Here is a 1,103,400-nt window from a genome sequence, read left to right on the forward strand (position 1 = left end):
AAATTGGTTTAGTACCATGATTGGTTAGCTCTCCTCAAGAATAATAACATCTCCCTTTGAATTTCAACGACTGTTCCAGACCAGCTGTCATTGGAACAGGGCTTTGAAGTTTGCTGAAGTCAGGGCTTTTATGTGGCCCCCATTCTGACCAACAGAACCCGTCTACAGATGACTAGGTGAAGTCTGGTAGAAAAGAACAGAAGAAATGCAGCTGCCATGCTGCAGACCAAACCCATGACCAAAGTCACATGGAGCACTGATCTTTAGCACAGCCAGTCACTCTGAGATTGTCAGGGCTGCTGAAACTGTATTGCAGGTTTGCTCACCCTGGTATTTTAAGAAAGTCAGTTGGTCACATTCCTTAACTAGGAAAATGCATGTCCTATTCAGGTAAGTACATATGACTAGAGGCAGGTGTAGGGTTGAATTAAGTGGGGTGAATGGTAAAAGGCTAATCTAGAATAACAGGAAAAAGGGTCGCATGATGGAAAATGCTGGACACAGAGGACTTGGGTCTCATCGAAACACGTTTGAGACTGAAGCCTTACACACATTCTGACTTAGTCCCAGTAGTTTATTACACACTTGCCAAAGGAGTTGTAACTTAAAATTTTATTTCCAACCATAACCCACAACAAGCATCGTATAGCCCCTAAAATATTCATGTTATTGCTGCTGCATGTTCATGCTAGAATTTGAGGCTTGCCTTCAGCTACACCTTAGCACAAAAGAAATCATACTAAAAATAATTGGCATAAAGCCATCAACTTGCTCATTTGCTCTCTTTCACTGTAAGACAATAAACAAATTAAATGATGTCTCATTTGGCTTTATATATTTGCATATTTAAATGTTTGGAAACTTCCCTGCTAAGGAAATTGGGCCTCATCAGACAGCCTAGTAGTGGGTGCATACCTAAATATTTCAAATGTATTAATTCTTTCTGATTGTTGTTAGACATTTTCATCAACTGTTATACTACGTCAAAGGCATATTGTTGAATAAATGAAGCAGATTAACACAGTGGTATGCTATTGTGAAAAAAAGGTGATATACACATTACATATATATACATATTTTCCAAATTCATATAATGTGGTAATGCACATCCACATAAAAACCAGTATGTCAGCTTTGGGAGACTGGGGTGGGAGGGATACTTGAGGCCAGGAGTTCAAGATCAGTCTAGATAACACAGTGAGATCCTGTCTCTACGAAACAAAAAGTATAAAAATTGGCTGGGCATGGTGGTGCATGCCTGTAGTCCCAGCTTGCTCAGGAGGCTGAGATGGTAGGATCAGTTTAGCCCAGGAGTTCAAGACTGCCATGAGCTATTATTGCCACTATACGCCAGCCTGGGCAACAGAGCAAAAGCCTATTGCAAACAAAGCAAAAACCAGTATGTCACCATCCCATGAGTACAACTCAAGTCATATTACGAATTTAAAAGCCAAACTAGAATGGCTCTGAGTCCCTCTTCTGTTTGATTTTCTAGTTTTTTACAAAATTTGCTTCCCAAAATATTTCTGAGGGACTCAGGAATGTTCACATACATTAAAAAAAAAAAAAATGTCCCAAACCAAGGCAGTTTGAAGTGTTCCAGTTCACAAAAGCTACACAAATACACACACGCACTTGCATATTCATATCTACATATACACATTGCCTTTCTCCAGGCTATATACCACCCACAGAACCTAAATTGAAACAACTTTCTTTAATTCATTATCCACTGTGAAGAAGCATTCAGCCAAGCCTCATTTACTTCCTTCTCCACTTCCACTCTTCTCACAACAACTATAAATAAAACACATGCCTCTAGAAAGGGTAAGTTCTCAGCATACTTCAAACTGGATACAGAGGGTTAGAAACAACAACAAAAACAACTCCTTCCACCTTCATCCAGCCCTATGGCCAATCTCAATCCATTGACACTCACTCAACTCTGGATTAAGATATTTTAAGTCCAAATGGCCAACTTCTGTTCAGGAAAACAAAACAAAACACTCAAGAGGACTTCTGGTTTCAAACATAATATCAAAACAAGCTGGTTTCACCCTATCCCCTTGACTCCCCCCAGAAAACCAAAATCAAATATACAGTGCCGAGATTATTACCAGCAAATTTCCAGAACTCAAATATGAGGATGAGACAGTTCCCATGACCACAAAGATGTTAAAAAACTATGAGAAGATGGTAAGAGAATCAGACTTCCACATCTACAGCCCCTCTATGCGGCTCCCTGCCCCGCAACACCAAGTGCACAAAAAAAATTCCTCCCTGATTCATGGTTTCTTCACTGAAAAAAGTTAGACTGAAGTGAACAAATAGCTTCTCCCTTATCTTGGGTTCTTAGGCAGGAGAACTATCCTTGCCTCAACTCGCAGGAAGCACTGAGAGTACCTGAAGGGAGAACTATCCCACAGGACAGCCAGAGACAAAGGGGGAATACGGACTACTATTCCCAACCCTGGAAACTTCTTTGTACCGCAACCAACCAAGTCAGAGAGGTTGTTCAATGCATCGTGCTGTAGGAGCTTCATTCTGCAGGTCCTATGGGCACCAGTCAGCTTTCCCACACTACTGGGATATCTCCTTTGGGACATCCTTTATTTGAGTTTGGTGGCACTCTGAATGTTTCCTAGATCTGAAGCAAACCTAGGCTTAAGGCACAATCTAGTCCTGAAAAAGAAGCAGCGACCTAGCAGGAATAAAATTTTAAAACAAAATCAAATTTTGTTTAAAAACAAAATTACTAAGAATCACTAAGCAAACGTATCCAGTAAAAAAGAAAAAAACAAGCCAGACAGAGAGGATGGCAATAAATAAACAATTCTTCAATGCAAAGCCATAGATATACATCTACAAGAAACAATAGCAAAATGAGAATCCTGACCTCTTCAGATAGGCAAAGCAAGGAATGGGTGCCTCATCCTAACAAGATGGTAATATTTGAACTCTCTGACCAAAAATTGAGAATAGCCATCTTAAGAAAATGGACATATAATATACCAACATCTAAATAAGATTAAGACTAAAAATACAGAATATCAGTGAAACAAAAAGTAGTTTTTTTTAAAGTCCAACAAAATCAATAAAACTTTACCTAAATTACCAAAGAAAAAAAGACAGAAGACCCAAAAAATAAAATCAGAAGTGAAGGAGATATAACAACTGAGATCACAGAAATACAAATAATTAGAGGTTATTATCAACAACTATACACCAACAAATGTGAAACCCTAGAGGAAACAGATAAATATCTAGACCATATATAAACACCAATATTAAACCATGAAGAAGTAGAAACCCTCAACAAATTAATAACAAGTAATAAGACAAAAGCCATAATAAAAAGTTCTCTATTAAAGAGAAGCCCAGAATCTAATGGCCTTTCTGCTGAGTTCTGTCAAACATGTAAAGAAGAACTAATACCAGTCTACTAAAACTCTTTAAAAATCATTGAAGAGGAAAGAACACTTCCAAACTCTTTCTACAAGGCCATCATCACCTTGATACCAAAACCAGACAAACTGAGTGCAGTATCACACACCTGTGGTCTCAACTACTTAGGAATCTAAGGTGAGTGGATCTCTTGAGCCCAGGAGTTTGAGTGCATCCTAGACAACATAGTGAAACCTATCTCTAAAAAAAGAAACAACTGAACTGGACAAAGACACAACAGAAAAAGAAAACTGCAGGCCAAAATCACTGATGAATGTAGATGCAAAAATTCTCAATGGAATACTAGCAAACTGAATTCAAGAACACATTAAAAGATCACTAGCCATGATCAAATGAGATTCATCCCAGAGATAAAGGATGATTCAACACATGCAAATCAATAAACATGATATATCATATTAATAGAACCAGGAAGAAAAACCGTATTATCATTTCAATAGATGCCAAAAAAATTCAATAAAATCCAATTATGATGAAAACCCACACCAAATTGAGTATAGAAAGAACATACCTCAACATAGTAAAAGCCATACATGACAAACAAACAGCGAACACTGTAATGAATGGGGAAAAACCGAAAGCTTTTCCTCTAAGATATGGAACAAAACAAGGATGCCCATTGTTAACACTTTTATTCAACATAATACTGGAAGTCTTGGACAGACCATTTAGCCTAAAGAAATAAAGGACATTCAAAGTTGAAAGGAATAACTCATATTAGCCTTGTTAGCAAATGACATAATCTTATACTTAGAAAATCCTAAAGACTCTACCAAAAAAACTGTTAGAACTGACACGCAAATTCTGTCAGTTTGCAGGTTACAAAATCAACATACAAGAATTAATAGTACAATTTGAAAGGGAAATTTAAAAAGCAATCCCATTTACAATAGCTACAAAGAACATAAAATACCTAGAAATCAATTTAACCAAAGAAGTGAAAGAATTATGCAAGGGAAACTATAAAAAACTTTGATGCAAGAAATTGAAGATAAGACACATAATATGAAAGGATGTTTCATTCTTATATGACAGTAAAATTAATATTGTTAAAATGGCAATTCTACCCAAAGCAATCTATAGATTGAATACAATTGCTATTAAATACCAATGTCATTCTTCACAGTAAAAAAAAATTCCTAAAATTTGTATGGAACCACAAAAGATACCAAACTAGCTAAAGCAATCCTAACCAAAAGAATACAGCTGAAGCATCACATTATCTGAACTTAAACTACACTACAAAGCTATAGTAAACAAATCAGTTTGGTACTGGCACAAAGACAGATACACAGACCAATGGAATAAAAAAGAGAACCCAGATATAAATGCATGCATTTACAGTCAACCCATTTTTGACAAAGGCACCAAGAGCATACAGTGGGATAAAGACAGACTTTCAGTAAACAATGCTGAGAAAACTAGATGACCATATGTAGAAGAATGAAACTAGACCCGTACTTCTCACCATATATAAAAATCAAATCAAGAGGGGATGGCCAAGATGGCCAACTAGAAGCAGCTAGTGTGTGGTTCTCAGGGAGAGGAATGGAAGGGGTGAGTAAATACAGCACCTGCAACCAAAACATCCAGGTATTAAAAGTAATGACAAAAACTGCAATTACTTTTGCACCAACCTAACACATGCATTGAGATTAATTCAGGAAACAGGTTGACTCATGGAGAACAAAGAAAAGCAAGGCAGAATGACAGCTCACCTGAGAAAGACATGGAGCTGAGGGAACCTCCCCCACCCAAGGAAGCAGTTAGTGCATATGCATCCCCAGGAGCCCATGCTTTTCCAACAGGTCTTTGCAACCCTCAGGTCAGGAAATACACTTGTGAACTCACTCCACCAAGGCCCATAGTCTGACACACAGAGCCATGTGGAATCTTGACAGAGCAGCCACTCAGGCACATGTAGAGACCTGGGAGCCTTAGCTACTCCAGCTTTCCAGGCTATCTGGCAAAAGTAGCTGCAACTCCAGCAAAGTGGGAGGTTAGACTACCACACATACCCCTAGGAAAGATACTGAATCCAAAAAGCTGAGCAGCGATGGTGTCTGGGCCCCACTTCCATGGCCCCTCATGTGATAAGAACCACTGGCTTGGAATTCCAGCCAGCCACCAAGTGTAGCATTGCGCCTCCCTGGGATGGAACTCCCAGGGGTTGGGGGAGAGGTGGGCCACCATCTTTGCTGCTTGAGTAACTTAGCTGTTCCAGCCTCCAGACTTTGGAGTGTCTAAGATGACTAGAGGCTGAAGCAGACCCCCATCACAGCACAGCTGCTCTACAAAAACATGGCCAGACTACTTTTTAAAGCGGGTCCTGTTCCTCCTCACTAAGCGCCTCCAGCCACGTCCTACAGGTGTGTTTGGGCTGGCCAGAGATCCATCCCTCCCTAGATAGAGCTCCCAGGGAGAGGGGCAGGCTTCCATTTTTGCTATTTGCAGCCTTTACTAGTGATACCTCCAGGTACCGGAAAATCTGAGTCAACTAGTGACCGGAGTAGACCCCTAGCATACCACAGCAGCCCTACGGAAAAGTGGTCAGTCTGTTACGTGGATGCCCATTCCCATATCGCCTCACTGGGAAGGTTCTCCAGGCCTGGGCCTCCACTCACCCCCTGCCAGAGCTCTCAAGCCAGTAGCAACTTGGCAACTCCCTGGAAAAAGCCTCCAGGGGCAACTGAATGCTACCCTACCACTGCCTCTGCAGAACTGTCCTTGCCACCTTTGGACTAATGAAGGAGCAAAGACCCCCAAGTACCTTATCCACACCTCTAACGAGCTGCAGTCAACTAAAGGAGAGAAGGCCAGTCTGTATCTCATGGGTCCCACATACCCTCCACTGCTCATCATCATGCAGGGAACCTTTGGCTTAGGTCCACAGCACAGATCTTCCATCCTGGGCTGATAGCACTGAGTGATTGCTGACTCACATTTCACTGGAGTGGAACCCCCAGGAGACAAGCAAAGTGGTGGGGCAGCAAGCCAGCTGATGTAGAGCTCAAAAGGTTTAGTGTAGGAAAATCTGTAGCAGAGCATGGCCAGGGAAGGCCATCCTCCGAGGCTCGAGTTGCTCCCAGAAGACACGTAAGCCCTACAGGAACTGTCAGACCTGATCCCTGCAGAGCAGTTGTATTAGTCCATTTTCATGCTGCTGATAAAGACACACCCAAGACTGGGTAATTTATAAAGAAAAAGAGGTTTAATGGACTCACGGTTCCACGTGGCGGGGGAGGACTCACAATCATGGCAGAAGGCAAAAGGCACATGTTACATGGCAGCAGGCAAGAGAGAATGAGAGCCAAGTAAAAGGGGAAACCCTTTGTAAAAGCATCAGATCTCATGGGATTTATTCACTACCATGCGAACAGTATAGGGGAAACCAACCCCATGATTCAATTGTCTCCTACAGGGTCCCTCCCACAACACATGGGAATTATGGGAGCTACAATTCAAGATGAGATCTGGGTGGGGACACAGCCAAGCCTTATCAGCAGTCTTGCACATCAGATAGGGCTAGTCCAACCTGAGCACTCTTTGGGCTGCTGGCCTCTTCTGTGGCCCCAACCTGGCCACACCCACTTACAGGGCAGTCTTTGGTGCCCTGAGGCCCACACCATAGCTTCTGTTCAGGTGGACCATGCCTGACTGTTTGAAAGCTCCAGTGAGGCAGCCACTATGGCTGCACACCAGCTCGCACATTCCCTCCTCATTCTGCAGCTTCCCCTGAGCCCACGGCAACTCCTTACATCACATTGCTGGCACATGTCTACAAGGGCAGCTTTTGCTTTACTTGCCCCACCGGCACATAGGAGTGCAGTATGCACCCCCTAACCCTGCTGACTGCCATTGTAGATGGATCTTTGGTGGGCACAGAGCCAGCAAGCCCCACCCCTGCCAGTGCCTTGCCCTTGCCCTAATGCTATGCAGAGAACAGGGGATCCTCCCACACCTTGAGCAATCGCTTCTGCTTGTGCAGCACAGAGGAGGCACCCAGACCTGCACTGGCTAGCACCCCACCTCAATCCAACACCACCTCCAGTACAACAGTGCACACAATCTCCAGCAGGGCCCCCCTGCTGTCCACCAGCTACTTTGCCTCCACCACTGTGGTGAACATCTGCAGGGAGGCAGGCACCCCTACATCTGCTAGCACTCTGCTGCAGCTGAGTGTTTACTGTGCCCCAGGCACAGTAAACTCCAAACTTTGAGGAGCCAGAGAACAAAGTTGGGGCCCAACACAAGACCCCAGAGTTAGAGCAGATGGTCCAAGAGTTGGGACATGAGCATTGGCTGCCTAAAAAATTCCAGAAACAAAGCCAGTTGGCTCCATTCATCTTATACTACAACCAAACCCTGAGAATTATCAAATAGGACAAAATAAAAGAAAAACCCATCCAAAGGTCAGCAACCTTAAGGACTGAAGTTAGATAAACCCACAAAGATGAGAAAGCATCAGCACAATAATGCTGCAAACTCGGGAATACTATGCAGTCGTAAAAAATGATGAATTCATGTTCTCTGCAGGAAAATGGATGAATCTGGAAACCATCATTCTCAGCAAACTAACAAAAGAACAGAAAACCAAACACTGCATGTTCTCACTCATAAATGGGAGTTGAACATTGAGAACACATGGACACAAAGGGGAACATCACACACTGGGGCCTGTCATGGTGGTGAGGTAGAAAGGGAGGGATCGCATTAGGAGAAATACCTAATGTAGATCACTGGTCGATGGATGCAGCAAAACATCATGGCACATGTATACCTATGTAACAAATCTGCATGTTATGCACATGTACCCCAGAACTTAAATTTTACAAAAATGCTGAAAACTCAAAAAGCTAGAGTGCCTTCTTTCCTCCAAATGACCATATCGCCTCCCCAGCAAGGGTTCGGAACCAAGCTGCGGCTAAGATGGCTGAAATGCCAGAATTAGAATTTAGATTTTGGATAGGAATGAAGTTCATTGAGCTACAGGAGTACACTGTAACCCAGTGCAAGGAAGCTAAACATGATAAAACGCTGCAGGAGCTAATAGACAAATAGTATAAAGAATGTAACTGACTTGACAGAGCTGAAAAACACCCTACAAGAATTTCATAATGCAAACACAAATATTAATAGCAGCATTGACCAAGCAGAGGAAAGAATCTCAGAGCTTGAAGACTGCCTTTCTGAAATAAGCCAGGCAGACAAGAATAGACAACAAAGAATAAAAAAGTAATGAAGAAAACCTTGGAGAAATATGGGATTACATAAAAAGACTGAATCTATGACTGACTGGTGTACCTGAAAGAGATGGGGAGAATGGAATTATCTTGGAAAATATATTTCAAAATGTCATCCATGAGAACTTCTCCAACCTAGCTAGAGAGGCCAATATTCAAATTCAGGAAATGCAGATAACTCCAATAAGATACTCCACAAGACGACTTTTTTCAAGACACACAATCATCAGATTCTCTAAGGCCAAAATGAAAAAAAAAAAAAACTAAAAGACATCTAGAGGGAAAGGCCAGGTTACCAACAACGGGAAGCCCAGCAGACTAACAGCAGACCGCTCAACTGAAACCCTGCAAGCCAGAAGAGATTAGGGGCCAATATTCACCATTCTTAAAGAAAAGAAATTCCAACCCAGAGTTTCACATCTGGCAAAACTAAGCATCCTAAGTAAAGGAGAAATAAGATTATTTTAAGATAAAGAAATGTTGAGGGAATTTGTTAATACCAGACATGCTTTACAAGAACTTCTCAAGGTAGCACTAAATATGGAAAGGAATGACAGTTACCAGCCACTACAAAAATGCACTGAAGTACACAGACCAGTGACATTATAAAGCAACCACATAAACAAGCCTACAAAATAATCAGCTAACATCACAATGAAAAGATCAAATTCACACATCAATACTAACCATAAATGTAAATGGGCTAGATGTCCCAATTAAAAGACACAGAGTGGCAAGTTGGATAAATAACTAAGACTTTGTCTTCAGGAGACCCATCTCACATGCAAAGACACAGATAGGCTAAAAAACAAAGGGATGAAGAAAAATCTACCAAGCAAATGGAAAACAGAAAAAAGCAGTGATTACAATCCTAGCATCTGAGAAAACAGACTTTAAACCAACAAAGATTAAAAGCAGAGAGACAAAGGAGAGTGTTACATAATGGTAAAGAGTTCAATTCAACAAGAATATCTAACTATTCTAAATATAAATGCAACCAATGCAGGAGCACTCAGATTAATAAAGCAAGTTCTTAGAGACTTTTGAAGAGATTTAAAGTCCCAAAAAATAATAGTGAGAGACTTTAACACCCCACTGACAATATTAGACAAATCACTGAGACAGAAAATTAGCAAAGATATTCAGGACCTGAACTGAGCACTGGATCAAATGGCCCTGATATCTACAAAACTCTCCAAACAAAACAAAATAATATATATTCTTACTGAAGAATGAGAAGAATTACCCTTTGTAGGTCAGATCACCTACAAAGGAAGCCTCATCAGGCTAACAACTGAATCTGCCCAGTCTGGTCCCACTTATCTTGGTCTCCCTCTATGAGGCTGAGCAGGGAGCTCAGAACACTGTGTACTCCACAGTTTAGCCCACTGCTTATAGAAACCAAGACTTTCTCCTAGTAAACACGGATAAAATGCCATTTGTGTTGGCCACAGCCAGCTCTTACTAGCCTCTAGGTTGAACCACACAGTCCAATACAAAACCAGCTCACAGAAGTAGGCGGGGCTATAGAAGCAAAGCCAAAAGACTACCAGCATTCTCTATAGTCACATACTCTCTGAGTGGGGGAAGAAAACAATAAAGGAGAAAAACAATAATGAGGAGAGGAGAGGAGAGGAGAGGATAGGATTCTATCCACACAAAAATAATTACAAAACTTAGAAGTGCCAGCATCTCCAGATAGGAAGGAACCAGCATAAGAATTCTGGTACCAAGAAAAATCTGAATACTGTAACACTATTTGTTAATTTGATATCTTTATAGCTCTTCAGCAATGGTCACTAACCAAAATGGAAACAGAAATGACAGATAAATTATTCAAAGAATCAACTGCAAGGAAGCCCAGTAAATTTCAACACGAGGTTGAAACTCAACACAAAGAAACTTCTAAGCAATCCGGGAAATGAAGGAAGAGACAAACATCTTTTTAAAAAATCAATCAAAGCTTCTGGACTTGAAAAATATATGTGAGGAATTTCTCAATACAACTGAAAAACTTATCAAAAGACTAGGCCAAGCAGAGGAAAGAATTTCAGAGCTTGAAGGTCAATCCTTCAAACTAACCCAGTCAGAAATAATAATAATAATAATAATTTTAAAAAATAAACAAGACTTTAAGAAATGTAGGATTATATAAAGTGAAAAAACCTACGAATTATTGGCATTCCTGAGAAGGAGAAAAGGTAAACAACCTGGAAAACATATTTGAAGGAATAATTCAAGAAAATTTCCCTAATCTTGCTAGAAGGGTAGATATCCAGGTACAAGAAATCCATATAATATCAGCAAGATACTAAACAAAACAAATATAACTAAGGCGCAAAGGGACAAGACTGCCCAAAGTCAATACTTAAGAAAAAATACTAAAGGCAGCTAGAGAAAAAGGTCAGATCACCTACAAAGGGATCCTCATCGGGCTAACAACAGACTTCTTAGCAGAAGAAACCTTACAACCCAGAAGCGATTGGGGGCCTATTCAGCATCCTTAAAGAAAAGAAATTCCAACCAAGAATTTTATATCCCACCAAACTAAGATTCTTAAGTGAAACAAAAATAAAATCTTTCCCAGACTCGCAGTCACAAAGGTAAGTTTTTACCACTAGACCACCCTAACAAGAGATCCTCAAGGAGGTTTTAAACATGGAAACTAAAGAACTATATCTGCTACCACAAAAACACACTTAAGTATATAGTCCACAGACCCTATAAAGCAACTACATAGCAGATACTGCAAAGCAACCAGCTAACAACTTCACAATGGGATGAAAACTTCACATAACAATATTTATCTTGAATGTAAATGGTCTAACTGCCCCACCTGAAAGGCGCAGAGTGGCAAATTGGATGTAAAAAAAAAAAAAAAAAAAAAAAAAAAAAAGGGTAGCTGTCAAGATGGCCAAATAGGAACAGCTCCAGTCTGCAGCTCCCAGCGAGACTGATACCAATGGTGGGTGATTCCTGCATTTCCAACTGAGGTATCCAGCACATCTCACTGAGACTGGCTGGACAGTGGGAGCAGCCCATGGAGGGTGAGCCGAAGTAGGGTGGGGTGTTGCCTCACCCAGGAATCACAAGGGGTTGGGGGATTTCCCTTTCCTAGCCAAGGAAAGCCGTGAGAGACTGTACTGGGAGAAACAGTGCATTCTGGCCCAGATACTTAACTTTTCCCATGGTCTTTGCAACTGGCAGATCAGAAGATTCCCTCCAGTGCCTGGCTCAGAGGGTTCCAACCCCTTGGAACCCAGCAAGCTTAAATCCACTGGCTTTAAATTCTTGCTGCTGCTACAGCAGTCTGAGGTCCACCAGGGATGTGAGCTTGGTAGGGGCAGGGGCATCCGCCATTGCTGAGGATTGAGTAGGTGTTTCTACCCTCACAGTGTAAACAAAGCCACCAGGAAGTTCAAACTGGGTGGAGCCCACCATAGTTCCCTGGGTCAGGGCACCTGGGCAAAGGGATGACTGAGGGTGCAGCTTCAGCAGACGTCAACATTCCTGCCTCACAGCTCTGAAGAGAGCAGTGGTTCTCCCAGCACAGTGTTTGAACTCTGATAAGGGACAGACTGCTCCTCAAGAGGGTTCCTGACGCCCCGTGTATCCAAACTGGGAGACACCTCCCAGTAGGGGCCAATAGACTCCTCACACAGGACAGCTCTGGCTGGTATCTGGCAGGTGTCCCTCTGGGACAAAACTTCCAGAAGTAGGAACAGGAAGCAATCTTTGTTGTTCTGTAGCCTCTGCTACAGAAGAGGATCTGGAGTGGACCTCCAGCAAACTCCAGCAGATCTGCAGCAGAGGGGCCTGACTATTTGAAGGAAAACTAACAAACAGAAAGAATAGTATCAACATCACCAACATCAAAGACCAAAGGTAGATAAATCTATGAAGATGGGGAGAAACCAGCACAAAAAGGCTGCGAACCCCAAAAACCAGAACACCTCTTCTGAATACAGAGAACACCACAAAGAAATTCCTCAAGAAGAGCAACCCCAAGACACATAACCATCAGATTCATCAAGGCTGAAATGAAGGAAAAAATGTTAAGGGCACTCAGAGAGAAAGGTTGGGTTACCCACAAAGGGAAGCCCGTCAGACTAGCAGCAGATCTCTTGGCAGAAACTCTACAAGGCAGAAGTGAGTGGGGGCCAATATTCAACATCCTTAAAGTAAAGAATTTTCAATTCAGAATTTTATATCTGGCCAAACTAAGCTTCATACATGAAGAAGAAATAAAATCCTTTACAGACAAGCACATGCTGAGAGATTTTGTCACCACCAGGCTGGCCTTACAAGAGCTCCTAAAGGAAACACTAAACATGAAAAGGAACAACCAGTACCAGTCACTACAAAAACATACCAAATGGTAAAGACCATTGACACTATGAAGAAATTGCATCAACTAACAGGCAAAATAACCAGCTAGCATCATAACGACAGGATTAAATTCACATATAACAATATTAACCTTAAATGTAAACAGGCAAAGTGCCCCAATTAAAAGACACAGACTGGCAAACTGGATAGCCAAGACTCATCACTGTGCTATATTCAGGAAACCCATATCATGTGCAAAGACACACATAGGCTCAAAATAAAGGGATGGAGGACGATTTACCAAGCAAATGGAAAGAAAAAAAGAAATGCAGGGGTTGCAATCCCAGTCTCTGACAAAAGACTTTAAACCAACAAGATCAAAAAAGACAAAGAAGGGCATTATATAATGGTAAAGGGATCAATGCAACAAGAAGAACTAACTATCCTAAATATTTATGCACCCAACATAGGAGCACCCATTCATAAAACAAGCTCATAAAGACCTACAAAGAGACTCAGACTCTGAGATAACAACAATGGGAGACTTTAACACCCCATTGTGAACATTAGAAACTAAGAAAATTAACAAGGATATCAGATTTGAATTCAGCTCTGAACCAAGCAGACCTAATAGACATCTACAGAACTCTCCACCCCAATTCAACAGAATATACATTCTTCTCAGCACCTCATCATACTTATTCTAAAATTGACCACATAATTGGAAGTAAAACACTCCTGGGCAAATGCAAAAGAACAGAAATCATAACAAAGAGTCTGTCAAACCACAGTGCAATCAAATTAGAACTCAGGATCAAGAAACTCACTCAAAACTGCACAACTACATGGAAACTGAACAACCTGTTCCTCAATAACTACTGGGTAAATACTGAAATGAAGGCAGAAATAAAGATGTTCTTTGAAACCAATGAGAACAAAGGCACAATGTACCAGAATTTCTGGGACACATTTAAAGCAATGTGTAGAGGGACATTCACAGCACTAAATGCCCACAAGAGAAAGCAGAAAAAAGTTAAACTGACACTCTAACATCACAATTAACAGAACTAGAGAAGCAAGAGCAATCAAATTTAAAAGCTATCAGAAGACAAGAAACAACTAAGATCCAGGCGGAACTGAAGGAGATAGAGATATTAAAAAACCCTTCAAAAAAATCAATAAATCCAGGAGCTGATTTTTTGAAAAGATCAACAAAATAGATATACTGCTAGCCAGATTAATAAAGAAGAAAGAAAGACGAATCAAACAGATGCAATAAAAAATGATAAGAAGGATATCACCACCGATCTCACAGAAATATAAACAGCAGATAATACTATAAATAACTCTATGCAAATAAATTAGAAAATCCAGAAAAAATGGATAAATTCCTAAACACACACACCGTCCTAAGACTAAACAAGGAAGAAGTCAAATCCCTGAACAGACCAGTAACAAGTTCTGAAATTGAGGCAGCAATTAATAGCCTACCAACTAGAAAAAGTCGAGGACCAAATGGATTCACAGCCAAATTCTACCAGAGGTACAAAGAGGCGGTGGTACCATTCCTTCTGAAACTATTCCAAACAATAGAAAAATTCATTTTATGAGGCCAGCATAATGTTGATACCAAAACCTGGCAAAGATACAACAAATAAAGAAAATTTTAGGTCAATATCTCTGATGAATATTGATGCAAAAATGCTCAATAAAATACTGGCAAACTGAATCCAGCAGCTCTTCAAAAAGCTTGTCCACCAAGATCAAGTTGGCTTCATCCCAGGAATACAAGGCTGGTTCAACATACACAAATCAATAAACTCAATCCATCACATAAACAAGACAAATGACAAAAATCACATGATTATCTCAATAGATGCAGAAAAGGTCTTCCACAAAATTCCCCATCATGCTAAAAACTCTCAATAAACTAGGTATTGATGGAATGCATCTCAAAATAATAAGAGGCATTTATGACAAACCCACAGCTGATATCATACTGAATAAGCAAAAACTGGAAGCATTCCCTTTGAAAAGTGGCAGAAGACAAGGATGCCCTCTCTCACCACTGCTATTCAACACAGTATTGGAAGTTCTGGCCATGGCAATCAGGCAAGAGAAAGAAATAAATGGTATTCAAATAGAAAAAGAGGAAGTCAAATTGTTTTTCTTCGCAAATGACATGATTGTATATTTCGAAGACCCCACTGTCTCAGCCCAAATCTCCTTAAGCTGATAAGCAACTTTAGCAGTCTCAGGACACAAAATCAATTTGCAAAAATCACAAGCATTCCTATACACCAATAACAGACAAACAGAGAGCCAAATCATGAATGAACTCCCATTCACAATTGTTACAAAGATAATAAAATACCTAGGAATACAACTTACAAGGGATGTGAAGGACCTCTTCAAGGAGAACTACAAACCGCTGCTCCAGGAAATAAGAGAGGACACAAACAAATCATTTTCATGAAATGGCCGTATCATGAAAATGGCCAAACTACCCAAAGCAATTTATAGATTCAATGCTTTCCCCATCAAACTACCATTGACTTTCATCACAGAATTTGAAAAAAAAAAAACAACTTTAAATTTCATTTGGAATCAGAAAAGAGCCTATATAGCCAAGAAAATCCTAAGCAAAAAGAACAAAGCTAGAGGCATCATGCTACCTGACTTTAAGCTATATTACAAGGCTACAGTAACAAAAACAGCATGGTACTGGTACCAAATCAGAGATAAAGACCAATGGAGAGGCCTCAGAAATATCACCACACATCTACAACCATCTGATCTTTGACAAACCTGACAAAAAGAAGCAATGGGGAAAGGATTCCCTATTTAATAAACAGTGTTGGGAAAACTGGCTAGGCATACGCAGGAAGCTGAAACTGGATCCCTTCCTTACACCTTATACAAAAATGAACTCAAGACGGATTTAAGACTTAAACATAAGACTAAATCCATAAAAACCCTAGAAGAAAACCTAGATAATACCATACAGGACACAGGCAGGGACAAAGACTTCATGACAAAAACAACAAAAGCAATGGCAACAAAAGCCACAATAGACAATGCGATCTAATTAAACTAAAGAGCTTCTGCACAGCAAAAGAAAATACCATTAGAGTGAACAGGCAACCTACAGAATGAGAGAAAATTATTTCAATCTATCCATCTGACAAAGGGCCAATATTCAGAATCTACAAAGAACTTAAACAAATTTACAAGAAAAAAACAACCCCATCAAAAAGTGGGCAAAGGATATGAACAGATACTTCTCTCTCTCTCTTTTTTTTTTTTTTTTTAATGACAGTCTTACTCCGTTGCCAGGTGCCAGGCTGGAGTGCAGTGGTGCCATCTCGGCTCACTGCAACCTCAATCTCCAGGGTTTGAGCAATTCTCCTGCCTCAGCCTCCCAAGTAGCTGAGACTACAGGCGCACACCACCACACCCAGCTAATTTTTGTATTTTTAGTAGAGACGGGGTTTCACCATGTTGGCCAGGATGGTCTTGATCTCTTGACCTCATGATCCGCCCGCCTTGGCCTCCCAAAGTGCTGGGATTACAGGCATGAGCCACCACACCTGGCCTGAACAGACACTTCTTAAAAGAAGACATTTATGAAGCCAACAGACATATGACAAAATGCTCATCATTACTGTCATTAGAGAAATGCAAATCAAAACCACAATGAGATACCATCTCATGCCAGTTAGAATGGTGTTCACTAAAAAGTCAGGAAACAACAGATCCTGGAGAGGATGTGAAGAAGTAGGAACGCTTTTACACTGTTGGTGGGAGTGTAAATTAGTTCTACTATTGTAGAAGACAATGTGGCGATTCCTCAAGGATCTAGAACTAGAAATACCATTTGACCCAGCAATCCCATTACTGGGCATATATACCCAAAGGATTATAAATTACTCTACTATAAAGACACATGCATATGTATGTTTATTGCGGCACTGTTCACAATAGCAAAGACTTGGAACCAACCCAAATGCCCATCAATGATAAACTGGAGAAAGAAAATGTGGCACATATACACCATGGAGTACTATGCAGCCATAAAAAAGGATGAATCTATGTCATTTGCAGGGGCATGGGTGAAACTGGAAACCATCATTCTCAGCAAATAACCCAAGAACATAAAACCAAACATCACATGTTCTCACTCATAGGTGGGAGTTGAACAATGTAACCTCATGGAAACAGGGAGGGGAATATCACACACCAGGGCCTGTCAGGGTTGCAGGAGTGGGGAGGGATAGCATTAGGAGAAATAACTAATGTAGATGATGGGTTGATGGGTGCAGCAAACCACATGTATACCTGTGCAACAAACCTGTATGATCTGCACATGTACCCCAGAACTTAAAATATATAAATATATACAAGACCCATCCAACTGCTATCTTCAAAAGATCCACCTTACGCTTAATAATATCCATGGCTTAGAGCAAAGGGTTGGAGAAAGATCTATTGCACAAACAGAAAAGAAAAAAAGAACATGGTTTGCTATTCTTCCAACAGATAGACTTGAAATCAACAACAGTAAAAAAAAAAAAAAATAACGACAGAGAAAGGCATTATGTAACTTAAAAAGGTTCAATTTAACAAAAAGGTTTAATTATCCTAAATACATATGCACTCAGTCCTGAAGTACTTAGATTCATAAAACAAGTACTTCTAGACCTTTGAAAGAAAACTTAGATATTCACACAATAGTGAGGGACTTCAACATCCCACTCAAACTGTTGGGTCATAAAGGAATAAAATTAACAAATAAATTCTGGACTTAAATTCAACACCTGACCAGCTGGACTTAAAAGACATCTACAGACAATTTCACCCATCAGCCATAGAATATACATTCTTATCTGTACATGGAACATAGTCTAAGATCAACCACATGCTTGGTCATAAAGCAAGTCTCAACAAATTTTAAAAACTGAAATCATACCAACTTACCTTGGACCACAGTAGGATAAAAATAGAAATCAATACCAAGAAGATCTCTGAAAAACCATACAATTAGATGGAAATTAAACAAATTGCTATTGAATGACTTTTGGGTAAACAACAAAATTAAGGCAAAAGTAAAAAAATTCTTTAAATAAGTAAAAACAAAGACAACTTATCAAAATGTCTGTGATGTAGCAAAAGCAGTATTAAGAGGAAAGCTTTTCACACTAATCAGTTACATCAAGAAGTTAGAATGATACCAAATTAACAATCTAACATAATATCTAGAGGAAACAGAAAAACCGGAGCAAACTAATCTCAAAGCTAGCAGAAAATTTTTTAAAAGTGCTAAAATCCGAACAGAGCTGAAGGAAATTGATACCCAAAAATTCATCCAAAGAGTTAACAAAACTAAGAATTTGTTTTTTGACAGGATAAACAAGATCAATAGAATGGTAGCTAGATTAACAAACAAAAGGAGAAAGAAGATCCAAATAGGCACAATCAGATACAAACAAGGTGACATTACAACCAATCCCACAGAAATACAAAAGATCCTAGAGACTATTATTAACACTTCCGTGCACATAAACTATAAAATCTAGAGGAAATGGAAACACACAACCTGCCAAGATTGAATCAGGAAGAAACTGAAACCCCAAACAGATCAGTACAGAGTTCCAAAATTGAATCTATGATTTAAAAAACTACCAACCAAAAAAAAAAAAAAAAAAAAAAAACCCGGGTCAGAGGGATTCATATCTAATTCTACCACATGTACAGAGAAGAGCTAGTATGAATTATACTGAAACTATTCCAAAAAATCAAGTAGAAGGAACTCCTCCTAACTCGTTCTACAAAACCAGCATCACCCTGAGAGCAAAATCTAGCAAAGAAGCAATAAAAAAAAGAAAACTACAGGCTAGTATCCCAGATGGACATAGATGCAACCTATGTTGAGGAACCTAGTAGTTCTCAACAAAATACTAGCAAATCAAATTGGACAGCACATCACAAAGGTAATTCACCATAATCAAGTAGGCTTTATTCCCCAGATGCAAGGTTGGTTCAACATACTCAAATCAATAAATTTGATTCGCCACATAAACAGAATTAAAAACAAAATCCATATGATCTTCTCAATAGATGCAGAGAAAGATTTTGATAAAATTCCACATCCCTTCATGGCTAAAAACTTTCAACAAACTAAGCACTGAATAACATGCCTCAAAATAATAAGATTCATCTATGACAAACTCGCATCTAACATCATATTGAACCGGCAAAAGCTGGAACCACTCTCCTTGAGAACAAGAACAATACAAGGATGCCCACTCCCACTCCACTGCTCTTATTTAGCACAGTACTGGAAGTCCTATTCAGAGTAATCAAGGAAGAGAAAGAAATAAAAGGCATGAAAATAGGAAAAGAGGAAGTCAAATTATCTCTCTTCTCTGATGATATGATTCTATACCTAGAAAACCCTAAAGACTACCAAAAGGCTCCTACATCTGACAAACAACTTCAGTAAAGTTGCAGGATACAAAAGCAACAGACACAAATCAGTAGCATTTCTATACACCAGTAACATTCAAATTGAGAGCCAAGTCAAGGACACAATCCCATCTACAATAGCCATGCACACAAAAATTACCTAGGAATACATCCAACAAAGCAAGTGAAAGATATCTACAAGGCGGAATACAAAACACTGCTAAAAGAAATCAGAGATGACACAGACAAATAGAAAAACATTCTATGCTCATGAACTAGAATAATTAATATCATTAGCTTGGTCATATTGTTCAAAGCAATCTATAGATTCAAAACAATTCCTATCAAACCACCAACATAATTTTTCAGAAAATTTTTTAAAAAGCTAAAATCAGACCAGAACTGAAGGAAATTGATACCCAAAAATTCACCCAAAGAATTAACAAAACTAAAAGTTTGGTTTTTGAAAGGATAAACAAGATCAATAGAATGCTAGCTAGATTAGCAAACAAACAAAAAGATCCAAATAAGCACAAATAAGAATTATGGGAAACTATTCTAAAATTCATATAGCACCAAAAAAGGGCCCAAATAGCCAAAGCAATCCTAAGCAAAACACAAAGCCAAAGGCATCACGTTAGTTGACTTCAAACTATACTACAAGTCTACAGTAACCAAAACAGCATGGTACTAGTTCAAAAGGAGACACCAGACCAATGGAACACAATATAGAACCCAAAAATAAAGCGGCACACCCATAACCATCTAAGCCATCTAAAGTTGGCAAAAATAATCAATCTAAATAACCATCTAAACTCAGCAAAAATAAGCAATGGGGAAAGGATTCCCTATTTGATAAATGGTACTGGGAAAACTGGCTAGCCATACGCAGAAGAATGAAACTGGATCCCTACCTTTTACCATATATGGCAATTAACTCAAGATGGATTAAAGATTTAAATCTATATCAAACCATAAAAATTTAGAAGAAAACCTAGGAAATAATATTCCATCCAGAATCTATAAGGAATTTAAATTACTCAACAAGCCAAAACCAAATAATCCCATTAAAAAGTGGAAGGCATCTGCCAAGTTCATCAGAGTAGCCGCCTCTAAGGGAAGCAAGGAATGGATATGGAGATCATGATTGAAGGAGGAACATGAAATAAAAATCAAATACAAATGAAATAAATGAGAGCCTATGTATAGACCCCATGGCAACAGGGAGCCATGAGGGAGAAGTGTGTGTGTATGAATTCAGCTCCTGGCACCTGAGGGGTAGCAGACCCATAGAAAGGGAGAAAGGGGAGTGCAGAACCCCATGTTGGCCCAAGACAAACCTCCATGCTTCATAGCACAAGAGTGTCAGGAATTCCACAGCCACCTCACCCATAAAATGAAACCCAAGATCTATGGCTTACATTCAGAGTTTTCACCATCTGGGCTCTGTTCTTAACAATATAGGAAAGATCTAACTTGTGTCAACCATCCTGTGACCTCCCCCGCCTTCTGATGAATTCTGTCTCTACCACTCTATAAACACAGTAGCAGCAGGCACAGTGTTGGAAGCGGCATCTCTGACCTCCTGATTTTCCCTTAGTGGGCTCCTGCTATGGTTGTCATCACCTTTAGGCCCTCCTGCTCTACCATCTTCCCTCAGTCTTGCACTTTTATCCTCATCAAAATAAAACTGAATGTTCTGATACGCATGTTCAGAGCTGGCTCATGCCTTAGATTAAGCAAATATGACAAGGAAATCTGGTCTGTCGGAGCAGCTTCCTGCATACAACGATCTCCCAACTATTCTGCTTCCACAATTTATCTTCTCTCCGTTAGATTCAGACAAGTCCCAGGTTACCCAAACCCTCACTGTAGAATTTAAAGAAAGTGCCTTGCAGACACCAACACATTTATACCTGGTATCAGATTTTAACATTAGCAATTTCATTAGCAGGGCCAGGGATCCAATACATTCTAATTAAGATTAAGGAAATGACAGAAAGGAAGGGGAGGTTTAGAGGAGGTGCCTCTGGGCCAGGCATAGGCAGCAGGAGACGGCACAGAGCATGAGAAAAAGTGCTGAACAGGCAGAGCAAAGAGAAGAGGCACAGATTGGACCACGGACACATTAACTGTTTCTCACATTCATTTCCTGTTTTCCACAGTTGTTCAGTTCTTATTACGGGGTCTTACCTGGGCAGCCTCTGAGGGTGTAATTGGTTTTTTTTCCTCTTTGGTTTACTTCCTCAAGACATCTTTTTACCTCTACACACGAGTTTTCATCATGAAGCTCACTCTTCTCCCCACCTCCACTATCTCCAATAAACTCTCAATGAAGTTAAACTGATTGGGCTATCGGTCAGTTGCATTACATTTAAATAAACACAGAGAAACATCAAAAACATCAGGAAACAACGTGCAGAGGTCTGCAGCTACACTTTGATAAACCTAGCAGCTGTGGCCATTCGAACTCTCTCATAGGAATTAGGAAACTAAAATCTATTTTTTAAAAATCTACAAAACAATCTTCAGGCAATAACGTTGGGTCTGCATCTCCACAGAGAATATCAATCAGTGGAGTAAGACAGCATCAGTGAGTTTGATACCTAATCTAATTATTTTCTGTTATGCATTTGTTATAGGCAAGGAACAATTGGTACTAATTTTTAAACAGTTTGGAAATTCTTTGTTTTTTCACCTAATTTGACAATGCATGTCCCATTAAGTATTGAGAATGAAGCCAAAAAGAAGGGGTGGTGGGTTTCCTGTCTGTTTGTTGAAAATGAGACAAATGGAATGCACTAGTAAAAGGATTGAATCGCTTATACAAATATAAAACCCACTTCTTCCTTGACATGGACTACAGGGTCTACATATCAGATTGGTCAATTAAAGCAGTACATTCCATTAGTATGTTTCTGCTTTGCCAATGAAAAATTCTAATTTTAAAAATAAAAAGGCAATATATGTAATTCATATCACTAATTGTCTTTATAGCCAGCACCAGCCAACCTATTATTGCTTTATTCCGCTGGAGGTCACCTATAAGAAATGAAGAAACACAAAGATAGTGAGGACTTATCTAGGCATTGTCCAATTCAGTCCAAGTTCAATTTGACTCACTGAAGACCCTTTACACGTGCACAGAATTTACAAAACAGAGTTGTGACTATCCAGTAATATCACCAAATTAAAGACATTGTAAACTTCTGATAATAATGGCCATAGCTATCAAATCCTTTTTTTTTTTTTTTTTTTTTTTTTTAAGTATCCACTATATATCAGGTTTTATTCCAGGCAGTTGTATTTATATTACATACTTTTTTTTTTTTTTTTTTTTTTTTTTGAGACGGAGTTTCGCTCTTGTTACCCAGGCTGGAGTGCAATGGCGCAATCTCGGCTCACCGCAACCTCCGCCTCCTGGGTTCAAGCAATTCTCCTGCCTCAGCCTCCCGAGCTGGGATTACAGGCAGGTGCCACCACGCCCAGCTAATTTTTGTATTTTTAGGAGAGACAGGGTTTCACCATGTTGACCAGGATGGTCTCGATCTCTTGACCTCGTGATCCACCCGCCTCGGCCTCCCAAAGTGCTGGGATTACAGGCGTGAGCCACCGCGCCCGGCTTATATTACATACTTTAAAGCTAACTTTTAAAATAAGATACATGAGACTCAAAGAGTAAAGAACTAGCCCCTCAATTTCATAACAATTGAGGAACAAAATAGAGACGGGAATGTGGTTCTGTAAAACCTTGAGATTAAGTTCTTTCCTCTGCTCCACACCTTCTCTTTCAGAAGTGTCTTAGAGAGCCACCAGTATATGTTTCTGACATCTTTGTGTAGGGAAACTTTGGCTTTTGAAAGTAGTACTGGTTAGGAACCAGCCCAGAGTCATTTGGAACCATCTCTGCTGAGTAAGGTGTATGATCAATCCTGATTTGCATAAAAGATAAAGTATAACTGTTTAGAATGAGGATGCTTTTCTGGTGTATCTTATATAGCTGTTTCATTTTGCTTTTCTTTTCACCTGTAATAGGGGTACTACCTAGAAAAAATATCAATGAGCTTTCCTCATTTGCTTTTCCGAATACAAGACATTCCCCCTAGTCGACTAGAAGCATTTGTGTGAGTTTAGTGGTGGCAGATGCCAAAAAGCTTGTAGAGAAAGTGAAAAAGTTAATATGCAGCTTTTGATATTCAAAATAGATTTCTGCAGAAAGGTGCTAGTCCTAAAACCAGACTATTTTCTCAAAACAGGATTTTTCCAATTCCTTCATTTCCCCTTGAACATGTTAAAAACTCAGAGTAGACATAGGAAGAGCACAAATAGTTCTCTCATATCACAGAGATGGCACTCAATATACATACTCCTTCCACATCTAGACCAAGAAGTTTATCATTCTATGATAAGAGTAAGAATACGGTAGAAAAAGAATAAAGGTCAGGAGAGGAAATCTGACCTGTCTGATACTAGGAGATAGAGAGAAAAAGGGAACAAGAAACAGTGGCCTCCAGAGTTTCTGTTTTTTCTCTCTTTTTGGGGCAAAGCATTAGGACAGAACGCTTATGAAAACACCCAGCTAAACGGAGGGGCATACACACAGAGCAGGGAGAAGGGTTATCAGAAAGGCTGGAGCTTGCTTTTCTTCCCACGTGGGCTGGTTTTGAGTTGGGTGTCTTGAAGGCTTAACCTGGCGTGGAGTGGACTGCTCTGGCCAGGAAGCCAGATCAACCTAGTTTGGAGCCCTGACTGGTAAGGATGCAGGGGCCAGGGTCTTCAGGTCTGAGAGCCAAGGGAAGTGGAGAAAGCCAAGGGGCATGTAGACCACGAGTCGGCAAACTATGGCCCACGGGTCATACCCAACCAAGTGGCCTATTTTTTATATAGAAACAGCCATTTGTTTACATATTGTCTTTAGCTACATTTCAGCTGCAGAGTTGTGCAGTTGCTACAGAGACCATAAAAAGTTTAAAACGTTGACTCTCTGTGGCCCTTTATGGAAAAAGTTTGCCAATCTCTGCCCTAGACCTTATGATAGTCTGCAGAACAAGCTGCAATGAGGCAGACAGGAAATAATGCCTTGGATATCAGAGGAGCCTGAGGATGCAGGTAAGTCTAAAGAGACAAACTCCTTTCCTTAGTCAGGTCACCTAACATAAGCCAGTGCCCACCCTCTAAAGCAGAGATGCCATCCTGAAGAGAAGCTGGAGAAAGGACTAAAGGCTGAACAAAGAAATTAAAGAGACTGGACATTTTTACCTGGTATTAGCTAAAGGGATAGTTACATTTTGATTGCATTAGCTTGAATATAGTCTCCAATGGGAGGTTTGATATTTACAAGGAAGTCCAGATCAGTCACATGTAAAGAAATTATATTTGCTCTGAACATCACACAATGTAAGTTTTATAACCCACCTACCAATTCATAGACTATGAGACCTGATAGAAACCTTAGAGGTACTTTAAAATTCTTCTGCCATTGTACAGATAAGGAAATAGTGTGCCCCATGTTCCTGCAGATAGGTAGAAAATGAACTCAAACTGGAATCCAATCCCCCAATCCAATAGCTCCAAATACCCAGTATTCAGGGGGGATATTTAGTGTTGCATTCTCAAGATACAGGTAGGGGAGAGCATGCTTGAACATCAAAGAAATGGAGAGAGTTTGATAAAGAAACTGCCTATGAAGGTATGGTGAGGGTTTTGGTATACCAGGAGGGAGAAGGCAGTACATCAGGACTAGTGACGATGGGGAGACTTTACCATCCAGGGGCTGGGACAAGGGGAGGGAGCCACTCAGAGAGACACCAACAAAACAGAGAAAAGCAGTGAATTCAAGGTTCTCCCACTAGGGAAAAACCCATGGAAATACATGTCCTGACTTATCCACTCTTTCTACACTTTAATCTTCCTGCTGGTTTATTTCATTTTTTCATCCATAATATGTGGAGCGCCTACAGAGTAGTCTCCAAAATTCAGCATCCCAAAACACAGAAGAGTGGGAATAGTATGCAGAGGGGAAAAGCAAAACAAAAACAAAAACAAAAACAAAAACCCTGATCATTGTCATATAAAATGACACCTGGAAGCATGCCTAGCATAGAGTAGGCACTCAAATCTTTTAAAAATGAATAAATGAATGGATGAATTTTATTGTTTATCAAGTCATCCTTATGAACTTCTATGGGATCCTTGCCAAGTACAACACTCATCCAACAGACCATCAATCACAGAAGAAAAGTTCTAGAGACAGCGATCTCTTCCCTGCAATAGAATATGGGGCTCCCTGGCTGTAAGTCAAAGATAGGCTTTGGCTGTGTGATTATGTTAGTTTTCTACTGATACGTAACAAATCACCACGACCTTAGCAGCTTACAACAACACAAATGCATTATCTCACAATTTCTACGCATTAAGAATACAGGCACAGGCTAGCTGGGTCCTCGGCTCAATCTCACTGGACTGAAATCTGGGTGTTGGCAGGGTGTGGGGTCTCATATGGAGCTTGAGGTCTTCTTCTACGCTCATTGGGGTTGCTGGCAGAGTTCACTTCCTTGCAGTTATAGGACTTAGGTCCCTTATTCCTGCTGGCCAAGGAACAGCTGGGGTTGTCCCCAGCACCTGGAGGCTGCCCTCAAGTCTCAGCTATGTGTCTCCCTCACAAGTCCTCTCACACTTCCACTCTCTAGGGCCCACTCACAAAATCTCCCTTTTGATTAATGTAAAGCCCATTGCTTAGTCTCCTGGATGTGATATTCACAGGTTCTGCCTACACACAAGGGGAAGGATTATACAGGGCATGTGCACCAAAGGGTGGAATCTTCAGGGCCATTTTGGAATTCTGCCTACATAAGTGATGAGAGTTCTCATGTTCTTCTAAGTTCCCAGATTTTATTTAAAATAAATGGCTTATTTACTTCCTGACTTGGAACTCTTAAACCCTAGGGTTTTTAGTTTTTCTTTAAAAATCAGGAATATTTCCAGACCATTTTGTCATTTCACAGATGCATGGAGAGGAGGCTGAGCCATTACTGGCTATGCTTACATTCTAGAGTCATTTTTCTGCTGAAGGGAGTGTGGTGGATTTGCTATCATTTGTAAGATAGAAAAGAGAGAAAATGATTGCTTTGAATTGTGTAAATATGATTATTTAAAGCACCAGTTACCTTATATATTCTAATCATTTTAAAAAACAATTTAACCACATTTGCTTCGCTTCAAAACTTCACAAGCATGGTAGCCAAAAGTCTACAATAATGTGTAGACAAAACCATGAAGAGTGAAACCAACTACTGGCCTTTTTCGATATAAAGCAATCAAATCAAGATAGCATTAATAAGCAAGTAGTGTTTAAACTTCGGACCTCTCAACAAAGATATTTTATGCTTTCTTAAATGATATCTGTGAGATAGAAGCTATCTCACAGTATAAAAAAACTATTTTTTAAAGATTTGTCATTTAAAAATGAAGTAAAATTCCTACTAAAAGTAGTAAGTACTCTTAGAAATTCAACTCCAGAATTTTACTATGTTTGTATCTTAAAACCCAACATAGAGCTCATGCAAGGTGAAGTCATACTGATTGCAGATCTTTTTAGACTCTATGGAGGAATTATTTTCCATGGATACTTGGCATATTTTCTTTGTATTTCAGGAGAAAAGATTAAGTATTTCAATATGCATTTAAAGTTTTCTTTCAGAATCTTTTCTGTTCTACTGAGGCCCAAGGAAGAAAGCGGAGGGGTGAGCAAGGTGGTTTCGGCTGTATCCCCATTAAAGCTGTTGTTTTGGCCTGAACCAGTTTGGTTACTGCAATGATTCTATTTTGTCAAAAATTTATTAATGAATACAGTTTCATCAGTGTATGACAAAGTGAGGGGAAGAAACTGCACTGATTATTTTATACACTCCTCACTCTCCAGCCTTCTCTAATCTCTCACCACCCTGATGCTGTGAAGCATCAAGCAAAGGAACTCGGAGGAGAGAAGGAAGCAGAGGGCAGGGAAAGGACAGTTATTGTGGGAAGAACTGTGGAAACCATGCGGAAATGGTTTTTAACTCTTCAGAAATGGAATGAACATAAAGTTTTCAAGTCCAGAGCTAGAGAGTATTCACCTGCTTCTACCTCTTCTCCCATCCTAAATACAACTGTTTTTACCTAAGTCAAAAGGAGTTATCACTATTACATAATGCTACTATGGACCACTGGAAATAGCTAATATATTTAAGGAGGTATGTGTCACAAAAGTAGACAACTTTTAGAAAAGAAATTCAGGGAACTTTCTTCTTTCAATATAAGCAATTTGCATTGTAAGTTTGAATTGTTCATTAAAAAATGATTCAAGTGTTCATCTAACAGTGAAGGTAGATAGAAATTCCATTTTAAGACTTTGGGATTTTAATCTTAGCCCTAGAATGTTTCCACAGAAGTAGGACAGGGAGGGCAGTTTTTTACAGTCTCTAACATCCCTTTGCTCTGACCCATACGATCAAGACCAGCCTAGTTTTCAGGTGAGATTCCATTTGCTTACAAGGTATAGAAATCCTCATAGGTGGGTCAGCCAAAGAGCTAGTCTTTCTAGGGCAAACCAATCCAGGATGACAGCAACTGCTCAAGGAAGTCATTAAGAACCCACATTCCCACTTATGTCCTTGGACCGTTACTTCCATCCCCACAGTCACAAGAGAGCAACCATGTCCACCAGGCACCAGCAGTGGGAACCATGCTCCCAAAAAGTGTTAGCATGGACACTCCACAAGGAAGACAAAGAAAGAGAAAGGGGGAGGGCAGCAGTTAGTGCCAGCTTTATATGGCAAGCAACAGTTTTCCTGGAGGCCTCTGCTAAGTTCGCTTTCTCTTGCATTCCCTTAGGCAGAACTGAATCATGTGGTTACCCCCAACTACAAGAAAGTGACTTTAAAAAAACTGGCATGTGGCTGCCACCATCAACATGGGGTCCTGTTAATATAAGATGGGTCAGCAAACTTGTTCTATGAAAGATGAGATAGTTAATATGTTAGGCTTGGCAGAACATACAGCATCTGTTACAACTACTCAATTCTGCCCCTGTAGCCTGAAAGCAGCCATAGGCAATACATGTGGGGCTGTGTTCCAATTCAACTTTATTTATAAAAGCAGTCAGAAGCTTAGATTTGGCTTGTGGATTGGAGTTTGCCCACTCTTAATATGAGAGAGAAGGAGGATATTAGCTAGACAGCTAGCAGGATCTCCCATATCCCCCCCCCCCCCCCGTTTTAAATCATCACTCTCTACCCTCCTTCCCCATTCTGCAGTGTAGTTTTTAAACACACAAAGAAAATACAAATCAGCAAACATGGCATTCCATATTTGGAAGGAGTCCAGCTTCTGGGCTGTCACAAAGCTTGGTTTCTAATCCTTTCCCGGCATTGCTATCTGTGAGTCTGTGGAGAGTGAAGTACAGCTACTCTGGTATCTTAGCCATGTCATTTACTCAAGTGCAGGAGGACCCCACAGTGCCAGAGTCTGGAAGTTACAAGGAAAAGTGAAGAAGTGGCTGTCACGAGATGATGAATGGTTGCCCTCTGAAGTTTTGAATTGGATCTTAAGAGACAAAACCGGACCAACCAAGGAAACTTGGTAATTTTCTCTGCTGCAGAGCAGCCACCTGGCAAATATCACAGCACAACCACCAGCCCTTGGCAGAGGTTGGAACAGCAGCTATAATTATAAAGAGCAGGGAGGGGACTCTAAAAATCTCTTCTGAGTGGCAAAAAATTCTGAAAATCAAGATAATTACAACACTAGCTCATCCTGATTTGCTTGGCTATTTATAGACGAGAAGAAGTGGATGCAGTGAGAGCGTTTTCTTTTTTTTTCCCTTCTTTTCTATTTGCATTAAATCCTGTGTGGCTCCTCTCTGAAATGTGTGCATACGCTGAGTCCATGTGAGATGCCACCACTGGCACTTATCATAAGAATTAAATCCCTCTCAAGCTTGTTTACAGCTCAGCACTTGTCATACTGCTCCCTTGAGCTTCATGGCTGGTTGGGTTCTTTTTTTCCCCAGCTCTATGGAAGATTTAATTTCTTTTTTGTTTATGTGTGTACTTAGCCTTGCAGGTGCAAGATAGAAAAAAATTGCTGTGCCCAGATGTTTTGAAGCTGTAGTAGCATATATACAGCTCAGAATAAATAGAAAAATTGCAGAAGATAAAGCAGGCATTTTGAGTACAGTATTCTGCAGGGTATTTGATAAACCTATCATGTTTTCTTGACAATAAGACTCTTGAATATAACTTTAGAAATAGAGGAATGTTTTAAGGCATCACCAGCTTAACCCATTTGTAGATGATTTTACAATGAGATTTACCATTTTTTGAGCAGGGCCCATTACATTTACCCCATTTTCAACTTAGGCAATATCTTCCCAGAACAGAATCGTCTGGGAATTGGGTGGAAACAACACCTATCAAGCCGTCTCAGCTCATTACTGGATTAGTTAGACCTCAGGGATCTGAGGCTAGATTTTGTCTTAGTTTTGGAACACAGCAAACATAACCCAAGCACAAACAACTCTCTTGCTACTCGTTGAGCTCTGTACTAATATGCAAAAGCCCTGCCTGAGTCACAGATGGAAAATGCTTCTACAGATCCTCAGTTTGGATTTCTATTTACCCAAGGCAATGGGCTAACCTGTTTTGCACACAGCAACTGTCAAATGAGACAAGGAGTTCAGCTCAGGAGAAGAGAATAATGCTCAGAATTCTCAAGAAGCCCCTTCAACAGCCTGCAACAATTGTTTCTCAGTACTCCACGGAAGCAGGCCAGCACCTTTGGCAAAGCCTAGATTGTGATGCTCATCATAAACACCTACGCAATACACCCAGCTCTGCTTTGTGACATAGTCTCTGTGAGGGCCTGGGGAGAATGTTACCATATTTAGCTTTCCTGAAGGTGTAGAAGAGTTCCCAGTTGACCTGCTTAAGATGTCGGTTTAAACCAAATCTTTCATCTCCCTTTGGTCATGAAGCTAAATACCCACAGTAGAATTGGGAAAACGGTACCTTAGGTCTCAGTTTCTTTGTAGAGAGAAAAAGGTTCAAGGAAAAAAAGAAAAAGAGAGGCTCTCAATTTTTAATTTGAGTGCCAGTCCTGAATCCCCAGTTGGCTAAGCCTTTCATAGTCAGTTCTTGTCCCAGAATTCTGCATCTGCAAGATCAGAGCTTATTAGGATCATCTCTTACTCTTCCTCCCAACACTGCCACCAGAGACTGTAAAAGGTTCAGACTACACACACTGAAAGGCAATGAATGGCTCTTGCTCAACTATCACAGTGCAGGGTTTCACTTGCACTCACAGACATATATTCCTCTAGCTATATCAATGACATTAAACACTCACTTCATCACAAAATCCTCTAGAACCTCAGTAAAACACAGAGAATATATTAGAAATCTCTATCTCTTGTAATGAACCATAGGTAAGTTACTATTTAGAGTAAGTCAAGAATACAGTCATATGCTACATAACAATGTTTTGGTCAATGCCAGACTGCATAAGTGATGGGGGTCCCATAAGATTATAATGGAGCTGAAAAACTCCTATTGCCTAGTGATGTTGTAGCCATGGCAACTTCTTAGGGCAACACATTAATCACGTGCTTGTGGTGATGCCAGTGTAAACAAACCTACTGCACGGGCAGGTGAAAAAGAAAAACACATACAATTATGTGTGGACATAATACTTGATGATAATAAACAACTATGTTACTGGTTTATGTATTTACTATACTATACTTTTTAATTGTCTTGGCGTGTACCCCTTCTACTTATAAAAAAAGGAAGTGCAAAACAGCCTTAGGCAGGTCCGTCAGGCGGTATTCCAGAAAAAGACATTATGATCACAGGAGATGACAGCCACATGCATGTTACTGCCCCTGAAGACCACAGAAGTGGAGGTAGGAGACAGTAGAATTGATCATCCTGACCCTTTTTGTCACTGTGCAAACATGATAGAATGTACAGTACTTAAACAGACCTAGACCGTATAGCCTACTACACACCTAGGCTAGGCCTAGGATAATGTGTGTGTACATGTCTTCATTTTTAAGAAAAAAGTAAATAAAAGCTAATAGGGTATAAAGGAAATATTGTTGTACACCCATACAATGTGTTTGTATTTTAAGTATTACAAAATAATCAAAGAGCTAAAAAAGTTTATGAAGTAAAAAAGTTACAGTAAGTTAATTTACTATTGAGGAAAGAAAAAAATGAGTGTAGCCTAAGTGTACAATGTTTATAACATCTACGGTAGCGTTCAATACTGTCCGAGGCCTTCACATCCACTCACCACTCACTAACAGAGCATCTTCCAGTCCTGCAACCTCCATTCATGGTAAATGCCTTATACAGGCATGCCATATTTAATCTATTATACTCTATTTTTACTGTACCTTTCCTATGTTTATATATTTAGATACACAAGCATTTATCATTGTGTTACAATTGCCTACGGTATTCAGTACAGTAACAAACTGTACAGATTTGTAGCCTAGGAGCAATGGGCCTTATCACATAGCCTAGGTGTGTAGTAGGCTATACCATCTAGGTTTGTTTAAGTACTATGATATTTGCACAAGGACATCATAGTTTACACACTGATGTTTGTGAGCTCTATTTGTGTTTTCTCACTTTAGTTTGTTCAAAGCAGCCCCTTAAACACTGATAATTCTCAAAGTAGGAAGCCTCTGGATTCTTCAAGATATAGTGGGGCTTTGTGAATGAAACTTGTTATTGTTTTTTGTTAGGGTAATTTACTACATCTTTAGTAGGGACTATTATACATAGTTGAAACATATTAATCTTGTACATGGAAGCCCCATTCAACCATCAGACCATGGATGTTAGGACCATGGCCACCCCAACCTGTAGGAAGGTAGAGCTTAGAGGTGGTCAGCTCCTCACTCCCAGTGACGTGTGAATCCAGGTGATGATGTCAGCAGACCCAATAGGATCTGCTCTCCTCTCTCCCCAAAATCTTCACAACCACATACGCCAACACACAGGCACGTACTTGCTAGATATAAAAATTAGTTTGTGTGAAATATCGAACACTTCTGCTGAGAGTTGGACGTATTGTCTTGAAAAGTAGCACAGTGAAGCTGCTGTTTTTTGTTGTTGTTGTTTGTTTGTTTTTTTAATGTGTTTATCAGATTCAGTTGAGCCTGGAGTAAAGGCATGAGGAAGGTAGTCTCCAGCTGACAGACTCTGTTAGATCACAGAATAAAAAAAGCTAAAAAGAAGTCTGGAGACAGAGTGCTCTTTAAAGGGATGAAGCAGAAAGGAGACAATGGGACATCCTACACGTACTTTGCCTGCTTCAAAACTATGTCTTAGAAATTGGGCTGGTAAACAACAGGTCAAAGGCAAGCTAAGGTCAACTACAGGCATCCCCACTGTCGGGATGGGCTAAAGCTTTTAAGACAATTATTGGTTTCTTTTCTATAAGAGTAGTCTGAATCTGCCTTTCCAGTACACCTCCTGCCACTCCAATCCTGACCTAATGCTGGCCACTTTTCTTGAATACTGCAGGCAATTCTGGGACTTTGTGACAGCTCAGGCTGTTTTATCTCTTTAAAAACTCTTTGGGCCAGGTATTGTGGTTCATGCCTGTAATGCCAGCACTTTGAGGGGCCGAGGTGCGCAGATCACTTGAATTCAGAAGTTCAAGACCATCCTGGGCAACATGGCAAAACTCCATCTCTACGAAAAAAAAAAAAAAATTAGCCTGGCATGGTGGCATGTACCTGTAATCCCAGCTACTTGAGAGGCTGAGGTGGGAGAATCATCTTAGCCTGGGAAGTCAAGCCTGCAGTGAGCCATGACTGCGCCATTGCGCTCCAACGTAGACATCAGAGTGAGACCTTTTCTGCAAAATAAAAATTAAATTTAAAAAATTCTCTTTGCCACCCTATTTGAAAACCCTGACATGTCTTTTACAGTCAAGCTCAAAGATAGTCTCTCCTATTACAGCTGTCTTGGGCAGATCAACCAGTTCCTCCAACGTGTTTCCAGGATATGTTTTACATGTTTATTGCCTTGTATTGGAATTGAGTGTTGCCTTCCCATAAGATGAACTCCCAGAGAGGAGTGATGGTATTTAGCCAGTATGAATCATCGATGTTTGTCCACAGTAAGTGCTCCATTTATGCTTAATTAACAAATTAATGAATGAATAGAGCATGGCAATTATTAAGGGAAGCAGCGATGGACTTAGCAGGTGAGAAAATTCCAGACAAAGCGCTAATGAATACTCCAGCCACTTTCTTACAGTGGTTCATCTTTCACTTCCAGGCATTTAATTGTCAACATTTCTGCCGTTTTCCAAATCAGTGCTGCAACACAGGTAAATGTCAAGGCTTAGAAAAACCTTGGGATCCTGATTCATTTGAAGACGAACATGAACTTCAGTGAAGCGACAACATTGCCTGCTTAAGTTATTTTTTATGCACCTAACAGAGGTTTACCTCTCCACACCCAGCTGTGGTTTGATCTTACACTTCCTTCACACTTGCTTTAACACCTGTTAACCACAACCCTGAGGTTGCCGGGCCTGGTTCATCTTGCTTTCTGGCTGTTGCTATGATGGTGTAACCGTGGCTTCGCAGCTGCTATGTTGGCAGCCATTCCAGGGGCTGGGGCCCGGGGCCTGGCCTCTGTCTTTGGGGAGATTTAACAGTCACACAAGTCTTATGCAATAGATGCCTCCCTTCTTCTTCTGGCTCCTACGGCCTTTTGCTTATCTGTCCTTGCAAAGCCCCTCACACTTCATTGTAGTTAGCTTATGTGTATTTATTGCCCTCACTGTAAGGAAAGGACCATGTCCTATTTACTCATTTTTGTTTCTCTCACACTTACCAGTGCTAGCACTGGAAGGAAAGAATGAATACTGAATGTCTGAAGAAACGTTCTCCTTAAAATTATTTGTTGGAACTTTAAATAAAACACTCCCCCCCGAAATGATACTTCTGATTTAGTGTAATTGGTGGCTGTTTTTTTTTTCCCCATCACCCTGGAAACAAGTAATCGTTCTTGATTATCAACAGCCCTGCTCTAATACAAAAATAGAAAAGAAAAACATGGATGTGGTATAAACCGCTAATGGCTTCCTCTCTGAGAGCTACCTTTGTACTTCTCTAAATCACGTTTAACGATATCTGATTTCCTCAACCTCTCAGGTTACTGTATCTGAGACATCATGTGGACCACGTGCACACTGCTTTTGTACCTGAATATATCTAATTCCATTAATGCCATGAATATAATGATGCTCCACTTAAAAAATATTACATGGAATTTTTTCATTTGGAGAATGGAATGCTTCTGCTTTTTTGGGGTCTTGAGAATTAAGTATCTCTTTGGAGTCTTTAGAAATCTAATTAGGCAAAATACTGAAACTTTATCACATATTTTAGTAATAAGGATGCCAAACAGATTAATCGCCACTTGAATGATCTGTATTGACTCACCTAAATTTAACTCTCCATTTCTGAGCCAGATCAGAAAGTGCTCACGGGCATGGGAAGGCGGAAAGTGAGGGCCTGGGCTCAAACCAGACTTCAGTTTGCTGTCCAGCTTGAGCACATTAGTAAACTCTCTTCTCTTCATGTCTGCAAAGCAGGGGTAATATTACTGACTGCGCAGGGTTATTGTGAAAATTAAAAAGCATCATTACATGCATAACATTTTTAGCCATATTTTGTCAAGCAGCTTTCCCTCTATTGAAGTTAGTATCCTTCCTTTTCTCACTCTCCGGCCACCAACAATGCTTCTTTTCCCAACAGGGTGCACTGTGGTGTTGATACGCAGATATCACTTCCAATAGCACAGGGAAGTCAAGGTGTGTGCTTTATACAGTTACACAGTTGAAGCAGACGGTAAGAACAATTTCCTGGTATTTTGCTATAATGCACTCTGGGACCTTCTGGTTCTTCTTTAGTGGCAGTGCCTTTTCTTATTCCAGAAACTTCTCTTCTTAGCCTCAGTCTTTGAGACTATTATTGCTTCACCCACACTCCTTTTCTCTTCAACCTGAAGACCCCAGGAGGAGGGTCTTGTCTTTGCTTTGCTTTTCCAGTTGCACCAGCTCAGCCAGCAGCCTCTCTGGGTTCTCCTCATAGGAACATCTCCAGTTTCCCTAGTCCAGACCTCGCTTCTCTGATCTGAGGCTGTCCCCAGGATCACACCTGAGGGTCATTCTCAGCTCTGCCCAAGCAAATACTCCAGTCCTCAGATTGTCATCTTCTCCTTGATGGGGTATTTCTCTACATTCTCCAGCTGGGTCAGTTTACTTAATTCTTTTTTTACCTTTAGTTATCCTGAAGGCACATCTTAGCTTGTCACACTCACTCTCATTTACCATTTTAATCCTCTTAAGCTCATATGGAAAATCCCTGTCCTTGGCAAGAATAGTAGAGATGACCACAGACAAAGGCCCGTTTTACAACTGAAGAACACCCTTGCCTTTGGAAGTGTTTCTCCTCTTCCTTTATAAAAGCAAAAGCACTTCAAGTGGACACTTTGTTATTTCCACTATTTCTACCTGTTTCCCTCCAACTAACAGGTAGATAAAGGACTTTTAAATTTAAAATATTTATTTTTCTTCTTTTAAAAAAATTATCAAACCTATAAAAAATAAAAAAAGAAAATATATTACCCAAACCTACAAACCAGACCTAAATGTTGCCAACAAGTTTGTTTCACATATCTTTCATATATCTATCTATATCTATATCCATATCTATGTTGCAAAATCACTATACAAATTTATTTTAAAAAATGTTTAAGTAACCCAAAATGTCCTCTCTTATGTTCATTAAATTCGGCACATGATCTCCTCTTGCCATAATTATTTGTTTTCTTTAAATAATATGATAATGTTCTTATAGTAGCTGATTAATACATCTCTTATTCATAATCAAACTAGGATTTGATTTAATGGCTTTAATTTTGCTAAAACTACACCATCAATGCAGTAGGTTTATAATAAATGCAAATTCTACTACTAGAAAGCACTTAACAAGAGTCCATTCTTGCCATTCATAGCGTTTATTGTTGAAACATTTATCCCTTCACTGACTCAGATTCATCATCAATTCAGAAAGCAGCAAACTGTGTCCTTTACTGTCTCTTCAAGTTCTTGTGTCTCTCTCATGGTCTTTTTATTGACAACCTACTGATGAGAATGGTATGCCTGAGCTACCTTCACTCTCTGATCCCCCTTTACCCTGCACACTCAGGATTCCTCCTTCACTTCTCTACTGGTACTAGGCTCCTGTATTTGCTAGGTAGAGGCTCGGCTAATTCTAATGGGGACCTTCAAATAATATCTAGAGCTCATATGGAATCTGTAATGTTAGAGACCCAGATTCCTTCTACTCATCATTTCATCCCTGTTTACATGATCTAAATGGCTCCTCACCATGTCGCCGTCCAGCAGCAAGAAGAGAAGGAAAGAGGAGGGGCTCCCATCCCTATAATATAGCTGTCATTACTTCGTCCATAAGTTGTAATCTTCAGATACATTGCTGCATTGTTATTTTGAACAATGTGTCATCATATTCATTAATACAAAAAATAAAATACTTTATGTTACTTAAACTTCTTTCTTTCCTGATGCTCTCTTTTGCTTATGCAAATCTAAGTTTCTGACCTATGGCACTTTCCTTTTCTCTGAAGAACTTCTCGTAATGCTTTTTGCAAGGTAGGTCTACATCAGTTTTTGGTGTGTATGTGAGAAAGTCTTTATTTTCCCTTCACTCTTGGAGGATAATTTCACTGGGCACAAAATCCTAGGTAGTTGTTTTTGTTCTTTCAATTCTTTATGCTCTTCTTGCTTGCATGGTTTCTGAAGAAAAATCCAACGTCATTCTAATTTTTGTTCTTCTACAAGTAGGTTTTTACCAGCTTGTGGTTTGTCTTACCATTTTAAAAAAAGGAAAAATTTTAATAGTGGTGAAGTCCAAGTTATGCTTTTAAAAATGAATTGTGCTTATGGTGTCATATCCAATGAATATCTGACTAACCTAAGGTTACAAAATTTTTTACCTATGTTTTCCTCTAGAAGTTTATAGTTTAGTTTTACACCTAGGTCTATGTTTCATTTGGAGCTAATTTTTGTCTATTGTGTGAGGTAAGGGCCTATGTTCTTTTAGATAAATCGATAGATAGATACATACATACATAGATATAATTATTCCGGCTCCATTTAAAAAAAATTGTTCTTCCCCTACATTGAATTGTTTTGGAATCTTTGTCAAAAATCAACTGATCATATATATGTGTATTTATTTCTGGATTCTGTTGTTTTTACATTAATTTATTCCTCTGTCTTTATGCCAATGCCATACTGTATTAATTTCCGGAATTTTGTAGTAAGTTTCGAAACCAGGTAGTGTACTTCTCCAGTCTTTTTCTTTGGAATTCTTTTAAACTATTTTAGGTGTTTTTAACTCTAGATTTTAATCTAAATCTTAGGATATTTCTGTCCATATCTATAGAAAACCTGCCTAGATTTTGATAAGAATTTTATAGATTTGATTGTTTAATTTGGGGACTATTAATCATCTTAACATTAACTCTTTCAATCCACGAACACATATATCTTGATTTATTTCAATCTTTAATTTCTTTCAATAATGTTTTAAGTTTTTAGTATAAAGGTCTTATTCTTCTTTCATTAACTTTATTCCTAAATATTTTATTCTTTTGATTACTACTACTGTGAAAGAAAATGTTTCATTAATTTTATTATTGGATTGCTATATTAATCTTGTATCCTGTGACCTTGCTAACCTTCTTAGTTCTTATAAGAATTTTTGTTTTGCTTAGTTTTTACTAGATTCCTTAGAGTTCTTGCAGGGTAGAGGGGAACAAGAATCAGCATTCTCCCTGGGAAAAAGTTACGACCTACCCCATGTCAACCATACCATCTCTAGCTTACCTTTTGCATATGTTGAAAACAAAATCTTAAAAACAGTTTGAAGACAAATAATTTATCTTACTCTCTTTTTATTTTGCAAGTGAGGAAACTGATCTTTAAATTCCTGAGTAAATTTGATGTGTAGTTTAAAATAAAGTGAAACAATTACAGGCCAGGCAAGATGGCTCATGCCTGTAATCCCAGCACTTTGAGAGGCCTACATGGGCAGATCATGAGATCAGGAGTTCGAGACCAGCCTGACCAACATGGTGAAACCCTGTCTCTGCTAGGAATACAAAAATTAGCCTGGTGTGGTAGCACGCTTCTGTAGTCCCAGCTACTCAGGAGGCTGAGGCAGAAGAATCACTTCAACCTGGGAGGTGGAAGTTGCAGTCAGCCAAAATCACACCACTGCACTCCAGCCTGGGCAACAGAGTGAAACTCCATCTCAAAAAAAAAAAAAAAAAATACAAAGACGAAAAAAGGTATGACATGGATATACAAAAGAAGTAAGTAAATCAGTGAAATGGCACTCAGTCTTGCTCCTAATGAAACATTATATTCTGTCATTATAAATATTTATTCACAGATACAGATATTCAGCTTTATGCAAATTTTATAGCAGAAAAAATATGTAGATGTGTCATTTTTCTTATCTCAAATTGGAGCTGCATTTGAAAAGGTTAAAAGGCTATGTATAATTACACTGTTATTAAATGTCACATACATCAGTATCATTCAGGTTAGGCCAAGTGGCTGTGTAACACAAGTGTTAGTTATTTGCAAACCTGCTCATAGGTAGCCCCTAAGGTTATTATTAGTGAGGTACCAGCTCTTCTCCTGACTTCATTGCTCTTAGTGTCAGCAAACCAGCGAACCCCTGCCATGTGTTACCTGTTTATTCATAGAGTGTAGCATTAGAATGTTCTTGCTTTTCATGTATGATTGTTTCTACCTTTGAGTTTATATCTCATGTAACATTTTAATAATCCTGTTAATATGCATAGCTCATTTAAAATGTATAATAGCCAGCTTGCTATTAACTCTCTTTGGTAGAGGTAAGTTAGCTGAATATTAACAAGCAGAGAAAGAAAGCCATCAGGACTCTCAATTATTAATAGGAGTTATACCCAGAGACTTTTTGACACTGGATACAGGTAGTGAAAGATCTTATTTTAAAATGGCACAAGACTGACAGCAAAAGTGCTCTGAAAAACACAAGTGAAATGATGGAAACAAGAACAGAGAATAATTATATATGTTTACAAGATTTAGAGAAGTCTGAGACTTAATCTGGAAGAAAAACTAACCAAAGTTATTTCACAGTAATTAGAAACCTCTGAATTTTTGTCACTTACCTAACATATATAAATACTGTAGTGATTGTCTTTAATAGGGTAAGAACAGGACAAAATTGTGACTTATTGTAAAGCATAAGGCGATAGTTACTTTTTAAAATCTACATTTTTAATTGTCTGATATCAGGAGAGTGTCAAGAAGCAGCTGAAGGAATAAATGGGGTATTGCTATATGAGATACTCGAAATTTTAATATCACATTAGAATTTTGACTTATAAAAAAGTTTATAATTACACAAATATAAAGTATATTGTAATTACACAAATATAAAATATACACAAATATAAAATTACACAAATATAAAATATAAAGTATATTTGTGTACCTGACCAAACATACAACTATAGCACTCCACTGTATTCTGAAAAGAGAAAACTTACATGCCAAGTTCTAAACGAATTTTTATACATATATTGCTCAAAGGATCACAACATTTCATAAATTACAATGCAGAACATGTGGAATCGAAATATAACTAACTGATTTTAAATTGCACAAAATAATTTCACGAGTCACTTTAGAACTTCAAAGCATTTTGGTGTAGAATTAGGTGGCTCAACAGTCATTTAAAACCTATTAATATCACATGCAGTAATAGCTTCTTTTCTTTTGATTTTCCTACAGCAAAAAAAAGCATTCAAGATGGTTACCTTGATCCCAAAGCTGTGCGTACGATTTATTTATTTTTGGTGACAGTAGTATATTTCTTATTAAGAAGCATGTTTGTAAAGTGTCTACCACCTTTCTGTACCTGTCACAGGGAGAGAGCCACTGGCACGCATCATATCTTAGAATGGTGCTGTCTCTGTAAAGCAACATGTGCCGTGTCAGGAAGGTCAGGTCTCTGGGGTCAAATCCTGACTCTGTTCTTTACTAACATGTGAAGTTTAACCTCCCCTAAACTTAGTTTCATTATCTGTTCACTAGGATAACAACACCAACCTGGAATTGTCATGAGGGTTATGTATTTAAACATGTATTTAAACATAAGACCCGGCCAGTCGCGGTGGCTCATGCCTATAATCCCAGCACTTTGGGAGGCCAAGACAGGCGGATCATGGGGTCAGGAGCTCCAGACCAGCCTGACCAACATGGTGAAACACCGTCTCTACTAAAAATACAAAAATTAGCTGTGCATGGTGGTGCATGCCTGTAGTCCCAGCTCCTCAGAAGGCTGAGGCAGAGAATCACTTGAACCCAGGAGGCGGAGTTTGCAGTGAGCTGATCGTGCCATTGCACTCCAGCCTGGGTGACAGAGCAACCCTCCATCTCAAAATAATAATAATAATAATAATAATAATAATAATAATAATGCAAAAGACCCAACTCCGAATAAGCACTAAATAATACATGGTAGCTATGCAGTAACAATGCTTCACTTGCTACTGTTTCAGGACCAGGAGATAATACCTTTGGTGGAAAGAGTGAGGAAAAGATGAAAATCTTCTTCGGCTCTGTTTCTTCCTTGTGTGTTGTCCTCCTTGTGTTCCTCCACTGTGGCCAGCAGTAGCAAGGGGTGGATGAGGCTCAGGAACGTTGGGCAGAGCCACAGCCAGCCTCCAGGACTACCTCAGTGTTGGTTTCAGGATTTTGGTGAAAAGGGTGATGTGGATCATTGAGTTAATGTTAAGGCAAGCTCATCAGGATTGTAAAGCAGACAAAGGTTAAATGAAAAAGTTCAGTTTGGAGGGCCGGTTATGCACTGGGCTACAGAGTCCTCTTTGCTGCATTTCTTAAGGGGTCTGAGAAAAACAATATAAGACAAGATGGGCTGTAGTTTCAGAATTCTAAACTTAGATGACTCTCATACTATTAAACTAGTAAAGGCAATTTTTAAAAATTCTGAAACCATGTACGTGGGGCCATGGGGATGTAGGTCAACTCATACCCTGCTAGTGACATTGCAAATAAGTAATCTTTGTGGACAGCAAGTTGAGTAAGATTTAGAGAAAAAAAAAGTATAAAACCATCATATTGGTCAAGACTTTCTGAAATAAGTAAAAATTACATTCCTCTGTAATTCTGAAGGACCCTAGAGTTGCTCATGCCACTGAAATCTGAGCTGTTGACCATCTAAGGCCTGCATCCTATAGCTCAAGATGCAAGAGAAAAAGAGGACTGGATCTTTCCCTCTCCAACATGGACACTGATTGGACAGACTCAGGTCACATGCTCTTCCCCTAACTGTCACAAACCAGTCATTTCCCGGAGGTATACAGGACAATGAAGAACCCAGCCAGTGAAGGTGAGTACTATAAATGACCACTCTCTGGACCACACTCTTCCTTGTGCATTTCCCGAAGAAAAGGATGATGAACAAGAAGATAGAAGATGGAAAAACATCCTAGACAAAATAATAGAACCACCACAATCCAATATTCTAATCATGCTCTTTGTTGTGACAATAATATTCCTGAGAATATATCCCAAGACGTAAGTTGAAATTGGGGTAGGGAAAGGTTTGTATGATTACCGTGCCAACATATGTACATTTAAACATTTTAAAAATACCTGGAAATGGTCCAAATGCTCAAATGCTAAGGAGTGGTTAAATATGCTTTGGCAGTTTGCAATAATAAGCCATTTAACCCATTCAATTTTTTATTTTTCTAAATGACAAGTAATCATTGTACATATTCATAGGTACATTGTAATGTTTCAATGATACATAGAGACCAGATTAGGATAATTACCATATTCATATCTCAAATATTTATCACTTTGTGTTGAGAACATTCAATATCCTCCTTCTAGGTATTTTAAAGTATGTATTATTGTGTACTACAGTCATCTTACAGTGGTACAGAACACCAGGACTTATTCCTCCTATGTAGCTGAAATTGAGAGTATACTTTTGTTCAATGGTTAGATAGTGGGAATATAAGCATGTCTGTCCTTAAGTGGTCACCATTTGGCATTGGTGATACTAGCAATGGATATCTTTGAGCACTCACCAGTTGATAGGCAATGTGCCAAGTTGTTATTTAATTCTCTGAACAATATTCTGAGAGAAGCACTTTAGTTATATCCATTTTACAGATGATGAAACTGATTTTAACTTCCCTAAAGTCACATGCCTTATAATTAATGGAAATGGGACTCCATCCCAGGCCTTCTAACTCAAAAGTTTTTAAATTCAAAGTTAACACTGTAATAGAGATTTAAAACAAAATTCTGCAGAAATACCAAAGAGATAACTCTTCTAAACATATTGAGTTATAATTTGGCAAATAATAAGCTGCATATGTTTAAGGCATACCATCTGATAAGCATTGAAATGCACCTGTGAAGCCATCTGACCATCTATGACTATAGATCAATGTGCATTTCTAGAATTTTATATTTGTCTGACTCACCTAATTATACTAAGAGCCAACCATAATGCTGCATGTATCAAAAGTTTCATTTATCTCATTGCTGGGTAATATTCCATTGTTTGGATATACCTCAATATATTTATCCATTCATCTGTTGAAAGACATTTAGATTGTTTCCAGTTTTAGTCTATTACAAGTAAAACTGCTGTAACACCAAAAGCACAGCCAAAAAAAGTGAAAATAGATAAATTGTACTACATGAAAATTTAAAACTTCTATGCATCAAAGGATACAATCAACAATGAAAAGACAACCTACAGAATGGGAGAAAATATTTGCAAAGTATACATCTAATAAGGGATTAGTATCTAGAATATATAAAGAACTTCTACAACTTAACAACAACACAAAAAAATCCCAATTAAAAAATGGGCAAAGGACTTGAGTAGACATTTCTCAAAGAAATATACAAATGACCAACAAATACATAAAAAGACATTCAACATTATGAGTTATTAGAGAAATGCAAGCCAAAACCAACTGGTACCACATCTCACCCAAAGGATGACTATTGTAAAAAACAAAACAAAACAAAAAACTAGAAAATAGCAAATGCTGGTAAGGATGTGGAGAAATTGGAACCGTTGTGCCTTGCTGATAAGAATGTAAAATGGTGTGGCTACAGTGGGAAACAATACGATGGTTCCTCAGAAATGGAAAAAATAGAATATAATCTAGTAATCTTACTTCTGGTTCTATACTCTCCAATACTGAAAGGAGAGTCTCAAAAAAGATATTTGTATACCTGTGTTCATAGCACCATTATTTGCAATAGCCAAAAGGTGGAAGCAACCCAAGTATTCATCAACAGACGAACAAATATATATAACAAAATATGTTATATATATACATTGGAATATTATTCAGCCTTAAAAAGGAGTAAAATTCTGACACTTGCTACAACATAGATAAACCTTGAGCATTTTATGCAAAGTGAAATAAGCCAGTAAAAAAAAAAAAAGGATAAGTAGTCTATGATTCCACTTATGTGAAGTATTTAGAATGGTGAAAATCATACAGACATAAAGTAGAATGGTGGTTACCAGGGGCTGGGGGGAGGGATGAATGGGTAGTTGCTGTTAGTGAGTATAATTTTTCAGTTTTGCAAGTGAAAATTATTCTGGAGATTGGTTGTACAATAATGTGAATGAATTTACTACTGAACTGTTTACTTTAAACTGGTTAAGATAGTAAAGTTTATGTTATGTGTGTTTTAACACAATTAAAAAAAATCAGTATAGCGGTTACCTTTGGAGAGGTGGAAGGGATTTTGATTAGGAAAAGGTATATCCATCTATTGCCATTTTATCCCTTTACTATAATCTTAATAGAGTTTTGGGAGAAAGAGGGACAAAGACATGAATAAACTGTTGCACAAGTTTTTGGGTTTTGATTTTGTTTTAGATAACACTACCCAGGTACCAATGTGGGAAACATAGACTTAAATCAGAAAAACCTCATGGCTGTAGATACCTATAAGGGAATGGTTAATCACAGTCAAATTTGAACATGCTTATGTAATTGGACCCTAGATAAGGACAATAGGCAAAAAGGATAAATAGGCATCAGGTGATTGGGTCATATGGCCTTTAAGAATATGTGCATATTAGTTTCTCTCCCAGTACCTCCAGAACTAATGCAATACACTGACAATCCAATGTGAAGAAGTCGTTTTGGTATGCTCACATTATTATGATCCTAAAAATTTTTCCATTTATCTGAACTCACTGTACCCCTCAGGTTCACTTCCGTCAAATATTGAAGCTTCACTTGGATTATTTTCTTCCTTTCATTTGAGATCTGCCTCAGCCCCAGATTATTACATTGCATTATCCAAACTAGAGGTTTAGATAGATAAGTGAAGTCCAGGTACATTTTACCAGGGGAAGAGAAGTGGTAGAGAAAAGTAGTAGACAGAAGAAATCAGCATCTATTGAAGACATCTGTAAAGCTGTGCTATTGATTTCAAATAGGTTATGCCATTTAATATTTATGACAAGCCTATGATGTATATATTATCATTTCCTACTGAACAAATTAACATACAGAGGCTTAGAGAGCTTTGATAACATTCCCAAAGTTAGAAAAGTCACAGAGAATAAGGAAATAGAATTCACATCTCATGGATTTGTCTGTTCTGAGGTTGTTTTCTGTCCTGCCTGGAGTGAACTGAGTTTTTGAAACTTGATTGTAACCAAAATGAATCCCGAAAGGCCCTTGACTGAGTGAGGTACGATTATATGCCATTCTCATTTCTTCATGTACCTTTTCCCAGTTGCTGTGGCAAAGATGCTCCCCTAATGAGAGAATGCAACTACACATCGCCAAAAGGAAACAGAATTCATACACCACAGTCTGGCTTTGGTTCCTATATTAATACTGCCAGAGGATAAATGAATTCAAATTCTGTATTGTGAAATTTGGGGTTGTAGAATAAAGTATCACAAATTCAATAATTATGTTTAGATGTTAAGATTATCCTTGCTGCCAAATGACAAAACAAAATAGTGATGATCATTGAATCTGCATCAATCCAGACTTTGTGCTTACTTATTCATGAATCTTACACTGATTTTTACCCAACTCATAAAAGGTTTATAAGAATACAAGAGGAAACATACTGAAAGTTTTTAAATATTTAGTAAACGAATGGCAAGTTTTCAAATTACGGTGGAAAATTAAAGTCATCTTTTTAGTTCAATGCAACAAACCTGCATTAGAATTTTCAAGTAGTTTGTTGCTTAAAAGAGATAAAAACTCCTGCTTTTGCATTTAGAATCTGCCTTCTTGTATGGAGTGTTATGGAAAAAGTGAATATGCTTCTAAATCTATGTAAAACAAACTTTTGCTGAAATACCAATTCCTCCAATTTATCTGTCCCAGTCTGACCCATTTAGCCATTTTTTAACTTGGATGCCCACTTATTGTGAAAAGCACCTGAACATTTAGATTACTGCTAATTCTTTGAAGAAAGTTCCAGGCTTTAAATGCCATTCCTTCCAGTATCCAGAGCAGTGGTTCTTAGCCTTGGCTGCAGGTAAGAACAAGTTATGATGGTTAATTTTATATGTGAACTTGACTGGGCCACAAGATGCCAAGATATTCAGTTAAACCTTATTTCTGGGTGTGTCTATAAGGGTGTTTCTGGATGAGAATAACATTTGATCAGTAGACTGAGTCAACTAGATTGTCCTCCCTAATGTGGGTGAGCCTTATCCAATCTGTTGAAATCATAAATAGAATAAAAGGCTGAGTAAGAAAGAAATCTTTCTGCCTATTTTCAAGCTGGGACATTAATCTTTGCCTCAGACTTTGAACTTGGACTATTACTGAAACACCAGGGGTTTGGTCTAGGTCCTACAGTTCACTGCACAGAAAGCCAGTCACTGAGACAGCAAGTATTGCCAAGGAATAAGGCTTTAATCCGGTGCTGCAGCCAAGGAGATGGGAGCTCAGTCTTAAATCCATCTTCCTGACCAAATAAAACCAGGGATTTATATAGCAGGGAAGAGATGTAACAATACATAAGAAAACAGGATCTAGGAAGGGGCAAGGAAGCAATCATGATGAATGAGGGGTCCAAAGTCTCATCATCTGAATGTGGTGATCCGGTTATATTTAGTTCTTTGAGACTTTTTTTGTTTGTTTGTTTGTTTTGTTTTGAGAGGCTCGAAGATCCTTTCCTGAGGAAGGAACTCAGATAAAACAAAAAGTTTCAAACTTTAAGAGCAGAAAAGCCCATTTCTATGTTTATCTATAACAACAGTCTATGGGACTATTAAATCAGTTTCAGGACCTAGACTAGAAGTTATGCCATCAGCTTTCCTTGTTCTTGTTCCTTTGTACTTGGACTGGACTGAACTATATAATCAACTCTTGGGTTTCCAGCTCATAGGCTCCAGCTTGTAGACTGTAGATTGTTGCCTTCGTAATCACATGAGCCAATCCCTTATTTAAGATATATAATGTACATATAAATTATACATTTTAAAATTTTATATGGATATATATATGTGATATATTGGTTTTGTTTTATATATGTGTGTGTACATATATATTTTTTGGTTTTGTTTTGGTTTTGTTTTACTAGATCTCTAGGACTTATTAATCTTGCGTAAGTGACACCTTGTGCCCTTTTACCATACTTCCCCGTATTTCTCTTTCCCCAGCCCCCAGAAACCACCATTCTTCTCTGTTTCTATGACTATTTTAGATTCCTCATATAAGTGGGATCATGTAGTATTTGTCCTCTGTGAGTGGCCTATATTATTTGTTGTAACGTCTTCCAGGTTCATCCATTTTGTTTCAAATGGCAGGGTTTTACTCTTTTTAAAGGTCAAGTAATATTTCATTGTATGTATATTACCACATTTTTTTGTCCTTTATCCATCCATGAACATTTAGGTTGCTTTCATATTTTGGCTATTATGATAATGCTGCAATGAACATGGGATTCTGGGTATCTATTCAAGAATCTGACTTCAGTTGTTTCAGATATGCACCCAGAAATGAGATTGCTGAATCAAAGAGTAATTCTTTTTTTAATTGTTGAGGAAACTCTATATTGTTTTTCATAATGGCTATACAAATTTATATTCCCACCAACAGTGTACAATGGTTCCTTTTTCTCTACATTCTTGCCAACACTTGTGATCTTTTGTTTCTTTGCTAACAGCCATCATAACAAGTGTAAGGTGATATCTAATTGTGGTTTTGATTTGGAGTTCCCTGATAATTAGTGACGTTGAGCACATTTTCATATACCTGGTAGCCATTTCTTTATCTTCCTGGAGAAATTTCTATTCAGTTCCTTTGCCCATTTTTAAATTGGGTTATTTGTGGGAGTTTTTTGTTTGCTTGTTTTTCGCTATTGAGTTATAGGATTTCTAACTGTATTTTGGATATTGACCCTTTATCAAATACATGATTTGCAAATATTTCCCCCATTTCATAGACTGCCTTTTCCTTTTGATTTTTTTTTGTTTTTATTTTTGTTGTTTTTTTGCTGTGCAGAAACTTTTTTGTTTGATTTAATCCCACTTATCTTTTATTTTATTGCCTATGCTTTTGGTTGTTATATCCATGAAATCATTACCAAAGCCAATGTCAAGAAGTTTTTTCCCTGTGTTTTCTTCTAGGAGATTTACAGTTTCAGGTCTTAAATTTAAGTCTTTAATCCACTTTTAGAAAATTGTTCTGTATTATGTAATATAAAGTTCCAATTTCATTCTTTTATATGTAGACATCTAGTTTTCTCAGCATCATTTATTGAAGGGATTGTCCTTTACCCATTGTATATTCTTGGCATCTTTGTGGGAGATCAGTTGACTGTACATGTAAGTGTTTATTTCTGTTCTATTTGTTCCAATAGACTAAGACATGTGTATTTTATGTCAGTACTATCATGTTTTGAATACTATAGCTTTGTAATATATTGTGAAATCAGGAAGTGTGATGCCTCCAATTTTGTTTTCTTTGCTCAAAATTGCTTTGGCTACTGAGGGATTTCTGTAGTTCCACAGAATTTTGAAATTTTTCGTATTTTTGTAAAAAATGTTCTTGTAATTTTGATAGGGATTGCATTATATTGCTTTTAGTATGAATATTTAAACAATATTAATTCCTCCAATCTATGAACAGGGGATATCTTTTCATTTATTTGTTTGCTTTAATTCTTTTCCTCAAGGTTTTATGGTTTGCAGTGTACATGTCTTTCACCTCTTTGAAAGTTTACTCCTAAGTATTCTAGCTGATGAAATGGGACTGTTTGCTTAATCATTTTCAGACCATTTGTTGTTCATATATAGAAATGCAACTAATTTTTTCATGTTGATTTTGGATCTGCAACTTTTACTAAATTCATTTATTATTTCTTACAGGTTTGGGTTGGGTATGTGGTGTAATCTTAAGTTATTCTACATATAAAATCACATCTTCCACAAACAGATCATTTAACTTCTTCCTTTCCAATTTGAATGCATTTTATTACTTTCTACTGCCGGATTACTTTGGCTAGGACTTCTAGAACTATATGTTGAATATAAGTGGCAAGAGTGGGCATCTTAGCCTTGTTGAGAATCTTAGATGAAAATGTTTTTAGATTTTTGCCACTGAGAATATTAGCTGTGGGATTTTTGTATATGGCCTTCTTTGTTCAGGTAAGTTCTTTCTATACCTAATTATTGAAATTTCTTAACATGAAGGAGTGTTGAATTTTGTCAAAAAAATTTTTTCTGCACCTACTGAGATGATCATGTGATTTTTATCTTCTATTTTGTTAATAGTATATCACAATGTGCTATATCACATTGATTGATTTGTATATATTAACCATCCTTGCATTCTAGGAATAAACACCATGTAGTCATGCTGTATGATCCTTTCAATGTACTGTTAAATTCAGTTTTCTAATATTTTGGGGGCCTTTTACATCTATGTTCATCAAGGATACTGGCCTGTCATTTTTTTTCTTGTAATGTCTTTGACTGTTTTTTTTTTTTGTTGTTATTGTTGAGACTGAGTTTCGCTCTTGTTACCCAGGCTGGGGTGCAATGGCGCGATCTCGGCTCACCGCAACCTCCGCCTCCTGGTTTCAGGCAATTCTCCTGCCTCAGCCTCCCAAGTAGCTGGGATTACAGGCACGCCCCACCATGCCCAGCTAATTTTTTGTATTTTTAATGGAGATAGGGTTTCACCATGTTGACCAGGATGGTCTCGATCTCTTGACCTTGTGATCCGCCCACCTCAGCCTCCCAAAGTGCTGGGATTACAGGCTTGAGCCACCGCGCCCGGCCTTGACTGGTTTTAGTATCATGTTAATACTGGCCTCTTAAAATGAGTTTGGAAGTGCTTATTCTTTTTTTGGAAGAGTTCGCAAAGGATTGGTATTCATTCTTTAAGTATTTGGTAGAATTCGGCTGTGAAACCATCTGGTGCTGGGCTTGTTTTTGTTGGGCTATTTTTGATTACTGATTAAATCTCTTTATTTCTTATTGGTCTGTTCTGGTTACCTATTGCTTCCTGATTGCATTTTGCCAGGTATTTTGTTTCTAAGTATTTATTCATTTATTCTAAGCTGTCCAATTTAGTTCTCATATAATTGTTCATAATAGTCCCTTAAATCTTTTATATTACTTCTGTCACATCCAGAAATACCTTCTCTTATTTCTGATTTTACTTTCATCTTTTCTCTTTTTGCATTTGTTAGTCTAGCTAAGGGCTTGTTGATATTTATCTATTCAAAAATCAATTCTTTTGACAATTTTTCTGTTGTCTCTTCCCTATTATTATATTCATCTCTGCTCTAACTTTATTATTTCCTACCTTCTTTCCTTTGAACTTGATTTATTTTTCTTTTTTGAGTTCCTTGAAGTATAATATTAGGTTGTTTATAAGGGCTCAACTTTCCTCTTAGTACTGCTTTTGTGTATCTCATAAGTTTGGGTGTGCTGTGCTCTTGTTTTCCTTTGCCTTGAGATAGTACCAAATTTTCCTTTTGATTTTTTCTTTGACTCAATGATTGTTCAAGAGTGTGTTGTTTAACTTGTACAAAGTGTGAATTTTCCATTTCCTTTTGTTATTGATTCCTAGTTTCAACCCATGTTGCTTAGAAAAGATACTTGGAATTATTTCTATTGTCTTACATTAAGACTTATTTTGTGACATAACATGATTTATCCTGAAGAACAATCCATGTGCACTTGAGTAGAATCTGTACTTTATTGTTGTAAGATGGAATGTTGTGTATGTCTATTAAGAATAGTTGGTCTTTAATATTGTTTAAGCCTGCATTTTCCTTATGATATTCTATCTGGATGCAATATCCATTATTGCAAGTGGAGTATTAATATCTATGCTATTATTGTGTTGCTATATATTTCCCTTTTCAGAACTGTCAGTATTTGCTTTAAATATTTAGGCATTCTGACGTTGGACACCTATATTTGTTATATCTTCCTGTTAAATTGATCCTTTTATGATTATTTAATCTCCTTTTTCCCTTGTTACAGCTTTTGTCTGAAAGTCTATTTTGTCTTAAATAACTGTATCCATGCTTGCTCTCTTTTGGTTATCATTTGCATGTGTAAAAGTTGCAAGATTAAAAATGGAGTCACTCATGTTTAAAATCCTGACAAATCGAGCCAGAGAAGGCCACAAAAGGAGGGTTCTCATGCACAAAATCCCTGATAAGAACTTTTACAAAAGACTGCAAAAATCACAAACTTGCACAAAAGCCACTGCAAACTTACACACACAAAAATTCTTATACAAGGACATCTGCCCAGCAGCTGCCTGTCCAATCTTAAGCTAGTGTCACTCTTGTTATTGGTCCTTGTAGCCAAGGATAATTGATTCTAAAAACTTACGTAATTCTCTCATTTTTCTTTCAAAAACCTTTCTCTGTCTTAACCTCCCTGAAATATATACATAGTCATTTTTGCATTGTTGAAATTCTCCATTTGATATTGGAATACATTATTAAGTAAATGTGGCTATGTTATACATCATTTTAATGTGCATTTCTTACTTTGTTTTTGCTATTGACTTATTACTTGATGTTAATTTTATGTTTATTTTAGACAATGGAAATGATGTTAGACAAAAGCAAATTTGAGTGATTTTCTTATTCAAGTTCAAAATGGGTCATAAGGCAGCAGAGACAACCCACAACATCAATGCATTGAGCCCAACTACTAATAAACTGTACAGTGCAGTGGGGTTTCAAGAAGTTTTACAAAGGAGCAAGAGCCTTAAAGATGAGGGGCATAGTGGCCAGCCATCGGAAGTTGACAAGGACCAATTGAGAGCAATCACCAAAGCTGATCCTCTTACAACTACACAAGAAGTTGCCAGAGAAATCATCATTGACCATTCTATGATCATTTGGCATTAGAAGCAAATTGGAAAGGTGAAAAAGCTTGGTAAGTGGGTACCTCATGAGCTGAGTGAACATTTTTTAAAATTGTCGCTTTGAAGCGTTATCCTCTCTTATTCTACACAACAACAACGAACTATTTCTCAATCAGATTGTGACGTGTGACAAAAAGTGGGTTTTATGTGACAACCAGTTCAGTAGTTAAACTGAGAAGAAGTTCCAAAGAACTTCCCCAAGCCAAACTTGTACCAAAAAGGGATCCTGGTCACTGTTTGGTGGTCTGCTGCCAGTCTGATCCACTACAGCTTTCTTTTCTTTTCATTTCTTTTTGAGATGGAGTATCACTCTTGATTCCCAGGCTGGAGTGCAATGGTGCGATCTCAGCTCATTGCAACCTCCACCTCCCAGGTTCAAGTGGTTCTCCAGCTTTAGCCTCCTGAGTAGCTAGGATTACAGGTGTGCATATGTCACTACACCTGGCTAATTTTGTATTTTTAGTAGAGATGGGGTTTCACCATGTTGATCAACCAGGTCTTGAACTTCTGATCTCAGTGATCCACCCACCATAGCCTCCCAAAGTGCTGGGATTGCAGGCATGGGCCACTGCCCCTGGCCCACTACAACTTTCTGAATCCCAGCGAAACCATTGTATCTCATAAGTCTACTCAGCAAATTAATGAGCAGTGCCAAAAACTGCAACACCTGCAGCCAGCGTTGTTCAACAAAAAGGGCCCAATTATTCTCCATGAAAATGCCCAACTGCACATTGCACAACCAATGCTCCAAAAGTTGAACAAATTGCACTAAGAAGTTTTGCCTCATCCGCTATATTCACCTGACTCTCACTAACTGACTCCTACTTCTTCAAGCATCTTAACAACTTTTTGCAGACAAAACCCTTCCACAAACAGCAGGATGCAGAAAATGCTTTCCAAGAGTTGGTCAAATCCTGAAGCATGGATTTTCATGCTACCAGAATAAACAAACTTATTTCTCATTGGCAAAAATGTATTGATTATATTGGTTTCTATTTTGATTAATAAAGATGTGTTTGAGCCTAGTTATAATGATTTAAAATTCATGGTCCAAAACTGCAGTTACTTTTGCACTAACCTATATTTCCATTGCAATGCCCATTCCCAAATAAATATCATTTGCTTTCTGAAAGTTTCTCCCTATCTGTTGTTTAGGTTGATCTAATTTGGTGTCCACTAAGCAGGAAGAAAGTGACCTCACCACAGACAGATCAGTGGCCCCTGGAATCAAGTGCAATACTAACTGAGCCCTTGGCATTCTCCACTTCCATAAGTTGCCTTTTTTGCCCAGGTGAACCTCTTGAATTTTTAAATTCTTTCCCTTTGGTGGGTTCCTTTTTACTTTATTCAGGATCTGATTGGCTTATAAGGTTGCTGTAAATAAAGAAATTTGCCAATATGATGAGTACCCAAATTGTGGAAGTGGGAAAGGGAGATCATCTGCCCCGAACGCACACTCCAGTGAAAAAGCTGAAGGTCTAGATTATGGAAGAAAATTATGATCTTATCTGGAGCTGAGTCAATTGAGACAGCCAATCAAAATACAGGGGTAGAAGAAGCAGTGGGAAAAGTTCTGTGAGCTCTCTGGGTCCCCTAGGAAACCATTTCTGCCTGGCCTCACAGTTGTCCTTTGGTAGGGAGGCCAGAGGCACTGGGAAAGGACACAGGGAGAAGGAAATTTCCAGCTGAACTTGTAACAATTTGAATTTATCAAGAAGTCTCTTGGCCAGAACTCAGGAGAGGGCATGAATCTTGTGTGCAGACTCCATAGGCAGAGAAAGAAGGAAAGCCATGCATGCTTTCACAGTTAGGAGGCAGGTAGCCTGAGGCAAGTTCTCAGCCCTGCTTGCTCACTGCCTAGAAACAGACTCAGTGCTATTGGGGGCGGGGGCAGTGGGAGTGATACCAGCTTTCTGGATGGTGTGGGTGCTGTGTAAGGCCTGTAACAGCTGGCCTTCCCCCACTCCCCGGACAACCTGCATGACACAGTAGAGGCAACCATAATCGTCCTAGAAACATAGGTCCATTGACCTGGGAACTTCAGCCCATCCCCCAGAGAAGCTGCAGCAAGACCTGGCCAAGGAGAGTCTGACCTCAGACATATCTAGCCCTGCCCCCACCCAATTGTCCTTCGCTACCTATCCCCATAGCTGAAGACAAAAGGCATATACTCTTGGGAGTTCCACTGCCTGTTCCTCTCCATACTACCACAGCTGATACTCTGGAAAGCACCACCTCCCGGCAGGAGGTCAACCAGAATAAAAATAGTGAATTAAACCACCAAAGCTAAGAAGCCTCACAGAGTCCATTTCAACCCCCTACCACCTCCACCAGAACAGGTGCTGATATCCATGGCTAAGAGACCCGAAGACAGTTCATATCACAGGACTCTGTGGCAGCAACCCCCAGTACCAGCCCAGAGCCTGGCAGACTTGCTGAGTGGCTAGATTCAAAAGAGAGATAACAATTACTGCAGCTTGGCTCTCAGGATGCCACATCCACAGGAAAATGGGGAGAGTGCTACATCAAGGGAACAAACCTAAGAATAACTGGCATTCCTGAGGAAGAACAGAAATCTAAAAGTTTGAAAAACATATTTGGGGGAATAATCAAGGAAAACCTCCCTGGCCTTGTTAGAGGCCTAGACACTCAAAAACAAGAAGCACAAAGAACACCTGGGAAATTTATCACAAAAAGATCATTGCCTACGCACAGTAACATCAGTTTTACTAAAGTTAAGATGAAGGAAAGAATCTCAAGAACTGAGACAAAAGCACCAGGTAACCTAAAAAGGAAGACCTATTCAATTAACAGCAGATTTCTCAACAGTAACCCTACAGCCTAGAAGGGATTGGGACCCTATCTTCAGCCTCCTCAAAACAATTATCAGCCAATAATTTTTTATCCAACAAAACCAAGCTTTGTATATGAAAGAAAGATAAGATATTTTTCAAACAAATGCTGAAAGAATTCACCACTACCAAGCCACCACTATCACTGCTAAAAGGAGTTCTAAAACTTGAAATAAATCCTGGAAACACATCAGAACAGAACCTCTTGAACCTCTTTAAAGCATAAATCTCACAGGACCTATGAAACAAAAATACAATTTAGAAAACAAAAACAAAAAACAAAAATCCAAGGTATACAGGCAATAAACAGCATGATAAATGGAATGGTACCTCACATCTCAATAACAACATTGAATGGAAATGGCCTAAATGCTCCACTTAAAATATACAGAACTGCAGAATGGGTGTGAATTCACTAACCAACTATCTGCTGCCTTCAAGAGACTCACCTAACACATAAGGACTCATATAAACTTAAGGTAAAGGGGTAGAAAAAGACATTTCATGCACATGGACACCAAAAGTGAGCAGGAGTGGCTATGCTTATACCAGACAAAACAAACTTTAAAGCAACAGCAGTTACAAAAGACAAAGAGAGACATTATATAATGATAAAAGGTCTTATCCAACAGGAAAATATCACAATCCAAAATACATATGCACCTAACATTGGAGCACCCACACTTATAAAACAATTACTAATAGACCTAAGAAATGAGATATACAGCAACACAATAATAGTAGGGGATGTCAATACTGCACTGACAGCACTAGACAGGTCACCAATACAGAAAGTCAACAAAGCAACAATGAATTCAACCTATACCCTGGGGTACTTTCACCAAGATGGCCGAATAAGAAAAGCTCTGGTCTGCAGTTCCCCGCAAGAGTGCACTAGAAGACAAGTAGTCTCTGCATTTCCAGCTGAGGCACCAGGCTCATTTCACTGGGACTTGTTAGATAGTAGGAACAGCCCAAGGTGGGCAAGTTGAAGCATGGTGGGGCATCACATCACCCAGGTGGTGCAAGGGGCCAGAGAACTCTCTCTCCCAGCCAAGGGAAGCCATTAGGGACTTTTCTGGACACTCTGGCACTCCAGCTCAGATACTGTGCTTTTCCCAGTCTACACAACCCGCAGACCAGGAGATTCCCTCCAGCACCTACAATGCCAGTGCCCTGGGTTTCCAGTACAAAACTGGGTGGCCGTTTTAGTTGAGTGACACCTGGAACACCAGCGAGACAGAACCACTCATTCCCCCTGAAAAAGGGGGCTGAAACCAGGGAGTCAAGTAAGTTGGCTTGGCAGGTCCACCCCGATGAAGACCAGCAAGCTAAGATCCACAGGCTTGAAATTCTCACAGCCAGCACAGCAGTCTGAGCTCGACCTGGGATGTTCAAGCTTAATCAGGGGATGGCCACATAAATGACATGATGGAGTTGAAAAACACAGCATGAAAACTTCATGAAGCATACACAAGTTTCAATAGCTGAATTTATCAAGCAGAAGAAGAGATATCAGAGATTGAAGATCAACTCAATGAAATAAAACGAGAAGACAAGATTAGAGAAAAAAGAGTGAAAAGAAATAAATCCATTGATGAGGCTCTTGTAGGCGGTTTCAACACTGCCTGTGTAAACAAAGCCACTGGGAAGTTTACACAGCAGCTGGGCAGACCCCAGCATGGCAACTCAGCAAGGCCTCTGCAGGCAGACTGTCAAGTAGATTCTCTTCTTGTTGAGCAGGACATCTCAGAAAAAAAAAGACAGCACCCGATCAGGGAGTTACAAAGCCCCTACCTTCCTGGGACAGACTACCTGGGAAAAGGGGCAGTTGTGGGTTCCACTTCAGCAGACTTAAACGTCCCTACCTGGTAGCCCTGAAGGGAGCAACAGATTCCCCACCACAGTGCTTGAGCTCCACTAAGGGACAGGCTGCCTCCTCAAGTGGCTCCCTGACCTCCCATGTAGCCTAACTGGGAGACAGGTCATACAGGAGAGCTCTGGCTGACATCTGGCAGGGACCCTTTTGGGATGAAGCTACCAGAGGAAGGAACAAGCAGCAATATTTGCTGTTCTGCAGCCCCCATGGGTAATTCCCAGGCAAGCAAGGACTGGAGTGGACCTCCAGCAAACTCCAGTAGACCTGAAGCAGAGGGACCTGACTGTTAGAAGAAAAACTAACAAATAGAAAGAAATAGCTTCAACATCAGCAGAAAGGACATCCACTCAGAAGCCCCATCCAAAAGTCACCAACTTTAAAGACCAAAGGTAGATAAATCCATGAAGATGGGAAGAAACCAGTGCAAAAAGGCTGAAATTGCCAAAAGCCAGAGCACCTCTTCTCCTCCAATGGATCACAACTCCTTACCAACAAGGAAACAAAACAGGATTGAACATGAGTGACAAATTGACAGAAGCAGGCTTCAGAAGGTGTGTAATAACAAACTTCTTTGAGCTAAAGGAGCATATTCTAACCCAATGCAAGGAAGCTAAGAATATTGAAACAAGGTTAGACAAAATGCTAACTAGAATAATCAGCATGGAGAAGAACATAAATGACATGATGGAGTTGAAAAACACAGCATGAAAACTTCATGAAACATACACAAGTTTCAGTAGCTGAATTGATCAAGCAGAAGAAGAGATATCAGAGATTGAAGATCAACTCAATGAAATAAAACGAGAAGACAAGATTAGAGAAAAAAGAGTGAAAAGAAATGAACAAAGCCGCCAAGAAAGATGGGATTATGTGAAAAGACCAAATCTATGTTTGATTGGTGTAACTGAAAGTGATGGGGAGAATGAAACCAAGTTGGAAAACACTCTTCAGGATATTATCCAGGAGAACTTCCCCAAACTAACAAGTCAGGCCAACATTCAAATACAGGAAATACAGAGAACACCACAAAGGTATTCCTCAAGAGGAAAAACCCCAAGGCATATAATTATCAGATTCACCAGTGTTGGAAGGAAGGAAACAATGCTAAGAGCAGTGAGAAGGAAAGGTCGGGTTACCCACAAAGGGAATCCCATCAGACTCAAAGCAGATCTCTCAGTAGAAACCCTACAAGCCAGAAAAGAGTGGGGGTCAATATTCAACACCCTAAAAGAAAAGAATTTTCAGCCCAGAATTTCATATACAGCTGAACTAAGCTTCTTACGTGAAGGAGAAATAAAATCCTTTACAGACAAGCAACTGCAGAGAGATTTCATCACCATCAGGTGTGCCTTACAAGAGCTCATGAAAGAGGCACTAAACACGGAAAGAAACAACCACTACCAGCCCCACAAAAACATACAAAACTGTAAAGATCATCGACACTATGAAGAAACTGCATCAACTAATGGACAAAACAACCAGCTAGCATCAAAATGGCAGAATCAAATTGACACATTACAATATTAACTTTAGGCCGGGTGCGGTGGCTCAAGCCTGTAATCCCAGCACTTTCGGAGGCCGAGGTGGGTGGATCATGAGGTCAAGAGATCGAGACCATCCTGGTCAACATGGTGAAACCCCATCTCTACTAAAAATACAAAAAATTAGCTGGGCATGGTGGGGCGTGCCTGTAATCCCAGCTACTCAGGAGGCTGAGGCAGGAGAATTGCTTGAACCCAGGAGGCGGAGGTTGCGGTGAGCCGAGATTGTGCCATTGCACTCCAGCCTGGGTAACAAGAGCGAAACTCCATCTCAAAAAAAAAAAAAAAAAATTAACTTTAAATGTAAATAGGCTAAATGCCCCAATCAAAAGACATAGACTGGCTAATTGGATAAAAAGTCAAGACCCATCAGTGTACTGTATTCAGGAAACTTATCTCACATGCAAAGACACACATAGGCTCAAAATAAAAAGATGGAGGAAGATTTACCAAGCAAATAGAGAGAGAGAAAAAAAGCAGGGGTTACAATCCTCATCTCTGATAAAACAGACTTTAAACCAACAAAGATTAAAAGGGACAAAGAAGGGTATTATATAAGGGTTAAGGGATTAATGCAACAAGAAAAGCTAACTATCCTAAATATATATGCACCCAATACAGGAGCAACTAGATACATAAAGCAAGTTCTTAATGACCTACAAAGAGACTTAGACTCCCACACAATAATAGTGGGAGACTTTAACACCCCACTACCAATACTAGAAAGATCAAAGAGACAAAAAATTAGCAGGACTTGAACTCAGATCTGGACCAAGCAGATCTAATAGATATTTATAGAACTCTCCACCCCAAAACCACAGAATATACATTCTTCTCAGCACCACATTGCACTTATTCTAAAAATGACCACATAATTGGAAGTGAAACACTCCTCAGCAAATGCAAAAGAATAGAAATCATAACAGTGTCTCAGATCACTGTGCAATCAAATTAGAACTCAGGATTAAGAAACTCACTCAAAACCACACAATGGAAACTAAACTCATGCGAAACCGTACATGGAAACTAAACAATCTGCTCTTGAATGACCACTGGATAAATAATGAAATGAAGGCATAAATAAAGATGTTCTTTGAAATCAAAGAGAATGAAGACACAACATGCCAGAATCTCTGGGACACATTTAAAGTAGTGTCTAGAGGGAAATTTATAGTATGAAATGCCAACATGAGAAGCAAGGAAAGATCTAAAATCAACACCCTAAAATCACAATTAAAAGAACTAGAGGAGCAAAATCAAACAAATTCAAAAGCTAGCAGAAGGCAAGACACAACTAAGATAAAAGAAGAACTGAAGGAGCTAGAGACACAAAAAACCCTTCAAAAAATCAATAAATTCAGGAGCTAGTTTTTTGAAATGATCAACAAAATAGATAGACTGCTAACCAGACTAATAAAAAAGAAAAGAGAAAAGATTCAAATAGATGCAATAAAAAAATGATAAAGGGGATATTACCACTGATCCCATAGAAATACAAACTACCATCAGAGATTACTACAAACACCTCTATGCAAATAAACCTGTAAATCTAAAGGAAATAGATAAATTCCTGGACACTTACACACTCCCAAGACTAAACCAGGAAGAAGTTGAATTACTGAATAGACCAATAACGAAGTCGGAAGTTGAAGCAGAAAGTAGTAGCCTACCAACCAAAAAAAAGTCCAGGACCAGACGGGTTCACAGCCAAATTCTACAAGAGGTACAAAGAGGAGCTGATACCCCTTCTGAAACTATTCCAAACAATACAAAAAGGGGGAATCCTCCTTAAGTCATTTTATGAGACCAACATAATCCTGATACCAAAACCTGGCAGAGACACAACTAAAAAAGAAAATTTCAGGCCAATATCCATGATGAACACTGATACAAAAATCTTCAATAAAATACTGGCAAACCAAATCCGACAGCACATAAAAAGCTTATCCATCATGATCAAGTTGGCTTCATCCCAGGGATGCAAGGCTGGTTCAACATATACAAATCTATAAATGTAATTCATCACATAAATAAAACCAAAGACAAAAACCACATGATTATCTCAAAACATGCAGAAAATGCCTTTGACAAAATTCAACAGCCCTTTATACTAAAAACCCTCAATAAACTAGGTATCGATGGATGATATCTCAAAATAATAAGAGCTATTTATGACAAACCCACAGCCAATATTATACTGAATGGGCAAAAAGAGGAAGCATTCCCTTTCAAAACTGGCACAATACAAGGATGCCCTCTCTGACCACTCCAGTTCAACATAGTATTCAAAGTTCTGTCTAGGGTCATCAGGCAAGAGAAAGAAATAAAGTGTATTTAAATGGGAAGAGAGGAGGTCAAATTGTCCCTGTTTGCAGATGACATGATTGTATATTTAGAAAACCCCATCGTCTCAGCTCCAAATCTTCTTAAGCTGATAAGCAACTTCGGCAAAGTCTTAGGATAGAAAATCAATGTGCAAAAATAGCAAGCATTCCTATACACAAATAATAGACAAACAGAGAGCCAAATAGTGAGTGAACTAACATTCATAATTGCTACAAAGAGAATAAAATGCCTAGGAGTACAACTAACAAGAGATATGAAAGACCTCTTCAAGAAGAACTACAAACCACTGCTCAAGGAAATAAGAGAGAACACAAGCAGATGGAAAAACATTCCATTCTCATGGTTAGGTAGAATCAATATTGTGAAAATGGCCATACTACCCAAAGTAATTTATAGATTCAGTGCTATCCTCTTCAACCTACCAATGGCCTTCTGCCTAGAATTGGGAAAAAAACCACACACACACCCCTTAAACTTCACATGCAACCAAAAAAGAGCCTACATAGCCAAGACAATCCTAAGCAAAAAAAAAAAAAAAAAAAAAGTCTGAAGGCATCATGCTACCTGACTTCAAGCTATATTACAAGGCTACTATAATCAAAACAGCATGGCACTGGTACCAAAACAGAGCTATAGACCAATGGAACAGAACAGAGGCCTCAGAAATATCACCACACACCTACAACCATCTAATCTTTGACAAACCTGACCAAAAAAAGCAATGGTGAAAGGATTCCTTATTTAATAAACAGTGTTGGGAAAACTGGCTAGGCATATGCAGGAAGCTGAAACTGGGTCCCTTCCTTATACCTTACACCTTACACAAAAACCTCTAGATGGATTAAAGATTTAAACATGAGGTCTAACACCATAAAAACTCTAGAAGAAAACCTAGACAATACCATTCAGCACATAGGCATAGGCAAGTACTTCATGACTAAAACACCAAAATGAATGGAAACAAAAGCTAAAGACAAATGGGATCTAATTAAACTTCAGAGCTTCTGTATACAGCAAAAGAAACAATCATTAGAGCACACTGGCAACAAAGAGAATGGGAAAAAAATTTGCACCTACCCCTCTGACAAAGGGCTAATATCCAGAATCACAGAGAACTTAAACAAATTTACAAACAAACAAACAAACAACTCCATCAAAAAGTAGGCAAAGGATATGAACAGACACTTTTCAATACAAGACATTTATGCAGCCAACAAACCTATGAAAAAAAACAAAAAAGCTCATCTTCACTGGTCATCAGAGATACGCAAGTCAAAACCACACTTAGATACTACCTCATGCCAGTTAGCATGGCAATCATTTAAAAATCAGGAGACAACAGATGCTGGAGAGGATGTGGAGAAATAGGAACACTTTTACACTGTTGGTGGGAGTGTAAATTAATTCAACAATTGTGGAAGACAATGTGGCGATTCCTCAAGGATCTAGAAACAGAAATACTATTTGACCCAGCAATCCCATTATGGGTATATACCCAAAGGATTATAAATCATTGTGTTATAAAGACACATGCACACATATGTTTACTGCAGCACTGCTCACAATAGCAAAGGCTTCAAATCAACCCAAATGCTCATCAATAATAGACTGGATAAAGAAAATGAGTCACATGTGTACCGTGGAATACTATGCAGCCACAAAAAAGGATGATTTCATGTCCTTTGCAGGGACATGGGTGAAACTGGAAACCATCATTCTCAGCAAACTGACACAAGAAAACAAAACCAAACACACTTCATGTTCTCACACATAAGTGGGTGTTGAACAATGAGAACACATGGATACAGGGAGAGGAATAGCACACACCAGGGCCTAAGGGTGGGGGACTACAGGAGGAAAGTAGGAGGTGTGGGGATTGGGGAGGGATAGCATTAGGAGAAATACCTAATGTAGATACCGGAGCAATGGATGCAGCAAACCACCACCATGGCACATGTATACTTAGTAACAAACCTGCATGATCTGCACATGTACTCCAGACCTTAAAGTATAATAAAAAAATTTTTTTAAAATAAAAATTTTAAAAATTCAACAAAAAAAGGGAAAAATAATAAAATCCAGAACCCCACACGGCAAAAACAACCACAAAAAAGCAAAAAACAAAAACCAAAAACAAAAACAAAAAATCTATACCCTGGAACAAATGGACTTAACAGATAGAAACAGAACATCCCATCCAACAATCACAGAATGTACATTCTATTCAACAGCGCATGGAACTTTATCCAAGGCAGACCATATGATAGGCCACAAAACGAGCATCAATAAATTTAAGAAAACTGAAATTACATCAAGCACTCTCTCAGATCACGGTGGAATAAAACTGGAAATGAACTCCAAAAGGAACCTTCAAAATCTTGGAAATGCGTGGAAATTTTAAAAACCTGCTCTTAAATAACCATTGAGTCAAAAATGAAATCAAGATGGAATTTAAAAAATTCTTTCAACTGAACAGTAGTCACACAACCTATCAAAACCTCTGGGATACAGCAAAGGCAGTGCTAAGAGGAAAGTTCATAGCCCTACATGCCTACATCAAAGAGACTGAAAGAGCACGCACAAGCAATCTAAGGTCACACCTCAAGGAATCAGACAAACAAGAACACAACAAAACAAACCCAAACCCAGCAGAAGAAAGGAAAAAACCAAGATGAGAACAGAACTAAATAAAACTGAAACAACAAAAATACAAATGATAAATGAAACAAAAACTGGTTCTCTGAAAAGATAAATAAAAGTGATAGACGATTAGCAAGATTAATCAAGAAAAGAAGAGAGAAAAATCCAAATAAGCTAAATAAGAAGCAAAACAGAAGATCTTACACCTGACACTACAGAAATACAAAAGATCACTCAAGGCTATTCTTAACAACTTTCTGTAAAACAAATCAGAAAATCCAGAAGAGATGAATAAATTATGGGAAAGATAACCATCCTCGTAGCTTAAATCAGGAAGAATTTAGATACCCTCAACACACCAAAAACAAGCAGTTAGCCTGAAATGATAATTTTAGAATTACCAACAGTAACAAAAAAGTCCAGAAGCAGATGAATTAACAGCAGAATTCTACCAGATCCCGAAAGAATTGATACCAATTCTATTGATACTATTCCACAAGAGAGAGAGGGAACCCTCCCTAAACCATTCTATGAAGCCAGTATCACCCTAACACCAAAACCAGGAAAAGACATAACCAAAAAAGGAAACCACAGACCAATATCCCTAATGAACATAGATGCTAAAATCCTTAACAAAAATACTAGCTAACCAAATTCAATAGTATATCAAAAAGATGATCCACCATGATCAAGTGGGTTTCATACCACAGATACAGGGATAGTTTAACATACACATGTCAATGAACGTAACACACCACATAAATAGAACTGAAAACAAAAATCACGTGATCATCTCAATAGATGCAGACAAAGCATTTGACAAAATCCATCATTGCTTTATGATTAAAACTCTCAGCAAAATTAGAATACAAGGGACACACCTAAATGTAATAAAAGCCATCTATGACAAACCCACAGCCAGCATAATACAGAATCAGGAAAAGTTGAAAGCATTCCCTCTAAGAACTGGGACAATACAAAGATGCCCCCTCTCACCACTAGGCTTCAACATAGTACTGGAAATTCTAGCCAGATCAATGACACAAGAGAAAGAAATAAAGGCATCCAAATCAGTAAAGAGGAAGTAAAGCTGTTATTTGCTGATGATTTGACTGTTACCTAGAAAACCCTTAAGACTCCTCCAGAAAGCTCTTAGAACTGATAAAAGAATTCAGCAGTTTTCAGATACAAAAATTGTGTAAGCAAATCATTAGCTCTCCTATACACCAATAGCAACCAAGTTGAGAATTAAATCAAGAACTCAACCCCTTTTACAATAGCTGCAAAAAAAATTTAAATACTTAGGAAAATACCTAACCAATGAGATAAAAGACCTCCACCAGGAAAACTACCAAACACTACTGAAAGAAACCTAGACAACACAAACAAATGGAAACATATCCCATGCTCATGCATAGGTAGAATCAGTATTGTGAAAATGACCACATTGCCAAAAGCAATCTATAAATGCAATGCAATCCTATCAAACCACCATCATTCTTCACAGAATTAGAAAAAAAATTCTAAAATTCATACAGAATCAAAAAAGAGGCCGCATAGCCAAAGCCAGATCAAGCAAAAAGAACAAATCTAGAAGCATCACATTGCCTGATTTTAAACCATATTATAAGGCCATAGTAAAAAAAAAAAACATGGTACAGATATAAAAAATAGTCACATAGGCCCATGGAACAGAACACAGAACCCAGAAATAAACCCAAACACTTACAGCCAATTGATCTTCAAAAAAGCAAACAAAAACATCAGAAAGGACATCCTTTTCAACAAATGGTGCTGGGATAATTAACTAGGTGAATAAAACTGGATTCTTATCTCTGACCTTACACAAAAATCAACTCGAAGTGAATTAAAGATTTAAATCTAAGACCTGAAACTATAAAAATTCTAGAAGATAACATTGGAAAAACCCTTTTAGACATTTGCTTAGGCAAGCATTTCTAGACATTGGCTTAGGCAAGACCAAAAACCCAAAAGCAAATGCAATAAAACAAAGGTAAACAGCTGGGACTTAATTAAAATAAAGAGCTTTTGCATGGCAAAAGGAACAGTCAGCAGAGTAAACAGACAACCCATGGAGTGGGAGAAAATCTTCACAATCCACACATCTGACAAAGTACTAATATCCAGAATCTACAACAAACTCAAACAAATCTGCAAGAAAACAAAATCTCATCCAAAAGTGGGTAAAGGACATGAATAGACAATTCTCAAAAGAAGATATACAAATGGCTACCAAACATGAAAAACATGCTCAACATCACTAATGATTAGGGAAATGGAAATCAAAATCACAATGTGATACCACCTTACACCTGCAAGAATGACCATAATCAAAAAATGAAAAAACAGTAGATGTTGGCATGGCTGCAGTGAACAGGAAACACTTCTACACTTCTGGCGGGAATGTAAACTAGTATAACCACTATGGAAAATAGTGTGTAGATTCCTTAAAGAATTAAAAGTAGAACTGCCATTTGATCCAGCAATCCCACTACTGGGTTTTGACCCAGAGGAAAGGAAATCATTATACACAAAAGATACATGCACATGCATGTTTATAATGTTTATAGCAGCACAATTCACAATTGCAAAACTGTGGAACCAACCCAAACTCCCATCACTCAACAAGAGGATAAAAAAACTACATATATATATATGTATGTATGTGTATATATATATATATATATATATATATATATATGTATGTATGTGTGTATATATATATATATATATGTATGTATGTGTGTATATATATATATATATATATATATATATGAGGGACTACTACTGAAAATATATATATATATATGTATATATGTCTCCTAGTTTTTCCATGCCATTAATTCATTCCTTTTATGGTTCATATCATATGTGATGGACTACTACTGAACCATAAAAGGAATGAATTAATGGCATTCGCAGCGACCTGGATAAGACTGGAGACTATAATTCTAAGTGAAGTAACTCAAGAATGGAAAACAAACATTGTATGTTCTCACTCATTAGTGGGAGCTAAGCTATGAGGATGCCAAGGCATAAGAATGACACAATGGACTTTGAGGACTCAGAGGGAAAGGGTGGGAAGTGGGCGAAGAATAAAAGACTACACAAGGGGTGCAGTGTGAACTGGTGGGGTGACGGGTACACCAAAATCTCACAAATCACCACTAAGGAATTTACTCAGGTAATCAAACACCACCTGTTCCCTCAATAACCTATGGAAATAAAAATAATAATAATAAAATAAAATAAAGCAAACAAAATAAAAGGAATGGAATGGAATCCTTGAAATTCTAAATCATGCCAAACCTCTAGGACTTCGAACAGCTATAAATTCAAGACTTATGGTGCATTCTGGTGTATATTTTTAATCAATGAACAAAAATCACACCAAGGATAATTTATGGCCATTAAAGGAGATCATTCAAACTCTCCAACCTTGTTTTTCTTATATCTAAATTAGAAACTGCAACCATCTGTAGCATTAACATGTAGAGTCTTCTAAGATCTGCATCTATCTCTGTTTTTAACTGCCTACTTTCAATCTGCTGACTTTTCTTTTGGTATTAAGGTAAGCTCACTGCTTATAAGATTCCAGTTTTATAATCTTTGTTTTTTGTTATTTTTTTTCCTTCTTCTTCTTTTTTTTTGAGACGGAGTTTCGCTCTTGTTACCCAGGCTGGAGTGCAATGACGCAATCTCGGCTCACCGCAACCTCCCCCTCTTGGGTTTAGGCAATTCTCCTGCCTCAGCCTCCTGAGTAGCTGGGATCACAGGCACATGCCACCATGTCCAGCTAATTTTTTGTATTTTTAGTAGAGACGGGGTTTCACCATGTTGACCAGGATGGTCTCGATCTCTTGACCTCATGATCCACCCGCCTTGCCTCCCAAAGTGCTGGGATTACAGGCGTGAGCCACCGCGCCCGGCTTTTTTTTTTTTTTTTTTTTTTTTTTTTTTTTGTTGTTGTTGTTGTTTGTTTGTTTGTTTTAGTTTTAAAGGGCTTTCAAATTAATGGCTTTACAAATCGAAACAGCTCCACTGTAACCAACAACCTAGACACCCTTTGGAAATATATATTTAGGTTTGCCTGGAAGACAATCATTTAGGTTGACAGAAGAATTGAAGGATTGACTTTCTAAAAAAAAAAAAAGAAAGAAAGAAATAGATAAACGTTAATCAAAGTTATGTTCTCAGATCAAATGTATCAAACTCTTAAGCTCAGAACAATAATCTGTCTGTGTGGCATGACAATTTCATTGTCTGCTATGCATGAACCAGAAAAGTCTGGGGCGGGGGAAACTGCAAATAACTTTTCCTCCAACATTTTTCTGCCCAAATTGACTAGTCAAGCAAACAAAACCAATAAACAAAAGACAAATTTGTTACTAAAATTCAAGACTACTTGGAGATTTTGTTTTTCTCACACAATTCAGATCATACCAGCTAATATGTAAACATTTAAAAATTATAACCACTAAACTCATTTGAAACTGAAAAAACGGGAGGGTAAAAAAAAAGGTTTTTTAACTGCTTTATCCAAAGTTTTGGTCCACAGCCTTCATTAGACTACCCATCAGGGAAAATAAAATTTAGTCAGGTGAACAGGTCATATTGTCAGAAATATAATTTAGATCTAACTGCCTTTTATAAACTGGTGAGATTATACCACATATTATGATTTATTGCCTCATGACTAAAATTCTAAAATGAAAGCTAAAAGATCTTTGTATGTGTATATATATGTTTAGAGATGTCTCTTTATGTGCACAGGTATTATGTGGCGTGGCGTGTCTGCATAGGTAGAATCTGGCACAGTTTGCCAAAAATCCCTTAAGGAATGCCATCCACACTGGCTTAGTTAAGCATGTACTCATAGAAACTGTTAAAATATCTAAAACCCAAATGGCTTTAGTTCATGTGATATAAGTAGATCTTTAATAACTATGTTGGTTTTGAAATTCTTGGTAAAAATATAAATATGTAATTCAAAATTGCTGGCATATATTTTTGCTTGGACTTGCTAGTCAGTTTTATATTTGCCTTTGCTAGATGTTTTAAGGTGTCAGGGTTTGATACAAAGGTAAAATACTGCAAAACCAACCTGAAAACAGAATGTATCTTTATTTGTGTATAATTACACTAGTAATTATTCTATGATAATTTATAGTTTGGGTGCAGTGCTGCATGCCTGTAATCCCAGCACTTTGGGAGTCCAAGTCAGGTGGATCACGAGGTCAAGAAATGGAGACCATCCTGGTCAACATGTTGAAACCCCGTCTCTATGAAAAAATACAAAATTGGCTGGGCATGGTGGCACACACCTGTAGTCCCAGCTACCTGGGAGGCTGAGGCAGGAGAATCGCTCAAAACTGGGATGCAGAGGTTGCAGTGGGCCAAGATTGTGCCACTGCATTCCAGCCTGGTTACAGAGCAAGACTCCATCTCAAAAAAAAAAAAAAAATTGTAATTAATAAATAAGAGCAATTTATTACTGTTTGTATCATGAAAACAGCTGTATCTTCCGATTTATTGGCAAAATGCTCACCTAAGTTTCTTACTCAGGTGAACACCTGATATTCACAGGCTATAAAAATCATTAACAGAAAAATAAACTGAAAGGACAGCTAGCTTTGTCTAATATTTTGGTTTTCATAAGTAATCTAGGTATAATCGATAAAAATGAATTAGGTAAATGTAAATGAGATAATGTTTATAAACAAACTTTATTATAATTTGACATGTTAAAGTTACGTTATATTAAATTTACTGATAGATACTCATTAAATGTCTGGATAATTTTCAAAGAAGATAAAATAATGAAACATAAATTGCTAAACATAAATATAGGATTTTACTTCGCTTCATAAATTTTATAGAAAGACTAAGTATATGGGCCTATCAAAGTATATAAAAATTATGTTATGGAAAAACATCCTTCTAAAAATTATAAAATGTTTCTTCTCTGCAAACACTGACATGTGACAGACAGTTTAAAATTTCTTGTTTCCTAGGTTATCACTAACAATTAAGGTTAATAAGAATTAGACATTCTAATTCTGTATACAAAGTATACAGAAATTCACATATTTCTGATGAGAAAAATTATAAGGCATTAAAAATTGTCATTTAAAAATTTTTTTCCTAAAATCAGAGGTTAGTTATTTCAAAAAGTAAAATTACTGAAGGAAATAGAAAGATACATCTCAGTGAGATGTAAAGAAAGTTATCAAAACATCTTATGTACAACATCAATAAAAATACCTACTGTGTATCCACAAAAAATTTTAAATAATTTTTTAAAATTTAAGAGAATTTTTCTATGAACAAGATACTTGTGAGCTAAATTTTCTGTCCTAAAGTTAAATGGCTGGTTATTTAACAAAGAAGACATATAGAACAAAATTAATAGTCTAAGCATGTCATGGAAGGTTGGCATAAGTCATGGAAAGTTTGTGATGAATGAATTTATGAAAAAAAATTTGTATGCTGCTATAATCAGAAGGGAATTATAAGTCTTTCTAAAGATTAGTTTTGATTTATGTGTACATGCTACATATACACAGGGATACAAAATTAAAAATTTGGTCTTCTATGGTAGAACAAGATTTTCTTGAATTATTAATCTGCTCTCAGTAAACAATTACGAGAGGTTTTGACATTTAATTCTGAAATATTTCTTTAAAATTTCAACCATCTTCTGAACTGCAGCTTTACATTTTTAGGACAACGTTTTGCTCCAGTATAACTTGATTGTGTAATTTTGGCCTTTCCAGATATGTCTGAATTATTTCACCTAACCAGAAAATTTCCATCCTTTTACTAGAAGACATGTATTTCCATGCTCAAGGTATTCATTTTCTCATTTACCTTCTTCTGTGGTATGATATACATTCATAACCTTGGGCACACACTCTTCCCGTATTGATTAAATTTAAGTGTCTTTCATTAGACTTGACTTCTAGGTTATCTAAATAGTCTCCCATAAGGAGAAACAATCACACTGAAAAATATTTTTCCTTACATTTTTGAAAACTGGCTTAAGAAAAGATTTTATGTTTTATCAATAATTCCCTGAGTTACGGTGTCATCTTTAACTAGTCTGTTTTTATTACTTAGGACAACTGAGTTTTGTAAGAGTTAGGGCATTTTTTACATCCAAGTGACTTTGCTGTATTGTTTTTGAAGTCTTTTGATTATCACTCTGTTCAAATGAATGATTATAGTATCATAGTGATTACATGATTATGGGTCACAGTGACCGTGATTCCGTTTTGATCAAGTGTTTTAAACCTTTCACATCTTTGATGAGCTTCCTCTGTGACAAAATTAAGTCTTTTTGACCTAGAATTAATCTAGGCCCCTCTGCAGAGCCTCAGTAGACAGATGTGTCATCTTGTAATAATTAGGCTTATTTGATAAATTGTATGGGAAACATTGTCAAATGATAAGTGATGCTAAATCTTCTTTCAGTTATATTTATAGGTGTGTTATTTATATGAAAGTTGCAAAATTATATAAACTCATAGAAGTCTAATATGTCATCAGTCATAATTCTGGTCATGTTGTATGTTACAAAAATAACCAAATTTTATTGTCAATTGCTGAATAATAAATTTCCATCAGATTTTTAATCATGGCTCTTCTTAATCTCTTTCATCCATAATTTTGAATCTTCTCTAAAAGCGTTTGCAATAAGATTCATTGAAAAGACTCTAACAAGTACTCCTAAATACATTTTTCTAATAATTTTCAGATCAATAGACTAAATATAAATTTTCCAAAACCCTAATGAAAAACTGGCAAATTTGTGAAACTGCTAATCAAGGCCAAGCCAAATGAAAATTAATTACATGAAATAAAATAAATAAGACAATGTTTTAGACTTTTATTTGAAAACTGTTGATTCTTTAACTATTTTGTTTTCCAGATTTAAGGGAATGTTTTCTCTTAAATTTTCTACAGTTTATAGTAATTTGGTAAAGTGTACTTTTATAAACAAAAGTGAAAACATTTACTTTTGCTCTCTACTTGATTCTTTCAAAATTCAGAAAGTATTCTTGAGTACTCTTATCTTTATGAAAGGATAATTGTTTGCATAAGTTCAATAAGAATCTATTCTTTATAACAGGACAGAATTGGAACAAATGTTTATATTTCCAAGGCTTTGACTAGAATATTTATTTGAGAATGTGCATAGAATGCCTAGCTCCTAGGGTTTCCAACTTTATAGTGAGTCAGTAACGATTGTCACTTCCTGGCAGGGCCAGAAACCTTAAGACTATAGAAGAAATTTAAGATCTGCCTTGGTTTGGCTTCCAAATCTTAACAGATTTAAATCTGAGATTTTTATGTGGCGATCAGACCAAAACGTGATAAAATTAAATTTACTTTATAAACAATTTTTTAACTGACTAGTTTTAATAAAAATTAGGATGACTATAAAGAGAAAAGTTATGAATCTAAAGAAAAGCTGTTAATACTCCTGTTTTTAGATTGTAGCCCTATGCATTGTTTTCAAGTTTTTATTATCTACCTGTAGACTAGGCTAGCTCCTGAATTACTCTGGTTTCTCTAATTCAACTCTTTTCTAAAGGATTACTAAAAAATGGGAACTGCTCTGTTCATAAAGCCCTGTGAGCTGAACTTAGGTGAATTTTAAGCGACAAATTTATGCCTGATGTATGAGCCACACAGATAAACTCACCAAAGCCATCCATTGCCATAACCAAAGACATTCGATAAGAAGTTGATAGCTTCATACTGTAGACAGCTTTTCCCAAGAGTCTCATATTAGGGAGTCTTGCTCTGACTCCATAATATGAGACTCTTCGGTCAGAACAAGACTCCTTATTTTAAGACTCTTACCCTCTTAATGCTTACCTTCTACACTCAGCAGGAAAATGGTGTAATTGAAATTTCACAGACAGTACATTGCACTGGTTAATTTGAAAGAACCTGACCTGAGATGCCTTAGTCTACTTAATGGGTAACTTTGGAAACATTCCTAATACAACTATTGCTCATTTTCTGCTTTAATTCAACCCAATCATGGAATGCTAGATGGTAAAATTGTTCTATATTATCTATTGGTTAAATAAGAAAATGTATGTGCTATGGATACTACACGCTTTACCTAGATAAATTCCTCTGAGGAAAATGAGAACCATATACACAAAATAAGAAAAAAGGCCACATGGTTATATCAGGTCCCACCTAATTCCCTATGGTCATTTCCTTTATTCAACTGGTTGCCTTTAAGCCTAGGTTCATGGATTAAAAACTACCAATACTTACTAAATTTTTGTAGATGTGCAAGTTCTAACACAATAATGCTGGCCCTGCACTTTGAGATGGTAGCGATGCCTATGGAACAGATGAAAATTGAACTTAACACTGAACTCCTTGTAAACTTAGCCTGAGAGTCACTTTCTGCAAACCTCTCTTGTTTAAATGTGGTTTAAAGAGCACTGACACTGATTCATAGTTGCCAATTACTCTCTAAAACGTGGGACCAGTGCAACAAACTGAGACAAGACACAACCCAACTGGGCATCAAGAGACAACCTAAACTTAATCACAGGATGGATTACTCAACAATGCTTTTAGCAAAAGATATTGATAAAAAGGAGGGCTGGGCATGGTGGCTCACATCTATAATCCTAGCTCTTTAGGAGGCTGAGGCAGGAGGATCACTTGAGCCCAGGAGTTTGAGACCCAACCTGAGCAACACAGCAAAACCCCATCTCTACAAAAAAGTAAACAAATTAGCCAACTGTGGTGATGCCTATCTGCAGTCCTAGTTACTGAGGGAGCTGAAACGGAGGATGACTTGAGCTCCAGAGTTCAAGTTTACACTAAGGTATGATAACACCACTGCACTCCAGCCTAGGGAACAGAGTGAAATCTTATCTCTAAAAAAAGTTGGGGGATTATGGGGTGACTTTGAAAGTTGTCAGAATAAAAGTAGAGGTACTCATGTTAAAAACCCTGACAGGGCTGGGTGCAGTGGCTCACAGCTGTAATCCCAGCATTTTGGAAGGCTGAGGCAGGTGGATCGCCTGATGACAGGAGTTTGAGACCAACCTGGCCAACATGGCATAACCCTATCTCTACTAAAAATGCAAAAAATTAGCCAGGTGTGGTGATGGGTGCCTGTAATCCCAACTAATTGAGAGGCTGAGGCGGGAGAATACCTTGAACCTGGAAGACAGAGGTTGCAGTGAGCTGAGATCGTGCCACTGCACTCCAGCCTAGACAAGAGTGAAACTCTGTCTCAAAAAAAAAAAAAAAAACCTGACAAATGAAACCAAAGAAGGACATAAAAGGAGGTTTCTCATGCATAAATCCCTGATAATAGAAATTGTCATAAAAGACTGCAAAAATTATAGCCTACACAAAAGCCATCACAATCTTACACAAAAAAAAACTTCTATAAGAACATCTGCGCAGTAACTGCCTGTCCAGCATCAGACTAATACCACCCTTATTATTGATCATTGTAGCCAAAAATAATTGATTCAAAAACTTATTTAATACACATCATTTGGCCTTTAAAAATTTTGTCTTCCTTAACCTCCTGAATAGGCATTCTAGATTACTATGGCACATATATTTCCACTGCAATGCCCATTCCCAAATAAATACTAGTTTTTAAGAAAGTCTCTCTGTATTAGGTTGAACTTTGTCCACTCCTTCACTTTCAGCCTATGCATGTCCTTAAAGCTAAAGAGAGTCTCTTGCAACAGTATATGGTTGGATCTTGTTTTATTAATCCATTCAGCCACTCTGTCTTTTGATTCAGGAGTTTAGTCCATTTGCATTTAAGGTAATTATTAATAGGTAAGTATTTACTGCTGCCATTTTGTTCATTGTTTTCTGTCTGTTTTGTACTTCGTTTATTCCTCTCTTCCTCTCTTGTTTTCTTCCTTATAGATTTGATGGTTTTTCTGGTAGTGGTATTCTTTGATTCTTTTATATTTACCATTTTGTATGTACTCTAGGTTTGTGATTACTATACAACTTGCATAAAACAACTTACAGTTTAAGCTGATAAAAACTTGACTTCAATTGCATACGAAAATCTGACACCCTTCTTCCCCTCCCCCACAACTTCACATTATTGATGTCAGAATTTATTGTATTTTGTATCATATACCTATTAATAAATTTGTGGTTGTATTTATTCTTATTAATTTAGTCTTTTAATTTTTATAGTTGGATCAGAAATGATTAACGTGCTTTTTTTTTTTTTTTTTTTTTTTGAGACGGAGTTTTGCTCTTGTTACCCAGGCTGGAGTGCAATGGTGTGATCTCAGCTCACCACAACCTCCGCCTCCTGGGTTCAGGCAATTCTCCTGCCTCACCCTCCTAAGTAGCTGGGATTACAGGCACGTGCCACCATGCTCAGCTAGTTTTTTGTATTTTTAGTAGAGACGGGGTTTCACCATGTTGACCAGGATGGTCTCGATCTCTCGACCTCGTGATCCACCCACCTCGGCCTCCCAAAGTGCTGGGATTACAGGCTTGAGCCACCGCGCCCGGCGCTATTGCATTTTTATTTATTTGTCTATATATTTGTTTTCAGCAGTTAGATTTATATTTTCATATCTGTGTTGCTGCTGAGGCCCTTTTCATTTCACCCTGAACTATCTTTTTTCTGCAACCTCCAACTCCCTGGTTCAAACAATTTCCCTGCTTCAGCCTCCTGTGTAGCTGGATTACAGGCACACACCACCACACCTGGCTAATCTTCCCGTATTTTCAGTAAAGATGGGGTTTCACCATGTTGACCAGACTGATCTTGAACTCCTGACCTCAGGCAATCTGCCCACCTTGGCCTCCCAAAATGCTGGGATTAGGGCTTACAGGCATGAGTGACTGCACCTGGATACTCCTTCATTTTTAAATGACAGTTTTACCGGGTATCAAATTCTTGATTGAAAGAATTTTTTGTTGTTTTTTTTCCCCCTCCAGCATTTTGATATATCATTCCACTGTTTTCTGTCCTGCAAGGTTTCTGCTAAGAAATCTGCTCACAGCATTTTGGGGGGGTTCCTTGAATCCAATGAGTCAATATTTTTTTTCTCTTTCTACTTTAAAAATTATTTCTTTGTATTTTATGTTTAACAACTTAATTACATTGTTTTTCTGTGTAAATTTCTTCAGGTTCAAAATATTTTGGGTCTTTTGGGCTTCATGAAGTTGGATGTTCATTTCCTTCCACAGATTTGGGAAATGTTCAATGATTTTTCTTTCTTTTCTTTTATTTTCTTTCTTTCTTTTTCTAAACATATCATATATTTGACAAAAGACTACAATCCAGGATATATAAAAGTGCTTACAACTTAACAACAAAAAGGATAAACAATAAAACTTTTTAAATGGCAAAAGATTTAAATAGATATATTCAAAGAAGATATAGAAATGACTATCACATAAAAAGATATCCAACATCCTTAATCATTAGGAAAATTTAAATCAAAACCACAGTGAGGTTCCAAATCGTATCCTCTATGATGGCAATAAGAATAATAATAAGGAATATGGCCAATGCTGATAAGGAGGTTAAGGAATTAGAATCCTGCCCATGCTGATGGTAAAGTAAAATGGTCTAGTCACTGTGGAAAATAATTTGGTGGTGGTTTCTCAAAAAGCCAAATATAGATTTATCATACTAATCAACAATTTTAATAGTAAGTGTATTTAACCCAGCATATTTGACAGAGCAATAAAAAATGTAATCTAATAAATACTCATGTTCATATCAGGACTATTCACAACAGCCAAAAGGTGGAAACAACTGAAGTGTCCATCAACAAATAAGCAGGTAAATAAAATATGGTATATAAACACAACACAATATTATTCAGCCATAAAAACATGCTATAACATAGGTGAATTTTGAGAACATTATGCTTTGTAAAAGAAGCTAGACACAAAACATCTCACAAAGCAGGATTTCACCTACACACACACACACACACACACACACACACACACACAAACACACAATCTTCAGGAAAGGCAGAGAAAGATGCCAAACAGAGCCCTCCAGCAATCATTCCATCACAGGAACTCTAAATTGAACAACTATCAATACAAAAAAGTGCTCCCATAGAAACCAAAAAAAAAAAAAAAAAAAAAGAGAGAGAGAGAAGCAGAGAAAGATGGTGGAATAGAAGGCTTTTATTCCACCATCCCCTGACTGTCCCCCCTGCAAGGACACCAATTTAACAGCTATCTATACACACACAACACACACACACACACACACACACACACACACGCATACACACACACGTTTATAAGAACCAAAAATCAAGTGAGCACTCACAGTACCTGATTTTAATTTATTATCACCAAGAGGCACTGAAGAGGTAGAAAAAACAGTCTTCAATCACTGACACCACCTATCCCCTCACCCCATTGCAGTGGCAGTGTGTGTTGTGTAGAGCATCTCTGGATGCTGGGGAAGGGAAAACTCACAGATTGTGAGCCAATAAACTCAGTACTATACTGTTAGAGCAGAAAGAAAAATTTCACCAAACTCAGCTAATGCCTGCCCACATAGGAAACATTTAAATCAGTCCTAACCAAACATGAATTGCTGATCCCAGTGGTAAGAACTTGAGTTTCTGCAAATCTTGCGGGTCTCTAAGTAAACTTGAAAGGCGGTCTAGGCATAATAACTGCAACTTTCAGGCAAGTCCTAGTGCTGAACTGGGCCCAGAGACTGTGGACTCGGGGGACATACAACCTACTGAAACACCAGCTGCAGTGGCTGAGTGCTGGCATCACCTCTTCCCTAACCCTTGGCTGAATCCCTAACCAGTTCATACCTCCAAAAGATATCCCTTCCTTCTGCTTGAGGAGAGAAGGAAGAGTGGGGAGGACATTGTCTTGCATCTAGGATACCAGCTGAGCCACGGAAGGATAGGGCACTGGTCAGAGTGGTGAAGCCATCATTCCAGGCCCTAGCTCCCAGATGGTATTTCTAGACACACCCTTCAACAGCAGGGAACCCAATACTTTGAAAAGAAGGACCCAGTCCTAGCAGTATTCATCACCTGCTAACTGAAGAGCCCTTCAGCCCTGAAAAATCAGCAGACATACCCAGGTACTATGTAAAAGCCCTTGGGTAAGCCTCTGAGACTTGCTGGCTTCAGGTGCCAGCTTGGCCACAGCAGGGTAGAGCACCAAGCAAGCCCTTGGGGTCCCCAGTTCTAGAACTTAACTCTGATAGAGCATCTCTAGACCTTCCCTGGGCCAGAGGGTAGCCCATTTCCCTAAAGGGTGAGTCCCAGGCCAGACAGCATTCACCACAATCTGACTTACGAGCCCTTGGGCCTTAAGAAAACATCAGCAGTAGCCTGGCAGTACTCCCTGCAACCTGTGGTGGTGGTGGCCATGAAGTGAGGCTCCTCTAATGTATTAATCTATTCTTGCATTGTTATAAAGAAATGCCTGGGATTGCAGAATTTTTAAAGAGAAGAGGTTTAATCGGCTTACAGTTTCACAGGCTCTACAGGAAACACGGCTGTGGAAGCCTCAGGAAACTTTCAATTATGACGGAAGACAAAGGGAAAGCAGGCACATCTTACATGGCTGCAACAGGAGGAAGAGTAAAGTGGGAGGTGCCACACACTTTTAAACATCCAGATTTTGCAATAACTCACTCACTATCACAAGAATAGCACCAAAGGAGAAATTCGCTCCCATGATTCAATCACCTCCCACCAGGCCCCACCTCCAACACTGGGGATTACAATTTTACATGAGATTTGGGCAGGGACACAGACCCAAACCAAATCATTTGCCTTGGAAAAGGGAAGGAAGAGTGAGAAGCACTGCTTCTTGTGGTTTGAGTGTCAGCTCAGCTGCAGTACAGTAGAAGACTAAGTAGACTTATAAGGTTTTTTACTGTAGTTCCTGACTCCTGGACTACACTGTTTGACCTACCTGGGGCCTGGGGGAACTTGCCAGTCTTAAGGGAAGGACACAGGCCAGGCGTTCTTTGCTACCTGCTGATTGTAGAGCCTCAGAGCCTTGAGCAAACAGAGGCAGTAGTCAGGGAGTTGTTATAGCAGAGCTTGGCCAAGACCGAGTCCTGTGCTGGCTTCAGGTCTGACCTAGTGCAGTCATAGTGGTACTGGTCACAGAGGTGTTTATGTCACTCCACCCCAGCTTTAGGTGGCTCAGAACAGAGAGAGACTCCATTTGTTTCAGAGAAAATAAGGGAAGGAACAAGAGTCTCTATCTGGTAATCCAGAGACTCTTGTCAAAACAATCAAGATGGTACCCCTTTGAGTCTGCAAGAACTACAGGGTCGCTGGACTTGGGGTGCTCCCTAAAGCAGATATAGCTTAGATCACAACATTCAAATCCTTTCAAATATCTGGAAAGCCTTCCCAAGAAGGACAGGTACAAACCAGCCCAGACAGTGGAGACTACAATAAATACCTAACTCTTCAATGCCAAGACACCGAAGAATATCGAGTAGCATCAACAGCATCCAGGAAAACATGATGTCACCAAATGAACTAAATAAGGTACCAGGGACCAATCCTGGAGAAACAGAGTAAGCTTTCAGACTGAGAATTCAAAATAGCTGTGTTGAGGAAACTCAAAGAAATTCAAGATAACACAAAGAAGGAATTCAGAATTCTATCGGATAAATTTAACAAACATTGAAATAATCAAAGAGAATCAAGCAGAAATTCTGGAGCTGAAAAATATAATTGGCACAGTGAAGAATGTATCAGTGCCTATAATTCATCTAGCAGTACACTTCTCAGCAAAACCTTACAGGCAAAGAGGAAGTGGCATGACATATTGAAGTACTAAAGGGGGAAAAAAACTTCCAACCTAGAATATGTTCAGTAAAACTATCATTCAGACGTGAAGAATAAAGGCTTTTTCAAACAAAAAAAGAACTGAGGGATTTTTGTCAACACCAGACCTGTTTTATAAGACATGATAAAAAGGAGTACTACCGGGTGTGGTGGCTCACACCTATAATCCCAGCACTTTGGGAGGCCAGGATGGGTGGATTGCCTGAGGTAAGGGGTTCAAGAGCAGCCTGGCCAACATGGTGAAACTCTATCACTACTAAAAATACAAAAATTAGCCAGGCATAGTGGTGGGTGCCTGTAATCCCAGCTACTTGGGAAGCTGAGGCTGGAGAATTGCTTTAACCCAGGAGGTGGGGGTTGCAATGAGCAGAGATTGTCCCATTGCACTCTAGCCTGGGCGACAAGAGCAAAACTCTATCTCTAAAAAAAAAATTAAAAAAAAAAAAAGAGTTCTTCAATCTGAAAAAGAAAGGATATTAATGTGCAATAAGAAATCACCTGAGGGTTGGGCGCAGTGGCTCATGCCTGTAATCCCAGCTATTTGGGAGGCCTTGGCGGGCGGATCACGAGGTCAAGAGATCGAGACCATCCTGGTCAACATGGTGAAACCCCATCTCTACTAAAAATACAAAAAATTAGCTGGACATGGTGGTGCGTGCCTGTAATCCCAGCTACTCAGGAGGCTGAGGGAGGAGAATTGCCTGAACCTGGGAGGCAGAGGTTGTGGTGAGCCGAGATCACGCCATTGCACTCCAGCCTGGGTAACAAGAGCGAAACTCCGTCTCAAAAAAAAAAAAAAAAAAAAAAAAAAAAAAAAAAAAAAAAAAAAGAAAGAAATCACCTGAAGGTTAAAACTGACTGGTAAAGTGTGAATTTTTCAGTTTTCTTTTTATTTGTTTGCATTTTTGTGTTCCCTTTGTAATCAGAGTTAAGTTGTCTTCAGTTTAAAATAATAGGTTATAAGATGTTACTTGCAAGCGTCATAATAACAAAACAGAAACTTATGATACTTACACAAAAAATTAAAAGCAAGAAATGAAAACATATTACCAGAGAAAATCACTTTTACACAAAGGAAGACAGGAAGGAAGGAAGAAAGGCAGGACCAACAAACAACCGCAAATCATATAACAAAATGGCAAGAGTAAGTCCTTAACTACCAACAGTAACATTGAGTAAGTGTAAATGAACTAAATTCTCGGATCAAAGGACACAGAGTAGCTGAATGGATTAAAAAAACAAGATGCGGCTGGGTGCGGTAGCTCATGCCTATAATCCCAGCACTTTGGGAGACTGGGGTTGGCAGATCACGAGGTCAGGAGATTGAGACCATCCCGGCCAACATGGTGAAACCCTGTCTCTACTAAAAAATACAAAAAAATTAACTGGGTGTGGTAGCACACACCTATAGTACCAGCTACTCAGGAGGCTGATGCAGGAGAATTGCTTGAACCCAGGAGGCGAAGATTGCAGTGAGCCGAGATCGCACCACTGCATTACACCCTGGGTGACAGTGCAAGACTCCATCTCAAAAAAAAAAAAAAAAATGCACAAAAAATCAAGACCCAACCATATGCTGCCTATAAGAAACTTGCTCACCTACAAAGATAAATACAGGCTAAAAATAAATTGGTGTAAAAATGTATTCTATGCAAATGGAAGCAAAAAAGACCAGGAGTAGCTATACCTATATCAGATAAAATAAACTAAGAGTGCAAAAAAAAAAAGACAAAGAAAATCACTATATAAAGGGATCAATTCAACAAGAAGATACAATTGTAAATATGCACCCAACACTGGAGCATCCAGATATATAAAGTAAATATTACAGCTAAAAAATAGACCCCCAACATAACAATAGTTGGGGACTTCAACATCCCACTTTAAGTATTGCACAGATCATCTAGACAAAAAAAAAAAAAAAAAAAAAATCAGATATATCCTGTGCTTTAGACCAAATAGACCTCATAGAAATTTATAGAACCTTTCACCCTGTTGCTTCAGAACACAAATTATTTTCAAACATAAAATATTTTCAAGGATAGACCAAAAGTTAGGCCACAAAAATGTCTCCAAAAACTCAAAATAAGTGAAATCATATCAAATATTTTTTTCTAATCACAGTAGAATAAAACTAGAAACCAATTACAAAAGGAACTTTACACATTATACAAACACATGGAAATTAAACAATATGCTCATTCATGACCATTGGGTCAATGGAGAAATTAAGAAGGAAAACGTAAAAAATTTGTGAAACAAATGAGAATCGAAATACAACATACCAAAACCTATGGGATACAGCAAAGGCAGTACAGAGGGAAGTTTTATGGCAATAATGCCTATACCAAATAAGCAGAAAAACTTTAAATAAACTAACGATACATCTTAAAGATCTAGAAAACAAGAGGAAACCAGACCCAACATTAATAGAAGGAAATAAATAATAAAGATTAGAGCAAAAATAAATAAAGTTGAGACAAAGTCAACAAAACAAAAAGTTGTTTTTTTTGGAAAGATAAACAAAATTAACATCCTTTAGCCAAACTGAGAAAAAAAAAGATGAGAAGATCCAAATAAACAAAATTAGCTTTGAAAAAGGAGATATGACAACTGATATCACAGAAGTTCAAAGGATGATTAGAGACCATTTTGAGCAACTATATGACAATAAATTGGAAAACCTAGAATAAACTGATACATTTCTAAACACATACAACCTACAAAGATTGAACCATGAAGAAATCCAAAACCTGAATAGGTCAATAATAAATAAACAGCTAAAAAAATAGATAGAAGACATGATTTTTTAAAATCTCCCTTGAAAGAAAAGCCCAGAATCTTATAGCTTCACTGCTTAATTACATAAAACATTTAAAGTGGAATTAATAACAATTCCACCCAAATTCTTAAAAAAATAAAAAACAGAAAAGGAAGGAAGACTTCCAAGCTCATTCTATGAGGCTAGCATCACCCCGATACTAAAACCAGACAAAGAAAACTATAGGCCAGTATCACTGATCAATGTACATGCAAAAAGTCCTCAACAAAATACAAGCAAACTAAATTCAACAACACATTAAAATGATCATTCAGTATCATCAATGACATTCATTCCAGAAATGCAAGAATAGTTTAAAACAGACACACCAATTTATAATACATAACATCAAAAGAATGAAGACCAAAACCCAGATGATAATTTCAACACCTGCCAAAAAAAGCCTTTGATAAAATTTAATATTCTTTCATGATAAAAACAGAGTAGAGAAGTAATATACCTCAGTACAACAAAGCCATATACAAAAAATCCACAGTTGGGTATACTAAAAAGGAAAAACTGAAAGCCTTTCCTCTAATATCTAGAACAAGACAAGGATGCCTCCTTTCGCCACTTTTATTCCACACAGTACTAGAAGCCCTAGCCAGAGCAATCAGACAAGAGAAAGAAATAAAGGGGATGTATTTCGGAAAGGAAGATGACAAATTAGCCCTGTTTGCAGATGGCATCTTAGAAAAGTTTAAAATCTGCGCACACGCACACACACAAAATCTGTCAGAACTGATAAATTCAGTAAAATTGCAGCATGCAAAATCAACACAGAAGTATCAGTTGCATTTCTATTTGCCGACAGCAAACAATATGAAAAAGAAAACAAGAGAATGATCCCATTTACAATAACTACAAAAAAGGAAACTACCTAGGAATAAATTAAAGAATGAAAGAGCTCTATAATTAAAACTATAAAACATCGATGAAAGGAATTGAAAAGGACACTGAAAAATGGAAAGATAATCCACATTCATGGGTTGAAACAGTATTGTTTAAATGTCCAAACTGCCCAAAGCAATTTACAGATTCAATGCAATCCCTATCAAAATACCAAGATCATTCTCCACAGAAATAGCAAAAGATAATCCTACAATTTATATGGAACCACCAAAGACCCCAAGTAGCCAAAGCAACCCTGATCAAAAAGAACAAACCTAGAAGCATTGCACTACCTCACCTCAAATATGCTAGAGACAACCAAAGCAAAGTTGGACAAATGGGATCACATCAAACTAACAAGCTTCTGCAAAGCTTACTTCTGCATCAGCAAAGTAAGGAGACAACCTATGGAGTCAACGAAAATATTTTCAAACTACCCATCTGACAAGGGAATATATAAGGAGCTCAAACAACTCAATAGCAAAAACCCCCAAATGATATAATTTAAAACTGGGTAAAAGATCTGACATTTCTCAAAAGAAGACATGTAACTGGCCAGTAAGTTTATGAAAAAATGCTCAGCATCACTAATCAGAGAATGCAGATCAAAACCACAGTTAAAATGGCTTCTACTAAAAGCACAGGGAATAATCAATGCTAACTAGGACATGGAAAAAGGGGAACACCTGTACATTATTGGTGGGAATGTAAATTAGTACAGCCACTATGGAAAACTGGATGACACCGCCTCGAAAAACTAAAAATAGAACTATCAGATGATCTGTCAATTCCTCTACTGAATGTATATCCAAAAGAAAGGAAATCAACAGATCAAATAGATATCTGCACTTTTATGTTTATTGCAGTAGTATTCACAATAGCCAAAATATGGAATCAACCTAAGGGTCTATCAGTGATGAAAGCATAAAGAAAATGTAGCATATATACACAATGGAATATTATCCAGCTATAAAACAAAATGAAATCCTTTCATTTGCAGCAACGTAGATGGAACTGAAGGTCATTATGTTAAGTGTAATGAGCCAAGCACAGAAAGACAAATTGCACATGTTCTCCTTCATATGTGAGAGCTCAAAAAGTGGATGCCATGAAGATAGAGAGTAGATTGGTTACCAGAGGCCAGGAAGGTGTGGGGGAATAAAAAGAGGTTGAAGAATCGGTACAGACATACAGTTTGATAGAGGAAATAAGACCTAGTGCTTGACAGACCAGTAGGGTGACTATACTAGGGATGGTTAATGAGTCCAAAACTACAGTTAGATAGAAGGAATAAGATCTGTAGGGCAACTATAATTAACAGTAATTTATTGTATATTTCAAAATAACTAAAAGTGGAATTGGAATGTTACTAACCAAAAGAAATGATAAATGCTTGAAGTGTTGGATAATCCAATGACCCTGATTTGACAATTACACATTGTGTGTCTGTATCAAAAAATCACATGTACCCCATAAATATACACAACTATTACATATGTATAATGATTTAAATGTTTATAATAAAATATCCAGAACAGATAAATTTGTAGAGACAGAATGCATATAGGCCGTTTGCCGAAACTGAGGCGAGGGACAACACAGAAAAACCGCTTACTTGGTAAGAGGGTTTCACTTTGGAGTAGCGGAGATGCCAGAGAGGTGGCAGTTGAACGTTGTGAAAAGAATAAATTCCACTGAATTTTTCACTTGAAAATCATGAATTTTATGTAATTTTACCTCAATGATTTTTTTTTTTTTTTTTTTTTTTAAAGAGAATATTCCATCTGGCTCGTGGAATTCCCAGGAAGGCTGGGAAAACCAGGCAGGAAAAACTGACAGGCAGAAAGGGGAGTCCAGGCAGCCTGACTTACACAGAGTTCATGCTACAGAATCAGTGTGGAGAGACGCTGCTGCTCGGAGGCTGAGGACACAGGCCACAGACTGCAGAGATGCCCTCCCTATTCAGCTGCAGACAGTAGCGCAGGCAGTGTTACCTAGAAGAAGAATGCTGTGCCATTGTCAAAAACTTCCTTCTTCATTGTACCTGCACCTTGGGTTCATTATCTCAGACTCCTTAGCAGGCCTATCTGACTAGCTGATTCCAGTTTAAGCGCTGATATCCTAGCTCAACGCAGATTGGGAAGGTAAAGCATTTGACTGTTTCTGCTTATATAGGGAGAGGCAGGCCTTTAAGTGATTCACAGGGTAAAAAAATTCTCAACTAAGAAATGGTTCAGATGTTGAATAGGCTTTTCCCAAGATAAGAAATGTCTACTGCATATTTAATCTTTTTCTTTTTGGAGGTTCCAGCTTATGCAATTTAAAAAAATACTCAATATAAATATTGACAAAGGGAAAATTATCTTCATTTGCAGATGACATGCTTGGAAAACTGAGTTAAGAACTCTAAGAATGGCCGGGCGCGGTGGCTCAAGCCTGTAATTCCAGCACTTTGGGAGGCCAAGGCCAGTGGATCACGAGGTCAAGAGATCGAGACCATCCTGGTCAACATGGTGAAACCCAGTCTCTACTAAAAATACAAAAAATTAGCTGGGCATGGTGGCACGTGCCTGTAATCCCAGCTACTCAGGAGGCTGAGGGAGAACTGCCTGAACCCGGGAGGCAGAGGTTGCGGTGAGCCGACATCGCGCCATTGCACTCCAGCCTGGGTAACAAGAGCCAAACTCCGTCTCAAAAAAAAAAAAAAAAAAAAAAAAAAGAACTCTAAGAACTACTGACAAAATGTACCAAAATGGCTGAACACTGAATATACAAATACCAATGGGTTTTATAACCCATTAAAAATGGATATTGAAAAAACTTCCATTACCAGAGGATTAAAAAGTAGTAAATAACTAAGAAAGCATATAACAAGATTTTACGACTACATAATAAACAATTCTAAAATCTTATCTAAGGACATAAAACAGATCTTGAATAGACATACCATATCTATATTAATGAGAAGAGTTAACATAGTATTTTCATTGGATTAGTACATGATTTAGGCTCACTCTTACTTTTTCTTTCTTTCTTTTTTTTTTGAGACAGAGTTTCGCTCTTGTTACCCAGGCTGCAGTGCAATAGTGCAATCTCGGCTCACCGCAACCTCCGCCTCCTGGGTTCAAGCAATTCTCCTGCCTCAGCCTCCCGAGTAGCTGGGACTACAGGCGTGCGCCACCATGCCCGGCTAATTTTTATATTTTTAGTAGAGACCTGGTTTCACCATGTTGACCAGGATGGTCTCGATCTCTTGACCTCGTGATCCACCCACCTTGGCCTCCCAAAGTGCTGGGATTATAGGCATGAGCCACCACACCTAGCACCTCACTCTTACACTTTAATGATCAACTATTTTAACTAATTTCAGACATTCAATTGATTGTAGATTCCTTGTCATAATCAAATTATCGTATTTTTAGTCACTGTTTATTTTATCTATCACTGTAGTCTTAATATGCTGACATGTCTTCCCTAATAGGTAAGCAAAATTTTTCTCAATTTAGACTTTGGTTTCAACTGCCTGTGAAAGAATATTTACCTACCTAAGGCTTACTTTCTTCATCCCTAAATGATTACAATAGTTGTTCTTCCAAACAAATTGACAGATAATGCATACAAAATTCACAGAATAGTTCTTGGTACACAACAAATAGATTATGAATATTATATGGGTCTTCTGTTTTCCAAAATCTGACAAAATATTTTTCTTTGGAATCCTCCAAAACAAACAATAATTTGTTTATTGAATTACTAAATGAATCAAATATTAGGCACAAAGTAGTAACATAGCATGAAGTACAAGTAAAGGGATGCGTTCCAAAATTGTCTTAGGTAAAGAACATTTTTATTTTTATTTTTATTTTTGGAGATGAGTTTTGCTCCTCACCCAGGCTGAAGTGCAATGGCATGATCTCAGCTCACTGCAACCTCTGTCTTCCAGGTTCAAGCTATTCTCCTGCCTCAGCCTCCTGAGCAGCTGGGATGACAGGTGTGCACCACTACGCCCAGCTAATTTTCGTGTTTTCAGTAGACCTGGGGCTTCATCATGTTGGCCTAAGTTCAAGTGATCCACCCGCCTCGTCCATCCAAACTGCTATGATTACAAGCATAAGCCACAGTGCTGCCAATTTTTAGAAGCTCTTTTAAAAATGGAGGATTAGGTTACATAAGAAAAATTGTTATGACTGATACTGTAGTCCTGAGATAATTTTAGCAATTATATATAAAAGCCAGAAAGGCATTTAATGAAGGCACATTTAACATCTGTCTGTTGGATTCTATTACTGAATTTGAAATACTAACTTTAAAAATTTAAATTCATAGATTTTATTGACCTAAACTGGCCACATTTAAACTGCTAATGGTTCCTGTATTTATCAGATAAAGTAAAAAATGGAAAAATATCTCACTGTGAAATGTGTCATCCTGCAGGAGTTTTATCCAATTGTTTTTTGCCCACCAGCTACAATAAAGCTAATGCATTTACTAATGTAAAATGGAATGCTGGTTTTGTTGAGGTTTACTTACTATTCTAATGATTATTTCAGTGAAACCAGGGCTCTAAATGACGTCCACATGGATAATTACATTGTACTGTGTTTTCTTTGCAATTTAATCAGGTTTAATTTTGTGTCTAATAGAACTAGTGCCTTTAAAATGCTGTGGTTGGTATCATATGAATGAAAAATAATTTATTTGTAATGTTTGAACATTTTAGTTCCAGTACCATCTACTGTGTTCTTTTTAAAATACTGCTTAATAGCAATGATAAATATCAAGTTGTTATTGTTCATTTGATAAATTAAGTTTCATATTTGAGAATTTATATTCTAGATTTATTTATTTTTTTATTTATTTATTTTTTGAGGCAGAGTTTCACTCCTTACCCAGGCTGGAGTGCAATGGCGTGATCTCGGCTCACCGCAACCTCCGCCTCCTGGGTTCAGGCAATTCTCCTGCCTCAGTTTCCTGATTAGCTGGGATTACAGGCACACGCCACCATGCCCAGCTAATTTTTTGTATTTTTAGTAGAGACGGGGTTTCACCATGTTGACCAGGATGGTCTTGATCTCTTGACCTTGTGATCCACCCGCCTCGGCCTCCCAAAGTGCTGGGATTACAGGCTTGAGCCACCGCGCCTGGCCTATTGTAGATTTATTATAAATTCTACTAACTAATAAAGGTAAGGTTGTCAGCTCTCTTTCCTGTAAACCTTGAGCTTTGTGATTGCTATCCTTTTAAAATGGAACTTGCTATCTACTAGGGCCACTTACTGAAACTTTTGCTGTCACAGAATTGTCAATTTAAATCTAAAGCACCGTGTATTCGGCTGTTTTCACTGCTATAAAGCAATACCTGAGAGGGGGTAATTTATAAAGAAAAGAAGTTTATTTTGACTCAAAATTCTGGTGTCTGCTTCTGGTGAAGGCCTCAGAAAGCTTACAATCATGCTAGAGGGTGAAGAAGGAGTGGGTGTGTCACACGACAAGAGAAGAGAAGAGGGAGGTCTTGGATTCTTTTAAACAGCCAGATTCCATGTGAACTAACAGAGCAAGAATGCCCTCATTACCATGTGTGGGGGAGCACCAAGCCTTTCATAAGGGATCATCCCCTATGACACAAACACCTTCCACTAGGCCCAACCTTCCACATTGGGGATCAGAATTCAACATGATTATCTGGAGGGGACAAACATCCAAACTAAATCATACTGTCACTGGCCTCTTTATTCTCTTTAGCATGTTTTGATAACTAGGTATTAAATGTAATGTAGTAAAATTTATTACTTTTCTGTGATGGTTAACACTTTTCGTATTCTGTTCAAGACAGTTTTCTATATTTCAAAGTCATAAAGACATTCTTTTTTACATTATCTGTCAAAGTTTTGTTATTCACTTTTTCACACTTAGATTTGTAATCCACCTTGAATTGCTTCCATGTATGATGTGAGGTAGGGTAAAGTTGATGTTTTTTCATCTGAATAGAATTTTCTTTCCCTTCTAAACTGCAGTACCACCTTTTCCTAAATCAAGATTCATCTATCTATGCATGTTTTTGTTCTAGGCTTCCCATTCTAATTCAATGGTCTATTTAAGAATTCACCACTCCTATTCAATATAGTACTGGAAGTTCTAGCCAGAGCAATCAAGCAAGAAAAAGAAATAAAGGGTATCCAAATTGGAAAGGAGGAAATCAAATTGTCTCTATTTGCAGATGACATGATTTTATATCTAGAAGACCCCATCATCTCAGCCCAAAATCTCCTGAAACTGATAAACAACTTCAGCAAAGTCTCAGGATACAAAATCAACGTGCAAAAATCACAAGCATTCCTATACACCAGTAATAGACTTCAAGAGAGCCAAATCAAGAACGAACTGCCATTCACAATTGCTACAAAGAGAATAAAATACCTAGGAATACAACTAACAAGGAATGTAAAGGACCTCTTCAAGGAGAACTACAAGCCATTGCTCAACGAAATAAAAGAGGATACAAACAGACGGAGAAACATTCCATGTTCATGGTTAGGAAGAATCAACATAGTGAAAATGGCCATACTGCCCAAAGTAATTTACAGATTCAATGCTATTCCCATCAAGCTACCAATGACCTTCTTCACAGAACTGGAAAAAAACACCTTAAACTTCATATGGAACCAAAAGAGAGCCTGCATAGCTAAGTCAATTCTAAGCAAAAAGAACAAAGCGGGAGGCATCACACTACCGGACTTCAAACTATACTACAAGGCTACAGTAATCAAAACAGCATGGTACTGGTACCAAAACAGAGATATAGACCAATGGAACAGAACAGAGGCCTCAGAGGAAATACAACATACCCACAACCATCTGATCTTCGACAAACCTGACAAAAACAAGCAATGGGGAAAGGACTCCCTGTTTAATAAATGGTGTTGGGAAAACTGGCTAGCCATGTGCAGAAAGCAGAAACAGGACCCCTTCCTGACACCTTACACCAAAATTAACTCCAGATGGATTAAACACTTAAACATCAGACCTAACACCATAAAAACCCTAGAAGAAAATCTAGGCAAAACCATTCAGGACATAGGCGTAGGCAAGGACTTCATGACCAAAACGCCAAAAGCAATGGCAACAAAAGCCAAAATAGACAAATGGGACCTAATCAAACTCCACAGCTTCTGCACAGCAAAAGAAACAGTCAGTAGAGTGAATCGGCAACCAACAGAATGGGAAAAAATTTTTGCAGCCTACCCATCTGACAAGGGGCTGATATCCAGAATTTACAAAGAACTAAAGCAGATCTACAAGAAAAAAACAAACAAGCCCATTCAAAAATGGGCGAAGGATATGAACAGATACTTTACAAAAGAAGACATACAGGAGGCCAACAAACATATGAAAAAATGCTCATCATCACTGGTCATCAGAGAAATGCAAATCAAAACCACATTGAGATACCATCTCACACCAGTTAGAATGGCGATCATTAAAAAATCGGGAAACAACAGATGCTGGAGAGGCTGTGGAGAAATAGGAACACTTTTACACTGTTGGTGGGAATGTAAATTAATTCAACCATTGTGAAAGACAGTGTGGCGATTCCTCAAGGACCTAAAAATAGAAATCCCATTTGACCCAGCAATCCCATTACTGGGTATATATCCAAAGGATTATAAATCATTCTACTACAAGGACACGTGCACACGAATGTTCATTGCAGCACTGTTTACAATAGCAAAGACCTGGAACCAACCCAAATGCCCAACGATGACAGCCTGGATAGGGAAAATGTGGTACATATACACCATGGAATATTATGCAGCCATCAAAAATGATGAGTTCACGTCCTTTGTAGGGGCATGGATGAACCTGGAAACCATCATTTTCAGCAAACTGACACAAGAGCAGAAAATCAAACACCGTATATTCTCACTCATAGGCGGGTGTTGAACAATGAGAACACATGGACACAGGGAGGGGAGCACTACACACTGGGGTCCGTTGGGGGGAAATGGGGGAGGGACGGGGGGTGGGGAGGTGGGAAGAGATAGCATGGGGAGAAATGACAGATACAGGTGAGGGGACGGAAGGCAGCAAAGCACACTGCCATGTGTGTACCTATGCAACAATCTTGCATGTTCTTCACATGTACGCCAAAACCTAAAATGCAATAAAAAAAAAAAAAAGAAAGAAAAAAAAAGAATTCAGCAAGCCTTTTCTGTAAAGGCTTTTTTAGGGTCAAGAGGTGTGATAGTGGCCAGGTGTGGTGGCTCACACCTGTAATCCCACACTTTGGGAGGTTGAGGTGGGAGGATCACTTGAGGCCAGGAATTGAAGGCTGCAGTGAGCTATGGCCGCACCACAGGACTGAAGTCTGGGTGACAGACTGAGACCCTGTCTCTTAGGAAAAAATAAAAGGTGCGATAGTAAATATTTTGGACTCTGTGGGCCAAGAGGCAAAATTGAAGATATTGTATAGATTTTTATGTAATGAGAGGAAACAAATGTCCACAAATTTTTAATTCATGAAAATCAAAATATAATAAAACTTGAGTACAATTTTTGTTATAGTGGTCCACTAGTGAGAAGAATTAAACTGTTTTTGTTAATGGCAGAATAGTATTTTTGCTAAATTGGGATTAATAAAGTTCCTTACCATAAAAATCATTTGCAAATGTTTACTTGTTAATGCTGATTTGTAATGAGATTTTATTTATCATTAAAATATCTTTTTATGTTACACAGTAACTATTGTAAAATACTAATAATGAGACATCCATATGATTTTTATTGAACATACTCCTCACTTGGAAGGCATTCATAGAATCTCATTAGATTATTCTCTTAAGGTATTTATTTGCCTTTTAGCATGTCATTACATTGCACGTTAATCACTTCCTAGTTAAAGCGTTAGGTAGAAGAGCCTCAATTTCACTGTTAAATTCATTTTAAAATATGGAAATTCCCTTTGCACTTGCATCAGAGTCCCAAAAACTCTACTGGAAATGTAGTTTGAGCTTGGAAAATATATCCACTGCAAATTTGTGTAGTATTGAAGATCTTGTTTCTTGTTTAAATTTTTTCTAGCATAGGAAGTATGAAGCCACTTGTCATGTCTCATGATTCAAAAATTATCAAAATGACTTTAATTCCGTTTAAGTTTCACATATAAGCATTGCTTTGCTTTGTAATTTTGGGTTGAATTTATTAAACAACTATCACGTTTGCTGCAAAAGGTAATTTCTAAAGCCATTCAGAGTTCAATATATTGGTTAAAGGGGTTCTTATTCTTCAGAAAAATTGCAATCTCATCCCTGAGCTCAAAAAAAAAAAAAATCACAGAAAAACGTTACCACTACTAAGCCATAAAATTACTTTTGGTAGGGAAAGTCTAGGTATTCAACTTATACTTCAGACAAAAATTCTTGGAATTAATGAAGTCCATAAGAGCAAATGAAAGTTCATTGTTATTCTACCAGTTCAATATTACATGATAGATTCAAATATTTTCCTCAAAATATCTACAGATGAGTAATACAATGAAAACCAAGGCTTTAATCAACTTACATTTTCACAGCATTTGTAAATTTGTAAACCAAAGCCTTTGCCTGCCCCAGGTATTTTTACCACCATTGATTATAACACATCTCAGTAGATTCCACTTTGGATTTTACTGAATTACTGTTTTCCCAATTTCTCTGAAAATATATTTCACATGTAGTTTCTCTATATAAAGAGTCTAATATTTATTTCACTTCAAATTTGGTATTGTCTCTAAGAATAAATAATTGATCAGTATCAATATGATCTGTGGACTTACAAAGTCAAGGAAAAGAACTTGAATTCATTTGCCTTATTCTTTAGTTGGTTACTGATGCTTCTTCTCAACTCTTCAAGCAACTGTTCTCACCATAAGCCTTAAATAATTTTCTCTAGACACATTTTTTTCTCTCTTGCAGTCTAATTAACTACCAATGGCAAACAGCTTTCTTCATGTGGCTAACAAAAGAGCCACTTGGAGACTCACTTTGGTTGCAGTCTCCTCCACTGTTTATCTTCATAAATAATTTATAATAAAATATTGTTTTAATTTTTTAATTTTTCTGATTATTGTATTCCTGAGAGTTGGGAATATCATGATGAGTGTTCAGTCTGGTAAGCAGATGTACACTATATTCTTGTAGTACAGCTCTAATGTAATTCCATGATAAATGTAAAACTTTGCCATCTCATTTGACAACAAAATAATCCACGCTTCATTTCATCTTCAAAAAAAATATGGTGGTATGATGGTACACACTTGGAATTCTATACAGTTGTAACTACATCAGTGTGACTTATAGTGCACTCAGCAGGAGTGTGAATTAATAAGAGTGACACCATATGATTTCTGTTGCCACTATTCAACTCTACCATTTCAGTGTAAAAGCAGCCATAGGCAGTATGTGACCAAATGAGCATAGCTGTATTCTAATAAAATTTTATTCATCAATGAAATTTAAATTTTATATAATTTTCAGGTGTTATAAGATATGTTTTTCCAAACCATTAAAAAATATAAAATTTCTCTTAGCTTGCAGGCTTTACAAAAACAGGCAGCAGATAGATTAGGCCCATGGGCCATGGTTTCCCAGCTCCTAACAAAGATAATCAGCCAGAATAATATTTATCAAAATCTGTTTTGAGGATTCCTACCCTTGAGAAATATTTCTCAAAAATAAAAAGTCAAATAACCTTATAGAAAGTCACATACTATACAGCTCAGTTGTGGATTCACGCTGTGCATATTAAACCCTCTGAGAAATTCTGAAATACACAAACTCGCCTGTTGTTGCCTAATCCAGATATAATGATATTTATTTATTTTCCATGGAATTCTTATTTACACAGAATTTCTGTTTACATTCCTTAGAACTGAGGTGTGGTATACACTTCAAGAAATATTGACATGGTTCTTCTGCCAGTGGATGCCGCTGAAGAAGCATCGTTAAAGTCTCTCTTCTCCCTGCCGTGATGTCTAAGCCAGTCTCCTCAAGAGCCCAAAAAGCTGAGGAAGCTCTTCATTGGAGGACTGAGCTTTCAAACAACTGATGAGAGCCTGAGGAGCCATTCTGAGCAAAGGGAGCGGCCATGGACTGTGCGGTAATGAGAGATCCAAACATCAAGAGCTCCAGGGGCTTTGGGTTTGTCACATATGCCACTGTGCAGGAGGTGGATGCAGCCATGAATGCAAGGCCACACAAAGTGGATGGAAGAGATGTGGAACCCAAGAGAGCTGACTCAAGAGAAGATTCTCGAAGAACAAGTGCCCACTTAACAGTGAAAAAGATTTTTGTTGATGGCATTAAAGAACACACTGAAGAACATCACCTAAGAGGTTAGTTTGAACAGTATAGAAAAATTGAAGTGATTGAAATCACAACTGACCAAGGCAGTGGCAAGAAAAGGGGCTTTGCCTTTGTAACCTTTGACAACCATGACTCCATGGGTAAGACTGTTACTCAGAAATGCCATACCGTGAATGGCCACAACTGTGAAGTTAGGAAAGCCCTATCAAAGCAAGAGATGGCGAGTGCTTCATCCAGCCAAAGAGGTCAAACTGGTTATAAAAACTTTTCTGGTGGTTGTGGAGGTGGTTTTGTTGAGAATGACAACTTTGGTCATGGAGGAAACTTTAGTGGTCATGGTGGCTTTGGCGGCAGCCATGGTGTTGGATATCATGGCAGTGGGGATGGCTATAATGGATTTGGTAATGATGGTGGTTATAGAGGAGGCAGCCCTGGTTACTCTGGAGGAAGTAGAGGCTATGGAAGTGGTGGACAGGGTTATGTAAACCAGGGCAGTGTCTATGATGGGAGTGGCAGACAAGACAGCTGTAACAATGGTGGTGGAGGCGGCTTTGGTGGTAGTGGAAGCAATTTTGGAGGTAGTGGAAGGTACAATAATTTCAGCAATTACCACAATCAGTCTTCAAATTTTGGACCCATGAAGGGAAGAAACCTTGGAGGCAGAAGCTCTGGCCCCTACAGTGGTGGAGCCCAATACTTTACCAAACCATGAAACCAAGGGGGTTATGGCAGTTCCAGTAGTAGCAGTAGCTAGGGCAGTGGCAGAAGATTTTAATTAGGAAACAAAGCTTAGCAGGAGAGGAGAGACAGAGAAGTGACAGGGAAGTTACAGGTTACAACAGATTTGTCAACTCAGCCAAGCACAGTAGTTACGGGTCCTAGTTGCTACAAAGAAGACATGTTTTACACAAATACTCGCGTGTATGTGCAAAAAACTCCAGGACTGCATTGTGACTAATTGTGTAACAGGCTATTTCAGTTTCTGTTCTGTGGAAAGTGTAAAGCATTCCAAAAAAAGGGTTTTAATGTAGATTTCTTTTTTGCATCCATGCTGTTGATTACTAAATGTAATAGCCTGATTGTGTCGCTGAATAAATGTCTTTTTTTTCCTTTTTAATGTGCTAGGTAAAGTTAGTTTATTCTGAAGCCATCTTGGTAAATTTCCCCAACAGTGTGAGGTTAGAATTCCTTCAGGGTGATGCAAGGTTGTATTTGGAATTTATATACAACCTGCTTGTCTATCAAGACATAATAAAGCTGTCTTCAGAAACCTTGGTATAGTTGAACTCATACTTACTGCTATGACCTGAGCTTATCATTAAAAGGGATGACTCAAGGAAAATCATGAAATTATTGGTTATAAAAAATGACTGTTGGCACATCCTATGTAATATATCTAAATTAAATTATGGTACCAGATAAAATTATAGACGGGAATGAAGACTGTGTATCATCCATTATCATGTGTATTCAACAAATAATTTAATTCTCTTAAAAAAGAAATGTTGATATGATCTAGTATACTTAACACATAGTCAAGTAAAGTAACAAAGTTCTGAGAATTTAAAAGTTTACATTTTTCTAGAAAAGCACTGTCTATAAACTGGTCTTAACAATAACAACCAAAAGCAAGTTTTAAACCCATGCTGATATGTCAATAACTTCATATAAGTGATCAATCAATGACAGCACCCTTTGAAAATCAGCCAATCAACAGCCTCTCTCTAATAAACTTGCTTTTCAAAGTCAGCCAAGAAGCAATACTCTTATTTAAGTAACTATACTTCAACAGCTATAGATTAATCAGTCCCTAAATATGGTTTTCAAATCTTCAGGCACATACATAATGAAACAAATATTAAGACAAAGTTCAGAGGACAAGGTGACTGTATACATAAACTGGTTAGTTTTAAACTACTAAATCTCCATTAGAATCTAATGTGTTCTACCTCACTTCCAGGTAAAAAGCTTGTGGGAAATCAAAGAAAGAGTAACTGAGAGTAACCTGTCTCCACCCAAAGTTTAGTGAAGGTGCAGTGATACAGGCATTCTAAAGAGAGAAGACACTGCTTCATCTTCCTCATTCTGAAGACATTTTTTGGCATTCAGAGTAAGATCAAGTACCATAAACAGTGTGTTTAACTAATATAGAAGTTTAACTGCTGGTTGAATTTATTTATTGATGCTGTAATCTGGAAGCAGCTTTAGAAGCCTTGTGTTTAGTCTGACAATAATGTTTTAGAGAGTTAAGGATCCCACCATCTGTCCAAGGAAAAGACTGATTATTTTCTGTCAGTGGCATCAGGTAGCCTTCAGAAATAGGTTTTAAATTCATCCTAGTCAGCAACAACTTAGCATCAGTAACCATGCTTCTGAAAGCCAGGACATTCACCATCAAGCTGCTGCTTTCAGCCTATTCTATTGCCTTTCTCAAGTTAGTCATTAAGTCAGCTCTTCATTGAATGCCTATTATGTGTTATGATGTTCTAGGTCAGTAGTTGTCCTAAAGCAAACAGTTATTGTGGTAGTTAGGATCCAGGCTTCCCAGTTTTAAGCCTTTAAGAGTTAAAAGTATTAGACGTATTAGAGTAATCAAAAGTAGTCTAGAGGTATTTGAATAGTCAAAATTAAAGAGGCAGAAAGCAGAAGTGTGATAGGGAAAGCGGGCAATGTGCAGTTATTAGTTAATGTGTAAAGAGTCTCAGTTTTACTAGATGCAAGAACTCTAGAGATGAATGGTGGCAATTGTTGCACAACAATAAGAGTTAAAGGCTTAAAATTGGGAAGCCTGGATCCTAACCACAGCAACTCCCCTTTCTAGACTATAGCCTGAGAATTGGGTGTATTTTTATAAAGCTTGACTGTTCTTACATGCAAAAATTAAAACGAGGGTCTTGAAGAGATATTTGTACACTCATGTTCATAGCAGCATTATTCACAAAAGCTAAAGTATGGAAACAGCCCAAGTGTCATTGACAGACGAATAGATAAGCAAAATGTAGTATGTACATACCACAGAGGATTACTCAGCTTTGAAAAGGAAGTATTCTGACATGTCCTACAACAGGAATAAACCTTGAGGACAGTATGCTAAGTGAAATAAACCAGTCGCAAAAAAGACAAATACTACATTATTCCATTTTAATCAGATATTACAATAGTCAAAATTAAAGAGGTAGAAAGTAGAATTGTGATTGCCAGGGGATAGGGAAAGTGGGCAATGTGCAGTTATTACTTACTGGGTATAGAGTCTGTTTTACCAAATTCAAGAATTGTGGAGATGAATGGTAGCAACTGTTGCACAACAATATGAATGTACTTAATACCACTGAATCGTACACTGAAAATGGTTAAGAGTAAGTTTTATGTTATGTATATTTAGCCACAAAAAATGAAAAAAAAATCTGCCATACATACATAGTTTATTTCTGGATTCTCAACTTTATTCCATTTATCTATATGTCTATCCTTATGTCAGCACCACACTGTATTGATTACTGTAGCTTTGTAGTAAGTTTGGAAGTCAAGAAGTGTGTGGTCTCTGACTTTGTTCATCTGTTTTGGCTATTTAGGGCCCCTTACAATTCTATAAAATTTTGAAGATTGGCTTTTCCATTCCTGAAAAAAAAAGTAAGGCTATCGGAGTTTTAATAGGGATAGCATGGAATCTGTATATTGCTTTGGGTATTGTCATTTTAACAATATTAAGTCTTCTAATCCATGGACTCAGTATGTCTTACCATTTAATTAGTCCCTCTCAAATTTCTGTCAGCAATTGTTTATAGTTTTCAGTGTACAGGTCTTTTACCCCTTGGTTAAATTTATTTCCAGGTATTTTATTCTCAGATGCTATTGTAAGTAGATTGTTTGTTGTATTAGACTGTTTTCACATTGCTATAAAGAACTACCTGAGACTGGGTAATTTATAAAGAAAAGAGGTTTAATTGACTCATAGTTTCACAGGCTGTACAGAAACTCAGTTTGAGAGGCCTCAGGAAACTTACAATCATGGTGGAAGGTGAAGGGAAAGAAGGAACATCCTACCTGTCTGTCTGTCTGTCTGTCTGTCTGTCTGTCTAGCTGTTTTGGCTAGAACTTCCAATACAATGTCACAAAGCTGTAATGAAAGCAGTCATGTTTGTCTTGCTCCTCATCTTGGGGAAAAGGCTTTTAGTTTTTCACTATTGCGTATGATTTTTGCTATGAGTTTTTCATAATTACCCTTTCTCATGTTGAGGAAGTTCCCTTTCATTCTTAGTTTCTTGAGTTTTTCTATCATGTAAATGTGTTGGATTTTGTCTCAAGTATTTTTTCTGCATCAATTGAGATGGTCATGTGGTATTCTAATATTCCATTAATGTGCTATATTACATTGATTTTTTTCACTTCAAAACACCCTTGCATTCCTGGGATTCCATTAAATCCCATTTGGTCGTGGTATATTATCTTTTAATATGTTGTTGGCTTTGGCTTGCTAGTATTTTGTTGAGAATTTTTACATCTATATTCGTTAGGGATAGTGCCTTGTAATTTTCTTTTCTTGTGAAATCTTTATCTGATTTTGGCATCAGGTTAATGCTGGCATCAAAAATAAGTTAGGAAGTGTTCTGTTCTATTTTTTCAAAAATTGAGGATTGGTGTTAATTCTTTAAATGTTTGGTAGAATTCACTGATGAAGCCATCAGATCCTGGACTTATCGTCATTGGCAAGTTTTTAATTAATGTTTCATTCTCTTTACTTGTTATAGCTCTAGTCAGATTTTTTATTTCTTCTTGAGTCAGTTTTGGTAATTTATTTGTTGCTAGAAATTTATCCATGTCATCAAGTTTATCTTTATTTTTTGGCACACAATTGTTTAGAGTATTCTCTTTTAATTCTTTTTACTTCTGAAAGGTAGTTGTGTCCCCACTTTAATTTCTGATTTAGGTATTTGTCTCTTCCTGCAATACCTGATTAATAAGTTATTCTTCTTAAGCTAGCCAGAGCAGCTTTTTCTGGATCCTGAAAATAAGAAGCCAGAGTAGCACACAAGGCATTCTTGACTCGCTCTTGGTTTGGTGAAATTATAAAGTTTGCTTCTACCTGAAATTTGACTTAGATTAAATTTCTATGGACAGTTGTAAAGAACACTTTGGCCTGGCATTCAGAGTGCTTACATGTCAAATTTGTTAAGTTTTATTTATTTGTTTTACCTAGAGTCTCCCTTGCTATTGATGTTAATTATAAAATTATTTTAAGGGTTGCAGTTCTGGGTAAGATGGAGTAAGCACACTCCATTCTGACTATCCCACTGAATGTGGCTCTAAAACCTGGAAAGAATGCATATAACAACCTTTAAGTACTGTAAGAAGAATGTAACAGTATGAAGTTTGAAGAATAACAAAATTTGAAGTACAGTAGACCTAACTGTTAGTGAATAGACCCTTTTCATCCCCTTTAGTATCTCCCACCATGGATTTAAGGCACTCTGTAATCTGGAGATGGGTATTGGTATGGCTAGAGAAAGCTTCCAGAGAAGCCCTCTACTCAGGATCAAGGAAGAAGACAGCGATTGCCTAGCAGCTACAAAAGCACCAAAATTCTGAGGGGGAAGGGGTTACTTTCCATTCATGGGAACAATAGTCTCAAGAGAGTGAGGTGAACACCATTGCTTTTTAAATTCTCACTAACCTCCCTCCCTCTCACTAACTTGTCCCTAGATATGGATACAGTCATTGGAAGTGTAGGGCAGGGTGGGGGTAAAGAAAGCTCCAGTATTACAGATGTAAGATCAAAAAAGAGGCTTAAGAGACTGGAAGTTACTGGGTAAAGTACTTAAAGGGAGGATCTTTGGAAAATTACCAGATAAAGTTGTCTATGAATTTCTGGTATCACTTCTGAGGAATGCATGTGTGGTTCTGATGATAAACAACATACCAAAGACAGAACTAAACTAAGAGATAAACCACATGCCAGGTATCAGAAGGGCCACTTAGCAGCATACATGTGTGACAAATCTGAATAAAACTGAAGGCTTTGAAAATGGAACTGACATTGAAACCACAACCCACAGAAGCTGGTTGGAACTTGCAGTCAGAACCCAATAAGGTCAAATGCTGACTAAAACAAACATATCAACATTCTCCATAGAATTTAAATAAACCCAGAGTCCCTTAACATAATGTTTGAAATTTCCAGGATACAATCCGAAACTACTTAGTATGCGAAGAACTAGAATGATCTGAGCTCACATGAGAAAAGATGATTGACACACACCAATGCTGATTTGACACAGATGTTGGAATTACCTGACCAAAATGCTAAAGCAGCTATTGTTAGTATAAAGGTGTTCCTGGAAGTAAGTGCCTACACTCTTAAAATGAATAAAAAGATATAAAGTATCAGCAAAGAAACTGAAGCTATGAAGAACCAAATGAATATTTTAGGACTGAAAAAAATCCAATCACTAATTTTTTTTTTAATCTCACTAGATGGTCTTAATAGTAGAATGGAGATTGAAAAAAGGAGTTGGCAGGGCGCGGTGGCTCAAGCCTGTAATCCCAGCACTTTGGGAGGCCGAGGCGGGTGGATCACGAGGTCAAGAGATTGAGACCATCCTGGTCAACATGGTGAAATCCCGTCTCTACTAAAAATACAAAAAATTAGCTGGGCATGGTGGCGCGTGCCTGTAATCCCAGCTACTCAGGAGGCTGAGGCAGAAGAATTGCCTGAACCCAGGAGGCAGAGGTTGCGGTGAGCCGAGATCGCACCATTGCACTCCAGCCTGGGTAACAAGAGCGAAACTCCGTCTCAAAAAAAAGAAAAAAAGAGTCAGTGAATTTGAAGACAGGTTAATAGAAATTATCTGATCTGAAAACAGAGAAAACAATATTTCTTAAAAAAGCACAGAACCTATAGAGTCTGTGGGACAGTACCAAAGGTCTAATGTCTGTGTTATCAGACTTTGACAGAGAGGAGAAAGGAATAATGGCTAATATTATTCCACATCCACTAGTATGGCTACTCCCAAAATTACTGAAATTAACATGTGTTGGCAAGGATGTAGAAGAATTGAAACCTGTGAATTCCCAGTTAGGGAAAAGGAATCAGGCTGGCTGGACCAAGGGAAAGCAAAAAGAGACACATAGCCCTCCTTTGTACAACTATCACCAGACACCTGCAAGTTAGCTCTCTGCAACCTTAGCGTTATCAGTACTGCACGGAGCACTCTTCAGCATAAGCACCATTCTATAACATCCCCAGCAAGCCTTGTTTCCTTGCAGTCAGCTACTCTTCTGCTGATTCTGCCCATTGCTCCCTGACAATGTACTTTTATATTTTCTATAACACATCTGCCTTTCTTTACAACTGTCTTGGTAAATTTTTTTATCTCTGTGCCACCAGCCCAGTTAGTCATCATTCACCCAAGAAAGAACCCTTTTACATTGTCGGTGGGAATGTAAAATGGTGCAGCCACTATGGGAAGTTTGGCAGCTCCTCAAAATGTTAAATATAAAATTACCATATGACTCAACAATTCCACTGCTAAGTACATACCTCAAAGAATGGAAAACCGGGACTCAAACAGATACTTGTACACAAATATTCATGGCAGCATTATTCCCATAGCCAACAGGTGAAAAGAACTAAAGTGTCCATCAAAAGATGAATTAAACAGAATGCACAAACAAAATTTGATACTACATACAAAGGAGTATCAGTCAACGACAAAAAGGAATGAAGTTCTGATACATGCTACAACATGAATGATGTCCAAAAATTTATGCTAAGTGAAATAATTCAGACACGAGCAAGAACACATACATGATTCCACTTAAATAAGGTGTCTGGAATACATAAATTCATAAAGGCAGAAAGTATTAATAGAATTGAAATTACCAGGTACTAGGAGCAGGGAGAATGTGGAGTTATTGCTCGAGGGTAGAGAGTTTCTGTTTGGGATGATGAAAAATTTCTCAAAATAGTGGTGATGGTTGCATAACTAAATGCCACTGAATTATACACTAAAAATGTCAAAGTGTTAAATTTTATTTTCTGTATGTTTTACCATAATAAAAAAGGGGGAGGAGAAACAATGGAAAAAAAAAACACCCTTCTGTATTTTACAAAAGATAAAAATGTATAGATTCAAGAAGCTCAGCAAATCTCAAATAGGAAAATTCCAAAGAAATCTATAATCAAACACTGTGAGAACCGATTATATGAATTGGAGTTCTCATGCCCAATTAAATTAGACTCAAGAGACCAGGGAAGAAAAGAAAAGCACACAGGGCACAAGTGCCTGCCCAGGGATTGTCTCCTAAGCCAACTGCCAAGATGACCTGCTACAACCTTAAGACTATTTTTACCTAGTAGCTGCTAAGATAAACTGACATGACTGTAAGACTAGTTTTACCTACCCATCATTACTCCCCCATCAGAGCTTATGAGCTCCCCAAAACTTTCCTAATGCCAAGGAGTTTTCTTTCAAAACAATACATAACATTTGTCTAATAAAACCGCCAACCTTTTCTTTGTTCTTTGAAGATATCAAAGACCACCCTGGTCTATGCGTATGCCCTGAATTCTGTTTTTCGAAATAAAACATTTTGTTTGGAGATTCATCTCCACAGTTTTATTTGACTTTGACAACACCATAATCAAATTGCTGAAAACTAACGACAAAAAATGTGAAGGTAGCCAAAGAAAAACAATACCTTAGTATAAAAAAGAACATGGATTCAAATGACTACTGACTTCTCATCAGAAACCAGAGACACTGAAATGAAATGGCACATTTTTAAAGAGCAGAAACAAAGAAAAAAAATCTGTCCACCCACAATTCTACAGACTGTTAAAATTATTTAAGAATTAAAATGAAATAAAGACATCATTAGACAAAGGAAAACTATTTGTTATCATCAGATCTGCTCTAAAAGAATTACTAAAGGAAGGTCTTCAGCCTAAGGAAAATAATACCTGAAGGAAACTTAGCATATTATGCATAAAGAATGAATGATGAAAATAGCAGCGACCTAGGTAACTATCACAGATTATTCTGCTTTTGAGTTCCTTAAAATATATTTGATGGTTAAAAGCGAAAATCATAACACTATCTAATGCATTTTTAATGAATATATATGTAATATGTATGACAATTATAACACAAAGCACGGAGGATAAAAGAACATAAGTGGGTGAGGCTTCCACATTCCAGTTGAAGTAAACTATTGATTCTAAGTAAAATGTATAAAGTATGCAAATTGCGCAGCTACTCTGGAAAATAGCTTTCTGGTTTCTTTTAAGTTAAACATATACTTATGTGACCCAGCAATCCTACTCCTAGGTATTTACCACAGAAATTAAAACGTATGGTCACACAAAAATATGTACATGAATGTTTATACCAACTCTATTCATAATCAAACAGGAAGCAACTCATGTAACTGTTAATGGTAAATGGATAAACAAACATATAATCTACAGAATGGATTACTGCTCAGTAATAAAAAGGAATAAACTATTGATACATCCAACAACTTGTATGAATCTCATAGACATTATGCTGACTAAAAGTCTCAAAGTGTTACATGATGTGTTACTCTGTCAGAAGCATTCAAACCAGAGAGACTTCATCTTGAGTGAGGCCTAGGAAACTGAGGCTGGGACTTGCTGGGCTGCATCCTCAGGAAGTTAGGTATTCCTAGATGCTAGATGTTTATAGTTAAGGGAACAGATTAATAATGTTTCCTAAACAGATCCAGGTTTGGGAGTGTCCTGGTATCCCATTATCTTGAGAAGAGAAGCATTTGCTTTAAATATGATAATATCGATTATTGTAAAATATAGTAATTAAGAAAATTAATCCTTTGTCACAGACCCTTGTAGCAGAGCACATCTCCCCATGATCTTTTTACCCTTAAGCAAGTATTGTACCTGGTGTTACAAATTAAGAGGCGGACACGTTTCTCCTCTTACTTTCGGGAATGCCCTACTCTGTCTATGAAGTAGCTGTACTTCAACCACTTTACTTTCTTAATGCGTAAACTTGCTTTTGCCTTCCACTGTGGATTCACCCTGATTTTTTTCTTGCGCAAGATCCAAGGACACTCCCTTGGGGTCTAGATCAGGATTCCTTTCCTGTAACAATTTCATTTACGTGGTATTCCAAAAAAGAAAAACTGTCAGTGGTTGAAACATAGCAAAAATTGAAGACCTGAAAAGAGAAATGAATTCAGAGCGGAAGATTTCAACTCACGTTTTCCAGTAATTAATAGAACAAGTAGTCAAACAAAATCCGTTAGGTTATAAAAGTTCTGAATAACAAAATTAAGAAAATTGACCAACCAGACATATGTAGGATATTGTACCAAACAACTATACGACAGGTATTTGTTTCAAGTGCACATAACACATTTACCAAAACTGGCCACATACTCAGCCGTAAAGACAATCTTAATATATGTCAAAGCCTAAAATTATGGAAAGCATATTCTTTGATATACCACTACACATTCATGAGAATGGACAAAATTAAAGAGACTGACCATACCAAGTGTTAGTGAAAATTTGGAAACAACTGGAACTCTCAAACAATGCTGATGAGACTGTAACAAACAGCCCCTCTGGAAAACAGTTTAGCAGTTTCCTGAAGAATTAAATGCATACTTAGCATGCCACACAGTCGTCTTATTCCTGTTTACCAAAGGTAAATGAAAGCACAGGTCCATATACAGACTTGCATGCGATGTTCAAAGCAGCTTATAATAGCTAAAAGTCAGAAACAATTTGTATTGGTTCCTACAGATTTAGTGACTTCAAATAGGTATTTCATTTAAATTTATTTTTTAGTAGATAACAGGGTAACAGTTTAAAAAACAGTGCACTGACTGGGTGCTGTGGCTCATACCTGTAATTCCAAAACTTTGGGAGGCTGAGGCAGGTAGATCACCTGAGGTCAGGAGTTCAAGAGCAGCCTGGGCAACAGTGAACTCCTGTCTCTACTAAAAATACAAAAATTAGCTGGGTGTGGCAGTCGGCTCCTGTAGTCCCAGCTACTTGGGAGGCTGAGGTAGCAGAATCGTTTGAAACTGGGAGGTTGCAATGAGCCAAGTCATACCACTGTACTCCAGCCTGGGCAACAGAGCAAGACTCTGTGTCAAAAAACAAAAACAAAAACAAAAACAAAATACATGTACTTTAGATATACTGGGTAGGAGGAAGGAAACTGAGAAGTAAAAAACGTCTATTAAGTCTTTCTTTACATATATTCAAGCATGCATCGCTTAACTGGTTGTGATAGGTACGTATCTAAACCTAGTCAAGAACTCAGGCTTTTGAGAGTCAGGCTATCTATTTGGTTACCCTTAACTAATTTCTTATTCGCTGTGTATCTCAACTGTCTTATTTATAAACAGAGATACTAACATTTCTACTTCATAAGGCTTTTGGGAAAATTACAACAAATAAAGTACTTTTAGCCTGGTGCCTGCCACATAGCCAATGGTTAGTAAATGTTAGCTATACAAAATATTCACCTGAAACTCATTTTTAGAAAATAAGAATAATTCAAAAGCAGCTAAGCACCCACATGAAGAAGCCAGAAAAAGGACAACAAAATAAACTGAGAGAAATGTGTGAGGGGGACAATTTAGGTCAAGAGTGCTGTAAATTCAACTCTGAACCCTCCTCCTGCTCTATAAATGTGAGTTATAGATTCAACTAACAAGAAATAGATTCACGCATACTCAAATACAAAATGTGCATTTATTTGGGTCAGAAACTGAAGGCAGTAAAGTAGTAATGCGGGGCTAAAGCTGCAGCCCTGCAGATGTCTGGATCCAGGAAGCAGCTAGGGGCCATTGGAGTTTTTACTCCTTTGATGTAGCAAAAGCACTATGCATGTGGCATGGAACCACGGTACAGCTGGGCTCTCTGTGTGAAAATAGTTGTGATCGCTGCCTGAGATTACTGCTTATGTAAACCTGTATAACATCATAGTTGGGGTGGCATAAATAGATAAAACTACATAGAAATATGAGCGAAGCTACATACTGCTTCAGATGCTGAGCCAGCTGCCACTTTGAGGCAAGAGTTTCTCGCCACTGAGGCATAATTTTGGACTAGAGTCCTAGACAACCAGAGGGGAGAAACCACAGAGCTGCTAGAGAGGGAAGGGTTAGCACAGAAAGTGGCAAAGGGAAAAACAGAACTGCTTAAAACGAATCTGCAGATGAAAACGCCAAACCACCCAGTAACAATTATTAAGGAGAGCCAAAAAAAGAAATTCATTGAAAATAACCAAAAATATTTTTAAGTTTCCTTACATAGGTTTTTAATTTGGAAAAAAGAAAAGAAATTCAGTCTGGAGAAAGACTAATTGAAGGCGGAACCCAGGGAGATGACTTCTTCCTTGAGAACGTTTGCTGAGCTGGATGAACTTGAGCATGAGTTTTCACAGCCTTGTCAACAGAAGATGGAAAATACAGTTTATATCTATGAGGAGAACTTCATACAATGCTGAAGCCACAAAGATCCACTCTTTAGTATAAGGGTGAATTAGAAATACTTACACATTTTGGGAACTGAGGCAGGAGGCAAGGAACTGTTGGCCATTTCACGCTGAATCAAGACAAACACCAAGGTTTGGGGGCAGGGAATCTGAGGCTAATTTATACTAACTTTCTAAAAGAGAAAACACCTGGGTCTGGGGCAGGGCCTCTAAGGCCAATTAAAGCCAACTTCCTAAAACTAACAAAAGGAAAAACCCCATCTCCCCACAATCACCTGAGTAGCAAAGGATGAAAGGCTACTGTCCCTACTACCCTCTCCTTCCACGATGTCTCAGATGGAAAAGGAGAGTGCCTTGGATTGGCAGAGGCCACCTTTTAGAAAGGAGTGTATGGTCTAAAATGGAATTTAATTATTTTTAGATTCCTGTTTGGGAAAAGGGTAAATATGATTAACTATAGACTTTAATAAATTAAGGATACATGGTGTAAATTCCTAGAGAATACCCACTAAAAAATTAAAATAAAATTTGAAAAAACAGCATAAAGTACAGATGCTCCTGGACTTATGATGAGGTTGTGTCATAATAGATCCATTGAAAGTTAAAAATATCCATTGAAAGTTTAAAAAGTTAAAAATATCATAAGTTGAAAATGCATTTATACCTAACCTACCAACATCATAGCTTAATCTAGGCTACCTTAAACATGCTCAAAATGCTTATATTAGCCTAAAGTTGGAAAAAAATCATCTAACATTTGTTTTATAATAAAGTGTTGAATAGCTTATGTAATTTATTGAATACTGTATTGAAAATGAGAAACAGAATGGTTGCATGGGTACTCACAAGTATGGTTTCTGCTGAATGTATTGTTTTTGCACCATTGTAAAGTTGCAAAATCATTAAGTCAAACCATCGTAAGTCTAGGACAATCTGTGTATAACTTCCAAAACTAGCAGAATATTAAAATAAGATGAGAAAAGTGATACTTCAAATAAAAGCAAGAAGGAAAATAAAAATAGAATGTATAATAAACAGAATGTTCACAATTTATCATTACCATAAACATAGTGAACTAAATGCTGTAATTAAAAGACAAAGGTTATCTGATTGGATTTTTAAAATGTATGTATATACTACAGAAAGGTTGAAAGTATAGTAGTGAAAAAATATATATCATACAAATACCAAAGAAAATTTGTGTGGCGGTCTCAAACAAAATAAACTTTTAAGTGTGGTCACTACTAATAAGGCTCAATTCACCAGAAAAATAAACTTGTCTGCATATAGTATAATCTCAAATTAAAACAAAGGTTCATGAAATCACAGCTATAAATGGACAAATCTACCACCACAGTAATGGATTTTAAAACATTTCTCTCAGTAACTGACAGATGAAGGAGAAAAAGAAAAAGAAATCTGTAAGGCCACTGAAAATTTGAATACATGTAAATAATTTGTTCTCAGATATATACCTTCTGTCTACAGGGCTTCCTTTGGCATTTCTTATAGTGCGGGTCTGTGGTGATAAATTCTGAAAAAGTGTTTGCCTTTTTCTAAATTTAAAAAAAAAATTTTTTTTAAAGTGCAAGATACTGCTATGTTGCCCAGCCTGGGGTACAGTGGCCCTCCACAGGCACAATAATAGCTCATTACAGCTTCAAACTGATTGCTTTAAGCAATCATCCACCTCAGGCTCTTGAGTAACTGCACCTTTGTTTTTGAAAGACATTTTTGCTGGGGATACAATTCTAGGTTAACAGTTTTTTTTCTCTCAGTACTTTTAAGGAAATCTGATGACATCCTTTCCTTTTTTCCTCAGAATGTACAGGTCTTTTTTATCTGATTGCTTTTAAGATTTTATTACTTGTTTTGAGCAATTTAGGTTGCCTTTGAGTAGTTTTCTTCAGTGTTTTGTGCCTTGGGGTTCATTGAGCTTCTTGGATATGTGGGTTGATCATTTTCAGGTTTGGAAAATGTTAAACTCTACTCTTGAAGGTGTCCAACAGCTCACTGATGCTCTTTTCCTTTCCTTTTTAAAATACATTTTTAAATTTCTTTTTACCTCTCTGTTTCATCTTAAATAATTTCTACGTCTATGTCTTCAAATTCACTGATCATTTCTTCTGCTATGTCTAACCTGCCATTAATCTCATCAGCATAATTTTTATCCCAGACATTGTAGTTCTCATCCCTAAAAGTTCAATTTGGGCCTTTTAAAATATAATTCCCTTTTTTTTTTTTTTTTTTTTTGAGGCAGGGTCTTGCTCTATCAGCTAGATTGGAGTGCAGTGGTAAGATCATGGCTCACTGCAACCTTGACCTCTCAGGCTTAAGCAATCCTTCCACCTCAGCCTGCCAAATACCTGAGACCACAGGTGCACACCACCAAGCCAGGCTTTTTGTTGTTGTTGTTGTTGCTGTTGTTGTTGTTGAGACGGGGTCTCACCATGTTGCCCAGGCTGATCTTGAACTTCCTAGGCTCAAGCGATCCTCCCACATTGGCTTCCCAAAGTGCTGGGATTACAAGTGTGACCCACCATGCCCAGCCAACTTCTTAACTTTTGGAAGATACAGCAGTTATATTAATTATTCTAATGTCCCCCTGCCCCACTAATTCTGATATTTGTTCATTTTGACTGGTGATTTTCCTTACTATGGTCGTTTTCCTGCCTCTGTGTCTGCCTACTAATCTTTGATTGGATGCCAGATATGGTTAATTTTACCTATGTGAATGTTCAATATTTTTGTATTTCTGTATACCCTGAGTTTTATTCTGGGACACGGTATATTTACTTAGAAATTACTTGACCTTTGCAGGTTTGTTTTTATCATATGTTCATTAGTTACAGAGCAATACTTTGTCTAGGGCTAATTATTCCCATGCTACTGAGGCAAACCTTGAGTTCTCTACCCATGCCCCACAAATTATAAGGTTTTTCATTCTGGCTAGTGGGAATATGCACTGTCTCTGGTCCTGTTTAAAGTGCCAAGCACTGTTCCTCCTACACTTCTGATTGTTCTTCTCCCACCCTTAGGTAGTTTCCTGACACACAACATAGTACTCTGCTGAATACTGCAAATCTCTCTCTGCAGCTGTCTCCTCTCTGTAACTCAGTCCTAGGAACTCTCACTTCCTGAGTCTCTCTGGGCTCTCAGTTCTTTCTCCTCAACTCAAGGACTCTCTTGGCTTTTGCCTCAGTTCCTATTCGCTGTGTAAAGACTTGGAAATTCTCATGGCAGTAAACTGAGGTAATCATAGAGCTCATCTCATTTGTTTTCAGTCTTTCATAGATCACTGTTCTTCATTCCTGATGTTAATAACTTTGAAACTATTGTTTCATGTTGTTTTTTGTTTCAGGTGGGAGGGTAAATCTAGTCCTATTGCTCCAAATGGCAAAAAGTGAAAGTTCTAAAACTATTTTTTAAATTATGAAACAAGATGATTTAAAAAAAATCTTTACAGAAACTAATATGGTAAAATTACTATGCCAGAGGATAGCCTGCATAGCAAAAGATAGGAACTGCTGAGATAAATCTAAAAAGGTTAGAAAATCTGAGATAGGTCATTAGGCACTGTCATGAAAAATTTTAGATTTAATGAAGTATAAATTTTTGTTGCTTTTATTCATTGAGATTTGGGGGATTACTACAATGTCATTCTAACCTATCTTGACAGACTGAATCTGCTGTCAATCTGAGGCTCAATTCACTAGAAAAATAAGCTAAACTTGTCTGCATATAATATAATCTCTAAACAAAGTTCATGAAATCACAACTATAAACATTTGGATCCAATGACAAAGTTCTCATTCATTCTAAAAATCCAGTAATTCTTGTTCAGTATAGTAACTCAGATGAAAGAGCAGCCATCTCAAACATCACCAGCCAACAAATCAGAGGAAAGACAAAAATGTAGAGGGTCTCAAATCAGTAATTTAATGGTCCAGTTTAGAAATGACATGTCGTATTTGCCCACAGATCACAATACAAAACCAGACAGATGGTCCCACTCAACCACAAGGAAAGTGTAATCCTGCTGTATCTGGTCTCTAGGGAGAACCACTGTTACATGGCAGATAGCCTTATGATTCACAGCCAAACATTCTCTCTTTTGAAGAGAGATAACCCCAAAGTCCCACTGGCATCAAATGGCTTCACGATTGGCACTGAAAGTCCTATCAGCATCCATGGCATCAAACTCAAAATCCACTATCTCCTTCTAGTCGCTAAATCAGTAGATGGTGTGCCGTAGTCTCCTCTTGATTGGTTAATCAATGAACTAAAAGTTGTTCATACCCTACACATATGAGACTGAAAAGGAGATAGAAAAACTGTAATAAACACTTCCAGTTAGTATAAGATGGGAGACATACAAGCAGTCACTGGGCTAAAGCAATTCTCTGCTACAATTTCCTGTACAGTGGGAGTGCACAAATTCCTGATTCAAGCCTGACTCTATTCCTTGGGAGGGGATCCTCAATTTATTGGTGTCCAAGGCTCTTAATCCTATCATCCAGGAGGTCTTATCTCTTATCTTTATCCTTCTTGGACACATTGAGGCAGACATTAAGAAATATGTTCTATTTGGAGACCAAGGAGCTCACTCTGCTACTTCCTACAGAAAGTTGGGAGCCCACTGGTCTCAAACAGTCATAAACTTTTAATCCAGGCTCATGGTTCCCTTAACAGTAAAACTCTTACAAAATTTTGGTTCTTGTTTAAATGATTTGAGTCAACTCATCATGGATGAACCTGGAAACCATCATTCTCAGCAAACTGACACAAGAGCAGAAAATCAAACACCGTATATTCTCACTCATAGGCGGGTGTTGAACAATGAGAACACATGGACACAGGGAGGGGAGCACTACACACTGGGGTCCGTTGGGGGGAAATGGGGGAGGGGCTGGGAGGTGGGGAGGTGGGAAGAGATAGCATGGGGAGAAGTGACAGATACAGGTGAGGGGACGGAAGGCAGCAGACCACACTGCCATGTGTGTACCTATGCAACAATCTTGCATGTTCATCACATGTACCCCAAAACCTAAAATGCGATTAAAAAAAAATGATTTGAGTCAGCAGTGAGCCAAGAGGCATACCACAATTTTAAAAGATAGGTCTCCTCCAACAGATGCTGGAGAGCATGTGGAGAAATAGGAACACTTTTACACTGTTGGTGGGAGTTTAAATTAGTTCAACCATTATGGAAGACAGTGTGGTGATTCCTCAAGGATCTAGAACTAGAAATACCATTTGATCCCAGCAATTCCATTACTGGGTATATACCCAAAGGATTATAAATCATTCTATTATAAAGACACATGCACACGTATGTTTACTGCAGCACTGTTCACAATAGCAAAGACTTGGAACCAACCCAAATGCCCATCAATGATAGACTGGATAAAGAAAATGTGGCACATATACACCATAGAATACTATGCAGCCATGAAAAAGGATGAGTTCATGTCCTTTGCAGGGACATGGATGAAGCTGGAAACCAACATTCTCAGCAAACTAATAAAAGAACAGAAAACTAAACGCTGCATGTTCTCACTCATAAGTGGGAGTTGAACAATGAGAACACATGGACATAGGGAGGGGAACATCATACACCAAGGCCTATCAGGGGGTGGGGGGCTAGCGGAGGGACAGCATTAGGAGACATACCTAATGTAGATGACAGAGTGATGGATGCAGCAAACCACCATGGCACCTGTATAACTATGTGACATATCTGCATGTTCTGCACATGTACCCCAGAATTTAAAGCATAAAAAAGATAGGTCTCCTCCAGCTCCTCCCCACACTTGACTGGGTACCTTGAGACCATCAGGCATTGGTGAAGTCTGACACTTTAGCACATGATTCCTAAGCCATTTTGTCTAACTGAAAAGATATATGGGTCATTCCTGACATACTAATATTTGGGGTGTGAGAATAAGGAATCAAAATTTCTGAAAATTCTGAGGAATTCCTAAATTATATAGAATTGGCATTCTGTAGCTTTCATAACCCTATACTTAATGTATTTTTGAATAATTGTGAGTGACCGTAATAAACACGGAATAATTTTTCTGTAGTAGGTATACTGTTTCAGAAATTTTTTGCTAAAAAAATTAAAATGTAGTTTATTACTGTTTGGTAGAAAAACCCACAGTCCTCCATTTTGTCCCTCACTTCCTGGAGTCCGCCTGCAGACCCTATTCTGCCTGGTAGCGCAGGGCGGCCAATCACTGCTCAGCCTTAACCCGCCAAACCTAAAGCCAACCCCCATCCCCCACCCCTTGGCAGTTGCAGTAGTCTGCCTAGAAACAAGACAGCCAATAAAATTCAAACCTAAGCCCGCCAAGAGGTGACCAATCCCCTTCTGGCACGCAGAAAACCCTCCTCTGCTCTCCCTTCCACCAACCAGCAGCTGACACCTCCGCCTAAACTCCGTCACCTTCCCGATATAAACCCATGTCTTCAGCCATTCGGTGCAGCTCTTCCCTCTCCCGCTCAAGTTGCCCGCAAACCCCAATAAACCTGGACTCGGCTTAACAACTCCTCGCTCTCATTTGCTTTGGGAAGGGTCTCTGCGGGTCGCACAATTACTATGAGCCAATATATTGTGACAAGATGATATATTTCAGTATCATTACTTCTACCTGATATATTGACAACAGAAATGAAGGAAACAGTAACATAAATGTGAAATAAAAAATTATTTTAAAAACTGGAAGTACAACAAATATTTGTTTAAAAGACAGTCCCAAAATAAAAATTTAAAGCATGTGAAGCCTTAATTGCCCTACCCAATTGTCTTTATTTGGTTACAAATATTTCAGATATAAAAACTGATTTTGTTTGGTATTGATTTTAGTCAAGTCCAAAAACCATGACTGGCCTCTTATTTTTTTAATTATGAAAGCATTTCGTCTGCCCTGATTTTGGTCTTACTGTTGAAACTGACTTGCTTTTGGTAATTTAGAGTTTAGATCTATTTCTGATTTCTTTTTGAAATGTTCTATAACATTCACATCTTTTCCTTGCATTTTTTGTTAAAGTATTTGCAAAGAATAGTAGACTTTGGCAAATACTCAAACACTGGGAAGTGCCAACAAATTCATTTGGTAGTATCTGAAATACGTAACATTTGGATCTCTTGGCAAGGTTAAAGCATTACACAGAAGCATAGTCAAAATTGCCAACTTAAGGGCTTATTTTGTTCCTACGTTGTGCAATTTCTTGGAACACCATTGACAAGATTCATATAAAGGATACCATCTACATAAACCTATGGATATTTATTATATTTACAAGAATGACTAACCCTTAGCAGCAGATAAGCATGAACACACACTTACAACGTGGCAATTGCTACAAGTAAGACCGAGTGATTCCATTGTGATCACTTTCCTTCCAAGTGCTCCTGTTCTGGTTCCTGGAAATGTCGACCTTACCCTTGAACTCCACATGTCAGTATTCCCTGCTCTTGCTTTTGAGCTTGACTTCAACAAATTCCTTCAAAGAATAATGGCTCTAAGTTGATTACTAAGCTTTAATTCTAACAGGGGAGTTACAATACTTTTCTCTGTTTCAAGAATTTCTTGACTGATTTGTCCTGAAATTCAGAAAATATATAAATGTCCCAAAATATGCTGTTAGGAATTCCCATATAGAAACACTTTGGGACCTCTTTTTAATTTAGTTACAAGTTTTAACAATTACTGTAATGGCCATATTCTTCATTTAATTAAATTTTGTTGCTTAAAGCCCTTCTCCTTTTAATGGTTGGAGATAAGAAGTTGTTGTCTCCTCCAGCCTTGCATGATCTAAATTTCTAGTTCTTTCATTCTCTGTTGTTCTCATTTGCAATCCTACCATTTCTCAGCTGAGTTAATTTCTTAAAATATCTTGTCAGACCCGGCGCGGTGGCTCACGCCTGCAATCCCAGAACTTTGGGAGGCCAAGGCAGGTAGATCACTTGAGGTCAAGAGTTTGAGACCAGCCTGGCCAACATGGTGAAATCCTGTCTCTACTAAAAATACAAAAGAAAGAAAAGTAGCTGGGCATGATGATGGATGTCTGTAATCCCAGCTACTCCAGAGGCTGAGGACAGAGAATCACTTGAACCCAGGAGGCCGAGGTTTCAATGAGCTGAGATTGCTCCATTGTACTGCAGCCTGGGCGACAGAGCAAGCCTCCGTCTCAAAAAAAAAAAAAAAAAAAAAAAAAAAAAAAAAAAAAAAAAAAGTCAAATGCAGCTAATACAGTAACCAAAACATGCTGTTAACATTCTGTTATCCGAAGTCTTCTGATAGAGATAAAGTTTATTAAGAATACCATTTGTCTTCCAAGTATTAGAGGTAATAGCTTACCAAATCTTTCATCACAGCAGAATGTGGATCACCCCATGTAGCTACATCATCTGCCACCTAAGCCACTGTAATTGTTTAGTTTTGTTTTCTTTCTTTCTTTTTTTTTTTTTTAATGACAGCATTCCACTTCCAGGATTCATTACTGTTTTGATCAAGATAGGCTGGGTTGTGCTTCAGAAACAAAAATTCTCTGACTATAGTGGCTTAAAACAAAAATGCTCATTCTCTCTCACATGACCATCTGAATAAACAGGGAGGCTCTATTCATAATAATCCCTCAGTAACCCAGCCTGATGAAGTAATCACTGTGTCAATATGACAAGACAGCACAACAAAGGAAAAAAAATTCTTAAAGAGTTTCCTATCAGCAATTACATGCTCCAAACCAGAAGCCACTTTCACTCACAATGCACTGGCCAGGAACTAGTTACATGGCCACACACACTAGTAATATTTGGTGAATCATAGGAATGAAAATCACATTAGGTTTTTAAAAAATAATATATAAAATTGACTTTGAAGAGTTGAAGAAAAAAATCTAGATGAAAACATCAAGTCATAGAAGTTTATGCCAGGAAAAAAGCTTTTCCACTAGTATTGTGGCAGAATTTTCCATTTTTACCTTACAAACTTAAGTATTGCTTTGCTATTTTTTAAATAAAGATTATGTTAATATAATAATGGATATTTTGGCTGGGCGAGGTGGCTCACACCTGTAATGTCAGCACTTTGGGAGGCTGAGACAAGTGGATCACCTGAGGTCAGGAGGTCAGGACCAGCCTTGGCCAACATAGTGAAACCCCACCTCTATTAAAAAATACAACAATTAGCCAAGTGTGGTGGCAGGCACCTGTAATCCCAGCTACTCGGGAGGCTGAGACAGGAGAACTGCTTGAAACCAGGAGGTGGAGGTTGCAATGAGCTGAGATTATGGATGCCATTGCACTCTAGCCTGGGTGACAAGAGCAAAACTTCATCTCAAAAAATAGTAATAATAATGGATGTTTTTACATTAAAAAACTGAATATTCTTCAACAATCTGCACACTTTGTAATTCTAGTAGAGGTAATAAGAAATGTGGACCAAATTTATAAACTAAGTTCTACTGTAATGTTTACAACAATAAAATTAAAGAACGGTTACAGAAGTACTATATGAAAATATTAAGTAAGGGCTGGTAAACTTTTTCTTAAAGGGCCAGTTTATACATAACTTAGGCTTATGGGCCATACGGTATCTGTCTCATTCAACTGTGCTGTTGATGGTATGGCTGTTCTAATATTTTGTTTATAAAAATAGTTGGTCGGCTGTGAGTCACAGTCTGCCAACCCCAATATAGAGAATTAAAATGTTTTTAAGGCAGTGGAGGTCAGGTGCGGTGGCTCATGCCTGTAATTCCAGCACTTTGGAAGGCCGAGGCAGACAGATCACTTGAGGTCAGGTAATGGGCAACATGGCAAAACCTGTCTCTACCAAAAATACAAAAATTAGCTGGGCATGGTAGTGGGCACCTGTAATCCCAGCTCCTTGGGAGGATGAGACACGAGAATCACTTGAACCTGAGGAGCAGAGGTTGCACTGAACCGAGATCTCACCACTGCACCCTAGCCTGGGCAACAGAGTGAGACGCCATCTCAAAAAAATAAATAAATAATGTTTTTAAGGAAGCGGATAAAGATGAAATATTTTAAAAGTTTAAAACCATAGTTTATACTCTCCAAATCTCCACAAACAGAATGCTTTACATGCTTTACTTTAATATTTAGGGGAGAAAAGTCATTTTAAAAAAGATGTTGGAGTGGATCAGCAATACAGTCAATTTTTCTCTTCTGTTTTTGGCAGTCTAATGATCCTAGATGCACCTGGGGCATTTTCCAGAAGCCAAACCCAAGGTAATGTCTGTGATCAACTATCTTTCAAGCCATTAACATCCGCAGCTACAGCTTCCCTTATAATGCAGTCCAATAATCTTCATAATAATGGCACACTGTGCCATCCATGAAGACTAAATTATGTATAATATACTTCTTCTTAAAAATGAAGTCAATTTTACAGTACTTTTAACAATCAATTAAAAGTTAGCTAGAACTAACCATAAAAGTAATTTCACCTAACATATCTCATTTCTTGAAGATGTTATAGTTGTTGCCAAAGATGTGTTTAATTCCTGACAAAGGATCTGTGTGTATCTTTTAATTTGAAGCTTTTAAGTTGAAAATTAAATATCATCATGGCTTTCAAGAATCTGTTTAACTATTCATTTTGTCTACGTTGATCTGCAGATGTGCCTCAGTCAAAAAAATAGTTATGCATTGCTTAATGATAGTGATCTATTCTGAGAACTGCATTGTCAGGTGATTTCAGCATTGTGTGAACATCATAAAGTGTGCTTACACAAACCTACAGTGGTATTGCCTACTACACACCTAGGCTATATGGCATACTCTTGTTCCTGGGCTACAAACCTGGGCAGCATGTTACTGTATTAAATACTGAAGGCACTGTAACACAATGTTATTTATGTATCTAAACTGTACTGTACCACAATGGTGTTTGTGTATCTAAACATAGAAAATGTACAGTAAAAATATAGTACAAAGATAAAAAATTATATACCTGTAATGAGCACTTACTGTGAATGGAGTTTGCAGGTCTGGAAGTTGCTCTGGGTAAGTCAGTGAATGGTGACTGCGAAGGCCTAGGACATTACTGTACACTACTGCAAACTTTATAAATACTGTATACTTGGGCGAAATTTAAAGTTTTTTCTTGGATAATAAATCTTAGCAGACAATAACTTTTTGAATTTATATACTAAAAATTTTTTTAACCTGACTTTTTTTTTGACACAGGCTCTTTCTCTATCCTTCAGGCTGGAGGACAGTGGCTGGATCACAGCTCAGTGCAGCCATGAACTCCTAGGCTCAGGTGATCCTCCCATCTCTCAGCCTCCTGGGTAGCTGGGACTATAGTCAAGTGCTACCATGCACCATAGCTAACTAATTTTTCTTTCTTTCTTTTTTTTTCTTTTCTTTTTTTTTTCTTTTTTTTTTTGTAGAGATGCAGTTTTGCCACGTTATCCAGCCTGGTCTCAAACTTCTGGACTCAAGCAATCTGCCCATCTCGGCCTCCCAGAGGGCTGCGACCACAGTTGTGAGCCACTATGCCCAGCCTTTTACTTGACTCTTTTGTAGTAACATTTTGCTAACAACATAAACATTTTACTAACAACATAAACATTTTACAGCTATACAAAACTCGTTTATTTATATTCTATACAATAACCTTTTTTACTATTAAACAATTTTTTTTTTAACTTTTTAAACATTTTGTTAAAAACTAAGAAACACAAATATTAGCCTACACTTACATGGGGTCAGCATCATCAAGATGTCATTAGGCAAGAGTAATTTTTCAGCCTCGCTATAATCTTATTGGACCACCATCGTACATGGAATACGTCATGATGTGGTGCATAACTGTACTTAAAAGATAATGGATTTTCCTCTTAAGTTTAGAAATAGGTAAATCAAGGGTTTCATTCCTTAGCTGAGTAAACAAATCTTAGTGTTTTAATAGTCTAGTAAAAATAAAACACTTGCAATCCTCTTTGAGTGCATACAAACTTCCTAGTTCATTAAAGTTAGTACAGAGTAGTCTTGTAGTAACAATGTTAATGGAACAAAATGATCATGCCAACCATAAAGACAATGTCATAACAGAAGCCTACAAAAATATTAAAACTTCAATAATTATTTTATAAAGTATATCCTTAAATTATATGCTATCTTTCCTATTAATAAAATGATTCACAACTCCTCTTGAGGAAAAGTCCCCTCTTTCTTTAGGTTAAGAAGTCTTTGATTCCATATGCATACAGTCACTGTAGGGATAATAAAACTACAATTAGTACCATCCATAGAATGATTATTTGCCAAAAAAAAGAAATATTTTTAAAGGAAATGTTTAAATGCTAGCAACTATAGTTGTAATGAAAAAATAACTTTAGAATCAGATCAAACGAGGTTCAAATCTAGGCTTTGTAGCCTTAGGCAAAAAATTGCCCAGATAGTTGGTTTCCTCATCTTTTTACTTGTAGCCAAAATAAAGCGACTCACATCTTGTTAGTTTATTTTAACAATGTTTAGAATAGTTCTTTAAAAATTCATGAGTTGAAAAAAAATTATAATTTCTTCCTTAAAACACTGGAGAGATGGAAAGGGGAAGAAATAACAAATAATTTTTTTTTCATTGCCAGACTTTCTCAAACAAGCACTTACAGTTCAGTATCTCATAGTATATGGGTACAAACAGTTCACTGACCTGCTACTTTGAATACCACTACTTGAAAGGTATATGGGGGTTGGAGTACCAAAACTCCAAAGGGATTATGTGTCACTTAGAGTCTTATTTTGGCATAGTGCTCTACAGTTTTGTAGCATAACATGATAATGTGGCAACAGATTGAATGATAACTCACAAAGTGGTCCTTATACAGACAGGCTTTTTTCTGACACCCTGCTCTTCTAAGGTTTATATTATTCCAAAAATCTTCCATGATACAGAATTACATTTCAAGGTGAAGGATGACAGCTAATGGCTCCCTCTCTCCCTATCTTTTCTTGGGAGCAGGAAAGATAAAAATATTAGCTCCCCTCCCCAAACTATTCAAAATAACTCATAATATATTTTGCCTATTTAGCCTCTTCAAATTATTCAGCAGATATAAAAATATAATATTAAATTCTATTTCTCTTGAAGAGAATTTATAAAGCAAATCTATTCTCATAAATATTAGCAATATTGTCCCCTCTACTTTAAGTCCTAATTTAAAATAATGTATCAGCAATTACAGAATGTGGAATGAAATCCTCACCACTAACACTTATATTAAATTTCTTTGAACAAGTATATAATTTCTAAAGGCAACAAAGGTAATCTGAATCAAGCAGTGATCAGAAAAATAGAATTATTCGGGGACAGATTTTTATTGCAAATATTTACTCAAAAACTACTATATACAGCAGAGTTTTAATGGCCATTTAAAACATTGAACATTCAGTGAAACAAAATTTTATGAATTCAAAGCACATTTTAAGAAGTAAAAATGAAGCATTTTAAATAAAAGTTTATTAGTACTTCAAAGCAAACTACTGTTCTTCATATTATTCATTTCTATATCTATTATATTCTAGATGATAAAAAAAAAAAAAACGAAAAATCAATTTAGCAGCCATCTTATAGATAAATTAGGCTAAATTTCCAAAACCAGTTTTTTTACATCACTGTTTTAGGTCCCATTTGAAGTTTTTATTTTACAGTTTCAGAAAAGTCACTTAAACATGGCTGAATACATGCCAGGACATGTTTTCAGTTTACTGCTTTACAATATCTACATGATACCATACTTTGGTTTGGCTTCCAGACCATTTTTATGGGCCTATTTCTAAAGAAGATCATTAAAACAATATTAAAAGCATAGTAACTACAAGAGTTTCAACAATGGGTTTCTACTTTACATTAATACAACTAATACATCAAAGAATTTCTGCACAGCTTACACACTGACAAAAAGCACAAATATAAATTTATATCTTAATAATTCCACTTTCACTGAAAGTTTAATTAAGGTAAACTTACAGCCTGGCAGGCTAATACTTGTATGGAGGTACAAAGATTCAAATATTCTGCTTACATGCGTCTGACAGACTGGAATGTTATATTAAATCCAAAATTAAGTTTATGTTCATCCAAATTCTAATTAGATCAATTTAGCACTCTAGGCATGCTCCATTTACCAGCATCATCCTCAAAATAAAGCCTTCATTAACAATGCCAATCAGCCATTATTTTAAATCAATTACTCTCAAAAAGTATATGGTTTCCAAATCCCTTCCTCTCAGTTAATGGAAAAGGATATCCAGGTAATAAGGATTTTTATCTTAGATCTGATGGAAGTTTAAACGGCTTTATCAATATAACTAGTATCAATTCATGTCAGCAACCAAATCCCACTTCCTCAAAAACCATTAAACAAGACCACTCCACTGCAAATGTAACCACCATTAAAATCCTGTATTAAAATCCATGTTTTTGGGAATCCCTACTAATCATGCTATTATTGGTGAATTGATCTCTTTGATAACATAGGTTGAGCATACAGGTAAAGTGTATGTGTGACCTCCCTTACATATTTCCATTTCTGAACCTACGACAGCACCACTGAGCTCACCTGATCGCACTGTTCCAAATGCTCTTATTGTTGGTACACTGAAACTTAAATTACTAATTTCAACTTCTTTCTTTTTCATCTGCCAGGTCTACTGTTGCCTCTGTTGTGCTAGGGTTATTTCCTCCAGGAATGTTATCTGTTTGTTCAGACACCACTTCTTCAGTCTGGGGTGAAGGATCATCACTACCCTTCTGAAGAATCTCTGTGGCTTCATACTCAAGTACCTCTGATGGAGTCAGAGGTTCCAAATGAATACTGCCTTGCTCACTAACATCAGAACTAACAGATTCAGGTTCATCTCTTTTTCTCAAAAACTGATCAGTGCTAACATTATCTGATGTTAACTGCAAATCCTTAATATTCTTTGAAGAAAATCTGGCTTCACTGGAGTTGTGATCTTTAATCCGATCACATAAAATCATATTTTCTGAACTTTGGCACATCTTCAACTCCATTTCCTGACAAACGTGCTGTATTTGTTTTTCCTTTTCCACTTTATCTGCAACAATATTTGAATCACCACCGAAGATTTTCTTTGAGCCAGTTTCCTGGTCTGCAAGACGGGTATCATTTTCCTTATCTGAAACTGTTAATTTTGTCGTTGATGAGCCTTCAAATGAATTTGCATTACATTCATTGTTTTCTTCTGCAGAAGCAGCTTTATCTTGTTTACTGAAAAAATAAAGTTATTTATTATCTATTTCTTCATAAAGCAATGTTTTTGAATACTATCAAAATAAAGACATGGTCTAAAACAAAAAAAGTCAAGGTACATTTGCCCACCAAAATGGAAAACAAATCCAAGTTTCCACTCCTTGCTACAACATTGTAATTTAGAAGGAGGCCATTTTACTAGGCAAGATTCAGAGAAACTCTGGAGTCACATATTAAAAGAAATCTATCAACTAGTTTTAGTCCTGGTTGTTATTTTTCATCTGTTCATATCCCTTGCCTGTTTCTAATTTAAATTTAAGTATTCTTACTAACTTGTAAAAGTACCCAAAAAATATATCTGGAGAAATCTATACTTTTTTATTATTATTATTTTTTCTTGAGACAGGGTGTTGCTCTGTCACCCAGACCAGAACACAGTGGTGCAAATGTCTCACTGTAGCTTTGACCTCCTGGGCTCAAGCAATCCTCCCACCTCAGCCTCCCAAGTAGCTAGGAATATAGGCGCACACCACCAAGCCTGGCTAATTTTTTAATTTTTTGTAGATACACACAGGGTCTTGCCATGTTGCCCAGGCTGGTCTCCTGGGCTCAAGCAATCCTCTTGCCTTGCTTCCAAAGTGATGGGATTACAGATGAGTGCCACCATTTCTAGCCTCCTTTATGATGTAAATAGCCTCTTATGTTTAGAATGTCTTTCCATACACAAAATCAGGTAAGCATTCAAACATATTTCTCTAATTTTTAATAGCCTAATTTAAAAAACATAAACACATGCCTGAAAAACTATGTAAATATATAATATACACACACATCAATGTGTGTATACATGTTTGTGCACATATATATTTATATGTGTGTGTTTCTGTGTGTTTATTCTCGCCCTGATGTGTTAACAGAAACTATTTAGTGAATCATAAAATATTAGAAACAGAAGATTTCTAAGATTACCTGTCAATTACATAGATCTAAAGATGCTTATTTTACTAAAATAAATTTAATGATTATACAGACCTTATTTCTTACATTTAATCTATCTGACATTTAGACGTTTTCCCAATGAATTGCACAAATATCCTAGCAACATTTCCAAAGGGCAACTTATTATTTACTGAATTATTAGTTGTATAAGGCTATTTCTCTGCTATTTATTTTGTTCTACTGATGTCTTTATCCTAAACCAACAGCACCCAATTTTAACAATTATTGATTAACAGTGTACTTTAGAATAAAACAAATCACCTACATTCAACAACTCTTTCCCATAAATTTCATATTTTAAAAATGTAAAAATATTTGTCAAGGATGCTCATTAAAACAATATTTAAAATAGTGAATATTAAAAACCTAATATTTATTTATTTATTTATTTATTTTTGAGACGAAGTCTTACTCTGTCGCCCAGGCTGGAGTACAGTGGTGCGACCTCGGCTCACTGCAACATTCCCGTTATGGGTTTTAGTGATTCTCCTGCCTTGACCTCCTGAGTAGCTGGGATTACAGGCGCACACCAACATGCCCGGCTAATTTTTGTGTATTTGTTAGAGACGGGGTTTCACCATGTTGGCCAGGCTGGTCTTGAACTCTTAACCTTGTAATCCACCTGCCTCGGCCTCCCGAAGTGCTGGGATTACAGGTGGGAGCCACCTCACCCGGCCATAAACCTAATCTCTTATCCAACAACAAAGGAATGATTAAATACATTATGGTATTAATAAGCAGCAAAATGTGAATCTTTTTAAAGTTTGTCAGGTTCCAAAACCAATCCCATAAATGTTTATTAAATTCACAATTTAATTTGTAAAATGGTTCATCTATCAGTTAATATGTTATTTTTTATCACAGTAAAATTTTGCTTCTCTTCATTTAGATCCTGCACATTTCTCTCTATATATATAGGTATAGATATTTTTAAGGCAGTCAAGTGAAGCAATGGGAATGAAGGGAACAAAGAACTCTGCAACTGGCTATGATCAATTAGTTATATCATTTTTGTCACTATTATGATTGAATGAGTTTGTCCATTATATTTTGTAATCATATGTTATTGGTAGAGTAGAAAGATTCTGATTTTTTACATCAGGCTATTTTAATCAATACTCTCATTAATTTTAATCATCATTCTTAACTAATTTTTTGGACCTTAACTGGTCAATTCCACATGAAACGACTGTAATTTTTTTCCTCATTTCAAATTTGTGTAATTCTTATTTTTGTTCAAATCATAATGGAACTAACTACAATTTACAGAAAATGTTAAATAATATGGAGATGACTAGTCTGCATTTTCTAACTCCTCAGTTGATATTTTGTTAACATTTCCCCCCAGAACTTATAAAAAATGCCAATGAAGGAAGAGCTAGATAACTTTACTATTGAAGTATAAGAAACACCTTCATAAGAACTTAATCCATAATTTGCTTTTAAGGGCAATAGATTAATCTCAACAGACTAAAAGGCAACCTACTGTTAAAATATATAGCATACAGATATAAATGGATGAAATTACCTAAGAGACAAAATAAAATTACTCATCTTTGGATTAAAGGATGTTCACATTCCTTTTGCTAAAAGATTGTGACATACCTTATGTTCTTTAAAATCCTACCGAAGTATGAAAATTTTAAAAGCCAATCTCTGATTTTTGAAACTTTGAGATCCTACCATAGAAGTACTCTTGGCTGGGCGTGGTGACTCATGCCTGTAATCCCAGCATGTTGGGGGACCGAGGTGGGCAGATCACCTGAGGTCAGGAGTTTGAGACCAGCCTGGCCAACATAGGGAAACACTGTCTCTACTAAAAATACAAAAAATTACTGGGCACGGTGGTTGACAACTGTAATCCCAGATACTCGGGAGGCTGAAACAGGAGAACCACTTGAACCCAGGAGGTGGAGGCTGCAGTGAGCCAAGATCATGCCATTGCACTCCAGCCTGGGCGACAGTGGAAGACTCCATATCAAAAAGAAAAAAAAAAAAAAAAAAGGAGTCTTATAGCTTTTTGAAGATACTTTTTAAAAACCTTAAGATTACCTAGTCGCAATAACTGCTCCCATCCTGTAACATGTAGCATCTTGTAAATGTCTTCATTTAATAGGGACAAAGAAAATCTGCCAACATGTTACTTACTAGTAAGTAGTTTTTTAACGACCTAAAATATACTCTCTGTGTTTAAAAGATTTAAAAACCAAGGACCTAGAGAATATTTTTGTTGGATTAAAATTTTTAAATTTTACTTTAATTAAGAGCCAATACTGAAAACAGCACTATATACAAAAAATTAAAGTCCTTTGCCATTTAACTATGCAATAATGCAACTCAACTGTTATTTCGTCTACTTGAATTTTAAGAAATTCAGTTTTTCCTTATATTTACCTTTCAGAATTTGATGTTTCTGTTTCTCTTTCAGCCATGTTAGGTCTTGTAATTTCCTGAAATAATTAATGATACTTTTCTTTTACATTCATAATTAATCTTCAAGAAAACTATTTTTATTATACCAAACTTTATTATTATTATTTTATTATTACCAAACTTTCCAGATAAAAGAAACTTAAGTGTGCAACTTAATATAACAAAGAAATATAAAAATAATTTATTAAATATAAAGTAGAAGTAGAATAATTCTCACAATTATGCACAGGTTTTAAAAATGTTTTCAAACCTATAAAAATGTCAGTGTACCAAAAGTTTCTGAATCAAGGTAAAAAAGCCGTTACCCACTCATATCAATGTCTGCATTTCTTAACCTCTATTTCAAATGGAGGTCATAATTACAATTACTTAAATAGAAAACTAGTAAAACACAATTTGAATTTGAATAACAAGATGCATCTATATTATTTTATATAAATATATTAAGTACAGATATTTAGATAAAACATTTCTGAATTTATGATTTCATATTGAGTCATGGTAACCCTTCCACTGTCAAATCAAAAATATAAAACAGTACTCAAAGTAAGAAATATTCTACTTATTTTAAATGTTTTGCAGAAAAGAAAGAAAAGAGTAAAAACTCAGTAAGCCATAGGCCAACCTAACAACTTGTAACAATTTCCAGCTATTGCGCACTTATAATGCATGAAGCAGTCAGTATATTGGAACATTACATTCACTATCTCATTTAATTCACATATTAGATATTATAAACACTATTTTCATACATGAGAAATAAGTACCACTTATCATGGTAAAGAACAAAGGCAATACCACAATAAGTAGTAAAGATTCAAATCTACGTCTACCTCTTAACCACTATGGTAGACCAACTCAAGCCTATACAATTGATAATGGTGTATTTATCACACACCATTATCTACTCACCCTTTCTAAACCCTGCTAAAATGAGGGCAAAGACATAAAATACTTTTAGTCATAAAGATGAAGAAAATAACAAAATATACTAATTGCTAAACAGATGTCAATGAATTTTTAGAAGAAAGAAAGTCAATGGAGTGGTTATTGATTTAGCAGTATGGAGGAAGTTACAATGAATGTCTTTGGTGGAGGAATGCAAGGAGAAGAGAATCAATTTGCCCAGAGAAGCAAAAATACCTGGTATTTGCAGGTGGTCAGTATACTATTTAGTACATAAAAAGTAATAGCTAAGCATTGCTAGTAAATCTAAATGCTCCTTCCCTGCAACTTATACAACAGGTGCCTATCCCTCCCCTTACCAAAGAGGCTAGAAGTTAACTTACTTTTTTTTTTTTTAAAGACTCTCACTCTGTGGCCCAGGCTGTAGTGCAGTGGTACGATCTCACTGCAACCTCCACCTCCTGAGTTCAAGCGCCTCTCCTGTCTCAGCCTCCTGAGTAGCTGGGATTAGAGGCACCCTCCACCATGCCCGGCTAATTTTTGTATTTTTAGTAGAGACTGGGTTTCACCATGTTGGCCAGGCTGGTCTCCCCTCAGGTGATCCAGCTGTCTCAGCCCCCAACAGTGCTGGGATTATAGGTATGTGCCGCCACACCCAGCTAATTCTTTTTACTTTGAGTAGAGATGGGGTTTCACCATGTTGGTCAGGCTGGTCATGAACTCCTGACCTCAAATGATATGCCCACCTCAGCCTCCTAAAGTGCTGGGATTATAGGCCTGAGCCACCATGCCCAGCCTAAAAGTTAACTTTCTGAACTGGAGATAGTCTAGACTTATGAACACCAGGAACAGCAGAAGGCAGGCATGAAGTACTGAGAAAACACAAAGATTTAGTAAAAGTCCACATACTTAACAATCCCTCTCTCTGGCTTCCAGAATGCCAACACCCAGAGAACTCACTCCCCAACCTAACACATCGGCTAGAATCTAGATTTCTCTCTGGGGACAATGATCGACCATAAAGAAAAAATTTTCCATGATTTTTTTTTCTGTCGGCCAAGCTGGAGTGTAGTGGCATAATCATAGTTCAACTGCAACCTTGAACTCCTGAGCTCAAGCAATCCTCCCACCTCAGTCTCCTGAGTAGCTAGCACTACAGTATGTGTCACGAGACTAGCTAGTTTAAATTTTTTTTTTTTTGTAGAGACGAAGTCTCCAGTGTTGCCTAGGCTAGTCTCAAACTCCTAGCCTCAAGGGATCCTCCTGCATCAGCTTCCCAAAGTGTTGGGATTACCGGCATGTGCCACCACACCGGCTTTGTTGAGGAGGATGGTCTCAAAATCATTATGGAGAGGCCCGGTGTGGTGCTGTTTTTTAAATGTTGTTTCTACTGTCTTCTTGTATGCAGTATTTTTATTAAGTTTAATGCATTTCTTGCTCCAGTTTCTTGGTATTTAGGTTACGTTTTTTCTTTTTGGAAACCTTGGTGATTGTTTCTGTCACTGGTGTTTTGAAATTGCATGATATGTTCACCCATCGTCGTTTTTTCATTCATTACATGGGCATTTAGAAAGAATGGCTTCATTTTACACTTTTACATATTTCTTTAATGTCAAGCTTAATAGAAAAAAACTGGATTCTTGTGTTTCTGAATCCAGTATGTTGTGATACATAATTTTGGTTGAAATGTATGAATAATACCCAGCTTCACTCAGTACTTTAATAATCTTTTCAAATAATTGAGATTATTTCCTTTGATACTACACCAAAAGTAGAAAAGTAGAAGTTTTGGCCGGGCGCGGTGGCTCACGCCTGTAATTCCAGCAGTTTGGGAGGCCAAGGCGGGTGGATCACGAGGTCGAGAGATCGAGACCATCCTGGTCAACATGGTGAAACCCCGTCTCTACTAAAAGTACAAAAATCAGCTGAGCATGGTGGCGCGTGCCTGTAATCCCAGCTACTCAGGAGGCTGAGGCAGGAGAACTGCCTGAACCCAGGAGGCGGAGGTTGCGGTGAGCCGAGATCGCGCCATTGCACTCCAGCCTGGGTAACAAGAGCGAAACTCCGTCTCAAAAAAAAAAAGTAGAAGTTTTTTTTGCTTGTTGCACTGTGGAATCTAACTTCACATCACTGAACTTTTTTGCTTTGTTGTATCAAAATCTGTTTGTTTTACATTTTGAAGGGATCTTTTATCCAAGCCTAATTTCGTAACATCATACATTGGTCATTTGAAACATACTGGTTCACTGAGTTCCCTAGATCTTCCAAATGTTGAAATATTTCATTATATGATATCAAGCACTCACATTAATTAATATTAGCATTAATCTAATCAGTGGTGGGTAGGAGTTTTTGCTTGATTTTATTGCTGGAAACAAATACAGTCAGTTATTTTCCTTAATATGACAGGCTCACGTTGTTAATTTTTCAAAAAAAAAAAAACAACACACAAAGTCTACTGAAACTCTAAGTCTAAATAGTCATAGTTTGACAATCATTCTTTAAAATAAAAATGGTGCTCTATAAAAAACACATGGGTAAGTAGAACTCACAACTCAATCACAGACCCAGATATTTTCAATAGGCAACGGTTGTATCTTATGCATATTTGCATTTTGTCACACAAAATATTAAAAAGATATGAGCCACCATGCCCAGCTAATTTTTTTGTATTTTTAGTAGAGACGGGGTTTCACCATGTTGACCAGGATGGTCTCGATCTCTCGACCTCGTGATCCACCCGCCTTGGCCTCCCAAACTGCTGGAATTACAGGCGTGAGCCACCGCGCCCGGCCAAAACTTCTACTTTTCTACTTTTGGTGTAGTATCAAAGGAAATAATCTCAATTATTTGAAAAGATTATTAAAGTACTGAGTGAAGCTGGGTATTATTCATACATTTCAACCAAAATTATGTATCACAACATACTGGATTCAGAAACACAAGAATCCAGTTTTTTTCTATTAAGCTTGACATTAAAGAAATATGTAAAAGTGTAAAATGAAGCCATTCTTTCTAAATGCCCATGTAATGAATGAAAAAACGACGATGGGTGAACATATCATGCAATTTCAAAACACCAGTGACAGAAACAATCACCAAGGTTTCCAAAAAGAAAAAACGTAACCTAAATACCAAGAAACTGGAGCAAGAAATGCATTAAACTTAATAAAAATACTGCATACAAGAAGACAGTAAAAACAACATTTAAAAAACAGCATGGGAATTGTTTCTGTGTACTTCAGCCAAAATGTCATTCATATAAATATATTTTTAGATGTGCAAGGACTGAAAAAAGAGGCACACCTTCTGAAGAAGCTAGTAGAGGACACAATTATCAAAATGATGAGTAAGCCAAGAAATGAGGAATAATTCATGGCTTAGCAAACAGAACATCCAACACAACAGAGTAGCAAAGGATAATCTTGACGTAACAACACTAAGCATATGCTTACAGTGCAACTAGTTTAACCTGAGATGGGAGTCTAGGATATTTCTGAAACCCTCTCAACCCCCAACAATTTTTTTTATATGTGTGAACACTGGAAAAACTATTTTCAAGTGTTAGAGAGATAAACTGAAACATAAAAAACAAACAAACAAACAAAAAACACCCAAAAAGCCAGCATCAGGTGCACAAAAAACTAAACAAAGGTGTAAAAAAAGATACATATTTTTAACTCCAGAAAAATAAAATAAGGTATAGAAAAGAAAAAGAACTCATGGGGTACTTTCTGGCTCAGCATAACAGCCTCAAAAATTTTGATATAACTTTTCTGCAATAAATACTATACCAAGCCATAGTGGTGCCTGAGGAGAAAGAAAAAATTAATACCCCTATAAGTTTTGTTTGTGTGTGGTGTGTTTTTGTTTTGTTTTTTTTTTTTTTTTGTTTTTAGCAACAGGATCTCACTTAGTTTCCCAGGCTGGTCTCGAACTCCTGAATTTAAGCAATCTTCCCACCTCGGTCTCCAAAGTGCTGGGATTACAGGTGTGTGCCATTGTGCCCAGCCTATTTTTGTGTATTTAATTTTTTTTTTTTGTAGAATATTAGTCAGAAAAATACTGAAAAATTTAAAAATAGGTGAATTAAACTCACATTACCTTAAATTCAAGCATTTTATTTCTGTGAAAAACAGTATTATTTTATTCTTCTGGTTAATGGAAGCAAACACATCAATAGTATATTTTCAAATCTAATTCTTTTCTTATTTTGTTTTGAAATGAGCAAACTGCCATGTATAACAATTTCTTTTCAACAAGTAACAATCATAAAAAAATGTTCTATTAACTTCAGTTTACAGTAATCTTCATTTGCAGGATGCCACTGTGGCTGGAATTGTTTAAAATTTTTGAATAACATTCCCAAATCTGTGTAAAATTGTACTAAGTAAAATATGTTACTAAAGTGTAGAAGACCCAAACACAAACTTGATTGTATATTATTGATATCAAATGCTGCTTTCAACTATTTCACATGGAATTTCTATAAACTTAAATCATCAGAATATTTAAGTGCAAACTTAGTGGCTCGTTTTTGTAAATCTGATGTATTTATACAAAACAACTTTTCTCCAGTTTAGAAATTTAAAATCTGAAAGAATTTCACTGAATTTTTCATATCTCTATATAAAATATGAAATTAGGGCATTTATAATCTTAAGTTCTATTTAATAAGCACAGTCCTCATAATTATCAATGCTCTTCATCCAATGACTCATGTATTTCTCATTTATTTACTCTTTTTTTATTTTCAAATTTGAGAATATGCAAATCTCTTGCTGAAATTTCATGTTCATCAAGTACACTTTCAAAATTACCTGCAGTTGTTGTAAGCAAAGGGATACGTCTTTTATTAAGTGTATAGCTTTATATACAGTCATGTTTACTGATTGTAAAGCTTTAGCTTCTTCCACTTGGCTCAAAATATCCACACAGATAATCTGCGTAATAAAAATTTGTAATCTATTTGTACCAATATCTTTTCAATTTCAGCATAATGTATTTTGTCATTTGATATTATATCATTTAATATTTGGTAATCATCTTGAATTCGCATGCAAAGTGTCTCAAATGCATTTTATCTTGATACTATCAGGTAATGGTATGTGATTTTAATATAGTTTTTAGACTAGACAAGAATATCCTGTTTGCTCACTGAATTCCCATGCGCCTAAAATATATATCCTTTGTACAATACTAAAAAAGTTGATCTTATTTAAATTCACGTATGCAGCATTTTTTCCTGTCAAATTATAATGAGTTAAACAATGCACAAGTTTGGCATAATTATTTTGGGGACAAAATATTGGCTTGTATACCCCTGCATCACATGACACATTTGCTCCATTACATCTCCGGCCAGGAGAATTTTTAAAAAGCAGAAACTACCAAACTACCAAAACTCCTTCAAGAAGAAAGAGATTACAACAACAACAACAACAAATCCTGCATCTGTTAAGAAATTTATTTGTAGTTAAAATTTTTTTAAACAAAAGAAAACTTTCTATGTTACAAAACAAAGCTGTTTGGAAGAAAGCTGATACTTCTGCCTGGATTTCACTTATATTATTCACCACTCAAGACAGAAAGTATTCAAAAGGTAAGTATCAAGTCTACCTCACTTAATTTTACTCAAAAAAAGGCAGTTATTAAGTAATATCAACATAAATTGACAAGAGAGCAAGTAGTTGAGCAAAACTATTTCTGCACTCATCTACTAGACTGTCCAGTAAATAACATTTATATGATAGTTCTGAGTCTTGCATTCAGAGTACTTGTTTAAGATAGCTAAAACATATTTAATATATTCAAAATATTTCTATTTTAAAAATTAGCTTAACCTTTTGACAGTTAAAATATCCTAGAAAATTATCCTGGAAAGATTAATTTTTCCAGTGTACCCAATAATTGAGATATTACTGATTTGGGGATTTTTCATTCATAAATTTATCTCCGTTACTCACTAGTTGAACTAAATAACAAACGAGTGAAACATAAAACATCTTTGTCAAAACAAGAATACTCTTAAATTTCACTTAGGACTAGACATTTTTATATCTAGTGAAAAAACTTTAAATCTCAATTTTTTTCTTCCTCACAACATCCCAAATATTGTTGATGTATGCATACTGAAATTGAAAAAAATTTTTTAATCACACTAATAATACTTTCAAGTGTATACACCTTTAAGGTATAAAGTAAAAAAAACTTTACCTTAGACACAGGTTTTTGTTCCTTTGTGGGAGCTTCTTTTTTTAATCTTGAAAACAAGATAAGTATTGAATATTTTATTTTATACATATGATAAAATATGAAACAACTCTTTTTCTGCATGCCTAAAATTATTAAAATGTAGATCGAAACTAATGTACATTTTATGCTTTAATTGTAAATTGATCTTTGTAAATGTTTTAAGGTAAAAGTTAAATATATGAGACTAAACAGTAGATTCAATAAACGTGCTAAATCAATAAATAAAGACGTATATTTCCTTGTTCTCTAACAAAAGGGCATTTAAGAAATGTTCTCTTTACTAAGTACAATTTAAAATAAAAGACATACAGATTAGTAAAACAGTTTCAAAACAGGAATTACTTTTTAAAAATTAAAGGCAAGTTGTTATATGCTTATATAAGTAATATGCATCAGGATTTACGATTACAGGACTTTAAAAGTGAAAAAAGATAAATGTTTTACCTACAGTGAAATTCAACATAATTCCACTTAAATATATATTATTGTTAATTTACTCTGGAGGCAGTAAAATCACAGAAATAATTAGAATTTTGAGGAATATATTCTCTTTAACACTTCCATAAGCAATGCTCAAATATAAAACTTCTTGATTTCTAAAAATATTAATTATAAATTATAACATTAACAAAGGTATATGCCATCCAGAAAATCTTGTAAAATAATCAGTTTAATCTAAAAGCTAGCTTATCCAAAGGATCTTTGTTTTAGAACCTACAGAAATGACTAAATATTATTTGTGATATTATATATTAAACTCAATTTTAATCTGTGTAGGTAGGGTAGCTACCTGATCTGACATGCCATTAACTCAGGAATTAAGTGATACATAATTTTATGAAGGCTTAATAGCTAAGTCTAAGAAATAATATATTTAACATAAGCAACGACTATATTATCTTAAATTTCATTGACAAAAAAAGGATATCTAATATGATAGAAATGTCAACCATCCTAAAAGCTACTCTCATGGCTAATCAATGAAATACAGAGTTGGCAAAATCTCCCTTCTTTTTCCATCTTTTGAGGGCATATTTTAAAAATTAGGACTACAGATGCTAATACTTTGCTAAATATTAATAATAATTAAATGTATGAACTTAGTTACCTATTTTTTAGCTATTAGGCAAAACTGCTAACTTAAAATAGATTATGTCTTTGTAAAACCACTAGATTGGCAGTGCACTACAATAATTTATAACCAACTTGTTAAGCAAATAGAAATGAATAAAACTTGAACAAAAAATTGACAAAATACACAAATGTCAATCATTTTGTGGGTTAAAGCTTTTGTAATTTTCTCAAATATTTAATTGTGCACAATACTTATAAAGATGACATCACATCAAGTATACAGTATAACTTCACTGCTTTAACAAATTACAAAGGAAAATAAGTTTTAAGAATAAAATCAGTAATAAAGTAGTAGAAGACATGAAAAATTAGTCTAAAAAGTAAGAAGCATGGAAAAGTAAGTTAATGAAGTTTTGAAATAAATGTGTATATTAAAACTGATTTTTTGTTTCTAAGCATTTAGTAATTTTAAATTCAGTTTAAAAAACAAATTGGTCACAGGACAGTTTAAATATTTCATAAAAGATTTTTCTCTCTCAGCTTACTGTTGTAAATGTTATCAAAATAAGACCTTCTATATTCTTATAAAAGAAATATTATCATGCTAATCATTTTATTATTTGCCTATTATAATAAACTAATTGTATGCAGCTATTAAAATGAGCTCCATTACTCAGGTTTATTATTGCTGGCATTTCAACAGAGGAAAGACAGTCTTCTTGCTATCTCTAGGATGGAGGTTGGTGACAGAGGTTTTTATTACTCTCTATTACACTGGCAAGAAACTGGTAGGTGAGAACACAGTAAGTTATTGAAATAACTTGCATTAAGAAGCCTATAATTTCAGTCTTGTTTCGTGCCTTTTACCATATTAGTATTCTGAATTGTAATAACTAGTGAACACATTTAGAAAAACAAATCTTAAAAATATTTAGAAAAGCACACAGTAAATTTTAAATTATAAAATCATCACTAAAATGTACACTAAAATTTTGAATTATAAAAGTATGCTTAACAATTAATAAATTTTAATGACCATTAATACATCATTAACACTTTTAGAAAAAAAGAAAAATTTTCTTACCTATAATTCTTATTCACTAAAGATACCTGCTGAAATAGTCATTATTTTAGACATTCAATTACTTTGGTAGAAGACAGTGAAATTTGCTAAGCTCAAAGTTCTGAGCTGATGACCCACTTTTAAGTAATTATATTTCTCACCTGTGAATGTTACAATAAGTTTTAAAAAATATGGTGTAGCATTTATAGCAAACACTATTTAAAATTTCAATGCAAAGAGAACAGAAGGACTGACTGGTGATCAATTTCAACATCATTAGTGATCAAGATTGCAAGGAAATAATTTTTTCCCCTCTATGAAAACCTGCTGAAATAGACCTTTCTGATATATTTCTACAGGACAAGCTTTTCCCTCTAAAGTCTAAAATGGCCCTACTTGCATTTTTCTGCAGGTCTTAGGCGTAATCACAAGGTTTCACTCTTATTGCCCAAGCTGCAGTGCAAAGGCACAATCTCGGCTCACTGCAACCTCTGCCTCCCAGGTTCAAGTGATTTTCCTGTCTCAGCCTCCCAAACAGCTGGGATTACAAGCACATGTCACCACAACCAGCTAATTTCTGTATTTTTAGTAGAGACAGGGTTTCATCATATTGGTCAAGCTGGTCTTGAACTCCTGACTTCAGGTGATCTGCCCACCTCAGCCTCCCAAAGTGCTGGGGTTATAGGCATGAGTCACCGCACCCAGCCAATCCAAAATTTAACATTCTGGTTCACTTATAGTAGTATGTTCCTTTGAGGTTTAATTCACACTATAAACACACGACGGGGTGAGAAGAGCTGTAAGGGGAAAAATATTCAGATTCATTTCATCTAGGCCACATTCTTTCTTTCCAGTAACATTTAAAAGCCAAAAATTTCAATGCTGATGTTAGAAATGTAATCCTTAAGAATATTTGCAAGCATACTAAAAAAGTTGAAAAGAGGCTGTAAAACAACCAGTAGTAAAGTCAGCCAGTAATCAAGACCTTCCACTTAGGCCAGGCATGCTGGCACATGCCTGTAATCCCTGCTTTGGGAGGCCAAGATGGGAGGATCATTTGAGCCCAGGAGTGTGAGACCAGCCTGGAAAACAGTGAGACCTCATCTCTACAAAAAAAAAATTTTTTTTTATTAGCCAGGTGTGGCCGTATATACCTGTAGTCCCAGCTACTCAGGAGGTTGAGGCAGGAGAATTGCTTGAGCCCAGGTCTTAGAAGTTGCAGTGAGCCATGATTGCACACTGTACTCCAGCCCTCTGGCCTAAGCAAAACAGCAAGGCTCTGTCTCAAAAAAAAACAAAAACAAACAAACAAAAAAAAAAAAAACCACACACACAAGCAAAATAAAATAAAATTAAAATACCTTCACTAAGATATTCAGGGACTAAATTTAATATCATAATCACCAGTCTTAGAAATAACAGTAAACATCTAGTCTACCATTTCTGATAATTTCTTCTCAGAATTATCAGTATATTTGTACATGGAAAAGGTGCCTGAGCAAAACATTTACAAGGTTGTACACATATTTCAGATATTGTACTAAGTGTTCCAGTCCAAAGTTAAAAAAAAAAAAAAAAAAGACTCTCTCTCCTCTCAAGGAGTTCACTGCCAAGAAAACATAATGAAGCAAATGATTACATTATGGAAATTCTGGAGGAGACGTCTTTGTTCACAGAACTAAGCCACTAGAAAGGGAAAGAGGCAAGAAAGCAGTGAAATACTACAGTGAACTTGGTCCTGCAAGAACAGGAGTTAGCAAAGCAGGGTAAAGTGATCCAAGGCAGAGCAAAGGCAAAGTAGTATGAAACAAGACGACTAAATGAGAACCTTGGTGGTCTCCTATCACTGAAACGTCAGGCACAAAGCAAAGTAGTCAAAGATGAAGCTGAAAACATACAAGTGGCTCTTCAGGGAAGGTCTTGATTTCCATGCTAAAGTGTTCATGCTAAGAACTTTAAGGCTAATAGGAAAGTATGACCAAATTTGTGCATCAGAAAGAAAAAAGGCTGTATTGTTGGAAGACTAAACAGTTAATGACTGTCTCAACTAAAATAGTAAGAGTCAATGGAGAAAAGGTTGGTTTAGGGAAATGAGAACAAATTAAAAGCAAAATAATATAAGTGTACACTGGATAAAGGTAAATGAGAAGAACAAATACGACCCCCTCAAATGCCTACCCCGGGTGGTAAGAGATTATTCATGATACGGAATTCAGAGGAGGGAAAAAGGATTCTCTGAGGGAAAAATAAATTCAGTTTTGGACATACTGGATTTGTGGTGCTTACAGAACATTCATATGGAAATATTAGCACTCAGACCTGCCTCTTGTGTATCTCATCCTTACATACAATTCCAACCACTTCTACTTATTTATTTATTTTTTGCCCAAGCTGGAGTACCTGTGGTGTGATCACAGCTCACTGTAACCTCCACCCCCTGGGCTCCAGCGATCCTCCCATCTCCACCTTCTGAGTAGCTGGGACCACAGTCACACCACAACAATTGGCTGATTTTCGTACTTTTTTTATAGAGATGGGGTTTCATCATGTTGCCCAGGCTGATTGTGAACTCCTGAGCTCAAGTGATCCTCCTATCTCAACCTCCCAAAGTTCTGGGATTATAGGTGTGAGTCACTACACCCTGCCACCAACCATCACTTCTCTTCACATAACTTCAATACCAAAATCCAGAGAATGACTCCTCCATTTTTATTCCAATTTATTATTTTTTAAACAGCTGACAATTCAGTTCAGAGATCACAGTGTAATAGACTTGAGTCCTAAGAGATTATACTATTCAACTACTCCCATCTTGCAGATGAGATCTGAGGCCTAAAAATGCTAAGTTAGAAAGCCATTAAACAACAGAACGAGGATTAAATGTGTAGGTTCTACTTCAAATTTCCACTGCACTGCCTCAAGCCAATTCCTCTCCTGTGAATCAGGCTCCCTTATGATCATGCCAGGAAAACTGATCTCTCTGCCTCTAAATGTTTTCCACTCTAAAACATGCTGAGTATCACTGCCAAATTAATCCTACTAAAAGACCAATTTACACCATTCTTTGTTCAAACGTTATATTGCGCAAACATCATTAGGGCAGTATTTCTATGAAGTTTGAGCAACAGAACATATGAGAGACAGTGAACTGGCATGCTAGATTACTGTCCCAATTCTATGATTGTGTAAGTTGCTGCCTACCCTTCTGTGGAAAGAGGGCCTTAACACTGAAGCTTAGTCCTATCAAGTTTCTTGGCCAATCACAAACAAGGCAGGATGTACATCCAGCACAAGCAGAAGAGAAGCAATAGAGGATAGTACTGAGTAGTTTAGTCTCTGAAGACAATTTAAATTGAGGCTCTCCACTTAACAGCTATGCGTGACCTTGGGCAAATTATTTAAGATATCTGTATCTCAGATGTCTCATCCATAAAATCAGGATAGTAACAGCTCATATATCACAAATATTTGAGAATTAAATCAGTAAATAAATGCAAAACACTTAGAAGAGTACCTGCCACACTGCATGTGCTCAATGTTAGCTATTATTGTCATGGGTATGGTTATAGACTCAATCTTCTTGCTCAGAATCTGCTTGAGAGTATACAATAGAGGTTCCTTTTACCACCTAAGTATCTCTACTGCCATGCTTCCACCTCACCCTCAGAACAATAGACATTAATTTTGATTGCTGGTCTACTCTCCTTAGGACCAGTTCTATTTTTTCTAGTATGAAATGATCTATTCATCTTAGAACACCAGGGTATGATTTGGCTATCTAAAGCTACTATAACAAAGATAGAGCAGAAAAATCATTTTAGATAGACTGAAGACAGAACTAGGTAAAGATGGAGAGACAAGAAATCAAAAGGACCAAAATATTCACGTGTAAAAACGTAAAGAAAAATATCAGACCATCATCAATGTAGGCAGATTTTAATGACAGTCTAGGGCTCTATTTTATTATTTTGGTTTGTTGGTAATATTGAATTATACCCTGGATATTTAATTTATAATCTAGAATCAATGACCCTTAGGAACCAGAGACTGAAAAAAATGGTAGTAAGCTCAGAATCACTGGTAGAGATTGGTACAGTTTGTCCTAAATGAAAGAATACACTAAAGTTGCATTCATTTTTGCATCTCACTGAGTCTCAAATTCTCCCTGCTTACCAGATATCAAAGACAGAAGTCCAAATTGCCAGAAACCACCATATCTTGATGCTCAGATCCTACCTAATGATTTGCAATTACATACCAGGGGCAAATATATTGTCTATTTTGAAAAGGAAGAAGTATTTTACAGTTCCTAAAGATCTGGTTTGAGATATTAATGCCCATGGTAGGACAAGAGAATCTAGGGGCTATAATCCTGGTCACATTTCAAAAGTTTAAAGAAGGAAACAAGCCCAAAATAAACTCAACAGATTGTATCAGTTTTTTTTTTTTTCAAAAATCTTATGAAATAAATGAAGACTCCTGACAATTCTGAACACGTAAGAACTAGAGAGTTATAATTTAGAATTATGACCAGAGCCAATAATTCCTGCGAGTAAGTTCAAAATTTCACAGGAAAATAATGGAATGAACTCATATATTCTTTAATGATCACAGATTCAATGACAATATATTTTAACATAAATAATATTTTAGAATATAAGGTTTATAGAAAAAGGCTACCATTCTATTCCTAAAAGAGTTTACTTACTGATTACATTTATGAAAGATAATTAATGACTAACTGGTTTGAGAGTGACAGAATAAAGTGATATTTCATCTTGGGAATAGGTCCAGATTCTCTTCCGATGCAACATTCACAAAAAAAATCCCATAATGAAATATATATATGGTATTAGTTGTTTAACTGATTATGAAATCAGTTGACTGTAGGACCTATAAAAAATGTGGATTCAGGGTCTACATTTCTAATTCCATTATTCTGTAATTGCTTTGGTGGTATAAACCACATTTTATTTATCTTTTCATTTCCAACACCTGACACAGAATCTTATACACATAAAAAGCAGGGTATCAATGTTCAGTGACAAAGAATATATGGGAGGGTTATCTATATCATACTGTTAATAAGCCATGTAGCTACTACTGGTGCTAAGTATAAACCTCATTAAATTAGGGGGATTTAATAAAGTATAATACACACATTAACATCTGTGAAACACATTTTACATATTTTTAAAATCTTCAAAACACAAATATTTTCAATCCCATTTCACAGAAAAAGAAACTGAGTAATTTTCCCTTAAAGTTAGTGAGACAGCTGGGTTCTTAAACTCTAATACTTTGACTGTGAATGTTTTTCCCATTCTGCTTTGCTTAGAACAAACATGGATGTCACTTGGAGCACTAAATCAACTTTTAAAATCTCTTCATAGCCGGGCGTGGTGGCTCAAGCCTGTAATCCCAGCACTTTGGGAGGCTGAGGCGGGTGGATCACGCGGTCAAGAGATCGAGACTGTCCTGGTAAACATAGTGAAACCCAGTCTCTACTAAAAATACAAAAATTAGCTGGGCATGGTGGCACGTGCCTGTAATCCCAGCTACTCAGGAGGCTGAGGCAGGAGAATTGCCTGAACCCAGGAGGCGGAGGTTGCGGTGAGCCGAGATGTCGCCATTGCACTCCAGCCCGGGAAACAAGAGCGAAACTCCGTCTCAAAAAAAAAAAAAAAAAAAAAAAAAAATCTCTTCACATTGTGGCTTTTAGGACATTTGATTCAACAATAAAATAGGCAACCAGTTAAGTAGTCTAGTTTAGCAAGCTGGAGTCATTATGTATTTACCACAGATTCTTATACTGTGAAGATCTGCTATAAGAAATTATCATTCTATTCTTGACTTTTTGGCAAGAAAAAGAAACATACAAAACTCAAGCCTTTACTTCTATTTTGTTATAATTCATCCATCCAGGTAGATAAACAGGAAAACAGAGAAGGGAAGAAATGTACTGAGAAATGAACTCACGACTGAGTTACAGTATCTGTAATATTTGAAAAAGGCAGATTTTAAAAAATCACTTCAAAAGAAAAAGCTACATGACTATTGCTAACTAGCACAATTAAATGTTTTTATAAAATTAGTAGTACTGAATAAGTAGCCAAGATTTCTGAAAATTAAATGCCTGGTAATAATTAATAAAAAGTTTTAGTTGAAGAAAGGATTCCATAAGCAATAAAGAAATTCTTTCTTTCTAAACAGAGAGGACTCTGTGCTAGTTTTCAACAAGGCAGTGTTGTTTCATAGTTTTTGGACTGGAAAAACCAGAATACTCTCAATTCTAACATTAGAGAATCTTACAAGATTCATTAAAGCACTGCAATAAGATGTCATCCACCCAGCAGTTTGGAAACATATGCTGCCAGACCTGTGAACTTTAAGTTAAAATTACTAATAACCACAGTGTATTGCCATTAAAACTCTCAATAATGAGAACATTCCACTGATAAGTAGTTTCCAGGGTTTCCTGTTATCAGGAAATAGAAGAAATAATAGTAGTAACAGCAGTAATAGCAATAGCAGCAAGGGCAGCAGTAACAGTAGTGGTGGTAGTAGTAGCAGCAGTAGCTAAAACAGCAGTGGCAACAACTATGTGCATTTATTGAGTGTCTCCTATCTGTCAGGCCAGGGCCAAATAATTTAAATAAAATATTTAGCTAAATTATTTAAATTAATAATTTAACTAATTAATTTTTTTTGTTTTTTGAAATGGAGTCTCACTTTGTCACCAGGCTGGAGTGCAATGGTGCCATCTTGGTTAACCACAACCTGTGCCTCCTGGGTTCAAGTGATTCTCGTGCGTCAGCCTCCCAAGTAGCTGGGATTATGGACACATATCACCAAAAGCAGCTAATTTTTTAGTTGAGAAGGGGTTTCACTATGTTGGACAGAATGGTCTCAATCTCCTGACCTCGTGATCCACCCGCCTTGGCTTCCCAAACTTCAGGGATTACAGACGTGAGCCACCGTTCCCAGTCTAATTAATTTTTATATATTATCTCTATCTCTATTTTTCACAGCTACCCAGCAAGGAATTTATTACAAATCTTTTACTGATGAGGAAGCTGAGGTCTTCAAGGTTAAGTAATTTACTCAAGAATACAGAGTCAGATACAAAACTAGGATTTAAACACAAAATCATCTTATTTCAAAGCTGCACTCTTTTCGCAACACCGTATTTCACAGTAGTATGGATGAACAGATATTTTTCAGTGTGGATGATTAAAAACAATGTTACTCTATGTTTTAATAAAAGATACAGAAAAGGAAATGTACAGTATCCTGTCCACATTTGCAGATGATAGTAAACTTTTCCAGGTAGTCAAAAGTGACAAGAGTGAGAGTACAGAAGGATCTCAAAATCAGAGAGGTGAGATCAAAGTATCAGATGAACTATAATCTGGTCAAGTATATGGAAGCATAATTTAAAGGGAAATAGTTATACTATTTATAAAAGACAGTTACGACTAAAATGAACCTAGGAGTATTCATAGACATTCCCTAAAAATACGTTTAGTGAACTCTATAAACCAAAAATCTAAAGGTATGACTAGTATGTGCTGTAACGACAATTCTAAAGAAAGATATACTGGATTAAGAAAAAAAAAGTGAAAGAAAATGATTTGTGAAAATGGTATGGAAGGTGACAATGAAAAACAGGCTGAAGATTAGAGTAATTCCATCTGAATAAAATGTAGGCAGAAATAAAATCATAAAGAATAGAAAACAGTAACTTTATGCTGGTATAGCGCTTCCTATGCGCCAAAGACTTTCTAAGTACTACATGCATATGCTAACTCCTTTAATTCCATCAACACCTCATGAGTAAGTATTATACTTTTGTTATCTGTGTTTTACAAATGAGAAACTGGGCACAGAGGTCAGGTAACCTATCCAAAGCACACACACCTAGTAAGCAGCAGAGCAGGAACTCCAAACTAGGCAATCAACTGTGGAGCCTGTGCTCTCTAACCACTATACCATACTTTCCCTTTAAGGGTCTGAGAGAGTTAATGTAGAGCTGGGTATCAAATCTCCTAATCTTAGTATCAAGGAAGATCTCCTGAAGCCATCTAAGAAGGAAGTAAAGCTTGACAAAATAAACTTCCTAGTAGATAAAATAGATAATAAAATACTGGAAATAGCAATGGTCTCAAGAAAAGAAGGTGAGTAGGTTGATAAGCTAAGCATAGTTACAGATAGAAGCTAGAAACAAGTATAGGAGATTCTTATGCTTCTTAGTGAGAAATCATGGTAGGCAACCATATTTTCTAACAAAAGTAGCCCTTGCTTCTACATCCGGGCAGACTAGGCTAATAACTGGTCTCTCAGTTAAGTATATTTTAGATTCTACAAACATAATAATGAGGACGCCATTTTTCTTGATATAATTTCTAAAAGTATGAAAATGTATTTTGCAGCATCTAGTTATGAACTATACCTTACAGATGACTCATGAAATGAATAAAATGTCTAGGAGTCCTTCTTTAGACAACTCTACAAAACCACTTTTTCTTTACCAACTAAGAAAATCTGAAGAATGATAAATCTGTATCAGCAGTCTACACACAGTTCTATGGAGATTAATGTCAAGAAGCTAATAAGTATTGAAGAAAAAAATTTCCCAGGTCAAGTAAATATGCTTTTAGACATTCACAGTTCACATATAGCATTAAAAAAATTCCAATATTACAGGATCTATTTAATTTTTAACTTTCATTTCCTAAACTTATTTGGCCACAGAAACTTTTCCCCCCAGACCATTTATAAGTTATGTACATTAGTTCTACAGTACAGAATTTGGGAAGCACTGACCTAGTTACCTTCTTTTTTTTTTTTTGAGACAGAGTTTCACTTGTTACCCAGACTGGAGTGCAATGGCGCAATCTCGGCTCACTGCAACCTCCGCCTCCTGGGTTCAGGCAATTCTCCTGCCTCAGCCTCCTGAGTAGCTGGGATTACAGGCACGCGCCACCATGCCCAGCTAATTTTTTGTATTTTGAGTAGAGACGGGGTTTCACCATGTTGACCAGGATGGTCTCGATCTCTTGACCTCGTGTTCCACCGGCCTCAGCCTCCCAAAGTGCTGGGATTACAGGCATGAGCCACCGCGCCCAGCCCGTTACCTTCTTTTATAGAAATGCAAGAGGATTGCTTATACAAGACTACGTGTAGAGAATTAAACATGCCTAGGAGTAATGTGGACATTTAATTTTCTCAAGGTCAAGAGTTCCTGTTCTGCTAGTTGGGAAAGGGATATGTGGCATTCTAAATTCACCTCATATGAATAAATCATTACATTTAGATAGAATCAATACTGAATAACAGAACCACAGAACTCTAGAACAAGTCAGCACCCGGCTGGGCACAGTGGCTCACGCCTGTAATCCCAGCACTCTGGGAGGCCGAGGAGGGTGGATCATGAGGTCAAGAGATCGAGAACGTGGTGAAAGCCTGTCTCTACTAAAAAATACAAAAATTTGGCCGGGCGCGGTGGCTCAAGCCTGTAATCCCAGCACTTTGGGAGGCCGAGGCGGGTGGATCACGAGGTCAAAAGATCGAGACCATCCTGGTCAACATGGCGAAACCCCGTCTCTACTCAAAATACAAAAAATTAGCTGGGCATGGTGGCACGTGCCTGTAATCCCAGCTACTCAGGAGGCTGAGGCAGGAGAATTGCCTGAACCCAGGAGGCGGAGGTTGCGGTGAGCCGAGATCGCACCATTGCACTCCAGCCTGGGCAACAAGAGCGAAACTCCGTCTCAAAAAAAAAAAAAAAATACAAAAATTAGTTGGGTGTGGTGGTGCGCACCTGTGGTCCCAGCTACTCACAAGGCTGAAGCAGGAGAATTGCTTGAACCCGGGAGGCAGAGGTTGCAGTGAACTGAGATCATGCTACTGCACTCCAGTCTGGTGCCTGGCAACAGAGCAAGACTCTGTCTCAAAAAAAAAAAAAAAGAAAAGAAAAGAAAAACAAACAAACAAGTCAGCACCCCACACTTTACAAATAGGGTACTAGGGGCTCCAAAACACTGCTACTCCCTTGGTCATGACATCACTAGCCACACCTTAGTTTGTTGTTTACTCTTCATTTCCTAATCTCTTACTATATGATTCCCCAGAGCTCAGTCTGTGGATCTTGCCCTTTATACAAATTGTTTGGTGACTTTTTTTTTTTTTTTTTGAGACAAGATCTCACTCTGTCATCCCACATCACTGGCCACACCTTAGTTTGTTGATTACTTTTCATCTCCCTAATCTCTTACTGTATGATTCCCCAGAGCACAGTCTGTGGATCTTGCCCTTTACACATACTGTTTGGTGACCTTTTTTTTTCTTTTTTGAGACAAGGTCTCACTCTGTCACCCAAGCTGGAGTGCAGTGGTATGATCATGGCTCACTGCAGCCTCCACCTCCCAGGCTCAAGTGATCCTCCTACCTCAGCTTCCCAAGCAGCTGACACTACAGACATGCACCACCTTTTTGTGATACAGTCCCATGACTTTTTAAAATTGAATTATTTTGGGGAGTGGGTCATTTGTAGAGTCACATGCAACTGTAAGAAATAATATACAGAGATCTCATGTTTACCCAGTTTCTCCCAATAATAACATTTTACAAAACTATAGTATATTATCGCAACCAGGATACTGACTGCTCATACACCAGTTTCATTCAGTTTTCCCCAGTTTTACCTGTATTCATCCTCATGGTGTTTTAAAATACTAAATGATACTTATAGCTTAGAACATTCCCTGAAACTCATAAAGACAAATGACTACATCTCCACTTAGATACCTAATAGGTATCTCAAACTAAAACATGTCCCAAATCACAGTCCTCATCTTCCCTACCAATTCTACTCCTCCCATAGTCTTCTCACCACCATCTTCCCAGTTGCTCAGACTATTAACTATGTAGTTATCCTCAACATTCTTTCTCACATTTCACATCCAAACCTTCCACAAATTCAATATATATCTAAAATTAAACCACTTATCACCTACACTGCATCCTAGTCTAAACCTCCACCATGTCCTACCTGAATTACCACAATAGCTACCTAATTGGTCTCCCTAATTCTGCACATGGTTTTCTAAAGTTAGTCTCAAGACAGCAGCTAGAGTAATACAGGCAACCCTCTATATTTTGTTTATTCCGGCTTTTATTGAGCTCTCCTCTATTTAAAATCTTCTGGTGACTGCTCATCTCAGAGTAAAAGCCAAATTCCACAGGACTATAAAGTCCTATACCATGTGGCCCAAATTACCTCACAGGTCCCACCTCCTACTATTCCCTCCCTTGCTTACTCCACTGCACCCAAACCAGTCTCCTTCAAGCTTCTTAAATCAGAAATGATCCCACTTCAGGGCTTTTGCACTAGCTATTCCTTCTCCCTGGAATGCTCTTTAGATATATATTCAAATGGCTCACTTCCTTTGCCAGCTTCATGTCTTCACTCAAACGTCATCTCTCAGTGAGGCCTCACTAAATTAAAAATGGTAGCCTTCCAACTCCTACCCCATACTCCTTTATCCCCCTTCTCTGATTCATATTTCTCCCTAGTATTGATCATCATCTAACATATTATATGTTTTATTTAATTTTTATTGTCTTTCACAACTGTAATGAAAATTCCCTAAGACCAGGGATTTCAGTCTATATTTCTAATACCTAGGACACTGCCAGGCACAAAGTAGATGTCAATAAATATTCCCTGAACAAAAAAGTGTTTTGCCAAAATGTGACAAAAACAGGGCAAGAATCTGAGCCTCTGTAGTTTAATAATTATTTTCCTAAGAATGATGATGGACTCAAACTGAACCAATCACACCTTTTATTCAATAGTAGCCAAAAAACACATATGCATGAAATGGCTATCTGACCAGATGAATAAACTAGAATAACATGATGGTAAGGTGGGATTAGACTCAAGCTAAAACTCATTAGCACCAAAATAAAATTCAACTAATTGTCGACAATAAGCAAATTTTGTACTGACTGCCAAGTGTTTTCTTTGAACCAATCTTTTTTTAAAAAATGAATTTACTGGTGACAGAACTTTAAGAGTTCATATTTTAAGAAAATGAATTTGATACATACTATAAAAAATAAAATTCTATGTAAGACCACAAAGAAGTACAGTTGTTCCCTGGTATTGGTAGGGGATTGGTTACAGGACCTGCCCTCATCCCACAAGTCTCCCTACTTCCCCAAGCCCCCACCAAGACTAAAAAAGTCCTCAGATGCTCAGGTCACTTATACAATGTAAATGCTATGTAAATGGTTGTTATATTGTATTGTTTTCATTTGTATTTTTTACCGCTGTATTGTTATTTCTCATTGTTCTCCTCCCCGCCCCCCACCGCCAAAATATTTTCAATCCATGGTTGGCTGAATCTGCAGACATGAAACCCAAGGATATGGGGGGTTGACTGTACTCCTACATTACTATATTAAGAATGTGGTTTATCCTACTTTCAACCTATGATCAAGGTAAGGTGAATATCTGTAAATGAATAGAGAACTAATGTTTAAAATAGAAAAAGTTATAGTTTCTGGATAAACTTTTAAAAACTGGGTAGAAAGAGGGTAGACAGCAAAAATTCCTAGAGACAAATAAGGAAAAAAAAAAAACAAAAAAAACTAGTATATCACTAAGTCCACTACTAAGAAACAAACCACTTGTGGAGATTTTGGAAAACCTTTCATTTCAGATATAAATTAGTTTGGAAATTTAGAACTAATAATTCTTTTGATAATTAATTGCAAGAAACACATCATATAATATGTGGTCACCTAAACTGGCTTTAAAATTGTTCTAAAATGCAAATATAGAAGTTCTGATTTTACAGTAAAAATCTACCATTGAGTCATAATTTCAGAGCCTTCCTATCCTTATGCTATTAATATCACAAAAGGCATTTTGCTAGTCTTTTAAATTTAAGAAATTAGTAGAGTATAAATAGTAACCTTTTCATTGTACTGCAAGAAAAAAATGCAAGGTGTACTAAGTAGATACAACATTCTGTCTGCAGTCAAGTAACAAGGCTTCCATATAACAATTAGAGCAATGTTCCTCTTCATAGGATAAAATGTATACCTTTTATTCATTACCAAATAATTCCTGAGGCACTTAAACAATATAATTTATTAAAAGAAAATAATAGTATCAAAAGTGTTTAGATCTATATTCAATGTAACTAAAATAAACACATGCCAAACTTAAAATATATAAAGGAAAGAAATACATGCATTACTGATTACCATACATATTTTTTATATGTTACCTTTACCCAAAGGAGCTACATTAATGGCTTAGTAGATATTACATCATACATGACAAATATGTAACCTTAAAACTGGCTCTAAAGGTCTGCAAGTAGTACTGCCAATTCTTTACACCTAAGAACTCACAACTGAGGTAATATTAATAATAATCCCAATGGGACAGAGTATCTAATAATAATGTCTAATGGGCTGAGTAACAGCCAAATTTAAAAACTACAAATAGGCAGCTATACAAAATCTGTAGAGAATTCTATGAAATCTCTTGGAGTTCTTAAAACAAACACTAACAAATTTTAAATAAAATAATATAAAAATAGACATCATAAAATAGACATTAATAAATTTTGAGAACATAAAACCAAGCTATTTAAATTAATTTAAAAAAATCAAAATGCAAGAATTGTTATCATTAAAAAAATTACAGAATTATTACTGGTTAATAGATTTTATATGTCAGCAAAAATAACTGCAATTTTGGAACATAATTGTGGAGACCTGTTGTTCCAAGGATATGAAAATAGCCATGGTTTCCTAACAACTAGAGTTTTAATATTCCTTGGCCTGCATTCATACTAGAGAAAGATTTAAGGGCAGCAGCCAAAATGACTAAACTTCAACTTGGATGTTGAAGCAGCGATTTGATGGGCTTTTCTTGGTCATAATTGCCTCATAAACTTAAGATCATGAGCCAAAGCCCCCAGTGGGAAGTATGCTCAATTTGGTGGGCCTTAAAGCCATCTCTGGCCAAACAGCATCAGCCTTATGGGAGGCCAGCCATGTAGAAAGGGAGTCTCCCCAAGATCTGATTTCCTGAGGCCACAACCTAAGAGCAGGTCCCACAGTCAAATTATTCACACTCCTTGGAAAGAGAGAACAGGCATCAGTTGTGTCCATCGAAGGGGGACACTGTCCAGGTATACCCTGGACATATTTTGAAATCTCTGGGCTGCTTCTGCATCTGAAAAATAAGAAAAATAGCACAATGACAGACAACGAATGAGGAAAAAGACAATTATCTGGCCTAAAACTTAAAACATATAAGAAATTAAGAAAGCAAACAAACAGACAAAAAGACAAACAGCCATATCATTTGGAATCTAACATTCTGAAGGCAAGTACAGCGGAGAAAAACAAAAATTATTTTAAGCAAAGAAAGGACATAGCAACAGAAGTTATTTTTAGACAGCGCAAACTGGAGAAAAAAATATGTTAAGGTATGTCAACCTGACACAAAGATAAGGTGGAATAGGAATCTAATCCCATTTGAAAGCTGAAAAGAGCTGAATAAAGAGAGCTAGTGTCATGAACTTGGCTGCTTAACTGCCTTTGTGTAAGAAAACATCTCAGAACTTTGAACTTAGGAAATTCCAACTTGTCTTGCACCAGGTCACGAGCTCCATAGAGCAGGAACCTATTTCAACAAGCAGCTTTAAGAAAACAAAAACAAAATACTTTAATACTTTTCATTCATATTAATGATACATTTAAAAATGCAATAGTGCTAACATCCATCAAAGTAAAATGCACTGAATAAAAATTAAACTTACTCAGAAAGGTGCTCAGAAGTTGGGATACAAACAGAAACTGAAATTAGAAGAAAAGTTTTACATTTACAACAGCATATGAAATATGATGAGTGAGAATAATGATTTAGTAAAGAGACCATATTGTGTATGACCAAAAATACTGGAATAAATATCAAAAATCTAAAGTTGCACAGTTACATATACGTACCTTTCTGCATTACAACTTGGCAAGTATGAGTTTCATGATGACTTAAGTGTGTAGCCATATTATCTAAGCCAGAAACATCTCTTAGGAAATCACAATTAAGGCACATTAGAGTAATGCCCCTAAGAAAAAAAAAAACATTAAAAAAAGATTTTTATCTTTTATGAATATCCATATACAAGTTTGATGATTATTTTTCCATAATTTGCTTTTTGTGTCATATATAACTATAACTTCCCATTTTTGTTATATAAATTTGATATAAACTGAAACTATTCTCTGGAAAATGACACAGCCATGCCCAAATTATGCTACTATTTATTTACAGAAAGTATTTATTTCATACTTTTACCTTCATACCAATTTTTAAAAGTTAGGAGTCAGAAGACCTAGAGTCAGTCTTGTCTCCAAAATCCACTTGCGTAACTTAGGCAAGTCACATTCTATTTGCCCTTCCACTCATCTGCAAAGTGTAGATAGCATATTCATTCACTTGATACTTACTGAAGCTGTTTTCATATATACTGTACTACTAGGTATGGTGAATATAATAGTGAACAAAAAAATAGTACTGTCTATGCAATAATGGAGCTTACTTACAATCTGATTGTTTATTTAATTGGAGCTAAATTCAGAAGAAAAATGTGATGGCTTTAAAAATAGATCACGTTATAGCCACCATCGATTGTACATTACATATTAAGTGTTTTCCCATGTATTATTTCATCTGATTCTCACTACAGCCATCAAGGTTGGTATTAACCTCATTTAACACTGAACTAGCTAATGTAGTTAATAAAATACTGAAGTCTGCAAACTTGAGTTCCTCATCATTCCAGCACTGTGAACTAGTATATCTGCTGGGGCTTAAAGTACTCATCAGCAAAACTTCACTGAGTGCTCTAGTTCTTTTTTTTGAGAAAGAGTCTTGCTCTGTCACCCAGGCTGGAGTGCAATGGCGTAATCTCAGCTCACTGCAACCTATGTCTCCTGGGTTCAAGCAATTCTCCTGCCTCAGCCTCCTGAGTAGCTGGGATTACAGGTGCGTGCCACCACACCCGACTAATTTTTGTACTTTTAGTAGAGACAGGGTTTCACCATGTTGGTAAGGCTGGTCTCGAACTCCTGACCTTGTGATCCACCCACCTTGGCCTCCTAAACTGCTAGGATTACAGGCATGAGCCACTGCGCCTGGCCTGAATGCTGTAGTTCTTAAATGAAATGTGTAATTAGTACCAATTTTTAAAGAAGTTAGGAAACAATTGCCTAGTTATCAATACTTTATTTTTGAATACAGGAATAGTTTTTGTACTCACTGGATTTAACTGTTCATCATTTGTTATTTGAAGTATTTGAACATACTTGACATAAAGTACATTAAGATTCTAATTTAAAAAGCATTTAGACTTGGGATTTTTAGCTGAAAAGTGTTTTGAAATATTAAGCCTGTAAAATATTAAAACAGTTCAGAGAACTTAGCCACTATATGTTTAATTTCTTATAGTTATGAGTTAACCACTTGGGAGTTTGTTACACCAAGCATTTGAAGTGCTATTTAAAAGAAAATCAATTATGTTCAATGTATAAGTGATGTTGCTGCCTTAAGTAATCTGAATTGTAAACAGAAGTCTTGAAAAATATTTAGTCTATTGAACTAGAATATCCCCGTGCCTCTTCTACCAGTAGAAACAATACCCATTCTTTAAAGTCAAGTAGGCCTAACACCTATCCAGACCACTATAAGAACAGTAATCTTTTTCCTCTCTCAAGTAACTCTCATTGCACTTATTAAAATTCATAGTTATTTATGTTCACACCTTAACTCCCCCACAATAAAATGCTGTACATTCCCCTGAAGGTTGGTTCCAACAATGCTTCATCACTGTCATCTTTACAGGACCTGCTACTTTATGTGCAAGACAGATACATAATAAATAGTTACAGAATGAACAGTCCATTTCAATAAGAGTAATTACATAAATTATTGTCATATAGTTATAAAGATGCTAAGCTCCATTCACAGAAATTAAACAATTTTCAATTTGAGACTACCCAAGCTGAGTGAGAAAACATCCGAGATCTTTAAAATCACATAGTTCACTTAGAAACTAAACATACAACTGAACTTGACAAGGTAAAAACTGAATTAAAATCTCGCTCTTAAAATGCAATAAAGCCATATTCGCTCTTGTTTTTAGTAAAGGTAACATCTGATGTAGCTTAACTATTTCCCCAGATTCAGTAAATATTTTAAAAGTAGTACTAACATATTTTTAAAATTGAATGAAATTTTCTCTCCCTGTGAGCTACTAGTCTAACATCACATACAGGGCCTATTTTCCACATCATTTTCAATATACACATTAATTTATTCAACAAATATTTACTGAATGCCTACTATGTGCCAGGCATAGACCAAAAAACCAAACCACACACAATGTAGTGAGAGAACACAAACAATAAGCAACTAAAATAAAAATATGTCAGATGATCTAGAGAAAAGTAAAACATAAAAAGGAGATAGGGAATGCTGGGATAAAGGATACAGTTTTTTTGAATTTTGTAGTCAATAAAAGACTCACTCAATCAAAGGAGAGGCCTGAAAGAGACAAAAGAGCTAGCCATACAATATCTGGGGAAAAGCAAACTAGGCATAGGAAATAATAAATGCAAAGGTCCTGAGACATATCATCCCCTCTTCTACATTTTCCACTAATCCAAAGAATCAAAGTAAATATTGGCAAAACTTATCTCTACAGATCAGCTTGGTGTAGCAAAGACATTGACATTTCAAGCAGCAATGGCAACATAAAATAAACAAAGTTCAAGGAATCAGAAGAATATGAAATAATAATGCTCGGTGGATTCTAAGTTAATATGTGGTATAACCAAAGCTAACTATCAATGCCTTTAGAAAAATTTATCAACAGTCCTTTCTGTACAGTAATGAAATTGTATAATTCTCTTTATTTTCAAAAGAAAACATAAGAATTATAAAAATCACATACTGATTTCAAGAATTCCAGTGGTTAAAGGAAATTTAGTTCAAAACTAAAAGTGATAATTCCTATACTAGATAGCTTAGCTATCTTTTTAATATTCAAATATTGTTGGAGTGCCTTATTTTTGTTCTCATTTTACAATGTAAATGCATCAAGGTTTCCTCTGGACATCACCTTTCCACTGAAATAAATTCAGCAAGAGAACAATGCCTCATCACACCTCTGGTCTAAGAACACAATGAACAACTCTCTAATGTCCAGTAGCAATCATTTATATTTTTTAATTAGGTACCCTAACATCAGGTTTAAAAAAAGTTATAGCAAACCACAATGAGATGCCACTTAATGCCCATTAGGATGACTATAATAAAAAAGAGATAATAAAAAGTGTTGGCAAAGATGTGGAGAAATTGGAACCCTCAAACACTGCTGGTGGGAATGTAAAATAATGGAGCTACTTTGGAAAACAGTCTGGTGGTTCCTCAAAGGCTCAACATGGAGTTATCATATAACCCAGAAATTCTAATCCTAAGTATGTATTAAAGAGAAATAAAAAGACGTGACCATACAAAAACATGCACACAAACGTTCACAGTAGTTTTATTCATAAGGGCCTCAAAATGAAAACAATCTAAATAAATAAACTATGATACATCTTTACAATGGAATACTATGCTGCAATTTTTAACAATGAAATATTGATACATACTATAATACAGATGAATCTTGAAAACATTATGCTAAATGAAAGAAACCAGTCACAGAGGACTGCATCATGTAACACTTTTTATATGAAATGCCCAGAATGGGCAAATATTACACAGACAGAAAACAAGACTAGTTGTTTAGAGATGGGGAAAGCCAGAAAAAAATGGGAATGACCATTAATGGGTACAGGGTTTCTTTCTGGAGTGATAAAAATGCAGTAAAACTAACTGGTGATTGCTGCAGAACTCTGTGAATATACTAAAATCTATAAACACATAAATTGTATGGCATGTTAATTCTAACTCAATAAAGCTGTTGTGTAAAACAAATTTAAGTCATTATAATTTTTCAATAGAAAGAATAAAAGAAGATCAACTAGTTACCTGAGATTTTCTGAATGCTTCTTAAAAATACAAAACCTTTTGCTTGGACGGTTACTATGAAAGCTGGAGAAACAAAAGAGATTATAATGATTTTATTATACAATGTCATATTAATTTATATTTCAAGTTCATACTTAAATTTCTAGTTAAGAAAAGATTATAATATAAATAATAAAATGCCTGTCATTTCCATTTAATTCAACATTTTATCTTACATTCCATTTTACCTATTATATTCTAATGACACTATTTTCCCAGGCATATTTTTAGATAATTAGCACTGTACCTTAGTATTATGTTAAAAAAGGAAATACTGAGAATTAAGAAAATGTAAAGAGTGGCTGGGCATGGTGGCTCATGCCTATAATCCCAGCACTTTTAGGAGTCTAAGGCGGGTGGATCACAAAGTCAGGAGTTAAAGACTAGCCTGACCAATATGGTGAAACCCTGTCTCTACTAAAAATATAAAAATTAGCTGAGAGTGGTGGTGTGCCCTTATAGTCCCAGCTACTCAGGAGGCTGAGGAAGGAGAATCACTTGAACGCAAGAGGCAGAGGTTGCAGTGAGCCAAGGTCACGCCACTGCACTCCAGCCTGGGTGACAGAGCGAGGCATGGTCTCAAAAACAGAAACAAAGAAAGAAAGAAAATGCAAAGAGCATCAAATTCAGTATTTTAATTTACGAAGAGTTAAGCAATTCTAAATTTCTGTTAATAACACATTTATGCTATAATACGAACAGTTATCAACAATAATTCTTTTTTATGACTCTCCAATCTTAACATGTTTGTGTAGGGGATGGGGGGAAGGATCTAAATGATCTGGGAAGTAAACAGTACTTGAGCTAAATGCCACTGTTTATCATCTATAAAGTCAAACATTTAGAGTGTTTCTTGTAATTACTAGTAGACTTTTTTCTTCTTCTTTTAAGAGATAGATCTCAGTATGTTGCCCAGGCTGGAATCAAACTCCTGGGCTCAAGTGATCCTCAGCCTCCTGAGTAGCTGAAACTACAGAGGCACACAGTCGAACCTGGCTTTCTAGTAGAGGGTTTTTTGTTAAAAATAAATAAATAAATAATTAAAGCAGGAATCATGAGTCAGAACAATGCCTCCTCTAAGCACAGAAAAGAAAACCACTAACCAAACTTTGCAGCCCAAGATAATAGCTTCTGTATACCCTTTTAATTCCAGTAAGAAAAGCTTTCCTGTACTAGAAAGCCAGGATTCGACCAATAACATAAACATCACCTGACAGCTTACAATAGGTCCCTCCTCACCACCGTTATCCATGTTTCACTTTCTGTGGCTTCAGTACCCACATACACTACAATAAGATATTTTAAGAGAGACAGACTATATTCATGTAACTTTTATTACAGTATATTGTTATAATTGTTCTATTACTATTGTTAATTATCTTACAGTATCTAGTTTATAAATAAATCTTTATTGTATGTAGATATGTATGCATAAGAAAAAACATAGTGTAGTATACATAGAGTTTAATACTATCCACAGTTTCAGGCATCCACCAGGGGGCTTGGAACATATACCCCAGTGGATAAGGGGGACTACTGTATTTCAAAATGCAGTCTTCCCGACCAACAACCCCTGCCCCATGACAACTCCTCAAACATACAGAGAGCAGTGGAGCTCAGGAATTTGCTTTAACAAGCATTTTCAGTGATTCATGTACAAGCTAAAGTTAAAGAAGCAGCAGCCAACACACCAGTATCTGGGTCAACAGTTACTCTCAGATACAAGGTAACTGTCCCCAGCACAACATTAATGTATAGGAAAATATATATACATATATATTCTGGCTAGCTATAATCTCCAGAAAATATCCTCAGATTTCTAACAGTCATTTCTTCAACATGGGAGTAGTTACTACTATAGTTTAGAAATTTAAGATGGTATCACAAAAATAAAGTTTTGTTAGAAGAGTATATTGGGAAGTTGGGAAGCCCTGAAATTATATGCAAAAACTTGTATACGTAACTATATTTCCTCAGAGAAATGAATCCCAGATTTCCACAAAATGTGCACCAAAATAAGTTATTTTTAAATAAGACTTAAAAGCTTGTTAATCTTTCTCTTCAAACAAGCAGACTATTTTTGGTTTATTTAGCTATTAAATATAAGAGAAGAGAAAATATTACATTACAGGGTCTTTTTGATAGCCTCTACATCTGTCTACAACTTATACCATATCATAATGTTGGTAATTTTAAGTTTTTAGTTGCCTGAATTCTTTTAGAGTTTTAGAGTTTCTCATCTATAAAAAGGGATTTCTACCACCTCTTTGACTTATCTGTACTTAATTCCATACTTATATAGATTTGTGTATCAAAGGAAGGGAAAAGTGAATTCACAGCTCACAAATAAAAAGGAAAAAAAAATACTATCCTTCTTCCTATTAGCTCTCCATAAAGGTAATGGCAATATAGAAATAAATCTAAGAAAAGTTTTATATTACAATACAGTAAAAATATAACGTTAAAACCTAATTTTTAAAAATCCCCTACTTGGTTAGCTGACAGTATATAATTATCAAAACTCATTAAGCTATTCTCTAATAGGTGAATTTTATTGTGTATTAATTATACCTCAAGAAAACTAAGGACAAAAACCTCCTTCAACCATTATTTTCTTCATAATCTTGATTCCATATAAGCAACAACTTCATAAGAAACACAAAAGGAACAATTTTCTTAGCAATTTTAAGACACTAGAATAGAGGCTGATGATACAATAACAAAGGCAAGTTGCCCGCCCTAGAGTTTTTGGTTGCTTGGGAGAAGTGTTTGCGGGAGAGGGAGCGGCACAGAATGAATGCCCAAAGTAGTTAGGAATTTGATATGGAAAGGTGTTATATTTTCCAGAAATTCTGAACTTCATCCTATCAATGTTAGGAAGTCAAAGGATTTTAGGCCAAAGAATGACCTGCCCAGATTTGCCTACAGCCAAAGAAAGGATGAACTAGATAAAAGGGGGAAAACTGTAGGCAGAAGACAAGTTATGATGTTATCATAATAGTCCAACTAGTCCTATGATTATTACTTAGTTTCAATACATTTATGTAAAATTTATAATGAAGTCAAGCAGATCTTTTAAAAATTCAGTACTCTTGTCTTACCTAATGTACAAGAAACAAACTTTTATACTAGCTTTCCTTTTCCTGGGCAATTTTTAAAATCATCCCTCAAAGCCTAAGTGAAATTTACAGAAAATCTTCCTTTATTTCTCGTTTAAAGATTTCATACTTACCTCCTCTGTACTCTCATATTCGTTTGTTTATCACATTAAGCTAGGTAAATTTATCTCCCCTAAATTGTGAAAATTACAATCAAGGACTACCCCCAATCCTAATAATGACAACTTAGAAATTATAGCTATCCTTACTTAAATATCTCTTAAATGCGAATTGTTATTAAGCACTTTAATACATTTTTTCTAATAATCACAATAACTTTATTTTCAAGAAAAGCAATCTTGAGAGTCAGATTAAGTAACCTGTTCAAAGTTCCACACATATACAGTGAAGCTTGGATTCAAATCCAGACTTGTTTGATTGTTCACCACCAGCTTGCCATACTTCTTAGCAAATTGTATTAAATATCTTCCTAGTAGATACATAATGAAATAAATGAACCTGGCTGAAATAAAACTCTGCTACAAAAAAAGAGATTCTGGTTACTTATGTTAACTTTATCCTCTTTTATGTAAGGAAAAATGCTCCTTATAAATCATTTTGAGAAATAATAGCAATATTATAGAGCAATTTCTATGCATTTTTTCAGATAATTTATATTACCACCTAAAAGCTATAAGTAAATATGGTGCAATAATTTAAACAACTGAACCTAAATAATGCTGCTTTAAAAAAAACTTTAAAATTACACATTTAATGATGTTTTTCTTTGAAAGGATCTTTCTTCAACAATACTCCAACTGCTTCAACCTTCTTTTGAGATTTTATTTAGGACCTTTTATAATTACAACAAATAATAATTATCACCTGCAGTTTGTAATGCACTAGGTAATATGATGAATACAAAGACCCCTTCTTCTCAAGGAGATAAGGCAGACACAAATAAATATAATAAAAGGCAAAATAGGACTGGGCATGGTGGCTGACACCTATAATCCCAGCACTTTTAGAGGCTGAGGCAGGTGGATCACCCAAGGTCAGGAGTTCGAGACCAACCTGGACAACACGGTGAAATCCTGTCTCTACTAAAAATATAAAAATTAGCTGGGTGTGTTGGCGGCCACCTGTAATCCCAGCCACTCAGCAGGCTGAGGGAGGAGAATTGTTTGAACTTCGGATTATCTTGCCACTGCACTTCAGCCTGGGTGACAGGGCAAGACTCTGTCTCAAAAAAAAAAAATGCAAAATAGATGACCAGTACACAATTCAAAGAAAGTAATGGTTGTGGTGATCAGACATTTGAAAAAAGAAAGTAAACTGAGAGGAAAGAACAAGGCATTCTGGGAACTCACAAGGAATACAGAAAGGTCACTGCAGAAAACAAACATGGGGCTGAGCACAGTGGAGGGTTCAGCTATCATCATTGCACTTTAGGAAGCTAGAGTGAGCAGATCGCTTGAGTCCAGAAGCCCGAGACCAGCCTAGGCAACACAGAAAAACTCTATCTCTACAAAAAATACAAAAAATTATCTGAGTATGGTAGCGCATGCCTGTAAGTGCCAGCTACTCAAGATGCTAAAGTGGGAGGATCACCTGAGCCCAGAAGGTTGAGGCTGCAGTGAACTGTGATGGAGCCACTGCACTCCAGCCTGGGTTGGAGTGAGACCTTTTCTCAAAAAAGAAAAAAAAGAAAGAACATGAATATGGAAGAATCTATACTCTGTGGAAGATTAACCAACTTACAGGGGTGGATTGGGGCAGGTATGAGATCGGAAGGAAAAAGCCCAATTGAGAGGCTGCAGTGTTAGTATGGGATAGGAATGAAAGGTTGAATGCTTTGGAGAAAATGAGGCTTCTGTATATATAGAACTCAGGCTTATATTAAAGGAATTCAAGGTTCTAGTGCTTTGGAGAAAATGAGGCTTCTATATACATAGACCTCAAGAATCAACACTACAAAGAAGAGTTCACCATTCAGTGGGATGCACCTAACGCAATGAGGGAAGCAAGGGTACTGCTGAAGTTGAGAAAAAGACAAAAAGACCTATCAAACCCTAAAAAGAGTGGCAATGAAAGCTTTTAGTTCCATATGATACTAACGCTATATGTGATGATAATTAACAAGAATTTCTTGTATATTGCAAAATAATTAGAAGAGTATATTTTGAATGTTCTCAACACAAAGAAATGCTAAATGTAGCTGGGCATAGTGACACACACCTATATAGCTACTCAGGAGGCTAAGGCAGGAGGATCACTTGAGCCCAGGAGTCTGAGGTTGCAGTAAGCTTTGATTGCACCACCTAGCACTCTAGAGTGACAATGAGACCCCCATTGAAAAGAAAAGAGAAGAGAAAAGAAGGAAATAAAGAAGGAAAAAGAAAGAGAGAAAGAAAAAGAAAGAAAGAAAGAAAAAGAAAAAAGAAAGCAAGGAAGGAAGGATATATATTGGAAGTGGTGGCTATCCCAATTACCTAGGTTTATTACATATTATATGGCTGTAACAAAACATAGGTACTCTACAAATATGAATTATTCTCTATAAAAATTTTTAAATTAATAATTTCACATGGCAATTAAACAAATTAAGTTTTTAAAAGTGAGTGACAACAATATCAAAGACTAAAGAAGTCACAGAGGAGTAAGAATAAAAACAGTGAGTAAATATGGTGATAAGTTCTTAACAGTCTTTACAAGAGGAATGTTTAGTTGGTAGGTGTGGGCAATACTCAAACGGTAAAGAAATGAATCACAAGAAAGCTGGTAGCAAACACTTTCTACAAATGTTAATACTAAAAAGGAAGACAAGAAATAAGAAAAAATAGGCAGTTGTGAAAAACTGTCCTTTTCAAAAAAATGTTTTTAATACCTGAAAATGTTTGTAAGAAGGAACCATACACAGAAAAAGAGATGAAGATCCAAGTCAACTGAATATGGTCATGGTGAATTTGGGGAGAAAGAAGAGTTAATGGAGAAGTGGAACATGTTACATTTTTGAGATTAATATCTGAAGAAGGTAACAGGAAAAATATATGGTGTTCAAAGAGTTAACTTTAGGAAAAACAAAAAGGATGACCTACAATTGACTAATTAATAGGCCAGGTTAACAACTGAGAAACTAAAATATAATCTTTAGGGTACTGAAGAAGGATTAAACAAAAGCTGTTAAGTCAAAGGAGGTCTTCAGAAAGAAAAAAATAGGACCTAAGCATTGTTAAAGTTTTTGAAGTCAGAGTTGATTGAATCAAGCACCGTCTGATAGTCTAAAAGTGAGCACAGAGGAAGTTCAAAAAACGAAGAGGTTTAAATCTTACGCTGGGCTTTATGCCAAGTGAGCATGACTAAAAATGTAAAGGATTCTAGGACAAAAAGCTGCAATCAAAACAGATGATCCCGAGAGTAAGGCTGACTACAAAATTAGACGGGTGCTACTAGGCTGGAAAAGGAAGTCAAAGCCCTGAAGATCATGGGGTAATAGAAATCCAAAAGGAATGAGCAGTTCATAGAAAGAGATTTAATGGTACTGTAGTTTCAAGAAAAAAAAAGACAGTATATAAACATAGAAGTTGATGTGAAATGCTGGCACTAAAGAAGCAAGATCCCATGAGGTCAGGCCGATCATCAAGAGCAGGAAAAACTGAGAGAAGTGCTGAAGCCACCAAATAAGGTAAAAGAACCCTTGAAAGCAGCAGTTGATAATGACCAGAAAGTAACAGAGAAGTCATGTTGTAATCTGCAAGAAACTCACTTATAATACATTGATTCTAATTTTTTTTAAAAAATCGAACAAAGTCACTTTGAATAAGCAAACTATCAGGTTTACATCTAAACAACTTTGGCCTTTTTTAAAAAAATACAATATTCCGAAGGAATAAACTATTCCCCTAATGAGACCTAAATGGAAGTAATGCAGACTCTGAAGGCTTTTCCTAACATAGTGTAAATGGTAAGTACTCAAATAATCTAAGTTGAATGAATTAATGAAAAAGAACTGCAAAAGTGGCATCATGACTAGAATAGTCTCTCATTTTCACTGAATGAATCCAAATATAGACGGCCTGACGCATGGATAAAAAGACAGTTGGAATACAGAAAGAGAAACAGACTCCCTTGAAAAACCTTAAAGTCTCTCAAAGTGACTGCTTTAAAGAGGATGAGATTTTTTAGTAAACATATTTAAAAATTTTACATTTTGTTGGAAAATAACCATTACTGAAACATCAATGGGACAATAAAAAGTTCCATGGAAAAACTATTTCCCAGCCGGGTGCAACGGCTCATGCCTGTAATCGCAGCACTTTGGGAGGCTGAGGCAGGCAGATCATTTGAGGTCAAGAGTTTGAGACCAGTGGGGCCAATATGGTGAAAACCTGTCTCTATTAAAAATCTAAAAAATATGCTGGGCATGGTGGCTACTCAGGAGGCAGAGTGCTCCAGCTACTAGAGACGCAGAGAGGCAGGAAAATTCCTTGAACCCAGGCAGTGGAGGTTTCAGTGAGCTGAGATGGCACCACTGCACTCCAGCCTGGAAGACAGAATGAGATGCCATCTCAAAAAAATAAAAAAGAAAAGCTATTTCCCTAACAAACCTATTCTAATTTCATTAGCTTAATTTTTCTTACAATTTTAGTTCCACAATTTCTAGAGTTACTATGCTGAGAAACAGGATCAGGCAATATCCTAAAAGTTCCTTATTGTTAGATCCTTTTAGCTCCTTGAAGAGTAAAACTGGCTTCTAATAAAATAACTTTGTTTTCAAAACAGAAACTTGCTGAACTATAATTTTGATTGGCAATTTACACATTTAATTCATCTTACCTCATCATATGATTTACATAGGCTTTGCTACAGCTAGTGTTGTATCTGCAAAAACTACAGTGGACATATGTAGGAAAGTGGTTTGCAAAATCTTTTATTTCGGAACAACACTCAATGCACTTGTGAACGCCCAGACGATACCTTAGGGAGACATAAAAAAATGATAAAAATATATTTTAAAACAAAAATACTAACGAAGAGCTTTATTAATGTTCTATTAACTAAAGTATAAAGTTTTTTACTTAAGTTTAAATTATATTGTATATCAGGAATAAAAGATTACCTTAAATTCCTCAATGCTGTATTGACTTTACTTTTTTTATTGCTACTAGCCAATGTGCTTTGTTTCTTTTGCATATTAGAGATTTTTGATTTGTATTTAGATTTACTTCCATTAGGCTTACTTGTATTAGGTTTACTTGTGTTGGATTTGATTGTATTAGGTTTACTTGTATTAGATTTTGCAGGATTTTTAGCAGTTATATTTTTAGTCCTTGGAGGTGAGAGCTGAAGGGTAGAAGCACTTGCACTAATGGAAGGTGTAGGTGAAGCTCCTGATTGCAGAGGTCCAACTGAAGCTCGAATAGTAACCTACAAAAACAAAGAGAATATTTGCTTTAAGAAATTAATCATTATATTAATATTAAAATATCATGGTACAAAAAACAGTTAAAAATCAAAAATTTTGAAGAACACACATATAATCAGGTCTCCCATTTATTCTAAATGTTCAAACCATTAAATAATATTAAATGTGAAATTCAGTTGTAATATTAAATTTTTGCATTCATATCAGTTATATGTTAACACAGTTATCTTAGGAGTTAATACAAATTACATGAGTATAAAAAGAGCACATTCCATAGCTGTTTTTTATGCCCTGATATAACTTTAAGAAATTCAAACATAGAACTCAAAATTTAAATCTCAAAGCCTGAAAAATAACTCTAGAAAGGCCTAAATTACCCTTTAACAACTTTAAAGAAACAGATCTGCAGTAAATGTGATCTCCTCTTTCCAGGGCTCAGTGGCCAAGATTTATGCTTACAAATGTTATGGGAGGAGTCACATCAATTTATTATACTACATGGAGAGTTAAATAATATTCCGAATTTTCTTAAAGAAAATTAATACAAAGTTCATCATTTAGTATTCAGAATGAGAAAATGTTTAATTATATCTGTTGGTTGACAATGAAAAACATAAGTGTCTACCAACATTCTAGTTAATCATTTGACTATACCCTCCTCCTGTAATTGAGAAACAGTTGATAAGTAAGTCCTATGACATACATGTGCTGGGGTAACATACAATAGCACTGGACCAGGAATCAAAAGCCCTGCCTAGTCATGTGACCTTGAATAAGGAACTTATCTTATCTAAGCTTCTTCACATCTATAATATGGGGTAATATCTGCCTTATTAACCTCAGTGGATTGTGGTATGAATTAGGCAACAGAATGTATGAAAAAATACACTGAAAGTTTAATTCTAAGGAGCTATAAAAACATTTAGTATCATTATCATTAATATTATTATTATTATTAAGGGAAAAAATGAGAGAGTACTGCACTGCTTACATTAATGTTCTGCATGTCTAGTCCCAGCATGAAATGAATGGATTGCAGGGAAGGATGCTGGATAGCTTCTCTTGCTATCATGTCTTCAGAGCATGGCTGTACACTGTTTTAGTTAATTCAAATAACAGACATACCCACATTCAAAGGTAAGTACCCAAAGCCAAAAATAAATGTTTTGGGGATTATTTCACTTTGGATTATCCATGCCTCTGTTTCCCTCCACTGGAGCAAATATTCAAGAGCTGACTGTATACAAAGAAGTCAGAGAAAACAGATGTATATAAGGCAAAAAGGGAAAAGTAAATTACAATCATCAGTATGCAGTCAGACATGTGTTTGCTCACTTAAAACACAATGCGATCCAGCAGTAGAACTTGCTTCTCAGAATAAACTTAGTAATAACAACTGCAACAAACATCTGAGAACCTATGGCACTCAAGGCACCATACCAAATGCTGAGAACACATGATTCCTGATCTCAAACATCTTACGGTTTAGTAACTAAAATCAACATATACACTTTCAACTGAAAGCTCAAAAACAGCCTATAAAATACTGAAACAACCCAGTGACCCAGGAAAAGTTAAGTGAGTTGTACTTTTTAAAAGGGACTTCTACTCTAACCTAACACCTATTACTAAACTCAAAACACTGGTTAGAAGTTTTTCCTTCTATGAATAAAATTAAAACCTAAAATTAAAGTCTGAGTAAAAATCTGAAGTCATTTAAAAATATATTCAATAGATAAAGCCGGACAGGAGTTAATTTCTCTTATCATGCAAAATGTTAAAATACAATATATTTTAACTCACCTTTGTTCCAGGAGGCAATCCTTCTAGTTGTTTAGGTTTTACAAATGTTCGATGGTGTTGAGTCTTATGATCCATTTTCTCCTTGCATGTCAAAAACTGCAGCCTGCATTTTGTACAACGATGTATTCCTTTTTTCTGTTTAGGAAAAAAAAAGAGAAAAGGGGGGGAAAATAATTTCAACAACCACAAATCCTGTGTCCTGAAACTACTCTGACTTAATTTTAATGATATCTAAACAATGTAAAAACTAGGAGTTTAGCATATCCTATCATAAATAATATCGAAATACCTCATTTTAAGTAAGTCAGTACATTAGTATTTGGGTTTCAAAAGTGTTTGGCTACTATACAGGAACCGTGCATAAAAGTTCTATCAAAAGGTTCTAATAAAACTTAATTATGGTAAGAAAGCTCTTTCAATTATAAACTTGATATAAACATGATACTGTGAAAATTAGATGTCTTGTGTTTTTATCCTAGAAAAAGTACATTATTTCTAATTTTTGCTATTACTAGTTGGTTAAAAAGCTGGTAAAATAAACTCTCTAAAACCAAATAAATTTAACCAGACATTTCAACGCAGGTTATTTTATAGAAATGGTTATATAAACCAATGCTGTCCAATAATACCTTTTACAATAATGAAATATTCTGGAGATGTACTGTCCAACACAGTAACCACTAGTCAGGTATGGTTACTGAGCACCTGAAATGTGGCTACTGTGACTAAAGAACTATATTTTAAATATTGTTTAATTAATTTAAATCTAAAAAGCCATATGTGGCTAGTAGCTACTATATTAGACAATGTGGATAAGGAGGCATAAAACAGAACAACTGAACTTACTGATTGAGAACCCCTGGACTGAGTCCTCCTCAAACCCATTATTCTACAGATGGGGAATCTAAGGCACTTCCCCATAGCTAGTTAGTGATATTACCAGACTCCAGCGTTCTTTCTACTATAGATTATCAACTGCAGTTTTTATCCTCATTAATATATTTTTTATATATAATGGTTTTAGAGAAACCACTCCTTTGTAATTATATGTTGTTTTACATATATATATACACACACACATATACACACATACACATAATTATACAACATATAATTACAAAAGAATGCCTTTTCTAAAGCTGTATCTCTGCCAGATACATTACTATGTCCATTTAAAAACAACTAATTATTTATTTATTTTTAACTTTTAAGTTCAGGGTACACGAGCCGGATGTGCAGGTTTGTTACACAGGTAAACATGTGTCCTGGAGTTTTTTTGTGCAGATTATTTTATCACCCAAGTATTCATTAGTTATTTTTCTTGATCCTCTCTCTCCTCCTACTCTCTACCTTCTGGTAGGCCCAAGTATGTGTTGTTACCCTCTATGTGTCTATGTGTTCTCATCATTCAGCTTCCACGTATAAGTGAGAACATGTGGTATTTGGTTTTCTGTTCCTGCATTAGTTTGCTAAGGATAAGGGCCTCCAGTCCCATCCATGTCCCTGCAAAGGACATGATCTCATTCTTTTTTATGGCTGCATGGTATTCCATGGTATATATGTACCACATTTTTTTTAGCCATTCCACCACTGATGGGCATCTAGATTGATTGCATGTCTTTGCTATTGTGCATAGTGCTGCAAAGAACATATGTGAGCATGTGTTTTAACAGAATGGTTTATATTCCTTTGGGTATATACCCAGCAATTTTATTGCTGGGTAGAATGGTATTTCTGTCTCTAGGTCTTCAAGGAATTGCCATACTGTATTCCACAATGGTTAATTTATACTCCCATCAACAGTATAAAATCACTCCTTTTTCTCCACAACCTTGCCAGTATCTACTATTTTTTGAACTTTTAATAATAGCCATTCTAACAGGTGTGAGATCGTATCTCACTGTGGTTTTGGCATTCCTCTAATGATCAGTGATGTTGAGCTTTTTTTCATATCATTGTTGGCCGCATGTATGTCTTCTTTTAAGAATTGTCTGTTCATATCCTTTGCCCACTTTCTAATGGGATTGGTTTTCTTCTTGTAAATCCGTTTAAGTTCTTTATAGATGCCAGATATTAGACCTTTGTCAGATGCATAGTTTGCAAAAATTTTCTCCCATTCTGTAGGTTGTCTGTTTACTTTGTTGATAGTTTATTTTGCTGTGCAGAAGCTCCTTAGATTAATTAGATCCCATTTGCCATTTTTTTGCTTTTGTTGCAATTGCTTTTGGTGTCTTTGTCAAGAAATCTTTGCCTATGCCTATGTCCTGATTGGTATTGCCTAGGTTTTCTTTTAGGGTTTTTACAGTTTTGGGATTAACAGTTAAGTCTTTAATCTATCTTGGGTTAATTTTGGTTTATGATATAAGGAAGGGGTCTAATTTCAATTTTCTGCCTATGGGTAGCCAGTTCTCCAAACATCATCTATTGAAGAGGGAATCTTTTCCCCATTGCTTGCCTTTGTCAGGTTTGTCGAAGATCAGATGGTTGTAGATGTATGGTTTTACTTCTGGGTGCTCTATTCTATTCCATTGTTCTCTGTGTCTGTTCTTGTACCAGTACCAAGTTGTTTTGATTACTATAGCCCTGTAGTATAGTTTGAAATCAGGTAGTGTGATGCCTCCAGCTTTGTTTTTCTTAGTATTGTCATGGCTATTTAGGCTATTTTTGGTTCCATACAAATTTTTAAATCGTTTTTCCCAGTTCTGTGAAGAATGTCCATGGTAGTTTAATGGGAATAGCATTGAATTTGTTAATTACTTTGGGCAGTATGGCCATTTTCACAATATTGATTCTTCCTAGCCATGAGCATGGAAAGTTTTTTCATTTGTTTGTGTCATCTCTGATTTCTTTGAGCAGTGGTTTGCATAATAGTTCTCCTCATAGAAAGCATTCGTTTCCCTTGTTAGCTGTATTCCTAGTTATTTCATTCTTTTCCTGGCAATTGTGAATGGGAGTTCACTCACGATTTGGTTCTTGGCTTGTCTGTTGCTGGTATATAGAAAAGCTAGTGATTTTTGTGCACTGATTTTGTATCTTGAGAATTTGCTGAAGTTGCTTATCAGCTTAAAAAGCTTTTGGGCTGAGATGATGGGGTTTTCTAGATATAGAATCATGTCATCTGCAAAGACAGATAGTTTAATTTCCTCTCTTCCTATTTGAATTCACTTTCTTTCTCTTGCCTGATTGTCCTGTCCAGAACTTCCAATACTATGTTGAACAGGAGGGGTGAGAAAGGGCATCTTTGTCTTGTGCTGGTTTTAAAAGGGAATGCTTCCAGTTTTTGCCCATTCAGTATGACAATGGCTGTGGGCTTATCATATATGGCTCTTATTATTTTTAGGTATGTTCCTTCAATACCTAGTTTATTGAGTTTTTAAATGAAGAGATACTGAATTTTATTGAAAGCCTTTTCTGCATCTATTGAGATAAGCATGAGGTTTTTGTCTTTAGTTCTTTTTGTGATGAATCACATTTATTGATTTACATATGTTGAACCAACCTTTGCATCTTAGGGATAAAGCCTACTCAATCATGGTGGATAAGCTTTTTGATGTGCTGTTGGATTCAGTTTGCCAGTATTTAAATGAGGATTTTTGCATCAATGTTCATCAAGGATATTGGACTGAAGTTTTACGGGTTTTTTTAAACAACCACTTATTTATAAAAATCAAACTAAGTAATATATAGGGAAGTACCTAGCACAGTTCCTGACATACAAGCAAGTACTTCATAAATAAAAATTCTTTATAAAATTCAAAGCAATATATAAATATGTGTTACAGTTATATTAATAACTGCATCTTAGGATTTTTTTTTTTTTAACACAAGGTCTCATTGTGTCACCCAGGCTAGAATGCAGTGGTGTAGTCTTAACTTACTACAGCCTTGACCTCCTAGGCTCTTAAAAGTATTTTAGAAGTGTGACACACTGGATTACATCACAGGTATGGACAATTCAAACAAATTCACTTATATGTGTGCAAGTAAGAGAAGAAAAAGAAGAGAAAATTTGACCAAGAAACAGATACGAAAACAAAAGAGAAGGAAAAAAGTTCACCAGAGTTGAGTTCCCAGAAATCTTTTCTCTATATATAGCCACTCAGTTGATTATATCATCCAGTTTCATGGTTTTAAATACCATCTAACCAACTGCCTACTTAACATTACCGCCTGATGTCTAATATGCTTCTCAAATCTACCCAAACAAAATTGAACTCAAGATTTCCTTCCTATATACCTGTTTCTCTCCTCCTAAAAAAATCTGTTCCTTCTTCAGTCTTCCCCGCCTCAGTACATGAAACTCCAATCTTGTAACTGCTCAAGACAAAACATTTAATCTCTCTCTCTTACATCCCATGTCAAACGCATTAATAAAATCTATCAGCTCTACCTTCAAAACCATTCATAATCTTTCCACTTCTCATTACCTCCAACCATTGCTACCATACCGGCCCAAGCCACTTACCACTTAAAAACTTTCTACGTTTTCCCCCTAACGTCCTTTCTTTCCTACAGGCTTTTCTCTTCTTAGCTGCCAGTAATAAAAACACGGCACATCTTTCACATACTTAAAAACGTCTAGTGCCTTTCCAAAGTCTTGGCTGTGGCTTACAAAGTGCCACATGAATTGGTCCACATTCTATTGCTAAAACTTCATCTCCTGTTATTCTTCCTTCTATTAATTTACTTGGCTTCAGCCAAACTGGCCTCCTTGCTACTTTGTGACCATCCCAGGTATACACTCAATTCACTGACTATATAATGTTACCTCTCCCAGGTAATTCACATGGCTTACTCCCTTATCCTTCAGAGAGGCCCATGTTTGGGCATCCTTTATACAACACCCTTTTTTGACCATGCCTCCACTCCTACCACCTCCCCAATCTTTAACACTCCTCATCTTCCACATTTTCCTCCCACAGTACTTATTGCCAGTATATACATTCTAACACACACACACACACACACACACACACACACACAAATGTATTATCTTTCTCTACTATAATGCAAATTTCAGAGGGCACAAACTTGGCTTTGTTCACTGCTATATGATATCTAAAGCAGCCCCTGGCACATAATAAGGCATTCAGTAAATATTTCTTAACTGAATGGTGAGTCAGAAAAGAGACTAACAGAGAAAATACATATGAGTAGCTTGTGCAATTTAGTTCAAAATATCTACCTTTCATTCAGTGAACATTTGTCTAGAGTCCTAAGGTAGAATATATTAATCTACTAGTCCCTTAGTTGGACTCAAGTCTTACACATCTCACTTATGTACGCATGCATTTCAATGCACCAAGGGTGATGAAGATAGAACACTGTTTTTTCTAACCCTATGTTCAATGAAAGGAACAGTGATCTATTCCAAGTATAAAGAAATAAATATCTGTATTAAATTTTTTATAAGTATATTATATTGTTTGGGAGATTTGAGAGATGTATATTTAATCCTTACTCTATGTAATTTCTATCTTTAGACCTAATGCCAATGTGAAATCCAACTCTGGTAGAACAGTAAAAGCTTGGACACTGAAGTCAAACTTTTAACTCAGCCTTTTATTAGACAATGTGACAGTAGGCAAATTACTTTCTCTAAAGCTCTGTTTCCTCATCTATAAAACAGAAATAACAATATACATATAGTGGTTGAGAGGATTAAACAAGAAAATACATGTGAAGTGCCAGCTGCTGCCATAAGGCAAGTAATTAGTGTATGTTAACTGCTTGTTTTATTAAAGCTCTAATGAGCATATTTAACACATCTGGAATTGCTATCAATATTTTTTGAAAGTCACACAAACTGGGTTATTAACTCTAAAATCACTAAAGACATAATATAATCTTTAAAAAAAAAGTTACAACTGAGTTCTTCAAAAATAATGGAATGAGGCATGGAGTCAACTATTCTGATTGTCCAATACTTCGGTAATGATGACATCTCAACTACAAGTTTATAATCCCACTCAGCTATGGTTTTCCAGTCTTGTAAATAATTACATAAATTGTAAATACCTTCAAGGATGCCCAATGATCCTTCTTATTAATAGATTGCCTCCTCTTCAATGCTGGCTATCTACCTCCCAGGCACTCCAAACAAAAAAGAAAATTGGCAGCCATGGCAAGTTGAAACATAAAACACAGGGCATGATGAGATGCTTATACATCACACAGCCCACATAGTGGGTCCCCAAATCTCTGTCATAGTTATCATTTTTCCCATATCTCTATCTCACTCTATGGTCCGGCAAAGCACCTGGGAAAGATTATGTTAAAAAGCCCCATCACGAACTAGAGCTACTGCCTTATACTTCATTCTCCCTTTCGAAATTAAACTCCAAAGATGAAATACGGAGTATCAGGAACATTGTTTCACAAACTCTGTTCATCAAGAAATGTTAATAGGTACTGTGCAAATAAAGTGGTCAACAGTCAAATAAGTTTGGGGAATGATACATACTATATCCTTTCTCAGAGATTTACAATGTCCATTGGCATATTAAAAGTTCTAAGAAGTCCTGTTTTAAAAAAACAAACAAAACTGCTTGATTTTATAAATCCAGGCATTTAACAAACTTATTTAGCAGTGATGATTTTGGGGAAAATATCTATTAACAACTGATGGAACACTGTTGGGGAAACCCTAGAATAGAAGATCTTGCCAGAAACTCTCAAGGATGGGTGGCAGCCCAGTCACAACACAGGTGATTCCAAATTCATCTAGAAATTCTACTTTTATGATCTTCTCCAATTAAAAACTTCAAGTCGGCCGGGCGCGGTGGCTCAAGCCTGTAATCCCAGCACTTTGGGAGGCCGAGGCGGGTGGATCACGAGGTCAAGAGATCAAGACCATTTGTATTTTGTAAAAATACAAAAAAAATTAGCTGGGCATGGTGGTACGTGCCTGTAATCCCAGCTACTTAGGAGGCTGAGGCAGGAGAATTGCCTGAACCCAGGAGGCGGAGGTTGCGGTGAGCCGAGATCGCGCCATTGCACTCCAGCCTGGGTAACAAAAGCGAAACTCCGTCTCAAAAAAAAAAAAAACAAAAAACTTCAAGTCAATTTCATGATTAACAACTGAAAATGACAGCAAAGTGAGCACCAATGGTGAATAAATTGGCATGTCAATTTAATCAATAATAAGAGAATGTACTGTTTGTAGTGAGTTGGCAAAACTTGACTGCATGCTCAGATTCAGTAAATCCATCGGATTCTGATTTTGGCAAAGGCACTGTTGTTCTTTCAAGCACTCAAGTATAGGATTAGTGTTGCATCAAAATTTTTAGTCCAAACAAAAGATGGTTTAATTGCTTCAGGAAAAGGGCCAATAAGCATAATATCAGAATTCAAGGGAAGGGTAAAAGCACTAAGTACAAGCACTGAGTTCCAAAATTATATAGCAAAATACAATTGTTCCCTGGGAAACCACCCAGGGAACAAGTGATGATCTAAATATATTTCTCTGACAGAATTAATACATTCATCAATAAGCGTCACTACTATTCCCATGGTCACATGACTATAAAAGACAATTCCAGGTCAATGATGACAATACGTCTTCTCATAATGATAAGGGGTTAGAAAGTTTGAAGAGCAAAAGGAAAATAAGATTATAAATCCTCTATCTTTTCTTTTTCAGTTCAAACTCATTTTTCACCTTGTCCTGAGAACTCTCTTCAAAATCATTCTCATATCTACCTATAGACCCTAAAATATTAAATCTTTTGGATATTCCACTCACATTTTTTCCCTCTCATCATAGACTTCCTATTTCTAGCTATCTTTCAGAATTTACTTTATTTATGACCCACACCATCACCAGAAAGGAAGTAAGAAAAAGAAGTGGAAATTTCACAAGCAAACATAAAGCATAAATTAATAGTGTCATTTGGAACCACTTTGCTTCCCTTGCAAAACAAATCTACAGATGCTCCAAGTCATACTCAGTGTTTTCACTAAGACAAAATAAACAAATAAGAACTGATAAATCTCACCTGATGTTTCATATAATGATGCATATATGGCGTTGCAATTTTAATAACTTTGAGGCAAAATGGACATAGCAAGTTCTTAGTGTTTTCATGGGATGTTCTAAAATGAGTTTCTACATCAGAAAATGATGATGATCTATAATTGCAAACCTAAAAATAGAAAGAAGGCTTAGTTTAACTTGAAAATTTGTAACTGGTATGCAATTACTAAGTAACAATAATTTACAATTTGTCAGGAGAACATTATGTACTGCTAATCTAGTTCTGATGCGTTTGCAGCCAAGAATCTCACTAAGGCAATACCGCAAGATCATCTTTGAGACATTAAATGTAGCTTTCAAAGTTAAGGGATACATCCCAAAACACAACTAGATCCCCTTCCCTTTATCAGATCTTTTTATCTATCACCTTCTGTCTTGACTTGAATTTTCAAGCTTTGGCAACTCTTGCCCTATAACATGTTTTTCTGCTACATGAAACAGCATTCTCTTTTAGATTATCAATGGCGTTCCAGGTTTATGGCAGTGGCAATTTATCTTTTCCTTGCTTTCCTCTTCCTTCAAATTCTGCAAAAATGCTCTTGCCAAATGCTTTGGCAAAGCATTTGGTAGGGTTCTTTGTAACTAACAGCACTTTGTATTTCCCTTGTATGCCTACATTCTTTTCTATATAGTATAGTAAGTCCATATGTTTGTTTTTCTACAACAGGATTCATCTTTGTCCAGTACGGGGATGAGCAAAACAAACAAAAGCCTGTAGACCAAACCCAGCTTGCTGCCCACCCTCGTATAAGGCATAAGTTATGCCAAGTTCTGCATAAGTTTGCTGACTGCTGGTCTAATAGGCTTAAATTTTATAATCAAAACAACAAAAAAACTAAACACTTAAGAAAACAATAAAATGTATGTGTACCTGGCAGACATATGGCATTTCACCAGGTTTATGATTGTCCTTCATATGTTGTAAAAGAACATGCTCTGTTTCAAATGACAATTCACAGATTTTACAAATAGCTAAATGTGGGAGAGAAATAGTATTATAATATTTAAGATATTAATATAAAAATTCATTGTATGCATCTATATCAACAATAACAGCAGTAGTGGCAGTCATCAACAGCTAAACAGCTTGTTAACTAATTAACTAAGTCCAAAGAACAGTTCTAAGCACTCACATTACCTCACCTACATTAACTCACTTAACTCCTATTAACAATCCTACAAGGAAGGTATTTATATTATCCCCATTATTCAAATATAAAGTAACATGGCTAAAATCTTGTACCTGTATTAAGAGGCAGATCTCGGATTTAAATCCAAGCCATCTTGCTCCAAAATCTGTTTTTTGTTTTGTTTTGTTTTGTTTTTGTTTTTGTTTTGAGATAGTGTCTTGCTCTGTCACCCAGGCTGGAGTACAACTGCATGATCTTGGCTCATTGCAACCTCCGTTTCCTGGATTGAAGAGACTCTCCTGCCTTAGGTTCCCACGTAGGGGGGATTACAAGCATGCATCACCATGCCCAGCTAATTTTTGTATTTTCAGTAGAGATGGTTTTGCCATGTTAGCCAGGCTGGTCTCGAACTCCTGGCCTCAAGTGATCTCCTGACATTGGCCTGTCACAGTGCTGGGATTACAGGCATGAGCCATCGAGTCTGGCCTGTGATCTTAAACTACAACTGTAGCTCTGTTTCCTATTAAAGTTTACACGAAGAGCACTGAATTCATATTTAAAATAAATGATACTAGGTTCCTAATTTAATCCCCCATATATAATGCACAGGTTATGTCAATGCAGTTACCATAATGAATTATTCACAAGAGGTACTTTATTAGTAGTAACTAATTTTATTTAAAAGTCTGTAACTGTTAAAACTTGGCCTTTTCAATTTTGCCCAAATTCCAAAGTCTATTTCTTATTTTCATTTTTCTAACAGACTTCTTAAGGTTTTCGTGGTTTATATTATCGCAATCAACAATATGGAATATTTACATGTATTGGTAACTTACTAGAAAATTCATGGGGGGTATGTGTACTTTCGATGTGACACTGCAACTGAAATGGTGTGGGAAACTGACGGTAACAGTGCTGGCAGGTGGTATGGTTTTCCCAGCTCTCACTGCTCTGCTTCTCAAGTTCCAAGTGGTGTTTCATGTGGTTCATAAACCTATAAATGGTTGTCAACAGGTGCAAAACTTGAGATTTAAAAACAAAAAGGAAATCTCACAAACAAGAATCTGAACCTAAATCTTAAAAATATAAATGTATTACTCTTAATTATCAAAAGTCTTAAAGTTGTGTAGGAAAGTATGCATAATCACTTTAAGTGGCTAAATAAACATCTTTTTATCTTTGCTTTAAAATCATTCATTAATGTAATTAATCTGGAAGATCACCAATTTGATATAACTCAATCATTCAGATTTTTTTTTAAATTTAGATAAAATAGCAGGCTTCTGAGCCATATTTGAAATCCTATTTACATTTTAAAATAAAATACTAAAAGAAAGGAAACCCTATCACCAAAAGCAGCTACAGAGTCCAGAGGAAATCTTTTAAGGCCTTGAAAATATACAATAGATTCCAGCTGCTTAAATGACAAATTAGTGGTATTTTTACTTTTATCTTGGTTTTTAAATGCATGTAATAGCAGTTTTAATGCCTACAATTACAAGAACCTTTTGTTTTATTTAATGATACTGGTTTACTGTTAGCAGAGACTGTTCATCTTAACTTGCAGATAGTGCCCTTTGTAGGCAACATACATTTTTCAGTTTTACATTCTGCTACTTCAGCTTCCCTAAAAGGCTTCTTCTGAGCAGGAACTACAACCTTCAGTGGCAGAGGATGCAATATAAATGGTAACACTTATTTAAAAGAGCTTACTGAAGTTATTTGCTGAATTTGAGACTAAAGTTATTCAATAAAAACCATAATTTTTAGACTAGGTCAACTGTTAACAATTATTCACTTTGAGTCCCTAAAAGAAATTATCTTGAAACTAAGTGATAATGCCATCAATCTGGATAGCAATCATCATGAAGATTATAATATATGTATCTTTTCACAAATTTACAGCACTGCTTCTCTTTGGAGTGGGCTATGATACACCTTGAAATATTCTTTCCTCCTTTGGTTTTAACACCAGCTCTACAAATGCCTACAGAAAATCCCGGTCTTGGTTAAATATTTATGGATAGAGTGATGGTCATAAGCCATTAATCTTTCAGCTCACAACTTTCACCACTTAAAGTCTATTAACATAAAATGATCCCTTAACCAATTCATTTTCCCCCAGTTATTAAATGAGTTCCATCAGGAGCTCATACTTCTCAACCCAAGAGAAATTAGGGAGACAGCAAAACCTCTTGCAAGGATGTTCACAGAACTTAGATAAATCTAACTATTTTTAGTGACACTCAGTGTAGGAAAAAAACCTTATAAAACAGTATGTTGATAAGGCAGAGAACAGAAATGCTGAGCTATCCATTTCTTATTCTCTATTAATATCAAGTTGCCTTCCTAGTTTTTACTGGTAAAATAAAATATTATATAAAACATTTAACTTCTTTGTTCATGAGGTGTTTATCATTAAGGTTACATTTACTAAATGATCAGTAGTTTAAAAAATGCTCAATTCCTGGATATTATCAGATACAGTTTTCTTAAAATCTGTAAATATTCTGAAAATCTAGACATATGTAGCTAGTCTTCATAAACAATAACAAAAAATGAATTTTTCATTTTACTTTGTGACACCTTCGCTTTGTTGCCCAGGCTGGAGTACAGAGGCATGATCACAGCTTTCTGCAGCCTTAACCTCCCACCTCAGCCCCACAAATAGCTGGGACCACAGGGGCATGTTACCAAGCTCAGCTAACTTTTGTATTTTTTCTGGAGATGAGGTTTCGCTGTGTTCCCTAGGCTGGTCTCAAACTCCTTTGCTAAAGCAATCATCTGCCTCAGCCTCCCAAAGTGCTGGGATTACAGGCATGAGCCACCTGGCCCAGCCTCATTTTCGTGTTTGATATTAAATGGGCTAATCTTAAATGAAAGGCCAAAAAACTACTGAGAAATAATTTATAATCCCCTATTCCAATACAAGAAATTAAGTCAATGAATCACATTGCTCTGCATTTTACCATATTTGCTAACATGATTTTCTGATGTCATGTTATCATGGTGGTAGAGTTCTATTGCAACACTGTTTCAGTGTTTTATCTCAAAATACCGTTCCTCTTCTATTAAACTACTGCAACCATTAGCTATTGATGGCCCTTAAAGCTTAATAAAAGGAGGTAAGGAAATAAGAAAACTCATATAAAACAAGATAAATGTGAAAGAACTTTGAAAATTATAAAGCACTATCATAAAGAAATAATAATTGTTATAGGTATATATTACCATGTATTTCAGGATTTTTTATATGCTTCTTTTTGGACCCACAAACTCACAGGAAAATAAATAAATGCTGAACTTAGAAGTAACTATAGGTGTTTTGAAATGCCAATTACAAATTATAGTTACTAAGAATAAACACAAAGGCATAAGAATATGAATATGCTTGTACACACATGCACACACATTACAGATTTCTTTGAAATGCATCCAAAACATCTAATAGTTCTAAGAAGGATGAAGAGATACATAATAAAGCAAGTACAGTAAAATGTTAATTGTAAAATCAAACTGGTAAATGTACAAGGGTCCAATGTGAAATTTGAAGAACTGCTTAATATTTGAAATTTTTTATAGTAAAGTGATACACAAAACCTTATCGAATATAAACATCAGGCTATATAATCAACAAATAATATCATTTAATGTCTTATTACTTTTCTCTTGTTACTAATTTATATAGAATGATAGTTTCAAAGATTACAACTCAATGATTATGAAGTGTAAATTTCTAATATTTAATTCATGTAAAAATCTTCAAAATGCTACTGAAGGAATTAAATCTCTAATTTTTAAAGGTGTTAAATTTTAAAATCAAAACAGACATGTTTCCTAGAACTGATACATCTCTAAAACAGGTAACTTTTCCTGCAAGATGAATGTTCTAAAAATTAGAAATATAAATTGAAAGATGTGAGCATTACAAAGATTAGTATCGAGGAGCTCAAACTGGAAAAACATAAAGTGGTTCTTCTTAAAATGTGAAGAAATACAAAATTTTAAAGGCAACTAGAAAATAAAAAATGTCTAATAAAAATTCAAAGATCACTACTAAAACAGAAAAAAGAAGTTTATTTTGTCTTAAGTTAAAATGAACTTTGTCCTTTCTTAAGCTATGTGAAAGAAATACAACTAACTGGATCCAAGAGTCAAACTCCACAACACAAGAAAGGACAACAGCTTTTCAAAAAGAGAATCTGCCTTTATTCTTAGTAGAAAGTATTAAAACTGCTTACCTAGAATAGTACAGAAAACACAAGATAAAGGCATAACGTTTTTCTTTGCAGCATTTCAATTTTCAATAGAAATAAAAATAAGTATTTACATACCTAATGTTATTTTTTAGAATTTTCAAGCAACTGAAGCATTTAAAGGTTGTGTGAGTCTTCTGTTCTTCCTGGACATCTCCTTCATGTTTTCCGTAATAAAAGTCATTAACTAACATGATCAATTTTCCTTTCTCTGAATCAATAGTTGTGTTTTTATTTACTGTACTTGAAAATTCTGTTTTAGCCAGTCCCAAAAAGTTACTTATCATGTCTGGACAACAATACTGAAAGAGAAAAAAAAAATACAAGCCTTACTTATTCTTTGAAAAAACACATACCAAAAAGTGATTGTGTGTTTACACCTAAGGCCAGACAATTAAAACTATGCTTGTAATGTATCTGGAAAAATAGTCACCAAAAATTTGTGGTGCGTATACATATTCTAAAAATTCAAATAATAAATACCTATTATCTTAATTTAAAAATTCAAAAAGAAATGAGAAACCCTAAAACCAAGACATGGCTGTAGTTCTAACAGCTTTATGCTTGCAATTTGCCTTTTTAGATGTACAAATTTAATAATAATTTGTTCCTTAACCAAAAATCATTCATCTCATCTCCGTGTCAAGATGTACAGAAAGAAAATATTTATATGCCTTGATGTATGATACAAAATTTCATAAAGCCTGGTTGGGGAATAATTATAATATACAAAAATTATATAATATAGAATAGTCTCCCTAATTAGAAATGCAGATAATCTTATGTCCCAAATGTAAAATTGTCAAATCACACTGCACAGTGTATAAACATTAAAGATTACCCAAAAATAGCTATAAATTATGAAGCCCACAATAAATGATAAATTACTGCTGTTCTTGTATTTTTTAACAGAAAAGTAGGATAGGATCAGATTTTTTAAATAAACAAACTTTGCTCACAATGTACCTTTTAAACAGTGTTTCATATCTCTATAAAAGAGCTGAATAATAAACCACTGATAACCAAGAACAGAAAACAAGGTATAGTGAATTTAGGTGGAGGATTTATTGAGAAAAGCAAAGTATCCTTGTTATCCAAAAAACAAATAAGCAACTTAAGAAATGAGAACCAAGCTTAGACTTAAGGTTTTACAGGATAAAGTAAGCTACGCAGGGGCATGTCTGAGCTATGATACAATATCAACTGGTCATCTTTCAGCCCTAGTACCTTTCCATGCTATTAATAGACCTTCACTACAATTCCTCATTTATCCCTTATTTTTACATTCTGCAATATGTACTTTAATACCATATACTATAGTTTGACAAATATCAGACACCATCTGTCTATCATTCTTACCTTTACTCCTCCCAGTATACAGACCATGTTCTGCTGCTTTGCTAGGGCCCTAAAAACTTAGGTAGGTTTTTCAGAGCAAAGGAGAGGAGATCCTATTTTTATAGTAAAATAGGACTTCTCATGTGAATATCCTACATCAGTCAACATTTTCCCCTTTTCCTTCTAGGATTCATCCAAAAGTCACACAACAAAATTCCACAAATTGGTTTATCATTGAAACTAAGAGTCAGACAAAATCCACAAACTCCACAATATATGAAAGCACTACCCAAAGCAGCCAACATCAGGCAGATGGCATTTAGCTAGAAGTAAACCAGAGAAGTAAAGGGGACTCAGTGGTAACGGATATTAAAGGGACAGTAAAAATACACATGTTAAAGCTGAAACACATGTTGTGAATCACAAAGGTAGATCCTTCGTTTGCAAAAACAGGTGCAGAAACTGGGGCAACAAGGATGGCAGCAGAAGTACCCCAGACCCGATTCAGTACAGAAAAGCAGAAAGGCAGTGCTACATAAAGAATCAGACACACAAGTCACAATTGCAGGAAGCTTCCTGTCCAGCAAAAAGCTGTTTAAACCAGCTAGCAAGCTGTGAGACTATCCTGGCAACCTATGCTTCCTCCTAAAAAAAGCTTGTATAAAACAACTGGCCCAAGAAAATCCAATTTGTTAAACACAATAGGAATTCACATCTAAACAAAAATACTGTATAATAAAAGACGCCAAATAATCAAAAAAATGTAAAATTCCAACAAAAACATCAGAAATATGTTGCCATGGAGCAGATGTAGATGAAAAAAGTAGCCCCACAAATTTTAAAAACATAATGAAGCAATTGTCTCTATTTGGAAGACCACAAAGCAAGAAGAGCTGCCATGACAATAAGACATTTAGAAGAAAAAAAAAGGAGTGGCAAAATCAAGGGTGAAAGTATAGGGAAAAAAATAAAATCAGAGACATGAAGAGAAATTAGGAAGGAATACAGTGGTGAGAAGACATTGCAAATAAAATAAAGAAAACAGACATTAGTAGGAGAAAAGTCAATTTTAAAAAATTAAGGATTAGGAAAAAAATTATGTATGCCAGGCAAAGAAGATAAAACAAATTCATACTGAAGATGACATTGTATGGAATAAATATTTTAAAATGCAATTCAAATCAAGTGTGCTAAATCCAAATATGCAGGCTGAAAGAACAAGATGTATGCCAGAGAGGATTCACCCAAAATTCCCAACACCAAGTTATATCATTAAAAATTTATCAGTCTTCAAAACATAAAGAATGTAGACAACCAAAAAGCTGTAGACAGTCAAACAAAAAGATCAAACCACTTATAAAACGCAAAGTAATTCAGCTTGTCCCAGATTCCTCAACAGCAACACTGAATACTAGGAAAAAGGGAGCTACATCAACAAAATCCTGATAGTGAGATTCAATTTACTTTATATAAAGTCAAACTGTCTTTCCAGAATGGACTATAGTCAAATTGCTTTGAACACGAACGACCTCACAGAAAAATGTTTTCAGACTCTTCCTAAATGAAATTTACTGCAGAATGAACTTCAGCCAAACAGAAAACCAAATAAACCATTACAAAAACATTGATGATGAACACTGGATGTATTTACTGTAGAAAAACATCCAAAAAAATATGACATAAGGTTTTAAAAAAAATGTAATGTCATATGCCCTGAAAATAGAAAAATAGTACAACCAACAAATAAAAACTGGGAGAGGATAAAAGAACAAAGAGTATGAGGTCAAGAGTTCACAGACTGCCTCACATATAGTAACAGTTCATCAAGGAGTACCAGAGACACCAAATAAAGTAATATAGGTACAGGCATTTTAATAGCAAAGGTAAACAAATGCTCAGGCAATATTGACTAAAATCAGTTAGCAAAAGGCAAAGATGGGTAGGTTAAAAACAGGAAGCTTCATGCTACTTTAATCTTCCTCACAGAAAAGAACAGTAGAGAATGGATAATGGAATAGAAGACGAGTGGAGTTATACATTAAAATCAGAAAGATAACCAGGAGAACAAAACTACAGCTACACACATAAAGCAACCACATTGTGAAAGGTTTTTAAAAGAGAAAGGATTAATGAAAAATTTTAACAGAGCTAAAACCAAATAAATCTATCATACCGGTAAATCTAAACCCATCACTAAAAGAAGAGATTTTCACGTAGAATCACAAAAGAAAAATCAACTCTGTTCAAAGCAAAAGGCACACCTAAAACAAAGTAATTCAGAAGAGTTGAACATAAAACAATAAACAAACAATACACCATGCAAATGAAAACCATAACAGGGGTTGTGAGCCTAACATCACAGTAGAATTTGGGCTGAAAGGCAGTAAACATTAAGACCAAGAAAGCGATATTTTATTAAAATGCTAAAGGATACATTCACAATACAGTTATTTCATTTTAGTTTTGAGATGGAGTTTCACTCTGTTGCCCAGGTGGGAATGCAGTGATGCCATCTCAGCTCACTGCAACCTCTGCCTCCCAGGTTCAAGTGATTCTCCTGCCTCAGTCTCCCAAATAGCAGGGACTACAGGCATGTGTTACCATGTCAGGCTAGTATTTTATATTTTTAGTAGAGATGAGGTTTCACCATGTTGGCCAGGCTGGTCTCAAATTCCTGGACTCAGTTGATTCCCTGGCCTCGGCCTCCCAAAGTGCTGGGATTACAGGCATGAGCCATGACACTTGGCTTCACAATACAGTTTTAAAAGCCAGATTCTTCTATATCATAAACAACAGCAACAACTTTGAAACAAAATTGCAATATATGAAAGAAAATACTGATAATGAAAGATGTGGCTAGAAATGTGGTGTTTCTCAATCCAGGACAGATTAAGTGGACTAAATCGAAGTGAAGACAGAAATATAAATATAATTAATAAGGTATATTTGGTTGATAAATACCAAATTCCATACCCCAAAACAGAAATAATACACCTATTTTCAAGTTTCCACATAATATTAAATACCACCTACACTTCACAAAAAAAAAAAAAAGGTATCTGTGAAAGCTTGGGGTTTACCATTAAAGAAACTGAGTTTTAAAAGCTAGTTATGCCAGTTAATTGGTTATACAATGAGAAAAATACCTCAAAGAATTTTCTAAGGATTAATGAAATAATGTATTCAAAGCTTAGTATTGTATCTGATACATGGTCTTAGATAAATATATTTTTCTTATTGTTATAGAATATTTGATATTTTAAATATTTTTCCATTGAAAGAAAACATTATTTACATGCTAGTCTTCTTCCATCTATAATAACAGCAAAAAATCATTCACAAATAATCTAACAATCATATTATTTTCAAAATAAAAGTTATTATAATATTAAAACTTTAACTGATGCACAAACATATATAAACTAGAAAAAGTCCCCACAGATTTTCCCTTCCTAGATTTGGAGACTTCTTTCAAGATTTCCTTATGATATAAACACAAATATTGTTCAATTTTATCTTCAACTTAGATCAGTTGTAACAAATTGTACTTCTTACAATGATAGAGATTCTTTCCTTATTTAAAATGTCACAGTGTTTTATTAAATTAGTATGAAAATTCTACAAAGTTTTGGTTGTTTCTACTAGAAGTAATTACAAACCATGAAGTAACACACAAAAGCCATATTTTGGAGAATGCTGCCATTCTCTCCAGGTGCAAAAGTATATATAACATGCTACAATTTCTGAATGAAATAGAAAATAAGAACATTCATGTTTACTTGTACAAGTAGACACACTAATAAAAAATTACTTTCTTTGAGTCATACTAGGAACCAGGTAAAAAAAGACACCAAGGTAAGATTCTTCACTTTCATTTCTTTGTAGGTTTTTTAGTTTTGAATTATGTGACTGTAATATTCTCTACTAAAAAAAAATTAAATAGATAACTAAAAAATACAGTCTTTTTTTCATCTGTAATGCAAAACATAAAAAAAATCAGAAATCTCATCAAAACATTACATGGAACAGGAAAACTGAAAGTACCTCTATAGGATAATTCTCCTGAAAGACCAAAGCACAAAGTGCAGTCCAGGGCTATACTTCTGATGGTAAGGATAGACCAAACCCAGTTGTGTATATGAATAAGAAGACTGTATTTAGAATTTTTTAAGCTCCCTTATTTTTTTCTACTTTTTCGTAAAATGCTGAATTTCAATAAAAATGTATAAACCTCTGAAATAGTAAAAACTTTTTCTAAGTTACTTCTTTGCCATGGTACCAAGCTCCTTCCATCTTCCCTTATATATATCTACATCCTTTTTTCTGATTTTTTCTCCCTTCCTGCCATTTATACTGGGCATGTAAGGAGAGTACAACACAGCAGGATACTATAATATCTACTAAAATACTTTAAGCATTACCTAAACCTCATACTTCAATAGTACTTTGAACATTTTTTAAAACCTAAATTAAAGGGCTTCCTGCACCAATAAAAAGCTCAAATTAATTTATACAATAACAGTATATGAACTATATTCTAGACTGAATTAAAAGAATTATTTCATATGAAATGCTCCCACATTTCGAGTTCATACTTGAGTGTTAAAAATTAAAATGTAAGGAGGCTGAGGCAGGAGAATTGCCTGAACCCGCGAGGCAGAGGTTGCAGTGAGCCGAGATCACGCCATTGCACTCCAGCCTGGGTAACAAGAGCGAAACTCCATCTCAAAAAAAAAAAAAAAAAAAAAAAATTTAAAATGTAAAACTCAGATTTTCATTGTGTAATGTGACATGCATATGTTAACATTACACAAAAATAAGGTAACAGAATTTTTAAGTTATATGCAAAAGTAAATACGTAATAAAATGCCTGTTTTATAAGAAGTTTAAAGAGTATGACCTAATAAATTAATCTGATTAATACATTTTTATTTAGAATATACAATAAACATTCATTATATTACATACAACTTTAAGTTTTAAAATTTGATGATTTGTAAGGAATTTTAGAATCTATATAATCATTATGAATGTAAATTTTTACTGAAGTGGAAATACCAATGATATTATTTCTGGACAAAGCATTAATTACTGTTATCATCAATATTTTTAGAAATGTGCAAACTTTTTACAAATTAAATAATGAAAGAGTTTTACCTTCATGTGATTTTTCAAAGGATCCAAAAGATTGAAATGAATGTTGCACTTTGGACAAGCTCTTGGAAAAGGCGTTCCATTTTTAGATTGATTTGATGTGGTATTTGCACCTAAAATAAATTCAGAACATTTATGATTCAAATTCATCACTTTTTAACCTTAAAACTAATAATACATTTAAAAATTATAATCATTTCTAAAATGTATGTATAAATACTATTTCTTTTTACATACCAGATTTCATATTTACCTTTTGCTGACATAGCCTGGGAAGATGTCACTGAAGGAGATTTAACTGAAGGTAATGCAGCTGAGGAATTTGCTCCAGAAACACTTTCACTAGGCTTAGGTTTCTTTGGATTAACATTATTAACTTCAGAAGTAGAAGGACGTTTTGATAAAAATGAACTTTCATTCATACCTACATGATTTAAATAGTGAGAAAATATTTTTTTAATTAGGACATTATTTACATCTGAGTAAAAATAGTTCGGAGCTAAATTAAAGGTAATATAATTAAATTATCATATCATGATAATGATGCTAAAACTTGAGGTGATCAAAACTTAAGGGTATAAAGAAATTGTGTATATATTTATCATGGACTACATATATTTAAATAATTTAGAAAATAATCCCTCGATGAAAGAAAATTCTAAATATGGCTTCAAATAAAGCAACATGTAAATAGCTATTTTAAAGGGAGCCAGATCAAAAAATAAAGTATACTATGAATAAGTTCTGACAAATGAATTACCTTTAGATGCTTAAACGTGCATTTAGTACATTAGAGTTTGTAAAAAACAATTACCTGTTTCAAAAATTTAGAGATACTCTTAAGATGCTTTTTTTACTTAACTTAAAATGTCTAATGGAAATTTAGTTCTTTTCCTACCTAACAAACTGAAGAGTGGTCTACTCTCACGGCTTTGGGTGGTATTATCCATTTATCGCTATGGTGGAAATAACTAATCTTGAATGATAATACTTCATTCATTTATATGAAAGGACACATAATGGAAGTAGTAAGCATAATGATTTTCACACTATGTTCCCCAGAGACTAATGAGTCCACTTCAGAGAATATATTGAACATGTCTAACAGAGAAACTCTTTTTTGTTCTATTAAAATTTTGCATTAAAAATTTGTTTATATAAGGATTTCGTTCCTAAAAATACTTTCCCATTTGAAAACCATAATGTTAAGGCTAAAATTTTAGTTTTATTTAACGCATTCACAAGAGATATGAGGATATCCAGGCTATAACAAGGCTCAAAACAGTCTTTTTTTGAAAATAACATAAAACTGTACTTTGTAAAAGAGATTCTAAAACTGAACATCATATTTTAGTTCTCTCAATTGTACATTAAAAGTAGAAATGGTAAGGTAAATATATTAGAAATTTTTCAGGTTTTTAAGTCAGACAAGTTTGAATCCACACCTTGTCACGCTCTATCTAGTATGTATACTTAGCTTTATTAATTTCTCTAAGCCTCAGTTTCCTCTTTTATAAAATAATTTATAATACCCTATGTTACAGAGCTGCTTTAAGGGCCAAACAAGATAATGTACTTACAGTACCCAAGAAAACATGTTACACAGAAAGAACTGAATAATAAATTACAGCTGTTATCATTATTAACAAATATTTTATATTTTACTTACTTTAAAGGGGAAAAATATTATAATAGATTCACCTGTCAATCTTTTAGTAAGAGCAACCATTCCAGCAAAATAAAAAGTATTATACTACTTGGTTTCTCTGTTTAATCCTTTTGAGATAACATAAAAATGATTTTTTTCCATCTTCAAAATACTCGATTACTGATAGATATACTATAGGTACACAGGAAAGATTCTGGGTAATCACATTCACATTCTTGTGAGATGTTTAAGCTACTTGAAAAACCAAGGAATGCTGGAATTCTGAATTAAGCATCTGATTATATAGCAGGCTGGACAGCAAAAATAGATTGCTTTAAGAATTTTTAAAATAAGAAATCTCAAGATTAAACAAAATCACTCTATTTGTTTTAAATTTTGATGCTTTAACTTATCTCTGTTGTGTCTGGCTTGTGCTGCACCCTACCCTCAACAGTTCTCTCTCCACTGGTAAAATCTTATTCTCATTCAAAATTCAGCTCAAATCCAGTCTTCTCCAAATCCCCATAATCTCCCTAGATGGTAGTCTGTTAATCATGTTACTGAACATGTAGCACATATCATTCATAATAACTGTGTTGTCAAGCCTTTTAAAGCTTATACTGTATTCTTATATTTCACTTGGATTTGGGCATTAAAAATTCCTGAGCAAAGCAGAGCAGGAATTAAAATTACATGTCCAAATGAATGGTTCCAGATGTGAAGAATGAATGCATTATACAAAAAAATAAATAAATAAAATCTCCCTTTTAACAATATGAGAAAATCAAAGTGGTTATGTAACTTAATAGAGACTACAAAAATCTTAAGAATAGAGGATCAAATCATCCTACTTACTGCTCAGGCTAAACTCCCACTCTGAAGTAGAACACTTACAGGAATAACAGGAATCATTATTTCTCCTTATTCCCAAGAAGTTTCAAGAATTCAGACTTTTTCTATGAATGAAGACTATATGCTTTATGAAACTAGAATTAAGACAACTATATTTTCTCCCTGTTTCTTTTGATTCCTAACTATTTCACAAACCAGATTGTTACTAAATAATTAACTGACACCCAGAGAGGTGAATAACAAATCAAGTATTATCAAAATGGAAAAACAGTCTAAGTTTATAATAAAAGTTAGTGTTACTATTACAAAAACTGGGAGAGGGTTTGGTACATTCTCCAAACTAATTTGTTAGTAAATCTATAAATTTCAAAAAATCATGTATACATCTATTTAGTCAAATATTTGGATACAAATTGCTAATATACAAAGAGTAACTGCCTTGATTTTTCAATTAGATAAAATTCTTTTATAGTACACTAATTTATTTTAGATTAATGAAAAACTTTGTTATAGTATATAATCAAAGAACCTTAAATGTTGTTCAACAGGGAAAGTTCATTAATCCTTCAATGTACATTCAATGAGTACTTACTATGTGCAAATCACTATTTATTGTGGGCAGTTTATAATACCACCTTATAATCATCTTCAACTATCATGCTGAAACAATATATTAGAATAGAAAGACATTAAATAAGAAATCAATTATAACCATGTATTTTTCACACTTAGTGTCCATAGAAACTAATCCTTTTTTCTTTTTTTTAACAGAGTATTTAGGCTACCTGAGAAGTTCTCTAACTCATAGAAATTATTTTAATATTTCTCAACTATGGTTAGCTCCAAGTGAGAATGAGCTTAAAGCTGGTTACTTAATAGGAAGAAATAAAATATTCTGTCATTAAATAGGATTTTACAGAAAATTATCCAAGAAAGGTATTCAAGAACTACTAGTGACATTCCACCTTACAATACATGATACACTTTCCACAAGGGAGGGGCTTCAAAACAGAAAGTCAATCTCAATGCATATTCATAAAGTTTCTTTTTATAATCTTTATAAAAAAAATACTAAAACCAACCTGCTATAGAAAGTGTTGGTCTCCCTTGGTAACGTGACAACCCTGTATCCTGGGTCAAGTCAAACAGTAACTCTGACGACTTATTAGACACAACTCGTGATGAGTTTGTTATATAACCCTGTTAAATAGTTCAAAGGAAAAATAATACATTTAATCAACAGTTAAAATTATTTCAATATAATTATATATTATATATTATGTAATTTTATATAATTATATAAGAATTTTATTCTGTAGACTTTTATAAAACTTAATTGCTTGCCCAATATTCTAAGGAAACCCTTTGATGACTCAATTATTACTAAGTTAATAACACAAAGATAATTGCTACTTTGCCAAAATTATCATTTACTGAAACTGAAAGCAAGCTATTATTTAGAGCTGGTTTACTGCTGACTAGAAAACTAAAATGGGGGGAAAATTCTTAGTCCAACTTTTTCAAGGTAAAAGAAACATAAACCAACTTTATATCAATAAGATTGATACCCTATAAGTAACTTCTAAAATGCAGTATTCCCATTAAAGGGCAAATAACAGAACTTAGCAAAATCTTTGGGCAAAAGCAAGGAGAAAAATAAAAACCATATTGATTTGATCAAAAAAATTAAAAGCTTCCACGCCTTTAAAAACCCCTCATCTGAGATATCAGGGCAAACAAATGCAATCAATCTACAGTATTGTGCATCAGTGTTAAGGATGAATATATCACATAATATGAATTTTGAAATCATCTTTATTGGAGAAATGTATAAGCTATACGTCAGAAGGAGAAAAAACGGGCCCCACACACGTTCCATCATCCCATAGAAAGCCACGGCAGGCCAGGAATCTTCTGTCTCATCAGTCAAATACAAAAGCATCAGGTCAGTAGAGTGAACAAATAAGAATGCCAGGCAGACAGGGTTTAGAATAGAAGTTGTTTATAGAAGTAATTTGGGCCAGCTGTCCTGTTCCTGGAGGCCTCCGGATGCAAAGGAAGTTTTAGCCCTTCCATCAGGAGAAAGGGTGGTCCAAACTAAAAGGAAGATCTTAAGAAGAGAGGAGTGAAAAGTATGAGATGAATGATAATGCGGTCAAGTATAAAGCAGTATAAATGTATAACATATATGAGCATACATATATATTTAGTGTACATAATTATGAAAAGTATGGTCAATATAATTTAGGGACATATCATAATACATTAAATGTAGTGATACACCCACAAATGTATGCCAATACTATTAATACTTCTAAAAGATACTCATTGTGAACAATAAGCTCTGAGAGTGACTTTTGGGCCATTCTACATGTCTTAATACATAACAAGAAAAGTTTCAAGATTAATAATGATTAAAAATTAAAGGATAAAAGACCATCAGTTTAGGAAAAATATGGGCAAAAGACATAAACTAAGAGAATTCAGAAATACAAATGAACAACACATACAAAATACCTTTTTTCCAAATTACTAGCCAAAGAAATGCAAATAAAAACAACAGCAGTTTAACGAATAAATTGGCATGTTACCATAATATCTACTATAAAATTAATTAATTAGCCACTACTCTTAAAATTGTCAAGATAATGGAAGACAAAGAATGAATAACTTAAAAATAGAGTAGACTAAAAAGAAATAACTGCAAGGTGGGATTCTGAATAAGATACTGGGCATGAAAAAGAATACTAATGGGAAAACTGATGAAATTCCAGTAAGGTCTATAGTTGAATTAATGTTAATTACCCAGCAGTGATAAAATGTTAACATAGGGAAAACTGGGTAAGGGGTATATGAAAACTGTACTATTTTTTCTGTGTCTAAGATTAGTTTGAATCGAAAAGTAATGATAACATTCACTATTGGCAAAGTGGAGCTCATATTTTAGTATAATTTATCTGCATAAAAACTTTGGCAGTAGCTATGAAAGCCTTTAAAAGGCTCACCTCCGCTCTCAGTGCCGGTAGCGGTCACGTTCCTAAAACCCGCCGGACTTTCCGTAGGAAGTGTGGCAAGCACCAACCCCACAAAGCAACACCGTACAAGAAGGGCAAGGATTCTCTGTATGCCCAGGGAAAGCGGTGTTATGACAGGAAGCAGAGTGGCTAGGGTGGACAAACTAAGCCGATTTTCTGGAAAAAGGCTAAAACTACAAAGAAGATTGTGCTAAGGCTTGAGTGTGTTGAGCCCAACTGCAGATCTAAGAGAATGCTGACTATTAAAAGATGCAAGCGTTTTGAACCGGGAGGAGATAAGACAAAAGGCCAAGTGATCCAGTTCTAAGTCACCTTTTCTTTCATGAAGACAATAAAATCTTGAGTTTATGTTAAAAAAAATTAAAAGGTTCACCTTTTATCTATTCCATTTTTAATAATTCATGGTAATGAAATAAAAATGTTTAAGGAAAATTTAATTATAACAGCAAAACAATTACAACCTGTATGTCTAACAATGGAGAAATGATTAAACTGATAAACTACTGTGCAAAAATATCACTTTATTTTTCTTTTTTGAGACATAGTCTCACTCTGTCTCCAGGATGGAGCGCAGCAGTGCAGTCTTGGCTCACTGCAACCTCTGACTCCTGGGTTCATGTGATTCTCCTGCCTCAGCCTCCTGAGCAGCTGGGAGAGCCGTGTGCCACCAATTTTTGTATTTTTAGTACAATCCTGTTGTGCTAAAAACAGTATTTAAAAATTGTATTTTAGTATAACCCTGTTGTACTAAAAGTAGTATCTAAATATTTTCAGCATATCCTGTTGGCCAGATGGTCTCAATCTCTTGACCTCATGATCTGCCCACCTCGGCCTCCCAAAGTGCTGGGATTACAGGCATGAGCCACTGTGCCCAGCCAAATTCACTTTTTTTTTTTAAGGAATACCCAGTGACATGTTCCAAGTAGAATGTTGAGTAAAAAAAGAGAAATATGTATTTGCATATACTATAAGGTCCTCTTCTCACTTTTCCAAAATCTGTCCCAAAATACATATTATTTCATAAGAGAAATATAAAAGTTTTATTATTATAAATTAAGGAATATTTAAGTTTTAAGAATTTTGCTTTGTTACCAACTTTTCTATTGACATGGGTTTGTTAAGAAGTTATGGAAATAAGCTATTAACGCAACTCAAACTAATCCTAGAATTTGAGGCCTAACAGGTAGATGTAGTCATTTGGGCTTTAACATGTAACATTTAAAAAAAAAAAAATCATAATGCCCTATGATTTAACAGTAATAAAAGATAATCTTACTTCAAAGCAAATATTTTCTCCAAATATTTGTGAAATAATGGAACAGTTACTTCTGAGTTTCAAGTAATTTACCTTTCAAACTGAAATAACAGCCACAGTTCTTTGTTTTAAATGTACGTGCTCTTCATGGTACATATATCATATCAAGCAGCTATCACAATAATACTAATAAAGACCTAATATTATTCTCCATTTAATAAATAGGTAAACTAAGTTTAGGTGTGGTCGAGTAAGTCTCCCAATACAGCCCCATTTGCTGCTAATGGAGCTGAAATTAGAAACCAGGTTTGACTTATTACAAAGCCCATGCCCTTAAGTTATATCACATTGACTTTCTAGGTGATAATAATAAATCCCATTCCGGCCAACCTGAAAGCAATGTTGAGATACATTTCATGAAAAGTAAAATCACAAACACAAAATGACATAAAATGAAAAACTACTAATTATAATTTATTAAAATAGCTTCCAAAAGTCAGAGAGAAGTCCCTTAACCAGGATTCTGTTTATTCCAGAATACGCCTCTTTCATTCTTAACTTGGACTGTGCAGTAGAATTATACTTGAAGAGTTTTTAAGAAGCTGTCACTTCTGGGTCCTTGCCAGACCAACTGGCAAAACCTCTCATATTTTTAAAGGAACCCAAGGACTGGGAACCATCAACTAAGGCGCTCTGATTTAAAAACTATGCCCAATTCTGAGTCAGAAAATAATCTGATTTCTAACTCTTATTACACCAAACATAACAACTCTTGCTTTTTCTTCCCTCCCTGGATCCTATGTTGGAAAGATTTTTACCTAACAAACTATCAAATAATGTTCTTTTTCCAATTTTTTTCTCTCAAATGCGAAACAGCTTATAATAAGCATGAGAAAACCACTGAGTTAATTTGATTCCAGCTAATAGCAAAGAATTGTTACACTCTGGATAGCTTTCCAGCTATCTTCAGGAACACCTATTACCTTTTTTTTTTTTTTTTTTTTGAGACAGAGTCTCACTCTGTCACCCAGGCTAAAGTGCAGTGGCGTGATCCTGGCTCACTGCAACCTCCGCCTTCCAGGTTCAAGTGATTCTCCTGCCTCAGCCTCACGAGTAGCTGGGATTACAGGTACACACCACCACGCCCAAGTAATTTTTGTATTATTAGTAGAGACGGGGTTTTGCCCTGTTAGCCAGGCTGGTCTTGAACTCTTGATTACTCAGGTGATCCACTTGCCTCAGCCTCCCAAAGTGCTGGGACTACAGGTATAAGCCACCACGCCTGGCCACCTATTACATTTTTTAAAACATCAGAAATAGCCTGTGGAACCTTAAATCATAGATGATTCAAGATAGAGACTAAGCAGTCTCCCTTATTGTTCTTATTATATAAAGAAAATACATTTTTAGGAAAATTTACTACTATTTTTCTGAGACAGTGGTGTCCTAACTCTTTGGCTTCAGAACTATTTTACCCACTTTAAAATTGTTGAGCCCAAAAGGACTTTTTTTTTTACACTGGTTATATCTATCAGTAATTTCCATACTAGAAATTAAAACAGAGAACATTTTAGAACATTTATTTATTAATTCATTTTTAAATAACAAACTCATTACAGATTAACATAAATAACATTTTAATGAAAAATGACTTGCAAACACACAAAAAATAGTGAAGAGTGGCATTGTTTCGTATCTTTGCAAAGTTCTTAAATATCTAGTTTAATCAAAAATTGTTTTAGTCTTTTATCTGCTTCTGCCTTCAATCGGCTAGGACATCTTGTTTTGGTTGAAGAATATTATTAAAACCTGCCTCCTTAGGAATATACCTGGAAGAGGGAGTGTTTTAATAGGGTTTTAACTAACTGTGGAAATACTACTTTGATACTATACCAAAACTGAACAGCTGGTACTGTCAAAAAGGTCTGTTGCAGTGTGAAATCTGAAACCATGTCCCAGAACACCTTGTTCCATTAAAAACAATGGTCTATCTTAGATGGATCATTTACCCATGAATACTTTTGTAGCATATATACTAGCTATTTGGAAAATATTGGTTTCATTGACTTATACAGGTCTTCCAAATGGTGACATAGTTCATTACACAATATTTATAAAATCATTATTTTTCAACACCACCACTCATCAGAAAAGTCTTGAAGTATTCGAAAGCTGTCAAGATCACAGTGGTAAATGAGTTTTTGCTTCAAAGTTCAAATTTTACCATTGGCAAGAAATACTACTATCAATTGTTTTCGCTGAAGTGACAGGTTTGACGAAACGTTTGCCAATCAAGATTGAATAAATGTGTGTGGTAGACAGACTCTAAAGTGGCCTCCATGGAAATGTCACTACCCACAATCCCCAGGTCCTGGTATTCACGTCCTGTGTAATTCCCTCTTCGAATGTGGGCAGGACTTCTGACTTGCTTTTAACCAACAGAATACAACAAAGGTGACAAGATATATATGATTTTTGTGTACATAATTATGTTACCGAAGACTATAAGGGCATTTTGCTAAGGACTCACCCTCACCTGCTAGCTTTGAGGAAGCAAGCAACCTTACTGGGAAGACCTACCTGGCAAGGAACCAGTCAAAAGCCAACAAGATACTGAGACTCCCAGTCCAACAACCAACCTTAAGGAACTGAATGCTACCAACAACCACGTGAATTTGTCAGCAAACACTTCCCCAGCAGAATTTCAGATGAAACTGCAACTTCAGGGACCACATGTTGAATGTAGCCTTGTGAGATCCTCAAGCAAAAAACCCACCTAAGCCATGACCTGATTCAGAAATTGTGAGACCATGAGATAAGGAGTGTATGTTGTTTTAAGCTGTGTAACTCTGTGGTAATACTGATACAAAGAAACAGATAACTAATACACCATGGTTTGTAAGTCATTCTTTCAAGTAAAAATGGTGCTCTATTAAGAACAACCAAAAAAAAAAAAAAGTAGTTTACCTCACAAGTCAATCACACAAGTGCTTTTCCTCAAGACAACCATCACACTTCAAACACAAAGGTATTTTATATATACTACTCATGTCATCACACAGAATATTTTAAAAGACACATATTGAAGTGTGGACAATTAACAAAACTATTAACATTTTAATACTTCATCAAAGAAACTGAGTATAACCAAGTAACACTCAGTTGACTGACATAGTTTACTGTGCGTGCATGGCAGGTAACTAATACAGAAACTACATGTACAGTTTGGTGGCACTACCTTGATGCACACTAAGGCACCAGCAGCTTACCCACATTACTTTAGCATCACCAGTGCAAATGTCAACACAGTGGAAAACAGTCTTTGATTATAATGACAACACTGTTGACTCCCAAACCTCTAAAAGGGTCTTGGGGAATCCCAGAGGATTGCAAACTGTAGTCTGAGAACTGTTCAACTAAGCCAATTCTTTCATTTCTAAGCATACATTTATATACAACATATATGTATGTATGTGTGCATATACATATAAACTATGGGTTATGCTGGATTGAAATCCAGATCCATCAACTGCCAGCTTTGGGATCTTGAGTAAATCTTTCAATCTCTATGACCCTCAGTTTCCTCAACTAAAAAATGAGGATAATAATAGTGTCTACTTCATGGGGATGTTTAAGAACTAAATGACGTAAAACTACCTATAGCATTTAGCACAAAGCCTTATACATATTAACAGCTCAATGAATGTTAACTATTACCATTTTCTATTACTTTTTGTAACAGAAAAAAAGTGGGAGTTTTTTGTAATAGGAAAAAAAAATGTTTTTGTTAACTGAACTATGAAGGAATGTTATAAAAAGCTATGATGGTCTCTTAATTATTTTCACAATTAAGAATATCTGGCCCAGTTTGCAATCTTAAATATTTGCCATTATGTAATATTTATTACTGATTACAATTTTATTCATATTTTGGTGGCACAGTTTTCATTATTGTATCTATTTAGGCATACTGCCTGATTTATTAACAGGGTGGGTAGTTAGCTTATTCAGTTAATACTTTGGGTAGTGCTTGAGCTACAAAAATATGGTGACATTTTCTTATACTAATTATGCTTCTACTGGATGACTATTTATGACAGTCCAGAAGTTTAACTGGGTACTGTTGATATTGATAAATAATATCCAATGGATCCCTGAACTGGCTGTATAGTTTTAGAAACACTTACAGGTTTAGAAAAAGGCTGAACAATAACAGAACTATCTGAAGATCTAGACTCAGGATGAAAATTTATTGGTGAGGCAGGCACTGGATTTGATGTTGGATTCGTGTAGTGTTGACTTGTAGGCTTGAATGCAGCAGTAATACCTGTATTTTAAAGTAACAGAATATATTGAAATTATTTGTACATAATCAATTTTGTCAAAATACTTCACTTTAAAATTAAAATAGTACAATAATACCGTACCTCGACTGAGTGCACCATTCTTTAGTCCCCTTGAATATGAGCTGGGGTTAACTCTGTTCAAAATATCTATAAAAAATTATATTTATTTTAAAATTCATTGTTTGAATGAAATACATGTTAAGATAATAGAAATCATGAATTGAAAACATGTAAACAGATTTCTGGAAGGAGTATATAACTAATCACCAATTTAAGAATAGAGTTCATTTTAAACACATACATAGATAACTAGCTTTAATTGCTTTATAGACTTAGAACAATCTTTCTCATTACAACTCAAAATTCAAAGCCAGAAGTAGGGGAATGACACGTCTGACTACATGTGAGTCAAAACATTGTGCTTGCAAAGAAATAGTCCACATAGTTAATAAAAGCTTTCCAAAAATATATTTATATTCAACCTATAATTTAAGTATATATCTTTCTGTCAATGATGACAGGGTTGTACATACAGTCAGGTTCCTATGATTCGAAATCAAATTCTTGCCCAAACTCTACATGCATTCACACCTCTAAATGCCCTGAAGTTCCATTATGGAAAATCTCATTGGATTATCTACTATTAGTTTTGAGTTAAAAAAGAAAAACTAACAGAGATTGCAGTCTAAAGTAAACCAACAGTTTATCACAGCATATTATTAGTTAAGAGGTAGCAAATCTACCACTACACCAGAAGTCAAACTGAGCCTGCCATGACTTTGAGGATCAGTTTAAAGTTCCTCATTCTTGAACACAAGTAAACTCTGTAACTTCCAGCTTATCAAACTATAATTTGGAAGCATGAGGATTTGCCTAAAATCCCTGGTTAGAAAAAGGAAAAAAGCACCAAAAAACAAAAAAAAAATCCACCATATCTCATAAAAATTTATTTTATCTTCCTCACAGTACAAAGAAACCAGATCCCATTAAGTCATTATATAAAACAATGGTTCACACAAAAATATGGTTGTTTTCTGACAATGTCAATGCAGTGCTCTGTAATTAAACACTACAGAAGTCTTACCAGAGAAAAATCTGCTCAAAGAACTTGACACTGTTTTTGACTCAGAAATTCAGGATTAAATATTTATTCAAACCATGAAAGAACTATTGCTGTAGTACTTTTTAGTAGCTGTAGTCTATGGACCACAAGTTTTGGTCCTCTTTTCTCAAAGTTTTACATAAACATGTAACTCATGTTCCATATGTTAACAATTGTATGGCTTACACATAAGACAACAATAAAACCATTTAAATTATTCACTTTAATATTGTCGACAAGAAATTTTATTGGGGTCAATCCCCTTCTTGATGGAATTATTTTAAAACTAATGTACACTATTCTACTTGAATACCATAAACAGTCATCTACAATCAGTATAAATTCAGCTTGAAACTCAACTGTCATGTTTTCAATACGAGTTTGAATAATTTTATGATATATTTCAGTATAAAGAAATAATCATGAGAATATTATGTTTCACTATCACCAAAGATTCCATGATGCCGAATTCATTTTATAATCCAAGCAGCACTCCCCTTAGCACTCCATGAGAGATGACCAATCTGCTACAGAAAATGGTATTAAGAATTCAACTAGTAAAATTATTCTCTCTCTGATAAAACTGAATAAAGGTGCCAATCCAAGTTAGAGGTAAGCAAAGTGAGAACTAGGCTTTCAGAAAATTTTACAGTAGTCTCTTAATTACACTTTGAAGCACTACCACGGTAAGTAAACACACACACACACACACACAGACACACACACACACACAGAGATTAGTAAAATGAGATTAGTAATACATCACATTCTTTGGTAAATTCTCCTGGCTTCAAACAAACAAGTAAATAAAATGGAAAAAGATCTATTTTCTCTTTTTCTCTGAAATTTTTACATTATTTCTCTGCACTCTATCATACACTTTTGAGTGGGCATTTTAACAAATGTCATCGGTATCTGTACTTTATCACAATGTCAAGTCCAATTCTGTAACTTAAAGCTAATAAGCCACAAAGGTACGAAGTTGCTCTGCCCAAAAGCCTTAAGGATTTAAATGTACTAAATGCTAACCCATTCAAGTACAGTGGCTATAGACAATGTCATTCTTTTTCACGAATATAAACAGGAGTTGCTGGAAGATGGATATGGTCAGAAGCTACAGCCTCTGTTGGTACACAGGCCAGAGACTGTGCAATCATTTATCATCTATACATTTTGTAGCCATGTATAGATGACACTGCAATGAGGCCTGGATGTGAGAAGTCTCACTTAAGACTAACAAAAACTCACTTAGTATATTCTGACATTTTAAGCAAAGCATTCCAAATGTTTTATTTTCTCTTCTTCTGGATTTAAGTGAGAAAAATGAAAAAGGATAAACAGATAAAGAAATACATTACTTAAGGCCAGGTGCAGTGACTCACACCTGTAATCTTAGCACAGTTTGGAAGGCCAAGGCTGGATCACTTGAGCTCAGGAGTTAGAGAGCAGCCTGGGCAGCATTGTGAGACTCTGTCTCTACAAAAATAAAAAAAATTGCCAGGTATGGTAATACACACCAATAGTCCCAGCTACTCGGGAAGCTAAGGTGGGAGGATCACTTGAGTCAAGGAGGTTGAGGCTGCAGGGAGCCATGATTGTGCCACTGTGCTCCAGCCTAGCAACAGAATGAGACTCTGTCTCCAAATAAATAAATAAGTTATTTAACTCCATTAAAAATTATGATTTCTAATCTCAGAAGACCTCCAAGGTCACCAGCTAATCTCAGTCCATTTCTCTTTTCTGACATCTGATATTTAACCTCTTACCTCCTTCCTCAAGTCCCCAGTCATATCCCCATCCTGACTCTCAAGTTCTTACTAGCCTCATACCCAATCTCTCAGACCTAACTCTTCACAGTGGAACATGAACATCAAGTACCTGTTAAACACTTCACAAGTTTTCCCATTAGAAATAATATCTTATAAAGCTTGGCTTTCCTAAAAGTAAATGCTTACTCGAAATTGCTGGTTTTGAACTTGATATCTCTCCAACAAAGATTGGCTCATCATCATCATCGTCCTCAACTTCTTTTACTTTCTTCTGCCATGGTTCCAGCTCCTCTTCTTCACATTCCATAAACAGTTCTGCCATTTTTGAATTACCTAATTTTCAAAAGGAGAAGTAAACCTCATTTTTGAAAATAAAAATTTTTGTAATCTATAACATAATATTTAAGATGTACTATAATAATCCTAATAGCAATTTCTGAATTGACATTTGTAGTCAGTATGTGGTAACAACAGTGAGAAACACAGAGCTTACTCTCTAAGATATTAATAGAAAAATTCAGATAAACAGATTATGGATGACAGTAGTTATTTACAGTGGACAGAAAATCCAGTGAAAGTGAGTTAAATCCAGTGAAAGTGAGTTTCAGTCATATACATGGAATATGATTATCACTACAAAAAAATTATATTTAACCATTGGCTTTTCAACAATGTATTAACAAAAGGGAGATAAACTGGATAAACTAAACCAGATTCAAGAATGCCAGGCAGGATGGGAGCGGTGGCTCACACCTGCAATCCCAGTAGTTTGGGAAGCTGAGGTAGGCAGATTACTTGAGGTCAGGAATTCAAAACCAGCCTGGCCAACATGGTGAAATCCCATCTCTACTAAAAATACAAAAATTAGCCGGGCTACTTGGAAGGCTGAGTCAGGAGAATCACTTGAACCTGGGAGACGGATGTCGCAGTGGGCTAAAAACACGCCATTGCATTCCAGCCTGGGTGACTCTATCTCAAGAGAAAGGGAAAAAAAAAAAAAAAAGAATGCCAGGCAAAGTAGATACTTCTCACAAGAAAAATATCACAAATCATGTACTGGTCTAATGTTACTTAAATGTTTAGTATAATCCACCTACCAAAAAAAAAGACCTTCCCATTTTCCTAAATGCCATCAATATCAAGAACTGACCCCTTTGTCCTCTAAGCTGTACTATTTTACTAATTATACATAGTTCTTAAAATCTGATAATTAAAAATATTAATCTTCATTGGCAAGTCATAACTTAGCATTTGCGTTTTTAAATACTTGAAACACCAGCCTTATTGTGTGTCTCAGAGATATTATTTATACCACTGCTTCTACTCTGAATGTCTTTCCTTCTCAGCTATACAATCTATAACACGCCAGTCTAGAGCAAAGAGAGCAGAGACTTTATACCAAATTGAATAATTCAAATCTTTACTGTATTGTTTCTAATCATATGACTCTAGAAAAATTACTTGAACCTGTTTTCCTCATCTATAATACAGATATGATATCTAACTAATAGATTACATAGATTCAAGAAAATGCCATATAAAGCATCTAAATTCAAGTGGATACTTCACAAAATATTAATTCCCTACCCCTCCTAACTCTTGGTTCAATTATAACTCCCCTTGTAAACCATTAGATTTTACTTGCCTTCAAAATATGAATTACATTAGCAACCAATATCGTGCAATTCATGATTTAACATATATGAGCCCAAACTGCTCACTATTTTTTCACATGTCTTAGTTTTGTATGTCCAAGGTCAGATGGGAATATATTTCCCCCTATACATTAGAGGGGCGGTAGGCACATAGCATATAATAATCTATGAATTAGGTAAAGTCATTATGAAAATTCATATTTCAAACAATTAGGGAGATTTGTATACTGATAACAAAAGTATCATTTATACAGGCTGAACCATGTTTTCTCAAAATTCATATGTTGAAGTCCTAACCCTCACTACCTCAGAATGTGACTAAATTTGGAGATTCAGTCCTCAGAAGTAATTAAATTAAAATAAGGTTAGTAGGGTGGGCCCTAATCCAATGTGTCTGGTGTCCTTAATAGAAAAGGAGATTAGGACACAGACACAAGCAAGAAAGGAGACTATGTGAAGATATAAGGAGAAAATAGAGGCTGGGCATGGTGGCTCATGCCTGTAATCACAACACTTGGGGAAGCCAAGGCAGGTGGATCACCTTGAGGTCCAAGACCAGCATGGCCAATACGGTGAAACCCAGTCCCTACTAAAAATATTTTTAAAAATTAGCTGGGCATGGTGTTGAAAACCTATAGTCCAAGCTACTCAGGAAGCTGAGGCGGGAAAAACACTTGAGCCCAGGAAGAGGCTGCAATGAGCTGAGTTCACACCACTGCATTCTAGCCTGGGTGACAGTAAGACTCTGTCTCAAAAAAAAAAAAAAAAAAAAAAAGAAGAAGATGGCCATCTACATACAAGTCAAGAAGAGAGGCCTCGAACCCTCAAAAGAAACCAATCCTATCAACCTACGGCCCTCAGAAGAAACCAATCCTATCAACACTTCTAATCCTGGACTTCTAGCCTCAAGAATTATGAGAAAAATTTCCATTGTGTAAGCCACGCAGTTTGTGGTACTTTGTTATGGCAGCCCTAAGCCAACTAATATAGTATCCAAAGGTCTTCCTTAATCTTTTTTGTGGGGGAAAAAAAAAACCTGCCATTGTTAATATATCCAGGATATATTTTTGAGAAAAAGAATTTTTAAGACACAATAGCTTTATAATTTTTTTAGAAATAATTTGTTTTTTGTCTATGAACAGAAGAAACATATATGATTACATGTACCAAATTGGTAAAAGTAGTTCCTTCTGGTAATGGGAAAAACACTTCTATTTTACTCACTTTTTTATTTACATTACTTGTTTTTCTGTGAACATCTGTTACTTTAATAATTTTAAATATTTTTGTTTTTAAAAAAATGTCTCCTGACTTTCATCCTTTCTCCTGAAGCAAAGTTATACGAAAGCCACACATACTAGTATTAGTTGTGGCAGCAACACTTACTTTTTGGTTGAAAAGGGTTGTCGCCCATCAAGCTGCAGAGATGACTTTCTGTAAATTGTCACCTAAGTACTGACATATGACATCAGTCAATTTTATGAGTCACTATAAGTAACACCAAATATTGAAACATGAAACTTGGGATTCACAAATTACTGGATCTAACTTTAATCTCTAAACTCACCATGTAACTCCAGACAATGCAGCAAGTTATTTCTGTTTTCCTTCCTAAAAAATAAAGATACCAACTATGAGGGTAAACTTCAGTAAATTAAATGTATACATACTTAATTTAATCTTTTCTCCTAAATAGAGTTCAATTTTTGTTTGATATATCTGATATAGACATATAGTTCATTTTACACAATTGGTTCATTCCTGAATAAACCCAAATTTAATATATAAATGGTGATTATACTCGGCACTTAATACCTGAAGAAGACGATTCAGTACTTAAAAATAATTTTTTAAAGTAATATTTAGTAAAAATGAGTAATCACCTTACAATGCATTGTTTTTGGAAATTTAACTTTTCAAATGCTGAGTGACATTAATCTTTAACTGTTATCTTTTCTTCATATTTAAAAAAATACAAGTAATTATTTATGTAAGAAAACATAATTTTAAATAAATTTAGTTTATATATTTCCAGCTTTTATCAACTGAAAGGGAACAGAAAATTCATTGAAAATATTTCATCACAGATTAATTCATTCAAAAAATAACTGCTTATGGACTTCTGTATGCAAGGTGTCATGCTAAACTCAGAGGAAAACAAAAATGAGTAAGTCACAGTCCTAGACTTCACAAGTTTATAATCCAGTAAATTCATTTGGTTTTAAAAATGCTGTTAGAATACACTTTTGTTGCTTTTTTCTTTGGTTTTTATTTTCCTGAGATGTAAAGTCTCACTCTGTCACCCAGGCTGGAGTGCAGTGGTGCAATCTCAGCTCACCACAACCTCTGCCTCCCGGGTTCAAGCAATTCTCCTGCCTCAGCCTCCTAAGTAGTTGGGATTACAGGTATGTTGCCACCATGCCCAGCTAACTTTTGTATTTTTAGTAGACATGGAGTTTCACCATGTTAGTCAGGCTGGTCTCAAACTCCCGAAGTCGTGATCCGACCACCTTGGCCTCCCAAAGGGCTGGGATTACAGGTATGAGCCACTGCCTGGCCAATAAACACTTTTTAATAAAAACTGTTTGAATTGCTTTATTCAAAATGGGAATTATTTTTTTGAATTTCCATGCACATGCAATAGCACAAATTTTACAAAGTAAACAAGGTTTTTAAAAACTGAGTTATAAAGCCAAAAGTGTCAAAAATTAAACAATGGAAATCTAAAACAGTAGAATACACGACTAATTCAACCTTCACATTCCACTTTATCTTTGGTCTGACAAAAGCAAGCTTTCCTACTTTTCTGTTTACAAATTATGTAAACTGAATACAAAGGAAAAAAATTATTACCTTAATTTCAGAAGTTATTGCTATAAATTCACATATTCTGAGTTAATATCACAAGAGACGCTAGTGAATCTTGTGTTTAACTATCCCCTAGTTCTAAAATCGGACTATTAAAAATCTCTTTAACTCAATTTTTGAATAGCTGTAGTTTGTCCCCTAAGCTAGCAACAGTATAATGCTTATTTCAGATAAAATACATGATAATTCTTGCTTCACATTAAGAACTTACCAATACCAAGAACAGAGAATATTTTTAAGATTCACAATTACATATCCTATGGACACATATATAATGTTTTTAAGTGATCATATAAGTATCTACTGGCTTCAGAATTTTGTTGGTAAAGCATGGAATTCTATGAAAGATAAAATCAGCAGCCAGAGAAGTGGTATATCCAGCAAAGACATGTAATGGAAACGTCAAAAGCCTAGCTCAGAGCTGACTCTTTAAGAAAGCCAGAAAGCCAGGCACAGTGGCTCATGCCTGTAATCTCAACACTTTGGAAGGACGAGGCAGGTAGATTACCTGAGGTCAGGAATTTGAAAACAGCCTGGCCAACACAGAGACAAACCCTGCCTCAGCTGGGTGTGGTGACCCACACCTATAATTCCAGCACTTTGGGAAGCCGAGGCAGGCGGATCATCTGAGGTCAGGAGTTCAAAACCAGGCCAACCAACATGGAGAAACTCTGTCTCCTACAGAATCAGCCAGGCATGGTGGCGCATACCTGTAATCCCAGCTACTTGGGAGGCTGAGGCAGGAGAATCACTTAAACCCAGGAGGCGGAGGTTGCAGTGAGCTGAGATCGCACTATTGCACTCCAGCCTGGGCAACAAGAGCAAAACTCCATCTCAGAAAACAAAAAACAAAAATACAAAAAACCTGTCTCTACTAAAAAATACAAAAATTAGCTGGGCATGGTGGCACATGCCTATAGACCCAGCTACTTGGGAAGCTGAGGCAGGAGAATTGCTTAAACCCAGGAGGTGCAGATTGCAGTGAGCTGAGATTGCATGCTGCACTTCATCCTGGGCAAGACAGTGAGAATCTGTCTCTCAAAAAATACAATAAAATAAAATAGCCAGAAAAAAAAATAGAGGACTCTCAACTTCAACTACTAACTCAGCTACAGATTACATGCATGCTTATATTTAATATGCTATTTGTATGGGGGAAAAATGAATTCCAAGTAACTGACTTAAAATAAAATCCATTCATTTATGGACACTGTCCACATAAATAATTATAATTCCTATTTTTTAAATTTTTGGTTACAGATTTTATCTAAAAAACTATCGTAAAACATTTTTTATTTAAAAAAATTAGAAACCAATGGAAATGTGGGTCTAAGTGTTTTAACTATCTGAAATTTTCACTTTCATCCATTGATAGATATCCCTTGATGTAATGTTGCTGTGTTAAATAATACTAATACTGCATATGATCTAGTACAGAGCATATACTATGTACATAGGTGTGCTATATACTAGATATAGTCCTCTTCACTTTCTGATAAAAGAAAAATTAAGCAATTTCACAAACTACAACTGTAGTATCTGCACATTTAAAGAGTACCACACTAGAAACCAGGAGAACCAAGTTAGAGTACCAGCAAGGCCACAACTTCCTGCCAAGTCATTTTCAATTCTAGATCTCAGGCTCATAGTTCAACTGAAAGATTCTGGCTTAACTCAGCTCTAAAACTCTATTGTATATTTTAAACATTTAGTAACCACGAAGACTGAAACATGGTGAAGAAGTTCAAATTCTGACTAAATCATTTATTGCCCATATGACGTTGGACAAGTTAGTTAACCTAGTACCTTGCTTTACTGCTTTTTACATACACATTCACCATTTACATGTAAAATAAAAAGACTTAATGCCATAGGATTACAGAGAAGATTAAATGAGATATATGTAAAACACATCTCAGTGTCTGGCACATAGAAACCACTCAACAATGTTTAACTATTTTTATCTCTGGAATAAATCCCATTTTAAAAAATGCTAGGCCAGGCACGGTGGCTCACACCTATAATTCCAGCACTTTCAGAGGCTGAGGCAGGTGGATCACTTGAGGTCAGGAGTTGTAGAACAGCCTGGCCAACATGGTGAAATCTGGTCTCTATCAAAAATACAAAAATTAGCCAGGCGTGGTGGAACATGCCTGTAATCCAAGCTGCTCAGGAGGTTAAAGCAGAATAATCACTTGAACCCTGGAGGTGGAGGCTGCAGTGAGCTGAGAGTGCACCACAGCACTCCAGCATAGGCAACAGAGGGAGACTCCACTTAAAAAAAAAAAAAAAAAAAAAAAGAACTGATCCCAATTCTATTACACTGGAATTTACGTGCTATCAGCTAAGCATTTAGAAATCATTTTGTTATATGGTCACACATTACTTAACAACAGGGATAAGTTCTGACAAGTGTATCATTAGATGATTTTGTAGTTGTGAAAACATCATAGAGTTTATAGTACTTACACAAACCTAAATGGTATTGCCTACTACATATCCGAACTATATGGTATAGCCTATTGATCATAGGCTATAAACCTGTATAGCATGTTACTGTACTGAATATTGTAGGCGATTATAACACAAATCACTAGGTAATAGGAATTTTCAGTCCATTATAATCTTACAGGACCACCATTATATAATGCAGTCTATCACTGACCTAAACATCATTATGTGGTACGTGACCACGTAAGATCTTCATTACTGTAAAAGTTCTCTTGATGAAATTTTAGCTTTATAAACATACCTTTCAGACTGTGGCTGTCAAATCTATCCTATCACATTTTCATCTTTTTAAAAAAGCATTTCTAAATATAATTAGAAAATACACCAAAAAAACCTATTAACCCTCAAATAAACATAGCAAACTGTTAAATTATATATTACTAATATAATAGAATAAAATAAGTATCCAAAGTACCAACATAGAAAAGGTATCTTTATACATAAGGTATCTTTATACTATTTCTACTTGAAAAAAAAAAAAACATTCAGGCTGGGGACGGTGGCTCATGCCTATAATCCCAGCACTCTGGGAGGACAAGGTAGGAGGATGGCTTGAGCTCAGGAGTTTAAGACCAGCCTGGGCAATATGGCAAAACCCTGTCTCCACAAAAAATTACAAAAAAATTAACCAGGAGTTAAGTTAAGTCTCAGCTACAAGAGGTCGAGGTTGCAGTGAGCTCAGAGTGTGCCACTGCACTCCAGCCTCGGTGACAGAGTAAGACTGACTCCCCCCCCCAAAAAAAAAAAAAAAAAAAAAAAAGAAAACAAAAGAAAAAACACTCATTCTACATGTATCTTAGTATTTCAATTTCAAAAAAAAAAAAAGCCCCTTGAAAAAATAAATAGCTGGTAATCAAAACACAAAAGTGATTATGAGGAACACAGTGAATGGTTAACTTTTTTTTTTCTTTGAGTCAAGAGTCTTGCTTTGTTGCCCAGGCTGGAATGCAGTGGCACAATCTTGGCTCACTGCAATCTCTGCCTCTCAGGTTCAAGCTATTTTCATGCCTCAGCCTCCTGAGTAGCTGGGATTATGGGTATGCACAAGCACGCCCAGCTAATTCTGTATTTTTAGGAGAGATGGGGTTTCACCATGTTGGCCAGGCTGGTCTCGAACTCCTTACCTCAAGTGATCTAAGCACTTTGGGTGTGCTGGCGTTACAGGTGTTAGCCACTGCACTAGGCCAAATGGTTAACTTCTACAACTTCCCTGATCCCATAAATTCAAGATATATATTCAATGAAATAATCTTTTTTTCTCCTCATCATAAAAATGTTGTGATTGGGGATTACATTCCCAACCAAGAAGTTGGCAACACCAAAACAAGATATGATCAGCTTAAAATAACAAGATGCAAAAAAGAAAATCATTTCAAATAGTGAAAATTTACACTCAAAATAAGTATTGCACATAAAAATGAAGCTCAACTAACTCATAAAGTTAGCTTAAGATAACGTTTTATCTATAAAAAACATTAACAATTTACTTACTTAAAATGAGTTTTTCAGTGGAATCATTTAGACGACTCAGGCTCATTGGTATAGCCAAAGTTTGATCTTTCACTTTTCTACTCTCAGAAATTTCCCAAAAAATCAGGCATTTAAGTCATTCTACTTAAATCAGCTTTCATTTATATTCTATTTCATTTTATAAGCAATTATTTAGTCTTTCTGTCATTAATGGTATACTGAAATTGAGGACTATCATTTTAGAATTCTAATCTCAAATGAAAAGAGCTTAAAGGATTCAAAGTGAATTCTTAACTATGAGTAATAATCTAATATTCCAAACCCTGATTTTGTGATTCCTCAAGCACTTCCAAGTATCTCAAGAAAGTATTCAAAAATCAATTTTAATTTAATGTTCATCACCTTAAAATCGTATGAAATCTTTTGAGGAAAAAGAACAATTTTTAAAAGTCCTGTTGTACATCCCCTTACTATCCATCACCCGTTGATTCCATTATGGAAAAATGAAAGTTACTGTAACAGGATTAGAAAAGCAGTGAATAAAGATATCTACTTTGGCAACATAAGACCAATCAGTCTGACAGAAAATGCAAAGCATAAGCAATAAACAATAATATAATTAAAGGAGAGACCCATGATTAATGTTTTATTTAATAAAATTTACGTATTTAGCCATAAAATTTTAAAGAGAAATTATTACAATTTTTATTTACAGTCTTTAAGCGGATGAAATTTCAAATCAATACTTCCTTTTGTGCCTCAAGTATTTCTTTTTTTTTTTTTTTGAGACAGAGTTTCGCTCTTGTTACCCAGGCTGGAGTGCAATGGCGCGATCTCGGCTCACCGCAACCTCCGCCTCCTGGGTTCAGGCAATTCTCCTGCCTCAGCCTCCTGAGTAGTTGGGATTACAGGCACGCGCCACCATGCCCAGCTAATTTTTTCGATTTTTAGTAGAGACGGGGTTTCACCGTGTTGACCAGGATGGTCTCGATCTCTCGACCTCGTGATCCACCCGCCTCGGCCTCCCAAAGTGCTGGGATTACAGGCTTGAGCCACCGCGCCCAGCTGCATGCCTCAAGTATTTCTTACAAATGTTTTAGTGTTAGAAAACCAAGTATCTTTTTCAGAATCAGTCCAGTTGCTATTGTTAAAAACTAGTCTTATTCTTGAAAAAGGCACATTCCAACCGCACAAACTTCATTATTAAAAACATCTGATCAGCAGCAGCTAAAACACTGCAGATAAAATACTGGATGATTATGGAATCTTAAGAGACTTTAGAAGATGAATCTCACCCAATTTCTGAAAGATTTTAATTTTTAAGAATATTGCCTCCTGAAAATAAGCACTCTAAAGAAGAAAAGATCTTTAAAAAGAAACTATATAGATACATCATAGTTTTTATTTTTAAAATAAACCAAAAATATCAAATGTCATTTTTAAAAGATTATATATTTGAGAATCTTAACAGTGAACACACAAAGAGAAAGGAAAAGGTTGAAATTCAGCCTTGAAAGAAGCAGCCTTCAAAGGCGACCAGACTAGAATAGGGAAAATCCAGGTCTTGGAAGAGGCTGCTTAACTCTTTCCAAGAATAAGGATAAAGCAATGAGGCCAGCTTTCCCTCCCCATCTCCTAACCTACACATAAAAATTTCGTTCTCTGAAGGTAACTTACCAAAGAATTAGCACTTTAATTCTCTGAAATTAAGGTAAAACCAGAAGGATTCCTTAAAGCCAAAACAATTCTCCAAGTCAGTGCGCTCGATCAAGACTTTGTAAGGACAATAAAAATACTTAATACTCAGGATTAAGAATTTGAAAAATAATATGCTTAATTGTTTTCTAGATGAAAGGTACAAATCTCAACACTTTTTCATAGGATATGAAAAGAACCCTATCTCAAAAAGTTACCTATTAGGGGGATTATAATAAGTACATAAATATCTCATAAAAGAGGATATGGTTGCTATAATAAAAAAATAAAAATGGTGCAGCAGAGGTTCTTGATAAGGTGTTGGGGGTACCATAGAAATAAAAAAAATTAGCAAAATTTTGTGAATACTCAGTTTCTGAAAAGATAAGACTGTGCATCAAATCCTCATGATAGTCTATGAACCAAAAAGCTAAGAGTTTCTAGGTTAGGATTATTTAAAAAAAGCAATCAGACTAGCCAGGGATTAAGAAATACCCTACCATGGAAGAAACATATGCATTAATCCTTCAAATAAAAGTAAGAATCCTATTCCCTCTCCTGACTACTCTCAATCCTACTCACTAGAATTTGGTGTGTGTGATGCAACAGATAACAGTAATTGAAGATACAGATAGAGTTATGGTTAAGGGATAAGAAGGGTATTTCAATGCCTTGAATGACTTAACTAAGGGCAATATTTATAGCAATGATGTGAATAAAGGCTATACTATGTGCAGATTAAATTTATACATGAGTAGAGTATATAACACATGTAAACTATGAGAATGAGGCTTTACACAGTCTGTCCCTGGATCTAAAAATAAATGAAGGAATAAATTAATTAAATAAATAAATGGAATGAGGCTTTAAAAGACCTTAAGAGAATGAATGGTAATAAGAGTTTTGTATTTGCCCAAAAAACATTAACGAAAATATAAACTGAAGATGTACTGCTGAAGATGTACCAGAAGATTTATATGTCAGAAAGTCATTTATTCCAAAGTATACAGTTGACCCTCCCTATCCGTGGTTCCACGTCTGCAGATTCAACCAACCATGCACTGAATTATTCAGAAACAAAACCAATAAACAGAATAAAAAATGCAAATTAAAAAATATGTAACAACTATTTACATAGCATTTACTTTGTATTAGGTATCATAAGTAATCTAGAGATGATTTACAGTATACGAGAGCATAGGTATAGCTTGTATCTAAGTGCCACATCATTTTATATAAGGGACTTGAGCATCCTCAGATTCTGGTATCCACTGGGGTCCTGGAACCAATTCCTTACGGATATTAAGGGACAGCTGTACTGATTGAACATGTATGTGTCAGACAGGAATACAATAATGAACAAAAATAATACACAGTTACTGTACTCATGAAACTTATAGTCTAGAGACAGAGACACTCATACAAAGAGATGTAAAATGACAATGGTAAGTGCTATGAAGGTTATGAACCTGAAATTATAGTCAGCATAATCAAAACTTGCTTTGCTAAAAAAAAGTGATGATTAAGATGTTATTTGAAGAAAGGGTCGGAGTTAACTAGGCAAACAGGAGAAGGAAGGGAAGATTCCATGAAGAAGGAACTGAATGTGCAAAAGACCTATGGTAGGAGAGAGGACAGTAAATACGAAAAACTGCAAAGAAACCATTGTGACTGGGAAAAAAAAAAAAAAGCAAGGAGTTACATGGGAGGAGAGAAGGCAACAGAGAAAGAAGTAAACAATGAAGCACCTATGGACTGTGTTAAGAAATTTCGGCCTTATCCTAAGACAAATGAAAAGCCACTGAGGAATTTTAAGTAGGAACTGACATCAGATTTGTGACACACTATCAAAATAAAAGAATTTGAGTCTTAAATCAGAGAGAAAGCCATTTTACTCTATTCCATATCAACACCCCCACTTGAAATACTACATACTGGTCATGATTCTTTCAACTCTAAGTATCAAAAACCCAACTAAAACTGGCTTATGCAAAAGGGTATTTATTGGCTCATTTGTAGAAATAACTACAGGCAAAATTCAAACAGTATCATATGAATCCAGTTTTTCTCTCTCTATTCCTGGGCTTTACTTCCTCTGTACTGATTCTATCCTCATAAAGGGTATTCATTGAGAATGACTATAACAGCTCCAGTCTAACAGTCTTCAATATTGAAGTTCAGGACAATGACAAGAGGCCCACCTCTGATTGGAGTTGGTCTGCTTGGCTAAAATCACATGCCCTTCCCTAAGCCAATCACTAAGGGAATAAGGTATTGTCATAGGTTTGGGCTTACATCACATGCTTTCCCTGGTACCAGAGGGAGAATCTTAATCAAAAAGCACAAGATAAAGATTGGAGAAAAGGATGGTTTTCCAAAGGAAAATCAAGTAAGGGTAAATAGATGCTGGGAGAAAAAAATAACTAATGTCCACTACAAGGAATTCAGAACTAGAGCTTTGTCTAAGTCAAGTTGAAAGGACTGAAGTTATTTAACGTAAGAAACATGAGACTATATAGGGTGGTAGAAGGAAAAGCTGTTTACAGAAATTTTAAAATTTGTCATGAGAAAGAAGGAAAGAAGATGACTTAATCTTTGTGTGGCTCAAGTAATAATAACAACAGTAGCAACAGTTACTTGATTTGAGCAAACTGGAGTATTCATTGCTAGTATTGAGCTTTAATATTACTTCATTCCTTAAATTCTACTATGTTATCATTATTAATTATACATTATAATGATAAATATCTAATTATAAAATAATTATATATCACTATTATTAACATTAAATAACATTAATTAAATGCATATATTATTTCATCTAATGCTCAAAAAATCCTATGAGGTAGACATTATCATTAACCCGTTTACACCTGTGAAAATTCTGTTACACAGGGTTCGTGACTTGCCCAAAGTAACAAAACTTATTAGTGGAGCAAGGATTCAAACCCAGGCACTTCTAAGGCTGAATATTTCAGACACAACACTATCTGCCTCTACCAGGAATATTGGAATATTTGGAATCCCAAATTACAGGGAGGCAGATTTCATCTCAATACAAGAACAAAACAATCAGCAGTTAAAACATCAAAAAATAAGATGAAGTCTAGGTGAGAAAGATCACCAAAGAAAAATATGAAAAATTTAAGCATTATGTGATTGAAAATGTTCACTTTCAAAATCCCTTCAAGAATCCTTCCAACCCTAACACTGTAAATATTTCCATCTAGTGGAGCTGTGTAAGTTTCTGCCTAGACTGAAAGATAAGGAAGATTTTTAATTATTTAAGTTTAAAAAATTATTCTAATTAGAAATGTTGAATTATGAAACTTCATCTTTGAATTGTAATAAAAATATTTGGTAATCAACTTGCTATATCCAAATATTTTCTAGGACCTTTCAAGTACAATACAATGAATGAAGCAGTTGGGTTGAAGCTCAACACTAAGGATAAAAGTCTTGAGTTTATTCAAAACAAGTAAATTCTTAAAAAAAAAAAGGCAACAATCTTAAATATAAATTTCATTTTAATAAATATGTCTGAAGGTTTAAATCAAAATTCCCAATGAAATCAACTGCTTCACAGACACCGATTTGGATCAACCATCTCAAATATTATAGTATCATGAGAATTTTAACATTTTTGTAAATGAAAAATTCTTTTAATGTAATATTAATACATAGAAAGGCTATGCCTCAACAGACTACTTAAATCTACAAATGAATTTAAATCAGTAAAGCTATTAAAAGCTTTAATATGAAAGAAATCTTTCTTTTTCATATAGGGTATAGGGAATCTTCCTCTTCATCACTTCTTCATACAAATAAAACCTCCGTCAAACCTGATCTGGGTTGCAAACCATTTGCTCTAGTTACTTTACTGCTACCTACTTTGTCAGTCAAAATTGAGCCTAGCAAAGCAGGGCAGGGCAGCTACAGCATTATCTACTCCATGGTACTTTGCTAAAATCAAGTATCCACCTGAAGATCCCAAAAACCCTCCCAATGGCCAAATCAAATTACCTTTTCCTCATTCGTGTTCTGTGTTTTCCTTGTTTATCTTGCAGCTATTTTAACCCCAATTCTTGAAATATCTTGCTCAGGAATTTTCTATACACCAATAGTCCTGTGTACTCACCTACCCCTTTTTAACTCTTTACAGATTTTCTGGATCACTTCCTCCTTAAATAATATAAAAACAGGTTTTCCGCAAAGTTCACACCTCAGTCCTACATAAACTAAATTCCATAATCTCATCTATCAATTCTCAATAGCAGCCTATAAGATCACAAAATATTCACCTCTGCTATAGTTTGAATGTTTGCCTCCCAAACCTTATGTTGAAATTTGATCCCCAAAGTTGGAGGTAAGACATAATGAGAGGTGTTTGTGTGGAAGAGACAAAGCCCTCATGAACAGCAAGGTGATGTCCTCATGGTAATGAGTGAGTTCGAACATTAGCTCCCACAAGAGCTGACTGTTGGAAAAAAAAAAAAAAAAAAAAAAAAAACTGGCACCTTCTTCCTCTCTTTCTCTCATTTCCTCTCTCTCAGCTTGTAACTACTACCCACACAGACTCTCCTCTGTCTTTTGCCACAAGTGGATGCAGCCTGAGGCCCTCACCAGAAACCAAGCAGATGCTGGTACCATGTTACTTGTACAGCTTGCAGAACCATGAGCCAAATAAACCTCTTCTTTAGAAAATGCCCAACATCAGTTATTTATTTATTTATTTATAAGAAAACAAATGGAGAAAGACCGCTTGACATCTCACATAAGTCCTAGCCCTTCCTCTTTTACTACTGAAAACTGGTATCTAGATACTTAAATGCACCTCAAATTCAGTACATGCATACCTTGAAGATACTGAGGACTTTGTTCCAGACCACCACAATAAAGTGAATATTGCAGTAAAGCAAGTCACACACATTTCTTGGTTTCTCAATGAATATAAAAGTTAGGTTTACAATATAATGTAGTCTAAATATATAATAGCATTGTCTCTAAAAAACAACATATATACCTTAATAAAAGGTATATATTGCTAAAAAATGATAAAGATCATTTGAGCCTTCAGTGACTCAAAATCTTTTTGCTGTCGGAGTGTCCTGCCTCCATGCTGATGGCTGCTGACTAATCAGGGTGGCAGTTGCTGAAGGATGGGGTGGCTGTGGCAATTTCTTAAGACAATGAAGCTTGCCATATCCACTGACTTTTCCTTTTACAAAAGGTTTCTCAGTAGCGTGCAATGTTGTTTGATAGCATTTAACCCACAGTAGAAATTCTTCCCAAATTGTAGTCAATCCTCTCATAGCCTGCTGCTGCTTTATCAACTAAATTGATGTAATACTCTAAATCCTTTGTTGTCATTTCAACAGTGTTCACAGCATCTTCACCAGGAGTAGTTTCCATCTCAAAAAAGCTACTTTACTCATCCATAAGAAGCAACTCCTCATTCATTCAAGTTTTATAATGAGATTGCAGTACTTAGTCACATCTTCAGGTTCTACTTCTAAATCCGTCTCTCTTGCTACTTCTACCACATTTGTAGTTACTTCCTCTGCTGAAGCCCTGAAACTCTCAAAGTCATCCATGAGAGCTGAAATCAACTTCTTCCAAACTGTTAATGTTGATATTTTGACTTCCTCCATGATCACAAATGATCTTAATGTGATCTAGAATGGTGACTCCTTTCCAGAAGGTTTTTTATTTACTTTACCCAGTTCCATCAGAGGAAACACAATCTACAGCAGTTATACCCTTACAAAATGTATATCTTAAATAATAAGACTTGACTTGAAAGTTGAACTGACTCCTTGACCCATGGGCAGCAGAATGGATGTTGTGTTAGCAAACATGAAAACAACATTAATCTTCTAGTATACTTCTATCAGAGCTCTTGGGTAACTAGATGCACTGTCAATGAGCAGTAATAATTTGAAAGGAAAATTTTTTTTCTGAGCAGTATGTTTCAATAATAGGCTTAAAATATTCTATAATCCATGCTGTAAACCAGTTTTATATCGGGTTCAGTAATCCAGATGTGCCGTTACCCAGGATTTGTGGTTCCATTCATAAAGCATAGGCAGAGTAGATTTAGCATAATTTTTTTTTTTTTGAGAGTCTCGCTCCATTGCCCAATCTGGAGTACAATGGCACGATCTCAGCTCACTGTAACCTCTGCCTCCAAGGTTCAAGCGATTCTTGTGCCTCAGCCTCCCGAACAGCTGGGATTATAGGCATGTACCACCATGCCTGGCTAATTTTTGTAATTTTAGTAGAGACAGGGTTTCACTATGTTAGCTAGGCTGGTCTCGAACTCCTGGCTCCTGGCATCAAATGATCTGTCTACCTCCACCTCCCAAAGTGTTGATTACAGATGTCAGCCAACAAGCATGGCAGATTTAGCATAATTCTTAAGAGCCTGAGAATTTCCACAATGGTAAATGAGCATTTGTTTCAACTTAAACTGTCATCAGCTTCATTAGCCCTTAACTAGAGAGTAAGCTTGTCCTTCAAAATTTGGAAGCCAGGCATCGACTTCTCCTTTTTAGCTAGGAAAGTCCTAGATGGCATCTTCTTCCGATAAACAGGCTATTTCATCTATGCTGAAAATCTGTTGTTTAGTGTAACCTTGATAACTTGCTGCAGCTTCTATATCAGCATCTGCTGCTTCATCTTATACTTTCATGTTACGGAGACAGTGGTCTTTCCTTAAACTTCATGAACCAACCTCTGCTATCTTCAAGCTTTACTTCTGCAGCATCTTACTCTCACAGCCTTCATAGAACTGAAGACAGCAGGGTCTTGACCTGGAGTCTTTGGCTTATGGGAATGCTGTTAGGGGTTTAATCTTCTATCCAGATCATTACAACTTCCTCCATCTTGGCAATAATGCTGTTCCACTTTCCTATTATTCACGTGCTCAGTGAAGTAGCATTTTTAACTTTCTTCAAGAATGTTTCCTTTGCAATCGCAACCTGACTGTTTGGGACAAGAAGCTGAGCATTTGGCCTCTCTCTGCTTTTAACGTTCCTTCCTCACTAAGCTTAATCATTTCTAGGTTGTTTTTTTGTTTTTGTTTTTGTTTTTGAGACAGTCTTGCTCTGTCACCAGGTGCCAGGCTGGAGTGCAGTGGCACAATCTTGACTCACTGTGACCTCCACCCCCCAGCTTCAAGCAATTCTCCTGCCTCAGCCTCCTGAGTAGCTGGAACTACAAGAGCACGCCACCACTCCCAGCTAATTTTTGTGTATTTTTTAGTAGAGATGCGGTTTCACCATGTTGGCCAGGACAGTCTCGATCTCTTGACCTCATGATCAGCCTCAGCCTCCCAAAGTGCTGGGATTACAGGAGTGAGCATTTCTAGTTTTTTTAATTTAAAGTGAGAGATCTGCAAATCTTCATTATACTTGAACACTTACAGGCCATTATAAAGTTGTTAATTGGCCTAATTTCAATAATGCCATGTGTCAGGGAGCAAGGAAGCCCATGGAGAGGGAAACTAGGGAGGAGCTGGCTAGCGGAGCAGTAAAAACACATACACTATTATATAAGTTTATCATCTTATATGAGTGCAGACTGTGGTGCCACAAAACAATTACAATAGTAAGATTAAAGATCACTGATCAGAAATCATCACAACAAATAAAATAAGTTAAAGTCTGAAATACTGCAAAAGTTACAAAAATGTGAAAATGCATGAAGTGCTCACACTGCTGGAAAAATGGCTCTGATAGACTTACTTGACACAAAGTTGCCACAAACCTTCAACTTGTAAAAAATGCAGCATCAGCAAACCACAATAAAAACCATAAAACAAGGTATGCCTGTATTTCCAAAACTGAACATATCTTTCCCTGAAAAATTATTTCTACAGCATTATTCATAATAGCCAAAAAAAGTAAAAACAACCCAAATGTTCACAACTAATAAATGAATAAAGTGTGGCACATAAATACAATGTTGCATTATGTAGCAATTTTTAGAAATGAAATACTGATACATGCTAAAACATGAAACCTTGAAAACATTATGTAAGCAAAAGAAGTCAGTCACACATTGTTTGATTCCACTTATATCAAATATCTAGAATGCGAGAATCTATAGACGGAAAGCAGATTCGTGCTACCAGTTGTGGGAAGGGGACATTGAGAAGAGACTGTTTAATAAGTAACAGGTTTTCTTTAGAGGATCTGAAAATATTATGGAATTAGACAGTGTTGACAGTTGTGCAACACTATGAATGTACTAAATGCCACTGAATTGTACATTTTTAAATGGTGAAATTATACAAATCATACTTTAAACTATAAAAGTTAGATTTATCTTTGTATTTCCTTTTTTCTACTAATGAAACTGCCATCCTTCTGATCTTGAATCCCTGGAGGTATTTTTCAATGTCTCCCTCTTTAATTATATATATATCTAATCAATTCCCCCTCCTATAGACTTCTTTCAAAATACTGCCTACAACCATCCTTGCCTCTTCATACACTCAATACTTGGCCAGGCCCATAGAACCTCATACCTAAAGTAAAACAGATTTACTTTGTAAGATTCACTTTATATAGTTCCTCCCCGGCTTATGTTGGGTAATGTCCTGATAAATCCAACATAAGTTGAAAATGTCGTAAGTTGAAAATGCATTCAATACACCTAACCTACTGAACATGACAGCTTAGTCTAACTTACCTTAAACATGCTCAGAACTCTTACATTAGCCTGCGGTTGGGCAAAAATCATCTGACAACACAGAACACTTTATGGTATCAGTTGTTTACCCTCCTGGTCATGTGGCTGACTGGTAGCTGCAGCTTGCTGTTGCTACCTAGCATTATGATACAGTATCATTCTGCATATCACTATCCCAAAAAAAGATCAAAATTCAAAACTTGAAGTACAGTTTCTACTAAATGTATATTGCTGTCACACCATCGTAAAGTCAAAAATACTTTATTTTGAACCATCTTAAATTGGGGACTGTCTGTACTTGGTCTCTCAGTATCCAGATCTCTTTGCTTTCATCCATTCAATAAAGTGGCCCCAAATTAACAATTTCCTAAAATAATGCCTTCATTCTGTCATTTACCAATTCCAAATTCTTTAATAACCTTCCATCAACCTATGCAGAGCTGGGTTAGGTTATCCTACTGCTAAAAGCTTCCAGGGTGCAGTGAGTTGGTGAATAGGTTAAATGCTCTAGGAGCCAGCACTTATATCAGTGGTTGTCACGACCAGCCTGTAAGGCTAGGCTGCACTGTCTAGTCCAAATAGAAAATAACATGTAATTCTGAGATAAAAAGGCTGAGGGTGAAGTGAGGAAAGACCAAGGCATCATATCTTATAAAACGAATACACAGTATCTGGTACCCAGTAAGTATTCCAATCAATAAAATGAACTTGATTTCCTCATCTGTAAAGGATGAATAATGATTAATACCACCTTTTGCAAAGAATTATTTGGTTTGATGATGGAATATGGTAACTGTGAATACTTTATATTAATCTCTAAAACAATCTCTAAAAGAAATGAAAGAATAGAAAGACATCTCTTGTGTATAACTTCTCAAATGAACAGACACTACAACGTAGTGACGTCAAAGTAATGCCGATTTTCTTATTTACCTTTTTCTATTCAATAAAGTTGTCAGATCTATTTATTTTTTTCTCATGGAATGTAAGAAAGCTATTTCCACATTGTATTTTGGTTATGAGGGCCTTTCTAGCAGCCGTCAGCAACTCTATATAGTTGAGAGTCAGATAATCCTAAACCTTGAATAGGAAAAGCAGGGCCAGTAAGAAAGCAAAGGAAGAGATACAATAGAGATTAGGATTACACCTTTAACACCCAGACCTCTCCCAAGCCCCTCTAGGCTTAGCTTCTTAGACTTGCCAAAGGTAACCTACAAAGTAAGGAATGCACAGCGGGGAAGTCTAGAAGCAAGGGGCAAATTAGTTCATAGACTAATCATCTTTGCTTTGGTTACTAGCCCTAGTCAAAATGCCAATCAACTGAAAGGCATTCAGTTATAATGTTTAAAAAAATCCCAAACCTGATGAAAACAAGATGTGTGGTTGACTAACCTTTAAGGATGGAATCTTTGCCTGGGAGTCCACAAACCCAAACCTGAGAATTTTTTTAAATATGTATTCATTTACTTAAAAGTGATAATAATGAAACCATCACATATGAATATATTTTTACAAAAAAATGGGTAGTTTTCAAAACACAAAATTTAGAGAAGAGTGGTATTGTTTTACATTTTTGCATATCTCATTAATATGTCTTTAATAAAGACAGTTGGATTCTCTTCTGACCTTCTGCATTCAACCTATTGCACTACACTACTCTGTTGAAGAAAATCCAGCTTCACAAGAAAAATGTGGTAATGGAAGAATCCTTGAAAGTGTCTCAAGCCCAAGACCACATTTAGAGAACTACTGTACTAAATAAACACAAGTCAAAGCCTTTCTTTTTTTAAAGAAAGTTAAATTACCATACTGGCTGGTCAAAATTTATACCAATCCAAAAAGTAAAGCAATAATTTTAACTGTTGGGGAATATTCAGGTGATTAAAAAAAAAAGAAATACTAAGAAAAATATTTACTGAATATTAATTATCTGTAAGGAATTGTGTTTACAAACACAAAGAAGCAAAATATACATCATCCCAAATATTACTTTGTGTTCATCCTGTTACACAAAACCAGAAAAACAGGAATGTTTGCAATGAATAAAATAACTGAAATAAAATACGCTTTGAGTATAATCCATTTAACCAAAAATCCTAAATACAACACCTGATGTGCCAGGGTTCCAGTTAATAATTTTTTACTATGAAAGGTCTCTGAAGGTAAAGCTCGGAAGAAAGGTTAAAAACAAAAAACAAAAAACTGATAACAACGAAAAACTTTAGAACAGACCACTTCAAGGAACAACTTTCTAGATATTGCCTGTATTCATTAGAAATTTATTAAAGTATGATAGGCTAAAAAACCTATTATGGAAGTAGAAGGGGCAGGTAGGTTTAACGTGTGTATTGGAGAGAGGTGGAACTCTTAACTGTCCAAAGTAATCATTAAACTTCAGTATACTATCAGAGTCCAAAGGAAACTATTTTAGTTTTTTACTTTCTTTCTTGAACAGTTCTGTTTAGAAAAACTGACATCTTATTATTCACATTGTTTCCTAGAAATCTTTAAACAAAAAAGGAAAAGTTTATCAACACTTTTAAATATATTAAAACTCGTTATATCTTATAATTATTACGTGGGTCTATAACAGAATCCTTTTATCATTCTAAAATACATTATAGGATGTTAGTGACTTTATTTTTCCTACATCTTGAAATACTATGCTAACCCATCATCATAGGTATTATTTAAACATTGTTCATCAATTAATACCAACTATGCTAAGAAAAATAAGAAAATGGGAGAATTTAACTGCCTAAAAGAATGATACAACCGTGAAATAAATCATAGCTAATATATTAGCCTTAATTTTTCTCACTTATTTTCCAGTTTTATTACATATATAATACATATATAATTATATATAATTTTTTTCAGTATATATTATATGCAAAAATATTGCATCAACTTTCAAAGATGTATGGTAAACTGAAGACATTTTTGTAGTCTATGTCAGGGAGGGAAAACAATTCATCTACCATCTTTGGTTCAGTACCTCATGGCCTGCGAATTAAACTATGAAAAGACAGATTCACAAGAGAAGTAGCATACAGTTTTTATTAATATTTACATGCAATTTTATTAATATTTATAGGAGTTCACAGAAGAAAAGTGAAACTCAAAGAATTGGTTAGACTTAGGGGCTTTTACACTGTTTTAACCCCCACCAAAAAGGGAATTTGGGATTTGAGAGAAAATAAACCATGGTTATGTGAGTAGGAAATAGATGCAGGAACTAATTTAAGATAAGGGTTATTTTGGCAAAATTTGTTTATACAAACTCATCTCTGCCTTGACTCTCCATCTCAAGGGAAAACAGTTGCTCTTTCCTCCCTGTTATAAAAAGGAAATTAATGCTCTGCTACTAGGCCAACAAGAGGAGAGCACTGAACTCTTTCCCAGATCTACTGATTCTCAATTGCCTTCAACTCAAAATAATCCTTTTGCTAAAGTGGCATATTCTGATTCCCTTCATCCGCTTAATTAGTTTTCACCGAATACAGTTAAGAACTCAGACTTTATTTTCTGCCCAAAATGGAAGAGAAGAAAATTAACAGAGGAAGGTATTTCACAACTATTAGATGAACCAGAAGACTAACATAAAGATAGCAGCACTTTAGACTCTAATGATGGTAGTAATAATGACATTGTAAGAGAAATCTCAGACTGAGTTCTCAGATGAATTCTCTTAAACTTAACAATCAAAGAGAGAACAACATATTTTTCTTTTCTTTTCTTTTCTTTTTTTTTAGAGATGCAGTCTCTCCATGTTGGTCAGACTGATCTCTAACTCCCGACCTCAGGTGATCTGCTCACCCCGGCCTCCCAATGTGCCGGGATTACAGGCATGAACCACCGCGCTCAGCCAGAGAACATATTTCTAAAGACAAATAGGAAATATGGCATCCTCATTCAACAGGAAGAACTTCATCACACAATATTTTTGCATTAAGAGTATGAACCATGCTATTCTGCTAAAAGAACACATGACAATCTTCTTTCATCCCTTACAAGTGTTTGCTAAAATTTTACTTGATATAATTCATTTTTTTTTAAGAGACAGGGTCTCACTCTGTCACCCAGGCTGGAGGTGCAGTGGCACAACTGCAGCTCACTGCAACCCCTACCTTTCAGGTTCAAGTGATCCTTCCAACTCAGCTTCCCAAGTATCTGGAACCACAGGCACACGCCACTACACCCAGCTAATTTTTCATTTTTTGTAGAGACAAGGTCTCCATATGTTGCCAATGTTGGTTCCAAACTCTTAGGCTCAAGCAATCCAGCCTTGGCCTCCCAAAGTGCTGGGGTTATAGGCATAAGCCACCACTCCCAGCCTTGATATAATTCTTAAGTATAAAAGTATTAAACACAGGTGTATGCCAAGATGACTGGAAGGAAACAGAAAATGTAGACTTTAAAAAAATTCACTGGATGTATCACTGTAATTAATTGTTTATAAATCTGAAATTGAAAATATCTTGCAATTGTGGAGCAAAGAAGATAGTCACCCTGTCTTCAACAAAATTTTCAAACATTCTTCCAGTATTGCACTTTGATGTACATACAAAATGATAACCCAGATAAAAGATTACCAGAAGGAATGACAAGCTAGAATCTATTAGGGAAGCATTTGAAATTTAGAATATGTATTTATAAGACAAATATTTTCAGGGTCATGTATGAAAGTTGCTAAGCACAGACAGTCCCCATCTTAAGATGGTTCAACTTACAACAACGTTTCAACTTTATAATGATGTGAAAAGTGTATTCAGTACTTCATGTACCCATACAAGCATTGTTTTTCACTTTTACTACAGTACTCAATAAATTACATGAGATATTTAACACTTTATCATTTAAAAATCAGCTTTGAGTTAGATGATGTTGCCTAACTGTAGACTAATGTAAATGTTCTGTGCATATTTGAGGTAGGCTAAGCCAAGGTATGATATTCAGTAGGTTAGGTGTATTAAATGCATTTTCAACTCATGATACTTTCAACTAATGATGGGTTTATCAAGGATGCAACTCTAACGTAATTCAAGGAGCATCTGTAGTTAATTCCATTCAGGTAATGTTGCCCATTTCAAGTAGAAATGCCTTCAAAAGACGAAATATAGGAAATAAAAATCTGAGCAACAGGTGACAATGAAATATGGTAAGTTTGGACAATGCAGATCTACACAGAGATTTGGAAAGCGGATGAGAGTAGAATCAAGATTGATATATAAGAAATGGCAGAAAAATTTCAAAATTCTGTCATATAACTTGTGACAATTTTTTTACAAATTTAGAATTGGCTGACTACTATACAGCATCAAACGCTCCTTAGTTGGCACTCTTAGGAAGAACATCGAACTTCAGTGAATTTTCACAAATGGCAAAGCAAAAGAAGTCAAGAGCACAAAATCTGGATTTTGAATATACCTCATGATTCTTATTGTCCTAAGGAAAACTATACTTACTTAACTTCTCAGCTCAATGTATTCTCAATCATCAATGAATTTAAAAATCCTTGCATAAATTAACCTGAAGTGATCTGTATTACAAGTAGACTATAGGAGGGATAGTTACATTCAAAAAGTGGGTCAGAAATGATACTTGGAAGAGAATGACTTGAAAATGGCTTATCACTGATATTAGTTCAAGAGTATCCTTTTCATTTTTTGGGAAAAGCTTCAATTATAAAACTTCGGTTACCAAGAAGACATTCCTCATGCAACTAGGAAAATAACTTGCAGAAACTAGGAGTGAATTTTGTCTTACCCTCTAACCATGATGATTTTGCACAGATATGAAAATAGGAAGATGTTCTTTGTATAGATACAAAAACTCAAAAAGAAAAAAATGTGTATTATACTAAGAATGTTTACCTAAGGCGTTCAAAAGTGAAGCATATTTGTTATAGGGGTGCTATGTAATTAAACCCATCAAATAGATTTTTTGTTTTTTATTTTTCTACATATATACGTAAGTCTGCTATACCTAAATTCTTATTAGAAGCTCCAATAAAGTTGTCTTATGTTCTGCTTTATTTTTACTCCTATAAATTATACATAACTTAAAATGCAAAAAATAAAGTAACGGTCCCTTTTGACCCAGTTCATAGTGATAACTGTATACTTTTCCTAGTATGCAGAGGGTTAAGAGAATCCTTAAAATTGCTTTGCAGAAATAAATCAAAATTCTAAACATACAATTTTTGATACAAGTCACCAAGTAAATCAAGTTGTTATCTAAATTACTGTCTAAAGCAATCTGACTGAAAATTCAAACATTTTTTAGTTCCTCTCTAAAGCAAGAAAAAAAACTATTCAGGATTTATAGATTTAATCAATGAATATGTCCTAAGTATTCCTTACCTTCCAAAACTTGCTTTTGGAATAACAAAATATGTTGTCAATAGACATTTTCAATTTCCTGTCACCTAAAACTACAGTTGACTTTCATTTATGAAAATTGCTATTCCAGTGAGCCAATGCTGATTAGTGAAACACTGGAATGAAAAAGGACTGGATTAGTAGCCTAACTGGACAGATGTTCCAGTTGAAGCACTTGTAATCCTCCAACATCAAACTACCTCAGAACTTTTCTATTTACCATAGCTTACTACTGCTACAGTGGTCCGAAGCAAGCATTCAAATAAAGCGAAGTCTTTCTAACATCTACTTTCTGCTTCCTCTCTCCTAGTCTCCCTAGGCTCTGAGGCCAACACATAGTAGCATTCCAAGTTCCCTAAAGTAGATAGGTTAGTATTTCCTCCAAAATTGCACCCGCTCCTCTTTCTTCCTGACTTCCAAACCCATTCCTAAAGGAATGCTCCCAACTGTGTTTATCAGATTATTGCAGGTAAATTCATAACAACTACTAATGCCAAAATATCACACAACAAATTACTTGCTAATTGCAAAAGGAAATGCTTACAATGGAAAGATAACCTGTCACCACCTTATCTAAGTGATCAAATTTAGGATTACTAATAAGACAAGCCTACTTTATATGCCTTTGGATGATGCATGAAATGAAGTATACCGCATGACTTATGAAGCATTCCTGTCAAAAAAAATATTAAACCTGAATCTATTCAAGCCTTTAGACCCAACTCCAAGTTTACAGAAATCACAGGGGATAGAGGGAACAAATTTAAACACTATGAGGAACTACCAGTAAAACGTAAAACATGGGATATGGGTTATTCTATAAGACTACAGAACTGGCCTCTCCAAAAGGCCAATGTAACCCAGTGCTGTGGCTCACAGCTGTAATCCCAGCACTTTAAGAGGCCAAGGCAGTTGGATCGCTTGAACCCAGGAGCTTGTGACCAGCCTGGGCAACACTGGAAAACTCCATCTCTACATAAAAAATACAAAAATGAGCTAAGTGTGGTGGCATGCTCCTGGGGTCCCAGCTACTCAGGAGGCTGAAGCAGGAGGATGGCTTGCGTCCAGGAAGTCAAGGATACATCGAGCCAAAACTCTCCAGTGTACTCCACCCTGGGCCACAAAGCAAGTGCCTATTTCAAAAAAAATAAAAATAAAAATAAAAATAAAAGATTGAAAAGGAATTCTGGAGAAATGGGGGTAAATGTGTGTGTGTGTGTGTGTGTGTGTGTGTGTGTGTATATATATATACACACACATATACACACTACATCATATGTTAGATTTTAAGGAATATTCTTCACTTTCTAAGTGTGACTGTGGTATTGTTTCACAGAAAAATGGCCTTAATCTCTTATGAAATACATATACACATACAGCCTTTAGGGCTGAAATGTCATATGCACAATGTACTTTGAAATGTTCAGAAAACAGAGTTTGAGATAGGTAGAAAATGCAAATATGGCAAAAAGGTAGTGTTAAAACTAGGTAGTGGGTATGGTGTTCAAATGGGCTATTTAACTTTTCAATATTTCTGAAAAAAAAAAAAAAACATGATAACTAACAAGTTGCAAAGTTAAGAAATTAACTCGAAAATGAAAACATAAAAGCCAGGCGAGGTGGTGCACACCTATAATCCCAGCTATGGAGGCTGAGGCGATAGATCGGCTTGAGCCCAGGAGTTTGAGACCAGCCTGGGCAACATGACACCCGCATTTTAAAAATAAAAAAATTAACATGCCAAAGAAAGGGCAATTGAATCATATTTCTTAAGATCTTTTGGTGAACCTCCTTGCCTATTCTCATCTACCTCATTCCCACAAAAACGGTATATACTAGAGTTGAGCACTGGAGAAGGAGTCAGAAGACCTAAGGTTCTATTAACATAATTGGCCCAGGCTCTTCCTAGTTAGTGACCTCATTAAAGTTATCTCCCTAAGGCTCCGTTTTCTCGCCTTCAAAATGATTCCAGCAACCCAGACCACTTCAAAAGGGACTAAGCAAGAGATACAAATCAGGGGTTACCAATGAAAGGCACAAAAGCAAGACACAATTACAACGGTATTTGCAGTGATGTTAAAAACATCAGAAGCACACAGCCCTAACAATGGTATAAGCAAACCAGTGCCTTCCCTGGTAAGTTTCTGCGTGGAAACAGCTGGAGTTGGCACAGTAGTCCCCCAAAGCAGGACACCTTACAGATGCTAAAGGAAGCTTTTGTGCTTTAAAACTCTCCTTCTAACGTTCCATTTTATGTTTCATAGCACTGAGAAAGACCAATTCTGTCCAAACCTGAAAACAATAAAGCCAAATATTCAAGATGACAGATTTTTTTTTTTTTTAAACTAACAAATCTTCGCAAACAAAGACCTCTGGCCAAAGGTCTCCCGTGCTTGCAGAAGCAGGTTCACTTTGACGTTTCTCCTCTCCAGCAGATTTCTCCTTAAAAGCGTTAAAACTTGAGGTAAGTTGGGGGAACTCCTTCCATCGCTGGAACAGGCTAAAACCTCAGAGTGAGATCATTCTTTCCGTCTCAAGTGAACCTTGCAAAGCTCAGAAAACTGTATCTCCAACTCCACGTTTCTCCTCAGGGCCCTTCTGTAGACAATAACGGGACTTCCATGGCAGGGCGGGGGAGGTCCCTTTGACAAAAATGAGGGTGCAAACGTGGAACGACCAGTCATCTGGACCAAATGAGAGGCCCTGTGCCTGCAAGTCCCGAACCCCCTTCGGTCTCCATTCCTACGACTGAAGAGACACGGGGGCGGGCTGTCGTGTGAGGAGCACGGGTCTCGGCCAAACATCGGCCCAAATGGACTAAAGGGAGTTACCTCAAGAGAGAAAAACCAAAGCCAGGCTGGGGACAAACAGGCGCACAGGCCTAGTAGGGGAGGTGGCGGAAGATCAGAAGGCGGCGGCCTGCGCGGCCCAGGCCTGCCGCAGCCGAAGCGGCTGCCGCGTCGCGCCAGAATCCCTCCCCCGCCAGGGCCGACGCAAGATGGCGGTCCGGCCGCCGCCGCGCAGCGGGTCTCCTCCCCCGCGCCCTGGGCGCCTCCGACGACCCGCGCCGGCCTCAAGACCCCCAGTCCAGCGCCCCCGGAGTGAGGCGGCGCAGGCCGCGCGGGAGGGCCTCTGCCTGCTGCAGCGCGGGGCGGGCGGGGGCGGGGGGCGCTTACCGTGAGCGGAGCGGATCGGCCTGACTGGAGCCCTGAGGAGGAGGAGAAAGAGGAGGAGGAAAAGGAGGAGCACGAAAAACTACACTGCGGCGACGGCGGCGGCTCCCATTGCGGAGCTGGCAGCCGAGCCGTGGAAAGGGGGGGCTCTCGTGCAGCCGGCGCGCTGCCTCATGGGTAGGCTCCGGGTCAGCCTCCCCGTGTCCGAGCTCCCTGTCTTCTCGCCGACGCGGGAGGCGGGCATCAGCATGTGCGCCGCGTCGCGGACCCTCGAAGACCCGCGCGCCCCGCCACGCGCCCGCCGGCGGCGAGGGCCGGAGCCCGGGCCCCATGTGAGTGCGAGCCGCCCGCCGGCGGGGCCGCGCTGTAGCCCCCAAATCCCGGCAGCTCCGAATTTGCAGGCGAGGAGGGTTCCGCGCCCTCCGCGTGTGTATCGGCCCCCAGTCCTTTGGCTTGGAAAGTGAGAAGACCACGGGAGAGAGCCGCCGTTCGAAAGAAGCGCGGGGCCTTCAGGGCGAAGACTAAACCAGAAGACAAAAAGGAATCAGCCGTCTGTTCCTTTTCATAATTGGCTAATTTTAGCAAATTTTACCAAGTCTGTTTTAAATGTGGTTTTCCTTGCGTCCCTGCGGAAGTAAAATTTCCTTGCGTCCCTGCGGAAGTAAAATATGAAGAGACAGATCTCTATATTTAACGTTTTATTTGGGACACAAGAATTGAAGTTCAGGTTATTTACACATACAGGGCGGTCTTCGGTATGCCAGGCAAACAAAGAGGAGTTCAGGGGTTTTACCAAAAAAAAAAAAAAAGGAAAGGAAGAAAAGAAATGTTACCCATTGTTTTTCCAGAAAGTTCATTGACATTTGGTAAAGTTTTGGGCAGCTGGTTAGTTCTGATTAGTAAGTCACAGGGGTTGGTAAAACTTGTCTTACTGTCGCAGCAGGTTCTTTCAACAGCTAACACATGAAGATAAAACCTGTTTCGGGTTACAGCAGGCAGTTTCAGCAGCCAGGTATGCAGAGAATTCCATTTCTAGAGCACTGTTATGTGCCCTAAGGGCTTCCCCCATCACTGGCTTCTCCACTCCTTTAGTTGGCTGTGTCAAGAGAGACCCAATTCAAATGATTAACTTTCCCACTTTAATTCCTAACTCTGCCATCTGGATATTAACTTGTAATAACATTTTTTGAAGTTATGACAAATAAGAAGTATGACAAATATGCAAGAAAAACACTTGCCAAGATACTGCTTGTGTAAACACTTGCTAAAGGTTGTATTCTGATCTGTCAGGAAAGGTTCCTAAACAAATTGTCCTCTCAAGAGCGGTGGCATTATTGGTCCAGCTTCTGAGTGACCAAGACTTGAAATCTTGCATAGTGGGATCCTTAACAGACATACTATTCAATCACTGAATCTTTTTTTTTTTTTTTTTGAGACAGGGTTTCCCTCTTGTGACCCAGGCTGGAGTGCAAAGGCGTGATCTCGGCTCACCGCAACCTCTGTCTCCTGGGTTCAAGCAATTCTCCTGCCTCAGCCTCCCTAGTAGCTGGGACTACAGGTGTGCGCCACCATGCCCAGCTAATTTTTGTATTTTTAGTAGAGACGGGGTTTCACCATGTTGACCAGGATGGTCTCTATCTCTTGACCTCGTGATCCACCCGCCTCGGCCTCCCAAAGTGCTGGGATTACAGGCGTGAGCCACCACTCCCGGCCAATCACTGAATCTTGCTCATTTGCCTTCCTATTTGAATTAAGTTTCTTCTCTCTCATCCAGATTGCCCCAGCTTTTCTCAAGTGTTTATTATTACTGTAGTCTCTATATTGATTACTACCCTAAATTAATCTTCCCCAAAGGCCACTTGGATCAGTCCTACAGCTCTGGTGTATTTGGAGGTAACTATCACCTATCCTTCTCCCAACTGGGCCTGGGATCATCTACCCAGCTTTCCCCTTCCTGCTGGCCCTGGAAATAAACTTTACAGGAAAAGACAGAAAACAGTCAAAACAGCAAACATGGAAAGTTTAAAAATTCCAAAATCTTTGAACATGATTGACATTGTTTTTCAAATATAGTTCCTAAAGATTACCAAAGCATGCTACAGTGTCTGGTGAAATTACAGCACATTAAAAGATCTCAGTTGGTTTTATTGCAATTCTAGATTCAGGCACCATTTCATTCCATAAAATAGAATAGGTGTTCCCATGATGGAGCAGATGTGGTTGACTTTATAGACAAAAAGGGCTGATGAAAGAAGGAACAACAAAAAACAAGTTGGTCATTTCAGAGTTACTTTCCTTGTAAGGTGGGGCAATGAGACAGAAGAAGAGAAAGAAAACTCATTGGTTAATATCAGGTTGCTATTGTAAAAACAACAGCAGCCAGGTGTGGTGGTGCATACCTGTAGTCCCAGCTACTGAGGAGGGTGAGGCAGGAAGATTTCTTCAGGAGTTCAAGGCTGCAGTGAGCCATGATCCTGCCACTGCATTCCAGCCTGAGCAACAGATCAAGACCTTGTCCCAAAAACAAACAAAAAAGAGTTAAAACCGGGAACTTAATTATCATGGAAATTAAAGATTTTAACTGGCCTGTTTGGGAAATTAAGCTATTATCTCTCTCCTGATTTCTCAGAAGGCCACATAACAACTCAGTTTCAGTTTTTTGGCATGAGTCACTCCATGTTGATTTTTAGTCTAGTCTGTTGGGACTTAGTGCAGGAGTTTGGTCCAAAATAATGGCAGCCTCATAAAAAGGAATGAAATATTGGCAGTCGGCAGCGACCTGGATGGAAATGGAGACCCTTGTCCTAAGTGAAGTAACTTATAAATGGAAAACCAAACATTGTGTATTCTCATAAGTGGGAGCTAAGCTGTAAGGATGCAAAGGCATGATAATGATACAGTGGGCTTTGGGGACTCAGGGGAGAGCATGGGAGGTGGGTGAGGAACAAAAGACTATACACTGGGTACAGCGTATGCTGCTTGGGTGATGGGTGCACCAAAATCTCAGAAATCGCCACTAAAGAATTTATTCATGTAACCAAACACCACCTGTTCCCCAAAAACCTAAGGAAATAAAAAGTTAAAATTTAAAATTAAAAAAAAAAAACACAAAATAATGGCATCCTATAATTTTTATTTATAACAGGTTGAAAGAGAAGATTGCACCCTGTATTCTAAAGTTTAGTTCTCACTTTGTAGAGACAAAAGCTCAATGTTGCCAGTCTCCAGAACTAATTTAAATCCTGAGGAATGATTCGTACCAACCAAACTTACTGAGACTGATGTGTAAACCAAAATTGGAATTCTGTTTTGTCATTTTTGTTGATGAAAAACATTAACTGCCATGGAGACCAGAAAGCTGGTCCACATATTTTCATTCAAAGGAACATTCACATGAGAAGCCAAATTACGAAAGATGACTCCTGAGAATAGAATCAGCACACAGGAAGTTACGTGGATGATTCTGACATCGAACTTCAAACTTCTGACATCATACTCCCTTGGCCTCTAGAAGGCCTTTCTTTTGGTTCTCCTGACTTAGTCTCCAAACCTTCCTATCATTTTTTACGAGCCTCTCTTCCTCTGACATACATTCTCAGCCTGTTTTACATGTTACACACTTGCTATACATATCCTCACAGTACTCATTCTCCTTAAGTGAGAGTATGCTCTACGTCCTTACCTGAATTATGGCAATGGATATGGTTGATCTCCCAGATTCCATTCCACAACTACTTTGTGTTCATCTATGCAATTTAGACAGACTTAATACACCCCACAACAGGTCCAAGAATGGTCTAACTGGCCAAAAATTGTCAGAGTTACCCTCACCCTTTGAACTAGTTTTTGTTTCAGAGGCCAATGAGAGGGAATCCTAGCATTTTTGTTTTATTGAAGAGAATAGAGTTCTTTTTTTTTTTTTTTTTTTCCTCTGAATGGTATAGCATTCTAATGTAAATACTGGAAGAGCTACAAGCTATATTCTCTTTTTTATTTTTTTTCTTTGCTACTAAGTAGAGCCAACTGAAAATAAAGCCAACACGTGGAGGAGGAATGGCTGGGAGAATCAATCATAGGGAAAGGAAGCCAATCCCTGAGAGAATCATAAACCTTCAAATAAAACATCACTGGAACCCATACTACCTCTAGACTTCTCTGTTTTATGAGCCAATAAATTCCCTTTGTTGTTTAAGCCGAAGGGATCCAGAATAAGCCATTGTGGCATAAAAATTATTTTGAGCTGAATATATTTAAGTTCCTGAAATCCCTTATCTGCCTAAAAGCAGAGTGTTTCAAAAGAACCCAAAAGAACTCAATTGTTACAAATTCCCTCCAGGGAGCAACCAAGGAAGATTGACTCACCATCAGAGACTGCAAGAATTGTCACCACATCTAAATAGACACTGTCACAAAACTATGATATCTCCCATCTATTCTCCAAAGGGCCGGTTTATCTTTCCCAAAAGTCACTTCCATAAATGCCCTTTCTGCTCCTTCCCATTCTAAGAAGTCATTCTTTTCCCCATAAGTGCTATTCTCCCCGCCCCCTTCAGGGAAGTATATCAGTTGGTAAGCCCCCAAATTCTTTTTTTTTTTAATTGCATTTTAGGTTTTGGGGTACATGTGAAGAACATGCAAGATTGTTGCATAGGTACACACATGGCAGTGTGGTTTGCTGCCTTCCTTCCCCTCACCTGTATCTGTCATTTCTCCCCATGCTATCTCTTCCCACCTCCCCACCCCCGTCCCTCCCCTATTTCCCCCCAACAGACCCCAGTGTGTAATGCTCCCCTCCCTGTGTCCATGTGTTCTCATTGTTCAACACCCGCCTATGAGTGAGAACATGTGGTGTTTGATTTTCTGCTCTTGTGTCAGTTTGCTGAGAATGATCGTTTCCAGGTTCATCCATGTCCCTATAAAAGATGAACTCGCCGGGCGCGGTGGCTCAAGCCTGTAATCCCAGCACTTTGAGAGGCCAAGGTGGGTGGATCACGAGGTCAAGGGATCAAGACCATACTGGTCAACAGGGTGAAACCCCGTCTCTACTAAAAATACAAAAAAATTAGCTGGGCATGGTGGCACGTGCCTGTAATCCCAGTTACTCCGGAGGCTGAGGCAGGAGAATTGCCTGAACCCAGGAGGCGGAGGTTGCGGTGAGCCGAGATCGCGCCATTGCACTCCAGCCTGGGTAACAAGAGCGAAACTCCGTTTCAAAAAAAAAAAAAAAAAGACGAACTCATTTTTGATAAGCCCCCAAATTCTAACCACCCTCTGTGTCACATTTCTTTGTGATCTCCCTTACATACATATGTGATTAAAATCTGTCTTCCCTTGGTAATCTGTCCTTTGTCAGTTTAATTCACAGGCCCCCAGTTATAGAACCTCAAAAAGTAGAGGAAAAGTTTTTCCTCCCCCACAAAGCCAATTTGAGCTGAGTTTTCTGTTACCTGCAACTGAAATCGTAAGTGTGACAGAGATAATGATACATATTCACCACCTTATTTTCCTCTTTGCACTCAGGAAACCTATGTTTCCCAGCTTCCTTACCTTTATGTTGGGCTGTGTGACTAATTCTGGACAGTGGAATGTAAACAGGAGCAGCGACCCTCCAATGTAAGCCTGGCCTTAAAACCTCCCGTAATTTATAGTTCTTATTTTTTTTTTCACACACCAATCAGCCAGATACAGAAAACTCTGAGAAGCTGGGGATGGCAGCAACATTAAACAGAAGGATTCAGGGTTTCTTAATAATTGCATCACCACACTGATCCTCACTGGACTGATTGGAACAAAAAATACACTTTTATTTGGTTATAACACTAAGATTTGGGGGTAGTTTGTTGCAATAGCTAACATCACTAACCCTAATTAATAATAGAAGTGATGGCCTACAATAACAAAAAAACTAAAATATGTGTCATTAGCTTAGCACAGCAATCAGGTGGGAATTGAGAAAATAGATGTAGCAGGGTGGACAGCTCAAGGTTCACATTAGGCCGTGGCTAAACGCTTGCTGACAGTACCTCAGAAGGCAGATTAGTGTCTACACAACTTGTAGAGCTAAGGGAACAGTTCAGAAAGCAGTATAATAGTGGATGTTGGTGATTTTTGATATTTTTAGCAAGACATTTTCAGAAGAACATTAGCACAGAACAGAATTAACCAGTTTACTGTTGGGGGGTGAAGGAAATTGTTCGTATCTGAAGATCTAAGTCTGCTGAAATTACCAACAGATTAACAGGAGAAAACACATACAAATGTGTTAACATGGTACTGTGCACAGGATTCATACAAAACCTAAGACTCAAAGAAAGGCCAGTTGAGGCTTAAGTACCCTCTTCATAGGAGAGAAGGAAATAGAGGACTTAAGCAATTTTGAGGGGTAGCAAATGATTTTCAGAAGACAAGAATGAGCTCAAAGAACAGACAATGAGCCGGGCGCGGTGGCTCAAGCCTGTAATCCCAGCACTTTGGGAGGCTGAGGCGGGTGGATCACGAGGTCGAGAGATCGAGACCATCCTGGTCAATGTGGTGAAACCCCGTCTCTACTAAAAATACAAAAAATTAGCTGGGCATGGTGGCGCGTGCCTGTAGTCCCAGCTACTCAGGAGGCTGAGGCAGGAGAATTGCTTGAACCCAGGAGGCGGAGGTTGCGGTGAGCCGAGATCGTGCCATTGCACTCCAGCCTGGGTAACAAGAGGGAAACTCTGTCTCAAAAAAAAAAAAAAAAAAAAGAACAGACAATGGTCTGGAACAAAGTTCCTCTGAGCTCTAGGGGAGGTGGCAACAAGTTGAAGGAAGGTGAAGGGCAGAACTTCACTGAACAAAGGTGGTCTTATTATGCAGATAAAGTCTTCCAGGTAATCTCAATTGCCCTGAGAAGAATAGAGGAAAGTCTGTCTGGGCATGACAGTAACTTTTAGTCTTTTCTCTTCTCTTTATGGTTAATATTCCCTGGTTATTTGATGAGTTTCCTAGAGAGATTTTAGAACAACTGTATGTCTTTTGAAAAATGTTTTCTTCCTTAAGATAAGGGAACTTCCAGGGAGAACCCCTCCCTGTGTTTGGGGGTTGGAGGGACAGGAGAATGTTAGAAAGTCCCTTGTTCTGAAGCAGCTTATAAGCCTTTCCAGTTTTCTTTAATTCAGAAGTGTTCAGGATGTGACAAAGCACCATACTTTAAGGTATTGTCCTTTGAACCCCAACATTACAAACAGAAATTAAAGGGAACAGAGAGAGTCCACCACTGGGGGACTTTGCAGGGTTGGAAAACACTACTTCTACATTCCAAACAGAGATGTGATTTTAAAAGACTGAGCGAGGAAGCTCCAATAGTATTTGAACAAAGTGACTTGCCGTAGGCAAAGATCAGATTACACATGTTTCAGATAGCACCTCTTATTTCAGATAGCCTCAAAGTAACAGCCATTAAATTGAAAAAGAGACAAATGTAGCCAAACAAGCAGAGAAATAAGGTGGCTTTTAGAAGTGTGTCTCCAGAATAAATACTGTTGATGCTTCAAACATAAACCCTTTGATATTTAACCACCTTTTTTGAGTTTTCCCATTGCCTCAAGTTTAACTGTGCTTCCATTTTCAATAGCTGGAATCTGCAACTCTTTTTCACAGGACTGTTCTTGGCATTTTGGAACTACTTTGCTTGCTTTCACAACGACTGGAAGTCCCTGGGATATTATATTCCTTCAAGAGCAGTTCTTAACTAATGACTGATAAATGCAAGAGTATGAATGTTCTAGTTCCCCCTGTATTAGGTAGGAACAACTAGACACATAACTTACACTCCAGAATTCCCCTGTAGGATCAAGCTGAAACTACCCTCTGTAGGGTTTTACCTAGAGCTGTATCCTTGGCTTTGTGGGCAAGTTAAATCACTATTTATTTATTCCAGCTCCACAACCACCCTTCTTGCTTTATGATACTGAGAACTAGGACTCTACAAAACAACTTTGTACTTTGCCAGTTGCTGTTAGGCTCTGCCAATAGGGGGGACTAAAGAGAGACTGCCAGACTGGAGGAGGGAGAAGGCTTTGCTCCTGCCTGTTTGTATGTTTTTCCTTTATCTGCCTGTCATCATGAATCCAGCAACTTTTCATCACTCCAGCAGTGACAATTCAGTCCTGTAATAGGCTCACAGCACCATATACTGAATAGGGTGTCCCTTCCTTAGTGTGTGTATTTTTGTTGACTTTGTCAAAGATCAATTGGTTGTAGGTATGTGGCTTTGATTCTGGGTTCTATACACTGTTCCACTGATCTGTGTGTCCGTTTTTATAGCAAAACCATGCTGTTTTAGTTACTATAACCTCACAGTATAATTTGACATCAGATAATGTGATGCCTCCAGCCATGCTCTTTTGGCTTGGGATTGCCTTGGCTATTCAGGCTTTTTTTCTAAATTCTGTAAGTTTTTCTTGAGACAGAGTCTAACTCTGTCACCCAGGGTGGAGTGCAGTGTCACAATCACAGCTCACTGCAGCCTCAACCTCCAGGAGTCAACTGATCCTCCCAGCTCAGCCTCCCAAGCAGCTGAACTACAGACACACTGCATCACACCCAGCTAAGTTTTCCTAAATTCTTTGCAGAGGTGGGGTCTTGCTATGTTGCTCAGGCTGTTCTCAAACTCCTGAGATCAAGCAATCTGTACCTCAACCTCCCAAACTGTTGGGGTTATAGGCATGAGCCACCATGCCTGGCGTTGATTTCATAAGAATCTGAAGATTGTTTTTTCTAATTCTGTGAAAAATGACATTGGTAATTGTGCGACCCGCAGAGACCCTTCCCGAAGCAAATGAGAGCGAGGAGTTGTTAAGCCGAGTCCAGGTTTATTGGGATCTGCGGGCAACCCAGGCGGGAGGGGAGCTGAGCTGCACCCAGCAGTTGCCGGAGAGGGTTATTATAGGGAGGCGGCCTGTTTAGGCGAGGTGTTGCGGAGTGATTGGTGGAAGGGAGAGCAGAGGAGGGTTTTCTGCGTGCCAGAAGGGGATTGGTCACCTCTTGGCGGGCTTAGGTTTGAATTTTATTGGCTGTCTTGTTTCTAGGCAGACTACTGCAACTGCCAAGGGGTGGGGGATGGGGGTTGGCTTTAGGTTTGGCGGGTTAAGGCTGAGCAGTGATTGGTCGTCCTGCACTACCAGGCAGAATAGGGTCTGCAGGCGGACTCCAGGAAGTGAGGGACAAAATGGAGGACTGTGGGTTTTTCTACCAAACAGTGATTTAATAGGAATAGCATTGAATTCATAGATTGCTTTAGGCAGTATGGTCATTTTAGTGATACTGTTTCTTCCAATCCATGGGTTGTTTTTCTATGTGTCATATGCAATTTCCTTCATCAGTGTTTTGTAATTCTTCTTGTAGAGATATGTCACCTCCTTGGTTTAATGTATTTCTTGATATTTTATTTTATTATTGCAGCTATTGTAAATGGGATTGAGTTCTTGATTCGGTTCTCAGCTTGATTGTTATTGGTGTATAGAAATGCTACTGATTTTTGTATGCTGATTTTGTGTCTTGAAACTTTACTGAACTCTTTTACCAAATCCAGCAGTCTTTTGGAGGAGTCTTTAGGAGTTTCTAGATATAAAATCGTATTATCAGCAAGCAGAGGTAGTTTGACTTTCTCTTTTCCAGTTCAGATGCCCTTTATTTCTTTCTCTTGCCTGACTGCACTAGCTAGGACTTGCAGTACTATGTCGAAGGGGTGGTGAAAGTGGGCGTCCTTGTGTGTTTTAGTTCTTAAGAGGAATACTTTTAACTTTTTCCTTGTTCAGTATAATGTTGGCTGTGGGTTCTCATATGTGGCTTTTATTATTTTAAGATATGTTCCCTCTATGCTCACATTTTTATTCTCTTTAACAAAAGTAATGGTCTGCAATGGATTGCAATTTTTTTAATTGGTCCTTTCCTACAGGTAGTTTGAGAAGCTCCATTCTTTTTCTTTTCTCTCTTTTTTTTTTTTTTTTTTTTGAGACAGAGTTTCACTCTTGTCACCCAGGCTGGAGTGCAATGGCACAATCTTGGCTCACTGCAACCTCCAACTCCCAGGTTCAAGCAATTCTCTTGCCTCAGCCTCCCGGGTAGTTAGGATTAAAGGTATGTGCCCACACCTAGCTAATTTTTGTATTTTTAGTGGAGACAGAGTTTCACCATTTTGGCTGGGCTGGTCTCAGCCTTCTGACTTCAGGTAATCCACCCACTTCGGCCTTCCAAAGTGTTAGGATTACAGACGTGATCCACCACGCCCGGCTGGAGAAGCTCCATTCTAACTTCTAGCCTCACCCCTAAAAACTCTTAACATTCTCCCAAGGTTTTTTGTTCCTGGATCAGTCAGATGCAGAGGATCCACCAGAGTAGTCTGAGCTCTAGAAGACATGGGAGCTACTGCAGAGAAGTAACCTGGGGTTTCTGAATGGTTCATAGAATAGAAATAGCTCCCCTACCCAAATCAGAGAATTACACTAACTATGAGGTGCATAGAAAATAAAGCTTAATATCTTAAGCCACTAAGAATATTTGGCAATTTGTTTTAGTAGCTAGTGTTAGTTATCAAAATACATTGTCAGTGAATTTTCCCATGATACTGACTTTTATCTATATGCTCATGATTGCTGAATTTATATCTTCAAACTATATCCCTCTCCAAAGCATCAGAGCTGTATTCCTTATCACAAACTTGAAAACTCCTTTTAACTATCTCACAGAACCTAAAAGCTGAACATTTCTAGAACTAATTATGTTTCTTTCTCTTTTTCTTTCTCTATTCTATTTTGATGAGTCATATCACCACTCCTTCAATTATCCAACTCTGAAAACTGAGAGTAAACTTCATCTTCTTTCTTTAGTACCCACTATAACCAACTGAACCTGTACCACGTTCTGAAGTTTCTACCTTTTTCATATTTCCCTACCCCTACCCTACTCTCAATTACCGGTTGTTCTACCCTATCTCACTTGAGTTACTACAAAAATCTTTTATTGCACTCTTGCAATTAATTCCTTCCAGTGTCACAGAAACAACTTTTCAGAAAGCAAATCTAAGTGTCTAACACAACATACATGTTGTGTTAGACACTATGGATTGGCTACTTTAATCCCCTTCCGCTCTCCTTCTAATCAGAGATGATGGAAAACTAAAAAAATATATAATAACAAAAAAACCACCTATATTCCCCATACACTAGTGCCACCAGATCTCCAGATGTAGTAGATTCTGCCAATTTGATGTGCTACCACCAGATCTGGATGATAAAAATGAGGTAGAAGCAATATTCTGTTGTTGTTGCTACTGGCAAGCAAAGTTTTGAAGATGCTGGTGCAAAGAGGTAATTATAGTAGTTAAACTTGGAATCCTGATATCTACTCACCACCTTCATGAATGTGAGAGGTAACTGATGCAGCCTCAGTGGCAACAGCAGCAGCAGCTTCCTGAACCTTAGATCTCAGCTATGAAATCATAGCAGCTGCCTTGATTCTGTACAGCCCTTCTACCAATGTTACATTTCCTTGAATTAAATACCTTTCTACATGAAATACCTATTTTGTCTTTCTCCTATGTTATATCCTGACCAATTAACAGTACATAACATACAAGGCTTGGCCAGGCATGGTGGCCAGGCATCTGTAATCCTAACACTTCAGGAGGCTGAGGCAGGTGGATCACCTGAGGTCAAGAGTTCAAGACCAGCCTGGCCAACGTGGCGAAATCTCATCTCTACTAAAAATACAAAAATTGGCTGGGCATTGTGGCAGGTGCCTGTAATCCCAGCTACTCAGGAGGCTGAGGCAGGAGAATCACTTGAATCCAGGAGGCGAAGGTTTTGGTGAGCCAAGATTGCACCATTGCACTCCAGCCCAGGCAACAGAGGAAAAACTCGATCTCAGAAACAAAAAACAAAAAAAGTATGAGGCTTTCACGATGTATCTCCTATTTCTTTCACCAGCTAATCTCATGACACTTTTCCATGACCACGCCATACACATCCATCCCCATATGTTGTACTTAAGCTATGATAAACTAAGGCACATCCGCAAATGTGCTATTTTCTCAGGACTCTTTCTACTTCAAAGGCCATGTTTACCCTTTTTCAACTCTCTAACTCCTGTTTATTCTTTAAGATTCAACTTGAACCTTATCTACTCTGGAAAGCCTCTCCTGATACCTCTGCCTTCATCTGTGTGCTTGTAATGGAAATTTCTCATTCCTATTTTTTGCCACACAGCATCGGAGTCCCCTACCTATGTTTGAGATGTTGCCATTATGAGATGGAAGCTTCCACCTCTTTAAAAACTGAAAATGCCAGATACTTGCTTTCCCACATCCCTTGAATTAGGGCATGTGCATGTGATCCAGGATCTGCCAATCAAATATGTATGTCCCAGATTTTGAATTAGAAGATGATGGCATGAAAAAGAGCATTTTGTCAGAACTGTGACAATGTGTAGAGCAGAGAAGGCAGCTAAAATCAATTTTTAGAGGCAATAGTGCTAGTAGTTCCAGCAACAGTGTTGTACTGGTGGTGTGGGCAGTTAAAGTGGGAGTGTCTGTGCTACTGGCAATAACAGTGGTGTCCTTTCCAGCCTAGTTCTGTGTGATTTTGGAAGTTGCACCTGGTTGCATAGTCTCTGGGACTGGTTTTTAAGCCTTTCACGAGACTTTATGTACTAACCAATGGCTCCTTAATAAATTATTTTTCTGCTTAAATATGCCAAAGTCTGTCTCTACTGGTTATAACCAAGAACTTTGACTTACATAATCCCTCTCTACGCTTTCCAATTGCACTGTGTATGTGAGAGTTTGGATTATTGTTCTGCAAATATTTGCTCCTGTAGACTCCAAGTATAGTTTCTTTCCTGCCCTATTTACATTAGTCTTGGTCACATGTTTTGGTTTTTGGCCAATAGGATGTCAGCATTTGTAATTCAGAGGCTTGACATATGCTGTGTGCTTGAGCTTGCCCTCCTATTTCAGTGATGAGAAGAGCGTGTCCCAGATTGCTGCTGATTATTTAACCTAGTCCCTGAGTGAGACACATGGAACAGGCCACATACCCCAGACAGCTGCTGGTCCAAAGACGAGGAATATATGGAGCTGACCTAAACCCAACCTGTATCCTAGAGCCCAAAACCCAGGGGCTGGAGTCTTACCTGTTTAGCCCACAGACTATGACCTAGAGAATAAAACTGCAATTTCAAATCACTGCATTCTTATGCAGTATTATGTCTATAGCTTACTGGATACAGTAAGTAATTATTATTAATAGTTATAGCCATAGTCAGTCTATATTATAATTATTGGTCTACTGGTCTGTTGCTCTCTACTAGACTGTAAGTTTGATGAGAGTGGAGACTGTATCTTATTGGTCTTTACATTTTCAGTAAACCTACATTTCACAAAACCTATACCAGGCCTCCATGAGTGTTTTACAAATGCATAAACAAATGAAGGAATAAATGGCAAGCATTCTTTGGATTTTTTTTTTTTTTTTGGTCTATTGTACCACTGTAGAAGCTGAGCAGAGCAGTATGTCTTTATTAAAATATTTCTTCTTCTGCCAAAGTATGTTAAAATTGATTAGATTGATCTGGATTTAATTATAGCATAGCAATACAATCACCTTTTCTTGAGATTGTTCTCTTTTTATCTTGTTTGAAGTTTTGGGCACTCTTCAATGAGGTTAAAAACACAGGACCAGCTCATAGTAAATATGCTCAATGAATTTCATTTTAACTTTCCTTCCAGAATTCCTTAGTTGCTGATTTACACACAGAACCTTCAGCTTCTTTACGGTTAGTTGCTTACTTCTACTATGTACAGCTTCTACTAGTTTCACCCTCAAATATTAATTTCTTTGCTATCAATTTGGTCTTATCTTGTAGTATTTCATTATCACTTTCATGTACCAAATACCTAACCCATAGCTGAGACATAATAAAAGTTTGTTAAATGAATCCGGCATTTGTTATATTAATAGTCTCCCAAGTATTTAAATTTTTAATGCAATCATTTTGACTGGGGCACACTTTGGTACAGACTAAAATAGAAATTCTTACACATTTTTTGTTCTTATTTTGACATAATGTGCCAATGTGATCATATTTTGACATAATGTGCCAATGTGATCTTATTTTGACATAATGTGATCTTCACTTGGGGTGAAGATCGGAAATGTGATGAGGCTCAGGAATGAAGTGAGTATAAGGAATGAGTTATAAAAAGTAAAAATGAATTTATATTTGGTCATAACCATGGCCATTTTGATGAGTCTGTAACTACATCAAAGTGACCACATCAAAAAATGGAATTGAAAGCTACGCATATATCCTATCTCCCTAAGTTTAAGCCCTAAAGCAGTAGTAGGGCACTGGACCATAAATAGACAGATATGTTGTCTATAATGCAGAAAGCAAATCAATTTCTTGAGAAAGCAAAACTGCTTGAATCAAAACCAGAAAACAATTTCTCTATTGGATCATCATAGACAAGATTCTATGTATGGTATGTCTTAATCCAGAGGTAGATTTTCATGTATCCAGAGAAATGAATGAATTGCAAATCCTGCCAAGAGTCCTCCTTAGTATTTCTTTCAACCGAGCTTTTAACATATAGTGAACAGGTCTGACTTTAAGACTAACTCTCCTGAGAAATACCTAGAAAACATCTATTCATTGTCGCTAAGTACGGAGCTTTACGTTTTAATAATCAACAGAGCTGGGGGGTAGCATTGACATTTTCTGACGAATATTTAAACATGCAAAAAGCTACACAGTAGAAAGTCACTCCACCTGGTACTTGGAGTTGTGCCAAAGAAATAAAGTACAAGGAAGAAGGATGAAATCGTCTTCAGAAAGTAATTTGTGTCCCCTCTGAATTACACACAAATGAGTTACTGATGTTCCAGAGTTCCGCACCATAAAACATGGCAGCAGTAAATTTAGTATGGAAAATGTGAAATGCCACCCTTTTACAAAAAAATTTGTATACTAAAATATCCATAGAGCATCAAGATGTTAATTTCTTATTATAGAACGGCCCACCTGAAACTTGCCTGCTTTTTGAAGTTAATATTGGCCCAAGATGGCTAGAGTTGCAGTTGATCAGATATGAAAGTGGAAATTTAAATGACATATTAAATAGCAACACATAAATGAAGCTTCTCATTTGTAGGTCATGAGTGGAGTAGTGTTTTTAAAATGGAATAGCCTGTTTTGCAAACATTTGAGAGCTACAGTGAGATGGCAAGTCATCTGAAATGAGTTTCTTCATTAGTTCTGGAACATTCCTAGTCATTACCTCTAAAAGTGTTTCCTCTGCTCCTTTCTCTCCTTCCTCTCCTTTGATAACTCTGATTTTAAAATGTTAGATTCCCCCAGTCTCCTCCATGTCTCCTTACTTTTCTATTTCCTTTTTTGTCCATTTATGCTGCATTCTTCATAATTTCTTAATATATATGTCTTCTAATTTGCTGTTATATTTATACACTGATTTTTTTTTTAAGAGACAGAGTCTCACTATGCTACCAAGACTGGACTCAAGCTCCAGGGAGTCCTCCCTCCTGAGCCTCCCAAGTAGCTAAGATTATAGGCACATACTACCAGGTCCAGCCTGTCCACTGATTTTTAATTTTCTCATTTTTTATATTTATTTCTATACAATAACATGAGTTCTTTTCAAATATAACTTTTTAGAGTATTTTGATGTTTTAAATGTTAGACTCTGATAATTCATATATCTGCTAAATTTCATGTCTATATTTTTTCTAATGAGATCTTTTCTGTTTGTGTGTGTGTATGCACATGTGCACATGTGTGTTTTACAGTGCACTGATTATTGTCCCTAAAATATGTAAAGGAATTGGAGTTCTCTGAGGCCTAGGATGAAGGTTACCTTCTTTGAGTGAGGATTTTCTTCTACCAGTCAGAACCACATTATCCAACTTCATGGTTTCATGTTCCCTTACTATCCAAACCCAGCTCTGTAATTCTTGGTGGGGGCTGCAGCTTTTCAGGGAGGAGTTCTCTCCTTTTTTTTTTTTTTTTTTTTTTTACATCTGTTCTTTTTAGTGTTAAGGCAACATTTCCTTCTACCTCTGGAGCATGGGAGGGTAGTATAACTAAATATCTGAGTACTTTATGAAGGAAAGCAATGTATTTCTTACCGTTTTGGAGGCTGAGAAGTCCAAGATTGAGGGTCTGCATCTGGTGAGGGCCTTTTTGCTGGTTGTGAGACTCTGTAGAGTCCTCAGGCAGTATAGGGCATCACATGGTAAAGGGGCTTATAATATGTGGCCATACTGGCTTTTTATAACAGATCTATTCTAGTGATAACTAACTCATTCCCAAGATAACTCATTAATCTATTAACCTATCAACTCATTAATCCATGAATGGACTAATCCAGTCATGAGGCCTCTGCCTCTTAAAGACTCAATTTTTAGAAGTGTTTCCTTGGAGATTAAGTTTCAACATGAGTTGAAACCATAGCAGTATATTTCAGGTTTTCTTTTACTCTGAGGGTGACACCCCTTTGGGTGATAACTCAGTTAGGAAGTGGTCATCTGGTAGGATCCCCTCCTTGGATAGGCCCTGGGTGTCAACTTCAAGATTTCTCCATGTATACATCTGCTAAAACCAAGATTCAAATCTGTCCAGATCAACAAATTCCCTCAGAGCAAAGCCACCTTCAGTGTATTTGTGCTCAGCTTATCTCCCCAGACTCCAGTGTTTTCTCAGATTTTAGCCTATAATTCCTTACTACCTTGATAGCTCTACAATGCTTCTGAGAAAAAAAAAAAATGAATACTTTTTCAACATTTTTAGTTTTTTCAGCAGGAGGATTAAGAATAGAAATAAAATATGTAACTTTAAAATGAAGAGAGGAAATAAAAAGGAATGAAGACAAATTGACCACAGAAGGGAAAAAAGAAATACAAACTAAAAGCATAGTAAATAAAAAACATAAACTAAAATAAAAATGAATCCAAGTTGCAAAATGATACATTCAGTATGATACCCTTTACCTAAAATGTTTTTAACATAAAATCACATATAATATACTAAAATATTCATAATGAACATACCAACTTCAGCAGAACGCTAGTTTAGGAAGTGAAAGGATGGAAGGGAGGACATGGAGAACTTTACTATATTCATTTTGTTTATCTAAAGAGAGACTGAGGCTGGGTGCAGTGGCTCAGGCCTGTAATCCCAGCATTTTGGGAGGCCAAGGCAGGTGGATCACTTGAGCTCAGGAGTTCAAAATCAGCCTGGGCAAAATGGCAAAACCCCATCTTTACCAAAAACACAAAAACTAGCTGGGCATAGTGGCATGTGCCTGCAGTCCCAGCTACTCATGAGGCTGAGGTAGGAGGATTGCTTAAGCCTGGGAGGCAGAGGCCGAAGTGAGCAGTGATCATCCCACTGAACTCCAGCCTGGGTGACAGACTGAGACTCCATTTGAAAAAAAAAAAAAAAAGAGAGAGAGAGAGAGCTGAAACAAATATGGCAAAATGCTAATGTCTATAAATACGAGTAGGGGTTACATACGTGTCTATTCCATTATTGTTTGTATTTTTTAGTATGTTTGAAATGTTTCCTAATTTAAAATGTTTTAAATAAAGCTTAAGTTAATTCAGTGTCTTAAAAATTTAAAGGAGAAAGTCATATGATCATCTTAGTAGATGCCAAAATTTGATAAAATTCAACATCCATCCCTAAGGGGATTGGGAAGCAACCTTAGTAAAATAGCAATTGAATGAATGTTCTGTAATTTTTATTGGCTCTGGAGAAATGCTAAGAGAGCATTGGGAAATTCAGACCTCGACTTCCATTTTATTTGTATGTATGTATGTATGTATTTAGACATGGAGTCTCACTCTATCACCCAGGCTGGAGTGTAATGTCACAGTCTTAGCTCACTGCAACTCTGCTGCCCGGATTCAAGCAATTCTCCTTTCTCAGCCTCCTGAGTAGTTGGGATTACAGGAGCCTGCCACCGTACCCAACTAATTTTTGTATTTTTAGTAGAGATGGGGTTTCACCATCCTGGCAAGGCTGGTCTTGAACTTCTGATGTTGTGATCCACTCACCTTGGCCTCCCAAAGTGCTGGGATTACAGGTGTGAGCCACCTTGCCCAGCCTAACTTTTCTGTTTTAAACTAACAATTGATCATGTATGCGTAGGTCTCAACATTTGTGGGTTCTCTGTGTGATCTATTTGTCTATATTTTTACCAATATCATACTCTCTTGATTAAGATAGCTTTATTAAAAGTTTTGAAATCAGGTAGTGTTGGCCTTCCAATTTTTTTCCTTTTTGCAAAGTTGTTTTAGCTCTTCTAGGTCCTGAGCATTTTCATATGAATGATAAAATCAGACTGTTAATTTATTCAATAAAAGCTTGCTGGGATTTTGAATGGGATTACATGCAGTCTATAGATCAGTTTGGGGAGAATTGGGAAATGTGGAGAATTATTTCTTTTATTTGGGTCATTAATTTCTAGTAGCAATGTTTTAGTCTTTTTAGTGGACAGATCTTACTCATGCATTGTCAGATTTTTTTCTATGTATTTTGTTTTTGATGTCACTGTAATTTCTTAAATTTTGATTTCAATTGTTTGTTGTAGTATGCAGAAATAAAGTTGCATTTTAAAAAAATTTTACCTTGTAATCTGTAACCTTGCTAAAGTCACTTACTAGCTCTACCAGCTTTTTTGCAGAGTCCATTGGACAGTCTATATACATGATCATATGGTTGGTAAATTCAGTTTTAGTTTTCCCTTCCCAATGTGGATGTCTTTCTTTTATTTTCTTACATTATTGTACTAATGTTGAATAGAAATAGTTACAGTGTACATTTTTCTATGGCTTCTGATCTCAGAAGGTAGAAACAAAACATTTAGTTTTTAAGGGTAGAAACAAAACATTCAGTTTTTTATCTATAGGGTTTTTTTGTTCATGTTCTTTTATCAGCGTGAGTAGATTTCCTTCTCTTTCTCATTTGCTGAGAGTTTTTATCATGAGTGGATGCTAGATTTTGTCAAATGCTTTTATTGCAACTATTGAGATTATCATTTCTTTTTCTTTTTTAGTCTGTCAAAAGAATGAATTACATTGACTGACTTTCAAATGTTAAGTCAGCCTGGTATTCCTGGGATAGACCTTTTTTGGTTCTTTTTATATATTGTTGGATTCAATTTGTTATATTTTTTAAAATATGTTTATATCAAACTTTATGAGGGGGATTGGTCTGTTGTTTTTACCACTGATCAGGGTAATTCTGGCCTCACAGAATGAGTTGGAAGTATTCCCTCCTCTTTAATTTTTTAGAAGTGTTTATGGGGAATTAGTATTATTTTCTTCCCCAAATATTTGGTAGAATTCAGCAGTGAAGGCATCTGGGCCTGGATTTTTTTTTTTTTTTTCCCTGTGGGTAAATTTTTAAATACAAATTCAATCTTTTAATAGATATGTAGATATTTATGTTATCTATTTCTTCTTGGATAAGCTTTGGTAGTTTGTATCTTTCAAGGAATCTGTCCATTTCATCTAAGTTGTCAGATTTATTGGCATAAAGTGGTTCATAATATTCTCTTTTTATCCTTTTAGCATCTGAAACATAACCTGTATTTTCGTTACTACTCTCATTTCAGATATTGTTACTAGTGTATTCTCATTATTTTTCCAGATAAGATTTATTTATTTATTTATTTATTTGGCCTTCTCAAAGACCTAGGTTTTCACTGATTTTCTCCAATTTTTCTGTTTTCTTTTACATTGATTTCTGCTCTGGTCTGTAATATTTTCTTTGCTCTGTTTATTTGGGGTTTTTCTTTTCTCTTCTTTCCCTAGTTTCTTAAGGTAGAAAACCTGAGGACTTTCCTATTTTCTAACACAAACATTGAGTGCTATAAATTTGTAAGTACAGCTTTAGCTGCATCTCATAAATTTTAATTTGTTGCGTTTTTATTTTTGTTCGGTTAAAAATACTTTCATTCAGTTTAAAATCCTTTAGTTTTTTTCTTTGACCATAGATTACTTAGAAGTATGATATATATTTTCCAATATTTGAAGATTTTCCAGGTATCTTTTTGTTATTGATTGTTAATTCTTCCGTTTGCTTTTTAAATTAATATATTTTAATTTTTAGAGCAGTTTTGGCTTACAGAAAAATTGAGCAGAAATTACAGCGAGTTCCCATACACCCCCTCACCTCCCCACCTCAGTTTTCCCTCCTGTTAACAAATTGCATTAGTGTAGTACATTTGTTGCAACTGTCCATAGTTTACATTAGGGTACAATTAACAGGGGTTTTGACAAAAGCACAATGTTATGTAACTATCATTATAGTATCATAAAGAATAGTTTCACTGTTCTAAAATTACCCTAGCTCCACCTATTCAACCCTCTTTCCCTTACTTAACCCCACCAATCACTCCAAACCCCTGGAAACCACTGATCTTTTTATTGTCTTGATGGTTTTGCCTTCTTACGGATGTCTTATAGTTGGAATTATACAATATATAGCCTTTTCAGACTGGCTTGTCCAGTCTTAGCCACATGTGTTCGAGGTTTCTCCATGTCTTTTCATGACTTGATAGCTCATTTCTTCTTATTACTGAATATTTCATTGCATGGATATACTACAGTTTACTTACTCATCTACGAAGGACATCTTGGTTGCTTCCAGGTTTTTGCAATTATGAAGAAAGCAGATATAAACATTCATGTGCAGGTTTTTGTGTGGACACAAGTTTTTAAATCATTTGGGTAAATACCTAGGACACTGAGAGGTTGGCTTCCTTGCCCAAGGTCATATAGTTTTGGAGTAACAGACAGAACTTGAACTTGAACAATCTAACCCAGAGTTTATAAACTTAACCATTATGTGAAACTCCCTTTCAACATTTGATACAAGCCAGACAAACACACTAAAGGAAGATTCTGTGGATGAGGGGGTTTGAGTCAGATCTTAGATGAAGACTAAGGGTTGATAAATAGAAATAGAAAGAGAGTTTCAATATGGGATATGGTGAAATGCTACTTGGAAGAGCATAGTGTGAAATAATGGTGATGGTTGCACAGCAATGGGAATGTACTATTAAGTTATTCCACCGAACTGTAAACTTAAAATTAGTTAAAATGGTAAATTTCATTATGTGTAATTTACCACAATTTTCTAAATAGTGTAGTGTGTATGTTGGGTTTGGGGTATGGGAGTAAATTATTCTGAGTAAAGTTAAAGTTTTATTATGGAAATAAGTTGAAGTTGAATATGTAAATTTAGAATAAAATCAGTGTGAACTTTTAATTATATTCTATGGCCTAGGAGAATCTGAAAATTTCATAAGGTGGAATAGACATGAAATCTATAATTTATAAGTGTTAACCTGTGCTGTATAAAAATGTATAGAAGTTTCATAAAACACAGGTTATGTCAAGGGACAAGGCTGCAGAGAACAGGTTCTCTGTTGGTCAGAGAACCAACTCATTTCAATCTAGGTGTATTTATACATGCATTATTTTATTTCCTCTAACAGCAGCTTTATAAAGTGGATATTACTGTCCCAATCTATAGTCAAGGAAGCTAAGGCTTATTCGCATTTGTATTAGGTAAAAGTGCTGTAATTTAAAAACAGATCTCTTCATTTCAAATCCAGTGGGATGTAAAATGGGTAGCTGAAATAACATGGACTGAAGAATCATACAGACCTTTGAATTCTGGCTCTGTCTCATTAGCTATGTAGCTTTGAGAAGATTATTCAGCTTGTCTGAGCCTCGATTTTCTCATCTGTGTAAGTGTGATGAAAATACCCATCTCCTATTAGTTAAATTCTACATGCATATGGTGCTAAGTACATAGCACCCAAGAAGTGTTCAATAATTGTTAATACACTTTCTTCCTCCTAAATCTATGATGTTTATCTGACATTTATTTTGTAGCATATATGTGAATCAAATTATTTGTTGATTGGTGATATTTAAAACTTCTTATTTGTAAATTTAGGCTTCCCTGCATTGACAAATGACAAATTTTCACACATTAATCTCTTTCTGGCTAGGAGAAAAGCACATTTTACTAATTAAAGGCAAAAAATTCCAAAGAAAAATTATGAACATGGTTTGGAAACTCATGTACATATTTATTTAACACCATTTCATATCTTTAAGAAGGCTTTTGGAAACTTATTTAGAAAACTGAAAAGTCCTTGAATACCAAGTGGTTTAACAGGAATTTTTTAATGAGTTAAGTGTAAATGAATCAAAAACACATGAATTCTATTTTCTGTAAATAACACATGGTTTTGAAAACTGAAAATGTACTTGGGAAAAAATGTGTCCGATGTACTATTTAATTGAAACTCCTTAAAAATGGTGCTCCCCAAAATGAGGCAAGCTTCTTTTAAATTCTAGAGGGCTATGGGTTGAAGTTCTCTTGGAGAGATCACAGCATATCTTATATGTTTGATTTTGTTGAGATATGATTACTTTAGGATAGTGTCCAAGGCTTTATCTGATGAGACTTTTTAGGTATTTCCATTTTTACTGGGGGTAGAATTAATCTTTTGTTTTTCTGGACAAAAGATAAAGCAATTGTGTTTATCAACATAAAATGTTCACATGGAAGCAACTCTAGGACCTCAGACATATGAGTATTGGGGTGGGAATGAGTGGATAAGTATTGGTGAAATATGGCACCACAATTTCCCAGGAAGTATAATTTATTCTGTCAGAAAGGCAGGAGAACTAATCAGCTAAATTTTCATCAACATATAAAAGCTCTTCACTAACATTTCCAAGTAATATGTGTCTCCAGATATTTTAGATACACTGTGCTTATGACTTCCTCTTTTTCTCCCTCTCTCTCTCTCTCTTTCTCTCTCTCTCTATTAGGAGATAGTTACCACATCTGGGATCCAGATGAGGCAATCACAATTTTAATATTACTGTTCTTCTGGTTGGAATCACCCAATTCCTTCTGGTATTCAGAAGAGTTTCCACCGATTTGAAGTAGAAGACATTGCCTTTTATAATTTTCAGTCCTTTCCACTCAGGTGGTAAAACTGACTACATTTTGTTAAATGTACAAACTGCATTTGTAAAAACTGACTGCATTTGTGGAATGAAAACATGCAGATAAAATTGCTTTGGAATAAAACATAAGTTTGTGCAGTGAAATGGACCTTAAGATATGAAGAAATTGACATTGATTAAGACCAGAGCCCTGGCAGAAGAATAGACATACAGATCAATTAAATAGAATTGACAATCTGAAAATAAACCCTCACATTTACAGTCAATTGATTTTTAACAAGTGTGGCAAGACAATTCAATGGAGAAAGAATAGTGTTTTTTAAAAAAATGGTGTTGGGACAATTGGATATCTACATGTAAAAGAATAAAATTGGACTCCTACCTTAAGCCATATACAAAATTTAACTAAAAATTGATCAAAGATCTAAATGAATCAAAGACCAACTCAACGAATCAAAGCTCACTATAAACTCTTAGAAGCAGAAGAAAACATAGGTATCTGCATGACCTGAAATTTAGAAATAGTTTGTTAGATATGATGCCAAAAACAAAAGCAAAAAAAGATAGAAATAATGTGGACTTCATGGACATTTAAAACTTTGTGCTTCAAAGTATACCACATAGAAAGTGAGAAGACAACCCATAGAATGGGAAAAATTTGGAAATTATGTTTCTGATAAGGGACTTCTATCTAAAATATATGAAGAACTATTACAACTCAATACTAAAAAGACAAATAACCCAACTTTACAATGGGCTCAGGATTTGAACAGACACTTCTACAAAGAAGATATACAAATGACCAATAGAACATAAAAAGGAACCTGATGTTATTAGTCATCAGGGGATTGCAAATCAAAACCACAAATACTTTGTACCTATAAAAATGAAAAATAAAACATTTTTTATAAATTAAAATAAACATTTTAAAAACCACAATGAGATACCTCTTCATTGCTACTCAGATGGTGATAATAAAAAATGCAGATAATAGCAAGTGTTGACAAGGGTGTAGATACATTGAAACTGTCATGTACCCCTTGTGGCAATGTGGCGATGCAAAATGGTGCAGCTTCTTTGAAAAACAATTGGCTATTCCTCAAAGTTTAAACATAGAGTTACTATATAACCCATCAATTCTACCACTGGGTACTGTGTATAACCAAGAGAAATGAAAACACATGTCTACACAAACACTTGTACTTGAATGTACATAGCAGCATTATTCATTATAGCAAAATGTGGAAAGACCCAAATACTCATCAACTGATGAATGGATAAATAAAATATGATAGAGCCATACAATCAAATATTATTTGGGAATAAAAAGAAACGAAGTACCATTGTCCCTCGATATCTGCACAGTACCCCCTGAGGATACCAAAATTCATGGATGCTTAAGTTCTTTATATAAAATGATGTAGTATTTGCATGTAAGCTACACATGTTCTCCTTTATACTTTAAATCTTCTCTAGATTACTTATAATACAATATAAATGCTATGTAAATATACTGCATTTTTTATTTTTGGTGTCTTTATTTTTTTTCAAGTATTTTCAATCTGCTGTTGCTTGAATTCATACATGTGGAACTACGGATATGGTGGGTCCACTATACTGACAAAAGCTATAACATGAATGAACCTTGAAAACATTATACTAAGTAAATGAAGCCAGTCACAGAAGAATACATATTTTGTGATTCCATTTACATGAAATGTCTAGAAGAGGCAAGCCCATAAAGCCAGAAAGTGGCAGTTGCCAGCAGCTGGGATAGTGGAGAAAAATGGGGCAAGGGCAGTTGACTGTTGAAAGATACGGGCTTTCTTTTTGGAATCATGAAAATATTCTAAAACTGATTGGGTTATAGATGCATAACTTTGTGAATATACTAAAAACTACTGAATTGAACATTATAAATAGATGAATTGTGTAGTGTATGAATTCCGTATCAGTAAGGATTTTACCAGAAAGGGACGATGTGGGGCTGGTGCAGTGGCTCATGCCTGCAATCCCAGCACTTTGGGAGGCCGAGGGGGGCACATCACTTGAGGCCCAGATTTCAAAAGCAGCCTGGCCACCATGGTGAAACCCCATCTCTACCAGAAACACAAAAATTAGCCAGGTGTGATGGAGGGTGCCTGTAATCCCAGCTACTCAAGAGGCTGAGGGACAAGAATCACTTAAATCTGGGAGGCGGAGATTGCGATGAGCCAAGACTGCACCACTGCACGCCAGCCTGGGCGAGACAGAGAGACTCTGAAAAAAAGAAAGAAAGAAAAGAGAGAGAGAGAGAAAGAGAGAAGAAGGAAGGAAGGAGGGAAGGGGAGACAACCTATACCTGAACTACTACGTTGAATTTCAGGTTAAGGAGTGAGAGGAGGAGGACAAATGGTCTCTAATAGTATGAACATAATTCCTTTCTCATTTTTATATTTATTTTTTAGTCATTTCCCAAGGTACTTATTAGAATATAAAGCTAATTTTAATGCTGGTTATATAATAATTCATCTGACCTATTATTTCCTTCTACCTAGCATGTTTCGCGCCCTGTTTGTGGTACTGCACATGCAGAAGACAGAACAAACTCCCTGTTGTCAGCTTATATTCTAGTAAGGGGACTAGAGTGGAACTGGAAGAAGGGAAGTCCACTCAGAGGAAGTGATATTTGCACAGATACCTGGATATCAGAAAGCTCTAGACGAAGAGAATATCAGATAGACGAGAATGCAGAAGAATAAAGGCCCCAAGTTGGGAGGAAGCTCAGTAAATACTAGAGCAGTGGTTCTCCAACTTGAGCTCACACCAGCATCAACTGGAGGGTTTGTTAAAACAGATTGCTGGCTCTACACACAAAGCATCTGAATCAGTAGGTCTGGGATGGTGCCCAAGAATTTGCATTTCTAGCATGATAATGCTGATCCTGCTGGTCTGGGGAACCACGCTTTGAGGAGTACTATCTTAAAGGAACAAGAAAGAAACTAATGTGGCTAGAGAAATTTGAGTAACTGGGAGAATGGTAGGTAGCAGTGTGCTGAAGGCAGCTTTTACTAGCTCACAAAAGCTGAAACTGTACGTCTCTTTCCAACCTTGCCATCGGTGATGTTACCTTGGTAGCTGCTACCAGGCTTGGTGGGAGTATTCATACTTTGGAAACTGACAAATGCTACAAATCAAGGATCCTGCTGGTGGTAGGGAGGAGGTCAAAGAAGCAGGGAGATGCCAGAATTGGAAGTCTTGTATTCCATAAGGAGAAATGTGGATTTAAGTATAAAGATATTGGAAAGCCTTTGAAGAGTTGTGAGCAAAGGAGAAACATTATCTCCCTCCTGTTTTAAAAGGAATATCCTGGATGCTAACTGGAGTATAGATTATAGGGGATATGATTGTACCCTCCAAATTCAATCTCTCCTTCTTCTTAGGTGCAATTAGCTGCTCAGCTAAAGGCTACATTTCTCAGCCTTCCTTGCTGCTGTGTGTGGGTATTTGCCTAAGTATAAGCCCAAATGGAATGGAATGTGAATAAAATGATTTGTGAAATTTCTGAGTCACTGGATGAAAAATAAATTCCTTGCCCTGAATGTCTTTTCCCTTCCTGAAAGCCACAACTCAGACACGGTAGTTACCTAGTGTTGACATGCAAATAATGACAATACTCAAGGAGATGAGAAGCAAGGACTCAGAAGTAGCCCTGGTCTTGGGGTTTTGAATCACTGAAGAGCAAGCTCCGATCATCCTAACAACCTGTGAGAGAGAAAGCAATATATTCAAGCAGCAAGCCATTATATCATTGGGTCTCTGTTACCATAGCCTAATCTTACCCTAACAGCAGGAGAGGTTAGAGTAAAAGCAGGGAGATGACTTAGGAGACCATTGCAATAAACCCATCAAGAGATGATGGTGGCTTGAATTAGATTCTGCGCCAGCTGGGCCTATTTGCTCTCAGACCCATTCTTCTCCCTTCCTTTGCTCTGCTTAGCTGGCTGGTCCCTGCATTCTGCATTTTCCAGGGTCCATTTCACCTGGCTTCTGGCTGGCTTTAGACACTGTTAGTTGATGCAAGAGCAAAAATAAGGAAAATCAAGTTCATTTCTTTCTCTCTCTCTCTCTAGGGTGGGTGGGTGTGTGTGTGTGTGTGTGTGTGTGTGTGTGTATGTGTGTGTGTTTCCCAATCAAGCAGCATCTCTGGTGGAGACTCAGTGGCTTTTGCTCCTGTTATTCCCACTGTGGTTAATCTCTAGGTAACCCTGCCACCCCATCTGGCTTCTCACTTGTTGCATCATTGTGTAACTAATTCCCTGCATTAAATCTCCTCCGTTTTAAATAGTTTCTGTATTCCTGAATTAACCTGGACTGGTACAGAGGAGGTAATGGATTAGTGAGAAATATTGGAATAAGGGCATATTTTGAAGGTGAAAAAGACAGAATTGATGAGGGGTTGGGTATGCAGTATGAGGAAAATGCTTAAAGTTTGAAACAGCCCGTTTCCTTGCAACTTCCCCAATAAAGTGCTTCTCTGTCTTACCAGTCCCAGATTGCACCATCATTTACCTAGGACCGCAAAACAAAAATCTGAGGCTCGTATTTATTCATTGTATTCTTCATCTAACCCATTACTTTTGGGTTATGTTGGAACTTGTCTGGAATTATAAAAATCCAGGTACACTTCATCATAGCTGATCAAAAAGCTCAGACTGGAAACAGAGCCAAACTCAGATATTACTGCTGGTTTCAAAAACTCCAGTGAACTTCACAAAGACTGCGCTTTGGGAAAGAAACCAGATCCTGTATGTAGGCTAGACAGGCTGGCCACTGGACTATTGCTAAGACAACATCCCGGGGGTGTTGGGAAGTACAACAATCCAGGCTTTACTATATCAATTGGGAAACCAGAGCATTTTTACGTAAGCTGAAACATGGGAACTCAAACATGCTTGGAAAATCCTAAGGAAATGGAAAGTGATTACCAGTTACAAGGCCTGAGGCTCAGGAAACTTCTGTTTTCTTTTGACACTACTGAAGACAAAGATAATCTCTGGGAAGAAGAAAGCCTTCCCAGTTTATTAGCTGTGTGACCCAGAACAAAGGTGTTAACCTCTCCAGGCTTTAGTTTGCTACTCTTTTAGAAAAAGGAAAAGCATTACCTATCTTCAAGTATTGTTGTATTACCATGAGAGAGGCCTTAGAACATGGTGCATAGCATGCATTCATATTCATTTTTCTGCTCTTCCCTTCCGCTTCTCCCACGTGGATAACATTGTAGAATAGATTAACTTGCTGTGACTTAGCATACTCTCAGTTAATAACTATTGATCTTCTATACATGGTGTCCCCAGAGTAAATGTAGGCTGTGGTTTGATTCACAATTAAGATAAAATGTTTTCACTGCAGAAATTCATTGCCAGCTGATTTAAGTTTGTGGAGAAAGTTTGTGAGTAATAGAGTAGGGTGCAAAAGTTTCGGTAAGAAAGGCAAAACATGTCATTATTTGTGTTAAATGCAAGATTAGCAGTTGCAAACGGAAGGCTCATGACCTCATAAAAAGCTCCTCTTACACGAACACTATCGTTTGATTCTCTTCACTTCTTTGTTTGTATTAAAAAGTAGCAATGACAGATTACATATTGTAGGCAGTTTGTATTTACTTGCTTCATAATAAGTTTTCTTAATAGACTTTGTAAACTTGATTTTAAAATATTTATTATTTTAAAAATTGTAATTCCCCAATTTATGAAGCCATTCTAAACAAAGTCTAATTGAAAAGTATAACAGAATTATGAGGACGGAGTAATTTTTGTTTTATGTATTCTATTTTTTTGACATTTAAAAATTTATAATAATAAACATGCATTAATTATTCTTCTGAAAAGAAACTAAGTTCCAAAATACCATAGTGCTTATATTGATTACTTTAAATTCTCTCTGCTCAAGAGTTAGCCTGCTCTTTCTATTAATAACCAAATTGGAATAAAAAATTAAAATTACTGTAGTTACTTCCCCACATAAGTGGGAATAATGATTAATTTGATATGTCAACTTGGCTAGACCATGCTACCCACATATTTGGATATTCACATATTTGGACATCTAGGCTGGTCAAACACCAGTCTAGTGCCACTTTGAAAGGATATTTAAGATAACATTTAAATCAATAGACTTTGAATAAAGCACATTACTTTTCATAATGTGGGTTGGCCTTACCCAGTCATTTGAAGGCCTTAAGAGTAAAAGGGATCCCAAGGAAGAGGGAATTCTGCCTTCAGTCTCCCTTTGGACTCAAGCTGCAACATCAACCCTTCCCTGGGTGTCCAGACTGCCAGCCTACCCTGCCAATTTCACACTTTCCAGCTCCAACAACCACATCAGCTAATTTCTTAAAATCAATCTCTCTCTCTCTCTTTGTATATCTATATCAGTGTTGGTCTTAATAGGTGTGTGTGGGTGTGTGTACATCTGTATCGATATTAGGACCAATAGTGATACACGCACACACACACACACACACACACACACACCCTACTATTGATTTTGTTTCCCCAGAGAACCTTCACTAGTCATACAGTGGCGAAACACTTAACTGGGCATTAAAGTAGCCAAAATAGTTTGCTAGATAAAACATTTTTAGAGCTTGTAAGAATTCCTGTTGTATTGTTAAGTTTTCACTGATACGCCGTATCAAAATGCCACCAGATTTTTTTTTCTTATGACTGTGATCTGAGAAATGTGACTGATGTAAGAATGTCACTTTCTTTTTTTTAATTTTTTTTTTTTTTTTTTTTTTGAGACGGAGTTTCGCTCTTGTTACCCAGGCTGGAGTGCAATGGCGCGATCTCAGCTCACCGCAACCTCTGCCTCCTGGGTTCAGGCAATTCTCCTGCCTCAGCCTCCTGAGTAGCTGGGATTACAGGCACGTGCCACCATGCCCAGCTAATTTTTTGTATTTTTAGTAGAGACAGGGTTTCACCATGTTGACCAGGATGGTCTCGATCTCTCGACCTCGTGATCCACCCGCCTCGGCCTCCCAAAGTGCTGGGATTACAGGCTTGAGCCACCGCGCCCGGCCTCTTTTTTTTAATTTTTTAATGGATTAAGCTAGACATAATTCACATAACCATATGTCCCCCATTTAAAGTGTATAATCCAATGATTTTTATTGTATTCACAGAGTTGTTCAGCCATCATCGTAATCAATTTTACATCATTTTTATCACTCCAACAAGAGATCTCTAATCCTTTACTAGGCATTCCCATCCTGCTCCCCTCTGCCCAGCCCTAGGCAACCACTAAGCTACTTTCTGTCTCTCTAGATTTGTCTATTCTTTCATTTTATATAAATGGAAACATACAGTTCAGTAAGCAGTTTTTCATGACTGACTTCTTTCACTTCACATAATGTTTTCAAGGTTCATCCATGTCATAGCATATACTGGTATTAAATTTCTCTTTCTTGCTAAATAATATTCTGTTTATGAATATACATTATTTGTGTACTCCAATTGATGGACATTTGGATTGTTTCTATATTTTTGGCTGTTATCATTTTCCTTTTTCTTGATCTTAGTACTAAAATGTGAAATGACTAAAGGGAAAGAAAAAAAAAAGTACTAGAGCCTGGAAAAATTCTCAATTAAATGAATGATTACTGAATAAATAAGTTATCAGAACACATTATTTATTATAGGAACAATTTTTATTAACTAATCATTTTCAAAGCCATAAGTATTAATAAAATTGCTTGCAAACTATGTTCTTATTGCAGGTATTTGTGCCTAAGTGCTTCTGTTTATGGAACAAGAAATTCAAATAGCTGTCTTGGCAGTATCTCTCCAGTTGTATAAGCCAAAGGATTAAGAGTACTTTCAAGAAGGAGTAACAATGTGTTCTGCTTGGCTTTGGAAATGATGGTAAATTTATACATAATGTATGGATGATTATATTATACCCATATAAGGCTGTCAGTCAAAACAGTATTTCTGTCAGATGATAGTTTCCAATTCACAAAACTTATTTTTTACATTAGAATCCTTCCTGGGTTCACGTCATATTGAACGTCCACATTTCTCTGTCACTTTATTTTTAAAAACCCATTTCTAAAAATGAAATGACTGGATAATTACGACTTTCAGCAACAATTATCCATGCCAGCTTGGTACAGGAAAGCTTAATTCTAATCCTAACATCACTCTTCATATAAAATAAGAGCTGTTGATATTGCAAAATTCAGGGCGGAGCTTCTTTTAATTTCCCTTAAACTAGCTAGTCCGGCCAGTATTGCTTCACAGGATATAAACAGAATAGTAGCTAAGCTTCCATAGAGCAGAGGTATGCTCTAGGAAGAAAAACAAAGTCAACTGGCCTTAGTGTGGAATGAAAGGCTTAGAAATTTAATAAAATAAGGAAAGAATGTAGGCATTACTTATAGGCATTTTAAAAGTTTTTGCCTTCTCACCAGCAGTACTCACCTACCAAATTTTACATTTGGTTTTCCTGCAGGTATGGGTATATAATATTAACTATTAGTAAAATAATGTGAGTAGCAACTTGACTCGCAAGCTAGATCAAATTCTTAAAAGGGTAATGTTTATTTTGGATGTTTCTTAATTTCCATTTCCTGTGTTTCCTTTCTCAATGTTTCCTCCTCTAGAAACAGTTTTTTAAAGTAATTTCTGTAAAGATGTTAATGACAGCTTGCTTATTTTCAAAGAAATACAGGCAATTTAAAGGAGACCCTAATAACACAAAAGAGTAAATTATTACTGATGAGATTTCACAAATTGTACATAGATCAGAGGTATATTTCAGGGCCTTCTTTAATCACACTGTCTTCTTCACAGTAGAGCAATCTCTGCTATACTATAGACTCATAGGCATATGATAATAAAGTCAAGTTTTAATTGTTCTGGTTTTTCATTTTTTGGTTTTTGTGTTTTCTTTTTTGATACTGAGTCTCACTCTGTCACCCAGGCTGGAATGCAGTGGCATGATCTCAGCTCACTGTAACCTCTGCCTCCTAAATTTAAGCCATTCTCCTGCCTCAGCCTTCCATGTAGCTGGGATTACAGGCATGCGCCAACACACCCGGCTAATTTTTGTAGTTTTAGCAGATACAGGGTTTCTCTATGTCAGCCAGGCTGGTCTTGAACTCCTGACCTCAAGTGATCTGCCCACCTTGGCTTCCCAAAGTGCTGGGATTATAGGCGTGAGCCACCATACCCAGTTAAAGTCAAGTCTTTACATACATAAATATGTTTAGTGGGAGGAAAGTAGAGGATCACTATTTTTTTGTTTGAGAGATGGGGTTCTTGCTATGTTGCTCAGGCTAGTCTCAAACTCTTGGCCTCAAGCAATCCTCCTGCCTCAGCCTCTGGATTCCATGAGACTACAGGTATGTGCCACCATGCCCAGCTACAAGTGCTGTTCTTAGATCACAATCACAGTATTGGCTAGGAACAACTGTTTGCCTTCAAATCTGAAACTTGTTGGAAAGATAGAGTGATAGAAAATATATTGATGGTTATGATCATAGAGTCAGAGGACATAAAGGTGCTACATGCAACATGCACAACTAGGAATACGCCAGTGCCGGCCTCCTTTTGTGAGGCTGCTGCTTTTTGCTCTGCCCTCTCATCATCATGCTTGTGACTGCAATTGTCAGCTCAGTCTTCCTGGTTCAAATGTAAATAATCTTACCTGAAAGGTTGTTTAACTAGAAGGTTTATAAAAACAATAACATTTTTATTTGAGAATCGCTTACCCTAAGCTATGGAAGAATAATTAAACGCAGATTTCCAGTTTGAATATAATGAAGTAAAATTGGCATTTCCCCCTTTTGCTCTAGGAAATCACCCAAAAGAAGAACGAGAAACAGAAACACAAGCTAGGATGCATATGAAACTTCAAGCCACAAATAGGTAGAAGGGCTGCCAAAAGCAATGAAGAACAAACAGGATGTGGGAGGAAGCAGAAGGAGATGCCTGTGAATGCAAATCCCTGAGACAACTGGCACAACCCCAAGATGCGGAGTACTCCCGAGATGCAGAGCTCTAATCCTCACATGTCCTAACAGGGATGGAGGGGTGGTGATAGAAGCATCCATGACCATTGGATTCTGAGTAGAGGTGGTACAACTGAACACAGACTCACACAATACAGACATATTTTAAGAAACAGTCTGTTGATGAGGCAGAGGATTGAAAAAAGGAGTCTGGTGTGAGTCGTATTGCTGTCTATCTTTGTCAGTTGGGGACAGGTAATAGTTAAATGGACTCTCACACTTAGCTGAGGACCCTAAGGAGAGCTGCTAGCCTTGGACACAGCTCTAACGTCTCCATCATATGAACCATTTACAAGTAGCTAGTCAAGAAAAGCTGTTTTATCGAAAATGAGAAATCAAGAATAAACTATTCAGAATGAATGAATGAATATATGTATTCATTATATATGTGTGTGTATATATATATTCATTATACGTGTATATATACAGGTTATATCTATACAGGTTTTATATATATATATACACACACACACATATGATGAGAATACACCACACACACACACACACACACACACACACACACACACACAGAAGAGGAACAGGAAAATAAATGTAGGTGAATTCTGATCACAAAAGTATTTCCATGGAGCAGATGAAAGCTTCAACGAAATATTTTGCCATGGATTTAACAATTAATGAAGAAACCTATGTATAAAATAAGAGCACATATGTACATACAATGGAGTATTATTCAGCTTTTAAAAGGAAGGAAAGTCTGACACGTGCTACAACTTGGATGAATCTTAAAGACATTGTGCTCTGTGAAATAAAGCAGCCACAAGAAATACAAATACTGTATGATTCCACTTATATGAGATACCTAGAGTTGTTAAATTCATAGAGACAGAAAGTAAATTTGTAGTTGCTAGGGGCTTTGGTGAGGGAAGAATGAGAATTAGCATTTAATGGGCACAGATTTTTAACAGGAGGAAACCAAAAAGTTTTGAAGATAGATAACAATGACAGTGCATAGCAATGTGAATGTGCATAATGCCACACAGCTGTACACTTCAAAATGGTTGAAATGGTAAATTTTATGTGATATATATTTTACCACTTTTTTTTTTTAAAGACAGACAAAATTGTAAAGCAGACATACAAGACTCAGGAAGTATCCAGGTGTGGTGGCACATGCCTGTGGTCCTAGCTCCTCTGGAGACTGAGGCAGGAGGATTGCGTCAGCCCAGAAGTTTGAGGCTGCGGCAAGGTATGATTGTGCCACTGCACTGCAGCCTGGGTGACAGAACAAGACTGTCTCTCAAAAAAAAAAAAAAAAAAAAAAAAGACTCAGGAAAATGGAGCGACCAGGAAAGCAGCCTAAATATAGAAATGGAGTCGTAAGTAGAAGTAGCAAAGAGAAGATTAGATACTGATGGGAATATAGAAAGAAACACAGAAGTTACCAATGAGAAAAGAAAGCAAATAAATGAAAATAAACCAAATTTAAAACAATTAGAGATACATAAGATGTAAATAAGTAGGCAAGACAGGCAAAGGAAATCCAATATACACTTATTCAAAATCACTATGTAATGAATCAGAAAAAGTATCTGAAATATTGTGGAAGAAAATGTTCATTCTGAAAGGGCATGTCAGGTCTCAGGAAAAACTGACACATAATGGCCAACACTGAGACATATCCTAATACAACTGCTGAACTTTGAAGATATAAAAAGAATCCTTTGAACAATCAGGCAAAAACAATGAGTCATCTATAAAGGATAAAACAAAATAAGCTGACATAAGATGTCTCTACAATAATATTCAATTCTAGAAGACAGTAGGAAATGCCCCAAAAATCTTCATGGAAAAAAAGTGTGAACCAAAAATTATATACCATCCAAATTATTATTTAAATGATAAAGGCAAAGACATTTTTAATATCCATGAACTCTGCAGAAATAGATGGAAAACATTTGTAATACATATCACAAAGTCCCAACTTTTTTATCTACAAGAATTAAAAAATAATAATAAAACTATAGACAGACAAATAAGCAAAGAATGTGAATGGTTTACATGAAAGGAAATAAAAAGTTCTCTAAAATATATATGAAAAGATGCTCAATCAAATCCATAGTGAGAAATGCAAATTAAAATTAAACTGGCCAGGTGTACACCTATAATCCCAGCACCTTGGGAGGCCAGAGAGGGTGGTTCACCTGAGGTCAGGAGTTCAAGACCAGCGTGGATAACATGGTGAAAACCCCTCTCTCCTAAAAATATAAAAATTAGCCAGGTAAGTTGGCGGGTGCCTGTAATCCCAGTTACCAGGGAGGCTGAGGCAGGAGAATTGCTTGGACCCAGGAGGCAAAAGTTCCAGTGAGCCAAGATCACGCCACTGTGCTCCAGCCTGGTGATCTGAATAAAAATAAACTGAAATATTATAGTTGACCCATCAAATTGGAAAATATAACAAAGTTTGGTAACATTACATTAATAAGAGTGCGTGAAAGAGGTATTTTCATATATTGCTGTTAGAAACATAAATTGGTACAACCACCATGTAGGATAATTTGGCAACATTTGTCAAAATTATAAACACATATACTCTTAGAATCAATAATTCTACCTCTAGGAATTTATCCTGTACATTAGTTACATATGTGAAAAATGACATATGTTCTACAAAATTCTTTGAAGTATTCTTTGTAATAGTGAAAGACTAGAAATAAAAATCCATCAATATGAAGTTGATCAAATAATTTATAATGCATCCATTCAATGGAATATGATGCTGCTGAAGAAAGAAGGGTAACTTTTTTACTGATATGTAATAAGTTCCAGGTATAGTTTACTGGGAAAAAAAAAAAAAAAACAAGCTTCAGAGTATACAGAATGTTACCATTTGTGTAAAAAGGAAAACTGTATGTTTAATTTGCTCGTATTGCATTGAAGAATGTATAAGAGTTTGGTAATATTAGTTGCCTATGAGGAGGGTAACTAGGTGGCTGTACTGGAATTGAAGAGAATTTATTACTGTATACTCTTGAGCAATCAGAATTTTGAAATGTTAATTTATTACCTATTCATAAGTAAATAAATAAGCAAGCAATGTGTGATTTTGTTGTTTACATGTAATATCTTTTCTGCAGTATCTGTGAATTCCCTTAGCCAGGACCACTCCAGGCTAAGGGAATTGCCCTTATCCTAGGCTGCCTCTTCTTTTATCAACCCAGTTCTGGACTATCCCCCTCCTCTTTGGAGTCCTACACTATTCATATTTCCTTCCCTATTCATATTTTCCTGATGGCCTGAGTCAGAATGGTGCTTCCCAGCAGCAAGGCTTTTAAAACTAATTTCAAATAATTCTCATGGTTATTCACACGCAAATACCCATAAGTTTATGAACAGAAGTCTTCATAATGCTGACTATATCTGTTTTTCAATCACATTAAGCTTAAGAAAGTTTCCTTCTAGTTGTTTTAGAGTCTGCCAAATTAGGAAAGCTTCCCTTCTCTGGGATAACCCATAGTTTACTTTTTTTGTAACATTAGACAGAAATTCAGGATTCTAAAAAACAGAAAACAGCTCCAATAGAGCCACCTAATTGCCCTCCTTACCAGCATCTAATATTACCTACCAGACAGAGGTGATTAATATGCTATTTTATTTTCTATCAAATCCAGTGTCCAAACAATAATTATATTTAGCTGTGATCTTTTCAGCTGTTTGCTTGAAAGTGGAAAATTTCAATTGTCCAAGCAATCCTTGGCCCTGAGTTTATGAAGCTTGTTGATAACTGGAAGTGAAAAGTAGATGGGATATCAGAAACCTACAGGTAATCCCTGCAGAATATTTCTAGAATATTGTTCTAGTAAAGCTGGGGGATATCCTGACCCCCTACAAAGTATATATATGTATACATATATACATACATACACACACACACACACACACACACACACACACATATATATATACACACACATGTATATATATATATGTAATCTTTCTTGAGGTAGAGATTGTAGCTTCTTAATGAAATTTACTTACAGTCTCCTGATGCCCTATTAAGCCTCCACCAATAGCAAAGTCCCATTAGACTGGTCTATGCTAAAGCCTATTTGATATTAAAACACAAGGAAAGGTCTCTGCCTAAGTAGATTAAGGAGACATAAAGCAAGTAAGTCAGATTTCTAAACAAGGGAACTTTAAACATGGAATTTGCAAATGTTATTCATTCGTGCCCCATGCAAACATGCAGATATTGCTTAGTGAACTTCAGCTTACCAGGCTTTAAAACTATAACAATAGTTATAACATTAGTATTTCTCTTTCCATGATTGCTGCCAGAGGAATTTCAGGCTCCGTTTGGGGATTTTCACAGTTATTCCCTCTTAACACCCTCCAATATCCTTTCTCTCAAATGCCACTTGGAACTTTATAAGTGGAATGGTTTCTTCGCCTCTGTGTGGCAAGTTTCTGCTCTGTGCATTTCATATCTCTTCTCTGGCACTTTTGCCCTTCATCTTACTTTCTGGCTAAAAGAGTAACTTCTAGCTCAAATTTAATTGATAATTTAAAATTTTAATTTGAGGAAGACTATGCTTAATATAAATGCCCTCTGTTTCACTTGGCTGTTGCCACCTTAGGTTTTCTGATTAAATTGCTTAAGGTCTGCTTATGTTCTACAATGTGGTCAGTTCTTTGAGTCCTATTGTTGCCAACCTTGATTTTATTGCCATTGTCCCTTCATGTCCATGTCTGTATCTTGTTTACCAAAAAAAAAAAGTTAAGGCCGGGCATGGTGGCTCATTCCTATAATCCCAGTTCTTTAGGAGGCCGAAGTGGGTGAATCACCTGAGGTCAGGAGTTCGAGACCAGCCTGACCAACATGGCAAAACCCCATCTGTACTAAAAATACAAACAGGCCGGGTGCGGTGGCTCACGCCTGTAATCCCAGCACTTTGGGAGGCCAAGGCGGGCGGATCACAAGGTCAAGAGATCGAGACCATTCTGGTCAACATAGTGAAATCCCATCTCTACTAAAAATACAAAAATTAGCTGGGTGTGGTGGCACCTGCCTGTAATCCCAACTCGGGAGGCTGAGGCAGGAGAATTGCTTGAACCCAGGAGGCAGAAGTTGCGGTGAACCGAGATTGCACCATTGCACTCCAGCCTGGGTAACAAGAGCGAAACTCCGTCTCAAAAAATAAATAAAATAAAATAAATAAAAATACAAACATTATCTAGGTGTGGTGGTACAAGCCTCCCAGCTACATGGGAGGCTGAGGCAGGAGAATCACTTGACCCGGGAGGTGGAGGTTGCAATGAGCCAAGATCGCACCATTGCACTCCAGCCTGGGCAACAAAAGCAAAACTCCATCTTCAAAAAAAAGTTACTTATTATTGTCCTTAAAGTTTAAGTCAATTGGGATGAGACAAAGTCGGTGATGTTCCTTCCATCCCGGCATGCACTTTTCTGACCACTCCAAGGTGCTAGAAAGACCTGTGTCATTTTAACCACAAATGTGAACTTCAGAAATTTGAATACCCATATTCCTAAATAATCACAATTCTGAACTTCATTTAATGTCTATACCCACTTTTGATACAGGGAATGGGACACGCATGCTGTGTTTGTTTCTGGTTACTGCTACGGCAAATTACCACAACTTAGTGGTTTAAACAAAACAAATTTATTATCTTACAATTCTTTAGATCAGAAGTATGACTGTTTCGTCACCTTTCTTATCTTCTAGAAGATGCCTTTATTCCTTGGCTCATGGCCCCTTCCTCTATCTTCAAAGCCAAAAACATCACATCTCTGTGACGCTTCTATCACCACATGTCTCTCTCAGCACAGACAGGAAATCTTCTTCTCTTTTAAGGATTTAGGTGATTTGATTGGACCCACCTTGATAATCCAAGATAAATCCTCTTCTCAAGGTCTATAACCTAAGCACATCTGCAAAGTCCCTACACCAATCATCCAAGCTGGCATCATCTCTCACCTGTATCTCACCTGGATTATGGCAATAGCCTTCTATCTGGTCTCCATTGTTCTACTTTAGCCCACTGTAGGTAATTACCCTCACAGCAAAATCAGAAGGTTTGTTCCAAATATTTTCAGTCTGAGACCTATTAGACAAGAGGATTTCAAGTAGTTGTCTTATATACAGATGGATCTGCAATTCTGAAGCTCAAGGAAAGCTTTCAACTGGAGATGTAAATTTTGGAGACATTGCCATACAGATCTCACTTAAAACTATGGGGCTGGAAGACATAACCAAAGGAGTTAGTCTACATAGAGAAGAAGCTGAGACCTAGTCCTGGGGCATTTCAACATTTAGAGATCTCAACAAGGAGGAGTTAGCAAAGAATCCCAGTCTCTCTATAAAATGGAGGAAAACTAGGACTGTGCTGCAGTCTGAGACTCTTGCTCCCCAGTTATCCTTCCTTTCCCCTCTCCTTTCCTAGGTATCAGGCCTGCATAATAGTCTAAAGGCACTCCCCAGGTACTTCTCCACCCTCCCTTTATCCTCCATAGATATTTCCCCAATAAATCTCTTACCCATCTAATTCCATCTTGGTGTCTGCTTTTCAGAGTATCCAGACTAACACAGTGTAGGTTAAATAAAGAGCAGGAGGAAGGCCAGTCATGGTCACTCATACCTGTAATCCCAGCACGTTGGGAGGCCAAAACAGGAAGATTCCTTATGCTAGGAGATCAAGACCAGCCTGGGCAACACAGTGAGAACATATCTCTACCAAAAAAAAAAAAAAAAAAAAAGTAATAGCCAAGTGTGGTGCTGTGCTCCTATAGTCCCAGCTATTCCAGAAGCTGAGATGGGAGGATCCCTTGAGCCCAGGAGTTCAAGGCTGTAGTGAGCCAAGACTGCACCACTGCACTCCAGCTTGGTTTGCAGAGTGAGACACTGTCTTTGGAAAAGAAAACATTTTTGAATAATAATTTAAAAAATAAAGAGCATGGGGAGATAAGCATTATAAAGAGGAGCAGACAAATTACACCTGCTGGGGAACAGAAGGTCTAGGTTTGTTGTAAGGTCTTGCAGATGTGAACTATTACAGCATGGTTGTATGTTGACCAGAATCACCCAATAGAGAAAGACAAACTAATGACGTAGGAGACACAGAGGACAGTTCCAGGAACAAATTGCTTAAGTAAACAAAAAGGAAAGGGATTCAGTGTACACAGAGATGGGTCAGCCAGCTGCCAGCATCTTCTCCTCTATATCTGCTCCATATTCCATCTAGCACTTCAAAGCCAGAAAGAGGCCTTCCAGGGCAAATATTCTCTAACACACATTATCTCCTTTGATCCTCACAACTATCCCATGAATTGGCGAGCATTAGCATTCGACAAGTAATAGATGAAAAAACTAATGTTCATAGCACTTCAGTAAATTTCCAGAGTTTCCATGATTAGGAAAGGGTAGAGCTAGGAGTTAAAAATATTTTCTTTTATTCTAATCCAAGTATCACTTTTATTACTACACCTTGTTGCTTCTAAGAAAAGGCAAGAGGTTGGATAAATGGTATAAAGAAGTGGGTAGGCTGGGAATGATCGCACTAGGGTTGGGTGTCAGTGTGGGGGAGAATCGGAGCTCATGTTCAGGAGCGCTGGGCTATTCAATCAATACTGCCACAGGCAAAAATAGAAAGGCATTCCATCTGACTGATGTATCATTCTGAAGACGGTAGATGGCCAATACATAGTCCAAGCATGTGGCTACAAGGCAGATGATGGGATACTTCAGATCAGAACAAGAAGGTTCAAAGCTGAAAGGAGAATTCCTGATTCCCTAGAGCAGGGCTGTAGGCATTTGTATCAGGTGCGCAGCATTGGCTGTAGTTCAGAAAGGCACCATTAAGGATGCCGAGTTTTCAGGGATACAGGCAAATTAGAACTCAGTAATAGCTTTAAGGTTCCTGCGATGGGAGACCACATGAATGCACTCAAAAAAGGATAATGAGAGCGTATTGGGGCAGAGGATGGGGTGGGAAGGTTGTGATAGAGGCAGATGACTAATTTCTGTTGGTATATAATGATGCTTGGGATGGGAGAAGATTCTCCTCTCTACCTAATGAAGCATATTTGGTCTAATGATGAGGTAGAATGAGTGTCATTTCTTTTTTTTTTTTTTGAGATGGAGTTTCGCTCTTGTTACCCAGGCTGGAGTGCAGTGGCGTGATCTCTGCTCACCGCAACCTCCGGCTCCCGAGTTCAAGCAATTCTCCTGCCTCAGCCTCCTGAGTAGCTGGGACTACAGGTGTGCGCCACCATGCCCGGCTAATTTTTGTATTTTTAGTAGAGACGGGGTTTCACCATGTTGACCAGGATGGTCTCAATCTCTTGACCTCGTGATCCACCTGCCTCGGCCTCCCAAAGTGCTGGGATTACAAGCGTGAGCCACCGCGCCCGGCCAAACGAGTGTCATTTCTGTTAAGTTCTTTAGTCAGGGGAAGGGTGGACAAAAGGAAGCTCAAGAATTAATAGGTCCTAAGGATCAGGAAGGAACAGATCTTTTCTTTTTTCCTGAATTCCTTGGTCACAGTAGCGAATAATACACCCTTCCTGACTTGTTTAAGCTTTCAACTGCTTAATTTTTATGTTCTTATCTCAAATGTCCTCTTTTTACAGATACTTTGTTGTTTTCTTTGTAGCAATATAATTAACAATTGTTCTCACTTCACATCACACAGCCTTCTTGTACATAATAGCTAGCCAACCAATTCTATCAGTTCATCTCTCCCTTTCTACCCTTCTCCCGATTTCCTCTCCTCTTCTAATAGGAAAATAATATTCCTGATAAGAAGCTCTAGAATGTGAGTGTTGGCCCTAGATTTTTCTTCATAAACTTCAGCTTCCTCATGAAAGGAGGATCAGTCACCAATGATACATAATGGAGAGAGAAAGAGAAGAACTCTCAAGATCCACCACAGAAGAGCAAAACCACATTGACAGTTATAGACAGGAAACAACTGAGAGGAAGCTGATCTGTGCAACCCAGAAGTCTATAGCTCTGGCTGGATTTCCACGGGTGCCTCATGTTTCAGAATGTGCACAGTATGTATGAAGGATGATCAAGAGCGGGGAGCCAAAGTGAATGGAATACATACGCAAATAAATATCCTTTAGTCAGACGATCACTGATCGTTCAAACATTTTCTCTCTTAGACCTGGTCCCTGCTCCCTAAATGTAACCAAAGCCCCTACACTCTCTGAACAGGAAGGAATTTTCTAGTCATACAGGCAATCTCTACCTTTTGGCAGTCTATATTTTGCTACTGCATTCATCATAGGAGTCTTCCACTTTATATTTTCTGCAATTTATACCCATTGTCTTCATTTGTTCAGTACTAAATGAATCATTTTCTATTCAACCCCCTTGTGCTTTGAACTAGGATTTTTACCTAAATTATGAGCTACACAAGACTACACAAGAGGAGATTATTATTTACCTCCATGGTCTTCCAAAAATGTTGGATGGATGGATATATGGATGGGTAGATGGATGAATAAACTACTCTTCCCTTATCTTTCTTCTCTACCTATTGATTCCTTACCATCAATATTCTCTCTTTCATAAAGCCATTCTTGATTTTATGTGAACCCTTAAATACTTTACCTCCTAAGACACTTAATCCATCTTATGTTTTTGTTTTGCCGTCTTGTGTTTTCTTTTCTTTTTTGAGACAGAGTTGCACTCTGCTGCCCAGGCTGAAGTGCACTGGTGCAATCTCGGCTCACTGCAACCTCCACCTCCCAAGTTCAAGTGATTCTCCTGCCTCAGCCTCCTGAATAGCTGGGATTACAGGTGTGTGCCACCAAGTCTGGTTAATTTTTTTGTATTTTTAGTAATTTTTTTTGTATTTTTATGTTCACCCATGTTGGCCAGGGTGGTCTCAAACTCCTGACCTTACTTGATCTGCCTGCGTGAGCCTCTCAAAGTTCTGGGATTACAGACCTGAGCCACCGTGCCCGGCTTATCTTGTGATTTATACTTGTTTTAGTCTTCCACAGAGAAAGACTTTCTCATTTGTCTTTATATCTCCTGTCGTTGTTGTTAGCACAGTGCTTACACACTGTAGATGATCAATAAATATTTTTGAAGTAATTTAGTCTAGAGTAGTTTGATACTCAAAATATTTCTGCAAGGCAGGGAGCACTGATATTCTTGTTCTCATTAATAACTTGCCCACCGTCACCTAGCTGAGAACACAAAAGCAGGAAAGGAGAACCAATCTTACCAGCACCATTTCCTGTTTCAGTACGCTTTAAACAGATCTACACAGATTCAGGATGCTTTTAAACAGCCCTTAAAAAGAACATGCTGGGTCATAAAAATGAAAAACTTCTGCATTTAGAAGGAGGGTAAAGTCTTTAAAGATATTTCCCTGCTTTGATTTTTTCCTGAAGGAAGCCATATGTTATGTTTTCCTTTTAACCAGTATGCATACATCACCACACACCATCTTACCCAGGTGTCTTGTGTGTCTAAAATCTGTTCTCATGGTTTTGTGTCACCGTTGCCCACCTCGTCAAGGTCCCAACTGCCTTATGATTACACAACTACTATAGTCCCTTAGCTGCTCCTACCACCGTGTGGGTCCCTCCACCTTTCAGTCAATTCTCTACAATGCTGATAGATCTTAATGAAAGGTCATTGTTTACCCCCATCTCATCTTTTTTTAATGACCGTCTTCTGATTTCAGAACAAAATCAAACTCTCCTTGGGACTCAAAACATGATTCCCAAAAGGATGGCACCTTGGCATGTTACGTACTTTGAACCAAAGGAAATTGTAAAGGCCTAAGTGTTACAGGAAAGGGGTCCTGATCCAGACCTCAAGAGACAGTTCTTGGATCTTGCACAAGAAAGAATTCAGAGCAGGTCTGCATTGCAAAGCAAAAGCAAGTTTATTAAGAAAGTAAAGTGGTAAAAGAACAGTTACTCCATAGACAGAGTAGGGCATTCCCAAAACGAACAGGAGGAACGTGTCCACCCTAGGTACAATGCTTGTATATATAGGATAAAAAAAAAAAGATCAGATTGCTCTGGTTTTAACACCTCTGAGATTAGTACCAAGGTCCATCTGACCTTCTCCTGTCTTTCTGCGTCCCACTCCCCTTCCTCTCGCTAAGACAGTCATAGAAACCAGAATTCCTCTTCCCAAGGTGAGTCACAGAAACTAGAACCCATCTTTCCGAAAGCAAATCAGAAAATCTAGAAAGGGTGGTTCACACCTGTAATCTCAGCACCTGTGGAGGCCAAGGCGACCAGATTGCTCAAGGCCAGGAGTTCAAGACCAGGCTTGGCAACATGTAAGACCCGATGTCTACAAAAAATGAAAAATTAGCTAGGCATGGTGGTACTTGCCTGTAGTTCTACCTATCTGGAGGCTGAGGTGAGAGGATTGCTTGAGCCTAGGAGTTCAAGGCTACAGTGAGCTATGATCACACCACTGCACTCTAGCCCAGGCAACACAGTGAGACCCCACCTCAAAAACAAACAAACAAAAATCTGGAAAACTCACTCTCTGCCTTCTCTCTGGAAAATCCTCATTCCAGAGGGGTCCTGCCCCATACCGAATAAGGAAGATTTCTATACAGAGAAGCCAAGAAGAATCTGAACAGACAGGCCTTGCTGGGTTTCCTTTCCTTAGTCTGTTAGCATTAGATCAAATCCTTTAATCTAATCACATTTCTACATGGCCGTCCATTCTTTAACAAACCTAAGCATAAAAACAGGGCCAGGTGTGGTGGCTCATGCCTGTAATCCTTTGGGAAGCCAAGGGAGGCGGATCACTTGAGGTCAGGAGTTTGAGACCAGTTTGACCAACATGGTGAAACCCCATCTCTACTAAAAATACAAAAATTATCTGGGTGTGGTGGCGTGCACCTGTAATCCCAGCTACTCAGGAGGCTGAGGCACAAGAAATGCTTGAATCCGGGAGGCAGAGGTTGCAGCAAACCGAGATTGTATCACTGCACTTCAGCCTGGACAACAGATCCAGACTCTTGTCTCAAAAAAAAAATAAAATAAAATCGGTCATTTTTTCTGGGTCTTGGAGTCTTTCTTGTGTCACATAAAACTTTCATTAAATAAATTTGTGTTTTCTCTTGTTAACTTGTATTTGTTATAGGGATGTTGGCTGTGATCCTTACGATGGATGAGGAAATGTTTCATACCTTCCCACCCCTATGCTCTTCAGCCTGAAATTCAGTCTCCTTACAGCTTAGTCACCACCCTTATTTCCAGCCTTTTCTTGTACTACTCCTCAGAGGAGCCTTCCATTCTCCAAGTTCACATTCCCATACATAACACCTGGGTTCCTTCCCCTCCTAGTCATGTCGTTTCTCCTAGTTAAAATGTCTTCTCTTCACCTTAAAACACTTTCTTCAAAGAACAGCTCAAAAGCTACCTCCACGCTAAAGTTTTATTATATATCTCAACCTTCGATAATCTTTCTTTCCTTCAAATTCCTTTAACACTTACTGTAATCTACTTGACTGTCTTTCAAGATACATGCACTCACTGACCCCACATCTTTACCTCTCCTAAGACCTACAAAGGTTTAGATCCTAATTCCCTTTGGTAATTATGATTTCATCTTTTTCTTTATACATGGTTGAATCCAGAAACATTTTTTGTGCCTCTGCATGTACCAGGAAGTCTCTGCAGGGAAAAATTATGGTTCTTAAGCAAAAATCTGTAGGGGCCAAGGGTAAGTTTCCTTCCACCCTCTGAAGGTTTGCGGAAAATGAACTGACAATCAACAGATTAACAGGAGAAAAGACATACAGATGTATTTAATGTGCTTAGCACAGGGAAATTGTAGAAGACTGATTAGCCAATAACCCAATGAGATCCAGATGTTTATACACCTTTATAAGGGAAAGAGAAATGGAAGGTGTAGCAATTTTGAGGGGTAGTAAATATTTTTTTAAGGGGAATGAATGGACCCAATGTTTAGTCAATGGTTAGCAAATAATTATCTTTGGGAATTGAACGAGACCTGAGAACAGACAGTAGTTTGGGACAAAGTTCATCTGGACTCTAGGGGTGGTGTGTAATTTTCAGTCTCTTCCTCTACGATAAGAGGTTTAATCTTCTCTGGTTAATTAAGTTTCAGGGAAGGGTAACAAAGGCGATTGTGTTCCTTTAGGGGCACTGGTTTCTGGGTCGATAGGGAACTTTGGAGGGCAGCCTCATCCTGTGCTCTGGTCTTGTCTTTTATTTCTCAGGGTTTGGTTCTTGCTCCACTTCAAAGTTTGCCTCACTATTTTCAAATTAGTCTCTAGAATGACCTGGAGTTGCATTTGCAGGGTCATCCTCTTTGGTACATTCCTGCCTGAAGACAGGGATAGTTTTTGTTTTTGTGTGGTTGTTCTACATTATTCCTTGCCTATAGAGCATTCTTTTTTTTTTTTTTTTTTTTTTTTTTTTGAGACGGAGTTTCGCTCTTGTTACCCAGGCTGGAGTGCAATGGCACAATCTCGGCTCACCGCAACCTCCGCCTCCTGGGTTCAAGCAATTCTCCTGCCTCAGCCTCCTGAGTAGCTGGGATTACAGGCACATGCCACCATGCCCAGCTAATTTTTTGTATTTTTAGTAGAGATAGGGTTTCACCATGTTGACCAGGATGCTCTCGATCTCCTGACCTCGTGATCCACCTGCCTCGGCTGGGATTACAGGCATATAAGAGCTGGGATTACAGGCATGAGCCACCGTGCCCGGCCCCCTACAGAGCATTCTTATGAATTGAAAGAAATGTTTGAGGGGCCGAGAATTTCAGAAGGCACCACTTTTCTGTTTGTGGAAAAAGCTGTGAACAAATGGGCTTTCTGTTTCACAGCAATGAACTTGACTCTTAATTGTTTCAGCTGCTGAAATATTTAGAATGCATGGTTTTATTTACTGCTCTTCTACTATAATATGTAACTTAATGAGGATAAGGAGAAATATAAATAGGCAAAATAGACTTACTTAAACTTTTGAAAATAGAATGCTGAATTGTGAGCCTACTGTCACTCATATTTGAAATTAGGGCAAAGGCAAAGTAGAAACAATAAGCAGTGACAAGCAAGGTGCAATTATTTGGACATTTTACCGCTCATTTATTTATTGAGTACCTGAAACCATGTCCATACTAGAGAGATTACAAAATGAAAAGTCACGGTCCTACCTTTAGAAGCTTACATAGTTAAATGCAAAAAGGAGTAAAATGAATAAGACATAGTAGGAGTAGAAGGGAAAAAAAAGATTATTTCACTCCAATTGTGTGAAAATTTTTTAAAACTTGGTGGTAGAAACGAAATTTGAGCAATGTCTCTGAAGGTAGTGAGATGTAAATACCATGTTGATATTGCAGGAAGGTCTATGCAGGATTTTGGAACACTGTTAACAAAAGGAGAGTCTGGCTGGGATATAGTTACCTCAGTGAAACAGCTAGAGAGACGCACAGAGCAGAGGTTTTTCTCACTAGACTGTGGAAAACTATTGATGCTCTATTCAGATGAGTATCATAATTAGAATTGTGTTTGGCCAGGTGCAGTGTGGCTCACACCTGTGATCCCAGCACTACGAGAGGTCAAGGAAGGTGGATCACTTGAAGTCAGGTGTTCAAGACCAGCCTGGCCAACATGGTGAAACCCTGTCTTTACTAAAAATACAAAAATTAGCCAGACGTGGTGGGCATCTGTAATCCCAGCTACTAGGGAGGCTGAGGCCAGAGAATCAGTTAAACCCAGGAGGCAGAGGTTGCACTGAGCGAAGATCATGTCATTGCACTCCAGCCTGGGCAACAGAGTGAGACTGTCTCAAAAAAAAAAAAAAAAAAAGAATTGCGTTTAAGGTAGATGAATTTGACCACAATGTATTGGTCTAATTAGAATTGAGTTAAGAATTCATCTGGACTTCTTTTACAGGACCCTGATGATAAAACAGCGAGAGATAAAGAAGCCAGCCAAAACCCACCAAAACCAAGATGGCAACAAAAGCAACCTGTACTCATCCTCACTGTTTATTATATGCTAATTATAATGCATTAGCATACTAAAAGACTCTCCCACCAATGTCATGACTGTTTACAAATGCCATACCAATGTCCCAAAGTTACCTTACGCAGTCTAAAAGGAAGAAGAAACCTGAGTTCTGGGAAATCCTCACCCCTCTCCTGGAAAACTCACGAATAATGCACCCTATGTTTAGCAAATCTTCAAAAAACAACCATAAAAAGAGCCAGCCAGGAGCCCACAATGGCTGTACTACCTGCAGAGGAGCTTCTCTTTTACTCCTTTACTTTCTTTTTCATTTATTTATTTATTTATTTATTTTTGAGACAAAGTCTCACTCTGTCACCCAAGCTGGAGTGCAATGGCACAATCTCGGCTCACTGCAACCTCCACCTCCAGGGTTCAAGCAATTCTGGCTCAGCCTCCCAAGTAGCTGGGATTACAGGCACCCACCACAACACCCAACTGATTTTTGCATTTTTAGTAGAGATGGGTTTTCACCATGTTGGCCACGCTGGTCTTGAACTCCCAGCCTCAAATGATCCACCTACCTTGGCCTCCCAAAGTGCAGGAATTATAGGCCTGCGCCACTGCACCCGGCCCTTTTATTCCTTTACTTTCTTAATTAGCTTGCTTTCACTTTACTTTGTTGTCTGGCTCTTAAATTGCTTCATGAGCTGAGCCAGCGACCCATGTAGCTTCCTGGGTTGAGCCCCACTTTTGGGCCTTGCCTTGTGCCAGAACAGGCAAGTTTATAGGCAGAGATAATGAAACACTACACAGCATTTAAAAGTTTACATTTACATTCTCACTTTTTAACTTTTTTTTTTTTTTTTTTTTGGAGACAAAGTCTCACTCTGTCGCCAGGCTGGAGTGCAGTGGCGCAATTCCGGCTCACTGCAACTTCCATTTTCCAGTTTCAAGCAATTCTCTTGCCTCAGCCTCCCGAGTAGCTGGGACTGCAGGCAGGCACCACCATACCCGGCTAATTTTTTGTGTTTTTAGTAGAGATGGGGTTTCACCATGTTGGCCAGGATGGCCTCCATCTCTTGACCTCATGATCCACCTGCCTCGGCCTCCCAAAGTGCTGGGATTACAGGACATTCTCACTTTTTAAAATGAGTGGTAGCTTGATATAGTGGGAAAAGGGAAAGTCACTTGAAGTCTGAAGGCATTCTCTGGCTGCCTTTTACTAGCTCTGTGACCTCTGGCATATTAATCAATATCTGTATCCTCGGCCGGGCACGGTGGCTCAAGCCTGTAATCCCAGCACTTTGGGAAGCTGAGGCGGGTGTATCATGAGGTCAAGAGATCGAGACCATCCTGGTCAACATGGTGAAACCCCGTCTCTACTAAAGATACAAAAAATTAGCTGGGCATGGTGGCACGTGCCTGTAATCCCAGCTACTCAGGAGGCTGAGGCAGGAGAATTGCTTGAACCCAGGAGGCGGAGGTTGCGGTGAGCCGAGATTGTGCCATTGCACTCCAGCCTGGGTAACAAGAGCGAAACTCCGTCTCAAAAAAAAAAAAAAAAAAAAAAATCTGTATCCTCAGTTTCTTTTTCTGTTATGCAGAATTAATAACTATCTTGTAGAGTTGCTTTGGTAAATGAGATAAGCCTCAGAACACAATGCCTCACACATAATAAGTGCTCGATGAATATTTGTTTCACTCCTTTTTGCCTAATTCAGAGCTTCAAAAGCGTTTATTTCTGACTGTTAATATAGCTTGAGTCAGTGAACACCCATGTATCTCATTTCAGTATTTTGGATGGTTCTAAAGTCTGTGCCACAGAAGGCAAAATTGCATCACATTTGCATTTGGGAGAATAAATTTACAATCAAGAAATTAACAGGTACTTTGGGTTCTCAAGATAGTCTGAGTTTATTCAACATTCATTTGATCGATGTTTGTTGTGCCTCTGTGTCTGTGGCTGTGCAAGGAGGTATAAAAGTGGTACAACTCAGTCTTGCTCTCAGGGAGTTCAACGTCAAGTGTGAGATACATCAACACATAGATCATTAAAGGGTTTATGGTAAGTACTGACAGTTTATGCAACTGTTAAAGGAGCACAGAAGAATGTCTAATTAGGTGAGTTTACAGAAAAAAAGTAAGGGAAAGCTTCGCAAGGAGGCAATGCCTTTAGATAAGTCTTGAAGTGTTCATTGTAGTTCACCCACTACACATTATTTCTTCTGCTACACCTATACCAGGTAATGAAATAATGTGTAAAAGTGTCAGAGGCGTTTGAACCAGAGCACCACCATCTTGAAGAGGGGCTGGGTAACATGAGGCTGAGATCTGCCAGGCTGCATTCCCAGTAAGTTAGGCAATCTTAGTCACAGGATTGGATAGGGGGTTGGCAAAAGTTACAAGTCAGAAAGACCCTGCTGATAAAACAGGATGCAGTAAAGAAGCCAGCCAAGGCCTATCAAAACCAAGATGGCAATAAAAGTGATCTCTGGTTGTCCTCCTTGCTCACTATATGCTAATTACAATGCATTATCATACTAAAAGACACTCTCCCCAGTGCCAGGACAGTTTACAAATGCCATGGCAACCTCCAGAAGTTTACCCTATATGGTCTAAAAGGAAGAGGAACCCTCAGTTCCAGGAGCTCCCTGCCCCTTTCCTTGAGTAATCCACCCCTTGGTTAGCATACCACCTACAAATAACCATAACAATGGCCAATTAGCAGCCCCGGGGCTGCTTTGTCTTTGGAGCAGCCTTTTTTATTCCTTTACTTTCCTAAAGAACTTGCTTTCACTTCTCTCTGCTCACCTGGAATTCTTTCTCGTGCACGATCTAAGAACCCCCTTTTGGGGTCTAGATCGTACCCATTTCTAGTAACAAAAATGTAAAGAAGAGAGGAATTGCATCAGGCTGCGTTTACTTGAAAATGCCAATGACAGGGATTTAAACAAAATTGTTTCTTTTTCTCATATACTTGAAAATCTAGAGGTAGGCACTTGCTGGTATTGACCTAGTGGCTGAAGGATGTCAGGTCCTAGGTCTTTCGGATTTTTTTGGCCTACTCCGTGGGGTCTCAAGCTGGTTACTTCAGCTCCAGCTTTCAAGTTCCACACTTCAGGTAGGAAGAAATGTCAGAGGCATTTGAATAGGGGCAACTTCATCTTGAATAAGGGCTGGGTAAAATGAGGCCGAGAGGCTGAGATCTACTGGACTGCATCCCAGCAGGTTAAGACATTCTAAGACATGGATTGAGATTGGAGGTCTGCACAAGACCTTGCTGATAAAATAGGCTGTAGTAAAGAAGCAGGCCAAAACCCACCAAAACCAAGATGGTGACAAGAATGACCTCTGAATGTCATCACTGCTACACTCCCACCAGCGCCATGACAGTTTACCAATGCCATGGCAATGTCAGGAAGTTACATTTTATGGTCTAAAAGGTGAGGAACCCTCAGTTCTGGGAATTGTCCACTTCTTTTCTGGAAAACTTATGAATAATCCCCTCATTCTTTAGCATATAACCAAGAAATAACTGTAAAAATGGCCCGCCGGCAGCTTATGCTGCTGCTCTGACTGTGGAATAGCCATTCTTTTATTCCTTCATTTTCTTAATAAACTCACTTTCTCTTAGCACTGTGAGCTCTCCTCAAATTCTTTCCTGTGTGAAAACGAAGAACCCTCTCTTGGTGTCTGCATCAGGAGCCCTTTCCAGTAACGGAAGAAGTTCCAGTGCCCATACAAGGGAAGTAAAACTTTCTTAGAAATCCCCAACAGAATTCCATTTAAATCTCTTTTGGTCAGAGTGGTGTCCTATAGCTGCACCTACTCCCAAAGGAAGCTAAGGAATAGAGGGTTTTTTTTTTATTTTTACTTTTTATTTTATCCTTTTAAAGCTGCACACAAAATTACCCCCAACAAAATCAAAATTCTGTTAAAATGGAAGAAGGGGAAAATAAATTTATGATGTAAGCAACTTAAGATTCTCTGCGCATGCTTGTTTATGTGATTACAAATAGTTGCTATAGCTAGATGATGGAATGTTGTAAGAAGATTGATAAGAGATAAAGGCTACGGACACAAGCCAAACTGAGCCAAGGACAAATCTAAAAGATTATTTGTCGGGGTGGGGGGGGTGGGGAAAACTTTTGAGACAGTTTCGCTCTTGTTGCCCAAGCTGGAGTGCTATGATGCCATCTTAGCTCACTACAACCTCCGCCTCCCAGGTTCAAGCAATTCTCCTGCCTCAGCCTTTCAAGTAGCTGGGATTACAGGCATGTGTCACCACACCAGGCGAATTTTGTATTTTTAGGAGAGACAGGGTTTCTCCATGTTGCTCAGGCTGGTCTCAAATTCCTGACCTCAGGTGATCCACCTGCCTCAGCCTCCCAAAGTGCTGGGATTACAGGCATAAGCCACCATGCCCAGCCAAAAAAAAAAAAGTCTTTTTTAAGAAAAGGTTTCACTTTGTTGCCCAGGCTGGTCTTGACTACCTGAGCTCAAATAATCCTCCTACTTCAGCCTCCAGCATAGCTGGACTACAGGTACACATGGTTCATTTGTGCAAATTTTTTTTGCAGGAAAATATATTCAAAGTTCCATGATGGGATATTGGGAACATTTGCCTGGTTACTACCATATGGCAATAGGAAACGAAGGCTCCATGTTCTCATCACATTTTGGCCAATCAATTAATCAGAAACCTTCCAAGTCCTGGAAATGCAGCCAAGGGCAGGGATCCAGCAGGAAATACTGACTGTTTTGCATAGGCAGCATAAGACCTGTTTTTATCCCATGTCTTGTTAATGATAAAAGTCACCACCAATATTTCCTTTTCTTTTACTCCTTTCTTTCTTTTTTCCTTTTCTTCTACTCCTTTTTGCTTTGAATTTACAACAGTGTGTGTCCCAGTGAGTTCATTTCTTCTCCCTTCTGAAACACGTTCTCAGCAAGATTCCAAGCCCCTGATTGAAAGCCAGGCAAGGTCATTTCTAGACTCCAAGGTTTCTGAGACATGATTTTGCTTTTTATTTTTATTTTTCCTAATGATTTATTTATTTATTTTGAGACAGTGTCTCACTCTGTTGCCCAGGATGGAGTGCAGAGGTATGATCATCGTGCACCACAGCCTCAACCTTCCAGGCTCAAGCGATCCACCTACCTCAGCCTGCCAAGTCACTGGGACTACAGGCTCATGCCATCATGCCCCAACTAATTTTTTTCTTTTTTGTAAAAGAAAAAAAAATATGATGTTTCCCTGTGTTGCTCAGGCTGGTCTCGAATTCCTGGGCTCAAGTGATCCTCCTGCCTCGGCCCCCCAAACCACATCTGGCCTATTTTTCAAGTTTTTTTCATTCTATCATATTTTTGTGACTCCTCTCTCTCTATCCTGGGTGCTTTTCAACAGTTACTTGTAAGAAACTCTTGAGCTTTCTCCCCGTATCTCTCTTGACTCTGTCCTTTCCCAGGTGCTCAAGTAAGTGTTTAGTTACCTTTAGAGTTAAGAGTGTTCTAATATCTAAATAAACCCCTCCTACCACTCATTCAATTATACCTATATCCTATATTGTTGAGGTAAATAATAACATTTGATTATTCCTTTTCTCATCTCAAAAGTAATGCCTATTGTAAAATAATTTTTTTAAAAATACAGATCAATAAAAAATAAATTGGAATTACCCATAATCTCACCATCCAAAAGTACCCATGATTAACAATTTGGTGTGCTTTCCTTTTAGCCTTGCTGTTATACATCTAGATTGTGTACGTTTTTAATGGTATTGTTCTGTGCATATTGCTTTATAACCTGTTTTTCATTAATAATGTGCTATAACAGTCTTCTTTTCCAGTCCTTTTTTAAAATTTAATTTTTAATCTTACTGAAAGTATATATATACATATATATATACATATACATACATATATATATATATATATATATATATATATATATATATATGGTTTGAAAATCAAACAGTATTGTAAGAAATAATAAAAGATATCAGCAATCCCCTGCCCCAGCCATCCTCATCCTTGGTTTTTATCCCCTTGGGTCAGACTTGCAACTATCTTGTTTTTCCTGGAAATATTTCAATATATTTCTGAATAATATGCCTTCATAATTATTTCTGGGTTTTAACTATAAACACTGAAAAATATCTTCTAAGGTGAAAGATAAGGATTTAGAACTCATGAACTCTTCCTCAATGCACGCACATATTTTTTCTCCTTTTGGAGTTATCTAACAATTTTTACAAAACCATCATTTAGTGTTCGCCTTAAAACAACAATGTGAATGTACTTAATGCCTCTAACTCTACACTTACAGATGGTTAAAATGGTAAATTTTACATCATGTGTATTTTACCACAAATGTTTTTGAGGTTTTTAAACCACATCTTTTAAAAAGAAACACAAGCTGCAAAAATAGAAAACTGTATATATACAAGATATCTATAGAGCTATATAAAATATATATATATCTATAGATAATATATAATATACTGATAGATGTAATATCTATTATGATATATATTATATAATTCACAGTCATTTAATGCACTGCACTACATTTTATTTCTAGTACAAAGTTTATGTTTCCTGGAGTCAGTAATTACCTCGGTTTTGGTTTTTGTTTTCCTATTGGCTTAGTTTTTTTTTATGAAAGCGATCCCAAACCTTCCGATAGAACCATAAAATTTAAGTCAGTATAGCTGAAACACAACAGTTCCTTTTGATTTTTTTCTTTGACAACATCCCTTTTGGCCTCCTCCATAGTCCCACTCCGTCTGAACTGGAAGTTTTTACCCTGAACTTATCTTACCTATCTCCTATGTTGGATGTGTTATTTCCTGAACTCCAATATTGTACTTTTTTCTGCTTTACTTCTTCATTGATGAAGCACACATTTGAGTAACTTTCTGAAAAACTCTTTATGAAAAGTAAATTGTTTGTGCTCTTAAATGACTAAAAATGTATTTATTTACTCTTACTTAATTTGTAGTTTGGCTTGTTATAGATTTCTAGGTTGCAAACAATTTTACTTTGGAATTTTGAAAGTCCTTACTTTATTGTTTTTTAGCTGTCATCATTGCTGTTGACTCATCTACCATCTGACTTTTAAAAATTTGTATGTCATCTGGCTTGTGTGGTTTTTTTCCTTTTAAGATTCTCTCATTATGACTGGGGATCTGAAATTTCACAATGAATCTGCCTTGGCATGGGTGTTTTTTCATTCTGCATGCTGATCACTTATTATGCTCTTTATGCACTTTCGATTTGGAAACTTGTATCCTTTTGTTCTGGGGAACTTTTGTTGTTTGTGTGATTATTTCCTTCCTTCATTTTGGTTTTGTTTTTTAATGTGGGAACTTCTGTTATTCAGATTGGCTCTCTTGGATTGATAATCTTTTCTTTCCTCTTTTCTATCTTTTGCCTTTGTATATTGTATTGTGTTTGGGAGATAAAGTTGGAGCTTTACCTTCCAACCCTTCTACTGAATTTCCTTCTTTTTTTTTTTTTTTTTGAGACAGTCTCACTCTGTCACCCAGGGTAGAGTGCAGGGGCATAATCTCAGCTCATTGCATCCTCTGCCTCCCAGGTTCAAGTGATTCTCCTGACTCAGCCTCCCAAGTAGCTGGGATTACAGACACACACCACCATGCCCAGCTAATTTTTGTATTTTTAGTAGAGACAAGGTTTCACCATACTGGCCAGGCTGGTCTCAAACTCCTGATCTGCCCACCTCAGACTCCCAAAGTGCTGAGATTACAGGCAACAGCCATCATGTCCGGACTGATTTTTTTCATAGCTGCTTATTATTCAGAAAGCTTTCTTTTCTTTTAGAAGGTGAGTCTTTTATAGAAAAGAGAATTCTTTTCTCTGTCATGGAAGCTGAAGGTATTAATGGTTAAAAAAAAACTTTTTTTTTTCTTCTCCAAGTATTATTTCTGGGTTATCTGTTTCCTGAGTTGCTTTATTTTTCTGTTTTAGCCTCTACCTTATGTTGGAGGCATTCCTCAAATGTCTTATCATCTTGTCTTTTCATATTTAACAAGTCACTAAAAACTGATTTGACTGGAAGCTCTGCATGCCTGAGTAAGGCTTCCTAACTTATGAGTCCACTGCTATAAAAGGAATAGAACCTCAAAATCTAATTGCTAGTGCTTCTTTTAGACTGATCCCTTTAACTAGGGAAGAAACTTTCATTCCCATTTTTAGGGAATGTAGGCCTGACCACCAGCCTATCATGTTGCCTTATATATTTTCCTGCAAGTGAGATTACACAATATATAATGCTTTCTAAAATCTGTTTTTCATCTAATAATACATCAAAGCCATTTATGTTTGTAGGCACAGGAATATAAAATGGCTACCTAGAATTTCATATTACAGATCCTGACTTATGCTGATTTGACTTACAGTATTTCAGGCTTACAGTGATGTAAAAGGGATATGCATCAGTAGAAACTGTACTTCAAACTTTGGAGTTTGATCTTTCCCCAGCCTTTACAATACTTGTGGTGCTAGGCCGCAGCAGTGCGCCTCAGCTTCCAGTCAGCCATCAATCAAACAGGAGGGCAGACCACAGATACTCTCCAGTGGACTGTATGGCCAATGATGTTGCCCAACTGGAGACCAATGTCAGTGATCTGAAGACATTTAAGACAGACTAGGCTCACGCTACCTGACTTCAAATTATACTACAAGTCTACGGTAACCAAAACAGCATGGTAGTGGTACCAAAACAGATATCTAGACCAATGGAACAGAACAGAGACCTCAAAAATTAACACCACACATCTGCAACCATCTTACCTTCGACAAACCTGACAAAAACGTGCAATGGGGAAAGGATTTCCTATGTAAGAAATGCTGCTGGGAAAACTGGCTAGCCACATACAAAAAACTGAAACTGGACTCCTTCTTACACCTTATACAAAAATTAACTCAAAATGGATTAAAGACTTAAATGTAAAACCTAAACCCATAAAAACCTTAGAAGAAAACTGAGGCGATACCACTCAGGACATAGGCACGGGCAAAGACTTCATGACTAAAACACCAAAAGCAACTGCAACAGAAGTTGAAACTGACAAATGAGATCTAATTTAACTAAAGAGCTTCTGCGTATCAAAAGAAACTATCATCAGAGTGAACACGCAGCCTACAGAATGGGAGAAAATCTGTCCATCTGACAAAGTCTAATATCCAGAATCTACTTAAACAAATTTATAAGAAAAAAACAAACAACCCCATCCAAAAGTGCACAGAGGATATAAACACTTTTCCAAAGAAGACATTTATGCAGCCAACAAACATTATGAAGAAAAGCTCATCATCACTGGTCATTAGAGAAATGCAAATCAAAACTACAGTCAGACGCCATCTCACACCAGTTAGAATGGCAGTCACTACAAAGTCAGAAAACAACAGATGCTGTTGAGACTATGGAGAAATAGGAACACTTACACTGTTGGTGGGAGTGTAAATTAGTTCAACCATTGCGGAAGACTGTGTGGTGATTCCTCAAGGATCTAGAACCAGAAATACCATTTTGCCTAGCAATCTCATTACTGAATATATATCCAAAGGGTTATAAATCATTCCACTATAAAGACACAGGCGCACATATGTTTATTGCAGTACTACTTATAATAGCAAACACTTGGAACCAGCCCAAATGCCCACCAATGATAGACTAGATAAAGAAAATGTGCCACATATACACAATGCAATACTATGCAGTCATAAAAAAGAATGAGTTCATGTCCTTTGCAGGGACATGAATGAAGCTGGAAACCACCATTCTCACCAAACTAAGACAGGAACAGAAAACCAAACAATGTTATGTTCTCACTCATAAGTGAGAGCTGAGCAATGAGAACACATGGACACAGGGAGAGGAACATCCCACAGTGGGGCCTGTTGGGGTGTAGGGGGCATGGGAAGGGAGAGCATTAGGACAAATAACTGATGCACGTGGGGCTTAAAACCTAGACGATGGGTTGATAGGTGCAGAAAACCACCATGACACATATGTACCTACGTAACAGACCTGCACATTCTGCACATGTATTCCAGAACATAAAGTACAATAAAAAAATTAAAAATTAGAAAAAAGAAAGTATACCTATATAATTGATACAAGAGTACCATGATTAAGACCACATTTTTACTTAAAAAAAAAAAGTCATTATGGAGTTGCAAGAATTATACTACCATAAGGATAAAGTAAAAATAAGACAAGCAAAAAAAACAAAAACAAAAACAAACCAAAAAATTTAGGTCAGAATAGTATAATCTTGCCAAAGTTGATATAGCAATGTGTAAGTAACTGATCTTGATTAGTTGATAAATTGCTCAATGTTTTTGTTCATGTCTTCTTAGTATGAATAACCAATAATCATTATTGTTTTCCTGTCAATAAAAAAAAATAAAAGAGGCTAAGCTGTGATGCTCAGTAGGTTAGGGGTTATTAAATGCATTTTTATTTTATTTATTCTTCTGAGACAAGGTGCCACTCTGTCATCCAGGCTGGAGTGCAGTTGTGCGACCATGGCTCACTGCAACCCTGACCTGCTGGGCTCAAGCGACGCTCCCACCTCAGCCTCCTGAGCAGCTAGAACTACAGGTGTGCACCTTCATACTCAGCTAATTTTTTTGTGTTTATAGAGACGGGTTCTCTCTATGTTGCCAAGGCTGGTCTTGAACTTCTAACCTCAAGTGATTTTCCTGTCTCAGCCTTCCAAACCCCTAGGATTACAGATGACAGCCATTGTGTTTGGACATGAAATGTATATTTTACTTAGGATATTTTCAACTTACAATGGGTTATAGGGGCAAAACTCTACCATAAGTCACAGAGCATCTGTATATATTAGCTATAATTTATAAACAGTTTCTAACTGATGGGGCACTTGGGTATCTTTTTTCCCTATAACAACACTGCAATTGTGTCTGTATCTTTCTGTACTTATGCAAGAATATCTGCAGGATAAATTTCTAGAAGTGAAATGATTGGATCAAAGTGTGCATATTTTACATTTTATTAATATTGCCAAATTATTCTCCAAGAAATTTATACCAACTCATACTACCACCACTGGCATCTAAGAGTGCTTGCTTACCTATATTCTCCACAATTCTGGGTTTAACATTTTCCCCCTTTGACAGGATTTATTTTTTAGACTGCACCTCAACCGGATTTTTTAAAGTATATGTAATTCTACTTATTAAATAGACTTCTTTAATTATCAGTGAAGTTAAACAACATTTATTACCCATTTGCATTTATTTAATATAAATTTTTAAAAATTTATTTGTCCACTGTTCCATTGAGTGGTTTTCTTATTAGTTAATTCAGTTTTTCTGTACATTAAAGAAATTAGCTCTCTGACCATTATCTACTCTGACATTTTCTTTCCCCCCCCCCTTTATTTTAGGTTCATGGGGTATACATGCAGGTTTATTAACTGAATAAATTGTGTGTTGCTGAGGTTTGCTGTATGAATGATCCCATAACCAAGACAGTAAGCACAGTGCTAGATAGGTACTTTTTCAACCCTCCCTCCTACCCTTTTTTCACTCCAGGAGTCCCTAATGCCCAGTGTTTATTGTTTCCATCTTTGTGGCCATGTATACTCAATGTTTAGCTCTCACTTTAAGTGAAAATGTATGGTATTTGGTTTTCTGTTCCTGCATTAATCCACTTAGGATAATGGCCTCCAGCTGCATTGCTGTTGCTACAAAGGACATGATTTTGTTCTTTTTCATGGCTGGATAGTATTCCATGGTGTGTATATATACCATATTTTCTTTATCCAATCCACCATGGATGGGCATCCAGGTAGATCCCATGTCTTTGCTATTGTGAATACTGCTGCGATGAACATACGAGTGCATGTGTCTTTTTGGTAGAACGATTTATTTTCCTCTGGGCATACACCTAGTAATGAGATTTCTGGGTCAAATAGTAGTTCTGTTTTATTTGACAAATTTCCAAACAGCTTTCCACAGTGGCTAAACGAATTTACATTCCCACCAAGAGGGTTTATAAGTGTTCCCTTTTCTCTACAACCTAACCAACATCTATTACTTTTTGACTTTTTAATAGTAGCCATTCTGACTGGTATGAGGTGGTGTCTCATTATGGTTTTGATTTGCATTTCTTTAATGATTAACGATGTTGAGAATTTTTTCATTTATTTATTGGCCGTATGCATGTCTTCTTTTGAGAAGTGTCTGTACGTGTCCTCTGACCATTTTTTAATGGGGTTATTCATTTTTTACTTGTTGATTGTTGAAGTTCCTTATAGATTCCGGATATTAGACCTTTGTTGGATCCATAGTTTGCAAATATTTTCTCCCATTCTGCAGGTTGTCTGTTTACTCTGTTCATCGTTTCTTTTGATGTGTGGAAGCTCTTCAGTTTAATTAGGTCTCACTTGTCAATTTTTGGTTTTATTGCAACTGCTTGTGGGAACTTAGTCATAAATTCTTTGCCAAGGCTGATGTCCAGAATGATATTTCTTAGGTTTTCTTCTACGATTTTTGTAGTTTTAGATCTTACGCTTAAGTCTTTAATCCATCTTAAGTTAATTTTTGTATATGGTGAAAGGCAGAAGTCCAGTTTTATTCTTCTGCATATGGCTAGCCAGTCAAGTACGCTCTTTATCTGGTTGCAGGGATGATTCAACATATGCAAATCAATAAATGTGATTCACCACATAAGTAGCAGTTAAAACAAAAACCATATGATCATCTCAATAGATGTAGAAAAAGTTTGCGATAAAATCAAACATCCATTTATGATTTAAAAAAACCCTCAGCAAACTAGGCATTGAAGGAATATATCTCAAAATAATAGGAGCCATCTATGATAAACCCACAGCCAACTTTATATTGAATGGGCAAATGCTGGAAGCATTCACTTAAAGAGCTAAAACAAGGCAAGGATGCTCATTCTCACCACTACTATTCAATATAGTACTTGAAGTCCTAGCCTGAGCAATCAGGTAAGAGAAAGAAATAAAAGACATCCAAATAGGAAAAGAAGCAGCCAAATTATCTCTCTTGGCTGAGAATATGATTCTATATCTAGAAAACCTTACAGATGTTGCCAAAAGGCTCCTAGAGCTGATGAACGACTTCACCAAAGTTTCAGGATACAAAATTGATGTACAAAAATCAGTAGCATTTCTATACACCAATAATATTCAAGCTGAGTCCCAAGTTAAGAACACAATCTCATTTATAATAGCCACATACACCCACAAAAGAAAATACCTTGGAATTCATCTAACCATGGAAGTAAAAAGAACTCTACAAGGAGAACCACAAAACACTGCTGAAATAAGACACAGATTATACAAACAAATGGAAGAACATCCCATGCTCATGGACTGGAAGAATCACCATAGTTAAAATGACCAAAGCAATCTACAGATTCAGTGCTATTCCTATCAAACTGCTAACATCATTTTTCACAGAATTAGAAAAAAATATTCTAAAATTCATATGGAACTCAGAAAGAGCCAGAATAGCCAAAGCAATTCTAAGCAAAAAGGACAAAGCTGTAGGCATCACACAACCTGACTTCAAACTACACTACAAGTCTACAGTAACCAAAGCAGCATGGTAGTAATACAAAGACACACATAGACCAATGGAACAGCAGAGAACCCAGAAGTGAAGCTACACACCTATAGCCATCTGATCTTTGACAAAGTCAACAATAACAAACAATGGGAAAAGGACTCCCTATTCTATAAATGGTGCTGAGATAATTGACTCGTCATATGAAGAAGAATAAGATATTCTCTTTTAAATGTTCTTTCTAGATTTTTTTTCTAAGGAAATTTCAAAATTAATATATTTTTACTGTATGGCTTGGATTTTATGTGATGATTAGAAAGGCTTTCCTTACTCCAAGATGACACAAAAAAAACTGAGTATGTTTTTATCAGTTGTTTCATGGTATTATTCTATTATATGGAGGCCCCATAATTTATTTAGACAGTCCTATAATGATCTTTATGTTGTTTCCAGTATTCCAAAGGCCATGTCCTCTTGTTCTGTCCTGAGAAACTGAAGAGCAACAGATAAATGTCTTCCTTATTGAGTGTCTTTGTAAAAATGTAAGTTTTTCTTATCTCATTTTAATAATCACCACTATTTTAACCATATTTTATTTCATTTTTTGGTTCATTTTTGTTATCCTACTCTCAAATCCTCCCTGCCATTTCACATGTGCATTAAAACGCCAGTGCCCAAAATTGGCATGATACTTTAAGGGAGTGACCAATTTCTAAGTTTAGCAGAAGAATATTTTCCTAGCTCCTGGATGTCATAGACCTATTAATATATTTCACCATCACAGTTAGCTTTATAAAAACAGCCATACTATACTGCTGACTCATACTCAGCTGGTGGTCTCAAGCCTATCAAATTAATTAAACTAGAAATGATGTCCAATATGTTAGATGACAGGAAAAAAATATTTTTAAAGATCCTAGGATTTTAAACCCTGGGCCAAAAAATGAAACTTATCAGGAAGACCACAGAGAGTTTTCATTTATGTTTTTAAAAAATTCAAAACAACAACAAGAGTGCAAGATAGGGATGATTTTCCTTAACATTTAAACATTGAAACTTTTTGGATTACCATGATTTAATATTGGCAACAATATTGCACAATGTAATGTGCAAAATGCATTACATTTTCTGTCAGCCATTTCACATTGTTGCCAATATGAAAAATAAAATTAATGGCTAACTGTTCAGTCTCTCCCTTTTCTCCTTCAGCCAAGGAAAGTTCTTTCTTGGCAAGTTCATTTCCTTGGCGTTGTTAAAAGATTGATGGATTGGGTAAGAGGAAAATGGTTTGATTTAATCTCTTAGAAAAGTTGGAGAGTTGCACAAGAAAAAAGAAGATCCCGAGGATGAGAAGTTGCTGAGAAAGGCAAAAGCCAATAAGCAATGGCTTAGAGAGCAAGTTTGGGAAGCTTATAAAGGAAAGACAAGAAAAAGAAATTAGATTAGCTGCTATGTTGCAGCAAGGGGGGCTTTTCAGATGAGGAAAGAGATTTTTAACAAAGGGTTATCACGTGTTAGGAATATTGCATCGCATTGTATGTGTTTGAGAGACTTAAGGAAAATTTAAATATTTTCCAATTATTTTTGGATGTTTGAAATGTGTGTCTTTGGTTGGAACTTTGTGCTGAAAAGCAGTCATAGGATATCTCAACTACGTATAGGTCACAAAATCCTACGTTACATCAACAGAGCTATGGTGTTCAGTGCAATATGGATGACAATCATGCCATTTGGTCAGACAATATCTGCCTTATTATCTTCTGCCCTGGGTGACACATTTTTACAAGGTGCATTAGTTTGCTACGGCTGCCAGAACTAAGTACCACATAGTAAGTGGTTTAAATAAACCAAGTTTATTTTCTCACAATTCTGAAGGCTAGAAGTCCAAGATCAAGGTATTGATAGGGTTAGTTTCTCTGGTGTCATTTCTCCTTAGCTTGTAGATGTTCATCTTCTCCTTGTGTCTTCACATGGTCCTTCCTCTGTGTGTGTCTGTGTCTTTAATCTCCTCTTTTTATAAAGACACCAGCCATATTGGATTACTGTAAACTTAATATTGGCAACAACATTGTACAATGTAATGTGCAAAATGCATTACATTTTTTTGACAGCCATTTCATATTGTTGCCAACGTGAAAAAAAAAAAAGGCTAATTGTTCAGTCTCTCCCTTTTCTCCTTCAGCCTAGGAAAGTTCTTTCTTAGCAAGTTCAATTCCTTGGCCTTGTTAAGAGATTGATGGAAGGCAGGCGCAGGGGCTCATGCCTGTATACCCAGCATTTCGGGAGGTAGAGGTGGGTGGATCACAAGGTCAGGAGTTCAAGACCAGCCTGGCCAAGATGGTGAAACCCTGACTCCACTAAAAATACAAGAATTAGCCAGGAATGGTGGCAGGCACCTGTTATCCCAGCTACTCGGGAGGCTGAGGCAGAGAATTGCTTGAACTGGGGAGGCGGAGGTTGCAGTGAACAGAGATCACCATCACTGAACTCCAGCCTGGGCGACAGAGAGAAACTCTGTCTCAAAAAAAAAAAGAGAGAGAGAGAGAGAGAGATAGGGCAAGAGGAAAAAAGGTTTGGATTTTACAATGAATTTACATTAGCTAATGTAAATAATAATCCATTATACTGACCTCACTCTCGCTTTAATTACTTTTTTATTTTTTTTTTTGAGACAAAGTGTTGCTCTTTCCCTCAGGCTAGAGTCCAGTTTTGCAATCTCAGCTCACTGCAACCTCCACCTCCCAGGTTCAAGCAATTCTCCTGCCTCAGCCTCCCGAGTAGCTGGAATTACAGGTGCCTGCCACCATGCCTGGCTAACTTTTATATTTTTAGCAGAGACAGGGTTTTGCCATGTTGGCCAGTCTGGTCTCGAACTCCTGACCTCAAGTGATCCACCTGCCTCGGCCTCCCAGAGTGCTAGAATTACAGGCATGAGCCACCGTACCCAGGCTACTTACCTCTTTAAAGCTCCTATATCCAGCTACAGGCACATTCTGAGAATACTGGTGGTTAGGACTTCAACATATAAATTTTGGGGAAACAAAATTCAGCTCATAACACAAGTCTACTGACAAATTCACAATTTATTATCATCTTTAGATCCCTTTAAATTTTATTGCTGATCTTTTAAGAATCTTACCAAGTTCTTACAATCTTTAAACAACCAGAATATTCTCAACTTCTTACATTAAGTTGTTAAAAAGTAGTGAATTAATCTGGTTGATGCACATTATCACTATTTGACTCAAAATGATTTAGAATATGGTAGTTTGTTAGGTATGTGAAAGTGGTATTATATAAATTGGTCTTCTGGAGATTAAGGAATACATACACATGAAAAGAAACAATTTTCTCTTCTGTAAAATGAGGCAACTGGACCAGATAATCTTTAAGGTCTCCTCCAGTTCTAAAATGCTACAATTCTGGATCAAGGACAATAAAAATTAACATGTCATTCAAAATAATATTAAAATATTGGATCTGTGTTATAAATTATGTGCCGGCAAGAAAGACATAGATCAAGGTAGGAGCTATAGAAGGTTTTCCTAAAATTTGAATGGGCGAAATAAAATATCTTGGAGGAAAGACCTTCAGGTTTGACTGCTAACCTAAATTTAGGCCCCAGAATCATAATAACTCATATTGATGGTAATTTAGATCCTGAGTCTTACATTGTTTTGATAACCACCATTTTCTTTCATAGCTGCTTCAAAAGTGACCGAGGAGAATCAACTGCATACCCTACTGTCCTGTTGTACATTTCATATTTCCACATAACTGCATGAAAAAATAAATTATATCGCTCATCTCCTTGCCTTCTATTTCACAGTTTGTTGTAGAAATAGTAGCACTTAATCAGCTTTAACTGATTGTCCATGTATTTGGGCATAAAAGAAAGATTATAAACTTCTGCAGCACACAGATGATTATCTGAGTTTGACAGTGTTTTAGACATTATATTTATTCATATTTCTCAAGCTCATGTGGAATATCTATTCATACACTTTTCAGTAAGGCAGGATTACACAGATCTGCCAATCCCTAAAATTAGTTTTTAAAAATACCTTGTACAAGTCAAAAACATGGTTCATCTCTCTGAATGTTGAAGACAGGCTAATATTTTACTTTTCTTAAAAAAAATAAGATAAGGACCAACCATCAGGCAAAAGTTGTGAAAATGTAGCAGGAATACTTAGAGGTTGCTTTCTGTAGTGAATTATTACACTTTGAAAGACTCTCATATACTGCCGAGGCTCATTTCTGACTTCAAGTTAAAATCACTTTAGCATGAATAATTTTTAAAATGAAATGCTTTTTGAGGATGGAAAAGAGCCATATTGGATTTTATCTGGTTATTAAATTCAAAAAGGGTCTTGTATCAAGAAAGTGGATTTTGTGCCAAGCATTCTTAACATATTCTGTTTAGAAAAATGACATCGTTACTCATATGAAAACAGATGTTGGTCTAGATAAAGTTAAATGGCTTCATAGGACTCAAGCATGTGTACATGAAATTATAGAAATTAATTCTAGTTCAAGCAAGGACTTGACTCCTCTTCTGCTGTTAAGAGTTGGGGTATCTATGGCTGCATGACAAACCACCCCAAAACTTAATGGCTTAAAATAAAAGTTGGCAAACTTTTTCTGTAAAGGGCCAAAGAGTAGGTATGTTTAAATTTGGTGCACTGTGCAATCTCTGTTACAACTACTCAACTCTACTGTAACCCAAAAGCAGCCATAGAAAATATGTAAATAAATGGATTTGTCTATGTTCCAATACAATTTTATTTATAAAAAGAGGCAATATGGCCAGGTACAGTGGCTCACACCTATAATCCCAGTGCTTTGGGAGGCCAGGAGTTCAAGATGAACTTGGGCAATATTGCAAGACCCCATCTCTGCAAAAAGTAAAATAAAAATTAGCCAAGCATGGTGAAGAGCACCTGTAGTCCTAGCTACTTGGGAGGCTAAGATAGGATCACTCAAGTCCAAGAGTTTGAGGCTGCAGTGAGCTCTGATCATGCCACTGCTCTCCAGCCTGGGCAACAGGGCGAGGCATTCTCTAAAAATAATTAAAATTAAAATTAAAAACATTTTTACAATGACAGTGGGCCAGTTTTGGCCCACAAGCTCTAGTTTGTTAACTTCTGGTTTATTAAGGTTCCTAATTCTATAGGTTGGTATTTTGGGCAGGACTCTCAATGGGGATGACTCGACTCTGCTCTCCAAGATGGGATGGATTGGCACATGTGTCTGTAGTCACTTGGCAAGGTGGCTGGGGACTGGCTGGTCCTGGTGTCTGGCAGTTGACTGAGGCTTTTGGCTGCATGCCTCAGTTTGCCTTTACACAAGCCTCTCGTGGTAGGGTTTCTCAGATAGTAGCTAGATTCCAGGGAGACAAAGCAGAAGCTTCATGACTTCTGAGGCCTCAGCTAGGAAGCCACACAATGTCACTTCATATTCTATTGGCCAAAGTCACAAAGTCACAAAAGATGAGGATATAGAGTATACCTTTTAATGGAAAACTCAAAGAATTTGTGGCTATTTAAAATTCACTACAGTGAGTAAACTGTCAAAACAGCGTATCCATTCCTGCAAGACTTTTACCAGCAACTTTCCTCCACTGAAACTCACCAGTACTTGGTGCATTATGGTCACAGTTCTCACTGTAAATCACACAGCCATAATTTAAGCAAGAAACAAGAATTAATCAAAATTTCCATTCAAAATATTTTGAAATGTTTGTGAAAAGGAAACAGTTATGAAAATAAAAAAAGGTCTTTTAAGACTCAGAGTGGAATTATCTCATTTTAATTTGTAATGAGGAACTTGGTTAAAAGGGTCATTTGAGGAGGAGATGGTGAGGGAGGATATGAGTAGTAGTAAACAGTGGGTGGCTGGATAATCCTTGGAGGTAAAGAGGTTACTGCTTTGGAGTGACTCCTTTTGTGTTACAAAATTCCCCTCAATAGTTAGCATAGTGGCTCACTCCTGTAATCACAGCACTTTGGGAGGCTGAGGTGCGCCGATCACTTGAGGCCACGAGTTTCAGACCAGCGTGGCCAATATGGTGAGCCTCTGTCTCTACCAAAACACACACAAAAAATTATCCAGGTGTGGTGGTAGAAGGCTGAGGCTGCAGTGAGCTGTGAGTCATGATCACGCTACTACACCCCAGCCTGGGCAACAGAGCAAGACTCTGTCTAAAAAAAAAAAAAAGGAAAATTCCCCTCAATGAGTCTTTAGTTACATTTGATTTGGGTGATGTCTGCCAAGCTTTTCCATTGCAAATTTACACTTTTTAAACTTTCTCATCAATAAGAGTTTGTTAAGAGGTAATTTATTACATTCTCCAAATTTTATCCATTAGTTTTAGTATTGAGTGATTTTTTTTCTGAATTATCTCTGTGGTGGTTGTCAAATAATAATTTTCTAATTCCATCATTCCTTCTACATTTGCTAGTTGTAAGGGAATCTTTGCCCTTTCTACATATAGTTATTTATTTATATCAGTATAGATTTATAAAACCATATTTAATTCAATTTTATAATCCATGTTATTGTTATTTATTTTGATGACCAAATTGTCCCAAATTTTGGCCAGCGAGAGCCTCTAAAACCTGGCTTTTCTGTTCTTTTAACATTCCCATCTTTCTTTGAGCATGTCCTTACTTTCTGACACAAGAAGATGCTCCAGGCTCATCTTGTACTTCCCCTGCCTCAACTCTGCCTTGTTGCTTTTAATTAAATGAAAAGATAATAAAAGATCTGGATGCTAAATGTGCTCATTGCTATTGGGATATTTCTGTTTTCAGGCCCTCAGGACGAACAGAACTAGGTGATATGTGTATATACGTATATGTGTATATTTGGACACATTTACAACTATATCTACCTACCTACCTACCTACCTACCTACCTACCTACCTATTAAAACTCATAATTTCACCAATATTGTCAATTCAACAACACTGGGTCCATTCTCATTTACTCATTTGTACTTACCTTCTCCAACAGTGAAAATCCTGGCAACCGTTATTCTCAATATAGTTAAGTATTTGTTCTATCTCCCTGTACATAAGTAGTTACCATTGCTGCCACTGTCCTTCCATGTGAACACTCTTCTCGCCCCAGTCATGCTTTGACACATTGTTTCTGGCTGCCACTGCCACTGCCTCCCGTGGATGCCTTCCTCATCTGCTCAGGCTGCAACTCTGAATGCCAGGTCACCATCACCACTGCTCATCCCTCTGCCCCAAGCTGCCCATACAGACTTTGGATTTAATTTTGAAGGAAGGAAATAATGAATGCATTTTCTTGGTTTGTCCTTTCCATTATATGGATTGGGGTCTACACAATACATATTCGTATAACTACAATATAAGGCTTCAAAAACAGTTTTTTGTGTGCCTAATCTAAAGATAACTAAGAATTCTCACAACACACGTGTTACCAGTGACATAGTTGTTCCATTATTGCTAGTATTGGCTAATCTACAACATTCTTTTATGATAGTTGTGCTACTTGGAAACTATGGTCTTTAGACTTCCAGATAAATAATCATCCATTGTAAGTATCTTCTTATTTCTTTTCTTTTTTTTGAGACGGAGTCTCACTCTGTTGACCAGGCTGGAGTGCAGTGGTGTGATCCTGGCACCCTGCAACCTCTACCTCTTGGATTCAACCAATTTTCAATTCTCCCGCCTCAGCTGCCTGAGTAGCTGAGATTACAGGTGTGTGTCACCACACCTGAATAATTTTTCTATTTTTAGTGGAGACAGGGTTTTGCCATGTCGGTCAAGCTGATCTTGAACTCCTGACCTCAGGTGATCTGCCCACCTCAGCCTTACAAAGTGCTGGGATTAGAACAGTGAGCCACGGTGCCCACCCAGTATCTTCATATTTCTATCACTTTGTACTACACATGTTACTGAACAGTTCCTGCCATGGTTCACGGTCCTCCTGAAAAAGGAGTCTATTAGATTCTGTTTAATACCATGTAAGTACAACTCCTACAAGAGCCAAAGCTGATTAGACACTGACCCAAAGGCCATCAACCTATGATTTGACAGGAATAGGGTTTTTCCTACAACAGATGCTGTTGGTTCCCTGCCTAAGTCCCCTCCCACACTCCTCGATCCAAGATGCTGTCCTTTACGCTGATGGCATCTTGCTGTAAGCACCTGCCACTTCCCACTTGAGGGAAATGGACAGGCTAGACGACACGGAAATTAAGGCCCCTGGAATTAGCTTTCAGCCACTGACAGACGGGAGTTGGAGGGGAAATACCCAACTTATTTGCCTCTCAACTGGAATAACTCTGATAAATATTCCACACTGTCTCCCAGAGTCCCCCAGTGGGACAAAAAAACAGTTGTCTACAGCAGTAACCTGTTCAGTGAGGAATCCTTTATTGGCTTCCTTCCCTTTCTTGTCTCAATTTCCCACTCCCTAAAAGTGCTTCCAGGAACTTTCTTCCAAGTTAACTACCAGTTCTTATATCCTTGCCTCCAACTTGGGTTCTGTGGAAAACCAACTTAAGACACTGATCAGCTGTCACAACGGTTATTAGTAAAGCCAAACAGGCATTCTTTCTGGAATATTTAAAAAAACTTTTTTTAGCTGACAGAGGGAAACAGATGTATCCACACTATTTGAACCACACATTTGGTAGAATGCTAAAGAGAAGATAAAAAAGATTCCTGCCCAGAGGTATCACTCTTTGAATGCAGAACAACCATCTATCCTAACCTTGATAAGACAGCTCCTTTTATTTCCATTACATTCTTTCACTCTATAGCTTTATATGTTCCCTAATAATAGTGAACACTAGCACTCCCAATCCCACTTACTTGAGTTTAATTGAGAATTTCTCTTCCTCGACAATGAACTATAACTTGGGAGGCATTATATTTTGCTTTCTGTATTGCAGCTAAAATAAACTTTGAACAAAGTAAACACTCAGTTAATATTTGCCTAATGAACAAATGAGAGAATTTTAATGGTAGATGTGGATTTACCAGGATTTAGGACTACTTTGCAAGTCTTAGCTATGAAAAGCTATGAAAAAGTCTTTTTTCCCTGCCTCCATGGAGCAAACACTTGAAGAAACTTTCATACCTTGTAACTAGAAGGACCAATTATTATTTTCATGTGCTCAGCATCCCTTTCCACCTTCTTATGGTTACTGTGTCCCTTCTTCTCACTTCTTTCCCCACAAACATGCACACATCCGTTGGAAAACTACTTGTCCTTTAATTCCTGGGGTTCTGTTCCTTCCCTCAAGAAGGTATATGTTCCCTACAACTGATCAGTCATAATTCCTTATCTTCCTGGGGTTTGGCATGTGACTTGCCCAGATAAAACTTCTGCCCTTGAGTTTTATAAAGGGGCTATAGAGAGGAAAGCTCTTTTAATCTCCTGAGTTTGTCATGCTGTGTTAATGTAAGTGTGAATTTGCTAAAGCTTACCCCTCACATCTCATTCCTACCAAACCACAAAAAGACAAGTCTGTCTTCAGTAGATGTGGTTAGAAGAAACACATAGGGAAATACAGCCTGGAGAGAGAGAGGAAGATCTAGCAATGTTTTATGTCTCCAGAGTTATCCAAGTCCCCATTACCTTGTATTTCTTTCTTTATAGGAGCCAGTAAATTCTCTTTTAATTTTCAGTTATTTTGAGTTTAGTTTTTATCATTTGCAACCAAAAAAGATACTATATACAACGGAAAGATTCTTAACTAATATCCATCCAAGCTAATGTATTATTGCACATAGAATAAAGACAAAGTTCTTAGTACAGCTTGAAGCACATTTGCATTTGTTGCCTAGGCTCTAGCCACAGAGGCCTACAGTTAGCTTTTTTTCATGCCCTTTCATCTTCCTGAAACCTTTCTGGCCTCCACACACCCAATATTATGCATTTTATCTTACTTATGCTTTAAGTCTCAGCTCAAATTTCTTTCATGATGCCTTAAACAGACAAGATCCTCTTAATACTCACTCTGAAAGTCCAGGAAGGATTCAGTTTTGGTACTTATAAAAATATTTATTTGTAAGATTATTTCATACATGTCTGTCTCTCTCACTTAACTCTAAGCTACATGTGAGAAACTCTCCGTTAAGTTTCAGTTAACAACACACTATCAAATAATAACTTGCATTACACTTGAAAGGAAGAAGAAAGTTGCAGTAAATATCACTGGTTCACTCGCAAATAAAAATGGGTTAATAAAATTTACTTTAAAGCCCTCACCAGAGGAATTTTCCTGATCACATCCAGGCAACTTATAAAAATGGGAAATTTTAAAAACAGATGTATCAAAAACACGTATATTTCATCTAGAAAACAAATAGTTGAATTAACATGTTTTTAGTGTATACATTAAAAAATAAATTTGTCTTTAATGTAATTCAACCAAAGGGGGCAGAATACAACCAATGCATTAATTTAGAAGTGAATGGAATGATTTGGAAAAACAAAAAACAAAAAAAAAGAAACAATCAGGATTTCTGGCAAGGTTCCCCTTCTGGTTGAGGGCTGCAACAAAGAAGCTGTTAAAATGTTTGCAATTTTATTTTAATGTTAGATCCAATAATATACAGTCGTGCAGCTATTGGAAAAGAGATTTTGAAATGATTTTTTTTTTTTGGAGATGGAGTCTTGCTCTGTCACCAGGCTGGAGTGCAGTGGCACAATCTCGGCTAGTGGTGCAATCTCGGTTCACTGCAATCTCCACCTCCTGGGTTCAAGCGATTCTTCCACTTCAGCCTCCCAAGTAGCTGGGACTACAAGCGCGTGCCACCACACCTGGCTAATTTTTGTATTTTTAGTAGAGACGGGGTTTCATCATGGCCAGGATGGTCTCGATCTCTTGACCTCGTGATCCGCCCACCTCGGCCTCCCAAAGTGCTGGGATTACATGTGTGAGCCACCACGCCTGGCACATAATTTGTTATATTACAACTTACACAGTCCATCATGGTCAAAAGACCATTTTAGATAAATTTCCATTTTAAGAGGTCATATTACCACATCAGTTTTTATCCCATGCTATTCTGTCATGCTCACTCCAGAGAAAAAAACAGATGTGCATGGGAAGACTAAACAGACAATGTTGTTGCTCTAATGAAAGTTTTATAAATATAACAAATTTATTACATTCTTAGTGGAACAATACTTAGTAGTTTTCAATAATGGTTGAACAAAATATATATATTTCATGAGTCTAGACTTGGAAAGAGCTGTGTTAGCACAATCAGAGACACCTAGAAAAGTGCAGTATTCACTGTATCCATGGGGGATACGTTCTAAGACTCCAACTGGATGCCTGAAGCCACAGATAGTACTCAACATGCACGTGTACTATGCCTGAATTTCTTTTTCCTTCTTCACAATTTCACAGATAGAGGATTCATTCTTACTGTAGATCTTAGCCACCTCAGTATGTAAAAAGAAAGCAATGTATGGATCCTCTTTAGCATATCCAAATTGCTGGCATCACCACTCTTGCACTTTAGGGCCATTAGTAAGTGAAATAAGGGTTACACAAGCACCATGGTACCATGACGATTGATCTCATTACCAAAAGGCTACTAAATAACTAATGGACAGGCAGCATATTCGGCGTGAATACACTGAACAAATGGATGAGTTATGTCCCAGGCAGGATGGAGCAGAGCAACATGAGATTTCATCACACAACTCCAGATGGAATCCCATAGAAAACTTAGGAATTATTTATTTCTAGTATTTTCTATTTAACATTTTCAGACCGCAATTGATTGTGGGTAACTGAAACCACAGAAGGCGAAACCACTGATAAGTGGGAACCACTTTAAGAATGCTTATATCTCTAAATTAATTTTTTCTCCAACCTGAAATGGCCTCCCTTCTCATTTGTGCCAAATCAAGTTCCCCTTAGTTTTCAACAACACAAGGAACTCTCACCTCATAACCTTATTGTTCTGTTTTTTCTATGTCTATATTCTAATACACATAGTACTCACTGTATGATATCAGTGACTTCCAATAGCCAATTCAAGGACTACATTATCTGTACTCTAAATCATCTGGAAAACAGTTAAACATACCTTCCAGGCTGAGCACAATAGCTCACACCTGTCATCCCACCACTTTGGAAGGCCAAGGAGGGCAGATCACAGGTCAGGAGTTCAAGACCAGCCTGGCCAACATAGTGAAACCTCATCTTTACTAAAACTACAAAAATTAGTCGGGTGTGATGGCACACACTACTACTCCCGAGTAGTAGTCCCAGCTATTCAGGAGGCTGAGGCAGGAGAATCACTTGAACTAGGGAGATGGAGGTTACAGTGAGCCAAGACCGCACCACTGCACTCCAGCCTGAAACTGTCTCAAAAAAAGAAGAAAAAAAAACTTCCAAATTGCTCCCCACCCCACCTCTCCCACTTCCAAGATTTGAGTCAGTAAATTAGAACATCTAAGGAATCTGAAATCTATAAAAATATTTTCTGGCCTGGTGCACTGGCACACACCTGTAATCCCAGCACTTTGGGAGGTGGAAGCAGTTGGATTGCTTGAACTCAGGAGTTTGAGACCAGCCTGGGCAACATAGCAAAACCCCATCTCTACAAAAAATACAAAAAGTAACCTGGCCTGGCAGTGCATACCTGTAGTCCCAGCTACTCAGGTGGTTGTGGTGGATCACTTGAGCCCTGGAATCAGAGGTTGTAGTGAGCCAAGATCATGCCACTGCACTCCAGCCTGGGTAACAGAACAAGACCTTGTCTCTAAATAAATAATAAAAACATTTTCTGTACACCCCTGTTGATAGCAGCATTATTCACAATCACCAAACGGTGGAAGCAACCCATTGACAGATAGATGGACAAACAAAATGTGGTATGTACATCCCAGCACTTTGGGAGGCCGAGGCGGGTGGATCACGAGGTCGAGAGATCGAGACCATCCTGGTCAACATGGTGAAACCCTTTCTCTACTAAAAATACAAAAATTAGTTGGGCATGGTGGCACGTGCCTGTAATCCCAGCTACTCAGGAGGCTGAGGCAGGAGAATTGCCTGAACCCGGGAGGCGGAGGTTGCGGTGAGCCGAGATCGCGCCATTGCACTCCAGCCTGGGTAACAAGAGTGAAACTCCGTCTCAAAAAAAAAAAAAAATGTGGTATGTACATACAATAGGATACTATTCAGCTTTTATAAAGAAGGAAATTTTGACACATGCTACAACACAAATGAATCTTAAAGAATTATGTTAAGTAGAATAAGCCAGTGACAAAAAGATAAATATCATGTAATTCCACTTACATAAGGCACATAGATTTGTCGAATCCATACAGACAGAAAGTAGAATGGTGGTAGTCAGGGGCTAAGGGAGAGGCAACATGAGTTGTTATTTAAGGACATGGAGTATCAGTTTTGGAAGATCAAAACAGTTTTAAGGATGAAAAATGTTTTGGAAGATGAAAAAAGTTAGAGATGGATGGTAGTGATGGTTGCTCAACAATGTGAATGTACTTAATACCAATGAACTATATACTTAAAACAGTTAAGATGGTGCATTTTATGTTTTGTGTATTTTACCACAACTGAAAACAACAGTTAACATGGTAAACTTTATGTTACATACATTTAACTACAACTAAAAAAATATTCTCTGTATGTGGGAAATGCTGGTCTGTTTTTTGTGTTGATTCTTCATTGTTAATTATCATAATATTTTGTTCATTCATTTCTTTATAAATGGTTGCCATGCACCATGCATAATTCTAGACTCTGGAGACATAGCCATGACTAAGGCAAACAAGCTCCCTGTTCTCAGAGAGCCATTAATTCTATCATCTATGACATCTTATCTGTGAGGATGAGATGGTATAGCATGGGACGGAAACCCAATTTTACAGTGGCTTTAACACTCAAGATTTTATTCTCTCATATAAATATCAGTTTGGCAGGGACCCAGGATCCTTCCAGCTTTGTTCTATATGAACCCTAGGGTATGACTATATAGGCACAATCCAGTGTGACTGCTGAATAGTCATTGCATCTGTATTCCTACCAGCAGAAAGGAGAAAATGCAACCAAGGAAATAATCCTTATTTTAGATACACTCTCTGAAAGTGACATCCCACTGACAGTAACAAACAAATGGCCAAGCCTAGCTGCAAAGGAAGCTGGAAAATGCAATCTTTATTCCTGGCAGACATGTGTTTAGCTAGAATTCAATTCTCTTACTGAAAAAGAGGAGAATGCACACTGGAAGAGAACTAGCAAACGCTACTACACAATTATTTTCTCAGGACATCCTCATTATTTGAAAGATGAGAGGTCTCTCAGCATGCAGAATTATTACGAGCCCCTAAGAGGAGGCAAAAAGAGCATTCAAAATGATATCCCTCTAAGGACTTCACCCCTTGAACAGCCCACTTCCTATTGGCACATTTCCTTTTGATCTGCAGACCTATGGACTAAAGAGACAAAATTTCTCTCTTGCACATTCCCAACATGCAGTAATGGAACAGGTATAAAATAACTGCTATGAAAATTGCTTTTTAAAAAGGAACAAAATTGATATAAACAGGATTCACTGGTTCACAGCAATTTTGAAACCTAGCTGGACACATGTTGCCACTTTCTTGATCAGAGGATCAGTTCTATTGCCTGGGAACAATTCGCTTTCACTCTTGGCTCTACCCTTTTGGCCTTCTTCATTTTCCATGGAAAATAGCCCATGTTTATGGCTGCATAATTTTTGCAGCCTATTTCTGCCCACAGAAATTTGGATTTCATTTTGTATTTTCTGTATTTTTCAGTTCAAGTTTATATAAATATTTTAAAATATTTGAGTTTATGGATCTTATAGTAATTCACTCCATTAAACAGAATTCATACCCAAAGTTCTCCTTCAAGATAAGCCCTTCTCTACCTTGGTATTCCTATTAGGCTCCTGAGGGACAACATCTTTAAGATTCTTGGAAGCCCTTTTGTGATAAAGATGCTCTGTGGGATATGCCCTTAAGATTCTTAGAGGATCTTTTATTTGACTGAATTGTTCTCTGAGGAATCATTTTAGATTTTTCGGAGATCATATCAATGTATCTTATTGTTCTTACCTGTATTTCATCTTTGCTGTGAAGCATTTTCCTTAATTGACAAACTTACAGAGCCTAGAAATGACAGTTTCATTTTCAAATTCAGTTCTGTGTTCATCTTATTTCTTTCTTCTCATCTTTTACTATAAACAAGAAGAAATAGCCAGAGGGCCATTTCGACATTCTTTCAGTGAATCTCCTTAGCAAGATAATTCAGTTCATTGGGTACAATTTCTGCTTTCTACTTTATTACAGGTCCCTGTGTTGCTAAACATTCTGCCACTAAATAACAAATATCTTCTTCCTCCAGTTTCCAAGAACTTTTTCTTTACCTCAAGTTTTCTCTACAAGCCTTCTTGAGGACCATCAGACTATTCTACCAGCATCTTCATAGCCCTTCCCACTTCCACCTTCTTCCCCAAAGCCACTATCACATTTTTAGATTTTAATTACAATATCCTGCTTCCAGGTAAAAACCTGTTCCAGTTGCTATGGCTGCAAAATAAATTACCCCAAAACTTAGTGGCTTAAAACAGCCATTTATTAGGCTCATGAATTCTGGGGATCAGGAACTTTGAGGTAGTGGCTAGTCTCTGTATTAAAAGATTCGTGAGATGAAAGACAAGGGTTGGGGATGGGAATCATCTGAAGTCTCATCACTCACATATATGGCACTTTATACAAACCATTCGCTGGGGACCTCAGTCCTTCTCCCTGTGGCCTCTTTGCATAGGCTACTTTTAGGTTCCTCATAGCATGGTGGCTGGGTTCTAAGAGAGAGTATCCTGCAAAAGAGCCTGATGATAGCTAAATTGCTTCCTGTGACTTAAACTTGGAAGTCACACAGTGTTATTTCTACTGAATTCTACCAGTAAAGACAGTCGCAAGGCCCATGCAAGTTTAAAGACTCCTTTTCTTGCGAAGTCTATATTCTAGTGGAGTGTATGAGACCAGAAATAATGCTGTAGTCATATTGGAAAATACAAGAGAAGCCTAGGAAGGTACTCCTTTGATTGATCTCTTGCATAATAAGCTCATCTCAGGCTCTGCTTCTAAGGAACCCAGCTGCATTTGTTTCAAGGGTTGCTATAACAAAGTATCACAAGCTGGGTGGTAGAAACAAGAGAAATATGTTGTCTCACAGTTTTGCGGCTACAAATCCAAGATCAAGTTGTTAACAGGGTTGGCTAATTCTGAGGGATGTCTTCCATGCCTTTCCTTTCCTTTCCTTTCCTTTCTGTTGGTTTGCTGACAATCTTGGCATTTCTTGTCTTATAGGAACATCATTTCACTCTCTGCCTTTATCTTCACGTGGTGTCCTCACTGTGTGCATCTTGCTGTATCCAAATTTCTCCTTTTTATAAGGATGCCCGTCATATGGGATTGGGGCCTTCTCTAATAACCTCATCTTAACTAATTACATCTGCAATGACTGTTTCCAAGTAAGATTACATTCTGATATATTGGGGTTAGCACTTTGACATATGAATTAAAGGATGGACAGAATTAGCTGACCTAACGATAGAGGCAGGAGGCAGAGAACTCTCCTAGACAGATAGGAGAGGGTCCCAAGAGGACCTCTGACCCCCACTCCCCAAGGTCATTGTGTACAGGGGGCTTGCCTAAACATGCCCACGGTGAAAATTTCTGTCCCTTAGTACATGTGCAGTAAGAAAAATAAATCAATGTGGAAGGGCTCAGGCTAAGTGCTCTGCAGGTGCACTGGAAGAATGGGGTGATGGAGATCATTTACCAAGAATTTGTGCCTTAACCAAATAGGGAACTGATATGGTTTGGCTGTGTCCCCACCCAAGTCTCATCTTGAATTCTTATGTATTGTGGGAGGGACCTGGTAGCAGGCAATTGAATCATGGGGGCAGGTCTTTCCTGTACGGTTCTTGTGAGAGTGAGTAAGTCTCACAAAATCTGATGCTTTTAAAAATGGGAGTTTCCCTGCACAAGCTCTCTTCTTTTGTCTGCTGCCATATGAGACACGCCTTTCACCTTCTGCCATGATTGTGAGGCCTCGCCAGCCACATGGAACCATAAGTCCAATAAACCTCTTCATTTTGTAATTTGCCAAGTCTTGGGTATGTCTTTATCAGCAGCAGGAAAAGAGACTAATATAGGAACCCAGTTCCATCAGCAGCTATATAGAAGCCCTTGTATTCAACTGTGAGGGGAGCAACCAGCAACCTGCTTTCAGGACCCCTCTTTTTGCTGAGAGCTTCCCTTCCCACTTAATAAATTATTTTCCACTTACTCTTTGATGTCTGTGTGACTAATTTTTCTGGTCATGAGACAAAAACCCAGAACTAGCCAAGCTAAGGAGTAAAAAATCCTGCATCACTAAGACATAAGAGTATCTACTCTATGGCCAGGTGCAGTGGCTCATGCCTGTAATCCCAGCACTTTTGGAGGCTGAGGCAGGTGGATCATCTGAGGTCAGGAGTTAAAGACCAGCCTAGCAAACATGGTGAAACCCAATCTCTACTAAAAATACAAAAATTTGCCAGGCACACGCTTTGTGGTGGCACACACTTGTAATCTCAGCTACCAGGGAGGCTGAGGCAGGAGAATCACTTGAACCCAGGAGGCAGAGGTCTCAGTAAGCCGAGATTGTACCACTGTACACCAGCCTGAGCGACAGAGTAAGACTGTCACACACGAAAAAAGAGTATCTACTTTATGCTATTTATTAAAAAGATTATCTGAAATAATATATGAAAAGTTCCTGGCACCTAGCAAATGATTAATAAATGTTAGCCATCATTATTTATCTTTGGATCCAGACAGACTGGCACAGTGCTTAGCACATAGCAAATATTGACCATCTTTGGGTTTTGCCTGCATAGCACTCACTCCATCTTTTTCTAGTAAAAACACCTTGAAAAAATCTTTTTGCTAGTCTTGGTAAGGCAATCATTCAAAATGTCCTGCCGTGCTCTGCCCTGCCCTGACCAAGAGGTGAGTATATGTGTGACCCAAGAATACCATTTAGACTCTGTCTCACAGAATTAAATCTGAAGTAGAGTAACGTAGAGATAGAAAATGATGGAGATCATTTATCCTACTAACAGTGCCAAAAAAAGAGACTGACCTTTAGTTCCTGCTATCTGGATACTTAGAGCTGTTTTGATTCCTGGCCTTTTCACAGTCTGGTGCTTACTTAGCATTTCCCTTAATTCTTTGTGCTAGTCCACATCCTTGAACACATTTCTTGTTTTGCTTAAGATAGCCCGAGTGAGTTTCTTTTGTTTGTGCAGAAACAGAAATAGACTGAAATGTAAATTGATTTCTGGACATAGTAGTTACAACTGACACTTAGAATGACAATGTGAAGTTGGAAGGGTCATGGTGAGGCAGGAAAAAGTGTGAACCTCCCCTTCTCTGGCTTAGAAAATGCCTATCTTCATAAGCATGTCTTATCTGGAGACTCAGGCAATGTGTCAGTCCAGTGGGAGCTTTGGGAGAGTCAGTAGAAAAATGTTAGCTGGTTGGATCAGGTTGGATACTTTTTTTTTAGCCCAAGATAAGTTACTACAAGTAAGAGACAACTGGCTCATCAGAAAGCAGAGAGAGAGAACAGAAACTGCTAAGGAAGCCCTTTCTAATTGTGGCCTGTGATCAAAGAGGGATAGTAGTCAGATAATCTTGAGCTGAATTCTCTCCCCTGAGATAAAGTTAGTGGAAGTAATGTCTAAGATTCTGAAAACTTAAGAGGAGATAAAAAAGGCTCCCAGAAAAGCCCTACTAAGTACCTCCTTCTGGGCTTTCCTTGACTGATAAGGCTTCACTTAGTCACCACTTTATAGCCCAACCACTGAAATACATGGGATGTTGGAGCTGAGATTAGTTTTGTCTCTTCCAATCAAGCTATTGCTTGTCATTGCCCCCAGGAAATGTAAAAAATTGAGGTTTTGTGGCTGAGAGCTGGAGGGAAGAGCAGAACTCTAAGGCCTATTGCTATGAGAGAGGACATCCTAGTGCTGGATGTGCATGGAGAGCCTCCTAGATTTCTAGAAAAATAGTTATTTTTTAAATAAACACTTACTAACTTAACATAATCTCCAGGCCCCTGAACTCTTCTCAATGGAAAATTGGGTCCTAAATTAGTTTAACCGTCACAAGTGATCCTCTCCACTGTCCTTTTCAGAGGTGACCACAGTGGACACTAGGCATTTTTGGCTCTTCTCCCAGAAGACAGAACCAGAATGAACTACTTTTGCTGATCAAGATATCCACTCTATCACTGGAGCAGAGAGCACTTTTTATTCCTGGGAAGCAGGACATGATAAATTCCGTTGGCCAATGACCACTCTAACCTCACCCATTTCTACCACTGTAGATCAGGTTAAATTTATCATTTAACCTCAGGTTGCCAATACACAAGGAGCCATTCTGGACCAAGCTGAAAATAATGCATGTTGCTGAGAGAACAAAAAGCCGGATGCAGTAACTGGCCTAGAACTTGGAGAAGGAGGGAATTTTGAGACGTACATAGAAGAGTTGCACAATTATAGGTGATAACCATGATGCTGCTGCATGCATGAGAAGAAGAGTGTGTGGATGGATATCAAACAGCTTAGGAGATTATAGTGGTCAGTGATTGTTTTCACCTGTAAGTATCCCAAGTTTCCTTATAAAAACTTTCTTCCCTATGCTTGAGCCACACAGTTCTAGAAGGGCTGAACCTATACCTCCACAGCTCGGTTGGCAGGTAACCCGAAATTGGTGTGTAAATGTATTCCATCTTCCCGGCTCCATGAATGATTTAGGAAAGCTTATGTGATCCAAGTCAGATCAATAGAGTCAGCCACAGAATTTTGAAGGAATGACTGGGAAAGACATATTCTTTCCAAGCAATTGCTTGGCTGGTAGAATGTTAAGTTTGCAGTTCTCAGGGATGAGCCTGCCACCATTTCAGGGACAGAATGCCTGAGAATGAAGCTTGGGGAACGGAAAGCAAAGTGACAACAAGAGTAAGAAGGAGAATGAGGGCCAACAAATATCCTTTTTGCTTAGCCATTTGGAGTAGGGGTAGTCTGTTTTGTATGGAGCTCAGCCCCTGTGAACACTCTCCTTTTGGTTAGCAAATTTCTTTCCTCACCAAATTAGACAGCAGAAATTATGCTTTCTTCACCCGCTTTGCAGCTAGCTGGGTACAAGAATGTGACTCAGGCCCCATCAGATATCTTTGTGAAATTTCTTTGAGATGAGAGCAATGGGAGAAAGAAATGCCACATGGAATCCATTTTTGCCAGTGAGAGTGACACCACTGCCACTTGGCCTTCAGAGGTGGCATTGTTGAGTTCCTGTAACAGAGCTGGCAGTAGCACTTACGTCAGTAAAGTTAAGTTCCTGCTGGCAGTGCAAAATGTAGCATTGAATGTGAGGAGGTGGAGGCAGTGGCAGTGTCTTCAGGCTGGTCCTGACATCTGCTTGAGGTGGTGTCCTGGAAGTTCATTCTTGAGCCTGGCTCTCTAGCCCTCCTGGCAATTCTGTGACCTACCAAATATCCTTTAATAGTTTTCTTTTTGCCTTACTCAACCAATTAGTTTTTGTCATTTTCAAGCAAAACTTCTAGTACTAATGTAACAATTTGATAGATGTATAAATGAATGAATAAATGGTAATTCTGTGAGGTAAACGTTATACTTTCCATTGTACAGAGGAAAAATTGGCTCAGTAATATTAAGTGCATCCTGCCCAAGGTCATGTAGCTAATAAATTCTAGAGTAAATATTTGAATGTTGGTCCTTTTTAAATCTCCAAAGTTCTTTTGAAATAATTTTCATGCTTTTGAAATAATTTTGTGGCAGACTGAGTAGATGGGCTTGCACAGGATTCACTCTACTCTTCTTGTAGAGTGCCTTCCCATATTGCAGAAGCTAGAAAGCTAAAAGTGACATTTCCCAGACTTATGTACAGCTAGGAATATGATTTAGGATCCAAAAATAAGATGTACTTATGTGAAAATTGAAGTTAGCACTGAGTCAGGTAGGAAGGAAGGCAGTGCCAAGGCCTTCATTTTGATGGTACAAATCAGGTACAGCATGGTTTGGGGCAAACAGTTGAGGCTACAACTTTCTGAATACTGAATTGTGGCAAGGTAGTGTGATCTTGGAGCTGGTGAGTGGTACAGTGGTTTCCTGATCCCCAGCTTCCTGATTATTGCAGAGATAGTTCTCTAGACAGATCAGCTCTGTGGTGTTGTTCTGGAAGCCCAGCCCACAGCCCACTCTTCCAGGCCCTGTAACTGTGAGCATGGAATTCTCCTTAGCAAACCCTTTCTTGCTAAAATTACCAGAATGCTTTCTGTTACCTGCTTCTGAATCTTGTTTAGTACGAGCATGTATAAGGGTCAAGTACTATATAACCAAGCAGCAGTACACAGAGATTCTTATCTTTTCTGAGCTTCAATTAAAGAAACAAAAAACAGGTATTCAAGGTAAATTTATGTATTTCAGTAATAAGCACCCGTAATCTCAAGAAACTGGGTATATCAGTCAGTTACCAGCAGGAAACAGAAGATTCATTCATACTCGACAATCTGGGGAAACTTTACTAAAGACTAGTTTTGGCCAGGCATGGTGACTCACACCTGTAATCCCAGCACTTTGGGAGACCGAGGCGGGCAGATCACTTGAGGTCAGGAGTTTGAGACCAGCCTGGACAACATGGTGAAATCCTGTTGTCACCACTAAAAAGTAAAAAAAATAAAATAAGCCTGTCATGGTGGTGAGCACCTGTAATCCCAGCTACACAAGAGGCTGAGGCAGGAGAATCATTTGAACCCTGGAGGCGGAGGTTGCAGTGAGCCGGGATTGTACCTCTGCACTACAGTCTGGGTGACAGAGTGAGACTGTCTTTAAAATATAAATTAAAAAATAAAGACTAGTTTTTATTTATTTTTATTTATTTACTTTTTTAGAGATGGGGTCTCACTATGTGCCTAGGCTGGTCTCAGATTCCTCCCTCTTTAGCCTCCCAAAGTCGTGGGATTATAGGCCTGAGTCACCATGCCCAGCCTAAATGAGTTTCTAAAAATACAGACTGGGCATAGAAAACCACAGGGGTTGTACAGTGCCCCCAGACCTGAAGCAACAAGTGGAGGAATGTATTATGGAAATTTGGAGACTGCTAGGTAGAGAGGGTGCTTTAAGAGAGCTGTGACCTTTGGTTAAGGAATGCAGTCATGGTAACCTCACAGGCAAGGCGCAGGGAGGGAGCAATCTCACACTCAACTGTTTTTCAATCTCCTGCACATTTGCTGAGCTCACCTGGAAGCCACAGGACACCAGCCTGTAGTCCTTATAGGACAGTCTGCCAGGATGGAGAATGATGGAGCATGGATCTGAAGGGCAAATAAGAGATATCCAGCACACCATGTGAAAAAATCAACAACCTCAGTGCAGTAAGAGATCATGAAGAATGTAGGCTGAAGTATTTTGTACTGCTGAATTTTATAATGCTCACAGATTGAGTTTATTCATTCTTTTTTTATTTTTATTTTTTGAGATGGAATCTTGCTCTTCGCCCAAGCTGGAGTACAGTGGTGTGATCTCAGCTCACTGCAGCCTCCGCTTCCTGGGTTCAAGCGATTCTCCTGCCTTAGCCTCCTGAGTAGCTGAGATTACAGGCATCCACCACCACAGCTAGCTAATTTTTGTATTTTTTAGTAGAGGTGAGGTTTTACCATGTTGGCCAGGCTGGTCTCCAACTCCTGACCTCATGTGATCCACTGGCCTCAGCCTCCCAAAGTGCTGGGATTACAGGCATGAGCCATTGCGCCTGGCCTGAGTTTATTCATTCTTTTTAAAGATAGTCAACATGATCTGCTCATGTGATTTGAGGTCATCTTCCTTAGTTTAGCAGAGTGCCATGGATGGAGTATGAGAAGTGGAAGACACTCTAGAGACCTCGCTGAACTCCCTAATTCCATAGATGAGGAAGTCAAGACTTAGGAACATGAAACAAATTCCTCCAAAGTCACATATCCAAAAAGTTGCATAACCAGCATGCACACCCACATCTACTGATGCTCAGTCCAGGGCTGCTTCTGCTATTGGCAGCCAAACTCCATGCTGGACACACAAGTTGTGCTCATTACCAAGTGCCAGACTGTGATGCAGCTGCAGTCTGAGCCTGGAGCATCCCTCTGCCTTAGTCTTATTATTCTCTTCATTTTAAACATTTACCTGAGAAGCTGAATTACAAAGACACTTTTCCTAAAAATAACTCAAAGACATGCAGGAGGAAATTAGCATAATGTATTTTTTTCAACTATAATTTACAATGTGTAATCTGAAAATGTGCGACAAAGCAATGCTAGTAGTGCAGAGAAAATTCCCCTGGTATATTTGCTTCCATTTAAAAACACCTCAGTATGGGGGGATGTGGGAGCAGCAGCCTGTGACACACTTCCATCAGGGCAAAATGTTATTCTAGTGACTCACAGTGAGAGGCCTGACAAATACTTCGAGTCGATATAAAGGTTCTTGCCATCAGAATAAAATGAGAATTGCAGTGGGTGGTCCCATTCTAGCCTCCTGTCTCCTTCTACTTCTGTCCTGGCTTAGGTGGTTGCCCTGGAAACAGTAGGGTAGCAAACAAAACCATTTGGAACAACTTTTAGGAAGCCTTATGCACACAGGCCTCATGTTTATTTGTTGCTGCCTTTTCCAAAGGCTTTCTTCCCATGAGAGGATGTGCTCCTTGGACTACCTTGAAAGCTGGTTCATATTAAAGTCTTTGGCAAGATCCAGTTGGAGGGCTGGCCAGAGTTTGGCAGAGAGCAGGAGAAAGGGGCTTTGCTTATCATTATTCAGCTTTGGATCCCCACACAGATGGCCCTGATCTCCTCCTCCCCCACCTAAGAATTTTTCTAAAATGACACCCAAGTTTTTCTTGGCAGAAGTTATAATTCCTGGCAAACAGTTCACTGCAGCTCTAATTATGATGACAGCTTTAATGGAGAAGATAATCATATTAAATGGTTCTTATTCAGTTCCATGTGATGAATTAGTGATTACCATAAAATGTGTTAAGCAGCTAAAAGTAAGGGGAAAGGGATAATGTGCTGAGCTACAAGTTGAGGTTTGAGGAATTCCAAAACCGGGTAGGAGACAGGATTAAATGAATTTGATCGGATACCAAGGATGATCAGATATAAGGGAGGGTATTCTCAATAAACAGACTTGGCAGAATTCTTCCTAAAACTGCACGAGGCAGGCCGAAGACAGGATGGGGACCAAGGGAAAGACCCAGTCGAGAAGAGGGTTCAGGGGAACCTGTTTTGGTGAAGAAGAGTCTTTATCACACCCACCACTTGTACAACATACTTTTCCATACTGTGACTCAGATATGGAAAGGTAAGAATAAAAAGAAGGGAAAGAGGAAAGGAAGAAAGGGAGGGAGGGAGGGAGGGAGGAAGAAAGGAAAGTTTGTAAAATTGCCTTCCGAGTTCAGGCTCTTCTGTACATTGCTATATTTGTTTGGGGAGGAACACATTTGATCTTTGAAACGGCCAAAGGACATCAAGGGCCAGTCTTAAAAATAAGGAGGAGATCATACGGAGTAACACTGTATGACTATAAAGCAATGAGCTGGAAGGTCTTGTAAGATTTTTGAATAGGGTGACCAAACTCAATCCATTTTGGCTGCAACATGCCCAGCTGTAGGACTGGAAATCTCCCTCAATTCTAGGTAAATCAAGATCTGCCTGAGACTGTCACAGTTCTACAGTCCCACATTCTGGAAAACTGAAATAATCAGTCAACCTATTCATCAAAACAGCTCTGAAGGTAGTTCCTAACAAGAAGTTCCAAAATCATTTAGAGTCATAGCATCTCACAAACTAGGCTTCCAATTATGAGTTGTTTAGAAAACAAAAGCAAAACAGCCTCATTCAATTAGTCACATATTATGTGAGAAAATAAATATTCACCCTGACTCCTATGTAGTTAGAAGTACCTTTACTGAGATACTTTGATTCAAACAGAGGACCCAAACACCTCTCCACAAATAATTGGTTGAAGAAAGTTTATTTACTGAATTAGAATATTTACATGGCATCATGCATGTTTTATTTTTATATTAATATTTCTCTTTGTGTTTTACTACAAAAATCTTGCTTTAAAAAAGGCATTCAGATTTGTTTTTCATTCACCTGTAAGCTACAATACATGTAGTTACTATGTGTAGTAACCAAAGTGTGTGTGTGTGTGTGTGTGTGTGTGTGTGTGTGTGTGGTCTTCTAGAGAAGCAACCTTCTTTATGCTCATCTTCTGTAAACCCTAATTCATTTGTACTTTCACTCATTTTTCCAAGGGATGTGTTATTACTTTGGAAGGCATTTTTAACGGCTAGAGAAAAATACACATCTACAACCATCCGATCTTTGACAAACCTGACAAAAACAAGCAATGGGGAAAGGATTCCCTGTTTAATAAATGGTTGGGAAAACTGGCTAGCCATGTGCAGAAAGCAGAAACTGGACTCCTTCCTGACACCTTATGCTAAAATTAACTCCAGATGGATTAAAGACTTAAACATAAGACCTAACATCATAAAAAACCCTAGAAGAAAACCTAGGCAAAACCATTCAGGACATGGGCGTAGGCAAGGACTTCATGACCAAAACACCAAAAGCATTGGCAACAAAAGCCAAAATAGACAAATTGGACCTAATCAAACTCCACAGCTCCTGCACAGCAAAAGAAAGCATCATTAGAGTGAATCAGCAACCAACAGAATGGTCAAAAAATTTTTCAATCTACCCATCTGACAAAGGGCTGATATCCAGAATCTACAAATAACTAAAATAGATTACAAGAAAAAAACAAGCCCATTCAAAAGTGGGCAAAGGAAATGAACAGATACTTTACAAAAGAAGACATACATAAGGCCAATAAACATATGAAAAAATGCTCATCATCACTGATCATTAGAGAAATGCAAATCAAAACTACATTGAGATACCACCTCACACCAGTTAGAATGGCAAACATTAAAAAATCTGGAGACAACAGATGCTGGAGAGGATGTGGAGAAACAGGAACACTTTTACACTGTTGGGAGTGTAAATTAGTTCAACCATTGTGGAAGACAGTGTGGCGATTCCTCAAGGACCGACCTAGACATAGAAATCCCATTTGACCCAGCAATCCCATTACTGGGTATATATCCAAAGGATTATAAATCGTTCTACTATAAGGACACATGCACACGAATGTTCATTGCAGCACTGTTTACAATAGCAAAGACCTGGAACCAACCCAAATGCCCATCTATGATAGACTGGACAGGGAAAATGTGGCACATATACACCATGAAATACTATGCAGCTATCAAAAACGATGAGTTCGTGTCCTTTGTAGGGACATGGATGAACCTGGAAACCATCATTCTCAGCAAACTGACACAAAAACAGAAAATCTAACACCGCATGTCCTCACTCATAGGTGGGTGCTGAGCAATGAGAACACATGGACACAGGGAGGACAGCATCACACACTGGGGTCTGTTGGGGGGAAATAGGGGAAGGACAGTGGGGTGTGGAGAGTTGGGGAGACATAGCATGGGGAAAAATGATAGATATAGGTAATGGGGAGGAAGGCAGCAAATCACACTGCCATGTGTGTACCTATGCAACAATCTTACATGTTCTTCACATGAACCCCAAAACCTAAAATGCAATTTAAAAAAATAACAATTATAAAAAGAAAGAAAGAAAGAAAGCTGAATAGCAAAGCCTTGCTCAGAAAGCCCTGTTTCTCCTGCTGCTGCTTTGAATAACACTTTATGGTTACACTATTTTATCCTTCTAAAATCTACTTCACTTGGTTTCTTATATGTGTGAGGACCTTCATCCCTGACAAGTGAGGGCCTGGGCAGGCTGGGAAGAGATGAGGTAGCTGGGAGCCTCGGACATGTCTGAGGCCCATTGGAGCTAAAGACAGAGAGATTTGGGGGAAACATTCTAGGAAGAAGCTGAGTTTAAGATCGCTTGGGCAGTACCGAAGAATCATCTTTTCTAAAAAGTTGTACAGAGAGAGTATACATCCAACTATGAGGCCAAAGTGGGAAAATCCATTGTGAACAAGCAAGTTTAGAACACAGAATAGAGGGTGAAGGTAAAAAACATTTAAGGAAGTTTTCTTGATATTTTTGTAGGATGCCAGAAGCCATAGCCTGATGTGGGAGGAGGCTCTAATTAGGTCTGGCTCTTCTCACACATCCCACTCCATTGGGTGATGTTTTTCACTGGGTGACTACAAAGTCTTAACATGTTTAGGTGGGTTTTCAGTTGAGGTGGGGGTATTCCATGTGTTTGCTTCTCTAGCAGACATCCTTTCTCAAGGACAGGTACCAAATCTGGCAGTGGCACTTCTGGCAATCTAGAATCTTTTGCAAGATGCATAGGCTGTTCTAACTCAGTTGTCATGGTAAATTATTGGGCTCTGGGCCTAGGGCAGAGTCTCAGTGAACTGAGCTAGCATAAGCTGGCTGAAACGGATCTCATCTCTACTTTTACTAAGAAAATGGAAGCAACGAGAAGACAACTGTAACATTTCCCATCATCATTCTCATTAAGTTTTGCTTTTCCTTCCTCTGTGATGGAAAAACTGTCCTGCACTCTTAGTCCTCCCAGACCTTGCCACTTAAGCCCTGGATTCCCCATCCCCTGTTCAAAGACTTTGTACTTTTCATGACTTACCCTCTCCACCATCTCCACATCTCCCCTCTCTATTCGATCATTCCCATAGCACATACATATGCTATAATATCTCCTGTCTTTTAAAAACCGGTCTTCCCTAGAATCTACATCTTCCTCCAACTACTCCCTCCTGCTTCTCAGGCCTCCCTACATTGTCATTTCTAAAGCAAGTTGTCAATACTCTGTGTCTCCACTTCCTCATTTCATGATCTCTTTTCAGTCTTCTCCAATCATGTTTTCTTCCCTCTAACTGCAGTGAAGCTATTCTTCTCGGGATCACCAGTGAGCTCCACATGAGCCCCTCTGTTACTCGACATCTCAGCGGATGTGATGTGACTTGGTGAACCACTGGGATTCTGAGTCGACGCACTGCCTTGGTTTTCTTCCTTCATTCCTGATTGGCTTCTCCCAAGTCTGCTGGCTCTTTCCTCTTATTCCTCATTTTAAAATTTCTTTAAACATCTTCTGTTCTTTAAATACACTCATTGACTCTGTAGGAGACCTTATCCAGTCCCATGGCTTTAATTTCTATCTCTCTGTCAATAACTCCCAGATCTATATTCTCTAGCCCTGACATTTCCCCTGAGCTCCAGACTTAACATATTCTGCCACCTACTTGACATTTCCATTAGATGTCTAATAAGCATTTCAAACTGAACATTTTCAAAATAGAACTTGGTCTTGTCTCCCAAACCTGTTTTTCTTACAGTTTTATATACTGCAGCTTCTGGCTTTACCACTCATCCAGCAGCTCAGGATGTAGACTAGAGGCTCACACTTGACTACTCGAGTCCCTTTACACCCTCATATCATAAAAATCCAACTATGTGTGCCCCTGCCAGGCCTCACTACCTCTATTAGTGATGGCCAGAACTGGCTGTCTTAAAATTCCCTGCAGATGATTTCCAGGATTGGTGCTATAGTATTCCTTCATGTGTCTATGGCTCCAGGATTGGGTATGAAATGGTAAACCCAAAGTGCTTGAGGAAGTTGACTTTGCTGCAGACTGAGTTTCTGCATCTAATTCAGCCACTCCAGCTCTGTGACAAGGGATTCTTATCCCCAAGGAACAGGAGCAATTACACTCTTTGGAAAGCCAGTTTCCTAGAGAAGGAAAGGCAGGGGTGGAGACTTCAGGGCTAAGTCTTACAAGCACTAGATGTTGCTCATCTCAGTGGATGCAGTCATGTGGACTGGCTGGGTCAGGTATGTCAGGGGAGGGTCGGAGTAAATTAAGTAAGCCTTGTTAGAAGACTACATCTGCATCTGAGAACCAAGAAAAGCCTCCATACCTTTTGAGCATGTCAATTATTATAACAGCCAATGAAAAGAAATGTGTAAGGAATTGTCTAATGAATTCCAGGAACTGACAAAAACATTTGATAAAATCATGTGGGCTCTTCCTCCGGGACTACAAACACCTGAAGCATAATGCAGATATCTTGACTGGACAGAATACAGCCTATTAATTCTTCCATTCGCTTGGACATGTACTTTTCAGGGTTGGCCTGTAGGTGGTGGTGTAGCCCACAGAGGACTACAGAGGACTGTATGGACAAGGGATTCACAGGGATGTTAGATTCAGATGCGTTTATTAGGATTTTGTCCAAGTAGATCATGCCTCCTTGATCCCATATGAGAAGATGAATAGGGCCTACACAGCCAAAATGACACTATAATCTGCCAGGTCTCCCCTTTCCCATTGATGTCAAAGCTCTTCGACCAGTAAGCTGGGCTATCTACAACCTCCTCCATGTCCAGGCAGAAGATAAGAGAAAATCTCCCTCCCAGATACACTCAAAGTGTACTTCCCTTGTGAAGTTGCTAGTGCTTTAAAGAGAGGGCATCTGTGGGTTAAGTGGCCAATTCATCATGGTGCTGGTGTTGTTGCTCTCAGACTCAGTACATCAAGTCAGCATACTCCCTCACCCTGCACGTTCTCTACCTCCACCAAAGCCTTGTAAATAGAATTGCTGTCCATCACCAGCTTGGCAGGAAGCCAAACATATTTGTAGTGGGGTCACAAATTCATTCAGTCTGTACTCAGATGCGCAAGGAAAATGCAGCTTCTATATTTTTCCACAACTCATCTACTCATCCACAGATATTGGAAGAAAGGACTCTAAATTTATCCCCTTCAGTTAAACTTAGTTCAGCTCAATAATTCAGATGCCTCCTTTATGTAAATTATCTTTAGTTTCTTAAGGTAAAATATCATCTTTACATTTTCTCTCCATCTTTTTGTTCTCCTCCAAGTTAGTGTCTCTGTCTCTATATAGTGGGGTCCGTAAGACTTTAGATGACCCATGCAGCAGAGACATCATCTGAATCCTCACTGACCAATGGTGAAGTGGCTAGATTTTCTGTTTACTGGACTGGTGACCACTGAAGATTGATTTTTCTTGTTTGACTTTTTGAGGTAAAGTAATTCCCTCTGGAATTTGTGGTTCTGGTGATCTCAACGTTCCTATTCAAGTACCTCTTTGTTTTGACCAGAGACTTGTTGTGTACCTCTGTGCTCTCAAAACTGTGTCTCATCAGAACACATGACACTTGCTGGATTATCCATACAATATCCAGGCCACGTAGGCCCAGGTTTGATGGCTCAAGCTCATCCATCAACCCGCCTACTATACCACCTCCTCATCATCACTCCTTGCCAAGACTCTGGCCTCTGGCCTTCTCACTTCTTGTTTGTCTTCCTCATTTCTTCCATAATCCCTTGGAACTGGAAGGGGCAGTTTTTGGGCAATTCATCCATCCATGTATTATCTCCCTTCTAGGGTAGAGCAATGCATATTATGACCTAGTTTCATAGGTGGTACAGTTATTTTCTCAAGAAAAAACACTACGAGTTGAGGGCCCCATCTTAGTTCATGGTATGCCGTAAATCTGAATTTAAAAATCTTTCTGGACAAAGCCTAACTAAGTCTTGCCATAGATCAGTACAAACAATAATCAAAGCATGAAGGTCAGAAATTACTTTGTTGTTCTAGAGTTATGCTGTGCAATATGGTAGCAGCTCCATGTGTCCATGTAACTTTAATTTTAAAATAATTAAGATTTTAAAATTCAGGTCCTCAGTCATACTAGCTACAATTCAAGTTTTCAGAAGCCACATGGGGACAGTGGCCACTGTATTAGACATCAAAGATATCAAACATTAACAGTATCATGGAAAGTTACATTGGATAGCTATTCTAGAGGCTGTCTACCCTTCTCCCTTTTCTGAGGCACTAAAAATGCTTTTTCTTTTTTTGGAGACCAAGTTTCACTCTGTTGTACCGGATGGAGTACAGCAGCACATTCTCAGCTCACTGCAACATCCACCTCCCGTGTTCAAGCAATTATCCTGCCTCAGCATCCCGAGTAACTGGGATTACAGGTGCCCACCACCATGCCCGGTTAATTTTTGTATCTTTAGTAGAGATGTGGTTTCATCGTATTTGCCAGGCTAGTGTTGAACTACTCACCCCAAGGTCTACCTTGGCCTCCCAAAGTGTTGGGATTACAGCCATGAGTCACTGCTCCTAAAATGCTAAAAGCCTAAAATGCTTTATTTAGATGGGTGGGAGCTTCCCAGAAGAAAAAACAATTATTTATAATGGCTGTTGCTCTGCACTTCCAAGATGCTGGGTTAGTCCACAAATCCCACCCACTTCCCCAGATACCAGTGGTATTCTTCACCGTTTCTCCTAAGGAGAGGCCACATAATTTATGGAACCTAATAAAAAGCAAAACTCTATTCGCTAGTTATTTTAAATTTCAAGCTATCAACACCAGAGCATGAATCCAAGTACAAGGTCTTCTGAGTGTGGGTCCCGGTATGACTGCACAGTGTTTGAACCCAGAAAGCTGGCCTTCTTTGAAGAGAATCGCACCCAAAAGAGATGTCAAGGCAGCACTGTGGGCTCACTGGGGAATTTACTCATGAGTAGCAATGCCAGAGCCCACAGCTGCACTAGTGCTGGCCAGGCTCAGACATTAAATCTGACAGCTGCCCAGGGAATGCCTGTGGCTAGAGGGAGCCACCCAGCCAAAAAGAAGTGACAGGAAATAAGGGCCCTAACATGTTGTATTGGAAAGCCCATTGCTGGTAGCTCTGAGCATGTCAGCTGCTTCCAGCTGGGTATGTTTCTATCATAGCCAGGGGTGTGTCCAGCCAGGAAGCCTGAGACCTGTCAAGTCCATCATTTTAGAAACTACTGAAGGACGGGGGAAAAGGCAACACACCCAGGAACTTCAGCACAGAGAACTATGGCCAGCTTTCTTACCTGGACTCTGGCTGTGAGCAGAGCATGGTGTCCAGGAGCCTGTGTGGAGAGGAGGTCTTAACTTCCCAAAGACAAAGAGATTTGAGGGGAGGCCAGAACAACAGCCACTCAGAACTTCAAAATGAATCATCAGTATAGAGGAGCAGGACAGAGGAGAAGAATCTAAGCCAGGCACGGTGGCTCACACCTGCAATCCCAGCACTTTGGAAGGCTGAGGCTGGTGAATCACTTGAGGTCAGGAGTTCAAGACCAGCCTTGCCAACATGGTGAAACCCTGTATCCATTAAAACTATAAAAATTTGCCAGCTGTGGTGGCAGGCACTTGTAATCCCAGCTACTCAGGAGGCTGAAGCAGGAGAATCACTTGAACCCAAGAGGCAGAGGTTGCAGTGAGCCATGATTGCGCACTGCACTCCAGCCTGGGTAACAGAGGAAGACAGAAGACTCCATCTCAAAAAAAAAAAAAAAAGAAAGAAAGAAAGAACATACTTGTAAGTCAACTAGACGAACTAGATGGAAACAGAGGAAACCAGACAAAAACAAAAAGATGTAAGGTAGAAGGTGAGACTTGGAACTTATAAACAATCTGTAAGATAAGTAAATTAGCCAGGTGCGGTGGCTCAAGCCTGTAATCCCAGCACTTTGGGAGGCCGAGGCGGGTGGATCACGAGGTCGAGAGATCGAGACCAACCTGGTCAACATGGTGAAACCTCGTCTCTACTAAAAATACCAAAAATTAGCTGGGCATGGTGGCACGTGCCTGTAATCCCAGCTACTCAGGAGGCTGAGGCAGGAGAATTGCCTGAAACCCAGGAGGCGGAGGTTGCGGTGAGCCGAGATCGCGCCATTGCAGTGCAGCCTGGGTAACAAGAGCGAAACTCCGTCTCAAAAAAAAAAAAAAAAAAAAAAAGATAAGTAAATTAACTCCCACAGTTTTTTAGAGTATAGCAGATTGGTACCTACACATAGAAATACTGGCAAAATCCAGTAAAAAATAGCTTTTAAATAAACCACTGAATGCAAAAGGAAGGAAAAAGGTTTCAGAATAAAGAGAGAAGACAAAGCTACAGTGGGTTCAGTCTGACTTGACTCCTGCTCAGCTGATGGGCTCGGTGGTTCTTGTGCAGAGTTCTCCTCGGATGCCCTTGTTGCTCATATTGACCCCTGGCTTTGGGGGCTGGGAGACCCAGGTCCTGGGCCACCTTCTCTGTTTAGGTTCAGAAGCTGTAAAAGAGAACTTCCTGAACTCCCTGAGAAATAGGCTCTGGAGACCCAAGAGATGTCCTTGGAGGAAAACCTTTGAAGAGCTACCCCTGCCTTGAAGAGGGAAGTAAAAAAGTCCACCTCCTCAGTCTGAGGAAGTAGTATGGAATCTTGGGCTTTTCATTTCTCCCAGGTGTCTTTTACATTTTAATACTACCTTCTAACTTCCAGTATAGAGGAAAAGGGAGAATAAAGAAAAAAACAGCTGGGTGAGGTGGCTCACACCTGTAATCCTAGCACTTTGGGAGGCCAGGGAAGTCAGATCACTTGAAGTCAGGAGTTTGAGACCAGCCTGGCCAACATGGTGAAACCCCATATCTACCAAAAACACAAAAATTAGCTGGGTGAGGTGGCACACACTTGTAATCCTTGGGAGTCTGAGGCAGGAGATCACTTGAACTTGAGAGGCAGAGGTTGCAGTGAGCCAAGTGCACCACTTCAGCCTGGGCGACAGAGTGAGAATTTGTCTAAAAAAAAAAAAAAAAAAAAAAAAAGAAGTCAAAGAAAAAGACTAGATCAACCTAGTAGAAAAGAAGTATAAAGAATCAAAGTTAAAGAATGATAACTAGCTGAAGGAGGATTGCTTGAAACCAGGGGCGGAGGTTGCAGTGAGCCAAGATTGTACCACTGCATTCCAGTATGGGTGACAAAGTAAGACCCTGTCTCAAGAAAAGAAAAGAAAATATAAATAGAAAACACACCATAAGCCATACATCAATAATCAAAATACATATAATATTAACATATTGAATTTCCCTACTAAAAGATGGAAATCCTCAGGATTTTAAAAAATTCAGCCAAAAGACTCCTTAAACATGATGACACAGATAGATTATTATGTAAATAGATGGATAAACTGTACTAGAAAATTTTATTAATTAAACATAACAATATTGTCATCATTTTTTAAAACTTTAAGGCAAAATAAAAGCAAGGGATAAAAAGGGCCATTATAAAATGACAAAAGGATAAAAGGAAAGCTCACATTAAAGAAACAGTAAGCTGGAACTTCAGCGTGTGTGTGTGTGTGTGTGTGTGTGTGTGTGTGTGTGTGTACATACAATACACTGTCAAAATTACAAAGAGAAAATGATAAATCTATAATCACATTTGTAGAAGATGTAAAGAACATAATTAATTCCAGCACCCAAAATGATAGGAAATACCTTCTTTTGATTATTGTTGTTGTTGTTGTCGTTATGGGCAGCCTCCTGAGCCAGAGGAGGGTCAGAGACTCCCAGGAAACACATTCTTGGTAGCATACATGAAACATTTACAAAAAGCTGACAGTAATATGTCAAGAAGTAAATTTCAAACAAATACCAATGACCAAAACCACATAAAACATTCTCTGACAACAATGCAATAAAATAAAAAATCAATATAATAGTTACACTGCTCCATTATTTTAGAAACTTCTAAATAATTATTAAGGTAGAAAAATGAATAGAAAATAACAAATGTGTAATACTGCTCAGGCAATGAAAACATGAGTACCAAAACACATGGCATGCAGCTTAAGCAGTATTTAGAAGGAAATCGAGAGCTTTAAATGTCTATAATAGAAGAGAAGGAAACATACATCCTAAAGGTAAAAATGTTTAAAAGTTAGAACAGAGAAAGTAGAAGGGAAAAAAAAAGTAAAAAAAAAAAAAAAAAAAAGGAGAAATAGCCAAAAGGGGAAAAAATCAACAAGGATTCAATGGATTTAAACTTAATTCTTTTAGAAGATTAATAAAATAAAACCTCGCAAGACTGAGAGTATAAGAGAAAAAAGTGGGAAAAAAGCCTTTGACTATAATTTTTTAAAAGCATAAGAGAATATCATTATATCAATACATTTGACAATATAAATGAAATGGACAGTTTTCTAGAAATACATAAATCACTAAAAAGTGATGTGAAAAAGAAATGACAATCTATTTATTTATACCCATTAAAAGAACTGAATCTGTAGTTTCAAAAATCTATTCATTAAGTACTATACCAATCAAGTATTTACCCAAAGAAGGTGTTTTACCAAACCTTCAAAGTTTATTTCCTGTACTGAAAAAATTTTTTCATTCAGTGAAGACAAAAATAGGAGAGCTCTCTGTTTACTTCTTTTACGAGATAAGTATATTTTTGATACCCAAACTGGAAAAAGACAATATAATAAAAGAAAATAGTTGTTTTTCCTCACTTTTGAGCACATGTGCTCAAATATTTTAAAATATCACCTAACTGAATTCAGCAATGCATTAAAGCCTCATATTAGATGAGGCACAAAGCAAATATAATAAAACAACTATAGAATATGGTTGGTGGGCATATGGGTGTTCACTGCACAGGCCACATCTTCTGTATGTTTAAAGTTTTTCATATTAAAACCTTGCGAAAAGCAAGAAATAAAATCATTATGTATTTACCACCTGTAAAAACATATCATGACAGAATACCAAGAATGGCTGAATATTAAAAACCTATCAGTGTAATTCACCTCATTAATATAGATGAGAAATTTTATCTGGAAAACGAGATTGTAGTCCACTTCCAGTTTGCCAACAGCTTTTTGTTTTTCATAAATTGTTTTTTCATAATTATATAATTATATAATTGGGCGTGGCTGTAAATTGCAGAAACTCCAAACTATATAAAATTTTATTTCTCTCCCAAGTAAAAGACTGATTAGCTAGTTCAGAGCCAAGTTCCTTCCAATATTTAGATATTTGATAAGATCTTTACTCCTAAGATCACATCAAGTACAATATGATTGTTCCCACTCCATTCCTTATATGTGCATTCCAGGTGGCAGGAAGGAGAAAACTGGGAAGTGATTATGCTTCCACTTTAGGGGTACTACTGGAATTTTCATATATGACTTCTATTTACATCACAATGGCAGGAACTATGTTATATGCCCTCACCCAGTTGAAGGTGGCTGTGAAGTGCAGGCATATTTCTTGACAGTAATGTCTTCAAATAAAATAGAGATTCTACAGAGGAAAAAAGGGAGAACTAGTGAGAGGGATGGATCAGCAATCTCTCCCACATATATAGCTGCCAAACCTCCCCAGAAAATGTGATACTTAGTGGTCAAACATTAAAAGCATTCTCTTTAGAGTCAGGAGCAAGTCAGGAGTCCCTGTTATCACAGCTTCTCTTAACCCTTGTATTAACATTAAAAGTCCTAGTCGGTGCCAATACTCTTTAAAAGAATAAGAATTAGAAAAAAGTGGAAAAACTGTCCTTATTTGTAAATTATCTGATAATTTACATTAAAAATGCACGAGAATGTGTAGACAATTCAAACAAGAAAACTCAGCATTCTGGATACATGTTCAGGGTAAGGTATGAGAAGAAAAAAAATTGCGCGCGCGTGCGCGCGCGCGCGCGCGTGTGTGTGTGTGTGTGTGTGTGTGTGTGTGTGTGTGTGTTCTCCCATTTAGAATACATATCTAGGCAGAAATATCTGCAAGATCTATTTAGGCAAAATTATAAAACACGACATGAAAATGCACTGGATAAATGATGAGACACTGAGGGATGAAAAGATAATTGTGTCAATCTGGTAGATCACCCTGTGAATTTATAATGAATCTGTGAATCAGTGTAATTCCAACCAGAATCCCAATAAGGCTTCATGGAATTTAACAATCTAACCCAAAATTTAGTGTGGAAGACTACAGACTCAATTAGCAGAGAAATGTTTGAAAAAGAAAAGTAAGGAGTGGTGATCTGTCCTACCAGACTAATTATGTAAGATTATAATTCTTTAAGCACTGTGGCTTTGGGGACAGGAATATAAAATAAGCCAAAGGGCCTGGCGCAGTGGCTCATGCCTGTAATCCTCAGCACTTTGGGAGGCTGAGGCAGGAGGATCAATTGAGTTCAGAAGTTCAAGACCAGCCTGGTCAACATGATGAAACCCTGTCTCTACTAAAAATATCAAAATTAGCTGAGCGTGGTGGCACATGCCTGTGATTCCAGCTGCTCGGGAGGCTGAGGTATGAGAATCACTTGAACTCGGGAGACAGAGGTTGCAGTGAGCCAAGATTGTGCCACTGCACCCCAGCTTTGGTGACAAAGCAAGACTGTCTCAAAGAAAAAAAATAGACCAAAGGAATGGAGTAAAGGGTATAGATACTGATAAATACATATATGGAAAGTTGATATAGAACATAAGTCCCTTACCTATCAGCAGGGAGTGGTAAATATTAGACAAGTGGTTCTAAGACAACTGGCTATGTACAGGGAAAAAGAATTTAGATACCCACGCATGCCATAATAAAAATACATCCCACATGGACTAAAAACCTTACCTGTATGGTAGGGTGGCAGGGGGAATCTTAAAATTACAAAGTAAATACAGGAGAATGTCTTTATTACATTTTCAGGTTTCTTAAATAAAATACTAAAAGCATAAATGATAATAGAGATGATCTGAATACATTTAAATATTAAAATTATATTTTAAAAAAGACCAGACAGTGAAAATGCAAGCCATTGGAGAAGTTAATTATAATATATATTACTGGGTATTAGTATCAAGAATATTTTTAAATCTCTATAAATCAGTAAGAAAAAAAAGCAAGTGATAGTCAAAATTTTGTCAATCCTATCAATAGTTAATTGTTAAAGGGAAACTAAATAGCCAAAAAACATAAAAGATAGTCAACTTCAGTAATAAAGGCAAATTAAAACCACAATAAAGTACCATTTCACATCCATCAGATTGGCAACATTTTAAAGTCTGAGAAGCCCAAGTGTTAGTAAGGATGTGGAAGAAAAAGAAAAAAAGAACTTGTAAATATGGCTAGTGTGAATGTGTATTGTTGAAAATCACACTGGAGGACAATGTTGCAATATCAAATAGTTGGAGTACATAGCCTGTGACCTAGAAATTCTGGCTGTGGGTATATATCTTAAAACATTCTCAGGTATATGCCCAAGGAAAAATGAAATACAATGTTTTCTATAGCACTGTTTTTAAAAGCAAAACATTGGAACCAACCTAAATGTTCAAATATATAATTGTGGATGGGGCTCAGTGGCTCATACCTGTTATCCCAGCACCTTGGGAGACCAACACAGGCAGGTGGATCTCTTGAGCCCAGGAGCTCAAGACTGGCCTGGGCAACATGGTAAAACCTTGCCTCCACCAAAAATACAAAAATTAGCCTGGCATGGTGGCACATGCCTATAGTCCCAACTACTCAGAAGGCTGAGGTGAGAGGATCACCTGAGCCTGGGGAGGCTGAAGCTGCAGGGAGCTAAAATCACAAGATTGCACTGCAACCTGAGTGACAGAGCAGGCCTTGTCTCAAAAAAAGAATGGTGGATAAATAAATAGCACCAAAGTCACACAACGAAATACCAACTATGTATGTGCAAAATATATAATAACCAGGCAGGAAAGTAGCGCCAAAGTCACACAACGAAATACCAACTATGTATGTGCAAAATATATAATAACCAGGCAGGAAAGATACATGCTAATTTCAGGATAGTAATTACCTTTGGGCAGAGAGCAATGGAATTGGGCAGTGGGCATTATGGTTAAAATGTACCTGTAATGTTAAAACAAACAAGCAAAAACTCTAAAGCCAGGCAAGATGTCGACATTGGTTAAATCTGTGAAAAATGATAACCCTGGATCATAAGTGCAGACTAAGAAGAAACGATTTCCAGAACCACTTTGGAAGAGTGTGGGGAGTGGACTACCATGTGTGTAACACTAAAGAGGAGGATGAGCTTGTTTGTGCAGATTTCTAAATGACACAAAATAAACTGACAACAAAGATGGTCTCTGAGGGAGAGGGAGATGGGAGACTAGGATGAGCAGGGGAAAAAAGGGCTTTACATCCTTTTTCTATTATACGGCTATTTTTATCACTGGCATATATTTTCTTAATAGTAAAAAATTAAAGCAAAAATATATTTTTAATAAAAATGATTTGATTCCTACCACAACAATGCACTTAAATCCCAAATTACTATTTTAAGAAATATTTTGCATCAAATATAAGTGTACCCTTATGCTTGCCATGTTCCCAAATGACTGATTTTTCTACAGCATTCCTTATAATAAGTTCCTCATGCTCAGTCACACAGAAATATACACTCTGCCTGCTACATCTGTTTTAACTGTGCATCTATTTATATGGGATGACGGATACTTTCCCTAATAAATCTTACGATTTCCCCTGCTAAGGAACTGAGAGCTGACTAAATGGTTGATGACACATGGGAGTTATTCCTACAATTTCCCTACCCAGTGAGACAAATCAATGTAAGGCAGAGTTCTTTTATAAACACTAACAGCTTTGGAGCATGTCAGAAGGTGGGGAGGGATACAATGAATCCATGTTTCAAGACTTTCCTAGCAGAGACAGCTTGAGGCAATCTGACAGCAAAGGCAGGATCTGAAGTCCTAAATGCAGACATTTTATCTCTGTGAGCTAATTTACAACGAAGAGAGCCATGATACGACCAGTTCTAGAACTCGTCTACTTTAAACAGTGAAATTTGTCTTATATTTTGCATTGATTTTTTTTAAATGTCATATTGTTTAAAAGCTAATTGCCTTCCTAGAGCACTAATTTCAAATCTTTTCAAACCTAGGACCACTTTAGGGAACAAAACAACTAAAACAACTGATTCTCACTGCTGTCTCGTTATCCCAAGCTGTACTCCAAGGGCCGCAGGCCCCACTTGGTAAAAGGTATAGAATGCCGCTTTATACCAGTTTATAGGTATCAAGGAGGCAGGAGAGAGACTCAGGGTAGTGGCGGGGAAGAAGATCAGAGTCATCTCTTTTTCATGTCTTTCATTTCACAACTTCTTCCTTCCCATGCCTGCTGGTGCGCTCCCTTGCCTTGTTCCAGAGCCAAAAGACAGGTCAACCTCATTGCTTTTTATCCAAGTTGGCAGAGGTTGTGGCAGCGGGGTGGTAACTCTGCCCGATGTTCCCAAGCTGCAGTTGGGACATGTCCAACAGCAAAGTCACTCAGTAAACAGTTCTGCTTCTCTTTTCCTCGAATTGGCTGGAACCTCTCTAAGCCCTAGTACCACCCACTCTTTAATTCAAGACAAGCCCACAGATCAGAAACTTCACAGATCACTCTGTCTTAAAACAGTCTTTTGCTGGGTACAAAATACCATGTATAAAATTATCAATATGCTACAATTATTTCCATTCCAATGCCTATAGATTATCCTTTTTGATGGTTTGGCTTTCTATTTTTATTAACATCCCTTATACATCATTCAGTTCAATATTCAAAAACCTCCTTAGATGTTTATTTTGGGCCTAGCTTTGTGCCAGGTGTGGTGACATGGGGGAGATAAGCAAATATTGCTCTTAACAGTTACTTGTTTTAAGATGTTTACAAACTAACTGGAGAGAGAAAAGCCAATATGAAGTAATAACTCAAGACAAACTCTAAAAGTGGGGGGAAATATCAGAGAGACATGGAGAGGTCAAGAACACTTTAAGAAGATGTTGCCGGGCGCGGTGGCTCAAGCCTGTAATCCCAGCACTTTGGGAGGCCGAGGCGGGTGGATCACGAGGTCGAGAGATCGAGACCATCCTGGTCAACATGGTGAAACCCCGTCTCTACTAAAAATACAAAAAATTAGCTGGGCATGGTGGCACGTGCCTGTAATGCCAGCTACTCAGGAGGCTGAGGCAGGAGAATTGCCTGAACCCAGGAGGCGGAGGTTGTGGTGAGCCGAGATGGCGCCATTGCACTCCAGCCTGGGTAACGAGCAAAAACTCCGTCTCAAAAAAAAAAAAAAAAAAAGAAAGAAAGATGTTGGCTGGAGCTGGGATTTGAGCAAGGAGTGGAGGTTGAGGAGGGCTTTCCAGGTATGACAAGATGGTCAAGCCTTGGAGGCTGATTTCAGCAGAGCATATTGTGGGACTATCAGAGATCAGTTTAATAAAGGAACTCTGACACTAGAAAACTGGTAAACAAGGAGGCAAATAAAACCAAGAACAAGGGTTGATTAATAAGTTGGCTAAGAATTCATTATCCTGCCATATGTTGAGTACTAGAGATCAAAGGGGACTCATGAATCATGTCATGTACCTTCATGAATTCATTTCACAGATGAGAACACTGAGGATTAGCCACTCAAAATAAATTCATCATAGCAGGTAACGAACTCCTGCCAGAGTGGAAATTCAACTCCAGGGCTTCCGACTCCCATGCATCACACTCCACTTCAAAACCCCACACTGTTATGCTTCAATGATACAAGGCCCATTGGAACAGTGACATACTAAGTAATAAAATGATAAATTCTGAAGTAGAGGTATTACAGAAGGGATAAGACTTATTTTGTGTACAGATATTTCTAATTTTTTCTTTTCTTGAATTGCAGTAGGTATTACATCAGTTTTCACCTCCTCTGCTTGAAAGAGTCTTTATGGCCCTGCCTGGCCTTTCTGACCTTATTTCCCAACACTCCCTACTCTACAGGCTCCACTCCAGCCAGATGTGTCCATTCACGGTCCCCAGCTTTTGCTAGGCTCTTGCCCATCTCTGGGGTGTTGCTCCAGTTTTACCTTTTTCAACATTGACATAAAACCCAAGGGTCAGTATGGACCTCCTATACCTCAAGTCTTCTCTAGACTCCTATTTAATTTAACTCATTTTAATAAAATTTTATGGAGGACCTGCTGTGTGTCAGACACTCTACAAGGCACTCAGGACTCCAAAATAAGTAAGGCATGGGTGCCACCCTCAAGGCACAGAGTCTAGAAGGGGAATGCAAACATGAAAACAAATTATTACCACCCAGAATCACAAATATAGGTACAGGAAATACAGAGACACTCTAGTCTAGTAGTTGGAAAGGGAGAAGACCTCCTGGAGAGAGTGAGGTTAGCGGATGAGTGGAACTACATCAGGGGCTGAGTTGAGAGAAAGGAAAGGAAAGGGTTATTCCAGGAAGAAAAGACTGGATGTGAAAATGCACAGCATTTACCAACTTTGGTTTGGGTACCAGATTCTGGACCAAACTAGGTTTGAGTTTGGTACTACGATTTAGTTTGCCTTCAAAATAGTAGGTAGATAGAAGAGCTGGCGGGGAAAAGACAAGAGAGGTAGTCAGGGGCTCCTTACCAGGCTACAGAGGCTGGACTGCGGCGTGTAGATGACAAAGAGCAGAAGACATTTGAAGAGGGACAATTTAAATCAAATGTTTGGGTGCTTGGTTCACAGGAATATGGGCCCCATCTTACATTCAAGAAATCAATAAAGCTGTAGAAAGGACAGTTCTGGAGACAGATTCTGAAAAATGAGTAAAATTTCAACAGACCGAAATGGAGGGGAAGTTATTACATTATTAGTGGAGATAGCAAAGCAACTGTTTATTTGTTACCTGATTTTTCTGGGTACATTAATTTTTTTCTCCTGAGACATATTACCTAAATTCTGCAAGGACAGAAATCATTTTTCCAACTTCTTTTAGTAGCTCCAAGTAGCTAACACAGTTCTGGATACACAGTGGGTGTTTAGTCAGTTCTTAATAACTGCTTGGGGTGTATCCAAAAAAGGGAAGAAAGAAAGAAGAAAAACCCTCATATTTGTTCATGACAGAAGCTTGTTTTTATTCCTAAATCTGCTGCTAAGAATAAAAATGTATAAGTTTTTATAAATGCAAAATTTCATATTTGAAGCAAAGACAGTGTATATAATTGGAAGCTTATGGTTGCCTAATAAAGGACATAAGATTCCAATTAAAGCCAAAATTTCATCTCTAAGCAGGCTTTCTCACTGTGTGGGCATCCCAACTGCTACGTTTGTTTAATAGATCAAATTAAATGGATGACTGCTTTTGAAGGGCATCTTAGGGACTTGAGACTTAGCTTTGCTTTGGTGCTAGTTTCCCTAAGTTTACTACTGAGGGGAGTATTTGGTCTTATTATCACAAAGCCAAATCACTTTTAGATATTGGGGTGAGTGATCATATGACATAAATACTTCATATATATGTGTATGTGTGCATGTGTGTGCACATGTGTGTTATTTTTTCTTAATAAGAAACAAAGGGCACTGGGTTTCACCAATTCTCTTTCCCTCCTCCACATCTGATCAGACTGAAAAATACCCCATCTCTTCAAAAACAAATGTTTTCAGTGCAAAGGGAAAATTTTGTTTCATAAAGACAAATGTCCTTTTCATGTGTTCTGCAGTGCTCATATTGCATTACATATGTTATTTGTAACTCATAAGTAGTGAGATACTGTCATGAAGGAATAATATTCTCAATAGTTAACAATGGTACAGCGTAGACACAAGCCATTCAGAACAGACTCCTGAACAACCTGGAAGGATGCCAGCTGTTTCACTGGACCTGCACATCCAAGCTACATCTCAACCCTGGTGTGTAGACTGTTAAACCTACTTTTTTCTGTCTCTACTTCCCTTCCAGTAACAGCCATACATTTTCCCTTGAAGAATCACACTCCCTGAAAGGAAATGGCCAGCATGGGACTCTACCTTCCCTAGGCCACAAGGCCAGGGCATGTAATCCAGATTTAGCAAATAAAGACATAGTTCAGGCCAAGCAGAGTCCTCTCCAGGACTTTTCCTCTGGAGTTAATTGGGAAGATTTTCCCTACTTTGGAGATTACTTTGAAGGATGTGAGCCTGAGGCATTTGGAGGCCAGCCATCTTGTCTTTGTGGAGGATAAATCTTAACCAAAAACTGAAGTCAAGAAGAAATAAGTGAACCTAAGAAAGAAAAAGAGAAAAAAAGTCCTGCCAACATGGTTTGAGTCTTTGTAACAGCTGTGCCTACAGCCAGATGCAATCTCCCGGACTTTCCAGTTACTCAAATACATTTTTTTCTTCTTTTTCTTTTTTGTTTTTGCTTAGCATTCAGATAAGAACTGAGTAATAATTATGCCCACATAATATAATTCTATGTAATTTCCATTACACAACGCTGATGAAATCTTGGACTTAATTGAAAACTCTGCTTTTTATTAGATTGTCCTAAGGCTCCAAACCAATGCATCATGCACCTAGAAACCATCATGGATCCTTAATCAGGGGAATAACAAAATAAGGAAAAGTTTGCCTGGCAAGAGATGTGTGGAAATAATCAAAACAACATATGCTCATAGATGTATTCAGAAATATATATATATCCCCTTAATTTTGAAAGATGCCAGATGCCATTTCTTTCCATGTTAGTATAACTGAAAAGAACTATTATTTCCAATACCTTAAAAATGCTTTGAAATTCTTCTATACTCTTCATTTAATTATTTGTAACACTGGATCACAGGTTTATCTCATTCATTTATCCTGTAAGCATATTTTAGGAAGTTGTTATGTACAGGTTGCTGTTATAGGGGCTAGGGGAAAAAGATGAATTAGGCAATTCCCCTGCCCTCCAGAAGTTCAGACTCTGGTGAGAAAAGCAGAAGAGCAAAGAGACAAATGGTGTGAAAGTTGCCAAGGTAAGCACCTTCCCTGCTACTGAGGCCTCTTCCTCCTCCATAGAGGCACAGCCAAGAGCTGGACACAATGGAGTCTAGTGGGTACACATGGCTCCATAAAAGTAGCTTTCCCAGTGTTCCTGGTTAAGCTGTTCAGCAAATCATATGGTCACGGATTTTCTGGCATTTCAAACATTGAGATGCTTTCTATTGCTTTGATCTTTTTAAAGTACAAAATTTTATCAATGGAAAAATAAAGAGTTTTCCCATCATTGATCAACGTAGTCCTAACTTTCTTTACAAGGCCAGCTATGATCTTCAGGAAGTTACTTTGGTTGATTAATACTTCAAATTATAAATTAAATTTAAATTCTAAAAAGTTTAATTATGAACAAAATGCTTCAGAACACAGAGAAAGGACCATTAAATTTACATTTTCAGTCACTGTCAAGCCTCTATTTATTCAGAACCATTCTTTCCTTTAAAAGGCACTGTAGCTAGGTCTTTGGAATAGATTCTGTTACAAGAAATTCCTTGAGGCTGTCTCATTTTCCTCAACTCCTCACTGGAATTTCATAATGATTTAACCCATAGCTAGAATTCACTTAGAAATTCTCGGGAGCTAGAAGCCAAAAAGACACTGACAACAATTTCTTTCACTATTTTTCTTTAGTTCCTAGATCTGTGAGTGTTGTTTTGTTTTGGTGGATGATCGCTACATTTCACAAATGAGGAGAAAAAATAAGTCTTCCATTCCTTTTCCCGTCCTATTCTAATTGGCTTTTAAATTATCCACGTAGGTTTTCAGATTAGATGGTCTCCAAAATGGCTCATGGTTTTTGCTCTAGAAGTAACTCTTATAAGAGGAAAATAAAGCATTCATTTTGTTAGATTATTTATTTAAAGGATTTCATGCCTGAGTCATAAATTAAAAGATTTGCAGACTAGAGAACACCTCAGAAATTACCTATTCCAAATTCTTTGTTCTACAAATACTCAGACAACATAAAAGACTTGCCCAATTTGCAGAGCTAGTTAGTGGCACTGCCAAGACTAGAACTCAGATCTCAGCAAGGAACTCAGCACTGCTAAGTTCTCTGACCATTTCCCATAATAATTATTACAAATATTCACCACTGCTCTCACGAACCTCATAATACTTCCTCCCTATCACTCTGCCCCTACTTCACAGAAGACTGGAAGCCACCAAGCATGAACCCTTTTTTTTTTTTTTTTCCACTTTCTTTTTTTTTTTTTGAGATGCAGTCTTACTCCATCACCCAGGCTAGAGTATAGTGGTAGGGTCCCAGTTCACTGCAACCTCTGCCTCCCAGGTTCAAGCAATCCTCCTGTCTCAGCGTCCTGATTAGCTAGGACTACAGGCCCCTGCCACTATGACCGGCTAATTTTTTTTTTTTTTTTTTTTTTTTTTTTTTTTTTTAGTAGAGACAGCGTTTCACTTTGTTGATCAGGCTGGTCTCAAACTCCTCACCTGAGGTGATCCACCCACCTCGGCTACCAAAGTGCTGGGATTATAGGCATGAGCCACTGTGCCCAGCCCAGTTTCCACTTTTAAACGTCCTCATACCGCATCTCAAAAAATATATATATCAAATATTATTACCCTTCAGGGTAATCCTCACATTTGTCATCTGTGTCACACTAAGTCTCTTTCTTTTTTTTTTCTTTTTGAGACATGGCCTTGTTCTCTTACCCAGGCAGTGATGTGAACATGGCTCACTTTAGCCTCAACTTCCTGGGCTTAAACAATCCTCTTGCCTCAGTCTCTTGTGCAGCTGGTACCACAGGTGCATGCCACTACATCTGGCTAATTTTTTTTATTTTTTGTAGAGACAGGTTCTCATTTTGTTGCCTAGGCTGGTCTCAACCTCCCAAAGTGCTGGGATTATAGGCATCAGCCACCATACCTGGCCAGAGTCCCATCTCTTCTTTTTTTTTTTTTTTTTTTTTTTTTTGAGACGGAGTTTCGCTCTTGTTACCCAGGCTGCACTGCAATGGCGCGATCTCGGCTCACTGCAACCTCCGCCTCCTGGGTTCAGGCAATTCTCCTGCCTCAGCCTCCTGAGTAGCTGGGATTACAGGCACGCGCCACCATGCCCAGCTAATTTTTTGTATTTTTAGTAGAGACGGGGTTTCACCATGTTGACCAGGATGGTCTCGACCTCTCGACCTTGTGATCCACCCGCCTTGGCCTCCCAAAGTGCTGGGATTACAGGCTTGAGCCACCGCGCCCAGCCAAGTCCCATCTCTTCTAAAACCTCACTCTGCTAATGTTAAACCTCATTCTCTCAGCTACATGGGGATTTTCTCTCCATCAGCCTGTTCTGTTCAGCATATAAACATGCTGAAACATTTACATTCATAGAGACATTGTGCCCATTCTGAAAATATTCTTTGTTTTCTTTTTCATCATAGCCAAACTTAAGAAAGTTTCCACAGTCACGCCTCCCATTCATTCCTTCAACTTCAAAAATCTGACTTTTGACACTGCTATTCAACCAAAAATGTTTGGGCAAAGGCCATCTCTGTGCCTTTCAAGGATGTTTTTCAATTCTCTCCGTTCGAGAATTCTCTTCTCTTCTAGCTTTCTTATTCTCCTCTTACCATTGAGTTTACTTTCAAGTTTTTCTCTCTCTCTTCATTCATTCCTTAATTTCTGATACTTTCCAGGGTTCCATTCCTAGTACCTTTTTATTCTTATTCTATATTGCAAAGGACAAGTCCCATTGAAATCCATGCCTCAGCCCTCACACAAAAATTTGTGTAATGTACAAATGTCATTTAAAGAAAAATATCTCTCCAAAGTTTTCAACATTGACTAAAATTTTTAAATTATAATATTATCTATTTACTTGAATATAAAACTAAATGTAAATTCCTTGTATTCACAGGGTTTTGTTTTTGTTTTTGTTTTGAGACAAAGTCTCGCTCTGTCGCCCAGGCTGAAGTTCAGTGGCATGATGTCATCTCACTTCAAGCAACCTCCACCTCCCAGGTCCAAGCAATTCTTCTGCCTCAGCCTCCCGAGTAACTGGGATTACAGTCACTCACCGCCACAGCCAGCTAATTTTTGTATTTTTCGGAGAGATGGGGTTTTGCCATGTTGCCCAGGCTCGTCTCGAACTCCTGACCACAAGTGATTCACCTGCACAGCCTCCCAAAGTGCTAGGATTACAGGCATGAGCCATTGTGCCCAGCTATGTTCATAGTTCTTATAAAGTGATACAACTAAAAACTTTTTTAAGTGAATGCAAATAAAACTAACATTCCAAAATACTCATAAAATGAAATGAACATTAATTTATCTGAATTGTTATATTGTTTACTTGAAATTAAATTGTCAACTTACAATGTGAATATAGGACTGGATGCTAAGAACATAGTTCCCCTTTAATTAAATTGAGCTGTGTGCCATGTGATGATTCAGTTCTCCCACCACTTTTCTTTGTTCAAACTACTGCGAAACCTTCATTCACGTGGGCAAGCACACAGTGACACCATTGTGTCTGCACTTGACCTGTTTGCATCATTCACATATTAAGCCTAGCTCCGTGATATTTGGCATCAGCAAGATTAGAAACATAAATATCAATTCAGATACCAAAGTAAGTTGGCAATATTCATTCAAGAGGTGGTCATCCAGATAATTCAGATTATCGTTGAAATGAAAGCATGAATGTAAGCATGAATGTAAAAATCAACCTAGTGAACACAGACCACTGAAAACATATCCAAGGAATCTCAAGGATCTGAGGACCCCAACTTTGTGAATCCCAGATCTATATCTATAGTCCAAAACCCTCTCCTGAGCTTCTGTCCTGGATTTCCAACTGCCTACAAAAAATTCTCTCTACCTACATGACACCTCAGAAGCAACATGTCCAAACTGAACTTGTTATCATTCCCCACGCATACACCCACCTTAACCTGTATCCCCAATCTTAATGACATCATCATCTACCCAGTTACCAAAGCCAAAACCCTGAATCTCATACTAGATTCCTTCCTTTGCCTCACCTCCTACACCCAAATCTTGTTGAGCCTATTTCCTATACTTGTTTTGTATCAAGAGCCATTTTTCCTTTGATCCAGCAATCCTACTTGGAAATTATCTCAAAGAAATAATTTAAATATTAATGAAGCAACAAACAAAAAAGCAAAGATGTTCACTCCACTATTGTACTTCATAAGGAAAAACTCAAACAAGACCACCTAAGAGTAGGATAAAGATTAAACTAAATAAGGTACAAGTTGTCCTTATTCAGGAGCAATATAAAATTATAGTTCTTGGCAGACTAGCTAGCCAAACAAACAAACAAAAAAAGAACAAAAAAAACCCTTTTTAATAAATTTTATTGTATATATTTAGAGTATACAACATGAGCTTATGGGATACATATAGATAATGATATGGTTACCATAGTGAAGCAAATAAACATATTCATCATTTCACATGGTAACTCATTAATTCTGTTGTTACTGTTTTTGAGCAGCTGAAAACTACTCATTTAGCAGGAATCCCAAATACAGTGTACTTTTATTAACTACAATCCTCATGTTGTGCATTAGATCTTTGGGCTTGTTCATCCTACGCATATGCTACTTAGCAACCCCCGACCTACATCTCCCCATCTCTTCTCCACCTTCCTTTTCCCCCACTCTGGTTATCACTAAGCATTCAGAATGACAGACAAGAGACAGAACCTGGGCCCAAGGGAGGCAGGCTACCATACTGGATTTTGCATAAAGTAAAGAATCCCAAAAAAAGCAATATTCTCAGTGAGCAAACTAGAAAACAATCTACTCACAGAGGAAGATGGTACGGAAAATTACCCGTCTCAGTCTTGGCCATAAATAAAGGTCAGAAATAAGTTATTCTTGAGAATCCAAAACTACAAGCCCACTCTCAAGTGGATTTCGTTAGAGAATATACAGAATCTGAATGTCCCGCCAAAATACAAGAAACAATTTGTATTTAAATAAATCTTAGGTTGGTAGTGCCCCTAGAAACTGAAGGAAATTTCTCTCAAGAAATTCAATTTCAACTTGGGCTTTCAAAAAATCCCACTAATAAAATTTCAATGAACATAAACCATAATAAAAGATAGTGAGACATGAATAAGTAAGTCATCAGGAACAAGCCTCTGCTTTTAAAAAACTGCTCTACCTATATAACATTATCTGACATTATCAGACTCACAAAGGCTTCAGATGTAAAAGTTGATATAGAATATAAATAAACATATCTAATACATTTTTAAATAAAAGGAAGTATAGCCGAATAAAGAGTCTATAAAAAATGAGTAGAGTAGTAAAAGAACCAACAAGAACTTTAAGAAATGTAAAATATATTTATTAAAAAATTTAAACTAAGATTTTTTTTTTTTTTTTTGGAGATGGAGTCTCACTGTGTCACCAGGCTGGAGTGCAGTGGCGCAATCTCAACTCACTGCAACCTCCGACTCCTTGGTTCAAGTGATTCTCTTGCCTCAGCCTCCTGAGTAGATGGGATTACAAGCATACACCACCATGCCCAGCTAATTTTTGTATTTTTAGTAGATACAGGGTTTCACCACGTTGGACAGGTTGGTCTCGATCTCCTGACCTCGTGATCTGCCCACCTCAGCCTCCCAAAGTGCTGGGATTACATATGTGAGCCACTGTCCCTGGCCAAAAGCAGGACATTTTAAAAGCTGCAAAGATTATATCAATCATAGTCCCAAAAGAAACACATGACACACTTGAAGTGTTTAACTGAAAAGAGTTTAGCGAAGGAAACATTTAATGAGGCGAGGGCAGGGTTAAGGGAACCAGTAAAGGGGAGTGAAAAATACTGAGATGAGCACGACTGGAAAACTAATACTAACCCAAAGCCTAGAAGAGAAAGAGATAAGGACTCTGAGTGGAGCTCAGTAAGAGTTGGAACCAGGAAAGAGGCACCTCCCAACAGGAGCTAAAGTCATAACACACTGCAGCCTCTGACAGATGGTAGCCAGGTAGGGAGGAACACCTTCCCAATTCTATGGATTTGTCCTATATATGAACTTAACCCAAAACCAGATGGCAAAGGAACCCAAATGATGCCGTAGAGGTGATCCTCATAGGACACAGAGCAGGACAGAGGAGGGTATCAGTGAATCAATCACAGGGAGTAATAGGGGACAAAAGGAGGTCCAATAGGACTTCCTCAGCACAAGGATAACGGGGATAAATTCAAATATATCAATAATAACAAAGTGTCCAAATGGACTAAACTCTAACTTACAAGTGGAAGACTGTCAAACTGAATTTTTGTTTGTTTGTTTTTGTTTTTGTTTTGAGACAGTCTCACTCTGTCACCCAGGCTGGAGGCCAGCGGTGTGATCTCGGCTCATTGCAACCTCCGCCTCCCCGGTTCAAGCGATTCTCCTGCCTCATCCTCCAGAGCAGCTGGGATTACAGGCATTTGCCACCATGCCCAGCTAATTCTGTAATTTTTTTTTTTTTTTTTTTTAGTAGAGATGGGGTTTCACCATGTTGGCCAGGCTGGTCTTGAAAAGACCTTAAAAAGATTTATTTCAACTATAAAGACAAAGAAAGATTAAAAGTGGGAAAAGAAAAACAATGTTATCAGGGAAATACAATCCCGAAGAAAGTGGGTATAATGTATATGATTTTATTAAGACAAATATTTACCAAAAAAATTATTAAAAATAAAATGAATCACTAGACATTGATAAAAAGCTATACAGTGTACTGGTAAATATTTAACAGGCTCCCACGAGAAGGGGAAGACTTATTTCTAGTGTTTTCCATTTTCTATGATGAAAATATCCTTACCTTGTCCAGTTTCAAGCGACCAATATGAAGTTAACTAACTCATAAAATTATAAAAAGTTAACATCAGCTCTTATGAGTTGCAGTTCTTATGAGTAAAAGTTAGTTTCAGTACCTTCACTCAACAAAAGGTTCAATTTATTGGGAAAATAAAGCTATTAAAAACACACTTGCCACATACTTTGCAATACTTGATTGGAATAGGAATGGAGGGAAAAGCTATATTGGGATAATTGAAGTAAAACTAATAGTAGAATGTATATTAGATAATAATATTGTATCAATGTTAAATATCTTTGATGAGAGAATACACCTATACACTTCTGTTTTCCTAAGATATACTGTTTGTGTTTGAGAGAAAGAAGCGCTATGATATTTGCAATTTACTTTCAAATGGTTCATGAAAAAGGATATATGGTGACACTGGTTAAAATTGTGCAATAAGGAACCTCAAGGGTCCCTCCTTCCACAGAAACACTGATAAATTGAGCAAAATTATAGGAATCAACTTTATCAAAACTCTGCAAAATAGTCAAAAGTTTACAGCAAAAAACTGAACACCAAATCAAGAAAAAGATCTTAAAAATGCCAAAAAGCTTTGCTGAATTTTTACTTGCCTTTGCTCCCAGTCTCAGTGACAGTCTTGAAGACAGCAGCCAGTGTTGGACCCTGCACCCTGGTTCCAGAGAAAAAAGAGCAGATTGTACTCACAAAGAATAGTGTTTGTCTTTTCTAACCTGTGTGAAGGCTACCTAAAGGACTGACACAAGGAGCTTGCCTTTGTTTCACCTAACACAGACTTACTCATGGCAGAAAAGTGACTGTGCAGAGAACATTCCTTGCAAACGTTATAAAGCCAGTAAATAACATGCTATACCTGGGACACAAAAATTATAATTGAGGCAAACAATTGATATGCTAAAAGCCTGAAAGGAAAAGACAGGGAGAGTTATTTTGGAAAATTAGGCATTCAAAAGTGCCCAGATACACTGGGGAACTTAGCCATGTGCATACCCCAGGTAGAATACATGCTGGAAAAGACCTGAGAAGATCTATGCGGAAGATCAGCTTCCACTTCTGGCTGATGTCTGGGCTCAATGAAAGCAAGAAATGAAGGCTAAGGCAGAGCTATAAACAGTCTGGCTAAACATTGAAGGAGTGCTCCAATACAGAGCCAATTAAGAGATATCTTTTCTTCCTTTTTTCTTTTTTCTTTGTCTCTCTGTCTCCTCCCAATCCTTTCTCCCTCTCCTCCCCTCTCATTTTCTTTTATGTCAGCCAAGAATCCAGAAATATAAACTGTCCTTCAAAAATGAGAGAGAGAGAGAAATTAAGAAATCCCCAGATAAAAGCTAAGGAAGTTTGTTCCTAGTGAAACTGCTCTACGAAAATATACTAAAGGAGAGTCATTTGGGCTCAAATGAAGACAGAAATTGGAAGCCATATGAAGAAGCCATATGAAGAACTCCAGTAAAGGTAACTATATAAATAAATATAAAACTCAGTATTTTTAGCTTTTAACTCCTTTCTTATTTCCCACACGATTTAAAAGATAAATACATAAAAATTCTTATATCGTTGCTTCTCCCATGCTTGGTGCTTAAATAACAAAAAAATAAGAAAAAAAATCTTATATCTTTTTGTTAATGAGCACATAACATATAAAGATATAATTTGTAACAATCACAACATAAAGTATAGTCGGACCTGTATAGGAGCAAAGATTTTTGTATGCTATTAACGTTAAATTGTTATCAATTCAAACTAGGTTGTTATAAATTTATGATGTTGATTGTAACCTCTGTGGTAACCACTTAAACAATTTTTTTTAACATACCGATAAGAAAACTAGAGGAGTTTGAGGCTGCAGTAAGCCATGATCATGTGACTGTACTGCAACCTGGGCAAGAGAGCAAGACCCTGTCTCTGAAAAAAAGTCAAGAAAATTAGAAGGGTATTAAATGGTATGCTACAGAAAAAATCAGTGAAATACAAAAGAAGGCAGTAATGGAGGAAATGAGGAATAAAAAAGGTATAAGACATAACAGAAGGAGTGCCTGGAGAGCAGCAACAGCCCAGCCAGCACCGCTATGTCCCTACAGGCTGATTTTGATAAGGTCACAGAAGATGGGAGGAATCTGAAAACAAGACCAGATGATGAAGAACTGAAAGAACTGTTCTTCATGGGCTTTACAAACAAGCTATAATTGGAAATGTTAATATCGAGTGTCCAGAAATGCTAGAATTAAAAGACAAGGCCAAACGGGAAGCATAGAACCTCCAAAAAGGATTGTCAAAGGAAGATACAAGGAGTGCCTATATTTCTAAAGCAGAAGAGCTGATAGAAAAATGTAAAATACAGAATAAAATGTATGAGAAATTTTCCTTTTTTAAGCCTTCATAATGGTATCATGATCAAAAATGTAGAGTTAACACTGTTAACTCTATGTATTGTGTATATTTTTGCTATTATTATGAATTATAATACTTAATTAGAAGTATGCTAAAACTGTGTAGTTAACTAAATTGTATTTGCTTAAACCAGGTGTCTTTAAAAGTTCTTTTCAAAAAAAATTTTTTTTTCTTTTCATAGATTTGGGGTACAAGTGCAGTTTTGTTGCATGAACATATCATGTACTGGTGAAGTCTGGGCTTTCAGTGTCCCTATTACCCAGATAGGGTACAATTGTGCCCAAAAGGTAGTTTCTCGTTCCTCACCCCCCTTGAACCCTCCCACCTTTCTAAGTCTCCGGTGTCTATTGTTCCACACTCCATGTCCATGTGTCCACACCGTTGGGCTCCCACTTACAGGTGAGAACATGTGATATTTGACTTTCCATTTCGGAGTTATTTCACTTAAGATAACAGCCTCCAGTTCCAACCATGTTGTTACCAAAGACACGATCTCATTCTTTGTTTTAATGGCTCAGTAGTATGCCATGGTACACATATACCACATTTTCTTTGTCCAATCATCTGTGGATAGACACTTAGGTTGATTCCATATCTTTGCTATTGGGAAAAATGCTATGATAAACATATGGGTGCAGGTGTCTTTTTGATAAGATTTATTTTCCTTTAGGTAGATAACCAGTAGTGGGATTGCTGGATAGAATGATGGTTCTGCTTTTAGTTCTTTAAGAGTTTCCATATTATTTTCCACAGAATTTGTACTGGTTTGCATTCCCATCAGCAGTGCATGAGTTTCCCTTTTCTCTGCATCCTCACCAACAACCGTTGTTTTTTGATATTTTAGAAAAAGTCTTGCTTGGTAGTATTTATACAAAGGTTAGGAACTTTTTTTAAAGACATGGAGAAAACAAAGAGCAAAGTGGCATTAGTAGTACCTTTTTTTTTTTTTTTAAGACAGAGTCTTGATCTGTTGCCAGGCTACAGTGCAGTGGCGCTATCTCAGCTCAATGCAACCTCTCTCCTGGGTTTAAGCGATTCTCTTACCTCAGCCTCCCGAGTAGCTGCGACTACAGGCGCACGCCATCACACTCAGCCAATTTTTGTATTTTTAGTAGACAGGGTTTCATCATGCTAGCCAGGATGGTCTCAATCTCTTGACCTCGTGATCCACCATCCTCGGCATCCCAAAGTGCTGGGACTACAGGAGTGAGCCACCGCGCCTGGCCAAGTAGTACTTTCTTATCAGTTATTAGTTTATGTAAATAAACTTTCAAATCAAAAGGCAAAAAAATGAGCACAATGTGTTTTTTTAAATGATGCAACTATATGTTATCCACAAGAGACTAACTTTAGAGCCAATGACACCAAGGGTTTGAGTAAAAGGATGGTAAATGGGTTAAATTATGTCGCCTTAAAAGATATGTTAAACTCCTAACACCCAGCATCTGTGAATGTGACCTTATTTAGAAATAGGGTCTCTGCACACATAATGAAATTAAGATAAGATTATTAGATGCGCCCTAAATCAATATGACTGGTGTGCTTATAAGAGCAGGAGAAGGCTAGGCATAGCAGCTCACACTTGTGATCACAGCACTTTGGGAAGCCACAGCAGGAGGATCTCTTGAGAGCAGGAGTTCAAGACCAGCCTGGGCAGCATAGTAAGACCCTGTCTCTACACACACACACACACACACACACACACACACACATACACACACACAAATTAGCCAGGTGTGGTGGCATGCATCTGTACTCCCAACTGCTAGGGAGGGTCGGGTGGGAGGATTATTTGTGCCTGGGAGGTTGAGGCTTCAGTGACCTATGATTGCATCACTGCACTCCAGCCTGGGCAACAGAGTGAGACCCTGTCTCTAAAAAAACAAATAAAAACAAGATTAAAAAAAAAAAGAGAGAGAGAGAGGAGGAGGAGGAGAGACACAGGGAAGAAAGACATGCAAAGAAGGAGGCAGAGATTGAAGTGATGCAGCTATCAGCCAAGGAATTCCTGGGACTACCAGAAGCTGGAAGAGACAAGAGAGGATCCTGCCATAGATGCTTCAGAAAGAGCATAATCTTGTCAACATCTCACTTTAGAACTGCTGGCATACAGAACTGTAAGAGATAGATTTGTGTTGTATTAAGGTACCCCATTTTCAATACTTTGTTACAGTGGTCCTAGGAAACTAATACAGAGGGAAAAAAGATATTCCATGCAAATAGTAATCAAAAGAGAGTGGGAATGGCTATACTAACATCAGACAAACTGGACTTTAAGTCAAAAACTGCTACAAGAGAAAAAGAAGGTGATTATGTATTGATAAAAGGGTCACTTCATGAAGAAGACATAAAAATTATGCACATATTTGTACCAAACAAAATAACTCAAAAATATATGAGGCAAATACTGAGAGAATTGAAGACAGAAAAAGAAAATGCTACAATATTAGTTGGAAACTTCAATACCCTACGACCAGCAATGGTTAGAACATCTACACAGAATATCAGTAAGGAAATAAAAGATCTAAACAACTGAGACCAAGCTAGTCCAACTTGCAGCCTAAAGTCTGCATCCGGCCCAAGATGGGTTTGAATGTGACCCAATACAAAATTGTAAACTTTCTTAAGACATTATGAGATTTTGTTTGTGATTTTTTTTTCAGCTCATCAGCTATGGTTAGTGTTAGTGTATTTTATGTATGGCTTAAGGCAATTCTTTTTCCTACTGTGGCCCAGGGAGGCCAAAAGATTGGACTCTCCTGACCTAGACCAACTAGACCTATGTAAACCAGATCTGACAGATATAGATAAAACTCTCCACCCAACAACAGAACAAAAAATCTTCTCAAGTGCACATGGAACATTCTACATGAGAGATCATATTAGGCCACATAACAGTCTCAATAAATTTTTAAAAACTGAAATCAAAGGAAGTATATGCTCTGACCACGATGGGATGCAGCTAAAAATCAATAACAAAAGGAAAACTTTTTATTCACAAATAACAAATTTGTGAAAATTCACAAATATGGGAAATTTGAAAATACTCTTAAACAATGAATAGATCAAAGAAGAAATCACAGGGAAGTTAGAGAAAACTTAGAGATGAATAAAAATGAAAACACAACATACCAGAACCAATGGGATGCAGCAAAAAAGCAGGGGTCAGAGGGAATGTCAAGGAATAAACATTTATATTTAAAAGGGCCATGGGGGCTCACACTTGTAATCCTAGTTCTTTGGGAGGCTGAAACTAGTCTGGCTGGGGCAACATGGTGAAGCCCCGCCTCTACAAAAATTAGCTGGGCATGGTGGCATACACCTATAGTCCCAGCAACTTAGGAGGCTGAGGCAGGAGAATAGCTTGAACCCAGGACATAGAGATTGCAGTCAGCCAAGACTGGGCCAAAAAAGAGAGAGAAAAAGAAACAGAAAGAGAGATTATGTCAGCAATAAAAAAATGAAAACAAAAAAAAAACCTCTCAACAAAGAATACTCCAGGACAAGATGGCTTCTGCACTGCTGAATTATACCCAACATTTAAAGAATTAACATCAATCCTCCTCAAAGTCCTCCTAAAGAAAAGTAGAAAATACTTTCTACTTATTCTCTGAAACCAGCATTACCCTGTCACCTAAGTCAAATAAAGAAACCACAGGAGAATATGCAATATACTTAGCATATATGAATACAGTTGCAAAACTCCTCAACAAAATACTAGTAAATGAAATTCAACAACATATTTAAAGATTATACAATGTGACCAAATGGGTTTTATACCAGGTATAGAAGGCAAGGATGATTAAACACATGAAAATCAATCAATGTAACACATCATATTAATAAAATGAAGGAAAAAACATGATATTATCATCTCAATAGATGCAGAAAAGCATTTGACAAAATTCAACACTCTTCATGAGCATAAACACCCAGAAAACTAAAAATAGAAAAGAACTTCCTTAACAAAATAAAGGGCATTAATGAATAACCCAAAGCTAATAGTGTACTCAATGGCGAAAGACTGAAAGCTTTTCTCCTAAGATCAGGAGCAAGACAAGGATGTCCACTTTCACAGGTACTATTTAACACTTTACTGGAAGTTTTGGCCAAAGAAATTAGGCAAGAAAAAAGTAAAAGGAATATAAATTTAAAAGAAAAAGTAAAACTACTCCTTTTTGCAGATGACCTGATCCTTTACATGGAAAATGAAAAAAAAAATCACAGAAGAAATAATAGAGATAATAAATGAATTCATCTAAATTTCAGGTATAATATCAATACTTAAAAACAGTTGTGTTGCTATAAACAAGCAGTAAACAATCTGAAAAAGATTTTAAGAATACAATGCTACTGTAAGAATATCCAAAAGACTAAAAGATGTCATAATAAATTTAATCAAGGAAGTAAAAGACATCTACACTGAAACATTGATGAAAAATTAATGAGGAGCTAAATAAATAGAAGCACACCTTGTGTTGGGGGATTGGAAAACTAAAGACATTTCTACAGACATAATATAATTCCTGTCAAAATTCCAAAGGGCTTTTCATAAAAATGTTAAAAGCCAATCCTCAAAATTATATGGAGCTACAAGGGGCTCCATATGAAAAAGAGTAACAGGCCTGGCATGGTGGCTCAGGCCTGTAATCCCAGCACTTTGGGAGGCCAAGGTGGGTGGGTCGCTTGAGGTCAGATGTTTGAGACTAGCCTGGCCAACATGGTGAAACCCTGTCTCTACTAAAACACAAAAATCAGTCAGCCTGTGGCAGGTGCCTGTAATCCCAACTACTGGGAAGGCTGAAACAGGAGAATCACTTGAACCCAGGAGGCAGAGGTTGCAGTGAGCCAAGATCATGCCACCACACTTGAGCCTGGGCAATGAAGCGAGACTCCATCTCAGAAAGAAAAAGAATAACAAAACTGGAAGTCTCACACTTCCTGGTTAAAAATTTACTATAAATCTAAAGTAATCAAAACCATGTGATACTGACATAAGGATAAACCTGTAGACCCATGGAGTGAAATTGAGTGTCCATAAGTAAATCCATACACCTGTGGCCAACTGATTTTCAACAAGGATGCCAAGACCATTCAATGGGGAACGAATAGTCTCTTTAACAAATAGTACTGAGACAGCTCAATATCACATGCAAAAGAATAAACAGGAACCCTCCACATCACAGCACATAGAAAAGTTAACTTAAAATGGATCAAAGACCTGTAAGAAACTATAAAACTATAAAACTCTTAGAGGAAAACACAAGGGTAAATTTTCATGTCCTTGGACAATGGATTCTTAGACACACTATCAAAAGTATGAGCAACAGACAACAAAATAAATTTGATTTTATCAAAATGAAAAACTTTTGCACATCAAAGGTCATTATTAAATGAAAAGACAACCAATACAGTCGGAGAAAATATTTGCAAATCATATATCTGATAAAAGCAGGCGTTCCCAAACTTTTTATACAGGGGGCCAGTTCACTGTTCCTCAGACCGTTGGAGGGCCGCCACATACTGTGCTCCTCTCACTGACCACCAATGAACGAGGTGTCCCATCCTGAAGTGCGGCGGGGGGCCAGATAAATGGCCTCAGGGGGCCGTACGCGGCCCGCGGGCCGTAGTTTGGGGACGCCTGGATAAGAGTCTAGTATCCAGAGGCCGGTGCAGTGGTTCAGTTCTATAATCCCAGCGCTTTGGGAGGCTGCGGCAGGTGGATCACAAGGTCAGGAATTTGAGATTAGCCTGGCCAGTAAGGTGAGAAGCTATCTCTACTAAAAATTAGCCGGGCATGGTGACACACTCCTGTAATCCCAGCTACTTGAGAGGCTGAGGCAGGAGAATTGCTTGAACCCGGCGGCGATGGTTGCAGTAAGCCAAGACCGCACCACTGCACTCCAGCCTAGGTGACAGAGCAAGACTCTGTATCAAAAAAAAGAAGAGGCTAGTGTCCAGAACATATTTAAAGAACTTTAACAACTCAGTAACAAGAAGACAATCCAGTTTTAAAATAAGCAAAGTTATTGATAGACATTTCTCCAAAAAAGATTATACAAATTGTCAACAAAAACATAAAAAATGCTCCACATCATTAATCATTAGAGAAATGCAAATCAAACCCACAATGAGATACCACTTAGCACCCACTAGGTCAGCCATAATAGTAATAATCATCATTGCCATCATTAGAAAATAACAAGTGTTGGTAAGATGTGGAGAAATTAGAACTCTCACAAATTGCTATTGGGAATGTAAAATGGTGCAGTCACTGTAGAAACAGATAGTGGGTTTTTTTTTGTTTTTTGGTTTTTTTCAAAAAGTTAAACATATAATTACCATATGACCAGCAATTCCACTCCTAAGTATGTACCCAAAAGATTTAAAAACAGAAGGTTAAACAGATACTTTTACAGAAATGTTCATAGCAACATTATTCACAATAGCCAAAAGATATTAATAGAAATGGTTCAAATGTTAATTAATGGATGAATGAATAAACAAAATGTAGTACATACATATAATGGAATATTACTCAGCCATAAAAAAGATGAAGCACTGATACATGCTACAATGTGCTTGAACTTAAAAACATTATGCTAAATGAAGAAGCCAGATAAAAAGATCCTGTATTACACAAACAGTCTAGAATAGGTAAATCCATAGATACATGTTGACTGGTGGTTTTCAGGAGCTGGTAGGAGGAGTGGGAAGTGACTGCTTAATAGATACAAGGTTTTTCCTGAGGTGATGAAAACGTTTTAGAACTAGACAGAGATAGTAGTTCCACATTGTGAATATTCTAAATGCCACTGAATTGTACACTTTAAACTGTTAATTTTATGTCAATTTCGTATCTATTTTTAAAAATATATACATATATTCATTCATACACATATAGAAATAGAGAAAGCAATGTGGCAAATGTTAGTGGCTCATAAATCTAGGCAAAAGATGTATAAATGTTCATTGAACTATTATTTCAAGTTTCATGTAGAAGTCAATAAAATGTTGAGAAAAACTTACTCATATAGTAACTTACCTTTAGTATAAATCAAAAATTGACAAATCTACCATAAAGATGAGAGATTTTAAGAAACTCTCTTAATAATTAACAGGTAAAGTCGATTTTTAAAACTTAGTAAGGATAAGGAATATTTGAACCATTTTGTTTAACAGACATATATAGAATATTGTACCCAGCAACTGCAAAAACTGCAACCTTTCAAATACACACGTAGTATTTATGAAAATGGACCATGTGTTAAGAGATAAAGAAAATCTTGATAAATTTTGATGCATCAGTATTATATAGAACATATCATGACTATAATACTAGTCAAAATCAACGAATTTTTAAAATATTCCAAAAGTTCTATAGTTAACAATTATTCGTGGAATAAAGAAAAATATGATGCAAGTTTAAAAAATTGACTTAAATTGCAGCAAAAATAGTACAGACCAAAACTTGTAGTACTAGGAGAAAATATACAGCCAAATTTTAGAAAAAAAAAAAAAAAGACAAGGTAAAAACTAGTAAGATTTAATTTTATTTATTTTATAGACACAGGGGTCTTACTGTGTTGGCCAGGCTAATCTCAAACTCTGGGCCTCAAGCTATTCTCTTAACTCAGCCTCCAAAAATGCTGTTTTTCTTTTCTTTTTTTTTTTTTTTTTTGAGATGGAGTTTCGCTCTTGTTAACCAGGCTGGAGTGCAATGGCGTGATCTCGGCTCACCGCAACCTCCGCCTCCTGGGTTCAGGCAATTCTCCTGCCTCAGCCTCCTGAGTAGCTCGGATTACAGGCACGCGCCACCACGCCCAGCTAGTTTTTTGTATTTTTAGTAGAGACGGGGTTTCACCATGTTGACCAGGATGGTCTCGATCTCTCGACCTCGTGATCCACCCGCCTCAGCCTCCCAAAGTGCTGGGATTACAGGCTTAAGCCACCGCACCTGGCCAAATGCTGTTTTTCTAATGTGCTGTTTTTTTTTTTTTTTATTGCATTTTAGGTTTTAGGGTACATGTGAAGAACATGCAAGATTGTTGCACAGGTACACACATGGCAGTGTGGTTTGCTGCCTTCCTTCCCCTCACCTGTATCTGTCATTTCTCCCCATGTTATCTCTTCCCACCTCCCCACCCCCTGTCCCTCCCCCTTTTTCCCCCAATGGACCCCAGTGTGTAATGCTCCCCTTCCTGTGTCCATGTGTTCTCATTGTTCAACACCCACCTATGAGTGAGAACATGCGGTGTTTGATTTTCTGCTCTTGTGTCAGTTTGCTGAGAATGATGGTTTCCAGGTTCATCCATGTCCCTACAAAGGACATGAACTCATCGTTTTTGATGGCTGCGTAATATTCCATGGTGTATATGTACCACATTTTCCCTATCCAGTCTATCGTCGATGGGCATTTGGGTTGGTTCCAGGTCTTTGCTATTGTAAACAGTGCTGCAATGAACATTTGTGTGCATGTGTCCTTATAGTAGAATGATTTATAATCCTTTGGATATATACCCAGTAATGGGATTGCTGGGTCAAATGGAATTTCTATGTCTAGGTTGGTCCTTGAGGAATCACCACACTGTCTTCCACAATGGTTGAACTAATTTACACTCCCAACAGTGTAAAAGTGTTCCTGTTTCTCCACATCCTCTCCAGCATCTGTTGTCTCCAGATTTTTTAATGATTGCCATTCTAACTGGTGTGAGATGGTATCTCAATGTGGTTGATTTGCATTTCTCTAATGACCAGTGATGATGAGCATTTTTTCATATGTTTGTTGGTCTCCTGTATGTCTTCTTTTGTAAAGTGTCTGTTCATATCCTTTGCCCATTTTTGAATGGGCTTGTTTGTTTTTTTCTTGTAGATCTGTTTTAGTTCTTTGTAAATTCTGGATATCAGCCCCTTGTCAGATGCGTAGACTGCAAAAATTTTTTCCCATTCTGTTGGTTGCTGATTCACTCTACTGACTGTTTCTTTTGCCGTGCAGAAGCTGTGGAGTTTGATTAGGTCCCATTTGTCTATTTTGGCTTTTGTTGCCATTGCCTTTATTTTTCTAATGTTAAAATTAGGTCTGACAATGAGCCACTGATCCGGCCTGACTTTTAACATTAGAAAAAGGGCAACAGCTGCATAGCCAAGACAATCCAAAGCAAAAAGAACAAAGCTGGAGGCATTACACTACCTGACTTCAAACTATACTACAAGGCTACAGTAACAAAAACATCATGGTACTGGTACCAAAACAGATATACACATCAACGGAACAGAACAGAGGCCTAAGAAGTAACACCACACATGTATGACCAATTGATCTTTGACAAACCTGATGAGAAGAAGCAATGGGGAAAGGATTCCCTATTTAATAAGTGGTGATGGGAAAACTGGATCCCTTCCTTACACCTTATGCAAAAATTAACTCAAAACGGAGTAAAGACTTAAATGTATGACCTAAAACCATAAGAACCCTAGAAGAAAACCTAGGTAACACCACTCAGGACATAGATATGGGCAAGACTTCATGACTAAAACACCAGAAACAATGGCAACAAAAGCCAAGATAGACAAATGGAATCTAATGAAACTAAACAGCTGCTGCACAACAAAAGAAACTATCATCAGAGTGAATAGGCAACCTACAGAATTAGAGAAAAATTCTGCAATCTATCCATCTGACAAAGGGCTAATATCCAGAATCTGCAAAGAACTTAAATTTACAAGAAAAAAACTAACAACCCCATCAAAAAGTGGTCAAAGGATCTGAACAGCCACTTCTCAAAAGAAGACATTTATGCAGCCAACAAATATGAAAAAAAGCTCATCATCACTGGTCATTAGAGAGATGCAAATCAGAACCACACTGAGATACCATCTCACACCAGTTAGCATGGTGATCATCAAAAAGTCAGGAAACTTCTTCCGCTGCCATTTTAAATCCAGCTCCATAGAACACGCCATCACCACCACGTGCCTGCATCCCTCTGCCAACAGCTCTGCCACTATGGAAGACATGAAGGAGTACAGCAACATAGAGGAATTCACAGAGGGAGCCAAGATCAATGTGAGCAAGAATCAGCGGGATGATGGTTGCAGACTGCACAATTAAAACAGATCCAGTCACTGGGAGATCAAGAGGATTTGGATTTGTGCTTTTTAAAGATGCTGCTAGTGTTGATAAGATTTTGGAACTGAGAGAACATAAACTGCATGGCAAATTGATAGATCCCAAAAGGGCCAAAGTTTTAAAAGGAAAAGAACCCCCCTAAAAAGGTTTTTGTGGGTGGATTGAGCCTGGATACTTCTGAAGAAAAAATTAAAGAATATTTTGGAGCCTTTGAAGAGATTGAAAACATTGAACTTCCCATGGATACAAAACAAATGAAAAAAGAGAATTTTGTTTTATCACATATACCAATGAAGAGCCAGCAAAAAAATAAATATTAGAAAGCAGATACCATCAAATTGGTTCTGAGAAGTGTGAAATGAAAGTTGCACAACCCAAAGAGGTATATAGGCAGAAGCAACAACAACAAAAAGGTGGAAGAGGTGCTACAGCTGGTGGATGAGGTGGTACAAGGGGTCGTGGCTGAGGTCAAGGCCAAAACTCGAACCAAAGATTTAATAACTATTATGATCAAGGATATGGAAATTACAATAGTGCCTACACTGGTGATCAAAACTATAGTGGCTATGGTGGATATGATCAGACTGGGTATAACTATGGGAACTATGGATATGGACAGGGATATGCAGACTACCGTGGCCAACAGAGCACTTATGGCAAGGCATCTCGAGGGGGTGGCAATCACCAAAACAATTACCAGCCATACTAAAGGAGAACATTGGAGAAAACAGGGGGAAGATGGTAAAGTAACCCATCTTGCAAGACAACATTGAAGATTGGTCTTCTGTTGATCTAAGATGATTATTTTATAAAAGACTTTCTAGTGTACAAGACACAATTGTGTCCAACTGTATATCGCTGCCAATTAGTTCTGTTTTTATTTTGTCCTTTGCTATAGGTGTTATGACTCAATGTGGATTTGTTTATACACATTTTATTTGTATGATTTCATGTTAAACTTCAAATAAATGCTTCCTTATGTGAAAAAAAAGGTCAGGAAACAACAGCTGCTAGAGAGGATGTGGAGAAATAGGAACATTTTTACACTGTCGGTGGGAGTATAAATTCGTTCAATCATTGTAAAAGACAGTGTGCTGATTCCTCAAGGATCTAGAACTAGAAATACCATTTGACCCAGCAATCCCATTACTGGGTATATACCCAAAGGATTATAAATCATTTTACTATAAGGGCACATGCACATGTATGTTTACTGCAGCACTGTCATGCCCATCAATGATAGACTGGATAAAGAAAATGTGACACATATACACCATGAATACTATGCAGCCGTAAAAAAAGGATGAGTTCATGTCTTTTGCAGGGACATGGATGAAGCTGGAAACCATGATTCTCAGCAAACTAACAAGAATAGAAAACCAAACACCATATGTTCTCACTCATTAGTGGGAGTTGAACAATGAGAACACATGCACATAGGGAGGGGAACACCACACACCAGGGCCTGTCAGGAGGTGGTGGGGAGTGTCCTAGGGGTGGGATAGCAGTAGCAGAAATACCTAATGTAGATGACAAGTTGATGTGTGCAGCAAACTACCATGGCATATGCATACCTATGTACCAAGCCCGCATAATCTGCACATATACCCCAGAACTGAAAGTAAAATAAATTTAAAAAAAAAAAGAAAAAGGGCAACCAAACAAGACTTTAGAAGAAAATAATAAAAACATAAAGATGTGGAAAACAAATACACACCAAAGAGCATCAACGATGAAAAAGGTTGTTTTGAAACACCAATAAAATCGGCAAACCTCTGGCAAGACTGATCAATGAAAAAGGAGACATGCATTAAAATACATAAAATATTTAAAACTGCATATGCAGCATAATTGAAAAGTTAACACAAGAATATTAAGAAAATCTTTATGCCAGTAGATTTGATAACTTGAGTGAAAAGGACAACTTCTTAGAAAACGGACTCCAGAAAAAAAGATAGAAAAAAAGAAATAAAAATAGGAAAACATGAAAGGTCTTACAACCAATATTGAAACTGCCGGCCAGGCACAGTGACTCACGCCTGTAATCGTATCACTCTGGGGGGCCGAAGTGGGCAGATCACTTGAGGTCAGTAGTTCGAGACCAGCCTGGCCAGCAAGGTGAAACCCCATCTCAACTAAACATACAAAAATTAGCCAGGTGTGGTGGCAGAGACCTATACTCCCAGATACTCAGGAGGTTGAGGCAGGAGAATCACTTGAACCTGGAAGGCGGAAGTTGCAGCGAGCCTATATGGAGCCTCTACACGCCAGGCAGGGTGACAGAATGAGAATCTGTCTCAAAAAAAAAGAAAAAGAAAAAGAAATTGTATCAATACCTTAAATCTTTTCACAGGCATGTACATGTGTGCACACATGCACGCACGCACACACACACACACACACACACACACACACACACACACCATAGCAGGCCCAAATGGTTTTACCAGTAAGTTCTACTGGAAAGACTTAATTTCAATTTTAATCAAACTTTGTTCCAGAGAACAGAAAGAGAGCAATTCCCAGTTAATTTACAACGATAGCAAAATTTCCATTCAAAAGCCAAGGAAAATTATTACAAGAAAAAAATTTTCACGTTAATCTCACTCAAGCATAGATGCAACAATCTACCAAAATATTAGCAATCCAAAGACAGCTTCTAGATTCTAGAATCTTTTTGCAAAAGCTATTCATCATAAACAAGCCAGCTCCCCAACTAAAGCAGCCTTGTTTGTAGTTGCTTGCTGATTTGAACGTGTAAATGCTATAAACTTGCCTGCTTTCAAGGTACCAATGTGACTTCACTGAATGCAGAGCTGGGGAGAGATGCTAACACTTAGCTCTCACAAATCACTATTGTGCACCACAGAGGTACCACCAAATACCAACGGAAAAAGGTAATGAGGCCGGGATAATTAGCTGTCACTTTGTAAGAAAATAAGGTGACTACCTCATGCTACAAACAAAAATCAATTGAAGATGAACTACGAACTTAACTGCAAATTTTAAACATTTTTAGGAAATAATATAGGTGAACATCTTTAGGACCTTGAGACAAGAAATTATTTTTACAATAAGACATAAAATCACTAACAATAAGGAAAAATATTTTATTACACTAAAATTATGAAATTCTGTCCATTAGAGAGAGACACGTTAAGAGAGTGAAAAACACCACTAAATGAAGTGATGAAAATTTTCACTGAAATAATTCTTTCCCACACAGATACAACTGAATACCATTTTGTTTTGCCTCTTTGGGACCCCTGCCCTAACTCACTCTCCCATTCTGTAGCTTAAATCTCTTCTCTGCTGGAATTTTCTTGAAACACTCCCTCTCTTTCTTGTTCATAGCCCAGCCTATTGAAAGATTAATATACAGTTATTTTTGCCACTTAGTCACTGTACAACTCATTTCTTTTTTTTTTTTTTTTTTTTTTGAGATGGAGTTTCGCTCTTGTTACCCAGGCTGGAGTGCAATGGCGCGATCTCGGCTCACCACAACCTCCGCCTCCTGGGTTCAGGCAATTCTCCTGCCTCAGCCTCCTGAGTAGCTGGGATTACAGGCATGTGGCACCATGCCCAGCTACTATTTTTTTGTATTCTTAGTAGAGACGGGGTTTCACCATGTTGACTAGGATGGTCTCGATCTCTTGACCTCGTGATCCACCCACCTCGGCCTCCCAGAGTGGTACAACTCAATTCTTTTTTTTTTTTTTTTTGAGACGGAGTTTCCCTCTTGTTACCCAAGCTGGAGTGCAATGGCACGATCTCGGCTCACTGCAACCTCCACCTCCTGAGTTCAGGCAATTCTCCTGCCTCAGCCTCCTGAGTAGCTGGGATTACAGGCACGCGCCACCATGCCCAGCTAATTTTTTGTATTTTTAGTAGAGACGGGGTTTCACCATGTTGACCGGGATGGTCTCGATCTCTTGACCTCGTGATCCACCCGCCTCAGCCTCCCAAAGTGCTGGGATTACAGGCTTGAGCCACCGCACCCGGCCCAACTCATTTCTTAGTTGAACATTTACTTCTCATTTTCACTGCACTCTGATTTCTCAGTTGACATAGTTCTCTCTAAGGTGACCACTGGTTTCCATAAGATGAAATTCAGTGAATGCTTTTCAGTCTTTATCTGACTTGTCACTCTCCAGAAGCATTCCATAATGCTGACTATCTCTTTCGTAAAATCAGTTCCCCCTTTGCTTCTGCAACTGTACTCACACCCTATTCATCGCTCCTTCTGAATATTCTCTGTAGGTTTCTCCATTCTTTTTGCCTCTTACTACCACCAGATTAACGACTTTGAAATATAGACATGTATCTGTGTACATATATACATGTATGTATATGCATAATATATGCTTACTTTTTAAAATTCTAGAACATTTATAAAAATATAAAGAAAGAATTAAAAGTATTAGTATCCTAATAGCCAAAGACAAACATTATTATTAACAATATTTTAATTGATATACATTTCTAGAATTTTTCTAGGTATATTTGTTTTCATAAAATGGTAACTACTATACATAATGGTGCTTTTATCACTTAATATCATGTATATTCTCTCATATCAATATAAATTAATACTGTTACTTTATTAACAATAGCTAATACTGAGCTTTACTAAAGTCACTCTGCCAAACTCTCTCTCTATATATATATGTTTGTCACTGATATTAAAAACTAATAAGATAAAAACTGTATTTTTCCATTTTACAGATGGAAAAACTAAGGCTTTGGTACTTTAATAGTTCATGGTGTAATGGTGAGTAGCACTAGGAAGAGCTACCCAAGATTTCAAACTAAGCTAATTCCAGAGTTGTACCTCTTTTCACTGTCTATAGAGCTTTATCAATCAGGTTAATTTTACCTGTAAGTAATGGTGATGCTCAACTAAAACAACCATTAATAATTAAAAAGTCTGGCATTAGACAATTTCAAAATTGGTCATCACCATTCAAGAGTGAAGGTTTTGGGTGGCTTCTCTGTGACTCTTATGGCTTTCTCTCAGAGCCTCAGATAGCTACACAGTGCTCCAAGCATTACATTCTTACATCTTCACACAAAATATCCAAAGAAGGTAAAAATAAACAATTTTCTCTACATACATCTCTTAATACATTGTGTACTTCCAAAAAATTCCACAAATAACTACTCTAATGTCTCACTGACTGGAAATAGACCATCTGTCAACTCCTAAACCAAATATGTAGGTGTAAGGTTACCATCATCAATCACAATTCACTACGTGAACTGCACCCACCTTCCTTGATTATCTTGCCATTCAATATCATTAAAAAATGGCAATTCTGTTAGAAGGGAGAAAAGGAAAATGACTGTTAGGGTGGCAGCCAACAGTCATTTTAAATTCTGTTTGTACCATGATTTAATTAAGCAATCTCATGTTAAAAGATATTTAAGTTGTTGCTAATTTTACACTGTTAAAAAGAAAGCTGCAATGAACATATTTTAGATTTTTTAAAACTTTAAAATTTTCCCCAAGATAAATTCCTAGAAAATTTGTATCAAGGCTAATTTTTAAGGTTTTAAAAAACATATACTACCAAGTTGCAATCCAAAATGCATATGCAAATGAAAGCTCTCAAAAACAATATAAGAGCATCCATTTCTTCACACTTTCAAGAATGTTAATTGGTTTTACCACTGCTTTAACTATTTGAAAATATAAGTAAAAATTATATAACTGACTTCTTTTAAGGCTTAATTTTTCAATTAGAAAAGCAAAAGGTGCTTATTGACAAAAATGTATTAGTCCAAATATGTGAATAAAGGAAAACGCAAACATCCTTTCCCTCTCCCACTGCCCTCACTCTCACTCCCTAGAGCCTAACACCTTTTAACCAGTTAACAATTTATTAACTCCACAATTGCCAGAACTTTTTCTATCTTGTTCTTTTCTGGATCACTAGTTAACTTAACTCCACAATTGCCAGAACTTTTTCTATCTTGTTCTTTTCTGGATCACTAGTTAACGGCCCAGTTTTTGACATATACTACATTTAACAAATGTTTGTAAAAATAATATCATACCTTCCATTATTTTCTAGAACTTGACCTTTTTCACCCAATAGCATACTGGTAATACCTTTCTGTTCTTTAAATACGTATGTATTTATATATATATATATATATATATATATATATATGCTTAATTTTTTTTAAATATAGGAAGAGTGTTCCACTGTACAGATGTAACACAGCTTATCAAACCCCCTACTTAGAACATCCCATATTTTTACTATTATAAGTACCATTCAAATGAGTATCATTGGAAGCATATCTTTGTTTTGCAGTGAAAATATTTCTGGGAAACTTTCCATGCAAATATTTAAAATATTTCCCATAACATATTCAAGGTCAAAAGATATGTGCCAAATTGCTTTCCAACTGATTGCACCAATTTACATTTTTAACATGTGTTTCCCTATTCTCAAGCCAGCTTTTGATATCATAAATATTTTTACCTTTTGCTAATCTGAGACATAAATTTTTTCTCATTATTTTAGTTTTAAACATAGTCATTAGGCAGTAGTTTAACATTTTCTCATATTATTGACCATTTGAATTTCACCTGTAAATTTCTCCTTTACATTCCTTACCTATTTCCTATTAGATTTGTTTGCCCTTTTATTAATTATCTTAGGGAATTATTAATATAGTTACCAATTGTCTACTATATATTTTGAAATATTTTCTCCCCAATTTATTATTTGCTCAGTAATTGTGGTAATTTTACCATACACAAATTTTACATTTAAATCTATCTTTTTTTTTGGTAGAGTACCATAGTGACTTAACTGTAACTTTATAATATAATGTTTTGTGGGGATGCCCCTCACTAAAACTCTTTTCAAAAATATCTCACTTTTGACATTTCCAATTTAATTCACCAACGTTCCCTGAAATTTGCTTCTCTTCTTATTCAAACTTTTGTGACTGGACTCGCCACTCAAATGCTCCAATTCAAACATGTTTGAATCACCTTTAATTCTTTCCTCTAGCTAGCTAGGAGTCTATCTCTTTAAGATTCCTCACATCCTTCCCCTTTTCACTGTCCCCACAGTCACCACTTTGCAGGCCTCATCACTTCTAACTGAGTTACTGCAGTAACTTCCTAACAGGTCTCCTAGTCTCCAGTTCTACCCTTCTCCAATCCATTTTTCACACTGTGATCAGAGATACTCTTCTTGAAAGAAAATCTTACCATGCTTGAAATTCCTTGGGGTGAAGTTTGAACCCTTTAATTTATCATAACGATGTCCACCTACCACTCTGGTCTCGTTCTCTGCCTCCTCTCCTATAATTTCTTGCAGATTGTCTTCCTTTTTGCTTATGACTCTTCCTCCTGTCTAGAAACCTCTCCTTTACCTTCCCATCAGTTATCTCTTATGCCCCTAAAAACTCAGCTCAAGCTTCACTTTCTGCAGAAACATCCATTTGTACTCTCACAGCATCTAGTGCATGGTGCTGTCATATACCTATCAAACCACTTGAACATAAATGTCCCTGGCAAGTTTATTCATAGTAACCCCTAACAAATCTAAATGTCCATCCATAATAAAATTGGTAAATAAATGTATTTGTTTATATATTGGAATGTTAAACATCAATCAATAAGTAACAAACTACTGATACATAAAATAACACAAATAAATCTTAAAGATATAATGCCGAGTGAAGAGAAGAATATGGAAAACTTAATAGCATTACATCAAACCAAAAAGCTACTGCACAGCAAAAGAACTAAACAACAGAGTAAAAAGATAACCCTAAAGAGTGGGAGAAAATGTTTGCAAACAACACATCTGATAAGGGGTTAACATTCAAAATATATAAGGAACTCAAATAAGTCAATAGTGAGAAAACAATCTGATTTTAAAATGAGCTGAATAGATATTTCTCAAATATCCTGAATAGATATTTCTCAAAAGAAGACATACAAATGGCCAGCAGGTATATGGAAAAATAATTAACCCACTCATCATCAGAAAAATGCAAATTAAAACTACAATGAGGTCAGGGTACACTGGCTTACACCTGTAATCCCAAAACTTTGGGAGGCCGAGGCAGGCAGATCACATGAGGTCAAGAGTTCCAGACCAGCCTGGCCAACATGATGAAACTCCATTTCTACTAAAAGTATACAACTTAGCCAGGTGTTGTGGTGCATGCCTGTAATCCCAGCTATACAGGAGGCCAAGGCAGTAGAATCGCTTAAACCTAGGAGGTTGCAGTGAACAGAGATTGCACCACTGCGCTCCACCCTGAACAACAAATCCAGACCCAGTCTCACAAAAAAGAAAATTACATTGAAATATTAATATTACCTCACCCTTGTCAGAATAGCTACTAAGAAAAAAGAGAAAACATAGGAAGTCTTGATAGGGATATGGAGAAAAGGAAACACCTATGCCCTGTTTGTGGGAAAACAGATTAGTATAGTTATTATGGAAAACAGTATAGCGGTTCCTCAAAAAATTAAAATGTAAGTCTCATATGATCCAGCCCACTCATGTGTATATATACAAAGGAAATGCAATCAATATGTCAAAGAGATACTGACACTCCGATGTTCATTTCAGCATTATTCACAATAGCCAAGATATAAGATCAACCTAAGGAGCTAAGCATGGTGGTTCATGCCTGTAATCCCAGCATTTTGAGAGGCTGACTCAGGCAGATCACTTGAAGTCAGAAGTTCAAGACAAGCATGGCCAACATGGCAAAACCTCATCTCTACTAAAGACACAAAAATTAGCTGGGTATGGTGGCCTGTACCTATAATCCCAGCTAGTCAGGAGGCTGAGGTGGGAGAATTGCTTAAACCTGGGAGGTAGAGGGTGCAGTGAGCCAAGATCACGCCTTTGCACTCCAGCCTGGGCAACAAAGTGAGACTCCGAGTCAATTGAAAAAAAAAAACAAAAAAAACCTCAATCAATCAAAGTGTCCCTCAAAGGATAAATGGTTAAAGAAATTCAGCCCACAACAAAGAAGCAAATCTTGTCATTTGCAGCAACATGGATGAAACTAGAAAGTTTTATCATTATGTTAAGTGAAATAAACAAGTTGCAGAAAGACAATTATGGCATGGTCTCACTTATATATTGAATCTAACAGTCTGAACTCATAGAAGCAGAGATTAGAAGGGTAGTTACAAAGGAGTGAGGGTTGAAGGTTTGGATTGGGAAAGTGTTGATGAAAGGATACAAAATTTCAGTTAGGAGGAACAGGTTCAAGAGATCTATTGTGGAACATGGTGACCGTATTTAATAACATATTGTATACTTGAGGATTGCTGAGAGAGTAGGTTTTAAGTTCTTATCACACAAAAAAGATAACTAAAATCTAATAATTCTATTAAAAATGGGCAAAAGATTTGAACAGACATTTATCAAGAGATACACAAATGGCAAACAGGCATTTGTAAAAGTGCTGAACTTCATTGATCATCAGAGGAATGCGAATCAAAACTATAATGATCAGCACCATAGGAAATGTTTAAAAAAATACAATGAGATATCATCTCACCCTATTTGAAATTGATTTTATCCAAGTCAGGCAATAACAAATGCTGGAGAGGATGTGGAGAAAAAGGAACCTTCATACACTGTTGGTAAGAATGTAAATTAGAACAGTTAAACAGTTCCTCAAAAACTGAAAAGAGAGCTACCACATAATCCAGCAATCCCACTGCTGGGTATATACCCCAAAGAAAGGAAGTCAGTACATTTCTTCACTCCCATGTTTGTTACAGCTCTGTTCACAATAGACAAGATTTGGAAGTAACCCACATGTCCATTAACAGATGACTGGATAAAGAAAATGTGGTAACTATACACAATGGAGTACTATTTGGCCATAAAAAAGAATGAGATCCTGTGATGTGCAACTACATGGATGGAACTGGAGGTCATTATGTTAAGTGAAATAAGCCAGGCACAGAAAGACAAACATCACATATTCTTACTTGCGTGTGGGACCTAAAAATAAAAACAACTGAACTCATGGAGCTGGAGAATAAAAGGTTGGTTACCAGAGAGTGGGAAGGGTAGTGAGGTGTGGTGGGGAGGTGGGTATGGTTAATGAGTACAAAAAAAATAGTTAGAAAGAATGAACAACTGCCGGGCGCGGTGGCTCACGCCTGTAATCCCAGCACTTTGGGAGGCCGAGGCGGGTGGATCATGAGGTCATGAGATCAAGACCATCTGGTCAACATGATGAAACCCCGTCTCTACTAAAAATAAAAAAAACTAGCTGGGCGTGGTGGCACGTGCCTGTAATCCCAGCTACACAGGAGGCTGAGGCAGGAGAATTGCCTGAGCCCAGGAGGTGGAGGTTGCGGTGAGCCGAGATCGCGCCATTGCACTCCAGCCTGGGTAACAAGAGCGAAACTCCGTCTCAAAAAAAAAAAAAAAAAAAAATTAGCTGGGCATGGTGGCACGTACCTGTAATCCCAGCTACTCAGGAGGCTGAGGCAGGAGAATTGCCTGAACCCAGGAGGCGGAGGTTGCAGTGAGCCGAGATCGCGCCATTGCACTCCAGCCTGGGTAACAAGAGCAAAACTCCGTCTCAAAAAAAAAAAAAAAAAAAAAAAAGAATGAACAAGACCTAATATTTGATAAAACAACATAAGGACTATAATCAAAATTATTTAATTGTACACTTAAAAATAACTAAAAGACTATTACTGGATTGTTTGAAACACGAAAGATAAATGCTTTAGGGATAGATATCCTATTTTCCATGATGTGATTATTACACATTGCCTATATCAAACATCTCATATACCACATGTATATACACCTACTATGCACCCCCCAAAATGTTTTTAATTAAATATTTTTAAAAGATAACTGTGAGGCCGGGCACGGTGGCTCACGCCTATAATCCCAGCACTTTGGGAGGCCGAGACGGGTGGATCACAAGGTCAAGAGATCGAGACCATCCTGGTCAACATGGTGAAACCCTGTCTCTACTAAAAATACAAAATTTGGCCAGGCAAAGTGGCTCACGCCTGTAATCCCAGCACTTTGGGAGACCGAGGTGGGTGGATCACAAGGTCAACAGATCGAGACCATCCTGGTCAATGTGGTGAAACCCCGTCTCTACTAAATATACAAAAAATTAGCTGGGCATGGTGGTGCGTGCCTGTAGTCCCAGCTACTCAGGAGGCTGAGGCAGGAGAATTGCCTAAACCCAGGAGGCAGAGGTTGTGGTGAGCCGAGATCATGCCATTGCACTCCAGCCTGGGTAACAAGAACAAAACTCCATCTCAAAAAAAAAAAAAATACAAAATTTAGCTGGGCATGGTGGCACACGCCTGTAATCCCAGCTACTCAGGAGGCTGAGGCAGGCAAATTGCTTGAACCCAGGAGACAGAGGTTACGGTGAGCCGAGATGGCACCATTGCACTCCAGCCTGGGTAACAAGAGTGAAACTCCGTCTCAAAAAAAAAAAAAAAAAAAGATAACTGTGAAATAATGCATGTTAATAAGCTTGATTTAGCCACTCCACAATGTATACATGTTTCAAAACATAATACCACAAATACATATAATTTATGATAAATATATATAATTTTTGTTTTATATCATAAATATATATAACTTTTGTCAATTAAAAGTAAATAAGAATAAAAAATGTAAATGGTCCAAACACACCAAATTAAAAGATAGAAGTTAGACTGAATAAAAAAGCAAGGCAATGATATACTATCTCTAAGAAATGTACTTTAAATATGAAAAACACCAATAGGTTAAGTTTAAAAATGAAAAAAAAAAACGTTAACCATAACAAAAGAAAAATAAATGGCTATATTAATGACGAACAAACTAGATATCAGAACAAAGACTGTTACTAGAGAGTTTACAAGGTCATTTTATAATGATAAAGGGGTCAATTAATCAAAAGGACATGACATTCTAAAAACATTATTCACCTAATATAAGAGCTTCAAAATATATGAGACCAACATTAACAGAACTAGAAGGATAAATAGAAAATTCAGAACTCTAACAAAACATTTCAATACCCGCTCTCAATAATTCATAGACCAAGTCAGCAGCAAATCAGTATTAACACAGGTTTTCCAAACATTATCAATCAAGATGACCAAAGTGACATGTATAGACAGGTCCACTAAACAACAGCAGAATACACATTATTTTCAAGTACACAAAGGATATTTAATCAAGATAAACTATATTTTGTGCCACAAAACAAGTCACAATAAACATAATGGTATTTAAGTCATAGAGAAAGCAAATTAAACCCAAAATAAGCAGAAGAAAGGAATAAATATCAGAGCAGAAATCAAAGAAATAAAACAAAACCAAAAACAGAAAAAACAGAGACACAATCAATGAAACTAAAAGCTAATCAGGAAAGGTGGCTCATGCCTATAATCCAAGCATTTGGGGCAGCCAAGGCAGAAGGATCCCTTGAGCCCAGAAGTTCAACACCAGTATGGGCAACATAGCAAAAGCCTGTCTCTACTAAAAATTTTTAAAATTAGCTGGATAGAATGGTCCACATCTGTGTTCTTAGCTACTTGGGAGGCTGAGGTGGGAGAATCACTTGAGCCCCAGAGGCTGAGGCTGCATTGAGTTGTAATGACACCACTGTACTCCAGGCAGGGTGACAAAGTAAGACTCTGTCTCAAAAAAAAAAAAAAAAAAAAAATTAAAGAAAAAGGAAGCTAAAAACTGGTACCATGAAAAGATTAATAAAATTCATATATTTCTAAATTGATCAAGAAAAAAGAGTGAGGACACAAATTACCAATGTCAGGAATCAGAGAGATGGCATCAATGTAGATATCTACAGATATTCAAAGGATAAGGGAATATTATGAATAATCGCAAACTAATATTTTTAATAATTTAGATGAAATGGACAGACACATGAAAGACACAAACTACCAAAACCCATTCAAGAAAAAAGAGATACTATAAAGAGATAGGCCAGGCACGGTGGCTCATGCCTGTAATCCCAATGCTTTGGGAGGCTGAGGCGGGTGGATCACTTGAGGCCAGGAATTCGAGACCAGCCTGGCCAACATGATGAAATCCCGACTCTAATAAAAATAAACAAATATTAGGAGGGCATGATGGTGAGCACCTGTAGTCCCAGAGACTCAAGTGTTTAAGGCAGGAAGATCGCTTTGACCCTGGGAAGCAGAGATTTCAGTGAGCCAAGATCATGTCTCAAAAGTAAAACAGCAAAACAAAACAAAAATATGTATATTCATTAAAGAAATAAAATTTTTAGTTAAAAACCTTCCCACAAAGAAAACTCTCATCTAGATGGCTTTATTGGTGAATTCCACCAAATATTTAACGAATGTTACACTCATGAACATTTAATGAATAATTTTAATTCTTCACCAATTTCCAAAAATTGAAGAGGAAACACTTTCCAACTAATTATATGAGTTCTTCACTACCCTAATATCAGAACCAGACAGACACATAACGAAAAAAGAAATTTACAAGCCAGTATCCTTCATGAACATAGATGCAAAATGCTAAACACAATTTAGCAAATCAAATTCAACAATATTTTAAAAGGCTAAAACATCATTACTGAGTTAGGTTTAGCCCAGGAATTCAAAATTGTTTTACTTTCAAAAAAATTGATATAAGACATCATATAAACACAAACTTAAAAAGAAAAGTATATGATCAGCTCAATAGACATGAGTAAAGCCTTTGAAAAATCCAACATCAGTTTCTTATAAAAACGCTCACCAAACAAGTTATAAAAGGGAATACTCAATCTAATAAGCAGACAAGTATGTCTGCTCTCACCACCTCTATTAAACATTTCTGGAGGTTGTAAGCAAGAAAAAGAAATTAAAAGGCATCTAGATTGAAGAGAAAAAAGTCAAACTGTCATCATTTGGAGATGACATGACCATCTATGTAGGAAAGCGTGACGAATCTACAAAACAGGTACTAGAACTAATAATGAGTTTAGCAAGCATGCAGGCTACAAAATTAATATACTAAAAAAATCAATTGTATTTCTATTTACCACTAATGAACAAGCGAAAATTGAAAATAATATCATTTATAATTATACTAAAAAATAAAAAATATTTAGAGATAAATGTGACCAAAGATGTAAGAATCCTGCCTACTGGAAACTACAAAACATTACTGACACCAATTAAAGAAAAATCTGAATAAATGAAAAGATATACCTTTTTCATGCTTCAGGAGGCTCAGTATGGTTAAAATGTCAATTCTTCCTAATTTGAGCTGTATGTTCATTTCCATCTCAAGCAGGTCTTTTTGCAGAATTTAACAGGCTGATTGTAGAATTCATCTGGAAATGCAATGGATCTACAATTGCCAAAACAATTTTGAAAAAGAACAAAAAATTTGGAGAGCTAATGCTACCTGATTTCAACACATATAGTAAAGCTACAATAATCAATATAATGTGCTATTGATATAAAGATTGACAAAGAAATCATTGGCACAGGATGGAGTCCAGAAATAAAACCATGCATACGTGTATAAACAACAGATTTTTGACAAAGGTGAAAAGGCAAGTCAGAGGAAAAACTATACTGTTTTGAACAAATGGTGCTAGGACATGGGAGAAATATATATAGTCTTGAAATGTAGAGAGTTTCACAGGGCATGTCAGATTTGGCAGATTGGGCTACATAAAAATTTAGAATTCATGTATGAGAAAGAGAACCTAAACTAACTAAAAGATATGCAACGTATCTTTTGAAGATAAGGTATATTTAAAGACATACCATCAGGTCAGATGCTGTGGCTCATGCCTGTAATCCCAACACTCTGGGAGGCTAAAGCAGGTAGATCACATGAAGTGAGGAGTTTGCGACCAGCCTGGCCAACATAGTGAAATCCTATCTCTACTAAGAAATACAAAAAATTAACCAGGCATGGTGGTCCATGCCTGTAGTCCCAGCTACTTGGGAGGCTGAGGCTGGAGAATGACTTGAACCTAGGAGGCAGAGATTGCAGTGAGCTGAGCTCATGCCACTGCACCCCAGCCTGGGCAACAGAGTGACACTCTGCCTAAAAAAAAAAAAAATTAACAAAGGATTAAATTCCATAATCTATCAAGAGTTCCTGCAAATGACTAAGTAAAAGATAAAGAACATTAACAGACAAATCACAGGGAAAAAAACATAAATTGCCAATAAACCTACAAAGAGTTGTTCAACATCATTAATGATTAAAGAAGTCCAAATTATTTTCCCACAATCTTATTACTGAAATTATTAAATGTTGACAATAGTCCCCCAAACCCAGAGCAGTTCCTTAATATGTTTTAGAATTAGATTGCCACTTCTCATTGCTTCTCAGCCTTTCAGCTAAGATCAAGTATAGGGTGTCACCTCTCTAGAAACAGAAACAGAAACATGATCCAACTTATTCTGCTTACATTTGTCAATATGGCCTTGAGAAAAGAATATGAAAACACTGGATTTCCACGATCCACTCTGGCAACAGAGGCAAACAAGATAGGCCTCCAATCTTTGTCAGCTGTACTATATTGTCTCATATTGACTTAAAGGCATATTTTCTCTTAATTCTATGGAAGATGATTTACCTTTCCAAAGTGGTCCATCAGTGACATGCTACGCTAGAGACCTTGCATTAATTATTTTATTTAATCTCTACCATAACCCTGCAAGGTTTTTAAAGATGAGAAAACCGAAGACTCTATGTTAGCATTCCCTAACCTTTTCGGCACTGGGGGCCAGTTTCGTGGAAGACAATTTTTACATGGGTGGGGAAAAAGTTTGTCCATGACCGAGGGATTTAGGGCTGCTGCTCTACATAACCAGCCATATACTTCAGTGTCCATGTTTCTTTCCACTGCATCCTAAAGAAAGGAGTTTTCTTCTAGGTGGGGGACACACCAAAGTATGAAAAAGGCCCTAAAAGACACTCAATAGATCAAAAGTATAATAATCAGTAAATATTCCACATGAAATGCTGAAAACAATTTTAACGTTGCATATGTCTGTGATAAGCACTGATGTTGATGTTGTTATTTTGTGCTGCAATTTTAAAGTGACAAGAAGGCTGGTGTTGGCAATAGACAGACCTGGTCTCAAACCCCACCTCTGGTGCTTACCACCAGTGTATTCTTAGTCAAGAACCTGATTTGCCATATTAAACTCAGGCTTCACATTGTCCCTTTAGAATGCTATTTATAATCCTATGATTAAGTTAATCATCATTTGACTTGTGTGGGAGTCAGTTCCTAGGACTATCTTTTCAACCAACATTCAAAATTATGAGCAGCTATAAGACAATCACTTTGTGTCACTGACAGCACCCAGAAAGTTACTTGTACTTTAAGAGTTTAACACACATATTTATTAGATGAATATTTTATTAAACCCAAGACAAGTTGACAATACTAAGAGTTGGCAAAGATACGGGAAAGCAATCTGGTTAGGAGAACAATTTGCCAGTGTTTACTAAACGAAGTGCTATAAAGAATAATACCCAAATGTCTGCCCTACATCCTTCCACACCTTATTTCATGCCTCCCCTACTCAGCACCTTGATCCCTTTACTTTATTTCAGTCCTTTAGATTCAGAGAAAATGACTTAAGAACAGGGATTACGCTTTATTCTTCCTTGAATCCTCAGAAATAGCAAAATAAGGTGCTCAGTAGATGACTGTTGAAGTGAACTGAATGGTAACTTTGAGACGCAAGAGATCATTATATGCAGAATATTCATCTCAAGAGGGAAAGCTAAGTTTTGTGTATTTTCGATTGTGACTCTTTTGTAAGTGTGGAAATTCTATGCCAAAGACTGAAAAAAGCACATCATAAATCATGGTTCAGTCCATCTGAGTACTGTTTTAATTTTAGCACAGCATGTGTTGAACTTCAGTGCTCTTGATTCACACATTTCTAATGCAAATATATCAAACTTTCAATTATTCATGGGTGAATTATCAAATTTGTAGATTAGCCAAGCTTTTTGCTTCTTCTACTCCCTTTAGCTACATAGACCTTTGGGCGCCTTCTCCTTCTTCCCTTTGTTTGAATGGCAGCAGGATTAACTCATTAAGAATAAAGGAAACATCTGTGTTGCTTAAATGGCAGTAAGGATCTTGTAGAAATTCAGTACCACCTGTATGTAGTTCTATTACTGGTCACAAATTGAAATAAAATTGTCACAGTACTCAAAATTCAAAGGATATTTCTTGAAGTAGTTCATCAGAAAACAATTTTTCCTCATGTCAAAGAAAGAGCTAACTAAATGAAGCATTTTATTTACAACAATAAAAAAATATTATATTGATTCAAATCACCGGCAGTGTCTACAGACACATGACAGAAAGTGGACATAGACATCAAGGAGATATTTGGCCAATCACATTTACCCCAGCTTTACTATGCCTTTCATTTACTGACAGGAAATCCACTATCAGCCCCTATCACTTCAATGGTCAATTAATTAAATATTTTGGTTCTATTCACATCCTTTGCTTTCAGCAGCTTGTAATCATCTCACAAAGATAAGAAAAAGCAATCATGTTTATAAATTATGAGCATTTTCAATTCAGGTAAAAGTAATTTATCCTTTTTATATTTTTCTATCACTACCAATACTTCATGTAGGTGTGAATATAATCTTTGATGCACATGAACACATACAACTCCCAGTTGAATGTCAACAACTTTAAAAAAGAAAAAAAAAAAGACTTGTATAAGGGAAACAATGAGTAAGTTTTATGTGTGTGTGTCATATAGTGATTGTATATAACTATACATACAGTCATGTATTAACACTGGGGATGCATTCTGTAAAACGCCTGGTTAGGTGATTTTTGTCATTGTGTGAACATCATGGAATGTACTTACATAAACCTAGATGATATAACCCACTACCCACCTAGGCTAAATGCTATTGCTCCAAGGCTACAAACCTAGACAGCAGGTTACTGTACTGGATACTATAGGCAATTATAACATAACGTAAGTATTTGTTTCTAAACATAGCTAATCATAGAAAAAGCACAGTCAAAATGTTGTACTATAATCTTATGGGACCACCACCCTAAACTCAGTCCACAGTCCATCACTGACCAAAATGTCATTATGCATGCATAACTTTACATGAAACAGAAAACAACGAATAGTTAGGAAAATAAACTAATTGAATTGTGGGCTGCAGAGCTACCACGTATAGCTGTATGGATTGTCCAATGCACATTTCAGGAGCAGCAGTCACCCCAACTACCAGGTGGATGGTGCCTCCTGGAGTTGTGCAATATGGCAGTCTTGGTGAACATTTTTTCTTTGGGATTTAAACATTTGGGTTTATCAAAACAATTAGACTGTGACCACAGGTTCAGATCACACTTCCTAATCTCCTAGCATGCTTAAAAGTGATTTATTCTCTCTCAAGCTGATGTGGGAAGGAGAAAGAAAAGTAGAAAGGATAGAAAAAGGTATCTTTGTAGAGGTAATTTTACAATAACAATAGCTAATATTTTTTGGAACTTTATTATGTGCCAAGTGTGGTTCATTATACTTTGTACACTAACACTTAATTCTTATAACCACCCTAGTGGTAGGTACTATTCTTATCCACATTTTACAGATACGGAATTGAGGCTCAGAGATGTTAAATAACCGGCTCAAGACCACACTGCAGTAAATGGGAAAGATAGAGGTAGGAGCGAGGGAGCTGATAGACTCCTCTACTTTGCAAAATTGTGACTACAGTTGAAGGTCAATTAGAGGCTCCTTTCATTTAAATTTTTATTTGCTTTTCCTAAAATAACTATTTTTATTGAAAAAACAGTCCCTTAGGAAGATCTGTCTTCAATCATAAAGTCAGATTTGGGCCAGGTGCAGTGGTTCATGCCTGTAATCCCAGCACTTTGCAAGGCCCAAGCAGGTGGATCACTTAAACCCAAGAATTCAACACCAGCCTGGGCAACATGGCACAACGCTGTCTCTACCCCCAGAAAATACAAAAATTAGCAGGGCGTGGTGGCACACACCAGTAGTTCTAGTAACTCAGGAGGCTAAGGCAGGAGGATTGCTTAAACCAGGAGGCAGAAGTGAAGGTTGCAGGGAGCCAAGATCAATCCACTGCACTCCAGCCTGGGCACCGAGTGACACCTTGTCTCAGAAAATACATTTTAAAAAAAGTAAAATCAGATTTAAAAATGAAAAAATAAATAATTTCCAAACATAATGACTGACAAAATAATAATAAATCTCCAAAATAAGCCTCCAAATTAAAACATAAAATGCCTAGGATTACATTTACACTTAGCACAAACGCCAAAGGGATAAAGAGTAATTCTTAACTGATTAGCACTTTCTGCAGACCTCTAGCTTTGAGAATGAGTAAACAGAAACGTTAGGAAATGAGAAAACATCACAGAGGCACTGATTTTAAAAAAGGGAAAAAAAAGGAACAGTAAATAAACATAGGGAGAAGCAGTCACAAGAGCTTCCACAGCTAAAGGAAATGGGAATTGGGACAGGCCATGGTTACTAATACACAGCACGGGTGGCCAAGAATATTTCTAGAGTGAGTCATCAGCCTTTGTATACCTAATTGACTCCTTGTTTCATAACTTCTAGATATTCGAATTTCTACCCATTCAACTTTTTATATAGAATCTTATTCATATTAAAATAGTATCAACTTTGGATGAAATTTCAGTTTGAAAAAGCAAATTAATGAAATTATGACTTCAAATGCAGCAAGAAATTGCAACAACAGTCTTTGTGTTTTTGCTTCCACTGCCCACCCCAATGCTGCTGTGTTCACATCAATTATTTGAGCAAATAAAATATTTAGAGTTATAAAGGAATATGGTAAAGGCAAAGATAAAATAGCATTTGTAATATGACTACTGTTAAAGCTCTGGCTTGCAGACTGCTGGCAAATAGTCTATTTTCCAACTTGTCAAAACAACCCATTCTCTGAGCATGTTCAGAGCTTGCAGAGGTCTTCATTTATACCACAAGGTCAGGAATTGGAGAAACAAAAACATTTTGAAAATGATCTGGGTGTCTATTGTTTTATAAAATATCTAATCAAATGGGCGCAGCCTGTCGAAGTCAAGAAATGTTACTTGGCTACAATAGGTGTGATGCAGACCTGGCCACCCACTCACCAGCTGCAGGAAATGAATTTAAAGTAAGTTGGTCATTTGTCCTCGGACAAAGTACAACTGCCGAGTATTTTATCCCAATTTGTCAGCCCTGTTCTATTCCAGTGAATTCCATTAGTCCAAGGCCAGTCACAGTGTTTAGTCTCTCCAGAACAATAAGCTTAACCCAACAGGTTTATTTGTTTAAGTCATCTGGTAAATTCTTTTAAATTATGCCTTGTTTCTAATATCGCTTGTATTTTGCATTCATGTAAGCTTCTGCTGCAGCTGCTTCAGAAGAAAAGGAAAGGAGGCTCTTGCTGAGCACTGAGAAGAGAATACATTTTAAAACTTTCCTTTCTTTCTCCTAAAATTAGCACCTGGCATATGGAATATTCAGCAGGTGGCTCAGCAGGGACAGAGTTACTGTTTTTCATACCTGCCACTGAGATGTTTGATGTTTTTGACTTGATAAGGAACAAGATTATTAAGGCCACCACTGTGTGTGTGTGTGTGTGTGTGTGTGTTTGCACGCATGCACACTCACACACACATGCACTCATAGGTATGCTGAGGGATGTCCCATTGAGATCTTCTGGAGGAGACAGGGTAAGAGACAGGAGCTACTAACAGACTAAGTTATACAATTAAGAAAAATTAAATATCAGAGGAGGGAATATGTTTCATATTTTTAAAGCTGAATAACTAATTCAATTCCCACTAGTATTGGAGAATAGGAAATTCCTTTGTAATTTAAAGAACTCCAAGAATTACACTTCATAATATAATAGGAATGTTCTTTGAAGATTATTTGAAGACTCTGATGTAAAGTTCACTGAGATAACTTCCCCCAGTTGTATGAAAAGTAGCTTTTGAATCAGAATTTTACAAACATTTATAATCATCAACAATCTGTGTCATGTACTATTCTAGGCAATAGAGCATCAAAGAAAAAAGTGGAGTTCCAAATGCAAAAGACATTTAGAAAGTATAATAAACTAACCTTGTATATGGACACTGAGGGAGACAGAAGCATCTCAGATAATCCCCAAGTCTCTGGCTTGATGACTAGGTGATTAGTAGGATCATTAAGGATGTCTGACTAAGAGACCACTAACTGCTTGGCTCATATTCATTCTACCCATTTTTTATGTAACTGATGTATAGTATTAATATAAAACACGGCAATATACCCAGCTAAAAACCACATTTTTCTGTCTCCATTACAGATAGGATTGTCCAATAAGAAATAAGCAGACATTTTTGGATGGGGCATCCATGAGAGCCCTCGAAAGCATATTGAAGAGCAGGGTAGCAACACTTTTTCTTTACCTTTCTTATTTCTGCCTGTAATGTCCAGGTTAGAGCACCCACAGCTGGTTTGTGATCACAAGGTAACTTGAAGACAGAAGCTTCACGGTAAGTATTATAGAACAAAAAATAGGAAAAGCCTAGATTCCTGATAATTGGTGATTCATCATACTGGAATTAGCACTGGGTTGCCTAACCCTAGAGTTTTATTTTTATAGAAAAATTAATTTTTGCCTTATTTAAGCTACTGTTGTTTCAGGTCTCTGTTTAGCAATCAAAACTAATCCTAACTGATACTGTATGATGGAGAATCAAGTTTCTTGGGGATTTTTGGTAGGTCAGGGAGTTAGGATAAGTTCAGTTTAGTATGCATTACATACTAAGTGTTGGTAGAATGCCTGCGGGTCACTTGGAAACTCAAGCTGGAGATATAAATTTGGGATTGATCCAAATGGGAGGTTAATGTCTACAGCTTATCGTCTCCAGTCAGTGGTTCTTTATTTTTTTCAGATCATGTCTATGGTAAGAACATTCTGTTTTTCATTTTTAAGCATTTAACTTGCGCCTTCCCTTGAATGCAGGGAGTGTAGACAGTGCAGAACTGTAAAAATGAGAGTGTAAGCTGAAACTGTGCAAAGTGATCTTAATAATCAATGGAACACTTATGACCATCCTGTGACCTTTAAAATGTTTGTCAAAACATCAGAGCTCTCTTACAGCCGATTTTGAATGTACAGAGAAATGGAAAAAATAGTAAAGCTATTATTTTATAGCATACAGTAGTCCCTCCTCATCTGAAGGTGATAACTTCCAAGACCCCCAGTGGATGCCTGAAACTGTGGATAGTACCAAACCCTATATGCACTACGTTTTGTCCGAATATATACATCTATGATAAATTGTAACTTGTAAATTAGGCACAGCTGGGGAAGGTGGCTTATGCCTGTGATCCCAGCACTTTGGGTGGCCGAGGTGGGAAGACTGCTTGAGCTCAGGAGTTCAAGACCAGCCTGGAAAATACAGTGAGATCCCCTGTCTCTAAAAAGAATTAAAATAATGTTCCATCATCAAGGACATAAATTCTCTGTTATCCAATATTTCACTAATCTGAATCATCATATGTTCATTCACGCATTCAGTAAATATGTAGTAGGTACTGTACACACATTTGGAATATATTGTATCCATGAAAAAAAACAGGCAAACATTCTTGCCTCTGTGGTGCTTACCTTTTAGTTGGTAGTCATGGGGGGCTGAAACAGGAGGCAATAAAAATGAAAGCCACTATATTATTTGAGGCAGATAATAATGATGAGCTGACAAACAAGAAAAGTACACACATTTAAATGCACATGTTAAAAAAGGATTAGCAATCTTGATCAGATGATGAATTGATATTATAGACATAATGTATGCACTTCTAAATGTGATTCCCAAGAAAGACACTGTATCACTTATGAAGCATTCTGGCTAGATATGCAGAATTTGAATGCATTCATAAGGAAACAGGCAAATCCCAAATAATAAACATTCTATTAAAAAAAAAAGACATATTCTACAGAAACGTCAATGTCATACGTGCTGAAGTTTTTGTGTTATTTTTTAAATCTCAATTTTAGGGCTCTTATTGTCATGAATTCTCAATTTTACTAAAGGAAAACTATATTTCTATATTTACAGCCCATTTTTTTCTTAGTTTATAAAATATCTTTTTAGGCACTTGTTATACTGTTTTGGGCATTGTCTTTGCCTGAGTTAACTAGAAAACAGAGCCTAAGTAAATTTAAGAACGAGGACTTTATTGAGAGGTGTAATTTGAGGACATTAAGAGTGAGAAATAGGCAAATAAGGCAGGAAAGAAGGGGAAATTAATGTAAGGTCTTCTGAGCTGGCTACAGCTTTATTAAACAGTATGGTGGGGAATCTTTTCAAGATCTCTTGAGGCCAAAAGTTAAAAACCAGCCTGGCCAACATGGTGAAACCCAATGTCTATTAAAAATACAAAAAATTAGCCAGGCACGGTGGCCCATGCCTATAATCCTAGCTACTCATGACGCTGGGGCATGAGAATCACTTGAACCCCAGAGGCAGAGGTTGCAGTGAGTTGAGATTGTACCACTGCACTCCAGCCTGGGCCACAAAGCAAGACTCCGTCTCCAAAAAAAAAAAAAAATAGGGTAGATGTGGTGGCGTATACCTGTAATCCCCAACACTTTGGAGGCTGAGGCAGGAGAATCACTTGAGTCCAGGAGTTCAAGATCAGCCTGTGCACTATCTCTACAATCTTTTTTTTTTTTTTTTAAATTAACCAGACATGGTGGTGAGTGCCTGCAGCCCTAGTTACTTGGGAGGCTCAGGTGAGAGAAACACTTGAGACTAGGAGTTCAAAGTTGCAGTGAGCCATGATCATGTTACTGCACCAACCTGGGCAGCAGAACAACATCCTGTCTCTTAAAAAAAAAAAAAAATTAAGACTGAGATATTTGTATTTATAAATTTAATTTTAAAATGACAATAACAACATGAATAAATCTTGGAGACATTAAGTGAAACAAGCCAGACACAAAAAGACAAACATTGTATGATTCCACCTGTGAGAGGCACCTAGAGTAGTCAAACGGATAGTGGTAGAAAATAGAATTGTAGTTGCTAGGGGATCCAGAAAGAGAGGAATGGAGAGTTATTGTGTAATTGGTAGAGAGTTTCAATACGGAAAGATGAAAATTTCTGAAGATAGATGGTGATGATGGTGGCACAACAATGTGAATGCACTTAAGGCTACTCAGTTGTACACCAAAAAAAAAAAAATGGTTAAAATGGAAAATTGTATGTTATATGTATTTTACCAAAACAAGAAATAACAGTAATAAATTAGTACATTTTAACACACATATTTTTACATACAACTATATTTTCCAAATAAAAAATTAATATGAAGTGGCATTATTTTAAATCTCCCTTTTTTGGGGGGGGCGGTTTGAGACAGAGTCTCACTTTATCACACAAGCTGGATGCAGTGGTGCCATCTCAGCTCACTGCAACCTCCGCCTTCTGGGTTCAAGCAATTCTCCTACCTCAGCCTCCCAAGTAGCTGGGACTACAGGCATGCACCACCACACCCAGCTAATTTTTGTATTTTAGTAGAGATGGGGTTTCACCATATAGCCTAGGCTAGTCTCGAACTCCTGACCTCATGATCCACCTACCTCAGCCTCCCTAAGGGCTGGGATTACAGGCATGAGCCACCTCACCTGGTCACTTTTGCAAATCTCTTAAAGTTTGACTTAATAGAAGACAACTGAGGCTGGGTGCAGTGGCTCATGCCTGTAATCCCAGCACTTTGGGAGGCTGAGGTGGGCAGATCACTTGAGGTCAGGAGTTCAAGACTAGGTTGGTAAATATGGTGAAACCCTATCTCTACTAAAAGTACAAAAATTAGCAAGGCATGGTGGCAGCCACCTGTAATCCCAGCTACTGGGGAGGCTGAAGCAGGAGCAACATTTGAACCCAGGAGGTGGAGGTTGCACTGCACTCCAGCCTGGGTGATAGAGCAAGACTGTGTCTGGAAAAAAAAAAAAAAAGACAACTGGATTTTCATATCTATTTCTGTTTTCAGTTTATCACAATATGTTGTTTTGGTTGAGTATATGAAAAAAATCTTACCTCACAAAGATATATAGTAGGAAAAGAAAGAATTATTTAAGTAGCCTTTTCAGAAAATTGTGAATAGTAGTCCTTAATACAGTATAAAACTTGAAAAGTGGCAGTTTCTTAAAATATTAGTTCACTCAATTATGTAGATCCAAATGTTGACATGTTTCACTGTACATCAGAAAAATCACATTTGCTAATATCACCATCACAAAAAAAGTCTTAAAGTACTGGGAAGATGTTAAGCCCCAGGACAGTGAATATATGTTTTTTGAAATTCTAGTTTTTTGTTTAAAGTGCAAATGTCATAAATGTTAACAAATATAGTCAGTTGTTTTCCTTGACTTACACAACCTTCTAAAAAAATTATATATATATATATATATATATATATATATATATATGCCAGATACTTATGTCTAAGTAGTCATAGTTTGTTTTTCTTTTAGAAAAAAAATAACGTTCCATGAAAAGAAGCAACCAGTTCACTTCACAACTCAAACAATCACACAAGTGCTTTTCTTGAGACAATCATCATACTTCTGCGCACAGCAATAGTACATCACATGTACTTCCCATTTCATCACATAGAATACTAAAAGGACACGTACTAATTTCAGCAACCTAGAAGAGAAGGGAAACTCCCCAACCTGATAAAAGACTAAGCAAAATCTATTTTTAATATGATGATTAATGATGAAAAACTAAACGATTTCCTTGCTATTCCCGAAAACAAGGCAAGGATGTCTTCATTCATTGCTTTTACCCAAGAAGCTAGTCAATGTAATAAGAAAAGAGAAATTTTAAAAAGGACAAGAAATAAAAGTCATGCAGATAGGACAAGAAGAAAAAGGGTGAGTGCAGTGGCTCACGCCTATAATCCCAGCACTTTGGTAGGCTAAGGTGGGTGAATCACCAGGTCAGGAGTTCGAGACCAACCTGGTCAACATGGTGAAACCCTATTTCTACTAAAAATACAAAAATTAGCCACACCTGGTGGCAGGCCCCTATAATCCTAGCTACTCAGGAGGCTGAGACAAGAGATTCACCTGAACCTAGGAGGCAGAGGTTGCAGTGAGCCAAGATTGCACCATGACACTCCAGCCTGGGTGACAGAGCAAGACTCCGTCTCAAAAAAAAAAAAAAAAAAAAAAAAAAAAAAAAAAAGAAGAAGAAATAAAACTTTCACAGGTAATATATTATATACATTAAAATCCCAGAAATATCTACATAAAAACTTCTAGAATTAATAAATGAGTTTAGAAAGTTCACAGGATATATCAATATATAAAAATATTTCAAACTAACAGCTAGAAACTGAAATGTAAACCACAGTATCATTTTTATTACCACCAAAAACGTAAAATACTTAGGGATAAACCCAACAAATTTGTGCAAGATATGTATGCTAAAAACTGCAATGCATTGACATGAGAATCTGAAGAAGATATAAATAAATGGAGTTATGCCGGGCGCGGTGGCTCAAGCCTGTAATCCCAGCACTTTGGGAGGCTGAGGCGGGTGGATCACGAGGTCGAGAGATCGAGACCATCCTGGTCAACATGGTGAAACCCCGTCTCTACTAAAAATACAAAAAAAAAAATTAGCTGGGCATGGTGGCGCATGCCTGTAATCCCAGCTACTCAGGAGGCTGAGGCAGGAGAATTGCTTGAACCCAGGAGGCGGAGGTTGCGGTGAGCCGAGATCGTGCCATTGCACTCCAGCCTGGGTAACAAGAGCGAAACTCCGTCTCAAAAAATAAATAAATAAATAAATGGAGTTATATACATTGTTCATGGATCTAAAGATTTAATATTATTAAGGTGGCAATTTCCCCAAAACTAATCTGCAGGCTAATTGCACTCTCCATTAAAATTGCAGACTTTTTGTAGAAATTGACAAACTAATTGTTAAATTTACGTGGAAAAGTTAAGCATCCACAATAATCAGATGAATCTTGTTTTATTTTCCCCTTCCTATTTTTAAAACATATAACTATTTAAAACAAGAGGAGTTTGAGGAAGCTTTGTTTGTTCAGAGACAAGGTCTTACTCTGTCTTCCTGGATGGAGTGCAGCGGCACAATCATAGCTCACTGCAGCTTCCACCTCCTGGGCACAAGCAATTCTCCCACCAGCCTCCCAAGTACCTGGAACTACAGGAGCATGTCACCATGCCCAGCTAATTTTAAAAATATTTTATAGAGACAGGGTCTTGCTATGTTGCCCAGTCTAGACTCAAATTCCTGGTCTCAATTGATCCTCCCACCCTGGCCTCCCACAGTGCTGGGATTACAGGTGTGGGCCACCATGCCCAGCAAGACATCAAATGGAAAATAAGAGCAAAACATTAAGCCAACAAATTCAACCACACAGATGATAAAGACAAATCTCTAGAAATGTACCATGCACCAAAATACACAAGTAAAAAACAGAAAATCTGAATAAGCCTATATCTAATAAGCAAATTGAGTATGTTATGAAAAACTTTCCCAGAAAGAAAACTCCAGGGCCAGATGGTTTCACCGGTAAAAACACCAAAGTTACACAAATGTTCTCCAGAAAAGAGAAGGGGAGAGAATATGTTTTTCAGAAAAGAGAGAAGAGAAAACACCATCCCGTTCATTTTATGAGGTTAATTTTTATGGACTGAATTGTGCCTCCTCAAACTTTATATGCTGAAGTTCCAACCTTTAGTACCTCAGAATGTAACCACATTTGGAGATAAGGTTTTTACAGAGCTGACTGAGTTAAAATGAGACTGTTAGGGTGGGGCCCTAATTCAATATGACTAGTGTGCTTTTAAGGGGAAGGACATCAGGGGCACATATGTACACAGAGGAAAGGCCGAGTGAGGACACAGCAAAAAGGCAGCCATCTGCACACCAAGCAGAGAGGCCTCTGGAGAAACCAAACCTACTAAGACATTGATCTTGGACTGCTAGCCTCCCAAACTGTGAAAAAAATAATTTATATTGTTTAGACTCCCCATTCTGTGGCAGTTTGTTACAGTAGCCCTACAAACTAATACACTAACATAAGCTTAATACCAAAACCTGACAAAAATTGTATTTACAAACTACAATATCCTTTACTGATATAGAGGCAAAATCCTTAAGAAAACACTAACGAATCAAATCAATAGATTATTAAAAGACTAACACTTCAAGATTAAGTAGGGCTTATCTCAGGAATGAAACGTTAGTTTAACATTTTAAAATTGATAAATGTAATTCATTATATAAACAAAAAAAAAAGAAAGAAAGAGAAACCACATGATCACTTCAATAGATACAGAAAATGCATTTCACCAAAATCAAACATTGATTCCTGATAAAAACTTTCAGCAGATCAGAAATAGTAGGGAACTTCCTCAAATGAATAAAGGGCACCTATAAAATACCTACAATATAATTAATGATAAAAGGCTGAATTATTTTCCCCTAGAATAGGAACAAGGCAAAGATGCCATGACTACTATTCTAAAATTCTATTCAACATTGTAGTAAAGGTCTTAGTCATCAGAAGAAAAGAAAAATAAATAAAATTAAGATCAAAAGGGAAGAAGTAAAACTGTCACTACTTGCAAATGATATGATTTTTAATCTAAAAAAATCCCAGGGAGGCTGGATGCAGTGGCTCACACCTGTAATTCCAGCACTTTGGGAAGCCAAGGCGGGCGGATCACAAGGTCAAGAGATCCAGACCATCCTGGCCAACATGGTGAAACCCGATCTTCACTAAAAATACAAAAAAATTAGCTGGGTGTGGTGGTGCATGCCTGTAGTCCCAGCTACTTGGGAGGCTGAGGCAGAATTGCTTGAACGCGGGAGGTGGAGATGGCAGTGAGCCGAGGTCACGCCACTGCACTCCAGCCTGGTACCTCGTGATGGAGTGAGACTCTGTCTCAAAAAAAAAAAAAAAAAAAAAAAAAAAAAAAATCCCAGGGAATCTAGAAAAAAATTACTAGAATCCGTAAGTGAATTTCCTAAGGTCACAAGACACTGAGTTAATATATATAAATCTGTTTAAGGCAAGTATTAAAATGTGTATGCTTATATACTAACAGCAAATTATTGAAAAATTGAATTTAAGGAGCAATTCCCTTTACAATAATACCAAAATATAAAATAATTTTGAATAAATATAACAAAAGATATCTACACTGAAAACCACAAAACCTCACTGAAAAAAATTAAATAATTTACAAATACATTGAGATATATACCATGTTTATGGACCAAAAGATTCAATATGGTTAACATAACAATTCTCCCCAAATCGTGCCCATTGGCAAAAGGACAGATATACAGATTAATCATGCAGACTGCAAAGTCTAGAAATAGACCCATACATATAAGGTGAATTGAGCTTTGGCATGCATCCTAAGGTAATTCAATGGTGACAGGAAGAAACAGTAGCCTTTTTAATAAGTAGTATTGGAACAATTTTAATGGACACCCTCCCCAAATAAATTTTTTAATGGACCATTTAAAACCACAACGAATGTAAAAATAAACTTGAAATTGATCACAGTCCTACAAGTAAAACCTAAAGCTATAAAAATTATAGAAAAAGAACATGGGAATACATATTTATACCTTTGGGTTAGACAAAGATATTCCAGAGAGAACACAAAAAGTATAAACCTAAGGAAAGAAAATATTAGTGCTAATATGCCAGCAGTTTTAACCATCATTGCTTTTACGCCATCAATGAAAATATCAATGCAATGAAAAAGGTGAATAAATAAAATCTGACTGGGCGTGGTGGCTCACACCTGTACTCCCAGCACTTTGGGAGGCTGAGGCTGGCAGATCACCTGAGGTTGGGAGTTCAAGACCAGCCTGACCAACATGGTAAAACACCATCTCTACTAAAAATACAAAAATTAGCCCAGCGAGGTAGTGGATGCCTGTAGTCCCAGGTAGTCGAGAGGCTGAGGCAGGAGAAGAGCTTGAAACTGGGAGGTGGAAGTTGCAGTGAGCCGAGATGGCACCACTGTACTCCAACCTGGGCGACAGAGCAAAACTCTGACTCAAAAAATACAGTAAAATAAAATAAAATATAAACACATAAATAAAATCCTAAATAATTATCCTATCCAAGTAAGTTTTACTCATAGACTCTCCCCTGAAAATTCTCACGGATCCCAAGGATCTATAGACCACTTTGAAAATAACATTTTTGCAACAATTGAAAATAATGAACTGCTAATGGGTGCCTCATACAGGTACAATGTTAGATAAAAGAAGCCAGGCACAAAGGAGAACATCATGTGTGATTCCATTCACGTAACTTTCAAGAACAGGCTATGCTGCTCTACGGAGGAAGTCACAATAGCAGTTACCTACAGGGGTCGGGGGAAGAAGGGAATTAACTCAGAAAGGTCGTGGGGGAAAGGACTTCTGGTTCTTTATTGTGATTTGGGTAATGGTTTGTGCATTTTACTATATGAATATCAATAACATACTTTAATGAAAATATAAAAATATAAACCCTACATAATATTCTAATGAAAATTTTCTATATTTAGAAGTAATTGATTAAACATCTTCTAACACTTTTATGCAACAAAACCTTAGGCAATGGATCAATTTTAGAAAAGAATTCATAGCACTGAGAATCTGAAAATTCTACTTTGAAGATGATGGAGTATAACATTTATTTCACATTTAATACTTTAATCGTTAAGTACGTTTGTATCTATGTGTATCTTATTTTAATAGATGGTTAGTTCCTTAAAGGTAGGAATGTATTTTATGTCTTTAATACTATAGAAACGGGTACACAGTAGGTGACTTATTGATTAATTTTCTCATTCATTCATGCAATAAAGATTTCTTTAGCATTTAGCATAGGTACTGGGCATATAATGATGGGTGGGTGTTGGGCTCAATAAATTCCTGTTGATAACTGATTAATAATTATCAATTACATTTCAGAAAGAACATAACTCTCTTTTCTCCTGAATTCCAAGTTCAGGTGCACTAGAGATTTCAACCTTGTTGTAAAAATAGAGACACAAAAACACAGAGATTAATTGACTTCTTAAGGTGATATACTTGGTCATGACTGGGACAAACATTAAAATGGTTACAGCTTCTTTCGTGGACCAAGGTGCTAGGGGAATTCATTCAGATTGACTTGGGTTCATATTTCATTTAAATGCTCTCATTTCACTTCTGCAACATGCACCTTCTTTGACTTATATTTCAGGACCTGCAGTCCGAATTGATTTACTTCCACTTCAGCCTCTGTCAAGATAAATTAGACATCAAGGGTCCATAACACTATATGAATCAGAACTGCTATTAGTAGGAAATATACAAGCAGTTTCATATTTCAATACAGTGTAGCACTTTTTTGGAGAATGTACTTTCTACTAAAAATGAAAGTGGATGCAACAAAACTTGGTGAATTTGGAAGTGTTAAAAGAAATCAAATTTAATTTTATTCTACATCCTCAGGGAAATTAGCCAAAGGAAGGTAGGTAACAGTAAATATTTTTATCTCCTTTCAGTGCATCTACAAACCATTCTGCTGAGTAAGATCTGACAGGTTCCTGACTGTGAGCAGCGATAGGGTTACAACTTGGATGGTACATGAACTTGCATCAGATACAGACTCCATTTTTGCTGTAATCATCCATCCATAGCCTTGCCTGCTCAGCTGACATACAACATACAAAGCATATTGTAACACAAGTGCATTGCCCTACATGGTGTTTACCTTGTTGGAAACTAATTGTTTGAAACAATGGACTCAGTGAAAAGATGTGAAATGTTATAAGCTGTGTAAAAATCGAAATAATATGTACTAATAATGATAGTTTGTGAAGGATTAAAACGTAGATTATGCTGTATAGTTAATGACTTGGTCTTGCTTTTAAGTTTTCTTTTATTCTACTCCTGTGATATAACCTTGAATTTCAAGCCAAGCCTGGTGGAGAGACAAAGTTCCCTCATCAGAAAGTAAACTCCACTTTGGCTTACTCACCAATGTCTCCCTAGTACATAGCGCAGTACTTGGAAGACAGTCGACATGTAATATTTGTTAAATGAAAGAAATGAATAAACATGCGTATAGGGAAAATGGAACACATTTCAGTTTCAAGCCAAGCCATGACCAGAGTTCCTCCAGGATATGACTCAAAGAAAGAGAGTGGGACTCAATCTCCAGGGGACAAGAACTCCCATACTGCTTCCATTTCACCCTCTCCCAGTGCAGCCAATGGGACTCCCACATTGCTGAGCCAGATAGAGAAGCCCCAGGTATAGAACTGAGGTAGGAAAGGATAAAGTATACCCTTTCCCATCTCCCCACACCTTCCCCGATCCCACCCAATAAGATCTGGATGTGTTCTTGCAGTTTTCAATCTGAATTCTCTTAGAACAATAAAAGGGGCTTGAGCTCTCCTACAATTCTCATTAACAGAGTGCCAGGTAAAACAGCCTGCATGTATTTTAGCAGTAATGAGGGGCTAAGAGAAGAGTAAGGTCTTAGGAAGACAGACAAATGGAAGGCCAGGTCTTGAAATGGAACTGGTTCACCTCTCCATTAAGTTGGTAAAGAAAGAATGTGGCTGGGAGCAGTGGCTCCCACCTGTAATCTCAGTAATATGGGAGGCCAAGGTGGGAGGATAGCTTGAGCCCAGGAAATCAAGACTAGCCTGAGCAACACAAGGAGATCCTGTGTCTACAAAAATATTTTTAAAATTAGCTGAGCGTAAGTGGCTTTTGCCTATAGTCCCAGCTACTCAAGAGACTGAGATGAGAGGATTGCTTGAGCCCAGGAGGTTGAAGCTGCAGCGAGCAGTGCGCCGTGATCACACCACTGCACTCCAGCCTGAGCAACAGAGCCAGACCCTTCTGCCGAAAAAGAAAAAGAGAGGAGAGAGAAGGGAGGTAGGAAAAGAAGACAAGGCAAGAGGGAAGGGAAGGGTGGGAGGGAGAAGGCAAAGAGGGAAAGAGGGAAAGAGGGAAGGAGGGAAGGAAGGAAGGAAGGAGAGAAGGAGGGAAGGAAGGAAAGAAGGAAGGAAGGAGGGAAGGAAGGAAGGAAAGAAGGAAGGAAGGTAGGGTGGAAGCAAGGGAGGGAGAGGAGGGCAGGGAAAGGAAGGAGAGAGAAAAAGAAAGAAGATGGATGAAGATAGAACAATTTAGAGGTGATGAAGAAGAGTAAGTAAAGAAACATTCTGAGGTAAAGGAAAGGAAAAATGAAACTTATTGGGGCCTAAGCCACAGCCACTTTTAATATGCCAAAATTTGATGTTGTTCTGATTATATCCTTCCATGTGTTCACAAAGGGTGATTTCTCTCCCCAGCATGAGGAGTAGATTATGATTATTGTCACTCCTCTTAGAAATAATCAGTTTAGGATTCGTGTGTGACACAATTCTGCCCAGTGGGACTCAGTTCTTCCAGAAGCCTCGAAAAAAAGGTTTTCCTTCCTTTATTATGAGTGAGAGACAGATTAAAAAAAAAAAAAAGAGGTAGAAATAGCATCCCTCTACTTTGCTGGATGCCCCTGACTGTATTTGATTGACACCCAGATAAGCAGAAGCCATGGTGTAGCCATGAAGGGACATGACAGAAGAAATTACCATCATGTAACATTGGTAGAGCAGAAAGAAGAATTCCACCTCATTCCTGGACAACTTCCCTGAGTTATTTGACCAACCAATACTGGAACCATCTTCTTCCAAACTTCTTATTTTATGAGGTAATAAATTCCTTATTTTTCAAATTTCCACCTTTATTCAGGTTTCCTGTTGTTTACACTTTCCTTGATATCTTCACTTTTTTTCTACTAAAGGAGGAAATGAGGGCATATGTTATGAATGTGAAATCTGTAAGTCAAAAAGTTCAAAACATATTTCGGGTTGCACTAAGAGTCTCCTTCCATCTTCTTCCCCCTCCCCAGCTCCTACTGGATTCAGACAAGGGCCAGGACACAAGACTGAATGCAAAAGGACCTCTCCCTTCCCAAGACTTTGTCTTTGTTCCTAGCTCAAGCTCAATGTGTCTTGCTCCTTCTTTCCTAAAGATTTGTTCTGTCCCAGGGGGCTCCTCAGTCGCTCCAGTCGATTGGCTTCTAGAGCCTTGCACCATCAATTCCAGAGATACATCCACACGTCTGAACTCCAGCCATAATTTAGACTCAAGTGGGGAGCCCCCACCACAGCACCATTCTGTACCGGTATTTAGCAATGTTTTGTAGCCTCTGAACAGAAATAGAGAAGTAAAATGGCCAGAATTTAGGGATGGAAACTGGCACAGGCATGGGAAACCTTCTGAGAATGCAGGAGTTAGCTGAGTTTACTAGTTAATAACTCTTAGGAAGATCATATAGCACACAATTCAGCATATAAATTAGTCTTAACACATGTATATTGAATTTCTTTGAAATGACCAGATTGTAGGCAGATAAAATGGCTTCCATTTACAGAATCTTCCCTTCAGAGTCTTTCAATAGCACCACCTCCCCTCCACCCAAAATAAAACCTTCAACATTTTCACCTTGTTTATTTTTATAACACACTATGAAATAGGGAGTGTGGTAAGGATAGTTCTATTTAATTTACCACGAAGGAACAAGACACAAAGAGATGATCTGACTTGGTCACAATCCCTGAGGGCATTGGTGGCAGAGAGGGATCGTCCCTCAGTCCCCAGGGCTCTCAAGTCTTTGTTCTGATGTCCCTGTATGTAATTGTTTTGATAGCAATTTCCCTGGTTCTCTCTCACTAGCTTACTAACCACGCATGTCAATCACATTCAGGAACACCATGGGCCTAAGGGTTAGCCACATCTCAGGAGAATGTGACTCAAGAGAGAACACAAGGCATAATGTAGCACTTTCTCCTTCTAGCAAGTATGTCAGTTGCGGCCTCGGAAGTCTGACATTGTGTAAAGAGAGTGTTGCTTTTTTTTTTTTTTCCTTCCCCCAGATACAGAAAGGAATGGATATATCAAGAACTCTGACCACAGCTTTAAAGCAAGCGAGAAACCCATCAGTGTAAGATCATCTTACTAGAGAACACTCAGTGATACTGAAAGAGCTCTCCACCTAAACTCTAGAGAACCCGGAGAGACGTCCTGTTTTTTCCTCCCAAAGATCCACCTCCAGAGCCTCACTCTCCAGTCCGTGAGGAAAGCCGGGAGGATGGGAGAGCCACAGATCCTAAGTCCCTTTCTCCTACGGAACCCCTGGACCTCCTTCTCGCTTCCCTACCACTTCAGGGAGCAGCACGCTAGGGCCGAGGCCAGGGTCCAGGCCCGCACCCGGAGCAGGCCAGACGAAGAACGCGGAACGAAAAGGCAGCGTGCGCGGCGCTGCACGATGTTGCCGGGAGGCGTGGATTCTGGAAAGTGCATGTGCGCCCTCCCTCGAGCACCGCCCGCGGAGCCGATTGGCCCGGGCGCGCGGCGGGGGAAGCCCTTGGCTAATCTCCTGCCACTCATCCCGGCCGACGTCGGCGCCCCGGCCGCTACGCCGCGGACCTCTCGCCGCGCCGGGCCGGGCTGCGCGCGGAAGGATAAATAGTCCCGGCGGCAGTGCAGCGCGCCCATCCACGGCTCTGCTCGCCCCGCCCGGGCTCCCAGTTGGGGCGGCGGGAAGTGGGGGCGGGCGGAGGAGGTCCAGTCTCTGCGGCCTGTCGACCCCGGCTTTCTCTGCTGCCTGTCGACCCCGGCTTCTCTCTTTTCTGCCATTCGGGTGGATTGCGCTCCCTAGGGAAGAGTAATTAGATTCCCGGCTCCCTCCAGCCGGAATCAGCAGAAGTCAGCCGCTGAGCCTGTAGCCTGGGAGGGGCCTATAGGGAGGAGGGAGAAGTGGGGAGCCGCCGCCGGGAGGGACACGGTAAAACCACTGTCCCCTTAAGTGCGTGCGTGCGTGCTTGTTTCTTTACAGGCCGCAGCGGGAAGCTGAGTATAGAGAAGGGATTAACAGAGATTGCACCCTAGTGCCCTTCCCCCGCTCCCGCACCCCCCGGCACGTGACTCTTGCCCCTTCCAAGTTGTCATTCTTATTGTGAAATTCACCTGGTTGCTGACACGCAGAAGAGAATACTTTGGAAGCTTTAAGCCTTACAGCCAGCACCCTTCTGTTTTTCTCTCAAAGCACCACTTTGAGCTCAGCTGGAGAAAGAACCCTGTGAAATCTGGTATTGGACATGTCTCTTATTAACAAAGTAATTCTGGAGAAAACAACATTCTTTCCACAATGATCCAGGAACGTATCCCAAGTCCCTGCCTTGGCAGTAGCAAACTTCCCTTAATTCCCTTCCCCCTGTGGAGATGGATCCAGAAGAGGGAGACTTCAGCAGAGTTGTTGGCTGAAATGATAGGCATGTTCTAGGAATTGTGACTTGACTTGGCCCTCTTGTGTATTCTTTTTCATCTTAGTTACTGCATTTCACTCATTCATCATTAAATAAACTCCTATTGAAGGCTTTCTTTGTGCCAGGCTCTGTTCTACTTATCAGAGATTAAATCCGTGAGTAAAACGAAGCCCCTGAACTCTTGGATCCTCATTACAGTTGCTCCAGTGGGGGAAGATAGTATATTTACAATCATATACAGCTGTATAATGTTATGTAGGGAAAAGCGCTAGGAAGTAAAAGAGCAGAAGGACAAGGATGCAGATGAGAGTGGGACACTATTTTATATTTTAGATAAGTTGATTGAAGAGGGCCTCTTTGAGGAAGTTATGTTTAAACAGAGGTCTGGATGAAATGAGGTAGAAAGCCAAGCAAATACTGAGGGGACAGGGGTGGGGGTGGGGGTGGGGATGGGGGCGTCGGGCGAGAACTTTCCTAGCAGAAGGAAGAGCAAGTGCAAGGGCTCTGCATCCAGACACAGTTTGGTGAGTTTGAATTAGCAAAAAGGAGGCCAATGTGAATGCTGTGCAGTAAGCCAGAAAAACAGTTGGAAATAAGACTGGAGATGGGGTGATGAGTATGTGCGTGCTTGGCATTTGCTTTTAACATAATTTGAAACTTCTCTAAAGTCTGTATGCACTAAAGTGTCCTGCACTTCCTGTGTCTCCACCAGGCACTACATTTCATTCAGAGATGCCACTTTTTTCCTCCTGGTCTAGCAGTTAAGTGTTCATTTCTGTTTTTCTCTCTCACCCTCTTGTACTCATCTACAACTACCACTTCAAGTGTTTCTTTTGTGCAGATCTTTATCTTTAATGTCACCTTCCCCCGCCCCAACTTGTATACTTGCCTGTTTATCTAATCAGCGTATCTAATTGGACATCCTGACATCTTCTGATTTCGACAGGTCCAAAACCAATCTCAGTATCTTTCCAAAATCGTTTCCCTTCTTTCTCATTGATACCGCTGCTATCTCTGTCACCCAAGCTAAATACATGGATGTCATTTTTTACCTATTTGTCTCCTTTATGTCTTTTATCCAGTCAGTTCTCAGGGCCTCTCATGAGTAATTTGTCTTTTAAATGCCTCATGTCAAATCTCTTCCTCTGTCTCTACTTCAGGGTCTCTGGCTAAGCCCTTAAATGTTGCCAGCTAGGATTAGTTCAGCAGTTTCTAAGTGGTCTTTCTGACTTTTTTCTCACTCTGCTCCAATCTAACCTGCCAGAATAATTGTTCTGAATTTTCACTCTTAGCACAGCTCTATGTGCTTCAGTACCTTTATGGCTAAATTTTCTATTTCATTAAATTTAAACTCTTCTGATTGAATTTCTTTTTTCTTTTTTGAGACAGGGTCTTACTCTGTCGCCCAGGTACCCAGGCTGGAGTGCAATGGTGCGATCACGGCTCACTGCAGCCCCTATCTCTTGGTGTTCAAGTGAACCTCCCACTTCAGCCTCTAGAGTAACTAGGACTACAGGCATGTGCCACCAGTCCCAGCAAATTTTTTTATTTTTTGTAGAGACAGGTTTTTGCTGTGTTGCCTAGGCGGGTCTTGAACTCCTGGGCTCAAGTGATCCACCTGCCCTGGCTTCCCAGAGTGCTGGGATTACAGGCATAAGCCACTGTGCTGAGCCACAGCCCTAACTGAATTTCAAGCTCTTGCCCTAATCGAGTTCCCTTTTACCCTGTGAACCACTCCTCACTCTACCACTTCAATTTTAGTTAGGTTTGCCCCAGAAGTACATTTCTATTCACTCATTCCTATGTGTATTTGTTCATGGATCTAGCCTCACATATATTTGATTCAGTAAGGATCCATTGGTTACAACTGACGTATACCCAAATTGGTGTAAAGTGAGAAGGGAATGTATTCTCACATACCTGAAAAGTTGAAGATAGTTCTGTTAGATATGGCTTGGCTGAAGAGTTCCAATTCTATCAGCAAGATTCAGATTCTCTGCTTGAACCTCCATAGAGGTTGCAGTTAGCTTGAGACCGCACCATTGCATTCCAGCCTGGGCGACAGAGCAAGACTCTATCTCAAAAAAAAAAAAAAAAAAAAAAGAGAGGGAGAGAGAGATTCAGATTCTCCCCAACATGTTAGCACTCTCCTCTGCTGTTTGCTTCATTCTCAAGCTCCACAAATGAGCAACCAGAAGCCCCAGACCATCCTCACTACCAGGAAAAGTCAAGCAGTCATTCATTAGCCACTCACTGTTGCCAAAAGAATGAGATGCTCAGATTGGCCTGGACTGATTCACAAGCCCATCCCAGGCATTGAGTCTATCAATAATACATGAATGGCACAAGAAGGTGATTTGACTTAAAAAGAGGAATGGCTATCAGAAGGTGAGCAGATGTATCTTGAGTAATGGAAACAGCAGACACATACACATTCCTGGTCTTTCATTAATGTTTCCAAACATTCTTCCCCTACGTATGCCTTCACTGATATCTACAGCTACTCAGTAAAACAATATCTATTTTTACCACCCAAAATGTACTCACATCTAGGTCCTACAAATAACTCCAAGTCCCGGATAATAAGGTGATATGCATGCCCCTCTATCATAAAGCAATTTGATGAAGTTCTTCATGGCCTAATAACCTAAGGCTATAACTAGAAAATACTTAACACATAATTACAGAAAAGAGAACAACTGCAGTGAAAACTCATATTTGGAAATATGAATATGACAAACACAAAGTGGTCTCCAATTCATAGCGTATGTCATATCTTGCTAGACAAGAATAGCAAGGGCTTCCTAACATGACAGGGGAGAAAGCTCTTTGATCAACAAATCTGGCTGCCATATGTTCTGTTTTTGGAGGATCTCTCATTCATTGTTCCTCCATGGTCATGTCTGTAACGGACACTGAGGAGGATAATTCTTTAGGGGCTACATCTCTTCGGTATTCTTCTTCCTGATCTAGTGGGAATTGAAAAATCACTTCCTATGGCAAAGATAATTAGCTTTTACCACCCAAGAATTGTGAACTTCTTCTGTTGTATACAATTGTTGCTGGCAAGTAGCTACCAAGCCAGGGGCTACATTTCCTAGCCTCCTTGTTAACCTTGGTAAAGTCACATGACTATCTCCATTGGAATATGAGTGGAAGTGATGTGTACCACTTCTCATCAATTTGGTTAAGAACTAGGTATGCCTTTGCTAGTCTCTTTTTCCTTCTTCCAGATGCACTGAAAGGTCTCTAATGCTGGGCGCGGTGGCTCACGACTGTAATCCCAGCACTCTGGGAGGCCAAGGTGGGTGGATCACGAGATCAATAGATCAAGACCATCCTGGCCAACATGGTGAAACCCCATCTCTACTAAAAATACAAAAATTAGCTAGCCATGGTGGCATGTGCCTGTAGTCCCAGCTACTCGGGAGGCTGAGGCAGGAGCATTGTTTGAACCCGGGAGGCAGAGGTTGCAGTGAGCCGAGATCACACCACAACCCTTCAGCCTGGTGATAGAGTGAGACTGCGTCTCAAAAAAAAAAAAAAGGTCTCTAAGAACCTGGAGGACAGTAGAGCCACAAGATAGAAGGAGTCTGGGTAGTTGAATGATTTTATAGAAGACCACCTACTACTTAGGGGCACTGATGTTGGATTTTACAAAAGTGAAAAATAAATATCTATTGTGTTAAGCATAAGTAACCCAGCTTTTCTTCTCCAGACTTAGGGTTTCTCTCATAGTACAATTTTCTTTAATTATTTTTTCTTTTTTTTTGAGACAAAGTTTTCCTCTTTTCACCCAGGCCGGTGTACAATGGCGCAATTTCGGCTTACTACAATATCCACCTCTAGGGTTCAAGCTATTCTCCCACCTCAGCCTCCTGAGTAGCTGAGATTACAGGTGTGAGCCACCATACCTAGCTAATTTTTGTATTTTTAGTAAAGATGGGGTTTCATCATGTTGGCCAGGCTGATCTTGAACTTCCGACCTCAGGTGATCTGCCTGCCTAGGCCTACCAAAGTGCTGGGATTACAGGTGTGAGCCACTATGCCTAGCCCAGTTTTCCTTAATTCTCAGCAAACTTCTGGTCTATTTGTATCTGGCCAATTCCATGGGGGGAGAATTCCAAAGCCCCAGGATTTTTTTAAGCTGCAGTCTTTGAATCTAGATTTTGATATGAGAATTTTTGTCTTTTAGTAATAGGCCTTGATATTCTAACTTAAAGGCCTCCATTTTGGTTCATGCCTAATAACAATTTGAAATAATAGCCACTGTGTTTGCAAGGGGAGGGAGTGATGGTGGTGTGTTAGCTGGTGGTGAAGGGAGTAGAATGGGATAACTATTACCTTTCTCAGCAGGCAGGAACTGCTTGAAAGAGGCCTGAGTGTATTAAGACTTCTCCTTAGTGCCAATCTTATCCATTCTTGCCTTCATTAACATTAACATTCTCTTGGGGCTTTTTCAACCCTTCATGGCTCCAGATTATTGATGTTTCTGTCATCTTTTTTGTAGCCTTATAAGCAAAAATATTCACTCGTAACAAAGTGCTATATTTTCCTCTCTGCCTTAGATAAATGAAGTTCAGTCCTAAGTTTGAGTCTTTTTTGTAGGACATTACTAAAAGCTAACAAGTAATAGTTGATATATTTTGGTATCTGACCTTTTAACAATAGCCCTTTTACATTTTATCCTTGATAGGCATATGTTCTGAATCCCACTATACAACAGGTGCCAGTTTAACCTACTGCTTTGTTATTGAAGTCCCAGCCTGATGTTAATGAGGCCTCATCTGAATCAACTAATTCATTATTTTTGGATCTTTCTGTTACTAATCCCCACTCCTGGTACCAATTTATGAATTGTTAGAGCTATTTTAGTTGCAGGTGACCAGAAAAATCCCACACAATTCAAAATGACATGCAAAAAAGATAATATATTGGTATCAGCTCATGTAATTAAAAAACTAGAGATAGCTTAAGGCATAGTTTGATCCAAGGGTTTAAGCAATGTCATTAGAATTCTTTTTCTTTTCATCTCTTGGCTCTGTCTTGTGTGTTGGCTTCAGTTTTAGGCTACATGTGGTGGCTGCTGGCAGCTCCAGTTTACATAATCCCTACTGTTAGCAATCTCAGTGGAAGAGTACATGTCTCCTTCCCACAGGTGCCAGCAATAGTCTTCTTACATTTAATTGGCTCTGATTGGGACATGTGGCTAGAGGTATCCAGTATCTCAGGTCTGATTCATGTCATTACTGTTGTTGAAAATGAAGTTCAGTCAACCTAAAAGACATTGACTGAAGTAACAAAAGAGGAAAATCAGGGTATGGTTATCAGAAAAAGGGTGAATGGTTAGTGGGAGACAAACAAACGGAGTCTCTCATTAGATACCGATGTGTAGTGTTTCCTAATTGCTTCACATGTGTTGGTTTCGTCTCCACTGGGCTGACTGTAAGAGTCTCAAGAGCAAGATCATGTATTATATGTCTTAACGGTGCCAACTCATCAGGCAGTCAGTAGATACTGGCTAATTTATGACCCCTTCTTTTATTACCAAAGATGGCACACTCTAAGAAAGTAACAAGGTCTTAATAAAGGAATAGTTTGTAGAGGGATAGGAATGGTTAAGGGAACCAACAAGGAATGGTAAAGCACTTAAGGACTGGCAACAATGGAAGACCTTAAGCTTGAAGGAACAGGGGAAGGGAGCTATTAGTGGAACCTTCCAAGAGCTGTAGCTTGGAAAGGGATGCTGACAAAGTCTGTTACTATAAATGAAGAAATACAGCCACCGCCAAAATGGGGCCCTGCAAAAGACTGGGAAATAAACACTTGTCCTCTTTTCCTCTCATCCTCCAAACTTCTGTTGGTACCTCACATTGGCCAAACCAGTAACCAGAGGGCTTGTGTGGCACAGTTTTTAGAGTTCAACTTCCAGTAAAAAGCAAGACAACTAGGGTAAAAAAGTGGATCTGGAAGAGCAAGTGGAAAATTGCTAGTACATGCCTTTTATGTTCCTTGAGCAACCCTAAGTAAAAACAATTCCTATTCTGTAAGTGTTAACCATATAGACTGGATTTATCTGGAAAATATAACTTTAGCCTTTTCAATAAACTTGTTAAATATACAACCAATATAGTTTAATTTTAATAGCATTTTAAGATTTTAACATTCATGAATTCATAAATCATAAAAATTCTTTTGTCAGCCCATATAGCTGAAAAGGTGTCATCATTGTATTGATATAGAACTCCTCAAGAATATTGTATCTAGCAATCCATCAGAAAGCCCTGGCATAGCACTCATCACAGAGTGACAAATTTGATAAATGTTTGATGATTTGAAAAATGATTAAATGAATAAATTAAAGCATTTCAAGCCAGAAGACTGTAAGTGGAAAACTAGATGGGTTTTTCTTGTTAGAGGTTGATGATAACTGCACAACGTCTACCAATCCTGTCTCTTAAAGTCTGACATCCACTTCTTAGCTGTTGATCAAGGTCTTATCTCTTACAGAAAATGGAACCAAGTAAATTTTCTTTGTCAATTTTAAGAAGTTTCATAATTAACTATCATGCTAATAAATTCACTATAAAGTCATTATCAGTTAAGGGACAATTATATTTTCTATCTAAAACTGGGTTTCCTCATAAAATTGTCACTCAGATATAAGAAAAATAAATATTCTTGCTTCAATTTGTAAGCTAGGATTATAAAAACCAGTCCACATTTTCTCTAAAAGATTTTATAGTTAAGCCCAAAATTCATACTTCTGTTCTTTCACAATCCTGTGTATATAGGACTTTAGTTTACAAAATGCTTTCTTATGTGATACCATTCATTTATTCAAACAAATACTACTGAGCACATGCTATGTGCCGCACATAATCCCTGCCCTCATAGAACTTACAATAGAATAGTGTTTCTCAAACTTTTATGAGACTATGAATCACCTGAGGATCTTGGGAAACTACAGATTCTAATTCACTAAGTCTGGGATGGGCCCCAAGACTGTATTTCTAGCCAGCTCCCTGGTGATGCTGCTGGTGATGCTGATACTGTTTGGAGTAGCAGAAGTCTAATGGATTTATTTAATCCTCACCATAACCACCTCATAGGAACAGTATCAGTGTTTTGTTTCTTATCTGGAGCACTTACTATATACAAAACACTGCGCTTTGCCTTTTGTAGATAAACAATTCAGTCAGATATAGAGTTATAGGCCTTTAGGAAACTCACTATACAGATGCTTCTCCACTTATGAAGGGATTATATCCCAATAAGCCCATTTTAAATTGAAAATATTGTAAATCAAAAATACATTTAACATCACATAGTGAATGGCATAGCTTAGCCTAGCTTACCTTAAACGTGCTCAGAACACTTATACTAGCCTACAGTTGGGCAAAGTCATCTAACACAAAGTCTATTTTATAATAAATTGCTAAGTATCTTGTGTAATATATTGACTACCGTACTAAAAGTGAAAAATAGAAGTGTTGTATGGGTACTCACACTAAGATTTCTAGTGAATGTATATCACTTTTGCACCATCATAAAGTCAAAAAAATCCTAAGTGGAGCCATCGTCAGTCAGGGACTGTCTGTATAGCAGAAACAGCTAATGTAAAAAATCGTTGGCTGGGCGCGGTGGCTCACACCTGTAATCCTAGCACTTTGGGAGGCCAAAGTGGGTGGATTGCTTGAGGTCAGGAGTTCAAGACCAGCCTGGCCATCATGGTGAAACCCCATTTAAAAAAAAAAAAAAAGAATCGTTATATTATTTCTGTTTTATGTAAAATATCCAGAAAGGGAAATACGTAGGGACAGAAGGCAGATTGGTGTTTGCTGGGCCAAGGGTGGGAATGGTGATTAACTATAAATGATCATGAAGAATCTTTTGGAGGTGATGAAAATGTTTTTAAAATGAGATTATATTAATAGTTGCACACCTCAATAAATTTACTAAAAGTAATTGAACTGTATACTTGAAATGAGTAAATTTAATGGTATATAAATTATAATTCAAAAAAGTTGTAAAAAATCATGTATAATGTGAATAAATGCAATAATAAAAACATGTCTTAACTCTTTCACAGCCAAGAAAACGGAGCTCATAGAGGCTAAGTAATTTGCCCAAACTCACAGAACTAGTTGGTGAGAGGGTTAGTATATAAATCCAGTCCTATTAAGCCAAAAGCAGTCATTGTCAGAAACAGTCTCTCTAGAGGAGGCATAGAAATGTATGCCAGGAAATCGATACCCTTCATCAAGAGGGCATTTTCCTCTCTCTCTCTGAATCCTCTTCACTCTGTGAGGCAAAGAACATGCTGAGTGGTGACCTAGGTGGCATTCCATAAACATATTGCCATCTGACAAGGCTGTGCAAGCCAGCTAGCTTCTGGCAGACCCTTTGGCTTCATTGGGGTTTTTAGTTTCAAGCAACACAAATCATTTCTGTATGATTTAGTAGCAAAGGAATTGGGCACCCCACAGAATCATTGTGACTTGAGAACCAAGCTCAAAGTGGTGCAGCCAAGACCAAGGGCCAAAATAATGCTACAGAAGTAGTCAGGGCCGGGCGCGGTGGCTCAAGCCTGTAATCCCAGCACTTTGGGAGGCCGAGGCGGGTGGATCACGAGGTCGAGAGATCGAGACCATCCTGGTCAACATGGTGAAACCCCATCTCTACTAAAAATACAAAAAATTAGCTGGGCATGGTGGCATGTGCCTGTAATCCCAGCTACTCAGGAGGCTGAGGCAGGAGAATTGCTTGAACCCAGGAGGCGGAGGTTGCAGTGAGCCAAGATCGTGCCATTGCATTCCAGCCTGGGTAAGAAGAGTGAAAACTCCGTCTCAAAAAAAAAAAAAAAAAAAAAAAAAAAGAAGTAGTCAGGTGAGAAGATCGCTATTGCTAATGCTACTGAGCATGCTGGACTCTGCTCCTTTCTCCACCAGCACCACTGCTTTCAGAACTCATTTTGGCCACAGCTGTACTGTGGCAAGAGAAAGAAAACTGACTGCTATTCTTGCTTCTTTGTTTATTAGTTCCTGACTCAAAGCCACGCAGGTGCTTCTGAATCGAGAAAGGTAGCTCATGCACCTGAATCCAAGTTGCAAGGAGGGATGGTGAAGTGACTATGTGACAACTTCTATCTGTTTCTAGATAGTGAGAATCAGGCTTTACTTCCTTTTAAGACTAAAATATCAGTGAATTCTCTAAACTTAGACAGTTCAGATGCTGAGCAGCCAGGAAAACAAGAACAAAAACAAAAATGCCCCCCCCAGAAGAGATATCCACTACTGCATTTGCACAGTGATTCATGGAGCAGCAGCATCAACATCAAATGGAAGCTTGTTAGAAATCCGGAATTTCAGATCCTGTTCCAGATCTGCAGAATTTGGATTTGCTTTTGATATGGTTTGGTTGTGTTCCCAGTCAGATATCATCTTGAATTGTGGCTCCCAGAATCCCCACATATGAGGGGAGGGAACCAGGGGGAGGTAACCGAATCATGGGGCAGTTTTTCCCATGCTGTTCTTGTGATAGTAAATAAATCTCACAAGAGCTGAAGAGCAGTTCCCCTTCACACACTGTCTTGCCTGCTGCCACATAAGACATGCCTTTGCTCTTCCTTCACCTTCCGCCACGATTGTGAGGCCTCCCCAGCCATGTGAAACTGTGAGTCTATTAAACCTCTTTTGCTTTATAAATTACCCAATCTCAGGTATGTCTTTATTATGGTGCGAGAACGGACTAATACAGCTTTCTAACAAGCAGTCGGGTGATTTGTATGAATATTACAGTTTTAGAAGTGGTCTATATTATAAGACATACTGTTTTTAAAAATTTTCAAAGATCACTCATCATTATGCTCTACTCATCCATAGCATTACTAGATTTAATGCAGGACACAACACTCAGTTAAATTAGAATTTTGGATTAACAAGGAATAATTTTTAGAATTAGTATGATCCATACAATATTTGTTATGCTAAAAAATTATCCCTTGTCTCTATCTGTAGTTCAAATTTAACTGGGCATCCTGTATTTTATCTGGTAACCATCCTTAAAGGTATCTACACAACCGTCTCCTTATAATTTAGAAACGAAATAAAAGAAAGAGAAATCAACATAACTGCCTACTGAAATGCGTTTATATCAGTTTTCTGTTTTGGCATGCTAGACTATAAGTGTCATGAGAGCAAAACATCAAAAGTGTACAAATCCAAGCACACTCTGCATTCTGCTTAAGCATTTGACGCTTGAGATCCTCTATAATTTGAAGGGTAAATGTTAACTGTTCTGTGAGGCAACTATTTTTAAAATATCCCTATGAATTTTACAAAACTCACTTAATGAGTTTTGACCAGTAACACCTTTATCTCACAGAATGTGACCATATAAACTTAGTAAATAAAGGAAGTTTGTGATAACTGGGCTATATCATTGCTGGGTTACTTCTGGAGACTGCTATTTTAACTTCATTTTCTTCCTAAAGAAAAGAGTTGATCAAAAGCAAAAATTGATAAATGGGATCTAATTAAAGAGCGTCTGCACACTAAAAGAAACTATCATCAGAGTGAACAGCAACCTACAGAATAGGAGAACATTTTTGCAATCTATTCATCTGGCAAAGGGCTAATATCCAAAATTTACAAGGAACTTAAACAAATTTACAAGAAAAAAGACAATCCCATTAAAAAGTGGGCAAAGGACATGAACAGACACTTCTCAAAAGCAGACATTTTTGTGGCCAACAAATATATAAAGAAAAGCTCAACATCACTGATCGTTAGAGAAATGCGAATCAAAACCACAATGAAATACTGTCTCACACCAGTTAGAATGGTGATTATTATAAAGTCAAGAAATATCAGGGTGCTAGCAAGACTGTGGAGAAATAGGAATGCTTTTAAACTGTTGGTGGGAATGTAAATTAGTTCAACCACTGTGGAAGACAGTATGGTGATTCCTCAAAGACCTAGAACCAGAAATACCATTTGACCCAGCAATCCCATTACTGAGTATACACCAAAGAAATACAAATCATTGTATTATAAAGATATATGCACACATACGTTCACTGTAGCACTATTCACAATAGCAAAGACATGGGATCAACCCAAATGCCCATCAGCGACAAACTAGATCAAGAAAATGTGGTACCTATATACCATGGAATACTATGCAGCCATAAAAAGGAATGGGATCGTGTTCTTTGCAGGAGGATGGATGGAGCTGGAAGCCATTATCTTCAGCAAACTAATGCAGGAACAGAAAATCAAACATCACATGTTCTCACTTATAAGTGGGAGATGAACAAAGAGAACACAGGGACAGAGGGAGGGGAATAACAGGAACTGGGGCCAGTTGGGGTTAGGAGAGCAGGGGGAGGGAGAGCCTCAGGATAAATAACTAATGCATGTGGGGCTTAATACCTAGGTGATGCATTGATAGATGCAGCAAACCACCATGGCACAAGCTTGCCTATGTCTCAAACCTGCATTTCCTGCACATGTATCCCAGAACCTAAAATAAAATTAAAAAAAGAAAGAAAGAAAAGAGAAGAGTTGCTCCCGGAGGAGAGAGATCCAAGATGGCTGATCACTAGCAGCTCGGGATTGTAGCTCCCAGTGAAAGCGCAAAGAATGAGAGGACGCCACACCTTCACATGAATTCTTGTTGCTCACGCACCAGGAGATTCCCAGCAGAGGAGCCCCACGGGTCGCCAGCGCGACTCTTGTGACCGGCGAGGCGGTTTTGCCGGCGCCTTGGAGCGACGGTTCTTGGTGCAGGGTCAGAAAAGCACCAACAATCTTAATGCCGCTGATTTGGTCGGTGCAGTGGGTTGCTCAGATTTCGGCGCTGAGAATCAGTAAGCTGGACGTCCACTCAGAAACCTAATTACAAAGACGGTAAATACAAAGACCACAGATGGATAAATTTATAACGAAGGGAGGAAAACGCCCAAAAAAGGCTGAGAATGCCCAGGATCAGAACGCCTCTCCCTCAGCGGGGGAATCACAGTTCCTCATCAGCAACGGAACAAGGCTTGATGGAGAACGAGTGTGTTCCAATTACAGAAGCAGGAACAAGGCTTGATGGAGAACGAGTGTGTTCCAATTACAGAAGCAGGCTTCAAAATGTGGATAATGAGAAACTTCTGTGAATTAAAAGAACTTGTTTTAACCCAATCTAAAGTAACTAAGAACTTTGAAAAAAGATTTGACGAAATGTTAAGAAGAATAGACAATTTAGAGAGGAATATAAGTGAATTGATGGAGCTGAAAAACACAATAGGAGAACTTCGTGAAGTATGCACAAGTTTTAACAGCCGAATTGATCAAGCAGAAGAAAGGATATCGGAGGTCGAAGACCAATTCAATGAAATAAAACAAGAAGACAAGATTAGAGAAAAAAGGATAAAAAGGAACGAGCAAAGTCTCCAAGAAATATGGGACTATGTGAAAAGACCTAATCTACGCTTGATAGGTGTACCTGAATGTGACGAAGAGAATGAATCCAAGCTGGAAAATACGCTTCAGGACATTATTCAGGAAAATTTTCCCAGCCTAGTAAGGCAGGATAATATTCAACTCCAGGTAATACAGAGAACACCACAGAGATATTCCTCAAGAAGAGCAACTCCAAGGCACATAATCGTCAGATTTACCAGGGTTGAAATGAAGGAGAAAATACTAAGGGCAGCCAGAGAGAAAGGTCAGGTTACCCACAAAGGGAAGCCTATCAGACTTACAGCAGATCTCTCAGCAGAAACCCTACAAGCCAGAAGAGAGTGGGGGCTAATATTCAACATCCTTAAAGAACTTTCAACCCAGAATTTCACATCCAGCCAAACTAAGCTTCACAAGTGAAGGAAAAATAAAGTTTTTTTGTGAATAAGCAAGCACTCAGAGATTTCATCACCACCAGGCCTGCTTTACAAGAGCTTCTGAAAGAACCACTACACATAGCAAGGAACAAACAGTATCAGCCTTTCTAAAAAAATTATCAAAAAGAGCATCAATATAATGAAGAATTTACATCAACTAATGGACAAAATAGCCAGCTAATGGCAGTATTAAACTCACATATATTATTATTAATTCTAAATTTAAATTGACTAAATCCCTCAATCCAAAGACAGGCAATTTGAATAAAAAACTAAAACCCATCAGTATGCTGCATCCAGACCCATCTCACATTCAAGGATACACAAAGACTCCAAACAAGGGATGGAGAAAGATTTACCAACCAGAGAGCTAAAATAAATAAATAAAAAGCAGAAGTTACAATTAAGCAACAAAGATCAAAAGAAGCAAAGAAGAACATTATATAATGATAAAAGGATCAATGCAACAACAGGAAGAGCTAAAGATCCTAAATATATACGCACCCAATACAGGAATACGCAGACATACAAGACTTATAAAGAGACTTAGACTCCCACATAATAATAGTGGGAGACTTCAACATTAATATTAGACAGATCAATGAGACAGAAAATTAACAACGATATTCAGGACTTGAACTCAGATCTGGAACAAGTAAATGTAATTAACATTTATAGAACTCTCCACTTTAAATATACAAAATATACACTCTTATCAGTACCACATCATATCAACTTAGAAGTTTAAAAGAAATCTTGGTTGGCTCCTTGTCTGTTATTCTCTTCCCTCATTTTCTTTTATGTCTCCATTATTAAGGACAATTATAGGCATACCCATATTTAGATTGCATTCTAGCCCGGGCAATAAAGCAATACCCCCATCCTCTCTCCCTCTTCCTCTTTCTCTTTCTTCCTCTTCTTTATTCTAAAAAAAAAAAAAAAAAGAGTTGCTCCCTATGCCCAGGAATTTTAGAAAAATGGCTTTCAAGCATTCTGGGAAAGAGGCAAATTGTATGATATATCAATTAGAATTAGAAGTATCACATTCAGACATTGACAACAACTTTTAGTACTATAAAATGTGGCCAGGTGCAGTGGCTCATGCCTGTAATCTTAACACTTTGGGAGGCTGAGGAAGGCCAACTGCTCAAGCTCAGGAGTCCAGCCTGAGCAATATGGCGAAACCCTGTCTCTACAAATAATACAAACAAATTAGCCAGGCATGGTAACATATGCCTAAAGTTCCAGCTACTTGAGGGGCTGAAGCAGGACCATCACTTGAATCCAGGAGGTAGAGCCTGCAGTGAGCTGAGATCATGCCATGGCACTCCAGCCTAGGCAACAGAGTGAGACCCTGTCTCAAAAGTAAAGTAAAATAAAAGCACGCCAATTAGCTGTATTTGTAAGATTACTTAATTCATTTTAACATTTAGCTAGTCCAGTTATTTCCAACCAGCCAAATAGGCAATTTTGGGTGGTGGTGAAGACACTGACTTTCCTTTTATAACCTTTTGTGTAGTTATTAGTGAGCCACCTCCAATACAGTTTACCAATAAAAATTTTCCATTTGGGTGGGGAGTTGGGGAGAGATAGCATGTTGAGAAATGCCAGATACAGGTGAAGGGGAGGAAGGCAGCAAATCACACTGCCATGTGTATACCTATGCAACAATCTTGCATGTTCTTCACATGTACCCCAAAACCTAAAATCCAATAAAAAAATTTCCATTTATCATACTCCCACCAAGGCTTATCTTATCCTTTTGGTGAACAATGAAGTGTCCAGGACTGTGAGAGGGATTACAGTTCCAAGAAGCAGAATATCCTCAGGGGCTGAGGAGTGTTGGAAACTAAATATGTATTTGCCTCCCTCTCCCAGAGTTTTTATATCACCTTTGCTGTCACCTTTTAGTTCATTGTTTGCAAACCCCACCCTAGAGGCAGTTATCTGTGATGTCTGAATGATGGACCCTGGTTTTATAGAGCAGACCACAAACACGCTAGTTGACTAGGCTTACTTTTTTTTTTTTTTGAGATGGAGTTTCGCTCTTGTTAACCAGGCTGGAGTGCAATGGCGCAATCTCGGCTCACCGCAACCTCCGCCTCCTGGGTTCAGGCAATTCTCCTGGCTCAGCCTCCTGAGTAGCTGGGACTACAGGCACGCGCCACCATGCCCAGCTAATTTTTGTATTTTTGGTAGAGACGGGGTTTCACCATGTTGACCAGGATGGTCTCGATCTCTCGACCTCGTGATCCACCCGCCTCGGCCTCCCAAAGTGCTGGGATTACAGGCTTGAGCCACTGCACCCGGCGGCTTACTTTCTTTTTTAAGATGAAGACTCGCTCTGTCACCCAGGCTGGAGTGCAGTGGTCTGATCTTGGCTCACTGCAACCTCCGCCTCTCAGGTTCTAGTGATTCTTGTGCTTCAGCCTCCCGAATAGCTGGATTACAGCATGTGCCATCACGCCCAGCTAATTTTTGTATTTTTAGTAGAGACAGGGTTTCACCATGTTGGCCAGGCTGGTCTTGAACTCCTGACCTCAAGTGATAAGTGATCCACCCGCCTTGGCCTTCCCAAGTGCTAGGATTACAGGCAAGAGCCACCACGCCTGGCTAGCTTTCCTTTAAACATTAAATAATAATAGAGAAAACATTTATAAGTACATTATCAATTGCTGTACCTATGAACACTATTTCTATAAAATAGCCAAGTACATTTATGTGTCACTTAATGATGGTATAAGTTCTGAGAAATGCATCATTAGACAATTTCATCACTGTGCAATCATCATAGAGGGCATTTACACAAAGCTAGATGGTATAGCCTACTACGCACCTAGGATATATGTTACAGCCTATTACTCCTAGGCTATAAACTTGTACAGTATATTACTTTACTGAATACTATTTGTAACTGGAACATAATGGTAATTAGTGTATCTAAACAGAGAAAAAACAATGCGTTGTGCAAAGACATTACAACAATCCCCACATCACTAGGTAATAGAAAATTTTCAGCTCCATTATAATCTTATGGGACTACCATCATATATGCAACCCACCATTGACCAAAGTGTCATTAAGTGGTGCACCACTGTATTTATAATAGAGAACCATTAGAAATTACATACAGCGGCTGAGCGCGGTGGCTCATGCCTATAATCCCAGCACTTTGGGAGGCCGAGGCAGGTGGATCACAAAGTCAAGAGATCGAGACCATTCTGATCAAACATGGTGAAACCCTGCCTCTACTAAAAACACAAAAATTAGCTGGGCATGGTGGCGCATGCCTGTAGTCCCAGCTACTCAGCAGGCTGAGGCAGGAGAATTGCTTGAACCCAGGAGGCAGAAGTTGCGGTGAGCAGAGATCGTGCCATTGCACTTCTGGGTAACAAGAGCGAAACTCCGTCTCAAAAAATAAATAAATAAAAATAAATTTAAAAAAAATTTAAAAAGGCCGGGTGCAGTGGCTCAAGCCTGTAATCCCAGCACTTTGGGAGGCCGAGGCGGGTGGATCACGAGGTCAAGAGATCAAGATCATCCCGGTCAACATGGTGAAACCCCATCTCTACTAAAAATACAAAAAATTAGCTGGGCATGGTGGCACGTGCCTGTAATCTCAGCTACTCAGGAGGCTGAGGCAGGAGAATTGCCTGAACCCAGGAGGCGGAGGTTGCGGTGAGCCGAGATCGTGCCATTGCACTCCAGCCTGGGTAACAGGAGCAAAACTCCATCTCAAAATAAATAAATAAATAAATAAAATAAATAATAATAATAATAAAAAAGAAATTATATAAAGCCCCTTCCCCCAAACAGTATACCTATTAAATAAATAATAGTATATGCACATGATGCCGCCATTAAAAATAACATTTTTGGCTGGGCACAGCGGCTCACACCTGTAATCCTAGCACTTTGGGAGGCCGACGTGGGAGGATCACTTGAGCCAGGGAAGTTGAGGGTGCAATGAGCCACAGTCACACTACTGCACTCCAGCCTGGGAGACAAGAGTGAGACCCTGTCTCAAAAACCAACAAACGAACAAACAAACAAAAATGTGGGTTCCCTGTTACATCAAAAGGTAAGTATAAAAGACTTCTAAGTCATGTCAAAAGAGACTCAGGAAAAAACTTGAAGATGCTTCCATTGATCAAAGAGGTGAGGAACAGTTAGAGCATGAATTCTGTACGATATCTGTAATGGACAGATGCACAGTAAATATGTTTTAGTCTATCAGCTAAGATTGATGCTCTAAGACAAAAAAACCTCTGTTGATACCTTTGGAAGATGCAAGGAAAACAATTTATTATTTTAAAAACTGGTAAATAAAGAGAATGAATCAAGCATCTAGTTCATGTCTCATATATAAATTGGACCTCAGGGTAACCCAATAGTTGATGATAGTAGTTTTCTCTTTACATATTTTAGCTAATAATTGATGCAGAAATGATATATTATCATCATATTGTAACCCCTAGTGAAATAATGCAGCTAGGGAATGATCATTAACAATGACTAACTTTATAAAAAGATTAACAAGCAGACATTTGTCTCCTACATGATCACATATCAAATATTCTTGCCAAAAATTCAACTAGAATTTGATCAAACCTATATATCTAAATAATAACAAAATACAGAAGATAAAGAAACATATTAAATAACACTAAGGGAGTTACAATTAGAAAATTCACTCTATGGGCCAGGTGGGATAGCTCACACCTATAATCTCAGCACTTTGGGAGGCTGAGTTGGGAGGATTGCTTGAGCCGAGAAGTTCAAGATCAACCTGGGAAATATAATCAGACCTGAATCTGTACAAATAAAAAAATTAGCCAGGCGTGATGGCTTGTGCCAATAGTCCCAGCTATTCAGGATGCTGAAGTGGGAGGATCGATTTAGCCCAAGCAGTCAAGGCTGCATTGAGCCCTGATTACACCACTGTACTCCAGCCTGGGTGACAGAACAAGAAAGGAAAGATGAAAGAAAGGCGAGAGAGAGAGAGAGAGAGAGAGAGAGAGAGAGAGAGAGAGAGAGAGAGACACGGAAGGATGGAACTAAGGAAGGAAGGTAGAGTGAGGGAGGGAGGGAAGAAGGGAGGGAGGGAAGGGAAAGAGGGTAGGAAGAAAGGAAAAATTTCACACTACGAAAAGTCCTATAGGACAAACAACCCAATTTTGCCTCAACAAATCAAATAAAAGAGAAGGAGAGAGAAGCAAAAGATTAAGAGGCTTAAGACACATATCAAATAATGCAACAAGTGGACTTTATTTGGATCTCAGTTTTGAACAAATTAACTATAATAAACATGAGACCATTGGGAGAAATTGCATGAGACCATTGGGAGAAATTGCAACACTGAATAGACGATATTAAAACATTTAAATGAAAACTGTGAGACGTGGGCCCGGCACAGTGGCTCATGCCTGTAATCCCAGCACTTTGGGAGGCCGGGGCGGATGGATCACGAGGTCAGGAAATCGAGACCATCCTGGCCAACATGGTGAAACCCCATCTCTACTAAAATACAAAAAATTAGCCGGACCTGGTGGTGTATGCCCGTAGTCCCAGCTACTCAGGAGTCTGAGGCAGAGGAATCGCTTGGACCCGGGAAGCAGAGATTGCAGTGATCAGAGATTGTGCCACTGTACTGCAGTCTAGTGAAAGGGCAAGCTCCATCTCAAAAAAAGAAAGAAAGAAAGAAAGAAAACTGTGAGCTGTTACAATGGTATTACTTGTCATTGTATTTTTTACAAGTGTTCTTATCTTTTATATATAAAAGAGGAAATATTTGTGAATGAAATGATTTGATGTTTGCTCAAATTAACCTGGATGTCTAACCTAGAAATGTTTCAATAATTGTTGAAGCAGGGTGGAATTTCAAGGGGGTTCATTATACTATGATTTCTACTTTTTTGTGTGTTTGGAAATTTTTGTTAAAATAATTGGTTTATAAACTTGTACTGAGATGATAATCTCAATTTTAGGTTTGTAATATATATTATATAAGTATACACATGCATATATATAAAACATACCAAAACATCTTTAGGTAACCTCATTTCAATGAGATTATAATATACATTTTTTTCTTATTCTTATTTCTTTCTTCTTTCTTATTTTCTATTTAAGGAAAATAGACTTTAAGAGGCACAAAATTCAGTTATTTTCAATGCTTTAAGCTTCACAAATAATGAAGACCAGAAAAAAATTCTCTCAACTGCTAAAAGTTGTCTTTATATAGTGGAACTACATGAGATTTTACTTCAGTTTTTTCATTTCTTTATTTTCCCATTTTAGCATAAACGCATATCATTTTAGGATTCAAAAATCCAACAAACCTTAAATCTAAAGGGACAATTAATTTATGAAGGATAAACAAAATTACTTATTCTTTAGGGCAAGATTTTTAAAAAATACAGGTGTAGGCCAGGCATGGTGGCTGATGCCTGTAATTCACAGCACTTTGGGAGGCCCAGGTGGGTGGATCACCTGAGGTCAGGAGTTCGAGACCAGCCTGGCCAGCATGGTGAAACCCTGTCTCTACTAAAAAAAAAAAAAAATACAAAAAAATTAGTTGGGCATGGTGGCACGTGCCTGTAAGCCTAGCTACTTGGGCTGCTGAGGCAGGAGACTTGCTTGAACCCGGAAAGCGGAGGTTGCAGTGAGCCAAGATCACACCATTGCACTTCAGCCTGGGCAACAGAATGAGACCCTGTCTCAAAACAAACTAACAAAAATACAGGTGTAAGAAACATTATTTACATTTTACATGCCTGTTTGACAGATTACCACTAAGGCAAGGATGGAAAAAGTAATCAGAGCTCTTTTGATTCAACAAATGAATGCAATGAGGCTACATTTCTAAGAAAACTGTATTATTTAGCTAAAAGGGAAATTAAGCACTGAACTGAGAGTGTAGAGAAGGGCTGGCAAAGGAAACCAGGAAGGAGAAAAACCAAAAGGTAAATTTCAGGGTGTTTCAGAGAATGTAACGGGTTGGTTGAATCAGAGAGACCGGATTTTACTATCAAATGTAAGAAAGTGTAAGTTCAGAAAGAGGAGATCATGATTTTATGGTTTCATAGCCTATTTTTTCCCCATAACATTGATACCAGCTTTTTTCAACTTTAAGAAAAACTTTGTAAATATCATTTAAAAATACCACAGATTAAAAAAGCTATAGATTTAAAAAGTCTCTTGATCTACCATACTTGGTTATTAATTGCTCTTTGCTGGATATCTGTTTTTTAATCTTATAAACACAATGTTTTCCTTTACAAATAAAACTTTTCCCCTATTTTCCTGGAAGTAGAAATTTTAAGTAGAATTACTAGATTAGGAGTAAGAGCATTTAGAAGGCTCTTTGACATATACTGAATAGTTGCTTCCATAGTGGTTTTTACTAATTATTAATTTGTTAATTCCCAATCTACATTTATCCAGCAATGTTTATGGGTGCCTATCACTGCATAATCACCAGCATTGATCATTATGCTTTTTAAAATATCCATGCAAATTTGACAGTTGTAACATGGGATCTCATTTTACTTGCATATCCTTGATAGGTACTCACATTAACTATTTTAAAGCCCTCTTTCATGAATATTCTGTTATATATTTTGTTTTAAAATGTAAATCTTTTGAACTGTCTACTGTGTCTAGATCTTTGTTTCTGTTTAATTGACAGAATAAACAATGAACCCACTTAGACATATTGACTAAAAGAGTCAGGTTTTAAGAACATTGCTCTGACATCTTTGAAATGCAGAGAACAAGTTCCCACTTGAGCATATGTGTTCCTCTCCACCCCCACCTTTTTACCTATTACTTGATGCTAATCATCCTAATGTTTCAGATAGTTCTTTTAAGTTCCCTATGTTTGTATCTAGCTGTAAATCAGCTCAATTTACAGATGGAGCAAAAAACAACATGGCTGATATTATTGATGGGCCAGCCACATTCTCGTGCTCTGTCCTTCTGGGACCAATACTTTCTGAGATGGTCAGGAACAGAATACTGATCTGTGTAAAGAGACCCCTGCTTCTCTGAGAGAAGTTAACAGATCCTTTGGGGATAAGCCTATGATTTTGATTTCTCATTAGCATTGTGAGCTTCATTCAAGTGTGACTGACAGTCACACAAGTCAATATGGGAGCACTTTGGGAGAGCCAAGTTAGAGTTTTTTCTTATAGATTAATGCTTCTGTTTCTACATGGTTCATTGGAAAAACAAATCAGAGCACTTTTAATTCAACAATTGAATGTAATAAAGCTAGTTTTTAAGAAAACTGTATTATTTGGCTAAAAGGGAAATAAAACACTAAATTCCTTGTTCAAATAAAAATGTTACTGAAGGAAATGAAAGTATATTCTAGATGATTATTAATGCTTTCATTTTCACTTTCTTTAACTCTAGTTTAAGTCTCATGTAAAGACTAAATGCAACTCAGATTTAGCAAGCAAAGAATATTTATTTATTTGCCAGTTTTAATCCCATCAAGCATACTTTATCAAAACTTGAATAATGTCAAGGTGGAACACATTAGATCGTTAGAAATAAATAGAGTGGAAGAGGTAGCCAAAGACCCAGGAAATAATGAGCAAATCTCATCCATGATATTCCTCTGCTTTCATTCCCAATTCCGCAGGAAGCTGATATCCCTCAACGTAAAAGATGTTTAAAATATTGAATGGCATTATTTTATCGTGCTACTGAATACAGTTTGAAAGCTTAAGGTGAACATTTAAGGTTAATGTTTAAAGATTAGAAACAATTTAAAAAAAAAAACCTCTGGTAGGCTTATAATGCAAATGAAATAGGAAAAATTACACGAAGACATCTTAAATTTAAAGAAGAATGTCCTAATCACCAAAACTTAATGTGTAATTGCATAAAAATGCTGGTACAGTGAAATTGGAAATTCAACAGATGGTCCCAAAATAAAATATTTCTGTAGTAAGAACAATTGTTCCCTAACTCTTCTCAAATTAAAGTGTGAATAATTAAGTGCAATTTAAATCGTCTAATCCAAATCAATCAATCATTTTTATGAAATCACCCAGGGGAATCAAGAGAAGGTAACTTTCACTGAAAACACAATTTCTGATTTAATTAATAAACAATTAGTGACGAATTATTGGTATTAGAAGGAAGACACAGTTATTAATAGGAGAAAAATAAATACAACATAAGCCTTACCCTTGAAGAACTCCTAGTTAAAGGAAATTGGTCATATGCAACTAAAAACTTGTGAACACTAACCATGATTTTTTGATAAATATTCAAATAAACAACAGATTTACTATTATAATAGACTGAATTTGCCTAAGATGCTAGTGACTTGCAAGAAAAGATTTACAAGATCGGACACTTGGGGAGAGCTGAACTTGGTGGGCATAGTGTCCTTTTTCTGGACTTTTCACCAGCATTAACGTTTGCCTTTAGCAACCATTTCAAAATGGTTAATTTAACCAGCCTGGGCAACATAGTGAGACCTCGCTACACAAAATACAAAAATTAGCTGGGTTTGCTGGAGCGTGCCTGTGGTTCCATCTGCTTGGGAGGCTGAGGCAGGAGGATTGCTTGAGCCTGTGAGGCGGAAGCTGCAGTGAGCCATAACGGCCCACTGTACTCCAGCCTGGGCAACAGAGCGAAATCCTGTCTCAAAGGAAAAAAAAAGGTTAATTTAAATGCATTTTTATTCTTTTTAGCATTGCTGTATCTTGTTAAGTACATTGCTCTAATGTCTTTATCTATTCAAGGTAAATCTACTCTGGCAGCCCAATTTATATTCATCTTAATTTTCCTGAGCTGTTAAGGACATCACAGGGCCACTGCTCTAAAGACACTATTTGTCAAACTTTAGCGGACAACAGAAGCACAGGAAGGGGTTGTTAAAAAATAGAATGCAGCTGGGCCAGGGGCTCACGCTTGTAATCCCAGCACTTTGGGAAGCCGAGGCGAGTGGACCACGAGGTCAAGAAATCGAGACCATCTTGGCCAACTTGGTGAAACCCCATTTCTACTAAAAATACAAAAATTAGCTGGTCGTGGTGACACATGCCTGTAATCCCAGCTACTCTGGAGGCTGAGACAGGAGAATCGCTTGACCAGGAGGCGGAGATTGCAGTGATCCGAAATCATGCCACTGTACTCCAGCGTGAGCAACGGAGCCAGAACTCTGTCTCAAACGAACAAACAAACCAACAAACATAGATTGCTAGCCCCACCCTCAGAATTTCTGGAATGGAGCTCTACTCACCGAGTAGGTCTTGAATGGGGCCCCAAAATTTGCATTTCTAATTAGTTGCCAGATGATAGTAATACTACTCATCTAGGAATCACAGTATGAGTGAGAACCACTGTTCTAAGTGATACCTATCTGCATGTTCTCAGAAGATAGTTGAGATCCGAAGAAGAGTTGAGGAAATCAATAAAGAATTTTCTTATTCCCACGAAAATCTCAGGCCTGGTTCTGTCTATTCATGTATTCAAGGTCAATCTCTTCTCTTCTGCAGGGTTCTAGTATTGGGTGTCTTTTTAAATATTTATTTATTTAGAGATGGAGTTTCGCCCTTGTCACCCAACCTGGAGTGCAATGGTGCTATCTCGGCTCACTGCAACCTCTGCCTCCCCAGTTCAAGTGATTCTCTTGCCTCAGCCTCCCGAGTAGCCGGGATTACAGACGCCCACCATCAGCATTTTGTTGCCCAATTCTTATATGCCACACAACCGAGTATCACACATTTGAGGGAAGTCTCTCTCATGGGAGACAGGAATTGAAATAACAAAAAGTGAATTGGTGAAAACAGAGACTAAAGAAGGAAAATAAAACTATATAGAGAGTTAGAAATATATACTATTTGTAGAGTTATGTTTATAAAATATACATATTCAAGAGAAAGTTGCAACCATGAAACAAAAGCAGACAGAATAATCTTTTTTTTTAAAAAAAAGAAGAAATAAGTGTTCAGGAAAAAAACAATCTTAGGATTGAACATAGGAGACTGGGTGAGGTGGCTCATGCATGTAATCCTAGCACTTTGAGAGGCCAAAGTGGATGGATTGCTTGAGCTCAGGAGTTTCTACTAAAAAAAAAAAAAAAAGAAAATAGGAAAGTAGAAATGAAAAAAAGATTAAAAAGGAAAATTAAGGGCAGGGCATGATGGCTCACGCCTGTGATCCCAGCACTTTAGGAGGCTGAGGCAGATGGATCACCTGAGGTCAGGAGTTCCAGACCAGGCTGGCCAACATGATGAAACCCTGTCTCTAATAAAAATACAAAAATTTGCTGGGCATAGTAGCGTGGCAAATGCCTGCAATCCCAGCTACTCGAGAGGCTTAGGCAGGAGAATTGCTTGCGACTAGGAAGAGGCAGAGGTTGCAATGTACTGATGTACTCGGCAACAGAGCAAGACTACTTTACAAAAAACAAAACAAAACAAAAGATTTGAAAAGAAAATTAGAGAGATCAAAGATGGCTGATTACTAGCAACTCAGGATCGTAGCTCCCAATGAAAGCGCAGAGAACAAGAGGACACCACACTTTCAGATGAATTTTTGTTGCTCACGGACCAGGAGATTCCCACCGGAGGAGCCCCACGGGTTTCCAGCGCGACTCTTGTGGCCAGCATGGAGGTTTTGCTGGTGCCCCAGCGAGGCAGTTCTTGCTGCAGAGTAAACGGGACTGGGTGCTCTTTTGGTCGACATTTGGAGCTCCGGGAAGGCAGAGTCGCCTATTCAGCTGATTGAAAAAGGGACTCAAGAAGGAAGCCAGACTGGACATTTCCGGGCAGAAAGGCACCACGAATCTTAACGCCGCTGTTTTGGCCAGCCTAGTGGGTTGCCCAGATTCCGGTGCTGGGAATCAACAAATTGGATGTCTACTCTGAGACCTAATTTGAAAGTCGGTAATTACAAAGACGACAGGTGGATAAATTTACAATGATGGGAAGAAACCAGCGTAAAAAGGCTGAGAATACCCAAAATCAGAATGCCTGTCCCTCTACAGGGGATCACAGTTCCTCATCAACAAGGGAACAAGGCCTGATAGAGAACGAGTGTGTTCCATGAACAGATTCAGGCTTCAGAAGGTAGATAATAAGAAACTTCTGTGAGTTAAAAGAACATGTTCTAGCCCAATGTAAAGAAACTAAGAACCTTGAAAAAAGGTTTGACGAAATCCTAACAAGAATAGACAATCTAGAGAGGAATAAAAGTGAATTAATGGAACTGAAGAATACAATATGAGAACTCCATGAAGTATTCACAGGTTTTAACAGTCGAATTGATCAAGCAAAAGAAAGGATATCAGAGGTCGAAGACCAACTTAATGAAATGAAACGAGAAGGCAAGATTAGAGAACGAAGAGTAAAAAGGAATGAGCAAAGTCTCCAAGAAATATGGGACTATGTGAAAAGACCTAATTTACGTTTGATAGGTGTACCTAAATGTCATGAAGAGAATGAATCCAAGCTGGAAAATATTCTTCAGGATATTATTCAGGAAAATTTTCCTAACCTAGTAAGGGAGGAAAATACTCAACTTCAGGTAATACAGAGAACGCCACAGAGATATTCCTCAAGTAGAGCAACCCCAAGACACATAATCGTTAGATTCACCAGGGCTGAAATAAAGGAGAAAATTCTAAGGGCAGCTAGAGAGAAAGGTCAGGTTACCCATAAAGGGAAGCCTATCAGACTCACAGTAGATCTCTCAGCTGAAACTCTACAAACTAGAAGAGAGTGGGGGTCAATATATCCTCAAAGAAACGAATTTTCAACCCAGAATCTCATATCCAGCCAAATTTAGCTTCATAAATGAAGGAAAAATAAAATTTTTCACAAATAAGCAAGCACTCAAGAGATTTCATCACCACCAGGCCTGCTTTACAAGAGCTTCTAAAAGAAGCACTATACACAAAAAGGAACAACCAGTATCAGTCATCCCAAAAACTTACCAAAAGGTAAAGAATATCTCCATAATGAAGAACCTATATCAACTAAAGGGCAAATAGCCAGCTAGCATTAAACGACAATATTAAACTCACAAATATCAATATTAATCCTAAATTTAAATGGATTAAATGCCCCAATAAAAGACACAGGCAAATTGAAGAAAAAGTCAAATCCCATCAGTTTGCTGTATCCAGATCCATCTCATAAGCAAGGACACACAAAGACTCAAAACAAAGGGTTGGTGGAAGACTTACCAATCAAGTGGAGAGCCAAAAAAAAAAAAAAAGAAAACAGGAATTGTAGCTTTCGTCTCTGACAAAATAGACTTTTTTTTTTTTTTTTTTTTTTTTTTTTGAGGCGGAGTTTCGCTCTTGTTACCCAGGCTGGAGTGCAATGGCGCGATCTCGGCTCACCGCAACCTCCGCCTCCTGGGTTCAAGCAATTCTCCTGCCTCAGCCTCCTGAGTAGCTGGGATTACAGGCACGAGCCACCATGCCCAGCTAATTTTTTGTATTTTTAGTAGAGACGGGGTTTCACCATGTTGACCAGGATGGTCTCGATCTCTCGACCTCGTGATCCACCCGCCTCGGCCTCCCAAAGTGCTGGGATTACAGGCTTGAGCCACCGCGCCCGGCCAAAATAGACTTTAATAATAACAAAGACTAAAAGAAACAAAAAAGGACATTACATAATGGTAAAAGGATCGATGCAACAATAGGAGTCAATGATCATAAATATATATGCACCCAATATAGGAACACCCAGATACATAAGACAAGTTCTTAATAACTTATAAAGAGACTTAGACTCCAGCACAATAATAGCGGGAGACTTTGACACCACATTGTTAATATTCGACGGATCAACGAGATAGAAAATTAACAGGGACATCTATGATTTGAACTCAGACCTGGAACAAGTAAACTCAGTGAATAACACAAAGACTCAAAACAAAGGGATGGAGGATTTACCAACCAAATGGAGAGCAAAAAATAAAATAAAATAAAAAGCAGGAGTTGCAATTCTCACCTCAGATAAAATAGACTTTAAAGCAACAAAGATCAAAAGAGGCAAAGAAGGACATTACATAATAGTAAAAGGATCAATGCAACAAGAAGAGCTAACGATCCTAAATATATATGCACCCAATACGGGAGCTCCCAGATACGTAAGGCAAGTTCTTAATGACTTATAAAGAGACTCCCACACAATAATAGTGGGAGACTTTAACATCACATTGTCGATATTAGACAGATCAACGAGACAGAAAATTAACAAGGACATCCAGGACTGAAACTCAGACCTGGAACAAGTAAACTTAATAAACATGTATAGAACCCTCCACCCCAAATCCACAAAACATACATTATTATCAGTACCACATCACACCTACTAAAAAAAATAATAATAAAAAAATAAATTGGAAAAGGAAATGGTAGACTTTTGGGGAAAAGAAGTCTTGCAATATGAGAACATTTTAGTCACAAGAACTTAGAGAGGGAAGAGGACTGGGAAGTTTCTTTCTAGAAAAAAGAAAACAAAACTGTTAGACTCATAGAAGATGCCACTGGATACTTACAGTGTTTAAGATCATTCTAGAACAGGATTTTTCAGCCTGGTCACTGTTGACAAAAAAAAAAAAAAAAAAAAAGAAAAGAAAAGAAATTTAAGGAAATTTCCTAGACCGCAAAGCAGAAAGAGAAGACTAGTTCAATAAGTTCAGAATGCAAATAATAAGAGCTTAAAAAAATCAGAAGTAAATGAAATAATCTGGGAAAAATTCTCTGAATTTAAGTACAAGTTACCAAATTGAATGAATTCATCAAGTGGACACTATAATGGATAAAAATAGAGCTACACCAAAGTATGTGATCGGGAAATTTGAGTATATGGCAGATAAAGAGAAGATCTTTAAGCTTCCAGACAGGACACAAAAAAGGACAAATAGAAAAGACTAAAAGTAAAAAATGGCATCCATTGTTTAACAACATTGGAAGCAAGTGGGCAATAGAACAAGACTTTCACACATTCTTTTTTTTTCCTTTTTTGAGATGAAGTCTGGCTCTGTTGCCCATGTTTGAGTGCAGTGGCTATCACAGGTGCAGTCACACCGCACTACAGCCTCTAATTCCTGAGCTCAAGCTCCTCTCACCTCAGCATTCAGGGTAGCTGGGACAACAAATGGCGCACCACCACACCCAGCTTCCAATACACATATTTCAAATAGCTAGATCTCAGTTACTTGCTACAGTAAGAGAAGCATTCCAAACACCAAATACCTTTTTGGAATACATTTCTGCCACGTATTTGAAAAGGCAGGTGCCTAGGAACCAAGATAACAAATAGAACTATGTTCAAAATCTAAAAAAAACCCTAGTTTACTTATTCTGCTCTACCCATTTAACCTGTCTTTGTTTGGAATTTGAAAGTTTAAAAACTGATGGTGAGTACCAACAGGGACTGATGACAACCTATTAGAATGTAAGCTCCATGGAGGCAGGAATTTTTTTACTTTTTTTCCTCATTTTTCATTAGTATAATCCAAGTATAGAAGACAGTTTTGGGCACAAAGTATGTACTTAATAGATATTTATTCAATTGATAAAAAACTGAAAGAATAAACAAACGCCAGAGGCAGTTAGGAGTCTACAGAACAGCAGCTGAATTTATAAGTACTCAAGCTTTTGAAAAATAAAATTAAATCTTCACTCATAACTTTCTACTGACTACCTTTACAATCAAACCTGCAGAAGAATGGTAATGTTTATTTGTCATAGTCTAATATGATGAATGACCATCATTTAAAAAAACATTTTTTTTTTTTTGAGACAAAGTTTCACTCTGTCACCCAGGGTAGAGTGCAGTAGTGCAAACATGGCTCACTGCAGACTTAACCTCCTGGGCCCCAGCAATCCTCTGGCTCAGCCTCCCAGGCAGCTGGAACCACAGGTGCATACTTCCACACCCAGCTAATTTTTTTATTTTTTGTAGATATAAGGTCTTGCCATGTTCCCCAGGCTGGTTTCTAACTTGTGGGTTCAAGCAATCCTCCCCTTGGCCTCCCAAAGTGCTGGGATTACAGATGTGGGCCACCATGTTTAAAAATCATACTACATTAAAGGGCATTTTTGGGCTATTAAAGGACATTCTCATCTCAGCCTCAACCTGCTGGGCTCAATCAATTCTCTTGCCTTAGTTTCCTGAGCAGCTGGAACTATAGGCATATAAATGCTCAGCTAATTTTTAAATTTTTTGCAGAGACAGGGTTTCCCAGTTTCTTAGGCTGGTCTTGAACTCCTGGGCCCAAACCATCCACCCACTTCGGCCTCCCAAAGTGCTGGAATTACAGGTATGAGCCACCACATCCAACAACAATTCTTTTAACAACAGCTCTCCCTTCCCTATTCTGATTGTATGACTGGCAAGTCACCAAATATTTAAGTTTTTAGTCTGTACAAATTTTACTTTGTTGGCAAAAGGGAGGATTTATTCACATGCTTTGATGTGGTAAGTATTCTTGCCTTTTTTATTTTTCTTAGTATCTATTTTGGCAATCTTTAATCTACGGGAGTAGCCTATACAAATCTGTGTAGCTGACTTCCATCATGCTATTATAAACTCATGTGAGTTAGGTGCTCCTTCCTTTTTTTTTTTTTTGAAACGGAGTTTCTCTCTTGTTACCCAGGCCGGAGTGCAATGGCAGGATCTCGGCTCACCACAACCTCCGCCTCCTGGGTTCAGGCAATTCTCCTGTCTCAGCCTCCTGAGTAGCTGGGATTACAGGCATGCACCACCATGCCCAGCTAATTTTTTGTATTTTTAGTAGAGATGGGGTTTCACCTTGTTGACCAGGATGGTCTTGATCTCCTGACCTTGTGATCCACCCGCCTCGGCCTCCCAAAGTGCTAGGATTACAGGCGTGAGCCACTGCGCCCGGCCGGTGCTCCTTCCTTAAAAAGATACCCAATACTGCTGGGCGTGGTGGCTCACACCTGTAATTCTAGTACTTTGGGAGGCTGAGGTAGGTGCATCACCTGAGGTCAGGAGTTCGTCACTACCCTGGCCAACATGGTGAAACCCTGTCTCTACTAAAAATACAAAAATTAGATGGGTGTGGTGGCAGTAGCAGAGAGCTACCAGACAGTCTAGTAGCCATCAACCTTGGATCCTAGTGGATAATGTTAGGAGGCCAGTCACTCCATCCAGATAGCAATTTACTACATCAAGTAAACACCTGACTTGACTCTCTTCCCTCTCCTTTTTTCAGCTTTTTAGAATATTTGTCTTCTTAAAAGGGGCCAGTCAAGTCCATCTCCCAAGGAAGTAAAAAGTCCATTGCTTTGGTTGCTTTTCCTTTTGACTATAAAGGTTTCTCTGGGCAACTCAGGTGTCCTTGATAAAATATGCCTAGGTGTGTTCAAAGATAAAGTATGTGTGTGTGAGGGGGTGCTCTTAAAAAGCAAGGACTGAAATCATGCTGACAGAATTCCTGTGTCTGTCCAGTAGTAGGTTACAGTGAATGGACAGTGAACCAAGCTCTATTAGATTGCTGGGCATGGTGGCTCGTGCCTATAATCAAACCCAGCAATTTGGGAGGCTGTGGTGGGAGAAGCACTTGAGCCCAGGAGTTTGAGATCAGCCTGGACAATATAGTGATACTTTGTCTCTACAAAAAAAATTTAAAAATTAGCCAGGTGTGGTGGCACGTGCCTGTAGTCCCAGGTATTTCAGAGGCTGAGGTGGGAGGATCACCTGATCCCAGGAAGCAAATGTGCAATGAACTGAGATTGTGCCACAGCACTATAATCTGGGCAACAGAGTGAGACCCTGTTTCAAAAAAAAAAAAAATCTGGCCAGGCGCGGTGGCTGAAGCCTGTAATCCCAGCACTTTTGGAGGCCGAGGCAGGTGGATCACGAGGTCGAGAGATCGAGACCATCCTGGTCAACATGGTGAAACCCCGTCTCTACTAAAAATACAAAAAATTAGCTGGGCATGGTGGCATGTGCCTGCAATCCGAGCTACTCAGGAGGCTGAGACGGGAGTGCTTGAACCCAGGAGGCGGAGGTTGCAGTGAGCTGAGATCGCGCCGTTGCACTCTAGCCTGGGTAACAAGAGCGAAACTCCGTGTCAAAAAAAAAAAAAAAAAATCTATTATAACCTTCTTGAGGGCAATACAGGTTTTAGGCTTTCTGTCCTGAAACATTTAACACCATGCCTTGCATATAAGAAATGCACATTAAATACTTCTCAATATTAATTTGTTGATAGTGATTAACTTATACTACAGAAACAGTACTATTAATCAACACTGAATTTATATCACTTAGTTGTTTCTCTCTGACCTTTTTGATAAAGGCTTTATCTAGCTGGGCCAGCAAAGGCCCAGAAATGAGTTATCAGTGATACAAAACTCCACTTTTTATATTTTTTGTTTTTCATATAAATCAGAGGTATTACAAGAGATTCACTGGTGGGAATCATTTTCTTATTAAAAATGACACGTATCTCTACCAGGTTTGGTAACAGGAAAAAAAAAATGACACCTGTAGACTATATTGTGAAAAATAATTTCATGCCATAATGTTAAATGAATGATAGATTTAATTCCAGCTCTTCCTTTTTGGGTTTACTATGCTGTTGGCACTACGTTAGGAGCATGGTACTGACAGATGCATGTTGGTTGTAACCTTCAAGGGGTTCACAATCTAATAAGGAAAATAAATTACAAAGTAAAACTATATGGGCCATAACAGATAAGAAAAACTTCACCAGTCAGTCCCTAAGGAATGAGGGAGCCCCTATGACTGAAGGTTTGGGCAGATATGATATTCTTTCTCTGCACTAGTTGAGTGAGAAGAATGAGAAAAAAATATTGAAAACAGCATAAATTCTACATATGGGATCACATACCTTCTCCTATCCCAAGATTTCTCTCCATTTTTACCATGGAGTCATAGAATCTTATCACAGTGGTATGGTTAGAATGTGTCCCCTAAAAATTCACGTGTTGAAAACTTAATCCCCAATGCAACAGTATTGAGAAGTGTGGCCTTTAAAAGGGACTTCTAAGAGAGTACAGCCCTCATGAATGGATTATGCTGTCATGTGTGCTCATTTGCCCTTCTGCATGGGATAACACAGCATGAAGGCCTTTGAGATGCTATTGCCATACTCTTGGACTTAGCAGGCTCCAGAACCATGAGCCAAATAAACTTCTGTTATTTATAAGTCACTCAGTCTATGGTATTTCTGTTAGCAGCAGCAGAGAACGAACTAAAACACATGGGAATGGGACCTTAAAAGTTAACTAATCAGACTTCCTACCTGACATTTATGTCTTTGCTACTAAAAAAATGGTCATTGGGCTGGTACTGTGTAGACCACACTAGATTACGAACAACAGAAAATTCGAATCCCATTAGTCTAATCAACGAAGATACACCTGAGATCATGAGTTGCTTGATTAAGAGCCTTAAAAATGTCACCAAAAGCCAGGCATGGTGGCTCATGCCTGTAATCCCAGCACTTTGGAAGGCTGAGGTGGGTGGATCACCTGAGATCAGGAGTTCAAGACCAGCCTGGCCAACATGGTAAAACCCCATCTCTACTAAAAATTAAAAAAAATTAGTCGGGCATGGTGGCGAGTGCCTGTAATCCAGCTATTCCAGCGGCTGAGGCACAAGAATCACTTGAACCTGGGAGGTGGAAGTTGCAGTGAGCCGAGATTCCACCACTGCACTCCAGCCTGGGTAACAGAGCCAGACTTAAAAAAAAGTAACCAAAGATTAGATCTCTGTTTGCTTTCTTAATGTCTGCTTTATTTTAACCCAGACCTTGTGTGTGGAAGATGGCTACCCACCATCCAGAAGACCCGTTTTTTTTTTTTTTTTTTTTGAGGACACGCAGAGAGAAGGGGTTGCCTTTGAAAGACCAGGAAATTGGTCCTCTTATTGGCCGAAATGTGTCACGCCCATTGCCAACCAATAACTGTGGCAGGGAATGGGATTATGCTGAGTTAGGTTGGAATTATGGTGAGTTGCTTAGATTGGAACCATATGCTCCTGTAGGTAGGCAAAGGAGGGACGTGACTAAGAACTGGGCTTATTTACCAAGATAAGGAAGAGTGGCTATTTTGGGGAGTCTAGGCTACCACAGGATCAGTCATAAGGTTCAGGTAGAGTCAATGGAAAGACATGGAAACCCACCTGACAGCTGGTTGTACCATCCGCCCTCCATATCTGGGGTTTCCAAAATTGAGGATTCAACCAATTGAAATAAAAAATGTAGTTAGGCTTACCAGGATTGCATCTGTACTGAAAATGTGGAGATTTCTTTGGGTGATTATTCTGTAAATACACCTTAACAATTAATACACAGCATTTAAATTGTATCAGGTTTTATAACTAATCTAGAAATGATTTAAAAGTATATGAACATCTTAAAAAATCCAGAGTCCGGGAATCAATCCTACGGATACAAAGAGACGACTGTAGTAAGTACAGTAACGGCATATGGTGGGTGAATCTACCTCCCTTTCCATCCCAGCCCGGAATCCAAAGGCTCCTTCTTGCCATGTTGTCCTCAGGCCTTGGCTGCTTCCTTCCATTTGTTATTCTGGAAGTGTCTTCTTTCTTCAGTGTTTCTTCTGAGTGGGCCTTACCGGTGTTGACTACACTCACTGACCTAAGAGTCAAAACACTGGCTGCCATTCAAGAAAATCTCACTTCCAGCCCAGAATCGCAGAACCGAGGTTTATTTTGTCTTCCTTCTACTCTGGGGCTTCTTGGAGGCCAAGTTCAGAACTGGCGCACAAGACAGTGGCTGAGTGACAGAGCCGCCCCGGGCTGTCTCTGGGAGGTGAAGAGACTGGGTTGATCGATTCCCAAGAACTCGTCCGACGTGCAGTTCGGCGGCTCCGAACGGGATTCGGGTGGGAGGAGGTGCCTGGAGATGCGGGGTCTGTGTGAGTGGGGTATCTGAGAACCTGAAGCTCACCCTGCTTTGTCTGCTTTGAGGGAGGTTTTTTGCCCTTTCTCCAGCGTTCGGCTCAGCAGCGCATCTGACCGACCGCGCCTACTCCCGGAGCGGCCGAGGAGGCTGGGTCTCCGGTCCCCACGCGCGCAGTGTCTGCGCCGAGTGCAGCCCTCCTGAGGGCCGGAGCCTCGGGGCCCGGCTGAGGGTGGCGTCCAGCGTGACCTGCTCTGGAACCGCAGCCTTCCGTGCTCTGCGGCCTCGGGTTCCGGGAGGCTCGGGAGCCTTGGGCGGCGGATCCAGATGCTCCCACAGCTGTGTCTTCGTCGCTCCGCTTCGGGGTCCAAGACCCAACAAGACCAACGCGAGGAGGCGCCCACGGTGCCCGCCGCCCCGCTCCCAGGGGAGCCGGACGAGGGCTCCTCGGCGAGCGGTCCGGGCCTGCTTCCCAAGTTGCCTGCGAGCGCCTCCAGCCCCTCCCCGCCTGCCCCAACTCCGTGCCGCCTCTCTCGACTGCGGGCTTTGTCCACCCGCCGCGGTGCGGCTCCTCCCCCGTCTCCGCCGGCTCCTCCCCACCCCCTCTGCTGGCCCCACTTCCTAGGCGGCGGAGCGGGCCGGCGAGGGAAGGGTTAACCCGGGGCTCTTCCCGGCGCGGAGGGATCCGGAGGCGAGCCGAGCGCGGTGCTGAGGCCGCCTCAGCGAAAAAAATGTCCGCCTGAGGAGACCCACAAGTTCTATTCGGGGGGACTGACTGCCCGCCCCGGGAGGAAGGGGCGTCCAGGCCCGAAAGCCGCCTCCCCCGCCCAGACCCAAGAGCTCGTGCGGGGCAAAGTGAACCGAGCCGCGGGGCGGTACAAGGGGAAGCCCGAGCCCGCTCTCCTGGCCAAAGTGAACTTTAATCGGGGTGGTTGGATGCGGAGACGGGGCGGCAGGTAATTGCGGGCTAGTGAGCGGGAGGGGGGAGGCGCGGCAGGGCTGGGGGCCGCGGGGCGCCGCGGCGTCCCTGCCGGAGCGGGGGCGCCCCTGGCCCGCGCCTCAACTCTGCGCCCCTTTGTACAGTGCCAGACCCGGGGTCCCCTCCAAGTTGGGGAGCGGAGTGGGGGCGGAGGCGCGAGTCGCGGGCGCTCAGGCCCGCTGGCGGCGCGCTCGGCCTGTGCGCCCCGTTCGGCGCTCGACTCGGGCCGGCGCCCAGGCTCTGGGGCGCGCGGGAGATCGGGCGGCTTCGGCCGCGGAGCCAGACTCATTGTTCGTAGGTCCCGGGCAAGGCAGCAAAAGTGGGAGGAGGCCGAGCCTGGGTAGGAGGACGCCCGACGAGAGCGAGACTAGTTGTCGGCGTTTCTGTTTTCTTTTTAAAAACACCCCTTGGATGCGCTGGGGGTGCTTTCCGACCCCCTGGGCCCGCCGGGGACATCCGGGCGGCGGCGGCCGCAGACGCGGGCCTGCGAGCGGCTCGTTCCCTGCAACTTGTCAGTTCTATTGTTGCCGAGCGAGTGAGTCACTTCGCATCTCCGCTCGCCGCCGCTCCGCTCGCTGGACGCCGAATTGCCCCTCACCCCGCTCCTCGAGACCCCAGCCGCGGCCGGGCCCTGCGCGCCGAGCACTCGGCGGCGGCGCGGAGCAGGGGTCGCCGGGGAGGGGGGCAGAGACGGGTTCGGAAACTTGAGGCAGAGGCGGCGAGTTGCGGGAGCCGCTGCGTCGCTCTCGGGCCGCGCCAAGGAACGCGTGGATTCGGGGACCCGGCGCGGGTACTGAGCTCTCCCGCCCCCTGCTTGCGCGGCGGTGGGAGCGAGTCCGGGTCTTGGAAGTCATACCGGCGCCCCCAGCGCTCTTCCTCTTCACCAGTACCTCTTTCTGTCCCTTCACACACTTGGGGCCTCGGTGGTCTCTCGTTGAGCCCGTTTCCTCTGCCCTAGGACTTGCTAGAAGTGGCCGAAGATGAATCCCCAGCAACAACGCATGGCCGCTATAGGGACTGACAAGGAGCTGAGCGACCTGCTGGACTTCAGTGCGGTATGAGAGCTTTTCACGGCATCTTGGGGTTCTGCAGAGGGTTGTTTTTTTTTTTTTTTTTTTTTTTTTTTTTAAAAAAAAGGGTGGGGAGAAGCAACGTGGAGACTAGGCAGCGTGAACTCCATCTGTTTTGTGCTTGAGCAGTAGTTCTCAGGGCTGGAGTCCAGCTCCCCCAAGTTGGACACCTGAACTTTGATGTAATGTCTAGACTTGCAGATTTAAAACTTTAATGCCAGAGGGGTCATTTGATTTAACTAGTTAAAAGGAGAACAATGTAATTATGAGTTTTGGTTGAGTCAACCTCCTTCCCGGATGATTATTAGGGATCTTGTACTTCATATGAAAAAGTATTGTTGTTTTCTTCAACACTCCTCACCATTTTCCTCTCTAATATCAGATGTAGTTTATGGTACCTGAAAGATGTCAGCTACAGGAAAGGCAGTCCAGATCTAGAATTTCCAGTATTCTGAGCAGAGTACTTTTATTTATCTGTGTGTATGTATGCATATTATGTTCTTAACATAGGAAATAACTTTAAAAAATCAACTGAAACAGAAGGGCCCACTGGTTTTTTTAATGGGTTTAATTCCTTCATTAACTGCTGTTAGGAGGCAGCGCCTATACCTGCTTTAAACAACTCAGTTATAATCCTTACTGTATGTAGTAATTTAATTGGCCATGATTTTGACTGTATGTGTATATTAAGATGTAATGTAAATGTAATGAGATTCACTTAGTTCCACAGTGTAGATCAAGGGGAATAATATATTGTTTAAATTTAATAATCTTGGAGTCTTCCATGTAAATGATAGAGTCTTCAGAACATATGTAACCATTATTTCCAATTAATCAGGAATTAGTATCACTCAGTGTATTTGCCTCTCTGGATCTGAAAGTATCTCCAATTTTATTTTAACTTCCCTCTGAAATACAGTAACTGATTGATGGTTTTGGTGGACTTTTGTTTGCAAGGTAGAATTTCAGGACTAACAGATAACATTTGGATTATTTTGCAGATGTTTTCCCCACCTGTTAATAGTGGGAAAACTAGACCAACCACACTGGGAAGCAGTCAGTTCAGTGGATCAGGTAAGATGATGTCTTAAACCAGAGACTCATATTTTCGTGGTATGACACATTTTAGTAGAAAAATAGAAAGCATGACATTTAAATCTTATTGAATATATGTATATAAAAGGTACACTTGAGTCAAGTGATAATTAGTAAGATTTACAGTATTAATCTTAAAAGATGACAGTTCCTTCAGAAATCTGTAGGAAATCAATGGCTTCGTTGACAATTATTTAAAATGTTAATGGGGTAAATTTTCAGAATGATCAGAAACTTAGATTTATTTTTAAATGATACCTATTCGATTACTGAATTCTGTCCTATATCCAGATTACATTATGATAATGTTTAGAGTAAGTTAAAGTAGATTCTACACACTAGTGCTGTTGTCTTTAAATTTACTTTTAGTACGTTTATGACTGCCGTGCTCCATTATTAAACATTTATCCCATTTTTCTTAAGTATTCAGTTTCTGTTTTTTTAACTTTTAAAAACTCATAATTTTTAAATATTTGAGAAGCACGGTTTATTCCAGTGTACAAAAGCTGTGATTTTTTATTTAATTTAAATTTCTTTGTGCTCAGAGATGAAAAAAATAACTAAAGCCATGGCACCATCATCTTAAGAAAACCAACTGTCAAATCTCTGGGCTGAAACTCAGTAATTCCTCTTTGATGGGTGCATTTTATTTCTCCTGGTAAAATGATAGTTGATTTCTTAAAATACTGCGAGAGTAAAACATCAGAAAATAAGGTTAATTTCATAACCGCCGAAACACTTTATACTGCATTCTAAAAAGTTTGTATTTAAAAATTGTCTACTAATTTAATTTACTAAAATTCATTTTTAATTATGAAATTACAGCTTTTGGGGAAAGTATAGCATGTCCTTAATCATCTCAAGTAAGTGAAATGAAGGCATCTTTTGGATTTTAAGTAGGTTAAAGACTAACATTATTCTTGATCAAAAGGACATTATGAAACAAAAACCAAGTCCCAACTCTTCTCTCATCTCCTTCCTTTTACTGGTAATCATTTGAAAATTTTTACTTTTTAGGGAGGGTGGAGAAAGTTTAACAATTTTAAAGATGTAGAAGATGGCTGTATTTCTTCATAGTGTTTTGAATACATCTCATTTTTGCAATTAATAGTTCATTCTTGGGAACCTTCAAATGTACTTTGACTAATACATGGTAGGTGATGCTTAGTATTTTTTAAAAATGAGTCATGATATTGCTGTTGCCTTCTGTTCCACCTAAAATTGTGGTAAACATATATAACTGGACAGTCATTGATACAATAACATGAACTGTAGGAACTTGCTATTAGAAGTGCATTCTGTTTTTAGAATAAAGGCAATTTATTATACTTTTTCAAATTAAGAATTTATGTAGCCTATGAAATTAAAAAATATGTGTGTGAACTGAGATGTGGATTACAAGCATGGCGTTGGAGCAGTTGTTGGACTTCTTTCAGTACCTTGCGTTACACAAAGAAAAATTATTTTTCTGCATTGCCAGTGGTCACCATATTTGATTATTTAGAGTAGGAACTTTTAGTTTTAAAAGTTAAATTTGTTATCCATTGAAAAGCTTGAACTTAAAGTCCTGTATTCAGTGGACTTAGCAGTATTCATGTGTGGTTTGTTTTCAATGCTATAAAAAGTTGTAATAAAAAAGCTATGACTTTTAATAAGTTAGTGAATGGATATCAATTTGGGAAATAAAATGGCATGTGATTTTTTTCAAATCAAGATGTACTGGTAGATAACGATTTTTCTGTGGCCATTTCTTAAAAGGAATGTCTAAAAGAAATTGGTATAGCAACATTATTTTACTTATAGTTTATATTTATTACCTTATTGACATTTGAATAATCTTCTGCCCTGATTTCAAAGGATACTATGTAATACACTCTAATGCCTATGTATTTGCAGCTGTTAAGGAGCTGAAGATCTGACTTTCCTTTTGAAGAGCTGCTGTAGTAAAGATTAGGGTTTTTTTGTTTTTCGTTTTGTCTTTGGAGTAACATTTGTAAAAACCTAATGCCATTTAACTTAGGAAAACTAGAGTTTATAGTTGGGTATTGTAATTTCCTTTATTTTTCTTTTTTGAGGAATACTCAGTTTCACAGTGGGCTGTTTTTGAGAAACAATATATAATACTTTTAGAAACCTTTTTAGCTGAAAGAATGCAATATGTATTATGTGATGTTATCTTTAATCTTACTCCTGAAGCAAAACAAATAACTCATGATAGCCGAGTTATTTGTCAAAAGTCACTAAGGAAGAGATAAAGATATGTTGACTACAACTGATTTGTCTTAAGGAATCTGTTACGTTATTTCTTCATTAAGGTGTTAAAATTTTCTTTGCCTTATGGTAGGACTGAATTTGTTCACTTGGTATGATAGGCTCTGTGAAGTGTTCCGAAAGTGACCTTGAGAGTAGCTTTTCTTTCTGTAGGAGTGAAAGGTGAGGCACTCTTAATTAGGGCGGTGTATAGAAAGAAAGGGCAGTCTATAGAAGGAAAGTTTGTTAAAAGGATTGACAAAATGGAAATGGTTCGGATGTTTAAATCCCTGTTCTCAACTTCAGGGTTTGAGTGTGTACATCTAAATTGTAATTTTTGGGTTTAGTTTTTAGTAGATTTAAGTGTTTGTATGAAATCTGAAAATTTCCTTTGTTAGATTTTGAATCTGAGTAATAAGTGATGTTGTCATTTTGTAAGCCATCTGTGGATACTAAGTATTTTTCTCTGTTATATTTCTCTCTAGAAAGTAGTTTTAGCTATTAAGTTAAGCTGTTACTTTTTCTTATTGAATTCAGACTTTTGTAACAGTGTAGGCTTCTTTTTGCTCAAAATTTTTGAAGGTAAATGGAAGTATTTTCTGGCTTTTAATTTTTTGAAAACAGTTTTTCATTCTAATGTTACTGATCTTTTTTTTTTTTGCGGGGGGATTTTTAGATGTACATAGAGGCTTTATGAAAATATTGATACATAGCTAGAAAGATGAATTCTTATTAATTGCTCCATTTTTTTATTAAATGAAACTTTATTTTTAGATAATTAAAGATTCATATGCAGTTGTAATACAGGGATTCTATATACCCTTTACCCAGTTTCCTACAATAATAGCACCTTGCAAAACTAGTACAGTATCAACAACTAGGTTATTGATAGTGATACAGTCAAGATACAGAAACTGTTCTGTCACCACAAGGATTGTTGGTGTTGGCCTTTTATAACTGTGTCCACTCTTCAGGTAATTAAAAAAATGCTAAGATTACTAAATGCCTTTTTACCCTGTTAAACTTGGAGTAAGCTTTTCAAATTGTCATAGCATTACTTGAACATAACAAGAAAAAAATCAAGAGAGGGAAAACCAAAATTGTATCAATGTGGGTTTTTACTGAACTGTAATATAAATAGGAATGGTGATTTTAGAGAAGAAACCAGGTTTGACTTTTCACTTAAGGTATTTTAAGGTTATGAGCAGGGTGTGGTTCGTATTATATACCTATTAGTGTTGAAATTTATAGCAACTATGATTTGTAGTAATACACACTTGTTAATATTGAGCCATGTTAGACGTTTGCTTCAGGTAAGCTGTAGTGATTAATGAGAGTTATCACAGAGTCAGCAGGTGTGTGGGGAAAAATATATTTTATGACAGATAATGGTCTGTTGGTAAGTGGCTCATCTAAGGTAAAAGGTAGCAAAAAATTCTTTTAGAGAGAACCTGTATGTGAAAACTCAAACTTGGAAAATAGAAAAATTAGAGACAAGATTCTGAGTATTGTATACTTTTCAGGACAATTCCTGAACAATTGAAAAACAAGGTCAGGCGCGGTGGCTCATGCCTGTAATCCCAGCACTTTGGGAGGCCGAGGTGGGTGGATCACATGAGATCAGGAGTTTGAGACCAGCCTGGCCAACCTGGTGAAACCCTATCTCAATTAATATTACAAAAATGAGCCACGTGTGATGGTGGGCACAGTAATCTCACCGACTTGGGAGGCTGAGATGGGTGAATTGCTTGAACCTAGGAGGCGGAGGTTGCAGTGAGGTGAGGTGGCACCACTGCACTCCAGTCTTAGCAACAGAGAGAGACTCTGTCTCCAAAAAAAAAAAAAAGAAAAACAAATTGGTATTTTTTTAAGTAGTTATTGCTTATAGTGGATTTGAAAAACAACTTGAGTAGATCACAACATTGTAGAGGCTTGTTTAATATCTACAGTGAGGCATACCTACAGTTACTATTTTTGTCTGTTCAGCCATTTAAACACAAATTCAAGTTTCTGTCTTCAGGATATCCTTTGAGTTTTTAAACAACCCTTTTGAAATGGGAAGGTAAAGATGAAGGTATCCAGGCTTGACTGTAAACAGCTTTCAAATTTTAGTCTTAATTGGGTCATAAATAACACCCTCTTATTAAAGCCATATAGTTTTTCCTGCTCTTAAACAATTGGTTTCCTGGAATGTCATTGCCTACCTAGTATTGTCAAAGACTTGGGTAATCTCACTGAAAGAAAGTCAAAGTAACACTATTAGAAAGGCTCTCCTGAAAAAGAAAAAAAAAATACTATTTCTGGACAATGTGTGGAATGCCTTTGTAAAAGATCATTTAATATGACTGCTTTTGGGTATCACTTGAAAGTATATTTTTGGATGGGATTGTTCAAATTGCAAATCTAAGTGTTCGTGTTTAGGAAACAATGAGAAGACAAACATTTAGATATATTGGTTCAAAAGACTAATGAATGACAGTCTGCTTTGTTAAATAGTTGTGCCATAAGTATCTAATTTTTATCAGTTAACTATTTTTTTTTGAGACGGAGTTTTGCTCTTGTTACCCAGGCTGGAGTGCAATGGCGCGATCTCGGCTCACTGCAACCTCCGCCTCCTGGGTTCAGGCAATTCTCCTGCCTCAGCCTCCTGAGTAGCTGGGATTACAGGCAAGCGCCACCATGCCCAGCTAATTTTTTGTATTTTTAGTAGAGACGGGGTTTCACCATGTTGACCAGGATGGTCTCGATCTCTCGACCTCGTGATCCACCCGCCTCGGCCTCCCAAAGTGCTGGGATTACAAGCTTGAGCCACCGCGCCCGGCCATCAGTTAACTATTTAGTATCTACTTATGCAGTGTTTACTAATAGTTTTTGGGAAGATGGGAAATGGAGAAGGTTGTTGTTCAGAAAAAGGGGGGACATTTTGCTGGGCATGGTGGCTCACGCACAGCATTTTGGGAGGCTGATATGGGCATGTCAGTTGAGGCCAGGAGTTGGAGACCAGCCTGGCCAGGGTAACGAAACCCTGTCTCCAGTAAAAATACAAAAAATTAGCCAGGTGTGGTGGTACATGCCTGTAGTCTCAGTTACTGGGGAGGCCGAGGTAGGAGAATCGCTTAAACCCAGAAGTCAGAGGTTGCAGTGAGTCAAGATTGCGCCATGGCACTCCTGCCTGGATGATAGAAGGAGTCTCTGTCTCCAAAAAAAAAAAAAAAAAAAAAAGTGGAGACATTTATTGGGAAGTAAAATAGTGAGGCAAACTTTAGAAGAGGTCAACAAACGCACATCATTGCAGTTTAAATTGAGTCCGTAAGAAAAAGTCTGTGCTGAGGAGTCAGGGAACTGGCTTAAGGAAAACTGAAAAATGTTAAGAGTTGCCTTGTGAAGGAGATACGGAAAATAGGGAATAAAAGAACTTGTCTTTCAGGTGAGGAATAGCATGAGGAGAGACGTGGAAATGTATCCAAGGGCCTGTACAGTTCATAGTGAGAGAAGCTGGTTTTTATTCATCATCACTGCTTAATTCCTGGGGGAGCTCATATTTACATATTACTATGTGTAGCTAGATTGCAGGCATTCAGATCCAGAAATTACCAGTGAATAGCTGGGTGATCTTGGGTATGTTACTTAACCTCTCTGCTTCTGTTTCTTAATCTGTAAAATAGAACTAATAATAGTAGTTACCCTTATGAGGTCGTTAGGAGTGTTCAATGAGTTAATACATATCAAGTTCCAAGAATAGTACCTGGCACATAGTTAGCTGTGGTGGAGTAAATTGTTAGCGGTAAGAAACTAACATAAGGAAGGCATTTATTTACTTTGGAAGCCTTTATGCTAATCTAGGGATGAGCTGGTGAAGGATTGGATATGGTGTTAGTGTAGGGAATAGGAAGGAAAAATACCAGAAGTAAAGGATTGAGACAATTTGAAGTATTGGCTTTCTGTAGGTAAGAGAAATAACTCAAGATTGCAGTTTTGACATAATTGGAGGATAGTATTGCGGGAAGTAATAAAGATGCTGAATTGTTTTGTGCGTTTTATATTTCACATGACCTGGGACTCTTCTGGCTAATTTGTAGATTTATGAGTGAAGAGTGCTGGGTAACGATGTTGGTTTAAAAGAAAACTATCTCTGCATGTAAAGTTAATACATAGTCATTATTGAAAAGAAAATTGGAGACCAGAAAAAGCAAAAGGGGCAAAATTACCTTTATTTCACTATCCAGAGACAATTGTGTGATTTATTTCCCTTTTGTCTTTTTTTTCTTAAAGTTCTGTTTGCAAGGTTGAGAGCTTGTTAGTTCATTTATGTCCTATTTTTTTTGTTTCACTTAATCTTCTACCATTAACATTTTCTCATTTTATTAACTTGGTTTAAAATAGTTGCATGCTCTTAAGTGGAATGAATATAGCATAACTTAACAAATCCATTCTCTTATTACTTGACATTTAGGGATTTTTGTTAATTTGCTTTTTGATACAATAAATAATGTAGTACTGACCACGTTTTTGTGTATGCATATGTTTTTGCTCACATTTTGATTTCTTTTGGTCAGGAGATGCAGATTTGTTTTTTGTGCCTCCAAGTTATAATTAAAGCTAATGAATTCTCTTTGGGAAATGAACACAGAGGGAGATAAATTGTCAGGCCAGGGATGGATGTTAATTTTGGAGTTTCATGTATAAAGTTAGTGACTTTGGTTGATTATTTAATGTAACAATACAAAACTTTATTAGTTTGTGAACAGAATGCATTTTGACATTTGGAGCATGTTTGTGCTTGTATACAAATGTGTTGTGTGGTGACTGGTGGGAACTCCTGTCATTCTTTGACCTGTGCTTATTGAAATGGAGTGGAATCTAATTGGAGTCTTGTCAGGGAGAGAGCCCTTGAATTCCTGCCTTTTGTGAGAGAGGCGGTATAGTGTAGTGGAAAGAATTGGGCTCAGGAGCCAAACAACTGGATTGGAATCGATGACTTGCAATTTATTAGCTAGACGGCCCTAGGCAAGACATTTAAATAATCAGAGCTATACTTTTTTCATTTGTGAAAAGTGGGTAATAATCCCTGCTTGCAGAATCCTTGTGAAGATTAAGTAAGGTTTTGTGTATATTTCCTCCTACAAAGCTGCTTCAAAAATGGTAGCTGCTGTTAGTGTGGTACTTTCTAATTAGTATTCTAGGTAATACTAATGATTATATTAGTAATCATTGTATAGCCAGTATTATAGCTAGTGTTTATTGAATTCCTGTTATATGCTAGGCATTGTGATAAGCAATTTATGATCATTATTATTTGGAAACTCCACTGTATATATTCTTTTTACTTGGGATAAAATGAAATGTTTTGTCTGTGGTGATGGAAGTGAGGAAATAGTCCTATAAGAGCAATGAATCAAAGTTGCTTATAGTGGCATAAAATTGTGTATATTAAGTCTGAGAAGTAATCAAGCATAAAAATAATTTTGAAAGGTCATGAAGTACCTAAGAACCTTAACTTTATATTTTTAGTTGATTTCTTCATAATGTTGTTATTTTGTGGACAATACTTTGTAGAGTGTAGAATAGTGAACAGAATGTGTACACCTTCTGAAAATCCTTTTCCATGCTAAGGCATCACCGCCACTTAAATGTAGTATTTTGTGCATATTTTTTCTCCAGCTACTTGAAATTATTGCTGGAGTGAGGAATAGTCTAAATAAGTAAGTAAAATAAAAATTACCTAACTTGAAAGGATAGAATGCCTGGGAACAGGTTGGAGAGAATATTAAGAGTCTCTAGGGTAGAGCAGCTTCACTTTTTTTGTTAATGGCAAAGAAGTAACATAAACTCCCTTGGTAGCCTGAAGCAACACGTTGCAAGTGAGCGGAAGAAATCTTATTTTAAAAATTCATGTACATTTTATTTTCTGCTTGCTACCACAAACATATTTGTTGTAATTTAAATATGTTTTCATTAATCATTGAGTAAAACTGAAATTCTAAAGTTGTATCATTTTTGGCTTATGGCACTGCCTTCCTTCTGTTTTGCTTTACATCTTTGCAGGGTAAGGGTCAGGGTGGAATGGAATGCTAGCCTATCCTTAATGAGAAGCCCAACTCTAGAGGATATTCTTTAGCTGTATTTTTTCATGCAACTTTTCCTGCTCTTATAGAAGCCTGTGAAAAGGGATCATTACATCAGGGGGAAAAATGGTTTTGGTAGAAAGTAAACTTATTTTCATAAACTGAAGCACAGATAGTTTTGTTAATAATGTGACTTTTATTTGAACTTTTCTCTATTTCCAGCCAGATCATCCTGTAATTTTTAAAGATACCGTTGACCTGGAAAGAAAATGTAGTTTTTATAGAGAGAGCTTTGGTTTCTTTTTGTTCAATGTGCTCTTGTGTGTTCCATGTTAAAAATGTGCTCTCATAAAGACCATGGTGAGTCATCCAAGCTACTATAAGCTGCTTGGGGACTTAAAGATCACATTTAAAGATCACACAGAAATGTAAACGGATTAGAGATTGGTTACTAATTTTTATTGCATTGGGTGGTGACTCAGGGATGAACTTCAAAATAATATAATAAAACTATTTGAGATGAGGTACAGGACATAAAATACTACCTTTTTTCCTTAAAAAAACACACAAAAAACCACTACCATAATTTACTATATTTTGGTTATTTGGCCCAAGATGTCATTTTGTCAGCTCTGTTTTAGGTGTTAGCAAGGTGCCTGAATTTGAACTGAGGGGGTTTCTCTAAATTTGTAGTAATCTATGGAAGATTATTCTAGTTGCTAAATGGAGGTCTTTCTGGAGGCAGCCTCCCTGAAAAGTTGTCAGTTTATTTGCTTCTGGTAGTTTTGCCCATGAGCTATTATCAGGCTTTAAGAATAAGCAAGATTGGCTTATAAGTATTCTTTCATCACTTCATTGGTGGCTGATATAGTGAATACAAGTTGGATTTAATATAATCATGGCTACTCCAATCATGGAACGAATGTGCTGCCGCTGTCAGCAAGAGTTGTGAGTCTTGGTTGGGCGTGGCAGGTATCCTGGCTAGGAGGGAATTACAGTCATTCAACTTCTTGGTCCTAGAGGCATATGTTGTTTTGAGGTGGTTGGGGATAAATAAGAGGTTTGTGCCTTTGGAGAAGAAAAAAATGCAAAATGCTAGGCCCACTGTGAGCAGAAGCATGGTTTGGCCACAGGTCAGTTCAGAGAATCTGAGCTTATATGGCCACTGGTACCAAGGATAGGAATCTTTGAGTTCTCCTGCAGCATCCTTTTAGGTTTTTCCTATTTGGAAAGCCCACTATATCTAGCAAACTTTGTCATGTGGTCCAGAGGCCCATTTACTTATCTGCTTGGTACTGACATAACTCAGATTTTAGAAAATGTTGTTTAGTGTTGGTCCCAGTTTGGAATAAAGTTAAAGGGAAAAGTATTTCATATTGAATCTTTTGATAAGAACATATAACTTGAAATGATTGTAACTTTCCAATTGGGTAGGTAATTAGAGCCATTTTAAGACTGTCCTAAATATCCTTAATGTCTTTTATCTAAGCATCAGCTAGTTTTTTTTCATTCTAGGTGATAACATATTTTATTATTTGTCAAGATTCCCTTTTCCCTTTAGAGATCCACAGTCCCTTTTCTGCAATTTTGAAGTCCGAAAAGATCTGAGCCAAAATTAATTTCAGCATAAAGTATTTTGGTCGCAAAATCTTACCTGAAGGAAGGCCATTGACATTCTCTATTTTCCCAGTTCTCCTGTTGTTGCCAGGAGCTGATTTGTAGCATATGATATATATATACCTGTATACTATGTTTCCTTTCTAAAATCTGAAAAACTGAGTTCTGAAACCCACTTGGCCCCATGGATTTTAGAAAAGGTACTATGGAGATCTGTCTCTCTCGCCTCCTTCTCTCCCTTCTTCCTTCACCTCTGACCCCAGGGATCGTTTTCAACTCACAGTAAGAACTTTTTGTTCTCAGAGTCTAAACTAGAGACTTTATTATTTTAAATACAGAAAAAAAATTGCAGTCAATTTGTTTATATAAAGCAAATGCTTCTGGGAGTATAGATTTTCAGGCCCAGTTTTATCTTCGAGTTAGTTTTATCTTTGATTTAGGGAATTAAGATCTGTTTTGAGGAGAGAGAACCTTTCTCATCTTTTGGGACAAGGAGTGTGCTCATCAGTTAAAGCATGCAGGGAAATTTTCAGGGTACTATCAGGAGAGTAGAATTCTTTTCATTTGGGTCCCATTTTATATACATAAGAAGCATTATATAATCTCTGCCACAAGGAAGCCTCAACCCTGATCATACTCTTTTTGACTTTTGACTGAGAGCAAACAGTTAGGAAAATTCTGATAGTTATCTTCAAGAAGAAAAAGTAGAGCTAAGATACTTTGCTCTAGGGAACAGACAAATTAGTCTTTAGTAAACTTTATTCTTTTATATTGTGAAAAGTTTTCACAGATTAGTAACATGATGTTTATTTCTGAAATATACTCATTAATGGCATCTGAATTAAAAGTTAAGATTCTGCTGAGTGTGAAATTTTCTTTAGGAGCTTGTTACTGGCTTAGACCTACTACTGTCTATGAAAGTAGTAATGAAGTATGTAATAAACTAGTCTGCTGTAGTCTGTTTTGAGAGGTAGACCACTAGGCCATTGACTTTTCTGGTGGTTTTGCAAGCCTGTTCCTTGTACCATTGCTAGTGTTATTTTCCTAAGAACCATGATACAATGTTCAATAATTAAATCAACTTAAAGGTTGTAAGGGTTTGAGATACTATACTGCAGGAATACAAAACTTGCCATAGTGCCAGGGTCTCTCTTACCTTCATATTTATATGATCCCTCTTCACAAGCTTAAGAACAGGGCCTGTAGTGATCAGACTGTTTGCATTGAGTCTGACTCCGGAGACTTGCCAAGTAAGTTATACTAGCAGTAAGACTTTGTCCATTGAATGACTGGGGGAAGGAGAGAAGTCTTACTGTTTTAAAACAAAATCAGTGGTGTTAAGAGTGCTTCATAAATATTTACTCGTATGCTGTTTACTACATAATTCTTGTAGGAAGTTGGTAACTGTTCTTTTTAAAGAGGAAATAGAGAAATCAACAGTAAAATACATTTGCCTGTGGTTTCTAATTGCCCCTCAGAAGTAGCAAACTCTTAATCAGTTGCAGTTGCACCTGCACTGATACCAATCTACAAGAGCATGGTTTGTCTTGAGAAGGAATTTAGTATCTCTGGAAATCTTTGAAATTTGTTGTAATAAAAAGTCATATCTGAAGCCAAGGTGACAAAAAGAAAAAAAGAAGTCTTAAATGGGGTATTGTTGATATTCTCCAAAAGTGCTTCAAGATTTATTTATGTAATTTTTTTTTTGAGACAGAGTCTTGCTCTGTTGCCCAGGCTGGAGTACAGTGGTGTAATCTTGGCTCAGTGCAACCTTTGCCTCCTGGGTTCAAGCAGTTATTGTGCCTCAGCCTCCCAAGTACAGTAGCTGGGATTACAGGCACCTGCCACCACACCTATTTTTGTATTTTTTGGTAGAGGCTGGGTTTCACTCTGTTGGCTAGGCTTGTCTTGAATTCCTGGCCTCAGATGATTTGCCCACTTTGGCTTCCAAAGTCCTGGGATTACAGGTGTGAACCACTGTGTCAGGCGGATTTATTTTTATTAAGGAGAAAACAGTATAACTAAAAGTCTCTGTAAAATAGTTAATTAAGGACTTTATTTTTAGTATTTGAAGACATTAAATATAAACAGCTACCACCTAAGATATATTTATAAGTGTAATTCTTTTTTTGTGTGGTCTTACTGTTAAGCTGTCTTCAGACTTTGTGAGTTGAAAAGAAGATGAAATTTGATAGTTGTAAGATATTGGATTATTCACAGCTGTTGTTTAGTTGAGGTCATAGAAAAGAATGGTTGCTTCACAGTATGGAAAATTTTTATTTTTTTATTTCCCTTTTTCAAAGATTAAGTGTTTACTTAGTTACAGAACAGTTAAAGTGGATAGAAAGTATTTATTCCAAAAGTAGTTTAAAAATGTAACATCTGAAGATATTTTAATAGGACAGAACTTTCAGTTCATTAAATGAAAGGTATTAATGCTAATATCAGAGGGGTGTGATCAGTTCATTTTCTATTTTTATTTATTTAGATGTAGATTGGCCTGTTGTTTTGTTGAAAACATCTGTGGGTATTTGAGTGAGTACCTGCTAATGCACTGTTTTTTATTCAGTGTAGAATGGTTTGTTTAAGGTGGTGGAGAATAAAGATACATTGTGGTATATTTGAAAGAGGAGCAGTTTGGAGATAGAAAGTTTGGTTTAGTGTTGGCTTTGTTATTTACTAGATAAGTGATCCTAGGGCAGTATGTTTTAACCTCTCTGAGTCTGTTTATCTTATGTCTAAGATGAGGACAATAAAAATACTGCCTCAGGGTTGGGATAATGATCAGATTAAAACATTTTTATGGAAATTCTAAAATGTGGAGGTTTGTGGGCTATACAGATACTAGTTATTTTATTAGGTGGCATAGGAGCTCTTGAAAAGGATTCCAGGCTCTTCAGATACGTATGGAGAGAGGGAATCTTCATGTAAAACTTAAAACATTTCTGATGGTGGGTTATTAAAGATTAAATCAGGTGACTGAGAGGAACACTAGCCTAGGGAACTCTTTATAATATGATTTTTAGTATATAATTTTATATGTAAATATATTTTCATCAGAATGAAATATATATAATTCATCAGAATCTCAGAATTCTGATGAATCATCAGAATTTGTTCATATGTAATTCATCAGAATCTCAGAATTATTCAGATGAGTCTTTTTGGTTAAATGGGGGAAATTAAAGTACTAAAGTAAAATAAATCCTCAGACATATTCTTTGTGAGAATTCTGTTAAGTATATTCCAAACCATTGAGCCCCGATATTAGTGCCCTTGAGGCCTTTTTTCTCAGCTTAGTTTTTAAAATGCTTGTTGAGAATCTGCTGTAATGACAAGGTTAACCCCAGACTTAAGTATGAATGTGACTGCTGAATAGTTCTTAGGAATATTCTGCTTTTACTTTGTACTGATAAGCAGTAATCTCAGCAAAATTTTAGTGACACTAAAGAGTTGAACTTTTAAAGAGTTCAAAGTTCAGATATACTTTTATACTCATGAGTGAGGAGGAGAGGGTACAAAGATGAGGTTATCAAATGCAAGAGGAACTCCTGTCTGCTGTATGCTTGTGTTTGAAGCAAGAAAGTCTGACTTAGTCACATCCATGAATGACAGGGTATCAGGGCTTGGAGCTGTCTTTCGGTGCTACCGTTTCCTGGTTCTTTGTCATTAGGGCTTTGTAATGAGGATGCTCCCCAGCATCCAGTGTTGTCTCTCTCTTTTTTTTTTTTTTTTTTTTTTTGGAGATAGAGTCTCACTCTGTCACCCAGGTTGGAGTGCAGTGGCCAGATCTCGGCTCACTGCAACTTCTGCCTCCTGGGTTCAAGTGATTCTTCTGCCTCAGCCTCCTGAGTAGCTGGGATTATAGGCGCGCACCACCATGCCCAGCTAATTTTTTTATTTTTAGTTGAGACAGGCTTTCACCATGTTGGTTAGGCTGGTCTCAAACTCCTGACCTCATGGTCCATCCGCCTTGGCTTCCCAAAGTGCTGGGATTACAGGCATGAGCCACCATGCCCAGCCTTGTCTCTTTCCATTTAGTGTGTTTGTCTGGGTATATAAAATACCTTTTTAACTTTATATTGAGAAATATTGGGATTTTCCATCACAAAGTATCTCTTTATGGGATTGTATTGTTTAGAAATTTTCACTTTATTTTGAAGAACTGAATTGATAAATCTGAAGTCAGGAGACTACTGTGTTCCTTGGAACCTAGTACCAGTAGGGCCACTGAGGTAGCTTTGATGGAGGCCAGTGTACTGTGGCCTTCATAGAGTTATCTGCTGACTGTTCTTCCGAATAAGACACTGACTGGGTTTGGGAGAAAATGGTCATAGGATGATGTGACAGTTGCTTGACTGGACTCAAGAAAATTCTGGGGGCGACCCGGCACGGTGGCTCAAGCCTGTAATCCCAGCCCTTTGGGAGGCTGAGGCAGGCAGATCACTAGGTCAAGAGATGGAGACTATTCTGGCCAACATGGTGAAACCCTGTCTCTACTAAAAATACAAAAAAATTTAGCTGGGCGTGGTGGGGTGCACCTGTAGTTTCAGCTACACCGGAGGCTGAGGCAGGAGAATTGCTTGAACCCGGGAGGGAGAGGTTGCAGTGAGCCGAGATTGTGCCACTGTACTCCAGCCTGGCGACAGAGCGAGACTCTGTCTCCAAAAAAGAAAAAAAGAAAATTCTGGGGGCTCTGTCTCTGCTCCTCTGTTTTTAATAATTTCTAATGCTTTCTTGAAGGTCTGTCTTAAATTGCAACGATGAGAATAGCTAGTAAGTGAAACAGCAAAACTAAAGACCGTGGAAATGGATGGGTTCTTTTTTTTTTTTTTTTTTTTTTGAGATGGAGTTTCACTCTTGTTACCTGGGCTGGAGTGCAATGGCGCGATCTCGGCTCACCGCAACCTCCGCCTCCTGGGTTCAAGCAGTTCTCCTGCCTCAACCTCCTAAGTAGCTGGGATTACAGGCACGTGCCACCATGCCCAGCTAATGTTTTGTATTTTTAGTAGAGACAGGGTTTCACCATGTTGACCAGGATGATCTCTGTCTCTTGACCTCGTGATCCACCCGCCTTGGCCTCCCAAGGTGCTGGGATTACAGGCGTGAGCCACTGCATCCGGCCCGGTGAGGGTTCTTGAATATAACATCTAAGAATCTGGGAGCAAGGTGAGGTAGCTTATTTTTCTCAGTAGCTAATTGATGGCTATGTAATCTGTTGCTTTGCGATTGGACATTGCAGTAGTCTCCCTGCTTGGTCTTGCTGCCACTTGCTCTGTTATTCCAATCTGTCTTAATCTGCTTGAGCTGCCATAACAAAATACTGTAGATTTGGTGGATTAAATAAGAGGAATTTATTTTCTTACAGTTTTGGAGGGTAAAAGCCTGAGATCAGGGTGCCAGCATGGTTGCTTTCTGGCGAGGGCTCTCTTTCTGGCTTGCAGAGGTATACCATCTCACTGTGTCCTCAGTGTATGTGTGTGTATGGTGGGAGGGTCTCCGGTGTGCTCTTTGGTATCGCTCTCTTTTTTTGAAAAATTTTTTATTTCTGTAGATTTTGAGGGAACAGGTGGTATGTGGTTACATGAGTAAATTCTTGAGTGGTGATTTGTGAGATTTTGGTGCACTCATCTACCCAAGCAGTATACACTGAACCCAGTTTATAGTCTTTTGTTCCTCACCTCCTCTCATCCTTTTCCCTGAGTCCCCAAAGTCCAGTGTATCGTTCTTATGCCTTTATGTCTCAAAGCTTAGCTCCCGCTTTTGAGTGAGAGCATATGATGTTTGGTTTTCCATTCCTGAGTTAACTTCACTTAGAATAATCATCTCCACTCCATCCAGGTTGCTGTGCATGCCATTCATTCATTCCTTTTTATGGCTGAGTTGTATTCTAGTGTGTGTGTGTGTGTGTGTGTGTGTGTGTGTATCACAATTTCTTTATCCACTACTTGATTGATGAACATTTGAGCTGGTACCATATTTTTGCAATTGCAAATTGTGCTGCTATAAATGTATGTGCAAGTATTTTTTTCATATAATGACTTCTTTTACTCTGGGTAAATACCCAGCACTGGGATTGCTGGATCAAATGGTAGTTCGACTTTTAGTTTTTTTTTTTTTTTTTTTTTTTTTTTGGAGACGGAGTTTCGCTCTTGTTACCCAGGCTGGAGTGCAATGGCGTGGTCTCAGCTCACTGCAACCTCCGTCTCCTGGGTTCAAGCAATTGTCCTGCCTCAGCCTCCCGAGTAGCTGGGACTACAGGCGTGCACCACCATGCCCAGTTAATTTTTGTATTTTTAGTAGAGACGGGGTTTCACCATGTTGACCAGGATGGTCTTGATCTCTTGACCTCGTGATCCACCCGCCTCAGCCTCCCAAAGTGCTGTGATTATAGGCGTGAGCCACCGCGCCCAGCCTGCCAGTGCCATTTTTTTACATGTGGTTTACCAATTATCCTAGCACCATTTGTTGAATGGGGTGTCCTTTCCCCACTTTTTATTTTTGTTTGTTTAGTCAAAGGTCAGTTGGCTCTTAAGCATTTGGGTTTATTTCTGGGTTCTCTATTCTGTTTCATTGGTCTTTGTGCTTATTTTTATACTAGTACCATGCTGTTTTGGTGACTATGGCCTGTCTAGTTTCAAGTCAGGTAATATGATGTTTGGTTGTTTGCTGTATGTGTATTAGACTTGTGTTTCTTTTTTTTAACCACTGAAGGCAGAGCTAAGGCCAGTATGGCAGCTATGCCCAGTAGATTTTGAGTGCAACTAATTATTGTTTAATAGCTGGTCAGCCTCTGGAGTTTTAACCCCATAATTAAAAAAAAAGTCTGATGCCTACTTTTGGTAAATATTGAACAAAGTATTTCTGTTGGGAAACTCTGAGGTTTTACTTATCCTAACATTCTTTAGAATACTGTCACTTGGGGTTTTTTGGTTGTTTACTGTATGCACATTAGACAGATTATAGACTCTGTGGCAGCAAAGATAGTGCTTTATACTTGTGTTTCTGCGCAGTTTTGTCAGATTTGATCTTTTTGCTTAGTCTTGCTTTAGCTGTACTCAGTCTTTTCTGGTTACATATGAATTTTAGGATATTTTTTTCTAGTTCTGTGAAGAACGATGGTATTTTCATGGTAATTGCACTGAATTTGAATATTGCTTTTGGCAGTATGGTCATTTTCACAATGTTGGTTCTACCCATGCATGAGCAAGGGATATGTTCCTGTTTGTTTGTGTCATCGATTTCTTTCAGCAGTGTTTGGTAGCTTTCCTTATAGAGGTCTTTCACCTCCTTGGTTAGATATACCCTAAGTATTAGACTTTTGGCTGCTATTTTAAAAGGGGTTGAGTTCTTGATTTGATTCTCAGTTTGATCACTGTTGGTGTGTAGTAGAGCTATTGATTTGTGTACATTACTTTTGTATCCTGAAAATTTGCTGAATTCATTTATGAATTCTAGGAGCTTTTTCTTTTGTTACTGTTTTTGAGACGGAGTCTCACTCTGTCTCCCAGGCAGGAGTGTGGCGGCATGATCTTGGCTCACTGTAACCTTCTAGGAGGTTTTTTGGAGGAGTCTTTAGGGTTTTGCAAGTGTACCATCAGATCATCAGCAAACAGTGATAGTTTGACTTTTTTACCGGTTTGGATGCCCTTTCTTTCTTTCTCTTGTCTGGTTGCTCTGGCTAGGACTACGTTGAATAGAAATGGTGAGAGTGGGTATCCTTGTCTTGTTCCAGTTCTTGGAGGGAATGCTTTCAACTTTTCCTCGTTAGGTATTATGTTAGCTGTGGGTTTGTCATGGATGGCTTTTATTACACTGAGGTATGTCCCTTACATGCCGATTTTGCTGAGGGTTTTAATCATAAAAGGATGCTGTATTTTGTCAGATGCTTTTCCTGCATCTGCATCTAGTGAGACGATCATGTAAATGTTGTTTTTAATTTTGTTTGTGTGGTGTATCACATTTATTGACTTGCATATGTTAAACCCATCCCTGTATCCCTGGTATGAAACCCACTTGATCATGGTGAATTATCTTCTTGATAATGCTGTTGGATTTGGTTAGCTAGTATTTTGTTAAGGATTTTTACATCTATGTTCATCAGGGATATTGGTCTGTAGTTTTTGTTGTTGTTGTTATGGCTTCTCCTGGTTTTGATATTATGGTGTTACTGGCATCATAGAATGATTTACGGAGGATTCCCTCTTTCTCTGTCTGATGGAATAGTGTGAATAGGACTGGTATGTATTCTTCTTTGAATGTCTGATAGAATTCTGCTGTTAGTCTGTCTGGTCCTAGACTTGGTTTTTTGGTGGTCTTTTTTTAGTTACCATTTCAGTGTCACTCTTTGTTTCTTTGATGTTTCCTGGCACTAATCCTATCATGAGGGCCCCACTTCATGACAGCACCTAGTCTAAACTAACTTTCAAAGGCCCTATCTCCATTGGGGATCCGTCACATTCAGGGTTAAGTCTTCCACATATGAATTTTGAGGGGACGTAAACATTCAGTCCATAATAGAGTCCATTTCATACACTTAAAACCTCTACTTTCTGTGATTTGTCTCAGGATCTGCTTTGTTCCCTGTTGGCTATCAAAACAATTAAAAATGCAACCTTAGCATTTATGTTCTTTAATAATCTGATGGAGACTTACCTTAGCCAGTCTTATATTCACTGCCTTTCAGTCTGAATTGTATGGTTCAGTCACACTGGTCTCCTCACCTCCTACTTCCAATTATTCTTTACTCCCAACCTGGAATACCCTGCCATTCTTAAGCCCTTTGAACTCGCTTTCATTTATGAAATCTTTCCCGGTCATTTCAGGTTATAATTTTGTAAAAAATGTAGCATTCACATATTTTAAAGGCTTTTTGGTGGAGGAAAGTGCTAATTCTTTTTTTTTTACCACTGAAGGCAGAGCTAAGGCCAGTCTGGCAGCTATGCCCAATAGATTTTGAGTGCAACTAATTATTGTATAATAGCTGGTCAGCCTCTTGAGTTTTAACCCTATAATTAAAAAAAAGGTCTGATGCCTACTTTTGATGAATATTGAACAAAGTATTTCTGTTGGGAAATGCTGAGGTTTTACTTACCCTAACATTTTTTAGAATACTGTCATTTGGAGTTTTTGGTTAAGTATATTAGACAGATTATAAACTCTGTAGTATAAAGATAGTGCTTTAACACTTGTGTTTCTGCACAGCACCATGCTTTGAGGTAAATAAACACTTGGTAGCTGATTATTTGATTTAGGGTTGGAGATGTGTGATAAGTTAGTGGAAAGATAGATTAAATTCCCCTAACTGCATTTTCTTTCCTAGCACAAGCTGCATGGTGAGGCTTTAAGGAAGCATGGACACTTATGTTGACTGGAGACGTGAGGTGTTGATTTTTGAGAATGTTCCACTTGTGTTCTTATTTCTTCTGCAAAGGTGACTTCAGGACTCCATGTTTAACCATAAAGGATAAGCAAGAAGTGGCCAAGTAGTAAAGCTATGGAGGTTGTATGTGAAAACAGCTGGTTTTGTAGAACCACAGCCAGCTCTAGCTCTGAAAAGCAAGAAGAAATGATACTTTCATAGTGTGTTTTTATTTATTTATTTATTTTTTCTGATAGGGTATATAGTACTTTTGGTCTTTAGTAATGTCAGGCTTAGGGGAGAATGGCGATTGTGATTCTGGGATTCATTGGGCAGAGGAGCTGTGTTTTATGAGGACTCTAGGAAGCCAGTAGCTGGCCAAAACTTTGGAAACAATATTTTTTCTAAAACAACCTTGATTTTTTTTTTTTTTTTTCCCAATTTAGTTGAGCCAGGCAGGAGGGATTATATAATCTAGTATTATAGTAGATGTGAGGAAGCAGTTGTAAAAGCAGAAAAAGATAGTCTTATTCAATGGAATTGTAAGTTCATTTTTCTGTTCAATTTGTGATAGAGGTGAACCTTTTATTTAGTACTCTAAATTGTCTTTGGTTTTAGATTTTGGGGCCAAAGCTGCTTTTGTTGATTGTAGGAAATATATTGTCGTCATATTTTGAAGTTAGATTGCACGTCTAGACATGATGTCTTTTTAACAATTGCTTCTTTTTCTTTTTTCTTTTTTTTTTTTCTTTTTGAGATGGGGTCTCACTCTGTTGGCCAGATTGAGGTGCAGTGGTGTGATCATAGCCTACTGCATCTTTGAACTCCTGAACTCAAGGGATTCTTCTGCCTCGGCCTCCTGAGGATTACAGGTGCACGTGACCATGCCTATCTACTTTTTTTCTTTTTGAGTAGAGACAGTGTCTCACTGTGTTGACCAGGTTGGTCTCAAACTCCTGACCTCAAGCAGTCTTCTCATGTTGGCGTCCCAAAATCCTGGGATTACAGATGTGATCCATCATGCTAAACCTTTAAATTATTTTTTCTTTTTTTAGGCTGGGTGTGGTGGCTTACACCTGTAATCCCAGCACTTTGGGAGGCTGAGGTGGGCAGATTACTTGAGCCCAGGAGTTCCAGACCAGGCTGGGAAACATGGTAAAACCCTGTCTCTACAAAACATACAAAAATTAGCCAGGTGTGGTGGCATGTGCCTGTAGTCCTAGCTTTTCAGGAGGCTGAAGCGGGAGGATCACCTGAGCCCAGGAAAATTGAGACTGCAGTGAGCCGTGATCCTGCCACTGCATGCCAACCTGGACAATAGAGTGAGTCCTCGTCTCAATTTTTTTCTTTTTAATTGAGACGGAGTTTTGCTCTTTTGCCCAGGCTGGCATGAAGTGGTACGATCTCGGCTCACTGCAACCTCTGCCCCCCAGGTTCATGTGATTCTTGCCTCAGCCTGAGTATCAGGGATTGTAAGCGCCTACCACCACGCCCGGCTAATTTTTGTATTTTCAGTAGAGACGGGTTTCACCGTGTTGGCCTGGCTGGTCTCAAACTCTTGAACTCTAGTGATCCACCCACCTCGGCCTCCCAAAGTGCTAGGATTACAGTTGTGAGCCACCATTCCTGGCCAAATTTTTTTGTGTGTAAATTAGGAGTTGAATGGACTGTTCTGATGTAATTTGGAGAGACACCGTTACTCTTATATGGAATTTGGAAAAATTCTGTTTTAGGGAAAGCATCTTTTTTTTTTGTCTTTTTGAGCTACCATGCTGGGCCAGAAAAGCATCTATTGAAGGTTAAGGCATTTTATGAGGCGATGTTGGGCTATATCAATCTGGAGGTATGATTTCTGATAAAGATAATAATTCTCATCTCAGTAGTCTTTCTTAGAACAAAACATTGTTCATTGTAAGCTTCTCATTAACTGAAGTCCACTTGATAGGAGATTTTGGCTCCTAAAATACTCTTTTTCATGTCTCAATCGTCATATGATTTACCTCTGAAATATGTAGAGTATATTTTCTTGTGAAGTCTGATGGAGTTGGTTTTGTTTTGTTTTTCAAACGGTAGCTTTCATTGATTATAAAACCTCCAGATTTCTGAGATGCCGCCTTACCAGTCTTAAGGTTGATTTTTGGCTCTCTGAAAGTGCCCATTGCTATATGTGAAAAGAGCAGGTTTGCATGTATTCAGTGATTCTAAGATGAGATAATTGGTATTTTTATTATTTGAATGGAGGCTTTGTATTTTTGAATTTTGTGAAACAAAGCTATGTTTGTAAACACATTTCAAAAAATATAAATGCCACTTTTTGGTGAAGATACTCACTGAATAGCAAGAAAGTTCAGAAAAAGGAGCTTTTGTTAACATTTAATAATAATCTGACTGTTTTCATTGACTATCTCATTGATGTTTAAAGAGTACCTGATGTTTCGAACTTTTTGTATTAAAAATAATCCTGAGGCTGAGTTGTGGTAGGAAATTATTTTCTAGTATAAAATGCTGCTTTGCCAGTTTGGAGTTTTTCAACTATTTTCTTGGTTTAGAAGAGTATATTGTAAGTAATATATTCCAGTGTAAAGATAAGTTTTCGGAAACTCAAGGAAAGCATTTGTTTAGTGCTTAATGTATGATGAACAAGTTGCTATGGTATCATGGATAATATAGAACTATTTTGATATGGCTTAACTGGTTTAGGTGTAAATACACAGTATAAAAGCATTGAGGCAAAATTTAAAGTCTTCAGTTTTTCTGCTTTATTTCTTTTTGAGAGAGAGTCTCTGTCACCAGCCTGGAGTCGTGTCGGGATCTCTGCTCACTGCAACCTCTGCTTCCTGGGTTCAAGCAATTCTCCTTCCTAAGCTCCGCTAGTAGCTGGGATTACAGTTGCCATCATGCCCAGCTAATTTTTTGTATTATCAGTAGAGGTGGGGTTTCACCATGTTGGCTAGGATGGTCTCGATCTCTTGACCTTGTGATCCGCCTGCCTGGCATCCCAAGATGCTGGGATTACAGGCATGAGCCACTGCGCCCAGCCAAGTCTTCAGTTTTTAAAAATTAAAGTGGTTTTAATTTTATATTCCTTTCAGTTTTTTCTGTAAAGACTTTTGGTGACTTTTTAATGAAGTTATCAGTTCACGTATGAATGTATTAGTTGCAGAGGAAGTGCGTTATATCTGTTTGCAGTGGTTTGTGGCAACCTTCTAGGTGACATAGAAAGAAAGTGTCAAATTCAAGAAAGCCTGTATCATGTGACCGAAAACATTTTGACTACTTCTGAACAATTGCAAGAACATAAGCCTAAGCTAAAAAAATTTAAACAGTATGGAAACATATTTGGTGAGAAACAAAATCCTTCCTATTCCTTATTCCCACTCCCTTTGCAGAGATTTTCCTCTGTTCAGTTTCTTCTCAAAGCTTTGCATGTGTATGTAAATGATGCATAGCCGCTTATTTTTTACGCAATGGGGAACATGTAATTCTGCAACTTCACCTTTTCATTTAACAAGGAGAATAATAGGGCATCACTATGTAAAGGGCATTATTGAACCTATATTGATTTTAGTAGGATCTTTGATTTTCTAAAATATATGTAATGATTTGACCTAATTATAGATAATCCTACGTACGTATGACTTAGGATAAAAAAAATGGAAAGCATTAGCATTTTTTGACAATCATAAGATTTCAGTTTTATCAACTTAATTATTATTCTTGTTTAGAAAACAAGCCTTACTGTAATAAAAAGCATTCAGTAAAATATTAGTTCCTTATGTATAGGCCCTTATACAGGGCACACTTTTATATGAATTATTTAACATACTCTTCATAATAACTCTTTTAGGCTGATTCAGGTTTACTTCCATTTTTGCAAAAAGGAAACAGGCTTCAGTAGGTTCAGTAACAAAGCTAGTAAGTAGCAGAATCAGGTTTCAAAGCTGATCCATAAAATCATGCAGCAATTAGTTCAAATTGTTAAAAAGCAAATCTCATGGACAGTGGTTTAATGTTCTGTTATCAAATATCTCAATTATTTAATATAAAATTTTGGTGAAGTCATCATTTTTATAATGAATTTGATGGTCGGATTGGTTGTAGAAAGAGAACTGGCTCTTGCCAAATCCAAACCCAACATTGCATTAGAGTCACTTGGGGAGATTTTAAACAATTATTCCTGTATTCCCAGCCCCAGGCATTCCAGTGGCATGAAGCTGGTGTTCAACCTAGGAATCCTAATTTTTAACAAGCTACCTACTTAATTTTTAGGCAATCAGTCTGACTCTAGTTTAGAACCAATGAAGTGTTTACCTTTGATTTCAAATTTATGAATATGAGGCTTTTGTTTTCCTCTTGTTATCTCTCTAAAGGTAATGAACCATTACTTTGTAGAAACAAACATGAAAAACTTGAAATTTCATTTCATGTGGTCAGAACAAAAGTTTTCATTTGTTGAGCTATATATTATACTGTGTTAAATGGATTTGATTATTTCCATAGGGCCATATCATAACAGAAGGTGAATTAAACTGAAGACTTTATTTTAGCTCTTGCAGAAGCAAACACTGTGAAACACTTTGTAAAACCACTTTGTAAAATGCACAGATTGGAACAAAATTAAGTGATTGAGACTCTGAAGGCTCTAGAAATGGGTTATCAGTTTCATTTTCAGCCAAGAGCAGAATAATACTTACCCAAATAAATAATTGTGGATTAGATGTGTTGCCTTGTAATTGCTTTAAATGCTGAGCCTAGGTTACCAAGCTCCTAAGACAAGGGAATTAAAAAATAAATCACTTAGTGGCCTTTATTTTCTCTATATATGTTTTTTGCATTTTGGTAAACCTGTAAATAATAAGTGAAAAATTGTTTCCCCTTCTTGACGAGTGCTGCTTGCCAGTAGCCAGAGGAGAAAGATTGGCTGGCTGTATTCCTGGCATTGTAATTTTTAGTGCACATGATACTTTCTTAAAATATTGATTGTTCTGTGAACTCTTGCCATGGGGACAGTGAAGTTAGCAAGTCACAGTACATTAAACAAACACTACTTACTAACATTAACTGCAAAATAATATGAGAAATAGAGGAATATGTTATAGACTGTAAAAAATGGTAAATAGAAGTGTTTGGAGGAAGGGGTCATTTCTTCAATTTGATATATTAAGAGTCTATTTCCATATAAATTGTATTCACCTTGCCAATTTCTATTAAGCCTGCTGCGATTTGGGGAATATTGATATCTTAACAATACTGAGTCTTCCAATGCCCGAACATATCTCTTACCTATTTAGGTCTTATATAAATTTTCCTTGGTAATCTTTTGCCGTTTCAATTTGGAGGTCTGCACTTATTTTGTTAAGTTTATCCCTGGCCGGGCATGGTGGCTTACGTGTATAATCCGGGCACTTTGGGAGGCTGAGTCGTGTGGATCATTAGAGGTCAGGAATTCGAGACCAACCTGGCCAACATGGCATAAACTGGTCTCTACTAAAAATCCAAAAATTTGCCGGGCATAGTGGCAGTTGCCTGTGATCCCAGCTACTCCGGAGGCTGAGGTGGGAGAATTGCTTGAACCTGGGAGGCGGAGGTTGTTGTGAGCAGAGATCATGCCACTGTACTCCACTGTACTCCGTTGTGGATAGAGTGAGACTTTGCCTAACAAACAAAAAAACAAAAAATCTAATCCCTAAGATATTTATGTTCTTTGGTTCTGTTATATGTGGCTTAAAACATTTCCAGTTGTTTGTTGCTGGTATATGAAAATGATGATTGATTTTGTACATTGACTTATTGGTATGAAATTGTTCACAATGTTCCATTATTGTTTTATTGTGTTTAAGGCATGTAGTCATGTTTTGTCTTTTCTGCCTGATAATGGAAATTGTGTTTTTTTGCTTTTTCTTAATCCATCTTAAGAGAGAGTTTATATTAACCCATGTATTTTCCATTACCAACATACTTCATTTTTTTGTGTATATTCAAGTATTCATCTTGTCTCATTTTCCTTTTGCCTGAAGAATTTTCTTTACATTTTTTTTTATAGTGGAGGACTGTAGGTAATAAATTCTCTTTATTCTTGCTTATCTGAAAGGTTTTAACTTTGCCTTTGTTTTTGAAGGATATTTTTGCTAGATGTAGAATTCTAGATTGACCTCTTTTTTTTTTTACTTTTGGCAATGAAACAATGTCTCTCCATTATATTTTGGCTTCCATTGTTTTTCAAGTCTGCAATAATGATCTTAATTCCTTTCTATGTAATGTTTTTCATATAGTTGCTTTTAGATTTTCTATTTTTCACTAATTTGATTATAGGCTTGCTGTGGTGTTAATGTCCCTTCCAAAGCTCACATTGAAATTTAATTGACATTGTAATGGTGTTAATAGATACATTGTTAGAAATGATTAGACTGTGAGGGCTTCACCCTCTGAATTGATTAAAGTCATTATCTCAGGGGTGCATTTGTTAACTCAAGAATGAGTTGTTAGAAAAGTGGGTTTCGCCCTCTCTGTCTTTCTTGCATGGTGGTTCTCTTTTCCCTCTGTCTTTTCCATAATATGATACAGCTACAGCACGAAGGCCCTTAGCAGATACTACTAGCACCCTGATGTTGGACTTTCAGCCTTTGGGACTTTGAGAATACTTTTTAAAAAATAAATCACGCAGTCTCGCATACTCTTTTGTAGCAGCATAAAACAGACTAAGGCAAGGTTTCTCTGTGTATAGGTGTTTGAGATGTATGTTTATAGTGGTTTATCAGATCTCAAAACATTTTGGCTGTTATATCTATCTTCAAATATTTTTTGTTCCACTCTCTTACCTTTCAATTTAGGGCTTCAGTTACACATTTATTAGTACTCTTGATACTGTTCCACAAGTTCTCTTAATTTTTTTTTTAGTTTTCTTTCTTTTTACAATTAATTTTTAATAGTTACTCTAATTTTGTCTTTGGCTACGGATCTTTTCTTCTGCCGTGTCTAATCTGTTTATTCCATCCAGTAACCTTTTCATTTCAGAAACTATTTTTTTTTATTTCTAGAAACTCTTTTGTTTTTAAATTGTCTTGCATGTCTTTCCTCAAGATATTCCTGTTTTTCTTTAAGTCATTGAGCAATTTATAATAGTTGTTATCAAGTTTTTGCTAGTATCACCTTTTTATTCTGGGCCTGTTTCTATTGACAAATTTTTCTTCTGGTTATAGGTCACATTTTTCTGCCGTTGCACATTCCTGGTAGATTTGAATTAAATTCTAGACACAGTGAATGTTACATTATTGAGGGTTTGGATTTTATCTTTTTTTTTTTTTAAAAAAAAGATGTAAGGCTTTTTTCTTCTGGCAGAAAAATTCAGCTCCTCCAAGACTTGTTTTTAAGCTTTTGTGAGAGTGAGTCTAGAGTACTTTTTTTTTTTTTTTGAGACAGTCTCTCCCAAGCTGGAGTGCAGTGACACGATCTTGGCTCACTGCAGCCTTTCTCTCCTGGGTTCAAGCAATTCTCCTGCCTCACCCTCTGGAGATGCTGGGATTACAGACACCTGCCACCACGCCCAGCTAATTTTTGTATTTTTAGTAGAGACAGGGTTTCACCTTGTTGGCTGGGCTGGTCTGGAACTCCTGACCTCAAGTGATCTGCTCTCCTTTGCCTTGTAAAGTGCTAGGATTATAGATAGATGCCACTGTGACCGGCCTTAGAGTAACTTTTTGCTAAGAATAGTTTAGCTCTATTACTAAGCCCTCTGAGATCTTTACTGAATGCTTTGGACATTTAGCATTTAGGCTGTATTCAGACTGCTTCAAACTGAAAACATCTCCCAGTACTGTTTGAGCTCTGGGAATTGTTGAGTTTACAACTCTGGTTGTTTTTAGGCTACCATTGTGGAGTTCTGCCATGTTATGTATGTGTGGTTTTCTATTAGTAATGTAGTGGGACTCCAAGGGGACTCCATGCAGGTTTCTGAAATCTTTTTCTACGTAGCTTCCTCCTCTAGACCTCTGCTCTGCAGTTTCCAGCTGCCCTTCTTCCCAGAACTCTAATCTCTGTCCCCTCCATTCATTGTGACTGCTCTGCTCAGAAATCCCTTTTCTTCTGCACAGTAATCTACAGAGTCTCTCCAGATAGGAGATCAGGATGATGGTAGAATTCATGTAGTTTCTTTTTTCTCAGGGATCACAGTCTTATATTATTTGTTTTCCAGTGTCTGGAAGCAGTCATTTGATGTGTGTTTTCTAATTTTTTAATTGCAGTAGAAGGTTTATCTAGTCCCAATTACTGCATCATGGCCGAAATCATAAATCCTCTTTCTTGTTATAAGGATAAATATGGTTAACAGAAAATGTGTAGTGGAAGAGTGGAGGGAAGGTACTTGAATGAAGACATTATTAATGAAGCCAAGACAACCACATATCTCTGGTCAGGTATTACATTGCAGTGTAAGTGATGCCCCTGGGTGTGTTGGCTGCACAGCCTAAATGGTGGCCTCGAGTGGAGCAGAGCTGGGTGAGAAAACAAGTGAGAGTCTGCAGATGTAATTGAGAGGAACTCATCTTAATTTAGTTGGTTCTAAGGCAGAATATATCATCTGAGATGATGTCAGGCTTTTAATTTTGTGTGATTTATCACTTTTGTGAGGGTTAAGAAGCCCCATTTATAAGGCTTTTGTGAAGTTTAAATGAGATTATATATATGAATTTTTTTTTTTTTTTTTTTTTTTTTTTTTTTTTTTTTTTTTTTTTTTTTGGCAGGATCTCACTTTGTTGCCCAGGCTGGAATGCAGTGGCATGATCATGGCTCACTGCAGCCTCGACCTTCTGGGCTCAGTTGATCCTCCTGCCTCAGCCTCCTGAGTAGCTAGCACTTCAAAATGCTTTTTAAATGACAGTGCACCATGCAATGTGAAGTATTACTTCCTAAAGTCCATTCTTTGGATCTTTACAAAAAACCTGCATAATGTTTCCCTGATGTCATAATGATCAGAAAAAATGATCTAAAATTACTGTAACTTCAGAACATCAGAGTTTATATTTAGAGAAATTTTTTTTTTTCTTTCTTTGAAGAATTTAGTATGTAAAGGTTACTTAGCCTTAGGAAAATCTTTGAATAAAACAGTCCTTAAACAATACCTTGCCTCTACTGGAGCATATTGCTTATAAAGAAAAAGAAAAAAACAAAAGAAAAAAACAACCAATACTTTGACTCTAGAAGAGACTGTTCAGACTGGAGTGAATGCCAGTAATGTAGCAAATACCGGTAAAGTTTTGTGTGAATTGAGGAAAACAAACCAGTCATCTCAGTGGTGTAATCAACTCAGAATGAAGCTGGGGCCTGAAGTTTGTAATGGAATAAGCTTAGAGATTACAGCCATAAGTACAGAGGTAACAACAGTTTTTAGACTTCTGTAGAAACATCAAAATGTATCGCAAGCATTACTTGCCTTCTCACCTTCCTACATTTTCCACTTGCACTCATCTGGCTGTATCACTAGAGGGAAGAAAATGCTCATGCTTTTCCCTGGTAAGGAAAAAGCCACACTATTTCCTCAGAGAAATTATAGCCTAGAAGAAGTAGATTACCTTTAAGTTAACTGATTTTCTTGCTTGATTTCTCTTGATTCCAGGCAGATTTTTTTTGGTGACTGTGCATGAGAGAAATATCCAATTTCATGACTTCCAAGAAAGGTTACTTTCACAGACCTCTTAAAAGGCAAAACAGTTGTTAACTATAATAAAAAATTGAAGTTTCGGATTTTGTCTTTATTATATTAACTCATTTTAAATGTTTTTTTATGTTTTTAGGTGTTGTGAGCTGCTTATCTCATTGGCCTGTTGCATTACTCTGTACCCTAATTAAGCACATTTTATGTATTTCTGCATTTGCTGGTATTAGGAACATTTCTTTCTTTCTTTTTTTTTTTTGAGACGGAGTTTCGTTCTTGTTACCCAGGCTGGAGTACAATGGCGCGATCTCGGCTCACCGCAACCTCCACCTCCTGGGCTCAGGCAATTCTCTTGCCTCAGCCTCCTAAGTAGCTGGGATTACAGGCACGCCCCACCATGCCCAGCTAGTTTTTTGTATTTTTAGTAGAGACGGGGTTTCACCATGTTGACCAGGATGGTCTCGATCTCTCGACCTCGTTATCCACCCGCCTCGGCCTCCCAGAGTGCTAGGATTACAGGCTTGAGCCACCGCACCTGGCCAGGAACATTTCTTAATGTACAGTTTTATCTCAATAATTTAAAAAAAAAATACCAGAAAGCATGAGAGTTGAATGTATACTCCTTTTTAAGGAAATTTTGTTTTATTTAATATTTATCCTAAGCACATAGAACATTGTTATACACAGGCATTCAGTAATTTTATTATATGAAAATTATAGATAGTCTGCAAAAAGGAAAAAGGCTTGAAACTCAGTTATGTAGGAATTAAAAGCATTTCCTTTAGGCAAGGATGATTTAGTGCTTTTCTTATCATATACACATAGCTAATTGTCATGGTGCTGTTTGGAAAAGAAAAACAATGTAAGAAGACTGGCTTATGAAAAACGTCTTTAACAGAGTTGAGCTGTAAGCTTTATTTAACCAACATTTATTTAACATGTACTTAACACATAATTTGTGCCAGGCTCTGTGCTTGGTTTCAGGGATAGAAGGGTGACATGGATATAGCCCTCTGGGAGAGCTAGTTTGTTGGGATAGGCAGTCATGTGAACAGATACATCATAATACAACCTGGAAAGTGCTTTAACAGAAATGGTTAAAGTGTCATGGGGTTACTTTAAAGGAGCTACTTGTGTCTAGAGAATTGGTACCTGTTTTGCTGGTGTGCTAGACAAAGGCATGTTTAGTGGGGAAGACAGGAAAACGGCAAGGCTCTAGATTTATTTTATAGTAGGCCTGGGGGCTACTAAGTACCATAGCCATTAGCAATATGTGGTTATTTACATTTTTAGCAGCTATTCAGCCTAAGTAGCACATATGTAGTATAAACTTGAAATGGGAAACCATCACTACAGTCAAGATGTTTGAATCTATATATCATTCTCAAGAGCTTCTCCTGTGCATTTGTTAATTCCTCCTGTCTGTCCTTCTTCACAATCCAATCCTTACTTCCACATGACTGCTAATCTAGTTTGTGTCATAGTTGGTTAGTTTGCCTTTTCTATAGTAATTTTTTTTTGTCTTTGGGATGGAGCAGTGTTACCCAGGCTGTAGTTCAGTGGTGTGATACAAGCTCACTGCAAACTCTGCCTACCTGATTCAGGCGATTATCCTGCCTCAGCTTCCCGAGTAGCTGGGATTACAGACATGCGTCACCATGCTCAACTAATTTTTGTATTTTTCCTAGAGATGGGGTTTTATCACGTTGGCAACGCTGGTCTCAAACTCTTGACCTCATGGTCTACCTGCTGCCATCTCCCAAAGTGCTGGGATTATAGGCGTGCACCGCCAGGCCTGGCTGCATTTTCTGTAGTTTAAAATAAATAAATCACACAGAATGCTCTGCTTTGTCTGGCTTCTTTAACTCAGCATGGTTATTTTGAGTTTCATTTATGTACCAGTAGTTTATTCTTTTTTATTTCTTAATTGTAATTCATATATCACAATTTGTTATTCCCTCTTCTGTTAATGAACACTTGAGTTGTCTCCAATTTGTGATATTACAAATAAAGCTATTATGACTGTTTTTATACAGGCCTTTGTGTGACATTCATATGGTAGATATATCTTTAACATTACTAAGAAACTGCCAAATTGGTTGTATCATTTTACATTCCTACTTCTAGTGTATGAGAATTTCAGTTCCTCTGTATACTTTCTAATGCTTGGTATGGTTTTTATTTATTTATTTATTTAAGACGGAGTTTCGCTCTTGTTACCCAGGCTGGAGTGCAATGGCGCGATCTCGGCTCACTGCAACCTCCGCCTCCTGGGTTCAGGCAATTCTCCTGCCTCAACCTCCTGAGTAGCTGGGATTACAGGCACGCGCCACCATGCCCAGATAATTTTTTGTAATTTTAGTAGAGATGGGGTTTCACCATGTTGACCAGGATGGTCTTGATCTGTTGACCTCGTGATCCACCCACCTCGGCCTCCCAAAGTGCTGGGATTACAGGCTTGAGCCACCGTGCCCAGCGGTTATTCTTTTTAATTTTAAACATTAGAATAGGTTTGCAGTACTGTCTCACTGTGGTTTTCATTTGCATTTTTCTAATTAACTAATGATGTTGAATATCTTTCATGTATTTATTTGCCATCTTTTTATCTTGTTTGCTGAAATATCTTCGTATCTGTTGTTCATTTTAAAAGTTAGGTTGTTTTCCTATTACTGTGTTTTGATATTTCTTCAGATATTTTCTACTACTTGGTGGATTGTCTTTTCATTCTCCTGAAGAGTGTCTTGAGAAGCAGAAGTTTCTAATTTTGGTGCTGTTCAGTTTATCAAGTTATTCTTTTATGGATAGTGCTTTTGGGTGCTGTATGTAAGAAATATTTCCTTAACTGGTTACAGAAGTTTTTTCTTATGTCTACTTTTAGAAGTTTTTTTTGCGACTGGGTTTTGCTCTGTAGCTCAGGCTGGAGTGCAGTGGCATGATCATGTCTCACAGCGGCCTCAACCTTCCAGGCTCAAGTGATCCTCCAGCTTCAGCCTCCTGAGTAGCTGGGACTGCAGGAATGAGCTTGGCTAATTTTTATTTTCTTATTTTTTATTGTAGAGGCAGGGTCTTCCCATGTTGCCTAGGCTAGTCTTGAACTCCTGAGCTCAGAGAATTCTCCCTCCTTGCCCTCTCAGAAGTGCTGGGATTACAAGTGCCAGCCATTGCATATAACCTTACTTTTAGAACTTCTAAAATTTGGTTTTACATGTAAGTCTGTGATCCATTTTGAGTTAATTTTGTAATATGGCATAATGTATGGATTGAAGTTTGTGTGTGTGTGTGTGTGTGTGTGTGTGTGTGTGTGTGTGTATGTCTATACGCCACAGTTCCAACACCATTTGTTGAACTGATTCAATAAATTACTCTCACAAGTGAATTTCTTTGCGTGTTTGTAAACAAAAAGTTTTTCATTTATAAAAAAGTTTTTTTGTGTATATGTACATACACAAATACATGTGTATACTTTTCTTTATTCTGTAATTAGTCCATTCATCTCTTTTTTTTTTTTTTTTTTGAGACAGAGTTTTGCTCTTGTTACCCAGGCTGGAGTGCAATGGCGCGATCTCGGCTCACCGCAACCTCTGCCTCCTGGGTTCAGGCAATTCTCCTGCCTCAGCCTCCTGAGTACCTGGGATTACAGGCACGCGCCACCATGCCCAGCTAATTTTTTGTATTTTTAGTAGACACGGAGTTTCACCATGTTGACTAGGATGGTCTCGATCTCTTGACCTCGTGATCCACCTGCCTCAGCCTCTCAAAGTGCTGGGATTACAGGCTTGAGCCACCGCGCCCGGCTCCATCTCTTGTTTTTATGTATTGTTACACTTTCTTGATTCTTGAAGCTTTGTAATCTTGCAATCAGTTTGTATAGTCTTCCAGGTTTTTTTTGTTTTTTGTTTTTTTTTCAAAGTTATTTTGGCTATTGTAGGTCCTCTGCGTTTCCATATAAATTTTGGTATTCTTGTGTCAGTTTCTACCAAAAGTCTCTGGAATTTTGATTGTAATTCCATTAAATTTCTAGATCAATTTGGGGAGAATTGACATCTTAATAATTGAGTTTTCTGACCCATGTGGTTGGTATAGCATTCCATTTATTTAGGTTGTTTTTAGCCTTTCTCAGGAGTGTTTTGTAGTTTTCACAGTATAGGTCTCTCACATATATTGTCAAGATATATCTTTGTTTCATACTTTATACTGTTATATATGGCGTTGTTTTAAAAATGCAATTTCTGAGTAATTTTTAGAATATAGAAATGTAGTTTTATATAGTGGCATTGTATGCTGCGCAAACTAAACCCACTTAATAATTCTGGTGCTTTCTGTAGATTCGATTCCATGGGACAATCTTCATAAATGCTCATGTAGTCTCTGAATAAAGATAATTTTACTTCTTGCTTTCCAGTTTGGATGCCTTTTTAAAATTGCCTGATTGTACTTTCCAGAAACTCTAGTACAATTTTAAATAGCGGTGAGGACAGATATCCTTGTTTTGTTATAGATCTTGGAAAGCATTAGTCTTTTATCTATGAGTATGATGTTGTAGGCTTTTTTATAGTACCCTTTATTAAATTGAGGGAGTTTCCTTGTATTCCTAGCTTCTAAGAGATTTTATTAGAATAGATGTTGGATTTTGCCAGATGCCTTTACTGTGTCTATTGAGACGTGGGTTTTCATTAATTTGTTAATATGGGGGATTACAGTGATTAATTTTTGATTGTTAAACTAAGTTTGCTTTCCTCAGATAAACCCCATGTGGTTATGAGGCATTATTCTTTAAATATGTTGTTATATTAGATTTGTTAAATTTTATTTAGAATTTTTCATGTATGTTTATGAACTATGTTGCTTTGTAGTTAATTCTTGTAATGTTTTTGTATGTTTTTGACATCAGTGTAATGCCGGATATGTAAAATGCAGACATTTATTTTCTAGAAGGTTTGCTTGAAAATTTTTTTCTAGAGGAGTTTTTAATTTTCTAGGTGAGATTTCTTCTAGCTGATATGTTTCTTTTTTCTAGAAGAGTTTGATTATGATTGGTATTATTTTCCCCCTAAATCTACAACTGTTTGGTAGAATTCACCAGTGAAACCAACTAGGTGTAAAATTTTTAATTGGAGGTTTTTGTTTGTTTGATTTTTGAGATGGAGTCTTAACTCTGTCGCCAGGTTGAAGTACATTGGTGCGATCTCAGCTCACTGGAGCCTCCACCTCCCAGGTTCAAGCTCTCTTGCATCAGCCTCCCGAGTAGCTGGGACTACAGGCACCACGCCCAGCCAATTTTTGTATTTTTAGTAGAGACAGGGTTTCACCACCACCAGGATGGTCTTGATCTCTCAACTTCGTGATCTGCCTGTCTTAGCCTCCCAAAGTGCTGGGATTACAGGCCTGAGCCACCACGCCCAACCTTGTTGGAGGTTTTTAATTACAAATTTAGTTTCTGGAATAGTTCCGGATCCATGTTCATTAGATAATCTCTTTCTTCTTAATTAAGCTTTGATAATTTGTTTCCCAAAGATTGTTTATATTATCCAAGTTGTCAAATATATTATTTATGTATGACATTAACTTATTATTCTTTTTAGTATCTGTGAAATCTGTAGTGATGTTAACTGCTCGTATTCCTGAAATTGATTGTGTTTTCTTTTCTTTATCACTCTAACTAAAAGTTTATCAGTTTTTTTTTTTTTGATATTCCCTAAGAACCAGCTTTTCAGTTCTTTGGCTTTTGTTTTCTCTATTTCTCCCCATTTCTTTGACTTCTGCTGTGATTTTATTATTTGCTTTCTCTTGCTTAGTTTGGATGTAATTTAGTTGTTTTCTGGTTTGAGGTAGATTATGAGGTCATCAATTTGAGACCTTTCTTTTTTTCTAATACAGGTCTTTAGTGCTATGAATTTTCTCCTAAGTTCAGCTTTAGTGACATTCCACCAAATTTGATATATTTCATTTAGTTTAGAACATTTTTCGTTTCATTTTTCTTTAGCTTATGGGTTATTTAGAAGTGTGTTATTCAGATTCCAAATATTTTGGGGGAATATTCTTTCCAGAGATATTTATCTTACTGATTTCTAGTTTGATTGTGGTTAGAGAACGTGCTTTGTATGAATTGAGTCATTTCAAATGTATTGAGCCTTGTTTCATGGTTTGAAAAATGATTTGTTGTCTTCTACAGCAGGTGAGAAATCTCTGGCTTATTGGGTCATATCTTATTTTGAATTTTATTGTTTATTTCTGGTGGCATATATTTGAGCATTTTCTGTGAGCCTGGCATTCTTTTTGGTATATCTGGATGAATGATTGATTTCTGCTACTAATATAATAGCCTGTGAGTATCCATTGTTTTCATACGAGGCTACAACTTTCTAATGGTAGGGCATATCCGGGTCTCAAAATCTTAAACTGAATTTTCAGTCACTCTGTCACCTGTGATGTGGAATGGCACAGCTGAGCGCCCTTAAAATCTTGAAAAAATAGTGCTCTCCCTTCCCTAGTAGCTGTTAGCCGTTTCATGTAGAGAGAACAAAGATTCTGTTTGAGACAACTGTTGAAGTGCTAACAGTGTTTTTTAACCACCCAGGTTCATGAAAAGTTGAAGCAGTAATTCAGTTTTTATAGGAGAAGCACCTTACATACATATTAAACCTTTTTTCCCCCCCAAGAGTCTAGTCCAATATAAATTGAGAAATTGGGGACAGAGTTTAATCAATATTCAAGTTTCTTGTTTTGACTTGGCTGTTTAATCTACTTATGTAAGAACAGTTTTTCCATTCAGGTATCAAATGTTTATTTTGTTAAAATGGTTGCATTTGTTATTTACTATTTAATAAAATTGCTTAGACATTAATCAGGTATTGGTAATGGTACAAGGAAAACATTCCTCAAATATTGAATTAGAAATTCACAGGCATCTGTGTCAGTTGCTTTGGTTTACAGAAAATTAGCAAGATTATTGTTCAATTTTTTGACAACTTGAAAAAATCAAAATAGCCGTTGTAAAATTCTTACGTTGGTGCAAAGTAATTGTGGTTTTTTTTTTCTGTCATTAAAAAAGACAAAAATTGCAGTTACTTTTGCATCAACCTAAGATTACATTTTACAAATAAAATCTCTTTGTCTGCGTTGTAACATTTGAAAATGCATTTGTCAAATAAGTAATTTATTTGTGTTCTTTGTTTTTTTTTTGGAGATGGAGTTTCGCTCTTGTTACCCAGGCTGGAGTGCAATGGCGTGATCTCGGCTCACCGCAACCTCCGCCTCCTGGGTTCAGGCAATTCTCCTGCTTCAGCCTCCTGAGTAGCTCGGATTACAGGCATGTGCCACCACGCCCAGTTACTTTTTTGTATTTTTAGTAGAGATGGGGTTTCATCATGTTGACCAGGATGGTCTCAATCTCTTGACGTCGTGATCCACCCGCCTCGGCCTCCCAAAGTGCTGGGATTACAGGCTTGAGCCACCGTGCCCGGCCCGTTTATTTGTATTCTGACTTAGTCCCCAAATAGTTTGAATTGGACAGTTTACTTGGTACAGAAATGATTAAATTATATTTTCCTAATGGTGATATAAAGTTTCTTTTTTAGAATAGTGATTTAATTAATAATAAAAGGAATTTGGTTTGAGTCATTTTTATAATAATGTTGTTTTTGTACATAATTTTTAAAGCAATGTTTGTAGCAAAAGTTAGTCTTAACAGAGATTTTTGTTGATAATTTCAGATATTTTGCTAGTTATATCCCAAAGTGCTTTTCTTGACCCAAAACCTACTCTATTGTATTTTTTTTTTTGAGATGGAGTCTTGCTCTGGCACCCAAGCTGGAGTGCAGTGGCACGATCTTGACTCACTGCAACCTCTGCCTCCTGGGTTCAAGTCATTCTGCCACCTCAGCCTCCCATGTAGCTAGGATTACAGGCATCTGTCACCTTATGCGGCTCATTTTTGTATTTTTAGTAGAGATGGGGTTTCACCATGTTGGCCAGGCGGGTCTCAACCTCCTGACCTCAGGTGATCTGCCTGCCTCGGCATCCCAAAGTTCTGGGATTACAGGCATGAGCCACTGTGCCCGGCCTACTCTAGTGTACTTTATCCCAGTTCTTTAATAAATAAACACTTTCCTCCTCTTTAATTGTGATTCTTTTAAAATTAATATTTGGATTCTCAACCTGTAAGAATTAGTTTAGAAAAATTAATTCATTAAATAAGTGCGTACATTATGCTAGCTAGGTACTGTGCTGATTGTTTTGAGGATGATGAAAATGTATTGGATATGGTCAGTGTAGCTCCATTCAACAATAGATGAGAGAAAACTTGTATGCTGTGCTAATAATTGTAATACAAATATATGCTGTTTTGGATTCTTACAAATATCTTAGAAAAAATACCTAGAAAAAAACTCTTAATGAGCAAATGGATTAACATGTCTGCTTTCTGAGGTGTCATGTATCCAACCATAGTATTAAAGTAAAAACCACCAGAATACAAGGTCCATAGTTACATTGGTGTAAGCAGCCTTAAAACCGCATAGTCCAGTATCTAGCACAGCATAGTCAAACACATAGTATTATGCATATAGTAAATGTTAATAGATAAATGTTTGGGAAATGACTGCCTATGAAAACTTATTTTTGAGGCTTATATCATTAATGTAATTTGCAGTAGGTAACTTTCCTCATGTTTCAAACTGCTGGTTATTACCAGTTAGTGGGTTGAGAAAAAACTTTAGTGGATCTCACACAGTATGGTAAAGAGGTAGAATAGAATGGAAGCTACGAGAACGCATCACGTGTAGTTAGAGGATTGTTTTATGACATTTTGGTTTGTTATATAAATATGTTATATATATATATATGTATGTTATATGAATACATGCTTCTGTACACTAGATGGTGATATAAAATATATTTAATGGTGAATTGTGGTCAAAAAACTTGGAAAGCCACAGCTTCAGTAGTTAATTTTAGCTACTTTTAAAGTGCAGTTTCTCTTTACTACTTTGTAAGGTGTGAAAATGATTGAATTTGCGTAACTGTTGCCTGATAGGTTTAGTTGCTGTCAGTGCTCTATGTTTTGGTTTAAATACCACTCGAGATTTTCCTTTGTTAGATAAAAGTCTACTATCACTTTTTTTGTTCTTAGTTGACTTTAGAGTCAACTTCAATTGGTGTTGGACAGCTTCCTTTGAAGAAAGAAAACAGCTTTATTGGCAGTGGGGGCAATCAACATTACTATCCATATTAAAGAAAAGATTCCAGAAACATGAAGAAAAAGACTAGAATGTAATTATGTAAAAAACAAATAAACAAAAAGCAAACCCAAACCACCACAGTTCAAGTAAGAGAAAATGCTTCCGATTAGTGATATAACTTACCTGGGCCTCAGCTTTCTCACTGAAAAGAAAGAAGAGGTTGTTACTAGATGATCTCTTAGGTTACTTTCTGATACAAAAGTGGAACTCCTGAAACGTCTTTATGTCTCTTTGAGCTGTGGAATCCTACCAAATATTTAGAATGATAATGTGAACAGCTTGACTTTAAAGAATTCAGTTCAGTGAGAACTCCTAATGAAGTGGAAAATAGCTGTGTTATGTGTGCATTTATGACTTTACAGTAGCTTGTGTCCAGACTGTTGATTTGATGAAGCTTATACAGAAGAATTAAATACTCATCCTTTGTATATTTAAAAAATCTTTGAGTTTTCCTGGAAGTGAATGTTTCTATGAAGCAGATTTAATATATGTTAAGGCCAATTTTTTTTATCCTTTGTACAATCATTTTCTGAAATTGTAATGAAAATCAAGTACAAAAGATAATCCAGGATTTAAATACTCTTTATTCTAGCCTTTTCTATTACAGTACTTGTTTTTGTTTTTTATTGTCATGTTATTTTATGTTAACTTGATGACTAATTGAGCATACAGAAAACTTCTTCAGCTTGGGAATGTGGCGCAATATAACTTGAAAAGAGATGAAAAAACAATTTCTTTGGGTCAGAAGTATTTTATATCTGGAAACACACCCTTGAACTCTGGCTGTGGTTTTTCCACATGTGCCATTTATTAGCAGATATGTTCTTTATGAAATTTTGACACCACATGCTGCTTTTTTTTTTTTTGAGGAAAGCTATAGTTCTAGGTAAAATTTAGCTTTGTTGGTTTCGATTAAGGTGTTAAATCTTCAGTCAAGTGAAAATATGAGGATGGGGGCATTCTTAACTAAAATACCAGGCTTCTCTGGTTTTTATCTTTGCTTTATTTTTTAGGAAGAGTGTTTTGAGATATGTGAAAAGGGGGAACTCTGATTAAATTTGAGTTGGACTCAGTATTTTTTTTTGTTGGCTTTCATACTTTAGAACATCTGCTTTGTAGTATGAAAGGAGGTTCTTACCCACAATCTTCTCTCACCCTTTTGGGTGCACCTACTTATTTTTAAGTAATCTTGGCTGTGAACTATCAAATGCTGTTTGATACCCTGTATTATAGCAAGTAGAAATTGGTACAGTTGTGCTAGGCTGTGTCCTGTGGCTCAAGGAGGAATTGGGAAGCTTGGACAGTGTTCATATATGTATCATAACTTGGTTCTTGGGAGAACATGAGATTGCTATGACAACAAAGGTTCTTTGAAGGCAAAAATCTTGGCAGAGTGGTTGGATCTTTTGAAGTGCTGGGTGTGTTGATAGGAAAGGATCCAGTCAGTGGTAAGCATACTGCTTACAGCTGTAGGCTGGCAGTCAAGGAAAACAAGCATTTAGTTTTAGCTTTAACTTCAGGGCAAATATATTTTGAGTTTTCTCCTCAATGCTAATTTTCCTTCAGAACATTTATTTTTATGAGGTTTTCTCTTCTCAAGTATGCTGTTTCAAGAGCAAGTTTCCAAGCATGTACAATATAATGTTTTAGCTGGCCTAAAATTGTCTGAAGTTTTGGTAAAGTCATTGTGCTGTAATGCATTCTGATATGAATGGCTTCCAATTTTAAAAGAGTAGGTAAAAATCATTACAAATTACTCAGCTTAGAATTTGGTATTGGTTAAATATTAGTATCAAACAAAAATAAATTCCCAAACTCTGCGATCTGCCGGCTGTTTTCAAGATTCTTATCCTCCCTCACCAGCTTTCTTTCTCCCTCTCTCTCTCTTTTCTATTCTGAATCTCAGCTTTCATTCATGCTTTTGCCGTATGGCTGTTCATGCTTGCTTCCGGCCATTACTCAAGATGTAGTTCCTACCTTGTATATCTTCCCATTTTCCCGCCTCTTTAAACACTACTCAGGTTTTACGTTTGTTACTAAGTTTTCCCTGACTTTTGTAACCAACAAGAGATTTCTTTTTTTCACTAACTCTTGATTAACATTTATGTATTGAATAGTTTGGAGCTTAATAAGATTTTACACATTTAACATTTTTGTTTATGTGTTGTGTGTTGGACGTATTTCCTTAGTAATAAGTTTTTGGTCAGAAGTTGTGTACTCCACTCTTGTGCCTTATAATAAAGGACCAGGCACGTAGTTAATACTTAGTAACAACTAATTGATTGATGGTTTGAATTTTAAAAAATCATATTCAAATAATAGAGCATTTATTTAACATTTTAATAAGTTGTATAAGTAGTCACCGTAGATAATATCCTCTATCAGGGATACTCTTATTTTTAATATTGGTCCCAGAGCCAGTGATAATTTGTATAGATCTTTCCCAACCGCTATTCTTCATTTAAACTGAAGAACCTAGAAAATTATTTAGGTAATGGATTTTTCCAGTTCTCTAAAGAATGACACTTAAATAGTATTATTCTAGATGCTCAGGAGATGCCTACAGGGGATGACTAAAGACATTCACTAGCACTTAATTCTTATGTGAAACCATTCTTGAGAATGGGACATAGAGTATCATTTCTATGTTATATTCAGTTTCCACATACTTTAATGACTTGACTGAATCTTTACATTAATTACATTATTCTCTTATTTTTTCCCAGAAGTAAATATTGGTAAAAATGCCAAGGAAAGTAATTCTAGGGACCCGGTGGAAGTTTTGCTATTTTGATTTATTAGAAAATACTGAAACAGTAAACCAGTTTTAAGCAACACTACTGTATGCAAATGTAAAATATAGTTCTTACTTTTTAGACCTATTTATTATAAACGGGAAGTTTTTGGTACTACAAAATCTTTTTGAGATTTTTCTCTCTACAATCTGAAAATGAAGAGGAAGGTGAAACTAGCTGCGGAATCAAATATTTTGAGAAATTTTTTTCATCCTGTTTGGAAAAGAATCACTAGTTTATTTGCATGTATTTTATATCTAGAAATGGTAAATTTCATGATTTTTTAAAAGTATTCATTAAAGAAATACTTAAAATAGGGAATTAACTTCAGACTCACCATTTGCTCTTTGCTTTTGTTTACTGAACAGGTTTAGGGAAATGTCTAGGGCTTAAGGGAGTGCCAGGGTCTTTTGGGTCTGATAAAACCTTAGGGATATTCCCCACTTGCAGGACAGTTACTATTATCTTAATGCAAATCTAGGAAAAGAAAAAAACAAACTCTTGCAGTTGTTCATGATGGGAAATGGTTTGATGGTTAATAATTCACATATAATTATTCACTGGCTCTGATAGCATAAGTTACATATAGGTGAATTTTCTTGAAGTAATATTTTGTATTAGTGATTTATGATTGAAATCTTTACAAAATATTGCAATTGCATTTTATTGTTTTCTAAAAGCTTACGAAATATCTGGTTTATCAGGAATACAGTCATGAATATTTGTTGTACTTTGCATCATGAGACCATGTAGTGATAATTTATAGTCCTATGATGAAGGTTGAAAGGAATATTTGATTATATGCTGATCTTTTCCACGTTACCATACATTTAAATGTAGCATTTTGATTGTTTCCTTGTTATCTATAGTTATTTCTGAATTTGTCACTTTCTGGTTACCCCGCCTCCTTTTTTTTTTTTTAGCTTTTATTTAGGTTGGCGCAAAAGTAATTGCAGCTTCTGTAGTTACTTTTTTTAATTTTTGAAATGGAGTCTTGGTCTTTCCCCAGGCTGGAGTGCAGTGGTGCAGTCTAGGCTCACTGCAGCTTCTGCCTCCCGGGTTCAAGCGATTTTCCTGCTTCAGCCTCCCAGGTTGTTGGGACTGCAGGCATGCACCACTATGCCCAGCTAATTTTTGTATTTTTAGAAGACAGGGTTTCACCATATTGACCAGGATGGTCTTGATCCCCTAACCTTGTGATCCACCTGCTTTGGCCTCCCAGAGTGCTGGGATTACAGGCCTGAGCCCCTGCGCCTGGCCACCATTACTTGCAACGGCAAAAGCCACAGTTACTTTTGCACCAACCTAATATTATGCTGTATAACCTAACCTGGTAAAAACTGACCCCCTAAGGGTAATAAGTTAGTTAAGCCTCGTTAAAATCAGAAATGGTATTGATATATGACAAGAGACCACGGGAATGGTTTTGCTTTTCTTGTGGAGAAGAATGCATGAGCTTTGTTAAAGCTCTTTTCTAACCTTATTTCTCTGTTAGTCTCTGGGTGTAGCTGATTGATTGCAGTTGTTTGATGTCTGACTACCAGATAAGTGGGCTGCTGTTAAGTTTCCTTCAGATGATTTTGATATTTAAAAACTTTTAACTTATTTTTTCTCATGTAGCAAAATTTGAAAAATATAAAAGTAAATGGTTTACATGTATTCATTGTGTTTCAAGCTGAACTGTAGTGTCAACAATTATAAATTAAGACATCAATAACTTAATAATAGAAGTATTTTGGCATAAAATGGATTAAGTTGACTGGGCATGGTGGCTCACGCCTGTAATCCTAGCAGTTTGGGAGACCTAGGCAGGTGGATCACTTGAGGTCAGGAGTTGGAGACCAGCCTGGCCAACATGGTGAAGACCCATCTCTACCAAAATATAAAAATTAGCCAGGCATGGTGGCGGGCGCCTGTAATCCCTACTCAGGAGGCTGAGACATGAGAATCCTTTAAACCTGGAAGGTGGAGGTTTCAGTCAGCTGAGATCGTGTCACTGTGCTCCATCCTGGGCAACAGAGCAAGACTGGGTCACCCTTTCCCCCTGGGAAAAAAAAAAAGATTAAGTTGATTTGGTTTCATAATTATTGATGGTGATTACAAATATTTAAATAAACCGGATTAAATTATAATATACCTTGATGATGAACATTGTTTTGACTACCTTACAGCTTGTCCTGGTGTGAAGAAGTTATTCTGTAAATGCAAAGAAAAAAAAGAAGCACTTAAGTCAAGATTTTGATTATTGAGAATAAAGACTGGGTTGGCCAATTGAGAAATACTTGTGGAGGACATTTTTTGGTACTGGATAGAACATAATTAGCTTACTGATTTGATGGTTCTGTGTAGTTCCTGAAACTCTTGGCTTGTGTCTGTCTTTTTTTAAACTCTGGCTGCTTCTCCTTCTTCTGTTTGTATATCTGTTTTAATTCATTGAGTGAGAAGGATAGGCAGATCTGTGTCTGCCAAGGACCAGATGTACTTCTTACCTTACTCTTGGTTTTTTATTCACTTTTATATATAAGGGATTAGTACAAACCCGAAGGAGAGAAAGTAGAGAATCGAATCACTGGGACTTGTTCCAGGTTCAAGAAAAATTAACAAATTGTTAAGGATGGAGGGGCCAGGGTTGTACAGCTCAGCTATACTAGGATACCAATTGGAGATCAAGTATCAAGGCAGATACTTTTTATCCGTTGGAGCTTTTCTTATCTGAGAACTTGAACATAGTAACCATAGTAGAATTTCCAGAAAGCTGTGAATGTTGTTTTATATTAAGCTAGTTAAGTAGAGGAAGTTGTCTTTTAGTTAGATAAAAAATACTATTTTAGCTTCTCATTGATTGCTAATTGAAAATTAATTAATTTATTTAGATACAGAGGCTTGCTCTGTTGCCCAGGCTGGAGTATAGTGGCTCGATCTCAGCTTCACTGCTACCTCTGCCTCCCAGGTTCAAGTGATTCTTGTGCCTTAGCCTCTTGAGTAGCTGAGATTACAGGCACGTGCCACCACACCCGGCTAATTTTGTATTTTTAGTAGAGACGGGGTTACACTATGTTGGCCAGGCTGGTCACAGACTCCTGACCTCAGGTGGTCTGCCCAACTCGGCCTCCCAAAGTTCTGGAATTATAGGCGTGAACCACCACACCTGGTCAAGAATGTAATTTTGATTCTTGTTTTGTGGCTTGGGTTTCATAAGAAAAAGCTGAAAAAGCTGGTTCTCATTATTTTCCTTTGCATTCATTCATGTTACCTTTTTTTCTTTTTTGAAATTGAGGTCCCACTATGTTGCCCAGACTAAAGTACAGTCGCTGTTCACAGATCATTGTAGCTGCTGCAGTCTTGAACTCCTGGATTCAAGCAGTCCTACTGTAGCTGGAAATGCAAGTGCATGCTTCTGTGCCTGGCCTCATATCACTTTTATAGCGCTAACCTAAGGTTGCCTTTCAGTCATTTTGAGAAACTTAGCTATTTGGTTGTACAAAATGGCTTTAGCTTTTACTCTGAGTGAAATGAGAAGACTAATATTAGTGACAATGACATCTCACTTGCGTTTGTGAACCCCAAATATCTGAGACAGGTTTCAAGTCCATTTAGAAAGTGTATTTTGCCTAGATTAAGGATGTGCCAGTGACGCAGCTTCAGGATGTCCTGACGACATGTGTCCAAGGTGGTTGAGCTACAGCTTGCTTTTATACATTTTAGGGAGACATGAGACATCAGTCAGTGTGTGTAAGATGTACATTGGTTCGGTTCAGTAAGGCGGGACAACTTGAGGTATGGGCTTTAAGGTAATAAGCAGATAAGAGACAAAAGGTTGTATTCTTTTGAGTCCTTGAGTAGTCTTTCACTGAATAGATAATTTAGTCTGGCTCAATTAATCCTCATTTTTCCATAATCAATGGCAGAGGAAGCAATCATATGCATTGTCTCAGGTGAGCCTCATAGGGATATCTGAGTTCTGTTTGTCCTTTGTCTACAAGGAATTTCCTTGTGGGCAAATTGTGAGGAACGTTTATGTAGCTTTTTATCTTTGTAGCTGTCTTATTTAGGAATCAAATGGGAGGCAGGTTTGCCTGACACAGTTCTAAGCCTGAGTTTTCCCTTGGCTTAGTGGTTTTGGGGTCCCGAGATCTATTTTCCTTTCATACATTTCAGTAGGATCACCCTGGCTCCTGTGTAGAGAATAGGGTAGAAAGAAGAGACCAGTTAGGAGACTATATGAGATGTGATTAATTGAGAATATTGGGCCTGTGCTACATAAAGAATAAAGTTATTAATTGAGAATGAAGAAAACTGGAGGAAAAGGTTTTGGTTTCTTTTTTTGACACATGATTGGGAACCCATATTTAGATACACTATACTATTAGACATCAAGTTAGAGATTTTTTTTTTTTTTGAGATGAGATTCACTCTGTCACCCAGAGTGGAGGACAGTGGTTGATCTTGCCATACTGCAGCGTCCATCTCCTGGCTTCAAGCAAACATCTTGCCTTGGCCTCCAAAAGTGTTGGTACTACAGGTGTGAACCACTGCCCAGTTGGAGATACTAGTGGGGACTTGGTCTGTTCTTGAGCTCTGGGTAGAGATGTGAGTGGGAGGTATCAGTGTGGGAGTCATCTGAATATGTATGGAATTTAAATTTGTGAAATTGGAGTGAGTGTTAGGAGTATAGGATGAAGATGAGATCAGAAGACTGTGTATGTAGTTCAGCATTTAGAAGTTGGGGTAATGAGCAAAAGACACTTGAGAACAGGCATATCCAGAAATATAGATGCCCTAATGGTGGCTGACTATGGGTGTGGTTTAAGTTTCCTTCTATGAAGAGTTAGATGGAAGGAATCCTAAACTACATTTAGTCTATCTCATTTTATGAATTAGATTTTTAAAAAAATGTCATGGGGACAGACGAGTGGAATGGAATAGAAAAACTGAGGTATAGACCTAAGAGCATATTGAAATTTAGTATCTAGTAAACTTACCATCTCAGAGTACTGGGCTAAAGGTAGACTTTTTAATAACTGGTTAACTATTTGGAAAAAAGATTACTATCTTTGGCTCATTAAACGGAACAGAGATCCCAATGTAAAAGAATGAAACTACAAATATAGGAAGAATATATGGATGAATTCGAATATCTCTATCCTGGAGAGTAAGATCTCTCCTTATCCTTGGGGGTAAGGAGAGCTTTTTTTTTTTTTTCTCCTGTATGACTCAAATCTCATTGTAAGAAGAGGAAAGTCTGATAAATTTGACTATGTAAAAATTAAAGATAAGACTTTTTGCATGGGGAAAAACAGTAATTACAAAGTCAAAAGACAGACATTGGAAGAAAACAGCTGGGCATGGTGACTCATGCCTGTAATCTCAGCACCTTGGGACTGGAGGCAGAAGGATTGCTTGAGCCCAGGAGTCTGAGACCAGCCTGGGTAACATAGGGAGACCCTGCCTCTACAAAAAATTTTAAAAAATTAGCTGGGCATGGTGGTGCATGCATTATCTATTGTCCAGCTATTCAGGAGGCTGAGGTGGGAGGGCTGCTTGGGCCTGAGAGGTTGAGGTTGTAGTGTTTGTGCTACTGCACTCCAGGCTGGGAGACAGAGTCAGACCCTGTCTCAAAACACAAACAAACAAAAAACTGTAAGAAAAACATTTATCACAGAAATAAGGGCTATCCTTCATGTGTAAAGAACCTTTAAAAATAGAGAGTGGGCCGGGCATGGTGGCTCATGCCTGTAATTCAGTACTTTGGGAGACTGAGGCAGATAAAGCACTTAAAGTCAGGAGTTCAAGACCAATCTGGCCAACATGGCAAACCCCTGTCTCTACCAAATACAAAACAAAAAATTAGCCTGTTGTGGTATTTGGCACCTGCAATCCCAGCTACTAGGGAGTCTGAGACATGAGAATCTCTTGAACCTAGGAGGCGGAGGTTGCAGTGAGCCGAGATCACACCACTGCACTACAGCCTGGACGACATAGCAAGACTCCATCTCGAAATAAAAATAAAAATAAAAAATAATAAAAGTGGAGGCTGGAAAAAGACAAAAGAGCAAGACACACAACAGAAAAATAGATTAGAGTTATGGACAGTTCCCATCATGGCCTCAAATACTGTTTCAGGTTTACTTTAGAATGCCCTTGGCCGAGAAGAGGGGTCCATTCAGTTAGTTAAGGAGCTTAGAATTTTATTTTTGGTTTATGCTGGACAAAGGGGTGATTCATATTCTGTTGGAGTGGGAAAGTGTAAGATTTCATCACGCTGCTCAGACACTACATAGAATGGCACACAATTTTAAACAAATGAATTCTTTATTTCTGGAATTTTCCATTTACTATTTCTGGACTCTGAGAAGTCCTCGTTTATCAGTGGTTTCACTTTCTGGGGATTCAGTTACCTGTGGACAACCAAGATCCAAACATTTTAATGAAATGATCAAAATAGGCAAATACATAAAGACAGAAAGTAGATTAGTGGTTACCTAGACCTGCGTAGCAGAAGTAGATGGAAGAAGCGGATATGACCACTAAGGATATGGGTTTTTAAAGGAGAGGGTAGTGAAAATACTGTAAAATTGCTTGTGGTAATTAGATGGTTGCACACCTCTTATGAATATACTAAAAACCATTGAATTGTGTATTTTAAATAGGTGAATTATATGGTACATGAATTTTGTCTCAATAAAGCTGTTATTAAAAGAAGGGAGTAACCTGTGCTTAGTGATTTACAGCTCACAAGGTTTTTCTCCGTCACTAAAATGTCTGTGATTCATTCCTGTACATTGCTAATGTATCCCTTTTGGAAGGAACTTTGGCATTATCTAACAAACCTACATACGTATTTACTTTTGATCCAGTAATTCCGCTTCTGGGCATTCACCCTGAAGATTTGCTCCCAGTGATAAAATAATACATATTATTTGTAATTGTAAAATACATTTATATCTAGGAGACAACCTAGATGTCAGTACATAGGAAAGTGATTATATAAACAATGGTATAAGCACAAAATGCAGATGTGAAAAAGAACAAGGAAACTTTGATGAATTGATATGGAGTGATTTTAGGATTATATGATCAAGTACAACAAGCAAAGTATAAAAGAGCATCTATACTGTACTTCCTTAGGTAGGAAAGAAGCCAAGATAAGGTAATGTACATCTGTCTGCAAATAAGACATAGAAATGAAAAACGAGGAACCACAGACACAATGAGTAGGTTTACAGGAGAAAGAATGAGGGATGGGAATCTGATGAAAGGAAATGGAGGAGGTTGGGACAGTACCGAGTGTACCTTTGTGTATAGTTCTAACTTGGAACCATGTTAATGCTTCTCAATATTAAAATCACAGAGAAAAATCAAAATAGACTAAAACAGAGAGAAATGAACTTATCTATATTTCAATTGAATAACATAATTATGGGGGAGGTGAACAAACTAGCATGACTTTTGAGCATAGTGTTTGGACTATATAGCTTCAAGACTGAAGATAGAAGTATCTTTAAAAAATACTGAACTCTAGTTTGTAGGCTTTCCTTTTTCCTGCAGAGCTACAGGCTAGCAAATGAAAACTGTTCTATGGTATACCGGTATCGAGCAAATAGTTAACTATTTTATTGCTAATAGTTGCCGGGGTTTTTATTGTTGGAAGAGGGAGCTTTAAAAGTAGAAAGTGGGAAGACTCAAAGGAAGAGATCCTGTAATGTTCCACTAGAATTCAAAATCAATATAAACTCATTTCCCTTCCTCTTCCCTCCTTCCCATCTGTCAGCCGATCATCAATCGAAATTGTTACAGATGAGACAGGTCTGTACATAAATGAATGTGTACGTATGACTATATATGTATGTGCATGCATTAATTTATTTCTAAGCTACATCTGATAAGGCTTACATAAAGCATTGACATCTAAGACAGTCAGGAGTGCTCAAAGAATAATTGGGATGGGCAGAAGGACCCAGGACATTTGTGAGGCTCTCACTGCCCTATCTGTGATACTGTTAGCATCTAAATAAATAATAATAGTGGTGGCTTATAACTCATTCATAAAATAAGAATCTATGAGTACGTACAGATGTAAGTAGATGAAGTGGGCAATGTTCCTCTTTTGTAGTGAAATACCAACTAATATATATAAAAGGAACAATAGTTTGGCAACCATTATGGTAATAATTGATTTAGGCGTTGATTAGTGATTGATTAATGGTTGTTAAAAACTAGCAAAGTGAAAGTTTGATGTGTAATAAGATTTTTACATAGATACAAGGTACTGCCTCACAAGATCCTATTTCCAGAGAGAAAGTTGTAACTTTACAGTAGAGAAATTTTGCTGACAGGGTTGTAACCATGTGATTAAAATTTTACCAGTAAAGGAACAAGTTGACACATAACTCCTGATACAAAGACACCATCTGAGAAGACACCATCGCTTTTGTGTTATTCCTGCCAAAAACGTAAAAGCTGAATCTAATCATGAGAATGAGACAGAGTCCCATTAAAGGACTTTCGACAAAACAACTGAGAAGTACTCTTCAAATACGTCAGTATCATGAAAGACAAAAATTTAGGAATTACTCAGATTAAAGATGCCACAAATAAGTGCATTGAATGTACTGGGCTTTTATTTTGCTGTGCAGGACATTATTGGAACAATTGGTAAAATCTGCATAAGGCCTATATATTAAATGGTAGTATTGCTTCAGTGTTAAGTTTCCTGATTTTGAAAATTGTATTTTGATTTTAAGAAAATACAATTTTTAGGAACCACACTTAAATATTTAAAGTAATGAAGTATCATGTCTGAAACTTCCTCTCAGATGGCTCAAAAAACATATGCAGGTAGACAGAAAAACAGAGGAAAAAATGGTTATAGCAAATGTGATTTTTTGAAAAAGAACAGGATATAGTAATCGTGGTAAAATGTTACCACATGTGGGATTTAGCCAAAGACCCTATGGGGATTCTTTGTACTACTCTTGAAGCTTTTCTGTACTCTGCAAATTATGTCAAAAGAATATGTTCAAAATGATAGTTTATAAAAAGTTTAATGAAACCGCATATGTTTTTGAGAGAAGGAAGAATAACAAAATTATTAAATACCCACTTTGTTAGATTCTTTGAGAGATACTATGCAAAGCACTTCTGTGTGCTTTAGTATTTACAGCAATCCTGCTTTAATATTTACAGCAATCCTAGAGGTTAGACATTACTTTTTAAGTTTTTATATAGGCGGAAAATAAGAAAAAAATGGGTTAAAAAACTGATGTGAAGTTGGAAAAGTAATAAGAGGCAGAGTTAGAATTCCAGCCCTAAGTACATATGAAATTAGTTTTAAAAGACGGGTGGATCACGAGGTCAAGAGATCGAGACCGTCTGGTGAAACCCCGTCTCTACTAAAAATACAAAAAATTAGCTGGGCATGGTGGCGTGTGCCTGTAATCCCAGCTACTCAGGAGGCTGAGGCAGGAGAATTGCCTGAACCCAGGAGACGGAGGTTGCGGTGAGCCGAGATCGCACCATTGCACTCCAGCCTGGGTAACAAGAGCGAAACTCCGTCTCAAAAAAAAAAAAAAAACCAAAAAACAAAAAACTAATTATAGTGGTCTCTCCCTACCCAAACAGTTGAACCTTAATCAGATCAAACGTCTAAATTCACCTACTAACTTATGGGAAATACTGAAGAGGAAAATAGTAAATAATAGCAAGGAGATACAACCTTGCTGTTAGTAGCAAGAAAAATAGAGATTGTGGGACACTGAGTAGCACAAACAACTAGTTTCTTCCTCTGTCCACAAAATCTCAAGGAAACAATATGAGGGGACATATTTCAATGAATTTAAATAAAAATTTAGATCCTTATTTGGACTAGCCACATTTCAAGTGCTCAATAGCTATATGTATGTAGTGGCTACCATATTGGACAGTGCTGATTTAGAACATTTCCATCTTTGTAGCAAGTTATATTCAGCAGTTATATTAGTTTCTTAGGGCTGCCATAACAAACTACTACAAAATGGGTGACTTAAAATAACAAATTTGTTCCTTGAAACTTTTGGAGGACGGAACTTCAAAATAAAGATGTTGCAAGATATTGGCAGGGCATACAGAGGAAGATAGTTAAAAAAAAAAAAGAAAAGAAAAGAAAGAAAAAACAGAGCAGGCATGGGTGGCTCATGCCTGTAATCTTAGCACTTTGGGAGACTGAGGCGGGTGGATTGCTTGAGTCCAGTAGTTTAAGACCAGCCGTGGCAATGTGGCAAAATCCTGTCTCTACTAAAAATATAAAAATTAGCCAGGCTTGGTGGCATGTGCCTGTAATCCGAGTTACTTGGGAGTCTGAGGGAGAGGTTTCAGTGAGCTAGACGTTGCTGTGTGCCGAGATCATGCCACTGAACTCCAGCCTGGGTGAAAAGAATTAGAAAATGGTTAATTAAAAAATTTGATACTGCACTTGTAAAATTCAACAAAAGGAAAAAGAGTAATCTGTTTTTGGCAATTGAGTATTTTCTAAATGTTAGAAATTTGTCTGTTCATGTTTTTAATATCTTATGTATACTGATGTTAGGAGACTTCTGTAGAGCTTCTCAAATTTTAGCACACATCAGAAGCACCCGGAGGACTTTTAAAAACAGACTGCTTGGCTTTATCCCCAGAGTTTTTGACTTACTGGCTTGGAGATAGGGCAGACAATTAGAATTTGTATTTCTGACAGGTTCATCTGATCTGATGCTACTGGTTAAGGGATCACTCTTTGACAACCGCTGCTCAATAATTTAAAAAATTTTTAAAAATAAAATATTTATGTATGGCAACTAAGATCTGTCTTTGATGCATGAAGAAGCTATTCTCATTTTAGATTATAATCAGTTGAATATATATTAAAAAGCATTCATTTGTTTGATAGAGAATCATTTGGAATCTTCTGTCTTGTGTTTGTAGCTTGGACAGCTTCAATACTCCGATGATGATTTCTATTTTTTTTTCTCAACAAAACTGGATTCTTTCTACTCTATCAAGTAATAGTAGTATTCATACGGAGGAGAATGAACTTCAGAATTAGTGAAAAGAATACATAGTATAAAGAAAGTGATTCCACAAATAGAAAGTAACCCAGACAAAATAGTACATTTTTAGGGAAACATATTTGCCATAATTGTTTGGTTTTTTTTTTTGTTACTTATTTACTTTTTTTTTTTTTTTGAGACGGAGTCTCACTCTGTCACCAGGTGCCAGGCTAGGGTGCAGTGGCATGATCTCGGCTCACTGTAACCTCTGCCTCCTGTGTTCAAGCAATTCTTCTGCCTCAGCCTCCTGAGTAGCTGGGACTACAAGTGCACACCACCAAGCCCAGCTAATTTTTGTATTTTTTTAGTAGAGACGGGGTTTCGCCATGTTGGCCAGGGTGGTGTTGATCTCTTGACCTAGTAATCCGCCTCCCTCAGCCTCCTAAGCCATAGTTGTTTTAAAAAGCAAGGGAATGATAAAAAATAAATAGAGCATTATGGTTACTTCTCCAGGAGAGAATATTTTTATTCCAATTCGTCTATACCTCACATAGATGACATAAATATAAATAATTATTTTGTTTTTAGTAGTCAGTAAGAATAGTTAAATACTAAAGGAAAATACTCTTATTTCCTTGACAGAAAACTCTCTTAGGAAGAATAAAAGCTCCCTTAAGCTCTTTAGTTGGGCCTATTGTCTCTTAGGCCAGATAGTGCTGTCCTAAGTATTCAGCAGGCCCAACTAAAGAGCCCAGGGGAGCTTTATACTTCATAAGAAATTCTCTGCAGTGGTGGGAAGTTTTCTTTTTAATTTGTGCTGTCAAATAAATGTGGTTGTGACTGAGCAACTGAATTTTTTATTTTAAATATGTGAATTTTTAATTATGTAGTTTTAATTATGTAAAATGTGGCTGGTGGCCACCTCATTGGACAGCACAACTCCAGACAGTTTAGAGCATAGCTTATCACTTGAGTTATTACTCTGTTAATAATTCTTTTATAGAATATGCAGTGTTTGGATGGCTGACATTTTGCTTAGGTCACTCATTTTTGTTTTCTTGTTTGTCTCCTACTTTTGTTTCTTAGGTTTAATAGGAAGTTTGATTTACTTTCTTATACTTTATGTTCTGAAAATGGATTCATTAGGATAAGAAGCTACTGGACGAACTTTGTTGTCAGCAATATATTCCCATAATGTTATTTGAAATTTTCATAAAATCATGGTTTTTTGGGTCAGGTTTTAAAATTACTTTTCATTGACTTCATTTAAAATACCACTCCCATTGACTTTTCTGAGCCCCCAAACAAAATTGTTTTTATTTAATTTAGTCTATACCTTGAGTCGTTCAGTAAATATTACTTGCTTGTTGTGAACCATGCATTCCTGAGAGAGGAGCAATGATAGAGGAAACAGGTCCTGACTTACGATATGCTTATAAACTATGGAAGGCAAACATTCAGTTGTAAGCATATTTGAAAGTGTTTTTAGGAAGCAGAATGTGTTTGAGAGAAACACATCAAATGGTCATATAATAGCTAAAGAAATGAGAGTAAGACAGTGTGTAAATCAGAAGCAGCCAATGAAAAATGTTTATAGATTTTTAGTATTGCTTTCCTTAGAAGAAAAAAAATTACAGATTTCTGCTTAGTATGTTCTTTATTTGGTCACTTGATGGTCCTGGAGATTATGCATCAAAGTTCTTAGCAGTAATGTTCCTGCTATCAAAATGTTGTTAATTCATGCATGACTTCTATGGCCTGCACCCTGAAAATCTTCATAACTTGTATTAAGTTACAGAAGTTTTATTGGATACTCTGTGCAATGTAGCTGAAAATTTCCTGTTATTCATAATAGTAGATTTGTATCTATATTGTGTATCCTTAGTATATCCAGGTTTGAAGGCCAGGTCCAAAATGTAGAATAGATGAAGCTATTACAGATTTATATACTCATTGTTTGTATATGTATCAGCCATTGTTCATTTATAAGTCAAAATTTTAGTTTTGGCTGAGCATGATGGCTCAGTAATCCCAACACTGGGAGGCCGAGATGAGAGGATTTCTTGAGGATAGGAGTTGGAGACCAGCCTGGGTAACATATAGAGAGTCTTTCTCTGCCAAAAAAAAAAGTAAAAATATTAGCTGGGGGTAGTGGCATGCCCTTTGCCTCAGGCTCCTAGGTAATTTCATGTTGAAATTTAATTGCCATTGTAACAGTATTAAGAAGTGGGACCTTGAAGAGGTTATTAGGTCATGGGTAGGATTAATGCCATTATTAAAGGGTGAATTTGGTCCCTTTTTGCTCTTTGCCTTTCTGTCCTCTGCCCTGTGAGAATGTGAGAATGCAGGCAGTGTGCAGGGTGCCATCTTGGAAGAACGAGATGGCCTCACAATACATTGAAGTTACTGGCACCCTTACTTTAGACTTTTCAGCCTCCAGAACTGTGAGCTAATGAATTTCTGTTTATAAACTACCCAGTCTCTAGTATTTTGTTGTTGTAGGACAACAGACTAAGACACTTTGTTCATGCTGCGCCTGCTGTTCATAAAGTCTTTATCTGACACCTTGGACTTAGCATTCCCTCAACTCCCATGTTTAACTCCCACTACTGATAGCCAGATCAGTTGTTCTGCCGTTTATGCACGCAGCTTCCAATTTTAGTTGTCTTCTCTTTTCCTGTAGGATTTTGTTTACTCTGCTAGTCATGTTTGGCTGTTTACTCATGTGTCTTTCTTCTCTCAGATTTGTGCTTTCTTTGAAGATATCTGTTTATTTGGGATGCCTAGCATAGTGCTGGACACACAGTAGATAGTTGTTGGATAAATTATTGAATCACCTAAATTCTCAATACTCAAGACCAAAGGTTGGTATTTGACCTTTATGGAAGATTAGGGCCTCACTTTTCAAAGATTTATTTAGGTTTATAGAAGGAAGCGTCATATTTCTGCATTTTCAATAATAAAGCAATTCAGGGCTAATTATGATATATCTAACAATTTGAACTTGTAATAGTCATGTGGTGGACACTGAAATAAGAAGCTTGCTTCAGAGATGCTTTATGGAAAGATTACTTTATATGTTGGTTTGTTTTGTGCTGCTGTAACAGAATACTCAAGACTGGGTAATTAATAAAGAATATAAATGTATTCTCTCTCATTTCTGGAGGCTGCAATCAAGGTGTCAGTAGGTTCGATCTCTGGTTCTAAGAGATGTCTTGATGTAGCCATTCATTGATGCCTCTTTGCTCTGTCCTCTGGAGAGAAGGAATGTTGTATCTTCACATGATAGAAAAGCAGAAGCAAGAGAACAAAACCACCCCTGCAAGCCCTTTTTATGTGTTATTAATCTGTTCATGAGGGTGGAACTCTTACGACCTAAACATCTCTTGTTAGGCGTCACTTCTCACTGTTGCATTGGGGATTAAGTTTCAACATGAATTTTGGAGGGGCCAAAACCAGTCAAACAATAACACTTACTATGTACAGTTGGTCTTTGAACGACATGGGGGTTAGGGGCACACAGCAAAAACTCTGCATATAACTTTTGACTCCCCTCATGCTTAACTGTGAATAGCGTGCTGTTGACCAGAAGCCTTAATGATAACATAAACAGTCGATTACTATGTATTTTATATGTAATATGTTTTGCATGCTATATTTTTACAATAAAATAAGCAAGAGAAATGTAAATGTTACTAACAAAATCATTAGGAAGAGAATATGTATTTATGAAGTGTAAGGATTATACTAAAGGTCTTCATCAGTTCATGCTGAGGAAGAGGAGAAGTTGGTCTGGCTGTCTGATAGAGGTGGGAGAGGCAGGAGAGGTGGAGAGGTGGAAGGGGAGGCAGGAGAGGTAAGTATACTTGGTGTAACTCTTATTGAAAACAACAACAAAACCCCATGTGAGTGGACCCACACAAACGTGTGTTGTTCAAGTCATCTGCAGGTTTTACTGATTTTAAATTTAGGTATAATTGACAAATTCATTCATTTAACAAATAATTGTTGACTGTCTAGGAAGCTCCAGAGACTCAGGTAGGCTTTGGAGATAATTTTGGGGAGCAAGACACACATAAGCTCATGGTGCTTATTTTAAAAATAAAAAGAACAAAGTAGGTAAAGAGTGAGTATGATGAATAAAACTCTAAAGTTTCTCTAGTTTAAGTGAATTTAATTTTAGACAATCACATTTTATGTATTTAATTAAAATGCTCAAAACAAGGTTTAGCATTCTTATGCTTGTTAAAAGTATAGGTAAATTCAAACTTCTTTTGATTTTGATAGTGATTGCGTGTAATACAGATTTCCAGAAAAATCCAATTAGCTTGTTGAATTGGAGCTGACTCACTTTGCAATTGACTTAATAACTCTGCTTCATTTACCCTTGTGAATGAATTACCCAAGCCAGTTTTCACACAAATTTGCAGTATTAACCTTAGTAACTATTGAACACATTGCTGCTTTAAACAACATATTATTAGATTTTTTAAAGACAAAACTTATATTTTTACCTTGATTCTGTAAACCATACTTTGATCTTTTAAGGAGGAAGAATCCGTTCTCTGTGGAAAATAGATGAAAAGGAATCTTTTCCTGGTGATTTAAATTGGTTTAATTCAGAACATTCTATATCTGCAAGAGAAACAGTTGCTAATCTCATTCAAAAAGTAACTGCTAATTGAGAAGTCATTTGTATTCTGTCTTACAATACATTATCTGATTTCCTTGGGGTAGATACACATTCTAAATTGTTTTTGAAGTAGCACTGGGGTGGGTAGTAAATGTGTGGTAGGTGTTAGTTTGGGATTAAAATATGTAACAATTCAGCAAATGAATTACATGAAATGACAGCATATGGAGGTCAAATGACATGTTTGGAAGCACGAGACAAACAAAATACTCTTATGAAACGTTGTTAGAAATAGTAATAGCAGTGAGAATATGGGACATTCTTAATGATTCACCATTGCTGGCATGCCTATTTTTTGTGATCCTTGATATGTTAACAAGATCATTAGGAAGAGAATATGTATTTACTAAGAGTAAGTGGATTATCCTAAAGGTCTTCATCACTGTCTTCATGCTGAGGAAGAGGAGAGGTTGGTCTGGCTGTCTTACAGAGGTGGGAGAGGCAGAAGAGGTGGAGAGGTGGACGGGGAGGCAGCTCTGTCCTGTAACCTTTGTCTCCCATAGTCATTCTTTGGCTGCTGCTGCTGTTGCCTGTAGTCCAGGGTAAGCCTTTCTTGGCAAAAGAGAGATTGATAACTATTAAAGAAGTTAAAGACATGAGGCTTATGGTGGCTTGTTTGCTTCCTCCCTTCTTTCCTTCCTTCCTTCCTTTCTCTTTTTGTGAATATAACTGATGGAAGGTTGCATTTCTCTTCACAAGAAAGCTCTAAAGGAGCCTGGGCAACGGAGTGAGACCCTGTACACACACACACACACACACCCCACACACACACACACACCCAAAAGGAAGAAATTAATTTTGGATAAAGAATTAAGGACCTCTTTTTGTTTTGTGTTTTTTAGGTTATATAGAACCTTTTCCTCTTAAGAGAGGAAGATACGTTGTTCTGTTTTCATCTTTATGAACGATATATGTTTCTGGTTGAAATTATGCATATAAACACATGAACACATTTATACATTATACGTATGTACTTAACAGCTATAAACAAATTCAGGAAAAGCATGTGCATGGTGTGTGTGAGTATATGTGTGTTTGAGGGGTGGGGAGGGAGAAAGAGGTAGATGGTTGGGACAAGGGTAGTGGTTAACTGGGCCTGTTAGCATTGTTTCATCATTGTGCTAGCTCAGGTTTGGTACCTAACGTGGTGTGAAGTAAGACCTTAATTGCAGTTTCACAGCTGTGTTTAGCACGTAAGCTGATCTTGAGCAAATTCTCTTGTCAGAGTTAAAACCTTGAAATTCCAAGACTATGTAAAATCACAATTACAGTGTTCTGTGTACCATACAAAATAATGGTAAAAAAATTTAAACAGTCAAACCAGAAAATGGCTTGAACTACTGTTTTACTAATTCTGAAGAAGTGAGAAATATTTTCTGTAGTATGTAAGCACCCAAAGAAGCCATTTTACCTTGCCTCTTTAAAAATTTGTGCAAGGACTGTGGTTCACAATTGGCAATGAGGAATACGTGAGCCAATTGCATTGGTAATAGGAGTGCAGGTAAGCAGTTTAGGTAATGGTTTAAATTGGAAAAAAGCCAGACCATAGGGATTAACACCCTACCATTATGAATAGTCCCATGAGATCTCAGATGACCTCAAGAGGCTTGTACTTTTGTTTGTTAAGAACCTTTGTAAGACTGTGCTAAGATGCCGTGAAAAATACTGAGGCTCCAATATTGCTTAACCATATAAGTACCAGTAAAGGTGGTAGAAATTTTCTTTCCACTCAGTTACAGCAACTAAAAGACCCTGAATCAATGAGAGGAAATGAATTCTTGGGTTGGAATACATGTAATTTCTTTTTATATATCAAAATGTTCAATATTTCTTTAAGGTCCCAGATCTGTACAAACATTATTTCATAAGAAGATATACTTTTATTTCTTTCAAGTGCTTCTTTACTGCTTTTTCTCCAATCACGTGTTCTTTGCTGACAACAGCAAGTGTGTGTTTTGAGAGGTCAGTAAATGCTGATTTCTGCAAGAAAACCGTTAGGAAGTGAGCTTAGACATTGTGAAGAGGAAGCACGAAGAATGAGGCAATTAAATGAAGAATATTGCAAGGGATTATTTTAAATTGTGAGTCAGAAGCCAAACTAATTTTGGCTACTAAACTAATTTAGTTACTTCCCTCAGGCCTACCAATCTTCATATGTGCATCATGGCTTATTTTGACTTAGCTGGTTAATTTATCCAGATATGTAGATAATAACAAATTGCAGTTATCAGACTCTCCTTTTTCATACCAAAGAGCTAAATAAGTCTGCTCATAACTATAGTTCTTGTCTTTATAAACATGTACAAATAAATTTGGGCCATGGAAGTTAAGGTTACAGAGTAGATGGCATTTAGTGAAGAAAAGCTAGTCCTTATAGTATATCTTTCTTTACCCATAGTACCTATCTAATGAAATCTAATTTTATTGATTCCTTTTAGGACACCAAAGCTCATGAAGTCTGTTTACAATAACACGTTTAATTCTGAGTAATTGTTTTTCCTGTTTAAATGAAGAACTCAGTGACTAAAAAATTATTTCCTGCAAATTTTCTTAGATGATAGAATTTTGAAGTTATATGTGATAAAACAAATAGGACCAACTGTGAGGCCGAAGGAATTTCAGTTATGAGGTTTTAATTTCTATCATTTTAAACTGTGTGTGTGAGGAGTGGACAGAAAGGGAAGAAGGACGTGTTGAGATCACCCAGCAGTTTTTGATCTTTTGTCAGTTCTTTTGTGATGCTATAGATGACTACAGTTTGAAACTTGAAATGTCAGATTGTGTGTATCGAATGATTCACAAACTGTTGTGTTTTCTGAATGGCTTAAGTCCTTTACGGAAACAGTTTTAAAAACACATAGCAGGAGAACAGCATCATAATTATTCTGTAACCAGCAATTTGTGTTGGTTACAGAAAGTATGCTTTTGTTTAACATTATAAATAAATTACCTTATATTGCTGCTGACATTTCTGGTTTTTGATGTGTATGTTATCAGAGTTGGCCAAAATTAATGTAATTTGGTGACAAAACTAGAGAAAAAAGTTGAGCTTCTGTTGCTAAATGAAATAAAACTTTACACTTAGGGGCTTTTATGTATGATCTGTATTTTCATGAGGAAATGTTGATTAAGTAGTTTCCATTTTGGTATTACAGTATGTCCTGTTACAAGTAGCTGACTGTGTAAAAATCTTTTAAGTCAAAAAAGCAGCTCAGCTTAAACCCCTACTATTTATTATGGCAGGAACCAGAAATAGAAATCTACCAGAAGTTTTATAATCTATTAAATTCCTGCATATCTTTTGTAGTAAATTAGTTCAAAAAGTTTTAAAAAGAGGCTGTTAGCAGAACTATGTTAGTTTATATATCCTTGTGTATATCCTTAAATACACAGTATCTTTTAAGCTCACTTTACTAAATACATGTCTGCATTTTTTTTTTTTTTTTTTTTTTTTTTTTGAGACGGAGTTTCGCTCTTGTTACGCAGGCTGGAGTGCAATGGCGCGATCTCGGCTCACCGCAACCTCTGCCTCCTGGGTTCAGGCAATTCTGCCTCAGCCTCCTGAGTAGCTGGGATTATAGGCACGTGCCACCATGCCCAGCTAATTTTTTGTATTTTTAGTAGAGACGGGGTTTCACCATGTTGACCAGGTTGGTCTCGATCTCTCGACCTTGTGATCCACCCGCCTCGGCCTCCCAAAGTGCTGGGATTACAGGCTTCAGCCACCGCGCCCGGCCACATGTCTGCATTTTTTAAAAAAGAAAACCCTAACCCAAAATGAGTGGCGCAATTGTCTCGTGTTAGTAGATCTGTAAGATGTGTTGTTAACCTATAAAATGTGTGAATTAAGTATAATTCTGACAAAAGTAGATTACATATAGTACATAGTAGGATGGACTTATTTGGGATGAAACGAAAAATCTTCAAAGTATTCAGTAGTGTTTTCTGTTGAATAAGGAACTCATTTATTGATTTATTGAAGATCTTTGGCTAATTTTGATAACAGAAAAGATTCTGGGTCTATAATCTTACAAATTAATAAATAAGGAATTAATACAAGTTTTTGAGGATAATGCCAATACTTGAATTTTGATATCTACTTGCATCATGCAGTAATTCAATATTAAGTGAGCTTAATTGGTTGGGGGGGTGTGTGTGTGTTTCAAGACAGAGTTTTGTTCTTGTTGCCCAGGATGGAGTGCAGTGATGTATCTCAGCTCACTTCAACCTCTGCCTCCCTAGTTAAGTGATTCTCCTGACTCAGCTCCTCCCGAGTAGCTGGGATTACAGGTGTCTGCTACCACGCCTGGCTAATTTTTTGTATTTTTGGTAGAGATGGGGTTTCATCATGTTGGCCAGGCTGGTTTCGAACTTCTGACCTCAGGTGATCCAACCGCCTTGGCCTCCCAAAGTGCGAGGATTACAGGCATGAGCCACTGTGTCTGACCTAATTAGTTACTTTTAAATGTTACAAACAGAGTCTGAGGAGTGTGGTTTGTGTCTTCAGAACAAATGTTTAAGCTTTGAGTGTTTGTTTCTGTCATGAGGAAAAGAGGGAGGGGGAAAATTTCTTGTTGGTGCTATTTTATATGCATTTAAGACTAGTCATTATTAAGTAATTAATGGAATGTTTACTGCTTCACAGTTTTGCTTCATGGACAAGTTCAATAATTTTTACTTTACAAAGTTATTTTTATATTTTAATGAGATTAAATTGTTTACCAATTCACGTTGTACTATAAAAGGAACAGAAATATGACTGGCACTTGGAAAGAAAAGCTGTCATTTGTAGATTGATGTTCAGTATTCTAATTTAAATTTCTGGTTTGGCAGAATTAAATTTGGATTTTAACACCATCCAGAAGTAAAACTTATGTCATTTTCAAGATAAACTCAGGAAATAAACCATATAGCAAAGACTTGTTTTTGCTTGAGAACACGGTGAAGATGAAACTTTGAAAATGCCTTCTAATCGTTTATTGTAAACCTTCCATTTACCATGTTAAAATTAAATTGGTCATGTGATATATCACTTAGATTAGTATGTTGTTTTATGCTTATAAAGTTAATGTGCTTAAAAATAACAGCTAAAACATATAGGCAGTGATTATTAAACAAGGACATTAAAGTAGTATTCAGAATTGTTTAATTGTAACTTTCAGTAGAAAGACCTAAAAATAGTAACATTTTATTTTCTGTCAGTAGAAATACAGTCATGTGTCATTTGACAGGGATAAGTTCTAAGCAGTGAGTTATTAGGTGATTTTTGTCATATGAACTTACATAAACCTAGGTGGTATGGCTTACTATACACTAGGCTATGTGGTATAACCTGTTGCTTGTAGGCAACAAACCTGTACAGCATGTTATTCATATTACTCTACAGAATACTGTAGACATTTGTAACACAATGTGTATCTAAACATATAAAAAATACAATAAAAATGTTGTTACAATCTTAGGGGACCACTGTCATATATGCAGTCTGTTTTTGACCCAAATGTCATTATATGGTGCATGGCTGTATTTTTGTTTGAACTGTTTAGACTGTCAACAAGAAATTGTACTGTCCAATATGACTTTAGATGTTAGTTGCTATAGTTGTGAAGAGCATGAAGAATGTGCATAGAATATATTTAGCATTTTGGTCACAGTATTTGCACTGTGTTTTGAAAGAAGCATTGAAGTTAATGTGAATATGGTAGACAATTAATATTTGAATTGAACTTTAAAATGTATTATCTGTCTGAAACTAATTCCAGAGTAGTGACCTTGAAAGTCCAGATCAGCAACTCTGATTTCACATATTCAAAATAAAGGGCCTTCTCTTATTTATGGATGGTGAAAGATATAAAATTACCTTTTAAATTCAACAGTGTGATGTGGGGAATACCAAAGTGTTACTGGAGCTGTATCATTTATAACTAAATAACTAAACTTAAGCAATTGATATTTTTGGTGTATATTTTCTTATAAAAGTATACTATAATCTGTTTAAACTTCTTTCTGGTTTTATCAATGATAATTCACTTTAGAAAGTATATAAAAAATAAAGGTTTTAAAAATAGCATTTACCAAGAGATGACTATTTATTGACATTCTGATGTTGATTTCGTTCCTGTCTTTTTTTCTATGCATATATTACATATTATGCATATTTATACCAACATTTAAATTAGGATCATACTGCTCTGTAATGTATTATATTTTAACATTAGAAAAAATATTTTAAATCCTGCAAGCAGAAAATGGCTTTTGTATTTTAAATGGTTGTAGTTTAAATGGTTATCAGACCCTATATTATATCCTGACTTTGCCTCTCGGCCTGCAAAGCCTAAGGTGGTTTTTTTTTTCTGGCATTTTAAGAAAAAGTTTGTTGAACTCCTCTCTAAAGGAAAAACTATGTTCTCCTACCAGTTCTAACTGTAGTCTCTGTTTGTAGGACTTCAAAACAAAACAAAAACAACAACAACAAAAAAAAAACAGGCAGCTGGGTGGATTTGCATATCCTAGTTGTAGTTTGCAAACCTTCACTTTAGAAGATTATTTGTTTATATTTCATTTATATTTTACTGTGTGTGTGTGTGTGTGTGTGTGTGTGTGTGTGTGTGTGTGTCTGTGTGTCTGTCTGTCTGTCTAAATCTTTCTTGACATTACTGCCTCAAAGGCACTGAGACAACCTGTGTTAAAACCCAAGGACCCAGATTGTAATTCCAGTCTTACTGCTTTAGGAATCGGTTTACTGCTTTCTAGAGGGTGGGCTGACCTTGACTTAGTAAAGTATAGTACTTCTTTTCTCCCCAATAGAAGTACTAACTGAGCTTTAAAGTGAACTTAATGCACGCTTTTCAGGAAACAGGAAACTGTTACATTCGGGTGTGATAATAGGAGATGAGGATACTGTGTAGAAGGTGTTTGGCCTTGAACTGTCAAGGCTGCTCTCCCAAACCTAGTTTTCCTTGACCTGGCTGTTTTTCTGACATCAGAGATGGACGTTAACAATAGAGTTTATTAAATTATATGTCGATGTAAAGATTGGAAAGACAAAACATAAAGTAGCTAAAAATAAAATGTCTCACTTTTTGTTGTTTTAGGATAAAAATTATGTTAATATCTTAAAATGTATTCAGCAGGCAAAAACTTCAATAGTTTGACATTGCAGTGATACTGTTTATTTTTAAGCATAGTCTTGTCTTTTTTTTGGATAAATATTATACCATTTTCAACTTAATGTGCAAAGCTTTTCTAGTTAACTTTTATCGTGTGTGTGTGTGCGTGTGCGTGTGCGTGTGCGTGTGCGTGTATTTGCTCTTTACGATGTTTTCTTTTTTTTTTTTTTTTGAGATGGAGTTTCGCTCTTGTTACCCAGGCTGGAGTGCAATGGCGCGATCTCGGCTCACCGCAACCTCCGCCTCCTGGATTCAGGCAATTCTCCTGCCTCAGCCTCCTGAGTAGCTGGGATTACAGGCACACGCCACCATGCCCAGCTAATTTTTTTTGTATTTTAGTAGAGACAGGGTTTCAGTTGACCAGGATGGTCTCGATCTCTCGACCTCGTGATCCACCCGCCTCAGCCTCCCAAAGTGCTGGGATTACAGGCTTGAGCCACCGCACCTGGCCTTTATGATGTTTTCTATTAAAGAAAATGTATTTTAGGCATCACCAGTAGAGCAAAATAAGATTTAATGCTGTTATTTCAAACCATATCCCTAATGATATGATACAAAACTCAAAGTGACCCCTTTTCTAGGACAGATTTACAGACTTACAGACTTGTAGTTATAGGCTAAATACATGCCAAAGCTTTATTCATAGAAAGTTCCATCACAGGTTAGTTTTTCTTTATGGCGCTTCTATTTTACAGGAACATTTAGAGGGACGTGGTGTTTACATTTTTCTTTGCCCTTCTAGTCAGCAGTTAAAAAATATTGGACCTATAGGTTTGAGTTGTAAATTCTATTGCATTTCGTATTTTGTGTTAGCTATAATACTGAAAGTACTGATTTTAATAAGGAAAGTAATAATTAGTTTCTAACATGGGCAGATTTGTTATTATTAACACTTCTCTACATAGCTGTTGGCCTGTAGCATCATTACTGCAGAACTTGGAGCAGAGGTAGTATGTGTCTTGTTAGGCCAGTGTGTTCTTGGGATATGGTTCTGAAATGTTGCCAAACTTTGAAAACTTTAACAACTTTGTCAGAACACCTACATTAAAATTCCTTTATAACTCTTCAGAATTTTTTTTTTCATTTTCTTTTGTTTGTTTGTTTTTTGTTTTTTATTTTGTTTTTGAGACAGGATTTTGCTCTACCACCCAGGCTGGAGAATGAAATGGCATGATCATGGCCTCACTGCAGCCTTGACCTTTTGGGCTCAAGCAATCCTCCAACCTCAGCCTCCAGAGTAGCTGGGGCCAAAGATGTGCACCACCACACTTGGCTGATTTTTAAATTTTTTTGTAGAGATGGAGTCTCACCGTGTTGCCCAGGCTGCTGTTAAACTCCTGGGCTTAATCAGTCTTCTCACCTCAACCTCCCAAAGTGCTGAGATTACAGATGTGAGCCACTGTAGCTGGCCACTCTTCATATTTGTTAACAAATCTCAGGGGTTTGCTTTTAATCTCACAAGCTCCTCTTATGTAAGACTATGTCATGTAATGAAAGATTATATTCCTGACCCACCATCTCACACATTCAGTTGATTTTCACTAACAGTGAAGGATTTGCATTGATGTATGCATGCAGTTCTTTCCTGATTCCTTTCCCTTTCCCTCCTGTTTACTCTTTCCCCATCAGTCTTCACTTTCCAGCTAATGACTGATGTCCCACATTGGACGAGATAAAATGGTTGACCAGATACAGAGGCATAGGAAAAAGCCAAATGTTGAACTTGCATTGGAAGGGCTGAACTTCTGACCTTACATTATCTGTCATGTAACTTTAATTGCTACAATACAGTGTTTTAATGTACTCAATTTAGATGTCTAATTGGTTGACAGTGAAGTTTGGACCTGTTTATATAAAATTTGGAGGAAATAGGATCTCATCAGTATGTACTATGGAAAATGCCCTGTGTAGTCTGTGAATGTAGAGATATACTACTGCTTGAATGAAGATGGTCTAAAGATTTAAAAGACATTTTAGGGTTTATAACTTTTCATGGCAAAACGCTTATTTTTAAACTAAATTAAGATGAGCTACTCATTATTTGTATACTTTAATTCCTTTCAAATACTCTCTTGTCAGAGCTACAAAGTTAAATCTCGATTATAGTGTCCTTTCTTATTTAGGGAAATAATTATTGATTAATACGTTGTACAAGAGTTAACATTTATCAGTCAGCGTATAGAAAAAATAAGTTGGTTAAAACAACTTTTTAGTTTATTATGTAGATAAACACAATTGTCATATGATTCTTTAGATTTCCTTAAAAATTGATCTCCCATGCCAGGCATGGTGGCTCATGCCTGTTACTCTAGTACTTTAGGTGACTGAGGTGGGAGGATCAGTTGAGCTCGGAAGTTCAAGATCAGCCTCGGCATTACAGTGAGATATTGTTTCTACTAAAAAAAGAAAGGAAAAAAAATGACTTGGGCATGGTAGTGCGTGCTTCTGGATCCCAGCTACTCAGAAGGCTGAGGTGGGTGGATGACTTGAGCCCAGGAGGTCAAGGCTGCAGTTAGCTGTGATCATGCTACTGTACTCTAGCCTGGGTGACAGAGTGAGACCCTTTCTCAAGTTAAATAAATAAAAATTTCAGCCTTGCCACTAAATCTGATCTCCCTTAATTTGCATTGTCACACTCTTTCTGCTTTTGATTTTTTTTTGTTTTGTTGCTGTTGTTAAAACTAAACTTTAAAAGTTTTGTTTCTGATGCAGCAGCCAGAGTTTGAAAGAGATTAAGGGCCATTCTTCTGAAATAAAATATGTTATTGATAATTTTAATTTGGTTCTACTATTGAAAGTCACATAACATTTTGTTGAATGTTGATTCTTACCTAATTACCTGTAAATGGATCACAGACATAAATACCCAGTGATGTGCCATATGTTATGCCATTGTGAATTTTATAAAGGCTAAAGAGTGAGGAAGCAAAGCTCTTTTTTGATAGTATACTATAAAATTTTGAGGACCTTGCAGTGATAGTCTGTAGTCATAAAAGCTGTTTAGCTAGCACATGATTAGATTTTGTTAATAGTGTTATGACTATCTTTTCATGAGTTGGTTATTATGTAAATTAGGGTAATTTTGGTAAATGGAAGGAGAATGCTTAGGACTATTGTCTTATTTTAAACTACTGATTTTTTTTTATGAGGATACTTGAGGAGTTCATGTGTCAGTGAGAATTGAGTAACTGAGACTAAGTTAAAGGTTAGTTTCATTTTCCAAGTACGATGGATTAACTACATACACCCTGTCTTTCCCACCGGATGCATCTATAAAACCTGGGCAAAATGGTTAGAACTCTTCTGGACCCTGCAGAATAAATAATACCAGGTGGGATTTGAAAGAAGATTAGAATTCAGAGTACCATCTCACTGGCTGTGAATTTACCATTTTTTTTCTTCCAGTGTCCCCAGACCTGAACTTAACACAGTCTAAAACCTAGAAGTAGGGCAATCTGAAACAAAAAGCTCTAAAAGATGCCTGCTAGTGGTTCTGGCTCAAGAAGCAGGAAAGATAACTGCTTAGTTCAGTATGAAAATTTTGTTGTTATTTTTCTCTTCTTCATCTCTCATTGGCTTTTCCGAAGCAATCAGTGGTAATGGCAGCAGAAGCTACATCAGGAGCCCATGGTCAGACCGAGGGATGAGAACTTTCCTCTACAGTTGACAAATCCCTTTGTTTTTTTTTTTATTTTTCCCCGTTCATCTCTCTGTCCTTTAATTTCTTGTTTCCAAGTCAGATGCAGTATCAGAAGTGTGACCCAAGCAGAGTACCAAAGATCCAGTATTCTGGATGAAGAAATGGAAAGGGATGCCTCGGGAATTGGAAGGTTTTGAGACCACATGTAGAAAGAACCTTGGAAAAGCAATACCACAAAGTTATTTATGAATTTTCTGAGGTAGGCATACTTGGAAATAAAGACTGCCATCCACACTAATCATTTGGTGCTACAAAAGTGGGCCAGATTCAGATGGCACAGTATAAGCCTTTGAAAGTTGAACTAATGCTGGAACCATGCCTATAGAAGCCATGTTAGAGCTCATGGCCTAAGCCTAACCAAATGAATCACTTGTTGAAACAAAAATAATACCAGTGTCCACAGGATTTAAACAGTAACCAGAGTTTCATAGGAGTATGTTAAAATGTCCAGATTATAATCCAAAATAATCTAAAATATGAAGAAACAGAAAGATTTCAAGTCACATGGGAAGAAAGAGGTGATCAACGTATACCATCACATGATAATAACATTGGCATTATCTGACAGATTTTATAGTAGCTATTATAAAAATGTTTTAAAAAATAATTGTGAATACTCTTGAAATGTTTGAAAAAGTCTCAGCAGAGAAATAGAAGTTATAAAGAATGGAAATGTTAGAGCTGAAAAATATAATAAGTGAGTGGAAAAAAGACCACTGAATGGCTCAATAGCAGAATGTGTAATGACAGGAAAAAAAAAAAATCAGTGAACTTGAAGATAAATAAATAGAAAATTTTAAATCTGAACGTCAGAGAAGAAAGAATTTAAAGAAATTGAACAGAGCCTCAAGTTATTATGGGAAAAAAACAACGTGTTAGACATTTAAACAAGAACCAGAGTTTCACAGCAATATTTTTAGACATCCAAGTTGTAATCCAAAATTATCTAACATATTAATAACCAGGAAGATTTCAACTCACAGTGGATGAGGTGATCAACATAAAGAAAGAACATAGTTCTGAGGAAATACTTGAAGAATTAAATGGCTAAAGATCTCACTAATTTATTGAAAGACACAAACATACAGATTCAGAGAAACTGAAATGGAATAAATCTAAATAAATTTATGCTCAGACATGGCATAATTAATCTGAAAACTAAAAAGGAAAATAACATGTTGGCAGTGCTATGGAAAAAGTGGAACACATACACTATTGGTGGGAGTGTGTACATTTTTTCAGCCATTGTGGGAACCAGTTTGGAGATTTCTCAAAGAACTGGGAGTTGAACTACCATTTGACCCAGCAATCTCACTACTGGATATATACCCAAAGGAAAATAAATTGTTCTACCAAAAAGATGCATGCACTCATATGTCCATTTGAATACTCTTCACCAGAGCAAAGACATGGAATCAACACATGTGCCTATTGGTGGTGGATTGGGTAGAGAAAATGTGGTATGTATATACAATTGAATACTATACAGTCATAAAAAGAACAAAATCATGTCCTTTGCAGCAACATGGATACAGTTGAAAATCATCCTGTGGGAACTGATGCAGAAAAAGAAAATTTTACCCCACTTGTTCTTTCTTAAAAGTAGGAGCTAAATATTGGGTACACGTGGTCGAAAAAATGAGAACAGTAGACACTGGGGAATATAAGAGGGTGAGGGAGGGAAAGGGGTAAGGTTTGAAAAACAAACTACTTATTAGATACTATGCTTACCACCTGGGGGATAGATTCATTTGTACTCCAGACCTCAGCACCACCCAGTATCTCATATTGGGTGTAATATGGTATATTGGGGTATAACAAACCTGCACATATACCCCCAGATTCTAAAATAAAAGTTAAAAAAATTCAAATACCCCAAAATAAGGCAGGAAAGGGGTAACAGGGACCAGTCAGAAAACAAATAATAAAATGGTAGATGTAAGTTCTCACACATCAGTAATTACATTGAATTTTTAAATGTTGTAAACAAATTAATTAAAAGAGTTTGCCAAGAGTATATAAAAAAGACCCTACTTTATGCTATTAGAAACTTACTTTAAATAAGGTGGGTTAAACGTGAAAAGATGGAAAAAGATATAGCATGCAAATACTGTTGTAAAGAAAACACTAGTAGCTATATTAATAACAAATAAAAAAGACTTCAGAGTTAAGAATAATACCCAAAACTAAACAGGAACATTACATATGATAAAAGAATTGATTTGCCAATCCTAAATGTGTAAGTAGCTAACAACAGAATTTAAAAATAATGAAGCAAAATTTTATAGAACTTAAAGGAGAAATAAGGAACTCAACAATTATGAGAGAAAATTTCAACATTCCTCTCTTAGAAGTAGAACTAGTAGACGGAAATTACCAATGGTATAGACTGCTTGAAGGTGGTCTGGGTGTGGTGGCTCACACCTGTAATCCTAGCACTTTTGGAGACCTAGGCAGGTGTATCACTTGAAGTCATGAGCCTGGACAACATGGTGAAACCCTGTCTCTACTAAAAATACAAAAATTAGCCGGGTGTGGTGGCATGTGCTTATAGTCCCAACTGCTAAGGAGGCCAGGGCACAAGAATTGCTTTAACCCAGGAGGTGAAAGCTACAGTGAGCTGAGATCACACCACTGCACTACAGTCTTGGTGACAGAGGCGAAACTCTGTCTCAAAAAAAAAAGCTTGGAGACTATCAACCAGCTAAATCTAATTGATATTTGTAGTATACCCAATAATAGCAGAATATACATTCTTTTCAAATACACAAGGAACTCAGTGTTTATAATTGAAGACTTCAACATTCTTCAATTATAGAATAGATATAACTAGTAGATAGCATCACCAGGGGCACAGAATGTCTAAACAGCACTATCAGCTAGCTAGATCTAATTGACACTTACAGACTGCTTTACTCAGCAACAGCAGAATATACATTCTTTCTAAGTATACATGAAACATGCTCTAAGACACACCGTATCTTGGTCTAATACAAACCTTAACAAATTTAAAAGGATTGAACTTGAACAAAACATACTCTCAGATCGTAATGGAAATGTATTAGAAATCAGTAACAGAAAGATAACAAATCTCTAAGTACTTAGAAATTAGATGGTAGACTTTTAAATAATCCATTGAGTAAAAGAGAATGCCTCATGGGAAATAAAAGAATATTTTAACCTGAATGTAAGTGAAGATACAATGTGTCAAAATTTATGTAGCCAAGCAGGTTTAAAAGGAGAGTTAGTGCATTCAGCACTAATGTTAGAAAAGATGAAAGACCTCAAGTCAATAATCTGTGTTTCCCTCTCAGAAAACTAGGCTGCAGTCTCATGCCTGTAATTCCAATGTTTTATGAGGTTGGGGTGAGAGGATTGCTTGAAACCGGGAGTTGAAGACCATCCTGGGCAACATAGAAAGTCCCCCATCTATCTTTATGAAAAAAATTTAAAATAATTAGCTGGGCATGGGTGGTGTGTACCTGTCATCCTAGCTCTTTGGAAGGCTTAGGTGGGAGGATCCCTTGAGCCCAGGAGATCACGATTGCAGTGAGCCATGAGCACATCACTACATTCCAGCCTAGGTGACAGAATGAGTCCTTGTCTCTGAAAAACATGGGGAAAAAGAAACTAGTCAAAGAACAAAAGAAACCCCAGATAACAGGAGAAATCAATGAATTAAAAGCAGAAAAACAGTAGCCAAAATTAGTGACATCAAAAGCTGGATTTCCTTTTTATAGATCAGTAAAATTGATCATCTTTAGCAATACAGCAGAAAAAGGGAGGACGTAAAGAACCAGTATCAGCAACCAAACAGGGGTTGTCCTTACAAACTCCACAGGAATTCTAAGGATAATAAGTAATACTAAAAAGCTCTATGCACATAAGTTTTATAACCTATATGAAATAGACTGATTACTTCAAACAGTAAACTACCAAACTCACCTAAGATGAAAGTTGATCATGTATAGTCTTTTAACTATTAAAGAAGTTGAACTTGGCTGGGTGCAGTGGCTCACACCTGTAATCTCAGCACTTTCGGAGGCCAGCACTAGGGGATCACTTGAGGCCAGGAATTCTAGATCAGCCTGGCCAGTGTGGCGAGATCCCATCTTTACTAAAAAAAAAAAAAAAAAAAAAATTGGCTGGGCATGGTGGTGCAGGAGGCTGAGGCTGGAGAATTCCTTGAACCTGGGAGGCAGAGCTTGTAGTGAGCCAAGACGGAGCCACTGCCCTCTTGACTGGACAACAGAGCCAGACTCTCAATTTAAAAAAAAAAAAGTTGAATTCATAATTAATAAATATTAAACTCCTGAGCTCAAGTGATCTACCCACCTCAGCCTTTCAAGGTGTTGAGACTGCAGGCATGAGCCACTACGCCTGGCCTAAATTTCATTGCTTAATCAAATGCTAAACTTTTTCATTTTTCTCTTGTTCATAACTAGGAGTATTCATTCACTTGCGCAGTAATATTTGAAAGACAAAACATACTTCCTATTCCTAAAATTTGTGACTAGCTTTCTTTTTGACTATTTGTAATCTACTTCATTTCTTAAAATCTGTTTTGTTTAAAATTTAAAGACAGGATCTCTGTCTATCAGCAGGGGTAGAGTGCAGTTGGCACCATCATAGATGACTGCAGCCTCCATCTCCTGGGCTGAAGCAGTCCTCCCACCTTGGCTTCCCAAAGTGGTGGGATTACAGGCATGAGCCACTGCACCTGGCCAGAGGTCTGTTGTTTTGTTTTTTTTTAAAAAAAAAACATATAAAATAAGGGATGATAATACATTTCTCAATAACACATGAGTCAACAAAGAAATCTCAAGAGAAGATATTTTAAACAATGAAAATGAAAACAGTTTATCAGAATTCGTGGGATGCAACAAAAGTAGTGCTTGGAAGGAAGTTTGTAGCATTGAATTTGTAGAAACTAGACAAAATATTGAAAATTAATCATCTGAGCTTCCACCTTAGGAAATCAAACAGGTACAGATTGAATCAAATATAAGCAAAAGACAAGATGATAAAATTTAAGGCAGAAATCAATGAAATTAAAAATAAGAAATCAGTCAACATAAAAGCTGGTTCTTCAGAAACATGAAATAATGGATGATGTTTCTCTTGCCACTTTTCAGAATGTTAATTTTGTGTTTATTATCTGTGTCTCCTTGTTAATGATTTGTAGTTCTGCACATGAAGCTTGATTATATTCTCCACTGAGGTATGATCTGTGTCAAATTTACCGTTACCGGGGCTTGGCTAGGTTTTCACTGCTGAAATTCTTCCTTAGTGCTTTATTTTGCAGGTATCCTGTTTATTATGACTCTACAGCCATATATTTTTTTTCTAGAAATAAATTTTACCTTTCTTGTGTAATTATTCTAGTGCTTTTCTCTTTTTCTTTTTTTTTTTTTTTTGAAACGGAGTCTCGTTCTGTTGCCCAGGCTGGAGTGCAGTGATGCAGTCTCAGCTCACCACAACCTCCACCTCCCAGGTTCAAATGATTCTCTTGCCTCAGCTTCCTGAGTTGCTAGGATTACAGGTGTGTGCCGCCATGCCAGGCTAATTTTTGTATTTTCAGTAGATAGGGTTTCGCCATGTTGGCCAGGCTGGTCTCGAATTCCTGACCTCACGTGATCTGTCCACCTCAGCCTCCCAAAGTGCTGGGATTGCTTTTATTTTATTGTATTGTCCAGCAATCCCACAAATTATATTGGATTTTGTAGGTTTCACAGATCTGAATACCAGCCTGCATTATTTCAGTAAGGATTTCCACCAAAAAGGACATTCTCCTACTTATCCTGCATTACCAAAGAAAAGTAACAGCAATTCCCCTGACATCATTTCTATTTACTTGCGTTGTCCCCAAAATCTCTTCAGTAGATTAAAAAAAAAATTAATTACATTTGATTATTTCATATTTTAGTTTCTTCTTTTCATTTAAAATACTTTTCCTTATACCCGAGATGTTTCAGAGAAAGCAGAGCACCTGTCTAGGAATGTTTCACATTCTGGATTTGTCTGATTTCCTTGAGGTCATTCATGTGTTCTACTAGCTCCCATTTTTCCTGAAACATAATTTTTTTTTTGGTTAGTAAAATCTAACAATTGATGCTATATATCATTACATCAATAGGACATATTTTTGAGTGACTGGTTCTTAATTCAACCTGCTTCCATTGTATATTCTAGAAATTGTCTTTTTGTAAGAGTTCAAGGTGAAAGCCACAAGAGAAGGATTGCCACTTCCTTTGGAAAGCCATAGGAGTAAAAGAGTGAATCCAGATATAGAAGGTGTTGTAACAACTCTAACATAACTGTCTGAATGAAGGGGAATGTGAAACTTTCTAGAAAGAGAGAAACCAATAAGCCTTGAATTTGGATTTGAGATTATAGGTATTTCGAAGTTGAGGAGTGTATCTCTTTACCCAGTTACTTGGTGTGGTTTTCATTGTCTGTGTTCAGAAGTCAATACTAGAGCTCCTGTGCTTAGTTGCTCCAAAAGACTAAAATTGGGAGTTGGCTCAATAGGCAAAGACATGTCGGTGATTGTGTTGTATATGGGAGATGAAGAGATGGGGAGGGAGTTAGGAGGAGTATAGTCACCTATTCCACATGCCCTGTGAGAAAACAAACACTTCTTCCACCTTTTACTCTCCAAGAAATTGAGAACACAAAAGGATAATCAAATATGCTTTCCAAAAATAGCCCTCTATGTTTCCTCCCAAGGTGAGAGCCCTTAAAATCATACTCAATTACAATGTTTAGATTGCTTACCATAAAAAGTCTGTTAAAACAAACATAATCCACCTAACACATACATCTTCATATTAATGAACCTGAGATTTCTTTCTGTGTAGAGACATCTACCCATGTTGGTTGACTATAATTAATTGTTTCCTTCATGTATTTTTTGACACAATACAGAGTACTGAACTAGCAAAAGACAGTTATCAGTCAAACATGTCATTTCTAGAGTCCCATATAGATATATTCCAATTCAAAAAGAAAACGAAGTGACTTGAGAGAAGTTTCTAAAAGCTTTCCTTTTGACTGACAACCTATACTGCAAGCTGTCAGTCAAAAGGGAGTCTCAGTTTTCATTCTGTATCTCTCTATAAAGCTTTACATTTAAACAAATAAAGCAGACGTAGTCTATGGAGTTTCTCATGCTGTACTTCTTTAGCAGTTTACAGGTCGTGATTGATTTAGGTGAATCCTTTACATAGACCCACCTGGAAAACCAACAGATGATATGAATTCTGCATCTTAGAAAAGAGGATCAGTTCTAAAATCAGTGAAATGAATTTACTGGTAAGCTGAGAGTTTACCATTTAAAAGTACTGTACATCTTTCATAGTATGCCACTACTAGGTTGACAGCAAACTTAGAAAAAATTCATTCTTCTACAAGAGGAACATGATCATTTTTTAAGGGCTTTTATATGAAAACCCTAACCAACATTTACTCATTTCTGAAAACTTTTTCTGCAAATGCCCACTTTCCATGGATTAAGGACATCTGGAGGTGATGTAACATAGGGTAATAGGTAACTATGGTGACTTCTCAGTCAAGGTAATATGGTCTATAAAGTTGTCATGGACACTGAATTAGTGAATACTGAACCACTGCTCCTAAGGGAAATATAGGGTTAGGTACCTGTGAGCATCTGGTCATGGCATTTTTGTTAACTAATCAATATGTAACCTTGTTTTATGTGTGTTTCTGTTTAAAGACATTTAATATTGTTGTTTCATTAACATTGAGCTAATTATCAACAAAACAATAACTCATTCCTGAACTAAGCTTATCTTACACAGCTGTTTTCTCCATAATGCATATTGTAGCCTTCTTGTGCTTGAGAACACTAGACAACACTCAAAATGACTTGAGGGCCATGAAATAGTGAAATCAACAAAAACAAAAAATGTGAAAAACATGGCACTAAATAGGCTGCAGAAAGAACACTTGTTTACATTATAAGAGCTGAAACAAGAAGGCCTATTCGCTGTCAGCTGGGAATGTGTATGTTTGGTGACTCCGGTTTTTTTGTTATTCTTGTGTGTCTGCAAATGACTGGAAGGCCCAGCTACTGTACAAACAAATTTTATTAAACAGGCAAAGTTCATGTATTGAAACCATGAATAATGAAGATTAACTGAATCTAAAGGTCCTTGATCACCTGTGCAGACTGAAGAAGGAAGCTAGTGTTCTTATTTGTTTCCTCTACTTTCAACTTATTCCTCTCAGCACTTGGTTGGCCTCATAAGCAAACATAAAATCAAATAGAACCTTTTCTTGAGATTTCATTTTGTAAGGGTTTGTTGGCTCAGGCTTCTTATATGGTAGTGCTTCGGTCTGCCTTCATTTTGAGGAGTAGATGGGCTCTTGACCTTAACTGAAGAAAATTGCTTTTGTTCTCAGTGATGTAATTTCTATAAAGATTCATTCTCACTTCAAGTTATGATAAACTTTGACTTTTTGCATGTAATCAATTCTGGCTGTATAATTATTCTCTCATGAGAATATTGATAATTAAAAATTGAACTCATGAACCTAAACATGGGACTTAATAGTTGTTCATGTCTTAAATTCTGAGTTTACATTCTGTTCTCTTAAGTTTTCAGGAAAATTTAGAAATTCATTCTAATCTTTAAAGTGTTAGCTATACTATATGCTGTTTTAGAGAATGTTTTTTCTTCCATTTGTTGAAAGCATTTTATGTTCAAAACTTTGTGTCTAGTGTAGAAATACCAGCCAAATACTGTAATATAAATATGTTTCTACTACTCTTTTAAGGGCAGTCTTTCCTTTTAAGACTTTTGATTATGTGTCATTATCAGAAAAATATTATTAATACTTCCTAGTATTTCTGGGTGTTCTTATGTATTCTTTAAATAAACAAAAATAGATACAGCAACAAAACCTGTGGTGAACTATTTGGAGAAAACTTGATTAAACAAAGTTGGATTACCTTAGTATAGGTCTTTAATACTCATGTTCATTTTTTTGTCTCCCAGAACTACTCTAGTATTGCATATACCATATAAATACTGAGTGTGTTTCCTAGATTTATATGAACTTGGAATTTTTTTTTTTGAGAGGTTGCTTAAGGGATCAGTGGTCTATGGAATAAGCTTGAGGAAATGCTGACTTAGCCTCCCTACCACTGTCTCCCATAGGTGTCATTTCTGCTGTTGTAGTAGGACAAAATGAACCTGTATCCTTCTTTATAAAAAACCCTTTTGAGTATTTTATTTTTTAAAAAATTATTTTGATATTTTGTTTTTGTTTGTAGACAGGGCCTTGCTCTGTCACCCAGGCTGGAGTGCAGTGGTGCAATCATGGCTCACTTTAAGCCTTGGCTTCCTGGACTCAGGAAGTCCTCTCATTTCATCCTCCTGGGTAATTAGGATTACAGGTGTGTGCCACCATGCCTGGCTAATTAAAAAATTTTTCTTTGTACAGACAAGGTCTCACTGTCCTGTCCAGGCTGTTCTCAAACTCCTGATCTCAAACCATTCTCCCATCTTAGCTTCCCCAAGTGCTGGGATTACAGGTTATGAGCCACCATTCTCAGCCTGAGTATTTTACAAAAGCAAAATAGTCACCCTAAGCTCTTTCTTTTCCTGGTGAAACGTCCTCTGTCCTTCAGCGGATTCTTATTGTACTCTTATTTGTTAGACCTTTTTGCCATACTTACTATGTTTTATTGGATATATTTCTATCACTTTTATTATGCTGTAAGGTCATTTATGACAAGGGATGTCTAATTTTTCAGTGGTTTGCAATGTCTGTCATAGTACCTTTCATATACTATGTGCTTAGTTAATAATAAATTAAACTGAACACTATTTTATGATTTTAATTTAACTATATTATCACCACAAAAAGTACAAGGAACCAGTGCTGTATTAGATGTTTAGAATTTCACAATGAGATTAGATAAGGTTTTTGTTCTCATGGACTGTTCTCATTTTTGCCAGAAATTATGACTTTGCCAGTACTGGCTTTGTTTTAGGATTGCTATTAATTTTTTTTTTTTGAGATGGCGTTTCGCTCTTGTCACCCAGGCTGAAGTGCAATGGCGCAGTCTTGGCTCACTGCAGGCTCCATCTCTTGGGCTCAATCGATTCTTCTGCCTCAGCCTCCCAAGTAGTTGGGATTACAGGTGTCCATCATCACATCCAGCTAGTGTGTTTTTTCTTTTCTTTTTTTGAAATGGAGTTTGGCGCTCGTTGTCCAGGCTGGAGTGCAGTGATGTGATCTTGGCTCACCGCAACCTCTGTCTCCCAGGTTCAAGCGATTCTCCTGTCTCAGCCTCTTGAGTAGCTGGGATTACAGGCCTGTGCCACCATGCCTGGCTAATGTTGTATTTTTGGTAGACATGGGGTTTCTCCATGTTGGTCAGGCTGGCCTCAAACTCCCAACCTCAGGTGATCTGCCTGCCTCAGCCTCCCAAAGTGCTGGGATTACAGGTGTGAGCCACTGCACCTTGGCCATCATGGTGAAACCCCATCTCTGCTAAAAATACAAAAATAAACCAGGCCAAGGGGGGTGGATCACTTGAGATTTCAGGAGTTTGAGATTGCTATTAATTTAAAATAGTTTCCCTTTGAAAAATGATTGGCTGGGTGCGGTGGCTCACACTTGTAATCCCACCACTTTGGGAGGCCACGGAGGGTGGACTGCTTGAACTAAGGAATTTGAGACCAGCCTGGCCAATACAGCGAAAACCCATCACTACCAAAAATACAAAAAATTAGCAGGTGTGGTGGCATGCACTTGTGGCCCCAACTACTTGGGAGGCTGAGGTGCAAAGATTGCTTGAGCCCAGGAGACAGAGGTTGCAGATGAACCGGGATCCCACCACTGCACTTCAGCCTGGGTGACAGAGTGAGACCTCATCTCAGACAACAATAAAATGAGACATGGCAATTAACAAGCTAGATAAAGTGCACTTGGCACCATATTACCTAGATTTTTTTAGGTAAACATTTTTAGGAATTACTGCGGAGTAATTGTGTCATATATAAGGTTCATGAATGTTTTAAAGTTCTTAGCTTCTCTTTCAGAGTCTATACATTGTATTCTACAGAGTATAGGTATTCACATCATATAATTATATGAAACATTTCCTCCTGAATTTCTTTTTAAAGAAAATTAAATATCCTAATATATAGCTAAATATTCTTCTGCAAGAAACAGTAAACCATGTAGATGAAAATAAGTTATTTCCTTATCTTCCAACATTAAATTATTTTTTTCAGAAAGGTAAGCATGAGTCAGTATTTTCTGTCTTTCCCCACAGCTATCTGTAGGAAGACATCCCTAGCAAACCTACTTTGAGAAGATTAAAAAAAAAGATATGTTCTATTTGACCTGTATTCTGTTTGTTTGAAGAGGACAATCAGTAAAAAAGATAAAATGGGGAATTTGTTTAAGAGAGTTTTTTGGAGTATGTTGAATGTTCTTCACTTTGTAATAAAAGAAAGAATTATGTACTGAGATCCCTCACCCTGCCATAAACTGTTAATATTGGACAAGTCACTTTACCTTTTTTTTTTTTTTTTTTTGAGATGGAGTTTCGCTCTTGTTACCCAGGCTGGAGTGCAATGGCGCGATCTCGGCTCACCGCAACCTCCGCCTCCTGGGCTCAGACAATTCTCCTGCCTCAGCCTCCTGAGTAGCTGGGATTACAGGCATGTGCCACCATGCCCAGCTACTTTTTTGTATTTTTGGTAGAGACGGGGTTTCACCATGTTGACCAGGATGGTCTCGATCTTTTGACCTTGTGATCCACCCACCTCGGCCTCCCAAAGTGCTGGGATTACAGGCTTGAGCCACCGCGCCCGGCCCCACTTTACCTTTTTGAGCCTTTGTTTCTTCCTTTGTAAAATGAGAAGGTAGTATTAGATTATCCCTAAGGTCCTTTCCAGCTTCCCAGTGATTTTATGTACGATGAAAGCTGACTAATATAGTAAGTCTGAGATACTGACAGATTGTGAAATAACTTCTGAAAAATCAAGGAAAATTATGTATATATATGTAATTTTGTCATGTATATAATTTTGTCATATATATATTTAAGAGACTGGAGTGCAGTGGCATGATAATAGCTCACTGCAGCCTTGAATTCCTGGACTCAAGCCATCCTCATGCTTTTGCCTCTTGAGTACCTGGGACCACAGGCACATGCCACCAGGCCTGGCTGATTTTATTTTATTTTATTTTTTTTGAGACAGAGTTTCACTCTGTGGCCCAGGCTGGAGTGCAGTGGTGCGACCTCAGCTCACTGCAACCTCTACTTCCTAGGTTCAAGTGATTCTCCTGCCTTGGCTTCCCGAATAGTTGGGACTATAGGTGCCCACCACCACACCCAGCTAAGTTTTCTATTTTTAGTACAGATGGGGTTTCATTATATTGGCCAGGCTGGTCTCAAACTCCTGACCTTGTGATCCACCCACCTTGGCCTACCAAAGTGCTGGGATTACAGGCATGAGCCACCTCGCCTGGCCTTTTTTAAAAAATTCTTCTTAGAGATGAGATCTCACTTTGTTGCCCATACTGGTCATGAGCTCCTGACCTCAAGCACTCCTCCCTCCATATCCTCCCAAAGTGCTGAGATTACAGGTATGAACCACTGTGCCTGGCTGTGTGTTCTTTTGGATATATTTTATTGTTTTAATTTTTATTAAAAAAATTGTTGCCGGGTGCAGTGGCTCAAGCCTGTAATCCCAGCACTTTGGGAGGCTGAGGCGGGTGGATCACGAGGTCGAGAGATCGAGACCATCCTGGTCAACATGGTGAAACCCCGTCTCTACTAAAAATACAAAAAATTAGCTGGGCATGGTGGTGCGTGCCTGTAATCCCAGCTACTCAGGAGGCTGAGGCAGGAGAATTGCTTGAACCCAGGAGGCGGAGGTTGCGGTGAGCCGAGATCTCACCATTGCACTCCAGCCTGGGTAACAAGTGCGAAAACTCCGACTCAAAAAATAAATAAATAAATAAATAAATAAATAAAATTGTTATTTGTGGTATATATGGTAACTTCACTCATTAACCATGTAAAAATGTTTGAAAAAGTCCTTTTTTTTTTTTTTTTTTTTTTTTTTGAGGCGGAGTTTTGCTCTTGTTACCCAGGCTGGAGTGCAATGGCGCGACCTCGACTCATTGCAGCCTCCGACTCATTGCACACCACCACACCTGGCTGCATTAACTATTTTTACTCAATTGCTTTTTCTTGAACCCATCCTGATGAATTGGTGTTTATTTTAAAATTTTCTTAAATCCCTGAGATACTAGTTTATTGAAGCCCTTATCGTACAAGCATTCATAATCCCAGGCTTTTACAGATAGAGATTACAGAGGGGCACAGAAGTTTTCATATCTACAGTCATTTCCATTCAGACATCCCACAGCTATAGTGTCTAGCCCTGTCCACTGGGTCAAAATCTTTATTGGTGATTTTCTAGTGACAGTATAGTATGAATTGAATATAAAGCAAAATTATAGATAATGGAAAAGTGTAATATTTGATGATGTTCATGAAGGAACCCTTGGAGAACAGTTGGAGTCACATGCAAAGTGCCTTGTGGAGGAGAGGCTGTGACTGAGTTAGATTTGTTAGCAGTTATAGAAGAGCAATTTGCCAATAGAATGACTCAGTGGAGTCAATAGATGCTTCAGCAAAAAGTGTTTTAGATAACAAAGAATTAAGAGGTAACTTTGTGGAGAAATTACCTTTGTTTGGATAAGCAAAGTCAACTTTCGTTGATTCTCCTCAGAATTAGCACAGGGTTATAATGACCTAAATTTGTGAAATAAAATTATATAAGCCCTTCTAAAAATAATTTTCATTTTGAAATTAAAATTCCAATCAAGCGTTCTTTTCAATACTTAACTATGGAAATTTGTCCTGCTTTTTTGTTGTTATTTTGAGACAGGGTCTTTCTCTGTCATCTAGTCTGTAGTGCAAGGGTACTATCCCAGCTCATTGCACCCTTTGCTTCCAGGGCTCAAGTGATCTTCCCACCTCAGCCTCCCAAGTAGCTGGGACTGCAGGCATACTTCACCAGGCCTAGCTAATTTTGTACTTTCAGTAGATATGGGGCTCCACCATGTTGCCCAGGCTGGGCTCAGACTCTTAGGCTCAAGCATCTGCCCTCCTCAGCCTCTCAGAGTGCTGGGATTACAGCTGTGAGCCACTGTGCATGGCCACATGGTCCTGTTTTTATATGGATGAACTAGATGGCTTTTAAAAAATCCAGTGCTAGTTATCTGTGAATATTGAGTGCCCTGTAGATTTATAGCCAAAGATGAGCATGGCAAAATTTCCTAATACACAGTACTATTTTTACTATCACCGTTAGAAAGCATGTATTGTATATTTCTCTTTACTTTTTGTACACTGTGTGTTAAATTGATACTCTTACCTTTGCAGAAAGGGAGATGGAGAAAACAGAAGAAACACTGAATGAATAACAGGATTATAGACAAGCAAAGTATTCATGTAGGATGTTTCTTAATTTCTCAACTTAAATTTATTCTCTGCCACATAAAATTCTAGGTTCCACAGAAGATGCCCTTTTTGTCCGTGGGTGGCTCCTATAACCCAAGTTGAAGTTAAACATTTTTTCATGGAATTTTCCACATACAATTTGAAAATAACTTAAAGCTCTGTGTGACTCTGTGTAGAACTGTTTTGTGGATGAAATAAGGTATTCGGATTTATATATTTGAGAGTAAATATAAAAAATCTGTTGGGGAAAGCACAGGGACTCTTTAAGTATGGGAGTCAGGTTTCTTTATCCATTGTGGGTTTGTATATTTAACATAGGTTTGTTGGCAAGTTCTGACACTTACCTCTGCATAACTGTTTTATTTCCTTTGCATGCATTATATGTTTTACTTAGTTATCTCCAATCCCAAAGTCTCCTCCACTTTTTAAAAACTCCTTAGTTGTAAGAGAAGGACAGGGAATGTTGAAAGTCTAAAATTTGGACTCACGCCAAGAACATTGATAACACTCATTTTATTTGCTGGTGACGAAGCAGAAGTCAGCCTGTAATTCCAACACTTTGGGAGATTACGGAAAGAGGATCGTTTGAGCCACGAGTTCAAGAGCAGCCCCCATCTCTACCAGAAAAAACCTCCAAAAAACAAAAACAATCAAGATATGCAGCCTAACTTTCAGTAAAAAACAATCTTCATAAAAGTAAGATTTTTAAAATAAGTCTGCCATAGTACTGATAAGACAAAGAGTAGAAGGAAAAACACATTAGAAGCAGTTCACATTCTTTCACTGGAAGATAATTTTTTGACTCTTAGGTGGTCAGAGCTGATCTCATTTGTAAGAGAGATTTCTTTCTGAAGGGAAGCTTTTTTCCTGCCCTTTAAAGTAAAAATAAGGAAAATTGTTACTGTCTAATTTGCTGAGCATTTAAAAACAGCTCCAGGGTGAGTGAGAAACATGTTTACTGAAGTTCCTGGATAGTTTCTTATATGACTGATGTGACCAGTCTAGTTCTAGAAAAAGTCTGGAGACTCTTGATTTTGGAGGATAATAAATAACCAGTCTTTTGGTAGGGTAAGTCCTTAGATGTTCTTGGTGTTATGTAACTATGTAACTTAAAATATAATTTCTGGCAGTTCATGTGACCCCATTTTTATTTAGTCATGTTGCTGTGAGTCAGGATTGGACAGGTAGAACTGAACTTTTTAAAATTTTTGTGAGTTGGAAAATTCCCAGGTCCTTTTTAAGGTAAGTAAGGAGGGACTTTGACTTTGTGCTGGCTTTATACTAGACTCACCTTGACTCCATCAGTCTAGGACTGTGTATAAAATGATTAATAAGAATTTTGTTTACCATAGCAATCGTGTTTTTTTAAAAAAATTAAATGTTAAACAGAAGAAAGTAATGCAGTTTGGATGTTTGTCCTCTCTAAACTGGTATTTGAAAAGTGATTCCCAATGTTGGAGATGGGGGGTCTGGTAGAAGTAATTGGATCAGGGTCAGATCCTTCAAGAATGGTTTAGAACCATCTCCTTCATGATAAGTAAGATCTCATTCAGTTGGTTCATTTGAGGTCTGGTTGTTTATAAGTCAGGAATCCTCCCTCTCTTGTTTCTGCTCTCCCCATGTGAGACACCTGTCCCCCTTTTTCCTTCTACCATGACTGTAAGCCTCCTGAGGCCTTCATCAGAAGCACATTGTAGGTCTTTGGTTATACAGCCTGCAGAACTGTGAGCCAGTTAAACCTCTGTTCTTTGTAAATTCCTCAGCCTCAGGTATTTCTTTATAGCAATGTGCGAATGGCCTAATACAGAAACTGTATTTTTACAAAAACAGCTCCACTCTCCACAGTCAGTCACATTTTCTCATTTTTAGTGTTGGCAAAAACTGATTTTCAGTTCAGGTATTTATAGTCTATGGGCAGAGTTTCCATCAATTTTTAAAGTATTTTATGATTTCAAGAGCTTGTAAGATAAGTGATTTTGAGAAACAGCTATGAAAGTGGACCTGGAAGTGTTTTTCTACATTTCCCCATGTAATTAATTCATATTCTAACGTTGCTTCTTATAATGGGGTACATAGGAAATGATACTTTTATTAATAGGATCTCTAAATCATTTCTAAGTGTTTTCATTCCGCTATTACATTTCAGGACAGCATTTTCTTCTTAAGCAGGGAATCTTAATAGGAGAATATTTTTCTGAATTTTAATTTGCTTAGAGAAAATGAAATACTTAGAGAATTTTTATTCTGATTAGAAATTACAATAGAAAAATCACATAAAACAAACCATGAATAATCTGACATTTAATATACTAAGTTAATATGTTCAGTTACTGTTATTTGGGTTTAGAAGGAAAGAAGTGTTGTCCTAGCCTGGAAAATAATGGTAACAGATAAATACACCGAGATATTTAATACGTTCATAACTTGGTATGCATTGATATTTTTTAATGGAAAATATTAGAGAATGTTAGTAGCTTTTTCTTTAGCACTGTTTCTTCGCCTTTTAAGATATGTAGGTAGAAACTATTATTTTAACTCTTGTATGCTGTGTAGATCTACAGGTGTGCTCTCAGGAATTATTGCAGGTTAGATTCCATGGTAAACCTGAGGTAGAGTGTAGTATGCAGGATGTTCAGTAAATACCCTTTAGATCAACATCTGTGAAACAGGGAAAGGAAGTAGAATTGGACAGAGGGAAAAGTTGAGTTGTGATTCGGTTCCAATGACATCCTCAACTAACTCATCAGCTGGACTTAGGTTTCCACGCTTTATAGCTTAGCACTGGATGTGGGCTGCCCTGAGAAAGGAGCATAATTTTGGGCAAAGCCGCTCAGGCAGCCTGAATCCTCCATTAAGGGGAACTCGGTGGTTTGTCAGAATGTTCTCTAAGGAATATTCTCTTGAATCTGTTTTGGTTTCTTTGCTTATTTTTCTTCCTAGTTTCCCTTGTGCCTCAGGGATCAGTTATATTACTTTTCTTTGTTTTTCTCTAATCAAGAATAGGATGCTTTGATTTAACTGTTTTAAAGATATACTGGCTGGACTCGGTGGCTCACGCCTGTAATCATAGCACTTTGGGAGGCTGCGGTGAGCAGATCACCTGAGGTCAGGAGTTCAAGACCAGCCTCGCCAACATGAGGATACCCTGTCTCTACTGAAAATACAAAAATTAGCCAGGCCTGGTGGCACATGCCTCTAATCCCAGCTACTTGGGAGGTTGAGGCAGGAGAATTGTTTAAACCTGAGAGGCTGAGGTTGCAGTTAGCCAAGATCGTGCCATTGTACTCCAGCCTGGGTGACAGAAAAAGACTCTTGTCTCATTTAAAAAAAAAAAAAAGAGATTTACTAAGAGTCTCTAAGAGTCAGTACTTTTAGAAATTGTTTTGGGATCATTATGTGTAAGATACCATAGTTTTTTTTTTTTTTTAATGTGTGTGAAACTATATGACACTATGGTATTTTTGTATACATAGTGTCTTCCCAAGGTTTCTTGAGATAATCTTCCTCAGATGGCATTGCAGTGTGTTAGGAAGGGAAGGACAATAGAAATTAATATTTGACATTAGACTTTGACTTATCCAGTACATATTTATTGAGTGGCTACTGTATTCCAGACAGTGTTATATAGACTTTGGGAAAAACAGAATTTTACAGTAAGACAATAAGCTTTACAAGCAAGTATTGCCACAACTGAAGGATTTCTTTTTTTTAGATGGAGTTTTGCTCTATTGCCGAGGCTGGAGTCCAGTGCTGTGATCTTGTCTAACTGCAACCTCCACTTAACTGGGTTTAAGCAATCCTTCCGTCTCAATCTCCCAAGTAGCTGAGATTACAAGTGTGTGCCAACACATGAAAATTAACCCGGCCGATTTTTGTATTATCAGTAGAGATGGGGTTTCATCATGTTGGCCTGGCTGATCTTGAACTCCTGACCTCAAGTGATCTGCCTGCCTCGGCCTCCCAAAGTGTTGGGATTATAGGTATGAGCCATTGAGCCTGGCCCAATTGAAGCATTTCAAAAGTCCTATGGCTCATCAAGATCCAAATCTGAAATACTGAAATTACAGGATTTTTTTCCATAGTGTAAAGATACTGTAGTGTAGAGAAGTACATCAGATTTTTTTCATTTGAAGAAACTACTGGTGCGTTTTTAAGTTAACAACTAAATTTCTAAATTATAAGTTGAATAATTGCGAAAGATATGATTTGGATATTTGGTATTGACATTTAAAAATAAAATGGTTGCATTGCTCTTTTAAATGTATCCAGTGGTGTTTAAATACTCTAGCAATTTGATACTTGCCTTCATCTCTTTAAAAAAAATGCTAAGGTGCAAGATGTTGATGATATAAAGTTTCTGATGGAGAAGACACTGCTGTATTTCAGATTCGTGGCTCTTGCCAAAAATTGACATTGTTATCTTTCAGTCATCTAGGTCACATTGCATGGGTTCCTGTCTTCTGCTGGCATCTTGACTACATTGGACCTTTGACTCCTTGGGTCTGTTGATACTACCTTACTGCTTTTGATGCCTTTTCACATTATAGTGTTGATGCACCTGTCTGCTGAGCCAACTTCTCCACACTTACGAACCTTGAAACTAATTTGTGTCATGTGTTACTCAGCTTGTGAGACCATTTGCATTTTAATGATGGTATGCTTTCTGTCTCAAAAGCCCCTCTATAGTGGACTGTTAGGCAGGATATTCAGTGGGACTTCCTCATTCCCTACCATCAGTGGAAATTCAGTATTGTTGAGTGTTGGAGTGGTCACAGAATTGACTCAAAAAATATTTCTGATCTTCTCTCTTTTCACCCTGGTCATTAGCAAGCAGTTTGGTCACTTGAATGTGGCCTTTCCCCAGAGAGAAATCATGTCCTCTTTGCTGTTTCCTTGTTAACGATCAGGATGAAAGATCTTGGGAATTACATAGACCTATTTTGAAAATTCCTGGGCATGATAAGTCTTTTTTTTAATTCTTTCTCGCAGAGGTTGCCACAGGCCAGCCTGCTAGGTTCATCCACAGGTGGCAGCCTACCAAAAAGGAGGTTAAAAAATATTTTTGGTTCAGTCGCCCAGATTCTTTTGTAAAGTTGACAGTCTTAAGTCAGAAGTATGATAACCATTTGGTGAATATACAGATAGCTAAATCTCTCTACAGTGGTCCCTATGGATCGAGGTATAGGAGTAGTGAGATATAATGGTTCTCCGGACCTTTTTTTTTTTTTTTTTTTTTTTTTTTTTTTAATGCTTGTTACTTTTGCACTGACTCTTCTAGATGAAGAGTATGAGCCTGAGGAGAAAATTAATTATTATCAACAGCCACAAGTGCCTTAAATAGGCCACGTGTGGTGGCTCACACCTGTAATCACAGCACTTTGAGATGCCAAGGTGGGCAGATTGCTTGGGTTCAGGACTTCGAGACTAGCCTGGGCAACATGGCAAATTCCTGTCTCTACAACAAATACAAAAATTAGTCAGGTGTGGTGGTGCACACTTGTAAACCCAGCTATTAAGGAGGCTTAGGTGGGAGGATCACTTGAGCCCTGGAGGCAGAGGTTGCAGTGAGCTGAGATTTCACCACTGTACTCTAGCCTGGACAGTAGAGCCAGGCCTTGTCTTAATTGAAAAACCAAAAACAAAATTCAGTTGCTTTAAATTTAACATAGTGCTGGGTCATGTCTCACTGTCATGGTTGACAGTGAGAGTATGGATGCTCTCTCTGGAGTGTCCATTTGAGAGCTACATAGCCCCATGTCATGTTTTTCAGACAGTTTCTCCAAAAACAACAACAACAACAACAAAAAAAAACAAGGACTTAGAGACTCAGTTATTTGAACTACAGTAAGAATCCTAAGCCACACTATTCTGGCTGATGGAAGACCTTGTTGAAGTGCTGTGGGCTTGTGCCCTGATTGATTTAGATCTTACTTGCGGAGTTCCAACAATTGTAAACAACATTTTTCTTTCCAGGGCCATCTTACATCCTTTTGGTTCCTTAGTTCTTATATAGATACCAGACTTTAATTTGCCCACTTAGCAGAAACATAATGACTTGTAAGAGTGATTTTAAGAGACCTTCAGGTATTTGAGGAAACATCATGTAGTTCTCATATGATTGCTGAGATTTCTCCACAATGAGTCTAACCTAGATTACTTGGAGGAATTTCCTGGAGGGGCTGTGACTCATTCATTATTTACGTATATACCCTTCAGGTAATTTATCTCTAGGATGGAGTCATCTGGTTAGGATAGGTATTATGAAATCGGTCCCTGACTTTAGCTGAAATCATCAGTATTACGATTTTATCTCTAAAAGGTATTCAGGTCAGCATCAAGTCACTAGCCAGAATTGTTACATATGATGAAATTGCCTTGGACTTTTTCATCCAGACAGATTACAAGGTAGATTCTGTGTAATTGCTTATACAACTTGCTATACCTGGATTAATGCTTTAGTTTAAGTGGAAAGGTCAACATAGAAAAATAAGGAGGAAACCACTTGAATTTCTAAGGTAAACTTTGATGGTTTATGGAATTTGTCGAGCTTATTTTTTCCAAGACCCTAGAGGACCTAGTGGAAGTCAGTACTATATAGATTGACCTCATTTTGCTGCTTAGAGATCCTGTCTGTAGTAGCCTTTTGTATAATTCAAAAGGAAAATTAAATATATTTGGTCCTCCGTTTGTTGGTCAGATTAATCATCTTAGTTGTTAGAATTGCATGCTTATAGAAAAATTCACTGGGAGCCTAAGACAATGTAGAAACAAGGGGTACATATTGTTAGAAGTTGATTGTCTTTGGGCATCTTGCATTTCCACATGTTTTGCAAGCAGAAGCATTGACTGCCTTTGTTTTGGACTATCCTTTCGGGGATGCTTGTATAGTAAACAGCCATGGAAAATAGACATAGTTTCTCCCTTTGGAACAAAGGGCAGGTATGTTTATTGTGTATATAATAGAAATAATTTCTCTCTCCAGAGCAAAAGTCAGCTATAATTACTGTGCATTATGTTTTTGGGCTTCCTAAACTCAGGCTTACTTTCCTGTAAATGAGCTAGGTATGCAGACATCCATTTGGGCTCATCCATGTTGCTTCCATGATATGTGGGGATAAGGGGAACTGATGGAAACGTGCTGATATTTAAGCTCCTTGCTGGGATGTGACTAATAAGTAATTTGTCTCTGATCTGAGTGTCATGTCTTCTACTTTCATCCTTGAAAGGGTGGCAGGCTACCTTGTTAGTTTACAATTAGGGCAAAATCTCAGGCCCTTGACAAGTTGACACTGAGATTATGCGTGCTCTCTCTAGAGTGTCCATTTGAGGGCCTCATAGCCCCATGCAAAAAAAAAAAAAAGGATCCATTTGAGAAGTATATAAAAATTTCAAAGGCATAAATCCTTCAGCCTAGCAATGCCATTTAATGTATATGTATATGTCCTCTAGGTAACTTAAGGAGAATCACAAGTTAGCGCCCTTGAGACAAATCTGCCTCACTGCTTATTTCTTTTAAATGAAGTTTTGTTGTAACACAACCACCCCAATATTTACTCACATTGCCTATAGTGCTTTTGCACTACAAGGCACAATTGGGTTGTTGCAACAGAACCATATGGGCAAAGCCAAAAATAATTATTATCTGTTCCTTTACGAAAAAGGTTGCAGAGCTCTGCTCTAGCCCAACATTGTTTACTTTAAATATATTTGCAAAAGTATATCAAAATAGATATACAAAGTTGTTTAGTGCAGAATTATTGGTAATATTATTAAAAAAAAAAACCCACCAAATGAAAAACTAAACAACCCCAGGAAATGTGAGAAGGTTTTTTGTTTTGTTTTGTTTTGTTTTTTGCCTGAACATTGCGGCATTCTTTAGATTTTAAAAAGTCATACCTTGCGCTGAATTCCTGGTGAGTCTGGCATGTGGCCTTACATACTTGTTCTTTAAATATACGTGTATATTTCTTCTTCTTGACCCAGTTTGAGAAAAGAAGGGATTGTCAGATAATACAATCTGGGAAAGAAGGCAAGGAACACCATATTAATTTGGCAAATCTCTGTATATCACAGACTCTATGAGTGTAAGAATCACCCAATGAGGGTTGAGGTGTTGCTGTTGAATTTTAGATTTTAGTTCTAGGATCTTGGAAAGCCAGTCAAAAAGCAACTTAGGAAAACAAAGTGTTGACCTAAAAGGAAGAAACTGAGGCAAAATTAATATAGAACTAGCGAGTATATTGGGGCCAAGCTTGAGGATTGCAACCTGGGAGCATAGATTCAAGTTGCTCTGAATATGCATATTGATTAGCATCCTTTACAGGTGGATTTTTAGAGGCAAAACAGGTGGACTGATACAAAGTTGTTAGAAATTTTTGTTAGTTTACAGAAATAACATTGATTAGTGATGGGCTATACAGTGTTAAGCTGTCTGTGTGCCATTAGGTTAATTTATCGCTAGTTGTTGCAGTAGGAAGCAGTCTACAGATGAATACATAACTAAAAAGTGAGGAAGTAGGGTGTAATTACTGTCTCATTTTAATGCCTCTTTGGTCCTGATTTATTACTTTTTTTGAGACAGGTCTAGCTCTGTCGCCCCAGCTGGAGTTCAGTGGCAAGATCTCGGTGCACTGCAACCTCTGCTTCCTGGGCTCAGGCCAACCTCCCATCTCAGTCTCCTGAGTAGCTGGGACTACAGTCACGTGCCAGCATGCCCAGCTTGTATTATTTTGTAGAGGTAGGGTTTCACCATATTGCCCAGGCTGATCTTGAACTCCTGAGCTCAAGCTCTCCACCTGACTTGGCCTCCTAAAGTGCTAGTATTACAGGTATGAGCCACCGTGCCTTACCCGGGGCCTGATAATTTCAAAGGGCTCATATTCTTCAGATAAAAGTTCTTTTCTCAAAGTAAACAAAACAAAATCAAAAGAGAGATTGAAACAGTAACAACAAAAGGTGTTGCTTTGGATGCTGATGAGCCACACTAACTACCGGTTATTTTTACAGAGTAAGGGAAACCGTCTGATTTCTGTGCTGAGATGTGTAGATAACGATTTAGAATGAGGTGAAAAGCCTGGGCTGACTAAAGCTTACGAGAGGATTAAGTTGACTTTAATTTGAATAAATCTTTGGTAAGAAAGTCAAGACCAAACTGTTTTTGGAATTTGGTAGCTGTTAAGAAATAGAGGAGTTGATACCTTGGTAGAAAAGAGTTTTAGGAATCAACCTAAGGAGAAAGTAGGCAAGGTTCTAATACTTTGGTAGGCAGCATTGGCTAAAGTGCAGCTTGCTAGCAGACAATATTGAAGGTATTTGAGAAGTATTTTACTCACTGTCTTTTGCTATAAATGTGGTGACCATGTGTTTTGAACAGATTAGTATTATTTAATTCCTTTGGTTAGACATAGGAATTAAACTTCTTTTACTCACGAAGTCTCATATATTTGTAATCTCCTGATGGGCTCTTCTTACCCACTGCACAGATAAACCCAGTTTGCTGAAACAGTGTTATTGAATGAAGTAAAGAAACAGTTTAATTAATGCAAGCCTGGCCAAACAGAAGGACATGAGTTTATTATTACTCAAATCAACCTCCCTGAGAACTTGGAGGGAGGCTAAGGTTTTTAATGGGTAATGTGCTGGCCAAGAGGATATAGAATGATCCTGTTGCTGATTGGTTGAGAATGAAATTATAGGGGTACAGAAAACGGTCCTCATGTGCTGGGTGTACCCGCCTCTGGGTAGGGACCACAGGACCGGCTGAGTCATGAGTCATTGGTTCCAGTGGAGTCAGTTTGTTGTCAGAATGAAAAACTCTGAAAAACATCTCGAAAGATCACCCTTAGGTTGTACAATAGTGATGTTATCTATAGGATCAATTGGGGAAGTCACAAATCTTGTGACCTCTGACCACATGACTCCTGAGAAGCAAAAGATTATAGAAACTATGCCTACATTTTCTTAGAATTCATGCCTCTCCCATAATCCTAACCTTGTGACCTTTCATTAATTTTCTTTCTCTGACCAAGGAGGAGGGTTAATTTTAGGGAGGGACTGTTATGATCCTTGCTTCCAAGTTTAAGTATAAACTAAATTTCTTTCTTGGTTAACTTGGCCTATATCCAGGAATAAGTGAGGACAGCCAGCCTTTAAGGCTTAAAGCAAGATGGGATCAACCATACTAGATTTCTCTCACTGTCATGATCTTTGCAAAGGTGATTTCACATTTATAAAAATCCAGTCATAGTTAAGTGTACACTTGACAACCTCATGAAAAGGAAGAGTATGTGAGATAAGAATTGCATCAGAAAAACTGGGACATGTGTGCCTTATTTACATAGCATGGTTTTAACTGATGTGGTTAGGGGATGAGTGGTGAACCTGCTAATAATTGGGATAGGAGCCGAAGCAGATATATGGAGCTCATCTTGAGGTCCTCTTGCAGAGAGTTCAATTCGTTGTAATCCCTGTGTTTATATTTCTTAAAGTATAGAGCTGGAGAAACAGTATTTTGCATAGCAATGTTTCACATGTGTTAGTAGGTTAACCCTTTTGAAAGGGTACTTTTCCCTTTGGAAAAAATGTGGAAGTAGTGAGAGGGACATCTATTGTTATTTAACCTGTTGCCTAAGTTCCGTGTATCATATTTTGCCTCAAACATTAAATCTTCCAAATGTTCAAGCCATCTAAGGTAGACAAGCACTGTAGAGAACCATTGCATCCTATTCAAAGCTAATATAACCATCTATTAAGTAGATGGATGAATAAGGTCACTTGGGAAATGTGTTCAACTACATAAACATATATTAAATGGTTTATTTTTCTATATGGGCAGTTAGGTAAGCATGTTATTTCAGGTGGCATATGTGGAAGCATTTTGGGACTATGTGTAGGTGTCACAATGCTAAGCCTTCTTTTAGTTAATCAGGGAAGACTTCATGGAAGAGCATGAGTAGGTGTGCATAAGAAACTGAGGGCGGTATGGATTGTTTTTGTGAAGAGCTTCAAAACCAAGGGAAACGATATCATACTTGAAATTAAGAGTAACAAGGTTTTAATTTTTTATTATATGATATAGATGGAGAGGGTAAGACATCACTTTTTTTTTAAGATTTTATGTATGTTATACTAATTTCATGTTTACTTCTTTCCGCTTATATTTTTCAGTTACATTAAGAATATCTTGAGAGTAGGAATTATCTCTTCTGCTTCTTTGCTATCCCTTATAGAACAAAATTATAGACATGCTTACAAATTCTCAATTTAAGAAAAAAGTTTAACTTTCAAATATGGAAGGTGTGAGCATTTCTAGTTAGCCATTGGATGGAATGTGGGTCAAGATAGGGCATGGGGCAAAGAACTGGGGCAAAATATTGATAATATTTCTCGTGTCGAGGGCCAAGCTGAGGCTATTGTGTCATGCTGAAATGGGAAGGCATGGGTAAGCTCCTGAGCTAGCAGGTTAAACTAGCGATGAAACAGGAAACAATGACATCGACATTGGCTTAGCCTACAGGTGTGGATCAGGCAGGAAACAATGGCATCAGCAGTGGCTTAGCATACAGGTGTGGATCAGGATTATTGCCAATCATAAGGAAACAGTTTGGGAATGCTATTCTGAATGAGCTATGTGGCTCAGAATCTGTCTTCGGAAAACAGGCTTATATAGGACAGCACCAAGGATAAAATGCTTGTTCTTTACAGAGAAGAACTTGTTTGGACTTCCTATGATTTTACCACACTGACTGACACCTAACATATATGAGTTCTTATATTTAGCGCAGTTGTCCATTGAACAACATGGGTGTGAACTGTGTCAGTCCATTTATACTTAGATTATATTTTCAATTCATGTTTGGTTTAAAAATAATGTTAATGGGATGTGCAACCTGCATATATGGAGGGCTGACTTTTCCTATAGGCGGGTTCCATAGGGTTATGAGTATGTGCTGATTTTGGTATATGCAGGGGTCTTCAGTTAGTGCCCTGCTTATACTGAGGGACAACTGTATACTGTATTTATTTTGTGGGTTTGACCTATAATGGTAGGGAGTATGATTCCAGATAGTTTAACAGATTTTTTAAAAAATTGTGAACTCTAGTGATCAATATTTGTCAGACAGATCTTTTCTTGTTAGGCCATGTGACTAGTAGAAGGAAATGGTAATACCCTAATTTAATGAGATATCTGAATTGAAAGGAGAACGGGTTACTATTTCTAGCCTACACAGGTAGGAGTAGAATAATGTGCACAGTTCCAAGTGGTTTTCCTTCTCTTCTAAGCACATTGAGGCTCATCCTCTAACTGTTGTATGAGAGAGATTAAATGTGGTAATTATGCTATTGAGGAGTGAAAAATTTTTGTTTTGGTTGACATACTAAAACTTTAGCTGGGATTATAAGAAATAGTCCTAGACAGCATCTCCAGTTTTTATCTCAAGCAGATTATTTGAACAAAACTTGTTTCATAGAGATTTTTTTTTTTTTTTTTAATTATGGAGTTTGGTTTCATTCAGTGCTTGCTTAGAGTATTTTTTGAGCATCTGATATGTGCCAGATACTTCTAGGTACTTTATGCCTTTTATTTAATCTTCATGGGAACTTTAAAAGAAACGTAGTGGTATTTTCATTCTTAAAAGGTGAGGACATTGAGGCGTTCTTTACCAAACACCCCTCCCATCTTCCTTAAAAAATATACCAGTTGATGATCACAACTTACTGATCATTGTGTCTAGTCCGTTATACTCTAGTATGCTTTCATACTTCTGCTTCAATCATATGAGTTGTACCTTTATCAAGAGTCAATTTTATTGGTTCCCAAACTTCTTAATAATTGCTTATTTAAAATTAAGCAGATGGATTCATAAAGAAGATTATCTTTTGAAGACTGAGTTGAATGTTTGGAAAGACTCAAAGACAAGGAGATATAAAACTTGCTATTGAATTAGGTGTAAATAAGACAACATTAATAAATTGGAGAAAAATCTGACTCTGAATTTATTTCTTTGCAAATACATTGGTTTTTGTTATACTTTAAAGTTGAGGTCCCCAACCTTTTTGGCACCAGGGATTGATTTTGTGGAAGAAATTTTTCTGTGGATGATGAGGGTTGCAGGGGATAGTTTTGGGATGAAACTATTCCACCTCAGATCATCAGGCTTTAGATTCTCATAAGGAGCACACAATCTGGATCCCTAGCATAGTTCACAACAGGGTTCATGCGCCTGTGAAAATCTAATGCGACCTGATCTGGCAGGAGGCGGAGCTCAGGTTGTAATGATTCCTACCCACTGCTCACCTCCTGCTGAGCAGCCTGGTTCCTAATAGGCCACAGACTAGTAGCAATCCGTGGCCCAGGGGTTGTGGACCCATGCTTTAAAGAAACAAGGTAAGTACTGTGGAAAATGTGTTTTAAGTATGGCTCAGGCAAGAAAGGCAAAGTGGAAAACTAATCCGAGGACCCATACTTGGAAAAGCGTTTTCTTTGTTTTTTTGTTTTTTTGAGACAGAATCTTGCTGTGTCACCCAGGCTGGTAGGCTGGAGTGCAGTGGTGTGATAGTGGCTCACTACAACCTCCGCCTCCCGGGTTTAAGCAATTATCCTGACTCCTTAGTAGTTGGGATTACAGGCGCTCACCACCACACCTGACTAATTTCTGTATTTTCAGTAGAGATGTGGTTTCACCGTGTTGGCCAGGCTGATCTTGAACTCCTGACCTCAAAGTGCTGGGATTTCAGGCATGAGCTACCCAAAAAAGGTTCTTGATACTGACTTTGGAACCAAATGAAAATAAGAGACAAGACAGTGACATAGGAAGACTAGAATGTCAGCTTTATTAATGATAAGATGGTAAGAATTCATGGCTTTAGAGTTACTGCTGCCAAAGGAGCTTGCCAGTGCTGCAAAGAAAATACCCAGAATTTCTGTCTAAGACCATTCCATAATTGGAAGAATAGTGCCAATCAGTAATATTGACAGATTTTTATTCCATTAGCTCCACATTTACAAGAACCATGCATACCAGGCAACAAGCTTGCTTCCTTTGGTGATAAGGTAGGTAAGGGAGAGGAAGGAGTTCTTCAAGCTAGAAGGCTGAGGTTAGAAAAAGGTAATTCCTAAATTAAAAAGTTTGGTTATGTCTTATGTTTAAAGATATTTAAGGTAATATTTAAATACCTTTAAAGATATTTTAGGCTTATTCATTATATTTTTAATATACTTTGGAAATCATGAAAATGTATTGCATAGCTGAGAAGGAACGGAAATCATGAAAATGTATTGCATAGCTGAGAAGGAACATTCAAATCTAGTCCTATATGATTTATGAGTTTGTGCCCCTTATCCTTTTGTTTTTGAGATGGAAGCTTGCTCTGTCACCCAGTCTGGAATACAGTGGCACTCATTGCAGCCTCTGCCTCCTGGATTCAAGCTGTTCTCCTGCCTTAGCCTCCTCAGTAGCTGGGACTACAGGCATCTGCCACCATGCCCTGCTAATTTTTATATTTTCAGTAGAGACAAGATTTTACCTTATTGGCCAGGGTGATCTTGAACTTCTGACCTTAAGTGATCCGCCTGCCTTAGCCTCACAAAGTGCTGGGATTACAGGCATAAGTCGCCGCACCCAGCCTGTGTGCATTTCACTAAAATCACATTTATTGAGGTTTCTTTGGGGCACTCTCCTGCCTGTTTTTTCACATTTCTTATCTATGCACCTAAATTTTCCTCTTGGGACTTTGATCACAGAACCTGTTTTGTTTCAGTTAGAATAATCCTCAGTCCGGAAATCATGTATTAAACGACATAATGGGATGGAATTGTAGCCTATAAAAAGTGAAGAGAAAGAAATGATTACCACCTAAGAGCTTTAAATACTTCAAATGCATCTGGTGTCCAGATCCATAGGAGTTACATTGTAAGAATTTGTGGATAGCTCCTCATACACTGTTTTTGTTTTTTGTTTTTTAAATGAAAGTAATTCATGTACATTAATTTACCAAAAAAAGTTCTTACATAAAAAGTGTTAATCACCAGTGTGGTGAAACATGGAAGTTAATAGATGCGGTGGTTCCTTTGTAGTCTTAGCTGAGATGACGAATTCATTTTCGTACTTTAAGAGGATCACTCATCAACTGTAGTGTCTTAGAAAGGCATGTTTAGGATTTGAGCTACTGAAAATGTTCTCTTAGGAATAGTTAAAAAACTGGGAATGGGAAGACTAGAGTATATGGGAATAATACTCTCCAGATTTTTGAATGCTGTCATGTAGAAGATGATACAGATTTTTCTGGTGTTCCTCTAGAACAGAGGTAGGGATTTTTTTTTTTTTTTTTTTTTGCAAAAGACCAGGTAAACATTGTGGGCTTTGTGTCACCACTTAACTCTGCCATTGTAATATGAAAGCAAGCAGCCACAGACAATATATGGTGAACAAATGGGTATGGCTGTAGTTCATCAAAACCTTATTTGTAAGTACAGGTAGTGGGCTGGATTTCGCCAGCCAGTATTGTGCAAAACTCTTCTCTGAAAGAGCATCATTTCCATGTCAGTCTAAAAGTTTAACTTAAGAGTTTAAGAGAACTTTCCAAGAGAATATGGGTTTTAGCAGTGCAAAAGACTGTCATGAGAGGCCTTGAGTCTTGTTATCACAGCAGCAGTCTAGCATGCTGTTGACTCCCAAGCTAACTAGAAGAGAGGACCAGAGGAATCGTAAGGCTTCTGCCAACTTTTCTCCACAAATTTTCTGTGCTTCTCTGACAAAAGTTTTATGATTTAGTCATTAATATTTACAGTTTAATGGCAAAATATCCAACTCAGTAATTAAGTCTGTATTAAACTTGGCTTTCTGTGATTCTGCTTAATTTATTTTATAGTTTCACTGTATTTTATCCAGTACAATATTCCATTTTACATATTTTATTGTATGTATGCATTTTATATAATAAAGTATGTATTTTACTGTGTATATGTAAATACTGTATCTATAACATACAAACATGGGGCATTGGTTCCAGGACCCCTGCAGGTAACAAAATCTGTGTATGCTCAAGGCCCCTATATAAAATGTTGTAGTACTTGCATGTAACCTGTGCACATCCTCCTATACAATTTAAATCATTTCTAGATTACATATAATACCTAATACCATGAAGGTGCTACATAAATAGTTATTATACTATGGTGTTTTTTATTTGTATTATTTTTTATTGTTGTAATTTTTCCCCAAATGTTTTTGATCTGAGGTTGAATGAATATGCAGATACAGAAACTAAACATACCTGGGGCTGACTGCATACACAATAAAACAATACACATTTTAATGTATGATAAAATTAGTTTTGAGTTCTGTTTTGGTAGACGTATACAGTCTAATCAAGATATATACCATGTTCATCACTACAGAAATTACCCACTTTCAGTCAGTTTTCTTCAACACCTTTGTCTGGAACCAATCATCTGATTTCCATCACTGTGAATTACCTTTAGCCTATTCTAGAAATAACTTCATAATAATGAAATTGTGCAGGTTAAACTCTTGTGTCTGACTTCTTTGACTCAAAATGTTTTCAACATTCATCTAAGTTGTTGCGTGCATCAGAAATTAGTTATCTTAGTTGAATAATAGTTTTCCACATACTAACCCTTATTTGGCCATTCATTCATTGATGTATATTTGGACATTTTAGAGTTTTTAAGCTATTATAAGTCTGTTGTGAAATTTTATGTAAGGATTTTTTATGGTCATTTATTACTTTTCTTGGATACATTCTAAGTAGAGGAAATGCCAAGTCACATTGTTAACTGTGTGGTTAATATTCTGCGGAAGTGGAAAAGTGCTTTTTTAAAGTGGTTGTACCATTTTATAGTCCCATATTCATAGGATTTGACTGTGTTCCCACCCAAATCCCATCTTGAACTGCAGCTCCCATAATCCCTATGTGTCATAGGATTTCCCATGTGAATCATGGGGGTGGGTTTTCCCCGCGCTGTTCTTGTGATAGTGAATGTTGCATGAGATCTGATGGTTTTACAAAGAACAATTCCCCTGCACACGCTGTGCCACTATGCAAGACGTTGGCCTTTGTTTCTCGTTTACCTTCTACCATGATTGTGAGACCTCCCAGGCATGTGAAACTGTGAGTCCATTAAACCTCTTTTTCTTCTTATTTTTTTGAGATAAATTCTCACTCTCTTGCTCAGGCTGGAGTGCAGTGGTACCATCTTGGCTCCCTGCAACTTCTGCCTCATTGGTTCAAGCTATTATTCTACCCCAGCCTCCCAAGTAGCTGGGAACACAGGTGCATGGCACCACACCCAGCTAATTTTTGTATTTTTAGTAGAGATGGGGTTTCGCCATGTTGGCCAGGCTGGTCTCGAACTTCTGACCTCAGGTGATCCACCCACCTTGGCCTCCCAAAGTGCTAGGATTACAGGCATAAGCTACCACATCCAGCTGAAACCTCTTATTTATTTATTTATTAATTATTTGTGAGACAGATTCTCACTCTGTTGCCCAGGCTGGAGTACAGTGGCCTGATCTCAGCTCACTGCAACCTCCACCTCCCTGGTTAAAGTGATTCTTCTGCCTCAGCCTCCTGTGTAGCTGGGATTACAGGTGTGTGCCACCATGCCCGGCTTTTTTTTTTTGTATTTTTAGTAGAGACGGGATTTTCACCATGTTGGTCAGGCTGGTCTTTAACTCCTGACTTTGTGATCTGCCCAACTTGGCCTCCCAAAGTGCTGGGATTACAGGTGTGAGCTACTGCACCTGGCCTGAAACCTCTTTTTCTACATAAATTACCCAGTTTTGGGTATTTCTTCATTGTAGTAGGAAAATGTACTAATACGCATATGTAACACATTACTGTTGCAGTTGCTCAACATCCTCTATTGAACTTGGTATTGTCAGTCATTTTAAGTTTTGTTATTTGTGTAGTAGTATCTCATTATGGTTTTAATTCGCATTTCCTTGATGGTTGATGATGTTGAACGTTTTTCATGTGTTTATTTATGTATCTTCTTTTGCCCATTTTTAAATCAAGTTGTTAGCTTTTTATTAAATTTCAAGGACTCCTCATAATTTTGGATATAACATCTTTTGTCGGTTATATGTATTATGAATATTTTCTCCCAGCCTTTTCGTTTTCTGAACAGTCTTTAGAGGGGTATTAGGTTTTTATTTTGATGGACTCATTTACCAAAGCTTTCACTGTCTTTTCTAAAAAACATCTTTGATTACTGCAAAATTGTGAAGAATTTTTCTTGTTTTTTTCCAGAAGTTTTATAATTTTAGATTTTACTTATAGTTTTCTTTTTTTTTTTTTTTTTTTGCTGTGTCAGCCAGGCTGAGGTGCAGTGGTATGATCTAAGCTTGTTGCAGCCTCTGCCTCCTGGGTTCAAGTGATTCTCCTGCATCAGCTTCATGAGTAGTTTGAATTACAAGTGTGTGCCACCATGCTAGGCTAATTTTTGTATTTTTAGTAGAGATGGGGTTTTGCCATGTTGGCCAAGCTGGTCTTGAACTCTTGGTCTGAAGTGATCTCAAATGACTTGGCCTCCAAAAGTGCTAGGATACAGGCGTGAGCCGGTGCACCTGGCTTTACATGTATCTTAACCATTTGAAATTAATTTTCATTTACAGTGTGAGAGAGTGGTTCTTCCACTACATAGTTGGTTGTTCCAGCACCACTTGGTTGAGACTATCCTGTCTTCATTTATTTATTTGGTGCTTTAGTTGAATATCCTTTGACCACATGTATTTGAATCTATTTCTGTACTCTCTTATTTTTCTGTTAGTCATTACGTCTGTTGTAATTTATGCCCACCTGACTTTGTTTTTCCTTTTAAAAATTATTTTGCCTATTCTGAGCCTTTGTACTTCCATATGCACTTTAGAATCAGCTTGCAGTTTCATTTTAGAAAGGATTGCTAAAATTTTGATTGGAATTGTATCGATTATTTGTTTTATTTTTTGCTACTCCTCCACTTTATTACTTGGAGAAAAGTTTAGTTTGTAATATGCTTTATGGGTCGTTCAGTTGTGTTGTTTTTAAGGTTTATTTTTAAAATTAACTTGGAGTAAAATTGACTTTTTTTGGTGTATAATTCAGTAAACTTTAACACATGTGTAGTTCTGTGCAACTCATACCACGGTCAAGATATATACAGTGCTATTACCCTATAAACCATTTTCAGGCTGTTACTTTCCTCTTTTCTCACATGTTTATCCCTGGCAGCCATTCTGTTCTGTATTACTGTAGTTTTATCTTTTGGATGCTGCATGTAAATGTAATCATACAATGCAGTATGTAATGTTTTGAGACTGGCTTCTTTTACTACACATAATTACCTTTGAGATTCATCTATGTGGTATATATCAGTAGTTAATTCCCTTTTATTGCTGAGTAGTATTCCATTATATGGATGTACCATAATTTGTTTATTTATGTTAAAGGACAGTTGTGTTGTTTATAGTTCTTGGAGATGTGTAGAGTGGCTGTGAACATTTTTGTGCAGGTTTTTATATGAACGTAAGTTTTCAGATCTCACCTAGGAATAAGATTACTGGATCATATGATAATTTGTAGAGTTTGCTTGACTAATTGATTGATCATTTGATTAATTGATTGAGTCATGGTCTTGCTCTGTCACTGAAGCAAGAGTGCAGTGGCGTGATCATAGCAAACTGCAGCCGCAAACTCTTGAGCTCAACTGATCCTTTCACTGTAGCTTCCTGAATAACTGGGACCACAGGTACAAACCAACACACCTGGTTAACCTGGCTAATTTTCTTTTTATTTTTTGTAGAGGTGGGAGCTCACTATGTGGCCCAGGTTGGTCTCAAACTCCTGGCTTCAAGTGGTCCTCCTGCCTCAGCCTCTCAAAATGCTTGGATTATAGGAATGAGCCACTGTGCCTGGTCTTTTTCTTTTTAATAAGTGTTTGTTTCTTATGTTGAAAGTAATCACATTCATTAGAAAGATTTGGGATATGTGGACTTAAATAAAAAATTAGAAAACTATCGCCATTGTTTTTCTGCTGAAACTCAAACACTATAGAAATTTCAGTTTGTTTCCTTTTCTTCCTCTTCCTCCTCCTCTTTTTCTGTTTGTACCTAGTGGTAATTGTATTGAAAAATATAATTTTCATCTTTATCTTAATTGCTTATTTATTACTCACTTCTTAATAATTTTCTGATTAGTATGTTACACATTAGCTGCCATGTGTATAACCATAATTCACATTTATACATGTGAGTTACTGTGGTGGGATTTTAGACAATGTGACTGGCTCATGTGAGATAGTTTTGACAGAACAACCTTTATTTATACATCATATCCAACCAGTTGCCTATTTCAAGGATTATATAGTTGATGCCATCCATTTGATTTGCCATTCAGACTGAATAAAGCCTTAAGGCAGCTGCCTACTTGTCATTTTTTTTTATTGTGCGAAAGATGATTTCTGTAGTAAACTTGCCTTCTAAATTAATAATGTTTTTTGTATTCTTGAAAGGAACAGCATGCAAATATTTCCATGTAGTTTTAGAAATCAGTTGCTGCTATCTCTATATTTTTCTATCTCTTACCTTTATTTTTAAGTGTTGTGGGCTACTCCTCTTTTCAGAACGTTGGCTCCTGTCTAGTGATTGCTAAGTACTTGACGTGGCCTTGTGGAACTTGGATAAACATTTTCTTCTCTGCATTTGGTTGAAGTGTTTATCAGTGATCTTCCTGTCATCTTTGCAGCCAGGAGCTTGGCTAAAAGGATTGTTTGGCTTGAGTTTTAAGTGGATCAGATCAGTCTTCCAAGGCTTTCTGACCTGGCTTCTCACCGTGGTTGAATATTAGAGAGGACCATTAAGCTAATAAGCAGACCCTGTAACTCAGAATTTAGACATGAAAAAAAGCAGCTTCTTTTACTCATTTAACAGGGGACAAAATTCTTCAGTTCTGGGTAATGTGCAGTGAATGCACAGCACACTTTCTTTAGAAATGAATGTAATTATAAAACCTGAATACATGGTCAGTAGCTGCAGGCAGATTGTGAAAGAACATCAGGTTTAAAAATATAAACAAACCTCTAGGATCCCCTTCAGTACAGCCAAAAATCTAGAAGTGAACAATGCAGAAAAACATAGCCAGGTTCAGAAGCCCTCTAGCCCTGGCTTGAACGGTGAGAAAGGATGAAAAGCTTAGAGCAAGTTGAAGTCATCCCTTGTTACCTTTTCCTTTCCTTTTCCCCTGTTTTCTTCCAACTTAGTTCCAGGCAGTCGCATGGTAATGACATCAGCTGGCAGCTGTTGGGTGCAGGAACCAAAACTGAGGGAGGGTAACTTCAGCTCTCTTTGATAGAACCATAGTTCCAAGAGGCAGAGCCAAAGCCTATTGCTGTTTTTACTGTATCCTTTCAGTGTTTTTCGCCAAACCGGGGTGGTTGTAAAAGTGGCCTCTTTCAGGCAACAGTACACAAAAAGATACCCTCAGGAAATTGGAAGAGAGAGGAAAGAGCTTGGGAAGAGACCTCATGAAGTCATATACAAACACCTTGGCTCATGAATCTGATCTTAATTAGCATAGTTTACAAAGAATTTAAAAACAGGTATGGGATAGAACTCCATCCAGGTTGCAGACTTCCCATTGGGTGGCACAACCACAGGAATAATCCAAGTAGCACTGCAAAGGCGTTGAAAACTGAACTGACATTGGAACTACAACCTACAGAGGGCATATTGGAACTTGCAATCTGAACTAACCAGGTTGATTGCCTGCTAAAAGAAAAATATAAATACACTTTATAGGATTTAAGAATATCCTAATTTTTTTGTTTTGTTTTGGTTTTTTGAGACAGGGTCTTAACTCTTTCTTATAGGCTGGAGTGCACTGGTAAAGTCAGGGCTCGCAGCAGCTTGGACCTCCCAGGATCAAACGATCCTCCTACCTCAGCCTCCTGAATAGCTGGGACTACAGGCCACCACACCCGGCTAATTTTTAAATTTTTTGTAGAGAGGAGTTCTCACTCTCTTGCCCAGGCTGGTCTTGAACTCCTGGGCTCAAGTGATCTTCCCACCTAGGCCTCCAAGAGTGCCGTGATTACAACAAGCATGAGCCACTGCCTCTGGTTGATTTTTAGTTTTACAGCACATTATTCAGAATGTCAAGGATGTAATCCCAAATTACGTGATATGCCAAAGGCCACAAATAATTCACACTGGTAAAGGCAGTAACAGACACCAGTGACAAGATAATATAAATGTTGGAATTATTTGACGAAGACTTTAAACTCTCCATTATGAAAATGCTTGAATAAGCAACTGTAAACAAATGTTACACTAAAAATATCAGCAAAGTAGAAGGTAAAGAGGAAACAAGTTTAGAACTAAAAAAGCAATAACTATAATTGGAAGAACTGTGGATGGACTCAGTAACAGAATGGAGATGAAAGTGATCTTCCTGCAAATCTGCACAATAAAGAGAAAAATTTAAAAAGGCAAACTGTAGAGCTTCAGAAAACTGTGAGCTGGTTACATAAGGGCTAAAATTTATGTCATTAAATTTCCAGAAGGAGAGAAAAATAGTGTGATGCAGAAAAACATATTTGAAGAAATAATTGCTGAAAACTGTGATTGTGTTGAAAGTCATAGAAGTATACATTTAAGTGAAAAAACAATTTACTACATGAGACTTTAAAAAATAATTTAAAGAGGAACTGATATTATATTAAGGCAGTAACATTGAGTTTTTATTTTATAGTAGTTAAATTCTGACTCCTGTGATTTTGGGTATTATTGATTTCACAGTTAATGATGGCAAATGTTTTTCCCACATTATTATCTGAACTGAATCAGAACTTGGTGTGAATAGTGGTGGCAAGATAGTGGCTTTTTTTTTTTTTTTTTTTTTTTTTTTTTTTTTAGAGCAGTTCCAGTGTGTACAATAGTTTGGCTTATTATGGCTCTTATTTTCTAAGCTATAGAAGTTTTCTACTTGTGAGGGACATGAACAGCTCTGAGAAAGAAAGTAGGTTCTTTTCTGCTTACAGAATTTTATGATATATTAGTAAAAATTATTAGCTTTCTTGCTTATTTAATTCTAAAGATGTACCATTAACTAAAAACCTCGAATTTCACAGCTCTGTAGACATTTGGTAGGGATTACACAAGCTCAAAAGGAGAGTAAACACCAGAGTATCTACTGCAGGGGAACACAAATAAGAATGGTTTAGAAATGGATATGATGAATTGGCATGTAAGAGTCCGTGTAAATGCTGTTTGCTCTCTAAAAGAATGTTTACCTAAAGCTGTTCATCCTGCAGACTTATTTAATGATATCCTGGTGATGAAATCATTAGGTTTCTGCTTTTCTTGTTGATGACTTTCTTTTTCTTCTTTTGCCATATGTTTTGTCACTACACTTGACCACTTCTGGGTAGTCAAGAAGAGCTTGCTCTTTATTGAGTTTAGTTTGTAACTGAATTAAATAAGATTTGCCACCTGTGAAACGGATTTCAGTGTTGGAGAAACAAGGGAAATTAATAATTTTAAGGTCATTTATGGTTTCATATGTTCAGCCTTGTTTCTTACGGTTGCGAACAGGTTCATAAATTATGACAATGAATTTAACATTTAAGAGAATACATTTTTAAGGATACACACATAAATGTAGATTTATAAGGATATGTAGTTATAAAAGCACTCTCATACATGTATATTTTTCATTTCATACTCATGATACAGTGAATTTAACAGTGCTGTTGTCTCTTGTTTTACATACGAAGGAGCAGTACCTAATTCAAATGACTTCCCAAAGCCATGTATTTAATAAGGTGTATAATAGTGACTTAAACCTAGAACTAGGACACTGTCTTCTTGGTTGGTGTTATATCCATTTCACAATACTGCCTTTAACAAAACAGTAAGAAATAAGAATCTGTAAATTTTACTATTTGAACAGGGGATGTTGTCATTTAAAATTCTGTTTGCTTTGATTTCTCCTATTTTTTTTTTTTTTTAGGAACATACAGTTTCCCATTTTGTGGGTGTCATAGAAGAAAGAATGTCAACATAAAATATTTTTCTCAACATATAAGTTTCCGGACCACTACACATGTTAGAAACTAATGTTAATAGTATTAAGATTTTCTTTGTGCTTTTATGTGTATTTAACATGAATTCTTTTATTCTTAAAAAAAACCCCAATGAGATAGGTATACTTATTTTAATTACCAGATGAAGAAACAGTCTTGGGAATCTGAGTAATTTGTACGGGTTACACATAGTGAATGAATTGGGAGTTTAAACTTCCAAAGTGATTAAAAGGTAGTGTTTACTAAAAGAGTAATTTTATGTTATTTTATTTTAGAGATAGTTTTCTTGCTCTGTCACCCTTCTGGAGTGTAGTGGCATGACTATTGCTTACTGCAGCGTTGAACTCATGGGCTCAAGTTTTCTGTCGCATCAGTTTCTCAAGAAGCTAGGACTACAGGCATGCACCACCATGCCTGGCTGATTTAAAAAAATTTTTTTGGTAGAGGTGGGGTCTCATAGCTTCAGCTGGTTGCTAATTTCAGGCCTCAAGTGATCTTCCCACCTGGGCCTCCCATAGTACTGCAATTATAGGTGTGAGCCACTGGTGCCCAGCCTCTGAAACAGTAATTTATAAATAAGAGCATGAAAAGTGTTTGTAGTCTTGTCACAAGGTGCTTTTAATGGACTTTGACTGGTGGTTTAGATAAGTTAAAAAAATTTTAAATTTTTTCTTCATATTTTTTGGGGAAAAAAACACCAAAAGCCTGGTTGGCAGGATTAGAAGACTCCTAACTGAGGTCTTGTGGACTTAGAAAAGTGAATCAGGATCAGATTGTGAGAAGCCTTGACTCAGGGGTTGCCACCCCCTCCCAGAGCCCACACTGGGGAACCGGGTTGCACAGCAGGAGGTGAGTGGTGGGCAAGCAAATATTACTCCCCTAAGCTCCACCTCCCAGATCAGTGATGGCATTAGATTCTCATAGGAACCCAAACCCTGTTGTGAACTGTGTCGAGGGATCTAGGCTGCACACTTCTTATGAAAGTCTAACTAATGCCTGATGATCTGAGGTGGAACAGTTTTATCTCGAAACCATCCCTCCCCCCACCCCTGGTCCCTGGTGCCAGTAAGATTGGAGACTGCTGCCTTGACTCACATTGAATAGTTTTGGGCTTTGAGAGGTTCTTGAAAGATTTTGAACTGTGGCTATTCAAAGCATTTTGGTTTTCCCTCAGTGTGTTGTGGAATTCTTTGAACTGCACATCAGTGATAATGGTAATGAAGGTATCTTGATATAGATAAAGGTTTGATAGAGATAAAGTTTTGTTTTTGTTTTTTTTTTTAACCGAAGAAGTCATAGGAATGGAATAAAAGGGTTGGAGAAGATACATTTTAAAGGGGAGGTTGACTGCATTTGTAATCTGGCATTTCTCTTTAGTTTATACCTAGAAGTAAAATTGCCGGGTCATGTAATAACTCTGCTTAGTATTTTGAGAAACTGCCAGACTGTTTTCCAGAGTTGCTGCACCATTTTACATTCCTACCAGTAGCATATGAGGGTTCTAATTTTCCAAATCCTTGGCAGCACTTGTCTTTATTTGTCTTTTTAATTATAGTCCGCCTAGTAGTTGTGAAATATGGTATCTCATTGTGGTTTTGATTTGCATTTCCTTAGTGGCTGCTAATGGTGTTAAACATCTATTTTATGTGCTTATTGGCTATTTGTTTATTTTCTTTGAGAACAATTTTGATTATTTGCCCATTTTTTAATTGAAAATTAAAAAAAATTACTGAGTTGTTACATTTGTTTATAAAATATTCTAAATACAAATACCTTATGTGATTCTGTAGATTCTTTTTGGTTTCTTATAGTTTTCATGATGTCCTCTTTACCCTTTTTTTTTTTTTTTTTAAATTATTGCTTGTGTTTTTAGTATCACATCTCAGGGACTTCTAAGTAGAGCAGAGAAAAGAGAGAAGCAAATTCTGTAATATTTTCCTCTGTGTAGAATAATTTTTTGAACATTTCCTTATTGTAAATCAAAGGATTGGGAGAGCTGCACATAACTAGCATGTTGGGATGATGTGGTTATTTCAATTAAGAGAAGTCAGTTGTTTTTAACTAGAAGTGAAAAGATTTAAAGTAGGATCATTTTCTTATTTTGATTGTTGTGAGGTGATAAAATCTGGTAATAAAGTAGTTTAAAAAATGACATCCTCTGCAGATTTAAAAAGGTAGCATAAGTGGTCAGGCACAGTGGCTCACGCCTGTAATCCCAACACTTTGGGAGGCTGAGGCAGGCTGATCACATGAGGTCAGGAGTTTGAGATTAGGCTGGCCAACATGGTGGAACCCCGTCTTGACTAAAAATGTAAAAATTAGCTAGGTGTGATGGCCCATGCCTGTAATCCCAGCTACTCAGAGGCTGAGGCGGAAGAATGGCTTGCACCTAGAAGGGAAAGGTTGCAGTGAGCTGAGATTGTGCCATTGCACTTCAGCCTGGTTGACAAGAGTGAAACTGCATCTTAAAAAAAAGGGTAGTATAAGCCACCTAACTGTAGGATGAGGTAAGTGGACGGTAGAAGATCAGAGATATAGTGAGAATAGAGGATAAGGAGATAAGGAAGCCAGTCTGGGTTTCCTCTTCTATTACGTTGGGTCTTGGTAGCAATTTTGACTGCTTTGGAAAATTGTCCAGTTTCTTATGAGCATATGTTTTATTCCTTTGGTTCTCTGATGTTGTAACAAGTACCCTTGCTTTTTAATGGACAAATTAACTGAAAGGTAGTATCAGTTTTAGTATTGATTTCCGTTTCCTTTTTTCATTCTTACGAATACATAGTTGATCTGTCTCAAACATATGTACTTACACATGTCATTTAATTAGATGTGGCAGAAAATCAGTATTCCTTTTTCAGGAAGGACTTTATTTCTCGAACTGGTGCTAAAACACATTTGCTTATTGAACCAAATCATAGTACATTACTACCTTGAGCACTGTAAAGTGAAATAAGCTATCTTAAAAACAGTTTGATGGATTTCTAGGGGTAAGAAGTTTTAATTACAAAACTAAATAGGCTTTAATATTTATAGGAGTTTGAGGAAAAACAAAATCAAGTGAGAAAATTTCTGTTCTAATTTTAGTAGAAAGGGATTAATAGCTATTTATTCAAAATATCTGATTAGGAATCTCTGGGGTAGGGCAAGCTGTAAGTAAGAGTGTGGGGCAGGTGCGGTGGCTCATGCCTAGCACATTGGGAGGCTGACATAGGAGGACTGCTTGAGGCTGGGAGTTTGAGACCAACTTGGGGAACAGAGTGAGATACCATCTGTATAAAAATAAAAGAGTAGATGGTGCATGCCTGTGGTTCAAGCTACTCAGGGGGCTGAGACAGGGGAATTGCTTGAGCCCAGGAGTTGGAGGTTGCAGTGAGCCATGACCGTACCACTGCACTCCAGCTGGGTGACAGAGAGTCCATCTTATAAAGAAAGAAAGTATGGGAAGGAAGAGAGGGAGAGAGAAAAAGAAAAGAAAAAAGGATCTGGGTGCTGTTTTCTAATATCGCAGATGGAGTCTTTGGCTTCAAAGTTCTACAGGTGATTCACCTGCCTGAAAATATGCTATTCTTATTTTTGCTTCTTGCCAAAGCATGTTCTTCCTTTAATTAGGATAATGAAATACAACTTGGAAGGTGAAATAAAAAAGGAAAAGTGACAAAGAAACCATAGAGTTTATGTAAAATTTTTTTATAGTAAACACTTTTGTTATTAGTAGGAAACTGTTACTTTGGGAGCAGGCCAAAGGAAGATAAGGGAGATCTGCATATTTCTTTAGCTAGTCCTTGTTCAAATATATAGTGGACATAGAGGTAGAAGTTGGAATTGTATTCAAGTGCAGTGGTTTCTTGGGCATATGCAAATACATGTACATTAGCTGAGAGTTAGAACACTGGATAGGTGATTAGGCTTTTCTCTGATGTTTTTTTTTTTTTTTTTTTCTTGTGTGAATGAGGAAAAAGAAAAAGGTAAATGCTGTAGTTTCTGTGGTATGGTATACTGTGCCTAGCTCTTAATTGTGAAATGACACTTTCCCCTTAACATCTATACATCTGACCCATATACTAAACCTCATTGTGTAGGCCAGACTGCTTGGTGTATCTTCATTTCATACCATTAATTCACAAAACTTACAAAGTGTTCTTCCACTTGTTACCTTTTTGATTTAATTTTTTTTAAAGGTACATTGAAGACTATCTTCTAGTGTGTTAAGGTTGAGTGAACACACCCGTGTTCATTTTTCTGTGTAATTGATGCTGTAATTGAGAGTTCATTAATTAGTGCCTGGTGTCTTATAATAGAGCTTGGGTTGTTTTTTGTTACATATTTGTTCATATTGAAACTTGTCTCCTGCGTTACCCTCTTTCTGAGGCTCTGTGAAGTATTTCAACCTCAGTCTTCTCTTTTTTTTTTTTTTGAGACGGAGTTTCGCTCTTGTTACCCAAGCTGGAGTGCAATGGCACGATCTTGGCTCACCGCAACCTCCGCCTCCTGGGTTGAGGCAATTCTCCTGCCTCAGCCTCCTGAGTAGCTGGAATTACAGGCACGTGCCACCATGCCCAGCTAATTTTTGTATTTTTAGTAGAGACGGGGTTTCACCATGTTGACCAGGATGGTCTTGATCTCTCAACCTCGTGATCCACCCGCCTCGGCCTCCCAAAGTGTTGGGATTACAGGCTTGAGCCACCGCGCCCGGCCAGTCTTCTCATATTGTTAGCAGTTACTTGTCATTTATATACCCAGTTATTTAACTTGGTTTCCCATTCAGGTTATTTATGTTTTCTCATCATTTGCGGAATTCATTCATACCTCTCCATCCACTTCAGCAAATGTTTTCTGGTCCTGGGTTTTGTTTCTCTGTCAGACCCTTCCTTACCCATGACTAAAAAAAATCCTTAATTCCATCATAACTTCCGCTTTTGTTTTTACCTGGCCTCCCTGCCACATAAACTTTGTTCCCTGTCTGTCTGTGGGTTATGCTTACTTACTGAGTTAGTGTATCTTCTTGTTCCAGACTGGCTTTTCAGAATTCATGAGACTCATTTATTTGTACAGTTTTAGGTTTCTTCTGGACGTCCTAAAGGACAAGAAGAGTTAGTAGTAATACTTTTGCCGTCTATCACTTAGGTGCCACAGTTCTTTGAGATTGTCAGAAGTCATTATTGCCTGTAATAGGAACTTTTATTATTGGCTTTTTGAGTAACTTATAAATAATATTCAGACTCTTCTTTAGGATTTTTATTTCTTTCTTTTGAAAAAGTATCTTCTGTCTGTGAAAACATGACCATATGGATTCTTTTTTATCTTCCCATTATCGAGTACATTTTTAATACAACAAAACAGCAAAGAATTCTGAACTGTTAATTTCTTGTTCAATCTACATTCCTTATTTTGTTTATAATGTGGACTGTATATTTGACTATGGAACCTATCTTGACATCATGATGGCTGTTTATACTTTAATTATATTTGGTAAAAAGTAAATTGATCTTATTCCATTTGTCTTCACCAGTCATTCAGTATCAGAAGAAAGCTCTTTGACAAGTGCATAACCTGACTGAAATGTCAGGGAACAGATGGAAAGGAGTTCCATAGGAATTGGCTGAATAGTAGGAGTTTGACGTTCTGGAAAGTTACTGCCTTTTCTTTCCTCCAGAAGTGATATGAAGAAGAACCCAACATTTAATAGAAGAGAAAACTGTTTTTAGGCTGGTATTAAGTAGGAGAAGAAAAAAGCCTTTTCAAATGAGGTCTTTACCCTATGCTTTATTTTTGAAGAGACATGAGCTCTCAGAATATCAAGAATATCTCATGATCGGATGTAAACACAAAAAACAGTTTAGAGCCAATATAAATAGTTTTTGAATTTTCCTGATGATACTACTGCCTTGATTAGGGTGAAAAATTGCATTTAAGGTAATTAACTTACTCATAATATGAATATGAAGGCAACTGACTTTATTTGTGATTATATAGTTGGGTGTTGTGAATGTTATTACAGTCAGAATTTCTGCTTAAGTGCATATAAGCTATTTTTGTACATTTTAACATTTCATCAGAGAGTTCTGAAGACCACACTGAAAAAAAAATCTTTTTAAAATTACTAATTTTTATTGCCTGATTAACTTATGTGAATCTATAATGAGGCTGTCAGGTATTAACTTAAACAAATTAAGCTGTCATCTTTACAATTACATGAAGAATTTGAGGCAGGACATCCTCCTATCTGACATTGGGTACTTCTGCATTTGATAAAACTAAAAGTGCATTGGAAAACAGATGGAATACTTTGGAAGACAGATAGAAAAGTACAATAGAGATTAAAAGAAAGGTGGGCAATATGGCAGTTAAACATATTTATCTCTGATTGCTGGGGGGTCTCTGTTTTCTGATTACTCAGCTTTTAATATGTTAAAATTGGATGTTAATCTTAATGATGAATCATTTCTTAGTTCTGTTGAATCAAATAGTTTTTTCTCTTTACTTTTTATGTCATCTTCAGGTAGATAAATTAGGTGTTATGTCTGTGTTTTTTCCTTTTGTATTCATATAAGCACATTTGCAAAAAAGCCTTTGCCACAGTGGGAATTAATTGTGGTGATGAAAGCTAAATTGTTCTTTCATGCTAATTTTATAGTGTGTATATACTGTAAAGTTAGACAAAGAAACTTAAGTTAAACAAAGATCTAGAGCTACTGCCAAACCTAAAAACAACAATGACACAAAGAAGAGAACAGCATGCAGGGTCCGAAGCCAGCAAAATCCAAATGTAAATTTGCTAGTTTGTGGGCATCACATGTAAATGGACTTATTTTGGCAACTCTTGGAGTTAAAAATACAAAAGACATCACTTATACAAAGGCAAAAATGATTTTTTTTAAAATAGGAAAATGGTCTTTTGAAATTTATAGTAGCCGTTTAGTTTGTAGGAAGAAAGCTGCCTTTCACTTTTGTTAAAATCCATTTGTTTACTTAATCCCATTACCAGTATACTGTGTTTCTTCATGTTTTTGAAAGTTATTCTGGATGACATAAGAAGATGACATGAACATTACATCGAAAATTTACTGAACAGATTTTTTTTTAAAGCCTTGGATTGGGACCCATAGTTAGAATCCTTTCTTGGTATGTTGGCAACATATTTTACATTGGTAATATAATTGCCATTTTATAATTGCTGTTGCCTGCATGCCCATTTACTTGATTTAATTACAAAATAACTTTTACCTTATTCTATTTTATAGTTGTTACTATTTTTTGAGACAGCCTTGCTCTCTTGCCCAGTCTGGAGTGCAGTGACGTGATTTTGGCTCACTACAACCTCCACCTCATATGGGAGGGAATAAAGTGAATCCTTGGCAAGTGTGGGTCTGGCTCATTTGTGGTTCATCAGATGGACATGGATGAAGGGAAACAAAGGTAGTAGTGTTTCTTCGAAGATAAAGGATTGAAAACAGAGTTCTTCCGGAAATTAAAAGATAATGCCTGAAGAATTGGGCATTACTGTTTGGTATATGCAAAAAACCCACGATTTTCATGATCTAATATATATAGACAGAGTCTTACTCTGTTGCCCAGGCTTAACTGTGGTGTTACAGTCATAGTTCACTGTAAACCTCAAACTCCCAGGCTGAATTGATCATTTTGCCTCGGGCCTCCTTAGGAGCCAGTACTACAGGCAAGTACCACCATGCCCTGCTAATTTTTAATTTTTTTGTGGAGACAGGGTCTCACTATATTGCCCAAGCCGCTCTTGAAGTCTTGGCTTCAAGTTATCCTCCTGCCTCTGCCTCCCAAAGTGCTGGGATTGCACATGTGAGCCACTGCACCTAGCCTTACACATAAATATTTTTTTCTTACGATTTTTTTTAGGTCTACTTTTTTTTTTTTTTTTAATTGTGGTTAAAAAAAACATGAGATCTGCCCTCTTAACAAATTCTTAGGTGTGCAGTATGGCATTGTTAACTACTTATATGCACGTGGTTTTACAACAGATCTTTAGTAATTTTTCATCTTGCATGACTGAAACTCTGTCCCTAATGAATAACGGTTTTCCACTCTACAGTAATCACCATTCTACCTTCTGCTTCTGAGTTTTGGTACTTTAGATACCTCAGATAAGTAGAATTATGCAACTTGTCCTTTGTGTCTGGGTTACTTTATTAACATATCATCCTGCAGGTTTATCCATGTTATCACAAATGATAGAATATTTCTTTTGTTTAAGAGTAAATAATATTTATTATTTGTTATAATAAATATTATAAATAAATACCCTTAAATAATATTATTTATTATAAATAAATTTTATTGCATGTATGTACCACATTTTCTTTATTTTTTTAATCTAATGACCCACTAAAACCACATTTAAAAAAATTATTTACCCATTAATAGACATTTAGTTTATTTCCACATTTTGGCTATTCGTATTGTAGTAAACATGGGAATACATCCTGATTTTAACTCTTTTCGATAAATATTCAGAAGTGGGATTGCTGAATCATTATGGTGGTTCTATTTAAAATTTTTAAGGACCTGCCATACTGTTTTCCATAGTAACTATATTATTTTATATTCCCTCCAACAGTGTACAAAGGTTCCAGTTTCTCCACATCCTCACTGTCAGTTATGTTCTTACGTGTGTGTGTGTGTGTGTGTGTGTGTGTGTGTGTGTGTGTTTAAATAATAGTCATCACAATGGGTGTGAGGATATCTATCTGTCTCATTGTGGTTTTGATTTCCATTTCCCTGATGATTAGATTTGTTGAGCACATTTTTATATACCTATAAGAATATGCAAAAAAAATACCTGTATGTCTTCTTTGGAGAATTAGGGTATTCTTAATTCATTTAAAGCAATATTTAAACTAATAGAATGTTAGCAAAGTAAGAGATACTGAATTTCTAAAAGTCTTTGTGACTGTGTTTGAATTGTATGAAGTGTGAGGCTAGTAGTTTTGTATTTGTCCATTGATTGTTTTTGGTTTATTTCTTTAAAAAAAATTTATAATAAAAACTTATTTGAGAAATTTTGGAAAATAGTGAAAGGAAGAAAATAATTCAGCTTTGCAAATAAAATTAAGTTCCCCTCTTATGCATTGTTTTTAAAGTTACCATGTTAAACTTTTTTTGTATCTTGCTTTTTTACTGAAAACTAGAATGGAAAGAAAGCTTTTATTTAAAAAAAGCTTAACAGATAAAGAAAAACAAAGTAGTACAATTTTTACATTCAGATTGGACACTTCCAAATTGGAAATAAGAAGAACTAGTTTTTGAATTAAATGGGAAAGTGAAAAAAACAAGGATAATAGGAGCTAATACTATATTACTGAATTTATATACTCTTAAAAACATGGACAAAGTCAGAACACATAGTAAATTTTTATGATAATGAGTCACATGACTCTAATATAAGCTCTAGTATTTGAGTTTTAAATTTTTCACTGTTTAAGAATTTACCAGCCTGGTGTGGTGGCTTACACCAGTAATACCAGCACTTTGGGAGGCTGAGACAAGGCGGATCACTGGAGGTCAGGAGTTTAAGATGAGACTGGCCAACATGGTGAAACCCCGTCTCAAAAAAAAAAATTTACCTGTGGATTCTTTAAGTGAAGTCACTTATATCATCATTTAATTACTAGATTTTAAAATGAACTTTTTGTTCATTAGAGAAACTTGGCATATATTATACTTGTTGAATGAATCATCATGTACAGAGAGAGTTCCAGATTTGTGACTGATTCACCTTACCAGTTTTTTTCTTTTCTAGCTTTTCTAATTATTTTTTCAACCTTGCTTTTATACATTTTTCTGGTCAAAATTTTATGGATCTTTTAAGTAGAGCTTTTATGCTGACTTTAGTTGTGTGATTTTTCAGAGTAGTTTCTTTGTAAGACTATGTTTAGGATGAAATATTCTTCTTAGTAACAAATCATTATTTTTTTTTATTTTTTTGAGACGGAGTTTCGCTCTTGTTACCCAGGCTGGAGTGCAATGGCGCGATCTCGGCTCACCGCAACCTCCGCCTCCTGGGTTCAGGCAATTCTCCTGCCTCAGCCTCCTGAGTAGCTGGGATTACAGGCACGAGCCACCATGCCCAGCTAATTTTTTGTATTTTTAGTAGAGACGGGGTTTCACCATGTTGACCAGGATGGTCTCGATCTCTTGACCTCGTGATCCACCCGCCTCGGCCTCCCAAAGTGCTGGGATTACAGGCTTGAGCCACCGCGCCTGGCTGCAAATCATTATTTTTAAGTGTCATGGGTTTGTTATGTTTTCCACAAAAATACATGTCTTGAGGTTAGTGAGCATACAATGGAATGGGGCATTTTGGGAGAAAACATCTATTTAATTGAGTTTAACTTTCTTGATCATTTGTGGAACTGATGAACCTACTATACAAAAAGCAATGAAGATAAACTTAGTGGGGGAGTGAATGACAAAGTATCCTAATTCATACTAGATTTTCACTAACTGCTTATTGAGTAGAAATTGTTGGGTAGTAGAAAGCAGGTATAATTAGATCCTTGTAGAAAAGAGTAACATATTTTCTGTCATGTGTTAATCTTTTAAAACAACTCCGTGAAACAGTGCAGGGAGACTGTTATGTGATGGTAAGTGATTACAGACACTTAGAAATGACCACATGTAAGATGTGTTCCAGGCACATTATGTGTCGTCCCATTTAAGAAGGCAGAATCTATGTTACCTTCTTTTCACAAAAGAGGAAACTGAGGAAAAAAGGGTGTGGCATTCAAGACAAACAACTTGAACTACGTGTGGATTAATACCTCAAATTCTTTTTTTCCCATAAGATGAATACTGTTTCTTTTTCATTTTCTAGGTTTTTATTCTCATGAAAGTAAGAAAACAGTTGATTTGGGGTAAACATGAATGAATATCTTTGCAGCCTGACTGCCTTTAAAGAACAGTGGGATCAGGATTGTGTCAGTGTTACACTCTATAGTAATATCTTCTGTATTGTATGCTATAATAAGTCATTCATGTTGTTTTTTGTTTGTTTGTTTTAATTTGTTTGTGTTACTGTTTTTGTTTCTGTGTTTTGAGGTAGGATCTCCCTCTGTAACCCAGGCTGCAGTGCAATGGCATAATCATGGCTCACTGCAGCCTCTACATCTTGGGCTCAAGGATTCGTCACATACCAACCTCCCAAGTATCTAGGAATATAGGCACATGCCATCGTGCCTGGATAATGTTTTGCATTTTTTGCAGAGACAGGGTTTTGCTCTGTTGCCCAGGCTGGTCTCAAACTCTTGGACTCAAAAGATCCACCCTCCTTACCCTCCCAAAGTGCTGGGACTACAGATGTGAGCCACTGTGCCCAGCCACATTTAGAAGTCTTATGTACAGAGGATATTTGCTCCAGCAGGCTGTCAGTATCCCAGTCAGAGAGGAACTGATCCTTGAAGAGGCAATACCACAAATGGGAAATGCCACTTAGACCCAGCAGCTTCACAAGCAGCAGATTCCTGCCTCCCACGATTTTCCTTATTGAAAAATTGCCAAATGAATTCTCTAACAATAGGAATGAAAAGCCTTTCCGTACAGTTTCAGATCATTTATATTTATTGGGCAGTTAACTGGATGACAGACACTGTATTTAAATGCCTCACCAACATCATCTCATTTGATTCTCAGCCTCACTCTGAGTTATGTACTATTATCAACCCACATTTAATAGAGGAAGAAGCAGACTTAGATAGGGTATTCACATAGCTAACGAATGTCAAAACTTGGCGTTGTACCTGGATCTAGCTAATTCTAAATCATGTTTCCTTGAGTTTGTCAACTTACATGATTAGTACATAATTCACTATATTCTGCTTGCTTTGTTGACTTGAAGAAGCAGACTCAGAAACTAGTTTAAGAAATTGGATATGGAAGGATATCAATTCAGATTCATTTTTTCTAACATTCTTTTTTTTGGAGATGGAGTCTTGCTGAGACTCCATCGCCCAGGCTAGAGTGCGGTGGCATAATCTCTGCTTACTGCAGTCTCTGCCTCCTGGAACCAAGCCATTATTCTGCGTCAGCTTCTCGAATAGCTCGGACTACAGGCGAGTGGCACTATGCCTGGCTAATTTTTGTATTTTTTTTTTTTTTTTTTTTTTTTAAGCACAGAAAGGTTTCATCACGTTGGCCAAGTTGTTCTCCACCTACTGACCTCAAGTGATCTGTCCGCCTCAGCCTCCCGAAGTGCTGGGATTACAGGCGTCAGCCACCATGCCCGGTCGATGTTCTTAAACTATTGGAATACATATATTAAATGTTTTCTCTCAAGTTTCCTTCACACTATCGTTAGATATCTTCTTTTAAATAAAGGCATACCAAGGGAGGAACAGTATTTTTCGTTCTTCCCTCCGAAGGCAGCTCTGAACAATTTATAAACTCCTCATATTTTACCCATCTTTTCCCCAATCCTGTTAATGATATAATTGAGGAAATTAAGCCAAGTCTAGTTCCTTGCTCATAGGCACAGATGTATCTAAACTATTCCTTTCGTCTTTACAAGTTCTTTGGTTTGAAAGTTTTAAAGGGAGGATCAAGGCTAATTTTGCTAAAGGACATAGCAAACTCAGAATAAATTCTTACTTAAGGAAATATTATCAACTATATCAACTATAAGTATGTTGCCAACCTTGTGCCACCGACAATTGCTTTCTCTAAAGGATTTTACATACTTGATAGGTATTCTGTGTAATACTTTGAGCATTTTAAGTGATGCTTAGTAGTACAAACAAGTTACTTTATTGTAGATGTTTATAGAATTAATGGTGAGATTTTAGCCCTTCATTTGTATTTTAAGGTTAGCAAAGGGAAGTGTGTTCTATAGTTACATTAAGTTACTCTCTTCTATTGGTATCTTGATTACCATCTTTCAGAAAGACTCAACCAGATAAATGATTTTGTATACTTAAAACTAGTAAACAGTAATAATTTGCATAGTTTAATAAGGATTCTTAATCTAAGAAATTGTAATGGAGGTAGACATGCAAAAATTGGTTGACTTATGGCGATCTCTGCTTTGAGCAGCCATTGAGTATCTTGGAATACCACAAAAATGTGAGAAATGAATTCTTGATTTTTTTTACCCTTTATATGGATTGTGAGATAAAACAAAGATTTCTGAAAATCTTATAAAGAAAGTATTAGCCTCAACTGTAAAAATCCTTCTTTCCTCTTTAATATTGAGTGTAAATATACAATATCTCAAACTGTTTCCATTGTTGTCTGTCAGTTAACAATGAGGCTATGTTTTGAGAAATCCCTTATTAGGCGATTTCATTCTATTGCTAACATCATAAAGTGTTACAGTGCCTACGCAAACTTAGATGGTATGGCTTACTACACACCTAGGTTCTATGGTATAGCCTTTTGTTCTTAGACTACATACGCATACTGTGTTACTGTACTGAATACAGTAGGCAGTTATAACACAATGTTGTATCTAAACATAGAAATGGTATATTAAAAATACAGTATTATAATCTTCGGGGAGCACTGTCATATATGCATTCCATAGTAGTTATATGATACATGACTTTGTTTACATATGAATTTTCTACCTTTTGTCTGCATTAAATTTCTGAAAATAACATTGCATTTACCCTCTCACTGTATAAATTTAGTTGATTTCCTGGGTGTAATTGGATGGGTGGGTTTACCAATCATAAGCTACCACTCATATTCCTCCACTGAAGTTTTAATTGTGGTAGAGGACTAAGTTTTATTTTCTATCTTGTAAAATACATGGCACTCTATATCATTTAGGTAGGGTTTTTTTTTTCAACCTATCATTTTGGTTTGTATCAAGTTACAGTGTTAATGAACATAATTTGCTGCTATTTGATGTCTGTGTGTTCCCTTTATCCTCTGGAAACTCTTAAGAATGTGAGTAAAACATGAATATTGGGAAAAATTTATATACAGTGAAATAAGTGTATCTTAAATATGTAATTCAGTAAGCTTGATAAATGCATACACCCAAAATTAATATTTATATTATCAAGATATAAAATCTTTCCCTTATGACACGTAGTAGATACAGTGGAGGGCTTCCAGCATTGAACACTTACTCCTCTAGCTACAGGAAGTGTTGGTGGATGACTCATCACAGTTGTTCTTCATGAGTTACCCTTTGCTAAAGGGAGCCAGCTTGACTATGGTCACGTCCACTTTCTGGGGCTCACCTGTCTCCAATGACTTGCCGTGGGATGGAGGGAGAGGTATAAAGGTCTTGGCCCACTTGCAGCAATTTGAGACAGTTCTCAAATGACTTTATTTATGTATTTACATACAGCTTCAGAACTTCCTATGTGATCAACTGAGGCATTTGTTGCTATGTAATTCAATTCAGCATCTCTTTCTACCCCTTTGTGCTTCCTTCAACTCATAGGTTGAGCATGAGAGCATTTTTCAGTGGATTTCTTTTATAGAAACTTACATCTGCTTCCCAGGTACCTACCCAGCAGCACTCCAGAATGATCTCTCATGTCTCCTTCCAGTCAACCCTTACCCACCCCAAACAATCATTGTTTTGATTTCTGTCACCAGAGATAAGTTTTGTTACTTCTAGAATTTCACATTAATGGAATGAGATAGTATGCCCTGTTTTGTGTCGGGCTGCTTTTGCTTTTGCTCACAAGATTTATCTAAGTTGTGTGTATCAGCAGTTTGTTCCTTCTGTTGCTGAATAGTGGTATTAAATTTTATCAATAAACCACCATACATTTATCCCCTTGGGTATCTTTATAGACATTAGGGCTGTTTCAAGTTTTTGGCTATTATGAATAAAGCTGCTTAAACAGTCTTGTGTAATGTGTGGATATATGTTTTCATTTACCATGAACTGGGATTTCTAGGTCAGAGTGTAGAAGTATTTTAATATTCTGAAAAATTGCCAGTTTTCCAGACTGATTTTATCATGACAGTTCTAGTTGCTCTGCATTCTCTCCAACACTGTGCTAATTGATGTATTTAGTTTTGTAACATAACTATTTGTTTCCTTTTGTGCCATTAATTATTTTGTGCCTTTGTTTTGCCCTTTCTGACTTCTTTTTGATTAATCAAATTATTTTTGTATTCAGTTTTAATTCCTCAACATGGCTTTTTAGCTGGACCTCCTTTAGTTATTTTTAGGGATTCCTCTGTGGATTATAGTAGACAGTCTTATCCAATTTACTCGGAGCTTATAGTTTACTGTGTCAATGTAAAATTAAAGATCTTGAGAAGTATTATTCTGTATACCTCTTCTTATTCTTTGTCATAAAAATGTTATAAGGTTTTCAGAACAACTTTAATATTTATAGTTTCTGCTTTAAACAATCATGTATTTTAAAGAAAATAGAGGAGAAATCATCTTTATTTGTACTCACATATTTGCCATCTATTTGTTTTCTTTATTCTCGTAATTCTGAATTTTGTCTGGTATTATTTTCCTTCATCCTAAAAACTCTGCTTAGTATTTCTTGTAGTTGGGCTTTCTACTCAGTGATTTTGAGGTGACATTCTTTTTCCTTCTTCATGCTTAAAGGATGTCATTTCTATATAGTTACTGATAAGTTAAGTCTTCTTATCATTTCCCATTGTGTAATTTGTCTTTTTTTCCTCCGGTGATTTGAAGATTTCTTTCTTTGCAGTTGCAGTTTAGCATTTCGACTATTGATGCATTGGTGAGGTTTGGTTTGTAGTTGTCTCCTACTTAGAGACTGCTGAATTTGCTGGATCTGCAAGGTTTTTTCACTGATTTTTAATGATTTGGGGAGATTTTTGCCAGGTTTTTTCCTCTTACATATTTTTGGTACTCTGATTACATGCATTTAGGCCATTTAATTTTATCTAACAAGTAGCTGAAACCATTAATTTTTTTGCAGTGTTTTTTTGTGCTTTAATATTGAATAATGTTATATTGATGTGTGTTCAGTTTAACTTACCATTTCTTCTGCTGCTCTAGTCCATTTTTAAGCGAATCCAGTGAAATTTTAATTTCACATATTGTACTTTAAAGTGCTAGAATTTTCTTTTTGTAAATGATTTTTCTCTGTTTAGATTCTCCATTTGTTCATTCATTTTTACTATCTTTTTCTTAAAATGTTTGAATATTTATAATATCTGCTTTAAAGTCCTTTCCTAATTCCAGCATCTTTGTCATCTTGTGGTATGTTGACTAATGGTCACGTTTTTATTTCTCCACACATCTAGTAATTTTTACTTTCATATTAGAAAATATAAATGATATGTTATAGAAGTTTTAGCTTTTGTTACTTTTCGCAGAGTTTTGTTTTTTTCTCTGGTAAGTAGTTAAATTATTGGTTGATTACCTTGAGGCATGGTTTTATGCTTTGTTAAGACAGGTCTGTAGAAAGCCTAAATTATTTACCATGCCCTTCTAATTAGTCTCTGCTGTGGTACGCAGCACCTGAAATCTCTGCTCAGTTATTTTAGCCTTCCAGCTGTTGCTTTTAGTTGGGATTCTTGTATTCTTCCTCATGTTTATGTGGAGAGGTTATACAGATTGGAGGGGAAATTAAATGTAAATTTTTGGTACTCCTCAGTCGTGGCTTTTCTACTCCCTTATGTTTCTCCTCCATAGTTTCCAGTCACATTGGCATTCTCAAATTCTATTTTCTGGATGCTGCCTTTTCTTCTTCCTCTTCTTCTTCTTTTTTAAAGTAGATACGAGGTCTTGCTATGTTACCCAGGCTGGTCTCGAACTCCTAGACTTCAAGTGATCCTCCTGCCTCCTCTTCCCAAAGTGTTGGGATTACAATCATGAACCACCACACCCAGCCTATTTTCTGACTTCTTAAGCAGAGAAGACACTGGCTTTCTGCTTATCCAGCCAACACATGTCATGCTGACGGGGGAGTGGCTTCATTTAACAAACGATACAGATTTGAATCTTACCCAGAGTCTGATTTTGTTCTTTGCTTTATAGTTTCAGGTCTTATGTTTAAGTCTTTAATCCATTTTCAGTTGAATTTTTCATAGGGTGTGAGATCAGCATCCAGTTTTATTCTATTGCATGTGGATGTCCAGTTTTCTCATTGCCATTTGTTAGAGACTGTCTTCATTACGTATTCCTGGCATCCTTGTCAAAGAATAGTTGACCATATGTACATGGATTTCTAGGTTCTCTATTCTGTTCCATTGGTCTATAAGTTTGTCTTTATGACATGACTTTTAAGTCTAGACCATACTCTTTTAATTACTAGAGCTTTATAATAATATTTTGAAATCAGGAAGGTTTAGACATAATTATGAGAGTTCAAAATTTAGAAATATATTTGGCAATTTTTGCTTACGTATGTACACTAATACATATAACAAATATGTATGCATTTTTTAGTCCATTTCATGAGAACAGTTTGCTGATATCAGAGGTGTCAGCTGAATGCCTTCTTGGTGTGGTTGCTTTTGTTCTGTGCCTTGGTCATCAGTTGTGTCTTTTATGAAGGCTGCCTGGCAGCGTCATGCCCTTTACCAGGAAGACTGGGAGAGTGAACGTTCAGTGGATAAGTAAAAAGCTATAGCTAGGCCGGGCGTGTTGGCAGTCCCAACACTTTGTGAGGCTGAGGCAGGTGGATCACCTGAGGTTAGGAGTTCGAGACAGCCTTGGAAACATGGTTAAACCCCTTCTCTACTACAGATATAAAAATTAGCTGGGCTTAGTGGCAGGTGCCTGCAGTCCCGCTACTTGGGGGACCGAGGCAAGAGAATCGCTTGAACCCAGGAGGCACAGGTTGCAGTGCCATTCTCACAGTTGTGAGGTTTTAGCTTATTGTGATTTTGATTTACATTTTCCTGATATTTATGATGCCTTTTCATTTACCTGTTAGCCATTTGTATGCCTTCTTTGGAGAACTGTCCTTTCAAATTTGTTGCCCGTTTTTAAATTGGCTTATTTGGGGTTTTATGCTGTTGAATTACAGGAGTGCCTTATATATGTTGGATGTTAACCCCTTATCAGAGTAACGGTTTGCAAATATTTTCTCCCATTCTGTAGATTGCCTTTTTACTCTGTTGTTTCCTTTGTTATGTGGAAGCTTTATAGTTTAATGTAGTCCCTTGTCTGTTTTTGCTATTTTTATTTTGTCACATCCAAGACATCGTTGATAGACCAGTGTCGTGAAGGTGAGGTGGTTAACAGGATCAGGCACAGGCATCACATAACAGAGGTAAATATAAACTGTAGCCCATTGCCTTTTTTTTGGGGGGGGGGGCGGTAAATAAAGTTTATTTGAACACAGCAACTCCCATTTGTTTGCATTTAGCCTGTGGCTGCTTTTTTGCTCTAGAGTAGTAGAGTTTAGTAGTTGGTACAGAAGTGATTGGCCCCGAGTCTCCTAAAGTATTTATCATCTGGCCCTTTACTGCAAAAGTTTGCTGACCTCTGCTATAGAGATCTAAGAAATGATGAATAAGAGTAAAAGTTATATTTTATGACTAGATGCCTTCGATGACCTGAAAGAATTCAGTTTTATCCTGTAAACAAATGTTTGCTGAGAGCCTGCTGTGTGCCTGGCATTTGGTTTTGCCGATATGATCCAGAAAATGCTAGATAGCAAGAGATTAATTAATGAGTAAATGGAAAGTAGTGAAGGTGATGAATATAAATTTTTCTTTTGTGAGTATGGAAAGAATTGAGTGGTTTGGTACTATGAGGGAGATTTTTAAATGTAGGGAAAATATGAAAGGAAAATTTTTAGAGTTCCTCTGAGAGAGGCAGAGTATCTTGTCATTATAGGAATTAATGATCTAAGACTTGAACCAGGGAGTACATGGGCCTCATTACAGGAAATGAATAGAATTGTTTGTGGAATTAAGTTAATAATAGTAATTGCTCACACAGCTGTTTTTCAATAGCAAATTGTGTTAGGTAATCAGCAAAAATCTATTAAAATGTACTTGATAGTTATGCAGAAACTGCTTTATTGGTACTGACTTATGATCCTAATGGGTACCATAAAAACAAATAAACAAAAAACCTTTGTTTGCACTTTCACATTGGTATAGTTTTGTCTATTTTTGTTTAATGTGTAAATGCATTTTGTAATGTTTTCATCTTCCTTTTCTAACCACAAAACCCAAATATAATTGTCTTGTTAAAGAAGAGCAGCAACATGAACTTTATGAGCTCACAGAGCAGTGAGTTGTGTTCTCACTGAAAACAGGAGTATCTATTTGATTGCTTCTCTTGTATTCTTTCCCAGACAGAAAGGGGATGTTTTATTGTATGGTTGGATTTATGTCTGCTAATTTGTTTGTTTTCTGTTTGTTCCAACTGTATTTTGTTTTACTGTACCTCCATTCTTTCTTTTGGGGTGAGATTTTCTTAGGACCCCTTTTATTAGCTGGCTTTTTTTGCAGTGCCTCTGCTGTTTTGTTTTGTTTTGTTTTTGTAGCTTCTCTAGGGATGTTAACATACATCATTAACTTCTCAGAGGCTATTTAGAGTTAATATTGTGCCACTTCACATAAAAGGCAGAAATCTTTTGACCTTTTAGGTCTATTTACTGCATTCCTTATGCCGTTGTTATCATGTGTGTTACATCTAAATGCATTCTAATTCTTATGAGAGAAAATTATTTTTTCTTTAAGTTGCTGTATGTGTTTTAAAGACATTAAAGAAAAAATTAGTCTTTTTACTTAGTATATATGATACTCTTCCTTAGGATGCAGATTTTCCTCTGATAACATTATCCTTCATGCTGGGCCAGGTGCAGTCCAAGCACTTTGGGAGGCTGAGACAGGTGGATCGCTTTAAGTCGGGAGTTCGAGACCAGCCTGGCCAACATAGTGAAACCTCGTCTCTACTAAAAACACAAAAATTAGCCTGGTGTCTTGGTGTGCGCCTGTAATCCCAGCTACTCGGAAGTCTGAGGCAGGAGAATTGCTTGAATCCAGGAGGTGGAGGTTGCAGTAAGCCCAGATAGCGCCACTGCACACCAGTCTGGGCAACAAGAGCAAACATCCGTCTTAAAAACAAAAACAAAAACACGACATAATCCTTCAGCCTGAAGAACTTATTTTAATATTGCTTATTCCAGAGTTATGCTGGTAATGAGTTCTTAATTTTCTTCTATTTGAGAAGGTCTGTATTTCAGCTCCATTCTTGAAGGATATTTTTGCTGAGCATAGAATTCTGGTTGATAATTATTCTCCCACATCCCCCAAACCCAAGCACTTTAAAGGTACTTTTTTCACATTTGCTGGCATTCATGGTTTCTGAAACCAAGTCCTTAGTTACTTAAAATGTTGTTACTTTCAATGTAATATGTCACTTTCTGGCCATGTTCAAGCTTTTCTCTTTATTTTTGGGTTGTCAGCAGCTTGACTCTGTTACGCCTATGTATGGTTTTTTTCTTCTTTATACTCTGTGGGGTTCACTGAGTACAGTTTTAATCAGTAAATTTGTCTCCCACTGCATTTGTGAATTTTTTGGCGTTATTTCTTCAAACACTTTTCCCACCCTATTCTCTTAGTTCTCTCATTATTACCTATATTAGTCTTAACCATCTCCTCTCTTTTAATTCTTTTTTTCTTTTTTATCAATTGGATAATTTCTGATGATCTGTCATCGGGTTCACTCACTGTTACTCCTGTTACCTCCATTTTCTTTTAAGAGCATTCATGAAATTTCTTTTTAAACTTCAAATATTGTTTGTGTGTGTGTGTGTGTGTGTGTGTGTGTGTGTGTGTACAGAGCCTTTCTAATATTTGTGTGTGTGTGTGTGTGTGTGTGTGTGTGTGTGTTGAGACAGAGTCTTTTTCTTACTGCCCAGGCTGGAGTGCAATGGTGTGACTTTAGCTCACTATAACCTCTGCCTCCTGGGTTCAGGTGATTCTCCTGCCTCAGCCTCCCGAGTAGCTGGAGTTAACAGGTGCCCACCACCATGCCTGACTAATTTTTTGTATTTTTAGTAGAGATGCCATGTCAACATATTGGTCAGTCTGGTGTTGAACTCCTGACCTCAGATGATTCACCCACCTTGGCCTACCAAAGTGCTGGGATTACAGAGGTGAGCCACTGTGCCTGGCCCATTTTAGCTATTTTTAATTGATTGATTTATTTATGAGACAGGATCACGTTCTGCCACCAAGGCTGGAGTGCGGTGGTGCAGTCTCAGCTCACTGCACCCTCTGCCTCCTGGGCTCCAATCAGTCCTCCAATGTCAGGCTCCCACATAGCTGGGACTACAGGAGTACACTACCATGCCTGGCTAATTTTTATTTTTTTTGTGGAGATGGAGTTTCCCTGTGTTGCTCAGGCTGGTCTCAAACTCCTGGGCTCAAGCAGTCCAGCTGCCTTGGCCTTCCTAAGTGCTGGGATTATGGGAATGAGCCACCACACCTGGCTTAATTTTAGTTTTTAGTTTTTTTTTTTTTTTTTTTCTTTTTTTCTTTTTAAATGTTTTCTTTTTCTTCATGAGATTTTCCCTTTTTTTTTTTTTTTTTTTAATTAAAAGGATATATCTTTTACTTCATTGAGCATAGTTACAGTATCTGCTTTAATGTCCTTGTCTGAAAATTGCGTTTTGGGTCATCTTGAGGTTGGTCTCTGTTTATCTTTTCCCTTGAAATTGGGTTACATATTACTGTCAAAGAATTTTGGATATTATGAATGTTATTTGTGGAAATTTTGGCTTATTTCATGTTTTTCTAAAGAGTTTGATTTATTTGTTTTAGTGAACCATTTGCTTTTGCTTAGACTCATGGTAAAAATTATCTCTTGCCTGAGTTTGGTAGCTGCTCAAATCTTAATTCGATTTTTTTATTCTCTGATGCAAACTGCCTTGTGCCTGGCCTGTCAATGGTGTTCTAGGGCCCAGCCAAAGATGTGAGCAGAAATAAACTAAAAATTTGGGACCTCTCTTTCTCCCTTTTGGGATTCTACCCTCAACTTTCTGGTGACTGTGGTTTTGCTGTCTCTGTCCTCTTTTCCTTCAGGCCAAAAAGACAATGGAGTTTGTATTGGAATTTTAGTTGCTATAGGTTAAGGCTGCTTGCTTGTAGGACAAAGCTTTCAGAATGGGAAACTTACCTGTGCTGGGCCCTGAGAGCTGATAAAAAGAGAAACTCGCCAATTTTGTTCTCTTCTTCCCAGTTTATGTTTTCATTCAGAATCAGCCTGGATTTGTTTGCTCCCCAGAGGCTTTATGTAGTTGATAGCAAGCTAGCTAGGTATTTTCTTTCCTCCCACCCTAGGATTTATAGTAACTATTGTAAGAAAGAATAATAAGGGATTAATTCAGAGAGGCGGGAGGCAGAACCTCTAGAATATTGCAGACCATTGGGTTTATTAATAATTCTGAATGAGTTAGGAAGCCATTAGTAGATTTTGAGCACAGGATGGACATTATTTGGTTTGTTTTTAGAAGGTTGAAGAAGAGGGATAATATTTAGGAGGCTATTATATTATAGTAATGCAGATCAGAGATGATTTGATTGTGTTAGAAATAACATCAAGCTGCCTTTTTAAAAAAAAATTTTATTTTTAAACTATGTTTGTAGTTTAAAATAAACTACAAACAGCTCCAATAAAAGAAAATACTGGCATTGGTCTTCAGGTACAGATAGGGCTTCAGTATTTAGAATGGGAGAATACTTGCTTCTCAGGTACATTGGGAGGGCCCTTCCTTCTTTCCAGAAATTTGACAGCTTTTAGGGGAGTAGTTTTAAAGGTAGCTTAAGAGCTTTTGTCAAGGTTGGAATGTCTGTTCAGATAGAACAGATCCTCCAGATACCACCAGATCACTATATAGTTCACATTAGACAATTCCCAACTTGCCCTCTAGGAATGTATTAGTTTAAATTCCTGGCCATCAGGCAGTTTCTGTTTTTCTTAAAGAGACTGTTTTGGCTTTTCCTTTTGGCGTTTTTCTCTTCTTTCATCAAATCAGTCACTGGATTCTTCCTTTTGTATCTATACAGTACATTTTTATGAGAGTGATACGGCTAGTAACAATAATATAGCAAAACCTATGTTTGAAAGTCATTTTCAAAATCAGTCATTTTCTTGAATGAAATTAGCCATGTGTTCATTACCTTATTGTACTGTACTTTGACACTAAAGACTTTAATGAAACATCTATACTTGTAAATTTTTGGTCTCAACAATGGCAAACAAAAATTCTGATTCAATTATTAAAGATGACCTGAAAGGGTGATTTCTTCTAATATTTCTGCTGGACTTACTTTCTTACATATGTGTTTTTTGGTTTTTAAACAGTTTTATTTGACAATTCACTGCACAGAACCTAAATTTTTTTGTAAGTTAAAAAAAACTCTATAATGTTATATAGTTTAGATGAGGTAGCATATTTTGACTTCTGTTCAATTCCCTTGCAGCTTTCATATTTTCCTCCCTTTTCCCTTTTCTATTAATGTGTAACATGATAACAAAGCACTTGTTATTATATTCTAATTGATCTTATTTCACAGTTAATTTCTAGAAAATACATTTGTAGATTACATGGGCATCTAAAATGCAAGAAATAAAATTAAAAATCTTGATGTTCAGATTTTAGATGTATATTACTTTACAGTTAATTGCAACTTTTGATTTTTTTTTTTTTTTTTGCATTTTAGGTTTTGGGGTACATTTGAAGAACATGCAAGATAGTTGCATAGGTACACACATGGCAGTGTGATTTGCTGCCTTCCTTCCCTTCACCTATATCTGGCATTTCTCCACATGCTAACCTTTGATTCTTATCTAAAGGAATATCCTTCTTCTACAAATAGAATTTAATAAAGAAACTGTTGAAGATAGACACATGTATAGCTTTGGTTATCTGATGTAGCTATCTGTAATCAGAATTCTTTGATGAAATCATGTATTGGATCCCCCTACAGCAGATGGCAATCCTGCAAAGTGTATTATGTTTTCCTTATTTATGACAGTGCTGAGATTTGATATTTTTGGAGTACATTTTACTTTCTAGGATAAAAATCTGATTTCAGTGCTGCTAAAGGGAGAGTGCACATGTGCACCAGAGGGTGAGGGGAGAAAAAGAGAGAAATATGTATGTAATTTCCCTGTGCCCTTGCTCCCAACTATATGTGTGTCTCTTTCCCACAGGGATAGGTTGTCATTTATGATACCCTGGCAGTATGGCTAGATTGAATTGCTTTTCTTACTGCTTTTGCTGCAGGAATATCCTAACCGTTTCTATCATTCTTCTGTGCTTTCTGTGTCCCTCTTTCTAACTTTCCTTCTTTCTTGGGTCATCAGACTCACCGCTACTAACTGAAATATTTTCCCATTTCCTTTCCTGTTTCTCAGTTTACCCTCCTCTTAGTTCAAGGTGGCAGAGTCTTTAGTGATAGATCTGGTAGTGGCAAGTGGGAAGAGAAGGAACTGGTGTTCATGTTAGTAGCTTTGCTTTTGAATCTTCCCCTTTACTTTCAGGCAGGTCTTGCGTAAGTCTCACCAAACACTCAGACTCTGCAGTGTTAACCATCTTTGCTTACAGGGCCCATATGGGGAGTGAGTGGAGGGAAACACAGCAGGTGCTTAGGGCATAGAAAAGCATCTCCGCCCACCAGAAAAAAGTCTGTTTCCATTTTTTTGCTAGTGGATCAAAACCTAGAGATGCCTATAGGACTCTGATAGCTTGATGAAAGGGAAGAGGTACCAGAGAGGCTGTGAGACAGGTTTTTGATTGACACTAGAAAGAAAATACTGTTAGTCAAATCTGAAGTTGGAAGTAGAGCATAAGAAGGTGGTCTAAATCTGTGTTCTTCCTAGAAAAGGGAGTAATGCCATATGTTGGACTTCGCTAAGTTTACCTGGTCCTCTAAGAGTCTTATTCTCTGAAACTGTGGAAATTTTAATTTTACTTTTTTTTCTTTCTTTAAGGTCCCAGGCTTTTAGGAAACTTCCTTTTTATGTAGCAATTTATGATTGCTCTTAGTTACTTTTCTTGTTAAATGTTTTTACAAAAGAAGGAGGCAGATTGCTTTTGTTAAATTCACAAACTGTTGTTTTTAGATATGAGGTCTAGAATTTAATGTTCCTTACTGGAACATACTAAGTCAAAATAACATGCTTTTAAAAATGGAGCACATGGAATTAGAATATATTACATTTTATTTAATTGGTTCCATTCAGAAAAGCAGATGCTAAGAGATTCTCTATATGAAAGATTAACAAGGAAAAGGATAATGTAAGTCTTTCTGTTATTGATTACCGCTTTTAATCCTGTTGAATAGAAATAGAAAAATATTAATTTATTAGAAAGTCAAATAAGATTCAAAGTGTTTCCATCATTAATTATTGCTGAACTTTCTCTTATATCTATCATTTTAGTCTACGAATCAAGGAACTAGCTTCTCTGAAACTGTTGAATTGGCATGCATATACTAGAAATGGGAATGATAAAAATAATATGGGAATAATAATTCAGGTATATCTTCACAGAAAAACGTTACCTCTCATCACTGTAGTGCAACCGTGGTGTGTTTTCTTCTCAATAAGTATTTTTTTCAGGTTTTGTTCAATTTGTATAATATTTGCATTATGTTTATCTTCTGTGTGTAATTTCCTTTTTCTGCTTACCTTGGTCTTATGGCTGAAGCTTTAGAAAGTTTATTATTCCTGTCATATTTCTGTGTTTGTACAACCATTGTCTTTAGCAGAAAGGAGTCATTGATGCTAAAAGATGACTCTTGCCTTTGTCAGTGCCAGCCACGACCTTTTACTCAGAGTTTGGATATGTTAACAATAAAACTACAGAGCTTTGAGTTTAAAACCTAGCCAGATTCTTGTTATTTTGTAGCTTTCTTTGATCCCCTTATCATGTCCAGTATCAGTGGTGTATATACCACTCTTTAGCTGGTGACTCCATCATGTAATTAATTATCATTTTATTTAATTATTCTATGCCTTTTCTTTATAGAAGGAAGTAGAGTCCCTTGATGAAAATTGAATATGTAGTTTCACATAATTTTGTTTATCTCTTAAATTTTGCTTCAGATGTTCTCTGTAACTGACACCATCTTTTCTCTTTCTATATATTTTTACAAATATATTTAAAATTTGCACGAAGCTGGGTATAGTGGTTCACACCTGTGATCCCAGCATTTTCGGAGGCCAAGGTGGTAGGATTGCTGGAGGCCAGGGGTTCCAGACCAGCCTAGGCAACATAGTGGAAGACTTGATCTCTACAAAGTTAAATAATAATAATTAGCTGAGCATTGTGGCATGTTCCTTTAGTCCCAGCTACTGAGGAAGCTGAGGCAGGAGGATCACCTGAGCCCAAGAGTTTGTGGTTTCATTGAGCTGTGATCATCCCATTGTACTGCAGACTGGGTGACAGAACAAGAACCCTGCCTCCAAATGAAATAAAAATTAAAATACACATAAGCCTTATATTTATTAATCATTTGATATAAGAAAATACAAAATCATAAAAAGACTAAGTTATGGTTTGATTATTTTTGTTAGGACAATATTCATCAAAATAACTTTCCATTATATGGTCAATAAAAGTAAAAAATACAAAACTTTTTATTCAGTTATTAGCAGTTCCATGTTTTAGTGGATTTTGTAGATTTATAATTGCCTTTTTCTTGGATTGAGTCTGAGAAGAATACTAGCTGCTCTTCTACAGTGTTGGTTGGAAAGAAGATGCTTGGAAAATAACTCACTGGTATCTAATGTTACTGGAGAGATGATAACAGTGTTTTTTTACATGACATTCCCCAAACTCATCTTTATCTCTTAAATTTGGAACTTTAATACAGGCACCACAGGAATGAACAAAACACTGTTCACATAATCCCTGTGTTTTCAAAGCTTCTTGTTCACTTGAAATACTTATCTTTCCTATTAACTCTTTTTTAAAAGTAATTAAAATATTCGTTAATCACTTGATACAGGAAGTACAGATTCATGAAAAGAATAAGGTCCTAATAACTAAGTTAGCAATTAGTACATTCTACTTTGGAAACTGACCCCTCCCCTTTCCCTGCTTTTTGTTACCCATCTTTTCAATTTGGCAATTCTGTCACTATAAAAGAGCCTTGGTAATCTTTGCAAATTAGTGGAGAATTTGTGGCAATTAATTTATTACATATCACATTCTCACCTAAATTACAGATAAATTACAGTGGGACTTCCAAGAATATTTTGAAAGAAAGGTAATATCTGAACTTAGCAGAATGTTACCATTGTGATATCTAGGCTGTTCTCATGAAAGAAGTCACCTATTTCTGTGTTGATGGATTTCATTATAGAATGAAACTCAGAAGGGGTTAGAGAAGTGTACCTTCCTAGCAGTCAAGGATGAAAAAGACTGGCGTCTTGAAAACAGAAGAGGTAGAAATGGCTTGAGTGAGAGATCTCCAAGTCTTCCAGCTTTTTCTGAAGACTGATTGGGAGGTGAAAATGATGGAGCCCAAGGGTCAGAAGATATATTAAGGATCCACAGTGAATTGTTCTTGTTTTTTTGGTTATGGTAACTAATTCTTTCTCACTGTGAATTTTCTTTTGTCACCCTCGTAACAGTAGAACTGCTTATTTGAAATAAATTGTGTGTAATTTTAGAAGAGAAGTGCTTTTTTTGAAGTGCTGCCCACAAAATTACTAGGGCAAGTTGTCATGTCATTTTGATTTTATATGACTAATGTTGATTTGATATGGTTGACAGGTATATTTAGTTTTATGTCTTCAGTTATGAATATCTGATCACTGCTCAGAAAGAAACCAACTTTATTAAATTGAATGGTGGTTTGTCTTGCATTATTTTCTAAGGCTTAACTATGAAAACTGAATTATTCATGTTTTCATATAGGCAGTACTAAACCAGAGAAAGTTTGGGGGTTTCTCTGCTTCTAGAAGTAGCAGCGCAGGGCGTGAGGCAGGATGGAGAGACTATTCCCCATTCTAAAGTCTGCAAAGAAATATTTTCCTTCTGAAATTCTGTAATTTATATAGGGTATTGCATGAAGACTGATGGAGCAATGATGAAGATACTTTGAAGTAACATATTTTACAGGTTTCTGAGGCAAAGACTGATACTTAGCTGTTCCTCAAAAATGCAAATACCACTTGCTGAATTGTACTTTGCTGTCCTATACCAAAAAGAATCCACAAAAGCATATTTTTAGATATATCTGATTCTCTTCTCTTTTTAGGTATGGATGAACGAGGAGGTACAACATCCTGGGGAACAAGTGGTCAACCAAGTCCTTCCTATGATTCATCTAGAGTAAGTTTGCTGCTCAACCCTTGATTAAAACTGTAATTTGGCAGACTAAGTAATTTCTTTCATATATGCTCTGTTTCTTGTGAGAAATGAAGAGTAATTTATTTTCATGGAACTATAGTAGAATACCCATTAATTTTATGATAGACTTAATTCTTTTTATAAACTCTCAAACTTTGGAGATTTATTTTATTTCCTACAGTTAAATTTTCTTGGTGTTATTTGTGCACCTGGACTGTCTACAGTACTCTTTACTAAAGAGCTTGGAATGCCTAAGTGCTCTCCAAATGTATTTAGCCATTTTTCTTTATGTGTTGTTTATTTGCTTTGTGCGATGGCAGTGGCTTTCAACGTACCAACTTCTAGCCTTTTTACCTTGTCCTTGTTCAAACAGTCTTCAGCCTTTTGCATCAGGAATAACAACAGCCCTGCCTCTTTGAAGCATGTCAAAACAGACATAACTGATGACACTCCTTGGTTGTCAATTAAGAGAAAATAGGACAAACTAACTTTGTACACACTGAGATCTCAAGGTTAAAGCCTTTTCCAGCAAAAAAAAAAAAAAAATTAACAAAACTTTATAAAATTACATTAGGAGATGGAAAATTAGATCAAAGAATTGGAATAAAATTAAACACTCTGTTCCCAGACTCCCGGTAAACTGATGAGGTTAAGAGAGACTTTTCCAGGCCGGATGCAGTGGCTCATGCCTGTAATCCCAGCATTTGGGGAGGTCAAGGCGGCCGGATCGCTTGAAATCAGAAGTTTGAGAACAGCCTAGCCAACATGGTGAAACCCAGTATCTACTAAAAATAGAAAAATTAGCCAAGGTGGGTAGGCACCTGTAGTCCCAGCTACTTGGGAGGCTGAGGCAAGAAAATTGATTGAACCCGGGAGGTGGAGGTTGCAGTGAGCAGAAATTATGCCTCTGGACTCAAGCCCAGGCCACAGATTAAGGCTCCGTCTCAAAAAAAAAAAAAAAGAGAGAGAGAGAGAGACTTTTCCAAAAGGCCATACTTTGAATGAATAAATTTCTCATTTCTCTGAAAGACAAGCATAAAATTTAGAGGTGTTTAATCTTAGAAGTAAATTGCCTTAATGTGAAGACAACTGAATTTGAGATGGAAACACATAGTCTCAGTATGAATTACACAAGTTTGCATTGAAAAATGCTGGCAAGGCATGGTGGCTCGTGCTTTCATGCCTGTAATCCCAGCATTTTGGGAGGCCTAGGCGGGTGGATCATGAAGTCGAGAGTTGGAGACCATCCTGTCCAATGTGGTGAAATCTTGTCTGTATTAAAAGCAGAAAAATTAGCTGGGCATGGTGGTACATGCTTGTAGTCCCAGCTACTTGGGAGACTGAGGCAGGAGAATTGCTTGAACCGGGGTGGCAGAGGTTGAAGTGAGCTGAGATTCCTCCACTGCATTCTAGCCTGCCGACAGAGCGAAACTGTATCTCAAAGGAAAAATGCTGAGTTAAAATACCTTTTTGTTGTGTTGTTGAGACCGAGTCTCACTTTTTTGCTTGTGTTGGAGTGTAATGGTGTGATTTTGGCTCACTGTGACCTCTTCCTCCCGGCTTCAAACAATTCTTCTGCCTCAGCCTCCCTAGTAGCTGGGGTTACAGGCCTGTGCCACATGCCCGGCTAATTTTTGTATTTTCTTTTTGGTAGAGACAGGGTTTCACCCTGTTGGCCAGGCTGGTCTTGAACTCTGGACCTCAAGTGATCCACCCGTTTCAGCCTCCCAAAGTGCTGGGATTACAGGTGTAAGCCACCGTGCCTGGCCAAAATACCTTTTGAAATATGGGGTTTTACCGTTGTATTTGGCTGTAGCCTATGTTTTATTTATTTATTTATTTATTTATTTATTTATTTATTTATTTATTTATTTTTTTTTTTTGAGGCGGAGTTTCGCTCTTGTTACCCAGGCTGGAGTGCAATGGCACGATCTCGGCTCACCGCAACCTCCGCCTCCTGGGTTCAAGCAATTCTCCTGCCTCAGCCTCCCGAGCTGGGATTACAGGCACGCGCCACCATGCCCAACTAATTTTTTTTCTATTTTTAGTAGAGACGGGGTTTCACCGTGTTGACCAGGATGGTCTCGATCTCTTGACCTCGTGATCCACCCGTCTCGGCCTCCCAAAGTGCTGGGATTACAGGCGTGAGCCACCGTTCCCGGCCTGTTTAATTTATTTTAAATCCTTTGGAAAGAACTGGGATAGTCATATGAAAGAACTGGGATAGACATATGGAATCCAAAAAGATACATAAAAAGGCTGGTAAAGGTGGGTTTTTGTGTTTCCTCTTTGGGAATCAGAGGTTGAGAAAGGTACATTGTAGTATAAAGAGCTCGATACTGAGTGTGTCAGGACTTGGGTTTTACTATCAACTCTGTTGTGAACCAGCCATTTAATCTTGGACACATTATTTTTGTCTCCAGGCTACTTAACCTGGGAGACTACTTAATTAAACTGGTTCGTGTCCAAATTTCCCTCCACTCTTAAAAGCTTCTGATTCTTTGAGTAATATTATGAATATGTGAGGTAGGATCCAGTTTAGATTTTGAAGGTAGGAGTTTTATGTACTGGGAAACTCACAATACTATTTATTAATATTGGATTATTTTTTCCAGAGGCTTGAGTTACTTTGTAATAACCTATTATTTCTTAGAATGCATTAAATGGTGCCTGAGTGCCTTATATTTATCTTTTTTTCAAGCCCCCCCACCCCACGACCTTTGCTGCATAGGATTTTAGAAGAAAAAAACATATTAATGTATCCAAATACTTATGTAATGTATGATCTTGAAATTAAGTTTACCTTCAGAGATGGAATCCAAAGCAAATCTTGCTTGTCTTTTTGCTATTTATAGGTCAAATGTGAAATGCTGCATTTTACTCTTTATTTTTGGTGTATATCATGTACAGTAAGCAGTTAAATAGATTATATAATAAACTAATTTTCATAGAACTGTAGAACCACATATATATTTCTACCTGTCTATTGAGAGATCAGATAGAGAGGATTTAATAGTACCCTTCTTTATTTTTGTTCCCATTGAAATCCACTCTTCCACTGATTTTCCTTCTTCTATCCTAGTTATTGTCTAACTCTAAAAGGTTTGGTGAGATAGTTAAGAGGTTTTTGGTTTTGTCTTCAAACAAAAATTTGGATCCAATTTAAAGTTATTATTCCCCTTAATTTTTCTTGCCAAGGAGAACTTTATGGTTGTCTTTGAAGCCTCCCTCAGTACTACTTTGTAGGAAAATTATCAGCTTTTGGGTTTTCATCTTTTAACATCATTCACCATCTTGATCATTTTTTTTCCATAATCGTAAGCGTAAATGGGTATAATTGTGTTAATAAGAATATCAACTAAAGTACTTCATTCTGCTATTTCAGTATTACTGAATTTCTTAAATTCCTATTTAAACACATTGAGGTTCTTAAAATCACAAATAAATATGCATGCTGGCTAAAGACTAGTTTTGACTTTAGTTAAAAATGTGTCAGCTTAAACTTTAAAGAAATTACAGATACATCTGTACAAATTATGTAAATGAAATTTATTTAGACTTTATTATATTGAATAAATATTACATTTCCATCAGCAAATTGCATTATTTAAAAATAATTTGATTTTCAGTAACATCATTAAATAGATATTTTTTATTTTGCTTTTTATAGAATTTCAAAATGCTTAGTAGGTAAAAAAAAAAAGGGGATGGGTATTAGAAACTGCAGAATGATTAATTTATTGGAGATACAAAATACATGCTTTAAACTTACATGCATTGAACTATCTGAGCTGCCATTCCATCTGCCCCTCCTATTCTCGTGCAAAACTGTAAGGGAGAGACAGTAAGTTCTTAATAATATGAAACCATATTTGGCAGATGAACCCTATTAATATTATATAACTATATGTTACTGTATGAAAGTAGTGACACAAAATCATGTTGATTGAACTTACTTTTTATTTAATAGTTTTTCAAGGAAATTTTTTCCTATTTATACTATTTGCCTTATAGAGTCCTGACTTAAATTGTAAGATACCATTCTACTGTAGTCTTGATGCATAAATGAGCTCCACCTGAGTCATGAAGTTAAGTGGTCACAAACTTTTCATCTTTGTTAGGCTTATACCCATTCTTTCAGAATTAGGGAAAGTCACTCTAGCACAGCCCCAGTCTGTGTGTCTGCCCCTGCTTTTACCAAATCCATCAGAAAGGTAGCCTCACAGTGTAGAGGTGATTTAAGTTTCTGGTTATCAGAAACCCCTACAGCAGACCATTCAGTGAAAAGGTTTTGCTAGGTAGACATAAAAATAGACATTGTACCTAAGAGTGGTTATAGAAGAAATGGTAGGCATGGTCAGCTTTCTTAGGAAATGTGGATTTTGCATTTCCTATATGTGTCTCAGCATCTTTGAGACACCCAGAGGAAACAAACATTTGTGTGTTGTAAGCTGCAGACACCGCTACTTTTGTTAGAGTCCTGGTTTCTGCACTCTTCATCTGCTGCCCACCTGTGCAGAGAGAACACACACACACACACATGAACATATAGATAGAATCATGTTGCAGATAGCTCTTCCAGTTTTAGAAATTTGTGAATGTGGTGATCAAGATGACGCACCAGAGACTGAAAGGAGCAATTAAAATCTCAGGTAGTTTAGACATGGGCAAGAGATCTAATTAATGAGTTTGTACCCTCCCTCCCTTGTTTTTTATTCTTTATTACATAGAAATGTTGGTTCTACCAGACGTAAAGGCCAGAGAATATTGTGGTGGTTCTTGTTCACTAAAGTGTTAATGACTTATTCTAGTTGCAGATTTTTTTTTTCTCTTCAGAAGGCTGTGCTTAAGAGCACAGACTGTGAAATCATACTGCTTGGGTATGAATCATACCTCTGCCACTTAATACCTGTGTGATTCTGGACAAGTTATTAAAATTTAGTGTATTTCAGTTTACTCATTTGTGAAATGGGGATAATGATAACTTTCATGAGGTTGCTGAGGATTAAATGAGGAAATATGTAAAAATTTCATAGATCAATGTCTGATATGTGGTGAGTGCTATATAAGTGTTGGCTTTAAACCTATGTATCTCAGAATTCATCTACTAGATCTATATTTGACAGTTACACAAATTTAAATGCACGGATGCGTTTCTAAATATACTGTATTCTAAATGTAATAAATAAGAATTATTTACTGACTCAGTCATGCTTAATCTACTTTTATTTCTTTTAAATATATGAAGGACTTAAATAAAAGCAATTTCTACTTTTAACTGTTCATTTCTTTCTTGAGAGGGAGAAAGCAATAGTATCTTCCTGCCAAACTTGGATATAAAAGTTTTCAATCTCTCTAGTACAACACCTTATACATAATGGGTGCTCTATATGTGTTTGCTGGATATAATCAAATTGGGGAACAGTCAATAGATTTACTAGATTAATTAGGCTGGGAGGTTGAGGAAGGAAAGAAAGTTGATTTAAGATGAAACTTGAGCCGGGCGCGGTGGCTCAAGCCTGTAATCCCAGCACTTTGGGAGGCCGAGGCGGGTGGATCACAAGGTCGAGAGATCGAGACCATCCTGGTCAACATGGTGAAACCCCATCTCTACTAAAAGTGCAAAAAATTAGCTGGGCATGGTGGCACGTGCCTGTAATCCCAGCTACTCAGGAGGCTGAGGCAGGAGAATTGCCTGAGCCCAGGAGGCGGAGGTTGCGGTGAGCCGAGATCACGCCATTGCACTCCAGCCTGGGTAACAAGGGCGAAACTCAGTCTCAAAAAAAAAAAAAAAAAAGATGAAACTTGAAGTAGGTGGTGGTGGTATTAATGCTATTAAAGTGATTTGGAAACTGGTACTGTGGAAAAGTTATTTCACTTCTATGTATCTTAGTTTTCTGATCGCTAAAATTATGATTTTATATACATGTTACAGGGGTTTGGTGAAGATGAAATGTAATAGGTATAAAGTATTTCGTTTATATAAATGAAAGCTGCTATTATCATTATTTATAATAATTTCAAGTACATTTTCATGGTTATATTTCTTGATGTACAAATTCTGTTTCTAGAAGATTGTGTAGTTATTTGAGTTTGTGGAAATTTCAAGAGGCCATGTCATCTTGATTTCTCTGCCTTTTTAACTGTGTTAGCTAACCTAAGCCAATCTCTAGAGTGAAATATTTAAGTACCACTGAGGTTTAAGAACTGTGGCAGGGCTCTCAGGAGAGAGAAGTGTATATTGATAACTCTTTTCTAAGATACAGAGTTGGTCATTCATTAATTTAAAATACAGACTAGACTTTATTAGTAGGAAACTGCTGATAGGAATTACATTCATAGGCACCATCGGTGATCAAGAATTAGCATTTTAATTTTGAGCATTTTTCAGCCTATATATAATCTATTATAGTAGTTATTTTGTAAAAATAAGCAACATTATATTGAGTAGAGTTTGGGGGCTTTTTAAAAAAATAAATTGTTAAATTTCCACCATGGTTTTCTCTTCTCTCTGTACTATGGCTTGCAGAATGAAATAGTCACTTATCTTTTTGCTCTTTCTTTCCTCTGTTTTACAGTATCATAAAATTTTCAAAACTGAAAGATGCATTGGTTATTTATGTTCTTTCTCTTTATTTCATACATGAGGAAACTGAAACACAGTGTTGGGGATTTGGCCAGGTGTAGATTTGTGCTGTATGTAGAAATTTGAGTAGGCTATATGACTAGCAAATGACAGCCTCTGGTATGACAGAGCTAAGATATTCTGAATCTTATGTTAGTGCTTTTTAAACCCTTTACTTTAGTATTTCCCCACTCAAAGAAGAACTTTACATTTTCTGACCTATACTGAAGGAATGGGAGAAGAGAGAGGAGAAAGGTGAAAAGAGAAGAGGATCTGCAGCTGATAAAAGAGGGCATGGACATGATATGATACAACAGTTTACCTAACAAGTATAGTATATTGTGAGGTAGAATAACATAGAATTTAAGAGTTTGAACATTAAAATAAAGCTGTCTTGGGTTCTATTTCTGCCACTTCTACCTTCTCACTTTGTGGCTCTGGGCAAGATCCATCCTTCCCTCCCTCCATCGTTCCCTCCCTTCCTTTTTTGACAGAGTTTTGCTCTTGTTGCCCAGGCTCGCAGGCAATGGTGCCATCTCTGCTCACCACAACCTCTGCCTCCTAGGTTCACGTGATTCTCCTGCCTCAGCCTCCTGAGTAGCTGGGGCTACAGGATGCTCCACCATGCCTGCTAATTTTTTCTATTTTTAGTAGAGACAGGGTTTCTCCATGTTGGTCATGATGGTCTCAAACTCCCAACCTCAGGTGATCCGACCACCTTAGCCTCCCAAAGTGCTGGGATTACAGGTGCCAGCCACCACGCCCTGCCAAGTTACTTCTTCTTTACCTTAATCTACCTTCTTTTTTTCTTTTTGATTAGAAGGGGGTGTATACTAATAATTACCTCACTAAAGTTTTGGGGTTATACTTGTTAATGCAAAGGGGAAAACCAGTTGTGTGGTGATGATTTAGCTTTAAAATACTTGATTTAGCTCCTGCATATGACTCAGCACAAGATGATTTCAGAGTTTTTTTAAATTAAGGGATAATAATAGGTATGTTCTGAGGCTTTTTGTTTTAGTACGTCCTATGACTTTTGATACCTATAGCAATAAAGGGAAATGAGGATTCAGTTTATTTAAAAAGCACCAGCAGTGGTCATTTCACAGACCAGTTGTGAAAAATACACACGGACAGCAGCCTTATAGACCAAGCTAGGTTGAAAATGAAAATATGTGGGCATAAGGATTTAAGTATTTCTCCGGTCTTCAAAAGTTCATAGACAAAGCCCTAGATCGGGGACTTGGGATAAGGGAAACAAAAATAAATAAAAATTCTATGAAAGTAAACATACAGCTTTCAGATTCTATGGAAACTAAAGTCAGCCTATAATATTATCTGGAGGAGATTAATGGCATTTCTCTGGCAAATCCTGGACCATTCTTGCCAGATATAGCTAAAGGGAACTTTAATTTTATTTAGTGCTCTCTCCATTCCTAACAGCTATTCATTATTTGTTTGTTAATGTGGAAGAACTTGTCTAAGAACCTCTCTGTAGTTTGGAGGTCGTGAGTTAGAAATAGGCTAATAGAACCTTGGTTTCTCTTACGTGCTGTCTATACAAAAAACACAGAGATCATTCTGACCTCAGCAGGGTCTTACTGGCTGGAGGTTTAGAAAGAACTGATGGGTAGTTCATTTACATTTGACAGCAGATGCCTTAAGAGTCTGTCTGTGGGCAGAGGCAACCTGTAGTTTTCTTCTTCCAGCAGAGCCCAGTGGCATAAGAACAGTATAGTTTACCTGCTTTTAAGTAGATGGGACTTACCATGGTCCTCCAGTTTTAAGATGCTGAGATTTGTAAATGCATTCAGTTTCTTAAATGTTAAAAATGAATAAACGTATATCTTAGAGTTCAGGAAATATGCTTAGACCTATCAGTCATATTTGCCTAAAGAGTTACTTTTTACGCTGGGTATGGTGGGTCACACTTGTAATCCCAACACGTTGGGAGGCCAAAATGGGAGGATTGCATGAGCCCAGGAGTTGGAGACCAGCGTGGGCAACAAAGTGAGGCCGCCTCTCTAGAAAAACAGGAAAAAAATTAGCCAGGCTTGGTGGTGTGCCCCTGTGGTCCCAGCTAGTCAGGAGGCTGAAGTGGGAGGATTGCTTGAACCCACAGGTTGAGACTAGTGAGAAAAAAAAAAAGTTACTGATTCACACCTGTAATCCCAGCACTTTGGAAAGCTGAGGCAGACGGATCACTTCAGTCCAGGAGTTTAGCACCAGCCTGTGCAACATGGCAAAACCGCTACAAAAAAAAAATTTTTTTTTTAGCCAGGTATGGTAGTCCCAGTTACTTGGGAGGCTGAGGCAGGAGAATCTCGAGCCTGGGAGACAGAGTTTGCAGTGATCTGAGATTGCACACTACAATCTAGCCTGGGTGGCAGAGTGAAATCCCATTAAAACAAAATAAACAAACAAAAAAACCTTTTCTAATTCTTTTTAAGACAGCAGTGGAGAAGCTATAATTAGGCAGCAAATAACTAATTACCAAAATAATTTTATTGGTTATCATGGGATTCAAGAGGAGAGAGTGATTACTTTGGATGGTCAAGAAAGACTTAATAGACTGTTACAGGACAGATAGCGTTTGAATAGGGCTGGAAGAAAGTCTTGAATTGTGGATTGATGGAAACAGTACAATGGTCTCATCACAGAATTCAGTAGATAGTAAATCAGCTTACTTTGTAGCTCAATAGTATGAGATAAAGCCTAAACAGTATGCGATAAGGCAGGTAACATTTCTGTAGGAAAAACGTTACCTATTCTTTAGGAGCCAATTAAAAATAGATTTTATACACAAAAAGTTTTATAAATATTAACTTACTGTGATAGGAAGAATGAATCCAAGGTGAAAGAGTGACAGAAAATAGGATGATCTGGAAAGGTGGTACGTAGACCCATTCATAATGAAATAAAACTTGGATTAGGATAAGGAGCCAGGTTGCAAAGTTATGTAAGAAATTTCACAAAGGGCGAAACAGAAAACTGATATAACTAGGTGACTGGGAAAAATACAAAATCATATAGACTCACTTCACCCACAAAATGATAACTCCTGAATTAAACTTCATGTGTTTTATTTAGGCCTTGTCAAGTTAGCTATGGTAATTAAACCAGATTGTTTGATTTTGATAAATAGTTTTCCTTATATTAATACATGGGAAAATCGAGTTGTGTGAATAAAGAAATGTAAAATAGCTTTTATTGAGTTGTCGCATTTGTCATTGATGGGTAGGTAATAAAGGTTAGTGTTACTTTTTCTTCTGCAGTGTAGATATTTTGTCAAAACTGTATTTGCTATTGTTTTTATTTTTGAAGGGGAAAAAGGTATAAATTTTATAGCTACTAGGAGTTCAAATACAGTAATTAGAAAGGACACACAAATTTTGAAATAGTATTTTATGCCTCTTGATCTCAGGTACAATACACGCGATGAAGCAGTTAAATAGCAAAGCAAGACAGAGGGACAGAGAATTAAAGTAAGTGTTTTCTATATATTGCATCTATGTTCCCATTAATCTCTGTTTTGTTATGTAACTGCTCCTTCTGAATGTTCTGAATGTGAAGAAAGCGATGAGTAAGAAAAGGGATGTGTTTTAAAATTAGGTTTAAATAAAGCCATAAGAGTAAAATGTTTTTACTCATAGTTCTGTTTGAAAAAGCACCTGCCTGTAAATTATAACCTAAATGTTTTTGGATAAGAAAAAATTGGGTTGTGATGATGTAAGTGCCTTTAAATCTCTTGCCAGCAGATAAGTGAAAGCAAGCACATACTGATCACATTGCCCATGTTTCCATTTTAAACCAATTAAAGCTTCTATTTTTTCCAGACTAGCCTTTCTTCCTGGGAACAACACTTACTGAGATGCTTTGCTGTACATCTTTTTAGAAAGAACCTTCATGTCAATTTCTCACTTTGCTGTAATTAGTAGGCCCATGAAATAACATCTTGATCAGGACTGATGTAATCTTTATAGTTCTTTTTTTTAATCATCTAATTGTTGAGATTTTAAAGTTCACAAGTAAAAATCAAAGCATATTAATCTTTGACTCTTTATGTCCCTTTTTGTAGTTGTTGAGATCTTACTTTCTTGACAACCTGTTTAATATTTTTTTCCCGTAAGTTTGGAGATTGCGTATTTGTGGAAATAAAAAGTAGGGTAAATTCTGACTGAACACTTTTTTGGACCCACTTGGGTTTTTAAATTAATAGGAATGAAATCATAACCAGTGTTAGTCACAATTTAGCTTACAGACTTTTACATGCTACCTGCGTTGATCTTCACACCAGCTCACCAAGAAGCCATTTTAAAAATCGTCTCCATTTTAGAGGTGAGGGAATTGAAGCTCACAAAGGTAGATAACTTACCAGATATTAAATACTTAGGACTTTACCCAGACTGACTCTAAATTACTGTTCCTTTCTACTATGTTGCGTATGCCAGATTATAAAAGAGATCCCCAAAACAGTTGTTTCTACTTGTACAGGACTTTAAGGACAGAGTCTCTAGAACAGGCATCCCCAAACTACGGCCCGCGGGCCACATGTGGCACCCTGAGGCCATTTATCCGGCCCCCCGCCGAACTTCAGGAAGGGGCACCTCTTTCATTGGTGATCAGTGAGAGGAGCCCAGTATGTGGCGGCCCTCCAGCGGTCTGAGGGACAGTGAACTGGCCCCCTGTGTAAAAAGTTTGGGGACGCCTGCTCTAGAAGGTTTAAGATAGTAATACTACCATCTTACTTCTTATAAAAACGTTATTTACATTTTACACATTTAAAAAAATGAGCCATAGAATGAATCAGACAGGTTTGCTGCTAGTTTTCACCACTCTATTTTACGTTGGACAGGAGAGTTAGTTTCTGAGCCTCGGATTTCTCATCTGCAAAGAGATTTTTCTCATAGGAAGTAGGCAAGAATTAATAGAGGAAGTTTTATACAGTATTTAGCTCATATAGAAATCTGCACATTGTTCTTCTTTTTACATTCTCATGAGGAGTTTCATGCCCATTTTGATTTAAAAAAAAAAAAAAAAACTATGTTAGAAATTTTTCAAATCTTGGATGGTCCTTGAAGAGGCAGCTGTTTTGAATTCCCAGAGTATATCCTGAAAGACTGATGGACTGTTAGGATTTTTAAATGCCCAGCAAGACGTTTTTCTGTTCGTTATTTGACAGGATCTTGCTCTGTTGCCCAGGCTGGAAATGCAGTGGCACAATAATGGCTTACTGCAGCCTTGACTGCCCAGGCTCAAGTGCCTCTCCCACCTTAGTCTCCTGAGTAGTTGGGATTACAGAGGTGTACCACTACACTTGAAAGTTCACTGTATTACAGATCTTGGGATTTAAACATTAACGTACTAGGAAAAAGAAATGGGGCAACTCACATTCTTATGAATGTAAATTTATACAAATCTACATTCCTATAACAGATTGTAGATTAATACATTCTAGGAAAGGAAGAGGATTCAATTCCTCAAATCTGTTTAAAAGAATATGTATCTCACAGTGCATTTAAGAGACTTAAATTAGCTTATGTAGGTCAAAGGATTGGTGTTATCAATAATTGTTAGTTTTTTGTGTCATGTATTTTTGTTGTCATATACTCAAAGACTTATTCTGAGAAGAAGCTTGAAATATTTCCCTTCAACATACTGAACTGATACTTAAACCTTCTTATAAAATGAAGTAATTATTTAAATGTCATTTTATATCATAATCAGTTTGTTGCTTTGTGCATGGAGCAGAGCATATTCTGGTGTTTAGGACTGGAAGTTATTTTGTGATTAAGCAATTAAGTGCCAGCTGTCCTGAACTAAATAATCGTTTCCATTTTGGTAATACTGTTGCATCTCATTGAGCTGACTTTCCTGAGTTTTTGCTGTGTACGTATTACTCTTGGTTTTCCACTGATTTTTGCCTTACTTCCTTAGATCACGTCTCCTTAATATCTTTCTTCCCTACTTTGAGTTTTGTAGTCTCTTGGGCTTCTGTATATACATCTGTGTATTGTTAACATGGAAATGTTTTCTTTTTCCAACTCCTTTCCTCCATGTAGCTTTTACTGAGATACTACTGTTTTCTTGTGACTGAAATTAGTTGGACAAAACAAAACAGTTAATATTTTATAAACAAAAGGAGTCCTCATTCTTATGGGAAAAACAGATTATTATACTGTAAAATGATAAAAGCTATGATAAGGATGGCCTAGGGGAGTGTAAAAGTCCAGAAATAGAAGGAATATTTGCTTATGAAACCTCCAGGGCATCTTGTATACCACGTGAAAATCATAATCTGTTTTGTAATAACAGGAACAGAGAATTTAAGCCTGAGACTTCTTTCATTAGACTAAGAACTTGGTCAAATGGGTCATTTTTCTGGACATGACATGAGGTATCTTTTTTTTTTTTCCTTTGAGACAGTGTCTTGCTCTGTTGCCCATGGTGGAGTACAGTGATACAATCATGGCCTCCTGCAGCCTTGGCCACCTGGGCTCCAGTGATCCTCCACCTCAGTCTCCCAAGTAGCCGCAACTGTAGGCCTGTGTCAGCATGTCTGGCTATTTTTTGTAGAGACAAGGTCTCACTTTCGTTGCCCAGGCTCTTAACAAACTCGGGAGCTCAAGTGATCCTCCTGCCTTGGCCTCCCAAAGTGCTGAGATTATAGGCATGAACCACTGCATTCGTCTGGGCATCAGATTTTTAATGTGTAAAACAAAAATTTTGAGTAAGATCGTAGTTTCCCAAACTCTGCTTAATAGGATATTAACAAACAGTGTACAAATACAGAGCTTTGTGGTCCAAAACATTTATGTGTTATTGAATTTAAATAAACTTTTTTGTTATTAAATTTCTCGGTTTTTAATAGGTTATAGTAAATTATAAATCTTTAAGAAAGGAATAGAATACACATCTTGCCACATTTTTTTTTCCATTATAGAATTCCCTCCATAGCACTTAAGGAATTTAGTTTGCTAGTAGCAGTCTCAAGAAATAGTAAGTTAGGCATTGTAAACCTTTAAGTCTTAACTTAGATCTGTGATCCATTGTGAGTTTGTTTCTGTTCAAGATGAGAAATCAGAGTCAATTGTTAATTTTTTTCAATAAGGCTATCCAGTTTGCCACCACCAATTGTTGAAAAGATTTTTCTTTCCTCCCATTGAGTTAATTTGTTATCTCTGTTAAAACTCTCTTGACCCATATATATGAGGATCAGTATCTGGACTCTATATTCTGTTCTATTGATTTTATCTGGACACCAATACCGTAATTGTCTTGATTTCTGTACCTTTAAAATAAATCGTAGTATCAGGTAATATAAGTCTCCACCTTGTTACTCTGTTTCAAAATTGTTTGAACTATTCTGTGTTCTTTGCATATACATTGAAAATTTTAAAACCAGTATGTCAGTTTCTACGAAGCTGTGTGGGTTTGCATTGAGTCTGTAGATCAGTTAGAGGGGGAACTTAACATTTTGAAGACTTTTGATTCATGTATACGATAAATCTCTATATTTAAGTCTTTACATACACATACACACACACACACACACACACACACACACACACTTTTTAGATAGTTTTTAGTGAACAACTTCTGTTTAATAACTAAATATTTTATAATTTTTGATGCTCTTAAGTATTTTTAATTGCAATTTTTGCCTCATTTCTAATATATAACACAGTTGACTTTTGTTTGTTTTTGTATATTGACCATGTGTCCTGAAACCTTGCTAAACTAACTAGTTGTGGTAGCTTTTTTGTACATTCTGGAGGATTCTGTTTGAACAATGTGTTGTCCGCCAATTATGAGAATTTAACTTTTCCTTTCTAAATACAGATTTTTTTCCTTATGGAATTGGCTATAACTTTTTTTTTTTAGACGGAGTTTTGCTCTTGTTACCCAGGCTGGAGTGCAATGGCGCGATCTCAGCTCACCGCAACCTCTGCCTTCCGGGTTCAGGCAGTTCTCCTGCCTCAGCCTCCTGAGTAGCTGGGATTACAGGCACGCGCCACCATGCCCAGCTAATTTTTTGTATTTTTAGTAGAGACGGGGTTTCACCATGTTGACCAGGATGGTCTCGATCTCTTGACCTCGTGATCCACCCGCCTCGGCCTCCCAAAGTGCTGGTATTACAGGCTTGAGCCACCGCGCCCGGCCTGGAATTGGCTATAATTTCAAGTATGATGTTGAACAGATGTGGTTAAGAGTGGACTTGGTTCTTGATGTTAGGAATGAGCAGTCTTTTGCCATTAAGCATGATGATTGCTATAGGTTTTATTGATGTTATTTAATTAGATTGAGAAAACTCCTTTGTAAATCTGATTCATTGAGAGTATTTAATAAAAATTGATGTTGAGTTCTAGAAAAGGTTTTTTTCTGCATCCATTGAAAGGATCAGATGATTTTTCCTTTTTAGTGTGTTACTATAGGAATTGTATTGATTAATTTTTAAAAAAATACTAAAGCATTGTTGCATTCCTGGGATAACTAGTACTGGGTTATTACGTATTGGCATTTTTTAATTGTCTGATTTAATTTGCTAAAATATTAAGAATTTTTACATCCAGGTAATACTGATCTGTAGTTATTTATTTATTTTGAGTTGGGGTCAGGCTGGAGTGTAGTGGCGCAATCTCTGCTCACTGTAACATCTGCCTCTCAGGTTCAAGTGAATCTCCTCTCAGCCTCCTGAGTAGTTGTATTTTTGCAGGCACCCGCCATTACGACCACCTAATTTGTATGTTTTTAGTAGAGACGAGGTTTCACCACTTTGGCCAGGCTGGTCTCGAACTCCTGACCTCAAGTGACCTGCCTTCCTCAGCCTCCCAAAGTGCTGGAATTGCGGATATGAGCTACCATGCTCAGCAGATACGTATTTTTTTTTTTTAACTTTAGTCTGTACTTTCTTTGTATGAATTTGTTACCAAGCTAATGCTGGCCTAAAAGAATGAGTTTAGAAATATTATTGCTTCAAATTTATTGACAAGCTTGTTAATAATATTTTCTTCTTTTTAAAATTTTTGTATTAGCTGTTGTTAACTAGATTATCACAGACTTAAATAACACATTTATTGTCTCGTCTATGAGATGGGGGAAATATAGCATTCAATATATAGGTTAATAGAGATTAAATCAGCTGACACAATGCATGGAAGTCCTTAACCCAGTGCTGGCACATCGTATGTACTCAATAAAACTTAGTGGTGATGATCAATATCTCACCAGAGGTGTGCTTATTGACACTTTATTTTCCAGTTGTCAATATGTTTTACTTTAGGGCATTCTTTAGCAAATCTTAATCCTACTTCTTCTGCCTGCCTAACAGTATTTGTTCTGATTTTGATGTTCCCATTTGAAGATGTGCTGGTGTATTAGCATCTTTTAAAATATTCATACAAAACCCAGCAAGTTTAACTTGTAATTTGGCAGACTGACTTATACTTCATTTAAATTTTTGCTGGTTATTATCATCCTGCCTGTTAGACTACTGGAGAGTCCAGTAGTACTAATCAAACTTTGGAAGCTGTAATGTGGTACATATGCCTCAGGCCCAGACCTCGTGAAAAGATTATTCACTTTATTAAAATATTTTCAGATAATGTCTCTCTTTCCTTTTGCCTTCAAGTGAGCTAGCTCCTTGAAGGCAAAGATTTTTGTTTATCCTTGCATCCTGGTATCTGGCACAATGCTAACTATGGTATAGGCAACACTACACATGTATACATATGCATTGTCACACTTCCATATGCATATTTTTATCTCTTTAATTTCATAAGTAACTATATTAACATATGAAAAGATAGATTAAAAAATAAGATGAGTAATGAAGAAGAAAATGGGGGGTAAAAATTGAGAGAAGGTAAGATGAGAAAAGGAAGTATCAAAAAGCACACCTGGCATTTATGGTAGAGATTGATAGTATGAATTGAAAATATTAGAACTCAAAGCAGACAGAAAATCCTTTTTGGTTATTGCTGCTGTTGAAAACCATCACATTTGATCACATAGATAATTCAGTTTGTGTCACAATTAGCTTTAATATTAAAATGGCTCATCTCCCAATCTCTCTTAGGAAGGGTATAAAAAAAGAAAGGTAATACTGTGACCTATTGTTATCAAAGTATGCTGGTTTTCTATGTTTGTAAGTATCTGAAAATTTTATATTATGTGCAAATTTAATTAACTCAGTTGTGTAAGTATCTGCAGAGTTTCTATTGGGTGCTAATATAGTAAAGTAATATCAGTTTGGACTACATGTCTGAATTGAAGTGTAGTTTTACTTTTTAGGAAATAACTTTTAAAAAAACTTTTATTTACATGTGTTTGCTGAAACTATTCCAATAAAGTAATGCCACTTAAACTTGTTTCACAGTTTACATACACACATCAGAATAGAGTTTTTCTCTGGTAATGAATCAGATAGCTATTTCTTTGATTGTGTACTAGGTGAAAATGCTGACTTGTGTTTTCGTACCATGTTATATGAAGAATACTATTTTTAACTCTAGAATCATGGCTAAAGAAGGAGATGCTTCTACTGAGAAGCATTCAAAAATCCGTGTGAATTGCTGGCAGAGTAGATTCAGTTCCACATCTCATGTTCACTCCAGAATACAAATCCATGTTTTTTGGTAGAGTAGGGATGGAGTGGAATAGTAGTTCTTTTTCTGCTTTCATATTTTGTAAATTCACATAGTTTGATTAGATCAATTGACCTGATACGAGTCAGTGTATCTGGACACATGAATAGCCTCAAAAGCCCTCCTCTCTGTGATTTTATTCACTTCCAGTGTATGTTTCTTACCCTGGTAAGTGAGTAACCCCTGTTGGTTGTTCCTCAGCCTTGTACTCTAACGTGGATACAGAAAGAAGTGCTTTTTCCTACTGATTTTTAAATGAAAGGAGACTGACAACTATGCAGAAGCAAGTAAAATGGGCTTTAGTTACAAAAGTGCTATGTAAGTGGGAGGGTAGTGTAGTTAGAATTTAATTACTTTGATCCTTGCAGCAGTAAGGGCTAACCTGAACAGACTTTCTCTTTAAATACACCTGTAAAGTATTAACATATTAATAGGAAGACTCAGATTCTAAAGCTGTGATTTTAGGATATTTAAAGAGACTTAGGCTGGGCACAGGCACGGTGGCTCACACCTGTAATCCTAGCACTTTGGGAGGCTGAGGTGGGTAGATCACCTGAGGTCAGGAGTTCAAGACCAGCCTGGCCATCGTAGTGAAACCCCATCTTAAAAAAAAAAAAAAAAGAAAGAGACTTAAAGATCATTTGAAAAAATGCTTTCTGAGGTTGAAACAGCAGCTTTCCAGAAAAATAATGCAGATGCTTTTCCAAATTAAAAAATTGCAAAAGTTAAAAATGAGGAATTGTTTCAAATCTAGGAGAAACCTGATGAGTTACTTCACTAAGCTGTTCATTTAAAATAGAAGTCTCTATTGATAGGATTATATTTTAGTTTTAAGAAGCTCATTTATCATTAAAAGATTATCTCTAAAAGTTAGATTTTATATATCTAATATACTCTACAGCTCATAACCTGATAGTGAAACCTTTCTGTGTTTGAAAGGGAGGTCTAGCATTTTAGGTGCTGAGCACTCTACAAGAGAAACTGTATACTGTATATCAGAAAACAAGGATACTGTCTGCCTGTGGTGTTAAGTAGTAGAAATTAAGACTTCCTTCATTGTCCATTCTTTTTTGGGATATTCACGTGGCAGTTGTGTCCTTTAGCCAGATAATCATTGTCAGTTTCAGAGGTCTAGAAATTAAGGAAGAGGTTAATAGGTCTGTCTCTTAACAAGTCTTTTTGCATTCAATTGCTATTTTTGGAAGTTTCAGTGCTGCAGAACAAATCACAGAGTCCTTAAAGAAGACTAGTGCCTCCTATGATGCTATTTCTCTGATTGAGTATTCAACTGATGTTGAATTTTGGTGTTTGACCCAAAAAATTTTGAGATATATGTGAATAATTACCTTTTCTGCAATTGTCAATGCATTACAGCTAGGCCATTCAGATGCCTTTTATTAGAATAGAGTTACATAGCCTTTCCCATTTAATTATAATGAATATTGATTCCTAACTATAATTGCCAAATCATTATTCTAAACTTTATCTAACATAAGGGCACTCAACTGCTGGCTCTACTGCTGTAGAAATTTTCCTTTAGGTTTTTTGAGGCCTCTGCATTCTCCATGGGAATTCTCCTAGCGTCCCAGAAGACTGCTGTACCTTATTCCTACCTTGGGCAAGAGAAAAGTTCTATAGGAGTTAAGATTGTCTGCAGTAGATGTCCACTTAGCAGCAGAGATTTTTCTATTTCCCATTTTGTTTGTGGCTTCATCAGAGTCCCCCATTCCAAACAGTTCACTAAAGCTCTTATGACTGCCTTCACTATTTTGGGCACTATTTGCCAAACTGGGTAGTTAAAAATTTTGCGGGGAGGGGGTTGTTTGTTTTGTCGTTGTTGCATTTTCTTACTTTCAGTCCTCTATCACTTATGAATTGGTGTTTGAACAGATTTATTCTTCATTTTCTATGACTTCAGCCCATCATTGAGCGGTTCAATTCACGATAATTCTAGGGAGGAGCAGTTATTACTAGAAAGGCAACATTGCATGGTGGGCTCTGGATAGAAAGCCTGGATTGAAACCCCCATCCTACTATTTACTGTTAGACTTTGGGTGAACTCTGTAAATTTTCTGTGCCTCTTTCCTTATTTGTGGAATGAGAATAATAGTAATTAATTCATAGTGTTGTAAAGATTAAATGAATAAAGCCTTTAGCCCAAGTTCTGGCAAATGGTATCACCAAATGTATGCTCATGCTATTATTATTGTTATTACAATTATTATTATTTTTGAGACGGAGTCTTGCTCTGTCACCCATACTGGAGTGACGTGCTAGATCACTGGCACAATCTCAGCACATCGCAGCCTCCGCCTCCTGGATTCAGTTGATTCCCCTGCCTTGGCCTCCCAAGTAGCTGGGACTAACTACAGTCACATGCCACTAGGTGTGTCTATTTTTTTTTTTTAATTTAATTTTTAGTAGAGACAGGGTTTTACCATGTTGGCCAGGCTGATCTTGAACTCCTGACCTCAAGTGATCCACCAGCCTCACCTCCCAAAGTGCTGGGATTATAGGCAAAAGCCATGGCATGTGGTTCATCCGATTACTGTTAATGCTGTTACACGAAACCTCAAAATGGGAAGGATGAATGAAGATTTGGTAACATATTCCTGGAAGGAACCATTTATCTATCAGCTGTGGCTTGTCTGCTTTCACCTTCAAGGAAATGAATCTAGGCCAGAGATTTAGCACATATATGAGCCAGTTATTAAAGAAACGTTGTTTCACTATTATACTTTTAATTGAAACTTACCCTTAAAGATAATTGGCTTCAGTCACAGGGACTATGTAAATAAATGGCTCATGATCAACTGCTGTGGCTGGTAACATAATTCAAAAGTACTGTCTTATGGTTCCTACCAAGATACACAGTACTATTTTAGTCATGAACTATGTATTATTACATAGGCCATGGGTCTAAATCTATAAAGTCAGCAGCAGCCAACCTTTTTGCCAGGACTGTAACAGTCAACACAACACTGGCTATCAAGATAGGATACCACTGACAAACTAAAAATATATGGTATTTCGTGCAGATTTTAATCTATTGGTGCCTGGAGTAATGTGTGCAGCTTTATAGAAATTTAAGAGGAACTGAAGAGGCTAGCAAAGATTAACTCATTTAACAAATGTGTCTTGAGCATTTTTTATGGCAAAAGACTGCCTTTGGACCCAGGCCAAACCGTTTCAGACAAAAATGTAGCTACACTAAGAGTTAAGTGAACAGATAAGGAAATGTAATCATGATTGCTTTGCTTTTTACCATTTGAGAAGTGTGTCACAAATTGCATACAACTTATAAGGGGATTTTGGAAGCCACCTTTCATAAGTTTGGTGCTTTTTGTATACAACTTTATGATGCAGTAAGAGATACAAGACTTTCCCCATAAACAATAATTTATTTCTATTCTAGAGGACAGTTTGGCAATATCTAGTAAATTTGAACGTGGGTATACCCTGTAAACCAGTAATTTCACATTTAGATAACTGACCCCTAGAGAAAATTCTATATAAATCATATCTACAAGGAGACACATTCCTAAAATGTTTATAATGACCTTATTTATAATAGGGAGAAATTAGAGACAAGCTGAATGTCAATATGGAATTGGATAAATTGTGGTATGTTTATAAATAGAATATTATATAGGAGTGGCATGTATATACCAGTGCTATGCATTGTCAGTGTACATCATTCTTATATATTGAATGTTAACTGAGTAAAGGAAAAATGATAGTATTTAGAAACATGCAAAATGATGCTATATATCAGTTAGATAATATGCATAATGAAAGTATTCAATAATGTGTGAAAATGATAATAAACAAATTTAGGATAGTGTTTGCTTCTAATGGAAATTAGAATTACATAGGGGTTTAAACTATACTGGTAATGTTGTATTTATTGAGTTGTGGGCACATGGCTTTTTATTATGTACATTTCAATATGTCTAGTTTAGAAACATTTAAAAGTTGAAAGAAAAGGTGTCAAGTGTTGACGTTTGTATTTCAATGGAGATACATTGAGAAATTTTTCTTTTTCTTGCTTCCTTGATACTATTTCTGTACATGCTCAATTTTATACATTGGATACGTGTAACTTTAATCATGTTAAATGAAAAACTGAGAGATAATATATCTTTTAGAAAAACAAATGATTGTTTTACGAATTTTTGGAAATATAGACAAATGAAAAAATTCTTAGCACTTTTTATAATTGATTTTCTCATCTTTTTTGCTCTGGCTCTGCTGTCTAGTCTGGAATGCAGTGGCGTGACATATTGGCTCAGTGAAGCCTCTGTCTGCTGGGCTTAAGAGATTCTTCTACCACAGCCTTCCAAGTAGCTGGGACTATAGGCATATTCCACCACATCTGACTAATTTTCCTATATTTTGTAGCAGCAGAGTCTTGCTATGTTGCCCTGGGCTGATGTGATCCTCCCATCTCTGCTTCCCGAACTATCGGGATTACAGGTGTGAACCACTACACCCAGCTCTATAAATTGTACAGAAGTTAAGCATTATTACGTATTCTTTGCTGCTCTTATCTTTTCCACCTGTTGTTATAAAATAAACATTTAACATATAGGACTAGTATTTTAAAGTTTTAAAATATGTTATCCTCTGAATTTAAGAACATGGTTTTGTTTATTAGCTGGTGTTCTCTCTTCTTGCAGTTAGTTGTTGCTTCTTAAGCATGGATTTTAATAAAATTATATTGTTCCTTATGTTTGATTATTTTAACTGATTTTCCAAATATCAGGAAATAATAAAAATTTGACTGAGCAGTTATATGCTCAGTCATAATACTGTTGATTTATAGAAGTAGAAGATAGAAGCTTTAAATTATGTAAAATGTGAGATTTTCTTGGGAGGGGAACAGTAACATTTTAACTCTTTTTTTTTTTTTTTGAGACAGAGTTTCACTCTTGTTACCCAGGCTGGAGTGCAATGGCACGATCTCGGCTCACCGCAACCTCTGCCTCCTGGGTTCAGGCAATTCTCCTGCCTCAGCCTCCTGAGTAGCTGGGATTACAGGCACGCACCACCATGCCCAGCTAATTTTTTGTATTTTTACTAGAGACGGGGTTTCACCATGTTGACCAGGATGGTCTCGATCTCTTGACCTCGTGATCCAGCCCCCTCGGCCTCCCAAAGTGCTGGGATTACAGGCTTAAGCCACCGCACCTGGCCACATTTTAACTCTTAATTTTACTGGTTGCATATAGTATGTGATAGGCAGATTTATGAATGAGACAGTGGAATTATGGTTTTAAAATGTAAGCTCTTGAGGCTTTGATGTAGTGATAGTGGTACTAGAAAAATAAATAATAGGGCTAATAGTATTTTACAATATACCAGGCCCAGTGACTTACAGGATAATATAAACCAGTTCTTGTCAAACTTTATTTTGTTTATAACTCTCCTGTAAATCTTGTTAAGTAAGATGCAGATTCTGGATTCACTAAGTCTAGGACTCTGCCAGAGCTTCTGCATTTCTAGAATTTGCCAATAAGTCAGTTTTAAGGACCACATTTTTAGTACTGAGGATGTAGGTTTGTGCTTCTCAAACTATCTGCAAAAGACTAGCTTTTAAAAAATATTATCTAGTATTTTATGGAATGATACTGCTTGGAAATAAAATAGAGAATAAACGTATAAAGGCAAAGGTAGAAAATTGTATATTAATGTGAATGTAATTCCTCAGTAAACCTTTTACAGGTGTAAAGTCAGTATGTTAGTTTAGGATAAACTAGTATTTCCTAAAAAGTGTTTAGATATGTCATACTGTATAGTACAGTTTTTAAGGACAATTTATTTTATAAAAATACTTGCCCTGTGTGAAGCAGCATCTCATGTATCCATCATATTTTCTGAATATTCTTTCTATTTCTAAAAGTTTTTTATTTTCCTTTTCCTTCTACCTAGGCCAATTTAAGACTCACTGTTCATTCTTGGATTAGAGTAATTCTATAACACTACTTAGCATTCATGAATAAAATGTTACCTGAAGAGATTATTCATCCTCTCAACAAAAATTTAAGCACTTCATTACACACAAAATTCTGTGCTAGTCTCTTTTGGGATTATGAAAAGGAATAAAAAGTTCTTGCCCTGTAGAAATATGTAGACCTGGATGACAGAATTCATCTCCCTGTTATAAAATTTTACTATATGCTAGTATTGACCTATTAAAGGATATCAGAACCTTAAAATGCTATTAAGTAACTTTTTCAGATGTAGACCTGATTGATTAACTGGGGCAGTCTTTATTTTTCATTCATTGATTACATTAACAGATATTATTAGTCACCTACTGCATGCCCATTAGTGTGCTTGGCCCTTGCAAGAGAATAGTGAGTGATAGAGACATAATTCCTGCTCTCTGCTAAGAGCACATTCACGATCAAGTCAACCCACTTGGCTTTTTGATTGTTGTGTATGAGTGAGAGAGACGGTCACATTCAAGTATTTGTTTTAGAAAGTATAACGTTATTCATCTAGACATTAATTTTGGTAATTTATCATAGGGATAAGTAAAGAAATACGATGAGAACACTTTTCTGTCTTTGAGACTTCATTTATTCTTACTGTAAAAAATGTTCATTTTATTAATATTTGACTTTGAAGCATAACCACTCATTTATATCCAGGCCTCCTCCAGAGCTTTCTGGTAGCTTATGGGTTTTGGGTGATTCTGCTGAGTTTTTGCTCACTTAGAGGATTTCCGTAATTCATGGGATATCTTGTAGCTTTTTGAATACCAGAAACTTGTGGATACTTATTCAATGCAGTTAGGTAAGCTAGTTTCTTATTACCCTTCTTTCTGATAGTTGCTGTGAGGTCTGTGGAGAAACTGATTGAACATTTATAGTATCTAAAACTCAGCAGCATTTTAAAGATTTAGCAAGTAAAACCTCCTCCCATTCCTTTTGTCATTTGTTCAGCACCTGCTATGTATGTGGCAGGCATCATTCTGAAGATGTCATTGTTGGGGGAAAAAGAAAAAAAACACAGGGTCCCTGTACTCTCAGAATTTGTAAGACATAATCTCTATCTGGGACAATAATGATGACTAGAGTGTATTATGTGCTTACTATGTGCTGGAAACTTTTCCAGGTGCTACATATATTAACTCATTTAATCCTTTTGTAACAACCTGTGAAGTGAAGGTATTATTATTAGCATCATCTACATTTTCACAGATAAGGAAACTGAGACAAGAAAGTTTAATATGCCCCATACCACACTGCTTATATGTAGCAAAGGTGGAATTCTCGCCTGCAAAGTCTGGCTCCGAAAATGCCACATTTATCCACTACACTATGCTGTGCAACTATAACAGATAATTATGATTTAATTTAAATGGATAATTAAATAGGCAGTTTTAAAAAGTAGGAGCTGTGCAATGATGGAATGCTCACTGCTGTGGGAGCACAGAATAAGCTCACCTAATTTGGTGGTGTTAGGGTCAGGGAAAGCTTTCCTGGGAAAGTAATCTTTATTCAGAGAGACTCTGAACCTCTTTTCCTCCCTTTAAAAAAAAAAAAGCCGTTTGAAAGAATTGAAGATTTTTTTTTTTAAATAGCATTTTAAAAACTGGTTTATTATTTTTTTTAACTGATTTTCACACAAATAACATAGGTTTGTAAAACTGTAAGTGTATTCTGAACTGAGATCCTTTGGTGATGATACTCTTTAAATTGGATTAGATAAATTTTTTAAATGGCCATTTAAAAAATTAACCAAAAGAAAAAATTCTAGTATTTTTGAGGTGAGAAATCAGGGGAGTACCATTATGTAAATAATACTAGGTATCTTCTCTCTCTATCTCTGTATCTCTCTGACACACATGCTCTCTCCCTCTTGTGCACTATCTCTCTCCCCCTTCCCCATCTGTCTCTCTCTTTTTTCTCTCTCTTCTCCCCCACCCCTCTTTGATAGAACAAAAGATATGATTGCCTACATTTTGGGAAGCCAGAATGGGTTTGCTTGAGCCCGGGAATTTGAGACTAACCTGGGCAATATAGTGAGACCCCATCTCTACAAAAAATAAAAATACTGGCTGAACATGGTAGTGTTTACCTGTAGTTCCAGTCACTGAGGAGGCTGATGTGGAGGCATTGCTGGAGCCCAGGAGGTTGATGCTTCACTGAGTTATGGTCATGCCGCTGTACTCCAGCAATAGAGCAAGAACCTGTCTCAAAAAAAAAAAAAAAAAATTGGTTATGTGCTGTTTAGTTTAAATATGGAAGCTGCTTTGATCACTTCAGGTCTCTTGTCATACTGTAGCAGGGATTAACATTTCTAAGTTCCGTTGGTGGTGGGGGTGGGGGAGAGACAGCGGGGAGTGGGGAGGGTGGGGAGGGATAACATAGGGAGAAATGCGAGATAGTATGCACCTAAAGTTAAAAACAACAACAACAAACCTTTCTAAGTTCCTGCATCAGGAAATGAACATAGAGAAAAATATGAAATATACTCTATACACTACATTTTATAATATCAAAGCTTTTTTGAAGTATTATGCATTCATAGATGGAATTATTTAAAATTTGCCAACTGGATTTTAATTTAGGCAGATTTTAAGTATAGAAATTATTGGTTTTTGTAATCTTGTCATGCATCAACTTATTTTATCAATTATTAATATCTTGAGTGCTTTTCATTTTTTTTTTTTTTTTTGAGACGGAGTTTCACTCTTGTTACCCAGGCTGGAGTGCAATGGCGCGATCTTGGCTCACCGCAACCTCCGCCTCCCGGGTTCAGGCAATTCTCCTGCCTCAGCCTCCTGAGTAGCTGGGATTACAGGCACGCACCACCATGCCCAGCTATTTTTTTTGTATTTTTAGTAGAGACGGGGTTTCACCATGTTGACCAAGATGGTCTCGATCTCTTGACCTTGTGATCCACCCGCCTCGGCCTCCCAAAGTGCTTGGATTACAGGCTTGAGCCACCGCGCCCGGCCGCTTTTCATTTTTATAATATGGGAATAGTGATAGTTTAGGGTGTGTTTGGAGATATTTTTGTGTTCAATGCCATATTGTGGCTAAAAGGCCATTTTTCTTAATGGCTATTAACAGAATTCAAGATCATAATCAGGAGTCCCAGGGGCCAGATTTGACTCCTTTTATTAGCATAGTAACTTTTTACCAATTTAAAATATGCAACGTGATAGTTTTATATTTAATGATCTCCCTGATTTACTTCCTTTTATTTCAAAATTGAAATAGCATTCACTTACCAGTTCCATTGTCTGATCCACTTGGGTTCCACTCTTACCATTGCTTGCTTGGTTTTTGTTCTCTTCTTGTCACTGCAACCACTCACTTAACGCCATTCACCTTCAACCAGTGTTCTGCAGCCTGCTGAAAGTTACTACATTATTTTACTTGGTTCTCTGCTATTCTGTCTTATCTGTGAGTACTCTGGGTTATAATATTTTTCCCTTTTGCCCCATGAGCACCCATGCTTCAAGAAGTCTGATTCTGTGCAGTATTTAAGAAGAATGTTGTTTAAACTCCTGGTCAGTTCACCCATTTCTTTCATTGGGGGGCTCCATTTGACAGCTAAGCTATCTTCTACTTTAAAAACTACATGGATGAATACACACATACATAAAAATGTTTTGCTATTCTGATTGCTTTAGTTTTTTATTTCTTTTAACTGTGGGGTTTCTCCCTAATTTATACTTATCTAGAAGCTTCTGGTGTTTTAATATGGTTCCAGTGGTGGGGAGCTGTGCCTGGCTGTCGCCTTTCTGGACTTTTTTACTCTGTATTTATGAAAGAGACCTTTATTCCAGGTTGTCTCAGTTCTTGCTGCTAGAAGTGTAGTCCATGGGCCAGTAGCACCAGCATCACCTATTTGTTAGAAATTCAGAATCTCAAGTCCCACCCTCCAGACCTTATGCATCTTAATCTGCATTTTAGCAAGATGTCTGCTTGTTTGATAAGAACATTGAAGTTTGCAAAGCACTGCTCTGGGTATCAACCAACTACATGATACCTTGACATGCCCATAGTTGTACATTTCTAGAACTGATTTTAAATATATGACTTGTAATCTTATTTAAATATTTGTGAATTACTTCATAACTATTCATCTTGTTTCACCAAAAGTTATACTGTGGGTGGGTATTGCTACTGTTTGAAAGGAATGACAAGAATAATACCAAACAGTAGCTACCCCTAGTCCTTGAAGTGAAGTTTTGGTGTATAGTCATAGTGTCATAGTTGATGTAAAATGATGACAACCATTTTGCAAGTCTCTTTGTGCCTTCTCCCAGCATCAGTTTGTACCTGTAGATAAAGAACTATTCCTTTCTTGTCTCTTGGACAGTGTCTTTTAAGCAAAGTTGCATTTGCTAAATGGAACTTGTAAGGTGTTGGGGAAAATATCTGATTTTTATCCTTAAATGAGAGAAATTATGCCTTACTGATATTTGATATGTGGATTAATAGTATGGGCATAAAATCAGTCTTGAGGATTCCTATACAAGTCTTGCTTGTTTCTGAGGAAAACGTTTATTGACTCATTTTCTGGAGCACTATGACAATCCCAGTCATTAGCAGTGGGAACAGAGAAAAGTTAGGTTAGCAAGATAAAAGACACTACATGCAATTTATAAAGTTAATAAATTGCGTGTAGTCATTTAGCGACATGACAAATACATTTCAGATTTAGATATATTTGTATAGTGGTGCTTTAGGAAATAGTTTTTTTAAAAAAACTGTAGTGTTTTTACTTTTAGTTCAAGAATAAAGAGAACTGAGAGAATACAAAATTACTCTTTCATTCTTCTTTAGCATTCACATGTAGTGTGAACAATGTAGCTCATCTGAAAGCACATTTTAATTGACATTTTTCTAGAGGAATACTCTTTTAGGATGACAAACAATATTTAAGTGAGCATTTTTAAGGTTTTGGTGCCTTCTTTTGACTGTGTGCCTAAGAATGGCAGTGAGAAGGATGGCAGAGAGAATACCCAGATGTATGTGTTAGTGGTATGTCACTTAGTATTATTTTAAATAGTAAAAGCAAATTCAGTGGGTGAGGCATGGTGGCTCAGGCCTGTAATTCCAGCACTTTATGAGGCCAAGGCCAGTGGATCTCTCGAGCCTAAAAGTTTGAGACCAACCTGGGTAAAATAGTGAGACCCTGTCTCTTCAAAAAAATTTTAAAAATTAGCTGGGTGTGGTGGTGCATGGCTATACTCCCAGCTACTCCTGCGAGGCTGAGGTGGGAGGATCACTTGAGCCTGGGAGGCTGAGTCTAGTGAGTAGTAATCACGCCACTGCACTTCAACCTGGGCAACAGAGCAGGGCCCTTTCTCAAAAAAAAAAAAAAAAAAAAAAAGATAAACTCTGTGGAGTGACCTTAGCTAAGAGCCATTCTATTTTATATATAGGTTGTACTAAATGTGGCCATATCAGATAAGACTTATGGTTGTGGTTACTGGTGGTCATAAGTTGTGAATATACAATTACTGATACACATGTGATCGACATTCAGATTCTTCCTGAATGTCAATCACGTGTGTATCAGTAATTCTAAATTACGTAAATATGAAACAAAGCTTCATTTGGGAGGTAGCAATCTCAGAAGATTAGTTTTAAAACAGAATAGCAGAAGGAGTTGTGACATGCATCTATAAGCAATTGTAATAATTTGACAGTTATTTAGCCCTTGATTCCTAGCCCTTTCATTGACAGCCTGCCTGCAAAGATAGTGAGGCCTGTTTCACCCCAATTAATGTCCTCTTAAATGGTAGCCTGCAGTCTGGGTAATGATAAACTTTCAGTGATTGATGATTTTTTTTAGTCCTTTGGGATTCTGTGTGGTTTCTGGTTTCTGTGAGCCAGGTTAGTTTTTTCTCTTACTTGGGCTTTGTATACATTTTTCTGGTCTTTACTATGTTGGTTTTAAATTGGCAGACATAGGTGTGACCTGCAGTTTTAATTAATTAAGTTCAAAGCCTTGTTTAGAAAAATACCATTTTGAAGGTGATGATGTACTTAAAACTGTGTAAAAGTCTGAGAACCAGGACACATTTTAATACATAGTAATTTTGTAACACTTCTTTTTATTTGTAAACTTTATCTTTTTCCCCCTTGGCTTAAAAAAAAAACCAAAACACATGTTTTAAACTATAAGGAGAAATATAATAACAGCTGCTGTAAAAAATAACATTAACTTTATTATTTTTATGGTGTTGGTAATTTCATTCTTAATAATTTTAATTGGCTATTTTTAGTAATCGTTTTCTTTTTTACATGGCTCAGTTTCTGTAGGAGTATATATTGTTATACTACAGTAGTATTAAAGTTAGTATAAACAGACCTTTTGGTTGAATATTTGCTGTTTGGGAAAGGATTCATTTCTAGCATATTGATTGTGGATTAGTTTTAGTATTTTAAGTCTAACTTGTAGTTGTCTAACTATTTTTAGGATACGGGGGCTGGAATGAATAGAAGAATAAAATTAAGCATTTCCCTAGTTTAGTACAACTAAGAAATATATTTTCTTAGTTCATTTTTTAAAAAAATGATCCATTGTACTTTCCTTTTGGATGTAATCTTAGAGGTAATTTTAGTAGTAGTTTTCAGAATTTTTGTAGCTCCTCATCTGATCAGAAGAGCCAATACTTTGAGATATTGGTGCTCATGGTTAGTGTGTATTTATGAAAATCCACTTTTCTTTATGATCAATTAAAAAAGTGTTTTTTGACATTAAAATCTTAAAAGGAGTAAAAGAAGCACTTCTGCTGTTTGCTTTCCAAATAATGAACAGGAAACTTAGTTAGAAGTGACCATGTGTAAGTCTGTATATTAATTAGGTGAGTGTCATTATGCTCAATTAGCAGGACTGCCAAATAATGTCTTTAATACTCTGATCTTTTTTCCCCCTAGGGTTTTACAGACAGCCCTCATTACAGTGATCACTTGAATGACAGTCGATTAGGAGCCCATGAAGGCTTGTCCCCAACACCTTTCATGAACTCAAATCTGATGGGTAAGTTGGTAATTCTCTGCAATTGGTCTTTTCAAAGCTTCTTTGGTCAGAGACATTTTTTATCCCTTTGTCCAGGAGGGACAGGTAAGTATGTAGAAGAAAGTTCTGGAGTTTCTAGGGGCAGTAGGACTCTTCTTGTTCAGAACAGCTTGAGGATCAAATGTCTAAAAAATTGGGGTTCTTCTCTTAAGGCATTATTGGTGTCAAAAAAGGAAGCAGCAGTGTTTTTTTGATTGTCAGTTTTGGCAATGTCTTTGGACCTCAAGCTTTGTATGTTTTCTGGGGCAGTGAAGTATGTTTTAAGGGCATTTGTAATACTACTATTTGTCTTAACAGTTGTATTTATGTCATAATTAAAAATGTGACAAAGCAGTGATTGTAGGCTTTACTTGCATTGGACAAGGTTTCTCCAGGCACAATTTGATTAAAACATAGTACATTTAGATATTGCAGCACTTGTTTTAAACACTTGACTTCATACTGGGACTTTTTTAAAGTTTTGGTTTGAAGAAGTGAAGTTGTACTTTCAAGAGGGATATGAACTACCATCTAAACCTGATTTAGCAAAACCTTTATGTTTAATCATTCTGTCTACGCTATGCTTTGCAAAACACCCCTCCTTTCCTTTCTCCTTCCTTTCCCCTCTCTGTCTCAAATGAAAGTTTAAAGTTGTTCTTCATTCTAAAATTATAAACCCAATCTTGTTTTTTCAGTTTGCATTGTGTGTGTGTGTGTGTGTGTGTGTGTGTGTAAATATTTTACTTTTAAACTGACTGAAAAGAATCTATGATTTATGACTTTTTTTTCTTGCTTATACTGGGACTGAGCATATTACGAAAACTTTAATCTGTTATACCAGTTGTTATTGGCATCATATAAACATAAAAAGTTTGTGAAACTGACATTGATTTCATTACTTACTTTATTTCTTAAGAACATGACCTATATTGTGGTCTTAGAATTGTCCTTTTAAGACACAGCCATGCTAATCTAAGTAGATTACCCAAATCCGAAATCCTGGTGGTCTGCAGTTTCTTTAAAATGATTTGCTTTGCACAGTCTTTGTTTCCCTCATTCTCTGTAGTGTTGAGGAGACAGAGTCTGATATTCTAGTGTGGATTTTGCCTAAGGTGGTTGACAGTTTGAAGCCAGAAGAACGATTAGAGTATGACAGAAGAGTGAAAAAAATCTAATCAGCGATAAAACTTGTGTTTAAAATCACAATTTGTTTCAGCATAAATAAATGCACACAGAAAATCATGGTATTAAATGGATTATCATTCCAGATAAAAATCAGAGTTAGGTTTAGAGTAAATTATTTGGCTAGGGAAAACTTTCTAATTTATTTTTTAAATTTTCAGTTTAGCTAGCCATCAAAGTAAAATTGATGTAACACTCCAAATAATTTCCTTTTGCAGTATAACTTTTCCCCACCTAGGATTTAATTTATGTTAAGTGTAGTAGGGTAAGTTAAAGTCAGTGTTTTTGTAATTTTGGATTCAACTAAGCTTTCTTAATTGAGACAATAACTCTGAACTGTAAAAAATCACAAATAGCTCTTTTTGTATTTATGTTCTTACTTTTTATTCTTCACTCATAGAGACGACTTTTAGACCCATTGGAATTTCGTCATTAGCACAGCTTTGTGCCAAGGTGACTATTAAAATTTGGTGGGGGACAAGTGTGGAAATTAAATGAATCCTACGAGGTATGCATGTCAGTCACTTGCTCTGAGCAGATGTTGACTAACAATATTTCTGTAATTCACTTTGAGGTAACATTTTCTCAGTTGGAACAATTAAGAGCATGCGCTTACTGGTGTCTTCAGTTTTCAGATAATTACTAGAGTACTTTTAATACTCATCTATACCCTATGTATAAAATCAACATCTAAAAAAAGTCATGAAGTAAATAATTATTTGTAAATAGATTGATCTCTTCATGATTCAAATGAAAAAAATCTTCATTCATCTGAACTACATTGTTGAAGTATGACTTTATATCAGATGCAGATATACAAACCATACATTTTCTTTTCTTATTTTCGAGACGGGGTCTCACTTTGTCACTCAAGCTAGAGTGCAGTGGCATGATCACGGCTCACTACAGCCATGAACTCCTGGGCTCAAGCTGTCTTCTTTCCTTAGCACAACACCAGCTAATTGTTTACATTTTTTTCTTTTGTAGAGATGAGATCTCATTATGTTGACCAGGCTGGTTTTGAACTCCTGGCCTCAAGTGATCCTTCTGTCCCAGCCTCCCAGAATGTTGCAGTTATAGGCATGAGCCACCACGTCTGGCCCAGACCATAAGTTTTATTTATGCACTACCTAATGTAAAAATATTTACTTACATATAAAGGAAGGAGAGAGAACCCTGAAATAATGAAGCAGATGGGTTCAAAAGAAATTCACTGGTAATTGGCAATATCTGATATATTTTACTTCCTTACCTTTATTTTCGGTAAAAATGATCAAATGATGTACCTTAGTCCAACAACAGTGTAAGCAATCTGCACAACAATAGCTTGCTTTTAGAAATTAGTGTCTTAAATCACAGTGCAGTTCCATAGAGCAGCAGGCAGTCCAATTTGTTATGAGCTGAAGTGATTGAGAACTGACACCCAAACATGGTTTTATAGCAGTATGTAGAGTTACAATAGATAGACTAACTTTTCTGGCTGTTTGATAATTGAAGGGAGTTTCTGCCTAAAAAACCTAAATTGTTAAAGTTCTGCTGATATGTGTATGGTAGTAGTCAAAGCATTTGGAACTGTTGATACCCTATCATCACAACAGGTTAACAGTTGAGGTGGTGGTGCTGTGAATGATGAATGCTCAGAAACAGTTAAAACTAATAGGAAAGTGGTAACATTTCATGTTGCTGTCAACATATAAAAGCACCATTAAGTGGGGGAGGGATTGTATGTCTAGGGAGTGTTGTTATTTTGAGTATTATATTCAGCCATAAGCACATTTGCCTGAAGTAATAGTGGATTATAAAGCACCATTGTCTTCTGTGATAGAGCTTTCAAACACTTTAGTGATTTTGTACATGGCAAAAATTAGAAATTTTGTCTAACAAGGGTCGATAATGATTCAGTAATGAACAATTTGCAACAGAAAGTGCATTTATATATTCATTTAGATATTTTGAAGTGTTTTACACAGGAAGTAAAGCTATTATGCTGAATCAGTTAATGCTTCTTTTTATGAATTGCAGAATTATCCTGTTGATTTGTCGCTATGGGAAAGAGAGCTTTTCTTACGTTGCAGGTGAAATAAGTACATCATTTTGGCACATTGCTAGGTAATTAGCACCAAACAGTTCTGTACTCTGTAATATTAAAACTATATGAAAAGCCTTGACCATAGCAGTCAAGAACTGACCATGGTCAGTTCAAGGCTACTATCACCAAGTAGCCTTGTCTATCTCAAGCTTCTTCCAGCTCTGGTCCCTTTCTCTACCCTCGATCTTCTCATTAATTTCAGTAAACTTGTTTTCCTTTACCTGTGGATAATTAGTCATATTTTTGATGATGTCAGGATCAGTTTACTGATTGAACTTAGAAACAAATTATTCTCACAGAATTGCTTACCTTTCATTCTCAAGTGACTGTGTAATAAACTGCTGTTAACTTTCTATCCCTCAAAGTTTATAAGCTTTACTTATATTTGGATGTATTTATGTGTATAGGTGATAAATGGAAGAATTATGATATAAGATTATCTTTAGTTTTGCTTGTTTTCTGAGACCCTTAAGTATGTTCCTTTCTGAGATTCTATTTTACCTCTACAAATGGTTTGTTAATAATTTTTATTTTAAAGAATGAGTGTAATATGTGGTGATACAGGGGGAAATTGCAGGGCTGAGAATTAGGAGATACGGATTTTAATCTAGATTCTAAAAGTAACCTTTCTGATAGGGTAATGCTGGGAATTCTCAGAGGTCCTGTATCAGCTCTAGAATTTTACTGTTCCATAATCTCATAAATTAGTAACTTTATTCAACTCTGAAAAAGGCTGCAACTGTAATTATAATTGCTATTTTGCAAATGATTAAAACTAAGGCACAGGACGGTTGTTTCTTTCTGAGGTCACAAAGCCAGTAAATGTCAAAACTAAATGTAGAACTCATATCTCCTGACTCTTTGTAGTTGAATGCTCTTTCCATTAGACTACACTGTTTAGGTTAAGATACTTGTTCTTTCTTCATATCTCAGGTTTTTTACTAGCTCACTGTTTTCTTAATCCATAATTATGGAGACATTGGTGTTGAGGGATGATCGTGGGAAAAAAGGTTCCACAGTGAAATAACTTTGAACACCATTTTGTATCAGTTGCTCCCTCTTAGAAATTCAGATTGTACTTTGGAATGTTAAAGACTCTGAAAAAGAAAAAGCTTATTTAACTTCGTTTAGCCTTCTGCACCCCCAAATCATATTAGGCACAGAAGATTTTTTGTAAAAAGCATCATTAGCTTCTGAGAAACTAGTTTTCCATGGGACACTGGGAAATGTTTCTGGTTGTTTAATGGGAGAGAAAAAAAGATGCCTAAGAGTTCTCTAAAAAGTAAAATAGAATTGCTCTATGGTCATCCCTTAGTATCTGTGAGGGATTGGGTCCCCTGATGCTCAAGTCCCTTATATATGTAAAATGGTGTAGTTTCTGCATATAACCCACGCACATCCCCCTATATACTTTAAATCATCTATAACTTACATATAATACCTAACACAATGTAAATGCTGTGTGAATAGTTCTTATGTTGAATTGTTTAGGGAATAATGGCAAGGAAAAAAATGTCTGTATACATTCAGGACAGATGCAACAACCCTTTTTGTCCCTGTAAGTTTTTTTCAAATTGTGGTTGATTGATTTCCCATATGTGGAACCCACAGGCAGAGGGCAGACTATATATATTGTTGTAACTTATTTTAGGCATGTTAACTGATTTAACAGGTTGGGTCTAATTGTTCAAATATATTACTGTCAAACCTCTCTTACAAGCATTTGACTTATAAGCAAAGCAGGTGTCTTGCCATTGCTGCTAGAATCTCTGCTTAACTCTACCTTCTGTATCTCAGAACTTAAAGGGCCCCTCTGGCAAAGCTTCAGTGTTTTATTTCCATTTCATTTGGGATTAAATAGGTTTCTGTGGATTTGTCTGGGAATTTAAGCCCAAGTACACTTTTTTCCCTGCATATTTGGTACCTCAAACAACCAAATTTCAAAGAAAATTCTTTTGTAAAGTTGATACTACTTGCACTGTAACTTACGAAAAATCCAGAAATGTGCTAGTGTTACAAAATATGTAGAATCACCATTTTCAGACAATCAAAGCATAATACAACCCTGCTCTCAAAAGTTATCTTTCTTTGTCTGAGGGGAGTGGCTCATCTTCCCAGCACTTTGGGAGGCCAAGGCAGAAAGATTGCTTTAGCCTGGGATTTTGAGACCAGCTTGGGCAATGTAGTGCAACCCTGTCTATACAAAAAAAAAAAAAAAAAACCCAAAACCAAAAGATTAGCCAGGCGTGGTGGTGCATGCTTGTGGTCCCAGCTACCTGGAGGCTGAGGAGGGAGGATCGCTTGATCCAAGGAGGTGGAGGTTGCAGTAAGCCAGATCACTCCACTGTACTCCAGTCTGGGCAACAGAGCCGGCCCTGTCTCAGAACAAAACAAAATTTGTGTGTGTCTGTGTGTGTGTATACATATATAAATCTAAGTTTGATACACTTGAAATCTCTTCACTAGATGAGATATTGAAAATGATTATAAATGTGTTTAAGGGAAATAGTATCTGATTTGACAGTATTTCATAAGGATGAGGCCTTTATACTTTTTCCAATATTTTATTAACCATAAGTTTCATAAAAGAATATGGCTGTATATTCATTGATCTACATTCTCTGGCCTTTGGCTGTACTGACAAAATGGTGGCACCAAGAGAAACTTGAATGAAAGGAACCTGGATACAATTGAAGGCACTAAAGCCAAGAAAAATAAAATGACTCATTAGTTTGAAACATGGCTCTGGCCAGGCATGGTGGCTCATTCTGGGAGGCAGAGGCAGGTAAATTACCTGAGGTCAGGAGTTCAAGATTAGCCTGATCAGCATGGTGAAACCACATCTCTACTAAAAATACCAAAAAAAAAAAAGAAAAAAAAGGCAGGTATGGGGGCACATTCTTAGAATCTCCTCAGCTATTTTGGAGGCTGAGGCAGGAGAATTGCTTGAATGCAGGTAGGAGAGGTTGCAGTGAGCCAAGATCATGCCATTGTACTCCAGCCTGGGTAACAGAGCAAGACTCCATCTCAGAAAAAAAAAAAAAAAGAAGAAGAAACATGGCCCTTAATCTCTTGATTCTAATTAGTGCACAGTCCCCTTCTACTACATCACTTCCCCCCCCACCTCTTTTTTTAACTTCCTGTGTTCAACCACTTGTTTCATTTGCTACCTTTTTCTGCATTATAGCTCTGCTATCTTTTCCTTCCTTTACTACTGCTTAAACTCTCATTAACTAGTCTGAGTTGTGGAATACCTTCCTCCATCTTTTTCATGTATTCATTTATCCATTTTTTTCTGCCCTTTACCATGTGAAAGTACTATATGGTGAAATATTAAAGTGAATAATATTCCATCTGTCTTTACAGACTTTTATTATTTTAGTGTGATAGAGGGATAAGAGTTTCAATAATTATAATTGATGGCAGAATGTCAGTGATATGGATAAATTCTTACAGACATTCAGAAGAGATTATGTTCAGGCACAACCAGAGGTGATCAGGAAAAGTTTTGTTGTGGGTAGCATTTAATCCAGTCAGCACTCTCTTTCTGTTATAAGTGGCAGAATGTAACTTAAATCAGGTTAAACACAAAGTGGTGTTTATTAACTCGTTTATGTAAGAAGGCTTGAAGTAGACTGATTTGGAGCATGGGGGACCTAGGGGTTTAAATAGTGTCATCAGGCCTCCCTCTTTCACCTTACAAATATTTTGTTGAAGGAATAAGATAAAATTAACTCGCTTTGGCAGCACATATACTAAAATTGGAACGGTACAGAGAAGATTAGCATGGCCCCTGCGCAAGGATGACACACAAATTCGTGAAGTGTTCCATAATTTTTATTTTAAATAAATAAATAAATAAATAAATAAATAAATAAGGCCGGGCGCGGTGGCTCAAGCCTGTAATCCCAGCACTTTGGGAGGCCGAGGCGGGTGGATCACGAGGTCGAGAGATCGAGACCATCCTGGTCAACATGGTGAAACCCCGTCTCTACTAAAAATACAAAAAAATTAGCTGGGCATGGTGGCGCGTGCCTGTAATTCCAGCTACTCAGGAGGCTGAGGCAGGAGAATTGCCTGAACCCAGGAGGCGGAGGTTGCGGTGAGCCGAGATCGCGCCATTGCACTCCAGCCTGGGTAACAAGAGTGAAACTCCGTCTCAAAAAAAAATAATAATAATAAAATAAATAAATAAATAAATAAATAAAGACAGAACTAGAGAGGCAAATTGGGCCAAGGAGAGGAAATTTGAGAAGTGGGAAAAGGTAGGAGTACAATGTTCTGGTCTCTCCTTCTCTTGTATCTCTCACTCCAGTATATCCAAATTGCTCTAAGTTGTTCTTCTGGGTTGCTATATTGTAAGGCACCTTATTTCTTAGTGGTATGGAATGTTTTCTTTTCAGTGGACTTGCCCACTTAATTTACAACATTCTGTTCCTGGCAGTATGATGTTTTTCCATGACCCTGCCCTGCCTCTACAGCCTAAAAAGCAGTTCTTTCCATAATTGGAATGAATTTTGATAGCCATTCTCTGTAGCTGTTTCTGTGAACCAGAGATGACCTGAAGGCTTCTTTTCTACCCAGTCTGAGAGAGACCAAAGTAATACTAACAGCTTAGTTTCAAAGACGTTCCACTCTTTCCAGAGTACTCCTATATGGACTCAAATCCCGCTTATCTTTGGAGAATTTATCTTAGAATGAATTACTTGAAAGAGTAGGATTTCAGAAAGTACAGGGAAAAATATTTTATTTGAATTAAAAAAAAAAACTTTCAAAAATTAAAACTGAAGTTAATATAATTTTTAAAAGTGAGCTATGTATTATTCACTAGGTCTTAGAGTAAATAAAGAATTAGATTTTTTGGTGTATTTTTCTCAGAAAATTTATATGGTAGTACATATGTCCTGTATTTCACATTTGAATCTTACTGATTTTTCTCCTTAGTTATTAACCTACTGAGTCTAACTCAGATCTTAATCCATTAGTGATTTTATATATGATTAAATGGTTCTTTAAAATCATTTTCATGGACTTCATGAAATCTTCAGTCTTTTTTATAGTATTCAACTTACAGTGGATTTGTTTTGTTTTTATTATGGGATATTCAGCAAAAGATTGATCAAAGTGATCGACTTCACCTTGAGACAGCTATTATACTGTCAAGGATAGTTCACAGAAGTGGTTTGTTATTTTGTTTAAATTGTCTGATGTAATGGATTTTTTCAGGAGCTCACAACATTGAATTAACCGTGCCTCCTTGCAGACTCTAGGAACTTAAATAAAGTAGACCAACTTTATTTTTATTTGTTTATGCAATCCATTTCCTCACTGTCACTTGAGTGTGCATTGTCTATAATCAGTAGTCATCTATAGGGATCCTTATTATTTTATAGTGGGCCAGTTACATAGATCTGATAAACGGTTCTTCTTTGAATCCTCCCATTTTTGTGTCTAGTTCTAGCCAAGTGAACATGAACTCTTGACCAGAGATGTTCTGAGTTCTGCCTGTAGTGAGGTGGATGACAGGGGCTGTGGCTACGTGGTTACTAGAGAACAAGAGAAAGATTGGTTTTAAGGAGCTTTTGTAACTTTACAGTTCTGCTATATGCATAGAATTTCAGAAGCACACCATAGCACACTGTGGAGAATTTTGGACACTGTTTTGATTAGGAAAAGTCCTAGAGCAGCATTAGCAGAGCATACCTCCTCTGTGGTAACATTTCAGATTAGCTGCCTCCCCCCCCTTCCCCCACATTTCGGATGCCTTCCTTCTCCTCCTCTTTCTTCTTCTTTCTTCTTTTTCTCCTTCTTCTTGTTCTCCTCCTCCTTCCTTTTTCTTCTTCCTTCCTTCCTTCCATCTTCTCCTTGTTCCTTTTTTCTTTTTTTCTCCTTTTTTTTTTTTTAAATAGAGATGAGGTCTTGCTGTGTTAACCAGCTTACTCTTGAACTCCTAGATTTAAGTCATCTTGTCTCGGCCTTCCAAAGTGCTGAGATTATAGGCACAAGTCAACCGTACCTGGCCCAGACTCACTTCTTAGAGTAAAGATGATACCTTCATCATTTAATAAAGGCTTTCAGAATGTTTTATTTAAAATAAATACCTTAACCTTAAAATTCTCATAGATGTTTGAACTGAAATGGACCTTAGCTATCATCTACCTGAGTGGTTCTCAATTGGGAGTATTGAGAAGTAATATGTTGTAAAGAACAGAAGTAGGGGGCGGGATTACTGGTACTCCTCATATCGTGAAAACTCTAGAACCTCTTTCTAATTGAAGAATTAGAAGTAGCTTGATTAGTGGTCATGGTATTTACATAAGTTTCAATTCGCGACCAAAATAATTTTTTAGAAAAAGTTGAAAGCATATACTGAATTGCTTTGGTTTAAATTGTACAAATTATCACTATTGTTTGAAGATTTCCATTGCATCTTGATCCTTCAATTGTATAGGTTTTTTACTACATTGCTATAGTTGAATAAGCCTCACATTTTAAGTGAAGCCCCACAAAACAGTTGGTTATTTTGAGTATCAATTTATCATTTTTGTAATCTCCTTATTTCCATATCTCAGCTTCTTTTTTTTCTTAGAAAATTCAGCCTTTACCTTTCATAACTCATGGTTTTTATGACTTCGAGTTTGGGATTTGTTGTTTTTATTTGTGATTTTAGATTTTAGAGAGGTTTTTTTCTTTTTTTGGTGATAGTGATTTTTGTTTTTTGTTTTTATTTTTTGAGACAGTATCTTGCTCTGTTGCCCAGACTGGACTATAGTGGCACATCTGTGACTTACTGCAGCCCCAGCCTCCCAGGCTGAAGTGATCCTCCCATTCAGCCTCCCAAGTAGCTGGTACTACATGTGTGTGCCACTACACACCCAGCTAATTGTTTAAAAATTATTCTTTGTAGAGACAGGGTCTTGCTGTGTTGTCCATGCTGGTCTTGAACTCTCAGGTTCAAGAGATCCTCCAGGTTTGGCCTCTTAAAAGTGCAACATTTACAAGCATGAGCCACCATTACTGGCCCCTGATTTTAGGTTTCTGTGAACACTTGAACTTCCCATTCTACCTGTATTTCAGGACGTTCTGATACACACACACATACACACACACACACACACAAACACACACACACACACTATATATATAGGGGGCTGAGTTTTTAAATAATTCTTTGTCTTGAAAAATGTTTATTTGGGTATTTTCCATATACATGGTATGGGTTGGTAGTTCCACAGTCATCCTTGTATTACATATTTGTTTTTCAGTTTGAATATACTTTTGGAGGATTATCACAATTCCCAAGTTCCATGAAATTTCTAGAGAGTCACAATTAAAAGGGAGTACATTACAAGGCCACTTCCCAGCAAATTAAATCAGTGAGATTATTTATAGTTAATTGTAAATTTTGTTAACTTCTCTTACATACGTTTCGACACTTGTCCCTAAAATTAGGGATTAGCAAACTGTACACAAAGAGTCAGATAGTAAATAGTCTAAGATTTGTGGCCCAGCATACAAAATCAATGATAATCACATAGGTACTTTTATAGCTACTTAAACATGTAAGTAGTTGTATGTTTATGAACTAAGCCATAAACATACAACTACTTATATGTTTATATAGCTATATAAGTACTTCTATATCATTGATATGGGGCTATAAAAATGACAGTTGGTGGCCTGGATTTGCTCCACATGCTGTATTTGCCAGTCTTGCTCGAGGTAATTTAACGAAAATACTTCAGATAGTAGTAACTCTGTAAATTTGTTGAAGAATTAATATATATGGTGGCTGGGTGTAGTGGCTCACATCTGTAACCCCAGCATTTTGGGAGTCTGAGGCAGGTGGATCACCTGAAGTCAGGAGTTTGAGACGAGCTTGGCCAACATGACAAAACTCCCATCTCTGCTAAAAATACCATAATTAGTCAGTCATGGTGACATGTGCCTGTAATCCCACTAGGGAGGCTGAGGCAGGAGAATCACTAGAACCCTTGAGCCGGAGGTCACAGTAAGCCAAGATCATGTGACTGCATTCCAGCCTAGGTGACAGAGGAAGACTCTTGTCTTTAAAACAAAAAAGTTATATATGTGAAATTTTATGGAAAGTGCCAGGTTTTTTCTTTTTTATTTCAAAAACAAAGTCAGACATGATGATGGGTGGTTGTGGTGGTAGATTATTTCTAAAGTTTCTAGAGCTATTCTGGTTCTATACAGAATGGTAACTTACTAGGTGAGTTTTTCTGTTTTCAGACATGATATTGGCAAATTTTTAGGCAAATACCAAATTTTCTGCATCTGAAATCCTGTTTCCCTTACTTTTCTATAATCAAAAGTGTTTTAGAAAAAACCAACTACTTAAGATAGCAATATAAGATTGTAGCTTTAGTGTACATTGGGAGAGGAAAATGAAAATTCAGCTTCTCAGTAGAGGTGTGGCACTTGGGCAGTCACGTCACTATTGAGCAGCCTAATGTAGAGAGAAGCCTTCAGAGAACAGCTGTAAAGTATGTCGAGGGAATCTGTGATGAGAGGATAGTGTGAGAATAGCCCATTAATGAAAAAAAAATACACTGTTGCTCTAGTGAGAGTCTGTACTATCCAACATATGAGAAATCTCTCCAAAGAGTATGTGCGATAAAAATACAGCATTTTCTAGGCTTATGTATAAATATTTTTTGTAAGATAAATGTAAATTACGGATTTTGATGCAGTTTATAAAATACTTATTTTTAAAATTTCATGTACAGTGATTAATGGTTAGCGTTTGAGGAATTTTCTGATTATTATATGCTATTCATTTTCAGTTTAAAGCTGTCTTCTGTCTAAAGGGTTTAACTGGGACCCTGTCTCTACAAAACATTTTTTGAAACATTAACCAGGTGCAATGGCACCTTCTGTGGTGCCAGCTACTTTCTGAATGTATGTTTGGAAAAGTTAAATGCAAATTGTATAAAGAAAACAGTCCCAAACACACTTATGCAGAGGGATTTTTATACCTAATAAAAGAAGAAATTGTATCTTAGCTGTACCACAATGGAACTTAACCCAAGAAGGTAATTGAAAATACACACAAAGATATGTATACAGGAATGCTTGTCATACACAGTATTTTATAAAGAAACATTAACATCACCCAAATGTCCAGCAGTATGGAACTAATTAAGTTATAATATGGTCATATGATGGATAACATTGGCACTCATTAAAACTTACCTTTCAGGCTGGGAGAGGTGAATCACTTGAGGTAAGGAGTTCAAGACCAGCCTGGCTAACATGGTAAAACCCAGTCTCTACTAAAAATTAAAAAAAAAAAAATTAGTTGGGTGTGGTTGTGGGTGCCTGTAATCCTAGCTACTCAGGAGGCAGAGGTGGATAATCTCTTGAACCTGGGAGGCAAAGGTTACAATGAGCCAAAATCGCACCACTGCACTCCAGCCTGGGTGACAGAGCAAAACTCTGTCTCAAAAACACAACCAAAAAAACACTTACTTTTCAAAATAATACTTGGTGATATGATTTTTCCACAGCATTTCATAGTGGAAAGGCAGAGTAACGTATTACTATAATATGTGTAGATTATAAAATCGAAAGAATAATATCAAAAAGTCAGCATTGGTCTGATTGGAAGTATCAGGAGATACACTGTATATGTGAAAATATGCTAGATTTTCACAATGAGCATGTATTACATTTATACAGAAATTTAAATAAGACTATTTTATAAAAATAATTGGAAGATGAGAGGAAGGAAAAAATGTTTAGCTACAAAATTCAAAAATATTTACAGACTTTTTCGGGGAGGCTTAATAAGATAGTTGTCTCAATATTAAGTACACAATCTTAGTACTTAGATCAGTGTGCTAAGCACATTGATTCTTCAGCTGGATTCCCTGTGTGGAGCTATGAGAATAAATCTTTTTTTTTTTTAGATGAAGTCTTGTTCTTTTGCCCAGGTTGGTGTGCAGTGGTGTGATCTTGGCTTGCTGCAACCTCCACCTCCTGGTTCAAGCAGTTCTCCTGCCTCAGCCTCCCAAGTAGCTGGGATTATAGGCGTACACCACCACACCTGGCTAATTTTTGTATTTTTAGTAGAGACGGGATTTCACCATGTTGGCCAGGCTAGTCTCGAACTCCTGACCTCAAGTGATCTGCCTGCCTTGGCCTCCCAAAGTGCTGGGATTACAGGTGTGAGCTCAGCCATGAAAAGTTTTTAATGAGAAACCCTGGTTTGGTCTTTATTTATGCTCTTGAACAAGTCAATTACAGTCTTAACTTTTCTCACTTGCATGATCAGGACATCAGTGCAAGTTTACAGGACTGTTGTATTGAACATTGTGGCTGCTTCATAAACTATAATGTTTGATAAATTTGAGTTGTTATGTTCGTTATAAGGGGTGTTTAAAAAGTGGTTGATTACTGTCAGCATAGGTATAAAAAGCAAATCATATAGGAAACAGCAACAATTCCTGTTTACCACCAAAGCAGCCAGAAATTAGAGAAAAGCTTAAGTAAATAATTACTCCACATCCATGCATGGCATATTATACAGCCATCACAGTCATATCCTTAGGTGTTCGTGACCTATCCTTAGGTGTTGAGTTACATTAAATAAAAAAGGCTAAGCACAGAGAAACTTGTTCTAATTTGTTTAAGAAATGATACATATCTAAATGCAATGTGGTGTCTTAGAGTGCAATGTGGTATCTTGGATTAGACCTTGGAACAGAAAAATTGCATAGGTGGAAAAATGTGAAATCCTAATAAAATGTTGGGTTTAGTTAATAGTAATGCTCTTATGTTAATTTCTTAGTTTTGACAAATGTAGCATGGTTAAGTAAGATGTAGGGGAAACTAGATGAGATACGGGAATTTTCTTTACTGACACTTTTCTATAAATGTAAAAGTATTCCAAAATAAAAAGTTTATTTAAAAATTAGCAGGCACTTTTGTGTTTGAATTGAGTATCTCTGAAAGAATATGTAAGAAATCAATAATTATTGCCTTCTGGGAAGAGAATTTCTGGCAGGCAGAAGTGGGAAAGAAACTTCACTGTATACCCTTTTGTATTTTGTACCTTGTGTCTGTTATTACCATGTGCATCTAAATTGCTCAAGATAATGAAAAAGACAAGCCACAGAATGGGATATACAAATATTTGGAAAAGACATGTCTCATATATAAAGGTATAAAGAACTGTATGTGTATATAAAATATATAAAGAACTTTTAAAATGTAACAATTAGAAAACTTGCACTTGATTAAGAAACTGGCGAAAGACCTGAACAGACACCTCACCCAGAAAGATAATAAGCCTATGCAGAAATGCTCAGAATTGTACGTTATTAAGGAATTATGAATTTAAAAGACAATGAGATATCCCTACGCATGTATTAAAACAGTCAAAATCCAAAACATTCACAATATCAAATGCTGCTAACAATGTGAAGCAATAAGAATTCTCATTCATTGCTGGTGGGGCTGCAAAATGGTGTAGTCACTTTGGAAGATAGTTTGACAGATTCTTACAAAACAAAAGATGCCCTTACCATACATTCCAACGGTTGTGTTCCATGAAGTCTACCCAACAGTGTTGAAAAGTAATCCACACAGTAATATTCACATAGAAGTTTTTAGCAGCTTTGTTCATAATTGCCAAACTTGGAAAGGACCAACATGTCCTTCGTAGGTGAATGGATAAATCATGGTACATTCAGAGAATGAAATATTATTCACTGCTAAAAAGAAATGAACTATCAGGCCACGAAGAGAGATGCAGGAACCTTAAGTGCAGATTACTCTGTAAAAGAAGCCAATCTGAAAGAGTATATATTGTATACTTTCAACTACATGACCTTCTGGAAAAGGCAAAACAACAGAGACAGTAAAAAGTGATCAGTGGTTACTATGAGTTAAGGGGGATGGAGAGATGAATAGAATTTTTAGGGCAGTGAAGCTACATCTGTACAATACTTTAGTGGTAGATCTATGTCATTATATGTTTTTCCAAACCAATAAAATATACAACACCAAGAGTGAACCCTAATGTAAACTATGAACTTTGGATGATGATGATGTGTCAATGTAGGTTCATTGGCCAGGCATGGTGGCTCACACCTGTAATCCCAGCATTTTCAGATGCCACAGCAGGAGGATCACTTGAGCTCAGAGTTCAAGACCAGCCTGGGTAACCTAAGGAGACCTTGTCTCTATAAAAATAAAATAAAATAAAATTTTAAGAACTTAGCCGTGTTGATGGTGCACACCTGTTGTCCTAGCTACTCCAGAGGCTGAGGTTGGGGAATCACTTAAGCCAGGAGGTCAAGACACGGTGAGCCATGATTATGCTATTGCATTCCTGCCTAATGACAGAGTGAGACCCTACCTCAAGAATAAATAAATAAATACTGAAGATTTGTGGATTTCTAAGTCAAGAATATTTTTAAACTTTTATTTTTAACAAACTGCAATTCTAATGAATGATATTAGCAAGTGAGAAGAGCTTTTTGGTCAACATTTAGTCCTTTCCCTTGAGTGTAGAGCACTCTTGTGCCTTTGGGCATTAGGATATGGGAAGCATCAAAGACCATCAACAACCTGAGAATATTCAAAAATCAAGATAATCTGTATTTCAGAATTTAGTATTTGCATAAAACATCCTAGTAAGAAGACATACTGATGTCTGGGGTAAGGGAAAGGTAGTAGAGGAGAAAAATACTGGAACATCTCAGTTAATTCTTTAGTGATAAAATTTTTACCTAGGGCTGATTCCTGTCACCTTTCTTCTTTCCCTATCTCAACCCTACAGGCAGAATGATAGAAAGACACAAAAACAAATTATATCTGGGTCTGTCCTCAAGTTGACTTGGGTGAGAAATGCAGTTTGAGAATTAAGTTTTGACTGTCTTTTATAATTTCAGTCAGATCCTTTTTCTCCCTAAAATGATAATTCTCTTAGGAAACTCACACAATTTTAGTTTTTTACTAGCCAGAGGAAACTGGCTCCAAAGGAAGAGTTTGAGAATCTGGGCGAGGTTGTTCTGATGGTCCCCAGGGTTGGGTGTTTCAGGCAAACAACTCCTTTGAGGGAGATCTGGCTTGGAGGCTCTTGATGGGGTGGGGGGGGGTGAGGGACATTGTTGTGGGGTGGGAGTGAGTTCTTCAAAACAGAGTTGAGAAAAATGTTAGTGAGCTAATTCGTAACTTCCACTTGGTTTTTTAAAGATTCTGCTCTTTTTATCTACTATTTTAAAGATTGTACTATTTTTTTAAAAAATGTATACAAAGAGCCAATAATATGGAAATATATTTTCTCCTGTGTTGTCAAAAATTTTGTAGTCTGCGAAACAAAACCTATAATTATGGCTCTTTTAAAATCATAATAAGCTATGATGCATTATAAATTTAAAGTTTTCAGAAATATTTTTCAAATGGTTAGTATTATTAGTGAGGATGAGTCATTAGGACAGGTTTGTGATGTTGTTTATGTTAAATCTGAAGTAAAAATAAACCTCCCCTTGCTTAAAAAGAGGTTCAGGATGAAGTGGTTCAATCTCAAATTTCCCTTTTTGCTTCAGTGTGTCGGTTAATCTGGCTGTAGGGTATATTTATCCACTGTGAAGCCCACTGATGCATGCAAAGCTAAGCAGGGTATAGTTTTCCCTAGTGGGTCTATTTTCTCTGGGCATTTTGTCGCTGTGCCTCAGTGTGTGTAGTCAGCTGGGGAAAGCTAGAAGGATCAAGATATCAGCTATTGCAAAGGTACAGAGATCCTGTTTTAGGAAGGGAGTAAGACTTCTGGTCTTTAAAAATATATATATTTCTTATTTCTCATAAGGCAGAAGTCTGCACAATAATAATAATTATTAATATCGTGTTAATAGGATATCTGTTAATTTCTGTGGCATTTAAGTAATTTCCAATTCTTTGTATTTTGTTTATCCTTTTTCTGTATTAGAATTTGTTTCTCTTGTCTTAGTATCAGAGATTTTAATTTGTTCTTATAGTTAGTTAACTTGAACCTGTGGCCTAGGCTAGCCATTAACTGAACTAGTTCAGATTATTTATCTAACCTGTTGTCGCATATAATATTTCAGGTTTTTATTGAGATGGATACTACTGTATATGTAAAAAAAATGCATAGAACTTGTCAGAAGTAGCTTAATTGGACTTTCTAGCTTCATAAAAATGTTAAAGTTATGGGATTTAAAAAATATCATTAAATATTCTTATCTAAATCATTTATATATTACCATAAATCAGAGTTGTATTTAAGTCAGCCATAAAGATTTCCTACTTATTGCAAATTAATACATAAGTTATCTAGAAAGCAGTTATTTGTGAGGGAACAAATTAAAGAGGTTAGAATGGCTATGGAGCTGTATATGATGGATGAAATATTTTAATTGAAGACACAAATAGTTCTAATACTTTAATGAGAAAGTGTGTGGATCATTTAATGTCATAGGAGATCAACTAGAAGTTTCAAAAAAGTAAAAATGACTCCTAAATTACCCAGCAGTTTGTAAAGGTACACCTTTCTCAGCATGCATTCTTGTGATAGCATAACAATGTATAATATATCTGATTAGCGTCATAATTGACTACCTTGAAAGATAATGGTTCTAAGGGTCAATAAAGCACACAGTAAGAAAGATTTAATTAATGTGATCAAGGTAGGCTCAAAAAAATCCTGAGTATTAAGATTTTTTTATTTTAAGGAATTTTATTTTAAATATTTCATAGGGAAAAGAACCATGCTTTTGCCTTGAAAGCGCTGGCAGAATAGATTAGTGTCACAGATAGTGTGAAACTGTGACACTGAATCTTTTTGTCTTGTGTTAATAGGTTCTGACCTAATGTGTATCACATTTTCATTTTTAATACAGAATCTAAACAAATGCTGTGCCACTTGAGAAACTGGAGTCCTCTTTCCATGGTGCTCATGACTGACTTTCTCTGACTGGCTCTTAGAATTTGGTCAAAAGTTTGCCTTTAATTGAAGAAGCTGAGATTTTTTGTGTACAGGAAAGAAAATAATGCAAGAGTAATAATGAAGGCTGCTGTTTTCTGTCTAGTTTCACAAAACCCTTTCTTTTGGAAGGTCAGTCTATCTCTACAGGTTGCTTGGGCTGGGCCTAGATAGAATGGATACATTGGGTGTTGAAAACTAAGAAGGGACTTAGTTCATCTCAGTATACAAATGAGAAAACTGAAAGTGAGCCTCTGTGTTTAGTTAGAGTACTAACTAATATTTAAAAGGTTGAAACACTCTAAAAGCTTTACCTTCAGATTATTGCCAACTTCAATTAACTTGTTAAGTGAAAAGGGGGAAAGTTTGATCTGGTAGTAAGAGATTCAAATGGCAGAGCTTCCTGGGCTAAAATGGGTCAGAGCACAGAATTGTAGAATTCCAGTTAGTGAGGGACACATTTCTATCCTGTCTCAGATGCGTTGTGCCTGGTATTAGTCCCATACATTGGATTTGAAATGGAAGCATCTTTTTACTGTCCTTTCTTTTTTGGCTCCCTGTGATCTTACTCTACCCTAGCTTTTTTTCTTGTTTTAAAGATGGAGTTTGTGACAAGTGGCTAAAGCTGAATTGACTTCTGGTTGGCTTCTTGGTAGAAGGAATGTGTTATTTCACCCTGGACAGAGGCATGGAGTATCCAGATCCCAGGGAGTTTCCATCCATACTGTATGAAAACATAGTGCCTACAGCTTTTTCTAGGTATTCATTGTGTTCATAAAAGAGAAATGTTGGGATCACTGTGGGCAGGGACGATTCCTTTTCTCTCTAAGACCTAAGCAAGAGAGATCATTTAGACTGAGGTCCTTGGCCTATTCTTGTTGAGGAAAGATGACACAAAGGGGAATAGAACTAATCAGTAGGCCTTGCAGCCCAATTTAGGCATCACCACTGACAACCGTCAGCCACAGAAGGCCCAACTCTTGTCTCCTTTCTTAGTTTGCCTTTGTGGTGCAGAGAAATCGGTAGGTTTGATTTGTTTGTTTGTTTGTTTATTTACTTTTGGAGACAGGGTCTCACTTTGTCTCCCAGACTGCAGTGCAGCAGCACAATCTCGGCTCACTGCAACCTCTGCCTCACAGGCTGAGCCCCACCAAGTAGCTGGGACTACAGGCATGAGCCAGCATGCCCAGCTAATTTTTGTATTTTTTGTAGAGATGGGTTTCACCATGTTGCCCAAGCTGGTCTTGAATGCCTGAGCTCAAGCAATCCACTCACCTCAGCCTTTCAAAGTGCTGAATTACAGACATGAGCCACCACACTCGGGTGGTTTATCGTGAATAGAGTAAATAGTTTTTAAGTGGAAGAGGAGAAAGTGAAGAGTTACCCAAGAGTGCCATATGAACAAGATGCTAACCCCTGTCTCCTCCACTTCTTTTAGATTACCAAAGAAAACTAACATCATAGTGATCACAGGAATATTTCTGGAGTATAGTTTTTATTTTTCATGTGATTTACAAGGAAAGAAAATCCTCTGCCCCTCATCCAGTCTTAAGAAGGTGGGAATGAGAATCGTTCTCAAATTTTTTAGTCCAGAAACATGATCCTACTGACAGCTGAGGGCTCTAGCTCTCTAGATTTGGGTAGACAGGCCTGGGGCTGGGAATATCCTCTAGGCCAGACTAACCGTGTGGCCTGATCTCCCTTGAATTTTCCAGTGATCTGACTTTCCAGTGATCTAAGATTGTAATACAAAGAAGCCAACTCTCAGTTTTTTTCAGGACAGGCATTCGGTTAGCTCTGCCTGAAGATGGATGACTACTTTGGCAGATAATGCGGAGGAAGGAATACCACTATTTGGAATGCCCTCAGCTGTCTAACTGTGACTGATTGTGCCTGGCCCAGCTGCAACTTGATCTCAACAAATGTTCAGGGAAAGAAGCTGTGATAGGGCCACTTAGATTGCTGTATTTCTGCAGTATAACAGTTGAGGTTCCATCCTTCCAGCAAGGTGTAGGTGGCCCAGATTTATTTGTGGAAAACCAGTGGACAGGCAGTTCATTTTTGTCAAATTGATTTGGTATAGCACAAATTATAATAATTTTTCTCATAAGAGTTTTCCTATATTCATATTTTATTGAATACTTCTATTTGCTAAACCCTGTGCTTAAGAGTGTGGGAAATATCAAGATGAAGAAGACATTACCTTCAAAAGAATTACTAAAGACTCAGACTCTGTACTTAATAAGCTTATGATGAGTATAAAAATAGATTACTGTCTAGACATTATATTCCATATTAAGCTGTAGTAATATAGAGCATTTTATTTGAGTAGGAGAATAAAAAGAAAATCCAAACTCATTTAACTAAAACATGATTTTTCAGTTTGAATACTTTAAGTTTCAGTTAAGAATTCTACTTTTTCATGACAAGAAAGCTGTGTTGGATCTCCTGCACGTCATTGTTCTGTGTGTCTTACTTCTAAGATACAGCCTCTAGGCTTCTTAGTGTAGCACTTAAAGACCTTCATTTTCTGGCTAAAGCACTCTTTTTTTTTCTCATCCTCATTTCTACCAAGTACCCCGCACTGTGGCCATATCCCAGTGACTACCTGTTTCTAGAACTAATAATTCAGTTTCACAGGTTTTTGCCTTTGCTAGGTGACATTGAGTTTCTTCTTATCCATCAAAGATTAACTTAGGTTTGACATCTGTAGCTTCAGAAATAGGCAGTCACTGCTGCTTTTGTATTTCCTTAATAATTTTTGCAGCTTCCTGAGTAGCATATCTTACTACCTTTTATCATAGACATTTGTATACACCTCTGCCTTTTTCTGATGAGTTATAAATTCCTTGAGGGCAGGTCTCTTTGTTATTTATATTTATAACTGTATCATCTACAATATGCCTGAACTGTAGCAATATTCAGTAAATTAGCATTTCTTGAATGGCTCTCCCTTACCTTTCTTTTGCTTTTTTTTTCTTTTTATTTCTTTTTATTTTAATGCTCATTTTCTAACACCCCCCTTACCTTTGAATACTGTCATTAATCTGTTGGAAGATACAGAACTCCTTTTGAAAAGGAGGCCGGGTTATACCTGTAATTCCAGCACTTTGGGAGGACAGGGGAGGAGTATTGCTTGAGACCAGGAGTTCAAGACCAGCTTGGACAAAATAACAAGAGCTTGTCTGTACCTTAAAAAAAAAAAAAAAAAAAAAAAAAAATCAGCTGGGCTGGGCTTGGTGGCATACACCTGTAGTCCCAGCTACTTAGGAGTGTGAGACAAGGAGGAGGATGGCTTGAGCCCAGGAGGTAGAAGCTGCAGTAAGCCATGATCATGCAACTGCATTTCAGCCTGGGAGACAGAGTGAGACCCTGTCTCAAAAAGAAGAAAAAAATTAGTAAATTTAGAGATGAAACCTGGCTATGGCCTCAGTCTTGAAATAGAATCTTGGATCTTCTCAGTAGTGATGGAGAACTTTAGTGAGTGGCTTAAATTTTCAGAACCATATTTAAGTCTAACAGCTAATTTTTTTGTGATCCCTTTTTGAAATCTTGTTTGTTTCAGTAATATGTGATTATTTATTACTTTTTGGCATAGGAGCATATTACATTTTCTATTTATTATCAGGAGCTTGTTACTTGGGGAAATGGTTGTAGTTGGCAGTCATCTCAAGGTATCTTCAGCTAGCAGAAGAAAATATAGGTGGTTAACCTATTGTAATTGTTTGTTGAGACAGGGTCTTGTTCTGTTGTCCAGGCTGGAGTATTGGCTTAGTGTAGCCTAGACCTCCTGGGCTCAAGTGATCTTCCCACCTCAGCCTTCCTAGTAGTTGGGAATACAGATGCACATCACCACATCCAGCTGATTTGTTTCCAAATAGACAACATTCTTGGTTTCAGAGTTTGTTGAGTTTAAAATAGTTTTATATTTTTGACATCTAGCATAATGCCTTGCCTAAAGGAGGCACTAATAAATATATACTGAATAAGTGAATGAATGAAAGCTGTTTTTTTGTTTGTTTGTTTGTTTGTTTGTTTACCAAACTCAGGACTAAAATGAGGTGGTTTTTTTTGTTCTGTTTTGTTTTTTTTTTTTTTGTAACATAACAAAGAAGGAAAATTGAAAATTAACAGGAACCATCTTTATTTTGATCACTGTGTTGCATAACGGCAGTATTAATTCTCAAACAATTAAATATCTTATTGAGCTTTGGTTTAGGCTGACAGTACTTTGAACTTTTAGATTTGTTCTCTTATTGTAGTTTTGGAAAATAAATATTCTTTTGGGTTCTGTTTGCCTCATAGGATAATGGTTATATTACCCTTTAACTGGAAAAATGAAAGATTAGGGATCCAAAGTTCTATTTAAAAATTATGTTTTAGTTCCTCTTGTTGCAATAACTTTAATGTACTTCATTTATTTATGGAGTGAGCTACATAAACTAATACATGAAACATAAATGTATTTTAGTCTAGATGTTAGCTTCTGATTATAAAGAAAAACATATAATTTCTAGGGTTTCAACATCAGAATTACATTCTAGTAATTTTTGGTGAAAGTGGCAGTGATATTAGTATTAGCAGCTTACAAACAACTATTATTACTTGCATACTGTCATAGAAGATATTTTGAAAATACTTAGGACCTGGCAAAGATGTGAATTATATTAGAAGAATCCGTAGTAAGTAGAAATAAAAGCACAACCCTATAGTCAGATTTTTAGGAAAGGCCATACTGTCTGTTTTTGCCTAAGTTTTAATTGTGTTTCACTAATGTCTTGTATTCCACTAGTGATTGATTTGGATTGATAAACATGATCTGTCAGAATGTTAATATATTGTTATAAATTAGTCAAATTCCATTGCTTAATTCCTAGCAGAGAAATTTTGAGTGAGGAAGGTTGCTCACTTTGGAGTGTGGTGTACTATGGATGACAATTTACTGAAAAGACGGGATCTGTAGTAAAGAGTTTAGCACCCAGGGCGCCAGGTAAGCAGAGAGATGCTAGGTAGGAGGAGAAGGTTGTAAGATGAGAAAGAAGAGGAAAACAGAGATATATTCCTTCCAGTCCTGAACTCAGAAAAATAGGAAGAAAATCTCATTTTCCTTCTGTTTTCTGTCCAGCCCCCAGACTACCATTTACATAGTTCCTTGCTGTTTTGGAGTCTGTCCTGATTGTTTCCATAACATCATCTCATTTTATCCTTAGGAAAAAGTGTGGGGTAGGTATTATTATCCCATTTTACAGATGAGGAAACTGAAGCATGACAAGATTAAGTATCTTTTTACTTGACACTATCAGGGGTGATAAGGAAATGTTGGTATTCTTGACTCCAGAGCCTATTTTAACTATCATTTGTACTGACCCAGGGTTCCATATACACACATTTTCATAGGTAATCAATAAACTTTAGATTCTTTATGTAGCTGAGTTTCAAATAAGGTGATGGATCTCAGCGGTTAATAAATAATCTCTTACTTTTTACTGTGATTTTTTATTTTATTTTATTTTGTTTTTAAGACAGGTTCTGGCTCTACTGAAGAGCAGTGACATGATCTCAACTCATTGTAATCTCTGCTTACCAGGCTTAAGAGATCCTTCCACCTCAGCCTCCTGAGTAGCTGGGACTACAGGCACACGCCACTATGCCTGGCTAATTTTTGTAGTTTTTTGTAGAGACAGGATTTTGCTATGTTGCCCAGGCTGGTCTTAAAGTCCTGGGATCAAGTGATCCACCTGCCTCGGCCTCCCAAAGTGCTGGGATTATAGGAGTGAGCCATTGAACCCAGCAGTAGATATTATTATGGAATATTTTCTAAGTAGAAAATTTCTTTTAATAATTATTTAAGTGATATATGAGAGCTATATGATCTTACCATCTGGGAGGTTATAGTTTATGTAATAATTGGGATTCTCATGGCGTTTACAGTGCTTCATTATTTTATTTTTCCTCTATATAATTTAATAGCTTAGAAGGAAGTATTTTGGTTAATTGTGATAGGATAGTTGAAAAGAAGCCTGGGAACAGTATAATGAAGTAATTTATTAAAAACTTTTATTTACTCCCCTTTTTGGATGTGAGTTGATTTGAATACTAAAAGTTTCCAAATGTCATCATTATTTGGCATCAATTTCAAATTGCTAATGATGTCATGTAGGTTTGTTCCTTTAATGACAGTTTTGTTTATGGAGAAAAACAGCTGCAGTAGAAAAGCATGCCTTATGTTAAAATTCAACTGTTAAACACCTGGGGTTTTTTTCTTTTTTGTGACAGGTTTTGCTCTGTCACCCAGGCTGGTGTGCAGTGGTGCGATCATGGCTCACTGCAGCCTTGACCTCCTGGGCTCAAGTCATTTGCCCACCTCAGCCTCCTGAGTAGCTGTCACTGTAGGTATGCACCACCATGCCTGGCTGTTTTCTTTTTTTTTGTTTTGTTTTTTTTGGTAAACACAGAGTCTCACTAGGTTGCCAAGTTTGGGCTCAAGCAATCCTCCTGCCTCTGATTCCCAAAGTGTTTCTGATTACAGGCATGAGCCACTGCGTCTGGCCTTCTTAGCATGTTTAAAACCCAATAAAATAAGTAGCACAAAAGGATCTGAGCCTCTTCTTTACTAATAAAAATTAGGTCTAAATTAGATATGATTAACTTTGACAGAAAATAGCCCTTAAAGAGAAAAGAAAATAACCTCTTATGTTGCTATAATTTTAAGCTCTGCCATGAATGAGCAAAACTTCATTACTATGGATTATATTTACTTTCCTGCAGGTGTGATCTGGGATCAAATTCTGGCTCTTGTTTCTAAGCATCAGGTTCTTATTTGTTTATTTATTTTGAGACGGAGTTTTGCTCTGTCGCCCAGGCTGGAGTGCAATGGCTTGATCTCAGCTCGCTGCAACCTCTGCCTCCCAGGTTCAAGTGATTCTCCTTCCTCAGCCTCCTGAGTAGCTGGGACTACAGGCGCGTGCTACCACACCCAGTTAATTTTTGTATCTTTAGTAGAGACAGGGATTCACCATGTTGGCCAGGCTGTTACCAAACTCCTGACCTCAAGTGATCTGCTCTCCTTGGCTTCCCAAAGTGCTGGGATTACAGGTATGAGCCACTGTGCCTGGCCAATTTCTTAATATATAAATGAGGATAGTAATTATACTTACATTGTAGTATTGGTTTGAGAATTAAAGGACATGCTTGATGCAAACAGTAGTACCTGGCGCATTGATAGTACTCAGCATTTTCTGTTATTGGTAAATTAAAATTTGTAATACCATTTCCCCCAACTTTGGATGAAGGTTATTTTATTTCATTTAGAGTCTTGCCATTCTTAATAAGAAAATTGTTATTAAAATACTTGTATAATTTCCACAGTGGTTTATAGCAGGCGTCCCCAAACTTTTTACACAGGGGGCCAGTTCACTGTCCCTCAGACCGTTGGAGGCCCCCACATACTGTGCTCCTCTCACTGAACACCAATGAAAGAGGTGCCCCTTCCTGAAGTGTGGCGGGGGGCCGGATAAAGGGCCTCAGGGGGCCGCATGTGGCCCACGGGCCCTAGTTTGGGGATGCCTTGTTTATAGTCTACAAACATAGCTTGCAGATATTTTATAAAAAGTGTTTTTATTTTCTGAAGAGACTATATTTCAGTAGTCTGTCCATAGACATATAAGTGGGGGAAGGCGTATTAAATAAAGTTTTGTTGTTTTTAATTTCATTGAGTCATTTTTGTCTGTTAACTTTGTTCTGTCAATTCTTGCATTGCAGAAAGCTTATCTTGTATTCAGTACAATGATCAATTTAATTGGATCTGCAGTGTCTAGGATGAGGTTGCTTGGCCAGGATATATTTGGCAGTATGAGGAAGGCAAGCTTCTATGTTGATTATAACTCTGCCTTGTCACCATTGTGTTCTTTCTAAGCACAGACACAGCTTGGTCCCCTGGCAGTGATATACAGCAAACGTCAATAACAACCTTTGTAAATGTTAAATAAAAGAGCAGATTGAAGGGCAGTGATTCATTAGGAAAGAATTTTGTCTTAGCAAATTAACTCTTATTTATTTCTCTTAACCCATGCTAAAGAATCACTGATTGTCTCTTGAGACTTTGGATGCAGTTGAACTAGAAAACTATACGGATGAAGGGCCTCTCTTCCCTTTAATGGATACTTTGGATCGGCAGTGTGTGCTTTTTATTTGAAGTATCTTTTTAAAAATTTTTTTTGAATTACATTCTGACATCTTACCAGTTCGCTTAAGCTTTAGGCCGTGCTGTTACCCTTAACTTGCCTCCCAGTTATCAAAAACCTTCTGAACTTTACCTGTGGAAAATGTTTACCATAGATTTTTCAGTTAGTGGTTGCAATGTGCACATATGTATTACTTCTTGAGACTTAACCTATCTGGATCAAATCACTGGTCATTCTGTCTCAACAACCAGACATAGACATCCAAGCAGCCAGTATATTTTCAGATTTTTATGTCTAATATAATTTCTTTTTCAGTTTTTCTTGTCTTAACCAGTGTAAAGGCAACCTAAGTGTCTTTACAGTTATTAGCTAGAATTCCAGAAACTGACTTAATTCTTCTACTAGCCACACTTGAATTTCATATCTGTGTATATACATATTAACTTGAAAATACTTGATTTTTTTCCTTAAGGTAGAGTTAAAAAGAAAGTATTCAGATTTTCAAAGCTAGCATTTTTCCCCCAAAGGAGATAATGTATTATCTATCAACCACTCTCTCAGAATAACTCCTTTGTTTTATCATGTACTATGATAGATTAGTCATGAATTTGCAGTTAATGAAGGGCTATTTATTTCATGCCTACCCTCATGGGTTTTCTTTTTCTCTACTTTTCTTTTTTTTTTTGAGACAGTCTCACTCTATTTCTAGGCTGGAATGTAGTGGTGAGATCTCAGCTCACTGCATTCTCCACTTCCCAAGTTCAAGTGATTCTCCTGCCTCAGCCTCCCAGGTAGCTGAGACTACAAGTATAAGCCACCATGACTGGCTAGTGGTAGGGTTTTTTTAGGCAGCAGGTCAGGAGGTGGGCAGTGTTTGTAGCGACAGGGTCTTACATTGTTGCCCAGGCTAGTCTCAAAGTCCTGATGTGAAGCAGTCCTCCCTGCTCAGCCTGCCAAACCACTGGGATTTTAGGCACGAGCCACTGTACCTGGCCCACAGCCTTTTTTTTTTTTTTTTTTTTTTTTTTTTTTTGAGTATCTTTTTCTTACTAGACATGATACTAAATGCTATTTTTGAGACTCTCTAGTCTAGTATAGTTGTAAACTAGCTAGTAAAATTTGTTTCTTTTTTTATGCTTGTATTATTTGGAAACAAAATCAAGAAATAGAGTCTCTTTTCTTCCTCCTACTTTATCCAACAGCCCTCACTCCATATGGATACTGTATACCTTGGATTTTAGAATACTGTAACTCATAAAGGAATGGGCAGTGGAATCACAGTAAAATTGTTGATTTAGCAGATCCTTGATAAATATTCATCTTGTGATCCTTTGGCAATACTAAATAGGAATTAATCTCTTTCTCTTATGCTTTCTCATAGTACTTTGTATCTCTTTTTTTAAAAGTCAGTTTTTTACTACATTAAAAGTTTTTTAGACCATCAACCTTGTTTGTCTCATGACCTTAGCTAAATACAGGGTATTCAAATATCCCATCCTTATTTTCTGTCATTTCTTGTCATGAGTTTTAGGTCCTACCACTATTTACCTGCTTATAATTACCCATTTAGTTAGAAGTGTTTTATGTTTGGATGCCTTTCTTTCACACTATTTCCCTTAACCGAAATGCCCTTCACACCTTTCTTTGCCTGATTAAATCTGGCAGTTCATTTATCAATACTTACTGCATTTCTGCCATTTGCTAGATACTGTGTTAACTACTCAGATATACATTGGTAATGAAAGCATTTATGGTTTTGCTGTCCTGGAGTTTTCAACCCATGCTTTAGCTTTTCCAGGAAGCCTTGCCTAAACTCCCAACTTGGATTCAGTGCTCCTTTGCTCTTGTGTCTGTGGCTCCCTATGCATGTCATGCTGAAATGTGCTGGTTGTCCGTACTTGCTTTTAGATTGGAATTTCCTTGAAGATAGGATGTCTTGATTCATTTCTTCCCTTGGCCTTATCCAATACCTGATATATGTCAGGTGCTTAATAATTCTTTGTTGAACTGTTTTTAAACTGTAGATAGATTATATGATCCCTGCCATTGATGAAATCTCAGGGCTTACAGTCATGTGTACATTTTTGGCTTGTACATTTTTGGCTTTCGTTACAGTTATTTGTCTGCATGTCCGTCTCTCCTATTAAGTTGCCAGCTTCTTGAATAATATAATTTTATCAGTATATTCTATTTATATGATACAGACAATTATATTTCTATGTATTTTTTGCTGTGCCCCACCATACCTAATTTTACATGTAGGAGCTGTAAAATTTTGATTCTTCTCTTAAAATGTTTTTGGTAAATGTTCATCTCTAGTGAGAGCCACCTGAGTGAGCAATCGCAGTGTCTAGGGAAGTCAGACAACTTTAATGAGAGACTGGAAGAGTTCAGTTGTTAAGTGGGCTCAGAAAATGTCTGTTCTGGCAAGCCTGTGGTCCCAGCTACTTAGGAGGCTGAGGTTGGAGGATCACTTGCATCCAGGAGATCGAGGCTGTAGTGAGCCATGATTGCACCACTGCACTCCAGCCTGGGTGAATAAGTGAGACTCTGTCTCAAAAAAAGAAAAGGAAAGAAAAGAAAATGCCTGTTGTCTCTCTTCTGCAAATGAGCTGATATTGAAAGGTAATCCGGAACAGGAGTTTTATGGATGTCAGTTTTTCATACTGAATGAAATAGCATTTTGGTGTGGTCTGGAGCTGACATACATTCCAGAGGCCGTGTAGATGGTGACATCTACCAGTGCGGCTACATGACTGGCATGGAAACTGAGGTTATTTTGCTAGTCTTGAATTATACTGTTTGCCGTGGTTTCAATGATGGTGTCTCCTCCAAAATTTATGTTTAAACTTAATCCTCATTACAACAGTATCAAAAGGTGTAGATGGCCTGCGGGAGGTTACTAAATTATGAGAGAGCTTCACCATCATGAATAGGATTAATACCTTAGAAAGTGACTCAAGGTCAAAAGGCACACCTTCTTAGTCCTCCATTCTTCCACCCTGTGAGGACACAGCATGTATCTCTTGCCCTTCTGATATGTGAAGATATAGTATTCCTCCCTCTTGAGTATGCACCAGTAATGTGCCATCTTGGAAGCAGAGAGCAAACCATATTAGATGCCAGTCCTGCCAGTGCCTTAATCTTGGACTTCCCAGTCTCTAGAACTGTGAGAAATAAATTTGTATTGTTTATAAATTACCTAGTCTATGGAATTTTTGTTATAGCAGCACAAATGGTCTAACAGTGTTCTTTTTTAAAAAGGAATAATATTCATGGATACCGCTCTGTTGTTCCTGGAATGCTTAGGAAACATTCTTTGGAGTTTTGTTGGGGGAATATATATGTGTGTGTGTGTGTGTATATATATATATATGTGTGTGTGTGTGTGTGTGTGTATATGTGTGTATATATATATATATATATATATATATATATATATATATGCTGTTCTGCTAAAATGTTTTCGCTTTTTGCTATTCTATCTAAAATATTTTCACTTTTTCTGCTTTCCATCTCCTTGTTCCCTTGTACAAAAATAAATTTTAAAAAATCACCCTAAACCTGCCCATGCTTCATAATCCTGTTCAAACATCACCTCATTTCAAAGTCTTGCTTGATTCCGCACCCCCCCAACCCCCACGGTTTTTCCATGGCACCTTTGAGGAAATACAAAATTTGACTTGTGTTACAGCTTTAAGTCACCTTCGTCAGAGCCTAAGCAATCTTAGGAGAGGTACATGTTTGACTTCCTGAAACGTTATCACTGGACTTCATGTTTGTGGCCTAAAAACAAAACAGAAAAAGAATGTAATTCTCATAATAATGATCATATTCTAGTAACTACAATTTGTTCAGCACATACCTGGGAGCCACACGTTCTAAGAAGTGTTTATCTTCATTATTTCATTCAGTTCTTCTACCAGCAGTATTTTATGGATATAGGAACAAACTTGAGACGTCAACTAACAAACTTGCATCAGCAGCTATTAAGTTGTATTGAGGAAGCAGAAAGAACTCAGATTTCTCTGACTCCAACTTACATGTTCTTAAAATACAATGCTGTACTACTACTACAGATTCTCAGCTTCAGAGAACCACCGGAAGAACCAATTCATCACATCATTTTTTTCCCTGGTTTCATTTTTGTTAGGACCTTTGAAATATATATGTTAAAGAAAATTAAATTTGGAATGCAGTTTTTAAAAAAATGTATATTCATTAGATCTGTTACAAACTGGTCATAAACTAAGCCTTGTAAGAGTGAGGCTCATAAATTTGAGGATGTATTTGTTCATTAGTTGTAGGAAAACAAATAGAGATTTGAAAGAGATTTATTCTTTCTGCATAAAATAAACAGCAGACTAAAAAACAGTTTTCTAAAATAATTTAATGGAAAGGGGTCTCAAATTATTATGGAAAGGAGGTTGAGTGGATGAGAAAATAAACATTTAAACTATGCAAAATGATGACTGACATTGAAGCGAAAAAGACAGATGTCATTCACAACAATGAAAGATGCAATAATAAACCTGCCTTTATGTGTTTTTCTTTCTTGTTTAGTATAAACTTTAGCTCTTTGCTATGTCAGAAAATTTTTGCTTTTACATGACTTTGATGATTTAAATGAAGTGAATGAGTGTGAATGAAAAGAATTTTTAAGTGAATAAAAGTCTGAAGCTTTTGCAATGGAAAGTATATAATTAGCATTATTTTTGGTAATGAGCTTTATTTTGAAGCTGAAACCACTGCTAACAATGTTTAAATTTTTTAAATTTTTTTATTTCTTTAAATCATTTATTTGGGATACTGACACAGCTAAATAACTGCGAGTTCTATAGTAAGATTCTTTTAAAGTCTTTTATTTGAAAGTCTGTCATTTCTTCTAATTAGGTAGACAATCTCCATTTGCTGCTAAGGCAGCTCTACCACTTCTCTAATTTTTTTTATCTTTTTTTGAGACAGGATCTTGCTTTGTTGCTCATGGTAGCGTGTAGCGGCACAATCTCAGCTCACTGCACCCTCAGCCTCCCGAGTAGATGGGACTTACAGGCGAGCACCACTATGCTCAGCTAATTTTTTTTTCTTTTTTTTTTTTTAGATGGAATTTCGCTCTTGTTACCCAGGCTGGAGTGCAATGACACGATCTCGGCTCACCGCAACCTCCGCCTCCTGGGTTCAGGCAATTCTCCTGCCTCAGCCTCCTGAGTAGCTGGGATTACAGGCATGAGCCACCATGCCCAGCTAATTTTTTGTATTTTTAGTAGAGACGGGGTTTCACCATGTTGACCAGGATGGTCTCGATCTCTCGACCTTGTGATCCACCCGCCTCGGCCTCCCAAAGTGCTGGGATTACAGGCTTGAGCCACCGCGCCCGGCCAGCTAATTTTTTTAAAAGTGTTTTTTTGTAGGGACACAGTCTCACTATATTGCCCAGGCTGGTCTGAAACTCCTGAAATCAAGTGATCCTCCTACCTCAGCCTCCCAAAGTGCTGGAATTACACATGTGAGCCACTCTATCTGGTTTAATTATTGAGTTTCCCCGCTAAAGGCCTCAGGCTCAGAATCTAGAGCAGGAAGTTTCTGTCCATGGCAAATGCTGCTGATTTTCCATTTTGTTCTAGTGAAGCTTTTCATATTCTTTGGTTTCCATGTTTTTTATTCCACTTTGTTCCACAAAGATTTATTATTTTCTTTTTCTATTACTTGATTTAAGCAAAATATTGATGTGAGGAAACTATTAAATAATATAGCTATGGCAAACAGTGCTCGGACGGCTAGAGAATTTAGGAGCCAGCAAGTTTGGGGGTCTTTGGCTCTGTAATCCTTTGTAGAATTCGGAGCACTCTGGTTGACTTGGCCAGCATGGTAGGAGCCTTCTTCATGGAGCCATGGTGGCCATGGATGTTACCATACTTCCCAGGTATTGCAGGTAACAGCTACATCCTTCCACAGAATGAAGAAATGCAGGCAGTCATGTTCGAGAAGTCCCTATGCTGGCCTCCAACTGCTAATATCCTGTCAGTGCACTGACATTTTTACCAGATGCAGTGTCTTGGCTCTTAAAAATACTTATTTTTTCTTAGGTTAGTCACATCAACCTGATTATATTTCTTTTTCTCCCCACTTATGTCTAAGCATTGCCTTAGCAAGAAGAAACTTATCAACTGCATGGGAAATTTCACTGGGGTGATGATACAGATCCCACTGAGGACAGATAACCAAGCTTTCATGCCCAGGTTCAGCATCCTCACCAGATTGCTATGAAAAATTACTTGAAACTTTTATATGCAGGGAAAACTAAGAAAACAAAGTATGATTTGAGACCTGAAATGTAACTCCTCTTGCTCTCCCTTATCCAATAGTAAGGCCTAAAAAATAAAATGTTGACTAAAGACCTTAAAGTTTTATTATAGTGGATCCAGCTATTAAGCCTGAGTAAAATCATATGACTACTGCTATAATTAGTAATATGATGCACCCAGTTAACTTAAGGCAAATAACAAATGAAGCAATTACTATCTTACTGTTACCCCAGGCAAACCTACAGGTAGAATGAGTGATGAGACTTATGAAATAAATAAATAGAAAGTCATGTTTTAGCCCTTAAACTTCAAAATACTAGACAAGCTAACAATGAATTTCTGAACAGCCATGATAGTGGACTAGTTAAGTTTTACTTTTTTACTTTGTAACACATAGCTAATTTCTAGAAAGCAAGAAGTTCTCTCTTTACAGTGGTGAATTTAATATTAATACTTGTGTTTTTGGTAAAGACAGAATGTGCTATACTTAAATTTTTCCTGCTTATTGTTATGTACATTTAAAATTATTTCTTAACCCTTTAAATAAAAGGCATACATTTCTGTAAATAGAAGCTATTCTCAGCTTGTTTTCTCCACATATAGAATCTGGTTGTGGGTCTGGTGGGCGGGGCTCACGCCTGTAATCTCAGCACTTTGGGAGGCCAAGACAGGCGGATTGCTTGAGCCCAGGAGTTCGAGACCAGCATGGGCAACATGATGAAACCCCATCTCTACTACTTACAAAAAAAAAAAAAAGCTGGGCATGGTGGTAGGCACCTGTAGTCCCAGCTGCTTGGGAGGCTGAGATGAGAGGATCAGTTGAGTCCAGGAGGAGAAAGTTGCACTGAACCAAGATTGCGCCAGTGTATTCCAACTTGGGTGATGGAGCGAAATCGTATCCCCCCCCGACACCAAAAAAAACAAAAGTATCTGATTTTTTAAATTGAGACCTCAACAATCTATAGTAATTTGTTATTCGTGCAGTATTTTTTTTCAAAGATGCTTCCTTGTTGAGTCATCTTTATAGTATTATTAGGAAAAATTTGGTCGAACCTTCCTTTCTACTTAAAAAACCAAAAAGCTAACTGAGTTTTTCAGATTTCATAATCTCTACTCTCCATCCTTTCCAGTATAACATGGTCTGTTCCGTCCTGTTGGAGAATCATTGCTCATGCATATTGCTTTAAGAAACGAAAAACCAAAACCCTTCCTTTAATCTACATATTGGCAAAACCTCAGTTGCTGTAAGTTAAATATGTTTCTCTGATAATGTCAGTCTTTGGCTCCTTAGTCAGATTCCATCTTTTTATCATCGATGTACCTACCCTAAACCAGCCTGTGTCTACCAATGTTGCTTTATTATCAGATATCCCTTAATATCTGGTCTCCCCAGTGATTCCCTAAAGGTCACAGTGAAGATCTCTGTGCTTTGTATTTGTTAATATTTAATGGAAATTTTCTGTGACAAGGTAGTATACAAAACTATAGGTGATCAAGATTCTTTGTAGTTGGCCATAATTTCATCTGTCCATTGTAGCTATTTTGTGTCGTGGGAGCATATGTAGGGTCCTTTCTTCATGGAAACAAATTGAAACAGTAAATACATTCTTAGTCTTCACTTGCACTGTTTCTTTTTTCTTTCTTTCTTTGAGATGGAGTCTCACTCTGCTGCCCAGGCTGGGGTGCAGTGGCTCAGTCTCAACTCACTGCAACCTCCACTTCCCAGGTTCAAGTGATTTTCCTGCCTCAGCCTCCTGAGTAGCTGGGATTACAGGCATCCACTACCAAACCTAGCTAATTTTTGTATTTTTAGTAGAGATGGGGTTTCACCATATTGGCCAGGCTGGTCTTGAACTCCTGACCTCACGTGATACATCTGCCTCGGCCTCCCAAAGTGCTGGAATTACAGGCGTGAGCCACCTTGCCTACCCCTCTTGTATTTTTTCTTCTTTTTTTTAGTCATACATTTAAAAATATTTATAAAACAACTATAGTATACGAGAAGTTCTGCTAAACTTTGAGGAGACAAAATGGTTTATGTTTTCATTGTTAATAGTTTTTGGTCATCCATAGTTCACACAAGTAAAAGCAACCTATAATAGAGTAGCATTTATCATATAAATACTGTCACTGTTCATACAGAAATTTTTTTCATATCCTTACATTTCAGGATTCTGAATATCTTCCCAGTGCTTCCTGTGCCAATTTAAACAAAGTGAGTGCACTTACTGAGTTTGAGAAGTATTTGTGAAATGTTGAGTGAAAGAGTGTTTTATGTAGTTAGTAATCAGTAGTAAAAATTATTTACTGAATAGCCACTCCCAATGAAAGTGTAAGAATTGGTACAGAGAACTCTTCTTAGAGGTTATGGTGCCTCGTGGGAAGAGCTGTCTCTACTTATTCTTCACTATTAACTGGGTTGATGAATTAATTGGCATATAGGGTGCTGTTTTGATCACTGTTAAAATTCTCAGGGGCACCATCTAATGGGATGGAATACAGATTTTTTGCTTATTTGTTTTGGCATTTAAATACTGTTCTTGGGCATCAAAATATCTAATTCTGAAATTAGAACCATATTATTAGCTTACGAATTTCTTTTAACAACAATATTCTTTTTTAAAAAGGAGAGATAAAGTGTTCATGGATACAACTTGGTTGTTCCTGACATGATCCATGACTAACTCATTTGGAAGGGATTCCTTGGAGTTTTGTGGAGTTGTACGTAACTCCTTTGTCATATTTTTATTTCATTTATGTCAGCCTCAAGTGTGGGCTGTTAGTAAGTCCATTTCCTTTTATATTAATGATAGGTATATACCGATTTTCCTACTATACACCTGTAAACATGTAATTGTATTCCTTTTTTGCTATTGAGATGACAAAAAACAGGTAGCTTTATTAAGCTATCGAGTTAGAATCAAGATCATATTTAACTTCTTTTGTTATCTGTATTTGACAAAGGAAAAAGGAGGTCACATTTCATTAAGAACCTTCAGTTGTCTTAGGCACTGTGCGAAGTGCTTTTGCTCTGTTCATTTATATTCGCAACTCTGTGAGAAGTTTTGCCATTTTTAAATATTTACAATTCAGTGGGCTTTCTGTTCTTTCTCAGTAACTACAATTCTCTCTACTTCAGTGTTTTTAATAATAGTTTTATTGAAAAATATCATATCATAAAATTAGCCTTTTAAAGTATTCGGTTCAAGGGTTTTTAGTATATTCGAGTTGCGCAACCATTACCACTAATTTCAGAACATTTTTGTTACCCCATGAGGAAACCTCGTACCTATTAAAGTCAATTCCTATTATCCCCTCCACCCATCTCCTGGCAACAGTTTGTCTTTCTGTCTCTATAGATTTGCCTATACTGGATATTGCATATAAATAGAAACACATAATATGTGGTCTTTTGTGACTGGCTTTTTACCTAGCACGTTTTCAGGATTCACCTTTGTTATGTCACATAATCAGTACTTCATTTCGTTTTATAGCTGAATAATATTCCATTGTATGGATATACCACATTTTATTTATTCATCAGTTGACTGAGATTTGGAGTGCTCTTACTCTTCAGCTATTAGAGTAATATTGCTGTGAACTTGCTGTACAAGTTTTTTTTTTTTTTTTTTTTTGAGGAGGAGTTTCCCTCTTGTTACCCAGGCTGGAGTGCAATGGCGCAATCTCGGCTCACCGCAACCTCCACCTCCTGGGTTCAGGCAATTCTCCTGCCTCAGCCTCCTGAGTAGCTGGGATTACAGGCACACACCACCATGCCCAGCTAATTTTTTGTATTTTTAGTAGAGACGGGGTTTCACCATGTTGACCAGGATGGTCTCAATCTCTTGACCTTGTGATTCACCCACCTCGGCCTCCCAAAGTGCTGGGATTACAGGCTTGAGCCACCGCGCCCGGCCTACAAGTTTTTGTATGGACATATTTTCAGTTCTCCTGGGTGTATACCTAGGAATGGAATTACCAGGTAATATAACTCTGGTGTTTAACCATTTGAGGAATTGCCAAACCTTTTCCCAAAGTGGTTCTGCACCACTTTACAATCCCACCAGCAACTTAAGGTTCCAGTTTCTTCACATCTTTGCCAGCATGTGTCCATTTCTTTTATTTTAGCCATCCTAATGGTATGAAAACCTCATTGAGGTTTTGCATTTCCCTAATGACTGATACTGAATATAGGCTGGATGCAATGGCTTATGCCTATAATGCCAACACTTAAGGGAGGCTGAAGCAGGCAGATCGTTTGAGTGTAGGAGTTTGAGACCAGCCTGGGCAACTTTGCACAACTTCATCTCTACAAAAGTTATCCAAGTGTGGTGGCACACACGTGTAGTCCCAGCTGTTTGTGAGGCTGTGGTGGAAGGATCATCTGAGCCTGGGGAGGTCAAGGCTGTAGTGAGCCCTGATGGTGCCATTGCACCCCAACCCTAGGCAACAGAGTAAGACCCTGTCTGAAGTATATATTGAGCATAATTTCGTGGATTTATTGACCACTTGTATATCTTCTTTGGAGGAAACCCTATTTGAGACTTAGTGAATTTCTAAAATAGAGATAGTGGTTCTAGCCTTGCCTTATTTTTTGAGAATGATGTAATAAAAAGATGTATCTAATCCCTTGCACAGGGCCTAACACTTAGAAGACGTTTACTAAACGTTAATTTCTTCTTTCCCATTCCGTCTCCAGTTTCACAGATGAAGAAACAGGCTTAGAGAGAAGACACACAAGTAATTCACCAGGGTCCATCTGACAGTTAACTTGTGAACACCAGATTCAAATGCAGATTTTTTACATTCCTACTAGATTTAACACTGTACTCCCCCAACAACCCCTCCTTTTTGCCTATGCTCCTCCACTGAAATAGCTCCTTGGAGTAGGTAAACTTAGTTACTGTATATGATACTGTCTTTCATATCTTTGCTATAAAGGCAAAAGTAGCTGATTTGTTTAAAAACTTTCGGCCTTGTGCAGTGGCTCATGCCTGTAATCCGAGCACTTTTGGAGGCTGGGGTAGACGGATCACGAGGTCAGGAGTTTGAGACCAGCCTGGCCAACATGGTGAAACCCCGTCTCTACTGAAAATACAAAAAACAGCCGGGCTTAGTAGTGGGCACCTGTAATCCCAGCTACGTGGGAGGCCGAGGCAGGAGGATCCCTTGAAACCAGAAAGCGGAGGTTGCGATAAGCTGAGATCATGCCACTACACTCCAGCCAGGGCAAAAGAGTGAAACTCAAAAAAAAAAAAAAAAAAAAAAAAATTTTTTTTTTCCAAGGAATTGAATTTAACAGACTCTCTCTTCAGATTCATTTGAAATGTTATGTACCTGAGAAACTGTATTTTCCTTACTTTGACTTCTCTAGGATAAAATGTCTCTAACAGATGAAAGGCTCAATTTTAGATGAATGTCTTGATACATGACCACCAAAGTCTGTTTCAGCTTGAATGGTTGAAGAACTCTGGTTTCCAGATGATGTTATTACCTTAAAACTAGCCTGTTTTTAAATGTAGGTTATAGTGAGGACAGCTAATACTGATTGTTGGCCATTTTTTTGTGTGTGTGTGAATTCTAGAGAGGCAGCATCTGTAAATTATGTGCATATTGACTTCTGTTTTTGTTTTTTTAACTTTGCACAACTCCAGAGAAATTTAAAAAAAAAAAAAAAAAAAAAAAGGAAATCTTTCTAGACAAAAGAGAAACCTCTACTCTTTTGGCAGGATTTTGCAAACTCAGATTCTCTAGCATGTATTATCGGGGGACCAGCTGAGGAATACAGTGACCAGTCTGCAATTATTGTTGATTACCAGAAGAGAGCCATCTATTTTCTAGTGAAGTACCGTTGTTTTAAACAACAAAGTTGGGATCAGAACTGTTTATGAACTGAAAGTAGAGCATTAAAGAGATTCATTTTTTTCTGGATTTAGTATTTTCAGATTAGTCTGTTTTTAATTATTAGTATTAAGTGAGAATGGAAAATGTGCTTGTTGTGTTACACATGTTGTTAAGTACTACATATATTAGCTCATAAAATCTTCGTAACTCATGAGTTGTATGTATTCCCTGAATTACTATTTGCATTTTTCAAATCAGGAAATTGAAGTTTAGAAGGTTTAGGTAACTGGTTCAAAAGTCACAAAATTAATAAGTCATGGAAATGGGATTTAAACCAAATTTGATCTGACTCCAGAGCTTCCCTCCTCACCTTTCTGTGTTGTTTTTGATTTAATTCTATATTCACGGTAGTTAAAAAGTGAGGGTTCCGTTTTCTGTTTTGCTTTTCAGAGCATTATTGTCAGACATTTTTAATAATATATTTTCTATGTCTTTGGGGCAAAAGGTTCAAACATAGGTACTTTCACGTAGGATTGAATTTGGAATCAGGAAAGAGAGAAAAATGTCTTTTGGTAGTCACACAAGATGAAGTGGTGGTTAACAGTTTTAAATGCTGTTTAATTCTGACTGCTGATTTCATGAGATCAGTCACTGCTCTTTATATTTTTCAGTTTCTGGTGAATGGGTGTAATCTACATTATCTTGAGCTTTAACTGAGCTATTGCATGGAAAGCTCAACCTATGTGTTAGTTACTACAGAAAATTGTTTGGAGAGGTTTTATGATCTTTTTATTATGTTGTTTGGGGGATGGGTGAGTAACATGATACCATTTTGTAAATGGTGGTGTTACTCTGTTAATAAAGCAAGAAAACTTCAGCTCCAATATTGTTTTTATTTACTAATACTTCTATAAACTAAAGGAATGGTTGTCTTTGTATCCTCTTAAGAGCAATCACTCATCATCAATTTTAAATGACCACTTATAACAATAAGTATATCTCATTATGCTTTTCCTGCTGTACTTCTGGAACTGGCACATTTGATCTCTTCTTCCCTACATGATACTCTGAAGATGGCTAGACAGAGCTTTAAAATTCTATCAGGACACAAAGGGAAATCATAAGTGACAAGAAACTTCAGGGTCCTCTCTGTTCATTCTACAGATTAATAAATTGAAGTCTTTGGTATAATTTGATTTCACGAAGGCTACGCAACAAGTAGTAAAAACCTTAAGTAGAAACTGAGTCTTCTGATGTGAGTCTTATATCTTCTTCTAGTCTTAAGGTTTGCAAAAGAAGTTAGGAATGCTTTTTAAAGTGAATGGTTTACAGTAAACCACCAGTAAGTTTATCTTGCCAGCTGTCTCTTTGTGGAATAAGAATATTGTTGCTGGCATGGTGGCATGTACCTTTAGTCCCAGCTACTTGGGAGGCTGAGGCTAGAGAATCGCCTTAGCCCAGAAATTCTAGGTAGTAGTGAACTATAATTGTGCCACTGCACTCCAGCTTGGGTGACAGAGCAAAACAAACAAACCAATAATAATAAACAAAAATAATACTAATAATATTTTGAATAATCACTAGATTTCTTTCCCAAATGGAAGCTCTGTTATAGTGGGCATATTTTCATCAAATGTGTACTTATTTTCTTTTAGACTGTAGAATATATAATCAGTATTAGCCTTTTGTGCAAAGTAGTATTTATATCTACAAGTAAATACTTATGTATCCGGAATCCAAATCTGAAATGAGAAATAATTAGACTTTCTGGATGATGTTGTTGAGAGAGAGAAAATAAACATATTGGCAACAAAAATTAATCACCCAAGTCAACTTTTCAGGGTTGTCAAAGGGTCAATTCAGATTCAGCTACATGTGTTACACTGGTGTCCACATGATCTCTGACTCTGATGATTAATGTTCCTAATGAAATCTCAGGACCTGTAAGGTGCCAAATTGCCCTCTTAATTATCAAAGAAATCTACTGGCTAAAAGCATGTATGCCCATTTTCATCCCACCAAGGATTTGAGTTTGCTGGTTTGGTTTTTTTAAGATGAAACCTATTTTTCCTGGTTTTTCTTTTTAAGTTGGGTCATCTGTATATGGCATATAGTGAATTGATTATTTAAAATACTAAGTTACCCAAGATATCCCTGCCAACATCCTCTCTGAGTGAAAGGGGCTGACAGGAGCTTGGTGGATGCTACCTAACAGAGCATGGAGCTCTGCCTTTGTAAAATAATAGCAGTGTTTGCTGAAAACTGTTCTATTTATCTTCTCTTGTAATTGTTCACTGTACAGAGTCATCCCACAAACACCAAGAAAATGTGAGGAAAACAAAGCCAATGACTATACATTTAAATTTTATTCGTGGTCACCTGATTTTTATTTGCAATTTAGTTTCAGTTAGGTTATTTTAGAAGGATGCAAAGCCTTTTTATTCTTCATACAAGGTTACCAACTACCATTTTTACTTTCATCTTCCTTTGTCCTTTATCTTTTCAAGCATACTATTGTTTAACAGTTGTTTTGTGTAGGATACGAGCCTTGCATGCCAACTTTTATGTGGCAGAATGAGTCATGTTACCATTGATCTCAGCCTGAACAGAATAGCCATCTTCAAATAGGAAGAAGTTTCTAGCTTCAGGTTGTTTCAGCACTGCATGCCTCGCCTAGCCTGCCGTGTAAAGTCAGTTGCTTCACTCCAAACAGCCCTGTATTAATATGCACAACATGACCATTTTCAGTAGAAGGTTATTAGAATGCTAGTTTGTATCCTCTAGTGAATGAAATGATGTGTGATTATGAAGTCATCAGGCATGGACCAGTAAGACTCCAGAGAGTCTGCCCCCTCCGAGGTCCTCAGGGTGCCATTGATTGGTGGCCATGTGTTTGTGCCCGATAGACTGTGAAATGGTGTGTTGCTACACGGCTGTGTTGCACCTGCGCCCCACCGAGGTGATTGATTGGTTTGGTCATGTGGAATGTTCCCATCTGGTCTGCAGTAATGTGTTTTTTTTTTTTTTCTTCCATCTGTGAATAGCAAGTGCTGGGTGAATAGTTACAGCAAACAGTTTCAGAAGCTAAATAATCCTTTTCCTCTAAGAGCAAATTGGGATATGAAGGAGTTTGTTTTTGCTTGCCTTACCTTGTGTAAAGGTAGTCATTCTTCATCACGTTCCTACTCCTTCTGTCTATGATATTACATTCCTTTCTCTTTTTACCTATTTCTGTCTCCTCTTCATACTAGGTGACACTTTCTATGTTTGTAATTTGTGGAAGTTTAAAGCAAAATCTGTTCTTTTTTGCTGTTGTTTTGACATGCCACTTGTGGTGATCTGCAATTTTTTAAGAGATGGTTTTTGTGATCATAATTGGATTATCAGAGTACTGATATATTTTTAAGCTTTCATTTAACCTCACAAGAGTAGTGTTTTATTTATTGAAAACTACTGATGTTGCAGTTTAAATGTCAAGAAATTATTTATTAGGTTCTTTTTTTAAAAAGATTCTATAGTTATATTGGGCGGTCTTGTTTGATATTTCTTAATCTTAGTCCTTTTTCATAATTGATCTATTCATTCCACCTAATGACTAATTACATATCAGAGCACATCATCAGCCACATTCATCATAGTAGAATGTAATAATCAATGACATTTCAACAAAGGAAAAAATAAATATGCAAATAAGGCCTCATTAACATTTGCATGAGTTGTTTGAATAATCACGTTGCTGACAAGGCTGTAATTAACAGAAATTGATGCTGAGTTCAGTATTTGATAGTGTGTTTTCTCAGCGTTTTATTGTTGTCACTGCGGGGGCTGAAATGAAGTTCTGCTCTACTTGTACCTTGACTGGAATTTGATGTGCAGGGCTGTGCCAGGTACCAAAGGCTTCTGGGAGCCCTTGATTCACTTGTGACCTACACTTAATGCATATAAAGATACTTTATTTAAATTGCCTTATTTTTTAAATGAAGCACCATTAGATTTTAGCAATTATGAGACAACTGTAGAAAGAAAACAAACATGAAAATTCAGATCATTCATTATTTTGCCAGAACTGCCTTATATGAATCAGATACGATTAAGACTTCAAGATTTAGATTTGCTCATACCATGGAAAATTGATGCCATTAATTTTTTTCTCTCTCTCATTTAAATCTGGCCCAGTGGATCATTGTCAAGAGGTTGGAGCTTACTGTAATTGAAAATCACTTGCTTAGGGAAAAAAAATCAAATTATAAAATGTACAGTTTGAGGGGTTTTTTGTGTATTTTTTAATAGCTATGCACCCCCATGTTCCTCCCCCTTTTCCTGTACTGTTTCCTGTTTTTGTCATGGATATTAACTGAAATGCACTAAACACAATAAAGCTGTTTATGTCAGTTTTTTGGATGACTGCAAGTGCTGATTATAACAAGTTTAAGGAATTTCCTTTGTTGAATGTGTACCCGTGCCATATGGCTCAACATGGAACATTAACTTGACAGGGATAATGGATTGTGGTATATGGAGACAATTTTGCCTGCAGCTTTACTATAACTCATTCTGGTTGGGGATCACAGGTTTATAGTATGGGATGCAGCAAACATCCAGATGGATTTACTTTACATGAAAGAGTTGCATTTCTTTTTATTTCCTTCCTGTAATTGGAAAAAGAACTTTTTAAAAAAGAATCAAAATATTAAAAAGTAAACAAAGAAGGGAAAATTGTTCAAATGAAAACATGGATTCTGTGTAGTATTTTTTTTCTTTTTTTGTCAGATGCTATGAAAGAGACTAATTTTGTATATTTAGCACATTGAAGGCATGGTGTAGTTAAGCTGATACTGCTTTTGTCTTTACAGTAGTATCCAAAATGAATTTTCCTCTCAAGATTAGAAAATTGTATCAACCTTACAAATATCTCAGGTTTGTAGACATAAATGATCAAGCAGTGTCAATTCTGAAATTAGTAGTGCTTATTAAATAATAGCCATCTCGGAGATGAATTGGATTTGTAAGATTTGAGATAGAAAACCTTTTTTAAAAAGTAAAGTATCCAGGCCTTTTTTTCACTGCAGTATATCACATACAATATAGAAGATAAGGTTTGTTATTTTGCTAAGCAGTAATAAAGTTGCTGAGTGTTGGCTTCTTGGTTTTGCATGTATCCCTGTGAAAATTACTCTTAATTTATCTGGTGGGAATAAGGAAACTAAAGGCCACTTTGACAGAATGATCATTGTAACCCAAGGTTAGTTACCCAGAATGTTTAAATACATTGTTATTAAGAACTGACATCTATTCCAGCTCAGTTAGAGGGGGAAAAATATCTGGAATATTTTCTTCATTAAACGGGCTTGAAATGCTAAAATATTAGCTGACTTGGTAATTTTAACTTTCTTTTTAAATAATTCAGATCTTTGTTTATCTTCCACTGTGTTTAGGTAGAATATAGAGTTTATGTCATCAATTAAATTATGTAGAATTCTATAATTTGTCTAAATAAAATCATTGATCTATAATATTGATCCACAATCTCCTTGAAACATTAGGTGTAATGTGCTGTCTCTGAGCACAGTTGATAAAGACAGCTATTTTCTTGCACCTTCTAAATACTAAAAATTGCTAACATCTTTGCAAGTTTATTTTGAGTACCTGGGCCATATACAGAAGTCAAAGGCCAAGCTTTTTAACCATCTTTGCTGTGTCAAAAAACACTGGAAGTAAGAAGGAAACTAGGCTGGGAGGCCATGTGGAACACCATGCTTTGTTTTTTTTCTTTGTGCATGGGAGATGTTTTCTCTTTATGCCTCTTATGAAGTCACAGTAGCCTGTCATAACCATGGATTAAATGTCTGAACATAAAAACAATAATTCCCATGATTTAAGTCACAGCTTTTAACAGGTCAATGTGTATTTCTTATCTCAGCTTTCCAAGGTATGAAAAATAGGTATCAGTTTCTAGTGTATTATCTCACACTAATACATATAAAGGAAATATGTGAACTTACCCTCAAAGAAACAGTAAAATTTTCAGAGACATCAAAAATAAGTATTTTAGATTTCAAGATTTCTTTTTTTCTATTTTATAATAGATGTTTTCTTTTTTTTAGAGACAAGGTCTCACTCTGTCACCCAGGCTGAAGTGCAGTGGTGCTGTCATGCCTAATGGCAGCCTCTACATTCGAGGTTCAAGTGATCCTCCTGCCTAAGCCTCCTGAGTAGCTGGGAGTACCACACTCAGCTAATTTTTGTAGAGACAGGATTTCCCATGTCACCCAGGCTGGTCTTGAACTCCTGGGCTCAAATGATATGCCTGCCTTGTCCTCCCACTATGCTGGAATTACAGACAATAACCACTGTTCCTGGCAGTGTTTTCTTAATGTGATACCCAGCATTGCTTATAAATAAAACACATTTCCCTCATGTATTTTAAATACTGTAATTTACAAAGGATATGTTAATGAATAATTAAATAATTTTTTTTCTATTTAGGTAAAAGTTTGACACAGGTGTAAAGGGCTTATATTGAAAAATATCTGTGATATTCAAATAAAATATTTTAGAAGTTGCTCATCTAAATTGCTCAAAATATTATTTCTAAAAATATTTGTGGATTAACCTAGAATGTAAGAATAGTTGAAGAATTTAATATATTTTATTGATATTTGGTGGTGATGTCATTGCTTCCATAATACAGTGACTCCACAATTGCTGTCAACATTTGTTTCACTTGTGGAGTGTAATAATATGCAAATGTTTTGTTTATTTTTATATTGGCAGAGATTATAATTCTGAGATACTATGCTTATAAGAAGGACTTAAAAAATATTAGGCCTGGTGCCATGGCTCATGCCTGTAATCCTACTACTTTGGGAGGCTGAGGCAGGTGGATCAGGAGATCAAGATTTTGTGACCAGCCTGGCCAACGTGGTGAAACCCTGTCTCTACTAAAAATATAAAAATTAGTTGGGCTTGATGGCAGGTGCTTGTAATTTCAGCTACTCGGGAGGCTGAAGCAGGAGACTCATTTGAGCCCGGGAGGTGGAGGCTGCAGTGAGCCAAGATTGCGCCGTTGCATTCCAGGCTGGGTGACTCGTTTAAAAAAAAAAAAAAAGAATATTACCACCAGTTCTACTTGTTCTCCTTTTTTCGGTGGCCCATCTTTAAGCCAGTTCTTTCCTTGGTAGAGAACAAAGACAGGCAAAAGAGAAGAATTTCCAATTTTTCCATTTTACTTTTACTTGCTAACATTACTGATGGCTGAATATTTCATGAGATTAAACTCTGATGCTCATGTCTAAAATGACATTTCAGCATTACCTAAAGATTTCTGTTTTTCATGTTTTTTAATTTAACACTGCTGAGCCTGGGTTTCAGCATTTAAATCAGACCTTGGAAGAAGTTTTCTCTGAGCTTGGAATGGGCCTTACCATAAAGCCTTCTTCTCTTACACTGGTAACTATTCCTGGCTTAAACCTTTCAGAAGTCATGGGATGTGGGTTTGCTTGGGGAATATACTGTCTCCAGTGGAAATTTGGGCAACTGCTATGGCTATTCCAGACAAGTACTTCACAGATAATTGTATCTGTTTCGTATCTAACCATAGGAAAAATGTAAAGCTTAGAGGAGTAATTGATATATTCCACTTTATAAGCCATTCTAGCAACCAGTTGTAGGAAGAGGGAAGCTGTTTGTTTTTAAAATGACTTATTCTCAAAAGAGTTCATTTGGAGACAGTTAAAATAAGGCAGTTGGCAGAAAGAGGTAGGGCTAGAAGAGAACCAACCATGGTTATTGGTGTTAATAGATGAAAAGCAAATGAGCAGGTATTTTCATTATAAGCCATTCTATAGTTGTTTCTTTTTCAAATGCGTGCTACCGGTTGATGTTTTCAGTTACTGAGAGTTTTGCCATTACTAAATGATCAAAATTTTAGGTTTAGAATGTTGTAGCTAATGTTTCAGAAATTTAAGAAAATTTAAGTAAGCGAATATATGACTATATTAACCAGTAGCTGAGATCATTTACTTATTTTAGTTGAGAAGTTGAGTTAAAATTAAGCTTTATGCATAATTCCAGTTCCAGAAAGGACCTTGAGAAGTCTTCTAGATAATATCATATTTAGACTTCCTAGATACATTAATCTATACTTTAGAAAAAGTTATTCTCTCTTAGTCAGTCTCAGTCTGACTTTCTCTCTCCCTTCTCATCCCTCCTTGACTTCTTTCTTTCTAGCTACTCTTTCCCCTCCACTATCCTTTTCTCTTGCTCTTCTAATCTCATAATCTCTGTCCCCTTATTTCCTCTGCTCCAAAATTTCTTGCTCATTGTACCACAAGAATGATGATCTTTTGTAATCCATTTTATGGCTATTAATTGCATACACTAAATTTCCAAAGCTAAGACCTAATGTCCGATTGTATAGATGTTTTAGAAATCGTATAGAACTAGATTTCAACTGCCTGTTTACTATCAATCCCTAAACAGTTTAAGGGGCTTAGCAGTGATTCAGATAATTGGGAGCAGAAGATAGATTATCTGAACTAGGCAAACTTTAGTGAATCTTAGTACTTTCCCTGGAAGAATTAATATTATCACTCATTATTCAGGGCTTTGCTCCTGCCTAAGTAAACCACCAAGGAGATCTTCCACCTTCCTAGGAATCACTTTTATATGCAAACACTAAAAAATCTCTAATGTTTACTTCTTTCAACCAAAAACGACAACAAAAAAAGTTAGAGCATTACAGCTGTGGCCTGCACTCACAGAAAAAGTATGCTTGCGCTTATGTTTAGGGGCTAGGAATATTTAAGCATTTGCTGTGACACATGAAAAAAGTAATAGTAGCAAAAAAGCTCTATGTGATTTCATTCTTTTGTTTATGTACTAATGCTCCCTTTAATGATCTGGAAATTACAGTAAGTTGAAAAAGGAGACAATAAACTTCATTCACTCACGGTTCTATCATTGAGTCATTATCAGTATTAACATTTGGAGTATAGTAGAAGTTCTCTTTCCCACAGGAATCGGACAGGCAGTTTGCCATTTAATTAGTAACTGTTTATTCTTCAAAAAATCAAACAGAATTACCATATGATCCAGCATTATTACCTCTGGTTACCCAAAAGAATTGAAAGCAAGATCTTTAAAGAGACATTTGTACACCTATGTTCATATCAGCATTATTCCCAGTTAACCAAAAGATGGAAGCAACCAAGTGTCTGTTGTTGGATGAATGGATAAACAAAATGTGGTATATGCATGTAATAAAATACCATTCAGCCTTTTAAAGAAAGGAAATTGTGACACATGCTGTTAACATGGATAGATCTTGATAATGTCCTAATTGAATGAGTATGCTAAGTGAAATAAACCAGTCATAAAAAGACAAATACTGTATGATTCCATTTCTATGAAGTACCTAGAGTAGTCAGATTCATAAAGACATTATCGGGATTAGAAGGAACCTTAAAAGGTCCATAATCCAAGGCCGGGCACCGTGGCTCAAGCCTGTAATCCCAGCACTTTGGGAGGCTGAGGCGGGTGGATCATGAGGTCAAGAGATTGAGACCATCCTGGTCAACAAGGTGAAACCCCGTTTCTACTAAAAATACAAAAAATTAGCTGGGCATGGTGGTGGGTGCCTGTAACCCCAGCTACTCAGGAGGCTGAGGCAGGAGAATTGCCTGAACCTGGGAGGCGGAGGTTGTGGTGAGCCGAGATCACGCCATTGCACTCCAGCCTGGGCAACAAGATTGAAACTCCATCTCAAAAAAAAAAAAAAAAGTCCATAATCCAACAACCCTTTAATATTTTAATCTCCTTTTATTCAACAAATAGTTATAAGTCATGTGCTCAGTGCCAGGCATTATGCTAAGGACTGGGGAAACCAAGGAAACAAGGTTCCTGCATTCATAGAGCTAAGGCCTAATAGTAAAGCCTTCCATCACGTAGGGCCTGCTGATTACAAAGTGTCGTGTAATTATTATAGATAGCATTTATTTAAGTATTTATTTGGGACACATAGTGGCCTAAGCCTTTGTGTATATTAATGAGTTAAATTCAAATTCTATGAGATATAAATAAAATTTTTATTTTACATTTGAGGAAACTGATGCTGAGGTAATTGGTTTGCTACATTGCAAATCTAGGTCTCTCTTAACTCTGCAATCTGGTTTTAACTAGTATGTTGTGACCTCTGACCTCAAGTCCAGTACTTCCCTTTTTTTCCCATTTTGCTTGCCTTTACATCTCTGTCAAACTATTGTTCAATCTGTGCTTTGAACATCTCTAATAATGTAGTACTTATTCTCTCTCCAGGTAGTTATCTAATCTTTGCATATCTCTGGTGGGTGTGTATGATGTGTTTTTTAAAAAAATCAATCTCTAGAATTGTCCCAACATGTTTTAAGGATCACACCAAACTGACGGCCAGCCCTTTAGATATTTAAATCAGGCTATCACCTTTTTTCTCCAGAATTATTCTCCACTGATAGCAAAGATTGTGAATTCAAATGTATTTATTTTCTTAGTCACTGTCTGTGAACAAGTTTTCGATTGTTTGTACTGTGGCCCCAGATATTGATGCATTTTCTTCAGATACGGAGGAAAGTCAGCAAACACATTTCAGTTAAAGTGGTAAAAGCAGGCATTAACTAACCATTCCCCATTCTCCGTTATTTTTAATTAAAATAACAATTATTTCACTGGAAACAGTTGAAAATTTGCAAGTCAGAAAAGAACTATCTTTTTCTTTTAAATTATATGGACCTTATAATTCTGTACCCAAGTATCAGAAATCAGTCAGTGTAGGTACATCTCACTTAATTTGTAGTGGTAGGGCATGGAGGGGCAGTTGCTGTGGGTAGGTAGGAACAGAAAGATGAGCTAGATTGGGGGAAAGTCAGGTAAGTATTTAGGAACTCTTGGTTGAAGAATATGTCAAGCTTGAATGCCATAAAGGGAAGAAGCACAAACCAGAGGAATAGTTTTGGGTGTTGAATAGCTTAAGGGAGAAAGGATATAGCTACAATCATTAGTTTTGTACAGCACTCTCTTTGAAGTTAGTGATCACAGCAAAAACAGGAGGTGAGATAAAGAGCTTCCGTGCAGAAGAGTATCCACACAGAAGGGTGCAGGATGCAGCAGCAAACGTTATATACAGGGGAATTGATGAAATATGTAAACATAGATAAAAGGCCCATTCTCACTATTAGAGAAGGAAATCACAAATATGGGAAGGAACAAAACTGGAATGAATCCTGTGGTGTTTGATGGGAATTGATTATATCAGTATTTACTCGTAGTTTTCTCTCTCTCTCTCTCTCTCTCTCTCTCTCTCTGTCTATAGTAAGACATAGAAATACAGTATAACTGTGCTGTGTATATATGTTTATGTATATGTATACACATATTCCCTCAGTTGTGTTCACTGAGAGAGCCTGGGAGTAGCAAAACCCCAGTACGTATTAGTATCCTTCTCTAGTGTCCAGATCTTGATGTTAACATACTATTCTCCACCAAAAGGAACCAGGGCTCCTTGGAGAAATGACTGATTCTAGAGCTGAGGCAGAGAGAGTACAAGATGAGCCTGGAGCATCTTATTTTTCTGGAAAGTAAGGACAGGCTCAAAGAATGATGATGAATTGTTAGAAGGTAACAAAGGCTAGGCCGGTCGCAGTGGCTCACGCCTGTAATCCAAGCACTTTGGAGGCCAAAGCAGGTGGATCACCTGAGGTCAGGAGTTTAAGACCAGCCTGACCAACATGGTGAAACCCCGTCTTTAAAAAAAAAAAAAAAAAAAGTCACAAAGGCCAGATTGAAAGGGGAGCACTGGCCAAATCTGTACATTTTAAACAACAAAATAAATAGTGATAGTAATGTATAATTCTTTGAATAAAGTAGGAAACTGTGAGTCTGTGCTGATACATAAATAAATTGTGCTGATAAATGAGTAAAGTTTTGTGAGAAACAGGATTTTTACCTAGTATCAAAATACCTTTTCACAAAATGCTTGTCAACTATAGTGGGAAAAGGTAACTTTTCAGATGAAGAGCATTGGCAGACACCAGCATAATGAAGTGATCAATTCAACATCAATGGTGGGATAATTCACATTCATGTGCCATGTAACAGGGTGCATTGAAAACACAGCATCACTTCTGTGATACTCTTTCCAATCTAATCTTAAGGAAATATCATACAAAATAAATTGAGAAACATTCTAAACTATAGTGTCAAGGTTGCGAAAGTCAAGAAAGTTAAAGAGAATGAATAAGACTAGCATTTGATAGCACTGCAGTCAATAATCTAATGGTAAGTTTTTAAATAAGTAAAAGTATATTTGAATTGATTGTAACAGAAAGTATAAATTTTTGAGATGATGGATACCCCATTTACCCTGACATTATTATTATGCATTGCCTACCCATATCAAAATATCTTATGTATGCCATAAATATATACACCTATTATGTACCCACAAAAAATTTAAAAAAATATGTAAACACGTGATTCTGAACTTGGTCCTTGTTAAGGGACATTATTGAGACATTTGGCAAAACTCAAATAGGGTCTGAAGATTAGAAGATAGTACTATATAAATGTTAATTAGATGTTTCTGATGGTTCTATCATGCTTATTTGTACAACACACATCAACACATACACGCTAACGTATTCATAAGTGGTTTAGCATTGTGTCTGCCATTTAATCTCAAAATAACTAAGGGTTAAGTTTCACTTACAACAACTGTTTGTAAGCATGGAACATTTTTTTTTTTTTTTTGAGACGGAGTTTCACTCTTGTTACCCAGGCTGGAGTGCAATGGCGCAATCTCGGCTCACCGCAACCTCCGCCTCCTGGGTTCAGGCAGTTCTCCTGCCTCAGCCTCCTGAGTAGCTGGGGTTACAGGCACGCGCCACCATGCCCAGCTAATTTTTTGTATTTTTAGTGGAGACGGGATTTCACCATGTTGACCAGGATGGTCTCGATCTCTTGACCTCGTGATCCACCCGTCTTGGCCTCCCAAAGTGCTGGGATTACAGGTGTGAGCCACCATGCCCGGCCCAAGCATGGAACATTTTAAAAATTAAGGCAAAGCAGCAACAAAAATGGATTGTTTTGAACCTCAACGTGGAGATCTCAATGTCAGGATATTTTTAAAATGAATTTTGTATTCTATGGAGAGAAGGGAAAAAATCTTTCAGGTTTTAAGCTGGGTTTTAGGTTTTCTGACTACGTCTCACAGTAGACAGGTTAATAAGAGAAGGGCAAGCAGAGGTTTATTCGCATATGCGTTGCATATACACGAGTGTATCCAGAGATGAGTTACTCAAAAGGAGGTTTGAAATTTTGAGTTTGTACACCTAACTTGGTAGAGGAAAGAGAGGGGGAAGTAAGGGCACTTACAGAAAGCAAGTGACTTTTTGTAGAAATAAATGGGTCTTTAGGGTAATAGATTGGAGATAGGCTCCTTTGTGACAGTGTCTGTATGGGTGTGGTACTGGCTTCCATCTCTAAGAAGAGAGATTAGAGTTTTTCCAGGGGAAGGTTTTTATGACAATTGACTTCTTTTAGGAGGCTCTGCTTTTAGGCAGATAAGGATTTCAGAAACTGAAATGCCTTCAGCACAAAATAATTCTTATGTCAAAGTGGAATATTTTAGGATAACTTATGCTAACCCACCTTCACATGCACTGGGAAACTTTTATTAATTTTTAAACAGTGGAATGTAATGACGTATGGACAGATGGAAGCAAAGAGAAACTAGAGGCAGGGGTATCAGTTAGGAGCCAAATGCTTATGTTTTCATCCACAAGAGTCTGAACCAAGATGGTGGTGGTTAACGGGCAGAAAGAAAGGAATAGATCTGAGGCACATACTAAGGATTATCTTTTGAAATTTATTCAGTCTTGAAATGAAAGTGACAGAAAAATAGATGATGGTTAATACAAGTAAGTTCACATTCTGGACCAGAATAGGGCATATTCCTTAACTTACTTGAAAATAATTTGATGACATGTTACCATTTAATATAAATGCTTTTAATATAAACAAGTAGCATTTAATTACATAAATTACTTAGAGCTCTGATACTTTATAGGCTTTGTTTTCTAACATTTATTTTCCTATACTTGTGACTGTTTTGTACTAATGATTGCGTAAGTCAAATCATCAAATGACGTAACTTCATTTTCTTCCCCCCTCTCTTGTTGAGATCGGGTCTCAGTCTGTAGACCAGGCTGGAGTATGGTGGCAGGATCTCAGCTCATTACAACCTCTGCTTCCTGGGCCCAAGCGATCCTCCCACCTCAGCCTCCCAATTAGCTTGGGACCATAGGCACACACCACCATACCCAGCTAATTTATTTTGAATTTTTTGTAGAGATGGGGTTTCGCCATGTTGCCTACCTAGCTGGTCTTGAACTTCTGAGCTCAAGAGATCCTGCCTGCCTCAACCTCCCAATGTACTGGGATTACAGGCATGAACCATCATGCCCAGCAGACTTAACTTCTTTGTGCACATGTTATATGGGATACTTTACATGCCTGTATTTTTTTTTTTTTTTTTTTTTGAGACGGAGTTTTGCTCTTCTTACCCAGGCTGGAGTGCAATGGCGCGATCTCGGCTCACCGCAACCTCTGCCTCCTGGGTTCAGGCAATTCTTCTGCCTCAGCCTCCTGAGTAGCTGGGATTACAGGCACGTGCTACCATGCCCAGCTAATTTTTTGAATTTTTTTTTTTTTAGTAGAGATGGGGTTTTACCATGTTGACCAGGATGGTCTCGATCTCTTGACCTTGTGATCCACCTGCCTCGGCCTCCCAAAGTGCTGGGATTACAGGCTTGAGTCACCGCGCCTGGCCGCCTGTATTCTTATAAAGGTTTTCACATATCTATAAGGAATATGTCGTTTACTGTGTGCATTTAAAAATACTTTTCCTATATTAAATACAATGTTTATTATAGAAAATCAAAGTATGGATGAGCCAAAAGAAAATAAGACCATCACTTATTTAAGAACATTTAAACATCTTAGTAAGAACATTTCCATATGCCCAGGGCTACTGTGCTGCTTTAGTCTTCTGCTCTAAAGTTATTCTGCAGAGTGCTTTGTCCATAGTTACCTCTTTTTCTCCAGTTGTTTACTAGAGCCACAGTGTAGCTGATCTCAGGTAATAGTGGGAGAAAGGCAATCTAATTAAGCTTATTTACATTAATGAGTATTGGTAATGTGTTACAGTGCAGAGAACCTAGGGTTTGAAATCAGGACCTGAATCTTAGCAATCTCCTCAACCTTCACTACATTTATAACCTTGGGTAATCTAGTTTACCTCACTGATTCTCATTTATAAATGATTTCTCATTTATAAAATGGGAATGATAAAACTTGATTATCAGGGGATTATTTAAGTGTCAAATAAGATAGAAGATAGATATTAAATGTAGTTTTGAAATACGTAAAAAACATACATACTTGGGATCATTGATAATGAGTGATGGACTTCTGACTTTTACATTATTTGCATTTTGAAGTTTCTTGATCACCCATATTGACGACAGATTGATAGAATCTTACATGTACGTTAAAAAATATATATATTTCAGCTAATAGAAAAGGGAAAAATGGTTGATATAGGAGTCACTTTGGTAAGCAGGCTGACCTAGCCCCAGTTTATATACACAGGGATGCCTTTCCAAAGCTATTTTTTATTCTTTCTGTCTTTGAATCCACCTAATCTTTAAAAGAGATTATGCTCAAATGGTCTTTTAGTCTCTCCTACATGTTCTACTCTGCTCCTGCTGCATGATAGTTGAGGTAGGAGGGCATTTGAGTTTAGAGCAGCGTTTCTCAAACTTTAATGCTTTTGAGAATCATTCAAGGATCTTTCTAAAATCCAAGTTATAGTTCATATCATCCAATGTGGTACCCAAGATTCTTAATTTTTTACAGACTTCACGGCCTTCCCTCTGGTCTGAATATTATACTTTCAGTGGGGTTAAAACATGAATAATGTTTTTATGTGATTGTTTTATTTCTAAAGCTATTTGTGACGTAGAGTTTTACCCATATTGTTATTACATATGCCCTTTAAGATTTTATGTTAATTTCTTCCATTTAATACAGTCTTGTACTCTGTGTAAGCAAAGCTTCAAACTCATTAGTTGCCCCAGGGTAAACCAGTACTAGCATAAAGTAGCTGCAGAAGAGAACCAATGCCAAAGGACAGTGTAACCGATGGTAGCAGGATTTTTCTTTCATTCTTAAAATTTTGTCAACATTTCTCACTAATAGTAAATTAAATGTGAAATTGAAAATAAAATTACTAAATGCACAAATACATTTTGACCATGTTACAGAGTATTCATGTAAAAATCACTGATATTTAATGGCCAGTGTATTCATATTATTTTAAATTAGGATTTTGTTTTAGGAGAGTTATCAAGTTCTGTTTATTTCTGTGATAGAAAAAATGATCAAATCTGTATCATAGAACTCTAAGGAAATGAATACTGTATATTTTTTTAAGGCAGAAATACCAAGACACAAGGGGGCACTGTCTTACCATAATCTGACTGAATTTAATTTAGCTTCTTGTTTACTGTGAATGTCTTTAGTTTCCAAAAATCTGTCTTCTCTGTAATCATGAAAGCTTAAATATTATACATTCCTCTAATGCTGTAATACTTACATCAACTAAGTTTTCAGAGTTCACAAATCAGATGTGCTCCTAACAACATTCAGGAACCTTTCATTGTATTTGGCATTAAATTGGGAAGAGTGGATGATAATTAGAGATGGTGTGATGTGCTGTTAGTGTTTAGGTCTTCGGTGGGGGAAATCACTGTAAAAAATAATTCAGTTGCTTTAGAGAAATATAGTGCCTCTGTTAGGCAGAAAAGAGTTGGGATAAAGATTGAACGGTTACAAGCTGCAGCTGCATTTGCCATAAAATACCAAGTTGGTGCTGATGAATGTTTTGTTTTTATTGTCATGGAAACTTGGAACTGGCGAATGGATATTCTATTCATCTGGGAAAATAGCAGTTCCTTGCATAAAACATAAGGGCCTTCCAAAGCAGTTCCTTAAATAGATATTGGTTGAATATAATCCAAAAAGTTGAGGAAGTAAAAGTGAAATAAATGCAGTCATTTCTGGATCACTTCTTCTGTTCTCAGTACTGACAATGTAACTGTATATTCAGTTATTAAGCGTATTACTCCTAGAAAGTTGAATTCCAATAAGCATGGTATTTGTTTAACATCAGTATAATAGTATCTAACCCTTTAGAGCTATCTTTGTATTTATTTCCTTAATCTTAAGGTATCTGTTGGGAACTCTAAACCTACATCCTATTAAACAACTACTTCTGATCCTGAAATTGTTATTTTTTTAAACTCATGCTGCTTATCTGCTATAATCTTTCATTGAAATATTTTAAAGCATTTTATACTTTCCTTAAATAAAAATAAAATTTTTATTTACCCCAAATAAAGAAACTATTACTGAAGCACTAAGTGAGATCATTGTATGTTCTGAGGGGAAAAAGAGAAAGTGTAAAATAAAAAACGTATAAAGATGCAATTAAATCCTTGTGCATATTTTATAAAGGTATGAATGGAAAGAGACAGTCAAGGGAACAGAAAATGCAAAGGAGTTGTGCGTTCAGTTATCACAAGTGTGATAATACTAAAATACAAACACGAAAAATGTTAGTAAAATGTAGATAGAGTGGCAATACAATATAAAGCAGAGTTCCTAAACTTCATAATTTAATACAGTCTTGTTCTCTGTGTAAGTAAAACTTCAAACTCGTCCCAGGGTAAACCAGTACTAGCATAAAGTAGCTGCAGAGGAGAACCTCTGCAGTTACAATGGTTCCCTTTTCTTCATAATAAGAAAGGAGATTCTCATTGTGAGTTACAGTGGTTTTACAAAAAAAGGTTTCTGGCCAAGTTTTATTATCTCTGTAAGGGAAGCTAGATAATTTTTTCTTTTTTAAACGAAGTCTTGACCTGCTGCCCAGGCTGGATTGCAGTGGTGTGATTATAGCTCATTGCAGCCTCCAAATCCTGGGCTTAACAATCCTTTGACCTTAGCCTTCAAATAGCCGAGACTATAGGTGCATGTCTCCATGCCCACCTAATTGTTTATTATTTATAAAGACACAATTTTGCTATATTGCCCAGGTTGGTCGCAAACTCCTGAGCCCAAGCAATCTTCCCACTTTGGCCTTCCTTTCTGGGATTACAGGTTTGAGCCACTGTACTAGGTCAGTTTTTTTTTTAACATTATAATTTAAAAAAAGAAGAAGGAGGAAAGGTTAGAGTGGGGTTATTTTAAATAGTATAGTCAGAAAACACTTCTCTGAGGAAAAAACATTTGAACAGAGACTTAAATGCTGTGACAAAAGAACAGTTCATACAGAGGTGCTAAGAAGCCAAGCCAGCAGCCTTAAGTGGGAGTGAATTTGGAAACTTGGAATGTTCAAGGAAAATGACAAAATTCAAGTTTACAGAAATTGTTTTTTAAAAAAATGCTTAAATGGCCAGACACAGTGGCTCATGACTGTAATCCCAGCACTTTGGGAGAGTGAGGTGGGCAGATCACTTGAGTATAGGAGTTCAAGGCCATCCTGGGTGATATAGCCAAAAAATTACAAAAATTAGCTGGTGTGATGGCCTGTGCCTGTGGTTCCAGCTATTCAGGAAGTTGAGGTGAGAGGATAGCTTGAGCCCAGAGGCAGTGGCTGCAGTGAGCCAAATTGTGCCACTGCACTGCATCCTGGGCGACAGAATGAGACCTAGTCTCAACAACAACAAAATGCTCAGATGTACTTACAAGGATTGTAATTAAAACATGACCAGTTTTCTCATGTGAGACGAGTCTAGGTGTAGTCTTAAATCTATGTTTACATTGCCAGGATATACGAATCTCTCAGAGAAAGAACAGGAGTACTTAAAAATTTTTGAGTATAAATTTTACTGTTAATTGGTTTGGTTTATCAAAATATTTTAATGAAATCAGTGAGTTTTTAAATTATTGAATCTAAAAGTATCAAAATAAATCTAAGTATGACTTAACTTACATAGTGAGAGACAGACCTCTACATTAAGAAGCAGTAACAGCTAAAAGAATATAATTTAATAATAGCAGTTTCACCAACATTTTTCATGCCCTATGTTTATCTGTAGTGTAAGAGTATATGTATGTGGGGAGAGGGGTTGGGGCCAGGAATTAAAGACCTATACAACAGAATACATGATATTGAATTTAGAGAACTGGTCAACAACATGCCAAAGAAAATAGAAGAGAACTAGGAAGTGGACATTATATTTCATAACTGAAAAGATGAGAAAGAACTGGAAAATTGCCAGCTTTTTTACCCTTTTAGAAATAGCTGTGTGGTGTAGTTAGTGCAGGAGATCATATTCTTAGAGCAGTTTGTTCTAAATTCAAATATGTCAGCAGACTTAGTAGAATTCAAAGAATTTTAGAAATAAAATATCGAATGTTGGAAATAAAAGAACCTCTTTACAATATCATAAAAACAGAAGTAGTTTAACAAAGTTTCTAGATTATCCAACAGTTTGTCAAACCCATTATCTATGATGTTAAAGTCTAGCTGAGTAGGATGTATTTAATTTAGGTGACTTCAAAATGTAAAGATAGTAACAAATGTAGATCCATCCTTTCAGGTTATCTTGTACCTTATGCACTACTCTGAGCAGTTTTTGTTGGTTGGAGAGTCTGATTATTTACAGAAGTCAAGTTTTGCTGTGTTCTAGTCTTTTCTGATCTGTAAAAATGGGTTTGCTAAAGAAAGACTAGGAGAAAGCTTTTGTTTGTTTGTTCCTTTAAAGAGGGTGTTTGGAAGGATTTCTAAGAGGTATAAAAACCTTAGGAAGATGCATAGTCGTCCTAAGTTATTACTTTTCAGGCATTTGACAGTAGGCACTCCACAAGAGGAGGAGAACAAGGTGAGTCTTACAGTTAACCCCACTCATTCACTGCCTGGAGGAACATTCTGGGCCATAGCAAAAAGACAAGGAGATAATGAAACACAGCCTGGCAGTCTTTGTGAATTGAGGAGACAAAGATCAGAATTCAGAGAAGCAAAGGGACTAGGATCTATAGGGTAAAAAGGAGGGAACAGAGAAAGCAAGGGAACTCAAGATCTTCAGAGTTTGGTCCCAAGTCTTTGTCTAAGTACTGCAATGTACATGCATGTATATGCATGAGAGGAAACAACTTGAGACCAGGGAAGGCTCACACAAAGCTGGGAATAATTCTTCCTCCAACCAACCAAAATGGAAAGATCTCATAAATAATAGGGCATATGTAGTCTTCAAAAGGGTATTGTATTGTGTTGGTGGTGCTAAATTAAACCTGGACTAAAGGGTACTCTTGACCCACTGTTAGAAATATTAAAGGCAAAACTGGAAAAGGAATAAACTGATTCCAAGTCACTTAACTGCTTGCCAGAACAAAGTCTGACATTCTTTGAAGGAATACAGCAAAATCTAGCACCCAAAAATGTAAACATTTTAAGGTCTGACATTGACTTAAAAATTACTAGGCATGAATAGAATAAGGAAATATACGCTGTAACCAGGAGTAATCAGTAGAAACAAGAGTCCAAGAAATTAGAAAGTTTATGTACTCATGCAAGGTTGTTAAAATGGCTTTTATAAATATGCTTGATAGCTCAGGAATGTAGGGGAAAATATGAATATGATGTAGGGATAATGAATGCTATGAAAAAAAAACCATTATTTATATACCTCTTTTCCTTCCCTCCCTCCCATTCCCCTTCCCTCCCTTCCTTCTTTTCACCTCTTCCCTCTGCTCCCCTCCCGTTTTCCTTCTCCTTCTCCTTTCCCTTTCCCTTTCCTTTTTTTATTTTCCCTTTCCTCTTTGCCCTTTTCCCTTTTTTCTCCTTTTTTTGGTGGCAGGGTCTCCGATACACAGGCTAGGGTACAGTGGAGTGATGATAGCCCACTGAAAACTTGAACTCTTGGATCAAGTAATCTTCCTGCTTCAGCCTCCCAAGTAGCTAGGACCACAAGGATGCACCATGACTGGCTGGAGGGAGAGAGAGAGAGAAAAAAACAGAGAGAGAGAGAGGAGAGAGAGACAGAGAGAGAGAGAGAGAGAGAGTGTGTGTGTGTGTTGGTAGAGACAGGGTCTTACTAGGGCTGGTCTTGAATTCCTGGCCTCAAACCATCCTCCTGCTTTGTCTCCTGAGTTGCTGGGATCATATGTGTGAGCCACCACACCCAGCCCCCAAAATGTAATTTCTAGAGAGATGAAAAATGCAGTATCTGAAATGAAAAATACACTGGATGAGATTAACTGTAGCTTATTCACTTCAGATGAGAAAAATCCATGAATTTGTAGGCATAGAAACAGAAACTATTAAAAATATCAGAGGACTTAACCCTTTTATCTAGGGTGTGGAAAACTATAAAGAATTCTGGTTTTGGCTAGGCATAGTGGCTCACGCCTGTAATCCCAGCACTTTGGGAGTCCTGAGGCAGGTGGATCACCAGGTCAAGAGATGAAGACCATCCTGGCCAACACGGTGAAACCCCATCTCTACTAAAAATACAAAAATTTGCTGGGCGTAGTGGTGAGCATGTCTAGTCCCAGTTACTTGGGAGGCTGAGGCAGGAAAATTGTTTGAACCCAGGTGGCAGAATTTGCAGTGAGCTGAGATCGCACCACTGCACTCCACTCTGATGATAGTGAGACTCTGTCTTAAAAAAAAAAAAGCTTCTTTCATTCTTAGGGTGAGGGGGATAGCCTTATAAACTATAAACTTTTAACTTTGCTGAACCCTTCAGAGAGTCCCAGGCACATGGTTTCTGTAAGTACTGAGGCCGGACCAAAACAGCAGAGAGCTAGCTCCATCACAGCCTAATGAATACTGAGCAATAGCAGTCTACCACTGGGGGAGGGACAAAAGCATGGAGGGAGACTCACTCTAAAGCACAGGTTTATAGCATCTGTTGAAAGCTTGAGGATGAAATGCTAACAGAAAAGCTTTACAGCACCCCAGTCACATGCTAAGCACTAAGCAAAGCATGTGATCACTAGATAACAACAACAGCCACACCAAACTAAACATCTAATTAGATTGTCTGAATTTCTCACTCTAAAGGCCTTATATGGGAAGAGGCATACCCATTTCCAGGCCTAAATAAACTACTGTTCTACCCACGATATCTTGCATCCATCAAAATTATAAGACATGCACATAAGCAAGAGAGAAACAAAACAAATAATGTCAAGAGGCAAAACAGTTAACAAAACAAGACTCAAAGATGGCCCTGTTGTTGGAACTGTCAGATAAAGATTTGAAAGTCACTCTGGCTAAGATATTTAAAGGATCTAGTGGCGAAGGTAGACAGCATGTATGAGTTAATGGGGAATTTAGCGGATAGATGGAAATAATAAAGAGTCAAGTTGAAATGGCAGTAATAAAGAAAAACATAGAGGTGAATAATTCCTTTGTGATCATCAGTAGACAACCCAGTTGCTGAAGCAATTAGTGAACTCGAATATAGGCCAGTATAAATTGTCCAAACTAAAACACAAAGACAGCAGAACTGAAAAAAAGAGCAGAGCAGCAGGACAATATCGGTATAATACATGTATGATTAAAGTTTCAGAAGGAAAGAGATAGATAATAATGCAGAAGAAATATTTGAAGAGCTAATAGCCAAGGATTTCCCAAAAGCAATGAAAGACATCAAACCATAGATTCAAGATTTAAGAAACAGCAAGAATTCCTCTCCCCTCTTTTAGACATAAAGTACAGAAAACCAAAGATAAAGAGAAAATCTTAAAGATAACCAGAGGCAGAAAAAAAATCATATATAAAGCAACAAGGATAAACTACAGCAGACTTATCTTAGGAACTTTGCAAGCAAGGTAATTAAATCTAATGTATTAAAAATTTTTTTAAACTCTGTCAACCCAGAATTATTTATCTGTTGAAAATATTTTTTTAAAAAGAGGTATAAAGACGTTTAGACATATGAAAATATGAGAAAATCCATTCCTAGCAGATTTGTGCTACAATAACTGTTAGAGTAAGTTCTTCGAGCAGGGGGCATGTCACTCCAGACAGGAACTTGGATCTACACCAAGACTCAGCAAACTTTTTTTGTAGGACACCAGATATTACATATTTTAGGCTTTGTGGGTCAGACAGTTCCTGTCACAACTACTCAACTCTGCTATTGTAGCACAAGAGCAACTATAAACAATACATAAACAAGTGAGCATGGCTGTTTTCCAGTAAAACTTTATTTACAAAAACGGGAAGCAGGCCCCGAGTTATAGTGTGCCAACCCCTGATCTATACAAAGTAATGAGAGCTCCAGAAATGGTAATAATGAAATAAGTATGAAAGACATACATTTTATCCTTTTAAATTACGCTATAAAATAACTGTCTAAAGCAAAATTAGTACATTATATTGTGGGTTTTATAAAATATATAACAACAGTAACCTAAAAGATGGGAGAAAGGATTTTGGAAGGTAGATTCTGTTAAATTAAAGATGTATATTGTAAACTGAGGGCAATCACTAAAAATTTAAAAAGAACTGTAATGTATCTACCAACAGTGGCTACTAAATGGAATGCTCAATCTAAAAGCAGGCTGAGAGCAGGGCATAGTGGCTCATACCTGTAATCCCAATACTTTGGGAGGTGGGAGAATTGCTTGAGGCCAGGAGTTCCAGATGAGCTGGGACAAGACTTGTCTCTACTACAAGCAAGAAAGAAAGTTGGGGAGGGAGGGGAGAAAGAAAGAAGCTGGGGCGAGACTCTGTCTCATTCCTCCATTTAGCAAATACTCTACTCAGACACACTGTGACCTCAATTTGCTTGTATATCCAGTTATAATAAATTAGTATAAAAGATTTTTATTTTGAGTTTTGCCTTACTCACAAATGAACTTTGGATTATGACCCATTAAGAAGTTGAGACTGGGCTGGGCATGGTGGCTCGCCCCTGTGGTCCTGGCACTTTAGGAGGCCGAGTCGGGTGGATTGCGAGGTCAAGAGATTGAGACCATCCCGGCGAACATGGTGAAACCCTGTCTCTACTAAAAAATGTAAAAATTAGCTGGGTGTGGTGGCATGTGCCTGTAGTCCCAGCTACTCTGGAGGCTGAAGCAGGAGAGTTGCTTGAACCCAGGAGGTGAAGATTGCAGTGAGCTGAGATTGTGCCACTGCACTCCAGCCTGCCGCCTGGCAACAGAGCAAGACTGTCTCCAAAAAAAAAAAAAAAAAGGTGTTGAGACTGGCCTTCTGGCCTTTACGTATTTTCAAACTCGAGCATAGGATGGCAGTAAATAGCAGTACTGGAGACAGCTCAATGAAAATTGAACATGTCATATTTTATCCTCATGTAGCAAGAACCATATTTAAATTTTAGCAGGCTAGGCACAGTGGCTCACCCCTGTAATCCCATCACTTTGGGAGACTGAGGTGGGAGGCTGACTTGACAGGAGTTAAAGACCAGCCTGGGCAATGTAAGGAACCCGATCTCTATAAAAATGTTTTAAAATTAATGTGTGTGTGAATGTGTGTGTGGGGGGGCGGGGGGTGGGGGTGGGGGGTGTGTGCGCGCCTCGCGTGCCTGTAGTCCTAACTACTTGGAAGGCTGAAGCAGGAGGATTACTTGAACCCAAGATCTCAAGACTGTGGAGCGCCACTGCATTCCAGCCTGGACAGCAGATCAAGACTCTGGCGTTCATAAATAAATGAGTACATAAAACACATACATGCAGTCTTAGTAGAACATAAATGGGATTAAAGGCTCTCTTCTGGGCTTTCTCTGTGTGTTTCAACAAAATGGAATAGTCACCATATGATGGCTGTGTGTTTTCTATACACACAAAGTATACAAAATATGTTTTGTTTCTATATTATATAAGTTGTTGAGTCTTGGTAAAAAAATTTGTTGGCATTTAAAGTTTTCTTCATCTGAATAGAATTGAGTCTTGGTTGGTAATTTTTTTTTTTTTTTTTTTTTTGGAGACGAAGTTTCGCTCTCGTTACCCAGGCTGGAGTGCAATGGCGCGATCTCGGCTCACCACAACCTCTGCCTCCTGGGTTCAGGCAATTCTCCTGCCTCAGCCTCCTGAGTAGCTGGGATTACAGGCACGTGCCACTGTGCCCAGCTAATTTTTTGTATTTTTTAGTAGAGACGGGGTTTCACCATGTTGACCAGGATGGTCTCGATCTCTTGACCTTGTGATCCACCCGCCTCGGCCTCCCAAAATGCTGGGATTACAGGCTTAAGCCACCGGCCCGAGTCTTGGTAATTTTCAATGTACTGACTTCAATTTGCTCTATTCAGCCTACCATATTTATAGGTAAATATCTCAAAACATATTAAATGTTTTACACTTTGTTTTTATAACTGAGTATCATCATTATTACGAACGTTCCTACATGTTTAGCAGCTTATCCTTTTTACTACATGTAGTGCGCAAATTAACATTCCATCAGAAAGGTATGTCTGATTAATAGCAAAAGCGTTGATGAGGATATCAATTTCATGGCACATTAAAAGAAATCATCTAGTGCAAACTTATCCTACCCCAGTCTTTTGTGAGTAAGAAAACCTGAGGCCTAGAGAGATGTAATGACTTGTGTATCTCACGTAGCTAGTTCACAGCAGAGACAGAAATAGATCCCCTTGACTCTTATTTCGATGTTTGTTTCATTCCATTGCCGTGTTTTTGACCAGATAGTTGATGAATGGTAGCGGTTCCATTGACTAGTTTCTTTCCTTCTCTTCCAATTCTTGCTGTCAGGGGAACTGGCTAATTAACAATCATTTATTATCTACTATTTTAGAGCACAGTTCTCTTAAACTGTCTCTCTGCCTTCATGTGGCTCTATGCCATAGATGGAGCCTTGGAGTAGAATCTGTCCCTGGCACGCAAACAAAACAAGTCTAGAATTCCAGACCAGTGTTCTCCGAACAAGTGGCATCTGCCTTCTGGTCCCTGGGTGCCATAAAAAACAGAGTTAGACACTGACCTTGCCTGGTAAGGTCATGGTCTAAATTAAATAGTCGAAATACAAAAAGATGTGAGAAAATCATGGGAATTAGCAACAGTGAGCCTAATGTTCTGCTTATCATTGTATAATGCAAGAAATTTCTTAGAGAAGCATTGATATGAGGATCTGTTGGAAACAGAGTCAGTATGTCAGAAGGAGTAGGTTATTTAAGTGTGTGAATACCAAGATACATTAATATCAGGAAGGAAATTAGATGCCAGAAGTAGATATATTTGATAATTTGTTCCCTCTGTCTTCTTCCAAATTATGTGATGATGTGATTGTTGCCTGAAGTTCTTTTTCTTTGTTTTGGAGTAAGTGGAGTAAATAGGGGTAAGGCATTGAATGATTAGCTCAGTTTTTGTAGTCCTTAGAAAGTTGTAAACCACGAAATTATTTTAAATCCATTTTTAAGAATGAGAAACATTAAGATACGAAGGTACCAAGGTGAGTTGATTAAAGAATGCACATTCATGATTTTTTTTCCCTGAAAAGCTACCCCCTAGTTCTGTAATCATTTGAGTTGCTATAAAAAATGAAAATGTCTTTATTTCTAAATTCTAAACAACATGTGGTTGGGGAAATGTGGTAACATTAAGAATAGTACACTTAAATTCTGAACTTTGATCAAAGCAACAGTGCAATGTAGACGTAAATTGTGTTATCAGGGACAGTTTAAAATCCAGTTGTTGAGTAAAGTTACTCCAAAGTGGAAATTAGACTTTGAGCTACCTATAATTAAAGTGTTCTTATTTATTTATTTTTTTCCTTTTTTTGAGATGGAGTCTTGCTATTTCACCCAGGCTGGAGTACAGTGGTGTGGTCTTGGCTCACTGCACCCACCACCTACTGTGTTCAAGTGATTCTCCTGCCTCAGCCTCCCGAGTATCTGGGAGTACAGGTGTGTGCCACCACGCCCAACTGATTTTTTATTTTCAGTAGAGATGGGATTTTACCTTGTTGGCCAGGCTGGTCTCAAATTTCTGACCTCAGGTGATCCTCCCACCTTGGCCTCCCAAAATTCTGGGACTACAGGCATGAGCCACTGTGCCAGCTCTGGAAAGTTCTGATAAGTGACTGAAACTGATCAAAATGTATTTATTTAATTTTGCCCTGTTCATGCCTTTATAATTTTCAACTACCCACCCAGCTCACCCTCTCAGATGGAATTGTGCATTTTGATGTTCTTTTCTGGCCATTTTCATGATGGAAAGGTAAACTGTTTTCTATGAACCTTCTCATCCTCACCTATTTAATTTGCAAATCTGATGTTAAGAGGAGAGAGGTGGAGAGCATGGTGAAGGGTAGTTAGGTTGGTAAATGTTTGCATCCTAGAGTACTTCATCACAGATTTTAAAGTCTGAAAGTCTGTCCGTCCGTCCGTCCTTCCTTCCTTCCTTCCTTCCGTTCCTTCCTTCCTTCCTTCCTTCCTTCCTTCCTTCCTTCCTTCCTCCCTCCCCCTTCCCCCTTCCCTCCCCTCCTCTCCCTCCCCCTCCCCTCCCCTTCCTTCCTTTCTTTCCTTTTCTCTCTCCCCGCTCCCTCCCTCTCACTCTCTTTCTTTTCCCTTCTTTTCTTTTCTTTCCTCTTTTCTTCTTTTATTTTCTTTTCTTTCTTCAGTATCTCACTCTGTTGCCTAGGCTGCAGTACAGTGGTACAGTCATGACTCACTGCAGTCTCGACTTCCTGGGCTTAGGTGGTTCTCCCATCTCAGCCCCTCAAGAAGCTGGGACTACAGGTGTGTACACCATCCCCAAAGAATTTTTTATGAAGTTGGGTTTTTGCCATGTCGCCCAGGCTGGTCTCAAACTCCCAGGCTTGAGCGATCCACCTGCCTCGGCCACTCAATGTCCTGGGATTACAGACATGAGCCAGTGCACCCAGCCTAGAAAGTCATTTCTAAAACCTATGCAAATTGCCCAGGTCTGACTGTGTGCTTTTATTATAAGATACACCATTAGCACCTTAGCAATTCTGCAGGAATTATTGATTGGGAAGCTGCTTACAGTTTTGATGCGCATCACAGGAAGCTGGTGCAAAATTAAGATGGCATATGTGATGAGATAAAGGCTGGGTTAGAAAAGTGATTACAACTGGGAACTTGATAATCACTGACCTCTATAGGGATCCTGTGGTTTATCACTAATCCCACTCACACTTGGCATTTTCCTATGCTGATGCCTCATCATTCATAGCTGTGTGAGTAATTTGGCATGGAGTGAACAAGAGGAGGGCATAGAGAGTCCAGCAGCTGTGCTTGTTGGCACTAGATATTTAAATATCTTCAATGTAGCCAGCAGCATGGTTGGCACAAATGTTAGCCAATAATGCTTAAACAAATTGTTCTGAAGAAAATAGGCAAGGGTTTATTTTAAAACCCCCTTTCTCTTTATTTAAAAAAAAAAAAAATATGGTCAATTAAGATCCTTTTTTTTCTATACATTTGAGCAGATTACTACCAAAATGAGGTATACAATTCTAACAGTATCTTATAGACAATTTCTGAATACTCTATAAACATTAATGAAATTATGCAGGGTCTCTGTGAGGTACATGTTATTCAGGTGATTTTCCTAAAAGAGTAAGTGGGGTCATTGATGTTAAATGACGTGTAACTTTCCCAGTTCACTCAATGAGAGAGAAACAAGAGCCAAGACATGAATCCAGTAATCAGAATTCCCAGGTCTCTGCTGTCATACCCTACGGCATTGCAGATTTGCCTGCTTTGTAAGTTAGCATTTTGTGTTTCTTCAAATGTTTAGTATGATTCAAATCATATGAATTTTTTTATAGGGTTTGCCCACAAAAGGGGAGCTTTTCCGTGAGCAAAAAGGTTAGGTAAATAATGAGTTTTCAAAGACACCCAAGGGGGAGGAGGATAGTCTGCTCATAAAACTTTCACCAAATTTAGATTTGTGCACAAATGTTTAGATTTGCCTATATGGGGCGGGGGGTGGGGAGGTGGGAAGAGATAGCATGGGGAGAAATGACAGATACAGGTGAGGGGATGGAAGGCAGCAAAGCACACTGCCATGTGTGTACCTATGCAACAATCTTGCATGTTCTTCACATGTACCCCAAAACCTAAAATGCAATTAAAAAAAAAAAAGAAAAAAAAAAAAGATTTGCCTATATAAGGATTTCATATTGTTTCTCTGAAAAATAAATATGGAAAAGCTCACATGACTTAAACATTGAAATATTTCACTTTGAACATAGTAATGTTGATCTTATTAACTTTTTTGAAACATTCAGGACTTATTTCTAGGTTAAGCTTTAGCTTAAAACTGATTTTAAGAAAAACCAGTTTAATACTATGTTATAACACATGGAATTTTTCTTGATAAAAGATGCTGAATTCAAATTGATAAATGCAAATCAGTATGTCTTACAAAAATGAACAGAAATAATACTGGCTTTCATACAAATAGAGAAGCTAGTCTATTCTGTATTGTTACTTGCTAAGTCAATTATTTCTTGAATAATATTGATTCATTGAAACTAATAAACTTTATTTGGCTGGAAATTTTTAGGTATTTTCTAGGCTGCTGCAGAAATAAATGCTAAGCAGGCTTTGTATTTCATAATATTGTTATCTCTGGCTGTTTCCTCATCAATACAGTATTTTCTGTTGATAATAACAGTGCACACACCATGAGAGTATTGTAAAGTTGCCTTGGTCTAGTTTTGCATTTTGAAGGAAGAATGAAACTGAACACCATTCTCCCAAGTGTGGATTGTGGCTACTCTGGTCTCAGGTTGCTAATAAAGACATACCTGGGACTAGGAAATTTATAAAGGAAAGAGATTTACTTGACTCGCAGTTCAGCATGGCTGGAGAGACCTCAGGAAACTTAGAATCATGGTGCAAAGGGAAGTAAACACATTCTTCACATGGTGGCAGCAGGGAAAATTGCAAAGCAAAGGGGGAAAAAGTCCCTTATAAAACTGTGAGATCTCATGATAACTCACCATCATGAGAACAGCATGGAGGTAACCACCCCCATAGTTCAGTTATTTCCCACCAGGTCCCTCCCACGACATGTGAGGATTATGGGAACTACAGTTCAAGAAGAGATTTGGGTGGGGACACAAACTATATCAGACACTATCTAACCTTTATGGTATTTTTAATAAATACATATTATCAAATACTTAATTTATCTCCCTAAAAAGAGCTAAATAACAGGCATAGCAGTACTTCTAAAACTTCGTCATCCATTAGGCTCTAAACTTTTTTGTTGTTTGGCACCTATCGAGGGCAGAACTTGTAGGGGTTTTTTGCTTGTTTTTTTGAGGCAGAGTCTCACCCTGTCTCCTAAGCTGGAATGCAGTGGCATGATCATAGCTCACTGCAGCCTCAAACTCCCGGGTTCAAGCAGTCCTCCCACCTCAGTCGCCTGCGACTACAGGTATGTACCACCATGCCCAACTAAGGATTTTTTTAATTACTATTATTTTTTATAAAGACCAGATGTCACTATCTTGCTCAGGCTGGTTTCAAACCTCTTAGCTCTAGTAATCCTCCCACCTAAGCCTCCCAAAGTGCTGGGATTACAGGAATGAGCCACAACACCCAGCCAGAAGCTTGTGTCTTACTCATCTCCTAACCTCTTTATCTGTCACTGACTAGCCCATAAATGTTTGATAGAATGTATGGATCTTAGATTCTTCTATCTAGTCAATGCTTGGATATTTGTAATTGAGATGGGGAGAAATGGGAATGTAGAACTGTGCCTGTCCACTCGCAGTTTCAATTTGACTGCTGATTGTATCGTGTCAAAATAATAGCATTAATTTGTATTTCTGTAAGCACTGGAGAGTTGTAACTTAAGTATATTGGTGATAGAGAGCAAGATAACTTTTTTTTTTTTTTTTTTTGAGACGGAGTTTCGCTCTTGTTACCCAGGCTGGAGTGCAATGGCGCGATCTCGGCTCACCGCAACCTCCGCCTCCTGGGTTCAGGCAATTCTCCTGCCTCAGCCTCCTGAGTAGCTGGCATTACAGGCACGCGCCACCATGCCCAGCTAATTTTTTGTATTTTTAGTAGAGACGGGGTTTCACCAAGTTGACCAGGATGGTCTCGATCTCTTGACCTCGTGATCCACGCGCCTCGGCCTCCCAAAGTGCTGGGATTACAGGCTTGAGCCACCGCGCCCGGCTGATAACTTTTTTTTTTTTAAAGTCCAAGAATATTTGTTAAGGTAACTAATGCCTCTAATAGTTTATGTATCTGGAGAAAATAATTTCTTGAACTTCAGTCATTTGCTGTTTCTTGAATAAATGTTTTAAATACTGTGTAAGTTAGTTATCTTGAGCAGTTTTTAGTTTAGGTCAGAAAATGCAGAATCTGGTTAATGTAAACAATGTATGTTTAGCTACTTAAAATACCTTTGCACACAAGTTATGTGTCTGTTGACTTAATATACATGCATACACACACACACACACACACACACACACACACACACACACACACACATATATTATACTTCTATGTTTTCCAATAATATGTTGCTATTCTACTAGAATTGAGTTCCTTAACCTGGAGTATAGCGACTCCCAGGACAGAAGGAAAGTCATTGAACTTGAATGGGAAAAAAATTGTCACCTTTATTTTTACCAATCCAAAAGTGAAATTTACCATGGACTTCAATTTTGAATAAGGATAGCAAAATTGTCCAATCATTACCTATAGTTTTTGTCAACAGTAGAATAAAGATATTTTTATATCGTAATATAATTGTTGAGATATCTTAAACTATCATTTATGCTTTCAAATTATCATTATTAGGCCTGCTGCTAAATCTTATTATTTAATTTGTTAATAAATTACAGCAAATGTTTGGTCTTTATAAGAACATCTTGAAGATTACATGTCATTGTACATTAAAATACTTACATTTTATTTTGTACATTTAAAAACATGATTCTGAAAAGCCTGCCGAAGAGGCCCATGCACATGTGCACATAAACCCGTACCTATACACACCCATATCACTGCAACACAAGGGTCTAGTAAAAACTCCGTACTAGACTGTCCCAGAGAATTTTTTGTAATAATTTTTCATGGGTGTTTCAGGGAAAATTACGTATATGTTACATTACTAGTAGTACTTAAACTGTGGTCAGCTGAAGTTGACCAGTTAAAATTATCTATGTACTCCATTAATACATATTTATGTTAAAAAGTTGGTAGAAACTGGTAATACAGTGGCCAGAGATTTTTGTTGTTTCTCAGATGCCTAAGATAAAATAGAGAATGGATATGATTAATTTTAATTCATGAAAATAGTTGTTGTTAAAAGTAATTTTGAAAGAATTAAAAATGAATGCCTTCTAAGTCTTAGACTGAGTATGCATTATTATATTTCAAGGATACTCAAACTTATAAGTCCTTAAGAAAATAACTAGTTTCTAATAAATGAAAGGTGAAATAAAAATGTATTTGTGTTTCAAAATCTTAAATAGATTTAAGTATCATTTTGAAAACAAGTTATCAACTTTGCATTTCAGAATAAACTTTTACTTTGTACCATCTTCAGCTTATGTTAAATCAGTTTTCATTCTCTCTGAATTCGGTGTCCTTTATGAAAGGAAAAGGAATTTTAGGAATTTTAATAAGCACAGGAAGTTAAGTTTAAAACTTAAGTGTTTTAAAATTATCAAAGGGGTAGCCTCCACATAGGTAATTAACATTATATTTAAAAGCTGTACATTATTAAAAAACAGAGCTAATATACATCTCTAACCTTGTTCCTTTTTTCACCTCAACATTTATTTTGAGTTCTTACTAGGACGTGTGAGTGAAAATACAATACATTATTAACTTGTGATTGTCTAAAAATGTAATTCACTAAAAAAAAAAGCTCTGCAAATGAATAGGATGTTCAAAATTGTTTATTGCTATGGTTCGTAATTATTTTTTAAAAACCTTAGAAATAGATTTTTTAAAAATACATTTTCGTTAAAGTATATATATCATGCTGGCTAATTGATGTAGAAATCTTAAAACTCTGAATCTGACATCTATTAACCCTTTAGTATGCAAAATAATCCTTGTAATAATAATGCTAGGCCACCATGGTAGCTTGTAACTGTAACCTCAGCCCTTTGGAAGGCTGATGAAGGAGGATTGCTTGAGCCCAGGAGTTTGAGACCAGCTTAGGCAACACTGAGACCCTGTCTCTACTAAAAATAAAATTTTTAAAAATTAAGCTGATGGCAAATGCCTGTAGTCTCAACTACTTGGGAGGCTGAGGTTGGAGGATTGCTTGAGTCCAGGAGTTGGAGGCTGCAGTGAGCTGTGAGTATGTAACTGCACTGCAGCCTGTGTGACAGAGCGAGACCTTATTTCTAAATAAATAAATAAACAAGTTATTACAAAATAAAACCATTAAAGGATTGTACACCTCTAATTCTGACACACACAACCTTTCCTGCATCTAATCAGAGTGGATCAGAAATCCTCTTGGACCAAGAATATGGCAGAGACCGAAGGGAAATGCCAACTTAGAATGACTGGCATAGAAGGAACATTGAAACTCAGGGAAGGCAATTTGTTCTTTGACAGGTCCAGTTTCTAAGTAGATAGGGAATTTCATAAAACAACTTCATCCTACGCTTTGCAAAAAACAAGATTGTAGGGAGGGGTCTAGTGGAGAGGGCATGAGTTAGAGAGACCTTGAGGGGCCACTGCTTCGAATCCAGCATGTCAAAGCACCATGCTTGGGGGCATTAGTTTTTGAGTCTCAAAAGTACCATATTTGCCAATTTACTTTACTGAACATACTGAAACTCTAGTAGATTGAATACAAATGAGTGAGCACCCTACTACTGTTAATGGTTAGTGCTATGAGACTAACATCCATTCTCCCTCAAGAACTGGCCCATACTATTCCTGATACTTGGCCATGAAAGTTTTGAACTGTGGGTGTATTAGTTCATTCTCACACTGCTTATAAAAACATAACCCGAGGCAGGATGATTTATAAAGGAAAGAGTTCAGCATGACTGGGTAGGCCTCAGGAAACTTAAAATCATGGCAGAAGGGGAAGAAAATTGTCCTTCACACGGCAGCAGCAAGGAGAAGTGCTTAGCAAACAGGGAGAAGTCCCTTATAAAACCATCAGATCTTATGAGAACTCAGTATCGCAAGAACAGCTGCACGGGACTAACCGCCTTCATGATTCAGTTACCTCCCACTGGGTCCCTTCTACTAAACATTGGGATTATAGGATCTGCAATTCAAGGTGAGATTTGGGTGAGGACACAGCCAAACCATCCATATCAGTGGGTATAGTCACAATGAGAATTCTTTTTTTTTTTTTTTTTTTGGGAGAGAGAGTCTCATTCTGTCACCCAGGCTGGAGTACAATGGCGCTGTCTTGGCTCCCTGCAACCTCCACCTCCTGGGTTCAAGTGATTCTCTGGCCTCAGCCTCCCAAGTAGCTGGGATTACAGGCATGTGCTGCCATACCTGGCTAATTTTTGTATTTTTAGTTGAGATGGGGTTTTACCTTGTTGGCCAGGCTGGTCTTGAGCTCCTAACCTCAAGTGATCTGCCTGTCTTGGCCTCCCAGAATTCTGGGATTGCAGGCGTAAGCCACCATGCCTGGCCACAAAAAGAATTCTTAATGTTGCTGGGAAAAATAAAAATTGGCATGATGACCTCTCAGAGTAGTAAGGCAATCAATATCTGTAAAGCTGAAAGTTTGCATCCTTTTATCTACTTTGTGCGTATCCTGGAGGGGGAGGGGGAGGAGGGGTGTCTGTGTACAAGATGTGCAAGGATTTGTTTCAATACTGTTCATGACAAAGAAATGTAAAAACTATTGTACAATAGGAGACTATATAAACTGGTTTTATTTGTATAATGGAGCATGGTATAGCAGTAAAGATGATCAAACTTGGGCTCTGATAATCAATACACAGCTCAAAAATATAATATAGCCGGGCGCAGTGGCTCAAGCCTGTAATCCCAGCACTTTGGGAGGCCGAGGCGGGTGGATCACGAGGTCAAGAGATCGAGACCATCCTGGTGAACATGGTGAAACCCCGTCTCTACTAAAAATACAAAAAAAGTTAGCTGGGCATGGTGGTGCATGCCTGTAATCCCAGCTACTCAGGAGGCTGAGGCAGGAGAATTGCCTGAACCCAGGAGGCGGAGGTTGCAGTGAGCCGAGATCATGCCATTGCACTCCAGCCTGGGTAACAAGAGCGAAACTCCGTCTCAAAAAAAAAAAAAAAAAAAAAAAAAAAAAAAAATATATATATATATATATATATATATATATATATATATATGAAAATGCAGGTTTCAAGATAAACACCATGTAATTCCATCTATTTAAATGTTAAATGCAAGCATTAATGAATATTGTTTGAGAGCATGAATATATATTTAAGAGTAAAAAACATAGATGGTAATCATGCACACCAATATTAGGATAATGGTTACCCTGAGGTATGGTTTGAGTTATATCTATACTGTATTAATTTTTTGTTTTTTGAGACAGAGTGCAGTGGCTTGATCCCAGCTCACTGTAACCTCCACCTCCTGGGTTCAAACAATTCTGTCTCAGCCTCCTGAGTAACTGGGACTACAGGCAGGTGTGGCAGCACCTGCTAATTTTTCATATTTTTAGTAGAGACGGGTTTAACCATGTTAGCCAGGATGGTCTCAATCTCCTGACCTTGTGATCCACCCACCTTGTGCTGGGATTACAGGTGTGAACCACCACGCCTGGCCCAATTCTGTATTAATTTTTGAGAGAGAAAGAAGATAAGAACCTTTAATCTGAAGCAAACAGGGGAAAACATTCTGACTAGTGGTACATGGATCATATTGTTGGCTATATAAAAGTCTTTTTCATTCTTCTAAATGTTTTTTAAAATACTACATATTGAAAATAAAGTGTTTACTTGCTACTTTATGTAGCTCAAGTGATCCTCCCACCTCAGCCTCCTAAGTAGCTGGTACTACATACGTATATCAGCATGCTAATTTTTAATTTTTTTGTAGAGACAGGTTTTTGTTACTGCCCAAGCTAGTCTTGAGCTACTGGGCTAAAGCAGTCCTCCCACCTTGGCATCCCAAAGTGCTAAGATTACAGACACGAGTCACTACGTCCTGCCCAGAATTTGACTGAGACTGACTGAAATGATAGCAAGTTTTTACAAATTATTGGATTGTATCCTCTTATTTCTAATTTGTTCTATTTTTAAACTGCAATATAATTACCATGAATAGTCTACTAGTTTAATTGATTGTCAATAAATGAGGGGTTTTATATAAAGTTAATGTCTTTGTTTTATAGGAAAAACATCAGAGAGAGGCTCATTTTCCCTGTACAGCAGAGATACCGGATTACCAGGCTGTCAAGTAAGTTTAATGATTTTTTTAAAAGCAATGAGATGGTTTTTAAACACATAAATAAAAGTTATATTAAAAGAAGAGATAGAAATTATCCAGTTTATTTTACCAGGAAGTTTATTTCCAAAGAAATAAATACCAATTAATTTATTTAATCTGTAACTAAATGTTGTTTTCTAGATGTTAAACTTTTTTTTTTTTTTTTGCTCTTTTTGCTTAAAATTGTTTTAGTTCCCTAGTTTACCAGGCTATCTTTATCATCAAAGATTTTCATAACCCGCCTCCATTTTAACTGGGAACAAAGTAGCATTTATCCCTTCTGAGAATTTTTTGCATATTTTCTCGCAGAAAACATAATTGCTGGTACCTAAAGAAAATATGATTGATCTGCATAGCTTGAATATCCTGTAATGTCAGACTGATCGTTAATATTGGAAGTATTTTATTTTCAATCCTGCATCTAACCAATTTTTAGGCTTCACACCCTTCCTGACTTGGAATCTTTGTTTCTACTCTTTCACCTTCTCTAGCATTTTGTGCTTCTGCTAATGGGCATCTTCTCTGCCTTTTTCCTCATATCTTTAGACTAAGAATCCTGAATACACAGTTCACCTTCAGATTCCCATCAGAATCAAAGCCAAAAAGAAAGGAAAGGCAAAATACACTAAATTTGTTTGCCGCCATCTGCATGCTTTACATGAGGGCCCACCCTAATTTCAGCCATGGGCATGTGAGCCAGTTTTAACTGTCATGCTAATAATACTAATCCATGTAATACGTATTTCATAATTTTGCCTCTAGGAGAGTTTTACGTAACATTCTGTTTTGTGATATGCCTCCCATTATAAAATAATATATTGTAGGCTGGTCATGGTGGTTCACGGAGACCAAGGTAGGAGTATCGCTTGAGCTCAGGAGTATGAGACCAACCTGGGCAAAATAGTGAGACCTTGTTTCTACTTAAAATACAAAATCAGCCAGGTGTAGTGGTGCATGCCTGCAGTCCCAGCTGCTTTGGAGGGGCTGAGGCAAGAGGATCTCTTGAGCCCAAGAGTTATAGGCTGCAGTGACCCGTGATTGCACCACTGCACTACAGCAAGGTGGACAGTGAGCCTCTGTCTCAAGAAGAGAATGGGGCAGGGGCGGGGGGAGAGAGAAAACAAATATATTGTAAAAATTAAGGATCATTTATTCCCATGTCCTTAATAGCAAATAGGCATGGTCCGCATAAGTGATTTGTTAAATATCATAGAGTGAGAGGTAGTAGCTGGACCAATACTAAGATTTCTTGGCTTCAGACCAAGCTGTATTAACCTATTTTTATCCAAGTAATTTTAAAAAGTTTTAATGGTGCTGATAGTGACTGTTTTATTTTCCATTTATGGATTAGCTTTATTTTATTCTAGTCTTTTAAAATATACATTAGCATCGTGTCATAGCCAGTGTTTTGCTTTACCAGCTCTTACTAGCTCACAAGAGCAAAATCTGTTAAATTTTTAGGAATTCAGCAAGCATGGTTGATATTACACTGGAATCTTAAAATTGGCTGTCATGAGCTGGGCACTGTGGTGCATGCGTGTGGTCCCAGCTAGTTGGAAAGCCAAGGCAGAAGGACCACTTAAGCCCAGGAGTAAAAGTCCAGCCTGGGCAATGTAGCAAGACTGCATCTCTAAAAAAAAAAAAAAAGAAACAAACAAAATGGCCATCAAAGAAGTATTTATACTGTGAAAATCCAAAAATGTTACGAATCAGGACTTTACTTTTTTAAACAGTTGTTAATCATTTACCGGCATACTGCTCATGCCTAGTTAAAAACTGCAGAGAACCAAAGAATGTAAGTGGTTACTCAGATCACAGTAAAAAATAGAAAAGTAGTAATTGACCTTCTAGCCTCTATTAAGGTGCTTTTCTTACCCTTTTCAAAGGTAACAGTGCTTTAAGGCCAACTAACGTATACCATTTATTCTTTATAGTTTTAGCAATATCCATTGATGAAAACTGAAATATCCTCTTTTTGGTCCATATGAAATGTGAATGGATGATTATAATATGGATGATTGTAATTATCAATTCATAGTTGATATCAGAACTCTTTCTTTTTTATAATACAAGTTACTGTTTGAATTTCATAGTCTGAATTTTAGTTCTTTAATGACTTGGACTGGAAGCTCTTGTTCTAATTTTTGATCTCGGCTATATTACTCATTGTAAGAGTTTGACAGGTCACCTAACCATCACTCTTCTAAATCTCTTTAGAGTAAAACAAAATTTTAAAAACTAAGTTATGGCTGGGTGCAGTGGCTCACGCCTATAATCCCAGCACTTTGGGAGGCTGAGGTGGATGGATTGCCGGAGGTTGGGAGTTCGAGACCACCCTGGCCAGCATGGTGAAACCCCGTCTCTACTAAAAATACAAAAATTAGCCAAGCCTGGTTGCAGGTGCCTGTAATCCCAGCTATGCAGGAAGCTGAGGCAGGAGAATCGCTGGAACCTAGGAGGAGGAGGTGTAATCTCAGCAATGAGCTGAGATTACACCATTACACTCCAGCCTGGCCTGGGCAACAGAGTCAGACTCTGTCTCAAAAGAAACCAAAACAAGACCCTAAGTTACATCATTTGGACAATGAATGATGGATAAAAGTAACTACAAAGAATCCTGTGGGTATAAGCTTATAAGCACTGCAAACTGCCTCTGTGACAAATCATTCAGTAGATTTGTCTGCCAACCTGCTTCAGGGCCTTCAAAGTCTTTTCATCTTCATCTTAAAGCTAAGACAGCAGCTTAGTTAGGCAGTACTCAGTCACCTCATAACACCATAACAGATTTGTTTACTTATCAGATATATGAAAGTGCTAGTCTCAGTTCCTGATCATACAGTAGAAGATCAGTAAATGTCAGTTGAGGAGGGTAATAAAACAGAAGGTACATAAGGTTTAGAGTCAAGATGCCTAGGTTCAAGTCTCATCTCTGCACTGACTTCTTATTGTAAGATAGGATTAGCAGTTTCTGCCTCCACCTCCTTAATAGATCTCTGAGGGTTAAACTGTATGGGCTTTTGAAAACATTTCAATAAATAAATACATAATTTTAAATTTCTCAATTCATGTAACTCACATAACAAAAGGTATTTGGAATCTTTAATATTATTCTTCCTAAATGTTTCAGAGCCACTGGTCTAATGTTAACATTACTGCTAAACTTGAGAGGAGGAAAAGCACTTTTGTAAGATTTTTGAGACTACAGCTACATCTAATAAATCATAGCTTATGCTTATATTGATGTTTTTATTACATTCAGATGTTTTCACTTATATTTTTTATACCCTCTTGGCAAAGGTATTGCTGTTTAGTTAGAATCAGCAATAAGTTCTCCTAATGTAATTGTCCAGTTTTGCAAAGGTGAATCTTAATGGTTTTTTACCAAGGATTAAAGTACATTTGTACCAGATTCTTCTATCAGAAGACATTTATTTTAAACCTAAATGTGTAGTACCCTAATAACATTTGCTACCATTTGCTGAGGACTAACTGCACCAATCATTGAACTAAACATAATCACATTTAATTGTTTTAACAACTCATTTTGCAGATTAGTAAGCACAGGTTCTCCTAAAGTATTATGCTCTAGCAAGTGGTAAACCTAAACTCATGTTTGAGTTTTTTAACTATATGACTATACTGCTGCATAGGAATCCCTCAGATTTCAACTCTATGCTCTTACTACCTTCCTTCATTTTAATTTGTTTGAGAAAGAGACAGGGAATTAAATTTTTTTTCTTTCTTTTTTTTTTTTTTTTTTTTTTTTGAGACAAGGTTTCACTCTGTCACCCAGGCTGGAGTGCAGTGGCACTCACATGACCTCCTCAGCTTAAGGGATGTAAGGTTTACAGTCAAGAGACCTAGGTTCACATCCCATCTCTGCATTGATTTCTTCATCTGAAAGATAGTATAGCAGTTTCTGCTTCTACCTACATAGTAGGTCTCTGAAGGTTAAACTGTATGTGCTGGTGAAAACATTTCCAAAAAGAAATACATAATATTAAATTTCTCAATTCATGTGGCCCACATTACAAAAGGTATTTTGGGTCTTCATATACCTCCCTGAGTAGCTGGGATTACAGGTGCACACCTACCATGCCCCACTAATATATATATGTATATATTTTTTGGAGACGGAGTTTCACTCTTGTTACCCAGGCTGGAGTGCAATGGTGCGATCTCGGCTCACCGCAACCTCCGCCTCCTGGGTTCTGGCAATTCTCCTGCCTCAGCCTCCCAAGTAGCTGGGATTACAGGCACGCATCACCATGCCCAGCTAATTTTTTGTATTTTTAATAGAGACGGGGTTTCACCATGTTGACCAGGATGGTCTCGATCTCTTGACCTCGTGATCTACCCGCCTCGGCCTCCCAAAGTGCTGGGATTACAGGCATGAGCCACCATGCCCGGCAATTTTTTATATATTTTTTATATATTATTTTAGAGATTGGATCTCACTATGTAGCCTAGGCTGGTCTCAAACTCCTAGGCTCAAGCAATTATCCTGCCTCATGCTGACAAAGTGCTATAATTACAGACAAGAGCTACCACTACCGGAGGGAATTTAAATTTTTAGCAAATGCTCAGGTGATTCTGATTCACATGGGCTAGAGTTCATGCTTTAACAGCTCCTCTGTATATGCCAAACATAAGCCTATAGGAGTTATCCTTAGAGGAAACTATATGGTTACTGTTTGATAAACAGTTTATAAACATTTGGGAGAGATCAGAAAGGCCTGTGGAAGAGAGAAGAACAAGGTCACTAGAATGATTGATGCAAAATAGTAATATTGCCATATACAAGACTTAAAGATATTCAAGTGAGAGAAAGATGTGTTTTTGTTTTTAAGAATTTTTTAAGAATTTATAGAGCCCCACAAAGGAAGCCCAAAATTCAGCAGAGTGGAAAGATTATTCTGCAGCAAGGACAAACTATTCAAAGAAAAACATGTATTCAAACCAATATTTATTTATTTGTTTGTTTATTTTAGTAGAGGCAGGGTTTCACCATGTTGACCAGGATGGTCTCAATCTCTTGACCTCGTGATCCACCCACCTCGGCCTCCCAAAGTGCTGGGATTACAGGCTTGAGCCACCGCGCCCGGCCTTCAAACCAATATTTACTATAATAGGTCAGAGAAGGGGAAAAAATTCACTTTAACTAACTGGCTGCCATTTTGTCTTACCTATTCAAAAGTGACATTAAAAAATCCAAGGAAATACAGTGACTCCAAAGTTATACCCTAACACCGTCTTGAAACCTTTTCAGAACCCCCCAAGGAACATTAACTCTGATATTAATGTACATAAAACACTGCTGACATACTGCAAAATTCAGGCTAATTTAATAATGCCTGATGGGCCTTACTTCATGTTAAGATGATGTAATAATATGTTGCTAAATGATTCTCCTTATATTACATTCACAACAATCACATTAACTGATGAGCCATTAAAAGGAAACCCATGTCACAGTATTACTGGAAACACTGATAGATCATTCTGCAATTAAATTTTTTTATTGATCAAACGCAGAGCATAGAATCCAGCGTCTTTATTTACAATAGGTATATTACTTTAAAAACTATCACAGTTAAGTGAAAAATCCTTTTATAATATAACAAAGTTTTTTATTTATACCTCTTAAGCAAGTATTTATTCAAGTAGTTCGTTAAGTTTTTCTCTAAGTGTTTATAGAAGATGGCAGGGTCTTGGTTTTTTTCAGAAAGTGTGAAGTTTCATCTGAGTTCAGATATTATACCCTTGAGAAAATGACAGCTTTTAAAACTATACCTTAGTTAACTCTTAGTTATTTGAAAATACACTTATACCATTCCCTTTTTCCTTGTTCTTTTTTTCTGTTATACCCAATCAAAATTATACAGACATTTATAATAATAAAATAATACAAGAGTTGATATATCAGAAAGACATAACAGTGAAAAATGTATATATGCCTAGTAAGGCTTCAAAACAAATGAAGCAAGACAAAAACTGATAGAATTAAAGAGATAAACAAATTGACGGCCGGGCACGGTGGCTGAAGCCTGTATCCCAGCATTTTGGGAGGCTGAGACGAGTGGATCACGAGGTCAAGAGATCGAGACCATCCTGGCCAACATGGTAAAACCCCATCTCTACTAAAAATACAAAAAAAATAAGCTGGGCGTGGTGGTGTGCGTCTGTAGTCCCAGCTACGCGGGAGGCTGAGGCAGGAGAATTGCTTGAACCCGGGAGGTGGAGGTTGCAGTGAGTGGAGATTGTGTCACTGTACTCCAGCCTGGTACCTGGCAACAGAGCAAGACTCTGTCTTTAAAAAAAAAAAAAAAAAAAAAAAAAAAAAACAACAACAACAACAACAAATTGACAATCTTAGTTGAAAAATTGAGTACTTCTGTCTTAGCATTTTATAGAATAGACAAAAAAACTCAGTAAAGATGTAGGACAAAATTAACTATCAACAACATTGACCTAAATGATAATGTATAGAACTCTGTATACAACTGAAGAACATAAATTCCTTTCAGGGGCACACATTACACTAACAGGCTAGAATCATATTCTGGTTCGTAAAACTAGTGTCAGTCAATTGAAAAGGTTTGAAATCATACAAAGTATGTTCTCTGGACACAAAAGACTTAAATAAGTCTGATGAGAACTCAGGGACACAAAGAGTGGAACTATGGACATTGGGGTCTCCTTGAAGGTAGAGGATGGGAGAAGGGAAAGGACCAAAAAAAATAATCAGTCCTAGGCCTACTATTTGGGTGATGAATAATCTGTACAACAAACCCCCTGACATGAGTTTACCTATGTAACAAATCTGAGCATGTACCCCTAAATCTAAAATAAAAGTTTAATAAAAAGCAAAGGTATATCAGAAGTCAATAAGACTGGGTGTGGTAACTCATGTCTGTAATCCCAGCCCTTTGGAAGGCCAATTCAGGAGGATCGCTTCAGGCCAGGCTGAGCAACATGGTTAGACTCTGTCTCTACTAAAACAGACAAACAAACAAACAAAGAAAACAAAATGTAGTCAGCTTTGGTGGCATGAAGCTGTGGTCCCAGCTACTCTGGAGGCTGAAGTGGGAGGATTGCTTGAGCCCAAGAGTTCAAGGCTGCAGTGAGCTATGATTGTGCTGTTGCACTCCAGCCTGGGCAAGAGAGCAAGACTGTCTCAAAAAACAATGTTAAGAAGATACCTAGAAAAACACCAAATATTTAGGAGTTAAAACAACATGTTTAAATGACCCATCATTTTAAAAAGAAACCACAGGTAATTCGGAAATTATTTCTGACAGAATAATAATGAAAATATGATATAACAAAATTGATTGGTGCAGCTAAAACAGTGCCTAGAAGGAAAGTATGCCTTTAAATGCTTCTATTAGAAAGGATCTACAATGAATGACCAAGGTTCTGCCCTAAGAACTTAGCTAGAAAAAGGAGCACCAAGTAAGCCCAAAATAAATAGAAAAAAGGAAATACTACAAATAAGAGCAGAAATCATTGTAATAGAAAAAAACTAACAAAACCAAAATTTGGCTATTTGAAATAAATCTTAACGTTAACTCCTAGCTAGACCAGTTAACAGAAGTGGGAGGAGAAGGGAGCAAGAACACGAATTACCAGTGTCAGGAATGAAAGAGAGATTACTGCTATAAATCATGTATACATTAAAAATATATTATTATTCATAACTTAATTCAGTAAATTTGACAGATAAGTGAATTTCTTGAAAAATACTTCCAAAAGGAGACAAATTGAAACAAAATCTGAAGAGGTATATATCTATTAATGAAAGTAAAATCAAATAAAAAAACCTTCCCACAAAGAAAGCATAAGGGTCATATGGCTTCTTTCAAAATGATTAATTCTTTGAAATGCTTAGGATAAAAATAATACCAATCTTATACAAGTTAGTTTAGAAAATAGAAGATGAGTGAACATTTCTCAACTCTTTTATGAGGTGAGCAACATTTCAGTAATACCCAAATATAACACATGTGGTTTGTACCAGAAGTGAAAGTTTGATTTAAGATTTGAAAATCCATGTATTTAGTGCACCACATTATAATTGAATCAAAAAGAAAAACATTATGATCATTTCCATAGATACAGACAAGATACTTGATAAAATTGAATGTTCATGACACAGTCTCTCAGGAAGCTGATAGAAGGTAGTTTCCTCAATTTGATAAAAGATAAGCATGAAAAATGTCTATGACTAACAACATATTTAGTGATGAAAGACTAACTGCCTTTCACCTAATGTCAGTACCAAGGTAAGAATTCTTCTCTCCATTTTATGTCTCAGCCAGTGTATGAAGGCAAGAAAAAAGGGCGTAATAATTGGAAAGGAGTAACCTGAATTTGCTGATGACGTGTTTTGTGTACATAGGAAATCCGAAGGAATCATCAAGAAAATTTCTAGAAGTAAATAGTAATTTTAGCTATATCACAGGATACAAAGTCAATCTAAAAATTAATTGTATTTCTGTAAACCAGCAGTGAAAATTAGAAAATTAATAAAATAATACCATTTGTAGTAGTATCCAGAAGCATGAAACACTGAGGTAAAAATTTTACAGAAGATTGTTAAGTTTCAGCGATGAAAACTTCAAATGTCCATTGAAGGCTTGCTGTCCCTTAGATGTCAGTTCTTCCTAAATTGGGTTATAGATTTCAGGGCTAGCCTGGGCAACATAGCAATACCCTGTCTCTTTAGAGGAAGAAAATGAAAACTACAGACTCCTGCTCATCAAAAGACTTAGGTTGAAAAAAATAAATAGGCAAGGCACAGTCTACAAGTTCAGAATTTGCAAAGCATATATTTAACAAAAAACTGATATCCAGGATGTATAAAGCATTCCAGGCTGAGGCAGGAGGATTGCTTGAGGTCATGAGTTCAGATTGCCCGGGCAACTTTGCGATTCCCATCTTGACAAAAAAAAATTAAAAATTAACTGTGGGTGATGGTGTGCACCTATAATCCTAGCTACTCAGGAAGCTGATCACTCAAATGATTGAGGAGGATAACTTGAGCCCAGGAGTTTGAGATCACAGTGAGTGATGATTATGTAACCAGCCTGGGTGACAGAGCCAGATCTTGTATCATTAAAAATAATAATAATAATAATAATCCTACATCTCTGTAAAGTTACCCAAGGCTTCTATAGTGTTTCTCTTCCTGACAAGACAGTTAAGTACAGTAGATTAGCAAGTTTCCAGTCTTTTCTAGAGTTATGTTTTATGGAACTGTCAAGAACAAGATGGTTTCTGCTTTGTAACATGATTACACTGGCCTGCTGTTTCCCCAAAAGGATTAATGAAAACTAGTTGTTTTAAATTGGAGTTTTGATTCTTTTTTTATGTTAACAACAAATCTAATAGTAGGGACCTCAGTCTTGGGCAGAATTATTAGAAACATTTAAGAACAAGAAAGTTGACACTGTATTCTATTCTGAGCAAATGCGTTTCAAAACAGGCATAAGTAAACTCATTCAGAGAAGAACTAAGAAATAAGTTACGCAAGTAACATGAAGAGCATCTTTTAGTGTTTGAAGCATAATTTGACTTTTCTGTAAGTTTGAATGGTAAAATGTTGGACAATGGGTAGAAATTAAGCATTCCACATCTCAGCTTAATTTTAAAAGGAAATATTATCATGTGTTGAGCTGTTAATGGGGTAGAATATTAAACCTTGGTAGATAAATGACTTTCCTCTCCCTGGATGTTTCCAAGAAGAGGGTAGACATCCACTTCACTGGTATTTTATAAGAGATTACAGTACCTATGGTTAGATAGAAGTAAAAAACCTTAAAAGGAGCATGGTGTTGCCTGCCTGTATTTTCACTCCTCTGGAGACTGAGGCAGGAGGATTGTTTGAGCCTAGGAGTTCAAGGTTACAGTGAGATATGATAGCACCAATACACTCCAACATAGGTGACAGAAACCCTGTCTTTAAAGGAAACGAAATAGAAGACCTTAAAGTGTTCTCAATTCCATGAGCTCTCTAGTGACAAGTAAAAACCTTTCAAAATGGTGTTATGATCCATCTGAGGTTGGTGACCAGAAATTACTGTTGACACTAACCTACATGGTTGTATATGTGCTTCGACTTTTATTCTAATGCCACCCAGCAGACTAAATGTATAAGCACAGATAGCAAATGGTTGAATCAATATCGTGATTAGAATTGCAGTTTAGATAGGTAAACAATTATGATACTACGTAATGACTAGCATGTATCAGACACTTGACCCTGTAAGCATAATTTCATTTTGTCCCCACAGAACTCAAGTGGTAGTATTGTTGCTGCGGATACATCTGTTAGTATTTCTCCCATTTGATAGCTGAGGAACCTGAAGCCTCAAGAAGTTGCATGATTTACACAAGACTTCATAGCTGATAAATATTAGAGTAGGAGAATTGATGTAGAGTTAAGAGAATGGTTGAAGTAATAAACCATGCGTAGTCCAGGTTTCGAAGGAAGGAAATGAAGCGATGATTAAACTTTGTTACTGGAAAAAAGGTCAAGATGTTGGTTGTCATGCAGGGAAAGAACAGGTGCAGTAAGTAATAAGAGAATGATGGCAGTGTAAGAATAGGAGGTTATGTCAAAGAGTTGAATTCAATATTGGACTTAAAATGTCACAAGTCAAGTGGTTTCCAGGGCTAACAACATCCTCCTTTAGGGAGTAGACTGGTGATTTAGACGTTTTTGGAGTCACAAAGGTTAAGAAGACGTAAGACTAGCTGTTGGGTTGATGAAGAAGCTATCCAGAGATGATTGACTCATAAGGTAGCATGTGAAAGGGATATGCACAGTAGTTGACACACAGTAGGCATTGAGAAAATGTTGTTTGACTCTGAACCATGTGATCTAGGAAAGAGCATATTGGTAAGGGTAACAAGCCATCAGCTGCCTGCAGAGTGATCGGGGTTGTTTGGAACATAGGTAAATAAATTGTTTTGTGGGAAGAAAGTCTGATCTTGAAGTATCAGGCACTAGATACTTTTTCGCTCTTGTGGCCCAGGCTGGAGTGCAATGGCGCAATCTCAGCTCACTGCAATCTCTGCCTCCCAGGTTCAAGCGATTCTCCTGCCACAGCCTCTTGAGTAGCTAGAATTACAGGTGCCCACCACCACACTGGGGTAATATTTTGTACATTTAGTAGAGACGGGGTTTCACCATGTTGGCCAGGCTGGTCTCAAACTCCTGACCTCATGTGACCACCTGCCTCAGCCTCCCAAAGTGCTAGGATTATAGGCATGAGCCACCACGCCTGGCCAGTAGACACTTAATGTCCTATTTCTGTTAAAAGGCTAGAGAAAGAGAGTTGGATTATGCAGGGTTTACTTGGCAGGGAAAAAGCTTCATTCATTCTTTTATTTTTATTTTTGTGAAACAGGGCCCTGCTTTGTCACCCAGGGGAGAGTGCAGTGGTGTGATCACAGGTCACTGCAGCCTTGCCCTCCCAGGTTTGAGTAATTCACCTCAGCCTCCTGAGACCACAGGCATGTGCCACCACATTTGGCTCATTTTTATATTTTTAGAAAGTAGAGATGGAGTTTTGCCATGTTGCCCAGGCTGCATTCATTGTTTCTTTGTTTCTATTCTCTCCATAAAAATTGATGGTTATACTTTTGATGATACTTAGTGCTCTTTGGAAGCAGTTTCAGAAACTCCGTTTATTCTTTTGCAAACTTATTTGAGGAGAAAAGAGCCTATAAAATAATGGGCAGAGATTTGATGCCACTTCAAAACAGAAAAAAGAGGTGACAGCATAGTGGCTATTACATGATAAGGGATTATTGTCAGTTTTGGAGGATGTAACAAGGGGTAGGAGACGGCAGAACAAATGAAGCAGGAACAACAGAATGTTAACAGCTGTTGAAGCTGGGTGATAGGTACGTGAAGGTTAATTTTACTGTTTTCGCCAACTTTTATGTATATGAAATTTCTAAACTAAAAAGCTTAATGTTTTGAAGATGTCCAGTGTGTAATGTTTCAGTTTATAAAGTACTGGTTGCCTAACTATATGCCTACTCTTTTTTTTTTTTTTTTTTTTTTTTTGAGACGGAGTTTCGCTCTTGTTACCCAGGCTGGAGTGCAATGGCGCGATCTCGGCTCACCGCAACCTCCGCCTCCTGGGTTCAGGCAATTCTCCTGCCTCAGCCTCCTGAGTAGCCGAGATTACAGGCACGCGCCACCATGCCCAGCTAATTTTTTTGTATTTTTAGTAGAGACGGGGTTTCACCATGTTGACCAGGATGGTCTCGATCTCTCGACCTCGTGATCCACCCGCCGCGGCCTCCCAAAGTGCTGGGATTACAGGCTTGAGCCACCGCGCCCGGCCGCCTACTCTTAATTATACTTATGAAAATGCAAGGAATTGAGATGAGAGGGTACTTAGTTGCTACATTAAAGCTAGTATTAAAGGGAAAACGTGGCTTCAAAGTATTAGAAGTTTTCAGAAAATATTAGGACTACATAACACTATTTCCACAAAAACAAAAGTGAAATAAGATTTCATCTCCTATTCTTCTAATGTTGGTCAGTGCCTCACATAGCTGGCTTCTTCGTATTCAATAAAGAAAAGGCGTAAAGGCATACTGGTAACACATAGGAAATCATTTGGTTAGCCCTTTTTAATAGGAGATTTATAAATTCAGACATTCAGAAAAACAACTCACTTTGAGGTAGACATGCTTAGAGTATGCTGACTGCTAACCTCATAATACTCTGCTTTCAGAAAAATCCCTATGGGATTTTTGGAAGTTGGACTTTTTAATGGAAGCCTATACATTCCTAAAAGGAAGTCATTCTTATTATATATTTGTAATTATTTGAATATGGGATATATTAAGATGACATTTAGCTTGTTCTCTTCATATTTCTTTTATTTCCACGTCTGTCTTTATTGATCTACATCCCAGATCTCTCTACTGTGATATCTTCTCATTGGCTGATAAAAGATTTGGGAGAGATAAGAAAAAAAAATAGTGAATAAAACAAAATTCAGATGGTAAAATTTCCTATTGCTACTAATAATTAAAGAAGATTAGGAAACTGAAACTGCTGGATATCATGCTTTAGCAATGTAATGTTACATGCATAGTTTATTCTCTTTTTTAAGCTGGAAAGATTGGGCTGATGGGCCAGGCACGGTGGCTCATGCCTATAATCCCAGCACTTTGAGAGGCTGAGGTAAGAGGATTACCAGCCTGGCCAACATGATGAAACCCCATCTCTACCAGAAATTAAAAAAAAAAAAAATTAGCTGAGTGTGACGGCACACACCTGTAGTCTCAGCCACTCAGGAGGCTGAGGCAGGAGAACTGCTTGAACCTGTGAGGCAGTGGCTGCAGTGAGCCACGATGGCGCCATTGCACTGCATCTTGAGTGACAGAGCAAGACTCCATCTCAAAAAAATATATATTTTTTTAAAGATGAGGCTAATTTTGTTGGCAGGATCCATTTGATGGATCAGTGTCATTATCGCCTCAAACCTGTATGACAATTTAAGTATGGACAATATTTATTAGTCTTCAATGTTAAGATTATAAGATTTGGGATTTGTAAAAGAACCAATATAGCAGTTGACTAGTGGTGGCTGGTGGTTTTTTATTGACCCAGGAAAGGATTAGAAGCATCTCAGTTTTCTTTCATTTTGTTTTTTTGTTTCCCCCACCCGCTTCTGCCCCAAATTAATATATTGTCCAAAGTGTTAGTAATGACTTGGAACTATTCAGATTGCACAAAGCATTTAATGAAATCGGGTCTTAGACAAAACACTAGAGAGGATCATAATTAATGTCTCATTTTCTGCCAGTTGCTATTGATTACTCATTCAAGATCCCTTTGTTCTCAGAATGATAACTGTAGTTTGCATCACTATCTAATGAGATTCTCAGTATAGAATTCTTTAACAGCATGCTGATAATTGCTAACATATCCCTGAAATTTCAATGTAAATGAATTTGCATCATAATACAATTATTTCACAAATGGTGATATTTTCCAAATTTGAAATGTGTTAGATTTCTTAAATCATTTGTAGAAAATTAACAGAAGACAGACATACTAGTAAAGCCCAACATTTATTTTTTGCCCTGAGTTGCCCTCACCCTTTGATTTTGATTTGATTGTGACTTGGGTTACTTTGTCCCTGAAACTTCAAATGGACTTACAGCTAAAACATATGGTGATATTTGGAAATTAGAACAACTGCAAATATGGTAATACTGTAATAATTCTGCTCTTAGAACAGTTTTGTTTCTTGATCCCTCAGTGATAAAAGAAATATGTGGTACTGTAGCATAAAGAATCTAAGAAGTCTTAACAGTTTATATATTCTGTTTTCATTGTGTTTACACCTTTCTATTTCTTTAATTTCCCTCACACTCCCTCCTCCAAAAGATAAATCTTTTGAACAGCTATTTGCCTTTATTTATTTAAAAGTGCATAGCATTTCAGGGGTGTAAGATAGACTTGAAATAGAATTCCTTAATAACACAGCAGAGGTTCCATGAATTCATATCAATATTTTAAATCTTTTGAAATATGTGACTATAACATATTAGGTACTCTTCTTATTTTTTTAAGATAAATTAATAGGGCCGGGCACGGTCGCTCAAGCCTGTAATCCCAGCACTTTGGGAGGCCAAGGCGGGTGGATCACGAAGTCAAGAGATCGAGACCATCCTGGTCAACATGGTGAAACCCCGTCTCTACTAAAAATATAAAAAATTAGCTGGGCATGGTGGCACGTGCCTGTAATCCCATCCACTCAGGAGGCTGAGGCAGGAGAATTGCCTGAACCCAGGAGGCGGAGGTTGCAGTGAGCCGAGATCGCACCATTGCACTCCAGCCTGGGTAACAAGAGTGAAATTCCGTCTCAAAAAAATTAATTAATTAATTAATTAATTAATAGGTTAGTACTTCCAAATTTTAATCATAAAATGATGCTAATAATTTTTGACCTAGGGTTAATTAGGCCCTTACTTGATGTGAAGGTATGATTGGATATTACAATATGTTTAATACGGCTTTTAAGCAAAGCCATTTAATAAAACCCAGTTCTGAGAAAGCAAGCCTATTTTTTAACACTTAATTTTCCCTTTCTGTTTTTTTCAGTTGGTGTTTGTTTTTTTTTTTCCCCCCCTTTTCTTTGGTCTCACTGTGTTGCCCGGACTGGCCTCAAACTCTGAGGCATAAGCAGTCCTCCTGCCTCACCCTCCCAATTAGCTGTAACTACAGACGCATACCACTGTGTCCGGTTTATTTTCCCTTTTGAGGATAAAGAGTATCCAAATTATTGCAGCATGATTCTGAATCCTAGCTTACTGAACAGCACCATTTTACATAGGATATTCTTCTGTCTTCCCGTAAAATCATATTTAGAGTACCTTCTAATATGATTAACAAGAGTTACCATTAATAAAGGATGTTGGCCAAGCCTACCTGCTACTTCATTCCTCTCCTTTACTTTTTGTTCATTACCACCACCAAGGCTTACACTCATCAAGTTCACATTTGAGAATTAGGCATATTTCTTACAGATGAACAGAGAGAGAAAACTTAAAATATATGTATGACATAGGCTGTTGAATTTCCCTATTTTTAAAAATTGGGCATTTTGTTCACAGGCCAGAGGTTTGTCATATGTAATTCAAAACCAAACTCACTTATTGTAGGTTGGATCACTTAATCTACGCCAGTTAACTAGGTTGCATTAGGGTTTTAGGAGACAACCCTTCATTAATTTTTCTCACAGAGAAAATTAATGAAGGGTTGTCATATATATATATATATATATATATATATATAGTCATATGTATTTGTCATATATTTTTAGAAAAATATATTTTATAGTCATCTAGACTATATTTTATAGTCTAGATGACTATAAAAAGACTATTTTCCAAGAATATGTTAATAAATTAATACACTGTAATTACAGAATACTAATTCTGCCTTGAATAAGATAGCTTGGCACAATAAAACTGCTTTGTCTAGTTCTGTATCCTCTGGGATATTTTTGTATTCTTTTTGCCGAAGATACCTCCAGGACAAGATCAGTGGTAATCAATAATGCTTCTCATTTGTTTTAGGAAGACAGAAAAATCAATAATATAAGCTGATAACTAATTTTATTTTAGGAGAAGAAAAATAAAATAGTTTATTTGGCTTTAGTGTTGTCTAAATGTTTGAATACTCAAAGAAAAATACATTATTTTTTTAAGATTAGATTATCAACATCTTAGGCTTTTATAGTTTAGCACTTGATTTTTTTTAATTGTGTTTTTTTCATTGTTTTGTTAAATATTTGTAGATTGTCAAGTTCTTGTGGAGAAAATTTTATTTTAAACTTTTCGTAATTCTTAGAGTACTGAATATTTTATTTTTGTTAACAGGATAAAATATGGTCTTATATTCTTAAAAAGGAGCAGTTTTTTCTTTGCGTAATCATATGGATAATGATACAGATTAAACACAGGAAAATGCTATTGCTGTGATGAGGAGAGCCGAGTGAAGTATAGCCTGTGCGTCTTTTTTGGTATTAATACTCACTGTGGAATAAGAAAATGGCATTTCCTAACCACATATCCAGATTTGTGCATATTGAGGAAAATATCAACACTAAAACTGGTAGCAAGTAAACTTGTTTTTTTCCTAAAAAGATTTGTTTTCCTTTTTTTCTTTCTTTACTATTGATTGCATAGATAGAAAATCTACCATTATGTGTTCTGTAGCCACCTCAGCCTTGGAATTGTAATGCACAAGTTCATTTACGTTTTCAAGTTAACCATCTTAAAAATGGTATGTGTTCCTGAACTAACATAGAAGTCTTGTTGTATTGAGGAAAGGGCTTTCTGAGCAGACCTAAATTCATATTATTAGGATGTCACTATAAGATTGCAAAAAATAAAAAGATTGCTATAAATCATAAATGAGATGGTAGCTTTGAAAATATACTAGGGAGTCCTCAATATTTTATTCTTCCCTACTTCAACTCCTCATTTTGAAAAGTTACCTACCTATAGAAAAGGATGAAGAGTAATATAATGAACATCCATGTGCTTTTCATCAAGAGTCATCCGTTCACGTTTCATCACATTTGTGTATACACATTCCTTTTCTTTCTGCTCATTCTGTGTGTATGAATATGTTTGTATGCTGCATGTGACTTTATATACACAAATACACTTCTGCTAAATCATTTGAGAATAAGTTGACATTTTCCTGTTTATTCTTGATCTTAATTGATATTGCTTGGATCTGTCACACCCCTCTTTGGATTTAGCATCTGTCAGTCCTCTCTAGGGATCTGTCACTTCTGTCCCTATTCTCTTGCCTATTTCCAGCATCCTTTTTAACTATAGCCATTGGGAGTTGTAACCCAGTCAGCTTGAATTCAGGGCAGACAGAGTCTCCTGAAAACTTAGATTACTTACTTAAGACAAAAGGTTTATGCCTAGGACACAGAATAAAAATATCATTCATCTGAGTCATTTTGTAATATTTATAATGTGGTGAGTTAATGGGAAAAGAAAAAATGAAACTGAGTTGTTTTCCATTAACCAGGGCCAATAACCGTGCTGTATACTTTTCTTTTAAGCCTTGTTTATGTCTTCCAGCAACCTTGTGAGCTATTTGTAGAAGAGGAAACAGATTCATTAATGTTAGATAATTTGTCCAAGATTACCAGTCAGGATTTGGACTCAGGATGCCTAACTCCAAAACTAGTGCTGTTTCCAGAACATCAGTATTTTTGTAGACTTTACACTTCCTTTTCATCATTTAGATTATTTCATTCCTCTCTAGTTCTTATTATGACTACTATTTTATTTCTTTGAAGAAACAACTCACTGGCTAAATTTTACTCGTCTGAAAGTTTATCTTTACCTTAGTAAGCAAACAGATTTTTCTTAACCACCCTCCAGACTTAGTCCTTTGTCCCTCCTCTGACATACTAGATTAGCAGCCCAAAAAAAAAGGTCCAAAAAGAGCCAAATTTTACATTTTAACAGACCATACTTTTTCTATTGCAACACTGAACTCTGCATGAAAACTGTTGCATGAAAACAGCCATAGCTAATACATAAATATATTGTGTTTCATTTGAGACTGTATTTCAAAAAGAATATTTTCAAAAACAGACCCACTTTCTCCTCTGAGCTGTGGTTTGTTGATCCCTAATATAAATCATTATCTTATATTCCCATTAGAATGTGTATGCCAGGGAATGTTAGTGTAAGGGACACTGTTGAGAGACATACACATGTCTTTCCTTCTGATATATTTATGTGTATATTATTACCGGCTTCATATGTGCCTTCCACTTGAGAAAATGCAGATGAAGTAGTAAATACAGTAGGTACCTCAAAACATATCAATGAAAGTTCGTTTGGCACTGAGCAGGAAACATCCTGTTGAAATACCAGTGATGTTTAAAGGAAAACTTCAAGGTACTTGACTCCTGCCCTTAAGCATGTGGTAATAATATGTTCCATCTAGTGTACTATGAACCATATTCTGATCTTGCCATTTAAGCAATGTTGAATGTGCCAGCATGGGCAAAATAAAAGAAATGTAAAACAGATGTGACAATGGACATTTCAGCATAACATCTATGGGAGGCTTAATGATTCCTGGGTCATACTACTCTCAGACAGATCACACCGTCAGAAAATCCATAGCTCATGGTCTGTCAGATAAATAGAATACATATGCCTATTGTTTATATTTATATTGATCATTTTCTCCCTTTTATCATTTCTTCTGGAGGTTATTATTTTGATGGAGACTATTTCTTCTTCATGTCTGATAATCACATCTTTATCTCCCAATCTACCAAATGCTGTATCTATTGGAATTTTTACAATTAATGCTAAATAATTAAGTTAATATTATATAATCTTTTCATAGACACATTATATTGCCTGGTAACTGAAATTGTCTTCTCTCTACTTTCCTCCTTTATAAGGGAATGGATCAGCTTTTCTTTTGTACACTTTGGGGAGTCTGGAATATTACATTCTTAATTATGAGTATTTCTAAAAGATGTAATGAATGACCTTTGGCTGGTGTAGTACATTGTCTGCTTCGTGTATGCTTCAACATTGTTGAATAAGATTTAAAGAAACTGAAGCATTAAGTGGAAATGAAAAGACAGCATAGCAGAACTTAGGAGATGCAGCAGAAGCCATAATCAGAGGGAAATTTATTATTGTAAATGCCTACATTTGAAAAGAAGCAAGCTCTGAAATCAATAATGTGACTTCCTACCTTAAGAAACAAGTAAAAGAAGAACAAACTAAATTGAAAATCAGCAGAAGAAATGAAATAAAAAAAGATTACAACAGAAATAAACAAAATAGAAACCAGAAGGCTAATAGAATCAACAAAATTGAAATTGATTCTTTAAAAATATCAGCATGATAGGCTGGGCGCGGTGGCTCAAACCTGTAATCCCAGCACTTTGGGAGGCCAAGGCGGGTGGATCACGAAGTCAAGAGATCGAGACCATCCTGGTCAACATGGTGAAACCCCGTCTCTACTAAAAATACAAAAAATTAGCTGGGCATGGTGGTGCGTGCCTGTAATCCCAGCTACTCAGGAGACTGAGGCAGGAGAATTGCCTGAACCCAGGAGGCGGAGGTTGCGGTGAGCCGAGATCACACCATTGCACTCCAGCTTGGGTAATGAGTGAAACTCTGTCTCAAAAAAAAAAAAAAATCAACATGGTGATTCACACCTGTAATTCCGTCACTTTTGAGAGGCCAAGGCAGGAGGATCGCTTGAGGGCGGTTCAAGACCAACCCTGGCAACCTAATGAGGCCCCCATCTCTACATAACAGTTTAAAAATTAGCGAGGTGTGGTGGTACAAATCTGTGGTCCCAGCTACTCAGGAGGCTTAGGTAGGAAGATTGCTTGAGCCTGAGAGGTTGAAGCTTTAGTGAGCCCTGTTCATGCCACTGCACTCCAGCCTGAGCAACAGAGCAAACTCGTGTCTCAAAAAGCTAACAAGAATAAAAGTAAATAAAAGGATCAACAAAATTGAGAAACCTTTATCTAGATTGACTAAGAAAAAAAAAAAACAATGTCAAACTACTAAATGGGAATACAGGATATTACTACTGACTTTACAGAAATAAAAAAAGATTATAAGACATTACTATGAATAATTATGTGCTAAAAAATTAGTCTGGGTGAAATGGACAAATTCCTAGAAATAAACACACTACCAAAACTGGCTTAAGAAGAAATAGAAAATCTGAACAGAGCTAAAACCAGTAAAGAGATAGAATTAGTAATAAGAACCCTCCCATTAAAGAAAAGTCAAAGGCTGGACCTGGCGGCTCATGCCTGTAATCTTAGCATTTTAGCAGGCTGAGGTGGGAGGATCACTTGAACTGTGGAGTTCAAGACCAGCCTGGGCAATGTGATTAGATCTGATCTCTATAAAACATTTTAAAATTAACTGAATATGATGGCATCCGCCTGCAGACCTAGCTACTCAGAAGGCTGAGATGAGAGGATCAGTTGAGCCCAGGAGGTCAAGGCTGCAGTAAGCCATGATTAAGCCACTGCATTTCAGCCTGGGTAACAGAGCGAGACCATCTAAAGAAAAAAGAAAAGTCCAGGACCAAATGGCTTCACTAGTGAATTCTGCCAGTCCTTTAAAGAAGAAATAATGCCAGTTCCTCTCAAATACTTCCTAACTCATTCTGTAAAGTCAGCATAATCCTGATATCAAATTCAGATGAAAATAATAGAGGAAAAAGGAAATTATAGATCAATATCCTTTTTGCATATTCCTCTTAAAAAATGTTAGCAGAGTGAATCCAGCAACATATTGAAAAGATTATGCATCACAACTAAGGAAGTTTTATTCCAGGAATGCAGGGATAGTTCAACCTATGATACTTAGTCTCTGTAATTAACCACACAAATATAATGAAGGGGGGAGAAACTCATAATGGTTATCTCAATTGATGACAAAAAAGAATCTTGGCTGGATGCGGTGGCTCAGCCAGTAATCTCAACACCTTGAGAGGCCAAGGTGGGCAGATCACTTGAGGCCAGAAGTTGAAGACCAGCATGGCCAACATGGCGAAACTCTGTCTTTACTAAGAATACAAAAATTAGCCAGGCATGGTAGCACACACCTGTAATCCCAGCTCCTTAGGAGGCTTAGGCAGGAGAATTGCTTGAACCTGGGAGGTGGAACTTGCAGTAACCCAAGATCATACCACCTCACTCCAGCCTCAGTGACAAAGTGAGACTCTGTCTAAAAAAAAAAAAGACGAAATCCAACACTCTTTCACTTTCATGATCATACCATTTAACAAGTTAGAAATAAGAGAAGAGAACTTAACTGCATTTGGTAAAAGTCATTTCCAAAAATCCACAGCTAATATACTCGAGGTTAACTGTGAAAATCATCTCCCTAAGATTCGGAACAAAACAATATTGTCTATGTTTACTGCTTACATCCAGCACTGTACTGGAAGTTCTAAACCAGGGGTGTTCACTCTTTTGGCTTCCCTGAGCCACATTTGAAAAACGATTGTCTTGGGCTGCACATCAAGTACACTAACACTAATGATAGCTGATGAGCTTTAAACAAACAAACAAACAAAAACCTCAATATTTTAAGAAAGTTTATGAGGCCAGGTATGGTGGCTCACGCCTATAATCCCAGCACTTTGGAAGGCCGAGGCAGGCAGATCACAAGTTCAGGAGTTCAAAACTAGCCTGACCAACGTGGTGAAACCCCATCTCTACTAAAAATACAAAAAAATTAGTGGGACATGGAGGTTTATGCCTGTAATCCCAGCTACTCTGCAGGCTGAGGCAGGAGAATTGCTTGAACCCAGGAGGCAGAGGTTGCAGTGAGCCAAGATCAAGCCATTGCACTGCAGCCTGGGCAACAAAGCAAGACTTTGTCTCAAAGAAAACTTTATGAATTTGTGTTGAGCAACATTCAAAGCCAGGGGTCCCCAAACTGCGGCTCCCTGAGGCCATTTATCCGGCCCCCACTGCACTTCAGGAAGGGGCACCTCTTTCATTGGTGGTCAGTGAGAGGAGCACAGGATGCATTCGCATCCTGTGCTCCTGGAGTACTGTATGTGGCGGCGCCGCAAAGCGCGGCATCACTCACGTACAGTACTACTTCTGGTGACGCAGGACGCACGCATCACGGCTCTGGAAGCGCGTCATATGACGCACATCCGGTCTGCGGCTGCAGCGCCCCACATCACCGGAAGCAGTGTGAAATAACAGCAGAAGTAGGAAGAAAGGCAAAGCACTATAACCATTACTACACAGTACAATGGCCCCCATACTCCCCCAAACGTACAACAACATAATGGCCCCTATTACCTCCCTTTGCCCAAAAGTCTCTCCCCACATTACTGCACACCGTGTTTCCCGTATTATAAGACCTTGTCTTATATTAATTTTACCCCCAAAAGACGGGGGCTGTCTTATTTTTAGGAGGTGTCTTATAATAGGGGAAACATGCAGCAGTGGGCTTCCCACAGAAGAGGCCCACCGCTACTGCAGATGTCCAGGACGCTGTATACACAGTGTCACAGGCTGATCACCGCCATCCCTGTATACAGCACTGGAGGCAGTGCTGGGCCTGTGACACTGTATACCGCTGTCTGGGATAGTGGAGGCAGCAGCGCTGGTTGTGAAGGGTGTCACACCCTGCATAGTCCGGCCCTCCAACGGTCTGAGGGACAGTGAACTGGCCCCCTATGTAAATAGTTTGGGGACCCCTGTTCAAAGCCATCTTGGATCATGTGGCCCACAGGCTGCAGGTTGGACAAGCTTTTTCTAAACAGATTAGTGGCTGGGCACTGTGGCTCACGTCTGTAATCCCAGCACTGTGGGAGGCTAAGGTGGGCAGATCATGAGGTCAGGAGTTCAGGACCAGCCTGACCAACATGGTGAAATCCCATCTCTACTTAAAATACAAAAATTAGCTGGGCATGGTAGCGCACATCTGTAGTCCCAGCTACTCAGGAGGCTAAGGCAGGAGAATCATTTGAACCTGGAAGTAGAGGTTGCAGTGAGCCAAGATCGCACCATTACACTCCAGCCTCGGAGCCTGGGAGATAGAGCGAGACTCTGTCTCAAAAAAATAGATTAGTTAGGTGAGAAAAAGAAAGGGTATCCAAATTGTAAAAGAAGTAAAACTATCCTTATTGACAGATGTTATGATCCTATGTATACAAAATCCTAAGGAATTAACAATAAAACTATTAGAGTTAATAAATAAATTAGACTGGGCACAGTGGCTCACCCCTGTAATCCTAGCACTTTGGGAGGCTGCAGTGGGTGGATCACAAGATCAGGAGTTCAGTACCAGTGTGACCAATATGGTGAAACCCTGTGTCTACTAAAAATACAAAAATTAGCCAGATGTGGTAGTGGACAGCCTATAATCCCAGCTACTCAGGAGACTGAGGCAAGAGAATCACCTGAACCCACAAGGCAGAGGTTGTATTGAGCTGAGATCGTGCCACTGCACTCCAGTCTGGGCAACAGAACAAGACTGTATCTCAAAATAAATAAATAAATAAATTTAGTAAAGTTGCAGGATATATGGTTTATTTAGTAATAAACCAAAAACAAAATTAAGAAAACATCTCCATTTACAGTAGTATTTAAAGGAATCAAATACCTAAGAATTAGTTTAATTTCTTTAATTTTTTTTTTGTTTCCTTTGGAAATCACTAAGAATTAATTTGAAAGTGAAGTATTGTACACTGGAAACTAAAAAACACTGCCAGAGGAAATTAAAGAAGATGTAAATAAATGTAAATAAGTTTGATATTCAGTCCTTAATATTAAGATGTCAGTACTCCCCAGAGAGTCTGTGGATTCAGTGCAATTCCTATCAAACTTCCAGTGGCTTTTTTTTTTTTTTTTTAAAGAGATGGGGTGTCACCATGTTGGCCAGGCTGGTCTCGAACTCCTGACCTCAGGTGATCCACCCATCTCTGCCTCCCAAAGTGTGGGGATTACAGGCATGAGCCACTGTGCTTGGCCTTTTTTTTTTTTTTTTTCTGATGACTCGTGTTTCTTTCTAATGGATTGGCCACTACATTTCCGAAGTCATGAAATGGCCAACAGACCGTAGAAAGATAATTCTTTAGGCTCCTGCTTGAAACCAACAGCCTCAGCAAACTGCTGGCCTTGATTCAGGGCCCATCCAATGGCCTTTTTTTTTCAGAAATGAAAATGTTGATCTTTAAATTTATGTGGAATTTTTTTGTTACGCTTTAAGTTCTGGGGTACATGTGCAGAACATGCAGGTTTGTTACATAGGGTATACACGTGGCATGGTGGTTTGCTGCACCCATCAGCCTGTCATCTACATTAGCTGTTTCTCCTAATGTTGTCTCTCTCCTAGTCCCTATGCCCCTGACAGGCCCCAGTATATGATATTCATCTCCCAGTGTCCATGTGTTTTCATTGTCCAACTCCCACTTATGAGTGAGAACATGTGGTGTTTGGTTTTCTGTTCTTGTGTGTGTTTGCTGAGAATGATAGTTTCCAGCTTCATCCATGTCCCTGCAAAGGACATGAACTCATCCTTTTTTATAGTTGCACAATATTCCAGGGTGTATTTGTGCCACATTGTCTTTATCCAGTCTGTCATTGATGGGCTTTTGCGTTGGTTCCAAGTCTTTGCTATTGTGAACAGTGGTGCAATAAACATACGTGTGCATGTGTCTTTGTAGTAGAATGATTTATAATCCTTTGGGTATATACCCAGTAATGGGATTGCAGAGTCAAATGGTATTTCTGGTTCTAGATCCTTGAGGAGTCGCCACACCATCTTCCACATTGGTTGAACTAATGTACACTCCGACGAACAGTGTAAAAACATTCCTGTTTCTCCACATTCTCTCCAGCATCTGTTGTTTCCTGACTTCTCAATGATCACCTTTCTAACTCGCATGAGATACCTTCTTGTGGTTTTGATTTGCATTTCTCTAATGACTGGTGATGAAGAGCTTTTTTTTCATATGTTTGTTGGCCACATAAATGTCTTCTTTTGAGTAATATCTGTTCATATCCTTCGCTCACTTTTTGATGGCATTGTTTTTTTCTTGTAAATTTGTTTAAGTTCTTCGTAGATGCTGGATATTAGCCCTTTTTCAGTTGGATAGATGGCAAAAATTTTCTTCCATTCTGCAGGTTACCTGTTCACTCTGATGATAGTTTGTTTTGCTGTACAGAAGCTCTTTGGTTTAATTAAAATCCCATTTGTCAGTTTTGGCTTTTGTTGCCATTGCTTTTGGTGTTTTAGTCATGAAGCCTTTGCCCATGCCTGTGTCCTGAATGGTATTGCCTAGATATTCTTCTAGGTTTTTTATGGTTTTATGTCTTAGGTTCAAGTTTTTGATACATCTTGAGTTAATTTTTGTATAAGGGATAAGGAAGGGGTCCAGTTTTAGTTTTCTGCATATGGCTAGCCAGTTTTCCCAACACCATTTCTTAAATAGGGAATTGTTTCCCTGCTGCTGTTTTTTCAGGTTTTTCAAAGATCAGATGGTTGTAGATCCATGGTGTTATTTCTGAGGTCTCTGTTTTGTTCCATTGGTCTATATATCTGTTTTGGTACCAGCACTATGCTGTTTTGATTAGTATAGCCTTGTAGGATAGTTTGAAATCAGATAGCGTGATGCCTCCAGCTTGGTTCTTTTTGCTTAAGATTGTCTTGGCTATGTGGGCTCTTTTTTGGTTCCGTATGAAATTTAAAGTAATTTTTTCTAATTCTGTGAAGAAAATCAATGGTAGCTTGATGGGGATGGCATTGAATCTATAAATTACTTTGGCCAGTATGAGAGAACATTTTGCAATTTATATATCTGGTAACTCTAGTATCCAGAGTATGTAAAGAACTCATACAATTCAACAACAAAATGATAACCCAGTTTAAAAAAATGGGCAAAGGACTTGACTAAACATTTTTCCAAAGGAGATACTGTAATATACGTCAAGCCCATGAAAAGATGATCAGTATCATTAGTCATTAGTGTTATGCAAATCAAAACCACTACAAATGAGATACCACTTTGCCCCTCAAGGATGGCAATAATTTAAAAAGCAAACAGGAGCTAGGCAAGGATATGGAGAAATTGGAACCCTTGTACATTACGAGTAGGACTGTAAAATAGTGCAGCCACTATGGAAAACAGTTTGGCAGTTCCTCAAAAAGTTAAGCATAGAATTACACATATGACCCTGCAATTTCACTGCTAGTTATATACCCAAAAGAATTTAAAACAAATACTCAAATACTTTTGTATGAATCTATGTAGCAGTACTATACACAGTAGTTAATAGCTGGAAACAAGTAAAACGTCCATCAGTGGGTGAATGCGTAAACAGTTTGTGTATATCCATATTCAATGGAATAGTATCCTAAAAAGGAATGAAGTACTCTGATACGTGCTATATAATATAGAAGAACTTCCAAAACACTGTTCTAAATGTGAGAAGACAGACACAAAAGGCCATATATTGTAGGAGTCCATTTTTGTGAAATATTCTGAATGGGCAAACTCATAGAGACAGACTCGTGGTTGCCATTGGCTGGGAGAAGGTGGAATGGGGAGTAAGTGCTTAATGGATATGGAGTTTCCTTTTGTGGTGATGAGAATGTTCCAGAACCTAGAGAGTGGTGATGGTTGAACAACGTTATGAATGTACTAAATGCCACTGATTGAAAATATTCAGTGTTTAACTTTATGTTATATAAATTCCACCTCACCTTTTTAAAAAGCTTAAACACCAAAGAAAAGTCATTTAAATGACTGTTTTTCTTGACTGTTAGTCTGGAGGCAGAGATTGGGCTGTTAGGGCTACTGTTCAAAAGTTCTGCTGATTCTTTTTGACCAGAGCTGAAGTTTATTTCTCAGTTCCTTTGTGATACTCAGCGACTGAAACAACTACTACTAAGAGTATGGTGATGGCATTAAGGGGTATTAAACATATGGTGGGGGGGTGGGTAGTAAATGTACTGGAGGAATTGCAGCTCTTTTCACTTGAGAGTATTTTCTCAAGTGTGCTTCAACCTGCCTTCCTTTTGAGGTCTTCTTTCTCTATCCTGTCTTTCAGTTCTGTGATCCCATTTCATCTCAGCTACTAGAAATCTCAGAGCAAAATTCTGCCCAACTAACCTCGTTTGTTTTGTAATAGGGTTACTGGATTAGTAGGTTAGGGCTGCTGAATCTGAATTAGAAATGAAGCACTTGACAGTCTTATAATGTCACTGTACTACCTCAGGTCTCTCTCCTCATCCTTGCCATCCTGATGGTTTTTCTCTTAATCATATTTTCTATGCCTAAGACATTAAAAAGGCTACCAAATACATTGGTTGACAGATTGAGAATCTGAAAAAGATGTGAAAGGGTGGATGATTATGGATCAAGTGTAATAAGATGAATTTTATTAGAGATAAATGTTAAGTCTTGTATTTGGGACCAAAAAGCACAAACTATACAAGTACAACATTGAAAGGACGTGAGTTAATAGCAGCACGTGCATCAAAATGAAGACCCACATAAGCATGTGATCGATCACTCTTAACCTCTTAATATTAGCTGACATAAATAGGTTACTTAAATATAGTGTTAAAAAAGAGATGGTGAGGAGGACTCTCAAACTCAGTGTCATGAGACACAAGTGAAGAAAGCAGGAATGGGCTAGCTGCAGTGGCTCACTCCAGTAATCCCAGCTCTTTTTGAGGCCAAGGCAGGAAGGTTGCTTGAGCCTAGGAGTTTAAGACCAGCCTGGGCAGGTTAGGGAGACCCCATCTCTACAAAAAAATTTGAAAATTAGCTGTGTGTGGTGGCATGTGCCCGTACTCCTTGCTATTTCAGGAGGCTAAGGCGGTAGGTTTACTTCAGCCCAGATTCCAGACTATAGTAAACTGTTATCATGCCACTGCATTCCATCCTGCATGGGAGCATGATCCATCTCTAAAAAGGAAAGGAAGAAGAACAGAATTTTTGCTGCCTTATGTGTTCATGAAAGTATTAAAGCAAAGACTAGTGACCATTTTTCAAAATACTAATGATTAAAAAGCGTGGGACCACACAGCCACTAAAGGGTCTTTCAACCCTAAGATTGTATAGATCTACGTAATTATTAAAAAGCAGAAAATGTGGCCAGGTGCAGTGGCTCAGAGCTGTAATTCTAGCATTTTGACAGCCTGAGGCGGCTGGCTTACCTGAGGTCAGGAGTTTGAGACCAGCCTGGCCAATATAGTAAAACCCCATCTCTGCTAAACATTCAAAAATTAGCCAGGCATTGTCGTGCGTACCTGTAATCTGAGCTTTCGGGAGGCTGAGGCAGGAGAATTACTTGAGCCCAGAAGGCAGAGGTTGCAGTGAGCCAAGATCTCACTACTGCACTCTAGCCTGAGTCAGTAATTGAGACGACTCTGTCTCAAAAAAAAAAAAAAAAAAAAAAAGCAGACAATGTGAGGGTGGAGAAAAAAAAAGATAGTCTGGGCTGAAACCAGTGGTCTAATTAAATTCAAAAAGTACTTATTGGGTGCTTCCTAAGTTAAGACATTGCTGAAGTTACTATAAATAATTCATAAGTGATGAAATTTTCAGGTTTGGATCAGTATCAGCAGGAAAATAACTTGTTTCCTTGGTCTTGTTTTATAGTCTAGTCTCCTGAGACAAGATATAGGGCTTGGGAGCCCAGCACAGCTGTCTTCTTCAGGAAAACCAGGGACAGCCTACTATTCATTCTCTGCCACAAGTTCTAGGAGGAGACCACTTCATGACTCTGCAGCGCTTGGTGAGTGTATCACACAACAAATCTCATCCCACAGATGTTGTTGTTGTTTCTTTCCTTAGTCTGTACTTCTTGGTGTGCTTTTTTTTCCTTTTTGTTTAAGACAGGATCTCACTCTGTTACCCATGCAGGAATGCAACGGCACAATCTTGGTTTACTACAGCCTTAGCCTCTGTGCTCAAGCCATCCTCCCACCTCAGCCTCCAAAGTAGCTGAGATTGTAGACACGTGCCACTGTGCCTGGCTGATTTTTTATTTTTTGTAGAGCCAGGGTTTTGCCATGTTGCCCAGGCTGCTCTTGAACTCTTGAGCTCAAGTGACCTGCCCATCTCAGCCTCCCAAAGTGCTGGGATTACAGGTGTGAGATTACCCAGCCCTGGCTGTGCTTTTAATTAGAAGATATTTGGATTCTTGGGTATCATATATGTGTCAGGGCTTATTTGCACAAAAATAATACATCTATTAGATATTTAATAAATGAAGTAACAAAATTCTTACTTTTATAAATATATTACAAGTTTTTAATGGAAGGTTTGGCCATGAATAATTTTGGATGACTGTTCAATTTTGTAAGCATAATTACAACAAGTTTCAAACAACCAGTTTTACTGGTAAAGTAAAAATGAGACTTCACTACTTTTTATTCTTGTAATTAGAATTTCATGTTCTAATATTAATACCTTATTCCTTACTAAAAATGATACAACACAATTTGCAAGGTGGTTTTATATACATTCTCATCTCGTCAGTTCACCAATCCTGTTAGTCAGTGGATATAATCCTAGATTTAATATAAAAACTGAGGGTCCAAAGGGAGGACACATTCATATAATTAGTATTTAGAATAAAATTTAAGTTTTTCTGACTCCAGGTTCATTGTCCTTTGCATATTACTTGCTTCTCCACTCCACGTTTTTTTGAATTGAGGTAAAATTTACCATATTAATTTGTACAGTTGAGTAGCATATACTACATTCACTACATTGTATCATCACCCCTGTCTAGTTCTGAAACGTTATTGCAAAAGGAAACTTTGTGCATATGAAGCATTCAAACCCCATTATTTTTTCACTAGCTTCCTTCCTCTATGTCTTATACATAGCCTAACGAGGCCAGTCTATTTTGTGTTGCTGCTTACGGCAAGCCTTAGGTGTTCTCTAATGCTTTATCCAAACTGTGTTTAAATGTCAGAATTTTGAGTGATTTCTACCAAAGATCTTTTAAACAAGAAAATTAAATTAAACCTGCAAAGCATTTTTAAATTAAAAATTGGCCAGCTCCTAAAATGTAGTCCACCAAAAATTTATGTCAGTTTTTTATTGCACAGGCATTTGTTGATTGCTTCATATTTGTGTATCTACGGTCTGTTAATCTGTGTTTTGGTGAAATATTCCTGGTCTCTGGGGCTAGGGTCTGCTTGAGGGTATAAAAGAGCATGATGATGGATCATCATATTCAGCGTAGAGAACTCTGATTAGATGTATCCACTTCTCAGTATTATGGATGCTTTAGTATGTATACTGTTAAGTCAGCCCAGGTGATTTAGACTAGTACACTTTTTGTTATTAAAGAAATGATAAATTGTAAATGCATTTTTCCATCTCCTGTCTTGTTTCCTACCTAATGAGTTAGTCAGGATAGGAACATTAATTGGAGTCTAGATTCAATGCTAGTCAGTGTTACCCTAGAAAAATACCTTGTTAGTGTGCTATGTGAGGGTATACTGTGACAAAAAGTACTAATACCAACTAACACTCTATTAAGTTCAGGGGAAAATTAATTATCGAAATAACTAGGAAAGAGGGGAGTAAATTTTAGAAAAATCCAGACTTAAAAATTCAGGTTTTTCTATAAAGTAAAACTTACATCTTCTTCATTTTCATTTTGACTATGATGATAGACACTGTTGATTGTCTGCTCCATGCCAGGAACAGAGCTGTACACACTGCGTTTTTACAAATCTCTATGAGGTTGTAATGGTAACTTCATATTACAAGTGAGAAACCAAGACCCAGAGAAGGTAAATAACTTGGCCAAGACTGGGTTGGGATATGGTAGTTCTCTTGATGCCCAGAGTTGCCCACCTGTCTACTGTGTAAATGTCATATCATGGGTTCTTATTACATTCTTTAAAGCTGTTTCTCAGTGTTAGGCATTCTTTCTTAGCATTTGCAGTTATTGATAAAGTCTTAGGGTTTAAAAGGACTTGAAATCATCTACATCAATGTCAGCATCTTCACAAACTATTTAGGTGCTTTAGGGAATCAACATGCTGCACAACAGTCTCTAATTACCCAATTTATAATTATTTTTCCCCACAATTTAATGGAAACCTAGTAATAATGGCTAAAATGTGTTAAGTATCATGCTCTCGTTAGGCACTCCCCTAAGTGTCTTTCATGTATTAACACACTACATGAAATACACAAAAGGATGTGTTACCCCCTTTTTACATGGAAGTAACTAAAGCTCAAAGAGAGTTAAGTAATTAACTGCTGTATGATGGAGCTGAAATTAGAATCCAGCCAGCCTCCTCCATTTTATTTTATTTTATTTTACTTTATTTTATTTTTTTGAGATGGTGTTTTGCTGTTCTTGTGCCACAGGCTGGAGTACAAGAGCAAAATTGCAGCTTCGGCTTCCTGGACTCAAGTGATTCTCCTGCCTCAGTCTCATGAGTAGCTGGGATTACAGGCACATGCCACCATGACTGGCTTATTTTTGCATTTTTAGTAGAGACAGGGTTTTACCATGTTGGCCAGGCTGGTCTTGAACTGCTAACCTCAGGTGATCTGCCTGCCTCGGTCCCCCAGAGTGTTAGGATTACAGGCGTGAGCCAGCACTCCCAGCCATCTCTTAACTGTCGCACTTTGCAGCCTCCCAGAAGTGATCTGTGAATCCCAGGTTCATTATTTTAAATTGGACATTTTACATTGATTGTGTAGTGGTAGGTAACCAAATAGAAAAAGTTCTATTCACACGGCAATGGAAAAACTGGCCTAAACTAAGTAGCAACATCCTTTACTAATAATGCCTTCGAAGTAGAATGATAGGCTCTAAACTGGTAGGATCAGTTCAGTTGACTGTTTTGATACAAAGAGTGTGGCTTTCGCTCAAGGGAATACTGTATTAGTTATGAGTAGTTGGGTTTTACAAATATAGAGTGTGCCAGATGTTGTTTATCTTTGGTACTTCTGTTTTAAGGAAATACAGGCCTGCCTTTTGGGGTACGGAATGAATGCTTCACCCTTTGCTGTTGTATACAGTTTTCTTCATATGCTACATATAAAGTTGCCTTTTTAACTTTGCATCCTCCTGGGATAGTCACTGTAGAGAATTCCCAGCCCAAATTTAAGTGGGTTAAACTGACACCAGGCATGGTGGCTTATGCCTCTAATACTAGCACTTTGGAAGGCCAAGGCCAAAGGGTCACTTGGGGCCAGGAGTTCAAAACTAGCCTGGGCAACATAGCAAAACACTGATTAAAAAATTAAAACTTTTTAAAATTAGCTGGGTACAGTGGCACACAGCTGAAGTCTAGCTACTCAGGAGACTAAGGCAGGGGAATTGCTTGAACCCAGGAATTCAAGGCTACAGTGAGCTATGCTCATACTGCCACATTCCAGTCTGGCCAACAGAGCAAGATCCTGTCTCTGAAATATAGGTGGGTGCTTGAATAACATTGCCTGTGTCAATGGCCATATTTAATAGTTCATGTATCATATCTTGGCATTATTATAACCTTAATTTCATTCCTTTATTCAGTGTCTTATTCTATGGTGTCATTTATGGCCCAGGAAAATATAATCCCAGCACTTTGGGAGGCCAAGGTCACAGGATCACTTGAGGCCACCTCTGCATCCATACGTTTCTCATCTGTGGGTGATTGCGTCTGTCTTGAACATGTATAGACTTATTTTTTCCTTGTTATTCCCTAAACAATATATATAATTATTTACATAGCATTTACATGATAATAGGTATTATACATAATAATATGGAGATGATTTAAAGCATATAAGAGGATGTATATAGATTGTATTCAAATACTACATCATTTCATTTAAAGGACTTGAACATCTGTGGATTTTTGTATCCTTGGGGATCCTGAAACCAGTCCCACTGATACTGAGGAAAGATTGTGCTGTGATTGTTTAATTCTCGTGTTTACAGCTTTCAGAAGTATAAAGTATAAACTTTACATCAGCTTCCTCATGTGTTCTCTCTTCCTAATAATGAGCCACTCAGAAAATCCTGAATTTGAGCCATTATTTGTATAAACCTGGAACGCTGAGTTTATCACTTTGTTTTATAGTAAATAAGATGAACAGGTTTTATTATATTTTAGAGATAAGTAAAATTACATCACGAGACAGATTAACATATAAAATACTCATGTTTTCATTTATATTGATAAATTCTATCTTAGAAATATACTTTCTCTGTCAAATTATTTCCTGGAAATAAATATAAACATTCAGGGTCAAATTATAATTAATGATGTAGTTGTGGTTGAAGCCACATAATGTTGAAAGTAAATGTGCTTAATACTGAATTATATTGCATATGTTGATGCTCATATTTAGTAGTTCATATATCTCGACATTATTGTAACCTTAATTTTATTCCTTTATTTCAAATTTTTAACAAATTATGGCATAGCATTAGCTTTCAGTTGTTAAAATATAGTTTTAAGCCTAATTCTCAATGTAATGCAGATACTAGACATGATTCTGCTAGAGAGTCATATTATTAACATGACCTGTTGCACTAAGTGCCCCTCTGCAAATGAAACTGGAAAGTCCTTAGTATAGTACGTGGCACAGAACAGCTTTTTTTTTTTTTTTTTTTTTTTGAGATGGAGTTTCGCTCATGTTGCCTGGACTAGTACAATCTTGGCTCATTGTAACCTCTGTCTCCCAGGTTCAAGCGATTCTCCTGCCCCAGCCTCCTGCGTAGCTGGGATTACAGGTGCCCGCCACCATGCCCAGCTTATTTTTTTCTATTTTTAGTAGAGATGGGATTTCACCCTGTTGGCCAGGCTGGTCTCAACCTCCTGACCTCAGGTGATCCACCTGCCTTGGCCTCCCAAAGTGCTGGGATTACAGGCGTGAACCACTGCACACGGCAGAACAGTTTCTTAAGAAATGTTCATTCCCTTCTCTCATACATTTACCAGTTTGTTGTTTTCTTTCTTGTATTGGTTCATTTGCTGTCATCTTCCCAAATTTATGGGATTTGTATTTTCAGAAGGTATCACTTTATTTACAGAACCTGTTTTTTACTGGGATTAGTTAAAAGAAAGGAGGCCCCCAATACTGTATTTGGTGCTTAACTCCCAAATATTGGAAAACAAGAAAGACACTAGGGGAAAAAGTTCTGTTCATTTGAAGTCTGATTATTTTTTTCAGTATAATGTGCTGATGAAATGTACTGTTTTCCATGTGCAGATCCTTTGCAAGCAAAAAAAGTCAGAAAGGTGCCTCCTGGTTTGCCTTCTTCTGTAAGTACATATTTTTTTTTAACTTGATGGTAAACTGTTTTAAGGTGTTCAGTATTTCCTTGCTACAAGGGTATATTTGATTGATGCCAGTAGGCATACGTTACATAGTAATTGTTCAGTGCTTAACAAAATCATTGATTGAGGTAAATCCACATTTAATATTTGGTTTTTAGATTTCTCTGCAATGATTTGTAGCTTACTCATCTGCTCTTATTCTGTGTCCCTGTCATTTGAATTCTCCTCTTGGGAAGAGGACTAGGTCAGTAGCTGTCAAAGATGATCTCCTATACAGGTCTTTTGATGTTTAATTAGTCATTATGTTGCTGAACAGGAGGACAGACAGAGATTAATAGCTGAAAATCTTAGAAATTTACATTTGTAATAATCCCAATGGAGCTAGAGACATTAAGATTCGGAGTACATGTTTGGCTCAGCTTGCCTCAGTAGGACTGAGGTTATTAATATGCATACATCACCAAGTCAGATGTTCATTGTGAAGCCCTTGTGGGTTTTAAAGCCTTCATTAAGCCTTTCCTAACTTCAGCCTAGTATCAGGAAAGCTTTCAAGCAACTAGTTTGTTGATCCCTCTTTCCTCAAAAATGTATCCTTTGAGAATAAAGGGCTTTGATGAAGAAGGTTGGAAAGGTTTGGTGGAACAATCATTAATGGCCATGATAATTTAATACTGTAGGGCGACTGTGCTATTAAATATACTTTGTTCTTTAAAGAAGTAAAAGTATTTGTAAATGAACCTACATGATAAATCCACCTGCAATTTTTAAACCTCTGGTGCAAAAAGGCAGTTTTTTTTTTCTTCTCCCTTTGCGTAGAACAAATGGGGAGGGAGGCTGTTGGATTGAGGCCTCGGTGCCTTGTAGGGTACATCTTTTTGTTGTGTAAATGGATGTTGGGCTTTTATTTGGCAGTACTTAACACATGGACGCAGGTGCTGCCGGATGAGTCAGCTCATCGAAGTATGGACTGAATGGAATATCCGACTTGGCAAGTAGTAATCTAGAAGGAGCAGCAGGGTCTGAGCTTTTTATTTTTTATTAAGGCTAAAGTAGAGATACCATCTTTTTGGTTGTTTGCCTTCCGTCTTTTCTGTGTTCTCCCCCGCCTTCTCTTCTGTGTGATACATGAAAAGTCGAATTTGAAATCCTCTTTGAAACTCAGTTCCAGATGGATCCGAGTTTATGACGCCTAGGGCAGCTGTGCTCTGAACCTGCAGCCTACCTGGAAGGTTGGATTGCAGCTGCAGGCATTCTTAAAAGCTTTTGCTTGCATAAGCACTTGGGCCCACTAGAGGCTGAATAGCTGCTTGATAAACAAAATGAACACAATGCCTCAAATCATTAGTCCCGAAGACAGGAATTTTTTTTCAGCAGCAGCTAAAAATAGTTGGACAATTTACATTTTAACAGTTGTGTGCTGTGCAGGGGTAGGTGGTTCAACAGTGTAACAGATGATTTCTGTTAAATTAACAGAAATCATATTAAAACTGACAGAACTGCTAAAACATGTAACAGTGCAATTTTCTTGTAATTTGTTAACTATAATTCAATGAGAGCAGTGAAAGTTAAATTACACATTAATATTTAGAAGAACTATACAGGTTAAAAAAACAGATTAGTGAATGAAAAATTCATCTCATTTCTTAACCTGACATTAAGAAACAGTGTATTTTCAGTGTTCCATAGTTCTTTGATTTTTAAAGCAGTGGGCAAAATGGATGTAACAGCCTGGAAAGAAAGTAGACGGTGGAGGTCACCAGCGTTCCTTACATTTGTAATCATAATAGTATTCATTACTTGGAGGTGGTTAGTTCTCTGTATTGTCTCAGGTATCTGAACAAGTCATTGAATTTTGATGAAACCTTGATTTCTTTGAGAACCATTAGGAAATTTTGCAAGCCAAGCCTACTTTTATATTGTATTTTACTAGTTATATTAGTATACATTAAATGTTATTAAGGATATATAGATAATAAATTCATTCATTCATTTATTTGTATTGAGACAAGGTCTTGCTGTGTCGGCAGACTGGAGTGCAGTGGCGCGATCTTGACTCACTGCAACCTCTAACTCCTGGGTTCAAGCAGTTCTCCTGTGTCAGCCTCCCTAGTAGCTGGAACTACAGGTGCGTGCCACCATACCCAGCTAATTTTTGTAGTTTTAGTAGAGACGGGGTTTCATGATGTTGGCCAAGACGGTCTCGATCTCTTGTCCTAGTGATCTGCCCACCTTGGCCTCCCAGAGTGCTGGAATTAACAGACGTGAGCCACTGCGTCCAGCCAATATATTCATTTTAATTAATTGAAATTATGTTTTGGATTAAATGCTATGTTGAAACCTCGGAGCCTTTTTGTTTTGGTTTGGTTTGGGTTGGTTTGGTTTGGTTTTTTTGAGACAGGATCTCACTCTGTTACCCAGGTTAGAGTGCAATGAAACAATCACTGCCAACTGCAGCCTTGACCTCCCTGGCTCAAGCGACCCTCCCACCTCAGCCTCCCAAGTAGCTGGGACTACAAGGGTGGGCTACCACAGCTGGCTTTTTTTTTGGGGGGGTGGGGCGGGGGTGGCTGGGAGAGAAGAGGGAGTCTGTCTCCAGCCGAAGGTGGTCTCAAGCTCCTGGGCTCTGTGCTCCTCCTGCCACAGCCTCCCACAGTGCTGGGATTGTAAGCATGAGACACCACACCCAGCTGAAATCTCAACTATTTAAAAAAGAAAGCAGAAAAACCTTAAATACAGATACTTTTCCCACTGCTAGAATTAACTGAAAAGATTTTTAAAGAAGATAGTTTAATGAATAATGACAAAATAAGTCCTGAGAACACTTAAGGTTATTTTGTTTACCTTCTCAGTATCTAAAATGGAATTTTAAGTTGTGATTTCCTATTTCAGAGCTTTTATTGAGAAATATGCAAACTACAAACCTTTGACATGCAAATTGTAAGAAAAATTGAGTATAAAAATGAAAATTTACCATGTATATTTTATTTTATGATAACTTCAATATTATACTTTCTAAATTATACTGGAAATTTGGCAGTAACATTCAGATTTCATCAGTTTGCTACTTGTTCATTCTATCTTTAATCTGTAAAATATATATTACTTTTTCTAAAGAAACAGTGAAAACACTAGGTTAGTATCATTGCTCATACTTATACTGATACAAAAAATAATAGGCAGGGTTACTTAGCATGCAAAGCATTGATAATCTATATAATTTGATCATCTAGCATTAATTAGAGAGCTTTTTTTTGTAAACTGTGATTTATATTTAGGTATCATAAGTGCATACCTCAACTTCTCTGCTCCTCTCTGCAGAACAACCGAATAGTAACTTGTTTGTGGATGAAGTCTAATTAGAGTGTATTAAACATCATTGGAGCAATACAGTCAGTAACATTAAGTGAATGGTTCACCCAAATCTGCCCAGCTCAATTGCTGATTGGTTGTATAGCATTAGACTAGTCAATTAGTCCTTAGGAAGTTTGGAGTGGGAAATGTGAAGTTTCTTTCAGGTCTAAAATGCTTCGTAATTAATGATTTTAAAACTGGTATGTTCAGTAAATAACCAAAAAGAATAGTGAGCACAGTTTTCTTCCTCCTCATGAAGAAGTAATGTTTTTTAATCACGTGAGATTCCCCACTTGCTTCTCTAGACAGATTAAGATTGGGCAAAGTGGACTTTTGTAGCAGCAACAGTAGAATAATGCTTGGACATTAAGAATTCAAACATAACACAAACACCATCATTGTCTTTGGGGACCTCACTGTCTTAGAAACAAGCATTCAGGAAATTAATTATATTGCATTGAAGCAAATACAAGGGTGGGTTCCAAGTGCTCTGGTGACAAATGGTAGGGAGAACTAACCCTATTGTGGTGGCTTCAGGAAGAGTTGACATTTGAGATGTGTCTGGAAAGATGTGTAGCAGTTCATCTGTTAGAGAAGGAGAGAATGGACTAGACAGGTAAAAGGCATGGAAGTGTGAAAAAACTAACACATGTTGAGGTCACATCTAAAAGTACAGTATTACTAGGTTCTATACAAGTTGCAACCTTTGTAATTTTCCTGTAGCAGACCCACTCTCCGACTCTGGAGATGGATTGAGTGGGGAACACATAAAATCAGTATAGATATGAGAAGGGACAAGTTGTCATATCATTCTACCCTGGATAAACACCTCAACTATTCTGGCCAAGTGATAATGGAAGGCATTTATAATTGTTAAAGTTTTATCTGGGAGTTTCCAAAGGTGTGGGTGGTACTTTGCTGGGTGTTTTCCTTCCCTTTTAGGGTCCTTAAACCTCCCTTCCCATTTTCTAACTGCCAACTCTTGTGTTTGTTCTTTGAATGTGCATCAGCTGTTTTTCACCTATATCAGATCTTTACTAAGATATAAAGTTAAGGGGAAGTTTGAAGCCTTGGGTGGGGATTTGGGGCAGGACTTTTTCCTGGTAATTTGTGGTGGAAAAAAAGGAGAAACATTTGTAACTTATTTGTTAGGGTCCTTTACAGCCTCAGTGTCTGTTTTAGTGGTACAAGACTTCATGTGTGAGGAACTTGGTTAACCATTACCCATATCCTAATCTTCAGCCTTTTGCCAAACAACTCTATACCTAATATTCCCTACCTTCAAATAAGAAAATATAAGACTCAAAGACCATAAATTAAGTTGCCAAAATAACAACTTAATTTAATGTCAAAGACCATTTTTTTTGAGTGTTAAAATCTGATCCTTTAATACCTTAGTTTATTCAGAAAATGTTTTGCTTGGTATATTAAATTGAAACATAAATTTCTTCTGTCAGGTTTTTTTTTTACTGATCGAATTTATTTTTATTTGGCTTTGTTGTTTAAGGACCTACAGTAGTAGGATACCACAGACTTTCCAATTAAGCAAATAATTGTTATATGCCTCAGCTTTTTATTTTATAACCTTGGAGAAGTTGCTTTTAAGTTCTCGGAACCTCCAGTTTCTGTTTGTAAAGGGGATTGATAATGCCTATCTCATGTTACTGTGAGAGTAATAAGTACCTACTATGTGCATGGTGTAGTCTAGATACTCAGAGTAAATGTTCCTTCTTTATTGTATCTAGTTTATACCACTATAGTCTGAAATTTAAAGAAGTTTAGCATTTCATTTTTACCAAATTTTGTTGAAAAGCAAACAAAAGAAAAAGTTTGAAGAGACAAGAAAGGATAAATATTATAGTAAAATAAAACATTATCATGTTATCTCCACTTGCGTATGTAATGTATGTGTCTGGCATCTAATTACTACATGGTAAATTGTAGCTCCTATTGTTGTTAAGAAAGCATTCACTTGCAGAAAAACAGTCTATGAAAGGAAGGAAAACTTGATGAATCAATTCTGGCTGCCCCTAGAAAATTGATTCTAATTATTTTTGTCTTAACTCTCCAGAGTCTTAGCTTTTTTTTTCCCTTTTTTAAATCATTGGTTGAACATCTTTATGGCCCTTTGAAGCATTTCTCACCTGGATAAAGGTTTCTTTGTTCTTTATTTTTTATTTCTTAAGTTGGTATTAGTGTTTCCAAACATAGATCATTTTCTTTTATATGCTGCAGTAGATACAGAATTCTGAAGTAAGAAGCAAGATGCAGCAGAAAAAGTCTTTCCACAAGGGAAGTAAATACCTAGAGAGATTTGAAATGCCTTCCTAGACCCAAATACCTAAAGTTGTATTCTTGTTCTATAGCGTTTGAAAGTGTCTTTGCATATCAAATATTAACTCTGCATCAAAATGATGTGTCTTACAGGTTTTGAATATAACTTGTTTGCAGTCCAATGCATAGCCTGATGACATGATTATTTGTTTCTTCATCAAATGTCGTGCTATCTTTTGTATGTTGTTTTGAAGTGTGTATGTATACATTCCCATAAAAGGTTTACTGAAATTTCTTGGTTAAACTCTCAAAGTGTAATTTGCCCCATCAAGAAAAATACTTCGTCGAGGCATGGTAAGTGTAATCCCCAAAGCAGGAGGATCACTTGAGCCCAAGAGTTCAAGACCAGCCTGAGCAACCTAGTAAGACCCTGTCACTGCAAAAAAATTAGCCAGATGTGATTGGCACCCCCTGTGGTTCCATCTATTGGGAGGCTAAGGTGGGAGGATCACTTGAGCCTGCCATGTTCACTCTACTGCACTCCAGTCTGGGCGACAGAGCAAGACTGTGTCTCAAAAAAAATTTTTTTTGGTTGCTAACTCTTTTCCACCGACATAAGGGAACTTCATTGTTTCTGGCATGAATCAAAGCAGCATAGACTCTACTTTTTGTTGGTTTGATGCAGACAGATACAGAATTCAGTGTCCTTTGAATTAGTCATTGACTAATTTAGAAAGTGATGGGGCCAGGCATAGTCATTGACTAATTTAGAAAGTGATGGGGCCAGGCATAGTGACTCCTGTAATCCCAGTGCTTTGGGAGGCCAGCGTAGGATTATCCCTTGAATTCAGGAGCTTGAGACCAGCCTAGGCCATGTAGTGAGACCGTGTCTATACCAAAAAAATTTTTTAATTGGCCTGTTATGGTGGTATGTGCCCGTAATCTCACCTACTTGGGAGGCTAAGGCAGGAGTATCTCTTGACCCTCAGAGTTCAAGGCTGCAGTGAGCCATGATTTCACTACTGTACTCCAGCCTCGGTGACAGAGCCAATATTCTATCTCCAAAAAAAAAAAAAGAAAAAAAAAAAAGGTAAGAAAGTGATTCCTTTCTTTCTCTTAAAATTTTTATGGAATTTCATTTTGTTGGGAATGGCTTTTTAAAAAAAAAAGTGAACTTTGAGTCATTTGTTATATTAAATTTGAAAATTTAGGGATACCTTATGAGACAGTTGGAAACATCTGAGGTGTTCCCAAAACCATGAAGACTGCTAGACCACGTCTGATAGTCTAGCATGCTTGTGTACATACTAAATAGACTAAGAATATTCAAAAGAAAAAAATACTGAAGATTTTTTTTTTTTTTTTTTTTTTTTTGAGACGGAGTTTCGCCCTTGTTACCCAGGCTGGAGTGCAATGGCGCAATCTCGGCCGCAACCTCCGCCCCCTGGGTTCAGGCAATTCTCCTGCCTCAGCCTCCTGAGTAGCTAGGATTACAGGCATGCGCCACCATGCCCAGCTAATTTTTTGTATTTTTAGTAGAGACGGGGTTTCACCATGTTGACCAGGATGGTCTCGATCTCTTGACCTCGTGATCCATCCGCCTTGGCCTCCCAAAGTGCTGGGATTACAGGCTTGAGCCACTGCGCCTAGCCAAATTTTTTTTAATAGGAAAGTGATGACAACTTCCTGGGGCAGGTGGAAATGAATAATTATAAAACTATGATTTAAGAGCTTGCTAGCCATCTGAACTAGTAAGAAAAAGGTTGAGGGTTAGGACTATAGAGAAGTTGACACCTCCAGTTTTATCCATGAAAATAAGATAAGCAGCAAGAAGAATACTCTCTCAGTAGCATCCTATGGAAGTCAGCAGGAAGCCAAGATAACATAGAGTGTTTATAGACAATTATCCAGCCCAGCCAGATGCAGTGGCTTACATCTATAATCCCAAAACTTGGGGAGGCTGTGGCAGGCAGGTTGCCTGAGCCCAGGAATTTGAGACCAGCCTAGCCAACATAATGAAACCCGGTCTCTACAAAGAAATACAAAAATTAGCTGGCATGGTGGTGTGTGCCTATAGTCCCAGCTGTTCTGGGAGAGGATTGCTTGAACCTTGGAGGTTGAAATTGCAGTGAGCTGGGATCACGCCACTGCCCTCCAGCCTGGGAAACAGTGAGACCCTGTCTCAGTCAGTCAGTCATCAATCAGTAAACAGACAATTATCTAAGGCCCTTAAGACCAGCAAGAAATCTACTGATTCTAGAATAAATTGTATTTACATGAAGTACTTGTTTCTGCTGAACTTCATGAGTAAACCCTCCAGATCTTGAACATGAGTTAGAATAGGTATTTGATTAGTTCCTTTGGCAAACAGCACAGAGGACACACAGCAACTATATGTACTTAAGAGTTTCTTATTTGGGACTGTTAGATAAGGTATCTGTATTTGAAGGCTACTGTGATCGAACATTTCAAAAGTGGCTTATTCATTATCTGTCCTTATAGGTCAGACTAGCAGAAAAATCTTAGTATGTAAAATACATAACTATATTACCCTATTCCAAATTTATATTCAGTTTGCTCATTGAATGAAAGATTTTCTTCATCCATTAATAAGGAGTAGCCACTGTTTATGCCTACAGTAACCACTGTTTAGAACAGTGTCAGAATTAACAGTCTTTAATGTGTAGTTCTAAGATGTTCATTTTTGTGAGAAGTCAGTAATGTCTTTGATGTAATTTCAAACCAAAAAGCAAAAGGAAGAGTAACCAGTGAGTGAATCCTGTGGATCCGATTGTTTATACTGATATGGCTATATACACTCTTACTTGTTATTTGTTATTTTCTCACTTTTCTATTCTTTTTTTTAAAAGAAGAACCTGGCTACATTTTATTTACAGGTAGCTTTTAAGTTTTACTGAACTCTGGCTACTGGTAAGATCTTTGAGACTTCACAAATCAGTTTGTGTGTGTGTGTGTGTGTGTGTGTGTGTGTGTGTGTCTGTGTATGTGTGTGTGTGTGTGTGTAACTTGTATGGTTTTAATATGTGTGTTTATATAACTCATGATTTTTTAACGGATATATAGTTTAATTATGTAAATGCTTTTAGAGTTTAAGGCCACTGTCAGGTGTTCAGCATTAGTAGAAACATTATATATATATTTTTTTGGCTTTAATTTTTACCTAATATGATTAAGGATTTTTTTTTTCAAGTATAAGAAAGAAGGATTAGATTAGGAAATTCACGTTTTTATCACCACGGCTGTTTGGGGCTCTAGATTTCTTTCTAAGTTAGGAAAGGCATTTACATCCAGAGTAATTTGCTTACACTAATACTCCCTTTGTAATGATTTTGTTTTGAAAAGTTATTTGTTGTACTTATATCTTATTCAAGGACTGTAATGTATGCTCTATAGCTACATTTGTAGTTAAACTTCTAAGCATTATAAAAACATTGCTAGTCTCAGGGTGGTTTCTAATTTCTCTCTTATGTTTATATTAATTTAATAAATTTCAAAGACATTTTAAAGTACTGACCATTCAAGGGTTTTATCTTTTTATTATCTATAATTGTTTACTACCTAATCCAATATTTGTAATGTGCCAACATTTTATCAGTTTTCAAAAATAATTTGGTTCCAGAAAATACGTTTTATGTAGAATGTGCTAGAACCAACTTACATCTTTGTAATAGCCTGTATTTCCACTCTTCCTCAATGCATTAGATGAGGGTATATAGTAAATATATTTGATTTTGTGGGCCAGTTGTCTCTGGTGCAGCTCCTGAACTTTGCTCTTGTAGCACAAGAGCACCCACAAATGATACATAGCACATGGGCATGGCTATATTGCAGTAAAACTTCACTTAAGAAAATAGATGATGGGCCACATTTGACCCACAAACCAAAGTTTCCCAAGCTGCACTAGATTTAAAGAAAACAAGTATATGTCTAAAGTATATACCTTCTTCATAAATGTAGTTCCAGTGAAAAACAGACCTAAAGAGTTAAAAATAAAATTAAAGACTTCTTAGGCCTGTTCCTTGGTTTTATTAAGATCCATTATCAAGTTCTTTTTGCTTTTTTTTGAGACGGAGTCTCACTCTTTTGCCCAGGCTAGAGTGCAGTGGCGCAATCTTGACTCGTTGCAACCTCCTTCCCGAGTTCAAGCTATTTTCCTGCCTTAGCCTCTCGAGTAGCTGTGATTACAGGTGCATGGCCCCTTGCCCGGCTAATCGTTGTATTTTTAGTAGAGACAGGTTTCACTATGTTGGCCAGGCTGGTCTTGAAATTCTGGCCTCAAGCGATCTGCTCACGTCGGCCTCCCAAAGTTCTGGGAAAACCACCACACCCAGCCTCATTACCTGTGTTTTTTAGTCCCTTTATCATTTTCTTAAGGCCCTGGGTTTATTATACTGACAGACACTTTCCGGGACCATTATTTGCCCTATTCTAAAATATTCCTAACTAGGATACTGGTAAAACCTCAATTTGTAGAGTGGGTGCTACAGTGTTTTTACTTTTCTAGGGTTTAAGTGTCATGTTAGTTAATAATATGCGGGACATCAAAAGCAGCCTGTGAATAGATATATTAATAAATGGTTATAGGAAACAATTAGATTTAAATTCCAGTCGTTTGTATTTAAATAGTTTGACTTTGATATAAACAACCCTAATAAAATTTTTAACTTAGATATATTTATTCTAGTCACCACCTTCTTTCCTGGTCCAACTCTATTATAGAACCTAAAGCTGGCCCATCTGCCCAGCAGCTTGGGAGGCCAAGATGGGAAGAGCACTTGAGCCTAGAAGTTCAAGACCAGCCTAGGCAACATAGCAAGACCGTCTCTACAAAAAAAAAACAACAACAACAACAAAGACAAAGAAAAAAACATTAGCTGTGCATGGTGGTGTATGCCTGTAGTACTAGCTATTCACTCTGGAGGCCAGGGTTGGACCGATGACTTAAACCTCAGAGGTTCAAGTTGTAGTGAGCTGTTATTGCACCCCTACACTCCATCCTGGATGACAGAATGAGATCCTGTCTCCAAAAAAACAAGAAAAACTTCAGAAGAACCTAAAGTTAAAGATAGTTGCTAGCAGCACCTTGGGAATCGGTTCCAACACAAGTATGGCTGTGAAACAGATTCTTTTGAATTGTGTGACATGTTTCTGGTCTAAACATAAAACCTTCATACAAAAATTAAGAATATCTTTCATCCCTATAAAATTCATTTTTTTCAATGTTAATCTCTATGAATTTAAGTAAATTTTATATGGTTCTTACATAGTTTCCTTTTTTGCTCCTCGGAGGCTAGTATTAATAATAAATAGGCTGGGTGTGGTGGCTCACACCTGTAATCCCAGCACTTGGAAAGGCTGAGGCGGGCGAATTGCTTAAAGTCAGGAGTTTGAGACTGGCCTGACCAACATGGTGAAACCCCATCTCTACTAAAAATATGAAAATTAGCTGGGCCTGGTACAGCATGCCTGTAATCCCAGCTACTTCTACTTGGGAGGCTGAGGCAGAAGAATCACTTGAACCTGGGAGGAGGAGGTTGCGGTGAGCCAAGATCAAGATTGCGCTATTGCACTCCAGTCTGGGCATTAAGATCGAAACAACAGCACAACCATGACAAAAATAATAATAACTAAGAAAACTGAAAGTTGTCTGACTTGAGCTTGTTAATTTTATAAACAGTCACACTCAACATTATTTAAAATCATGGTTTTCAGTATCTTTTCCAGTATTACAAAAGATATTTTAAAATTTCAAAAATCAGTAACTTAAATGAGAATTAGAAAAATTTTTAGCTACTACTATGGGCTCCATCTAGTAGATTCCCAGTGAGGAGAATATAAATCCCTTCTGTCAAAATCAGTAAATATATACTAAGTCCTTATTGTGAATTAAAAACTGTTTTACACTTTAGGAATTTAAATGTGAATAAAATATGGACCATGCCTTCAAGATTCTTATAGTCAAAAGATAACTTTGTCCTTTCAGGGGAAAAAAAAAAAAAAACAACTTTTTTTGTATTTTTTGTAAAGACAGGGTTTCACCATGATGCCCAGGCAGGTCTCACATTCCTTGACTCAAGAGATCCACCCACCTTGGACTCCCTAAGTGCTGGGATTACAGGCATGAGCCACTGTGCCCAGCCTGGAAAGAAAGAACTTTAAAAAAAAAAAAAAAGTTTTTGAAACAGGGTTTCAGTCTGTGGCTCAGGCTGGAGTACAGTGGTGCCATCATAGCTCACTGTGGCCTCAAACTCCTGCACGCAGGCAGAGAGGCAATCCTCCTACCTCAGCCTCCTGAGTAACTGGGAATATACATGCTACTACACCCAGCTACATTTTCTGTTTTTTGTAGAGAAGAGGTTTTGCTGTGTTGCCAGGGTTGGTCTCAAATTCCTGGCCTCAAGTGATCCTCCCATCTCAGCCTCCCAAAGTGCTGGGGTTACAGACATGAGTCACTGTGTCCAGCCCAAAATGTTTTTCGTTGCGTAATTGTTGTTCTCCAGAGATATGATGTAGTATTCAGGAAATGCTTTTTGAATTAAAGGGATAAAAATAGGACTACAAGGTCATTATTTTGTGTATCTATAATAGGAAACGTCACCGTTAATGACTTCCTGCTCTAAGCTATACTTTTTAACGTCCTTCTCCTCTGATTGTTCAAACCTTCAATATGTTAACTGGCTTTCTTTGTATAAGGAACTGAGTTATTTGCCCAATTTCTCCCATCAATTATGCAGTTAATTCCTAGTTACCAAAATAGGAGTTTTTTACCAAAAACAAAACAAAAAGCAGGAAAATCACAGGTAATTCAGCCATCAGCATTAATTCTACATTCTACATTGTTTTAGGATGACCTAATACAAAAATATAGGGCCCTGGTACTCACATGACAGAAAAGTTTGGAAAACCACAATGCAGGAAATCTTCTAAAGAAAATGGTTTCTTTGACATAAATATGAAACAGAGATAGTCTTATATAATATTTCTCTTACTGCAGTTGTCTTTAAGAATTTAACCATTTGTCCTCACCTATGTTGCTATCATCTTTGTCTAAACCACCTTTATCTCTCTCTCTCTCTCTCTCTCTCCCTCCCTCCCTCCCTCCCTCTCCTCTCTCTCTTTCTTTCTTTCTTTCTTTTTTTTTTTTTTTTTTTTGGAGGCAGAGTCTCCTTCTGTCGCCAGGTGCCAGGCTGGAGTGCAGTGGAACGATCACAGCTCACTGCAACCTCCACATCTCAGATTCAAGTAATTCTGCCTCAGCCTACTGAGTACCTGTGACTACAGGAGCACGCTACCACACCCAGCTAATTTTTGTATTTTTGGTAGAGACGGAGTTTCACCGTTTTGGCCAGGATGGTCTCAATCTCTTGAGCTTGTGATCTGTCCCCCTTGGCCTCCCAAAGTGCTGGGATTACAGGCATGAGCCACTGTGTCTGGCCATTTCTTAAATTATGGCAACAGCTTTCTTTACAACTGGTCTCCCAGTTTTATTTTTTCTTCTTTTTTAATACAGGAAGATCCTTTTAAAATCTAAGTCAGGTCATAATACTCTTCTGCTTAAAATCCTCCAGTAGCTCCCCTTATTGTAAAATCAGCACCTTTAAAAATGGCTTACAAGATCCCTGCTACCTCTCAGACTTCGTCTTAATGCTACCCCTCCCTCACTTCACCCTAGCTATGCTGTCCTTTTTACTGCTTCTTTTTTTTTTTTTTGAGATGGAGTTTCGCTCTTATTACCCAAGCTGGAGTGTTACGGCACAATCTTGGCTCACCACAACCTCCGCCTCCTGGGTTCAAGCAATTCTCCTGCCTCAGTCTCCCTAGTAGCTGGGACTACAGGCATGCACCACCATGCCCAGCTAATTTTTGTATTTTTAGTAGAGACGGGGTTTCACCATGTTGACCAGGATGGTCTCAATCTCTTGACCTCGTGATCCACCCGCCTTGGCGTCCCAAAGTGCTGGGATTACAGGTGTGAGCCACTGCGCCCAGCCTTTTACTGCTTCTTAAATATGTCAAGCACACTCCTACCCCAGGGCGTTTGCATTTACATTTCTCTCTCATGGAACACACTTTCCCTACTATCCAAATGGCTAGTTTCCTCTTTGATTGCATATCACTGTGTCAGTGAAGATCTTTTGTGACCATTCTATATAAAATGCCAGCATACCCTACTGTCTCCTCACTCTTTACCTGATTTTTCTCTGTAGTACTTCATACCATTTGATATGCCCTAATTTATTTATTCTTTTTTTTTTTTTTTTTTTGAGACAGTTTCGCTCTTGTTACCCAGGCTGGAGTGCAACGGCACGATCTCCGCTCACTGCAACCTCCGCCTCCCGGGTTCAGGCAATTCTCCTGCCTCAGCCTCCTGAGTAGCTGGGATTACAGGCACGCGCCACCACGCCCAGCTAATTTCTTGTATTTTTAGTAGAGACGGGGTTTCACCATGTTGACCAGGATGGTCTCTATCTCTTGACCTCGTGATCCACCCACCTCGGCCTCCCAAAGTGCTGGGATTACAGGCTTGAGCCACTACGTCTGGCCCTTATTTATTCTTTATCTGTATTACCCAAGAACAACATGATAGAGCAGGAATTTTATTTATGTTGTTTATTGCATCTGCAGCACAGAAGTGCACAACAGATACTTAATAACTCTTTGTTGAATAAATGACCAAAGTCAAATAAATTGCAATACAGCCATACCTCTTCTTTCTGGACCATGCTCAGCTGACTCAGAGAAGGTATAAACTACATACTAGATAATCTGAGTTATCTTCAGGAGATAACTACATAACTGTATGTTTTAACTCACTGTATTATAAAACATATAACATAGTTTGTAAACACTTTTTGGGGAGGAAAAGAGAAAGCTCCAGTTTTTCATAAGAAACATAAAAGTCTTTCAGCAGCAAAGAACACTGTCGTTGTTTCTTTTACATGGAGAGTGTGCCCCTTGGTTAAATGCATTAGAGCTAGGAAGTCATGCATTTGTGTTCCTATGTGAGGTCTTAGCATTAGAAGATGGTGTTCTTAAATTCATATAATCTTTATTCCCATTTTAGCAACAGTAACACAGTTTGAACCTTTTATATAAAAGAACAACCATTTCAGTCTGAAATTACCAATGTTATGCCAAGGAAGTGTCCTCAAGATCACATACCTATAAAGTGACTCTAGTGTTGCCACCCGTTTTTCACCCTTTACTCTCTGACTTTATCCTGTGCACTTTCCAACTACGTATTCATTACAGCCACATTTGTTTATAATAATAGTCTTGTTTACTGCTCTACTAAATTCTCCAGCTGAAAGGAGCAAAAAACCAAGTCATAGATGGGCACTGCATCTTTATTACAGAATAGTGCAGGAGCCACACCCCACTTACTTAAGATGAGCTCCCATATTGACTCCTTAACTCTGTGTTGCTTGCTAAAATTATAACAAAGCCATCTCTGGAGAGGATTATGTATTATTTGAAGGGCATAGCCACAAACATTTTATTTTCCAGTTGATGCTATATTAAACCTAAAATACCTGATTTGTAGCACATTATTGAGAAACAAAATTGTTTTTGAGTAAATTAAACAATGACAAAGTTAGGTGAGAGTTGTTACCTATTCGTAAGATGTCACTGCATTTCTTATTTTGTTTTACCATTTTGTGCTAGGTACTATATTTCTTTTAAGAAAGATAGTAGGGCCAGGAGCAGGGAGCAATGGTTCACGCTTCTAATCCCAGCACTTTGGGAGGCTGTGGTGGAACGATTCCTTGAGCCCAGGAGTTCAAGACCAGGCTGGGCAACAAAGTGAGACCTTAAGTATACCTCAGTTATACTTAAAAAATAAAATAAAAAGAAAGATGATAGTTTTAAATGAACATATTACTAGGCAATGGAGTTACATATCTTGCCTCTTAGATAATTCATTTCCTGGCATAAATGTTATTAGAATACAAACCATGTGGACTCCTGTCTTAGAATTGAGAAGTTGTGGGCTGGGCACGGTGGCTCAAGCCTGTAATCCCAGCACTTTGGGAGGCTGAGGTGGGTGGATCATGAGGTCAAGAGATCGAGACCATCCTGGTCAACATGGTGAAACCCCGTCTCTACTAAAAATACAAAAAATTAGCTAGACATGGTGGCGCATGCCTGTAATCCCAGCTACTCAGGAGGCTGAGGCAGGAGAATTGCCTGAACCCAGGAGGCGGAAGTTGCAGTGAGCCGAGATCGCGCCATTGCACTCCAGCCTGGGTAACGAGCGAAACTCCATCTCAAAAAAAAAAAAAAAAAAAAAGAATTGAGAAGTTGTAATTATGTTTTTAGATTCCTTTCTTGGTTCAGCCTTTCATTTCATGTGAGGTTTTAGATATTTAATTATGCCTCTTGCAGATATGATTATAAAAATACAATATAAGGCTGGGCATAGTGGCTCACGCCTGTAATCCTTACACTTTGGGAGGCCAAGGCTGGCAGATCACTTGAAGCCAGGAGTTAAAACACCAACGGGGCCAACATGGCAAATCCCTGTCTCTACTAAAAATACAAAACCTAGCCAGGTATGGGAGCGTACACCTGTAATTCCATCTACTCTGGGGGCTTAGGCACAAGAATCGCTTGAGCCCGGGAGATGGAAGTTGCAGTGAGCCAAGATTGCACCAGTGCATTCCAGGCTGGGCAACAAAGCAAGACTTTGCTGTAAAAAAAAGAAAGAGAGAAATAGGTGTGAACACCAGGCATCATCTATGCCGGTGGGTCACAATTTGAATCTTGAGTCTTGAATACAAGAAGATCCAAAACATAGCAAAAACACCTAACAAATTCTATGAAATCTGTAGTTTACTGAAATAAAATGACAACCTAACATCAGATTTCTTTCACTGGAATTATTTCAGCTCAGCACGGCAATGCTTCATTGACCTTTTAATCTGAAGTTCCTGAACTACAGTTACATGGCTTTGAGTTTTCTTTGTTGTTTTTGTTCATTTTTTGTTGTTGTTTTTCTAGAGACAGGTTCTTTCTCTGTCACCCTCACTAGAGTACAGTGGCACAATCATAGCTCACTGCAGGCATGAACTCCTGGGCTGAAGTAATCCTCCCACCTCAGTCTCCCAAGTAGCTGGGATTACAGGCACACACAACCACACCAAGTGAATTTTCAAACTTTTTGTAGAGATAGAGTCTTGCCATGTTGCCCAGGCTCATCTCAGACTCCTGGGTTCAAGGGATCTGCCCACTTCAGCCTCCAAGAGTGGTAGGTACAGGCATGAGTCATCATACCCAGCCTTCATTTTTCTTTTTAAGAGAGAAAAATAGTCATCATAATGGAATTTTAAGAGTCTCGGAGACAAAAATCTTTCAAAATAGGAATTCAGAGTTTTGGGGTGGAATACATAATAAAATGTTTTATTACTGGTGAAATGGCTAGAAAGTCTTTGGCCTAGTTTAATGTCTGAGTTTTACAGAAATGGAAAATTAGGCTCAGGGAGAGCCAACAACCTACCCTAAGCTCTCATGCCTCTTGAGAGGCAGAGCTGAAACCTGGATCCCTATCTCCTGACTCCCAGTTTAGTGCTCTTTTGCATTATAAGATATGATTCCACAGTGTTCTGGAACCTGAGTAGCCCATCTTATATTACATAGAATATTAATGAATGATAGGGAGAAATAATACTTCTGCCTTACTGGATACAGATGTGCTACAGCTACATAGAACAAGTAGCTTAACAAGTTTCTTCCAAGTTTTGTATCTGTTTAGGAACACTTGTCATTGTTAGGAATAGTGAAGCATACCAAATACTGGTCAAACAGTGCTTGTTTTGCTTTGTTCTTTGTGGAAAATGTGCTGACACCATCTCCCATCTTTTCCCTGATGATTTTATTCTTCTTAGATGTGTTTTCAAAGTGAACTATTATTTGGCTTTTGTTGAGAATGGTCACCAGAATTTAGTAATAAGAAACCATGCTTAAAAGATAGGTCTTTTCATAAATTCAAGATCTGTATGATTTCTTCTAGTGAATATAGGAAAAATTAGCTTTGCTTTTATACTTTATCAGAAATGTGAAGTAGGATGTTTTGACAGACTCAATATTTAAGTATTTAGAGGTAGGAAGTGTTAACATTTTGCTACCACTAGCAAGAATTTTTCCGAAACAAAACTGTAGATTAGGGACCAAAAATGACTTCGTGTATAAGTTATTTACAGCTTTGGATTACAGATTCTTGAAATGGTTCTGGGCTAAGATGCAGATGTTACTTCTGGTCTTTTTAAAAATAAATTTAAGATAGAATAGAATATCTTGGTGCTGGTCATAAATTGAAAGGATCTGACGTTTTCCAGCTCAGAAGAAAAAAAATGCACAGGCCAAAAGAAAAAACAAAAAAACCAGTGGCACTTCCTTCAAGGGACAGATAAATCTGACCCAAAACATCATGTTCACAAAAATTATTTACCTTTACAGATGATTTTAAATCATAACTTTGTTTGCCTACAGTATTGTTTCATTGTTAGATTGCCTAACAAGTCAATAGCGCAAAGTCTGTGTCAGTCTTGAAAGCTCTTCAGAGGTGCTGGTTTATTGAGGAATTTAAAAACCTGGGGGTCATCCTCATAGTTTTTTTAATGTGTGCATACACACACCATTAGGCAGTCCTGTGATTATAGAGCCATCTGCAGGAAAATTATCAAGTTGCAACATAGTTAATGATTTTCTTACTGTGTTATTTCAAGTGGTAAATGAGAAGTGACAAACTGCAATTCACATGGGGAAGGACAGGGGAAATAAAGGGATAGCCAAGAGATGCAGGGGCAGGGGGACCCCCCTCTTTAATTTTTCAAAGAAAACTGCTTTGTCATCATGAGTTTGTGATCAAAAGAAACATGCAATTTGCTTCAGATTTTGCATATTCTCAGTAATTATATAGTTCTGTCTCATTTGAAGGGTTATCTAATGATTGCCTTTTAGAAGCTTTGTATGATCTGTCAGTTCTGTTCATGTTGATGTCAGAGTGATACTATTTATTCACCTCAGAAAAAGATTTATTTGCTTTCTCCTCCAGGAGGTATGGCTTTTTTTACTTACCTTCATTATAGTCATATGTTTGTCAAAAGGAAATTAATTGTTCTTCTGCCTTAAAAATGCAGTTTACAGAGGTTCTTGTTTCCATCAGCTATATAGATAGGTGTTTTCTATTTTGTTGATCATTAAGCATTTCTAAAACTCAATTTAGACATGAGATATTTGTAAAGAAACAGACATCTGATATTCTATATATGAGACATGCTATTTTATGAATTTTAGTATATGTCTTTATACTGTGTTGAGAAATGTATGTTTATGTGTGTTGATATCCAAATAAATTGTTTACCAGTGCTCAGGCTAATCTTTAATGTCCACTGGTTATTGGTTTGGTTAAGATTTTGCTATTCACAATTAAGGCTTAATTGGAACAGTTTTTTCATGGAGTGTCACTTGAGTAAAGATCACAAAATCAAGTCTTTGATTTTTAAGATTTTCATACAGTGGAAATATAGTAATTAGAAGCCTTTTTATGGATAGACTGGGTATCAGCAAGATGGGAGTGATTGTTGAATTAGAAAGTGCACTATTGATTTTAGATCAATAACACTATTAACTTTATATAATATGCATTGAATGCTAGTGGATTGATTTGAAAATGATGCATTATTTCACTGGAGTTTTATATTCTTGATTTCTTTCTTGCAGAAGTAAATTTTCTAAAATGTGAGGATATTAGAAAAACAACTTTCTGAACATTTAGGAATGACTTTACTTACAAAATAGTATATACTAGAAGAAAAATCTGCAATATAATGTTCAGTTATAAAACCTGGAATTTTGATGTCTGACTTAATTAGCAAGGCTAACTGAAATACTGCACATTGAAGAGACAGCATTCATTCACTCGTCATCTCTTTACAAGATGCATAAGGGAGAAGAGGCATTAGGGAAGTTTCCTTGGCTTTGAATTTGTCCAGTTATAGATTCTCTCACTTATTATCCTCTTAAATCTATCCTCACCCGTACCTCCCTTGCAGCCAGTAATTTATTATTTACTGAGTTCATCCTTTAGGAAAGTGTAGAGTTCATTTGTGGAGTTATTCATGTGTCAGCTTTTAAGTTTGGCCCCGTTTATTACTCTCAAAGTCTGTTGTCCAAGATTTCAATCACTTAGAAATAATGTTGAAACTTTTCATAAGGAATCTTATGAGTGGGTTTTAGATTTACTTTTCCAGCCAGGTCTTCTGGCTTTTGGGACAGTGGAATGTTGCCTGTTTGTTTTAGAAGAATATACAGTAAAATTAACCACTAACTGGCCTATGTTAACTAATTCCAAAAACGTAATTCACATAATTTTCTTTTGAAAACTCTTTGAAATTTAATGTAACCTTTTGAAATATTCTTGCTTAAGGATCATTTAAAAATAGCTGTAACTGTTATAGTGATCCAAATATCAGGATAAAAATTAGCTAATAAAATCAATACAAATAGCTCTCCAAGGAAGATCTATTTCCCAATCAACAGAAGAGTAAGATGGAAGAGGGAAATTTTGCATGGAAACCTGGAATTTAAACTGAAGTTTCCAAAGAGCTCTTACTTGGTAGACTTTTTGGAAACATCTTTTCCTGAATCATCAGTAAAGAAGTAACTTGCTTAGGCAAAGCACATTATGGCTTTTTTTTTTTTTTTTTTTTTTGCCTGGTTTGGGTCTGTGCTTAATGATTACTGGAATAGCAACAAATATAACATCCTGATAACATTTGGGAGGAAAAGGCATATTTGAAAATTGGTGAAATGCGATAACCTTTAAACCAGGAATCATCAGTTTGCTAATAAAATATGTATGACTCCAAGATATGTATTATTTCAGGGTCCTCTGGCATTTTCATTAATCATTTTGCCAGTGTGTATGATAATTCCTATTTTGCTGTAAAACTTGGTGACTTTTTGTATTATTGAACTAGGTGACATGAACATTGAGTCAGATCACATAATCTTAGAATTACATGTAAGTGATTATGTAGAATCGTCGGTGGAAACAATTTGGGATAAAAAGTACATGACAGTTCAGAACGCCTGTGCAGACTGCACGCCTGTCTGAAATCAGATTTAAAAATTGGCCCTGTCTCCAGCTGACTCATTTTGTCATACTGAGTCACAGGATTAACCCTTGACATGTTCCTTTTTAAAAAAAAAAAAAAAAAGCAAAGATTAAACAACTGCATTGACTAAAGCAGCATTTGATCCATCTATATGCATTTTTTTCCTGTAATATGATTCTCCTTAGGAAAAGAAATTGTGCTACAGCTGTTGCATAGATTAATTTTTAAAAATTTGGGGAGCAGCGAAAAAAGATTTTACTATAGAAGGTAATTTATAATTGCAATCAAGCAAATGACCATCTACATCAAACAGTTGTAGTTTTTGAGGAATAAGGCATACTTCAAGAAAAATGCTATGCTGGAGCGACAAACTTAAAAGACTTTTACATAGTATTCAAGTAGCATATGGAGGCATTTTATTTAGATTACCACCAGTTTTCTTAATGATTTTACTGTTTTTGAAGAATGAGTTTTTAATATCGTATAGTTATACAGGCATGAATTTTTTTTTTAATGTTTTTATATCTACCCTTAATTTAAGCAGTAGTATATACCAAGTGACTATGTTATATATTGGCAGGGGAGGTATTACCTACACATGTACAAGTTTTATATTTATGTTTTTGAGAGCAATAATGAAAAGTAGAAGCAAAAGCTTTTAATTAGTTACTTAACTGTCTTTAGAAATTATGTTTCATATTCAGGTTTCATGTTTAACAGTAAATCTTACCTACGTGTTTAATAAACTTATTTTATTAGGTTGGTGCAAAAGTAATGGCGTTTTTTTGTTTTTGTTTTCATTAAAGAAGCTTGATTAATTTTGGCTTTTACACTGAATTTCTTTTTTATCTGAATGTATGTTTATTCTCTTTAGATTATCATATAATTGCCTCTAAAATAAAAACTCGTGTTAAAATATTAGAATTTTCATTGTGCTTTAATAACCAAGGTTGTTTAGTTGGATTTACACTATGCTGTTTGTTTTATCAGACAGCATAGTACCCTCTGTTTTTTGCCAGGCATCAGAGAAATGGGCTTAACTATCATAGGTGGATGTTATTTAACCAATATAAAAAAGTTTTCTCAGATTGGAGCAATGATTATAAAAATGTTGAGGCTCTTCTTTCTATTCCTCCTCAATTTCTATTGAAAAGTAAGTTTTATTATTAATGATTAATAAAGGAAATTTTTTATTTGATTTTGTTTGATTTTCCTTTTTTTCTGTTTTGAGAATAGTTGATCTGTCAGTAGAGAAAGACTGTGTATAAAAGACTAAAATTTACTTGAATGGTTTTAAGGCATGCTATTGTTAATTGTAAATCAAAGCTTTATACACAGTTCTCCAAGGATTGAAATGGGTCTTTGTGGTCTCTCAGGAGGGAGGAAGTTACAAACCACTCTGCAGACTGGCATTTTAATAGTCTGCTGTACAGCGATGTTCTTTTGCAGCTGCTGCTTAGCCTTTTCTATATCTGGAGAATGTGGGGAGGCTTTATTGTTGTTCCAATACTATCAGCTTTTAAAACATTGTGAAGTTAGTTGGTCTTATTGTCTGATTTAGTTTTAGTACTATAATTTGATCAGTATGTTAATAAAAATGGGGTTTTGGAGGGGAAAGGGGGTCCTTTATAGTATATTCCTAGAATATTTCATAGAGGTTTTCTGCTTCATGAAATGTACCTTTAAAAAAAAAGTGGCGTGCCCCCTTTTGCAGCTTGTGAGCTCTGCTCTGATTAATACAATCCCTTTAGAACCTACAAGTCACAGAGAGAAGAGATAATACAAAGAGGTTTTGATGAAGGGAAATGAGACAAAAAGGGAAAGTTGCTATTCTGTTTTTCCAGGTTATAATTACAGAAAAGAACGCTGGGAAAAATGTAAATAGCAAAATGTGTCTGCATGAGAGACACATGTTTTTGTAGACAGCTTTTAAAACCTTTTGACTTCAAAGTATGAGTTAGAAATATCTGTAAGACATTTATTCCCACACTGATTATTTTTTCTTTCTGAGAAATGTGAGCATTAACATAAAAATATGAATACACAAAGTATTAAGAACGATAATAAACTTGGAGCAAAGACTTCTAGGAAACTAGTTTTTTCTTTCATACTTTATACGAAGAAAAAAACTTTTTTGTGGATTTTTTTAAGAACAGTTCTATCGTAAGACATTATAAACTTGTAATTGGTATATGAGGAAATCAAGGAGCTTTATAACTGAAAATCTGTATTATTAAATGTTTCCATTTTAAAAACAGGTTATTTATTTTCAGGATAATCTGTCTGATTTTTGGACTAAACTTTTTAATAGAATGTGTTCCTTTCAATTTTCCTCAATACAAATGTTGTAACTTAAAGTACGTTTTGTTCTGGTTAGTTAAGAGGTACTTACACGATGGTCTCCTTTCTCCAGGAAGTGATTTTTTATACAAGGCTTAACTGTCTAGATCCTTCTTATTACACATGATTCAGTGTTTCCAATTCCTGATTATTTGATCGTGTGTTTATCAAAGTTGAAACAACTTTAGACCATGCCAGATGGTAACACTGAAGGTGTAACAAGCTAGGTTTCTCTGCCACAAGTGCTCTAATTTAGGTAAAACTAAAAACAGATTAGCCGAAAATCTGTCATTGCCTTCCTTTGTGTGAGTATACATGTATATATATGACAAAACTAAAATTCCTTGGGTTATTTTTATTCAGGACATTTCTCTTTAGCACTTACAAATGACTTGTATTTTTTTAATACCTCAGATTTTGTCTTATTGGTTGGTATCCTCCACCAATGCAAGGACTTGATGGAAATTGAAAGGTTACTTACAGCATAAACCCTCCCTCTGTGCTCTGTTAGTTGGTTCAGCCCTATTTTGCATAAGTTCCTTTTGAGTAGATCCATGTGTGGATGCATAGTACTGAAGACTTACTCTCTTTGCCTGTGTGGATGTATGTCTTGGAGAGAAGCTGTGTGCATTAGCTACAAATAGTAACATTTTCAAAATCAACATGTATTGTGCTTATCCTGTGCCTGGAATGGGCAGCAATTCTTTGATGTATTACTACAATGGGAAAACGGTAAGCCTTTTTCTTTGTTCTTATAGCTTCTAACTGACTTGTTTAATGGAAAGCTGTGTGTATTAATTGCTTTTTACAAAAAACTGTGAAGTTTTGTCCTTCCCTTTTCTGTAATGTATTAGATTGTAGATTTCTTTTCTTTTCTTTTCTTTTCCTTTTTTTTTTTGAGACAGTGTTGCTCTGTCGCCCAGGATGGAGTGCAGTGGCATGATCTTGGCTCACTGCAACCTCCGCCTCGTGGATTCGAGTGATTCTCCTGCCTCAGCCTCCCTAGTAGCTGGGGTTACAGGCAACTGGCACCACACCCGGCTAATTTTTGTATTTTTAATAGAGACAGGGTTTCACCATGTTGGCCAGGCTGATCTTGAACTCCGGACCTCAGGTGATCCACCCACCTCAGCCTCCCAAAGTGCTGTGGTTACAGGCATGAGCCACTGCACCAGGCCTAGATTGTAGATTTCTTTAGAAGTGGTGTCAGTAAAGTCCTATGTGCTACATAGCTACTCAGTAGTTGTTGGCTTTTATTTTTAAGATAGTGTAGAAAATAAACTTGAAATTGTGAGTTATTATTAGTCTGATATCTTTACTAGCAATGAACTTGAAAGTACATTTGTTTTTATGTTTTTGTATATTGTAAACAAATCTTTATGTAAAATATATATATACACACACACATATGTATTGAGAATTATTTGTTGCTTTGTAGATGGAAGATAAAGATGAAAGTCATCTAGGATATTCATAAAAATAACAAGTATGAAGCTCTGGTAATGATTAGGGAAGCAGTCAGCTAGTAAGGGCCGTATTTCCTGTATGGAGTTTCAGGGCCAGAGCCTGACTTTTCTGGGATACCATCTGTTTCCAATCAAACTAGAATTTTGACCTTGTATGGATTCATGAAATAAATCACTATTTTTTAAAAGAATGCATTTATACATTTTCCAAAGAATGCACTGTACTTCTGGTTGATTTATAGGAAGCACATGACTAAGTGTTTTAAAATAATGCTTTTCTGTATTACTAAACAAGAATTCTATTCTTTAATTACCTAGTATTAATAATTTACTTTGTTTCTACAAAAAAAAAAAAAAAAAAAAATCTGTAAGCCAGAGGATTCTATGTATTCTAAAAAGAGAGTAAACTCTCAAAGATTTAGTGGGAGCTATCTTTGTAAGATACTTAATAAATATTATTAAAATGTACACTAATGAATAACAATGTTGGTTTATGTCAGAAATTCAATATTTTCATTCTAAATTTTTCAAAAATATTTTTTCCCTCAGTTGTCTTATGAAAATGTTAATGTTTTAAGTTACGGAGAAAATTCTGTTTTTTTTTTTTTTTTTTTTTTTTTTTTTCCCAAATAGGCTTAAAATTAGACATGTTTGTCTCTTCCCTTTTTATCACTTGGAAATGTTTCAAAGTAGTCTATGGCTACAACTAGGGTATCGAGAACTAATAAAACAACGTTTTCGTTCACTGACTGCTTTAGTAAGGACTCTGTGGACTGGGCCAGTGTTCAGTTATGAACTTTTCGGTAAGCTTTCAAAAAAGATAATAAGCAAGCCAAAATATCTCTAAACTCAGTAAAAAGTACGTGTTCAAGCTGCCCATATAATCAGAGCTTTGGATAATGTGAGAGGTAGATTTAGATGGATGAGTGAAATTATTTAATCTTTATATAATTTTCTTGCCTGCTGTCTTTCAAATGTGAAAATAATTTTCTTTTGTGTCTGATTTTAAGTAAAACAGTCTGAAGATGGTATGTGGGTGGAGGTGTGCATGTATAAGTTCAGTAAAATTAATTGTGTAGGACCCTGAAACAGAATAACTCAAAGTGTGTTTAGATTTTATTCTTTCAAAAGCACAGATTATTACATTTCTCTTTGTTCTACATTGGGAGGAGGGTGGAAGGAGCTTTGATAGTGGTATTTCCAGTCTTATGGTGGATGGCATAGCTGATACAGTAGAGAAGTATAGCCTAGAAAAATTGATAGCGTATGGCTAATACAGGTCAAAGGTGACTTATGTTCTGGAAAAATATGTGAAGAGATGATATGTTGTCTTAAGTCCTCCAAATCATAAGACCCTGGACTTGTATGATTTTTATTTTTACCCACCTCTAGTTTTAAAAATTATTCACTAGTAATTAGAAAGCATTAGCAGTATTATTATTTTGTGATGACTTCAGTTTTCTTCAATAAGAAAATCCAAGATTATATAAATGTATCATTTTAGTGTATATTGGGAAATAGCTACCTGTCATTGCATCAAAGTAAAACTAGCACTTTCATTAATATTTTTAGACTCTAAGTGAAATAAACATCTTCACTTAAGTTATGGAATTTTAATGTACTTCTTGTGGTGAACAGGTTAAATTTAAACTCTTTAATCTCATTTTATAGATTTATTTTAAAATGATAGAACAAATTAATATTTCAGAATGTTAATAGGTTCACATTGATTCATTTTTAACATCTCATTAGAGGTTTTATGATAGAGTGATAAACCCTAAGTGGTCCTGGTCTTAAACAGAAAGCTTTCTTTCCTTTTTTTCCAGTTTTTATTTTTTAGTTTTCGAGTTGATTCCATATGTTTAAGGATATTTCGAATCTTTTAATAAAACTCAACAGACTCTAGGAAAAGACCAAAGAACTTTTTAAATATTGTATTACCTAAAATTATATGGCCAGTATTGTATTGTCAGTTATTTAACAGACTTGGGCATAGAGATGTAGAAAAGAAAAGCCAATAATGTGAATGCTATTTTTCCTACTGCTTAAAAAAAGAAGGGGTTAATGTTTTGTATTATATGTAATTTTTGTGTAGCTGTATTCTGTGTCATGTTTTAAGGCAATTAAAAACTATTTTGCACCTTATACTGTTTTGTAATTTAAAAAATAGGAGAAAATAATGGATTTCTGAGATTCCTTCTTTATAAAGAACTCTGCCTGCATTATTTTCTCATTGATTTGAATAAATTTTTTTCTGTACACAGAAAGTTGGAAAAGTCTTGAGAGCAAAGGAAAGAAAAGTTTTGGGGCAAAAAGGATTCCCATGTCGTTTTTACCTTTAAGATTGTGGAGTGCCTTCCTCCATTTTTCTGCTTAGCCTCCATTTTTTTGGTTTTGGACTAAAGACGCTGCAGAGTATTCCAGGTATAAAAATTGTCACACAAACAGACATGATGGTCTTTTCATTGTATGCGGAAATTATTTTAATCTTTTGAAAACAATACAGAAATCCAAGTTTTAAAACTCAAACTAGAAACACATTTTGAATATTAAGATTCTTTGAATGGAATCTGGAAAAAAAGAGAAAGAAACTAACGTGACTCTAAGGGCTATTCTGTGCCAGGAACTGTGCTGGGAACTTTATGTATCTCATTTAATTTTCACAACCACTTTGTCATTAGCTGTTACTAGCTCATTTTTTAAATAAGGAAAATGAGGTTCAACCTCACCTAGTTTGTAAGTTCTGAGATGAGAATTGGAACCCAGGTTTATCTTCTAAAAGCAGATTTTCTGCTTTGTATCGTCCAAAGACATGTAAATTAGTCTCCATAGCAAAGGACCAAATTGAATTTATCTTAATTATCCATTTGCATTAAAATATACTACACTGGATCCAATGTGTATTTGGATATGTAAAAAATATGTATATATATATACACTACATTGGAAAGAAAATGTAACAGGGAAAAATACTAGGCCATTCTTTCAAAACTTTTTGCATGTATGATTAGAGTAACAATTTCATGAATGTTAATTGATGTGGCTAGCCAAGAAAGTTTTTATCAGTTTTTTAAGAGTTTAAAATTAAAACTTTCAGATACATTTTTGGCAAGTCTCCTCTTCTAATAGAATTATACTGAAAATTGGTTTACCTATGGGTTTGGCACCTGCCTACCAATGAATTTGTTTTAATAAGAATCAGAGTAGCAAGTAAGTAAAATTACATTGTAAATACTTATAAGACTTATTTTTAAAATAAACATTTTCAGTTAATAAAAGTGCAGAAACCAGTGTGACTTTACACAGCTGCATTTCTGTTCTGTTGGGGTATTTATTACTAGTTAACATGAGAGGAGAAAATACAATTAAATTAATTCAAATTTCCAGACTGTACATGGGCCCCATAGAGTTAAATCTTAACATTTTTATAATAAGGAAAATATGAAGTCATTTTTTAAAATGTCTTAATATAGAATGCTAGAGTTAGCGAATGACAAGGACTTCGCATAAACCTACTTCACATTTTTCCCCTTTACAAAAATACCTGAGACTATATAGTGTATGAGCCCAAGAAAGTTTTCTTCTCTTGATTCAAGTGAGTACAATTACTGATGAGTTAAAACTGGCTCTTGCTACAGTTTTACGTAAAGAGGGTATGTTGTCACTGGTCAACTTTATAAATGTTTTTGAGAGAAATTTATGTCTTTTTCTACTTGTATGTCAGAAGGGATCAGGTGCAATATTGTTGAATCTAAATTTTTTTTTTTTTAATGCAGGTAGGTAACATGTCAGTCATTGATTTGTTCAGTAGATTATCCTAGCAAACAAGTTTTCAAATTCTGTCCCTTAGAAATTTCATAATTCAAGAAAACATTGAGGTTATTAGAAAAAATGTTAGCACTTACTATAGAAAATCAGTAATATGTCCAGTAATGTTAATTTAAGATTAACTAAAATGTGCATGATTTGCCTAGAAAACCAGTGATATGCCCAGTAATATTAATTTAAGATTAATTTAAATGTGCTCATTTTACCTAAGAAAGAATTTTTCTCACAGTTGAAAACCAGTAATATTCCACTCTTTGTTACACAGCAGGAGTAGCAATTGATTTTAAAATGCTTTATACCGAAAGCTAGATTTCATTTTTCTTATTGTTGTTGGAAAAGGAATTTCATTATATTTTCCCTGGAAATTTTAGGAAAGAGATATTGGTCCTTTTATTAGGAAACTGTTGAAAACATAAATACATAATTATTCCTTCTACAGAATTTCAAGTTGTTTTTTAACAGGCTAATTAGGTAAAAAAGAATCTTCTTTAAAGATGGCTTTTATGTGCCTGAGTCAGTCTTTGTACTTCAGATGCTTTCCCTTGTAATACCTGTGGTTTCACTTCTTGTGGTATGTTTACTAGAACTATCTAAATATTTTCCTCCTCAGGCTTGAAATTACCATTAAAAACTCTAGTAGATTGGATTTTATGGCAGAATTTACCGTTTTGTGTAATATGAAAATATTTATCAAATTTGTCATTTGTTGAAATATCCTTTTATATTAGGAATTAGTAAATTAGACTGTCATTTTAATATTTACCTAGATATTTAGGTTTTCTTTGGGGAGTACATTGTTTAAATTTTGATTAGAAAAGGAACAAGGAAAGGGAGAAGGCCTAAGTTTCAGAAATGTTTAAATGTTGTCATTTAGATTAAGGATATATGCCTTTTATCTGAGGATATGTATGAGATCAGTATTCATACAGAGTAACAGAGCCAAATGATCGGAAAAGCATGTAGGAAATGATTTTTAGCAAATGTCTTTAATTTCCTCTCATATCTTCCTAGCACTCTTATACAAATGGGTATAGTTATTAAAGCAACATTTTATTTACTCTTTTGAAGACAACCTCTTTTTACTAAATTCTTATCCCACAAAATTGAGAAAGAGAAGTTGATTATATATATTACTGTGTAGAACTTGCGTATTCAGTTTAAATTAATGATTTAAACACTAAAAATCTTACAATTGCCTAGTTTTTTGAGTGCTGACTCTTTAAGTGTACATATTCTTAAAATTATAGCCTAGAGTCTCAATTACAGTTTCTTAATACTGGATTTGACACGGATTGGGATATTCTTTTATTAATGTTTCATTGACCTAGGACATCCCCCCCTTTTTTTTTCTTCAAGTTTTAGGTACTTAGCTAGACCTTGTAAAGTTTTTATTGTTTAATACTAAATGTAATTATATAAGATACCAGATAAAGTAAGTGGATGTTCCTGAATATATCATTTTTGTTTTAAAATTATGATATCAGGGTAAGTTAGGCAAATAATTTTGTTATGTTTTGTTATTTTGGTAAATTGATGTAAATTAGTGTGAATATAATTTCTGTTATTGGCATAGACTTTTCACATATTTGAGGCCCACATTAGCATGTGTTAGTGTTTAATGATACTGAACATACTGGAACTTAAAGAGAACTGCTATTCAAACCATCTTGACAAAAGATCTAACAGAAGCCCAAACATAATGAAATCTTTGTAATTAGTTCCGTGTTGGACCATGTTCAGAAAAGTAGATAACCTTCTCCATACTTTCTTATTCCAAAATAGGTGAAGGTGTTGTCAGAATGTTTTAGAACTGACTTTGGTTTTCATAGGTCTTGGAGCTTATGAGAAATCTAGGATGTATTTCAAAATAATTTATGCAGTCTTAAACTGCTGGGTAAGAAGGATCTAAATCTGCCTTGTTCAGTATAATAACCAGTAGCCACAAATGGTATTTAAATTAATTAAAATAAAATTTAAAATTAAGGTTCTCAATTGTACTGTTCACATTTCAAGTGTTCAGTAGTCATGTGATTAATAGCTACTATATTGTACAGCATAGATACGTAACATTTCCGTCATCACAGGAACCTCTATTGTACAGTACTCATATAAAGCATTCTTCTCATTTTCTGTGGAAGGATATCTCAATTAGGATATATAGCTATTCTCACATACTAAAGAAAATTCCCATCTCTTCATCATTTTGAACCTTAAAAAATATGAGCCACCACACAGGCTATGGATCTATTTTTTGAAGTATGGATAGTCACTTTAACTCTGTCTTATCACTGAATGAAACTAGATAAAAAAGACAAACTATCTTCTTTAGCAAAAACCTCTGCTTCTTTGCATTTTTTTCTCAATATCGGAAAGTCATTACGCCTCCCTGCCTCACAGCAATGTTTCCAATATTAATTACAGGAAAGACATACTGAAATCAGGAGCACAGTCCACAGCTCCAGCCTCTAGAGCTGAACAGAATATATGCTTTGAATTTGGGGTTATCCGTATGACTAAACTGAATCATCCAAGCTGGAAAAAAGGGATCTGTCTATGCCAGTTTGACTCAAATTAGTTGTATGAACTAAAACATATCAAGGATAATTGTGTAACCACTGTAAATAGTAACTGTAAAGATTCATCCCTAAAGTATGCTATCCCTTTTTAAAAGTTGCTTTAGTGAATATGATGAAGACATTCAAGATATTATTAATGTGGGTTTGTTCTTTTCAACAGACTTAATGAAAGGGAGGTATCTGTTAGATTTTCAATTCTATTCTTTCAGTTTAGAACTGTATTCACCCCACATTCAAAATTTCTCTTAGCGCCATTCTTAGATGGGAAACCAGTGCTTGGGAAACAAGTTAGTCCCATGAGAGCTACTGTGAGCTTGGCATTCCGAAAAGGAGGTTAGAACTCTGAAGAAAATGTCTACCACATTTTACTAGAACATCTTAAATTACTTAATTTTATCCTTTTTCTATTCTCTTTAAAACAGTATGACTCCTGGTAGATTTTAATAATCTTAAAGCATACCTATTCCTTTCTCTTAATTTTAAGATTGATTGTCATGGTACAAAATCATCCTTCGGATTTAAACCAATGATTTGATCATTAACTAGGGGGAAAAAACTGGCATCTATGTTCAGGTGATCAGATGACATAAGCAGTCTGGTTTTAATTTGTAGCCAGTACTGATTGTAACTAAGAGAGACTTGCTCTTTTTGTGGAATTGGGTGACTGTTTCCCTACATCTGGAGTTAATAAAATCTTTGAGACCACATCAGTTGTGCTTTGCCGCAAGAAGTCTTTGATCTGAAAAATCGAGACTGGCACAACTGCTGCTTCATAACATTGCATCTGTGTTTTTGCAAGCTATAGTTAAGATACCAAAAGTAAAGTTATTTAGCCTGTGTTAGAAATGCTTTCAAAACCTCTTTGAAAGTCACATATTTCAAAACATTCTTACGACAAAAATTTTGAACTTGTGTTAGTACAAAAATAATATAGTAGAAGTTTTTTTTGACATTTTCATTTATAAGGTCTGTTCTTTAAAAGTCCATTGTTTTCAAAGTCTGTTTTAAAGGACTAGCATTCAAAACAAACTTTACCTCTAAAATGTACCATTTTCTCCATACAGCTTCAAAATTTTTGAATAAGGGAAGGCAAGTCCCCTTCTCTGCTTTGTGTGGTTTATCTTAGTTTTCTTGCTTTCCATGACAGCCATCAATAAACCATTATCTGATCAGCATATTTTTTTAATTTAACAGCAATTTTTAAATCAGTAAAGTTCATTCTTTTACTTCCTTTTGTAATGGTAACCATTTTCAAAATTTAAAAGTGTGAGTATATTAATTTGTGAAATACAGTGAATTGAATGGGAATAAGGATTAAGAAATACAAATTGACAAATTATGTAGAAATTTAAACTGACAAAAATTATGTGCTTTTTTTGTGTGAAATAACCTACCAGAATTGGAGCTTTTTCATAATTATCAAGTATGAGATTCTTATATATACTGTTTCAGTCTATAACCTGGATAGAATTAGATTATTTTATATTTCATACTTATGTATCAAGGATGATGTGTATAGTAAGTGCACATTTGTGATTAAAAGCCTATGTTTGGGTGCTGTCTTCTAAATTTGATTCTCTTTGTATTTTCTGCCTAGGTCTATGGATTAATTCTGTTTTTTTTTGTTGTTCGTGGTTTTAGCTTACCTTGAAGAAATGTATATAGAAAGAGGACAGAGGACTTCTAGCTAGGGCTGAGTTTAGAAGATGAAACTTGATTAAATGAAAATAGTCCAAAGTTCCTTTCCTGAAAACTTTATCTGCCTATCAGCCTGTACAATACATTGCAGACACATTTGTATATACTCAATTATTTTATTTCAACACAATAATTTGTGAAATAGCTTTAAACCAGAAAAGTATGTTTAGTATGTATAATGACCCAACTATTTTATCTGCCATATTCCCCAAACTCTAGAGGATGCTTCTAGATAATTCTTAGGAATATACTGTATTTTGTCCGAGACGCCTCAGGTACCATAGATGTGTCTTTTTATCTCTGGGATGTGAAAAGTAGGAAACAAACCTGAATAGCAATCCATTAAGAAAAAAATCACCTGTGATAGTATTATCAGGACTAGCAAGAGGAATAAAAATTGACTTTGCAGCCTTTTATTTAGGATAAGCTATATATACAGCTAGGCTCATGTCAGACAAAAACTGTAAGGAAAAGCATTTGAGTACTGAACAGGTAATATTTAGCAACGTAACTGCTCCTATTAGAATGAAAGATGATACTATGAGCTATACTTACTGCCTGCATACTTTGTACAAGGCACTGTACTAAACATTTTATATATAATCTCATCTGATCTGCTCATCAGTTTCCTCATGCAGGTTGTGTTAACACTATTTTACAAATGAGGCAATTGAGTTTTGGGAAAGTTAGGGTAATTTGCAAGGGGTCTTTACAGTTAATACCTCCAAGAAAGAATAAATTAATATAATTGTCAGTTTATATAAATAAAAAATTGGGATCCCATTTTAATCTTGATGTGCTTCCTTAACTCTTTTTCTATTAGTGTATAGAAATATGTGCTTGAGGTAAAATATCAAATTATGAAGAAGAACATAAAAGTCCTCCTTCCCAATTTGAAGTCCAAAGATGTAACCATTGTTAGGTTTCTTGTGTGTAATTCTAGAAGTTTTCTATGCTTATATAAACAAATACATGATATTTACAATACATGCTTCCATAATTTTAATGTTAGTCTCTTTCAATCAACACTTAAAATTTTAATTTTGTTGAATTTAATGGATGTATCATTTCAAACTAAAACAAATAGTTTGTTTCACACACTGCTCACAATAGCTTACCTTTCCCTTCTTCCTGACTCCTGGTTTACCTTTATAGACTATATATCACTTTAAATATTACTTATTTTCCACCTTTGTTTCAGTAGTTATGAGACTGTTGTAATAGATCACATTTTGATCATTCAGGTTATTTGGCTGCCCATTTAGTTTTCCAGAGAAATGCGTATGTTAGCCATTTGCTAATTCAAAATGTTTCTAGTTTGCTTATCTAAAGCAAGGGTTTATCAAAGGAAATTAATACTGCTCTAACAAATTAAATGAGATCTTTTTAAAGCTTTGCCAGACTTGAAAGTGTACTTGAAATGTTTTTTTAATTTATTTGCTAACTCTACCAAGTTAAGGACGTTCCTGAACAATTGTATTATGCCTTTGATAGTTACTTTTTAATTGTAACAAAGATACCAACATTTAATTAGTCTCATTTTGATTTTATTTGATGAATCTTATAACTGAAAAGAATTAATTGTATGAACGCAAATTTTATTTCATGCTGTATTCAAAGAACGTTTGGTCCATCAGATTTTGAATCATGAGCCTATGTGAGGTTTGTGTTTGGTAAGCCAAGTTAACACTTATTCAGTCACTTGGTGTAGCTTTCATACCAAGATGCATTACGGAGATATTTGGAATAGTATTTTTCTCTAATAACCAGCTCAAAAAAAAAAAACGTGGATGGTATTTAAGTTTGATATTATTTGGATTTAGGCAATATTCTTTTCATTTGTGGTAGTCCTTCATAAAAATTAGAGAGGCCTTTGTAAGCCCCTTATAGAACTCATTTTACATAAGTAATATGATAGTCATTTACATTTTAATTAAATTTACTGTTTAATTTTAAGGTATATGCACCGTCCCCAAATTCAGATGATTTCAACCGTGAATCTCCTAGTTATCCATCTCCTAAGCCACCAACCAGTATGTTTGCTAGCACTTTCTTTATGCAAGGTAAGTACCACCAAACAGTTGCCAAATACTACTGCAATCATCTGTGTATCAGCCAGTATTTTAAAGTTTTAAGAAACAGAATACCTATAGAGGAATTCAGGCCTATTGAGGTAAATTTTTTGCCCAAAGTAAATTAAAATTTAGCTTTGTAATTTTCCAGTGCTGTTTATTGCTGACTGCAATTCAGTTGAATTATCCGGCAAACCTTTGGAGTACTGGTCCAGTAATAATTGAATTTCTAAGGTCTTAAGTTAAAAAAAAGAATAGAACTGTTCTTGTTCACTTTAGAATTTAAATGTATGAAAGCTGTCAACTCCAGTTTCTTGTTTAATTTATGGATTCATATCATACTTAGAATTACAAATATAAAAAAAGGGTGAATATCACAGAACAGAGTAAGACTTGTCAAGAGAAAAAGTGTTGCAGTTTTTTTAAATCATGTCTAGCAAATCATTTTTATTTGGTTTCCTGTTGTTTTGGACTATGGGAAGCAAATATATGGGAGCGATAAATTATTACATAAATGGCTCCTTGACTTTATATTGTTGAGTGAAGTCATTGCTGACACATTTCATTTGAAAGTTAACTATGATATGGTAATTATCAATTACTTAGTTTTACTATTAGAGAAACTTTTTAATTCCATGATTTCAAGGTGTTTGGTGTAATGCACATTGCATGTTACGGATTTATAACTTTCTGTTTATTTATAAGTATACCATTTAACTAAAAATAAATCTAGCCTATCCCCAAATTTGGAATTTTTATTATCTCTCAGAATTTAGATCTTCTGAAGATTTTTATAATGGCCTGCCTATTACAGCTTAGAATATTTTTTCTAACTAAAACGTTTATTTCTTCCTTTTAAATAGTAATTTTACTGTTTAGAGGGAAGAAAACTGGGTAGAATACTAGGTTGGAAAAGGGAGGAAAAATATCTGGAGGGTACCCCTTGAATTTTTGTAAGCGTCATTGAAATACAAGAAAAAATGTAGCTAAGGAAAATTTTATATTTCTCTTTTTGTCTTAGATGGGACCCACAATTCTTCTGACCTTTGGAGTTCATCAAATGGGATGAGCCAGCCTGGTTTTGGTGGAATTCTGGGGACCTCCACTTCCCACATGTCTCAAAGTAGTTATGGCAGCCTTCATTCACATGACCGCTTGGTAGGCTATAACACATGACTAGGGTACAGCAACATTTTGTCCTCACTTTTGTTTCATTTTGGATTACAAGTGTAAAATCTGATTGTGCCAAAACTTCTGAAATTTGAAGTACTTTAAGGCTTACTGCATTTACCATGCCTTTTAAAAAAGTAAATGACAATAGTAGCTCTCTTTAGCTGCTAACTTGTAAATGCTCTTTTTGACCTGTTATCATAGTTGTCCATTATATGTACGTATTATTCAGAAAATTATTTAATAGATCATATCTCTTTCCCCTCCTTATCTAGAGTTATCCGCCACACTCAGTTTCACCAACAGACATAAATACGAGTCTTCCACCAATGTCCAGCTTTCATCGCAGCAGTACCAGCAGTTCACCTTATGTTGCTGCCTCACACACTCCTCCTATCAATGGATCAGATAGCATTCTAGGTGAGCTTTTCGAGTTGGCAAAACTTCCTAAAAACTAGTTTGGTAATTTTCAGTGACCCCGCCCCCATATCTTTTTATATATATATATTTGGGGTTTTGTTTTGATTTTTTGAGACAAAGTCTTTGTCAGTGGGCTAGAATGCAGTGGTACAATCATGGTTTACTGCAGCCTCAATCTCCAAGGTTGAGGTGATCCTCCTTCCTCCGCCTCCCCAGTAGCTGGGACTACAGGCATGTACCACCATACTCAGCTAATTTTTTTTACTTTTTGTTGAGACAGGATCTCATTATGTGGCCAGGGGTGTTCTCAAACTCCTGGCCTCAAGTGATCCTTCCACCTCAGCCTCCCAAAATGCTAGCATTATAGACATGACCCACCCCACACACATGTGGCCCCTGTTTGTTTTTTGATTCCTGCCTCCCTCCCTCCCTCCCTCCCTCCCTCCCTCCCTTCCTTCCTTCCTTCCTTCTTCCTTTCTCTCCTTCCTTCCCTCCCTCCCTTCTTCCTTCCTTCCTTCCTTCCTTCTTTCATTCCCTCCTTCCCTCCCTCCCTCCTTCCTTCTTTCCTTCCTTCCTTCCTTCCTTCTTTCCTTCCTTCCTTTCTTTTTCTTTCTCTCTTTTCTTTCTTTTTCTTTCTCCCGTTCTCTCTCTTTCTGTGTCTGTCTTTCTCTCTCTCTCTCAGGTCTCTCACTCTTTGGCTGCAACCTCCACCTCCAGGCTCAGGTTATCTCCCAACTTCAGCTTCCCAAGTAGCTGGGACTACAGGCACACATCACCATGCCTGGCCAATTTTCCATTTTTAGCAGAGATGGGGGTTTCTCCATGTTTCTCAGGCTAGTCTTGAACTCCTAGACTCCTGTGATCCACCTGCCTCAGCCTCCTGAAGAGCTGGGATTACAAGCATGAGCCATCACAATTGGCTTAGCCCCCTCTTTCAATTTATTTTTTGTGTTGAATTTAAAAATGAAAGGCAGGAAAACAAGAAGCTTTTTTATTTTTATCAATATGGAGACTGGTAAGAAACTCATTTTTGGTTTATTATTAAGTACAACACATGCAGAGTATTTCCTAGTTTATTGTAACAGATATGAGATGACAATAGAGAACACAGTTAAAATAATGGCAGAGTGCTAAAATAGCATTCTTGCTGCTAACATTCTTAATTTGTTTCTCTCTAAAATATCCAGGAACCAGAGGGAATGCTGCTGGAAGCTCACAGACAGGTGATGCACTTGGAAAGGCTCTGGCATCTGTGAGTATTGATTTTGCACGTTCTGCTGAATGAATCTTACACTGCTGAATACAGTGATTAGATGTTATAGGTGATAAGTGTCTAAGAATGTAGATGTAACAAGATCAATTTCATTACACATTTAGAGTTATTCTCTTTTTGTATTGATATTTGTCCTTAAATGCTGTGCCTATGATATAGCAAATGCTGATAAGAGGAAAAAGAAGCCATCTAAAGCACAAACTGCTAAGATTAATCACTGAATCTGTTTCTTCTAAATACATACTTAGTAAGTGACCCATTAAAATAAGTCAAGTGGAACCACAAAAGATAACTCAGTATTCTGATCCAGAGGATGAAATGCCTTTATGAGAAGGTTTTCCAAGATCAAAAGCATTTTATGTACTATATGGGTTTTTTTTTTAAGTCACTTTCACCTGATTTACTCAAGGGATAGGAAATGAGAGCCTTCTTTCCAAAAAAGCCACATTCATTAAAGCATTCATGCTAAAATGAGTAAAACTGATTTGAAGGAATCTGATAGTATTTTCTTGAGCAACTAGTTTACATACATCACATCAGGACATTAATATCAAAGCAACGATTATGTTTTAGTATCGATTCTTAAGACATTAAGATTAAAAACTTCTTTGGGAATGCTAAAGCTAGAAGGGAGAACATTTATCAGTAAATCTGTAGAATTTTTGTAACGATTTCAAATCTAATTATTAAAAAGAAGCACTTGTGCTTTGCACTTCCTAAAATTTTACTTTAGCTGATTCTTTTTCTTTGTTTTTTTCTAAGCAATATGCTTCTTAGAATTCCGGCAGAATTGTCTTTTATTTTCTCTAAAGTGCAATTAACTGTCGTATACATTTGTTGCCATTCATGGAGAATGTAGAACACTTTAATACCTGAGTGGTAGGAAGCAACTGTTGAACATTTAAGGAGATAAACCTCTTTGTATATTGTTTAAGTAAATAAACTTTTCTCTACAGTTGAGTACTAGCTTCTTAGAAAATAAAGCCAAGTCACACTCATCTGCTACATAGTAGAGTCCCACACAGAATGGAGCTCAGTGAATGTTTGTTGAATTCCGTCTTGGATCATATAATGATAATAGTAATGATAATAACAAAACCCACACAATGTTTCAGCTATAATTTGAGTGCTTACTAGGTACTAGGCCGTATACTAAGCATTTACATGCCCTGTTTCATTTAATCCTCAAGAAAGCCCTGTAAGGTTGGCATTGTTATCCCCACATTGCAGATGAGGAACTAAGGTTTAAAAGGTTAAGTAACTTGAGCTCAGAAAGATTAAGCAGCTTGCCCTAGGGGGATCATGAGCTAGCATGGATAAAGCCCATATATATTAGAACCCTGATGAGACCAGCTTCAGACTCTGTTTTTAACCACTGTTCCATACATGCAGAAACTGCAGTGCCTAATGGTAACTGTCTTAAAGGGTATTGATGGGAATGAAAGAAAAATGCCTCACCCTTTTCTGGACTTACTGCCACCTGATGAAAATGACCTATATAAGAAGAAAATTTTATTCTATACGAAATCTGAGAGGTCCCCAGGCAATTTTATTCTGTATTTAATTTGAGAAGTCAGTATGGCAATCTGATTAGCTTGCCATATTCCTTCTCCTGATTCTGGAAGAATCCAGTAACAGATATTTCACATGTAAGAAGACAAATAACATTTGAACTTTGAGTGCTAGATAATTTTTAAAAAATATAACCTTGATTTTGGGGACTTTTTTCTTAAAGGTCATTTGTTTATTTTATTAAAGAAAAATTTCTATCAGGGAACCTTGGCATATAGGCAGGCAAGAATTTGTGATGTTCTCTGTGGCCCTTCAAGCTCATTTTGTTGGCCCATCATTCACATCCTTGAGTATCTTCCCATACTATGAACAGCATGCTAGCCAACCCAAAATGGCATTTGGAGAAGAATACTCAAATTCACTGTGAATGGAATCCAGTGAAGAAATGTTTAATCTAGTTAGTGGGTGGGCTTTGGTTGTCATGGAAACTCAACTCTGTCATCCTGTGTTGTTACTACGCAGGAGCAGCCAGGTCATTCCATAAATCATTTCTGTCATAGCTGACGGTGATGCATTCCATCTGCTCCATCATTGCATGCCATAGTCTGCACATTTCAAATCCTTTCCTTCAATCCATCTGCTTTCCCACTTCCCAGCCGGACACCTCCCCAAATACATTCTTTTTCTAACTTTCCTTATAGACTCAGATTCACTAGTATGTTTAGTGTACTTAAAATGTACTGAAAAAGAAAAACATTACATTATCTGGGGATAGGAGGGATTAGAAGAGATGAGGAGAAGGAACTTAATGAGGATTACGTTTGAGTCTGACATGCGTATCAGAATTTTATGTCAGGTATTGTAGATCTTTTGAAATGGTGACTATGACTATTTTAAAATTATAAGTTCTTTAGAATGTGACTTTTTAATATAGTATCTAGTTTATATGGGGAAACACTGCTATTGTCATTAAAAAATAATTCTATTTCCCCAATTGTCTGTTATATGTCTTGAAAGATCTTTCATGTTGAGCAACATCAGAGAGTACAACCTTTGTTCTTCAGTTTAGGTATTAAAGAGCACACAGAATACTGTGTGATTAAACATGTAAGGCCAGATAATGCATTTGCAAAGGTTCCTTTATTTTAGGTTTAAGCCTGGATAATTGTGGTCTTAATCTCAGGATAGCAAGAAAGAGAATTGTACATGAGAGTATTTACACAAAGTTCCTAAAGCCCTGTGGATTATACATTAGTTTAGATTTAAAAAAAAAAAAAAATAGGGTAGATAGAAGGAAAGGAAAATCTGGGTATTCGTGCCATTTCTAATGTGTTTCCCTGAACATTTGCCAGACAATAACCCTTTAAGATTGTGCCCGTAGGGAGTTATATAGAGGAAGAAACATCTGGTTTATTTCAGGGCCTAATACCATATCAAAACACTTGGTCTTTAATTTAGAGGAGATCAAACAAGAAGACTGTTTAACTTTGTTGATTATATCAGACTTCTTTGTGATAATTTATGTTTTGATTTCTACCTTAGAGCAAGGGAAAAAGTGAGAGAGAGAGAGAGAGAGAGAGAGAGAGAGAGAGAGTGAGTGTGTGTGTGTGTGTGTGTGTGTGTGTGTGTGTGTGTGTCTATGTGTGTTTTAATCTGGATCGTTAAATGGTCAGTAGTCTTTAACAAAAGAAAAGAAAATTCAGGGAAGTTGATGTTTAAAAGTAATTCATGAAATAACTTTCTTTGTTCCTTAGACTCAATAACATTAGCATAATAAAGATTAACTGAAATGTGCACTGTAGTGTTTAAAAAATTGGGCTCACAGTTCTGGGGTTGGGCTTGGGAGCACTCCATTGTTTCTTTTTTGTCTAAAGCCCTTTTCATTAGCCTCTGGCTTATTGGCACCCTGCTGATTGGAATAGACCATGACTGATAGGAGGAGGAGTCTCATTTGTTGGAGTAAAATGAGGCATATTACCGTTTAAGCCTGGCAGAAGGTATTGGGAGTTATTCATTATTGGTCATTTAACAGTATGCGAACCATGGACTGCATGCAGAATGAGTTCTTACTTTGTTTAGGCTCTAGACTCTAAATCACTCCTATCCTCATTTTTTTAAGTCACTGACTTTTTTCTTCTTTTTACTTTTACGTTCAAACATCAGTGTTTGAGTTCTTTTAAGGCCAGGAAGTAGAAAAAGGAATATATTCCTGATTTAGAATACTCTGCCAAAGAAAGCCTGTGTTTAGAACTTAAAGTAGCACAATTTCTATAAATTAAGTATGATTTGTTTGTGAATTGGTAATAAAATAAAAACTCAGAGATAAAGTTTAATGAAATATCCTGTGATCCAAAAGGCTGTGTTATCATATTTTTCAAATGTTGTATTGTTCCTCCTCTCCCACCATACACATTCTTTTTATGAAAGTAAAGGTAAATTAAAAAAAAAAAAAAAAGTCCTGTAACTTGCAGGGCTATCTGTAAATTTAGGAGAAGTACTGAAAACAGTTCTTTCTGTCATCACTTTAATTGGCAAAGTAGAACAAGTGAATGTGATGGATGAGTGGAAAAAGTGGCTTTTATTTTACAAATGGAGAAGCTGCTTTTGGAAAAAATACCAGAAATGATATATTTTTATACTTGATATGTTTTTGGTGCTGCTTCTGTTTACACAGTGATTTTTTTTCTTTTAAGTTTACACCAATTTTACATATAGCATTGGGGCATTTCACTAAGTCATTTAAAGATAGTGCTCTTATATGATAAACTATAACCTCTTCCTTCCCTTGATATAAAGGAGCTTTCACCAAGTGTTGACATGGTTATGGATTGGTTTAACTCTAAGGACAGAGTTTTCAGGGAAAATTCAGATTGGTAGTCCATTTCTGCCCTCCAAAGCCCATACCTACCACCTAACACTGTGATACGGACAGCTTAGTACATCAACACTAATTCCCAGAAATAGTGAATTCTTGCCATATGATTATTCTCAAAGCTTATGCCATAAAACTGATTTGAAATTGCATCGTATTTATAACGAGCTTTTTTGCCTTTGGTATTTCTGTTACTGACCCACATTGCATAAATACCAAGATAAATACTACCATTTATTGAGTCCTGCTTTCCATCAGTTAGTATGTATTATAACAAATTTTAGTTGTAGTCTAATCACTCAATGTAAACATACATATATTGGGCACCTTTTTGTACAAGATACTGGCATGCAGTAATGGATTCCATGTTGACCAGTATGCATTTTCTGCCTTTAAATTGCTTATAGTCAAGGAGAGAAGACAGATATACAAATAATGATAGCATAGAACAGTGTGAAGTAAAAGACCCAAAGAGAATTTCAGATTATTTTCTAAAAGTATAAGGAAGGTGAAAATGTGTAAATGGTGAAGTGACATTGGATCTGAGCTTTGATACGTAGAATTCCATCTGGGGGAGGCTAAGCAACAAGCATTGTGAAAGGAGGACAAGCTGTGTTTAGAAAATGAAAAAAAAAAATGGTTTGGATACTAGGGTATGTAGAAGATTATAAGGGCCAGGCACCACCACGCCTGTAATTCCAGCATTATGGGAGGCTGAGGTGGGTGGATCACCTGAGGTCAGGAGTTGGAGACCGGCCTGACCAACATGGAGAAACCCCATCTCTACTAAAATACAAAATTAGCTGGGCGTGGTGGCACATGCCTGTAATCTCAGCTACTTAGGAGGCTGAGGCAGGAGAATTGCTTGAACCCAGGAAGCGGAGGTTGCAGTGAGCCAAGATTGTGCCATTGCACTCCAGCCTGGGCAACAGGAGTCAAACTCCGTCTCAAAAAAGAAAAAAGAAAAAAATACAAAAGTGAGCTGGGTGTGGTGGCACACATACCTGTAATCCCAGCTACGTGGGAGGCTGAGACAGTTGAATCGCCTGAACCGGGGAGATGGAGATTACAGTGAGCTGAGATCTCGATACTGCACTCCAGCCTGGGCAACAGAGCAAGACTCCATCTCAAAAAAAAAAAAGTTTGAGGAGAGTGGTTCAGGCAATTATGTATAGAATGGAAAGAGAGAGGAGTAACTAGAAATAAAAACCTTAGGTAGTCCAGCCACATGTTTAAAGATTTAAAGTGGTGTCATGGCAGTGGTTATGACATTTGCCTGTCCCAAAAGCATTAGAGAATTGTGGGTATTGGTGTCTGTAGAGGAAAGAGTAGAGTGCAGAGGAAAAGAGGAGAGAGTAGTTATGGTGACCATAAGTATGGTGCTGCAAACCAAAGCAAAAGAGACAGAAGAGTAGAGATGGGAAGGATGGGTACCTTCGGGTAGTGATAATAAAATTTGGGTTTGAACATACTGAGCTTGAGATGAAAAAAAGAGTATGTCCAGATAGAAAAATCTAGCATCCAGTGTGACAGAAGAGATATTAATGTAGCAGTCATTCACCTGGATGTGATAGTTCATATTTGACAAAGAATGCTATTACCAAGAGATAAAGCACAGGTAAATGAAGGAAAACTGAGACTAGAACTCTGGGCAAACCTGTATTAAGGGAAATGGAAGAGTAAAATAGGGATGGACCCTAGGGACCTTATGGAATGCAAGGACTGAAAAATATCACTTAAATGAAAATTCCTAGCAAGGATTATGCCATTCATTCTTAACAACAACTGTATATCTATATATTGAACCCTCACCGTTTATTGGCACTGTTGTGGAGTCTGAAGCTACATTAATCAAAGTCCTTGTTCTTCTTGGGCTTACATTTTGCTAGGAGAAAGGATAAGAAACAGGTAACAAGTGAATAAATTTAGATGATTAGAAATACAGTGTAAGCACTATGAAGAATACAAAAACAGGAGGATGTGACAGAAAATGCTGTTTCATTAATTGGGCTAGTTTATAATAATCACAGCTTTGCATAGAACTGAAGATTTCTCACTCATTCATCCACCATCAATGTTACTAAACTTTCCCTCCCTTACCAGTATTGTAGTCAAGACACATTTCATAAAAATGAGTATCAGTTGCTCATAAACTATGTAATTATTTGAATTGTGAACCTAAGAAATGGTAATTGATGGTGATGCAGAGTTATGTTGAGGGCTAAGTGCAATGGTTCACACCTGTAATCTCAGCACTTTGGGAGGCCAAAGCAGGCAGATCGCTTGAGCCTAGGAGTTCAAGACCAGCGTGGGCAACATAGTGGAACCCCATCTCTACAAAAAAAATACAAAAATGTTCGGTATGATGGTGAGGGCTTGTAGTCCTAGCTTCTTGGGAAGTCCAGGTGGGAGGATGGCTTGAGCCCAGGAAGTTAAGAATGCAGTGTGCAGTGATTGCACCACTGCACTCCAGCCTGGGTGACAAAGCAAGATCCTGTCTCAAAAGAAAAGGAAAAAAAAAGGAAAAGGTACGTTGAAACATGTTTTTGTTGAAGTTTGGTGGCCTTCCTTATGTGGTTGAAATAAATCAATGTATGTGTGGAAAGCCACTAAGAACAAAAATGTACCTTTCTAAGCTAATTTTCCCATATGTCCTATGAATATTTGAAAAGGTAATAACTTTAACAACTTAAAGACCAGTATTGATTTTTGGGGGGCAGTGGGATGGAGTCTTACTCTGTTTCCCAGGCTGGAGTGCAGTGGCTTGATCTCAGCTCACTGCAACCTCTGCCTCCCGTACGTAGCTGGGATTACAGGCGTGCACCACCACAGCTAGTTTTTGTGTTTTTAGTAGAGATGGATTTTACCATGTTGGCCAGGCTGGTCTCAAACTCCTGACCTTAGGTGACCCGTTTAGACACCCAAAGTGCTGGAATTACAGGTGTGAGTCACTGTGCCCAGCCTAATATTGATGTTACACTACCTCTTTGTTACTAGATCCAAATTGTTTTCTCCAAACTCTTTTCCATAGCTTTACTTTTCCAAAATAGCTTTCTAAATAGAATATACAGAGTCTGGATCCTGACAGTTTGAGATAGTTCATGCTTAAAGGCATTTACAATTATAATTCACTAACATACAAACTGGCATATTTTATTTGAAGTGGATGTATCCATTTGTAGTCAAAGGAAGGTAAACTTTGGGCTGCTTACAATTTGAAAGCCTGTTACTCTTTTTAAAAATGTAACTTGGCCAGGTGTGGCCAGATTTTATTTTATTTTATTTTTTCCTGAGATGAAGTCTCACTCTGTTGCCCAGGCTGGAGTGCAGTGGTGCGATCTCGGCTCACTGCAACCTTTGTGTCCCAGGTTCAAGTGATTCTCCCACTTCAGCATCCCCAGTAGCTGGGACTATAGGTGCACGCCACCACGCCTGGCTAATTTTTGTATTTTTAGTGGAGACGAGGTTTTGCCATGTTGGCCAGACTGGTCTCAAACTCCTGACCTCATGATTCACTGGCCTCGGCCTCCCAAAGTGCTGGTATTACAGGCATGAGCCACTGCGCTTGGCCTCAGATGACTTTTTACACTAACAAGTGATTTTCCTTTTTAAAATATTTGGCCACAGTGTATCCACATAAGTTGCTTTGTCTGCCCTAAGTTAAGTGCTAAGTTAGAAAAATGATTTATTATGCCTATTAAAAAAATTGGATTGTCCAGGAAGAAACCTTTAGGGACAGGCCCTTGATACCTGGGTTAAGGGAACTTTTAAAGTGTTTAATGTTGTTACCAGATGCCATGGCTCAGGCCGGTAATCCCAGCACTTTGGGAGGCCAAGGCGGGTGGATCACCTAAGGTCAGGAGTTCAAGACCATCCTGGCCACGGTAGCAAAAATCCATCTCTACTAAAATTTAAAAAGTTACTGACTGTGGTGGTACGAACTTGTAGTGAGTAAGCTGAGACAAGAGAATGAATGGCTTGAACCTGGAGGGGCGGAGGTTGCAGTAAACCGAGATTACACCATTGTACTCCAGCCTGGGTGACAGAGGAAGACTGCATGTCAAAAAAGGTGTTTACTGGGCCAGGCATGGTGGCTCACGCCTGTAATCCTAGCACTTTGGGAGGCCGAGGTGGGTGGATCACCTGAGGTCAGGAGTTCAAGACCAGCCTGGCCATCATGGTGAAACTCCATCTTTTAAAAAAAACAAACAAGTGTTTACTGTTGAATTAGATAAACTTGAATTAATCTCTGTCACCATTTATTTTTGGCAGTATGAAATACATGTAAAGTATTGCAACAAAACTTTAAGCTTCTATAGAATACCGAAATTTATGTATCCCGATAATTTATCCTCTTCAAAGAAGACCTGTTAGGATTTGAAGTTCACAAATCATCTTGGAAACAATTTTTGAACCATATCAGGATTTTTTCACTTTCTTCAAGGGTGACAAAGTATCTTCTGAGAATAAGTTTTAATTTTTTTATAACAGTGAATCATTTGGAGCTAAAATTGGCAAAAATGTGGTTGCTCAAACTGAGTAACTTTTAAACAAGAAATAAGGGGTGACTATCAAAAAGATTATTTTCTTTGTTCAGCTTTTAAACCATCCTTAAAGACCATTCCAAAAGATAGTACTAACAGTTTTCTGAGATGATTTTGTTTTTGTTTTTGTTTTTGTTTTTTTTGAGACAGAGTTTTGCTCTTGTTACCCAGGCTGGAGTGCAGTGGCGCGATCTCAGCTCACCGCAACCTCCGCCTCCTGGGTTCAGGCAATTCTCCTGCCTCAGCCTCCTGAGTAGCTGGGATTACAGGCACGCACCACCATGCCCAGCTAATTTTTTGTATTTTTAGTAGAGACTGGGTTTCACCATGATGACCAGGATGGTCTCGATCTCTTGACCTCATGATCCACCCACCTCGGCCTCCCAAAGTGCTGGGATTACAGGCTTGAGCCACCGCACCCGGCCTGAGGTGATTATTTTTAAAGGATACCACTTATTTAGACAATATATTTTAAAGATTGTCAGATTGGTTAACTTTATAGATACTTCTCATTTTTCTGTTCTACCAATTAAAAACTTTATTTTCCCCTAGAATAATAAATACATATGATTTGTTTTATTCCTCTCATATTAGAATATATATACTTTTTAATCATATTTTTAAAACTAAGCTTTCTGTATGATGAAAGAGTCCAAAACTTGATGAGAAATTTTTTCACTCTGAAGTCTTAGGGATGACAGCTAGATTATAAAAATAACTCCATGTAAATGGATTTGTGTATGTGATCTTGTCACTTATTGATACATGTATATTTCTTGTTCTCTGGTTAGATTTATTCTCCTGACCATACCAGCAGTAGTTTTCCATCAAATCCATCAACACCAGTTGGATCACCTTCACCTCTCACAGGTAGGCTTCTGTTTAACTACTTCTAACATGTGTGGGGCTACTTGGAAATATTTCTAGGTCATTTATTTCTCAACAAATAAAAATTTGTGAAAAACTTACATAGATTTTGACTGTAAGAAAGCATGTGGCCAGGCGTGGTGGCTCATGCCTGTAATCCAAACACTTTGGAGGCCAAGGTGAGTGGATCACCTGAGGTCGGGAAGTTCAAGACAAGCCTGACCAACATGGTGAAACTCCATCTTTAAAAAAAAAAAAAAAGCAAGCAAGCAAGCATGTAACGAGAACCTTCCTCTTGAATTCATTTAGAAAATTGAAATATTTGCTTGTTTTGAATTATTTATTAGTATCTTCCCTGATTCTTAATGTAATTTGTGATCATTTCTAAGCAGTAGTTACAAAAGGATAAAAATAGGACCAGGCAATTGGAATGAAGGTAAAGTATGGAGAAATCATGAAATCAAAAATTTTAATTTTTTTAGAGACAGAGTCTTACTCTGTTGCTCAGGCTGGAGTGCAGTGGTATGATCACAGCTCACTGTAGCCTCCAACTCCTGGGCTCAAATGATCCTTCCACTTCAACCTCCTGAGTAGCTGGGACTACAGGTGTATGCCACCATGCCAAGCTCATTTTTTACCTTTGTAGAGACTGGGTTTCATTGTGTTGCGCAGGCTGGTCTTGAACTCCTGAGCTCAAGCAATCCTCCCACCTTGGCCCTTAAAAATCCTGGGATTACAGATGTCAGACACCATACCCGCCCCCCCAAAAAAATGTTTTTATAAGATAGCATGTAAAATAAACAAGATTAACCTATTTAAAATACATGTAACTTCTTTCTTCCTTGTTCTCCATACTTGCCATGCACTACAAGTAAGATTCAAAGATGAATAGATATTTCTGCTAGATAGTCTGTTTTTATTTTTAGCTCAACTAAGTTATTATTTCACATAGATATAAAAATTGTTGGAAATGATGTAGTTTTTCTGCTAAGGAAAAGAACTGTCTGAGAAGGTGAATTAATATTGTGAGTGGAGATAAGTGGTTCACTGTTTTGTTTGAGATGGAGTCTTGCTCTGTTGCCCAGGCTTACTGCTACCTCCATCTCCTAGGTTCAAGGGATTCTCCTGCATCAGCTTCCCCAGTACCTGGGATTACAGGTGCACACCAACCACAGTGGCTAATTTTTTTTTTTTTTTTTTTTTTTTTTTTTTTGGTAGAGACAGAGTTCACCATGTTGGCCAGGCTGGTCTAGAACTCCTGACCTCAAGTGATTCGCCTGCCTCATCCTCCCAAAGTGCTGGGATTACAGGCATGAGCCACTGCGCCAGACCCACATTTATTTTTAAAATTTTGCACATTAGTGTAGACAAGTTCTAAATACTGTCCTCCAGTATAAACTTGTTGAGACATGATTGGTGTTATTGTAAATGGGAATTTTTTATTTCTTAGGCATAAATATAACATATAAAAATGTTTAATATCTTTTAACATGTAATTTTAAAACTCGAACTATATTTTTCTGAGCAGTGTTTGGAGAAGAACCTTGATGATGGAAAAATGTATTAGGTTGTTTTGAAGAAAAGATGTTAGGCCACTGGGTAAAGTTATCATATTCCTCCAACAGCAGTTGACCTCAGAAATAATTCTGATTTCCTTATCAGGCTGTTAGTTAAGTCCATGTAGTTTTGTGTTTTGTTGTTGTTGTTAAGCCTTTTCGCATTGTGGCCCTGGCCATCACCTGTACTTTGTGTATTAGCCTTGTGGCTCTGCTAAGAAGCATTGTGGTGTGGGGATGATGAACTGCTGGCAGCTGCTTTCGGCTATTAGCAGGTTCAGCCACTCTCTCAGACATCAGGGCTTCAGCTGTCTAGTAGAAGTTAAACAGCTGTTCCTTACATAGACAAGACTATGAAAGACCCATTGACTTAAAGTTGTTGTTTAGCAGAGCTGAAATTACAGAAAGAGTGATGTAACTCTAACCCAGGCGTCCCCAAACTTTTTACACAGGGGGCCAGTTCACTGTCCCTCAGACCGTTGGAGGGCTGCCACATACTGTGCTCCTCTCACTGACCACCAGTGAAAGAGGTGCCCTTCCTGAAGCGCAGCGGGGGGGGGGGGGCGGATAAATGGCCTCAGGGGGCCACATGTGGCCCGCGGGCCGGCCATAGTTTGGGGACGCCTTATCTAACCCTACTCACCCTCTTTGCACAGTTTTACTAAAATTATTAATGTCATTTTTGCCACACCTTGTTTCACTTTCTCACCTGAGGTATCCATATCAGCTTTCCCACTACCTCTTCTTGTCTGTCTAGTAAGATAGCTGCCAAAGTATGCTTTGGTTTTAATTAACACTGAGTAGGAACGCAGGCCATGGCAGAGTACAGCATTTATGAAGGGTCATCAGTGAAATGCAGAATCAGGGAGTTAGACCTTTTCCAAAGAATAGGGGTCACAAGTTAAAATCTCACATTTCTTCCTCCATCTTTATTTGATATTTAGTGGGTGATGCTCCGTTTTTTTCTTTAATTCAGGTTGTTGATGAAAATCTGGACTGTTGAATTGTGTAATGAAGGCTTTTTCAATTCAGCAGTCATAATTAAAGAAAAATATTCATATTTGTGTTGAAACAGCAAATCAAAGACTGGTTTTAGGCATGTGCATCTCTCCCTTCTTTATATATGATTCTTAACTGTACGCACAGAGGCACATACACACACACGCACCCACACCCACATACACCCACACCCTACCTACTCATAGCAGGGCAGAGATGAGATAGAAGAAAGGAAAGCACTATGTGATAAAATATTCACTGTCAAAGGAAAAAGGAAAAGAATAGAGCAAACCAAAGCTCCTATATAATATGTGGAAATTGTTTTGCGTCTTGTGTGGCAGTGGCCTCTTATCTAGAATAAAAAATTCTACCCACTATATGTTCTCTACACTTGCTCTATTCCTTATGCTTTTAAACATCAGTTAGACTTAGCATAGGTCTTTTAAGGATAGATACACAGGTGCAGAGCCACATAAGCAGCTTCTAAGGCCATCATTCTTTAAATCTGCAATGTTTTCCTTGGAAACTTCAGGTCAAGAGCATATATTTCTACATAGAGAGTGCTTAGGAGGAAATTTATCAAATCTTGTATTAGGATGGTTTAGGCTAAAACAAAAAGAAAATTTGTCTCAACTAGACCGAACAATAAGAGGATTTATTATCTTGAGTGGCAAGGTCCTGGCCCCCTATGTCAGGGCTCCTACTCTACTTTGCAGTTATTCCTCAGAGTGGTAGCAAGATAGCAGTTCAAGGTACTACATGGCAGACATTTCCAATAGATGAAAAAAAAGGACTCTTTTTTATTTTTTTTTAAATGAAAAAATCCTTAATTTTCTACTACCGGTACCACTACCATAATTTACAGGGCAATATACCTGATGTAATGAAAAGAAAAAGACAAAGCTACAACAGATAAAAGACCTCAGGAGTGCACATCTAATTGACAATATATTGCATTAGTCAGTAGCTGCACTTTTTGCAAACTGGCTATGACAGTCCTGAACAAGTAGGGTTTTCTGTTAAAGCTGTGGTAACTTTTCTGACTATGGATCATAGCTCCTTCTGTGGCAGATTTTTAGAGTTTCTCTGATGTATTTGGGACAACTGTTTCAAAGTAACCTACAGCTTTCCTGACTCCTCCTCCTCCTCTCTCCGGCTAAGAACTATAGCCCTCTTCTGCTGTTTTTAGAACCTTCTGCTACCATATCCATCACTTTGAACATTATAGGGAATGTCTGAGCTTCTTCCACCAAAACTGCCCCCTTTGATGGGTCCATAATTTGGTTGCTGTCGTTCACTGTAATTTCCAAAATAATTATAGTTCCCACCACCACCATAGTTACCACCGCCATAATTTCCTCCTTCATTGTAACCATTATATCCTCTACCACCATCACCATATCTTTGGTCCATCACCATCATAGCCCCCTCTACTGCTATAACCAGGACCACTGCCACAATTGCCACCATCACCTATTCCATAACTACCTCTGCTGCCATCATCTCTACCACCAAAGTTTCCACCATGGCCAAAATTACCTCTACCACCTCCAAAGTTTCCTCCACAATAAAATTGCCCAATCCACTTCTGTGACTTCTTTGTCATTCAGCAGACTGCATCTCTTGTTTAGAAAGGGCCTTTTTAACTTCACAGTTCTGCCCATTAATAGTGTGGTATTTCTGAACAACAATTTTATCAACTGTAATATGATCATCAAAACTTAGAAAAGCAGATCCTCTCTTTTTTTACTCTGCCTGTCTTCCATAACTTCTGTGGTTTGAATCTTGCCATAGTTTTCAAAAGTAGTCTCTCAAGTTAAATTATTCTGTATCTTATTTAATACACCAACAGAAATTTTCTTCACTGTTAGATGGGCACCAGACTTACAGCTGTCTGGTTCCACTAAACACCCATCAGCCTTGTGTGGTCTAGCACACCTTGCTGCATCTACCTCTTCAACACAAGAGTAAGTCATAAAACCAAAGACCCTGGAACGTTTTGTTTGGGGTCTTATTACCACACAATCTGTGAATGTGCCCCGTTTCTCAAAATGTCTCTTAAACTATGGAACGTTTTGTTTGGGGTCTTATTATCACACAATCTGTGAATGTGCCCCATTTCTCAAAATGTCTCTTAAACTATCATCTGTAGTTTCAAAGCTCAGACCACCAATAAAAAGTTTCCTCAAATGCTCTGGTTCCTTGGAATCATGGCCCTCCTCTACACCCCCACCCCCCTCCATGGTGGGGGCAACGGCCGGAGTTGGGCTGGGGGCCACCAGGCAGCAGTTTTACCTCCATTTTGAGACCAGACGACCAGACTCGCCTCTTCCAATACAAGTTCAGCATCCCATGTCTTTCTTTTAAGAGTCTTTTTAAATTATTTTAAGGATCCTTTTCTAGAAGTTTCTTAAACAGATTTCCCCTTGTGTCTTATTGGCCATCACTGGGCCTAATGCAGTTGCTTGCAACAGAAATAATGCCACCATGTGTATCTTAGCATCTGGATTTGTCCATGGGGTTAAGAATAGAATTGCTCTCTCCTGGTTCATATTAGGAAAGGATAGACCCACCTCCCACACCCCTTGTGATCAAAATCAGCGTCCTCCGGCCACAAGATAGAAGAGAGGAATGGCTGTTTACTACAGTTGTTATTTAGGAAAAGATGAGCATTTGCAGTAAGAGAATAGGTTTACTAAGGGAGCTTGGGAGGCAGACAGAGTCATCCTTTGCCTTTCATTACCTCCTTCTGGAATATAAATGAATGAAAGTTTAATAATTGTAGTACTCTGTAGTAATCTTCAGAGCATTCACAGAAAAAAATAAAAAGGAGAGAGAAATTCTCAGTTTCAGCTAGTTTAATCATTGAGCTGCTTATTTTTACTATCTGTCAGATTGTCTGGTGTTAAGTCAGTTACCTGACTTCAGCATGCTTTAACCAAGTGTGTTATACTAGAACAGCCCAATCTGTAATAAAAACAAAATAAGTGTAAGTGTTAGTATATTTTTTTCCAGTTTAATGAATTACACATTGTACAGACCTTTATAGTTTTTTTAATTGCACCAGAAATTATCTAGATGATTTATTACCCAAGTAATTTAGTGTGACATCTGATTCCTCAACATTAAGCTAGTGAAGAATCATAAAAACTGCCTGTTTTGCAAAAGCACAGGTGCGTGCTGACCATTCTGAGACTTTTGGACATAAAACTTGTGTTAGTATTGCACAAAAAGTTAAGTAATTTGATGATTAGGCTCCTAATCATGGGGGCTTAAGGGAGGTCTAGAACAAAGTGATTGTAAAGTAAAATATTATAAACATTAAGATAAATTCTTTTTTAATAATTAAGGATGCTTTTCAAAACAGATTATGATTAACCTGGTCACCTAAAATTCATAATTCTGCATCAGTGTAGCAGTATAGCAGTAATGCCCTGAAATCGGCAGTAAGGTGTTGGATGCTTGTTTTTATATACAGTTTTAATATAATCAGTTACCGTGGTTTCTGATTGATCAGTTCTCCTTTTTAATTATAAAATTAGGCTGAGCACGGTGGCTTATGCCTGTAATCCTAGCACTTTGGGAGGCTAAGGAGGGAGGCTCACCTGAGGTTGGAGTTTGAGACAAGCCTGACTAACATGGAGAAACCTCATCTCTACTAAAAATATAAAAAATTAGCTGGGGGAGGTGGGGTATGCCTGTAATCCTAGCTCCTCAGGAGGCTGAGACCAGAGAATCGATTGAACCTAGGAGGCAGAGGTTGCGGTGAGCCGAGATCACGCCACTGCACTCCAGCCTGGGCAACAAGAGTGAAACTGTGTCTCAAAAATATATATATAATAAAGTAAAATGAAATTAGCCCACAGGCTTCTTGAAACAGAAGCAATTTCAGATTGTCCATAATTTGTTTGTAGTTGATTTATGATTACATTTGTATGTCTAGCAGGAGGCCTTTAACGATCCCCAAAATAATTTGTTTATGATTTGCTTATAAGTAAAAAAAAAAAAAATAGTTAACTGAAGTATGTATTTTTTCTCACAATTTTAGTATTTAAAGTATATGTAATCATAATTTGCATATAATTAATTATGAAATCTAATCAGGTTATGAAGAATCTGTATCCAGCTTTTCAACCTGGAAAATGTATGTGATTGATGAAGACAATCACTACATTGTTCCATAATTAAATAGTCTTACTCAGCTAAAATGACTAAGTCTAGTTTCATTGAAATAGATTGTATAGTTGTATATACCTCAAGTTTTTTTTTTTTTTCTGAGATAAAGTATGACACTACAGTTAGTTGTAGTAGTATCAGTTAGCTTCCTAAATATGGCAAGTTGACCTGCAACAAAAGCCTCTAGTGTGAGATAAATTAAACTTTCAACTTCCAACTTTGATTTCTTATATAATTCAAATTGTTTGTCACTGAAGCTTTTATTAAAAACAGAAATATATGTTTACTTTAATGGTCTTTATTATTTTCTGTAAATGACTCATTTTCTGTAAATGACTCATTTTCAGATGCACAATCATGAAATGATGAAGATTTTGATTATTTGTTTTTGTCTTTTTCCTTTTAAAAAGGAAAAAGGAGAATTTTGGCAAGACCATTAAAACATTGCCTTCTCCCTAACATATGGATGAATTATTTCATTTTATTTTTTCCTTATTTCTTTTTGTGTTTACACTCTGAACTTGTGTCTTTTCTTTTTCTATCTTCATTTTTAAAATTATGTTCCTACTTTTCTAACATCAGAGAATAAACACTAACAGTAGTTTTTATACTTTTTTTAAATTAATGTTTCTGGCATATACTACTTTGGGACATATTTTAACAGATGACCCCCAAGTTCATTTACAGTCATGTGAAATGTATTCATCTGTGTATTAATGAAAGCACCATCCGTTAATATTATCCCTTAGTAAGGCAATTTGGCCTTATGTTAACACATTTATACCCTGTGATTCAGAATTGCTACTTATCCTCAAGACATACCCTTTTCCCTGGGGTAGGGGAAGGAAACAGAGTAATGTTTACTGTATCACTATTCATAATGGCCAATTGATAACAACCAAAATGTCTAGCAGTGAAATAATAGTAGCTAAGCAAATTAGGTGTAGAAGCCAGGCACAGTGGCTCATGCTTGTAATCCACCACTTTGAGAGGCTAAGGCAGGCGGGTCACTTAAGGTAAGAAGTTCAAGACCAACCTGGCCAACATGATGAAACCTCATCTCTACTAAAAATACAAAAATTACACCTTGGGATACTGAGGCAGGTGGACCTGAAGTTAGGAGTTAAGACCAGCCTGGTCAACATGATGAAACCACGTCTCTACTAAAAATACAAAAATTTGTTTGGCCTGGTGGTGCCTGCCTGTAATTCCAGCTACGTGGGAGGCTGAGGCAGGAGAATTACTTGAATCTGGGAGGCAAAGGCTGCAGTGAGTCAAGATCGTGCTATTTGCACTCCAGCCTGGGCAACAGAGTTAGATGCAATCTCAAAAAAGAAAAAAATTAGCCAGCCTGGTGGCACACGCTTGTAATCCCAGCTACTTGGGAGGCAGAGGCAGGAGAATAGCTTGAACTCAGAAGGCGGAGGTTGCAGTGAGCCAAGGTTATGCCACTTCACTCCAGCCTGGACGACAGTGAGACTCCATCTAAAAACAAACAAACAAACAAAAAACGCCAGCTAGGCACAGTGGCTCATGCCACTGCATTTTGGGAGGCTGAGGCGAGCAGATCACTTCAGGCCAGGAGTTCAAGACGAGACTAGCCAACATGGTGAAACCCCATCTCTACTAAAAATATAAAAATTAGCCAGGCATGGTGTTCACACCTGTAATCCCAGCTACTTGGGAAGCTTAGGCTGGAGAATCACTTGAACCCAAGAGGTGGAGGTTGCAGTGAGCTGAGGTTGTGCAACTGCACTGCAGCCTGGACAACAGAGCCAGACTCCATCTCAAAAAAAAATAATAATAATTAAGTGTAGAGAATCAGGGGAATATTAATGTCATTAATCAGATTATCAAAGTGTCTGTGCAGTGCTAGAGGGAGGGGGCAGAGTTTTAAAAGTATGTACATTGTAAGTGCATTTTCTCAAGATATATAGGCACATGGACAAAGTGTAAAGAATGTGCAGACATAAAGGTAGCTGTATTTTAAATTGCAGGGTTGTTGTTTTTTTGTTTTCTGTTTTCTTAGATCCCTACATTGTTTTTTGTTAATGAAAGGTTTTCAAAAATGTATTGGGCTTATTAGTAGCCAATGTTCTGATGAAGGCTGAGCAAAAATATTCATGTATCTTTATTTAGTTATTCAGTATCTATACCCTTTCCTTCACAACATTATCAGGATTACTGAGTTAACTCAGATGTGTGGGTGCTTTTGGGTTTTAACAGGTACCAGTCAGTGGCCCAGATCTGGAGGGCAAGCACCTTCATCCCCAAGCTATGAAAACTCACTCCACTCCCTGGTAAGAAAGAGCCTCTTATACATCAATTTTATCTGATAGCTTAGAGTTTGTTTGTTTTTAGTAAATCTGGCATAACAACAAAGAAACAGTAGGCTAGCATTGCACATGAATTCTTTGCTAACAAATGGCCTGATTCAGTTAACAATATAAGACACACTGGCTATGCCTTTTGCCATCTGTTCTTTGGGACATCAGGCTTCTGGTGTCAGGACAGTTGATGTTAAAATCGTGTTATGACGATTTTTGTTTCTTTGACAAAGCTAGGGCTTAATCTTTCTATACTTTTAATGTCTACATATAAAGGGAAACTTTTTTTAAAAAGACAAGTAAAAGCAAGAAAATTTAATGCAAAATGGTTGTATTTTACTCTCTCATGTGATAATACTATGTGTGGTTTATTACATTTCCATTAAATTTTAAGTGAACACCAGTTGTTTCTGTTATGAAAGTGTTATTTCCCGTGTTTTCTTATGGGAAAAAAAGAGTGTATTGTGCAAATCATACAAGCAAAACATTATTTAACCTACAAGGCAGTAAAGGAAGCATGTAAACACTTGAGGGTAAAGAATTTGTGGGAGAATGTTGACTACTGTTGATTTTGTATACTTATATTTGTAACCCAGAATTACATGGTATCCTAAAAACAAAATAAGGATGATTTGATGGAATGCTAAGTCATGCTCTCATTCGTAATTCCAGGTTGCAAAAAGAAACATTCTTTTTCAGTGACTAACAGAACATTTTAAATTGAAGGAACATTTGCTTCTCATGTATTTCACAAGCAATTATAAGCAGTGTGTGCTGTTTAGATGCTAACCTTGTAACTTCCCTGTTGAATCCAAGCCTTTTCATATCTTAATAAAATAGATCTCTCAGGTCTTTGCGTTAACTTTACTAACATGTTATGCTTACATGCGTATCAGCTATTTCCTCATCTCTTTTGGAGTTAATCTTAACCTGTGCTTTGCCTCCTGTTCTGTCTTGACTTTGCCAGAAAAATCGAGTTGAGCAGCAACTTCACGAGCATTTGCAAGATGCAATGTCCTTCTTAAAGGATGTCTGTGAGGTACTATTTCTTTTAGATGGTGCCTTTTTTGTGTTTCAGTTATACTTCCCATTATTCATTTAAAATCTTTACCCTGTACAGACTCCAGTCTTTAAAAATCAGACAATTGACTATTTCAGTTTTTATCACGGTATATAGGAATGGATTTTTGTCTCTTATGTTGTTGAAAGTGATTCTTTTTAAAACAGCTCTACTGGCATGTGCTTTTGATTTTTAAAATTCTAATATGTTTGTGTATGGGGCATGTGTGTATCTGCAGACAGACAATACCATTTATTTAGTTTTGTCAAAGAACGTATCTGGATGTGTTCACCATATAAGATACATGTGCTTTATATACTTCAGACAAAATTAGAACTTAAACTTACTGGATGTGAGGTCCCTTCCCCAAATTGCCATCATTCAAAGATCAGTATTAAAGTATAGGTTGTCCTTTATTTTGTTTTTTAGCAACTGTAATTGCTTATTGACATAGTATCCTTCATCTTTTATAGAAGCTAAAAGAAATAACCTCATGGTAGTTTGGCAAGTTCATTTTATAAAGCAGTGATTTGTTTCTGACACTTTGAAAATTTAGCATAGTCTACGTACAGATAGCCTTTCTATTTTTGTTGATTTGTAGTTCAGGTAGTTGCTTTTGAAGCTGCTTGATATTGCATTTCACTTGCTGTCTTCCATATCACATAATAGGAAGCATAGCAGTTAATGAATCTAACAGATGCCAGCAATAACCTCCATGTTTTTTTCAATCCATACAGCAGTCTCGAATGGAGGATCGTTTAGACAGACTGGATGATGCAATCCATGTGCTGCGGAACCATGCTGTGGGACCTTCCACCAGTTTGCCTGCTGGTCACAGTGACATACACAGTTTATTGGGACCATCCCATAATGCACCAATTGGAAGCCTCAATTCAAACTACGGAGGATCAAGCCTTGTTGCAAGCAGTCGATCAGCTTCGATGGTAAAATCGCGCTCATCTTTTTTGTAATAAACCCTGAATATTCTTGTCCTAAGTGTTTTTAATTAATCTTTGGGAAGAGGATCTTTCTGAAAGGCAAAGACTGACTTTCCAGAATTTTCCTTACTATCTTTGGCAGTAGAGTATTGGCTAAGTATTAGTCTGTAAAATCTTCTTGTGACCTTGTGCAAAAAGCAGAAGCTTTCTACAAAGATCATTTTTAGCTTAAACTTGGTTTTTTTCCCAGATGTGTAATAATTGACAGAACAGTTTTTGCCTTGAAATAGTGCATAGGAAATCTGAACAGCAAGAATTTTAATCTAGAAAAGTTGTTTATTATAATTTAGACCAGCCTTCAATGGTAGAAAGAATGTGAGACTATAATTTATGCAGGTCCAAATTTAAACTTTATTCCAAAATTATGGGGGAGGTAGTTGTAAGAATGGCTATAACTTTAGTAATAAAGTAAACAATTTTAGATTAATCTAGAAAGAGAATTTTTAAGAACGTTGCCCATCTTAAAAAACACGGTAATTTTTTAGAGTGGGGAAAAAGGTAGACTTCTACAGCCATACACATCAAAAATTCTGTGTTTGCCACCTTAAATTATTTTTTATCCAAATTATCTTTTAAAGAAATGTTCATTTGGAACCTGCTATTTTAAACTTGTACCATGTGTTTGCATGGTTATGGCATGGTTTTTACGGCTCATTGCATGCTCTGAAATGTTCTTCTCTGAAACAGATTTTTAGCTTTAAGCCATATGATGAAGGCTAAAACTTATCTATCATCAGAATAATTAGGTGCCCCAATGAAAGCTTATGTTTTGTAAGAGGATTGGTTTCAGATTTTCGCCCATATCATATAACCATTTATACCCATTTTGGAGCCTCTGTAGTAAACAACACACAAGGCTGCTTATTTTCTGAAAACTGTATTTTCACCAGCATGGCTAACATTAGATGCCGTGTGTGTGTGTGTGTGTGTGTGTGTGTGTGTGTGTGTGTGTGTTAGGAAATCTTAAAAATCAGCCTCCTTTTAAAAGAAGTTCTTTTTGTTGCTATTGATAAGCTAGTAGTGTCAAAACATTTATGAGTTACTAAACTAGTAAAATGGGGGAATGTCAGATGGCTCTCACCAGTAATCCGAGCACTTTGGGAAGCCAAGGCGGGAGAATTGCTTGGAATTCCAAGACCAACCTGGGCAACAAAGAGAGAACCCTGTCTCTACAAAAAATCAAAAAAGTTAGCCTGGCACAGTGGCATGTGGTGTGGTCCCAGCTACATCCTAGGTGGGAGGATCTCTTGATCCCAGGAGGTTGAGGCTACAGTGAGCCATGTTTGTGCTACTGCACTCCAGCCTACGCAACAGAGCGAAACCCTGTCTCACAAAAAAGACAAAAAAAAAGAAAGAAAGAAAAAATATGAGAGGGTATTGTTACCACTTTTGGTAGTAGTAATGAAATTATTTTACTGGTATAATAAAAGATACTTTTTACAAATATAAATGCAGAATAACTAATTGTTAATAATGTGTTGAAATACTATTTATCCTTATTTAGAAGCATGACTTAAAAATCAATGTACTTGAATCTTAAGTTAGCCTCAGCAGCAACATTTGTAGTTTTTATTCCTTACCTCTTAATGATTTTTTAATTCTTAACTTTTACTACCTTACGGCTCCTATTCCAACTTACCTGCTACGGTATTTCATATATATTTGGCTTTTCCTAGTTCGGAGTTTGCATAAGACATAAATTCTGTCTTGAGAAAGCTGAGTTTTTGTTGTTTTTTTTTTTAACCTATTTTAGATATTCCATAATAGGAAAGGAGACTTATCAAAATGCAGTCCTCCAAAACCACATAGAAACCTAGTGCATTTTAGAAGGACTGGTAGAGGGAAAAACTCTTTCATTGGATGTCACCCTAAAACTTACAGCTGAGAAAGTAGCTCCAACTCTATGCTGAAGGAATGTGCTGCCCACTTCGGAACAACAGCAAAAGGTCTGCCAAAGATATTCTTAGAAAGAAAAAAAGTCTCAAATAATCTAGAAAAAATGGTCACCTGAGACATGAGGTGAGTCTGGCTTAGTTTGAGCAGCAACATCAGTGCCACAGCAGCTAGCGCAAGCTGCTGCTCAGTGTGTCTGTCACGGCCTTCTCTTCAGTCCTTATCACCTTCTCAGCGGGCACAGAGCTGTGAAAAATCTGCCAGAAGTCATCTGCTATCTTCATCTCATCCAGACACAATCACTAGTACTTTTAGCAGTAGAGATCAGATGTATCTTGCCAGGATTAGCGTCAAAACATAAAGTTAATAGCTGACAAAATCTGACACTTGTTAGGTGAGTCAGCATTTATCTCCTGTCCTGAAGTAGGTAAGCCTTTTAGCTGTTGAGTCCTCAGTTCTCAGCTTCAGCAAAAAGAGCAAAGGATGGAATGAAGATTAGTCTGCCACTGACTATCCCAGCTGAGTCTTAGCCATGTTGTTGAGGAAGACTCTGTCTTATCACGTGGTTCTTTTCCATGTCTGAGGACTTCCATTAGTACTGCTGGGAGCCGTTCATTTACATGCTCAACACCCACTATATGAAATCAACTCTTCATATTCTTGCAGAGTATGTGATTTTGGGGGTCACATTTTTGTAACTCTCTCTCTCTCTTTTTTTTAGATGGAGTTTCTCTCTTGTTGCCCAGGCTGGAGCGCAGTGGTGCAATTTCGACTCTCTGCAACCTCCGCCTCCTGGGTTCAAGTGATTCTCCTGCCTCAGCCTCCTGAGTAGCTGGAATTATAGGGCCCACCACCATACCCAGCTAATTTTTTGTACTTTTAGTAGAGACAGGGTTTCACAGTGTTGGCCAGGGTGGTCTTGAACACTTGACCTCAGGCAATCCACCCACCTCAGCCTCCCAAAGTGCTGTGATTATAGGTGTGAGCCACCACGCCCAGCCCATTTTTGTAACTCTTGCCAACTGTCTCCAAGAGTTAATCTCCAGCATTTTTTTTTTTTTTTTTTGAGACGGAGTTTCACTCTTGTTACCCAGGCTGGAGTGCAATGGCGCAATCTCAGCTCACCGCAACCTCTGCCTCCTGGGTTCAAGCAATTCTCCAGCCTCAACCTCCTGAGTAGCTGGGATTACAGGCACGTACCACCATGCCCAGCTAATGTTTTTGTATTTTTAGTAGAGACAGGGTTTCACCATGTTGACTAGGATGGTCTCAGTCTCTTGACCTCATGATTCACCTGCCTCGGCCTCCCAAAGTGCTGGGATTACAGGCTTGAGCCACCGCGCCCGCCTTATCTCCAGCTTTTATTGTCCCCTCATCCCCTCCATGCATCCTCTTAACTGATCGTGACCAAGAAATAATGTGGTTTGACATTGTGCAATTGCTTCCCCACTGCCCCTGACCCCCGCCTTGTTTTTGGTCTCTTGTAACTTTCCAGAAGTTTGTATATGTTTTTCTGCATTAACAAATGTTAGTATTTGTGTCAGGCTCCTAAAAATGGTGACTACGTGGCCCAACTTACAAAGTGACCACAGAAATACCTGTTGATCAGCAATTTTATACCACCATATAGAACTCATGAGGTCAGCTTCTTTTAAAAACATTTGCTTATCATTATTCCATGTATTTATTGCAGATAATAGAATTATTCTGATAAACGTTTGTATTTTCAGGACCTCCGCAGAACATTCAGATGACATTTTTGTTACAATGGAACTTTATCCTGATGGGCAGAATCCTAATTGTAGGGTTTAAATATATCTCTTTTTCTCCTAGCATTTGGAAAAGGGCTCAATATGCTTTTTCTATAAAGGGCCAGAGAGTAAATATTTTCAGCTTTGTAGGCTTTATAGTCTCTGTCACAATGTAATATGAAAGCAGCTATAAACAATATGAAAAGAGATGGGTATGGGTGTATACCAGTAAAACTTTATTCACTGAAACAAGCTCCTTTATTTATTTAATTAAAAAATTTAAAAAGTCAAGATTTGGCTCTAGGCCAGAGCTTGGGAATTCCTGATTTATAGCATAAATTGGCACCCTAGCAGGTATAATGGGGTTAGCATGTTTTTCTTTTTCTTGGAGCCTGTAACATTTGGCATATATTAATGAGTAGTTTGAGAGTTTTGTTTAAGTAATTGGAATACTTGAGGTGAACCAGGATACACTGGTAGTGGAAGAGTAAGAGTTGATGGCAGTATACAAGTGGTACAGGCTAGGCACGGTGGCTCACATCTGTAATCTCAGCATTTTGGGAGGCCAAGGTGGGTGGACTGCTAGAAGCAGAAGTTTGAAACCAACCTGGACAAAGAAGTAAGAACCTGCATCTACAAAAATTTTTTAAAAATTAACTGAGCATAGTGGCATACACCAGTGGTCCCTGCTACTCAGGAGGCTGAGGCAGGAGGATTGCTTGAGTTCAGAAGTTGAGGCTATAGTGAGCCATGATCACACCACTGCACTTCAGCTTGGACAACAGAGTGAGACCTTGTCTCTTTAAATATATATATATATATGTTGACAGACAAGTCACTGATGAAGGTTACTAGTAATGTAAAGTCTACATGAACACAGTAACCATTTGGCCAAGCTATTTCATTGTTCTCATTAGTATATGATACCGATACGTCGTTTAAATTTTAAAACACAAAATCAGGGGTTTTAGAACTACTGAAATGTCAGCAATTGGCTTTAGTTTTGTTCCCATTTATTTAGCATAATGCTTAAGTTTCAGAATAAAATGCTGAGAAGAAGGAAAGTTTTTTAATGGAACAATGAAAATAAAAGGAATCATGAATTTTGGCAATGTGTGGTGGCTCACGCCTGTAATCCCAGCACTTTAGGAGGCCGAGGTGGGCAGATCATCTGAGGTCAGGAGCTCAAAACCAGCCTGTGCAACATAGTGAAACCTCATCTCTACTAAACATACAAAAAAAATAGCCAGTCGGGGTGGCAGGTGCCTGTAATCCCAGCCACTGGGGAGACTGAGGCAGGAGAATCGCTTGTACTGAGGAGGTGGAGATTGCAGTAAGCCAAGACTGTGCCATCGCACTCCAGCCTGGGCAACAAGAGTGAAACTCCATCTCAAAACAACAAAAAAAAGGAATTTAAGAACGGCCTGGTAAACATAGGGAGACCTCCTCTCTTAAAAAAAAAAAAGAAAGAAAGAAGGAAAAAATTTTATGTTAGCCACATGTGGTGGTGCATGCCTATAATCCCAGGTACTTGCGAGGAAGAGGTGAGAGGATCCTGTGAGCCAGGAGTACAAAGCTGCAGTGAGCCATAATCACGTCATCACACTTCAGCCTGGATGACAAAGTGAGACCTTTTATCAATTTAAAGAAAAGGGGAGGAGGAATTGTGAATTTCATATGAGCATTACAAAGAGCTCTCAGCAATATAAAGTTAGCATACATCCCATCGATTTATGGCTGTAATACCTAAATACCTATACCCAACAGGATAACTCCATGATAGCACCATTCTCTTTAATGAAAAGTACTGTTATTCCTCAGTCAGATAGTAACTTCAACTTCAACCAAAATTAAATGAGATTCGAAGCATTTTGTACTAATGGAAGCTTGATGCAGATCTAAAACAGTTTCTTATTTATGACATAGGATAAAATTTTATCGTGAGATCGTTTGATTTCATTGTTATAAGTCCTGAGAAAATTTAATCCAGGCATTTCTCTTAATTATTTTTTTGGTATTGCATGGGTTGTTAAGGGGTAGTTGAAGAAGTGTGATATGTATGAGAGCGTAGTAAATAATGTTAAATTGTAAAGTGTAAGGCTACCTTATGTAATGATTTAAAAATATAAATCAGGCCAGATGCCATGGCTCACGCCTGTAGTCCCAACACTTTGGGAGGCTGAGGCAGGTGGATTACCTGAGGTCAGGAGTTCAAGACCAGCCTGACCAACATGGTGAAACCCCATCTCTACTAAAAATACAAAAATTAGCTGGGCACGGTGGTGGGTGCCTGTAATCCCAGCTACTCAGGAGGCTGAGGCAGGAGAATGGCTTGAACCTGGGAGGTGGTTGTAGTGAGCCAAGATTGTGCTGCTGCACTCCAGCCTGAGCAAGTAACTGAGCAGGACTCTGTCTCAAAATAAATAAATAAATACATATATAATCACATACATATATATATGCACACATACACATATATACACATATATATGTATATATAGATGTGTCATGTCTGTTTTCTAAATTTTAAAACAATTCAAGAAACTATGTTTTTCTTAGTTGTAAGAGACTTAAGACTAGGTTATTAAAGACTGATAGTCAGATAGGGTAGTTGGCATTTTTATCATTTATCAAAATAAATTTGAAATCATTTTAATCTTCATTTGGACAGTATTTAATTTTAGCAATGTGGGTTTGTAATATGGTAGAAATTGTGTGTCTATGTTTCAGCTCAATAGAAGGATTTTATTTTTAACCACTCCTTTACTTTTTCCAAATAATTTTTTCCTAAATGGGCAATCTTTAAAATTTTGATTTTTATTAAGACAACATTATAGTGCTTTTTAAGGGTTTTGGTTACATTTTAAAATTCAAAATTGTTCAAAATGGCAACTTTTCTAAAATTTGAAATGGGGGTTATACATTATGGAAATATTTAAAAGGAACCATAACAAATGTAATACTACGAAGTTTCTAATAAAACTTCTCTTCAGATGAAATACAATCTTGGAGTAGACAGTATATAAACATCCTTTAACCAATCTGTAAATTAATACTGATTAATTTAAATCATTAGTATTCAGTGAATGATACAAATTAGACAAATTATTAGAATAGAATTAAAAATCAAGAGGAATTCATATTGTTTTTCAGTTTGTGTCTTAATTCACAGACCTCTTATTCATCATCTTATTAGATTTAACATTTTTCCATTGTGAGTGCTAAAGCCATTGGCCAAATTAAATGAAAACAAGTCCCTTGTTGGGTGCTCCCAGAAAAGTAAGGCTATACACAGATTGAGTATGCAGGATGGTGTCATTTAATGGCATGGGTCTTTTATTCTGAAATGGAGCTCTTCATGATCATTGAAACTTAGAGGGTAGCAGGCCTTGGGGTTTGCCATGCCCTCTACTCCCCCAGCAGCAGCAGCCTGTCAGCTGTATGCTAACGAGGTGAACAATTAAACAGAGTCCTATCTGACTGGCCCCACAGGCTCTAGGCTCAGACAAAGAACTGTTTATACACCTGTTGTATGTGTAGACAGAGCCAGTATAATGTGGAGCTGCAGATTAAAGGGAAGACTTGGGAGCCCAGGAGAGCAAGGGTTAAAGCGAACTATAAGAACTGTGAAAGTCAAATTCTCCAGAAAATACATGAGGGCCATTTGCAAGGGGAATCATGTTACAAAGAAAAAGTTTCTGCTAACTTCATTAACATGAAAAACTCCAGACTTAAAGCCTTCTTCTAGTCTGAGACCGGTTTTTTTAAAGGCTTGTATTTTTGTTGTGTGTCCTGGTTAAATTTTTTCTTTTGTAAGCTAATTATGTTTAAGTTTGTGTGAGAAAACACTTAGTTGTATTATTCTATAGCTGTAAAAATATTTGCTAGTATTTCTATTGCAAAACAAATCTAGCATCCTTCCTGATTTTCCTGAAGGGAAAAGTAAAATTTCTAGTATTTATTATTTAGATAATCATCAGACATTTTTTAATAGTTGAGTTTTAGAAAAATCAAAGAATTATTTATGCTAATGAAGTAAAAGGAAATCAGAATTCAGCAGATGCATCATCACTTAGATAAGTGAAAATTCAGTTTGCTACTGTTCAGTAGTATTGTCTTACAGAGCTATAAAAGTTTCACTTGTACAATATATACTAAGTATAATGTGTTTAAAATTCAAATTTAGAAGTCTATTTACTTTTAAATTACTTGGTATGATAGTTCAAAATACTATGTAAAAACAGAATTAGCACATATTGCCAGGGGTCATAAGAGGTTTTAAGTCCACATTATTAGAAATGCAAATACACCTCAGCTTTTACTTTAACTTATAATTATTTTCTCAGCCCATCAAAATTCTCCTAGATTTATTTTATCTTTAGAGTAGGCCTAATCTTCCAAAGTTCCAAAAAAATTTACAGCCACATGTTGTGTTTGCCCGTATCTGGTTTTTTTGGTTTTTTTTGGTTTTTTTTTTTTGTTTTTTGAGACGGAGTTTCGCTCTTGTTACCCAGGCTGGAGTGCAATGGCGCGATCTTGGCTCACCGCAACCTCCGCCTCCTGGGTTCAAGCAATTCTCCTGCCTCAGCCTCCTGAGTAACTGGGATTACAGGCACGAGCCACCATGCCCAGCTAATTTTTTTGTATCTTTAGTAGAGATGGGGTTTCACCATGTTGACCAGGATGGTCTCGATCTCTTGACCTCGTGATCCACCCGCCTCAGCCTCCCAAAGTGCTGGGATTACAGGCTTGAGCCACCGCGCCCAGCTCCCGTATCTGTTTTTATAAAATGGGATTTTGAATTGCCTTTCCTGTTAGATCACTGGGTAATTCATAGTAAGAAAGCAAGCTCATTTGTTAAGAATAAACAAGACCAGGATACTCTTGAAACAGAATTTCATGAAATATCTTTAAAATAATTTGTTCTCTTGAATTCAGTTTTCACAATTCATTTCTTTACTAGTTGTTAGGTTGAGTACTTCAAATTCTTCTCAAGTTTTTTTAGGGGAACAACTAAATACTGAAACTTTCTGAAGTGGGAAAGGGGATGGAAGCTTGCTATAGTTTCTGTGGTCCCTTCTCAGCTTTAAGATTTTGTGATTGAAAAACATGATTAAATTGGGTGGTTTAGAGAAAGGGTATAGTGGATGCATGATTATTACCCAAGGGAGTAGTGACACAAATAATGCTCAGCAATGGCCAATTCTAAAATAATTTTAAAAATAACTACTGCATTAAATTTTAAAATCCACTAAATTCGTTTTTTTTTTTTAAGATGAGAATAAGTGTAAAAGACAAACATTTCTTAGAAAGTGTGGTGGAATAATGGATTTATTCTAATTTGATCTATTGCCAATGGCTTGCATTGCCTAAAACTTTGCTTTTGTCCCTTTTGTTTAGCTTACAGGAAACCAGAGGATAAACTTGCATAGGGGTATTTATGCTTCTTAGGGTAAAATCATACAAAGTCATGGAAGGAAGATAAAAGCTATATTAATTACGCAAGAGGGATTCAAAGCTTGGCAGTTTACTAGGATTGAAGGATTTATTCAAAAACAGTGGTTCTTATGTATAGCTCCAGGCAATAAAACTATTTAATTAGAAGCTTAATCTTCTAGTTGACATGTCTGCTACTATTCTAATAAAAACTTCATCTGTAACAATTTTTTATGTATATTAATACTGCAATAGCTGAATGTTTGGTGGTGTTTGCATGCTTTAGCTTTCCTATTTCAGGTTAACTGTGACTTGTATAAGTTTGATTAAAGCTAAAAATAAAAATACATGTAAATTTTGCTGCCTAGCAATGCACAGCTTTTGTTTTAAATTCTTTTAATTTTGTATTGCTTAATGTTGCTGTTTCAAAAGTTTTGAGGGGAAGATACTATATATGATGGAGGGGGCAAACTTAGATAAATACTACTATTGCGTGGAATGTAGTAGTATTTTGTTAAATGCCAGTTCATGCATACTTTAACATATTTAGGTATTATATGAAATAGCTTTTCAGATTGATTATATAGGATTATTATTAGACCTTATAATATATAGTGCATGGTGGCTTACAGAATGCTTTATCAGCTTATTTGCTTCTAACAACAACCCTCTGTTGGATTTAAAATTTACAAATTAGAATTTTCATTTTTTTTAAATGGTATGTTTTTGTTTGATTTAAAAGTAATACTTCTCTGAAATATTAATATTTTGAAATTCTCCTCAAAAACTGGAATAATGACATCCAGAAAAGTTTGCTGAATTCAAACGAGTAATACTATTTTCTCTATGAAACCTAGTAAAATAATTTGGTCAGTTATTACCCCTGAACTATCTTGACCATTTTTTATTTTGGGGTTTTTGTGGGTTTTCTTTAACTTTAGGTTGGAACTCATCGGGAAGACTCTGTCAGTCTCAATGGCAATCATTCAGTCCTGTCTAGTACAGTCACTACTTCAAGCACAGACCTGAACCATAAAACACAAGAAAATTACAGAGGTAACTATATTGTTGATTTTCAGAAATAATGCAGAGATATCATTTGGATCACTGTCACCTTTCTCACAGCTGGATTGACATCTGTGAATCAAGTCAGTTAGGTGAGGGAGTTCCAAATAGTATTGTGGAAAGCAGATATTTAGGGTTCCAACTGGCCCACCTAGGTTTGCAGTTACACATACTTGCTGATGAATAGAGCCACATACAGACCATTGTTCAGTATTTATCAGTTGTCTTTTACCTTTTCCTATTCTGTCATGTCCTTCTTCCTCAGACATTTACCCTCATGAATGTATGTATCTTCATGGTTCCTAGAGGCAGGGACAGAGATATTTTTGACTATACTGAGACCTCCGAATGGTGGAAGCTGTTGTTTTAGAGATTATCATTTGATTGGAGAGTCATAACATTTTTATAAAAAGCCAACTGATCACTATTCCAATAGAGCTTACAGATAAGTGTGAATATAGAACACTTGTAAGTGCAAATAAGACCACCAAAATAAAGTTCTCCGAGTTATATTTAACCATGATTCCTATTTTGCTATTTATCAGGAAGATGTTAAGCTTAGGTCCTTTACCTTGGCAGCATCTTAGAAGTTAGTTTCTATAATCCATAGTTTTTCATCCTTGTTCATTTGTAGAATAGTGCCTGAAAGTGAGCATTAGACTTGTCATGGGGATCAGACTTGTTCTTTTAAATACAAATGCTGTTAAAAAGCACAAGGATGTTTGACTCGTTCTTTTCAGCTATAAATAGTCTACTTTCCTACATCTTCTAACTTCCATCATAACCCTGTAACCACTAAGGATATTCACCTGCTAGAATTTTATTGTATTAGTTCTAATTCATAAATGAGTCTTGTCTTTTATTTTCTGTTACCTTTGCTTCTTTGTTAGGTGGCTTGCAAAGTCAGTCTGGAACTGTTGTTACAACAGAAATCAAGACTGAAAACAAAGAAAAGGATGAAAACCTTCATGAACCTCCTTCATCAGATGACATGAAGTCAGATGATGAATCCTCCCAAAAAGATATCAAGGTTTCATCTAGAGGCAGAACAAGGTATTTGTTAGCATCCAGGGTTTAAATTTCATTCATTTGCCATAGATAAAAATAACTTGAGAAGTTGGATGTCATGCATTTATTAACATGTTCTATGTTAATAAATGTTCTAGATATTGTGTTAGGGTTTTTGTGTATGTCGTCTCATTTAATCACCACGTCCTCCCTATAAAAGAGAAACATATGAAGATTTGACTTCAAAACTATGTTTTCCTTCATACTACACTGTTTTCGGGACTATATATAAAGAATAATTATATCTCTTCCCTCGGGTTGCTTAGTCTGTTAGACAATTAGAAGGTAAAATAGCTAAAAGAAGTTAAATTGTGTAGTACAGACATTTAGATAGATTTGATCAATAAATATTTTAACATAGGTGTCACTTAACAATGGGACAAGTTGTAAGAAATGCATTGTTAGGCTATTTCATCATTGTGCAAACGTAGAGTATACTTTCACAAACATAGCCTGTTGTTCCTAGGCTGTATATCTGTATACCATGTTACTGAATTGAATACTGTAGGCAGTTGTAACACAATGGCAGGAATTTGTGTATCTAAACACATAAAAGGCATGGTAAAAATAACAGGTGAAAAATGGTATACCTGTACGGGGGTCACTTATCATGAATAGAGCTTGCAGGACTAGAAATTGCTCTGGGTCATTCAGTGAGTGGGAGGTGAGTGAATGTGAAGGCCTAGGACATTTCTGGACATTACTATAGACTTTACAGACACTGTACATTTAGGCTATATTTCATTTATTAAAATACATTTTTCTTCAATAGTAAATTAACATGAACTTACTGTATGTTTTTTACTTTATACATTTTTAAATTATTTTTAACTTTTTGACTCTTGTAATAACAGCTTAAAACACAAACGCATTATATAGCTATACAAAAAAAATTTTCTTTAAGTCATTTTGTAAACTTTTTTCTTGCTTTTTTCTTTCTTTTTTTTTTTTGAGACAGAGTCTTGCTCTGTCGCCCTGCCTGGAGTGCAGTGCTATGATCACGGCAACCTCCGCCTGCTGGGTTCAAGCGATTCTCCTGCCTCAGCCTCCTGAGTAGCTGGGATTACAGGCACCCACCACCACTCCAGGGTTTGTACTTTTAGTAAAGACAGGGTTTCACCATATTGGCCAGGCAGGTCTCGAACTCCTGACCTCAAGTAATCCGCCCACCTCAGCCCCCCAGAGTGCTGGGATTACAGGCGTGAGCCACCATGCTTGGCCTTTGTAAGCTTTTTTCTATGTTTAAAATTTAGTGTTTTATTTTTTTACTTTTCAGACTTTTTTGTTAAAAACTAAGAGACAAACACACATGGCAGCCTAGGCCTACACAAGGTTAAGATCATTAATATCATTGTTTTCCACCTCCACATCTTGTCCCAGCGAAGGTCTTCACAGGCAGTACCATACATGAAGCTGTCATCTCCTATGGTAACAAAGCCTTCTTCTGGAATACCTTCTAAAGGACCAGCCTTCAGGTCTTACAGTTGACTTTTTTTTTAAAGTTAGAAGTATACTTTAATGATAAAAAGTATAGTTAGTATAGTATAAATACATAAACCAATAATGTAGTTATTATTATCAAGTACAGCAGATCCTGAAAGAACATCATTTTGTGAAATGTTAATGACCAAAAAAAAATTGATTCCTAGCCGGAGCCTCGTCTCTGTGGAGTTTGCACATTCTTCCCATGACTCATCATGTGGATTTTCTCTTAAGTACTCTGGTTTCTTCCTTCATCCCAAAGATGTGCGTGTTAGGTTGATTAATATATCTAAATCGTCCCAATATGAGCGAGTGTGGGTGTGTGTGAGTGTGCCCTGCAATGGAATGGCGTCTTGTCTAGGGTTGGTTCTGCCTTGCTCCTTGAGCTGCTGGGATAGGCTCCAGCTTCCCCCTGACGCTGAACTGGAATAATTGGGAAAATTATTATCTTACTTATTTTTACAAGTCTTTCTTTTTTTTTTTTTGAGACGGAGTTTCGCTCTTGTTACCCAGGCTAGAATGCAATGGCATGATCTCGGCTCACCGCAACCTCCGCCTCCTGGGTTCAGGCAATTCTCCTGCCTCAGCCTCCTGAGTAGCTGGGATTACAGGCACACGCCACCATGCCCAGCTGATTTTTTGTTTTTTTTTTAGTAGAGACGGGGTTTCACCATGTTGACCAGAATGGTCTCAATCTCTTGACCTCGTGATCCACCCACCTCGGCCTCCCAAAGTGCTGGTATTACAGGCTTGAGCCACCGTGCCCGGCCAAGTCTTTCTTAAATATATATATACATTTATTTCAGTGTTTAATATTAGAAGTGTTTTTGGTCTTTCTTTAGAAGTTTTGCTGATATTTCGCCACCAGAAATGTACTGTAGGGAGTTAACTCTTGTTTATATCAATTAACCTATGATCAAATTGGTTTTATTATATGTCATCTTGCTTGAAGTTTCCAAGAACTGATCAGTGACATTGAGTGAGGACTTACTGTAGTGTGTACCATACATAATTGCCTGCTTTTATACAACTGGCAGCACAGTAGGTTTGTTTATAGCAGCACCTATACAAACAATGCATTATATGACTAATGCATTGTGCTGCAGCCCTACTACAGCTACAACATCACTGGATGATAGAATTTTTTAGCTCCAATATATTATTATAAGACACTGTCTTATATATAGTCCCTCATTGACCAAAACAGCATTATGGGCTTCTTAACTGTACATTAATATAAGGGCCGAATATATGGTAAGACTCTGATTTAAACAAGGCATCAGCAAATAATGACCCATGGGCCTACCCGGCTTGCTACCCGTGTTTGTTTTTATTATTATCATATATATATGATAATATGATTATATATATGATTATATTTATGATTATATTTATTTATTTTATTTTTATTTTTATTTTTATTTTTATTTTTGAGACAGGGTCTCGGTGTCACCCTGGCTGGACTGCTGTGGGGTGATCTTGGTTCACTGCACCCTTAGCCTCCCAAGTAGCTGGGATTATAGGCACATGCCATCATGCCTGGCTAATTTTTGTATTTTTAGTGGAAACAGGGTTCCACCGTGTTTGCCAGGCTGGTTTCAGACTCCTGGCCTCATTAATGATCTGCTCATCTTGTCCTCCCAAAGTGCTGGGGTTACAGGCGTGAGCCACTGCACTCACCCGCTGCCTATTTTTATAAAGTTTTATTAGAACTTCACCATGCCCCATTCATATACTTAATGCTAGACTAAAATAGTTGCCACAGAGACTGTATGGCCCGCAAATCTAAAAATATTTACCATCTGATTCTTCTCAAGTATGAAAAAGGAAGTAGGCAGAATGATGTTGTGTGGCATTTTCTAGAAAACAGACTTGACCTTGCTGTGAAGTATTAATATAGACACATAGTTCGTTAGTTTCAAGTGATTTCCAGATTTTTCCTTCAGTTTTTTTTTTTTTTTTTTTCAGTTCTACATTAAAATTAGATGAATTAGGCTGGGCACAGTGGCTCACTCCTGTAATCCCAGCACTTTGGGAGGCTAAGACAGGAGTATCACTTGAGGTCAGATATTCAAGACCAGCCTGAGTATTGTAGCTAGATTCTATCTCTACAAAAAGTTATAAAAATTATTGGGACATGCTTGCACACACCTGTAGTCCCACCTACTCGGGAGGGTAAGGCAGGAAGATTGCTTGAGTCCAAAAGTTTGAGGAAGTGGTGAGCCATGATCATGCCACTGTACTCCGGCCTGGGTGACAGAGAGATGCTGTCTCTAAAAAAATTTTTTTAAATAAAAATTTAAAAGTTAGATCAGTTAGTATATTTGTGGTACACCCTATTTCTTGGCATACGTATTCATTTATCAGTGATAAGTATGTATCTCATACAGATTTAAAACATTGTTCTTTGTGTTGAATTATGGTGCAAAGGAGACTACAATGAGGATGGTAGATAAAACTAAAAGAAGCAGAATGGTTCTTTCTGTCATTCACATACTTAAAAGGTGTCCTCTTGCTCTTTTGACATTCTCACTATTTTCAACACTTAAACATGTCTCTTGGGAAAAAGGAAATCTTAAGATCTTAGTAGTATTACTTTAACATGCATTGTACTCAACTATCAGGGGCATAAGGAAGGAGAAACTGTTTCAAGGAATTCAGAGATCACTCTTTCAAGGCATCTTAACTCTTTTTTTTTTTTTTGAGACGGAGTTTCACTCTTGTTACTCTTGCGATCTCGGCTCACCGCAACCTCCGCCTCCTGGGTTCAGGCAATTCTCCTGCCTCAGCCTCCTGAGTAGCTGGGATTACAGGCACGCACCACCATGCCCAGCTAATTTTTTGTATTTTTAGTAGAGACGGGATTTCACCATGATGACCAGTTTGGTCTCGATCTCTCGACCTTGTGATCCACCCGCCTCGGCCTCCCAAAGTGCTGGGATTACAGGCTTCAGCCACCGCGCCCGGCCTGGCATCTTAACTCTTTCATAGTTTTTATTAAAATAGAATTTTAAGGGAAACAATTTACATCTTTCCTCCATATTCATCTTCTTATAGCTCAGGAATCAGCAAACTTTCTCTATAAAGGCCCAAGTAGTGAATATTTTAGGCTGTATTGGACATACAGTCTCTGTCACAGCTACTCAGTTCTGCTGTTACAGCGCAAAAGTAGCCAAAGACAAATGGATCTAGCTGTTCCAATAAAATTTTAGTTACAAAAACAGATGACCAGCTCAGAGATCATAGTTTGCTTACTTATATTATAGATCATCAGAAATCAGTAATAGGTTAGTAATAGTCCATAATAATGAGTAGGTTAATAACATGGCCTTTGGACAAAGTAAGATAACCTGGTTTTGAATCATGGTTCCATTGCATACTTGCCAAGTGACCTTTGGCAAGTCTTTGAGCTCAGTTTTTTTCTTTAAAAAGAGACTTTCTATTACAGGATTCTTAAAGGAATAACCCAAAAATGATGCATGTAAAGCCCTTTGCACAATGTCTAGCATACAGTAAGCACTCAATAAAGATACTGTGTCTATTGTTATGGTGGTCATTTTAGGTATATGGTGTCAGTTTGCTTCCATAGTGCACTGACCTGACATCTCATCGTTATGCTACCACCAATTAGCTGTGTGATCCTGGGTCATGAAGTGGTTCTAAACCCTGCTGCACAGACCCTGGAACATTTTAGAAAAGCAGGTGCCTGGACCCTAAACCAAACTCACTAAATTAGTTAATCTACCTCTAGCATCTCTGGTAGTGAGACCTGGAGAGTTGTTTTTTTTGTTTTGTTGTTGTTGTTGTTTTTTGAGACAGAGTTTCGCTCTTGTTACCCAGGCTGGAGTGCAATGGCACGATCTCGGCTCACCACAACCTCCGCCTCCTGGGTTCAGGCAATTCTCCTGCCTCAGACTCCTGAGTGGCTGGGATTACAGGCACGCGCCACCATGCCCAGCTAATTTTTTTGTATTTTTAGTAGAGACAGGTTTTCACCATGTTGACCAGAATGGTCTCGATCTGTTGACCTCGTGATCCACCCACCTCAGCCTCCCAAAGTGCTGGGATTACAGGCTTGAGCGAGAGTTGTATTTTTTAAGTGCTCTTGGAGATACTAATGAGTCGCTATCATCTGTGGGCACTTTTGATGATCTTTAAGTGGACTTCTGATGATCTTTAAAGGCCTTTTTGAAGTCGAAGAACCAGTTACTTCCTTTTGCTAAAAGAATGCATTTATGTAATTCTTAATGATTAGCAGGTAAAATACTAATACTTTTCAGAAACAGGGTCTCTGTTTGTCTCCCAGGCTGGAGTGCAGTGGACTATAACCTCAAACTCCTAAGCTCAGGCAGTTCCCCCATGCCCACCTCAGCCTCTAAAACCACTTAGGCATGAGCCACCATGCCTGGCCTGTGTACTTGTTTTTTTATTAGAATACTCAGGGTATTAGAGAAAAGATTAAAATGCCCAATATTTTTGCACATGATTTCAAGGTTCTGAGAAGTTTTGGTTAGTAATTTATATCTGAGTCATAAATAGAACTTTCTATATACTGTTACAAAGCGTCTCCCTCATGTTTTTTTCTAATTATGTAGTCTGTTTTCATTACAGCAATTTAGAAAATATAGAAAAGTATACACAGAAATCACAAGAAACCTCACTATTCAGAATTAACCGCTGCTAACTTTTTCTTTTTCTTTTTTGCTGAGATGGAGTCTCCTTCTGTTGCCCAGGAGTGCAGTGGTGTGATGTTAGCTCACTACAACCTCTACCTCCTGGGTTCAAGCAATTCTCTTGCTACAGCCTCCTGAGTAGCTGAGATTACAGGCTCCTGCCACTATGCCTGGCTACTTTTTGTGTTTTTAGTTAGATGTGGGATTTCGCCATGTTGGCCAGGTTAGTCTCAAACTCCCGACCATAGGTGATCTGACTGCCTTAGCCTCCCAAAGTGCTGGGATTACAGGTGTGAGCCACCATGCTCAGACTCACTGTTTACATTTTTAAATAGTATCTCTTTTTCCATGAATGCCTTTTAAATTGGAATTAAACTGGACATAAGTTTTCTTTACTGATTTATTTTTAGGGATTTTTTTTTAATTTCTGTCATATCTGAGACTTAATAAACTGGATATGTATGTTATAATTTCCTTTTATTTTTCCATTCAGCAATGTATTTTTGAAAACTTTTGGCTTTGTTTTGGATCAGCTTTATTGAGGCTTAATACACATGTAATAATAAAATTTACTACTTTTAAATATACAGTCTTAGTTATTTGACCAATATATACATTTGTGTATGTATATTAAAATGTATATATTTTGTCATTTTGACAAGTGTAAAAGTTATATAACAGTTACCATATTCATAATGTAGAATATTTTCACCACCTCAAAAAATGTTTTTATTCCCTTTGGTAGTGAGTCTCTTTCCTCCATCCCACAGTCCTTGGCAAGCATTGATCTGCTTTCTGTTACTGAAGTTTTGTCTTTTCTAGAAGTTTTTGTAAATGGAATCGTAGAGTATGTGATCTTTCACACGCTGGCTTTTTTTACTTAGCATAATCTGCAGCTTGATTTCAGAAACTACATAATGGTCCATTATCTGAATGTACTATGATTTATTTAACCCATTTCCTATTAATAGATTCCAATATGTTGCTAATGTAAATAATTCTGTGATCATCTCCCTTTACATAAATTTCTGTATACATCTCTAATTATATCCTTAGGATGAATTTCCAGAGTTGGAATTGCTGATCAAGAGGTAATGAACATTAAGGCTCTGGATTCATTTTGCCAATCTGTCCTTCAAAGAATTGTGTCATTTCTCCCATGTTTTATAGTCATCACCACTGATGACAGTTTCTCTGTAGAACAAAAAATAGCCGATTTCTGAGATACTTCTCTCAATCTGTATCTTAAGCTTTTCTTCTTTCTTCTCACCAGGTAACTGCTAGAATATATTTAAGAGCATAGGCTAAGCAAATTTTACATTAATGTACTAGGAGAGCTTTCAGATTTTAATGTGTATATGAATCATCTGGGGAACATGTTAAAATGCAGCTTCTAATTCAGTAAGATGGGATTAGAATCTGAGAGATTCTACTCCAGTATTTTTAACAAGCTCCTAGTAATGATGATGCTGCTGACTGGTGGATCACTTTTTGTGTATCAAGGTGCTAGAATATTATGTAGTTATTGATCTTATATTTATGAAGAGTTTCTGGAGAGATCCTCATGCTATGAAAAATGCACTTGAGAGTGTATGTGGTATATTTCAACTATATGACTGTATATGTGCATTGAAGAAAAACTGGAAATGAATATACAGTCACATTAACTGGACCTATTAGTACTGTTTAGCAAGATTTATAGGTAGTTTGCATTTCCATCTTTACGCTTTGTCATTGTGCACAATCAGCATATCTTACTTTATAGGGAACCTAATAGACTTTGTTGTTACTTTATTTTCTAGCAGTACTAATGAAGATGAGGATTTGAACCCTGAACAGAAGATAGAAAGGGAGAAAGAGAGGCGGATGGCTAACAATGCCAGAGAACGTTTACGCGTACGGGATATTAACGAAGCATTCAAAGAGCTTGGGCGAATGTGTCAGCTTCACTTGAAGAGTGAAAAACCCCAAACAAAACTCCTTATTCTTCATCAAGCTGTGGCAGTCATCCTTAGTCTAGAACAGCAAGTCAGAGGTAAGCAGGTTCAGCCGAGATGTGTAACTGTTCTGCCTCAGGTGGGCAGACATTTCTGTTTACAGTTGCTCTTCTGCTTGGGGAAGTTGTTTGTTTTTTCCCCCAGTACTTCTGCCACTGTATCATCAGTGTCATTTTCCCTATAATTCTCACCTCTGTCTCACTGTATTGCACGATATCTGTGGGCTCAGTGTTCTCCACCAATGGAGAGTAATTCTGTGAAGCAAAGCAGAGAACAGACAGCCTCTGCCTGCTGCTCAGCAGTAGTTGCTTTGTGTCCCTTTGCTCTGGTTGCTTCTCATCTCTCAGCCATTACATTTACCTGCTGGGACCTGCCCTCCTCCCTGCTCTTTATGTCTTTCCTACTTCTCTGTATTCATTTTCTTGCCTTCTCTACCTTGGAGTATCTGCTGTGCCCTGCTGGTTACTAGGATGCCTTATCATGGGCCCTTCTGCCTTCGCCAGACGTGGATGTCCCTTACACCCATACCAATAAGGTCTCAGAGCTTCTTTGTTGACCCCAGACCAGGAACCCCAGGAACTTTTTGGGCTCACATACATTGGCATGCCTGTGTGTCCTAAAGGGCAAAAACAGCTCACGCACTGCTTACTCAGTTTCGTTTTTCACGAAGTTTGTTGCAGTCTTGAAGAACTTTTGAAACTTCATTTGTTCAACATGTATTTATTGTATACCTCCTTTGTTCCAACCAGCTATGTCCTAGACCCTGGGTTATCAAATAATAGAAGCTTCTTGTCCGTAAGAGGTTCTACCATCAAGGTTGAGTTTCTCGATGTGTTTATATATTGTCTTAAAATACGCTAAGCCTTTTTGCAAGGAATTCATAAATGTGGCCCTAGGTTCCAGGTCTGATCACTAGTCTCTCTGAGAGCAATTCTTTCTATTTTGTATGAAGAAGGTTCAAACAGGAAAAAAGAGTAGGGTGGGCAGATGCTTGAAAACTACAACCATGGACCCTCAGAATAGATTACAGAATGAGTCATTTTTAAGAAAACCAGAGTTAGAGAAGTTGAACAAACTTTCAGAAATATATACAGTAGTAGTTAATTCATCCATCCACTTCCCTCTGATGTATTTAATGAATAAGAATGAAGGATAGATCATTTTGTTTATAATAAACCTAACATTAAAAGTGATTGATCCTCTTCTCCCAAGATCCTTGAAATATCTGTGGAGTATAAATGTTACTGAAACTTAACCTTTAAGGAGCTATAGACTCCCTTGGGATATCTGCAAGGAGGCAGATTTTTACCCACTCACCTGTGGGAGAAGTAGTGGTTCCTTGAGCTACTGATACCTCCTGTCACTTTACCAAAGGTTTTTTTCTTGAATTGTGCCTGACACCCTTTGTCTCGCTCTGAATGCAACAAGGCACCTGTGTTCAGTGGTTCAGATATATTCATTCTCCTCCTCTTCAGCCCAGGATATCTTCTACCCTGACTTCACGCAGCCATTTATTGTTAAAGCCACTGCTTCAATCTGGGCTGTGAAAGTCTACTGTCTGGTCAACAGGAGTACCAGAATTAATTCTAGTACACAGCATCTTTTTCCTTCCATAGTGCATTAAAATCAAAATTCAGTCATTTGCGTTTTTAAAAACTTGTCTTTTTAAGAACAGAGATCCCTACTTCAGATTTAAGCCATCAGAATGAGAAATACTTGTATGTTTGACAAACACAAACTTAAATAAATAAAACATAAATTCTACCATGCCTGGATGGACCTAACTCATTTATAACATTGGACTTTGCAAGTGGTTCCATACAGGCACCTAGAACAGAAAAGCTGAGTCTGAGAGAGGATCTATCATCTCTGCTTATTCAACTTACTGACTGTCTGGTCTTTTATGGGTACTGACTATTTCACACAGTTCTGCAGAGCTCTGTCTAATCAGTTTTTGATTGATGAGAGTTTGAACAGATTTCAAATACACTGAACTGTAACTTGGTTAGGGATTGCTCTGATACTCAGAAAAGCCTACTTCTCCCCTACCTTCAGACTAGGCTTGAAGCCTTATCTTAGGACTTTACATAAAAGCCTAGGGTTCTTTGTAAGACTTCTTTTTTAAAATTATCTCCGTATCTATCTGTCCATCTATCTGTTTTTGTGGAGATGGTTTCACTGTGTTGCCCAGGCTGGTCTTGAAATCCTGGCCTCAAGCAACTATAGGTGTGAGCCACCATGCCTGGTCTCAGACTCCTTGAAGGATGCTCCAGTGACTGTCAAATAGGGTTTAGAATCCTTCATACAGGCCACAATACCTGTTCCTTGTCTTTGGTTATACCTTCAGAGTTTTGTATAGCCACTGTCATTTCCTCAACTTACCTCCAACAGTTTTGAGTTATTTGGTAACTTGATCACTTTTGAGAGCCTCTTCATCCCTGCTAGGACCCTCCTTAGTAGTGCCTGATCCAGCAGTTTCTATTAAAACATATCTTCTGCTTACATGACATTTGGGCATCCTCTGCACTCTGGCTCCCATTCTAGTTTGGGATGATGCTCCAAGCCTGTATCTGTTGTAACACAACCTGTCACAATCCCTGGGTAAGTAGTTATACTAGGAGGCAAGCAGATCCAGGTGTAGCAGTTCATCCCAGAGAAGAGTGGGAAGAGGGGTTTCTCTTCTAAGCCTCAGATTTTGCCAGAGCACTCTTAGCCCCTTGTTGCCCCACCTGTCAAACACTGAGTCCCCACTGTAAATTTAAGCTTTTCCATTATCATGACTACATTATTTGTACCTTTGCCACTTTTATTCCCCAGCAGATAAATCATATTACCTTCAAGTTTGTACTCTTAGCATTACTCAAGACTCAGTTGAAAACATTTTCTCCTCTCAGACTCTTTCACAGGTCAGCTCGATCAGCTCACTGTTCTTTTGATAATTTAGAGATAAGATAGCTATTAGATTTTTATTTTCCTGGTCTCCAAGTGAGTTTGAAGATAAATGGTGTAGGACAGTGGTTCTGAAATCTGGCTGGTCTCAGAATGACCTGAAACTTTTCTTTTCTCAAACATTTCCAAAACTTACCCCTAGGAAATTCTGATGCAATGAGATGGTTAAATGTGCTAGACTTAGCATATGCGCTGATAATGCTGCAGTCTTTCCTGCATCCTCACTAAAATAAATAGAAATAGAATTATTTTAACCCACAAGGAGAGATGAGAGAGCAGACCATAGCAGATGAGATAGCAAAAGCTGCATGTAGGATAGAAAGTCGATGGAATAGTGGTAACTGACTTAGTTGTTTCTAAGTACTGAAGAATACATGTCTCAAGAGTGGTAAGATCTAACCTTGTGCTAAATATAATGATTTTTTTTTAAATGACCCGAAGTTAAAATACGTAATCATGAAATTTCATAGCAGTAAGGTAAAAAGAATATTCTAAAGCTTCTGGAGATAAAATTCAAATAGCTTATAGATAAACAAGAATCAAAAACCAGCATCCTGGACAGTAGTAGTGGATTCCAGGAGATAGTGAAGCAGTACCTCCAAATTTCTGAGGAAAGTATTTCAACCAGAATTCTTTTCTTTTTCTTATTTTTCTTTTCTTTTTTTTTTTTTTTTTTTTTTTTGAGATAGAGTCTTGCGCTGTCATCCAGGCTGGAGTGCAGTGGTGCAATCTCGGCTCACTGCAACCTCTGCCTACTGAGTTCAAGCAATTCTCCTGCCTCAGCCTCCTGAGTAGCTGGGATTATGGGCACGCGCCACCATGCCCAGCTAATTTTTTATATTTTTGGTGGAGATGGGGTATCAACTATGTTGACCAGGCTGGTCCTAAACTCCTGACCTCAGGTGATCCACTCACATAAGCCTCCCAAAGTGCTGAGATTACAGGCTTGAGCCACCACCTCTGGCCAGTTTCTACCTAGAATTCTATACCTTGCCAGACAATTAATCAAAAATTGAAAATAAAATGAAGATATTTCAGATAAGCTGGGCATGGTGTGTGCCTATAGTCCCAGCTACTTGGAGTGTTGAGGCAAGAGGATCACTTGAGCCCAGGAATTTGAGGCTAAAGTGAGCTATGATCATGCTGCTACACTCCAGCATGGATGACAGAGCCAAGACCACCCTGCCTCTAAATAAAAATTAAGTCAGCTGGGCACAGTGGCTTATGTCTATAATCCCAACACAATAGAAGGCCAAGGCAAGAGGATCACTTGAGACCAGCCCAAGCAACATAGTGAGGCCCCATCTCTAAAAAATTTTAAAAATCAGCTGGGCGTGGCACACATCTATAGTCCCAGCTACTTGGGAGTCTGAGGTGGGAGGATCACTTGAGCCTAGAAGATTGAGGCTGCGGTGAGCTGTGATTGTACCACCACACTCCAGTCTAGGCAGCAGAGTGAGACCCTGTCTCAAAAAAATAAATAAATATTTCAGATATGTAAATCCTTTAAAAATTTACCTTCCAGGCCAGGCATGGTGGCTCATGCCTGTAATCCAGGCAGTTTGGGAGACTGAGGCAGGTGGATCACCTGAGGTTGGGAATTCAAGACCAGCCTGACCAACATGAAGAAACCCTGTCTCTACTAAAAATACAAAAAATTAGCAGGGTGTGGTGGCACGTGCCTGTAATCCCACCTACTTGGGAGACTGAGGCAGGTGAATCAATTGAACCCAGGAGGTAGAGGTTGTGGTGAGCCAAGATTGTGCCCCTGCACTGCAGACTGGGCAACAAGAGCGAAACTCTGTCTTAAAACAAAAACCAAAAAAAATAACCTTCCATATACGTTCTTTTCTTTTTCTTTTTTTTTTTTTTTTTTTTTTTTTTTTTTTTTTTTTTTTTTTTTGAGACATACTCTCACTCTGTCACCTAGGCTGGAGTGCAGTGGTGCGATCTAGGCTCACTGCAACCTCCACCTTCTGAGTTCAAGTGATTTCTCTGGCCTCAGCCTTCCGAGTAGCTGGGACTACGGGTGTGTGCAACCACTTCTGGCTAAGTTTTTGTATTTTTAGCAGAGGTGGGTTTTCACCGTGTTAGCCAGGATGTTCTCAGTCTCCTGATCTCGTGATCTGCCTGCCTTGGCCTCCCAAAGTGCTGGGATTACAGGCGTGAGCCATTGAGCCTGGCCATATGTGCCTTTAAAAAATAGAGACAGGGTCTCACTGTGTTTTCCAGGATGGTTTTGAACTGGGCACAAATAAACCTCCCACCTCACCTCCTAAGTAGCTGGGACTACAGGCATTAGCCACCATACCTGGCTTGTGTAATACTTGTTCAAAAAGCATCTGACATATGCTTTAGCCAAATAAGTGCACAATCAACAAAGACAAGTGTTACAGGATCCAGGAAACAAAGAATTTAACATAGAAAAACAGCAAAAAGAAATCCCATGACAAGAGCTACTGGGCCTGGAGAGCAACTAGTCCATGCAGAATACTATTAGCTGCAGAAGAAAGGTTTCCAGGGAAAGAAAATAGAATTAATTGATGATACGATGTGTTCAGGATTTTAGGAAAATACACTGGTAGGCATTTGCTAGATCTCTTGGAGCATTTGGTAGTGGGGCTGAGGAGATGGAATTTGCATTACTAACAAATAAAAAAGCAAGCAACTATTAGCTATAGGAAAAATAAACAATTGTATGAGCAAGGGAGCAATCACTATAAATTCTTTTTCTTGGCCAAGTGCGGTGGCTCATGCCTGTCATCCCAACCGTTTGGGAGGCTGAGACAGGCAGATCACAAGGTCAGAAGTTCGAGACCAGCTTGACCAACATGGTGAAACCCTGTCTCTATGAAAAATACAGAAAATTAGCTGGGCGTGGTGGCACATGCCTGTAATCCCAACTATTCAGGAGGCTGAGGCAGGAGAATTGCCTAAACCTGGAACGTGGAGGTTACAGTGAGCCAAGATCATGCCACTGCACTCCAGCCTGGGCGACAGAGTGAGATTTTTGTCTCAAAAACCTCCCTACCTTCCTTCCTTCCCTCCCTCCCTCCCTCTCTCTCTCTCTCTCTCTCTCTCTTTCTCCCTTCCTTCCTCCCTCTTTTTCTTTCTTTTCTTTTTCTTCCTTTTTCTTTTCCTTTCTCTTTTTCTTTTCCTTTCTTATTCTTTTTAAAATATGCTTTTTTTTTTTTTTGAGTCAGAGTTTCGCTCTTGTTACCCAGGCTGGAGTGCAATGGCGCGATCTCGGCTCACCGCAACCTCCGCCTCCTGGGTTCAGGCAATTCTCCTGCCTCAGCCTCCTGATTAGCTGGGATTACAGGCACGTGCCACCATGCCCAGCTAATTTTTTGTATTTTCAATAGAGACGGGGTTTCACCATGTTGACCAGGATGGTCTCGATCTTTTGACTTCGTGATCCACCTGCCTCGGCCTTCCAAAGTGCTGGGATTACAGGCTTGAGCCACCACGCCCTGCCCACCTTTCTTATTCTTTTGTTCTTTCTTTCTCCTTTCTCTTTTTCTCTCCTTTCTTTTATAATTCTTTCTTTTCTTGTTCTTTCTGCCTTTCTTTTCATTAATTCTTTATTTTTCTCTTCTTTCTCATTCTTTTATCCTGTTTTCCTTCCTTTTTTTCTTTCTCTTTTCTTTTTCTTCTTTTCTCGTCTTGTTTTCCTTTTTCTTTCCTTTCCTTTTCTTCTTTTCTTGTCTTATATTTTCCTTTTTTCTTTCCTTTCTTTTTCTTTTTCTTCTTTTCTCGTCTTATGTTTTCCTTTTTCTTTCCTTTCCTTTTCTTCTTTTCTTGTCTTATATTTTCCTTTTTTCTTTCCTTTCTTTTTCTTTTTCTTCCTCAGGGTTTTGCTCTTTTGCTTAGGCTAGAGTGCTGTGGCACAATCATGGCTTATACAGTCTCAACCTCCCAGGCTCAGGTGATCCTACAACTTCAGCCACCTAAGTAGCTAGGACTACAGCTGGGTGCTAGCATGTCTGGCTAAGTTTTAAATTTTTGTAGAGGCCGGGCATGGTGGCTCAATCCTGTAATCCCAGCACTTTGGGAGGCCGAGGCGGGTGGATCACGAGTTCAAGAGATCGAGACCATCCTGGTCAACATGGTGAAACCCCATCTCTACTAAAAATACAAAAAAATTAGCTGGGCATGGTGGCGCATGCCGGTAATCTCGGCTACTCAGGAGGCTGAGGCAGGAGAATTGCCTGAACCCAGGAGGCGGAGGTTGTGATGAGCCGAGATCGCTCCATTGCACTCCAGCCTGGAGTTTTAATCCATTTATAAAAATATGTGGAACAACTTTAAACCTATAGTATATGTTATAATCCCAAATAAAAATCTGTATTGGAAGTTGTGGATATCTTGGGCTTCACACTCATTTTTTAAAAAATCCAACAGGTAAAGTAATGTTTAAGTGGATATTGCTCTAATAGATTTTCTTTCCCTCTATTTCTCACAGTAGCACCCTATTCTTGTTTTTTAATTTGTTTGTTTTTTGGGTTTTTTTGTTTGTTTGTTTGTTGAGACAGTGACTTGTTCTGTCATCTAGGCTGGAGTGCAGTCGCACAGTCACTGCAACCTTGACAACTCTTGGGCTCAAGCGATCCTTGTGCCTCTCAGCTCATTCTTTAACCTCTTTTAAAAATGCCCATGTTGCAGATTCCATCCAGTCTTCTTTGCTATCTTTTATAAAAAGCAGCAGAGGCCGGGCGCGGTGGCTTAAGCCTGTAATCCCAGCACTTTGGGAGGCCGAGGCGGGTGGATCATGAGGTCGAGAGATCGAGACCATCCTGGTCAACATGGTGAAACCCCGTCTCTACTAAAAATATAAAAAATTAGCTGGGCATGGTGGCCCGTGCCTGTAATCCCAGCTACTCAGGAGGTTGAGGCAGGAGAATTGCCTGAACCCGGGAGGCAGAGGTTGCGGTGAGCCAAGATCGCGCCATTGCACTCTAGCCTGGGTAACAAGAGCGAAACTCCGTCTCAAAAAAAAAAAAAAAAAAATAGCAGAAGTTTTTACCACCTTTTTTTTTTTTTTTGAGATGGAGTTTCTCTCTGTCACCCCGGCTGGAGTGTGGTGGCGTGATCGCAGCTCACCGCAACCTCCGCCTCCCAGGTTCAAGAGATTCTCCTGCCTCAGCCTCCCAAGTAGCTGGGATAACAGCATGTGCCACCACACCCAACTAATTTTTGTACGTTTAGAAGAGACAGGCTTTCAACATGTTGGCTAGGATGGTCTCAACCTCTTGACCTAGTGATCTGCCCACCTTGGTCTCCCAAGGTGCCAGGATTAAAGGCGTAAGCCACCATGACTGACCCTTTTCCACCCTTTTAATCACACTTCCAGCAATAGAAGGACCAACTCAGAGCCAGGCGCAGTGGCTCACGCCTCTAGTCCTAGCAGTTTGGGAGGCTGAAATGGGCAGATCACCTGAGGTCAGGAGTTCAAGACCAGCCTGACCAATATGGTGAAACCCCGTCTTTAAAAAAAAAAAAAGACCGGCCGGGCGCGGTGGCTCAAGCCTGTAATCCCAGCACTTTGGGAGGCTGAGGCGGGTGGATCACGAGGTCGAGAGATCGAGACCAACCTGGTCAACATGGTGAAACCCCGTCTCTACTAAAAATACAAAAAATTAGCTGGGCATGGTGGTGCGTGCCTGTAATCCCAGCTACTCAGGAGGCTGAGGCAGGAGAATTGCCTGAACCCAGGAGGCGGAGGTTGCGGTGAGCCGAGATGGCGCCATTGCACTCCAGCCTGGGTAACAAGAACGAAACTCCGTCTCAAAAAAAAAAAAAAAAAAAAAGACCAACTCAATCATCTTGTTTCATATATATATCAAAGATGAAAAGTAAGGTGTGCACCAGCTATCTCCCTTCCTTGAATCGCTACATTTCCTGTAGAAGAGGGGTTCCTCAGCCCCTGGGCCATGGACCAGTACCAGTGGCCAGTTAGGAACCAGGCTGGCTGCACAGCAGGAGGTGAGCAAAGAGCAATCCAGCGAAGCTTCATCTGTATTTACAGACACTTCCCATCATTTGTATTTCCGCCTCCTGTCAGATCTAATGCCTGATGATATGTCATTGTGTCCCATCACTCAGATGGGACCATCTAGTTGCAGGAAAACAGACTCAGGGCTCCCAATGACTCTGTATTATGGTGAGTTGTATAATTATTTCATTTTATATTACAGTGTAATAATAATAGAAATAAAGTGCACAATAAACATAATGTGCTTAAATCATTCTGAAACTATCCCCAACCCCCTCCCCCAGTTCATGGAAAAATTGTCTTCCATAAAACCAGTCCCTGGTGCCAAAAAGGTTGGGGACCACTGCTTTAGAGAAATAGCTGGAGATGTCTCTTACTTTATCATTTTCTGAACTGGTAACATTTTAAATAAAGCACAGATGTCTCTCTCTCAGTACAAGAGGTCAGCATTCATGTCAATTCAGTGTACTGTGTCTTAGCAGGACATTGAAGAGACTTGGTAGACTAATAACAACAGCATTTGCCAAAATGTTTGAGTGAAGAGTAGCATGTTGATTTAAATCAAAGCAAACCCTAGAAGACTAAATCATAAGCAAAACATGAAGAAAACACACAATGTGGTCACTCAGAGGTATAAATATGGAGACTCAGTTTAATGCTGAGGTTTTATATGAGCCTATGAAATGGTACTTAGTATGGGAATGAAGTTACACAGAGATTGGTAATCTCCACAGAAGGAAAAAATAACTGCAATTTGTTTAACTTGAGACCTAATTCATAACTTATAACCATAGTAATAAAAATACATTCCTTCTGTTTCAGAGAGGAACCTGAACCCCAAAGCAGCCTGCCTTAAGAGAAGGGAAGAAGAAAAAGTTTCTGTCGTATCGGCAGAGCCGCCGACCACACTGCCAGGAACCCATCCTGGGCTTAGTGAAACTACCAACCCTATGGGTCATATGTAACCATCAGCCAGGTAAGTATGGGTTTGAAAAGAAAGAGCAAGGAAACCACCTTAAGTTGCATCTTAAACTGGGCTGTTATAATCTTTGAACAGAATTCTCTAGTGAGCAGTGGCCATTGTAAAGGTCACATGTAATTTGAAATACAATAGTTTGTCTTTCCATTACATTGGCAGATTTAGAGAGCCAGGGTCATTTTACACCAAATTACCATTTTCTTCGAAGTGTGACAGTATGTTGTGACTTCGGTTCTTGTGTTCTGAAATCATCATGTGTACTCTTAACACAAATATCTTCCTGATCCAAGAAGAAAGAGTACAGTGACTCAACCATCAGAAAACACTCTTGCTACCACTCATGTTCTTCATTTCTTTATTCAGAAATGGTTGACTGTATCATCAGTCAGTTTTCTGCTAATTCTCTAGCTCTTTGTCATGAAGCCTTTGTACATGAAAAAGATATTGCTTGCTTCTGTTTGGATCAATAATGCAGGTTTGCAGTATAATGCTTCCTCTTCCCTTATAAGCACATCAGTTAACACCCTCTAGAATCTATTAATGAGTTTGAAGTTATTATATATAGCAGGCGTCCCCAAACTACGGCCCGAGGGCCGCATGCGGCCCCCTGAGGCCATTTATCTGGCCCCCCCACCGCACTTCAGGAAGGGGCACCTCTTTCATTGGTGGTCAGTGAGAGGAGCACAGTATGTGGCGGCCCTCCAATGGTCTGAGGGACAGTGAACTGGCCCTCTGTGTAAAAAGTTTGGGGACACCCGATATATAGTATAGCCAGAATGCCCTAATCTCTGGTGGAATTTTACTTGTTCAAGGATTATTCTTTATTTCTTCCTCTTTAGGGACTAAACATAGTTTAGCCCCTTGTGATTTGTCTTTTTAACAATATACATTCACAATTGTAATCTAAGTTGTAAAGTTATTATTTAGGTAACTGAAATTAATATAGACTATAACTACATATTTGGCTAGCAGAATGGATTAGGAATAGAACTGATAACTTGATTTTTATAATCTGCCTTTGGCAGTATGTTGGGTTTTTTCCCAATTTTATCAGCCGATTAAAAGTAGTAAGTAAAGGCAGATGAGTGCGAGATGTGGAACAGAAAAAACATATCAAGTACAGTTTCATTTTGTCAGCTTTGTAGCTATCTCATTTTGAGCTGAAAGTCTGGAATTTGATAGAATATTTGATAAACTACAAATATTAGTAACCCACCTTTTCCTGAGGGATTTAGTTCCTACCACCACTACCTATATAGGGTCAAACAAGACCACAGAGGGTCAAACCAGACAACACTGAAGATTTCATTCAGGGTAAAAGAAAGGAAGACTTAACAGCAGTTATTTCAGAAGTCAGTTATAACTGTAACATTAGGACACTAGAGAAGACCTCAAATTACCTCCCCAACAAAAAGTATCCAGCAGTATAACAGATTGCTCATGTCAGAGACTTTAGGCAAGAACCGGTTTACAGAATCTCTGAAACCTAAATCATTGTTTCATACTCTGTGGAAAATATAGGCTACTATGAAACAATAAGTTATTTTTGCTTCAAAAATAAATTTGAAGTTTTTTATTTGTTCGTTTTTATTGTTGTTTGTTTGAGAGAGTTTCAGTATGTTGCCGGAGCTGGAGTACAATGGTGTGATCTCAGCTCACTGCAACCCCTGCCTCCTGGGTTTGAGCAATTCTTCCACGTCAGCCTCCTGAGTAGCTGGGATTACAGACCTGCACCACCACGCCCAACTATTTTTTTTGTAATTTTAGTAGAGACGGGGTTTTGCCATGTTGCTCAGGCCGGTCTCGAACTCCTGACTTCAAGCAGTCTGCCCACCTTGGCCTCCCAAAGTGCTGGGATTACAGGCGTGAGCCACTGAGCCCAGCCAAAAAATAAACCTGGAAATTTTAAAATAAAAACATGCCACTATTTCTCAGTGCAAAAGAGACTTTCTAAATTGATAGATTATTTCAAAGAAGAGTGATGGGAGAGGTAACTTCTTATGCTCAGGTCCCAGATAACCACCAAGCTGTGAAAAAGAGCACCTGTCATTCTCCCCTAAGACTTCTCTTGGAGCCCACTTTTATTTTTCTTGCCTCTCTCAAGTTAGTTCTACCCATTTCCTCTTGTTTTCTTCCCAGTCTTTCTCTGACTCTTTCAACTTTGTCTTCTCATTCTTATCTCTCATTTCCTTCTGTTTACTTCCTGTGTTTTTGCTAATTTTGTATCTCATACTGCTTTCATAGCTCTATCCTTACGCCTTTATATAATGTGGGAATTCTCCCACTTCGGTTAAAATTAAACTTTGAGCATTCCCATCTATCAAAAAAGGATCAAGAATTCTTTTAAGGTTAAAAAGGCATCAAGATAGGCAACATGTAATGAATATACTTTGTTACGTAGATTTTGTAGGCTGGTGTTTGCCATCTTAGAATGTGTGTTAAGGTTGCTAATTTAATAAAGGTAGTTATCTAGTTTCATGATCTGGATAGCAAGTTAAAAGCAGCAAGAGACAGAGCAGGAGGAAAAATGCCACTAGAATCAAAATGGCTAAGAAATGACCACGGATTGGCTGTAAACGTACAAAAATGTGCTACCGTATAATATAGGCCAAGTAGCTTTGACTCTCTTAGTTTTCCATTCCTAAGAGCATCACTGTATACCTAAACAATACTGTGGTTATTGTTTAACAAGGAAGTCGAAGTTACGATTTTTTCTAAAACTATTAAAAATTCTTAAAGTAGAAAATTCAGAATTACTAGACATATGATATTGGGAACATAGGTATGTATAGAATTTATACTAATAGAGTAAAATGTTCTTAATAAATATTGAGCAAACGTGTTGAGGACCTACTGTGGACCAGGAACTGGGACCAATATGAAAATGAATGCAGAGTAGCCTCTAACCTCAGATTCTCTCAGTGTAGGTGAAATAAATGTAAACTGTTAACACAGTATGGATGAGTGGATGCAGCAGTGAAATGAGTGCTTTACTATTGTCTCACTACTGAACAATGAATGAGTAGCACCTCAGAGCTCAGTTATTGCCAACTTGAGTGTTGTTAAAATGAAGGTTTGCATAATTACTGCAGCTGTTTTATACTCCTATAGTTTGTGATTCTGTAATCAAATGATCTCCTTAAAAAATCTTAACCATATAGCTGGGTGTGGTGGTGCACACCTGTAGTCCCAGCTACTCAGACTGAGGCAGGAGGATTGCTTGAGCCCAGGAGTTCAAGGCTGCAGTGAGCCATCCATGATCATGCCACTGCACTGCAGCCTGGGTGATAGAGCAAGGCCCTGTCTCAAAACAACCACACACAAAAAATGACCCTTACCATACACATCAAGTAAAACCATTTCATTATACCTTAAAAGGAGGAAGTTCATTTATAAGTTACTTAGCAGACTACAAATTTAGTGCAGACCTGGGTATAGATGAGGAATACCAACTTGTTTTGCTGATGGGAGGGGAAAGGTGTTTTATTTAACAATTATGTACTAACTGGTACTGTCCTCTCCCTTGGCTGTCCCTGCCACAGTTCCAGAGTTATCAGTAGGCTAGATAGAAGGTGACCTCTCCTCATAAGGACTTGGACAACTCAGATTATCTGAAGACACAGACCTGACAGGAGGGAGAAGAAAAAACAAAACACTTGAAGCAAGAAACTCAAATGTAATCCTACGATCAAAGCAACTGGTCAACACTTCCATCAGAAGTGAAGATAGGAAGCTCATCAGATAGAACATCAGCCCATGAGATGTTTGCAACAAATCATTTTGTTGCAAGCTGTGTGTCGCTTCTGCACAATCAGAGACTGTCTCGATCTCTCCACTCACCGTGGAAGTTGCCTTGTGCCTAAACTGAATTGACAAATGCATTGTAACTACAAATTTTATTTATTGTTATGAAACTGTAAGGTCTACATATAAAGGGAAAAAGTTAATGTGGAAAGCTGATCTACACTCAGCTGATGCCAGCATACATTAAAGCAGTTCACGTGCAGAGAACAAAGCAGTGACAACCATTGGCCCTTAGCATTCCCGGCATACCTATTAGTGTCTTAAAAAAGGAAGGGAAAAGTCTTCTGTTGCCCTCTCCTATCCTTTTGCCATATGAATAGTGTTTTCCATGAATTAGGAAAATATTACTTGGTATAGCATTTCTCTTGCTCTCATTTTTTGGTTTATGTTTATTTTCTCTTTGTGGGTGTTATATTAGATCTCTGAATCTGAATAGTTTATGGTCACAGTCCAGTTGCCTCCATGCAACCCTGTGTGCTTTTGCACATTTACCTTACGGTGGTAAGCAGAGACCATCTGTGACCATAGCCTAGCTAGGATTTTAAAAGGGGAAATTTTGTTCTCTAGGTTTTCCCCCAAATAAACATTGCTTTATTTCTAATAATAACCAAGACTTTTCAAGCTTCTAGATCTCATAGGAAAGCTTGTAATAGCAAAAGTGTAAATTACAAGGGAAGAATCTACTTTTTAGAAATTGCTTTGTTTTCCAAGCAGTAAGTACTACATACAGTACTTGTAAAGTGTTAGCTGTAAGTAAGCACAAAATACATTTAAAATATAAAGACGATTTTTTCAGGCTGTGATTATGGTGAACATAACAAAACCCAGTAGTCACCATGGCAGGTAGTGTGATAAATGAACACACCACTCTGAGGCTAATTACCTAATGGAATACAAGAGCAATGGTCACCCGTGTTTCCTTATCCTAGCCTTTATTTCTCTGTCATTTGGATGGCTGGTCAATGGGGAAGAATTCAGTGGGTGATTTAATCAACTGCAAACCATCTGCCCCTGTCCCAAAATGATGAGCCAGATTAGCATTAAACCAGTACTCGTCAGTCCACCTTAATACTGTGCATTCAGGCACTCTCTTGTCTCTAATCCTTAGGAGTTGTTTTTAAAGACATGATCACTCTGAACTTCCATGGAACCTGTCTTCCACCACAACAACCCTGGGAGAGAAAAACATGCTGAGCAAGGTATCTTGGCTTAATAATTCCTTGTAGCCAATATCAACACTGGCAATCAGCACACAGAAGAAAGGACCCAAATCACTATGTAGCTTAAAGATTTCTGTTAATTTGAAAGAACAAAAACAATTAAGACAGAACTTCTGATACTCTAATCAGGATGATTCCTTACAAATCAGTCATTTGTGAACTTAGTGGACTTTTGGTTACTTTAATTTGCATATATTCTCCAGTTACATCAGACTCTATCTGTGGCCTTGTTCTTCATTTCAGTGTTAATCAGCTAAACAGAAGTTGTTGCTTATGATGTGTGAGTGAACATATGCCACTGCCTGGCCTTTTTTTCTTCGGAGCTTGTTGTCTTTTTCGCTATATTAGACTTTGCAGTATGCCCAGAAGCTTTCCTTCATAAAATAGAAAGAAGAAAACATTTGGCTTATTTTTCACTGTAGCTAGTCTTTTATACAATAATCTTGTAAGAAAATTTCTTGAATTCTAAATATTACTCTTTCTAGATTTTTGAAATCAAAAAGTTTTCAGTAAAAAGTTTCTTACTTTATTTTATTATATTAGGTAGTAAAAATGTAGGGTTATTTACCATAACCTGTTCATTAATATCAGAAATTTACAATAGCATTTTAAGACCATAGTAGGATTCTAGCATACCGTGTAGTACCTATGGAGTATTGTAAGAGCTACTTGTTGGAGATGAATTGCTTCTCATCTTGTTCTCCAGTTTCCATTGTTGGTTTATTGCAGATTTGTATCCTGTGTCAAATTCAAGGTATTATTGATAAAACTTTTCAACCAGCAGCAAGAAGTTCAAATTTTTTTCTGTCACTGTAACAGAAAACACAGTATGTATATAACATTTATGTAGCAATAAATGTGCCATCTTTTTTTTAACACAGTAAACTAGTGAGTTTTTTACATTTCTCTTTCTCAAAGAATAATGTGTTTTGTTTCCTTTTCTCCATCTCATTCCTCCCAGAAACACTCACACTGCTTTTCCTAACTGCATTTACCTACATTATCTGGGAAACCCTTCAGGACAGAGTCAGGCTTGTGGAGCTGAGTTGGTAATCTGGTCTAGAGCTTCTCCTCTTGCCCTCACTACTGATTGTGGCTGGCCTTTTAACTTTTCCCTGAAGATTGATGAAACAGCAATTAGTAGTTATAGAAAATCTACTCATTTGTAGATCTAGAGAAAAATGAAGAAGATGGAAAAAGACTCAAATGAGGCTTTTTAAGTTATTCTTCAAAGCACTTTTCACATTTCACACACCTTTTCTCACAAAAAAAAGTATGTCCTAAGTAGGTAATGGTATTGTATACTGTTTAAAAGGTAAAAGATTGAAAGTTTGCTTTTATCCCAGTTTTTAAACAAAAAAAGATGCACAATGATTATTCATGAGGACTTCATGCCAAGCAAGAGCCTGAAACAAACTGGACAGACTTTTTTGGCAATGAATGACTTTTATTAGGACCTGTGCACATGAAACCCATGGTCATTGTCACATCCTCTTGCTATGCTAGCAGATTGCTTCTCTTGGTGAATTATGAAATCCTCTCTTCACGCTGGGTGCCTAACAACATTTTGCTTCTCGTGGGATTTAGTGAAAGCTTTTAAACTTGTTGATTTTATACAAAATGATAAATAGAACGCTCTAAGAAGAAAATATATAATGTTAGAACTCAAATCTAGAGACCATCTAGTAAAGGACCTCATTAATAGATCTATGAAAACTGAGACCCAGAGATACTGTATGTTTCTAGGAACACATAATTAGTAAAAGATTGACGCTTAAAACTTTCCCTGCAAAACCTCCCTGCCTTTTTGTCTTTTTCTGCAGATTTCTACCACTTCTACTCAATGTCTTCATTTTTCTCCATACTTGTTTTATTTTATGTTTCTCTCCTCTAGTTCATGTTTTATTTTTCCTTGGAAACTCAAAATTTAAATACACATTGAGAGTGTGTGTGTGTGTGTGTGTGTGTGTGTGTGTGTGTGTCTTAAAGGTTAAAGAATGTAAGCTTTGGCATTAAATAGTCCTTGATTCAAATCTAAGCTCAACGTCTGATTAACTTCATTTTCTTATCTGAAAAATGGAGATAACTATTAGAATTGTGTAAGTATTGAATGAAACAATGTATGGAAAGCTCTTATGGTTCTTGTCACATAATTCATAATAAATGATAAATATTTTTAAAATAAATAATATTATAACCAGCTCCCAGGATGATTCCTCTTCAGCCATCCTGTCAGAGGTAAATGGTAAAATAAACCCCCAGAAGATGTGAAACCATCTTTGTAGGAGTCTACATTCTTTTGCAGCCATCCAGTGAAACACTGCATTTCTTTTCAGTGCCCCTCCATGGCTACATTTTAAGAGGATTTTTCTTTAGACCTTCACATTTCAAAAGAGTGAGTCTGGCTGGGTGTGGTGCCTCACACCTGTTAATCCCAGCACTTTGGGATGCTGAGGTAGGCAGATCACTTGAGGTCAGGAGTTTGAGACCAGCCTGGCCAACATGGTAAAATCCTGTCTCTACTAAAAGTACAAAAATTAGCCATGCATGGTGGCAGGCACCTGTAATCCCAGCTGTTAGGGAGGGTGAGGCAGGAGAATCACTTGAACCCGGGAGGAGGAGGTTTCAGTGAACTGAGGTCATGCCACTGCACTCCAGCCTGGGGAACGAGCAAAACTGTCCAAAAAAAAAAGTGAGTCGGTGAGCTTTGCCCAGTCACACTGTGAAGGTAGACAGCTGCATGAGTTTGGGTTCTTAAGAAGCAGATCCCAAGATGAAGTTAGAAATGCAAAGGATTTATTAGAAGGTGTACCTGTGAAAGTGAAAGGGGCAAGGAATCAAAAGTAGACAGGGATGGCCTTCAGACAATGATGCAGGTTTGGCATTTGTAAAAGAAAGGGCACATGAGGAAAAACGATTAGGCAGGGAGAGCCTCAGACTGCCTGCAGTTCTGAAGATGGCCTGAGCAGCCCAGTGTGGGAGTTCTGCCACAAAGATTGCCCATAAAGGAGGCATGTATTAGGCAGGAATGGCAAAGTACCAGTGTCCCTGTTTTGGTCAGTCACTGACTGGGAATTACCTGGGGTGACTGAGGCCTCAGTTTGAACACTAACAAAAGTGCTGCAGCCAGAAGCTGACAGCCAACTACTCTACAGACAGCTTGTCTTTGAAGGGAGACGTCAGGTGCACTTCATGGCTTCCACAGCACCCCATCTACTTCCTACAAAAGGGCAAAATAAAACCAAATTCTTCTGAAGTCACTGGGACAATAGCTGATCTCATTGGGCCAATGTGTCTTTCAAAATTTGTAGTTCTTTGTCCTTTGGCATTCCACAGTCAAGTAAACCTACACATGTTATCTGGAAGAATGAATCCCATTCGTCTTCCATCTTCTTTGGCTCTGGTGTGGGCTTATGTAATCTGGATATGAGCCCCTAAAGTTGCTATGTTTCATACATTCATCCCTCCGTGTCTGTTGGGGTCTGGTTCCACGACCCCCTAAGGACAGTAAAATCTCTGGATGCTCATGTCCTTTATATAAAAGGGCATGGTATTTGCGTACAATCAACACACATCCTCCCGCATACTTTAAATCATCTCTAGATTACTTGTAACACCTAATACAATATAAATCCTATGTAAATAGTTATTACGCTATATTGGTTTTTTCATCTGTAGTAGTTTCAGTATTGCATTGTTTTGTTCTGAAAACAGGGTCTTGCTCCGTCACCCAGATTGTAGTGCAGTGGTATGCTCCTAGCTCATTGTAATCCTGGGCTCAAGTGATCCTCCCATTTTGGCCTCCCAAAGTCCTTGGGATTATAGACATGAGCCACCATGTCCAGCCTGTAATGTTTTGTTGTTGTTGTTGTTGTTGTTGCTTTTTGAGACAGTGTCTTATGTTACTGCCAAAGCTAGAGTCCAGTGCCATATACATGGCTCACTGCAGCCTCAACCTGCCTGGCTCAAACAGTCCTTCTGCCTCAGCCTCTAGAGTAGCTGGGACCATAAATGTGCACCCCTATGCCTAGCCACTTTATTTTTGGTAGAGATGGAATCTCCCCACGTTTCCCAGGCTGATCTTAAACTTACAGGCTCAAGCTATTTTCCTGCCTCGGCCTCCTAAAGTGCTGGGATTATAGAGACTGCACCTGGCCCATTGTTAATTTATAATTAGTTTTTTCTTCCCCCAATATTTTTGATCCATGGTTGGTTGAATCAGTGGATGTTGGACCTGAATGTAGATAAGAAAGGCGCCAGCTGTATTCTAGTGTTCTTCACAGGCCAAGTGACACTCCTTGCCTGCTAGGTCAGCGGATGGTCCACAACGTCTTTGTGGCTACCTGGCTTAGGAAGCTCACAATATCCTCATCTTTTGGAGGTGCTGCCCTGTGAGCGCCCTCAGCCCTAGGCTTTCTTACATGGGCCTATACTGGAGCATGTATATGGGAGTAGAAATATCTTTCCTATGTTCATTTTCTTTCTCTCTCTAATTATTGCCAGGGCCGGGCGTGGTGGCTCATGCCTGTAATCCAAGCACTTCGGAGGCCAAGGCGGGCAGATCACCTGAGGTCAGGAGTTCAAGACCAGCCTGACCAACATGGTGAAACCTCGTCTTTAAAATAAAAAAATAAAAAATAAAAAATCATTGCCAGAAGACAACCTGAAAAGGTTTTCTGTTCCCTTTGACATAGACTTTCAATCCCTCCCCCAAACTGTCATGTGGTACCACTGCTGCCTTCTGCCAGGGTCTCTTTTCTCACTCTAGAGGGTCAGTGCTCCACTAGGCTGAGTCCACAGGATCTGTGCCCATTTTGTCTTTGGGCCTGGTGAGCACCGTGTGCAAGATTTCCAAGTCTTTGAAAGCTTGTGAAAACATTTGCAATCTGAAAAAGTACTATGGTGCCAAAAGAAAAAAAAAAACTGCAAATGAAATTAATTTCAAAAACAATTTAAAAAGTCATACAGAATTGTTACAGCAAAACTAAATTACTATTTAATGTGGAACTTGAGCTCACTTTAATGTATTTCATCTTACTAAATTTGGTATAAAAGGAATGTACCTTAACACAATGAAGAACCATATATGACAAACCCAGAGCTAACATCCTAACTCACCGGTGAAAAGTTAGAAGCTTTTTATCTAAGATCAAGAACAAGACAAGCATGCCCACTCTAGCCACTTCTGTTCAACACAGTAATCCTAGCCAGAGAAATTATGCAAGAGAAAGAAAAGACATCCAAACTGGAAGAAGTTTGGTTGTCCCTGTTTGCAGACAACATAATCCTATACCAAACAACTTAGAACAAATGAATTCAGTAAAGTTGCAGTAACAAAAATCAACATTCAAAAATTAGTAGCATTTCTATACACTAACAATGAAAAAAATCAAGAAAACAATACTATTCACAATAGCTAAAAATAAAATAGGAATAAAACCAAAGAGGTGAAAAACCAATACACTGAAAACTATAAAACATAAATTGAAGAAGATACCAATAAATGGAAAAATATCCCATGTTCATGGACTGGAAGAATTAATGTTGTTCAAATGTCCATACTACCCAAAGTGATCTACAAACTTAATGCAACCCCTATAAAAATTTCAATGACTTTTTCACAGAGAAAAATCCTAAGATTTGAATAGAACCACAAAAGACCCCAAATAGCCAAAGCAACCTTGAGCAAAAAGAACAAAACTGGAGGCATCACACTACCTGACTTAAAAATATACTAAGAAGTTATAGCAATCAAAACGGTACAGTACTGACACCAAAGACACATAGACCAATGGAACAGAAAAAAGCACCCAGAAGTAAGTCTGTGTATTTATAGAAAATAGATTTTGACGGTGTCAAGAACACACCATGAGGAAAGGACAGTCTTTTCAGTAAATAGTACTGGGAAAATTGATGCAAAAGAATGAAATTAGACCTTTATCTCATACCACAAACAAAAATCAGTTGACAGTGGATTAAAGACTTAAACATAAGACCTGAAACTATAAAATTGCTAGAAGAAAACAGGATAAAAGCTCCGTGACATTGGTCTGGGCAATGGTTTTTTTAATATGATCCCCAAAAGCACAGCCAACAAAAGCAAAAATGGACAAATAATATTATATCAAACTAAAAGGCTTCACAGCAAAGGAAACAACAATGAAGAGACAACCTGGAAAAAAAATTAGTAAGCCCCACATTCTGATAAGGGGGTAAAATCCAAAATATAAAAGTCAATGACAAGAAAACCAAGAACCCAATTGAAAATTGGGCAAAGGACCTGAATAGACTTTTTTCAAAAACAGGCATACAAATGGTCAACATGTGTATGAGAAAATGCTCAACATCACTAACCATCAGGGAAATGTAAGTTAATGACTCAATGAGATATTACCTCACACATGGCAGAATGGCTGTTATCAAAGATGGCAGGGCACAGTGGCTCATGCCTGTAATCCCAACACTTTGGAAAGCCTAAGCAGGAGGATCACTTGAACTCAGGAGTTCGAAACCATCCTGGACAACAAAGTGAGACCCTGTCTCTACAAAAAAATTAAAATTAGGTATGGTGGTGTGCGCCTGTAGACCCAGCAACTTTGGGAGGCTGAGGTGGGAAGATTGCTGGAGCTCAGGAGTTCGAGGCTGCAGTGAGATACAATTGCACCACTGCATTCCAGCATGGATGACAGAGTGAGACTGTGTCACACACACAGAGACACACACACATGCATGCACACACAAAAGATAATATGTTGGCAAGGAAGTAGAGAAAGGGGTACCCTTGCACACTGTTGGTGGGAATATAAATACTACAGCCATTATAGAAAACAGTATGGAGGTGCTCAAAAAATTACAAAAAGAACTACCATTTGCTCCAGCAATCACACTACAGGGTATATGGCCAAAGGAAATAAAATCAGTATGTTTAAGAAATATCTGCACTCCCATGTTTGTTCATTACACTATTATTCACGATAGCCAAGATACAGAATCAACCTAAGTGTCCCTCAGTGAATAAATGGATAAAGAAAGCATGGTATATTTATACAATGAAGTACTGTTCAGCTTTAAAACAGAAGAAAATGCTGTCATGTTGACAACAACATGGATGAACCCAGGGGACATTATATTAAGTGAAGTAGGCCAGGCAAATACTACATGATCCCATTTATATGTGGAATCTTAAAAAAAATAAATAAATTTGAGGCTCAGCATGGTGGCTCACACCTGTAATCCCAGTACTTTGGGAGGCCAAGGCAGGTGGATCACGAGGTCAGGAGTTGGAGACCAGCCTGGCCAACATGGTGAAACCCTGTCTCTACTAAAAAATACAAGAATTAGCTGAGTGTATTGGCGTGCATCTGTAGTCTCAGCTACTTGTAAAGCTGAGACATAAGAATCACTTGAACTCCAGAGGCGGAGTTTGCAGTGAGCCGAGATCACACCACTGCACTTCAGCCTGGTCCACAGAGTGAGACTCCATCTCAAAAAAAAACAAAAATATTTTAAATCTATTTGATACGACATAGGCTGGGACTTCCAAAAGTCTTAAAAACCATCCTGGCTGGGCGCGGTGGCTCACGCCTGTAATCCCAACACTTTGGGAAGCCGAGGCAGGCGGATCATGAAGTTAAAAGATCGAGACCATCCTGGCCAACATGGTAAAATCCCATCTCTACTAAAAATACAAGGAAAAAAAAAAGCTGGGCTTGGTGGCACGCGCCTGTGATCCCAGCTACTTGGGAGGCTGAGGCAGAAGAATCACTTGAACCCAGGAGGTGGAGGTTGCAGTGAGCCAAGATTGCACCACTGCACTCCAGCCTGGTGACAGAGCAAGACTCAGTCTCAAAAAAAAATAAAAAAACCCCATCCTAGGTTCCCTCAGTTCTAGAGTTCTTTTTCAGTTACCCACTGTTTTTAGTTCTCTGGCTTCTTAATAGTCTCCCTGGAAAAAAAACCAACTGCATCTTTCCCTCTAGAGGCAAGGGACATCGCTGTATCTTTGAAGGTTGAACCTTCTGCCACAGTTTGAATGTGTCCCCAGAAAAGCATATGTTGGAAACATAATCCCTCATGCAACAGTGTTGAGGGTTGGGGCCTAATTAGAGGTGTTGGAAGTAGATGTTGGAAATGGATGTTCAGTGCGGCAAAGAAAAATCAGCACTGAGACAAAGGATCTTTCAGCGACATGATTTTTACTTCCTGGACTGCAGGAAGGGCACTCTCACTAGCCATCTTAACATGAGAGTACAAAGAACAAAGGGAATACACACAAATTTACTCCTTACGCATTTGGGGTCATCCTTACTGCTGTGTCTGCTCTCCATTGGCTGGAGCCAGACCTGAGAATCTCAACTAAAACCCAATTGGGTAACAACTTAAAACTTTTCTAAGCAGGTAAAAGCAATGGAAAGCTGGGACATGCCTGGGAGCACATCTAGCACAGATATCTTGGTTGAAGTACATAGAATGTACTACATGCCTGTAAGCACAGCATGTCTAACAGCTGCTACATAGGATAGAGCTTAACAGAGTTACTAGCACACTTACGATTTAACAAGAAAGAAACTTTAAAAAGGAACTTTTTGACTTCCCACAAGAGGTCTTGAGGGCTCTGCTCCTGAGCTGGTTTGCCCTGCCACCTTTCACCATGGATGACACAGCACAAAGGCCCTCAACACATGCCCGCCCTTCCATCTTGCACTTACCAGCCTCCAGAATTTTAAGTATTAAATGTCTGTTTTTCCTTTTTAATTACCCAGTCTCAGGTATTCTGTCATAGCATCAGAAAATAGACTATGATACCTGCCCAGGCCATGAGGACCCCAGGACAACATAAATGTTCTAGAAGCTCTAACCAGACCACATTTCTTCTGCTCCCAGGGTGAGGCCCTTCCTTCCCTGTCCCTGGCAGCCCTATGGGATTTTATGCTGTCTCTCATTTTCCGGGCCTTCTGCAGCTCTATTTCCTCCAAGATGGCATCTTTTCTCCTGGATAGTTGGTCCTCGCTGGGCTGAGGTGGCAGCCCAGTGTTGGGAGCAAGCCTATTTCTGGCGTCTGGTCAGAAAGCCAGAGGGGTCACTTTGTCCTGAAATACAACCCAGCCATTGGCCATGTTTTCCACCATCTTCTGAGTATTCCCAGTGACTACTTTGCAGTTCAAGACACGTTAGGTTATGCAACAAAGCAGCACAGTAACGAAGCTCCCACCCCTGGCTTGGGCCTGGGCATTGGAAAGCCCTGCCTGTGAGGCCCCTCACATGCAGGAAGCAATGGCTCGTAGCTTCACCAGAGGATCCTCTGCCTACTCAGTCCAGTCTTTCCCCCGGGGCCGTCCTCCCTCTTCCTCATTAAAGCCTGTGCTGAAAGGAGCCAGGGTTGTTTTCCAGATTCTTTCAGCAGTGAGTTATTGATCAACACTGATAGTGCGAGCAGCTTGATCTCACCCTGAACTGTCAGAGATTAATTAGCTTGATTCCCAAGCATAATTCCTAATTAGGCACAGGAAGAAAGGAAAGAAAACACAAAGGAACCATTCTTCTCCAAGAACCACCGACCTTCTGTCCAGGGGTGGAGGAGGAAGAAACAGGTAAGCATGTTCCAGCACCGGAGCGCTTCCTGCCCCATCCAAACCTGGGCAACCAGCCCATCAGCACAAACACCACCGAGAATGGTGCCGGTGCCGTCCTGCACAGGTCTCAGAAGAAAACGTGTGTTTAATTTGTTTGCTGTGCTCTGCCTAATGATGTGCAGGGAAGGCACAATTAAGCAGGGAGCTTTGAAGTACCTGCTCCAGGCTTGCTTGGCCACCAGAGGCTGAGGATGCAAGCAGGGGGGAATTCAGCTCCATGGGGCTGGGGAAGAAAGGTTGGATGGGGAGGGGGTGGTGGCCCTGAGACTTGAGTAGAAATAGTGAAAGGAACCACTTCCTGCAACTGAGAAGCAGGAGCCATCTTGTTCTGTGGTGGGCATTTTCTAGAATGTTCCAGCCAGGACCAGGGGCCCAAATGGCTCTTCCCTGGTGGTGGGTAGGGCAACAGGAGGTAGGAGTGACCTGCGATATAGCAGCTGTGAGGTTTGGTCAATTAATTTACCCACTCGGAGCTTCAGTTTCTCTTCTGTGAAATGGGGGTAATTGATGGTCATGTCAGCTTACGTGATGGTTGTGAGACTTCACTGAGGAATTCAGAGATGCTTGGCACATAGGAGGCACTTCCTAACCCACCTAAAGAAAGCAAACCAACAGGGCAGCAAATCAGAAGCGGATGAGGGCTGACCTCCTCCTCACTCAGTAGCACACAGACCCGATTGCGTCCCGCACATGCTGCCCCTGTGTTGGCTGAGATCAAGTCGCGTGAGGAAGGCTTACTATAGGGAACTACAGTGTCACCTGGGAAAGACAGTGGACTCTCAGGTATAGAACGAGAACACCTGGCCTGGGCTGCCTGGGGCCAGGATGCAGGGAAGGCTGCCTGGAGGAAGTGACACACACCCTGAGTCTGAAATGACATTTTTGACCAGGAAACCATTAAAGAGCAATGTTTTGCCGCAAATGAGTTCAGAAGAGGTTAATAAAAATTGGGAGCCCCTGCTGTCTGCCGTAGGCCAATTGCGTGTCCAAGAATGGTGAGCGTGCCCTTCCCCATCACCACCACCCCCCCACACTCACACCAAAATGTATAACCACCCTTCAGTCACTTCAAGTCTGTCTTCTCAGCATCCTGATCCAAACAAGCCGCTTACAGAAGTGCAATTATGAAACAATTTGGGAAATTCAAACACTGACTGGACTATTGTTTATATTTTTACATGTGATACTGTGGTTATGTTTTTCTAAAAGTCCTTGTCTGTTAGAGATACACACTGCAGTGTTTACAGAGAGAATGATACAATCGCTGTCTGGAATTGGCTGCAACGCCGTCCAGTGTTGGAGGGCGGGGAGTGGGGCTAGGAGGAAGCAAGATTGGCTCTGGTCAATCAGCATGGACATTGGCTGAGATAGGAACGTGGGGGCTCATTATACACTCTACTTTTGAAAATAAAGTTTTTCATAATAAAAAGTTGAAAGAAAGAAGAGAGATGGGAAGGCAGGGGGGTGGGGGGCAGAGAGGAAGGAGAGAAGGAAAAGATTCTGCTCAAATGTCCCTTTGGAAACCTTCCTTGACCCCTGCGTTGGTGCGGGGCAGGAGGAATGGGGAGGCTGTTTTCTGCTCAGCCAGAGCAACAAGGCCCATGAGGAGACAGGAGGGACGTCTGGGGAGCAGCTCTAAGCCATAGTCCTTCTTGGGACCAGCCACACCATGGAGAGAGACCAGGATAGGGAGCATAGCAGAGACCCATGACATAACACTGTGCCCACGACATCAGGTGGCAAAGGGCCAAGGGACCAGGAGGGAGGCATTGGAAGGGTGAACACCAGCTGCTGTTGAGTAGGAAGAAATGTGAGCCGACTTCTCCACCGAAGGAAGTGGTGGCAGGGCCATGGATATTCGGGAGGGGGACAGCTTCCAGGATTAGCGTGCTTTTTTTTTTTAAGGAGGAAAAGCTACTGTAGCAGCAGGTATGAAGCAACTGGTGTCCGGAGAGATGCAGCTACTCAAGGCAGTTTTTGATCTGGAACCAGGAAGTGTCTGTTTCCCCAACAGCCAGCAGACGTTCTGGCCTCGGTGCTGGGCCTGCCACCTCTAAAGGCAGAGCTGCTCCACATGCCTGCGTCAGGCATGACAGGTCACCCTTGAGTCCTCGGATCTCCCCGAGGCTTCTCCAGGGCTTCCCAGCCGGGCTGAGGGTGAAGGAAACGGGCAAGGTCCACCCCACTGCTCCCGGACCCTCTCACCAGAAGAGAAGGGCTGTGTTCCCAGAGCAGCCTGCTTGGGAAAAGAATATGTGGGGTGACGTGTCCAGATCTGCCCAGGGAGGTTGGGAATGGAGAGAGGAATCTGCCAACCAGTTGAGGGGAAAGTGGATTTTGCAACAACCTTGATGATGTTAAATGCTTGGGGGGCCTGGGAAGACCAAATATTTAATATTTGGAGAAGAGGCTGTCTAAACAAAGTAATTAGAGGCTCCTTTGTAGTGATATGAAAGAGATGAATTGCGTTTATCCGACATCAAAGACCGGAGATCCAGTGGGGAATGAGGCCCACGGGCCGGGCGTGGGCAGCGCTGGAGGACAGGCCCTCGCAGTGTGCTGCGGGGGAGGGCGGCCCCTGCGGCGCGTGTTGAGAGCTGGGAAGCCCGCAAATAACACTTGCCCACTGATTGAACACACTTCCTACACTCTCTCTCGCAGACGAAGCTTAAACCTCCTCAAAAGCTACTTTTAAAAGCAATGTTTACCACCAACCACGAGAAACACAGGAGCCTGCCTTCCACTGTTTACCAATGGGCAGGAAGTTGCTTATGGACCGTTCTCTTTTCCAGGGTTCAACTCAGAAGTGGACACTGAGGGCCGGCTGCAGGTGCCGCCAGGCAAGCTAGGGCGTCGGAGTCCAGCAGAGCTGGGTGGGAACTCCGCTGCTCCCTCCACCACCTGGGCAAGTCCCTCAGCCTCTCCGAGCATAAACTGCTTTGCTTGTCAGATGTAAACAGTAAGGGGCAAGGGAAATTGTTTTGATGGAGATGAAATGGCCCCCATGATGCAGGAGCTGGAGAAGAGGAAACAAGAGCTCATTTGGACGAGTTGTGATGGGCCCAGGAAGAACTACGCCAATCACTCCAGCGGGGGTTTTCCCAGGAGCTAGGCAGAGAGCTCATTTCAGCACCCGCTGTACACCCCCTCCTCCTGGGGCCGGGGTCTCCCAGAGCCGAGCACCTGCTGCAGAGCTTCCAAGCCCAGGCCCATTTGAACACAGGAGGACTTCTGAGGTTCATTTAACCCCAAAATCAGTGATGCTACATCTCAAGCTCATATTCTGAAGTGTTTATAGGTAAATCATGTCATACTGGGATTTATTTTTAAAATATTCTAGCCAAAGTACATAGTAGACAAAATAAGAATGTCAAAGTGTTGATAATTATTGAAACTAGATGAAGATACATGAAAGTTTAATTTTTATTCTCACCTACTTTCATGTGCATTAGGAAACTTTTGTAGTAAGTTAAAGTGACAAAATAGGCTGGGCTTGGTTACTCACACCTGTAATCCCAGCATTTTTGGAGGCCGAGGCAGGTGGATTACTTGAGGTCAGGAGTTTGAGACTAGCCTGGCCAACATGGCAAATCCCCAGCTCCACTAGAAAATCAAAAAAAAAAAAAAAAGGCTGGGCGCGGTGGCTCACGCCTGTAATTCCAGCACTTTGGGAGGCTGAGGCGGGTGGATCACGAGGTCAAGAGATCGAGACCATCCCGGTCAACATGGTGAAACCCCGTCTCTACTAAAAATACAAAAAATTAGCTGGGCATGGCGGCGCGTGCCTGTAATCCCAGCTACTCAGGAGGCTGAGGCAGGAGAATTGCCTGAACCCAGGAGGCGGAGGTTGCGGTGAGCCGAGATCGCGCCATTGCACTCCAGCCTGGGTAACAAGAGCGAAACTCTGTCTCAAAAAAAAAAAAAAAAAAAAAAAAAAAAAAAAAAAAACACAACGAAAAAAACAACCAAAAAACAAACAAACAAACAAACTGTAGCTGGGCGTGGTGGTGGGCGCCTGTAATCCTGGCTACTCAGGAGCCTGAGACAGGAGAATCACGTGAGCCTCAGAGGCAGAGGTTGCAGTGAGCCAAGATCATGACACTGCACTCCAGCCTGAGTGACAGAGGGAGACTCCATCCCTAAATAAATAAATTAAATTAAATAACAAAATACATTTCAGTCTCAAGCTCCAATTCCCTGCCAGGAGAAGCTGAAACGAAGCTACGGCACCCCCTACTTCTCCCTCATCCCTAAAACATGTGGGGTGCTGGGTGCTGAGGGAGATCTGAAGACAGCCACAACTCTGACAAGCAGGAGAGGCCAAGACGGTGGGGAGAAATTTTAAGGTATCATAGCACATGCCCCCCAGGGTGAGGGCACAGGACTCTGGGACCTAAGGAGGGAGCAGTTAACTCAGAGAGGGCCCAAGTCAGGGAGGACCTGACCGTGGTGACAAAGCCAGTCATGCTAATAATGTGAACAATGGTTTTACAGCCACAAACATTGGTCTGGTGGACCATGGGCCCAGTGTGGTGGGAGGTTTACAGCAGGGATGTCTCCACTGTACTACCGTACATGGATTCTTTTTTTTTTTTTTTTTTAAGACGGGGTTTCACCATGTTGGTCAAGCTGGTCCTGAACTCCCGCCCACCTTGGCCTCCAAAGTGCTTGGATTACAAGCGTGAGCCACCACGCCCGGCCTGCTTGCTAAGTTGCACTGAATTCTCACTCAACCCATTTGGAGCCTCTCACCAAGATAGGAGTCCCTTTGAATTGGCAGGATACTGATTGTCCTAGCGTTGGTGAGTGCATGGGTCCAGGAAAGAGCAGGTATTTGAACACAATGAGACAGGTTCATCTTGGCAGTGTGTCTCCTGTGGTTGCTTTGTGCCTGCCTCATATCCATCCAGCAACCCCTCCAGGACCCACCTCTGTCTTTATGGTTCACGTGTTCTGATCCTGCTCCTAGGTCCCAGAATGCCCGCTCTACATCTGACCCACGCAATGCCTCATCTCCACCGCTGCAGCGATTGGTTTAGGAATGGGCAAATGATCCAATCAGAGCCACTGAGATTGTTTGACACCTGATCCCACTTATCCCGGAGCCAGAAGTCCCGCCTTTCCAGGCTCCTCCATGTTTCTTTCTGCAGCAATCAGGAGGAAGGCTCATTCACTTCAGACCGCTCCCTCTCCGCCCCCGCCTGTGACTCCCCTGTCCCCTTGCGTTCTAACGTTCCCAAACCCAAGTGAGGAACCTAAGCTCCAATGCAATGCGGCTAAGACCTCGTTGCTACTGAGAAGCAGAAAACACACTTTTTTTTTTCCCCTCTGATATCCTTTCTTCTGCTTGATGGATAGAAACCACACTTCCTAGTGGCCGAGGTGGGTGTGGATTGGGGCCATAAAGTTTCCTCAGCTGTTGAGTAAGGATTTCATTATGTGGACTAACTAAATACATTAGATGATTTATACTAACCAAATGAATTAGATTCATTTTTCGAAATTTAAAATCGTTTTCGTTAGAAGCTAAAAAGCCTGTAGGGCCGGGCACGGTGGCTCAAGCCTGTAATCCCAGCACTTTGGGAGGCCGAGGCAGGTGGATCACGAGGTCAAGAGATCGAGACCATCCTGGTCAACATGGTGAAACCCCGTCTCTACTAAAAATACAAAAAAAAAAAAAAAAAAAAAAATTAGCTGGGCATGGTGGTGCGTGCCTGTAATCCCAGCTACTCAGGAGGCTGGGGCAGGAGAATTGCCTGAACCCAGGAGGCGGAGGTTGCGGTGAGCCGAGATCGCGCCATTGCACTCCAGCCTGGGTAACAAGAGCGAAACTCTGTCTCAAAAAAAAAAAAAAAAAAAAAAAAAAGCCTGTAGAAGGTAAGACGAGGGAATCTTCCAGCGTCAGACTCTTGCCACCTCCTCTCTAGTCTGTAACACTACACCTTGCCCAGAGAGGCTGTAGGGCTTCTCAGAAAAAAACATGGCTGGTTGACTCCTGGAAAAAGGGGTGCTGTTCCAGAGAGCTCTGTGCCCTTCCTGCCAACCCTGGGGTCTCAAGGCGGCAAGTTCTCCTTTGAAGGTGAGTATAATTCATTCATTAAAACTAAGAAATTTACTGCTGTTAACTAACCTACAGACTTTTTGTTTAGATTTCACCGTTCTTTCCACTCATGTCCTTTCCCAGTGCCAGGATCCAGTGCAGGATGCCAGGTTGCAATTTAGGATGTGTCCAGTCTGTGACCATTTCTCAATCTTTCCTCGTTTTCTCCTGACTTCTGACATTTGAGTCTCGCTCTGTCGCCGTGCTGAAGTGCAGTATCTCGGCTTACTGCAAGCTTCACCTCCCAGGTTCAAATGATTCTCCTGCCACAGCCTCCCAAGTAGCTGGGATTATAGGCGCCCACCACCACACCTGGCTAATAGTTTCACCCTGTTGGCTAGGATGGTTGGGAACTTCTGGCCTCAGGTGACCTGCCCATCTCAGGCTCCCAAAATGCTGGGATTACAGGTGTGAGCCATGGTGTCCAGGCTGACTTCTGACAGTTTGAAGAGTACAGGGAGGGATTTTGTAGAGTGTCCTTCAATTTGGGTCTGTCTGAGACCCGGGATATGCTCTGGGGGGAAGAGTGCCACACAGAGGTAACATGTCCTCCTCATCACATTATTCAAGGGGTACATGGTACCAATGGGACTTATTGCTGGTGATGTTTACCTTGATCTCGTGGTCCAGGTGGTGACTGCCAGCTCTGTCCACTGTAGAGTTACTATTTTCCGTTTCCATGTTTTATTCATTAGAAGCCAATCACTAAGGCGAGGTCCAACTCCAGGACAAGGGAATTAAGTGCCACCTCCTGGAGGGGGAACGCTCACATTTACTACTTGGGATCCTTCTGTAAGGAAGAGCTGTCTGTCCTCTCTCACTTTTTAATCCTCTTAAGCCTCAGTTTCTTAATTGTGAAATGGGGCTAACACCTGTTCCCAACCAAGAGGATTGTTAGACGATTCCGTGATAGGTTGAAAGCACCTAGCAAAGGAAAATGTTATAAGCAGGGATGATCCAGAGACCCATCACACCATCTGCAGGAGTCACTTCACTCTCCTGTTCTGCAGTGCGTCGCGTCTGTGTCTTTCATGGGGGGGGGGGGGGGGGGCGGCGCGAAGGTCCCCAGTCCCTGAGACGGGCCAGTTTGGAGACAGGCTGGTTTTGCTCTCTGTTCTCCGGAGAGCCCTTCAGATGAGAAGGGAGATCTGGAGACCAAATGCCAAAAGCCCATTAAAGACACAGCCTTGCAGTTCAGAGAGGGATCAGGTCTAGCGAAGAGCCATAGAGGAGCTCGGCTGAGCTGTGGTGTATAGATTGGATTTTGGTAGAAGATGGTAAAAACCAAACACCTGAGAAACCACTTTGAAGATCAGGGTCAGAATAAGGCCTAACACATAGCAGGCTCTCAGTAATTACTGGTTGATCGAATGGCTCCAAGAGCAACTTGACCAAGAACAGGGGCCTGGGAGTCCAGTTATTTGGGTCTTGCATTCCTAATTTATCTGTTACTATTTTTTCTTTTTTGAGACAGAGTCTCAACTCTGTTGCCCAGACTGGAGTGCAGTGGCACCATCTATGCTCACTGCAACCTCCGTCTCCCGGGTTCAAGCGGTTCTCCTACCTCAGCCTCCTAAGTAGCTGGGATCACAGGCATGCACCACCACACCTGACTGATTTTTGTATTTTTAGTAGAGACAAGGTTTCACCACGTTGGTCAGACTGGTCTCGAATTCCTGACCTCAGGTAATATTCCTGCTTCGGCCTCCCAAAGTGTTGGGATTACAGGTGTGAGCCACTGTGCCCGGCCCTGATTTCTTTTTTTGTGTACGTTTGTTTTTGCCAACTTGCTGTGTGACCCTAAGCAAGTTACTTAACTTCTCTGGGCTTCAGTCTTCACGGATGAAAATTGTAAAGAGGTTGGAGAGAGATAAGGACTAGGTTAAGGCCTTAGAGGAGAGCCGGCGTGCTGGACTTCTCCCTCTTTCACCCCATTTTCCGTGATCCTGCCTGACTTTGTGACTCGTTGCCTGGCTATCAAAACAAATGCTGTAATCTCAGTGCTTAGCCAAGAGCCCTTCCCAGAGCGCAGGAAAGGCTGCTGCAATACTCGCTCTGCCTGCCTTTGCCCTGCGATTCCTACACACCTCCCTTTGTTTCTCCTCAACGTCTGTCCCTCACTATGCTCGTCTCATGTTTGTCCTCAGCTGCTGAAAGGGCCACGTTTGTTTTCATTACAAATAAGACCACGGAGTGGGCTCCTGTCGTGGGGTGGGGGCGGGAGCAGCCTCGCGCAGTCTTCAGAGGCAGCCCCACCAGGCTCTCTGGAGGGTGGGCCTCTGCTTCCCTTTCCCATGTTTATTTTTAGACCAGGCTAAGTGGCGCGGGGGGCCGGGGGGCTGTCCGGACTCCAGCCTTCAGAGGGGAGGGCCGCTCCGCCTTTCGCCCCAAGGCTTCCTGCCCGTCCGCACGTGTGTGTTCCTGGACGGGGTCGGAGGAGCTGGTGTCTTGGCCCTTCCGGGAAGACGCGCACAGCCCAGGGAGTGGGGAGCCCCAGACGGGAAAGGGCTTTTTAGACGTGGGGTGCGGGCGAGGGGGCGGCGCATTATTTTTAACATTTGATTTATTTTTCCAACTGGACCCGGGGCTCTTTCTGGGCCCAGCTGCCTTTGTGGTCCCGCGCCCCGGCCCTCGGCCTCTCACCTCCAGCGCGGGGGCGCCCCCTGCTGCCAGAAGAGGCTGTGACCGGGCGGACGGGCCATCTGGGGCTCTCTGGGTTCTCAGGCCGGGGGCTGCACCGAGAGGCAGATGATCCATCAGAAAAGAGCCGGGCCCGGCGCTCCGGCCCCTGCCTTTTTCCGGGAGCGTGCCGCGCTCCCCACGGCAGCTTGACCCCAGGCTCTGGGACCGCCGTGCCCCTCATCAAGGGAGAGCCACGGACCCCAAGCGGAAGGTCGGGAGCGGCGACTTGGGGGCCCCTTCGCTACAGGCCCCGCCAGGTTCTCCCTCCAGTCCTTGCTTGCTCTGGGGACCAGGAGACACCACTGCCTGGATCTCGGCCTCATCCCCGTGTGCCCTGCTCCCCGCGTCTGCTAAGAACCAAGTCTGGTTCACTATCTTCCAACAGCTGGAACCCACTCTCAGCTAGCTGAGGGCCCAGGCCACCCCTCCCCTCCTGACCTGTGTGCCCTCTGGGCTCCAGGGCCCCTCACATTGTGACCAGGGCGCGTCCCCTATGGGGTCGGCTAGTGGGCACAGTGCCAGGCACGCAGTGCCCTGGGCCCCCTCCAAAGTTGTTCTGTGTCTTTACCATCAGAAGGAAGACATTAACTGTTAGGCTGAAGAAAATGTTTTAGTAGACAGTATCAACGTATTTATCTTTATCCAACAACCATAAAATATAACTTTAAATATTCTATTGATGGAGAAAGGAGCCCATGTAGGCGGAAGTACCCGGGTCACGAGCATCCCAGCGCTGGCCCGGAGGGACCTCGTGCTCCCCTGGCCAGCAGAGCTAAAATGAGGGTGAAGGCCAGATTTCTTACACATGGCAATGATGGGAGTTCCCTAGAGAGCTTCATGTGGGTTCTTTGCTTTTTATTTTCTCTCTTAATAAAATGTATGATGTTTACATTGTCAGAGAACAAACAGAACCGTGGCTTGTGTTGCACGTCTTACGAAATGGGTCTTGTGTACTTTTGGCTGTTCCTTTGTGTTCCTAGCAGTTATAGATTTGACCCCCTCTGGAATGGAGGGACCATATATCAGGGGGTTTGGGGCAGGGGTTACCACCCTCTGTTTGCCCTGCCCTCCCTGATAGGCTGCTTTATCTCCCTGTAATCCCTGCTTGGCTTTCCTGGTTGGTCTCCTTCCCAGACCCAGCTCTGCTCCCAGGGCTTTGTTTGGTACCGCCTCACCCCTGCCTTCCCCAGTTACTCTTCTTTCTACGGAGCCCCGCTTTCCGTGTGTCCTCAGCGCTGGCCTTCTCAGGGATTCTAGCAACTGTGTCCACCGCTTTAGCCTGCTAGGACCGCCGTAACAAAGTTCCACGGCGTGCAGGGCTTCAACCATGGAAATCTGTATTCTTTTTTTTTTTTTTTTTTTTTTTTGAGTTTGACAAATTTATTGGAAATCTGTATTCTTACAATTCTGGAGACCAAAAGTCTGAGATCAAGGTGTCAAGCAGGGCTGATTTCTTCTGCAGTCTGTCTCCTTGGTTCATGAAGACCCTCTTCTCCCTGTGTCCTCACAGGGTCTTCCCTCTGTGCCTGGTCTCCTCTCAGTCATACTGGGTGAGGGATCACCATATGGCCTCATTTGACCTTAATCTCCTCTTTACAGATTCTATCTCCTCTCATTAGGTCGCCCAGGCTAGAGTGCAGTGGCGCGATCTTGGCTCACTGCAGCCTCTGGGGCTCAAGGGATTCTCCTGGCTCTGTCTTCTGAGTAGCCGGGATTACAGGCATGTGCCACCGAGCCTGGCTAATTTTTTTGTATTTTCAGTAGAGACAGGTTTCCACCATGTTGGCCAGGCTGGTTTTGAACTCCTAACCTCAAGTAATCTGCCCACCTTGGCCTCCCAAAGGTGTGGGATTACAGGTGTGAGCCACCGCGCCTGGCCTTCTCCAAATGCAGTCACATTGTGCATTACTAGGGTTGAGATCTCAACGTGTGAATTTGAGGGAGACTCAATTCGGTCCATACACCCCCTACCACCTCCCCTTTCATGCACAGAAATGATTGCCAGAACTACAGATCGTGAGCTTGTGTGGGGTGACAATTTGATAAGCAACAGTGAGACAGAGCTGAGAGGGCTGCAGACAAGGACAGTGGGACCCAGGACACCAACAAAGCGCTGCTGAGACCTGCAGACCTGCCCAGTATGGAGGCGCTGCTGGGGGCGAGGGGTCCCCGTGAGTGGGTCCACTTGGCTTGCCCTTGCAAATGTCATTGTCAACGGGAAGGACTTAGAGACTTTCAGTCTGCATTTATGGATACTTTTTTGAACTCCGTGATTACAATAGAAACCAGCAGCATCCCATCCCCCAGGGCTCTCTAACCCACTGTGTCTCTACCCTGACCTTACCTGCCTTTTTTTTTTTTTTTTTTTTTTTGAGACGGAGTTTTGCTCTTATTACCCAGGCTGGAGTGCAATGGCACGATCTTGGCTCACCGCCTCTGCCTCCTGGGTTCTGGCAATTCTTCTGCCTCAGCCTCCTGAGTAGCTGGGACTACAGGCACGCACCACCATGCCCAGCTAATTTTTTGTATTTTGAGTAGAGACGGGGTTTCACCATGTTGATCAGGATGGTCTCGATCTCTTGACCTCGTGATCCACCCGCCTTGGCCTCTCAAAGTGCTGGGATTACAGGCTTGAGCCACCATGCCCAGCCCACCTGCCTTTTTTAAACCAAAAATTCTGATCTTTGTTTCAACAATTATTCAACGGCTACGGCTCTAGAGTCATAAACAGAGTTTATGGAGAACCCCGTGGAGGATGCCGATCAGTAGGGGAATCTTGTGCAGACCTGGTCTAGGCGTATCCAGTCCTTGGGGTGAACATTCTTGGAAAGAAGCTAACCTCTCATGTTCCCCCAACACCCCCACCTCTGCCCCCAACTTTCTTGTCCTGCTCATCTGGCTGGTACCTACTTGAAGGAGTCAGGTTCATTCAAAAAGCTTAAGAGGACAAAGTGGGGAAGATGAATCTTTCTGAAAAAGAATTATTTCCTGTATTTCAAAGCCAGCTGCAAATTAAAAGAAATTTTTTTTACGATAAAATGCTGCATGGCATCATTTAAGCTGGTGCTACCCTCCCGCTCTCCAGTGCCAGGTCTGTGTGCCAAGCCCATCGATTCTCCTGCTAGTAAAATCGGAAGGAGCTGGAGGATCACTGTTTAATCTTACCCATTTTGGCGGTGATCCTTCTGGCTCTCTCTTAACACCCTAAGACTACGAGTGCTGGCCCACATTTTTCCTGGGGGTAGAAGCTGAGGGAAACGAGGGAGACAGTGCAGCTGTGTCATCTCCTTCAAAGCAAACCTCTCTGCTTACGCCTTCAGATGCAGAGCGGGCTTTGGAGGAACACTAAATCCCACCCTGATTGCCATTTAGACCAGAGTTACTTGCGCAGAATAACAATATCCCCAAAACTACTCTGAACGAAGAGTTTAAACTCGGAGTGAGACGCGGTCATGGCTGCCTTGCCTTTGCTAACAATGTGAACCACAAACTCCTCTCCTGCTGGGCCCCTATTCCCGTAAAGTGCCTGGAATGAGCAGGAGGTCTTTCTGGGGACTTTAACCTTAAAATCTGAAGTCTGCTTTTCAGGGTGATGGATGAGATTCACATCGCCGTGTTTCTCCCAGTCTCACCCTCCCACCAAAGCCAGGACAATGCAGTGAAGTTCATAGCCACCGAGCTCCATGAGCGCTCATTCCCTCCTCCACCCCCTTCATTCTGCATAACCAGGACCACGGAGGCTCCCCAGAAATGCATCCAGGTCCTTCCGGGAACCTCCAGATGCGGTCTAGCGGGCGCCAGTCCCTGTCCTTTCATGGCCTCCCACTGGAGCCTCCGGTGATATGTGTGTGTGTGTGTGTGTGTGGTGCTGTCCCCTTCCTGTCTTGGCTTCTTTGAGGCCTGTGTCCCTTCAAAGCAAACCTCTCAAGTAGCTGCTTCAGTGCTCCTACGCCCACACTGCTCCACGTGCGTCTATGAGGGCCGCTCCGCAGTCCGTGTCCTGCCCTCTCACTGAGGCCTAGAGCCTCGACTTGTGCTCTGCGCGTCACCAAGACCTTTGTGAAAACGGCCACCGGGCTGTTCTCTACCGGGGACTGACTTAGCTCCTGGGGCCAGGCTGGGGAACAGGCCCCACACTTTTTTCTTTCTGCTCCTCAGCTCTCTCACCTCTGCTCCCAGGCACCTTCATCACAAACACACTTTTTTTTTTTTTTTTTTTTTTTTTTTTTTTTTTTTTTTGAGACAATCTTGCTCTGTTGCCCAGGCTGGAATACAATGGCACAATCTCAGCTCACTGCACCCTCCACCTCCCAGGTCCAAGTGATTCTCCTGCCTCAGCCTCCGGAGTAGCCTGGGATTACAGGCCCGTGCCACCACCCCTGACTAATTTTTGTATTTTTAGTAGAGACGGGATTTCACCATGTTGGCCAGGCTGATCTCAAAGTCCTGACCTCAAGTGACCACTCAGGGGTGAGCCATGGTGCCCAGCCCCAAAACACCCTTCTTGTTGCTTCCTTTCTTTCTCACAGAAAATAGCACGTTTTGCTGGAGGCTGATGGCGTGGAAATTTATCAGACACAGCTACACCTGTTAGTCTCAGTGGGATCTGCTTCCTATCCCAGCAGTTCTTCGTAGATACCCTTCCCCACCTCTGGTGGCCTAGCCGTTCACTGCGGTCACTATGGCACCTGTTGAGAAGTGGACACCAGCTAGTGTTGGCATTGGACTCCATCAACAAAACTGAGTCAACCCTCCTTCAATATAGTATCATTTTCGTGTTTCCAGATCATCAATATCTTCATATTTTACATAATCAATGCGGCGTTTCATCAACTACAACCTCACTTAAGTGGAGGACGCCTCACCAAATTAGTAAAGTGCAGTCTGAATTATATCTTTGAAACAAAACAGTTTTATTATTTCCAGTGCATGTAGAAATTTAGGTGAGATAAGTTTCAGGCTGGAAAATTCCTTCGGGATCTTTAATGGAGACACAAAAATGGTTTATCATTATTAGCTTATCAGTTACTAGGTGGAAATGAAAGCTTTTTGTTGCTTTGGAAAAGCCTGTTCCTTCTTCTCTACAGTGACTCTTGTTTATATCATCACGTGCTCAGCCTACTCTGCCGTCATAGTTTCCTCCAAAGTAAACATCAAGCCTGATTCTGCAAAATATCACACATTTCAATTTGCTGCATTTAAGAAAATTCTTGATACGTTATCCTTCTTTATCCCAGGCTCTTAAAATGCTTTACAAAAGCACTCGTTTGGACCTGTGGAAATAGACGGTTCAGATGTTTGCTTTTTGAAGATAAGACGGCAGAAATGTTGGAGCCCTGGTTGCCTGGCTAGCCTGAGTGCCCAAAGCTGGGCTCTGCTACTCCCGTCTCTAACCTTGTTCGCTGGGCTCAAAGGTGGAAGGAGAGGCTGCTTCAGAAACCCCTGCCACCCAGTGTAATTATAGTACCCACAGCTGACCTCTTTGCCACACCGATGGTCCAGTGACCACTGCCCAACACATGACTGTCGGCCTGGCAACAAGATGACATTCACCGAGTATGACCGCTGCATCTGAGTCAGAGACGAGGGGGAAAAACACGGGCTTGTTTTCCACATGCATCTCCAAGGCTGCATTTCCCGTTTGGCCGTGGCCAGAGAAGCCAGAACCTTACAGTGTCTTGGCAATTAAATGGTTTTCACACGTCTATTTTTAAAAGCCTTGGAACGAGTAACCTGGGGGATCAGAGTGGTTGGGTGAATGTCTTTCCAGAGCTCCCCCCAGTCAGAGGCCCTGTCCTGGCAGCATTCCAAAGCAACTGCCAAACCAAAACGCTACAAACGCGGCCCGCTCTGCAAACCTGCTCCTCAGATGATAAACACACAAACACCAGAGGCACCGGGCCTTCAAAGGCTGTCCTACGTGAGGACAAAGAGTACATTCTGGCCGCGGGTCCCCAGGCTGTCAGATTATGTACACTGTTTGCATGTGTACATAAAGCTTTCACACACGGGATTATAGTGCTGGGTTCCCAGGAAGCCATCTCAGAGAGGGAGGTTGGCACCAAAGAGGTTTATTTAGGGCAAATTCTTGGGGTCTGCACCTGGGAAGGGGAGGGGAGGAGAATGAAGGGGAAGGGAGAGAAGGGAAGGAGCTGACAGTTGAGGTCTGTCTGTGGGTGACATCCCAGCAGCTGTGAGTTAAATCCTGCCTTCCTGGGGACCCGGACTGTAGTTATAGAATCTCTCACAGCATTTCATCTTGCCTTTTCAGTGTGCAAAGCTTTAAAAAAAATTGAAGTGGGCCAGGCGCAGTGGCTCAAGCCTGTAATCCCAGCACTTTGGGAGGCCAAGACGGGTGGATCACGGGGTCAAGAGATCGAGATCATCCTGGTCAACATAGTGAAACCCCGTCTCTACTAAAAATATGAAAAATTAGCTGGGCATGGTGGCGCGTGCCTGTAATCCCAGCTACTCAGGAGGCTGAGGCAGGAGAATTGCCAGAACCCAGGAGGCAGAGGTTGCGGTGAGCCAAGATCGTGCCATTGCACTCCAGCCTGGGTAACAAGAGCGAAACTCCATCACACACACACACACACACACACACACACACACACACACACAAAATTGAAGTGAAATGTACAGAATATAGTCATAAAATTAACCATTTTTTATTTTATTTCTTTTCTTTTATTTTTTTTAAAAGACGGGGTCTTGCTATGTTGCCCAGGCTGGAGTGCAGTGGCTATTCACAGGCGTGATCCCACTACTGATCAGCACAGGAGTTTTGACCTGCTCCATTTCCGACCTGAACCGGTTCACCCCTCCTTAGGCAACCTGGTGGTCCCCTGCTCCTGGGAGGTCATCATATTGATGCCGAACTTAGTGTGGACGCCTGATTGGCATAGCATACTACAGCCCAGAACTCCTGGACTCAAGAGATCCTCCCACCTCAGCCTCCCAGGGGACTATAGGCACGCACCTCTGTGCCTGGCTATTTCTTTCATTTTTTAAAGACAAGGTATTGCTCTGTAGCCCAGACTGGAGTGCTGTGGAATGATCGTAGCTCACTGTAACCCTTACCTCCTGGACTCAAGCAATCCTACTGCCTCAGACTCCACGTGACTAGGACTTCAGATGCCCCCAGCTAATTTTTTAAAGTTTTCCTAGAGATGGCATCTCGCTTTTTTGCCCAAGCTGGTCTTGAGCTCTTGGCCTCAAGTGATCCTCTTGGCTTGGGCTGACATTAACCATTTTATTTTATTTGAGACAGTCTCACTCTTTTACCCAGCCTGGAGCACAGTGCCATGATCACAGCTCACTGTAGCCTCCACCTCCCAGGTTTAAGTGATCCTCCTGCCTCAGCCTCCTGAGTAGCTGGGACTGCAGGTGGGCACCACCACACCTGTCTAATTATTAAGTTTGTTCTAGAGATGGGATCCCACATTGTCCAGACTGGTCTGGAACGTCTAGGCTCCAGCAATCCTCCCACTTCCACCTCTCAAAGTTTTGGGATTGAAGGTGTGAGCTATTGGACCTGGCTGAAGTTAACCATTTTAAAGTGTACAATTCAGTGGCATTTAATGACATTCACAATTTTGAATGTCAACATTGTGAATTTAGGACAGTCCGCTTGTATTGCATTTCAAAATGTTTTCATCATCCCAAATGAAAATGCTGCACCCATTAAGCAGTTACTTCCCCATCCCCTCCTTCCCTGGGGTCCTGGCCACCATGAATCTGCTTTTTGTTTGTAGAACTTTGCCTGCTCTGGATATTTCATATACATGGAATCATACCACATGTGAGCTTTCTGGGTTGGGCTTATTGCACTCAGCCTGATGTTTTTGAGGTTCACGCTACAGCATGTGTCAGTATTTCATTATTCTTTTGTGACCAAATGATTGCATGGAGATGTCTCATTTGGTTTATCCATGCATCTGTGAATGGACATTTGGGTCACAGCATTTCATCTTTTAAAAAAGGACTCACAGTCGGGCACGGTGCCTCATGACTGTAATACCAGCACTTTGGGAAGTCAAGGCAGGCAGATAGCCTGAGGTCAAGAGTTCGAGACCAGCCTGGCCCACATGGTGAAATCCCATCTCTACTAAAAATAAAAAAGTAAGCCAGGTGTGGTGGTGGGTGCCTGTAATCCCAGCTACTCAGGAGGCTGAGGCAGGAGAATCGCTTGAACTCAGGAGGCAGAGGTTTCAGTGAGCCTAGATTGTGTCATTGCACTCCAGCCTGGGCAACAAGAGAAAAACTCCGTCTCATAAATAAATAAATAAATAATAAAAAACAAGCTGAGTATCCTTAAAATCTTTTATCTTGCAGAGCTACTCATCCCTCCCTCCTGCTAAGCCCTGGCGACAGCTGATCCTTTCACCGTCTCCATAGTTTTTCCTTTTCCAGAATGTCATCTAGTTGGAATCATACAGTCCGTAGTCCTTTTAGACTGGCTTCTTCCACTTCATTAGCTTCCTTCATGACTGATCATGGCTTCATAGCTCCTCTGTTGTGCTGAACAATATTCCATTGTCTGGCTGTTCCACAGTTTACGTATGCAGTCAGCTACATTTTGGTTGCACGAGGACATTTTGGTTGCTTCCAAGTTTCAGCACTCATGAATAAAGTTGCTATAAACAGTCATGTGCAGGTTTTTGCACGGATATAAGTTTTTAGCTCCTTTGAGTAAATACCAAGGAGTGTGACTGCTGGGTGGGATGGTAGGAGTATGCTTAGTTTTGTGACTACTGCCAGACTGTCTTCCAAAGTGGCTACATTCCCACCAGCAATGAGTGAGAGCTCCTGTTGCCTCACATCCTCACTGGCACGGGGTGCTGTTGGTGTTCCGGATTCTGGCTGTTCTCACAGGTGTGCAATGGTATTGATGATTTAATTTGCATTTCCCTGATGACGTAAGATGTGAAGCATCTTTTCATATTTATTATGCATCTGTATATCTTCTTTGGTGAAGTATTTATTAAGGTCTTCGGCCTATTTTAAAATCAGGTTGTCCGTTTTCTCATTGCGGAGTTTTTTGTTTGTTTCTGTTTTTGTTTTGAGATAGGGCCTTGCTCTGTCACCCGGGCTGGAGTGCAGTGGCACAATCACAGCTCACTGCAGCCTTGACCTCCTGAGTTAAAGCTATTCTCCCACCTCAGCCTCTCAAGTAACTGGGACTACAGGTATGTGCCACCATGCCTTGCTAATGTTTTATTTTTTGTAGAGATGAGGTCTCCTTTTGATGCCCAGGCTGGATTCTTGAGTTATAAGAATTCTCTGTATATTTTGGAACAACTGTGTATATTACTATACTGGTGGATACACATACTAGGAATGTGTCCATACCCATGGACTACACAACACCAAGAGTGGACCCTAATGTAAACTGAGTGACAGTGGACTCTGAGTGATTATAACGTGTCAGTATAGGTCCTCCAGTTGCAACAAATGTGCCACTCTGGTGGGGGTGCTGATCATGAGGGCAGAGACAAATGCATGGGCTCAGGGGGTCTGTGAGATGTTGACCACCACTTGTGGAAGTCTGGCCTGCAGACCCTGACTCAACAACAGATGAATGAATGCACTCTACAGTGATTCCAGCGAGCTAGGGATGGCCATTGGCTGCTTTCAGAGGGCAGAATGCCGCTAATCAACCAAGACTCCCTGTCCATCCACACAGTTATTCCCAGCAGAGGCTCTAAGTTAACACAGTTGTGGATAATTAACGTGGTCTAAAGAATGGTTATATAAAAGATAAAAGCTTAGGTTCCGGGCCCAGAGCAAACACTATTAATGGGTAACTCCCCTTTGATCTCCCCAAGAGGACCATCCAGCACAGAGTTTACATGAGTAAATGAAGTAGAGACAAAGGGATGTGGGATAAACAGACCTAAACTGGGAAACTTCTTTTTTTTTTTTTTAAGATGAGGTTCCACCATGATGGCCAGGCTGGTCTTGAACTCCTCACCTCAGGTGATCCACCCACCTCAGCCTCCCGAAGTGCTAGGATTACAGCCTTGAGCCACCGCACCCGGCTCGGGAAAACTTCTTATCATCCCTGTCTCTTCCCTAGTGAGGGACGGGCTGGCCACCCTCAGCCTGCCCCAATAAAACCTTTCAGCCTTCCAAGAGGTTTGAGACTATAATCTATAACTTTCCGTAATGTTCTCCTTACTGTTTTCCCAGGCACTGGGTGAATATCAACAAGCATGTGGGGAATCTCTATATCTTCTGCTCAGTTTTGCTGTGAATTTAAAACTGCTCTAAAAAATAAAGTGTATTGGCCAGGCACGGTGGCTCGTGCCTGTAATCCCAGCACTTTGGGAGGCCAAGGCAGGCTGATCGCGAGGTCAGGAGATCAAGACCATCTGGGCCAAGATGGTGAAACCCTGTCTCTACTAAAAATGCAAAAAATTGCTGGGTGTGGCAGTGCATGCTTGTAGTCCCAGCTACTCGAGAGGCTGAGGCAGGAGAATCACTTGAACCTGGGAGGTGGAGATTGCAGTGAGCCGAGATCGTGCCACTGCATTATAGCCTGGGCGACAGAGCGAGACTCCATCTCAAAATAAATAAATAAATAAATAAGTGTATTAAAACAGAAAAAAGAATTTAGTATTAATCTGCAGGGAAGTTCCTGATCATTGAAGTCAGAACGTCACCTCGTTTGAAAGCAGGAAAAGCCGTTCGTACTCAGCGTGTGCATGGGACACAGTGACCGGAAGCCCTTGGCCACTGGCCTTCCTGGGCCTGAAGTGGCACTTCATGCTTGCCCTCCACTTGCCTGTCGCCATGTGCATGCCAGGGTGGCCTCAGCCCTCCCTTTCCTTTTTCAGGTCCAAGTCAGCAGGGTCATCCCCAGAAATGACAAGTCTGGGGTGCCCCCTGCTGTCTCTCCCCTCTGCTCCAGGGAACCCTTTCCTGGGCCCTGCCTGGGTGTGGGACCTCTTGCTGGCTTCTCCTGGGGTCATTGAAGAGGGAGTCTATTCTCTCCAAGCCTTAACACCACTTTCCTTGGCTTTAAGTCAAAGCCACCATTTTGGCAGCCGTAGAAAAACTGGCAGAAGCCATGTTTTCCCACTTAGTCTATGGGGGAATCTCCACAGGGCCCTTCTGCTCCCCACTCGGTCCCCACTGCAAGGCCCCTCCTGGCCCCTCTAGGCTCTGTGCCGCCAGCTCATCCTGCCCACCTCTGCTCTCTCCTTCCCTGCTCCTCACTCCTCAGGCCCTTGTTCTCAGGCCTCGGTGCCCCAGCGCTTAGCACAGAGGTTCAGGAACTTCCACGGTGATCCTAAGCTCACTTTTCTTTTTAAATATACTTATTTTTTAGAGCAATGTTAGGTTCACAGCAGTTTTTGCTTCAGTCAAAAAACACTTATTGACTGCGAACTCTTCCTTGGAAACTTCACCTCCAAATCCGAGAGCTGCTTTAGAGAACTCTCAGTGGGAGAGTGCCTGCCACCTGTTGCTCATTTTCTGTACACAACCTGGGACCCTCACGGCAATCCCATGACACAGGCATTGTTTTGTTTTGTGTTGTTTTTGAGACAGTCTTGCTCTGTCACCCAGGCCCAGCTGGAGTGCAGTGGTGCAATCTTGGCTCACTGCATCCTCGACTTCCAGGGTTCAAGCAACTCTCTGCCTCAGCCTCCTGAGTAACTGGGATTACAGGTGCCCGTCACCATGCCCGGCTAATTTTTTATATTTTTAGTAGAGATGGGGTTTCACCATCTTGGCCAGGCTGGTCCTGAACTCCTGACTTTGTGATCCACCTGCCTTGGCCTTCCAAAATGCAGGGATTACAGGTGTGAGCCACAACGCCTGGCTCACTTGGGCACTGTTACTCGTTTGTTACAGTCAAGGATGTCCAGGACAGAGCCTATCCAGGTGGAAAGTAGCAAGGCCAGGATATGCCCCCTGGGCACCCTAGGACCAGCTCTGTTCCCATCTCTGAGTTCCCTCCGCCCATCAGGTAAGATCTGGTCACTTCTGTACTGCTTTGAATAAACTCTGTGCCAGGCAGGGGCCAATCCCTGATATTTCTAAGGTATATGGGTGGGGCTGGAGGTTAGGAGAGAGCTTTCAAATCACTTTCAGCCTAGTGGGGAAGGCAGGCCCATCACCAAGGCAGTCCACCAACAAGGCTAGAGAGAGACGTGCTTAGCCTGAGGGAAGAGCCCCACTTTTGTGGCATTCTGGGTGACATTTGAACAACTAACGACTCATTTCATAACCCAGGATCAAACTTCACCCCAGGCATAGTCATTCGTAAGATGAAGATGCTTACTGTTTGCTATGGTCCTAATGTCTTTGTCTTCCAAAATTAATATGTTAAAATCTTAACCCCCAAGTCATATCAGGAGGTAGGGCTTAGGGGAGAAGGCTGGGCTATAAGGAGTGAAGCTCCAGGAATGGGTTTAATGTCCTTAGGAAAGAGGCCCCCGAGAGGACCATCATCCCTTTTGCCATGTGAGGTTACAGTAAGAAGTGGCTGGCTAAGCAAAGTGGCTCTTGCTTATAATTCCAGCACTTTGGGAGGCCAACGTGGGAGGATCGCTTGAGGCCAGGAATTTGAGACCATCCTGAGCAACATAGGGAAACCTTATCTCTATTAAAAAAATACAAAAATTAGGCCAGGCATGGTGGCTCATGCCTGTGATCCCAGCATTTTGGGAGGCCAAGGCAGGTGGACCACTTGAGGTCAAGACCAGTCTAGCCAACATGGTGAAATCCCATCTCTACTAAAAATAGAAAAACAAGCTGGGAGTGGCGGTGCGCACCTGTAGTCCCAGCTACTTGGGAGGCTGAGGCAGATGAATCGCTTGAACTTGGGAAGTCGAGATTGCTGGGAGCCAAGATCGTGCCACTGCACTCCAGCCTGGGCAACAGAGCGATTCTTCCTCTAAAAAACATATTAGCCTGGTGTGGTGCTGCTGCGTGCCTATAGTCTCGGCTACTCAGGAGGCTGGGAGGACTGCTCGAGCCTAGGGGTTTGAGGCTGAGTGAACTATGACCGCACCACTGCACTCCAGCCTGGGCAACGAAGAAAGACCCTGTTTCTAAAATTAAAAATAATAACAATAATAATAATAATAAAGGAAGAGGTCATTTATGACCTGGAAATCAGGCCCCTACCAGATCTACCAGCACCTTGATCTTGGACTTCCCAGACTCCAGCACTATGAGCAGTACCTACATTTCTATTGTTTACAAGACAACCAGTTTATGGTATTTTTATTACAGCAGGCTGAATGGACGCAGTTAAACCTGACTCCAGAAACTAAAGCAGGCCTCAGTGAAGGAGGAGGAGGGAGGCGGGAGGAGGCAGGAGGACGCACACACCTGCATTTCATCCCCCAGCGTGAGCAGCCTCCCCTAGGGATTGATTCCTTTCTCAGCACGGTTGCTCAGAGTTGAGCACGGGAATTTGTCTTTTTCCCAGTAACAAACACAGGCCCAGGCAGAGTGGTGCCGCGGAAACGTGCGGTGAGTGCGTGGTGAACAGGAAGGGCCGCTGAGAAGGAGGCGGGTACTGAGAACAGCCATCCTGGGGCTTGGAAACAGAGACACATGTGCAGCCCTTTGCACAGTATTTTTCTCTTAAAATATGGATGGGGAGCAAGGGGCTCTCACTTTTTTCTTCGGGTTGGTGAGCAGTGAGCCAGGCACACCAGGAGGAGCAAACTCTGCAGCCCGAGCACGCGCGGTCAGTGCGCCCAGCACAGCCTGGGAGAAGCGGCTGACTGTGGGCTCGGCCCCGGGTACCTGGGGGTGGACGACCCGCCGCCCTGCAGAGGAAACCCCTGGAATCTGAAGTCTGCTGCCCCAGCTCTGGGTGTCCAGGAAAGACACGGGTAGAGAGTATCCAGGTTTCCTCCCCTTCCCCCGCTTCCGCCGGGGTGGCTGTGCCTCCCCTCCTTCCTGCTCCTCTCCCTCCCTCCCCTGGGTCCCCAGGGGCGGGTAAATCCAACCCCCAGATGAGGATCTGGTTGCGGGAGGGAAACGGCTGGCAGGAGCTCAGGCAGCAGGTGGTGGCCCTACTCCTGCCGTGAGAGACGGCAGCCAGGAGGTGGCGGCCGGGTGGTAGTGAGGAGACCCAGGCCCCACGCAGCCTGAAATCCTGTCATTCCCTCCCACCCGGCTCCTCATGCGAAGGCAGCCCCAGAGCAAAGTGGGTGTGGCTGGTCAGGGTGCGCAGGGCAGGCCTATATAAGACACAGACCTGGACATGGGGGAGGGTGGTGTGGACTGGGCGGGCCGTGGACAGCACCTAGCCTAACAGGAGAGAGACCGGTGTACCCCCAGACTATGGGAAAGTGCCCCCTGCCTCCAGCTGGCCTCGGCCAGACCTTCCACTTGCCAGTGCCTTGCTTCTGTGTGCTGGGGAGGTTCAGGGTGGGCTGGTGCGTGGGAGGAGGTGTGAGAGTTCCTGTGTCAGGAGTTGAAGCCCTCTTGGCCTCTTGCCTGCTAGGACTCTGTAGACGCCCCTGCAGCTATAAATGGGCTGCTTTAAGTTGATTCCAGGGGAGGATGAGAGCAGTGACAGGTGGTGTGGGAAGAGACTAGAGAGATGAGGGCACCACACATGCACACACATGTGCACACACGTTTACACACATGTACACATGGACACTCATGTACACTGCACACAGGCACACCTGTGCACACACATACACGTGTACACAGGTATACACACATTCACATGCACACGTGCACGTGCACACATTCAGATGCACATGTACACTTGCACACACACAGATGTGCGCACATGCACACACATGCAGACATGCATACACATGCATACACTTGCAAAACGTACACAGATGTGCACACATGCACACAGCCACCCACCTCCACATGTGCACACGTGCATGCACATGTACACATACATGCACACATGCATACACATATACAGAAGTACACACAGGCCCACAGATATGCACACACATGCAGAAACGCATGCACGTGCACACACATGCAGAAATAGGCACACATGCACAGAGATGAACACACACATGCCCCCCTCCTCTACCGGGACCAGCGCAGCCCCTCCGTTCCTGCTCACCTGGGAGGGCGCCCAGCCAGGTTTTCCTCCCTGTGAATTGAGTGCCAGAGACCAAAAGTGACTGGAAAAACTTGGTTTTTCAGCTCTCTTCCCATTCTGTCAAGGGCTGAGGAGATGCTTTGTGATACAAGGTGGGGAAAGGCAGGCGAAAGGGGAAGAAAGGGCAGGGAGGGAGGTCACCCTAGAGCAGCCTGGGGAAGGGTCTGGGCCCCATCCTAGGCCCAGCCACTTCCTGAGGAGACCAGGTGGTGTGGAGTCCCCGGCCTGCAGACCTCAAGTGGCCCAGCCCTGCTCTGCATTCCCCATGCGTTGCTCTGGTGCCGATGTCCTTGGCCACACTCTCTATGTAGGTGCTCCTTTTAGCTTCTGCCTCAACTGAAATCTGAAGATCAGGCCAATTTCATGGTATCTCAGACATCTGTAAACAGCAGGCCGGGGCTCCTGGGGAGACCGGGAGGCCTCTTGCTGTACTCCCTTCTCTCAGCTTCAAGGACAGAACGGTTGCTATGGGGTTTCCTTCACTGGTATAGTAACAGTTTTCAGAAAAATAACGACTCACAAGTCCTTTAAGGAGGAGCAGAGTCAATCCTCAGGGGTGATGTGATCTAATAGAGTTTGGAAGAGGAACTCCAGTGGCTGTGGTTGGTGACTTTTCCCCTTTTCCTCCCTGATCCTTGTGCGTGAATGAAACCCACCAGTGGCTGGGGTGTCTTGGCATCACCGTTTGCTTCTTTGTGACATCTGAAGGCAGGTGTTAAAAATAATTTAGAAATGGCTAGCTAGGGCCTGGCACACTGGCTCACATCTGCAATCCCAGCACTTTGAGATGCTGAGGTGGGAGGATTGCTTGAGCCGAGGAGTTCGAGACCAGCTTGAGTAACATAGTGAGACCTTGTTTCCACAAATAAATTAAAACAAAAATAAGCCTTGCGTGATGGTGTGTGCCTGTAGTCCCAGCTACTCAGGAGGTTGAGGCTGGAGGATCACTTGAACTCAAGTGGTCGAGGCTGCAGTAAGCCATGATTGTGCCGCTGCACACCAGCCTGGGAGACAGAATAAGATCCTGTCTCAAAGAAAAGAAAAGCCTAGCTCTGCTAACCTAGAGAGTTACTGTCAGAGTTTCCAAAAGGGTTTTCATGGCCCCTTCTGGGCCTTGCTGGCTGGGTGGAGTTACTAGTCCAAGGGTGCCACAGGGCCTTTGCACATTCATTTGCATTGTGTCTGGCCAGGCAGAGGGCTTTCCCTGCACTGACTCTCCTGGAAGCCTGGAGTTAGCAGCACAGACTGGAAACTAAGGTATATGGAGGGGAGGGACTGAACCAGGTCCCTGATGTATATGAGTACATAAAATTACTTAGGCCAGGAAGCCGGGCCTTCTAGGCAGCTAGGACCAACAGAGTGCAAGCTAGGAGGAATATGTTTATGAACAAACTTATTTTCCAACATCAGAAAAAAGAAAGTTGGCCTTTGGGAATGACAGGAGAAAAAAGGATGAGGAGCTCAAATCAGGCGGATGTCTGATAGAGATGATCCTTCTTTTCTTTAGAAGAGTGCCACACTGGCTGTGAGCTGTGTGACCTTGAGAAAGTTGCTCTCCCTTTGAACTTTTTTTTTTTTTTTTTAGAAATGGGGTTTCACTGTGTTAGGATGGTCTCGATCTCCTGACCTCATGATCCACTTGCCTCAGCCTCCCAAAGTGCTGGGATTACAGGCGTGAGCCACCGCACCTGGCCTCCTTTCAACTTTCTCACCTGCCATAAAGGGGCTGAGCTTGAACAAGCTTGGGTCCCCTCCAGCAATGGTGCTTGTGTACTGCACCTGTGCCAGCAATACTGGTAAGCTCTCCATGCTAAAACTCATCATTCCAGGACTCCATGTGGCCACAGCATCAAGTCCAGCCTTCTCGGCTTTGAACTGAAGGCTCCGGATAACCTGACCCCTGCTCACCTGTCCTATCTCCCGCTCACCCTTTCCTGTAGATTATTGTTCTGTCCTTCCAGCCTCCCTACCCCTTGTTAAAACCAGCAAAGCACACCCCTCCCGCCCAATGCCCTCATCTGAGGATGTCCTGTTAGTCTTTCAGCTCTCAGTGGAGATGGTTCCTTTTTCAGGAACCCTTCCCGGAATCCTCAGTTTGGGATCCTGATCTTCCCAATCCTGTATCCACAGTCACTGCCTTCACCTGAATGCAACTGCAATTCTCTAGCCCTTCATTTCAAAAGATATTCTGGAATGATTAGCATGTACTGTGATAAGAACAAATTCCAATACAGGAAGACATGAATCAAATGATCATGTTCATTCATGCATGATTAGAGACAGAGAAGGGTAAAGAAGAAAGAGAAAACAGCTTCCTGAGAGCTTGCCTGGGGTCTGGAAGGATGAACGTGGAGCTGGGGGCATGGAAGGGAGCGGTTCCCAGGAGAGGAGAGTGGGCTGCACTGGCCTCTCTGGGCTAGGAGAGGTAGAGGGTGTGTTGTGATCAGAGGAGCCATCCATTTGGCAATCCTTTGAGGCACCTCCTCAACCCCCGCTTCACCCCCCACCCCCACCACCGTGTGTTGATGGAGCCACACCCCCCGCCTCCCCTCCACACCCCAGACAGCCCCAGTCACCTGGTTGGGAGCGAGGCAGAAGAGAACAGGGATGCAGCTGGGGCTCCTATAGGGGTCCAGCCAGGAGATGGAAGCAACTTGGACAGGGATGGAGGGAGAGCGATGGGCTTGGGGAGAGGGGGAGCATTTGGAAGATGAAAAGGGCAAGGTTTGGCCACGAATTTCCATAGGATGAAAGAGAAGGAATTGTCACAATTGAGCCATAAGTTTCTAGCTTGTGCAAATAAACAGAAAGAGGGTATCCACTAAGGTCAGGAGCATGGGGAAGGAGTGTTGGGGACTCACCTGGGGACCCCCGGAGACTCCTATAGCCCCTTTAAGTTCTCAAAGGCAAAGTATACAGTGGGTGGGGAGCAGGCCTTGGCAGGGTACCCGCCCCCCCCACCTCCCCAGGCAGCCTTGATCTTAGCAGCTCTTGGACAGACACACTGTGGCCTAGAGGAAGGGCAGAAAGAGGCAGAGGAAGCCAGCCAGTGTCCGCGGCAGCCCACCATGTGCTCAGAGGACCAGGTGGCTTGTTTGGAAGTGTCTCTGAGGCACAAAGTGCCAGGACCCAGTGCTCCCCAAGGCCTCCCAGCAGGAAAATGAAAACTCAGCAACGGACTCCCAGGGAGGCAGGGCTGGAAGGATGAATGTGGGGGCGTGGAAGGGAGCGGTTCCCAGGAGAGGACAGTGGGCTGCGCTGGCCGCTCCCTTTATGAGAGAGGCTCACAGAGTGATTCCCACCCTGCACTTGATGTCTTCCAGCCACCTGCTGCCCTGGCTTGGGGCCTTTGGGTTGGGGAGTGGGATCTGAGGCCTGTTTTTCGGGGTAATAAATTTCGTGACCTTGGATGAGTCACTTCTCTCACAGATCCTGGGAAGCGCAGGAGGAGGAGTGAGACCCAGGCCTGCCTCCCACCCCCTAGAGAGGACAGGCCCTGGGTAAGAACAGCCCCTGCTCCGCCAGGCAGAGTGTCCTGGAGGAGGAAGGGAGGAAGAGGAGGGGAGGATGCAGAGCGGGAGAAGGGAGGGGGGAGGAGGTGAAGAGGAAAGGGAGGAGGGAGGAAAGGAGAAAACCTGTCTTCTGTCCTACACTGTCCTCCCCTCAGCAGGGCCCCTGGGCTCCTCCTCTGTCAGACCTCCCCCGTCAGGTCCCTCCCCCGCCTTCGGGTCCTTCCCCTCTTTGCGTTCCTCCTGCCCTCCTGTCTCTCCCCCACTCGGGTCCCTCCCCAACTCCTGTCCTTCCTTGCTTTGTGTCCCTCCCCCTCTCTCCCTGCCTGTCCCTCCCCCTCTCTCCCTGCCTGTCCCTCCCGTCCTTCTCCCTCATGTCCCTCCCCCTTCAGGTCCCTCCCACCCACAGGTTCCTCCCCCCCTCAGGTCCCTCCTCCTCTCGTGTCCCTTGTCCCCTCATGTCCCTCCGCTCTTCATGTCACTCCCCCTCAAGTCCATCCCAACCCTCAGGTCCCTGCTCTCCTCACATCCTTCTGTCTTCACAGACAGTAGAGATTTCTCTGTGTGTTTACACCATAGTTATTTTAAAGTTGACCTTTAAGGGTTTATGTATGTTTTGATTTTACTTTTACACGAGAACCTGCAATGACTACACAAACACATGCATTTCCGTGCTTATTCGTGAGCGGTTCCTTTAAAACTGTTTTTCTCTTGCATCCTTTCAGTCCCTTTACCTATGCCTGGAGCCTGGGTACCAGCTATTGAAAATGACTTTTCTCCTGGTTCATTCAAACATATTCACACCTAAAGGTTGTCATCCCTTTTTGTCAATCCTTCACAAAAGTTGAATCATACCATAAATAATTCTCTGCTGTTTGTTTTTCTCACCTAACAATAAATACACTGTGAAAATCCCTTCAAGGCTGGGCGCAGTGGCTCACGCCTGTGATCCCAGCACTTTGGGAGGCCGAGGCGGGTGGATCACGAGGTCAAAGAGATCGAGACCATCCTGGTCAACACGGTGAAACCCCGTCTCTACTAAAAATCTAAAAAATTAGCTGGGCATGGTGGTGCGTGCCTGTAATCCCAGCTACTCAGGAGGCTGAGGCAGGAGAATTGCCTGAACCCAGGAAGCGGAGGTTGCGGTGAGCCGAGATCGCGCCATTGCACTCCAGCCTGGGTAACAAGAGCGAAACTCCGTCTCAAAAAAAAAAAAAAAAATCCCTTCAGATGAGTAGATACAGATCTTGCTCATCTCTCTTTTTCTTTTTTGAGACAGGGTCTCACTCCCTTGCTCAGGTTGGAACTTTGTGGCACAGTCACAGCGCACTGCAGCCTCGCCTCCAGGACTCAGTCAATCCTTCCACTTCAGCCTCTTGAGTAGCTGGGACTACAGGCGGATGCCACTGCACCCGGCTCATTTTTGTATTTTTTGTAAAGACCGGGTTTCTTCAACATGTTGCCCAGGCTTGTCTTAAACTTCTGAGCTCAAGAGATCGGACTGCCTCAAGCCTGGCAAAGTGCTGGGACTACAGGCCTGAGCCACCGTGCCCTGCTTCTTACTCATTCTTTTTTTTTTCTTTAGATTACTGGGTTTTGTTTCAGCAACACAGTGACAGTCAAGCAGAGCCACTTGGCAGGGGCACCCATAGCTGCCTCAGGTGGTGGCAGTGGTGGCCTCTTTTGCAGCTTTTCTCTCTTCCAGCATCTTCTGCCTCTGTATGACCGGGGACTTGGTGGCAGAATAGTGGCTCCCAGTTCCTGACAGCGGTCCCGGTAGGCCCCGGCAGCCTGGGTGGACTGCTGCACTGCCTGGCACACTTCTGCCTGGAGTTCTCGCCTCCTCTCTGCCGACAGGCCTTGAGCCGTTCCTGGATAAAGCTGATGATTTCTTGATTGACTTTCTAGTCTTCCTCCACTGCGTTTGAGCTTCATATATGCACAAGAAGCCCTTCTCCTCTATACATTTTCTCATGAGGGTCACGGGTCTGTCCACGAGGAGGTGGAAGGCCTTTGTCAGGTAGACGATGGGGTTGGGCAGCCCAGTCTGCGACAACAGTGCCCGCGTGCTTCTCGGGGGCTCAGGGTACACATCCTCGTCTCAGCTGTCCGGTGGTGGCGGCAGGCGTGGACTCCACTCCCGAATGTGCTGCCCTGGCCTCCGCCTCGGTCCAGGTCCCTAATCATTCTTTTTAATGGTTGGATAATATTCCCTGATGTGGACTTAATAAAGAAATCCTACACAGCCAAGAGATTTGTTTCCCAGAATGGGAAAACAAAAACAAATTTTTTTTTTTTTGAGACGGGGTTTCGCTCTTGTTACCCAGACTGGAGTGCGATGGTGCGATCTCGGCTCACCGCAACCTCCGCCTCCTGGGTTCAGGCAATTCTCCTGCCTCAGCCTCCTGAGTAGCTGGAATTACAGGCACGCGCCACCATGCCCAGCTAATTTTTTTGTATTTTTAGTAGAGACGGGGCTTCACCATGTTGACCAGGATGGTCTCGATCTCTTGACCTCGTGATCCACCCGCCTCGGCCTCCCAAAGTGCTGGGATTACAGGCTTGAGCCACTGCGCCCAGCCCAAAAAATTTTTTTTAATGTTTGAGATTTTAGTGAATTCATTTTAGCTGGCAAAGAGTCGAACTATCTGTATGGTTCAGAAGCTAAGTTCGGCAGCCTTGTATGTGGGATGTTTGCAAAGAATAAGAAATGGGCCAGGCATGGTGACTCATACCTGTAATCCCAGTACTTTGGGAGACCAAGGTAGGCAGATCACAAGGTCAGGAGGTCAAGACCAGCCTGACCAACATGGTGATACCCCATCTCTACTAAAAATACAAAAATTAGCTGGGCGTGGTGGCATGCGCCTGCAATCCTAGCTACTTGGGAGGCTGATGCAGGAGAGTCGCTTGAACCCAGGAGGTGGAGGTTGCAGTCGCTTGAACCTGGGAGCTGAGATTGCACCACTGCACTCTAGCCTGGCGACAGAGCAAGACTCAGCTCTAAATGAATGAATGAATGAATGAGAAATGGACTCTGCCCCAAGGAGTCTGCGCTCTTACCAGGGGGAAGAGCCACACATGGCCATGAAACAGCAGCCCCTGGCAGCTGCATGGAGGAGAACTGAACGGAGCCTGCAGGAAGGAGGGCTTGAGGCCGGCCTGCAGGGAGGGGCAGCTCTGGCGGGGAGCCTGGGAGGGCAGGTGTGGAGTCAGAAGTGACCTGATGTGCTGTGTGGCCAAGCCAGAAAGCCAGGCAGGAAAAACCCGGTTACTCAGATTGGTTGAGCAGCCTCCTGCCTCCCACTGACCGCCCCCTGGAATCTCTAGCCTCGGCTTATTTTCAGCCTTTAGTTTCCCCTGGTTGGAGGTTGAGCCCCTGGTCTCTTGATTTTCTAACTGCAGAAGGGATGAAAGTCTGAGATTTCAATCAAAAGCTTAAGAAAATAATAATCCTTGGTTGCCCTAATTCTTTCCTGAAAATACCTCACACTAACAGAAATTGCCTTTAAGCCCCTTTTCTTTTCTTTCATGCTTTAAATTTCTCTCTTAATTAAAAAGAGTTGTTTACTTGATGTGGGCTCCAGAATGCTTATTTATTTTAACTTGCCTTCTTGTTCTTTTTTCCTTATCTTCATGACTTGATAACTTTCTCTTCTTGTGTCTTCAAACGCCAGTCGTCTCTGTCACTGACAGGACCTAGTAAGTAACTTCATAATCAGCCCTTTTTTATTCTCACAGAATAGAAGTCGTGTCGATAACAAATGGAAATCACTGAGCTCCAAAATTCAACTGCCCTAAACTGGCTGCTTGTCTCTATCAGAGATTTTAGAATGTTTTCCCTTTCAGGTGAATTTCAGTTTCACTCAATCCTTCCAATATTTGATGACAACACTCATAGGAAACTAATGATAAATTCATGTCTGCCTTCCAAAGTACTCGGCTGAGTTGACTGTGGAAAAAAAAAAAGGCAGCCAAACTGTTGATTGACAGAATTTTTTCCCGTCACTTAAGACGATCAAGTTGCAATACCCAGTCTGAGAAAGCCTCAGAGACGTGCCACCCAGGGACTCGGATCCTCGATCTCAGAAAGATTGGGATAGAATTAAGTCTGACTCAAAAAATAAGGTCACTGGGAAGAAGTGCTGGCATTAAATTTACCATTAATGCCAGAGTCAGGTTACTAAAGTGTCATCTACTTGTGGTTCCACCAGACCTCTGGGTAAACTCCAGAAACTGCCTGGGCGGAAGATAGCTTGCCCATGAAGTCACTGAATCCTGGTCAGTGTGACTCCTGGTGACCATGTTTCAGTACACCGGAAAACATTTCCAAAGACAGACGCTACCGTGGCTTGGAAAGCCTTTGGAAGCTGTGGACGGTGACTCCTTACGTTAAGTCTGGAAATGGGATGGCAGGAGGACAAGAAACTAGGACTGTGGTGCCGAGAGCCTGTTGTCCTAGTTCCGCCACAGGTGTTCACTGGGCTCAGCTATTCAGGTCACTGAGTGGGTCATCTCGGAGTTTTTCTAGGCTAGATATTTATTGCACTGCATTACGAAGACAGAAAAGTAAGAGTTCTGTCCATCGGCCAGCTGTCAGCCATAAATGATGTCTTTCCTCCACTTCCTGTGCCACAGTCTGCTTATCTGGCAGATGGAAATGCTCATTGCTTACTCACCTGTACCTCACCTCCAGAACGGTTCGCACGAATAGGAAGAAAACATAGATGCGAATTTGCCATACAAAGGTAAAAGTTCCACACAAATAGAAATCACTAGCGGGAGGCTGGGTGAGGTGGCTCACACCTGTAATCCCAGCACTTTGGGAGGCCGAGGTGGGTGGATCACCTAAGGTCAGGAGTTTGAAACTACCCTGACCAACAAGGTGAAACTCCATCTCTAAAAAAAAAAAAAAAAAAGAAATCACTAGCAGAAATAATTTCTAGATTCTTTCTGCTCAAGTTTTTCAACACTTTCCAAAGCATGTCATTGCTGAGCCTGTGCACATTCAAATGGCACAACCTGAAGAGTCAATGGCGTGGCCTCTTCTCAGGCTGGAGGCTTGGGGGCCGGAGGCCTGCACCTGCCTATTTTTTCTGCCATTGCCTCATGCACTCTGCCTCGGACACCAGGGAAGCCAGGACCACCTCTCAGAAGCCAGAGTCACCTCTCAGCCGCCTCCTGAAACTGCCCTCCTTAGCTTCTCGGCTGTGTCTCCCAGGTCTTCTCACAGAATTCTTGGCTTCCTTAAACCAAATCAAGTCTCCTGATTGCCTAGAGCCAGCATAGCACAGGAGGCAGCTGTGGGACTTGGCGCTAGACAGAGCCTTACTAATTATCCATGGATTTTGCTGAGCCCTGATTTCTCATCTGTTAAATGGGGGTAATAAAGCTACTTTCCTGGGCATCTATGAGTTTGAAATAAAAGAATATGGGGGCCGGGTGCGGTGGTTCATGGCTGTAGTCCCAGCACTTTGGAGGCCAAGGAAGGTGGATCACCTGAAGTCAGGAGTTCGAGACCAGCCTAGCCAACATGGTGAAACCCCCGTCTCTACTAAAAATACAAAAATTAGCATGGTGGCGTGTGCCTGTAATCTCAGCTACTTGGAAGGGTGAGTCAGGGAATCGCTTAACCCAGGAGGTGGAGATTGCAGTGAGCTGACATCGCGCCATTGCACTCTAGCCTAGGTGACAGAGCAAGACTCCGTCTCAAAATGAAAACAAAAGCAAAGCAGAGTATGGGTGAAAGGCCTGGTGTCACAAGAGTTGAACATGGGTCCTTTTCCTTTTCCTTTTTACCTTGTTCCTTCCCTGCGCAGCTGCCTGCAAGGTGCTGTCTCCACTCTCCTGTGCGTCTGCCGGAGAAGGCCTCCCCAGGAGCAGACTGACACCTTCGCCTTCCATATTGACCTTCTCTGCACTGCTTCAGGTTCTTGCATCTTTGGAATTGTGTGTATGTGGAGGGAACATCATCTGGAGGTGTCACTTTTTTTTGTCATATTACACCTGGAACTATCACATAGCCACAACCATAACTACATGGAGAATCATGTCGTTTGTGCTGTGGGCAAGCCAAGAGGTGGCTTTGTGTGCTCTTCTGTCAACCCGGCCCAGTGCAGGTGCTAGGTGACCCCAAAGGAAAGAGCTACTCTGAGGGCTAAAGAAGGGAGGAGTCGGGTGGCCTGCAAGGTGCCTTCCCGCTTGCTGTGGTTTTCACAGGCGATGACATGATGAGGACTGGAGATGAAATGAAGCCAAGTCTGCTGGGGTCCTTTGAGCTATTTCTTCTGAGTCCAGGTCTCTGGGATGGCATTGCCTGTCAGCCACACCCGATTCACACCTGTTGGCAGCTCCATTCTGCAGGGGAGCAAAGGGTCCACTCCTGGTAGCACTGGCAACAGGGATGCTAGGAAGGCCACCTGCCCTGGGACCTGCCTCCACCTCTGCCCTCCACTGCCTCTCCACCCCTCCTCCTCCTCTTTATTTGTGTCTGTCCCTGTGGCTGTGAGGGGGGTCTTGAGTCACCTGTGTCATCACATCAGGAACATCGTGTTTTCGAAGTGTGCTTGGTGGAACACTTGTTACTTAGAACAGTGCTTTGTAGAATGGCTCGTGAGGCTAGCGGCTGAGAATGCCAGGTCCTCCATTTCCTTCTTGTGGATTTGCAGTTCAGTTTCTCTAATAACCCTGAAGAATCCCATAATAAATGGTTTAATTTTGCTTAGTAGTTTTGCTCAAACATTTTTGATCATGGATCCTTTCATAAGAACTCCCAGGAAACACTAGCAGTGTTGGGTGAATCACACTCTGAGGAAAACGGGCAAGAACAACGTATTATTTGTAGGAATGCTGTGAGGTCAAACTCACTAATGAGAAATCTGGCAGCAGAGGGCTATGGAAAAATGTGTGTGTGTGGGGGGGGGGGTGTGTTTAAATGAAAATATGACATTGGTGCAGATCAGACCTTCCCACCCTTCTTACCACAAAAAGAACCTTTTTAGTTCTTTCCTCAGGGGATTCCACATTTTAAAGGCTTTTATCTACCCAGCAAACTACATTTATTGAATAATAATTTGTTTCTTTGGGTTTTAGTCATCAAAGACATCCAGCTGCCAATTAGTGCTTCTGATCGGTCAAGATAACCACGGTTGCCACACTCAGTTGATGTGACTCCAGCCCAGAGCAAATAAACTTAATGTTTTATTTAGTCTGGGAACCTCATTGTGGTAAATGTATGGTTTCCTCTGGGCTTTTTGATATCTTGAAAATAGCTTGCAGACCCCCCTTGCTGCCTTCACGGAGTGCAGGATGGGTGGGAAGCAGGACCGTGGACGGAAATGCAAAGAGGACGCACAGCTGTTAGGAGAGAAGGAGGGAGGGGTGGTGACTGGGGCTACACCAGGACACTGTGGGTAGTAGAGACTAAGTGGCTACAGCCACTGTGAAGACTGGGGCTCCATGGGTTGCCAGGGGGTCCAGACCATGGTCAACAAGTGAGAGCCACTAGCCAAAGGCATATTCATGGTGCATTCTTAATGTGGGCAAAAAACTGGGCACAGCGCCTCCCCTCTGTACCTGGCTGCATTGCACCCACCCTTCCCCCAGCACCCAGAAGAGGGCCGGGGAGGAGGACAGGGCAAAGCGGAGTGAGGTGGGCTCCTTTGCTGGGGCGCTCTCCCCAGACCTCCCTGGTGCGTTTTTCAATCATGAGCTACCATGAGGTGAATGAATGCAATGTCATGGCCACCTGCAGTGTCAGTAGAGCCCTTGGGGGCTTAAGGGTTCCTGAGGAGTCTGCAGTTGGCTTGCTCCTCCCCTCAAAGGAGAGAGCTCTGCCCAGGGAGCTCATCCTTGCTGAGCAGAACCTGTGCCACTGTTCACATGGAAAGGAGGAGGCACCAGGGCCACATTCAGGCTCATCAAGTGGTTCTGTCTCAGATCATGGAGAGCGGTGCGCTCCTTACATAGAGGGTTTCCTGGTGCATTGGAGATGGGATTCGACGTCCTGTAATCCACTTTCCACCTGACGTTACAGAAGAGCTGTTACTCGAAGTAAGAGAGGAGGTTCCTCTGCAGGAGAAAATTACTCAGGCCATGCCTTTTGCAGCCCCAGTCACTCTCCATGGGCTGAGCCCTGAGCTCATCCTGGGCCCCCAGCTACTCTCACAGCCGCAGCCCCTGCTCAGCAATGGCCTTGAACTAAAACACATCAACCTACTTGGTGCCTCTCCTCCCTCTTTAGCCTGGACAGCGTTTTCCCAAAAGATACGATCTGTGTCTGGCAGAAGCCCACTTGCAAAAATAAATTCTTCCCTGAACATTTTCCAGGCCCATTTTAGAAATAAATCTGGGTGATGACTTTTACCTATTTCCAAATCCCAAACAACCTGAACCCCGAGGCCTTGTTTTGCAGGATAAATGCTACAAGAAGGAGGCAGTCAGGACGTGCTCCTCCGAAGAACCCGCCTCCACCGTTAGCAGGGATGCCGAGCAGTCCCACAGCTGTACCCCCGACAAACAGCCATGGCTCAGATCTGGGGACACAGGTGGATGGAGCTCACAGCCTGGGTCCCGGGACAGCACAGCCACGCCCATCCCCCTCAGCCTGCCAGGCTCTCCCGCAGCAGGGAGGCTTCCTCTGGTTTCTGGGCACACTGCCAGCTGCATGCAGCAGCTACAATCTCCCCGATACCCATTCATTCATTCCTTCCTTCACTCACTCACTAAATATTTATGCTGAGTGCCTGTTATGTGTCGGGTACCACGCTAAGAGCTGGAAATACTGCAGTGAGCAAGTGCCCATGAGGCCTGGCATATATGTGCCGCTCTCCTCACAGCACAGCGACCAAGCGCATGAGCTGGAAGGCAGGAGGAAGGGCAGAAAAGAAGCGTCTGTTTCCCCGGCCAGCACCCTCTGCTTCCGTAGGCACCATGTCATTGAATCTTCCCAACCGCATTCCGTGATTAGAAGGTGTCCCCGTCCCCATTTTCACAGAAAAAAAAACAGCCAAGTTCCAAAGGAAAGGGCAGAGGTGGATTCATACAGTTTGTCTTATTTCAGAGCTCTGAACTCTTTCAGAGAGTTTGTGAGTATGCGTGCCACGCGCACTAGAAAGGCACTCATACGCTCACAAACACACACACAGGGACACATACTCACCCCCCACACACACACCTGGACTGTGTGTTCCTGCTCCGGGGGTACCCAGAGATTGAGCCACAAACTGACATTCTACTTTTCTTTCTTTTTTTTTGAGATGAGGTCTCGCTCTGTTGCCCAGCATAGAGTTCAAGGGTGCAGTCTCAGCTCTCTGCAACCTCCTCCTCGGGCAGTGGGCACAGGCTGAGTCATTTCCTACCCTGCCAGGGCTCGGGGCCTGAAGGAAGGAAGGAGATCCAGGGAGCTGTACAGGCACCGGCCTTTTTTCTTTCCCCCACTGAGCGAGGGGTCCCGGCGCTGCAGGGCCCTCTGGAGGTCACCCCCTCCATCTAGCCTCTCAGTGTCAGAGCGTCGGTGTCTGCTGCGGTCCTGATCTCGGGTTGGTGAACAGTCCTGGGGCCCCGCCCTCGCAGGTGCTCACTTCACAGGTGCCTGTGATAGTGCGAGCCCGCTCTACACACCGCGGAGGTGGCGGGGTCCAATCAAAGTGCCTGCTCCAGGGCAGCTCATAGCAAGGGTGGGTGGCCGGAGACAGACCCTAGGCAAAGGAATAACGACATGTGTCAGGTGTGGTCGCTGAAAAGAAAAATCAAGAGGGAGCATGGATGGGGAGCTGCTTTAGAGAGAAGGTCACATTTCAGGAGGGACCTGGATGAATTCAGGGATAGAGCCATGAGCACCCCAAGAGGAAGGGCATTCCAAGGAGCCACACTGTCCCTTAGCAACAGCATGTGTGAGGTAGGAGCATGCCGAGGACAGCATCAGGCCCATCAGTGGGACAGACTGGGGGAGGGGAGAGTAGGCGAAGGAGAGGTCGAGGAGCCTCTGTGTCAGGGTGAGGCCCAGGCCCAGGAGAGTCCCATGCATGTCCTCCATAAGTGGCAGTTATGGTTATCACTATGATTAGGCTCTAGAAGGCCACACATTCCCTAGAAAGATGACAACTGCCACCATGCTCAGAATCTTCCAAGCAGAGGGGTGGTGCCGCTGGCCTCAGGGCTTGGTTCAGAAGAAATGGGACAGCCACACACTTTCTTTCCTCAGCATATGCTAGCAGTTGATGAGACAGAATGTACTCAGACACCACCGGCCGCCCACCTCAACTGCACTCGCTCAGCCATTTAAGGAGGGGCTACCTCCTGCCTGCCACCATGTTGTGGCCTGATCGTCCAAAGAGGTCCCCATGGGAGGAGACTGATTCCAAATAAGCTTTTTTTCCCCTTTGAGACAGGGTTGCACTCCTGTTGCCCAAGCTGGAGTGCAGTGGCGTGATCTCAGCTTACTGCAACTCCCACCTCCCGGGTTTAAGTGATTCTCCTGCCTCAGCCTCCCGTGTAGCTGGGACTACGGGTGCGTGCTGCCACACCCAGCTAATTTTTGTATTTTTCATAGAGAAGGGGTCTTACCATGTTGGGCGGGCTGGTCTCAAACTACTGACCTCAAGTGATCCACCCACCTTGACCTTCCAAAGTGTTGATACCACAGGCGTGAACCCCCGCGCCTGGCCCCAAATATGCTTCTGTTAAAGAACGGTTATTACTACTTTTCAAATGGTTATGTGACAAGACAGAAAGCTATTCTTTTGAATCCAGTGACCGTAACACTCCAAGCTGATGAAAAGCATTCCCTATTGGACTGCATCTTATAATGCCTGCTCTGTTTTCCTGAGGAGGTCCAGGGTCTGGACCCTTCTATTGGTTCCTTATCCCGAAAATGGGTGATATTACATAGCGATTTGCCAGTAAGACTCCAGAAGGCTGTGACTTTCTTGAGACCACATGACCATGTGGTCTGGAACCAGGTGGAACCTCCACGCCTTAATCTAAAGGGTTCTCCACTCTGGCTGCATGAGAAACACCGGGGGAACTTTCCATTGGTAGAAGAGAGTGATGCTATTGGTGGAACCTGGGCAGGGGACGTTAAGGCTTTCAGGTGATTGTAGGTGATTCAGGTGATTCTAACGGCCCACTGGGGCTGAGAACCGCTGCTCCGAAGCTGGAGTACAAGTCCTGTCTGGCCTGAGGCCAGAGGAGCCTCCTGGCTCTGCCGGTCGCTCAGTGTGTGATTTGTGGCAAATCCCAGTCCCTCTCTGATCTTCAGTTTCTTCATTTGCAACAACAGAGATCTCTTTCACATGTGGAATCCCTGAGTCACTCGGCCTGGAGAAGGTGCTTGGAAGACTTCCCGAGGAGTAGCATGAACACCGGCTCCGACTGTGGCCTTTCCCGTATCAGGCCTCAGGGAGGCAGGGTAAGACTCTGTACTGCAAACCTCGTCACCGGTCACTGTCCTCTGCGCTCCACAGTCCTAGGGGTACTCTTGCTGGGGTGGAATTCCAGACCTCCTTAACCTCTCTTAACTGCTCCTGTGGGCCACAGGGCTGCAAATGCCTGAGGCTACTGGGTCTTTAGGGCCAGCCTTGGGCTTCCATGGCTCAGGAGCAAGGAGAGGGCCACGTGGGCCGTGCGGGCTGAGTTCTGGAGGGGGTGGAAGAGGGGGGCCCTGCACTGGGAGAACCTGGAAGATGGTGTCCTCCCCATAATGCCGTTCCCAGAGCCGCCTTTTGTCTTCATTTCCTGGTCATGAAAGATATGTTACAGAACAAACAGAAGTGTGTTTATATTTCCCAAATTGTGTGATTTCATGTTTTGGTGGTGCGTTTTTGGTGTGAGTTGGAGTTGGTTTTTCTTCTGGGACGTTTTGGGCCTGGCTGTGACAGGAAGGTGGGATTTTTCGGGCACGGGAGGACTTTGCCCTCTCTGGGCTGTGCTGATGAACATAGAGGAGCGGCTGAGAGTGCTCCAGGCTGGGGCCGGAGGAGGGTGATGATGGCTCTGAGAATACAAGGGCAGGGGGCCGAGCCACAGAGAAACACTGAAGTCCTTGCCTGCCAGGAGAGAAGCCATGGAGGGCCCCTGCTGCGTGTGGCCTGTGGGGAGCCACCCTCCACACTTCCGTGAGCCTGGTGTGGCAGGTGTCCCCTGACTTTCTAACTGAAACCAGGGGAGCTGCTTCCGGGAGCACCCCATCAGAGCCACCGGTGTTCTCCCTGAGACTCATGACTGCTTCTTCCTCGGCCTCTGGTCCAGGGCAGGCCCACAGGATGTGTGTTGACTGACATATTCCTGCTAAAAATGTGGGTCCTGGAGTCAAAATTTCTCGCTAAGAAAAGCATTCCCTGCCGGGCGCGGTGGCTCAAGCCTGTAATCCAAGCACTTTGGGAGGCCGAGACAGGTGGATCACGAGGTCAAGAGATTGAGACCATCCTGGTCAACATGGTGAAACCCCGTCTCTACTAAAAATACAAAAAATTAGCTGGGCGTGATGGCACGTGCCTGTAATCCCAGCTACTTAGGAGGCTGAGGCAGGAGAATTGCCTGAACCCAGGAGGCGGAGGTTGCGGTGAGCCGAGATCGTGCCATTGCACTCCAGCCTGGGTAACAAGAGCGAAACTCTGTCTCAAAAAAAAAAAAAAGCATTCCCTGCAGGCAGGGGACCTCGTGACGTGGATCAGAACATTTTTTTTCTGAGCCTTTCTCTTGTGTGCGGTCTCTACATTCAGAGTCTATAAACAGGAATAAACGCAGGTACAGTGGTCGGGAAAGGGGGCAGCACTGGGGTGGGGAGCCTCCCAGCAGTTCCCCCGGGGGCCATGTCAGTGTAGACTCTTCACCGCATTTTGGCACAAAGGCCATTGATTTTCTTTTCTTTTCTTCTTTGTTTTTTGAGATAGTCTTGCTCTGTTGCCCAGCTTGGAGTGCAGTGGTGCGATCTCAGCTCAATGCAACCTCCACCTCCCAGGTTCAAGAGATTCTCCAGCTTCAGCCTCCCGAGTAGCTGGGATTACAGGCACGTGCCACCATGCCCAGCTAATTTTTTATATCTTGAGTAGAGACAGGGTTTCACCATGTTGACCAGGCTGGACTCGAACTCCTGACCTCATGATCTCACTGCCTCAGCCTCCCAAAGTGCTGAGATGACAGGCGTGAGCCACCATGCCCAGCCTCAGGTATTTCTTTATAGTAATGCAAGAACAGCCTCTTACGCTTTGTCTTTGGGAATATAGAGCAAAAGCAGTAGCCAAATAACACTCCAACACAAAACAAAACAAAACACCCCAGAAGACCAATTGAAGTTCAGTTTTGTTTTTTGTTTTACTAAGTAGCTCCCCTTGTTATGTTAGCCTCATTTTACAGATGAAGACTGCAGGGCTCAGAGGGTTCCTTGTGCTGCCACATGGCACTAGGTGGGAGTTTATGGAGGTCATGGTCCCATGTCTGCCCTCTCAGTCTGACCAGCATAGGCATCAGGGTGGGCACTGCCCTGCACAGAGGCCTGAGGGTGGTCCTGACCATGCTGCCCAGGATGGTCTCGACCCACCTACTGAGAGATGGCCTCCATCACAATCTTAGCCTTGCTTACATTTCCACGTATTCAACAGCTGGTGATTCATGGACACAGATATGCACCTATCACCTCCCGTAATCCTCACAAGAATCCTGTTATTTCCATTCTCTAGATCATAAAATGGGCGTGTGGATGTTAAGTAACTTTCCCAAATCATAGAACTAGTTAAGTTGCCAAAAATGGGATCTGAACCTAAATCTGTTAAGTCCAGTGTTCTTTCCATAACATATCAATGAATATAGCTAAGAGATTTCATTATTTAGAGAGATAAAAATCAAGAGAGGTGAGTACCAGCATTGTTGCTTTTCATTTGACAACGACAGACAACAGGGAAGTCAATTTGAAATTTCACTCTCTCTGTAGGAACTTACCAACCAGGAGACTGGTTATTCTACAAAGTACCGCTAGGTGGCACCATTACACAGCAGCTGCATATCCCCAGGGTTCAGTTCATCAGAAGTGTGGGCTGTCTGACCAGCTGTGTCCCTACCCTGGCCATGGCATGTCCCCCAACCTTTACTAATATGGTGTCAAGAGCTGATGTGTGAATAAGAAATGCAGTATCTCATGTCTCAGCTGCTGTCTGTACCAGTCCATCTATTTGTGTCTGGTAACTATTTTAGGGTATCTTTACCTCGCCACTGGCGAGTGTTTTGGGGGCACACCAGAAAAGGGTTAAATGAACAAGTAGGTCCTATAGATGGGCTCCAATCCAATGTCATTGGTGTCCTTACGAGCAGACGAGATCGGGGCACAACGCGCAGAGAGGGAGGACCACGTGAAGACACAAGAAGATGATGGTATCTACAAGCAGCCCCTGATCTCAGACATCTGGCCTCCAGCACTGCTGCTCAGCCACCCAGGCTCTTCCCTCCTAGCAGATGAATATACTGAGTTGTGAAGGCTGACAGGGAAGAGGCAATGAGGAGAGAGGGAGCTAAGACAGCTTCTTTTAATGATAAATCCCTTTTCCCAGAATAATCTGTACCTGTCTTCTTAAAGTAGCTCTTTGCACCAAAAGAAAGGATAATGAATTTTCAAATTGCAAACAGGTTCATTTGTTTCTGCAAAACTGTGTGTGGCTTCAAAGTGACAGTCCTCCTCCTGAGAGAGTCCCCCCCATCTTCTAGACGGGACTGGCCCTTGCTAACCAAAGCCATGCAGTGTCAGGGACTCCAATTTCGGAAGATAAATGAGCAGATGCGCCTGGCCCTTGAGCCACAGCTGAGCTCTCATGGAAGCGTCAGAAACAAGTACAGGCAACCCCAGGGACTTGGGCAAGGCCAGGCAGATGGTGCGGTGACCCCCAGGGCCCTGCAGCCAGAGTGAAATTGACAAGGACCCAGAGCAGGGGCTGAAGACCCCTGTGGGCAAATGCTGCAGCTGGACTGGGGCTGGGCAGGCCTGCGGGAAAGTCAGGTCCCACCCAGATGCCCACTCAGAGCTCGAGCAGAGGCCAGGCTGACTTGTGACCTCACATGGGAGGCCACACTTGGTCACTGCTCTAATTTTTATTTTTTATTTTTGTAGAGATGGGATGGGGTTTTGCTATGTTGCCCAGGCTAGTCTCGAACTCCTAGACTCAAACAGTCCTCCCACCTTGGCCTCTGAGAAGTGCTGGGATTGCAGGCATGAGCTGCCGGGCCCAGTTTGGTGCTCTATTTTGAAAACAATGGCTAACTACTATTTTTTTTTTTTTTTTTAGACGGTGTCCCTTTCACTGAGGCTGGAGTGCAGTGGCACGATCTCTGCTCACTGCAAACTCCGCTTCCCGCGTTCAAGCGGTTCTCCTGCCTCAGCCTCTCGAGTAGCTGGGATTACAGGTGCCCACCAGCAAGCTCAGCTAATTTTTTGTATAATTAGTAGAGATGGAGTTTGGCCATGTTAGCTAGAATGGGCTCAATCTCCTGACCTCGGGATCTGCCTGCCTCAGCCTCCCAAAGTGCTGGAATTACAGGCATGAAACACCGTACCTGGCTCTGTTTTCAAAAGAAATAGTTGATTGACTGAAATAGTACTTTATCAAAAACTGACTCTATGTAGACTATATTCTCCTAACCCACAAAGGCAATAATCTCGGCGGAGGGGAACGTCTAGAATTTACAACTCTAAATGTATTAGGTTCCCAGGCCAAGGAGAAAATTTACTATTTTAGAGCAATATTAGTTGGCAGGCAATGTTCTGCTGGCATCACTGCATACAGGTACCTCAGCTTCTACAATAAAACCTTATTAGTTTGATATCCAAGGAACAAAGAGAAAAATTCTCCAACCCCCGCTGGTCTTTGCATTTACCAGGTCCAGCTTATTTCAGCACTTTTATTAAACAGTCATAAGGTGTCTTGTTGGCTGGGGACTGGCAATAGCCTTGAAATAGTTGCTATTTTTGGCCAGGCTCATGCCTGTAATCCCAGGCAGTGTGCGCCTGTAGTCCCAGCTACTCGGGAGGCTGAGTCAGGAGAATTGCTTGAACCTGGGAGGCGGAGGTTGCAGTGAGCCGAGATCATGCCACTGCACTCCAGCCTGGGCGATAGAGCGAGACTCTGCTAAAAAAAAAAAAAAATAAGCAGCTGTCACTCTCCTCCCCTGGTGTGCCCCCTGCCTGATATCCAGCCTCCGGACGCCTAGGCTCAGACCTGCTCTGTTCCCTTGGCTTCTCCTTTCATCCTCAAACTGCCCAGATGCTACTTCCTTTTCCTTCTCGAGGTGGCTCCATCTCTGTGGCCCAGTCTCTCAAATGTGTCTGCCCCTGCCCCCTCATTCTCCCGCAGAACACTTGCGACTGTCACTGTTCCACAGGGCCTGGGAGCTGGGGAGAGCCCCTGCAGGAAGTCGTGGGGTGATGATGAGGGAACAAGGGGTCCCGGGCGAGTGCCTTTGTCCTCACCTCTGCTGTGACCAGCGCCGTCCTGCTTTCCTCGATCCATCCAGGAAGCTTCTGGGAAATATTTGATGTGGAAACAAAAGGTCTCTGTAGTTAAAACTACCTTAGAAAACAACAGAACTTCTCCAGGGCCTGTGCGCTCCAGCTTAACAATCAAGACCCGGATGAACGAGGCAAAGGCCACCTCTCTGCTTCCGCTCACTGCTCCTTCACTCCAAACCCTCCAGCCGCGGGGCCCTGAAACACCTCGTGATGTCTCACCTTCGTGCTTGGAAAGCGCTCTTCTCTTTCTCATTCCCTGTGGTGGAAGGCCTGGCTCAGACCCCACAACCTCTGATGTGGCTGTGTTCACCCTGACCGCTCATGCTGGAAGGTTCTCTCTCCTTCTGCAGGCCCCTGCTCTTCTCTCTGGCCACAGCCGACTGAACCAAGGGCCCCCGTGCAAGCAGAACCCCTCACAGGTCTTCTGGGGCCTGACACAGAAACCAGTGCCTGCTACAGAATGTGGAACTGAGACATGGAGGCTGCACCACTGGCTGAGGGTGGCTGGTGCCAGGGGGCCAGGGCCAGGCCAAGTCACAGCCACTTGTCAGTCAGAATCAGGAATTGGGGGGCAGGGGCTGGGGGTAAACTGAGGAAGCTAGGCAGCAGAGGAAAGAGTGAGGGGGATGAACAGGGTGCAGAGAGACCCTGACCTGAGGATGGCCTGGTTTCCCTCCAGCCCTCACTTATGAGATCCCCGGGCAACTTCTCAGCAAACCTTGTACCCAAGCTGCTGCAGGGGCCCCTGTTACTGCCAGTGGAAGCTCCAGGCCATGTCTGCTGGACTGACCTCGAGCTCCTCAAGGGCAGGGATCCTGTCTGACTCGGCTTTGATTCCCTGCAGCACACCAACAGGGTAGGGACCATGCTTGTGTGTGTGTGTGTGTGTGTGTGTGTGTGTGTGCGCGCGCGCGCGCATGTGTGCACATGCGTCAAGAGTATGTGTGAATGTGAGAGAGTCCATGTAATTTTTCCCTGTCTAGTAGCAAGTTGAGGCCAGAGCTACCTGCCTTGAAAATACCGTATGTTTGAGCTGTACTCCTGTGTGCATAGCTCAGGCTTGGGTAGGAAATGATTCAAAAACCATGGGTACCATTAGGAGGGCTGTAATGAAAATGCCAACAATAACAGGGGTTAGCACAGATGTGGAACCCACCTACAGTGCTGGTAGGAATAGAAAATGGGGCAGCCGCTGTGGAAGGCAGCCTGGCACTTCCTCAAAAGGTTAAGTGTAGAGCTGCCATATGAACCAGAAGTTCCACTCCATGGGCTGTGCCCGAGAGAAATGAAGACACATCCACACAAGCACTTGTACGCAAACGTTCGTAGCCAGAAGCAGAAACCACCCAAATGTCCACTGCTGATGGCTGGATAAACCAAATGTGGTCGCTCGACACAAATGAATATCATTTGGCAATAAAAACAGATGAGGTACTGATTCGTGAGGTACTGATTCGTGAGGTACTGATTCACACTACACTAAATGAAAGGAGCCAGCCACGGAAGACCACAGATGATCCCTTTTATATGAACATTTCAGAATAGGAGAATCCATAGACACAAAGTAGATTAGATTAGTGGTTGCCAGGACCTGAGAGAAGGGGAGATTAAGGCATGACACCAACAGCGTTTTGTTTTGTTTTTTTGAGACAGAGTTTCACTCCTCTTGCCCAGGCTGGAATGCAGTGGTGCAGTCTGAGCTCACTGCAACGTTCGCCTCCCGGGTTCAAGTGATTCTCCTGCCTCAGCCTCCCGAGTAGCTGGGATTACAGGCATGTGCCACCATGCCCAGCTAATTTTGTATTTTTAGTAGAGATGGGGTTTCTTCATGTTGGTCAGGCTGGTCTTGAACTCCCAACCTCAGGTGATCCGCCTGCCTCGGCCTCCCAAAGTGCTGGGATTATAGGCGTGAGCCACCATACCCAGCCAACAGAGTGTCTTTTTAGGGTGATAAAAATGTTCTGGAGTTGGATGATAGTGATGGTTGTACAACCTTGTAAATATACTTCAAAAGCCACTAAATTTGTACACTTTACAATGGTGATTTTTTTTTTTTTTTTTTTTTTTTTTTTAGACAGAGTCTTGCTCTGTGGCCAGGCGTCAGGCTGGAGTGCAGTGGTGCAATCTTGGCTAACTGCATTCTCCGCCTCCCAAGTTCAAGCAGTTCCCCTGCCTCAGCCTCCCGAATAGCTAGGACTACAGGTGCACACCACCATGCTCAGCTAATTTTTGTATTTTTTAGTAGAGACAGGGTTTTACCATGTTGGCCAGGATGATCTTGATCTCCTGACCTTGTGATCCACCTGCCTTGGGCTCCCAAAGTGCTGGAATTACAGGCGTGAGCCACTGTGCCCGGCCTACAATGGTGATTTTTATAGTGTGTGCATTATATTTTACTTCTAAAAACAAAAACTAAGGGCAGCTCCTATGAGTTAAGAATCTAGGCAGTAAGCAGCAACAACCATTAACATGGTAAACAGAGACAAGGGGATGTGCTGCGCCTCTTGCTGACAAACACACCCACCTAGGGAGTCTTGCCAAGAAAGCGAATCTGAACGTGGTTAAGCCCCTAGCTCCAGCACAAATGTATGGGAAAGACAGAGGCAGCAACAGGCTAAATGACACCATGGGGATGCCGTCTACACGGCAGGGAATTCCATTTGACAAACCACCCCATCTTTTAGAGTTACTATAACAGATTCCGCAGGAAAAGAAAAGAAATCAAGGGCAAACTTATGGATTCCAAGAGGTTTCAGAGATACACATCAACCAGTTACTGTGTGTGGACCTTCTTTGATCTGGAGTCAAATAATCCATTAAAAAAATTGTGGCTTTTGGCAGATTTGGAGATTTGAACACTAGCTGGATATTTGCTAATACCGAACCATTACGTTAATTTAGGTTTTTTTGTGTTTTCTTTAAAAAAAAAAAAAAAAAAACACAGTCCTTATCTTTTAGAATTACTGAAATTAAAAAAAATGATCTGATGCCTGGAATTAATTTCCAAATAATCAGGAGAAAGGGAAATGGGTGCAGGAATAGATAAAATGGCACTGGCTGTATGTAAGTAGACAGTTGAAGCCGAGGCACAGGTGTGTGGGCTTTTTTTTGTATGTTCTAGCTACTTTTGTGTATGTCTGAAATTTACCATAGTTCCATATTTACTTCTCATTGGAAAATAAGAGAGAAATTGGGAGAGAGAATCATGGGCAAAGTTGTAGTCTGAGGCCGGGTGTTAGGCCTAATGTCCATCAGCCATTGCTCCCCAGGCTTGCTGATCTGCCATCTGCCCCTGGGCACCCTCCCCAGCCATCCTGCGGGCCCCTCCCAGAGGGAGCGCCCTCCAAGGCTGTGCCCTCTTGGGCCTGGCCTCACAACTGTTTGTGGAGGCAGAAAAAGTTGTCTCCTGTGGATCAAGGCACGAAGAATGGATGATCCCATGTGGCCACGAAACTTGGTGGAACAATGATTCCAAACTATGGCCCTTCCCCACAGCAGAGCAACAGAGGAAGCAAACAGCTGAGGTGTTTGAGAAGGGTGGGGTGGGGGAAGCCTTCTTGATTGAGAGAATGCTGCCAGTTAGAGAAGGGGGAGGTAACCTCTAGATCAGAGGTTGGAGAAGAATCTAAAGGAGTTTGAACTGAACGAGAGTGACACATAAATCATACAAAATATACATGAATGTGTTTCTTAAGTCAAATTAAGTCTTTTGGGGGGATGTGCTTCTCCCATGCCCAAAGCTGACCAATCTTGGAGATGCCTGGTGCCCCAACCACAGGTCATTTCCCAGCCTTTCTCTGAGAACAGAGAACACATTCCTCATGGAAGCAGCATTGTAAATGGTGGTTGGGTTCCCAAGATCCTCCTCAAAAGTTTCTTGACCCAGTTTAAAGGCTGAGCGTTTGTACCTGAAGTAGGTAGGGCCCTGGTAAAGACTTGCGGTGAATAACACTAAGTTACATGTGAGGCCAGTCAAGATACGTGCCCTGCAACCCTCAGGAGTTGCTTGTAGAATTCAGAGGAGAGAGGGAGCATCTTCCAGTTAGGTGTCTAGTGAAGCAGTGGGATTTGAGCTCGGCTTGGAGTGGTGGATGCATTTCAGTGACAGCAACAAACCCCTCTGTTCTTCTTACTCACGTCTGCTAAGAAAAATTCTGATCTTTACTTTGGGACAATTCCCAAATTATCCTTGAATCAGGCCCAATGAGTTATGAGGGAAAGTTAGAGCAAGCCCAAACCATCTGGGACAGACGTGATGTGTTCTGGATGTGCTGAATTGAGAATAAGGCCCTCAGGTCTTCAGAATGCCTGTAAGATGACTGTCACCACCCTACACGTCAGATTTCAGGCCCTTGGCTCCCTGGCCTGACATGTCACCTCCACCTCTGTCAAAATTTCAGAATAAGGTTGGCTCTTATCTTTATTCTTGATGTCCCAAATAAACTCTTCTTCAAGTCATCTTTTCTACCATGCCTGTAACTTCTTTCTTTCTTTTTTTCTTTTTTGAGACAGAGTTTCCCTCTGTTGCCAGGCTGGAGTGCAGTGGTGGAATCTCAGCTCGCTTCAACCTCTGCCTCCCGGGTTCAAGCGATTCGCCTGCCTCCCAAGTACCTGGGACTACTGGTGTGTCCCACCATGCCCAACTATTTTTTTTTGTATTTTAGTAAAGACTGGGTTTCATCATGTTGGCCAGGATGGTCTCGAACTCTTGACCTTGGATCTGCCTGGCCCAGCCTCCCAAAGTGCTGGGATTACAGGCAGGAGCCACTGTGGCTGGCATCTTTGTAAGCCAGCATCCAGAACACAGATACCAGACTCATTAGGTAGGTTAAAAAAAAAAAAAAAAAAAAAAAAAAAAAAGGTCTCTAGTGGCTTCCTTATTTCAGGAAGCACTGAATTATTTCCACTCAGGAAAAGATTATGTTGGAGTCCATTGCTGCTTCTCAGTCCCCAGTGAACTCCAGGAAGAAGCAAGTGAAATGCAATCATAGGTCGGGCATGGTGGCTCATGCCTGTAATTCCATCACCTTGGGAGGCTGAGGCGGGTGGATTATGTCGTCAGGAGTTTGAAACCAGCCTGACCAATATGATTAAACCCTGTCTCTACTAAAAATACAAAAATTAGCCAGGTGTGGTGACAAGTGCCTGTAATCCCAACTACTCAGGAGGCTGAGGCAGGAGAATCACTTGAACCTGCGAGGCAGAGGTTATAGTGAGCTAAGTTCACCCCACTGCACTCCAGCCTGGGTGACAAGAAAGAAAATTTAAAAAAAAGAAAAAGAAAAGCAATCATAGTGTGTGTAGATCAAAGGAGGAAAGGACATTTTCCTTAGAGTGAAACTTTAATAATGAAAACAATAAACTCCCTCCTTTCCACTCCTAGAATAGCCAAGCACTCATTTCTCATTTGCTTCTCAGCCGTCAGCTGTCCTCATCTGTTATCTGTTATGCTGTGTAATGAAACGCTCCCAAATTTAGTAGCTGAAAGCAACACCCATTCATTATGGCACGTGTCTACATGGTGACTGGGTGGTTTTGGTGATTTGGGCCCGGGCTGGCTGAATCCAGGTGGGCTTGTTGAGTGGTTACCGGCATCTGGGCTGGAGGCCGGCCCATCTCGCATGGCACAGGTAGGAGGAGTCGGCTCTGCTGCACAGAGGGGCCCCTGCCTGTTCTCTTCCTCCAGTAGGCTAGACCAGGCTTGTCTCTTTGGCAGAGGTAAGGGTCCCAAGAGAAGAGCAAAGGCAGCCGAAGCCCCATAAGGCCTGCACTTAAAGGGCACCTCGCCAGTTCTGCTATATTCTGTTGGCCAAAGCAGGTCACGAGGCCCGTCAAGATATAAGGGGTGAGAAAATATACTCTACCTTTTAATGAGGCACTGTAAACTCACATTGCGGAGGTGTGGATACTGGGTGGTCATTAATTATGGCCACGAATGCCATCAATCTATCAGACCTGCCAACGTAATTTTTCTTTTAGGTGTGGACTTAGTCTGATTTCAGACATTAATAAAACTAATTAGGATTCCATTTCCAAATTCCTAATTCCAAGAGAACTGGAAAAGCAGAGCGTGCCAACCTCTTATAATCCTTCATGTGACAAACATTTCTGGAGCGCCCATTGAGCCAGGCTCAGCAGGTCCCGGGACATGTATGAAACAGCAGCTCTGCCCTGCTGGTGCTCAACACAGCGGGAGAATCCCAGCTGGGAACAGAGAGGCGGCGGCCACGAAGCTCTAATGGGAATGCCCGGGAAGTGGCATGTGGTCTTGAATAGCACCTTAGAGTTTCCCAGAAAGAGAAGGAAGGGGAGTTCATGCCAGAGGCCTTGAGGATGTAAAGACGGTTGTGTTTTCATGAAACTGAGCTGCTCACATGAAAAGCAAGGCCAAGGTTGTGAGGGACCTTTTGAGGATTTTATTGTGAAGGATCCGTGAGGTCACCACAGGGCTTCAGCTGGACTAGTGTGCTCTGCTTGGCCCTTTCCAAAGATTGCTGGGCAGCTGGGAGGTGAGGAGGGAGCGAAAGAGCCGGCGACCAGTTGAGAGACTTTTTCCAGTCCAAATACATCCTTTCGGGTTGGAGTTTCTGTGACCATCCACCTGCTGGCTGGAACTGGGAGGTCCTCTGAGGCCTCTAAACCCTCTCAATTGCTTGCTCAGAGTCATGTAGGCGGGTGTGGAGTGGGGGCAGGACCAAGAAGCTTTGTCCTTTTTGCTCTTGGCTGATTTCATAGCAGGTTAGCTTTTAAACTTCTGACTCATTCCAGATACTATGCCTCTGGCCCTGGGAGAGAAGTTGGCTTCCCTGACCGCGCATAACATTTCCACTTTCCGGCAAACACAGCGTGTGCGTGATCAGGAAAGGCTGGCGCACACAGATCCTTGATGCCTGGACTGCCCTGCTCTGGCTGCTGTGTTTACCGCAGAAAGGTCGAAACCTGGGACGATCACCCAAGGGGGAAGTTTTCTTCTACTGACACCTGCTGAGCTTCGGGTTCCCAGCCTTTCTCCCACCACAACCAGCTGGTCATGGGGTCTCACAGGAAGTGTGGTGGGCACAGTAATGGTCCCCCAAGGATGTCCACGTCCCCATTCCTGCAACCTGTGAGTGTGTTCTTACATGGCCAAGGGGAGTGAAGGTAACAGGTGGAATGAAGCTTGCTGATTAGCTGACTTCAAGACAGGGAAATGGGCCTGGATTATCCAGGTGGGGCCAATGTCATCATCAAGGTCCTTCAAAGTGGAGGAGGTGGCAGCAGAGGAGTGCAGAGTGTGACTGTGTGAGAAGGACCTGCCCAGAGTTGCTGGCCTTCAAGAGGGAGGAAGCGGGCCTCAGGTGGGAAGGAAATGGGCTCTCCCCGGGCTCCTCCAGAAAGGAATGCACCCCTGCAGACACCTTGATTTTAGCCCAGTCATCCCGCGTTGGACTCCTGAACTGCAGGGCTGTAAGATAATAAATGTTTGCTGTTTGAAGCCAGTCGCTTAGAGGCAATTGGTTACAGTGACCATGGAAAAGCAGTGCAGGGTGTGTGAGCTGACGGTGACCTCCTCGAGGACCGGGTTCCCCACGATGTCCCCAGCATGGAGCACAAGCTGGCCCTTTGCCCGTGCTTGGAAACATTTTCAGAATGAACAGGACTGACTGAGATGAAGGAGCGGGCATCTGCTCTCTGTAGGCCCCTATCTGGCTGTGTGACCATGGCTGGGTCCCCTTACTTTCAGTGACTATGTTCCCATGTCTCTTAAGTAAGGAAGTCGATGTCCTCAAGGGTGGGTGACTTTGGCAGTGACTCTCAGATGTGTTACCACTGGAGCCACTGTCAGATCTCCTGACTCTCTGCTCTCTGACTGGTCTCATTCTTAAAGTTTAATACCATCATCTTCCAACGCCAAGGTCATTAGCACCCGAAGCCCTCACTGACTCTGTTCTGGCCTCCTCTCTGGGGCCCCCTGCCCAGAGGTTCACTTTGGAGGGCATGATAGACACTGCTGCCCAGAACCCCCAATCGTGGGAAACCTCTCCTCCCCATTCTCAGCCATGAAGTATGGGAGCAGTGCCTACTGCACAGCTTTGCTCAGGTTCAGACCCTGGGACGTGTCCGGGGCCTGTGATGCTGGTCTCACCAAAGCTTGGAGTGTAAATGCTCCTTTTCCTCATATCAGTGTGTGACCCCTAAGCTCCCCTCTTCAGTGACCAGGGCCAATCACCAAATCAATGCAAGGAGAAAATGAAGCCTTGTGGTTCTAACCGGTGGGCTACATTGTAATTACAAGTGCTTGTGGGGACATCTGCTTTCCTGGCCCTCTTACCTGTGTTTCCAGAGAGTGATATGTGTGTAAATGCAGATTCAGCTTCGAGGAAACTTTCCCCAAATAAAGGTCATGGAATGCTACCTCCAAGGTACGATAGTATCTGTTATACTCATGGGGTCCATATTTTCTTTAGCTTAGAGGTATTCTACGTTACAGCAGGGGTTGTCTATTTCGGCCACTCATTAGAATCACTTAAGGGAGGGGTATTTAAAAATCCAAGCCAGGCTGCACTCTAGAGCCACAGAATCACTGGATTTTAAAAGTTACCCAGGTGATTCTGCTATGCAGTCCAAGCTGAGAACCACTCCACTGCCTAAGGTAACAATCACTGCTCTTGCTTCTCCCGTTGCTATTTGCAAAAGCAATGATTTTTTTTTTTAGTATCTACAGAGCAACAACATCCATGAACCCTTACTTGTTTCACTAAAGCTGCTCTGGCCTAACTGACCTGAGCCCATGTTAGTGCCAGATGACACCTACGTCCTGCAACGCTGGATCTCAGCCCTGGGCCTTCTGGCCAGCTCGGAATCCAAGGTTATCTGCAAGCTCGTTGGGAGGCTACTTGTGGACTCTTTCCGCTGTCTCTCTTCTAAGAGTCCAGAGGGACAATACCCAGCACCTCATGGATCCCACTGGCCCTACTCCAGGCAGGCGGCTCACTCCACACAGTCTCTCCTACTCCATTTCCTCTTGGGCTCCTTGGTGCTTTTGTCCCAGATTTTCAGCCCTGGTGCATCCTTGTGGGATAATCCTCACCTGCCTCCTTCCTGGGTCACTACTTGCCCTAAGAACTGGGACTTTGGAGCATACCCTTGGCCCGGTGCCTGATGCCGCTCTGAAACTCACAGGGTACTCTCTCTACTCAGCAAGGAAGGCTGGTGCTGGGCCTGCAGGAGCGGCGGAGAGGGTGATTTTTCCTGGTCTCTGCACACTGGGCACAGTCGGCCAGGACGGGGCTTATTATAAAGACCCAGGCACCTGAGTCTCATCCAAACCACTGTCAGCCACATAGGGGCAGGCTCTTGGGGGCAAAGGCTTCTGCATCATGCTTGGAATGTGGGAATACACCGGGATCAGTCTCACTGACAAATGCAACTCACCCAAAGTGACCATGAATGACTGCAAGGGCATCTGGGGATACAGCAGTGTGACTGCAGCCCCGGTCAGGGATCTGGTCTTTGGTGTTGGCCCTGGGCAGGCAGGGAATCCTAACAGGCATTGAGGCCCCCAGTGTGGTTCCTGCTACCTGCAGTTCCCCGGACTCCCCCTGCAGTCCTTCACCCCCGGGCTCCACTTGGCTTCCCCGCCTCACCCACAGCCCTTGGCCTCAGTTGCTAAAGGGCAGGTTGACCTGGTCTGTGTGTGTCCTCGGAGCACGAGTCCTAGCCAGTTCCACCGACTCCTCCCCGTTCCCAGCTGCCATGCCAAGTGGGTGCCCAGTCCCACAGCTACCTTGCTTGCCCAAGTAAAATCCCACCCCCCTGTGGCTAACTGTTCACAGCCTGAAGGAAGAGATGTTCTGCTTTCAAAGGAGAAACGGCCCTCCTTCCGCATAGCTTGATGGCTGCCCACTGCTAGCTAGGTGTTTCTTGCAATCCACGGACACCATTCCTGTTGCAACCCCAGGGGACGGTCACAGCTGCCCCTGACACAAACTGCTTTAGCAAAGGGGTATCAAAAATGTTTTAAAAACAAGTTTTAAAAGTTTTTGGGGAGAAATCAAGGGGTTCCTTAACGGAGGCAACTGACAGAATTGGTGAGGGTTCAGTCAATGAATGCAGCTTCTCTGCTGTGGCTGTTAATGGCAGGGAGGCGGGAACACAGTTGGTATAAAGGCAATGAGACTACGTATTGAGATGAAAGGGGGCATCCTAGGCTTAGCATGGTATTTGGAAACCTTGACTATCCTTTTATGCCCAATGATGTTTGGAAATCTTGCTGGGAATCACAGAAGCCATAGATGCTTCATGGTGCCAGCGTTGATACGTACAGTACTACCACCAGCTCGAATTCTATTTTAACCTCCCGTCTGCGTCTCAGCCCTCCTCATTCCTAAATAACTTGCCTTACATACCAGCCCTCCCACTTCTGAAGTTCAAATTAGTGCCTCGGAAATGTAGAATTTATTATTTGTCATGTTTCTTTTTTCTTTTTTTTTTTTTTTAGCATAGATTGAGAACAGTTGAACTCTTTAAATCCTCAGATGCCAGGGGTCTACTATAGCATCAGTAAGTATTTAGCAGAAATTAACTCCATAATGAATGGAATTCAATTCCACACATGGTTTGTTCAAGCACACTTAAAAAGTAGCCTATTTTTTAAAATGTCTTTAAAAAATGTAAATATTTGGATGAAATTTTTCTTTGTTTTGATATATTCATTTGCTACACTAGTTATGTTTTCAGAACTCATCTTTTGAACAACTTGGTTTCGGAATATGTAAAATGACTTTAAGGATCTTGTGTATCAAAGCTCTTGCCCAGATGTGTGAGAATAATGTGTTCATAAAGCATGGATCTTGAAAAAAAAAAAAAAAAGGTGGCCGTCCACCTGGCCACCTTCTGATGAGAATCACTCTTTCCTCTCTCTTCTCTCTCATACACTGCAGTGGATGAGTGAGTTTCTCTCCAGGCCTTCTGTGGAGTGGGCTGTTTTGCCCACTGGAGGGGGATTCTCAAGGTTTCCACCACTCCTTGGAAAAACAGGGTGAGGACTCTAGGGCTGGGAAAGGGAAAGTGCAAGATGATCCTGAACCAGCTTGAGGTGCCTGGAAGTAAGGAAATGCTAGAAAAATGATGAGGATGTGTCAGAAGATCAAAGGAGCCAGCTTGAAATGGCTCTAAACAGTGAAACCTTGGGAATCTGAGCAGTAAGATAAATAATAACAGTGGATTGTGACCTGGAGAGTACAACGGATGTATTTTGCTAAGTGAGAAAAGCCAGACCCCAAAGTCTACATATTCAAATCCACTTATATGACATTCTGGAAAAGGCAAAACTATAGGGACAAAAGCCAGATCAGTGGTTGCCAAAAATAGGGTGTGTGTGTGTGTGTGTGTGTGTGTGTGTGTCGGGGGTTGATTATGAAGGAGCTGCGTGAGGGATTTTGGGGGCTGATGTAACTGTTCTGTTACATGACTGGTGTATGCACGTGACTCTATACACTGTCAGATCCCACAGAACTGCAGACTACAGAGACTGAATTTCACTGAATGTAAACTTTAAAAAATTAATTAAGATGTTTGGGAGCCCCAAATGGAACACAAACTGTTACAAATACATCCAACTAGGCTGGGCCCAGTGGCTTGTACATGTCATCCTAGCACTTTGGGAGGCCAAGGTAGGCGAGTGCCTGAGCCAGGGGTTCGAGATCAGCCTGGGGAACATGGTAAAACTCTGTCTTTATAAAAAATACAAAATTAGCCAGGCATGGTGGCACATTCCTGCGGTCCCAGCTACTCAGGGGCTGAGGCAGGAGGATCGCTTGAGCCCAGGTGGCTGAGGCTACAGTGAGCCAAGATCATGCCACTATACTCCAATGTGGGTGACAGGAAGAGATCCCATCTCTTAAAGATTAAAAAAACCCAAATGAACCCAACCATAATACAGATGAATAACATAACCACACTAAAGTGGGTGGGGAAGAAAAGAACCCACCTGAGTACCTTGGGAAAATAGGGCTTCGACTTGATATGCAAATACTGTATGGTTAATAAATTTCTTACAGGGGTTTAGGAATTCTGCAGCTCCGTTCTGTGTATACTAAAGCTGCACAAGTAAGTATAATTGATCCTTGAACAACACAAGTTTAAACTTCAAGGGTGCACTTATCCAAGGGTTTTCTTCCACTTCTGCCACCCCCGAGAGCAAGACCAACCTCTCTTTCTCCTCCGCCATCTACTCAGTGTAAAGACGATGAGGATGAAGACCTTTCGGATGACCCCCTTCCACTTAATGAACAGTCCATATATTTTCTCTGCTTTATGATTTTCTTAAGAACATTTCATTCTCTCTATCTTATTGTATTTTAAGAATATATAATATACAGGATTCATGTGAATTAACTGTTAGTTAGCAGTAAGGCTTCTAGTCAACAGTATGCTATTAGTATTAATAGTTTATGGGGAGTCAAAAGTTACATGTAGATTTTTAGCCAGGTATGTGCCTGTAGTCCTAGCTACTTGGGAGGCTGAGGCAGGAGGATTGCCGAAGCCCAGGAGTTTGAGGCTGCCGTGAGCTATGATCATGTCACTGCACTCCAGCCTGGGCAACAGATCGAGACTCTCTTAAAATTTTTTATAAATTATCTGTGGGTTTTGACTCCACATAGGAGTGGTATCCCAACCCTCACCTTGTTCAAGGTTCAGCTGTAAATGCTTTAGAGATGTTGAAGGCCAGATTTCTCACTGCCAAAGAGGTTACAAACAAGAGGAAGTGGCTAGAATAAAGCCTATCATGTTGGATTAGAATCTGAGATTTCACAGTATAAATTTGCTTTTTAAAAATTTTATGTCTATACAGTTATGGAAATACAGATGTGCATGGGTTAGTATACATATGTATTATTTCAAGCTCTGTTCTATGTGAAGCCCTAGAAGCAATGACATCCAGCAACAATAAACACACTCAGTGCCCAGATTTTTGTTTCTAAATAAAAGGAACCAGGCCTCCCTGGAGCAGTGATTGATTCCAAGTCCTAGGCAGGGAAAATACATGAAGAGCCTGGGACATCTGGAAATGGGAGAACGCAAGGAAGCGCTCTTGAAGGGATGCAGCATGTCACAAGTGTGCTGGAGCCGACCTGAAAGAGCTCCCAGTGGCCAAGCTGGGACAATCTGAGCAATAAAACAAATAATGATGGTATTATATTATAATCCATAAAATAAATATCCATGAGTTCATACTCATATAAACAAGCAAACAAATGGATGAGAAAGGACAGCAAATTTCTAGATAGAATTTCAATTACTTATAATATTAAATGAGGAAATTATGATAATTAATGAGGGAAATAGAAAATCACCATTAGGTAAACACTACAGTAATAATTATTACAGGTACAGTCTCCTAATAGATGTTGAAATGACTTGGCAAAAATTTGAGGTGAATCAGGATATTTGCATAGCTTTAGAGTATCTCTCCCAAGACATTTATTAATTACCCTTTAATAAATGTTAAAAGTGGCTCTTGAAGAAGAACGGTAAAGACAGTAGCTTTGCAGTGGAGAAATCCAGCAGACACAGCCTTACCCAGGTGACCATGGTTAACACCTGTGGTAGGACATAAGGCATCATATCCCACTAATAGGATGCATTGAGGGCTTATTACCTTTGTGATATTCTTGGAACTATGGATAACCTAAATTTAACCTTGAGAAAACATCAGATAAACTCCAAATGAGGGAGATTCTACAAAGTAACTGACCAGTATTCCTCCAAAGTGTCAAGATCATGAAATACAAGGAAAGACAGAGGGAACTATCACAGATGGGAGAAGACATGGAGATCTGACAACTCAATGCAGTGTGGGATCCTGAGTGTCTCCTGAGGAAGAAAGGGGAAGTTAGAAAATTAGATAGACAATTGGTGACAATTTAATAAGCTCTGTCAATTATATAGTAGTATTGTCTGTATGTTAACTTCCTGGTTTTTTTTTTTTTTTTTTTTTTTTGAGACAGAGTCTGGCTGTGTTATCCAAGCTGGAGTGTGGTGGTGCCGTCTCAGCTCACTGCAACCTCTGCTTCCTGAATTCAAGCAATTCTCCTGCCTCAGCCTCCCAAGTAGCTGGGATTACAGGTGGGTGCCACCACACCCAGCTAATTTTTGTATTTTTAGTCAACAGGGTTCTACCACATTGGCCAGGCTGGCCTCAAGCTCCTGATCTCAAGTGATCTGCCTGCCTTGGCCTCCCAAAGTGCTGGGGTTCCAGGTGTGAGCCACTGCGCCTGGCCAATTTCCTGATTTTGATCATTGTACTGTTGGTGACGTAAGACATCAACACTTGGGAGATTTGGGTGAAGAATTATGAAAATTCTTTGTACCACTTTTCCAAGTTATTTTCAAGTCTGAAATCATATCAAAATGAAAAGTTGAAAAAAATTGAGGGTCAGAAAGTGTACATACTATGCTTCTTTTCCACAAGAAAGTGAGAGAAATAAGCATTTATATTTTAATTTGCTTGTATTTGCCTATAAAGGCACTGGAAAGATAAATGAGAAATGAATAAAAACTGTGACTTACCAGGGACCAGACAAGGAATGTGTGGACGGGGCAGAGTGAGAGTGAGACTTCTCTATGTTCATCTTTTTAAATTATGTAAATATATTACCATGTCTCAAAAACCAAGACCGCAAAAAACTAAATCACCTTATAGTTCATAAAGGCAAAGATATTTTATTTCATAGTTTCTTACAATGAAATAAATAGTAATTATTTTATGAGGTACTTACTATTTTTATATCATTACCATTTTAGATATGAGAAAGTAAGAGCACGTATGTATACCTAACTTATTCAAAATCATTAGCTAATGAGGCCAGGCGCAGTGGCTCACGCCTATAATCCCAGCACTTTGGGAGGCCGAGGCAGGCGGGTCACTTGAGGCCAAGAATTTGAGACCAGCCTGGGCAACACGGTGAAACCCCGTCTCTACTAAAAATACAAAATTAGCTGGGCGTGGTGGTGGGTGCCTTTAATTCCAGCTACTTGGGAGGCTGAGGCAGGAGAATTGCTTGAACTTGGGAGATGGAGTTTGCAGTGAGCTGAGATCATGCCACTGCGCTCCAGCCTGGCAACACAACTTTGGGAGGCCAAAGCGGGCAGATCACTTGAGGTCAGGAGTTCGAGACCAGCCTGGGCAACACGGTGAAACCCCTATCTCTACTAAAATACAAAAAGTAGCTCAGTGTGGTAGCACAAGCCTGCAATCCCAGCTACTTGGGAGGCTGAGGCAGGAGAATTGCTTGAATTTGGGAGGTGGAGGGTGCAGTGAGCTGAGATTGCGCCATTGTCCTCCGGCCTGGATGGCAGAGAAAGACTCAGTTTCACAAAAAAAAAAAAAAAAAAAAAAAAAAAAAAAAAAAAAGATTTCAGAAAATGGTCTGGAAAAGAAAGGGATGGTCTTATGGCCAGAGTCTTGAAAGAGAGTTCCAGAAAAAAAGAACATTTCCCGCTGTCTTAGTCAGTTTAAGACTTCGTGGCTTAAACAACAGACATTTATTTCTCACAGTTCTGGAAACTGGGAAGCCCAAGATGAGAGTACTAGTAGACTCAGTCCTCAATAAGGTCCCACTACTTGACTTCCAGGCAGTGCCTTCTTGCCATATCCTCACCATGTGACTCAGACACTGGTTCTTTTTAGAAGGGCACTGATCCCGTCATGAGGGCCCTAGCCTCCCAATGTCATCTAAACCTAAGGACCTCCCAAAGGTCCCATCTCTTAAACCTATCTCATTGAAGGTTAGGGCTTCAACATAGGAATTTTTGGAGGACACATTTAGTCCATAACCCTTCCCACCTTCCAATATACAAACTTTTAAAAATCTGTGGCCGGGCGCGGTGGCTCAAGCCTGTAATCCCAGCACTTTGGGAGGCCGAGGTGGGTGGATCACAAGGTCGAGAGATCGAGACCAACCTGGTCAACATGGTGAAACCCTGTCTCTACTAAATACAAAAAATTAGCTGGGCATGGTGGCATGTGCCTATAATCCCAGCTACTCAGGAGGCTGAGGCAGGAGAATTGCCTGAACCCAGGAGGCGGAGGTTGCAGTGAGCCGAGATCGTGCCATTGCACTCCAGCCTGGGTAACAAGAGTGAAACTCCATCTCAAAAAAAAAAAAAAAAAAAATCTGTGTACTTAAAGTCTACACTTTGTGCTGTAAAGTGCTATGGGCTTTTTGTTTTTGTTTTGTTTTGTTTTTGAGACACAGTCTCACTCTGCTACCCAGACTGGAGACAGTGGCACTATCTCAGCTCACTGCAACCTCTGCCTCCCAGGTTCAAGCAGTTCTCCTACCTCAGCCTCCTGAGTAGCTGAGACTACAGGCATGTGCCACCACACCTGACTAATATTTTGTATTTTTAGTAGAACAGGGTTTTGCCATGTGGGTCAGGCTGGTCTAGAACTCCTGACATCAGGTGATCCGCCCGTCTCAACTTCCCGAAGTGCTGGGATTACAGGCATGATCCACCATACCTGACCAAACCACTGATCTTTTATCTGTCTCTGTAGTTTTGTTTTTTCTAGAATGACACTACTGAAACCGTATGATATGCAGCCTTTTCAGGCTGGCTTCTTTCACTTAGCAATATGCATCTAAGATACCTTCATGTCTTTTCATAGCTGATGACTCATTTATTTTTAATGCTGAATAAGATTACATTGTATGGACATGCCATACCATACTTCATTTGTGTTTTATTTATACTTTTTGAGACAGAGTCTCACTCTGTCACCCAGGCTGGAGTGCAATGGGTAGGATCTTGGCTCATTGCAACCTCTGCCTCCCGGGTTCAAGTGATTGTCCTGTCTCAGTCTCCCAAGTAGCTGGGATTACAGGTGCAAGCCACCATGCTCGGCCTAGAAAACCTTTTTTTTTTTTTTTTTTTTTTTTTTTTTTTCTGAGACGGAGTTTCGCTCTTCTTACCCAGGCTGGAGTGCAATGGTGCGATCTCGGCTCACCGCAAGCTCCGCCCCCTGGGTTCACGCAGTTCTCCTGCCTCAGCCTCCTGAGTAGCTGGGATTACAGGCACGCACCACCATGCCCAGCTAATTTTTCTATTTTTAGTAGAGATGGGGTTTCACCATGTTGACCAGGATGGTCTCGATCTCTTGACCTCGTGATCCACCCGCCTCGGCCTCCCAAAGTGCTGGGATTATAGGCATGAGCCACCACGCCCGGCTAGAAAACTTTTTTAAATAAAAATAATCTCTTTTCTTCCTTTTGTTGTATGTATATGTACACACGTACAATCAAAATCATAAGCAGAATGTTTTTCTTTTCGTTTTTTGTTTTTCTCTGTAACCTGAGCCCAGGAGCTCCTTATTTCTTTTTTTTTCTTCTTTCTTTCTTTTTAAAATTGTGGTAAAATCTGCATAACATAAAATTTACCAGTGAATCTATTATGAAGCATACAGCTCAGTGCACTGAGTACATTTACATCATTGTGTAACCACCATCAGTATCCATCTCCAGAAAGATTTTCTCAGCACACCGTGTTTCCAACCTCCTCAATTTTAAGTACCTCTCCTTCAAATAGTAACAGCTGAAGGAAAAATGGAGGTACCAGGCAACATCTGACTTCTCAGCTGCCACATTCAGTAGTAACAACCCCTTTTGACAATCCCTTCCCATTTTATCATTCTTTGCAACTCCGTAGCAAAGTTGTTTTATGCAAACACAATTTAAAACAGAGAACAAATAGTTTGTCCCCTGCTGGTATATAAAAACCAAAGTTTGTAACAAGGTAACTATTTTATAGCCCTCCAAGCTCATTAAAATTACACTCTTTCTGTTGTGTTCTATCTTTTGGACAGGTATGTAATTAAGGTAGATGGTGTGTGATCCTAAGAGCTCCCTTACCAGAGAATGTTTCGGCCAAATGCAGTGTGTTACGTTATGCGGTTGTTTTATATGTCCCTTAGTGTCATACTTCTTACCTGTCCACATCATATCAAATATAGGTCACTTTCCTTCCTCAAAGTTTCTCTCCCATTTTTCTATCTATTGAGGGCATAATAATTCTGAGATGTCTGACTTTTATTGCTGAATGGTTACTTCTTTCTCTGGTGTGGATTCATGAAGGTGCTAAAACATAAATTGTATTAGGTTTGTGGGAGTTATCTTTCATTTTTATTTTGTTTTCTAAAAATCTTTTAATCCTGTGAAAATAGGCCAGGCTGTCTTATTAAAGCAAGGTAGCCACAGCTCCACTCTCTTCTGGGTTTAAGAATGTTCTGGAATATTGTAAGGAGGGAATGGAGTCCCCAGGAGCAGGAGAGGGGGGATGTGTAAAATCTCCGGGCACAAGTGGGTGTTCCCCTCCCAGGTGGTCACCAGGCGATGGGCTCACTGCAGGGAAGGGAAGGCCTCGCCCAGGCCAGGAAAGCTGGTGCAGCCTGTGGCAGGCTGGGGGAGGCCCCGGCGCCTGCGTGCGGGGAAACCGGATTTATTTTTCTTTTTCTGTTTTGATGGCTTCTTTAGCATCGCCTTGCCCCACCACGTCCATAGTCTTCTCTCCCCCTAGTCTGGAATAAGAGCTTCTAGTCCCTCAAATCAAATCTTACATGTAAGCCTCACATTGCCCAAACTTTTGTCTGGGGCTGGAGACCGCCAAGCCCGGAGGCTTTGGAAACGATCTCCAGCTGCTTTCTCTCCGCCTTCCTCCCTGTCTTGCTCCCCATCCAGGCAGCTTGCAAGAGCAGAGCTTGGAAAGGAGAGGTGGGGCACGCAGCGCAGACAGTGCGGGACTCTGCCGTTAACGTTTCGAAAACATGGCCCCGCTGTGATATAAAGCAGTGGATTTTCTCTGATAGAAAGAAAACACAGTCTGGTCCTGTGCTTAGAATATGGATCTGTAGAACAGTGGCCCATCTCCAGCCGCAAAGGATAATCTAAAAAGAAAAACAAAAACACAACAGGAGAGTTTGCCGCTAGGAAGCTTAAGGTCCTGTGAGGAAAATACTATTAGAGCCAGGAGCACAGTTCTGGCTGCGCATTAGAGTCACCTGGGAGAAGGTTAAAAAATGCCAAAAATAGAATGCCTAGGCCGCACCCCTAGAGACTTTGCTTTAATTGGCCTTGAATGAAGCCCCAAACAAAGCTATTTTTTAACGTTCCCCAGGTATTGAGTGCAGGCAGAAACCAGGTTATGTTAGCACGACCTACTCACCATACAGGCGCAGCAGGCACAGCACCTGGGCGCACCATGCTTCCAGGACCCACAGAAAAGTTCATTTTCTTTCAGAATCAGAAGAAAAAGAATAAACTTTTAGGTGGATGAAAATGTCTTAACATATAATATTAACATATATTTCTATGTATCAATGCATTCATAAAATGCAATTTTGGGGACGAAGTTTGGTGGCTCATGTCTGTAATCCCAGAATTTTGGGAGGCCAAGGCAGGAGGATTGCTTGAGGCCAGAAGTTTAAGACCTACCTGGGTCACATGATGACACCCCGTCTCTACAAAAAAGTTTAAAAAAATAAGACGACATTTTTCTTTTTAAATGAAGAAAGAGATCCACAGGTCAGAATTGCACAGGCCCTACAGAAAACGTTATGCAGGCCTGCATAAAAGAGACGTGTGGGCCAGGCACAGCGGCTTACACCTTGTAATCTCAGCACTTTGGGAGGCCAAGGGAGTGGATGGCTTGAAGTCAGGAGTTGGAGACCAGCCTGGCCAACACGGTGAAAACCTGTCTCTAAAAATACAAAAGTTACCTGGGCATGGTTTTGCATGCCTGTAATCCCAGCTATGTGGAAGGCTGAGGCAGGAGAATTGCTTGAACTCAGGAGGCTGAGGTTGCAGTGAACAGAGATCGTGCCAGTGCACTCCAGCCTGGGTGACAGAGTGAGACTTTGCCTCAAAAAAAGAAGGAAAACCGGCCAGGCACAGTGGCTTACACCTGTAATCCAAGCACTTTGGGAAGCCAGTGTGGGCGGATCACCTCAGGTCAGAAGTTCGAGACCAGCCTGACCAATATGGTGAAACCCCACCTCTACTAAAAATATAAAAATTAGCCGGACGTGGTGGTGGGTGCCTGTAGTCCCAGCTACTCGGGAGGCTGAGACAGGAGAATTGCTTGAACCCGGGAGGTGGACGTTGCAATGAGCCAAGATCATGCCACTGCACTCCAGCCTGGCTGACAGAGTGAGACACTGTCTCACACACGCACACACACACACAAGATACATTAAGGGTATATGTTTGGATATTACTAAAAATTATTCTGTTCCTATTAAGATAGCATTGAAATATGCTGATGATGTGTACACCCTGCATTGGCAATAATGAAGCCTAATTTTTCCCTTGCCATTCACCTGTCCCCTGCAAATGGTTCAAGGTAGGCTCTATCCTGCTTCAATGAGCTATGTATAAATTTTGCTATGTTGCCTACTCAGACATTTTTGAGCATCTAATCTTTCATTCAAACACCCAGTGCCTTTCTTTTTTGTTTTGTTTTTGTTTTTTTTAGAGACGGGAGGGTCCTGCTTTGTCACCCAGGCTGGAGGGCAGTGGTGTGATTTTGGCTCACTGTAGCCTTGAATTCCTGGCTCAAGGGATCCTACCATTTCAGTCTCCTGAGTAGCTGGGACTAAAGGCATGCACCACCATTTTCAGTTAATTTTAAGTTTTTTTGTAGAGACAGGGTCTCACTTTGTTCCTCAGGCTGATCTTGAACTCCTGGGCTCAAAGGAACCTCCTGCCTCAGTCTCCCAAGGTGCTGGGATTACAGGTGTGGGCCTCCGCGTCCAGCCTCCAGTGCTTTTCTAATGTTTGATTCAGAGATGGTCACCCCAATTCCTGATATTTCAGAGATGCTGTGGATTGGAGGCCTCAGAGAAAAGGAAGCATTGGCCCTAAGAGATCTGGAGCGAATCTAGAGCCTCCTCAATGTGAGGCTTTCCCTTGAGCTTTGCTGGCCCCTGTGGCCCCAGCTCAGTTCCATCCTGGCACCTCTGGCAAGCAGAGCTTCCTATGGATGAGTCACACAAACCGCGGCAGTCTCTCTCACTTTTCCCTTTTTCCAAACAGATACCCATATTTGAAAAGTCATCTTCTTCATATTGACACAAACTCCAGAGTCCTTTTGACAAGGGAAAGGCATGTGGATGCCAATCTCCATGTCCTTGAATTTCTTGGAAGGGAACTTGTGTTGAAGGAGACTGAGGTATCAGGCGGGAGGGGACAGGTCATTGCTCATTCCACAGGTGCAGGGCAGGGCTTGGAAAAGGCAGTCACTTCCACTTGTTGGTTGCAAGACTAAAGCACACAGCTGGAGACTCACAGGAAAATCACTCATCTGAAAACTCCCTGTGGCTGCCAGAGGCTCTGATGTCCCTTAGCTTCTGGCAGGAGCTGTCAATGAGAAAGCCAACTGTGGTCTGAAATGAGGGAAGCAAGGCTTGGGATAATGATCCCTTAGATGCCTTCCAGCTTTTTTGAGACAGAGTTTTGCTCTTGTTACCCAGGCTGGAGTGCAATGGTGCGATCTCGGCTCACCGCAACCTCCGCCTCCTGGGTTCAGGCAATTCTCCTGCCTCAGCCTCCTGAGTAGCTGGGATTACAGGCACGCGCCACCATGCCCATCTAATTTTTGTATTTTTAGTAGAGACGGGGTTTCACCATGTTGACCAGGATGGTCTCAATCTCTTGACCTCGTGATCCACCCGCCTTGGCCTCCCAAAGTGCTGGGATTACAGGCGTGAGCCACCGCGCCCAGCTGTGCCTTCCAGTTTGAAGTCCTGCGTCTCTGTAGCAAAGCTCTGGTTCTGACACACCCAGGTCTCAATCTCTGCTTCTCTATTTATTTATCAAGAATAAATAAGTTTATCCATTTTCTTTAGCCATACATTGGGGATAAGAACCTGTAACTGAGGGGTTATTCTGAAATTAATTTTCATTTTTTAAATTAATTTATTTTTGAGATGGGGTCTCAGCTCTGTTGCTGAGGCTGGAGTGCAGTAGTGTGATCACGGCCCACTGTAACCTGTGCCTCCTGGGCTCCAGCTGTCCTCCCACTTCAGCCTTCTGGGTAGCTGGGACCACAGGTGTACACCACAAGCTGGGCTAATTTTTGTGTTTTTTGTAGAGATGGGGTTTTGCCATGTTGCTCAGGCTTGTTCTGAAATTTAAATGTTGAATATGAAATTCTTCAAATTGCCCAAGAAATTCAAGTTTCCTCCTGTAATCACTATCACCTTGACTGTAGGGCTATAAGCTGAAGGAATCACCAGTTTATTGACTTTAATCTGCTCTTGTGCAGACCAACTCAAAAAACCTTACACTTAGGCCAGGCACAGTGGTGCAAGCCTGTAATCCCAGCACTTTGGGAGGCTGAGGCGGGTAGATCACTAGGTCAGGAGATTGAGACCATCCTGGCCAACATGGTGAAAACCCATCTCTACTAAAATACAAAAAATTAACCAGGCATGGAGGCACACACCTGTAGTCCCAGCTACTCGGGAAGCTGAGGCAGGAGAATTGCTTGAACCCTGAAGGCGGAGGTTGCAGTGAGCCGAAATCAGGCCACTGTATCCCAGCCTGGCAACAGAGCAAAACTTCGTCTCAAAAAACAAAACAAGGCCGGGCGCGGTGGCTCAAGCCTGTAATCCCAGCACTTTGGGAGGCTGAGGCGGGTGGATCATGAGGTCGAGAGATCGAGACCATCCTGGTCAACATGGTGAAACCCCATCTCTACTAAAAATACAAAAAACTAGCTGGGCGTGGTGGTGCGTGCCTGTAATCCCAGCTACTCAGGAGGCTGAGGCAGGAGAATTGCCTGAGCCCAGGAGGCGGAGGTTGCGGTGAGCCGAGATCGCGCCATTGCACTCCAGCCTGGGTAACAAGAGCGAAACTCCGTCTCAAAACAAAACAAAACAAAACAAAACAAAACAAAACAAAACAAAACAAAACAAAACACCCTTACACTTAAGTTCTATGAAAATTGTATCTACTTCTGCAAGACTAAATTTGAGTTTACATTATTTCAGCCCTAGCCACCAAAGAGTCCCAGTTTCTGCTGTTGCTTTAGACATATCCAAGAAAAATGTGTTCTAAAAGGAGAAATCCCTTACTAGAAGGCTTTGGCAGTCTGAAATGAACAAAAATGCAGAATTTTAAAACATTGGTAGGGTCTCATTTGTTGCCCAACTGGTCTGAATATACTCTGAGAACATGTCACTCAAGATGGCTTAGATCGGCCAGGCGCGGTGGCTCAAGCCTGTAATCCCAGCACTTTGGGAGGCCGAGGCGGGTGGATCACGAGGTCGAGAGATCGAGACCAACCTGGTCAACATGGTGAAACCCCGTCTCTACTAAAAATACAAAAAATTAGCTGGGCATGGTGGCTCGTGCCTGTAATCCCAGCTACTCAGGAGGCTGAGGCAGGAGAATTGCCTGAACCCAGGAGGCGGAGGTTGCGGTGAGCCGAGATCGCGCCATTGCACTCCAGCCTGGGTAACAAGAGTGAAACTCTGTCTCAAAAAAAAAAAAAAAAAAAAAAAGATGGCTTAGATCATCTACAGCCAAATAATTCAAACCAAAGAATGGTTGATTAATTAGCTACAAATAAAATGCAACCCACAGAGTCAAAACTTTTGAACTGTTTGAAGGTGTTTTTTTTTTCCTTTTTTTCTGAGACAGGGTCTTGCTCTGTCACGCAGGCTGGAATGCAGCGACACAATCTTAGTTTATTTAGCCTCGTACCCATGGCTCAGGTCATCTTCCCATCTCAGCCTCCTGCGCAGCTGGGACTACCCGTGTGAGCCACCATACCTGACTACTTTTTTTAATATTTTCTGTAGAGACAGGGTTTCACTATGTTGCCCAGGCTGGTCCTAAACTCCTGAGTTCAAGTGACGTGCCTTCCTCAGCCTCCCAAAGTGTTGAGACAACAGGCATGAGCCACCATGCTTGGCTAAGGTTTTGTTTTAAATCTTGAAATTGGACTTTGCCCAGATCCTGACTTTGCCCAAAGCATGGTTCAAAAGGGTCTTTTCTATTTTGGAGTTCTTTCAACATAGTCAGGGATGCGTTCATGGTAACATCAAATATGTGCATATTTATTGAATTAGTATTTGTTGGTGTTTTGGGGATGGCTGAGGGGTTGGTGAGTGTAAACTTGCCTAGTTTCTGGATAATTCTTCCTTCCATTGGTCAGCAGAGCTTTGACATTCCTACACAAAGTTCTTCAGTCTCCGAGAAACGAAGTCCACGCTTCTAGAAACTCAAGCCAGGCTGGGGTCCAACCGGGATCCAACCGACCGCAAAATGTATCTAAAATACTTTTGATAGTTCTGGATTCCTCTAATGTTGCAATCGGTTCTCTCTTGATTTTTCACTTACCTCGGCTGTTGAAATATCTGTGGGAGGAATCTGTGTTCCTCTTAGGGCAAAGCCGGGAGGAGTAGCATGGAATCAAACCCAAGCTATTTGATGATTTTCTCTTACTGAGAAACTTCACTCCTTTTGCAACATTTCCACCTATATCATGGAGTAGGCTACCTTTAGCGAGAATTTTAAAAAAGTAACAGTTGATCTTGTCTCCCACATAATAAGGATGTGCAGTGGTACACTGGGTTTCATTCGCATCCACCATACTATGCACATGCACAATGATTTTTCCAAAGGCTATGTAGGACCATTTACTGCTTTTCTGTTTTGTTTTTTTAAGATGGAGTTTTGTTCTTCTTGCCCAGGCTGGAGTATAGTGGTGCAATCTCAGCTCACTGCAACCTCTGCCTCCTGGGTTCAAGTGATTCTCTTGTCTAAGCCTCCTGAGTGTCTGGGATTCAGGTGCCTGCCAGCTAATTTTGTATTTTTAGTAGAGATGGGGTTTCACCACGTTGGCCAGACTGTTCTCGAACTCCTGACCTCAGGTGAGCCGCCCGCCTCAGCCTCCCAAAGTGCCGGCATTACAGGTGTGAGCCACTGCGCCCGGCCAGACCGTTGACTGTTAGTTAGGTCTCACCTCTTCTGCTATGGGGCATGGAAATATCACCTCCCTTTGCAGGCCCAGGTACCCAGGCTACAGAGATTAGGTTACTAGTCCAAGGCCACGGGGCAAGTCTTTATTGGAATTTCAATGGGCTGGGCCAGTCTCTGTTCTGGCCACAAGAGGTGAGCTTCATCTCAGAACTTGTTCTACAGTGGCATTTCCTGACTGGCTATGTGTGTGTGCGCTGACTAGCACGTGCTCATTCATTCATTCATCAAACATTTACTGAGCTGTGTGCTAGTGGCTAGAGACTCAGCGAGGAATCTGACCCATTCCTTTCAGTTAAGAAACTCACAGTGTGTGGGAAGGCTGAATTCTAAGTAGGTAGGTGCTGTGATAAAACACTCCACAAGGCAGAAAGGGAGGATGGAGGAGGATTTCTTAGAGGAGGAAGAACTTAAGCTAAACCTTAAAGAGCAAGAGGGAAGAGTGTTTTAGATGAAGAAACTTTGACAGCAGGCCCAGAGTGTGGATGGGTGGCTAGGGGCATAGCCCTCTCATTGACCCATCTGACAGTCTGGGCCAGGTTTTGAGGGGCTTGCCACCCCCTGCCAACAGATTTGATTCTTTTTCCATAGGCTTAGCAAGGTTGCCTGCCCAAGGGGCTCTAGAAGTTCAAACAGAAACTTGATATGATTGTTTGATGTATTAAGTCTCCTCCCTCAACACTTGTAGGAGTGAACACTTTGAAAAGTGACCCGTTGAAGCCTGAGATTCTTCATGTGGGAGGTGTGCAAAGCCCCAAAGTGAGATTGAGCACCCAAGGAACTAGTCTCCCCTCTTCCCCTTGCTCAGAGCCAGACCTTATTGGAGAGGACACAGCAGGGTCTCACTGGAGGGCAAATAAGTTTCTATGGTGCCATGCCCATGGAGCCTGCAGGAAATCTGACCTCTGGGGTTCTGGGGAAAGCTGTTCATGGGGGAGCAGTGTCTTGGTGGAGTTGCTCCACCACTCAACAGCTTGGAGTAGGACAGTGCCAGGAGAAGCTGCTGGCTGTGGAATGATGTAGGAACCAGCTCCCGGAGGAGCCTGTGCACTGCAACAGCCAGGTGGCGCAGAAGCTGTAGGTGCTGGGATAGCTCCCTGTGAACTCAGACCAGCTTCGTGCTGACACCTTTCCATCACAAGTGAGCACTTTTGTTCCAAGGAGCCCTCTCAGTGTGGGAGGCGGGTAGCCTAGAAGTAGGGGTAAGGGACGCAGGAGCAGTCGTTGCTGGAGACTTGGAAAAATACTCCCGCTCCCTGAGCTTCAGGTTGTCAGTTCTGGGGGGCATTCAGCATGTTCCTAGTAGGTCCCCGGGGAATCGGCCCCCCTGCGTACAGCACCACTCTCATGAACACACCCTATACTGGCCTTTCCTCCTTCCCTGTCCCACTCTTCCAGCTCCTTCTCTCCTGCTTCTAGGGGTCACCCTAATGCACCACCTGCAGGCAAGTCTTATCACAGGCTCCCCCTTCAGGGCAACCCATATTAAGGCAGCCTGTTTCACAGCAACTGAGCAAAAGCCCTCTGCCCAAGTGCTCTTCCCAGTCCCATCTTTCTTCACAAGCAGAAGGGCTTCTCCATTTCAATCAAGAAAACCATGTGCTATTTTTTTTTTTGTTTTGTTCACTTCCTCCTGTTTCCCTGTATTGTGTGTGTGGTCACACCTTCCAGAAATGCCCTCCACACTGTTACCCATGGGCATCACTACTACTACGACTTTTTTTTTTTGAGATGGAATCTCACTCTTTCACCCCAGGCTGGAGTGCAATGACGTGATCTTGCTCACTGCAACCTCCACCTCCTGGGTTCAAGTGATACTCTTGTCTCAGCCTTGTGAGTAGCTGGGATTAAAGTCATGTACCACCACACCCGGCTATTTTTTTTTGTATTTTTAGTAGAGACGAGGTTTCACCATGTTGGCCAGGCTGATCTCGAACCCCTGACCTCAAGTGATCCACCCGTGTTAGCCTTCCAAAGTGCTGGGATTACAGGTATGAGCCACCGTGCCCGGCCTTGCATTACATCTTCCAAGTGCATGCCATATAAGACCAGTTCCATGATGCAGCCTCCCTCCTGCCACCCTTCCTGTATTCTGTGTCACTACTCAGATGTCAGTAATACTGTAGCACATATGTGAATATTTTTATATCACGCATTTTTATGTACAGAAAATCTGGAGGAGAAAAGAGGTGATTTTTTCCTACTCACCCTCCTGGAAATTTCTCTTTGGCAAGTTGCTGCTGCCATTGGTCCCCCTGCTACACCCCAAATCTTTCTACAGGCTCAAAATCGCAATTAAGGGAGCCAGAGTTACTTAAATAAAAATAAGGAAACAGATGCTTTTCAGAAGTGTTTCCTGGAAATGTTTGCTTTAGGCTGATGTTGGAGAGGCTTGAGCATTGGTCTGGACAATAGGAGCCTGGAAAGCAGAGTCTCTGGTAGCTAATCTCTTCCGCCTCTATCTTTGCCTACAACGGCTGCCCTTATTTTGTCATCAGCAAAATATCTGTATGGGAAGGGAGACGCCTTTTTGACAGTTAACAAATATTTCCTCAGTGCACGCTCTCTACAGATCCTTGAATGGGCCCACGTGACAAGTGGATTAGTGACACCCTCCTTCAGGAGTCCCTCACCCTTGGGCTTCCATGCTGATAGCTCTCAGCTTCCCCTTCCTACCTTGGTTGATGCCCTTGGCTTCCTCCACCCTAAGTGAAGGCACTGCACTCTCCCTCCCTGGCTGCTGGTCCAGCTCTCACTCCCCCCTCACCCTCCACACGGAGGCTGCCCAGAGACACCCCTCCACTCCCCAGCTGCCTGCCGGGGTATTTCCACTGAAAAGTTCCACCATTACTTCATGCTCCACAGAACCTTCAGCAGCTATCCTGAAAAGCAGCCTCTTTCCCTATTGTTCCTATTTCTGATGCTCCAAGGCACCTAGCCTGGAAACCATAGCTTTGTCTTTGCCATTTCCACTCCCTCATTGCACACATCTGGTCACCAAGACATCTAGTGTTCCAGGAAAGAGCCCTTCCCCCTGCCCTTCCCCCTTCCCCGCCCCCTTCCCCTCCCCCTCCCCCTCCCCCTTCCCCTCCCCCTTCCCCCCTTCCCCCTCCCCTTCCCCCTCCCCTTCCCCCTCCCCTTCCTCCTTCCCCTCCCCTTCCCCTCCCCCTTCCCCCTTCCCCTCCCCCTTCCCCCCTTCCCCCTCCCCTTCCTCCTTCCCCTCCCCTTCCCCTCCCCCTTCCCCCTTCCCCTCCCCCTTCCCCCCTTCCCCCTCCCCTTCCTCCTTCCCCTCCCCTTCCCCTCCCCCTTCCCCCTTCCCCTTCCCCCTTCCCTTCCCCCTTCCCCCTCCCCTTTCCCCTCCCCTTTCCCCTCCCCTTTCCCCTCCCCTTCCCCCTCCCCTTCCCCCTTCCCCTCCCCTTCCCCCTTCCCCTCCCCTCCCCCTTCCCTTCCCCCTTCCCCCTCCCCTTCCCCTTCCCTTCCCCCTTCCCTTCCCCCTTCCCCCTCCCCTTCTCCCTCCCCTTTCCCCTCCCCTTCCCCCTTCCCCTCCCCTTCCCCTTCCCTTCCCCCTTCCCCTCCCCTTCCCCCTTCCCCTCCCCTTCCCCTCCCCCTTCCCCCTTCCCTTCCCCCTTCCCCCTTCCCCTCCCCTTCCCCTTCCCTTCCCCCTTCCCCTCCCCTTCCCCCTTCCCCTCCCCTTCCCCTCCCCCTTCCCCCTTCCCTTCCCCCTTCCCCCTTCCCTTCCCCCTTCCCTTCCCCCTTCCCTTCCCTTCCCCCTTCCCTCCCCTTCCCTTCCTCTCCCCTTCCCCTTCCCTTCCCCTTCCCCTCCCCTTCCCCCTCCCTTCCCCCCTCCCTTCCCCCTTCCCTTCCCTCTTCCCCCTTCCCTTCTCCCTTCCCTTCCCCCTTCTCTTTTCCTTTCCCTTCCCCTTTTCTTTCTTCTTTTTTTAAGATAAAGTCTCATTCTGTTACTCAGGCTGGAGTCCAGTGGGGCAGTCACAGCTCGCTGCAGCCTCCACCTCCCAGGCTCAACGGATCACCCACCTCAGCCTCCTGAGTAGCTGGGACTACAGGCACACACCACTATGCCTAGCTAATTTTTGTTATTATTATTATTTTTTTTGTAGAGACAGGGTTTCCCTATGTTGCTCAGACTGATCTTAAATTTCTGTGCTCAAGCAATCCACTGCCTTGGCCTTTATCCCCCTTTCTAGCATGTGCACACTGCCCCAGGCAGCCTCTGCTCAGGAAAGCTGGTCCACCCTCTGGTTGCTGTTCACACACCTGCCACCTTGGCTGTTTTCTCCAACTCATTGTATCTAGACCCGCTAGCTCTAGAATAGCACAATCCCGCTTCCTCCAAAAGACTCCCTTGACCATGCGGCCCGCTTGGGATAAGTAGCATTTTTTTTTCTTTCTTGGCAATAAATCATTATTAGGTTGGAGCAAAAGTTACTGTGGTTTTTCCCCATTGAAACTGCAATTACTTTTGCACCAACCCAATACTTTTTGAAGACCTTTTACATTGTTTTGAATTATTAAATGTTCGAGGGTCTATTTCATTCAATATGTCAGCAAATACGTATTAAGCACAGCTTGGGCCGGGCGAAGTGGCTCATGCCCGTAATGCCAGCACTTTGGGAGGCCAAGGTGGGATGGCGTGGGGGCGGGGGTCACGTGAGAGCCGGAGTTAGATACCAGACTGACCTACGTGGTGAAACCCCATCTCTACTAAAAACACAAAAATTAGCCGGGCGTGGTGGTGCGCGCCTGTAAACCTAGCTACTCGGGAGGCTGAGGCATGAGAATTGCTTGAACCCGGGCGGCGGAGGCTGCAGTGAGCAGTGATCGCGCTACTGCACTCCAGCCTGTGCAAGAGGGAGACTCTGTCTCCAAAAAAAAAGAAGTACAGGTTGTTTTCTCAGGGAATCCTTATAGCTTGGTGGAGTATCCAGCTCTTCATTTTACAGATGAGGAAACGGGTTCGAACTGGTAACACTTTCCCCAAGTCCTCACAGCTAGAGAGGCATGCTGCCGCTTACCCTGGGGTGGGTCTAAACAAGGATCTAAAAACTGGCTTCCAATTCCAGCCCTGCTACCGCCAGCTGTGTGACCTTATGAGATGCCTCACCTTCCTCCTACCGGGCAAGTGGGATTACAATCTAATACCTCCCACCGGTGTCCAGACATAGTCGGTGCTCAATAAACAGGTGTGGGTTTGCTGTGGTAGAAGAGCGCTATCCCTTAAGTTTCTGACAGTGAGGGGGAAAAAGGCTGAGCAGAAGGGAAAGGGGTAAACTGAGCTCGGCGCAGTTGGGATGCGAAATAGCGAGGGCTTCCTGGAGTCCGGGAATTTGGAGAGGCCAAGGCTGCGAGAGAGGGGAGGTGGCAGGACTAGCGGCTCCGGGGACGGGTGAGGTGTCAGCGCGGCCCGGGGCGGGCGGGGGGTGCGGGGGTCCCAGGGGAGCTTCGTCCCGACCGGCCGCGGGCGGATCGAAGGGAGGGTCGGGCCCCCGGCCGGCCGCTGCCCCTCCTCCCGGGAGGGCGGGCGGCGGCTGCGGGGCGGGGCGCGGGCTCACTCGGCCTCCTGGCGGCGCCGCGGCCCCTGCACTCCAGCCGGGCTCTGCTGGCTGCGGCGCGAGCTGTTCGCGGGAGGCAGCGGTGGCGGTGAGTGAGCTCCGGGCGGCAGCGGGGCGGGTGTGCGCCGGGAGCCGGGCTGCGGGGCCGAGGGGCCGCCCAGGGCGGCGGGACCTCCAGGGGCTCGGGCTCCGCCAGGTGCGCGGCGCTCAGTCTGCGCGCCCGCCCTCCGTGTCCGGCGCCGCGCGGGTCCTCGGGCGGGAAGGTGCGACCCGGACTCGCGCGCCGCGCGGCGCCCCACCGAGGGCAGGCGCAGAACCAATGCGGGCGATCCCGGCGGAACCCGCCTCGGAGCGGGGTGGGAGGGAGGAGGATCTGCAGGACTTCCCTTTCGTGAAGAGGGGCTCCCTGCCCTCTCATCCCTGCCAGCACCCTCCGGCTCGAGTGACAGCTGGGGGACACCCACGCGGAGCAGTCCCCGACCTATCCTCTCGTTCCTAAGCCGTCAGTGTGCCCCGCCGGACCATCTATTGGAAAGAAAGGCGCGTGGCCTCTCTCCGGATCCTCCAAGTGAGGCAGATCGTCCCCGAAAGCCCCCGCCTCACTTGGAGCACACATTCTAGCTCTCCCGGGATTTTCCAAGTTGCATCACTGTTTGGCCTCCAGACAGGTACTTGGCTGTCACGATGGAGTTAGTTACACAGGATTTTTGAAACTTTGTATATTTGCTTTGTGTGTTTTCCCTTCACCCGAAGGCAGCTGCTTTCCTAACTCTGCTTATGCCGCTCAAAACGTTGCTCAAAGCTCGCTGGGAATGCTTTTGCGGGCATTGGTTCTCAAACTTGGCCGCACATCTGGAGAGTTTTAACAAATACTGGTGCTTGTGTCCCACTCCCAGAGGGAGTGGATTCGGCTGACCTGGGTCGCAGCCTGGAGAATAGACTTTTTAAAACGCACCAGGTGATTCTCATGTGTAGGCAAGTTTGAAAACCTCACCTTTGGGGGGTTGCTCCCCCCAGCCACTCTTCGTAAGGCTAAAGATCAGTCCTGATCTGGAACTCATCTCAGGCCCTCTTGACTCTTCCCTAATCTACCTCTCGACCTGAAGAACCTGTTGGTGGGTGCTTTCCAACTTTAGACAGCAGATGGTGCCTTTATTGAAGTTCCCTTTGTTTCTGCCTCTCTGTTTACAGTCAATACTTCCGGGCACTTTCTGCCAAGGAGATGGCAGTGTAGGCATTAGAACCAAGGAGTCCTTGCCAGGGTCAAGGTTATAATACAGGGTTGTCCTATCCAGGGAAAACCAATTGATAATTTGACTTGTCATAATCGGAAATAAGTTCAGATTAAAAGGAGAAAAAATACTTTAGGGTTTGGTCAGCTCTTGGAGACCGCCCCTGAGACTCCCCCACGTAGATAATGGAGTTGCATAAATGCGGGGAATTTTTCAAGAAGCCAAAGCTACCAACATCCTTAAGGTTTTGTGGTTATTTGTGTTAATATAGGTGTGTTTTTGTAGATCAAACTTATTCTGGAAGCATGATCAAGCCCTGTAGACGAAACAGTGTATAACATGACACCTCAGACACCTGTCAAATAAATTAAAAAATGATAGAGAAGTAAGAGAAAGGAAAATGTAGCCATGCTTACATTGGCTGAATTAGATCATATATTTTATTAAGAAAATGTGTTTTCGGCCGGGTGCGGTGGCTCACGTCTGTAATCCCAGCACTTTGGGAGGCCGAGGTGGGTGGATCACAAGGTCAAGAGATCGAGACCATCCTGGTTAACATGGTGAAACCCTGTCTCTACTAAAAATACAAAAAATTAGCTGGGCATGGTGGCGCGTGCCTGTATTCCCAGCTACTCAGGAGGCTGAGGCAGGAGAATTGCTCGAACCCAGGAGGCGGAGGTTGCGGTGAGCCGAGATAGCGCCATTGCACTCCAGCCTGGGTAACAAGAGCGAAACTCTGTCTCAAAAAAAACAAAAATAAAACAACAAGAAAATGTGTTTTCACTGCCCTTGTTAGTAATGTGATCGTCTCCAGGGATTTGGTTAATTTACTTTTGTCCCCAAGTATGATGTTTGTATTAGATTTCTACCCTAATATTGCTACCTGGCCACAGTTAGGTAGTTTTTTTTTTTTGTTTTTTTTTTTTGTTTTTTTTTTTTTGAGACGGAGTTTCGCTCTTGTTACCCAGGCTGGAGTGCAATGGCGCGATCTCTGCTCACTGCAACCTCTGCCTGCTGGGTTCAGGCAATTCTCCTGCCTCAGCCTCCTGAGTAGCTGGGATTACGGGCACGCACCACCATGCCCAGCTGATTTTTTGTATTTTTAGTAGAGACGGGGTTTCACCATGTTGACCAGGATGGTCTTGATCTCTTGACCTCGTGATCCACCCGCTTCAGCCTCCCAAAGTGCTGGGATTACAGGCTTGAGCCACTGCGCCCGGCAGTTAGGTAGTTTTAAGTTTTTCTTAAGGGGTGGCCTTCTCTCTCTCTCTCTCTTTCTCTCTCTCTCTCTTTCTCTCTCTCTCTCTCTGTTATTTTGAGACGGAGTTTCACTCTTGTCGCCCAGGCTGGAGTGCAATGGCGAGATCTTGGCTCACAGCAATCTCCACCTCCCTGGTTCAAGTGATTCTACTGCCTCAGCCTCCCAAATAGCTGGGATTACAGTCGCCTGCTACAAGGCCCAGCTACTTTTTTCTATTTTTAGTAGAGACAGGGTTCACCATATTGGCCAGGCTGGTCTCGAACTCCTGATCTCAGGTGATCCACCCACCTCGGCCTCTCAAAAGCGCTGGGATTAACAGGCATGAACCACTGTGCCTGGTCCATATTGTATTTTTATTAGCAGTGGGATGACATCCTTTCAAGATGGCTTGCAGAGGTGAAAGAACACTTATGTTCATTTCTAGCCCCTAATGTAAGTCCAAAGAACATTCATTTTGAAAAATTAAAAAGTGACATAATTTTGCCCACTTGGTTTTCTCTCTTCCCCATCTTCCACTACCATGGCCTGCTGCTTCTGCTGCATTCACTTGCTGGAGGTGTGCACACTGCGGGAGCTGTCTTCACTGGCTTGGCTCTGGCTTGAAATGGAGATTACATAGAGCACATGGTCTCACAGGGTGTCTTCTGGCCCGAATCATCACCCTTTTGGGAGCAAGACCATATGGAAAGTGTTTTCCTTCTGTTTTGTGTGTATGCATGTGCATGTGAGACCATGCCAACAACATGAAGCCATATTATTATTATTATTATTTTTTATTTTTTATTTTTTGAGACGGAGTTTCACTCTTGTTACCCAGGCTGGAGTGCAATGGCGCTATCTCGGCTCACCGCAACCTCCGCCTCCCGGGTTCAGGCAATTCTCCTGCCTCAGCCTCCCGAGTAGCTGGGATTACAGGCACGCGCCACCGTGCCCAGCTAGTTTTTTGTATTTTTAGTAGAGACGGGGTTTTACCATGTTGACCGGGATGGTCTCGATCTCTCGACCTTGTGATCCACCCGGTCCGGCCTCCCAAAGTGCTGGGATTACAGGCGTGGCCACCGCGCCAGGCTATGAAGTCATATTATTAAGTGGTTTGTTAACTTGCAAATCTTGTCTCAATTGGAGAAAAAAAATGCTTTTTGGAGGTGCTGTTGAACTCATGGTGACTGAAAAGTCACACCTCAACAGCAATAGTTACACTGTGAATATAATAATAGGCTCTAACCTCCCTAAAAAAAAGTGTATGTAAATGTGGGCCTAAGCACATTTATTGCAATTTCTCACTTTGGAGTAGCAGCTCTAAAATCCTAAAGTGATTAGAGGAAAATAAGTGAAGAAAAATCTGAAGAAAGAGTTAGTGAGGGACTTTTTCATTTAGGGAAAGGGGATACAGCAGCTAGAAAGACCTTTGGTTTGTGTTAAGAACTGCCGGCCCTGCTGGCTTCCTTTTTTTCCCGTTGTTTAATTTGCTTGTGCTGATGAGTGAGGGAGAGTTAAAGAAATTTCATGGCCTCCTAACTCTTTCCTCCTGAAACCCATTTATCTAAGAGATGCCATTGATCTTTAAAAAATGTCCAACTGATTTTATGGTTTTCCTTTCTTTTCCTCTTCTGATCTCGGCACTAAAGGGTGGTGGCGTGGCTGAGAGGTTGGCATCAGAGCAGAAAAACAAAGTTCAAGGGAAACTGAAAATTGGATGATTTTCTCTGAATGAGCAAGTGCTTACTTTTTTCAGGCCTGTGACATTGCTGTTATCAAGAAACAAGTCATGAAAACCCTGAAAATGGAAAATAAAAAAAAATGGGAATGGGGTGGTGGATGGAAGTGGCACCAGGATTCGCAGACGTTTACCGAGGTGGGAAGCTTGCTGTTTTCAGCTGTGTCCCAGTTTCAGCCCCGTTTACTGCTCTCTCCATGTACCTTCCTCCATCCCTCAAGCCAGTATCCTTGGGGAGATAGTGCTTCATCTGAAATTCACAGTAAGGTGATTTTTTTTGTTGTTGTTTTTGTTTTTTTTTTTTTTTGAGATGGAGTCTCACTCTGTCACCCAGGCTGGAGTGCAGTGCTGTGATCTTGGCTCACTGCAACCTCCGCCTCCTAGGTTCAAGCAATCCTCCTTGCCTTAGCCTCCCGAGTAGCTGGGATTACGGGCACCCAGCACCATGCTCGGTTTATTTTTGTATTTTTAGTAAAGATGGGGGTTCACTATGTTGGCCAGGCTGGTCTTGAACTCCTGACCTCAGGTGATTGCCTGCCTTGGCCTCCCAAAGTGCTGGGATTATAGGGGTGAGCCACCATGCCTGGCCAAACAAAATCTTTTGAAGCCCCTATTACTAGCAAAAGCTATGTATTAAGCAGAGTTGATGGTAAACAGAATAAGGTCCCTGCCTTAAGGAGCCTGAAGTTAGGTGGGGATGTAGAGCATGGGTTGCAATAAGTTAGGAACTTTTCTAATCAAAAGGAACACAGTGGCCTGTGGGATACCGTGGGACACCTGGCTAGGTTCACCTGGGTAGATGCCCCCTCAGTTCATTGGCGCAGCGGGCATAAGGCATGCTTTACTTGGGTTTACGTTAAAGCTTATTCTATTAGGTCCCTCCACCAAAGGACTGATTTTGGATATGTCTGACTCCAGGAGTGGGAAGGGTGCAGGTACCCGTCATGCAGAGAAGAGGTGGGAGGTGGAGGCAGAGACCAGATTCTAGCAGGTGCCTTTTGCTTCTGGAGTCTGCTGAACAAGCATACTTCGGGGGGCAGGGGGTGGTGGGAAGCTCACGGAGCATGTGGCTGGATCCATTTTTGGCACGTTAGTAAGTGGTAACGTAAGCTTAGTAGTGGCTACCTCCACCACGGAGCTGGAAGGAGAATACCAAGTGCAGTGTGAAGGCAGCAGCTGCAGTACTTTCTGGAGCAAGTGGTTTGGTTTGTGTCTATGGCTCCAGCCAATGGGCAGACATTGGTTCCTCATCATACCGTGGTCCCTTTGGATCCAGCTTCCTTGGGTAGACTGAAAACTGGACTTCACACTGTTTTTCCCTTGGGAAGGTGGTTTCCAAATAGCTGACCCATAGGGCTAATAACCTCATGGTTATAAGAATAGCTATTATTTGTTTATTGACTGCCTGTCAAGTGCCAGGTAGCACACTCAGCACTTTGCTTTCATTGCTGTAAACCCTTAACATTCCTGAGAGGCAGGTGGCAGTGACCTCATTTTACAGATGAGGAAACTGAGGCGCAAGGAGGTGCTGAATCCTGGAGAGGGGCATAGTGCTTTACAGTGGCAAAGTTCTCATATCTGTAATCTCAGCACTTTGGGAGGCCAAGGCACGTGGATCGCTTGAGCCCAGGAGGTCAAGACCAGCCTGGACAACATGGTGAAATGCTGCCTCTACAAACAATATAGAAATTAGCCTGGTGTGGTGGCGCGTGCCTGTGGTGCCAGCTACTCCAGAGGTTGAGATGGAGGATGGCTTGAGCCTAGGAGGTTGAAGCTGCAGTGAACCATGATCGTGCCACTGTACTCCAGCCTGGGTGACAGAGTGAGACCCTGTCTTTAACAAAGTGAAAATGGCAGAGTTGAAGCTGGAGAGTACTCTGGTCTGTCTGAATAAAGAGCTAAGTTCTTTGTACGGCTTCTTGCTCCTCTTAAGCTGAGCTGATTAAGAAATTGTGTTCTCAGTGCCTTGCTTATTTTTTAACATCACGGTCTCCTTAAGTCTCAGTTGAGTTACTATTTTCCTCTACCTCATCTAGTAGAGGAAAATAGTAACTCAATTCAGACCTTCCTCTACTAGATGAGGTAGAGGAAAATAGTAACTCAATTCAGACCTAAGGAGAAGGTATTACACTCAAGACCATTGCAGTCTTGTGATTCCAAGGGAAATTTTATGGACTGCTGCTTTTCTAGGTGTCTTAAAAAAGAGGGTAAATTAGGCTGTCCAGAAAGGCTTGAACAGGTCCCACATCCTAGATAGAGAGACGTGATTTCCACCTTTCTTGAAGTTCTGGAAACCTCTTAGTTTCTGTAGATAATTGGTTGTTGGGTAGGAGATTAAAAACAAAATTCAGCGTTGGGCATTCTGGAGTAAAACAGACCTGTGCACGTCCAATTCTTGTTTATGAAGCCCTTGCAACAGAAAGAAAACTTCGCTGCATAGTAATTACCTCAAGTTCTTAAAATTACAGGTAGTAAGGGCTTAGAGGCCATATGGAGTTATAATTAGAGATGAGTTTGAAACAGGGTTAGTGAATGAATGTCATTACTACAATGGACACTAGCTGAATATTTCAACCTGAGAAGGCTCAGCTCCAGGGAACATTTCTAGGGACTTACTGGAGGGTCGTCATGGAGTTAGAGTGTTTGGGATTAGTGCACAGAGCATGTGTTATGAACATGAAATATTTCTGCCAGCCTGGCCAGAGGCCTCTTTGTTTACAAGGCAGAGTTTCTTCCCTGCTGCCCAATCACAGGGATTGCTGCTTTGCTTTGGTAGAGTACGTAATTGTTGAGGTCATTCATTGCTTTGTAGTGTTTTAGGTCTGTAAAGCTCCTTGATTATTAATAATCTTTCCCTGTTACTTAACTCTTTGCTGGAGGATTGAGGTAAGGTGACCTCTAGTTTTTTCCTCAAGAATTCTCGTTTTTTATCTCTTCCCTTAGTTTTCTATCTTAGTGTTTCATTGCATTCAGAACAGGCCCTCTGCTTTCCGTTGCAAATTTATAGTCCACATAGAGAAGAGGAATGACTGTGACCAGGACTTGCCAGGAATCCTGTGATGGGAGTGTTGTTAGTCCCATTTTCCAAGTGAGGACTCCCTCCTCTGTAAGCCTGGGAGTTTGGGGATTCCAGCCTGGACTGTCAGATTGGCAACACTGGGTCTTTCCACCACCCGCCCCCCACAGATGGAATCTCCCTCTGTTACCGAGTATGGAGTGCGGTGGCACAGTCTTGGCTCACTGCAACCTCTGCCTCCTGGGTTCAAGGGATTCTCCTGCCTCAGCCTCCCAAGTAGTTTGGACTACGGGTGTGTGCCACCACACCCAGCTACTTTCTGTATTTTTAGGAGAGACAGGGATTCACCGTATCGGCCAGGCTGTTCTTGAACTCTTGACTTCGTGATTCACCCACTCAGCCTCCCAAAGTGCTGGGATTACAGGCCTGAGTCACCATGCCTGGCCCACTGGAGCTCTTTTGACTTGATTACAAAAGAAAAAGAAATGGCCCAGTTTGCAAAGTCTTAAAGAGTTTCTAGTATATCATATGAGCTAATACATATCCTTGAACTTTATGGTAGCTGATAGGCTGAAAAGAAGGTTTAATTCCCCACTTTTTTTTTTGCCTATGTGGTTTTTATCTTCCTTTCTGTAAACAGTGACTGACTCAGAATTACACAGCAGCAGCTGAAAAGTTGATTAGCCTCTCTCTCCTTGCCCTAGTCAAGTATCAAAAACCTGGACCATTCACTTACAGTGGTGATTACTGTGAAAGCTTTAGGTGCTAGAGAGGACCTGATTAAGAAAGGAGAGATAAGAGAGAGGGAAAATAGCTTGCAAAGGGATTGGAGGGTGGAGTTTAACAAATTTAAGATTTCTTCCTTTCTTTCCATCTTTATTTATTTATTTCTTTTGAGACAGAATCTCACTCCACTGGCTGGAGTACAGTGGTGTGATCACAGCTCACTGCAGCCTCAACCTCCCAGGCTCAGGCTGAAGCGATCCTCCCACTTTAGCCTCTGCAGGAGCTGGGACCACAGGCGCAGCCTGTTATACCTGGCTAATTTGTGTGTGTTTTGTAGAAATGGGGTTTTGCCATGAGATTGGTCTCTCCTGAGCTGAAGCCATCCACCCACCTAGGTATCTCAAAGTGCTGGGATTATAGGCGTGAGCCACCGTGCCCAGCCCAAATTTAAGATTTCTTTTGGCCGGGCGCGGTGGCTCAAGCCTGTAATCCAAGCACTTTGGGAGGCTGAGGCGGGTGGATCATGAGGTCGAAAGATCAAGACCATCCTGGTCAACATGGTGAAACCCCGTCTCTACTAAAAATACAAAAAAACTAGCTGGGTGTGGTGGCGTGTGCCTGTAATCCCAGCTACTTAGGAGGCTGAGGCAGGAGAATTGCCTGAGCCCAGGAGGCGGAGGTTGCGGTGAGCCGAGATAGCGCCATTGCACTCCAGCCTGGGTAATAATTAAGAGCGAAACTCCGTCTCAAAAAAAAAAAAAAAAAAAAAAAGATTTCTTTTACTTTTGAGTTTCAGGTTTGGGGCTTAAATGCCTTTGCTTCAGATGTGGCCAGACTAGCTCAGCCCTAATAGTGGGTGCTGCTCGGGGGCCACCTATAAGCTTTGGGGAGTAGGGTGGGATGGGAGGAGGCGGTAGGGCGAGGGGAGAGGGGAAATAGTGGGTAGGAGGTAAGACCCACCAGTTAGCTGATTCTCCAGGCCTGGCTTGCTCACGGCATGACTGCTTCTCCCTGCAGGCCTGAGTCCAACTTTCTGAGTGTGAGGCAGCTGGGTGGGGTACAAAAGAGGGAGAGAGTTGCCAGACACTTTCCAGCAGACCTGCCCAAGATCAGTAATTTTCATAATACGAAATGCTTCCCGAGTGTTTGCCTCCAGCCCTGTCCTAGAGCTTTTAGCGTAGAAATTCTGTGGGGTAGGTACAATCATAAACCCATATTACAGGGGAGAGAAACAAGGCCGTGGGAAATTGGGTAGCTTGTCAAAGTGCTGAAATCCAGGTTCAAACCCTTGCGGTCCAGCTCTGAGCTATGCTAACAACTACCCTCTCTCTAAACACAGAGTCCTAGCTGCTGTTTCTGCTCTTCTTTCTTTGCTTGAACTCACCCACTCATTCATTTCTTCAACAAATTAATGATGGCTTGTATATGCCTTCATCTTAGCAGTGAGAAGAACATTCAGTTTATGTGTCTGAATTCTCATAAACTTGCTTTTGTTTTTTCTTTTTCATTTTGGAATTCCCATAAACTTTCAAACAAACCTTTAAGAGACAAGATATCTTTACTGACGTTGTATGCCTGGTGTCTGGCAGAAAATAGGTGCTCAATCAAAGGAAGAAAGACACTTTTGAAACTTGACATCCTTGTATTTCCTCTGTCTCTAGCAGCCACAGTGATTGCTAATCAGAAAAACAGACAATCCTTAAGGAGTGAAGAGTATGTGGGAAGTGTTTTGCAAAAATAACAGGAGAGAATTTTTGATAAAAGCATGCTATTTTCTATGCGTTTCAAGTTCTCGTGGCGAATCATTTTTTGCTTGTTTGCTTAAAGCATTTATTATTTCAAAGGCATCCCTACACGCAGCTTGCAGACTACTGAGTGAGTAAAGGAGTCCCTTCAGACTTCCAGGTATTGTTAGGGGCTGCTCTTATCATCAGGGTCTGCAGAACATATTTCCTTTGCAGTTGAGGACCAAATACCTGGTAGGGTTTAAGTCTATCATCCATTTTCCTAGGATGAGGCACAGTTTAACATTTAAATACATGAGCCAGTAAAAATTAGTTCCACCTTTGGCTGGGTGAAGTGGCTCATGCCTGTAATCCTAGTGCTTTGGGAGTCTGAGGCAGGCAGATCACTTGGGGTCAGGAGTTCAAGACCAGCCTAGCCCACATGGTGGAACCCTGTCCCTACTAAAAATACAAAAAATTAGCTGGGTATGGGGGCACATGCCTGTACTCCCAGCTTCACTTGAACCCAGGAGGCGGAGATTAGAGTGAGCTGAGATCGTGCCATTGCACTCCAGCCTGGGTGACAGAAAAAAAAGAAAGTAGTTTCATCTCCTGTATTTTAATTCATTCTTTTCACTGTGGGATGAAGAAGGGTCTCACTTATTGGATTGGAAGCTCTATTTGATGATCACTAGGAGTGATGTCTCTTTGGTTCCTCTTCCATTTCAGGTTTGTTTCCTCATCTGTAAAACAGATATAATGCCTACTGCATACAGTCAAGCCACACCTCTTTGACATAGTATGGCGGTTCTCAAACAGGCCCCCTCTCACCCACCTCGGGGTACATTTGACAATATCTGCAGACATTCTTGGTAGTTATGACTGCGGTGGTGATGGCTCCTGCCATCTAATGAGTCAAGGCCAGGGATGCTGCTAATTATCACTCAATTTAGAGGACAGCCCCCAACAAGAATTACCTGGCTTAAAATGTCAGTACAGCCAAGGCTAAGTGGTAGTGGTAGCTCTTTTTTTTGCAGCGGGGGTAGGGAGGACAGAGTCTTGCTCTGTCACCCACGCTGGAGTGCATGGTGTGATCTTGGCTCACTGCAACCTCTGCCGGCCGAATCCAGGCGATTTTCCTGTCTTAGCTTCTGGAGTAGCTGGGATTACAGGCACCTGCCACCACCACACCTGGCTAATTTTTGTATTTTTAGTAGAGACGGGGTTTCACCATATTGGTCAGTCTGGTCTTGAACTCCTGAGCTTGTGATCTACCTGCCTTGGCCTCCCCAGGTGCTGGGATTATAGGTGTGAGCCACCACGCTGGGTCTGCACTGGTAGCTCTTTTCTAAGGGAGCTATTGGCCAGGGACAGAGATCCTCCTTTCTTAAGTAGAGTGGAAAGAATGGAATTTAACCTCTTATTGATGCCTCTGGGTTACCCCACAGGTGCCCCTTAGGTGGGAGCAGCTCCTTTTCTCTCCATTAAGCATGCCTTAACTTCATTTGAAACTTGCTTGCATCATTTACATATAAATAGCCATGCTAAAACCAGTGAAACTGCTTAGCTTCTCTGGGTGGTTAAACCCAATCCCTGAGGAGGACATCGGTGGAGTAGGGGCTGCGTTGCTACAGACCTGTGAGCCTCGCTTTTCTCCCCTGTTAAAGGATAGGCAGGTAACTCTGTCACCCTCCCATCTCATCCTTTTGCTCCGATCTGCACATGTGAAACTAGCTGTATGCATGTGAATGTGTTAGTGTGATTCCGAAGGTATGCCTTTTGAAGGAGTTAAAAAAATTTTTTTTAATTTATATATATATGTATAAATAAAAAATTAAATTTATTTATATATAATTTATTTTTATATATGCATATGTCTTTAAATATATATACATATGTGTGTGTGTGTGTATATATATATATATATATATACATATATATATATATATTTAAAGATGGGGTTTCACCATGTTGGTCAGGCTGGTCTTGAACTCCTGACCTCAGGTGATCCGCCCGCCTTGGCCTCCAAAGTGCTTGGATTACAGGTATGAGCCATCGTGCCCGGCCCTTGAAGGAGTTTTTCCGGGGCTGCAGTTCACAGGTGATCACTCACTCAAGGACACTAAAAATGATTAGGGGTCAACAGTCAAAGAATGTCTGTGTTACCAGCATAGTACTAGGCCCTCCAAACAGTTCCCGAAGCAGTGTGGCCCAGTGGTTGACTGCATGAGGTCAGCCACTCACAGCTGCTCCGTGTGCGACCTTTGGTGCTTCCCATACTTGTTGTGTGACCCTGGGTTAGCTACTTGACCTCGTGGCATCTCAGTTTCCTCACCTGTAGAATGAGGATGACAGTCAGGACGGTAACACCCAGCTGAAGATGGGTGTGAGGCTTCAGTGACTTGTCCTTGTGAGGTGTGCCGGGAAGATGGGATCTCAGCTCAACCAGTGAGTTGCTCTTAGTAAAATAATATTTGATGTTGACTTGTAGCATGTGTATTTTTACTCAGGTGAAGAGATTGCTCCTGATTTGGGAGCTGAAAAAGGATCTTTCTGGTTCTTGGGATTTTTTTTTTTTTTTTTTGGTGGTAAAATACAGCATAAAATCCCATTTTAGCCAATTTAAAGCATACAATGCAGTGACACTAAGTACATTCAGTGTACATTGAATGTACAGTGAACATTAAGTACAGTGTTGTGCAACCATCGCCACTAATTCCAAAACATATTCATCCCCCTTAATGGAAACCCTGGACCCTTTGAGCAGTCACTCCACATTCTCCCTTCCCCCAGCCACTCCCTCCTCACTAGCCTACTCATCTATTTTCTGTTCCTGTGGAACTGCCTAGTCTGGATATTTCATATAAATTTCATGCACTAGATGGCCTTTTGCGTCTGGCTTCTTTCACTTAGCACAGTGTTTTCAAGGTGTCGGCTGTGTGTTGTCACGTGCACCAGCATTTTACCGCTTTTTACCTGGTGTCTCCTTTGCAGAGCACCCCAGGCCTCAGTTTGATCAGGTCTGTGCTTCTCTCAAGTCGTGCTCTCTTTTCAAGTTTTAAAGTGTCTTTCTTCATTGATTTTGATCATTCTTGACCAACCTTATTTTTTCCACTTTTCCCATCCAGTGCCTCTAATGACCCTTGAAATGAATATGGAACGAAGCTCTCATGCCAGGTTCTTGGTGCCGGGAAATAGGTCTTATTAGGTATTTTGCTTCTGCAGAAGAAATAGCAGCAGGAGCACACATGGGGGCCCCGAGTGGTGCTTCATTTCCCCATGACTGCGTGACAGGTTTTAAAAACAAGTGTCTGGAAAACACCACCAGGCCCCTTTTATTCATCGGTTTAAAAGCTTCCCACAATGAGAAGTGGCCCTCAATTAAGTCGTTTAATAAAAACCTCACTCTGTTTTAAAGCATTCTTGGGAAGTGTTTACATTTGACGCCACTGCAGGCTTCTAAATGAGGAGCTGTGGAGTGAGTGATCCTTAACCTGTGACTTTAATAATATCCTTTGCTTTAGATTTCCAGGTGGAGGCCTGGGCCAGATTTGTGGCTTGTCATTGACCCAGACTGGGTTCAGAGATGGGGGTTGGGCAGGGGGGTAGAGGACATTCTTGGCTATGTCCCTGCCCCCTCCCCAGCTGCCACTACTAGAAGATTCAGAGAGGCTGAAAGCCACATAGATATGTAAAGCCAGCTCCTTGGAGAGAGACTGGACTGCAAGGAAGTGAAGCATTTCCCTACCTGGGAAGGGTGGTTACCCTGTCCCACTTCTGACCTTATCTGCAGTGTAGGGGGCCTCAGTGGGCAGAGATGAAAGCATTCAGGAGAGCATCGAGAGGCTCCTGAGATTGTGGGGACTTAGGGCCTGAGAGTTAGAAGAGGCTCTACTTTTTTCTCGGGTTCTAGAGAGGTGAGTAGGCCTGGAGAGGCGGAAGCAGCCTGCTTTAGCTTCAGGGAAAACTGGAGGTGGCATTAGAGGATTCCTGGGAAAAGCTAAAATAAAGTCTAGGGTGGTCTTTCCTTTGGGTTGCTTTTCTGAGGACCCTCATTGTACTGGGCGAGGACAGGAGGGTGAGAGGAGCCTCGAGCTGCTCGCACAGACTGGGGTTTTGTAGAGGCTGCAGAGGTGGGTGGTTAGCAGCCTGGATCCTGGGCCTGGACTGCCTGGGGCTGAATCCCGGGCTCCGGAGTTCTGTTCTATGAATTCTTGTGTGTCCAGGGCTGGGAGCAGTATCTGCAGAGGGAGCTGTAGCCGTGTGTGCTTTCACAACTGTACTTCGTTTTGGTGAGTTCCTGGTTAGAATCCTAGAAATGCTTCTCGTTATCAGAGCTGATTTGCCTCTATACCTGGCAGCCTTGTGCAATCCCTGTGACGGGGTGACGTCACTGGACTCGGAAGAAAACATGACTCGCAGATGGAGAAATTATGCTTGGCAAATCTATCAAAGCTATCTGAGGGAGAGAATAAATGTGGGAAGAAGGACAAACCAGTGGACAGAGATTTTATTTAGACTTCAAAAGATCATTGGAAAGGCTTCATGGCCAAGGCTCTTAGCTGTGTGTCTCCCATGACTTTCTGAGTGGAGGTGAAGGTAAGCAGGCGAGTGGTTGAAACTTGTCTTTTTCATTGTTTTCCTGAGGAGGAATCTTCATATTTGCAGATCAAATAAAAATCTAATGGTAAACGTGAAGACTTTGGAGTTAAACTATAGACAGGTTTTTTTTTTTTTTTTTTCTTTTTACATTTAAATTTTGGACCCTAGGGGATGTCAACTATATTTTAGAATGATTCGTGATGAGTGACTGCACCTGGGCAGCCAGGGTTTGGAACTAGGAATGATGTGTGCTGCTTTCTAGCAAAGTTACAAATCATGTGCCTGGGTTGTCGGAGGTGCTCAGGAAATAAATGAAGGTAAATGGAACCAAGGAGTTCATTAAACATGATTCAAGTTCTCTCTTACCTTTTTTTTTTTTTTTTTGAGACGAAGTCTCACTCTGTCGCCCAGGCTGGACAGTGGTGTGATCTTGGTTCTGTACAACCTCTGCCTCCCAGGTTCAAGCAATTCTCCTGCCCCAGCTTCCCGAATAGCTTGGACTATAGGCGCCCACCACTGCACCTGTCTAACTTTTTTTTTTTTGAGACGGAGTTTCACTCTTGTTACCCAGGCTGGAGTGCAATGGCGCGATCTTGGCTCACCGCAACCTCCGCCTCCTGGGTTCAGGCAATTCTCCTGCCTCAGCCTCCTGAGTAGCTAGGATTACAGGCACGTGCCACCATGCCCAGCTAACTTTTTGTATTTTTAGTAGAGACGGGGTTTCACCATGTTGACCAGGATGGTCTCGATCTCTCAACCTCGTGATCCACCCGCCTCGGCCTCCCAAAGTGCTGGGATTACAGGCTTGAGCCACCGCGCCCGGCCTGGTCTTGATCTCTTGACCTCGTGATCCACCCGCGCCTCCCAAAGTGCTTGGATTACAGGCTTGAGCCACGCGCCCGGCCGAACTTTTGTATTTTTAGTAGAGATGAAGTTTCACCATTTTGGCCAGGCTGGTCTCAAATTCCTGACCTTTTGATCCGCCTGCCTCAGCCTCCCAAAGTGCTGGGATTACAGGCGTAAGCCACCGCACCCGGCTGTTCTCTCTTATCTTAAAAACATAACTTGTGGCTGGGCGCGGTGGCTCAAGCCTGTAATCCCAGCACTTTGGGAGGCCGAGGCGGGTGGATCACGAGGTCGAGAGATCAAGACCATCCTGGTCAACATGGTGAAACCCCCGTCTCTACTAAAAATACAAAAAATTAGCTGGGCATGGTGGCGCGTGTCTGTAATCCCAGCTACTCAGGAGGCTGAGGCAGGAGAATTGCCTGAACCCAGGAGGCGGAGGTTGCGGTGAGCCGAGATGGCGCCATTGCACTCCAGCCTGGGTAACAAGAGCGAAACTCCGTCTCAAAAAAAACCCCACATAACTTGTAATTTCCAACTGTCTTTTAAGTGAGTAGTACATTTGTAGAAAAAGTAGGTTCTGCTATCAACATATGCAAGAACTCACTTAAATGCACAGAGGCTGAATTTCATGCCTTTTGTGTTTTAACCGAGGATAGTAAATGAATGAATGAAATGAGCAGAAACTTTCTCAACACAGACCTTCCCTCTACCCCTGTGGGATTTCAGAAGCTTGGAGTTATGCTTGACCAAAAAGACACCTGCGGGAGTTAGTTACTTTTTTGTGTTTTTCTTTTACTCAGCACCCTGTGGGCGTTGCCTGGTACCTCATGTATAGGAATGCTCTGTATGTGTTTGAGTGATAAATGGATTCAGATTTCCTTAACATAAGCACAAAAGCACAAATATTTTATCATTGTGTGTCTATTATGTGCCAGGCAAACTTAGTCATATTTGCTCTTATAATGGTTGTATTGTATTTTGCCACTTAATATTGCTGTGTAACAAGCAATCCAGACCAGATCTTTTTTTTTTTTTTTTTTTTTTTTTTTAGATGGAGTTTCACTCTGTTGCCCAGGCTGGAGTGCAGTGGCACGATTTTGGCTCACTGCAACCTCCACTTCCCAGGTCCAAGCAATTCTTCTACCTCAGCCTCCCAAGGAGCTGGGATTACAGGTGTGCACCACCACGCCCTGTAATTTTTGTATTTTTAGTAGAGACGGTGTGTCACCATGTTGGCCAGGGTGGTCTCAAACTTCTGATCTCAGGTAATCCACCCACCTCAGCCTCCCAAAGTGCTGGGAATACAAGTGTGAGCCACCGTGCCTGGCCTCAGATCTCAGTTCTTTACAACCACAAAGGTTCATTTTCCCCTCACTCAGCTGTTGGTTGGGTTTGGTTTGGTTAAGCCAGGGTGGTCTTGACTGGGCCAGGCCAGCTCCGGGTTTCCATGTGGGTTGAGGTCTATTCCACATGTGTTTCTTCAGCAGCCCAGGCTGCAGGGCAACAAACACGCAGGGCCAGCTCGTGTTGGGCAGATCACAGAGGCATAAGAAGGCAAGTGGAAATGCTGGAAGCCTCTTAAGGCTTTGGCCTGTAACTGGCCCACCGTCAGTTCTTTCAAGATTCCCTTGGCCAACAAAAAATGCTTTGTGAAGCCCCACGTCAGCAGGGTGAGGAAGTATACCTGGCCCATTCTAGTAGAACGTAATGCAAAGTCATATGGCAAAAAAGGTGGATGTATATGGAGGAGCAAGGCACTGAGAACAGTAATTCCATTCACCATGGTAGAGAATGAATGAGAGGGAAGAGGGTAGTTTGGGCCAAACTAGCCTTTTGGGAGCTTGCAAGACCTAGGCTGGCTGGGTGAAAAATCATATGCATTTGGTGCAGGTACCAGCCCAGGCCTTGGCATTTCCTGTACATTAGCTGGCGTGCCCTGCCTCTCAGCTGGCTGGACATGGATCATATCCATTCACTGCGATGGGGCTCAGTGGAGTGCTGCCTTTCTGTGAGAGGAGCAGAAGGATGGGCCTGATTTTCTTTAGGTCACTGTCATGAGCTGACAGGATGCCAGCTGTGGTGGCAGGAGTGTGACAAGCTGAGAGGGCAAAGAGGACAAAGAAGGACCACAGTGTTGAAGGAGGCCAGGGCTTTGTCTCAGCCTAAGTCATATCTTTAATAATAGTGACAGGTTAGCATCGGGGCCTGTGTACACCGCGTCCCAATCTTCATAAGGACCTTAGGCTGTAGCTTCCAGACCCTTTTACATCCAAAGAAACAGGCTTTCAGGGGGTGAGGTAACTTGTCTTTAGTCAACCAGCTCAAAAGTGGCATATGGGAGCCAGGCCAGCCTGTTCCCAGTCTGGTGCCCATCTTTCTTTTTTTTTTTTTTTTTTGAGACGGAGTTTCGCTCTTGTTACCCAGGCTGGAGTGCAATGGCGCGATCTCGGCTCACCGCAACCTCCGCCTCCTGGGTTCAGGCAATTCTCCTGCCTCAGCCTCCTGAGTAGCTGGGATTACAGGCACGCACCACCATGCCCAGCTATTTTTTTTGTATTTTTAGTAGAGACGGGGTTTCACCATGTTGACCAAGATGGTCTCGATCTCTTGACCTTGTGATCCACCCGCCTCGGCCTCCCAAAGTGCTGGGATTACAGGCTTGAGCCACCGCGCCCGGCCTTGGTGCCCATCTTTCTACACCCCAGGGTTGTCTCAGTCTAGCAGAGTCAGGACTGGTGTCATGCGTTACAGTATATTCTGGCCCTGTTATGACAGAGTCTGCTTTTTGGAAGAAGCCGTGTGAAACTTGTGCCCATATGGGATGATATCGGCGAAGCAGAATGAATGAAATACTGGCCGATGATAAGCAGCCTTGCTGTTACTGCTTTGCAGTGGGCCATTTCTTTTTTTTCTTTTTTCTGAGACAGAGTTTCACTCTTGTTACCCAGGCTGGAGTGCAATGGCACAATCTTGGCTCACCACAACCTCCACCTCTCAGGTTCTAGTGATTCTGCATCAGCCTCCCGGGTAGTTGGAATTACAGGCATGCGCACGCCTGGCTAATTTTGTCTTTTGAGTAGAGACGGGGTTACTCCATGTTGGTCAGGCTGGTCTCGAACTCCCGAAGTCAGATGATCTGCCTGCCCTAGTCTCCCAAAGCACTGGGATTATAGGCGTGAGCCACTGCACCTGGCCAGCAATGGGCCATTTCTTTAGTGAAGAGCTGCTAGACTCAAAGGAAGAAAAGGCTCTAGCCACTAGTGAAAATGCACCAGGAACAGATGAGGGGACCAAAACCTCTTAAAGCCAACGGTGTGAGGAGACAGATACTCTCACCCTTGCTGTGTGTGGGATTAGAAATTGACTGGGTTTCTATTTAGAGAGCTGTTTGGCAGTGTGTGTGCTTTTACTTGCAAGTAAACAAAACTCAAAAGTGGTTTACAAAGGACATTTAGAACAGTAAAAAGTGGTTTAACAAAGACATTTCAAAATGGCATTTGTTACCCCATGTAAACGTGAAGTCCAGTCTGGGCAGTTTGGGGAGTTAATTTGAAGACCCTGGCTTACTTCTTCTGCCCTAGCCTCAGTGTTCGTTGCTTGCCTTCAAGCTTGTTTTCTCTTGATCTCAGTGTGGCTGTTGCTGCTCTGACCATTATGTCCTTATTCAGAGTGATGTCCAGAGGCAGGAAAAGAGGATAGCACAGAAAAGATGCAAATCAGCATCTATTCCGAGTTCCCGTTTTTTTGTTTGCAAAAATCAAGACCTTTACAATTTTCTTTTTTTCCCCCACCTAATACTATCACAATAAAAATCTTAATTTTTTCAGCACCGTAAGATGGTGGAAAAAAGTTTTTAATTTTTGATTGTGAATATAAATTTCTGGAACCAAGAAATACGGTTATTTCTGGGCTGTGGGGTTGGTGGTGTGGTTTTGTTTTTCATTTCATGAAATTTTCTTTTTTATTTCATGCCCTTCTTATCTGTTTGCATTTTATAAATATCACTGTAGATATTACCTTTATAATACAAAAGAAACTGATAGGTGTTTTTCTTAGTGGGATTGGGAGAAATTAAAGAGAGGAAACCAAGGCCCCAACAGGGGCATTATCTGAGACGTGGTCGTGAGAGGGCGGGCATGCATTTAGCTGTGTGTGCTGGGCCTAGAGGGACGATGGGGAAGGGCAGAAGTCTAGGAGTGAAATAAGGTCATTTTTAAATCTCTTTTGGTACCTGGTACAGTGTCTTCTACCTAGTAGAGACAAATACACAGTTGAAGAATGAATGAGTGTTTAGGTCATGACCTAACGCAACTTTATGAGGTATGGAAACCCAGCCAAGCAGCTCAAGTCAGCAAGAGCTTGCATTCTGCTGGAAATTTATCTTGTAAAGAAATACGGCTGCCGTTTCCTACTTTTTCCTTGAGCTCCCAGAATCTAATTCATTGCTAAGGAATCAGCATGGGTATCAGACTTTCTGTTCATCATCCATCTCCTACTGAAGCCTGCTGTCCCAGGTTCTGGATAATAAAGCTGTATAAGGTTTTTACAACTCAGGGTAGAGCAAACGCAAGAACCACTATCCCATGTTAGCTTTGTTTATAGTGTGTGGCTTCCATAGAGTCTAGATGTTTAAAGTCTGTTAAGTGTAGAATGAATAGTTATTTTATTTTTTATTTTTTTGAAACAGAGTTTCAGTCTTATTGCCCAGGCTGGAGTGCAATCATGCAATCTCGGCTCACCGCATCCTCCGCCTCCCAGGTTCAAGCGATTCTCCTGCCTCAGCCTCCCTAGTAGCTGAGATTACAGGCCCCCACTACCATATCCAGCTAATTTTTTGTATTTTTAGTAGAGACGGGGTTTCACTATATTGGCCAGGCTGGTTTCGAACTCCTGACCTCAGGTGATCTACTCACCTTAGCCTTTCCAAGTGCTGGGATTACAGGCGTGAGCCACCGTGCCTGGCCGAACAGTTATTTGTTTATTTTTTAAAGCAAAACAAAGTTCTTTAATATCTTGGACTAGTACATAAAAAAATTATTTTCTTAATCATGTCACTTTGATGACAGCAATAAACCACAGATAACAGTTATGAGATAGGGATTTTCAATCTGACTGGCCAATATTAGAAAAGTGTGAATATGCCTGTTGGATAGATTAAAGTGTTAAATGTAGCAGTATTTTCAAGTATATTCTCTTCCACATAGAAAAATAAAATGGGTATGGAAAGCCTTTTTATTGGGAAGGGTGGAAGGAGGGAAGGCAGAGTGCCACCTTACCTTGTGTATATTCTTTATAATTCCCTTGCTCCAGGGTTCTAAGTTTGATTGTTATAAATCAAAAGAAAGAATGTTGTAACTGACATTTCTGTGGAGTTACTTTTAACTTTTATGCTCTTGGGTTTTAGCATTTAGGCCTTCTGCATTGGCCACCGGATACCCACATTACTCAGACAATGACAATAGCGTTGAGCTATGTATGGTAAGATCATTTCCTTTGGAACAAAATGAGAAGCTTTCAGTGTTCACAATTGGAGGAAAATGTAAAAGCTTAGTAGGCCTCCTCTGCTATAGGGTGAAGAGTCTGTTTGAACACCATGCACTTTGCTCCTCAAATGTGCAGTGGAATGATTCCAGTGTGCTTTTGAAATACAAAAAACAAGTGTACCTTTTCAGCATGTGTGTGTATATATATGCATGTGTGTTTAATGGGTTCTTAGAAAGATTTGGAAGAAAAGTAATATTACACATCTTTTTTGGGATCATTTTGGGGTCTAAAGAACCCGATATCATTGGCACGTTATGTTCCAGAGTTGACCTGAGTTAAGTTTCTTGAGAGAGAGAGAGAAAAAAAAAACCAGAGAGAGAGAAAGTACATATGTTTATGTGTGTGCATAAATATAACTATGAAGACCAAATGTCATGCTCACTTGACATGATCTTAGTATATATCTTCCTCTGGTTTTCGTATAGTCTATATTATATCTGGAAATTTTGTGACTAAGTTGTATAATTTTACCTGAACTTTGCATTGACATCAGAAAGTATAATAAAAATTAATGATACTTAGTATCATTCTCCTCTGTCACTCAACAGTGCTTGACACTGTTCTAAGTATTTAACATGTATCAACTCATTTGATTCTCATAACAACCCTATTGATTATATTTTACCGAGGAAACTTAGATACAGAGGGATTTAGTAACTCGCTGAAGGTGACATAATTAGTAAATGGTGGGGGTAGGTTCAAAACCAGGCAGTTTGCTATTCCTTATTTGAAGCCACAATTCATGAGAATTGAGCCATTCTCAAATGTACAGGTTAATCTTATAAATTGGAGACTATTGTATCGGTGTTACAAATGACCTATGATAATCTCCCATCCAAATACTAACCAGTTCTGACCCTGCTTAGTGTCCAGAGTCAGGTGCATTAGGGTGGTGTGGTGGAGATGATTTTATATGATCTGAGCCCCCTTGCTTCCTGACCAACATTTTCAGTTACTTTATACAATTATTTGTATTATACAATTATATACATTATTCAGTACTTTAACAATTATTTGGCTGAGCATGGTGGCTCATGCCTGTAATCTCAGTGCTTGAGAGGCTGAAGCGGGTGGATCACTTAAGGTCAGGGGTTCGAGACCAGCCTGGCCAACGTGGTGAAATACTGTCTCTATTAAAAATATAAAAATTAGCTGGGCGTGGTGGTGGGCACCTGTAATCCCAGCTACTTGGGAGGCTGAGGCAGGAAAATCTCTTGAAACTGGGAGGTGGAGGTTGCCCTGAGCCGAGATTGTGCCACTGTGTTCCAGCCTGGGTGATAGAGTGAGAGTCTGTGTCAAAAAAAAACCAAAAAACAAAACCAAAAAAAAAAAAAAGAAAACCCCACCAAAAAAACTAAACCCCAAAACCAGTTATTTTAGTTAGACATCTGAACTGCTTTGAAAGATAGTAAATTTAGCTAGTCAACATGAACAACTTTTAACAGAGTTAGTTGTCTCTTTTGTTTCCTTAGGAAGAAGGATGCGTTCCTTCAGTTCCCAAATGAGTCCTCCATTCACGTGAGTGACTTCACCAGAATAAAATCTTCCTACTCCTGCAAAAAGCAGCTAATGCTTTCAGAAGCTAAATAATCCCAGTGTGTGACTCTTGCCAGTTTCTTTTCTTTGAAACCTCAGCAGCAAGACAACTAGTGATTCACCCCTCTTGAAATGAATGCTGCGATTCGTGTTATGCACAGATGACTACTGAATGCCCAGGTCACAGCCTTTGCGTCTGGCCGTGACTGGTTGATAAGAATGGGGTGAGATGTATTGCACAGTGATTAAGGGCTTAAAGCTGAGAGCAGTGCCTGGCACCAAGTAAGACATCAGTAGAACTTTGCCGCTGCTGTTGTTGCTGTTGTATATTGGGCTCCACCATGTGCTGTGCACTGTGTTAAGTACTCTGTGTGCATTGCCTAATTTAATTCTCATCACATTCCCTTGAAGCAGGTGATGGTTTTGTTTTTATCCTCATTTTCAAATGTAGAAACTGAAGCTTAGGGAGGTTAAGACATTTGCCCATAAGACCATGCAGCTGGTAAGTGGTTAGAGGTATGGTACAAACCAAGTTAAAAAAGGTTCTTTTAAGGCTGGGCGTGGCGGCTGACGCCTGTAATCTCAGCACTCTGGGAGGCCAGGGCAGGTAGATCACCTGAGGTCGGGAGTTCGAGACTAGCCTGACCAACGTGGAGAAACCCTGTCTCTATTAAAAATACAAAGTTAGCTGGGCATGGTGGTACATGCCTGTAATCCCACCTGCTTCGAAGGCTGAGACAGGAGAATTGCTTGAACATGGGAGGCGGACGTTGTGGTGAGCCCAGATCGCACCGTTAAACTCCAGCCTGGGCAACAAGAGTGAAACTCCATCTCAAAAAAAAAAATTTTTTTTTAAGTAAAAAGTTTATAATGTACAGAATCTTCTGGAAGTGTTCTGGTGTTCTAGTTATTTTTCAACAAAGTTGCCTAATATTCTATTTCTATCACCATAGATAAGTTTTCACTGTTCTTGAATGTCATAAAAAGAGAATCATATTCATGCAGTATGTATTCTTTGTATTTGGCTTTTTTCACTTAGTAATATGTTTGTGAAATTCATTCATGTGAAATACATGGATTTGCATGTAACAATAATTTCTTCTTCCTCATTGCTAAGTATATTGCTCCATTTCTTATTGTATAGTTCAGTGTAGTTCAATGTATAAATATACCTCAATATTGATCTCTCTTCTCTACTGATGGACTTCGGTTGTTTTTGATTCTTGGCTGTTATTAATTGTGCTACATTCTTTTTTTTTGAGAGGAAGTCTCCTCTGTTGCCCAGAGTGGAGTGCAGTGGCATGATCTCAGCTCACTGCAACTTCTACCTCCTGGGTTCAGGCAATTCTTCTGTCTCAGCCTCCCAAGTAGCTGGGGCTACAGGTGCATGCCACCATGCCTGGCTAATTTTTTATTGTTAGTAGAGATGAGGTTTCACCATGTTGGCCGGGCTGGTTTTGAGCTCTTGACCTCAAGTGATCGGCCTGCCTTGGACTCCCAAAGTGCCGGGATTACAAGCATGAGCCACTGCGCCTGGCCTAATTGTGTTCATTCTTGCATGCTTTGTATATATATGTGGCTCTTTGAGTATATTTCTAGGTTAGCACTTCTGTGTCTTAATACGGACGGAGCTGTGTTCTATACTGTGAAACCGTGTTCTACACTCCCACCTAGCAGAAGGGTCCAGTGGCTCTCATGTCAACAGCTGGTATTGCCTATCATCATCATTCTCATCATTTTGGTGGGTGTGTAGTAGATTGCATTGCATCAAACTTGATATGGATTCTGACTGCATAGCCCAGGCGTCCCCAAACTTTTTACACAGGGGGCCAGTTCACTGTCCCTCAGACCGTTGGAGGGCCGCCACGTATTGTGTTCCTCTCACTGACCACCAATGAAAGAGGTGCCCCTTCCTGAAGTGCCGCGGGGGGCCGGATAAATGGCCTCAGGGGGCCGTATGCGGCCCGCGGGCTGTAGTTTGGGGACGTCTGCCATAGCCTATGGACTTAACCTGGTGATAATTTTAGCAATTATAGTGCTCTTTCTGTTGTGCTGGTATGTAACAATGAATATCACTTGATTTCTGCCCTCCAGGAGTTTGTAGTCCAGTGGAAGGAAAAGACTCAGAAATCACATAATCATAGTCCAACACAGAATCTATGCATAGGGCACTGTTGGAACACTGGGAGAGTCTATTTCAATCTGTGGGTTCAGGGTACAGTCTGCTAAAGTCTTGCAGAAAGAGGTCAGTCTTCTGGGAAATGGCTTCTTTGGGAAGGTGATGTTTAACCTGAGACTGGAGGGGATGAAAATACAGGCATGTGAAGAGGAATGGATCAGAAGTCCGTGTAGTCATAGGGAGGAAGTGAACAGGGGATGATAGGCCAACCTCAGAGAGCCCTGGAGTCCGAGGCATTTGTAAACCATTGCTGGCCTTGAAGCAGAGAGCCAATGTTGCCATGAAGCAGTCAAAACGGTTATCCTCACCATCAGCCTGTGACCCACAGGGGACCCGCAGGCCTTTGTGGAGGCCTCCTCCATTTGGCGGAGTGGCGGTGCTGGAGAGAATGGCATTCCTGACTCCTGAACTAGGAAGCTCTTGATCCTAACTCTCTCAGTATCTCTTCTTATGAATTACTAAGACAGGGTCTTTAAGATGTCTTATTTATTTTTGATGTACATTTTATAAATTAATTTTTATAACGCTTCATAAGCTAATTTTTTTTTTTTGAGACAGAGTTTTGCTGTTATTGCCCAGGCTGGAGGGCAATGACTCAGTCTCGGCTCACCGCAACCTTCGCCTCCCAGGTTCAAGAGATTCTTCTGCCTTAGCCTCCTGAGTAGCACGGATTACAGGCATGTACCACCATGCCCAGCTAATTTTTTATATTTTTAATAGATATGGGGTTTCTCCATATTGGTTAGGCTGATCTCGAACTCCCGAACTCAGGTGATCTGCCCGCCTCAGCTTCCCAAAGTGCTTAGATTACAGGTGTGAGTCACCGTGCCTGGCCCCATAAGCTAATTTTTAAATTATAAAAGTAATAGAATTTACAGAAACCAGAAAGTGGAGAAAAACCTCCTACAAAAATTTTATGATTTAATTTTTTCCCCATAGTTTTAATTGTGGGGTATAGATTATTTTATGTTATCCCCATGTCCTTTGACATGTCATGAGCCTTTTTTCTTGATTAGGTAGTCTTCATTACTATTTTATTGTTAGAATACAGTAGAATATGAAGAACACCTTGTACCATTTAAATTTCAATCTTTTTCATTTTTAATTGTAATGATCAAAAACAATAGACGCTTATTGTAAAGCATTTGGAAAATACAGAAAAGTTTAAGATGAAAATCAAAAACTTTTCTGTTCTACCATGAAGACAACAGATGTTAATATTTGGGTATATTCCCCCTTTCCGCTCTGCTTTTATTTATATATATACATATGCTTGTCTTTCCTTTTTCGTGTTTGGAATACAAATTGGGGTTGTTTCCTGCAAGCAAGGTACGGTTAATGGGGATTTTGGATGGCCATATAATGGAACAGGAAAACGATGAATGGATGCCCAGGAAGAAAGAGGTGGTGGCATTAGAGGTTTGGAGCATACCGCCGTTTTCCTATTCTGTTTGGAGGAAGAGGGAAAGGGGAAAGGAAGCGAGCCCTTATTGTGCGCTTGCCATGCACCCGGTCCTGCCCTGCCGGGAAGGGCTGTGCGCTCCGGCTCCCAGAAAGCTAGACACTGGCACCGTGGGAAAGTGGGACCCTCATGGCAACGTGTTGTTTGAAAAAGTAGACTTGCAAACATAATAACTGAGCATGGTGGAAAACCAGGCTGGTGTCATGGTGTAAGTAGAGTTTTCTCAAACCGGCATGTTGTTGGGAAGGCACACATACCTCTATTGTTTTAACCCGCTTGAAGATTAGCATGTGGGAACGGCATTTTGAATAGAAAATACAATACTTTATCACTTGGTGCAGAGGCCTCTGATTTTTATCAAAAAATTGCCCCTAAGTTTCCTCCAAGTGTGTTAAATCCATGCTTTTGTTGTTTAACCATGAATATTTTAAAAACATGTATTATTTTGAAAATCCAGGCCCTTTACATTTTATTTTTACTCTCACAAATTCTTCTCTCCTTTTATTTTTAGTTAGCACATAATTGTGCGTACTTATGGGATAACAAAGTGATATTTTGAGACATGTATACAATGTGTGATGATCAAATCAGGGTAATTAGTGTATCCATCACCTCAAACATTTGTCAGTCCTGTGTTGTAAACATTTGAAATCTCGTCTGCTAGCTCTGTGAAAGCGCACAGTAAATTACTGACTTATTTCTCCTATCTAGCTGTAACTTTGTATTTGTTCATCAGCTTGTTTCTATCCTCCCCTCTCCCCTACCTTTCGTAGCATCCGCTAACCAGGATTCCAGTCTCTTCTTCTTCAGGATTGAATTTAATCCCCAAATTGTAGTTGTAGTCTAGATTTGAATACTTTGTATTATTGATCACAGTTTTGATTGATTATTTTTTGAAAGGTAGAATCCTGTTTGTGAAGCCATGCTTAATCACCTGAAGACCCAGGACAGATACAGGTTTTTTTTTTTTTTTCTCTTTTTTTTGGCTACTAAAAATTCTGTATGGAGAAAATAGGAAAAAAAAAAAATAAGAAAGACACAAGAAATGGGCAGTAGTACAATTCTGATTTTACATCTGCATGGCAAAGAGTAAAGATCTCTGAGTTTTGTCTTCAGAGCGGAATATGCAATCTGTCCACCGAGGACTGCAGGCCAGGTGCGGTGGCTCGTAATCTTAGCACTTTGGGAGGGGAGTCTCCAGCACTGAGGCTGGAGGATTACTTGAGCTCAGGAGTTTGACACCAGCTGGGCAACACAGAGAGACCGCCCCCCACCCCCATCTCTAAATAAAACTCACTATTTTCATTCTTATTATTCTTATTTATTACTTGGAGATACCCTTAAAGGCTCTAGCTGTGTAAGTCTCCTTGATCCTATACTAAATAGCTGTAGAAATTGCTGTGTTTCTAATACCTTTTTTTTTTTTGAGACAGAGTTTCGCTCTTGTTACCCAGGCTGGAGTGCAATGGCGCGATCTCGGCTCACCGCAACCTCCGCCTCCTGGGTTCAGGCAATTCTCCTGCATCCGCCTCCCTAGTAGCTGGGATTACAGGCACGCGCCACCATGCCTGCTAATTTTTGTATTCTTAGTAGAGACGGGGTTTCACCATGTTGACCAGAATGGTCTCGATCTCTTGACCTCGTGATCCACCCGCCTCGGCCTCCCAAAGTGCTGGGATTACAGGCGTGAGCCACTGTGCCCGGCCCTTTTTTTTTTTTTTGAAATGGGCTCTTACTCTGTCACCAAAGCTGGAGTGCAGTGGCACAATCATAGCTCACTGCAACTTCATACTCCTGAGCTCAAGCGATCCTCCTGTCTCAGCCTCTCCAGTACTTGGGACTAGAGGTATGCACCATCATGCCTAGCTAAGCTTTAAATTTTTTGTTTGTAGAGATTGGGGTGGGGGGGTGGGTCTGGCTGTATTGGCCAGGCTAGTCTCAAACTCCTGACCTCAGGCCCGCCTTGGCCTCCCAAACTGTTAGGATTACAGGCGTGAGCCGCTGCGCTCAGCCTCTTCTCATTCTTAGGACTGCTTTTCGTGGTTCTTCTGTCACTTTCTGTGACTGATGCCTGTTAGCAGCTTATGCTTTTGTTTTGTTGCTTCTACTTGGCTTTGGGCTAAGAATTGTAACTTCCATCTGTGTGAGGTTGTGTGTGAAGGAAGCTAGGGTTTAAATTGTGTTTTATACCAGGTGCAGTACTTGAAACAGCTTGCTGCCGAAAAAGAAAATGGTGGACTTCATAGCACACAAAATTTTGGATACTCAAAGCCCGTTTGAGCTTCCACTTACTTAGTTCCTTTCTTATTATAAAAATAATATGTGTTTGCGCTGGGCATGGTGGCTCACGCCTGAAATCTCAGCATTTTCGGAGGCCAAGGTGAGAGGATCATCTGAAGTTGGGACTTTAAGATCAGCCTGGCCAACATGGTGAAACCCCGTCTCTACTAAAAATACAAAAATTACCTGGCCATGGTGGCGCCTGCCTGTAATCCCAGCTACTCGGGAGGCTGAGGCAGGAGAATCGCTTGAACCTAGGAGGTGGAGGTTGCAGTGAGCCAGGATTGCACCATTGTACTCCAGGGTGGGCAACAGAGTGAGACTACATCTCAATTTTTTTTTATTTTTTAAAAAAAGCATGTTTGCAGTGAAAATGGAAGCATTACAAAAATGTGTTATTTAAATGGAAAGTACCCTGTTTTATCATCTCTAGTCATAACTACCCTTTAAGGATTTGATTTTTTAAAAAAACTTTTTCTGTAACTTTATGTTATTTTACAGAGATGGGGTTACTCTATAGCTATGTTATTTTGGTGTTGATTTTTGTATTTTTAACATTATATTTGGATACTTTCTACGTCTGTGTATGTAGATTTTTGTTGCTTGTTTTAAATAGCTTCCTGGTGTTCCCTGGTATAGATATATCATAATTTAGCCAATCCTTTATTAATGGATATTTGGGCTATTACAAATACCTCATATATAAGAACTTGTACTCTCGGAGGTGTTTGTATAATTCTTCTGTTCAGGGCTAATTACTGGAAGTAGGAGTGGATGGTATATACATTGAATCACCATACCCAGCTGCTTTTTTCTTTTTTAAAAGCAGAGTTTTAGGCCTCAACTCCAAACTGTCTATCAGAATTTCCAAGAATGGGCCTCAGAGATTTAAAATTTTTAAAAGTTCCCAACCCAAGTGATTCTCCTGGCACCCCAGTTCTAGAATACCTAAGACATTTCTTTACCAGCTTGAAATGTTTCATAAAGTATGTTGAATTCAAAGGTGGATGGTTCCAGAAGGCTGTTCAAAATGCTTTCTACTTGATGAAGTGTTTAGTTGTCCTTGAAGAATAATTTCATTTGAACCTTCATCCGTTAACACCTATCCTTTTTTCTACTACCCATTCTTCAGAACTTAGTAGCACTCTAAATTGGCTCATTCTCAATTTCCTTTATCCTGCATTCGGTGGCAAAGACTGCCAATTTCATATCCAGTGCCCGTTTCTCCCCTTCGTCCTCAGTAACCAAAAGCTCGATTTTTTTTTTTTTTTTGAGGGTGTACAGTGTGCCAAGCCCAAAGACAGTATTTCGCAGCCTCCTCTCCTATCGTTCATGGGCTAGTCAGTTAAGCTCTAGTAAGTAGAATGTGAAGTGTTATATGTGGGGCTTGTGGAAAGGTTCCAGGGAATGACTTCTGTGGGCAATGTATAAGGGTATCTTGGATGGTGAGGTAACCATGAAGATGGACGCCATGTGGTATGAGTTGAATGTTTTGTCCCCTGTAAATCTCATGTTGAATTGTCATTCCCCCAGTTGGAGATGGGGCCTGGTGGGAGGTGTGAGGGTCATGGGAGCAGATCCCTCATGAATGGCTTGGTGCCCTCCCCATGGAAAGTGAGCTCTTGTTCTATGCGTTCATGTGAGAGCTGGCTGCTTAAAAGAGCCTGGCATCTGTCTTGCTCCTTCTCTTGCTGTGTGGTGTGCCTGCTCCCTCTTCACCTTCTGCTGGAAGTGTAAGCTTCCTGAGGCCTCACTAGCAGCTGAGCAGATGCTGGTACCATGCTTGTACAGCCTACAGAACCGTGAGCTGGATAAACTTTTTCTTTATAAATTCCCCAGCCTTAGGTATTCCTTTACAGCAATGCAAAATGGACTAGCACACCGAGCTCTAAGTAGGTAGGCCATAAAGAAAGGAGCCTGGATCCCTAATGACCACAGAGCCATGACCAGCCCTGGACTGCTTGCCCGCACACATCTGTCTTAGTGGTTAAGCCAAAATTATTTTGGTTTTTTTCCATTGCATGCTGTAGAACCTAACCCAATGGATACCCCTGCTCTCTGTTGGTTTCACAGTGTGTCTCCAGCACCATCATGAGGGTTCAGTGACTTGCACATAGTAGGTGCTTGGTGTTTGACAAGTGAAGTACCCAATGGGATTGAGTTAAAGAGTTCAAAGGCTTCAGCTGCCCTTTTCCACCTTAGATTAAGTTACCGATGGGGCCTTTTTGTTTTTTGCCATCTCACCCCTGGGAAGGTATTTCCCAGCCCTCTGTGCAGGGCCTTAGGGCCACAGGCTCAAATATCTTGACAAGGTAGGCAGAAGACACTGGAGATTCTAACTGCATGCATGCATTATTTCCAATAAGGGCTGGACACTTTTCTGAATTTCCGAGAAATTGGAGGCGGTGGTTCAAATGATGTCAGAAAAGGCCACCGTCGAATCCTTTACTATCATTTGGAGGCTGTACTTTCTACAGTGCCTGCCAGGACTTGATGTCAGGGAAATCTTTCAAGGACCCTTGATTGCCAGCTATTGATGAAGGGCTCTGTCTTCTCAGTGGCAGCCTCCACGGTGGTCTTGGCCAGACCAACCTGCCCCTGACTCATGCTAAGCTTTGTCAGCCAGGTTGAAATGCCCCTCTTTGGTGCCCAGGACAAACATGCTGGTTTCCTGGAAGAATTTGGGCCGAGACTCTGCTGCTAAGAAAACGATATTGTTTTTGCAAGTATGGGAGTGTGTTTCAAATGCTTCCCTCCCCACTGCAACAGCAGTAAAGCACTGTACAAAGAAACACGAGGTTAAAAACCACCTCCCAAACCCAGAAAACGGAATGTAAAACCTGGGAAGCCAAGTAACTCTTTACTGATGCCAAGGAGTTTATTTCAAAAGGGGATTCATTGACTGCAGGGATTTGGAGTCTGCCCCCTTATGTGCCCACAGAGGGCAATGGGCAGAGGCTACCCGCAACCCTTTGTGGGGAAAAGTGAATTCCATGGTAAGCCTCAGTGGCTAAAGAGTATTTGTTTCTCCTGGAAATAATTAGAAAAGTATGTTCTCTTTGAAAGGCAACATCTGGCTGGCTGGAAGCAGGCTGGAAAATACTCAATCTAAATAGATGGAGGTGACGTTGTGCAGAAGGAAAGAAACATCCCGAGGGACTGTCCAGTGGGCTTTAATGGCCGTATCTAGAGAGGCACCCCTGCTCTGTCCCACGGCCAGCTTCTTCCCTGGATCTGGGGGTTACCCCTGCCTTGTAGAAGACAGATGCATAGTCCCAGAACCCAGTGACCTCCCTGGACCCCCTCCAAGTCTTCCACAGAAGAAAGGGGCCTCCCATAGCACTGGCTGATGCCCAGAGCCAAGAGTTTGCTGCCCAGGGAGTGCCCTGGGCTAGTGGTCGGTGTCAGACTCGACTTCCCATCTACTTCCAGTGCAACTGCTGGAAATGTTTTCTCCTTCTCAGCCCTCTCTCAGGGCTGCCTGTGTGCTCGTCCTTATTAACCAAGCCCGGAAGCCAGGGACCTGGAAGCCCGGCAGTGTTTCCAGGAAAGTAGCTTATTTCTCTCGCTTGCTTCTCTCTGCTGAGCTTGGAAGGGCCCAGCTTTGGACCTCGTGAAAGAGCAGGGCAAATCACTTTTTTCCCCCTCTTTCAATTTGCATCTACCTGCTGGTGAAGAAAGCAGAATAGCGTCTTTATGGATTTATGAACTTTGAGGGTTTTTGAAATGTTTTATAGCGTGTAAGATATTTCCAAGTGAAGAATGCCATTCTAATAAATCCAGTGAGCCAAGTGTCTATGAAAAACTATGATGACATGTTGAAGGTGCTTACTGAAAAATAGGGGTCCTTGCAGCGAATGTTTTTGCAAAGGGTGCGTTTTCAAATAAAAATGCCCTTGGAGCAGCTTCATGTAGTTATCCTGCAGCTACTTGGCTGTGAGTTCCTAGAGAGCTCTGAGGCAATCTTTATAAAAGACCCAGGTTTGACTTCTCTTTGGTCACTTCAGCTTTTGTGCACGCTGAGAAGGCTCAGAGAACACCAAATTTCTTCCAAGTAAAGAGGTCATGGAATAAATCTTAGGAGGAACTCGAGAGGGGCAGCCTGCTTTTGAACACTCATTAGCCTAATATGGGTAAATTCCTTTTAATCATGTCTAGAAGGGACTCAGGAATGAAGTTCACGTGGAATTGGGGGCTTAAATGGGCTGGGTGTCCCTGGAGCCGTAAGACCCCTGCAGCTCCAACTCTGCTACTTGCTTGCTGTGTGACTTTGGGCAAGCAATCACTTGACCTTTCAGAGCCTTGGTTTCCCTCTGACGGGGGTAGAACTGGTAACTGTTGGATCATCTGATTATTGCAGACAGAAGTCCTGTCACTTGCCCTGCTGTTAGGAGGTGGGCTTCCTAAATGGCTTTCTGTATACATAAAGAATTTCAAGGCCTCCGTTAAGGCAGTCAGAGCAAAGTTTTAGCATTTACAGGAGGCTTTGCCTGATTTGCTATCACTTACAGCAACCTGATGTTTGGATACTTTTTCCTTTCTTTGTTTTTAAGTAAATATGATGAGAAAAAAGACTCCTGATCTGTTCTCCTTTGTGAGTTACTTCTAACCACTGAAAAAAACATTTAAAGAAATAATTGTGAAAAAATAGGGTGTTTTGCCAGGCACAGTGGCTTATGCCTGTTAATTCCAGCACTTTGGGCGGATGAGAAGGGAGGACTGCTTGAAACCAGGAGTTTGAGACCAGCCTGGGCAACAAAGCGACACCCTATCTCAACAACAACAAAAAACTTAAAAAGAGCCAGGCATGGTGTGCATGCTTGTGGTCCCGGCTACTTGGGAGGCTGAGGCAGGAGTATCACTTGACCTTGGGAAATTGAGGCTGCAGTGAACTGTGATTGTGCTATCACACTACCATGGTCTGGGCAACAGAGTGAGACCCTGTCTGAGAAAAAACGCAGGGTGGTGGGGCTTGACAATTTGTTCCCTATCTGAAAGTATTAGGAAACATTATTCTCAATTCTCATTTTTTTTTTTTTTTTTTGAGATGGAGTTTTGTTCTTGTTGCCCAGGCTGGAGTACAGTGGCATGATCTTGGCTCACTGCAACCTCTGCCTCCTGGATTCAAGCAATTCTCCTGCCCCCGCCTCCTGAGTACGCCTGGCTCATTTTTGTATTTTTGGTAGAGACAGGGTTTCATGATGGTGGCCGGACTGGTCTTGAACTCCTGACCTGAGGTGATACACCCACCTCAGCCTCCCAAAATGCTGGGATTCCAGACATGAGCCACCATGCCCAGCAGAAAAAATTATTCTCTTTGGTGTTTTCAAAATACATGGAAGTGAGAGGGTACAGTGGAAGTTAGGAGTTAAGTGACCTGACTGAGTATCTGTGTCCTGCTGAAATCTTGGAGAAAGTGGGATGCTCAGGAAGAAAACAGTCTATCCCACAAAGTCATTTGCCACAAGCAGTGGAAAGCAGACCAAACCATCATGTTATTTTGGTAAAGGGAAAACGGAGTTAGGTTTCTCAGGGGCCCCAGACCTCAAGGATGATGAACACACACATTCATACACGGAAGTCACTTCCTTTGATAGAAATCCTTATCTTGAACATCTCACTCGGAGACGAATCATTCCGCAAATGTGTGCTGCCTGGGTGAGCCTTTTGGAATCAGAGAATCGGCTAGTAAAAAATGTTACTTTTAAGCCCCAAAGCGAAGTTTGGACAGTTTTCCCAGAGCCAAACCTGTGGATATTAGTGTACTTTTCTGGAATAACGTAATTTAATTTTAGTTTAGGTTTTTAGAGATGAGGTCTCCCTGTGTTGCCCAGGCTGGTCTTAAACTCCTGGTCCCAAGCAGTCCTCCCGCCTCAGCCTCCTGAGTAGCTGAGACTACAGGCGCGCACACCACACCCAGCTCATTAGTGTCCTTTTCTATCAAGCAGCATAGAGTTTCGTAGACTCCCTCTTTATAAAGAGCTATGCTCTTGAAATTGCCTTTAGGCCAGACGTGGTGTTTCGCACCTGTAATTCAAGCAATTTGGGAGGCTGAGGTGCTGTGGATCCCTTGAGGTCCGGAGTTTGAGATCAGCCTGGTCAACATGGCGAAACCTAGTCTCTACTAAAAATACAAAAAAAATTATCTGGGCACAGTGGCATGTACCTGTAATCTCAGCTACTCTGGAGGCTGAGGTAGGAGATTCCCTTGAACTTGGGAGGCAGAGGTTGCAGTGAGCCAAAATTGCACCACTGCACTCTAGTCTGGGCGACACAGTCAGCAGATGGTAGAGTGTTCTGGAAGCTTTCCCATCACCACCTCTCTCTTTCTGGGCAGGCATTTTGACTGTGTCTGTGTGGTCTCAACATGTGTACATGTGTGTGTGGCAGGGAGGGAGGAGTGAGTGTGAAGAGGTCCAATAACAACAATTGAGAGAAAAATTCAGTCTGTTTCTCTCTCTCTCTCTCTCTCTCTCTCTCTCTCACACACACACACACACACACACACACACACACACACAAATTGCCTTTTGACTTCCTACCTTCAGACGTGTGCATTCATCGAGGATATTAGGAAATAACCACTGTGGAGATTAAGGCTGCAGTTCTGCCTGCCAGGAGCTTGCCATCTGCATTGGGCACGTTGATAAGGCACAATCTCAGTCTATGGTTGGGGTGAGGCCAGCACTGGGGGGGCGGGTGTGTGTGTGTGTGAGTGTGTGTGTGTGTGTGAGTGAGTGTGTGAGCACTGAGGGAACAAAAGTTCTGAAATCTGGTCCAGGGAGAGTCGGGAAGGTAAGGCCTGAGGAAGGCGGGCTGGCAAGCTCAGGAAGCAGAGGGGCTCCCTGCATTCGGAGACCTGGGAGTAGGTGCAGAGCCTGGGCAGGGGGCTGGAGACGCCCGGAGCATGGTCTTGAATTCCATGCCGAGGAGTTTGTGTTTTCATCCTGAAGGCAAAAGAAGAAAGAAACCACTGCATAACTGTTAGGCTGAAGAACAAATTGTAAAGATCACAGTGGCCGTGGGGAGAGTGGGTTGGAAGAAAGCAAGCCTGAAGGCTGAGGGCCAACTTAGGAGGCCATGGCTGCAATCCAAGCCAGATATGCGGATCGCTCTCATGAGGGCCACGGTGTGGGCATGGAGAAGTGTGGCTGAGAGGGTTGTGGAGGCAGGGTCAGCAGGAAGCAGCCACTAACTGATGTGGTGTGAGAGGCAGAGGGAGAAGGTAGGACGCTTGCAGGGTCCGAGAGGGTGTGGAGTTGACTCTGGTGCCAGGTACCATTTAAGTCGGGAGTTCTTAGGAAGAGCCAAGTGGGCCTGGGACTGTTTAGGCTTGTAGACATTTTGAACCTACTAAAACAAGAATAGGAGAAGTTCTAAGTTGAGTCTAACCAGGGAGTTGTTCCTACAAGAAAAAAGTAGAGAAAAAAGTCCAGTAAAACCACGGCTTGGTTTGAAAAATCAAGCGGAAAGGGAATTAGGAACCGGAAGTTCCCTGCAGAGCATCTCCATCTGATGCCTCCTGGGAGGACCTTGCTCTTTCCCAGCCTGACAGACAGCAACAATCCTTCTGTTCTGGAAGATTCAAGGCACAAGCCGTTAGCTCAGAAGGTACTTTAGCCGAGACGGTTTGGGGTCCTGACCAGTGAGAACTCACCACTTCAAGGAAGCAGAATCCTGTGTTAGCTGGGGGAGATCATTTGCCACGTGAGGACAAGGATGGAGGTAGCCTGGCCGAGGAAAGGAGGCCAGAGAGAGGACTGTGGAATGAGACAGACTCTGTCACTGTCCCAGGGCTGTCATCTGTCAGCTGCACAGTCCAGTTACTTAAAAGTCCTTATCCTTCGGTTCTCTCATTTTACGAGGTCTTTAAGAAGATTAAATGTGAGCCTAGGCAAGGCGCACAAACAGCACCTGACTCATGATAGTTCCTCAGGAAACCCTAGTTCCTTCGTTGACGTGGAGGATGGTTTATAGCTCCACTGGGTAGGAACTTTGACTTTATTTCCTACCCTTGACTTTCTGACCTAAATGAGGCTTGATGCCTGCGGCCAATTGCCGACTTCTGTCCCCTCTTCTACTCCATGTTGCTGGCTACGTCAGCAGATGGTAGAGTGTTCTGGAAGCCTTCCCATCCCCACCTCGCTCTTTCTGGGCAGGCATTTTGACTGTGTCTGTGTGGTCTCAACATGTGAACATGTGTGTGTGGCAGAGAGGGAGGAGTGAGTGTGAGGAGGTCCAATAACAACAATTGAGACAGAGAAAAAGTACATTCAGTCTACAATATCGGAGGCTATATAATCTGCTAAAAACTTGTAGGAAGTCTTATGTTAACTATTGGTGACACTGTAGGTAGAACCTAGCAAACTGCTTTTTCAAAATGCTCAGCTTCTGCCTCTGAATTTTCTCATGGCTCACAGGGAGTGCCCTTCAGATCTTGTATTAATCCGGATGTATTTGTGTTGCTCTCGCTTCTTTTCTCTTCTGCTAAAAAAGTAAAATGCAATCCTTAATAAGAGACTGAAGTTTGTCACGTTTGTGTCTTGTCAGATTCAGAGGAGAAAAATCAGATTTGCTTGAAAAGAAGACGATAAGTATGTGGCGCTGGTGTTTTCATTTAACAATCTGAAGATAAACTGTAACAGCTTAGAGAACATAACTGTTACGGCACCATAAAGACCAAGTTAAAAAAAAAAAACAACTTTTGAAGGATCTTATTAAAATTTGTCAAATTTATATCATGTTGGATGGTGATATTGGCCATGTTTTCTTAAAATATTACTAAAGAGTGTCATACGTTGGGCTCCAGCCACAGACACGCAGGCTTTCCTGATACCAGCCAGTCTCTGAGTCTTCCTTTTTAGAATATGAGCTTATTTTCTCTAGAATCATCACAGCTGTCTAGAGCCCCCCTGTTCTGCCTTTCTTGGATTCACTGCTGGCTCGATATTTGTTCACTTGGACATTGCATTGTATACCAGCTGTGCTCTCTCTAGGAGTCAAAACCAAATCTGGTTGTCCTTGTCCTCAGGGAACTTGCAGTTTGGCTGTTCTGACATTTCTGCCATGCACTGTCCAGATCCCACTAGTTTTCTTTCCCTCTTTTTTTTTTTTTTCGAGACAGAGTCTTGCTATCTCGCCCAGGCTGGAGTGCAATGGTGCAATCTCAGCTCACTGCAACCTCCACCTCCCAGGTTCAAGCAATTCTCATGCTTCAGCCTCCCAGGTTACTGGGATTACAGGCGCCTGCCACCACACCAGGCTAATTTTTTGTATTTTTGCTAGAGATGGGGTTTCACCATTTTGGCCAGGCTGGTCTCGAACTCTTGACCTCAGGTGGTCCACCCACTTCAGCCTCCCAAAATGTTGGGATTACAGGCGTGAGCCACTGTACCTGGCACAGATCTCACTATTTTTTTTTCCTTCTCTTTTCTCTTTTTTTTTTTTTTTTTTGAGATGGAGTTTCACTTTTGTTACCCAGGCTGGAGTGCAATGGCGCGATCTCAGCTCACCGCAACCTCCGCCTCCTGGATTCAGGCAGTTCTCCTGCCTCAGCCTCCTGAGTAGCTGGGATTACAGGCACACGCCACCATGCCCAGCTAATTTTTTGTATTTTTAGTAGAGACGGGATTTCACTATGTTGACCGGGATGGTCTCGATTTCTTGACCTCGTGATCCACCCGCCTCAGCCTCCCAAAGTGCTGGGATTACAGGCTTGAGCCACCGCGCCCGGCCTTTTCCTTCTCTTTTCTTATGTGGATGATTCCATTGCCCTTTGGTTCAGCTGCTGTATGGAGTTTCTTAGTATCTTACAAGACTTAACTGAGAGCCTTTGTGCCATCTTCTACTCCTTTCCTGGCCCTGAAAGGCTACTTATTTTAAACAAGAGCATCAAATGCTTCTTGGAAAATTCCATCAGAGCTCATATTTTCTGTGTTAGCTGTCGATTGCCTCACCCTCATAGCCCCACTAACGTTCATAGCCTCCTGTTGTGTGAGATTTCTGGGTTTCCTTTTGGGATAGGTTTGGGTTGACTTCCTTCCTCTGCCAAGAGGGCAACCAGCTGATCACAGTTGGGAGAGTTTGTATTATCAGATGGGTGTTGGTGATGTGCCTGAAAGTCACTCCTGAGACTCTCATTTATTTCTGGCCCAGGCTGGAGTTTCATAGGCAGTGGATGTCAGTGGGTGGCCCAAACCACCCTTGTCCTAGCCGCTGACAGGGGCAGTTTCATTCAGAAGGGAGACCTTTTCTGTGCAGATAAAACACTCGGATAACATCTGGAGAAAATCCTTTGTTCTTTGGTTGCTTTGTGGGCTCTTTTCTCTTAAATGCTGTTCCTGACCATGCTCCCGTCTGGGCTCTTTGGTGTGGTTATCTTGATGTTCTCTATATCTCTTAAGGGATGATTGTTTACTGAGTAAATATGAGATGGCATCTTTGATTCTCACATTTGCGAGGAACTGGCTGATGCTGGACTCCTTTTTCAGACCTGACTGTGAATGGATAGCCAGGCCCTGTTTGTCTTCCTCCAACTCATGGGCAACTCACTGTCTCCTGAAACAGCCTGGTTTATCTTGACGCATCTCTGTGAGAAAGCTCATTTCCCCCTTTCGATTGAAGTGGAGTCTGTGTCCCTGGCATATCTACTCTTTGTTCGTTGTGCTAACCTTTGGAGCCACACAGACCGTTTCATTTCCCTTTCACATGACAGCCGTTCTGGTATTCATGTGTGATGAGAGTTGATTGTGTTTCCAGCCCTGCTCCCCTCTGTCTGTACCCAGTGCTGTCTCTTAGCGTTTCACTCTCTTTTTTTTTTTTCTTTTTGAAACGGAGTCTCACTCTGTTGCCCAGGCTGGAGTGCAGTGTTGTGCCTCCTGGGTTCAAGGGATTTCTCCTGCCTCAGTCTCTTGACTAGCTGGGTTTACAGGTATGTGCCACCACACCTGGCTAATTTTTGTAGTTTTAGTAGAGATGGGGTTTCACCATGTTGGCCAGGCTGGTATTGAACTCCTGACCCCGGGATCTGCCCACCTCAACCTCCCAAAGTGCTGGATTAGGGTGTGAGCCACCGCACCTGGCCTTCCTCTTCTTATTCTTTTTTTTTGAGATAAAGTATTGCTCTAGAGCTCGACTGGAGTGCAGTTGCATGGTCGATCATGGCTCACTGCAGCCACGGCCTCCTGGGCTCAAGCCATCCTCCCAGCTCAGCCTCCTGAGTAGCTGAGACTACAAAGTGCACACCACCATGCATGGCTAATTTTTATATTTTTAAAAAATTTTATTTTGATGTAGGCTCTGATGTCAATTTTTGTATTTTTTGTAGAGACGGGGTTTCGCCATGTTGTCCAGGCTAGTCTGGGACTCCTGTGCTCAGGTGATCCATCTGCCTCGGCCTCCCGAAGTTTTGGGATTACCGGCATGAGCCACCATGCCTGGCCAGCACCTCAATCTGGAAACCGCTCTTTCTGGCCACTCTTTCATTTTTCTCTTTTCTTTAAAAAAAAAAAAATCAATCAACAGAAATTTTATTTAGAGGATAGGCACAGCTAACTAGATTTCTTCCCATACCCTCACTGAGTGATAAAAAGTGGATCAAACACTTTTTGGATCTCTCTTGACCTGGCTCGCAGCAATGCTGCTGGGTAGATTTTTGCATGAGTTCTCTCCGATCAGGCTCGCCTGGCCGCCACAGGGCAGCCGCTGGCCTCTTCACCCCCCAGGGTCGGCATCAGTTTTACAGGGAACTTTCTGTGGTTCCTTCCAGAAGATGCCTCCAGAGCCACATTTACGGTCACATGAGCTGTGTTGTTGTACCCAGGGCTGTGGATCTCACGAAGTCACTGGTAATATTCTAACAGAAATGAAAAGTCTTAAAATAAAGCCTCGAGTGCCTTGAAGGCACTATGTGAAGAGAAGGTTTGCTAAAGTGATCTGCGTGTAATAGAATCTGGGTGCTGTTTTTGTAAATCAGACTCTTGCTGATCAGCCTCAAGCAGAGGGGGCTGCCTACGTCAGATGGGAGGGGGGCTGACAGCATCATCAGCAGGTTCCCTTTGCTAAGAGGGCTGCTGGGCCAGTGGCCCCTTCATGCTTCAGGCTCTTTGCATATTCCTCGGAGGCTCTGAGGAAGGCAGCCAGGCCTGCTGTCCATTCGCAGGCAGATTTGAAAAGGGAATCTAATGTCAGCCCTGCAATAAGGGCAGGTTTCTTCCAAATCCGACAGTTGAGAATCCTATCTCCTATTTACTCAGTAGCAGTCATCCCTATATGTATACCGAGCTAAGCACCAAAGATAAGCATAGAACTGAGTGCAGGAGGAACAGTGCTTGGGTCTGAGACAGCTGTGTGGAGTTGTTCTGGTCTCATGGGGAGTCTGCAGTTAACTGCCCTGCCCTGTTGAAACTGGGTCTGTAGTTTCCAGAGGTCACCACGGTGTTTGCCAATCATCTCACAGTGAATTTGTCACCTATGTTCCTTATGCCTTTTGAAAACCAAATCAATAACAACAACAACAACAACAAAAAAAAACACAACAAAAACAACCCACCAAAACCGAGATTTGCTTTCACGTCGCACCCGTTCTACAATCAAATGATTGGTTTCTTAGGCCCAGTTTAGGGTGAGGGGCTTTAGATTCTCCTTGTTAAACTTCGTTTTCGTCAGACTTGATCCATAATTCCAGCCTGCTCATCTGTTTGGCTCCTAAGCTTTCGTCTATTTCATTGTCTATGTTTCCGGAGTTCTAGTGGTTAAGGGAATAGCTTTGGGGGTGAGAGAGAATGGGTGTAAATCCCATTCCACCATTTTCCGGTTGTATGGTTGGGCAAAGGCACAGTGAAGAATTCTTCTGGGGCATTTGATGGAGCGGAGATGAGTGGTGTCTTAAGGAACTCATGGCAGGAGGCAGCAGTCTTGGGAAGTGTGAACTGGGAAAACTGAAAACAAATACATCTCCTTATCTCATCCCAGCTTCAGTCTGAACATTTAAGTCCTTTTTCTTTCCTTCCTGGGGCTGACTCTGCCATATACATGATAGGCAGAACAGTGTCTCTCCAAAGATGTCCACGTCCTAATCCTGGAATTTGCGACGATGCCACCTTGCACAGCAAACAGGATATGCTTAATTTAAAGACCTCGAGCTGGGGAGATTATCCTGGATTATTTAGGATAATCACAAGGGTCCTTCTACGTGAGAGAGGGAGGCAGGAAAATTGGAATCCAAGAAGGAGATGTGGCAAAGGCAGAGAAGATGCTACATTGCTGGCTTTGAAGATGGAGGAAGGGACCAAGAGTAAGAAATGCAGGTGGCCTCTAGGAACAGGAAGAGGCAAGGAGACAGTGTCCCTAAAATGAGGAATGCAGCCCTGTTGCCCCTTGACTATTTGTATCATTTATGCCATTAAATTGCAACAAGATTCCTTCTCTTAAAGTCTTCCAGATTCTACCCACCCTCTTGTGATAATGAGCTCCCCGGGTATCTCTGAGCCCCATTCGGAGGCAGGGGTTGTTCCTGCCTTCACATGTCCGCCATCACTGTTGTCTCCCTCAGTGCCTGGCATGGGCCCACCTTACAGCATGTTCTTGGTAAATGTCTGTGAAAGCCCCCACGAAAAAGCTGATGATGCCTTTCAGAAATCCAGCTGCCTGATTATGGTTCTTTGGCCTCCTTCTGCAGTAGCCCTGCCAGAAAAGGAAATACGGTTAGTCTCTCCTGATTTTCTCTCAGTGAACCTCCAGTGGGATTGAGATGGTGTCCCTGAGTGTCCCTTCCCGGGTGTGGGATTCCCTGCCCTGGGGCCTCTGTCTTGTAAGTGCACCCGCTCTCTGAGACTAACTACTGCTGTCTCTGTCGTCCTCAAATATCAGCGGCTGGATTGAAAGAGCCCCCTGAAATACGGTTTTGATACCTGCTAGTGCTTGAGTGTACTGCAAGTGGGAAGGTACTGTCACATTCCTGATCCCTTTTAGTCCCTGTGTCACCCCCTTGAAGCAGCCCCCTGCTTTTCGATTTGCTCAGCTGTTTTTTTTTTGTTTGTTTTAATTGTAAAGATGAGAGTAACAATTTCTAAGGTTTTACACGTGGGGTTGGAAAGCGACCATTCCGTCTGTTTTGTTTAGAGTTGCAGGGTGGTAACCTGCCCCAAGTCTCACTGCTTGTTTAGGCGGAAGACGTTTCTGTTTCCAATGCTGTTGGAGCCCCAGCTACCACCTCTTCAATGTCATCAGCAGCAGTCTCATTTTCCCCTAAGAACCCTGGCTAGAGCTTTGCATCCTGCTCTTCCTTCTAGTTAAACCAGCATCCTCTCATGACCCCTCTATCCCTGCCGTTAAGATAGCCTTCGTGGTGTCTGGGCCTGCAGCAGCCTGCAGCCGTCTTCCTTCTGTTTTGAATTTGTGATGCTCCAGGAAGGCCTCCAGATTGGCACGCTGCCCTCAGAAGACACTTGGCATCACAGTGTCCTGGGAACTTCTCTCTACTGCTGGGGTGCATACGTGGGATGCTCAGTCAATGCTGGAGGGTTGGTTACCTGGAAACCACATCCTCAGCCTCCCTTTTCTTCATAATCCTCTGCAGGTGGTCCCCCACCTACAAACCAGATGAGTGCCAAAAGCTTATTTTGCAGTTGGCTGATTGTTTGGGGTTAGGATGCATCTTTCTGGGATTCAGTGTCATGAATGGTGATTAGGTGCCAGGCCCCCAACCAACATCTATTCCAGAGTTCAGCTACGATAGTAGCTGTTGTATAGCTGCACTCTGGAGTCATGAAGAGAATGGTCTTTGGAGTCAGACAGGCCTTGGTGACTTCTGGTTCTGCTGTAGCTATCTGGGTGACCTTGGGCAGGTGATTTAAGCACTGAGCCTCAGTTATTTCACCTGCAAAATGTTGATAATTGATGCTTACCTGGCAGGATTGCTCAATAGAGTATATGAGGTATTTAACATAGTACTTAGCACTTGGTAAATGCTCAGTGAATGCTCAGTATTGTTTATTACTCTACTACTATGTATCTGGTTTGTTTAATAGCACCAAATACCCAGTCACTGCTTATGCTGCCATTTCTTTTTCTCTGTCCGCCCCCCTGCCCTTTTATTTATTTATTTTTGAGATAGTCTTACCCAGACTGGAGTACAGTGGTGGGATCTTGGCTCACTGCAACTTCTATCTGTCAGATTTAAGCAATTCTCATGCCTCAGCCTTCCGAATGGCTGGGATTACAGGTGTGTGCCACCATACCCAGCTAATTTTCATATTTTTAGTAGAGATGGGGTTTTGCCATGCTGGCCAGGCTGATCTTACACTCCTGGCCTTAAGTAGTCTACTCACCTTGGCCTCCTAAAATGCTGGGATTGCAGGCATAAGCCACTGTGCTCGGCCTATACTGCCATTTTTATGGGTAAACTGATTCTAAGATCAAACTCTACATTAATCACTCAGAATTGAAATAATGCTTGCCTTTTTTTTTTTTTTTTTTTTTTTTTTTGCCTTCTGGGGATTTCAGATTGTTGGGGAAAACTAGTCTCTCTCATTCATTTATTTAATTCATGAACAATTGCATTATGCCATATATACTGGGGGAAAAGGTGAGGAAGAGACAACATAGCCCCGTTCTCATGGATCTTACAGTTGGATGATGGAGATAAATACTAATTAAAGCAACAACAAAAAAATCCAAATGTGAAATTGCAGCTGCTGTGAAGGAGGGGTGATGGGAAAGGATCTAGGGAGATGTTGCCTGGGTATATGGTGGGTCTCTGGATTGGGTCTTTGTCATTGGGTGGCAGACACTGTCTTCAGTTAAGTGACTCAGAGCTTTGACAGCACTAGCTTTGCAAAGAAACAGGAGTGGAGGTGGCTTGCGCCTTTGGGGTTGGTAGTAGAAGCAGCAGTCCAAGTTGTCCGAGACATTGGGGACAGCATCAGAGACACCTACGTGGCCGGTTAAGGAGGAAGCATTTACACGAGAGGAGTAGCTGGGAAGAGGCATTGCTGGGGAGGAAAGGAGGCTCCCTGCCTGTGGGTCAGGAATGCTGGGTTCTCCAGTGTTGCTTATTAATGTGGCCCCTTGTTTTCAGCCAAAATAACACCCCAGTCTGTGTTTCCTATCACTGTGGTTTCCTGTGGCCAAACCAGTGTAATGAATATCTTGTTCCATATAATTATCTCCATCTCATATCTCATTTTTTGGTACTTGTTTCTTGCTCTCAATCCCTTTCTCTTTCTCCTTTATTCTTTCCTATTTGGTTTCTCCCTTTCTGCTCTGTGACTAAATCAGTTCTCCTGTTTTTCATCCAACTATCATGTCTCTCTTGGAGAAGCATGTTTTCTGGGGAAGGTCAGTCTACCATGTTTGCCCAGCTCTCTGCTTGCTCCTTCTTTCTGTAATACGATGCAGTTTGCAGTTTTTCAGTCCTCTAGTTCTGCTCTCTGGCTTGTGGAAAACTGTCCACAGCTCATAAATTATCACCACGTAGCTCATATTCATACCTTACCTTGTCTAGTCCCTGAGCTCGGAGACTTGCTGGGCTTCCCTTCATGTGTACCTGTGGTGCGATGCTCCGTGTTCACTGGCCCAGCGAGATGTTTGCCCTGTTCTTCCTGGCAGTGGTGTCATCTGAGAGCAGTGTTCTGAGGCCTGACCAGCATGTGTGCCTGTGACCTATTGAAGGACGTATCTCTGCACTGGCCTCCCAGCATGCCAGAGGTGGAGGTGAGTCAGGAGTTTGGGTGTGCAGCGCTGGAGTGACCACATTGACTGCATCAGTGGCTTTGACGGCCTGGTGCCTCCCTTTTCTTGACATTGCTTAAAAAAAAACAAACAAACCCTATTCAGACGCGGTGGCTCATGCTGTAATCCCAGCACTTTGGGCAGCCGAGGCAGGCAGATTGCCTGAGCTCAAGAGTTGGAGATCAGTATGGGCAGCATGGTGAAACCCCATCTCTACTAAAATACAAAACATTAGCTGGGCGTTATGGCATGCTCCTGTAGTCCCAGCTACTATGGAGGCTGAGACAGGAAAATTACAAGAACCCGGAGACAGAGGTTGCAGTGAACCGAGGTCGCGCCACTGAACTCCAGCCTAGGTGACAGAGTGAGACTCTGTCTAAAAAAAAAAAACAAAACAAAACAAAAAAAAAAACCCTTTAATTTTAGAATAGCTTTAAATTGATGAGGAAATTGCAAAGATCATACAGAAACGACACCCAATTTCCCCTATAATCAATATCATACATTTGGTTTGCCACAATTAATGAAAAATTTTTGATAAGTTATTATTAGCTAGAGTCCACACTTTATCCTGACCTTCTTAGTTTTATTTAATGTCCTTTTTGTGTTCCCTGATCCCATCCAGGATACTACACTTAGTTGTCATGGTTTCGCTGTGATGGTTTGAGACATAACTTGTTTTTGATGACATTTACAGTTTTGAAGGGTATTGATAGGGTATTTGCTAGGATTGGAATTTGTCTGATTTTTTTCTCACAGACTGGGATTAGGGGTTTTGGGAGGAGACCATGGAGATAAAGTGCCCTTCTCATCACAGGACATATCAACATGACTTATTACTACTAATGCTGGTCTTGATAAAGTATGTGCCTGGCTCAGTTTCTGTCTGTCCGGTTTCTCCACTGTAAAGTTAATCTTTTTTGCCTCTTTCTCTACTGTAGCTTCTGGGAGGAGGTCACTATGTGCAGCCCACATGTAAGAAGTGACAAGTTGTGATCTCTGTCTTTTAGGGCAGATTCTTTCAATAAATTATTTGGAATTCTGCATGGGCAAGTTGTCTGCTCTTCCCCATTTATGTATTTATTTAGTCATCAATGTGGATTCATGGATATTTAGTACTTTGAGTTATCTAACACTCCTTTATTGTTCGGGTCATTGGGAGATCTTTTACTTGGCTCCTGTGTCCCTTTGATAGACCTTAATCATTGTGGGCAATTTTGTGGGTTCTTTTTTAAAGTACTTTAAAAATTTCTGGCACTATAAGATACTCCATGCTCATCTTGTATATTTCCTGCCGTAGTCTTAGAAGAATAAGCTGTTTATTCAAAGTACCCTCCTTCCTTTTATTGGAGAATTTATTGGTATTAGAGATCACGATCTGGGTGCAAGGTACTTGTTGATACTGTGGTATTGTTGCTTCTAGCTGTTCTCAGCTGAAAGAGCAAGGGAACATAGATGTGTACACTAGCCTGCGTATATAGACATATTTATAAATATTCCTGTATGTAAGCATCTGCATGTCAGGTGAAACATGAGTTTGTACTGATGTCTCCAGCTTGAATCAGTTGCCACATGGGTCATTGGAGCCTCCTCCCCTTGCATGTCTATAACTTCTCCAGCAGTAAGCAGGCTCCCACCACCTGGCCTCAATTTACTTAATTGTTCAGTTCCAGGATACATATATAGTGGTTTTGGAATCATTAATGCATTCCTCTATGGGAAACAACATTATCAACTATAGTAAAATACTTCTGTACAGTACCTTTGCCTTTGGTCTTAGAGATTCCACTCATTTCTGGAGTTATTTAGGTCAGCACCTTTTTCTATCACCCCCTTCAGTGAAGTTGTTTCATATAATTTTTAATGCAGTTAGATTCTTTTTAGTCTGACTGCTCTTGAAAAGAGACAAATGAACGGGAAGATAAAGACTCAACCATTAGGGAACTAAGAAAAAGCTTGTGAACAATTATTTTCTATCTATCGAATGTTTGTTGGCTCCATGCTGCTGGATGATGGTATTCTCATTTCCCATCTGCTTGCTTTTGTTCCCATCCATTTGCTGTGGGCTGAATGTATCCTCACATAATTGATACTGAAAGTTAAAGTCCTAACTCCCGGTATTATGGTATTTGAAGACAGGGTCTTTGGGAGGTAATGAGGGTTAGATTAGGTCACGAGGATGGGGCCCTTATAATGGGATTATTGGCTTTATAAGAAGAGGAAGAGTGAGAGAATCTGTGTGATCTCACCAGGGAAAGGCCATGTGAGGACATAGCAAGAAGACAGCTGTCTGCAAGCCAGGAAGAGAGCCCTCACCAGGGACTGAACTGGCTGGCACCTTGATCTTGGACTTCTTACCTCAAGAACTGTTAGAAATATATTTCTGTTGTTTAAGCCACTGGATCCGTGGTATTCTGTCCTAGCAGCCCAAGCTAATATACCATTATGTACAGAAAAAGTATAGGCATCCCTGTGCTGTCAAGAGGCTCTTAAACTAAATTTCCTAATTCCCTTTCTATCCTTAAATGTGAAAAGGACCCCTCTTTCCTCCGCCACACCTGGGCTTAGGAGATCTGTCCAGGTCATGTTCTTGGTGGTGCCTTTAGATGTGAGAACTCCAGGTTAAGGGTCTGACAAGACTCTTGGCTAAAACAAGCATTAGGATTGAGACATTGTTTCTCAGTGGAAAGAGTATAATCACCTACCTGAAGGAAAAAACGGCCCCTTTCCCTAAATATTCTGAGCCTGCTTTAGAGCAGAAGAGCCTGTTTTTACAGCACAAAGCACCCTGAGAAGGCAGTAGGGAGTGGTGACGTGAGTGGCCTCGGATCTGGGTCCCATCCCTGCTCTTCAGCATGTGGTGCTGCCAGGGGTCGTGTGCTGCTGTGTGGATGGGGGCAGCAGCGGGGTCCTGCCTGAGATCATGAATCTGGATGTGAGTGATTGTTCCCAGGCCTAAGTGAAAGGCTTTCTTGAGGCAGATTTTTCTCTGGGATGCTGATCGTGGGTTTTTAATGTCTCTCCTTTTGTTATTTAGCGTTCTTGGCTTCTTTAGATTTTAGATTGATTATCACGTCTTCTCCCTGCAACTGTCTGCTCATATTTTACAAGCAGAGCAGTCACTGGAGCTGTAAGCAGCCGAGGTGACCAGATGAAATCCATGTGGGGCCCTTTCATCTATAGATGGGTGATTACAAAACAAACAAACAAACAAAAAAAACCCCTTAATCCCTGCCAGAGGGTAACTTCTTTTTATTGTCTCTCTTTTATGTTTCTTCCTTTTTCCTCTTCAGTATTTTCTCCTTTTCTTGTGGTGATTTTTTTTTCTTTTATTGTCTTTTTCATTTCACAACCTGGCACTGTTCTGGTAGGAAGGTCTGCTTCCTGCCACCCTCAGGAAGTCAGAGAACAGGATAAACTTGTCCAGGGCTTCCCCCCACGATTTCCACTGGTGTGACTCAGAGAAGCCTCCCAGGAGAGATCTACCCAGCAAAATAAATTGCACTTTGGTTTTTAATACAAGAACTTGCATAAACTGAGCCCCTAAGAGAAAACAAAGGCATTTAAATACTGTTCTTTTTTTGCAGTTTGCTCTGTGGCCATCCGTTAACCACGCAAATGGAAACGCATATGTTAATGTTCAACGTGGGGTTAGTGTCTGGAGGATTTTTTGGACAGCATAGTTCAGAGTAGGTTAATGTTTAATGTAAAAGTACTTAAATGAGTACTTGGTATATGGTAAGCGTGTTTAAGAGTTAATTGCATTATCATTATTATTGCAAACTAAAAATTGCTCCCAGGTTGCATATTGTGAGATAGTAAGGCGGAGGCGAGGGACCTAGTGTCAGTATTGGCTTTAGGTAGAAGAAAATAAACTGGGATTGCTATTGTTGCATTACTGGTACAAGAAAAGAGATGACGGACGTGGAATTAGATCCCAGAGCGGAGGTTTGGGCCTAAACATTTGGAAGTAGGAAGTTTGAAACTGACTCATCTAAGGGAAGGCAGGGGTGTGTTAGATGGTCCCTGAAAGCCTTTTTGCCTTTAGAATGTTGTTTTATGTATGTACCCCTCCACCTAGAGTAGGATGGGTGCAGAAGGTAGGCAAGAATTGCTCTGGGGGTTCCGTAGAGGAGAGGGAAAGAGGTAACTCTAAGCTGGATGTGATGGCTCACGCCTGTAATCCCAGCACTTTCGGAGGCCAAGGCGGTTGGATCATGAGGTCAGGACTTCGAGACCAGCCAAGATGGTGAAATTCTGTCTCTACTAACAATACAAAAATTAGCCGAGTGTAGTAACAGACATCTGTCATCCCAGCTACTCAGGAGGCTGAGGCAGGAGAATTGCTTGAACCTGGGAGGTGGAGGTTGCAGTGAGCTGAGATCATCACACCACTGCACTCCAGTCTGATGACAGAGCAAAACTTCATCTCAAAGAAACAAAAAAAAAGTGACTCTTTTTTTCTAGTTTGGATTCTCTTACCTTTTTTTTTTTTTTGGCATTCCCAGGATGAGGGGGTATCTCCATTTGCTTCTGCAACTGGCAACTGGCTTTTGTCAAAACACAGACCACACCTCTTCAGCTGATCTTGTCACACCCTTAGGAGCTCAGTTGCAACTCAGGACAACAGGCAACAGCCAGAGGAAGGAAGAAAGTAATAATCCATAAAATTAGGTAATGGTCCTGCTCAGAAATATTTAGCATGCATACCAGGTTACAGACTTTCTCTTTGCACCACCAACCCCCACAGCTGTACACACATTCCTAGAGAGAGGAAGCAAATATAACAGAGATTTCATCCTGGAGCAAAGGGGAGAGTGTGGGGTGGGCATCTGTTTTCTGAGATAGCCTTTTTTTAAATGTTAATTTCTGCATGATTAACATCCCTTGAAAGAGTTATTTTTCCTACATTCTTTTGTTAGCCCATTCTGGTCCATGCATTCCACTCTGGCACCAAAGTTCTTGTTCAGGTCACCTTTGATCTCCGTCCCGCCTCGTGCGGGATGCTCCAGTCTTTGTCTGCTTAATGGCAGCCTTTGGCTTACTTGTCCCCTCCTTCCTTTTTGCAGCCCCACTTCTCCGGGCTTCTGGGATGCCAGGCTCTCCAGGTTTCCTCCCATCCCCTGGCCACTCAGTTGTCTGTGCCTGCTTCTCCCGTTTTCCTTGTCTTCTTAGTGCTGGCGTGCTAGAGCACAGATTCTCGTTCTGAATGTGGGAAAAGCAGGTGATGATTCAGTGGGTCTGGGGTGGAGCCCACGATTCTGCCTTTCTCCCATGCTCCCAGGCGATGCTGTTCTGCGGGGCCACTAAGCCACTGCGGTTCAGCAGGAGCTCCCTCCGCACTTCTCCATCTCCGTGTCTTCCTAGCTGAGCTCTTTCAGTCCCCGGCCTTAAATAACACCTTAGCTCTTATTGGTGACTTCTCACCCAACTTGGGTCGAAACCCAGAATTGTACTCAGGCCCATGACTCCCTGTGGTTTGGCTCCTGCCCATTCCTCTGCCCTTAGCTGCTCTTTTCTCCCCATCTCCCAACTGGCTCTGGCCAAGTCTGCCTTCCCGCTTATTCTCTGACTTCCTAGCACATTTCTCCCTCCTGAGCTTTACGCTTGCTATTCTGTCTACCTGGCACTCACACGGCTTGTGGAGATCTCAGCTTCTCTTTCAAAGCAAATGTTCCCTTCCCAGCCAGGGCTTCCTTACCTGTCTATCTAGAATGGACCGTCACTACCACGACCCTCACCTCACTGTCACCTACCCCAATTCATTTTCTTATCATGCTCTGTGAGTTTCTTATTCATCCGCACTCTCCATACCAGAGTGTGAGTTCTGTGAGAAAAGGACTTTGTCTCCCCATTTAACTGTTGTAGAAGGGTGCCTAGCATAGTAATAGGCTCTTGGTAAGAACTTGTTAGTAATTACATAAAGCATTGGTATGAGCATGTCCCAGATGAGCTGATGACCACTGATACTACCGATCCATTCCAGCGTTTATAATAGTTTGGGTGTCAGGTTATATGATTGTAAGTATCAGGAACTACTGGAAGAACCAAGATGGATAGAACACATAAACGATGCCTTTATACCCCAGGAAGACCCAACAGCTTTATGGCAGACTAGAGAAATGAAGGTTTCATAGTTGTTTGAATTTTAAAAAGGTGATAGATATTGGAGGCATCTCATTGTACTAGGCAGGTAACATCTGTGCAGTGAAATCATGACTAGTAAGTGCCTATTCACACCCTGTAAAGTGATACCGTTTCAGCAAAATTATCATTACCCTGTATATTAAATATGTTGTGAATTTGAATTATATTGCTTTGTAATTATATTTAATGTGCAGATATGTTTTGGTTTTATGGTAATATGAGAACTATAATAGTTTTATATTTGTACATTTTATGAGAAACATTAAGTAAACGCTAAGGATCTTTGACAATTTTTTTTCTCTTTAAAGGCATCTGTACATTATACAAGCTTGTGAAAGACTAAAATAGGAACTAAGCAAGACCGAAGGTGTGGCTGAGGACAGGGCAAGGAAAAAGTTTTAAATTCCAAAACTGCTTGTAAAAAGCTATTTTTAACAAAATAAGAATAATAGGTTGGACATGCTGGCTCATGCCTATAATCCCAGCTACTTGGGAGGCTGAGGCAGGAGGATCCCTTGAGCCCAGGAGTACGAGGTTACAGTGAGCTATGATCTCACCACTGCATTCCCATCTGGGTGTTGGAGAAATACCTTGTTTCAAAAATAAAAATGAAAAAAATAAAAAGATCTTGAGTGGGCCATTAAATTTTAGCATACTTTTAGGATACTGAAAATTTAAAATATCCACATTCAGGCCGGGTGTGGTGAAACAGTTTCTACTAAAAATACAAAAAGTAGCTGGGCATGGTGGCAGGTGCCTGTAGTCCCAGCTACTCAGGAGGTGGGAGAATGTTTCAACCTGGTGCGACGGAGATTGCAGTGAGCTGAGGTTGTAACACTGCGCTCCAGCCTGGGTGGCAGAGTGAGACTCTGTCTCAAAAGAAAAAAAAAAAAAAAAAAAAAAATTTCACATTCATATGAATACGAAAGTTATACTGACAAACCCTAAAAAGCTAAAATGCATCATTCTTTTTTGTTTATATAATTAAAACTTCAATTTTGGCTTACCAGTCTAATTTCTGGTTATTGAAAAATGTGAATCGTGAAACTTCCTTGCTGGAAACATCTATATATTGTAAAATATTTAAATGTAAAAATAATGGAGTGGATGGCTTTTACTCACCAGTTCTAGGGTCTGGCTTAGGAAGGTATGTAGGCAGAGAACCCCAGTTCTAACTTGTGCCCCAGTCTCTCCTGCTTTCCTCTGGCTTCTAGAGATCAGAGAGGAAGGGATTCTGTACTTGCGAAATGGGGCCAAGAAGGAGACACATTCTTTTTTTTTTTTTTTTGAGGCACGGTCTCGCTCTGTTGCCTAGTCTGGAGTGGCATGATCTTGGCTGACTGCAACCCTCTTCCTTCCAGGTTCAAGGGATTCTCCTGCCTCAAACTCCCAAGTAGCTGGGATTACAGGCGCGCACCACCATGCCCGGCTAATTTTTGTATTTTTAGTAGAGACTGGGTTTCACTATGTTTGCCAGCCTGGTCTCGATCTCCCGACCTCAAGTGATCCACCTGCCTTGGCCTCCCGAAGTGCTGTTATTACTGGTGTGAGCCGTGACAGCTGGCCACATTCCTTTTTTTTTTTTTTTCAACAAGACAGGTTCTCTCTCTGTTCCCCAGGCTTGAGTGTAATGGTGTAATCATGGCTCCTTGCAGCCTCGACCTCCCAGATTCAAGTGATCCTTCTACCTCAGCTGCCCGAGTAGTTGGAACTACAGGCATGTGTCTCCATGCTTGGCGATTTTTTTTATTTTGGTACTTTTTGTAGAGACAGGATTTTGCAGTGTTGCCCAGGCTGGTCTTGAACTACTGGGCTAAAGTGATCCACTTGCCTCTGCCTCCCCAAGTGTTGGAATTATAGGCATGGGACACAGCTACTGGCCAGGAGACACTGTCTACTTTGAAAGGGGACACGAATGGCCCTTCTCTCTCATACATTTCCTTTAAATGTATGTGTTTGTTTCTACCCAGTTAATTTCCAGATATAATTTGAGGCTAACAAACCCATCTGTATAGATCTGTGATGCCAGGGAGCCTGAGGCAGCAGATAGAGGCTGGAAAGGGGTGAGGGTGCTTTAGGATGGAGAAAGGGAGCTAAGGACCATGGCACTGCTCGCAATGTCGAAACAAAATGTCTAAACCAAAGGCCATTCTGCAAGTGCCTGAGGGACTGATGACAGCAAGGCACAGCCTGTTTGAGGAGACTTTGGAGTTTGGGTTTGGGTAATCCCCCTTCCTCTGCTGCCCATCTGAGAGAATTCTGGGGAGGAAGATCTTCCTGAAGGATGAGGTCCTTGGTGTCATCAACTTTGCAGGGAATAGCTGTCTGGAACAACAACAGAGAACCTGAATTTATACATGCAGCAGCCTGCTCAGCTTCTAAACATACCTCAGAAGGTTTACTTTGATTTTATTTAAAAATATTTTGTGTGCCTACACAATGTTATCATCCACATTTTTAATAGCCACACTATACAATATAGAGTAGGTTTCTGTGGCAAAATCCAGGTGCCTGTCCTTTATAGCATAGTCTCTCTGGGCCCCCTGCAAACAACTGACTCATGCATTTATGAGACTGGGTTGGTTTGAGAATTGATGACCCCCAGGGATCTGAGAAGGCAGCATGGCATGGACACTTCCCTGGTGGCTCTGGATTTTGTGATCATTTGGCTAAATTTGCTCATGATGCACATTCCCTCACTTCTTTCCCTGTTGAGGACAAAGATGGGATAATTTTCCCTGATTGGATCTGTTGTTTTGAATGACTGAGAAGTGACAGGCTTTGCTGAAAGCACAGAATATTCCAAGGGAGAATACCGAGCTTTGGAATTCACTTCGTAGACATCTCTGAGATGTTCTGGCAACCAGGCTTGTTATAGCTGGCATTGCTGGAATTCCACATGGTCCATGCCTCCCTTAAGAAATGATTGATCACCCCAGAGCCTAATTTCTTCTTTTAGAACATACAAACCTTGTGCTGTGGAGGTTGGAGGTGGGAAGGAAAGCCTCCATGAGGCTGTGGATCTGGTTCTCCTGTTTTAAACAGTTCTAAATATTGGGACTGGAGGTACCTGAAGGATGGCTATTTGTTATGGAAAACTTGACTTTTCATTTTTCTTTTACACTGTTCACATTTTAAAACAAAGTTTAGAGGGCTGTGTGCATTGAGCATGCTTTATTAGTTCGTTCATTCATTCATTCGCTCACTCGCTCATTCATTCATTTATATGTGGATGCCAGAAATGTAGAAAGGAGGAAGGCCTGGCTGAGGAGTGACACTTCCACTGAGCTCTGACAGATAAGAGCTTGTCTTGCTGGGACACCGCTGCTGTGGGACATAGTGACACACTGTGGTCCACAGCCCTCCAGTGACCATGTCAGCCAAATTGAACACAAACTGTGGGAGGCAGAAAAGTGAAAATGTGATCTCTACTCAAGAAAGAGTGCGGGTCTTAGAGACAGAAAGTCTGGGTGCTGTCCCTTGCCCAAGTGTAATGCCTCAGAGGAAATTACCTGCCAGATTAGACATCTCTAAAGCGGAGAAAACAGCTCCTGTGAGGATCCCATCAGGCAAGATGATACAAAGAAAGCACCATGGCTAGCCCCATGGAGGGATGATATGTGTGTCTGACTCAGAATCAGTAGAAAAAGCTTGAAATGTGGTTGCTGGGACAAAAGTAATCTACCAGCGAAGCTGCGGCTGGAGAGCCTGTGCTGAGCCGTGTGGTGCTGGTCTGTGCTGGAATGCCAGGGAAGAGGCGGGAGCTACCTCCAGGAGGCGAGCCTCAAAGAAAGAACAGGATTTTCATAGGTGAAAGGAGACAGCTTTTGACTGGAGGAGAAACAAAAATGTCTAAAGTAAAGCTTATAAAAATAGTGTGGGCTGGGCGTGGTGGCTCACGACTGTAATCCCACTTTGGGAGGCCGAGGCGGGTGAATCACTTGAGGTCAGGAGATAGAGACCATGCTGGCCAACATGGTGAAATCCTGTCTCTACTAAAAATGCAAAAATTAGCTGGGCATGGTGACACGTGCTTGTAGTCCCAGCTACTCCAGAGGCTGAGGCAGGAGAATTGCTTGAACCCTGGAGATGGAGGTTGCAGTGAGCGGAGATCGCGCCACCGTGTTCCAGCCTGGGGCAGAGCTAGACTCTGCCTCAAAAAAAAACTGAAAAACAATTATTGCTGCACAGTGTAAGAACAGAAACTTCTTTTGCTGGGTACTTGCAAAAATACTCCCTTCCTTTTGGTAACCTTGTCTGATGGTATTAATGCCAACAGTGTGAACTTGAGCATAAGGTCTGCCCTGGGTTTGAGTAAGTTTTCAGGGCTGAGTTGACTACACAGTTACCAGTGACAACACTAAGAAGTCTAAGCAGGGGGTAATTTATTTCTTGGACATTTTGGCCTCAGTGTAGATTTCGGTAAGTATCATACGTCAGGGATGGCAAGTGCACTTTATTTTGTGTCTGCACTAAGCAACCAATTGGGAGTGACTGCAGGGATGCAGTGTGGAGGAGGATTCTGAAGCCAGATCTGTGCTTAGAGCGAAAATGGTCGTAACCCGTTTTTGATATAATTTGAGCTTAGGCTTCATAGAGGAAACTACAGCACAAATGGCATGGATCTGTCACCTCTGGTTGAGAGGTTTTCTATGTACATGGCAGTATGATGATGTTCATTTATTTACCCAACAAATATTTATTACAGCTCCACTATGGACATAGCATTGTACTTTAGATTCTCAGCCCTCTGGCTTCTTAATTAGTTAATAAAATATTTCAGGATACTGGAGGTAATGCTGCTTGGTTAATTAGTGAGGTTTTTAGTCTTTTCCTCATAAGTGTTTAAAAACATTTTATGAACAAAGCCAGCTTTCTGGTGTCCATAAATGCTACATTGAATTCTTTCTCAGATCCCTGTTATTATTATTTTTTGAGAACAGGGTCTCAGTATGTCACCCAGGCTAGAGTACAGATCCCTGCAGTCTTGACCTCTCTGGGTTCAGCTGATCTCCTATCTCAGCCTTCCAGGTAGCTGGGACTACAGTCAGATACCACCACACCCAGCTAATTTTTCTATTTTTTCTTTTCTTTCTTTTTTTTTTCCTTTTGAGACAAAGTTTTGCATTCGTTGCCCAGGCTGGAGTGCAGTGGTGTGATTTCAGTTTATTGCAGCCTCTGCCTCCTGGGTTCAAGCGATTCTCCAGCCTCAGCCTCCCTAATAGCTGGTATTAACGGGCATGTGCCACCACACCTGGCTAATTTTGTATTTTTAGTAGAGATGTATTTCCATGTTGATCAGGCTGGTCCCAAACTCCCTACCTCAGGTGATCTGCCTGCTTTGGCCTCCCAAAGTGCTGGGATTACAGGTTTGAACCACCACGCCCAGCTTAATTTTTTGTATTTTTCCTAGAGATGGTGTCTCCCTATGTTGCCCAGGCTGATCTCAAACTCTTGGGCTCAAGTAATCTGCCTGCCTCAGCCTCCCAAAGTGCTGGGATGACCAGTGTGAGCCACTGTGCCTGGCTGATCCTTGTCATTTCATTTAGCACACAGTATGTGATTTTCCTAATTACTTTATGAAGTCATCATTGGCAGTCTGACTTTACAGACAGGAAAACAGAAATTAAAAAAACTTGTCTAGCCTGGAACCAACCCAAATGCCCAACGATGATAGATATGATAGGGAAAATGTGGTACACATACACCATGGAATATTACGCAGCCATCAGAAACGATGAGTTCACGTCCTTTGTAGGGACATGGATGAACTTGGAAACCATCATTCTCAGCAAACTGACACAAGAGCAGAAAATCAAACACCACATGTTCTCACTCATAGGCGGGTGTTGAACAATGAGAACATATGGACACAGGGAGGGGAGCACTACACACTGGGGTCCGTTGGGAGGAAATGGGGGAGGGACGGGGAGTGGGGAGGTGGGAAGAGAGAGCATGGGGAGAAATGACAGATACAGGCGAGGGGATGGAAGGCAGAAAACCACACTGCCATGTGTGTACCTATGCAACAATCTTGCATGTTCTTCACATGTACCCCAAAATCTAAAATGCAATTAAAAAAAAAAAAAACTTGTCTAGAACCGATATTGGACTTGAGCCAAATGTTAGAACTGTTTCCTGCTTTTGCATCTCGGAATCAGGCTCCATGACTTGTCTTCAGAATCGTAAACTTCTGTAGCTTAGCTCTGCATTGGTGGGAGAACTTTGAGAAATCTTTTAAGGCTCAAGAGGTGAAAAAGATGAATGACTTATTTAACCCTTTTTTTTGGACGTGAACTCCATTTTTTTCAGTGATCATAAGGTATTTAAAATATGAACCACTGGATTTATTAAAGGAATAAAAATAAAAAATTAATAAAAATTAAATTGGTAACATATGAACACTGTAAATTAAGTGATGATGTATGTGCTAATCAGTTAAGAGAAGTGAGATCAAGGGAAGTGAGAGCTTCCATAGGGAAAGGAGGTAGGTAGGCTTCCATGGGGAGGTGGGAGCTTCTTGGGAGACAGCCACTTGGTGCCCATGCTCCCAGGGCTGGCATGGATTAGATGAGTTGAGTCCTAGTGACTCCAGATTTTCTTTTCTTTCTTCTTTTTGAGATGGAGTCTCACTCTGTTGCTCAGGCTGGAGTGCAATGACAGCATTTCGGCTCACTGCCACCTCCGACCCCCGGGGTTCAAGTGATTTTTCTTGCCTCAGCCTCTCAATTACTTGGAATTCCAGGTGCCCGCCACCGTGCCTGGCTAAGTTTTTTTGTGTTTTAGTAATATTTTTAGTATTTTGCTATGTTGGCCAGGCTGGCTTGAACCTCTGACCTCAGGTGATCTGCCCACCTCAACCTCTCAAAATGCTGGGATTATAGGTGCGAGCCACCGTGCCTGGCTGACTCCAGATTTTTAAACTCCTGGTTGATTCCCAGCTCTCCAACCCTAGTAAAAGAAGCCTGTTTACAGGCTTTTCTTTTTTGCCATTTTCCTTTTTGTATGAGCTGGGTTTAGGGGGAAGCTGTAGCAGTCAATATTAAAGTTTAATTTTTTTCCCCGAAATAGAAGTCAGCCTCGTTTAAAGAGATTCAAACCATCCTGAATTGTGTAAAACAGACAGCAACTCTGCTTTCATTTCCAAACCTCAAGTTTATTTTTGAAATGGTTTTTCCAGGGATTTCTAAAGGCTTGACTATGTACAAAGACACTTCCTTTGAAATCTGAAGAGTTTGGTCAGTTTCCTACATTTGCACTACAAAACATGGAGAGAGGAAACATAAAGCTCAGGTTAGGTAAGGTTGCCTCTGTCTGTCATGTTAGGGAGTATGTCGAAACTCACATGCATTTCATTAATCTTGGTTTTCCACACCCTGATCTTTCAATTTCATTTAGTTGAGGATATAATGTGAATATCCCCATACAAAATCCTTTCTTCCCACTAGTTCCACAGACAAATCCTTTAGGAGTAAATATGTTATCCACTGTTTAGCCAGCTTGTCCAACCCGCCACCCGTGGGCTGCATGTGGCCCAGGATGGCTTTGAATGTGCTCAATGCAAATTCATAAACCTTCTTAAAACATTATGAGATTTTTTTGATTTTTTTTTTTAAACCTTATTAGTTATCATTAGTGTTAGTGCATTTTATGTGTGGCCCAAGACAATTATTCTTCTTCCAGTGTGGCCCAGGGAAGCCAAAAGATTGGACACCCCAGGTTTAGAGGTTTTAACTCATGTATATCATCAGACTGGCAGTATCTTCTCTCTAAATGAGGCAGCCACAGGATCCTACTCAGGGGAAATTACTTTTTGGTTGGTGGTTCAATTCTTATTTCCTGGAATTAAGCTTAAGACTGCACTGAGACTCATCACCTCCCTACCTACTGTGTTAGATGCTCTTTTAAGTGTGATAAAATAGAATTACTTGTTCAAAGCAAACATATCTCGAGTCTCTGCCCTGTGCTAGGTACTATGCCGATTGCTTGGGCCAGCCTGGCTTGACTGATGGGGACTCTTGTCTGTGGAGACGAGGGCCAGCCACAGTATAAAGGTGAAGGTTTCAGGTTGTCTGGCCGCATTTTCTCAGTAGCCGCAGGGCCCCTGGAATGGCTGGTGAATATGCATGCAGTTTTTGGAGGTGCCACTGAGAATGAGAGTGGTGGGACCGCGATGTGTGGACCAGAATTACGTGACTAATCTCCATGCTCAGCTGATAACATGTGATGGCCCCGAGAGAGGAAATGTTTCTATCTGGCATATGTTCATAGTTCTTCCAAGAGCTAAGCCCTTTGTTCTTACAAACACACTCATTGATCTCGCTAACTAAAGCAATTATCATCATTTAGCAGTCTTTTCATAAAGCATTATTTCCACTCCAAAACACCACTTTTATTTGCCAAGTGCCACAATGTTGCATCCTGGCAATTGATCAGCATTTACTGCCAAATTATGTAAGCCTTTGGTTAGGCTCAGTCCCCGACGGCGCAAGCGTGTCTGTGGTGTGCATTAGGATTGTAAACGTGGCCCAGTGCCTGCAAGTGGAGAACAGCTGTCCTTAAATTCATTAATTAATTCTGTGTTTACACTTTGATTGGGAAGGAAATCCACATTTGCTTAAGACACTAGTGCCCAGCTGAGAAACGTTGTTCTATGAAAATATTGGATTGAGGTTTGTTGTCAAGGAAATGTAAATTGTGGCTGTTTCATGAAATTCAAATATGTGGATTAATTTACCAACAGGGAGCTAAGATTGTATTAAGCCAAGGTGGCCTTATTCAAAGATTGAAATGTAATTAGTGTTGACTGTAGAAGGAGCAGCTATTCAAAAGGACTACAGATCCTACACAAGAATTTTACTAACAAAAGGTGAAATATTTTCACTGAAAAGTCAATGTCAGCATAAGAACTGACTTTTCTTATGACACTTATTGTTAAGTAAAATAACCCCATTTGTAAATACCACACACACAAAACTTCCCCTGTTTAAAAAGACTGTGGGAAACTTTAACAAATATGAACACTTCTAGAGATACAGAATAAAATATGCCAATGCTGCTCAGAAAAATCGGGTTAAGACACCTGGTTATGGCCGGGCGCGGTGGCTCAAGCCTGTAATCCCAGCATTTTGGGAGGCCGAGGCGGGTGGATCACAAGGTCAAGAGATCGAGACCATCCTGGTCAATATGGTGAAACCCCGTCTCTACTAAAAATACAAAACATTAGCTGGGCATGGTGGCACATGCCTGTAATCCCAGCTACTCAGGAGGCTGAGGCAGGAGAATTGCCTGAACCCAGGAGGCGGAGGTTGCGGTGAGCCGAGATCGCGCCATTGCACTCCAGCCTGCGTAACAAGAGCGAAACTCCGTCTCAAAAAAAAAAAAAAAAAGACACCTGGTTATTTTGGTCTCAGCCATCAGGCATCACTTCATTAGCCTAAGGCATTCTGGCTGTACTTGTCCTTAGTGTTGAGTTGTTTTATCATATTAGTAGCCTTGTAAAACCGGGTAAGTTTAGAAGTTCATCTCTTTTTCAGAATCCCACTCAAATGATAGTAATGGGAGAAAAAATTTTAAACCTGCAAGAGGCAAAAAATGGCAGTAAAGGCTTTGGTGGCAACTCCTATAACAATGCAGGGGTGATTCCCAGGCTGGCTGAGGGATAGACCCCGCGACCCAAAGTGCCCCCAGTGCTGAAATGAGGTGCTCTGCCTGCAGAACCGCTGAGAGGCTCAGAAGTGGGAAGGAATTTGCTACCGTCGTAGGCCAGAGAGAAGGGCCAAATATAGGAGTTATTAAAACCAGCATAATTAGACCCTACAACCTGTCCCTGCCTCCCTTCTCCACCCTAGCAGCAGCCTGGAGGTCTGCTGTTGGGAGAAATGGAACTGGAATGGTGCTGGGGTGTTGGTAGGGGTGACTAAAAAGAGAGACTGATGACAGCTGGGACCTTCTACTGCTGCATCCATAATGCTAGCAGCCAGGCATGTGCTGCCCCAGCAATGAAGTGGAAGACTATTTCCTTGAGAAATTGAACCACTCTAGAAAAATAAGCCCCCAGGTAACTGAAATGTGTGGGTTCTTCAGGAAAATACTGTTTTTCTTCCACATTAATTGACCAGCTAATAAGTCCTCTCCACACATGCAGAGCTGCCAGTCTGCTTTGGTCCTTCCTTCTTCAATAGAATCAGGTAGCCACAGTTCACCAGGCGTGTTACCAAAGCCTTCAATATGAAAGGTAGGTCCCAAAACAAACAGGAAAGGAGCAACCTTGCAGAAGATGGTGCTGTCGCAGAAAGCAGAGAAAACAGGTTTTTGTTTTTGTTTTTTAAAGTTATAGTTATCCTTGCAGAGAGAAGCTGTTTCATATCTGAAATGCTAATAACATTTATGGAAGAGAAATAATTAGAGAACAAGAAAGAGATACTGAGTATTACAAATTAAAATACTGGAATTTAAAATGTTGAGGATGGCTGGGCGAGGTGGCTCATGCCTGTAATCCCAGCACTTTGGGAGGCCGATGCAGGCAGATCATGAGGTCAGGATATCAAGACCATCCGGACCAACATGGTGAAAGCATGTCTCTACTAAAATGCAAAAAATTAGCTGTGTACGTGGTGGGCACCCAGCTACTCAGGAGGCTGAGGCAGGGGAATCACTTGAACCCAGGAGGCAGAAGTTGCAGCGAGCTGAGATAACGCCACTGCGCTACAGCCTGGTGACAAAGTGAGAACTCTATTTCAAAAAAAAAAAAAATGTTGAGGATGTTCTCTCAAAAAGTAGAACAAAAAACATGGAGTTAAAAAGTGGGAGAGAAAAAAATGTGAAAAATTAAAGTCTGGTCTAAAATATTCCATATTACTATTATAGTAGATGCAGAAACCAAGAACAAAATAAGATAGTTCTCTGAACAATATTACAGAAAGAATGTAATATTTTATAGAACTAAAGACATGAATTTCCAAATTGGAAGAATGTTTGTGTGTGTGTGTGTGTGTGTGTATATATATATATATATATATATATATATAATATATATATATAACATGCTCATGTTTTATAAAAGTGCCCAGTTTTATAAAACCCATGCCTGGGTATGCCATTATGAAATTTCGGAACACCAGTGATAAGGAAAAAGTCCTGAAAGCTTTAAGGGAAACATAAACAGGTCACACACAAAGGAAAGGGTACAATGATAGCATCAGAATTCTTAAAAACACCCTAGGAAGCTAGAATATAATGAAGTTTGCAAAGCTTTAAAAAATATGATGGAAATTATTTCTATCCTGGCTTCCAAGTCCAGTTAGACCAACAATCAAAGCATAGAATAAAGACATTTCTCAAAATAGAAGTAGTCAAATATTTTTCTCCATTGGACTTTTTGTTAGAAAACTACTGGAAGTGTGTTCTATCAGATCACTTGTGTAAACTAACAGAGGAAGATATGAAACCCAGAAAACAATATAGCACAAAAGGAAGAGAGCGATGAGACCTTGATATAGGGCAGAAGGAGGGAAGAGTCCAGAAGGAAGTCACCTGATGACCAATTACCTGTTATTTTGATCATTTGGAAATTAATACTGATAAGGATATAACAGATGTAATGTAGCTGAAGGAAAGATTTAAGTATAGGTATATAGAAAAGATCAGTAAAAAGAATAATCAATCATTACCTCTAGAAAGTAAAAGTTTTATAAGAGAAGTTCTGTAAGACCATAGTATATAACTTGTAAGTGAATATTGACATTGCCATAATGATGTATATAGTTGGCTCTTGATTTTATTATTGGTAGGTTAGCCAAGTCAGAGACTTGTATGTATGGTGTGACCTCCACCTTACGTAGAACTAATAAGTTAAGGAATCACAGGAATACTATTTAGCAAAAGGGAGGTAAGTATTAGAAGAAATAGCTAAAATTTGAAGTTTCTTCCCCCCGCCCCCCCGGCAGTGTGTTTAGGATCACGGAACAGAAGTTGACGAATATAGGTTTTCACTTATTTTTTTTACCTTGATTAAATAATAAATGATTTAAAAATACTTGTATAACTGAAAATGAAAGTAGACAATGAAATATTTGGAATTGGTGAGATGATGATAAATATTGCAGATGAATGTACCTCTTTGAGTTGTTCCTATCTTTAAAATGGTAACTGATGGTATCTAAAATGTTTTACATTTAAAAGAATTATCACCAAACAAAACTGACAACACTATGCTAGTAGTAGGAAACTGAATACGTTCAGAAAGCCCCAAGACAGAACAGAGACAAAGCAAGTGATGTGTTAGAGCCAAACAACATAATGATTAAGCTTGTACAGCTGGATAGATCTTGAATGTTATCCCTTAAATTGGAGACTACACCTAGCACCTGTGGAAGCATTGGCATTATCCATATATTTGTTCACAAGGGAAACTCAATATACTTAAAAAGAAAGAAATGGTAGAGACTTCATTTGCTGACCATAATACGGGTAGAAATTAGCAACATTTACAAATAAATACCCTCCAAACCAGAGCAACACAACAACATATTACATATGAAAAAACTTTCTCAAAATCAAATCTTGGGTCAAAGCAGAAATCAAAACCCCAAACAGAAACTATCTAAAAAATAGTAATGGAAACATTACTGTGGTAGAAACTGTTTGCTGCCTTTCTAATGTCCATTCTCCATATGACCAGCTAAACTACCCTATTTTTCAATCTCCCTTGCAGCTGAGGGTGACCATATGATTAAGTTCTCACTAATAAGATATAAGGGATTATTGGTAGGTAGGGAGTCCAGGAAAGCTATTTAAAAAGAAGGTTGATGGCTGGGCGCGGTGGCTCACGCCTATAATCCCAGCACTTCGGGAGGCCAAGGCAGGCGGATCACGAGGTCAGGAGATGGAGACCATCCCAATCAACATGGCGAAACTAAAAATACAAAAATGAGCTGGGCGTGGTGGCACTCACCTGCAGTCCCAGCTACTAGGGAGGCTGAGGAAGAATTGCTTGAACCTGGGAGGCGGAGGTTGCGGCGAGCCGAGATTGCACCATTGCACTCCAGCCTGGGCAACGAGAGCGAAACTCTGTCTCAAAAACAACAAAAAACAAAGAAAGTTGAGTTACTTGGTCTAAGCCTTTGGCTTTTGTGTTGCTGGATCAGCTATCTGGTAATCATAAGGGGCCTAATGTATGTTAAAGACAGACGAGTGGAAAGGTAGAAGGGGTGCTCCTTATGCCAGGGTTTCTGTTAGCCCTGGACTTCCTACATCTGGGGAAAAATTCTTAAGTCTTAAGCTGCTATGTTAGGAGTCTGTTAGTAGAAGCTGACGTAATTTTTAAGTGACATAGTTACAAACCACAATTTATGTGATTAAAGAATGAAAATAAACAAGCAAAGCATCCAAGTCAAGGAGTTAGAAATAGTACAACAAAAGAAAATAAAGGGAAGTGGAAGGAAATAATAAAAATCAAACTAGAACTCAGTAAAGTTGAAAATTAAAGAAAAAAATGCTTTATAAATCCAGGAGCTAATTCTTTAGGGAAACAATGTAAAAAACACATACACATCTATATTCTACCAGTGTAAACAAGAAATAGGAGAAGGCACAAAATTAGATAATAGATAATGAAAAAATGATTTATCCTTTCTAAATGCTGCAAATAAATTTGAAAATTGAATGGAATAGATGATTTTCTTGGAAAACATGCTAGTAGACTGACTCTAGAATAGAAAGCAAACTCAAACAGGCTCCCAAAAGTAGGGAAAAAAAAGAGAGACCGTTGCTATTAGTGAGTGACCAGTTGCTCCTGCTCTTCCTGGAGTCCCTTTTGCGGTTTTTTCAGAGTGTTAGAAGCGAATTTCTGGTGGGGAACCTCAGCGGGTGGGGCAGGGTAGGCGTCCTGCTTGGTAAGCTGTCTGCAGTCATCTGACAAGGGTTGGCCACACACCAGAAGTACGACAGCAACTATTCTTGGCATCAGGACCCATCACAAAATACAGAGCCCTGAGTGTTCATTTTTTAAGTAACATTTTTCAGATCAATATGCTCTTGAACTTTTTTAGTAAGAAGAAAAGATTGAAAATGATTTATAATTATTTAATCTCACTGTCAATCTCACAAACAACTGATTTCTTGAGGTAAAAATTTTGGAAACATGTTCAAATAGTAGTGTTAAAATTTTTGAAGCAAGATTCTGCATAAAAAAGGCTGAAAATGTTTTGAGAAGAAAATGAACAGCAGAGTAGCAAAGAAAAATGGTGAGCACCAGAATTCCTTAGCTCTTATTTTCATGGAAAAGTACCTAGTTCTCAAATGCTGGTAACTGGAGCATCCTATTGGTTAAAAATAAACAGCAAAAAGTTTCAGGAAACCAACTAAACTTAAAAAAAAAAAAAAAGCAACCAGAACAGCCCAAAACAGAATAACAAAGTCCCAATTATGAAGTTGTGCCAGAGGGGTCTGGTCATTACACCGTTTGTCTGCCCTCAGGCCAGGGTTCAAACCCAGTGTTGACAAATTCAGTGGACACATGGGCTGAAGAGCATCCGGAAAGGCCGGCTTTGTCAGGAGAGGGCTGCCCTTAATGCACTTGGTTCTGAGGTATCTTTGCTGTTTAAACTGTCTTGTTTTCTTTGACCTTTGAACTTTCCCCTTCCTAATTATTTCAGTCTTCATTTAAACAGATGTAATTCTAACCTAATGTCCTCTTTTTACCCCATCTCTCCCTGGTAGCTGGAACAGTGAACCATGGAGCTGTATTTCGGTGAATATCAACATGTACAGCAGGAATATGGGGTCCATCTGAGACTTGCAAGTGATGATACCAAAAAATCAAGGGGTTCCCAGAACTCCAAGCCAGGCTCCTACGGTGTCAGTATTAGGGTCCAGGGAATTGATGGGCACCCCTACATAGTCCTGAATAACGCGGAACGGTGCCTAGCAGGCACATCATTTCCACCTCCAGTGATAAACAACCTGCCTCTACATTCCAGCAATGGTTCTGTGCTAAAGGAGAACAGTGAAGAAGAACCGCAGCTTCCAGAAAATCCATATGCCCCATCTAGCCCACTAAGAAACCTGAAACAGCCCCCTCTCCACGAGGGCAAGAATGGAGTGCTAGATCGCAAAGATGAGTCCGTGAAGCCATCTCCCATCCTCAACTTTCGGAGGCATCCAGAGCTTTTGCAGCCCTATGACCCTGAAAAGAATGAGTTAAACTTACAAAATCACCAGCCTCCTGAGAGTAATTGGCTAAAAACGTTGACGGAAGAAGGCATCAACAATAAGAAACCTTGGACTTGCTTTCCTAAACCTAGCAATTCCCAGCCTACCAGTCCCTCCTTGGAAGACCTGGCCAAATCTGGTGTGGCAGCTATTCGTTTATGCAGCTCTGTGGTCATAGAGGACCCCAAAAAGCAGACCTCAGTGTGTGTAAATGTGCAGAGCTGCACCAAAGAGAAGGTGGGAGAGGATGCCCTTTCCACTAGCGGGAGGCCCCTCACTGCCCACAGCCCACAGGCCCACCCAGAAACCAAGAAAACCAGGCCAGATGTGCTTCCCTTCCGGCGACAGGATTCAGCGGGACCCGTCCTGGACGGAGCTCGGTCCCGGAGGTCCTCCTCGTCATCGACAACTCCCACTTCAGCCACCTCTTTGTACAGGTTTTTACTGGATGATCAGGAATGTGCCATCCATGCCGACAACGTCAATCGTCATGAAAACAGAAGGTATATTCCCTTCCTGCCAGGAACTGGACGGGATATTGATACAGGATCAATTCCTGGTGTGGATCAGTTAATTGAGAAATTTGATCAAAAACCTGGGCTTCAAAGAAGAGGCAGGTCTGGGAAGCGAAACAGAATCAATCCAGATGACAGGAAAAGGTCCAGAAGCGTGGACAGCGCCTTTCCTTTTGGCCTTCAAGGGAACTCGGAGTACTTGACTGAATTTAGTAGGAACTTGGGCAAGTCGAGCGAACACCTCCTCCGGCCTTCCCAGGTGTGTCCTCAGCGGCCGCCGGCTCCGGAGCGCCGTGGGAAACAGAGCGTGGGACGAACCTTTGCAAAGCTGCAGGGAGCAGTGCACAGGGCTCCCCAGCAGAACACAGACGGGAAAGTTCTGGAAACCAAAGGTAGTCAGGAAAGTACAGTGATCCGTGCTCCCTCCCTTCTTGCACAGAGTAAAAAGGAGGAGGAGGTGAAAACAGCCACAGCTACACTGATGTTACAGAACCGGACGGCAGCAACTTTGCCTGATTCTGGTGCCAAGAAAATTTCTGTGAAGACTTTTCCTTCGGCCTCCAATACTCAGGTAACACTAGGGTGATTCCTTTTTTTTTTTTTTTTTCTTTCTGTCTTCCTTCTAAATAATCTAATGATGTACTCATGCTGCTGGAGGCCCTAGGAATACACATCCTCAATCTTGTATCAGGAATCACACAGCTGATCTGTTTCAGCATCCAGTTGTGTCCTTCCTACTCACAGTGTCCTACTGCCAATTGCATAGTTTAGTGGGTTCTTTGAAGTTCGGCTGGATTCCCATTGTGATCTCTCTGTAAAGTAAGTTGGCAGATGCTATAGAGAAGCTCAGTTTTTCTGTTGGTGTATGCATGAAATCGGAAAGTATGCAGAATTTGTTTCCACACTGAGGCTGAATGGTTAGGTTTGTGTAGATGTATTAATTTTACTCATAAAATTGAGTGATTGGGTTAATTTCTAGCCTGAAAAATTAGGTTAATTTTCATTTAGGTTAATCATCAAGATAGAATCTAAATGGTACATTTAGTGTTTTGGTGGTAAAAAAAAAAATTATGATATTGATAAAACGGTTAAAAAGTAGCTAAGTGCCAGGCACTGTTTGTTATATGTTACAGAACTCCACCAACTCTGTGCAGGTGGAACCTATTAATCTCAATTTACAGGTGAGAAAATTGAGGTGAAGAGAAGGTAAGTAACTTCCCCAGGATTACAAAGCGGGTAAATAAATATTGTAACTGGCTCCGAGGAGGATGCTCACTAGAGGAATTGTTTTTAAAAAGTAGGAATGTGTTTGGAAGCCTCTGGAAACTTCATCCTTATGATCTAACCACAGACCTTATGTTCCAGGCCACACCGGATCTCTTAAAGGGCCAGCAAGAGCTCACTCAGCAAACCAATGAGGAGACAGCCAAGCAGATTCTCTACAATTATCTCAAAGAAGGGTTAGTGATTTTCCCTCTGCAAGAGCAAAGTATTGTTGTTTCTGTTGGGACTCTTAATTTCCTTTTTCCAGCACTTAATGGATACCTTCCCTTCTTGCCCCATGGGAGCCATTGGAGGGTTAAAACTCAATGTTGGAGTTTTCATGATAGCATTTGTCTTATGTGGTATGGGGTGGAGGCTTTGGGAGGGGTGTGTAGGAAAGGTCACCATATTTTAAACATTAAAATGAATACATTTTTAAGATGACTCTGTACTGTTTCAAAAGCAAATTTAAAGATAGGAAGAGTGTCTACTCTTCAGGTTTGAGGAGTGTGCCGTCACCTTGAGTTCTTCCACGCATGCGGTGGTCCTTTAAAAGTTACAAATAAAAACACCTCCCCTCCCCAGAGTTAACATTGGCCAAGAGCCCCTGCTTCCATTATTTTTAAAGCAGGTGTGAGTTGCTTAAAAGCAGTGCTTTCCCTCCTTATCTTGGTAGTTGAGTTGGAGTAATCGGGGTTTCAGTCCTCACTTAGATACGAACTGTGCTGGCACTCTGGCGAGGAATTTGAAGTTTCTGTTTCAGTTCCCTCATCAGATACGATTAAGAAGAAGGAAAAAAAAATGCTTTATAGCCTACATGACTGAAAACCAGCTAGTTGGTAAATCCTCATTGGTATCAAAATACTGTATATTTTTGTATTGTGCCTTACAATTATTTGTCAGTTTTAGAACTATCAAAATAGTAAGGCTCAAAATATAAGACGGGATCTTTTGAAAAGGAAAAAAAAGTAACCCAAAAGATTCATCTAGCTAAGAACTAGGGAGACTTTACCATGTTAAGATGAAAGTGGAAGAAATTTTGACTTTAAAAATTCATTAATTTTTTTGTTTGTTTGCTTTTTGAGACAGTCTTACTCTGTTGTCCAGGCTGGAGTGCAGTAGCATGATCTTGGCTCACTGCGACCTCCACCTCCCAGGTTCAAGAGATTCTCCTGCCTGAGCCATCTGAGTAACTGGGATTATAGGTGTGCACCACCATGCCCGGCTGATTTTTATATTTTTGGTAGAGACAAGGTTTTGCCTATTAGCAAGGCTGATCTCGAACTCCTGACCTCAAGTGATCCGCCCACATTTGCCTCCCAAGGTGCTGAGATTACAGACGTGAGCCACCGTGCCTGGCCAAAATTCATTAGATTCTTTTATATATGTATGTTTTGGCACATGATTTATTGAGACATTGGTAAGACAGTCTTTAGTGAGAGGTGCCTGTTGAGGAAAGTTTATTTTAAATATTTTTCTTCTAATTGCTGGGGGTGCGATAGAAGCTAATAAACTTTGTATGTGAGTGTTACTTGTGAAAACCCAGAGAAAGGGCTGCCATGTTGACAATCTTGGCTTAGGGATTTTATTTTTTAAACATAGGCTGAACAAATTAAGATCACTGTAGATCATTCTTAGTGTAAAATTTAAATGTACAATGTGTTTGTGTGTGTGAGAGAGAGAGACATACCTACTTCAAAGAAAAGAAGAAAACCTTTTGGAATGGACATGCGTCATTTGAATCAAACAATAAATTACCAAATGTTCACTGGATGTTTTCTGCAAGCTTACTGAGAATGTGATTATGTTCCTTTCACATATTTGGAAGTGGGAACTCCATCCCAAAGTGAGTGGTAACATAACAATTTATTTGAAGAAAAAGACACCATCCATCTTGCTCTCAGGCTGATTTTGTCTGAATCTTTAATCGATTCATAGCTCTTGCAGTTTATCTCCTTAAAGGACCTGCTGTGTGTGTGTCATGGTATGTAAAATGTTCTGAGACCGTTGGTTGTGTCCCTCATTGTTTTCTCTGCTGTCTTTCAGAAGCACCGATAATGACGATGCTACTAAAAGGAAAGTCAACTTGGTCTTTGAGAAAATCCAGACCTTAAAGTCTCGAGCAGCTGGGAGTGCCCAAGGAAATAACCAAGTAAATTGAAGTTTTGTGTTTTGTAGAGCACATTTAACATGGAATGTGGTAAACAACTTAGTGTTTCTTTAGTCTGTGAGTTTGTTTATAGCAGTAACTGGGAAGTTTCCTGAGTAGTGAGGAGTACTACTCACCATGTTTTTAATGTTAATTTGCACCCAGCCTTTTATTTTATTTTATTTTATTTTATTTTGAGACAGAGTCTCTGTCATCTAGGCCGAGTGCAGTGATGTGCTCTTGGCTCACTGCAACCTCTGCCTCCTGAGCTCAAATCATCCTCCCACCTCAGCCTCCCAAGCAGCCAGAACTATAGGCATGTGCCACTAGACGTGGTTAATTTTTGTGTTTTGGTAGGGTCAGGTTTTCATCATGTTGCTCAGGCGGGTCTCAAACTCCTGGGCTCAAGCAGTCCACCCACCTTGGCCTCCCAAAGTGCTGGGATTACAGACGTGAGCCACCGTGCTTGGCCTTACCCAGCCTTTTTTCCGTAAAGATTTTAAGACATCTTATTTAAAAATAAATAGAATATAACAGGATGATATAAACAGATGGTGAAATTTAGAAGGGGAAAATAAGAATAGGACTAGCATTGCCGTAGGCAAACACGGAAGGTGAACAGGCTTGGACCTGAGCTCTGGAACTTCAGGTGTGAAAGAGAATGGGACTAGAGGCTGGCGACACTGACCTGCTGTGATGCAGGGGACAGGAAAGAGCTCAGTGGTGCCAAGGTAGTTTTTAAATAACTGTCTGTCTGATTGATTGTGCTGAATTTGAGTGGGGACTTAAGAGATTTTTTTGGTTAGGGAAGGAGCCCTCTGTGTTTGATAAACAGCTACTCTATGCCAGACACAGGTGGTGCACTGGAAGGAAGCAGCTCTTAAGAGAGTACAACTGTGGGCTGGGCACGGTGGCTCATGCCATAATCCCAGCACTTTGGGAGGCCAAGGCGGGCGGATCATGAGGTCAGGAGTTCGAGACCAGCCTGACCAACATAGTGAAACCGCGTCTCTACTAAGAATACAAAAATTAGCCGGGCATGGCAGCGGGCACCTGCAGTCCCAGCTACTCTGGAGGCTGAGGCAGGAGAAGGCAGGAGAATCGCTTCAGCCTAGGAGGCGGATGTTGCAGTGAGCCGAGACGGCACCACTGCCAGACCGTGGAGCAAGACTCCATCTCAGACAACAAGGGAGGGGGCCTGGAGGTCACAGGCCACCCCGCCTGCCTCAGGCCGGTCTGCTGCCGCTCCCCTCCCTGTGCCCTGTCCCCCAGAGGGCCCGAGAGGCCGCCACCTCCGCTCGGTGGTACTTGGGCAAAGGGAAGCCGCGAAGCAGGTCCCGAGGAAGACCTCGCCTGTTTCTGAGGGAAGAGGCCGCAAGATGCCGCTTTGAGGGGAGCCGGAGGCCGAGTCACTCTGCTGGTCGGGACGCCGCCTTTCTAACGCCACCTTTGGCTCCACCACTCCGGGCCTGCTGCCCACGCGGACTGCGGGGTGCTGGCCGGCTGCGCCTGCCTTCTGGGAAAGAGCAGGAAGGAGCGCGGGCGCGCGATTCCGCGGCAGAGACCTCTGCAGGGGAGCAGGACGCACCCCCCGCTGCGGCTCCTGGAGGCTGCACGCGCACCATTCCGCCAAAGAAGCCTCCTTACTCCCCACGAAAGAGACTTCCAGAAGCTCTCCTGTCAATAAAAAAGTCTCAGTGAAAACCACAGAACTACCAACCCCTAAGATCATTCTTGAGTCCAATCTGAAAAACTCGGAAATTTTCAGAGGCATTCGAGGGACAGGATACCGCGCTCGTACTCATCACGTGAAGGAAAATGCTCTCTTCACCACTCCTCGGCTTCTGCTTCTGGTTTCAGAGTTCTCTCTGTATTGGAGGGGTTTTAAAGCTGGAGTGGCCGTTATCCACTTTTATTAACGCTCCCGAATGTGGAGGTCAAGAGGGGAAAGTGACATGCCCTAAGTCAGCGTAGAGTCAACAACAGAAAAAGACGACGACCGAGCCCCTGGTGTATAGTGGGCACTGGCGCGCTGCTGGGGATATGGAGATGAAGAAAACGTAATCCCTTCTTCAAGGAGCCCAATCGACCGAGATAGACTGACATAGAGACAGATAGATTATAAACTTGCATAGAAAAAAGGAAGAGGAGAAGGGGATCAGTGTGACCTGTGTAACTAAGTAGCCTTTCCAGCCCTCCTGCCACAGACCGCACTGCCCTCCACATTGGGGTGGTAGTCCCATCTCATTGAATGCCACTGCACTTTGCAGTCAGACCACACCCTAGCGTGGGTCCCGACTCTACCATTTGTACGCAGCCCTCTAAGCTAGCGTCATTGTCGGTAGGGATCCTGCTTCGCAAGAGTTAGCAGAACACGGAAGGAGACCATATGGGTGAAAGCGACCAGCAGCACCGCCCTGGCGCCTCATGGGTTCTTAGAATTTTCATTTTTTATTTTCAGTCTGACGCAGTACTGCCTGCTTTTTGTTTTTGTTGCTTGTTTTGGTTTGTTTGTGTGTTTTCTTCTTACCATATTCACCAAACTTGCATCCAAATTTAGGCTGATGAAAAATGTATGCGGGAGAGAGAGAAGAGTTTTTGTCATGGAGGGCTTTTCCATGAGTGCTGTAGATTCTCTAGGCAACTCTCCAAGAGGCTTCTCAAGTAGGATGGGCAATGGGAGCTGCTCTGGAATCAATGGACAAACGTTAACAGGGACTACTTTGAAAGACATTACTCATTTGAGCATATATTCTCTCGTAAGGGCTAAGATTTCATAGCCATCCCTTAAACACTGCCGGATGGAATCTTCAGGATTATCTTTTGAAGTAAACTATATTTTACAATGTGAAAAAAAAGAGAAAGAGAATAGGACTAAACGCTTGCTCCTCAGTCCTGCACCGCCTTGTGTGGGGCTCATTTCCGGGTGGTCTGTCTTCCTTTCCCCACCCAAGGGAATTCTGCATGGGAAGGAAAGAGGAAGATACCTGGAGGCAGGTAACAAGAAACTTGTCTATAGCTTCTTTCTAACTTGGGAAACATACATATAGGGGATATTTTTAGGCGTCAGCTACCATCTTTACTGCTTGTTATTCCCCCGGCACTCAGCTAACCCATGACTGCTGCTCTGGCCTCAAATAGAATAATGCCGTACACATGCACATCCACAGTTCCCACTGGGGAAGCTTTATACCATACTTCTTCATTGTATGTAGCCTTGGGGAGCACTACATAGTTCTTAAAGTCAGTCCAGTATTTTTTGCTAAAACTCTGAAATCCACATTATTAACACGATTCTTGTTTTTTGTATACTTGCATACAGGCTCTGCAGAGAGTGAGGGTTGGAATCTCCCTGGCCGTTACAGAGCAATATAAAGGGTCTTGAACTCAGGGGCTTTGGGTATAACTTAGCAGAGAGATGAGTCTTCAACAAATATCCCTTTTTTATATTGTTGTACTGGGGTATAACTTATACAAAGTAAATTACACGAGTTGTATCTGTACAGTTCATTGACTTTTTAACATAGCTTTGCATCCATGCAAGTATCATCCAGATTAGGATGCAGAACACTCCCACCACCCAGGTTTCCTGGGTTTCTTCCCCATTCATTACACTCCATCCTTCTGGAGGTAATCATATCCTGACTTCTATCACCTAGAGTAGTTTTCTCTTTCTTGACTTTTATATAAATAGAGTTTTACACATACGTATTCTTGTGTGTGTAGCTGCATTTCCTCACCATTGTATCAGCAAGATTCATTAATGTTGCATGTACTGGTACCTTTCTTGGTATTGAAATGTAGTTTTCCATTGTATCTGTATAACACAGTATATATTCTTCGTATACATTCCTGGTTTTGGGCTATTAGGAATGAAGCTACTTGAACATTATTATACTTTTTTGAGGGAAGGAGGGAAACACATTCACTCATTTCTCTTGAGAATATACCTAGAAGTAAAATTGCAGGGTTGTAAATGAGGCATGTGTTTAACTCGTAAAGTGTAACTGTTTTTTCTTAGGGTGAACACAGCCTTTGGCCTTTATGTTGAGATTGTCCTTGTGGGTCACAGACTAGGGGTGACTAGCCTGGGGAAGTCATGGTAGCCCTTCTGGGGATAATGGCACTGATAATGCCTCAAGACATAACAGAATTATCTGTGAGAAGAAGGGAAGCTGGGGTGCTCTCGGTTGAACGAATAGCATGGACAAATATAAAGAGGCATGGGTTTGCCATGTTGAGAGGGAAATTTAGTGCAGTGGGAACATAGAGATAGGATGGGTGGAGGAAGAGCCTGGTAGCAGGGACCTTGGAAGTCATGTAAGAAGTTTCCATTTCAAGCTGTGAAGGGGATGGGCTACCATTATTGGATTTTAAACAGACATGAATAACATTGTGTTTGTGAAAGTTGATTCCTGTTGCAGCTTTTGGAGAGAGGTAAGATTAGAGGAAGAGAGATCAAACAAAAAGCTGTTGCTTGTCTAGGTGTGGTCCCTCACACCTGTAATTCTGGCACTTTAGAAGTCGTGGAGGGAGGGTTTCTTGAGTCCAGAGTTTGAGACTACTGGGCAATATAGTGAAGCCCTGTCTCTAGAAAAATTAAAAAATTAGCCAGGCGTGGTGGCACATGCCTGTAGCCCCAGCTACATGGGAAACTGAGGCAGAAGGATCACATGAGCCCAGGAGGTGTAGGCTGCAGTGAGCTATGATTGTGCCACGGTACTCCAACCTGGGTGACAGAGTGAGACATTGTCTCTTAAAAACAACAACAAAAGGAGCTGCCAAATCAAGAGATGATGAGAAAATGAACCAAGGCTCTTAGACTTCCAGCTCACGTTACAGTTCCATGACTGTTTAATTGCCATGTTTCCCTACTCTTCTTCCCTCCCTCTTAGGTTCCAAATCTGATTATTTGCTGGCAAAGGTTTTGGAGTTTTATCTTTGTGGCATCAGTTAAGTGATTAGGAGAGAATGTAAGAACCGTCTCCCTTAGGGATGGAGACTATATTGGAAAACCGCGAAGCATGTAGAGATTTTGTATGGGAAATAACACTGTATAATTTCCCTCATTGGGTTAGATTTAGATTTCTAAAATAGAGTGTTCTCATTTTGCCTAAGAAAATTGGAAGTTGTGTGTTTGTGTTTCTGATCCTCTTCACAGGAGTAGGTGGGGAAGTACCTCATTCCAAGTTAATGACACACACCTCACACCTGGATTTAGGGACGTGTGAGCCAGGATGCTGCTGTTTCTAGCTTTGATTTCTGCTTTTGTTTCTTCTCCTCAGCTATTTGTAGTTTTCTAACCACTTTACTGCAGGATTTTAGCCAAATCCTTTTGAGAGAATCATCCTGTTATTTTCATAGAAGAAGAAGAAAAAAGAAGATCCATTAATATTCATACTCAGATCAGAGAGATGGTATTTCCTAGTGACTCTCTTCAATCAGGTTCCTTTTTGTTATGGAAATATAACATCTAAAAGGAGAAAACCAATTTAGCTAACATACACTTATTTATTTCTTGCATACAAGCTATGCAGAGAGGGAGGGATTCTCATTGGTGGTTACTGAGCAATAATCTCTAGTGTAATGCACATTTTTGTAACAAACATATGTATAAAAAGTCTTGGGAACACAGAGGCAGGGGCTCTGGGTGTAACGTAGCAAACAGATGAATCTTCAAAAAATATCTTTTTATATTCTATTGGGATATAGTTTATATAAAGTAAATTACATACATTCTATCTATAGAGTTCATTGAATTTTTAACATAGGTTTGCATTCATGCAAATACCATCTAGATGAAGATACAGAATACTCCCATCATGCCGGTTTCCTGGGTTTCCTGGGTTTCTTCTCCATCAATTGTACCCCCTCCTTCTGGAGGTAATCATATCCGGATTTCTATTACCTAGAGTAGTTTTGCCTGTCTTGAATTTTACATAAACAAAAATTTACAATATGTATTATGGCGTGTATTCTTGTGTGTCCACCTTCATTTCTGCAACATAGTATCAGCAAGATTCATTAATGTTGCATGTGCTGGTAGCTATTTTGGGTTGAAATATAGTTTTCTCTTGTTATCAGTCAACATCGTGTATACTCTTAGTGGTCATTTCTGGTATTTGGTTATTAGGTATAATGCCATATTGAACATTATTGTCTTTTTTTTTTCTGTAAACACGTTTTCTCTCATTTCTCTTGAGAATACATCTGAGAGTATAACTTCTGGGTTGTAAATTAGGCATAGATTTAACTCTTAAATGTTGCCAAATGATTTTACAAAGTGATTGAGACAATTTACACTCCTGGCAGCAATGCATGCCAGTTCCAGTGTTTATATGCTCTGTAACACTTAGACTGTGTTTTATTGCTTTGATCTACTTGTCTCTCCTTGCACTACTACCATACAGTTCAATGACTGTAACTTTAGTAAGCCTTGAAACCTGGTAGCTTTATTCTTCTTCGAGACTATCTTAGCTCTTCTAGGTTTTTTATCTTTCCATATAAACTTTTATCAGCTTGTTAATTTCCACTTAAAAAAAAGCCTATAGGAATTTTGTTTGGGATTATACTGAATGAGTAGATAAATTTGGTGGAACTTTTGTCTTCATGTTATTGGTATTCTTAGATGTGAACATGAACTTTCTCCCCACTTATTTATGTCTTCAGCATCTCCCAGCACTGTTCCTTCAATTTTGTTGGAGAGGTCTTACAAATTTTTCGTTTAGATGTAGTCCGTTTCCACTACTGTTCATTCCTTTCTGTACTTCTGTGTTTCTATCTTGGACTGGTTTCCTGCAGGCTGGAAAACTATTTTTTAAAAATATCCTGTAGTACTTTTTAGGGGCATTGTTTGAGAATATCTATCATTCGCTCTCAGTGTTCAGGAACTCTAGTGTGACAATTACTGTTTCATAAATTTGAAGACATTGTCTTTTGACCCCAGTTGGCTCCGTTGGAAAGCCAACCATCGTTCTTAGTGTTATTCTCTTGAAAGTGATGTGTCTTTCTCTCTCTGAGTGCTTTTAATATTTTATCTTTATTGCCAGTTTTTAGATTTTGACTATGATGTGTGTATGAAGTGTGGTTTTTCATTTTTTTTTCTTGGGATTCACTGAGCTCTTGATAGATTCATCGGATTTGAAAAATTCTTGGCTATTATTTATTTGAATGTTGCTTCTTTCACATTCTTCTAAATCACAGAAGAGCTGTCTCTCCCAGCTCTTCTCAGATTCCAATTACCTGTGTGTTAGAAATTTTGATGATGTTCCTCATAGCTCTTGTGCTTTGTTCTCTCTTTTCGTGTGTGTGTGTGTGTGTGTGTGTGTGTGTGTGTAGTGCATCAGATATTCTGGATATTTTCTATTGTCCTTTCAAATTCATTAGTCTTGTTTTTTTGGCTGTCAGTCTTACTTTAAAACGTATTCTTTTAGATGCCTTTAAGAGAATGTGGGTTTTTTTTTTTTTCATCCTTCTTTTAAAGAATGGTACTTTTAAGAACTTTTCTTTGGCCGGGTGCAGTGGTTCACGCCTGTAATCTCAGCACTTTGGGAAGCCAAGGTAGGAGGATTGTTTGAGACAAGGAGTTTGAGACCAGCCTGGGCAACATAGTGAGATCCCATGTCTACAAAAACTATATTTAAAAATTGCCATGCATAGTGGCTCATGCCTGTAGTCATAGCTGCTCAGGAGGCTGAGGTAGGAGGATCACTTGAGCCTAGAAGTTTGAGGATACAATGACCTGTGATCTAGGGTGTTCTTAAATTTCAGATACTGTGTGTTGCTGTTTTAGAACATCTACTTTGTTATATTTTTACAGAATCTAACTATCTCTGGAACTTGATTTTAAAAATCCCTTTTTTGGTTTGGGGTGGTGGCTCACTCCTGTAATTCCAGCACTTTGGGAGGCCGAGGCAGATGGATCACCTGAGGTCAGGAGTTCGAGACCAGCCTGGCCAAGATGGTGAAACCCCATCTCCACTAAAAATAAAAAATTAGCCTAGCGTGGTGTTGCGTGTTTGTAATCCCAGCTACTTGGGAGGCTGAGGCAGGAGAATTGCTTGAACCTGGGAGGTGGAGGTTGCAGTGAGGCAAGATTGCACTGTTGCTTTCCAACCTGGGTGACAGAGCAAGACTCTATCTCAAAACAAAACAGAACAAACAAAACCCCAAAAAACCCTTTGTCCATAATTGTTTCTATTTTTAAAATGCTAGTTTCAGTTAATTTGAAGTCCTTATCTGCCAACTTCAGTATCTGGGCTATCTCTGCATCTGTTGTCTATTTTATTTGTTATTGGTCGGTTTTTCCTACTTTGCATGTCCAGGGATTTTTTTTTAATTGCATGGTAGGCTGCATGAGTGACGAGTTATAGAGGTTCTGGAATGCGTTATCTCTCCCTGAAGAATGTTAAGTTTTGTTTTGACAGTTAAATTACTTGCAGATTATCCTGATTCTTTGTGGTTGGTTCTTCTATGGATTATAGGGGGTGTCTATTTAAGTTTTTGCCCTTACTCCTAAGACGTGACCCATGTTCCTTTCTTTGATTTCAAATGAATGCTGGAATGTTCACCAAGGTTTCTATATTTTGATTGAATTGAAACCATAGTGTATCCCTAGCATTGGGCAACCTGTGAAGTTTTTGTTGGGTTCTTTGCCTCCTAAAAGCTCTTCTCTGCAGTCCTGTTGAACTCTTGATTTGCTCATATACAGCTTAGGAATCATCCAAGAATCCAGGGAGTACTTATTGCAGGTTCTTGGAATTTCTACTATGAAACTATCTCCTCTCTCATACTCTGACCTTAAAATTCCTGTTGCTTACCATCTCAACCTCTAATCTCTGTTTCCTTCATTAGTGAGTTGCCACTCTCTGGACATTGTTCTCCCTTAAATTATCAAATTTTATTTTTCAGAATAGTTTTAGGTTTACAGCAAAATTGAGTGGAAAGTACAGTCAGTTCCCATTTACTGTCCTGTCCCCTCGTATGCCCTCCACCACTGTTAGCATCACGCAGCAGGGGTGAACCTCTCACAGTCGGGGAACCTATGATGGCACATCATTATCACCCAAAGACGTCTGTAGTTCACGTTAATGTTCGCTCTTGGTGTTGCACATTCTACAGGCTTCTGACAAACGAACAACGATGTGTATCTATCATTGCAATATCACACAGAGTAGTTTCACTGCCCTGAACATCCTCTGTTCTGCCTGTTTGTTCCTTTCTCTCCCCTAACATCTGGCAACCCATAGTCTTTTTACTGTTTCCATGGTTTTATTTTTTCTGGAGTGTTCTATAGTTGTAATCACACAGTATATCGCTTTTTCAATTTGGCTCATTTCCCTTAGTAATGTGCATTTTTCGCATGCCTTTTTGTTTTTTGTTTTTTTTGAAAGGAAGTCTCACTCTGTTGCCCAGGCTGGAGTGCACTGGCATCATCACAGCTCACTGCAACCTCTACTTCCCAGGCAAAAGTGATTCTCCTGCCTCAGCCTCCCAAGTAGCTGGGATCACAGGCATCTGCCACCACACCTGGCTAGTTTTTGTATTTTCAGTAGGGATGGGGTTTCACCGTGTTGCCCAGGCAGGCCTTGAACTCCTGACCTCAGGTGATCTGCCCGCCTCGGCCTCCCAAAGTGCTGGGATTACATGCATGAGCCACCGTGCCCAGCCTTCCCTTGCCTTCTGATGGATTGATAGCTCATTTCATTTTAGGATTGAGTATTAATATTCCATAGTCTGATATACCACAGTTTATCCATTCGCCTTTTAAGGACATCTTGATTGCTTCCAAGTTTTGTCAGTTATGAATAAAGCTGCTATAAATATCCATGTACAGGTTTTTGAGTAGACATGAGATTTCAACTAATTTGGGTAAACACCCAAAGGGCAACTGCTGGGTTGTTTGGTAAGAGCATGTTTTGTTTTGTAAGAAACAACCAAAATGTTTTCTAAATTATCTATCATGTTGCATTCCCACAAGCCAAGAATAAAAGTTTCTGTTATTCTGTATCCTTGTCAGCATTTGGTGTCGCCAGTGTTTTAAAGTTTGGCTATTCTAATTAGTATATAGTGGCATCTCATTTTTTTGTTTGTTTTGAGATGGAGTCTTGCCCAGACTGGAGTGCAGTGGCATGATCTCAGCTCACTGCAGCCTCCACCTCCCGGGTTCAAGCGATTCTTCTGGCTCAGCCTCCTGAGTAGCTGGGACTACAGGCATGTGCCACCATGCCTGGCTAATTTTTGTATTTTTAGTAGAGAAATGGTTTCACCATATTGGCTAGGCTGGTTTCAAACTGACCTCAGGTGATCCGCCTGCCTGGGCCTCCCAAAGTGCTGGGATTACTGCGTGAGCTACCACACCTGGCCTCGTTGTTTTTTTTTTTTTTTTTTTTTTTTTTTTTTTTTTTTTTTGGCCTCGTTGTTTTAATTTGCTATTCCCTAATGACATGGTCTGTGCTTTTAAAATTTTACTGTTCTGTGGTTTAGAAATGCAGTCATGGAGAGTCCAGGGTGAATGTGGGGCTACCTTCTATCTTTTCCTTTGTAGGGATCATAACTCTGTGTTGCTTGCTTTTCAGTGCCTGCAAACAATTGTTCTATATACTTTTGTCTAGCTTTCATAGTTTTTGCTGGGTGGGTCAATCTGATATTAGCTACTCTATCATGGCAAAACCAGAATTCTAACAATCATTTATTGAGATATGATGAAATACCTGAGACTTGTTGGGTTCTTTAGATACAAAGATGCATAAAACCTGGTCCCTGACCCCCCACAGTTTATAATATCCTGATGTAGTAATTCTCAAACCACTCTTAAGAAACACTAAAGCTAAACTGTGTTCTGCCATTAAAATAGAAAAAAAATGTATGTCTTTCCCCAATTTATTTACAAAAAGATTTTATTGCTGATTTTTTGGCTAACCATTGATTTCTTGAATACAGAATTTATTATGGAGAAGTTTTTTAAGTTTCAGTATTCTAAATTTAATGTGTTCCTATTTTATAATAGTCTACAGAATGTGTTACATACTTCTAACAAATATGCCACCTCTGTAAGTTTTAGTCATACTGGACTCGTGTTGAGGTATCTGATGGAATGATTCCTGTGATTGGCAAATGCTGTAGAATAAAGTTCACTGGAGTTCCAAGGGGGCCAGCAACATCAACTCTGCCCACCAAGTCAGAGAAGATTCCCTGTAGGGGCTAATGTTGTAATTGGATGTGAACATCTTTAGTGTTGTTTCTCATCTGTTACTGCACTGATTATATTTGGATGGGGAAGATAATTAAAATAAAGCATCCTGAACATTTACATTAATATATCTTTGCAATTAATTATAGACTTCAAATTCCACATCTGAAGTCAAAGATCTACTGGAACAGAAAAACAATTTGACCAAGGAAGTGGCTGAACTTCAGAGACAGCTTCAACTGGAAGTTAAGGTATCCGGTTTTTCCTTTATGTTATTTTTTTCCGTTTCTATTTTGGTTGATAAAGAATATTTTACTTGCATTGGGATGACCAGGTGAAGTGAAAGCTAGGGTTTTTTTCCCCCCAAAGAAGCATTCCTGTAATCACTGAGTAAATTCCTCTGTATTTGGCTGCTGTTTTCCAAAGAATCTTTTTTTTTTTTTTTTAAATGTAACCAAAGCCTATCCAGACTGTTTGCTTAGAGTAAAAGAAACACTGTTGTATTTAGGCAGGCCAGTAGGAAACTAAATGTATCTAAAACACCTGAACTCAGTCATAGAAACAGCAGAGTGAGGTTTAGCTGTGTCTGTGTTCTCTTTTACAAGTATTACAGTTCATTAAATATAAATATTTGATGTTCTTTCTAGTTAAGAACTCCCATACCTTAATTATGTGTTTGACTAAGTTGTTCAATAATGTAAGTGTGAAGATATGGAGTCTGCTACTTGAGAAGTGGGTTTCTGTGGGGCTGTGTTAAGGTACAGTGGAGATACTTTATAATCACACTGACTCCCGTTAGAATCAACAGAACATCAAAGAAGAGAGAGACAGGATGCGAGTAAACCTGGAAGAGCTCCGAAGCCAACACAACAAAGAGGTGGAGGAGAACTCCACGTTGCAGCAACGACTGGAAGAAAGTGAAGGGGAGCTCCGGAAGAACCTGGAGGAGTAAGTGTAGCCTGAGAGCCCGTTCCCCTTTCCAGGTTCTCTATGACATGTAGCCAGAACCTTCCTGTCCTTTTAATAGTACCCAGCCTTCCAAATATTTATAAAGGCAGCTGACTCTTCCTTTTCTTCCTCTTATCCCTATGAAATTGCGAAGCTGGCTACACATGTAGACTGACAAACAGAAAGGTTAGTAATTCTTAGCATTCTTCGTGCATTCTGAAGTATGCCTTACACAATTTCAGCCCTTAAAGGGGACCTCCTGGCAGGTAAGAGGGAAGCAGGGAACACTGAGTGGTGATACTGAAAGACAGAGTTGGCCGGGCGCGGTGGCTCAAGCCTGTAATCCCAGCACTTTGGGAGGCCGAGGCGGGTGAATCACGAGGTCGAGAGATCGAGACCATCCTGGTCAATATGGTGAAACCCCGTCTCTACTAAAAATACAAAAAATTAGCTGGGCATGGTGGCGTGTGCCTGTAATCCCAGCTACTCAGGAGGCTGAGGCAGGAGAATTGCCTGAACCCAGCAGGCGGAGGTTGCGGTGAGCCGAGATCGTGCCATTGCACTCCAGCCTGGGCAACAAGAGCGAAACTCCGTCTCAAAAAAAAAAAAAAAAAAAAAAAAGAAAGACAGAGTTAAAGGAGCCCGAGCCCAGCTTCTAAAAAGCATGCATCACATGGTCTCCATGAGCTCTCAGCCTATGCGCTTCATCCTGGATGGTGCTGGTGTTTGCGATGGGTGCTTATACCTACTCTTGAGTCTACAGAGAAGGAAAGTCAGGTCCAAGATGCCCCTGCCTTTGTGTTGTATTAAAATCTGTGGCAAAGGAATCTAAACCAAGGTTTGAGAATACATGGTGCTATGACGTCCTGTGGGCATGACAGAAGCCTTCGGTGGAAAGTTAAGTAGGAATGAAATCTAGGGGGAATGCCAGAAAAAGAGTACATTACATAATAAAAGCATTTGATTGTCCTTAGAATTTTGATGGTGGCGTTTTGCTTTTAAAACAATCATAGAGGGCCGGGCGCAGTGGCTCAAGTCTGTAATCCCAGCACTTTGGGAGGCCGAGCGGGAGATCACGAGGTCAAGAGATCGAGACCATCCTGGTCAACGTAGTGAAACCCCGTCTCTACCAAAAATACAAAAAATTAGCTGGGCATGGTGGCACATGCCTGTAATCCCAGCTACTCGGGAGGCTGAGGCAGGAGAATTGCCTGAACCCAGGAGGCGGAGGTTGCGGTGAGCTGAGATGGCGCCATTGCACTCCAGCCTGGGTAACAAGAGCAAAACTCTGCCTCAAAAAATAAATAAATAAATAAAACAAAATAAAATAAAACAATCATAGAGGCCATTTGCAGAAAAGAATTTAGTAAGAAAAAAATCAGAAAATATACGGTACAGTAAAAGCTTTACAAAATAAAAAGGTATAGTACTTGGTGAGTTTGGTTCAGAGCAGTTTTGGAAATTTTTTTTCATCAAGTGGTGGTTACTTTAGGGTTTGCAGGTCATACAGTCTGTTGCAAACACTCAGCTCTGCCATTGTATCATGAAATGAAATGGCCACTCATAAATGAGTGAGCATGACCATGTTCCAGTAAAGCTTTTCAATAACAGGCAGTGGGCTGAACTGGCCCGCAGATCATAATTTGCTGACTCTCCTGGTCTAGAACACTGGGATAGTGGACAGTGGAAGAAGGGGTGGCTTTAGTAGGGGAAAAAAAGGTTGTTTTTTTGTCATTTCTTTCTCTTCTATATTCAAATTCTAGTACTCTACCATCTCCTTTTGGGGAGAAAATATCTTTGTATAACCATACGCACTTCATCTGAGTTTGATTTATCCTCTTGTTGGGCAATTAGATCATGGCGTGAGTTCTTCTCAGGCGCCTTTTCAGGTTGGTGATCTTTGCTCAGTGCTGAATAGAGAATGGGGAGGCTCCTTGGGGCTTTAGAGATCCTTGCTCAGTGCGGAGTAGAGAATGCGGAGGCTCCTTGGGGCTTTAGAGATCCTTGCTCAGTGCGGAATACAGAATGGGGAGGCTCCTTGGGGCTTGTGTAGCCCTCTGAAGGTCAGAAGTCAGACTGGATGGAAATAAGCAGAGCCCAGGAGAGCCTCTCTAACAGGCTGCTTTCCTTGTCAGGCTGTTCCAGGTGAAGATGGAACGGGAGCAGCATCAGACTGAGATCAGGGATCTTCAAGACCAGCTCTCAGAAATGCATGATGAACTGGACAGCGCAAAGCGATCGGAGGACAGGGAGAAGGGGGCTCTGATTGAGGTAAGCGGGGCTGAGGGGTCAGGTGTTAAGACAAGCCCCACCTGCCTGGAAAGATGGGGTTGCCAGGGTTTGTGCGCTGTGAGCCACTTTCTGATGTGCACACCTGCTCCACTTGTGCTTTTATGATCTGATCTGTGAGTCCGTGGATGCACTTAACTCCCTCCGCTTGGCGTTTGCTAATTACTATGGGGTTTTATTATGTATTCTCTCTTTTCTGAATTAAATTATTATCTTGTTGAGGTATGAGACACACATATATGAAATTATTGGAGAGCAAAAATATTGGTTTTGAATGTCTGCATTTTTGGGGGAGGGAATAAGTATAACTGAGGGTCAGAAAAAGACAGGACTTTTATCTCTGTACCCATTTAGGTGTTTGATATTTGCTGTAACATTATCATCACCTATATTCTAGCATAGTTTTGGAAGTTACTTCTTCGTAAGCGTGGTTTGTAGGAATAGCCCCATGAAGAGATGATACACAATTTAGAACAAAACCACACACAAAAAAGCTAAAACATGAAGGTACTTTGTTAATATTTCATTTTCTACTGCCTCCCTCTTTGGGCTTAGGTGTTTTCTCTGTCCCTTCCTGGGGACCAGAAGTTTCTGGCTCCGAAGCCCCTGGAACCGTCTTTAAGTCTTTAAGTCTCAGTTGTCTACTGTTTTCTCACTCCTCCCCTCCAGTTTTGAAATAATTCCCCAGGAGAGATTTTAGGTCCTGCTTTTTAGAACTTATCCTTTCTCTTCCTGATGACTTGGCAGGAGCTCAGGGAGGAGCAACTGTGGCCACTGAGCCCGGGAGTTCTTATGAATCCATTTTTCACATGGGCAGAGGAGGGGAATTGTCTCTTTTCTGCACATGACCATCTCTCTGCACCTTTTCAGACCTTTTCTCCTGATAAGCCCTCAGCCTTGTTCTTTACCAACTAGTATTTCTCTTTCTATCCAATGTTTCCTTAAAAACCACCATATTCTTAGTATTATACTGCTTTTCATGGCAGTGTTTTCTCTCAGGGCTCAGAATTACAAAGACGAGAAAATATGTGTATTTATCACTGAAATAACATTAAAACAATATACAATTAAAATTTAAAAATGAGGGGGATGTACTCATATTTTCTGTTTGCCTCCCTATCTCTTGATAGGTTTCATGTACCCATCTCTATATAATATAGGGACAATCATAATGTTTTGGTATCTGCTTTCAAAAATTAAGATGTCGAAAACGTTCTTTCTTATTATACTTTATATGCTTTGTATTTCATTTTTAAGAAGATAAACCACAATATATATAACCATTTTCCTACATTTGTTCCCTTTTTTGCAATTATGCGCAAGGGTTGTGGGGAACATTTTTTACATTTATCCTTTTATGACTTTAAAAAATTTTTCTAAGGATACGTTCCCAGAAATGATGTCACTGAACAGTTTATGACTTTCAATAAAAGTATAGCTTCATGAACAGATTTAAACAGCAGATAAAACACTGTCATGTTCTGTGATTCCTTGGGTAGACACTTTATTGGTTGTAAAAGGGAAAGATGTGACCTTAGCTCTTGGGAAGTCGCAGAAGTTGCTGCTTTTCTCCGATAACTGACACCTGTCACTGCGAGTTGCCCCGATATCCCCTGTCCTTTTAGACTCTCTATTTAGCTCACTCGCCTTGGACATTTTTTTGTATCTTTCTTCTACTAGCCAGCTAATTCAAGAGCAATCGTCTTTGCTTCTTTCCCCATTTCATATCTAGCACAGTGACAAGCAACAGAGCAAGTGAATAAATAATTCTTTTGTATTTAAATTACTTTTAAAATGTCACTTAAAAAAAAAGGAATAATTCTGAAATGAACTGTATACTTCTCCTCTTTAAACACTCCATACTACATAGCTATTAATTGAATATAATTAGTTTCTTGATTTCTTTATACTGATAATAAGATAACGATACGAGACCGTTTTGGTGATGTGTTCAGGGTAGAGGGGAGATACAGGAGTGGGCAATAGTACGTATTTCCTTAAACCTGGAGTGGCCACAGCCTGAAGTTGCTGGCTTTCAGGTTGTTTGTCTCTTCCCCATACCAGGAACTGTATCATTTACTGCTGCCTTGCTGCACGATGAGTTCGGGTGTAATTAGCTTCCCTGTGCCAAAGTGTGTTTCTTTCACTCTAGAAAATCACCCTTTGTTTTTACTAGTTTCCTCTGACTTGTCAGCAACACTGGAACTAGGATCTATAGTTTTTATATCACTAGTAAAATAGACCCTGTCTCCTTTTCACTTTCAATGTATTCTTCATATCTTAATAAAAAGTGGCCCAGGGGAATTTGATAACAGAGTATAGTTGTGGCCAAGTTTCCCATGGCATTTAGCTTGGAACAGACAGACTCTTAACACAATGAGCAGTTAACACTTACGCTTTCGAATGTTTGAAAAAGATTGAAGGCCCAAGTTTCGCAGGTCCTGCATAATGGACCAGATTTTACATGAAATCTCTTTTAATATGTCACATTTTGTTAAATAACATTGGGCCTCTGTATGCAATCAGTAAAGTAACATTAAGAAAGAATAGGCTGCTCTGTCTATGGAGTAGCCATCTTTTGTTTCTTTACTTCTGCAACATACTGGCTTTCACTTAAAACAATAAATAAATAAATAAAACAGTTTTTTTAAAAAAGGAAGGAAGGGAGAAATAGTAGAAAATACTTTGTTTTCTTAGCATAAACCATAAAGTTGACCAACAATAGGTTGACTTTGTTATTCTTAAATACATGATTCTGAAAATTGTTTTTTCAGCTCACGTTACAAAAATGATTGTAGAATAGACTGCCACATCTTTTTTGTCATGAATGCATTACCTTCCATTCTGAGGGCAACAGGTCAGCATGAGACAGTTTGCTAAGTGCCACGATGGTGGGGTTTTCTCATTATCAAATGTCTGATGGGAGCCTGCAGTGCTGAGAGATGGGCCTTACTCCAACAGAATCTTGTGGTGTTTTATTCCTGGCATTTGCCAAGATGCAGGTAGTTCAGTCTCATTAAAATAGTCTGGTTATAAAATTGTATTGGTTTGAGGAGAGATTGTGCTCAGAAATTAGTCCTCTAAACCTTCTTTTGTAATGATATTATTGAACATTCTACACATTTTAATAAAAAAGGCAACCAAAAATATCATGATTCTCGCCAGCCATGTGATGTTTCCTAGGCCATCCTTCTGAAACAAAAAAATGACAGAATTCTCTGTCAGTTACCATTGCTATGAAACCTTTCATTTCTCCTTTCTGTGAGCATGGGCCAGACGTAGGGACCCTGTGGAACTTCTGGGAAGCACTTATGCAAAGAGGGCCTAGACTCGTGTCTTCCTCATTTTGATGTGGCGTGCTCATGCATAAGTGGTGTGTGAAGTTAAGCTTTTTGTGAGCAAATACATGACCACTCTGGACATCCTGGTGCCTGTTTCTCAGTGCGCGTGGTCTTAGGGTGGCCACTTGCTGCTGTTGCTACAGATGAACAGCTGGTCCCGTAGTGCGTTCCCTTGTCTCCCAGATCTCCTTCTGCCTGTCTCTTCAGGCTCTGGTTGTATTTCTTTAGTTTAAGAAGGTGGACTTCCTTAAAGGGCCTTCCAGCCAAACACAGTGCTCTGTTTTGTTGGCATCTGTATTAGGCTGTTTTCACGCTGTTGATAAAGACATACCTGAGACTGGGCAACTTGCAAAAGAAAGAGGTTTAATGGACTCACGTGACCGGGGAGGCCTCACAATCATGGTGGAAGGTGAAAGGGACATCTCACATGATGGCAAACGAGAAGAGTGAGAGCCAAGCAAAAGGGGTTTCCCCTTATAAAACCATCAGATCTCTTAAGAATTACTACAAGAAGAATAGTATGGGGGAAACCACCCCCATGATTCAGTCATCTCCCACTGGGTCCCTCCCTTAACACAAGGGAATTATGGGAGCTACAATTCAAGGTGAGATTTGGCTGGGAACAAAGCCAAACCATAACAGCATCTAATGGGCAAACACCATTGTGACTGTTTGCTCCTTAGCCTTCTCGACTGTGTGGTTTTCTGGTCAGGTCTGTAGTGACTGTAGTGAAGAGAAGGGGCATTAGGACCCCTCTGGGTTCCCAGTCTTGACTCTGCTGCTTTTAAGGCTGTGTGATCTTAGGCATGTTGGCATCTCAGAGCTTCTTTTGTTTATGAAGAATAGTAATCTTCATCTCCTTGAATATCCGTCTCTCTGGATGGTTAGAAATGCTCAGCACAGTTCTTAAGACATGTAAGGACCAAACACAGTCAACTTTTCTAGCTCTCGCCACTCCCAAATGGTTTCTCTTGTTTTTTTTTTTTTAACTGGAGTCCACAGAGAGGCAAGGTTACCTCTTATGGAGGTATACTTACATTTTGAAGTGTTTGCATTTTCTCTCCCTTCTTTGACTTGATATAATTAAGCCTCCAGGTGATGAAGTGAAGAAACTTCGTGTACCTTTTGGTTTCTACTCTGGAAAACTTCAAGTGCTGCTCAGTGATAGGGTGAGGTGTAATCTGATTGGATTTGTTTTGCACAGTCCACTTAAGCGACAGCCCCAGCCACAGATAACAGCATGTCAGTGCAGAATAAACCATAAAAACCTCAGTCTTGACACACATTGGCGGCAGCCCACAAAAGGCAACACAAAACACAGAGATATGCTGGAAAAGATAAGTGTGGGAAGAGGAATTGTCTTATCGTCCAAACAATTGAGAAACGTGTGAGAGTAAAAGCAGGAAACAGGGGTCAGAATCACAGGGCCTGTGCTCAAGATGCTGGCAGGAGGTTCCAGGAAGCCCTGGGGGGTAACCAGAAGCAACAGGAATTCAGGAGAGACTCTGATCTTCCTTAAGAAGGGGCTGGGCAGCTGCAAAAGGGCGTCCTCTTTGATAAATATTAGGAGGGGTTATATTTTCATAAGAGCTCTGGGTTTGGTGCTTTAAAAGAGCCAGAGCTGGCCTTTTTACCTGGATGGGTCTGTTGACATTTCATCTGAGCTTGGCAATGCCTGCTAGTTAGATTCTTGATGAGCAAAATCTTAGGCTATGCAATGCTGCCCTACGCTGGGATTGTAGAGGTTCCATTGGTTCAATGGAGGTGCATGTCCTAAAGAAAAAGAAAGAGATCTTGTTGTCAGTTGTACTTAAATCAATGAAATGTTTTCTTCCCTCATCAGGGACACACTTCTTGATGGAAAGTAGCTTATCATCTCTGGAGCGTTGGGTCTCCAAGTGGCAGCCATGCTTCTGATTCTCCAGGGGCTCCAAGAGAACAGGTCGTGTTCTTATGCAGAAACCACAAGTGAAATAACTGACTAGTTTAGAATTCTCACATCTCCAGACACCTGCTGTACTACACTTGTTTATTTATATTTGAACAGATAATTGTTCCCAATATTATTAATCTATGCATCAAAAATATAGTAAATCAGATCTGTATCTTTCAAGAAGGGTAGTCTGGGAGTCAAATGGGGGACATTAGAAAAATGATTAAAATATATAGAATATAAAGTAAAAAGTATTAAGTACTGGAGAAGAACAGCTAAAATGGGATGAGTATTCAAGAGGGATATTCAAGGAAGACTTCTTGGAGGAGGTGGTATTTTATCTGGGTCTTCAAAGATTTTCTGAAAGGCAGGGAGAGGAGGGCTCACAAGAGAGAAGGGCACTCCAGACAGAAGATGCTGCATGGATTGCCATGGAGGCTGCAGGTGAGAGCCTGGATGCGGGGAGCAGCTGAGTGGCTATTGTAAACCACCTGCACAGGAGGTGAGGAGGGCTTTACCTAGGGAGGTGACTGAAAGGATCAAAGATGTTGCAGAACTAACTTTTTGGTTGTGAGAGATCAGGACGAGAGAAAAGTCAAAGTTACTGCCAAGTTTCTGAGCTTGAGGGAGCTGGTAGTGCTGTTCATAAGAGCAGTGAACAGGCAAAGAGGGAAGGAAGGAGCATGATGAATCCTCTAGATACTGTAATCCTACTGAATCCGAGGTGCAACAGGACATCCGGATGGGTGCAGCCAGCTAGGTTTTGGATGTGTTACTGCAGGTTTGAACTCAGAGAAGGGTGAGAGGTAAAGGCTTAGGAGTCATTTACATAGAATTAATACTTGAAAAAACAATAGATGAGTTTGCTAAAAGAGAATAAAGAATGCAAAGTTGCATTCTTGGAGATCATCATAGATTTTGGGAAGAGGGAGAGAAAAGCCAGACAATATTATCACAGAAGAAGCGATCTGAGGGAAGAAAACAGGAGTCTGTGTTATCTTGGCATTACAAGGAGGAAGGGCATCTTGGAGAGACAGGAAGGGAGTATGAAAGAGGCGTAAAGAGAATTGAGGACTGGGGAAAGGCCATCAGATATGAAAATGTCATGATGACCTCGGAAGGGACTGTCTTGATAGGGTAGGGACAAAAATCAGATAGCAAGAGATTAAGGAGCGAATGGGCAGTCATGACGTAGAGGCAGTGAACAGAAATTACGCCTTCAAACATTTTGGTTGTGAAGTTTAGCAGGTAGCCATATGGATAGGAACAAAATGGCAGAAGGAAAAGACAACCGTATTAATCTGTTCTCACGCTGCTATAAAGATAACTACCTGAGACTGGGGAATTTATAAACAAAGGAGGTTTTATTGACTCACAGTTCCACATGGCTGGGAGGCCTCAGGAAACTTAGAATCATGGCAGAAGAGGAAGCAGGCACCTTCTTCACATGGTGACAGGAGAGAGAGAGAGAGAGAGTGAGTGAAGCGGGGAAAGCTCCTTATAAAACCATCATATCTCATGAAAACTCATTATCACCAGAACAGCACGGGGAAAACTGACCCCATGATCCAATCATCCAATCATCTTCTACAGTGTCCCTCCCTCAACATGTGGGGATTATGGGTATTATAATTCAAGATGAGATTTGGGTGGGGACACAAAGATAAACGATGCCAATAATCGATGGAGTGAAGACTGGGAGCGGGTTGGCAGGGGACAGCACATTTTCTATGGAGGGACTCTGGAAGGAAGAAGGCCAGGAGTGCAGACAGAGCTTGAGGTAGAGAGGGAGCAAAGGTGCCCACATCACTCTGGCTGAGGGAGCAGTAAAGCTGTGGGTGAGGGCGAGCTCTGAGTTGGAAAACTGAGAAGGTGTGGGACAAAGATGCTGGAGGAAAAGGAATGCCGAGCCTTTAGCCTGACATACTGGGCTCAAGTAACTGATTTGTAGTGGAGCCTGTTGCCCCAGCTTTGTGAGCTTCCTTAGGAACCCTTGGCAGTTAAGAAGGGGAAATTGTGAATAGTGTACTCTGCTCAGATGGGCAAATGAGATAGAAGAAGAATGGGCAAAGACGTCCTGAGACTGAGGAATGTGGATGAAGGATTGAGCACACTCAGGGTCCCGGGGATATGAAACAAGGTAGGCAAGTTGGCCTGTTCCCTGTGAAGCAACAGCACATACAGGGCAAGAGCAAGGGCAGCAGATAACCACACAGAAAGGAAACGGATGGAAAATACACATGTGCTCCCCAAGGCAGTGAAATTTGCATTGGTTTCCACTTCCTCCCTCAAATTCAATCAAATCTCCAAGGAGCAAAGACAGAGGAATCCAAGGGAATGATGGCCTCTGAGAAGTGCGGAGGGAGAGGAGGAAATGGTCTAAACAGGTGTGTGGGATGAAGAAGGAGAGAGTGGCAAGGCCAGGTGAGATGGCCATGCATCTGGGGACAGAACCAGAGGGGAGATGCAGGGCCTCTCAACAAGATGTTTCATCGTCACCTCCTCCCTCCGTGTTTCATGTCTTTAGGAACTCTTACAGGCAAAACAGGATCTTCAAGATCTGCTGATTGCCAAGGAGGAGCAAGAAGACCTCTTGAGAAAGCGAGAGCGTGAACTCACTGCCCTGAAGGGAGCCCTGAAAGAAGAGGTTTCCAGCCACGATCAGGAGATGGACAAGCTGAAGGAACAGTACGATGCTGAGTTGCAGGCCCTGAGGGAGAGTGTGGAAGAGGCAACCAAGGTGAGTGAGGGGGCAGGAGAATCTGGCTTCAGAACAGAGGAAAGGGTAAGACCCTCTCTCCCACACCAAGGCAGATTCCCTTCCTTCCTTTTAATTAGCGAGTGAATCTTGGTTCATCAGTTCATGGACACAGAGCTTACTAACAAAGAATTAAGTGCAGTGGTCCTGAAGGTGACCTTTTAAAGTCTATAAACTGAAACATAGCTAGGGACATTGGTTAAATCCTCTTGCAGGAGGGGAGATGAAGAGGCCGCAGATGAGCAGTTGAGGTTCTGCAGCCGGTTGCAGAATGGAGGTCTGTACTCTCCCAGGCGTTCCTAACCGTCAGAGGCTGGAGGCATTGTGCAGCCGTGTTAATGGGCAGAGGTGCAGATGGGACCCAGATTCCTGGAGTCCTTCACCCCCTACTCTAGTCTGTTCCTTTTGATTTTGTGTAGCCTTTTGTTAGGCAATTCGGGTTCTTTTCTCAGCACAGTTACAAGAGGTTTAATTGGCTGAATTGCCTAAACCCTTTCAAGATAGTTTTTCTCTTAATTGAATTCTTGGCTCCTACAAATAGTTTCAAAATTATGCTGAAGTCTTTGAAGGCGGACATCATATTGGCTGTTGAAGAAGAGAAAAAGAGTATTTTGAAGGGGAAAATGGTTTGAAATGTCATGCCATCTTTAGCGAAAGAGGGGAATTACAGAGTATAACATTTTTAGAGACTCTGCAATATATAGGTTAAAAATGCTGAAGAAAGAACTCTTGATATTGTTTATTCTGTGGTGATTACAGTGACAGCTCAGAGCTAGTAGCCTCTCTCTCCCCTAAGCCCTGTGGTGATTCACTGATTTTCAATTATGGCACGGTAATTGCAAATGACAAGAAGTGAAAGATGGGTTTGTTTGTTATAACAATAAAAAGTCTGGGAAATAGTCTGTTTGGGGTTATTACAACTTTGAGACCATTTTTAAAAGCCTCTTGTTGATTTCCCTATCTTAGCCTTTTTTTTTTTTTTATATAAGATTTGATTGAATTTGAGGGAGAAAAGCAAACCCAATTTAATTTGTATTGCTTCGAGGGGACCTGTCTATTATTTGCATCTCATTTCATTTCTGTGCAACAGCCTGATATTCTTGCGATCGATCTTTACGTGCTATTGCTTCATCAGTAGGCTACTGAGTAAAATGATTCTCCTTTGGACACATTTCTTTATCACCCTTAAATCTTGCCTGAAAGTTCGAGTTACTCTGGTGTATTCTGGGTGGCTCCTTTACAGGTAGTTGAGAATAGTGTTGGGGGATATGTTTGTAGTGATTTAAATATAAGGAAAATCACACTTGTGCCTCACATGGGGTGGGGGCTATTTCGTTGGAAGTTTTCAGGTTGTCTACTGTCGGAGATATGTAAGTGAGGAAAGGAAACATGGTAGGTGAAAGGGTGTCTGTTGTGTGGAACTGAGATCATCAGTAGAGACTTAACGTTACTGCGTTTTGGCCCTTTCAGATGTCTGCATTATATATTAACTCATAGTTTTTTCATTATGCCAGTTCAAGAGAGAGAACGACATTGACCCATATCAGTCTTTAAAAACAGAACAGGCGAGGTAGTCAAGATGTGTATCATTGGCAGAGAATGGACAGTTTCTGAGCACTGGGAAGCTAACACAAAGGGGTTCGGCTTAGTACCCACTGGGGTGTGGGCCAGCAAGGGCTCTTTGTTCCAGGTTGTTTTCTATGCTGCTGCCAGCATCTTTCCTTAAAAAAACAAAGCTGATCATGTCAGCCTCTGCTTAAGTAACTCGCTTGGCTCCCCATTGCCCCAGACTGAAGCTGAAAATTGTTAGCATGGTGGGCAATAGAAGTCCCTTCTCTGCCTAACCCATCTCCAGAAAACTCCCCATCTTTCAGCTCTCTAACCCCTTCATACGTGCAGAGTGACTTGCTCCTACTTTGCCACCTGGCCAGCCTCTTCTCCTGCAAGACCTTCTCCAAATGTCCTCTCTTCGGTGACATGTTCTAGATACCGGTACTCCCTGTGGTGGAGTTAGTTGCACCTTCCTTCACCGTCCTTAGGGTTCTGTGGAACCCTGGCCGTTCTTCTACTGTCATTTGTATTCTACCCTGTTGTAATTTCTCATTCTGTCTGCCCCCTCCATTAGACGCTGGACTTCTTAGGCACAGGGGACACTTTTGTTTCCTCCGCCCCTGACTTTTTTTTTTTTTCCTGGAAAGGGCGTAACAAACCGTAGGACCTCTGGGGCCAGACAGAGAGCATAAATAAGTAAAGCTCTGAGTTTGTTATTGGGCTGCTAGCAGGGTATGGTGGGAACTTTGACAAGCTGACTGGAAGGCATGTTCTTTGCTGGAGGGGTCAGTGGCTGCTCCGCTCCAGCTGAAAGTTGCCACTGAGGGAATGCTGGGCCCATGTTGCTACATCTTTCCTTTTTTTTCAAGACGCCAGATATCTGGATGTTTCTGTGAGATCTCCCAACTTTTAAGCCTATCTTCAAATTATAAAAAAGTAGAATAAAATAATAGACCACTACACTCCATATGCAAGTCAGGAGGAGCCTGTGCTCTTAGCCCCTTGAGCTCAGCATAGTGCCTGGCACATAGTGACATCTGTGCAGTGTCTGGCAAGTGAAAGTTAGTTGAGGACAAATTTCCCTTCTAACTGGGTTTTCAGTTCCTGCCATTTAGCTCCTGTTGAATTTTTCCAGTGGTGATGTGGGAGGTCTTTTAGGGGAACTCTGCTATTGTTCTATTAATTTCTGTGCCTTGCTTTTGAATCCCTCTCTCTCTCCCTTCCCTCCCGCCCTCTCTCCCTCCCTTCCTTCCCTTCTCTCCCTTCCTCCCTCTCTCCCACTGTCCCTCCGCTTCTCTCTTTCTCCTTCCCTCCCCCTCCGCCTCCTCCTCCCCTCCCCTCCCCCTCTTCCCCCCTCCCCTCCCCCTCCTCGTCCCCCTCCCCTCCCCCTCCTCTTCCCCCTCCCCTCCCCCTCCTCTTCCCCCTCCCCTCCCCCTCCTCTTCCCCCTCCTCTCCCCTCTCCTCCCTTTCCCCCCTCCCCTCCCCTCTTTCCGTCTCTTTCTCCTTCCCTCCTTCCTTCCTTCCTCCCTCCCTCCCTCCCTCCTCCCCACTTTCTTTCTTTCTTTGAGTCTTGCTCTGTCACCTTGGTTGGAGTACAATGGCACAATCTCTGCCCACTGCAATCTCTGCCTCCCAGGTTCAGGCGTTTCTAGTGTCTCAGCCTCCCAAGTAGTTGGGATTACAGGGATGTGCCACCATGCCTGCCTAATTTTTTTGCATTTTTTTTTGTAGAGATGGGGTTTTGCCATGTTGACCAGGCTGATCTTGAACTCCTGGCCTCAAGTGGTCTGCCCACCTTGGCCTCCCAAAGTGCTGGTATTGCAGATGTGAGCCACTGCACCCAGCCTCCCTGCCATTTCTTAAAGAGAATCCCGATTGTTTTTTTTTTTTTTTTTACCATATTGGTTTTTGCTTCTGAAGGTGGCTGTTGAACAAATGTAATAGTCATATTTTATGGGGGACAAATGTGTCAATTTACTAGATGGATGCTGTTTTGGGTTATATTATTTATGTGTTGATATTATAGAATAGAATCTTAAGATTATTCTATTGACTATTTGAAGGAGAGTGAATTAAATATAATTTTTATATCTGGCAAATAATGTTTTTTAAATAGGTACTCTTACATTTAGTTTTTACCTGCCCCAGTGGAAGAACCACCCACCCACCACTGTGGCTAAGGCTTTTTTTTTTTTGAGATGAAGTTTCACTCTGCTGTCCAGGCTGGAGTGCAATGGTGTGATCTCAGCTCACTGCAACCTCCGCCTCCTGGGTTCAAGTGATTCTCCTGCCACAGCCTCCCAAGTAGCTGGGAATACAGGCATGCACCACCACACCTGACTACATTTTGTATTTTTAGTAGAGACGGGGTTTTGCCATTTTGGCCAGGCTGGTCTCGAATCCCAGACCTCAGGTGATCCATCAGCCTCAACCTCCCAAAAAACCTGACATTTCTTCAAGAAATTTTATTGCATTAAAAAGTTTATCTTTTCGATAGGTCTTATGAAGCAGCCCAACCTTGTCTCATCAGTTTTTCTTATTCTTGCCACTGCCTCAGTGCCAAAAGCCCCTGAAGTGCTGTTTTATCCCTGTAAAATAACAAGCACTTCATCCTACCTTGAGCTTGAGCACTAAAAGCTTTACATTACTAGAACATTTCATGCAAATGTCAAATTATATTTAGAACATTGTACAGGTATTCCAAACAGATATTCTGTCTATTTTGTAGACTCAAACAGCCACATCTTTTTAAGAATAGATTGATTGCTCAGTGAATGGAATTCATGAATGCCTAGGTTATGCAGGGTTTCCTCACCCAGCAGAATGAATTGCATGTTACTGGCAGAGTGGCGGTGGTTTGGGTTATCACGTGCACTATTTAAGTTCTCTTCGTATAGAGAAATGGATCTTCGTAGTCTGTTAGAAAGGCAATTATTTGTACCAAACATTCTTTTAAAGGACTAAGCACTTAAGCAACTTATTTCATAACATGCTTTTTTCTCTGTTACTGGTCATTTTACACTTTTTCTAGTGTTGAAAAGGAAATGTCTTTTTTTTTCCCTTGGGTTTGTGGCCATGGCCAGAACCCCTTAGAGGAAATGGGTGCTCAGTGGGGATGTGAATGATTGCCATCTGGGAGTGAGATGAATCTTTTCACAGCTGCTGGCTTCTTTTTTCCACACCTAACCCTTCCTATCTGCAGCTCTTGTGCAGAAGAGAAGCACAGGCAGTACAGTTTCTTCAGAGGTCTCAGGAAGTAAGCTCAGCTCAAATTCCAGCTCCTCCAGGAACTTCCCTTGTTGCTTCTTGGACCTTACAGTTTCTAGAGACCTGGTGTTGGCAGTTTTCTCTGGGTTCTATCTTCTCTGCTGTGCTAGGTATTGTCATCATTTTCTACTTGGCATCACCATTGTGCTTGGTACTTAATAGATGTTTAGTAAAGGTTTGTGGGTTAGATGAATGAATAGACACAAGGGAAGATGCCTTTAGAGTTCTCAACAACCCCAAGACCAACCATTGGACTGTTTTGGCTTTTAATTTATAAATTCTGATTGTGTCTCATGAAAATGAACAAATTGTGTCTGTTAGGAGCAATATCATAACGCTAGTGTTCATTGGAAGGAGTGATTTTGCATCTCAGAGCTGCGAGTATTTTGATGCTGATAAGAAAGCTACTTTTGTTTTTGTGCTAGGTAATATGACTTCTGGGCCATCAGGCACTTTGAGAGTGCCCAACGTACGGCAGTTATGCAACACATATCTCCCAAGGGAATGGATGAGGGAGAAGAGGAGGGAGGATGAAGACATGTGAGATACTCTTGCCAGCCTTCATCTCTCCATTTGCATTCTTTTTAAATACCGCGCTTACAAATTGATTTACTGAGGAACTGCCAAGTACAAGGCATCGTGCTAAGTTTTTGAGGGCTGTAAATGTGAATCAGGTGGAATTTACCCTTCCAGGAGATTGAAGGAGAGATATGTAACTCTCTAGCTGATTATAGACAAGAGTAAATGACCCAAGTGAGGTGGAGATAAAGTCCCAGAGGAAACCTTATAGGAGACCCCATGGCTGTGCTTGGGAGGAGGGCTGGTGGCAATCACAAAAGGTTTCATGGAGGGGACAGTATTTGAGTTGATTTTGACTGGTGTTTGGGCATGAGGCCTGAGGACATTGTGGGTACTGAGTACAGCATGAGCAGTACCTTGTAGGTGGGAAACTGAGATATCTGGGCTGGGCTTTGTGGACAAAGAGACGTTAAGGTGGCTACAGATTAAGAGACTTAAGGGGCAGGTGCCCAGATCCAATGAGTGGACCGTGCTTGGATCCAAACAGAAACAAACTGACTGTAAAAACCCAAAATATCTGAAATCACTGGAAACATTTTAACACTCTACATTGATGACATTAAGAAACTATCTAAACAATTTTTAAGGGATGGTAATAGTGCTATTGTTTTTAAGAGTCTCTGACTTTTTCTTTTTATTTTTTGAGACAGAGTCTCACTCTTGTTGCCCAGGCTGGTGTGCAGTGGTATGATCTCAGCTCACTGCAGCCTCTGCCTCCTGAGTTCAAGTGATTCTTGTGCCTCAGCCTCCTGAGTAGCTGAGAATATAGGCACATGCCACTATGCCTGGCTGATTTTTGCATTTTTAGTAGGGACAGGGTTTTATCATGTTAGTCAGGCTGGTCTCAAACTCCTGACCTCAGGCGACTCACCTGCCTTGGCCTCCCAAAGTGCTGAGATTACAGGCATGAACCATCACGCCAAGCCAAGTATCTAACTTTTAAAGAAACATACTAAGGTTTTTATGGATGAAATGGTAGGCTGTCTGAAATTTGCTTTAAAGTATTTCACTTTGTAGGGGGAGGTTATTGGGGTATATGGATGAAACAAGATGAGCTGTGTGTTAATGTGTATTAAAGGTGGCTAATGGGTAGGTGAGAGTTAATTACATATCCTCTCTACTTTTGCAAATGTTCAAAGTCTTCTCCCCTCCCCTCCCCTCCCCTCCCCTCCCCTCCCCTTCTCTCCTCTCTCCTCTTTTTTTTCTTTTCTTTTCTTTCTTTTAACAGAGTCTGGCTCTGTCACCCAGGTTGCAGTGCATTAGCACCATCTCGGCTCACTTCATTCTCCACCTCCTGGGTTCAAGCCATCCTCCCACCTCAGCCTCTCAAGGAGCTGAGAATACAGGTGCATGCCACCACACCTGGCTAACTTGTGTAAAGACAGGGTTTCATCATGTTGCTCAGGCTGGTCGTGAACTCTTGAACTCAAGCTGTTTGCTCACCTCAGCCTCTCAAAGTGTTTGGGGTTACAGACATAACCTGCTGCATCCAGCCTTGAAGTTTTCCTTGGTAAAAAGGTGTGTGTGTGCATGCACACGTGTGCACATGTGTTTTAAAGAACAAACAAAAAGTTAAAATTGGAAAGGTGGGGTGGGGTCGGGTGAGATTGTGGAGACGATTTTTAGTTGGTAGTGAGGGAGCAATAGATGTTTCTTTCATTAGGGACTGATATGGTTTGGCTGTGTCCTCATCCAAATCTCATCTCGAATTGTACTCTTACAGTTCTCACATGTTGTGGGAGGGATGGGTGGGAGATAATTGAATCATGGGAGTGGTTCCCCCATACTGTTCTCATGGTAGTGAATAAGTCTCACTAGATCCGACAGTTTTATCAGGGCTTTCTGCTTTTGCGTCTTCCTCATTCTCTCTTTGCCTTCTGCCATCCATGTAAGATGTGACTTGCTCCTCCTTGCCTTCCACCATGATTGTGACTCTTCCCCAGCCACGTGGAACTGTAAGTCCAATTAAACCTCTTTCTTTGGTAAATTGCGCAGTCTTGGGTATGTCTTTATCAGCAGTGTGAAAACAGACTAATACAGGGATCTAATAGGGACATTACTTTGTGGTGGTGTGACCTGAGGCTGCAGGTGGAATGGTTAGAAGCAGAGAGTTAGGAGGAATGAACAGGAAGTAGGGGCTGACTGAGGAGACCCCACAGGGAGCATGGATTGGGGTGGAGACAAAGAAGAGAGATGGCTGACCTAAGCAGGCATTGCCTCTGGGTGCCTGGAAGGGAGTTGTACTGGGAATGGGAAGGCTAATGAGTTCATCTTGGGGTCCCAGGGGCCCTCTGTGTGAACAGTGAGTGAAGAGCAAGGCTGTGAAAGAAGGGAAAGGGGGCTGAGGGCCTGAAGAGAAAGAGAAGACACAGACAGAAGGCCTGAAGAAAAGCAGCCATGTCCAGTGACAGGAAAGCAAGGGGAAGGGTGGTTCATTTGGCTTGGTTAACAGTCTGCTGGGGGAGTTTCTAAAAGCAGCCTTTTTTTTTTTTTTGCATTATACATTTCCATGTTGAATTTCTGTACCTTTGTCTCTTCCTCATACTGCAAATTCTTTCTGCCCATATTTTATATTTTCTAACCCTTGTAGGAATTTTATTCAGATTCAATAATGTTGAAACTTTTCTCCCCCTTCACCACCACCGTCCAATTTTGGCTATATGTGTGTATTTTATGCAGGAATTGGGAATTGTCACCCAGTCTTACAGAAGTGAATATATGCTTTGGTTCCCATGTCATTTCTAGTTTTGTACCTTCCCTCTTTCCTGCCAATCTCCAAACAGGTTTTTCCAAAGTGTAAGGTCAGCAGGTCAGATGGTAAACCCAGTGCTAATCTCAGGATCAGTGGAATTGCTTCCCTTAAGACATAGCTAATTCGGTGTAAAATCTCATTTCTGTCTTCTCCAGGGGAGCCAGGTTAGCCAGGGAAATGGCAAAAATTCCTCATTTCCTCTACATTTTAACTTCAAATAATCAACCTACCCCGAATAACAGCAACTGAGAGTGGGAGAAGTGGTGGGGTTTGCAATCAGGTGCCCAAGAAAAGGAAATTTTTTTTTTTTTTTCCCACAGACTTAAGCATGCCTAAAGTGACATGGAACTTTCCATAGGCAAAAGTAAAATGGGTAAGATTCAAAGCTTAAAAAAGGTCTCTTTTATTTATTTCTCTCTCTCTTCCCTCCCCCGCAGAAATGGCTCCTTTAATAGTTGCATAACTCTTCCACGTCTTGATTAAACAGTACATAAATAAGAGGGCTAGAGTGGTGTCCTGGGATGTTCCTTTTGAACCCATCATGGGCCCAGTGCTCCCTTCTGTGTCTGATCCCAGGTGCCTCCTGTGTCCTGAGAGTTAATGGCTGTCATGAGAAAACTCCGGGGAGCTGGGCGTTGGATAAATCTCTTGTGGGGCCTCCATGAGCGATAAACAGAGTGTCTCTTCAAGTCACTCCTAGTGTTTTACCTGAGCTGCCTAGAATCAGTTGCGGTGGGTTAGATCGCAGAAGACAAAGATATTCTGGTTTGTCTTTAGATATGCGGATTCACTTGCCATCAAATGTCTGAGTGTGTTTTCTGTGCCAGCATAGTGCTAGTGATCAAGAATATAAAGGCAAGCAAGCTGTGGTCTCTAGCTTTGAGGATCTTATGTGGTCTTCTGGGCAGAAAGATGTGCAAATAAAATGACAACAAAGTTATGGGTGCCGTGGTTGCGGTATGTGCCGAGTAGGAGATCAGGACAGGATTATTGCTTCAGATGGCAAAATTCAGGTGAGAAATAGCCTGTCAGTTCTGTGAGTTGACACCCTGAGTGCCTTTTATTTACCATATACTTAAGAATTAGCAATGAAAAAAAGAACCTTCCTCTTCCAAGAACCTCTCCAGGAGCTTTGGGACATTAGTATGCCTTGAACTTGCTGACTTTGTACCCAGCTCCTTTTAGTGAAACTCAGAGTTAACAATTAGAATTGCTAGGAAGACAAAGAAAAAATATTGACTTGGCTGATGAGTTAAAATATATTTCACTTATTCAGTAAATCAGATTCCAGTTACAGTTCAGATTTCCAGAGGGCATGAGCTCATAAACTATTTATAAGTAGAGCCTCTACCTTTCCTGGCTAAGATGACAGAATAAAAGGCTTGAGTTTCCAGGTTTACCATTAGGGTTTTTGGCAAGTAGATTTAGCAGCTGCTATTTTGTGGAGAGGATTTTGGCTTTAGCCTCTCAGTGCAGGAAGAACTGATGAAGAATTCTGTTAAGAGAATTCCTCATGCGGAGAGGTAGGAGATTGGGTAATTTTTAATGGTGCTGCTTTGATGCCTCATGAACATGTTTAAGCAGGCTGGTATTTTCCAGCAGTTCCAATAAGGAGCAGAAGGTAGGGCTGATACCCAGTGCACCTCAATGACTCAAAATCACAGCACATTCACTGGCAGCATCTGGAGAAGGTGTCAAGACTTAGTTGGGTAGCAAAGGAGGTAACGTGCTGGAAACACAGCTGACGAGCTTGGTCGCCTGGTCATGCTGCCTATGCCTACTAGCCTTCTGCGGACCTCCTGCTCACCGACGGAGGGAGGAGGCCCTTGCCTGCCTGTTTCCCACCTGTGATGAACGGTGACGAGGGGAATAGGCTCAAACTACTCAGACTTCGTGTTCCATAGTCAGTGTCAATTTCTAACTGTTGGGAAGGGATTGTTGATATAGTTTTTGGAATATCCATTCAATAAATAGTTCACATTGAGTCATTAATTTAGCAACTGTCTAAGGGGCATTTTATTTATGGCAGGCAATGTGCCAGGTTTTGGGAATAACATAGACAAAAGAGATGAGAAAGACATTATTCAGTTAATCACATGGATAAATGTGTAATTTTCTGGTTTGTGGTTGTGTGCCCTGTAGTCCTAGCTACTAGGGTAGCTGAGGCAGGAAGATCACTTGAGCCCAGGAGTGTGAGTCCAGCTGGGAAAGATGGTAAGACCCTGTTTCAGAAAAAAGAAAAAAAAAAATATATATATATACAACTCAGCTGTGATAAAGGCTTTGAAGTTCAGGGAGGCAGGAAAAGTTTCCTTCAGGAAAACGATGATGGAAATCTGAAGGTTGAATGGGAATTAACTAGATTTTTAAAGAACCAGAGAATGGTCCAAGCAGAGGTAATAGCATGTGCAAGGGGTTTGCAGCAGGAGGGAACGTGGTTTGCTCAAGCTGTGTAAACACTGGCAAGTGAGGCTGGGCTGTGAAGGGCGGTAGAAAGTCTGGTATGAGAGGAAGTAGAAGCAAGGGACCAGCTCATGCTGGCTATGTGGAGCATCTGAAGGACAGGTTTTTAGAGACTGACAAGCAGGGGTGTGTGTGTGTGTGTGTGTGTGTGTGTGTGTGTGTGTGTGTGTGTTTCTGGGGAAGTGTGAATTTTTGACACAGGCAGATTCCTTTGGTGGAAAAGTACCTGCTCTGGGCTTGACCAGTGAGATGGGAGGCCCTGGGATGGTTCATTCATACTGCCACTTAGGATGGAGTCACAGGCTCTCTGAGGTCTCTTCCACGATTTTGTTCTATTTTTAATGGGATTATTACCTGTCCCTCTCTCTCTCCTGATTCCCGTGGAGAAAGGGAAGGGAATAGGATTCTGCAGGGCCCCATATTCTTTGTGAGGTTTTGCTCCTTGCTAAGTGCCATTCACCTGAATTGATAACATGTGTCTGTGAGCAGATGGATGAGAGTGGATAGGGCTTACAGATGAAGGTAGAAGTTTGGTATGCCAATGGAGAAGGTTGGTAGGAGGAAAGTTTTTATTTGTGTCTTGCCTGATAAGCCTTTTATAATGGATCAGTGCTGAGAATACCTTTAAACACGTAGAGAAGCAGAGAAAATAACCTAGTGGAGTGCTTGCCTGTCTCCATGTGGCATGGGTGTTCTGAGATCTCTGACCTGTCCGTGGACACTGCCCAGAGGTTCGGAAGTGTGAGTAACGAAGGAGCTATGGCTACTCGCTGTGGGCCCTACGTCAGGTACATTTCCAGATGTGGATATGGTCGAGCCACAAGAACTGGGTGGTGCCATGAGGGGGGTCTGTTATAAATAGCCTGGGATAATCACAGCCACCATAATACTGCAAACAGTCTTAACATCTAAAGGAAAAAAGCTTAAATTTTATTATTGGAAATCCTGTTCGATTTATGTTATACCCTCTCTGACCCTGTAAATTCTTCCTGATGAGTATTTTTCTAAAGACTTGCCAAGATCATTAGATTTTTACTTGGTGGAAAATTTGGGCATTATTATTTGGTCACTTTAAGCAGAAAATGGAGTATGTCATAAACTGTAAATTCATTAGACAAGAACCAGTATGGAAATAGCAATAACTACAATGGCAAAGTTAATCAGGGTGCATAAGGCATTTACAGTAGCCAGTTGGCCCCCAGTGACCTGCACCTTCTTGTCCTTTTGCTCTCTTGTAGTCCCTTCCCATGTTGAAAAGTTCTGATCTGTGTAACCAATAGGGCATTGTGGAAATGATGGAGTGTGACTTCCACTGCTAGATCATAAAAGACATGTGGCTTTCTCCTTGCATTCTCTTGGATCTCTTGCTGTGGAGGAAGCCAGCTGCCATGTTGAAAGGGCACTCAAGCAGCCTGCAGAAAACCCCATGTTGCAAGGGATTGAGGCCACTTGTGAACAGCTATATGAGTGTGTCATCTTGGAAGCAGATCGTCTGGCCCCAGTCAAGCCTTCCGATGACTGCAGCCCTGACTAGCATCTTGACTGCAACCTCATCAGAAAACCTGAGCTAAAACCACCTGATTGAGTCACTTATGATAGAGTCTCACTCTGCTTCCCAGGCTGGAGTGCAGTGGCACAGTTTTGGCTCACTGCAACGTCCACCTCCTGGGTTCAAGCATTTTTCCTGCCTCAGCCTCCTGAATAGCTGGGACTACAGGTGTGTGCCACCACTCCCAGCAAATTTTCTTTTTAGTAGAGACGGGGTTTCCCCATGTTGGTCAGGCTGGTCTCGAACTGTTGACCTCAGGTGATCCACCTGCCTTGGCTTCCCAAAGTGCTGGGATTATAGGGGTGAGCCCGTGCACACAAACTTTGAGTCACTTTTTGATTCCTTACCTTCAGAAACTTTGTGAGATACTGGTTGTTCTTTTAGGCAGGTAAGTTCTCGGACAATTTGTTATGTGGCAAGATACAACTGATATAACATTTTGACAAAATCATCTCTTTCAAGCTGCATTTTTTGATAGCCACTGGCTTTAGCAGAACCCACAGCACCCTGCGATGCCCTTGGTATAGTCCTTGTTATGCTGGACTATATCTCTTAGGTGATATGTCATGCTCCCCATCTTGTACAAGGGGTGTCTTGTCCGTTGTATCATCAGTAGTTTGCAGAATGCTCTATGTTTGCTGTATGAATGAATCAGAATGTGTAGAGGTAAACAAAGGACACTCTCATGGTTTAAGGACAGGTTAGGGTTTTAAAGCTAGCATTGCCATTGACTTCACAGAGTTTTCCTAGTCTTTCCCTGTTTTTATTTCCTCTCTTGTATAGGGAGACTATTTGTGTTATAAAAAACATGCCCCAAATTGCTGGTGCTCATATGGACTATTTCAAGAGGGAGATAACTAGTCAATAGTGGTTACTTTGGGGATATGTGGGGGATGGGGTAAGAGGAAAACCTTCAAAAAATGTTGCATAAATGTTTTATATCTTTTGAATTTATTCCATGTACGGTGAAATAGGACTATTGATCCGTGCTTCTCCGTATGCAGGTCAAGAAGGAGCCTTGAGTTTAGTGATGTATTTTTAACTTTTTGTTGCTGAGGTCACTGCCTCCGCCTTGACCTTGACCTTGACCTTCCATCTGCTAACCCAGGTTTGTGGCTTCTGCATCCCCAGTGTCTCAGTTCCGTCCTCTGATTTCCTGTCTCACAGGTGATGCCGTGGTTCAGCCGTCATCAGCAGCCATCTCCCTATTTCCCCAACTGGGTTGTCCCCTTCTGACCACGCCCCCCTGCCACAGATTTGCCGCCCCATAGCCCAACCCCTCCCTCACAAGTCCCTGCTGGCTTCCCTTTAGTTACAGAATCCTGCCTGGTCTGCGAGGCTTGCACTGCACAATCTGGCTCCCACCTGCCTTTGCAGCCCTGGCCCTCACTGTTGTCCCTGGTGAGCCTCGTGCCAGCCACACTAAAGGATTCCCTGTCACCTACACCAAAGAGTGGGCTCTGTCACTCCATATTAGCCACATCTAGGCCTTTGCTTTGCAGTTGCAATCCTGACCTGCAAGAAAGGACAGTACCCACAACAGAGACTTATCTGACCTTAATGTCAATCATGTCACTTTGAGAAACTGTGATCGATCGATCGATCGATCTATCTATCTATCTATCTATCTATCTATCTATCTATCTATCTATATGTGTGTGTGTGTGTGTGTGTGGGTGGGTGGGTGGGTCGGTGGGTGGGTGTATTTTTCTTTTCTTTTTACATAAATGACTGCTGTGTTACCCTAAGCCTAGTTGATGAGCAGTAGATGGAGAGACTGAGCACTTCTGACACACCACGTCTCTGATCCCCAAGAATCCTGTTCTTGCAGTGGGGAAAATAATCTTCCCAGGGTTGCACATTTTCCTCTTTTCCAACTTGCTGTCCTGTGGTTTCCCACTAAATTGTCTGCATGTGCCCTAGTGGTCTCCCTGCTTTCTTTCCTCTGTCCCCCCGCTCACAGTAACTTATCTGTCCCTAATTCCCTTCACCAGCCCCTGTGCTTTGGTCTCCTCCAGTTAAGATCCTGCCATCCTTCATGGCTGTGTTTAGATGACATCTCCTTTTTGGGTCCACCCAGCAGCTTCTGCTCTTTCTCTTTGAAATCCCCAGGGTCTTTTGTCCTTCAGGGTGGCATTTATTGTGTTTTGCTTTGCCTGTAGTTGTTTGTTTACTCATCACATCAAACGTGAAATCTGGGGTGCAGAGATGGACAAGGTGGCCTCTGCTCTCAACTCTTCCCCTAGCCTAGTGCCAGGGACAGATGAGAAAGCTGACGGCCAGTTCCGCATGGTGCATGAGAAGCTGGCATATGGCACGGAAAGCAGAGGTTCAGAAAAGGGTGACTTTGCTCAGTGTAGGAAGGCCAGGGCCGGTTCTTAAGAGGGAGTGAGGCTTGAGTGAGTCTTGGGGGCAATGGGAATTAGCGAGGTGACTTACAGGTGGGCAAGGACTTTCCAGACGCAGGGAACTTCTTGAACCAAAGCATGTCTTGTACTCTTCTGAGACTTGAACACCTCTTTAGGGATAACCATCTTCCTTATTCATTTTTGTGCATTTTATAGATTTACTTTAAGCAGCTAATAGTTTTGTTTGCGTTCAAGTATTTATTCATTCAACAAATATTCTTGAGTACTTATTTACTTGAGGTAGTGGCCTGATGTAAATGGATTTAGGCAAATAGTTGGTGGCAGATGGATTCAGTAAAAACCATCAGAGTAATAGGTGGCCTCTGAAGTGATTAGATGTGCTTTAGTGAGTTTTAGCTACAAAGTAAGTCATGTGTTCATGGTGACCACACGTTAGAATTCTGGAAATGTGAGCAAGAACGAGTCCAAGTCAGATGCAATGGAAAAATCCTTCTGCCCCAGTCATCACTAGGGAACAGAACTTGTTTGAGCCAGCATTATTAGTTTCATGAAAGACGAAATAAAGGGCAAGGTGTTTGTTCCACGGGGTGATTGCAGCAGTTTTCACAGTAATGAATAAAGTAATGCTATTTTGTCAGTAGTGAGTAGGAATCAGGGCCTGGGAGAGGCTTGTTCCATTCCTCAGGAAATTCCAAAATCATGGATGGGCCTTATCCTTGGGGAACTTGCAGATGAGGGAGAGAATATGGCCAAGCACACATTTTTTTCCTTTTAACACGTCCCTTCTTTTTCTTTCTTTTCGTTTTATTTGTTAAATTTCTGCACATGTTTCTCGAGTGTGTGGTCCAGTGGGAAGAAGTGCTGGCGGTCTCTGGGTTTAGGGAAACGTTCAGTCCACTTACACTTAGAAATAAAAGGCTGGATGTGCTTCAAAGACTTTTTGGAATAAGGCTGGGGACAAAGAAGTCAAGCAAATAAATGACAGAGTCCAGAGAAGGTGGTGTTAGAGACAGATCTGAAAGTATTCAGGCAGATGTGGTGCAGGAGGATGTTAAAATCTTGTTTTTTCCATCCCTGAATTGTCCAGGAGCCCAAAGACATCTGCTCTGCAAAGTGTTTGCTGGATGACAGTGCAGCGAAGACTTAGATGCTGGCAAACTTAGTTAGAAACACTGAGTTCTTCGTGTATTTGGGGCAAGAACTAAGGCATTAGTAAACTTTAGGAAATAGACAATGGGGTTGTCTGATAGAGTCCATCTGGGGAAGTATTTGGAGCCAGCTGGGTTTGTAACTATGACCCTGAACTTGAGTCCAGCATATGCCAAGTCCAAAGGAAAGGTATGTTCTTTGGACCCCTCATGCTCTCTGATGTACAGGACCTCTCTCTGCCTGGTCAAGGCATTTCCATGTGTCTAAGCCTATGACTTTTTGTGAGAAGCAGCCTTCCAAGGCTCCTTTGCTGCTTGGTTTCGGAGACACCAGGATGCCAGGCTCCTACTCTATCTGCCATGCTTCCTTCTCCCTGTCTTATTGTGCTTCCTTCTCTCTGTCCCGTGTGAACTGTTTCCCTTGCAGGCCCATCTGAGTGTCATTTCCCGTAGCCGTCTTAGTGACCCTTCAGGCCAGAAGCAGACGTCTGTGCTGTGTACCATGCCCTTCCTGCTGCTGAACTGGAGAGAAAACGTGGCTGGCAGGTGTAAACTCGCTGGCTGAATCAGGCCCAGTGGAGAAGCAGGGTTAATAATTGACTTTGCCCTGTGTAGCCACTGGTGTTGACCTTGACAGAACACTAGTAGAAATTAGAGCCTGCCTGGCCTGGCATTTAACTAACAGGATAGTATGGCCCAAAAATAACTTCTTGTTTTGGGGTTAATGCTGTCTCAGAGTTTACGGCTCACATTCCTGTACATCCAGCCCTGTTTGCCTCCAGCAGCCAGGACCGTGGGCTCAGGGTGTTCATGAGGTTCACAAAGAGGGCACACGAGGTCAGGGGGCTGGCTCTCTGCAGAGTCACTCACCGTGGTAGAGGGCAAAGGCTACAGTAATCAAGATGCTCTGTAGGAGAGGAGGCAGAACAACGTGTGGGCCTGGGAGAGGTGCAGGTGAAGAGGCTCCCAGTCCCCCATGCTTCTTTCATTTAAAATTCACAGCCTTTGTTTCTTGAGAAGTTCTGAACCTACCTCTGGTGCTGCGAGAAGGTTCAATTGAATAAACATCCTAAAGTCAACAGCACAGCTCCTTGTGGAAGGCACTTTAAATGGTGGGGGTCCTCTCGCTGTAGACATTGCTCCCTCCGTTCTCAGACATAAAGCCTGCTCCAGAGCAATGATTGCTTGCTGGTATGTGGTGGAAAGCTATTCATAGCTTAGAAGTTCTCCTTAGTGGCTGAGAAATGATACATGGTGATCCAAAGGTAGATTGTTTTTCTTCAGAGACTCTTGCACTGTCACCCAGGCTGGAGTGCAGTGGCACAATCATGGCTCGCTGCTGCCTCAGCCTCCCAGGCTGAAGTCATCCTCCCAGCTCAGCTTCCCGAAGAGCTGGAACTATAACTCAGTGCCACCATTTCTGGCTAATTTTTGTATTTTTTGTAGAGATGGAGTTTTGCCATGTTGCTCATGCTGGTATCAACTCCTGGATTCATATGGTTCTCCCACCTTGCCTCCCAAAGTGCTGGGATAGCAGGCATGAGCCACTGTGCCTGGCCCAGATTCTTAACTTATTAGGGAGTATCTAAATTAATTCATTTATTGATCTGTTAAGTAGAATGTGATTAATTCTCCATCCACAGCTGCAAAGCACTGCAGAAGTCCACTTGCCACTCTCCTTCCCCCAGCCCTCCAGGAAGGTACATTGAGTTGGTTGGAGGTGGTTCTGACACCCAGCTTTTGAGTCCCTGGTTTATTGTTTTCTAGTACACTGACTGGCATCTAAAGGTGCCAACAAATACATGCTCTGTATACACTCATGTACTTTCGGAGAAGGCAGTTGGCCCAAGCAAGGTAAGAGTGGGGAGGATGGGAGTGAAAAACACAGCAAGCCAGAAAAAGGGGGACATGAAAAAGGAAGGGTAGGAGCTAGAGGGGAGAGGGCTGGGGACGGACTGACACCCAGCTATAGAAACAATCAGCATTAGAAATGGGCAAAGAGGCCAGACGCAGGGGTTGACGCCTGTAATCTTAGCAGTTTGGGAAGCCAAGGTGGGTGGCTCACCTGAGGTCAGGGGTTTGAGACCAGCTTGGCCAACATGGTGAAGCCCTGTCGGTACTAAAAATACAAAAATCAGCTGGGCATGGTGGTGCATGCTTGTGATCCCAGTTACTTGAGAGGTTGAGGCAGGAGAATCGCTTGAACCAGGAGGTGGAGGTTGCAGTGAGCAGAGAGTGTGCCACTGCACTCCAGCCTGGGCAACAGAGCGAGACTCGGTCTCAAAAAATACAAAACAAAAAGAAACATGCAGAGGGACAAGATCAGTATGAAGCATGATGGGAACGAGGTACAGGGGAGGCAGGAAGGAGAAAGGTACAAAGGGAGTGTGAGAAGATTGGAGGTGATATGGAGAGGAAGTGGGGAAGCTGGTGGCATCAAGAAGCCAAAGAGGAGTTTGAGCTAAAGATCTAGAGGGTAAAGGGAGAAAAGATGAGTCTGAAAGGTATGAGAGGGGGACAGCAAAGGATGGAGGAGAAGCCGTGAGCTCCGTATTATGCCAGGTGGGATTCTGCTCCAGGAATTTTGGCTCATGGTTATCCCAAAGAACTGTGGCAGCCAGTGTTGATTTTATTGCAATATTAGAAGTATATGGTTACTAAGTAACTTACTTTTGAAATAAGGTGTGAACTGTGAGACACTAGAAGAGGATAAGTGAAACTTTTGTCACCGTAGAGGGACAATTTTTATACCTCTTATTGGTAGAGTCTCTCTGTCCGTAGCATTGAGCATGGGTATGAAAAGGTGCCTTGAGGCTGGGAGCAGTGGCTCACACCTGTAATCCCAGCACTTTGGGAGGCTGAGGCAGGTAGATAATCTGAGGTCAGGAGTTCGGGACCAGCCTGGCCAACATGGTGAAACCCTGTCTCCCCTTAAAATACAAAAAAAAATTAGCTGGGCGTGGTGCACCTTTGTAATCCCAGCTCCTGGGAAGGCTGAGGCAGGCGAACTGCTTGAACCCAGGAGGCGGAGTTTGCAGTGAGCCAAGATCCTGCCATTGCATTCCAGCCTGGACAGCAGAGTGAGAGAAAGAGAGAAAGAGAAAAAGAGAGACACAGAGAGAGAGAGAAAGGAAGAGAGGGAGGGAGGGAAGGCAGGCAGGAAGGAAGGGAATAAGGGAGGGAAGAAAGGAGGGAGGGAGGGAGGAAAGAAATATTCATGGAATGTAATGCTTTAAAAAATTACAAGTGTTATTTGTCTGTGGGGGAAGATACCACAGTTAGCTGTAGCAGTCTCTGGTGGTTTTTGGGCAGGAGTTTGAAGAGACCATTGGAAAGGCATCAGAAGAATTTAAATGACCCATATCCCGTCTTTCAGAATGAAACTAATATTTATTTTTTAAAAATTGTTCGCTCTGGCTGAGAATTTACACAGCCTTCTAAAGAGGAGACAGGTATGCTTTGGTTTCCAGTCATCAGTGATCACTCGGTAAATGTGTGGCATTACTCAGCGGATCTGGGAACTTCTTACTCTTACCAGCTCAGCTGTCTTAGGCCATCTCCCTTCCTCATGAAATCAACTTTGTTTGACATGTCATTGTAGATTTTCCATTATTTCCCCCAAATCATTCCTCAATGAACAGTACCCCTTAAATGCCTTCTGTTTGTATCCAGAAATTATCAGCTCAACCAGTAAATAGTAGTTTGTTAGTCAAACCAGTGATCCAGGAAAGACCTAAGTTTTTGTTTGTTTGTTTTTTTAAAGATGAACAAAGTTTAAGGAAGAATTTTTGTAATCAAATGTTTTATTTTGATATAGTTACAAATGTATATGCAGTTGTACAAAAATGCGGTTAGATCCCATATACCTTTTATCCCATTTCCCCCAAATTTAACATATTGCAAACTATAGTACAACAGCATGACCAGTGTATTGACATTGAGATGGCTGAGATATAGAACATTTGTGTCACCCCCCACATTTTTTGTGCTGTCCTTTTATAGCCACGCCATTCTCCTTCCTTTCCCTCCCATCCCTCCTTAACCCAACTACTATGCTTTTCTCTGGTTTTTAAATTTTATCATGTCCAGTATGACATATAGATGGACTCTTACAGAATGTAACCTTTTGCGATTGGCTTTTTTCGCTCAGCATGGTTCTCTCTCGAGATTCCTCCAAGCTGCCGCCTGTGTCAAGAAGTGCTTTCCTTTTTATTGCGGCGACGTATTCTACAGTATAGATGTGCCACAGTTTGTTCGAGCATTCACTCATTGAAGGACATCTGGGATGTTTCTAGTTTTGTACTATTACCATAAAACTTATATGAACACATCTTTTTGTGTGAATATGTTTTAATTTTTTTCTGGCATATCTAGGAGTGTGAATATGTTTTAATTTTTTTCTGGGATAAACAGAAGTATAAATATGTTTTAACTTTTTTGTGGGATAATTATCTAGGAGTACAGTTGCCAGGTTGAATGGTAGTACATGTTTAGCTTTTAAAGAACCTGCAAAACTACTTTCCAGAATGGCTGCACCATTTTGCATTCCCACCAGCAGCGTGTGAGCAACCCAGTTTATCCAGGTCGATCCTAGCGTTTGGCATTGCCCATGTTTTATTTTAGCCATTCTGATAGGTATATGGTGAAACAATATTGTGGGTTTAATATACGGTTTTCTAATGGCCAGTCATGCTGAACGTCTTTTCATGTGCTCATTTGCTAGGTATATCCTCTTTGGTGAAATATCTAGTCATGTCTTTTGCCCATTTCCTAAGTGGATTTTTTTTTTTTAAACTGTTGAGTTTTGAAAATTTTTGTGTATTGTAAATATGAGCACTTTGTCAAATATGTGGTTTGTAAAGACATTATTCTAGTCTCTAGTTAAAAAAAACCTTTTTTTTTTTTCTTTGAGACGGAGTTTCGCTCTTGTTACCCAGGCTGGAGTGCAATGGAGCAATCTCGGCTCACCGCAACCTCCGCCTCCTGGGTTCAGGCAATTCTCCTGCCTCAGCCTCCTGAGTAGCTGGGATTACAGGCACGCGCCACCATGCCCAGCTAATTTTTTGTATTTTTAGTAGAGACGGGGTTTCACCATGTTGACCAGGATGGTCTTGATCTCTTGACCTCGTGATCCACCCGCCTCGGCCTCCCAAAGTGCTGGGATTACAGGCGTGAGCCACCGCGCCCAGCTACAAAAAAAACCCTTTTAAACAAAGTCTTTGAAGAGTAAAAGTCTTTAGTTTTGATGAAGTCCAATATAGTTTTTCCTTCTATGGAAAATAAGTCTTTTCCTACCTTAGATCCCAGAGATTTACTCCTGTGTTTTTGTTTTCTAAGAGTTTTGTAGTTTTACATTTTACCTTGAAATTCATAGTCCGTTTGAAATTTTGTGAGGTAGAAATTTAGTTCCAGGTTTATTTATTTTGCTTGTGAACATCCAATTGCTCCAGCACCATTTGTTGAAAGGGTTATTCTTCCTGCAGTAATTGCATTTGAACCTTTGTAAAAAGTGCATTGGGCATTTTTGTGTTAATCTGTTTCTGGGCTCTCTATTCTGTTTTATTGACCTGTGTATGTGTCCCTTTGCCAGAATCACATAGTCTTGATGACTGTGGCTATATTATATCTTAAAATCTGGTAGACACTTTATTCTTTTTCAAAATTGTTTTAGCTGTTCTAGTTACTTTACCTTTTTATATAAATGTTAGAATAACCTTGTCTATATCTATACAAATTTTGCTCAGATTTTGATAGTAATTCTATTAAACTTACAGGTCAGTACAGAGAGAATTGATATCTTTACTATGTTGAGTATTGCAGTCCATGAACATGGTCTAAGTAAATCTCCATTTATTTAGATATTCACTTCTTTCATCATTTGGTTTTGTATTTGTAAGCATACAAGTCTGGTATGTGTTGTGCTAGACTTATACCTAAGTGTTTAATGTTTTTGAGTGATTGTAAATGGTATATTTTTACATTTTAGTATCCTTCTGTTCATTGCTAGTATACAGAAATGCAATTGTATGTTTTTATTTATGTTTGTTTTATATCAGGACCCTTATTTATCTTGCTGAACTCGTGTGTTCTACAAAGGTTTTTTTCTTTCTTTCTTTTTTTTTTTTTTTGGTAGATTCCTTGGGATTTTCTACATAAACTATCTTATGATCTGCAAATAAGGACAGTTTTATTTCTTGCTTTCTCATCTTTTCTGATTTGTATGCCTTTTACTTCTTATTTTCTGCCTTATTAGGTAGGCTAGGAGTTCCAATACTATGTTGAATCAGAGTGTTGAGAGCACATATCCTTGCCTTATTCTTAGTTTTAGAAGGAAGTATTCAGTTTCTTACTATTAAATGTAATGTTAATTATAGATCTTTTGTGAATTGGATGCTCTTTAGTTAAGAATGTTCCTCTCTATTATAAATTGTTTGTAGTTAAAAAAATTTAAATCATGAATGCATTTTGAATTTTGTCACATGCTTTACCTGCATTTATTGATATGATCATGTGATTTTCCCCCTGATTTAAAAATATCAAACCAGCCCTAGCATTTCTAGAATAAACTTCACTTGATCCTACTTTATAATTCTTTTATAAATTGCTCAGTTTTATTTGCTTGCATTTTGTTAAGGATTCTTGTGTCTATATTGATGAGACATACTGGTTTATAGTCCTTTTTACATTTTTTTTTCTTTCAGGGTACTGTTTGGATTTTGGTATTGAATAATACTGACATCAATAAATGAGTTGAGAAGTATTTCTTCCTCTTCTATTTTTCTGTAAGAGATTGTGTAGAATTGATATTAATTCATTTTTAAATGCTAGGTAGAATTCTCTAGTGAAACCATTTAGACCTGGAAATTTCTTTTGGGGGAGTTTTAAAATATGAATTTAATTTCCTCAATGAGGCTATTCAAATTATCTGTTATATTTCATATTGCATATGTTGTGGTCGTTTGTGCTTTTTAAGGAGTTTGTCCATTTTGTCTAAGTTGTCAGATGTGTGTCGAGTTGTTTATAGTGTTCTCTTACGGTTCTTTAGATGTCTGCAGGGTCTGTGGTAATATATCTTGTTTTATTTTTGATATTGGTAATTTGAATTTTTTTTTCTTTGTGGTACAAGAAGTTTGTCAATCTTATTGATTTTTAAAAAATGTTTGATTAGTACTTTAAAATTTTTTTTAAATTTTACTTTAAGTTTTGGGATACATGTGCTAAATACGCAGGTTTGTTACATAGTTATACATCTGCCATGGTGGTTTACTGCATCTATCAGTCCGTCATCTAGGTTTTAAGCCCTGCATACGTTAGGTATATGTCCTAATGCTCTCCCTCCCTTTACCCCTCTGCCCACTCTGTGTGATGCTCCCCTCCCTGTGTCCATGTGTTCTCATTGTTCAACTCTCACTTAAGAGTGAGAACATACTACGTTTGGTTTTCTGTTCCTGTGATGGTTTGCTGAGGATGATTTCCAGCTTCATCCATGTCCCTGCAAAGGACATGAACTTATTCTTTCAAAAGAATCAGCTTTTTGTTTCATTGTTTTTTTTCTGTTGTTTTTCTGTTTTCCATTTCATTGATGTCTGCTCTTTCTTATTTCCTTCCTTCTGCTTGCTTTGGGTTTATATTGCTCTTCCTTTTCCAGGTTCTTGAGGTAGGAGCTTAGATTATTGAATTCAGACTTTTCCTCTTCTCTAATATCAACATTTAATGCCATATATTTTATTTTAATTTCCATTCAGGTCAGTATGTGTTTTTAAAAAACTTTTCTTGAGGCTTGCTCTTTGAACCGTAGATTATTTAGAAGTGTGTTGTTTAATTTCTAAGGCCTTGGCTGTTCCCCTGTTATCTCGTTAAATTCCATTTGGTTAGAAAACCAGTCTGTATGATTTCAGTCCTTTTACATTTGCTGGGGTTTGTTTTATGGCTCAGGATATGGTTTATCTTGGTATGTATTCTTAAAACGATGGTATATTTTGGTAGAAGGATATCAAAAATAGTAAATGTGAATCAACCTGAAGGATAAAAATAAGTGATTTTTTTTCTTTGGCAGTAGAAATATTGTTATTAGTTGAACAAGTTATCTTTACTTACAGCCTGAATTATACAAAAAATAAGAATACATCCTTTTTGGTGGTTTACAAATCTAATTACATTTTCATATTTAAAGTAAGTAGTGGAGGATATATGAAATGTCATTTTATTTGCCACAGAGATTTTTTTTCCCATTCGAATTATAATTTTGTGGATTTTTTCATTTTGTGGTTGCTTTAGTGGAAAGAAATGTTAGAAGAAGCTTGTTTTAAAGTAAATTGAACAATGCATAAGAGTATAGGGTAGAAAAAATAAATTTTGGATCGTAGTTTTGACACCACCTTCTTCCTCTCTTACAATACATTTGGAGGATCTTTTCAGATAGATGTACATAGAATGTCCCGTATGCCATTCTTTGAGGCAGCAGCACAGTCCTTTGGATGTTGCTTTAAGAGGAGGTTACTCATCTGCCATTTCTTTCTCCTGGTACCCCATCTCACTCACCTCTCCTAATAGTCTAGCATTAGCCTTCTAGAAAAATCCAGAGGTCTGCCAAGGTAAGTCAGCAAACCAGTCAAGGGCCAAGAAGTCAGGAATGTGTGAGTAGCTGAGTCAGGGGACTGGAATCAGAAGTGAGGGTGAGTCAGGGTTGGGGCTGACTCAGGCGGGCTGAGGTGGTGACCTGTGGAATCACCTGGCGTGCTCCAGGGCAGGGGCAGGCTCACCATGCTGAGGCCTGAAACTTCCCCTCTCCCAGGGATCAGCTAATAGATGTGGCCAAAGAATTTGGTCCCAGTTAACCTTTCCTTCCTCTTTTGTGTTAGGTCACCTGTCAGAAAAATATTAACCCAACTTTAGGGTTCCATGACTTTCTTTCTCTTTGTGGAAATGGGAATGATATCACTGCAAAGAATCGTGGAAGAGGTTGTGGAGGAAAAGGAAGAGGGGGGCAAATAAATTAGTGAGAAAGAGAGAAACAGGGTTGGAAAGGCAGGCAGATACTGGGCGCTTCTGCAAGCATTGTAAACTGTTCTTATCACCAAGCCTGGTCCGTTCTGTCACTCAGATGAGTCTGTCCTGTCTTCCTCTCTCTTATTCCCAACATTTTAGTCTTTTTTTTCCCCCCTTGAGATGTAGTCTCGCTCTTGCAGGCTAGAGTGCTGTGGTGGAATCTCAGCTCACTGCAACTTCGCACTCCCTGGTTCAAGTGATTCTCCTGCCTCAGCCTCCCAAGTAGCTGGGATTACAGGCACGCACCACCACACCCGGCTAATTTTTTTATTTTTAGTAGAGATGGGTTTTCACCATGTTGGCCAGGATGGTCTCGATATCCTGACCTTGTGATCCACCCACCTGGGCCTCCTGAAGTGCTAGGATTACAGGCGTGAGCCACCGCGCCCAACCACTTTTAACCCGAGTCCCTCCTCACAGCTGTGGGTTGATTGGAGTGAATGAAAGAGAACAGCTTGTCAAGGGTGACCTTCAGCTTTAAGGTAGGTGACTGGGTGAATATTGGAGGCATTAAGAAGGACTAGAGGACGTCCATGTCTTAGAGTGGTAAGTGGGATGAGGACTTCCATTTTGCGCATGTTGAATCTGACTGTGCTGAGTTTGAGGCATCTATGGGACACCCGAAGAGGGGTGTCTGGCACAAGAGATAGGCTAGGCTGGACCTACTGATTTTGGTTGGGCCCAATAGGGGCTTATAGTAGTTTCATGCTCCTAAAGAGGAGGCTGTCTCCATTCTGTCCTTGTTTTATATTTCCACTGGGAGGATTGTTTTAGAACTTCTTATAGATGACACAATAATTGTAGACCTGGCCCTACCAGCCATGCTTGAGGTATTGTATAGATAATCTACTTCTTTGCTGTTAGTTTTCCCAGCCCAGTTTAACTATTTCCTGATGCAAGCGAAGCTTTTAGGTGGACAAACTTAAAATAACTTTATTACCAGGGCAATCATACTAAACTTTAATCGCCCAGCCCCTAGAAAGAGTAGGATTAGATACTTTTTTGTATGTGTGCATTTTGATGAAGGGAAGAGATGAGTATTTGTAAAGTCATGTTATTATGACAAACAGGAGTGCTCCTCCTTGGGAGATGGGTTTTTCCAAGGTGATAAATGAATTCCAAAGAACAACTTTTTCATTCCTTTTTGAGCTTATTTAACTTTTTTTAAAGTTTGACTTAAGCCAATATTACTTATTTTCAGGTAGACAGAGCCAAAAAAAAAAAAAAAAAGTTAAAGAGGAGGATTGGTTTGTTGTTGTTCTGGGCAAAAGTGATACTTAGTGGGAACATTTGGCCAGGCCAGACATATAGGGTTAGGATACATTTTTTTCTCAATAGCATTTTGAGGAATTCTTAAGGTTTTTGATGTTCTCTGATATTAGTAATAGTGTAAGCATCATTGGTTGTTGCCAAATGCATGTATATACTCAGATTTTCCTTTTGTTCAGGATATTTTATATTTTAAAAAGATCCATGTTGGGGCAGATATTTATAGAGAGCCAAGTGTTTAGAATTGTGATGAGTTGCTAGCTTTGTAGATCGTGCTGTTGAGAACATTACCTTTACTGGGTTTTTAGTCCTTTTAATATGCATATCTGTGAAATAGAGTTGTTGTAAAAGTTCAAATGCTGCCAGATAGGCTAAGTGGGGAGGAAAAAACTTCAGATGACCTTTCTCAGAGAGTCACCAATATTCTACAGTCTCTGGTTACAGTGTTTGAGTATACAGAGGGTACAGGGTTTTGCATGGACAGACGTTTTCATTTCTTTGATATTTATACCTGGGAGTAGAGTTGCTAGGTCATAAAATAACTGTTTGAGGAACTCCCAGAATGGTTTCCACAGTGACAGCACCATTTCCCATTCCCCCAGTAATTCATGAGGGAGGGTCCTGATTTCTCCACATTTTCTCCCACACTTGTTATTATCTGCCTTTTTTATGATAGCCATCTTTGTGGGTGAGAAATGGCATTTAATTGTGGTTTTGATTTGCATTTCTCTGATGACTAATGATATCAAGTACCTTTTCATGTGCTTATTTGCCATTTGTATATCTTCTTTGGAAGGCTATCCAGATTCTCTGTCCATTTATAAACTGGGTTGTCTTTTTATTATTGAGTTGTAATAGTTCTTTGTTCTGGGTACCAGTCTCTTATTACATATTTGATTTACGATATATTTCTCCCCCTTTTGGATTGTCTTTTCACTTTTTAAATGCTATCCTTTGAAGCACAAAGATTTTTAATTTTCATGATGTCCAGTTTATCTATTTTTTTCTTTTGCTACTTGTGTCATGTCTAAGAAACCATTTCCTCATCCAAGCTCATGAATACCTTCTCTTCTTCTACAGTTGAGTGAGAAGTGAGCAGAACTGGTGTAGGGACTGCCTCTCCCAGAGGGGCTGCAAGAGAGAAGGCTTAGCCATGCCATCCTTGATCAGAAAAGGGATGATCAGCATTGAGAAAGCCCACGGGTATGCTGGTTCCTACAGTCAAGCTGCATTAGTTGACAGGTACACAGCTTTCAAGTGGACCTTTCAAGTGGCCAGCTTGTGCTGAGGGTGGGTAACAGAAGAAGCTAAACAGGCCCTAAAGAACACGGGTGATATTGTGAAAGGTGCAGGCTGTGACTTCACTAATGTGGTAAAAACAACTATTTGGCAAGGTGACATAAATAACCTCAGGGCTGTCAATGTAATCTACAAACAGTATTTCAAGAGTGGTTTTTCCACTAGGGCTGCTTACCATATTTTGCCACTTTGCTCAAAGGAGGCAGGGTTGAAATTGAAGCAGTAGCTGTTCAGGGACCTCTCACAACAGCCTGACTATACATGTGCCCAGTGCTGTCTAGTCTGGAACTTTTAACATCTTAATTGTCCCAGTTGAGGTAACATCTTAATTAACATTCTTGATTTTTATAACTGATGAAAGTATAAGTTTGACTAAAATATCCAAAGTTACGGAAAAACTGTATAATAGAATTAAACATGAATTGAAGATTAGATGATGAGTCCAGTTACTGATGTTACAGATTACATTTATGCACCTCCATATCACTGAATGTAGGAAACAGAGGCTAATTACGTAGTCAAATAACAGGGAAATAACGTGGGAAAGATGAGTTGTTGTTCCTGAGAAATAGTTAAGAACACACCTGATTCAAATAAATTTAGTGATGTGAAATATTTGGTTATCATGTCCAGTATGTGATTCTGGTAATTTAGCTTTTAGTAGAGTATAATTAAAGTATTTAAATTTGAATGGTAGAGATAAAGGAACAGAAAATGGACCAAATTTTTAAATAGATAATATTTTTCTGATGGAAAGGAAATAGACATGCAGATTTAAGATGTACTCTTTTTCTTTTTTCTTTTTTTTTTTTTTTGAGACGGAGTTTCACTCTTGTTACCCAGGCTGGAGTGCAATGGCGCGATCTCGGCTCACCGCAACCTCCGCCTCCTGGGTTCAGGCAATTCTCCTGCCTCAGCCTCCTGAGTAGCTGGGATTACAGGCATGCACCACCATGCCCAGCTAATTTTTTGTATTTTTAGTAGAGACGGGGTTTCACCACATTGACCGGGATGGTCTCGATCTCTTGACCTCGTGATCCACCCGCCTCGGCCTCCCAAAGTGCTGGGATTACAGGCGTGAGCCACCGCGTCTGGCCTAAGATGTACTCTTTTTCTAATAATTTAATAGTTTTAGCTTTTACATTTAAGCCTGTGATTCATTTTGGACTAAATTTTGAATATAGTATGAAGTAGGAGTCCATTGTATTCTTTCGCATGTAGATATCATTTGTCCCATCACCATTTGTTGAAGAAACGATTCTTGCCTCATTGAATTGTCTTAGCGCTATTCTGGCCCTCTTAAGTCTTATTTTCCAGGCTTCCTACCATTCAAGTTGTTTCCCAAACATTAGTTTTGGTGCCAAAACTCGGATATTAAAGCATCTACTCAAAAGAAACTGTTTAGACCAGAAGTGACTGAGATACTACTAAGTTCAAGTTAGGGTCATTGCCATTGTAGGTAGGTGAGAGGTTGTGAGAGAAACTAGAGAGATTATGAGGAAAATTAAGCTGTTACTTAAAAAAAAAAAAAAGGTAGCATTTTCTCTGGATGTCTGGCGGTCAGAGAAGCATATTTTCAACCCTGCTTTGTGTGCAGCCTTACTGATGGTAACATGGTCACCTGGAGAGATTTTGTGATAGACACGGTTTCTCTACTGTAGACTGGACTTTTAGACATGGACAACAGTAGTTACTTGAAGTAGTGAAAAAAAAGCAATAAAAATCAGGAGTTCTCATAGTGACTGCATTGCTTTGCTATTAAAAAGCTGTGTGACCTCAGGCAACTAAGGTCAGCCAACCTTGTTTCATCTTACGTTGATCTCAGCCAACCTTGTTTCATCTTAAGTCAAATGCGGGTACTGGATTTACGACCTCTGGTGGTCTCTGGCATTAAAGTTCTATGATGTTGATACATTTGAAGATGACGTTAACATGGCCAGGCTTTGATGTTTAGAAACCACATTATAAAAACCTACGTAGCAGTGTCAGAAAGTAAGGAAGTGCTCCAAACACACACACACACACACACACACACACACACACACACACACATCAATGAGGTATGGCAGAGGGACACAGGAACCAAATACAGAAGCTGCCAGTGGCCAAAGTCACAAAATAACATAGTATTGGATTATGTCCCCCAAATAAAATAAGTGCACATGGGTTTGCACTGATGTAACAAGTAATTGAATACATAAATGAGGAAGAATAGATGAATCTCCCTTCTAGAAGAGTTCCAGATAATTTATTTAGATACGTTGCCTTCAAGTAGGTTGGGGCTCACTCCCTGCTCTTTAAGTGAATTCCTTCCAGAGTGTACAGGTTGAAGTGGGGGAAAAAAGAGTCATTTTTGGGGGAGGAGTCAGTGGAGAAACCTGACAAACATTACATCAGCCAGGTGATCAATTTCAGCATCAATCACATTGATAGTATATACCCTTGATAAGATGTGCTGAAAATGACACTTTACCTTTGTGGTTATTTCAAATCCATACCCCCAGTGTAAACATTAGACAAATCCCAATTGAGGAACATCCTGCAAAATATCTGACCCAGTACTCCTGAAACTGTTAATGGTCATCAAATCCAGGCAAAGTCTGAGGAGCTGTCACAGCCAAGAGGCGCCTGAGGAGCTATGATGACTGAATATGATGTGGTGTCCTGAATGTGATCAAGAGCAGGAAAAGGACATTAGGTAAAGACTAAGGAAAGCTGAACACAATATGGACTTTGGTTAATAAAAATAGATCAGGCTAGTTCATTCATTATGACAAATGTACCATGTCCATGTAAGATGCAGTAAAAGGGGAAGCTGAGTTGATTGGGAATTTTGTGTTAGCAGTTTTTCCATAATCTAAACTGTTCTAAGAATAATTTTTCATTAAAAGACTTTCTTGGGGAATATTCTAATACCAGTTTGGTGCCTCTTCTGTGAAGTCATCCTCAAGCAGCGTCCTTCCCATAGTGCCACAGCTTCCTCCATGGCAACACTTGCATCTCTGTTATGCCACTGGCACTGCAGTTACCTTCCTCTCTTGTCTGCCCTGCAAGGCTTTGAGCTCCTTATTCATCTTTATGCACAGCTTCCAGTACACAGGAGGCACTCACATGTTTGTTAGCTGATACAATGAAGGAATGAGCAGTAGAACATGTATTTCCTGAATCCACTGCATGGACCACTTCTTGCTTCAGGTTCCTGTACTCAAAGATGCTCACACTGTAGCTAAGAGACAGAATAGTAGTGGGATAATGATGCCCATGATGTACGAAGAACAGATGAATCTTCCTTATAATTTAGGAAGAGAAAGAAATGCCTACTGTCTCCACTTTAGAGAATAGCAGAAGGTTCGCAATGACAGTGTCTCAGAAAACTATTAAAAAATATATTTATCCCAAGAAAGATTCAAATAGTACTGGGACCAACTCCCCTCCTCCTCCACCTTCACTCCCCAGCAACTCACTGCCAGATATTTCCAGTTAAAGACTTTATTTCTTCATTTAAGGCTTTTACTCTTTGAAATCCTCAGATATGACGACTGATCTGGAGGCATACACTTGATTTATCAACTAAAGCCTCAGGTTTCTCACGCTGGTGAAGGCAGAACCTGGAGACCTGGCAGTAGGCAGGTACCTCTTAAGGGAGAAAATTAGAGGATGTGAGCCACTCAGTGACCCCAGAAATTGAGCTTAGAAGATGAGATGAGCCTCACTTGATTGGTTTCCTCGGAGGCGTCACACACATTTCTGGATTATGCTGCAATCCTGATAGCACAATGCACAGATTAAGGAGTTCTAGGTTCTCATTTGCAAGGAAACTTTGTGAGCAATAGATCTGCAACTTTGTTTATATGTTGACATTTTTCATAGGTTGAATCTGATAATACTCACAAAAGCACATAAATAAAAAAGATATTTCTAAGCCGGGCGCGGTGGCTCAAGCCTGTAATCCCAGCACTTTGGGAGGCTGAGGCGGGTGGATCACGAGGTCGAGAGATCGAGACCATCCTGGTCAACATGGTGAAACCTCGTCTCTACTAAAAAAAAAAAAAATACAAAAAAATTAGCTGGGCATGGTGGCACATGCCTGTAATCCCAGCTACTCAGGAGGCTGAGGCAGAAGAATTGCTTGAACCCAGGAGGCGGAGGTTGCGGTGAGCCGAGATGGCGCCATTGCACTCCAGCCTGGGTAACAAGAGCAAAACTCCGTCTCAAAAAAAAAAAAAAAAAAAAAAAAGATATTTCTAGAAGATCATAGAAAATATAAATTTAAATAGAATCAATTCTGGTGATCGTAGGAGACAAATAGAACCCAGCCATGTAGTCTAATAATCCTGAAGGTGAATTAGAAATGTAGTCCTGAGACTTTCAGCAAAGTGAAAAAGGAACATGATCTACTTCATGATTTTTGTTGTCCGTAAGAAAAAAAAAACCTAAAACATTTCCTCAGGGAATTAAAACTTCTCTTGACACATAATTGTGGAAGTTATACCCAAGTTTCCTTGGTAGCCTGGGGATCTGGGGACCCCATGAGCAGAGAGAGAGGAGGTAGATGATCCAGGCATGCACACTGTCATCTGTACCTGCCTCAGGCCCACATATCACTGAGGGAGAAACAAATCATTGTCCCAGAGTCTTGAACAGGCCCTCAGGTATGGGCATTTTATTTACAGATTTTACTTCCTTACTATGAAGTATGAGATAACATCTGACCTTCTGCATGTGGGATAAGGGATGAGTCTAGCTGCTAAATGTGAGTATTTAAGTATTTCTGATTCGATACTGGGAGTTAACAAGATAAGGAACATAATAAATATGCTAGACCAGAATTAATACTTTAAATTTGGTGAGTTTATGATTTCAAATTTGCAGTGATGTTAATGCTGGTAAAGTTGAATCATATTCATCCTCTTGCCTTTCTTTTGAAAATACTGAAATTTAATAAGAGCTGAAGAAGATGATCCCTAGAAGTCAGGAATCAATCAGAATCACTCCAATTATGCTGTCTTCTTTTGTCAGGGTTACTAGGTAGGAGATTGGGGCCACAGACAGATTTTGGAAGGAGCTTCCTAGTGATGGATGACAGAACTCTTGGTCCTGTCCTGTTAACTTGTCTTTCATGACATAAAGACACAGAAAGCATACTTATCAAGGCTGTACATGACTCAAAGCAGGCAGAGAGAGCCCAAGTACAAAATGGCAGACCCAAGTTTCACAATGATCTCCATGGTCAGAAACAAGGGCTCCTGTAATCCCAGCTACTTTGGAGGCTGAGGCAGGAGAATGGCTTGAACCCTGGAGGTGGAGGTTGCAGTGAGCTGAGATTGCACCATTGCACTCTAGCCTGGGCAACAAGAGTAAAACTCCATCTCAAAAAAAAAAAAAAAGAATCAACTTGATTAAACTGAAAAGAGATATATGTCATGGCCTGTTTCTTTCTCTTTCATTTTTGGGGATTAACTGTAGAATGAAGACCCATGAATTAGTAGGGCTTTTGGCTGATCGTAAGCTCCACTCACTGGCAGCAGCACAGATCTATTCATGTGCATAAGTAAACATGCAGCAAGTTCTAGAAACCTCCAAACTAGTAACCCATCCGTTCTAGTAACCTACCATTTAGTGGATTCAGTGAGATTGCATATTCTCAGATTCTGTGCTCTTCTTTCCATCTACTATGGTTATAATGGGTACTTGGTAACTTTCCACAATCAGAGGTCTTCCATGAATAACAAATTGTTATGGAGCTCCAATTGTATATATGACATTGGTCCAGGCAGTGTAGCTACGAAGATAAGCAAGACATAGTCCAGATCCCCAAGAGACCCAGGCATCTCTCCTAAATATGTATGCATGAGGGATGGATTCACGTGCCACAATTGTAACCCTCAGTACCTAGAAGAATGAGACAGACAGTAAGCGCTCAGAGAGAGATGTGAAAACGCTGATGAGGGTATAAACCTGAAAACCACTTAAAAAAATAAATCTGCAATGCAAGGGATGTAGGCGCCAAAGACCATGATTTTTATATGCCTGTGCTCTTGCCATTTAAAAAGTTTTACATTTATAGGTTCATCTAGTGACTTATTGTTCTCAAGGCATAGCCATCAAATGAGTATTTGTAACCGGATAGTATGTGAGTGGGGAGTGGTTGAGAAGGATCTGTATTCTGAAATGGAGGCCAAGAAGCTTTGTTTATGGTGGAAGCACAGAGGTGGAGTTCTCGTTCTCCTCTGTGTGTCTCTAGGTCCCTGCTGTGCTTCTGTTGAAATCAGGCTGTGAAAGAGTCCGCCTCTGCCACCACCCACCCTTTTTCTTTGTTCCCTTTTCCCCTCTGCACCTGGATTCAGCATTTAACACCCTTCATTTATGAACAACTTATAATAAACTACTCATATGTGATTAGGCCATTAAAAATAGAAGTAGGAAACGTAAAAGCAGGAGGAGAGGTGGATTTTATTTTGGGAAACTGGTCGATCCCATGAACTTTCTGTTCTTTCTCTTTGGGGCTAAATGGTCCTGATTCTTCATTTTAGACTAATTGCAAACTGGTGTGCATTACATTTTCCATCCCAGAACAACTGGATTATGGCTTTCTGTTCATTCCTGAACTCCAGCCACTTGCAATGGTGCACAGTGTTCAGCTGGCATCCCATCCAGCAGATTTTGGCCAAGGGTGTTCCCTGGAAACTTGAGTGTCTAGGCATGAGCTCAGACACTGGCGCGTTTGCCATCCCTCTAAATGTCTCCATGTGCTTCATGTACAATACTAACTGTAAAGCCAGAAGGTAGCTCTTCTGCTCTGCATGCAGTAGCTTTCTCTTTGTTCCTGTCTTAGGGATTTATCACTCATTCCTTGTATGACAGAAACTGTGAAGATTGTTGTCATCACCTCTACTGGAAATGGCTCAAAGGGAGAAGAGGTCTTTTAAAAACTTTCTTTACATCCTTCTGGGGGCTTTATAGGGTAGAAGATCAGTTCATATAACTTGGCTATACCCTGTAGGTCCTTAAACCATGATGCTTCTTGTAGTTTCTACATGAAGCTTTTCCTGTGAAATCTCTGAAATAGCTTTGATGTGTAACTTAGAAACCAGCTGTCAGCAACTCATTTGCATGGTATCATCAATATCCTTCCTGCTTTCTCAGTCACCTCATTTACCACCAAGCCTTCTAGTTGGTGCCAGTCTCATTACCGGCGTCCTCATGGATTGTTAAGATGCAGTGACTCTGGAACGTCTGCCGGCTCTCAGACCTCGAGGTGGCTTTGACCTGTTTTGTGGGAAGGCCTCCCCTCCCACCAAAGTATTCCTGATGCTTATTACTAGCTTGTTTCTTTAAAATCAATGTCTTGTAAAACGTGAATTTCTGGTTTTATACTTGCGATGACTCAAAAACAGCCTTCATTTGCCCTTTTGGCCTAGGGACACCATTAAGGAGAGAAAGAAAGGATGATAGTAAATAATCAGCCCTACGGACTGTCTGGGAAAATGCAAAGGTATAGCTACTGTGCAGTTTTCAGGTTCTACATATGAAAGCATTGATGAATGACTTTGAGGTGGCACTTATAAGCACCAAGGAAGGGTATTAAATGAATCCACATTGTCTTGGGAGGTGTTTCACATGATTTGGAGTGTGACCAGCCCCATTCTCCCTGATACAGATTAACTTTAATAAAGCATTAGGTCTCAGTTCCATTGTAAACTTCATTAATGCCAAGTGAAGGCCGAGGGAATTGGGAAGACCTCTATTTTCATATAAAAGCCTAACTTTGGAAGCACATAAAGAAACTAATTGACAAGAAAAATGAAAGCATATTTCCAGAAGGCCAAGAATGTCTTGGCAATCCAGATAAATGCTGTTTGTAAAAGCAAAACTGATAACCAGGACTGACTGTGGAATGGAGCCTTCTGAGCTTCGAGATAAGATAAATGAGTGAAAGACAGGAGGAGGGAGGTGCGTGTTTCAGGGAAAATGTTCACAGGGTTATTCTAAATCTCAGTTAGACTGGCTTACCACGGCGGCAAATATGTTTAAAAAACCCAAACAGCCTTAGTTTCTTCTTTGTAGGGCCTTAAAACCAAAACATGACTATTTCTCAGAAGTTCATGATAATTTTTAGCAGAATTACCTACTGAGAAGATCAAGAGTTGTGCTTGACCTGATACTTGGGTCAAGTTCTGCCTTCTACTCCAGAGGTCCCCAACCCCTGGGCCATGGACCAGTACAGGTCTGTGACCTGTTAGGGATCAGGAGCATGAACCCTATTGTGAACTGTGCATGCGAGGGATCTAGGATGTGTTCTCCCTATGACAATCCGTAATAACTAATGCCTGATGATCTCAAATACAATGGTTTCATCCTGAGGCCATCCCTCCCCCACAGGCCCCCCACCATCCATGGAAAACCTATCTTCCACGAAACTGGTCCTTGGTGCCAAAAAGGGTGGGCACCTCTGCTTCCACGTGACTGCTGCTCCGCTCCCTTCCAAGTCTGTCTTGTAAAGCAATGATCAAGAAAGAGGTTGGTGGCCTTTAGCTGGTAGTTGGGGTGGCAGGCGGAATATCGTAGAGGATGAACGCGTGTACCCCGGAGGCAGACTCACACTGAATCCTGGCTGTGTGCCTTGAGTCAGGTCACTTCCCCGGTTGGATCCCCAGTTTCCTAATCAATAAAATGAGGATAATCCTGGAGCCCAGCACATGGAGCACAGTGGGAGTGAAATGAGCCCATACATTCGGACTTGGTAGCACAGTGTCTGATGGATGCTGATAGACTCAGAGAGGGGAGAAGGGTGAAGGGCCAGGCACAGCAAGTGCTCTGTGGTCCCTGAGTCCATCAGAGCTAAGAAGGGTGGCAGTTGCATGCACATTCTGTGGAAGCAGCATTTCAGCCATCCAAACAGAGCAGCCGACCCCAGGAATGGAAGGCCCCATGCCCTCTGACCCCCCTGAGACCCCACCTCCTGTGGGGGTGGCATGGGGATGGCTGGAAAGTGATATTCCAGCTGGTGCGAGGCCAGGTATCTTCTGGCAGGTCCCTGGAAGTGCCTGGTGCATCTGGTGACTTCACACAAAGGGCACTGGTGACAGCGTTGGTCCAACAGGAAAGAAGGCCTTCGCCAAGAGGGCCTCTGTGTTTGCTCCTGTGTGTGCACCTTGTCTGCTCTGGCAGGCGGAACTCACTGTTTGTTTTGTGGAACAAAGAACAGGCCTGGTTAGACTGGAGTAGGAACAGGGGGCAGGTTGTGGGGAAGGAGTGGGGGTGGGTGGTGGAAGGGGAGGGGTGGGATGGTCCCTGGCAGAGCTCCTGCTGTGACAGTACACTCTAGGAGCAACATCTGGCAAGCGTCTCCTGTCCTCAGCAGGGGAAAAAGAATAAAGACACGCTTGCATGCTTCAACTCTGATCCCGCAAAGTAAAAGTCTGCAGACAAGGGTCATGAGTGGCCCGAACCTCTTCACTCTTGGCTTCTTATTTAACAGAAATAGGAAAATTATTGGGGCTAGCTGCTCACCACAGAATGGGGTGAAAGAGAGGGCTATTGTTTCCAGAAATGCAGCAGTTCCACAGGAATGCAAATGGTGGCTTCAGCTCAGGCCACAGGAGCATGTATGCTGTGCAGCAGAGATGTGGGCTGGCACCCATGCACACACGGGCGGCCTCCTGTAGGATCCCTGCAGGGAAGAAGCCCAGCTGTTGTATAGGGAGGCATTCCTTTTTCACACTAGTGGGCACTTCCATTTTCCGGGTGGCCCCAGTGTCATGCTAAGAAGAGTGTCAAAGACATTCTCCATGACCTTGAGGATCAGAGGTGGGGATGGTCTAGATGGAAAACAAGTGGAAAGTAGAAAGCCCTTGCAGGATTCCACACTGTGGCACATGCTGTTTTCCTTCATTTGTGCTGCCTCTCCCTTCTGTCTGTGCGTGGCACCAAGCTCTCTGCAGCTTCACCTGTCTCACCCACATAGAGTTAAGCCTCCCTCACCTCCTCTTTGTAGAGCTGGGTTTCTGTCTCCTCTATGGAATGCATAGTCTTGTGTTGATGCTTTCTTTTTTCACATCAGTTGCTCATACCTAGATTGATTGGTGCAACAGTTTTTTTTTTTTTTTTTTTTTGAGACAAGGTCTTGCTCTGTCACTCAGGCTGGAGTGCAGTGGCTTGATCATGGCTCACTGCAGCCTTAATCTCCCAGGCTCAAGTGATTCTCCCATCTGAGCCTCCCAAGGAGCTGGGACTACAGGCATGTACCACCATGCCCAGTGAATTTTTTGTATTTTTTGTAGTGACAGGGTTTTGTCCATGTTGCCCAGGCTAGTCTCAAACTCCTGGGCTTAAGTGATGCATCCACCTTGGCCTCCCAAAGTGCTGGGATTACAGGTATGAGCCTCTGTGCCTGACCTGCTTTTTTTTTTTTTTCCCCACTCCTTTCTTGAGTATTTACTTGTGGCCAGACACTGCATTAAGCCTATGAGCAAAACTGGATGCATGCTGTCTATCCTAAAAAACTTGCAGTCTAGTAGAAGAAAACATAAGAAAAAAAATCATACAAGTAGGTAAGAACTGCACCTATGACAAGGCTTGTGGAAGAGAAGGGCTGGAATTTGATCTCATTTGGGTAGTCAGGAACCGTTTCCTGGAGGAGGTGAGGATTGGTAAAGAGGAGGCAGCCTTCCAGGCAGACGTGCAGAGGCCCTGGCGGGGGATGAAGCATGGTACAAGAGGAACTGTTTTTTTAGAAAAAAGACCAGTAGAAGGATGGGATGGGTGAGGAGGAGGAGTGTGGCATGAGACGGGGCTGGAAGGGTATGTAGACCGTATAAGGTCTAAAGGTAGACCACGTGACAAAAAAGGCACTGAAGCATTTGGTGGACGGTGACATGATCTGATTTGGGATTTAAAATAATTTCTCCTGCCCCAGTGTGTGGGGATAGATTGGAAAGGGCAGGAGAGGGGATGTGGGTAGACCAGCTTGGAGGGTCTTGCTGTTGCCCCAGAAGGAAATGTTCGCAGCTTGGACTTGTGTGGGGGAGACAGAGGTGGAGAAAGGAAGGAAGATCTGAGATAAACTTGGGAACTCATGAGATAAAGGTAAATTTTTTTTTTTTTTTTTTTTGAGACAGAGTCTTGCTGTGTCATCCAGGGTGGAATGTGGTGGTGTAATCTTGGCTCACTGCAACTTCTGGCTTCCAGGTTTAAGTGATTCTCCTGCCTCAGCCTCCTGAGTAGCTGGGATTACATGCCTGTGCCACTACGCCTGGCTAAATTTTGTATTTTTAATGTAGACAAGGTTTCATCATATTGGCCAGGCTAGTCTCAAACTCCTGACCTCAAGTGATCTGCCCACCTCGGCCTCCCAAAGTGCTGGGATTATAGGCATGAGCCACCGTGCTTGGCCTAAATGGCTTTTCTTATTATGTAACTTCTCAGAGCCTTTATTTAATAAGTGGGTTAGTGTGAATTGTGATTCTCTGAGAAAGGACTTGACTGTAAAAATTTTCCACACTTATGTGACTGGGCCACAAATATGTTTTCAAAGAATCTTCCACAGTACTTTTATTCCATAGCATACTTCTGGGGAAATACTGCATTACCTAATTCCTTCTTTTTTGGGTACTTGCCACAGAGAGTTGTGGATACTATACCAAGGTCTGTGACTGGGAATGAGCCTGACCCAGTACACAGAGGAATGCGTTTGACCCAGGGCTTGAATTGAAGCCTTGGGCAGATGAGGCCAAATAGGTAGACTGAATTCAGTTTGGGAAGGTTTTGGAGACCAGGCTGAGGGGAGTTTGGGTGCAGTTTGCTGCGTGCTGGGAGTCGTCCTGGGCTCTAAGCTGTGTTACGGTGGAAGTGCCATCTTGGCCGGGTCATTCTGGAAGACGTCTGGACAATGGGTCGGGTGGTGAGGTGTGTATTGGAGTTGGGCAGCCTGGCTTTCTAGTAGTGAGTGGATGGGAACCTGGGTGTGGGGAGTGGGAATGGGGAATGCATCTTTGGGTTTGAGAATTGAGTGCAAGATGTTGGTCTGCATACCCTTTCCCCTTGGTGGGTGGCCATCGTCAGCAGCCAAAAGCAGGAGAGACTCTTCTGTGTTTTCTGGAGGCCAGGTAAGCATAAGGATGCCCTTAGAGCCCTTGGGTTCCCTTGTAGCACTGGCAGAGAGGCCGTGTGTTAGGAATGGCGCCGCCATTGTCAGGGAGTGGGAGAGGAATACTCGGGTTAATAGATGAAGTCTGAGGAGGTGGTTACATTGGCATCAAGGCCATCAACTTCCCGCCTCAGCTGAAATTTCACTGTGTGACTTTGAACAAGCTCCTTAACCTCTCCAGGCCCCAGTTTGCTTGCTCATCTGGAAAACGAGAGGCTAGAAGGAATGTCAGGCCCCTCCTGAGCTGGAATTGCAGCCGTCTCTGGGAACTGAACATTCGTTAATTAGGGCAATCATTTATCAGGGTCAGCAGGAACCTGTGCTCCCAGAGAGCTGTCAGTTTTGTGAAGAATTTGTATTGAGAATGGAGACTTCGGGGAAGAAAAGTGTGGAGCGTTCAGTTTGCACATTCCTCTGAAATTCAGGCATCTTTTCTGAGGCAGAGATCTAACAGAGTGAAGCGGACTTTAGCCAGGACAAGTTTTAGTAGTGCAAAGGTAGACAGCATCCTAATGAATGAACCTTGCTAACTGAATGTTTATTTTAGAAACAGAGGGTGCTAAAATTTTATTTTTATGTGGGGTGTTTGGAAGTTGAAAGAATTTTCTCATAGAGACATTGTTATGAATTGAGGTTAGGTTCTCGGGCCTGCTAACAATGGTTGATTTAGCCCCTGACACCGCTAAAATAGTGTGCATTAACTATAAAATATAGACTACATGTGTGGTGGGGGAGTACATGTGTGTGCTTGGGGAGTATCACTGGGTATTTAAAAAAATAATGGGACACATAAAAACCTCTGGCAAGCTGATTAATTCAGTAACCTTTGATTGTGAGTGTGCCGTGTGCTGTGTGCTGGGTGCTGGGCAGGGCTGGGCACAGAGTGAGTGGCAGGCCCTGCCTGGAAAGGCCCCTGGTTTGGTTTTCAGCCTGTGGGCTGTCAAGTCTGGTTATGTGGGTTGGATCCTGGCTCTGCTGCCAATGGCTATGAGCCCCTAAGCAAGTGACTGACCTCTCAGTGCCTCAGTTTCCTCCCTTTGAAGCAAAGGATTCTAATAGTTAACAGTAGTGCCACCTGTGTGGGGAAGCCTAAAAATTCAGTGGGATGACTCATGGAAAGCACATGGCCGGTGTCTGGCACAGTCTGAGTACTGTGTAAATCTAGTTATGCCTGCCTAGCCAGAGCCCTATCCTCAGGGGTGCAACCAGCTACTCACCCGAGGCTGTGTGGGGAGTTAGGCTTGTTGTCCAGTTCCCCAGGCATAGCCTGGCATGAAATAGGGGTGTTGTCCATAGAGGGAGAGAAGAAGTGGGGAGTGGGAGGCGGCTAAGGGAAAGGGTGTCATCTGATTTTTCCACAGAAGTCAAGGTACAACTTACCAGCAGAGGAGATGGGGTTGGGGCAAGAGGTGACCTCCAGGAGCCATCTGAGAACTGTGCTGGAGCCAGAGGGTTATTGGAGGTACCTGGATGGGAAGAAAAGAGGAAAGGGGCTGGCAGTCAAGGAAGAGAGCGGAACAGGAGTGGGACCCCAGCCGCTATGTCCCAGCATCACCATGCGTCCTGCAGCAGCACTCACAGAGGGGAAGTTCTGGGAAGGGTCCCGTGGGTGTCTGTGTGTCTAGAGGTGGCGGGGACTTTATTTGGTTGGTAGTCTTTCGTCGAAGTCCCGGGTTTCATCTCCAGCCTCTGTGTGGGATCTGACTATTCTGTTTTCTGGGAGACTGTTCAGGAGCCTAGAGTGGTTGGTAATCAGGATGCTGATGGCCCACCTTGCAGGGAGCGTTGTTGTGATTTTGGCCGCACGTGCTTTGAGAGAAGACTTGGTACAACCTGCCAGAGAGTGAGGAAGGACCTTGGACAGTGTAGCCTAAGGGGAAAAGAAAGATAGGTTGGTATGAGGGTGGCTTCAAGTGTTGGAAAGGTTCTCACTTGGAGGAGGGACTCACTAAACTGTCCTTAGTTGGTCTCAGTGATATTGTAGGAATGCAGACATCAGCTCAGCATGAAGAAGTTTCCTTGCCTAAGAGCTGTGGGAAAATGGAAAGGCTTGTTTTGAGCGGCAGTGTGTTTCCAGCCCCGAGGGCAGAGACTGGATGGCTGCTTATCTTTCAGAGAGATGGGGGAAGGTGGAAGGAAGTGTTGGCAATTCAAATTAGGGTTTCAACCTGAGAAATTTGGTGTCTCAAATAATGCTGATATTCTGTGACTTTATGAATGAGTACAATGAATGAAATACCACCAGCCTGTTTTAATTTATGTGGAGAAATGGAAACTTTGGTAGGTCAGAGAGAGGAAATAACCTTTATCTGCCATGCAGATAATCACAGAGATGGCTATGACCTTAGAGACCTTACATCGGCGTGTTGATGAGCCTGTCTTCACGCAGTGATTACTTAGATTTCACTTATGAACATGTTGAACTCTCTTTGGGACTTTAAGCTCTTTAAAAGTGGCACTGTACTTTGTTTGTCTTGTGCATTCAGTGAGTGTAGACAATCAGTGGTGGGTACTTCAATCCTTAACTGGATTCTCTTCTCTGACATTTTCTAGTCATGGAAATGAGGCTTGGAGACATTGTGACCTCCTCAGGTCACACAGACTGACCAGGGACTGTCCTGGGACCAAGGCACCTGCTCCTGCCTAGTGTACAGTGGTCCTTCTATTTAGGCCACTTTCAGAGGCCCCGTGCAGTTGGGATGTGTCAGTACCAGACATATCATTTCATTAAGCTACTGCCTAAGGACATACAATGTAGGATACTTTTAGTGTGTGACCAGGGATTTTGTGGCACGTGGCAGATTTTCCTAGATGTGAAGTCTGTTACTCTGCAGAGCCTTGCTGTAACACTGTTAATTGTCAAAGCCAGGACCAGGCGGGGCTGCCAGGCTCTCCGAATCCTCAACAGTAGGTCAGTAGGAGCCCTGGCAAGGGACCTCCCTCCACTCCTGCAGAGCTGGCCCCAGGGATGGGCCACATCTCTGTGATTCATACCCAAGAGGGCTTCTCAAAATCACAAGTCACCTGGGTTGATGTGGGTATCTTAGGGGTCAGGCTGGGGTCCCCAGGGTCAGAGTACCCTGGCAGATGCAGTACTTGTGGTCCAGTAAGTGACAGCAGGTGACTTGGCTAGAGGTGGAGGGAGTGGGACTCTTATCAGATAGGTCCTGGAGGGCAATCTGAAGCTCAGAGTGGACCCACTGAGGACTGGGCCCCCCATGTGCATTGGGCAGGTGTTGCAGCTCCATCAAATAGGTCCTGGAGGGCAACCTGAAGCTCAGAGTGGACCTACTGACGACTGGGCCCCCCATGTGCATTGGGTAGGTGTTGCAGCTCCATCAGCGTGCAGTGTGTCAGGACTCACTCAGGGCATGCTGGCTAAAGGCTTGGAGTAGAAGGGGGTGGGTATTAGTCTGTTTTCACGCTGCTGATGAAGACATACCCAAGACTGGGAAGAAAAAGAGGTTTAATTGGACTTAGAGTTCCACGTGGCTGGGGAGGCCTCAGAATCATGGTGGGAGGTGAAAAGCACATTTTACATGGTGGCAGCAAGTGAAAATGAAGAAGATACAAAATGGAAATCCCTGATAAACCCATCAGATCTCTTGAGACTTATTCACTATGACGAGACTAGCACAAGAAAGACCAACCTCATGATTAAATTACCTCCTCCTGGGTCCCTCCCACAACACATGGGAATTGTGGGAAATACAATTCAAGTTGAGATTTGGTGGGGACACAGCCAAACCATATCAGGGAGGTATGGGGGTATTCATGCTTATTGAGCAGGTGCCCACTCTGTCCTGCCTGGCCTTGGGCTGAGGACTTCCTCAGAAACTCGCACCATGGGAGTGGCATGGCATTGCTCTTCCAGTTTACACAGCAGGAAACAGAGCCTCTGGGTTCATCACTGCTGGTCATTGACAAGAGCAGGGTGATGATGATGATGATGATAATGATGATGAGGGTCACCAGAATCACTCCTGTCTACTCAGTGCACACTGCACACCTGGCTACATGCTATGTACTTTACACACTTTCATCCTCACCACCACCCTGTACGGCAGCTACTGTCGTCACCTTTCAAAGTGGAGGAGATTGCAGCTCAGAAAACGGTAACTGACAGGCTCAGAGTGGGCGGCGGAGCCAGGATTTAAACTCAACTCTGTCTGAGTCTGGGAGCCATGCTCTCTCCTTGTTACAGCCCCACGTGTCCTTGGGGCTGAAGCTTGTGATGAACTCCAGGTTTTGTTGTTAACGGATTTGAGCCAGGTGAGCTGAATCTGCAAGTATAATAGTAGGCCTTTAGGTGATGTGATAGGCTACATGATGCTGCAATGATAAACAGCCTCCAAAGCTCTATAGCTTAACGAAGAAAGGCTTATTTCTTGCTCATGCTACACATCCAGTCGTGGCAGGGTTGGGGTCAGTTGCTTTGTTCCTGAGTCCCTGGGGGACCTGGGTATTGGTGATCTCTGCAGTGGGGTCGGGGGAGGATATGGTAAATCACTGATGGCCTCTTGGAGCTTGTACCTGGACATGCCACATGGCACTTCTCACATTCCCTTGGCCAAAGCTAGTCACATAGCCACTCCTGACTTCAGGGGGGCAGCGAAGCACAGTGCATGTGCCTGGAGGAGAGAACTGGAAATATTAGGTGAACAGCACTAATGACCCCCACAGGGATTCATGGGGTCCATTAGGTCGGCACCCCAAGATGGCTTCTTTTTAAAACAGATGAGGGCTGGCTCTAGAGCAGTCCGGGGAAGGTGTTGGATTGGACTTGGTTTCTCCATCCCTCCCCCTCTGTCTGTCCCAGCTCTTTTGAGGGAGGAGGTGGCATTTTATTCTCCATTTAGAAAAGGAGAGATGGAGTGAGAGTCTTGCCTGCAGCATGACGGGGAAACAATTGCTCTAAGGCAGGTGTCCCCAAACTGCGGCCCCCTGAGGCCATTTATCCGCCCCCCCACCCTGCCGCACTTCAGGAAGGGGCACCTCTTTCCTTGGTGGTCAGTGAGAAGAGCACAGTATGTGGCGGCCCTCCAGGTCTGAGGGACAGTGAACTGGCCCCCCGTATAAAAAGTTTGGGGATGCCTGCTCTAAGACAACAGAGGCCAGAAAGTCACCACACCTCCTTTAAGGGTTCTGTATGGAAGGAAATCTGTGGGTTATGCTTCGTAACTTCTGGGTGTTGCATACTAATTCCTTCCTGGACACTGTTTGCTGTGTATATAGCGACTCATCCTTTGACATTTGGCACTATTACCTTTCATTTTCCTTGATCTGTGCAGTGAATGGATCCATGACACCACCCTGCTTTTCAGAAAGCCAAACAGCGATTTAGAGAAGTTGTTACTTCACAAAACCTCGGAGTGGTCAGGTGACCCTGCCGGGATCTGGATGTTTCTATTCTGGCCTTGTTCCCCTTGCCGGTCAGTTAGAGCTAGCTGTTGACACTGGGAGCCTGGCCTGCAGGGAGGAGTCCAGGGACCGTGAGCTTTGTAGGAGCCCGGTCTGCTCAGCTCTGTCTCAGGGAACAGCCGACAACTTTAAAGGAGGAAATAATAAAGGTCACCCTTGTCGTGTGTCTTAACCCTGTGGGTACTGGAGTCAGCCTAAATGCTTGTAGCAGTCTCGGCCCAGGCTCTTGCCTACCTAGGCACTGTCCTTTTCTTCCCCCAGCTCCAGCTTAGCGTTGCTCCTGGGGCCGTGGTAGTGTGAGGCAAAGAGAAAAACTGAGAGCTTTCTATATGGAAATTTGGTCTTGTTAGGGGCTGCAAGGAGGCACTAGTGAGAAGCATCATTGGATTGGGAGTTCTTGATCTCAGCATTTGTATTTAAGTTGTGAAAATGGCATGATTTCTAGAATTCACGATAGACCCTTTCAGCATTTATGGATATAGGGTAGCAGCAACATGGGAACGTTGAAGGATCTGTTTTTACAAATAACAAGACTCCTGGGCAGGGGAGCAGGGCAGAACTGTGGACTGGAGTAGGGCCTGTTAGCTTCTAGATCGAGCCTTTGACTGTTCATTTATCTTCTTTCTCCAAAAATCCTGTTGAACCTGTTAGACATGTGTGTTCTGACAGCAAGCTGATTTGTAATTATTTGTAAAGCCCTGTGGTCCGTCTGTGACAGCGACTCTAACTGGGTATCTAACCCTTGTTTTTACCCTGCTCCCACCCCGCAATATTTTCCTAGTGACACAGAGCTCTGGAAGCAGGGCATGGTCTGGGTGGAGTCCCTTCCGCCAGCCAGCAGCGACTTGAAGGTGAAGGGCTCTGCAGGGGGATGTTGGGTTTTATAAACAGAACTTTTACGTGCTGGTCACAAGGTTAGCTTAGACTGTGGCTCTCATGGTGAGGGAAATGGTGCCTTATAAATATGATGTGAGGCTCTTTTTATCTCCTGGAAACTGGGGAACATTTTGTAAGAATGTTTCAAAGGAGTGGTGTTAAAAAAAAAAAAAGCAAAAGCACAATGGAAGGTCCGGGGCTGTGTTTCTGAGAAGCCCCTGCAATGCATTCTTCTGATGTGGATGTAGCTGAAGCCCCCAGCTGGCAGGTTCAGGGCCTCCTTTTTCCTTTCCTGGCTGGCTGTGGGAAATTTTCCCTCAAGCTGCTGCCTCTCCTTGGAAGAACCTGGTAGCAGCTAGCAGAGGTCACAAGCAAGGAGTCAGAGAGCCGGGTTCAAGTCCTGGGTGTGTGACTTTTGTCTACCCAACCTTAATATATTGCCGTCATCGACCGAGGTCTTACTGTGTGTCTGAGGTATTGCTAAGTGCTTTGCATAATGTCTCAATTCATTTTTAGGATAATGAGAAAACTGAAGTTTCGAGAAGAACAAGCAGGACCAATTCAGGTCTGCTGACTCCAAGGCCTGCCCTCTTTTTGTATTCTTTTGTTTTTGTTAAGATAACATTCATATAACACAAATCTCACTTTGAACTTTTTGTAGTGTGCAGTTCAGCGGTTTTTATATATTCACAATTGGGGTAACCACTACCACTGTCTAATTCTAGAACTTTTTCATCACCCAAATGAAGCCCTTTTCATCGGAATTCCCCATTTCTCTCATCCTTTGTCAACCACTAGTCTACTTTCTGTCTGTATGGATTCGCGTATTCTGCATATTTTGTATAAACAGGATCATACCATATATCAAGCCCTGAACTATGGAGCATGTTGTGTTTCAGAAAAATCATATCATGTAACTGCTCTACACCTGTTTAGTTGCAATGTATTTTGGTCATAGGCATTTTTATTCCCATCTTGGGAATCTCTGTAGGTTAATTGTGTGTCAAATGCATTCTTTAAGCAAGTGTGAGGAATCTATTCTCATAACTTTTGTCTTAGGCCTATATCTTAATTACAGGCCACTCGGAGAGTGAATCTTAACTAGTTTTTTTTAAAGGGAAGCATGTTGACTTATTTCCTAAGGATATGATGAAGAAAACCAGAGACGTTTTTAACCTATGTAATCACTGAGTTGCTATAGGAAAACTGGATAATTGAATATGATTAAACGGGCATAGGTGTTCTATAAGCCAGAAAATTGCCACCAGGCCAACAAAAACACATGATGTAAATAAAATCACTAACCACGGTATTTGTAAACCCCACGAGTATGGCAGGTTAGTGACCATGGAGAGAATGGCCCTCAGTTCTAGATACTGAGGCAGGGACATTGATACAGACGATCTGGTTTAAATGACAGCATTTGAAAATGAAATGTAAACATGACGCAGTAGGAGTAAAACCTCTAGTAGTCTTCGCTGATTGAATTCCAGGACTGCCTAATGCTGCCTGCCTTTTTCAAGTTCGTTCTAGAATCTCAGACTGTTAGAGTGGCCGGGATGTTGAAATGAGATAGACTGACCCTTTCATGCTGCAGAGGGGGAAAGGGAAGGCAGATGGAAGTTAAATGATTTGTCTACTGTCATCATACGTGAATTGTTAGCGGGGTCTGGTCTAGAATCCACGTCTTTTAACAAAAAGAAATTGAACATGATCTGTACTGCTTTTGGCGTTGGAATCACTCTTCGTTGAAGGTGTTTGGGACCTGGGTGATAAATACCCTCCACTTCTTTGCTGCTTCCTTTGCCGTATTTATTCCCATTTCTCCCACGCACTTTCTTTGCCCTCCCCACCCCCACACACAAACAAAAAGAGTTTATCACTGTGTCACCGAGTTCTGAACTGTAGATATGTCGGGAGAGATTGGTGTTGGCACTTGGTAAATACGGCGAGAGAAAATTTGGTAACTCTGATGTTCTTTTGGGAGCGTAGGATTTAAAAATATTTTTCAAAGGCTCAACCCCATCTTGTCCAAAAAATGGTAAGTAGGCAAGTCAAAAAGGAGGAAGGAAGGAACTCATCACCTTACATTACTAAAGGAATTTCTACTTTTTTTTTTTTTTTTTTGAGACAGAGTTTCACTCTTGTTACCCAGGCTGGAGTGCAATGGCGCGATCTCGGCTCACCACAACCTCCGCCTCCTGGGTTCAGGCAATTCTCCTGCCTCAGCCTCCTGAGTAGCTGGGATTACAGGCACACACCACCAAGCCCAGCTAATTTTTTTGTATTTTTTTTAGTAGAGACGGGGTTTCACCATGTTGACCAGGATGGTCTCGATCTCTTGACCTTGTGATCCACCCGCCTCGGCCTCCCAAAGTGCTGGGATTACAGGCTTGAGCCACCGCGCCCGGCGGAATTTCTACTTTTTAAAGATTCGTATCTTTTTCTTTTTTGCTTTTCTGAACTGTTTGGGTATCTCCTATTATACTTTCTTTAAGGATGTGAATTGAACTCAGAGGGGGCAAGAGCTTGCAGAAGGAGGGTTACAAGGTGAGAGGGCTGCAAAGCCTGCAGTGACCCACAAGCCACCTGACACTGAATCCCAGGCTCTGAGATCCCTACCAAGAAGCATAAAGGATTTGACCAGTTAGGAGCTGAGCTCACATCTCTGCAGGAAGGCCCTGAGAGCTGAGCAGGGTCCCATCAGCCTAGAACTCACTACTGGAAGTGGGATCCACAGACCAGCATCATGGGTGTCACCTGGGAGCTTGTTAGAAATGCAGAGTCCTGGGTCCTGCTCCAGACGTCCCGAGTCAGAATGAGCGTTTTAATGAGATCTCCAGGTAATTCATTAAAATTTGACAAGCCCAAGATTAGAGACCTTAGGCCAGGGAAATTAACAGATGATTCAGAGATGGGATGAAGTATGCTAGTTAAGACTGAAATATATGCTGTTTCTGTAACCTAAATAGTTGACCTTTGCTCAGGTGAGGGGGAAGCTGAAGATACAATATGGGGACTTGCTTTCCTAACACTCTCAGAGTGAGGCAGGGATGCATTATTGTGACCCAGGCCCTTACCGTGCAAATGAAAGCAGACACCCATGGCAGTGATGGTGAGAAGACAGTAATTTCCCAGCACACGAGCTGACGTAGGGGAAGCTTCCAGTAGCTCTCAGTTGGGATCCTGCAGCCCCAACACACCGGAGCATGGGGGTGGCCAGTGAGATGGAACTGATAACAGCATTCCATTCTCTGGATGCCCCGGCCTCCACGCCTCAGCTGTTTTCACTCATTCAGCAAAACAGAGAGACAGAAAGGAAACAAAAGCCGGCTGTGGCAGAGGCCGTGTTAATTAGTAAAACCTGATATGTCTGTGTATTGGGTCGGTGCTAGGACTAGCGGGAGGCCCTCGCCCTATGTGGTTACTTGTTGTCTATCAGGAGCAAGCCTATCCAAGGTGTCGAGTCCATGTTCCTACAGTGAGTGCTCCTCAGCTTCCTGAGCCAGGCAGAACAGGCAGATGGGGACATTTATGGTGCCATCGTGGGGGTTTTGTGCTTGTCTCCTCTGGCTCCAGGGGCCAGTGTGAACACTTGTAAATGTGGGTGTTAACCCATGAAAATGTGGAAAATGTGCCAGCCTGCAGGCAGGTGATTACTTACCATGAATGGCGGTATGGCAGAGACTGGGATTTTACTGTCTTGTGTGTGTGTGTGAGATATAATTGTTATAGTTCCTTTTTCCTTCTTTTAAAATCGGTAATTGAAGCATATGGTTAAAAGTCAACTATTTTTGAAGTAGTGGAAGTTTAGCAATTCAGCATGTTGAAGCACGCTGTTTGTCTTGTTTTAGAAGAATGTTTTTCTTAGTTGCCCTCAGTTTACCACACTACCATTGATTGGGAAATGGGGCTAAGTTTTTCATAAATTAGCCAACCAAGAAACCTGACTTATCCTTGAAATTAGATGGGTATCATCTTGTTTGTGCAGTGCAGTCTCCCTGGAAAGACTATTAGAAGATCTCAACTCCCTGTTTTAAGAAGTCTAGGCTTGATTTTTTTAGCTGGTAAGAAATGTACAGGTGGCTGGGTGCAGTGGCTCATGCCTGTAATCCCAGCACTTTGGGAGGCCTAGGTGGGTAGATCATGAGGCTAGGAGATTGAGACCAGCCTGGCCAATATGGTAAAACCCTGTCTCTATGAAAAATACAAAAATTAAATAGGTGTGGTGGCATGCACCTGTAGTCCCAGCTACTTGAGAGGCTGAGGCAGAAGAATCACTTGAACACGGGAGGTAGTGGTTGCAGTGAGCCAAGATCGTGCCACTGTACTCCATCCTGGCGACAGAGCAAGACTCCATCTAGAAACAAAACAAAACAAAAAGTGCAGATTGTGGCCTGAAACCAAGTATGAAGATTTGAAACCACAGCAGGTAAGCTGTGTGAAGTCGTTCCCTTTTGGGAAGCAGATGTGAGTTTAGTTGGCCTAGGAGTGATAAGAAGGGCTACCATGAGAGCTGTAATTCCATTTAACTAGATATTTACAATAACGTATGAGGTGGGTTTCTTCATCCCCCTTCTACAGATAGGAAACTAAAGCTCTGTGAGGCCAGGCCCAGTGGAAGACCCAGCAAGAGGCGCAGCCTGAATTTGGATCTGCTCTGGCTGACTTCAGAGCCTTTGCTGTTTCCTCTAAATGAATAGAGAAGCATTTTTAGACGTGTAAATGAGAATTCCATTCTTGAGGTGATTTATGTCTGTGTTATTCAGGGTGGGACATGAGTCTGTGTGCTGGGTGGGCGAGGAGAGTGCTTGGCAAAGTCATGGGATGAAAGTGACACCACTTCCCGGAATACCAGGAAAACAGTATCCGTAATAGAAAAGGAGACATAGTAGAATGCAAAGTGTGGAATGGTGTGGAATGCAAAATTTACATTCATTTATAATGGAAAAACCCAAGCCTTGAAAGCAGTTCTTTGCAGTCCCTTGGATGTCTCTCAGCCCCCCACATTGGACTTCTCTGCCTTGGGGTTGCCCCACATTGGACTTCTCTGCCTGGGGTTGCCGGAGTGGAAAAGCTGGAGAAGCCCTCGTGTAGTTGCAGGTCCTGGGCCATCTGGGCCTTTTCCACTCTCCCAGCTATATGTGGTGAAAAGGAATTGCTTAACCATGTAAACTAGCGTGGGAGAGTTGGCGCTGTGCTCTGTTTGTACAGCTGCTCCTGGGGCCCCGGCTCCGCTATCTCTTACGGCCCAGAAATACCCATGAAAAGACAAAGGAAGGGTTTCTAGAGGCTGGAGGAGGTGAGAACTTGGCCTAGGAGGTGGGTTGTTCTCTGAGTTCCTGTGACCATTCATTGATGGTCTGTCTTTTAAAAGAAAATGTATATTTATGTAAAAAAATTGTAGTACATGTTGAATTTCCGTGGTTCAAAATTTAAAAATTACAGAAGGATTTGTAATTGAAAACTTCTTTCTGCTTTTTCCAACATAGCCCCGGTTTCCTTCCGCATAGCCAGTCTTTATTAACAGTTTCTTATGTAGCCAAGTAAATACATCTTTAATTCGCCTAACCTTCTTTTTAACAATTTTTTTTTTTTTTTTTTTTTTTTTTTTTTGAGATGGAGTTTTGCTCTTGTTACCCAGGCTGGAGTGCAATGGCGCGATCTCGGCTCACCACAACCTCCGCCTCCTGGGTTCAGGCAATTCTCCTGCCTCAGCCTCCTGAGTAGCTGGGATTACAGGCACGCGCCACCATGCCCAGCTAATGTTTTGTATTTTTAGTAGAGACGGGGTTTCACCATGTTGACCAGGATGGTCTCGATCTCTTGACCTCGTGATCCACCTGCCTCAGCCTCCCAAAATGCTGGGATTACTGGCTTGAGCCACCGCGTCCGGCTTAACATTTTTTAATTGTACTTTAAGTTCTGGGGTACATGTGCAGATCTTTCAGGATCGTTGCATAGGTACACGCATGCCATGGTGGTTTGCTGTCTTCATTCCCCCTCCCTGTCACCTATATCACGCATTTCTCCCAGTGTTATCCCTCCTCAACCTTCCCGCCCAACCCCCCACCGCTGTCCCTCCCCTAGCCACCCCCTGCCGACATACCCCAGTGTGTGATGCTCCCCTCCCTGTGCCCCTGTGTTCTCATTGTTCAACACCTGCCTATGAGTGAGAACATGCAGTATTTGGTTTTCTGTTCTTGTGTCAGTTTGCTGAGAACAATGCTTACCTTCTTTTTATACACCCAGAAGCATGCTACATCTACTGTTCTGTCCTTTGCTTCTTCCTCACTTTCTTTTTTTTTTGTTTGTTTTTTTGAGACGGAGTTTCGCTCTTGTTACCCAGGCTGGAGTGCAATGGCGCGATCTCGGCTCACCGCAACCTCCGCCTCCTGGGTTCAAGCAATTCTCCTGCCTCAGCCTCCTGGGTAGCTGGGATTACAGGCACACACCACCATGCCCAGCTAATTTTTTGTATTTTTAGTAGAGACAGGGTTTCACCGTGTTGACCAGGATGGTCTCGGTCTCTTGACCTCGTGATCCACCCGCCTCGGCCTCCCAAAGTGCTGGGATTACAGGCTTGAGCCACCGCGCCCGGCCTTCTTCCTCACTTTCTTGTTCTTTTTTTTTCCCTGCTGCAGAAGATACCATTGACCTGATGTAATTTATTTAACTCATGCTTGACTGGCCTTTAGTAGTTTGCAATCTTTTGCTATTATAGTGCTGCAACGAATAATCGCATTTATATGTCATTTTGCACACGTGGGATAAAATGATAGCTGGTAAGTTGCTGGGTCAGAGGAAACGTACACTGTGATTTGGATAGGTACTACCAAATCGCCCTCCAGGAGCCTCATACCAGTTTCTAGCCCCACCAGCAATGGATGAGAGTAAGTCTCCTCACATTGCACACACTGTGTTATCAAACCTTTTGACCTTAGCTGCCTCATGGCTGAAAAAATAATCTTGGTGTAATTTTTAGTGATGGTGCCATCTTGAAAAATGATAGAAAATGGCACATTTGCTACATTTGCCTTTGTGGTGATGAATCTAGTGTGGTGTTTCCAACGTTTTGGAGTGGCAGAGGAATTGACTACCTGTACAAGCGAATAATAGTTGAAATATTGAAATGCAAATTCATGTAATTCTTTTAAAAACAGACATCATATAGGTGGTATGATATGGCTAAATGAATCATTAAAAACCATGTGCTCTTTGGTTTTATTTATGATGGTGCTTCCTCTTTAATCGTCTTATGACATATAGGACTTGGGATCAGAGAATTGTAGAAACATAATGCCAGCAACGTCGATGACTTCAGTTGTACTTTTCCCCAGGGCCTTTCCACCTGAGTTGCTCTTTACCACCTCTGTCTTGGTGCAGTTCTGATGCCTTTGCCACATCTGTGAGACACAAAGTCTCATCGGGTAAAGATGATGATGCATAGATCCAAGCATCAGAGCGTTTCAGAGTTTGGAGAACTTTGAAGGTCCTCTCGGCCATGTTTCTTTTCTTCTCCATGACTGGCAAGTCATGGAGAAGAACTTACATGTGGTAGTTGCCTTCAACAAAAGGATAGTATTTTTGTTTTGTTTTGTTTTAAATTCCACAACGACTGTAGGTGAATCAGGTATGGTTTCAGGAAAGGGAAGTTTGTTCTGTGGGCTTTATGTAAGAGGTGGAGATGTGAGAGCATGAAAATGGGAGAGGAATTTTGGGAAGGTTTGCAAACACAGGCGCACAGTAAATTATTTGTAAACATGATGTGAAGACAGAGAGAAAAACATAGTATCACTTTACAAATAATAAAAAAAAACGACCAGGTGTCTCAATACACACAATGTCTCCTAGAGTCCTATTCAGCCCGTGCACTGAAAGCTAGCATTGGAATAAATCCCTGCCAGCCATAAGCTGAGTGAAGAACTTACATACCAAGCTTAAAACATCATAATTCAGTCCAGTTCCCTTATCTAACATGCCAAGGAGCTAGTTAGGCCCCAAATCCAGGTTAAACGAGGTCTGGTTTTCAGTATCTTCATTCTTCCTGAGATTTCCGAGTGAATGAAAGGGTTCTGACTGCACATGTACGCATTCTTTGCTTTACTGAAAGGCCTGGGTAGGTGATCTTCAGCCTCCTCTTCCCCTAACATCGCAGCAAACCTCCAGACCAAGGTAAATGCATCATCTCTCCTCACCATCCCTACTCCAGCCTCAGGTTTCTCTTAACTTTTGTTTACCTTTTTTTTTTTTTTTTTTTTTTAACAACTGTATTAACATATGATTCATATAACATATAATTCAACTATTGAAATGGTACAATTCAGTGGTTTTAGTATGTTCACACAGTTTTACAACCATCACCACAGTCAATGTCAGAACATTTTCATTACTCCTAAAAAGAAATTCCAAACCCGTTGTCACTCACTCCTGGTCCCTTCCCCGTATCCCTCCCTGTAGCAGCCCTGGTCAATTGCTAATCTATTTTCTGTCTCTGTAGATTTGCTCTTCCAGACATTTCATATAAATGTTGTTATGGGGGTTTGTGTGTGTGTGTGTGTGTGTGTGTGTGTGTGTGTGTGTATGTGTGTGTGTGACTGGCTTCTTTAGGATAATGTTTTCAAAGTTCATCCATTTTGTAGGATGTATTGATATTTCATTCCTTTGAATGGCCAAATAATATTCCATTGTAGGGATATGCCATATCTTGTTTACCCATTCACTGTGTGATGGACTTTTATATTGCTTCCACTTATTGGATACTGTGAATAATGCTGCTATAAACATTCATATACAAGTTTTATGTGAATATATGTCATGTTTTTCTTTTCTTTTTTTTTTTTTTTTTGAGACAGAGTCTCACTCTTGTCCCCCAAGCTGGAGTGCAATGGCGCAATCTTGGCTCACTGCAACCTCCACCTCCCAGGTTCAAGTGATTCTCCTGCCTCAGTCTCCCAAGTACCTGGGATTACAGGCATCTGCCATGCCTGGCTAATTTTTTGTATTTTTAGTAGAGATGGAGTTTCACCATGTTGGCCAGGCTGGTCTTGAACTCCTGACCTCAGGTGATCTGCCTGTCTTATCCTTCCAAAGTGCTGGGATTACAGGCATGAGCCACTGTGTCTGGCCCCTTGTTTTTATTTCTCTTAGCTATATATCAAGGAGTGGAAATTGCCAGGTCATACCATAACTCTGTGTAACATTTTGAGGAACTGGCAAACTGTTTTCTAAAGTAGCTGTACCATTTAACATTCCTACCAGCAATGTATAAGGAGTTGAATTCCTCTAAGTTCTCCCCAATACTTGTTATTATCTGTCTTTTTTATTATAGCCATACTAGTGGATATGGAGAGGTATCTCATTATGGTTTTAATTTGCATTTCCCTAATGACTAATGATGTTGAATATCTTTTCATATGCTTATTGGATTTTGTATACTATTCAGATCCTTTCCTCCTCTTTTTTTTTTTTTTTTTTGAGATGCAGTCTTGCTCTGTCACCCAAGCTGGAGTGCAATGGTGTGATCTCAGCTCACTGCAACCTCTGCCTCCCGAATTCAAGCAATTCTTTTGCCTCAGCTTCCCGAATAGCTGGGATTACAGATGTGTGCCACCACACCTGGCTAATTTTTTTTTTTTTTTTTTTTTGAGACAGAGTCTTGCTCTGTCGTCAGGCGCCAGGCTGGAGTGCAGTGGTGCAATCTCGGCTCACTGCAACCTCTGCTTCCCGGGTTCAAGCAATTTTCCTGCCTCAGCCTCCCGAGTAGCTGGGACTACAGGCATGTGCCAACACACCCAGCTAATTTTTGTATTTTAGTAGAGATGGGGTTTCACCATGTTGGTGAGGATGGTGTTGATCTCTTGACCTCGTGATCCGCCCGCCTCGGCCTCCGAAAGTGCTGGGATTATGGGCATAAACCACTGTGCCCAACCCCTAATTTTTGTATATTTAGTAGAGATGGGGTTTCATCATGTTGGCCAGGCTGGTCTCGAACTCCTGATCACAAGTGATCTGCCCGCCTCGGTCTCTTAAAGTGCTGAGATTACAGGCATGAGCCACCATGCCTGGCCCCCATTTTAAAAATGAATTTTTAAACCTTTTTATTATTAAGTTAAAAAATCATTTCTATATTCTGGATATGAGTCCTTTACTAGATATATTGTAATATTGGGGCTTAGGGGTTCAGGGTGCCCCCAGTTCTCCTGAGATGACGTTTCTCCAGGTTCTTGGTCTCCTGCCCTCTCAAGAATGAGAGAGGGGACCATGGCGCAGTGCCCAGTAAATGCCGGACTCAAAAGCGTTTGTAGAAAGTGATTTCTTTAGAGAGAGAAACAGGAGGAAAGAGAAGGAAACAGCTAACTCTCACACTGAGTGAGAGAATCCAGAAAGATGGAATCTAGCAGAGGAAAGCAGCTTCCACGAGAGTGTCAGGGAATAGAGAGATGGAGTCTGAGAGGGGAAGACAGGCTTCCACCAGAGAGTGTGGAAGGGGACTCCAGTGGGAAAATCCAGGAGAGAGAAAGACAGCTTCCACGAAGGGAGTGTTCGTGGAAGGGGACCCAAACATGGAGTCCTAAGGGCTGTGGAAGAAGGGGACTTTTAACATGGGAGGAACCCCCACCTTCTCTAAGACCCCAGGCCAATGAAAGGAGTTCCTGAGAACTTCTGCTGGAGTGATCGACTTTTTGTTTCTTCCGAGCCTGTGAAATTTAAACATAAACCATTAAATCTCCCGGATGGAGAAAGATGGGATGGGGGCATGGCTCTAGGAAGTTCTTGCCCTTAAAACTATGTCCCCTTGTGGACCCAGAAAGAGAACACATTCCCTGAGTATGACTTCTATTTCCTCTCTGGAGGCTGTCTTTTCATTTTGTTGGTGGCATCATTTGCAGCACAAAAGTTTTAAATTTTGAAGAAGCTTAATTTATCTGTTTGTTCTTTTGTCAATTGTGCTTTTGGTGTTGTAGCTAAGTAGCCTTTGCCTCACTGAAGGTCACAAATGTTTGCTCCTGTGTTTTAAGAGTTTTATAGTTTTAGATCCTACATTTGGGCCTGTGATCCATTTTGAGTTAATTTTCGCACATGGTGTGAGGAAGGGGTCTAACTTCATTCTTTTACATGTGGATATCAGTTGTCCCAGCATGATTCGTTGAAGGCTATTCTTTACCCTACTGAATTATCTTGGCACCCATGTTGAAAATCCGTTGGCTATAAATATAGGGGTTTATTTCTGAATGCCTAATTCTGTTTCATTGATTTGTATGCTTACCCTCATGCCAGTACCGCCCTGTCTTGATAACTGTAACTTTATCTCACATGTTAATGGAAGAATTAAGGCAGAAATGGGCAATCTAGACTTTTCTCTTTCTTTCCCTGGTCTGACCAGTTACTGGATTCTTTAAACCCTTCCTCAAGTTTTCAACCACACTTTACTTCTTCTCTGTACATCTTTGTGACTTGTCCTCTTGCTGGTTTCATTAGGAGATGATACTCGGATACTCCTGAGAAATCCCAGCTGTCTGACACCTAGTTTTCTCCTAGCAATGCCAGCTAACTTCATTCTAACTCAGTTGTTTTGCTCCTATGGGCTTTCTCTGTTGTATAGAATTAAACATTTGGGCCATGAAAAGATGCTCTGGTTGCTGAAACTCTCTAACCAGTTGAGGATAACAAGCTTGCTGTACTGTTAAACGATGTAAAGATCTTTCCAAAAGGCTATACAAGTGAGCAATTCTAGCAGATACCTCTCCCACATGGGCTGTGATACGGACTTTGGAAGCCTAACCTTATCTTCCCTGGGCCTTACTTTTATTGTAAGCATCTGTAGCATTGTATTGAAGGCATGAGGTTTGCTGATACTGGCATCTTTGTAGTAGTGGAGAAATGGAGGACAAGCAAGAGATCTGTTTGGAGAGGTGGAACGCTGGGCAGGACCATTTCCCATCACTTCGAATTGCTAATCCAAGGAATACAATGCCCCTGTGACATCTGGAATCAACAATAACCATCCTGAGATTGTCATTCCTTTCTGTTGTGAATTGTGTGCAGCATACCTAGAGCTTCCACTATGAACTGTATCCTCATTTAAGCTAATTTAAATTTCTGTTGTATATTGGACATGAAAAAGGCTGTACTCCAAAGCTGCCCTTCCTCAAGAGCTTCTTTTAAAGGCCCTGCCCATGTAAATGGAGCAAGGAAGTGGACACATGAGAAGGTGAGGGTTATGAGGACAGGTTCTGGGTTTGGTCTGCCTGAATGCAGTTCCTCCTACGTGACCTTGGAGAAGTTACTTAAACTACCCAAATCTCAGTTTCCTCACATTTAAGATGGCAGTAAGAATAAAGAAGTGTCGGTGATTTCTCAAGGATCTAGAAATAGAAATACCATTTGACCCAGCAATCCCATTACTGGGTATATACCCAGAGGATTTTAAATTATTCTGCTATAAATACACATGCACACGTATGTTTATTGCAGCACTGTTCACAATAGCGAAAACATGGAACCAACCCACATGCCCATCAGTGATGGACTAGATAAAGAAAATTTGGCACATATACACCGTGGAATACTATGCAGCCATAAAAAGGGATGAGTTCATGCCCTTTGCAGGGACATGGATAAAGCTGAAAGCCATCATTCTCAGCAAACTGACAGAGAATAGAAAACCAAATACTGCATGTTCTCACTCATAAGTGGGTGTTGAACAGTGAGAACACAGGGACACAGGGAGGGGAACATGATACGCTGGGGCCTGTCAGGGTGTGGGGGGCTAGGGGAGGGATAGCATTAGAAGAAATACGTAATGTAGACGATGAGATGATAGATGCAGCAAACCACCATGGCATGTGTAACAAACCTGAACATTCTGCACATGTACTCCAGAGCTTAAAGTGTAATAAAGAAAAGAAAAGAAAAGAAAAAAAGAATTGTTAAAAGGTTGAAATCCCACGTAAGGATCTTAACACAGGCAAGGGTTGGCAAACTTTTTCTATAAAGAGCCAGAGAGTCAACATTTTAGGCTTTGTGACATCATAGGCTTTGGGGTTTCTGTCGCAACCGCTCGGCCCTACAGTTGTAGCTTGAAAGCAACCACGGACAATCTGCAAATGGATGGGCATGGCCACGTTCCAGTAACACTGCGCTTTTCAAAGCAGGTGGAGGGCTGGGTTTGGCCTGCAGGCTGTGGGTTGCTGACCCCTGGCTCAGCACAGGGCTCGGCTGAATAGGCACAATGGGTTTTTCATAGATGCCAGCCGTTCTCCCAGCTTGGGGACAGCTCCTTGACACTAGTCCCCTTGTTCATTTGCTCTGTGTTTTTAACAGAATGTCGAGGTCCTGGCCAGCAGGAGCAATACTTCAGAGCAAGACCAGGTGGGGACCGAAATGCGTGTGAAGCTTCTGCGGGAGGAGAATGAGAAGCTGCAGGGGAGAAGTGAAGAGCTGGAGCGGAGAGTTGCTCAGCTTCAAAGGCAGATTGAAGACATGAAAGGCGATGAAGCCAAGGCAAAGGAAACGCTCAAGAAGTATGAGGTGAGGCTCGCTGGGCCCAGGCCCAGCTTTGGCAGCAGCTGCTCCTTCTTTCCTGTGTAAGTGACTTCAGAAGTGGGGAAGGGATTTATTGTCATCATTTAGTAGGAAAGGTCAAGGCAATATTGAATACATCCTCTCTGCAAGCCATTTCTTTGTTCCCCTGGTAATGGCATGACAGGGAGGCCTGGGAACAGGGATGGTGAGGTCAGGTGGGAACACAGGTCTAGGCACAGGAATCCCCACACACCCAGATGCCAGACACGCCCAGCCTTCCACGGCTTCGCAGAGGCCTCCGCCTGAAAAGTCTGTCTTAACACTACCGTGAGACCGATTCTCACTCAAGACTTTCTTTTTTCTTAAACTCATAGTTGATGTTTTTGAAGTTACACTGATTTTAACAAGCCAGTTATCTGGTTGGCCAGACCTCTAGCAGTGGGAAGCTGTGAGTGAGAGAAGCACACTCAGCAGCAGGAAAGGGCTGCTGACAGTGAAGGAGGAGACGTACATGGTCACTGCCATCTGTTCTGTGCTGCCATTGGGGAATACCACAGTTGGGTCATTTAGAAACAATAGAAATGTATTTCTCACAGTTCTGGAGGCTGAGAAGTCTCATATTAAGGTGCCAACGTCTAGTGAGGGCCTTCCTTCCGTGTCACTGTGAATGGCGTCACACAGCACAAGGGTAGAGGTAGAATGGGGAACTGACTGGCCAGACGGGGCCACTCTTGTCCATTGACCAGGAACCTTCTCCTGTGATAACAGCATGAACCCATTCATGAGGGCAGAGCCCTCATGGCCTAATCCCCTCTTTAAGGTCCCACCTTTTCATACCATTATGATGGCAATTAAACTTCCAACACACGCTTTTTGGGGGACACGATCAAACCACAGCAGTCATCCATCAGGACCACCTGGATACCTTTTATAAAACTGTGCGTGCATGGGTCCATTCAATACCTACTGTTTTCACATCTCCAGGAATAAGGCTGGGTATTTGTATTTTTAAAAAATTACCCCAGCTGGGCATGGTGGCTCATGACTGTAATTCCAGCTACTTGGGAGGCAGAGAGGTGGGAGGGAGCATCACTTGAACCCAGGAGTTTGTGACCAGCCTAAGCAACATAGTGAGACCCTGTCTCTAAAAAAAAAAAAAAAAAAGTCCCCTGAGATAATATGGATGTTCACACCTGGCTAACAACTAGAACTGGAGCTGCAGACAAGCACACACATTTAAAGACACGGCCATGTGTGCCGCTTTGGGTCCATGACAGGCACGTTGTGACCATAGCCACTGCCATGTCTGTGGGTGTCTTCAGTGTTCATTTCATTCCACTGAGTCAGTTTCATAGGTACAGCACACATCTAAGTGTACGCTGACCCGGCGTTTCATTGTAGGGAGAAATACGACAATTAGAGGAGGCCCTTGTGCACGCCAGAAAGGAAGAAAAAGAAGCCGTGTCCGCCAGAAGGGCCCTGGAGAGTGAGCTGGAGGCTGCTCAGGTAAACCCCCGGGGCTGTCGTCATTACTCCCTCCTGTGTGGAGATTGTCCTCTGCCCTTTCTTTCCAGGTAGCTCCCTTTCAGCTATAATGACCACTTGGTTATTTGAACTATCCATCTAGACCAGTGGTTCTCCACTGGGGGGCATTTGGTAATGCCCGAAGACAATTTTGGATATCACAAGTGGGGAGATGCTACTGGCATCTCCTGGGTGGAAAAGAGCGCTGCTGTTAAACATCCTACAAAGCGCAGCCGTCAGTACAAAAAACCATCGGGCCCCAGATGTCAGCAGTGCCAAGGTAGAGAGACCTCGGTTTAGACGTTGCAAAGCTTGACAGCTTTCCAAAGATAAAATATGAATTGTGTGAGAAGGCCAGCAGGATTGGCCCCCGAGGCAGTGTGGAGTCTGCTGTCTGGCAGAAGCCAATTTCCATTCTCCTCTGGGCAAATGCAGTCCTTAGAGCACAGTCCTTCAGGATGGCTATTCAGAGAGGCAGAAGGAAGTGATTTCCTTGAAACTGGATAGCTATCGCTATTGAAAATCAGTAGGCTCTTAGAAAATTAGATTTTCTCATTTGAAGTACATTCTCAAGAAAGGTCTGTACTGCAGTTCTGATTGACTTTGCACAGTGACCTCAGTGTGATGCATGTCTGTTCTCCTCCTGTTGGCTCTTGGGCTGCTGCTTCAGTATCTCAGATGAGTTTCTGAGGAGGTAGAAGCCAGTGGTTTTGAGAGTTGTCTAAGGGGAAGGTTGTTACTCAAGTTTTCTATTCAGGACCCACTTGTACTCAGGGTTAGGTGAAGTGGGGGCATTAAAAGTGGTAAGAGCTGAGTCAGGTTCAGATTTGTAAATGCCTGGTTGCAGCTTTCCTGCAACGGATTCAGCTTCTCTCCTAGGGTAGAGAGAGGGGAAGGATTCCCACAGGTCAGCCTAGGTTGGGGACTCTCCCTCAAAATCAGAAGCCTGTGCCTGCTCCTCCTCTTGGGACAAAACTCATATTTGCATATAGTAAAGTCCCAGTTTTTCCTGAGTTCAATGTCTGACTGCCTTCACTTTGGATTTTTAAAAAATTCTTTAAATCTAGATCTTCTTTACAAAATTCTGTGAAGTTGATTTCGTGTGGATGGCACTTTTGCTGTGCTGCTGTTTAAGGCTGAAGTTGGTTACTGTTACCCAAGCCGGCTGCCAGAGTGGGGTTTAAATTTGTGAGCTGGTTGGGGGCAGAAAGAAAGGAAAAACATTGGTATTCTATAGGGATAAGCATCTGTCCCTTCATGGTATGTCCACACCAAGGGCCAGGTGCAGCTATTGGTCTCTCAGATCTTTTCCTTTGGTGAAACAGAAACTTTTCACACATATGGAAGTTGTTCCCCAGCTGGGAATCTGGGGTTCGTGGTTAATTTAGTGCATAGAACAGATGATGGCCCTGGGGCCTAAAGATCTTAATGTAGTCCCCAACCACCCCCATGTCTGGATCGCTAGCCTTGCCTTGGAAGTCAGCCCTGACATGTTACTTTGGTTGAGGCCTGTTTTCCCAGTGGTGCAGAGATGGTGGGAGTGTGTCATGCAGTGTGTGGCCTTGTTAGCCACTGGCAGGACAGCTGGCAAGAATTTAAAATGGGCCTGACAGTTTCGCTCTCTTTACCTGAATTATCTGGTCGTAAAAGTAATGCCATGGAAAAAGCACCATCACTCCAAAATGTTTCCTTTTAAAATTGGAAACCAGATAGTCAGCTTCTTTTTCTGGGTTGGCCCTTGAGGAAAGGAAAAAGTAGCTGGTGTTTTTCTGTCTTTGTGCCATTAGTCTATGGCATCTTCAGGTATGATAAATAGATTTCTTTAAATAGTAGCTGAAGACCGTGGTAAATTTGTGTCTGATTTACCATGACTCAGTTAAAAAGTAGCAGGGGGTCATAAAGATGCTGACCACTTGCTTCAGGACTGTGTTGCTATCTAGGGCTACTGGAACTGCATTTAAGGCAAGGCATCTATGACTGTATTTAAAAGTGCCTTCTGCAGTTGGGGAAGTAAAGAAACCTTTTCTGGAGAAACCACAGTTCTTTCCTTCAGGAAGGGATAATGGTGCATACGATTTCCCTAGGACTTTACCTTCCGCCCCACTGGACTTTTGAGTATTGAGACAACTGAGGAAAAAAGGGCCCAAGGCTTCCACTATTGCAACCCCCAGATACTGAGTGGCAGGGGCTCCCAGAAGACCAGCTTCCTTCTGGTTAAGCTGCCCATTCCATTCCTCGACACCCGCAGGCTCACCTGCATCTTGGTTGTTGTTAATATGAGCTAACTGGGACCTCAGTCATAGAGTAAAAGTCTCTGTGTCTGTTGACAGATAATGGTCCCTGAGCCCAAGGACACCTGCCCTGCATCTACCAATGTTGTGTTTCAGATTCTCTCTCCAAACTCATCTGTTTTCCCCAGATTTTCACATCATTTATCGATGAGCTTGTATCGCTGGCCTTGGACATAGAGTCTCCGTAGCTACAGAGCATTTCAGTCCTAATACTGTTTACATGAAAGGTCAGAAAAATGCAAAGTTGCCAAGTTCGCTTCTTTTCAGGTGAATTTGAGATGCTTTCTCAGCAGTGACTTATTGGAATATATTTCTTGAATAACAGAGGAGGCAAACCATTGTACTAAACAGTGTTTCTAAACCTTAGTACATACTGGAATTATCTGAGGAGTTTTCAAATGCAAATGCTGTTGGGTCCCATGCTAAGAAAAATTGTGATTCCATCAGAAAAAGCTAGAATCTACATTTTAAGTACGGTTATCCCCTCCTTACTTGGTGATTCTAACATAAGAAGCCTTGGAATCACTTTTGGGAATAGGCATTCATTTTTAACAGCTAAGTGTTTATCATACACCTAATAGTGAACATACCCAGATAGACAGAAAATCCCTCCCTTGCCTTTACAGAGCTTACTGTCTTGCAAAAGAGGCAAGCATATAAAAAATGATTTAAAAATAATGTAGCAAGCTTACTCTTCTAGGCAGTATATGAGTGATGAGTCTGTGATGTCTCTTGTCATTCAGGAGAAGGGGCCAGGCAGCCCTGGCTGAGCCAAGAGTGGAGCAGAAATGCATGCACAAACCACATGGAGGCTGAGCAGAACTGGGTTGGCTTGTCTGCTGCCTGACGCCCTTGGAATTGCGGGCTAAGAGGAAGAGAAAGAGAGGCTGGAGAAAGATTCCTAGTGGGAGAGGGTTGAGTTGGATCCAGAAGGGTCTACAGGAAGCCATTGCGGGCCCTTTGTATTTGATGTTTTGGTGAATTGACATTGTTAGGGACACGTGTTTTGAAGGTTTTGTCTCATACCTCACTGGTTCTGTAACTCCTCCTCGCCCTTTGCCCCAACACCGCTATATCAACTATCAACAGAAACCCCAGGTTTCACCCTGCTTCTGGTGGGTGCCCAGCAGCAGCTGTGCTGGGGCCCACTCCTGCTGATTCCCCCGACGCTGAACTTCTGATTACCTTTCTTTTTGCTACCATGTTTTCCCCAACAGCTTTTGTTGACCTTGGTTCCCTGCAGCAATTAAATTCAGCAGCCCGGCCAGGTTGGCTGCTTCTCAAAGCGCAGCCAGCCCAGCAGAGCCCAGGGACCGGAAGCCGCCACGGGTGGTGTTTTAGCCCCACGTCACATGGTTGGCAGAGCAGATCGGTTCCTATGCTCTGCAAACCAGAGGAGTCCCAAGTGCTTTGGAATGTTTTCAAGATCCTGAGTTACTGCCTGTGGCTGCAGCTTGTAAACTGTTAAGCACTGTACAAATACAAAGCATTGTTCTTGTGCAGCCACTGCAGGACACAAGACCAGGAAGGCCCTGAGCTGTTCCTGTAGGGCCCACAGTCAGCCCCCAGTGCCTGACGTTTTTGAGATGATCCAGTCTGTGTCTGAGTCACGTTGCTTTGTTCCGAGCTGTGCCTCTTCTTGTTATCCCCATACCTATGGCCCTAATGCTTCAGGCGTCCCCACACTTTTTACACAAGGGGCCAGATCACTGTCCCTCAGACCGTTGGAGGGCCGCCACATACTGTGCTCCTCTCACTGACCACCAATGAAAGAGGGGCCCCTTCCTGAAGTGCAGTGGAGGGCCGGATAAACGGCCTCAGGGGGCTGCATGCAGCCCTCGGGCCGTAGTTTGGGGATGCTTGCCTTAGCTCTTCAAAGAAGCCACCATAACCTTCCTATAGTATTTTAGGATTTTAGTTTGGAATTCCATGTTGTTTACGTAAAGGATATAAGTCTCTGTGACTTTGTGAGATGAAAGTCTCGGGGAACCAAGGGGAGTATTGCATTCAAGATGGTTGTGTTTTATGGTAGGCGCTGGCATTTGGTACTGATTCAATAAATAACCACCTACCTGACCAGTACTTTATCTGCCTAGTGTCTCTTCCATTCAAACCTTGTATTCATCAAGTTCATCAGCCGGTGGGTTTCCAAATTCCTTTTTGCCTGAGTCCGAGTCCAATTCATGGATTCTGTTGATTACAACTGCCTTTACGCAAGCTGACCTTGGTTCTGTGGGGTAGTGTTCTCTTTTCATATGATTCATTTTTAGTTATTCTAACTGTAAGAATCATCCACATAGCAGAGTAAATACTGGAATATTAGGTGTGATGCTGTGTATCATAGGATATAAATTGCCAAGTAAGTTTCGACTGTTGTAATATACAACCTCCCCTCGATTTTCAAGCTTGAATATTCAGGTTTTTAGACACTATCCTGAATTCGCACCACCAGCAGCTTTGGCCGTGTATTTCTGTAATGCATTGTTTGTCTGCCCCTTCATTTCCTGTGAATGTTTTCGGGTAAGGCAGCCTTTCTTTTTGGTTCTGGATTTCAGAACCAACAATGTCCTTCTGTCTCTCTGACGGGTTTATCTTGATCTTCCTTATCATGGATTTAACAGATCTGATTGCTTTGCAGTATGACTGGGAAGGACCCTGTGCCACCCATTCTTGTGGCCACCTGGTTGGTAGGTGACAGAACTGTCCTTTCCCTGCCATCTGCAGAGAAATCTGAGTTGGACCACCCAGGAGCAGAAACAGTTGTCTGAGAAGCTGAAAGAGGAGAATGAGCAGAAGGAGCAGCTAAGAAGGCTGAAGAACGAGATGGAGAATGAGCGGTGGGACCTGGACAAGACCATCGAGAAACTGCAGAAGGAGGTGAGGCGCTGGAGGAGGAAAGAGATTGTAGGGCCAGGTGCCTCTGCTGGACCCAGTCCCCGCTGAGGGTCTGGTGAAAGCCTGGGAAACCTGCAGTTAGGTCTAAGCACAAAAGTGTCAGGGATTTGCGGATCCCTGGAGGCAGCTCTTTAGATTTGTTGAATAGATAACAGAGAAATTGGTCCAGAAAACGTTAATGCCAGTACCCTCTGGATTCTGGGCACCAGAATCACCTCTTAACAGTAGAAGCAGCCTGTGTTTCAGTGCAGACGGAAGCAATGTTGACTGAATCAGAATCAACGTCTATGTGCCGAGGCTGCATTTTGCATCTCTGTTACTTGTCCAGGAGTGTCAAGGCAGCTTCAAAGCTCAGTGGATGCTTCTCTTTCTCTTCATCCCTGCCTCAACGTACCCAGAAGGGAAAAGGCACACATGTGGCAGGCTTTCTGTATTCTGGGAGCTGACATGAGTGTCTGCTGTTTTCTGATGCATATTATGTACCAGGCACATTACTAGCTATTTTGTTTCTAACTAGAATTTTATCTGTATCCGCCAATAAAATTTTCTCTGTATCTATAGATACTGATTCTGACGACAACCCTGTAAGGTAGGTTTGATTTCAGTGTTTCTAACGCAAACACAGCCAGGGCCCAGAGAGGTTAATGATGTGCCCCAGTCACGTACTGTTAAGTGGCATAGCAGACATAGGGCCCTGAGGCTGTGCGCCCGGATCCAAAGGACGTACCTGCTCACTCCATGCTGCTTCCAAGTCACAGGTTCCCACACCTGGCCAGCTCAGGATCAGGCGCTTGGTTGTCTTTGAGGAGGCTATAGAAGAAAGCGGGGAAAGGAGATGTGCTGTGTGTTGGTCTCAGATAGAGCATCCCAGGGTGGGCTCACGCCTGTGTCACTTCTTTCAGATGGCAGACATTGTTGAGGCCTCCCGCATATCGACCCTGGAGCTCCAGAACCAGCTGGATGAGTACAAGGAGAAAAATCGCAGGGAGCTTGCAGAAATGCAAAGACAGTTGAAGGAGAAAACCCTGGAGGCAGAAAAGTTCCAACTGACAGCTATGAAAATGCAGGATGAGGTAATGCCTGGCCAGATAAGTTCTTCCTTTATCCCTTATCCAGAGTATTTTTTTGCCCTGAAATTCTTCTGTGAGGGACTTGGGGGTAGATTCATGAGACAGCTTTTCTGCTTGACTCTTCATTCTTTACCTTCTTTTCTGGATGGTTCTTTGGGCAAATGGCATTCTGGAGCACAAAGGACCCACCAGTGGACTGTGAGGCGAAACGGACACAGCTTTAACCTCAACATTTTCTTGATGAATCTGTAATTTTTTTGCCTAAAATGTTTAGCTGCCATTTATGGAGCAGCCATGATGTGCCCAGCTGTGTCCAGATGATTTATTTATATGCGTTCATGTTTTAATTTAATCCTAGAACAGGGATTACAGTAACTGACTGTTTTTTTTTTTTGCCAATCATTTTTGAAAATCAGACATTTTTGGGGATGAGGGTGGCGGACAAGAGTTTTGGAACAATAATGGCTACTAAAAGAAATCCTTGGGAATTTATGAGTACTGAAATTATTAAAACATTGGTTTTATATTTAAGAACAATAGACCAAAGAATCCCAAATGTTAGCTCCCTTCAGACTTGGCGTCTAAAGAACTGAGAAAAAGAAAGGGGGGATGTTTTTGATTGTTTTAATGGAAAGCTGGAGGCTTCAAAATGTAAGCACAGTGTATGCTGATTTTAGCTACACCTCTTGCCAGCTGGGCCACCTTGAGCAAGTTACCCCAATCTTCTGAGCATATGTTTCTACATCTTTGAAAATATACCAAGTATTAGTGACTTAATAATTGAGATAATATGTGAGACTGTGTAGTAGCGAGTCTGTACATCCCAGACCCTTCGGAAATATTAATTTCCCTTTCTTTAATTTTAAAGTTTATGGTTTTTCTTGAACAGTGCCAAGAGCACCAAGATTCCACAGGAAAACAATTAAAAAAAAAACAACTTTAATTTATTTGATGATCAAAGAAAAGTCACCCATGAGTCAGTGCTAAAACTGTGTAAAAGAACAATAGATATTTATCACAGTCTTCTAGAACACTCTTGAAAGGCCCCTGATAACAGATCCCCTCTGGCTCAGAGTCATATGATACAGGACTCCAAGTAAAAACTGAAATTAGCACACTGACATCACAGTTCTCTTCGGCATTAAAAAAAATCATGTTCATTACTACACCACAGGCAGAAAGATTAAGATTTTTGCCAGAACACCAACAAGCACCTGGGCTGTTTTGACTTTAAAAGATCATAGTGTCACAATGACCCCAAAAATACTTCCCATTTCTTTGTATATCATGATTTTTTAAATGATAGAATCCTTGGGTTGGAAGAAAACGTAGAGATCCTCTAGTTAGATAAGGAAACTGAGGTCCAGGGAGACTAGTTCAGGCCAGATGGAGACCAGTGTTGTTTATAAAAGAGCGGTCATTCCAAAGCAAGGATTCCTTGTAAGGAAAATAAAGATGGCCCTTCCTAGATTTTTCTCACTGATGCAGCCCTGTGAGACGTTGCTTCCATGTGAGCAACAGACGTGGACACTTCATCATTCTGCAGGGAAAGTACAGTGAGATACCATCCTTGATTACCATGCTAGAGTGCTGGAGTTGTTTAAAACAGAAGTCAGTTAACAAGCCAAGGTCACTCTGCATCCTTAAAAAACTCAAGCTCAATGCTGTTCACCCCTCGTCTTGTGGTTTGATTGAGCTGAGTTGAATATCTTGGTTATAAAAGAAAAACCCAAAAGCTACAGGGGTCCATTCTAAATGCTCTAATAGTTGCTGCCTTTGCTTTGAGAGAAATAGGCATTTTCACCCATTCTGCCTCTGATGAGCATGATCTTTAGAGAACTGAGACTTACTGTTTACCATTGCTAAGTTTATGTTCTAAATCCTCTTTAGCAAAGGGTGATTTTAACCACTTGAAGGTAGCACTAGGAAGTTCAAAAGTTGTTTGCTTACTGTTGATTCAGGACCCATGCTAATTAGTCTTTTCTGCCTGCTCTCATCAGGGACTCTGAGTATCATGGGGGCCCTACAGGGCATTAGGTGTGGAAGGTGGGGCTGCGCTAAGCAGTGGAGGAGGGCGCATTGGGCATTAGGAAGGGGGATAGGAAGGAAACACAGGCTGCGCGTTTGCCTGTCATTCTTTCTGACTCTCATACCCTGGTTCTTTTTGGGTATCATCTCATTTGATTCTCATAATAGCTTTAGAAGGCTGCTTTTATAATTATCCCAATGTTGCAGATAAGGAAACTGAGTCATAGAGTGATTTTTTTTTTTTTTTTTTTTTTTAATGCTCTGGAATGTAGCATATCCTCTGTATCTAGAGAATGTCCCATCCTTCTTTTTCCATGGGGTGGTTTTCATTCTGTGCTTTCATGTACTCTCTGTCATGGTTACCACAAAAACCACATGAGAGTCTCCATCTGGAGATGTCGTCTTCAAGGCCAGGCTGTTCTCATAGAAATAAATGGTGGGTGCTCCTGTAGCCTCCCAGAGAGGAGCACATTTGCTCAGGTTTTCCCGTGGGTCTCCTGAAGGTGTCCTCACCTACTGGGGCTCTCTAACTCTCCTGTGGCAGACATCCCAGAAGGGTGGCATTCTGTAGTGGAGTTTGCCATGTACTTTCTTATACGCAGAAGGAAACAGAACCCCAGCGTATTCTATTTCTGAGACTAGCTCTACTTAGTACTCTGCCAACTCCAAGAGGGTAGGACACTTAGAACGAAGCAGACAGCCTGGGACTTCACTGGATCAGCCCACACTGATGTTTAAGGAAGACCTACTGTGCACTTGAACTTCCAGAGAAGTATAAGACATAGACTGGCCCTTGTGAATCAAGCTGTTTTGTCGGTTGCGCTTTCTTCAAAGCTATTAGTTGAGTGCCACCTTGTGGGTGGAAAAAAAACCAACACCGTAAATTATGATGGCTGATTATTTTCTGCAAAGCAGTGGCTTTCTCTAGTGTGCCTGTGTATATTGTTAGGCTTTGTGCCAGTAGGTTGTTTTGTGGTCATTAATTTAGTTGTATGGTTTTTTTTTTTTTTTTTTACACTAAGTTTAAATCTCTTTTGAGGTGACAGTGATACAGGTGGGCAACAAATTATCCTCTGGGAAACAGGTATTTAGTTCAGGGGCTCTTGAGCGTTTTTAACATGACCTAGTAAGAACTACATTTTGCATTCAGCCGGGCATGGTGGCTCACACCTGTAATCCCAGTACTTTGGGAGACCGAGGTGGGCATCACTTGAGGTCAGGAGTTCAAGACCAGCCTGCCTACCATGTTAAAACTCCATCTCTATTAAATAGAAATACAAAAATTAGTAAGGCATGGTGACATGTACCTGTAATCCCAGTTACTTGGGAGTCTGAGGCAGGAGAATTGTTTGAACCTGGGAAGTGGAGGCTGCAGTGAGGCAAGATTGTGCCACTGCACTCTAGCCTGGGCAACAGAGCAAGACTCCATCTCAAAAGAAGAAGAAGAAGAAGAAAAAAGAGCTACATTTTTTATTGCAACCCAGGAATACACACATCGGCACACATATATGAGTACCTAGTACAAAAGATTTACAAATCAATATTTGCGAATACTGATATTTCTTCTGTTCTATTTAATTAAAAAATGATGATCAACATCTACCAAATAGAATTTGTAACCTAATAGGTTGTTGCCTATAGCTGGAAACTGCCCCCCCGCCGCCCCCACCACCTTTTTTTTTTTTCTTTTTTTACAAAAAGGAAACAGGCCCAGAGGGAGTTAGGACTTACTCAGGGTCTTCTGATCTCCCATATTGTGGGGATCCACCAGATCTTCCTTTCTGTGGGGTCAACCTTTGCACTGTCTGTGGAGGTCTCTATGCTCCCGACGCCCCCCAGAAAACCACCCCAGCTGTCTCTTTTCCTAGATGCGTCTGATGGAGGAAGAGTTACGGGACTACCAGAGAGCTCAGGATGAAGCACTCACAAAAAGGCAGCTTCTGGAGCAGACACTAAAGGACCTGGAGTATGAGCTGGAAGCCAAGAGTCACCTCAAAGATGACCGCAGCAGACTGGTCAAGCAGATGGAGGTCTGTGGACCGCACAGTTTGAGCTGGGGGACCCATGGAGAGCGAGTGTGGGCAATGAGAGAAGCAGCCTCTCTGCTCTCAGTTCAGCCTTTGGGAAGTCTTGAGCTTTTATTCTCTCTCACAGCTAGGTGTAGTGAGGTCATTTCTTGATTGAAGGAAGAGGCCAGTCATTTACAGACTCAGGACATCAGAGCTAGAAGGAATGATGGACATAATTTAGTCTAATATTCTCATTGTCTTGAGAGGAAATGGAACAGATTCCCAGGGACATTAGATGATTTTGCATAAGGATGCAGATAGTTCCTTTCCTATTTTTCTTTGGGGCAGTGCTTCCAGCTAACTAGAAGGAATCAGACTGCTGGATGTCCAGAGAGGAGCCTCCTAGGAATCATCGTCCTTCCTTTGCCACACCCGTACTCCATTCCTGCTTCCTGTTTCTGGCCCATTTCTCCTTACAGGTTACCTGGCTTTGCCAGAGCTCGCAGCTAACTGTGGCTCAGTTCTCCGTGGTATGCATAGTATGTAGACAATCCAAGACAAGACAGCGTATCAGAAAGTGCTGAACATAGTCACCAGATGGGGTGATCTAGTCACTAGCTGAAAACACAACATATTAGAAAAGTGTGAGTGAAGTAACAGACTCTTAAGTATGAACAGTTCACTGATGTTGACAAGAAAAACCTCAGAATCACTCGATCTGAACTTTTAAAAAAGAATAATTTGTAGGAGCCAAACCAACCCGCAGAAACACACACACAAACACACACACACACACACACACACACACACACACACACAGTGGAATTTAGAGAGAGGGAGAGACACTGGAAAAGTGAAATTTAGAGCAAGAAAAAGAGAGAGACTAAAAAATAGCCTTGGACTTTTGGGAGAAGTTAAAATTGTCAAGGTTTTGATAAAAGACAGACAGTGCTCAAGGCCATGGAGAGACAGCTTAAATTCAAAATCAATGGAATTCCTGATTCAACTTTGCAAATAAACAGAACTAACTTTTAAAACCTTCCGGGGACTCTGTATCTGGGGAGTGTTTTCTCAGTCATTGAAGATTTTATTAGATGGGCCTCTTTTAGAGACTAGAATAACCTGATTACAGTTTTATTGCTCTTTTGTAGGACTGCTGTACATTTCGCTAATGTCCTAGTTCTGATCTCTTTAGGGGAGGTAATTTTAAGGCAAGCTAAGGTCAACCCACTTAACTAGAAACTGATTATTCTAGGGTCTAAACAACCTGGCTCAAAATGAGCTTAAGTCTCTTCAGGCAGTGCAGGAAGAACCTTTGGAGTAATGGCCCTGGCCTGGACCCCTAACACTCCTGCTGTGTTCTGTGCAGTATGGATTTTAAGCAAGAAGAGAGTCCTATAAAGAATTGCTTTTAACTGAAGATTGGGTTGTTGGGTCATTTCTTGCTAATATATGCTGGCTAAAGAGAACATTTCCTTTGCATTATTTAGGCATTTTTCCATTAATTATAAAATGAATAGCTCTCAAGAGCCTGCTACCACGAGATGCACTTGAGGGGTGTCTCCTCCCCCCAAAGGTGGCTAGCAGGACCATCTTGCTGTGACTGTGTCTTGCTCCTTCACTAGCACTTAAATTAATTTTCAAGACTCAAGAGCTCTTCTGACAATGGACAGTTTCTGTAAACTCAGAAACTCAGGTGGCTGTTGTTTGTAAATGCAGCTCTTGTGGATCCTGAGTGATGTAGGACTACAGTGAGTCTTGCCTTGGAGCCGTCAGGAACCACTGGATAAGCAGGAGGCTTTGGTGCAGGGCCCAGCTCCAATCCAAGTTGGCCTTTGAGATGGTTGGCTCTTGGGAAAGGGCTTTCTGGCTTCTCTATAGGTTTTGATCATTCTCTGGAGGCCATTCACAGGCAGGTAATCATTCACATGAATCCTCGGTGTTTTAATTTTGAGAAATAAAATAATAATTAGGGATAGAGGTGTCCATTGCTTGTCAATCAACTTTGGCAATTGCAGAGACAATATTTATATACAAATGCTGCAGGTTCACATTTAAAACTTGGAATGCCAATTGCTTTTTAGCCTTTGTGGCTCTGAGTTTCCTTAGACCTATGACAGATTGGCTGGTGACAGGAGAAACACATGCTCAAGACCCACAAACCCCAGTTCTAAGTTGGGTGGTTGGTGTTCAAAGCTTCTTTTCTTCATATACAAAGCTGCTTTGAGATTTTTTTTCTTGACACTCAATTAGGTTAGATGAGGAGCCAACAAGGAAGCCACAAATTATTATTCTTAAGTGATGATGAGTTTAACAGAATTGGTTAGCACTGGCTTTTGGTTAATCCAATGCAGGTTTGGGAGTGCACAGGACAAATGCATGCTCTTCCTTAGAAGACTGCTATAGATTTACTCCTGAAAGGCTCTTGGAAACGCTGAGCAGGATGCAGACAAAAGATTGTCCTGAGCATGAAGTGGTTTTTCCACATTGTCTTTTAATAGGAAACTGGCTTATGTAGATCTGTTTAAAGTTACTGGTTCATAGGGAGAAACAGAGACTTGACAGAAACATGCTCAAATATCCTTAGCGTTTGCATTAGGGTTTGGGATAATGTTTTTTCTCTTCCTTTATGTGTTTTCTACATACACAGTTACATTATACATTACAAGTCATGCAATACATAGCTTAAGAAATACCTGCTTTGGGCAGTGTAAGAAATAGATACATTGTTTTTCCAAACCCAGCTCTCACTGGCACTTAGGGTTGTTCCTTTATGGGGCATTTGCTCTTAATCCCGGTCAGTGCAAGTTAAGTTGACTGTATTTGTGATTTCTTTCTTAGGACAAGGTATCTCAACTGGAGTTGGAACTGGATGAAGAAAGAAACAACTCAGATTTGCTGTCTGAGAGGATCAGTAGGAGCAGGGAACAGGTACTGTTATATAGATGAATGATGTGTGGATTGTCCTGTGTGAAAAGGAACATGAAGGGTTAAACCCGTGGATTCAGTTAGAGCTGGGAGAGAAAATTCATGCCATCTGTAAATGGATGGAAGATTGAATAGTCATCACTGTAATAAGCTTTTAGGAGAGACTTTGCCCAGATTACTTGTGTTTTAGATTTTAAATTTTAATCCTTGGTCAGATAATTTCCTAATCTGTACCTAACATCATTTCAAGGATTTTAGGTTTTGTGTTCATGTTTTTAATTAAGAAAGTGCCAGTGCTAGTGAAGAAAGAGTGAAGGGTTTTCTAAACGTTGATATACGGTTTGTCCAGTGCCATTTAAGGCCCTAGGCATACAACTGGGTAAGTTGTCATTGAAAGCACATTCTGTCATTAGAAGTTTCTGTATGTAACCACAGGTATCTTGTAAATGAAGGGCTGAGACTAGTGCGTACAAATTAATTATCTTTAAAGCTGCCACTGATTGTTCTGAATCCTCTTCTCAAAATGTTTCCATATTTTATCTGTCAAGTGGTTTGGGCATGCATTGGGGACACAGAAGCTAGTTAACAGTGACACTGTTTCCTAGTGATCTCACTGCTCTCCCCAGATCTCACCTGCTACTCCCAGTCTCTCTCAAAGCCCATCTGAACCTTGGCTTAATTACAAAATGGAAGCAAAGGCCAAAAGCCTTTGGATAATACAGCACGAAGCTTGAGGAATTAGTTCCATTATCTATAACGTGAGAATAACACTCCCCGATTGCCTCACAGTGTGGTCATAAGGATCAAATGTAAGTGAAACTCTTTCCAAAACTGCAAAATGCAGTCACTTGGCAAGTACTGTTACTGATTGGGAGTGCTTCATAGGTGTATGTACTGCTAATTAACCTGTCAAGGAAAAGGCTGCATCCTAGAGCCTACTTTCTGTTGCACGTAAGGTAGTGTCCGCTACCAAATTCACACGCTTGCTTGTTGAACTAATGACCCTCAGGGCCTCAGCTCTGAAAAGCACTTCTCCTGTTATGGCCAATAGATTGTTATTTATAAGCACTTGGGAAACTTCCACTTTCTGCTTTATGTTTTTTATCCTCTCTATCCATTCTTCTCTGTTCCAAAGGGCACTTTCCTCTGGTCTCTTCTGCTTATTCATATGGACTTCCCTTCCCTCAGTTCAGGGTGACCAAGAACTGGGAAGTCCCAGAGCTTGGGGATAGCACCTTAGGAGCAGGCATCCCTGCTCAAAGTAGAAGGCGAATCACTGGCTGCTTTTCCGTATTCTGTTAGGCCCCTATTGACAGATTTCTTTGCAAACAAGTGTGATACTCATGCTACTTTGCTCCTAAGAGAGAAGGAAATTGCGACCCCAGGTTTGTTTGCTCTGACTTCCTCATGGGGTGTGGGTTCTGTCTGCACGTTCCCAGGCTGTGATAATGGCATTCCTCTGGAGCTGTGATAGCCCATCAAGCCAGAGCTGCAGTGGTTTAGAGAGGGACTTTCCTGAAAAACCCCAAGTCCAGATGGAGAGCTCGACCGTGATATCTCCCCTACCACCCCTCAGGATTCTTACTGAAGACTGGCCCTGCCAGCCTGGCTAAGTAGTCATGTTCCCCCAAGACATGTCAGGATCCACTCCACGTTCACAGTGACAAAGGATGTGACCATGGATTTGTTTGCTAGCGCTTCTTGTGACTTAGGCTGAGAGGAACAGTGGGAAAGTCTGTCATCTTATCAGTAACAGGGCAGTTAAAACAGACCTTCAGTTCTATGTTTACATCAGAAACAAAACACAGACACTGACCCAGAACGCGGCTGCCTCCCTTAGCTCAGCTGACAGCCCAACGCTGAGAGAACTGATCATGCAGATATCTGGTCCCAGAATTGCTCCGGACACTTGATTTTCCTTTCATCTGAGCACTTGGATCATGGAGAACAGAACTGCTGTCCATGATGTGGTCAAGGCTAAAAATATTTCCACTAAGCCAAGAACTTGATGGCAGTTTAGGGAGGAAGTTAAGGGAACCAAGAACTTTGAACGAAGTCCAGGGAGGAAGTGAAGGGAATTCACTTGGTCTGCTGGGGAGAGCAGTGGGCTGGGAGTCCCAGACCTGGCTCCTGCACTAGCCTCATTTACCTCTGGGAGAGTCCCAGCCTCTCTGAGCTCAATCTCTAAAATCTATCAAAAGGAAGTGATTGACCCAAGCGATTTCTGAAGGCTTTTCTGAATTCTAACATTGCAATGCTGCAAGAAGGTTTTATACATCCAGAAGTGTCTGATCCACCCTTTACTTTCCCCAGTTCTCTCCCTGTATGAGTCATATGCATAAAAAGATGAGCTCCACAAATGTCTGCAGCCTCTTTCCGTATCAGCTCTCTTTTTCTCTTCTGTTTTCTTTCTACTCACCGCATCATCTGAGATAGGATAAAGCCCATAGGATAAAGCCTGGTGTTAGTTGTAAGTGGAGAAACTGAGGATCACATTCACATGCATGTAGGAATTGGTAAGAAAATGAAACAGAAACGCTGAGGTAAAGTGATGTCTCCTGATTGTGTTCTGAGAGCCTCTCTTCTGGCCTTGCTGCCTCCTGACTTGTGAGGGAGGGCCGAGAAATGGGTGGGCCGAATACCTGCCTCCCTGGAAAGCATCTCATTCTCATTCAAAGTTGAGGTGGAGCCAAGGCTTACCTCCTGCCTTTTGGAATGAAGGCTCTCTGGAAAGGGCCTTGGGTATAGGCAGATGGGCCCTGATTCTGAGCGCTTTTGGTCCACTTAGGTTAACTTTTAGGGCTGTGTGCCTGGTGCTTTCCTGCTGGAATCAGAGCAAGAAAAGGGAAATTTCAAAACTTTAAGACCTTTTCCTCTCTCCCCTCAAACGCTGACCTTATGACATCTCCTTAACTAGGACATCTCCTAAAAAACAGGCAAGGGTGCCAGTTACTTTGAACTCAAGTAATAGCCTCAGCCCTGCCTTCCTAGCAAACTGCTGCTAGGCACTGAAAAGAGAAGGCATGGGACATTTTAGTTTGGGGATCTTCTTCTCTTTAAATTAAAAAGTTCAGACTTAACAGCTCTTTCCTTAAACTCTGAATTCTCACAAGCTCCTCCACTGAATCTTCGCTTCCCCCAAACATCTCCCAGTAGTCTTAGTGATAGAACTTAATGAACAAGCCAGAAAAAAAGTTTTCCAGCAATATTAGTAGTGAATGGCCAACCCCTCCCATAGACTGTTAGATCTGGCAAGGATCTCAGAGTCCAACTGCCCCCACTTCTCTGTAATGGATGAGATTTGAGGCCCAGAGTCACCTGGTGATTTGGCCACAGTCATGCAGGCAATTGACTGCAGAGCTGGGCTTAGGTCTCAATTCCCTTGCAAAATATGGTGAATACCTGCTGTGTGCATGGCACTACGGTAAAGCTCCCAGAGGACCAGAAGTGGTCCCTGTCCTTGAGGTGCTACAGTTTGTTTGAGGAGGTGGGTCAGACCTAAAAAATAGATAACTAACAATAAAAAATAGTGGATACCAAATGCCAAGTAAAAGATTCAAGCAGCTAATGAGGGAACAACCATCGTAGCAAGGGTAATTATAGAAGAATTATTAGAAAGAGGGCGGGGACCTGGGGTCAGCTCTAAAGGAAGGATGAGATTTGGATAAACCAAGAGGACTGGAAATGGGATTCTAGATAGAAGGATTGGTGTGAACGAAGACTGGGAGGTAGGAATCTATACAGCGGTTTGAGAAGCAGTGAATGGATGAGTGTGGCTCCATCAGATCTCCAGTTTCCATAGGAAATGAAAGGAGGTCAGTTTGAAGAGTCAGACGGAGGGTTTTGAATGTCTCTGTTGTGAAGGCAGTGGGCAGCCATCAAAGGCTGTTGAGCAGAAAAGTGAAACATACACAGTGTTCTAGAAGACTCATGTGGCAGGCGTAGGGGTGAGGACTGGAGAAGGAGAGACTGGGAGGGGCCTCAGCTGTGCTGTTACCAGGGCAGAGGACAGGAAAGGCCGTGGGAGACGGTGCGTTTGATCCTTTACCTGCCTCTGTTCTTTCTTTCTCTTTCCTGTGCATACATTTGGTACACACTAAATGCTGGCCAAGGTATTTATAAATTCCCAGCCTGTATTAGTCCATTCTCACACGGCTATAAGGACATACTTGAGACTGGGTAATTTATAGAGGAAAGAGATTGAATGGACTCACAGGTCAGCATGGCTGGGGAGGCCTCACAAGCATGGTGGAAGGCAAAGGAGAAGCACAGGCACGTGCTACGTGGCAGCAGGAAAGAGAGTGTGTACTGGGGAGCTGCTCTTTATCAGACCATCAGATCTCATGAGACTTATTCACTATCACAGGAACAGCATGGGAAAAACCTGGCCCCATGATTCAATTACCACCCACCAAATCCCTCCCATGACACTTGGGGATTATGGGAGCTGCCATTCATGGTGAGATTTGGGTGAGGACACAGCCAAACCATATCACAGCCTTTCCAGGGGCTTCCTTTACATGCCCAGGACATTATTATTTAGAGTGATGGATTCAGGAAATCCTAAGTGAGAGAGAAAAGTTTTTCAAACCTCTTGGATGTTTGGACTTTGTTTTCAAGTCTGACTACTATGAAGGAGAAAGGCTGGATTTCGAGTTGATAAAATGATATCTTCTTTATGAAATAGAAGGAAGGAGTATCTGTCACCCAAGTATAGTCCCACCGTATGCAGAAAGGTTTCCGATTGGCTTATAAGTTAAAGGATAATTCAGTTCAGTAGTGAGTATTTTACTGGTGTTTGGTCTGTTTAAATCCAGAGTAACCCTTTTTCCTTTCCATCCTCCAAAAACCATGTTTCTATTTATGAAAATTGCCATCCTTACCAGTGATTCCCTAAGTGCTAGGCGCCGGGCTGGGTGCCTCACTTGCTTGCTTGTTTTCAGGGCTTTCAGGGAGAAGTGACTGCCTCGGGTCACACAGTTTGTATGAGGTAGAGTCGCAATTTGACTCCAAAGCCTCCTGCCTGTTGCCATTATCTGTGCATGAGACTATGTCATGGTCTTAAAGACCATTCCTTCAGATGCATTTGGGCCTTCACTCCCAAGTTAAAAATCATGTTTCTTAAAATGGGTGAGGATTGAAGTTCAGCTGATCCTCTCCTGATTCTTTAGGAGTACAGGATTAAGGAGAGGTCCGGCTTCACGTGTTTTAAATTAAATGCCAACAGGTTGTTGGGCTAGCTCGATAGGCACTGCTACAAACCCTTCACAGCACAGCTGGGCCCACACGGGGAGGCGTTCTCTTGGTCACGTAGCCCACAATGACCTAGCCTGATGGAAAGATGATTCATCTAGCTCAGGCAGCTGGCAGGCAGGAAAAATGCCAAGTCGAGCGTGGGTGGCTTCATGGTCTCTCCATGGACGGAGCGAGGCTGCCCCGTTGCCTCTGCAAATGCAGAATTAAATCCCAGTGATAGAGTTGTGGGTTCCTCCAGTCACTTTCCAGAACTTCTCCTCACTGGCTCACACCTGCTCTTCAGTCAGCGTCAGGGGTGCCCTCCTGCTAAATGTGACTGTCTTCTTTACAGTCATGAGTGAAAGATCAGAGGGGGCTTTGCTTCTTTCTCTTTTTTTTCAATTAAAATGCTACTAACCTCGTAACTGCCTCTTATTGCATCAGCCGCTCAAGAACCCAGTGTGTACAGTTGATTAATAATTTTCCTTTTTTGTGATTATTTTTAATGCCAGCCAGGAGTGTGGGCTTGCCAACCTCTTTACAGCCCAATGGTAAACACAGGTGATGGGGGTCAGTATTGTTACTGGCCATCATAAATAGCTCTGGCTTGCCATTAACCCGAAAGGCAGCTGCTTAGTATCCTGAGAGCTCGTGCAGGTCGTGGGTATCTCTGACATAAAACCCAGGGGAATCTGATACTGTGATTTCCAATCAAAATACGCAGGGCTTAGCATTCTTCCAATCCAACTGTGATACACTTCTGCCTTGAGCTCCAGTTGTGTTTTTAATTTGACTGGAAAGTTTTTGTTAAGGCTATTTAATGTAGTTGAAGGGTAAACAGCATATAAAGCACCAAGCTTGTATAAATAACTTCCCAGCCTCGAGTTTACTCTTCTCTAGTTCAGGAGGCTGGCTCAGCCAAGCCAGAGGGTTTTTTTTTTTTTTTTTTTTCTTTTCTTTTTACCCCAGGGCAGGGACCAGTGTGAACTCAGGGTAAGAATTTTATTTACAATATTCCTAAGTCAGGGGTCTTAGTCCTGGGATCACTGCATTGAGGGCAGCCAATACCAGGGAGACACAGGATACTTCTGGGTGTATGGTGAAACCCATCTTTCTTGAGGCATTGTCCAGAACACCACATAGTCCTTGTATAAGGCTCCACATGGTGGATTTACTTTAGAGTTTTTGTGTCAGGCTGTCCTTTGAAGAACTGAAGGAAGCTGATCATGTTTGCCAAAAGCCTGGGTTTGCAAAGACTCAAGAAAATGGACTTGCCTGCTCAGATCACAGTAACTGTTAAATTTTACGGCTACACATTTATTCCTTCCTGTTCTTCACTCTGATTTATTCTACATTTCCATTTTAATAGCCATCTTTTAAGGGACTGTAGTGGAGAATAAATAATTCCTTTTTTTTTCCCCCCTCTGGAGAGTCACCATTATCGGGGGCTCTCCAGAGAGGCCTTGAACTTGCGGGGGCCCTCGGGGATCCTGCCGTGGGAAGTGCTCCTCTGCACAGGGAAGTCTGTTTCCTGGTGGGATCCAGAGTTTTCAGACATTGGCACTAAGGGTGCAAGCCTGGCCAGTGGCTGCTGTGTGAGGTGGCAGGGTTTGTCCTGAACCCCCAGGCTGGGCTCAGTGCAGCGTGACCACTTGGGCGTCCTGGAACCCCTCCACGCGCTCTCTGCCTCACTCCACCACAGACGCGTTTTCCTTCCGGGCTCCAAAGTCCCTGTCTGAACTCTCCTCCTCCTTGTGGGAGTTTTTCCTTCACAGAGAGTTCTAGGTCCTACAGGTTTGCTAAGAGACAATGGACAGGGGAAAAGAGAGTGTATGACTTTTTTGTCAGAAAACCTAGCTGGGAATCCCAAAGCTGCTTCCACCTAACACTGATTGGGGCGTGTTTCTGGACCTCCCACCTGGAAACTCAGGATGATAACATCTGCCTCAGAGAGTTCCCTCCCAGTGCCCGGCTTGGGGGGCTCTTGGTGTGTGATGTTCCCCTCTGGGTCTCCTGGCCGGGATCACAGCTGCAAAGTGATGCTGGCCTCTGCTCTGCTGGCCTTTTATTGTCTGCTGGCATTGTTCAGCCGCACACTCCACAGCAACTAGATTTCTAGATTTCTTTCTCTCTCTACAAGCCGCCAGGTTTTCTTTATCCCTTTTCTTTTAGGAAAATAATTTCCCTTCCCTCCCTTTCTTGTCCCTGCCTTCACTTTGAGCTGCAGGTGCCTGCCTCCCACCGAGCCCTGGGGGGTCCTCTCCCTCTCCCTGTCCTCATTCTGACCCTAGGACAGGCCTGGATCCCGTCCCTTCCCTTGCTGGGTGGCTGGTCTTGTGTGACACTCCCTTCTCAATGTCCACCGATTGTGACTTTTCTCTCCTCTGTGGCTTCTCACTTCCACCTGATAATAGCGTGGGCACCCCTTGCACACCCGCGTGCCCCCTCCAGTCCTGGGTCACAGCTGCTTAGTCGCTGCTGGGTTCCGGAGGAGTGGTGTGGTGTCTGCTCCTGCCTCTTGGCCTCCAGCGCCTCCCCTGAGCTTTGCAGTCAGCCTCTCCTCTCTGCAGAACTTTGCAGAAGCAAACTTGTTCTTGTCCAGCCTGTGTGCTTCACCTGCAGTCTTGGCCCTCCTTGGCTTTTGGGATAGATCCTGGCTTCTCCCTGCCTCCCCTGACCTGGGGGCTGAGGGATGGGGGATTCCCAGGGCCCAGCTGCAGATCTTCCTTATTCTTTACATGTCTCTCCTTGGTGGGCTTGCCTGTCCTGTGGCTTCCACTGGCATCGTCCAGTTGGCCCCACCTGCATCACCAGGAGGACTCTCGGCACAGGGCGGGACGTTAACAGTGCCTACGTCATTGGTGGTGGGGAGGAGTAAATGAGATATTACTATTCAAATGCACAGAACTCGCTTTTGTAGGCACAATGAATCTGTGAGCTACTGTCACAGTATGATTTTGGGCCCTGTGTGACGACTCCCTGTCTCCCTGTCCACCTGATCCATTGATGTGTTCACCTGCCCCCTCACCTTCCTCACATGGCCGATTCCTTCCAACACTGCCCTTCTCTTTCTTACCTCCCACTCTGTGTTACTGGCGGCCCGCCCACCTCCAGTTGGGAAAGCTGTATTCCCTCTCCTGCTCCTTGTATTAGCCTGTTCTCGTGCTGCTAATAAATACATACCCGAGACTGGGTAATTTATAGAGGAAAGAGATTTAATTGACTCACAGTTCAGCATAGCTGGGGAGGTCTCACAGTCATGGCTGACGGTGAATGAAGAGCAAAGTCGTGTCTTACATGGCGGCAGGCAAAAGAGAGCATGTGCAGGGGAGCTGCCGTTTATAAAGTCATTAGATCTCGTGTGAGACTTATTCACTATCACGATAACAACATGGGAAAGACCTGCCCTCATGATTCACTTACCTTCCACCGGGTCCCCTCCCATGACACTGGCAATTATGGGAACTACAATTTGAGATGAGATTTGGGTGAGGACTCGGCCAGACCCTATTCTCCTTTTTTCTACCCTGCCCATCCCTGACCTCATTTAGGTCACAGCTTAGTGTCTGTGTTTTTGGAAGCTTTTGCTGACCCTCTGAATCTGAGCTGCCACCCACTGCCACCCTGCCCCAGCACACTGTCCTCTCCTGTCGTAGTGACACTGACTACTTGTATAGGGCATGTTCGTTTGTTCCCTGCTAGGCTGTACGGAGAGCGGGCACTGCCTGGGTCTCTTTCGTCACAGTGTCCTGCATAGGACACATCATGTAGTTTGAACAGCAAGCAAACCCATCCTATCATTGTGAGACCACCCTTGCCCAGCACACGAGTGTGTGCGCTCACAAACACATGCTTGCTCTTATGACAATGTGGGTTTTTCACCAGGGGAAACTCCTAATGGTGGAGAGCTGGGGTGACTGCTCTGCCTAAGGATGGAGGCAAGTACCTCTGGCTTCCTCAGAAGGGTGCCACACAGCACCCTGAAAGGTAGAGGAGGCACCAGGTTGTGCTTTTATTGTATCATAGGCCAGCTTGGGGGCCCTTACAGGGTGTCTCATTCAATGGAGTTCCTTGCTTAGGAGATTGTATCCCAGAACAAGGTCACAGGTGAGGGACTGGCAGAGCCAGCAGTTCAAGCTGGGCCACTGCTGTTGGTCTCTGTAATTGCTTCCCATTGCAGTGGAAGTTTAACCACGTCCTCAGTGAAGTGCCGGGACCTTCCGTGGGCACATGAACAGAATGGCTGCCCCTGGGAGGCATGTCTGTCCTCAGTCCCGTGGCCCAGCTGTTCCGACGACCTCCACATGTGAGGTGTCGGTGGCTGGTTTAGAACCCACACTGGGAGCAGGGCCGTGAGCCCGCATTCATTCCCCTTGAACTTGGTGCTGGGGTAGCAGTGACAGCCATTTTTCTGGCACCCTCTGTGCAGGATGTGCTTGGCGAGGGCCTCAGGGCCCAGCAGAGTGGGAGTGGGCCTGGGCAGGGTGGACGTGCTCTGCTTGCTGGGTCCTGGGCACTGCTGGCATTTTCCCCTTCTCTATGCAAGATGCCCTAAGGAGGCTGCACTGCCCTCCTCTGCCTGGATGTTTATGCTCAGCTGCATTTGAACTCTACATATATTGGAATCTTTTTTTCATAGTTGGTCCAGAGACAAAACCATGGAGTCACAGGCAGTGCAGGAGCCCGGCTCTATCCCCGCTCCTCAGGTTACTTGCATAAACCCTCTCTTAAGCCTCCATTTCCTCTGATGGACATTCTGAACCTCCATGACTTGGATGCCTGGCCAGTCAGAAATGTTAAAACACGAGCATGTTGACTACCTGGTACCCCCTCACCTAGGGGCAGAGGTCCAGCTTCCCCCTGTGGTGTCAGAGGCCTTTGTACCCCAACCCTGCCTGTCCCGCCAGCCTCATTTTGCCCCATTGCCAGTGACATCATGCTGTGTGACACGCCATGGTCGGGACAAGGGGAGCCAGGGAGCAAATGCAAGCCTGCCCAAGGTGGAGTGTCTCCTCTGGCCATTCCTGGGACCCCAGTTCTTGCTCTCCGCAGGGGACAGTGAGGAAGGGGCGAGATTATCTTTTACTCACTGGGGTGCTTGTACAGGTGGCAAAATTCAACTTGAGGCCGGTCCAGGTGAACCTGTGTCGAATGCTCTCCAGGCTCTGCTGTCCTGGGGTTGTGTGTGCACCTCTTGGCCATGTTGGACCCTGGAATTTGTTTTTCATCCTTAAGAAGGAAAAAGTGGTTTTATTTTACCCGGTTAGCTCTATTCTTCGGGCTTCTTCAGGCTGCCCTCTGCTGGATGGTTCTGGCAACAGCGTCTGTAGCCTTCCTCTCTCATAACTCATTTTACTCTCGCACAAACCACTGGGAATCAGGAAGAGAGATGCTGACGGTCAGGTGATGGGATTTCTTCTCTGGTGCTATATGCTGTGAGGCGCCTTTCTCGAGCATACAAGAAACTCTTAGGAGTGTCCAACCTTGGTCAGGTCTCCTGAAGTTGCCCAGCATTCTCACTGACTTGTATTTCTGGCATAAAAAAGGAGAGATTTAGCAGTGTCTGAGACATGCTCCTGTTCTGGAAGCCCTTTCTGAAGTTTGCGCTTATCATGTGGCATTCAGGAGTGCAGGTGAACGCTGACTCCCTTATTCCTGGCTATGTAGCCCTTGGGGAAGTTGGCTGACTGACTCATCCTGGTTCACCTGTGACTGTCCTGGTTTTAGCATGGAAACAACCTGAGAACATCCTCAGTCCAGGCAAACTCAGGCACTGGGTCACCCTGCAAGGTGACTGACTTTTGGAAGCCTAATATCCTCAGCAGAGATACTATGACCTACTTTTTAGGGTTGTTCAGGAAGTGAACAACCCTAAAAAGTAGGTCATAGTATCTCTGCTGTGACCCCTACCTGTGGGGTCTAAGCAGGTATTGCCAGTTTTCTAGGGCTGCTATAGCAAAGTAACACAAACTGGGTGCCTTAATACAACAGAAATCTATTGTCTCATGGTTCTGGAGGCCAGAAATCTGAAATCCCAGTGTTACAGAGCCACCCTGCTTCTGAGAGCAGTAGGGAAGTGCTTCCTTGCTTCCTCCCAGCTTCTGGTGGTTTCTGGCAGTCTTGGGCAATCCTTGGTTATAGACCCATTACCCCAATCCGCCATCTCCCAGAGCGCTCTCCCTGTGTCCCCGTCTTCATGCACCATTGTCCTTCTGTGCATGTTTGTCTCTGCACTCATATTTCCCCATTTTAACGGACGTCAGCCATACTGGATTAGGGCCCACCCTAATAACCTCATTTTTAACTTGGTTACCTCTCTAAAGTTCTCTTCTCCAAATAAGGTCACGTCAGAGGAACTGGGGATTAGGGCACCAACATATCTTTTTGAGGGCACACAGTTTAACCCATACCAGCAGGGCTAGCTTTGACTCTTAGTGTTATTTCTATCACCACCATTGCAATCGTTAAGAAATGAAGAAAGGACTAAGAAACAGATCCTGTTCCCCAGAGCAGATGGCAGGAGGGGCCGGGTAGGGCAACCTCCTTCATAAAGTGGGGGTTGACCTGGTTGCTGGAATTCAACTCCTGGGCACCATTTCACTACAAAAGATACAGAAACAATCCTTCTAACCTCTCGGCTTTGGTTCTGCTTGCTATAGATGGAGCAGGTGAGGAATGAGCTACTTCAGGAGAGAGCCGCGAGGCAAGACTTGGAGTGTGACAAGATTTCCCTGGAGAGGCAGGTGAGGGCAGCTGGCCTGTGAGCTGCTCCCCCTCCATCCCGCTAACCCTCCCCCACTTCACTGGAGGGCCCTCCTTCACTTGGCATCTCCAGAACTCTGGGATGGGGGCTGACAGTCCTTTTCCGGAGTTGTTTTTCGCAGTCATATTAAATCTGCAAGGAAATTTGGCAGCTGAGGGAGGAGGAATTGCATGTGGTATTTTCTAGATCCTGAAGAGGGCTACATTCTAATGTAAAGAGGATGAAAAAGAATCCCTGTCACCAGACACATGAGTGACTAAGAAAGCTTCTTCAGACTGTTGTTTCTTTTACATGGTTTCTGTTCATGTTCTTCACTGCACGTGATTGGCAAAGGAGCCGATTTCTCCTGCCCCCTGTAGATTGATAGGGCAAGGCAAAGCCTTTTTGACATCCAGGAGTCTTAGGACTTGGCAAAGATTTCTTTCAGGCTTATGAGGGAGTGTGATAGAACCTCTTCTTCGGGCCTGCACCTGAGTTCAGGGGGTTTCCTTGGAAACATCTCTGGGTTCCCCAGGTCTCCAGGCCACAGGTCCTGGTGCAGAAGGCAGCCTCATCACAGGCAGTGACCAAACGCCAGGTTCCACCCCATATTTTTCGCTGCTCTGCACAGCGTGTGGCAGACACATAGCCCCTCACGGTCTCCTTATGTGGTTCCAGAACAAGGACTTAAAGAGCCGGATTGTCCACCTGGAAGGTTCCTACCGCTCCAGCAAAGAGGGGCTGGTTGTGCAGATGGAGGCCAGGATTGCAGAGCTGGAGGACCGCCTGGAGAGTGAGGAGAGGTAAGCTGGGCCCACGGCAGTGCAGAGGCCCCAGCGGGCAGTGACGGTCCCATTGCAGTGTGCTCTCACGTTTGGAATTTCTCCCCATCCTCGTAGCCTGTGAGGAAGGCAGAGCAACTACAAACTTACTTTTATTATTTCCATTTAATAGATGAGAAAACAGAGACCCATCAAAATCAGTGACTTGAGTCAGGTAGCCCGGCTAGACACTGGTGTAGCTGGGTTAACGCTTAGGACTCCACTTCTCAGTCCATGGTGGTGCCGCTGTCCTTGCTGTTCCTCTTCCGTTCTCTTGATAGGACAGGCTGCCTCGGGAGCTACCAAGTTAGAGCCAGGTTAGAGGCCAGAAGGCTGGCTCTGCCCTGGGGGCCAGGTGTATTTAAGCAGAGGCCGATTGGCCACCAGTAGGAGATGGGGCAGTTCCTACCCCAGTGGGTGGGAGGGATGTAGGATTCAGTGAGCACACTCCTTTCCAACAACTCAATTCTCTGCAGCTGACTCTTGAGTGACAGCCTGAGGGCCAGCACCAGGTTGAACTTGACCAGCCTTCCAGCCATAGTTCTGACTCACAGCCTCTCACCTTCCTAGAAGGGGCATGGTATGCAGGCATTTGACACTTCAGATTATCTACTCTGTTAGTTGGACTTTTGGGGAGTCAGGCCAGAACAGCCTGGAGTAGACCCAGGACATCTGCAGTTTGTGACTTATTGCCTTACAAAGTAAAGCTCAGGAACTCCGGGCGGTTCTAGCCCGCGCTCAGCCCCTTGCTGGCCCTGCAGCCCTGGGCCAGTCACTCCCCTTCTCAGAGCCTCATTTCCCCACCTCTCTCACAAGCAGCTTTTCTTCCTGTGTAACTGTGTTTCGCTGACCCTAAGCCTTGAGCTGACAAAGCACCCCTGGCTGGAGCTTGCCCTCCTCCACAGCCTGGGCTGGGCCCCGGTAGGGATGGGAGTGAGAGCGTTCTTGGTTCTGCCTCCCACTTCCAGGGATCGGGCCAACCTGCAGCTCAGCAACCGGCGGCTGGAGCGGAAAGTGAAGGAGCTGGTGATGCAGGTGGATGATGAGCATCTGTCACTGACCGATCAGAAGGACCAGGTGGGGGCCTCTGTGTGCATTTGTCCTCAGATGAGATTGCATGTCTCAGCCTGGGGCAGAAAGGAAGCAAGGCCTCCCTGAGCAGGGTGGAGTGTGAGTGGGCTGATTCCTTCCCTTCCACGCACCTGGTTGTATCATAGAATGGGGGCTTCTTGCCTACATAATTAGGGGATATCAGCAAATTCCACACCCTGATTTTGGCTTTTAAATAATAACCTTGTCTTACCACCTGATCTCCATGTTTCCCCATTGCCCCTGTCCTGGTTGCCTGGGGAGACGGTGGCTGGACCTGGGGTGGATTGAGTGTCGGGGCTGGGCCATCAGCTGGCGCTCAGACCCACCCTCTCTCCCAATGCAGCTGAGCTTGCGTTTGAAAGCCATGAAGCGGCAGGTGGAGGAGGCGGAAGAGGAAATCGACAGACTGGAAAGTTCTAAAAAGAAGCTGCAGAGGGAGCTGGAGGAGCAGATGGACATGAATGAGCATCTGCAGGGGCAGCTCAACTCCATGAAGAAGGACTTAAGGTGGGCAGATGTGGAGGACACAAAGAGCCCGGTAATCCCCCCATGGGTGAGGCAGGCTCTGCCTTCAGAGCATTCTCACTCCTGTTGTCTCAAAGCCAGCTCCTCACCGTTGCTTTTGGGGTTATCTTATCCTAGAGGTGAAGGTGGCTGTGTCCACTTCAATCATCCTACATGGGCAGTAGGGTCTCATGCATGTCATTCTTAAACCAATGCCCCAGTGCCAGCTGGGCAGATATCCCTGTTGATCATAAGGGGAAACTGAGGCTTAAGGCAGATCAGACTAGCTCACACCATCATGGAGAGGCAGTTCCTGGGCCAGCCTGTTTCTGTCTGACTTAGGGAGATAAGGTGAAGTTCTGATCTGTATCCTCATGAAGACTAGGATTCCCCAAGCCTGGTTTCCAGGAGAGAGCAGCTCTCTGAAGCTTTTCTGCCGTGGTCCTTAGGTTGGGGATGTGGAGTGGAGGGTTGGGGGGCTGTGTGGGTTGCTTTCTCTGTTCTAGGGTCTCTGCTCAGGGTATGAGGTAAGGTTCATGAGATTAGGTTCATGCTGATCCATAGAGCTGAGCCTTTCTTGGAGGCTGGCTGTGACCTGGGGCTCTGTGCTGGGTGCCGGGTAGTTCTCCTATATGGACAGAAGGCTCCAGCTCATTGAGGATCCTGTAAAACAGGGCCTGTCAGCTCATTGGCCCCAAGGTCAGCATTAGGGTGCAACATTTAAGAGAGCATCAAAAATCTCAGTAATTGAGGTAGATAACATTTTAGAGCAATATTTAAAAGATAATAAGTGTAATCCATGGTGAACAAAATACCAGAATTTTAAATTAAGACAAGATCGATAACAGCCTGGGGAAATCAACAATACCAATCCTGTCCCAGCCCAGCCCACCCCATCAACAAGGGCTTTCCGTGCTGAGATGGGGCAGTGAACTACCTGTGGCTGAAGGGACCATCAGGTGCAGACCTGCTAAGTTCATGTATTAATTTTCTGTGCCACTCAGTGGCGTGCAGAGACAGCAACCCAAAACCCTTCCTTCATCTACAAATTAGCGACTGGCCCTGGCGAAGGGCCTGGAAACATGCCCCTTGTTGTTTCAGCAGACTGAAGAAGCTGCCGAGTAAAGTGCTGGATGACATGGATGACGATGATGACCTCAGCACGGACGGGGGAAGTCTCTACGAGGCGCCCCTGAGCTACACCTTCCCCAAGGACAGTACCGCCACCAGCCAGATCTGAGTGCGCTCCCGGGCTGTGGAAGTGGCTGTCATCCCTGCAGGAGCTGCAGCCACCCATAGCAGGAGGCAGGGAGGGGAGCATCTGTCTGCCACCGACACCGTTGCCACCAGTTTGCACAGCATGCCAGTTCCTCAGTGTTACGTTCCTCTACAGGGTCTCTCAGTGGGTCTTCAACAGGGAGCTTTTGCGGTTTAAGACATTCGGATGCCTGAGGAACAGGAGCTACCACCTACTGGGGTGTTGTGAGAAACACACTTTGGCAGGCTGAGGTCACTGTTCCACAGTCACTATTTCCATTGCTGTCCCTGCCCACCCTCTCACTCCCCCTGCCCAGACAAAGGGTCCAGAAGGCTAGGTCTTATTTAACAGCACTGTGCAGGGAGGAAACAGTATAGAGCTTGTACATATTTTAAACCAGACCTTACGGACTGCTGCTGTTCTGTTTGGAATGTGACGGAGGCTTTTAGGGCGGCTGGTTTGTAAAGTTCACGCACCTATATTGAGTATTTTTTTTTTTTTTTTTTGAGACGGAGTTTTAATTTTGTTGCCCAGGCTGGAGTGCAATGGTGTGATCTCTGCTCACTGCAACCTCTGCCGCCCAGGTTCAAGTGATTCTCCTGCCTCAGCCTCCTAAGTAGCTGGGATTACAGGTGCCCGCCACCCCTTCTGGTTAACTTTTTGTATTTAGTAGAGATGGGGTTTCGCCATGTTGGTCAGGCTGGTCTCCAACTCTTGACCTCAGGTGATCCACGTGCCTCAGCCTCCCAAAGTGCTACGATTATAGGCATGAGCCACTGCACCTGGCCTTCGAGTATTCTTTTTTAAAATATGAAGCTATTAGATTATAAGTATTAAGGAGCAGAGGTAGGAGAGAGAGTAAGTCAAATAAAAACCACTTTGGAAACCAGGGTTGGAAAAAAAGAATCGTATTGGTCACGGACAACTAAAACCAAGAAAAGCCGTTCACGTGGTCTGGGTAAACAGCACATTGGAAGAGGAGAAAGCCAGAAGGTCACTTGTGTCTATGGCCGCAGCTATGCCCTGGTTTGCTTATTTTATCTAGAATTCGATTACCATTTCTGAACCCTGCTGAGACCCGTTCCCAGTCACTGACTGCAGTTTCTTCTACACAGGTGGGGTAGGGAGACTTGTCAATAAGGTTTTAAACAAATGATGCCGTTTCTGGAATGATGGGGCTCTGTGGTCATGTCTTACTGGTCCTTTCCCCCTCCTCCAGCAGCAGGCTTTTGGGATTGGAGGATTAGGAGGATATGGGGGAAAGGTTCATGGACTTAGCTGTGAGAACGAGCGGAGAGGTGTCCGGTAAGGTCATGGGGGAACGGAGAGGAGAGAGGAGATAGGCAGGTGTGGGTGTGGGTCCTGTGTGAGAAAGAAGACGGAGAAGTTCTTGCAAGCTGGGGGTTGTGTAGGCCAGAGGCGGGTTGAGTAGGAGCTCAGGTTTATGTCGAGGAAGGGAAGGAAGACGGAAACAGAAGTCAGGCAGAGGTGTGTCTGTGCAAACTAGAGGACTCCTTCCAACTTTGTGGGAAGAGACATCACGAGCAGCAGGCTGGCAGGGAATGGTTGAGGTCTGGGGGCAAGGCCACATGACTGGAGAAGAATTTTGGTAGGGTGCTAGGTATCCGGGCACTCCCTCCTGGCATTGCTGTGTCACTTCACATTGTGACAGTCCCCAGGCATGCCCATAGGCCAGGTCCAATCGCAGCTGGGCTTCCACAGGTCAGAGTATGGGATAGGCAAGTCAGTAGGGATGTGGCCAGGGAGAGGACAGTGAGTTGGTGACATATATGGGGCAGAGATTGTAGTGTTCAGCTGCTTCCACAGTGTCCCCGGGCATCCCAATAGGTGGGAGACTGGTGGGCCAGAGAACTCCATGACAGTTGCCATGGAGTCCCACCTGCGCCAGGTCAGAGCCCACCCAACAGGATTCAGAGTGGTCAGCCCAGTTTAAGGGTGGGAGTCTGCAGCCAGAGAGCCAAGCCCCTTCCATGTCTACGGGGTCACCATCATCCTCACCACAGCCGGGGGGTGATTCTCTCCTTTGCTTGCTTATGTGGGGTATGGACGCTTCCTCCCTTTAGCCGTTCATTCATTTAGCAGATTACTGAGCATTGATGATGTGTCAGGTACAGTCCTTGGCACAGAGACTACAGCAATGAATTAAACAGCTGCAAATTCCTCCCCTCTTCGAGCTCAGTGTTGGGAATGGGGGTGAGAGATGACAAACAAACTGACATGGAGGTTGAACACCTCTGTACTCAGCCCTTTGTCTCTCTGTCCTGAGGACATGACAAGCCTGGTTCCCTAGAGCTCACTTTGACCTGCAATATGTTCACAATTTCCCTGCTGCTTCTGCCATCATTCGACATCTGTCAATAAGCCCGCCTAGAGAAGCCTCAGCCCCCTCATACCTAGAGACAGAGCTGGGGAAGGTCAGCACGCCCAAGAACTGCGGGAGCGTGTGTGTTTCGGTTTGTGAGCAAGTAGCTGCCCCTCATTCTGGCCAGTTCTTTGCGGTGGCCATGAGGCCGGCTACAAGAAGCAGAACTGTCCATGCAAAGAGGACAGAGGTCACCTTTCAGGATACTTGCATCATACCGTAAAAATAGGCTGTTAAACATTTTGACAATTGTGCTATCCTACAGTCTGAGGGTGCTGGCAACGCATGCGGATTAGTGGAGTGGGAAGAGTTAAGAGACTGGAAGTTAATTAAGAGAAGGGTTTTCAAGTCCCGGCTCATCTCACCCCAGTGACCTTGACAGTTGCTCAATCTCAGAGCCATGGATTGCCTGGGACAAAGTGAAGATTAGGGCCCACGGTCCTTTCCAGATATAACATGCTATCATTATTTAATTTTATTATATATGCATATTTTTTTTTTTCTTTAAGAACTAACCCAATCAAGAATATTTTCTTTAGGTAGCTTAAAAAGAAAACATGTATTTTATTTAAAAACACATACATGGCCAAATGCAATACTGAAGAGACAATCGTCCTGTATCTTTTATGTTTTTTTCCTGCTTTGGAGTGTCATTCTGCAGTGCCATCCGGCTTATTCCCGCGGGTTTCTGCTTTGGGGTATGGTTTGGTTGCTTTGGGTTGTCATGGGAAAGAGACATTCTTCTTGCAGCTACCTCCATCTCAGTGAATTCCTGGATAAAGCAAGATTTCCTTTCAATAAACGCTGTCACCCAGTGGGAATTTTGACTCTCCTATGATTGTGACTTCTTGGTTTTCTTCAGAGCTTGGCTCTGTGTCCTCTGAGAAACTGCCAGTGTGAGCGGCTGGGAGCTACTGGGGAAGTGGAACTTGGAGATCTTCCAGCCCTGGGGCCGGTTTCTGAAATAGAAGGGTGGGGACTGGTCAGTGATGAATGCTGAGGGAGTCAGCAGCCCTGGATGCTTGTGATGTTCTGAAAAATCCAAACTACCTGTTCCAGAAAACGGCAAAAGAGGAAGCATGTTCAATGTTAACAATCAACTGGAGCCCCCTGGTTACCCCTTCTTCTAAATTTGAGTTATTCTGTCATCGTAGCTGGCGCACAGTCTGTTGGTCTCACACCAGGCCCGTAGCAGGCACCACAGTCTGTATTTTACAGGAAACAAAAGCAGCTTCCGTGTGGAAGGGGACCTACGATGGTCATTGTCCTCAGATCTGTCTATCCTTTGCCCTGTCCTCTGGAGACTGACCTGTATAGGCCCTGGGTTCCTTGATGGCCACTCTGGTTGGGTTCAGCCAGTGGGAGCAGGTGGAATTCTGGACATGTCTCACTCTCTGCTCTGTGTGGCTTTCTTGGGTGGGCTCTCCTAGGACTTGGGTGACCTTCTCTCCTTGAGCCTCTGGTTCTAAGGGTGGTCACGGCTTCCTCTTGCTGTTCCTCTCTGGGTCCCTGCCCTGGTGGGTTCCTGTCACACTGCCTGGCCACCAGAGAGCCCTTCATTGAGCCGCCGCGGTTCACTGCTGTGTCCTGCCCAGAGCTCTGTCCACAGCCTCCTCTGCCTCCCGGTCCATGTAGACATTCTCTGCATTCAGCAGTCCGGCAGCGCGGACTCTCACTCTAACTGGAAGGAGTAACCCAATGTAAATGAGAATTTCTAATTTTCATAAGTGCAAAGCCTTTGTAGAGATTGTTGATTTCTTTTTTAAAGTCAGATACTTGACTTTATTGAGGTCTGTAATTTTCTAATTTGTAGTAAAAGTCACTCTTTTTTTAGCATCAGTTGCTTTTGTATTTAGGCCGCTGGATTTGGCCACTCTGCCGAGGTCCTCTGGGTGGGAATGAGATTCTGAGCCGATACCTTGCCCTCAAGCCCTCTGGAAGAATGTGACTCGGGAGGTCCAGAGCCAAAGGAGAAAGGTCCCCGCAGGCCAGCAGTTCATTTCCTTCACGTTCTCAGCATTCCTCTCCTGAGCTTGTGTTAGAGGGAGCCTGTCTTTGTGAAAGACTGTCATTAGCCAGAAATGTTTCTGTTCTAAATCTTCAAATGATTGGGGAGAATTGACTTGACAGCAGGGTCCAAGCGTTCTAGGTTCCGCAGAGGGATTCACATGGCTTGGTCCTGTGCTCAGACCTGCCGAATACCTAGGGCTAAAGACTGTCGCTGACTTTCACATGCATGACTGAGGCCCAGCCCGTCTCTGCCAATGAAGAAAGATTGGGGTGTGTGCCCGTAACTGGGTCATTAAAGCTGGAGAAATTCAAGTCAGAAAGACGTTCAACAGTAATAGGGATGGTGTAGGGGGAAGGTTGCGAGGTTCCCACTGTGCAGGATCTCACCTCGTCTCACAACAGTTGTCAGCAACTCCTAGGGGATGGGAAGTGGGAGTCCAGAGTTTTGCTGAGTAAATGCAATTAAACATTTTTTGGAGAATGGTAGAAACTGGTTTTTTGGGAGGTAAGGAAGCTGAGTCTCAGGGAAGTTGGGCATTTTCCCATCAGCTGCACATGGGGTAAGTTACCTGCCCACGATTGACACCTGCCGCCATGGGCCGCTGGCAAGCAAGGTTTAGGCCGTGGTCTAGGACCTTTGAGTGCTGACAGTAGGTTATTAAAGTAAATGGAAATGACGTGTAAATATTACAGGTATTGATCGACTTTACGACCTGCGCAACTTACGACCATTCGACTTTACGACCACAATCGCTAGCCACGACTGCTCCGCGTCTGGCAGCGCGAACGTTGCCCAGCTGGGCGTAGGACAGTGCGGACCGGCTTCCGGCAGCACCACCATCTCCGCGTGCACCATTTCAACCGTACATATAGTCTACTCAGCTTACGACCAAATCGTGTTCCGACCGTGGTCGTAAGCCGAGCACTACCTGTAAGTCCATTACATATTTATGGGATGTCAAATGTGTCTGTTTTTCCTTGTACTTTGCTAGCTTTCTATCTGCAGTCTGTACCCACTGGTTTCCCTGAGACGTGTATGATTCCACCGCTAATGTGTTGAGCACTCACTGGCCATGTATCAGGCATTGCCTAAGTCCTTTATACCCGTTGACTCTCTTGATCTTCATAACCAACCCCTGAGCGGGTCCTGTTGTGACAAGTGAGGACACCCTGGCAGAGGCTACTAACCTTGCTGAGGGCATGTGGTAGGATGTGGGGGACCTGGAATTGGATTCTGGGTCTGGCTCTGGAGTTCACACTCTGCCACCTCTCACCCAGCCTCACACATCCTGCAGGATACAGGTCTGTAATTTGGTCCCTGTATTAGGGGCTCCTACAGCCTCCCAGTCATCCAGATCTCCCCTTCAGTGGTGGGTTTCTATGCACCTTGATAGCGGGCTGCCTGCTTCCATCCTGAGCACAGCAGTCAGAGGCAGGTGGAGATGAAGCGAGCCTTGGAAACCACAGGCCTCATGGATGTGGCTGGCCAGGGATTCCTAGCCGTTCCTCTAGCCTGGCTGCTTTGGTGCCATTGACTGCTGTGATCATCGGATCTCCCATTTTACCCTGGGTGCTCCCTTGCTGCCAGGCCACCCTGATTTCTCCGAGCCTGAGCTGCGTGGGTAGCTCTTCATGGTCATCGGGCCTCTCTACTAGTCTCACTGGATGGAAGGTGATCTTGAGCAACATCTGCAAGTCCTTGAGTTTGGGTGGTTTTCAGGAAACATGTATCTTCCCAACCCCCCAACTGCTTTGTGATGAAACTCCCCTTCTGTAACTGTACCACAGTAATAATCATTGCGCAGTGCACATTACGTGTTAGTGTCACATGCAGAACTGCACTTGCAACCTGGAATCAGCAGACCGTCCCCAACAGACCACTAGTGACTGAAGTCTTAATCGGACCCCTCACTTGAGTACTGGGTGTTGGGCTGGAGGCTGGAAATCCCTGGGCTCCGCAGCAGTGAACTGCCTTCCTGGAGGTGGCAGCATAGTCTCTGCCAAGCCGAGGGAGTGGGCCCAGTGGGAATGGGCTCTGGCTCCTTGTGAGTGGACAGGAGGGTAACCTGTGTCCAGATGGGGAGAAACCTGTGGGTCACAGCAAGCTTTGGGACTTACGGGCATGTGCAGAGCTCATGTTGAAGGAGGGGGACGCCTCGGCCCCTGACCATTCCCGAGCAGTGGGGCTACAGCTGTGGAAACAGGACCCAGCCTTTTGACACAGTGTGTGGTGGGCTGGAGCGGGGAAGGGTTGTGTGTACAGGTGGTGGGTAGTGTCCCTGCCACATGTACGGACATCTCTTCTGGACCCCACCAGGGACTTTATAACTTTACTATGGGAACGAACCCAGTAGTATTTTGGGGCAGTGGTAATGGTTCTTTACTAATGCGTAGGATCCCTTAATAGGGCAGAAGCCATAATTGCGCAAACCTTATGGGCCAGGAATCTTTGCACGTTATCTGATTTAATCTGCACCCTATGAGGTAGGTGGCGTTATCCACTTTCACAGGTTAGGAAGTGTGTGTAAAGATCAGTAACTTGCCCAGGGTCACCCAACTAGTAGCTAAAGTGGCCACAGTCCCAGGTCTGCCACTCGAACCACCCAGAATGGCCTGTATCTTACCATGGCCATTCTCACCCTGCTGCCCCCCAAAGTAGTCACTGCTGGCTTCTCTAGCTGAGGACACCGGGCACAAAGGCTGGACGCTGGATTGCAAGTCTGTGCTTGCAGCCGGAGGCCTGCTCTAAGGGAAGGCAGATGGCCTGCCTCTCCTTCCTGCAAAACCCCCTACCACCTGCTGTGTGTTGCCAGCCTGACTCACTGACTCCAGCTACCTCTGGGCCTCCAGCCCTTCTAGGATGGCCTTGTTTTCCAGGAAAGGGTTTGGAGATTAAGATAAGCCAGCCGCCTCCAGTTAAAGGCCCTGCTGCCTTTGAAAGGGCTGGGAAACCCGCCAGTCCAGCCCCTTGATTTGCTCGCTTCTCCCTGTGGCTGGGGCTGCCCCTCCTTTCATCTGTCCCTGCCTATCGCTGGCCATGAATACTGGGGCTCTTTGGAGACAAGAGGCAAGGGATTTTAAAACTGGTGCCCAAGCTTCCTCTGGGGCTCCTGGCTCCCCCATGTCCCTGTCTGTTCTTCCTGGGGAAGCTGCTCCTGGCATTTAGGTAACGAAATAGAAAACAGAACTGGCCTTATTTTCAACCTGCCTGTGGCCTCCTCCTCCAGCCCGGGTAGAATCCAAAGCTCTGGCCTTCCTGAGCAGTGCTTCCTCCTGACTTACATGTGGATGGCTTTCTAGACCAAGTTCATTTTCTGAAACAGACAATGAATAACTCACTCTACTACCTCCTCCCCTTCATGGCAAAATGTTTTGTTTGTATTTTCATGACTGCTGGATTCTAAAATCAAGCTGCAAGATGCTTTGGGGCTTACTAAAGTCACGTGGCCTTTCCAGGCCACGTGGAAAGGTTAGGTGCACCCAAGGTAACCAGGGTTGGTTGTTCTCTGTGAGAGTCAGAGGGGCACAGACCGGAGGCACAGCGCTCTGCGTGCTCCCTGTGCAGGTCATCATGCGAAGCGTGTGCTTTCTAAGAAGTGCCAGCCTGTATCCAGAGCCCGCTGGCCAGATTAAGCCAACTGTGGACTTAGTCACAGTGACTGTGCTACCAACAACAGCAACGTGGACATTTAGGGAGGGGCAAATAAGAGGAAGGAAGAAACAGACAAGATAACAAGGCCCGACATCCGGTCTCTGGGCATTTCCAGTGGAGGGATTTGGTTTGCTTGTTTATGTTTCCGCCACCAAGAAGCAACAGTGGTTAACAGCTGCTCATGTCTGTTTGCTTTACATTTTTAAATAAACATTACAGATGAAGTTCTCTGTCCTTTACTCTCTGCCAAAGGCAACTGCCATTCTCAAATCTGCTGGGTATTCTTCTATTCAATTTAAATATTTTTACATGTATGCATCCATGAACACCATGTAGTATTGTTTTGTGTGTTTTAAAATTTTATATACATCTTAGCATCTTCTTCATAGTACTCTGTCACTTTTACATTCAAAATTATGTTTTTTTGAGGCCTGTGTTTATGTAGATTAGTCTTTTGTTTTGTTTTTTCTTTCAGTTGAACAGTCACTTTATTGCTCGGTTACATAGACAAATTTATGCGACCGGGGCAGAGTCCGTGGATGATTTGTATTTCCAGCTGGGAGGGAGGGCTCACTTAGTCTTATAATATCGAGCCAAATGGTGAATCCGACTCCCTATCAGGATCAGATGGAATTTAGCATCTGCATTCTTTCTGCCCCTTTTAAGATGCTTTCAAACAGCAACTGCTTTCTTAATTAAATGGTAGAGACCTTCAGGGAGATCAGGATCAAGTCCCTTAGACTTAAGAGTTCCGAAGGTTTTATTGCCGGTCACAAAACGTACCTGTGCAACACCATGTGATTCTCTCAGGATCACACCTGAAGGAGTCAGGCCATTCTTGGTCAGGTTGTAAATCTGTTTCTTCATGTCATCAGATGTCAACTTCAGCCAAGTGGGGACGCTGTGGTGACAGGGCAAAGCCCATTGGGATAGGCCCTTCCTGGGCACAGGCGTGCGACCCATGAGGGTGACAGTCAGGCAGCAAAAGGCTGTTTTTATTTTCTTATGGTAATTTCTTTTTGGTAAATTAAGTGTTGAATGTTGAGTTTTATTTTTGTTTTTTGAAACAGCATTTCACTGGAATGCAATGGCGCGATCTCGGGTTATTGCAACCTCTGCCTCCTGGGTTCAAGGGATTCTCCTGCCTCAGCCTCCAGAGTAGTTGGGATTATAGGCGCACACCATCACACCAGACTAATTTTGTGTTTTTAGTAGAGATGAGGTTTCTCCATGTTGGTCACGCTGGTCTTGGAACTCCTGACCTCAGGTGATGGGCCCACTTTGGCCTCCCAGTGCTGGGATTAGAGGCACGAGCCACAACTGTTGAGTTTTTAAAATACTGATTGCTCTCAGGGCACCGTGGCTCACACCTGTAATCCCAGCACTTTGGGAGGCCAAGGCGGGCAGATCATGAGGTCAAGAGATCGAGACCATCCTGGTCAACATGATGAAACCCTTTCTCTACTAAAAGTACTATTAGTTGGGCGTGGTGGCTCGCACCTGTAGTCCCAGCTACTTGGGAGGCTGAGGCGGGAGAATCACTTGAACCTGGCAGGCAGAGGTTGCAGTGAGCCAAGATCATGCCACTACACTCCATCCTGGCAACAGAGCAAAACTCCATCTCAAAATAAATAAAAAAAAACATGAATGATTGCTTTATATGCCATCCACTTCAAAAGGGGTTGAGTTCTGCTTCAGGCATGACATGGTAGCTGGTATCGGAATGAACTCTTCCACTGAGAACAACTAGAAAAGGTGGACAGTTTTTTTATTTTTTAAAAAAACCAGCTGAGGCTGGGCGTGGTGGCTCAAGCCTGTAATCCCAGCACTTTGGGAGGCCGAGGCGGGTGGATCATGAGGTCAAGAGATAGAGACCATCCTGGTCCACATGGTAAAACCCCATCTCTACTAAAAATGCAAAAAATTAGCTGGGCATGGTGGCGCGTGCCTGTAATCCCAGCTACTCAGGAGGCTGAGGCAGGAGAATTGCCTGAACCCAGGAGACGGAGGTTGCGGTGAGTCGAGATTGCGCCATTGCACTCCAGCCTGGGTAGCAAGAGTGAAACTCCGTCTCACAAAAAAAAAAAAAAAAAAAAAAAAAAAAAAAATCCAGCTGTTTGAAGACATGGAATAACCACGAAGACACTGAAGAACAAATGCCCTGCAGTTTTTGAAAACAGAAGATCGCCCCTGCAGTTAGAAATTGGAGGTCACCATAGTAGAATCCAGATAGTGGGGTCTTTGGGCACCAGGAAGGCCGGCAGGGGGACACTGTGGGGCCAAGCTACGCAGGCCAGTCTGGGAGCTATATTGTAGGGTGCTCAAATTCTACCAAGGCTCTAAAATATCACGAGTGTACTTAGGGGTGCATTGTTAAAAAAAATACTCAAGGAAGTCAGTATCTTAATAGCCACACCAGGGAGCTGACTTGACTAATGGCACAGTGACTAAGCTGCACGGTAAGGAAAGTAGACCCAGGTAGTGTCAGGGTGAGGTTTGGCTGAGCTGGGACGTCCAAGTTTGGGACCAGAGCTGACCAGCCCTATACAGTAAAAAGAAACACTGAAAACTGCCCCAGAGAACTTCTTTCCCCATTTTCACTCTAGAGCACTGTTTCCCCTTGTCCTTCCAGTGTGGAGAGTAAATACTAAAGAATATTGACTGGGCCGGGTGCGGTGGCTCACGCCTGTAATCCAGCACTTTGGGAGGCCAAGGTGGGAGGATCACGAGGTCAAGACATTGAGACCATTCTGGCCAACATGGCCAGAATGATTTGTATATGTTTTGTCTCTACTAAACATACAAAAGGTAGCTGGGCATGGTGGCGGGTGCCTGTAGTCCCAGCTACGTGGGAGGCTGAGGCAGGAGAATTGCTTGAACCCACGAGGCCTAGGTTGTAGTGAGCCAAGACGCGTCACTGTACTCCAGCCTGGTCACAATGCCAGACTCCGCCTCAAAAAAAAAAAAAAAAAAGAAAGGAGTTTGATTGGTAATAACACCAAATTTTTGGCCTGTTTTGGTGTTTTGGGCATGGCATTTTTAGCTTTCCTTGGGTGGCCACATGTCTAGCTTCAGCCTCACAAAGACCAAAATCTCATCAGGTCTCTCCCCTGTGGAAGAGTGGTGACATCCTCTGTGTGATGATAAATTTTAGGTGTCAATTTGACAGGGCTAAGGGATGCCCAGATAGTTGGTAAAACCTGATTTCTGCATGTATCTGTGACGGTGTTTCCAGAAGAGACTACCCTCTGAATTGGCAGACCAAGTAAAGCAGACGGCCCTCCCCAATGTGAGTGGGCTCCGTCTGATCTGCTGAGGGCCCTGACTGAACAAAAAGCAAGGAATATGAATTCACTCTCGACTTAAGCTGAGACGTCCATCCTCTCCCACTACCAGACATCAGCGCTCCTGGCTCTCCAGCCTTCAGACTCTGATTGGGACTTACACAATCACGGCTACCCTACCCCACACTGCCAATCTCAGGCCTTTGGGCTTGGACTGAGTTACAGCCTGCAGATGGAAAATCATGAGACTTCTCTGCCTCTAAGTGCATGAGCCAATTCCTATAATAAACCTCTCCCTCTCTATACATACAACACCTTATTGGTTTTGTCCTCTGAGGGTCCTAAGTCAGTACACTCAGTCATCCTTTGAAACACTCAACTCTGGCGTAGAATTGACCATCATTCTTCCCTGGCTGCTGTCGCTATGGGTCATGGTGCTCGCAAGCTTCCTTAGATGGTTGGCTGGGTGAGAGAGGTTCTCACCCATCCCTGGGCTAGCTGGGGTGGTTGTCTTGTTCATTTTGCTGTGTCTCATTTGAACCCTTCATGATTGGAGTGTGAACTACCTTTACCAAACTTTTAAGTTCAACACAGTGGCTGGAATCCGTACATCCTGGGAGTAGCTCTTCGAACACTTTGGAACTAGAGGAGTGCATGGTGGTGTGTGTTCTTAGGTACGCATTTCCTAGATGAACAGTCCGGAAGTAAAGAGGCCCACTGTGTGCTCCTGCTTTGCAGGTAGGGAGATAGAAAAATTCATTACTTCCTTTATATATTTATTTATCTATATTGAATAAGGTATTACCAAAAAAATTGGAAAATAACCCCACCAGACTAGGGCAACCTTCTGGTTCATTTCTTTCCAGTCTTTTTTTCCTACACAGTTTTAAAAACATAGGTACAACCACAGTGTTTATATGATTTGTATATGCTTTTGTTGTCACTTAACATTACAGATGTTAGACAATCTTTATCACTTTTTAAAAATACACTTAAAAATCGCATCCATTGAGTGAATCCTATCTGTTAACTATCGTGCTATTCCTAGATTAACAGATGTTTAGGATTTGGAATTCTGCCTTCCTGTGGTCAAATACTGTTATATCTGTAGATTTTTCCATCTTTCAAATCATTTTCTTTGGCTAGATGACCAGAAGGAGAAGGGAAAAGAAAAAATCTTTAAGTCTCTATAAAGGTTCCTAATATAGTTAGGCTCTGTGACCCAAATTTTACGGTGAATTGTAATTCCCAGTGTTGGGGGAGGGACCGTGAGAGCAGATTTCCTCCATGCTGTTCTCGTGATAGTGAGTTCATCCTCACGAGATCTGACGGTTTAAAAGCGCGTGGCCCTTCTCTCCTCGCTCTGTCGCCGTGTGAAGCTGTGCTTGCTTCGCCTTTGCTTTCCACCATGATTGTAAGTTTTCTGAGGCTTCCTAGCCATGCTTCACAGATAGCCTGCAGAGCTGTGAGTCAGTCAAACCTCTTTCTTCATAAATCACCCAGTCTCAGGTAGTTCTTTATAGCAGCGTGAGAACAGACTAATACAGTTCCCAAATTGTTTTTCAGAAGGGTTTGCTAGTTTGCACAGACATGAGCAATTACAAATGTGGCATTTTCTCCCTTTCTCTCTCCCTTCAGCTTTGATTATTACCCTCTCTTCCTGAATAATAGACTAATTTTTCTTTCATCAGGGCAATCTTTTTATATTGTTAGTGAAGTTTCTTATAAATAGTCCTTTTATGAGTCCTTTTAATTTTTTTCTATTTCTAATGGTTTTTGAGTTGCACATAAAAGAAATGCAGATTAGTGCAGTATCTATAAAACAATGAGAAATGAGTCTTCCATTCGTGGCCCTCGCTTCTCCTGGCTTTACCTAGAGGCACCACTGTTTCCAGTTTACTTTGTTTCTTCTGCTTCTCGTACATTTTTATCGGGGACTCCTCGATTCCTTGCCCTCTGACTTCCTGGTGCTTTTCGGGTTCTCTTTAAAGGGTACCGATCTACTCCTGTGCCTCATTTGGCCAGAAGCAGCCGACAGCGCCAATGAGTAGCCACAGCTGCATCTCTCTTCCCTAATAGATCCACAGTGGTCAAAACTCTAAACACATGAACACTTCCTGGGGAAGGTAGTGAGGATGGGAGTCAGTGGGGGAAGCGGCCCGGGAGGAAGATATTGCCGGGTAGATCTCAGCTTCCTGAAATCGTAACAGGAGATGTGGACCAAAGGCTCAGGCTCTGTGTGTGGGAGGGGCAGCATTTCTAACCAGGTGTTAGTAGTGGCTGCAAAAGTGCAGTTTTCTGGGTTCTCAGGAGGTCTCTTTAAAGAGACCTAAGAGACTTTCAGAAGCCTGAGAGACTAGAAGGCTTCACAGTCCTGACGTAATAGCTGTAGTGGACAGCAGAGGGAGCTGTTGGCCGCTTCTGGCCCAAATGTGGCACGGGAGTAGCTTAGTGGCTCCTGTGATCAAGGGCCTCACCCATCAGTGGCGAAGTCCCAAAAAAGACTTTGGACAAAACAAAGGTCTGCCTTCCCAGTGTTGCCCAGGTGATCTGGTGCTCCTATGTTCCCCTTATGTGAAATTTCCCTGTTGCAATATTTGCATTGCAATGAGTTGAATTCCAACATTGACTGAGCTGCTATTTTCTGAGACGGGTGCCATTCATGCATACCTTTCAAAGGGCAGTCGCTGTGCACCTGGTCTGCGCTGGCTTATGCTGAGGTGAGTAAGGCTCAGTCCTGGACTCAGCGGGATCAGAAATGCCCACTGAGAACTAAAAAAGACAAAAAACCAAACAAGGGATGGAATTTAAAGCACTAGGAAAGAGGTGCAGATGAAGTGTGATGGGAGTTCATGACGGGGAGGGCTGTCATTGGCTGGAGCAATCAGGGAAGGATTCATGGAACAAATGCCTTTCAAAAGGGCTTTAAAATGGGTGCAATATTTTATAACTGTTCATTACGAAATGTTAATCTCCTAGAAGAGTGCATCATTGGTGGATAAAACAGGGACCAAGAGGATGAAAGCTGGGCTCAGGGGATCAGCCAGTTGCATTAAGATCTTAAATAAACGAAGTGGAGAATGATTGGAGGTGAGAGTGGAAAACACGTTTGGGGCCATATATTTGGAGGACCTTGACTACCACTCACAGTAATGGAGAAGCAGTAGCTGCTTATAAGCAGGAGATTCTGGATAAAAAGCAGACCAGTTGGGTTTTATGCTTTCTTGTCATTTCTGAGAAGATGAGTAATTTTAAAAAATAGCCAGTGAAATTTAGTTCCTATAAAAGGTGTGATCTTTGATCATCAATAAGGACAATCCGCTTCTCTCAGTTGAGAAATCTCTGAAGAGCCACGTCACACATCCCTGGGTACAAATGACTACCTAGTCTGCACCAGTGCTTCTCAAACTTGAGTGTGCATCAGAATAACCTGGAGGGCTTGTGAAAACACAGACTGCTGGCCCCCACTCCTGGAGTTTCTAGGACAGCCAAGAATTTGATGCCAATGCTGCTGGTCTGTGGACCACACTGAGAACCTCTGGGTTTAAACATCTTACCTGACCTTTCTCAGTATATCCATTAGGTGGCAGCAGAGAGCGCCACAGGCAAAGCACAGAGGTCAAACCTGGAGAGCCCAGGCAGATGCCATGGAGGGCTATTTCTGTATATTCAATGTAGGTCATTTTTGGTGACAAATGACAATACAAACTATCCACAATATGCTCTTCAAAATTCACGGATGCATTGTATGAGAGGATGATTGGTGACTTGAATCGTGTTCCCTTTTCAGGATGTCCTCACCCCCAGCCCCAGTTCAGACACTCTCTGCCAGGCACCGAAACAAGTCTCTCTTTTACAAAGAGAATAGTTTTGGCCGGGCACGGTGGCTCACACCTGTAATCCCAGCACTTTGGGAGGCTGAGGCAGGGGAATCACGAGGTCAAGAGATTGAGATCATCCTGGCTAACATGGTGAAACCCCTTCTCTACTAAAAATACAAAAATTAGCCAGGCGTGCTGGCACGTGCCTATAGTCCCAGCGACTGAGGAGGCTGAAGCAGGAGAATCGCTTGAACCTGGGAGATGGAGATTGTAGTGAGCTGAGATCCTGCCACTGCACTCCAGCCTGGGCAACAGAGAGACTCAGTCTCAAAAAAAAAGAAAAAAAAAAAAAAGTTTTAATAACTTGCAAGGTCACCTGCAAAAGGTTTTCTGTTTAAGTAATGTCATGACTGTAAAGCTGGCAAGAGACTATATCACCAGCTGATACTTTGAGTCAAACTGGGAAATTATGAGCAAGTGTTTCCATGAACCGACAGGAAGTGTCCAGTCATTGATGAGAGCAGGTTCACAGCTGCGTGCGAGCTCTAGAAGTTGGGGAGGCCTGTGCAGACCTACTTCCTTCAAGAAGGAAAGAGAAAAGAAACACGTTTTGAGTTTGGATGTTTAGGAGGTTGGGAAGGCTATTTTGTAGGATTTTGTTTTTTTGGGGGAATTGGTTGATTTTTGTTTTTAAGTTCTGAGAGTTATTTTCTAGTAACCAACTACGTGCTGCTAGACTTTGGACTAAAACTTTCTTTTTTTTTTTTTTTTTTTTGAGACGGAGTTTCACTCTTTTTACCCAGGCTGAAGTGCAATGGCACGATCTCGGCTCACCGCAGCCTCTGCCTCCTGGGTTCAGGCAATTTTCCTGCCTCAGCCTCCTGAGTAGCTGGGATTACAGGCACGCACCACCATGCCCAGCTAATTTTTTGTATTTTTCATAGAGACGGGGTTTCACCATGTTGACCAGGATGGTCTTGATCTCTTGACCTCGTGATCCACCCGCCTCGGCCTCCCAAAGTGCTGGAATTACAGGCTTGAGCCACCACGCCCGGCAACTAAAACTTTCTATGTGTGTGAGTATTAGTCAGGGAGGGAGTGTGGGGGAGAGGAAGGAGCAGAGTCAAAAAGCCCTGAACAATGCTAGGATGGATCAGTGCTTGAAAAAGGAAATGGGTCCAGAGCTCAGGGTTTAGCTGTGGCAAAGTGGGATCCTCTTGACATCCTCTGCCCAGATCTCATAGCACACTTCCCACTGTGTCTCAGCAGAGACCAGCCCTGGCCAGACCTGGTGCTGACATTAGCCAGATGCTGCCCTGAGCGAGCTGGCGTCCTGCCATGACCGTTCCATCACCTGGGAGATGCCTTGTCAGCAGCTCCAAGGGCCTTTTGTGTGAAGGCACCAAAGTCTGTCTTCACATTCCTGCTTCCCTTATTACGCAGCGGTGGACGTTCAGCCCCAGCTCTTCTATCTTCCCGAATTCATCCCATCCTTTCTTGTCCCTGTTGGTGGTTTCTTCCTGTACTCTCTTTTGTAGATTTCTGTAGAATTTCAGAATGGGCTGTGATATTACACGTGATTGTCTCTGCTCTGCCTGTTGGGGATGTGTGGCAGTGACCCAGTCTCCCCACGTTCCTCATTGTGGGTGGCTCTGTATTCAAAAAGGCTTATGTCCCTCTGAGTTCTTTCTTCTCCAGGCTAACATCCTTTTCTTCTTTGAGTCCATTTTTTGTTAATTGCATTTTAGGTTTTGGGGTACATGTGAAGAACATGCAAGATTGTTACATAGGTACACACATGGCAGTGTGGTCTGCTGCCTTCCTTCCCCTCACCTGTATCTGTCACTTCTCCCCATGCTATCTCTTCCCACCTCCCCGTCCATCCTCCATTTCCCCCCAACTGACCCCAGTGTGTAGTGCTCCCCTCCCTGTGTCCATGTGTTCTCATTGTTCAACACCCGCCTATGAGTGAGAACATGTGGTGTTTGATTTTCTGCTCTTGTGTCAGTTTGCTGAGAATGATGGTTTCCAGGTTCATCCATGTCCCTACAAAGGATGCAAACTCATCGTTTTTGATGGCTGCGTAATATTCCATGGTGTATATGTGCCACATTTTCCCTATCCAGTCTATCATTGATGGGCATTTGGGTTGGTTCCAGGTCTTTGCTATTGTAAACAGTGCTGCAATGAACATTCGTGTGCATGTATCCTTATAGTAGAATGATTTATAATCCTTTGGATATATACCCAGTAATGGGATTGCTGGGTCTTTGAGTCCATTTTTAACATTGGTTCTGAGTTAACTCTTAACCCCTCCCCCTCCCTCTAGTCCATCCTGGTCACTCCCTGCTTTGCTCTGAAAGGGAAGGGTGCCAGTGGGAGCAGGACCTTCTGGCTGCCCCCATGCATGCTCATGCCTCCTTCAAGAGTTTGAAATTGTGATGTGTGTGTCTCTTCACACTACGGAGGGAGCCCCTTGAGGACAGAGAACCATGCCTTTCTCCCTCCGGATCTCCTGTACTCAGCACAGCCCCTGTCAGACAGCAGGCATTTCAAATTAAACAGAACATGATAATTGCATTTATAAATGCAAAGCAAGACTAGATTGTGTTATCGGGTTTGTCAACACTCATTTGGTTCAGTCTTACTGCACATATAGGCAATGAAAACATTTTAAATGGGCTGTGCTTAAGTGTGGTCCCCCTCTCTTATACTTCTACAGCAGGCTTTAAAACATTGCTTCTCCCTTAAAGATTTGCTGCTTGGATTCAGGCTGTTGAGATCTTTTCCTTCTATGTCATTCCCTCAACTTCTCAAGAAGTTGTCAACTTGAGCTGCTGACCCCTTATGAAGGTGCACAGGGACACAGCCTTGAGAATGAGCAGCTACCCCCACTGCCTATCAGTGGTGCAGTGGGCATGGCATCCCTGCTTGGGATTTGACCATTCAGTCTGCCAGTTACCAAAACGATATTTGTGCTTTAGTGTAAAGGTTTAGCATAAAGGTTACCTCCCCGGTGACGCTTCAAATCCAGACTTCAAATCCAAACTGCTCCTTCCCTGGGCTTCTGTGGTCTTTTGTCTCTTGCAGCGCTTCCGGATTGTGGTTAGTTGATTACAGTTATTTTTCCTACATCATTAGGTGGTGAGCTCCTCCAGGACAAAGTCTGTTTCTCATTATTCATCTTTGTTTGTAGCAGGTGCCTGACAAATACTGATAGAATTAAAATAACTTTTGTTTGTCTCACATTTTGATAAATGAACAGGGCTATATTTACCTAAACTTTTATGATTTCATACACGGACAGCATATTTCCTCTTGAGTTTTTCTCTTCCTAGACTGGATAGATCTAATGAATTTAGTTTTATGTCATAGGGCAACCCTCCACCTGGAAGAATTGAAGGAGTTTCTGGTTAATTTGTAGATTGTTGAGAACGAATCCACCTTGTTTTGGTCAAAAGGTGACAAATCTAGTTAACTTCAATCAATGGGGCAGAGAGTCAACTATGCTTTCTGCCAGTGATTACTTTTGTTATATGCTTGAGATCAGATACTAGCTATTTGTGACCCAGTTAATACAGATAGAATTTTCTAATATTTTCAAGCATTACTTTAATGCTTTTTAATACCTGTTTTGAACATAAATCTTTTAAACTCATTATATATTCTATTCTATAATGCATAGAAAAGTCATACTTTACCTAATTCTTATAGGCAAAATTATCTTTGGTATTTGGGACTTTTTTTTTAAAAAAAGAATAGTATCCTCAAATTGAAATTATTATGTCAAATAATGTGAATGCTTTTTTGATTCAGTTGGATTTTTAATTAATTTTTATACTTACTCATATAATTCATACACACCGTTGAAAAAAATAGCTAAGCAACGAATAATAAAGTCCCCCTTCATTTCACTATTTATCGCTAACTGCTATAAATATTTTTATGTTTGTCTCTGTAGGCTTTTTTTCTCTACATGAATGTTTATTTCACAAAATGTGAAATCGTTGTTTATACTCTTACATAGCCTATTTTTCAAGTTATTATGAATTTTTTCAGGTATAAAAAGGTATTTTATCTAAAAATGTATTTTTTCCACTCAGCTTTAACAATTGCATTATATTTCCTGGAATAATACTAATAACATTAATTTTGTAATTTTTATATGCTAAGCAATATTCTATTTATTTTATATACCTAAGCTCATATAATCATCACAGCAACCCTGTGAGATAGGTACTATTACTCTATTTTAGCAAAAAAAAAAAAATCATGCATAGAAATATTAAATAACTTGCCTAGTTATGGGTACACTATAAACATGCATGGACCAATAGGTCATTGGGGAACATCTTAGTTGTTTCTTTTTTGTTTGCCACCGTAAGAGATGTTGCTATTAATTCATGAAACAAATTATTCATCGAGCTCCCACTCTATGCTGGGTGTTTTGCTAGAAGCTTTGTATATAGGGGAGAAACTGTTGCAGAAAGTACGCTTCACTGGGAAAGAGACCTATTTGAAAGGATCCTGGCATGAGACAGGGTTTTCTCTCTTCTGTTTGTTCCCATCACGGAGGGGAACTCCATACTGCAACAGCAGCACCTGGCTAGATGTGGTTTTGTCTCTTCCATCAGCAGTGATATCTCCTGCCCCACTTCCTTGCTCCCTCAGGAAGGCCCCCTCCTGCTCTGCACACCTGCCAGGGTGAGGCTTGTGGAGTTGACCTTCTTTCTTCCTGACTCAGACAACCAAAGCCAGAGGCATAACTTCAGGGGCTGGTCCTGTACCTCTGATTCTGTTCTGTGTTTTAAGCAGAGTTTTCACTAATAATGAAAATGCATAGGAGTGTTCATCGCTAGTTATTAAAGAAAAATGGAATTGGTTCCTGTACAGTGTCATAGTCCCCGGGCTGTTCCACCCTTTCTTGCAGGCTATTTACTCATGAACTTTTAGTATACTGGGGAAGGCTGAGAGCTCTCTGGGCAGTAGGTAGGAAAGAATAAACAGTCTGTGAGTTTTCATGTATTTTCTTTTAGTAATAGCTTTTGGCTAGGCGTGGTGGCTCATGCCTATAATCCCAGCACGTTGGGAGGTCTAGGTGGGTGGATCACTTGAGGTCGGGAGTTGGAGACCAGCCTGACCGACATGGAGAAACCCTGTCTGTTCTAGAAATATAAAAATTAGCCGGGCACAGTGCCGTGTGCCTGTAATTCCAGCTACTGAGGAGGCTGAGGCAGGAGAATGGCTTGAACCGAGAAGGCAGAGGTTGCAATGAGCTGAGTTTGCGCCACTGCATTCCAGGCTGGGTGACAGCAAGACTCCATCTCAACAACAAGGAAAAGGCTTTATTAAGATAGAATTTACATATCATATTATTCACTCTTTTAAAGTGTAGAATACATTGGCTTTTAATACATGCAATGAGTTGTACAACCATTACCACTGTTTAATTCAGAACATTTTCATTACCCCAAAGAGAAACCCCATACCCATTGTCGCTTCTCATTCCCCCCACCCCCATTCCCTGGCTCCTGGCAACCACTAATTTGGTGCGATCTTGGCTCGCTGCAATCTCCGACTCCCTGGTTCAAGCAATCCTCCTGCCTCAGCCTCCTGAGTCACTGGGATTGCAGGCACGTGCCACCACGCCCAGCTCATTTTACCTCATGATCCTCCCGCCTCAGCCTCCCAAAGTGCTGGGATTACACTTAGTGCAGTGTTTTCAAGGTTCATCTATATTGTAGCATGGATCGGTGCTGCTTTATTTTTAAGGCTAAGTAGTATTCCATTGTATAAGTAGACCAACTTTTGTTTCTTCATCCGTCAATTGATGGATGTTTCTGTTGTTTCCACATCTTAGCTATTATGAAGAATGCTGCTGTGATCATTTATGTTTTCATTGCAGTTACCGTAAAGTCTCTAAAGGCCAGCCAGTCACAGCCACAGTGCACAATTTCCTAGTGCAGAGGAAGTTTTCTGCACAACTCTGACCCTCTTGGCAGGGATACCAGGCCTGCATGTCTCGTGACTGCACGTGTTGTTTAGATAATTGTCTCTGTTTGGTGACTCACAGTTTTCCTGCTGATATCTGAGTTTTGTTGGCATTGCTGACCTATGAGTCTGATGTCTTTGGTGTAGAGCCTCTATCACACTTTTAGCCAGAATCCCATTGCTGTGGACCAATAATAACAACATTCTCTTTGCGCAGGTCCTTGCAATTTGCAAAGTACTGTGTTACTTTCCTTTTCTCCAGGGTCTTATGCTCTGCTTTCCAAAATGTTGGCCTTAACTATAGCAAAGTAACCACTGCTAAAAGGTATAATGGCCAATGAGATGTTGGCCTTTCCTCAGGAGACTCACAGAGTCCTAATGTCTCCCTAGTATAATTTTATGCATGAATCAGTAATGATGAGGATGTCAGGTGCTACCACAGAGCAAAACGGCTTGTGAGCTTCTCTCAAATCTGTACTTAGAAGACGCCCTCTCTGCGTGCAGGCTATAAGCTTGGCTTTGTTGTAGGAACTTAGTATTGTGTCCAAGCCAGCTTTGTCTCTGTCTTTCTTCTTATACAAAGACCATTTGTGAAAAAGCTAAGATTGGTGGCAGGTTTTCAAGAAAATTTTTTGTTGTTGTTTATGCTAGTTTGTTTTCCTAAAGAGTAAGCATGCGGTAATTAAAAGTTTTTAAAAGAAGAAAAAGATTGATAGTAGGCCCAGGAGTTAGAAGGCTCTGGGGTTACAGTTCTTCTACAGGGGCGGTTGCTGTTTATGAGTGTTCTTTCTTGTCTGGAAACCAGTTCTCTATGCCTGAGAGAACATTCCCTATAGCCACGGCTCCTTAAAAAGGATAACTTTTGCAAAAGACTCTTGTCAAATGTTTTTCATCATCTAGAGATCACATACAACTGTTTCCCCTTGATGTTGGCATCAATGTGTGTGTCAATTTCCTCTGAAAATGTCCAGTGCGACCACTCCTTAGAGAAACTGTGTTCCTACCCCTCTCCATCACCAAAGTTGATACATCCCCAAGCTTTCTTTGTGTTCATGTATTATTGTGTGTCAGCTCATCCTGGAAAAGAGAAAAAAGATACTAGATTCTATGCATGAACTCCTTTCACAACTCAACTTCCAGGATCGCTGTGTGTTTTGCGAGTCTGAGCAGTTCAGAATCCTGGTTCGTGAAGGCTTTCAGTCAGGCTAAGGACTGGGTATTTCTTGTTTAAATCCAAATTTATTTTTCAATTCCAGTGCAAATACACACTCTCAATACTACCGTATGCCACTTTCTGCTACAGGCCACCTGCTGTTTCCTGTCCTATGTTATATCACTCATAGAGAATTCTGATATTCCAATGAACAACCAGCCTGGAAAATAAAGCAATTCAAATACTCGGGAATGATGGGCTGCCATATTACCATTGCTCTGTTTCCCTGTGGTAGTTATTCTTCGGAGATGAATTGCTTCTTTGTGATTTCAGAGATCATCTCATCTAGTCCCAGGAAGGACTGTATCTAAACTAACCCAAACTATGACTGTTCATTAGAGTCTTAAAATTTTATGGCTAGAGAAAGATGATATCTTTGACCAAGAATTAGTTCCACTATCTAATTTTTATGAATTTTGGAAGTTCTGCCTCATTATAATCTGAATATTTTTTGTTGCATTGTCTGTCACTTTGCACATAATGCAAAAAACAAAAAAAAAAAAAACAAAAACAAAACAAAACAAAACAAAAAACATTTCGCTCTGCATTCCAGAGTGGATCTGGTAACTGAGGATAATAGCCATTATGTATTGAGCACATGTTATGTGCCAGAAACCATGCATAGTGCCTTACAAGCATTGCTTTATTTTATTCTCAGAACAGCTCTGTCAGGTTTGTATTTTTGTCAGCCTTTTCTAGATGAGGAAGAAAAGTCCTGGAGACATGAACCAGCTCAGCAAGATGGCATAGTTAGACTTTTGGTTAAACAGGGCAGGTTGACACGCTTGGTTAGTACTGATAAAATGACACTGAAGGGATTTTAAAAAGTGATAAAACACTAATGCTAACAAGAGAATAGGAGAGTAAGCAAGAGGGATGGCATCTGGGAATCTGGAAGGAGAGGGCAAAATGTCAATTTCACAGACCAGAAAATGGTCCAACCTATGTAGAATCTTGAACTAGGCAGAGTCCTCTGAAAATGGACACAGGTGGAGCTAAAAAAGAATTTGTTGAAAGTTTGTACCTGAAACAGTTCAATGTCCGTAGATCCTCTCCGTTCTCCTAGTAGAAGACATTTGTTCTCTGGAGCTGCTGGTTTTAAGCAGTGGCATAGCTGAGGACAGGGTATCGTGCTACTTCAGGGACTGAGTGAGTCCTTGTGCTGAATGGTGAGATCACTGGCCTCCTCCCCAAACCCAGCTCCAAGAGCATTGGCAGCCAGGTTGATCTCTTCCAAGCAGGAGCCTCCAGGATTCCTTTCTAGGGAAGATGACTGGCAGCTCAGGGCAAAGAACTCGAAATACGTTGAGGGTTGGGAGTTCCTTAGTGAAATTGCCTAGTGGGTTACCCTAGGGTGAATTCCATCGTTGATGAATGCCACCCCCACACAAACGGCAGCTCATCAACTGTTGAGTGCTTTACTCTGAAATATGAGGGAACAGTTAAGGGTCAGCATTTGAGAGAAATCTCTAATATCAAAGACATAGACAAAAACAAAGAAAAAGCAAACAAAAATAAAAAACAATCAAACAGACACCCCCAAGGAACCTTGGAAGAAACAAGCAATCTCGGCAGCAGAAATAAACCACTACCATAGCAACAACCACAAAGTCCTATGATTGATTAATCCTCAGAGATTACATACACAAGCACAGGAGGTTAGCATAAGGGAGCTCTCCAAGAAATGAAACGATCCTTGAAACTTCAAAGTTGAGAGCAGAAAGAAAAATTAAATTTAATGGTTAGAAAATGAGGTTAATTAAAGTAATCATCCAGAAAGCTGAGTAATAACATAAATGAGATGAAAAACAGGAGAGGAAACTTAATAAAATTGAAGGATCAGTCCAAGGAGTTCCATAGACAGGGAACAGAGAATATGGAAGTGAGAAGAACTCAATTCAAGAAATGTCTCCATTTCTGGAAGACGTGAACATATAGATGTAAAAGGTCCACAGAGTGCCAAGCGTAGTGCGTGAAAAACATCCACAACGATGGATGTGTGCAGCTCCCCTTTATCCCTGGGAAATGTGTCCCACGACCCCCAGTGGTGACCTGAAACCTCAGATAGTACCTGCTGTAGTTTGGAGGTTTGACCGCTCGAAATCTCATGTTAAAATTTGATCCCCAATGCTGGAGGTGGGGAGATGTTTGGGCCATAGGGACAGATTGCCTATGTGTAGATTAATTCCCTTCCTTGGGGGTGAGTGAGTTCTTACTTTATTCGTTCCTAATAGAGCTGGTTGTGAAAAAGAGCCTGGTATCTCCCCTCCTCTCTCTTCTTCTCTCGCTGTGTGATCTCTGCACACGCCTGATCCCCTTCACCTTCCATTATGAGTGGAAGCAGCCTGAGGCCCTCACCAGAAGCAGATGCTGGTGCCAAGCTTGTACAGCCTCAAGAATCATGAACCAAATAAGCCTATTTTATTTATAAATTACTCACTCTCAGGTATTACTTTCTGGCAACACAAAATGGACCAAGAGAATATAAAAACCTATATATACAATATTTTTTTTCCTATGCATACAAACCTATGATAAAGTTTAATTTATAAATCAGACACAGTCAGAGACCAACAACAATAATAAGGTAGAACAAGTCTACAATATGCCAGGATCACTACTTTTGTGCGTTGGGGCCATTACTAAGTAAAATAAGGGTTCCTTGAACACTAGCACTGGGTATTGTGATTGTTAAATTGATAATGCAGATACTACTAGGTGACTAACGAGCAGGTAGCATACAGATCTGGACAAAAGCGTGACTCATGTCCTGGGCCGGATGGAGCGGGACAGTTCAGGATTTCATCATGCTACTGAAAATGGCATGCAATTTAAAACTTGTGAGTTATTTCTGGAATTTTTCACTTATTATTTTTGAGCTGTGGTTGACCATAGGTAACAGAAAAGGTGGATAAGGGGGACTACCGTAGTTGTGAAACTTCAGACCACTAGAGACAAAGAAAAGACCAGAAAATCCCCAGGGAGGGGCAAGGAGAGATAAGGAATCAGGATGGTATCAGACTTCTCAAGAAAAGCAACATTAAGGCCGGGCACAGTGGCTCAAGCCTGTAATCCCAGCACTTTGGGAGGCCGAGGCGGGTGGATCACGAGGTCGAGAGATCGAGACCATCCTGGTCAACATGGTGAAACCCCGTCTCTACTAAAAATACAAAAATTAGCTGGGCATGGTGGCGCGTGCCTGTAATCCCAGCTACTCAGGAGGCTGAGGCAGGAGAATTGCCTGAACCCAGGAGGCGGAGGTTGCGGTGAGCCGAGATCGCGCCATTGTACTCCAGCCTGGGTAACAAGAGTGAAACTCTGTCTCAAAAAAAAAAAAAAAAAAAAAAAAGCAACATTAGATGCTAAAAATCCATGCAGCAATGCCTTCCAAATTCTGAGAGCAAATTACTTTTCTATCCCTAGAATCCTGTACATGTCCAAACTATCAATCAGGACAGTTTCAGAAATGCAATGTCTTGAAATCCTTAATTCCTATTTACCCTTGGGTATATTCCTCCAAAATGAGGGAATTATCCAAAAAATGCATACTAAGGACAGCATGAGATCAAGGAAGCAGGTGACCCATCCCGGGAGACAATGTCCAGAGGACCCTCAGGATGATGGCTAGCGAAGCCCCAGGATGGCACCATGGGGCTGGCTGGAGACCCATCAGTCCAGGCTGGAGCAGGAGTTTAGAGAGCTCTTCCAAGAAGTTGGGGTGGAGGCTGTCCCAGAAAAAAAACCGCTGTTGACATATGACCAGATGAGTTTGCTCATGTGACAAACTGTCACTTCTGAAAGAAAGCTAGTGCTAAGTTAGTAGCAAGTATTAAGACATAAAAAGCTAAATAAATGGAGAAAAGGTGATAATTGGTAGCTTCAGGAAAAACAAAAAGTTGTATAAGAAAGAAAATATTATTATAAAATGGACTTCATGACCTGTGACTGATAATCATGTGGTCATAGGGTATAAGCACTGAATTTTTATTAAACCAAAATTATGGTATAGCTGTATTTGAAGAACAGCGGGGTGGGGGGGGAAGGAGAGGGAGATTGAAGAGACCCAATCCTCAGTTTCCATATGGAGAGTCACTAGATGGAATCTAAAATTTAAACAAAATCTAGATATGGCCGTGTAAGTGTGTAGATGAAATACATGGTGAATAAATACCAGAAGAAATAGCTAAAAGAGTTAAAAAAGGTTGCGACTACACAGTGGGAATCAAGGGGCAGGAAGGTCCTAATTTTCATTATAAACTTATAGAACCACTGGACTTTTAAAACCACGTATGTGTATAATTTTGTCTTCTTTTTATTAAATGTTAACAGGTAATCGTTGTAAAATTAGCATTTGAACCCAATTCTGGTCTGAATCCAAACCTTATTCTAGTATCTCAATTTTGCCTCTCAAAATAATTGCTTAATATTTATTTGCCTTTAGATTTTAATTTTTTGGTCAATTTGTGATGTGTATAGTTGCCTCAACAGTCCATGAGCTCCTCGTGTGTATGGTCCGTGGTTATTTTGCTGACCATTGTATTCCCAGTGCCCAGTGGAGCACCTGGAAACAGCTAGGCTCTCAAAAAACATTTGTCATTAGATCCATTTTCTGAGTCTCTAAATTTAAATTTTTGAATATCCACATCCCTCTTAAATGCTATTTCTGGGCCAGGTGCAGTGGCTCACACCTGTAACCTCAGCACTTTGGGAGGGCAAGGGAGGCAGATCGCTTGAGCTCAGGAGTTTGAGGCCAGCCTGGGCAGCATGGTGAAACCCCGTCTGTGCAAAAATTACAAATATTAGTCAGGCATGGTGGTGTGTGCCTGTAGTCTCAGCTACGTTGGAGGCTGAGGCAGGAGGATCACCTGAGCCTGGGGAGGTTGAGGCTGCAGTGAGCCGTGATTGAGCCACTGCACTGCTGCCTGGGCAACAGAGTGAGATCCCATCTCAAAACAAACAAAAAAACAGAACCAAAAAAGACTGTTTCTGTGCTGCATTCAGATGTGAACACTGTAATATATGCATATACAGAAGTGAATGATAGTTGCATGATCCCCTTAGAGCATTCAGGATCTGAATGATGGGAGCTCGCTGCTTAAGCCCTGTTAATTTCCCCGAAAAAGGTGCCATTCCATGCAGGCTGCAATTCCCTTGCTGGCTGGTTCCCCTTGGTGAGGTTCTGCTGCAGGCAGTCTGGTCTAAAATTGAATTAGACTACGTGTTAAGTTGCCTTAACTAACTGACTGAAGGGTCTTGTTCTTCCTCCCTTCAATTAACACATGTTGAACACCTACTTCTTAGTAGGTACAAGGAAGAAGATGTGTGGGAAGAAACCTGAGAAAATAAAAGATGATTAATATTGTCGTTACCCACAACTAAGTGAGGAAGCTGGCCATGTAATCAGCTTTCCAGTGATAGTGAGAACAGAAGGAAATGGGAGCTTAACAGCTAAGCCTGAGATGCCTTAAGCGGGGTGGGGATGCCAAAGGAGCGTGTGTTTCAACTGGAAATCGGAGAAAACTTGATGGGCAGCCTGGGGCTCACAGGAAGAGAGTCAGGACTGTGAATGTGGGGTAGACAGGACAGAGGCCCACAGGGGCCTTAGGTCCTTGATGGCAGGACCCCAATAAACTTGTAATGCAACTTAACAAAATCCTCAGAAATGCCGATGGAATGTGGGGTCAAACTGGGGTGGTCCTACTGCCATCTAGAAGAGAATGCAGAGATAAGGCCGCAGGCTTCTGCTCAACTGGAGCCCACTCCTGTTAGGTCCAATTGGCTGCCATCATCCAAAACTGGCAGGAGGAACTTGTTCTGTGGTTGAAGGGATGTCTCACAGAGCCCACGGGCAGTGCGTTGAATCAGGGAAGGGAGCACTGAGAGATCCTGCAAGTTCTTTCTCCCTACTGGTTCCTCTGCTTCCCCTGCCTGTGTCAGGTTCTTCCTCCGAATCCAGTCTACGTGGTAGAAAATAGCCGCTAAGTTTGCATCTGAATAGAGCAGCTAGACAGGAACGTGGGGAAGGAATAAGATACACTTATTTTGAGTGCCAAGTTCTGGAAGGTCAGAGGGGAGGTCCTACTGGGAAACATATGCTCCCTATGGAGCCAGAACTCGTCTAATTGAGTTGGAGTTTGTGAAACCCCGTCTCTGCTAAAAATACAAAAGCCGAGTATGATGGTACATGCCTGTAGTCCCAGCTACTTGGGAGGCTCAGGCAAGAGAATCACCTGATCCCAGGAAGGTTGAGTATGCAGTGAGCTGTGATTGAGCCACTGCGCTCTAGCCTGGGCGACAGAGTGAGTAGCCCTGATGTCTGTCATCTTGGCCCTGATGTCTTCATTGAGCCACTTTATCTCATGCTATGAAGTTCCTGTGGACTCCAGGCCACATCAATAGGCCCTTCTACCTTGGGTGGGTGGCTGGGCTGGGTGACCTTTAAGGGTGTCTTCAGAGAAGCCATTTATTTGTGTTGGAACAAAAATAGGTCTTGTATAGCAGCAGGGAGAGAATGGATGTGGAGGTCTGAACAGGGTCCCAGTTCCCCCTTGAGGAGGTCCCAATTCCAGTTTCTCTTCTTATTAGCTTTGCAGCCACTAACCCCCTGTAGCTAGGGAGTACTCACATTGTTGCAAGTCCAAATTGAAGTGACTTGTGAGTGTAAAATACACAATGAATTTTGAAGATTTAGTACAAGCAAATGTAAAATATCTCATTACTATGTTAATGATAACATAATATTAATGTTAAATGATAATATTTCAATATGTTGGATAAAATATATGAGTAAAATTAATTTTACCTGTTTCCTTTTACTGTCAGTGAATATGGCTGTTAGGAAAATTAAAATAAGAATGGCTCACTTTCTTTTTCTACTGGTTATCACCTCTAGACTCGAGGCCTAATGGATTGCCTTTATTGAAAAGAACAAAATCACACAGGCTTGGCACCACTTTAGAAGTTGGGGAAGGTTGTGTGTGAAATCTCAATGCCTTAGCCTCTGTTTCATGTTAATTATCACGTTGACCTTCAGGGACCCAAGTCCTGGCCCAACCCACAGCTTCCCGTCCCTCCGCTCTGCCTGCTGGCCGTAGGAGAAAAGATGAGGACAATGATTCCTGACACGAGGCTCTGTGTACCCTTTGGGTCTGGTGATGTTCTTATGGGGACCTGCAGGCAATTCCACTACTCTGAAAAGCGTGACAAAAAGAAAATATACAGCTTCCCAAGCACTGTTGGCTTGGCTGATGGGGTCATTGCTTCTTGGCTTGGGGCCAATAGCAATCCCACCACGCAAGGTTGGTGGTCTCATCTCATTAGAAGCTCTAGTTGGCAATTGTTAATTTCCTTGATTAATAGCAATGTTGAAAACAAATTAATTACTCATTAAAATGTAATTGGATAGACAAAAACTTTCCAAATATGTTGTTTGTTTGTTTTTTTGAGACAGAATCTCACTCTATCACCAGGCGTCAGGCTGGAGTGCAGTGGTGCGATCTCGGCTCACTGCAACCTCTGCCTCCCCTGTTCAAGCAATTCTTCTGCCTCAGCCTCCCAAGTAGCTGAGACTACAGGCGTGCACCACCATGCCAAGCTAATTTTTATATTTTTTAGTAGACATGGGGTTTCACCATGTTGGCCAGGATGGTTTCGCTCTCTTGACCTTGTGATCTGCCCACCTCAGCCTCCCAAAGTGCTGGGATTACAGGTGTGAGCCACCGTGCCCGGCCCCAAATGTGCTATTCTTAGCGAGTATGACTGAAAGATGCCCTTGGTGATGGAAGGTTTGGGACCCACTGACAGAAGCAATTGTATTCATCAGGGTCCTGGTTCTTGTGTGTTGCGTATCCACATTTGGCTGGTAGGTGACGGAGTTCCCCTTAACTTTCCTTCAGGGATGTATCCTTGACATGTACATACACCTGAAATTCATAGAATTTTGAGATTTTGAAGACTTCCATGATGTCATCATTCAGGATGATGAGCAACCTATCATGGCTTGTCACAGCCCTGTGACCAAACCCCACACTCTTTGTCCAGCCCCATTTCTTCCACACCTTGGAAGGCACCATGCTTCAAACTATCCCATCTCTGAGAAATCACAGTCAGAATGGGAACCACTAATTCCTCAGCTTATGTGTAGTTCTGCAAGCCACTGCCCCACTCACAGAACCAGTTCTTCACCCTCCCTGAGACCACAGGTGCCTGGGTCCCTCCTGGCACATTAACATATCACTCCCTGACCTCTACTCAAGCCTCTGGCTCCAGCTCTTACACTTAGGGAGGCAACATTGACTTTATGAGAGGACCTACCTCATTGGGAAGGATACAATAGAATATACGCATATATATGTACATAGACATTTGTAACGTAGACATGAGATGACGTGGGGAAAGCTTTCTATAGTGCCTGGTCTACAGATGTTCTCAGCAACTGTTAACTCTTGTTGGTTGTTCCTGACTTGTGCTTTTCACCTGCTCTTTCTCTTCAACCATTGAGACTGCTCAGAGAAAGCCAGAAAATCAGACTGATGGGCTCCACTACAGTCATGATACTTACTCCCCTGCTGGGCTCCCCATGACCTGGCAATCACTGTGTGTGCATGCACGTGTGTGTGTGTGTGTGTGTGTGTGTGTGTGTATAAGAGTTTTATCTACAAATATGTGTATCACTGTGTCTTTTTTTGGTAACAGCTTTATTGAGCTATAGTTCACATACCATACAATTCACCCATTTAAAATGTACAAACTAATGGTTTTTAGAAATTTTCAGAATTGTGCGACCATTACCACAGTCAATTTTAGGTCATGCATATGTATTCATGATTCTAAGAAGAATTTCATACTTTTTAAGAGCCGTTCCAGACCTGGGCAACCACTAATATACTTTTTTTTCCTCTTTGGATCTGCCTATTACAGACAGTTTATGCAAGTGAAACCATGCAATATATAGTATTTTGTGACTGGCTTTTCTTAGCATAATGTTTTCAAGGTTCACCCATGTTGTAGAATGTATCAGTATTTTGTTTCATAACTAAATGTCTTGGCATTTTGTGAATATATTACATGTTGTTTATTCATTGATTAGTCAATGGGTGTTTGGGTTGTGTCTTCTTTTAGACCATTATAAATAATGCTGCTATGAGCATTTGCGTACAAATTTCTGAGGACCTATGTTTTTATTTCCTTTGGATATATACCTGGGAGTAAAATTGCTGGTCCTGTGTTAAGTCTACGTGTAACCACTTGAGGAACTGCCACACTGTTTTCCAAAGTGGTTGGAATGTTTTATATTCCCACCAGCACAAAGGAAGGTTCTTCTTCCTCCCTGATTTCTCCATATCTCACCAACACTTGTTATTATCTTTCTGATTATAGCTGCTCGTGTATGTAAAGTAGTGTTTCATTGTAGTTTTGATTTGCATATCTCTTCTGACCAATAATGTTGATCAGCTTGGCAATCATTTAATCCATCATTTTCTTATTATCTCTTGGATTCTCATTGGGTTGTTACAAACTCCTTTCAGACTTCGGAAGGTTCCGATCCCTCCTATCCTCTCATCTCCAGAAATTACATCTCCTCTGCTATTCTGAAACATCTTCATGTATTCATTCATTCTTCAACGAATATTTATGGAGTCTTTGGTGCATGTTGATGCCTGGGTTATAAACTGGATAGACCATGTTCTTTGCCTTCACTCCTTATTCATTCACAGTATGGTGATACCACATATTGTCTTGTCTCATGGGACTCTTCTGCTTAAAATGCTTTAGTGGCTTCCCAGCACTTTTGTGATAAAATGTAATTTTAATAAAATTCATGGCAACCATAACTATGAGTGTGGGGCTAGCCCAACCTCGTCCCTGCCATTCTCTTTGCCTCACATTCTCTACTACACTCTTAGGTCTACAAACACAGAATTCTTTCATATAGCCCTGCCCCTCTTCCCCACCGGCCCCAACTCTGCCTCCGCCCCCCACCCCTACGGCCCCCACACCCAACTGTAAGCTTCTCCAGGGCAGAGGGTGATTCTTACACATCCTTGTATTTCCTACAGCCCTGGGACAGTGCTGGGCATGTTGAAAGTACTCAATAACTGGATCCCCACTGAGTTAGTAAATGAAGAGATGGACGAGTAAATGAATGAAGGAAGGAAGAGATGCGAATCTGCCAGTTAGTGCAAGTTATTTCCCTGACTCCTTCTCCCCCTCCCCTTCCTGGAAAAGAATAGTCAGATCTTCCCTAATAGGCCAGTGAGAAAGGCTACAGCTTTTTAATTGGCTGAAGTTAGGGTCTATCCTGAGACTCACTTCAGACTGTCCAGACAGAATGATATGCCAAGCCAGCTGAACCGAGGAGGTTTGATCTTAGTCAAGTATTTATGACAAATGCTGCTACTCTAAGAAGTTTTAACTCATGGCATGTATGTATCTATTGGAGGATCTTAAGCAAAATACAACATTTTAATATAAAATGACCTCATTCTGAATATAATCATGTTAAACAGATTGTGGAGGCTTCACTGTAATTTGTGAGGAAGGCTGAAGAGTTAGAAGGGCCCAGTCACAAGGTATCTTCCCCTTTCACCATCATGTAGGCAGGACAAAGGTCTCTCTCCACTCCCAACAGGAAAATGTTTCTCTTCTGGATAGTTTTGTTGAGGAAGGGAATGGAGGAAGCGGAAGTGGGCTTGCAGTGGGGTATCCGACCCCGTAGGAGACAGGATGCAGGCTCCCGGGCTCCCTAACCCCTCGAATGCAGGCTGCTTTCTATTTTCAGAAGTATATGTGGTGCCCCATATGATAAAACAGTGATAAGTGCATTGTCCTGAAATCTAAATGGGAGAGGGAGGAAACGCCTGGCATTGATGATATGTCTGTCTGCTTATTCACTGAGAACGTTGTTTGGGGAGGATAATAAACACCGTGGAGAGAGAGCGTTCAGAGATCTTTGTGAAGATAATGTCTGATGAAGGGCGAAGACGATGACAACGTTCTAAAACAGGACACGGGCTCATGCCAGGACTGATCCTGCCCTCAGGTCTTCCCTCAACTTCCCTCCTTCCCATGTTCAGATCTTCCCAGCTGTCCATTGTCAGGTGATCACACCCCCAGCCTATACTCCCCGGGGGGATTGGCCTCATTTCTCCCCCTGCCCCTACACTGCTAAGTACCCATGGCTCCCCCAGGATGGCCATTCATGGTCATAGCTACCCACAGCTTCTTCCTTCCTGACTCCTCCTCCCCTTCCGGATCTTTCCTAATAGGCCAGTGAGAAAAGGCTACGGGAGACAGCCTCTCTGCTCCTCCTCTTAATTAAGTACTTAATGTGCCAGGTGTCTAACTTACACCATTCATTTAATTCTAACCACCCTAAAAGACTGTGAAAATGACGGTTTCCCCTATCTTACAGATTGAGAAACTGAGGCTCAGCAAAGGAAATTGATTACTCTCATAGTGAGTAGCGATGAGGTCTGATGCAGAGGTCTCACCCCTATTCAGTATATTCTGTGTCCTTCTTGCTACTTTCCAGATGTAGAAGTCTGGTGCAACAGAGATGCATAAGGCAGTCCTATCCGTGAGGACTTCCTGGTTACGCAAAAATAAGTGAAATGCTAGGAGAGGCACAACAGCAGTGACGGGAGGAAAAAGTAGCCGGGCATGGTGGAGGCAGGAGACGAGCAAAGACACTGCAATGGATGCTGCTGCATGCCGCCCACACCCCCTCTCCCAGCCACAGGGAGTGATAGAGGATGCCGATGGTCTGCAGGAATTGCCCTTGAGTGGAGTAAGCTGCCTCTCTAATCTTGGGTCCCTTATCCAGGGCAAGCCTGACTGGTTAATAGGTATGTACAAAGGGTTGGCTCCCTTCCCTGCATTGAGGAAAACTCTGAAGAGCCATCCAGCTTCAGAGCTCCCTGTGGGACTGGCCGAGGCCTCTGGTATGGTTGCCTCACAGTGCAGCTCCTCCCTCACTCCAGGACAGGGAGTCTCCCAAGAGTACTCCCCAAAACTGTACACAGGTCCCCGCCGCAGAGTCTGTGTTCCAGGGAATGCGAGCTAAGACAGGCATGGAGACCCATCGCACATTCTGGAAAGTCGCAATCGTCCCAGTTGCTGGGGTGTGGGATGTACTTTGGGTCCAGGTGGCTCCTCCTGTCTTTTGATCTGAACATCCAATATAGACCCTTTATCTAGCTTCTTTGGGAACCTAACCTGCACCTCTGCCCGGTGGCAGAAGCTTGACCTGTAATAAGAGCAAACTGCTTAAGATTTGGAGGAAATAACAGTCAATAAATTGGCAATGAAGAAATGTTTGGGAATCACTTTGTTTAGCAATGCTTTGGGAATGTCAAAGCTAAAAGGTGGCCTTGGAGAGCATTTGCTCCAAAGGCCCTCAGTTGTCATGGGGGAGTGTAAAACCCCAGAGAGGTGATGTGACTTCAGGTCAACACAGCTATGCCAGAGCCCAGGCTCCCTGCATTTGATGCTCTTTCCACTACTCCTGGGTAGGACTGTAGGTCATACCTGCTGAGAACAGTAACCCTAAGCCCTCGATGACCTTATCCATCTTTGTTCTCCTGCAGTGGCTTGTCTCTAGGCACGCAAATCTGCTCTTGAAGAGGCTCCCACGCAGCTTCCCCAAAAGGCTCCAGCAACTCTCTGCAAGGCCCCACACCCAGTGAGCTAGTGCCTTGCGCCAGGCATGTCAAAGTTCAGTGTTGTTCCAGAATCCTCTGCGTCCTCTGTCTCCCCACCAGATCAGATCCAGCTGTTTCCCTCCAATTGAGATGATGATAAATGTAGAAGCCACAGAAATCACTATCAGGGCAGAACACCCTCTTCCTGCACCCATTCAGAGTTAATGCGGGCATGGGCTGGGGAAAATTACTTCTCCTAATCCCACTGCTGGGTTAGTCGGGCCCCTCCTTTCTCTGAATAGAGGGTCACCAGGTAAGCCGATGTTCAGTTGAGGCATTTGGTATGACAGTGATAGTCCTTAGCCTCAGTACTTCAATCTCTGATAAATGGCTGACTCCAGACCCCTCCCTCTGTTGGAGGCTGCACTGCTCCACTTTGGCCATGAGGTCTGAAATGGAGACTTTGTCCTTCCATCTGGCTCTCTAGCTCGACAATTATTAACCCAGCGAATCAGTCTCCGTGTGAATGAACTTCTCCTTCCAGATAAGGCACATTCCCGAAAGGCTGCATTAGATCAATGTCTCTCCCCATCTGGGCTTGCGTTTTGCTGGCTTCCTGTGGGCTCTATTCTAGCAGATATTTCATGGGTTGGGAGGGCCCTGTGGTCAGGTAAGTTGGAGAAACCCTAACAGTTATTCTACTTTTGCAGATGCTCCATGCACGTTAGGGCAGTACGTCCTGTCTTAAACCTGCCTAGTTTTGTTTAACCTAGATTTTACCAATTTTATTTGACTACAGAATTTTTAAAAAAGTAAATGGAGGCCGGGCGCGGTGGCTCAAGCCTGTAATCCCAGCACTTTGGGAGGCTGAGGCGGGTGGATCACGAGGTCAAGAGATTGAGACCATCCCGGTCAACATGGTGAAACCCCGTCTCTACTAAAAATACAAAAAATTAGCTGGGCGTGGTGGCACGTGCCTGTAATCCCAGCTACTCAGGAGGCTGAGGCAGGAGAATTGCCTGAACCCAGGAGGCGGAGGTTGCGGTGAGCCGAGATCGCGCCATTGCACTCCAGCCTGGGTAACAAGAGCGAAACTCCGTCTCAAAAAAAAAAAAAAAAAAAAGTAAATGGAATGTCTTTTAACCTTCTTGAAAGGACTTGACCTCACCTCTTTTTAAGTCCAGTTTCTGTGCTCTGTCCTGGTCCTCACGCCTCGGCTTTGTGCCTGGGCCACTCTTCTGGAGTCAGTGCTCTGTATGTGTCTCCAGTGTCCCTTCTTCATTTCAGAGTCTGGTCTTACTCCTGTAGCTTTGCTGCCTGCTGTGATCTGGGGTGACCAACCATTCTGGTTTGCCTGGGACTGATGGGGTTTCCTGAGACACAGGACCCAGTACTAAAATAGAAAATCCAGGCAAACCGGACAATTATCGGTCATCCTATCCTGAACCCTGCTCCATGCCTGAAGTCCCACAGCTCCCTGGAAGCCCACCCTGGACTTCCCTGGTGTCTCTTCTCACTCTGTTGCAGGGCTCAGCCCACCTGTCAGAATTTGCAGCTGTTGAATCTCAAACTTCCGGTTCCTGGATGATGGTTGGAACTGTGACTGGGAGTTGCTTAACTTTCTCTCTCCCATTTCGTAGCTAAACTCAGTTTCCCCATCAGCCCCCACAGCTGGGGTAGACCTTGAAGTTTCCTTTCTGCCCCTCTGAGCAGACCCTGGTCCTGTCCTATCTGCTCTGCTGGGAGTAATCATAACACTAGGGTGTCTTCCCTGCCTGACAGAAACAATGGGAGCTGAGTGGCTGTCAGAAGAGGTCACAGTGAAGTGATGCTGGCTGAGAGGGTGCTGATGGGGTGTTTTTGTGGTAAGGCAGAGACAGAGCATGTATCTAGGAGACAGAAGCATACAGCCTCCCAGTCCCTCCTTCCACTCCTGCTCTGAGGTTTCAGTGAAGCAGGGTTTGGGGATTGGCACCTGGCAGTGATGACTCTGTGTCTCTGGCTGTACATGTGTTTGCTCTGATTAATGTGTAGTTCTGACATCAAGCATTCATTCATGTTAGAGGAGGGTGATGGGGACATGGGAATGAATGACTGCAATAAAGTGTTAAGGTGTGTCACAACACGACTGATGGGGAGACGAAGGTGTCCTGTCCCTTGTTTTTACTGCTGTAGATATTTTTCCTTACTCCTCTGTCTTTCCCTAAGCCATTCTGTTCCCTTGCTCCAGGGCCTTTTACGCAGGTTCAAATCAACAGTTCCTTTTGTTTTTTTGAAACCCCCTTACTGAGAGATTTGTGACGTTTGTTCTTGAAGAAGAAAGGATGAGATGACCTGCTGTTGAGTGAGAGAGGCAGAAATAGTTCGGTTAGAGGGAGGTTTGCACCAGAAGTAGATTTTTTTTCAGGTCTGGTGAGTAGTGAAGCCCACACAATGCCCTATGCAGAGGTGCTGGGATCTTGGATGGACTGATGTGAACATGCTGCAATACTGGGGATGTGGCAAAAGAACACTCATTTCATTAAATATGTTTTCGTGAGCATATAAATGGATTTCTATTGGTTATACATACAGGGAGTAGAATCACAGAATATGCCCATCTTTACCTTTATTACATAATGGCAAACTGTTTTCCATAGTAGCTATATCCGTTTATATTCCCATCAGTGGTATATGAAAATTCTAGTTGCTTCATTCTCTTGCTAGTATTTGATATTTTCCAACTTTTAAGTATGTGCCAATATGGTGGATGTGAATGGTATCTCTTCATTATCTTAATTTGTATTTCTCTGATTATTAATAAGGTTAAGCATCTTTTCATGTTTATTGGTCATTCATATTTCCTGTCTATGAAATGTTTGTTCATGTTTCTGCTCATTTTTCTATCAGGTTGTTTTTTCTTTTTATATTGATTTATAAAATTTTTATAAATTCTAGATGCCAAAAAAAAAAGAACACTCATTCATTAATCCAAGAATGATTTCCTGCATGTCCTGTGCCAGGCACTGACTGTTGCAGATGTTGATACTACAGTAATGAACAAAACACATCAAAACCCTGTCTCATGCACTTGGCTCTCACTTAGGGTATATAAACATAAACAAATGTCCAAGACTTGGGCTTTTGTATGAAGAGCTGTGAAGCCACTGGAGGCTTTGGGCAGAGCAGTGTGGGTTAACCTCAGTGTAGTGAATGGACTTTGGTGGGGAAGGGCAGAAGCCGTTGGACCAGTTAGGGTTGCAAGGATCTACGGGAGAGGTGATGATGGCTTAAGCCCCCATGATTGAAAGGGCTGAATATATTTTGAAGATAAAACCAATCAATAGTATGTAGAGTAAGAGAGTAACAGGAGGAAGCAAGAGTGATTCCAGGGATTTGGGCCTAGAAGAAAGGAGTCCCCACTAACTGAGCTGGGGAAGGCTATGGGCAGGAACAGGGTATTTTGTGGGGGGATCTTGCACAAAAATAACATAGCCCCACACGTCCAGGGCAGGACCACCATTAGCCCCTATGACTTCATGTGAATTAGAAATGGCATCCCTTCCTCTAGTGAGCATAGACCCAAGCTGGGGGTATTAAAGGACCAGCAGAGTTTAATTATTACAATGTTGAGTGAGGAGATGGGAAGAGACCCTTAAATCCATCTCCCTGAAGAGTTCTGGGCTGGGGTTTTTAAGGGGACCGTGGAAGGTGAGAGGCTGGAAAATTGGGGTCATTGATGGGTTGGGGTAAGGGGGATGAAATCATTGGGACATGGAAACTACATTCTTTTGTGGGTCCAGTTTTATGAGGTCCTTCAGACCAGCTGATGTCCATAGTTTCACTGGCATGCAGGACCTGAAGAATATCTCAAATGGAAAACTTAAGGTTGAATAATGTTCAAGTTGTTACCTAGAGAGTCGTGAGGCAGGACTGTAATCTTGGAACAGGATCTACATGATTTTGAGGGCATAGGCACCAAACAACCATGAGGAAGTAGGTCAGACAGTGAGCTGGGCTCATGATGAATGCTGAGTGTGGTGCAAGCTTGGCTTATTTGTGTTTCTTCCCCTCCCTTCTTCCCAGATTAGTTTTATGGAGTTTATAGGGGTGGTGTCAGTGGCACAATCTGTCAGTGGGAACATTAGCTCTTATAGGCCGAAGCCTTTGTGGTATGGACAACCTTCATAGCCACAAGCAGAGGCCCTGCCGAAGCCGCGACTGGCATATCAGAAAGACCCTTGTCAGCTGAAGAGGAGTCAGATAGAGTCTTAGGACAGAGTAAATTGAACTTAGAGAAAAATGGTTCATATCCTGTTTTACGGTAAACTTTATACTTGTTACAGAAGCTACAGTGGAAACCTGTTTACATGAGTTTATTAGAGGCCTAAAGGCAGAAAAATAATGTTAGGGAGGATTATTGGTCTTCTTAGGATGAAAAAACAAATGCTGTTTTTGTTTAAAAGTTATATGATTTTCTTCTTACTTGCTAAGAATAGATAGGTTCTCTGTATTAATTTGTCTTAATAGAGCAAATCAAGTAGAGGAAAAGAAAGGCTTTTATTCTTTTCCAAATGTCTTATATTAATACTTGGAGAAAACCTTTCATTACAAAGGCAGAAAGCTTATGTATTTATTTTCTCAGGAAGGTATACTGATGACTGTCTTTAAGAGGAAATAGACTCCACCCAATGTCAAAAAATAGTAATAACAAAAAGGAAGAAGAACCCATATCCAGAGAACCTTTAGCCAATGATGGACTAGGATAGAGTACAAATTAATTAATACTGGTATGGAACACTCAATATTTTTGCTTTGAAGAAATTATTCCAAACTTAAAGGAGTATTCTGATTCTGTTACCTTTCATACTCGGCTTTACCAAATAAATGAGCAGACAATTCCTGGTTTTCTTTAGAAGGGACTTCAGTTTTGTTGAGAGGTATGACTTACTAGAGTCATACCGTTTATATTTTATGATCTTCTTCAAGCCTCACAACAGCCCTAGGAGGCACTACTATTATCTCCCATTTCACAAGTGAGAAAATTCAGACTTGGAGAATGAAAATAACTTGCCCAAGATTCCTCAGCCTGAATGTAAGCCCAGGTTAGTATACCTCAAAAGCCCATGCTCTCTGTTAAACAGTGTTCATCAGACTGACTCCTCTTGTGTGACAGCTAGAATCCCACAATCCCAGGGCCCCAGACCTCTGGAATTTGAAGGGAATAAACGTGTCTACTCTATGCCCCCTTCTCCACCTCAGCTGAGTCCTTTCTAGTCATCCTTGGTGAGTTGTCTTCACTCTAGCCTGGTCTCACTCTGTTGCCCAGGCTAGAGTGATGTGACAGAATCATGGCTTACTGTAGCCTCAACCTCCTGGCCTCAAGCAATCCTCCCACCGTAGTCTCCTGAGTAGCTGGGACCACAGGTGCATGCCATCATGCAAGACTATTTTTTTTTTTTAATTTTTATTTTTTGCAGAAACGGGGGTCTTACTATATTGCCCAGGCTGGTCTTGAACTCCTGGGCTCAAATGATTCACCAGCCTCAACCTCTCCTAGTGCTGGGATTACATGTGAACCACTGTGACTGGCCAGCAACTACATTTATATCTTGATTTGTATATAGAAATAATATATAGCTATAGTGGACACAGTTGGTAGCCATGCATATCTCCTCGGCCATCTTTCACCTGTGGTGTGTGTTCATTCCCTAGCTGTTGCATCCTTGGATGCTAAATGTATGTACCTGTGACCTTCAGAGAATTTTCCAAGAACGTACAGGTTCCTTGCCCCTGTGGAGTGCTGCAAGTGCCTGGGAGTTTGTATACTTCCCTCATCCTCCACCCCCATATCCAGAGAACCTTTAGCCAATGATGGACTAGGATAGAGTACAAATGCCGCAATTCTTTCATCTTGAGGCAGAAGTAGCTCTGAGGTGCAATTTACACTTCAGAGCTGCCCATGGATCAGGCTGAGTCTGAAACTTTACCTAAGGTTGCATCCTTGCTTGTTTCTTCCCCTCCTTGAGTCCCTCACTCCCTTCCTGGTTCCTCCTGGGAGCACCTCCTTAGTGATTACCTGCAGGAGTCCTTGGCTCAGAAGCTGCTTCTGGGAGAGGGTGACCTAAGATGACAGTCATTGCAGAAATAGACATGTCACGTGCTCAACTTGAATATGCACACACAAACATTTCAGGACTTTTTATTTTTAAAGAAAAGAGCAAAAAAGAATTTCCCTTTTATAGATTATTTCTTTTTTGGTATAGATTTAAATATGGTTGCTACTCATATTTTAATTTGTCTAAATGACAATTACTGACCAGACATTAGTTTTTGGGGTAAATTACTCAAGGAAGCACATGGGCTGCAAAAAACAGACGCTTCTTGCTCTGTGCTGCTCAGGAAGGCCTCTAATTCTTTTCACATGTCTCACCTGGCTGACTTCTTCCTTTTTGTTATTACTATTTTTTGACATTGGGTGGAGTCTATTTCCTCTTAAAGACAGTCATCAGTATATCTTCTTGAGAAAATAAATACATAAGATTTCTGCCTTTGTAATGAAAGGTTTTCTCCAAGCTTGCAGTTGCAGCCGCTTGGAAAAGTAAGAATTATGCTGCTGTCTTCTAGGTTTTGAGGTTTGTCCCAGTGGGTTTAATGCATGGTGAAGTCTCAAGGCCGAGAAGGAAATCGATCATCCCTTATTTCAATCATTTTCTTAGCTGATTCCCCATCCCTCAGGATATGTAGAGATAGTTGATCACTCACTGGGGTGATCTACAATTCACTAAAATTCTCCAGCTTCTGGTTGGTCATGAAGTTCTGTTGATTTTCTGCATTTTGAACCCATCCCCTCCTTTCCATTCCATGGCCACTGACTGCCCTAGTGCAGAGCCTCTTGACATGGTGGCAAGACTTCCAGTGCACTCCAAAGTGCTCGCCTTGCAGCCTCCATCTTCCATCCCTACTCCTCTCTTTGCTGCCTGCCATCTGTCTTAATACAAATCTGATCGTATCACTATTCTAATTTCAAAACTTTAATAGCTCATCATCTGCTATGAAGTCTCAACTTTATTCAAGTCCATTTGCAATCTAAGCCCACCCTTCTTGTCTCTGGCCATTTCCTCCTGCCCTGAAGTTCAAGCTGAACTGACTAACATGCGTTTCCCACACCCTCCAACCCACTACTTCTTCTAGCTCCTCTGTCCGGAATGCGCTTCCCTTTTCCTCTTCATTCTTCATGGAAAACTCCTATGCCTGGGAAGCCTTTACTGATCTCTGCCCCAGCAGCTTCCCTGCTGCCCACCATAAGTGCTTTGACACCCCAAATCTGGCCCATATCCCAGTAGAGGAGGTGAGCTGTCAAGTACACAGAAGGTGGAGCCGTCTTGCCTGGGGTTGAAGCTTAGCTCAACCACTTACTAGTGCTGGTACCATGAGCAGATCACTTAACTTCCCTGTCACTCCATTTTCTCATCTGCAAAGTAAGGGACCTAATAATACTTTTCTCATTGAGTTTCTGTGACAGTTAAATGTGTTGACACAGTTTAAGCTTTGTGAGCACAGTAAGTGCAATATAAGAGGGTGAGCTATTGCTTTATTTGCTAAGTGCTCATCTCCCTTCCCAGTTTGATTGTGAACTCCTAGAAAACAGGGGCTGGCTTAACTTATCTGAGTCCCCAGTGCTCAGCACAAAGTAGGTGCTTGGTACATATTTGTTCCACGAATTGGCTTATTAGTACTCTGTCAGTTGCTTGTTTGTTCATTGGGTTAACTGGTGAGCCAACAAATGATTTCCAATGAGCTTGCATGCCCCAGGGTGGATCAGCAACTGGTTCCAGCCCTTGTGTCTAGACAGGCTTATAAATACTGTGTATCTGGGTTACTTGGCTGGGGTTTTCGGTTCCTCTCAGTCTGCCTTCCTTATCTCTAGGCCCCGTTCCCTGTTTCTCCGACTCCCTGTGAATACGGGGTGTTTCTTGTTCTACTTTATCCAAAGGGGCTTTGTAGTTTATTATGCTTGTCCTTGGTTGGTGTCCTTTTTTTTATTGTGAAAGTTTGGTCTGTTTGGCATGCAGAGTGAGAGAATATGCCAGGACTTTGGGATGCTGTCACAGACGAGTGGGAGAGAAAGAAAGGGAAGCTTCAGAGACATGAGTGAAGAGGGCACAGAATATCAGGAAGGCCAGCGTTGCTTGGATTCTTCTACTATGTCCTCTTGTCCAGGGATTTAACTCTTGATCATTTCTGCAATGAGTCATTGCTGCCCAGGACTTTGCTGGAAGAAAGGGTACTATTGTAAGCCTCTCAACTAAAGATGCCAGTGGAATTTGGAGAGGGTTTAGCAGAAAACAACAAAGACAGTTCGGAAAGCAGACACCTAAGGATGTGAAAGAATTCTAGGAACTGAGATGGGAGAAGGAGGTAAAATTCAGTAACTGATTACGAGAAAATGAAGGGTGCTTATACAGACATCTGGAATTTTCTACACACCTGTGCCTTAGCAGAGAAATTTCGGACTGCTCTTAGGCATATGTGGCTATTTCTGTGGACAGAAAGGATGACGGCTAAGACAGTTTTGTCATAGCTCTGTTCTCTCCAGCCAAAACACTGGCAGCCCCTCATCCCCAGTGCTCACCGGAGTAGATGAGGCATGTTGCAAGGGAATGTGGAGACCTTCCACTCCACACCCTTATCCCCGTCCCCCTCCCTTTGGCCCTCTTCCCCACTCTCTGTTCTGTAGACTCCAGAGGACTTCTGGCCGGGCAGAAGTTCTGAGCTTTTGATTCCTCTTTTTAAGAGTCAATCCTTTTTAAAAAAGTATCTGTGACTGACTTCATTTTTCACTTTTTCCTCTCCACTCTAGACCCACTTTCTCATTGCTTTCTTTTCTGCTTGTCTTCCCATTTTCTTCTTTCCCCGTCTTTCCCACTTTTTGGGCTCCCCACTCTCTTCTCTCTTGCAGTTCCTTATGACCCCAGATTCCCACTGCTGTCCTGGTAGGCAGGAGCTGTGGCATAAGCCAGGGCCTGGCATCTGCCTGGACATGCCACCCACAGCCCTTAGCAATTGTCAGCCAGCTTTGGAGAAATGGTCTGGCTAGGACAACCCTGGGGCTCTGATTGTTTTAGCTGCCAAATTGCTTGGAGTCCCTGGCCCATGCTAGGAGCTGGGTTGGCAAGGATCTTAGTATCTGTTTTGTGTGATCATGAGTGACTTGAAATCTTGCTCGTAATATCATTTCT

The 1,103,400-nt window shown here is 39.7% G+C and overlaps 4 protein-coding genes, 1 long non-coding RNA gene, 2 other non-coding genes and 5 pseudogenes across 25 annotated transcripts; 8 read left to right on the forward strand and 4 right to left on the reverse strand.

Annotated features, from left to right (window-relative positions):
• Positions 1-84,510: 84,510 nt before the first annotated feature.
• LOC101044390 (heterogeneous nuclear ribonucleoprotein A1-like) lies at positions 84,511-95,066 on the forward strand (annotated as a pseudogene).
• Positions 95,067-120,261: 25,195 nt separating this feature from the next.
• Positions 120,262-226,789, reverse strand: ZNF280D (zinc finger protein 280D). Of its 7 annotated transcripts, none has more exons than XM_039469156.2 (22): positions 226,628-226,679; positions 201,398-201,441; positions 201,217-201,278; positions 198,362-198,508; positions 195,386-195,451; positions 195,146-195,285; positions 187,751-187,868; positions 184,422-184,592; positions 184,172-184,281; positions 177,755-177,978; positions 174,257-174,414; positions 173,162-173,262; positions 172,253-172,399; positions 164,256-164,390; positions 162,147-162,454; positions 161,864-162,004; positions 153,891-153,953; positions 149,801-149,919; positions 149,614-149,650; positions 132,589-132,634; positions 125,428-125,483; positions 120,262-122,052 (listed from the first exon to the last, which is right to left on the reverse strand). In XM_039469156.2, the coding sequence occupies exons 3-22, from the start codon at positions 201,242-201,244 to the stop codon at positions 121,440-121,442; spliced, it is 2,928 nt and encodes a 975-aa protein (XP_039325090.1). In that variant the 5' UTR covers positions 201,245-201,278; positions 201,398-201,441; positions 226,628-226,679; the 3' UTR covers positions 120,262-121,439. The 7 variants fall into 7 exon arrangements, with proteins under 7 accessions (XP_039325090.1, XP_039325089.1, XP_039325088.2 ...); XM_039469155.2 differs by having other exon boundaries at positions 201,217-201,285; XM_039469154.2 differs by lacking the exon at positions 201,217-201,278 and having other exon boundaries at positions 226,628-226,789.
• LOC104651553 (large ribosomal subunit protein eL42-like) lies at positions 189,651-190,010 on the forward strand (annotated as a pseudogene).
• Positions 226,790-227,309: 520 nt separating the features above from the next.
• LOC141583608 (uncharacterized) lies at positions 227,310-387,913 on the reverse strand. Its single transcript, XR_012516283.1, has 4 exons — positions 387,788-387,913; positions 366,668-366,792; positions 229,024-229,135; positions 227,310-227,720 (listed from the first exon to the last, which is right to left on the reverse strand). It is a non-coding gene; the product is annotated as an uncharacterized LOC141583608 (long non-coding RNA).
• LOC101044725 (acyl-CoA-binding domain-containing protein 7 pseudogene) lies at positions 341,987-342,300 on the forward strand (annotated as a pseudogene).
• Positions 352,294-353,163, forward strand: LOC101045051 (heterogeneous nuclear ribonucleoprotein D-like pseudogene; annotated as a pseudogene).
• A 1,431-nt stretch (positions 387,914-389,344) lies between the features above and the next one.
• On the forward strand, positions 389,345-423,434 carry LOC141582216 (uncharacterized). Its single transcript, XM_074389838.1, is given in 5 exon segments — positions 389,345-389,419; positions 398,118-398,309; positions 399,076-399,178; positions 422,784-423,001; positions 423,003-423,434. Coding segments are annotated over 5 exon segments (1,020 nt in total).
• TCF12 (transcription factor 12) lies at positions 423,385-793,678 on the forward strand. 10 transcript variants are annotated; one of them, XM_039468699.2, is made up of 22 exons: positions 423,385-423,647; positions 424,629-424,725; positions 425,742-425,814; positions 560,141-560,214; positions 570,282-570,342; positions 590,418-590,520; positions 665,512-665,576; positions 694,321-694,456; positions 699,904-699,956; positions 734,602-734,707; positions 735,738-735,874; positions 736,162-736,306; positions 737,494-737,558; positions 747,299-747,377; positions 756,332-756,405; positions 757,400-757,471; positions 758,230-758,436; positions 768,512-768,626; positions 769,526-769,688; positions 777,661-777,893; positions 787,622-787,775; positions 791,321-793,678. In XM_039468699.2, the coding sequence occupies exons 6-21, from the start codon at positions 590,502-590,504 to the stop codon at positions 787,762-787,764; spliced, it is 1,812 nt and encodes a 603-aa protein (XP_039324633.1). In that variant the 5' UTR covers positions 423,385-423,647; positions 424,629-424,725; positions 425,742-425,814; positions 560,141-560,214; positions 570,282-570,342; positions 590,418-590,501; the 3' UTR covers positions 787,765-787,775; positions 791,321-793,678. The 10 variants fall into 10 exon arrangements, with proteins under 10 accessions (XP_039324633.1, XP_039324634.1, XP_039324629.1 ...); XM_039468700.2 differs by lacking the exon at positions 757,400-757,471; XM_039468695.2 differs by lacking the exon at positions 570,282-570,342.
• On the forward strand, positions 597,545-597,647 carry LOC120364080 (U6 spliceosomal RNA). The gene has a single exon (XR_005579433.1). It is a non-coding gene; the product is annotated as a U6 spliceosomal RNA (small nuclear RNA).
• Positions 689,706-689,842, reverse strand: LOC120364164 (small nucleolar RNA SNORA2/SNORA34 family). Its single transcript, XR_005579506.1, has one exon. It is a non-coding gene; the product is annotated as a small nucleolar RNA SNORA2/SNORA34 family (small nucleolar RNA).
• Positions 793,679-876,928: 83,250 nt separating the features above from the next.
• CGNL1 (cingulin like 1) lies at positions 876,929-1,069,365 on the forward strand. Of its 4 annotated transcripts, none has more exons than XM_039469160.2 (19): positions 876,929-877,003; positions 942,643-944,220; positions 945,015-945,109; positions 946,959-947,064; positions 958,402-958,503; positions 959,052-959,200; positions 961,336-961,471; positions 969,291-969,503; positions 1,028,587-1,028,793; positions 1,030,189-1,030,293; positions 1,035,327-1,035,479; positions 1,036,400-1,036,570; positions 1,040,464-1,040,625; positions 1,043,446-1,043,535; positions 1,055,427-1,055,510; positions 1,056,188-1,056,312; positions 1,057,299-1,057,407; positions 1,057,766-1,057,929; positions 1,059,031-1,069,365. In XM_039469160.2, the coding sequence occupies exons 2-19, from the start codon at positions 942,658-942,660 to the stop codon at positions 1,059,164-1,059,166; spliced, it is 3,870 nt and encodes a 1,289-aa protein (XP_039325094.2). In that variant the 5' UTR covers positions 876,929-877,003; positions 942,643-942,657; the 3' UTR covers positions 1,059,167-1,069,365. The 4 variants fall into 4 exon arrangements, with proteins under 4 accessions (XP_039325094.2, XP_074249928.1, XP_074249927.1 ...); XM_074393827.1 differs by lacking the exon at positions 876,929-877,003 and adding an exon at positions 877,343-877,583; XM_074393826.1 differs by lacking the exon at positions 876,929-877,003 and adding an exon at positions 921,548-921,756.
• LOC120363885 (small ribosomal subunit protein uS15-like) lies at positions 1,067,743-1,068,192 on the reverse strand (annotated as a pseudogene).
• Positions 1,069,366-1,103,400: the final 34,035 nt, after the last annotated feature.

The sequence above is a fragment of the Saimiri boliviensis genome, chromosome 2, assembly GCF_048565385.1.
Source record: "Saimiri boliviensis isolate mSaiBol1 chromosome 2, mSaiBol1.pri, whole genome shotgun sequence".
NCBI lineage: Eukaryota > Metazoa > Chordata > Mammalia > Primates > Cebidae > Saimiri > Saimiri boliviensis.

Coding starts and splice junctions, on each gene's coding strand:
- ZNF280D (XM_039469156.2), bottom strand. CDS start 201,244: ATGGGCGACAACCCTTTTCAACCAAAAA. Junction 162,455..164,255: donor GATTGCCTCCTGGAACAAAG/GTGAGTTAAAAT, acceptor TTGTTTTTGTAG/GTTACTATTCGAGCTTCAGT. Junction 125,484..132,588: donor AACAAAAACCTGTGTCTAAG/GTAAAGTTTTTT, acceptor TAATTATTTCAG/GAAATTACAAGACCTAACAT.
- TCF12 (XM_039468695.2), top strand. CDS start 424,651: ATGAATCCCCAGCAACAACGCATGGCCGCTATAGGGACTGACAAGGAG. Junction 665,577..694,320: donor CCGGATTACCAGGCTGTCAA/GTAAGTTTAATG, acceptor CTTGTTTTATAG/TCTAGTCTCCTGAGACAAGA. Junction 777,894..787,621: donor TCTAGAACAGCAAGTCAGAG/GTAAGCAGGTTC, acceptor CTTCTGTTTCAG/AGAGGAACCTGAACCCCAAA.
- CGNL1 (XM_039469160.2), top strand. CDS start 942,658: ATGGAGCTGTATTTCGGTGAATATCAACATGTACAGCAGGAATATGGG. Junction 944,221..945,014: donor CTTCGGCCTCCAATACTCAG/GTAACACTAGGG, acceptor CTTATGTTCCAG/GCCACACCGGATCTCTTAAA. Junction 945,110..946,958: donor TACAATTATCTCAAAGAAGG/GTTAGTGATTTT, acceptor GCTGTCTTTCAG/AAGCACCGATAATGACGATG.